General features: G+C 25.8%; 27 protein-coding genes across 59 annotated transcripts; 14 read left to right on the top strand and 13 right to left on the bottom strand.

Annotated features, from left to right (window-relative positions):
• Window positions 1–16694: 16694 nt before the first annotated feature.
• LOC122509805 lies at window positions 16695–17891 on the top strand. Its single transcript, XM_043624057.1, has 4 exons — window positions 16695–16823; window positions 16900–17171; window positions 17340–17517; window positions 17680–17891. Exons 2-4 carry the CDS (start codon window positions 17085–17087, stop codon window positions 17889–17891), a joined length of 477 nt encoding a protein of 158 aa, XP_043479992.1. The 5' UTR covers window positions 16695–16823; window positions 16900–17084.
• A 23910-nt stretch (window positions 17892–41801) lies between these two features.
• On the top strand, window positions 41802–42437 carry LOC122509804 (putative uncharacterized protein DDB_G0272516). Its single transcript, XM_043624056.1, has one exon. It carries the CDS (start codon window positions 41802–41804, stop codon window positions 42435–42437), a length of 636 nt encoding a protein of 211 aa, XP_043479991.1.
• Window positions 42438–53653: 11216 nt separating this feature from the next.
• LOC122509868 lies at window positions 53654–57607 on the bottom strand. Its single transcript, XM_043624164.1, has 4 exons — window positions 57499–57607; window positions 56885–57049; window positions 56306–56470; window positions 53654–54152 (listed from the first exon to the last, which is right to left on the bottom strand). Exons 1-4 carry the CDS (start codon window positions 57544–57546, stop codon window positions 53964–53966), a joined length of 567 nt encoding a protein of 188 aa, XP_043480099.1. The 5' UTR covers window positions 57547–57607; the 3' UTR covers window positions 53654–53963.
• A 65995-nt stretch (window positions 57608–123602) lies between these two features.
• LOC122509866 (cyclic nucleotide-gated cation channel alpha-3) lies at window positions 123603–523821 on the top strand. 3 transcript variants are annotated; one of them, XM_043624160.1, is made up of 14 exons: window positions 123603–123914; window positions 134710–134852; window positions 260147–260436; window positions 269911–270137; window positions 287977–288191; window positions 295490–295745; window positions 296314–296568; window positions 300617–300747; window positions 458724–458864; window positions 486924–487076; window positions 494034–494183; window positions 505749–505916; window positions 519894–520214; window positions 523521–523821. In XM_043624160.1, the coding sequence occupies exons 1-14, from the start codon at window positions 123715–123717 to the stop codon at window positions 523781–523783; spliced, it is 2913 nt and encodes a 970-aa protein (XP_043480095.1). In that variant the 5' UTR covers window positions 123603–123714; the 3' UTR covers window positions 523784–523821. The 3 variants fall into 3 exon arrangements, with proteins under 3 accessions (XP_043480095.1, XP_043480094.1, XP_043480093.1); XM_043624159.1 differs by having other exon boundaries at window positions 269893–270137; window positions 494034–494171; XM_043624158.1 differs by having other exon boundaries at window positions 269893–270137.
• Window positions 523784–524930, top strand: LOC122509803 (the record flags this gene model as incomplete). The annotated part of the gene is made up of 1 exon (XM_043624055.1): window positions 523784–524930. A coding segment is annotated over one exon (846 nt), but the record flags the coding sequence as incomplete, so codon positions are not given.
• A 10150-nt stretch (window positions 524931–535080) lies between these two features.
• LOC122509867 (elongation factor 1-alpha) lies at window positions 535081–539374 on the top strand. Its single transcript, XM_043624161.1, has 5 exons — window positions 535081–535101; window positions 536821–537002; window positions 537197–537805; window positions 538005–538280; window positions 538554–539374. Exons 2-5 carry the CDS (start codon window positions 536859–536861, stop codon window positions 538908–538910), a joined length of 1386 nt encoding a protein of 461 aa, XP_043480096.1. The 5' UTR covers window positions 535081–535101; window positions 536821–536858; the 3' UTR covers window positions 538911–539374.
• A 1737-nt stretch (window positions 539375–541111) lies between these two features.
• Window positions 541112–552847, top strand: LOC122509787 (transport and Golgi organization protein 6 homolog). 5 transcript variants are annotated; one of them, XM_043624034.1, is made up of 10 exons: window positions 541112–541313; window positions 541807–541897; window positions 541987–542104; window positions 542577–542811; window positions 542907–543428; window positions 545894–547087; window positions 547378–547582; window positions 547679–547830; window positions 551463–551789; window positions 552755–552847. In XM_043624034.1, exons 1-9 carry the CDS (start codon window positions 541308–541310, stop codon window positions 551751–551753), a joined length of 2814 nt encoding a protein of 937 aa, XP_043479969.1. In that variant the 5' UTR covers window positions 541112–541307; the 3' UTR covers window positions 551754–551789; window positions 552755–552847. The 5 variants fall into 5 exon arrangements, with proteins under 5 accessions (XP_043479969.1, XP_043479967.1, XP_043479968.1 ...); XM_043624032.1 differs by having other exon boundaries at window positions 541112–541319; XM_043624033.1 differs by having other exon boundaries at window positions 541112–541319; window positions 551463–551793.
• LOC122509789 (rab3 GTPase-activating protein catalytic subunit) lies at window positions 552513–635098 on the bottom strand. The gene is made up of 14 exons (XM_043624037.1): window positions 635025–635098; window positions 634714–634938; window positions 634203–634488; window positions 633913–634049; window positions 631272–631485; window positions 630547–630955; window positions 625070–625284; window positions 559425–559482; window positions 559261–559339; window positions 557418–557743; window positions 554859–554958; window positions 553949–554268; window positions 553653–553856; window positions 552513–552913 (listed from the first exon to the last, which is right to left on the bottom strand). The coding sequence occupies exons 2-14, from the start codon at window positions 634910–634912 to the stop codon at window positions 552695–552697; spliced, it is 2766 nt and encodes a 921-aa protein (XP_043479972.1). The 5' UTR covers window positions 634913–634938; window positions 635025–635098; the 3' UTR covers window positions 552513–552694.
• Window positions 566566–625064, top strand: LOC122509790 (vasorin). Of its 3 annotated transcripts, none has more exons than XM_043624040.1 (7): window positions 566566–567120; window positions 616580–617478; window positions 617561–617876; window positions 618054–618658; window positions 621376–621811; window positions 623243–623419; window positions 623900–625064. In XM_043624040.1, exons 1-7 carry the CDS (start codon window positions 567117–567119, stop codon window positions 624184–624186), a joined length of 2724 nt encoding a protein of 907 aa, XP_043479975.1. In that variant the 5' UTR covers window positions 566566–567116; the 3' UTR covers window positions 624187–625064. The 3 variants fall into 3 exon arrangements, with proteins under 3 accessions (XP_043479975.1, XP_043479976.1, XP_043479973.1); XM_043624041.1 differs by lacking the exon at window positions 566566–567120 and adding an exon at window positions 615095–615119 and having other exon boundaries at window positions 623294–623419; XM_043624038.1 differs by lacking the exon at window positions 566566–567120 and adding an exon at window positions 615095–615119.
• Window positions 635099–638447: 3349 nt separating the features above from the next.
• LOC122509786 (chromodomain-helicase-DNA-binding protein 7) lies at window positions 638448–694808 on the top strand. Of its 6 annotated transcripts, none has more exons than XM_043624028.1 (22): window positions 638448–638725; window positions 638853–639041; window positions 639315–639453; window positions 652520–656139; window positions 660545–660954; window positions 661089–661424; window positions 664098–664392; window positions 664498–665121; window positions 665399–665623; window positions 668099–668415; window positions 668785–669621; window positions 669709–669904; window positions 670258–670858; window positions 671171–671690; window positions 676332–676421; window positions 678549–678746; window positions 681768–682167; window positions 682524–682809; window positions 684661–686626; window positions 688434–688578; window positions 688701–689396; window positions 691266–694808. In XM_043624028.1, exons 4-22 carry the CDS (start codon window positions 652627–652629, stop codon window positions 693294–693296), a joined length of 13686 nt encoding a protein of 4561 aa, XP_043479963.1. In that variant the 5' UTR covers window positions 638448–638725; window positions 638853–639041; window positions 639315–639453; window positions 652520–652626; the 3' UTR covers window positions 693297–694808. The 6 variants fall into 6 exon arrangements, with proteins under 6 accessions (XP_043479963.1, XP_043479965.1, XP_043479961.1 ...); XM_043624030.1 differs by having other exon boundaries at window positions 638448–639041; window positions 652520–655446; window positions 655519–656139; XM_043624026.1 differs by having other exon boundaries at window positions 638448–639041.
• Window positions 694809–694885: 77 nt separating this feature from the next.
• Window positions 694886–697804, bottom strand: LOC122509784 (peroxiredoxin-6). The gene is made up of 5 exons (XM_043624023.1): window positions 697653–697804; window positions 697342–697498; window positions 696868–697082; window positions 696718–696790; window positions 694886–695122 (listed from the first exon to the last, which is right to left on the bottom strand). The coding sequence occupies exons 1-5, from the start codon at window positions 697736–697738 to the stop codon at window positions 694985–694987; spliced, it is 669 nt and encodes a 222-aa protein (XP_043479958.1). The 5' UTR covers window positions 697739–697804; the 3' UTR covers window positions 694886–694984.
• Window positions 697805–699233: 1429 nt separating this feature from the next.
• Window positions 699234–720761, bottom strand: LOC122509779 (monocarboxylate transporter 14). 2 transcript variants are annotated; one of them, XM_043624018.1, is made up of 12 exons: window positions 720702–720761; window positions 707931–708386; window positions 706892–707091; window positions 704039–704158; window positions 703561–703704; window positions 701903–702171; window positions 701206–701274; window positions 700694–700950; window positions 700243–700471; window positions 699828–699993; window positions 699536–699736; window positions 699234–699437 (listed from the first exon to the last, which is right to left on the bottom strand). In XM_043624018.1, exons 3-12 carry the CDS (start codon window positions 707073–707075, stop codon window positions 699271–699273), a joined length of 1806 nt encoding a protein of 601 aa, XP_043479953.1. In that variant the 5' UTR covers window positions 707076–707091; window positions 707931–708386; window positions 720702–720761; the 3' UTR covers window positions 699234–699270. The 2 variants fall into 2 exon arrangements, with proteins under 2 accessions (XP_043479953.1, XP_043479954.1); XM_043624019.1 differs by lacking the exon at window positions 720702–720761 and adding an exon at window positions 720321–720449.
• A 4691-nt stretch (window positions 720762–725452) lies between these two features.
• LOC122509785 (PITH domain-containing protein GA19395) lies at window positions 725453–728122 on the bottom strand. The gene is made up of 5 exons (XM_043624024.1): window positions 727563–728122; window positions 727443–727486; window positions 727274–727351; window positions 727096–727200; window positions 725453–725839 (listed from the first exon to the last, which is right to left on the bottom strand). The coding sequence occupies exons 1-5, from the start codon at window positions 727731–727733 to the stop codon at window positions 725632–725634; spliced, it is 606 nt and encodes a 201-aa protein (XP_043479959.1). The 5' UTR covers window positions 727734–728122; the 3' UTR covers window positions 725453–725631.
• A 1221-nt stretch (window positions 728123–729343) lies between these two features.
• On the bottom strand, window positions 729344–736530 carry LOC122509778 (ATPase family protein 2 homolog). The gene is made up of 5 exons (XM_043624017.1): window positions 736053–736530; window positions 735744–735926; window positions 732880–734291; window positions 730110–730379; window positions 729344–729813 (listed from the first exon to the last, which is right to left on the bottom strand). The coding sequence occupies exons 1-5, from the start codon at window positions 736234–736236 to the stop codon at window positions 729460–729462; spliced, it is 2403 nt and encodes an 800-aa protein (XP_043479952.1). The 5' UTR covers window positions 736237–736530; the 3' UTR covers window positions 729344–729459.
• A 118-nt stretch (window positions 736531–736648) lies between these two features.
• Window positions 736649–740274, top strand: LOC122509783 (exosome complex component RRP4). Its single transcript, XM_043624022.1, has 3 exons — window positions 736649–736919; window positions 737151–737391; window positions 739687–740274. Exons 1-3 carry the CDS (start codon window positions 736780–736782, stop codon window positions 740197–740199), a joined length of 894 nt encoding a protein of 297 aa, XP_043479957.1. The 5' UTR covers window positions 736649–736779; the 3' UTR covers window positions 740200–740274.
• A 139-nt stretch (window positions 740275–740413) lies between these two features.
• LOC122509781 (nicotinamidase) lies at window positions 740414–744022 on the top strand. Its single transcript, XM_043624021.1, has 3 exons — window positions 740414–740700; window positions 742821–743065; window positions 743216–744022. The coding sequence occupies exons 1-3, from the start codon at window positions 740506–740508 to the stop codon at window positions 743775–743777; spliced, it is 1002 nt and encodes a 333-aa protein (XP_043479956.1). The 5' UTR covers window positions 740414–740505; the 3' UTR covers window positions 743778–744022.
• A 478-nt stretch (window positions 744023–744500) lies between these two features.
• Window positions 744501–748456, bottom strand: LOC122509780 (zinc finger protein ZPR1). Its single transcript, XM_043624020.1, has 4 exons — window positions 748289–748456; window positions 747869–748121; window positions 747269–747688; window positions 744501–745087 (listed from the first exon to the last, which is right to left on the bottom strand). The coding sequence occupies exons 1-4, from the start codon at window positions 748409–748411 to the stop codon at window positions 744552–744554; spliced, it is 1332 nt and encodes a 443-aa protein (XP_043479955.1). The 5' UTR covers window positions 748412–748456; the 3' UTR covers window positions 744501–744551.
• A 735-nt stretch (window positions 748457–749191) lies between these two features.
• LOC122509834 lies at window positions 749192–764888 on the bottom strand. Its single transcript, XM_043624102.1, has 6 exons — window positions 764480–764888; window positions 763911–764158; window positions 762091–762270; window positions 760725–761998; window positions 757283–758257; window positions 749192–749394 (listed from the first exon to the last, which is right to left on the bottom strand). Exons 1-6 carry the CDS (start codon window positions 764771–764773, stop codon window positions 749333–749335), a joined length of 3033 nt encoding a protein of 1010 aa, XP_043480037.1. The 5' UTR covers window positions 764774–764888; the 3' UTR covers window positions 749192–749332.
• Window positions 764889–764952: 64 nt separating this feature from the next.
• On the top strand, window positions 764953–773139 carry LOC122509835 (vacuolar protein sorting-associated protein VTA1 homolog). Of its 3 annotated transcripts, XM_043624103.1 has the most exons (9): window positions 764953–765193; window positions 765292–765720; window positions 766025–766060; window positions 770370–770423; window positions 770593–770628; window positions 770785–770817; window positions 770888–770911; window positions 771293–771508; window positions 772483–773139. In XM_043624103.1, the coding sequence occupies exons 1-9, from the start codon at window positions 765085–765087 to the stop codon at window positions 772632–772634; spliced, it is 1089 nt and encodes a 362-aa protein (XP_043480038.1). In that variant the 5' UTR covers window positions 764953–765084; the 3' UTR covers window positions 772635–773139. The 3 variants fall into 3 exon arrangements, with proteins under 3 accessions (XP_043480038.1, XP_043480039.1, XP_043480040.1); XM_043624104.1 differs by lacking the exon at window positions 770785–770817 and having other exon boundaries at window positions 764954–765193; XM_043624105.1 differs by lacking the exons at window positions 766025–766060; window positions 770370–770423; window positions 770593–770628; window positions 770785–770817; window positions 770888–770911 and having other exon boundaries at window positions 764964–765193.
• Window positions 773140–775955: 2816 nt separating this feature from the next.
• LOC122509833 (novel acetylcholine receptor chaperone) lies at window positions 775956–782559 on the bottom strand. Its single transcript, XM_043624101.1, has 5 exons — window positions 782401–782559; window positions 781969–782232; window positions 778879–779017; window positions 778674–778780; window positions 775956–776094 (listed from the first exon to the last, which is right to left on the bottom strand). The coding sequence occupies exons 2-5, from the start codon at window positions 782077–782079 to the stop codon at window positions 775981–775983; spliced, it is 471 nt and encodes a 156-aa protein (XP_043480036.1). The 5' UTR covers window positions 782080–782232; window positions 782401–782559; the 3' UTR covers window positions 775956–775980.
• A 5875-nt stretch (window positions 782560–788434) lies between these two features.
• LOC122509832 (uncharacterized protein DDB_G0283697-like) lies at window positions 788435–794845 on the bottom strand. The gene is made up of 3 exons (XM_043624100.1): window positions 794665–794845; window positions 794414–794580; window positions 788435–792942 (listed from the first exon to the last, which is right to left on the bottom strand). Exons 1-3 carry the CDS (start codon window positions 794728–794730, stop codon window positions 788760–788762), a joined length of 4416 nt encoding a protein of 1471 aa, XP_043480035.1. The 5' UTR covers window positions 794731–794845; the 3' UTR covers window positions 788435–788759.
• A 319-nt stretch (window positions 794846–795164) lies between these two features.
• Window positions 795165–951929, top strand: LOC122509831 (afadin). 8 transcript variants are annotated; one of them, XM_043624099.1, is made up of 27 exons: window positions 835279–835592; window positions 836314–836755; window positions 852462–852573; window positions 855717–855909; window positions 858404–858685; window positions 862072–862352; window positions 864651–864750; window positions 915402–915793; window positions 919182–919303; window positions 921427–921657; window positions 922816–923086; window positions 925361–926017; window positions 926171–926419; window positions 927202–927339; window positions 927493–927558; window positions 927636–927709; window positions 928012–928130; window positions 928448–928643; window positions 928743–930661; window positions 932790–932888; window positions 933401–933539; window positions 933720–933944; window positions 935822–936725; window positions 939788–940604; window positions 944491–944747; window positions 947586–947698; window positions 949677–951929. In XM_043624099.1, the coding sequence occupies exons 2-27, from the start codon at window positions 836739–836741 to the stop codon at window positions 949891–949893; spliced, it is 8190 nt and encodes a 2729-aa protein (XP_043480034.1). In that variant the 5' UTR covers window positions 835279–835592; window positions 836314–836738; the 3' UTR covers window positions 949894–951929. The 8 variants fall into 8 exon arrangements, with proteins under 8 accessions (XP_043480030.1, XP_043480034.1, XP_043480028.1 ...); XM_043624095.1 differs by lacking the exons at window positions 835279–835592; window positions 836314–836755; window positions 928743–930661 and adding exons at window positions 795165–795696; window positions 831747–831818 and having other exon boundaries at window positions 928448–928612; XM_043624093.1 differs by lacking the exon at window positions 928743–930661 and having other exon boundaries at window positions 835293–835592; window positions 921430–921657; window positions 928448–928612.
• Window positions 951930–957379: 5450 nt separating this feature from the next.
• On the bottom strand, window positions 957380–981381 carry LOC122509830 (V-type proton ATPase subunit C). Of its 3 annotated transcripts, XM_043624091.1 has the most exons (9): window positions 981226–981381; window positions 980112–980427; window positions 973181–973822; window positions 961908–962094; window positions 961638–961736; window positions 960135–960343; window positions 959902–960046; window positions 959365–959500; window positions 957380–959262 (listed from the first exon to the last, which is right to left on the bottom strand). In XM_043624091.1, the coding sequence occupies exons 2-9, from the start codon at window positions 980395–980397 to the stop codon at window positions 959167–959169; spliced, it is 1800 nt and encodes a 599-aa protein (XP_043480026.1). In that variant the 5' UTR covers window positions 980398–980427; window positions 981226–981381; the 3' UTR covers window positions 957380–959166. The 3 variants fall into 3 exon arrangements, with proteins under 3 accessions (XP_043480026.1, XP_043480024.1, XP_043480025.1); XM_043624089.1 differs by lacking the exon at window positions 973181–973822 and having other exon boundaries at window positions 981226–981380; XM_043624090.1 differs by lacking the exon at window positions 973181–973822 and having other exon boundaries at window positions 981230–981377.
• Window positions 981382–983074: 1693 nt separating this feature from the next.
• LOC122509847 lies at window positions 983075–985583 on the bottom strand. Of its 4 annotated transcripts, none has more exons than XM_043624122.1 (5): window positions 985512–985583; window positions 984494–984670; window positions 984038–984266; window positions 983408–983967; window positions 983075–983281 (listed from the first exon to the last, which is right to left on the bottom strand). In XM_043624122.1, exons 2-4 carry the CDS (start codon window positions 984634–984636, stop codon window positions 983887–983889), a joined length of 453 nt encoding a protein of 150 aa, XP_043480057.1. In that variant the 5' UTR covers window positions 984637–984670; window positions 985512–985583; the 3' UTR covers window positions 983075–983281; window positions 983408–983886. The 4 variants fall into 4 exon arrangements, with proteins under 4 accessions (XP_043480057.1, XP_043480058.1, XP_043480056.1 ...); XM_043624123.1 differs by lacking the exon at window positions 985512–985583 and adding an exon at window positions 985017–985255; XM_043624121.1 differs by lacking the exon at window positions 985512–985583 and having other exon boundaries at window positions 983408–983573; window positions 983841–983967; window positions 984494–984961.
• Window positions 985539–991909, top strand: LOC122509846 (actin-related protein 5). The gene is made up of 7 exons (XM_043624119.1): window positions 985539–985736; window positions 985935–986249; window positions 987949–988229; window positions 988398–988616; window positions 988727–989025; window positions 990883–991063; window positions 991168–991909. Exons 1-7 carry the CDS (start codon window positions 985634–985636, stop codon window positions 991789–991791), a joined length of 2022 nt encoding a protein of 673 aa, XP_043480054.1. The 5' UTR covers window positions 985539–985633; the 3' UTR covers window positions 991792–991909.
• Window positions 991910–1007686: 15777 nt separating this feature from the next.
• On the bottom strand, window positions 1007687–1017586 carry LOC122509829 (zinc finger protein OZF-like). Of its 2 annotated transcripts, XM_043624088.1 has the most exons (3): window positions 1017391–1017586; window positions 1016127–1016968; window positions 1007687–1011563 (listed from the first exon to the last, which is right to left on the bottom strand). In XM_043624088.1, exons 2-3 carry the CDS (start codon window positions 1016837–1016839, stop codon window positions 1011182–1011184), a joined length of 1095 nt encoding a protein of 364 aa, XP_043480023.1. In that variant the 5' UTR covers window positions 1016840–1016968; window positions 1017391–1017586; the 3' UTR covers window positions 1007687–1011181. The 2 variants fall into 2 exon arrangements, with proteins under 2 accessions (XP_043480023.1, XP_043480022.1); XM_043624087.1 differs by lacking the exon at window positions 1017391–1017586 and having other exon boundaries at window positions 1016127–1016974.
• A 345-nt stretch (window positions 1017587–1017931) lies between these two features.
• Window positions 1017932–1061697, top strand: LOC122509875 (GTPase-activating protein skywalker). 4 transcript variants are annotated; one of them, XM_043624175.1, is made up of 12 exons: window positions 1017932–1018639; window positions 1027477–1027947; window positions 1032450–1032638; window positions 1032832–1032956; window positions 1033533–1033679; window positions 1034181–1034315; window positions 1034781–1034999; window positions 1036863–1036892; window positions 1055545–1055631; window positions 1057072–1057230; window positions 1057409–1057638; window positions 1059101–1061697. In XM_043624175.1, the coding sequence occupies exons 2-12, from the start codon at window positions 1027581–1027583 to the stop codon at window positions 1059240–1059242; spliced, it is 1830 nt and encodes a 609-aa protein (XP_043480110.1). In that variant the 5' UTR covers window positions 1017932–1018639; window positions 1027477–1027580; the 3' UTR covers window positions 1059243–1061697. The 4 variants fall into 4 exon arrangements, with proteins under 4 accessions (XP_043480110.1, XP_043480111.1, XP_043480112.1 ...); XM_043624176.1 differs by lacking the exon at window positions 1036863–1036892; XM_043624177.1 differs by lacking the exon at window positions 1055545–1055631 and having other exon boundaries at window positions 1017933–1018639.
• Window positions 1061698–1063126: the final 1429 nt, after the last annotated feature.

Raw genomic sequence — 1063126 nt, 5'->3', positions numbered from 1 at the left:
ATAAATAATAAAACTCATCACACTATTTCAATAATTTTTATTACAATTTTAATCGAATTCCTCAAAAATAGTGTTGCCGCGATAATGGCAAGAGGTGAGACGAGACGAGACAGTATTTTTTTAATTATCGCTAAAACGATACAAGACGAGAGAGGTGTCACGAGAGTCGAGAATTCTCGACGAGAATTTTTTTAAATGGCAAAGTTTTATTCTGAAAATATAGTTACGATTAATATAATTATATAAAATATGATAGATATATATGTATACTAAAATCTTTTATGGTTTACGTTGCATTTAATAGATTTCTTAAACAAAATATAAGAAATTATAAATATTTTATATAAATTATATTTTTTTATACATAATATTTAGTAAATACACTCTTTTTCAACTAAAAGTTGAAATTTAATTCATTTTTCAGTGTTTTTTTTAATGAGCACTCGAACCAAGAATGAAGACATATAGGAGCATTTCAGCATTTTATATTTGATAATAAACAAAACAAGTAATCAGTTATTTGAGACAAAAATATTTTTTAATGCAAGAAAAAAAAATTGCATTTTTGATTATTTGAAAATAAATTGTAACTATTGTTCAGCTTAAAATTTTTTATTCCAATATGGCTAAAATTTTAAACCAGACTAATACTTGAAAGACTACCAAGTCTCACTTTAATCGTCAAGTCATTTTTCCGTAATGTGTAAACTCGTCAAATTTTTTACAATACTTCTATAAAAAAGCTGAAAAAGACGAGAGAAAACGAGAATGTGTAGCATTCTCGACACTCTAGACGAGACGAGACGAGACGATAATTTGACCTCCAATAACGAGACAAGACGAGACAGTTGAAATTATCGCCTCGTCTCGTATCGCGGCAACACTACTCTATATTTTTCCTGTAATATTCGAGTAAAAATACACCAGCATGCAAAATTTCAGCTCTCCATGTCGAATAGTTTAGAAGTTAAGGGGGGGGGAATGGTCACTTTTTATGCATTTTTGGCCAAAAATCTTGTTATTTCCTTGACAACGCTATGACCATCACGTCCAATCACATTCGCTATATTTTCCCTGTAATCTACGAGTGAAAATACATATCTGGACCAAATTTGAGCTCTTTAGGTCAAATAGTTTAGCCGCTAGGGGGGGGGGACACGATTTGGCTACGGACAACAGAGTCTCACCAATAGGGTTCCGCCGATACACCGTACTATTCGACATGGAGAGCTGAAATTTTGCATGCTGGTGTATTTTTACTCGAATATTACAGGAAAAATATAGAGAACTTGATATGTAATGATGGCCATAGCGTTGTCAAGAATAAACTAAAAAATTTAAAAAAAAAAATTTTTTTTTCCTAACTTTTACATTATTTGACCTAATGAGCTGAAAATTGGTATCCTAGTGTATTATTACAGTCTGACGACAAAAAATTTATTTAAGAAACTTTTTGAAAAAAAATCAAAAAAAAATTTTTTTTTAATTTTTTTTTTCAAAAAAAAAAATTTTTTTTAATTTTTTTTAGTTTAAACACGTGGTATTAAATATTTTAAGGAAGAGAGTGAAATTTTAAGAGAATAAATGAGAGATTGTTTTCTGACTTTAATTTCTTAACTAAAAATAAAAAAAAATTGGACAAGTGCGAGTTGTACTCGCACTGCAATGGCGGGTTCCGTACACAAATATTAAAACAATACTTGCAACATTGATCGGTAATTGGTAGAATTAAAATAAACAATTATAAAAATATATTAAAATCATTTGATAAAAAAAAATAACTAAAAAAAATTAAAGTATTGTATATATCTAATATTGTAAACAATAATAAGCAGAGGAACAAAATTTTCAAAATTTATTATAGTTCCTCTGCTTATTATTGTTTACAATATTAGATATATAATACTTTAATTTTTTTTAGTTATTTTTTTTATCAAATGATTTTAATATATTTTTATAATTGTTTATTTTAATTCTACCAATTACCGATCAATGTTGCAAGTATTGTTTTAATATTTGTGTGCGGAACCCGCCATTGCAGTGCGAGTACAACTCGCACTTGTCCAATTTTTTTTTTTTTTATTGTTTATACTCCTGCCCTATTGGCCTTACGCACTTCGACAAGAGTCCCCGAGAAATACTTTTTTGGATTAAGCATAACCATTCTACTTTAGAAATTTTCTATATATTAACCTAATTTTGCGTCTACAGCCGACTTTATTAGGAGTACTCGCATTACGCCTGGACCACCCGTCAATGGGTTTTCTCGCCAGAGAAGAGGGAAACTGTAGAAAACCTCTCTGTTTACTCTTGTATTTAAATAATTGAATACTTGTAGAATTTTATAATAAAAATTGATTTAAAAATTAATTTCAATTAAAAGTTTAGATAATAAATAATTGAATATTGAAAGCATTATAGGATGGATTTTTAGAAATAATTGAATTTTCAAAAGGTTTGAAATTAAAATCTTTAAAAATCTAAATTTTTCATATTTTTAACTAACAATTCTGTAGAATTAATTCTTTTGAAAAAGTTTAATTGGATTCTTTTTGGAAATTATTTGATAATTTTATTTTCTAATATACCTATGTTTAATTGAAAAAATTCCCAATCAAAATTTTACGTAAAATTTAATTGCAATAAAATGGATTTGAAAATTCTCAAAGAATTTTTTTAAAAAATTATTTAAAATAAATGATTTAGAGAAGAATTTTAATTAAAAGCTTTAGAAAATAATAATTGATTTAAAATAATGAAAATAATTTTGAAGAAGTTTTAGTAACAATATTGTAATAAGTTGTATAATTTCAGAAAGGTTTGAATTAGAAATTTTTGAAAATCTTAATACTTATGGAAAAATAATAACAATTATTTATTTAAAAAAATATTTTTTAAAATCTTAATTCCTATGGAAAAATAATAATTATTATTTATTTAAAAAAGAAGCTATTGCTGTTTACGAATAATTTTTCAATTAAAGAAATTCGTAAATAGAACATTTTTTTGAGTAAAATTTTTCCTCTATTTTCTAAAAACTTTATAATTTTCAATTTTATTTTCAATTAAAATTTGCAATTGACAAATAGAATTTTTAAACATTTTTTTTCTTTATTTTTAAGAAACTTTGAATTTTATTAAAGCAATTTTGTAATTAAGAAATAGAAATGATGCAAATTATTTCCTTATGAAAATTGAGAATTTTCTACAAAAATATTAAGAAACGGAAGTATGTAATGTTTTTTTCCCAAAGAAAAGAATCAGTTTGTGAAGAATATTGTTATTGAGAAATAAAAATTATGCAGAAAATGGGTATATTTCCTATTTCTTAATCATAATTTTTTAACAATTAACAATTTTCTATTTTTTATAAATAGAAAGCAGAAAAATTTGCTTAATTTAGATCAGTAAAACGAAATTTATTATATAAAAAAGCATATAATAAACAAAGTTTGGTAATAATTTTTAAAAAAAGTTTTAATTTTTTAATTAAAAATATTTTATTATAAAACATAAAAAAAAATACCTGCATATATTCGATTTGTCAAACAATATTTTTGAAAGGAAAAAAAACAAAAGCATACACAAAAACTAACTTCAAAGTGTGAACAGACAGAATGAAAGAATGAAATACGAAGATTATTATATGTAGTTAATTATTATTTTTACTAGCAAAGTCCTACGCGCGCGATGCGCGCATGAATGATTTAAAGAATTATCACGGTAGCAATCTGCCTACCTGCTTTCCACAAAAAAATTTAATAATTTCAATTTATATTCTTCCATGTCACGGATTTTTCAGAAATCCTAAAATATAAAATAAATAAAAATCACTGCTTTCCCGCCTTCGATCTTCTTGCAAAATTTTTTAATGACTTCTAACATTAAAATAAATAATTAGCAAACGAAAAAAATTGCTTCCAAGGGGTGGAAATTATAATTTAGTTTAAATACCAAGATTTTTAGAAAATCCTCAAAAAATCAAAATTACTACTTTTCTTGCCTTGGATCCTTTTGCGATTTTTTAATGGCTTCTGTTATTAAAATAAATATAATTACCAAGTGAAAAAACATGCCTCTACTCAACTCAAGTTTCAAATGTAATTTTTATACATGTAATTTTCTCATGAAATCCCTCAAACATTTTTTAAGCTCATATAAATGTAATAAAATTCAAACTCAAAAGATTTATAAATTATAATTTCTGCAAATATTTTAATTTTCATTCTTATGTTTCTAATAATGGTTGGGGTACAGTTTTTCTAAATCGTATTTTCTAAAATTTTTTTTTCTAATAAAGGTGAATTTCTAAAAAACTTTTTTCTAATAAAGGTGATTTTGAAATTTTCTGTCTTCTAATAAAGCTAATTTTCTAAAGATTTATTTTTCTAATAAAGGTAATTTTCAAAATTTTTCTTTTTTCTAACAATATTCTATTTTTGTAATCACGACCAATAAGTACATATGATTAAAAAATAAAATTTACGAAAATTTGTTAATTCTTTAAAAAAATACTTGATATTTCGTTAAAAAATTATAATAAAAAATAGAAATTATGCAAATTACTTAACAAAATTTTTAAATAATCTAGTTAAAAATCGTAATTAACAAATTATAGGGATTTTTTCCCTAAAGATATTAAGAAATTTTCTAAAAAAATTTTTTATAAATATATTAACTTTGGAAATTTAAATGTAAAAATGATGCAAATTATTTTTTTTCAAAGAAGAATAGAATTTTGTTAACAAATTGTGATAAGAAATAGTAATTTTATAAAAATTTTTCTTCATTTTCAAAAAGAAACTTATAATTTTGTACACAGAATTGTAATTGAGAAACAGAAAATGTAATCTTTATTTTTAAACAATTTTCTAATTTTTATCAAAATTATGGAATTTTAGAAATTTTAGGAAAATAAACATTAGAAATTATAACTTTTTATAAAAACTTTTTTCAGAAAACAGATTTAATTAGAAATCGTCTTTTTAGACAAAAAGGTGTAGAAAATACTTTTTTTAAAAATAGTGTTCGCCTTCCCTAATAATTGTTAGTATTCATCCGAAAAATATATTGAATACATGGAAATGTTGATAATTGAAGAAAAGAAATGTTTAATAGAATTTATAAGTATTATTTTTTCTGAAATAAATAAAGTACCCGATTCTGCGTAACCGGAATGGCAAGAGTATCAAAAAATGTAAAAAATGAGGAATTTTTTTTGAAGTTTATTGAATTATCTTTTTATAGGAGACTGAATTTACCAAAAGAAATAAAAATTCTAAAGATTTAATTGAAAAACACTATTTTAATCTAAAAAACATACTAAATATTTAAGTGTCTTTAATCAATTTATTTTTGTCAAACAAAAGTGGCAAATAAAATTCAGTTCACTAATTGAATAATATTGTAAAAAAAAAAATTGTTCGATGTTAGAATTTAAACTTTTTATCAATACCAAGTTTGAGAATTTTATTAAATTTATAAGAATTAACAAAATAATAGAGAATTCTTGAAAAAATTACATGTATTTACCATTTTTAACATCAGTTGAATAGAGGCATGTCTTGATAATTTTTCTTTTATTTGTAAAAAAATTGCTTTGCATCAAGTGGTTATCACACATATGGGAATACTCATAACCAAAATTTCTATCAAAACATTATGTAATTACTATAGAAAAACAAAAGACGACAGTTTCTGTTCACGGAATAGCAAATTATTATTTTATATATGTATTACTATTATATTTGAACACAAGTGAAGAAATTTTTAATTTAAAATGTGTGTGATTTTTTTAGTAATCGAAATGAAGTTTTTAAATTTTTCGTGAAATTTATATACACAAAGACTGAGAATGAAAATGATGGGATAACGCATTGAATCTTCTTTTGATTTCAACTATGGCGAAATAACTATTTTTCTGTTGAACGGACCGGGAAATGAAAGAACTAGAATTCGCTGTGTAGTAGTAGTAGTACTAGTAGGGAGAGAGAGAGAGAGAGAGAGGTGGAAAGGGGGACGAGAAAGATGAAAATGTAAATGCTGCGAAAAGCACAAAATTCTTAACAATAGAAAATACATGTACAGTTGGCAATATTCTACTACTGTATATACACTATTGAGACCTTAGCTAGAAAAGATTCTTCTATTTACATTTTTCAGTGTCTGGTGTATCCACAAAATGAAACGGGAAACGAAATATCAACTGAAAATTTGTTTTTATTCAATTAATATTTTCACTTATCATTTCGCTTTTTATTTTTTTTATTTGTTAACTTTTAATTACTTGGATTGATTTATTTTATATGTTTATTAACCACTGTTATTATTTTATTTATTTATCTATTATTTCTATTTATTTTATTATTTACCCTTATTATTCTATTTTTTTTATTTACTATAGCAGTGAAATTACCATGAATTCTAATATTACAAAACCATCAATTTTTTTCTATTTCTGACAATAATTTCTTTTTAAATAACTTAATTCTTAAACAACTGTCATTAAAATTATTTAATGAATAATTTTACTTAAATATTTCAAAATTAATTCAATTTTAAAAGAGTTGCGTTTAAAATTTTCATAAGTACATCAACTTCAAAAGGTTTTAATTCGAAATTTTATAAAATTTCAATTTTTTATTGAATGTAATTAGAAATGTTGAAATACTTAGATTTTTGAAAAATTTTAATAATTCAAATTCTTCTGAAATTTGTTAATTTTTAAAATATAGGGGAGCGTGGTCCTAAGTTGGCCGTGGGCCTAAGTTGGCCACCCTGCGTTTCTCAGAGATGGTATACTGGACGAATCTATAATTTTGTGGTATGATATATTGATAAACCATGATATAATTTATGGACCTAATTATAATCTAGGATTCTTCTACGCATTGTGGGGACAATAATATTGTTTTCGACCAAATAAATTTAATTTTTCTTATTTTTTCGAGAGCGGCTACAAGAGATAAATAATTAAAAATTTCTAAATGAGTGTGTGCGCTAGTTCCTTTAATTAATGTTGTAATAAGCGGTTTTGTTGATTTTTTAATTAAATTTTTTTTATTAGCGCAATAATTTGAAACTTGTAAAAATCTACAGTGCACTGCAAAAAGAAGTATCTTATTTAAGATGTTTTGGTAGTCATTTCTAAGATGTTATGGTAGTCACTTTTTAGTCATTTAAAATATCTTAATTTAAGATGTTAAAAGTATCTTCGTACACATTTTCTGTGTATTTTTGGGGCAAAAAGTTTTGAGGTTAACTATGGGCTTATATGTAAGACATTTTATGCATCTTAGTTTTTAGTAACTTAAATTTTTTTCGCATCTTACAATTCACAAGTATCTTATTGCTAAACATCTTATTGAGACAGAAACATCTTAATTTAAGATACTTTAAAAAACTTACAGAAGTATCTTACTTTTTTAAGATAGAAGAAATATGTAAGACGTATAAAACATCTTAAAAATCAGTAAGATACTTTAGAAAACATCTTATTTTAAGATGTAAGATACCATTTTTCCATCTTACATCTTATTTTAAGATAGCAAATAAGACACTTATTTTTGCAGTGTGGTCCTAAGTTGGCCACCTATTGTTTTTGTTTGTTTTTATTTATGTTTTATTTCTTTTTTGTGTTTTTTATCACGAGGAAGACCGTAAAAGTGTAACGTAGGAATTAAACAAAGGCAAGAAACAAAAAAAAATGGTTTAAAAAGCATTAGAAAAAACATAGCCATCCACCACTGTAAATAAATGAAATAAAATATTGCTTCATTTTCTAAACAAAAATAGTTAAATAATGCGTTTTTATTCTCCTAAATGTATCAAATTTGTAAAATTTCTTCGTAATTGAAAAGAATATACATTTCTTCCTTATACACAAGCGAAAAAAAGTGGTGGCCACCTTAGGACCGCTATTTCTGAAATGTCCAAAATGCAGCTTTTCACAATTTATTGTATTAAGACTACAAAAGCCATTCTATAACGTTCTAAATACCACAAAATTATAGCAAAACGATCTCTGAACACTAATATAAACTTGCCGAAGTGATTAAATTTCATTTTGTTACTATTTTCGACCAATTTGTTTAGGCGGCCAACTTAGGACCACTCTCCCCTATATTTAATTAATAATTAAAAATAATGGATTTATAGAAGAATTTTAATTAAAAACACTAAAAAAATTGAATTTTAGCAAAGTTACAGAAGATTGCAAAAATTCAATAATTTTTAAAAGTAATCAAATTCTTCGGAGAAATAAAATTATGTTCAAAATTTTTCAATTATCTTTACAAATAATAAAATTCTTTTCCGAAATTAAATTATTTTCAAAAATTTTCCTCAATCCAATGTTTTTCAATATTTAATATTTTAATAAAATTTTCCAAAAGAATTTAATTATTTAAAAAAATATTTGATAAGTTTGTACGCAAATATTTAATTATTTTCATAAATATAAGAATTACACAGGAATTCAATTATTTACAAATATTTCATAAATTTCCTCGCAATACTCTCAAAATTTGAATTAGTAAAAATATTTACTAATTTGAATTAGTGACTGAGTTTTTGCTTCTGAATTAGTAAATTTTACTAATAAATAGTAATTTCTACTAATTTATTAGTGAAATTTACTAATTTAAAAGCAAAAAGTCAGTCACTAATTCAAATTAGTAAATATTTTTACTAATTCAAATTTTGAGATTAATTCCATTATTTTTATAAATAATATAATAGCATTTTTTTTAAAGAGATTCAATTATTTTCATAAATAATAAAACTCATCGCAGAATTTAAATTATTTTTAATACAATTTTAATCAAATTTCTCGAAAAATGTTATTATTTTTAAAAATATTATTAAAATTCGTCAAAATAATTAAATTATTTAAAAATTTGTTGATAAAATTCTTTATGAGAATTCAATTGTAAGAAACATTGAATTATTCAATAAATTATTTATTTTTGTATACTATTAATTGAATTTTTTAAGAGTTTTCTAATAAAAATTGATTTAAAAATTAATTTCAGTTAAATTTGTAGATAATAATTAAATTTTAGAGAAGTTACAAATAATTGCACTTTTTAGAATTAATTGAATTTTGAAAAGGCTTCAAATTTCAGGAATTTTAATAAAATTCATAGATAAAATTCAATTATTTTCATAAATAATAATATTCATCACGAGACCCAATGGGAAACATACCATTGGCGCATGAATGGCCCAACATTGGGAGCCAAAGGTGCCAATAATAACGTTCTAAAGGTAACCAATAGTGGACGACTACTGGGAGATGTTTGGGATGATCACGCCATTGCCAATACTAGGAAACCAATTATCACACATTATTGTCAACCAAGAGACAAACTATGGTACAAGAATATATGGTCAAACATTGGCAGCAATCATTGGGTCATTACTGGCGTCCAGATCTCAATATAAGAATTTGAACACTTGGTTAAATAGTGGCAATAATTATTGGCCCATTACTGGCGACCAGGCATTAAGCTAAATTTTTAAATAGTTGGTTAAATATTGGCAGTGATTATTGGCCCATTATTGGCTACCAGATCTTAATCTAAATTTTTGAAAATTGGTTAAATAGTGTCAATAATTATTGACCTTTAACTGGCGACCAGGCATTAAGCTAAATGTTTTAAACAATTGGTTAAATCTTGGCAGTAATTATTGATCTATTATTAGTAGACAAATTTTAGCCTAGGTAAAATAATAACCTTATTATACTTTAGTAAATATTGAAAATAATTTTATCCTGATATTCAAAAGAAGTACTCAATAATCTTACTAAATTAAAGTTTTACAAAAAGTGTAATAGTATTTTAAAATAGAAATTTATTTTACTTTTAAAAATGTACACAGCATTTAATAAACAATAAATAACAATTATTTAAAGTATAATTTTATTATGTATTTAACACTCGTTGTAGTCTCTTGTAAAAGTCAAGTGCCTAACCCACTGAATTAGCATTCGGTTGAAATATAAATAAATACAATATTAATAAACTAAGCAAGTAAAATTGTAGTGTTGTTAGTGAATGAGAGTTTATATGTCGCAAATTATAATTATACTTAAGTTATGTTTTCAAAATAAAAATTATTGTTATTATTCTACATAATACAATACAAATATTATTCTACATGGTGAAGAAAATTTAGAGCTTGCTTCTTTCCATTTAGTTCCAGAAGAACGCATTTATTCCGTACTTGATTAATGGAAATTAATTCTTGCTTAGTGCTTTCCAATCCCAATTTAAAGATTCCTACAGCCGTCGAATTACAAGGATAATCAAAAGAGTTTCCTAAATTTTTAATACTGCATCCCTGAATTAAAATGTCATCTTCTCTTTTAAAAATTCTCTCCACTTTAAAAAATTTTTCATTATTTAGCATTATAATATTGTCAGGGTGAAATGTTGTTACTTTTATGTCTCTCAAAGTCACACTTTTAATTTCCTCGTTTACCTCATGTAACTGTTCAATGTAAATCTTTTTTTTCCTCTCAACAGGGTTATTTACTGCGAATTTCAAATTATTTGATGATTGTGGACAATTTTCCATTTCTGCAATCCTTTTCACAAGTTGAGGAACAATATCTTTTCGTCCTTTTATAAGAGACTTTAATAATCCCAAGCAATTCTCAAATGGAAAAGCAGAAAATTCTGACAATGACGCTTTCATATATTCAACGTCATCAGCGACGTGAATCAAATTGTGATGATTTATTGTTTGACAATGGTTGCCGTAGAACGTAGGCATCAAAACAAAAAATTGTGTTAAAAGTGTTCTTGCATAACTTACATATTTAAGTGCCAGGTCTGATGAACATCAAATCCGACAAGCTACGAATAGTAGCATGAAGTGTTTATAAGAATCTCTTGTTAAAATATGTTTAAAAATAATTTCACCAGCGTATAATAAAAAAAAGCGATATTGTGTGGCTTTCCAATTGGATAGATCCTCAAGTTTTAGATTTTTTCTTTGAAATTCAGATGTTATTCCAGATGAAACGTCATCAAGCGAAGAAGAAAGCAACTTTCGTTTTTTTGAACCTATTTTTGCAATTCGATTTGACGTACTTACTAACTGCTCCAAAATATATTTTATAACTCCTTCGAAAAGCAAATGCATGGAATCTAAAAACACATCTTTTACAGGGTCAAAATCAGCCAATTTCAGTAAATAACAATCCTTTACGTGATGATCAGCTTGAGTTTTATTTCTGAAGGAATCGTTTGTTCGTAATTTAGAGTTGATTTTTGTAAATACTCTCCTATTATTTACAGTAATTCCATTTACTTCGCATCGTTCACATGTACAAAATCCAGTATGACCTTTGCAGCCCTTAATAAAAGATCTTGCTGGTGTATCGCAAACAAATCCTTGGAACTGTACCACATATAATGTCTCCTCTATTTCTATACCATTTGTTAAAAGACTATTCATTTCTTCCACAAACTGAAAAAAAAATTCTTTTGCAGAACCTGGTTTTGAATTGCCTCCAAACAAAGCTATAATAAAGGGCGATAATTTATAATCTTTATGATTGACAATTCCTAATATAGGCCATAACTGTTCCCTAGAATTATTGAAAATCTCCATTCCGTCCACGTTAATAATTATGCAAATTTTACTTTCAATATAAACTGATGGATTAATAATTTTACGCAATGAGTCAGCAATACCAAAATATGCAAAGCATCCAAGTTTTCCTCTCGCACTTTTCATAACACGTATATCGAAATTTGTCTTTGAATTTGATGGAACAAGAGTAGCTACTGACTTAGGTAACTCGCCGTGACCAGATTCTTTTAAATCTATTAACAAATGTTCTATGCAATTTCGCGTTAAATTTTTCCTGAACTTTATGGCCCAAACATGCAATCTAGTTCTTAAATTTTCCAATGAATTTATGTCTTGATTTACACATATCGATTGTGAAATATTAGAAGAACACTCAGATTCGTCATTTTCTGCAGCATTATCCAGTACATCATCATTATCGTCGAATTGATCGTTAAAATCTTCAAGATATTTCAAAGAGTCATTTATTCGATCATCAATTTTATTATCTTCAGTGCGATCGTCATTATTATCGATGTTATTACTATTATTATTAAAAATTAATTCTTGAATAGCTTGGGGAGTTTCAGAACTTTGAATTTGACAAGAATCATTATTAGTATCTTCTATGCGTCGTTTTCTATTATTAACTTCATAATTTGTTGAAATTTGACTTTTCATAAAAATAAAATCCGACTTGCTATTATTTTCACTATAATTTCCTCCATATGAATTAATTTCACTATAATGCGAAACATTATTAAGCTCACTAACAGTTCGTTTTCTTTTATTGACGATAGATTCATTATTTTCCTCATAACAATTAGTTCTTGAAATACGTTTCATAAAACGATATTTTTTCGTTCGGTCATAATTAGACATTCTTTTTAAGTATCTAAAAGAAAAATAAATTACATTTTATTAACATTAATTATTAATTTAATAATATGAATAACTGTAAAATTAATGGCTATCTAAAATTATTATTATTATTTATATATATATATAGCTCAACTTACGACAATAAAAATTTTCGAATCAAAAAATTTTAATTTGACAAGCGATACAATTTTAGAAAGACACCAATTGTTTTTTTACACATAAATTGATACATGAATTTTGTTACTATGTAAACAATTGAATAAAAATTTTGACAAACGAAAAATCCAACGTTACTATGCAAACAATTGAATACAAATTTTGACAAACAAAAAATCAAACGTCAAATTATTTGAAAGGAAGCATCAAGAATCATTTTATCCAAAAGTAAAATGAATACTGCCAATAAGTTCGCGCTTTTAGAGTTCCCAAAGAGCTCCGTAAATTTAAAGAAATTTAAAATTTTTAAATTAAAAAAATGTGTCGAAATTGTGCCTTTGTCTTGGGTATTTTATACAAAAAAATCACAGGAGTTACGTTGTAAATACCCAGGAGAAGAGGATTACTCAAAGGTTGACATGTGGGTAAAGGAAGGAATTGATCCTTTAGAAACCTGGAAACACTTTCCAGCAAATATGATTAAAGAAGCTCGTAAGTATTATATATTTTTCAATTATTGTTTAAAAATATATATATATACGCATTTATTTTGCAATTTTTTTTCTTACACTTTAAGGTTATTTTCATATAAATCGTTAAATAAAATGGAATGGTTTTCTTTATATAATTAGTTGTATATTCTAATTTTATTTCTTAATATTTCATTTCATTTCAAATTTTGTTACTATTTTTAAAGGAGACTATGATCAAGCAAAGAGGAGATACGACAGAATGTGCTTGGATGATGCGGTTGAGAGCAGCAGTAATACTGAGTTTGAAAATCACGTAGAAGTTCAGGAAAAATTGGAAGTATTATCTCCAGAAAATGCAAAATCAATTTTACATCAAATTCAAGGACTCAAAAAAAATGATGACATCCAAGTTTCAGGCATAAAGAAATTAATAATAAATTTTGTTCCTTTAATTAATAATATAATAATATTTAATTTTATTATTATTTAATATTAAATTATTACATTTCCATTATTTAAATTTTGTTCTAGCTATTCAAGATTTGCAGTCATCCAGTGAAGCTTCTACACCTGAAAAGAGACCAAAGATAAAGGCAATCGAAATCTTAAAACCAGGAGTGCCAAAAATCCCGGAGAGTATGTTATGTTTCTAACTATTTTTTATAACCTTTAAACTTTTGAAATTATTATTTATATATTTATATTTATTATTTATTAATATTATTTTATTTTTTATGAAATAATTACAATAAATTATTAATTATTTTTTATTTTCCTATAATATTTATTAATATAAATAATAATCTCCGCCGCTGGTTGTCCACTGCCGAACATCATCGATGTCTTCGATGTGCTGGGAGAAGTGGATGCATATCCACTGCCAGACATGATTGACATCATGGATATGTTCGGTAGACCTTGTCGTGGTGGCGGGGCTTTCAACTAAAGGACAACCAAACAGCAAGAAAAAATGAATTCAAAAAATTCTGAGAAGGTACCCCATGTGAGCAGGCCGGAAACGGGAAATCTCACCATCGGTCCCAGGACCGATGCTTAAGTGCGCGCGGATTGTGGGGGCGCACAATTTCTTGCAGTGCCACGAGTGATCGTGGAAAGGGTAGATCCACAGAACATCGTGGAAAATAAAAAAACGAGGAAAGGAAGCACGTCGAGCCTTCTGAGTGTGTCAAGCTGCAGTAGCGGAAAAACCGTTCATAGCGCTATCCACTCAGAAGTAGACGACGAGGCGATAGAAGAGACTCGCGAGATATGCTTGCGGCTCAGAAAGGAGGAGGCGACTTGTCTCGAAAAAATGGAGTTGGAGGTCGCAAAGATGATAAAATCTTGCGACATTCAGAAGACCGTCAATAGGACGGTAAAGGATGGACTCAAGGTCATCGACGTCCTGCTAAAGGAGGCAAGGGCAAAGCATGCCGCGGCCGATGAGTCGGACTTCGATTTGGCATGCGTTCTGAGCGGTGCGGAATGCAACCGCGAGGACCGTAAGAAAGAGAGAGAGCGTTTCTATAGGCGTAATCTCAAAAGCGTCTTAAGAGATGCTCAGAAACGGAAGAGAGAGGGTGACAGTCTAGAAGAGACTCGAACCAAAACCGATAAGAGGAAGAAGGAGGAAGCTCCTCCAATGGAAACGGAAGTACCAGATCCAAAGATTCCTCAATTGGAAAGAATTGGGTCAAAAAGATCCACAGTTCTAATCCGAGTCGGTAAAGGATTGACGTATGCTGACGTTCTGGGTAAGCTTCGCAAAGAGGTCAACCCAGAGGACAGCCATACGAGAATAGTAGCAGCAAAAGCTACAAACAAGGGGGACCTTCTGATTAAGTTCAGAGGAGACTCCGATAAGGACGCTTTCACCGCTGAGGTCACCAAGGCGGTTGGAAGCATGGGTAAGGTGCAGTCATTGGATCGAAGAGTTACACTCGAGATCCGTGATTTGGATTGCCTTACCCAAGAAGCTGAAGTGCAACAAGTGTTGTCTGAAGCAATGGGTAAGCCAGTAAACAGGAGAGTGACGGTCTTAGGACCCAACCACCGAGGGATGAAGCTCGCGGTTGTAGTCACCAACCTGGAAGAGGCGAACAGGCTGGAGAAATTGGGACACGTAAAAATTGGTTTTATGTGTTGCCCAATCAAAAGAAGAGTAATGGTCGTCCGGTGTCATCGATGCCTGGGATACGGCCATATTGGAGCCAAATGCCAGAAGGAGGACAGATCAGCTGCGTGCTTTAAGTGCGGTGAGGCTGGTCACAGGTTCTCCAACTGTAAAAACAACTCAAGTTGCTTTTTGTGCAAGGAAAAGATTGGCAATAAGGTGTCAACCACCCATATTGCAGGCAGCGGAGGATGCGGAGTCTTCAGGACGGCCCTTGAGGAGGCGAAGAAGACTCTCGCAAGAACTAAAAGCAAATAAGAAGTATTAAAAGGAGCCAAAAAGCGTGATTTAAACAGCTTTTAATTTGTTTGTTTGTTTTTTATTAATTTATTTTGTGATTTATTTGTCCTTATACATTTTTTTGTTTAATTTGTTTTGTGTTTTTTATTCGTCTTTAAACAGTTTTATTTTTTCAACATTATATACGTGTTTACTTTTTTTTCTTTTCTTTTTTATATCAGTTTACAATTTTATCTTTTGACTTTTTACACTTCTTAAAATATTTGTTTTTTTAATTATTTTTGTGCTGTGAATTCCGCTTGGACTTTGTAATAGTTTTAATCATTTTTTTAACTACGGACGCAGGAGGACCGCAGAGAAAGGGAAAAGGTCGCATTAGCGACAGAGTTGGAGCGCCACCCTCGAAGGCTAAAGTCTTACGACAGTTCCGAGGGAGGGTAAAGGGCTCCAGAAGAAGGGTTACGGGTTTTAGTGGGTCGGGCTGGTAGTAGGTCGCCAGTTTATTAAATTTATTATAACATTTATGTATTTATCTTTTTTTTTAATATTTCCTTTTGTTTCATTGTACCAACCCCACATAACCTTGGAGTGCGGAATCCAAGGAATCTGTAGGCAGATTTCCCAAAAGTCCCTAAGCAAAAAAAAAAAAAAAAAAATATAAATAATAATATTATTTTAATACATATGATTTTTTAAAACTAGATAATCGATTAACAAATGTGGTTAACTATTCATCTTCAAGTGAGGATGAGTTTAAGAATCAGGTTTCTCCAAAAAAAAGCCTTTCTTCTAAAATTAAAAGCAAGTACCTGTTATAAATGTGAAAATATTATTAATTTAAAGTAGTATTTATCTTTTGAAATTATTTTTAAGTCTTTTTATTATTTTATTATTATTTATTACTATTTGTTATAATTTTTATTAGTATTTATCAATTATTTATTACTATTTCTTAGAATTTATTATTATTGTTATTATTATTTTTATTATGTATTACTTATTAATATTTCTTATTATTTATTTTATTTATTATTATTACTTTAACTCTTTAAATTTAACGATTTTAAAATTTCCTGATTGGTATTTATATTATTTAATCAATTTTTATTAATCAGCTAATTCATTTATTATTAACTTATTTTAATAAAAACTTTTTATGTAAATAAAAATTTATATTCCAGGAAAGTCGCTTTTTAGGGATACAAGGATTCACAAGAAAAATAAAATTGAGGAAGAATCGAAATTCGATTGTGAAAGCTCATCAAGCTCTAGTGAATCCGAAGATTCACCTATTTCAAAATCAAACATTCAAAATTGTAAGGAAGTTTTTGATATTGTATATTATAAGATCTCAATTTACTTTTAATTGTTTGCGTTTTAAATTAATTGCAGTTACTGACATAACTGACTTTATCGAAAGTATGGAGAAAAGATTAATGGGATACATAGATGGAAAATTTTTAAATCTGTTACGTCGAATCCAGTATGATATTAGTTAACGAACCCAAGAAATTTTGAAAACGGTGAATCAGGTTGGAGTTGGATCCCAAATTAAATCTTTTTTAGAAAACCCTTCAATGGATGAGCTTCCAATTGAATCATTGGAAGATTTTCTAAAGTTTGACGAAAAATTAAAGAATAGCACAGATTTGCAAGATAGTTTGGTAAATTTAAAAATGTTAATTTATAATTTTTTATTTATTATTACAGTCACTTAATTTTTTAGAGTGAAAAAATTCATATTTACAACAAATTTCGTTCTGTCAAATTTTTCTGGAAAATTAATAACTTTAAACTATACTTAAAATTATTTGTTTTTTTTATATTTTTAGAAAACTCAAATTTTGCGAGAGATAGCTGGTGCAACAAATTTACGCGATGCTGTAAAATCCATCATGCCCAAAATTATAAAAAAAGATGTGCAGCAAAAGTATTCCGGAAAAGGAAAAACGATAAAGGGGAAGGGGAAATTGAATTTTTCCAAAACAAATACGTTTTCCTGTATTAAAGGTAATTTCGAAATTTTTTCCCTGTTAAACTAAAATTTTGTCAATTGTTTTTACAAAATATAGAAAATTAAATTAGTTTTGAATCCTTATTAATTAAAGTTACTCTCCAAATTAAAGTCACTGTAGTTTATTTTTTATAATTGACACTTATTACATTTTACAGCTGCAACACTTTTTAAACTCGAGGAAACGAAGGAGAACGATTTGAGCAGTGCCATAGGAATATGGTTGTCCCAAGCTGGAGACAGGGAAGGAGGAAGAAAAGAGAGAGTGTCAACAAGTAAAGAATTGCCGACAGAGAATACAAATATCGAAGAAAATCAAACTGAAGATGGAGAAATTACAGTTGAGATGAATGTGGATGAAAATGTCTGATTACTTTAATTCATTTAAATTCATTAAAATTATTTTTAAAAAAAATTATGATTATTATTGCTATAATATAATCGCATTATCATTAAAATTATGTTACAATTATGAAAGAAGTTTGCTTGTTAATTAATTAATTAATTATGTTAATTTTCACTTAAAGAGGATTAAATAAATAATGAAAAAATGTTTGACAATTTGGTGTTATTTCTTAAGTTGTAATAATAATTATTATAATAATAAATAATAATAATTCTAAAATTTTTTAATAAATTTCTTTAAATTATTTAAAAATTTAAATAATTTTTAAATTCAGGCAAAATTTTTTTAGTTATTCAGTTTTATTGATTTTTTATTATTTATTATATTAGCATATGTTAGGCTAAAATTTGGCTGCTGTTAATGGGCCAATAATTATTGCCAATATTTAACAAACAATAAAAATATTTAGGTTAAGATTTGGTAAAAAATAATGGGCCAATAATCACTGTCAATATTTAACCAACTGTTTAAACATTTACGTTATTGTCTGGTCGCCAGTAATGGGCCAATAATTAATGCCACTATTTATCCAAGTGTTCAAATTCTTATATTGACATCTGGACGCCAGTAATGGCCCAATGATTACTGCCAACGTTTGACCATAGAATCCATATATCCAGACAAATTCTTGGTTGCCAACATTGGTCCAAATATGGTTGCCCAGTATTGGTGACGACGTGATCATCCCAAGTATCTCCCAGTGATAAACCCATATTAGGAATAAATATTAAGCCAATAAATATCCCAATCTTGGGCCATCATTACGCCAATGGTCACCATTGGCAAATTTCCCATTGGGGATGAACAACAACATTCAGTTGTTTTCAAATGTAATAAAATTCTTTGCAGAAATAAAATTATTTTCATGAATTTAAAAAAAAGAACTCGTCAAGATTTCAATTATCTTTATAAATAGCAAAATCAATTTTTATTCAAAAATTCTACGAGAATTCAAATATTTAAATACAATTTTTGGTTTTATCATTAACAAATTTTTAAATAATTGATTTCTTTCGACGGGTTATAATAGAATTTTTAAGAATAATTGAATTGTTTTAAGGAATTCAATTAAAATTGTACTGAAAATAATTGAAATTCTGCGATGAGTTTTTATTATTTTTATGAAAATAATTGAATTCCTAAAAAAAATTTTATTCTTTTTTATTTTTTTAGACTGAAAGTAATTATTTTCATAAATAATTAAAATTAATCAAAAGAATTCAATTATTTAAAAATTTGTTGATGATAAAATCCTTTATGAGAATTCAATTTTGAGAAATATTCAATTATTCCATAAATTATTTATTTTTGTATTTAAATAATTGCGTGAATTTTTGTAGAAATAATTAAATTTTGAAAAGGATTCAAATTAAAATCTTTGAAAATTTGAATTTTCCATACTTTTAACTCACAATTTAATTCGTAGTAATTCTGTAGATTTAAGTTTTTTGAAAAAGTGTAGTTGAATTTTTTTTGAAATTATTTAAAGTTTTAGTTTTCTAATATATATAATTGAAGAATTTTAAAAATAATCGAAATTTCGTAAAATTGAATTGTAAACAAAATGTATTTGAAAATTCTCAAAGAACTTTTTCCAAAATTATTAATAATAATTGATTTAAAGAAGAATTTTAGTTAAAAATTAATGAAATAATAATTGACTTGAAATGATGAAAATAATTTTGAAGAAGTTACAGTAACAATATTCTTATAATATAAAGTAATGAATGGGTCATAATTAATTATTATAAAACATGAAGAAATCAATCACTCCGAGTCCAAGACTCGAAGTGATCGATATCTTCCTGTTTTATAATAATATTTTTATAATTTATTGAATTTCGAAATGTTTGAATTTGAAATTATTGAAAATCTTCTATGAAAAAATAATAATAATAATTAAATATTTATTTAAAAATGAATAATGGTAAATCAAAGGAAGAAGAGATGTTCAATTTCAACGTACTTCAATAAAAAGGCTTTTAGATTAACGCAGTTTCCATTCTAAACTTTAAAACGAAACTTAAAATTGTAACGAGCCGATCCCCGTCAATACAGCTGTTTTACGAGTTTAAACTCCATTTAAATTTTAAGTAGAAACTGCGAATCAATTCCAAGAGAAACACATTCACTCCCATATTGTTAGAACGGACAATTTTTAATCAAGAATTAAATTACCTTCCAACTTAATTACTCATTTCGCAAAAAAAAAGGAATTACATTTATTTTTATACATAATAAAAGTATAAAATTTATAATTTAAAAATAAATTGCGGTTTACTTGCGCGGTGATATAAATTTAAGGATCGAACAAAAAAAAAAGGAAAGGAAAGCAATATCGGGGCAAATTTCGGGGTCGTGAAAGATTCGTTGAGATGGGTAACTTATATAGAATTGGGGTTTTCTGGTTTTTACGATCTCTCATTTCGTTGATGATACTTTACGCTATTATCGAGAGAGAATCTAATCTAGCTACCCTTTCGTTTAACCTTTTGCGAGAGTATAACTTGTCCCACTCCTCCTTTTTGATAGCAAAAGGATGGCACCTCGTTGACATAAGTGGATGCTCAGCACTTAAACTCTATATAACCTGAACACTGTATAGTGACATTTGCTTCGGTGTATAAATAACTTCCTCTACACAAAATTAAATCTGTTTTCTTCTAGACACATGTCAATTTTCTCATTTATATTTTCAATATTTTATTATTTTTCCTCAATAACTCTCTAAGTCTGAATTAGTTAAAAATAAGAAAATTTTTATAGTAAAATCTTGACTGGATTTTTGCTTTAGAAATTACAGACCTATGAAACTCACGCTACTTTTGATATACTTTTTGACATTAATATTTTTATAAATAAGTTATTACTATTTGGTTATTATTTTTATAAATAAGTTACTAACGACACTTATTTCGTTACAAAAATCTAATAATAGAACTATTATTTTAACCGAGATTTTAAATATCAATTTATTTAGGAAACAAATTAATTCGAATAATTAATAATAATTAATTAATAAATAATAATTAAATAATAATTAATTAATTAATAATAATTAATTCGAATTTTTTTTTACCTAAAAATATTAAACCATAAAAATAGCAAATTAAAGTGGATTTAAAATTGAAATCCGTTATTATAATTGCCAAACTCACTAAAGATTATAAATAATTATAGAATTACGAACAGCAGTTGAAAAAAATCAATTTCTGCGCCACCTAGTGATGACCTTGACGTTCTCAACTGGAGAAATTAAACCACCATTTTATTCCTCGAAAACTTTTTTATAATTATAGAAAATTTTATTCTGACGACAATTTAATTTCTCTTTCCTCTAAACAAAAATTCAATTTTAAATCTAATTAAAATTTTGATAGGATTTAAATAAGTTTGGTAATTTCTACTAATTTATTAATCAAATTTATTAATTCAAAAGCAAAAAGTCAGTCATTAATTCAAATTAGTAAACATTTCTAATATTAACATTTGATTAGCTGTATAAAGTGTAAACAGATTGTTTGGCAAAACATTAATTAGTTAATAAATTCAACCGAAATTTGGTTGTTTTCAATAGATTTTTGTTCTGACTGTATTTGTAACATCAGTAGTAGACGTCCATTTTAGTCAGACAACACGTTTTAAATATATAATGAAGGTTTCAGTAGCAAAAGTCCTCATTGGCCAGACAGAATCTGTTATTTTTTTAGATTTATATTTTATTTATTATACATACTTATTTGCTGAACATTTGTATATTTAAACATTGATTTCATTAATTTAATATTTTATACAATACTTTATTTATTCAATTATTTATTATCCACAAGTAGGGAAAATCAAAGAATTCAAGGAATTTTTCAATAAAATTAGATTAAAATTTTAAAAAATTAAAAATTATTTTAAATAATTAAATTCTAATTAAAATGATGATTAAATATTTATTTAAAAAATTATATAAAATTTGTAGCTGTTCTAGCTAAAGTTTTTTTCCTTGTTTAAGTTTTAAATAATTTTATTCAGAATTCTAAAAAAATCAGATTTTTTTAGAAATTTTATTGCTATAGAAAATTGTTAGAGATTGTTAGAATTGTTAGAAATTTAATTGTTTAAAGATTCTAGAATTTTAAAAAAAATTGAATTAAAGAATTATCAAATTAATTAAAATTAAATTGAAAATAATTAAAAACTCTAAAGAATTTTTTTAGAAATTTAAAAAAATCGAATTTAATTTAATAACTGGTATTCAATTGAATTTCATAATTAAAATTTTTATTAACTAGTCAAGTTTTAAAAAGATTTAAATTTAAATGTTTGTAAAAAATTTAAATTTTTAAAGATTTTATTTAAAATATAGAAAAATTAGGTTTTCAGATTTTTTCAGTTTTTTTTCGAAATACATAATTGAATTAACATTAAGAAGTATTTGAAAATTTGTGAAATAATTGAAATTTTATAAAATTCTATTAAAAATAATTTAATTTTATAAAGAATTATTATTGAAATTCTTGGAAATAATCGAGAGAAATTCGCTACGCAGCAATTAATCTTATTTTAAAAATATGTAGTTAAAGTATTCTGAAAGTTTTAAATCAATTTTTTTGTTTCTAAAAATTATCTTTTTTTATAATTGAATTTCTCGTTCAATTTGTTTTATAGACATAGAAAAAGGATACATTTGACCCAGAGTCTACAAAATTACTTCTTTCAAATAAATTTTATTTGGTTCAAATTTACACAAATTAGAAAAAAATTACAAAAATATCACAAAATAAAATTTTATTTCGTAGGTACTAAATACAATTTCTATTTAAAACAAATAAATAATTTATCAAAGGTGGAACAAGTTAACAATTTATTTAATAAATTGTTAACCTATAATATAGGTTGTGTAAAAATTTGATTTAAATAAATTTGATTTAGTTTATACAAATTTCATTTGGTTCTATTCCATTTTTATTCTATTTTTTTTAGCAAACCTGTAATATAGTAAAATATGGTAATTATGCAGTTAAGCGGCTTCTATTATAATTTTGAGAATTTTAGAGAAATTACAAATGATTGCAGAAATTTAAATATTTTTTAAAGTAATAAAATTCTTCGCAAAAATTCAATTATGTTCAAAAAAGATTTTAAATTCTCGTCAAAATTTCAATTATCTTTAGAAATATTAAAATTCTTCTCAGAAATTCAATTATTTTCAAAAAATCTAAAAAACATTGTCAACATTTCAATTATCTTTATAAATAAATAGCAAAATTCTTCGACAAAATTCAATTATTTTCAAAAATTTTATTAAAATTCATTGCAATATTTCAATTATTCTCAAAAGTATAATAAAATTATTCGCAGAAATTCAATTATGTTCAAAAATTTTTAACAATTCTCGTCAAAATTTCAATTATCTTTAGAAATATTAAAATTCTTCTCCGAAATCCTATTATTTTCAAACTCAATTATCTTTATAAATAAATAGCAAAATTCTTTGACAAAATTCAATCATTTCGGACTTGGAGAATTTATGGTTGTCGAATGACAAAACGAAGATGCAGAGGGACGAGATAAGGAGAGTGAAGGAGCAGTTAGCCGTGCGTCGACGAGAGGGAGAAGCAAACATTTCTTTGGTTTTTCGTCGTGGAGTCCCCACAATTATTAAAATCCCTCCCCGCAAACGTACTTCTACTCTCACACTTCAGATAGGCGGGTAAACAGTTGGCCAATCCAACTGCAGTACCTGGTTTTGGTTTAATTCTTCTGTCATCATTCTCTTCAGTGTTTAAATGTATTCAGCAAACTTTTTGTGTGTGTAATTTTTGAGTTAAACTCCTTTAGAGTATTGTGATTTATTTCTCAAAATGACATTTTGTTAAGCAAAAAATGTGTATAATACCCTCCTCATTTTTTATGTTACTCATTGAATGTTTAAATATTCTTTCACAGTTTCTAGAACGTTCTAAACATCTTATTTCATTCAGAATTTTTGATTTTATTTTTTATGTAATTTTTAATAATTGTTTAAAATTAATTCGGATAGAGATACAAATTTATCATTTATTAATATTATTTTGATATTCTTCTATTAAACTGTAAGATTCACTAAAATAACTAATTTTCTAATGGACTCAGTGGAGAAACAAAAATATCTAATTATATTATCTAATTATATTACTTTATTTTCATTATTACAACGGTATTTACATCTATACCGAACTTAAACTTTTGAAGCGCCAACCTTCATAATGTATCTGCTTTTATATGTTACAAATGTAACTCTTAGAATTAGGGAGTACGTAATGTACGAAAGGGCATGTCCCGTTATGTTATTAAATAATAAATAAATTTTCAAAAATTTTAATAAAATCCATTACAAAATTATTAAATATTATAATTAAATATTGTTCAATATCTACTATTTTCATAAAATTTAACAAAAGAATTTAATTATTTAAAAAAAAATTTAATAAAATTCTACAAAAAATTTTAATTATTTTCAAAAAATAATAAAAATTTCACAACAATTTCATTAATAACAAATTTTTTCTATAAATTTCTTCGCAATCATTCAACTATTTTCATAAATAATAAATTTTTACGGGGATTCAATTATTTTCGTAAATAATAAAATTAATTTTTAGAAATTTAATTATTTTCATACCTAAATGCAAAAATTCATCACAAAATTGCAATTATTTTTAGTACAATTTTAATTAAATTACCCAAAAGAATTCAGTTAATCTTAAAAATTCTATTAAAATTCGTCAAAAGCATTCTTCATTTTTGTACTTAAACAATAATTGAATTCTCGTAGAATTTTTTAATAAAAATTGATTTAAAAATAGATTTCAGTTAAAATCTTAGATTATAATAATTGAATTCTTTCGAAGAATTTCATTAAAATTTTTAAAATAATTGAATTTTATCGAAACTTTTTTTAAAAATTGTCTTTAAAAATAATTGAATTTCTACCAAATAAAGTTTTATCAAAACTTTTTAAAATGTTTGAATTTCTGCTAAAATTCTGATATTTTTGAAAATAATTGAATTCTTGCGAAGAATTTTATGAAGACCTTTGAAAATAATTAAATCTCTGCAAAGATTTTTATTATTTTACGAAAATATTTAAATTCTTGAGAAAAATTTTGTTAAAATTTCTGAAAGTAATTGAAGACCTGCTAAGAATTTTGTTATTTTTAATTTATGCCAAGAATTTTATTAAAATTTTTAAAAATAATTCAATTCCTGTTAATTTTTTACAAGAATTTAATTATTTTTGAAAATTTTAATAAAATTTTTCACAAGAATTTCAATTATTTTCATAAATAATAAAATTTAAAGCAGAATTTCAAATATTTTTAATACAATTTTAATCAAATTTCTCGAAAAATGTCATTATTCTTAAAAATTTGATTAAAATTCGTTGATAGAATTCAATTATTTGAAAATTTGTTGATAACAATTTTTTATGGGAATTTGAATTTTAAGAAACGTTCAATTATTCAATCAATTATTTATTTGCATTTTTTTTGTATTTAAATAATTGAATTCTAGTAGAATTTTCTAATATTAATTGATTTTCATTTCATAAAAATGAATTTCAGTTAAAGTTTTAGATAATAATTGAATATCAAATGCAATAATAGAGCGTGAATTTAAAAAAATAATTGAATTTTGTAATTAATTTTTTTGAAAAAGTTTAATTGAGTTTTTTTAATATTATTTTTAGTTTTTATTTTATAATATTTATTTAATTAAAGAATTTACGAATAATTGAAATTTTGTAAAATTGAATATTGTAAAGAAATGAATTTGAAAATTGTCAAAGAACTTTTTCGAAAGTTATTAAAAATAATCGATATTTATAAAAAAGAATTTTAAATAAAAATTCTTAAAAATAATAATTGACTTGATAATGATTTTAATTATTATAAATTATTTTTATTAATAATTATTATCAATTATTATAAAACATGAAGAAATCGATGACTTCGAGTCGAAGACTCGGAGTTATCGATTTCTTCATGTTTTATAGTTATGAAAAATTGAATTTCTAGTTTTAAGTAAAATATTCTCTTATTTGATTCGGCCTGATTCTATTTTTTTTCAGTTGGTCCGTAAATGGTCCGTAATTTTTAATTTTTGGTCCTTAAAGTCCGTATTTTTAAATACTTTCACTGCTTCGAGCCCTGTAAATCTTAATTTAAGATCAGTCTTAAATTCAGCACTGTCTGCTCTAATGTTAAATCATACAAAATCCACTGCTTAAATTCAGCATTGACTGCCTTAAAATAAGACTTTCTTTTTATTGTGTAGAGGAGAAAACAATTTTTATAAGTTAAAAAGAAAAAAAAATTGTTTCGAAAAAATAATAGTTTCTTTAAAAATACGAAAATAAAAATAATATTAATTTTAATAGATAATTTCAATATAGAGGAAATATGCTCTTTTTATTGCTTTGTCGCGGCGTTATAAATTTGTGCAAACCGCAAGTAATTGACATAAATTGGCTTAGTTGAAGGAAACTTTCCGTGTCTTTATAATTTGAAAATTTTCTTCCCTTTTGAAAGGCGTAAAGGCAGAAATAGAGGTATATAGAGAGAGAGAGAGAGAGAGAGAGAGAAAACCATAGGTACGTAACAAAGTAAGATTAATTTTTGCTAGTATAATAAACTTGGATCATTAAACTTTAGATTGTCAGTAACGCAATCCAGCATTTCCATTACTAGTTTTCCCTCTACATACTTTATGTACTTTGTTTTCTCTCTTGCTCTTGAATTTAAGCTTCTCCTATATTTACTATCCTTTCCCTCAAAACCTTACTTCTCGCTCTTCCCTTTTGCTACACAGCAGACGCTTAGGAACTGTAATTAATTCAACTCGGAATTAACCTCTCCTTGCACGTTTGCGGAAATTCGCCCCACTACTCTTCTCTCTTTCACCCTCTCTCTCACCCATCTCTCTCTCTTTCTGTCTCTCTTCAAAACCGGGTGTTTCCAAGGGGAATACTGCAGATTCTCTGAAACTATGTCTCCTCGGTTTTCCTTCTCTCAGTAGAGTATCTCAGCTAAGGACTAAGTGGGTTAATGATTCCAACAGAATCTTCTATAAAGTTTCTGATCTGATAGAAATATATAACACATTTTTACCCTCTTCGTCTTTTTCTATTTCTGTATGTTCCTAAAGTTTTCAACGAAATTTGTTTTAGTTTCAAATATTGCATATGTTTCTCAAAAGAAAGTTTTTCTAAGGATATCGAATTGAGACGGAAAATTTATCAAAATTGTCGCGATGCAACGGTTTGATGCTGTAATGGTCTCAATTCGAACATTTTATAGAATTTTACTAGAGAAATTCAATAGAATTTCTGCGATTTCTAGTAAATATTAGGTGGAAATTTACACAATTATTTTTTTGTAGATATTAATTAATTATAATTATATTATTAATACCAAAAGGTTATTCATTAAGTTTTTCCTATTTTGAATTTTGCGCCATTATGTTTTTCCTATTTTGAAATATTTTTGAAACTTTGGGTAGAAATTTACACAATAATATTTTTATAAATATTAATTAATTATATATTATTATTAATATCAAAAGGTTATTCATTGTGTTTTTCCTATTTTGAATTTCGCGCCTCTATAGTTCTTCAAAATTCCACCCAGATAGCATGAAAATTCTCTTATAAACAAAATAAATTGAATAGAGTAATACATTATTTAATAAATTAAATTAAAAATATAAGCTGCATAAAAATAGAACGAATACAAGTATACTTTAGACTTCTTGACTATGTCTAAGCTTTAAAACCCATTTTTCAAAATTGCTTTACGATTTTTTAAAAAAAAGTTATGTAGATTTGAAATTTTTTTATTTAGACAAATGTAAGTATAAAAAAGTTAAAAATGGCATTTAATTTCAAATCTACATACAGGGTTGCCACAGGTCAGGGAAATCAGGAAATTCAGGGAAAAGTCAGGGATTTTTATTTAAGTAACTGGAAAAAATTGAATTTTGGAGAAGTTACAAATGATTGCAGAAATTCAATTATTTTCAAAAGTAATAAAATTCTTCGCAAAAATTCAATTATGTTCAAGAATTAAAAAAAATTCTCGTCAAAATTCAATTATCTTTAAAAATAATTAAATTCTTCTCCAAATTTCAATTATTTTTAAAAATTTTAATAAAATTCTTCTCCAAATTTCAATTATTTTCAAAAATTTTAATAAAATTCTTTGCAAAATTTCAATTATTTTCAAAAAATTTTTCTCAATTCAATGATTTTCAATATCTACAGTTTTAATAAAATTTTTCAATAGAAATCAATTATTTCAAAAAAAAATTTTGATAACATTCTAAGTAAACTTTGCAATAATTCAATTATTTTCATAAATAATAACATTTTTTACAAAAATTCAATTATTTTCCTGAATAATAAAATTCATCATAGAATTTCAATTATTTTCAATACAATTTTAATTAAATTTCTCGAAAAATTTAATTATTCTTGAAAATTTTATTAAAATTTCTCGAAAAAATTCAAATTTGTTGATAAAATTCTTTATGATAATTTAGTTTCGAAAAACATACATTCATTCAATAAATTATTTATTTTTGTATTTAAATAATTGAATTCTTGTAGAATTTTCCAATAAAAATTGATTTAAAAATGAATATTATTTAAAATTTTAGATAATAATTGAATATTAAAAGCATTATAGCATGAATTTTTAAAAATAATTGATAATTGAATTCTTTCGAAGAATTTTAATAAAATTTTTGAAAATAATTACATTTTTCGAAGAATTTACATAAAATTGTAGGTATTAAAAATAATTGAAATCCTCAGAAAAATTTTATTATTTATGAAAATAATGGAATTCTTACAACGAATTTTATCAATTTTTTTTAAATATCATGTGAAAAATTTTATTAGGTACTTGTAAAAATAATTGAATTTATGCAACGAATTTTATTACATTTTATTTAAATAATTATATTCTTTTGAAAACTTGTATTAAAAATGTAAATTTTGAAAATTTTTGAATTTCAGCGAAGAATTTCATTATTTGTGAAATGTACCTTATTTAATTCTTTTAAAAAATTTTTGAAGATAATTTTATTTTTCGAGAAATTTAATTAAAATTGTATTAAAAATAATTGAAACCATGTGAAGAATTTTATTATTTATGAAAATAATTGAATTCTTGCAACGAATTTTATTATAATTTTTGTAAATAATTTAATTTTTTTTTGAAAAATTTTATGGAAATTAAAATTTTTATAAAACATGAAGATATCAATCACTCCGAGTCTTCGACTCGGAGTAATTAATATCTTCATGTTTTATAATAATATTCTTATAAGTTGTTGAATTTTAAAAATGTTTTCTGGAACAGAACTTAGCCAAAATTTGCAGGCCTTTGTTATTAGCGAAATTTTTTGTTGTTTCCATTAATACTTTTGCTATTCTAGAGGCTATTCTAGAGAAACTTATTTTTGGTACCTCTTTTAATTTGTATTTCATTATAAAAATTATTTTCTGTATTGGAAAAATTATTTTTTAGTACCATAAAAAAAAATGTTTAATTAATAAGTTTCTTCGCGGAAATTAATTGAAAACAGTTTCAAAAATATATTTTTTTCTTACTGTGAGCAAACTATTAAATTCGGTCCAAAAAATTTTGCCCCTAAATAAATATTTTAACAAAAAAAGAAAAGAAAAAAAATCACCGCATTAAAACTCTGGAAAAAACAACTCTTCTTCAACTCTAAAAATTTTCCAACTTCTTGCACTCTATTCTAAAATGATGAAGTACTCAGTGGTCCATTAACGATTAACGTGCGAAAGATAACATGCACAACGAATGGATTAAACGTGAGGCAAAGCGGAAGAAATAGAAACACAAAATGAGAGCAGTCTGTGGATAGAAGCGAAAGGGAGATTAAAAAGAAGACTACATGGGAATAAATAGAAAAGTACTAACAGTGATACGTATAATAAAGAACAGAAAAAAGGGGAAATTACGAGAAAGAGCAAAAAAAAACAGAAGATAGTTGACGTTACCAGAACGGTTAGTAGTGACACCACACAGTAACTCTCACATTGATTTTCACGGGGGTTGGGGATCTTGAAGGCCGGAGATCTGAAATAGATGCTGTAATGGCCTTCAATTTTTTTCCCTTTTCTTTTATTTTCATTGTCTTTTTGACCCTTATTCCCTTTCTAATATTTAAATATTCGACTCATTAAATATCACATCAATTCTCATCTCAAAACTCACCCTGGGGGAGAAAAAAATACACGAAATTCCCTTTCTGACATTAGAGAGAAGAAAAAAAAAGTTAATTTTGTTTTGTCTAAAATTAAAATATATCTCTTTTTGAAACAAGTAAATAAAAGTTTATAAAAAAAACATTTCGATATGCACACACAAATTGTAGAGTTGCATTGTAGTTTCCTTTGTATATATAGACTTTTAGAGAGAAAAAAAAGAGTATTTTAGAAGTCGAAGAGCAAAAACAGACAAGTTAACAAAGTTTGTCGAGTCACTTACAGTTCCTTCGTTCTCCTGCTCGGTTTGAACGAGTTGTTAGAGAGAACTTTTTTAACTTAATGTGTAGCGTTCAGTTATATTGTCTCAAATTCTTAATCGTACAAGTGTGCATGTTGTTTATAGATGGTTTGAAATATTTTTTTCCTTCTTTTAGGGAGGAACATTTTTTTACGTCCCTCGAGATTCATTTTATTGGGAGTCGACTGTATTATTAATAATAATAATGTTAATTCGGATATTTTTTGGCCCTTAAGATTCAATTTATCGAAATTTTCGTAGTACAAATACCTACAGTTACAACTATTATAATAAATTGAATTTTTGTAGGTATTGAAATAATTGAATTCTGGAAGAGCTTTCGGAAAATCATTAAAAATAATTTATTTAGAGAGAAGTTTAGTTAAAAATTGTAGAAAATAATTGAATTATTGAAGGAGTGTAGCTGTAATTTTTAAAATTGTTAAGTTTTCGAAAGGTTTTAGAATAAAATGATTATAATTCTATTTTTGAAAATCAATTTTTAATTTTGATTGATCTAGAATTATTTTTAACATTTTGGGGAAAAAAATTATGTTAAAAATTTGTAATTAAAATTCTTCAAAGAGTTAATTAGTTTTTTTAAATTATACAAAAAATCTTTTAAGAAAATCAATTATTTTCGAAAAATTACATTACAATATTTTTAAAAAACTAACTTATTTTAGAATTAATTTATCATAATTGTTTATGATTCAATTATTTTCGAACAAAGTAGATTAAAATTTTTAAAAAATAATTTTTTTAGACTTATTAAAATTTCGGAGAAATCCTGTTCATATTTATCATTAAAATTCTTAAAAAATTTGATTATTATTTCTATTATATTTTTCGAAAATTCAAATTTTTTTAAGATTTTACCAAATTTCAATTATTTTTAATAGATTTTAGCAAATTTAATTTGTTTGGAAAATTGTATATAATTGCAGGGCTCGAACTAAGTCCGTAAATCCTGTAAAAGTCCATAACTTTGCTTGAAGTCCGTAAAAGTCCGGTTTTTTTAAAAAAAGGTCCGTAAAGTCCGTAATTTGATTGATAAAGGTCCGTAAATTCTGTAAATTGTACGATATAATTTATATAATTTCAGAGAAATTACAAATATAGAAATTCAATTATTTTCAGAAGTAATAAAATTCTTCCCAAAAATTCAATTATGTTCAAAATTGTTTTAAAATTTCAATTATTTTTAGAAATAATTAAATTGTTCTCCGAAATATAAATTATTTTCAAAAATTTTAATAAAATTCTTGGCAAAATTTCAATTATTTTCAAAAATTTTTTTTAACTCAATCACTTTCAATATCTACTATTTTATAATAAAATTGTTCAAGAGATTTAAAATATTTAAAAAAAATGTAATAAAATTCTACACAAGCCTTTAATTATTTTCCAAAAGTAATCAAAATTTCGCAGGTATTTCATTATTTACAAATTTTTTTTATAAATTTCTTCGCAATCATTTTATTACTTTCATAAATAATAAAATTTTTACAGGGATTAAATTATTTTGGTAAATAATAAAATTCTTATTAGGAATTCAATTATTTTGATAAATAATAAAGCTCATTGCAGAATTTCAAATTTTTTTAATACAATTATTCGAATTGCTCTAATAAATGTAATATTTCTTAAAAATTTTATTAAAATTTGTTAAAAGAATTCAATTATTTAAAAATTTATTGATAAAATTCTTTATAAAAATTCAATTTTAAGAAACATGCAATTATTCAATATATTGTTTTTTTTGTTATTTAAATCATTGAATTCTTGTAGAATTTTCTTAAAAAAATTGATTTAAAAATGGATTTCAGTTAAAATTTTAGATTATAGTTGAATATTAAAATCATTAGAGCGTAATTTTATAGAAATAATTGAATTTTGAAAAGGTTTTAGATTCAAATCTTTGAAGATTTGAATTTTTCATATTTTTAACTAACAATTCTGTGGAATTAATTTTTTTGAGAAAGTTTAATTGCGGATTATTTTTATATTATTTGAAGTTTTTATTTTCTAATATATATCTTTAAGTAAAATGTTCTCTTATTTGACTCAAACTGGTTATATTTTTGTCAGTAATTGGTCCGTAATTTTTCATTTTTGGTCCGTAAAGTCCATATTTTTAAATACTTTCCCTGGTTCGGCCCCTGTAATTGAAACACTGTTATCTTTCAAAAATTATTTTAAAATATTTAAAAAGAATTAATTTTAAGAATTTCTTTATATTACAATTTTTGGACAATATTATATCTTAATAAATTTAAAAAAAGGACAGTTACAGTTACAATATTGTTTTAAAAAATTGAATTTTTGTATTTAAATAATTGAATTCTCGAAGAAGCTTATTCGGAAAATTATTAAAAATAATTGATTTAGAGATGGAGTTAAGTTAAAAATTTTAGAAAATAATTGAATTTCGAAAGGGTTATATTTGTAATTTTTAGAAGTTATTAAATTTCAGGAGGTTTTAAATTTAAATTTTTATAATTTTCATTTCCGTTGAAAAACAAATATGAACCCTGTAAAAAATTTAGGGAGTTAACGGACTCGGGAGTTAAATTTTTCGAGTTAAAAGTCAACTCCAAAAGAGAGTTAATTTCTAACTCCCTTCATTCAACACCCGCGCGAGTTATTTTTTCCATAGGGAGTTAGCATTTGGGTGTTAAATTTTAACTCTCTTTATTTAACTCCCCTGGCATTAACTCTCCAATGGGTGCGACTTTTATAGAATCCCCTGGGGAGTTAAAATTTAACTCCCTTTTTTTACAGTGAAGTATTTAATTATTTATTTAACAAAATTATTTAAGTTTTGAGTAATTGAGTTAAGAAATCAGTGAATGGAAAATCAGGGAAATTCAAAATAAAATTTTTGTAACCACACTGAATTAAATAAACGACTTTTTTTGTATTTTTAATTGTCTAAAGTGACTCTTTTTGCGCCTTAAAGTCGATCCAAGGTCTGCAAGTATACATATTATATTTATCTTTATAAATAAGATCAGACTTTTGTCTGTACATTGCATAGAATTTAAAAATTCATGTTTAGTTTTTCTATTCGAGTAGTAAGAATTCCAAAAATGACAATAAAAAAAATTATGTATGTTTGTATGTATGTATGTATGTATGTATGTATGTATGTATGTATGTATGTATGTATGTATGTCTGTGTGTATGTATGTATGTATGTATGTCTGTATGCAATATTTTGTCCGGGATAAACACAAAGACTACTTGACCGATTAAAACGAAACTTTACAGGCTCTTAGGTATTAGTCTAACTTAAATTTATAGCCATATCCGATTGAAAAATATTAAGCTGAACGAAAGTTACAGCTTTTTTCACAAATTTCAAAAAATAAAAAAAATGCAAATTTTTAAATTTTTTGTCAAATTGATGTGACACTTTCTGTAGCTACTTTTTAATATAAATACAACTAATTTTCTCTATAAAAATGAAATATAAAAAATATATCCGAATTTTTAAGCCAAAATCATATTTTTGATTTTCGACAAAATTTTTAATTAATTTTTTTTGTTGAATATTGTTTAATTTTTTATGAAATTGGTATGGATATCGGTTGCTATTTTTAAATTTTAAATTACATTCATTACATTTATTTTATTAACAAGTTTAGGCCAATGTTAACGATTGGTTCAATAATGGGCCATGCTTGGTACCCAATGGTTTTTTCTTGGCAAAACAATTGGCAACCATCATTGGACCACCAATGGTTTAAACTTGGGATAATCACGCTACTGCCAATGATCGGTAGCCAAGCATCGGGCCAATATTAGTTGCCAAGGAATTGCCAAGGAAACAAAATCGATTTTCAAAAGCTTGATTTTTTATTGGCAGCCAACAAAAAACCAAGGTTTTGAAAATTGATTTTTTAAATTATTAATTAAAATATATTTTTCAAAAATTTATTTAAAAAAAAAAATATTTTTCAAAAATATATATATTTTTTAAATTAATAGAACATATTAATTTAATTTGTCACCTCTGGTAAAACAAAGATGAAAGACTGATAAATTCCCTTACTTTATATCTTACAGTGGAGGGATAACTGTGAATGTCTTTGCGAGAGAGGAGCAGGTACTTATATAGAGCCAGTGTAACAGGTCACAAGCGAGAAGAAATCACTAGCATGCACTCTGGCGGCGCTTGTCGGAACTGTTTTCTGGCGCGCATGCATATCCTGACGTTATCGACACAGCGCTTTGCAACCAACGTTGCGCCACTTCCGACAAGCGCCGCCAGAGTGCATGCTAGTGATTTCTTCTCGCTTGTGACCTGTTTCACTGGCTCTATATAAGTACCTGCTCCTCTCTCGCAAAGACATTCACAGTTATCCCTCCACTGTAAGATATAAAGTGAGGGAATTTATCAGTCTTTCATCTTTGTTTTACCAGAGGTGACAAATTAAATTAATATGTTCTATCAATTTAAAAAAAAATATATATTTTTGAAAAATATTTTTTTTTTTAAATAAATTTTTGAAAAATATATTTTAATTAATAATTTAAAAAAATCAATTTTCAAAACCTTGGTTTTTTGTTGGCTGCCAATAAAAAATCAAGCTTTTGAAAATCGATTTTGTTTCCTTGGCAATTCCTTGGCAACTAATATTGGCCCGATGCTTGGCTACCGATCATTGGCAGTAGCGTGATCATCCCAAGTTTAAACCATTGGTGGTCCAATGATGGTTGCCATTAATGTTCCAATAATGGAACGGAGTTCGCCAAGCATGGCCCATTATTGAACCAATCGTTTACTTCCCATTCGAGTCATGAATTTGATGTCTATTACAAATTTTCTAAAATCAATGAACGTGAGTTTGCAAACAATTTCTATATTGATATTTTCAGGTTTTAAGTTTGAAAATTTCATAGTATGTATTGTCATATTTAACGTAGAAAATAAAATATATATATATGTTCAATATAAAGGGTGCAGTAAAAGTATCAATAAAACTGAAATTTGACTTCAGCGGGCACTGGGACATAGAAAGTCCTTTAGACGCCATTAGAGCAAATTGGGATTTATGAATCAAAATTTTTGTATTTTTGAATTCTAGAAATGTTTTAGAAATGACTTTGAAAATAAATATCAAATTCCTATTTATAAATTAAAATTTTTCTTCTTGAATTTTAGAAATGTTTGGGGTATGTTGTTGCTTTCCAAAATTCTTTCCGGGCATTACGCAAAAACGGGTAAAATGTAAAATCCCATGTGGAAATTTTCAATAGGGATATGGAAAAATTATAAAAGTGGATCCCATGTGGGAATCGAAAACGTGTTATGGTTTCTACTAATACATTTAACAGAGTGTCTATTAACCGCGAAGGAAACCCGACAAATAGCCGGGAATTTAATTCGACCAAGAAAAATCGGGAATTTTCTTATCTAATTAAAAAAAGTTTTATTATATTAATTCGTTTGTAAAAAATTGCTTTTTGATTTAATTTCTATTGATGTAATATTTTTATTTGTCAAAATTTAAGACCTACACTACCGTCGGGAATTATCGGTACGGCTGCACGCGCACGGCCCAAAAACATACCAATCTTTAAATCACGATTTTTTTGTAAATACAAATGTCAGAAAATTAACAAATATACCATTCGAAAGATTATTAAATTCTACGATTAATGGTACATAACTGAAAATTTTAATAATTTATACAAAGATTGCAGCAATTGACAAATTTGACAAAAAAATTTTAAAAATACAATTTTTTTGGAAATTTTTTCAACCCCTGCACATTTTTTAAAAATTGCAGAAAAAATTTGAAACTTATATAGGTGTGATCATTCAAGTCTCATCTTTAATTTAAGACCTAAAAAATTCAAAAGTCTTAATCGGTTAGCGAGATATCATTATAAACGGACGAGTATTTTCAGCCAAAAACCGTTCAAAATCGACTAATTCAATGCATTTGTCAAAAAACATGCTCGGACGTTTATAATGATATCTCACGAACCGAATAAAATTTTTAAACTCTTTTGGTCTTAAATTAAAAATAAGACTTGAATGATCACACTTATGTAAGTTTCAAATTTTTTCTACAATTTTTAAAAAATGTGCAGGGGTTGAAAAAATTCCAAAAAAATTGTATTTTTAAAATTTTTTTGTCAAATTTGTCGATTGCTGCAATCTTTGTATAAATTATTAAAATTTTCAGTTATGTACCATTAATCGTAGAATTTAATAATCTTTCGAATGGTATATTTGTTAATTTTCTGACATTTGTATTTACAAAAAAATCGTGATTTAAAGATTGGTATGTTTTTGGGCCGTGCGTGTGCAGCCGTACCGATAATTCCCGACGGTAGGGTACTTTCAGATTACAATATAGGTCTTATTTTAGATTTTAGCAGTCGTAACGTGGGGCCTACTTGCGATACAATTAGTTCGAATTAGACTCTACATAACTCCAAAAGCTGGTGGAAAATTAGTATTAATTATTAATACATTAATTGAAATACTACAAACGCATAAAGCACTACAAATTGACAAATACTGTTCTGTAAATCTGAATTACTTAAAAATAGTATTTGATAGAAAAAGTCCTTTACTGATTCAAATAGTAATATTTTCCTAATGAAATAGTTAATGGTAACTAATTATTAGTTTTTCCCAATCAAATTAAATTCCCGATTGGTAGACATCTGTTCAGATATATTAGTAGAAACTAAAACCCGTCGAAGACGGGTACGACAGCTAGTATTATAATAATATTAATAAAGATTAATATCGCGACTTGGAATTTTGATCATTTCCGAATAATTAATAATTGTCGATAAAGTTAATTACCGTAATATTAGCATCAAAGGGGAATAAAAGAGTGTTCGTTTATTATAAAGAAACGAGTAATTAGTGTATGGTAAAACGATACAACTAATTATTATCCAAAGAAGAGTGGCTGCTTATAGAAAATGAGAAAATATGACGAAGCACGGTTCTGACAAGTTTTACACGCAAATCCGCTCACTCTCTCTCTTTATCTTTGAAAATCCTTCATTCTCGTCACTATTTCAAACACCATCTCTATATAGGATATCCTGACTTCCGCCTCTCACTCTCATAATAACTCGATATCGCTGTCTTGCGTTATATATCCCAAGGAGAAAGCATCATAAGTTTCCGGGATGTTCAGTAATTGGAACGTTACAAAGATCCGTCTGATGGACAACTTGATCCCCTAGTGAATTTCTAAAAGAACGAATGATATACCTCCACCACCACCGTCTTGTCTCCTCTCCCGCATCCAAGTAACACACAAATGCCATTAATTTCAATTGATAAAAAGGAGAAGATACAAAAATTCAACGACAAATTTATATACGTCCGGATGAAAAGGGTCCTGAGAGTGTTTTTGATCGAATTCCAAATAGTTTGAGAAAACTTAGAAATCTCTAGCTGAAAAATTGGCCAATTTGTAGGGTTTCTAAGTTGGAAGTATTATAAAACTGCACTAAAAGTTAGCTATCCGTAGACTGAGAGAAAAATGCTATCGAATCAATGACATATTTGTTTCTCGCAATAAACGGCATATTCAATATCGTTCGAATACAAATACTTATTGCTCTTTAAAACCCTACTTCAAGCTACACTTTTTTTTATGGTTTAACACACAACATACATAATTTGAGATATAGAAGCTCGCAATCTGATTTAAACTCACAACTTATCCCAATATTAACTTAACACACTACATACAATCATAATACATTTAAATAATGTTGATTTGAATTCTCTTATATACAAAAATGACGAAATTAATACCGATTGTGAAAGAAAAACTTAATTTTTCAAGTAGGTACATTCAGAGGCAAAAAATGTTTAATAACCTAGTTACATTATTTTATAAATATTTTTTAGACTTTATTTTTATCATTGTTAAATAAAGTATTTACTTAAAGTTTATAGAACGATATTTTGATATATAATGCAAATACTATTAAATAGTAAAAATATACTTTCCCATTAAAAAATTAATTTCCACAAGACAATACCTAACATCTTTAATTTAAATTAGTATGGCCACAATTGGTACTGTCAATTTTATAGCATCTGCTTTCGAATGTATTTGAATACATCGTTTATAATAACAAAAACACGTGCTATTGATTCAGAAGCATATTCTATTGTCTAAAATATACATCTTTACAAACTTTAAATACTATTTATTAATTTAACAAAATTTTATTTAAAATAATGGCAACACTTAATTAAAATTAATTAATATTTTTTTAATAAAATTTTATCAACCCTACATCTCAATCATTTTACATACTTTCATAATTCAATACAGAAATTATTGCTTCAAAAAAATTGAATTCTTTTGTTCATCCAAAGTAAATTTTTCATTGGCATTTCATGACTTTACAATGCTTTACAATTACCTATAAACCGTAAACAAAAATCACCTGAAAAATTGCATTCAACTATTTATTTTGGGCGTTCATGTTTTTATTGTTTTTAAAAGGATTTTCAAAGAATTAATTATGGAAAATATTTTTTTTATTATTGTGTGCCATTGGTACTTTGACTCCAAACAGAAATTTTGCATTAAGGTTTCTAGAATTTTTTTTTTAATTCCTATGGATTATATTGATCTGCATCCTTTTTTGGTTCAATAAGTACACTTTAACTTTATAAAAAAACCTTATTTTATTAAAAAAATATTATTTGTTTATTTAAAATTTAACAATAGTCTTAGACCTGCTGAAAGTACCGATGCCAGCTGCGTAATTGATTTCTCCGGTTAGAAAAATCTGAACCACAAAATTCAAGTTGATTTATGTTCAGTAGGACTGTGCTTATCGCACTACTCCAACTAGAATTTTTAATTTTTATGCAAAAATAATAAAATGGCGGCAATTTAAACAAAGATTTTAGAAAATTAAGGTTTTTTTTGGCAGTTTATCGGTTTAAAGAAATAGTAAAAATTAATATTTTTAAATAATTCTAGTTCCGGCGATATCCACACATGTGAAAAAGATTTTCGTAAAAAAATTTTGAGAATTGGTCCAGTAGTTTCCAAGAAAAACATGCATGCAAAATAGTGGTTTTGAGAAAAACGCGTTTAAAGATTGTGTTGTATTACTTACCTACATAGCCCGTGTACGCGCTCAAATAGCACTGAAAAAGATATATTTTGAGTGCTGGGATCTTTCTAAAAATTTTACACCACATTTTTCATATATTTTACTTTCGAAATCTGTAATAAAAAAAATTTTGATTTTTTGAAGTTGACAAAGTGGTATGAACCCTTAAATTAAAATGAATAAATAATATAAATTATTAATAATAATACAAAGGTTTTTGTAAAATGAAGCTTTTGGGGAATTGTGGGTCACGTTTTTGAGAAAGTATTTGTTGCTTGTTTTTGGCAATTTAATTGCACAATGCAGGTACATATTATTAAAATCACTCATAGCTATAGTAATTTAACAAAAACAATTCCTTTCATTGCGATTCATGGATTCGGTGCGTAGACGCCGATGAGTATACACGCGATTATTTGGAAAGGCGTAGATGGAAACTCTCCGCCCACTCATAAAAAGTGATACTTATTAATTACGATACAAAACTCTAAACAATTTAGCAAACGAGCAAAAGTGAAATGTGTGATAGTGATAACTAAACATTAAGTTGCAATTCCATAAACCAGAACTTATCTATTCACAAAAGTTGGTTAGGAACAGCCAAGGACGCTAACACCTCGATATTCAACGGTCTCCCACGTGCAAGCAAGATTTTAACCTGAGAGGATCATCCCTGCCGAATTATTCATACAGAACAATTTCAACTATTTTAAAAAAAGAAGAAAATAAAGAAGTCATAGTTAAGAATACATCAGCTCTCTGTAAGTAATTTCAAAATCATTTTGGAAGAACCACGCTGCAAAGCCGCTCAAATATAAGAGGTAAACAAATATAACCTTTATAGAGGTGAGATTCAGACAATACTCCTTTACCCTCCTTTCTTATTGTCCCAATAAGGAACGAAAAGCTATCCCTAATGTTGACTTTGATACAAAATAATACAAATAATAACTCTATGCCTAACAAATAATTTTGTCTCACAATTTAAAGTGATTTCGAAATTTAAATTTATGCTAGAGAAATACAACTCAGACATAAATTTCAATAGAATAATTTTCTTTTAATTTATATTCATTGCACGCTCCACTCATACAACAAATGCAGACAAGGAAGTTGTATTTAATATATATACATATATATAAATTAATCTAGAAATTTATCCAACAGAACCAGGACACCTCACGGCTAAGAATTACCCAACTCTGAATGGTCATCTACTTGCCTTACCGCGGAACCATATAATTCCTCAAGACCATTTGATGAAAACTGATGAGTCAACACGTACTTCTAGAGGAAATTCCACCTAATTTTCCCTCTACTTCGTATGATTCTGGTGGGGTCGGACTGCAGTGAAAACGTAATTCTCAATATTCAATAAAAGTTATCAAGGTATTTAAATATGCTTCTTAATCAAGAGGTACTGGTAGCCTCTTTTCGCTCTGCTGTGTTTTGCGCTGCTTTGGCATGTAAATCTTTTGATTTTGTATTGCTTTAAATGATTTTGATTTTGTATTGCTTTAAATGGATAAAAGGATTATTGTTTATGATAATTCTATAGAATATTTTGCTAGGAATTCAAAGACTATTTAATTTATATAATCCTACTTAGACACACAGTATATTCTATTTTGAAGTTATGCCTGTTTTTGTCTAGATGTAATGCTTGCCTAAACTTTATCTCTTTCACACAAATTACTCAGGCGGAAACTCTCGATTACTTTACGATAGTCTTAGTCAGTAATTATTTTACAACTTTGAAAAGTAAACTGCTTATCTCTGTTCTCCTTTTACTTGTTAAAATCGCAAGTGTGATATATACGTAAATACCATGGTTGTTTAATTTTCTCACGGGACACTATTTGATGGGGATAATTACAATTTTATAATATATATAATACCCACTACCATTCCTAAAGACAAGAGAGTTAAAATAAGAGTTTGATTTTGTTTTCTACTTCTTCCCTTTTTTATATATAAGATCCACTCGGCCTATTAATTAAACTATTAGTCTACCCTGAGAAAAGCCAATTTCTTTAATTGAATCACTCTCACCTATACGCGCTTTTTCTAATTTCGCAAATTTTTAGAAAACAACAAAACCCAAATATACTATATAACAATAACTCCAACAACAAATAAAATGGAAACAACACAAACTAAAAATCAAGAAATAATGTCGGACACACATATGCTTGGTGAAAATAAATCAACATACTCGCGTGGACCTAGAGGAAGAGGCTACAGCAGACCATCTTCGCAAAATTCACAGAATTCGGAATTATCATCACCCAGCCCTGGTACCTCGATGTTTTGCTCCTCGATCCTAACATCTGCCGAAAGACTACAAATTACATCAAAAACACAGGATGACAAATTAAAACAGATTCAGGACACAGCTAAAGAAAACCAACATCAGGATATCCAAATGACGTCACCGAACTTCAATAACAAAAGGAACTTTTCGGGATCCCATAATAATTCAGGAATCTCTCCACTCATACAGAAAAACACAAGAAAAAGGATAAAGAACACTGGAAACCCACATGATCACAACAATAATGGCTCAACTAAGGCCAACACTTCACACTACACAAACAACAATATAATGATACCTAAAGAAACACATCCCTCGAACGAGACTCAAACCCTCTCGTTAAATAAAGCACACATAGAACAAAATCAGCTACTACTGAGATCCCCCCCCTCTATCTCCAGCTGCTCATTCTACAACTCAACAAGGAATCAGGTCTTCTCCAAATCTGCACCAAGAATGGTTTGCCAACCAGGGTCCACCCCTTATTCAGTATAATGAACATAACGAAGCACCATTCTTGGTGTTAATGGAATCAACCATCCAGGACAGAAACCTAGGCAGATACGATCCAGTAGCAGTAGGCAAACTAATTGGAGGAATAATTCAAGGGAAAAGGAGGATTTTTACCAGCGGGAGAAATCAGATTAAAATTTGGTGTGAGGATAGAAACGACGCAAATATACTCTTTGCCTCTGAAGCTCTAAGGGATAAAGGTTATCGAGCCTATCTCCCAGACTCAATGGTATACAAGAAAGGCTTCATCCGCATACAACCGGAACACACAGTGGTCGAGGTAGTAGAAAATATGGACCCTGATCAAAAAGAATTGATCATATCTGCGAGAAGGAGAATCAACAGAAGGGATAACCAATTTTCAGACATCATTGACCTAACCTTCAACACTTCATATATTCCTAGATACATCTTCACATGGAGTGTGAGAATCTTCGTCACACCTAGCATTCCAATACCAAAAAGATGCACCACTTGTCAGCATTTTGGACATGTATCTTTACAGTGCAGAGCATCTTCTCCGAACTGCGAACACTGTGCTGGAAAACACCACACAAATTCATGCAACAATCCGCTTCCCACCAGTAAATGTTACAACTGCGCTGAGTTACATAAGGCTTCTTCGAGAGACTGTCTGGTCTACAAATTCGAATTTGAAACTATGAAACATAGATACATAGAAAATCTTTCGAAAAGAGATGCACGCATCAAACTCTACAACATGGGCTGGACAAACCCAAGAAGGTGCTCTATAACCAATACATCATCAAGCGAATTTGACAGTGGCTCAGAAAATAATAAGAGCCCTACCAGAAACAATAATAATAATTTCCCTCTAAGAAGAAGAGACCCCCTGGATGATGCTGAAGACGAAGAGTCAAACCACTCCAGCGATGACGTGGAAACAGCCTCAATGAATGATTTGGGTCTTCTCTTCCAAAGAGATCACTCAAAGGGACTTAAAGGGATACAATTCTTACAGATTCGACAGACCCGGAGAAGACGCCGGAGGAGGATCAATGCTCTTGGTCAAAAGAACAATCATCACTGAGAAACTCGTATTGAAAGGTCCATGGTCTGAAGTCATTGAAGCAGTGGGAATTAAAACGGAAACATCGGCTGGATCCTTATATATATTCTCGGTATACATTGCCCCTACAAAGAAGGTCACAGTGCAACACTGGATGGACCTGCTGGAAAACATCCCAATGGATGCTAAGTTAATCATTATGGGTGATCTTAATGCGCATATCCCACACTTCAAACCATACAACACCAATACATCAGGGAAAGCATTGCTGGATTTACTGGAGGACAGAAACCTGATCATCATGAACGATGGCCAACCAACTTTTGGCGAATTTATGGACCATGGAAGCGTTCTGGATCTCATCCTGGTATCCCCACAAATTGGCAGCATTTCCGAGGGGTGGACGTCAGATGATTCATTCGGCAGTGATCACTTACCGGTCTTCTTGTCAATACAAGTGAGAATCTCAGACATCTGCGACTGCTCAAACAGATTGAGGCTACACAAAGTGGATTGGACTCTGTTTGCTCAACTTTTCAAGGAATACGTGGAAGGTGTAAACTACCCACAAAATACATCTCCGATCATAAAATATAAAAAGTTTACCGAGGTATTTATTGAATACTTAAAAAGGGCTGGAGCCTACATCCCAAGCAAAAACGGGAAGAATTCACCCATTAAACCCCTTTGGTGGACGAAGGAATGTGAGGAAGCACTAAATACTAAAAAATCAGCACGAAAACGATACCTCATGGATAGTACAAGGAATAATCTTGATTTGTATATGACGGCAGAGAGGGAGGCTAATATTACCCTAGCCGAGTGCAAAAGAGAGTCATTCAAAAAACTCTGCGAATCGATTACCCCAGGTGTGGGGACGAAAAGGATCTGGGGCCTAGTCAGAGCCTTTCAAGGAAAGTTCAACCCCTCCATAAACGCATCCAACGACCCAAACGCAAAGGACTTTGCCGAACTGAAGGAGGAATTAATTCGAAGCGACATTCAAACTTTCCAAACGGATATAGTGGAGATGAATGAAAGATCCGAACAGGACTCATACAACAAACCATTTACGAAGCAGGAATTCTACACAGCGTTGGACGCTTGTAAAAAGGAATCAGCCCCTGGCTTGGACCAAATCAGCTACGAGGCAATCAACAAATTACCTATAATAGCTAAGGAATTTTTGATCGAGATATTTAATGACTGCTTTAAATCCTCTCTTTTTCCTGAAGAATGGAAAACATCTTTGGTCAAATTTATCCCAAAACCTGGAGGCAAAGGGTACAGACCCATCTCCCTGACTTCAAATATGGGGAAACTCATGGAGAGGATTATACAAAGACGACTAGAACATTTTACGGAAAACAGAAGGCTCATACCACCAACTCAATTCGGATTCAGAAGGAATCGCTCGACAATTGATTGTACCACGGTTTTGGTGACTGATTCTTTGACAGGCTTCCAAAAAGGATTGGGAACAGCGGTTCTCGCCATCGACCTCAAAGGTGCATTCACTGCCCTGTTACCCAAAAAAATAGTGGAGGAATTAAGGGACTGTGAAGTACCAACTAGAATTTTTAACTTCGTAACTCACATGATCACAAGCAGGAAACTTGTTTTTGGAGATGCCTTCAGTTCTCCAAAGCCCTGCTCCACAGGAGTTCCGCAAGGCGGAGTTCTCTCTCCGATCCTGTTTAATTTGGTTCTGCGAAAAATTAATAAATATCTACCTACAGACATTAAATTACTCCAATATGCTGATGATATCTTGCTTTATTACAGATTCAAAGAGATTGACAAAGCAATTACACTACTGGAGAAGGCGACCAGGAAACTTAAAATATACCTTCAAGAATTTGGACTTGAAATAGCTCCAAAGAAGTGCCAACTTTGTATTCTCGACAGAAGGCGTTTGGATCACTCTGAAGTCTCGCTCCAAGTTGAAAATATAACAGTCAAAGCAAGCCCATCCCTGTTATATCTAGGTATCATGCTGGATACAAAATTGTCTTGGAAAAATCATGTTGAACACATAGGTGCTAAAGCGCTGGCGGCAATCAACGTATTGAAAACGCTGGGCAAAGTCTCATCTGGCGCCAATCCGGAAGTCTTTTTACAAGTATACAAGGGACTAATTAGAGCACACCTCGAATGGGGTGCACCTCTCTTTGCAGGTGCAACAGTCAGTCATCTCAAAAAATTGGACAGGATTCAATACCAGGCGCTGAGGTTCGCGCTAGGCTGCATGCGCACCACCCTTATACCAATTCTGCTAGCAGAAGCGAATGAACCACCGTTGGAAGTAAGGAGGAGTCTCATACTTAACAAATACTCATTAAGGATCTCCGGATGGAGAGATAATCCCGTCGCCCCAAGAATCCGAGGATTAAAAGAGCGCACAGAGAAAACTCCCAGTGCCCAACGTTTTATTAAAAAATTTGCTCCATTAAGCTTTATTGAGCCAGTGTTCTCAATGCTTAATTGTACATCCAAACCAAACAGACCGACATACTTCGACCACCCCTGGGCAGAGATCGTAGCTGATTTTAACCCATTGATAGACCTGGAGGCAGGATATAATCTTAAAAACACACAACATGGAGAATCGGAATTCAAGGACCTTCTCGACTGTAAATTCAAGGAAGAAACTCCAATTTTCACAGACGGCTCGTATTCAGAGAGAGAGAGAAGAAAGCAGGTTCCAGCTTCTACATTCCGTCCCTAAATATAAAGCAGGGGACCCGACTTTATAACTGCTCTTCGGCACTCTCTGCAGAGCTGCATGCAATCTTTCAAGCTCTTAAATACACTCTGGAAGCTAAGTTGGATAAAGTCGTGATATGCTCTGATTCAATGATAGCTCTTCTAAGAATTAAAGAGAGAATGAGGGATTTCGCGATGGACCCGATCATACACAAAATCGCAAAAATAATCCTTTCTCTAAGTGTAAGGGTAAAAAGCATAAAATTCCTATGGATCCCAGCGCATTCCGATATAAGCGGAAATACACAAGCGGACAAATTGGCCAAAATTGCGTTAACAATAAACATAGGGACCAAGATTTATCCCCTCCAAGAGGAGATGGTCAAATTACTGCAAAAAGACCACTCAGCTGGAATGCAACTTCGATGGCCCTATTTTGACAATGCAAGAACCAAACAAAAATATTTTGAATACGTTGACGTGAACACTCCTCGACCATGGTTTGCCGGTTATGCTGCCCCCAGAAAGTACATCAACCTCATTACCCGAATGAGAACAGGACACATCTGCACAGGAACACATTTCGGAAGGATGGGGTGGAATCTTTCCACTCAATGCAGATGTGGATTCGAAACCAGCTCAATTAAACACTATTTACAAGACTGTGTTATTTTTAACAACGATAGAGAAAATTTCCGAAGTTTTCTAAGGGAAAAACTGGGAAATTCACACATTTTCCTGGAAAATCTGGATTTCTTGATTTTTTTCCCTAATTTGGAGATCATACAGGAAATGGGCAAATTTTTTTTGGGTAAAGATATAATCATTTAAACTAAATTGTACTCCAAGATGGATTCACTTATCCCAAAAGTAAAATTTGGTCCCTAAAAAGAAAAATTAATAAAAAGTAGTAGACTTAGAACCAAAACTTTGCTTCGAAGGAGAGTTGAGTTAAAAATATAGCTATAGGGGTCCGTACACATAATACGTCACGCAGCTAGGGGGAGGGAGGGGGTCTGAGAATTGTGACTTAGTGTGACATGGGGGAGGGAGGGTGAAATCATGTGTTACGTCACAATCTTTTAAATTCAAAGATTATAAGAAATTATATGTGACAATGTCACTTTTTCTAAATAAAACAAGTTAAAAATGCTTTAAACTATTTAATATCTATTATGTACCTGTTTAACATCTATTGGCATATTATTTATAATATGATGATAAATAATATATTCTCTTAATTTGAATCAGTTAAAAATCATGGTTTTAACTGACAATCAGTAGTGACTGACTTTTTGCTTCTGAATCAGTTAAAAATAACTGAAAAATTATCCACAAAACACCGAAACTTTTTTAAATATGTATATTAAAGATTTGCTTGCATACTTAGAAAAATTTACTTGCAAAGTATAGTTAAGATTGTGTAAAGATTTAAATTTCTCACTCCAATAAATGTTTATCATCAAATTTTCTTAAAAATGTAGCTTGAAGCTTTCCTGAACATTTGAATTACATTTTCGACTATACTTTCGTGAAAATTTTCCTGAAAATTTAAGTTAAATTTTTAAGAAAGTTTCGCGCTAAACATTTATTGAAGTCGAATATTTAAACCTTTATACAATTTTCACTAAACTTTGCATTTAAATATTTCAAAGCTTACGAGTAAATCTTTAATAAATTTTTTGGAAAGTTTCGGTGCTATGTAATTAAACGTGACTAATTGAATCAATAAAAAAAATGTATTGAAGCATCAGTTATTTTTAACAAATTGTCAGAAAAAAAATATTACTATTTGAATTAGTGACTGACTTTTTGCTTCTAAATCAGTTATTTTTAACTGATTCAATAATTTAGAGAGTAGGATATAATATATAATGTCCAATGTATAAAATTTATAGTGAAATTTACGTGTGTGACGTGACGTTGTAGGGGGGGAGGGGGTTCAAGGTTTGTGACGAAGTGTGACATAGAGGGAGGGAGGGGTTAAAAATGGTCAAAAATCGCGTGACGTATTATGTGTACGGCCCCTAGGATTAAATTTTGTTATTTTACTAATTAGCTTAGTCTTAAGAGATAATTATTTGCTTAGGTTAAATCTAGTTTCTGGAAATTAATCATATTTAAGATTCGAAAGGCAAGTATTATATCGAATGAAAACTTATTAAACATAATTTTAAGTTATCTTATTTTGTTCTTTTAATTTAATAATTAGTAACATTAAAGGACCAATACATAAGAATTCACCAAAAGAAACAAGTAATTTAGATTTAAGATTATTCTCACGCCATATAAGCTATTACGAAAACTAACTCTTAAACAGTAAATCAATATAGAAATAATTAAATGCAGAAGGAAAAAAGGCTTGGTTAATTATCCGGGTTCTTGAACATACGACACTGCGGCTGATCCTGACTTGAGATTTGGAAGTGGACGGTCGACCTGTCAATCTTCGTATCATAGATAATTTATTTAAGCACGTTTTTTTCACCTTTGAATTTCTATGCTTTGTTTTCATTTTGGGGTGCTGCTAATTATAGAACACACCACGCCGTAGAGGTGACAATTAAATATAGCTACACATTATTTTGATTTTGATTTTGCTCTCATAAAGGGCTAACACTGGAGTTTGGATAAATTTTCAGTTACTATAATACTAAAAGAAATGTTTATTACAATGCAATTCCCTTATTCAGGAACAGATGGGATAGCCACAGTTTTAAAATTCAAATTTCCCCGCCAACTCCCTTTCCTAAAATTTGTCTGCAGCGGCATTCATTGGATCCAACGGAAAACCCGATCAAGGATTGGGCAGGGGCATCTTGCGAATACACACAAAACGAAGGAAACATAAGTCTACACTACCACTGGAAGTTCGTACTTAACTTACCTAACCAACAAGTGAACGCATAATTAAGAATTGCATTAAAGATTATATATGAAGCTGAAGTCCGCAACGTTTTTAAAAACGAAAAATCAAAAAAGAATTTTTTTCCAAGTTAAATTCATCTCTAATTTTCATGTTTCTTAATTTTTAAAAAATTAATTGTTGCATAAGATACAATTATTAAAAATTAATATGATTTAGAATCAAAAATAAAAAACCGTCCCTTTATTTTTTTCGTTTTCGTTTTTAAAAACGTTGCGGACTTCAGTATCATAGATTATATATTGTGTTTTGAATTGGCCTGTTCTATACGAAGCCAAAATTTTTAGTAAACTACAGCTTCTCTGTAGTAAAGAAGAAGAAGAAGAAGATTGCGATTCATGCGATACACGGAGAGAGAATATATATTAAATTTTGTAAAATTGTGCTAAGAAAAAGTGTGTCCCACAATATCCCAATCTCCCTTATTTAAATAATTAAATTCTCGTAGTTGAATTTTGATAAGAACTGATTTAATTTGTCAGTTTTTCTTAAAAAATAAAAGTTTTGAATAATATTAATAAAAAATTCTAAAGAATAATTGATTTTTGGAAGAATTGCAGTTCAAATTTTTGGAAATAATTAATATTCAAATTGTTGTACTTGAATTGAGGGCCTGGATGCTATAAGGTGTTACGGGCCATTCATTTAACATGGAGCGTAACACCTTATAGCATCCAGTCTTAATTATTTCATTAAATTTGCATCTGTCCCCTCAATTAGCAAAAATGACTATTTATGAGTAGAAATTACTATTTATTGATTAAATTTACTAATTCATTAGCAAAAATTCAGTCACTATTGCAAGCAAATTAGTAAACATTTTTACTAATTTAAATTTGGAGAGTAGTAATATTCTTTTTGGAAATCAGGGAAATTTATAATCAAATTTTTGTAATAACTCTGAAATAAATTAATTCTAAATTTGAATTAGTAAAATTTGACTAATTATCAGTAGAATTCTACTAATTAGACATAATTTTGATTCAATAAAAATTACGTTTAATTCAATTATAATATATGTTTAATTTAAACATATTTTTTTGGTTGGCTACTTATATTTAGATTAAAAGATTTTGTTTCTCAGTGTATAGCCAGAATTTATTTCTTAATAGGTAATTAGCAGAAATTTCGTTATTCAATTAGTAAAATAAAGGTTACTGATTCAATCAGTTGTATAATACTATAAAATTCATAAAAAAGAATAATTCATTATAATTATTAGTTTAATAATTTTAGGGCTAATTTCACCAATATCGATTAAAAGTTAATCAATGATTAAATCCTCAATTAATAAATCAAGAGCCGTTAAATTCGCTTTAATCATTGATTAATTTTTAATTGAGGTTAGTGAAATTAGCCCTTAAAGGTTATGTTGGTTTTTTTTCGACTACCAGTACATTTACTGAATGGCTCAGTAAATGTTAATTTGAATCAGTTAATTCACTCAGAATTAACTGATTCATTAATTAAAACTAAACATGCTAATTATTGATTAGTAAAAATTCTACTAATATAAATTTAGAGAGTATGTTAATATATATTATTGAAAATACTTGTTCAATAACAATATTACATTTATTTCCATATAGGCGTGTGAAATATATTAATTAGCGTTGATTTTATACTGTAATTGAAATATATTAGTGCGATATATAGATATAATAGTTGAATGCGTTGATAATTTGTCACACATGTTAGTTTCTGTATATAAACGATTTGTACATGAATCTATTTATGCTCATGTGCATATAGAGTTAACTAACTAGCTACGGCAACTATATGCATATAGTCAGCTTTGCAGACAAGCGAAGCGTATACCATATTATAGGGGGGCGAGTTTCGCCACGGATAACAACTATTGTTAGTGCTTTACAGAAATCGAGGTTGAGGCTGAGATTACAGAAAAAAATGCAATTTATAAATAAACGAAGGTCAATTTTTAATCAATTGAAATTCACTATTATCTCATTATCGAATTCTCTCAATTAAATTCACTATTAACTATATAATATATTAACAGTTTTTCTAAGGATATCAAATTGAGACAAAAAACGAATCAACGTTTTGATTCGTTTTTTGTCTCAATTTGATATCCTTAGAAAAACTGTGTTAACAATTACTAACCGGTAATAGTTGGAAAAAAATATAGGAAGGGTTTATTTAGTAAAATTTACTTAATAGTAAATTTCGTAGAATAAAAGAGTAGCTTAATAAATAAAATAAAAAATAAAAAAAAAGAAGCGTAATTCAATTAGAATTATAATCATAATGCAGAACTATACATGGAGAGAAATCTGTTAGGATTAATGCTCGAAACTTTTCATATACTTTTTCCATAGATTCTTTGATGCTAAAATCATAACAGAGAGCCTATTTATTGCTCGAGTCCGCCTGAATATTAGGCGGAGTCGACTGATATTCAGGCGGACCTCTTATACTTTTCGCTAGTAAGTGCTTATGCTATATTCATAACCTCTACTCTATGCATTATTCGCAACAGATTTCTCTCCGTGTAATAATAAGGCAGAAATTTAATTAAATTCATAAACGTATAATTGTTTTGATTATAAATTAATAGAGTATTAGTTTAAGATATTGATCAATTTGGCTATTAATTAAATTTAATTAAACTGTATTTCGTAGCAGTTGACAAGTTGATAATGGCGACACGATGACAACATGATAGTTGTTTCGAGATAAGATTCAGCAAGAAGCTTGTCTGTCGTTGTTGAATGTTGTCAGGGATTATTGATGCCCTAGTCACAATAGAAACCACTCTCTCTCTCTCTCTCTCTCTCTCTCTTGCTCACTCTCTCTCCCCCAACTACTTCTATAACAGTCGATAATGGATATAGTAATGGTGGAGGTATTCTCTTATATATTTTCACATTCTTTTTGTCCTCATGTCATTCTTTGTTCGCGTTTATTTCTGCATCAACTTTCCTTTTTTTTCCTTTTCCACAATATAAAACGTTTTGAACTATTATTATTTTACAAAAAAAAAGGAAAAATGCTCAAAAAGTCGTTTTAGAAAAATTCGAGTATAACGCAGCGTGGCAGTTTTTTGAAATTCTGTATTCAATGCTCTCTGGATCAGAATTAGACACTTTTTGCTGTAATGAAATTGGAAAAGAAGTAGATTCGATCGTTGAATGAATTTAGTAAACTTTTAACTAAATATTAATCAGAAGCGACTAACTTTTAATCGAAAACTACTAATTTATTTGCTAAGGTTACTAATTTAGGAAATTTTATTAATTAATAACGAAATAATGGACTTAAAAAATGAAAAAAAAAACAAAAACCATTAATAGTTTTTGGATTTTTTTTATGAAATTATTCTCAAAAATTTTAATAAAATTCTTTAAAACAATTCAAAAAAATTTCACAAAATTCTTTCATGCGTTTCAATTATTTTCACACGGAGAAAAATAGGTATAAAGTTACTTTTACTACTTTCATAGTAAAGTATTTCTGGTAGAGCATTTCTGTTAACTTTTATTACTACTTTCGGAGTAAATTTTGCTACGTTCGAAGTAAATTTTACTATGTTTAAAGAACATATTTGTAAAACATTAGCAAAATTTACTTCGAACGTTGCAAAATGTATTTGGAAAGTAGTAAAAGTTACTTTATATTTTTCTCCGTGCAAAAATAATACGAAATTCCATTATTTTTTAAGTATAATATTCTTTCCAATCATTCAATTATTTTCATAAATAATAAAATTTTCGCAGGAATTCAATTCGATTCAATTCGATTTGAACGTTCAAATGAACGAAATATTTTGTATTAAAAATATTTTCATAAATTACTGATTTGAATAAAAATTTAAAACTCAGATTCTACGTTTAAAAACTTAAAAAATTAATTTTTTTTAATAGTGACTCAAAAGTATTGTAATAAAAATTGAATTTGAAGAAGAAATAAATAAATTTCGTTCATTTGAACGTTCAAAACTTTAGAATCATAAGTCTTCGCAGGAATTCTTTTATTTTCAGAAATAATAATATAATAATAATTTTTATAGGTAAATAACAAAACTCATCGCAGGATTTCAATTATTTTTAATACAATTTTAAATGAATTTGCTTTAGAGAATTCAATTTAAAGAAATATTCAAGTATTCAATAACTAATTTATTTTTCTATTTAATTCTAAGTAATAAGAATTGATTTAAAGTTGAATTTCAGTAAAAATTTTAGATAATAATTGAATATTAGAAGCGTTATAGTGTGAATTTTTAGAAATAATTCAATTTCAAATTTCAAATTTTGATTTAAATTTTATATTTTAAAAAATTTTATTTTTTATCTTTTAAATATTATTTTTAAATATAATCGTATTTGAAGAATTTAAAATTAAAAATTTAGAAAATAAAAAATAATTGAATTTGTCAAAAATTTAGAATTGAAGTTATTGTAGTACCTAAGATGAGAAAAAAGTAAATATTTTTTATGAAAATTAGGAAATAGTAGGGGAAAGAAAATACAGAATGAAAGTTTTGTTAATCGTTTAAAACGAGTTTTTTAGGCGTCAAATTTAATTTTTTGATAGCTACATTTTCAAGTACTTTTTTCAGTCTTAACGCTACTTTTTGCTACTTTTTTAATATAATTATCGAGTCCAAAGCCTGATTTTTAATAAGGTTACAATCTTTTTTTTTCCAAAATCAATGTATCTTTTTTAAATCAACAAAAGACGTCACACGCTTTTTTTCATTTTGAAATATTTTCATTAAGCTTTACATTACTTTTAATTAAAAATTGTAAGCTGTAGTAAAAATAGAGTGATATACTTTGATAATTTCAATTATTCTTTGTCTTGATACACTGATTTTTTGAACTTAACAATTTAAAAATTGTCCCGAGTAAATTATTCTTAGAATTTTATATTCACGCCAGCTATGATAATTTGGTCGCCATATTTGAAAATGATTCGTTATAGTTAACTTTATCAACGCATGAGTGTTACAATGAATGCCATGTGCTTTCGGAACATTAGATTCAATTTTCCCCGGACTTCTTGTTGGACTCTGAAATTAAATATTTTCAATTATCTTTCAATTTGTTTTCAAATTTTCAAATTCTTGATTTTTTTGTTCAATTTTGAACGAGGCTTTCTTTATATTACTTAATAAAGAATTTTTTTAAAATTTGACTATAATTGTATAAAGATTTATTTAAGTACCTAATATTTCTTTTAGAATATTTTTACAATCTTTATAAAGATGAACTTTAAAGGTTTCAATTTGAAATTTTAGAAAATATCAATTTTTAATGAATTAAAAATTTTAAATAGGAATTTTAAGAACAACTGATTACAGAAATTCAATTATTTTCAAAACTGATAAACTTTTTCGCTTAAATTCAATTATGTTCAAAAATTTTTAAAATTCTCGTCAAAATTTCAATTATTTTTTTTTTATATAAATAATAAAACTCTTCTCTGAAATTAAATTATTTTCAAAAAATTTAATAAAATTCTTGGCAAAATTCCAATTATTACCTATCAAAATTTTCCTCATTCCAAATATTTTTAGTATATACTATTTTAATCAAATTTCCCAAAAATTCAATGATTTAAACCAAATTTTAATAAAAATTTCACAGGAATTTAATTACCAATTTTTTATAAATTTCTTCGCACCAATTCAATTATTTCAAAAAGTTTAAATAAAATTTTTTTAAAAAATCTATTATTTAAAAAATTTTTGACAAAATTCTTTACAAGATTTAGTTAATAAAATTGCAATTTTAATAAAATTTTCCTATACAATTCAATTATTTTCAATACAATTCTTTTTAATAAGAATTCAGTTATTTTCATAAATAATTAAATTTTTCTCCAGAATTTAATTATTTCAAAAAATTTTGTTAAAATACTTTATAAATTTGAAAAATTATAATAAAATTGATCATAGAATTCAATTATTTTCGTAAAAAACACTCTTCTTAGGAATACAATTATTGTTAAAAATGTTTGAAAATCTTTGAAACAATTCAATTATTTTCGTAAAAAATAAAATTCTTCGAAGCAATTCAATTATTTAAGAAATTTTAATAAAATTATTCCCAAGAATTCAATTCTTTACAAAAATAAAATTTTTCACAAGAATTCAATTATTAAAAAAAAAAATGTAATAAAATTCTTCGTTAGATTACAATTATTTTCAAATTTTTAATAAAATTTCTCGATGGAATTTAATTATTTTCAAAAAATTTTAAAAAATTCTGAAAAATTCAATTATTTAAAAAAATAAGAATAAAATTCTTCACAAAAAATTACTTGGTTTCATAAATAAGAATTTCATTCTTTAAAAAAATTTTTAATAAAATTCGTTGCGAGAATTCAATGATTTTCATAAATAACAAAATTTATCGCAGAATTCAAATTATTTTTTATACAATTTTTAAATAAACTGATAGAAAATTGCATTTTTTATTCTTAAAATTACTTTTTAAATTCGCCGAAAGAATTCAATTACTTTTTAAAAATTTTGATAAAATTCTTCATAAAAATTCAATTTTAAGAAATATTCAATTATTTAATAAATTATTTATTTTTGTATTTAAATAATTGAATTCTCGAAAAATTTTCTAATAAAAATTGATTAAAAAATGAATTTCACTTAAAATTTTAAATTATAATCGAATATTAAAAGCATTATAGCGTGAATTTTGAAAAGGGTTAAAATTAAAATGTTTGAAAATTTGAATTTATAGTTACAATATTCTTATGATATAAAATAATGATTTTATCCCTCTGTCATCTTAAATTTATTATAAAACATGAAGAAATCGATTCCTCCGAGTCTTCGACTCGGAGGAATCGATTTCTTCATGTTTTATAATAATATTCTCATACGTTATTGAATTTTAGAAGGTTTGGATATTCTTCAGGGTCAGGGAAAAAGTCAAAATTTTGACTGGAAATCAGGGAAAAGTCGCAGGGAGAAACAAAATAGAATTTTTGTGGCAACCCTGTTATTCAAAATATAAATTTTAATCCAGAGAAAAGTTGTAGGAAAAATTTTATAAATTTTTTCAAAGAGAATTGTTTCATTCTTATAGTTATTTTTAAAGAGCGGAGAAACTATTATTATTAGTATTTGTTTTTTTTTATTTTATTTTCTAAGATTATTTTCTAGGATATTTTCAAAGAGATGGTGGATAATAATTTTTTTACCTGTTTTCCCACGGGACATCTCTCTGGAATTTTATCACCTGTGAGCATTAGTTGAAAGAGTGTTTGTGTCAAATGTCCATAACTAGTGCCTGATGGTTTCACACAAGTTCTAGTAGGTGCATCTACACCTGGATACTTTCCAATGTAATCAATGTACAATCGAAGCTTTAAAAGTTGGAAATAAGAAATTAAATTAGAAATTAAATTAAATTAGTAAAAATTTCTATACTAATTCTTGGTAACTTTTTACTAAAATTTTAGTAAAAAATTAAAAACTACTAAATGAAATATAGTAAAATTTAACTAAGAATTAGTGGAAATTTTCACTAATTCGAAATAGTGGACGACTTTTCAGTAATTTAAGTTTAGAGAGCAAAAATGTTGGTATTTTGACATAATCTAAAATTATTAAAAAGTATTATAAAGTATTAAAATTTTACTAATAGTTAGTAATATTTTACTAATTGAAAAGTGGAAAAGTTGCCCATGAAAACTACTAATAATTCACATTTAGAGAGTTCATTTAATTAAATAATAAGAGAATAAATTACTATACAAAAGACTTTTAAAAGTTCTTACTGTAAAATCTCTATTGCTACCATTGACGTTTACTTCCCTTATCCATTCAACGTTAACATCTTCTGATCCCAAAGTGACATTAAACGGTGATTGGAAAAAATTGTTTTCTGTCTTATTTGGATTAATGTATAGGTAAATTCTCGTTGCTTTTAATTCAACTCCTTCCTAAGAGAAAAAGACATTTGAAAAATAAAATATTAATTAATTTTTGTGTTTTACTTTTTAAATCTGCCTAAGTTAGAATGAAAATGAATATTAACAAATAGTCATATTTCACTAATCAAAATCGGGAAAAATGATTATAAAAATGACCGTCTCAGTTAGTGAAGTTTATGATCCACAAGTTTTGAACGTTGGAATGAAAGAAATATTTCTCATTAAAAATATTTTCATAAACTACTGATTGCTATGAAAATTAAAAACCAAAATTTAACATTTAGAAACTTTATAATTTATTTTTTTATAGAGACGCAAAATTTTCGTAATAAAATTTTAATTTGAAGAAAAAAAAGTTTCGTAGTTCATCTGAACCTTCAGAACTTTAGAAACATGTCAACTTTTACTATTTGTCAGTTGAGTTTTACTAATTCAGATTTAGTGAATAATTCACTCACAGTAGTGGTTAGAAAAACTATAAAACTCAGATAAATAATTTTCAACATGTTAATTTTCTTTTCTTTAAAAATATAAAATTTCACTATTCTTCATATGCGGAGTATAAAATCGAACTGTTTGAAAAATTGTATTTGAAAATAGTAACAATACCAGTTTGTATGATATTATACAACAATTTATCTAATTCCGCGCACTTGAAACTGATAAGAGGTAATGAATAAATTTACTGTCATTTAGTTTTAAAAATATTCAATATGTATATTTGATGTTGAATCTTTTTTTTCTAATTGATAGTTTCTTTTTTTGAATATTTAAAAATATCTTTTTAGTTTTTTGAAAATTAGAAAATATTTAAAAATTTTTGCTTCATTGACGTCTTTGCAAAAAGTAATTTCTAGTTCGGCTTAAACAATAAATTGATTATTTATATAAGGAAAAAAAAGTCATTTGATAAAAGGTTTTAGTAACACTAAACGAGCGTATTTTTTTTATTTATGATTGACAGTTTTCGAGGAAAAATTGCATTTTTCAGGTTTCAAAAAAAATTTTTTTTTGAATGACAGGAGGATTTTATTTTCTGTGTGTATTTTACTAAAAAGTCTTTGCAACTTTTAGAATTTTATTTTATTTTATAGTAATAGGAATTTTAATCCCTTATACGAAATGATCATAAATAACAATTTTTCTAAGTTTTTTTTTCCTTTCTATAAATATAATCAGGCTTCAGACTCTCAAGTGATTACTAATACTTTTTGACACTTTTCACCACCTACAACTATTTGGTTACCATTTTTACAAATAAGCTACTAATATTATTCTTAAAAAATCTTAAAAAAATTTTTCGTAAAAGTTCAATTATTTTCCCAAATAATTATATTCTTCGTTGAAATTCAATTGTCTGTAAATCTGTAATATCTACTACTATTTTAATAAAATTTCACAAAAGAATTCAATTAATTAAAAAAATGTTAATTAAATTCTTTCCAAAAACTACAAATATTTTTATAAAAAATAAATTTTTTACAGAAATTCGATTATTTAAAATATAATTTTCTTAAAATTCTTTGAAAAAAATTGATTATTTAAAAAATTTGTTATAAAATTCTCCGAAAGAAATCAATTATTTTTAATAATTTTGATAAAATTTGTTGATAAGAAAAAAATTCAATTATTTAAAGAAATTTTTATAAAATTCTTCGCAAGCATTCAATTATTTTTACAAATAATAAAATTCTTCGCTGGAATTCAATTATTTTTTAAAATTTTGATACAATGCTTTACAAAAATTCAATTTTAAGAAATATTCAATTATTCATATATTTAAATAATTGAATTCTTGTAAAATTTTCCAACAAAAATTGATTTAAAAATTAATTTCAGATAAAATTGTAATTATTTTTCTTAAAAGAATTTAATTATTTTCAAAAGTCTTGATAAAATATTCTCCAAAAAAATTCAATTATAGAAAAACATTTTAATAAAATTCTTTGCAAGTATTCAATTATTTTCACAAATAACAAAATTTTTCACAGGAATTCAATTATTAGGTATTTAAAAAAAATTCTAATACAATTTGATGCAAGAGTTCAATTATTTTAAGAAATTAAATTTTTCAAGGGAATTCAATTATTTAAAAAAAATTTAATAAAAGTCTTCGCAGGAATTCAAATATTCAAAAAAAGTTCTTATTAAATGCGTTGCAAGAATTCAATTATTTTTATAATTACCAAAACTCATGGCAGGAATTTAATTATTTTTAAAACAATTTTCAACGAATTTCTTGAAAAATGTCATCATTCCTAAAAATTTTATTAAAATTCTTCTAAAGAATTCAATTTTAAAAAATAATCAATTATTCAATCAATTATTTATTTTTGTATTTAAATAATATTTTAATATTTATCATTTACAATTAATCGTTTATTATTTTTCAAAAGAATGATTAAAGTTTTAAATAATTTTATTTAGAAATTCCATAAAAATGATTGAATTTTGAAAGAATTATAGTTGTAATTTTTAGAAAGAATTTAATTTCAAAAAGGTTTTACATTGACATTATTTAAAATATATTAATTAATATGGAAAAATAAATATTTAAATATATATTTAACGAAAATTGTTTAAACAAAAATTAGTTTTGAATAATTTAGTTTAGAAATTATGATTAAGTTAGTCTTTTGAAAAATTGCATAGTAATTAAAGTTTTTCGAAGACAGTTAAACTCCAATAAATAATTTGAAAAGATTAAATTTAATTTTCATTTAATTGAAGATTTTGTCAAATTTAATTAAAACAAATTTGACATTGTAAAAAATTTTATTTTTTTACTTTTAAAAATTATTTTGAAATATAGACGGAAAATACTGCATCAAATTTTCGTGAATCGACTAAGACGAGTTTTTTTTTAGTAGTTAAATTACATTTTTTGATAGCTACTTTGTACTAGTTTTTTCAGTCTTAAAGTTAATTTTTGCTACTTTTTTTTAGAATTAATTATCGAATTCGAAGTCTCATTTTGTCACTCATAAACTTTTTTATAATTAAAAAATGTTGTGAGAATAATCTTATTTTTCTTTTCTCTAACAAAAATTATGTTTCACATCTTATGAAAATTTTGATAGGCTTTCAATAAGTTGTGTTTGAATAAATAGAAATTTGCGAAAATTTTTTTATTTTGTCAAGAAAAAATTGTGTTCTTACTTTACTGAATATTTATGTTTTTTATATTCAAACACAAAACATAATAATAAATAGTAATATTTCTACTGATGATTTAGTTAAAAATAAAACTGATTGTCAATTAAAATGTTTCAGGAGATTTTTTAACTGATTCAATTAGTCAAGTTCAACTAATTTTTCAGTTATTTTTATTTTATTTTTAACTGATTCAGAAGCAAAAAGTTAATCACTGGTTGACAGTTAAAACTATGATTTTTAACTGATTCAAATGTAGAGAGTGTAAATAAATAATGTGCGACTATTTGCAGCCATTACGAACATTTTATGACACTTTTGATACTATTTTTCATTTCTAAATTCAGTCCGAGGATAATTAATTTTTATATTTTTTTTTAAAAAGTCTTTTATTACTGTATAAAAAAAAGGGGCTTCATTGGTCGATAGGAGAGTGTTATGATGAGAATTTCATGAAAGCAAAATAAAAAAAAAAGAGAGAGGAGAAAAAAAACTGGAATTCAAGACTACCTCTCGCGGTAAACACAGTAACGAGTATAGCGGTATGATTTATTAGCAGTGTGTACCGTGGCAGAGTAGCCAATCAGAGAGGAGCTTTCTGCAGGTCGTTAATTATCGGACTAGTTGATGGATCGTTTATGTTTCGTCGCATGTCAAAACGAATAATTGTTTCCAATACTTTGAGTCAAAGTTATAAGTGAATTTCCTTCTATTTTCTCGCACAGTAATTTCGCACAAACAATCATTCATATTATTTTTATAATAAAAAAATAGCTTCTTCGTTATTTTTTCATTTTTTCTTTTTTCGAAAAAGAAATATCTTTATAATCGAAGTTATGAATATAAAAAAATGTTTTTCAATCCAATTCAAAGGAGAATTTTCAAGGTTTATAAAATATTGCCAACAGGCAGTGGGTCATGAACCTTTTACATATCTTTTGTGAAAACAATATTTCTCAGGGTGCAACAAGTGACTCTACAAAAAGCATGCAGAGTCGCTTTGCAATGATTAGAAAACTTTTATTACTTTTTTTGAATTTAGAAGATTATTTTCTAAAAAATATAAATAGGGGAGACCGGGGCGTAATGGCTAAGGGGCGTAATGAATAATTGTAATTTGTTTATAAAAACCGTAAATCGTAATAATTTCGCACAATAGACAAGTTATTGTACTTGGTATACTGCAAGTTTGTCGGAAGTTTCATTAATATTTATTCATTATTGTAAGAAATATAGTAGAAAAACTATTTTTGACATACGAAAGTAACTTTTCAAAATTTTCGTTATTTCGTTCTATTTTTTTCAAAAATAGCTTTAAAAAAAACTGAAATGAGGTTTCGATCTTACAATATACAATAAGATTGGAAACTGTAGATAATAATTAGCAATCATTATTCATTACGCCCCGGGAGTTATCCATTACGCCCCGCCTCGGGCCGTATTTTGGAGCTCTGCATTGCTCCAGAAAAACTGTTGTAGAATAAAAAGTAAGAGTCATATCGGGACGTTTGTAGTCTTAAAAGAAAGCTGAGATACCAGAGTAACTTTTCTGGAAGATAAACATTCAATTAGAACAAAAATGTCCGAGTAAAACAACAAAGAGTGAAAAGTTAGCCATTACGCCCCGGTCTCCCCTAAATTTGAATTTTGTACCTACATATATCCAAAAGTAATTTATTACCATATTAGAGTTTATTTTTATGGCGAAAAAAATCATCAATATCTGGATAGAAAGTTAAATTAATAAAAGTTTGCTTCTCTTGAAATAGACAGGACTGTGCGAGAGAATTTACTTTTATGTGTAGAATTTAATCACATTTTGGTATCGATTGCACAAAATTTTGCCTGACATTTGAATGAAAGGTATATCTTCTGCTTTCGAATCCATATTTGATTCACCCTCGTCCTATCTCTTGATTTATAGATTTATAGAAGAATATATGTTTTTTCGTATTCAGTAGGAATGTATATATTAACTTTTCGACTTTTCTCGAATATATTCAAAAATTATTTGACTTTTTTCGAGTTATTTTAATTAAATTCGAATTTTTCGATTTCCTTCTTCGCAAGTGAAAAATTTTTTTTTCCTTCAATTATCGATTATGAACGTTGTAAACACAGGTCAGGAATTCAGGGAAAAGATAGGGAAAGTGTAAAATTCATAACAAAGTTCTGAATTTTAGTGTTTTTTTTGTTTGTCTTAAAACTTTGAAATTACTACAAATTTTAATACAAAACCTTAACTCCGCCGCTGGTTGTCCACTGCCGAACATCATTGATGTCTTAGATGTGCTGAGAGAAGCGGGTCCACTGTCAAACATCATTGATTTCTTTGATGTGCTGGGAGAAGTGGTCCCGCTGCCAGACACGACTGACATCATGGATATGTTCGGTAGACCTAGTCGTGGTGGCGGGGCTTTTCACTAAAGGGCAACCAAACAGCAAGAAAGAATGGATTCACAAAATTCAAAGAAAGTACCCCATGTCAGCAGGCCGGAAACTGGAAATCTCACCATCGGTCCCAAGACTGATGCTCAAGTGCGCGCGGATTGTGGGGGCGCACAATTTCTTGCAGTGCCACGGGTGATCGTGGAAAGATTAGATTCACAGAACATCGTGGAAGGAGAAAGAATAAGAAAGGGAAGCGCGTCGAGCCTTCTGAGTGTGTCAAGCTGCAGTAGCGGAAAGACCGTACATAGCGCTATCCACTCAGAAGTAGACGACGAGGCGATAGAAGAGACTCGCGAGATATGCTCGCGACATTCAGAAAAACGTCAACAGGACGATAAAAGATGGACTCAGAGCCATCGAAGTCCTGTTGAAAGAGGCAAAAGTAAAGCATGTCGCAGCCGATGAGTTGGACTTCGATTTAGCATGCGTTCTCAGCGGTGCGGAGTGTAACCGCAAGGACCGTAAGGAAAAGAGAGAGCGTCCCTATAAGCGTAATCTCAAAAGCGTCCTAAGAGATGCTCAAAAACGGAAGCGAGAGGGTGACAGTCCAGGGGAGACTCGAACCCAAACCGATAAGAGGAAAAAGGAGGAAGCTCCTCCAATGGAAACGGAAGTACCAGATCCAAAGATTCCTCAAATGGAAAGAATGGGGTCAAAAAGATCCGCAGTTCTAATCCGAGTCGGTCTAGGATTAACGTATGCTGACGTTCTAGGTAAACTTCGCAAGGAGGTCAACCCGGACGACTGCCATACGAGAATAGTAGCAGCAAAAGCTACAAAGAAGGGAGACCTTCTGATTAAGATCAGAGGAGGCTCCGACAAGGGCGCTTTCACCGCTGAGGTCACCAAAGCGGTTGGAAGCATGAGTTCCGTGATTTGGATTGCCTTACCCAAGAAGCCGAGGTGCAACAAGTGTTGTCGGAAGCGATAGGAAAGCCAGGATGCAGGAAAGTGACGGTCCTAAGACCCAACCGCCGAGGGATGAAGCTCGCGGTTGTAGTCACCAACCCGGAAGAGGCGAACAGGCTGGAAAAATTGGGACACGTAAAAATTGGTTTTATGTGTTGCCTAATTAAAAAAAGAGTAATGGTCGTCCGGTGTCATCGATGCTTGGAATACGGTCATATTGGAGCGAAATGCCAGAAGGTGGACAGATCGACTGCGTGCTTTAAGTGCGGTGAAGCCGGTCACAGGTTCTCCAACTGTAAGAAGAGCCCAAGTTGCTTTTTATGCAAGGAAAAGTTTGGCAATAAGGTGTCAACCACCCATATTGCAGGCAGCGGAGGATGCGGAGTCTTCAGGACGGCCCTTGAGGAGGCGAAGAAGACTCTCGCAAGAACAAAAAGCAAATAAGAAGTATTAAAAGGTTCAAGTCGAGAACTTCGTAACCTCGGTTATGTCGAGGAAGGATCTCGACGGCCGCCAAAAAGCGTGATTTAAACAGCTTTTAATTTGTTTGTTTGTTTTTTATTAATTTATTTTGTGATTTATTTGTCCTTATACATTTTTTAAATTGTTTTGTGTTTTTTATTCGTCTTTATACAGTTTTATCTTTTCAACATTATATACGTGTTTACTTTTTTTTCTTTTCTTTTTTATATCCGTTTACAATTTTATCTTTGACTTTTTACATTTCTTTAAAAATTTGTTTTTTTATTATTGTTGTGCTATAAATTCCGCTTAGACTTTGAAATAGTAAAAAAAAAAATTTTAACTATTGACGCAGGAGGACCGCAGACAAAGAACAAAGTCGCATCAGCGACAGAGTTGGAGCGCCACCTTTGAAGGCTAAAGTCTTACGACAGTTCCGAGGGAGGGTAAAGGGCTCCAAAAGAAGGGTTACGGGTTTTAGTGGGTCGGGCTGGCAGTAGGTCGCCAGTTTATTAAATTTACTATTTTATATATTTATTTATTCTTTTTTTTATATTTCCTTTTGTTTTATCATACCAACCCCACATAACCTTGGAGTGCGGAATCCAAGGTATCTGTAGGCAGATTTCCCAAAAGTCCCTAAGCAAAAAAAAAATACAAAACCTTAAATATTTTCAATTTTGCTTCCTCATAGAGGAAGGATTGTATTAGCAAAATTTTCGATTGTGATTTTTTGACATATTTATAAATTTTTTTTCATTATACATAATCTTTTAGTACTTTATGTACGAATGGGCACTGCCCGTATAAATGTTCTAAATAAATAAAAAAAAATTTCGACGTATTTTGACCTCTGAAGTCCAAAAAACGGATTTTAAAAATTTGTCCCGATGTGTGTGTACTAACATTACATTTACCTCAATATCTCAGAACGAGAAAGAGCTAAAGGCCTCAATTTTTTTTAAATTGTAGGTCTCCCCAGGGGACATAAAATGAGAGTATTTTTAGCCCGATTCATGAAATTTAACTATTTTTTTTTGCATTTTTCATTTTGTAAAAAAACGTTTTTTGGCCATAACTTAACAAAAATGTTAGGGCACCTATAAATGTTTTTCTTTAGTTTTGTAGAGTTTTTTGAGACGCATCTTTTGAGCCTTCATTAAACATTTTTCGTCTATATTAACCAGAGATATTAAAGTTTTAAAAATCTAAATTTTTCGAAAGTAACACTTTTTTGAAAATTTTGTCGCAATGCGAATAATAAATTGAGAGACCAAAATGTATATTATTATAAATTGACGAATGTGTGAGGGCAATTAAAATCTAATTATCGAGGTGTGAATGAATCATAGACGAGGCCAGAAAATAAGAAAGAAAATATTATCAGTACTCGATATAACTTCGCACACGAAACAACAGACTTTTAATTTGAACTTTATTAATTAATTATTGTGATTTTAAGGAAAACATGTGGAGTGCTTTTCATTGAAATTTAAACATTAACTGTAAATTGAATAAATATTTGTATTACTTTCGAATTATTAAATTGTGAAATATATTAAACTTTAATGTCAAGTGAATCTTATCATTGCTAATCCTTTCGCCAACCTATCAATAAATAACTATCAAAAATAAACTTTTTATAAAACTGTGAAAACAAACTAAACAAACAAAAGTGAATGGATAGTGTTGTTCAAATTTTGTTGAAAAATATAAAAGAAACTTTCAAACTTTCATTACTAACTTGTAGAGCATTAAAAAAGGCTTCGATTGACCTATTTTTGAACCTGATTCGGTGAAAAATTATCAAATTATTGGTATTTGAAAAATCAAAAATTGTGGAAAATATAATTTTGTCAATATTCTTGTTTATTAACTTATGTGTAATTATTAAATTATTATAACCATCTTATAGAATATATAAAAACATATTTTTTGGACCAAGATTTAATGATTTTTAACTTTTTTATAAAAATTAATTCTTATATTTCAATTATTATTATTTCTATGAGGAAGCAAAGTGTTCATGAAATGAACATTAAAATTATAAAAATGTACAACTTGGCAGCGGTTTTGACAATGATTTATTTTAAAGAACTTAATTCTTGAAGAACGATAACAAAATTATTAGGGGAACATAGTCGAGGTCGTCCACCTTTTTGACTTTTGTTTATAATTTTTTTTTTAAAATGAATTTGGACAATTGAAGTATATGGTTGGAAAGTCCTGTTTAATAGGAACATCTTTTTTGTACAAAGTAAATTGATTGGTTTTAAAATGAAAAAGTTATAAAGATTTAAAAAAAAAAAATTTGTAGTCGAGGTTGGCCATTACAGTCAAGGTCGGCCATTTAAAATTCAAGGGCATTAATCGTTAAAAAATAAAATAACATGTTTGGAGTTACGGAAAATTGATTCTTTATTGTTTACAGTTTGTAACTTAATGAAATAACAAAATAATAACAATAAACAATATAAAAAGATAAATATAAATAAAAAAAAATTTTGCACTAAAATATTAATAAAATTAAATAAAAATATTAATAAGATGATCAATTATATTATGAGTTATACAGAATTGCAGTTTTTGCAAATGAAGTAGCTCGTCCTCAACTTTGCGCATTTTAAACACATAGTGGCCGACCTTGACAGTAAGTAACATTACCGAATTGTTGTAACCATAAAGAAATACGTTTCGGGATTCGATTTTTTACTTTGTTTTCCTTTCAACCATGAGTCCCACAAATTTTCTGCATACTTGCCTTGACGATTCAATTTGTTTTTTATCTTTTATTAATGGTTTTTCACATTATGCACAAAACTTTTTTTGAGCTTTTTTTGTACCGACGTCACAGAAAACACAATTTTCGATCCTCCGAAAATGTAATTGAACAAAAAGTTAGGTTACACTAAGACAAGCTTCGACAAGCATGCGCGTAGGTGGCGCTAGTGAACTTGTCCAAAAAATCGCGATGGCCTACCTAGACAGTGGTCCAACCTCGACTATACTCCCCTACTTATCAAATATTTAATGGATAATTTTAAGTACTTAAAAATTTGAGAAATAATTAATTTTCTTAGAAGAATTTTAATATTAATGAAGGCAATTGGATTCTTTTTAAGAATTTCACCAAAATTTTTTAAAATAATTGAATTACTTTAAGTACACTGAGAGACCTTTGGGTCAGCAGCAGACTTTCGATAGGCTGCTACTGACCATTTTGGTGGTACGCTACAGGAATATACTTTTGGGTTGCTGCGGTACAATTTTGGGCGCCTGACAGTCCAAAAGTTGATTAGCTGCAAACCAATGACGGCATCCCCACTACTTCGGTGAGCTTCTCACCAACATTTTGGACTGTCACGCGCCCAAAATTGTATCACAGCGCACTAAAACCATAGTGGAGCTGCTATCTCATACGTTGTTCCGCTGCAGTCCAAAAGGTCTCTCAGTGTAAGGAATTTTATTATTTTTAAAGATAATTGAATCTTTGCGAAGGTATTTATTTAAATTTTTGAAAATAATTGAATTCCTGAGAAGAATTTTATTATTTATAAAAATAATTCAATTCTTGTGAAGAACTTTATTAAATTTTGTTTTTAAGTGATTGAAATATTTGAAATTCTTGTGACGAATTTTATTAAAATTTTCTTTTAAATAAGTCGAATTCTATTGGGAAATTTTATTGAAATAGTAGATATTAAAAATAATTAAATTTTAACAAATTTTTAAAATTAATTTTTCTGCGAAGAATTTTATTAAAAATTTTAAAAAAATAATTGAATTGTTCTAAGAATTTTATTCAAATTTTTGAAAATAATTAAATTCTTTTAAGAAAAAATAAAAATGTATTAAAAATAATTAATAATTTAATTCTAATAAACAAATTATATCAATTTTTTTTAATAATTTAATTCTTTTCAAGAATTTTATTAAACTTTTTAAAAATAATTGCATTTTTCGAGATATTCATTTAAAATTGTATTATAAATAATTGAATTCCAGTAAAGAATTTTATTTTTTTTAAAGATAATTAAATTCTTGACAAGAATGTTATTAAATTTTTTTAAAATAATTGATAGTTAAATTCTTGACAAGAATTTTATTGTATTTTTTTAAATAATTTAATTTCTTTAAAGAATTTTATTATTTCTAAAGATAATTGAATCCATGCGAAGAATTTTATTAAAATGTTTTAAAATAATTGAATTGTTTTAAAGATTTTCATGATTTTTTAAGATTAGCCCTTAGAGGGCTCCTTAGCCCTAGGAAATTATGTTATTAAATAAATAAATAAATAAATAAAGATTGTTATTAAAATTTTTAAATATAATTGAATTCTTGCGAAGAATTTTATTATTTTTAAAAATAATTGAATTATTGCCAAGTTATTTAAATTTTTGAAAATAATTGATTTTCAAAAGGTTTCAATTAAAATTTATGAAAATTTGAATTTAATTATTAAAAATAATTGATGTACTGACAAGAGTTGTAGTTAAGAATTTAAGAAATTAATTGAATTTTGGAGATGTTACAAATACTCGAATTCTTAGAAAGAATTACATTTTGAAAAGGATTAAAAGTAAATTTTTGAAAATCTGAATTTTTAATTAATAATATTCTGTGGAACAAATTTTTTTGAACTAATTTTAAGTTTTTATTTTCTAATATAGATTTAATTGAAGTGTTATTGAATATGTAATCTAAATTTCTTAAAATTGAACTGTAAACAATTGAATTTGAGAATTGTGAAAAAACTTTGTCAAATATTATTAGAAATAATTGATTTAAATTTTGATCTACTAGTTAAAGTCAAAATTCTGTCTGAAAATCAGAGAAAAGTCAGGGAATAAAAATATGAAATTTTTCTATGATTGCATTTTTGTTATTTTTGTAAAACTTTAAACAAATATATAGCTATCAGGAAGTGCAGTTTATTTAGTGTTGTAATTTTTTCTTCTTTTTTTTTGATGATAAGAAATATTTTTGATATAGGTGTTGTCGATTTCTTTCGATTAGTTTGCTCATGGAAAATAGTCTCTTATTGAAAAATACGACCACCCGACGACATTGGCCAAACAAGAATTTAATATGAAACGATGAAATATTCCTTGAGTAGGGTCTAACGATACTTACAATGTCTAACTTTTCTTGCGGTTGGTCACAGCATACCGCACACAAGATTTTTCATGAATATTTCATAAGATCGATGCCGATACAGCCATCAAACTGGAAGCTTCTTTTCTGCCAGATTTTTATGTTCATATGCAATATTGAACTGCAACATAGAATCGATACATATTCATTTATTGAAATATCATATTACAATACGAATAATATACCCAACTCTTCTTGCACACTTCTCTCGGCAAGTGCAAGACATATAGTACCTATCAAATATGTAACTACAAACCCTCCTCTCTCTTCTCTTCTTTTCTCTTCTTCTTTTCCTCCTCACTGTAAAAAATAAATTTTACTTTCCGTCTCCTTTTAACTAAAGCCCTTTATATTAGAAATATTTTTGACTGTATCTTAGCCTTTAGAGTACACTGAGAAAAAAATGCTATCGAATCAATGACATATTTGTATTTGAGTATTTAAGTAAAAAGAGCGGTGGATTTTTTGATATTACTTACTGGTAACCCTATGATTTTGTTATTTCTTTTTTTCTTACATTGTTTTATTTTTTGGTTTATTGTTTTTTCTTTTTGTATATATTTTTCTTAAGAATGTTAATGAGAATGATGTATACCTCTATTATGTTATCTTTGCTATTATATTATTTGTATTTTTATTATGTTGGTTATCTTAGTTTTAGGACTATGTAATTAATATTAATATTATGTACATTGTTCCTTAGTGGGCTAACAGCCCTAGGAACTTGATTTCTTTAAATAAATACCTAAACGTAGAGTGTTTTCAGGACCTTAATTTTATTTAAATAAATAAATAAATATTTGTTTGTCGCAATAAACGGCATATTCAATATCGTTCGAATACAAATACTATTGGTTTAACAACATGTGCTATTGATTATTGCACTACAGATTTAAATCTCGATTTAAATAAATCTTGTATTATATTTTAAGATGTTATTTGTAGTATTTAGCATCCCCACCACTGGTGGAGATTTGGCACATGTACGCCTGTGTTTGTGGTAGTAGGTACAGGCTGATTTAAAAGTATAAGAACTTGAATAGTATTATGAGGTTACAGACTCTTGACTCCGATTGCATGTGATGTGCTACCTTAAAGCAATACTTTTTGCTACTTTTTTTAAAAATTAATTGACGAGTATGAAGCCTGAACATGCCCTTAATATAGTTTTTCTACTTTTCAATTACTTTGATTTTAAGAAGTAAACGGTTTCAGACTTTCTTTTTTTCTGTTCTGCTGTATACTTTTATCGTTACATAAAAAAGATAACAAACGCAAAACTTGCATATAAACATAATTATATTTGTCTCCTGTTTAATTATAATTTTTAACGGCATTTGATAAAAAAAAGAAGGGAAGAAGGAGGGAAAATAATTAGGTTTTATGAAAGCAAAGGCAGGTGCATCCTGTAATTTGCATAGAACCAGTGTGCTATCAGCGTGAATAGGACACCCGTTGTATCTTGACTAGTTTAAATATAAACCTGGGGGAGTTTTGCTGCACAAAACTGGATGCTTCACTTTGTTTATAAACAATTCATTGTGTAATTAACTACTGGCAAAGTTTATCGGTAACTTTTCTCCCATGAAATTTTCTCTCATTGTTTAAACCCGCACTTTCCAATGAATTTCGAAATTTTGTTTTACGATGCAAAATTCATTTTAACTCGCGCATGTATAACTTAGATGCACTGCCTTTAGTTTAGTATGTGTCTAAATTCTCTTATGATTCACGGTGAATTTCGAGGTGAATTTGATAAATATGAATTTTTAATTGTATTCAGTAAGAGCAATTTTTCGACAAAAAGGGCTCATTTCCGAAAAGGTGAGTGGTGACGTACTCAGAAACTGTTTATTATTTATCTCCAAAGTATAAAATAATTTTTTATTGTAAAAAGAAAATGGTCTCGTTGCTTAATTACATCCGGATTTGTTAATTATTATCAAAGAAAGCCTTTTTTTAAATGGACATTTTTGAAAAAAGGTTCATTTCCGAAAATGTTTGGCACTTATAAAACTGATTTTCATTCATCTCTGAAATATGAAATAATTGTTCATTAAAAGAATAAAATGGTCCCGATCAGAATTATTAATTTTATTCAAAAAGAGCCTGATGAGAAAAGGGCTTATCACTATTTCAAATTAATAAACATTTTTACTAATTCAAATTTAAAGAGTTGTATAACAGTAGCAGGGCTCGAACAAGGTCCGTAAATTTGCTTAAAGTATACGTAAAAGTCTGTTTTTTTGAAAAAAGGTCCGTTTAAAGTTCTTAATTTGATAAAAAAAGGACGAAAAGTTCGTAAATTGAACGATATAATTTAGAGAATTTTAGAGAAATTACAAATTATTTTTAAATTTTAAAATATAATCAGTTTCTATACCTTTCGACGGTTCCGTCCTCAACATATTTCTATAAAAACATTGTTTAAACATAATTAACACAACTATGAGGCTTCAAAGCTAAAAAAACTCAAAAAAGTGAGGAACTTTTAAGTAAAAATATCATGTTTTCAAAACATTTTTTGTTCCATTGTTGGTTATTGACAAAATTAGGTTATCAATATAGGGGAGACTGGGGCTAAATGTTAAACTGTAAAAACAGTTATTTCGAGCGGAAATAGTTAGAGCACTGCAATTTTGATTATAGAAGGGTGTCACCTGTTACTCCCTCTACATGAGATTATACGAAGTGTAATATTACGTCAAAAACAAATTTTACAAGTTAAAAGTACAATAAATTAATCCCTTTAAACCGATTCCTGTTTACTTTATTCCTTCTATGTAAAAAAATTCTTGAAAAAAGGTAGAAATTGTGTTGCAAAGGTATCATTCCCCCTTAAAGCCAAAAATTCACACTGGGATTAAATGTTAAATAACACAGCCACAAAAAAAAAAAAGTTCTGATCTGGGGGTCTCACTATGTAGACTTTATGTTTTTTGGGTCGCTGAATCCGAATCCGAGGTCCATTTAACCCCATCAGATCAGGATTTTGACATAACCTCAAAAAAACAATATGGCAGACACATTTTTGAAAAGTTCATTGGATTCGCTTCAAATTTGTTACTCGGGGGTTTTTGGGGTCGCTGATTACGAATTTGAAGTCTGATTTCAAAAATTCAAAATGGCGGATCCAATATGGCGGACACGTTTTTGAAAAATTCATCGGATTCGCTTAAAATTCGTTACTCTGGGGTTTTTGGGGTCGCTGATTACGAATTTGAAGTCAGATTTCAAAAATTCAAAATGGCGGATCCAATATGTATGTGTCAGCCATATTGGATCCGCCATTTTGAATTTTGAAAAACCGACATCAGATTCGTAATCAGCGACCCCAAAAACCCCAGAGTAACGAATTTCAAGCGAATCCGATGAATTTTTCAAAAACGTGTCCGCCATATTGGATCCGCCATTTTGAATTTTTGAAATCAGACTTCAAATTCGTAATCAGCGACCCCAAAAACCCCCGAGTAACGAATTTGAAGCGAATCCAATGAACTTTTCAAAAATGTGTCCGCCATATTGGTTTTTTGAGGTTATGTCAAAATCCTGATCTGATGAGGTTAAATGGACCTCGGATTTGGATTCAGCGACCCAAAAAACATAAAGTCTACATAGTGAGACCCCCAGATCAGAACTTTTTTTTTTGTGTGGCTGTGTAATAGGTGGGGCTAAATGTTAAACGTATTTTTACATGTTGCTAAAAATGTGTTTTTACATGTTGTTAAAAATGTTTTTTACATTTTTCGTTTTTTTGGGTCTATTTGTTTAAAAATTATTTATTTGACATTAGGCAAGTACTCTGTCAAAAAAACAGAACCGCTCACGTGAAATAAACCAAAAAAAATTTTTTTTTTTAAATTTTAATTTATTAACTTTATAACTGTTCTAAAGCTTTTGTTAAATAAACACAGATCTTTTATTAACTAAATTACTTGTTTACGTATACTTTAACTTTTCTACTACTTAACACCTATCAGAAAATAGTTTTGGTAGGCTAAAAATAGAATTTAACATTTAGCCCCAGCCGTTTAACATTTAGCTCCAGCATGGGGCAAATTGTAAAAAAAACAAAATTTTTCAAAAAGGATAAAACCTGTATTTTACGCTAAAATATCAGAAACTTTTTTATTGAAAGTTGTTGAGAACAAGTTGCCCTACAATATTGATCTATTCATATTTGCATATAAGCGGATTTATTGTCTAAAAAAATCATTTATGCAGAAATTTAGCTTTTAGCCCTAGTCTCCCTTAATTAAAATGAATTATTGTAAGTTTGCGTTAAAACTAAATTTTTGTTGATTCCTTTGTTTATGTTGTAATGCCGCTTATTTTACAATGTGGTGAGGGATTCCCTCTAAACGTGTGCAATGGTGTACTTATTTCTAAGGTGTGTGACGGAGGGTTAAAGAAGAATTATAGTTAAAAATTCTTGAAAACAATAACTGAATTGAAACGATGAAAATAATTTTGAAAAAGTACAATATTCTTAGAATATAAAATAATGATTTTATCACTCAGTCATAGTTAATTTTTAAAAAACATGAAGAAATTTAATTTACAGTTATAAGTAAAATGTTCTCTTATTTGACTCGGACTGGTTATATTTTTGTCAGTAATTAGTCCTTAATTTTTCATTTTTGGTCCGTAAAGTCCGTATTTTTAAATACTTTCACTAGTTCGAGCCCTGCATTAGATTTTTTTTGTTTGCAATTTCTACACTGAGAAAGAAAGCTATTGGCCCAATAGCGCCAATGCTATTGAATTTAATTTCTTTGAAGCAATGATTTCTGTATTGAATTAAGAAAATATATATTAAAATATCCTAATAATTCATAATTTAGAACTAGAAGAAGCATAATGTTGTCTAATGAAATATGTAAAATGGTTGAGATGTAGGGTTGATACATTTTTATTAAAAAAATATTAATTAGTTTAAAATAAGTGTCAATGTCGATTATTGGGCAATGTCTACAATCCCCACAATTACTGGGCATTGTCAAGATTGCCCGGTCAATGTCGACATTGCCCAAAATGAGTGGGCGTTGTCGACATTGCCCGAATATTTTTAATAAGGTTCAAAGAAATGTATCAGCACAGAAAAAAACGATAATCTAATTTTAAGAATCTCCAACTTAATAGGAGCCAAGAATTTTCCCCACTTAAATTAAGTGGTCCCACTTATCTTATTGTAAGAATATTTCCTACTTAATTTAAGTGGGGAATATTCTTGGCTCCTATTTAAGTAGGAGCTACTTAAAATTAGATTGTCGTTTTTTCTGTGAGTGCCCGGGCAATGTCGACATTGCCCACTTATGTTTGGGCAATGTTGTTCAATAATGAAAAACTTTTTGTTATGGATTTAATATTATAACGGGGAAATTAATAGTTATTTATAATTACTCAATTTAAACTATTGCATCGTTAACCCGAAATTCAGTCACTATAATCTCAAAACTCTAATTTACAAAGGACACAAAATTCAACAAAATCTTATTAAAGGGGGGAACTGCTGAGAATTAAAATCGCGATGCATCGATCTCCAGATTCCTTAGACAATAGGCAAACCTTAGCTGCTTCTTTGAAAACTCGTAACGACAGCGTCTCCAAATCTCCAACAAATTTCGAGAAACAATAACGCCAAACAAAAACAGGGAATTAACTCAAATAATCACTCACAAATTAAAAATGAAAAGTAGTAATAATTTATTTAATAATAAAGAAAGTTAAGCAATTAAAATTGAAAGTATACAAATATTAAAAATGGCCACAATTCTACTTTAAATTCGTTTTTCATTTTCGTACACACGAAAATACAAATTAGACCAAACTACAAATCAACTCTCTCAAAATCAACCAACACAATTGATATCTAGGCGACGAGTGTTCCTCTGATCCGCGGCTTTTCTGGAAACCAGCAGCGAATTTGGGAAAACTCCTTCCTTATCACACCTCATGATTTTTCCTATGAATCCTTCCTTGTCGAATTTTCAACGATACCTATTAGAAAGAAAAGAAAGGGTCGCTATAAGCCATGTGACATCTCCCTCTTATCAAACAGACGAGAAATCATTCAGGGAAGGGGCACTAGGTGAGATAGACACAAGACGCTGACCAATGGACTATACCAAAATTGGGAAAAATGCGACGGAACGATAGAAAAGACGGAGACAAAGTCACTAACTATAGCACTGGACTCAGAACGAAAATTTGCCTATACCAGTAACGATTTACTTCGTTACAATATTAATATTTTTATCAATTAAATTTTCCATGTTGAGTAAAATATTAGACGCGTCGTTAACTTCTGACACTGAGAAAATGATTTATTTAATCATCATGCTATGAATTAATGTACTTTAAAATTGATAGCATGTACTATTGATTGAAAATAAAGTAGAAATGAGCATTTCTTGATATTATAGCATTTCCTATTAACACTATAACTTCTGTAATAATATAATACAAGATTTATTTAAATCTATAGTGCAATAATCAATAGCACATGTTATTAAACCAACAGTATTTGATGCATTCGAACTATATTCCGTTTGCCGTTTATTGCAACAAACAAATATGTGTATATATTCAGTTCCGAATCTTCACATATATCTTTTTGCAAATCTTACCCCGGGATTTTTGTTTTCTAAAATTTTCTCGCTCGTGGAATTCACGAAGATGACGTTCTTTATTCCACTCGGGGATTACTCCACACGAGGTAATACGAAATTCATCCACTTGTCTCCCGTGGTGCTTGGACAATGCGTCCCTTTGTACTTACGCACGCGGTCAAAAGTTGGTCTCGCTTGGGTAAACCGGAATGAATTTCTCGCACCTTCCTAGGTTTTCCACTCTCTCAATGGGAAGACTTTTCCTCATGAGCTCTCTCTCGTCCTCTATCTGCACCATCAGCTCTCCCTCTTTCTCTCTTTCGTTCTCTTTCTGTACTGATAATACAGAGAGAGAGAGCTAAAGAGTGAAAGAGAGAGAGAGAGAAAGAGGAACAGAGAGAGGGCTGGGAGGGAGGAAAACGGGATGCTGAATGCATGATCAGAGAAGGAGTAGTGCGCGAACGAAACCCTACCTAACCTTCTAGCCACTCTTTCGTCATCCGGCGGTTTCGTACGGGTTGGTCCTGCGCCTTGGGATGCTGCGAAATCTACCCCCGCTTTACCCCATTAAGCACCCACGTCAGCGAACTAGCAGTGAGAGCCAGGCCGCCGCCATAGCCGCTCCCGGGCAACAATCAACCGGTCCTCGTGCGCTACTTTCATCATTTATCAGCTTTTCTAACCTTTTTCAAGTTGTCCCGATTCATTGTTTCGCGAGACATTTACCGGCCGGACTTAAAAAAAAAAAAAAACACACAAAGAATTTTTTTTACCACACAGTTTTTATTTCTCTGCGAACCGAAAGGGTAATTTTTCATCCACACTCTTTAATTCAAGAAACATTATTGTGGATGATTTTAGGTGGTGTGTCTTAACGTGCAGAGTCAGCCCCGTTCGATAAAGTTGGCCACAAGGCACAAATCGGAACACCGATCTGGGATTGCTCTCCATCAATCCTTAAAGTTGCGAATCGTATTAAGATTTAAATTTCTCGTGTTTTCTTTTTTTTTTCTTTTTCCGTTTTTTGCTCGGCTTCGGTGAAACTGCGTCGACTACTTTTTCGGATACAATTAGAAATTCGGGGATTGGATTTACAGTATTTAAAAAACATAAGAATTAGAATTAAAAGCATATGATAATTAGAAAATCGAAAGAAAAGCAAATCAGAAGTAGAAAATCGAAATTAAATCATATGTGAAGTAGAAAATCGAAATAAAAACATTTGAGAATTTGAAGCTTAAATTAAAAGTGTATGAGAATTAGGAAAATTTAATTAATACGAGAAGTAGAGAATTTTTGACTGCTATCGAAGTATATAACTGACAAACCGCGCTTTGTGAATAGTTTTGACGAACACGAAAGAAGGTGGAATATTTACCGGTGCATTCTGGTAGAAATAATATCTTGAAACAAAGTCGAATTTTGAATGTTTTCTAAAATACGTTTCCAATAGTCTTTTCCTGGAATTTTATTTCCGAATTCGGTACGAATTCTTGAAGTGATCTTATAACTTTCGAAGAAAAACACATCTGGCTAATTTCTGATAAATTTATCAAGTGGTGTAGACTTTACAATCGGTATGAATTCTCCGAAGTCGCGATCTTATGTCGCGATCTGAAAAAAGTAGCCAAACTGTGATTTCTTATACAAACGTGCGGTGTAAAATTTGACAACAATTGTTACTTTGCCAATGTTGGATGCTAATGTTAGAGAAAAAACGGATTTTGAAATCCATTGAGTATCATTGAGTATTTCAAAGCCTTTGAGTGTCATTGGGTATATTGATAATGCATTTGAGTATCAAGTACTGCAGTATTCTTTAATCTTTCGAAAAATTTAGAGAAGAGGGAAAGCATAAATTTTTAGAAGAAATCCTTAGAGAAGAGGAGAAGAATTTTTAAAAGAACTCCTTAGAAAATAAGGGAAAAATCCTTAGAGAAGAGGAGAGAAATTCTGAGCAATCCTCAGAGAAGTGTTGAACGATATCAGAGGAACAACTTCCTTATGAAGGAATCTCTACTAGTCATCAGATAAGGATTCAAACCTACCCGGAAATTGAGCGGATCAGTGTATAAAAACAGTAAATAGATAACACAGGAAACGATTATTTTTTGAAGAACACCTAAACCTGACCCCTTCGAAAAGATGAAAGACAAAGGTTAAGAGGTTTCTCAAGAACCCACTTTTATCCCAAGAGAGATTATCTACTGCTTGTCCTTGAAAGCAGCAGCAGCACCTACCACTCTCTAAGGGTCAACGATTCAGGAGGTTCGAGATAGGGAGGAAAATCCAGAGTAGAGAGAGAGATGCTCTTTGAAATGAGGACAATGCACCGCTCCAAGTCAATATATAGTGTGTGAGTGCGTGTGTGTGTGAACGAAATTGAAGAAATTTTCTCTTGAATAAAAATTGCTTGAACAACAGTCAGGAGAATTATTTTCTAGTTTTAAAGAACAGTTGTTGTATTTTTTTATTCTTGGGACGAATTGGTTTTTTAATGATATACGGTACATGGTAATCATGTGAGGATATCTTGTGATGATAATGAAACTATTGATGTTTCTGTTGAGAAGAATGAAAAAAGTGTTTGTTTTATTGGAAGATGAAACTTTATGGTGTCATGTTAGTGATGGATCAGTGAGGTGTGAGAAGTAATTTTTTCGAAATTGTTTTTGAGAAATTTTTGATCGGAAATTTTTTGATCGCCGTCTCGTGTGAAAGTGTTTATGTAGGATGCTGTGGTGCAGTGAACTTGGATCTGTCTTGGTATCCACTTGGTTAGATTAGAAAAGGAGTTTTTTTCACCCCTCTGAATCATCTCTTTTCGACGTGTTTCTGTGAGTAGAGTATGAATAATACAAGTAATTAGCATTTTTCCCATTTTTACTCTTCTTATTATTTCCGATATTTTTACCGATTTTATTATTTTTATTATTTTTTCGGTTATCACTGTCTTTACTATTCTTACCGTTTTTACCATTTTCACTATTTTTACTACTTTTACCATTTTCCCTATTTTTACTACTTTTACCATTTTCACTATTTTGACTGTTTTTAATATTTTTACAGTTCTTACTATTTTTACCAATTTTAGTATTTTTACCGTTTTTACTATTTTTAGTACTCTATGATTGTGAATTTGTAAAAATGATTACTAATTTGAATTAGTGACTGACTTTCTGCTTTTGAATTAGTAATTTTTACTATTAAATAGTAACTTCAAATAATTTATTAGTAAAATTTACTAATTCGAAAACAGAAAGTCTGTTGCTAATTCAAATTAGTAAACATTCTTACTATTTACTTTTTGCTTTAGAATTAGTAACTTTTACTAATAAATAGTAATTTTTAATAATTTATTAATAAAATTCAATAATTTAATAGCAGTGACTGTCTTTTTTCTTTTAAATTAGTAAATTTTACTAATAAATAGTAATTTCTAATAATTTATTAGTCAAATTTACTGATTCAAAGGAAAAAAGTCAGTCACTGCTATTGAATTATTGAATTTTATTAATAAGTTATTAGAAATTACTATTTATCAGTAAAATTTGCTAATTCTTAAGCAAAAAGTCAGTCACTGCTATTGTATTAGTAAAATTTACTAATTTAAAGCAAAAAGTAAGTAGGAAAAATATTTACTACTTTGAATTAGTAACTGACTTTTTGCTTTAGAATTAGTTAATTTTACTAATAAATTAATAGAAATTACTATTAGTTAGTAAAATTTACTAATTCAAAAGCAAAGAAGTCAGATACTAATTTAAATTAGTAAACATTTTTACTAATTCAGATTTTTTTAGTCATTTAACAGAAGCTAAAAATCATAATAATAATAATATTTTAAAAGTATTAATACCATTAACTCTCTAAATTTTAATTAGTAAAAGTGTTTACTAATTTGAATTCATGACTGACTTTTTACTTTTGAATTAGTAAATTTTACTAAAAAATAGTAATTTTTAATAATTTATTAGTAAAATTTACTTTCTATACGGATAGTAAAATTCAATAACTAAATTTTACTTAAAAATAGTAATTTCTAATAATTTATTAATGAAATTTGCTATGCAATTCAAAAGCAAAGTCACACTCTAAATCTGAATCAGTGAAATTTTTACTAATTCAGATTTAGAGTGCAGTCACGAATTTAAATTAGTAAACATTTTAGTAATTCAAATTTATAGAGAGAATATTTTTGGTACACGTTAAATTTTTTTTTTTATTATACACTTGAATTTACTTCGAAAATCGCAAAATTTACTCCGTAAATAGTAAAATCTACAAAGCATAAATTCGCCATTAATTTTAAAAATACTAATTTCACAAAATCTTCCAATAATATTTGATGAGAATTCAGTTCTACAACTATAAATTCAGATCTTATATTCAGAATCGATGGTGAATTGACTAATTCAGAAGCAAAAAGTGAGTCATTAATTCAAATTAGTAAGTATTTTTACTAATTCAAATTTAGAGAGTAAGATTAATGAATCTTAAATAAAGTTTTGACTTTAATTTTTATAATAATATTTTTCAGTAAAAATTTTAAATAATTATTCTAAACAAAGTAAATATTAACAACAATTATAAATATGAAAAAAATCGTATTTTTTCCACTATCTTCTCGGTTTGAAATGGGTTAAAAAATACACTATTTCCTCAATAAATTTTTATTCCACTTCCGATAGTAAATTTTACCAAACTTTTACTAAAATTTACACACTTTCGAAAATTGCAACAAGAAAAAAATTGACAGAAACTCTTGGTGAATGGTAAATTTTGTAAAATGTACTCTACTCTTTTGTTTCCATGTATATAAATATCTCGAATTTTCAGAGATTGTTGTGCTTTCTAGCTGCTCATAAATTATTGAATTAATTGGGAAAAGTAAATTATTATTGAAAAGGGACGTTAAATTAATTGCAATGTCAATGGGTCCATTGGACTAATTAATTAATCAAGCGTCGTTGGTCGGATTTGTTGAGTTGCCAATTAGCGAATGCATTCAAGTACAATTCCCTTGAAATATATTAGAAACGTGTGATATTCGGTTGCGAAAAAAGAAAATTAAAAAATAAAAATAAAAAATTTGGTCATATACTATAATTTTGCGTGGGAATTTGTAAAAAATTCTTAATAAGTGAGCGCTATTTATACATTATAAATTTTTAAACCACAACGAATTATGTATTCGCGAGAGAGTAAGCTTTGTATTTAAATTTAATAGGTCTGTTTTTCATCTCCGTTTATTGTTCTATGACACAAAAAGTGTAGAATAATAGAATGCGATTGATATAATAGGACAATAAGTTTTGAATGGAAAGATCCCTATTACAGTGTGGTGTCGGGTGTTTGCAATTTATAATCACTTTTTTCTCTTCTTCAATTATTATTACAGTGGTCCCTTTCAATTGCTTTCCACAACAATTATTATATTTATACACACCAATGTCGAAATTAAACTATCGCTTCTTTATTTCAAATTAAAACCTTATTTTTTATAAATACTCTATTACACTATTATAACTATTATAATTGTTACTACTATTTTCACTTTTATTACTATTACTATTTTTATTATCAATTTATAAATTTCAATTAGTAAAAATGTTTACTAATTTGAATTCGTGACTGACTTTTTAGTTTTAAATTAGTCACTAATAAATAATTAAATTATTAATAAATAATGTTTACTTCTAATTTTATAGTAAAATTTTAAAATTAGTTAATTTAAATTAAATTAGTAAATTTTACTAATAAAAAGTAATTCCTACAAATTTGTTATTAAAATTTTAGTATTCAGGATTCGTACTCATCTACTAAAACCTGCTATTCACTATACACTGTAAAAAATGTAGGGAGTTAACGGACTCGGGAGTTGGAAGTGAAATTTTTCGAGTTAAAAATCAACTCCAAAAGAGAGTTAATTTCTAACTCCCTTCATTCAACACCCGCGCGAGTTATTTTTTCCTTGGGGAGTTAGCATTTGGGTGTGAAATTTTAACTCTCTTTATTTAACTCCCCAATGGGTGCGACTTTTATAGACCCCCCAGGGGAGTTAAAATTTAACTCCCTTTTTTTACAGTGTACTTTTTTGACAATTTACTACTATTTGGATACTTTGTTTGTGACACTAAAACCTATTTTTTTCTATTTTTGAGAAATTGATCTACTTTAAATTAGCAAATAGTTGGAATAAAAAAAATATTCTTAACAATTTTAATAAAAATTTTTTAAACGATTCAATTATTTTCAAAAATTATTCGAAATACAATTATTTTCAATATCTACTATTTTAATAACAAATTTTCCGAAAGAATTCATTTATTTAAAAAAATTCTTTTATAAAATTCATTGCAAACATTCAATTATTTTTATAAATAATAAAATTTTCACAGGAATTCAATTATTTTTTTAAAATTGTTTGCTAAAATTCAATTATTTAAAAAGATTTCTATCAAATTCTTCGCAAGAATTCAATTATTTTTAAAAAATTTAATAAAGTTTTTCGCATAATAAAATTATTCTCAAAATTATTCTCAAGGAATTCAATTATTTAAACAAAATGTTAATAAAATTTTTTGCTAAAATTGAATTATATTCATAAATTATAGAATTTTCACATGAATTTAATTATTTAAAAGACAATTTTCATAAAATATTTTGAAAAAAATCAATTATTTAAAATTTTTTTGCTAAAATTCATTTTTATATAACTAATAAAACTCATCTCAAGATTTTAATTATTTCAATACCTACAATTTTAAATGAATTTTTCGAAAAATACAATTATTATTAAAAAGTGTATTGAAATTCTTAAAAAGAATTCAATTATTTTAACAAAATTTAATATAATTTGTTTATTAGAATTGAATAATTATTTTTATTACATGTTTCATTAAATTACTTGAAAAAATTTAATTATTTTCAGAACTTTTAAATGAAATTCTTCGAACAATTCAATTATTTTCCAAAATTTTGAATAAAATACTTTGTAGAAATTTAAGTATGTAATTTCAAAAATTAGTCGAAATTCAATTATTTTCAATATTTTCTATTAATTTCAATAGAAGTTCGCAAAAGAATTCAATTATTCAAAAGAAAATTTTAATTAAATTCGTCTCAAGAATTTAATTATTTCCAAAAGTTATAAAATTCTTCGAAAAATGGAATTAGTTTTAAAAATTTTATTAAAATTTATCGAAAAAATTCAATTATTTAAAAAAATTTTTTAAAAGTTCTTTACAAAAATTGAATTATTCAATAAATTATTTATTTTTGTATTTAAATAATTGAATTCTCGTAAAACTTTTATTTTTCATATGAATTCATTTGAAATTGAATTTCAGTTAAAATTTTAAATAATAACTTATAATATTAGAAGCGTTATGGATTAGAAATAGTTAATTTTCAAAAGATTTTTAAATTGAAATCTGAAAATTTTAATTATTGTTTTGAAACTGTAATAATATTCAAATTTTTATTTTGAAATAAAATGATTAAAGTTTTGAAGAATTTCATTTGAAAATTCCAACCAAAAAAATTATTTAATTTTAGAAAACTTACAGTTGTAATTTTTAGAAATAGTTGAATTTCAAAAAGGTTTTACATTGAAATCATTTAATTTTATTAAAATTTTTAAAAATAATTGGATTGTTTCGTAGAATTTTATTTGTTAAAACGATTAAAAAAATTAATTACTTTCAAAATGGTTTTACATTGAAATCATTTAAAATATTTTAATTCCTGTGGTAAAATAAATAGCCTATTTAAATATTTATTTATAAAAAATTGTTCTATTTTTTAATGTAATTTAGGATTTATTTTAGAAATTATGAAAAAATTGTGCCGTTTAATTTAATTTTTCAGTTGCTACTTTTTTACTTCTTTTTTCAGTCCTAAAGCTACTTTTTGATACTTTTTCTTTTTTAAAATAATTTATTGACTATGAAGCCTGTTATTGTTATTATTAATTTATATAAACGGGACATTATTATTATTATTTAATTAGTATTTATAGTCTATTTATTTATGTATCTTTTTATTTATTTATTTTCTTTTTGCAAGTAATTCTAAATTATTACAGTATTCTATTACTACAATTGAATTCTAAAATATCGGTTTCTATTGGTAAAAATAGGGGTTTGAAATGGAATAATTCTGATTGAAGACACGAGAGATCAGTTTAGAGTTGACAGGGGGTACTTTATCAATTTGAAGTTCGAGAAATAAAGATTGATGACCGGACCGTAAATGGTTTAAAGTCGAAATTGAAAAGGAAAATACAGAAATTTGTTCGTCTATCTTTTTTTTTTCATTTATATCGATCTTTTTATTTCATTATTTTACGTATATCTGTTAGTTTCATTTGCAACAAAAAAACATTACTCTGAAATTCTAAATTAAATTTTTTTACTAATTTCTATTTAAAATTCTGAGAAAAAGTTATTCGAAAGTAGTTTTAGAAAAAATTGACTATAAAAATCAAAATTTTGAAACTAAAAAAAGGTATTTTGTTGCAATATTTGGAACAAAAAGTCGAAAACGGCATTTTTTTAAATAGCCGAAAGGGGCTAAAAAAGTGATACAATCCGAGAAGGGCAATTATTAAAAATTTTAAATTTAGTGATTAAAAAAAAGTGAATTAAAAACTGACACAGTTTATGAAATATCGAGAATAATCGAGATTTCCCCAGAAATTTAATATTCTCACTTTTATGTGATTCCACTTGGTCACATAAACTATTCTGAATATCTCATAAAATTTAAATGATGGACCTCAAAATTATTAAAGTCTTCTCGGAATACTGCGACTATATGTGCTAAAATTATTATTATCAATATAATATCTCACTCTATATACTTGTTAACAATAAAAAATTAACGCTTCTGTATTTTAAACAACTACATTAAATTAACCATTAAAATGAAATATTCATAAAAAGAAATTGATTTTCGCGACAATAGCAGTAAAATTGTACACTGAGAAAAAGAAACTATTTGCCCAATAGCGCCAATGAAGCAATAATTCCTGTATTGAATTAAGAAAATATATATTAAAATATTATAATTCATAATTTAGAACTATAGAAGCTCATAATGTTGTCTAATGAAATATGTAAAATAGTCAAGTTGTAGGGTTGATAAAATTTTATTAAAAAACAATTAATTACTTTGAAGTAAGTGTTGGCATTAAAAATTGAATCTTGAAGAAGTTTCAAATGATATCCGAAATTCAATTATTTTCAAAATTAATAAAATTCTTCGCAGAAATTCAATTATGTTCAAAAATTAAAAAAAAATTCTCGTCAGAATTCAATTATCTTTAAAAATAATAAAATTCATTTCCAAATTTGAATTATTTTCAAAAATTTTAATAAAATCCTTTGCAAAATTTCAATTATTTTCAAATATTTTCCTCAATTCAATGATTTTTAATATCTATACTATTTTAATAACATTTTTCAAAAAAAATTCCATTATTTAAAAAAAATGTTGATAAAATTGTAAACAAACATTAAATTATTTTCATAAGTAATAAAAATTTCACAGGAATTCAACTATTTACAGATGGTTTCTAAATTTTTTTCGCAATAATTTAGTTATTTTCATAAATAATAACATTTTTTTACAAGAATTCAATTATTTTCATAAATTATAAAACTCATCATAGAATTTCAATTATTTTTATCGAATTCCTAGAAAAATTTAATTATTCTTGAAAATTTTATTTAAATTCCTCGAAAAAATTCAATTATGTTGATAAAATTCTTTATGAGAATTAAGTTTTAAGAAACATTCAATTATTCAATAAATTATTTATTTTTGTATTTAAATATTAATTTAATTCACGTAGATTTTTCCAATAAAAATTGATTTAATATATTAAATCAATGAATATCAGTTAAAATTTTAGATAATAATTGAACATTAAAAGTATTATAGCATGAATTTAAAAAAATAATTGGTAATTGAATTCTTTCGAAGAATTTTAATAAACTTTTTGAAAATAATTACATTTTTCGAAGAATTAACTTAAAATTGTATTAAAAACAATTGAAATCCTGTAAAAAATTTTATTAATTTATGAAAGTAATTGAATTCTTGCAACGAATTTTATCAAACTTTTTTTTAAATAATTGAAATAATGTAAATAATTTTATTATTTATGAAAATATTTAAATTTCAACGAAGAATTTCATTATATTCGTGAAATGTAATTAAATTCTTGCAAAAAATTTAAGAAAATAATTCCATTTTTCTAGGATTTTATTTCAAATTGTATTAAAAATAATTGAAATCCTCAAAAAAATGTTATAATTTATGAACATAATGGAATTCTTATAACAAATTTTATCAATTTTTTTTTAATTAATTGAATTCATGTGAAAAATTTTATTACTTGTAAAAATAATTGAATTCCAGTAACGAATTTTATTATATTTTATTTAAATAACTAAATTCTTTTGAGAACTTTTATTAAAATAGTAAATTTTAAAAGTTTTTGAATTTCAGCGAAGAATTTCATTATTTGTGAAATGTAATTTAATTCTTGCAAATAATTTTTAAAGATAATTTTATTTTTCGAGCAATTTATTTAAAATTGTATTTAAAATAATTGAAACCCTGCGAAGAATGAGTCTAAGACCTCGTAGTGATTGATTCTTCATGTTTTATAATAATATTCTTATAAGTTGTTGAAATGTTTGAATTTGAATGTTTTGAAGAATTTTAATTCCTATGGAAAAAAAATTAAATACTTATTTAAAAATGAAGTTATTGATGTTTGCGAATAATTTTATAATTATCTAATAATTTTTAAAGTGAATCATAATATTCTTTAGGGTCAGGGGAAAAGTCAAATTTTTGTCTGTAAATCAGGGAAAAGTCAGGGAAAAACAAAATTAATTTTTTGTGGCAACCCTGCAAAAAAAAGTGTAGCTTGAAATAGGTATTAAAGAGCAAAGATATGTTTATTTCTTAAAAGATTTTTTTTTGAAAAGCAACAGTTTTGATAATTGAAACTAATGCTATAAATTCAATGCTCATGTACTTAAAAATTGATAGCATGTACTATTGATTGAAAATAAAATAGAAATGAAATCACTAATACATGCTATTGAATTGAGTTAATTATACCTACGAAATGCATTTCTTGATGTTATTGCATTTTCTATTAACACTATAACTTCTGTAATAATATAATACAAGATTTATTTAAATCTATAGTGCAATAATCAATAGCACATGCTATTAAACCAACAGTGTTTGAACTATATTCCGTTTGCCGTTTATTGCGACAAACAAATATGTCATTCATTCGATAGTATTTTTTTCTCAGTGCAATAAACAAAAAAGAAAAAAAATGGAAAAAGTACAAAAAGAGATGAAGGAATATAATATATAGGAGAAATTGGCACAATAGTCACTTGATCGGAAATTCATTAAAGAAGGACATGGCAATATGTGTGTTTATTCGAAAGTGGATATCGACTATCGACTATATCTAGAAATAACTAGAAGGCCACCATCGATATACCTCTCTATCCATTGGAGAGATATACACTTTTTCTGATCATGAGCTGCTTCTAAAGCAGATCTTTGCTAAACTTTGTATATATGCATCGGGTATTTTCTATTTTTTTTATTTTCTTCATTTCAACCATTTCATTTTGCCCTGTAAACATGTTTCATCTACATCAGTCTATCTATCTATCTATCTATCGATGTAAATACAAACTTGATTATAAAAACAACATGGGGTATGCTTCGATCAATACTTTACATGACTGACATGAGTTAAATTGCAATTAAAATTACCGGGACAAAATTTATTACTATTTTAGTCACTATTTTAGATAGTGTATTAAAAAGGGGTGGCCACAGGTCAGGGAAATTAGGGAACTCAGGGAAAAATTGAGGGCAAGTAAAATTGGTCAGTAAAATCAGGGAAAATTCAGGGAATATTATCAAAAGTACTGAAAAACTTTCAATTCCTACTCTATTAATTTGAATCAGTTAAAAATCATAGTTTTAACTGATAGTCAGTGACTGACTTTTTGCTTTTGCATCAGTTAAAAATAACGGATTTTCAGTAAAAAATAACTGAAAAATTAGTTAAACTTGACTAATTGAATCAGTCAAAAACATTTTTTTGAAACATCAGTTATTTTTAACTACTTGTCAGTAGAAATATTACTATTGTAGTGATTTCTAAAGTTAAAATTATATTTGAAATAGAAAGCAAAGTTTTTTTTGTGTTTATTAAACGGCGCCGGATCGTCGCCAAAATGTTTATGCCGATAACGCATAACCAAAGCAATCTCAGTGGACAAAAGTGGTGTGATTCGATTTCGGAGAATGCACGTGGAACTTTTGAACACTGTATGCAAGAGTGAAATAAGAATATGAAAATTGAAAAAAGAGAACACGACTAGAGACTCATGGCCTGCGATGCAAAGAGACCATGAGTCAGTCGAGTTTTTGGTAACAGAGAGTAAAGATCTTTTTTATGATTGATTAAATTTATCTAATTCCTTTGTTCTTATGTCATATGTATAATTCCTTTTTCCAGTTTTATATTAATAAACTTAAATTCGAACTAAATTAATTATTTTGGAATTTGAATCCTACACTATTTAAATTTTAATAAAATTCTTTAGATAAATTCAATTATTTTTAATTAATAATTCAATTCTTTAGATGAATTCAATTATTTTAAATATAATCTTTATCATCAGAAAAATTTTCAATTATTTTCGAAAATGTTTATAAAATTCTGTATAAAAATTTAATTATTGTCAGTAGGTAGAATAATTATAATTGAATTTCTCTAAAGAATTTAATTATTTTTAAATATCCCATAACATTCTTCAAAACAATTCAATTATTTTCAAAAATGGAAAAATTCTTCTTAGACATCCAATTATTTTTAATAGAATTTTAATAAAATTTCTCTATAGAGATGTCGATGCATAAATAATAAAATTCTTTAGAGGAATTTTCAATTATTTTCAAAAATGTTTATAAAATTTTTTATAAGAATTCAAGTATTGTCAGTACAATTATAATTGAGTTTCCTGAAAAGAATTTATAATTATTTTCAAATTTTCCTTAACATTTTCAAAAAAATTCATTTATTTTCATAAATAGAAAAATTCTTTGCAGAAATCTAATTATTTTTAATAAAATGTTAATAAAATTTCTGTAAGGAATTAAATTATTTTTAATAAATTTTAATAAAATTCTATATAAGAATTGAATTGTTTTCAATACATTTTTAATTAAATTTGACGAGAAAATTTGCAACAATTTAATTATCTTTTTACAAGAATAAAAGTCTTCGTAGGAATTCAATTTTAATAAAATGTCTCGAAAGAATTCAAATTCTTTTTTTAAGTTCTAATATATTCTTCCTGAAAATTTAATTATTTTCATAAGTAATAAAATATTCATAATTTAAATTATTTTGAATATCATTTTAATAAAATTATTTACAGGAATTCAATTATTTTCATACAAATAAAAATTCTTTAGAGTAGTTTTCAATTATTTTTTAAAATTTTTGTAAAATTCTTTATAAGAATCTAATAATTTTCAATACGATTATAATTAAATTCCTCGTAAGAATTAAATTGTTTTTTTAAAAATTTTCATAAAATTCTTAAAAACAATTTAATTGTTTTCAAAAATTTTTATAAAATTCTTAAAAACAATTTAATTGTTTTCAAAAATTTTCATAAAATTCTTAAAAACAATTTAATTTCTTTCAAAAATTGTTATTAAAATTTTTTTTCATAACACGCTTGTTATTGTTATTGTTTTTCATTGCACCTTGTTATAAAAAATATCGTTCGTAACTAGTGCTAGCAGTTGCCAATTTTTGAACGAGCACTTTTTTTTCCAAAAAAAGTGCTCATTCAAAAATTGACAACTGCTCGCACTCGTTACGAAATATACTATTTTGAAATTAGTTGAATTTTTGAATACATATTTAATTGACAAATTCTCGAATTGTTAAAATTTTCTAAAAATTAAGAAATAATTAGATGAATTTTTTTTTATTGAACAAAAAATTGAATTCTCAAGGAAACAATTGAATTGAAATATTGAAAATAATTTTAGAAAAGTTAGAGTAAAAAAAAATTATTGATTATTATTTTTTCGAAGCTATCACTTGGTCACTATTTAAACTATTGATGTTTTGAATAATTTTACAATTATAAAGAAATTCTCATATTCCGGAAAAAATAAAATCAAAATCATATTTTTCAATTAACATTTTTTTCTATCGTCAGATTAGCGTACTTTTATTTCCCTTGTTTTGAGCATTCAAATGTATGTTTTTCTATACGATTTTCAAAAATTACTAAATTGTAAATTGTAATAAAAAACTAAACTTAATGAAAAACATTTGTTCACTTAAAAATAAAATTCTTTAATTTATTAGAAAATAATTTTTTTATAGAAAAAGTGTAAAATTCTCGGTTTTGCCCCACTCTTCCCTATATACTTATTTGGAAAAGTGTAACGAATTGAATTTCAATTTGTGACGGATATAATTTTTTTCACCCTCAATATATTGTCTTTCAGAACACGTGTAGACAATTCACAACTGGTCAATTTCTCTTTATTGTATATAGATATATTCTTCTCGTCTCGATTCGCATCTCTATCGTGGAAAAAGTTTTTCTTGAAGGAGTGTCTCGAAATTCTCATCTTTAAAGTAAATTATCTACATCCTCGTGTGTCCCTTATTTCGATTTTACGAGCCACTCTCCTGGTTTTAGGGTTACATTTTTTATAGTTCACATTTTATCAAAATTTTAGAACGGAAAAAAAAATTATTTCCAGTACGTGACTATTTTTTGTGTATATAAATTTTTTACACACTGTACACTCTACATTTTTTGCCTTTTTTTATTAAAAAAAAATGTTTTTTGCCAACAATATTCAAAAATAGGGAGAAGCCAATAAACGGCGGTAAATTTATTCCGCATATATCGGATCATATATGAAATCTATATATACTTGTGTTCAAGCTGGAAATTTGCGATAAATTTTCACGCTTTATTTTACATTTTGTGTGGCCCTCTTGAAAAAAAACTTATATTCGGGGCTTATCGCTGTTTTGTTTACAAACTCTCTGTGAAAATTGCGAGGAGGAGAAAAAGCAACCACTATACAGCAATTTATTTAGAGTTGGGAATTCATTTTGCAAAATTTATTTATTATTTGCAGCAGATGAATTTTGATTTGGTATTTCTTTTCTGAACTCAGGTCTCCGATAGTTCGATTTTTTTCGACTAATTTTTAAAAAATCACGATGTTTTCGATTTTTTTGCAAATATTGCAATAAAATACTACTTTTTTTGGTATAAAATGCAAATTACTTCGATTTTTCTTGGGCAAAAAATAACTGTTGTTAAATAGTTTTAAATTTATTTTTGATTAATTTTTCTGTGATTAAATTTTCGAAATATGTAATTAAAAAGTTTTAAATAATTGAAATTTTTTAATATTTTATGGCAAATAATTGATTTTATTTATTTATTTATTTAACAAATATACGGGACAAGCCCTTTCGTACATAGTACTCTTACAATCTAAAAGTTGCAACCGCAACTTATATTGTACAATATTATCTGTATGTAATCAACACTAGGTAGTTTTAATTTAAAAGTCGAAAATAAACCTACGCAATGAAGAGGTGAATCTTAAGAAGTTACTATCAAAAAAGTCAACAATATTTGACATCGAATTAGCCTCTCTACTTAATCTTGTTACAAAAGAGTGATATCCGTAGTTTGTTCGATGAAAGGATTCCAAAAACAGTGTATAATTTCTAGTTGCCCTTATAGGGACAGACATATTAAATAATGATAATAAATTTGAACAATTAATTACACCATTTATAATCTTATAAAATAAAGTCAAATCATTAAAAAGAAATCTGGATGCAATTAGTGGAGTATTAAATGATAATCTTAATGTACTGTAGTCATGGGAGTATCTGTCAAATTGAACATGAAGTTGTCTCGCTACAAAGCGAAGAAATCTATTTTGAATTCTTTCAATTCTAATTATGTTAAAATCGTAAAAAGGCACCCATATTACAGAAGCATACTCCAGCAGCGATCTTACCAAAGAGAAGTAAAGAATTCTTAGTGTATTAATATTATGAAACATTGATGCGTTTCATTTTATTTCGTTTCGATTTTATTTAAGTATTTCTTTAAAACTTTTAAAAATTAAATTTTGAAAAATTTTAACTATAAATTTTTAAAATAATTGAATTCTGAAAAATTATATAGAAAAATTAAAATGAAAACTAGCTTTAAAAAAAATATATTAACCCTTTAAGGCCCGACTTTTTTTAAGTGATGCGATTTTCGTCATACTCTATACTCAAGGGTTTTTTAAGGTCGCTGATTACGAATCTAATGTTGCTTTTTTAAAATTCAAAATGGCGGATCCAATATGGCGGACAACTTTTTTAAAATTTCACCGGATTCATTTGAAATTCGTTACTCGGAGGTTTATGTGGTCGCTGATTACGAATCTAATGTTAGTTTTTCAAAATTCAAAATACCAGATCCTATATGCCGGACGACTTTTTTAAAATTTCTTTGGATTCACTTGAAATTCGTTACTCGGGGGTTTGTGTGGTCGCTGATTACAAATTTGATGTTAGTTTTTCAAAATTCAAAATGGCAGATCCAATTTGGCGGATAAAAATATTTGAAAATTGAGTTAGGCTCATGAAAATTACCACTTGCAGGTTTTTGGGGTCGCTGATTACGAATCTGATGTTAGTTTTTCAAAATTCAAAATGGCGAATCCAAAATGGCAGCTTAATTTTAAAAAAAATTAATTGGCTTGAAAATCGAATTTTGAAAACTGACATCGGATTCGTAATCAGCGACCCTACAAACTCCCGAGTAACGATTTTTAAGCTAATTAATTAATTTTTTTTAAAAAAAGTTCGCTATTTTGAATCTGCCATTTTGAAGTTTGAAAAACTAACAATAGATTTGTAATCTGCCACCCCTAAAACCCCTGAGTAACATGTTTTAAACCAATTAATTCATAATTAAACATTTTTTTACCCCTATTTTTGACCAATTTTTTTACAAAACCTTATCAAACAAGAAACAAAAGCCTAACGGAAAAATAGAATTAGAAAGAACGAGTGACGCTATTGGCGACTACAGAAAGAAACTAATTGCTAACGCTAAAATATCGTCAGAAACGAAAAAAAATACCTTGTGCGAAATCTTGTTCAGAAACAAGTGACAAGCTAATATTGACATTCAAAAACTGAAAGAAAAGACACAAAACTTTCCCAGTAGTAACCAAGAAACAGTGCGAACACCATGTTTCATAAACATCTAACATATTTTTTTTTAATAGGCCGCCATATTAAATCCGCCATTTTGAATTTCAAAAAACTAACATTAAATTTGTAGTCAGTGACCTCAAGAACACCAAGTGGTAGTTTCCATAAGCCTAGCTTAATTTTCAAATTTTTCCGGCCGCCATTTTAAATTTTGAAAAACGAATATAAGATTCGTAATCAGCGACCCTAAAAACCCCCAATGGTAATTTTCATGAGTCTATCTCAATTTTCAAATATTTTCGTTCGCCATATTGGATCCGAAATTTTGAATTTGATAAAATAACATTAGATTCGTAATCAGCGACCCCGAAAACCCCCGAGTGATCATTTTCATGAGCCTCGTTCAATTTTCAAATTTTTTCGTCCGCCATTTTGAATTTTGAAAAACTAACATCAGATTCGTAATCAGCGACTCCGAAAACCCCCGAGTAGTCATTTTTATAAGCCTTGTTCAATTTTCAAATTTGTCCGTCCGCCATATTGGATACGCTATTTTGAATTTTGAAAAAATAACATCAGATTCGTAATCAGCAACCCCGAAAACCCCCGAGTAGTTATTTTCATGAGCCTCGTTCAATTTTCAAATTTTTTCGTCCGCCATATTGGATCCGCCATTTTGAATTTTGAAAAACTAACATCAGATTCGTAATCAGCGACCCCATAAACCCCCGAGTAGTCATTTTCATGAGCTTTACTTGAAGTAATTTAACAATTTTTAATTTTTTTAACAACCCTTAGCAAAAACATTTTTTTTCAATATAGTTATAATTATAAGATTGTTGTAAATTTATTGCACTTCAATTTTTTTTTTAAAATAATATAAATTTGTGGATTTTTGGCGTTTAGAACTAAAAAATTGATTAATTTTTGACAAAGTTATGAATGTTCGAACACAAAAGTGGTTTCAACCGAAACCGCTGGGCCTTAAAGGGTTAAGAAATCATTCAAAACAGTAATTTTTAGAATTTTGTTGATTTCATTTTTTTAAATTCAATTATTTTGAATTTACATATTTTTCAATTACATATTTCTAAAAATTAAAAATATCTAAAAAAAAATAATATTATATCTTTTAAAAAATCTTATTTTTTAAAATTATTTTTATTAAAATTTTGACAAAAACAAGTATTTTTAAAATTTTTCAAAAAACTGACTAGCTGCTTACAGTGACCAAAAATTCTGTTAAAAAATTTAAATATTTTTGACAAATAACACTATTATTATTTACAAAAAAGTAAATTAAAATTAAAAAAAATTTAATTATGATTAAACTTTTTGAAAAATCATGTATTTTCATATTTGCAATGAAAATTTCTTTAAAAATTGGATTATTTATAAAATAATGTTCCAAAACTTCTTTTAGAAAATTAAAAATTTTCTTTTAAAAATTTCAATTATTTGAAGATTTTTCAATTACATACAATTCAAAATTATTTGTATTATTGGAGTTACGATTGAGTCGTTGAAGTGAACGGACGTATTTGCGTGTCGCTCCTGTTTGTATACAAAATAAATTGTGTAATCTCTTACTCTCTAAGTTATCTAAGTGTGAAATTTGTGGATTAATTGTTTTAATTGTACAGTGTGTGTTTTGTTGTGAGTTGTTAAAAATAATTTATTACAAATATGAGTGCAAAAGATGCAGTCAAAACCATGGAGAAAGAAGATCTTACAACTCAGTTGCTACTCTCTATTCAAGAACAATTAAAACAGACAAACAGCAAGTTGGACACAATGGACTCTAATCTGCAAGAAATCAAACAAGATAACAAATCACTAAAAACTGAATTAAAAATATATAAAAGGAAATGTGATAGATTGGCCGAGAAAAATGAAATATTAACAGATAAACTGAACGAATGTGAAAGAAAAATCGACTCTATCGTATATAAAGAGAAGAACAAAAATTTTATACTATATAAAGTTCCTGATACACCAAAAGAGAACAATAACTTGCTCAACACAGTCAAGGACATTATACGAAACAAAAACACAGAGTTTCCACTTGAAAATATTATCGATGCAAGAAGATTGGGCAAGCAAGTAGGTTCACGACCAATTTTGGTTTCGTCAATTAATTCGTACTGGAAAACTTTAATATTCCAAAATAGGAAAGCTATAATAAATATGAACTACAATATTGCAAATGATTTAACTAGAGAAGAAATAGTGAAACGGCGAAAAAGCTATGAAATTCTTTTAAAATACAAATAAATATTATTAAAGGATGGAAAGTAAGCGCTAATTAAAGGATCAACAATCATTGTAGATGATAGGATATTCAACGTCGAAGAAGTTGAAAAATTATTAGGAACAACAGAAAATACAGGAGAGGAAAAAGAATCGGTCTACAACTCTGATAGTGAAAATTCAACATCCTCCATAGCATCCACAGCTAGCGGTAAAAAAAGAGGGAGACCAAGAGGTTCAAAAAACTCTTCATCAAAAAAACAGAAAGTATTAAAACAAAAAGCCCGAATAATACTTTGAATTCGTTTCTTATCCCACCAACTTCGGATCCAATAACTCAACATTTGAAACCACAGCTCAGTAAAAAAACATAGCTCGGAGAAAAAAAGGATCATCCAAAAATCTATTTCTGGAATGTTAAGGGATGGAACAACTGGACGGATTTGGCACCTCTTCTTAAAAGTATAGACATAGCCTGCATCACAGAAACCTGGTTGACATCGCCCCCCAATCCTGCCCTCCCCCAACTTTAAACTGATTGACAGCCCTGGGGACGCATGATTATTCCCCAAATCTCATTTTTCCGAAATGTCATTTTACCGAACTGCACTTTTGCGAATAGCCATTTTTGCGAAAAGCCAATTTTGTGAAATGTCACTTTTGCGAATTGTCATTTTTGCGAAAAGCTATTTTTGTGAATTGTCATTTTTGCGAATAGCCATTTTTACGAATTGTCAATTTTCTGAAAAGTCATTTTTGCGAATCGTCATTTTTACGATTTGTCAATTTTTCGAAAACTCATTTTTGCGAATTGTCATTTTTACGAAAAGACATTTTTGTGAAATGTCACTTTTGCGAAAAGCCATTTTTGCGAATGGTCATTTTAAAGAAATGACATTTTTGCGAATTGTCACTTTTGCGAATTGCCATTTTTACGAATAGCCATTTTTACGAATTGTCATTTTTGCGAAAAGCCAATTTTGTGAAATGTCACTTTTGCGAATTGTCATTTTTGCGAAAAGCTATTTTTGTGAATTGTCATTTTTGCAAATAGCCATTTTTACGAATTGTCAATTTTCTGAAAAGTCATTTTTGCGAATCGTCATTTTTACGATTTGTCAATTTTTCGAAAACTCATTTTTGCGAATTGTCATTTTTACGAAAAGACATTTTTGTGAAATGTCACTTTTGCGAAAAGCCATTTTTGCGAATGGTCATTTTAAAGAAATGACATTTTTGCGAATTGCCATTTTTACGAATAGCCATTTTTACGAATTGTCATTTTTGCGAATAGTCATTTTTGCGAAAAGTCATTTTTACGAATTGCCATTTTTGCGAATTGTCATTTTTGCAAATCGACATTTTTACGAATTGTCAATTTTCCGAAAAGTCATTTTTGCGAATCGCCATTTTGACGAATTGTCAATTTTCCGAAAAGTCATTATTACGAATTGTCATTTTTGCGAAAAGCCAATTTTGTGAAATGTCACTTTTGCGAATTGTCATTTTTGCGAAAAGCTATTTTTGTGAATTGTCATTTTTGCAAATAGCCATTTTTACGAATTGTCAATTTTCTGAAAAGTCATTTTTGCGAATCGTCATTTTTACGATTTGTCAATTTTTCGAAAACTCATTTTTGCGAATTGTCATTTTTACGAAAAGACATTTTTGTGAAATGTCACTTTTGCGAAAAGCCATTTTTGCGAATGGTCATTTTAAAGAAATGACATTTTTGCGAATTGCCATTTTTACGAATAGCCATTTTTACGAATTGTCATTTTTGCGAATAGTCATTTTTGCGAAAAGTCATTTTTACGAATTGCCATTTTTGCGAATTGTCATTTTTGCAAATCGACATTTTTACGAATTGTCAATTTTCCGAAAAGTCATTTTTGCGAATCGCCATTTTGACGAATTGTCAATTTTCCGAAAAGTCATTATTACGAATTGTCATTTTTGCGAAAAATACAATAGTGACTTTATAGACCTACAAGTTTTCTATTGTATTTTTCGCAAAAATGACTTTTCGGAAATTTGACAATTCGTAAATATGTCGATTCGCAAAAATGACTTTTCGCAAAATTGACAATTCGTAAAAATGGCGATTCGCAAAAATGACAATTCGCAAAAATAAAAATTCGCAAAAATGACAATTCGTAAAAATGGCGATTCCCAAAAGTGACAATTCGCAAAAATGACATTTCTCAAAACAGACAATTCGCAAAAATGTCAATTCGCAAATATGATTTTTCGCAAAAATGGCAATTCGTAAAAATGGTGATTCGCAAAAGTGACAATTCGCAAAAATGACATTTCTCAAAAATGACAATTCGCAAAAATGACTTTTCGAAAAAATTACAATTCGTAAAAATGGCGATTCGCAAAAATAACTTTTCGGAAAATTGACAATTCGTAAAAATGGCGATTCGCAAAAATGACAATTCGCAAAAATAGCTTTTCGAAAAAATGACAATTCGCAAAAGTGGCATTTCGCAAAATTGGCTTTTCGCAAAAATGACTATTCGCAAAAGTGCAGTTCGGTAAAATGACATTTCGGAAAAATGACATTTGGGGAATAGTCATGCGCCCCCAGCCCTGCAGTGAGAATAAAAAAATCTGTGTTTCCTCTTTTGTATTTAAATAATTGAATTCTTGAAAAACTTACGAAAAATTATTAAAAATAATTGATTCGGTGAAGAAGTTTAGTGAAAAGTTGTAAATAATTAAATTTTTGATGGATTTCAATTTTAATTGTTAGAAATTGTTAATAACTTTCAGAACGTTTGAAGTTGAAAATTTTAAAATTATTTAAATTCCTGTGAAGAAATAAATAAGTATTTAAATATTTAGTTTCCAAAATTATTGAACTTTTGAATAATATTGAATTCAGAAATTAGTAAAAATTCAGGAAAATACAGAATGAAATTTTTGTGACAATACTGAATGAAATAAACGACTTTTTTTAAATCTTCAATCGACTAGAGCGACTTTTTTTGAGTCTTAAAGTCGTCTCAAGGCCTGGAATTGTAAAAATTAGCATTTGGTGATAATTGTTGCTTTTTTTAGTCAGTTCCTTTCTTTGGAAGTCCTATTATTGTGAAGGATATTTTTATTTCTTTACAGGAAGTTGACAACTTTCTGAATAAGTTTTCTCTATATATCTCTCTTTCTCTCGAAAGTTTTGTTGTTCATAGTCTCTCAAAATCCTATAGCTCGTGAGTTTTAATCAGTACAGGCGAGCATCCTGAAATCATGAGAGTTTCAAGAAGAACCGGAAGTGTCGCAAGCCGATTAAAGCAACGGGATCCTAGAAAGCGGAATTTCCCCTTCATATATACACAAAGAGTATCAAGTTTCCTAAAAGCAGCAATTGGCACAAAAAAATATTTAAAAGACGGTTAATATGATAAAAGTTTTCATATTTAAATATTCTGGAAAATTTAAATCCATTTATATTATGTAATTGTCAAACTCTCTAAATTTGATTATAAATAATTATAGAATTAGGAATGTCTTGAGATTCAACATGGAGATGCTATTCTCCACTTGCGAACGCCAAGGTTACCGCTAGATGTCAGTTCAGTTCCTTCTTGGAATTTTTATTGACATCTGGTGGTGACCTTGGCGTTCTCAAGTGGAGAAATTAAACCTCCATTTTATTCTTCAAAAAATTTTTTATAATTAAAAAAATACTTTTCTGCCGCAGGCTTTGTAATGGAACATTTTCCTTCTATGCTTAAGGGATTACAATTAAAAAACTTCTACAAAATTTCATCTGTTAAAAATTTATTTTTCACAATTCAAAAATAAAAAGATGAAGACAAAAGCTTTGTAACTTTTACTCTTTCGGGAGTAAATTTTGCGATTTCCGTAGAAAATTCTAGTGGAAAATTAGTAAAGTTTGCAAATAGTTAAAAATAACGGAAGTAATAAATACAAAAATTTATTTTTAATCAAAAATTCATGTTGAGTTTTGATACGCTTTCGAAATTTATTTTCGAATATTTATATTAAAATTTACTTACTCAGCCGAAAAAAATGACTTAAAATTAAAAATGACATAAACCTAGTTTTAATTATTTAAAACTACAATTAAACTTCCCTCACGTATGAATAAATGACACCGTAAATATTTCTTTTAGTCCAACAAGAAAGAAACGAGAGAAAGAAAAATTGAATTTCCCTTTAAAAAGTAAAATAAAAATGGTCGAATTTTCTTGAAAATTTAAAGATGAACGAATATAATTTTAAGAGGACACGACTATATGGAGGAAAGGAGGAGAGAGGTCGTTCGTGTCGTCGTCCGGGTCGGCACTCTTTCCCCTTTGGGTAAATATTCATATATTTCGAGTGGCTGGGGCAGCCGGAAAAGCAGGTCGACTGGCTGGAGTCTCTGCATAAAGTAAATCCATGCAATTGTGCGAACATTGAATAGGACTTTTAACGCGTCGAAACATACGTATAACTATATAAAGACGTAAAAATCAACCACAACAATAAATATCATATTTTCCCTACAAGTATTCACTTGTAAGTTTAATCAAATCTACAAAAAGTCCATTATTTTCTTTATTTTATTTTTTAAGGAATAATATAATTTGTGATTACAGTTTTTCTAAGGATATATCAAATTGAGACTCAATATTTTTGATTCGTTTTTTCTCTCAATTTAATATCCTTAGAAAAACTGTGATGGAGAAAAAATTATTGAAAGAAGTGCAGGAGAATTATTTCTAAAACAGGATTGCCAGAGTTTAGGAAAATGAGGGGATTCAGGGAAAAGTCAGGAAATGTAAAGTTGGTCAAAAAAATAATCAATTTTTATTAAAACTACTGGAAGAAAATTAAATTTTTATAGAATTCATAACAAAATACTGAATTTTTGTGTCTTTTTTGTTTTTCTTAAAACTTTGAAAATAATCGAGAATTTTAATACAAAACCTTAAACTTTTTCTATATTTGACAAAGATTCATTTTAAATAATTTAATTCTTGAAGAATTACCTAAAAGTATTACTTATAAATTATTTAAAAAATTAATTTTACTCAAAGATTTGAAAAATAATTTATTTTCTGGCAAGAATCTTATAATTTACGTAGATAATTGAATCATTACCAAGAATTTTATTGAAATTTTTTAAATTAATTGAATTCTTGAGAAGAATTTTATTAGCATATTTTTTAAAAATAATTTAATTTTCTGCAAAGAATATTGACATTTATGAAGATAATTAAATTTTTGCGAAAAATTTTGTTACAATTTTTTAAAATAATTGAATTTATGAAAAGAATTTTATTATATTTTTTGAAACTAATTGAATTTCTGTCAAGAATTTTGTTATTTATGAAGATAATTGAACAATGGTTAAAAACTTTAAAAAGGTTTCAGATTAAAATTATTAAAAATAATTGAATCATTTTGAAGAATTTTAATATACCATCTTTGAAAATAATTAAATCTTATCATAAAATTTTATTAAAATTGTATTTAAAAGAATTGAATTCTTCGAAAATTTTTATTTTTTTTGAAAATAATTGAATTTCTGTGAAGAATTTTTTTATTTATGAAGATAATTGAATCCTTGCGATGAATTTTATTAAAATTTCTAAAAGTAATTGAATTCTTGCGAAGAATTTTATTATTTTTGATAGATACACAGGAAAAAAAAGTCTGACTCCGTTTACACCTTAAATTCAGCCCATGTATTTCACATAAGTCTGTCCTTGTTTAATGGGGCTGACTCCGTTTACACCTTAAATTCAGCCTCGAAAACAGGCTAAAAGTAAAACTTTTTTTTTAGTGTGAACCTTTAAAAATAATTTAATCTTTTCGTAAGATTTTATTAAAATTGTATTCAAAATAATTGAATTCCTGCGAAAAATGTTATTTTATTTTTTGAAAGTAGTTGATTTTCTGCGTAAAGAATTTTGTTATTTATGAAGATAATTGAATCTTTGGAAAGAGTTTTATTAAAATTGTTGAAAAAATTTAATTTCAGAAGGTTTTAATTTGAAATTTTAGAAAATTTCAATTGAATTATTAAAAAAAATTAATTTAGAGAAGAATTTTAGTTAAAAACACTGAAAAGGTTTTAAATAATAATAAAGGAAAATAATATTGATTAAATATTTAGTTGTAAGTATTTGAAATGGATATTCTTTAGAATCAGAAAAAAAGTAAAAATTCTGTCTAGAAATCAGGGAAAAGTCAAAGAAAAAGAAAATTAAATTTTTCTGATAAAATAAAAGTTTGCTTTCATCTTTTCCGGAAATTGGCCCTTTTCTCTTTTTTCAACAGAGAATTTTGATAAATTATTATATTTATGGGAAAAGTCGATACATGATTAATAAGTAGGTATCTCTTGTCTGTATTCTTGAAATAATAATGAATGGAAAAGCAATTTTGAAAGTTGGAAATGCACGTAAATTGAGATCTTTTAGTAAAGTAAAATAAATTGTAATTTTCTTAATAGACGAAATCTTGTTAAGTTAATTAAGAGTAGGAAGGAAATTCTAAACAAATAGATAGAAATCGAGCACCTGGGAGAAGCGAAATTGAAATTGTTCGCAAGCAGCAAAACGCCAGGGAATGAATGTACTGGGAGCGAGGTAGATGAGGACAATCAAGATAGGGACCAGTTGCGCGCATGTCTGACCGAAACTTTTCCAATCTACTTAAAGAAGACAGTGGGAAAAGACGTCACTAGTCCTCACACTCAATCCGATTAAGCAGTAAAACACGGCAAATTTTCAAATATAAACTATTCACACACACACAAAAAAAAAAAAAAAAAATAATAATAATAATAATAATAAGGAAAAGCAAATAAAAATTACAATTTTCGAAACAAAAGGTGTCATTCTCTGCTTGTATATTTTACTCATTGTTAGACTTTCAAGTCATTGTTTTACATATTTTCAAAGGAATAACATTTTCTAAAAATTTTTAAAAACAAAAATTGTTTCAGCTTTTTAATATTTTTCACTTCAAAGAAAATTTATTTTTTTCCTTTCAAAGTAGATTTTTATTTCCTATTTATTTTCAGATAAATCCGGAAATTTTCCACTTGAAATGAAATTCTTTTCCTTTTAAATAAAAATTTTCGTTGTAAAACCTTCGTTCCAAAACTTTTGTTCTTGAAAATATTTCTCATCAGCAAAAAGAAAAAATATTTTTCATTGAAAACACATTTATCTGAATCAAATAAGCGATTATTTGATTACCACTAAAAAAAATATTAATTTGAAAAAAATTGTTTATTTACATTGAATTTTCGTTCTAAATGTTTCATTCATGAAAAAACCGCTGCCAAGTTGTATAATTTTTTTTTTATAATTTTGGTGCTCATTTCATGAACACTTTACTTCCTCATGGAGATAAAAATAATAGAAATATATGAATAACTTTTTATAATTATGGTAAAAGTAATTGAACTTTGGGTCAATCAATTTATTTTTAAATACCCTACAAGATAATTACAATAATTTAATAGTTAAACAAAAATTTTTAAACAAAAAAGTTGAGAAAATGTCATTTTCCACAATTTTTGGTTTTTAAAATACCAATAATTTCGAAATTTATTATCGAATTAGGTTCAAAAATAGGTCAATCGAAGCGTTTTTTGAAGCTTTACAAGTCGGTAATGATAATTTTAAGATTACTTCTATATTTTTCAACAAAATTTTCAAAAAAGTCTTATTTTCCAAAATTTTGAATTTTTAAAAGTTTAATATCTCCGGTTAATATGGACGAAAATTGTTTAATTAGGGCTCAAAAGATGCGTCTAAAAAAACTCTACAAAATTATGGAAAAACATTTATAGGTGTCCTAACATTTTTTTAAAGTTATGGGCAAAAAACGTTTTTTTGCAAAATTAAAAATCCAAAAAAAATTTAGTTAAACTTTATTAATCTATCTCAAAGTACTCTCATTTTATGTCCGCAGGTGAGATCTACAATTTAAAAAAAAATTCAACCCAAAAGCTCTTCATGATTTCGAAATATTTATGAAAATGTGATGTTTACACACACACACACACACATACGGAATGACATTTTTTAAAAATGTCATTTTTGAACTCCTGAGGTCAAATAACATAAAGATATGTCAAAAAATCGAACTCGAAAAATTTCGGTATTACAATACTTCCTCTATGAGGAAGTAATATGATCAAAAATTACAAAGAATAGATTTAATTGAAAAAAATTTATTTGAATCAAACTGTTTAGAAGAATAATTTCTTTATTCAGGACTCGAATCAATTTTAAGGCACAAAGAAATTTTATTCAGGTGTTGAAACAGAAATTTAATTTTCTATTTTTATTACTAATAACTTTAACCCAATAACTTTCCAAATTTTAATTATTTTTTAGAATTTTTAAACAAAACTTATTTTCTAAATCAATTATTTTTAATAATTTTTTCTGCAATTTCTTCGTGAAGTCAATTATTTAAATTAACAACAAAAATTCGAATTATTTCGAAAAATTGTAAACTAGAATTCTTCATTTACAGCTATAAGTAAAAAAAATATTCTTACAGTGTTTTTAAAATTTCAAATTGTTTGAAAATTTTTCAATTTTTCAATTATTTTCGGAAATTTATTTATTTTAAGTAAATTACTCAAAACTTTAATAATTTCGTTTTCAATTTTGTGAAAATAATTAGATTGTTTCGAAAAATCTAATTGAAATTGTATTCGTATTACAATAAAATTGAATTCTTGTTGAGAATTTTTTCAAAATTTGTGAAGGTAATTATGCTTGCAAACAATTATTTATGAAAATAATTGAATTCTTTCTAGGAATTTTATTACATTTTTTGAAAATAATTAAAGTCTTTGAAGAATTTTTTAAAAATAATTTTCAAAGAAGAATTTTACTATTTATGACAATAATTGAATATTTTAAAGAAACTTTGTTATATAACTAAATTTTTAAGAAGAATTTTATTATATTTTTTAAAAATAATTGAATTCTTTCAAGAAAATTTGTTAAAATTGTATTGAAAATAATTGAATTTCTAAGAAGAATTTTATTTTTTTTAAATAATTGAATTCTTTAAAGGCTTTTTTTAAATAATTAAATTTCAAAGAAAAATTTTACTATTCATGAAAACAATTGAATTCTTTTTAAGAATTTTATTACATTTTTTGAAAATAATTGAAAGAAATTTTTATAAATAATTAAAGTTCAAAGAAGAATTTTATTATTCATGACAATAATGAAATACTTTAAAGAAACTTTGTTAAATTATTCAATTTTTAAGAAGAGTTTTATTTTATTTTTTAAAAATAATTGAATTCTTTCCAAAAATTTTGTTAAAATTGTATTGAAAATAATTGAATCTCTAAGAACAATTTTATTATTTATAAACATAATTTAATTTCTAAGAACAATTTAATTATTTATGACAATAATTGAACTCTCTCCAAGAATTTTATCACATTCTTTAAAAAAAATTGAATTCTCTCAAAAGAATTTGGTATAATTGTATTGAAAATAATTGAATTTCTATATTTGCTTTTAAATTACTAAATTTTACTAATAAATAGTAATTTCTACTAATTTATTAGTAAAATTTACTAATTCAAAAGCAAAAAGTCAGTCATTAATTCAAATTAGCAAATATTTCGCTTAATTCAAATATAGAGAGTTAAAATAAATCTTTAGCCGTTATAAATATTAACAAAGGGAAATTTTCTTAATTTGAAATAAATTTTCATTTTGATGACAGCCGACTGTCACATGAAAAAAATAAGTCGAATGAAATAAATATTTCTTCGGCGCAGTGCAAATACGAGAACCAGTGTGAAAAATGTCGAGCCTTATAATCGGATTCATAAAGTGTGTTGAAAAAAAAATAATAAAAGTCGGAATTGAAAGAAAAATTTAAAAAAAGAGCACTTCTCATTTCATCGTTTTTATCGTGGACGCATGCTATCGAAAAAAAAGTATCTGACTTTAACTTGCGAGACCAAATCCCGAGAGCGAAAGCTCTATCGTCTTGTAAAAATATAGATATATCGTCCCTCGTACAAATATGATAGAAGCCAAGGCTTTCGTTTACCCGTCGGCTTCTCGACTTTATTCTACCCGGTTCGCTTTTGCTAAACTTTCAAGAGGTCGATTCAAGACAAGCAAAAAAAAGCAGGAAAAAAGGAGAAAAAATTAGTAAAAAAACCATAAGATGAAAAAAAGTGGCTACTTAATAACTTTCTTCAAAACACTTTCATCCGTAGAATTCTATTCAAATAATTTCCAGAAAGATTCTTCTATGTATAGTTATATTATATAATATTATATTTTTATAAACAATTATTTAGTATAAGGGCAAAAAATTTCTAAACTGACCATAAGAATTTTATTTTTATTATAATAAAATGAAGAAAATGACTTTAAAGAGCTAAGAGTGTTTAATTTTGATGAGCAATTACTTTTGCTATCTCGGAGAGAATTTTTAACGACACTTTTTTATAGGCACTAAACTAAGAAAATTAAAATGTCCCCCGTTTTCCTTTGAATCACCAAAAACAGTGTTAAATGAACATTATAATTTACTGAAAACAGCATATTTATTAGGAGAAAAGTAATTCTAATAAAATTAACAAATTTTGTCGCACAAATTGATAAACTGTTTGTTTAAGCAACCAATTTTAATAAAATCCATTCAAACGATTCAATTATTTTCAAAAATATTTTGATATTCAAATTATTATTTTCAAAAATATTTTTAAATTCAATTATTTTCAATATCTACTATTTTAATAAAAAATTTCCCAAAAGAATTCAATAATTTAAAAAAAAATGGTATAAAATTCTGTGGAAATATTCAATTATTTTCATAAATAATAAAATTTTCATAAAGATACAATTATTTAAAAAACATTTAAAGTTCGTTGCAGAAATTCATAATTATTTTCAAAAGTAATAAAATTCAAAGCAGAAATTCAATTATGTTCAAAAATTTTTTTAAATTGACGTAAAAATTTCAATTATTTTTAAAAGTAATAAAATTTTTCTCCGAAATTAAAATATTTTCTGAAATTTTAATACAATTTTTAAAACATATTAATTATTTTCAAAAATTTCCCTCAACTCAATGATTTTCAATATCTAATAATTTAATCATATTTTTCCAAAAAATTTAATTATTAAAAAAAAAATGTTGTTGATAAGATTCTACTCAAACATTTAATAATTTTTATAAATAATAAAAATTACACAGGAACTCAATTATTTACAAATTTTTTATAAATTTCTTCGCAAAAATTCAATTATTTTCAGAAAATTTTAAAATTTATGAATTTATTTTTATAAATTTTTACATAAATTCAATTATTTTAAAAACTTTTGATAAATTTCTTTGTAAACATTCAATTTTAAGAAATGTTCAATTTTTTAATAAATTATTTATTTTTGTATTAAAATAATTAAATTTTTGTAAATAACTAACTTTCTAATAAAGAATTGATTTAAAATTAAATTTCAGTTAAAATTTTAGATAATAATTGAATATTAAATTATAAAGCACTAGGTATAGGGTGAATTTTTTAAAAATAATTAAATTTCAAAAAATTTTTAAACTGAAATCCTTGAACATTTTAATTGATGTAAAAGTGTAAGATATTAAAATTTTTATTTTGAAATAAAATGATTAAAGTTTTAAAGAATTTTATTTAAAAATTTCAAGAAAAAAATGATTGAATTTACGAAGTTAAAGTCCACAACGTTGATCAACGAAAAAAATTTATTTAATGCAATCAAGTATTATTTTTAATTTAATATTTAATTGTAAAATAATTATTATCAAAACATAAACATCAATCATTTTTTTTTCTAAATATTTTTGTGTCAATATTACTGCGTAATTTTTAATTAATTTACTTAGTGAACAATTTTTTTTCGTTGATCAACGTTGTGGACTTTAACTTGGTTTGAATATTGGAAGAATTACAGTTATAAATTTTTAGAAACTAAAATTTTAAAATAGTTTTACTTTGAAATCATTTAGTTTAATTTAATGCCTGTGGAAAAATAAATAGGTATTTAAATATTTATTGATAAAAAAATTATTCTATTTTTATTACTTTTTTCAGTCTTTAAACTACATTTTGCTACTTTTTTAAAATAAATTATCGAGCATTAGCAATTGTAAACATTTTTTTGTGCAAAAAAAATGAATTCGTCCTTATTAGAGGAAGTTTTTTTGGATTACTTTAGGAGCATATTCAGATTTCTTTTTTAGATTCTTTTATTAATGAAGTTTATGAATTCGGACATGTAGATTAATTTGGAATCCAATAAGGCATGTACAACATGCTTTTGCACTACTAACTCGCAGCGACTAGAATGTGTTAAAATATACGCAAGTCTTGACAATTGGGAAAGTAACTTTAGCATTGAATTTGCCGTCTAATTCCCAAGACATTTTAGGATAGGAAAGTGAACTTCACAACACTTGTAGCTCGCGAGGTATCTAACGAGCTGCTAAACATTTTGGACAATATCGCGTGGAATTTGGTTGTGGTCTGTGGAAGCATGCGGAATACAAATATATATAGATATTCACTAAGCGTGGAGTGTGTCATTGTATAGTCTAGAGGCGTCGCGAAAGTACCTCCACTCGCCGGGGACTCGAGAGCAAGTCTCCATGGCAACTCCTCCTGTTTCCTATATACACTGGAACGATAAGTCCCTGAGTTTCAAGAATTCTGCCCACTATTTGCTTCTCACTAAATACCCCACTAAACAGTATATAAACTCAAAGTAGGACAATCCTCGTGTTTCTTCAATTTCATTTTGTCCGAATTGTTTTTCAAAATTTCCCTTGCAACAGATCAGGAAAATTAGGAAATTCAGGAAAAGTAGAATTGGTCAGAAAAATCAGAAAAATTTATTAAAAGTATTGGAAAAAAATTTAATTTTTATAAAATTCATAACAAAATTTATAATTTTTAGGTGTTATTTGTTTGCCTTAAAACTTTCAAATAACCAAGAATTTTTATAGAAAACCTTCAATTTTTTATATTTTTGACAACGATTTATTTTAAATAATTTAATTCAACTATCAAAAAATTAATGATTATAAAATATTTAATGAACAATTTTTTACTTCAAAGTTTAAAAAATAATTGAATTTTAAAAGGTTACAATTTTAAATTTATAAAATTTTAATTTTGAATGAATTTAATTAGAAATGTTTAAAAACTTCGTTTTTGAAAAATCTGAATTCATTTTTTTTCAAATTAGTTGAATTTTCTAATATTTAATTAGAAAAAAAAAAAAAAAAAAAATTCTATTATTTTTAAAGAAAATTGAATTCTTGCCAAGAATGGTACTAAATTTTTTGAAAATAATTGAATTCCTTAGAAGAATTTTATTATATTTTTTGAAAATAATTGAATTTTCTGTAAAGAATATTGATATTTATGAAGATAATGAAATTCTTGCGAAGAATTTTGTTAAAATAATAATTGAAATTCTGAGAAGAACTTTACTATTTTTATACATAATTAACTTCTTACAAAAAATTTTATTACAATTTTTGAACCTAATTGAATTCTAGCCCAGAATTTTATTACGATTTTTGAAAATAATTGAATCATTTCGAAGAATTTTGTTAAAATTTTTTTAAATAATTGCATTTCTAAGAAGAATTTTACTATTTTTAGAAATAATTAACTTCTGGCAATGAATCTTATTATTTTTGAAGATAATTGAATTTCAAAAGGTTTTAATTTATAATTTTAGAAAATTTGAATCTAAATATTCTTGTAAAGAAAGTTATTAAAATTTTTGGAAATAATTGAATTCCTGAGAAGAATTTTATTTTATTTTTTGAAAATAATTGAATTTCTGTAATGAATTTTGTTATTCATGAAAATAACTAAATTATTGCGATGAATTCAAATAAAATTTCTGAAAGTAATTGAATTCTTGCGAAGAATTAAACATTTTTAAAGATAATTGAATTAAGACCAAGAATTATTAAAATTTTTCGAATTAATTGAATTCCATCGAAGAATTTTATTAAAATTGTTTAAAATAATAGAATTTTTGCGTAGAATTTTATTATTTTTAAGATAATTGAATTTTTGGCAGGAATATTATTAAATATTTGAATTTTCTGTAAAGAATTTTGTTATTTATGAAGATAATTGAATCCTTGCGATGAATTTTATTAAATTTTTTGAAAATAATTTAATTCTTTCAAAAAAATAAATTACAATTATCAAAAATTATTGTATCTTATCGAGAAATTTTATTAAAATTCTATTCAAAATAATTGGATTTTGTACGAAAACTTTTACTATTTTTAAAGATAATTGAATTCTTTCGATGAGTTTAATTAAAATTTCTCAATGTAATTGAATTTTTGCGAAGAATTAAAATTTTTTTGAAGATAATCGAATTCAGACCAAGAATATTATTAAAATTTTTGAAATTAATTGAATTCTATCTAAGAATTTTATTAAAATTGTTTAAAATAATTGAATTTTTGCGTAGAATTTTACTATTTTTAAGATAATCGAATTTTTGACAAGAATATTATTAAAATATCAATAAATCGAAAAAGGTTAGAATTTGAAATTTTTTGAAAATCTTAATTCCTATGAAAAAATAATAATGATGATGATTAAATATTTATTTAAAAAAAAGTTATGGATATGTTTTCGAATAATTTTACAATTAAAGAAATTGGTAAATAATTGTAATAGAACATTTTTTTGAGTATATCTAATTATTTTTAGAGTGAATCAGAATATTCTTTAGATTCAGAGAAAAAGTTAGGGAAGGACAAAATGAAATTTTTTGTGGCAACCCTTTTTTTCACTTTCCTTTTCTTTTTATTCTGCTGTTTTTTCCTTTCTTTTTTATTTCTTTTTTTCTTTTTGCTTTTTCTCTTTCTTTATTTGTTTTCGTTTTTTCTCTTCGTTTTTCTTTGTCTTTTTTTTAATAAAATATAAACTACATATATACAGAGAAAAGACCTTTAGAACTCATCAACTCGAATTTCAACTTACCATGCCTGCAAGTGATTTTCAGTTTCACCGTCAATTTCAAACTCTAGAGATCTTCTAGTTAGGCAGTCCTTGATATTAGTTTCTCCGCTAAAACTTTTAAATTGATACTCTTTTGTAAGTGTATTTGCGTCAAAAAAAAAGTTTCTTTTCCATACCTTTTTCGAATTGGATACTAAATCACTGAAGGAGAAAAATAGACTCGTGTTTATACTTGTTTTGAAACTATTTTGCATAAAAGAACTGTTTCACAATGAGATTTATACACGGAGAGACCGAGATTACTAATTTCTGTATAAAATCACACTAGAATTTACTATTTTCACATTGCAACCACCGGAAATAAGGGGACTTTTTGTATTTTTTACTATTTTCTACACTAAGTCACTAATCCCGACAAATGTTCACCAAATTAGCAAAGTTTCTTACTATTTCGTCCAATAGTTCCAAACAACTGTAGTAAACTCAGAAGCATTGTGTACGTAAAATTACTATAGTCGTTGTAAATGCAGAAAGAAAGAGTGAAAGAAAAAAATACGGATTTTTGTCGCCGGTTTCCCGTCAATTCTTGACTAATGGAGGTAAACTGGAAGGATTTTTACATACACAGACACACACACACACTTATATATTTGTTGGATAAATATTTGAAGACACACACATGTTTATTTCACTTATATGTATAGACGCGGTTAATTAATACACTAATACACAACTGCACGCACGACAACGAATTTCACTGAAAGTATATACATCTTTGTTTCCTTATATATTGAATGATGAAAATTTACAGCACTTACGAGAAAGCAGTTTACTTTTAACAACTTATTATAAGACATAGTTCTTGGGACAGGAAAAGATGCAAAATTTATTAATTTATAATGGTCACTTTCTGAGATAACGAACGACCTACGTTTCACTTTATATTTAATTATTGTAGATAATATCCAAATTTATTTTACATACGCGAAACATAGTCACTGTCAATGATCGGATGGCATCGGCTCATTTACGGAGATTGACGAAGTTAGCATCCAATAGAAATGCAGGCGCCATATGACTGCACTCGCTAGCCACACTTGCTCACCAAAAATTACTACAGTGGATCGTAGGTTTTAGTGGAAAATGTTTTCATTTGTCAGATTTTGTCTAATTAAATTAGAGAAAACTATAATCAATTTTTGCTACATTTACAACTCTTACACAAAATATTAAAACTTGCTATTTCAATGTAGCAAATTTATCTATTTCTTTTGTAAATTTATCTAATTCTGTAGTACATTGTGCTAAAAGTCCCCTTATTTCCGGTCATTGCAACCATTTTTAGTAATTTTTACGAATGTGGGTCTCTCCGTGTAGGAGATTCTTAAAATTAGAAGGATTAAAAAAAATATTCCAAAATTTTTTAATAAAATTCATTGAAACGATTTAAAAAATTTTAATAAAATTATTTCAAACGATTCAATTATTTAAAAAAGATTTTTATAAAATTCTTTGCAAATATTCAATTATTTTCGTGAACAAAAAAATTTTATCAGGAATTCAATTATTTAAAAAACAATTTTCATAACATTTTTCGAAAAAAATCAATTGTTTTAAAAAAAATTTTTTATAAATTTGTTGGCAAGAATTCACCTATTTTTATAAATAATAAAATTCTTTGCAGGAATACAATTATTTTTATAAATTTTGATAACATTTTTTGCTAGAATTTAATTATGTTTAAAAATAGTAAAATTCTTCTACGAAATTCAATATTTTTCTAAAATTTTAATACAATTCTTGGCAAAATTTCAATTATTTTCAAAAATTCACCTTAATTTAATGATTTACAGCATCTACTTTCTACTATTTTAATAAAATTTTTCTCAGAAGTTCAATTATTTTCAAAAATTTTAACAAAAGTTTTCGCAAAAATTTAATTACCTTCATAAATATCAAAATACTTTACAGTAAATTCAATTATTGTCAAAAAATATAATAAAATTCTTCGCTGAAATAAAGTTATTTTTAATACAATTTTAATAAAATTTCTCGAGAGAATTCAATTATCTTTAAAAAGAATAAAATTCTTCGCAGGAATTCAATTTTTGTTCAAAATTTTAATAACATTTTTTGTAGAAATTTAATTAAGTAAAAAAATTTGTCGAAATTCAATTATTTTCAATATCTATTATTTTAATACAAAATTCCACAAAAAATTCAATTATTTAAAAAAATTTTTAACAAAATTCTTCGTAGAAAATTAATTAATTTCAAAAAATTCTCGAAATTCAACTATTTCCAATAACTAATATTTAAATAAAATTTGCTAAAAGAATTCAATTATTTAAAAAAAATTGTAATAAAATTCGTCTCAAGAAATCAAATATGTTCATAAGTTATAAAATTCTTCCGAAAAATTTAATTATTTTCAATAGAATTTTAATATAAAGTATAAAAAGTTTAACAAATTTTCTTGATAAAATTCTTTTATTTTTAATAATTGTGATAAACTCTTTGGAAGAATTCAATTATTTTCAGTGTAATTTTGAATTTTCAATTAAATTTCTCGTACGAACTTAAATTTTCTTCGAAACAATTGAATTTTTTTTTACAATTTAAAAAATTTTTTTTATCTTTTATTTTTATAAATTATAAGATTTTCATAGTAATTTAATTATTTAATTTAATTTAAATTATTTATAATAGAATTTTAAATGAATTTTGCGAAAAATGCAATTATTCTTGAGAATATTATTAAAATTCTATGATAGAATATGATTATTTTAAAAAATCTTGATAAAGTTCTTTCTAAGAATTAAATTTTAAGAAACATTCAATTATTCGATAAATTATTTATTTTTGTATTGTAATAAATAATTAAATTTTTATAGAATTTTCTAATAAGAATTGATTTAAAATTTAAGATATAATAATAATAATTGAATATTAGAACCGTTATAGTGTAAATTTTTAGAAATTATTTTTCAAAAGATTTTTTAATTGAAATCTTTGAAAATTTTAATTGTTTTAAAACTTTAATAACATGAAAATTTTTATTTTGAAATAAAATGATTTTAGTTTTGAATAATTCTATTCAAAAATTTCAACAAACAAGTTGTTCATTTCATGACCATTTAGCTTCCTCAACATATAAAATATAAATTCGTGACGTAATTCACTTACAAAATTTTAGCAAACTCCATCTAAACATATTATGTATAAAATTAAATTTATCCTTTTGCTTATTTTTTTATGATAGAATAATCATTTAAAAATATTAATATTAAATAAATTATGAAAAAATACAAAATTTGAATTTTTTGTGAAAAAGAAAAATTTCTATTAATTTTATAAATTTTGATAAAAAATATACTTTGTATACATGAATCCATTCGTTTTCTTGTCAGAAATGTAATTTTGAGAATAATTAATAAAAATATTAACAAATAAAAAAATTATTTACAAAAATACAAAAAAAAATTTTTTTTCCAATTTTTAAAGAAATTGTATAAAAAATTTTTTTTTAGATATTTTTGAAAATCCTTTTGTCAGATTTTAGGTATTAATGACTGCAATAAACCTGCAAAATTTCAGGCCAATCCATCAAAATTTGTTTGAGATAATTTGTACACAATTTTTGTGACACACACACACACATACATCTGGACATTTGCTCAGAATTGAATATACATGTGTTATAGATGAAAATGAGTCCATATAACCTTCTTTTGAAAAATTGAAAATCGTCACAAGCTTCCTCATGAGGAAGCAAAAATGATTCAGTTTTGGAAGAATTAGTTGTAATTTTTAGAAATTTTTTACTTCTTTAAAATTAATTATCAAGTACGAAGTCTGTTGGAAATTACAAAGAAAACAATCTTTACGTGGAATAGCTACAAATTTTACTATATTAGCAAAATTTTTATTTGTTATAATATAATTAATAATTTCGCTGCTCTAGAGAAACTTATCGCTGTTCCAGGCGAACTGTCAGTAAAAATTTTTTGAAAAATTTGTAAAAATCGTAAAAAGTGCTTATTGGAGAAAATTCACTTCAAAGTTTGAGATTTAAAATGCCTTACATCAATATTTTTTTCTAATCAGCATTCTCAGCTGCATAAAGAATACTTTGCCCCTCTGCAAGTAAGATATTCAGAGTAGACAATAAAAAGGACTGGGACGCCGTTCGGGATCGCAACTTGAAAAATACTTTAGATTGGACTCTGAAACTTTGGGTGCAAATTTACTCGGATATATTACCCGAAGACTTAAGTCAAAAAATTGATTTTTTTTTCATCTACCGTTGGACCTCTATTTAAAAAAAACTCTACTTTAATTTTTCTTAAAAACTAAATATTCAAAATAGAGTTCCGTAAATTTTAATTAGACTTCTACACTGAGAAAAAAATATTATCGAGTCAATTACATATTTGTTTGTCGCAGTAAACGGCATATTCAATATTGTTCAAATACAAATATTGTTGGTTTAATAACATGTGCTATTGATTATTGCACTATAGATTCAAATAAATCTTGTATATTACAGGTTTCGTACTCATCTACTAAAACCTACTTTTTACTACTTTTTTTTTTGTTATGATACAATTTGGGTATTTTTTCGAAATTTCAGCCACTAAAAGCTACTATTTCTTTTTTATTTCTAGAATTTCCACTACTTTCAATTCGCTAATTCTAGAAATCAAAAAACTATTCTCAAAAATTATAATCAAATTCTTGAAAACGATTTAATTATTTTCAAAAAATATTCGAAATTCAATTATTTTCAATATCTAGCATTTTCTTAATATTTCGCAAAAGAATTCAATTATTAAAAAAAAATTGATAAAATTCATCCAAGTTAAATTATTTTTTATAAAGAATAAAATTTACACAGCAATTCAATTAATTTAGAATAGCATTTTGAAAAAAATTTCGAAAAAATCAATTATTTAACAAAATGTTTATATAATTTTTCACAATAATTCAATTACTTTCACTAATAATACCATTTTTCATGGAAATTCAATTTAAAAAAAAAAATTTTTTGATAAAATTCTAAGCAAGAATTTAATTAATTTGATAAATAATAAATCTCATTGAAGAATTTTAATTATTTTTAATACTATTTTAAATTAATCAATCGAAAAATTCAATTATTTTCACAACTAAAATTTTCCACAAGAATTCAATTATTTAAAATAAAATTTCCATAATATTTATTATATTTCAAAAAAAATAATTATTTAAAACAATGGTTATAACAATCTTATAAAGAATTCAATTATTTTCAAAAATAACAAAATTTTTCACAGAAATTCCATTTTTTTTAGAACATTTTAATAAAATTTTTGGCAATAATGCAATTATTTTTATAAATTCTTCTTAGGAAATCAATTATTTTTGAAAATTTTAATAAAATTTTTTGCAACTATTTAATTATTTACATAAATAATAAAATTAATTGCAGGATTTCAATTTATTGTTTTTAATAAAATTTTACAGGAATTGTTTAAAAAATGTAGTTATTCTTAAAAATTTAATTTCAATACCTCAAAAAAATCAATTAGGTACCTATTTAAAAAAAAATGTTTTTTTAAATTTCTTTGGAAGAATTAAATGATTTACAAAAATATTAGAATTCTTCACAGAAATTCAATTTTCAAAAATAACAAAATTTTTCACAAAAATTCAATTCTTTTTAAACAGTTTAATAAAATTCTTTACAATGATTCAATTATTTTCATAAATAATAATATTTTTCTCAAGAGCATCTGCTTTCGAACGTATTTGAATACATCGTTTATAATAACAAAAGCACGTGCTATTGATTCAAAAGCATATTCCACCGTCTAAAATATACATCTTTACAAACTGTAAATACTATTTATTAATTTAACAAAATTTTATTTAGAATAATGTCAACACTTACTTCAAACTAATTAATATTTTTTTAATAAAATTTTATCAACCCTACAACTTAACCATTTTACATATTTCATTAGACAACATTATGCTTCTAGTTCTAAATTATGAATTATTATATTTAAATATATGTGACGCTCCACGAGAAAAGGGACCTTATTTACTCTTGTCATAAGGTCCCTTTTCTCATGGTGCGTCACATATATATTTTCTTAATTCATTACAGAAATTATTGCTTAAAAAAAAATGAATTCAATAGCAGTGGCGTTATTGGGACAATAGTTTTTTTTCCTCAGTGTGTTCCGCCGTGTCTTGAAAAATAACTGAAAAGACGATTGAAATATTAAAAAATTTGCATTTCTTTTTAAAACTTTGTTATTCTATATAGGTATGTATATAGTACCTATAATTGGCATTTGATGTGAAATGGTTTTTAAAAAACAGTTTTTCCTTTTTTTGCTGATTTATGAAGAAAATTCAATGCGATATGTTACAAGCAATAGAAGTATAGAAGTGCTGTCAAAGTTCTTTTTTACGAGAATAATAGTTGAAAATAATACGTCAAACTGAGCGGACACGACAGCTCAATGCCCAAGCCGCATTCAACCGTTTCGTTCTATTCTCATGTTCGTCTATCGTGTTTGCGCCTGTACATATATATGTATATATGCTCTTTTCCGTAACGCGCGATGCGATGGTGTCACGTATCCATCATTCGGTGATAAATGTTACACGCATTCCTATGCAAAACAAGATCTGATTCTCTCAGCTTCTCAACCTTATCATATTTTCGATGTAAACTACTGTCATCGCCAGACCTTTATCGTGTGCCAAATAAACGTTTTCGAATGTAATTTCATTCTGGAATTATTCAAAGTGGATTGTAGCGCCTTTTTTACTCGAACTGTTATAGCGGCTGTTGATATTTTTTGACACTCTTTTCACCTCATATACAACTATTTGGATAATATTTTTATAAAATTATACACCTATTTCGTTAAAAAAGCCGGACTAATGGTACTATTTTTAATCCAGATTTTAAATATCGAGTAATAAATATTGAGGGTTGCAACAGTATTCAGATTTTTATTAAAAGTATTGAAAAAAATTAAATTTTTAGAATTCATAAGAAAATTCTGAATTTTTGGGACTATTTTGTTTGCCTCATAAATTATGTATTATATCACATTTTTTCTAAGGATATCAAATTGAGACAAAAAACGAATAAAAAAGTTCCTTCGCAACACTTTTTATTCATTTTTTGTAATAATTCATTTTCTTCTGAAATTAGTTATTTTTTAAAATATGTTTTTAAATAATTGTTAAAAATAATGAATTTATAGAAGAATTTTAGTTAAAAACACTAAGAAAATTGAATTTTAAAAAAGTTACAAATGATTGAAAAAATTCAATTATTTTCAAAAGTAATAAAATTTTTCGCAGAAATTCAAATTTATGATAAAAATTTTTTTTAAATTCTCGTCAAAATTGTCAATTATCTTTAAATAATAAAATTTTTCTTGGAAATTCAATTATTTTTAAAAATTTGAATAAAATTCTACGCAAACATTAAATTATTTTCATAAATAATAACATTCTTTTTAGGAATTCAATTATTTTCAAAAACAATAAAATTCTACTTAGAAATCCAATTATGTTCATAAATATAAAAAATTCTCGTCAAAATTTCAATTATCTTTATAAATAAAAAAAAAATTTTCTCGAAAATTCAATTATTTTAAAAAATTTGAATAAAATTCTACGCAAACATTTAATTTTTCTAAAAACAATAAGAATTTCACAGGAAATTAATTATTTATGATTTTTTTTAATAAATTTCTTCGCAATAATTTTTAATACAATTTTAATCGAATTCCTCGATATATGTGATTGTTCTTAAAAATTTTATTAAAAATCGTCGAGAAAATACAATTATTTAAAAATTTTTTGGATAAAATTCTTTATGAGAATTCAATTTTAAGAAACATTCAATTATTCAATATATTATTTATTTTTGTACTTAAAGAATTGAATTCTCGTAGAATTTGCTAATAAAAATTGATTTAAAATTGAATTTCGCAGTTAAAATTTTAAATAATAATTGAACTAGCGACATATCCTCACTCGCTAACGCTCGCTCGGTTGTATTTATAATTATTTGTTTTTATTTATGTGAGATAAGTAAATATTTACTGAACATAAATATTTTATTTTATAGCATCAAATAAATAGTTATTTGTACCAAATATGAATTATTTAAGTAAAAATATGCAATAATTAAATATAATATTACTTATTATTAAATATAATAATCAATAATTCATTCATTCTGTTTGTCCACACCTGAAGTTTGACTTTTGCGTATGGTTTTTTATTTTTTAAGAAAATATTGTTTCACAAATAGAAAATATGCAGGTATTTTTCATGATTTATAACAAAATAATATTTGAAATTGGAAAATTAAAAAATTTTTTAAAAGTTATGATTAACAAATAAATTTTGTTTTTTATACGCTTATTATAAAAAACTTCGTTTGACTGATCTAAATTATACAAATTTGTATGCTTTTTATTTATAAAAAATATTAGAAAATTGTTAATTGTTAAAAATTATGATTAAGAAATAGGAAATATATCCATTTTATGCATAATTTTTATTTCTCAATGGGACAGAATTTCTCAAACGGATCACCTAAAACTAAAAAAATTTTTTTTGAACCAAAATAGTTTTTTTTACTCTTAATATCGTTAAGAAGAATCCCTGAAAATATTAAGGCAAAAAATAATTTTTTGTAAAAGTTATGAACAATTAAATTTTTTAGTACTGCTTAATTAACAAATTTTTTTCTCGAGTTCCAGTTGACGGATTTTTAAATTAAAATATGGGTTTTTTTCGTCTTAGATTGTACTATTTGAATATATTTTTTGTTTTTAAATTTTTTTATTTTTTATAATTTTTTATATAATTTGTTTATAAAATGTTAATAAACAAATATCTTCTTCACGTCCTAACAAAAAAATTAAAATTTTATTCTATTCCTTAAATGTCTCCGAGTGTAAAACCGTTTCGAAAAAAAATAAGCCTCAATTAGAAAAAAGTTATTAATTAAAAACTGCAGCCGTGTAGGGCTTTATATGACGTTAAACTCGCCCCACGCACATTGGCATTTTTTACAATTTACTGTTTAAAATTGTCTGGAACCTTCAAATTTTATCGGATTTTCATGGGTTTGGTCTTAAATTGAAGGAAATAAAATTTCTAAGAGATTCCTCCAAACCAATTTTTGAATTTTAAATTGTTTATATTTTTTTTTGTTATTCAAAGTTAATAATTTACAATATTTTTAGAAAAAATCATGTTAATTTTTTTATTTTTTCATTGCAGATGATTCGAATCAATTTAAATTAGTCCAGCATGACCACCAGACAAATAATAATGTATAATACAATTTATTTAAATTGTATTATACCTTATTACCTTATTACCTTATTATACCTTATTACCTATAATTATGTTTTCTTCATAACATTTTTAATTTCTCTAAATTTTTTTCTTTTTACTATACAAAATGAACTGAAAAATTCAATTTATGTTGGATTTTATAAAATTCTTCTCATTGTTCTGTAAAATTATTTTACTTCTCTAAATAGAATTTTTTTAAAAGTTCTCTTGAAACTCGGCTCAACAAACTTACTAACCCCATTATTGTTATTATAATCTCTGCGATTTAAATTTTAAATTTCCAAATTATGAATTGGATTAATATTTAAAGTTTAAATACACATATAAATTTCATGTTCGTGATGAAAATACTCGTTTTCAAATGAAATTGTTTCGGATAATAGGAATGCGGTATTCAGTGGAAAAATGAATTTTAATGTAGATGCTAATTATATATTACTGTTTGCAACTTTTTTTTTTTGTTTTATTAGTTTTTGTTAGTCATGCATTCGAGCGAGAAATCGCTTGAAAAAAAATCGAGAAAAATGAGAAAGTAATTAAATTTTATAAGAGTTGCTTTTACAATTTTCATAAATAAATGAAGTTCAGAAGGTTATAATTTGAAATTTTAGAAAATTTTATTTTTGAATAAATTGAAGAGAATAGAATTCTTGTCAAGAATTTTGTCCAAATTTCTAAAAATAATTGAATTTTTTCGATAATTACAATCTTTGAAAATAATTAAATATTATTGGGAAATTTTATTGAAATTATTGTATTGAAAATAATTGCATTCTTGCGAAGAATTTTATTATATTTTTTGAAAATAATTAAATTCCTGCAAAGAATTTTATTATTTTAAAAAATAATTCAATCATGTGAAGAATTTTATTAAAATTTTTGAAAATAATGGAATTCCTGCGAATAATTTTACGACTTTGAAAAATAATTTCATTTTTGCTAATGAATCTTATTAAAATTGTTAAATTAAATTAAATTAAAAATAATTGAATCCCAGCGAAGAATTTTTTAAAGATAACTGAATTTTTGCCAAGAATGTTATTAAAATTTTTGAAAATAATTGAGTTTCTGCGAAGAATTTGATTAATTTTAAAGATAATTGAGTTCTTACCAAGAGTGTTTTTAAAGATTTATGAAAATAATTGAATTCTTTCGAAGAATTTTATTACAATCCTCAAAAATAATTGAATCTTATAGAGAAATTTTATTAAAATTTTTAAAATAAGTGAATTTCTGTGAAGAATTTTATTATTTTTATAGATAATTTCATTCGTACCAAGAATGTTTTTAAAAAATTTTCAAAATTATTGAATTGTGTCGAAGAATTTTATTACAGTCTTAAATAATAATTGAATCTTATAGAGAAATTTTATAAAAATTGTATTGAAAATTGAATTCCAGCGAAGAATTTTATTATTTTTATAGATAATTGAATCATGCAAAGAATTTTATTAAAATTTTTGAAAATAATTGAATTTCTGCGAAGAATTTTCTTATTTTTAAAGACAATTAAATTCTATCGAAGAAAGTTTTTAAAAGTTATTGAAAATAATTGAATTTTATATAAGGTTTTAAATTTAAATTTAATTTAATTAAATTTGAAATTTTAGAAAATTTGAATTTAATTATTAAACCCCCTTTTTTAATGAATTTTTCCAAAAAATGCAAAATTTTTAGATGAAATTTTTTTTTATTGCAATTTTCATTGTTATATCGGTATGTAAAAACCGTATTCCCGATAGCTGTACTTTAAAAATGTGTAGTAGTTTTTTGTTCTTTTTTTTATTTTTTATTAAAAAATGGCGCCCGAACGCTAAATTTTTTTTTATTACACATACAAATGTTTTTTTTAAATTTGCTTAAATTCACTTGAAATTTGTTACTCGGGGGTTTATGGGGTCGTTAATTACGAATCTGATGTTAGTTTTTAAAAATCAAAAATGTCGGATTAAATATGGCGGACGATTTTTTAATAAATTCACCAAATTCGCCTGAAACTTGTTACTCGGGGGTTTTCAGGGTCGCTAATTACGAATATGATGTTAGTTTTTAAAAATCCAAAATCGCGGATCCAAAATGGCGACCAAAAAAAATAAAAATTATTCAGATTGGCTTAAAAATTGGTACTCGGGGGTTTTTGGGGTCGCTGATTACGAATATGATGTTAATTTTTAAAAATCCAAAATTTCGGATCTAATATGCAACAGATATTCAAATGACTGAAGGTGACCAGGACTTAGAATAAGTTTTGGTAGATGTTACATCCCGAGATAAAACTTTTTTTAATTTAACCCTCAATGTGTAAAATAGGGCGCCATTTTTTAATAAAAAATGAAAAAAAGAAAAAATAACTACTGAATATTTTTAAAGTACAGCTATCGGGAATACGGTTTTTATACCTTAGACGATATGTAGATACCGATATAACAATAAAAATTGCAATTAAAAAAAAAATTTCATTCAAAAATCTTGCATTTTTTGGAAAATTTCATTAAAAGAGGGGGTTAATTTCATTTTTTGGAAATTTTGACAACGCCATTCGAAAGAGCGACCCTGAAAATAGTAGGAAATGGTACTTTTAAAATTTTTTTAGCTTTCTTTTAATAGTTGTACGTAGTTAAAATTCAAGTCGGAAAACAGCACATTTGTCCGTTAAAGGGTTAAAGAAATTCATAAATAAATGTAATAGAAAATTTTTTGGAGTATCTAATAATTTTTAGAGTGAATCAGAATATTTTTGAGGTTGAAGGAAAAAGTTGAAATTCTATCTGAAAATCGCGGTAAAACAAATAAAATTTTTTGTGGCAAACCCTGAACGATTTTCTCCCTCATTGATACATGGTTTTACTTTAACCCGAAAGAGTATTATTTTTTCATTCTGATGAATTTTTATCATACAATTCTAATGCGGTGGAAAAATAATCCCTCCTGAGAGGATTTTATTCTTCGGTCACAAACACAAGTCTGTATGTGTCTCGTCTGAATATGAAAAGCCGTATCATATACATGAATATTATTTTTCGAAACCTTGTAAAGAACTGTTATTTAATCCACTGTTGAGTATAATAATCTCAACGGTAGGGGATTATTTAATATCTGATGTAAAAATACATTTTTAGAAATAATTATACATTTTGTATTTTTTCTATAGACACTTGGAGTGAATTTTTTTTTCTTTTTGATTCCAGATAATTCCTGTTGACGGGGGATCAGTCTATAGTCAAAGGAAAATCAATAGAGAGAGGGAGAGACTTGGGTGAAAATTGGTAGCAGGGTCGTTTCGTTGCATGAAAAGCGAACGGTTCGAGAGCAGAGACACTTGTTGCTCCTGCGGAGTTACAAGGAGAGAGGAAGAAGACTGGAATAAAAAGCATGAGTCAAGAAACTCTTCAGTGACGGGGGTTTTCTTCCACCTAAAGTTTACTTCAACACCAACGGTTCCTTAATTCTCGACTCTCAGCGAAGAAAGAAGGGGGAAAAAAGCGCTCAATAAACAAAGAAAAAGAAGAAGAAGAAGAAGAAGCGTGTCTACTCTCTCTCTAAATATAATATCGGAAAAAAAATTCGATTTGAAAAAACAATGTCAACTGGAGTGATTAGTTTTTTTCTGAAGGAAGAAAAAGAAGAGGGGAAATTAATTTTAAATCCTGGCTGGTGAGACAATATCATTGTGGAGGGAGGCATTGAAGAAATAGAGATTGGAGTGGAACAACATTTCACGGTCCGGCTGTCATGAGAGTTGGAAGTTCGAAGGTGACAGGTCGGTGACACCGGCGGCGGCAGTGAGACAAGTGCTGCCGTCAACACACGTCCCCAATTGTGAAGCTATTCTGGGGATCGTCGATTATTTATTATTATTATTATTATTATTATTATTATTGGGCACGTCGTCGAGAAGTGAATTTGTAAAGAGAGGGCGAGAGCAGAAAGGCTGGATCACCTTCGTGGAATGTCTTCCGGCGCCAAGCGGCTGGTACAGTCGCTTCGGGGCCGTAGCGCCGGTAGAAGTAGCGGAGGCGGAAGGACCGACTCTTCAGGGGGCGATGGCAGCGGAAACGGAGGTGGAGCCAGCACCAGTGCGACCAGACTTTTCCATTATGATAGCGGTCATGAACTCGATGAGATATCCGTCGTCGGCGGCATTTCTCGGTGAGTTATTATGGATTTACATATTTTTAGGAATCCAAATATTTTCCTTTTTTTCCCACTTTCGAATTATTTGGGAATCCAAGTGCCTTTTCGAGGTTGCAGATATTTACAGCTAACAAACTTCTCTTTATACTCCCTAAATTTGAATCAGTTAAAAATAACTGATTCAGATATAATATAATTTGGATAATTTTAGAGAAATTACAAATGATTCAAAAATTTTTAAAAATTCTCATCAAAATTTCAATTATCTTTAGAAATAATACAGGACCACAACATTTTTTTTAAAGGAAGTATTGACCGTACAATGATTTTTATATATTTTTTGGGTCGATAAATTCGAATTCGAACTCAGTTTTCCGCCATCACGTCAAGTTTCTTTAAAATGTCGGATCCAATATGGCTGTCGAATCTTTTAATAATTTATTAGATTTACTTTAAACTTGTTACTCGAGGGTTTTTGGGGTCGCTGAATACGAATTTCATCTTAGTTTTAAAAAATTCAAAATGGCGGATCCAATATGACTAACGAATTCTTTAAAAATTTGTCAGATTTTGAATTTTTGAAAACTAAAGTGAAATTCGTATTCAGTGACCCCAAAAACCCCCGAGTAACAAGTTTCAGGCAAATTGGGTGAATTTTAAAAAAATGGACGCCATATTGGACCCGCCATCTTAAATTTGGAATATTTACGAGTTTTTTTTTTTATTGTTTAACATTATATAATATTTTTTAAGTATGTTAAAGTTCTTTTTAATAGATTTTTCTGCTTAATTTTATTTATATCTTGTTTACAGTCAGTTTTTTGCGAATTTTATTAATTTGTGAAGAAACTTGACGTGATGGCGGAAAACTGAGTTCGGATTCAAATTCAGCGACCCAAAAAACATATAAAAAAATTTTGTGGTCCTGTGTAATTAAATTCTTCTCCGAAATTCAATTACATATTTTCAAAAATTTTAATAAAATTCTTGGCAAAATTTCAATTATTTTCAAAAATTTTCCTCAATTCAATGACTTTTAATACTATTAACTACTTATACTATTTATTACTACTATTCTAATAAAATTTTCCAAAAGAATTTAATTATTTTAAAAATGGATTTCAGTTAAAATTTTAGATTATAATTGAATATTAGAAGCATTAAAGTGTAAAAGTATTTATTTTTGACAAAAAAATATATTTCTCCCTATTCACATATTGATATGCAGGGTTACTACAGGACAGGGAAGTAAGGAAATTGAGGAAAAAGTCAGAGATTTTTATTAAAAGTATACTGGAAAAAATTAAATTTTTAGAATTCATAAGAAAATTATATTTATTTTAACTTAAAGAATAAAATACCTACATGGAAAATATACTTTAATAGGAGACAAAATTATATTCATAAATTTAGAATATCGACTTTTCTGTGGCATAAACTATGAAATTATCACGAATTCTAATACAAAACCTTCAATTTTTTAACTATTTCTGACAATAATTTCATTTTAATTAGCTTAATTCTTGAAGGACTATCATTTAATTATTATTTATAAATTATGTAATAAATACTTTTACTTAAATATATCAAAATTAATTTAATTTTAAAATATTTGCGTTTACAATTTTTATAAATAGATGAACTTCAAAAGAATTCAATTATTTAAAAAATTTTTTGATAAAATTCTACGCAAAAATTTTACTTATTTTATAAAAATTAAATTTTAAGAAACGTTCAATTATCCAATAAATGATTTATTTTTGTATTTAAAAAACAATCTTTATGTTTTATAATAATATTTTCATAAGTTATTGAATTTCAAAAGGTTTGAATGTGAAATTTTTAAAAACCATAATTCCTATGGAAAAGTAATAATGATTAAATATTTATTTAAAAACGAAGTTATTGATGCTTTCGAATAATTTTACAATTCAAGAAATTCGTAAATAAAGGTAATAAAATATTTTTTTTGTGTATAGTTAATAATTTTTAGAGGGAATCAGAATATTCTTTAGGGTCTGGTAGAAGTCAAAATTTTGTCTGGAAATCAGGAAAAAACAAAATTATATTTTTGTGTCAACCCAGAAGTAGCAAGAATTCAGTTAAGTCAGACACTTGTGTATTTTCAGTAAAACATATAGCTACTATTAAGGCATACAAAATGGGATATAAGTAGAACAAGATCGAATTAGTCAGACAATGTTTCATTATAAATTTATCCAAAGTTATGAGGTGATTGTTGTCGATTGTATTATCAGTAGTACAAGTCTGTTACAGTCCGACAAGATGACTTAATTTATAATATATTGTCAGTAGTAAAATTCTCTTACCAGTCAGACAAGGCACTTTAAACTTTTGTAATTGCAGACACAGCCGCAATGAAAGAAAGAGAAAAGAAGAAAGAAAGTACCTAGTAAATGTCTATATTAGTCAGACAAGGGTTCAAACTTTATAAACTTTTGAAAATAAATCTTAATAAACGCATTATCAGTAGTAGTAGTCTACTTGAGTCAGCCATCGGTTGAAAATGAAACAAATAATTAACGGTAATTAATTATAATATATATTTCCTTAAATTTTCTGTTGGTTATAAATAAGTTGTAACAAATTTAATATTTTTAATAATTATTGATACAAGTTCAATGGGAAATAGAGGATATTTATATATATTTATAAAGTTTGATATAATTTAGTCTGTACAGAAAATATATCTTTAGTCAATCAACAAAAAATACGATTCACACTTTTCACATTTACACTATACTCGAAAATTTATAATAACTTTGTATATTAATATTTTTTTTAAACATAAGATTCAATCTGAAGGGCTATGTAAAATTTGTACATTCAATTTAAAAGAAAATTTCTGGTCAAGGGCAAGATCAAAGATCTGATATAAAATGTATAGGCTAACTCACCCAGTCAATATAAAAAAATAGATTTTTATCCATCCAAAAGATGGAAGTCGACAAATTTTGTATAGGAAAAGAAAACCTCTGATAAACGTGTGATTAGAGTATGCTCTTCGGAAAAACTTGATAGGCTAAATCCAAGATTCCACCTCGATTATTATAAAGATGATGCAAAACCAATTAATTGGTGACTTCTCTTGACATCGAATCCACTCGAGATACACACAAGGTTTTCATCTTTTTGTTTTAAATACAGATAGTTATAAAAGGTGAGTTTAATTTTCGTCAAGCCTCGTCGACGAAACACACGGTGATTTCGATTTCTTCACCAATCGCTTTAAAATTATGACAAAAAAAAGAAATATAATTATTACACCATTTTTTTATACACTTTTACACAAAATTAATTAAATATTTACCCCTATTGGGTGTTGTGTTTAGCGTATTCGTCAAATACCACTTGGCGTGTTACAATCTTGATCTACAAATATTTTGACGAAGATTTTGCATGTTTCACATGCGAAGGTCCCTTGACCACTAACTTATGACATGCGCGACACTTAAATCAACGTTTACAAGATTCTCCCTTCTTTCTCAATATTCACAACGATTCGCCTGAAAGATCTCTAATTTCTTACAAAGTTAATTATAATATAGTTAAATAAGTAGTACAACTTAATTTTAGTCAGACAATCGTTTAATTTTATCTGATTATCAGACTGTTTTTTTTGTAGTTTTAAAATAAAGTTGTGCTAGTGTTGCTATATAAGATCAAGTTAAGAGAAGAAAAATCATCAACAATATTTTCTGAATTCTTCATTGCAGTGGCTTCTTTTAGACTTACGGCTTCCTCAAGTATATAGTTTCAGTCAGAATTATCGCAGTAATCGAGAAAAGTTTCTTTCCATGTGGGGTCCGAAGTTTATACTTCACATTAGTTTCAAGAAGTGAGATTATTAATCCCAAAGTTCGCAACAATCAAGAAAGAACATTTCTAGGTTATGTCTGTCTCCGAAATGACAGTTTTTAAAGTAAAAAGAGCATTTTCTTTTCAATTTCTTTTTCCTTTGATTTGTAGCTTCGTCGGAATCATGCGAATTCTTGACAGTAAATTAAATTGTTATCTAACTTCTGGTTCCCTATGTTTAGTAAAATAAGAATAGTTTTTAGTTGAGAGTTTCTAGAAATTACATCAGAGTTGCCACATATCAGGGAAATCAGGGAATTCATGGAAAAGTCAGGGAAAGTAGAATTGGTATTGGTGTAGAACTAAAGGTATTGGAAAAAATTAAATGTTTAGAATTTATAAGAAAATTCTGAATTTTTGTGTCTTTCTGTTTACCTCATAAAGTATGAAATTACCACGAATTCTAAAAACACACTGCAAAAATAAGTATCTTATTTGATATCTTAAAATAAGATGTAAGATGGAAAAATGGTATCTTACATCTTAAAATAAGATGTTTTCTAAAGTATCTTACTGATTTTTAAGATGCTTTATACGTCTTAGATATTTCTTCTATCTTAAAAAAGTAAGATACTTCTGTAAGTTTTTTAAAGTATCTTAAATTAAGATGTTTCTGTCTCAATAAGATGTTTAGCTATAAGATACTTGTGAATTGTAAGATGCGAAAAAAATTTAAGTTACTAAAAACTAAGATGCATAAAATGTCTTACATATAAGCCCATAGTTAACCTCAAAACTTTTTTTCTGAAAAATATGCTGAAAATGTGTACGAAGATGCTTTTAGCATCTTAAATTAAGACATTTTAAATGACTAAAAAGTGACTACAATAACATCTTAGAAATGACTACAAAAACATCTTAATTAAGATACTTCTTTTTGCAGTGCAAACATTGAATTTTTTCTATTTCTGACAATAATTTAATTTTATTGAAGAACTGTCATAAAGTTATTATTTGTAAGTTATAAATCATTTAATGAAGTATTTTTTTGAAAAATTTTAATTTCAATTCTGTTGAAATTAGTTTCAAATTTAAAAATTTAAACGCAATTCTTTGAAAAACTTAATCTATCTTGATAAATATTAAAATTCGTTCGCGATATTCAATTATTTTCAAAATTTTTTTAAAAAATTCTCGTCATCATTTCAATTATCTTTATAAATGGATAACAAAATTGTTCGCCAAAATTCAATTATATTCAGGAAGTTTTATAAAATTCATTGTAAAATTCAATTATTTTTAAAATTTTTTATAAAATTTTCAAAATCTTTTCAGGCATTTAATTATTTTCATAAATAATAAAAGCATTCGGAGGAAGTCAATTATTTTTATAAATACCCAGGCGGCACACGATAACTAAAAGGCATCAAAATGTTAACATCTACTCTGTAAAGATTGTCTGTAAATTATCAAAATAATATTCGCGACGAAAAATATACAAAGTAAATTTACACGAGAAACACTGACCTCGAACGTGCGCGAAGAGGAACGAGTCGAGTATAGGCGCCGCGCAACACTCAACTTCTCTCCCACCGCGTCGAGTCTCCGAGCGCCCCACCGCCTCGCGACCGACCAATCACGCGATACTGACTCTCGGACGAGAGTATAAAAGAAGCGCTCGCGGAGCGAGCATTCGCATTTCGCCGCAGGGTTTTACCCAGCTAAGGAGTTTGATTCCGTTAGGCGAAATAGCCCCATCGATTGAAGAGTGGTTTGACCCTCGCAAGAGTATGACTCATGTTCGTCACGTCAACGGTCGAAGAGTGGTATGACCCTCGCTAGAGTATGACTCTTGTTTCGACGCAGTCAACGACAAGGAAGCAACGAGCCTGAAGAAGACGTCCACGGCAAAAGAAGAAGAGAGAAATAATTCTTCTCTCAAAACTGAACAGAACAGTTTTAATAGTCGCGTCCGTGTCTGTAATCGTATTTTTTTAGTCGTTTCCCGTAAAATAACCGTATTTCGTAATCCGTCGCGTTTTCGTATTATTTCGTCGTTTATTTAATCGTTTTATTTAGTATTTTCGTATATCGTTTAAACGTCGTCGCATTTATTATTTTTCGCTCGTATTTTACTTCATTTATATCGTTTATATTTCACTTATGTTAATTAATTAATTCGTTTTTGATATTAATAAACCGTTGTTTTGTTATCGTAAATTTGTAGTGTTTGTAAAACTTTTTCTTATTTACCACGAACCCTGATCCGGCGAGCTAATCCGCACTTAAATTTCCTTACATTCATTACAACTCAAAACGATAACTAGAAGTTATCAAAAAGAGAAGTGTGCCCGCTGGGTAACAATATTCATCACAATTCAATTATTTTCAAAAGTAATAAAATTCAATTATTTCAAAAATTTTAATAAAATTCATTGCAAAATTTTAATTATTTTCAAAAATTTTTCTTAATTTAGTGATTTGTATATCTATTATTATAATAAAATTTTCCAAAAAATTCAATTATTTTAAAACAATCTTGACAAAGTTCTACACGAATATTCAATTATTTTCAAAAATAATAAAAATTTTATAGGAAATCAATTATTAAAGAAGTAAAATTTGCTTAAATTTTCAGGAAGAAAATCAATTGTTTGAAACTATTTTATAAAATTCTTCGCAATAATTCAATTACTTTCATGAATAATACAATTCATCACTGAATTTCAATTATTTTTAATTCAATTTTAATCGAATTTCTCAAAAGAATTCAATTATTCTAAAAAATTCTATTGAAATTCGTCGAAAGAATTCAATTATTTAAAAATTTGTTTGTTTGTTTGGTTGTTGTTTGTTTGTATTTAAGTAATTGAATTCTCATTGCAATTTTTAGAAATAATTAAATTTTGTAAAAGTTTCAAATTAAAATGTTTGAAAATCTTAATTTTTCATACTTTCAATTAAAAATTCTATGGAACTACTTTCTAATGTATTTAATTGAAGAATTTTCGAGTTATCGAATTTTCGTAAAATTGAATTGTAAATAAATGAATTTGAAAATTCTCAAAAGAATTTTATCAAAAGTTATTAAAAATAGGTTATTGATTAAAAAAAGAATTTTATTTAAAAATTGTAGAAAATAATATAAATGAAATGAAATGATGAAAATAATTTTGAAGAAGTTACAGTAACAATATTCTCATATTATTTATACCTAATATGAAATAATGATTTTATCACTTGGTCTTCATGTTTTATAATTTTAATATTTTTATAAGTTATTGAAAAAAAAGTTATTCAAAAAGGTTTGAATTTGAATGTTTTGAAGAATTTTAATTCCTACGGAAAAATAATAATGATTAAATATTTATTTAAAAACAAAGTTATTCATGTTTTTGAATAATTTTACAATTAAAGAAATTCTTAAATAAATACGTATAATAATAGAACATTTTTTTGAGTACCTTTATAATTATTTTTAGAGTGAATCAGATTATTCTTTATGGTCAGAGAAAATGTCAAAATTTTAACTGGAAATGAGGGAAAAATAAAATAAAATTTTTGTGGCAACCCTGTACATGCATTTCTAGTATAGTATGCCAATATTTACGAAAATGGTTCATGAGTATAATAATTATCTGTGTTTCAGGGAAAAATCATGTTTTCGTATCCATATTTATTTTTTACTGCAAAGTTTCCATCCAATTTGTCATGTTTCGGGTATTTTTTTCGCCATTCAATTTTTAGAGTTTATAAAATTGACGTTTTTTGGTGAATACAGTTTTTTCTCTTTTTTTCCTGTTTTTTTGTTTGACATGAAAATAGAGGTAGATAAAAAAATATATTGTGAAGAAGAAAATGAGAATCAGTAACGATTCGTGTTGGCTATACGCATTTTCCCTGGGGTTGACTTATGTTTACGCAACCAACGCTCTCGTGGGCAATAATTTGCGCCTTTATAGCTGAATATTCGCTTTTAGTGATATCCTACTATATGATTGTTATTGCATTGAATCGACTCTGAATACTTTACGAATATTGACAAAAAGCTGAATTCATAAAAGGCGGGAGGGAGATAGTGAGTGAGTGAGTGAGTGAGAGGGAGATTTACCAGAAATAATGACTCTAGAGAGTCATTATTTTTGGATCCTGTTCTGGTTAGCAGATTTCGTTTTAAATACATTCTGTTATCCGAACAAAGACTCTTGAACTAATAGTAATAACTTCACATTACAAAAATTTAATCGCTTTATTCAATATTTTCACACACTAATTATCGAGAATTGAATATCGGTCAGAATTGTCAAAGGCTACTTTATTTATCCGTAACTTTTCATTTCTCGCCCTCTCTACAATTCTGTTAAATATTGTATTTATTTTTCTTCTTTTATTAATTCTTCTTTTATCAAATTGAGACAAAAAACGAATCAAAAACTTTGCTTCGCAACATTTTTTATTCGTTTTTTGTCTCAATTTGATATAATCGAATAAATCGAATAAATAAAATAATTGTTAATTTTGTAGGTTATGTTCGCATTTCTGAAAGGACATAAGAGGTTTATTGTAAACACACCTTATTGTAGACAATTATTTTCTTCATGTATTTGAGGTTATGAAACTGATAACTTATGATTAACTTATTAACTGATATATTTCAAAATTAAATGTTTCTGATTATCCTTTTTGTATTCTAATTGTTAAATATATATGTGACGCGTCGTGAAGAAATAAACCTAAGAAAAGAAGCCCGGGAAAAAATCAGGGACTGGAAAAATGTCAAATTTCTAAAATTACGTGTTATAAATTTTGATTCATTATGTCAAAAAATATTTTTAAAAAACAATTTTTTATTTTCTAATATTTCTTAAAAAGTACTTAAAAATTTCAAAGAATTTTATTGAATTTTATTAAATTCTTTAACTAATCGAGAGAACTTTGACACATCTATATTTAAGGTATTCCATTTTTTTTAAATAATTGTATTTTTATAAGCAAGTAATTGAAATTTCCTAGAATTCTACAGAAAATAATTAAAAATTTTAGAGAATTTTATTAAAATTTTTTAAAGTAGGTAGTCCAGATAAATTCAACACATTTATTTTTTTTAAATGTTTCAGTTCTATGTTTTTCAATAATTGAAAATTTTTTAAATATTTAAAATTTCCTAAAAAATTATTTAATTTTTTAAAGAATATTATTTTTTAAATTCTTTCAAGTAATCAAGATAAATTTGAGATATTCATTATTTTAAATATTTCAGTTCTTTTTCTTAAATAATTGAATTTTTATACATATAGGTAATTGGAATTTTTTAAAATAATTAGAATTTTCGAAAATTCTATTAAAAATGGTTGAATTTTATTGAAATTCTTTAAAGTAAACAAGGAAAATTCGAAATATTTTTTTTTAATTATTTCAGTTCTTTTTTTTAATAATTTTATTTTTATACGCAGTAAATTTAAATTTTTTAAAATAATTGTAATTTTCTAAAATTCTCCTAAAAATAGTTGAATTTTTTAAAGAATTTTATTAATATTTTTCTAAAGAATCGGGGAAAGTTCTGCGCATTCATTTTTAAAAATATTTCTGTTTTTATTTCCTATAGATAATTGAAGATTTATTAAATAATTGAAATTATCTAGAATTTTACAAAAAAATAATTGAATTTTGTAAAAAATTTTAATAGAAATTCTTTAAAGTAATTGAAGATAATTTTACACATTCTTTTTTTTAAATAGTTCAATTCTTTCTTTAATAATTACATTTTATACCCAAGAAATTAAAATTTTTTTAAACAATTGCACTTTTCTAAAATTTTACTAAGAAGAATTTAAGTTTTAGAAGAATTTTATTAATATTCTTTAAAAAAAATCAAGGAAAGTTTAAAGCATTAATAATTGGAAAATATTTCAGTTCTATTTTCTTTAAAATAATTGAATATTTTTTAAATATTTCCAATTTCTTAAAATTCTAGAAACAATATTGAATTTTATAGAGAATTTTATTAAAATTCTTTAAAATAATTGAGGAAAATTTGACACATTCATATTTTAAAATATTCTATTTTTTCTATTTTTTTCTATTTTTATTAAACATTATTGAAGATTTATTAAATAATTGAAATTTTATATAGAAATTAATTGGATTTTTTATAGAATTTTATTGAAATTTTTTAAAGTAGTCGAGAGGAAATTTGACACATTAATTTTTTTTAATGTTTCAGTTCTACACTGAAAAAAATTGAATTGATTCAAATAACCGATTAATTGACTATTTTCAATTAAATATTTATTTAAATCAAATAATATTTATTGGAGTCAATTAAATGATATTTCAACCAATAATTTTGAAGCAAATACCATTTAATTGACTCTAATAAATATTATTTGATTCAATTAAATATTTTAATAATAGTCAATTAATCGGTTATTTGAATCAAATAATTTTTTTCAGTGTATTGTTTGAAAGAATTGAATTTTTATAAACAAATATTCAAATTTTTTGAAATAATTAAATTTTTCTAAAATTCTAATAAAAATAATTGATGAATTCAAATTTTTAAATGTAAATCGAGGGATGAGAATGGTCATATTAATTTTTTTTAATATTTAAGTTTTTTTAAATATTGAATTTTTATAAATAAACGGTCCTTGAATTTGTTCTTAGGGATTAGGGAAATAGTCGAAACTTTGACTGAAAATCAGCAAAAAGTCAGGGTTGTGACTAAATTTTGTTTTTTTAGTCACAACCCTGTTTAAGTATTTAAACAGTTGAGACTTTAAATATTTTTTCAAATAATTGAAACCTTATAAATGTTTAATGTATTCAAATTGTAAAGGAAAAAAAAATGCAGTAATTTTTAAAAATGTAAAAAATAATATCGAGGTAATGAAGTGTCTAGAGACTTGTGTGAAAGAGAAGGAAAAAAAATTGATTACAATTTACTGCTTTGTAGCGCTGAGCATTAATTGGTGTTAATTTGAAAATTTAGGGGAAACGAGGGGCTCACAACGCCAACCACACCGTGTCACTGCAGCGGCCTCAATAAATACGGAAGTGGACAAACCCTCTACAGCATTGCCGGTTCAGTTCCGCCAGCGCCAGCGGCTCCCATTCACCGAGTTGCTCCTGGGGGTAAGTCTTTTTCTCCATATTGTATATCTATATACGTCTATATAACTGGAAGCAAGACACATCGTTTTGGCATCCACAACTCGGCATGAAAACAGTGAAAACGAATATAAATTACCGAGTCCTTTATATAAAGGCGAGGCGAGGCGCCTTCCTTGTTGCGCCTGAGCAAGTACCTTATACATTCGAGAGTTATGTGTTTGCCAGCCACAGTGCGCCGCGCCGCACATTTTCATGGTACACTGACAGGGTTTTGTCCCTCTAATGTTAACTTTCAAAGTTAGGAGAGCACCTTACTCTAGTCACCTCATCTACCGTCTTCAGATTATATAGTCAATATTTACCCTTTCTGTTGGAAACTATATGGTTTACCGTCAGTCTCGACAACTTGTCGAAGGTTCGGATTTTGATTCTTAGACGTATTTTCCTATTTTCAAATTTCAGACTTCGGATTCTATGCTTCATAGTTTATATATCGACTATCAAAAGTCTCATGTTATTTTTGTCTCAAAATAGTGAAATTGGATTTTGTTTTACTTTTTTTGACATGGTTTCATTTATTTTTTATTTATTTATATAATAAAGTAGAAAAAGTTGAATTTAGTTAGCCAATAACTAGTATATGCAGGAAATTTCAGTGTTGAATAAGAAAGAGAATGTAATAAGAATCCAGTTTGGTCAGACACTTGTGTATTTTTATTAAAACATAACTAAGGCAGACAAAAGTTTCCAAAATAGGAAAGTTCTATTTAGGCGGACAAAAATTATATGCTGCAAATTTCAGTGCTTTATTATCTGAGTAGTTCTACAAACGAAGAAAGAAAATGGAGAAAATTTTGGTACACAATTTTTTTTTCCTTTAAGGTTTTAAAAAGTAGGTTAAATTCAAGTTAATAGTATTATCAAAGTTACCTAAAAGTGTTCCAGTCAAAAATTACAAATTGTAAATTTTACAGCTATTTATAAACAATTCAACCACGAAACCCAGGTTATGAAAAGAAAATTAACAATAGCTCACAAAATAATGTATATATTTCGATATCCTCTGTTACTCGGGGGATTTCCAAAATTCAAAATGGCGGATCCAATATGGCTGACGAATTTTTAAAAATTGCGTGCAATTTACACGAAACTTGTTACTCCGGGGTTTTCGAGGTCGCTGATTACGAACCCGATGTCAGATTATCTAAATTCAAAATGTCGGATCAAATATGGCGACCATTTTTTCAAAAGTTGACAGATTTGTGTAAAAATATTTATTTGGGAGTTCTTAAAGTTATGAAATTCGAATTTAATTTAAAATTGTGAATTGTAAACTATATTGTTTTTATTTTTTCAATTACTGATCCATACGCTACATTGCAATAAAACATACGCTACATTGATGATTAGTTATAAATTTTACAAACCATTTTGCATTTTTGAAGTCTGACATCACAGTTTTATTTATTTTTAAAATTTTGGTTGTCATATATTGACGACATCGATTTATAATTTTGACATCAAATTTGGATTTAGTGACCCCAAAAGCGTTCGAGAGTGAACATTTTTGACAAATACGACAATATATACAATCGTATCAATCTTAAAATTATCCGCCATATTAGATCCGCCATTTTAAAATTTAAAATCTCACATCATATTCGTAATGAGCGACCCCGACAACCCCCGAGTTTCAAGCAAATCTGGTAAATTAAAAAATTTTTTAGACGCCATTTTACGTACGCCATTTTGAATTTTCTAAATCTGACTTTAAATTTATGAGCCATGGACTGTCAAGAAGTAAAAAACTAACATCGAATTCGCAATCAGTGACGCTGAGAATCCCCGAAAATTCTTGAAAAAATTTCAATTATTTTCAAAAATTTTCCTCAATTCAATGATTTTTCAATATCTATTATATTATTATTTTCATAAATAATAAAACTCATCGCAAAAAGCCAATTATTTTCAAAAGTAATAAAATTCTTCGCCAAAATCCAATTATGTTAAAAAATTTTAAAAAATTCTTCTCCAAAATTCAATTATTTTAAAAAAATTTTCTCAATTTCGTCTATGCTTTCATGTTTTATAATAATATTCTTATAAGTTATTGAATTTCTAAAGGTTTGAATTTGAAATTTTCAAAAATCTTAATTCCTATGGAAAAATAATAATGATTAAATATTTATTCAAAAAAGAAGTTATTGATTTTTTAGAATAATTTTACAATTAAAGAAATTCGTAAATAAATATAATAGAACATTTTTTTGAAGTAGTAAGAATCCAGTTTAGTCAGATACTTGGCTATTTCCATGAAAACATATGACTTAGTCGTAGGTACAAAAAAGGATTTAGGTAGAACAGTACCTAACGAATTAATGCTTTATTAGAAATTTGTCGAAAGTCATGAGGCGATTTTTGTCGATTGTAGTATTAGTAGTACAAGTCTGTTGTAACCAGACACAGCTGGAATGTCATGGGTACAAAGTTTATAAATTTTTTAAAATAAATCTTAATAAACGCATTATTGCAGTAGTAGTAGTAATAGTAGTAGTAGTAAAAGTCAATTCAGTAGTAGAGATCGGTTTTAGTTTCACATTTTTAAATCGTTTATTTTTTATGGAAAGTTGTTGACAGTCAGGAGACAATTTTTGTCGAATGTATTGTTAGTAGTGTAAACCATCGATAGTCAGACAAGACTCAGAACTCAGTAGTAGAGGTCGGTTTTAGTCAGACGCTACTTTTAATCGATTATTTTTTATATAGATTTGTTGAAAGTTAAGAGATAATTTTTTTCGAATGTAATGTCAGTAGTGCAAGTCAGTTACACTCAGACAAGACAATTTAATTTTTATTTTATTGTCAATGGGTAAAGACATGCGCTTAAAACTTATGTAATTGTAGAAAAAAATATAAAAAATAAATAAATACAAGAATAAATAGAAAAATAAATACATTCCCCCTTTTGAAATTTCAGTTCTATATTTGTCATCCGGTGTTCACAGTAGTGAATATCGAAAAAATTTGGTGAGGTGTTATGATTGTATTCTACATTTAAATTGTGAGACTTGTGTTACTATAAATGAAATTGCGCGAGGACATGTATTTATAGAATGTTTCAATTTTAATTTGAACAAAATTTTCAATGGCTCGATTTAAAAATAAAATAATTCGAACAAGAGAGGCTAAATTAAAAGCGTACTTTATTTGACAATCAGGTGAACATTTAAAGACTTTGGTTTCATCCTGATCGACATGAAACTGGAAACAAAACTAATTAGTTTTGTATATTGAGTTTCATGTTTATTGGAATGAATCAAATAGTGTCTCTGTTCATTGTTTTAGATGATTTCTTTGTTGAAATATTTCTCACTTTTGATTTATTTTGATGGTCATCACATAGTAGGTTTAAAATTTTTTGCTTTTAAATTTTTCTAAAAACAACGAATTTTCAACTTCTACAGTTGTAGACATGACCGCAATTAAAAGAAAGAAAAGAAAATAATGAGAAGAGAAAGTAGTAAAAGTCTATTTTAGTCAGCCATGAGTTTAAAGTTTATAAACTTATTTAAATAAACTTTAATAAACGCATTATCAGTAGTAGAAGTCTACTTTAGTCAGCCATCGGTTGAAAATGAAAACAAAACAAATTAACAGTAGTTAATTATAAAATACATTTCCATAAAATTTTCTGGAGGTTAAATAAGTAGTACAACTTAATTTTAGTCGGACAATAGTTAAATTTATGTTATCAGATTATTTTATTGTAGTTTTAAAAGAAAGTTGTGTTTAGGGATAAGTTTCCGACTTCTTGTAGACTGTGGTCTCAGTAGTAGAGTTTCGTTTTAGTCAGATATTTAAATTTTTTTTTTAAATTTAACAGTTTTAAAATTTAAATATTGAAATTTTTTGTTTAATATGCTATCAAGATTTATTTTTTAAATTTAAAAAATTAAATTAGAATTTTTTAAATAAAAATTAGAAAATTAAAATTTAAGACACAAATTAAATGCGTGTTTTTCTTAAATTCAGAATTTGATTTTTAAATTTAATTATAGTAAATTATTCAGTTTTTTCTGAAAATAAGATTCTTTATTTTTTGTGTGAAATTGTCATTTAGACGAAATAAATTTTTAAAGCAATACTTGTTTAATTGTCATTTCGCGGTTACATCTGGTTTCGGTCAATTAAAAATTCGACTGATGATAATTAGCTTCGGACAATTTGCTTCAGTAACAATTCGCTTAAAATAACAAATGCAGTTACAATGAAAATTCAAATGATTTCGGTCGTATAATAAATTAATAATTAACTTTAGTGGAAATTTGACCAAATTAAATAAAAATCGATTTTAAATTAGAATTCATTTGCATGACACTATATAGTAAAAAAAATAGATTCTAAATTTTATTCATAAATAAAAAATTGTAGGTAAATAGTAAAAAATTGATTCTGCGTTTTATTTATTAAAAAATATTTCGAAATTTAATTTTTTTCTCAATATCTAGTATTTTAAAAAAAAATTTCACAAGAGAATTCAATTATTAAAAAAAATTTTTATTACATTCTTTGCAAACATTCAATTATTTTTATAAATAATAAAATTTTCAGAGATCAGAGGAATTAAATTTTTTAAAAAATTAATTAAGTTTTTCTCAAGAATTTAATTATTTTTATAAAAAATAAAATTCTTCTCAGGAAGAATATTCAATATTCAATTATTTTGAAACATTTTAATAAAATTCGTGGCAAAAATTCAATTATTTTCATAATTTGTTGAAACTCATCGCAGGATTTCAATTATTTTTAATACAATTTTAACCCCTTGGCTGTCAACGAGATTTCCACTGTTTGGGCCAAAAGTGTGTTGAAATAATTTTTAATGGATTTTTATGAAACTTGGTACCTTAAGGTTTCTGCGGTCACTGATTACGAATCTGACATTAGTTTTCCAAAATTCAAAATGGCGGATTCAATATGGCGGACAACGAAATAAAAAATTGATCAGATTGGCTTGAAACTGAATACTTCAGGATTTTCAGGGTCGCTGATTACAAATCTGAAATTAGTTTTTCAAAATTCAAAATATCTGCTTCAATATGGCGGAAAATTTTTTTTTAATTTATTGAATTTGTTTGAAACTGGTTAATCTGATATCAGTATGATGATTTTTGGTGAAATCAAATTTCGATAAATACCCTGAAAAAATAATGACAGATTCGTAATCAGCGATCCTAAAAACCCCCGAGTATTCAGTTTCAAGCCAATCTGATCAATTTTTTATTTCGTTGTCCGCCATATTGGATCCGCCATTTTGAATTTTGGAAAACTTATGTTAGATTCGTAATCAGCGAGCCTTAAAACCCCCGAGTAACAAGTTTCAAGCAAATTCGACGAATTTTGAAAAAATTTCCGCCATCTTGGATCCGCCATTTTGAATTTCGAAAAACTGATGTCAGATTCGTAATCAACGACCCGAAAAACCCCCGAGTACTACGTTTCAAGTCAATCTGATCAATTTTTTATTTTGTTGTCCGCCATATTGGATCCGCCATTTTGAATATTGGAAAACGCATGTCATATTCGTAATCAGCGGCCTCGAAAACCCCCGAGTAACCGGTTTCAGGAACATTTAAGAAGTTTTTAATCACCTTTTTTAAGTTGCGCATGTATGCGTCATGAACCACTTTTGGGCAGTTTAGTTTTGCGCATATATGCGTCAGCGACAGTCAACGGGCAGGGCCGTAACGACGTAGGTGCAGGCGGTGCGGTGCACCGGGGCCCCCAGCTGCCAGGGGCCCCCGATGCCAAATAAAGTCTTTATAGAATCGACATGAAAAATTGATTTTTTAGTTTTACAATTTTGCTAAAAATAAAATAAAGAATCCAAGCAACTTTTGTCAATGTAAAAGCGCAAACACAACTCTACTGCCTGTCTTTCTGCGGGCAGCTAGCACAAGGGACGCGCATAAGAGTAAGCGAGATAAAAAATTCAAATTTTTCTCATCGCTCTCTCATGTGTGCACTTTGTCCCATCCACTTGCAAGCAGGCAACGAGCTGTGTTTTCGCCTTAATACAATTCCAGTCATATTTTGCGTAAGCGCAAACATATATATGCTTTGGTATCCACTCATATTACACTGAGTTAAGTGGATATTAAAAATCTTAATATACTAGATATTAAGAAAAGATGCTAATGCATATCATCTACACTACCGTCCAAAAGTATCAGGATGGCATGTTTTTTCATAGAGTCGAATTTAATCGTCTTGATACTTTTGGACGGTAGTGTTAGATGTTATGGTTTAATATCTCAGATATTCCAATATTTGAGATATTAAATTTGAACATATAAGATGTTTACATATTTGACTGTCACAGATGTTGACCATTAATATCTAGATAATAAAGCTTAATATCCATTTTTCTCTGTGTCATTTTACAACAATTATTGACGATTTTGCCGCTATAAAATCAAGGAAAAAATCGTTTTAGATGTAATAACACAAGATTCAAAGAAGTTTTTCTACACTGGCGATGTTTCTGTGATTCCAGATAATTTGTGATAATTCGATAATTATATTCAACATTAAATAATTGAAGAAAATATATGTAATATTAAAAATGTATCTTATAAAGTATATAAAAAAATCGAAGTAATGATATTTTTTCCGTTAACCTTCACCTTAAGAGGGCTCCCTGGTTTTTTTGCACTGGGGCCCCCAAGACCGTCGGCACAGCCCTGTCAACGGGTTAAATGAATTTCTCAAAAAATGCAATTATTCTTAAAAGAGTTTATTAAAATTCTTCAAAAGAATTCAGTTATTTAAAAAATTTTTTATAAAGTTCTTTAAAAGAATTCAATTTTAAGAAAAATTTAGTTATTCATAAAAATAATTATTTATTTAAATAATTGAATTCTCGTTGAACTTTTGAATAAGAATTGATTTGAAATTGAATTTCAGTTAAAATTTTAGATAATAATTAAAAAGTAGAAGTGTCATTGAGTGCATTTTTATAAAAAATTAAATTTCAATAGATTTAATAAATAGAAATCTTTGATAATTTTAATTGTAGTAAAAGTATAATAATATTTAAATTTTTATTTTAAAATAAAATGATTAAAGTTTTGATTTAATTTTATTTAAAAATTTCAGGATAAAAATGATTAAATTTTGGAAGAATTACAGCTTTAATTTTTTGAAATAATTTCAAAACAGTTTTACATTGAAATCATTTAGAATATTTTTATTTCTATGGAAAAATAAATAGGTATTTAAATATTTATTTTAAAAAAGTTGGTTGAAGTAAAATGTTACATTTTATCTCTATTTGATATCAAAGTTTTCATATTTTCGTTAAAACTTTTCTCTGCTGTAATGATATTGCGAATCTTTAGAGAGACAAAAATAATACAAGTTTTCTTTTTTATTTTTTGGGGAGAGTTTTTAGTTTATATAATGTCGAAAGTGTCGGTATATTGTTGTTGTTGTTGTGTGTATATATAAAATTGTAGAACTAAAAAGATCTGATGTTTAGTTTGCACAATCCCCTAAGGCATGCTTCTCTCGATGCCAGACAACGTTGCTAAATCCCAATGGCTAAACTGAAGTGAGAAGAGTAGAAAGGAGCCTTAAATTGAATCCAGCATCCTAGACGTGTGTGTTGAGCTTTATAGCTTCCAGGTGCACACTGAAAATTACAAAGGTAGCCTTCTACCAAAGAGAAAATTAATCCTTAATAGAAAATGATCATTACAATTATTGCTCAAAGAATTCTCACTCATCTTCTATAGAGCCATAAAATGTTCAAAAGCAAAAAAAAAGGAAATTCTTCTCCTTTTTTCCAAGTAATTGAAAAGTTCTCTTATATATATAGAAAAATCACTTTATCCCGTATTCTTCGACGTTTATTATACTTTGCTTTCTTAAACCCTCGGGAATTACTCACTGTCGTCCTTATATAATTTAGAATCGTTTCTTTCTTTTTTTCTTCTAGAAAAATAATCGTTTAGTACGCTTTAAAATGCGATGGGAGAAAAGTGTTTCCTTAACCTTTATGGGACTGAGGAAAAAAACACCTTCTATGGACGGACGAGGTACCCGGGTACCTATGTTTAATTTGACGATTTCTTATGGATATTATTATTAATTATAGCAACTGAATTACATATTTTATAAACAAATTATGTGTAGTACTATAAAAAATTGTTTTTTGAAATTTTTCATAATTTTTTAATAGAAATTTCAACATCTATTAGCCTGAAATGTACAGAGGTACCCGGGTACCTTGTCCGCCTTTTATGGGTGAAGAAATTTTGTTTATTTTTTCCAAATAAATAAATAAATAAGTTACATTATAAACAATATCAAAACACTTTGTATGGATAGATGTTAGATGCCAAAAAACCTTAGGTTGATACGATTTTCGAAATTATGAATAAAACCAATATGAAAGTGCAGAAGGTACCCGGGTACCTCGTCCGCCTTTTATGGGTGAAGAAACTTTGTTTAATATTTCAGAATAAATAAATAAACAAAGTACATTATAAATAATGTAAAAACACTTTATATGGATAAATTTGAGATGTCAAAAAACCCTGGGTCGCTACGATTTTAAAAAATATGAAAAAAATCAATTTTAAAATGCAAAAGGTACCCGGGTACCTCGTCAGTCCCATAAAGGTTAATTAGTTGTTTTTAAGATAATTTTCGATTGTTTTATGTATGGAGCAAAATTCCTCAACTGCTCAGGTCAAAAAATTAATTTTTTCGAAACTTTGCTAAAATGTTACTATTATCAGTAGAAGTGTAAATATCAATTTTTTTTTAATTTGATAAAATATTTTTTGAGTTATGGAGTTTCAAAATTTTGATTTTTTTGAAAATGTCTTTTTTCGATTTAATATTTGAGGCATTTCATTTCAAAATATAATGCACTGAGAAAAATGATCTATTAAACATAAAACTAATCAAAATTGATTTCAAAATGGATTTCAGTTAAAAATTTAGATTATAATTGAATATTAAAAGCATTACAGCTTGAAATAGAAATAATTTTTGGAAATAATTTAATTTTGAAAAGGTTTCAAATTAAAATATTTTAAAATCTAAATTTTTCATATTTTTAACTAACAATTCTGTGGAATTAATTTTTTTAAGAATTATTCAATTATTTTCATTGAATATTTAATTGAAGAATTTACGAATAATTAAAATTTGTGAAATTGAATATTGTAAAGAAATGGATTTGAAAATTGTCAAAGAACTTTTTCGAAAATTATTAAAAATAATCGATTTAAAGAAGAATTTGAATTAAAATATCTTGAAAATAATAATTGAATTGATAATCAGGGTTGTTGCCACAGGTCAGGGAAATCAGGGAATTCAGGGAAAAGTCAGGGATTTTTATTAAAGTAACTGGAAAAAATTGAATTTTGGAAAAGTTGCAAATGATTGCAGAAATTCAATTATTTTCAAAAGTAATAAAATTCTTCTTAGAAATATAATTATTTTAAAAAAGTTTTAAAAATTCTCGTCAAAATTTGAATTATCTTTAAAAATAACAAAATGCTTCTTCGAATTCCAATTATTTTCAAAAATTTTAATAAAATTCTTGGCAAAATTTCAATTATTTTCAAAAAATTTTCCTCAATCCAATGATTTTCAATATCTACTATTTTAATAAAATTTTTCAAAAAAATGTAATTATTTTTAAAAAAATGTTGATAAAATTCTAAGCAAACATTAAATTATTTTCATAAATAATAAAAATTTCACAGGAATTCAACTATTACAAATTTTTTATAAATTTTTCCGCAATAATTCAGTAATATAATTAATTAATTCATAAATAATAACATTTTTACAAAAATTCAATTATTTTCATGAATAATAAAACTCATCATAGAATTAAAATTATTTTTAATACAATATTGTAAATGAATTCCTCGAAAAATTTAATTATTCTTAAAAATTCTATTAAAATTCCTCGAAAAAATTAAATTTTGTTGATAAAATTCTTTATGATAATTCAATTTTGAGAAACATTCATTTATTTAATAAATTATTTATTTTTGTATTTAAATCATTGAATTCTCGTAGAATTTTTAATAAAAATTGATGTAAAAATTAATATCAGTTAAAATTTTAGATAATAATTGAATGTTAAAAGTATTATAGCGTGAATTTTTAAAAATAATTAATAATTGAATTCTTTCGAAGAATTTTAATAAAATTTTTGAAAATAAATACATTTTTCAAAGAATTTACTTAAAATTTTATTAAAAATAATTGAAATCCTGTGAAGAATTTCATTAATTTATGAAAGTAATTAAATTCTTGCAATGAATTTTTTCAATTTTTTTTTTTAAATAATTGAATTCATGTGAAAAATTTTATTACTTGTAAAAATAATTGATTTCCTGCAACGAATTTTATTACATTTTATTTAAATAATTAAATTCTTTTGAGAATTTTTATTAAAATAGTAAATTTTGAAAATTTTTGAATTTCAGCGAACAATTTCATTATTTGTGAAATGTAATTTAATTCTTGCAAAAAATTTTTGAATATAATTTCATTTTTCGAGAAATTTATTTTAAATTGTATTAAAAATAATTGAAACCCTGTGAAGAATTTTATTGTTTATGAAAATAATTGAATTCTTGTGACAAATTTTATTATAATTTTTGTAAATAATTAATTTTTTTTTTTTTTTGAAAAATTTTATGGAAATTTTATGGAAATCACTCCGAGTCTTCCACTCGGAGTAATTGGTATCTTCATGTTTTATAATAATATTCTTATAAGTTGTTGCATTTTAAAAATGTTTGCATTTGAATGTTTTGAAGAAATTTAATTCCTATGGAAAAATAATAATTAAGTACTTATTTAAAAATTTAGTTATTGGTGTTTGCGAATAATTTTACAATTGAAGGGCTACATAAAATAAGGGGACGATCGCGTGGTTGAAAGGGATAATATCAGTCAGGTAGCAGCGAGCGGCTCAAGGCTTGTCACTCAACTGCTACCCGACTGGTAGTATCCCTTCCAAGCCTCGCGTTCGTCCCCTTATTTTATGTAGCCCTTCAATTTAAGAAATTCTTAAGTAAATGTAATAGAATGTTTTTTTGAGTAGCTAATAATTTTTAAAGTGAATCAGAATATTCTTTAGGGTCAGGGAAGAAGTCAAAATTTTGTCTGGAAATCAGGGAAAAACAAAATTAATTTTTTGTGGTAACCCTGATAATGATTTTATTACTGTGTCATCTTTAATTATTATAAAACAAGAATAAATCGATCGAGATATCTTTATGTTTTATAGTTATGAAAAGTTTAATTTATAGTTTAAGTAAAATGTTCTCTTACTTGACTTGGCTGGTTATATTTTTGTCAGTAATCGGCCCGTAATTTTTCAATTTTGGTCCGTAAAGTCCGTATTTTTAAATACTTTCACAAATCAGGGCTCGAGCCCTGATTAGTTTGCTATATGTTTTGGCTTAGAAAGCCCTTACGAAGCAAATTACAATAGAGAAAATAGCCAGGAAAATTCCAGAGTCTAAAAAGATAATCTACTCAACGTGAAAAATGCCCCGTGTAGAAATGGTGGTCGGGTTCTAGTGGGGACCTCACAAGTTTACCCCATTTGAAAAAGGGCTCCAACTAGAGAAACTGGTGGGGTTCTAGTCGATTTTGTCACGCTCTAGTTGATATGGCCCCGACTAGAAGTTCTAGTTCACTTCTACCGGTTTTAAAAATTATTTTTTTTCAACTTAACCTATTTATAATTGAATTCTCCATTCATATTAACATTATTAATGATTGTTGCACACGAAAAATCTCGTGCCTATGAGGGTTCGAACCTTGGACCTTGGGGACACCAGACGGATACACATACCTCTCGGCCATGATAGGTTGGATGGACTTCCGCTTAAATCACATCCCGTTTGGAAATTCCGCCATTTGTCCCTATTTCTAGTAGGGCTCTCGCTAGATTCTGACTAGAATCTCTAGTCGAGAAAAACTAGTCGGGTTCCAATCAAATTCTAGTTAGATGATTCTTACAAGCATTATTTATTAAAAAATTTTGCATATTATATAATTACTTAATTTTTTAATTATTTTAAACGAAATCTTTTATTTATTAAGTAAATTAAAAAAGAATAAACCATAAATAAATATTAATTATGTGGATATAATTAATTTTTATTAACTAAAAAAATATTTAAATATATTATTTATTATTATTATTATTATTTATTAAAATAATTATAGTAATAAATTAGTAATGTTTAATTTTTCAATAACGTTATAAATATAATTAATTCATAATATTTTGAATTTTAGGGAGTTATTATTCACTCTTATTTAACTCTGCGTTTCTAATGATAATTAATAATAATTAATTATGACATTATTGAAAAATTAAACATTACTAATTGCAATACTTTTTATATTTACTATAATTATTATAATTATATTATTCAATTTATTATTGTAATTATAATATTATAGCATCTTTTTAATTATTATTAAATACTTGCATTAATTGTGAAAAACATTTTAAAGTATAATTGCACATACATATCTTTTTAAAAAAATTATTTTTACGAATAATATTACAATATTTAGGTAATAAAAATTAGTTATACCCACATAATTAATATTTATTTATGTTTTATTATTTTAATTTACATATTAAATAAAAAATTTTTATTTAATAAAATTGTTTTATTGGAATTTTTTGTAAAAATATTCTACAATATTCAAAATTTTGTTTAAAAAATGTTAAAAAATTAAAAAATTAAATAATATGCAAAATTTTTTAATAAATAATGCTAGTAAGTTTTTCTATCTATTAATCTGAATTATTTATATCTATAGAAAGACAATTTATGTATGTCATACTTGTACACTAGTTTGTCTAGTTTGAAATCGATAAGGTCCTAGTGAGTTTTTTCCAGTCTGAATTATCTAACTAGAATTTGATTGGAGCCCGACTAGTTTTTCTAGACTAGAGATTCTAGTCAGAATCCAACTAGGGCCCTACTAGAGATAGGGACAAATGGGGAAATTTCTACACGGGTGCTACAAATAAATAATAGAAAATACACTTGAAAATAGTGAAACATGATGAAAATGCAATTATTTACATGTTTGTTAATGACAAAAAATTCATTAGCGCTTTTCTTCTGGTTTGTAATATAAAACAGTGCGAGAGCTCGTTTCTCAGTCGCCATAGTTGAAACTTTAAACCCGACATGTGTTTAAATTAGAATTGCAGTTTTTTTCAGATGCAATTAATGTACTCAACGTGATGCCTCTCTACTTGTACTTGTAAAAATTTGATATTCACTCTGTTGGAATTTTTTGTTTCTTTTTTATCATAACGATGAGAAACTGTTTTAATTATAAATATAAAAATAATGCTGAAACTGAGTAGAAAAAATTTGCCACGACAATTTTGAAGTGAATAGAAATAGAAAAAGTATAAAGAATATTTGTACCAATCTAGGGGGAAAATTGGGGTTTAATTGAGCCTCCCAATTCAAGAACTCGCCCGACGCTCGGATGAACACTCTAACGCCAGTCAAACGTTAAGAAAAGTCACAAAAATTAAAATTTGAAATTTTGATTTTTTAGAAGCACTACTTTGTAGGAAATTGAATAGCGCATCTTTTTTTCCTTTGAATTTTTTTCGTAGGATGAATATTGTCGGAAATAATGACGAAAAATGGTAAAATTTTGTTTTTCAAATTTCATTGCTTTTTAAAACATAAATCATCGTATCTTCGACAATTATTGTCGAATTGACTTCAAATTTGGTATGCAAGTCTATTTGGGTTCTGGGAAGACGATAAAATGATCAGAATGTAAAAATTTCCTAATTGTTCACTAATTTGTTAATGTAAATAAAGGCTTGTCAATTTTAGGTTAACTTACCTTCGTCGACAAAAAGTCTGCGGTGAACTTTCGAATTGAAAAAACTTCCAGTGAGACATTTGTTTATTAGTATATAAGGAAGTTTTTTGGAAAATATTAGATTGATTTAGTAAAAAATGTGGAAAATATTAAGGTTTAAAGGCAGCGCGGAGAGCGCGACATCGAGTCGCGGCGTGCAAATATCACTAAACACCAACTTTATAGGACGTCAGTTGTTGAATTTGTTCTTATTACCTCGGTTATTACTCAGTACTTTAAAAAAAGCATTAAATTTCTTTGACATTTAGGAAAATAATTAAACTTTGGAAAAGAATTTTGTTATTTATAAAGATAATCGGGATTTTTACAAATTTTTTTTTCAAATTTTGTACATAGTTGAATTTTATAAGAAGAATTTTATTATTTTTTTTTTTTGAAAATAGTTGAATTTCTGCAATTATTTGTAATTTCTCCAAAATTGAATTTTTTTAGTGTTTTCAACAAAAATTTAAATTAGAAAGTTTTCAAATTCTATTATTTTTAAAATTGCTAATTTTATTTATAAAATGTAGTAAAAAGTTAGCCGCGCGAATTATTGCTAGTTCTTTATTATTTATAGAATTTTTATGTTTGTTATAATGTTAAACATAGCGTTATAATTATATCCCAATAATTTATTTAATGCTTTTTTTAAAGTACTGAGTAATAACCGAGGTAATAAGAACAAATTCAACAACTGACGTCCTATAAAGTTGGTGTTTAGTGATATTTGCACGCCGCGACTCGATGTCGCACTCTCCGCGCTTCGTTTAAAACTAAATATTTTCCACATTTTTTACTAAATCAATCTAATATTTTCCAAAAAACTTCCTTATATACTAATAAACAAATGTCTCACTGGAAGTTTTTTCAATTCGAAAGTTCACCGCAGACTTTTTGTCGACGAAGGTAAGTTAACCTAAAATTGACAAGCCTTTATTTACATTAACAAATTAGTGAACAAGTAGGAAATTTTTACATTCTGATCATTTTATCGTCTTCCCAGAACCCAAATAGACTTGCATACCAAATTTGAAGTCAATTCGACAATAATTGTCGAAGATACGATGATTTATGTTTTAAAAAGCAATGAAATTTGAAAAACAAAATTTTACCATTTTTCGTCATTATTTCCGACAATATTCATCCTACGAAAAAAATTCAAAGGAAAAAAAGATGCGCTATTCAATTTCCTACAAGGTAGTGCTTCTAAAAAATCAAAATTTCAAATTTTAATTTTTGGGACTTTTCTTAACGTTTGACTGGCGTTAGAGTGTTCATCCGAGCGTCGGGCGAGTTCTTGAATTGGGAGGCTCAATTGTACTATTCCTAGAGGGAATTTAAAAAAGTATCTATAGTGCTTTTAAAGATTGGAGGAAAGAGGGGTTAACATGCTTTGAAACAAGTCAATGAAAAAAAAACTTATATGTCACCGTTCACTCTCAAGGGTCTACTTCGAATGGTAAGAGATCTCGTTTTTTTGTTGCCATTCTCCGCTTTGGGGAAATATATCAACTTTAAAAATAGTCCCGCATCCACAGCTTCCGACATATAAAAGGTACAAAGCGCTATTTCGATGATAAGATTCGGCTTGTAATCTACGGCATGTGAAAGAAAAATAACGCTTCGGTTGTTCCGCATAAAAATTACATAACAAACACTAATAGACATTGCGATATTTATAGCTCTCTAAATCTATAATTATGATTATTAGTCAAATTATAGTCAAATTAAAAAAAAAGTCAAATTAGTCAAATTAGTAAAAAGAAAATTAGTCAAATTAGTCAAAATTAGTCAAATTAGTCAAATTAGTCAAATAGTCAAAATTAGTCAAATCAGTCAAAACAGTCAAATTAGTCAAAATAGTCAAATTAGTCAAATTAGTCAAAAATAGTCAAAATTAGTCAAATTAGTCAAATTAGTAAAAAAAAAATTAGTCAAATTAGTCAAAATTAGTCAAAACAGTCAAATTAGTCAAATTCTACTATCGAATAGTAAAATTTCACTAACAGTTAGCGCAAGGTTCATTATTAACAAAATTTTTCACTAGAATTCAATTATTTTCAAAAATTTTAATAAAATTCTTCGCAGAAATTCAATTATTTTCAATACAATTTTAATGAAATTTGTTGATAAGATTTACTTATTATTGAAGATTGTATAATAAAATTCTTCGAAAGAATTCAAATATTTTCCAAAATTCTTATAAAATTCTTGACAAGAATTTAATTGTCTTCGTAAATAATAAAATTTTTCTGAGAAAATCAATAATTTTTAAAATTTAATTACTTTAAAAACCTTTAATGACATTCTTGGCAGGAAATAATTATCTTTAAAAGTAGAAAAATTTTTCTAAAAATTCAATTATTATCCAAAAATTTTAAAAAATTTTTCACAAGGATTCAATTATTATCTTCATAAATAATAACATTATTTTGTTCTTCAACTAATATTTTTCTCTGAATCAATTTTTTTAATAATTGAATATTAATAAATTTAACTTATTTCGAAAGAAGCGTAATAAAAATTTTTCAAAAAAAACTAGACTACAGAATTGTTTATTAATTATTTCCAATAATAAATTCATATTTTCTATAATTTCGAATTTACCTTTTGACGTTCAGTTATTTTCAAAAATTTAATAATTATGTATTTAGAAATAAAAATTCTTTGCACAAATCCAATTATTTTCAAAAATGTTAATAAAATTATTCACAGGAATTGAACTGTTTTCAAAAATTTTAATAAAATCCTTCGCCAGATTTTACAATAAAATCAGCAATTTTTAAAATAATAGAATTTAAAAATTTGTAATTCAAATTTTTGTCGAAAACACTAAAAAAAATCCAATTTTAGAAAAATTACAAATAATTGCAGAAATTCAATTATTTTCAAAAGTGATAAAATTCTTCTCATAAAATCCAAAATTTTCATGAAAATCCCAATTATCTTTATAAATAGCAAAATTCTTCCCCAAAGTTCAATTTTTTTCAAATCAATTTCAAACTCCCAAAAAAAAATTCAATTATTAAAAAAAATGTTAATAAATAGTACGCAAACATTTAATTATTTTCATAAATAATAAAAATTTCATAGGAATTCAATTATTTACAAATTTTTTATAAATTCCTTCGCAATAATTCAATGATTTTTATAAATAATAAATTTTTTTTTTAAGAAATTCAATTATTTTCATAAAAAATAATTAAAAATTGTAGAAAATAACAATTGATTTGAAATGATGAAAATAATTTTGAAAAAGTTTCTTATAATATTAAACAATGATTTTATCACTCGAAAATCTTTAATTATTATAAAACATGAAGAAATCGATCACTCCGAGTCTTCGACACGGAGCAATCACTATCTTCATGTTTTATAAAAATATGCTTATAAGTTATTGAATTTAAAAAGATTTGAATTTGAAATTTGAAATTAAATTCTTAATTCCTATGAAAAAATAATATTAATTAAATATTTATTAAAAAAAAAGTTATTGATGTTTTCGAATAATTTTACAATTGAGCGATTCCATGTCAAGTGATCAAGGTGGAAAAAAATTTGTCTTCAATCGTGCCTAAACTTGGGGCTTTTGTAGTACTAGTGGATAGTGATTTTTGGTGAAAATATTTTTTTGCCTAGTCCAATATTTTCCGAGGGGGAGAGGGTGAAAGTTTTGGGTTTTTCGGTACAATGCTTATTTTGATAATTTTTACTCTTAAACAATTAAACATAAAAATTTGTCCGAGTACAGTTTCGAAAGGTTTTTTCATGCTCTTTCGATTGGAAACAAGCATTTTGAAAAAAAAATTTTTTTGACCAAAAAAAATCAAAATTAAAAATATATTTTAATTTTTTGGGGGGAAGAATACGATTTTTTTTTTTTTTAAACGTAAGCTGAGGTTTTTTCCTAAAAGGACATATATATGCAAAAGTGGGACTAGAATGTTTAAACATTGAAAAAAAGAGATTTCTACCAAACGGAGCCTAAAACCGGGGTTTGAGCATTCCGGTCAGTAGAAATCTCTTTTTTTTCAATGTTTAAACATGCTAGTCCCACTTTTGCATATATATGTCCTTTAAGGAAAAAACCTCAGCTTTCGTTTAAAAAAAAAAAAATCGTATCCTTCCCCCCAAAAAATTAAAATTTATTTTTAATTTTGATTTTTTTAGGTCAAAAAAATTTTTTTTTTCAAAATGCAGCGTAAGACCCCTTGATCACTTGACGTGGAATCGCTCAATTAAAGAAATTCGTAAATAAATGTAACAGAACATTTTTTTGAGTAAAATTTTATCCTTTATTTTCTAAAAATTGAAAAAGTTTCATTTTCATTTTCAATTAAAATTTGTAATTGACAAATAGAATAGAATATGTAATGTTTCTTTTTCAAAAGAAAATAATGAGTTTGTGAACAATATTGTTATTGAGAAATATAAATTATGCATAAAATGGGTATATTTCCTATTTCTTAATTATAATTTGTTAACTGTTAACAATTTTCTCATATTTTTTATAAATAAAAAGGAGAAAAATTTGCATGATTTAGATCAGTCAAACGAAATTTGTTATAGAAAAAAGCTTATAATAAACAAAATTTTTTTGTCAATCATAATTTTAAAAAAAATTTCTAATTTGTAATATTATTTTATTATAAATCATGAAAAAATACTTGTATTTTTTCGATTTGTTAAACAATATTTTTTAAAGGAAAAAAAAAACAAACAAAAGTATACACAATAACTAACTTCAAAGTGTGGACAGACAGAATGAAAGAATTCAATATACGAAGATTATTACAGTTAATTCGTCGAAAAATTCCAAGGAAGTACCCCATAGAAATTCCATGGAAATTCTGCAAGTTTTTTATTTTAATATTATTTTAACATGTCTATTATGATTAGAGTCTAATAATAAGCTTTGTTGCAATTTTAGACGTGGGAACCAGTGACGTTTTTCAAGACACAAATTTTTTTTGAATCGAAAGTTAATTCCAAAAAAGTTCTGAGTACATTCGTGTTTCGGAAAAACTCTACTTTAATAAAAAAGCTCCAATTTGATAAAGAAAAAGACCAAATTTGTTAATTGCCTCCATAAATTGTTCAAAAACATTGCCAAGACCAGCAAATTTTTTCTGAATCGGAAATATATTCTAAAGAAGTTCTGAGTACCTCCGTGTTTCGGAAAAAGCTCTGCTTTAATAAAAAAATTCCAATTTGATAAAAAAAATCCCAAATTTGATATTCGACTCCAAAAATTTGTGTTTCGGCTTATTATATTAGACTCTAATCATAATAGAAATGTTAAAATATTATTAAAATGTAATCATGAAGAATTTCCATGGAATCTTGACTAAAATTCCATGGAAAATAAAATTTAAATTTAAAAAAATTTTTTTTTTTAAATTTTTTTTTTTTTTTTAAATTTCTAAATTTCCATGGAATTTCCAGGGGGTAATTCCACTGAATTTTTCGACGTGGGTTCTTTCAAATAAATTATTTTCACTTTAAAAATAAAAATCTATTAAAGGGAAAATAAAAATGAGAAAAAAATTTGATCAACATGAAAATAAGAGTCAAATGAAAAATAAAAATGAAAGTGAAAATACAAATAAAAATAAAAATTTGTCAAAGTAATTGTGAAAATAAATGCATACAGTAGAAATGAAATTACATAATTATAAAGAACCCTGTAGAAAATATTTGACTAGATGATAATAATAAATTAATAGACAAATAAAAATTAGTTTCTAATTTCTAAATAATTTATTATTCTAGTCGATAATTATATTCTTTTTAAATTTATCTTCTATATTTTCATTAGTCCCTGAATTTATTGACATTGTAGTTTGAGAAAAATTGATTGAACTGGAATTCAATTAAAAAGATGTGGATTTAAATTAGCCTACTTTAGATGAAGTTTGCAAAAGGGGGAAATTGCGAATTCAGTGAGTTTGTGGTCAGTAAAAAGTGAAGAGTTATGTAACTTTCACGAGGTTTATTTCACTTTGTAAGAATAGAAGGCATTTTCAGAATTGCACTCTCTACAATGTTAACTATTATATATACTCCGTGAATGAACTGTGCGACGTTTTCATGAGGGCGTTATTTTTTTTTATTTTTTGTCTTTTTTTATACTGTTTTTCCTTCCGTTTTATATCTTTTCGTTCTTGTCTATTTTTTATCTTTATCGTATTTTTTCTTCCTCTTCTTGTTCCCTAAAAGAAAACGCAATTTTCATGAAGTAAGTCTATCGTGAAACATTGTTCAGCAACTCTATCGTTCCGATCCTTAGGGATGAACGAATTTGATCACGTAGACAGTTTTCTCAGGCTGTAGTCAATTTTCACACAATTTTTTTTATCCTTCTTTCTTTGTTGAAAGTTTTGATAACGAATCGCTCATCTCGCTTCATTCAATTTTCCGCGCTCGATGTAATATTTTAATGTCGCTCGAAATTATATTTTTTTAGACTATTTTGTACTATTTTCTTAGAAAATACAACTTTTTCGACATTCCTTTCACTTATTGCAACAAAGTACCACTTCTTTGGTATAAATATAAAATGCAACTTATTTCGATTTCGATAGTGTGAAAAATAAATCTTTTCCAGGGCAGGGGGTTGATTATGCGATTTCATTTTTACTTTTACTTTTAATTTTATACTTTCAGTTTGACAGATTTTTATTTTCACTGTCATTTTCACTTTCACTTTAACAAATTTTTATTATATTCCATTCTACTTTTATTTTCGTTTTGATATTAAAATTTTATTTTCCTCACTTTCACTTTCGCTTCAATAGATTTTTATTTTCGAAGTGAAAATATTAATCAAAAATGAAAACAAAAAACCATGAAAGAAAAAGCGAAAATCAATGTGACTATAAAAATTTATCAAAGTGAAAGCGAAAATAAAAATGAAAATTCTTTGTTAATAATTTCGGGAAAATTCAAAATTAAAATAAATAACGATTTTATCTCTCTATAAATTAAAGGGGTTACATAGGTCAAAACGACCAGAAAACATAGGTTTTTTTAATAATTTTTTTTTCATAAAATAAATAAAGTTTTTTATTTGAACATCTTCATTTCTTAAAGTACACTATTAAATGAGTAACTTGTAAAATTTTTTTATAAAAATATTAAAAATCAGGCCCGTACCAAGAGATTCTTTGAGGCCCCTTCCAAAAAACGGATTTTTGCGGTGGTCACTATATCTTCTGACTGCTTCATCGAAAATCAAAAAACCAAATATTTTCTGTTAGTGGATGAGTATAGCTCGTGACTGAACGAAGAAATTTTTTTTGTTCATTAGAACCGTTTACTAAACGATTTTGAAAATTGTAATTTTTGAAAAAAGTACTGCTTAACATTTAAATTTAAATTTTTTTAAAACCCCTTTTTTTTGCTTTTGAATTAGTACATTTTATTAATAAATTGTAATTTGTACAAATTTATTAGTAAAATTTACCAATTAAAAAGCAAAAAGTCAGTCACTAATTCAATTTAGTAAATATTTTTACTAATTCAAGATTTGAGAGAACGTTTTAAAAGTTTTAAAACGTTTTGAATGCTTTTTATTTTAAGAATAAAAATAAAAATAAAAATCTGTCAAAATAAAAGTCAAAATGAAAGTCAAAATAAAAATAAAATTACAAAAATGACCCTCAGGGTGTTGATTATTACTATTAATTAAATACTTGCATTTTTGAATAACTTTCTGAAAATTATTCAACTTTTTATTATTTTATGTTTAGTTATTGAAATTTTTGATTATTTCTATAAATTTTTACTATAACTTATCCAATTTGCAATTGGTTTCTAGAATTTTCGACTAAAAATATAAAGTAAGAATAATTTATTTAAAGAAGAGTTTTAATTGAAAATTTTTAAAATTAATTGAAAATTGGAAGAGTTTTAGAAAAAATTATGGGAATAATTAAATTTCAAAAGAATTCTAATTAAAAAATTGAAATTTTGTCAATTATAATGAATTTGATACAATTTCTTGATTTTTTTTTATTTATGTAAATAATTATAATTACATTAAGGAAATCCGGGAAATGTCCCTCTCAAAAAGTGGTTTCCCATGTGTCTTTTTATTTCTAAGTGAGAAGAGATATCGAGCTCAAAACCGAATGTTTAAACAATTTTTTTTAATAAGAAAGATTGGGGAATTGTGGGTCACACTTATTTTAGCTCAATATCTTATACAAAAAATTTTTTTTTTAACCTTTCAAAATTTTCTTGTCAGTAGGAGGTCTAAACTAACATATATCATAGTTAGTTTCCAAAAATTATCACTTATATAAGAGAAATTTCAGTTTTACTAAAGAGTGCAATTTTATGATTTTTAAAAATGTTGGGGAATTGTGGGTCACTGCCTAAATTGAGTTCAAAATCAAAAATGTTATAAATGTTTAATTATTAGTATAAAACTAGAAAAGAAAAAGTAAGAAAATGAAATTAAACGGAATCACAATTAGGCTCCATTAATTACAAATTTTTAAGTGAACAGCTTTATCGCATGAATCGCAATGAATCGAATTTTTTTTGTTAAATTACTATAGCTATGAGTGATTTTAATAATATGTATTTGCATTGTGCTATTAAATCGCCAAAAACAAGCAATAAATATTTCCCTAAAAAAAGTGTCCTACAATTCCCCAAATGCTTCATTTTACATCAAAGTCAAAGTACCAATGCCACACCATAACAAATACTTGTAAAAACAATAAAAACATGAAGGCCTAAAATAAATATTTGTTTGCAATTTTTCAGGTGATTTTTGTTTACGGTTGATACACGGAGAGACCGAGATTACTAATTTTTGTATAAAATGACACTAGAATTTACACGGAGAGAGAATATATATTAAATTTTGTAAAAATATTTTCAAATTGGGGAAAAAGTGCGACAAAGCGAAATTTTGATATAAAAAATACTAAACTTAAAAAAAACTTATGTGAAATTTAGTATAATTATATCAAATATCAAGAATATTAATTAAATTCTAATATAACTTTAATAAATTTCACAAAACTTTTTTTAAAGTTTAGTATTTTTTATATCAAAATTTCGCTTTGTCGCACTTTTTCCCCAATTTGAAAATATTTTTACAAAATTTAATATATATTCTCTCTCCGTGTACTATTTTCACATTGCAACCACCGGAAATAAGAGGACTTTTTGTATTTTTTACTATTTTCTACACTAAGTCACTAATCCGACAAATGTTCACCAAATTAGCAAAGTTTCTTACTATTTCGTCCAATAGTTCCAAACAACTGTAGTAAACTCAGAAGTATTGTGTACGTAAAATTACTATAGTCGTTTGCAAATGCAGAAAGAAAGAGTGAAAGAAAAAATACGGATTTTTGTCGCCGGTTTCCCGTCAATTCTTGACTAATGGAGGTAAACTGGAAGGATTTTTACATACACAGACACACACACTCACACACTTACATATTTGTTGGATAAATATTTAAAGACACACACATGTTTATTTCACTTATATGTATACTGCCGTCCAGTTTAAAAAAGGCACTATCTACATATTTTATGAAAAATGAGTTTTTTATACCGTTGAATTCGTATTGAAAAGACGAATCTAATAGTCGTATTCGTAATTGAAAATTTTAATTAGATTAGAAGATAATTAACGGTCAATTAAACTATCTACAGAGATTTTCGAGAAATATTTTTTAAAGTGTGCATCCTTCTGCATCTGCAGAAGGAGACGACCTATCTACAAAATTTTCAGGATTTTCAACCCACTTGACCCCTGAAATCCTGATTCACGAGCACTATGTACATAGGTTAGTCAGTAAACTGGTCTCAAAAGTCACAAAAGTAGAGAACTATGTACATAGTGACGTTTTTCGTACATATATTTTTCTCGAACTTCGGTTAACTTTCCGCGAGAGAGAGCACTATCTACAAGTTTAATTATGCAAATAAAATAAAAATAATACAATAATTTGCAAATAAAGCTTTTATTTTGTATTAACACATATATTTAATGCAAATTAAAAGCAATTTTAATTATTCTTTTTGTAAAGTTAACATTTAATTTAATAAAAATTCCATGCAGAACATAATAATCAAATAAAATAAAGTTATAACTTATAATGGTAAATAAAATTTATGTATTGAGGGGCTGATAGTAAAAATGGTTTAAAATAATAACGGGAGCAAAAGTAGAATAAGTGACTTAGAAGCAAAAACAGATTAAAATGATTGTGTAATTTCTTGATAAATTAATTATAATAATTACAAAATATTAATTCAAATAAAATAAGTTTTTTATTATTGACAATATTTTTTAAGCATTAATATAATTAATTTATCAAGAAATTACATAATCATTTTCACCCGTTTTTGCTCTTAAGTCACTTATTCTACTTTTGCTTCTATTATTATTATTATAAACCATTTTTACTATCAGCCCCTCTATTGTTCGTCATTTTTCGTTCGGTATTTTTAAAATTAAAAAATATAATTATAAATAAAATAGAATATAAAATAATAATAAAAATATAACAGAAATAAAGGATTGTGTTAGAAAATAATGTAGATGGTGACGCTTTAAACAGGAAAGTGGACCGACAAAGCAATTTTAAACGTACTATCTACCACATAGTGCACTTTTCATGTATTCTCCATAATTTTTGGATAAAAAATGTGCACTATCTACAGTTTTATTAATAAATAATTAAAATTAATAATTTTTTTTTGCACCAATGAAAAGAGCGTGTCCGAATTAGTCAAGAACATAAGTTTGTTTACAAAATTTTTAATTTTATTAAGAGATCCAGATGCAGACGCGTTTTCTTCAATATCTCCGATTGAGCTAAAATGTAGATAGTGTCTTTTTTAAAAAGGACGGCAGTATAGACGCGGTTAACTAATACACTAATACACAACGGCACGCACGACAACGAATTTCACTGAAAAGTATACATCTTTGTTTCCTTATATATTGAATGATGAAAATTTACAGCACTTACGAGAAAGCAGTTTACTTTTAACAACTTATTATAAGACATAGTTCTTGGGACAGGAATAAATGCAAAATTTATTAATTTATAATGGTCAATTTCTGAGATAACGAACGACCTACGTTTCACTTTATATTTAATTATTGTAGATAATATCCAAATTTATTTTACATACGCGAAACATAGTCACTGTCAATGATCGGATGGCATCGGCTCATTTACGGAGATTGACGAAGTTAGCAACCAATAGAAATGCAGGCGCCATATGACTGCACTCGCTAGCCACACTTGCTCACCAAAAATTACTACAGTGGATAGTAGGTTTTAGTGGAAAATGTTTTCATTTGTCAGATTTTGTCTAATTAAATTAGAGAAAACTATAATCAATTTTCGCTACATTTACAACTCTTACACAAAATATTAAAACTTGCTATTTCAATGTAGCAAATTTATCTATTTCTTTTGTAAATTTATCTAATTCTGTAGTACATTATGCTAAAAGTCCCCTTATTTCCGGTCATTGCAACCATTTTTAGTAATTTTTACAAATGTGGGTCTCTCCGTGTAGGTAATTGTAAAGCGTTGTAAAGTCATGAAATGCTAATTATTAGAGTTGTGCAAAAAGCTCGAGGCTCGAGGCTCGAGCGAGCTTTTTCGAGCTTTTCATTTTTCGGGCCGAGCCGAGCCGAGCCTAATCAGTTCGAGCTCGAGCCGAGTTCGAGCCGAGCCGAGCTGTGTAAAAAGCTCGAATAGTTTCGAGTACTCGAGTTAATTCGAGTACTCGAATTTTTCGAGCACTCGAGGGAATTCGAGTACTCGAATTTTTTCGAGCTCTGAGTAAATTCGAGTTCTAGAGAAAATTCATAGAATTTTCGCATTTATTATATTTAGCAAATAGAAATATTGATTCAGTAATTCAAAAAAATTCGAAATTTTTTACTTATTAATAGTTTTTTTAGTAAGTCAAAAGCTCGAATCCATTCGAGTACTCGAAAAATTCGAGTACTCGAATTCACTCGAGTGCTCGAATTTAATCGAGTACTCGAATTTACCCGAGTACTCGAATTTTTCGAGTACTCGAAGTCACTCGAGTACTCGAAAATTTCGAGTACTCGATACATCGAGCCGGCTCGGGCTCGGCTCGGCTCGGCCCGAAAAAATTTTGGCTCGGCTCGGCTCGACTTTTCGAGCTTTTTGCACATCTCTACTAATTATATTTAAAAAGGAAAAAGTGAAAAATTTTTCTGAAAATTAAGAAAAAGTCAAGAAAACAGAAAAATAAAATTTTTGTGACAACTCTGAATGAATTCACAACTCTTTTCGACTTTTTTCTCCTTTAAATCGACTAAAAACGCCTTTTTTGCACGCCTCAAAAGTCAATCCTTGGCCCTGATTTAGATATATTCTTTGTAGGCGTTGTCGCAAGTGTATTGGCTTGATGCCCGTATAGATAGATGTGTTATGAGATTGTATGTTGTGATTGGCTCCCTGCCAAAAGGCATTATCATTTTAGGGCTTTCTGCTCTCCGTGTGTATATGTTTATTATAATATATGGAAAAATGCGGTGAACAACACATGTTTTATATAATGTGATACATTGTTATATTATACACATTATTATAAAAAAATGTTAATTTCGTTCATCTCCATTTTTCGCTTCCTCATCACAGGAAGCAAAAAATATCTTTGTTAAGTATCTTTTTTTTTGTTGCGCTAAATGTTGCGCCTAGAAATGCAAAAAATTAATGCTAAAATAAAAAAAAGTTGCTTCTTGTATATGTTTAAATGTGTATTACTTCGTGGAATGTGCAGGTGTTTGGAACGTTTTTACGCATTTTTATTATATATATAGTTATATACACGTGTGTAGTAGGAGAAAATTTATCATCTGTAGATGCAGCATCTGCATTTCATGGTGTGTATATGCTTCTATTCGTATTTGCACAGGCGCAAAACGCTCATAGTTAATATAATCCTATGTATATAGATATTATACATGTATTCGTGTTTACGTACTTATGTATGCATGTATTCAACATACAAGATAGTTGCACCAATCTCCATATGTGTATGCGGACGTAACGCATATGTGATATTTGAAATTGTGCCAATATCCTGAAATATGAACAAAATTTATGCTACCATACCGCCTTTTAGAAAAACTTTCGTTCTACATATCTTTGAAAATTGTGTGTCTTAAGACTAGAGGAAATATTTTCTTTTTCTTATTTTTCGCTCTTTTTTCAAATTCATTTTTCTAAATTTCAGGGCTCGAACTAGGTCCGCAAATCCCGTAAAGGACCGCAAAATTTGCTTCAAGTCTGTAAAAATCAGATTTTTTAAATAAAGGTCCGTAATTTGATTGAAAAGGGACGAAAAGTTCGTAAATTGCACGATATAATTTGAAGAATTTTAGAGAAATTACAAATGATTGCATAAATTCAATTATTTTCAAAAGTCATAAAATTCTTCTCCAAAATTCAAGTATTTTCAAAAATTTTCATAAAATACATCTCAAAACGGAATTCAATTATTTAAAAAAAACTTTTAATTAAATTCTACGCAAATATTTTATTATTTTCAAAAATAATAAAATTCTTTTTAAAAATTCAATTATTTCCATAAATAATAAAACTCATCGCAGAATTTTAATTATTTTTAATACAATTTTAATCGAATCCTTCAAAAAATGTAACTATTCTTGAAAATTTTATTAAAATTCGTCAAAAGAATTCAATTATTTAAAAATTTGTTGATCAAATTCTTCATGAGAATTCAATTTGAAGAAACATTCAATTATTCAATAAATTATTTAATAAAAATAACTAAATTCTTTTAAAATTAGTTACATTTTTTAATATATGTTTAATTAATTATTAAAAGTAATAGATTTGTAGAAGAACTTTAGTTAAAAACAATAAAAAAATTGAATTTTTGAGATGTTACAAATGATTGCAGAAAATCAAATATTTTCAAAAGTAATAAAATTCTTCTCACAAAATTCAATTATGTTCAAAAATTTTTAAAAGTTCTTATCAAAATTCCCATCATCTTTAGAAATATTAAACTTTTTCTTCGAAATTCAACTCTTTTTAAAAATTTTAATATAATTCTTGGCAAAATTTCAATTATATTCTTTAAAATTTTATTAAAATTCGTCGAAAGAATTCAATTATTTAAGAATTTTTTGTTAAAATTCTTTATGGGAATTAAATTTTAAGAAACATTCGATTATTCAATAAATTATTTATTTTTTGTATTTAAATGATCGAATAAATTGTCTTAGAATTTTCTAATAAAAACTGATTTAAAAATGAATTTCAGTTAGAATTTTATATAATAATTTAATATAAAAAGCATTATAACGTAGATTTTCAGAAATACATAATGGAATTCGGAAAAGGTTTCAAATTAAAATCTTTGAAAATCTGAATTTTTCATATTTTTAACTAACAATTCTGTAAAGTTAATTCTTTTGAAAAAGTTTAATTGCATTTTGTTTGGAAACTATTTCAAAATTTTATTTTCTAATATATATTTAGTTGAAGAATTTCCAAATAATTGAAATTTTGTTAAATTTAATTGTAAACAAATGAATTTGAAAATTCTCAAAGAACTTTTTTAAAAATTATTAAAAATAAAGGATTTATTGAAGAATTTTAGTTAAAAACATTTTAATTTTAGAGAAGTTACAAATTTTTGCAGAAATTCAATTATTTTCAAGAGTAATACAATTCTTCTTATGGATTCAATTATTTTTACTAATAATAAAACTCATCTCAGAATTTCAATTATTTTCAATACGCAATTTTAATCAAATTTCTCAAAAGAATTCAATTATTCTTAAAAATTAAATTAAAATTCGTCGAAAGAATTCAATTATTTAAAAATTTGTTGATAAAATTCTTTATGAGAGTTGAATTTTAAGAAATATTCAATAATTCAATTAATTGTTTACTTTTGTATTTAAATAATGACATTCTCGTAAAATTTTATAATAAAAATTGATTTAAAAATGAATTTCAGTAAAAATTTTCGATTATAATTGCATATTAAAAGCAATATAACGTAAATTCTTAGAATTAATTAAATTTTTTAATTAATTTTTTTAAAAAGGTTTAATTGAATTTTTTAAAAATAGTATTTAAAGTTTTTATTTTCTAATATGCATTTAATTGAAGAAATTAGGAATGATTGAAATTTTGTAAAACAGAATATTGTAAACAAATGGATTTGAAAATTGCCAAAAAACTTTTTCGAAAATTATTAAAAATAATTTATCGAAAGTAGAATTTTAGTTAAAAATTCTTGAAAATAATAATAATAATAATTGAATTTTGGAGATGTTACAAATGATTTCAGAAACTCAAATATTTTCAAAAGTAATAATATTCTTCTCACAAAATTCAATTATGTTCAAAAATTTTTAAAACTTCTCATCAAAATTTCAATCAACTTTAGAAATATAAAAATTCTTCTTCGAAATTCAATTCTTTTTAAAAATTTTAGTATAATTCTTGGCAAAATTTCAATTATTTTAAAAATATTTAATAAAATTCTGGATAAAACTTATTAATTATCCTGTAAAATTCCCCTCAATTCAATAATTTTTCAATATCATATAATATTTTAATAAAATTTTCCAAAAGAATTCAATTATTTTTTAATAAAATTTAATGAAATAGGTACTTGATTTTAATAATTATTTTCAGCGTTAATATAACAATAAGAGGAGCATTTTAATTAAGCAAAAACACACGATATCGAAGTAGATACTTGAATATTCTTTGTCAGCCAGAATTATATATATTTATTCAAGTACTGTCACACATCTGACGAGAGTAAAATAATTCCGATTTAAACCAATTCACACGTCAATCACTGAAATAGTTTTAAATTATTTCGTTTAAATGTAAAACGACAGAAAAAGAAGAGAAATAGAAAGAGGAGAGAAAATGTACAGAATTTCAATGCTATCACAAAAAGAATTTTTTTTATACAGGAGAAAAAGAATAAAATATCTTTTAGAAAAGAATTTTCTATCCAACAATTTTTTTTCCACAATTTTTTTCACCAGACTTTTTTTAAAAAAAAAGAATTTTAACTACATAAGCAAATATTTATTTCTAGAAAAAAAGACGTTTTCAAACGACATGACCAGAAACATTGCAAATAGGGAAAATAAAAAATTTAGGATGAAGATATTAATGTAGAGAGAGAGAGAGAGAGAGACTAATAAATTAGTGAGAACGTGGATTAAAATTTTAAGTGAAAGTGAAAATTTAATTAAGGAAGTTTCTCTGGGAAACTTTACTTATTAATTTCAAAACTCTAGAAAGTCGGTTCTTTTTCTAAAAAAAGATAATATATACTTTCGAAGAGGAATTTTATAATTAGCCTTAACAATGCAAATAGTGTTGAAGTGAAGTGAAACACAATATAGCATAAGGTTTGTTTTCTTTTTTCTCACAAAACAATTTTTTTTTTTGTTTTGACAAAAACTCTTTTCCAGTAGTAAAAACTACTAAAATTGAGAAGAAACTCACAAGAAGGAAATAGAAACTAAATGTACGAAGTGGAGAGAGGGAGAGAGAGAGAGAGAGAGAGAGAGAGAGAGAGAGAGAGAGCTTATAACTTCGGCGTATTCTACAAACGAAAACACCTCTAAATCATATCCCTGCTTGCTTTTCGTTATAAAGGAAACTTGGAACTGCTTTCTGCTTTCTCTTATGTTCAATTATGTTAGACATTGCGCACTAATAAAGGGAGAAAACAATACGAAACTAATAACTAACTAACAAACGTCAAAACTAACTAGTAAATACTGAAAAAAATAAATTTTACTTTCAGTCCACTTTTAATTACCAACCAAAAAAAATTAAAATCCTTTTTTTAACTGAAATACACCATTGACAGATATTCGTGCCATTTCTCTAACAGAGGGACAAATTAACCATCTTGAGAAATCCCTTCCTTATCCGGCGCGAAATTTATTTTAGAAGGACTATTTAACTCTCTTCATAAGCAAAGGAAACATACACTTTTTGAACCTCTGAATTTGACTCTCCAGTTTTCTCAGTGTATTAAAAATAATGGATTTATAGAAGAATTTTAGTTAAAACGAATAAACAAACATTAAATTTTGAACAAAATACAACTGATTCAATTATTTTCAAAAGTAATAAAATTCTTCGCAGAAATTCAATTATTTTCAAAAATAATAGAATTCTCTGAAATTTAATAATTTTTAATAATTTTAATAAATTTCTTTGCCAAAATTTCAATTTTTTTCAAAAAAATTTTCTCAACTAATATTGGGTTTCCATATCTAATTTTCTAACAAAATTTTCCAAAGGAATTCAATTATTTAAAACAAATTTTAATAAAATTCGTTGCAAAAAATCAATTATTTTCATAAATATAAAAACTCACTAGCAACAATTCGCGCTCCAAAGCGTAGGGCTAACTTCTTGCTTACTTTTTTTTTAAAAAAAAGTAACAATTTTAAAAATAATAGAATTTAAAAATTTTTATTTCAAATTTTTTTTGAAAACACTAAAAAAAATTCGATTTTGGAGAAATTACAGATAATTGCGGAAATTCAATTATTTTCAAAAGTAATGAAATTTTTCTCATAAAATTCAATTATATTCAAAATTTTAAAAAAATTCTCGTCAAAACCCCAATTATCTTTATAAATAACAAAATTCCTCCCCAAAATTCAATTATTTTAAAAAAATGTCAATAAAAATCTTGTTCTAATTTCAATATTATTTTCAAAATTTTGTTCATTTTAATGATTTTCAATATCTACTATTTTAAGGTATTATATTAGTCGCGTAAAATGGTTTTCGTCAGATTTTTTTTAAATTTTGCATACTCATTCCTGAAGTATTTATCTACAGAATGAAACCAATTTCATTAATTTTGACCGTTTCAAAGCTACAAAAAATGAATTCAAAGTTCATACGTTTTGCATGGAGGGAGCACCCAATGCATGTATTGAATTTGTTTAATAATTATTTATATTATATGATAACTAATCGTCAGATTTTGAAATAAAACTACCAAAGTATTCAATTAGATGAAACAAATGAATAAAAAAAAACATGACATTTTTTGATAGCACCAAACTATAAATATATTGACAGAAAGTTAAAAAAATAACTAAATTATACGAATTTTCATACGAACGAATAGAGTAGGGAGTTAAACTGTCTCTCTCACTCTCACTGCCCCACTCTAGTAAGCGGCCCGGTAAACTTTTAGCCAGAGCCAGCTGCGCGACTAATACCTTAATAAAATTTTCCAAAAAGAATTTAATTATTTTGAAAAAATTTTTAATAAAATTGAAAGTAAAAATTCAATTATTTTCATAAATAATTAAAATTTCACAGGAATTCAATTATTTATAAATTTTTTTTATAAATTTCTTCTCAATAATTCAATTATTTTCATAAAAAATAATTAGAAATTCTAGAAAATAATAATTGAATTGAAATGAAGAAAATAATTTTAAAGAAATTACAGTAATAATATTTTTATAATATAAAAATATTAAAAAAAGTCTTCGACTCGGAGCAATCGAAATCTTCATGTTTTATAAAAATAATACCTTTATAAGTTGTTTAATTTCAAAAAGGATTCTCCTAAAAATTTGAACGTTCAAATGAACGAAATATTTTGTGTGCTGCATTATTTTTTTAAATTTCTACAGTGAAATGAAAAATACTGTAACGGGAGATTTATTTTGTTGAAAATTAATTTTTTAATTATAAAAAGCAATATTTTGTAAATAAAATTTAAATTCAAACAAGTAATAAAAATATCGTCGTTCATATGAACGTTCAAAAATTTAGGAACGACAAAATGAAACATGAAATGAAATGAAATGAAATGAAATGAAACACTACATATTTTCGATTTGTCAAACAATATTTAAAAAAAAACATACACAAAAACTAACTTCAGAGTGTGAGGGACAGAAAAAATGAAAGAATGAATACGAAGATTATATTATAGTTAATTAATAATTGCAAGATTTCAATTGTTTTTAATACAATTTTAACAAAATTCGTTATTGCAAAAAATCAATTACTTTCATAAATATAAAAACTCTTAGCAGGTTTTTAATTATTTTTAATACAATTTTAAACGAATTCCTCGAAAATGCAATTGAGGCTCCCAATTCAAGAACCGGTCGGACGCTCGGAAGACACGCGCTAGTACCAGTCGGGTAGCAGTGAATGGGACAGAGGCGCTCACTGCTCACTGACTGGCAGTTGCGCGTGTTGTCCGAGCGTCCGACCGGTTCTTGAATTGGGAGCCTCAATTATTCTTAAAAAGTTTATTAAAATTCTTCATAAAATATTCAATCATTTAAAAAAACTTTAATGTAATTTGTTTATTAAAATTTAATAATTATTTTTAATACATTTTTAATTAAATTTCTTGATTGAATTTAATTATTTTTTCAAAAATTGTAATGAAATTCTTTGAAACAATATTCTATAATTTCCAAAAATATTTATGAAAATTCTTTGTAGAAATTAAATAATTTAAACAAATTTTTTAATTCAATTATTTTCAATTTTAACTCTTTCAATAGAATTTTCCAAAAGAATTCAATTATTTAAAAGAAAATTTTAATAAAATTTGTAGCAAGAATTCAATTATTTAAAAAAAATTGTATAACATTCTTCACAAGAATTTAATTATTTTAATAAATAATTGAATATTAAAAGCATTATAGCGTGAATTTTTACAAATAATTGAATTTTGAACAAATAAATTTGTTATTTGTTACAAATGAAATTTATTTGAAACAAATAAATAATTTAGTATACTCTGAGTGAAATACATCTTTTTTCGAGATGTATTAACTATAAAAAATAATTAAGAATTTCCCATATATATTTTAAGAGAAAAGAACAAACAAATTTTTCAATTATGACAAAATTTTTCTCTATCTTTACCCCACAAAATTTCAGAAGAATGTCTAAATAAAATATTAATTCAAAAAAAAAGAAGAAAACAAATACAAGTTCAAGATGAATTTGAATTACAACGGTTTGTCGTATGTGTGTGTGTCACATCAAAGAAAATCGTAGTGAAACTTGACGTGATGAAAACTGTTGCATAACGCCTTTGTCCTTGTCACCATTCTTTCATCGCGCGAGTTTCCATTATTCCCTTCCTTTGATCTATTTTCGTGCACTTCCTAAAATCTCGTGTGACATGACCGGGCTTGAAGGCTATTAAAACCCGACGGAAAAAAAGCTGAATTTTGACACACTCAAAACTGAATTTTCACTCATTTGCCAGTGAGACACTCTTTCGAGAATACTTCAATCAATTATATTCTAAAAAGTAGAATAAATTTTATTTGATTCTTGATCATAAATGTTGTAAACTTCCCCGAATTTCATTTGAAATAAAACTTAATTTATCGCTAATCAAACAAGTTTATACTATTTTAGTTATTTAAAGAGATTTTATCAATATGTTTATTAAATAGGAAACTACATGATAGGACAGAGAAATTCATTTAGCGTCCAAAAAAAGGAGAAATACTTTTATTTCTATCGATTCGGTTGAAATTCGGTTCAGCGACCGGCGATTTTAAAATTCACTATTTGGCAAGCAGCCCTAGTCTACTTAAATTTCCAAAAGAAAAGAGTGGGGGAAAAAACTCCTTTCAAACTTGGTCCCTTATCATTTAATCGCACGTTCTGATTTCAACGAACTAAAAAGGTCAGAAGTCGCTTGAAAAGTCGACAAAATTTCTTTGCAAACTTTCTCTTCAACAACTTGCCTTACTTATTTTTCACGAGACAATTTTTTTTCTTTCGACTTCGTTGAGTATTGAGAAAGTTCGTTTTCCATTTATTGGATTTAAAAGTTGAAGAGAGAGAGAGAGAGAGAGAGAGAGAGAAAGAAGACTTCGTAAATCCTGCGTCAATTCACAAAGGAACAAGTATATAGAAATTAATTTTTCTATTACTTAGAAAACTATTATTAAAAGACAAGACTCAGACTGAATTTAAAAATGAAAAATAGTATCACAAAAGTGTTGTAAATTTTTCGGATTAGTTGATAATTTTTAATCATAAAAAGGTTTTCGAGGGATAAAATTGTGGTTTAATTTCTCCACTTGAGAACGCCAAGGTCGCCACTAGGTGGCGAGAAATCTGACTTTGACAACTGAACTGCCATCTATCGGTGACCTTGGCGTTCGCAGGTGAAGAATTTCCTCTCCGTATTGAATCTCAAATTTACAATTTGCGATTATTTTGTTACTTTTTTTTAGATTTGTGACGCTAGAAGCTACTTTTCTCTTTTTTAAATTTGCACTACTTTTAATTCGCTAACAGTTGGAACAAAAAAAATTATTCTCAACAATTTTAATAAACTTGTTAGAAACAATTCAACAAATTTTAATAAATCTTTTTCGAACTATTCAATTATTTACAAAATTTTTTCTAAATTTAATTAATTTATTTATTACAATATTAACGGGTATGAATTAATTTCAATATCTGCTAATTTAATAAAAAAATTCTCAAATAATTCAATTATTTTAAAACAATTTTTATACAAATTCTTAGCAGATATACAATTATTTTCATAAATAATAACATTTTTACAGGAATTTAATTATTTAAAAAACAATTTTCACAAAATTTTTAAAAAAAGTCAATTATTTACAAATATTTTTATAAAATTCTTCCCATAAATTCAAATATTTTTATAAATAAAAAATTCTTCTCAAAAATTCAGTTATTTTTAAAAATAATAAAACTCATCGCAGGATTTCAATTATTTTTAGTACAATTTTAAATGAATTCCTCGAAAATGCAATTATTCTTAAAAAGTTTATTAATGTTCTTCAAAAAAATTCAATTATTTAAAAAACATTTGATATAATTTGTTTATTAAAATTTAATAATTATTTTTAAATTTAAATACATTTTTAACTAAATTTCTTGAAAGAATTTACTTATTTTCAAAAATTGTAATTAAATTTTTTGTAACAATTCAATTATTTTCAATAAATTTTAATGAAATTCTTAGCAGAAATTTAATTAATTTCAAAAATTTTGTCTACATTCAGTTATTTTCAATTACCTATTTACTATTTTAATGAAACTTTCCAAAAGAATTCAATTATTTAAAACACAATTTTCAAAAAATCTTTCGAAAAATATCAATTATTTAAAAAGATTCTTATAAAAGTCTTCGTAACCCGTGTGGAAAAGTGATGTTGGCCCACGCCGGGGGCCCGCATGGATCGCCCACATCCATGAGGGGCCCACGTGGGTGATCCAGGCGAGGCCCCTCATGGAAACGACATGCTGATCGATGAGGGCGCCCTCGTCGGCCCCCTGCGTGGCCCTCGCGTTTGCCCTCATCTTTGCCCTCGACTTACCCTCGACTTTATTTTTCAAAATTAGGTTAATAAATTAATTATTTATTAATAATAAACAAGTTCAATTATTAATAAATAACATTGTTATTTAACGATTTTTAATTTTTTTAATTAAATCGTGACCAAAAAAAAAATTTGACGCACGCGGGTATAGAACCTACTACCTACAGACTATCAGACAAACGCTTTACCACTGTGCTACGGGACCTACTTGAAAATTATTTATTTATTGTAGGTGACTTGCTGACTTGCTTTTGATGATTCAATAAAACATTGTTGACACTAATACATCATAACAAGAAAGGTGTTTTTCATTGTTTAAAATCATTATAATCATTAATTTTTGTTATGTAAAAAAATATTTTTTGTTAGGACTTAGAAATTTTTGCTAGTCAATGATGTGGGCGATCCATGCGGGCCCCTCGCGTGGGCCCTCAAGGATTTGCCCTCATGTGAGTTCAATATTTTCAAAAAATTGTCAAAACATTTCTGTTTCTGTCAAAACTTTTCTTTAAGAAAATAAAAATATTCAGTCGAATGCAGCAATTTTTTCGGTCCATTAAAACGAAAATATTCAATTGAAGAATTTGGTTGAATCGACGAAAAATATGGTTTCTTGAAATAAAATTTTTTTTGTGTATTTTTGAGAAAATGTATGTATAATAATAAACAGTCTGAAGCATATAGAGTGAGAGAGAGAAATACCAATATGACAAGCATTAGGTTCTAGTGTGAAAGCCATTCGTATTGTCGATGAAAATTGGGGAGTAATATATACCCATACATGTGCGATAGTAAGTTAGCTAACTATGCACCTCGTCACGGTTCACAAATTACTTGATATCGTTCCTTGTTAATTTAATTCCAAGTTTCGATCTTTCGAACTCTCGTCAAACTTAATGTGTGAATTTGCATGACAGAAACTCAACTTTATTCAGACAAAGTTTCAAAACTTCCTGTAATATAAAATGCAAACCCAGGAAATGAACAATAATGATTCAATTGAATTTAGAAAACTCATCCTCTATAATTACAAGTATGTAATTAAAATAGAAAAGAAAAAAGTCAGGGGAAAATAAAATCAAATTTTTGTGTCAATAATCCTGAATAAAATAATCAAATTTTTTGCTTCGATAAAAAATGTTTACTTTGGAAAAAAGAGAAATTTGTGTTTTTTAAAGAAAATTGAATTCTTGCGATAAGATTGAGATTTTTTTTTGAATAAATTTTGCTTTTTCAATCAGTTAATTTCCCATTGGAGGAAAGTTTGTTCTGACTCGACAACAATTTAGAGGAAATTGTGTCGTCGCCAAGCAGTTAAAAAGCATGTTTTATATTGTGGAAAAGCTCTTTTCTTAAGGTTTAGTAGTTCGAAAGAAATAAAAACATGTTTTAGAGATACAATACGAGTATAAAGTCGTTGATATATGATTATTTCTTTTAGAAAAATGTAATCTAGATAAAGGTATTACAATCAAGTTATATATATAGAAATTTTTACAGATAATTGACAAATAAAATAGAGAAAAGTCGAAGAAGATATAATTCCCTCGTTAATTTTTTTTCAACAAATAAAAGAATTTAAAGATTGAACCTTTTTATTTTAACTTACTCTCTAAATTTTAAAGTGACTGACTTTTTAATTAGTAAATTTTACTAATTAGCAGAAATGATTACTTATTAGTAAAGTTTACGAATTCGTAAGCAAAAAGTCAGTCACTATTTCAAATTATTGAATATTTTTACTAATTCAAATTTAGAGTAAAGTTCGAATACTTTTTTCATGATTAAATTTGGAATTTTTTTTTCATTTTGATTAATAAATTAAAAAAAAGTAGGAATAAAAAATATAAATTTTCTAAATAATGTAATTTTTGTCCTTGCGGTGTATTTAATGGGGGAAATTTCGAGTTTTGAACTTTGGGTGGAAATTGCTTTCAACAGTAATTACGCAATATAGAAAATATGACTTTCCGCTTCAAGTTGATTTTACTGTTTATGGCTTGCTCTTCGTGTGTGCATGTGTGTCTGCTCTGTTTGTGTATTCCTAAGCAGATCAAGCACTTTGGTAACTAGAAACCATGAACAGTACATATATTGTCACGATTGGTCAGAACAAAGGGTTTAGTAATTATGTTGCATTCTGCTGCTACCATTCTATCCGTAGAACAATTTCATTAAGTCCAAGAAAATTCTAATTCAAATATTCAATTTATTTGGTTTATTAATAAAATACAGTCACAATCGTACAGAATTTTAATATTTTATATGATTATTTATTTTTACAATAATCTAAATTTTAATCAGTAAAATTCGATTTTTCATTATTTATTAATCTGGATTTTATCTAATTATCTAATTTATATATGTCTGATTTACTAAATCCGTAAATTCCGTAAAGGTCCATTAATTTGCTTGAAGTCCGTAAAAGAAAGTTTTCTTTTTAAGAAAAACTTGTTATTTATTGTTACTTATAAATTATTTAATGGATAAATTTACTTAAATATTTCAAAATTAACTGACTTTTAAAAGAGTTGCGTTTATAATTCTCATAAATAGCTGAACTTCAAAAGGTTTTAATTAGAAATTTAAGAAAATGTCAACTTTGACTAAATTTAATAAGAAATTTTAAGGAAATTAGATTTTTGAATTATAAAAAATTGAATTTTGGAGAATAAGTTACAAACGATTGCAGGGCTTGAACTAGGTCCGTAAATTTCCTTCAACTCATCCGTAAAAGTCAGTTTTTTCAAAAGTAATAAAATTCTTCGCAAAAATTCAATTGTATTCAAAAATTTTTAAAAATGCTCGTCAAAATTTCAATTATTTCAATGATTTTCAATATCTACTATTTTAATAAAATTTTCAAAAAGAATTCAATTATTTAAAACAATTAAAATAAAATTCTACTCAAACATTCAATTATTTTCTTAAATAATAAAAATTTTTGCAGGAATTCAATTATTTACAAATTTTTTATAAATTTCTTCGCAATAAATCAATTATTTTCATAAATAATACGATTTTAACAGAAATTCAATTATTTTTGTAAATAATAAAAATCTTTTTAGGAATTCAATTATAAATAATAAAACTCATTGCAGAATTTAAATTATTTTTAATGCAATTTTAATCGAATTTCTCAAAAAAATTCAATTATTCTTAAAAATTATATTAAAATTCGTCAAAAGAATTCAATTATTTATAAATTTGTTGATAAAATTCTTATTGAGACTTGAATTTCAAGAAATATTGAATTATTCAATAAATTATTTATTTTTGTATTTAAATAATGGCATTCTCGTGAAATTTTCTAATAAAAATTGATTTAAAATTGAATTTCATTTAAAATTTTAGATTATAATTGAATATTAAAAGCAATATATAACTTAAATTTTTAGAATAATTGAATTTTGAAATTAATTTCTATGAAAAAGTTTAATTGAATTTTTAAAAATATTATTTGAAGTTTTGATTTTATTTTCTAACTAGCTGTCGTACCCGTCTTCGACGGGTTGTAGTTTCTGATAATGCACTTAACAGTGTATCTACCAACCTAGAAAACCGGAAAATAGCCGGGAATTTGATTTGACAGGGAAAAAATAATAATTAGTTACTATTGTCTATTTCATTAGGAAAATAATACCATTTGAAACAGTGACCGACTTTTTATTATCAAATTAGTTATTTTTAACTAATTCAAATGCAGAAAACAATATTTCTCAATTTGTAGTACTTCAATCAATATAATGTATTAAAATCAATCTAAAATTTCCTCCAGTTTTTTGAGTTATAGTACAGTCTAATTCGAACTAATTGTATAGCAAGTAGATCCAGTTTTTCTCTGTTACATTAAATTCCCTGATATTTTACGTCTTTTCTGGTTGGTAGACACCCTGTTAAATGTATTATTAAAAAACACCCGTCGAATAAACCAGGAAAAATTTGGACAAAGCCGGAAAATGTTTTAAACCAAAATAAACACCGTGTTTAACTTTTGTCTTTACATTGATCAAGATATCTCTAAAAGTTAAATCAGAGAGCCCACAAATACTATTGAATTAAGCTTCATAGCAATTGGTATCAAGATAATTTTTTCAATTTTTTGATATTCAAAACATTTTTATACTTACATCTTCGTTATAAGAAAGTATTTTTGAAAAATTATGCTAAAATGTGACTAAATAACATGTAATATTCAATTATATAAAGTTTAAAAGCTATCCATTGAAAAATGTAAAATTTAGAAATTTTCGATTTTTTAAAAATATTTTTATATTTCCATTTTAGTTACAAAGTATTATTTTTTGCAAAATTATGCTAAAATGTTAATAAATAACATGTAATACTCAACTATAGAAAGTTTAGAAGCAATCCATAAAAAAATATAAAATTTAGAAATTATTTGTGTTAAATAAATTCATTTATTAGAGTCAAGTATTTATTTAATTAATCCAATTAAGATTTATTTGATTTAACTAAATAAAATTATTTAAACGAAATAAATTTTTATTAGATCGAAATAAAAACTTTTAAATAAGATATTATATTACTATTAGGTATTAACGTAACTTACAATCATAGCCTTATCCGATTAAAAAATATTAACTTGAACGAAAGTTATGACATTTTTCCAAAAAATTCGAAAAATCAAAAAAATGCAAATTTTTTATCTTTTGTAAAATAAATGCAAAACTATCATTAGCTAACTTTTTCAGATAAATAAAACCCATTTCTACAATAAAATTTTTAAAAAAGACGTATTTTGAAATTTTTTTTTCGTTTTTTTAGATCAACTTTTTTCTAAGAAAATAGTGATTTTTAATCTTTAAGCAAGCTTTTCAGGAAAAGTTATTAAAGTTTTTTATTTAAAGATCAGTATGTTAAGTAAGAAATTTGCTACATTAAACCAAAATAATTAAGCTAAATGCCATAAAAAAGAAGAAAAAATGTTAAATTTTAAGAAATTCGGTTTTTTGAATTTTTGCTAATTTTCCATAATTTTAGATTTTTTACCGAAGGGTGGAGACTATTGAATAAGTAAAGTATTTTTTAAGAGCACAAAAATAATAAAGCTAAATGCCATAAAAAGAAGGAAAAATGTTGAATTTTAAGAAATTCATTTTTTTGCATTTTTGCTATTTTTCCATAATTTTAGATTTTTTACCAAAGGGTGGAGATAACAAATTAGGTTAAGTATTTTTGAAGAGCCCAAAAATAATGAAGCCAAAAGCCATAAAAGAGAAGAAAAAATGTTGAATTTTAAGAAATTCCGTTTTTTGAATTTTTGCTAATTTTCCATAATTTTAGATTTTTTACCAAAGGGTGGAGACTATTAAATATAAGTAAAGTATTTTTGAAGAGTACAAAAATAATGAAGCTTAATGATATAAAAGAGAAGAAAAAAATGTTAAATTTTAAGAAATTCGGTTTCTCGAATTTTTGATAATTTTTGATTTTTTGCTAAAGGGTGGAGACTATTCAAATAGTATAATTATACTACCGAAATAGCTAATGGTTACTAATTATTAATTTTCCGGTGAAATTAAATTCCCGGGTATTTTTTATTTTCCAGATTGGTAGAAACATTGTTAAATGTATTGGTAGAAACTAAAACCCGTCGAAGACGGGTACGACAGCTAGTGCTATATATTATCAAAATTTTTAAAATTCAAAATTAATCTTTTGAAATAATTATTGTCATCAATTTTACTTCAATTTGATACAGGGTTAATTTTAGTATTTTTTATTACAATTTAGTCATCAGAATGAAATTTGAGTTTTTCATTTTTTGATCATTAATTAATATAATATAATAGCAATTTTGAATTCTGTGCAATATACTGACAAAAGTCTCATATTAATTATATGGATATTGTTAATATTCTGACCTAATAGAATTTTTTTAAGAAAGTAAACTTATGATTTCAACAACAAATTTTTATTGTTGACCTAAGAAATACAACCGTATAAAAATTAATTACAAAAAAATTTCAATTTTTAAACTTTTAATTTTTTAATTTTTCAATATTTAAATCTAACACTTTTTATTTGTTATTCAAAATTTTATTATTCTGACGATTAAATCTTAATAAGAAACACTAAAATTAACCCTGTACCAAGTTTAAGTACAATTCACTAAAGTATATGAAAAAACTAAAAATTTCGAATTTTCGAATTTTTGAAAAAATGGCATAACTTTCGTCCATATTAATATTTTTTTATCTACTATCGCTAGGATTTTAAGTTAGGCTAATGCCTAAAAGACTGCCAAGTTTCACTTCAAACGATCGAACCGTTTTTCCGTGATACGCGGTCGAAAATTTGCGGACATACATACACACATACACACATACACACATACACACATACACACATACACACATATACACATACACACATAATATTCTTAATAGTATTTTCGCATTCCTTAGAGTGTAAAAATAAGGAATATAATAGAAATTTTGAATTCTATGCAATGTACAGACAAAAGTCTGATTTTATTAATAAGGATATGCATTTAATTGAAGAATTTAGGAATAATTGAAATTTCGTAAAATCGAATATTGTAAACAAATGGATTTGAAAATTGCCAAAGAACTTTTACGAAAATTATTAAAAATAATTGATCTAAAGTAGAATTTTAGTTAAAAATTCTTGAAAATAATAATTGAATTGAATTGATGAAAATAATTTGGAAGATGTACAATATTCTTATAGTATAAAATAATGATTTTATTAATTTGCCATCTTTACCCGTGTAGAAATTTCGCTATGGTCCGGATCAGGGACTGATCGGGCCTTCCCTATTAGGGAATGAAACACACGGCCCGATATGGCCCCCCGTGTAGAAATGGGAAGGTGTTTCATGCCATGTTATGGCCTAGATATGGCAATTTCTACACGGGCCTGCAGGCCCGTGTAGAAATCAAATGTGGATTTCCTGATCTACACGGGTAATTATTGTAAAACATGAAGAAAACGATCACTCCGAGTCGAAGACACGGAATAATCAGTTTTTTCTTTAATTTTTATTTTACAAATATTTAGAAAAATGAAGAAGAAATTCGTGGAATTATTAATGATAAAATTTGATATAAAGTGAAGATATAATATAATAGTTGAACAATAGAAAGTTTATTGTTATTAAGTTATGCAGCTGCATTGAAAGGGGTGAACTTAATACGTCATTTCCAAAGTTTAGTGGTCACTAAAGACATGTCTGGTTTCAGCATAAGTTCATAATGTTGTCGGTAGTTTGAAGCAAAACCACAAGTAGCAGATTATACTGAAAAGTTCCACGCTACAGATTCCCTGTCAGAAGGTACATAAAATAACATTCTATATATTAGCCGCTTTAATCCAATATATTCTCTTTCTCTATGGAAGATTAAAATAATAATTAGTCTCTTATCTTTTCCTCATAGGAGCAATTTGCTTATATACACACATATATATAAAACGGAATATAAAGCTAAAGATTAGGGAAATTTACATTATTGCCAGACTCCACTATTTTCTTTTTCGTTCACATTTTTCTTTCTTTTTTATATAATAAAGTTTGAATTTATAAAGAGGAGAGGGGTGAGAAGAAAAAGAGGGAAAAAATTCATTGCCCGGGGAAAAATGATCGTAAATTTTCAAAATGTTCGCATCCTTCTCGCAAATCGTAGTCTTTATCTGGCAGACTCAAAGGTTTTTTTCTTTTTCGTTTTTCTAGGGAAATATATATATATAATGCGGAGAAAAAAATTATATCCTTACACATGACGCACAACAGGATTACAACTTTGTAAACTTCACTTCGCCGCCTTTTTTACGGCTCATACTCGCTAAAATATACTTCTATCCATTCCTGTAGTTTAACTCTGCAAATTTTCTCTTTGTTCAAAAAAAAATTTAAATTAACAAAAACTGAATATCTTTTTGTTGAAAAAGAATTCTGGGAACATTAAAAAATATTAAGGGGAAAAATGTTTTTCTAATTATCTTCTTGATTTATTTCTTCAAAAGAATATTTATTCCCTTCAAATTACTCAATATCAGTAAAATTTTATTCCACTTATCAGGCCTCGAACACACAATTTTGCTAACATCAATAACTTCTTTAAATAAATATTTAATAATTATTATTTTTCCAATAATGTTTGAAAAAGTTCTTTGAGAATTTTCAAATCCATTTATTTGCAATTCAATTTTACGAAATTTCGATTATTCTTCAATTAAATATATATTAGAAAATAAACACTACAAATAATTTTCAAAAAAAATTTAATTTAACTTTTTCAAAAAAAATAAATTTCTATAGAATTGTTAGTTAAAAGTATGAAAAATTCAAATTTTCAAAGATTTTCATTTGTAACCTTTTCAAAATTCAATTGTTTCTAAGAATCCACCTTACGATGCTTTTAATATTTAATTATTATCAAAAATTTTAACTAAAATTAATTTTTAAATCAATTCTTATTAAAAAATTCTACGAGAATTAAATTATTTAAATATAAAAATAAATAATTTACTTAATAATTGGATTACTTCTTAAAATTAAATTTTAATAAAGAATTTTTTCAACAAATTTTTAAATAATTGAATTTTTTCGAGGAATTAATTTAAAATTGTATTAAAAATAATTGAAATCCTGGGATGAGTTTTATTAGTTATGAAAACAATTGAATTTTATCAACAAATTTTTAAATAATTTAATTCTTTTGACGAAATTCTGCGATGAGTTTTATTATTTATGAAAATAATTGATTCCTTGTAGAAAATTTTATTATTTATGAAAAGAATGGAATTATTGCGAAGAAATTTATAACAAAATTCGTAAATAATTGAATTCCCTTGAAATTTTTATTATTTTTATAAAAATAATTAAATGTTTGCGTAGAATTTTATTAAAATTGTTTTAAATAATTGAATTCTTTTGGAAAATTTTATTAATTGATAATAATTGAAATTTTGCTAAGAATTTTATTAAAAATTTTTGAAAATAATTTAATTTTGGAGAAGAATTTTACTACTTTGGAAAATTAGTGAAATTTGTAAGAGAATTTTTTTAAATTTTTGAACATAATTTGAGGAGCCGGGAAGAAGAACTCGCCGAGCGCGCCAACGTATTCTCTAATATCAGTCGGGGAGCAGTGAGCGCCTCTGGGCCTGTCACTGCTACCCGACTGATATTAACGCATGCGTTGGAGCGCTCGGCGAGTTCTTCTTCCCGGCTCCTCATTTATATTCTGCGATGAGTTTTATTATTTATTTTAAATAATTAAATTATTTTGGAAAATTATTTGTAACTTCTCAAAAATTTAATTTTTTTTAGTGGTTTTAAATAAAATTCTTCTATAAATTCATTATTTTTAATAATTAATTAAATGTATATTACAAAATTTAACTAACTTCAGAAGAATTTGAATTATTCAAATGCAAATATAAAATGTTGAAAATTATATTCTTTACCCCTCCACACGGAGAGAGATTTTGTATTAATATTTGTTAAAATTGGCAATAGAATTTAATATATTCTTTTTCAATTTAGGGAAATCGTGTTTTATATTAAAAATTAATATTATGCATATTAGTAGGCAGCCCTTGATATATTTTACAAAAATTAATAAAATTGTAATACAATTTAATAAAAGAATTATAATTTTTAAAAATGACTATATTAAAATCGCAGTCCGTGAAAGTATCGAAAGAATAAGAAAAATTGAAATAGTTCTTTTAAATTTTAGAATAAAATACATATTTCAATCTTTAATATAGTCAATACTAAAAATTATGAGTGAGTCGAAAAGGACAGGAAATAAAAAGACGTAGGAAGGAGGAGGATAGAATTATCGTTTCGAAAGTATTTCGCACACACACCAATGAGCTAACGCAAGCATCATACTATACATCATACTATACAAACACAAACTATATACAATTTCGGAGATCTATGTTAAAACCTATAAACGCATACATATAAACTTAACTTAAATACAAATAAACGCAATAACGCAAGCACGCTGTACATTGGGAGATACAGTTCTCAACTTCCTTATATACTAAACTCGAGAAATTTTCTGAACTTGTGAGAAAGTGATATTTTCTCCATATTTTGTTTAAAAAAGTTCTTAATTTATTTTACATTATAAATACATACTTTTGTATGCTGGGTCAAAATTTTATTCAGAAATGTTTATCATAATACTGTTTTTAAAATTGTTTGTTTCTGGAAAATGATTTCTATTGAAATTATATCCAATTTTTCGTTATATAAAAAAACCCATCATTTAATTTATTGGCATAAGAAAATGCAGCATATCTTAAATCATTTTTTTTAAATACCTTCCAATGTCCTAATTCATTTTCGTACACGGAAAAAAATTAATATCTAAACTTGAAATAATATTAATTTGAAATCCAATGGAATGTAAGTATGTCTAAAATAGACATTATAGTCACAATTAAATTCACATCTCTGATTTAGAGATTTGTTAATTTCACAACTTATCTGATGTGAATTACATTGCGTTTGAAGTTCATCATTGTCAAAGAATATTTAAACCATTTTAATTATTTAAGTATTAATTTTATATTTTAAATGCAGTTTCATTCCCAGTTTTCACTTTCCATATTTTACAAATGTTTTTCGCGTTATCACGTGTGGGACATATTTTTATTTATTAGTATTTTCAGGTTAAACTTTCGTTTGACACTTGAAAACCTAACCTATATTGAAAGTTGTACCAAACCATGTTTTTTTATTAAGAAATAGAAAAAGAATGTTTATATTGTGTGATGTTGAGATAATTTGATTCAAATAAAGAAATGAAATAATAAAAAATTCATATTATCTTCAAAAAATGTCCAATTTTTTATGATTGTCAATGGATTTTTTTATAAGTTCATACTAAAAGAAAAATATACATTCTTTGAATAATTCTCACTCTAAATTGTGATAAATCATAAAATTTGAGATTTCTAATATCATTTTCAGGCATAAAAATACGGATTCTTCACACTGATAATATATGCGGATTAGATATAACTCTAAATTTCAGTTTTACAGATCTGTTCAAATCACACATCCGATTCCAGTGATAGTTTATGCCTAAATCTCATATTAAATCTCTAATTTAGAGATTAATTTTTTTCCGTGTAAATTTTGAATGCTCTCAAATGCTCATTTAAAAGACAATGGACTATGCCTTTTACTACAATTAGGAAATCTTCATTGTCGATTAAAATTATTGAATGAACAAAATAAAATTGTTCACCTAATTCCGACACATTTTGACACATCAAATTAAAATATTTTGGGGTAAACACAACGTGCACATGTTGCCACGAGGTTTGACTCGGATAATTTCGGAACTGCTCGACTGAAATATTCGGCTAATCTCGGACAGCTTCGTAACCGCTCTACGTCAGCCTGACGTCAGACCATAGCCTGCTATGGCCTGCTACTAGGCTGGTCATAATTTTTATTATAGTCGATAATACTATTCGTAACTAAATTAACAACTTATGTAATTCTTCGATAGTATTTAGTATAATCATCTGGTAATACTTTTTACTATTGCATACTTTCTTACTTATAATATTACAACTTCTTATTGACTATTTCAATTTCTATTACTTCAGAATAATACAAAGTAATAATTTGATTATAAACTTTCTTAAAAATGGTAATATTAATTCATAAATGTACATGATTTCCCCAAATTGCAATCGGTTTTACTAAATACTAATATAATAATACGAAATATTAAAACAGAATCTCTCTCCGTGCACTAAAGTGATTGTTTCATTTCGTTTGTGAGCGAATTTTCATGCCATCTGTGCGTCAATTTAATGAACTGCATTGGCGAGAAGTTAAAAAATTTATTTAATTAATAATTTATTTAAATACAAGAAAAAAAAATGAAAATGAAAAAATAAAAAAATAAAATTTTTCTTTCCTCTATCTAAATAAATTTAAATGACTAAAATGAATTAAAGTTTTCTTTGAATAAAAAAAAACCTGTTTCATTCCCCCTCGAAAGAATAGGTTTATTCAACAGTTTGGTTCTCAGTGAAAAAAACCTTTTGTCCCCGAGTATATAAATTACTTCCATCAAATTTTATTAAGTTTATGCAATTTTTGACTTTTTGAGAGAGAGAAAAAAAAATTATTCATTCTTTTTAGAAATTCGTGTCAACTTTATACGTTATATATATTATGTAGGACGATAGCGCGACAAGTGTGTATACATCGATTTTTCCAGAGATGGAAATATTTCCTCTGAAATTGGTATTTATTTCGTGATTGCTTTTTTTTCCCCCTCCGACATTTGCATCAAAAGGCTTGTCAGCCAAGAGTTTTTATTTTATTTTTGATCTTTTATATACTCACAAAATATAGAAGTTTTTATTTTGACGGGAAGGCTAGATCAATTCACCTGATTGAAGTACTTGTCTCTAGTCGGGGGGTTATTTTTATTTATTTTTTTAAATTCTTCCAACTAGATTTTAAAAAATTAAAAAAAGCTTTATGAAAATTAAAAAAATATTTTACGAAAAAGAAAAAAAAATGATTGAACGAATATTGTTTGTATTGGAAAATTGAGAATAAGAAGATGAAAGTCTCTATGTGAATAGGCGAACAGTTTTATTTTCTTGTTCATCGTTTTGTTTGTTTTTCCAGTTTATGGAGGAGAGAAAAAGAAATTAAATTTTTCTTGCTCTTTACGTTACAATTAAAAGTGGTATTAGTGCAGAGTTTGATAATAGAGAGAAAATATTAATGTTTTTTTCACTCTTCGTATATTTGTGGAATATTTCAGTCCTGATGAGTTAAACTACCAAAAATAATAATTTATTCTTTGGAATTGTATACTTTTTTAGTTAGGAATGTTGTAAATGTCTCTCCTGTTTAAATATATGGGCAAATGTACGGAGGAGAGAGAGATTCGATTATGTAATTTTGTTTCTACTTTCACTTTCACAATTTTTATTTTCATTTTATCATTTTATTATTTATTATTTATTATTTATTTTTATTCTATATTATTATTATATTATATTATATTATATTATATTATATTATATTATATTATATTATATTATATTATATTATATTATATTATATTATATTATATTATATTATATTATATTATATTATATTATATTATATTTTATATATATTTATTTATTATTTTAATATGATAAGATTTCTATTCTCACATTATTTTTTTAAATAAAAGTGAAATTTAATGTGAAAATCTATAAAAATAAAAATCTATTAAAGTCAAAGTGGAAATGAAAGACAAATATTGAAAAAAATGCAACTTATTTCGATTTTAATATTGTAAAAAATAACTAAAGACAAATCTTTTAAAAATTATTTTTGAATAATTATTTTCCAATAAATTTTTGAAATTATATAGAATTAAAAATTTTTAAATGAAAATAAGTAATTTTTAAAGTGTTTTATGAAAATTTTATAAAATCAAATTTAAAGAATTATAGTTGCAAATTTTGAAAATAATTGAATTCTTAAAATTTGTTAATAAATTGTATTCAAATAAAAAAAAATCATAAAAATAAATATTATTATTCAGAAACTTTTCATAAAATTATATTAAAATATTTTTATAAAACAGTAATTTTTACAATATTTTCAAAATTCAATTGAGATTTTTTAGAATTTTAAAAAATTTTTAATTAAAATTCTTTCAAAAAAATAATTAGTTTTTTTAAATTGTCCAAAAATTCTTTCAAGAAATTCAATTCTTTTCGAAAAGTTACATTAGAATATTTTTAAAATATTGCTTCTTAGAATTTTTTTATCACAATTTTTTTAAGATTCAGTTATCCTTAAGAAAAAGTATAAATTAAAATTTTTAAAAATCTACTTTTTTATTCTTTTATACAGTTTGTACTTTCACCTAAACTTAAAGAGAATTTTATTTCCATTTTCACACATGCATTAAAATTTTAAATGAAAATCTGTCAAAGTGAAAGTGAAATTAATTTCTACTAAAGTGAAAAAAATCTATGAAAGTAAAAGTGAAACAAAAATCTGTTTAAGTGAACATCAATGTGAAAATTAAAGTGAAAGTATATAAATCTATAAAAGGAGAAAATAAAAGTGAAAATAAAATTTTTGCCAAATTGAAAGTGAATGTAGAAATGGAATTACGTCATCAACCTCCACTTTAAAGTTATTTTTATAAAATATTTATATTTCTGTAGAATATTTTAGTGATTATCGAAAATCAGCTTTCAAAGTTTTAAAACCCGATTACTCGAAACTATGAAATTATAAACACAAAAGAAAAAGTTATGAAAGTAAAATGAAAAGTTTAATTTTATAATACAACGAGAAAGATATTCATTAAGCTGGGAAATATATTTCTCTACAAAGAAAGAATTTTACTTTATAGTTTAATTTCATTTGTTTCAACGCGCCTTTACGACAGTGGAAATAAAATTTCAATTAGGTGAATAAAGTAGAACAATATAAAAACTAGGTCTTTTTTTTAATTTAAAAACAAAAATTCAAATTTCACCTCAAAGTGTACCTAGAATTTTAGTTTCTTTAAAATTGTGATGAAATCAGTTTTTTTATTTACTCTTATCTTACTCCTTACTTCAAAAATTTTATTCTTTGCATCAAGACGAATCGATTGATGTATATTATAAAGTATATATTGTATTGGAATTTATAGAATTAATCACAATTAAAGTTGAAAAATTCACTTTTTTACTAAAAATTTTTCTGTTTAATAAATTTTTATTATTAGGGGAGACTGGGGCGAAAAGTTAAATTTTGCATAAATGATTTTTTTGTCAATATAATCCGCTTAGATGCAAATATTTGTATATTAATATTGTAGGGCAACTTGTCCCCTACAACTTTCAATAAAAAAGTTCTGATATTTTCGCATAAAATACATGTTTTGTCCTTTTTTGAAAATTTTGTTTTTTTTAACTTACTAAAACTATTTTCTGATAGATGATAAGTAGTAGATAAGTTAAAGTATACGTAAACAAGTAATTTAGTAAATAAAAGATCTTTGTTTATTTAACAAAAGCTTTAAAATAGTTGTAAAGTTAAAAAATTGAAATTTAAAAAAAAAAAAATTTTTTGGTTTATTTCACGTAAACGGTTTTGTTTTTTGACAGAGTACTTGCTCAATGTCAAATAAATAATTTTTAAACAAATAAACCCAAAATAACGAAAAATAAAAAAAAATTTTAACAACATGTAAAAATACATTTAACTTTTCGCCCCAGGGTACATTTTTGGCTTTAACAACAAATATAAAAAATCTGACTAAAGATATTTAGCAAATACCTTCAGGTATCTCTTCAGGAGACCCAAATAAGGATCTAAAAAATCGCGATGAGAATAAATTCAAAAAATATACTTAAAAGTTGATATTTTCTTTTACGAAAAAATTTTCAAAAGTAGGGTGAAAAAAAAATTTAAATATGGACACCACAAAAATTAGCAGAATGTCACATAACTCCGGACATTTATTTAGGGTGATAACAGCCTTTTATAATTAAAATTGCAATGCTCTAACTATTTACGTTCGAAAGATAATGAATTTTAACTGCTTTGACAGTTTAACCTTTCGCCCCAGTCTCCCCTACCTACTTTCTTTTATTTTTTATAGTTTTGTATAGTTAATTAAAAATTTTCTAATAGAATTAAAATTATTTATTTCTATTATTTTTTAAATATATAATTATTATTTTCTTTTACTTTTTCATTGTTTTGTAGTTAATTAAAAAAGGTTCTAATAGAATTAAAAAAAACAACGAATAAAAATCCAAAAAATATTCTATGCAATTTTCAGAAAATGTTAAATAACAATTATAAAAAATATTCGGCTATTTTAAAATGAATTCAACGATAATGGTAATTATAGTTTTCATAAATAGAAGGGAATGAAATCAACACGAAATGTTCAGTACAAATTTGTTCATTAAACGAGGCGAGTAACTCTTGGAGAAATTCTCTCCGAGGGATTCGTACAATTTTCTCATAACGATTTCCACTTTTCTCTGAAATTACACGACTATTCTTGTACACATCCGTTGCTTTGCTTTTTTACCCCCTCTCTCCCCTCCTCACCCCTTCTTTCCACACTTTTTTACCCCACCTTTTCAACTCGACTCATTTTCCCCCTTTTTCTTTCTATTTCACGAGTAAAAAGCGAGTGAAATGCAAAAAAATGTAGATAGGAAGTAGACTAAATGTAAAAGCACAAAGTTTACCTTAGCGGTACAGGTATATATATATATATATATACATTAGGTAATAGGATAGGGCACGTGGAGATTCTTGTTAAAAGAGTATAAAAAGAGTAGAAACTATAAACGTCGCCAAAATGTTGATAAGATTTACTTTTTCTCTATATAGGAAGGAAAAGGAAATTTTCTTTTTTTTCTGATGGAAATATATTTTTATATTTTGTATATTCCAGTTCATGTGAATAAGCACGAAAAAAACATTACCGTGTAGCAAAAGAAAAAAAAATAAGTAAAGGAAAGAAAAAAAAAATGCACCCGAGCAACTCTTGGACACGTAAAGGTGATTTTCTTGTTCTCTGGTTCGTAAATATGTTAAGAAAAGAAAGAAAGGAACAAATTTCATGGTTTAAGAGTTTTGTGAAAGCACGAAGAAAACTCATCGCACAAAAATTTTCAAATTATACTACGGGTAAAGAAAGTTTTTCAACTCATTACAAATTCAATTTTTAGATATGTATGTATGTATGTATGTATGAGAGAGAGAGAGGTGAGCTCTTTTCAAGTCATGTCACACAGTAAATGAACATTTATTTTCGAAATGAAATTTTATAATGTTCTTAGGTCTTTAAAGTTTGTCTGTTTTTTTCTGTATTTATAATACGGGCGCAGTAAAAAGAGAATCTTATAATTTTAGAATTTTAGACTTTCTTTCTGCCTTAAAATATAAGACTTTGTGAATTTAGGATTAAAATTAATAACAAAATAAAAAAACGGTGTTATTAATGTTTATGATAGATTTTTATTTGTGATTTTTAGCTCTTATCGTGCGTGCAGAAAGTTAGAATTGTGCTGACAAAGATACACTGAAAACCAATAATTTCAGTTTTTGAAGCAAATACCATTTAATTGATTCCAATAAATATTATTTGTTTCAATTACATAGGTATTTAATTGATAATAGTCAATTAATCGGATATTTGAATCAAATACATTTTTTTTTGTGTAAAAAATCAGTATTTTTTAAGCCTTGTATAAAAGTAAAAATTGAATTTTATTCTAAGATAATAAAGTGAAAGGAGAATCTTAATAAAATCAGATGTTAAATTTTTTTTTTTTTTTTTTATTGTAATCAGATCAGTCTTAAATTCAACATTTTTCGTTTCAACGTGAAATTCAATTTAAAATTTTATAAAATTTTAATTTTGAATGCATTTAATTACAAATTTTAAAGTACTGAGATTTTTGAAAAATTTCAATCATTCAAATTATTCTGATTTTTTATAAATTTCGATACAAAAATTCCATTATTTTTTATAATAAAAGTTTTCACATGATTCAATTATTTTCATAAATATTAAAACTCATCGCAGAATTCCAATTTAATACAAATATATAATCGAATTCTTCGAAAACTGTAATTATTCTTAAAACTTTTATTGAAATTTGTCGAAAGAATTCAATTATTTATAAATTTATTAATAAAATTATTCATGAGAATGCTATTTTAAAAGAAACATTCAATTATACAAGAAATTATATATTTTTATATTTAAATAATTTTATTTTCTTTAAACATTCTAACAAGAATTGATTGCAAAATGCATTTCAGTTAAAATTTTAGATAATATTTGAATATTAAAAGCATTGTAACGTGAATTTTTAGAAATAAAATTGAATAATTTGAAAAGGTTTCAAATTAAAATCTTTGAAAATTGCTTTCAAATATTTATTTTGGGCGTTCATGTTTTTATTGTTTTTAGAAGGATTTTCAAGAATTAATTATGGAAAATATTTTTTTAATTATTGTGTGACATTGGTACTTTGACTCCAATAAGAAATTTTTCATCAAATTAAAATAAAGCAATAATACAAAGCTTGTATTTAAAAGATTCTACGAAGTGGAGAAGATTTTAAAAGACTATTATATTAAAAGTGTTAAAAGTGTATGACAAATTTATTGTGTGAAAATGTACTATGTGGCTTTTTCTTTTGGATGTAAAACATGTAAACATGTAGCATTAAGGAAATAAATATCTATCTATCTATTGTTGCTTGTTTTTAGCGATTTAATTGCTATAATAATTTAATAAAAACAATTATATTCATTGCGATTCATGCCATAGAGCTGTTCACTTAAAATGTGTAATATTAATGGAGCCTATTTTACTTGTCCAAATTGTGATTTCTATTAATGTCATTTTCTTACTTTTTCTTTTCTAACTTTAAACTAATAATTATAACAACTTTTAACATTTCTAATATTTCTAACCATTTGAAAAATATATTTAATTGTTATTTTAATTGATTTTGAACTTAATTGAGGCAGTGGCCCACAATTTCCCAACATTTTTAAAAATCATAAAAGTGCACTCTTTGGTAAAACTTAAATTTCTTTTAGGTATAAGTGATAATTTTAAGAAACTGACAAGAAAAATTTTAAAAATTAAAAAAAAAATTTTTGTGTAAGATATTGAGCTAAGAAAAAATGTGGCCCAGAATTCCCCAACCTCCCCTATATTTAATTGAAAAATTTCGGATTAATCGAATTTTTGAAAAATTGAATTGCAAACAAATGGATTTGAAAATTCTCGGACCTTTTCCGAAAATTATTAAAAATATTTGATTTAAAGAAGAATTTTAGTTAAAAGTTGTAGAAAATAATAATTGAATTGAAATGATAAAAATAATTTTGAAGAAGTTACAGAAACAATATCAGAATATATATTAGATATTATATTATATTTTGACTGAACGTTGATTTTCATTTTCACTTTGACTTTTTCTTTGATATTCAAAGTAAAAATTAAAGTCAGAATATCAAAGACAAAGTACTTAAAGTCACTGTCGAAGTCAAAATCGAATCAAAAGTCAAATTACAAAATTGCACCTCTGATCTTAAATTCATCATAACTAAAATAAACTTGGGAATAAAAAGTTACTTTACTGACAAGCGAGCTGACAAGTTTAGTTACGATACTCGCAATCTTGTATCAATAATGACTCAGTCACGGTAAATTGATTGAGACAACCCAGAGATATTTACTTTGAAATAGTAAAAATTGGTTTGGAATTTGCGAAAATGGCCAAACCTCGGCCAAACACATAGAGAAGTAATAATAATATCGATGGATATGTAGGAAAAGGGTGACATGAATCGAAAACCCTCCTTAAATGAGTGTGCGGGAAAGCGATCATATGGAATAAATCCATCGCATCGGGGAGAGAGTCTAATCGAGCCAATAGCCAGCGAGACTATTCGATTTCCACCTGGCGCTTGCCGTTCATTGGCTAATCTGTTTACCGGGTCTAGTGGATGGGCTAGCATTTGTGGTGTCCGAAAGGGGTGGTGCGTCGCATGCATAATAGACGCCCAGGGCTCATTGGCCCACGTCCAATGTATAAATTATCCTGGCTGGCTCCAAGACCCACTCGCTGGCTCTTGGCGACCTCGTAAAACATAAATGAAATGGCTTATCTGATTACCGAGAGCCATCGCAAAACTATCCTCCTCCTCACCATTTCATTATATTTCTCCAGTGTAAATTGTACTACGAATTTACAGCTTATTGGTAAAATGCATATTCTCTCTCTCTCTCTCTCCTCCATTCTTCCAAGAGGTAAAAGCATTCTTCTTTAAAAGATTGCCACTCTGCTTTCATGCTAATTCCCTCATTGCTAAGTTATTCATCTTCTGTCTAACGTTTACTTGCTGACTTTTATATTTTACTCTAAGCATGTATTTAAATTAAACACTTAATTTTCACACTAGTTTGACTTTAAAATTTAAATTAAGACTATCCATAGGGTAAGTAATCTTGAAGCAATCTTGCAGCAGCTTACGGTACAAGTTCAGGGCCCGAACCAGTGAAAGTAGTTAAAAATACGGACTTTACGGACCAATTACTGACAAACATATAACCAGTCCAAGTCAAATAAGAGAACATTTTACTTAAAACTATAAATTAAATTTAATTTGTAATATCTTCATGTTTTATAAAACATGAAGTTATCGATAAATCGATTTCTTCCTGTTTTATAATAATTAAAGATGACCGAATGATAAAATCATTATCAATTCAATTATTATTTTCTAGAACTTTTAACTAAAATTCTTCTTTAAATTTAAATCAATTATTTTTAATAATTTTCCAAAAAGTTCTTTGACAATTTTCAAATCCATTTGGTTACAATAATCAATTTTACGAAATTTCAATTATTCGTAAATTCTTCAATTAAATATACAGTACCGGCTACAATTGTGAGTCTACCCATTTTCAAGAGAATGAAAAGAAATTTTATCATAAAATTTATGAAAACTAAAATTTTTTTCGGTATATCTTTTGAAAGATGATAAAATATTGAAAAAATAAGACTTTACAGAAGTCATTTGGCCAGTATTTTATTTAGATATTTTTAAAAAATCGTCATTTTCAATGTTTTAGAAAAATTTAAATAACTTCTAAAATAATGAACGCTTTTTAATGATCTTAAGCTTATTTTAAAGGTCATTTTCTGCAGAATAGGAATTACTTATAGGCATTAATGTGTAATTTTTTTCTTAGAATAAGCAGGACGTCAAAGTTAGACAAAAAATCGATTAAAAGAATATCAACAAAGTTATAGACAAAAAACTATTGTAGAAAATTTATAAAACATAATATGGTGTATATTTTTCAAGAAAATTTAATAAAATAATATGTTTGAATTTAAAAAATTATTTTTCTTTTAATAAGATTATTTCAAATTTTTTAAATTTTTTTGTCCAACTTTGACGTCCTGCTTATATAAAGAATAAGCTTATTTTTTCAGTGTAATGATATTTGCCATCAACTGTACAGTTTAAAATCGAAAAATAATTTTATCATTCAGTTTAGTTAATTTTAGTTTTAACTAGTGAAAAGACGTTAAAAAAATGAAAACTCAGTCAATTTTAATTTTCCCTAAAGTGCATTTAGTGAATTCTAGTATTGACTAGTTGATATTAGTATTGAAAAAAATATGCCTAATTTTCGTGATTGCCCCCCTTAACATGTGTGCAACTACTACAAAAGCAAACCTTAATAAGAATGTGTATATTTTTCCTTTATTTTAGTGAATAATAAATAGAAAAAACATTATATAAACCCAGGCGCAAAATTTTTTCGTTTTTTTGTTGAGCTGTGTTATCAGCTTTCAAAACATATACAAAAAAAACTTTTAGTTTTCATAAATTTTATATTAAAAAATTTTTTCCATTCTCTTGAAATTTGGTGGACTTACGATTTTGGCCGGTACTGTATATTAGAAAATACAAACTTCAAATAATCTAAAAAAATTCAATAAAAATTTTTCAAAAAAATCAATTTCAAGATTCAATTTTTTTTTAAATTCACGCTACATTGCTTTTAATATTCAATTATTATCGAATATTTTAACTGAAATTCATTTTTAAATAAATTCTTATTTTAGAAAATTCTACTAAAATTCAATTATTTATTTATTTCTTTATTTCGATACATATATGCGGGCATCAAACGGAATTTCGATAAAAATTGTATTAAAAATAATTAAAATTCTGCGATGAGTTTTATTATTTATGAAAATAATTGAATAATTGCGAAGAAATTTATAAAAAAATTTGTAAATAATTAAATTTCTGTAAAATTTTTTTAATTTATGAGAATAATTAAAGGTTTGCATAGAATTTTACTAATTTTTTTTTTTTTTTTTTTGAATACTTTTGGAAAATTTTATAAAAATAGTAGATAATGAAAATCATTGAATTGAGGAAATCTTTTAAATATAATTGAAAATTTGTCCAGAATTTTAGTAAAATTTTTGAAAATAATTTAATTTCGGAGAATTTAGGGTCAATTGGGGTAAATGTAAACGGAATATCTATGTTTCACGAAAAACATTAGTTTTTTTTGTTAAAAGGTAAAACGGACGGATTTTTTTTGCATGCACTTGTTACTAGAGTTCCCTAGAAAAATTTTATGAGGTTCAAAAAAATATTGATGCACCTGAATCGCCTAAAACTGACTGTTTACATTTACCCCGAGATTTTAAAATTTTCCTAAAATTCGGGGTAAATGTAAACACCACTGTAGTTAAGCGAAGTTTAAGAAACAAGTTATTTCAAGTATACTACTGTTTTAAGGGATGGAAAAACTGAAAAAAATTCTTCGTAGATGTATAGTAAATCAACCAGTTGACTGATAATGTATCATATAAAATAAACAATCAACCATTACAAAATTAGTAATGTAAAAACTTGAATAACTTGAACAAATTTTAATAGATTTTCATTCAACTTGGTAAAAAGAAGTTTTTTTTTTATTTTGCTGAATAAGGATCTAAAATTGAATTTTTAAATTTCAAAATGGTGGATCCAATATGGCGGATGAACCTAAAAATAATATTTTTAAAAATTGATCAAATTCGCTTGAATCTGGCTACTACCCAATGGGAAGTAAACGATTGGTTCAATAATGGGCCATGCTTGGCGAACTCCGTTCCATTATTGGAACATTAATGGCAACCATCATTGGACCACCAATGGTTTAAACTTGGGATGATCACGCTACTGCCAATGATCGGTAGCCAAGCATCGGGCCAATATTAGTTGCCAAGGAATTGCCAAGGAAACAAAATCGATTTTCAAAAGCTTGATTTTTTATTGGCAGCCAACAAAAAACAAAGGTTTTGAAAATTGATTTTTCTTAATTATTAATTAAAATTTATTTTTAAAAAATATATTTTTCAAAAAATTATTTTAAAAAAAAATATATTTTTTAAAAATATATATTTTTTTAAATTAATAGAACATATTAATTTAATTTGTCACCTCTGGTAAAACAAAGATGAAAGACTGATAAATTCCCTCACTTTATATTTTACAGTGGAGGGATAACTGTGAATTTCTTTGCGAGAGAGGAGCAGGTACTTATATAGAGCCAGTGAGAAAGGTCACAAGCGAGAACAAATCACTAGCATGCACTCTGGCGGCGCTTGTCGGAACTGTTTTCTGGCGCGCATGCATATCCTGACATTATCGACACAGCGCTTGGCAACCAACGTTGCGCCACTTCCGACAAGCGCCGCCAGAGTGCATGCTAGTGATTTGTTCTCGCTTGTGACCTTTCTCACTGGCTCTATATAAGTACCTGCTTCTCTCTCGCAAAGACATTCACAGTCATCCCTCCACTGTAAAATATAAAGTGAGGGAATTTATCAGTCTTTCATCTTTGTTTTACCAGAGGTGACAAATTAAATTAATATGTTCTATTAATTTAAAAAAATTTATATTTTTAAAAAATATATTTTTTTAAAATAAATTTTTGAAAAATATATTTTTTAAAAATAAATTTTAATTAATAATTAAAAAAAATCAATTTTCAAAACCTTGGTTTTTTGTTGGCTGCCAATAAAAAATCAAGCTTTTGAAAATCGATTTTGTCTCCTTGGCAATTCCTTGGCAACTAATATTGGCCCGATGCTTGGCTACCGATCATTGGCAGTAGCGTGATCATCCCAAGTTTAAACCATTGGTGGTCCAACGATGGTTGCCAATTGTTTTGCCAAGAAAAAACCATTGGGTACCAAGCATGGCCCATTATTGAACCAATCGTTAACATTGGCAACTTCCCGTTGGGTAGGGGGTTTTTGAGGTCGCTGAATACGAATATGAAGTCAAATTTTAAATTTTCAAAATGGCGGATGAACCTAAAAATATTTTTAAAAATTGATCAAATTTCCAAAAAAAAATTTTTTTTTTTATCAATTTTTTTTTAAAGAGGACCTAATTTCCTTTTCTCTGTAATTTTACATTGCCAAATTAATGAAATTGTGAAATAGAAGCAAATTTATTCAATTATTTTCTTTTAAAATGTAGTTCAAGTTCTGTTTACATTTACCCCGAGTTTTCTAATTCTCGGGGTAAATGTAAACACTTTTATTAACTAAATTGACGAAAATCAAAAATCATAGTCAATTTTTGTTAGGGCATTAATAAGGAAGAATTACATATTTTTGTTTGATTTTTAAATTTATTTTTATGCAAATGCGAGACAAAATACTGAAACAGTAAAATTTTGATTTTCAATCTTTTTTGCATTAAAAGATAACTTACACTATGGCATTGTCAATTGTCAAAATAAAATATTGGCAATACTCAGAACATCTTGTAGGTGAGCTGAGGTAAAAATATTGACGTCGTACTTATTTTTTAATTTGTAAATTTAGCTGAAACATCTACTGTTTACATTTACCCCAAATGACCCTAATTATTTTTAAGGGAAGACCCAACCTTTATTTTGACCCCATTAAAATAAAATTATTAAACGAGGTAATATTCTTTTTCTTGCATCATTATTAACCTGAAAACATATAAGATGGTCAAAAATATTTAATTTTAATTTTTGAAGAGGTTAGAATTTTTTCTTTTGACCTATTGCATATTATTGCAAATCCATGCGAGAAGTTGTTTAGAATGGTAATTTTACCATTCCGCATATTTTATCTAAAATTCTCCAAATTTGATCGTACAATTAATGAACTTTTCATCTTTTCCCAATCAAATTATGGTCTTTACGGACCTTTTTTTTTTTAAAAAACTGACTTACACGGACTTGAAACAAATTTACGGACCTAGTTCGAGCCCTGCAAGTTTTGTAAGCTTAACATGCTAAAATGTGTAAGCTTGCCATAAAAGCTTGCTACAATATTGGGCGTGATGATTTGTTAATTTTTCTTTTTTGTAACAGTAAAAATTAAATCTTATTTTAAGAAAATAGAATAAAGAATTAGAACAATGTATAAATAGTGAATATTGTACAAGACTAGAATTTTCACTCACTCAGATTGAGAGAATATTTGTAGTTAATTTATGGAGAAAATGAAAATTCCATATATCGTGTGTGCGAGGAAGAAAGTTTAGAAACATGTTTCGAGAGTAGAGACCCTAAAGTCGAACATTGTTTGGTTGGTTTGACCACAGTGATGGGCCAAAGGATTGGAGGTGGGGGGAGAGGAGATATTAGATAGACATGAAAACTTCAAAGTGACAACTTTCGAAACTGTCTACATCAATTACAGTTAATTACTCGGCTACATGGTCCATTTGACTGGTACTTCGAGTCTTGCACATTTTGGTGAAGTGGTTAACCCCCTTTGAGAACTTTTCTTCCTATTCATCAAGGGGAGGATTTTCACGCTTCACCTGATACTTAACACTTTCTCTCTACACATAGTCGCTGAGCACTAGTCAAAATCAATTTACTTCTTTTTCATCGGTCACTTTTCATTTAAACTTCTCCAATGACACACTTCTCGTGCCAAGTAAACTCTCAACACGGTTCATTCAACTTCTTTTTCTAGAATTAAATTAAATTACATTTCTCAATCTCCTGTCTCAAGTTTAGATTAATATTTTTTGTTATATAAATATTTTTAATTCAATATTAATTGTTTGTACTATTTTTAATTAATATTTTGGAACAAGACGCAAACGTTTTGTATTTTCCGAGTTCCTTTAAACAAGGTACTATATGTTCTTACTTTTCGTTCCCCCTGTCGCGATAAAGCATCCTTCTATATATGCTCTGAATTCTGTCCCTGTTTGTGTACGTATACATGCACAGAGAGAGAGAGAGACGACTTTACGATCAGAATTTCCGGAGATTACCGGTCTCTGAGAAGCCTTGACGTTACTCGAATCGGACATTTCCTGCGATTAATAATGACGCAGTCGTAACGACGCCCGACAACGTCGACGACGACGTTTATGTCGTTTGACTTCGAGAATGACGAACACACAGAGCGCACGTCCATTTAATGACACGTAAAATTCAAAAAACGCAATTTTTTCCAGGAAAAATTTTACGTCAATTTTTTATTCTTCTGGGACAATAAATTTTTAAATTGGAAGAAAAATTTGTTTCTAATAAAGTATTTTTTATTCCAAGTATTTTGTAAGAGTAATTGGATGGAGTAAGATTGTTGCAAGATTATCTGCCATCTGCTTTAATCTGCATTTCCTGCGATTAATAATGACGCAGTCGTAACGACGCTCACACATGCTCTGTGTGTTAAACTATGAAATTACCACGAATTTTAATAATTTTTCAATTTTCACGAATTCTAATAAAATTCATTGCAAAATTCAATTATTTTCATAAATAACAATATTCATCACAAGAATTCAATTATTTTCAAAATTAATAACATTCCTTGCAAAAATTCAATTATTTTAGAAAAATCTAAAAAAAATTGTCAACATTTCAATTATTATCCTTATAAAAATGAATAGCAAAAAACCGCTGCCAAGTTGTATATTTTTTTTATAATTTTGGTGCTCATTTCATGAACACTTTACTTCCTCATGGAGATAAAAATAATATAAATATATGAATAATTTTTTATAAATATGGTAAAAGTGATTGAATTTTAAGTCAATCAATGTATTTTTAAATACCCTACAAGATAGTTACAATAATTTAATAGTTAAATAAAAATTTTCAAACAAAAAAGTTGAGAAAATGTCATTTTTCACACTTTTTGGTTTTTAAAATACCAATAATTTCAAAATTTATTATCGAATTAGGTTCAAAAATAGGTCAATCGAAGCGTTTTTTAATGCTCTACAAGTTGATAATTAATATATCAGAAAGTACTCTCGCTTTATGTCCGCAGGTGAGATCTACAATTTAAAAAAAAATTCAACCCAAAAGCTCTTCATGATTTCGAGATATTTATGAAAATGTGATGTTTACACACACACACACATACGGAATGACATTTTTTAAAAATGTCATTTTTGAACTTCTGAGGTCAAATAACATAAAGATATGTTATTTGAAAAATCGAACTCAAAAAATTTTGGTATTACAATCATGGTCATAAGAAATATAGGGACAGGCCTCAAAGTCAAAATATGGGCGAGGGGGGTACGTTGGCAGATCAGAAGGGAAAACGCTACGTTGGTCGATTCCCTATTGGTAGACTTAATGCGCAGGCGCCAATTGCCATATGACACGTACATTTTCTTAACCAATTAGCAATTCGCCAACGCCTCCCCTTACGGACTGCAAAGTATCCCCCCGCATCTACACTGAAAAAAATTCTTAGTAGATTTGACTACTTTTTAACTACTTTCCTTAGTTCAATAAGTCCCCAAAGATAATTTTGAACTTACATTAATTATCAGATATGTAGTTGAATGAAGTGATAATACAGTTGCATTAACTACTTTTCTTAGTTAAATAGGAACCAATGACAGTTTTGCAGTAGAATTAACTGCTGATATGTAGTTAAAGTTACTAAGATAACTCAGTAATAAAGACAACTACTGAAAATGGTAAAATAAAATTATTTATAATTTATTATAAATATTATCGAGTTGTATTTTTTTATATTTCCCCCTACCCACTTTTGTTTACCTATACCTTATTTATTTAATGTCTATATACCTAACGGAGAAAAATCTCTAAACGTCGGGAGTTGAACGCTCGACCCTAACATTCGTAAACCGATAACCTAACCACCTAACCACGCTCGCCCGCTTCGATGAGTTGCTTAATACTTATAGGCATTCCAGACACAGTTCAACTGATAACTGTAGTTAATTTTACTACTGAAAGTAGTTGCATTTACAACTTTTCACAGTTGATAATCTTCTATAAAAATCTGTAACATAAATTACATGGAAAATAATTCAACTCCTAGAAGAAGTAAAAACTACTACAAAATTAGTCTATCGAACTACTTTAAGTAGTAGAATCTACTACTTTCTGTAGTCATTTCTATAACATACCTGCAGTTACAAAGTTAACTGTAAAATTACATTAATTTAATTAATAATTTTTAACTACATAAAACAGTTAAAATAAGTATCAAAAGTAGCCAGACTAACTAAAAAAGTAGTTCGTTTTATTACTTTTCACTCTACTAAGGGGATGTAGTTGAAAATGTCTCATGTATTTTTTTCAGTGTATATGCCATGTCCCTATATTTCTTACGTCCATGATTACAATACTTCCTCTATGAGGAAGTAATTCAATTATTTTTAAGGATTTTAATAATCTTCATGGCAAAAATTCAATTATTTTCATAAATAATAGTATTCAATAAAAAAATTCACTTATATTTTTACAAAATTTTAATAAAATTCATATGGCAAAATTTTAATTATTTTCAAAAATTTTTCCTAATTCAATGATTTTCAATATTCTATTTTAATAAAATTTCTCAAAAAACTTAAATTATTAAACAGAAATTTTAATAAAATTCTACACACAATTTCAATAATTTCCCAAGAAAATAATAATTTTACAGGAATTCAATTATTTAAAATAGAATTGAAATAAATTTTTTCGAAAAAATCAAATGTTTTAAAAATTTGGCATTAAATTCTTCGCAGTAATTCAATTATTTTCATAAATTTTAAAATTTCATTCTGGGATTCAATATTATTTTCATAAATAATAAAATCATTCGGAGCAAGTCAGATTATTTTCATAAATATAACAATATTTATTCATAAATATAACAATATTCATCACAAGAATTCAATTATTTTAAAAAATTTTAATAAAATTCATTTAGCAAAATTTCAATTATTTTGAAGACTTTTTCTTATGTCAATAATTTGTATATCAATTAAAATTATTCAAAAGAATTCAATTATTTAAAAACAATTTTGACAAAATTCTACACGAATATTCAATTATTTTCTAAAATAATGACATGGTGTCTAGTAATTTAGAAATATAAAATTCCCGGTTTTTTCCCCGGTAAGTAAATAATTTTCCCGGATAATTGAAAACTAAAATGTTACAGTAAATTTAATCGTAATATTTGTAAAACTTCCCAGATAGCCAAGCATACTAATCATTATTTTTTAGTACAGCGTATTGGTATCGTACTCATATTGCACTAGCACGAAATAATAAAGATGATACTGAAGTCCGCAACGTTTTTAAAAACGAAAACGAAAAAATAAAGGGACGGTTTTTTTATTTTTGATTCTAAATCATGTTAATTTTTAATAATTGTATCTTAAGCAACAATTAATTTCTTAAAAATTAAGAAACATGAAAATTAGAGATGAATTTAACTTGGAAAAAAATTCTTTTTTGATTTTTTCGTTTTTAAAAACGTTGCAGACTTCAGCTTCATATAATAAAGTATGTACATACCAGTACGATACTAGTATAATAACGGTATGTCATACGGATAGAATTATGAAATTGCCAAAGTACTCCGTACGAGTATAACACTAAGTACAATACCAGTACGTCGAACTAATTGGGATTTTAGGTTATGAATTTACAATGCTTCTCCGCCATTATCTGTACGATATACCAGTACAGTACCTGGTACAGTGCGAAGGTACATGGCTGGTACAGTAAATTATACTTTATGTATAAATTCTTATAAAAACATTTCAAATAACAGATGTCTTACTTCACTTGATAATATCAGGTAAATTAAATTTAGATCTGAGAAATAAAATCTTTGCTTTTTTGTAACTGATGATAAAAATTATTAATTTTTTTCTAGTAAAATTAGTCTAATATTTTATATATGAGGCATTTTACGTGAAATGTCCTAAGTTGAAATTTCAACTTCTTGAAAAAAATTGAAACTCGAGGAATTTGTTGTTCTATCAAGTAGAAATGTGACCCAAAAAATATTTTTGATTTTTTCGAAAAATTGGAGGGGGTAGAGGGGGGTCAATTTGACCAATTTTACCAACATCGGCTACTTTGTGAATTTTTTCTGAACATACTTGTAATGGGAAAAATTTTTTAAAATATGTTTCTGAAAGGTTTTTTCGTCCTCTTTCGAATGGTGTATTTTATTTTTTAATATTTTAAAAATGTACCCTAATTTTTGATAATTTATATTTAATTTTCAATTTCCCAAAAATCGGTCCGTTTTTTTTGAAAATAAATTATTGCAAACGAAAGCTGAGGTTTTTTCCTATCGGCATGTAAATTTTCAGAATGCCCTTTTTTTTTGTTTTTGAGTTATTGAATTTCAAAGAATAAATTGCAGCGCGCTGCGTCGCGGTTGCACTGAGCCGCGTGGCAACCCATGGCAACCGGCGTGAGACGAGGCGCCCGGGACGCTGCGCGCCGCAATTTATTCTTTGAAATTCAATAACTCAAAAACAAAAAAAAAGGGCATTCTGAAAATTTACATGCCGATAGGAAAAAACCTCAGCTTTCGTTTGCAATAATTTATTTTCAAAAAAAACGGACCGATTTTTGGGAAATTGAAAATTAAATATAAATTATCAAAAATTAGGGTAAATTTTTAAAATATTAAAAAATAAAATACACCATTGGAAAGAGGACGAAAAAACCTTTCAGAAACATATTTTAAAAAATTTTTCCCATTACAAGTATGTTCAGAAAAAATTCACAAAGTAGCCGATGTTGGTAAAATTGGTCAAATTGACCCCCCTCTACCCCCTCCAATTTTTCGAAAAAATCAAAAATATTTTTTGGGTCACATTTCTACTTGATAGAACAACAAATTCCTCGAGTTTCAATTTTTTTCAAGAAGTTGAAATTTCAACTTAGGACATTTCACGTAAAATGCCTCATATATGTACATACATATATATTATTTATTTATATTCATATAAACTATTAAAAAAACATTAATTTTTTTTAAATCCTATTTTTCAAATTTTCAATTTCTTCTTGTAAAATTTGTGCCTTTTCCATTGCTTCTTTTAAAACTTTTCTCTTTTTATTTTCAAGATCTTTAGTTATTTACAACTTTCTTTTCTTCGCCTGACTTTCCTCTGTGGCTCTTTTATTCGCTGCAATTTTAGACTGCTTCGCATCAAGATAAACCGTATAGGCATTACGAGCTGACGTAATTAATGAATCTGTTATGGGCACAGATTTTACACCCCCACATACTTTAATCCCATCATATGTTAAGCGTAAAGAAATGAGACTTTCCTCCTTTTGATTCTCGACTAAGCAGTCCTCATTTATCGAGAATCCTCGTTCAAGAGCTGCATTCCCGTGAGACAGAATTAGGATCATTTTAATGAATTCTGTTAACTCTTTGTAAGGTTTTCCAGATTCTGAGATTACGTTCATCCAAAAATGATCTAATCGAACATTTTGATTGTTAAAAGTTTTGAGTGCGTCGATTGTTTGGCTTAAGTTGCATAACTCTTTGTATTGTAACTTAATTTTGTCTGCTTTAATACCTGACATCCATTTGTTTTCGATGCTTAAAATTTCCAAACATTTGGAAAGTTGTGTTCTAGCAGCTGTAGGGCTGTCCAAAATGATGTTAGGATCGAGAGAAGAAATGGATTTTGTAAGCCTATAATTAAGGGGACATTTATCCATCAATTTTCGTGCCATTACAAGATAGCTTTGACGAGCAAAAGTCTTAAAATTCGTAATTTTTTCAGCGGAAATTTTATATCCTATAGCCGCAATAGCGCCTTTCGTTTCAAAACCTATGTCAATATCAGCAACGGATCGCATTATCTTTGGGTTTGATAAATCTACCTTTGAAACAGACGTGGCTTCCTCCAGTACCTTTGCTTGAATGAAACGTTCCATTAGCGTAGTAATTAAATAGGTGAGATCTCGATATAAAAATGGTCCCAAAGGAGCATCAGTCTGGTATTTGATGAGAAACGGCTCAACTAAAGATGCAACTGATTTAAAAAATGACAACTTTGCTTCAAGAAGTTGGTCTTTTATAAATTTAGACACAACTTTAAAATTCGAATTGTTTTCGTTTAAAGGATTTTTTTTGCCTTCATCTTCTACTTTCGCTGGTACAATACAGTAACGCTGGTACAATTTTTAAAGCTCTTGAAGCTACTGCTATATTCTCTACCCATCGGATGTCAAAAAATTTCTTTGGAAATAAATCACTTGAAGTAACTCTAATAAAATGACCTCGACGCGACGGAACATTTTTAAACAAACGGTATAAACAAGTTAAAAAGTGATGAAGATTCCAATCGGTTTTCTTCATTCCATCTTTAAACGCTCCATGTACAATGTGCAGGCCGCAACTGCCTCAACTCAACAAAATAGGATAATTAGGAAATTTTTCTTTTATAAACGATTTTAAATCGTCTAGCATGCGATGGTTGACGGCTGGACCATCCATAGAGATCTGAAGATTTTCCTCAAATTTTCTTCTCCAACTGCATCTGTCAATCCATTTTTTAAATCAACTGCTTTTGCACTTTCTAAAAATACTAAAGAAAAATACCTTGTTGAGACCACGTTTGAAATATTGTCCCAAAAACGAACTACTAGGTCCATTTGCTGTTTTTGGGAAATTTTATTCAAACTTTCGTCAAAACTTACAACAAAATATTCGCATTTTTCTAATATATTTTGTAACTCTGTCCTAAAATGACGGCCAATACCGTGAGTAATAGTGTACCCTATTTTGTCCTTCTGCAATCTCATTTTACTGGCTATTTCACTGTCCGGAAACATGTATGGAAATATGCTCACAGATTCAGCAGCTCCACGATTTGAGAAGTGTTTTGATACTGAATTGAGACACCATACAATTTCAGCTCTCGTTACTTCTGCGCTTTGTTAAGAAATTTCTTTAAATTCAACTCATTAGCAGCATCTAACTTGACTGGCGGATTTTCGGAATCTATAAATTAACAATTACATAAAATTTCTAAATTATAAATTACTAACATCATATTTAAATTTACTAATTTTTATTTTACTTACTCTCTCCGCTATCAAGTTGAGCTGAAATAGACGTTGTGTCAAGAACTGCCTTGCGATTTAAAAAAAAATCAACTTTTAATTTTTCGTTACAGAATTTTAATTTCTCACAGTGTTTAACACCTTTTGAATGACTAACTAAAGCAGTTCTTCTCATAGAACTGATATTAATAATTTTTTTGCAGACATTGTAAAACACATTTGTCCTGCATTTTTTTCTTCATGAGCCCAAGGAAATTCGGTTTTGTAACTCGGCCAATAATGCGTAATATTCTCTTTTTTTCCGGACATTTCTAAAATAAATTTGTAAATTATAAAACAAAGTGAATCATTGTAGTTATTTTCTCTCTAAAAATTAAAATCACGTAAATGAACGTTTCATGTCTGCCAAATAACGTCCCAATAATGTTATATGTTTCTAAAACGTTTTAAAAGCAATGGAACGTTTTTGGAAAATTATTTGACAGACATGAAACGTTCTAAAAACGTTTTTGAAATAATGATGGTTTTTTGCCCACTGGGTTGTCACATCGAAAATCAATTCCCATATAAGTTAGATCTAAATTGGACAATAATAAAACATTGTCTAATATACGAAGAGAATCAATATACCGGGTTTTCCCGGTTTTTACCGGATTCCCGGTTCGCTAGACACCCTGTAATGAAAATTTCACAGGAATTCAATTATTAAAAATAGAGTTTGGATAAATCGTTTTTAAAAAAGTCAATTGTTTGCAACTTTTTTTTATAAAATTCTTTCCAATAATTCATTTATTTTCATAAATAATAAAATTCATCGCAAGATTTCAATTATTTTTAATATAATTTTAATCGAATTTCTCGAAAAATGTAAATTAGTTTTAAAATTTTTTATTAAAATTCGTCAAAAGAATTCAATTATTTAAAAATTTGTGGATTAATTTATGTATAAGAATTCAATTTTAAGAAACATTTAATTATTCAATAAATTATTTATGTTTGTATTTAAATAATTGAATTCTCGTAGAATTTTCTTTAAAAAATTTATTTAAAAATTAATCTCAGTTAAAGTTTTAGATAATAATTAAATTTTGTCAAGGTTTCAAATTTTCTTAAAAAAATTTATTTAAAAATTAATCTCAGTTAAAGTTTTAGATAATAATTGAATTTTGTCAAGGTTTCAAATTAAAATCTTAGTTGTTGAATCTTAAAGAGGTTTGAATTTGAATGTTTTGAAGAATTTTAATTCTTACGGAAAAATAATAATGATTAAATATTTATTTAAAAAAAGAAGTTATTGATGTTTTCGAATAATTTTACAATTAAAGAAATTAGTAAATAAATGTAATAAAAACATTATTTTGAGTATCTAATTATTTTTAGAGTGAATTAGAATGTTCTTTAGGGGCAGGGAAAAATTGAAAATTTTATCTGGAAATCAGGGGAAAAAATGAAATTTTTGTGGCAACCCTGTTGAAGCAAATGTATGTCTCAATTACTACAGTAAGTAGTATATTTAATAATTTATAAATAATTACACTTTTCATAAAAGCACAGCAACCGATACACTTCCCCTAGTTTCTAAAAATACCTTTTTACAAATTATTACATTTCCGAGGAATGTAAAATAATTTTTTTTCCAGAATTTTTATTATATCCACTCAATTTTCCCAAGAAGATATAAGCTTTCAAGCTTCCCATTTAATTGAATGATGTAAACTATAATGCTTTTAAAGCCTGTGATTAAAAGCTTGCAAGTCTTCAAACTCGAGCACTTCAATTTTAAGCGGCAAGTGAAATTCATTCATGTAAATATCAAAATTAAATGACTGACAATTATTATCTTTGAATATAATTTATAAAAAGAAGAATAAAATTATACAATCTGAATGATATAAGCATAATATAGTTATTCGATTTCAATTTGGAATTCATTTCAATACCCACTGAATTAAATTCACTTATCAGGATTCTAAAATATGACACAGTGCCAATGGCACAAGAGAGAAACAGAAAGAGAAAGAGAAAGAGAGAGAGAGAGGGAAGAAAGGGAATTATTCCATCCAGTGCGTGTCCCTCTATATATGCCTGCCCCTAATTAATCTAATTACTTCTCTAATAGTGAAAACCGAATTTGTCATCAATACCTTCGATGTCTGCATTTCATTATTCAATTAAAATTCTAATATCAAATTCGCAGCGATTCCATAAATTTGTTTCACTAATTACGATAATGATTCATGTAGATTTTATTGCAATGTTGAAATTTGCGCACACAATTTTCCTTTGGGATAGGATTAAACATAATCGATTGATATTTTTTCAAGGCAAAATAAAGTATCGACAATTCCGATAAAAGTAACAAAAATTTTATCAATATTTTCTGAAAAGTATCAAATTGATAGTATATTGCAGATCAAATTGTGGCAACGTTTTGATACTGTATAATGTATCAAGTTGATACGAATATAAGTATCTTTTTTACACGGAAAAAAATTTCCTGTGAAAATTACAAGATTTCCTGTGCCATCTATGAACGGCGGTTGTAGTATCCACAAACGGCTGCTCTCTAAATTTGAATTTTGTTTGGATTTCTTGGTGTTATTACAGATTGGTTTGTGGTACACCCGAACCAACAATAGTAATAATCAAATTTTAAATACTTACTATTAAGCACGGAATGAACACACCCTTAAATATTTCACTATACCTTGAGCCAAAAATCTCCAGAAATTGTAAAGTTACCTTTAATCGAAATCTCATAACAACGTAAATTGAGGTTAGTGTATTTCAATACAAGCTTTTTCTAAATAATGTGCTCATTTTATATAATTTCTCACATTTCTCACTGTTAATGTTGTAATGAATGTAAGGAAATTTAAGTGCGGATTTGCTCGCCGGATCAGGGTTCGTGGTAAATAAGAAAAAGTTTTACAAACACTACAAATTTACGATAACAAAACAACGGTTTATTAATATCAAAAACGAATTAATTAAATAACATAAGTGAAATATAAACGATATAAATTAAGTAAAATACGAGCGAAAAATAATAAATGCGACGACGTTATACGATACACGAAAAAATACTAAAATAAAACTATTAAAACGGCGAAATAATACGAAAACGCGACGGAATAAGAAATACGGATATTTACGGAAAATGGCGGAAAAATACGTTTACTAACACGGAGGCGACTACTAAATTGGTTCTGTTCGGTATTGAGAGAAGAATCATTTCTCTCTTCTTCTCTTGCCGTGGACGTCTTCTTCGTCTTGCCGCTTCCTCGTTGTTGAATGCGTCGAATAAAGAGTCAAACTCTAAACGAGGGTCAAACCTCTCTTCGACCGGTGACCTGACGAACAAGAGTCATACTCTTGCGAGGGTTAAACCACTCTTCTTTAGCGACGTCTCGATGGGCTTTTTCGCCTTCCGGAGTCAAACTCCTTAGCTGGGTAAAACCCTGCGGCGAAATGCGAATGCTCGCTCCGCGAGCGCTTCTTTTATACTCTCGTCCGAGAGCCAGTATCGCGTGATTGGTCGGTCGCGAGGCGGTGCGGTGGGGCGCTCGGAGACTCGACGCGGTGGGAGCGAAGTTGAGTGTTGCGCGGCGCCTATACTAAACTCGTTCTTCTTCGCGCACGTTCGAATTCAGTATTTCTCGTGTAAATTTACATTGTATATTTTTCGTCGCGAATATTATTTCGATAATTTACAGACAATCTTTACAATATGTAAAATGAAACAATTTTTAATACTTAAGAGTATATAAAACTAAATAAATTGATTAGTTAAATTTCCAGTTAATGTAAAGTGACCATATGGAACATATTTATATTAAGCTTATTTTGTAACATTAAATGACATATTCTTCTGACAATTGAATTTTTCTTAAAATATCACGAAGTCTATCTCTCTCACTCTTATACGTTTCTGTGCTAACCTGTAGATGCAATATATTGTTAACTATTTTCCGGGATATGCAGGACATTTTATGTCAAATGCGGGACGTTTTGCGGGACGCTAGCCTTTGCGGGACAAAGGGATAAAATCCGGGACAGTCCCGCACAATCCGGGACGTATGGTCACTTTAAGTTAATGCGAACCGGCCATGACAGTGTTACATTGATACAAATACACGTATTAAAAAATGATACTGTATAGACTATCATTCTTAGAAAAGATACTTATATTCGTATCAACTTGATACATTATACAGTATCAAAACGTTGCCAAATAAAATGATACTTTCCAGAAAACTGTATATACAGAACCAGGAAACTTCCATGACAAATTTCCACACGGGATTATTGCAAAATATTTTCTAAAAATTAATAATTAAAATTTATTAATAAATAAAAAGAACTCTTTTATACTTGATAAAGATATGGAGAATAATTTTCCTCTTCGAACGGTGTAATCAAAATCAAATACGAGGTGCAAATTTGTACATTAAATACTAATTACATTCCATAGAGTCGGTTGCGTAATTTTAATTCGATTTCCATTTTCACTTTCACTGTTTTTCCATTTACTTTTACTTTGAGTTAAGATAACCTGAGTCAAAATTATCACACAGGAAAGATTACTCTAATTGTTATAATTAAAAAATAATTATAGGTAATGAAATATTCAAATAAACATTATTATAATACCAGAATAACAACTGTTATGATATTATTCTTATTATTATTATTAAATTGGGAGAAGGTGATCATAAATAGATAAACATTAAAAGGTTTTAAATTGACATTTTATAAAATTTCAATTTTGAATGAATTTTATTAGAAATTTTAAAAACTTAGGTTTTTGAAAAATTTTAATAATTCAAGTGCTTCAGAAATTAGTTACATTTTTTAATATGTATTTAATTAATTATTAAAAATAATGTGTTTATAGAAGAATTTTAGTTCAAAACTAAAAAAATTGAAGTTTTGAGAAGCTAAAAATGATTGCAGAAATTCAATTACTTTCAAAAGTAATAAAATTCTTCCTCAAAATTCAATTATTTTCAAAAATTTTTATAAAATTCTTGGCAAAATTTCAATAATTATTTTTGTAAATAAAAAAATTCCTTTTCGAAATTCAATTATTTTCAAACATTTTAATAAAATTCTTAGCAAAATTTCAATTATCTTTATAAATAATAAAATTCTTTTTCAAAAGTTAATTAGTTATTCATAAATAAGAAAAATTTCAGAGGAATTCAATTATTTACAAATTTTTTATAAATTTCTTTACAATAATTCAATTATTTTCATAAATAATAAAATTTTTTACAGAGATTAAATTATTTTCATAAATAATAAAACTCATTGCTGAATTTCAATTATTTTTAATACAATTTTAATCGAATTTTTTTGAAAAATGTCATTATTCTTAAAAATTTTATTAAAATTCGTCAAAAGAATTCAATTATTTAAAAATTTGTTGATAAAATTCTTTATGAGAATTTAATTTTGAGAAACATTCAAATTTTCAATTACCTAATTGTTTTATTTTTGTATTTAAATAATTGAATTCTCGTAGAATTTTCTGATAAAAATTGATTTAAAAATGAATTTTAGTTAAAATTTTACATAATAATTGAATATTAAAAGCATTATAGAGCATGAATATTTAGAAATAATTGAATTTTGGAAAGGTTTCAAATTAAAACATTTGGAAATTGGAACAAAAGAAAATTAGCGATTATTATGAATAAATGAAGAAAAGAAAATATTCTCGTTCATATTTTAGATATTTATTGGTACGAAACGAGTTCTAAATTGGGACAAAAAATATATTTTTCTTTTTTTGTCTTACTTGAAAATGGACTTATTCACAATGTTAAATTGTTCCGATTAGATAGCAGTAATTAATGGGATTCTGTCACAGACACTTCGCGTTTTTTTTGCACACTGCAAATTAAGCAAAAAAAAGAGTATTCTCCGATGCATGAAGATCCTATTTCCAAGATCGTGTGTGAATCGATAAAAAGAACGATTTTTTTTATTTCAACAAATATAAATAGGTAACTAAATGGAAAAATATTTATTTCGTAAAAAAATTAGAAGTAAAAAAAATATCATAAATAAACCAACGACTAGTTAAAACTTAAAATATAAAACTAAATAAAGTATAAACATCATCAGAATGGATAAATTTTGTTAAAATATTTTTAAAGAAATGTATTCAGAATCTAAGAGGACGTGATGAATTTTATGAGCAGTGAATTTTTCTCTAAACTTTAGCCCCGTTGAATACTGTCATGCAAACTTAAGTAAAGTTTGCTATTGATGATTCAGTGAAAAACGACAGTTTCGAGGATAAAAATATAATCTTGTTCTTCATCAATATTTACGATGTAAAAAATATTTTTCAAAAAAAATTTAAATTTAAAAAATACTATATTTGGAATTTAAAATAATAATTAGTTTCTTAAAAATATAGTAAATTTTTCGAATGAATTAGTGAAATTTGACTATTTTTGTAGTTAGGGGCCGTCCATAAACCACGTGGACACATTTGGGGGGGGGGTGAATCAAAAGTCCACGTTTGTCCACGAAGGGGAGGGGGGGTGTTAAAGCAAATGTCAACGTGGACATATAATCAAAGATATTTCCAAAAAAGATATCTTAAGCTTAATCAGAATGATCATAAGTTTCAGTTAATCAATTTCCCTGACAATTTACTGATATTAAAATTAATTTCCCTGACAAAATTCTTTTTACAGGAAAATATGAATGTTTACGGAAAATGAGTAACAATTATGATTTTAATTATTTTTTAAAATGACAATTATAACCCTTCCTGAATTCAATTATTTTCTACAATTTCCACCCAGTAAAAAAAAAGTATTGGAAGAGAGCGAATAGTATTGTCGGTGAGTTTCTGCCAATACGGTTTTCACGCGAAAACATATTGGCAGAAACTCACCGCCAATACTATTCGCTCTCTTCCAATACTTTTTTTTACTGGGCAACTAAACCTTCGTCTTTGAATCAATTAATTTAAATAATTTTCCGAAAGTTCTTCTAAAATTCTGTTATATTTTAAAATTATTTTTGAATTTGATTGATAAATTTTAATTAAAAATTTTTAACATGATTGTTTCCTCTAAAATGTTAAAAATAATTTTAAAATGTTATTTTTTTGTATATATTTGAATTTTTGAAAATATGTAATTGAGAATATTGAATTTTAAAAAATTAGAAGCTAATTTTCATTAATTTTCATTTTTAAATTTACCTTTAAAGATTTTTTATTCTACAAAAATTGTAACGAAAGACTTAAAATAAATTAATTATTTTCAATTAAATTTTACAAAATTTCAACTATTCAAAAAGATTTGTTTATACAGGGTGGCCATTTTTTTGTAAAAAAAATTCACGGTCATTTCCCGGTCATAAATTATTTTTCCCGGTCATAAATAATAACTCTGAAAATAAATTATTCCATGAAAGATATATTGAAAGAATTTCCTGATTTTTAGACAAAACTTTGACTTTTTCCTAAAACCTAAAAATATTTTAGTTTACTCTAAAAATAATTTTGAACTTAAATAGATTTTTTGAAATAAATATTTAATTATTATCCATTATTTTTCCATATAGTAGGTATTCAAATTTAAAAAAAATTCAAATTTTAAATCCTTTAAATTTGAATAATTTTTAAGAATTGCTACTGTAACTTATTAACAATTATTTTCAAAATTTCAATTCAATTATATTCTAGAAATAACTAAAATATTTCTAAAATCCACTTGTTTACAAGACAATTTCATGAAATTTTGAATAATTTAAAAATTTTTCAATTAAATATTAGGTACATATTTAAAAACATAACTAATTTGAAAAAATGTGAATAAAAATATTTTTAAAAACTGACTTATTCAGAATTTTTAATTAAAATCTTTTAAAATTCAACTTTTCTAAAACTTAAATTTGAAATTTTTTAAAATTCAATCTATAGGGGAGACTGGGGCGAAAAGTTAAATTTTGCATAAATGATTTTTTTAGACAATATAATCCGCTTAGATGTAAATATTTATACATCAATATTGTAGGGCAACTTGTCCCCTACAACTTTCAATAAAAAAGTTTCTGATATTTTCGCATACAATACATGTTTTGTTCTTTTTTTGAAAATTTTGTTTTTTTTTAACTTTTCGCCCCATGCTGGGGCGAAAAGTTAAATGGCTGGGGCAAAAAGTTAAATTCTATTTTTAGCCTACTAAAACTATTTTCTGATAGGTGTTAAGTAGTAGATAAGTTAAAGTATACGTAAACAAGTAATTTCGTTAATAAAAGATCTTTGTTTACTTAACAAAAGCTTTAGAATAGTTATAAAGTTACAGTACCGTCCGAAATTGTCAGTCCACCCATTTTCAAAGGAATGACAAAAATTTTTTAACATAAAATTCATAAAAAGTAAAATTTTTTTTGGTTTTTATTTTGAAAGACGATAAAATTTTAAAAAGAATAAGACCTTACAGAAGTCATTTGGCCAAAATTTGTAGAAGATATTCTTAAAAATCGTCATTTTCAATGTTTTACAAAAATTTGAATAACTTCTAAAATAATGAACGCTTTTTAATAATCTTAGGCTTATTTTAAAGACCATTTTCTACAGAATAAGAATTACTTATAGGCATTAACCTGTAATTTTTAACTTGGAGTAAGCATGACGTCAAAGTTGGACAAAAAAATTCAAAAAATTTGAAATAATATTATTAAAAGAAAAATAATTTTTGAAACTCAAACATATATTTTTATTAAATTTTCTTGAAAAATCTACACCATATCATGTTTTATATATGTTCTAGAATAGTTTTTAGTACAAAAAATTGATTTCAAATTTTTCCAATTTTTTTGTCTAATTTTGACGTCATGCTTATTCCAAGTTAAAAATGACAGGTTAATGCCTATAAGTAATTCTTATTCCGTAGAAAAAGACCTTTAAAATAAGCCTAAGATTATTAAAAAGCGTTCATTATTTTAGAAGTTATTTAAATTTTTGTAAAACATTGAAAATGACGATTTTTAGGAATATCTTCTACAAATTTTGGCCAAATGACTTCTGTAAGGTCTTATTCTTTTCAAAATTTTATCGTCTTTCAAAATATAAACCAAAAAAAATTTTAGTTTTCATGAATTTTATGTTAAAAAATTTTTGTCATTCCTTTAAAAATGGGTGGACTGACAATTGCGGACGGTACTGTAATAAATTGAAATTTAAAAAAAAAAAAATTTTTTTTTTGTTTATTTCACGTAAGCGGTCTTGTTTTTTGATAGAGTACTTGCCTAATGTCAAATAAATCATTTTTAAACAAATAAACCCAAAAAAACGAAAAATAAAACAAAAATTTTTAATAACATGTAAAAATACATTTAACTTTTCGCCCCAGGGTGCGTTTTTGGCTTTAACAACAAATATAAAAAATCTGACTAAAGATATTTAGCAAATACCTTTAGGTATCTCTTCAGGGGACCCAAATAATGAAGTAAAAAAATCGCGGTGAGAATAAATGCAAAAAATATACTTAAAAGTTGATATTTTCTTTTACGAAAAAATTTTCAAAAGTAGGGTGAAAAAAAAATTTAAATATGGACACCACAAAAATTAGCAGAATGTTACATAACTCCGGACATTTATTTAGGGTGATAACACCCTTCTATAATTAAAATTGCAATGCTCTAACTATTTCCGTTCGAAAGATAATAAATTTTAAATGTTTTCACAATTTAATTTTTTGCCCCAGTCTCCCCTAATAATTATTAATTTAACATTCTAAAATACAGAAAAGTTTGCTTATCAACACAGTAAAAAAAAAGTCTGACTCCGTTTACACCTTAAATTCAGCCCATGTATTTCACATAAGTCTGTCCTTGTTTAACGGGGCTGACTCCGTTTACATCTTAAATTCAGCCTCAAAAATAGGCTGAAAGTAAAACTTTTTTTTTAGTGTGAATAATTGCAAAAAAAACTAATTGATATTAATGCAAAATACGATTTTTTAAAAATTTATTTTCTAAAAAAAGAAATTTTATTTATTTTTATATACATTATTTATTATTCTAAAATTAATTTTTATAAATTTCGTATCACTTTTGTTCTAATTAGTTCAAATTTTTAATAATTCTTATTTGTTTTGTTATAATATTATTGCAAAAAAATTTTTAAATTGATTTATTTTTCACTATTCTATACGATGTGAAATTTTTTCTCATTGAAATTTTTTTGACAAGTTTAATTAAAATTATATTTTGTTTAATTATTGTTAGAAATAGAAAGAATTTAAAATTAAATTTAATATTTTTTTTTTCTAAATCTGTTACGTTGGACAGCAAAATTCATAATTTTCTTATAAATTCTAGAAATTGAATATTTTTATAGTACTTTTTATAAAATTCTCTGACAAAATATAAATAGATTTTATAGAAGATCGTTCAATCTTTTTTAATGAAATATAGTTAATACCTAAGTCTTGAAATAAATATTTTTTTCTACCACACGCACCGAAAGTACACCATTTCCTACGTGTTTAGCGGGAGAAAAGTGTATGATTCCCTGCGAGCGGGAGGGAATGTACATTCCCTCCCGGCTAGTGACGTCACCGGGAGGGAATGTAACATTCCCTCCCTGTGAGGGAGGAAAAGTAACTTGCTTTCTCGGTAATATTATCAAAGTATGACCATTGGTGAATCAGTTACGTGAGTTACGTCAGCTAAGTGACTTACGTAACTTACGCGAGTTACGCAAATGGTGTAGTTACGTAACTTACGTAAATGGTGAAGTTATGTTAGTCTTTCGAGTTACAAATAATAAATGATTTACGTAAGTTACGTAACTTACGTTACTTACGCTACTTGCGTAAACCTACGCTCTTTGGGTCAGTTCAGTTATTTCAAGCTTTTCACAAACTTTCAGTTACCACAGTTGTAACTATACCGCCCCCAGCTACAACTATACATTCAAAAGTAACAATCAAACTGCCGCGTTTGTACTTTCGGTATACGTGTGTTAGAAAAAATAGTATGTGCAACTCGGGAGGAAAATTGATTTCCACTCGTGTTTTACAGTTCTCGGCTTCGCTCGCAAGCACTCGCCTTCGGCTCGTTTGCTCGCTACGCCTCGAACTGCAAACTACACTCGTCGGAAATCATCTATTTCCCTCCCTTGATGCACAATCTACTATTATTTTTTCTTACAAAATAATGTGTGTTTTTAAAAAAAAATCCAAAATCCCGGTCAAGTTCAAAATTCATTGTCATTTCCCGGTTTTCCCGGTCCAGCGGCCACCCTGATTATAGTTATTTTTCACATTATAAAAATCAAAATAACTTGTACTTTTTTTTACTAAAAATTGTGGTATTTTGTCGCAATTATTTTAAATGAGTCGAAAAAAGTCACAATTTTCTTAATTTCCCCGACAAAATTTTTTCCTGACATTTCCCTTACTTTACTGACATTCTTGCTTTGAAATATGTTCAAAAATAATCTTTTTTATTTTTTAACATACAGGAGTAAAAAAAACTTATTTTTTTAATTTGCAATATCCACGTGGACAATTGTATAGGGGGGAGGAGGTTTGACAAATGTCCACGACTGTCCACAACGGGGGGCGGGGGGGTCAAAAATTGGTGAAAAATTGTCCACGTGGTTTATGGACGGCCCCTTATTTATTTACATAATAATTCAGTGTTGTCACAGGTCAGGGAATTCAGGGAAAAGTCAGGGATTTCTATTAAAAGTACTGAAAAATTAAATGTTTATATAAAATTAACAAGAAAATTCTGAATTTCTGAAAAAACCTTAAATTTCTTCTATTTCTGACAGTAATTTATTGTTATTTATTTCTTATAAATCATTTAATGAAGTATTCTTTTGAAAAATTTTAATTTCAATTTTGTTAAAATTAGTATCAATTTAAAAAATTTTAACACAATTCTTCGAAAGAATTCAATTAGGTATCTTTATAAATATTTAAAATTCTTTTTAGAAATTCAATTATTTTCAAAAAATGTTTAAAAAAATTCTCGTCAACATTTTAATTGTCTTTATAAATGGAAAAATTCATAGCCGAAATTCAATTATATTCTGGAATTTTTATAAAATTTATTGTAAAATTCAATTATTTTCATAAATAACAATATTTATCTCAAGAATTCAATTATTTTCCAAATTAATAAAATTCTTCGCAAAAATTCAATTATTTTCAAAAATGTATCTCAATTCAATGATTTTCAATATTTTTTTTTAAAAAAATTTCCAAAAGAATGAAATAATTTAAAAAAATATTAATAAGATTCTATGCAAACATTCAATTATTTCATAGGAATTCAATTATTTACAAACATTTTATAAATTTCTTTGCAATAATTCAATTATTTTTATAAATCATAAAACTCATTGCAGAATATCAATTATTTTCATAAATAATAAAACTCATTGCAGAATTGAAGTAATTTTTATGAATAATAAAAACCATCGCAGAATTTTAAATATTTTTAATACAATTTTAATCAAATTCCTCGAAAAATATAATTATTCTTAAAAATTTTAATCAAATTCGTCAAAAGAATTCAATTAATAAAAAATTCTTTATGAGAATTCAATTTTAAAAAGTAATCAATTATTCAATAAATTATTTATTTTTGTATTTAAATAATTGAATTCTCGTAGAATTTTCTAATAAAAATTAATTTAAAAATTAATTTCAGTTTAAGTTTTAAGATATTGAAGTTTTAAGATTTTAAGTTTTAGATAATAATTGAATTTTGAAGAAGTTATTAATAATTGCAATTTTTAGAAATAATTGAATTTTGTAAAGGTTTCAAATTAAAATCTTTAAAAAATATGAATTTTTCATACTTTTAAATAAAAATTTCTATGGAGCTAATTTTTTCTAAAAACTTAATCAAAATGTTTTAAAATTATTTCAAGTTTTTATTTTCTAATGTCTATTTAATTGAAGAATTTCTAAATAATCGAAATTTTGTAAAATTGAATTGTAAACAAATGAATTTGAAAAGTCTTAAAAGAACTTTATCAAAAATTATTAAAAATAGTTGATTTAAAGAAGAGTTTTAGTAAAAAATTGTAGAAAATGATAACTCAATTGAAATGTTGAAAATTAATTTGAAGAAGTTACAGTAACAATATTCTTATATTATGATATAATTATAATATAAAAAAATATGAAAACCTTTAATTATTATAAAACATGAAGAAAGTGATCAGTCCGAGTCGAAGACTATCGATATCTTCATGTTTTATTATAAATATTCTTAAAAATAATTGATCATTTTTACAGTGAATCAGAATATTCTTTTAGGGTCAGGGAAAAACAAAATTCAATTTTTGTGGCAACCCTGCGTAATTATTAATTATCTACTAATAAATTAGTAATTTTTTTCTAATTGCTGAAGTAAAAAGTCAGTTATTACAATTTTACTGATAATTAATAGCCATTTGTAACTAATTTTTTTATTTTTTAACATTTTTAGCTAATTAACTAAATAATTTTAATTTTTAACTAAAGAGTGGAATCTAGAGAGTTTGACAATTAATAGAATGTGATTTTAACAATTAAAACAATTTGAATCAAGTCAAACATGAAATCGTTTGGTTCTCTAGATTCGCCTACATATAAAATATGGAGAATAAAAATATTATACCCCAATGGGAAATGCCAGTGTAGTGCCGATGTTCACCACTGGCTTAGTACTCAGACGATTGCTCGGCGTAGTCTAGCCGAGCCTCGACAATTAGTGCTGGCGCAGTACAGAATTTTTGTTTCGCCAAAGCTTGGACAAGCCACGGCGGCAAGTGCTGGCTGAGTATAGAAAAATTGTTCACGACGCTCTTTGCCAACATTGCTTTTTTGACATAAACTTGAAAAAAGTTATAAAAAAAGTTTATGAATGTTTATAGATATAAATTTATTGAAAAAACTTAATATTTTACTTTTCAGTTGTTCATTTTTTATTTTTATTAAATTTAATAATAATAATTTAACATAATTGTCTAACTTTGTAAGTAATAAATTATTTAAACAAATTAAAATTATAAACAAAATTTAAACTTTAATCTCAATAATAATTTTTTGGTTCCTATTAAAATACTATTATACTTCTTACTATGAATAAAAAATTATTAAAAAATTACCACGTAATTTGAGAATTACGTAAAATGTTAAATGCAATAAGTAAAGTAATTTAATTTAATTATTAAAAATTTAGTTTAATTTATTTTATTTCAATTTATTATTTCTAACGTATCCCTATTTTTTTCTCATCTTTGACTCAATAATTGTATGTCTGAATGATACTGAGATATTAATACTTTACTGTACACATGTTTCGTTAGCATAGTGGTTAGAGCGTTAGTCTGTTAGTCCGTAGGTCGTAGGTTCGACTCCCCTCGTCAGCAATTTTGTTTATTTTCATAGGTTTGCGATATTTCTAGATTCCAATCGTTAGGTACTAAAATATGAAAATATAATGCACACTTACTATAATTGTTTATTATTTAATTTTTAAATGTTATAAACAATTTTTTTCTACTTCATTTACTATATCCATTTGTTAGTCTCCACCTTTAATACAATTTCTTTAAGAAGAGAAATATTTTATGAATAATAACTATTTACTAATATTATTTACCATTTTGCTGTTAAATTATTTGTAATTATTAATTTACGACTAATTAATAACAATACGGCATTTATTGCGGCAAGATTCGCAGCCAGTACTGGTCCAGTGCTGCGCCAGCGCTGTCTGGCAGCACTGGCAGGCAGTACTTCTCCAGCGTTAGACAGCGTTATCATCCCAGAGTTATGCCAGTGCTGTCCGTCAGCGTATTTTGAGAAAGATATTATTACCGAATTTCCTTTCTCCTCGAAAAAAATCAAAAATTATATGGATACTCTAAAAGCAGATAAACGATGCCTCTATATACTATTTTCAAACACGAAAGCTCTAAACTTTTATTAGTAGACATTCCTCTCTTGAAAATAAAAATGTTCTATTTCAAAGTTTTATGTATGCCAATTTCGCATCATAGACATCGATTATCTTCATTTGAATTATATATCTCATTCTCATAATAAGAATATTTGAGAATCCTTGAATAAAAATCCGCTCGCACTTGTAATGAATCCTATATAAACCTGATAGTAAATCTTTATGAAACAGTATAAAAACTTTGATTTATGCTTTATAAATGTATTCTCTCTCTCTCTCTCTCTCTCTCTCTCTCTCTCTCTCTCTCTCTCTCTCTCTCTCTCTCTCTCTCTCTCTCTCTCTCTCTCTCCTCTCTCTCTCTCTCTCTCTCTCTCTCTCTCTCTCTCTCTCTCTCCTCTCTCTCCTCTCTCTCTCTCTCTCCTCTCTCTCTCTCTCTCTCTCTCTCTCTCTCTCTCTCTCTCTCTCTCTCTCTCTCTCTCTCTCTCTCTCTCTCTCTCTCAAATTGATTCGAGTTGATTTTTGCCAAAATAAAAAAAAAGAGAGAAAGAGAGAGAGAGGGATGTAGGCAAATGCGATAAATCCCTGGGATATAAATTAATGTGATACGCATGTATAATAATAAATTATTCATGATGATTTATAAAGTCATTTTATATGTGAATTAGTTAATGAAACATTGTCAGAATTTATGAGCTTTGTATAGCTCCTTTTATATTTGAGGTGGAAATTATAATTCGATACTAAAACATATAGTCACGTAATAATAATTTATTTCCATTTAATTCAAAATTAGTTTCTTCAAGAAAATGTTCAACTTTCTGCAATTAGTTCCTCTTTATCGAGTTCAAAATTAGTCTAACTAATTTTAATTTCCAAACTACAGTGGAAATTATTATTATTATTATTCAAATATCCTAATATTTCTAATTGAATATTTAATCATTATTATTTTTCCATAGGAATTAAGATTTTCCAAAATTTCAAATTCATATCTTTTTGAGATTCAACAACTTTTAAGAATATATATTATTATTAGAGTTGTGCAAAAAGCTCGAGGCTCGATCGAGCTTTTTCGAGCTTTTCATTTTTCGAGCCGAGCCGAGCCGAGCCTAATCAGTTCGAGCTCGAGCCGAGCTGTGTAAAAAGCCCGAATAGTTTCGAGTACTCGAGTTAATTCGAGTACTCGAATTTTTCGAGCACTCGAGGGAATTCAAGTACTCGAATTTTTTCAAGCTCTTGAGTAAATTCGAGTTCTAGAGAAAATTCATAGAATTTTCGCATTTATTATATTTAGCAACTAGAAATATTGATTCTGTAATTCAAATAAATTCGAAATTTTTTACTTATTAATAGTTTTTTTAGTAAGTCAAAAGCTCGAATCCATTCGAGTACTCGAATTCACTCGAGTGCTCGAATTTAATCGAGTACTCGAATTTAGCCGAGTACTCGAATTTTTCGAGTACTCGAAGTAACTCGAGTACTCGATACATCGAGCCGGCTCGAAAAAATTTCGGCTCGGCTCGGCTCGACTTTTCGAGCTTTTTGCACATCTCTAATTATTATAAAACATGAAATTCAATTATTTCTGAAAAAATTCATGGTATAAAAATGCTTTTAATGCATATGTTTTGCAATATAACAAAACATGTATTATATGCGATAGCCGATACACGGCATCCCTAATGAGAGAAGCTATTTGTTCTCGCCTTCAAATGTCTTGCTCTTTATTGTCTTTTCTCTTTGAAGTCTATATTTCTTTGTTTTAAACATCAAAAGTCTAGTTGCTATAAACAACTTTGTTCATAGTGACTCTTATCAGTAAGATATTTACTGGGATGCCGTGTATCGGCTATCGCATATAATACATGTTTTGTTATATTGCAAAACATATGCATTATATGCTTCCGGCCGATACACGGCATCCCTAATGAGAGACGTGTTTGATATCTACTGGTGATTATAACTCAACGCTATGTGAGAAGGAATTTTTTATTTAGATGAAAAATTAAATTTATTAATCCTTAGTTAAAAACGTACTTGCGAGGAAAATGGAGTACGAATTACATGAGGTAATAATAGGTTTAGAATTTTAACAATGGTCTGATAAAGAAGTAGAAATACCTGGATAAATCATTTTAAAGAAACCTTAAATTGCAGAAAAAGTTGAGAGTAATGAATTGGTATTGTTCTGCCTTGAATCCACAACTTGTCTACAGTAATGCTTCCTGAACGTTTCAGCACATTTCCAATTGCCTCTATCTAGAATTTCCTGAACTGGAACGTTGTCTATCCAACCTTTGGAGGCAACGGCTGAGCGAATGCTGCCGGGAGTTGCCTAAAGACCAGCTTCTTTTAACACGGTTTTAATCCAGCCGGCTATGATCCAGACTGCCTAAAATTTGCTCGATCTGTCTTCTAACCGAATGTAGGCCATAAGATAATTTCGTCTCCTGAGTTAGTTAGGAAGTTCTTTGAAGTCTTGAGGAGAGTGAGATCATGAATTCGACGCCCTGAAGCAAGTAATAGTAAGGCTGCTGTTCTTCGAGATACTTCGAAGAATGATAGGTTTGCTGATGGTTTGGATAACCAGTCAAGAAGTATTTGTGTGTCCCAAATAACTGGTCTCGATTCTGTTGGTTTTGCTATCGAAATTGCTCTGAGTACTTGACGGAGTAAGAAATCCGAGGATAAGTTAGTTGAAGACATACCAGCGCAAAATGTTATAACGGCTGATTTGTATAGAAGAATAGTATTGTACGCATAACCCTCAGAAATAAACATGTTAGCTAAAAAATGTGCTAAATCCTGGCTACGAGGTGATTCTGGATTAATTCCGTTTTGATCACACCATGTGATCCAACGTTGGATAGGAGCTTTGTACGTGGATAAGGTAGATGAACGCCACCTTTCCTAACCAAATCTTTTTCTTCAGAAGACCAGTCTTGCACTAATTTTCCCCACACCCAATTTTCCACAATTGCAGAGTAAGTTTTTCTTTTTCTGGAGGGGGATTCATTGTCGTTAGGTCTAATAATACCTGGTCTAAGTTCTGAATCGTTTGAGGAAGTTCCTTGCTTCTCTGGATTAAGTCGGACATCCAGAACGTCTGGTCCCATTTTGGAGAGCTACTAACAGGTATTCGCCTCTGCACTTGTTCAGATGATTGAGAACTCGGGGTATCAGTCTGGGAGGAGGAAACACGTAACCCAGTTTGAAATTCCATGGTCGACTGAAGGCATCGATGAATTCTGCTCGACGATCCTTGCAGTCCCTGGAGACATATCTCTTTACTATTGCAGATTCTGCTGATGCAAATAGGTCTATCTCTGGTATTCCCCATTGATTGAAGATCATCTTGGTTGCTTGAGGAAGCAAGTGCCATTCTGGAGGATCTTTTTTCCTGGACAGACGATCCGCAATTCCGTTGTACCTGCCTGGTATGTAAGCTGCAGATAAGGTTATCATCAGACTGTCCGTTAGTTGAAGCATCTTGAAGGATAGATCGAGGAGATCCAAGGATCTTGTCCCTCCTTCCTTTTGAATGTAGGCAACTAGAGTGCGATTGTCCGTCTGTAATAGGATGTGGGCGTTCTTGAGAATGTTGGCTCGATCTTTTATTGCTGCGTAGACAGCGTACATTTCCTTCTTGTTGGAGTGCCAGTTCTTCTGATCGTGTGTCCAATTTCCTGAGATGAGAAAATTGTCCAGTTGGGCTCCCCAACCTGAATCTGATGCATCGGTCGTTAGAAAGTGTGTTACTCTCTTCCTGTGAAGAGGAGTAGTCCAAGTTGCTGCTGCATGCCACCAATCCAACTCCTGGATGCTTGTCCGAGGAATTAATCGTTTTTCTCTGAGTCTCTTTTGTTTGAAGGTTGTTGAAAATCTCTGGAGAAATCGGCACACGGAGAAAACTTTGAACCATAAAAGACAGTGTCTAATTCAGAAGGTTAAAAGAGGGGGAAAATCACGGTAAATCTGAGTGATCTCACCGAGTTTTTCCATTCACAAATCGCAAGTGGCGGTGACAGTCACCGTCAGAGAGCGCTACATCTTGTCGAAAACTAGGTTAAGTTTCCAATCATCGTCTAAAACTCTGATCACACCGTGATTTTAGGTTACAACACAAACAAACAAGGTTCAAACTTCTCTCCGTGCAATGAAGACGTCCTCTGTTAACTACAAAGTTTGCGAAATTCAGGTGCCCTAGGAGACACTGAGCCTCCTTCAGTGTGCAAAATTTTGTGGATCTCAATTTGCTTATCAATAGTGCTATTTTCTGGATTTTTTTCTCGGGTAATTTTATTTGATCTTTTCGGGTATTCCAGACAATCCCTAGAAATTCCAATTCTTGGCAAGGAGTCAAGATACATTTTTTTTTGTTGATTGTCCAACCCAGATATGATAGAAGGCTTATTGCTTCCTGTCCCTGGTGAAAAAGTTTCGTGCGATCCTGGCAAGCGATGAGAAAATCGTCCAGAAAAACTACTATTCTCATTCCCTTTGAACGAAGAATCTCGGCAATCCAGTTTGTTACCTTTGCGAAGACTTGTGGTGCAGATGAGAGGCCGAAGGGCAAGCACGTCATCTGTAGCAGCTCCCTGTCGTAAATGAGACGAAGGAGACATCTCTGCGATTCTGCAATCGGTACGTGACAGTAGGCTAGTGTGATGTCGATACGGATCAACCAATCCCCTGTCTGTAAGAAATCTCGAATCTTGAAATGAGAAATTAGTTGGAATTTTCTTACCGATACGTTCCTGTTGAGATTCCTTAAATCGAAAATCGGTCTGACTCCTCCACTGCTCTTGTTTATTAAGAACATCTTTGAAATGAAGCTGGGACCTACCCTGTTTGGTTGTACTAGAATTTTTTGTTCTTTCAAAAGTTTGATCTCTTGAGACATGCGAGTAGATTTTTGTGTTGCGAAGGTGGATAATCTCCAATTGTTTATCAAACGAACTTTTGAGTTCAAAGGAATTCGAGAGCCAGAAATTATTTTAATAATCGTCTGAGGAGCTCCCAGTTTCTGCCATCTTTCCTTGAATGCAGCTAACTGACCTCCTGAAAATTTCTGAAGAACTTGATAGTCATTTATCTCCTTTCTTACGAAAGGAATCATCGTGGGATTTACCTTTAGACTCCTTGATATTATTATTTTTAAATCTGAAATTATTTTTACGTTGTTGGAAGAGTTCCTTGGGAGCTGGAAAGGATCTTCTAGATGACGGGTATCGAGCAGATGTACTAGGGCGATACAACATCTTTTCTTAAGTTGGTCTTTTGTGTATATAGGATGGAGGATTAAGCCAAGATTGTGAACCACCAAGAGATTGAATCAAAGGGTTTAATTTTTCCTTACTAAAAAGATATTCAGCACTAGGAGGAACTTTACGTAGAGCTGATTGCAAGTTCTTGTTTGGAAGTTCTAAAAGTAAACTCTCCCTTCTCCTCTCTAAACATTTAGCTCTCTTGCCACAAATTACTTGAAGTAGTTGTTCGTAGTTATTGAATATTTGAGAATCCGGACCAAAAGAAGAAGATAACCTATCAAAAAGAGAGTTTACATTCAGGTCATCAGGATTTTTTGACGCCCAATCTATAATGACTTGTAAATTGTTTTTTAATAAATTTTTTTGCTCCAGAATAGCGTTGCAGAGTCCTCCAAATACTCGATCTGTAGGTAGGAGAGGGTCTTTCTTTCTGTCGAGATGGCATAATTCTTCATTTATTTTAAGGTCGGTAAAACCTGGGAAGGCGGAAAAATTTTTCAAGGCATTAGAATACCGAACATCTTTCCACTCTGATGAATCAAAACGCTGAAGTTTAATTAATGTTTCTAAGCGATCGGTTTTTGCTGGGAGTAATCTCTTCTTTTCATCGACATCGGTCTTGAGTTCACCAAAATTTAAAACCCTGGAATTGCTTGGAGGGAGCGAAAGAAAATCCATGGAAGAAAAAGCTGGTTTTTCTAATGAAAGTTTAGAATTTATTGAAGAAGGAAGATTCTGAGAGGTAGAATTTTGGGAAAATAGTCTTGTCAAAAATTGGATTTGGTTTTGCATATTATTAATGCAATCATCATAATGATTTGATCGAAATTTTTTAAAATTAGGAGGAAGAAGTTCGTTATCTTCACTGTCACTATAATCACAAATTCTGTCACGTCTTCCATCTGGTGAAAAAGAATCAGATCTTTTTTCGTCATCCGAAGAATCGTGTGTTTCTAAACGGTTAGACATTTTCTTTCTTGTTTTTTTTTTTAATATCACTTATTAGTTGTTACACATAGAAAACATTTAATAAGAAAAAATATTATAGAATATTATAGAATTTTTTGAAATTCAGAAAAAATATTTTGATCGCAAAATATTTGCTGTCAATACGGCGAGAAAATTCAACGCTATGAACAAAGTTGTTTATAGCAACTAGACTTCTGGTGTTTAAAACAAAGAAATATAGACTTCAAAGAGAAAAGACAATAAAGAGCAAGACATTTGAAGGCGAGAACAAATAGCTTCTCTCATTAGGGATGCCGTGTATCGGCCGGAAGCATATAATATTCAATTATTATGTAAAATTTTAACTGAAATTATTTTTTAAATCAATTATATAATTAGAAAATTCTACGATAATTCAATTATTTAAATGCGTTTGCGTAGAACTTTAGTAAAATTTTTTTTATCCCACATGCACAAAAATGGCGCTTTTAGATAGCTGACGACAGGGAGTAAAGTCACTCATTTGTTCGAGCATATGAAAATGGCGTCCATTTTCTCCCATGTGCAAACATAACCGCTGATCCCATGCGTTATTTTTGCCCAAGGGAGAAAACGGCCGCCATTTTCATATAAGTCGAACAAGTGAATGACTTTTACTCCCTGTCGTCTGCTATCTGAAATCGCCACTTTTGTGCATTAGGAATAAAAAATATCGAGGGCGCCCCGAGACCGGAACGAGTGTCACAAAAATCACCGTAAACAAATGGCTGCCTTTATTCCCTTGTTGCTTAATATACTATTTTAAATAATTGAATTCTTTTGGAAAAGTTTATTAAAATTTTTGAAAATAATTGAATTTCTGAAAAGAATTTTATTACTTTCGAAAATAATTGAATTTCTGCAATCATTTGTAACTTCTCCAAAATTCAATTTTTTTTAGTGTTTTTAACTAAAATTCTTCTATAAATCCTTTATTTTTATTAATTAATTAAATATATATGATAAAATTTAACTAATTTAAGAAAAATTTGAATTATTAAAATTTGTATTTAAGTTCATTAAAAATTGAAATTTTTAAAAATTTCAAATTAAAGCCATTGTAAACGCAAATTTTTTAAAATTCTTTTGATTTGTAATATTTAAATAAAATTATTAATTAAAGAATTTTTAAGTATTAATTTTATGATAGTTTTTGAAGAATTTAGTTATTTAAAAAGAAATTATTGTCAGAAGTAGAAAAAATTAAAGGTTTTTTATTAGAATTTGTAGTAATTTCATAGTTTATGAATCAAACAAAAAAGACACCAAAATTCAGAATTTTCTTACGAATTCTAAAAATTAAATTTTTTCCATTACTTATTTTTATAAAATTCCCTGATTTTTATATCGAAATAACAAATTTCAAAAAAACTGATACAACTGAATTATAAATAATTTTTTTTATTTTTATGGGATAATCAGGCATCCCATCAACATTATTAAAATCTCGCGATTAAAATTACTATACTATATGGATAGAGGAAAATGAAAAAACCTAAAAATAAAGTATAATGGAAAGAGCTAAAATGACATGAGAATAAAGTGGGCAAAATAATTTTCCCCCTTCGTATTTCTATTTATAGCCTCCTTAATTTCATCACACTTTATCCAGACCAGTAAGCATATCGACTCGAGTTCACTGACCTATCGCAAAGTATCAATCCGCTAATCCAATCGTGAAATATCGGCTTTAAAAAGCGTGAGTGCAAACTCGTGTGTCGGTTTTTTCCTCCCCCGAAGCTTGAAACTCGCAATTGAATGAGCGTATACTCCCTAAAAGATTCAAAATTAAATTTGTGCACAAAATTCGCAAGCATTTTCTTTCAAATTTATTATATATATATATATAACAGAATTTCATCAAACAAATTTCTTTAAATTTTCCTTTTTTATCTATGTTTTACGCTCATAGTTTGTGGTTTTTTTATTTTATTAATTTATCATTTCCTTTTTTTAAATTCATAACACTAATTAACTTTGAAAATATATTTTTCACGTGGATTATATTGGTATGAGAAAAAAAAATTTATTTCTAGAAAAAAAGATTAGGTATGAAAAAATTAATACGGAGTGAGATGAATTTTATTTTAAAATAAAAATCATAATTATTCAGATCCACTTGCGAATATGTCTACCTTCAAATGACAATAATATTTTCATCATGACAATCTAGAACTTATTTTGTATTATCCCGAGTCGAAATTTAGACCCTACTTAGCCTCTGAAAATGTAGGGCTTATTCAGGTTTAGCAGTCGTAAAGTAGGGTCTAATTCTAATACAATTAGACCCTACTTTGACTCCCAAAATAGGCTGAAATTTGCCAATCTTCCATTTGGAGAAGCAAAGGAGGGTCTACTTCTAAGAAACCTATACCGTACTTTTAAACCTCGTAGACCCTACTTTCATACTCCTAGACCCTACATTAGAAAAAGAAAAATTTGAAGATTTGCTCAGATTCAATTGAAGCACTAGGGATGAGTAAAAGTGGAATTTTATGTGTTTTATAGCGTCTATATACACGAAGTGTATATATAGACGCTATAAAACACATCAGTATTTATGAATTTGGAGTACTTTTTGCATTTGCAGTGTTTCAAGTAATGCATTAAAAAATAATTCTAAATTTTCTTTTAGAATGTAGGGTCTAGGAGTATGAAAGTAGGGCCTACGAGGTTTAAAAGTACGGTATAGGTTTCTTAGAAGTAGACCCTCCTTTGCTTCTCCAAATGGAAGATTGGCAAATTTCCGCCTATTTTGGGAGTCAAAGTAGGGTCTAATTGTATTAGAATTAGAATCTACTTTACTACTCCTAACACTCAATAGACCCTGAAAATTCAGGGTGAAAGTAGGGCTTAAATTTCGACTCGGGATATTTATTCAATATTAATATATTTATTAATATAAATATATTATAATAATAATAATTTTATTGCTACATTTAGAAATTACATTTCGTTGTAGGATGATTCCGCTTGTCACAAAAATAAATTAACAAATCAAAAGAAACAATAACAAAAAAAAAAAATCTCTTACATTCATATCTAGACACTATTCATTTAATATAAAAGAACGCAACAGTAAACAATTAATTATGTAGAAGCAAATACTTTTAATACTTGATTCATCCGACACGTTACAGAGTTCAGTCATTCTTTCCAAACCTTTGAAATCTGACATTATTTTGGATAGATAGAACTTCCTGTTTCCAGTATAAATTGGACAGTCAAAAAGAAAATGGTTTAATGACTCTATTTCATTTAGATTGCACAAAGTGCATATTGAATTTTGATCTTATTTATATATGTTTCCCTTATATGTGAATCTAAAAGAGTACTTTCCCGTGTAGAAATTTCCCTACTTCGCCTTATTTGAAAAGGGGCGCTGATGAGGAATTAGTAAGGCCAACCACACTAGAAATTTCTAGATAGGTGATAATCGGGCACTCACTAGAATGCCCTATTTTTCAGATAGGGAAATCTAACTGGATCTATTTATGTCCCTATTAAATATTTCAATCAGGCCCTAACTAGAATGCCTCTAGTTGAATTCACACATTCTGATATTCTACTCAGGCACTGACAAGGCGATCTAGTTAGAACCTCTCTATTTTTCCACATCATCACCTGATAATCCAAGCGTGACGAAATTAGACAGGTCCTGACGAATTTTCCTAGTTTGCGCCTCACTTTCGAAAGGGCATCTATTCAGGGCCTTATTAAAGCCTATTTTCAATTTCTACACGGGTTGATGCCAATCTTAATTGAGAAAAAATTTTAGTTAAAAAAAATTTACGTTGTCCAAACAAGTACCAGGAAGCTCCATCCTCCAATGTTCTGGTTATTTTCTGCAGCCTCGACTCGGATCTATCATATTTCACCACATCGGAAAACTTTAAATATGTCTCAAAACGTTTTAATGCCAAATTTTTATTTTCCGACCACGTCTCGGGCGAAAGGGTTGACCATAATTCAGACATGTTTATCTTTTCGAGGAATACATTAAATTGTGCTACCCAGTTGTATTCGGGGGCAAAAACAGAGTCCTTCATCAATTTTATCTGTCGCATAAGACAAACTATTGGTAATCGCGACCTGTCCATTTTTAACAACTTGATGACAAAAAGATAAGCTGCCTTGAAAATTTTCATTTCTAAACTGATTAGACCAAGTTCGAGGCGCAACGCTGCATTGAATGTACATTTGGGGATGTAATGTACATTAAAAAAAAATTTTAATTTTCAAATTTCAAATATTATTTTATTATAAATCATGAAAAAATACCTGCACTCGATTTTTCAAACAATATTTTTTAATGATAAAAAACAAAAGCATAGACAAAAACTAATTTCAAAGTGTGGACAGTCAGAATGAAATACGAAGATTATTATAGTTAATTTTTATTATTATTAGGGTAACATAATCATGGTCGTGACTGAAATAATAAAATAATTTTATCAAATGATTTTTATTGGCCAATCAGGCATGTTGATTGAATGCGCGTATTATTAATCTTTACTTAACTAAACGAAATTCAATTTGTTGATTAACAAAAAAAAGTCAGTAATATTTTACTGTTTTTTTTGGCGAGAAAACACAGGAAGAAAAAATTGTCGGGGGATTTAATTTTACAATCCCTCTCATAAAATAAATCTGTGTTTTCTCATTTTCCGCCTTCTTTTTTTTTTATCTTCCACATCGTATAATTTTCTTAAGGTTGTAAATAAAAAAGGGATTTTGTCGCTGAATCTTATACTAAGATGATAAGACGATTTTCTGTATTTACATGCGCTAGAGGAAATTTTCTCTTCTATCTTTGAAGCTAGTTTTGTAAACTGCTCGAATTCTTTAGGGAACTTTTGGTATTAAAAACCATCTGTTGCGAGATTAGAGATTAAATTATTGTATAGCAAATTAGTAATAGATAAAATTTTTGGTTATAATAATTGTTTCGAAAATAAAAGAGTAGTAAAAATATTTATTGTTTGAAAATAGAAATTACTTTACACAAAAGTTTGGTTAAACATTTTTTCTGCAGATATCAAATTAAGAGAAAAAACGAATCAAAATATTGCTTCGCAACATTTTAATTCATTTTTTCTTTCAATTTGATATCTGCAGAAAAAATGTCTAATAGAAGTAGTAAAAAAATTTGTTGTTTGAAAATAAAAATTATTTTAAAACAAAGGTTTGGTTAGAAGTAGTTGAAAAATTTCCTAAAAGAATTGGAGGAGGGAGAGAAAGCCATCAACAGGATCAATGAAGTCCATTAAGAAAGCTTTTGATGCTTCTCTTTTCTTTAGGAGATTATTTTCTGAGATGAAATAAAGGTGGTGACCGATGGACTTTATTTGCAGTTGGTGTGTGTTTGTGTGTGTGTGTGGGTGGATTTGACCATTGACTCCATTGTTCCTCTGGTAATTCGTATATTTTTCTCTGTAGTTCTCGGGTATACGCCCCACAGTCATTCGTCTAAACCAAACCAAACCAAACCGACCGAGCGCACTGTGCTACCATTCATCCATCTCGCGAATCTATTCCATTTCATTCTCATTCTCACCTCTCTCAACTATACTGACGCCACTCTGTCACTGAATTGTAAAATATTCCTCGGCACTAAATCTCAATTGTTGTCCTTCGGGTAACCGCAAACAATGCCTCGTGCAAAACAATCTTCTTGTCATTTGTTTTTCATATATATTTTTTTTACGCACAGGGTGAAAAAATAATATAGATTTTGTTTCTTTTTTTGGGGGGGGGGGTTTAATGAAAGGAAATAGAGACTTTGTGAGTGTTTACTACCTTTAGTGGGATTTTTATTTTTACTTTTTTCAGTGAGTAGTAATTTTTCAAAATGTGGATTGTTTAAAATTATTGTATTAGTAGTTAAGAACAAGTTCAGTCAGACTGATTTTAATGAATTTTTTTTCTTTTAAAAGTTAAATTTGTTTACTTATTATAGTCGATGTTTATTTTTGTTACTTCAGTAATATAGGTCAGTTTCGAACAGACATTATTTAAAAAAATTTTTATGTCATTAGTAAGACTATACGGGAACGAAAAATAATGTTTTGTTTTTTTCCTACCATTTAGTGAAATGTATCAAAGTCAGTTTTGTTCAGACATTATTCAGAACTTTTTGCGTAAGTTGTCAAAATAACTGTTGGTCAGACGTCAATGGTATTTGTTTATATTAGTATTTAGAAACCAGTAAAAATTATTATAATATGTATATTAAAAATCAGTAGTACAAGTCAATTTCGATCACAAATTCAAAATTTTGTCTCAGTAGTGAAAACCAGTCTCTGTCAGACGTCAGTTGTATTTTATCTACATACATGATACAAACCAGTAAAAATTATTGCACGTACGTTTAAAATCAGTAGTAAGAGTGAATTTAAGTCAGACATAGTTTATAATTTTTGTGTTAGTAGTAAAAAGTAGTTTTGATCTGACATTATTTTTGCATTAGTTGTTAAAGACTGTTAGTGATAGACTGATTTTAAATAATTTTATTTTTCTGCAGTAGATAAATTTTTTTATTTTTCTCCAGTCGCTTTTTCTTTTTCTGTCGTCAGTAGTATAAGTCAGTTACGGTCAGACATTATTTATAACTTTTTGTCTCAGTAGTAAGAAGTAGTTTTGGTCAGACGTCAGTTATATTTGTATAGATAAGTGGTTTAAGCCATTTGAAATTATTACAAATATATTTAAAATCAGTAGAGCAAGTTAGTTACGGTCAGTCATTATTGTAAAATTTTTGTGTCGGTAGTGAAAACAAGTTTTGATCCGACGTCACTTGTATTTATTTTCATTAGTGTTTAGAAGCCAGTGGGAACTATTATAATATGTATATTTAAAAACAGTAGTACAAGTCAATTTTTGTCAAACATTATTTATAATTTCCTGTGTTAGTAGTAAATATATTTTAAGTGTGAAATTGATTTTAGTAGTAAAGTCTAGATTTGGTCAGACAGGGTTTATTTGTATTTATTATCAGTAGTAAAGTTTAGATTTAGTCAGACAAATGTTATATTTCTTGATGTCAGTAGTAAAAGTCAGTGTTTAGTCAGACCTCAATTATCTCAAAAAACATCTTGTTCTTTTTCATCAGATGAATTTTTAGAATTAATTTTATAATTCAGAATTAATAACAAAATAAATAGAAGCTCTATAAAACTATATAGTAAAAATTACTTTATTCTCTACTTTTCAAAAGAAAATTTGTCATTTCCTTCTTATTTTTTTATTAATTTGTTTTCGTTTATTCGAGATCTATACAGAGTGGATATAAAATTCATTAAATGCGGGTATCATATAATAAATAATACATATTATCGAATCTCTTTAGTTTTTCTCGATGTAGCTTGATGAAAGTTACTCTTTTAGTAGCCGTTAGACGTCGAAACAAAGTTGCCGAGGGTAAAGTGACTCTCTAACTTTCTAGACTTCCATTTTATTTGATTTAATCTTTCAAATATGTAGTTCGAGGTCGTGGTACTCTCTCATTCTGAAAACTTTTAACTTTTTTCTTGAAAACTTTGGAACACTTAATTTGCCATTGCAAAAGAAGAGTGAGCAAAAAGAAAAAAATATATCGAGAACGTGCCGTTTTTTTATTATTATTATTTTATAGAAAGTTAATGTTTTCTTCTCTCGGGAAATTTGTTCGAAAAATTAATAAAGAATTATATTTAAAAAAATATAAAACATAAAAATAATTTATTTGATTCAAGTAAACGATTATTATCTATTGTCAAATAAATGTTTATTTGTATTAAGTAAATTTTTACATATATATCAGACAAATATTTCATAAATATTTAATATTAATAAAGAATATAATAATAAAAAACAAAAATGCAATGTAAACTTTTTTCTCTGGTAATTTAAAAAATATATTGTCGAAACATATATGTATTATATGTTTATTTATATTTGGCATCATCAGTAAAGCTCAGATTTGGTCAGTTAGATTTATTTATTTTTAAAATCAGTAGTAAAGTTTAGATTCGGTCAGGCAGAGCGTACAGTCTCTGGTATCAGTAGCAATAGTCAGTGTTTGGTCATACAGACTTTTGGAAAATTTGTTTATTTATATCAAAAAAATATTTATTTAATAAATATTGATAAATAGTAGGTATATAAATGATTGTTTTATACAAATAAACATTTTTTATTAATATTCAAGCAATCGTTTATTTAAATTAAATAAATTGAGATAAAAAATTAAATAATGAAAATAAGTAAATTTAAAATAAGACTTCTAAAGAGTGAGTAAACTAAAATTTCCATTTTCGCAATGTGATGAGAGTAGTTAATCTAAGCGAACAGGAATGAAAAAAAGAAAAAAATAATAAATCGATTGATGTGCACTTATATACATCTGCGGAGCGGTGTGACATCTCGGAACGAGATGAAATGCAGGAGTTGAATGGGAAGAATTCTTTATCGGTAAATAAGGCAAAATGCATTATTCATTGAATCTAGAGTACTGCTTTCGCGCATGAATTCTAACGGAAATATCTTTCTAAAATTAACTCGACAGACACCGGTCCCTTCACTAGCAGCAATCGATAGTTCATCTATAAATCTACATTATGCAATTTAATAAACCCAATAATGACAGAAATTAATGACTTGTAGTCTATAACAAAATGACTCAGGATATTAATAATAAATTCTCGAGAATTTTTCCTCATCTCAATGATAAAACACAAAAAAGATAATACATAATAAAAAAAGGCAATGCATACACATCGAGATAAAAATTTAATTCAAATAACCGATTACTCGTCTATTAGGTAATAAATATTTATATGAATAATTTTTATCTTAGCGGAAATATTTTTTTTTCGATTTTAATAATTCATTCGAATGAAACGAATTATATTTAAATTAACATAAATAAATTTAATCAACATGAATAGAAATTATTTTACTCCAATTAATATTATTAGATACTAAAGTTGTATTAATTAATTAACAAAAAATAAAAGGCTAATTACTTCTGACAATTTAAAAAACTAATGCTGATTTGGAAATAATTATTTTGTTGATAATTGAGCTTCAATATTCAATTTTAAAATTTTTATTTTAGAGGTTAAATAATACGTTTAAAAAAGTTAAGTTTTTTCCATTAAATAATATAATGTTTTATTATTTTTGGTGTTTTTGCACGAAATATTATAATTTCGAGAGTTTGTCCCATAGTAAAAAATCTGTTTATATGCTAAAGAAGATAGTGGATACTTTTTTCTTCTTTTATTTTATTTTTTTTCTCATGCAGGTATGAAATTTTCAATCAAAGTTGAAAACTTGTTTCGACATTTTTAGGAACGTGAAAGTATTTGATAAAAACTTTTGGAGAAGGGAATCTTGTATTTTTTTTATCTTAGAAACGAATGTGAAACTCGTGTTAAAATGATCTGAACTGAGATTCTACCAAGTGAAATGGTAATCAAATGGAGAACGAGGGTAAAAGTGTATAGGATTTATAACCGAAAAATTCTCTTCGACCTCGATATCGCAATACAAAAGAGAGGAGGGTGACTAATAACGAAGAGGGTTAGAGAATAAAAGGAGCCCAGATGAGAAAAGGAAAAGGAAATAACGATCTAAAAACAAGTTTTTTTCTTTTCCAAATCTCCCACCCCAAAAATGTATCATCTTATTATATACATACTTGTATAGAATTCGAAAAATGTTTCTAATTTTTCTATTAAACGGACAAATTTTGTTTCAGTTCTTTTGTTATTTATTTTTTCTTCTCTTTTTTTGACAAATATCTCCAATTAATCAATTTTTAAGTTTTCGTACATAATATAAAAATTCTAATCTGATTAGAAAGCACAATGTTTTTTTGAGTCAATTGACGTCTGCCTTTTACACTGCCTTTTACTACTGATACCAGAAAATATAAAATCTGTTTTACCAAATCTGAAATTTACTACTGATGACAAATTATAATAAACCCTGTCTGACCAAACAGTGATTATTACTAATGATACCAGAAAATGTGAACATAGTCTGACCAAATGTAAACTTTACTATACTAATAAGAAACAAAAATAAGCTCTGTCTGATCAAATCTGAACTTTACTATACTGATGACAAACATAAATAAACCGTGTCTGACCAAACAGTGACTATTGCTACTGATACCAGAGAATGTACGCTCTGCCTGACGGAATCTAAACTTCACTACTGATGATAAATATAAATAAACTGTATCTGAACAAACCTAGATTTTACCATTGATGCCACATATAAATAAACCCTGTATATACCAAAACTGAGCTTTACTACTGATGCTAAATATAACTTTCGTCAAAATATAAAAATAAAAAAATTTCTCTAATACAATTTGTCTTTTAGCGCTAATATCAATCACTAAAACCAATTTCTCATTAAAAAAATCTTTTACTACTAACAAAGAAAATTATAAATAATGTCTCACCGAAATTGACCACAGAAAAAAGTGAGTGTTATTTTAACACTGAATTCGGTGTTAAAAGTGTCTGCATCAAACTTTAGCTCGGAAGTGTTATTTTAACACCGCAAATAAGGTAAATTTTCTATTATAGAAAATTTATCCTCACTAAAATTACCCTACCAAAATTTACCCGCATCAAAAACAACACTCGCTTTTCTCTGTGACTCATACTACTGATTTTTAGCGTACGTACAATAATTCTCATTGGTTTGTATCACTAATATAATAAAAATTCAACTGACGTCTGACCAATACTTGTTTTTACTACTGACACGAAAAATTATGATTTACGTCTGACTACAAAAATTAAACTTCGTTTTTAGTGTTAAGTAAATTTTTTCTATAAATCCATTAATTTTAATAATTTTTGCTTCCTCATGAGGAAGCTTTGCATTGGTGACGATTTTCAATTTTTTAAAAGAAGGTTATATGGACTCATTTTCATGTAGAACATATGTATATTCAATTATGAGCAAATGTCCAGATGTATATGTGAGTGTGTGTATGTATGTGTGTATGTCACAAAAATTGTGAACAAATTATCTCATACAAATTTTGATGGATTGTCCTGAAATTTTGCAGGTTTATTGCAGTCATTAATACCTAAAATCTGACACAAGGATTTTCAAAAATATCTACAAAATTTTTTTTTATACAATTTTTTTAAAATTCAGAAAAAAATTTTTTTTGTATTTTTTGAAATAATTTTTTCATTTGTTAATATTTTTATTAATTATTTTTAAAATTACATTCCTGACAAGAAAACGAATCGATTGATGTATACTAAGTATATATTATATCAAAATTTATAAAATTAATAAATATTTTTCTTTTTTACAAAAAATTCAAATTTTGTATTTTTTTCATAATTAATTTAATATTAATATTAATATTTTGAAATGCTTATTCTATCATAAAATAGAAGCAATTGGCAAATGAAAGTGTAAATTTCACCAAATATTTATACAATAACTTATAAATGATTTATATAATTTTATTTTTAACAAATCTTCTAGACGAACCCTTTCGTACATAGTTTTTCAAAAGTTTGCAAAACCGCAATTTTTATATATTGAGGAAGCTAAATGGTCATAAAATGAACAACTTGTTAAAAAAGTTTTTGAGAATTTTCAAATTTATTTGTTTTAACTGAAATTAATTTTTAAATCAATTTTATGATTTATAAAAATAATTGAATTATATTGCGAAGAAATTTATAAAAAGTTTGTAAATAATTGAATTTTTGTGAATTTTGAGTAGAATTTTATTGAAATTTTTTTGAATAATTAAATTCTTTTGGAAAATTTTTATAAAAATCATAGATATACCCATTATTGAAAATCATTAAATTGAGAAAGATTTTTGAAAATAATTGAAATTTTGCGAAGAATTTTATTAAAATTTTTGAAAATAATTTAATTTCGGAGAAGAATTTTCTCATTTATAAAGATAATTGAAATTTTGACAAAAATTTTAAAAAATTTTTGAACATAATTGAATTTCTGTGAAGAATTTTATTACTTTTGAAAATCATTAAATTTCTGCAATCATTTGTAATTTCTCTAAAATTCTCCAAATTATATCGAACAATTTGTGAACCTTTTTGTCCTTTTTTAATCAAATTACGGACTTTATGAAACTTTTTTAAAAAAACTTACTTTTACGGATTTGATGCAAATTTACGGACCTAGTTCGAGCCCTGTACATTTACCATAAAGGTGGTCCAAAAAAAGTAAAATCGGCATTTTAATGTTCTCACCCCCAAGGATTGTTCTATATGGAGAAAGAAAACTCTATTTTTTTTTGAAAATAAAAAAATATTTAGAGGTCGCTCAAAGCGCTCAAAGTTTCCCATGTAAAATGCATGGGAAAAAACACTTTTTTGTAGAATTGGTATAGAATCCTTAAAAATCAATATTTTTCATTCAGCAAACTCTGTTTCTCTTCAGAAAACTTCAAAGAATAGTGCTAAATTGTTTATTTAATCATTTTTTTAAATTAACTATTTTTATAGTGCCCCAAAAAAACCCCATAAATTTCAAAATTATAAAAAAATCGTTAAAAAATATTTTTTACTATTTTTATCAAAGTTTTTTCCTAGATTATGAATAAATAACACAAATATTAATTTTTAAACATTATTCCATGTAATTGCAATTTGTTTAAACAAATTATTATTGTTTATTTACAACTTTTTATCTAAATGAGGTAAAGAGTTGCGATTTTCTCTTAATTTTGCAACTTTTCAGGCCGAATGTAACCAGTCACTATCAACTAACTAAGCATATTAATTTTACCAACTGTTTAAACAAATTACTATTGTTTAACTTCCACTTTTTATCAAAATGAGCTACAGAGTTGCAACTTTTTCTTAATTGTACATTTTATTTTTTTGTAGAGGTGTGCAAAAAGCTCGAAAAGCCGAGCCGAGCCGGGCCGCAATTTTTTCGAGTCGAGCCGAGCCGAGCCCGAGCCGGGCTCGATGTATCGGGTACCCGAAATTTTCGAGTACCCGAAACATTCGGGTACCCGAATTCACTCGAGTACTCGAATATTTCGGGTACTCGAATGAATTCGGGTAACCGAAATTTTCGAGTACTCGATTTAATTCGAGCTTTTAAATTAAAAAAATTTTTTTTTTGAAAAAAAAAATTTAATTAAAAATTAATGTAGAAAATTTTGGATTTTCTCAAGGGCTCGAATCAAATCGAGTACTCGAAAATTTCGAGTACTCGAATTTTTCGAGTACCCGAAATTATTCGAGCTTTTTATAAAGCTCGGCTCGGCCCGAGCTCGGCTCGAGCTCGAACTGAATAGGCTCGGCTCGGCTCGGCTCGAAAAATGAAAAGCTCGAAAATACCCGCTCGAGCTTCGGGTTTCGAGCTTTTTGCACACCTCTATTTTTTTGTAAGGTAATATTTAATGTAAGACTTAATTATCAAGGAAAAATTGTGAACAATAATTTTATTATTATAAAAATGTTAAGTACAAAAATTTTTATTTACATAATTGAAAGTACTACTGCGATATCTTCAAATTTAAAATAACAATTTGTCTAAGCAACTGGTAAAATTGTAATTCTTAGATTGTTGTTAGTCGCACTAGTTACATTTGGCTTGAAAAGTTGCAAAATTAAGAAAAAATCGCAACTCTTTAGCTCAATTAGATAAAAAATTGTAAATAAACAATAATAATTTGTTTAAACAAATTAGCAATTACATAAAAAAATGTTTAAAAATCAATATTTGTGTTATTTATTCATAATCTAGGAAAAATTTTTGATAAAAATAGTAAAAACTATTTTTAACGATTTTTTTGTAATTTTGAAATTTATGGGGTTTCTTGGGGCACTATAAAAAAGATTTAATTAAAAAAATGATTAAATAAACAATTTAGCACTATTCTTTGAAGTCTTCTGAAGAGAAACAGAGTTTGCTGAATGAAAAATATTGATTTTCAAGGATTCTACATTAATTTTACGAAAAAGTGTTTTTTCCCCATGCATTTTACATGGGAAACTTTGAGCGCTTTGAGCGACCTCTAAATATTTTTTTATTTAAAAAAAATAGGGGTATTTTTATTTTCGATATAGAACAATCCTAGGGGGTGAGAGCATTAAAATTTCGATTTTATTTTTTTCCTAATGTATTTTTGGACCACCCTAGTAACCATACACTAATATAATGTTAAAAAAATTATTTCACGAAATTTATATTCTTTCTAATTAAAAATCACTATAAAATTTAGTAGAATTCATGCAGAAATTCTATGGAATCGTACTAGTGAAATTCTATAGAATATTGACCAGAATTCATATAGAATGATTCTAGTAAAATTCTATAGAACACGGAGGAAAATGAAGTTTGAAAAACTGGGAGTCAATATTGAAAAAACAGAACTCAGTCCAGTAAAAGTACATAAATTCATTTTCATCAAGCATCTTAGGGTATTGCGTATAGTGTATAGAGGGCCTTAGTTCCAAATGTCACTGTAAAGAGCATCGAAACACAGGCGAAGATTATAAGGCGCGCTGCAGTGTGCATAGTAGAGAAACTGGACTCAGTCCCCTACTTCGAAATTTTCACAATAAGGGAACGCAGGCGCGGAACCTGTCAAAATAAATAGCTGACGCGACGCGAAACGAGTGTTTCCTTGTATTCACTTCGTCAATTTTATATAAAAAAAACAGTAACCAATCATTAAAAAAAAGAAAAATGTGTTAAATGCACTCTTTATATATTCATATTCCTTAATTCACAAGTTTTATTCTTCCCACATCTTCATACTTACAATTAACAACTAAATGCATCGGAAAATCTTACAATCATACGGGATTGAACATCTACCTAACCACACAACTAAATATACGCATAATTATAAATCGCACGCTTTTACATTAAGCCTCTCGGCTACGCAATCGATGGGGGAAATTTCCTATTTAAGAAACATCCCTTACCAATGAAATAAATTAGATCATGCGTGGATTTTACTTTGTAATTAATGTAAGTATGGATGTCAACAATATTTATAATATTGAATAAATAATATTGTCAACTAGTTTAAATTTGATACGGTTATTAGAATTTAATAATAAATAAATAAAAAACATTAATTTTTTCTTAATAACCTTGAAACCTTTTTTAAGTTTGACAGTCCTCATGGTAAATTTGATTATTCTTTTTTTTCGTGTACAAAATAGTGAATTGACCTTGAATGAAATGTATAATTAATTATTCTCACAGCAATATTTAATAATTTAATGAACTTAACTGCACTGCATAATAGTTGAGAGTAGTAAGAGTAAGTGAAACGGTAAGATAAGTGAACGACCATTAGTGTGGGAGAGAGAGAATAACTTGTGGTTTTCGAGTAGGTATCTACTTTATGTTCACGGCGTTCATTTTTCGAAAGAACTGGACTGAGTACTAGTTGTTCAATAATCGCTTCTATTATTGACTTGTCTTTTGTACACTGCCGCGTTCTTTTAACAATTACATGAGAAAGTAATTTCTCATTCCAATTTTTTATACTCTTATTCCCTCTTAGACTATATAAACAGTCTTGTTTAAGCTGATAAATGGGATAACTTGTGTTGAGTCCCAAACTGTTCAGCTATGAAACTTCTAATACTATAGTGTGTACCTGTCACATATTATTCTATAAAGGAGTACTACACTGACTGCATAAATCATTTTTCCATTTTTCTCCGTGAACTTTTTCAGCTGGGTTGTTTCTCTCTTTCTTAATACAAATATAAATAAATACGACACTGCAAAAACTGGTATCTCACTCGTGTCTTAAAATGAGTTGCTTTAAGTGTTTAAACCATTGAGATACAAAATATGTTTCATATTGAGACATTTTATTTCATTACGTGTCTCATTTTAAAACTGTGAGACGGATACACTAAGCGGGTGAGACACTTCAAGTATCTTAGCGCATGCGCGAAATAGCTACGCACACAGTAAAAATTTCTTTTTAGAATCATGTAAAAATAAAGGTTTCTAATTATTTAATATTACATGTAACAAAATTTGACACTTTCAGTTTATGTACTTTGTTTTGCTTTTTTATTGGCAACACTCGCATTGTGCGGTCAGTTTCGAAATTACTTTTTATTCGCATTTTAGTCGATAAAAACCCCATAACTCCAGTGTAGGTAATGTCTAAAAAATATATTGTCCACAATCTGTCTATATGAATGAATAAATGTTCTTCTTTCAACAATAGTATTATTATTTATGTATTCAAATAATATATGTGGAACTATTTAAGTTAATATTTAATATTCAAACTTTTATTTTGTTTGTTATGTACCTAATGTCGATAAAAAAGATTCAATATTTAGACTTTTCTGAAAATGATCACATTTCATTGGCGTTTATCAACAATGTGAAAAACTAACCTAAAACTGTCAGTTTTTTTGAAGAATACAAACATGTGAAATTACTATGCATGACAAAACCATCTGAAAAAAGAAGCAGTCAATTCAATCGTTTTTTTCGAATTAAATGTATTTCTAAATCTTTTCTATATTAAACGCACAATCAGTGAAACACATCAAGCATCTCAGCTTAAGACATGTATGTGTCTTGAAATGAAACACATATCTGTCTCAAATATGGGGACAAAACGTCTCAAAATGAGACACTTGTTTTTACAGTGAATTGACGTCTACCAAGACTTGTTTTTACTAGTGACACAAAAAATTAGGAATGTCTGACTGAAACTGACTTGTACTACTGATCTTAAATATTCATGAATAATTGGTACTGCTTTCTAAATACTAATGTAAATAAATACAATTGGCGTCTGACCAATACGGGTTTTTACTACTGACATAAAAATTATGAGTAATGTCTGACAGAAACTAACTTGTACTACTTATTTTAAATGTAACTATTATAATAATTTCGACTAGCTTGTATTACTGATGAATACAATAGTTAATGTTTAGTTAAAAATAAACGCCTTTTTTGTATTTCAAATCAAGATTTTTTTGTTTCTTAAATTCGATTCGAGGCCTGTATATAAAGATGGAAAAGGATTGAAGACTCTTGATAGGTCCGAGAGCACGATAGAGAAACGTGCTTCATCCATTTGCCTCTTTGTGATGAAAAATTCCCTTGGTCTCTGCGGAGACACGTTTCACGTAGAAATATATATATATATATATATATATATATATATATATATATATATATATATATATATATATATATATATATATATATATATATATATATATATATATATATATATATATATATATCGACTTATTCTTATTGGAAAGTCTTGCTCTCGGGGTACAACGCTAAACTCGTAAACGGGATTAAGTAAAGTGTCTCTTCGTACATTTGACTTCAAGCTTCATCTTCCTTTTGTTCATTTTATTCCTTTCGATTCTGCCTCCTCTAGAGTGTGACGCACCTGAGAGTGGGCTATTCAACTTTGATTTTCGAATTGTCACAAACAGTGTGCCACACAAACGCTTTTGCCATTTTCAAAAGAGGCGCTTTTTCCTTATCGGATTAATGAAGATTCACTTCTCTCCCCCCCACCCCCACTCTTGAAACTTTTCAATGCTCGCGCACACAACTTTACTTTAACTCTCGATCTAAGAACTACTTAACGCTTGTGTTGTTTGTGGCGAAGCCTTTCATCTTTTCACCTCCTTTACTTATTCAATAAATAAGAAAATATAAAAAAGCACCGCCGCCGAGGGAAAGTATTTCTTCACTTTTAACTTATTAATAAATTACCAACTATATAAATATTTTCTTTTTAAAATAAGTACTATCACTAATTACCACTAATTATTTTTCAAGTGAATCACATAGAAGAATTTTTTTTTCTATAAAAAATAATTTCATGTATAGTCGAGAATGGAAAAATTTATTTTTCACTCGAAATGAAAACATATTGGAGTTGCGCAATTTCTTATTCGTGAAATTTTATTGCTACGCCTGGTAATTTCAAGTCGAACTTAACGACAGTGAATGTCGTTATACTTTCGAGCGGAAGTTATGGGAATGGTAGCGGAAGTGTATGCGAGTCTGTTGGCGAGAAGGGAAGAGAAAACGAGCGAATAGCCGTTAACAGTAGCGTAACTGAGAGCCAGTCATACATACTGCATACTCTCTACTTTAATTCGTTTAATGACTCACTGGAACTTTAGTGAAAAAAAAAATTGTTCCCCTTTTATGTACCTACATTTTCATGACCTCCTGTTCTCATCTGTCAGTATGTACTTTTTTTATCTTCTACATTTTTTCATGTATAACATTTCAATTTCATATTGCAACAAGAAATATAGTTAATAAGATTAAGACTTTAATTTTCTAAAAAGTGGATTAGATGTAACTCACCGCTCGGAGAAAAATGAATATGTAAATTCATACTATCAAGATTAATAAACATTTTAGATTCTTAACTATAGAAGAACCACTACAATTTACATACGAAACTGAAACAAATAATACAATTAACTTCTTAGATGTTCTTATAATTAAAGAAAATAATAAACTTATAACTGACTGGTATAAAAACCAACTTTTTCCGGACGAACAATTAACTATGAATCAAAACATCCTTTTTCTCAAAAAATTGCCATAGTATCCAATCTTGTCGATAGGGCAATAAAACTTTCGAATAAAAAATTCCATAAGAAAAATATTGAATTTGTCGAAAAAATACTAATTAATAATAATTATCCCATTGAATTTATTAATAAGCACATTAAGAAACGCATGTGTTCCATTGAGTCAAATTCACAATGTAACAAAAGTAATTCGGTTTACAAAATGTTACCGAAAGTTTTCTTGCCTTATGTTCCCAATCTTTATGAAAAAACTTCATCTTTCCTAAATAAGTACAGTATTCTAACTATCCCAACCAATAATAAGAACATGAATCATAACTTGGTAATTAAAGGAAAAGATATAAGTAAAAAATCTGAAATCACAAACTCGGTATATAAAATAGGATGCAAAAACTGTTCTGCATCTTATGTTGGACAAACGAAAAGAATGGTGGGTGTTCGTATTAATGAGCACAAAATTTCAAAAACAAATGTTGTTGCTGAACATATCAATTCACTTGGTCATGATTTTGATTGGGATGGATTTTTAGTACTAGATAAAGAAGGTTCATTTAAAAAACGCTTAATTTCTGAAATGATCCACATTAACTTACAAAAAAATTCAATTAATAAAAAAGATGACACATTAAAACTTAGTAGTTATTATACTCATTTTCTCAATGAAAAGAAGGATTTATAATCAGCTGTCTTTTCAGTTTACCTTGACATTACTCTTTCTTAGTTTTGTTTATCGATGGGGCATTGACCCCGAAAAATTGTACATCGTTCACTCGTACTTGTCTGTATATTTGTTTAATGTCATATTGTAATCGTAGCGACAAAGATGTGCCATCTTAATTTATAATTTTAATTTTTCTAATTTTCTTTTTTTCGGAAAATATTTTATTTTTAATTTTTTATTGTTAATCAAAAGATTGTAAAAAATTGTAAAAAATCTTTTTTTAATATTTTGTTTTATAATAAATTATAGTTCTGAAGAGGACAGCTGTGCTGCCGAAACGTAAAAAGAATTGAATTTCTTTTATTTTTATTTTCCTTGACTCGGAGAGTGATCGTTAATTTTCACTATTTAGTATTTAGTTATATTAGAATTTAGAAACCAATAAAAATTATTACAATTTGTATATCAAAAATGAGTAGTATAAGTCAATTGCGGCCAGACATTCGAAATCTGGTGTCAGTAGTAAACACCGGTCTTAGTCAGGCGTCAATTGTATTTGTTTACATTAAAGTTTAAAAACAAGTCGAAATTATTATATTTGTGTTTAAAAACAGTAGTAAAGATTACTCTTGGACAGATGTCAATTGTATTTTTTCACGTTAATGTTTAGAAACCAGCAGGAAATTTCTAAATCAGTAGTAAAAGTCAGTTTCGAGCAGACATTCGTATCTTGTGTGTCAGTAGTAAAAACCAGTGTTTGTCAAACGTCAATTGCATTTGTTTGTATTCGTCATAGAAACCAGGGAAAATTATTATAATATGCATATTTAAAATTAGTATAGTACAAGTCAGTTACTGGCTGACATTTTTATGCCAGTAGTAAACGACATTTTCAGTCAGACACACGGAAAATCTTTGTTCAAGAAAGATTACAAAATTTCTTCAGGAAATGAAGATATGGAAAAAATTCTATGACTGTTTATAAATGTTTCGTATAATAAATGAAACTTTTCTCTATTTTTACGAAACTGGAAATAAATCCTTTTTAATATTTTAGGAAAAGGTATAAATGAAATTTCAGAAATAATTTCGGAGAATGTTTGAAATAATTCTATATTTCTTTCAAAAGATTTAATAGTTCTTTATAATTCTTTTGAAAGTATTCAAATTTTTTGTCATATAAGATTTCTATTTCTGCGCGTTTCTGAAAATTACAGAACTGGAATAGAATCGCTTGATGCGCAGTAAGCACTACGCAAGTACATCTGTGTGAGTGGTGATTAAGGCCCTAGCCTAAACTGACATAACTGACATGATGCCCTGACTGATTGTTTATTTTCGTTTTCTCCATCACACATGCTTATATTAAATTTTAATTTTAACATTTTAAATTGTGACTTTTAATTTGTAAAGTTTTAAAATCAATGATAAAAGTAAAAAATTTTCTAAACATACAACTCTGTCTCGTAAGTATATTTTTCAATACTTCAAGTAATATTTTTTTGTAAATGACATGTGCTTGGTTAACGGATTATTTGAAAGTGCTAATAATGAATTGATTAAATTCATAGTATAATTCGTAAAAGTCATATAATAATAGTTTTTTGAAAAATTAAATTTGAACATAAATATGTTCAGAATATAATTTTTTTATTGTTTCACTAGTGATCATGGAGCCGTTCCGAAGTGAGGTAAAAAGTGTTAATTAGTTTATACTGTCAAGTTATTAGACCTATAAAATTTATGGATTAAAGTTAATGGTTCTTTTTTTTTAATTATTAAGTGTATATACTATTTAAGAAAATAAAATTGTTTGTAACAAATTGTTCCACTTGAATTCGTAATTTATAATAGTAAATTATTATATTGGTTAGCATTGATTTAAGGAGTGTTTTTGCATATATATTCTTTAAATATTGTAATAAATAAATTTAAATGAATAAAACATTAAAATTTATATAAAAATATTAAAATGTATAAGTAAAATAATTACTAGCTTTTTAATTTCGTCAAAATATATAATCTTTTCAGTCGAAAGAATTAATCTTTACTTAATTATTCCATGTTACATTTACTTGAATTTAAATTAATTAAAAAAAGGTAATTTTAATAAAACCTTATTTCTTCTCATAAGTGGCTAAGAAAACGCAGGTTTAGTATATAAGAGAGATTCAAAGCAACTCGTGGTATGTTATATGCGTGGGTGCGAAAGCGAGAGTTATATGTATTCGTATAGTTGTAAGATAGTGTTAGTTTTAGGTGCGTTATTATAGTGTGTGTAATCTGTGACAGAATAATATACTTTGTGTGTGTCAGTGTGTGTGCGACCCCTCCTAAACCCGTGTGTCTGCGCAGGTCTGTTCCTTCAGCGTAACTCACAGACATTTAATTTTCTTTCACGCGAGCCCGTATTTTTACGAAACTGCTCTTGAATTCTTATTTTGTGACGCCTGACTTTGTGCGAAATCAGAAATAGAACTCTTCTTTCAGATCTTAATATTAAAATTACTGAACAATTTATCAAGACCTTCAAAATTTTCCTTTATTTTATCAGAAAAAATCATTAGTAATAATTCAATAGACACTTTAACTATTTTTCTAAATTTTTTTTCATATCCTTATTTTCTGAAGAAATTTTGTAATCTTTCTTGAACAAAGATTTTCCGTGCAGTATTTTAATTTTTTTGAATTATTGCCGCCAAAAGCTAAATTTTCCCACACTTCTATATTTTGACAAATATTTATATTTAGCTTCAGTAGTAAAGCTGAGTTTTGGTCAGACATAGTTTTTTTCTGGAATGTACTCATGTAAGAGTCAGTGTTTGATCAAACATGCAACATTTTTTTTCCAAATTCTTAAATTAAATTTTAGAAATATTTTGGTGGTGTTCGAAAACACTTGAGTTCGAATTTGCTTGACGAAGAAATAATTGAAATGGAATTAGACATTTGAACGAGGGGATGAGATTTATTTTGAAGGGGATAAGACGACGAATTCAATTTCAAGAAGTCGAAAAGATTTACTGTAAGTCAATTTTATAAACATAACTGGCGCTATCTTCCCGTTGAATATATAATAAATCTCCTTTTTGTTGGCTGCTGTATAAAAGAGAATTACTTTGAAGCTTGCCACCCAAGTTATTCCAATCGTTATATGGGTAAAGAGATTTTCCACCCTCATAAATAACTCCGTCAGGTTTGCTCTTCAAGTTTGCACTTGCCACAGGCACTATACTTCACAGTGGCCCATTGTATGTTATGTACAGGAAGACAGGGCCAACGTAAATATTGTTTTCAACTAAACACGCTGAATCCTATCTAGTTCCTAACAAGGAAAAAGACACGTGTCTCGCCTCTTTCTTATTTTCTCTTCAATCTCCATAAAAATCAAAAAGAAAAAATTTTTAAATTAATTTTTTTTCAGTTTTTCAAACTCTTTGTTGAAGAGATTCACGAAAATTGGCTTTAATCTCAAAAAGAGGAAACAATCGAGGGATGAAATAGGATTTCCTTTTGGCAAAGACCAGAAGTGAATGAGTTTTTTGAGTGCAAAAATGTGAGGAAAAATATTAGAAAAACAAAGAAATTCCGAAGTAGATTATTTCTCCTTTTTTGCGAGTTGAAAAGATTTATCGTTAGCCGATTTTATAGACTTCTGGTTTCATTAAGCAGTACACGGATTTTTCTGTTTTTTTTTTGTATTTTTATTTTTCTCTTTTTGCTTTTGTGTATAAAAAGATTTTTATGCTCAGTTACAGTAACCATGGGGGTTCAACAACCCCAGTTAAATTTAATTAGCAATTAGCTAAACTGCTTCGAAGGATAATTTCGATGAACGCTCGCATCTGCCGGCCTGTTAAAGGTGGAATTAACTATGAAAGGAATTCAATATGTGGTTCAGTTTAAACTTAAAAGCACTGTATTTCAACGAAATGATTAGCAAAAATTCACTATAATTTTAAATCAAATTTATTTGACAAATTTATTTCGATCTTTAAGAATTTTCATATATCGACCGTTCATTCAGCCCAAATTTGTTCTCTTTTTATTAAAAATAGAATAAAATTTATAATGAAATTTATAATAAAAATTAAAATTAAATTAAAATTAAATTAAAAAATAATAATTTATTTAAAATAGAACCCTATTATATGGATCTTAAAAATGGGAAAACTAGCTATGTCCATGGTAGTAGTCCATTCTATGTATAGGAGAGAAGGAAGTTGTAACTAAGGTTTTCTAATTGTAAGCAGTAAAAATAATTTACACTTAGACATCGCTTTTAAAATTTTTTAAACTTAGCTAGCAGGGTTTATAAAAATTAATATAAACAAATACAATTGACGTCTGACTAAAACTCGTTTTTTCTACTGACATAGAACAAATTATTAATTATGTCTGACTGAAAGTGACAAAAATTAATTAATAATGTCTGACCAATACTGACATATACTACTGATTTTAAAAAAAATTAAAAATTCTAAACAGGGTCTGACCAATACTAATTTATATCACTGACACTTACAAAAATAAATACCAACTTGTAAAAAATTTGAATGTTAATGCGAAAAAATGACAAATCATGAAAAAATGTCTGACACTAACTGCCTTTAACTATTATTACTAAAATTAATGTCCGATCAGAACCAAAGCTTCCTTTCCTACTGACAAGAAAAATAATAAACAATGTCTGATCGATACTGACCTGTACTACTGATTTCAGGGTTGCCATAAAAATTTAATTTTTTTTTCTCTGACTTTTTCCTGATTTCCAGACAAAATTTTGACTTTTTCCCTGACCCTAAAGAATATATTTTGATTCACTCCAAAAATTATTAGATACTCAACAAAATTTTCTCTTACATTTATTCACAAATTTCTTCAAAAGTTAAATTATTCCAAAACATTAATAACTTGTTTTTTAAATAAATATTTAATCATTATTATTTTTCAATAGGAATTAAGATTTTCAAATTCAAACCTTTTAAAATTCAATAACATATGAGAATATTATTATAAAACATGAAGAAATTAATAACTCCGAGTCGAAGACTCGAAGTTATTGATTTCTTCATGTTTTATAATTAATTTAAGATGACAGAGTGATAAAATCATTAATTTATACCTAATATAAGAATATTGTAACTATAAATTCAAATTTTCAAAGATTTTAATTTTTGAACCCTTTTCAAAATTCAGTTATTTTTAAAAATCCACGCTATAATGCTTTTAACATTCAATTATAATTAAAAATTTCAAGTGAAATTCATTTTTTAATCATTTTATAAGAAAATGATGTCGAGAATTTAATTATTTAAATAAAAAAATAAATAATTTATTAAATAATTGAATATTTCTTACTAAATGAATTTTATAAAATTTTTTAAAAATAATTGAATTCTTGTAAAAAATTTTATTTATGAAAATAATTGAATTTCAGTGAACAATATTATCATTTATGATAATAATTAATTTTTTGTGAAGAATTTTATTAAAAATTTTTAAAATAATAGAATTTCTCAGAATTTTTTAAAACTTTTTTAAAATAATTGAATTTTGGTGAAATTTTTATTAAAATAATTGAATTCTTTTGGAAAATTTTATTAAAATAGTAGATATTAAAAATAATTGAAATGAAGAAAATTTTTGAAAAAAATTGAATTCTTGGGAAGAATTTTATTAAAAAATCTTAAATAATTGAATTGCTTGGAAGAATTTTATTTTTCACGAAAATAATTGAATTGTTTCGAAGATTTTTATAAACTTTTTTGACAATAATTGTATTCCTAGAAAGTATGTTATATTTTACGAAAATAATTGTATTCTATGATAAATTTATTTATTATAATTTTTTAAAATAATTCAATTCTCGAGAAAAATGTTATTATTCATGAAAATAATAAATTTCTTGCGAAGAATTTTATTTAATTTTTTTTTAAATAATTGAATTCTTTTGGAAAATTTTATTAAAATAGTAGATATTAGAAATATTTGAAATTTTGCTAAGAATTTTTTTTTAATTTTTTGAAAATAATTGAATTTTGGAGAAAATTTTTATTATTTATAAAGATAATTGAAATTTTGACGAGAGTTTTTAAAAATTTTTGAACATAATTGAATTTATGCGAAGAAGAATATTACTTTTGAAAATAATTGAATTTCTGTAATCAGTTGTTCTTAAAATTTCTATTTAAATGCATTAAAAATTAAAATTTTCTAAAATTTCAAATTGAAGCCTTTGAAGTTCATCTATTTATAAAGATGGTAAACGCAACTCTTTTCAAATCTAATTATTTTTAAAATTTTTAAGTAAAGTTATTCATTAAATAACACAGGCACACAAAAAAAAATCAAAACCCAGAGGTCACACCCCCCTATCCCCATGTTTTTGGGGTCGCTGAAACCGAATATGACCATGAAAAATTTTTTTCATCGGCCATTTTCCCGCTACCACCCTCTTACATCTGCTCCCGGGGGTTGGAATTTCAGTTTAAAAAAAAGTGGAGTAGGGTGTCTATTCCTATGTTTTTTGGGTCGCTAAAACCAAAAAAGAATACCAAAAACAAATTCTTCCCTCCCTTAACCCCCTACAACCCCCTTAACATCCGAAAGGTGGGGGGTCGAAATTCGAATTTCACGAAAAGTCGATTACGGTGTCTAAACCTACGTTTTTTGGGTCGCTGAAACCAAAAAAGACTACCAAAATCAAATCCTTTCCACCCTCCAGCCCCTACAACCCCCTGCAATAATTTTTTTCAAATAAAACGGACCGATTTTTGGGAAATTGAAAATTAAATATTAATTATCCAAAATTATTGTAGGGGGTTGTAGGTGGTTGAGGATGGAAAGGATTTGATTTTCGTAGTCTTTTTTGGTTTCAGCGACCCAAAAAACGTAGGTTTAGACACCGTAATCGACTTTTCGTGAAATTCGAATTTCGACCCCCCACCTTTCGGATGTTAAGGGGGTTGTAGGGGGTTAAGGGAGGGAAGAATTTGTTTTTGGTAGTCTTTTTTGGTTTTAGCGACCCAAAAAACATAGGAATAGACACCCTACTCCACTTTTTTTAAAACTGATATTCCAACCCCCGGGAGCAGGTGTAAGGGGGTGGTAGCGGGAAAATGGCCGATGAAAAAAATTTTTCATGGTCATATTCGGTTTCAGCGACCCCAAAAACATAGGGATAGGGGGGTGTGACCTCTGGGTTTTGACTTTTTTTTTGTGTGCCTGTGTAATTTATAAGTAATAATTTTATGATAGCTCTTCAAGAATTAAGTTATTGAAAAAGAAAAAAATAAAGGTTTTGTATTAGAATTCTTGTCAATTTCATAGTTTATGAGGCAAACAAAAAAGACGAAAATTTAGAATGTTCTTATTAATTCTAAAAATTAAATTTTTAATAAAAATCCCTGAATTTTCCCTGAATTCCCTGACTTCCCTGACCTGTGGCAACCCTGGATTTTGAATATAAAAATAATTTCTACTAGTTTACTAATATAAACAAATATAATTCACATTTGAATTGTATATTACACATTCGAAAATTTTGCTTTGAAAAAATTAAAATTTACTTTAAAATTCCTATCAAAATCGTATAAAAATTGATAGAAACGCGCAGAAAAATTCAAATTTTAGGTTTTTCTGTTAAAAGTTCAGTAAAAATTTAATGTCCTTTCTTGAGTGTGTAAATAAAATAATGAAAATTTACGAACAAATGTTAAAAAATTTGACAATAAAATAAAACTCCTAGACTGTAAAACACAAGTGTCGATAACTCGATATGCTGAGAAATTATAAAATTGAAGAAAAGCAGGAGAAAAGCATAAATAAAAACTTACGAAATGAAACCTTCAAGAATTGACGTGAACACAGTCAACAAGATTTTCACTTTTTATATAGTTCAAAAATTCGAAAAGCTAAAATCTATGACCTGGAAAGAAGCAGTTGAACAGAGAGAGAAAGAGTGGGAAAGAGCGTAAAAGTTAGGTCCTCCTTCGAATGACCGAAACTTCGTTGGGGTTTGAGAGTTGAAGTGACTAAAAGTGGACTTAAGAATGTCTTTCAGAATCCTGTTATAAAAGTGTCTTTCTATACCAGAGGATAGAAAGTTATTGACATGAAAGTAATTTTGGATTAAATGATGAAAACTTCTTTCTCCAAGGGGAACACAACATAAATATATATTGAATAGAAATATTGTTTTCGTCAAAGAGAGTGAAATATTTCTATTCTTTTAATAACGAATGATGATACTCAATTTATAATTCACTATGGCTCATGGTGTGACATATTATACACATTTTGTGTCATTCATTCATCAATCATAACTAGTTAAGGCGCATTTGATAATCGAGAAATCGAGAATTGAGAGACAGAGAGAGGATATGGAAACACAGTTTTGGTTGTTATCGAGTTCTGGTGAACGCTATTTTGAATGGATTGTGGATCATCGAACCATAACTCCAAGTTGCCTCAGCGTGCGGTTCATTATCTCACTGTGAAATCTAGTGATTGCGGTATGTGTACCAAGTGCATTATGTCTAGTTATACTCAGTTTCCGCAAACATTTGTTTATGAAGTTAAACTCGTTGCTTCAAAATATAAATTTAAATATGTCCCCGAAAATATTCTTAGAAAAATATCTGCTTAAACATCGGCGAAAAAAAAAAAATCGACTTCAACTATATTATAGTCATCTAGTTTGTCTCCGGGGGGGGGGGGTCGATTATTTAATTTCATTTCCACTTTTATTTTCATTTTTCAGGCTTTGCACTCCTATTAAAAACCTACTATTTACTACTTTTTCTTTTTTAGATTTGTGCTAAAAAAAGCTACTCTCCAAATTTGAATCAGTTAAAAATAACTGATTTATAAGCAAAAAATGGCACTAATTCAAATAGTACACACAAAAAAATATTTTATATATGAACTACAAATTTTATTATATTAGCAAAATTTTTAGTTGTTTCAGTTTAACTTTCACTATTCTAGAGAAAATTTTCGCTGTTCCAGATGAAATATCTTTTCCGTATAATATCTCTACTGACACTTAGTTAAAGATATCCGATTGTCAGTTAAAAATAACTGATGTTTCAGTAGATTTTTTTAACTGATTCAATTAGTTTAACTAATTTTTTTAGTTATTTTTCCTGAAAGTCAGTCATTTTTTCACTGAAAATAAGTTATTTTTAACTATTTCAGAAGCAAAAAGTCAGTTACTGATTTTTAGTTAAAACTATGATTTTTACTGATTCAAATTAAGAGAGTACTATTTTCTTTTTTTTTAAGAATTTACATTACTTTAAATCTGTTAACAATTAAAATAATAAAAACTATTTTTGAAAATTTTAAGAAAATTGTTCAAAACAGTTTAAAAAATTTTAATAATATTCTTGGAAGCTATTCAATTATTTTCAATTATTTAATAAAATTTCTAGCAAGAATTGAATTATTTTCATAAACAATAAAATTTTTTGCTGGAATGCAAATTATTTTAAATACAATTTTAATAAAATTATTCACAAAATTTTTTAATTATTTAGGAAAATTTCTCGTAAGAATTTCTTTTATATGAATACAATTTTTTTCAATATACATAGGTACATTTTTTTAAATTTTGCGAAAGAATTTAATTTTTTTCATATATATAATAATTTTTTTTGCTGGATTCAAATATTTTCAATACAATTTTAAGCAATTTGCATGAAAAATTTTATTATTTTAAAAATTTTATTAACATTTTACGCAAAAATTCCATTATTTTTACAAATAATATAATTCTTTTTGCAAACAGAATCAATTACTTTCAATAGAATTTTAATAAAATTGATTGTATAAGAATTTAATTATTTTAAAAAATTTTATTTAACAATTCTAAAAAGTTATTGAATTTTTGAAAAAGTGCAGTTGTAAGTTTTAGAAATAGTTGAATTTTAAAAGGATTAACTTTGAAGTTATTTATAATTTTAATTGCTGATAATAATTTAGGTTTTACTAGAAAATTAGTAAAAGTTACTTTATTATTTTTCCCTTGAAAGTGAAAATAAAAATCTGTCAATGTAAAGTTTATTGAAAATGAAAAGGAAAATAAAAATAAATATATATTTCAAAGCGAAAATATGAAACATTTCATTAATATATTCATTAATAGTAATAATAATAATAATTCATCGATAATAAAAAAGAAATTATTAATTTCTATAAAAAAATAAGCACCTATGTAAATTTTTTACAAATATTTACTTGAATTCATAAAAAAATTCTATTGAATTTTTCTTGTTAAATTCTATAGTCTATTCACTAAATTTTACTTAATATCACACTGAAGAAATTTTTTTAAATTCTTAAATAAGAAGCCAATCAAAAAAATATGTCTGAATTAAACATATTTTATAATTAAATTCCTATCTAATTTTTATTGAATCAAACTTTTTATGTATTATATCAAAATTATTATGTTTAATTCAAAAATAATTTTTGTTGATTGTATAACAAATATAATTATAATTATTTTGTTTTTTTATTTTTTTAATTTGATTATAATTTTTTATTCAAATATATTATTTTCTCAGTGCATTTTATGGAATCATTCTAGCAAAAGTCTAGAATTTTTGCAACTCTATTTTTCCCCCTTTAGATTCATAATAGTTGCCTTTTGGTTAACAATTGAAATAATAGAAATGAATAGCGAAAAATGTTTCTAAAGAGATTTTTCAAGATTTAGACGGTATTAAAATTGCAAAAAGAAAAAAAAATTGATGAAAAAAAAATGACGATAGAGAAATGAGTAAAAAAGCATAAAATCTTGGTGAGTTATTCCGTTCTTTCATCGATTTCTCTAAAGATAGTGCCCCCACTCGTTGTAAGTATGACAGAGAGCGAGCGAGAGAAAGAATTTTCGAGCTTAATCGGACCAGCATTTTCTGGCGACACTTTATCCTCTGATAGATAAAAACAAGGATGAAAACTGGGTCGTGTGTCTTAACTTGAAAAAAGGAGAAGGAAAAAAAGAGTACACGTCTCTAAGAGAGAGCGAGAGAGAAAAAGAGTACGAGAAAGAAAGAAAAAGAATAAGAAAGAAAAAGAGTGAGAGAGAAAGGAAAGAAAGAAAGGCGTTGAAAAGCATGAGAAATTCTCGCCACTGGCACGTTATCAGTGACGTAATTAGGCTGCTGCACTTGCAAACCTCGACACACTGACAAACAGGATAAAAAAAAGAAGAAGTAGAAGAAAAAAAATACTAAACGAAAACCACACTATCAACGTTAAACTTTGGTACAATTCACGTCTCCCACGTTTTCCGCTTTCCAGTCACGTCCCCTCGACACGTTTGTTATACAATATTCAACTTTGCTTTAATTAATACTGAATATAATTATTTTAATGAATTATAAATTAGGGTAAGTGTAATTAGGCCAAGCGAAATCTTTTTTTGTCCGGGTAATTTGAAAATTTTTCTGAAATAAAAACAAGGTCTCTTAATCGCTCGCTCTCTCTCTCTCTCTCTCTCTGGAGGGAACATTTCTGACAAGTATGATTACATTTTCTTCTGTGTTTACATCGCACACTTGTATTTTTTCTCCTTTTTTAAAAATGACATTTAGGGGAGAGTGGGGGAAAGGCGCTATGCGGGGCAAAGACGTTTTTTAAAATATCTCCTTTATTTTCTGTCTTTTCCAATTGGCATTAAAAATTAAGTTGCAATGCAATCAGACTAATTGATTAAAAAAAGAAAAACCTAAAAATATCAAATATTTTAAGAAATATAACAAAAAAATTGTTTTGCAAAAATAAAATGATAATTTTACTGAACAAACTTTTATTTTTTAATACATAAGTGTAAGTATTTAATTTTTAAAAACGTAACATGTAAATAAATTAAATATTTCTCTACACAACTGGCGTGGTGTTTTAGTTTAATTTTGTATCTAAATATTTGAAATTTAAAGTAAAAAAAAAGTTTGTTATGTGGGGCAAAGGCAATATTGAACATAATTTGGTTAAAAACAATTGAATATTCCAATTTTCTATGTATTAATTCACAATATAAGGTTAAAATCACTAAAAGTTTTTATTTTCTATTTAAATAGTTTAATTCTTTTAATAATATGTTGTTAACCTTATGTTTCGTAAATATTATACTAATAAATATCACTTGTTAATTTTTTTAAGGCTTATAATTGCTTTCTTTTAGAAATATAAGCGAAAACGTCGCTGCCCCAGCGTGTGGGGCAAAGGCATTTTTTGCATTGTGTTTAAATTTCATTAAATAATGTAATTATAATTTTAATATACTAAATATCAACTATTAAAATTTCTTGTTGATTAGTTTTAGAATAATGAAAAACAAAGACCGCATAAATTAATTGCTTAATTTAAAAAATATACATCGATAAATGTAAACCTAGCGCCTTTGCCCCACTCTCCCCTACGTGTGTAATTTTGTGTATTTAAATAAGGGAGGAGCGGTGCGCAAGCGCGAGAAATGGAGTGGGGACAATGAGAGCGAGAGAGAAGCACTCGAACTTCTCTGTCGCTCTCATTATCCTGACGCGCTTGCGCTCTGCTTCTTAGTTGAGTATTTTATTTATCAATTGAGTACTCTATGTAAATGCAATCACTTTATTATTTATACTAGCAAAAATTCGCGCGGCTAACTTCTTACTACCTTTTTTAAATAAAATTAGTAATTTTAAAAATAATAGAATTTAAAAATTTTCTAATTTAAATTGTTGTTGAAAACACTAAAAAAAAAATTCAATTTTGGAGAAATTACAAATAATTGCAGAAATTCAATTATTTTCAAAAAAAAATAAAATTCTTCTTATAAAATTCAACTATGATCAAAATTACAAAATTTGAAAAAATTCTCGTAAAAATCCCAATTACCTTTATAAATAACATAATTCTTCTCTAAAGTTCAATTATTTTCATAAATAATAAATTTTTTTAAAGAAATTCAATTATTATTTTCATAAAAAATAATTTAAAATTCTAGAAAATAATAATTTGAATTAAAATGATGAAAATAATTTTGATGAAGTTACAGTAACAATATTCTTATAAAATAATTATTTTATCTCTCGGTCATTTTTTAATTATTAATGAAACATGAAGAAATCGATCACTCCGAGTCTTCGACTCGGAGCAATCGATATCTTCATGTTTTATAACAATACTTTTATATATATGTTGTTTAATTTAAAAAAGGTTTGAATTTGAAATTTTTAAATGTCTTAATTCCTGTGGAAAATCCTGTTTCAAAAGTAAGATTAAAAATAGGAATTGTGCAAATATTTTTCTTCTTTTTCTAAAACAAAATAATAATTTTGTTAAAAAAATTGTGATTCATAAACAAAAATAATGCAAAATTAATAAATTTTCTATTTCTTAATCACAGTTGTTTAAGAATTCTCTAATTTTGTTTAGAAGTAAAGAACAAAAATCTGCATAATTTCAATTTGACAAAACATAATATTTAACAAAATTTTAATGAAACGAAGTAAAAAAAATCTGATGATTTCTATTTGTCATTACAATTTTGAATTAATTATAAAATAAAAATAATTATAACATAATAATATAATATACAATCTATTTAAAGATAGCAAAAAACAAAAGTATAAACAAAAGACAAAACTTCAGAGTTTGAAGGACATAAAAAGTGAATGAATGAAAGAACATTCAAATTATTATAGTTAATTTATGAATTGATACTTATTTATTATTTACTTCGTTTTTACGCTTTGTTTTTAATTTGATTGATTTTAATTTTAAATTGGTTTTTATTTTTTCATTATTTCATTTTTTCAATGTTTTTATTTTCTTTACTTGATTTTAATTTTTTAATTTTCTGTTTTATTTTGCTTTCATTTTTTTTGTTTCTTTCTATTTTGTTCTTTTGGTATTTTTTTTTTATTCTCCATGCTTGATTTAAATTTTTGGTTTTTTTTTATTTTATTTTTAACAAGAAATAAAATAAAAAGCAAACACATTAGTTATAAAATAAATTTATTTCTGCGATTTATTAGAAGTAGAATTCTATTATGTAATTATTTTTTTTTATAAAATAAAGAAATTAGAAAAATAACAAAGTACAATAAATAAAATAAAAAGAAGTATAATAAAAAAGTAGCAAAGAAAAATTAAAATCAAATTTAAAAAACAAAAAGTAATAAGATGTAATAAACTAATAAAATGTTTCGTATTAGTTTATTATATCTTATTATTTATAATAATATGTTTCTTGTTATAATAAATTAATAGAATTCTACTTCTAATAAATCAGAAATTAATAAATTTTATTACATTCTATGTTTGTATTCATTTTATTTGTTTTTTTAATTTTAGTTTATTTTGTTAATTTGTTTTTCTATTTTGTATTATTTTTTGTTTTCTTTTATTTTTTTCTTTTTAGTTAATGTAATGTTATTTAATATTTTCCTTATTTGTTTTTAATTTGTGTTTGCTATTTTATTGTTTCATTTCGTTTTATGTATTATATTTTGTTATATTTCTAATTTATTTATTTAATATGTAAATAAATAGATAAACTAATTCTATTTTTAATGAATCAGAAATAAATTTATTTCATATCTATTTTGTAAATTTTACTTCACTTTCTTTTGGTATTTACTTTTATTTATTTGATTTTCATGTTATGTTAGTTTTATTTTGTTTATTGTTCTTTTGGTTATTTTATTGTTTTTTGTTATTTCATTTTAATTTTTTAATTAGCTTTTTTAATGTATTTTGCTTTATTTTTTGTTTCTTTTAATTTTGTTATTTTGTTTATGTTTTAATTTTATTTCATTTTGTTTGTTTATTTTTCCTTATTTGATTTTAATTTTTTGTTTGCTTTCCATTTTATTTTTATTTCCTTTTAGTTTATTTTAACTTATTACCTCGCTTATTACTTTTTAATTTTCTTTATTTATTATTTGGTTTTAATTTCTGTTTACGTTTTTACTTTATTTTGTTTCTTTCCATTTTATTTGTTGTATTTTGTTATTTTTCTATTTGTTTAATAGAATATAAACAAATTAATAGAATTCTACATCTAGTAAATTGGAATTAACAAAATTTATTTATTATCTAATTTGTTAAATAAATAAATTTATTCATTACCTAATTTGTTAAGTTAATAAATTTATTCATTACCTAAGTTGTTAAATAATAGTAATTAATGATAAATAAATAATAAGTTAATAGTAAATAATTATAATATAAATAGATCATAAAATATGAAGTGTAAATACTCCTTCATTTTAAGCCATTTATAATAGAGAAATAAGTTTTTTTTTCTATAAATAAATAATCTCAAGTGTGAAAACCATTGCTAATACGATATAAATAAAAAATACAGTAAAATAAAAATCATTTATTATTCATAAGTAGAAGTTGTGTTTTCGATGTATATTGCTGGTTTATAATTCAATTTTTTTTTTTTTTGAAGAAGAAGAAGAAGAAGAAGAAGAATTTAGCGGAGAAAATTGGTATTAAAGAAAATGTTTTTTTCTGTTTTTTCAGCAATCGTCACGTCGACGGGCGGTGGAGGTGGCGGCGGCCATGCGGTCGATCGCCTGAGTGTTGGTTCAGCAGTCACATTGGGCTGCACGGTCGAAAAACTTGGCGAAAGAGTTTCCAGAACAGGAAATGGAAGAGGTACCAACAGAGATAGGGACGACGACACAAAGAGTGTGGAGAACGTGTCCCGAGGCGTTCTACCCTCAAGACAAAGTCTTCTTGATCTCGTCAGCAGTAAGTTCATGGGCCGACATACTCCCACCCACCACTACTATCACCATCAGCAACAGCAGGTTCGTTCATCCTATTTTTATCTCTCTTTCTCCCATTCTTTCTCTATTACTCTCTCCCTCTCTTTCTTTCTTTCCTTCCTCTTTCTTTTTCTCTATTTCTATTTTTCTCTCTATGTCTCTTTCTTTCTCTCTCACTTTCTCTCCTCTCTCTTTTCCCTCTATCTCCTTCTCTCTTTCTTTTTTTCCGCAACCGAAACGAATGCCAGTAAATTAACGTTTCCTTTTCCAACAGAACTTTTTATTCTGGAAAAAAGGGAAACTTTTTACCAAACTTGAAGAACGTTTAGAAATTATGAGACGTTATATTCACACTCATTTAGTATTTGGAATTCCGTCACTAATTTTTATATTTTGATTTTTACTCTATTTTCTACCATTTCCTCCATTTCCTACTCTTTTAGTCCATTTTTTTACTCTTGTTTTACTCTATTTTTTATTCTTGTTTTTTTTCTTTTAACTCCATCTTTTACACTTTATTCTACTTTTTAACTTTTATTTTTTTCTACTCTTTTTTTATATTCATAAAGTTTCAATAATAAGTTCCTAAACGTTCAGATGAAGGACAATATATTTTTGCTATTTCTTTTAATATTGTATATTTCGTTCGAAAAAGTTATTTTTTTGTTAAGAAAATTAATTCTTAGGGGGAAATTTTATAATATTTATAGTATTTTTAATATTTATAGTCAGTTTTTGAGAGGAAATCAATGGTTAGAAAATAAAATCGGTCAGAAATATTCTGCCATTTTTTGGAATTTTATTTTTCTTAAAAATTGATAGATTTTAAAATCCATTCGTAATTTTGTAGAAAATATGTTTTTTTATCTTCAAAAAAATTATCGCATTTAAAAGATTGATTTTTATAATTTTTGAAGTATTTTTTTTTAATGAAACATTGTTTTTAGGTTGAAAATGCTAAAAAATGTTATATTGTTATACCATTTTTTTATATGGACATTCTTATTTTTCTAATTTTAAATCATGATTTTTTAAAATAAAAATATAAAAAATTATGATTTAAAATTAGTTAAAATAATAAACAAGTGAATTTCCATAACAAAAAAACTATAACAATGGTATTTTTTAGTATTTTCAACCTAAAAACCGATTTTATTTTCTGACCATTGATTGTCTCTAAAAAAATTACGATAAAAATAATTTTACGGCAGATTTAAATCATTTTTTTGATATAATTAAAAATGTAGTCGACGTCTCCCCTTAATTAAATTAATAAGTGCTTAATTTGCATTTGTTTATTCATTCTTTAGTACTGTCATTTTTAGAAGTATTTAAAAAAAAAAAATTTGGTTCATTTGAACGTTTAAAATTTTAGAGAAATCTATTGTTTAATTTTTTTTTATTTATTCTTTAGATTATTTTTTTACACTATTTATCTCTATTGTTTTCTACTTTTTACTTAATTATTTAGTTTTACAATAATTTTACTCTATTTTTATATTCCTAAAATATTAAACGTTTTCATAGATGACAATTTTTTTGTTACTTCTTTTAATTTATATTTTGTTGAAAAAAAATTATTTTCTATAGGATATAAGAAAATTCTTAATTGAATTAAAAATATGTAATTTAAATTATTTTTTTATTTCAGTGTAGGTAATAATTTTTGAAAATATTTAAACAAAAAATATTTTGTTCATATAAACATTCAAAACTTTCTAGAAATTATTTTTACTTATTCATTTTTTAAAATTTATTTTTTAATTTACTTTGCTTTATTTTCTTACTATATTTTTTACTCCATTCTTACTCTATTTTTTACTTTATTTTTTACACTATATTTTTAATCTTTTTTATGTCTCTATTTTTTTAATCCTTTATTTAAATTTTTTAATCTTTATTTGGCTTTTTTTACTTTGTCTTTTAATTTATTTTTAATTCTTTTTATTCCAGTTTTTAATCTTTTCTTGATTTTTTTACTTAATTTTTAATCTATATTTTCCATTTTCTTTTGAATATTCGAATGAACGAAATATTTTTATCTGTTTCAATATTTCTAAAAATTTCCATAGTGCGATGAAGAAAAGTTAATTAAATATTTATTGAGTTAAAAATCAATTTTTTAAATATAAAAAAATATTTTGTGATAAAATTCAAATTGAATGGAGTAATAAAAGAATCGGCGTTTATTTCAACGTTTCTAAAATTTTAGGGACATTCTTTTTCTACTCTATTTTTTAATCTTCTTTTTTACATTTTTTCCCTTTTATTTTTTTCGTAAATATAATTTTTTTTTATTTATTTATTTATTTGTAATTTAACATTATTTTACAAATAAATAAATTTTTATTTCAAAATTTTCTATTCTAATCAAAAGGGAAATTTTTTTCTTTCCTTCAAATATCAATATTTCTTTATCTTTTAATATTTTGGTTATTGAATTAAATGGTAATTTTTTTCTATAAGATCTTTGTTTTTTTTTAAATTTGATTTATGGAAAATTGCATTTAGTAGCCACAAAAGATGCCGTGGAATGTGTTTAATTGAGATCGGGGACACATGTTACCAATCAGGATAAATCTAGAGCACTATAATTTAAAGCACAATTGTTCTATCTAATCTCGTATAGTCGTTAACGAACAAAACGCTGATAAGATAACCCGGCGCATTTCAGTCGAGTTGCATTTTATTGTTCAAAATTCATGAATTCCCATGAAAGCATTTTACATAGGCGGCAATTATTAATTTATTCTTTGAAAATTAGTCTTACATAAATGTTTTTCGCGATTAATTAGCTGCTGCTATTTTTTTCTTCATTTTTTTAGTGAGAATTTAATTTTTAATTTGGTATTATTAATACAATCAATAATTTTTACTATTAGTATTTCTTACTATTTGGTATTAATCTTTTAATTATTAATTAGTATTTTAGAAGGGATTTTATTTTTAATTTTCTGCTATTTTGTATCATTAGTACTGTTAATATTTTTTACTTTTCGGCAATAATACTATTAGTATATTTTTCTATTTTATATTATTAATACAATCAGCGTTTTATACTATTCAGTACTAATACTATTAGTATTTTTTTACTATTTGGTATTATTAATACTACTACTATTCCATTCTATTTAGTATTATTAGTACTATTACTATTCTATACTATTTAGTATTATTAGTACTATTACTATTCCACACTATTTGGTATTATTAGTACTAATATTATTTTTTATTATTTATTATTATTAGTACCGTCAATATTTTTTACTATTTAGTACTATTTACCTAAGTATTATTTTATACTATTTGGCATTAATAGTACTATTAGTAGTTTACACTATTTGTACAAATAATACTATTAGTCGTTTTTACACTAGTATACTATTAGTATTTTTTACAATTTGATTAGTTTAACTTTTACAATCTTAGACGTTAAAAAAATAAAATATTAATAATAATGCGATAAGGAAAAAAAGATTAAAGAATAAAAGAAAAGAAAATATTGGTGTAATAACAATAGTATATAAATGAAAAAAATGAATAGAATAATTAAAAATAGTTTTTAGTACAGAAAAGAACTTTTCCGTTTTACTTAAAATTAATGGACGACGTTCTTAAAACTCTTTTGTTAACTTAATCTCTTTAATGTAGACTATTAAACAATCGTATAAGATTAATTTCACAGATTAGCTCAATGCTATTTTGTCCTTTTTTTCGAAATCCCCAGTACGTATTAGTTTAAAGGAACTTATTTAAATTTATCGATTTTTTATTCCACTACTTTATTTACATAAAAAATCATGCGAAATCTATTTTGACTCTAAATGCAATTAACTAAATTTAAGTGTTTTTATTTTAAATAATCTCGATGCGAATTTAAATTTTCTGTTTTAAAATCTATTTTTACTTTAAATGCAATTAAGTTAAGAAGTTTTTTTATTTTAAATTTTTAATACATAATATCGATAGGTTGAAGAAAAGTTAAAAAAATTTTTTTTCAAAGACACCTAGTATTGTATAGTAAGAACAATTTATGTTTAAAGAAATTTGGAGTTATTTTTCTAAATGAAAAAAAGAGGGTCAATGGGGAGGGGTGATAAAATCAAGAAATCCGTATATTACATAAACAAGAGTGAAAGGGAGAATCTATAATAGATAGTAGAACAAAAGTAGAAAGGAAATAAATCCAAAACGGACGTTTTCTTTCTTCGATAATTAAATTAGGTTTGTTTAAAGACAGACATATAATCTACTTAACTTGAATTAAATATTGAATTCTTGTTACAATGCTTAAGAGAGAAGCAATTTCAAATCGAATAGAGCTAATTACTTTTTATTATATTATTATTGTTAATAATAATATTCTCGTTATTATTATTATTGATAAAAGAAATTTCTAAAACCATATAATTTAAATAATAAGTTTAAGATCTTTATTCTTTTATTATTATATTATTTATTTTACATTTTAATTTTATTACAATTTTTTAATTGTAGGTACTTTTTAAATTTTATAATTTTCGATATTTTCTAATATCACTGATCAACTAGAATTATGTGGAAAAAATCGCTTTTGAAAAATATGAACAAATTGCGGTAAAGAAATACTTTATTAGTGACGGAAAGACTAATAGGTGAAATTTTAATAAGTTTCTTAAATTTGAATTAGTTACGAATAATTAATAACTATGAAGAGGAAAATAAATTTTTAAAATAGAACAAAAAAATGTCTTTTGTTAGAAAAGCTTATTTGTTTGATTCTGATAAAAGATATTATGTTAAGATAACGATTGTTATTATTGTTATAATAACAATTATCATAATATAACAATAATTATTAATTATTATTATAAAAATTGGGTAAAAATTATACTAAAACAATTATTTTTACAACTAATTCAAATTTTGACAAAAAATATGAAGTGCAAAATTAGAAAAATGAATGCTTAGTTGTTAAAGTCTTTTTAAGAGTTTATATTTCAAACAAGAATTGCTTGATTATATATAAAGAAAAAAATTGTAGCTTGAGACGCACTTGCTTTTTAGTTTAGAAATGTAAATTCATAATTACAATTTTCGCACGAACGGTGACTAATAAAAGTTATTCTCTACTAAAAGAATAACATAATATAATAAAATTTTGTTGAAGAAGAAAAATTCGCATTTATTACACTGATGAAAAAATTTATTTGATTTCTGAATAAATTTCATTAGAAATTTCAAAGAACTTAGATTTTTTAAAAACTTCAATAATTCAAATTCTTTTGAAATTAGTTAAACTTTTTAATATGTATTTCATTAATTATTAAAAATAATGTATTTCTAAGAGAATTTTAGTTAAAAACACTAAAAAAATTGAATTTTGGAGAAGTTACAAATCATTGCAAAAATTCAATTACACAGGTTTACAAATTAAAAACTTTTTTTTGCCAATCGAACAAAACATTTTTTTTTCGAATAGTAGGTGTTTGTTGAGTAAGAAAATTATAGTTTTAATTTTTTTCCCTCGTGCAGTTTTTCTGTAGCTTCAAATTTTGCATTTTCGAGGTTCGACGCCACTTAAACTTACCTGTAGGAAAATTAGCTTGTCAAAATATAATAAATGAGGTATCATTGGAAAGGTTATTAAATTACCTTTCAATCCATAGGTCACAGAATAAAATTCAACAAAAATTGAGAGAGTTACAGTCGATTAAAGATGAAATTTCATGCCAATTTTGATGATTTTTAGACCTTTGAGTAACTTCTACTATTTTTTTCTACATCAAACAGGAAAGAATGTTTAGGTTTTAATTTTTTTATTGATAGACTATATCATTACACAAATTTTGAGTCCTTGTGGACCTCGATTGGATTAAAAATGACAATTCTACACTAAATTTAGTGAACGAAACTACATTCTTCATTTTTAGTATCCCTTAAACATTTGCAGCAAAAATTGAAGTAATAAAATTTAGTTAAGCTCTAAAGTTACTAAAATCATTAATAAAGGATTTCTGAAATTGTAGATTTCGAATGCAATATTAGTTTTGCAAATTTCAAAATGGCGGATCCAATATGGCGGGCAAGTTTTCAAAAATCGATGAAATTCGTCTCAAATTCGTTACTCGGGGGTTTTCGGGGTCGCTGATTACGAACCCGATGTCAGATTTCAAGAATTAAAAATGGCGGATCCAATAGGTGCGAATTCGATGGATTTTAAAAAACTCGTTCACCATTATGAGTCCATCATTTTTAATTTTCGAAATCTGACATCAGATTCGTAATCAGCGATCCCGAAAACCCCCGAGTAACGAATTTGAGACGAATTTCATCGATTTTTGAAAACTTGTCCGCCATATTGGATCCGCCATTTTGAAATTTGCAAAACTAATATTGCATTTGAAATCTACGACTTCAGAAACTCATGATTAGTGATTTCAGTAACTTTATCGCTTTACCAAATTTTATTACTTGAATTTTTGGTGCAAATGTTTAAGGGATACTAAAAATGAAGAATGTAGTTTCGTTCACTAAATTTAGTGTAGAATTGTCATTTTTAATCCAATCGAGGTCCACAAGGACTCAAAATTTGTGTAATGATATAGTCTATCAATAAAAAAATTAAAACCTAAACTTTCTTTCCTGTTTGATGTAGAAAAAAATAGTAGAAGTTACTCAAAGGTCTAAAAATCATCAAAATTGGCATGAAATTTCATCTTTAATCGACTGTAACTCTCTCAATTTTTGTTGAATTTTATTCTGTGACCTATGGATTGAAAGGTAATTTAATAACCTTTCCAATGATACCTCATTTATTATATTTTGACAAGCTAATTTTCCTACAGGTAAGTTTAAGTGGCGTCGAACCTCGAAAATGCAAAATTTGAAGCTACAGAAAAACTGCACGAGGGAAAAAAATTAAAACTATAATTTTCTTACTCAACAAACACCTACTATTCGAAAAAAAAATGTTTTGTTCAATTGGCAATTTCACTGCAAACCAGTGTTATTTTTAGAAGTAATAAAATTCTTCGCCGAAATTCAATTAAGTTCAAAATTTTTTTAAAATTCTCGTCAAAATTTTAATTATTTTCAAAGGTAATAAAATTCTTCGCCGAAATTCAATTATTATTTTAAAAAATTTTAATAAAATTTCAATTATTTTCAAAAATTTTGATAAAATTCTTGAAAAAAATTTCAATTGCTTCCAAAAATTTCCCTCAATTCAATGATTTTCAATATCTAATCTAATATTTTAATAAAATTTTGCAAAAGAATTCAATTATTTAAAAAGAAATTACCAAAGTTTTACGCAAACATTTAATTCTTTTTATAAATAATAAAAATTCCACAAGAATTCTTTTACTTACAACTTTTTTTTTTATCAATTTCTTCACAATAATTTAACTATTTTTATAAATAATAAAATTTTTACAGGGATTCAATTATTTTTATAAATAATCAAATTATTTTTACGAATTCAATTATTTTTATAAATAATGAAACTCATCGGAGAATTTGAATTATTTTTAATACAATTTTATTCGAATTCCTCGAAAAATGTAATTATTCTTAAAAATTTTATTAAAATTCGTCAAAAGAATTAAATTATTTAAAAATTGAAAAGGTTTCAAATTAAAATCTTTGAAAATTTAAATTTTTCATACTTTTAAGTTTTAACTAACAATTCTGTAAAATTTTAATTTTTTTGAAAAAGTTTCATCGCATTTTTTGTTTGAAATTATTTGAAGTTTTTATTTTCTAATATTTATTTCATTGAAGAATTTCCGAATAATTGAAATTTCGTATATTGTAAACAAATGGATTTGAAAATTGTCAAAGAACTGTTTCAAAAATCATTAAAAATAATTGATTTCAAGAGGAATTTTAGTTTTTTTACTATATATTTAAAAACAATTAAATTCTTGCCATGAACGTTATTGAAATCTTTGAAAATAATTGAATTGTTTCGAAGAATTTAAAAAATTTTTTTTAAAATAATTGAATTTCTGCGAAGAGTTTTATTAAAATTTTTGGATATAATTTAATTCTTGCGAAGAATATTTATATTTTTGAAAAATTACAAAATTTTTCTGAAAATAATTGAATTTCTGAGAAAATTTGTATTATTTTGAAAGTTAATTGAATTTTGGAAAAGAATGTTATTGAATTTCAAAAGGTTTGAATTTGAAATTTTTGAAAATATTAGTTCTTATGGAAAAATAATAATGATTCAATATTTATTTAAAAAATAAAGTTATTGATGTTTTTGAATAATTTATTAATTTTGCAATAATTAAAGAAATTCGTAAATAAATGCAATAGAACATTTTTTGAGTATCTAATCATTTTAAGAGTGAATCAGAATATTGTTTAGGGTTAGGGAAAGAGTCAAAATTTTGTCTGTAAATCAGAGAAAAGTCAAGGAAGAACAAACTAAAATTTTGGTGGCAACCCAGAAATTGTTTTCCAAAAAAAATCTAAATTAATTTCTGAATTCTTCCTTATATTACTCTTATAGATCAGTAGTAAAATTCTATTGTAGTCAGACATAGCTTTAATTTTGTTTTATTTTGAGTCTATAATTAAGAGAGTTAAAAAGGAATCAGTATTAATAGTTAATTGTAGTCAGACATTACTTTAAATTTGTTTAATTTTGAGTCTAAAAAGAATTGAAAGGGATCATTGTATTATTTTCTGCTTAAAAAATCAATTTTGATAAAATGTTTTTGAAATTTTGTGTAAATATTCCTTTATGCAGGCCTTCTACATTGCAAAAATTTGAGAACCCTTAAGGAACATTTACTCAAAATTTGAAGAATATTTTTTTATCAAAATCGTTTTTTTCCAAGTATAAAAGTAAGAGAAATACCTTAAAGAAACAAAAAGTTTTGATTCTAATATAAAATTGTTCTTTTCTTTAAATGACAAAATTTCAGTTTTTCTAAAGATATTAAATTGAGACAAAAAACGAATCAAAAGTGTTGCGAAGCAATGTGCGTAATTTTTAATTTTTGGTCCGCAAAGTTCGTATTTTTTTAATACTTTCACTCTCTCTTAATTTAAATCAGTTAAAAATCATGGTTTTAACTTTAAAGTAACTGACTTTTTGCTTCTGAATCAGTTAAGAATAACTGATTTTCAGTAAAAATAACTGCAAAATTAGTAAAACTTGATTAATTGAATCAGTAAAAAAAAATTGACTGAAACATCAGTTATGTTTAACTAATTCTCAGTAGAAATATTTCTATTTAAATGAGTGACTGACATTTTGCTTCTAAATCAGTTATTTTGAACTGATATAGTAAAATGCGTAGTAATCGTTCGTGCGTGATTGATAGAAAAAAGAGTTTAGTTGATAGAGAAAGTAGCACACAGAAAGTAGCAAAAGTGGAGAATAGTATTAAAGTGGGATGTGAAAAGAACAGTGTGCACTCGAAGTAAGTCGGCGCGCACTGGTTTGACACATGAGAAGCAAGTGCGCCTCGCTAAACCCATAGACTGCCCTTGGTGCAGGTATACTCTGTGTCGCAGCGATACTTCAGCTCGTCTCGAGACTCGCTTCAAGGGGCTTACGTGAATCGAGGAGCGAGTGAACTCGATCTCAGCAGAAGAGCGCGGCGAAAGGATCATCTCAGGGGCAGGTTCAAGCTCTCGAATGCCGTTGCACTTGCCGCCTCCTCACGTGACACATCACATCTTCATACACCGGCATCGGTTAATCATCTCAACAACAGCAGCAGCTGTAATGGCACCGAAACGTACGTCTTCACTTTTACTATTGTTTACTATCATTTTTATTTCAACGCATTTCTTCATAATCCAAACCTTTCATTTATTGAAATGATAGAACATGTATATTAATTAGAATACCCAGCTGAAAAAGTTCTATAGGATTTCACTAGAACACAGTAAAACGTGAAGTGTTAAAATAACACCAGAATGGATTAAAATAATCTGCAACAGTTTAATCCCTCTAGGATTAAATTAACATCAGAAAGGATTAAAATAATCTATTTTGGTGTTATTTTTAACTATAAATGAAATTTTACTGTTTAAATAAAACACCAAAGTCAACGATTTGTAAAAATTCAACAAATTTAGCTTCTCCAGGGAGAATAGTAAGTTAGTAAGTTACTTACTAACTTACTAACTAACTTAGTAATATTGTTACTAAATTCAATTGTGTTCAAAAATTTAAAAAAATTCTCGTCAAAATTTCAATTCTCTTTATAAATAATCAAATTCTTCTCCGATATTCAATTATTTTACAAAATTTTAATCAAATTCTTGTCAAAAATTTTATTATTTTCAAAAGTTTTCTAAAATTCAATGATTTTCAATATATATACTATTTCAATAAAGTTTTCCAAAAGGATTCCATTATTAAAAAAAATTTGAATAAAATTCTACGCAAACATTCAATTATTTTCATAAATAATAAAAATTTTTACAGGAATTCAATTATTTACAAAATTTTTTTATAAATTTCTTCGCAATAATTCAATTATTTTCATAAATAATAACTTTTTTACAGGGATTCAATTACTTTTATAAATAATAAAATTCCTTTAGGAATTCAATTATTTTAATAAATAATAAAACTAATTGCAGAATTTCAATTATTTTTAATACAATTTTAATAGAAATCCTCGAAAAATGTAATTATTCTTAAAAATTTTATTAGAATTCGTCCAAAGAATTTAATGATTTAAAAAATTTGTTAATAACATATTTTATGAGAATTTAATTTCAAGAAACATATATACATAATAATAATTTGCTATTCCGTGAACAGAAAGTGTCGTCTTTTGTTTTTCTATATAATTAATGTTTTGACAGATATGTTTTAAAGTGTTGTTTCTATTTTTGTGGTTAAAAATTCGGGGCGCACGACTTCCCCCAAATTCTACTTTATACAATCATAATTGTTATTTAATAGAATTTTAAAATTTATAAACACCAATTACTCTTAAGGTGAGTGGCTATAATTTAATGACAACATTATTACAATTCTTAATATTTTAATTTTTAAATACAATCGTTAAAAATATAATATTTATTTCTCATAATTTTTATGAATTATGTATTTTTATTTATTATTGAAATAATGATGGTTTTATAGGATATTTTTCAAATAACATAAATTTAAATACGCGAAATAATATTTTACATAATTTTAATTTAATGGAAGATTTAATTTTTTATAATCTCTATTGCATATAATCAACAATAGATTTTCATTAATTCATAGAATATTCTACGAATTACGTATTCAGTGACATAAAATAAAAACTAAGCAATAATGTTAGCATTAAATTTTAGATATCTACCTTTTGAGTAAATAATAATTATAAAGTTTAAAATTATTATATGATATTATCACTCGGTTGTTATAAATATTTAATAATCATTGAATTTAACGATCATTCCGAGTCAGGTGTATAAAATAAAACAACAAATGTTGTTTGACACCTGACTCGGAATGATCGTTAAATTCAATGTTTATTAAATATAAAGTTTAAAATTCAATGAAATAACAATTATATAGAGTTAAATTTGGGGAGAGTCATACGTCCCTCAATATTGACAATTTAAGGAATTAAAAATTTGTAATAATAATTTTTTTGTTCCCGGTTTAAATAATTCTTTTGGCGAGTTTCTTAAAATTTTTTGAAAATAATGTTTTTTTAATAATTTTAATTGAAAATTTGATTATTTAATTTTATTAAAATTTTATTGATAATAATTCAATTTCTGCAAAGAATTTTACTATTTATGAAAGTAATTGAATACTTCCAAAGAATGTTATTTTTATGAAAGTAATTGAATGTTTGCGTAGAATTTTATTAAAATTTTTGAAAAAATGAATTGTACAGAACAATTTAATTATTTATAAAAATAATTTGATAAGAATTTAAACAAAATTTTAAATATAATTGAATTTCTGCGAAGAATTTTATTACATTTGAAAATAATTGAGTTGTTTTTTAAAATTTTATAGAAATTTATGAAAATAGCTGAATTCTAGTAAAGGATTCTTTTTAAAAATAGTATTCAAAAGAATTTAGTAAATCTAAAGAATTTTGCAACTTATAGAAATAATTAAATTCTTGAGAAAATTTTTTTACTGTTTCTAGAAATAATTAAATTCTTTCGACGAATTTTAATAAAATTTTTAAGAATAATTACATTTTTCCAGGAATTTGATTAAAATTGTCTTAAAAATAATTAAAATTCTGCAGTTTTACTATTTATGAAAATAATTGAATATATTGTAAAGAAATTTAAAAAAAAAAAAAAAAAAAAAAAATTTTTTTTTCAAAAATTTTTTCGTATCCATAGTTCTGAAATATATTCTTCATTTTATTAATCATGAACATTTTCCCGTATGTACTTTTTCTGTGGTAAGACAGGCAGGTAAATTGCTACCGTGATAATTCTTTAAATCATTCACGCGCGCATCGCGCGCGTAGGATTTTGCTAGTGAAATTAATAAATTACTTATTTTTTTATTTAAATAATTGAATTCTTGTAGAATTTACTAATTAAAAGGGTTTTAAAAATAAATGTCAGTTTAAATTTTAGATTATAATTAAATATTAAAAGCATTATAACGTGGGTTTTTAGAAATAATTAAATTTTGAAAAAGTTTCAAATTAAAATCATTGAAATTCTTAATTTTTAATGTTTTTGACAAACAATTCTGTAGAATTAATTCTTTTTAAAAGTTTAATAGGGTTCCTATTGAAATTATTTCAAGTTTTTATTTTTCAATATATATTAAATTGCAGAATTTCCGAATAATTGAAATTTTGTAAAATTCAATTGTAAACGAATGAATTTGAAAATTCTCAAAGAACTTTTTTAAAAATTATAAAAAATAATGGATTTATTGAAGAATTTTCGTTAAAAGCACTAGAAAAAAATTTAATTTTAGAGAAGTTACAAATTATTGTTGAAATTCAATTATTTTCAAGAGTAATAAAATTCTTCTTAACGATTCAATTATTTTTACTAATAATAAAACTGATCGCAGCGTTTCAATTATATTTCATACAATTATAATTGAATTCCTTGAAAAAAGGAAATATGTTCATGCAAGTTTTAATAAAATTTGACAAAAGAATTCAATTATTTAACAACTTGTTAATAAAATTCTTTATGAGAATTTGATTCTAAGAAACATTCAATTATTCAATAAATTATTTACTTTTGCATTTAAATAATTAAATTCTTGTAGAATTTTCTAATAAAAATTGATTTTCATTTCATTACAGCTCGGATATGTGACCACTTTTTGTAATGATTACAAAAACTATGTAATTTATTAAGAATTTAGTAGGAGCGATTACTATAGTTACTTTAATGAATCCAAACACTGTATTAATCGTGTTGAAATTTATTTTTTGGAATCATTAATAGTTTAGATTTACAGGTTCAGAAAGGGAACTGTACCCATCCACGCAGAGTCTTGTTATGATTATGAAGGAGTTTACACCGTAAGCCTTAAATATAAGCCTCCGCGAGCATAAACGGATATGCCTCCATGAGGATATACTTGCGTCTGCGCAAAGTGTTTGCCTGCAGCTGTATTGTGAAAGAGTTTGCCTTGACCACGTTGTAATGAATGTTAAGGGTGTGGATTGCTCGTCGGTCAGGGTTCGTTTAAGAATTTTAACATTTTAATTACAGAATCGAATTTCAAAAATATATTTACAAAACAACAAAGCGATAAAATGTGAGATACAAATAATGAGTACAGAAATTGACTAAATTCGTCCGCGCGGAGACGAGAAAAGAACGTAAACGTAATATCGCGAATATTAACGAAGTACATAAAGCGACATAAATTCGTGCGTTAACCGTGATTTCGACGACGTTGACGATTAGTTTAATTTACAATAAAAAACATTAACGTGTGAGACGCGGATTTCCGTAAAAGAGTAACGCGGCGAGTTACAAAACGATAAAACGATAACATAAAGCAAACACGGATTTTAGTATAGTAACGCGACGAGTTACAATACAATAAACGACATTTCGGACAACGACGACTTTCGAAACGGCACCGAACGATTTCGTGGGAGAGCGCGTTCCTACCCGTGAGGTAACACCTCTTTATCTCCTATGCGGTGATACCGCTTGCGGTGATACCGCTTGTGGTGAAACCACTTCGATCTCATCGTGGTAATACCACATCAGAGACCCTATCGCGGTAATACCGCTTCGATAAGTGAAGATCTCGGACCGTGCATTCGGGGTCCTCGGTTCGGTGCGTTGTTGGAGGGAGAAGATCTCGGTGGAGAGACATACTCACTCGCTATTGGTCGTAGGCTGAGCGCACGCGCACAATCGGCACTCAGGAACGTACAACAAATTTCGTGCGTCGAATAAAACGCATATTTTAAAAACAATTAAATAATAATATTTTGATTTCACTTCATTATCGTCACACCCCCTTTTCGTAAGGAGAAAACTTCGCGAGAGTTTTCGTTAGTGTGGAAATCAAAATGCGCGTAAAATAAAAATAAATTTTCGTAAAACACTTAAAGTTCGTAAAAATGTCCTTTCGTTAAACACTTTAGTCTTAATCGTAGCACTACTCACATATTCGACGTAGGGGCGGCGTTGATAACGACTGCTGCGCGAGTTGACATATTCGTGGTTTTCGTCGAACTACAGCTGGAACAGTTGGGACGTTTGGTTCGAGAATCACGTTGATCTGGAATGACCTCATCCTCATCGTCGTGGTTGGCTGTCTTGGTATAGGACACTGCGTTGTCGATTGTTGGGCCGTGCGTGATGACGTAGCGATGCATAGGGAAAAGAGCACTGGGGCACACTGAGCGTCTCTTTCGTGGGGTTTTCGCGAATAAATGCGATCATTGACAGTCGAAGGGAATTTGAAACAGAAACGCGCACTAGTTTTTAACTGGAAACACTTCCTCGTAGCGTCGCGTGGTTCGTCGGTTTCTTCGTAAATGGCAAGATGTCCAATCTAGCGATGCGACGTTTCGTAGATCGTCCTTCAACTCGACAATTGAAAATTTAATCGGTACTGCACTTGTAGACAGGTAACGAATTTATCAGGCACTCGACTGCACTGGCGTTGACTGGATACATAACGGACTGACACTTCGGCTCGATTCGTCGGCGGCTTGGCGAACTTCAAGACTTCGTGACGTGTTGACTCAAGATCAAGTTGTGACTTGATTTCACAAAATCTGTGACGTAATGGCACAACTGTCTTCTTTTCACGATGACGTTGGCGGATCTGCGGCGACGTTTCGATTTCTAGTTTAACGGCGGCACTTTTTACAACGACGGTACGATTTAATAAAAGTGCGACGTGATTCGAACAATTTACGTGACTATTTACAAACGGTTTCGTAGGCGACTTTACAACGATGGCGTATGAATTACAAAAAGTAATTTAATAACGGACGCATTAATGGTGCGAGCGGAATTATTTCGTGAAATTCGGATAATTAAACAAATAAATGTTTTCGGGCGTATTTTCACAGACGTTGGGGATATCGCGCGGGGTTTGCGACAACGATGTGGTTTTTCGGATTCGTATTCGTAAACGTAGGTTTCAGAAGAAAATTAATTCATTACATTGCAAAACGCGAGTCTAAAACTAAGTGACGACGTTTTCGTAACAATTAACTGATCTTTTCGCGGAAACGTAATTCGGGTCGTAATCGGCGTGAGTAAACGAATATCGTGCGATTAGGTATAAAACAAAACGAACAGCTGGAACTTTTTACTGACGGTTAACGTTTTCTAATCGACTCGAACACTTTAGTCAGTTGAATGATCGACGTACAAACAAAACTGACGGTGAGTATACGCATTGCGCGACGTAATGCAATAACGCATCTCCGTACGTGAAGTTTTTACAATACATTAATTCGACGCGGCGATAAATGTATGCAAAAGATCGGCTCGTTGAAATATTTCTGCGACGTTGAAATATTTCCGTATCGACGTGGGTTAAGGGAAAATATCTTTTCGACGTCAAGATATCCCTTCGTATTTCGGATTCGTTTTTGGTAATATTAGATCGCGCACCTTTCTCTCGGTTTGACGATACTAACGGACGTATTCGTAAAGTTCGTGCGTTGAAACATTCTGCGGCGTTGAATATTTCCGTAAAAGCGTGAACAAAGATAAACGACGTGGTTAAAAGGAAGCGTCCTTTTCGTAAAACAAATCGTGATCGTTCGTAATCGTATAAGTGATCGAAATCGAAAGAATAATCGCGTTTAAATCCGGTGCGGACAGAACTAGGACCGACGGGTTTGCTATTATTCGATCGAACACTATAACAAATAACGATTCATAATTCGTAAAATAATCGTGCGAATAGAATGAACGACTGTCTGGGTATGCGAAAATCTTCTCGAAAATTAATCGCGACGGTTCGTCTGTTCTCGGTACAGTAACGTGGAAGGCGTGATGCAGGTTTCGACAGGTTTCGACAGGTTACGAAACATAACTTTCAGTAAGCGCGATAAAGCAATTTAAAACTGAAAATTTCTATCGTCGGGTATTCGTATCGGCGGATTGAATCTAAATAAAGTTACGTAGGATAGCGAAAGTCTATACTGAACGACCTAACGCGGCACTTTATTAATTCTTACGGTTTAATCTAACGTACAATTCGTATAAAAAAATGAAAATGAAACTATATACAAAACGGAAAGACTCATTTTTAATGCGCGAACTAAAAATGCACGACGGAACGTAAAATAAACTTCATACGAATATTTCGGGAGGACGGACGTGTACCGTTCTCGACGAACGTTAACGTGGGCATCGACATATTCGGCGATTGACGGGATTAGCGAAAATTAGAAATTTAAGAAGCTATCAATCGACGGCAAACGTATTCGAAACGAAACGAACGGAACACGTGAAAAGGATAAAAAAATACTCGACTAGCGAGTCGTTATTCATCATCTTTTATCGTCGGATCAAATAAAAAGGAAATCGACTATAACGACGATCAATTCCGAATTATTCGCGTAATCGTACGGTTTAACGAAACTAAACGGCATTATTCCCGAGACGCGGTGATTTTCCGAATAAACACAAAACTGAAAGAATAAACGACTTTAAACCGTTTTCGTAAGCGATCGTTTCCGTTTTAAACTTACCGTTTTAAACTAATCGTTTTTAAACTAACCGTTTCAAACTAACCGTTTTGAACTAACCGTCCCTGTTCGGGCGCCAAATCTGTAATGAATGTTAAGGGTGTGGATTGCTCGTCGGTCAGGGTTCGTTTAAGAATTTTAACATTTTAATTACAGAATCGAATTTCAAAAATATATTTACAAAACAACAAAGCGATAAAATGTGAGATACAAATAATGAGTACAGAAATTGACTAAATTCGTCCGCGCGGAGACGAGAAAAGAACGTAAACGTAATATCGCGAATATTAACGAAGTACATAAAGCGACATAAATTCGTGCGTTAACCGTGATTTCGACGACGTTGACGATTAGTTTAATTTACAATAAAAAACATTAACGTGTGAGACGCGGATTTCCGTAAAAGAGTAACGCGGCGAGTTACAAAACGATAAAACGATAACATAAAGCAAACACGGATTTTAGTATAGTAACGCGACGAGTTACAATACAATAAACGACATTTCGGACAACGACGACTTTCGAAACGGCACCGAACGATTTCGTGGGAGAGCGCGTTCCTACCCGTGAGGTAACACCTCTTTATCTCCTATGCGGTGATACCGCTTGCGGTGATACCGCTTGTGGTGAAACCACTTCGATCTCATCGTGGTAATACCACATCAGAGACCCTATCGCGGTAATACCGCTTCGATAAGTGAAGATCTCGGACCGTGCATTCGGGGTCCTCGGTTCGGTGCGTTGTTGGAGGGAGAAGATCTCGGTGGAGAGACATACTCACTCGCTATTGGTCGTAGGCTGAGCGCACGCGCACAATCGGCACTCAGGAACGTACAACAAATTTCGTGCGTCGAATAAAACGCATATTTTAAAAACAATTAAATAATAATATTTTGATTTCACTTCATTATCGTCACAACGTGTTCGCGCAGGCGCAAATATATGCTCCTGGAGGTATATCCGTTTATGCGCGCAGAGGCTTATATTTAAGGCTTACGGTGTAAACTCCTTCTATAATAGTCTACGTTAAAAGAAAATCTTGGATTCTATCCACATTTGCAGCAATCTAAGGGAATCAGTGATACTGACAGTCGTAGTCATTACAACAGGACTATTGTAAAATAAGGTGACCGACTGCCTTGCCTTCTTATTTTACTATAGTCATTTGTAATCATCAATATTGCTACCTTGCAGTCACGAAATACGCTATGCCGACTCAAAACTAACTGTACTAACTAATCTTACGTAACAAAAGTAAGTTACGTAAATTACTAATTCACGTAAGATGCTTAAAGTACGTAAGTTACCTAACTAGTGCAATTTACATTAATCACGTAACTTACGTGAGTTACGTAAATAACGTAAATGGCGTAAAGGTATGAAACTTACGTAGCTTGCGTAAGTTGTTTAACTTACGTAACACTTTATACAGGCAAGAAATCTTGTACCTTCGGTGCGTGTGTTAGGAAAAAAATTTTTTCACAATAGAAATGTAATAAAAAATAGACCTTACAATATTAAAGACTAAAAATGAACAATAATTGTATTAATTATTAAGAACAAAGTGATTTTTTAGATATAAAGTGTTATTAATCTTTCTCGCAAGCGGTGAATATTTATGGCAGTTAGTATATAAGGAAGTTTAAGTCATGTATAAATATGTGTAAATAGCGATCGTTATTATGTTATGCGTTTAGTATGTAAGTTAGATTTATGTATTTATGGTTAAGTAAAATTGTCTAGTTTAATAATATAATTAATCTTAAAGGAGGGAGTCTTGGAAGAGTGAAATTAATGTGCAATATATGATTAGAAGTCATGAATTAGAAAAAAATTTTATTTTAGTTGAAAATTTTCTTTTTTTACTTTACAACAGTCATTTGTAATGAGAAATATAGTAATAGTAGTCTTTACGAAGAACTATAGTAAAATAAGAAGGCAAGGCAGCCGCGGTCACCTTATTTTACAATAGTCCTGTTGTAAAGGCTACTACAGTCGGTATCACTGATTCCCTTAGATTGCTGCAAATGTGGATAGAATCCAAGATTTCCTTTTAACGTAGACTATTGTAATCAGTCACATAGACTTTGTGCTAACTCATATTTAGTTCGTATTTATTTCAAATAAATTTTTAATGAGTACGTTCGACTTACAGAATGGTTACAACGAAGCTACTTTAGGCATTACGAAAAGTGGTCACATATCCGAGCAGTACTGTTCGACTATTGTAATCATTACGAGAAAATTTTTCTCCGTGTACTAGTTACTAAATTTTAATGATTTTTAATTAGAAAGAATATAAATTTCGTGAAATAGTTTTTTTTAACATTATATTATAATATCCCGTGTAGAAATGGTGGTCGGGTTCTAGTGGGGACCTCACCAGTTTACCCCATTTGAAAAAGGGCTCCAACTAGAGAAACTGGTGGGGTTCTAGTCGATTTTGTCACGCTCTAGTTGATAGGGCCCCGACTAGAAGTTCTAGTTCACTTCTACCGGTTTTAAAAATTATTATTTTTCAACTTAACTTATTTATAATTGAATTCTCCATTCATATTAACATTATTAATGATTGTTGCACACGAAAAATCTCGTGCCTATGAGGGTTCGAACCTTGGACCTTGGGGACACCAGACGGATACACATACCTCTCGGCCATGATAGGTTGGATGGACTTCCGCTTAAAGTACATCCCGTTTGGAAATTCCGCCATTTGTCCCTATCTCTAGTAGGGCTCTCGCTAGATTCTGACTAGAATCTCTAGTCGAGAAAAACTAGTCGGGTTCCAATCTAATTCTAGTTAGATGATTCTTACAAGCATTATTTATTAAAAAAGTTTGCATATTATTTGATTACTTAATTTTTTAATTATTTAAACAAAATCTTTTATTTATTAAGTAAATTAAAAAAGAATAAACCATAAATAAATATTAATTATGTGGATATAATTAATTTTTATTAACTAAATATTGTAATATATTATTTATTATTATATTATTTATTATAATTATTATTTATTAAAACAATTATAGTAAATATAAAAATATAAAAAGTAATGTAATAAATTAGTTATGTTTAATTTTTCAATAACGTTATAGATATAATTAATTCATAATATTTTGAATTTTAGGGAGTTATTATTCATCACTCTTATTTAACTCTGCATTCCTAATGATAGTTAATAATAATTAATTATGACATTATTGAAAAATTAAACATTACTAATTGCAGTGCTTTTTATATTTACTATTTATTGTAATTATAATATTATAGCATCTTTTTAATTATTATTAAATACTTGCATTAATTGTGAAAAACATTTTAAAGTATAATTGCACATACATATCTTTTTAAAAAAAAATTATTTTTACGAATAATATTACAATATTTAGGTAATAAAAATTAGTTATACCCACATAATTAATATTTATTCATGTTTTATTCTTTTAATTTACATATTAAATAAAAGATTTTTATTTAATAAAATTGCTTTATTGGAATTTTTTGTAAAAATATTCTACAATATTTAAAATTTTGTTTAAAAAATGTTAAAAAATTAAATAATTAAATAATATGCAAAATTTTTTAATAAATAATGCTAGTAAGTTTTTCTATCTATTAATCTGAATTATTTATATCTATAGAAAGATAATTTATGTATGTCATACTTGTACACTAGTTTGTCTAGTTTGAAATCGATAAGGTCCTAGTGAGTTTTTTCCAGTCTGAATTATCTAACTAGAATTTGATTGAAGCCCGACTAGTTTTTCTAGACTAGAGATTCTAGTCAGAATCTAGCGAGGTCCCTACTAGAGATAGGGACAAATGGGGAAATTTCTACACGGGATGGTTACTACAGGGATCGAACTAGGTCCGTTTTTTGAAAAAATGTCCGTAAAGTAAATTTAAAAAATTTTAGAGAAAATACAAATGATTACAATATTCAATTATTTTCAAAAGTAAGAAAATTCTTAGCAGAAATTCTTTGCATATAATTAAATAATTTCTTATAAATAATAATATTTTTACAGGGCTTCAATTCTTTTTCTAAATAATAAAATTCTTTTTAAGAACTTAATTATTTTCATAAATATTAGTAAAACTCATCGCAGAATTTCAGTTTTATTTAATAAAATTTTAATCAAATTCCTCGATAAATGTAATTATTATTAAAAATTTTACTAAAATTCGTTAAACGAATTCAATTATTTAGAAATATGATAATAAAATTCTTTATGAGAATTTTAACTTTATGGCATTTAGCTTCATTATTTTGGGGCTCTTCAAAAACACGTTACTTTTTTAATTGTCTCCACCCTTTGGTAAAGAATTTAAAATTATTTAAAATTATCAAAAATTCGAAAAACCAATTTTCTTAAAATACAACATTTTATCTTCTGTTTTATGGGATTTATCTTCATTATTTTTGGGCTCTTTAAAAATACTTTACTTATTTATTAGTCTTCACCCTTTGGTAAAAAATCTAAATTTATCAAAAATTATCAAAATTTATCAAAAATATGAAAAACCGAATTTTTTAAAATTTAACATTTTTTTCTGTTTTATCGCATTTTGCTTCATTATTTTTGAGCTCTTCAAAAACACATTACCTTTTTAATGGTCTCCACCCTTTGGTAAAGAATTTAAAATTATCAAAAATTCGAAAAACTGATTTTCTTAAAATACAACATTTTATCTTCTGTTTTATGGGATTTAGCTTCATTATTTTTGGGCTCTTCAAAAACCCTTTACTTATTTAATAGTCTCCACCCTTTGGTAAAAAATTTATAAAATCAAAAATGATAAAAAATTCGAAAACCGAAATTCTTTAAATTTAACATTTTTTCTTCTCTTTTATTTAGAAACATTCAATTGTTTAATAAATTGTTTATTTTTGTACTTAAATAATTGAATTCTAGTAGAATTTTATAATAAAAATTGATTTAAAAATTAATTTCAGTTAAAATTGTAGATAATAATTGAATACTAAAAGCAATATAACGTGAATTTTTAGAAACCATTGAATTTTGAAATTAATTATTATTTTGAAAAAGTGTATTTGAATTTTTTTTTATATTATTTGAAGTTTTTATTTTCTAAATATTTAATTGAAGAATTTACGAATAGTTGAAATTTTGTAAAATTGAATATTGTAAATAAATGGATTTTGAAAATTGTAGAAGAACTTTTTTCAATATTAATTGATTCAAAGAAAAATTTTAGTGAAAAATTCTTATAAATAATAATTGAATTGAAATGATAAAAATAATTTTGAAGAAGTACAATATTCTTATAATATAAAATAATAATTTTATCAATTTGCTATTTTTAATTATTATAAAACATGAAGAAATCTATCACTCCGAGTCGAAGACTCGGAGTGATCGATTTCTTTGTTTTATAGTTATGAAAAAAATTAATTTATACTTTTAAGTAAAATGTTCTCTTATTTGACTTGGACTGGTTATATTCTTGGCAGTAATTTAAAATTTAAAATTTAAATACATAATAATATAAAGTTAAAAAATATTATTTCACGAATTTAAATTCTGTTTAATTAAAAATCACTAAAATTTAGTAGAATTCATGTAGAAATTGTATAGAATCGTTCTAGTGAAATTCTATAGAATGATTCTAGTGAAATTCTATAGAACTTTTTCAGCTGGGTAGTCATTCAGAAAAAATTTTAGACAGAAATCAGAAGTAAAAGTTTATTTTAGTAAGATATTACTTTAAAATTGTTTAATTTTGTCTCTATAGTTAATAGAGTTGAAAGAGTTAATGTGGATCAGTAAAAAAAGTCAATTTTAGTCAGACATTACTTTAAAGTTATTTAAGTTTGAGTCTATAATAAAAAAAAACAGTTCAAAGGGATCAGTAGTAATAGTCCATTTTCAATCAGACAATGCTTTAAACTTGTCAAATTTAATAACTTTAATTTTTGTCAATTTAGTTTAATTTTTTGTTTTGACAATTTTTAAGATAAAACCAAAATCAGTACTACAGATACACTTTGGTCAGACAATAGTCTGTTTATCTTTTTTTACTCAAAATTATTTAAGATTGTTCTTTATTAGAAATTTTACTAATTTCTAAATCAAAAATTAAGGCGAGAATTTATTAATAATTAGTTATTTTTAATTAATTCAGATATAGAGAAAAGAGGATTATCCTCCCCCATTTTGCTGCAAGAACAAGATAATCATAAGAAATACATGTTATTACGACATTATTAATGTCATAAATAATTGAGAAAGGAAAATGTCGATAAAATATTTGATTTTTTCGAAGCTTACCTTTATTGTTTTTTCTTCAATGAATAATGAAGTAATTTTACTTAACAGGATACTATTTTAAATGTTCTTGACAAAAAAATTATAATCTAAAATTAAATTTAACATTTTTAAAGTGTGTCTAAAGAAATGTAGAAAAATAATAACTTAAAATATTAAAGTTATCATTTTTAATAAATAGTTAATAATTACTTGTCATTAATTACACAGTTTTTTTAAGGATATCAAATTTTTAATTATTTATTTTATTAAATGAGATCAATGTTCCTAGGGCATGGAGCGCACTAAGAAAATAAATACAAGAATTAACAATTAAGACTGTTTGTTTTTTTGTTAGGTCAAAATCAAAATTAACTGAAATTTTTGGTAACTAATTAAATATTAGTAAAATTTGACTATTCTTGTAGTTGTTTATTTACTAAAAATTAGTAATTTTCTACTAGTAACTAGTTAAATAGTTAGTAAAAATTTCTATGAATTCTCAGTTTAATTTTACTATTTTAAATTAGTAGTTTTCTACTAATAATTAGTTACTTTTTTGACCAATTTCTGAGGCAAAAATTTAATCACAATTTTACTAAGAATTAGTTATTTTTGACTAATTCATATTTAGAGAGTAATAAATCAGACGTTTGCTTCTAAAACCGTTTTCAATAGTAAAACTCCATTTCCGTCAGACAAGCAGTATTTAAATTTTTTTCTTTAGGTTTTATACATACATTTCCAAAGCAGATTTTACTATTTCAGAAACAAAATTTTGACAAAATTTTTACCTAAATTTACTTTGTAAATATCACTTGAAAATATTCTTCGGCAATTTTTTAAAAAAATAATAAAATTTTACTGAGAATTTGTAGAAATTTTTTTTTATATTTCAATATATGTGGACGTCCACATGAAAAGGGCCCATTTTGGCACTATTGGAGTTATCTATGTGGGCGTATTCCTGTCAAAATTTGGAAAATTTTGAGTGGTCTTAGAACTTTTTTGGTTGAAAATTCGCTGAGTTGCGGAATTTCAAAGTTTAGAACGCCAAAAACCTCATTTCGAGAAAAACGGAATTAATGATTGCGATACCAACTAATTGTTGTATCTCTGGTTCTTCTTGGAAGTTATTCAGATTAGAATTGTTTCCAGTTCAGGGCACCTTGAAGATAAAAAACCAACAGGTTTAAAATTTTTAAAAACATCCCCCCCCCCCTCTTAATTTTGAAAATACGAAAAACCGACAATATGGACCCTTTTCTAAAAAGGACAGTTTTTCTATTAAAAAACCATTTTTTTACAAGATTAATGATTAGGTACAATTTTATTGTGTCATTTGAAGAAAAAGAATAGACATTAAACTTATTTAAAATTTTTTGACAGTCTCTATTATGAAAAAATTGACGCAAAATCTAATTTTTCATTTCTATGACTACAAAAACAAGGACTCTAACATCAATATCTCTGGTTCTTCTGGGAAGTTATTCATGGGGCAAAATTCCTCAATTGTCCTAACTTAAAATCGAAAGTCTTCAAATCGGGCTAATTTTTGCACAAACTTTAATACTATGGGAGAGAACTTTACCCATAAAATATTAAGATATTTTATTAAAAATTGTAGGGGGGAGAGGGGGTTAAAGTTTTTGGTAACGTGTTGACAGTGGATTCTTTTAGCTAATATAGCTAAAATACAGTAGAGTGGACAAAATTTTGACCTATATGTTTTCGAAAGGTTTTTTCCTCCTCTATCGAATGGTGTAAAATTTTTTTTTTTTAATTAACAATTTAACTTATTTTTTTCAAAATTAAAAATATTTTTCACTTTTTTTTGAAAATCGACATTTTTTTTTTCTCTTTTTTTTGCTTTAAAATAAAGCTTAATATGTGTACTTTCCATAACTGATTCTGAAAAAATGACGTTTTTTTTCGTTTTCGAATTATTAATTAATTAATTAATAAAAATCAGTAAAAAATTACTAAAAAATGAAATATTCTTTAAGCAAGTAAACTTTTCTGAATTATGGGATTATCATCGTAAAGCTTACCTAATTCCGCATCCAACAAGTATAATTACACCTATTTTTACAAATAATTGTTAAATAAATAAATAATTAAAAATTTATTTATTAATTTTTTGAAAAAAGGACATTTTTTTCTTCTTTCTTGCTTTAAAATAAAGCTCAATATGTGTACTTTCAATACTCAATTAGGAAAAAGTGCCGTTTTCTTTTGTGTTTCGAATAATTAATTAATTAATTAATTAATAATAGTAAGAAATTATTAAAAAATTTAATATTTTTCAAGCAAATAAACTTTTCTTAATTATGAGCTTATCATCGTAAAGCTTACAAAATTCCGTATCCAACAAGCATAAACTCAACTGTTTTTTTATAAATAATTGTTAAATAAATAAATAATTGATTATTTATTTATTAATTTTTTGGAAAATGACATTTTTAATTTTTATTTTTATTTTAAACAAAGCTTAATATGTGTACTTTTAATACCCGATTAGGAAAAAATGACATTTTTCTTTTCGTATTATTTATTAATTAATTATTAATAAAAATTATTTTAAAAAAATTAATATTTTTCAAAGAAATAAACTTTTCTTAATTTTGGGCTTGCCAACGTAAAGCTTACCAACTTCCACACCCAACAAGTTTATTTTTAACTATTTTTTATAAACAATTGTTAAATAAATAAATAATCAATTATTTATTTATTTAACAATTATTTATAAAAAAACAGTTGATTTTATGCTTGTTGGATGCGGAATTAGGTAAGCTTTACGATGATAATCCCATAATTCAGAAAAGTTTACTTGCTTAAAGAATATTTCATTTTTTAGTAATTTTTTACTGATTTTTATTAATTAATTAATTAATAATTCGAAAACGAAAAAAAACGTCATTTTTTCAGAATCAGTTATGGAAAGTACACATATTAAGCTTTATTTTAAAGCAAAAAAAAGAGAAAAAAAAATGTCGATTTTCAAAAAAAAGTGAAAAATATTTTTAATTTTGAAAAAAATAAGTTAAATTGTTAATTAAAAAAAAAAAAATTTACACGATTCGATAGAGGAGGAAAAAACCTTTCGAAAACATATAGGTCAAAATTTTGTCCACTCTACTGTATTTTAGCTATATTAGCTAAAAGAATCCACTGTCAACACGTTACCAAAAACTTTAACCCCCTCTCCCCCCTACAATTTTTAATAAAATATCTTAATATTTTATGGGTAAAGTTCTCTCCCATAGTACTAAAGTTTGTGCAAAAATTAGCCCGATTTGAAGACTTTCGATTTTAAGTTAGGACAATTGAGGAATTTTGCCCCTCATATAAGAATTGTTTACAGTCCAGGACACCTTAGAGATGAAAAATCAAGAGGTTTTAAATTTTTTCCACACCTCCATTTTTAAAATCGGATTACTTTTGCAAATGACCGACAAAATGGGCCCTTTTCATTTTTCTAAAGAACCAATGAAATCAAACAGTTAAATTATCGATAAATTAATGAAAACCGCATGATTGGACTTGTCAAAACATGTAGATTGATAATAAAAAATAAAAAAAAAATTAAGATTTTGCTCTAAAATTACTAAATTGCGATTATCTCGAAAACTAGAACCGACAATATGGGCCCTTTTCATGTGGACGTCCAGATATATTTTAATCAATAGACAGTTAGAATTCGTTTATGGTAAATATATTTCCAGTAGTAAAGAACAATTTTAGTCAGACGTTTTAATTGAGGTTTTCTTAGTAGTAAAGAACCATTTTAGTCAGACGTTTTTGCTCAAATTGTAAATAAATAAAATTTAAAAATTATAATAATGATAATAATAGTAAGTTATAGTTTATTTTTTTACTATCTTATTTTTATAAATAATATTAGCTATTCCTACTGTTTTTTTTTACAAAAATAAGCCACTATTGAAACACAGTTTTTCTACAGATATCAAATTTACACAAAAAACGGATCAAAAGTTTTAGAAGGAACGTTTTGATTCGTTTTTTGTCTCAGTGTTGACTCTAAAAACAATATTAGTAATAAAAAAAATTGATATTGATAAAAAATGATGAAAAAAAATAATGATAATAGCAGAATTGCAAAAATAAAAGAGAAATGATTATAATTGAGTTTTGAATATATTTAGAAGGTATACGGCTCATCAACAACAGCAGCAAAGAGGCAGCAGGGGATTTCCCGGGCAGCCTGGGAGTAAGGGATTCCGCACCGGTGCCCCGAATTGGTCCTTTGTCTTTGATCCTGCGGGACGTCTCTGCTACTATTGGTCGATGGTGGTATCACTTGCCTTCCTCTACAATTTCTGGGTCATCATCTATAGGTTCGCCTTCCAAGAGATCAACGGTAAGTCCCTTGCGTATCTTTGTCACGTACAACGATTGAGATCAGAGACAGCGAACAATGAATTTCCCGCGCCACAGTCCCGAAAACACAATCATCCACAAGTTCCACTTCAAAATCGCTGAATTCAGAGTTGATTTTATTATTCCAATTTACTTTTTTTTCTTCTCTACTTTTATTTACTTCTCTGCTTTTATTCTTTTTTTCTTTCTTTTGTCGTACGAAATTAAGGTTCATTTATATTTATATTACTTTCTTTCAGTTAATTATTTTATTTTCATTACATTCGTTCGGTTAATTCCTTTCTTTCCGTATCACATTCATTTGGTTAATTAATTTATTTTTTCTTTATATTTATTATATTTATTATTTTATTTATTTCACTTTATTTACTTTCAATATATATATTTGAATTAAATATATTGATTTTCCTTTTATTACTTTTATTCTGTTAGTTATTTGTTATTTATTTTAGTTTATTTATATTTACTTTAGTTTGTTTATTTTATTCCTAGTACTTAGTTAGTTATTTAATTTTCATTACATTCATTCTGTTTATTGTTTTATTCACATTACTTTAACATGGTTAAATATTTTAATTTTTTTAATGAATTTGATTTATTATTTTATTTCCTTACTTTTTTATTGTTTTTTTAGTTTACCGTCAACTGGGGCTATTTTGTGCATCCGGGGGCTATTTTGTGCACTCGAGTTTTTTAATGAAAAAAATTATTAAAATGAATTATTTTAATCTGCTATTTTGTAAAATGAAAGTTTGATTACATGACAATAGAGAGCACTAAATGTTATTATTTAATTCTTTGTCAATTAAGAGAAAAAAATTCCTAAAAACGGAAAATTTGTTTAAAAAATTTTGAAAGTTCGGAAAAATTATACCAGATCTTCTAGAGTTTTAATGTGTCTCATAAACTGAGTTAGATATTTGTTGTCAATTGTGTTGTGATGATACATACGTAATGCGCTAACTTTTTATTCATTATTTTAAGAGAAAAGTGGAAAAAACTGAAAAACCAGGATTTCATGGGGCTATTCTGTGCACTTAAAAAATCAAATATTTTTCATAAATGTTTTATTTAGTAAGTAAAGAAGATTCAGTTTATCATTTTAATACATTTTTGTCTTACTTTTCTGTCAAAAAACTGTAAATACGTTAATTAAAATCATTAAAACGATTAAAAGCTCTACCGGTGCACAACGTAACCTCAAAAAATGAACATTAATTAATATTTATAAGTTTTTCAAATTAGTTTTAAAACTATTTTCTCGTTTCTCTTAAAATAACTTGAAAAGCATATTAGATATTAAATTGTTATCTATTTAACCTTAAAAATATTTATTTCAAGTTTTTTAAAAATATCATTCAAAACTATTAAAAAAGCTCCTATTGAAATGATGTTTTTAAGTTATTTATAAGTGTTTAAACGATCATTTTATAATTATATTAGTATATTATTATAAAATATATATTAAAAAAGAAAAAAATGTTATTTACTATCTACGTAATATACAATTTAAAGAAAGATTGTTAATTTTTAGTAAATTCAGATTTTAGCAAAATTTTAGTGCTTTATTTTACATTTTTTGTATAATATATCTACAAAAAAAATTTTACTAGGTCATTCTTTTTTTAACTTACTCTCAAATATATACACAAAAGATTTCATGAAGCAGAAACGATTAAAAAAATGTTTACGCAACATTATAGGAAAACAAAGTTCGATGCACAAAATAGCCCCATCCCGGGAGTTATTGTGTGCACGACTTTCAATGACTATAACTAAGACAAAAAAATTTTTTTCTTTGCCAAATTTATAGGAAACCTTCAGAAGGATGTCCACAACATATATCAAAAGTTGATTTTCTTTATTCTCTTAATTCTGAATTTAAATAAATCTTTGAATCAAAAAAAAGCTATTTGGTGCACAAAATAGCCCCGGTTGACGGTATTTTGTTTTTATTTTATTTTCCTAATTCTTATTTAATTTATTTACTTAGTCATTACTTATTTACTAATTGATTACTTATTTATTATTGAATTATTTCGAGAATAATGAAAATAATTGAACTACTTCTTTCGAGGATTATTATTAAAATTATATTGAAAATAATAATTGATTTTTTTCAGGGAAGAATTTTATTCAAATTTAAAAAAATAATTTAATTGTTTCCAAGAAATTTTATGGTAAAAATAAATAAAATATTTCGATGAATATAATCAAAATTTAAAATAATTAAAAAATTTAAATTAAAATAATTATAAGAATTCAAAGTAATTAAATTCTTGCAAACAATGTTGTTGAAACTTTAAAAAATAATTGAAATCTTTCCAGAATATTGAAAATAATTGAATTCTTATCAATAATTTTACTCAAATTTCCAAAAAATAATTAAAATCTTCCAAAATATTTAAAATAATTGAATTTTTAGGATAAATTATACTTAAATTTCTAAAAGTAATTGAATTCTTTCAAAGAATTTTATTAATTTATAATAATAACTACATTTTTGCAAAAAAAGTTATTACTATTTTTGAAAATAATTTGATTTTTTGGAAAAAATTTACTAAATCTTGTATTAAAAATAATTAAATTCTTTTTAAGAATTTATTTAAAACTGTTTTTAAAGTAATTGAATTTCTGCAAAACTTTTCTTATTTATAAAAACAATTGAATTTCAGGAAAGAATTTTGCTCAAAACTTTAAAAATTATTTAATTGTTCCAAAGAAATTCTATTAAATTTGTAGTAAAAATAAATAAATTCTTTCGATAAATATATTTAACATTTTATTGAAAATAATTATATTCTTGAGAAGACTCCTATTGGAACTTTCACAAATAATTGAATTCTTTCAAAAGTATTGAGAATAATTGAATTATTGAGAAGAATTTTATTGAAATTAAAAAAATAACTAAAATTTTTCAAAACATTTGAAAATAATTGAATTTTAAAGAATTATATAATCAAAATTTCAAAAATAATTGAATTCTTTCAAAGAATTTTATTCAAATTTCCAAAAAAAAATTAAAATCCTTTAAAGATATTGAAATTCTTGGGAAAAAATTATAATCAAATTTTCAAAAATAATTGAATTCTCTTGAGAATATTGAAACTAATAATAATTGAATTAGTGTGAAGAATTTTAATATTTATAATAATAATTAAATTTCTGTTAAGAAAAAAATTGAAAACTATTGAATTATTTTTAAAAAAAACTTTATTATTCATCACGATATCTGAATTTTTGCAAAGGATTTTGTTAAATCTTTCGAAAATAGTTTAATTGCTTCGAAGAATTTTATTGAATTTGTAAAAAAGTAATTGAATTCTTTTTAGGAATTTAATTGAAATTGTTATTTATTTATAAAAATAATTTAATTTCAGGGAAGAATTTAATTCAAATTTCTCAATATAATTAAATTCTTTCAAGAATATTGAAAATAATTGAATTCTTGCAAAGATTTATATTTAAATTTTCAAAAATAATGGAATTCTTTCTGAGAATTGAATTAAAATTGTTTTAAAAATAATGAAATTCTTTTAAAGAATTTTATTATTTATGTAAATACATAACTGTAAATTGTTGCTTGTAAATAATTGAATATTATAATTGTTATAATAGGAATTTTGAAAAACAATTAAATTTCTTTAGGGTTGGTTTGAGGATTTAGGAGATAGTGATGAGAAAAGACTGTACCGATTAACAGATTGTAAAAATGATAATATAAAAGTTAGGATAGCAAAAAAGTTATGGAAGGAAAGAGAGAAAATTATAAATAGGTTATAAGATGAATGGTGATAAGAGTATGTGTGTAAAATTATATAGAAATGTATACCAAGTCCACTTCCGGGCCAAAAGGCTGAAGTTATAATAAATAATAATTAAATTTCTTTAGGTTTTTATTTTATTTTGTTATTATTTTGTTTTTTTTTACTTTATTTATTTTCATTTTATTTATTTTTATTTTACTTCATTTACTTTTATTTTATTTATTTTCCTTCTCTTATTTTAATTTTGTTAGTTGTTATTTATTTTGTTTTGCTTTTACTTTACCTTATTAATATTTATTTATTTTTTTTTTATTTTATTTATTTTATTTCAATTTCCTTATTCATTCGGTTACTTATTTTATTTCCATTACTTTCGTTCGGTTAATTATTTTATTTCTATTATAGTTTCATTCACATAATGATTTTATTAGTCAGAGGGAGCTAACTTTGAAAGGGTTTTCTTGTTAAACTTTGGGTGAAAAAAGATTCAAATCGTATAAGGTAATGGGAGAGACATAATATTCTTAGAACGGCTCTTGAAATGAGTTTAGTTTTTAAAGCTTTACCAACGAGAGAAGAGTATTAAAAAAAGGGGAGAAGTCGAGAAAATTTTCATCAGTGGTAAAATAAATTCATTTCTTGTTAAAGAAAAATAAAAAATTAATTTTTATCAACTACTCAAAAAAACTTGAATACTTCCTGCAATTTAAAGTACTTACATAAAATTTTTATATGTACAAAAATAATTATTACACAATGAGAAAAAAAAATTTTTAATCCAAAGAAATAAGTAGACAACCAAAAAAATATATTTTAATTAAACATTTTTTATAATTCAATTAAACGTAATTTTTGTTGAATTAAACTTATTTATTATGTGTTGAATCAAAATTATTATGTTTATTTCAAAAATAATTTTTGAATGACTATAACAAAGATGATAATGTTTGATTAAAATATATATTGTTTTCTCAGTGTAATATTATTATTATGATAATTAAATAGTTTTAAACTTAGTTTATTTTTATAATAATTAACAAATTTTTAAAATTAATTTCTATTAAAAACAATATATTGGAAAATGTTTTTATTATTAAAAACTTTTTTATTATAATTTTTAAAATAATTAAAAATAATTTCCCTCTATCGTGTAATACTAAAATTTTCAATTGTCTTATTTGTCAAAAATAAATATCATTTTATTTTGATTTGAAAATTTAAGAAATGTTTCGTTTCAACAAAATTAATTAGTGAAAATGCAGTGAAAATTATTAATATAGTAGAAGTAGAATTATTATAATTGTGTGTATAATTGTGCTGCATATAATTGTTGAAATGCATTCAGATTAGGAAAAAAAATTTAATTAACAGAAACATTCATATTATTATAATTGTTGCCTCGCTTGAGAAATATAAATTTTAACACAATTTCAAGTGTTGCTGATGAAAATTATTTTTATTGTTTAATTATTTGGTGAAAAATAGCTTACTATAAGTACATCTTTTTGATGACTACCTCGGGCGCTTTTGCCTTTTATAATAAAACATATTAAATTTCGAGCCTCGTGTGAAATATCAATATTAGTTTTGCATCTCACGCACGCATAATATATATTATTTTATACAAATGTAGTTGTGATCGTTAAGGCGAGTGGATTTCAAATTTATATAGAACAAGCAAATAATTTCAGTGAAAATAGTTTGTCATGTTTATGATTCCTCTCTCTCTCTCGCTCTCTCTTTTAGCCTCGAGCTGTTAATTATTTCTCATTTTATTTTCATGGTGTGTTGTAAATTTAAATAAAAAATATGGTTCAGGGGACACAATAATTATGCGTATTTTAAATTTTTGTTTCAATTTTAATTTCCTAACAAACAAAATGTGTTAATATTTAATTTTATTATTCTTTTTTTATCATTTAAATTGTAGTAGAAAAACTAATTTTTATTAACACAAACTACGGTTATTGGTATTTATTTCATAAGAAAAACTAGATTTTGTTTACTTGAATGTCTGGTTGTAAGTGGACTTAGAGAACATTATTTTTTTTAATTTTACATCACTTTTGTTGTAATTAGTTCAAATTTTTACTAAATCAGATTTTCAGAATAAATTTAGTAAGACTATTTTTGCAAGAAAAATTTAGAAATTATTCTATTTTCCATAATCTTATGTTTATAAGTGAATTTTGTTTAAAGATACCATTTTTGTTAGAAAATGATATAATATTTATTTTTTTAATATCATTAAATTCTCTTTCAAACAATTTTATTAAAATTTTCGAAAAGAATTCAATTTCTACTAAAATGTTTTCTAAAATTAGATTTTAAAAAAACTGAATTCTTGCAAAGAATTTTATTAAAATTTTGAAAAATAATTGAATTCTTTCAAAGAATTTTCTTATTTATAAAATTAATTGAATTATTGGGAAGGATTTTATTAAATTTTCAAAAATAATTGAATTCTTTCAAGAATATTGAAAATAATTGAGTTTTTTCGAAAAATTTTATTATTTATAAAAATACCTAATTGAATTCTTGCGAATAATTATATCTAAATTTTCAAAAATTTATCAAATTCCTGCAAAGAATTATATTATTTATGATAATAATTGAATTTTTGAGAAGAAAATATTTATAATAATTAAATTATTTCAAAAAATTTTGTTATTTATAAGGATATCTAAATTCTTGGAAAGGATTATTCTTTAAATTTTCGAAAATAATTCAATTCTATCGATTATTTAAATTTTTTTATGAGAATAATTGACTTCTTTTGAGGATTTTTATTTAAATTCGAATTGAAAATAATTGAATTCTTTCCAAGAATTTTACTAAAATTTTTGAAAATAATTGAATTGTTTTGAAGGATATTATTGAAATTTTTTTGAAAATAATAAATAATAATTAATTAGTTAATAAATGAATTATTTTATTGTGAATCTTAAATTATTTAAATAATTGTAAATAATATTAATAAATAAAAAATTTTGTGATTTACATGCTAATATTGTTTTGATAAAAAAATTTGGATGAAATAAATTTAATTTTGATAAAAAAGATTTTGAATGGAAAACATTATTTTGATAAACAAAAATGTTGAGAGAAAAAATTATTATTCTTGATGATAAAATACTAATTTTCATAAAATTGTTTGTAATTTGTGCGAAAAAAAATATTTTGATAAGAAAAATGTGGGAAAAAAATAATTCTTCTGATAAAAAAAATGTTGAGAGCAAAAATTATTATTTGTGACAATAAAATACTAATTTTCATCCAAATTGTTTTCAATTTGAATAAAAATAATTTCAATGAAAAAAATTATTTTGTAAAAAAAAATTTTTGACCGAGAATTTTTTATTCTCTTAAAAAAAAAGTTGAGAGAAAAAATTATTAATTTTGCGATAATAAAATACTAATTTTCGTAAATTAGTTTTTTTTTAAATTTTAAATTTTTGATGAAATAAAAATTGTAAACTATTTTTGTAATGAATATTGTTTGTATTTACAGGTGAAACTCTGGTTGTGTGGTTTTGTCTGGATTACTTGTCGGATTTTCTCTATTTGATCGATATAGCCTTTCATTTTCGTACGGGTTATCTTGAGGACGGTGTGTTACAAACCGATGCCACAAAATTAAGAACACATTATATGAACAGTACCACATTTTACATAGACTGCCTGTGCCTGTTGCCTCTCGACTCTTTATACTTATCTATAGGATTTAACAGTATACTCCGAAGTTTTAGGCTCGTTAAAATTTATCGGTAAGTTTTCAAAATAATATCTACGAAAAAAAATTAATTTTAAGTAAATAAATAAATTTATTTATAAGTAAATATTTAAACGTAAGCGTTTATATTTTCTTTTAACGTAACGTTAATATTTATTTAAATATACTTAAATAAAAGTATTTATTTGAATATAGGAATAAAAATAATCATTTTTATATATTAAAATAAATATTTATTTACGCATACGAATGAAAAGATTTACCTTGAATATATAAACAAAAATATTTATTTAAATATTCCACTAATCGTTTAGTTAATAATAATTATTATTTTGTACTTTTAACTAGTAACTGTCTTCTTTATTAATTAAAGAATAATTTATTATTTAGAAAAAAGTAGATTTATACATAGAAATTAATAATTAAATTTTTAATTAAAATAATTTATTTTGAGGGAGGCTAATTATATTTGTATATTTAAAAATTTGTTTACTATTTTAAAAATTTATTAATTAATTTATTTCACTTATTAGTGGGATTTTTTTGACATTTTCCTATTTAATTTTAATTAATTAAGTAGCTATTTCGTTTGAAATTTTCAGATTTTGGGCGTTTATGGATAGAACTGAAAGACACACGAACTATCCGAATTTGTTTCGCTCCACCTCCTTGATACATTACTTACTGGTGATCTTTCACTGGAACGGGTGCCTCTATCATATTATTTATAAGAACAATGGTTTCGGGAGCAAAAATTGGGTTTACAAGGAGTCAAAATCGACGGATGTTGTCGACCAGTACCTGCAGAGTTACTATTGGTGCACGTTAGCTCTCACAACCATTGGCGACCTTCCAAGGTGAGTTATTTTCAATTTCCATTCTCTATTTACTTAATTATTACGAATAAATTTCTATTCTCTACTTACTTAATTATAACAATGCACATTCATTTTTATTCTTTTTTTACTTAATTATTACAAATTAATTTCTATTCTCTATTTATTAAATACATACTTGGAAATTATTTACAAAAAACCTACTATTTACTACTTTATTTTCTACGATTTTCTACGAGGTACTATTTGGATATTTTTTTTAAGTTTTGTACCACAAAAAACTTTTTTTTCTTTTCTTTTTGAGAATTTGCAGTACCTTAAAACCGCTAATAGTTGAAATAAAAAAATTAATATTTATTTTCTTTGAAATAATCATCAAATGAATAATCTAATCACCTTGTCTTTTTATAAATATTTTATGAAAATTATTAAATTCTTGCCAAGAATTTTATTAAAATTTTCAAAAATTATTAAATTCTTTCAAGAATATTGAAAATAATTGGATTCTTGGCAAGTATTATATTCAAATTTTCAAAAAAAATTGAATTCTTTCAAAAATAATTGAATTCTAGTGAAGAATTTTATTATTTATGAAAATAATTGAATTCTTGTGAAGATTTTTATTCAAATTTCTAAAAAATAAAGGAAATCTTTCAAAAATATTATAATATATTATATAATATATATTCAAATTGAACTTCATTCAAATAAATAAATATATTCGAATTTTCAAAAATAATTGAATACTATCGAGAATAATTGAATTCAAGCGAAGAATTTTATTATTTATAAAAAGAATAAAAAATTTTATTCAAATTTCCAAAAAATTAATCAAATATTTTGTAGAATTATATTCATATTTTAAAAAATAATTGAATTCTTTCAAAGAGTGTTAATATTAATAACAATAACTGGATTTTTGCGAAGGATTTTAAATAACATTGTAACAAATAATTAAATAGTATCGAGGTATTATATTAAATGTGTGTTAAAAATAATTGAATTCTTGTCAGGAATAAAATTAAAATTATTTTCAAGAATATAGAATTTCATTCAAATTTCCAAAAAATATATAAAATCTTTAAAAAATATTGAAAATAATTTAATTTTTAAAAGAATAATATTCAAATTTTCAAACATAATTGAATTCTTTCGAGAATATTTAATCTTCAAAATATTGAATATATTTCAAAAGTATTGAAAATAATTGAATGCTTGGGAAGAATTATATTCAAATTTGCAAAAATAATTGCATTTTTTTGAGAATATTAAAAATAATTGAATTCTTTCAAAGAATGTTATTATTAATTTATAACAATAACTGAATTTTTGCGCATAATTTTATTAAAATTGTGTATTCAAAATAATTGAATGTCAGCAAAGAATTTTATTATTTATGAAAATTATTTAATTCTTGTAAAGGATTTTATGACAATTTTTTGTAAATAATTGAATATCAAGAATCGTTTTTTCAATTAAATTTCAATAGGTTTTTAAATTGCAATTTTTTAAAAAGTATAATACCCAATATTTAAATATTTATTTTTAAAAATAATTTATTTATTATATTTCTGAAAAATTACTAGAATAATGTGATTTAAAAAAATTGTAAATAATAATTTAATTTTGGAAGAATTGCATTTTTAATTTTTACAAACAATTTAGGAAAATAATTAACAAGTATTTAAATTTTTGTTATTTAACAAAAAATTAGATTTTTGGAAAATTGAAATTAAAATTTCTGGTAGATAGTTGAATTTTCAGAAATAATTTAATAAAATTGAAACTGAGCTATTTTTTACTACTTCCTCTTTTCAGTCTTAAACCTACTTTTTGTTACTTTTTAAAATTAATTAAAGTATGAAACCTGTCAATTATTATTAATTTTTATTCTTTATTTAGTAAATTATTAATTTATATTACATATTAAAATTCAAATAATATTGTTTCATTATCCTTATTATCAAACTACTCGTAATGTCAAAATTCGTGAAGTGGGCAACTAATTTTCAGTTGGTCAATAAGTTTTCATAAAATTTATGTTTTTCTGTTTGAAATAATAAATAAAAAATACAAGTTGAACAGTTTTGCAAAATTCGTTTTTTTGTTGTACATATTGTTAAACAAACTTTTTTGCATGAATTTAGAAAATTTTTTTTTTAAATAAAGTAATAGGTAAAATTTAATGATTTTTGGTATTGTTATATAAAAATAACACGATTTTTGATTAACATTTTTCATTTTAAAATTTAACGTAATTTGATAAAATTATAAACAATTTATTTAAACAAATGAAAATAAATGCAACTTCTCGATCTGTTATTTTATTTTTCAAAATTGAATAGGTATTGTTCCTTATTTAATGCCCAAGTATTACCAAAAAGAAAAAATTGGTATTTTACATTTGTTCAAAAGAAATAAATAATTATGTTAATAATAATAAGCATTAAAAAATCATAAAATCTTAAAAATATTTTTTTTAGCTTCATTAATTAACAAAATTAATTAAAAAAACCTATTAAAATAATGTTTGAGTGTTTCTGATGTATGAAAAAAGTATAACAATTTATTAAATTGTTTAAACAATTAATTGTTGTAATTTTTTTAAATCTGCACTTAGGGCTAAAAATTTCTAGTTTTTTCTCAATAATTGTGCAATTTGTCAAGAGTAAAACATCTGGTAATGATAAAAAATAAAGAATAAATTAATTAAACATTGTTTAAACAATTAATTGTTATTTTTCTCATAAAGTGTACTTGGGATTAGAAATTTCTAGTTTTTTCTGTATTGTGCATTTTCTTGTAACTACCACATTTAAGTATCAAAGAAAAGCAAAAAATTAAATATTTAAACATTGTTTAAACAATTTATTCTATTAATTTTTCAATTTACTGTACTTAAAACTATAAATTCCTAGTTTTTTCTTAATTGTGACATTTTTTATATAACTTAAACACTTAAGTGTAATAGAAAAACTAAAAATTTATTATTTAACCATTGTTTAAACAATTTATTAACATTTATTTTATTATTTTTTTAAATTTAATTTTTTTAGTTGATTGAATTTAGAAAAAACTAGATATTTCTAGCTCTAAGTACACTTTATGAGAAAAATAACAATTAATTGTTTAAACAATGTTTAATTAATTTATTTTTTATTATTACAAGATGTTTTACTCTTGACAAATTGCACAATTATTGAGAAAAAACTAGAAATTTCCAGCCCTAAGTGCAGATTTAAAAAAATAACAACAATTAATTGTTTAAACAATTTAATAAATTGTTATACTTTTTTCATACATCAGAAACACTCAAACATTATTTAAATAGGTTTTTTAATTAATTTTGTTAATTAATGAAGCTAAAAAAAATATTTTTAAGATTTTATGATTTTTTAATGCTTATTATTATTAACATAATTATTTATTTCTTTTGAACAAATGTAAAATACCAATTTTTTCTTTTTGGTAATACTTGGGCATTAAATAAGGAACAATACCTATTCAATTTTGAAAAATAAAATAACAGATCGAGAAGTTGCATTTATTTTCATTTGTTTAAATAAATTGTTTATAATTTTATCAAATTACGTTAAATTTTAAAATGAAAAATGTTAATCAAAAATCGTGTTATTTTTATATAACCATACCAAAAATCATTAAATTTTACCTATTACTTTATTAAAAAAAAAACTTTTCTAAATTCATGCAAAAAAGTTTGTTTAACAATATGTACAACAAAAAAACGAATTTTGCAAAACTGTTCAACTTGTATTTTTTATTTATTATTTCAAACAGAAAAACATAAATTTTATGAAAACTTATTGACCAACTGAAAATTAGTTGCCCACTTCACGAATTTTGACCCAAAACATTTAATTATTTTAAAATTCTACAATGTTTTTCTTTTCTTTACAGGGGAGAGTAGAAAAATAGTTTTGGCTCATCCCCAGAGGAACAATTTAATTATTATTAAAATTTAACACTAATCTGATTATTATTATCCAAAAAGTATCTAATATTTACAGAAAAAGACTTAACGATTTTGAAATAATTTTGCAATTTTCAGACCAAGAAGCAAAGGAGAATATCTGTTTGTGATAGCTCAACTTCTCTTCGGATTGCTTCTCTTCGCGACGGTGCTCGGTCACGTGGCAAATATCGTCACGTCTGTCAGTTCGGCCAGGAAGGAATTTCAGGGTGAGTCGAAAAACATAGTATTTTACATTAGTTTTAAAGACATTTCGTTTACGATATCAGTGAGCATTGCTCTCAATATTTTCCTAAAATTTTTTCCTTTGGTGAAATTAATTATTTCGAGCTACACTTTCGTTAAAAAGAAAAATTATTTACCAATAGTTGAATGACGTATTTTAATCATTCAACGAAATATGAATTCAAAAAGCCTATTTTCAAGTAGAAAATTTTTTCGAAAATTCACTCCAAACTTAAAAATGGTTTTTTATTAAATTATTCCAAATTTTTATTAGATTGTACAAAAAGAAAATCTTCGCTAAAAAATTAAGAAGAAAATTTAAAAAAGAATTTTCTCGTATTTTATTTTCAACTTCAACGGAATTTTTCATGTTCTCGTAATTGTGTATAATTGGCATTTGTTGTTTTAAATTATTTTTTTTCAACGATTTGTTTTTAATTAGCGTTACACGAGTTTGGGTGATTTATAATAGGTGAAAATATTTGAATGTAAAAGGGCAATTTTTTTTTTAAATTCAACTCTCAGAGGCAGGTGGAATTTGTGGTATATGACTGGTTGCGTAATTTGCCGGAACAAATTCATTAAAAGTGTTGTTAATTACGGGCCGACAAAGCACAGCTTGTTTCGCCTCCAGTTCAAAATATGTGCCCGGTGGCGTAAATGCATTTTTAGAATCATCAATTATTTACACTAATTTGAATTTCCTAGTATATGAAAATCACTTCGTAATGAATTGCTCCATTGTTTTTCATTTTTTGGGGGGGGAGGGGTTTCATTGCAAAAGGAAAAAAATTTCTTACACTAAATAATAAACTACAAGATGATGGCTTGTATTTTTTTAAAATTAGAAAAGCTCTTTTCAATTTTTATCTCTAAAATGCAGGGAATTTATCGCAGAGAGTGCAAATATTTCTTTTCGTATTATAATATACTGAAAGATAAACACATAAATTTAAGTTGAACTAAAATTGTGTTTTAAACACCGCGTTGAATAAAATTATGGTTATGAATATTATTTGAAAAAAGGAAAAAACGTGCAGTTTTCGGTCTTTCCACAAGTCAGGAAAATCGGAAAATTCACCGAAAAGTCAAAAAATGAATTTGACCAGAGAAAATGTCAGGAAATATCAAAAGTACTGGAAAAATATCAAAACCTTGTTAAAATTTGAATTTTTTGTTTACTTTATTCCGTTGAACTAAATACATTACCCTATTAACAACAGATTTTCAGATAATAAGAATGAAATGAATAATAAAAATTCAATTAACAATTTTCGAATAACTTTAGATTTGATTTTCAGATAATAAGAATGAAATTAATAATGAAAATTCAATTAACCATTTTTGAATAAACATATAATTAAATATTTAATGATATTTGGTTGCGCTTTAACTCAATTTCGAATGTATACGAATTGAATCATTTGCAAATCTACTCAACATCAACTAAAGTTGTTTCCCAAGCTGTGATGCAGTTAAACCGCAACGGGACGTCGCGTCGCTTGAGAATTTACGTTGAACTTTGTGCGATTTACCAAGTTAGCGCAAATCTAAATCCACATTAAAGTTTGCTTCTAAAAATATTCTCCTCTAACATTTCCCTGCGCAAAATTACTCCCCGGTAAGATCTTGATCCTTTAACACCATCAGAGATTAGTCACAGCTAACTTAACTTTCGAACACATTAAATTATTAATATACACACACTCACCCACCCACACATACTTTGACTTCAAAGAGAACTTCACAGGAAATTATTTAGTTAATTGAAAATTTAATAATGCGTGGAAACAAAAATTTAATATTCAATAAAAAAATTTTAATTGAGAAAGTTTGCAAAAGAAATTTTGCAAAATTCTAACCCAGTTTTGCCTCTTTCCATAAAAGGATAAAATTGAGGTACTTAAGAAGTAATTGTTACAGAATGTGAATAAATAATCGCAATAGATATAAACTTGATCGAATTCTAGGAAATTAGTATTAGTAGTAAAGGTCTGTTAGGATTAAACAGTGGATAATTGAGAATTTTTTTGTAGAAATCAATGAAAGTTAGACGTAATCTTTATTGAATGTGATATCAGTAGTATAAGACTAATATAGTCGGACAATTAAGTCTAAATTTTTTATAAATTGTGCGAAAATGAATGTGGAGAATAAAAAAAAATAATATAGAAAAGTTCTAAATTATACAAAAAAAATTTTTAATGGTAATTTTATTTGAGCAGAATGATATTTTGGATAAATAAATAAAAAGGAGTGATTTCACTTTCTAATCTTGCATACTTGAAGGAAAGCAAGTTGGAAAGGGAATGCAGCATCAGTTTAGTAAATGAATTTATATATAGTGTTCTGGTTGGGCCATTAAACCCGTTATACGCCGGTTAGTGATATTCTCCAAGTAGAGTCTCTCGCTGATAATTCACACTGTGCGGGTATATACTGGAAGTGTCTACTGGTGTATTTAATTCGCTATCTCAACGGGAGCAGGTCTGAGACGGTGAGCTAAGCCAGCTAGATTATCCATCATTACGGTAACGAGTATTACGACGCGCCTCTCCCTAAAGACTGATATACGCGAGTGAGCTGCACAAACGTACCTCTATTCCTAACAGGTGATGTACGAGGCCATTAATAACTAATTATGAGACTCCATTCACATACTGATGTGATGTGGTCTACTCAACTACAAATTCTATTGTCAAAAACAGATAACAGTTTACTTCCTATCAATTAATTTTGCATAAGTTGCAATTCTCTTCAATTCTTATTATTCCTCCTTTTCATTCACTTCTCCATGGAAATTTTACTACACTAGAAACTGTCAATGCAACTAGCAGGCTTCACAGTCTGTCCCCTATTTACCTAAAAGTCCCCTTTTTTTAATTTTGGCCCCTAAACGTACCCTATTTTTTTCGTCACAGGAAATCAATTATTTTCAATAATTTTTAAGTAATTCTGCAAAAGAATTCAATTATCTTGATAACCAACAAAATTCTCCCCATAAAATCAATTATTTTAAGGATTTTTAATGAAAAAAATTCTTCTCAAGAATTAAATTATTGTCAAAAATTTTGATTAGAGTAGAACGGGGTGAAATAGCCACATTTTTACATTTTAATTTATAAAATCTGAATTTAAAATTTATTTCTCAAATTTTCAATTGGCATTGAAAGTTTAGTTATTAAGCTTGAATATTCTTGAAGGAAATATTTTTTATCCCATGAAAGGACTAAGTTATAAGAGTTTTACGAAACCTCTGCAAATGGCTTTTTTGTACCACCTGGTGGGGGGAGAAAGCCACCTCGCGATTTTATCAAAATATGTTATTAATTTTGGTATTTTTATAGTTTTCCTTTATTTACATGACAAATAATCTTATTTTTAAAATATTTTAATAAATTTTAAAGAGCTTTTAGCAATAAGGAAAATTGAATATTATGTTAAGTTTACCTGTTTTTGATTTACACTGCCAAGTTTTTGTACCTTTTTTTAAAGTCTTCCTTAAATTTCACCACAGATGCCATATTTTGTTGCAACCGATTTTTCGTTGTTTATTTTTAACGCACTTTATACTATTTTTTCGTCGTGTTTAATTAATTTTATTAAGTAAACACGCGAAAATTTTGTAAAATTAGAAGGTTAGTTTAAGTAGAAAACAAATGAATTTCACATAATATTCAACGGATTTTTGTCCCTGGCTTTTTCACCCCCAAGACCAGTTTTTCTAAAAGCTAAAATAAATTTTAAATTCAGTTCAATTTCCAAAAATTAACATTGTATACGTTTTGAGTATAGTTTTCTCCTTATGTACAAATATTTACTTTTATTACCCGTTCACTTAAACAGGTTGTAATATGTTCGAAAAGTTCATCGAAATATTATACGCAGAGCAACTCAAAAATTAAAATTACAATAAAAATTATATTAATAAAGGTACAACATCCAAACTAGTATCAAATGTTGCGTATTAACTGATAGTATTTATATTCTAAATAGATGATAAATCGGTTTAATAGTTTTCAAATAAAAGTCAAATGGCTTTTTTGCACCATGGCTATTTCACCCCGTCCCAATAGGAAATTTACAACTGGCGGAGTACTGCGCCAGCACTGGCAGGACTGGCAGCTACGCTGATAGACAGCACTGGCATAACTCTGGGATGATAACGCTGTCTAACACTGGCGAAGTACTGCCTGCCAGTGCTGCCAGACAGCGCTGGCGCAGCACTGGACCAGTGCTGGCTGAGAATATTGCCGCAATAAATGCCGTATTGTTATTAATTAGTCGAAAATTAATAATTATAAATAATTTAACAACAAAGTGGTGAATAATATTAATAAATAGTTATTATTCATAAAATATTTCTCTTCTTAAAGAAATTGTATTAAAGGTGGAGACTAACAATGGATATAGTAAATGAAGTAGAAAAAAATTGTTTATAACATTTAAAAATTAAATAATAAACAATTACAGTAAGTGTGCATTAGATTTTCATATTTTAGTACCTAACGATTGGAATCTAGAAATATCGCAAACCTATGAAAATAAACAAAATTGCTGACGAGGGGAATCGAACCTACGACCTACGGACTAACAGACTAACGCTCTAACCACTATGCTAACGACACATGTGTACAGTAAAGTATTAATATCTCAGTATCATTCAGACATACAATTATTGAGTCAAAGATGAGAAAAAAATAAGGATTCGTTAGAAATAATAAATTGAAATCAAATAAATTAAACTAAATTTTTAATAATTAAATTAAATTCCTTAAAAGAAATTAAATATTTTCAAAAGTTGTTAATACAATTTTTCGTAAAAGAAATTTTTTAAGAAACATACAATATTAATAATTTTTGTATTTAAATAATTGATTTCTTGTAGAATTAAATTATTGTTTTTCGTACTTTTAACTAACAATTCTGTAGAATTAATTTTTTTGAAAAAGTTTAATGGAATAATAATTGAAAATTAAAAATTTAGTTGTTTCACTATAACAAATTTCTACTACTGCAACTAGAATCGGTAACAAATGGCTGACTAATGTCGATCTTTTACTACTGATACTTGAAATTACAAAAATTCGAAATTTTCTTGTCGCTGTAGAAAACAAATAGTACAAATTTATTTTAGTCAGCCAAATATCTAACTACTACTGATTGTTTATTTATACAGAAAATTTGGTAAATACACCTCTCGGATCAAGTTTAAGGCAGAAAAAATAGTTTTAGTCAATAAAAAAGAGAAAATTCTTTAAAAAAAAGTCTTATTTTAAATAACTCCAACAGTAGAAATAAATTCGACTTTCAAAAAACAACAGATTTTGCGAAAAATAATTTTTCCTTTTGTTTTTGCAAAAAAGAAAAGAGGGCGATATTGATTAAAACTTATAATTTTATATTGAAGTAAGTTCGCGGGATGTATGAGTGAGCAATAGATTTTTTGCTCCCGAGCTTTCGTTCCATTTTTACAAAGAACCGTAAACGAGGTTGCTAACGTGGTTTCAAGTCGGTAATTACGGAAGATGCGATTTTTATTTTTCCCTGCCTCACGAAAAAAGGCAACCGAGAGAAAGAAGCGACGCCGTCATTTTCCACGGAACGAGAGAGTGCTTTACTGGTTACTTGCGAATTGAATAGGGAATATTCTCAGAGTGAGTGAGTGAGTGAGTGTGTATGTATGTGTGCAAGGAAGTTGAAAGTGACCAAGCGCAATGTTACAACTGTGCACATAAACTCCTGCAGTGAAATTAAACGAACTGCCAAGCGAATGACGTGAAAATAAAGTGCTCATACACTTTCTGAGTTAATTAAAAAATACATTATTTATCGCAATGGACAAACTCAAAAAACTAACACAAAACATTAATAATTTACCAAAAATTCCACCCCCCACTCTAATCTACTGAAACATCAAGAATAAAAATATTGTCTGACTAAAAAGGATTTTTATTACTACTGTTAACAAATTTTGCGAGAATTTGATCAACGTGTCTGAGTAAAAGAATTTTTTCTAACACACGCACGGAAAGTACATCATTTCTTACCTGTGTAGAGGGTGGAAAGTATGTCTTTTCCGACGAGAGGGAGGGAATGTTACTTTACCTCCCTCTGACGTCATAGCGGGGAGAGAAAAGTACTTTACCTCCCTGTCGTCCAAAATCACATGTAATATATTTTAATAACAATGTAAAGATAAAATGTATCTTTATTTACTGCTAAATATATGTTTTATTGAAAATTGTTAAATTGTTAAAATTGTTAAATTGTTGTTTTTTAATTTGTTTAAATTGTTGAATTGTTGTTTATTGTTATTGTTAAAATTGTTAATTTTTAATTTTTAATAATTAATCATTTTAAAAAATTATACTATTATTATAATAAACTTTCGGTTGAAAACACTATTGTCGTTAAAATTTTTTATGAAGTGGTTGTACTTTCCGTTTACGTGTGTTAGAAAAAATACTAAATACTACAGTGTACAGAATTTTAGTGTTTTCTACTAACAATAATTCAAAAATTAAATTTTCTTGTCTGACCATAACAAATTTTACTACTTAAACTAAAATCAACAAAAAAATAGCAGACAGTTTGAATTTGAACTAGTTTACTTTCAGCTTGAATGGGAAAAGAATTCAATTACAGGCACTTTTGTTAAATTTTAGCAAACTTTGATACTTAAATACAATATTTTTATTCTTGAATTTTTAGTAATTAATTAATTAATTAATTAATTAACTATATTAATTTGAATGTTCTTTCATTCTTTTATTCACTTTTTCTGTCCCTCACACTCTGAAGTTGTCTTTTGTTTATACTTTTGTTTTTTGTTAACTTTATATAGAAAATAGAAATCATCAGAATTTTGTTCACTTCTTTTCATTGAAGGACTACAATTTTGTTAAATATTATGTTTTGTTAAATTGAAATTATTTTTGTTCTTTACTTCTAAAAAAATTAGAAAATTATTAAACAACTGTGATTAAGAAATAGAAAATTTATTTATTTTCCATTATTTTTTTTTTGAATCACAATTTTTTTAAGAAAATTATTATTTTGTTTTAGAAAAAGAAGAAAAAGATTTGCACAATTTATATTTTAATCTCAACTTTGGAACAGGATTTTCCACAGGAATTAAGACATTCAAAAATTCAAAATTCAAACCTTTTTTAAATTAAACAACTTATAAAAGTATTGTTTATAAAACATGAAGATATCAATTGCTCCGAGTCGAAGACTCGGAGTGATCGATTTCTTCATGTTTTCTAATAAATTATAGATGACCGAGAGATAAAATCATTATTTTACATTATAAGAATATTGTTACTGTAACTTTACCAAAATTATTTTCATCATTTTAATTCAATTATTATTTTCTAGAATTTTAAATTATTTTTTATGAAAATAATAATTGAATTCCTTAAAAAATTTTATTATTTATGAAAATAATTGAATTCCTTGTGAAATTTTAATTATTTTATGAATATAATTAAATGTTTGCGCAGAATTTCAATAAAATTTTTTATAATTAAATTCTTTTGAATAATTTTATATATTATAGAAATTATTGAATTGAGGAAAATTTTTAAAAATACCGTCAACTGGGGCTATTTTGTGCACGCGAGTTTTTTAATGAAAAAAATTATTAAAATGAATTATTTTAATCTGCTATTTTGTAAAATGAAAGTTTGATTACATGACAATAGAAAGCACTAAATGTTATTATTTAATTCTTTGTCAATTAAGAGAAAAAAATTCCTAAAAACGGAAAATTTGTTTAAAAAATTTTAAAAGTTCGGAAAAATTGTACCAGATCTTCTACACGGAAAAAAATAGTCGCAGAAATTTTCAGCGACTAATCGAAGACTCTCGGATATGAACGAATCTTTTATAGACTTTTAGAAATGTTCTACGATTTTAGCAGAAATTCTCCAAAAAAAGTCGAGGACTTTCTAGAAACCTAGTAGCGGAAAACAGTCTCGGAATTATTCTAACACTTCATAGAAGGTTTCGTCGACGAGTCGCGGAAAATGGTGCGCACAAAAGTTGCGCGCGTTAAAACCAATAAACACTGTTTTTTTAACTTTTTTTTTAACAATTTATGACAATTGATTGTCAAGATTATTATTATTTTTATTATTCAATGTGTCGATATTAATATATACATTAAAAAATTCTAAATAATTTCCGCGACTGTCAATTAAAAATTAGAACGCTGTAGAGTAAATTCAGGTTTGTAATTTTCCGCGACTGTGGCGGAATCGGTTACATGCGCGTGGAGTCTTCATTTTCTTCGACAGTCGCGGAAAGTTTCTTCAAATGTAGTCTATTTCTTCAAAAACTGTGAATATGATTTTTAAAACACTTTCCACTAAATCCGAGAGTCTTCAACAAAGTCGAGGAAAATTTCCGCGACTTATTTTTTCCGTGTAGAGTTTTAATGTGTCTCATAAACTGAGTTAGATATTTGTTGTCAATTGTGTTGTGATGATACATACGTAATGCGCTAACTTTTTATTCATTATTTTAAGAGAAAAGTGGAAAAAACTGAAAAACCAGGATTCCATGGGGCTATTTTGTGCACTTGAAAAAATCAAATATTTTTCATAAATGTTTTATTTAGTAAGTAAAGAAGATTCTGTTTATCATTTTTATACATTTTTGTCTTACTTTTCTGTCAAAAAACTGTAAATACGTTAACAGCATGTGACTGTTACAGAAATCAATGTTAATTTTTTCGACCACTTTTCTCTTAAAATATTAAATAAATTAAGCTAGTTTTTTGTGAATAACTCTAAAATATAATAAAGAAGAGCAGTGACCCGAGTCGAAATTTAAGCCCTACTTTCACCCTGAATTTTCAGGGTCTATTGAGTGTTAGAAGTAGTAAAGTAGGGTCTAATTCTAATACAATTAGACCCTACTTTGACTCCCAAAACAGGCGGAAATTTGCCAATCTTCCATTTGGAGAAGCAAAGGAGGGTCTACTTCTAAAAAAACCTATACCGTACTTTTAAACCTCGTAGACCCTACTTTCATACTCCTAGACCCTACAATTAGAAAAAGAAAAATTTGAATTATTTTTTAATGCATTACTTGAAACACTGCAAATGCAAAAAGTACTCCAAATTCATAAAACACATAAAATTCCACTTTTACTCATCCCAAGTGCTTCAATTGAATCTGAGCAAATCTTCAAATTTTTCTTTTTCTAATTGTAGGGTCTAGGAGTATGAAAGTAGGGTCTACGAGGTATAAAAGTACGGTATAGGTTTCTTAGAAGTAGACCCTCCTTTGCTTCTCCAAATGGAAGATTGGCAAATTTCAGCCTGTTTTGGGAGTCAAAGGAGGGTCTAGTTTTTAAAAATTGTATTGAAATCAGACCCTACTTTACGACTGCTAAACCTGAATAAGCCCTACATTTTCAGAGGCTAAGTAGGGTCTAAATTTCGACTCGGGGATGTGCAAAAGTTTTAATAATTCTAAAATAAATTATAAAAAAATACTTTGAAATCGGAAAAGACGAGAAATTGATTAAAAGTGATTTTGAGAACTGATAATTTTAAAGTTATTTTTTATTAACACTGAGAAAACTGGAGTATTGGACTAAACATCTGGAGGGACAAATCGTTGATATTTGAGAGTTAGCTATTGGATAACAATCTAAATGTTCAAATTCACCATTGACAGATATTCGTGCCATTTCTCTAACAGAGGGACAAATTAACCATCTTGAGAAATCCCTTCCTTATCCGGCGCGAAATGAATAAATATGGCAACCTAACCCCTAAATTAAATACATAAAATGTCAGAAAAATAATTTCGCGCGCATCAGATCGTACACATTTTCTGCGCAACTTTTAACCCTCAGATATAATGGGAGAGAATATACAAGTAGATTTCCATTATCAATTCAAAATTTATTTTAGAAGGACTATTTAACTCTCTTCATAAGCAAAGGAAACATATACACTTTTTGAACCTCCGAATTTGACTCTCCAGTTTTCTCAGTGTAGATGGTTGTCCTATAGTTGAGTATCCAAGATCATCACCCATGATTATCTAGATAATAAATTGACTATCCATTTTTCTCCGTGTAGTCAGGCAGAAATGATTTTATTTTCGATGTTAAAGAAAGTAGTGTAAGTGAAAGTCCGTTTTAGTCAGACATTAATTTTATTTTTGAATTTTTAGTAATCAGTAATAAAAATTATTTTGTCAGACAATAGCAAAGAAAATAAAAATAAAATATTTCTTGAATTCTCTAAACATTTGATAATATAGTATTAGTAAAAGTCCGTTTTTCTCCAACAAAATTTTTATTCTTCAATTTTTAGTAATAAGTAGTAAAAGTTCGTTTTAGTCAGACAATAGTTAATATAATTAAATAATAACTTGTAGCAGATAGCGTCAGTAGTTAAAATTCGTTTTAGTCAGCCATTAGTTAAGATAATTATATTAAGACTTGTAGAACCTGTCATCAGTAGTAAAAATCCTTTTTAGTCAGGCAATAGTTTAAAACTCGTTTACTTTCAGATTGAGTAGTAACAGAAATTATTTCGTTGAATGAACCCAAATTTTAGGTTTTTCATCAAATAAATTTTATTTAACTAAAATAAATCTTTATTTAATTTGAGTACATGTTTGATTTTTATTTAATAATTTTTTCGTTTTGAAGTTTTAAGAAAATAATTTTTATCCCACATGCACAAAAACGGCGCTTTCTGATAGCAGCCGACAGGGAGGAAAGTCATTCATTTCTTCGACCGTATGAAAATGGCGGCCGTGTTCTCCCAAGGGCAAGAAAATTAGCTGTTCACATGCATTTTTCTTGCCCAAGGGAGAAATCGGCCGCCATTTTCATACAAATCGAACAAGTGAATGACTTTTACTCCCTGTCGTCTGCTATCTGAAATCGCCGCTTTTGTGCATTAGGAATAAAAAATATCGTAAGTAACACGAGAATAAAGGCAGCCAATTTCTTTACGATGATTTTTGTGACACTCGTTCCGGTCTCGGGGCGCCTACGGCGCCCTCGACCTCCACTCGTGTCACAAAAATCACCGTAAAGAAATGGCTGCCTTTCTCCTCTTGTTGCCTAATATACTATTTATTTTTTGAAGTAAGTAATTTTGATTTATATCAATAGAAATTTACTTTTAGATTGAGTAGTAACAAAAATACTAAAATTAGTGAGACAAAAATCGAATCAAAAGTGTTGCGAGTCAACGTTTTGATTCATTTTTCGTCTCAATTTGATATTCTTAGAAAACCATAGGAATGATATTTAAAAAAAATGACTGTTTTGAAAGGAAAAAGTCAGTCAGTTAAAATTTTAAAACCAGATTCAACGAGTTGTTTACAGTAACAGAATTTTAAAACTCAAGTTCCATTCCGACAGTTTTTACCTCAAGTGAAAGTAAATTTCTCCTTTCATCCCCCCTTTAATATGTGTTTGGATAATCACCTGTTTTTTCGGCAATTTAGATGCTTGTCACCTCGTTTTCCAACTATTTCGTGTTATAGCAATTAATTATTCAAAAAGAAGAAAAAAAAATGTGTAGGTTGGATTTCGCTTGACTCAAAATTAAATTTAAGCTTTCGTGCCGTGAAAGCAAAATTCGTAGGAAGCTTTGCTTGAAAAGGTGTTAATTTATTCTAAGTGCACTATTATGCTTAAACGAACTACGTTCATGCATTCAGCAGTCTTTGATTTTAACATGAACCCTTTTAGCAGAAATTAACAGTCATTAGTGCGTTACTAATGATTCCGAGTTTACTCTGCTTTCCTGGTCAGGGAGACATTCATTAAATGTAAATATACTTTTTCTAATTACCCACCATATGCACTTATTTAAAAAAAACAAACAAAAACAAATGCGTTCCATGTTTGTTTGGGGTGGAATTTTTCTCTAAATATTTTTTTGCTCATTTTGTGCTAATTTCTATTCTGCTTCCTCGTTTATATTTAACTATATTAAATGTTTGTGCTAATAAATATTTTAAAAATTTTAAATATTAATAAATATTTCTAATAATAATAATATTTAATGAATAGGAAAATAATTTTTTATTTATTAACTAAAGTAGATAAGAATATAGTATTGTACAAACAAATTTATAATAAATTATAAATATCGTCTAATTATAAATATAGTATTTAGTAATTTTTTAGTGAAAAAGTAAAGAAGGAAAATGTTAATAAAGTGAAAATGTATACGAAAAGAGATGGGAAATTGTCTCTTCTGTCGGGAAATATCGAAAGAAACGTGTGTGATACTTGTACTATACATTTCGTTATGGATGAAAATAAGAATTTATTTTTGGTCAATTTATTCCTCGCACAGGTATTCTGTATATTTATAAACACGCATTGGTTAAAATGTGTGAATAAATCTACAGGAGTTTCATAAATAATCCTTCTAGAAAAATTTTTGAGGGTGACAAATAATCCGCTCCTCTCGCTTTTGGATCCTGGGGGGAAACCTTGTCGCATATAAATCATCCTTCATCGAATCTAGGTCATGGTGTATATGTATAGATATATATTTGTGTGTGTATATGTTCAAAAGCGCTCACTGAGGACGTGCGTGTTCCCAAGTCCCCTCAAACATGCTCCTGGCGAACAAAATTCGCACAGGTATTTCCAGGTAGAACATTTCTCCACAAATCTTATCAAAGTACACACCGTTCGCTATATCGAAATTCTCACAAACAAAATTTTCTCATCATTTCTCCTCTAATATTTTATATATATTTATTTTGTTTTATGTATATAATTAGAGCTAATTAATTTTCTATATATAGTCGCACTAATTAATTTTGTAATCCATTAGTAGTAGGATAAGTCTTTAAATTTTAATGCGATTTTATTCAGTTTTGTGAAGGTTGGTTGGGGAAAATTTTATTTGATTCAAATAACTGGTTTTTTGTTTATTATCAAATAAATATTACTTGAATCTAATTATTTTTCTATTTCAAATAAATTGTATTCACAGTTTTTCTAAGAATATCAAAATTGAGACAAAAAACGGATCAAAACATTACTTAGCAATACTTTTGATTCGTTTTTTGTCTGAATTTGGTAATTTTAGAAAAAGTGTTTTAACCAATCATGTTACTTGCTTCAAAAAATCAAATTATTTTTTTAAAGTCTTAAACGAAAAAATTACTAAACTGAACCTCACATTTTTTTTAATTAAATAAAGATTTATTTTAGTTAAATAAACTTTATTTGATTAAAAACCTAAAATTTGGGTTCATTCGACGAAACAATTTCTGTTACTACTCAATTTGAAAGTAAACGAGTTTAAACTATTATCTAACTAATACGAATTTTGACTCCTGATTACTACTACTGCTTATTAAAAATTCACAAATTGTCTGACTTAAACGAATTTATATTACTGATTAATACAAATTCGAAAATTGACTGACTAAAACGAACTTTTACTACTTATCACATGTTTTAAAAATTTTAATTTAATGTGTGACTGTAACGAATTTTTACTACTGATTAGTAAAAATTCGAAAATTGGTTAAATAAAACAGACTTTTACTAATACTAGTATCAAATTTTGGGGGAATTTAACAAAAGTGTTTGTAATTAATTCTCTCTTATGAAAATATGAAAGTAAACGAGTTATTCTTTTGTCTAAGACGGATTTTTACTACTGATAACAAGTTTTTCAAGTCATATTTTTATTATCTTAACTATTGTCTGACTACAAGTAATTTTTACTACTTATTAGATTACTAAAATTTTAAAAGAAAAAAAACTGTCTGACTTAAACGTTCTTTTATTACTACTATTAACAAATTTTGCTAAAATTAAATCAAAGGGCCTGCAATTAACTTTCTTTTTCTTCTCAATCTGAAAGAAATTAAGTTTATTTTGTCTGACTAAAGCAAATGTTTACTACTGATGCCATTTTTTTTAAGTTTTAATTTAATCATCTTAACTACTGTCCGACTAAAACGAATTTTTACTACTGTTTACTATTACTGATGTCTAAAAATTCAAACAAAAAAAATATCGTGTTTCTAAAACGGTCTTTTGCTACTGCTATTATTTAATTTTGTGAGAATTTAACAAAAGTATCTGTAATTGTCTTCCTTTTACTACACAATCTGAAAGTAAACGAGTTTAAACTATTGTCTGACTTAAATGGATGTTTTCTACCAATGACATGTTTTACAAGTCTTAATTTAATTATTGTCAGTCTAAAACGAATTTTCACTACTGATTACTAAAAATTTAAGAATACAAATATTGTTGGAGAAAAACATACCTTAACTCCTGATATTATTAAATTTTGATAAAATTTAACAAAAGTGTTTAAGGAAATAAAAAAACAAAAAATATATGGGGCAAAATTCCTCAATTGCCCAGGCCAAAAAATGAATTTTCTCGAAACTTTGCTAAAATCTTACTATTAATATTTGATAAAATATTTTTTGAGTTATGGAGTTTCAAAATTTTGTCTGTTTTGAAAATACCTACCTTTTTTCGATTTAAGGAGGTTGTTTACAGGTATGCAGACCTTCAGAAAATTAAACATTAAAGAATTTTTTAATATTATTGTTATTCGTATCTTCTGGAAGAACAAATATCAGTTTTCAAGAAAAAAATTTGAAACTTACAAAAATTGTTTATTTAGTCATTTTGCATATGATCAAAGTTTTCTTCATATTAAAAGGTTAAACTTTTTCAAAACTGATTCGATTTAAGTCTATGATGGGTAAAATTAATCAAATTAAAAGTATGAATAGTGATTTTTAAACGGTTTTTCACGAGCTACAGGTTGGTGATGAAAAAAAATTTGTTTTCTTTTAATTTGACCCTAAAATTCAAGGTCAAATTCTTAATTTCAATATATTTAAAAATCGATTTTTAAAATTTTTTTCTAATCTATCTCAATTGAAAGCTTACATTTTTGTCACGGACGCTGATTCTAGGCGGACTGGTAAATAACTGTAAAGATACTGACCAACGCTCTTCGTGAAAGATTCAAGTTGAATTTGATATTGGCTAGACATAACTTCTGTCTAGTTTTTTTAACGTTACTTTAAAGTACTCCTAGAAATTGTAGTTCTAAGTTTGTCGTGTCGATGACACTGCAATAATGTCTAATAACTAGACAGCTCGACCGATTATTTCCTAGAGATAAATTTGTTCTTATTCTTTCCAATATTTTAAAACTTTTCATTTTAATTTGTTATTAATTAAAAATTTAATTAAATTAAATTTAAATTAAATTAAATTAATTAATTAATTAATAAATTAAATTAATAAATAATTAATAATAATAATAATAATAATAATAATTAATTAATAATAATTAATTAATAAATTAATTAATTAATTTAATTAATTTAAATTTAATTTAATTAAATTTAATTAATTTAATTAATTTAAATTAAATTTAATTAAATTTAATTAATTTAATTAAATTTAATTAATTTAATTAATTTAAATTAAATTTAATTAAATTTAATTAATTTATTAATATTCGAATTTAGAATTTTTTTTAATTGAATTAAAAATCAAAAAGTAATGTAGAAAATTACATGTAATAATTTACTATTTACATTATTTGTTGTATTTATCTGTAATTCAAATTATGCAACACGCATTAAGAGACACCTATAGTTCAATATACAAAATAGTATACACTGACACTCACACACACATATTCAGTTTCAAAAAAAGAAAACCCACGCCATAGAATGTATCGTGACTTTGCTCATTACACTAATACAATTATTGTAATTACTACCAATCTTTCACAATAAACGTTGTCATAACCAATATTATTTTTATATAATAATTCAACTAATTAATTAAAAATATAAAATATTATATAATTTTTTATTCTATTCCATTTATTATGTACATATATATTATAATGCATACAGAAATTTTCCAAAAATATTTTTTATTGAATTTCTTTGGTGCTAAATAGAAATTTTATATTAATTGCATGAAATAAATGTGTTAACTACAGTAAATCTTAATATTAAACAAATTTTTAGTATTTCAAAGAATTAATTTGTCTAGTTTTTCTACAGAACCGTTGACCAGAATTTATAAAGTTGGGCTAGATAATAACTTGATGAAAAAAGCGTGACACTCCATTCCAGTTATTAGCCAGTTGGCTTGTAAAGTAACTAGACAATTTCAAGCGCAACTGGACAGTTCCTTTATAATAACTAGGACAAATTTCTACTAGGGAACTTCCGAAATTTCGGCAAAATTTAAAAATTTGAATATTAAAAATCGATCTTCTCTTACAGTTTTTAATTTTTTTTAACGAAAATTTTTTTCCATGCATATTTTACCATTCTAAACAACTTCTCGCATGCACGGAAAAAAATAGTCGCAGAAATTTTCAGCGACTAATCGAAGACTCTCGGATATGAACGAATCTTTTATAGACTTTTAGAAATGTTCTACGATTTTAGCAGAAATTCTCCAAAAAAAGTCGAGGACTTTCTAGAAACCTAGTAGCGGAAAACAGTCTCGGAATTATTCTAACACTTCATAGAAGCTTTCGTCGACGAGTCGCGGAAAATGGTGCGCACAAAAGTTGCGCGCGTTAAAACCAATAAACACTGTTTTTTAACATTTTTTTTTAACAATTTATGACAATTGATTGTCAAGATTATTATTATTTTTATTATTCAATGTGTCGATATTAATATATACATTAAAAAATTCTAAATAATTTCCGCGACTGTCAATTAAAAATTAGAACGCTGTAGAGTAAATTCAGGTTTGTAATTTTCCGCGACTGTGGCGGAATCGGTTACATGCGCGTGGAGTCTTCATTTTCTTCGACAGTCGCGGAAAGTTTCTTCAAATGTAGTCTATTTCTTCAAAAACTGTGAATATGATTTTTAAAACACTTTCCACTAAATCCGAGAGTCTTCAACAAAGTCGAGGAAAATTTCCGCGACTTATTTTTTCCGTGTGGATTTGCAATAATATGCAATAGGTCAAAAGAAAAAAATTCTAACCTCTTTAAAAATTAAACATTTTTGACCATCTTATATGTTTTCAGGTTAAAAATGATGCAAGAAAAAAAATATTACCTCGTTTAATAATTTTATTTTAAAGGGGTCAAAATAAAGGTGGGGTCTCCCCTTAACGAACTATAAAATTAATCATGAAAATTGGTAGGATAATTAAATAGCAGTGTAAATAATAATTTATAGAAACCATTTAGAAGCATATTAAATATTAACATTTGGAAGCCATTAATGAAATTATTCGGTCCGAATTATTATTGAACCAATTTGGCAACTGGCTGCGAGTCAAGTATCGAGAACAATTAGATTAGGAAGGCTCGTAAGGATCTGGTAATGCTGTAGATTATTCGGTGACATCAACCTTTGCCAGATTAGTGAGGTTAATTGGATGGTGACAGTCCACGTGTGGTTGAGAGATGGATGGAGTGTAGACTGTATCCTTGTTATATGCAGAGTGAGTGAGTGAGAGGGAGAGAGAGGGAGAAGTGAATTTTGTACGCTCGCTATACATATATGTATATAGTTGCGTTGATTTTATGATATTAGCCGGACAAGGTAAACCATAGTGGTAAGCCTTCAACTCCCAAGGAACTTTGACAGTTCATTGACCCCTCCTTTCTCTTCGAAACTATGTATATGAATTTAGTTCCCTTTGCGCGAGCTTACATGAATATTCGCGCCACTGCATATGAATAACAATTGCACGTGAGTTTGCAATTAACTGTATACACCATTGCAAATGGGAGAACATGTACATCTTGAGCGGCTAGACAAACACTAATTTATAATCAAATGTTAATTTTCCACCGTCATGTCACTGCATTTGTCCAAATTTTCAATTTCACCCGTTATCCAATCTCGAAAATTCAATTTGTTCAAAGTTTCTCGCTATATTATTTTCACCCCCTGCTTCAAATTGCCTAATTTCTTTGATTAGTAATATTTATTTTAATTAACTACAAATTAAACTATAATTATGGTCATTTGGGGTAAATGGAAACAGAATTTATATTTTTCACCTAAAATGCAAGTTTTTTTTTCTTTAAAACTAACGAAATTCTTTTGCATGAACTTGTTACTTCACTTAACCAGTGGCGGATCCAGGGGGGGCACGGGTGCTTGCCCCCCCCCAAGAGTAAAATATTCCTATGAGATAGAAAGAGATAACATTATATTGATTTTTTTTAATGGATGGCTCCTCGAAAAATCTTGTCTGCATCTGCCACTGCACTTGACTAGAAACATTTTATGGGGTACAGAAAATATTAATCAGCCTTAAACGCATAAAACTGACTGTTTACATTTACCCCAAATTTCAAACTTTCGGGGTAGATGTAAACAGTTTATTATTTATTTACTAAATTGACTATAAATTTAATAATCAAAGTAAATTTTTGTTATAGTACTTATAAGAAAAAAATATAAATTTTATTTTTAATTTTTGTTTATTTTGTTATGCAAATGCGAGTCAAAATACTAAAACTGTAAACAGGGTTGCCACAAGAATTTAATTTTGTTTTTCTCTGACTTTTTTCCCTGAATTCTAAATAAAATTTTCTAATTTTTCCCTGACTCTAAAGAATATTTTGATTCACTGTCAAAATGATTAGATACTAAAAACATGTTCTATTACAATTATTTACGAATTTATCTTCAATTTTATAATTATTCGAAAACATCAATAACTTCATTTTTAAATAAATATTTAATCATTATTATTTTTTCATAAGAATTAGGATTTTCAAAAATTTTAAATTCAAACTCTTTGAAATTCAATAACTTATAAGAAAATTATTATAAAACATGAAGAAATCGAGTACGCAGAAGAAAGTAATTGCTTTCTTCATGTTTCATAATAATTAAAGATAACCGAGTGATAAAATTATTATTTTATATTATAAGAAAATTGTTACTGTAACTTCTTCAAAATTTTTAAATAATTAAATTCTTTCGACAAATTTTAGTAAAATTTTCAAGAATAATTGAATTTTTCGAGGAATTCGATTAAAATTGTTTTAAAAATAATTAAATTATGCGATAGGTTTTATTATTTATGTAAATAATTGAATTTCTGAAAGAGAATTTTATTATTTATAAAAATAATTGAATTATTGCGAAGAAATTTATAAAAAAATTGTAAAGAATTGAAATTCTGTGAAAATTTTGTTATTTATGAAAATAATTAATTGTTTTCCTAGAGTTTTATTAAAATTTTTATAAAAATAATTAAATTCTTTTGGAAAAATTGTATTAAAATAGTAGATTTTGAAAATCATTGAATTAAGGAAAAATTTTTAAATTAATTGAAAGTTTGCCAAGAATTTTATTAAAATTTTTTGAAAATAATTGAATTTCGTAGAAGAATTTTATTATTTAAAAAAAAAATTGAATTGTTACGAAGGAATTTATTAAAAAATTTTAAAATAACTAAATTCTTTTTAAAACAGTACCTAATTAAAAATGTATTAAAACTAATTATTAAATTCTAATAAATCAATTATATCGAATTTTATTAAATTTTTTTCTAATAATTGAATTTTTTTGTAAAACTTTATAAAAAATAGTACATATTGAAAATCATTGAATTGAGGAGAACTTTTGAAAATAATTAAAATTTTGACAAAAATTTTATTAAAATTGTTGAAATAATTGAGTTTCGGAAAAGAATTTTATTACTTTCAAAAATAATTGAAATTGTGACAAGGATTTTTTTAAACTTTTCAACATAATTAAATTTCTGCGAAGAATTTTATTACTTTTGAAAGTAATTGAATTTCTTCAATCATTTGTAACTTCTCAAAAATTTAATTTTTTAATGTTTTTAACTAAAATTTTTATTCTATAAATCTATTATTTTTACGTTTATCCTAATTGAGCCAACATAATATAAATATTATAACAATTATAGTTATAATAATTTAATAATTAATTGTAAATTAAATGTTTAAATAATTAAACTAATTGCGTTATAAATATGATAAAGAATATATTAACAATTTGATATTAAATAGAAATATATGTATATATATGTAATGGATATTTCACCTAATTTTGCTATCGATTAAAGAGCGAGATATAATTTAATAATGATACTCTCGTCAGTTATAATTACGATATTTCCAACCACAAATTCTCGTATCATTATCTTTCAATAATATTTTCCTCTTTTTTTACCCTCATGTACATAAACATATAGATATATGAATTCTCTAAACAAAATATTATATTTCCATTTTATATATTAAATTTTAATTATAAATAAACGAGAAATATAGTAATAATAATAATAATAATTTGTAGGTAACAGATGTTTGTGACGAAATTTTCTCTTAAAATTATTGAATTTAATTAATGTCCAAATTGTAGTGGATTTTTTTTTAATAAAATATGTGTACATATAATGAATATGAATATAAATATAAATACGAAAAATAATAATAATAATAATAATAATAATAATTATAGAACAGTAATACAAGGAGAAAATGAATAACGTAACTTTTACTACTTTGAAAGTAAAACTGATACTGACTGAAAATTCTGTGCATTTTTGGCAATTTTTAGTTTTTACTATTTGTTAAAGTAAAATTTGCGACGACCAAAGTATATTTCTGTAAAAATTAGTAAAATGTACTTCGAGCGTACCAAAATATACTTTGAAAATAATAAAAGTTGACTGTAATGCGGATTCATTTAATGAATTCGTTCAATTAAATTAGTAGCAGTTTTGTCTAATTTTTAGTAGTAAATTACTAATTACTATGAGTAGTTGACTATATGATTAGTAGAAATATATAATTGAATCAGTGTAGGACTAATTCACTGACTGACTTTTTTCTATCCAAATTAATTATACTACACAAACACACACACACACGTATATTTTGAAGAGTTTTATCAGTAGAGACGTTAATCGTCGTTTAATACACGCATACTCAGAAAATCAAGTTGAAATTCATGCTAGCCTAATTGTATCGGATTTTCGTATATGAGAGTACACGTCCGATTTAAAGTGCTACTTGTGATGGTACAGTAAACCTCTCGACGACCTCTCTTCCGTTCTATGTCCAGACCTACCTCATCGCTTCTCCCCATCCCGGTCCCGAATCGACGGGGTAATCATGACACAATTGCAAAATTGTCCTTACTGAGTCGAATTTCAATTCTGCTCTCAATTCTGTTCAGTCAGACGAAAAGTGAATTCGCAGTAGTTAAGGCTTATCTTTAACTACAATCGCAATAGAAAGGTTCACAAACAATCGCTGCAGATCTTAATTTCATCGAATTCTAGGAAATCAGTAGTAAAGGTCTGTTAGTATCAGACAATGGGTAGTTGAGAATTTTTTTTTAAAGGTCAATTAAAGTAAAACGTAACTTTAACCGAACGTGATATCAGTAGTACGAGTGTATTATAGGCAGAAATTATTATAATTTGGCCTTTTAGGTTTTTGGTGTTAAAGAAAGTAGTGTCAGTCTTTTATCAGTAGTATTGGCATATTTTGGTCAGACAGTAAATTATGACTCGCAAAATCTATAATCAGTAGTAACAGCGTTGCTACAAGTCAGGGAAGTCAGGTATTTTTATTAAAAGTACTGAAAAAAATTAAATTTTTTGAATTTTTAAGAAAGTTACAAATGCGATTGCAGAAATTCAATTATTTTCAAAAGTAATAACAGAGAGAAACTGAGAGTACCCACGTAATGCAAATCGCTCTTTCCTTTGAAAGTCTTACCCCTCGCGGCCAAAAGTCTTAAGCTTAGGTGGTTGGCTATATACCCGAGTCGAAATTTAAGCCCTACTTTCACCCTGAATTTTCAGGGTCTATTGAGTGTTAGGAGTAGTAAAGTAGGGTCTAATTCTAATACAATTAGACCCTACTTTGACTCCCAAAACAGGCGGAAATTTGCCAATCTTCCATTTGGAGAAGCAAAGTAGGGTCTACTTCTAAGAAACCTATACCGTACTTTTAAACCTCGTAGACCCTACTTTCATACTCCTAGACCCTACATTCTAAAAGAAAATTTTGAATTATTTTTTAATGCATTACTTGAAACACTGCAAATGCAAAAAGTACTCCAAATTCATAAATACTGATGTGTTTTATAGCGTCTATATACACTTCGTGTATATAGACGCTATAAAACACATAAAATTCCACTTTTACTCATCCCAAGTGCTTCAATTGAATCTGAGCAAATCTTCAAATTTTTCTTTTTCTAATTGTAGGGTCTAGGAGTATGAAAGTAGGGTCTACGAGGTTTAAAAGTACGGTATAGGTTTCTTAGAAGTAGACCCTCCTTTGCTTCTCCAAATGGAAGATTGGCAAATTTCAGCCTATTTTGGGAGTCAAAGGAGGGTCTAGTTTTTAATAATTGTATTGAAATCAGACCCTACTTTACGACTGCTAAACCTGAATAAGCCCTACATTTTCAGAGGCTAAGTAGGGTCTAAATTTCGACTCGGGATATATTGCCTAAATCGGTGAGGCTGCACACATATGTAAAATGTAATGGCTAAGCCGAATTATAATCGGAAGCACTCGTGATCGCTCGTAAAATGCAAGGAACGCGAACGCGAGGAATAGAACTCAAAAGAGGTTATGACAATGTTTTGACATTTGTATACATCGTTTATGTAAAGTTTTTTGTGGTTTTTATGCTGATAAAATTTTGCATTTACACCAAAATTTGCAATAGTTCAATGTGATAGATAACAATAAATTAATTTCCAGTTTAAATCCGGCACTTTTGCCTATTTAAAATTTCTAGTTTCAAAACTATACAAATTATGATACACCGAAAAAAATCTCGATGGTATTATTAACTATGACTCTATAGTTAATCTTAACCTAGTAAAAGTAATAAGGATTCCTAATCATTATGGTTAGGATCGCTAGGTTGATTCAACAAATTCAAGCCTGACAAAAACAACCCTGCAAATCCTAGTCAAATTGACTAGGATTTTAGTAATTTTGCCTATTTCCATAATGCGCACGCGTCTGCTTCTGTTTTGACAGTGTTTACCTCTATATCTTTCGCGTCATTTATCGTGATTTCGTAAAACGATTTTTTATCATTACTCGCGTCTATTTTTTGTACATAAAATGGAGTTCTTACATACATCAAAATTGCTGGTTTCTCGGAACCTCTGGAAATATAGATAGTCCGTGTTTTAGAAAGTAAACTATTTAATTATATTAGTCAATTCTTTCAGACTTTTTTGGTTAGGTTTCAATATAAATCGTTAAAATTTTTACGCACATGGTGACAACATTTTTACTATTTTAATCGCGCAGTGTGTTTGAAAATTTACCTTTGCAATAATTTGTGTATTTAAATTTATTTTCATTTGAATGGCATAAATAATTAAAAATAAATAGTTTTTGCCAAGTGTATAAAATTGTGTACTCGAAATGTATAAAACATCATCTGATTAAGTATAGTATTTTGACTCGAAAATCTAGTGTCTATTAAAAAATTAAAATACCAAGTCGTGTTTAGTGTAGTGGTTATCGTTCCGGGTTTCAAAGTGCGTATTCGTTAGGTTCAGGTGTTCGCGTCCCCCCTGAGTCAAATATTTATTTCATAAGTTTAAATTAATTCCAAGGAATATAAATACAAAGTCAAATATAAATATGTTCAAATACGATAATTAATTTTTTTCTTTTAATTAGTTTTTCTCTTTTATTTGATAATAAGAATTTGATTAGCAATTTCAAATAATTATGATACACAGTGTAAATCTAATATTATTCTCGTAGTCAATTTGACTATTTTTTCCTGATTACATCGACTAATTTTCCTGGTCACTTTAACTATGCTTGAATCTTATTACTTTGACCAGGATTCTATAGTTGGCTCCTCTCGTAACTAGGAAACCTAGTCAATTTCTGGTATACGGGTCCTAGGCATTTTTTTCGGTGTGCACATTTAAAAGTGTGCAGGAAAGTGTACTTTCCTGCACACTTTTGATTACTTTTCCGCACACTGTGCAGGAAAGTGTACTTTCCTGCACACTTTTCTGTAAACAGTATAATATACACTATAATCAACATAAAACTATATTTATTGATTAGAAAAGTATAAAAATTACTTTTTTCGGTCAACAGGTGTTGCACAAAGTACTGTGTGCAACACGTACGAAAGAAGATTTTCCAACTTCGTGCAAATTACTGCCCTCGCTTCGCTCGGAGCAGCAAACTTTGCACTCGTCGGAAAGCAGCTTCTTTCTGTACTTGTTGCACAATATACTATTTTGTGGCAACCCTGAGTAAAAATCCGTTTTATTCAGACATCAGTTTAAACCTTTAAATTTAAACTCGTTATTCTAATCAGTAGTAAAAATTCATTTTAATCAGACAGTAGGTAAGATAATAAAAAAAGACTTGTAGAAATCTGTCAAAATCCGTTTTGTTTTTAGGCCAAATTTAAAACTCGTTTACTTTCATATTTGGTAGTAAAAGAAAGTTAATTACAGACACTTTTGTTAAATTCTTTAAAAATGTGTTTAATATATGTATAGTTGATTTTTTCTTCAGTTGTTGAATTTTGTTGATATTCTTTTAATCGATTAAAATTTAAAAAAGTAAAAATTCGGTTTAGTCAGACAATAGTAGTAATCTGTAGTAAAATTCGTGTTAGTCAGACAATAGTTAAGATAATTAAGTCAAGACTTATAGAATTTGTAATCAGTAGTAAACATCCGTTTTAATCAGACAACAGTTTAAACTCGTTTACATTCAGATTGAATATTAAATAAAGTAGTCAAAGTTTATACTTTTATTTTTCAATTTTTAGTAATTGGCAATTAAAGTTAAGTATACTTTTCAGCAAATAAATTGTAGTAGTACAAGTCAATTTAATAGTCGAACAAAAGTATAATCTTGACTTGTCGTTTTACTTTTCGAGATTACTTTTCAATTTTTGAAAGAAATTATAAAAAAATATCACTTTCTCGCTATATTTCTGGTGTTTATAGTCCATAATGGCCGTAACGAACGATAGTTAGAATCGACGGTAGTTTGAATTAATGGCAATTACAGTCGCTGATAGTTACAATCGATGATACTTTCAGTTTCTTGATAGTTTCAATTGCTGGTACTTAACCAGTGAGTCCAATAACTTTCTTCACTTTCGCGGTATTACAAAAATTATAGAATATTAATCAAAATAATTATTATTAATTATTAAAATTAAATAATTATTTAATAATTATTTATGTTTAATAGCAGTAGTAGTATTTTTTCTCAATTTGTATATTTGAATATACTAATTCAAATTTAGAGAGTATAGTATTATATAAAAAAATATATTGGCATAATATTAAATAAATCTATATAATATTAAATAATGCATAAAGTTTTTTAGAAATTTAAAAAATTATATAAAACAGCTAATATAAAATTCGATTCTCAAGTCAGTTCTGAATGTCGATAAAATTTTAAATAACCTTTTCAATAGATTCTTTTAAATAATTAAATATTATATTTAAGAAAAGATCGCGGTCCAATTTCCAATTTCAGAAATGTGTTAAATTTCCTTTTTATATTTTATATTCTATATATAAGTAGATTTTTTCTCTAAAATGATATATGATATTTTCTATATATATATACACGGAGAAAAAAATGCTGTTGAATCAATGACATATGGGTTTGATTCATTGAATAGTGTCATAACGGGCTGCCTAACGTATATGCTGTTGTTTTGAAAGCACCGATTCTAATGATTCGATAGTATCACTTTCTTTGAAACAAAAGCATATTTCTCAAATTGACAGCATACTATGTTAATTCGAAGGTGAATCCTTTTGAATCAATAAACAAAATTTTTTAATTTAACAGTATATGCTTTTGAGTCAATGACTATAACTTTTAAATTTAAAAGCATCATTTTTATGATTCAAAAATTTGTACTCTTAATTTTTTTAGTTGTTGCTATCGATTGAATAACACCATACTGTTAATTCAATTCTTTTATGTGGTTAAATATATACCAACGATAAATTGAAAAAAGGGAATTTTTGTTCACATGTTTTTTATATACTATAATTAATTCTCACACCTTTAACACAACACTTTTTATACACATCTTTTTTTCAATTTTTCACACTAACATATACATCTTTATTATTATTTTCATTTTTCCCAACGGCTAAACACACACACACACACACACATACACATTCAAACACACTTATCTTTTTTAGTCAGAAAAATACGGCTATTCCCAAGCGGTCACCCATCCATTTAGTAACCGCGACCAACGACGCTTAACTTCCGTGATAGACGAGAACCGCCGCGCTGCAATGTAATACATCCGCTTCTCAACGTTGGGCACTTACTTTGTGGTTAAATACCGTGCTCGAGATTTTTCGCGTATATAAGGGAATTTATATAGGGAATTTATATTTAACTAGTCATTAATTAATTAAAAGAATTTAAATAATACTTTTTTATATTGGAATCTCAAAAACGACAGGTTTAATAAACATATAAATATATGTGGGTAAGTATTTCAATAAATTTAGTACCTGTCAATGTCTCAAAACATAGTGTTCTTAATTTTATAGCATATGCTATAGGCAGTCCGCAATAGCACCACTCATTGAAACGAAAGCATATGCTTTCGTTTTCAGAGCGCGCTTCTTTAGAGCAAACAATTTTTCATTTGATTTAAATTTACACGCATTTTCTTCAAATTTACCTATTAGATGCTTCAAATGAATAATGTCAAAGAAGCAATAAATTATTCTGTTGCTATGTATAGATGAACTATAGAAACAATTTGCACAATATCATTAATTCTACAGTACCGTACTTTTAATTTAAACAGTTTCATTTTTTCATTTTAAGCAATATACTTTTCGATTAATAAATGTGTCATTGAATCAATGACGGGGAATTCAATAGCATGGAGATATTTGATTCAACAGCACTTTTTTTTCAGTGTAGAAAATTGTTTATCAAAATACGTGAAGTAGTTTCCATTTTTTGTACGGCGGAAATGACTCTCTGTGAAAAATGTATTTTTTTGTCAAAAGTTAATGATATAGTTAATGATAGTGATTATATTGATATATGCGGTGAAAATTGGAATTTTTAATTTACTACTTGATGGTCATTAATGGCTCCACTGCAGAGCAAGTGTCGCAAAACGGTGGATGCACTGCGGCTGCAATATATTATTCAAAGCCTTAGAAGAGCCACTGTGCGCCAGTTGTCCTGTTACAAAATTCACATGCCTATGTTAATATTTTTTCATTATTTACAAAAATCTTGACTGAGATTTTAAATTTTAAATTTATTATTCCGCTCGCATAAATTATCGAAATTTATTTAACAAATAAACGGGTCATGATCGCAGAAATAAAGATTATAAATTTTTATTCTAAACTAATTTAATTCTTGCATAGAATTTTAGTAAAAAATTTTAAAATATTAAATATTATTAAAATAAGAAATAAATTCTTTCGAGAATTTTAATAGAAAATGTATTAAAAATAATTCAATTCTTGTAAAGAATTGAAATAAAATTGTTGAAAAAAATGTAATTATTTTCAAAATTTTTGAAAATAAATCATTGAAAATCTGCAAAGAATTTTATTAAAATTTTTAGAATAATTGAATTCTTTTAAGAAAATTTATTTAAATTGCATTGACAATAATAATTGAATTCCTGCGAGAAATTTTATTCGGTTTTAAAAATTATTTATTTCCTACTGAAAATTTTATTATTTGTGAATTTTTGTGAAGAATATTATTAAGATTTTTGAAAATAATTGGATTTTTTCATGAAATTGTCGAATTTCATTAAAAATAATTGAATTCTTGCAAAAATTGTGTTAAATTAAATTGGAAAATTTATGGTCTGATGAAAAAAAATTTTCGATGCTGAGCATCGATGGCAACTTCAGGCACATTACTAGCCGGGAATTAGCCGGGAATTCTATACCAAACCGGGAATTTTTTCACCAAAATTAAAAAAGTTTTATTATTTTAATTCGTTTTTAAAAAATCACTTTTTATTTCAATTTTTATAGATATTATGTAAATAAATTTTAAAAAATTATGGAGTTAATAGAAATAGGTATTGTGAAATTCGACTGAAAATATATGTAATTAAATTTGTTAAAGAATTTCAATTTGTTAACGAATAGAATTTGCAAACTATTTTAATTTAATAATTAATTAATAATTGAATTTTATAAAGAGTCATATTCTAATATATTCATGTTTCTAAGGGCGAAGATTAATAATTAAAATTTTTATTAGTTAATTTAAAAAATATACATACTTAAAATTGTTTAATAAAATTGAACTTTCGCAAATTTTTTTTTTAAATCTGAAAAATAAGATTGTTGTAATTTTTCAATTCTATTGTTTCAAGATAATTGAATTTTTCTAAACAAATAATTGAAAATTTTTGAAATAATTGAAATTTCTTGTCATTTTTTGAAAAATAACTGAATTCCTTTAAAGAATTTTATTTAAATTTTTCGCAAATAATCAAGGGAAGTTAGTGACCGTAATTATAATTTTATTTTTAAAATTTAAAGTCCCTCTTACAGTTTTGAATCAATTTTTTGCTTCTAAAAATTATATTATTATTCTATTATTATTCAATAATTATAATTATCGAACTTCTCTTAAATTTTTATAATTTCAAATTTCTGAATGTTCAAATAAATTATATTTATTTATTTCTTGATCAAATTAAATTTTCATTACTTATTAAGTAAATAATTAATTATTTTTGCTTATTATTTTCAAAAATTTTAATAAAATTCTTCAGAAGAATTAAATTATTTTCATAAATAATAGCATTCTTTGGAAGGATTCAATTATTTTTATAAATAGTAAAATTCTTTGCAGAAATTAAATTATTATCAATATAATTTTAATAAAATTGAAAAATCAAACTTTCAATTATATAATTACAAAGATACAAGATTATTTTTAAAGAATTAAAAAAATTCTTTGTTTAATTCAATTATTTTCTAAATTTTCAATTTAAATTATTGAAAAAAAACATTATTTTCAAAAAATTTAAAGATTTATTTATGTTTGAAATCAGATTTAAATTTAAATTTGATGAGAAAGAAAACCGTGAAAAAATTAGGATATAGCCGGGAAAAACCGGGAATTTTGTAGAACGAAAATAGTAGACACCCTGAAAATTTTTCCTCTTTTTTTGTGGGGACAGGAATTTGAAATCTTTTTCATTTATTTAATTTAATTTTAATAATAAATTCGACAGCGATTTATTGAATTTATTAGAATAAATTATTATTAAAATTCATTTTCTATATACGCTGACTGTGGATGAAAAGTAATTCTTTATTAAAAATTGATAATTCCATAAAATTTATTATGTGCATATATATTGAATTCATTTCATTAAATTAACAATAATTCTATCAGGCATATTTTGCACACACTGCCTTTTTTTAATTAAATTTTTTATTAAAAAATAATAATTGCGAATGCAAAATAAAAAAGCATCGGCTATATTCATATATTCCACTATATTCAGTTTATTTTCAAACCATGTAAAATTTTTGTTACTTTTGAAGAATTATTTTCCATTAAATATATTTATATTTTCTACACATTTCGAAATATTTGCGAAATTGAAATATTTTTTTACCTTCAGAAAATTCATTAAATTTGATTAAATTTTAAATTTGGATGTTTTCTGCTCGAATATGAAGATACATTTTTTTGGTTAAGGTAAAGGAATTTTTTCAGTTGTAATTTATAAAGGTTTTTTAACTTTTATTTTTAAAGCGAAATTTTTGTTTGTTTTTTTTTAATATAATTGTAAATAACATTTTTTCATAATTGTCAAAATATTTTCTCATCATTGTCAAAAATATTTTTTATCATTCTAAAATATATTTGTTTATCAACGCAAAAATATTTTTCCATTATTTTAAAAGTACTTTTTCATAATTGTACCAATATTTTTTCAAAATTGTGAAAATATTTTTTTATCATTGTCAAAAATATTTTTTCATCATAGTCAAAAATATTTTTTCATAATTCTAAAAATTATTTTTTCATATTTTTTTCCACTTTTTTCGGGAAGAAAATTTGTAATATCGATTTGGTTTACTTGCCCTGAGAATTACTGATGAATCCTCCCTTTGAACGTAACATCTCTCTTGCTCTCTCTTTCTTCTTCTCTCTATGATTCTGTTTGTGGCGTGTGTATGTGAATTTCACAGACCGTCTATAAATCTCACTCTGGTCTTGTTTCACCAAACGAGAGAACTCCATTTCCGATCGTTAGATCTCTAAAGTAAGCAATATTCTATGCTTTACTTCTTTATTAATTAATTACCCAGTTTTCCTAATTAGTGTCTCCTCACTATGTACATTTATTAAGACAATAATTATTTGCGCTGTTGATTCAATATTTTAATTGAAAAATTGTAACATTTTTATATTTCTTGTATTTAAGTTTTTTTGTAATTTTTTTGTGTTTAATAATTCTTTTTGTAATTTTTTGTATTTGCTTTTTTCATAATTCTTTGAATTTTATTTTTTTGTTATGTTTTGTTTTTTAATTTTTGTTTGTAATTTTTTTTTTTCTAATATTTTGTATTTAACTTATTTTGTAATGTTTTATATTTAATTTCTCTTTTGGTAATTTTTTTAATTTAATTTATTTTCGTAATTTCTTGTATACAATATTTTTCTTAATTTTTTGTACTATTACTATTTTAGTATTTTTTAATAATTAAATTTCGTTTGGAATTTTTTTTGTAATTTTTTTAATTTATTATCCCTTTTGTAATTTTTTACATTTAATTTTTTTTCACAATTTCTTACCTATATTATATATTATATTATATATTAATTTTTTCTGTTTAATTTTTTTCTTAACTTTTTGTATTTAAATTTTTTCGTAACTTTTTGTACGTAATTTTCTGTTGGTAACTTTTTGTACTTAATTTTCATTTGATAATTTTTAGTAATTAAATTTCTTTTATCAATATTGTTAATTGTAATTTTTAGTACTTAAATTTCTTTTGGCAATATTTTTAATTGTATTTTTTGTATTTATTTGTTTTTTTAATATTTTTAAGTTTCTGTATTTAATTTTTCTCTGAGCAAATTTTGTATTCAAAAATCCTTTCCCTCCTGAGGAAAATATTTTATTAGTCTTTTCTCAACACGTTCTCCTTTTGCGTGAAATAAATGTAGAAACTTTTCGATTTCTTTTACTCGAAGTATAAGTTTCATTAAAATTCAGAACATAAATATAAAACTTAGCGATGTTACAGTTAAGAAAAAAAATTTTTTTTTCATACAGTTATGAATTTATTGAGATTTAATAATTTTTATGAAAATTGATTTTCAAAAAAAAGAGGAAAATCAAGTAGAGAATTTAAAATACATCTGCCAAAGCAAATTGCAAGTTGCTTCTTGAGAATAATCGATGTCTTAAAAAGAAGCGAAATCGACAGCAAGATTTCGTTAAAATGTCAATGCTCCAAACATGAATTTCCATTTAAATTGAAATTTAAATAAAGCCTCAGCGATTTCTTTTTTTTCTTTTTTTTATGGAGGGGAAAGGGATATAAGAAGCAAGTCGAATCTCCGAGAGAGTTTCGCGTCAGCTTCTTTAGAAATTCCGTGTAATATTACAAGTTTTTCATAGTCAAAGACTTGTGGAAGATTTTCCCCTCTCTCTCTCTCTCTCTCGCTCTCTTTTTCTCTGAAGTAGCAAAATTGTTGTATTGCTCACGGTAACATACGGAATACCAGCAACTATAACAGCTGCTCATAAAAAATATACGCAGTGCGCAGAAATTTTGCGATTTCAAAATTTTTTTTGTCTGGAAAAATAATGTTTATTTGAAAAAAAATTATTATTACAAAAAATTATTATTTTTATTATTTTAATAATTTTTTAAATTATTATTAAAAAAAACATTATTATTATTACAAAAAACATTATTTTTAATACAAAAATAATTTTCATTATAAGAAATTATTATTACAAAAAATAATTTTTATTATAAAAAATTAAAATTACAAAAAATAATTTTTATTTTAAAAAATTATTATTACGAAAAATGATTTTTACTGTAGAAAGTAATTCAAATGTTAACTAATTTAGATTTTTAGAGAATACATTTTCTAATATTATTTTTGAAAAATTATTCTATTGTCCCTAATTTTGCGTTAATTAAATGAATTGTTTTTTAATTTTAAAAAATTGCATTTTTGTTTCAAATTGTTATAATTTTTGTAATTATACAATTTTTAATCTAGAATAATTTAATTTTTTCATAGAATTTAATTAAACTTTTTGAGACTAATTAAATTCTTTCGAAGAACTTTATAAAATTAAAAAAATAATAAAAATCTTTCAAAAAATGTACTTTAAATATTGTATTAAAAAAAAAAAAAGACTTTAGAATAATTTTATTGGTACCTATGTTTTGAAAATATTTGAATTTCTGTGAAGAATTTTATTAAAATGTTGAAAAATAATTGAATTCTTTCGGGAAGTTCTATTTTAATTGTAATAAAAATAATTGAACTTCTGATGAGAATTTTATTAAAATTGCTAAAAATATCTAAAATGATTAATGTTTACAGAACATTTTTTCAATTTTTTGAATTTCAGAATCTCGTTTGTTTTAAGAATTTTAATAATTAAAATATTATTAAATACGTTTTTATCTTTTCTATAATATAATTAAATACCTCAATTTGAAATTCCATGTTAAATAATTCGAAATCTGTCACATTGTACGTTTTAATCAGGTTGCAAATCTTACTTTGATAAATAAACAAAAAGTGCGAACATAACCGTTGAAAATAGGTCGACTTTCAAACATGTTTCTATGAAAATCGGAAGTTAAAAAGAGCTAAAAATATATTTCATCAAACTTTGACTTAATGTTTATTAAAATAATATAATTAAAAGTTGAAATTAAATTTTTCATATTTTCATTTTTTGCCAACTTTTTATGCATTCTGCCCCACTGTGCAATTGTATTAAAAATAATTGAGTTCCTGCAAAAAAACATTGTTATTTATGGAAATTAAATTAATTGAATTTTTTCGAGGAATTCTTATAAAATTGTATAACAAATAATTGAATTCCTGGGAAAAGATTTACTATTCATAAGAAAATAATTGAATGCTCATAAAGATTTTAATAAAGAATTTTTAATAGAATTAAATTGTTTTAAAGCATTTTATTAAAAAACTTTAAAAGTAATTAAATTCTTTTGATAAATAAAATAATTGAATATCTGCGAAGAGTTTTACTATTTATAATAATTTATATGAAAATAATTAAAATCTTATAAAGATTTTTATCAAAATGTTTGAAAATAATTGAAGTGTTTTGAAAATATTTTGAAAATGTTTGAAAGTAATTAAATTCTTTTGATAAATTTCTTTAAAATTATATTGAAAGTAAATAAATTTACTTATAAACAAATTTTTTCAAAAGTTTGAAAATAATTCAATTCTTTCGAACAACTTTATGAAAATTTTGAAAAATAAGTCAATAATTTCGAGAAATTTTATTACAATTGAATCAATTAAATTTTTCTTCTTATTCTTGTCAAGAAATTTTTTATTTATTAAAATAATTGAATTCTTGTGAAGAAGTGTATTAAAATTTTAAAATAATTGAATTGTTTCGTAGAATTTTATAAAAAATTTTCGATTATTTGTTCATAATATTAATTTCAAAAACAGTTTAAAATAAATAAAATATATAAAAAGTAAATAATAGATAAATAATACTAAAATACAATAAATAATAATTGTAATATTATTCATTTATTAATAATTTCTTTTCATTACTATTCAATTATTTTCTAGTTCGATCATTATTATTTTCTAGTTCGATTATTATTATTTTCTTGTTTTTCAAATATCGAAAATATAAATTTTTTTCTTCCAGTATTAAAATATCCTTCTTCTGTTGAATGGCCTTCGCCCCGTAATCGAGCGTATGAGATTTCTCTATTTTTCAACGTTTCCAATATTAGTGAGTGATTCAGTGAAAATCAATACTGTCAGGCGGCATTTATATTTTCGGGGGACGCATTTTTATGCACTTGTTGTGTCTATATATATATTTTTTTCAGTTCAATCGAAAGAAATTGATACTTTATTGGTGAACATTTTTTTTCCTCCCAAACAGAAATTCAATATTATTCCATTTCTATAGTGAAATTATTTTTTTCAATATCACGAGTTTAGCTGTTTTTTCTCTTTGTTCAAACATTATTCAAGTATAATAAATATCATTCTTTTATAACGCACACACCCACAGAGAGAAATAATACGGACAGTGAATTTTTATTTTTCTTGTTGTTGTTTCTTTTTTTTTTCTTTTTTTTCAAAAAAGAAAAAGTTTTTCGAAAACTTTTTACCCAAGAGAGATGTGTCGTTTTTCGCATAAATATTTTATCGAAACTTGCTGTAGGCAAGTTTTAGATAAATTTTGCGCGAGAGAGTGTAGCCATCCATGAAACGTAAAAATGTCAACGATATACGCAATGTTTGCAAGATACTTTTTCTTTCTCTTCATGTTATTTTTTTTTAGAAAGAAAAATATATTTTATAAAATTCTTCGTTTTTTAAAGGGGAGATTAAAAAATTTCTTTTTCGAAAAAAATGCACTCCATTGGATGCACGAAGGATGATAATTGTAAAAAAGATGCATATTTAAGGGCAAAGGCGAAAGGTAAATTTTCTTTTTCAAATCTATTGTATTTTTATTTTGGAATTTTTCTTAAATTATTAGAAATTTTCGTTTTCATTGAAATTTCCAATTTAATACTCTCGTATATCTTTTTTTTATAGCGTTAGTATTAAAGCTTGTATGATATAAAAATGTAGGGGAAATTTTTATGAGTTATCTTTTCTCGCTTTTCTCTCTTCAGTTACCTTTCATTTTCTCTTTATATGGAAAATTTTCCAGGGGGGAAATTTATTTTTTGCGAGTCACAAAAAACTCTTTTCGTAACTAGGCCCTTCAATTTTTTTTCGTATTTGGGTGATTCTCCGCGTAGCGCACGATTTGGTTTATGAAATTTAAAAAAAAAATTTTATCGTTATGATTATTATTAATATATTTTTTTGAAGATAAAGGCTCCAGAAAGAAAAATCCATAGCGGGCCGGAAAAATTGTTTATAATTTTTGTTGTAAACAAGTATAGTAATTAACAAATTTACTGTTTGGACAGGTTCTGTCAAAAAAAATTTTGCGGTAATTTAAACAATATTATAGCGTAAATCTCATTTAAAAATTATTATTTCGGTAATTTATGGAAATTTCTGCGGTAATTTATAGAAATTTATGCTGTAATTTATATAAATTAATTTGATTACTCATTATTTACCTGAACTTAAAATCTTCGTTACACTTATGAGTGCTTCAGTGACACAGTTCAATACAGAAAAGCCTTACTATATGAAAAAGTGATTAGACCATGACGCTGTGATCATACCATGACGCACAAGAAAAACTAATTTTTTAAACAAATTATTATCGATTTCCAAAATTCTTTTTTTCCACGTCTTTTGTTTTAACTTACTTTATACTACTAAACTTGTTTTGAGGTAAAATATAAATAATTATTCATTTTATTGCAAATATGTGATGATTAGACCATGACGATTCTGTGATTCCCTATACAACTTTCATGCTTAAAATACATATAAAACAGAAAAAAATTTTTTTTAATTAATTTCTTTTTTAGTAATTTACTTTGGAGAGTTTATTAATGCTTTTTATTAATGTTAAGTAATTTTTCGATTTGATTCTTTATGTAAATTATTCAATTTTACAAAGTGATTAGACCATGACGCCAAAACGGGGGACAAGAAATATCTACAAAAATATTAGAAAATAAATTTTTTTTTCCACAAGTGTTTTGTTTTTCTCAATTCTATTAACTTAGACAATAAGAAAATGTCAATATATTCATTATATTTATTATTATATTTTACTAAAAAAATAACATTTTATTTATGAAATGGTATAGTGGGGACTGATTAGACCATGACGTTTTGGCACCTTAAAACAGATTTTTAAGTAAAATCATAAACTTTTAAATGAAAACGACTATAGACTTTTATTTGTTTTCATGGAAATAAGTTATCCACGTTGAATTTATTAGAATATATGAAACTGATTTCTTAAAAAACATGAGGGACATTAAATTGTGCGCTACGCGGAGAATCACCCATTTATATTTTTTTATAAAATTTCTATAGAACATTTTAAAAATAAGTAATTAAATTATAATGAAAAAAAATTAGCCAAAAAGGAAGAGTCGAAAAAATTAGAAAACAAAAATACTGTTAACGAATCGAAAAGTGTTGCCTCTAGAGCGTCGGAAAAGTCGAAAATAGTATTTGCCGTAGAACCGTCACTAAATTCCGAATCAGATACAAATCAAGTCAATAATCAGGAGACAAATTCAGAGGAAACTAAAGTTACCGAAAATAAGGAATAAAAAAAAGTTTTCGCAAAGGTATTTAACTTTTGTTTCTCTTTTTCTTCGAAAAACATACATAGACAGTAAAGTTAGGTAAATGAAACAAAATTAACTGATGCCAAAAAATTAAATTAAATATATTGAATTATTAATTAGAAAATGGTTGCTTATAATTTTTTTGTCGTTGTAGTAGAAGTAAGTAGTACATCTCTATTTTAGTCAGACAATCCTTTAATTTTTTTTCTATTAATTAGACTATTACTTTATAGTTTTAAAATAAATTTATTTTATTTCGATATTTTGTTTTTCTTTTATTTTAATTTTGTGTAAATTTTATTTTTGGCAGTAGTAGAGATTAGTCTTAGTCAGACATTTATTTAAGTGAATTATTTTTTATGGCAAATGTGTCAAAAATCAGACGCCAATTTTTGTCAACAGCAGTATCAGTAGTACAAGTATATTACAGTCAGACATTGATGTAGTATCAGTAGTACACGTATGTTACAGTCAGACAAGATTTTTTTTTATTTTATTCTCAGTAGAAAAATTCTGTTGTAGTCAGACAATGCGCTCTGAACTTTAAAAAATATTTGATTCAAGTAAATGTTTATATGATAATAGAAACTCTAAATTTGAATAAGTAAAAATGTTTACTAATTTGAATATTAGTGACTGTCTTTTTTCTGTTGAATTAGTAAAAATACTAATAAATTGTAATCTCTACTAATTTATTAGTGAAAGTAACTAATTCATAAACAGAAATTGTACTAATAAATAGTAATTTCTTCTAATGTTACTAATAAATAGTAATTTTTGCTAATTTTACTAATAAATAGTATTTTCTTTTAATTTGACTAATAAATACACGGAGAGACCCACATTTGTAAAAATTACTAAAAATAGTTGCAATGACCGGAAATAAGGGGACTTTTAGCATAATGTACTACAGAATTAGATAAATTTACAAAAGAAATAGATAAATTTGCTACATTGAAATAGCAAGTTTTAATATTTTGTGTAAGAGTTGTAAATGTAGCAAAAATTGATTATAGTTTTCTTTAATTTAATCAGACAAAATCTGACAAATGAAAACATTTTCCACTAAAACCTACGATCCACTGTAGTAATTTTTGGTGAGCAAGTGTGGCTAGCGAGTGCAGTCATATGGCGCCTGCATTTCTATTGGTTGCTAACTTCGTCAATCTCCGTAAATGAGCCGATGCCATCCGATCATTGACAGTGACTATGTTTCGCGTATGTAAAATAAATTTGGATATTATCTACAATAATTAAATATAAAGTGAAACGTAGGTCGTTCGGTATCTCAGAAATTGACCATTACAAATTAATAAATTTTGCATTTTTTCCTGTCCCAAGAACTATGTCTTATAATAAGTTGTTAAAAGTAAACTGCTTTCTCGTAAGTGCTGTAAATTTTCATCATTCAATATATAAGGAAACGAAGATGTATACTTTCAGTGAAATTCGTTGTCGTGCGTGCAGTTGTGTATTAGTGTATTAGTTTATTAATTAACCGCGTCTATACATATAAGTGAAATAAACATGTGTGTGTCTTCAAATATTTATCCAACAAATATATAAGTGTGTGTGTGTGTGTCTGTGTATGTAAAAATCCTTCCAGTTTGTCTCCATTAGTCAAGAATTGACGGGAATTGACGGGAAACCGGCGACAAAAATCCGTATTTTTTCTTTCACTCTTTCTTTCTGCATTTGCAAACGACTATAGTAATTTTACGTACACAATGCTTCTGAGTTTACTATACAGTTGTTTGGAACTATTGAACGAAATAGTAAGAAACTTTGCTAATTTGGTGAACATTTGTCGGATTAGTGACTTAGTGTAGAAAATAGTAAAAAATACAAAAAGTCCCCTTATTTCCGGTGGTTGCAATGTGAAAATAGTAAATTCTAGTGTGATTTTATACAAAAATTAGTAATCTCGGTCTCTCCGTGTAGTAATTTACTCTCTAAATTTAAATTAGTAAAAATGTTTACTAATTTGAATTAGTAAACTTTACTAATAAATTAGTAGAAATTACTATTTATAAGTAAAGTTTACTAATTCAAAAGCAAAAAGTCAGTCACTAATTCAAATTAGTAAACATTTTTACTAATTCAAATTTAGAGAGTATACTAATTTTACTATTTAATAGTAAATGCTACGAATTTATTAGTAAAGAAAATAATTCACAAGCAAAACTTTTCTCAAATAAATTGTACATTCTACTAATTTATTAGCAGAATTCATAAACAAAAATTTTACTAATAAATATTAATTTCTTCTAATTTTACTAATGAACAGTAATTTCCACTAATTTTAATAATATATAACAGTTTCTACTAATTTTCCTAAAAAATAGTAATTTCTACTAAATTTACTAATAAATTGTTAATATTACTAATTTATTGTTAAAAGATAATATAATGTAAAAGAAAAAAATTTACTAAAATAATTATAACAAATTCTTCTAAATTTACTAATAAATATTAATATCTACTAATAATTTTACTAAAAATTGTAAATTCTACAAATTTATTAGTAAAAGTTACTACTTTACAGACAAAAATTTTACTAATAGTAGTAATTACTAGTAATTTTTTGAAAATTTACTGATAAATAGTATTTTCTACTGATTTTACTAAATAAATAAATAAATTGATTATAATTACACGGAGAAACTTTTAATACCACTAATTCTTAAAACTGGTGAGACATTTTAGTATGTTAGGTTAGATTCAAGGGAAAAACGACATAGGTTATAGAAATTGCTATTGAGACTATCAAAAACACTCATTCAGTATATATATTTTACAGTTCTTCATAAGGAAACTAACGAAAATTAGTATGTTGTTTTAGAAAGAAAATAATAATTTTTACAAAGTTGGGAAAGCCATGAATTAAAAAGAAACACAACAAATTAATTGTCTATAGATACTCATAGAGACGATAGTGATACTTGGATCTGATGGTAGATGGCATTAGTGAATGTCACTGTAACTGTAGGTAAATATATTTAACACGACGTAAGAACCTAACCTATATTATTAACGCACACACGCACACGCAAGTAAAGACACGACGATTGGTCACGGAAACCGAAAGATCGCACGATTCGTTAGAAGTACACAGCTGAATCGTCCTTATATATTAAACGAGTGGAAAAATATGTGCCTTCGAGAGAGAGCATTTTTTAAAATAACTTACTAATCAAATTATGTAAATAAGTAAAAGTCGTGAAAAAAATTATGTTATATTGAGGAACAGTTCTTGAATTTAATTTGGCATGAGGAGACATTCACGTTTATTAATAAAAGGTTTTTTTCTTTCATACACGTGTGAATTTCAACTTCGAAAACATTAGGGTTAGTTCGCGACGTCAGGTGATGGACTCGGTGATGCTCGGGCGAAATCGGTTAAGTCCGCCCGCAGTCCTTCCAAAATTGGTATGTTACGTTAGAATGTCTGTTATATATTCTATCTATATGTGGAAAAAAGGTTAGAATTACCGTATTATTTCACAAACAAAAACTAGCATTTTATTCTTTTCTAAAGAAAAATAAGACTATTTCTAATGCAGATAGTAATTTTTGTACACCGAAGGTTGCTTAATATATAACGAACTTATCATATTTTCGTATTAATGTTGAAATTATTAGCACAACGCACGAAAAATCCTCACATTCTAACGTACTTTTAGAATAAAGATAACCAAATATATTCAATATTAGAACAAAAAGTTTCTCCGTGTAATAAAAAATTAAATTTAATAAATTGTAAATTCTACTAATTAATCAGTAAAAGGTACTTATTAAAAAGTTACTACTTTTACTAATAAATTAATAGAAATAACAATTTTTAGTAAAATTAGTAAAAATTAATTTTTATTAGTAAAATTAGAAGAATTTACTAGTTAATAGAAAAATTTTGCTTTTGAATTACTACTTTTTATTAAGAAATTTGTAGAATTTATAATTTATTATTATAACTAGTAGTAAAATTTTACTAATAAATAGCATTTTCTTCTAATTTTACTAATAAATTATAAATTCTACTATTTTATTAGTAAAAGGTTCTTATTTAAAAGCAAAACTTTACTCGAAACTAGCAATTTCTACTAATTTTTGTAATAAATAGTAATTCTTACTAATTTGACTAATAAATAATAATTTTTTCTACTTTTACTAATAAATAGTGTAATTTTTTCTAATTTTACTAATAAAATAAAGGGCTCGTTTGATGCCCGTGTATGTAACGAAATAAAAAATAGTATAAATTGCTATTTATTAATAGAATTTACTAATCCAAAAGCAAAAGGGTGAGACACTAGTCCAAATTAGTAACTTTTTGTACTAACTCAAATTTAGAGAGCAATTATTTGGTTATTTTAATCAAATAAATTTTTCTTTAGTGCAGAATATTAAAAATAAAATCCCAATGGGAAATGCCAGTGTAGTGCCGATGTTCACCACTGGCTTAGTACTCAGACGATTGTTCGGCGTAGTCTAGCCGAGCCTCGACAATTAGTGCTGGCGCAGTACAGAATTTTTGTTTCGCCAAAGCTTGGACAAGCCACGGCGGCAAGTGCTGGCTGAGTATAGAAAAATTGTTTACAACGCTCTTTGCCAACATTGCTTTTTTGACATAAACTTGAAAAAAATTATAAAAAAAGTTTATGAATGTTTATAAATATAAATTTATTGAAAAAAATTAATATTTTACTTTTCAGTTGTTCATTTTTTATTCTTATTAAATTTAATAATAACAATTTAACACAATTGTCTAATTTTGTAAATAATAAATTATTTAAACAAATTAAAATTATAAACAAAATTTAAACTTTAATCTCAATAATAATTTGGTTCCTATTTAAATACTATTATACTTCTTACTATGAATAAAAAATTATTAAAAAATTACCACGTAATTTAAGAATTACGTAAAATGTTAAATGCAATAAGTAAAGTAATTTAATTTAATTATTAAAAATTTAGTTTAATTTATTTGATTTCAATTTATTATTTCTAACGTATCCCTATTTTTTTCTCATCTTTGACTCAATAATTGTATGTCTGAATGATACTGAGATATTAATACTTTACTGTACACATGTGTCGTTAGCATAGTGGTTAGAGCGTTAGTCTGTTAGTCCGTAGGTCGTAGGTTCGATTCCCCTCGTCAGCAATTTTGTTTATTTTCATAGGTTTGCGATATTTCTAGATTCCAATCGTTAGGTACTAAAATATGAAAATCTAATGCACACTTACTGTAATTGTTTATTATTTAATTTTTAAATGTTGTAAACAATTTTTTTCTACTTCATTTACTATATCCATTGTTAGTCTCCATCTTTAATACAACTTCTTTAAGAAGAGAAATATTTTATGAATAATAACTATTTGTGGACGTCCGCATGAAAAGGGACCACTTTGGCACTATTAGACTTATCTATATGGGCGAATTCCTGACAAAATTTGGAAAATTTTGAGTGGTCTTACAACCTTTTTGGTGAAAAATTCGATGAGTTACAGAATTTTAAAGTTTGGAGTATCAAATACGTCATTTCGAGAAAAACGAAATCAAAGATTGTAATATGAATATCTGTGGTTCTTCTGGGAAGTTATTCATATAATAGTTGTTTTAAGTCTAGTACACCCTTACACGGAGAAAATTTGTTCCTTACATTTTACCGAATTTTTCAATAAACTTGGGATATAGTAGCATAATCGTAATTTTTAATAATTTTTATATTATTTTTTCGGTAACAATATTTAAAATTTAGTGTGATATCTTTATTCCTTAAGAAATAGTACTGTAAAAGTTGAAAAAAAATTGAAACTGAACGTTTAATGTAAATTAAATAAATACCTCCTTGATGGGCACTAACGTTTCAGGAATAGTTCGGTAAAACTTTCTTGACTTGCCTAAAGTGTTAGTTTTCAGGAATAGTTCGGTAAAACTTCCTTGACTTGCCTAAAGTTTTAGTTTTCTGGATTGAAATACTTTATTTCAAGTGTCCCGCAGTCAAATGAAAGACTTTCACACTAATAGTTGATTTTTCCAACTTATTTAGACTTAATTAATAATTATTTTATTATTATTTAAATTAAAATTCAATTAATTAATTATTTTAAACACTTATTAATTGCCAAATATGTAATAAATGCTTTTAAATCAAATAAAAAGAAAATATAAAATGGCAATAACATACTTATTTTTTAACATATAATTTATTCATTTTAATTAAATATGAATAATAGTAAGTAAGTAAGCAAGCAATCAAGAACGCAAGTAAGTAAGCAAGTAAACATAAGTAAGCAAAAAGGAAATAAATAAGTAAGCAATTAAACATATAAGTATGTAAGTAAGTAAAAAAGTAGGTAAGCAAGTAAGCAAAAAGGAAATCACTTGCTTGCTTACTAGCTTACTTTCTTATTTGCATACTTACTTGCTTATTTCTTTCTTGCTTACTTTGCTTACTTGCTTACCTACTTATTTGCTTACTTCCTAATTTCCTTCTTGCTTACTTGCTTGTTTCCTTTCTGATTACTTACTTCCTTATATGCTTACTTGCTTACTTTCTTGTTTCCTTCTTGCTTACTTTGCTTACTTGCTTATTTCCTCCTTGCTTACTTTACTTACTTGCTTATTTCCTTCTTGATTACTTACTTTCTTATTTGCTTACTTTCTTACTTGCTTATTTTCTTCTTGCTTACTTTATTCCTTATTTCCTTTTCGATTTTTAATACCTCACAATTATTATTTAATATTTCAGAAAGATTAATTTTCTTTTAATTAATTTAATAATTTCCAACTTGCACTTTTAATATGTATATTTTTAATTTTAAACACAAAAATTTGAGAATAATAAGGATTTTCATAAATTATTGTTTTATTTCATTAAATACAAATTTAAACATTTTTCTTTATAATAATAAAAACATAATTCAAAAATATTTCATAAATTGACCTTGAATATAGTTAGAAATGATTCATTAATATAAATAATTTTTAATTTTGTACAACGATAGTTTATTAATTTGAATCTTTCTCACAAGCGGTGAAAGAAAATTGAGATTAATATATAAGGACAGTTGAAACTTTCTGAAGCATTAATGTAAAGCGTGCGATGTGTGCATTAGTGTATGCGTTTAGAATGTACTGTAGGCAGGTGTATTAATTAGTATTTGTTCGTAAACAATTGTAGGGGGTTTAGGTAGTGATTAAAGTAGGAAAATTGAGAGTTACGGCAGTATTAATATAGATCTACTGAAGTAACATTATTTTTTATTTTTGTTCTTCAAGTTTTACCGAACTTTCAGTAAATTGCAACTCGTCAGTTTTACCGAAGACTTTATCTTACGTTTTACCGAACTATTCAATAAATATGAATGTAGCGAGCACTTGGCTTACGTTTTACCGAACTGTAAGTGAAGCGCTAATACATGTATCGTGAGCTTTATGATTTTTACATTATTTTTCAATGCAATTTCTTTTACAGTCTAGTTCTTGAAAAATTACTGTTTTGACACTTCATCCCAGTTTTACCGAACTAAATTCAGTAAAATTTCAGGAATAAATTTTCTCCGTGTAAGATTGAAAATCAATAGGTTTCGAATTCCCCCCCCCCCCTCATTTTTTAACAAAGACAAAATAATGGATCTCCGACAAAGTGGTCCCTTTTCTAAAAATACGGTTATTAATTAATAAAGTGGAATATTTAACGAATTTAAAGGTTCGGTGTTATTTTTTAGAGTTATTTCAAGCAAAGAAAAGAAAAGTAACCTAAAAAAAATTTTTTTAACGACTTTATTATAAAAAATCTTAGAAAAAATTAAAAATTTCATTTCTAAAAACACGAAATTAAAAATTGTAATGCGAATTTCTCCGGCTCTTCTGGGAAGTTATTCAGATAAGAGTTGTTTTAAGTCTAGTACACCCTTAAGATTGAAAATCAATAGGTTTCGAATTTTTCCCTCCCTTCGTTTTGAAACAATGAAAACAAGTTGTTCATTTCATGATCATTAAGCTTCCTCAATATAATATATACCAATTGTCTAATTTTTTATTTTAGAATAATTATTTTAAAGTGTTAAGATAAAATGTCAAAAAATACAAAATTTCAATTTTTTGTGAAAATTTAAAATATTTATTAATTCTATAAATTTTGATAAAATATATACTTTATATACATGAATCGATTCGTTTTTATGTCAGGAATGCAATTTTGACAAGAATTAATAAAAATTTTAATATAGAAAAAAGTTACTTCAAAAAATCCAAAAATTATTTTTTCAAAAATTAAAAAATTGTTGAAAAAAAATTTTTTTTTTAGATATTTTTGAAAATCCTTTTGTCTGATTTTTGGTATTCGTGACCGTAATACACCTACAAAATTTTATCAAAATCCGTCAAGACGTGTAAGAGAAAATTTGTCCACAAGAATCGGTGACATACACACACATACATACACACACACATACATACACACATACATCCGGACATTTGTTCCTCTCGACGAATTATATATACTACACTTGGAAATTTGTAAAAATAATTGGTTCTAAAAAATTCGGAAATCGACATCACTATAAGGCTTCCTTTATGAGGAAGCAAAATAACAGATTTCCGACAAAGTGGTCCCTTTTCATTTTTTTTTTTCTAACAACGAAATAAAATACTTAGAGTGTCAATAAATTAATAAAAACTGCATGAATCGACGTGGTAGACCCTGTAGATTAAGAAAAAAAGATAAAAAAAATTTCGATATTTTTCTTCAAAATTAGTAAATTGCGAATATCTCGGAATCTAGAACCGACAAAGTGGTCCCTTTTCATGCGGACGTCCACATTTATTAATATTATTTACCATTTTGTTGTTAAATTATTTATAATTATGAATTTACGACTAATTAATAACAATACGGCATTTATTGCGGCAATATTCTCAGCCAGCACTGGTCCAGTGCTGCGCCAGCGCTGTCTGTCAGCTCTGACAGACAGTACTTTGGCAGCGCCAGACGGCGTTATCATCCCAGTGCCATGCCAGTGCTGGCGCAGTACTACGCCAGTTGTAAATTTCCCATTGGGATGTTAAAAAGGAAAATTGAATTTATTTATTTTTTCAACTAGAATAATTGTAGACTTACATTATTTCAATATAATAATATTTCTATTTATACATTTTCCTGTATATATAATAATAATAATAATAAAAAGTGAAGAATGGTCTTTTGAAAAAATAACAAACAAGGAATTTTATTTAAGATAATTGAGAAAATATTTACAGAGTCTCGGAATTCAATGAAGGGTATTTTCCGCACATCAAGTCGCAGAATTTAATTGAATAAAAAATGCACAGTACCAAAGAAAGCTTGCAATAGTAATTAAAAGGGTATGGAAAAGGACGATGAGATTCAAGTTTCTTAACGACTTCTCTTAAGATTCATCCCCAGAGTTTCTCTCTCTTTGTCTCTATCTCTATCTGTATCTCTTTCTCTATCTTTATCTCAATTTCTATCTCTGTTTCTATCTCTTTCTGTCTTCCTCTGTCTATGTATATTATTCTTCGACGCAATGGAAACGACCAAAGTGAAACCGAATTAACGCTGCGAATTCAATCAGCAAGTTTTGCTCGGCCAAAAGTTTTCTGACGTTTCAACTGGTGAAACATGGTCCGAAATAGAGGTAAACGGAAAAAAATTGAAATTTTTAAACTATATTAGAACAAGAAAGACAAATTTACTTTGACAGAGGCTAAAAAAGAGAAACTTTAGACTTTAGAGAAACAATTTCCTTATTTTTCCCTTATTTAGACGAGGAGGATAATTCGAGTTTGCAATGTACAAGCACAGAGAGCACAATTTCTTCAGACTGCACTGAAAGCAATGAAAGTAAGAATTCTAGTATATGTATATAGTATAAATTACTAAATTAAAAAATAGTTTTATAGATTTTTTACATAAGGAACAAAATTTTGTTTAAATATTTTCTTTTGTCAGCGAAGAAAATATATTTCGTTTCCTTTTTTTTAAATATACAAAAATTATTTCAACTTGGAAATTTTCAACTTGAAACATTCATGGATTTCAAGTTTGTAAATTTAAATATTTTAATTTTAAACACTTGTCAGAGTTTGTAGTCTCTGTCCTCGTTTTCTACAGCTCTCTCATCGTTCTTTAGAATATTTTATAGTCTTTTTTTCTTCTTTTATTGCATCTCCCTTGGTTCTAGTATTTTTTCTGTCTTTATAAAGTTTGGAAAATTCTGGAAAAAAGAATTTTTTGAAATACTCTTTAAATCAGAATTACAGTTTAAAAAACAACCACAAAAGATGATCATAAATTATTAAAAAATTAAATCTTAATGAAAAATGTTAAAAAAGAACCAAAAATAAATTATTCTTGAAATATTTAACTAAAATTCTTTTCTAAATCAAAATATTATTTTTAATATTTTTTGAAAATGTTGTTTAATCTAATTATTTAAACAAAAAAATTAAACTTCACTTGAAAATAATTCTGAAATCCATTAGCTTACATTACGATTTTACTTAACTTCAGTTATTCGAAAATTTCTCCATTTAATATCTATTAAAAAATTCAAACAACTTGAAAAGAATTTGAATACAAAATTTTTAAATATTGCCTTTTTTAATTACAATTATTCAAAATTTTAATTTTTAAAACTTCATATTGAAATTTAATTATTTTTAAAATATTTAAATAAATTTTTCTCTAAATCAAGTATTATTTTTAATAATTTTTGAGAATATTCTTTGAGAATTCAATTTTTTAAACAAAAAAGAAAATTTATCTAAAATAGTTCTGAAATCCATTTTCTTACGTTTCAATTTTATTAAATTTCAATTATTCGAAAATTCTTTAATTAAATATTATTCGAAAATTCAAACAATTTGTAAAGAATTTGAGTACAAAATTTCCAGAAACCTCACTTTTTTAATTTCAATTATTTAAAATTTGAATTTTAAATAATTCGAAATTCAATTATTTAGAAAAGTTTTAAACTCGTCGCTTATAATATTTAATTATTTTTTAAATATTTAACTAAAATTCTTTTTTTAATTAAATATTACTTTTAATAATTTTTGAGAATGTTCTTTGAGAATTCAATTATTTAAACAAAAAAAGAAAGTTCACCAAAAATAATTCTGAACCTCATTTGCTTACATTTTAATTTTACTAAATTTCAATTATTCGTAAATGTTTCAATAATAAACAAGTATTGAAAAATCTTCGAATTATCGAAATATTGTAAAATTTAATTGAAAAGAATTTAATTTTAGACGTATTGGTAGATATTTTAAATGAAATTTCTTTGTTTTAAAGAAGAATTTTAGTTAAAAATTCTAAAAAATAATTGACTTTTGGAAGAATTATTGTTGTAATTTCTAGAAATAATTAAATTTCATAAGATTTGAAATTGTAATGTTTAAAATTTGTTCTTGTGAAAAAATAAAAACCAATAAGTATATTTAAAATTTTTAATAAAATTACTAAAGCATTGAATAATTTCATTTAGAAATTATGAAAAAAATTAGCTTTTTGGGAAATTTTAATTCAAATTTCGTCATGAAAATTGAGTTTTCAAAAACAATTAAGTAATTGAAAAATTTTTAAACAATTTAATGTTTCGTTAAATTTAATTTAAATAAATTTTGTATTTTAAACAAAATTGTTATTATTTTTTTAACAATTGTTTTCTTTGATGGAAAAATATAAAAAATTGTAAAAAGAATTATTTAAAAGTCATTGAATTTCAACTTTCTTTAATTATTTATTATATTTAATTAATAATTGAAAACCACTTGTTAATAAATTATTCTCTTTAATAAGAGTAGAGATGATTCTATCACTCATTCTCTTTAATTATTATTACGTATTTTTTCATTTAGAACATTTTTATTTCACTAATGTTACTTTTTATTTTTTTCATCGAAATTATGACTAATTAATGGATTTAATTTTAATTTGTTAATTAATGGAGTTAAAATAAATGGTTTATTATGAGTTAAAATTATCAAATTTTAGCTTATTCAAATTAAAAAACATACATTTAACTGATTAAATTAATTACTAAAAACAAGTGAATAAATAAATTGTATAAAATAGATAATAAAATATACTAAATTAATTAATAAATAAAATTATAAAGAAATTCACCAAATTAATAAATAAATTTACTAAATTAATTTTTTTTATTAATTAATTAAATATTCAAGAATCAATAATTATAATTATACTAATTTGGACAAATTTCAATTCAATTTAGAGATAAATATTTTATTTTTTATTACATATAATTTTGTAGCAGAAACATTTTTCTTTTAAGGGTATTTGAACCATTATGACGTCACAGCTTTAAAATACATGCTTTGCACTAACTGTGACGTCACAATGGTTCAAATGCCCTTAAGGAAAGAAAATATAAATGCATTTGTAAAATTAAAAAATTATTTATTGATAAATGCAATAGGTCGCATTTATCTTCCCCCTTATTGATATAATTCAACTTACATTCATCTATACTCTCTAAATCTGAATATGTGAAATTTCACTTATTGTACGTTATAAGTCGTCCTCTCGATCAATAAGTGCATATACACTTATAAATAAGTGAATTTTTCACTTATTCTGAGTGAAATTTCACTTATTATAAGTGTATATGCACTTATTGATCGAGAAGACGACTTATAACGTACAAATATGTGAATTTTCACATATTCAGATTTAGAGAGTATATATATAAATTATCATTTGTCCAAAATTTCATTTATCTAAAATTCCATCCGTCTTCGATTATCCGAAATTTCTTTGTTTTCTTTTGTCCAATTTTATCTGTGATTAATAAAAGTGAAATAAAAGTTCGAAGGGTCGAAACTTTTTCTGTAAGCTAGGAATACATTACTAAATTAGAAAAATAAAATTATTGACAAATTAAAATTTTAATTTCATTTTTAAAAATATTTTAAAATTGCAAATATTTTATACAGATGAAACACAATTAATTAATAATAATATAAATTTTGATACAATTAAGAATTCTCGACAAATAAATTAGGAGCAATATTGCAAAAAAAACGAAGTGAAATATGTCTTTCGTTAATTTGAAAAATACATTTTTTTGTCTATATTTTTTTTGTAAGAAAATTGTTTTATTTTTAGTAGAAAATTCTTAAGTTGAAATAATTTTTTGTTTATTTGAAAAAAGCAAAAATTTTTTTTCGCCGAGAGGAAAATATACTTTATAGTTTATATTACACACTGGAAAAAAATTATTTAATTTGATTGAACGATTACTTGTTTATTATCAATTAAATATTTACTTGAATCAAATAATTTTTATTTGAGTCAATTAAATATTTACTTGAATTAAATAATTTTGATTTGAGTCAATTAAATGGTATTTGAACCAATAATAAATTTCAGAATTGGAAGCAAATACCATTTAATTGATTCAAATAAAAATTATTTGATTCAAGTAAATATATTTAATTGACAGTGGTCAAGTAATCGGTTGAATCAAATAAATTTTTTTTTGAGTGTATGAATAAAATGAAAAATACATTTTTTTAATTTACAATTTTTTTTCTAATTTAAAAAAAAATGATTATTTTTTCTTTAATGAAATTTTAATAGTATGGGATAAACATAGTATTAGGGAGAATTTGATACATTTTATAGTTTTTGATCTCATTAAAATATATAAGAAGGCGCGCAGTAGAGTATTATTTTATTTTCGCATTTCCACAAAGACATTGCGTTAAAGAAGTGTATATTCAATGTTTTATTTCGTATTTTCAAGGATTCGGAGATGCAGTTTTTACCCTCACAGCATTCGTTGCAGTGGTTGCCATATTTGTGTGCATCGTGCACGCCTTAAGCGGTCCACCTTGTCGTTTATCCTCTTGAATTCTCAGCTTTAGTCAAAAATAACGAGGAGTCTTGACGGCGTACGTCTTGTTATGCTAAAGCAGCCTTAAAGCTATTTTCTCTTTCGACTTTCGACAACGCAAATAGAAAAAAAGAAAAAACTTTCATAGAAATCAATGTTCAGGAATAAAGCGCACGCGGCAACTGAAAATTACCAATAAGCCAAAAAGAAAAAGTGTAAAACCTATTACAAAAAATTATTGTGACTAAATTCATTTTTATTAATTATTAATTATTATTTACTAATAATTATCAATTATTCAATAATAATTAAAATAAAAAAAATTTACTTTAATGACTGAAAATTAATCATTAATTAATAATTATACAAAGTGAAAATTACCAAAAAAAATAATTAAATGTAGAAAAAAATGTAACGAAAATTTTACTATGAATAATAAATATTTTGAATTTTAAATAAGAAATGTAATTTGCAACATTTAGGTATCTTAAGAAATTCAAATATTACTGTCAACTTTGAAATATTTTCAGATTCGAAATTTTAAAAAATTCAATTATTTGCTAATTTAGTAATTAGTTATAATTATTAATTGTTTTTAAAAACTTGAATAAAACTCTTGGCAGGCACTCAATTATTATCAATACAATCACAAATAAAATTTTTCAAAAGAATTCAATTATTTTTAAATGTTTTAATAAAATTATTTTAAGTAATTCAATTATACTTTCAAAATTTTCCATAGAAGTCTGTATAAAAATTCAATTATTTTTTAAAACAATTTCAAATCAATTTCTTTAGAAAATTTATTAATTTTCGAAAATTATTATTTTATTATTTTTATTATTAAATTTAAATTATTTTTAATAATTTTAATAAAATTCTCTCCAGGAGATCAATTATTTTTATTACAATTATAATTAAGTTTCTCAAAAAATTCAATTATTTTCAAAAATTTTAATTAACTTTTCAACAAAATTTCAATTCTTTTCATAATTTTTACGACTTTTCGAAAGAATTCAATTTTTTTCTTAAAATTTTAATAAATTCTTTGAAAAAATTCAATTATTTTCGAAAATTTTAATTAAATTCTCAGCAAAATTTCAATTATTGTTTTTATCATTTTTACGACTTTTCGAAAGAACTCATTTATTTTCTAAAATTTTAATAAATTCTTTGAAAAAATTAAATTATTTTCGAAAATTTTTAGCAAAATTTTAAATATTTTTAAATACAATTTCAATTCAATTTCTTAAAAAAATTTATTAATTTTCGAAAATTGTTATTTTATTATTACAAAAATTCTGAGAAATAGTTAAATTTAAATTATTTTTAATAATTTTGATAAAATTCTCTCCAGCAGATCAATTATTTTTATTACAATTATAATTAAGTTTCTCAAAGAAATTCAATTATTTTCGAAAATTTTAATTAAATTCTCAGCAAAATTTCAATTGTTTTCATCATTTTTACAACTTTTCGAAAGAACTCATTTATTTTCTAAAATTTTAATAAATTCTTTGAAAAAATTAAATTATTTTCAAAAATGTTTAGCAAAATTTCAATTATTTTCATAATTTGCTTCAAATAATAAAATTATTGATTCAAAATGATTATTTCAATTATTTTTATAATTTGCTTCAAATAATAAAAATATTGATTCAAATACCATTTAATTGATTTAAATAAAAATTATTTTATTCAAGTAAATATTTATGTGATGATAGACAAGTAATCGGTCAATTGAATTAAATACATTTTATTTAGTGTAACTTTAGTTATTTTACTTTTTTGAGTTGTATCAGTCTTAGTATAATTTTATTAATTTCATCAATACCTTCAATTAAATTGAGTTTAATTTTTATTAATTTTCTGAATTTCAAAATTAATAAAACTGATAATAATAATTAATTAATGATACAATATACAGTTATCAGATCTGTATTTCATCGAAATTACCTCTGTGTTTTTTCAAATATAAATGAAAAGTTGCCGGAAGTTTTTTTTTCCGGATTGTTCAACTATGATATATTCATTTCCATTTGGAAGAAAAACAAAGAAGCTTCCTGATCTTTGATCCCTTTTGAGGTGACGAATGTGAACAAGGAAAATGGTTTTTGAAAGTGTGAGTTTAGATTGAGGGGAGACTAAAAACGACAAAAGGGACATGAGGGGAAAGTTGTACTATTATACGTTTTTATTCGCCAATGTCGTATTAACTCAACTCTTGTGAAGCTTGTTTTAAGCCTCGAAAACTTTTAAAGTTTTGAGGAGAACTTTTCGAGATAACTGCGGGATCAAAAACTTTTCGTTTCCCCAGTGATTGACCCACTTCACTGAAAAATATTAATGTAAACTTTCCAAATGTGTTTGTCTTAATACACACTTTCAAAAATTGAGGGAAATTTTCGTTTCTTTAACCCATATTTTGAGTCAAGAAGTCCGTTTTTTCACCATAAATTACATTTGTACTCGCCATTTTTAAAAATAGTGGTAAAAAAAATTTGTATATAGTATTTTTTAGGTGTTTCTTAATCCTCTTTCAGAATCTACAAGTAAATTAAACTTTTGACTCAAGGATATAAAAAGTTATTTAATTTACTATGATACAATAAATTTTACTATATTAACTGATATTTAACAATATTTTAAATAATTTTCTAAATAAATTATCACTTGAAACTGATTTTGATTTAATAAATTTTACTAATAAATAGTCATTTCTACTAATTTACAGGCAAACCTCGCTACGGCGGAAAGCAATTAGACGATTCCGCTGTAGAGAGGTTCGTTAAAATGCTATTAGTGAGTGAACGTTCAGGGATGTATCAACCATTTTAAATCATATGATCTTTAAATATGAAATAGAAGTTATGATAATTTATTAATTACCTTATTTAAAAATATGTATTAAAAATCATTGAATTCTTGCAAAGAATTTTGTCAAAAAATTTGAGAATAATTGAATTCCTTCGCAGAATTTTATTATTTATGAAAATAATCGAATTCTCGCGAAAAATTTAATTAAAATTTATAAAAATCCTAATTAAATTCTTTTGAAGAATATCTTTAAACTTTTTTAAAATAATGGAGTTTCTTTAATAGTTATAATTGAAAATTTTGAAAGTAATTGAATTATACAAAGAATTTTTTCAACTTTTTAAAATAATTGTGTCTGTTAATAGGTAATTTTAAATATTTGATTTTTAAAGTTTATTAAAATTGTATTGAAAATAATTGAATTCCTCAGGAGAATTTTATTATTTATAAAAAATAATTTAATTTTTGCGATGAATTTTAAACATAATTATTTTTTTTTAAATTACTTTGATTTGTTATTCTATTTATTTTATTATTTTTCATGTTTATTTTTTATAATATAGGGTCAGAATTCGTGAAATTTTCACAGAAAATAAAAAGTATTTTTTTTAAATCGAAGTGTTGAAAAAACATTTCTATTTGGCCTTAAGAATGTGTCCACCAAAAAACAGGAAAAAAAATTATTTTTTATAAAAGTTATTGCAAAATTAATTTTTTAGCAACTTTTTAAACAAAATTTTATTTCTCCTAAATGAATGAACCGATTTAAATGAACCAAGCGGGAATATCAAGGGGATAAAATATACTTTCGTTTAGAATTAGAAAATTTTTAAAAAGTTTATTTTTTAATAAGTATTTAATAAATTTTTTATAAACAATTAATTTTTTTTAATGTTCTGCGCCTTTTAAAAATTTGAAAAAAATATTAACATACACTTAATACTATAAGAAATCAAAATCCGTTGAGAAAATTTTGGAGCGACAATTATTTTAAAAGTTATAAACAAATTATATTGAACGGAGATGCGATTTTGATGATTTTCAGAATTAAAACATTATTTTTAACTACGAAATGAACAAAACACTGTCAAATTAACATTTTTATTCAATTATATAACCATAAAAATTGATAAAAATGATCAAAAACTAAGTTCAGCGTTGATGCACAACACCGCGCCAATATAATTTGTTTATAACTTTTAAAATAATTGTCGCTCCAAAGTTTTCTCAACGGATTTTGATTTCTTATAGTTTTAAGTGTATGTTAATATTTTTTTCAAATTTTTAAAAGGCGCAGAACATTAAAAAAAATTAATTGTTTATAAAAAATTTATTAAATAATTATTAAAAAATAAACTTTTTAAAAATTTTCTAATTCTAAACGAAAGTATATTTTATCCCCTTGATATTCCCGCTTGGTTCATTTAAATCGGTTCATTCATTTAGGAGAAATAAAATTTTGTTTAAAAAGTTGCTAAAAAATTAATTTTGCAATAACTTTTATAAAAAATAATTTTTTTTCCTGTTTTTTGGTGGACACATTCTTAAGGCCAAATAGAAATGTTTTTTCAACACTTCGATTTAAAAAAAATACTTTTTATTTTCTGTGAAAATTTCACGAATTCTGACCCTATATAAAATATATTACAAAATAAACAAAAATTATAAATCAAATATAAATTAAATAATTTAAATAAAAAAACATCCATATAAAAAATACAATTCGAAACTTTTCGGCCCTGAATTTCATGGCACTCACACAGTCACAACTCTCACTGATATAATCCCTTCAAATTATTAGAAATAACTACTTATAAGTATAGTTTACAAATTCAAAAGCAAAAAGTCAGTCACTAATTCAAATCGGTAAACATTTTTATTTTTTACTAATTAAAATTTAGATGGAAAGTTATTAAATTAATAAATGTATAACTATAGAAGTGTTTTTAATTTGTAATACAAGAAAGATGTATTGTTCTTAATGGAAATTTATCGTTTTAAAAGATTGATCCAATATATTGAGAGATGAGCAATGTTGACATTGTAAGAATCAACTTAATAAGTATGTTAATGTAATAATTGATTGAAAAGCTTTTTAGGATGATCGTTAATAATAATCGACTCCCCCCCTCTCTCTTCCTCTTATTATATTCACTCGATAAAATTATTGCTAATGTTTTCATTCCATTCCAAAGCAGTGAAATTAATTCAAAACCCAGATCCTTTTGCTGCCAAATCGACACTCCATTTATTAAACTGCTCGCGTGCACTTTACGGTTCAGAAATATTAGAAACCTCCATTTTTGGCACGAGTTCATTTTCAATTGAATATCTTATTTCGAGAACTTTTTTTTTTATATTCCGAAAATGAAAAAAATTTTATGTTTTTAATTATTTTAATTAAACTTTTAATTGTTTCAATTTTTTAAATTATTTTCAAGAATTCAATTATTTTCAAAAAAAATTTTTAATTACATTTTTCAAAAATCTAATTTTCTTTTTAGAATTTCTAAAGTAAATTATTCAAAAATTCACCAATTTTTGTTAAATAAATATTATTAGAAAATTATTATTTATTTTAATTGAAATTTCAAATAATCTCATTTTGAAATTTAATTATTTTTAAAAATTACAACTGCAATTTTTTCAATAGTCAATTATTTTTTATAATTTTTTAATTAAATTTATTCAAAAATTGTATAACTTTTAAACAAAAATAAAATATTTATTATTTAATATTTAATAATATTTAAAAATAATTTTTTAAAGTGATAAAATAAAATTCTTTGAAATATAAAATTTATTTTAATGAAATTTCCTATTTTTTCAATATTTTAAAATTATTTTAGGGCATTCAACTATTTTAAAAAAAATGTAATTATACGATTTTTTTAAATTCAGAATTTCTGAATCAAACTTTTCAAATTTCAATAATTTTTATAAATATTTCAATAATTTCAAAACAAAATATATAAATATTTGAATATTTGAAATTTAGTTATTTCTAAAAATTACAACTGCAAATTCTTCCAATTCTTCAAATATTTTTTAAATTTTAGCAAAAATTCGATTTCAAATCAATTCTTATCAAAAAGTTGTACGAGAATTGTTTATTGAATAATTAAATATTTCTTAAAATTGAATTCTTTTGAAGAATTTTAATAAAATTTTTAAGAATAATTGCATTTTTCGAGGAATCTATTTAAAATTGTATTAAAAATAATTGAAATTCTTAAAAATTACATCAAACTTTCTGAAAATACTAATTGAATTTCTGCGAAGAATTTGATTATTTTAAAAATAATTTAATTATATTAAAAATCAATTGAATTCTCATAAAGAATTCTATGAAAAATTTCAAAAGAATAATTAAATTATTTCGAATATTGAAAAATAATTGAATTCTTTCGTGAAATTTTATTAAAACTATTGAAAATAATTAAATTCCTGTATAGAATTATACTGCAATTTATTAAAGTAATTGAATTCGTGCGAGGACTTATTAAAAATTTTTAAAATAATTGTATTCCCTTGAAAAAGTTTATTTGTTTAAATAATTGAATTTTTTCGAAGAATATTATAAAATTTTCTTTAATAATTGTTTTTTCCAAAAATGTTATGAAAATTATATTTAAAATTTTAAATAATTAAATTCTTGTGAATTGTATTATTTCTGAAAATAATTGAATGTTTGCGAATTATTATATTATTGTTATTATTCACCCGAAAATGGAATAATTTAAGAAACAGAGAATTATTATAAAAATATTAAATATTTATTCGGAAACCGAATATTCGTATAATTCTTTCTTTTCCAGTCCCGACATAATTTTAATTAAACATTTAAAAAAGGAATAAATTTGAAAAACTAATTTTATAAATGCCTGAGAAAAGAGTAATGTCAATTAAAACTTGTTAATTATACTCAAAAATAATGTAATAAGAAAAATGATTAAAAACTATACTTAAAATAATTAATAAATTAATAATAATAAAAATAATTTAAAAAATGACTAAAGAACAGAATAAAAATAATAAAAAATAACTAAGGAAATAATAAAATACAAAAATGATTAAAAAAAATACTTCAAATAATTAATAAATTATAAAATAAATAAAAATAATGAATTTAAATACCTAGAAGCATTAAAGAAAATAGACAATGATTGTGCGACGATAATAATAATAATAATGTGGGCTTTTGCAACAACTTTGTAGGAAGATTCATTGTCCTTGAACATTTGTGTGGTAATCGTTAATTTTCATGTGTGGCATAATGTAAACACGCGTGTAAACTCACGTATTCACACAATTACATTAAAATGGTCACGAGTTGAGGTTTCATGATTCGAATTCTCAATTGGCGGAGTAATTTGCTAAATTAGAACTATATAACGCACTGGTTAATTATAATTAGACGCCGCTTCTCCGAATAATTTCACTATCTTAGATAATATTCATTTCCCCCCACAAAATTTCCTTATCACTAATTTTTCTTCTAATTAATTCAGATTCACACCGAAATACTCAAATTTTATTAAATTATAAAATATCTACTGTGTCTCGCAAACTTTTTCTATACTAAAAATCACAAACCAAAAGTTTTTTTATAAAAAGTGTGTAAAATATAAATAAAATATTTAATATAATTTGATAATAAAAAAAATAAATAATATGTTATAAATATTATAACCTATTATATTATATTTAATATTTTTTATTCTATAAAGTATATTTTTTATAAATAAATAATAATAAATTACATTGATTAGATTTAATGAAAAAAGCCAATTTAATGATTGAATTTCGTTTATATTCATGAAATTTTTTTCTTCCATTCTCTCTCTTTTTTTAATATTAATTAAAAGTTGAATAGATTGTGAACAATTAATTACTGTTTGTCTCTTTTAGTAAGTTCGATTTAATTAGAATTCCCAAGAGAGTTAATTGTAGGGAAATTGTTGTTTTTTTCAAAAGAATTGACGATTCTAAATTGTATACTCGACAAAAGTTCATTTACGATCAATTTCAATTTACCTCCTTTACTGTAAGAGTAAACGGCTTTTCTTGGTTTTGCAAGTGCGATTCGATAGAAACTTTCAATCCCGCGTGAATATTGTTCTCGACGGTCCATTGTTCACTCTGAGCTTAACACATACACACTTTAATCGCGGCATTTCTTGACGATCGTTTTTCTTGACGATTTCCTTTAAATCGACCTTTTACGAACTAATAAATATATTGTAGGATATACATATATTATTAATTAATACAATTATTTCGTTATTAATTATATTTTTTATATAATTATCTAAATAATTAATTATGTCTTTGTACAATAATCTAAATAATTAATTATATCATTATATAATAATGTAAATAAGGAAATAAAAAAAATTTCGAAAATCGAATTATTCGAGATTAAGTCAGTCTCGGATTGTGAAGAATTTGAATTTAAAAAAATCATAATTTTCACAATTTTTATCCAATAATAAAATAAAATATACGTATTTTCTTATTTTCTACATGCAATTCGTAAAAATTTGTTCCAAATAAAAAAAATTTTTTTGATGAAAATTTCACCTGGAATGACCCATGTTTTATTTCATTTTAATTTTTCGGTTTTTTTAATTTTATTTATTTTATTTATTTAAAAAAAATTCTTTCGAGACTAATTTTATTATATTCTTTTTTCTAATATTACCTTCAGCAATAATAGAGAACAAAATTCGAAAAATCCATCAAAAAAAAAAAAATAAAATAATAATGGTAAATTAATTTACTTCTAATTAAATTTTCATATAGAATAAAAATGTTGAAATATAGACAATGCGGAGAAATGTTTTGACAACAATTGCGCAGGGAATTTTACAGCTTACTTTGTGTTTTCAATTTTTTTCCAGTTATTTTAACGCTGTTAAAGTCTTTTCATACGCAAAAGTTCTGGTTGCCTACACAAATACACACACATAAATACACACAAAAAAACAAAAAACCGGTTGAGAATCGATAAAGAGAAATTTCAGTTACGGATTTCTGTCTCTCGAAATCAAATCATTCCACGGCTTGACATTTTTTCAGTTGAGGGAGAAAAAAATACGTACAAAAATGCACAATCCTCTGATGTCCACTTTTTCAATAAAGTGTAATGGGATATTTTGCCCGCGATGTTTTAGTGTCACAAGATATTAAAAATTTTTTTTCTTCAAAAATATTTCTACTTGGAAATTATTATTGAAATCCATTTTAAAAATTTTTATTTTATTTTATTAAAATTGTTATTAACTATAATTTTTATTTTATTAAAATTATTATTTATAATTTTTATTTTTCAAATTTTTATGACGCTAATAAATTGTTAAAGCAAATAAAATTTTGATAATTCAAAATTGAAAAGAAAATCATAAATTAAGAAATGGGCAAAAATTTTTTAAAATAATTTCAAAAATGATTTTTTTCCAATTAGGTACTTGATTAATTAGTTTAATAATTATTAATTGGTAGAAAAAAGAATTAATTATAAGCGAGAATAATTGTAAGCAAAAATAATTAGAAGCGAAAATAAAGACAAAAAGAAATGAAAGTAAAAATTAACTAAAAGCAAAAATGAATAAAGTGAAAAAAACGAAAACTGAAAAATAACTAAAAGCTAAAATAGCTTAAAGTAAAAAATAACAAAAACCAAAAGTAACTTAAAGTGAAAATAGCTCAAAGTAAAAATAACTAAAACCAAAAATAACTAAGAGCGAAAATAACGAAATGTAAAAAATAACTAAACAGGATAAAAACTGAAAGTAAAAAATAACAAAGAGCGAAAATAACTAAATTTAATTTAACTTTATTGAAATAAATCCAACAGTCACAAAGACCAATTACAGAATTATCGGTTATAATTTTAATTTCGAAAATGGCGCAAAACAATTAATAATTATAGCATCGGATTCTCCTTAATAAAGTGGAGAACTGCTTTTAAAAAAGAATCAAGCGATTGATTAAAGATGTCGAAAGTTGTTGAATTATAATTATATATGCTATTGAACTCATTGCACATACTTAATACTGGCGATGTTCTATTTACATTTCTTACTCCCGTATAAAATGGATAAGACACTCGCGAGAAGAACTGAGGAAAAGCAATAGGAATCTCAGATAACAAATATGAGCTATTAATTAAACCGTTAATAATTTTGAATTAAAACAACACTGTATCAATTGTTCTTCGAGATTCAAGAGAGTTTTCATTAAAACGTTGACACAACTGTGGATAGTCTGATCCAGGGGGTATCCATATGCCGTGTTTTTTTGTAGTGTAAAAATTTTAAAAATCGTTTTTGACATTTGTCAATGGCACTCAATAAGTAGGCAGGTAAATTACGAAATACTACTGAACAAAAAGCTAATTTGGACCGAACTAAAGAATAAAACAAAATTTTTAAAGCATATTCATTTTTAAATGACAAAGACTCTATCTACTGGTTTATCACCAATCTTATATTGAAAATCAATTGCTGTGTCTAAATGTAAAAAATAACTAAACACGATAAAAACTAAAAGTAAAAAATAACTAAAACTAAAAATAACAAAAAGCAAAAAATAACTAAAAGGAAAAATAACTAAGAGCGAAAGTGACTAAATTAAAAAAATAACTAAAACCAAAAATTAGTAGGTAAATAAGTAAACGCGAAAATAACTAAATGGAAAAATAACTAAAAGCAAAAATAGCTAAATGCAAAAATAACTAAAACCAAAAACAACTAAAACCAAAAATAGCATAACCTAAAAAATAACTAAACGCAAAAATAACTAAAATCAAAAATAACAAAACGCGAAAATAACTATAACCAAAAATAGCATAACCTAAAAAATAACTAAAAGCAAAAAAATAACTAAAAGCGAAAATAACTAAAATAAAAAATAGCAAAACCTAAAAAATAACTAAAAGCGAAAATAACTAAAACCAAACATAACAAAACCTAAAAAATAACTAAAATCAAAAATAACCAAGTCAGCAAAATAAAAAAAATAATAACCAGAATCTTTGTCATTTCTAACTTAATGATTTCTCGAAATATTTACACTTTAAAATATAAATTACTATTTTTCTGTAAAAATTAATTATTTTAAAAATAATTTAAATTTACAAAAAATTATTTCTTTTTCAATCTGCGAAATTTTATATTTTTTTCTTTCATTCATTCATGAAATTTCATTTCATCCCCACTAAAGAAAAGATAATTTTCAATTATATTCAAATTTTCCTCGTCCCTTTTGTTTTATAAATGAATTCTAATTGCGAAAAAAAATTCTATTATTTTGTTTTTTTTTGTGCCACACTTTGTGTGTTGTTTCTAAATAAAAGAGACGCAAAAAAGCGAAATTTACACTGGAGACTGAATTTAAAATGTCTAATTTGTCGAATTGCGAAACTGGTGTTTTGCTTTTTTTGTGGTGAAAATAAGATTGGAGCATTCTGATTGTGTTGCATATAAGGGAAGATGTGAATTTGTAAAGGTATTAAAATATAAAAAAGCAAGTTTCTTTCTGAAAAAAAGAGAGAGAAAGTCTTTTCGAAATGGTACTCGCCATCTGTTGGATTCTGCAAGATCTCGAAATTACTTTCCCTCACGGTACACACGAGATTGAATTCGCGAATCTTGAAATTGCTTTCCTTGAGTGAAATTTATTTTTTTCTTATGTGTATTTATAGTATATATATATAGGTATATATACATTAGAGTTGCCACAAAAATTTTATTTTGTTTTTCCCTGACTTTTCCCTGATTTCCAATTTTCTGCAAAAAAAAAATCTGAGTATTTCAAATAGTTTTAAAAAATATTTTATACACTAAAACATAATTATTAGAATTTTTCTCAACATTTTTTTTTTATTCTTCATTTCAACGTCTGAGAGATTTTTTGGGAAAAAATTTCGATTAAATGTTAAATTACTTTCCAAATAAACCCATAAACATTTTTAAAAAAAGATTTATATTTAAAAAATAATTTTAATTTTTAGTAAGTATAAAATTTTAGTATAAATCATTTTTTGTACATTCTTTGACAAACTTTTGATGTTTTAAAAAGAAATTGTTTTCTAATCCGAATAATATAATTATTTTAAAACTAAACAATTTATTACGATAATAAAAAAATGAAACTTTTATAATTTTGAATCTGATATAATTTAAGTCTTACCTACATAGAATTTTATTAAATTTTTTTGAAAATAATTGAATTCAATTCGAAGAATTTTAAATATAATTGAATTCTTTTAAGGAATTCTTTTACAATTGTATTAAAAAATAATTAAATTTTTTTAAGTCAATTTTATTATAATTGTATTAAAAATAATTGAATGCCTGGGAAGAATTTTATTATTTATGGAAACAATTGAATTTTTGCTAAGAATTTAATTAAAATTTTCTTAAATAATTGGATTTTTTCGAGCAATTTAATTAAAATTCTATTAAAAATATATAAACCCTCATAAAGAATTTAATCAAAATTTTCTTAAATAATTGAATTCCTGTGAAGATTTTTATTATTTATGACAATAATTGTATTTTGGTAAAGGCCATTATTAAAATTTTAGAAAATAATTGAATTCTTTAGAGAAATGTTATTAAAATTGAATTGAAATTCAAGAATAAACATTTTTTTAATTGAGATAACTTTTTTAATTAACAGTTTTAAATAGAAATTTACACACGCGTGTGGTCTGGATAGTAAAATAAAACTAAAATAAAAATAATTATAGAAAGTGAATTTATCATTCGGCAGTTAAATATTAAGAAGAAAGAAGCTATCAATAATCCGAATCAAATTTATACAAACAAATTAAATATCTTAAATAAATCTCTATAAGCTCTTAGATTTCATATGTATCGACAGCACAGCTGCCCGAATACAGAAACCTGCTTAATCTGAAAAATATTTTCGAAATTAATTAATAATTTCAAAATTGTCAAAGAATCCAGAAAAAAACGGTAGCATGGTGGGATACGAGCCCACGACCTTTCTATTGCCGGTAGACTGCTCTGACCACTGAGCTACATGCACCCCGAGATTCTCCGAATTTCTTGACATATACTATCCCTTCCTACGTTATTTTAATGATAACGCAGGAAGTTTCTTAAAGATGGTAAGCCTAGTATTTCAATTCATAGGCAATTATAATTATAGAAAGTGAATTTATCATTCGGCAGTTAAATATTAAGAAGAAAGAAATTATTAAATTTGATTCGGATTATTGATAGCTTTCTTCTTAATAAAATAAAAATAGTTATAAAAAATTGTTAATGGTAAAACGATGTATAAACCAGTAGGGCAACATAATATATTATGAAAAAAATTTGTTCGAAACAACCAAATTTTGGTTGAATCAACCAAATAAATGCATTGCTATACAGTCAACCAAACGTTTGTTTGATTCAACCAAAAAATTTCTTCCAATACGTTTCTTTGTATTAACCAAATGGTTATTACACTTAACCAAAAAATTTTATTTAATATAACTGAAAAATTTGTTTATTTCAAGAGAAAAGATTTGTTTGATTCAAATAAATAGTTTTAGTAAACGTATTTGGTTCATTTAAATAAATATTTTTGTTTACTTAATTTTGTTATTTATTTTCCTCTAATAATATTTGAATTTCCTAATTTAATATTTTCTAGTACATATTATTGGTTAATTTATAATTTATTATATAATTATTGATATTTTAAAATTATACATATAATAAATCATAAATTAACCAATAATATGTATACTAGAAAATATTAAATTAGGAAACTCAAACATTATTAGAGGAAAATAAATAACAATTGAGTAAAATATTATATATTTCTTCATATAAACAGAATTACTTAATTTTAAAAAAACATTAAAAATACTACATTAAACATATTATATGATTTTTATACATGCACTCAGAGAAAAGTTTATTTGAAACAACCAACTGAAAACTTCACAAAACCTTTTTGTAAATATTCTTCTCACTATGGTACAAATTAAATATGCAGTAAGTCTAAAATAAACACAATGTATTTATTTAACCGACACTTATAATTTTTTTTCTTTGATTTACCGATTTAACTAAAAAATTTGACGCGAACGCGGACTGTAGACAAGTGAGATCGCCATTTTTAAATTCACACATGTACTTTTTGAGACAAGCAAATAATTTTGTTTGACTCAAATAAAATGATTTGGTTGAATCAAACAAATTTGTGTGTTGTGTCGAACAAACTGTATTCAACTAAACAATATTCCCTATTCAAAACACAAATTTGGTTAAATGAAACAAACAACTTCAAATAAAAAATTGCTTTCCAATAACCAAGCAAATTTAACGTATTTATTAAAATGAACCAAATTTTTATTTAAATCAACAAAATTGTTTTATCGTGACAAATAAAATAGGTTAATTAAACAATTTGGTTAAGTGAAATAAACTTTTTCTCTGAGTGTAATATAAAATAATTTAATATTATAGAATAATATAATATAGTATAAAAAATATATAAATAATGACGTAAAGAGAATAATACAAGAAGTTGATTGTACGAAAAGAAGACAATGGATCTTTGAATAAAGAATAGAAAGTCGTGGTTAGAACTGAGAATAAAGAAAAGAAGAGGAAGATTTCGTTGAATCGCAAATATCTTCTCCCGTGAGAAATCAAACTAAGACCAGATTTTCTGTTAAGACATAATTAATCGCAGTGAAAAGTAGGAAACACTGTTTCAAGTTACGCTCTAAGTTTCTTCACTCTCTCTCTCGCTGATGAAATTATTAGTATGAAAATAAAAAGCTTTTAATTAAGTAAACATAGAACTTACGCCATATTTTTTTACTACAAAAAGACAGGCAACTACATTCTCTTAATTATTTAAAATATTCATTTATTAAAACTATTTCAATTATTTTCTTTTCAACACTATTATTTTCTATAACAATGTTTTCAAGAATAATTTTTTTTAACAACAAAATTTAATATTTTCTTCAACAATATCTTTTTAAATACTTTCTTCAACAATAATTTTTTTTCATATTTTCTCCAACATCAATTTTTTAAATATTTCCCTCAACAATAATTTGTTTCCATAATTTCTCAACAAGCTATTAACTATATTTCTTGACAATATTTTCTTCAACAAATTTAAAAATTTTTTTTCAACAATTTTTTAAGTATATTTTTAATCTATTTGCCTTGGATATTTTTTTCAATAATATTTATTTCCCTGACTATTATAAATTATATTTTCATTCTTTTCGTAATCGCATTCAATTTAATTAAATGAATAAAAAAGCAATCAATTATTGTCAATTATGTACTATTTTCCTATTTGTCTTTATTTTAAATTTTTTATTATTTTCTAAAAGGCGTTGCTCGCATATGAAGAGATAAATAAAATGAAAAAATGAATTATAAATATAATTTATGTTTATTATATGTTGGCAAAATGAAAATGTCATTAGTTCACGAATAAATTAAGAGTCGCAAGTGAAATGTCAAATTGATGAGGCGAGGAATAATTGAAAAATTTTATTTATGCATTTATTCGGAAGAAAGATGGAGCAGGAGAGGGGGGGGGGGGTTGGACATATATAGAGAGTTTTGCCAAAGGCAGCAAAAGAAAAGTTATTTAAATTTTAAAAGAAATCGTGGAATTTTTATCGAGGTATTTTATCTCAAGAATCGTTGAAAATTAGCTTTAAAAGATTTTTGCTGAATTACAGAATTTATTATAACCCTCTCTCTTTCTCTCTCTAATGAGATTCATTAAATCACAATCTAACCATTTTTTTTTCATTCTCCTATATTTTTAAATGCATTCATCAACTTCAAATTAATTATCTTCCATCTAGAAATTACTTTATATGTTTCAAACTGCGAAACAATTTAATTAAATGAAAATCTAGTTTTCACTTGACGGTATATGAAATAGGTAGACATTATTCTTAATATGTACATTTTAGATTAAAATTTGTTTTCATTATAATTTCATACAGTTGTATATTCTCTCTGTGCATGTAAATCAGTTCACATTTACCTAATTTCTATTACTCGCACTTGCTTTTTTTTTGCTTGTGAATTCATTTTTGTTGAAAAGGAAAAAATAATGGAGTCCACATTTTCTGTAATAATTTTTATCATTGCAAAACAAGAACAATTTCAATTCAATTTTGAATAATTATTTGTTCCGCGCTCTCATAAAAAGTTACATTTGTTGAAAATAATTAATAAAAAAATTTATTTCTTTAAATTAATTCATAGAAAAATATTTTTGAAATAAAACAGAATTAAAATTGAATTTTCGAATAATTATTTCTTTAAAATAATAAATAAAATAGATATTTGAAAATTAAAATTAAAAAGTCATTGAAACTCAATTTAGTAGAGCAATGAATGAAGAAATATTCTAAAAATGAAAAACATTGATAATTTTTTTTCTCTTCATTTTTCTAAAGGGTAATTGTAACAATTGATTGCTGGTGGATTGTATATATCGTATCGATCTCGTGAATTTAACTCTCAAACTAGTTTAGTATTGTTTGCAGAGAATGCTAGTTTTGAATGGAAATTCCAACAATCTAATCGTCAATATTGTCGTTTTCAAGTTATGATTTCGATCCTTGCCAATGTTGGACGAAATTTTAACATTAAAACTTCTCGTAGTTGGCAACAGTTTGAAGCAATAATAATACTCCTTAGAAGGTTCTGATTTATACGTTGAGGAAAACGTTTTCTATTTGATTTTCAAAAATATTGCGAAGAAAAATTGAATTTTTGGGAAAATTACATAAGTAATAAGGAAAATTGAAAGTTAATGCACTGTCTGACTTTAACGGATTTTTACTACTTATGTAGTCAATATTAAAAAAGTAGTAGGTAAAAAATTAATTTTACAAGAACTACTAGTACTTTCTTAACTACTAGAAAACTAAGATTGTCTGATTAAAATTAATTTTTACTACTGGATTAATAAATATATATTGAAAAAATTTTTTTTATGACTTTAGTTCCCATTTTAGTAAAAAAGAGGGAAATAAAGCAATGTCTGACTAAAACGAAGCTACACTACTGCGACAGTATGTATTGACAGAAGTTGAAGTAAACTTATGTCTGTATAAAGTAGTATTTTACCACTTTATTTTGATTCCCGAGTAAAAGTAGTCAAAATTTATTTCAGTCAGACAAGCACTTTAACATTTTCATTACTTGTCTGATTTAAATAAATTTTGACTACTAGATTACTAAATATTTTTTTTTCTGTTCATAATAGACATCCTATAGTGTCATCGAGAGAAATATATTTTTGAAATATTTTTTTCCCTTTTACTAAAAATAGAGAAAAAATAGCAATGTCTGACTAAAACGAAACTATACCACTTGCAGTATTTATTGACAACAGTTGAAATAAATTTACATTTGCTTTCCACTCTATTTACTTTAACAAACTTAAGAGTGACCTCGGTAGGTCTAAGCAACCCAATAGATTTAAACTCAACCAATTTAAAGTGTTGTCTGACTATGTATTAGATTTACAGTACTGATATCTTAATATCATGAAATTAATTTCATTAAAAATCAGTAAAATTACACTTAAAATCGGGGACTTATTTTAATTGTCAAAATTGCCGTTTTAACTTCTAACTAGCAACAATTTGCGCGCTAAAGCTCGCGGCTAACATTTTAGAATAATATTAGCAATTTTAAAAATAATAGAATTTAAAAATTTGTAATTCAAATTTTTGTTGAAAACAATAAAAAAAATCCAATTTTGGAAAAATTACAAATAATTGCAGAAATTCAATTATTTTCAAGAGTGATAAAATTCTTCTCATAAAATTCAATTATTTTTCAAACCCAGGTAGAAAAATTTAATGGAAGCCTAGATATATGCTAGCGCCACCACTGGAATTTGTATGGCAGTTTATCTCGCCGAAGTCTTCTAGCGCCTTGCATGGCGCGAGCACTTTCTGCTAGAATGCAACATAACCACAAATATCGCTGTTGCATAAAATATCAACGGTGTTTGTTTTTTTGTTAAGGAAATTTTAAAAAATATTTTAAGTAATTAATCTAACAATTTATCACCAAGAATAACAATAAATACTTTTGATGAATTAAACATATTAATTTCTCTAAATTCAAATTAGAAAACATAACCTCGAACTGGATTTATGTTTTCTTTATTTTTAATTGACCTGTCAGAACAGTTTTATTGGTTTTAAATAAGAACACAACTTTTGCAATTAAATTATAAGTGATTTTTTAATAATAATTTAGACTTTTGGAGATAATTTTCATAAACTAATATGTATATATAATTCCACAAGTTTAAGAAGTGTGATTACATTTATTAAAACGAAACGTGTAATTAATTCTTTAAATATGTATAATTTCCATTGTAAACAGATAATTAGTAAATATTTTTTATATATACTTTTATTTAAAGTCATCAAATGAAATGACATATAAGAATAATTGTTTAATTCGCGAAATAAATTTTTGGCAGGTGAGGTTATGTACATTCTGTTATGTTCGCATTCTAGCACTGCGAGCAGAATGCGAGGAAGGTGCTAGAGCACAAAAGTGTTTCAAATGCTGTCAGCGCCACTACAGCGCAATGGCGTGCGAGAGTGGCACCTTACTAGCGCCACCAAATTTTTCTACTAGGGAATTTAAAAAAAATTCTCGTCAAAATCCCAATTAACTTTATAAATAACAAAATTCTTCCTCAAAGTTCAATTATTTTCAAATCAATTTCAAATTCCCAAAAATAGTACGCAAACAAATTATTTTCATAAATAATAAAAATTTCCCAGGAATTCAATTATTCACAAATTTTTTATAAATTCCTTCGCAATAATTCAATTATTTTTATAAATAATAACATTTTTTTAAGAAATTCAATTATTTTCATAAAAAATAATTAAAAATTGTAGAAAACAATAATTGATTTGAAATGATAAAAATAACTTTGAAAAAGTTACTGTAATAAAATTCTTATAATATAAAACAATGATTTTATCACTCGGGCAACTTTAATTATTATAAGTTATTGAATTTAAAAAGATTTGAATTTGAAATTTTTGAAATTCTTAATTCCTATGGAAAATAATATTGATTAAATATTTATTTAAAAAAAAATGTTATTGATGTTTTCGAATAATTTTACAATTAAAGAAATTCGTAAATAAATATGTAACAGAACATTTTTTTAAGTAAAATTTTTTCCTTGATTTTTCTAAAACTTTAAAAAGTTTCAATTTTATTTTCAATTAAAATTTGTAATTGACAAATAAAATAGAATATGTAATGTTTCTTTTCCAAAAGAAAAGAATGAGTTTCTGAATAATATTGTTATTGAGAAATATAAATTATTCATAAAATGGGTATATTTCTTATTTCTTAATTATAATTCTTTAACAACTAACAATTTTCTCATATTTTTTATAAATAAAAAGAAGAAAAGTTTGCATAAAAGTTTTATATTTTCTAATTTCAAATATTGTTTTATTATAAATTATGAAAAAATACCTGCATTTTTTCGATCTGTCAAACAATATTTTTTAAAGAAAAAGAAAAAAACAAAAAAAAGCATATACAAAAACTAACTTCAAAGTGTGGACAGACAGAATGAAAGAATGAAATACGAAGATTATTATAGTTAATTTCGATACTTCTCATCAATAATAGATTTATACAAATTTTATTTAAATAATTTATTTTATTATATCAGCTGCTAATAACCTAGTAACCATGTAACTTGCAACCGATGTCTGTCTAATTAGATTTTTAGTTCTTTTTTCTACTTAAAGTAAAAAATAAGAAATATTTACGCAGTTTAGACATCCGTCTAAACTATAAAATATTAAAATTCAATATTTGCCTTCGATGTTTCGTTCCACTTTTTGTCATAAGATTGCACAATGCTAAACTTAATTTACTAATTATTATTTTACGTTAAACGTAAGTCTGCAATTTATTTACTTTTTCTACTAAAGTAGTTGCCTAAAACGCTTAAATATTGTCAAATATTTTCTATACTACGTTTACATTAATTTACTATTTGTTAAACGAATGTCTAACTAAACTGGTCCTTTACTACTTGATTTTTCTTCAGCTGTAGAAAATAACACAAAATTAAAGAGAATGTCTGACGGAAATAAATTCTTACTACTGAATTAATAAATGTCGTTTAGTTTGTCTGACTATAGTAGACTTCTACTACTTATAATACATTGAAAAAAATATTTTTTGATAACTTTAGTTCCCTTTTGGTAAAAATAGAGAAATTAAAGTAATGTCCGACGAAAACGAAACTATACTACTTACAGAATGTATTGGCAAGAGTTGAACTAAAGTTACGTATGTCTAAAATTGTCTTTAACTACTTTGTTTTTATTCCCGATTAGAAGTAGTCAAAATTTATTAAGTCTGACAATCACCAATCAGATCAAAACTGAAAGGTTAAAATGCCTGTTTGACTAAAATAAATTTGTTCTACTGAAACTATTTATAAGACAATAATGTTTAAATTTATGCATAGAGCGTTATAGAGTTAAAAAATATTAGTAGAATTTTTTTATTAAAGCTTATTCCTTTATTTAATATTTTTACAGTAAAATGTTCATTTACATTTCAAATTAACAGAATATTGGAGAATAATAATACTTTGACGTTGAATTTTGTTTTACATTCTTTTTATGTACATTCGTAACGATAATGAAAGTCGTCTAATTGATTTTTATTTTATTAGTACGTCTGTATTTTTTGCTCATGGCAATCAACAATAACGAAGGACAAAATTCTAAGAGCAGAAATTTTCGCTCATAATTTTTGAACATAAAAACTCATCGCTCAGTTGTGTGTGTATATATATATACTGTATAAAAGAAGGTTTTGCTGCTATTTCTGAATGAGAACAATCTGCTCGAAAGGCTATACAGCTTCTGGGAAACGAGCCATCGTTACAGGAGAGCAAAAGACTGTTATATGTGTCTCTCGTTGTTGGTGTCGCGACGTTCTATTTTCTTTTTATTTCATCTATATATACAGTAGAGACAACACGTTCGACGTTAACGATCAAGACGCACTTTTCATTTAAGAAAACACTCTTTGTACAAGTCAAACAACTTCGTGTAGTTGAGTAATTGAAAAATTCTTTATCATAGCGAGCTGGAAAACTGATTTTAAATTGTAAAAATGAAATTATAAATAAAAAGATATCTTCACTTTATGCAGGGAAATACAATATTCATTATCGTATAATATACGTTTGTCAAATGAAACTGAAACGAATTCTCGCATTTTTATTCTGAAAAGAAGGATTTTTATTTCAATCGATCAAAATGCCAGTGAGCTCTGTTTTATTAATATTATTTATAACAGGCATTGGAACTTTCACGATGAAATATGTACGGGGAATATTACACTCTCTCTCTCTCTCTCTCTAAATTTCTTTTATATTTTCTTTTTATAAGAAATGAAAATATTCTTTTCTAATGATGTGAATTTTCTTGTCATTTCAAACTAAACGATGATTTTTCAATATTCCTTGAATTTCTTTTCATTATAGAGTTGATAAAGGAATTTTTATATTCTTAACGAATGAAAAGTCTAATTTTAGGTATATGTTTTGAAAATTATGTTTATATACAATCGGGTCCCCATACTGTTACATTTCCAGAAATTTCCCACTCCTCCAGACTCAGCTCTGTTATGTGCTCAAAGTATGCCTACTGCGCACCTTTCAGGAACGTAAATATATATGTTAGGCTCAAAGACCGAAAACGCTCATTGAGCGAAAATATAGTCCACAATGCGTTCTGGCTCCTTCAAATTGTCCACAACGCGAAATTCGTGTTGTGGCATGACAAAACGTGCTCAAAACGCGTTGTGGTAATTTGAAAAGGGCCACAACGCGAAATTCGCTTTGTGGCTGCTACAATATTCGGCCACAACGCATTGTGGTAATTAATAAATGCCACAATGCGTTCTGGATTCTTTTATATTTGCCATTATGCGTTTTGGTAATTTAGAAATGATAAGAAATAAATAACTAGTATTTTTTTAGCAAATAACATATAATTTTATTTACAAATAATTTAAACTATAAATACCCGAAATTAACTTTAAACATAAACATTTGTATTTTATTATTTTGTACTTTGATCTATATTTTTTCATTGTTTTATTTTTACTTACTTAATTTATATAAAAATAATAAATATCGTACCGTGCTATTCTTTATCAATTCACTTAATTTCTCAAAAAATATTGCCTCTTTATTATCCATTATGAGTTATTAATATTATTGTTAAAATCCTGCACAGCTTTTTAAATTATATAAATGTCACAGTATAAATTTTACACAAAGACTACAAAGATTTTAAATTAAGTCTACTTTAGCAATCACCGATGTAGAAATTTTACTACTGCAACTATTTATTGAATAAAGAAAATTTCAAAGGTATTATAATCGTAGAGGCTAATGACATACTTATAATAGAAAATTGATTAATTAAGTATCAAATAATAAGACAGGTAATTAGTATACACCTTGTTTGCAAGCAACAAAATGTGTTATGATTTTTCTGAATTACCAAAACATGTACATAATGGCAAATATAAAAAAATCCAGAACGCATTGTGGCATTTCTTAATTACCACAATGCGTTGTGGCCGAATATTGTAGCAGCCACAAAGCGAATTTCGCGTTGTGGCCCTTTTAAAATTACCACAACACGAATTTCGCGTTGTGGACTATATTTTCGCTCAATGAGCGTTTTCGGTCTTTGAGCCTAACATATACACCTCAAGTTTGGCCTAGAAGTATATGTCCCCTTTTCTTTGGGCTTAAGAATACGGCCCTGAAAATTGGTGACGTAACGTGACGTCACCTAACACTTCTGAATTTGGAGGTTATGCAAAAACATAACACTACTGAGGACATAACAGTTTGGAATCTAACAGTATGGGGACCTGACTGTACTTTTATTTAACCCTTTAACGCCGGACTTTTTTTTAGAAAAGTGCAATTTTCGTTTTTTTTGGACCGTCATTTTTATTTTGTAAAACTGACATCGGATTTGTAATCAGCGATCTCAAAGTTGTCATTTTCATTAGCTTAGCTTTTTTAATTTTCGATTTTGTTGTGAGTCTTGCCATAAACATTCTTTTTTTATTATTGTTAGAATTAAAAAATTGTTAATTCTTTATTGTACTATAAATTTTTTTCACAAAGTAGAATAAATTTGTGGGTGTTGGGTGTTTGGAAATCAAAAATATTTTAATTTTTGTCAAAGTTATTAAGGTTTGAAGTCAAAAGTGGTTTTGATCGAAACCGCTGGGCGTTAAAGGGTTAATTCAACATCAAGTGCAATTTTCATATAATATCAAATTAAAATTTTAAACGATTCACTTATTTACTACAATTAACTATTATCTATTATCAAAAACTGTAATAAAATTCTTTACAAGAATTCAATTATTCTCATCATTTTCAGTATACAAATTTAATATGATTTATAGAAACAATTATATTATTTTTTAAATTTTTAATCGAATACTGTTTTTTTGATTGTGGCCTTGGGTCAAAAAAAAAAAAAAAAAAAGAACGGTATTCGACAAAAATTAAGGTCCTAAAAACATGCCAAATTTAATTTTTAATAAAACTTTTTGCAGAAATTCAATTATTTAAAAAATGTTAATAAAATTTACTCAAAAAATTCAATTATTTTCACCAATTTTAGTATTTTTTGCAGGGATTCAATTATTTTTAGATAGGGAGTCAAAAGTTCCAAAAAAAATGTTCCAGTACCAAAAGATCCAAGAAGTTATTTTTCCTAAAAGACATTTTTTCCAAAGTATTATTTGTTCCAATATTTGTTCCAAAATTTGTTTAAAAAAATAAAACAAAAAACTGGTAACCAATACTCTTCTAATTTCACTTTTATAATTCAGTTGTTATAAAAAATTGTTCTTACGTCAAATTCGAAGTAAATAAATAATATTTCTTTCTTTTTTTCTTAAATTAAATTTAAAATTCACAGTGATAAAATAATATTTTGTGGCAAAAAAAACAACAACGTATTGAAGACAGAATATTTAATATAGTCTCAAGCTATGGAGAATACATTCAAAATGATGAAATTCTTGAATACTTAAAAGCAATTGGTCACAATTTACATTTTTAAACATTTTTAATCTTTTTGGCACTTTTATTTAATTTACATTGGAACTTTTCTTTTGGAAGTTATTTTTTGGAAACTATGTATTTTTGGAATAAACTAATCTTGGAACTAATCTCTTGGAACTTCTTTTTTTGGACTTTTGTACCTCAATCTATATAAGTAGTAAAACTCTTCGCAGGAATTCAATTATTTTTCAACTGAATTCTAATAGAATTCTTTGAAATATTTCAATTATTTTTAAGTATTTTAATAAAATTATTCGAAATACGTCAAATATTTTTTTATAATTTTGAAAAATTTTTATAGACTTCTTTATGAGAATTCAATTATTTTCAATACAATTTTAATTCAATTCCTTAAAAAAATTTATTAATCTTAAAATTTTTTTTTATTTTTTAAAAATTATATAAAATCTTGAAATAATTTATTAATTTCTATAATATTAAAAATATTTACAGTAATTCAATTATTCTTAAATAATTTTAATAAAATTCCTCGCAAGAATTCAATTTTGATAAATAACAAAATTTTTCACAGAAATTTAATTATTTAAAAAAAAATTTATAAAATTCGTTGCAAGAATTTAATTAGTTTTACAAATAATACAATTATTCGCAGGGATTTAATTATTTTCAATATAATTTAAACACAATTTTTCGAAAAAATTAAATTATTTTTCACAATTTTTATGACCTTCTTGGAAAAAGTTGAATCATTTTCAAAAATTTTAATAAAATTCATCTCAAGAATTCAATTATTTTCAATTAAATTTAACAAAATTCTTTGAAAGAATTCATTTATTTTTATAAATAATAATATTTTTTATAGAAATTCAATTATTTTCAATTTAATTTACTCTGCCAAGATTTAAATTATTTTACATAATTTTGATGAAATTCTTCGCAGATATTCAATTAATTTGAAAATTTTTAATAAAATTCATCGAAAGAATTCAATCATTTTCATAAATAATGAAATCCTTAAAAAAAATTAAATTATTTTTATAAATAACAAAATTCTCTGCGAAAATTCAATTAATTTGAAAAATTTTAACTACATTTTGTTTACTTTTTGACTGATTTTTTTATTAGTTAATCTTAAAAAAACATTAAATTTGAATTTTATTAATTTTAAAATTCAAAACATTTAAATAGAAAAATTATCATAAAAATAAGAAACAAAAAAGCAAACGAAAAGAACTAACTTTAAACTGCAAACAGATATCCTGAATTAATATGAAATTAATAGATTAATTAGTAATTACGTTTTTAATTAAGTATATAAATGAAAGTCTATTTAATGTTTATTTTTATCAAATTATATGAATTAGTACCAATCAATTAATTAAGAGAATATTAATAAATTAGCTTGTTATTTAAAAAAAAAATAAACATTTATATTTTCATCAGAAGGGTTCGTTTTTTATGGAAGAAAATGTAACGGAAAAGTTGTGATAGCGGAATGACAGGAAATATTATTTCAGTTCGAATTGAATCGATATTTTAAGCATGAAAAACATTTTGAAAAGAGCTTTTTTTCGCGGAAGTATAACTGGAAAAGAGATACCAGCGCAAAGTTGGTTTGAGTTTGCCATTGGAATGAGTGGAGATCGTATCTCACCGACCAATATGAATTAGCTGCAGTAGTGTGCAATCTTGAAACAAAATCATCGGATATTACTGTATAATCGAGTCTCCTATTTGGGGAAGCAAGCTAATAAAGTGTTTCATCATTTAACTGCGAGAGAAAATTCAATACTTGCGCCTAAATTTCCAAATTTCACTCCCACACACACACACACATCACACAGTGGTCTGAAACCCTGATCTGGCTGGACAAAACCTCAAAAAAAAAAGTTTAAAAATTGCATTTTTTATTTGAAGATTAGTTAGTTAGGTACTCAATGAATTCTGTAATAAAAGGACAGATCACTAAACTCCATACTTTTGTTGAAACAAAACGTCAAAGTGGACATTTCAGCACAGTAGGCTAAAAGTTATAAAGCAAAGAAAATTTGACTTCTTTTCAAGAGCCCATTACTTTTGTCTAAAATTTTTTTTGGTATTTGTGTAATATGGAGGTTGTTTCTATAAGTATATATGTTACGAATTTCTTGTATAGGTTCATTAAATTCGATAGAATAATAATTATTAATACTTTTAAGAGTTCAGGTAAGATCGATGCAAATAATAGATTATTTTATCGCAATATTTCAATAAGTTTTTTGCTCCATGGTTCTCCGATTTCTTTCTATGATAAAAATGAAGGTATATAGTTACAGATTCATATAAAAGCAAATTTAGCTGCTAGTATTTGCAACTTTTTTCGGAAAGTTTAATTAAGTGACACAAAATGAAGGAAAACGCTTTAAAAAATGCAAAAGTGTGTACAAACATACCTTTATACATTTAAAGACTCACATTGATTACTGTGTAACAGTTACTGAAGCTAATAATTACAAATTTCAAGACAGTTTTTAAAAAGTCAAGATGGCGGATCCAATATGGCGGACAGAAAGTTAACTTAATTGTTGGATTTTAATGAAATATTGTATTTAAAGGTTTTTTGGGTCGCTGATTACAAATTTGAGGTCAGTTTTTAAAAATTCAAGATGGCGGATTCAATATGGCGGACATAAAGTTAACAAAATTATTAAATTTTAATGAAACATGTTATTTAAAGGTTTTTTGGGTCGCAGATTACAAATTTGAGGTCAGTTTTTAAAAATTCAAGATAGCGGATCCAATATGGCGGACAGAAAGTTAACAAAATTATTGGATTTTAATGAAATATGGTATTTAAAGATTTTTTGGATCGCTGATTACGAATCTGAGGTCAGTTTTTAAAAATTCAAGATGGCGGATTCAATATGGCGGACAGAAAGTTAACAAAATTATTTGATTTTAATGAAACATGGTATTTAAAAGTTTTCTGGATCGCTGATTACGAATCTGAGGTCAATTTTCAAAAATTTTAAATGGCGAATCCAATCTAGCGGACAGAAAGATTAAAATAATTAATGTACACATATAAGATAAATGTTCGAAACAAAATTACCATATTAAATCTAACTTTTTGATTTATTAAAATTTCATTTTAGAATAGTAATTATTGATCATAAACACTTTTAAATTTGAAGTTTCATAAAAATTAATGAAAATTATCCGCTATTTGAATTTTTCAAAACTGACCTCAAATTCGTAATCAGCGACCCAAAAAACATTTTTATACCATGTTTCATTAGAATCTATTAACATTTTAAATTTTTGTCCGCCATATTGGATCCGCCATTTTGAATTTTTTAAAACTGACCTCAAATTCGTAATCAGCGATCCAAAAAACCTTTTTATACCATGTTTCATTAAAATCTATTAACTTTTTAAAATTTTTGTCCGCCATATTGGATCCGCCATTTTGAATTTTTCAAAACTGACCTCAAATTCGTAATCAGCTACCCAAAACACATTTTTATACCATGTTTCATTAGAATCTATTAACATTTTAAATTTTTGTCCGCCATATTGGATCCGCCATTTTGAATTTTTTAAAACTGACCTCAAATTCGTAATCAGCGATCCAAAAAACCTTTTTATACCATGTTTCATTAAAATCTATTAACTTTTTAAATTTTTTTTGTCCGCCATATTGGATCCGCCATTTTGAATTTTTTAAAACTGACCTCAAATTCGTAATCAGCGATCCAAAAAACCTTTTTATACCATGTTTCATTAAAATCTATTAACTTTTTAAAATTTTTGTCCGCCATATTGGATCCGCCATTTTGAATTTTTCAAAACTGACCTCAAATTCGTAATCAGCGATCCAAAAAACCTTTTTATACCATGTTTCATTAAAATCTATTAACTTTTTAAATTTTTTTTGTCCGCCATATTGGATCCGCCATTTTGAATTTTTTAAAACTGACCTCAAATTCGTAATCAGCGATCCAAAAAACCTTTTTATACCATGTTTCATTAAAATCTATTAACTTTTTAAAATTTTTGTCCGCCATATTGGATCCGCCATTTTGAATTTTTCAAAACTGACCTCAAATTCGTAATCAGCGACCCAAAACACATTTTTATACCATGTTTCATTAGAATCTATTAACATTTTAAATTTTTGTCCGCCATATTGGATCCGCCATTTTGAATTTTTTAAAACTGACCTCAAATTCGTAATCAGCGATCCAAAAAACCTTTTTATACCATGTTTCATTAAAATCTATTAACTTTTTAAATTTTTTTTGTCCGCCATATTGGATCCGCCATTTTGAATTTTTTAAAACTGACCTCAAATTCGTAATCAGCGATCCAAAAAACCTTTTTATACCATGTTTCATTAAAATCTATTAACTTTTTAAAATTTTTGTCCGCCATATTGGATCCGCCATTTTGAATTTTTCAAAACTGACCTCAAATTCGTAATCAGCGACCCAAAACACATTTTTATACCATGTTTCATTAGAATCTATTAACATTTTAAATTTTTGTCCGCCATATTGGATCCGCCATTTTGAATTTTTTAAAACTGACCTCAAATTCGTAATCAGCGATCCAAAAAACCTTTTTATACCATGTTTCATTAAAATCTATTAACTTTTTAAATTTTTTTTGTCCGCCATATTGGATCCGCCATTTTGAATTTTTTAAAACTGACCTCAAATTCGTAATCAGCGACCCAAAAAACCCCCGAGTAACAAGTTTCTTAAAAATTCATCGAAGCAATTTGGAGGAAACAGTTTTGTCCAGCTAGATCCGGGTTTCAGACCACTGTGCATCAATATCGAATTTATCGTATTATTAAAGAAATATATTGTTGAGAAGTTCCTTTTCTCGCGAAATCGATATCGAAAACTCAAGAAGGTGCCATTTTATACTCAATGGAGATAAAAGTTGATGATGACAAATATCGATTTAGTAATATTTAATATAAATTTTCTCACCCAAATTGACAATTTTATATCGAACTGAATTTCTTCATTTTCAAGAATAAGAAATTGAATTCAAAAAAAATTATTTCTTTTCACTCTAGAAAAATAAAACTAGTTAGGGAGCGACAATTATAATATTACAACTAAAATCATTATTTTACTTTTAATATTAAAATTTAAAATAATTTATCAAAATTGAAATTAACTAAAAAATCAGAGAAAAATTTATTTATAAATCAGAATTTTTTCCCCCTTTTATAAAAATGGACAAAAAATTGTCTAACGGGGAAAAAAAATAAGTTGTGCGTCACTTTAGTGAATGAGCAAGAAAGTGGAAAAGGGAGAAAAATAAATTGTGAGTAAAGAAGCTTGTAGAATTTGCAGGAGAAATAAATAACGTATTTCTATATTTGAAATTACCACTCAGGTGTTTGATTTGGCGTTAAATTTCAAATTCTCCAATTACCCTTCAAATTCCATTTATAACATATCTTTATTAACTCTCAACATTTTCGAACACGTCATATTTTCATAATTCGCAAATAATTAATTTCAACTAAACATTTCAATAATGACCTCATTACAATCATTATAATTAACAGCTTTTTATCTCTTCTTATCGATTCTGATAATATCGAAATTAATATGTAAATTTTTGCATACAAAAAATAGTTTTTTTTCCTAAAAGAATTTTTAGAAAATTAATAAATAATTCAAAACATTTTAATAGAAATAAAATTTCATTATTATCTGACTTAAATAAATTTTGACTACTTCTGCTCGGAAATGAAAATATAGTATAGTAAAAGACTACTTTAGACAAATGTAAATTTAGTTCAATTCCCTTTTGTTTTAATCAGACAACTATAACAAATTTTCAACTTTTCAAACATTTTATATATTTTTAGTAAAGGAAACTATAATTATAAAAAAATATTTTTCTCGATGTGTCAAGAGTAGCAAAATCAAGTATAGGAACAGGGCTTGAACTAGTGAAAGTATTAAAAAATACGGAATTCAATTATTTTTTCAAGAATTTTTAATTAAAATTCTTCTTTAAATCGATTATGTTTAATAATTTTCGAAAATGTTCTTTGATAATTTTCAGATCTAGTTGTTTTATCCATAAAGAATTTCATCAACAAATTTTTAAATAAAAATTTTTTTATTTTTATATTTTATTTTTCTGTACAACGATTTTATTTTTGACGAAACGCTTTCCAAAATTTGACGTGTCAGTATAATAACTGTGCGAATTTAATATGTAACGTGTTTTTGTGATGTAAATAATTTCTTTTTAAATTTATAACATTTAAACAATTTTTTTTTCGTTCTTATTATTTGTTTTTTATTTATGGTGTAAATTTATTGATTATTATTTATTGAAGCTTAGCCTGATGATAATGACAAACTATAAGTCATCGAAACGTCGCTATTATTTTAAAATGACATAAAACCAATATGTCTATACTTTTACCTTCCATGGATCGAAATATCTACTTACTTCTAATATAAAAAATTTTTAAATAGTTGAATTCTTTCGACGAATTTTAATAAAATTTTTAAGAATAATTACATTTTTCGAGAAATTTGATTAAAATTGTACCTATTAAAAATAATTACTCTTAAAAATAATTAAATTTCTGCAATAATTTAAAACTTTTAAAAATTAAATATTTTTGTGTTTTTGACTAACATTCTGCTATAAATTATTATAACTATAATAATCTTTGTATTCATTCTTTCATTTTTTCTGTCCCTCACACTCTGAAGTTGTCTTTTGTGTTTACTTTTGTTTTTTGTTTACTTTAGATTGTTAATTCAAAATTGTAATTATAAATAGAAATCATCAGAATTTTGTTCACTTCTTTTCATTGACGGACTAAAATTTTGTTAAATATTATGTTTTGTCAAATTGAAATTATGCAGATTTTTGTTCTTTACTTCTAAACAAAATTAGAAAATTGTTAAACAACTGTGATCAAGAAATAAAAAATTTATTTATTTTGCATTATTTTCCATTACACTATAAAAAAAGGGAGTTAAATTTCAACTCCCCAGAGGATTCTATAAAAGTCGCACCCATTGGGGAGTTAATGCTAGGGGAGTTAAATAAAGAGAGTTAAAACTTCACACCCAAATGCTAACTCCTCAAGGAAAAAATAACTCGCGCGGGTGTTGAATGAAGGGAGTTAGAAATTAACTCTCTTTTGGAGTTGATTTTTAACTCGAGAAATTTAACTCCCAACTCCCAAGTCCGTTAACTCCCTAAATTTTTTACAGTGTATGAATCACAATTTTTTTAACAAAATTATTATTTTGTTTTAGAAAAAGAAGAAAAATATTTGCACAATTTCAATTCAATTATTATTTTCTAGAATTTTTAATTATTTTTTATGGAAATAATTGAATTCCTTTAAAAAAAATTATTATTTATGAAAATAATTGAATTCCTGTGAAATTTTTATTATTTATGAAAATAATTAAATGTTTACATACAATTTTATTAAAACTTTTTTTAAATAATTGAATTCGTTTTGGGAAATTCAAAAGTTTTAAAAGTTGCACAGTAAAAATAAGAATCAACTCCAAAAGGGGGTTAATTTAATAATTAACTCCCCTTTGGAGTTGATTTTTAACTCGAAAAATTTCACTCCCAACTTCAGTGACCGTCAACTCCCAAAATTTTTTACAGTGTAGTTAAATTTTATAGGAATTTTTTTTTTTAAATAATTGAATTTCTGCAATTATTTGTAATTTCTCAAAAATTGAATTTTTTTTAGTGTTTTCAACAAAAACTTAAACTAGAAAATTTATAATTTCTGTTTTTGATAATTTTTGATAAAGTTCTTTGAGAATTTTTAAATTCATTTGTTTACAATTCAATTTTACAAAATTTCAATTATTTGTAAATTTTTCAATTAAATATATATTATTAGAAAATAAAAACTTCAAATAATTTCAAAAAAAAATCCTCAATTAAACTTTCTCAAAAAAATTAAATCCACAGAATTGTTAGTTAAAAATATGAAAAATTCAGATTTCCAAATATTTTAATTTGAAACCTTTTTAAAATTCAATAATTTCCAAAAATTATTTCTATTTCACGCTATAATGCTTTTAATATTCAAATTATAATCTGAAATTTTAACTGATGATTTTTATTATTTGTGAAAATTATTGAATTTCTAAAAAGAATTTTTTTATTTACTAAAATAATTGAATCCTTGTAAACATTTGATTATTTATGAAAATAATTGAATTATTGTGAAGAAATTTATAAAAAAAAGTTTGTAAATAATTGAGACCCTGTGAAATTTTTATTATTTATGAAAATAATGAAATGTTTGCGTAGAATTTTATTAAAATTTTTCCGAAACAATTGAATTCTTTTGAAAAATTTTATTAAAATAGTAGATATTGAATATCATTGAATTGAAGAATATTTTTGAAATTAATTGAAATTTTGCCAAGAATTTTATCAAAATTTTTGATAATAGTTGAATTTTGGAGAAGAATTTTATTATTTATAAAGATAATTGAAATTTTGTAGTGAATTTTTTCTAATTTTTTAACATAATTGAATTTCTGCGAAGAATTTGATTAGATACTTTTGAAAATAATTGAATTTCTGCAACAATTTGTAATTTTTCTAAAATTTTATTTTATTTCAATTGATAAATTAATCTAAATACAATGTCAACATTACTTGAGTATTTTTGACGAATACTTTTAATGCAGTACCAGTAGTAAAAGTGATTTATGGTCAGACAATCATTCAATGCAAATTTGAAAAATTCTCTCCAGAGAATTGTAAGCCAAGTAAATATCGTAATTTCTCCTTTTGCGATTGACTCTAAAAAAGACTTGAACTTTTTCGCAAAGAGAGGAAAAGAAAATATATGACTATAATGGAGTAAATATTAAGACGAGTTCTCTATTATTCAGTTTTGCGATAAATTGAAAATTTTTGTCGAACATATTAAGCAGCGTATTGGTTTATTATACATTGAACTGAGATTCAAATTTGAAAAACTCCCTTTTTGAAAATGAAAAAACGTAAAAAAAACTTACATTCGCAGGCAAATTTTGAATTATTGAATTTAAAATGGAATTTTCTTCTTTGAGTATTATTCGTTCTACCGTAAAAGGAATCAGATAAGCGAAAAATTGCAGAAATTAAAGTTCAAAGGGATAAATGCCAAAGTAAAAAGCTTTGAGCTTTATGAAACATCCTTCTTCAAAAATTGCTTTTTAAATCGAATACACAAAAATGATGTTTAAAATTATATCTTAAATTGGAAAAAACTGTTTCCTTCTTTTTTTAAATATTACTTTCCGAAAAATATAGGTATATTTGAATTGTTCCATATAAAAAAAATTCAAAATTCAAAATACACTACAATACATTTAAATACTCTTTTTTAAAAAAACTAAAATTTTTCTAAACTAAAACTAAGTTTTGCCTAAATAATACTCTAATTTCTAGTTTAGAGACAGAAATAAAAGACTAGGAGAATATTTTTCTCCAAATTGAATATTTCACGTTGAGTGAAACAATTTTTTTTTGCAGTATTTTTAATTCTTCTTTTACGGATGAAGATTGTTGTAAATGCTTGTCAAGAAATTCCTGAAATAAAGCATCAGGGCAATTTCACGGCAATTGACCCTCGCTGACGTGAATGTTATTCAATGTTAAAGAGCTCACAAAAAGAAAATAAACCAGGAAAAAAAATTATATTTCAAATTGAAGAATATTTTCGCTTCTACACTAAAAATACTATTCTCTTTTATTTAAAAAAAAATTAACTAGATGTTAAATAATACAAATATTACACTAAAAAAAATGTATTTCATTCAAATAATTGATTACTTGACTATTATCAATTAAATATTTTTACTTGAATAAATGATTTTCAATTATTTTTCAGTTTTAAGATCTAAACGGCTTCACACTTTGCTTTTTTCATTAATAATTACTTGAGTTTTTAATTAAAAAATGTGTTTAATAAAAAAAAGGATAAAAAAGGTATATTAGCTGAATATAACTCAGCGATTTTATCTTTTGTTTCTATAAAGTATTAATATTCTTTTTGAGCACTCGAGTTAATACATAGGTACACTCTTGTAAGTGCAGTTTGTCCATTATAAAATCAAGTTTGTCCATTTTCATGTGAATAATAAAGGAATATTCTTTACTAAAAAATAATTTCAAATAGAATACAAGCACTCAGAATGTAATAAAAAGAGGAGCATGGAGCACTCTATTCCATAAAGCGTATCACAAGAAAAGAAATTGATTCCATCAAAATTTTTCATTTAAAAATTATTTTAATTTTAAATATTCTTCCTTTATAAATTTGAAGTAGTAAACATGTTTACTAATTTAAAATAGTGAACGACTTTATGCTTTTGAATTAACAAACTTTAATAATAAATTATTAGAAATTACTATTTATTAGTCAAATTTACTAATAACTTTACTAATAAATTATTAGAAACTACTATTTATTAGTAAAATTTACTAATTCTAAAGCAAAATGTCAGTCACTAATGCAAACTAATAAACAGCAGGAATAATTCTAACTTCTTACTTACTTTTTAAAATAAAATTAGCAATTTTAAAAATAATAGAATTTAAAAATTTTTAATTCAAATTGCTCAAAATTGAGCAATCGATATCTTTATGTTTTATAAAAATACTTTTATATGTTGTTTCATTTCAAAAAGCTTTGAATTTGAAATTTTTGAAAATCTTAATTCCTATGAAAAAATAATAATAACCCAGGTGCGAATTTAGGTTGGCCGCCAGAGTTTGAAGGTTGGCCCAAGGTTGGCCTAACTTTGGCAAGCGAAGTTTTGGTTGCCAGAGTTTGCCCAACTTTGGCAAATACTAGTGCCCACAGTTGGCTCGAATTTGCAAGCCAACCAGAAAATGCAGAGTTTAACCAACCGTCGGGCCAACTTTGGCGACAAAGGTTGGCACAACTCATCAAAACGTAGTTTAAAAGACTTTCAGTTTCGGTTGGCCGAACTCTGGGCCACGGTTGGCCCGACGGTTGGCAAAACTCAAGAAAAGCAGTATAATTGACTTATAGTTTTTTTTGTCGGCCGAACTCTGGGCCACGGTTGGCCCAACGGTTGGCAAAACTTTGTCAAATGCGGTTTAAATGACTTAAACTTTCTTGGTTGGCCGAACTCTGGGCCACAGTTGGCCCAACGGTTGCAGCTTTAATACACATTTTGCGTAATGCAAAACCGACTTTGTAAAAGTTGGCCCAACTATGGGCCGACCAAAAAATCGCTCCTGGGAATTAAATATTTATTTAAAAATGAATATGTAACGTTTTTTTCCCTAAAAGAAAAGAATGAATTTGTTATTGAGAAATAAAAATTATGCATAAAATATTTCTTATTTCTTAATTATAATTTTTTAACATTTAACAATTTTCTATTTTTTATAAATAGAAAGGAGAAAAATTTGCATAATTTAGATCAGTCAAACGAATTTTTTTATTATAAATCATGAAAAAAAACCACTGCCAAGTTGTATATTTTTTTTATAATTTTGGTGCTCATTTCATGAACACTTTACTTCCTCATAGAGATAAAAAAAATAGAAAAACCGCTGCCAAGTTGTACATTTTTTTTATAATTTTGGTGCTCATTTCATGAACACTTTACTTCCTCATGGAGATAAAAATAATAGAAATATATGAATAACTTTTTATAAATATGGTCAAAGTGATTGAATTTTGAGTCAATCAATGTATTTTTAAATACCTTACAAGATAGTTACAATAATTTAATAGTTAAATAAAAATTTTCAAACAAAAAAGTTGAGAAAATGTCATTTTTCACACTTTTTGGTTTTTAAAATACCAATAATTTCAAAATTTATTATCGAATTAGGTTCAAAAATAGGTCAATCTAAGCGTTTTTTAATGCTCTACAAGTTGATAACGATAATTTTAAAGTTACTTCAACGTTTTTCAACAAAATTTTCAAAAAAGTCTTATTTTCCAAAATTTTTGATTTTTAAAAGTTTAATAACTCCGGTTAATATGGACGAAAAATGTTCAATTAGGGCTCAAAAGATGCGTCTAAAAAAACTCTACAAAATTATGGAAAAACATTTATAGGTGTCCTAACATTTTTTTAAAGTTATGGGCAAAAAACGTTTTTTTACAATATTAAAAATAAAAAAAAATTTAGTTAAACTTTATTAATATATCAGAAAGTACTCTCACTTTATGTCCGCAGGTGAGTTCTACAATTTAAAAAAAAAAATTCAGCCTAAAAGCTCTTCATGATTTAGAGATATTTATGAAAATGTGATGTTTACACACACACACACACATACGGAATGACATTTTTTAAAAATGTCATTTTTGAACTCCTGAGGTCAAATAACATAAAGATATGTCAAAAAATCGAACTCGAAAAATTTTGGTATTACAATACTTCCTCTATATGAGGAAGTAATACCTGCATATTTTCGATTTGTCAAAAATTTTTTCTTAAAGAAAAAAAAACCAAAGAATACATAAAAATTAACTTCAAATTGTGGACAGACAGAATGAAAGAATGAAATACGAAGATTATTATAGTTAATTTTTTACTAATTCAAATTTAGAAAGTACAATGATGGTGATAATAATATTAGAATAATAATAATATAATAATTCTAAAAATTAATATTATTAGTGCAGACAGAGTTCTAAAGTTCTATTACAATATAATAGAACATTATAACTCTGTCTGATCAAAACAGATTTTTACTACTGATTAACGTCAAATGAATACTAAATAAACATTTATTTATTGTTCGTTGATTTTTCCTTGCTTCTTGATTAGAAGCAAAGTTAAACTAGTTTTATTTATTTTCCTATTTCTTTTACGTTAAACGATTGTCTGACTATAATTTAAGGTATCTTAAGGGGAGGGACCGGTGAAATTCCAACCCATCGATAATTACGTTTTTAAAAAGGGCCAATATTTTTCTTGCATTATTTATGATCTAAATTTATTCTATATAGTTAAAATTAATAAGAAATTTCGGCCATTTTGAAAATTTTACTTTTTGAAAAAATTAAAATTTTTCAAAATCGATACGATTGTTTATTCAGAATCGTAAGAAAAGCCTGCAAAAAATTTGGCAACGAAAAATAATAAAAAAATGTGGAAGTAGTTGAATTTTTTAAGAATTAATAGTCAAATTTGAGCCCATCAAAAATGACCATTTTTAGGGGTATTAACATTTTTTTTACAATTTTTCAGTACCTGAAATCATATTACACAATAGAAAATTAATAAAAGTAATTTTTAACAGATTTAAAATTTTTTTTATTTTTCAAAATATTTCATTTTTCGAAAAAATTTAAATTTTTGAAAATCCATACGATTGGTTGTTCTAAATTATGAAATAAGTATATAAAAAAATCGGCAATAAAAATTAATAAAAATTACGATAGTAGTTCAAATTTTTATTTTTTGGAAATTTTGATATTTAGGTATTTAACAAATTTATAACTAATTAAATTTTTTTTTAATTTTTCGAAGCATATTATAATTTACAATACCAAAATTTGTTAGAAAAAATATTAACCACCATAAACAATAAAAATTTAGATGATTTGAAATTTCACCGGTCCCTCTCCTTAATAGTTAAGTAAAATTTCACTCGAAATCAGAGACAGAATGTGAAAATTGTTATTTTTAAGTTATAATTTTGCTTCTCGACAATGTGGGATCTATAAAAAATTTTAAACATTACGATTATTATTATAGATTTTTAAATTAAATTTTGATTTAAATTGAAGATAAATTAACAAAAAAGTTAATTATCAAACAGAAAAATTACGAATTTATAAGTAAAATATTCAACTAATTTCTATCTTGTACATGAGTTTTTACAAAAAATTTTAACAATATAATTCAAAAATAGGAACTGACTGTTTTTAAATTATAGTTAAACTTTCCTTTTTTTGCTAATTTAGATTTAGAGGAGAAAAGAGTGGAAGGAAAATGGATGAAAAAAAATAAGGAAGAAATTAATCTGTTGTCGGTAAATATATTCTCGTAGCTTCTCTTAGTGATTAGAGAGAAAGAGGAAAAGAAGGTTCATTGACCGACAGACTAGAGGAGAGAAAGAGTGAGAGAGAGACAGAATCTTCTTAGCTTCTTTACAGACTTATCAAAGTGGGGATGGTCACATTGACTAAAATAAAGCCTAGTTAAAGCTGTCTGACTGCAGGGCGACATATTCTACTTAAAGTAACGCCGTTTAATGGAAATTGACTCGTTTCCCTTGATCCGACAATGTGCGACGCTTGCATTGATTCATTCCCTCCTTGTACAATTTTATCACATATTTTATTCAAATTTCATTAAACATTTTTTTTTTGCTTTTATTTTTTTCTCTTTTTGCCTTTTTTCTTCTTTCTTTCCTTCTTTTTTTATGTTTTATCTCTTCTTTTTTCATTAATTTGTTTTTTTACTTTTATCTTTCATTTTTTGTTTCTTTTATCTTCTTTCTTCTTTTTCGTTTTCTTCTTCCTGTTTTGTCCTTTTTTACTTTCTTTTTTATGTTCTATCTCTTCTTTTTATCTTTATTCTTTTTTCTTTCTTTTTTGTCTTTTACTTTTTTATTTTTTTCCATATATTTTGTGTGTGTGTGGATCCCGATTTTTGTGAACACGATAACTCGAAGAGGTTTTAACGAATTTGGCTAAAATTTACCAGGTATATTTATCATAAAAATATCTCGAAATGGATTGATAGAGTTTAAAAAATTCTCAAAAAAAAATTTTTTTTGACTTTTTTCTAAAAAAAATTTTTTTCAAAAAATTTTTTTCAAGTTGGTTATGGAAGTGAATATATAATAAAATCTTATTCTTTGCATCAAGACGAATCGATTGGTATATACAAAGTATAAATTGTATAAGAATTTATAGAGTTAATCACAATTAAAGCTGAAAAATTCGCATTTTTATCAAAAAATGAGTTCTTTCCGCAAAATTATTTTGTTGTATAAGAAAATCTTACTCATTTATTTCTAAAATCTTATTCTTTGCACCAAGACGGATCGATTGGTATATATAAAGTATATATTGTATTTAAATTTATAGAATTAAAACCAATTATAGGCAAAAAATTGCACTTTTAAAAAAATTCATTTTTCTAAAATCTTGTTTCTGTACAATAAAATTTTATTATTTATTGAAAAATAAATCAAAAATCTTATTCTTTGCATCAAGACGAATCGACTGATGTATATAAAGTATATATTCTATTGAAGTTTCCCAATGGGAAATGCCAGTGTAGTGCCGATGTTCACCACTGGCTTAGTACTCAGACGATTGTTCGGCGTAGTCTAGCCGAGCCTCGACAACTAGTGCTGGCGCAGTACAGAATTCTTGTTTCGCCAAAGCTTGGACAAGCCACGGCGGCAAGTGCTGGCTGAGTATAGAAAAATTGTTCACAACGCTCTTTGCCAACATTGCTTTTTTGACATAAACTTGAAAAAAATTATAAAAAAAGTTTATGAATGTTTATAAATATAAATTCATTGAAAAAAATTAATATTTTACTTTTCAGTTGTTCATTTTTTATTCTTATTAAATTTAATAATAACAATTTAACATAATTGTCTAATTTTGTAAATAATAAATTATTTAAACAAATTAAAATTATACACAAAATTTAAACTTTAATCTCAATAATAATTTGGTTCCTATTAAAATACTATTATACTTCTTTTACTATGAAAAAAAAATTATTAAAAAATTACCACGTAATTTAAGAATGACGTAAAATGTTAAATGCAATAAGTAAAGTAATTTAATTTAATTATTAAAAATTTAGTTCAATTTATTTTATTTCAATTTATTATTTCTAACGTATCCCTATTTTTTTCTCATCTTTGACTCAATAATTGTATGTCTGAATGATACTGAGATATTAATACTTTACTGTACACATGTGACATTTGCATAGTGGTTGGAGCGTTAGTCTGTTAGTACGTAGGTCGTAGGTTCGATTCCCCTCGTCAGCAATTTTGTTTATTTTCATAGGTTTGCGATATTTCTAGATTCCAATCGTTAGGTACTAAAATATGAAAATCTAATGCACACTTACTGTAATTGTTTATTATTTAATTTTTAAATGTTATAAACAATTTTTTTCTACTTCATTTACTATATCCATTGTTAGTCTCCATCTTTAATACAGTTTCTTTAAGAAGAAAAATATTTTATGAATAATAACTATTTATTAATATTATTTACCATTTTGTTGTTAAATTATTTATAATTATGAATTTACGACTAATTAATAACAATACGGCATTTATTGCGGCAATATTCTCAGCCAGCACTGGTCCAGTGCTGCGCCAGCGCTGTCTGTCAGCACTGACAGACAGTACTTCGGCAGCGCCGGACGGCGTTATCATCCCAGTGCCATGCCAGTGCTGGCTCTCAGCCTTGCCGCCAGTGCTGCCAGTGCTGGCGCAGTACTACGCCAGTTGTAAATTTCCCATTGGGTTATAGAATTAATTGCAATTAAAGTTGAAAAATTTACTTTTTTACTAAAATTCTTTTTGATTATTTAGATTCATATTAGTGTATAAGAGAATTTTATTCTTTCTATTAAGACGAATAAACTTTATTTTATAAATGTTAAATTGTATTAAAAATGATTTAAAAATTAAATATATACTTATCGATAATGCTTCCTCCACGAAGAAGCAAATTTTTTTTGCTGATCATAAAGAGGAAGCAAAATGTTCATGTAATGAACATCTGGATTTACAACTTGTTTCTCTTGCTTTCGTTAATTTTTCTTTTATTTCCCAACGATTTAGATTTTACTTTGCCATTATTAATTTAGTTTTACTATATATTTTTTCTTATTTGACATATTTTACTTTTTTAATTTACATTTTTTCATATTTGACATTTTTTTACATTTTTCCCAAAAATAGTTTGAATTTAAGAAAAGATGCATCTAAAACTGTCTATATGTACTTTTTTGCAAGACTATTATTTTACACGAATAATATGAATATTGAAACCAAAATTGAAAATTACAGAAAATACAAGCAATTTTTTTTTGCATAATCCTGATGCATATAAAGTCACATGAGGAGAGAAAGACAGGGGTGGGGGGTTAAATGCACTATATCTCCTTCCCTCTGCTAAAATAAAAGTACAACTTGTGGCAGTCACTGTGTTTCGCATTGGTATTCAAACCGTTAACCTCAATGCGGTACGAGGCAGTTTCTTCCCTCGCCCCCCCCCCCTTTTGCTATACTGAAATGCATTCACTCACTTCTTTCTTCTCTCTCCAAGTTCTTTTCTTTTTTTTCTTTTCCTTTTTTTATTTTGATTTGTAAACCAGAGAAATGTGTCGCTACTGTCTACTTTTGTCCTCTCTGGTATGTAGCAGTTTTCTCTCTTGATTTTTCGTCTCCAAAAGAATATGTTTAAAGAAAATGATAAAAAAAAGACAAAAATGTTCTATTATTTAAAATTCTATGAAACTTTTAACAAAATTTTTTTGTAGTATGTTATTTTTATTTTTACTTGGCGTACATTTTTTTGATGAATATTTTTTTTGTGCAGAGAGAAAAAAGGAAATAAATAAAAAATAAGTGTATAAATTTATGTTTGTGACTGTCAAGAATTTTTATGTGTGTATACCTAATAAGTATGTGGTGGTGTGGTGGGTATGGAAGATTGAAGTATTTTTCATGAAAACTCGACGGGGAAAATGCTCGCGGCGGGTTAACCTCTCGAGCGTATAAGATCCGACTTAGCATTCATAATTTATTTCTCATTATGAAATACGAGTTGGAAATTTCTGGTGATTTCCTCGAGCGTTGAAGATGACAAAGTCAAAGTGTATTTCAAAATTTGAATCCTTACATTTACTGTTTAGTTTGTGAAAAAAGAGGATTCTTTTTCTTCAATTTACCAGGAAATATATTTGTGAATCGCTGTGAATTAAAATATACGTATATTTAAAAATATATGAAAATAAATTACAGAATATTAATTTATAATTTATAAAAATAATAGTAATAAAATAATAGTAATTTTGAAATTATAATTATTAATAATTAATTAATGTGAATTTGAAAATTATTATGTATCCTATTATATAATTATTCAGGGTTTGCCACCAATATTTTGTTTATCCCTGATTTCCAAACAAAATTTTGACTTTTTCTCTTACCCTAAAAAATATTCAATAACTTATAATAATAATTAAAGATGCCCGAATGATAAAATCAATATTTTATATTCTAAGAATATTGTTATATATATAAATTCAACTATAATTTCAAAAGGATTATTCAATTATTTAAATTCTGATAAGAAATTTATCAAAAGTTTTAAGGGCAATTGAATTCTTTTGAGAAATTTTTTTGAAAATCATTGAATTCTTGCGAAAAATTCAAAATAATTGAAATACTGCAAAGAAATTTATCAAAATTACTAAAAAAAATTTGAATTCTAATATTTTATTAAAATTGTATTAAAAATAAATAAATTCTTGCAAATAATTTAAAATAACTGAAAATCTGATAAAAAATTTAGAAAAATCTTTTATAAATAATTGAAATTCTGACAAGAAATTTATCAAAAATTTTAAGGGGTTACGTACACTTAAGATTTTCAAAAAATCGATTTTTTTTAAATACATTTTCTAAAAGTATACCATTTCAAAAGTATTCTCTGAAAATTTGAGACAAATCGGACTATTATTTATGGAGATATAGAATTTTGAATGGAGTCGTCTCAGCCGTTACTGTGGCCAGGCGGCGGGATTCAAAACTTTGAACTCGTTTTTCTCAAAACCATGTTTTGGGAGACGGTGATCACTGTAACTTGAGAACGGCTTTACCGATCGGTTTGAAATTTTTACCACTTATTTGTTATATAATTGGCCGGACAAAGGATTTTTTTGACAACTACTTTTTTTTATAGCCGGAAATGTGAGTAAAATTTTGGTCAAAAAACAGTTTTTGACCAAGTACCGCATTATATCATTACCTAACGATTTATTCTTCACGATTTGATTTTAGATAATCCAGTCAAGAGATAGCGTGATCACCGCGAAACCATTTTTTTTAAGGAGCTCACGCAAATGTTCTATCATTCGCATATTTCTTTATATTTATGGACTATAATTTCAGAAAATTTTCTTAAAATATATATATTTTATGTGGAAAAAGATTTGTTATTAATTATTTTAAAGTGTGGCCACAAAAAATTTCTAAAAAACAGTTTTTTTTAAGCTCTAACTGTACGTAACCCCTTAAGAACAATTAAATTCAATTATTTCTAAAAATTAATCGTTATAATGCTATTAAATATTCAATTATTATCTAAAACTTTAACTATGAAATTTATTTTTAAATAAATTCTTATTAGAAAATTCTACGAGAATTAAAATTATTTAAATACAAAAATAAATAATTTATTAAATAATTGAATGTTTCTTTAAATTGAATTCTTATAAAGAATTTTATCAACAAATTTTTAAATAATTGAATTCTTTTTGACAAATTTTAATAAAATTTTGAAAGAATAATTATATTTTTCGAAGAACTTGATTAAAAGTGTATTAATTTAAATTAATTAATTTTAATTTTTTTTTATTTAATGAAATTCTGCCATGAGTTTTATTATTTATGAAAATAATTGAATTCTTTTGGAAAATTTTATTAAAAACAATTGCCGAAATTCATGAATTTCGGAGAAAAATTTTATTAACATTTTATAAAGATTTATAAAGATAATTGAATTTTTAAGGGGAATTTTTTCAAATTTTTGAACATAATTGAATTTTTGCGAAATCTTTATAAAGATAATTAAAATTTTGACTAGAAATATTAAATATTAAAATAATAAAATTTTTGAACATAGTTGAATTTCTGAGACAAATTTTATTATACTTTTGAAAATAATTGAATTTTTGAAATTATTTCTAACTTCTCCAAAATTAAATTTTTTAGTGTATTTAACTAAAATTCTTCTATAAGTCCATTATTTTATTCTTTTTTATTTAATTTAACAAATACCTATTAAAAAATTATTACCTATTATTATTATTATATAAAATAATTAAAAAGTACCAAATTTTGTTATTTGTAAACAAAAATTAATTGTAAAAAAATTATAATGTACTAAATTTTGCACAAGTTGTAAATAATGTTTTATTGTTAAAGAAACAATTTAAAAGTTAACAGCAAAAAAAAATTTCTTATTGTATTAAACTTGAAATTTTCCTTTTCCCCGATTTATTCTCTTAGTGGAATGAAAATATTTTTATAACTCAACATTTTTAACACTCGATGGAATATTTTCAATATATATACTTGATATAAGTATATACACCTAGCACAGTTAACTCTTGATGGAATTTTTCAATATCGTAAAACACTTGATAAAACATTTTTATCTGCTTTTTTTTCTTTCTTTCATATTCAGTTGATAGAAAATATTTACAATCTTTTTTTAACGCAAAATATTTTCTCTTTTTTTGTTACAGGTGAGTTTTTGCTATCGCTCTTCTTCTTATTTATATCAACTTTTTAATTAAAGTAATCTGTAAGTATAAATTTATTTTATAACTAGAAGAAAACGATGGAAAGCTTTAGTGAATATTTTATGTGTTTATAGAGGAAAATAGAAAATATCTCTTGGTCGGTAAATTTTATATGTATATATATACATTAATTTACATTTATCGTATTTTAAACACGAAAGAGTTTTTTTGAAGGATCCACTCAACCTAATTGACATATAGATACAACGTTTCCAACTTGTACGTTTACTCTTCTGCTTTAAATTATTCCTAAGGTCAAATGAATCGTTAATTGGCCCTCGTCCTTGCTTAAACATTGTCCCAGGTAATAATTTTCCACAAAAAGTGAAACTTAAAAAAAGATTTAAAAAGTTATTTTGTTTAAAACTCTTTCTTTAGTTTTATTTTTTTAAGGGGAGACTTCGACTACATTTTTAACTATATCAAGAAAATTATTTAAATCTTCCATAAAATTACTTTTATAGTAATTTTTAGAGATCAAATCAATGGTCTAAACATAAAATCGGTCAGAAAATATTCTGACCCTTTTTGGATTTTTATTTTTCTTAAAAATTGATTTTAAAAATCCATCCGTAATTTTGTAAAAAATATTTTTTTGTAATAAAAAAATTGCCGAATAAAAAAAAATGATTTTTGTTACTGTTGAAGCGTCTTTTTGAAAAAACATTGTTTTTAGATTGAAAATGCTAAAATAAACTGTTATTCAATTTTTTTATATGAAAATTCACTTGTTTATTTTTCTAACTAATTTCAAATTATAATTTTATCATAATTTCTTGTATTCTATGCTTTTTAATTTAAAAAATTATGATTTGAAATTAGAAAAATAAACAAGTGAATTCCCATATAAGAAAATTGAATAACAATGTTTTTTAGCACTTTCAACCTAAAAACAACGTTTTTTTCAAAAAATGCTTCAAAAATGAAAAAAATCATTTTTCATTCGGCAATTTTTTTGTGAATACAAAAACATATTTTCTACAAAATTATGGATGGATTTTCAAATCTGTAAATTTTTACGAAAAATAAAAATGCAAAAAGGGTCAGAATATTTTCTGACCATTGATTTTCTCTCTAAAAATTACTATAAAAATAATTTTCTGGAAGATTTAAATCATTTTCTTGATACAGTTAAAAATTTAGTCGAAGTCTCCCCTTAAAGAACTTAGAAAAAGAAACTAAAAAAGAATTAAAAGTATTTAAAGTTGTAATTCCATTAGATAATTATATATCTAAAAGGTAATTTTGTACCCTTTGGACCATTTTATTTAAGGGACTCCTTTTTCCTGCAATTGTATTTCACTAACGACTGATTATTATCTATTTGGATAAAGGGAAAATTTTTTTAAAAAATCGCCTAACGGAGCAAATAGAAGAGAATAAAATAAGAGAAAATGGTTTAACAAATATAAAATGGTATTAAAGTGAAAAGTCGCAGGGGTTAGGTAGAATGTCAGCGTCGAGAGAATTAATTATAAAAACTCGACTTACATAAAAAATACATTTTCTCCATGGCATAATATTCTGTTCTTTACGGTCACGAGAGTTTGTGGTAGACTCTGGAATCATGTGAAAATGCGAGGTTCTCGTTGACACCCTTTTTTTGTCAGGTACCTGCAAAACTCGGCTAAATTTGAGGAACAAAATAAAAAAGGTAGAATTTAGTCTATCGTTAATAATAATTACATTATTTCATTAATAAATAAATTCATGCGGTGAATAAATAAACTAAAAAATTGTAATAATAAAATTATTATAATTATTTTTTATTATTATTACTATTATTATTTCTAGCAAATATTACGCGCGCTCTCTAAATTTGAATTAGTAAAAGTATTTACTAATTTGAATTAGTGATTGACTTTTTGCTTTTGAATTAGTAAATTTTACTAACATAATAGAAATTACTAATAGATTAGTAGAAATTAGTATTTATTAGTAAAATTGACTAATTCAAGAAAAAAAAATCAGTCACTAATTCAAATTATTAAACATTTTGACTAATTAAAATTTAGATAGCGAAGCGCAATATTCGCTTTATTATTATTATGCAAAATATTTACTTTCAAATATCAACTACAATATTTTTTAATAATTTAGGTTTAAAATTTAATAATATTTAATTATCAAGGTTGCCACAGGTCAGGGAAAGTAGAATTGGTCGGAAAAATCAGGGATTTTTATGAAAAATACTGGAAAAAATTTAATTTGTAGAATTCATAATAAAATTCTGAATTCAGGTGTCTTTTTTGTTCGCCTCCGAAACTATATGAAATTACCACGAATTCTAATACAAAACCTATAATTTTTTCTGTTTCTGACAGTTATTTATTTTTAAACACGTTAATTCTTGAAGAACTATCATAAAATTATTAATTAGAAATTATTTAATGAATAATTTTACTTAAATATTTCAAAATTAATTGCGATTACAATTTTCATAAATAGAAGAACTTCAAAATGTTTTAACCCTTTAACGCCCAAATGTGCTGATTTTTAACTTCGGTTTCAAGCTCATAATATTAAAAAAAAAATTATTAAAAATTCTACAAGGACATATCCATACGTTTTTGGGGTCGCTCTTTCTAATGTCTTGGTCAAAATTTCCAAAAAGTGACGTTTAACCCTTATTTTTTAAAAAATACTCAAAAAATACAAGATTTTGGAAAGTAATTTTTTTTCATAGTCAATTTTAGTTGTCATATCGATTTTTCCAAATCATCTAAAGTATAAAAAACGTATTCCCGATAGTGAAGTTTTAATGTTGTCGTCCGCCATATTGGATCCGCCATTTTGAATTTTGAAAATATGACTTTAGATTCGTAATCAGCGACCCCGAAAAACCCCGAGTAACAAATTTCAATCGATTTCATGAACTTTTGAAAATTTTATCCATCCTGTGTTAAATTTTGGAAAATTGTTTATTTTCAGGCGCCATTTCAAATCAAAAAATACCAAACATCTTAAAACGCAAAGAATATTTTCAAACTAAAACTATCGGAAATACGTTTTTTATACCTTAGATGATTTGGGAAAATCGATATGACAACTAAAATTGGATATGAAAAAAATTACTTTCCAAAATCTTGTATTTTTTGAGTATTTTTTAAAAAATAAGGGTTAAACGTCACTTTTTGGAAATTTTAACCATGCCATTCGAAAGAGCGACCCCAAAACGTATGGATATGTCCTTGTAGAATTTTTAATAATTTTTTTCTTTTAATATTATATGAGCTTGAAACCGAAGTTAAAAATCAGCACATTTGGGCGTTAAAGGGTTTTTAAAATTTTCGAAAATTTCAATTTTTAATTAATTTAATTAGACATTTAATTATTTTTCAAATAAAATATCTCCAAAGTAATATGTTAACATTTTTTATAATTTTCTTGTCTGAATTTCAATTATTTAAAATTCTTTGCAAGAATTCAATTATTTTCAATATAATTTTAATAAAATATCAAAATTCAATTATACTTAAAATTGCTGATTAATTTCTTTGCAGATTTTTAATTATTTTGGATTTTTCGCTTGAATTCAATTATTTTCTAGAAAATTTCTTAGAAGAATTGAATTATTCTTAAAATATTTGATAAATTTCTTGGAAGAATGTTCAATGAAATTTTTGGTTAGAATTCAATTGTTCTTAAAATTTTTGATAAATTTCTTGGCAGAATATCAACTTATTTCTTATTGAATTATTCATAAAGTTTTTTATATATTGCCAGAAATTCAATTATTTTCAAAAGTAATAAAACTCTTTGCAAAAAGTTAATTATGTTCAAAAAATTTTAGAAATTCTTGTCAAAATTTCAATTAACTTTATAAACAATAAAATACTCCTCCGAAATTTAATTATTTTCAAAAACTTTAATAACATTCTTTTTTGGAATTCAATTATTTTCATAAATTTATATTAAAATTCATCGCAGAATTTCAATTATTTTTAATACAATTTTAAAATCGAATTCCTCGAAAAATGTAATTATTCTTAAAAATCTTATTAAAATTCGTCAAAAAAATTCAATTATTTAAAAATTTGTTGTTACAATTCTTTATGAGAATTCAATTTTAAGAAACATTAAATTATTCCATAAATTATTTATTTTTGTATTTAAATAATTAATTTCTTGTAGAGTTTTCTAATTACTAATTTGAATTAGTGATTTCTTGCTTTTGAATTAGTAAACTTTACTAATCAATAGTAATTTCTAGGGGAGCGTGGTCCTAAGTTGGCCACCCTGCATTTCTCAGAGATGGTATACTGGACGAATCTATAATTTTGTGGTATGATATATTGATAAACCATGATATAATTTATGGACCTAATTATAATCTAAGATTCTTCTGCGCATTGTGAGGACAATAATATTGTTTACGACTAAAAAAATTTAATTTTTCTTTTTTTTCGAGAGCAGCTACAAGAGATAAATAATTAAAAATTTCTAAATGAGTGTGTGCGCTAGTTCCTTTATTTAATGTTGTAATAAGAGGCTCTGTTGAATTTTTAATTAAATTTTTTTTATTAGCGTAATAATTTGAAACTTGTAAAAATCTACAGTGGTCCTAAGCTGGCCACCTATTGTTTTTGTTTGTTTTTATTTATGTTTTACTTCTTTTTTGTGTTTTTCATCACGAGTAAGACCGTAAAAGTGTAACGTAGGAATTAAACAAAGACAAAAAACAAAAAAAATGGTTTAAAAAACATTAGAAAAAATGAAGTACAAAAACGCCTGTCTCTACAGCCATCCACCACTGCAAATAAATGAAATGAAATAATGCTTCATTTTCTAAACAAAAATAGTTAAATAATGCGTTTTTATTCTCCTAAATGTATCAAATTTGTAAAATTTCTGCGTAATTGAAAAGAATATGCATTTCTTCCTTAAATATTTAGTAAATTCTTCCACAGTTATTTAATAAATTAATTTTTTCGATTTTTGGAAGACGTATATAAAAGGTAAAAGCAAAACACTCTTTTACTTTTTTATAAAATAGACGACGTTTCGGTGGTCAGGTTCGCCACCATCATCAGGTCACTAGTTAAAGTCAATAAATAAACATCAATATTTCTCACGTCAATATTTATTGACGTGATGTTTATTTATTGACTTTAACTAGTGACCTGATGATGGTGGCGAACCTGACCACCGAAACGTCGTCTATTTTATAAAAAAGTAAAAGAGTGTTTTGCTTTTACCTTTTATATACGTCTTCCATTTCTTCCTTATACACAAGCGAAAAAAAGTGGTGGCCAACTTAGGACCGCTATTTCTGAAATGTCCAAAATGCAGCTTTTCACGATTTATTGTATTAAGACTACAAAAGTCATTCTATAACGTTCTAAATACCACAAAATTATAGCAAAACGATCTCTGAACACTAATATATACTTGCCGAAGTGATTAAATTTCATTTTGTTACTATTTTCGACCAATTTGCTTAGGCGGCCAACTTAGGACCACTCTCCCCTACTAATTTATTAGTAAAATTTACTAATTTAAAACCAAAAAGTCAGTTACCAATTCAAATTAGTATCTAAACATTTTTACTAATTCATATTTAGAGATTATGATTCGTGGAACCAATAAATAGGACCACTCTTTGGTATCTATATATATGTAGAAATATTTAAAGTAATTTCAGATAGTAATCAAGAAATTTTATCGTTTGAAATAAATTGTTTTTACTTACTGTCCCACAGGTGTCTGGAAGGAAGAAAAAGTTTGCCTACGATGCCAAAACAATTCATTGTTACCCTCTGGTTCCTTAGCACCCTCTGAAAAGAGAAAACTTAACCCGAAAATCGTAGCTGTTCATTTATGGAAAAATCACCCCTTTATAGGGGTGATTTGGAATTTTTTTCAGAAAAAATTGTTTTTAAGGAGCAAAAATTATTTTTAAATTATTTTGATAATTTTTATTTATGTGTGTGTTTACAGGGTTTAATTTTCTAGATACAATCGATTAAAAAGTTTTTTAAAAACAAAAAATTCAAATTTTTAACTTTTCTTTTATTTGGTTAACGATTTTTGATAACATCTATTTACATATATGTGGGCAATTTCACGTCAGATTTCAGTTTACATTTTCAATTTTGAAAAAATTTGATTTTTGAAAAGTAGACTTTTTTTCAATGGTCTACAACTCGAAAATTATTGGACTTACAAAAATTTCGTTGAGACAAAAAAAGTTTAGTTATCCTTCAACTTTTAAATGTTGTTACAAAACAAATTTTTTTAAAAAAATAAAAAATTATATAACCAAATTAATTTTTTTTAAATTTGGACGTTTTAAAAAAATTTTTAAAAAAACATAGCTGGCAATGATAAAAATAGTTTGCAAAATGTTTCAGAGTGTTCTTCTTGAATTTGATGTGTTAAAATAAATTTTTAATTTTATCGTGCAAGTTTTATGCGCTCTGCACTGTGCACGTTTTTTGAAAAAATTAAAATTTTTCAAAATCCATACGATTGATTATTTATTATCGTAAGAAAAGCATACATAAAATTTGGCAACGAAAAATAATAAAAAATGTAGAATTAGTTAAATTTTTTAAAAACTACTAGTAAAATTTGTGCCATTCAAAAATAACCATTTCTAGGGGTATCAAAATTTTGTTTACATTTTTTCACTACCTGAAATCATATTACACTATAGAAGATTAATAAAAGTAATTTTTAACTGATTTACAATTTTTATTTATTTTTCAAAAAATTTGATTTTTAAAAAAAATAAAAATTTTTTGAAAAATAAATTTTTTTGAAAAATACAAAATTTTTGAAAATCCATATGATTGATTGTTCAGAATTATGAATAAGTATATATAAAAATTAGCAATGAAAGTTATTAAAAATTACAAGAGTAGTTCAAATTTTTATTTTTTGAAAATTTTGCACAGTGCAGCGTGCGTAAAATTTGCACGCCGAGTTTAAAAATTTATTTTAACCCAACTAATAATTGTTTAATTGTTTTTGTAATTGTTTTGGCCAAATTTAAAATGTGAACTGAAATCTGACTTGAAATTGCCCACATATATGTAAATAGATGTTATCAACAATCGTTAACTAAATAAAAGAAAAGTTAAAAATTTGAATTTTTTGTTTTTAAAAAACTTTTTAATCGATTGTATCTAGAAAATTAAACCCTGTAAACACACACATAAATAACAATTATCAAAATAATTTAAAAATAATTTTTGCTCCTTAAAAACAATTTTTTCTGAAAAAAATTCCAAATCACCCCTATAAAGGGGTGTTTTTTCCATAAATGAACAGCTACGATTTTCGGGTTAAGTTTTCTCTTTTCAGAGGGTGCTAAGGAACCAGTGGGTAACAATGAATTGTTTTGGCATCGTAGGCAAACTTTTTTTTCTTTCCAGACACCTGTGGTCCCTATCTCGAGCCCTATCAAAGTTTTCGAAGCAAAAATAAGTTACTTTCATAAATGAAAAAGAAATAAAAAAGAAATGAAAGAAAATAAATAAAATTGTTCCATTATCCCGACACTGTTAATCGGGCGTGGTCATTCTTTATTTTCTTGCCCCCGGAAGCAGTGTTTTAACAGCAGATGTGAATAATAAATTAACAAAACGTCGTTTTGTTTCCCATTTTACTTTGAATAAATATACACATTTATACAATAGATATAGGAGCGTTGTCGGGGAATAGTTGATGGCGAACGAGAAATGTGGCAGAAACATAATCGCGTTGCAACCGTAAGGGACCATTCGATGTGAGATTCCATTACGGAAAATTGAACGTTGTTGAAGGGTGGCCATCCCCAGAGACTCACGCGAATTCTCCCTCGAGGTGAATGCCGAGTTCTGAAAATGTTTTGCTTTCAAGCTTCCCGATATAGCGCTGGCAATTTACTTCCACGATGCAGATAGATTTCTGCACAGATATACCCACCAACCTATATATGTATATTTCTCTATACCAAAACTATTTATATAGAAATACCGACAGTATCATCTATACATGTATGTGCATTTCATATGCGCACATGTGACTCAATTTTTCAAGAGAGAAAACTTTGTCAATTTTATACGAGCATTTGAGGCAGGTTGGTCTTTTTTCTCATTACTTCGCAAAAACAGGTGATATTTTACTTTTCTCTGTCTCTCTTATTTTTTGTTCGGGAATTCTTTTAGGATTGTCGCTAAAAACAATTCGGTGCTTATTCTTCCTTTGATTCAATTTGAATTTCGCGCCGATTTAATTCTGTATTCGTCCGTTAGGGGGAGAGAAAACTCACAAACGAGGTGGAATAGACCCGTTATAAGTATTGCAATAAATAAGCAGGGTTGCCACAAAAATATAATTTTTTTCCTGACTATTGCCTGATTTCCAGACAAAATTTTGACTTTTCCCCCTGACCCTAAAGAATATTCTGATTTCACTCTAAAAATGATTAGATTCTCAAAAAAATGTTCTCTTACATTTATTTACTAATTTCTTTAATTATAAAATTATTCAAAAACATCAATAACTTATTTTTTAAATAAATATTTAATCATTGGTATTTTTCAATAGATAATTTAATTCTTTCGACGAATTTTATTAAATTTTTTAAGAATAATTACATTTTTCGAGGAATTCGATTAAAATTAATTAATTAATTAACTATTAACTATAATAATCGTCTTATTTATTCTGTCCACACCTGAAGTTAGTTTTTGTATATTCATTTGTTTTTTTTCTTTAAAAAAAAAATTTGTTTTGACATAGAAAATATGCAGGTATTTTTTCATGATTCATAATAAAATAATATTAGATATTAGAAAATTAAAAAAAAATGATGATTAACAAATGAAAAATTTACCCATTTTGTTTATTATATGCTTTTTTATAACAAATTTTGTTTGACTAATATAAATTATGCAAATTTTTATCTTGTTAATTTATAAAAAATAAAAAATTTGATAAAAAAATTATGATTAAGAAATAGTAAATAAATACCCATTTTATGCATAATTTTTATTTTTTATTAACAATATTGTTCACAAACTCATTCTTTTATTTTTGGGAAAAAACATTACATATTCCCGTTTGTTAATATTTTTGTAGAAAATTTTCAATTTCCATAAGGGAATAATTTACATTATTTCAATTTTTTAATTACAATTGTTTTAATAAAATGCAAAGTTTTTTTAAAAAATAAACGAAACAAATGTTTATAAATTCTATTTGTCAATTACAAATTGTCATTGAAAATGAAAATTTTTGAATTTTTAGAGAATAAAGAAAAAAATTTTACTCAAAAAAAAATGTTCCGTTACATTTTTACGAATTTCTTTAATTGTAAAATTATTCAAAAACATCAATAAATAAATAATCAATATTGATTGCTCCGAGTCTAAGACTCGGAGTGATCGATTTCTTAATGTTTATAATAATTTATAATAATTAAAAATTTATGAAAATAATTGAATTATTGCGAAGAAATTTATAAAAAATTGTAAATAATTGAATTCCTGTGGAATTTTTATTATTTTTGACAATAATTAAATGTTTGTGTACGATTTTATTAAATTTTTTTTTAAATAATTGAATTTTTCTCGGAAAATTTTATTAAAATTGTAGATATTGAAAATAATTGAAATTAGGACAAGAATTTTATTGTCATTTTTGAAAATAATTGAACTTTGTGGAAAAATTTTGTTATTTACAAAGATAATTGGGATTTTGACGAGAATGTTTTTTTAATTTTAAACATAATTGAATGTTATAAGAAGAATTTTATTACTTTTGAAAATAATTAAATTTCTGCAATAAATTATTTGCAATTTCTCCAAAATTGAATTATTTGAGTGTTTTCAACAAAAACTTAAATTTAAAATTTTTAATTTCTATTATTTTGAAAATTGCTCATTTTATTTAAAAAATGAACGAAAAAGTTAGCCGCGCGCTTTAGCGCGCGAATATTGTTGCTAGTTATAATTAACTATAATAATCTTCGTATTCATTCTTTCATTCTGTCTGTCCACACTTTGAAGTTAGTTGTTGTGTACGCTTTTGTTTTTTTTTTTTCTTTAAAAAATATTGTTTGACAAATCGAAAATATGCAGGTATTTTTTCATGATTTATAATAAAATAATTAAGTATTTGAAATTAGAAAATTTTTAAAAAATTATGATGATAAGAGATCATTATTTTATATTATAGTAATATTGTTACTGTAAATTCTTCAAAATTATTTTCAACAGTATTCAATTATTATTTTCTAGAATTTTTAATTATTTTTTATGAAAATACTTGAATTTCTAAAAAAAAATTTTGTTATTTATGAAAATAATTATTGAATAATGCGAAGGAATTTGTAAAAAATATTTGTAAATAATTGAATTTCTGTGAAATTTTTATTATTTATGAAAATAATTAAATGTTTGTATAGGTACAATTTTATTAAAAATTTTTTTATGCAATTAAATTATTTTTGGAAAATTTCATTAAAATAGTCTACTATTTAAATAAAATTTTCCAAAAAAAATCATTGAAATGAGAAAAATTTTTTCAAAATAATTGAAATTTTGACAAGAATTTTATTAAAATTTTTGAAAATAATTGAATTTCGGAGAAGTATTTAATTCTTTCTAATAATAATAATTAATTGGTATTTTTTCGAGAATTTTTTTTTAAATTTTGAACATATAATTGAATTTTATTTCTTTTGAAAATAATTGAATTTCTGCAATTATTTGTAATTTCTTCAAAATTGAATTTTTTCAGTGTTTTCAACAAAAAATTTTTAATTCTATTATTTTTAATATTGCTAATTTTACTTAAAATAGGAAGGAAGAAGTCAGGAATTGTTGCTAGTTGTATTATAAATAATTAAAATTCTGCGATGAGTTTTATTATTTATGAAAATAATTAAATGTTTGCGTAGAATTTTATTAATTTTTTTTAAATAATTGAAGTTTTGCCCAGAATTTTATTATTTATAAGAATAATTGAAATTTTTACGAGAATTTTTTAAAAATATTTAACATAATTGAATTTCTGTGAAGAATTTTGTTACTTTTGAAAATAATTGAATTTCAGCAATGAGATTTATTATTTATGAAAAAAATTGAATTGCTAAAAAGAATTTTATTATTTATGAAAATAATTAAATGTTTGCGTAGAATTTTATTAAATTTTTTTAAATAATTGATGGCGTCGAAAAATAACTTAAAGGGAAGAAAAGAAATAATAGAGGAGGATAAAACATGGAAGGAAAGGGTAATTTCGAGGAAATTGCACCAAAAGAAGTGGGAAGAGAGGGATAAAGGATGCAAAGTGAAAAGAGGAAGAGAATGTGTATGGGTAAATGGTGTCAAGTGGGTAGTTAGCGAAGCAACAGGAGAAGTGATTAAAGAGGAAAGGAACAGAGAAAGAATGGCAGCGGAGGAACGTGAAAGTGGAAATAAAGGAAAGGTTTTTTGGGACAGGAGTGGAGAAGTGAGTGGAGCAGAGAGTATAAGGAAAGAGCGGGAATAAAAATGGCTTTCTGGAATGTAAGAGGGATGAAAAACAAAGATGACGGATTTTGGAAAACACTGGAGTAGTGGGATGTTTTAATGCTTTGTGAAACGTGGGTTGAATTGAAGGACTGGGAGATAATAAAGAAAAAGTTACCAAAGGGGTATAGATGGAAAATAGAAGGGGTTTTACATTGAATGTAAGTAGAAGAGTGGAAAGAGCGAGTAAAATAATGGGGCAGGTATGGAAATGAAATGAAAAAAGTAGAAAGCATGCATCAGAAATATTTGTGATGGGTGATGGGTGTGAGTGAAAATTGTCTGGGATATATGTTAAGAGAGGAATTGGGTAGAGAGAAAATGTGTGTAAGGCAGAGAAACAGGGCTTGGGGTTTTGAGGAGAAGATGAGACAGGGTGGAGGGTGCAATTGGACGCAAATCTGTTGGAAGCAAGTTAAGGAAAGAGAGGTTAAAAGAATGAATGAATTGGCTAAATGGGAGAAGGAGATGATAGAGGTGATAAGAAAAGGTATGAATAAGAGACGAGGATGGATGGAGGTGAGAAAGGGGTGGGAGGATAATGATAGAGAGGAAAGATGGGAGAGGATAACAAGAGCTAGATACAACGAATGGTATAAAATGATAAAAGGAAGAGAAGTGCCAAAGTATCTAAGGAGTTTTAAAAAAGAAGAGAAATTAAGCAGAGTGGTTAGGTTTCGAATGGGGGAAGGAATGAGGGGATGTAGATACTGGGTGAGTGAAAGTGAGAAATTATGTAGAGTGTGTGGGTTTGAAGTGGAAGACTGGGGACATGTTTTGGATAGGTGTGCAAGAAGAGAGGAAGAAGAAAGAGGAGTGGGTGAAAGGGTAATGTCGATTCTGAATGCGAATGGTCAAGGAGAGAGATGGATGTATGAATTAGAAAGAATGAGAGTGAATGAGGGGATTATTTAAATCAACGATATAGAGGGTGGGATCGTGATTTCAGTTCAAATTTTATTTCTAATGACGAAGCCATATGGAACGGGAAACGGAAGCCCGGCACTGGCGGATAAATTAAAATTACAATAGATTAAGATTTTGTATTAGGTTAAGGTAGAATAAGAAATTTGTAATTTAGTTTAAGTTTTTATGTAATATGGGTCCTCGAACCCAGCATTGAGCAGGGAGAGTAAATAAATATATATACACAGAAAAAACTTGGACTCATTTTTGTTGCAACTCAAAATGAGTCCATGTTAAATGACATAGAACGTGGCGCCATCTGCGAGGTTCATTTTTGTTGCAGCTCATAATGAGTCACTTTTTCGACTCATTTTGAGTTCAGTTTTTCTCTGTGTATAAATTCTATAAATTCATAATTTTTACTACTTATTTTTTTTTATTTTTAATAATAATTTAATAAAAAAACTCACAGAAAAAAAACGTACCACTTCAAGGTTTCTTAAAATAAAACAGTCTTAAGAAATTGTATATGAATTTTTTTTTCATACATTCCAATGGAATTTTCATTTGTCTACAAATTGGGACATTCACCTCAATAAAATTATAGCCGAAATAAGTGGATTCAGTTGTTATGCAACACACAAGGACCCTCTAAAGCCTATCATCATTCTCAATAAGATCGAAAGACGAAGAGGGATTTTTGGCTGGAGAAAATTTGCTTCCTTTCTGAAAAAAAAGAAAGAAAAATAGAGAGAGAGAGAGAGAAACAGAGGAAAAGTCTAGGGGATTCGAGAGTACATTTCCATATCGTTGACTAAATTTGGCATATATCCGAGACTATCTGCTTGCAAATAAAGAACGTCTTCGTTTCTAGTTTCGATTTAAATATTCGGTCGAGCTTCTTATGTATTCAAAGTTGCATTTTCTATATTGTGTACATGTCACGATTATTATCGTCAATAAATGTATTCATTGCAAGGATCATCATATATAAACCTGAATCTAAAGGACATGAAAATCACAAAAGTCAATATAAATACTGTGTGTGTGTTTATTCATCGAATGTTCATTTTCATTTTGCAAATTTCCAAAGTCTCGTGAACTCTCTAAATCCTCAATATTAAATAACCCATACACATAGATATTGTGTGTGGAGTGAAAGACAAGTCGACAAAAGAAAAAGTAATACCCTCTGTGTCGATGCTTGTAATATCAAGTCGTCTATTTTGTCCAACTAAAGACGAGAACAATAGAGGGGAGAATTTTCATGCACCACACTGAACAACGCAAAATTAATATCCCATGGGTATATTCTAATTAATCAAATTTCCACTCTCCGCTCGCGTACAATAAAAATGGTTATTTTCCTTTCAAAAATTTCTCGACACATTTTTTTTCCGTTCTCTACAAATTTTTTTTTTTGCGATTCATGAGAAACGAACAAAATTTTACATTTTGGACTACCTCTACCGCTTGTGAGAGAGTTTTTTGCCCTCTGACGGTGAAAAAGAGAATTACATTCACGCGAAATTCAAAACTAAAAGAAATTCTAACAATGAAAAGAAATCTAAGAATAAAAATTTACTGAAAAATGTCTCAATTTCTCTCATTAAATTGAAAAAAAACTATATTTTTTTTACGTTCATGAAGAATCTTTTTTGAAGAGTCTCTACTGTTTTTCTTTTTCATGCAACATCAAATGAGTGTATTCATTAAAAAAAAAGAAAAGAAAATTGTTGAATCAACGTGAGCGCGCTTGATTTTCCGCAAAAAAATGAAGAAAAAAATAATCTTGTGTTCTTTTTGGTGGAAAGGTTCAAAGGCGACTCTATGTCGGAAAGTGCAGTCTAACGAAAAGTATCTTTGATTTCCGTTTCTGACCGTTTGCCAATGTTAGAGGCAAAAAAGAAATCTGTCGCTGGCGAAGGGAAGATCGAAACACTAGATAGGACCCAGGTCTCTCTCTCTCTTTTTTTTCTTCTTTCACTCACACTCTATCTCTATGTTCCAATTTTCAGAAGCAGTGGCAACCAACTCTTCCAGTGCAAGCTCGCATGGAATAGTAGATATCAATGACCTCTCTCTCCTCGTCTTCCTTCTATTTCGTTTTACCGAGAACCGAAAGCTGCTATTTCATGTTCAAAGGAAATATCTGTACTTTGCTGAGCATCTCACGAGAGATCTCGTGCTTGTAAAAATACTCGAATAATATCCGATTATATAAATAATATTTATTCATAATAATTATTCCAAATAGGCATTCGTTCTTTAGAGGGCAAGAAAATTCTCTCACAAGTGAGAGATACGAAGGTTTGAATTTGAATTTCGGGCCAATTTAATTCTGCTTTTGTCCACCAGAGCTCAAGAAAACTCTCTCACAAGCGGTAGACAGAAGTCCAAATACAAATTATAAATATAAGCTAAATCTTTATTAATAATCGTAGTATTCTGGTAACCTGTTCGCAGTTTGAAGTTAGATGTTGTTTGCTTTTTTGTTTCCTAACTTTTTTGACAATTTTGCTTTTAAAATATTTTCAATTTTAAAATTAAAAGGTATATTAAAAATCATTGAATTCTTGCAAAGAATATTATCAAAAAGTTTGAGAAAAATTGAATTTCTTGGACGAATTTTATTAAAATTTTGGAAAATCGTAATTTAATTTTTCTGAAAAGATTCTTTGAATTTTTTTTTAATAATGGAGTTTCTTTAATAATTTTAATTAAAAATTTTAAAAGTATAGGTATGTAATTGTATTTTATGAAGAATTTCTTTTAAGTTTTTAATAAATAATCGTGTTTGTTAATAATTTAAATTGAATATTTAATTATAGAATTTCATTAAAATTTTCTAAACTAATTTAATTCATTCAATGAATTTTATTAAAATATAGAAAGTAATTACAATTTTTTGAAGAATTTCTTCAAGTTTTTTTTTTTAAATGTAGTTTTTTGAATAATATTTAAATTGAAAATTTATCAAATAATAGAATTCCTGAAAAAAATTTCATTATTTATGAAAAATAATTTAATTCACGCCACGAACTTTACTAAAGGTACTTATAAAAATAATAGAATTGTTTCGAAGAAAATTTAAATTCTTTCGAGTAATTTATTTAAAATTGTTATAAAAATAATTGAATTCTTTCGAGGAATTTTATTATTTATAAAAGAAATAATTCAATTTCAACGAAGATAAGAATTTTATTACGAATCTTAAAAATAATTTTATTACATTTTTTGATAATAATTGAATTACATTCCTGCCCACAAATTTATTAAAATTGTATTCAAAATAATTGAATTTTTGCAAAGAATATTACTATTTATAAAACTAATTGAATTGCTTCGAAGGATTTATTAAAATTTTAGAAAATAATTGAATTCCTTTAAATAATAATCGAGGTATTCTATCCTCATGTGAATTTAGGACTTTTTGCGATGCCAATTTTTTTTTAATTGACATGTCAGAACAACAGGATTTTCATCCATAAATAGAGTTGCAGTTGTAATTTTTAGAAATAATCAATTATTTTATCACTTAAATAATTGAATTCTCGTTGCACTTTTTGATAAGGATTCATAAAAATTTTAGTTAAAATTTTAGAAAATATTTGAAGAATTGCAATTCTAATATTTAGAAACAATTAAATTTTAAAAGATTTTACATTGAAAGTATTTTGAAATTTTAATTCCTAGTGGTCAAATAAATGACAATAAATATTGAAATATTTATTAAACAAAAATTAATTAAATTTGCAATTTTTATTTAGAAATTCTGAAAAAATGATTTTTTTCAAAAATTGTAATTAGAATTTTTTGAAAATAGTTCAATCCCCAAAAAATTTGTTATTTAAATAATTCAGTTATCGTTGAATTCTTATAAGAATTAATTTAAAAAAAATTTCAGTTAAAATTTTGAAAAATAATTGATTATTTATTAGAAGCATTTTAACAGGAATTTTAAGAAATAATTAAATTTTAATAGGTTTTTAAATTGAAATCAGTGTAGAAATAATTAAATTTCAAAATGTTTCACATTGAAACTATTTGAAATTGGAATTACAATTTTTTTGAAAATAAGTGAATTCCAGAAAATAATTTTAAAAATTTTATTAATTTTAAAAATTGTCCTGAAATAGAATATTATTTCTGAAGAATTATATATTTCGAAAAATTATATGTTTAAAAAATAATAAATTTTAATTGAATTCCAAAAAATATAACTAACAATGGGCGCTTGCATTTATGCCAATTTAACAATAATTAACAAATAATAAAAATAGTTTTGAAAAAAAAATTTGAAATTGGAGAAAATAAATTTTCGCTAATACAACAGTAGTTGAAGGAACAAATAAAACAGTTTATTCAACTAAAGTTAATCGAATCGATCAAGAGCAATTTGGCTGAAAAAGAGGATTTTCCATATTAGGCGTGACAGTTTAATTTTCACCTACACGACAAATACATCTGGCACGCAATCGAACAAAATTGATTCAAGTGATTCTATATACACTATCACCACGTGTTTTTCCCTACAGTTAATAATCCCGTTATTCTCGACTAAGAAAATCTTTTTTTAACCCCAAAGTTATTAATTAATTCTAGTTTATTTCTAGTCGAAAACATTTATTTATTTTTTTATACTAGATTCTTTTGTATTCTTTCATTAAATTTGAATTTCGCGCCAATTTAATTTTCTTTTTCACCGTCAGAGATCAAAAAAACTCTCTCACAAGCGGTGGACGTTTGAATATAAAGTATTTGAATTTCGCGCCAATTTTATTTTCTTTTTCACCGTCAGAGGTCAAGAAAACTCTCACAAGTGACAGAGATATAAGTACCTACCAAAGCCCTGTCAATTTTTTAATGTTTCGTGTTTTAATATATTTATAAGTATATAGAAAATTAATAAATAAATATTAATAATACATATTAAATCAATAATAAAAAAATAATAAGTAAACAGGAATAATAAATAAGTGTAATAAATAGTTGGTAAAAATAACAATTATAATAGTAATATTGATACAATATAGTAAAAATGAAGTAAATAATCAATTTCTTCTCTGCAATTAAAGTTAAATGGAAGATTTAAAAAACTTGGGAGAAAAATGGGAAAGAAATACGAGAGGATGAAAATCTCGAGAGGATTGAGTCGTGTTTGGGAAAAAAGGAAATATTAGGAAGAAAAAATAGGTGGGTAAAAATTTTCATCGATCATAAGGGCAGTGAGTGAGAAAAAATGAATGCGGGCAGATTTGTTAGTTGCATCCTAGGTTATTGAGGTCAGAAGGAGAGGGATGAATGAGTTGAGTAGAAAACTCCGAGGGATGTCGCCATTGCCATCCCTTGTTCTCTTGCCTTTTTTTCGCGACTGAGACGTCGACTTCTATATAAGCTAAAAATAACAAATCCGCTGACGTCATCGATCCAGCATGAGAGAACAAAACTTTATAATAGCCGCACTGCTTTGTTGCATATATATATATATATATGTGTGTGTGTGTGGACGTCCACATGAAAAGGGCCCTTTTTGGCACTATTGGAGTTATCTATATGGGCGTATTCCTGGCAAAATTTGGAAAATTTTGAGTGGTCTTAGAACTTTTTTGGTTCAAAATTCGCTGAGTTGCGGAAATTCAAAGTTTAGAACGCCAAAAACCTCACTGTAAAATGAAAGGTACTAATTTATTACCAATTTTGGTACTAAATCGTCATTTGGTTCTATTTTAATACCGAAAATCAGCTCTAATTTAGAACCTTTTATTTACAGTGCTCATTTCAATCGACAGATTAGCTCAGTCGGATAGATGCCTCGCTTGGCGGTCGTTTAAGGACCAAGGGTATAAGTACCCTTGGTTCGCGCCCATTTGGCTTGGTATTTTTCTGGCACGTGAGACAATCTGAGCGGGAGGTTTGACGTCGAGGTATAATGATGTGCACCGTCGATTATCATTGTCCGGTACACACCATTAGAACTCGACTGTCGATAAACCGGTTGTACTCAGGAGAGGTTTTCTACAGTTTCCCTCTTCTCTGGCGAGAAAACACATTGACGGGTGGTCCAGGCAAATGCGAGTACTCCTAATTTTCAAGTCGCTCTGTAGGCGCAAAATTTAGTATTAAGTTTGTTAGGGAAAAATTAGTAAGAGAAATTTACGAAAAATGTAAAAACACTTGTATAGCCAAGTATGTAAGGCTGAAGACAGGTGTATAAGCCAATAAATAAAAATAAAAAACCTCATTTCGAGAAAAACGGAATTAAAGATTGCGATACCAACTAATTAATGTATCTCTGGTTCTTCTTAGAAGTTATTCAGATAAGACTTGTTTCCAGTTCAGGGCACCTTGAAGATAAAAAACCAACAGGTTTTAAATTTTTAAAACCATTCCCCCCTCCCCTCTTAATTTTGAAAATACGAAAAACCGACAATATGGGCCCTTTTCTAAAAAGGACAGTTTTTCTTTTAAAAAACCATTTTTTTATAAGATTAATGATTGGGTACAATTTTATTGTGTCATTTGAAGAAAAAGAATAGATATTAAACTTATTTGAAATTGTTTGACAGTTTCTATTATGAAAAAATTGACGCAATATCCAAACTTTCATTTCGACGATTACGAAAAAAAAGACTCTAACATCAATATCTCTGGTTCTTTTGGAAAGTTATTCAGATAAGAATTGTTTACAGTCCAGGACACCTAAAAGATGGAAAATCAAGAGGTTTTAAATTTTTCCACACCTCCATTTTTAAAATACGGATTACTTTTGCAAATTACCGACAAAATGGGCCCTTTTCATTTTTCTACACGGAGAGACCCACATTTGTAAAAATTACTAAAAATGGTTGCAATGACCGGAAATAAGGGGACTTTTAGCATAATGTACTACAGAATTAGATAAATTTACAAAAGAAATAGATAAATTTGCTACATTGAAATAGCAAGTTTTAATATTTTGTGTAAGAGTTGTAAATGTAGCGAAAATTGATTATAGTTTTCTCTAATATATATAATTTTTTTTATATTTTTCATTCTTATTCTTTGGACCGAAAAGATGCACGTCTCGCTGTCCTCGACGTGTTTTCTGCTATTAATAAACGTATATATACAATGCGTTCTTTTTTGTTGTTGTAAAGAACCTCGAAATTTTTTTTTCTTTTTTTCTTTTTCTCTTGAAGAAACAAAGGAATAGGGGAAAGTGGGGCAAACCTGGGTTCTCCTCTTTTTCCATGATAGGTACTTTTAACTTTTCTTACCTTCACATACACAATATTCTATTACATTTCCCTCAAGAATTTTTATTTCATATTTTTATTTTCGAGGCATCAATGTTTTATATTTCGAATAGCTACGTAATAATTGCATGCCGTTTTATTTGTTGAAAAGGTATAAATAACTTTAATTAATAATTACTAAGAATTCAAAAATTAAAATATTGTCTGACTAAAACGGACTTTTACTACTACTATATTATAAGATTTTTCGAGAATTTAACAAAAGTGTCTGTAATTAACTTTCTGTTACTACTCAATACAAGAATAAACGAGTTTAAGGTATTGCCAGACTAAAACGGATTTCTACTATACTGATTACATATTTTACAATTTTTTATATTATTTTCTCACCTATTGTCTGACTAAAACGAACTTTACTGATTACTAAAAGTTCACAAATACAAAATATTGTATGACAAAATGAATTTTTTACTATTGATTACTAAAAATTCAAAAAGAAAAAATTCTGTCTGATAAAAGTGGACCTTTACTACTGCTATTATCAAATTTTGCTAATATTTAACCAAAGTGTCTGTACTTGACTTTCTTTTACAATTCAATCGGAAAGTAAACGAGTTTAAACTGATGTCTGACTAAAACGGATTTTTACTGCTGATTACAGATTTTACAAGGTTTTATTTATTGTCTGACTAAGATATGCTAATACTACTGATAATATTTTATGATTATTTAAGTAAATATTTTTTTAAGGAAACAAAAATACTTAGTTAAATTTAGTTTGGTTTATAAAAATAAAAAAATTGAATTGAAAAATTTGATTCAATCAGAGAAAAAGTTGGTTAACTATATAAACAGAAAAAAATGTAATTTATTTAAATAACCTATTAGGTACTTGTTTATTATCAAATAAATATTTACTTCAATCAAATAGATATTTACTGGAATCAAATAATTTTTGTTTCAATCAAATAAATATTTACTCGAATCAAATAATTTTTATTTAAATCATAGAAATTGAGAATAACAATGTCTGACTAAAAATACGTTTTTCTACTGAATTAAAAATTACAAAAAATTGACTACATTTTGTCTGACTGTAATTTGGTAATATTCTAATGAGAAAATAACTGTCTGACTAAAATCGATTTTTACCACTTACTAACAATACGATAATTAAAACCACTGTCTGACTGAAAGCTACTTTTACTCCTGCAACTGAAAACTGACTAAAAATATATTGTTGGTCTGACTATAAACGATTTTTACTATCAATAGGAAAGTTTGTTTGCAATTTCCTGCAAATTTTATTTTTTTTTTATTTTATTATTTCTTATTACTTGTAAGTGTTTCTAATAAACAATTCTTTATAGTGAGAAAAGAGTAATATAACGAGACTGTAAAATGAAAATTTTGAATAAAACTTTTATGATTCTTGAGAATCGTATAAGGAGTCGCGTTATCCTTATTGTCGTATTTTATCATTATTCTATTATGATGTCACTTTTATCTCCAACTTATCTCATGACGAGACAATTCTTTTCATTCCAATTTATAGAAACAATTATAATTTTTTAATATCGATCAAAATAAAAAATTTAGTAAAAATCCTTCTTTTCCAAATTAGTAGTGGTATAATTTGTGTAAAAATTACCATTTATATAAATAAATAGTAGAATAATAATAAATATTAATAAGAATATAAAAGTAAAAATAAAAATAATAATAGATAATAATAATAATTAAATAACATATGAATAATAGAATATTAATTCTGTTATTTATTTATATAATACGTATAAATTTAATCTGGACATTAAATGTTGAAAGTAAAATAGCAATGATTTCTAATAATTATAGTGAAAATGATTTGTATTTAAAATGAAATAGAATTTTGGGAGAATTATTGACAGTTAATGTATATATAGTAATAGATATGTAGTAGAATTATTGTAGATTTGATATTCTATCGGTTAATAGTGGGGATTTCTGATTTCCAGTGAAACAAGGATACTTTAGTTTAATACCTGATTACGTATGCGTTTCCAATGTACAACTCTCAGAGGATTATATAGGCTGAATGCGATAAACAGTTTAAAGTGGACCACGCTTAGATAGTAGGTAATCTCTACTATTTATCAAAATCCGATATACTCTAGTCGAATCTCCAGTTAGAAAATTAAATTATGCAAAACATTACAAATTTCCCTTCTCACAGAGGAAATTATTATTAGTTGCTGCCAGTAAAAAACATTTTCGAAATTTGATAACTGAAAAATAATAAGTAACAAGAACAAAATTTCTTTTTAAATACAGTTTAATAATGTTCAAAGTAAAAAGTAAATCTTATTTTAAGAACTATCTGGGAAATTAAATAAGCCTTGAAAGTAATGTCAGTCTTAATTTAAACTTGACTTACGTGTAAATAAGGATAATTTTGCCAAACTTTTCGTAAATAATAAATAATAATAATTAGTTAATTATTAAGTAATTAATAAATTAATTTAAAAAAAATTTTTAATGTTAATTACTTAAAAATTGAAGTTTATAAATGAAAATAAAAAATTTTGTAATTTGCAGAATAATAGTAACAATATTAATAATTTATTATGAAAAGCTTGTTACTCTTATAAATAAATTAATTAAAAATAATATCAGTAAAAAATTTACACATTTAAAAATTATTTTCTTGATTAAAAAAATTAAATTTATTTGTTCTTTTTTATACCTAAACAAAAAAAGCGGGTAAAATTTATTTAAATATTTTTCCATTAAACGAAAATATGTACAAGCAATATAATGCCGCGGGAGAAATTTTTTACTGTAACTAATTCATTTAAAACAAACCAAAAATAAATTTGAGATAAAATTTCTCAATTGTGTTTCTATAAATTATTTTTTTCATTTCATAATTAAAATATGTATGTTTTTACAAAAATTGCGCCTCTATCTAAACAAAGTTGAAAATAATATATTCACAAAAAATTCAGTGCTTTATTGTCTATACATAATTGGAAATAATAAATTTCTTTTCTTTTTCGTTTTTAATTGATTTACAAGGGAAAAAAATAAAGTTATACCAACCGGAGACCCCGGTTAAAACTACATGACCGACACAGGCGTTAACATAACCTCTGATTCCCAAGTCAGCACAATTTGACAGCCGGCAGTTTTGGCCTGGCTGCCTCAAGTTATGTCAATGGCTGGATCGATATCAGTAGTAAATTGACTGACGAAAACTAAAGACTCAACTTGAGAGCTAAGTCAAAACGGCCTGGCTCTCCGGTTATCACTACTTCACTTCATAAAATTAGCATGACGACTCAAAAGAAAGCAGTTACAACTTTTTTTTTCTCTCCGTGGTATATACATTTATATGAGACAATTTCGCGAAATAGACGCGCGCGAGCTTGACCTATAGTGATTATTATTTTATTATTTCTTGAAGCGTTAAAAGCCAACGATTCGGAAATGTCTGATGGCTTCATTGCTATATAATAATAGTAATTTATCATCTATAACGACATCGAATTGAATTATATATTCCGCTTATCTTTTAACAATTCATTAAAACGAACATTAATTTTATATATTAATCGAGAGCGCAACAAACTATAAACCAGAAATTATCTAATCAGATAAAGAAGAACGAATTATTTTTTCTTTTCACAAATTGATTTTTTTTATTAAATTTTTGTTCACTTTTGGTTCTAATTAGATTTATGCATTACAAATTATTAATAAATTAATTAAATTTACATTTACCTACATTTACTGTGTATTTACAATTAAAAATTATAGATTATTAATTATTAGTCTAAATTCCAGATAATTATAATACATTCGCTAACAGTCAATATAATTTTGATCAAGCCTCGAGCATTTCTAGTGAAGACAATTATTATTTGATAATAATTCTTTATTTACTCTCTCTTAACATCAGCAGAGTTTGAGGTTCCAATTACAATCTTGAAAACTAAATACATTCTTTTCAACCATATTTACAAAAACGTCTTAAACTAATTGTATATTTTACAACCTCTCGAAATAACCAGTGCCTCGACTTCCGTTTCCAGTTCCTTATGTTCATACTCCCACCCTTCATTAATTGCATAAAATTATGACAAAAACTTTTAACTTTTACCAAACGCGTGCACTACTCAACGATACCGAAAACGGAAGCCTTATTATTATTTAATATTTATTATTATTTATTATTATTCATTATTTAGTATTATTATTACTAGCAAATATTCAATTTATTATTATGCAAATTACAAAATTTTTTATATTCAAATACAAATTTCAATTTTTGAATAATTTCGTAGTCAGAATTTGAGAAATTCACTTTATTAAGTACATAATTAATTATTATTGTTTATTATTTTAAAAAAATGTTAATAAAATTCTTCGGAAGAATTCAATTATTTTTTAAAAATCGTAAAATTCTTTGCAGGAGTCATGGAAAGAGTCAATTATTTTGTAAATTTTTAACACTGTCTGAAACAATTCAATTATTTTATAGAAATAGTAAATTTCTTCATAAAACTGACATTACTTTTTATAAATAATAAAATTCTTCTCAGGAATTCAATTATTTTCTTTTTCTTTCAATACAATTTTAATAAAATTTAATACTAATCAAATTTTTAATTATACCTAATTATTATCAAACACGATTATTTTAGAAAGTTAAAAAAAATTTTTTGTTTAATTCAATTATTTTCAAAGTTTCCAATTAAATATTTTAAATTATTAAGAAATACTATATTATTTTCAAAAAACTTCAAGAAATTCTTTCAAAGAATTTAATAATTTACAAAAACTCTAATAAAATTGTATTAAAAGAATTAATGTTAATAAAATTATTAACAAAATCGATTATATTCAAAATATTAAAGAAATTTTTTGAAAGAATTCAATTATTTTCAGTATTTTAATAAAATTCCTTGACTGAACTAAATTTTTCGAAAAAATTGTAATAGAATTCTAAGAAGATTTTAATTATTTTCTAAAAATTTTTTAATAAAATTTAATAATCAAATGTTTAACTTCAATTATTGACAAACACGATTATTTATTAAAAACTTAAAAGAAATTCTTCATAAAATACAATTACATACCTATACTTTTAAAATTTTTAATTAAAATTATTAAAGAAACTCCATTATTAAAAAAAAATTCAAAGAATCTTTTCAGAAAAATTAAATTACGATTTTCCAAAATTTTAATAAAATTCTTCGTCAAAATTCAATTGATTTTCATTAGGTAATAATAAAAATCTTCGATTAAAGTATTTTCACATTTTTTGATAAAATCTTTGCAAAAATTCAATAGTTCTCGTAAATAATCAAATTTTTCGTTACACTAAAATTATTTTTTAAATAGTAAAATTCTTTGCGGGACTTTAATTATTTTCAATGCAATTTTAATAAAATTTCTCGAAAGGATTCAATTATTTTTTTAAATTATTAATAAAAGTTTTCAAAAAAAGTCTACTATTTTTATAATAAAGTTTTCTGATAAAATTCTTTGCCAGAATTCAATTATTTTTATAAGTAAAATAGTAAAATTAAAAATAAAAAATTATAAAAATAAAATAAATAAATAAATAAATATATAATAAATAAATTATTATAAATTATTTTTGTAAATAATAAAATTCTCCTGAGGACTTTAATTATTTGCAATACAATTTTAATAAAATTTCACGAAAGGACTCAATTATTTTTTTAAATTATTAATAAAATATTTCGAAAAAATTCAATTATTTTATAATTAAGTTTAATAAATTTATCTAAGGAATTTAATTATTTTCAAATTTTCTGATAAAATTCTTTGCAAGAATTCAATGATTTTCAAAACATTTATTTTAAAATTGAAAATATGTAAGAAAAAATTAATAAAAAAGTTATGAAACAAAATTATATTAATTATTATTATTTAGTATTATTAGTTATTCCTATTCTTAACTATTATTTGTAGGTATTATTAACTATTAACATTTATTAATTATAATTAACGCTTTGATTTAAAACAGTGAAAAATTTACAAATTAAAAACAAATGATGAAAAAATAATCGATCTCGTTATTAAAAATACGAAGGTCGTTTTAATGTTAAATCATTTCATGTCCAGACGATTTGTTCGAACCATAAATATTATATTTTATATATACAACAAACGAATAAAAAAAAGGTGAATGATAACAAAAAAAGGACGTTAAGATGCCCTTCAGTTTGAGAAGTGAAAAAGAACCAAGAGCAAGGATAATAAAAAAAAAGAAAAAAGAAAAAAAAACTTGACCCGATATATATACGTGCGTTTGATCGTCATATTTCACAGCCGATGAATTTTCCTATATAGAATATATAGATCCTCCGTTTATACTCTGAAAATTGAAGTAAAATTCACAGTTTGACAAATAATAAACGCTATTTTATATTTTTGTGTCGCTATAAACATCGATAAAAGGATAATATAAAGAAAAGGCACTTGCCATATACAGGGAAATATTTACTTTGACAGTTATTTTCTTTCATCTATTTCATTTCATTTCTTTTTTCGGATTTCATATTTTTTATTCTGCGCATCAAAAATATTTTTCGTACTGAAATTTTCAAATAAAAAGGAATAATTTGTTCGCTTTTTAACAACTTCAATCATTTTTACTATTGAAGTATTTTTTTAAATTAAATATTTTACTAAATAATAATTGAAAAACTAGCTAAAATTTTCTTCTTTCAATTGTTTTTAATAATTGCAAAATATTTTTTTTTAAATTCAATAATTTTAAATAGAATTTTAGAAAATTTCAATTTCAATAAATTTCAATTATTATTTTAATAAATATTTAATTAATTTAAAAAATTCAACTTAAATTATTTTCAAAAATGAGTATGTCAAATTTGCCTCAATGACTTTATAAAGAATTTCAATTCAGTTTCTGGAAATTTGATTCGATTTTTTCAGAAAAAAAAATATTTGAAATGTTTTCGAACTATTGAAATATCGTAAAATTTATGTTACGTCACCGTAACCTATTTTCAATAATAATATGTAGAATAATAATTAATTTTAATAATTAATAATAATAATCATGTTAATTAATAATATTAATAATAATTAATAATAATAGTAATAATCATAATAAAAGTTAATAACAAAATTGTTATTTACATATTATTATAAATAATAACTATAAATATTAATAATAATCAATAATAAATTGTAATAATAAATATTAACAAATAATAACAAAATGTAATAAATAGTTAAATATAACAATCTTAACAACAAACTTTAAGAAATAATAATAAACAATAATAAATTGTAATAATAAATATTAAATAATAGAATTGTAATAATAAATATCAACAAATAATACAACAAATTATAAATAATGAATTGTAATAACAAATTATAAACAATCAATTGTAACAACAAATTATAAACAATTAATGGAAATAACAACACTATAGAATAACACATGAGTAATAAGCAATGTACACGTGCGATCTAATGGTGAGTCACCACAAGTGTTCCCGCAACAAAGGGCTTCTGAAAATGCATGGAAACTCGTACAATTCGTAAAATACATGAAAACTTGGACGATTCCTAAAATACATGGAAACACGTACAATTTCTAAAATACACAGGAAAATTTGGGTATAAGAAGAGCCAGACCATCAACAGCAGTTCAGTCTAAGAAATCAGTCTAGAAAAGCAGTCAAGAAAATGTAGTCGTCAACATTATAAGTCTCAAATTGAGAAGTGGTGCTCTGCACAAGTCAGTCTTAAAATTTTATCTATAACAAGTGGTTCTTCACGACCCAGTGCTCTAAACCCAGTTTCAGTAGTTGTCCTTTACTCTACGTATATTTCAAAAGTGCATTTTGGAAAGTCGATCTGGAAGTCAAATTTGCCATTTGAAAAGAGTGTTCCTGTTTCTGGAGACACAATACTGCATCCAATTAGTCAACCTTGACGGACTAGTGCCATTATACCTGAACGACTAGCATCACCCTTTGTCCCAAGGTAAACAATCAACCACTCTAAGACTCACATTAGAAAGCCTATGTCCATCTCTTATTTTCATCAATTTTATCTTATTTCATAAAATACACATATATTTGTTCAACTAAAGTAATTTCTTGTTATTTACTACCCCGTCCCTATTTTAATTAATTTTAAAATAAAATCGGGAAACATTAGGGAAAATATAAATAATTAGGATCGTAACATTTAGTTGAAAAAAATTTAATTTTAGATGCGTATTTTAAATAAATTTTTAAATAAATCCTTTTTTTTTAATAATAGAAAATTCTAAGAAAAACTTTCTTAAAATTATTAGAAACTATAATTACTTTAAAGGAGAATTTTAGTTAAAATTTTTTTAAAATAATTGAATTTAGAAAGAATTACTGTTGTAATTTTTAGGAATAATTGAATTTCAAAGAGTTTGAAATTGTAATTTGTGATAATTTTAGTTCGTGTGGAAAAATAATGAACAATAAATATTTAAATTATTCCCGGACGTAAAAAAATAAATATTTATAATAATTTAACAAAATTACTGAAACATTAAATAATTTAATTTAGAAATTCTGAAAAAATTATGTTCCTTGAAAAAATTAAAATTTCTTCAGGATAATTGAATTGCCGAAAACAATTAATTAAAACAATTGAATATTTCGTGAAATTTTATGGAAATAAATTTTATATTTTAAAGAAATTATTACCATTTTTAAAAATAGTCTTGTCTTCGAATGAAAAATATTAAAAATTGGAAAAAATTATCATTAAAGTTCAATTGTCAAAATATAAAAAAAAACTAACGCATAATTGACTGCTTTCAGGTGTGGACAGAATGAATGACTCACAGAACGACGATTATTATAAGTAATATAATAATAATTATTATCACAGTTAATATATTTATATTTATTTTTGTTTTACATAATACAAAAATGTAATTCCTCGAAATACAATTTAGAATTTCAAATAAGTCCAATTTTAGAAATTCAAAGTACTTTTCGTTCGCATTTGTATTTATATATATGATTCATAAATATCTAATATGCAAATTTTTTCGTCTTGAAACTAAAACCACATTGAGAAACTTTTCTGTGAATAATGTTACTCGAGAAACAAGTACTTGAAAGAAAGCAAGTTGCTTTTACTAACGGCTTTACTAATTCTGCAGGGATTTGCACAAATATACAAATTTCCGTTCCTTCTTTTTTTTTGTCAGTGAGAGAAAACTTGTAATTATTTTTATCTCCAGTAGTTAAACTGTTCCCCAAGTTTATTTCTCCTTTTTTCACTTTCAAAATCGTTTTATATTTCGGATTATATTTCATTTTTCTATTTTTGCAATTTATATTTATAAAAAAATATATTTTTCTATTTTTGCAATTTATATTTATAAAAAAATTTATTTTTCTACTTTTGCAATTTATATTTATTAATTTACTAGCCACACTATCTGCGCGCAAGCGCGCGGGCATGTTGTATGGAACTGCTTATTTTAAACAATTTGAAGACATTTTATTAAAAAAATTTTTTAAAGAAATAATTATTAATTCCTAACAAAAATATGTAACTAATTAAAGGTGGAAGAAGATAACAATTATAGAGATTTAAATTTTTATTTTGTATTATTTGAAACTTTAAAATTACAAAAAAAAATTTAACAAATTTGAACTTCTAATTTTTTTTAAATTCAAATAATTTTAATGAATGGTCTCAATTTAAATAGTATTTACAGTACTGGACCTAAATTATGGCTACAACAATTCCAATTAATAACTGTGTCATAAAAATGAATTTAATTTACAATTAATAAAAAAATAGCAACAGCCGATAATCTGCGGGAGGTAAAAAATTATTTTTTGAGCGATTTTTATCTTTTGCATTGCTTATTTTAAACAATATAAAGCCATTTTAATTAAAATACTTTTTAAGAAATAATAATAATTACACACTAAAAAAAGTTTTACTTGAAACAGCGATAAGTTTCTCTAGAATAGCGAAAGTATTAATTGAAACACTGAAAAATTTCACTAATAATAAAGTGAAATCTGTAGTTTATCCTGGTAAATATTTTTTGTCGTGCATATCGAAAAAAATAATTAAATTAACATCATATCAGATTTTCTAAAGTCAAAATAATAAATTTAACGTAGAAATTAATCAAATCAAAACTTTACCAAATTCACTCCAGATATCACTAAATCCGATAAATAAGAAAGTCAGACAAATGGAAGCTCTATTTTAAATTTCTAAAATGTAATGTCAAATTTAACGCATTAAAAACGAATTTCAAGTGAATCTTATAAATTTTGTTAAAATACTATTACTGCTGTTAAACTTTCTTGTTGTACAAAGTAAAAATTGAATCTCGCAAAAGTTGTTTCATATTTTATACTTTTATTTTAAAAATAATTTTAAAATTAAAAATAATTTTGATTACGAAAATTTTTATTTATTCTAAAAATTAGAAAAATAATTATTCATTTAGCTTTTTAAACAAAGAATTCCGTATCTTTCGAAATTAACATACTGCAAAAAATTAAATTAATTGAAAAATGATAAAGTTAAACAACTTTTAATTCTAATTTTTTTGGAAAACAAATTATTTATCTGTCGTAAAAATACTAAGTAGATATAATTTGCATTAATTATTTAATTACAAGATGTAATATAAATAATGAAGCATCACATCAAAGAAAAATATTCTAAATTCATTTTTAGAAACAAAGAAAAAAAATTTCAGGTAAATTTTAGGCGTACGATAGCCCCCAAATTTTAATTCTATACATTGATTGTTTAATTGAGTTTTTAACTTTATAATTATCATTTACTCGGCAGGTATGTGTCCATAATTTAATTTTAACATTATTTAAATATTGAGAATAGGTATTTGATTGAAATATTTTTAACTGAAAAAATTGACAATATTGATTTTCATTGATTTGTTGAATTTGCTATGAATCACGTATTAATTCAAACATTAAAAGTAAGACACGTTAAAAGTTTATAAAATAAACATTATATTAGACAATATTTTTATGTAATAAAAATTATAAGAAATAAAAATTGTATTAAATTACTATTTTGTAAAATATATTTTAATAATTTAAATTTATGTTTTAGTCTTCAATAATATAGTAATTATTTCAAATAATAATTATATCTGTCACAAATTATGAAAAATAAATATAATATTTTTAACAATTACATTATTTAGCATTTTGCAAGTGAAAAAATTATTAAAAAGTTAAAAAACTAAATATTCTGTAATTAAGAAATTAAAAAAAATATAATTCAATTGAATGTAAATTATATCAAATAACTTTTTTCAATAATATTGAATTAAACACATAATAATATACAACATAACCATTAAAACACATCAAAACACATTAAAAAGTTTGACATTTAAAAATATAAAATATGCCAATACTTAACCCACAAAAATTTATTTTCAAAACAAACAAATGAATGCAGATAATTTGCTAACGGAAAGGAAACTTACGATTATTATAATGTATTATAAAAAATCTATTTTTCCATTTTTGTGTCCGTAGCCAAATCGTGTCCCCCCCCCCCCTAGCGGCTAAACTATTTGACCTAAAGAGCTCAAATTTGGTCCAGATATGTATTTTCACTCGTAGATTACAGGAAAAATATAGCGAATGTGATTGGACGTGATGGGCATAGCGTTGTCAAGGAAATAACAAGATTTTTGGTCAAAAATGCATAAAAAGTGACCATCCCCCCCCTTAACTTCTAAACTATTCGACATGGAGAGCTGAAATTTTGCATGCTGGTGTATTTTTACTCGAATATTACAGGAAAAATATAGAGAACTTGATATGTAATGATGGCCATAGCGTTGTCAAGGAAAAACTAAAAAATTAAAAAAAAAAAATTTGTTTTCCCTAACTTTTACATTATTTGACCTAATGAGCTGGAAATTGGTATCCTAGTGTATTATTTCAGTCTGACGACAAAAAGTTTATTTGAGAAACTTTTTGAAAAAAAATCAAAAAAAATTTTTTTTTAATTGTTTTTTCAAAAAAAAAAAAAATTTTAATTTTTTCTAGTTTAAACACATGGCATTAAATATTTTAAGGAAGAGTGAGGATGAATTTTAAGAGAATAAATGAGGGATAGTTTTCTGACTTTAATTTCTTAACTAAAAATAAAAAAAAATTGGACATGTGCGAGTTGTACTCGCACTGCAATGGCGGGTTCCGTACACAAATATTAAAACAATACTTGCAACATTTATCCGTAATTGGTAGAATTAAAATAAACAATTATAAAAATATATTAAAATCATTTGATAAAAAAAAAAACTAAAAAAAATTAAAGTATTGTATATATCTAATATTGTAAACAATAATAAGCAGAGGAACTATAATTTTGAAAATTTTGTTCCTCTGCTTATTATTGTTTACAATATTAGATATATACAATACTTTAATTTTTTTTAGTTATTTTTTTTTATCAAATGATTTTAATATATTTTTTTAATTGTTTATTTTAATTCTACCAATTACGGATAAATGTTGCAAGTATTGTTTTAATATTTGTGTACGGAACCCGCCATTGCAGTGCGAGTACAACTCGCACTTGTCCAATTTTTGCAATTTATATTCATAATTAATTTTTCTATTTTTGTAATTTATATTAATAAATATGTAAAAAAAATGGCAAAAAATCCTTTAGTATACATTCTTCTCTCGAAAAGAAACATAATTGGATTGTTTATTAAAATATCAGAAATTTAAACAAGTGGAAAAATGTTTCGAGAAAAGTACATTTATGATGTGCATATTTCCCTTTTTTGCGACCTTTGACTCTTTGCTTTCTATCAAAAAGAAGATTTTTATCTCTGGTATTATATTATCAAGAAAAATTTTTCTTTATGGAAATGTAAATGTATATTAGTAAATATAAAAAGATTTTTTTCCATGAAGAAATCTTGAGTTATTTCTTAAAAGGGAAACATCGTCCCCATAAACTAACGATTTCATCTCTTTTATTGTTTTATTAAAATTTGAAATTCGAATGAAAGAAATTTAATTAAAATTTTTTAAATATAATTGATTGATCAATTGATTGTAAATTATGTTTTTAATTTAGAGAATATAGAATTTGTGTTAATAAATCTCGTTCGGAGTTTATTTTTAATTTTTTTTTATTTTAATATTAATTAGAATTTGTTCGCAGTTTATTTTTATTTTTTTTTAGTTTTAATATTAATTACAATTAGTATGTAGTAAATTTGTATTTTAATATCAACTACAATCAGATTGTAGAACATTTTTTTTTTATTTTAATATTAATTAGAATTCGTTAGTAGTTTATTTATTATTTTTAAATTTTAATTTAATAATAACTGATTAAAATTTATTTATTTACCAAAATAAACGGTACAGGTTTTTAGAAAGTAAAAAAAATTCCGTTAATAAAAATTTTTTATAACAAAATTTTTTTCACAATAATTACTAGTTGGAAAAAATATTAAAAAATAATAAGGAAAAATATTAATTAATAGGTATTATCAATAAAATTAATATTATCGTTTACTAATAATTATTTATAATTAATTAAAGTTCACAGGAGTACAAAAAAGAAATGTTTTCCTTCAGCAATAAACTTTATTTAAAAAAAAAAATTGCTTACTCTCCAGAAAAGAAATTTAGTTGATGTATCAAAAATAAAAAAAGTAAATGAAGTTGCCGAGAGTGCTCTCTCAGTATTATTTTTCTGTTTCGCCATTAATATCAAAATCCTTTTTCCGGAAGAGTTTTCTAGGATCGTGAGTGTGTGTGTGAGAGAGAGAGAGAGAGAGAGAGAGAGAGAGAGAGAGAGAGAGAGAGAGAGAGAGAGAGAGAGAGAGAGAGAGAGAGAGAGAGAGAGAGAGAGAGAGAGAGAGAGAGAGAGAGAGAGAGAGAGAGAGAGAGAGAGAGAGAGAGAGTGGAGGAACAGATATCCAGGACCATCCATAATACTCGTGTGGCTACAAAGAAACTGTTAAAGAGCTAACAAGGAGGCCTGTGATCGATGAATCTGCAGCAGAAGCACGTAACTCTGCTCATTTCTTTCTTGAGACCTCAATTCTTTTTCCTTCTTGTATTTTTCTTTTTTTTCTTTTTCTCTCTCTTTCTCAAAACTCTTTTCTCAGTCAACGCTTTTTGAAAGAGGAACAACAGATTCAAGGGAAACTTTCAATTTACGATAACGAGTCTCGAAACCTCACAAAGAATGATGATTAGAAAAAAATAGAAAAAAATGTCCAAAAGAATTTTTCCTTTTCTTTATTCTTTTTTCGAGTGGAGGTATTAAAATTCTTCACTCGTATGATAATTTTTCAATTATAAATTCTGTACAATTTCTATTAATAATTAATTATAAGCCAAGAATGAAAAATTTCACAATTTTCAAATCAATTTGTTTATAATATTCAATTTTACGAAATTTCAATTATTTGTAAATTCTCCAATTAAATATATATTAGAAAACAGAAACTTCAAATAATATTAAAAAAATGCAATCAAACTTTTTCAAAAAAATTAACTTCAAAATTTAATTATTTCTAAAAGTTCACGCTATATTGCTTTTAATTTTATAATTATAATTGAAATTCTGCGATGAGTTTTATTATTTGTGAAAATAATTGAATCCCTAACAAGAATTTTATTAATTTTGAACAATATTGAATTTGAAACCTCTTCAAAATTCAATTATTTCTAAAAATCTACGCTCTAATACTTTTAATATTCAATTATAATCTATAAAAATTTAACTAATGAATTATATTTTTTAAATCAATTTTTATTAGAAAATTTTTACTAGAATTCAATTATTTAAATACAAACAAAACAATTTATTGAATAATTGAAAGTTTCTCAATATTGAATTCTCGTAAAGAATTTTATCAACAAATTTTTAAATAATTGAATTCTTTTGACGAAATTTAATAAAATTTTTAAGAATAATTACACTTTTCAAGAAATTTGATTAAAATTACATTAAAAATAATTGAACTTCTGCTATGAGTTTTATTATTTATGAAAATAATTGAATTCCTAAAAAGAATTTTATTATTTACCAAAACAAAATTGAATCTCTGTAAAAATTTTATTATTATGAAAATACTTGAATGATTGCTAAGAAATTTATAAAAAATTTGTAAATAATTGAATTCCTGTGAAATTTTTATTATTTTATGAAAATAATTATTAAAGGTTTGCGTAGAATTTTATTAAATTTTTTTTTATATTATTGAATTCTTTGGAAAATTTTATTAAAACAGTAGATATTGAAAAGTATTGAATTGAGGGAAATTTTTTTAAAATAATTTAAATTTTGCTAAGTATTTTATTAAAATTTTTGAAAATAATTGAATTTCAGTGATGAATTTAATTACTTCTGAAGATTTCTAAAGAAATTTTAAATAATTTTAAAAAATTTGTGAACATAATTGAATTTCGGTGAAGAATTTAATTATTTTTAAAGATTTCTAAACAAATTATGAAAATAATTTTAAAAAATTTTTGAACATAATTGAATTTCTGCGAAGAATTTTATTACTTTTGAAAATAATTGAATGTCTGCAATCATTTTTAATTTCTCTAAAATTCTCCAAACTATATCGTACAATTTGCAGGGCTCGAAGCAATGAAAGTATTTAAAAATACGGACTTTACGGACCAAAAATTAAAAATTACGGATCATTTACGGACCAACTGACAAAAATAGAATCAGGCCGAATCAAATAAGAGAGCACTTTACTTAAAACTAAAAATTCAATTTTTCATGTTTTATAATAATAATAATAATTAATAAAAATAATTTATAATAATTAAAATCATTATCAATTCAATTATTATTTTTAAGAATTTTTATATCCAAAATTCTTCTTTATATCGATTATTTTTAATAATCGAAATTTTTTTTCGAAAAAGTTCTTTGACAATTTTCAAATTCATTTCTTTACAATATTCAATTTTACGAAATTTCAATTATTCGTAAATTCTTTAATTAAATAAATATTAGAAAATAGAAACTAAAAATAATATTAAAAAAACTCAATTAAACTTTTTCAAAAAAATTAATTACAAAATTCAATTATTTTTTAAAATTCACGCTATATTGCTTTTAATATTCAATTATAATCTAAAATTTTAACTGAAATTCATTTTTATGAAATGAAAATCAATTTTTATTAGAATATTCTACTAGAATTCAATTATTTAAATAAAAATAAAATGCAAATAAATAATTTATTGAATAATTGAACGTTTCTTCAAATTCAATTTCCATAATTAATCGTTATCAACAAATTTTCAAATAATTGAATTCTATCAACAATTTTAATAAAATTTTTAAGAATAATTACATTTTTCGAGAAACTTTACTAAAATTGAATTAAAAATAATTGAATTCTTTCGAAGAATTTTATTATTAATGAAAATAATTGAATTCTTGCGAAGAATTTTATTAAAATTTTCAAAAATAATTAAATTCCTGTAAAAATTTTCCTGTAACAGGAATTCAATTATTTTTAAAAATTTTAATAAAATTCTTGGCATAAATTAAAAATAACAAAATTCTTAGCAGATCTTCAATTACTTTCAGAAATTTTAATAACATTTTTCGCAAGAATTTAAATATTTTCGTAAAATAATAAAAATCTTTGGAGAGATTCAATTATTTTCAAAAGTCTTAATAAAATTTTATTTTTTTTATTTATTTTATTTTTATTATAATACTTGTCTTATTACAAAAGTAAATACAAGATGAGCTTCGCATTACAGAGATATAAACTAATTCTGAAAATTGATATTCAGTCTATCATTTAAGATTCGCAAAATCATACGTGTAAAGTTCTTAATCAAAGTGTGATCGATCGACGACAATACTGATAACCAACAATCCCATACATCAGTCTCACCGTTAACAAATGGAAAAAATTCTTTACAAATGTGCAAACATGATAGACAATACATTAAAATATGATACAGGCTCTCTTCATCTAGCCCACAAGGGGGACAATTCCTGTTAACATGAAAAGCATATTTATTTTTCCCCAAAAACACCCTACAAACATGCCTATTCAAGAGACGAACCTGAGCAAAAATTCTCTTTAAAAATAAAGGCAATCGCATGAGCAAGTATTGCTGGGTTCCCGCCTGTAAAGTAATTTGAGGATAGAGAAGGAGACTCTTTGAATTATTCTTACTATTAATATCTTTGTTTTTTAAATAGTTTCCATATTTATTGAGAATTATCCCGCTGTCCAGCGCTATGGAGTCTGAGCTTAAATTTCTCCACATGTCCACCATATCGCAAGCTTCAAAAAAATATCGTATATGCAATACCCATAGTTAAATTTATTCTTTTTGTTTGACAATGCTATCCCTTTCAGCCTCTCAAAGCATCGTCTGGGATACCGAGAAGATTCCATATTTAAGACTTTGTTTAGCCAGATCATCGCTCTTTTGAGGACCGAAAGGGACACATGTGATACTCCAGACTCCAATCTGACTGCATATCCTGGTGTACATGTGGGTAAGAACAAAAGTTGTTTTAAAAAAGACTGTTGAGATTTCTCTAAACTATTTAAATGATTCAAGCCCCAAACTTGAACTCCATAAAATAAGATACTAAGGGATAAACTATTAAGCAGTTGCTCGTAAGTACTCCATGAGTCAGCTCCAACAGTCTGGATAACTCTCAGAGTGGAACCAATTGCCATGTTTGCCGAACTAGAGGCTCTCTTTGCCGCAGATGAAAAAGTACAAAAACTATCAAACGGGATACCCAGGTACACATACTCATCCACCACCTTCAAGCGATCTTCTCCGAATTTAAACGACTTGAATTTTCTAGCGGACGAATTTCCCGACCTAGTAAAAATCACCACTTTAGTCTTTTCGACGTTTACCGTCAAATTATTACTTTTACAGTATGAGTGCAATGCCTCCAATTTTTTATTTAACTCCATAGGAGTATCTAGATAAGCACACGTAATCATCTGCGAAACCAAGCAACAAAATCTCTAACTTACTATCTATTGAAATCCCCCTACACCCATGTTGAATAAAATGTGTATCAATGTCTGATATAAACAATATAAATTCGTATGGACTAAGAGTTTTGCCCTGCAGCACTCCTTGTGTAATTTTAACATCATCGGTTAACTTATCTCCCGATCTAATACAAGTTGTTGCACAATCATAAAAACCTTTTAATAAATTTATCATTTTTGTACTTAGACCAAAAGAATGCAATTTGTTCCACAGAAGGCTATGTGACACGGAGGGAAAAGCCCCCTTAAAATCTATGAACAGAGCATAAACAACCGCACCAGGAGTTCTCAAATGAATTTGTACACTGGTCAAAAGAGTAAACAAATTGTCCGCGCAGCTTCTGCCCCTTCTGAACCCGGATTGTGATTCTGGAATTAGATCCAATTCATTGACCCACGAAACAAGTCGATTGCATAAAACTTGTGTAAAATTTTTTGCTATACAGTTGACCAATGAAATGGGTCTATAGTTTTCCGGGTCCAGAGGATCGCCTTTTTTAAACAGCATAGTAGTAATAGTTTTCCCCCAATCCTTAGGTACCCTTTCTTTCTCGAGTATTTTATTTAAAAAATGTTGAATCAATAGCACCCAATTAGCAGGTAAATTTTTATAAAAATTGTAGTTTATCCCATCCAAACCCGGGGCCTTCCCATTTTTCCACGACGAAATACTTTTAACAATCTCATCGGTGGTAATATAACTATCCAGAATCGGGTGAGACATTCTTAAAAAAGTACAATCATTAAAAGGGTTACATGTCTGCCTTGGGAAACATTTACATAAGTGCTCATACCAAACATTCATTTTTATACCGCTCTGTCTTTTATTTTTAGAGCGATGTGCATTAATAACTTTTCAAAATTGTCCAGAACTTTTACAATTTGCAATTGAATTAATTTTATTATTATTATAATCTTTTTCTTTCTGTTTTAGACATTTTTGATAATTTTTTTTGTTTCTGAAATATAATGACTTGGACTCTACGGAGAAATTATCCTTTCTACAAGTTTTTAATGCACTCGACATTTGTTTTTTAGCCACCTTGCAAGAGTTATCATACCAAGGCTTACATCTTACATGACCAAAAGGTGCAACTCTCCTAAAAATTCCCAATTCCACGGAAACCTCCCTTATTGCAAATAGTATAGACTCATTGAGATCGTCGATATCCAAGTTAACTCCCCCCACCTCTTTTCTCCATTCCATAGCATTGGCAAAAGGAATAATTAACTCATCATTAAAGATGGGGATAACAGGTACATCCGATTCCGTAACTCTATTCAATACAAAAGGAAGAGACAAACTCAATATTACAGGAACATGATCCGAAAGAGTAGCAAGCGGATATACTAAGAGATCACAAAGCAAGGTTAGAGCATCAGAGGTACAAAACACAAGGTCAATCACGCTCATCCCCAGAGGTCCCAAGAAAGTAAAATTTGCGGGAGAGTCACTAAGAGATCGACCATTCAACAATGTAAAATCGTTAGTTTCCATATTTGCAATCAATTGTTTTCCCCTTGAATTTAGAACCAAGTCATGCGAATGTCTCTCCGCAGGCTTTACAGTGGTCCTAAAAAATAGTTTAGGGGAAATAGGGGACTTAAAATTTAAAAATAGGGGACTTTTAGGGGACTAAAATTTCAAAAATAGGGGACTTTTAGGGGAATAAAAATTCAAAAATAGGGGACTTTTAGGGGATTATGAAAATTATACAAATAAAGATAAATATATAATTTATTTATAAGAACACAATCTTAAATATTATTTTATAAAATTTTTAGTACAATATTTAAGACGAGATAATATCAGTTTACATTTAATGAGTCTTTAAATTCTCTTCGTCACAAGAACAGCTTACTTAAAGCTTTGGCTTTTTAATTAATGCTTTATTAATTATTTCTGATTTTCGCTTGTTAATGTTTGAACTTAATTTGTCCATCGTGTCTCTTTTTTCTATTTCTTCTTTTCGAAGTTTTTCTAAGCCAGAATACATCTCTTTGACAACTGTAGTTTTAATTATATCTTTTGATTTAACGGCATCACTAAGAACTTTATTTACCTCTTTCTGCATTGACTCTGAAGCTTCGACAGCCTTTTTGTAAGATTCCTGTGAAATTTTCAGTTGACTTTCTAATCCTTTTACACTTTTGTTCGTTTTTTCAATCCTTTCTAATTGAGCTTTATCTTTTGCTTTGCGTTCGGATTCTTTTCTTTTGCGCTGTATAACTTATTCAGCCAGTCTTCTTTTTTCTTCCAAATACGACGTGTAAGATTTATGCGCATTTTCCGAAAGTTTTATAAGTTTTTCTGTTATAGGCACTCGGTAAGTTTGATTGTCATAAGCTTTCAATCCATTAACTACAGATAGTTTTGCGTTTAGAGTTCGTTCATCCATGTTTGCTCTTTCCTCAGTTAATCTTCTTCTTCTTCTTCTTAAATGACTTGAGGCATAGCCAACTGTCAGAACATAAACCAATTAGAAGAAGAGATTGAATTTTCTTGCAAAATCTGTAGTTGTAGAATATAGCTATGTGTTTTAGTCATGGAGTATGGTAGTTGTAGTGGCTGGTCCGACTCTCAATAGTGCTGCGCACGATGGACGTAAAGTGTGATCCACAATGGTATTAGACGCAGCCGTGAGGCAATTGTGAACTAAAGGAGGAACAAGATGCAAATCCACGAAAGATTGATCATTATTAAGTTTAGTTACAACTATTTCACATTTTATTTATATTAGTTGATTATCTCCACAGAGATAGCCTCCCAGCTCCCGAGTTAGCTCCTCATCAGGATTAAAAATTAAGTTTTCAATCGCGACCATTCTCGGGTCCGTATTCGGGAATTTTTTAAATACGTATGCATAAAATCTGTCTCTAAAAGCATCCAACCTAGGGCAAAAATGAAGAACATGAGACAACGTTCTTCTCTCCGCTCCGCACCTGCAGCCGACATCCGCCCCCCAGCCAATCCTCTCAAAATGATCGGCCGTATACATATGAAAAACGCGGAGTCTTGTGATGGTATTAATCCAATTTCTCGGTAACGAAAGACCACCAAACCAAGGTCTGGTAGACTTTAGCGTCATCCTGGAGAGGTATCTATGCTCCTCGTGATCCACCTCCACAAATGGCCAAAGATGGGATGACCATGAGATACGGTCCGGAGTTAGGATGATGTTCTGGATATCACTCATGGGAGCGCCAAATCCAATGCGATTGCATCGAGTATTGGCCGAACGACAAATGGCATTGGCTCTTTCATTGCCTATAATGCCCATGTGGGCAGGTACCCACATAAAGTTAAGTTGCAAATTCTCAATGGAAGGGTGCTTACTGAATATACGATCGCGAATCTTAAATATAAGTTCAGAATTGTTCCTATACTGTAGGCAATCGCGGAGTCTACTAAGTGCCGAGAGAGAATCGGATATTATTAATGTTTTTGCATAATGTGATTTCTGAGCGTCTAGGACGGCCCTGAATACCGCGTATAGCTCCGCGCTGAGGACCGTTATATGGTGTTGCAGCGGGGTACCACAAGCGAAATTGCTGGACTCGTCCACAAAAGCAGAGGCTGATAAATTCGTGTTTATGTTGGATGTGGCGTCAGTGTAAATGATGTGAAACTCGGGATAATTGGAGGAAATATGTCTACGGAAGTGTTGTTCAGGATTATCGGCTGTCTGCAACAGGATACCAGTGTTAGTGTCAACATTGATAGGGGTAGATAGAGATTGCCAGCTCCAATCAAAATAGGCAGGTTTTTTAGTTTTTAAATACGCAACTGTAATAGGTACAATGCGACGATAGGCATTGAGCAACGTTAAGTTACCCGTCCTGAAGGTAAACGATCCCTGTGATTCCCTCTCGTCTAAAAGACGTATTTTGGGAATCAGAGGATTCTCTCTCCATGACAGGTTGCGTAGGAAAAAGGAATTGGAGAGATAGGATCGTCTTATTGATAGAGGAATTTCATTGGATTCTGTAAGGAGCAAGAAGGTAGGTGTCGATCTCATTGCTCCCAAGACCATACTCAGAGCCGCGAATTGAACTCTGTCAAGAATTTTCAGATTGGTTGTGGCCGCGTCTGCAAACAACGGTGCCCCCATTCAAGAATGGCTCTTATTAAATTACGATAGGCAAGAAGTGCAATATTGGGGGAAGTACCCCAAGTTGCTTTAGAGATAATTCTGAGAAGACTAAGTGCCCTAGTGGCCTTGTCTGCAATTAGGCGAATGTGGCCCTCCCACGTGAGACGTTTATCAAGTAAGACTCCCAGATGTTTCATAGATTTCTCACAAGAAATAGGCATACCCGAAACGTTGATGTGTAGGTAGTCAAAAGAAGCGTTTGATCTGGTAAACACACAGGCTGTGGTCTTTGTGGGAGACACATCCATCCCCAAAGATCTCAGCCATTCAATCAAATCCTGTAATGTGGAATTAACCCTATTCGAGATGTCCTCGTCTTTTTTGAACCTGGTATACAAAAGCAAGTCGTCAGCGTACATGGTAAATCTCATATCAGGGGGTAAAATGTTTAGTATGTCACGTAAGTATAAATTAAAAAGAATTGGTGAGAGGACGCCCCCCTGAGGGACCCCCACCCCACAAATCTGCAAGTCAGAACCGTCCGGATTAAAAGAAATAAATCTTTTAGAAGTTATAAAATTAATGAAATTTATCATGTAGAGATTTATGTTAAGGTCTCTAAAGGTACCGTCCCATGACGGCGTAAAAGCGTCGGCGTAAAGCAGAAATCGTGCGATAGAAAGAGATGAACAGATATCACGTTCTCACTCTCTCACATGGTTTACGCTTTACGCCGACGCTTTCACGCCATCATGGGACGGTACCTTAAGTTGTTTGATAAGGAGATCAGGACGCACATTGTTGAAACACCCTTTTATGTCGATGGATATAGCAAGTGTGCTCTGAGCTCTTGAGAAACCATTATAAATATCAGTGACAAACGAAGCCACGGAGTCCATACTAGAACGTTTCTTGCGAAAGCCGTATTGATGACGGGGGATCAATCCGCGTGATTCAACGTCGTGTTCTAATCTGAATTGTACAAGTTTTTCAAAAATTTTCGAGAACACAGAGGTGAGAGCAATCGGACGATAGCCTTTGCCTCCCGGTTTAGGTAAAAGAATAACACGTGTTTGGAGCCATGAGGGTGGAAAGGAAGAAAGTAACATCATTCGGCTAAATAGGGTAGAAAGAAATTCATGTGTGGCAGGTGTAAGGCCTTTGATGATTTCCCCTGTAATACCGTCAAGCCCTGGTGCGGTTTTTGGTTTACACGACTGAATGGCGGCCTTAAATTCTACGCTGGTAAAGGGGAGGAAGTTGTTGGTGCTGTAGGATTTTGGTGTGTTGATATATGGAATGTTAGTGGGAGGTATATCCTTGCGTAGGAGGTCGTTTTGGAATTTTTTGACACTTGGAGATTGAGAATCGGTAGAGATATTTGTGGAAAGTTGGAATGTACGGAAAGAAAGAGCCTTCAGAGTACGCCACAGGGTAGAGGACCCTTTATCTGGGGACATATTCTCACAAAAATTCCTGAAAGCTAGCGTTTTCTGTTCCCTTAATTTACGTTTTATAGCATCATTCTTTTTTTTAAATATTGCCCTATTTTCAGCCGTCTGGTTGATTTGGATCCACCTGTAATTATCTCTGCTCTCCTTCAGGGCCTTGTCGCAGTCCGCGTTCCACCATAGTGGTTTAGAATAAGGTCTGTAGTTTCGACCCTGGGGAATAAAGGCCCCCCCGGACAACAAGCTTCGCTTGAGACCAGCCAGAAACTCCTCATATATATCAGCAGGAGAATCTGCGGTACCCAAGGACCGAGCCAAGTCAAGGGCAGTCCGCTCCACAGAAGTTCGAAACTCAGACCAATTAAGTTCTTTTAAGCAGTATTTAAGAGACACGGAAGAGACCTTTTTCGGTCTAATATCAGCAGACAAAAGAACAGGCAGATGGTCAGAGGAAAAGGCGTCCGAGATGACAGTGGTAGAGGATGTTTGCAAGATGGATGCCGAGCAAAGGATTAGGTCGAGATTACTGCCAGAAACATTGACATCTTGATATCTCGTAGGGAGCGTAGTATTTGATGCAAATAAATTCTTGAATAGGGAAAAAGTAAGTAATGAGGATCCCCTGATGTTGGTGCTAGTGTCTCCCCAGCAGGTGTTGCGGGCGTTAAAATCGCCGCAAAAGATATGATTGTTGGCGGATGGAAGGAAATCAAAGATGGTGTCCCAAGAGTGAGAAGGAATATCACCTCCTGGGGGGCATATAAACAGGAGATCTGTGTATCACCATATAAGGTAGGAACAGTTATGGAAACAAGGTCAATTTGGAGATTTGTATGTTGGAAGGTGTTGCGTTCTATAATACGGAAAGCTATCTCCCTGTGTATAATGATCATAACACCACCACCTCTGCCGTCGGGTCGGTCTTGTCTGACTGTGATAAAATTGGGAATCTCAAAGTGGAAAGGTGTGGAAAGCCAGGTTTCCGTTATACAAACAATGTCCGGATTATGAATCCACAACAGTGTTTCCAATTCAGATCTTTTAGGAATGATGCTTCTCGCATTCCACAATAAAAGAGAGAAAGATTTGTTTAGGGATCTGAACTGTTGAGAGGACATATTAGGGACAGGTATACAGTCGAAGTAAACATGCAATATGAGATAAATCGATTTAGAATTGATATTGTTATAAATAAGTCACTATGTTAAAATAATCGTACGTCAATAAGTTATATAATGTCAGGTAAAATTCACTTAGAAATTATGTAATTGTCAAATGAGTAAAGACAAAACACAAAATATAATTCAGAGAAAACAAATACTTATTTGGGGGAGACATCTTCCTCCATCTTACTATCGCTAGAGAGATCCATAGGTGAAGTTACAGTATGGGTAGCTTGTCAGTGTTAGGGTGTGTGTCAGAAGGCTGTGAGTGTGTTGAAGAATTATCGAGTGGTGTTGGTGTAGGGGGATCTTCTTCGTATGTAGGAGAAGGTAAATTCACATTAGTGTGATCTATGTTACCCTCCCAAACTATCTCATAGCCGGGTCTGGTGATGCCTTCATTTAATAATAGTTGTTCAGCTTCCTCGTATCCGACGTTACTCTCAAGTCTGCGTCTCATGACTAGGTACTCAAATTGATAAAAGGGATAGACGCGAGCGGAGGCAGCGTGTTTCCCAGAGCAATTGGAGCAGCGAGAGGGGTAATTACGTCTGTCACAGTCCTTCTCTTCATGAGGGCCACCGCAGAATTCACACGTATGATGCGTGGATCTGCACTGGTCCTTGATGTGCCTGAATCGTTGACACTTGTGACAGCGTTTAGGGGGGGGGAACGCATAGAGTAAGCTTAAAGGTCGCCTTTGAAATAAGAATCGAGTCGGGTATGGAGATACCCGAAAAGACAAATCCACAAGTCCTGAAATCTCTTCCGAATTCAATGTTCTCCTACGAATGGAGATGATGTTCTCTAACGTTTCAGGTAGTAATTTAGTACTAATAGCGTGCGGAGAAAGGTCAAGATCGACGTCGTGTGCCAGGGCCTTCCTGCTGACAAGGGATGTTGGGATAAATAATTTATACCCTTTTGAGCGAAGGATGGTAGAATCTAAAAGATCGTTCGCTAAGTTCCAGGTAGTAGAGGTTACACGAAGTTGATTAAGACCGTTAGAGACAATTATGCGGGTTGGGTCACTTACTAATGTTTCCAGGTTATCCTCGAAAGCTATACGATTGTACTTACCAATCTTTTTGTTCTCAATTATTGATTCAATTAATACGGTATATGGAGGGGGTGAGGAGTTTGGAAATCTGGGTTCACCATGAAAATCATTGTTGAACCAGAGCAAATCATAGGTTATTGGAGCTGAAGTTTGTGGATCGAAATTTTCTAAGAGAGATGATTGTGTTGAGGTAGTTGGTGTAGGTGTGAGTATATCATTTTTATTTGAGTGAATTGGTAACTTGGCGCGCCCATCATTGATGTTGGTATTTACCGAGGACGATGTTGATGTTGGAGTTGGTGTTGTGAGAGGAGGATCAAGAAGATTGGCCTCTGTCATAACGGCGATGGTATTTGTGATCTTATTGGAGAGACCTGGTCTTTTATTTGACAAGTCTAAAGTTCTTTTTATGTTCCCGATATTGGTAGATCGGCCGCGAGATGGTTGACGTGAAGCAGAAGCCAGCCCAGGTGCAGATATTATGCGTGGACTGCTAAGTTTAAGTTTAAGGTGAGGAGAAGGAGCCATTATCAAGCTCTATAAGAGAACAATAGAGAGAAAAAAAAACGAACCCGAAAATGGACTCAGATGTCTACTAAATTGAATTAGTCTATATTATATAATATTGACCACTTCAATATGCTACAAATTATCAAACTAGTAAAAAAAAAAAAAAGTAAAATATACGAAGCAGAACAGAAATATATATATATGTAATATAAAGCAGAGTAATAATTATTGTGTAGCTTGAATATGTATCTTAGGAAAACAAAATACAAAAATAAAATCTTCTACCTTGGGAAAGCAGGAGATTAAATTATTAATACGGTTATTATAAAATTATAACTATTGTTTGATTATGATACATATATATGTGTTAAGTTCGTTATTAGTTAATTAATTGAAATAGTAATAATGATACCAATAAATTGAATTAATATGTATTTAAATTAAATCAAATTTCATCAATATTTTATTTAAGAGCTGGAAGGTAAATCAAAAATATATCAAATATATAAATTCTGGTTCAATATTAAATTAAAAGATATTTTAATTTGAATTTAAATTGAGTATTATAAGTAGTTACACTAATGTTATTGTTTTGATTTGCATCCCAAGGAGAAGTGACATGGACTATTGTATGGGTGAATGTAATAGTGATAAAGAGAAAAAGGAACGGCAATACCTTTATTCAGTTGATTGTAGATTTGTAAAATATGTAAATTAACCAGCCTTTATCCAGATTGTAGTTTGAAATTCTATTTGAAATAGTTATAACGACAAGATGCAGTTCTTTCCATCCAAAAGTCCAATGATAAACACGATGTAAGAAGTGTTGCAATAATAACGAAGTGAACCACCACTTTATGTTTTAAAACAAAATGAATTTTATTCCTTATGACGACTTCGGTAAAATTGTTGAAATCACAGATTTTGCTTTAAAGTAGGTTTATTTATAAGATTTTGAACAAAATTACATGTGTGGTTTTCCTCACAAAAGTAAATGCTTGAGATGTGTACTGAATGACAGTTGAAGTCGAACTCCACGTGCCTCTTCCTCAGTTAATAATCTCGCAGATTTGGAAAACCCCCTTTCGACATCGGCGCTTCCATGGGCTAATGACAACGCTGCCTTTAAAACAGTTGAGATCACGGGATATCTTGGCACTGACGATGACACTGAAGACTTGAGTTCAAAAATATGGCTCCAATAAACATCTAATCTCTCGTCATTTAAAGAAAAAGTAACTTCATTGTCGATTTGAAACAATTTCCACTCGCACAAAAGAGTATCGATATTTACATTGTAAAGTGGCATTAATGTTGCCACATTCTTAATATAACGACAACTTTCTGCGCTCTTAATATTTTCAGGCGTAAGGCATTGAAAATACTTTAATTCGTGAAGATCTTTTGTAAACTTGATTAAATGTTTAGCTGAAGCAAGAAAAAAATTTTAACGTCTTTTTGGAAATACAGTTTATCCTTCTTTGACGACAGAGACAGTAACTCACGAACAGTTTCTCCACAGTCAATGTTCTGCAGGTCAAGAAAATTGTTCGAATCTTCTAGCAAAGAATTCAATTTGCCCTCATCCAGTGACTTTTTTACTGACACGGCTGGCTTCAATACATGCGCCAATAAAAGGAGAAGCAGATTTCGGAAAGCACTGTACAAAACATGAATGAGAGGTTCGTCATTCTGGATTAACAACGTAAATTTAGTCGTAAAGATTTTCGCAGAATATACAGCAAACTGTAAATAAGCTTCAAGATCGTCGTTAATTATGTAATTTTTTATATCCTGGTAACGAACATTCGTCATGGTGGAAGATTCATTCTTTGGTATGAATTTCAAAAAATACTCTTTTAGGGCACTTGATTGTTCCAAAATTCTCTGAGCAGCTGACTCCATAGAAAGCCATCTTGTTTCAACGTGTTTCAAAAATTTATGCTGAGGTAAATTCAGTTTCTTCTGGATTTCTTCAAAGTCTTCGCATCTTGCGTCACGGTTGTGAAAAAAATAATATACCTTGATTATGAGATCCGAGATATCAACAGACAAGCAATTTAACCCTTTTAAATAACTATTGTGAGCAATATGAATTTTGCACGATCCTGAATCAAACAGAAGCTTCAATCTCAAACCTTTGAGTTTCTCTTGAAATAATCTCACAACTTTTTTATTGTTATTTGGTCCGTCTCTACCTAACGTGAGAACTTGCTTAAGACGTAAGCTGTTTGTGTCTAATGCTTTAATCAAATGTTCAAACAAGATTTCACCAGTTGCGTGACCTAAGAAGTAGGTAATTAGATGTCTGCTTACAATTTTTTTTTCATTTTCTGACCAATATCTAACCCTAGTCTGCAATTCTTTTTTGCTTTTCGCATTACTCGTTTCATCGAATTCCAAGGTGAAATAAACATTTTGGTTTCGAAGTTCAATTAACATTAAATCTTGAAAATAAGGACCAAGAGCTTCGGTAATCAAATATTTGGCTTTAGCAGGTGATAAACTAAAATCTTGAGGAACACTGCCGGGAAACATTACATTACTCTTATTACATTAAGTAGTTCTTTTTTTCCAGTACAGGAATTGACAGAATTCCCAGAAATCACATTTTCAATACACCAAAACAATTCAGCTCTCCTTGCTGCTTCCATTCGATTAAAAAGAGTTATATTATGTCCCTGATTACTTGAAGCAGATGTTTGAGGTTGTGAAACAATTTGTAGTTGTGTTTTGGCGATTTTACTTAAATTATCAGTGTGCTTCTTTGTTTTTGCATGTTGGTTAATTTTTTCTAATCCTTTAGCCGTTGAAAAAGTCACATTGCAAACAATACAAGAACTTACATATAAATTATCTGGCACTTTTTTAATCCAATCAGATATAAGAGTATCATTGCAATCCTTTAGAGAAAGCCATTTTTCCTGAAATTTGATTTCCTTCGACATATTTAAATTGAATAAATACTAATTAAATTATAAAATACCCGAAATTCTGAAAATAAAATATTCATTCATGTTAATTTAATTTGAAACAAAAGATTTAACATTAGTGGAATAAATGTTTCTTATTACATATCATACTTGTAGACGAAAAAAAGGAAAACGTTGTATTTTACATTATTCGCAGCTAATTTTTATCTCGCATAAGTATTTTCGAATTAATCATAAACGAAGATTTTTTTAAAGTTTCTCACTTTTCGTTAGCATAATACTCCTCGTGATATTTATACTGAAAAACAACAAAACTTGTAAATTAAAATTCTAAAATAAAAACGATCATTAGTCGACTGTTGTCTAAATGTATACATACATGGTGTTATGTGTAAGTGACTGAAATACAATAAATTGATTAATATATTTTATCTTGATTGAAAATATAAAATATCTAACTTTACAACGTTAAAAACTTGCAAAAATTATAAACTTGTCGAAACTGTCAACAACGATCTTAAACCACGCGCCATTTTGAGATTAAATCATAACATAACCTTTCCGAAACTGGTGTGAAGTTGGCACAATTTTAAGGTGAAATCACTTGGACGCATCAGAAATTAAGTGTAATTCATAACAATTACCTATCTCAGTGTTTAGACTGGGTGTGGATTCATCTTTAAAGATGTTTAGTTACGCAAAGCGTGGTAAATAACGCTAAAGTCACAGACAGTAGTTTAAGAGAAATTTTACGTACATGAGTAAAAAAATACAAATTTTATAGTAATATTATGAAAAATAGGGTACTTTTAGGGAAAATTTTCAAAATAGGGGACTTTTAGGGGGTGAAATTAAAAAGGGGACTTTTAGGGGAAATAGGGGACGGACTGTGAAGCCTGTCTCCGTAAAAAAGGGGTAGAGAAATTGAGATAAATCAAGTTGCGCTTGGTTCATATTACCAACTCTACAATTAAAATCTCCTCCCAATATAATCGGCAAGCCAGGGTAATGGTCTCTTATATAAATCAGATTACAATTTAAACCATCCAAAAAAACGTCTAAATTCTCATCGGGAGGTACACTACCGTCCAAAAGTATCAGGACGATTACGTTCGACTCTATGAAAAAACATGCCATCACTTTTTCAATCATATCTCGGAAATAAAAGGAGGTACAAAAAAAACTTAAATTCGGTTAGAAAGCTGATTAAATTCTGCGTAAAATAAGCCGTTTTTGAAGTTATTTTGTTAATTATTTTTTAAGTTGTAGAGTGAGAAAGAAATAGAAAAAATTATCAAATTTTCTAATTTTTGTCTCTTGAATTCAACTTTTTCAAAAATCTAGAAAAATTTAGATACAATTTTTCTAAAAACACAGAAATCTTCGTTAGAATTTCAGCTTTAAAATATAAGCCTTCGAAAATTAAAAAAGGTTAATCAGTCTTTGATATATCATTAAAAATGTGAAGCCGTGTTTCGACAGATTGGTGCATTGAAATTCAACAGTGACGACTCGATTGTGGCTTCGTGCGGCAGCGAATGAGAGAGAAAACAGGAACGAATTCATGCGGGGAAACGATGAACTTTTGAGTTTCTTTATATTACTCGTGAAACATCATTATTTATTATTCTCCAGCAAAAATTCATCCCTGTTTTCTCTCATTCGCTGCCGCGCGAAGCCAGAATCGAGTCGTCACTGTTGAGTTTCAATGCACCAATCGGTCAAAACACGGCTTCTCATTTTTAATGATATATCGAAGACGGATTAACCTTTTTTAATTTTCGAAGGCTTATTTTAAAGCTGAAATTCTAACAAAGATTTCTGTGTTTTTAAAAAAAATTTATCTAAATTTTTTTAGATTTTTGAAAAAGTTGAAGTCAAGAGACGAAAATGAGAAAATTTGATAATTTTTTTTATTTCTTTCTCACTCTACAACTCAACAAATAATTATCGAAATGACTTTAAAGACGGCTTATTTTACGCAAAATTTAATCAGCTTTCTAACCGTATTTAATTCTTTCTTGTATCTCCTTTTATTTCCGAGATATGATTGAAAAAGTGATGGCATGTTTTTTTATAGAGTCGAATGTAATCGTCCTGATATTTTTGGACGGTAGTGTATATACACAAGTCCCAGTATAAAATTTAACGAACAATATTTTAATCTTGATGAAAATTTTATTTTTTAAGATAAAAATTATGTCAATAGAATAGAATTTAGTATTGAAAACAATAAAAAAACCTCCCTTGGCTCTACCGCAAACATTCTCCTTCGTTGCAATGGAACAAATCACTTTAAAATCGCGATTTTGTATATTTACATTTTCACATAAAGCCCACGACTCACAAATACACAACACATCTCTATCATACAATATATCGTTAATGTCTGAAATATTTTTGAATCCTCGACAGTTCCAAAAAATAATCCTAGGTGAGGCTATCTCAAGTGATTGACGTTGGTTCCATCCCGTTCTCTCCTTCAACTGGCAACAAGACTGTCTTTGCTAATCCTCAGAGATAACACTATCTTCTTAAGTAAAACGCTTCCTGGAACTAGTGAGCTTCCCCACTTTCAAAGGATTACTGGCTCCTTTTGGAGTAGCGTTACCAATATAAAAATCCAGAGTATTTTTTACTAAAGTTTTTTTCATAAAATTGTTGGGTTGATCTTTACGAGGGCAACCTCTGCTTCTAGTAATAATTGGGTCAAGGTCCGGAACAGAACGCTTCTTTGTACCTGGTGTTGACTCCTTATCATCTCCGTGTGTTGGTTTGTTATTGTCAAGAGACACTAACACATTGTTGATTTCATCAGAGTCCATAGGCTTGTTATCGAGGAAAATTCGATTGCCTTTCAAATATACATTCTTGCCGGCTGATTTCAAAATACGAATTTTCCCCAACAGGTCTTTGCGTTCCTCTCTCTCTCTCTCTCCTCCTTCGTACGGTCGTTAGTTATTGACAAATCCAAAGACTTAAATTCTTTCACCTTACTGAATGTCAATTTAACCCATTTCGATGATATAAACTTGACAATAACAGGCCTTTTACCTTCAATTTTACCAAGCCTGAATGCGTCGTCGATTGCTAGCTCGGGAATATCAAGGCCCACATTCTTAAATATCTTAAACAAAACATTCACCAAATTTTTATTTATTTCAACAATGTCTTCCAAATTAAACAAAATCAGATTTTTTGCCCTTGTTGCTGTGTTGATGAAACTCAAGTGTTTTTCGATGCGTTGAAGCCTCAATTCCTGGTCAGCTGATCTAACAGAAATAGATTGTTGCAAATTAGAAAATGAATCTATTTGCTCTTTTAAACAATTCTGTGATGATTTTAGATCCTTAATATCGGCGAATAAAAGTTTCCACCTCTCCTCTTCGGAGCCAGGAATTGTCTCTTCAGACATTTTTCACAAAAGTTCCAAAGAATAACTTCACTAAACGTCAATAAACTTACACAAGATAGTATTGCAAGATCAGCGAGAATGCACCAAAAGTTCACACAATTTTAAGGTGGTAACGAAAATCTTTATTCGATAATTAAAATTTTTCGCAAGAATTTAAATATTTTCGTAAAATAATAAAAATCTTTGCAGAGATTCAATTATTTTCAAAAATATCTGAATTTTAGCAGAAATTCAAACATTTTAAAAAGTATTGATAAAACTTTTTTTTGGTAGAAATTCAATTATTTTTAAAATTTTAATGAAATTCTTCGAAAGAATTCAATTATTATAATCTACAATTTTAACTGAAATATATTTTTAAATCAATGTTTATGAGAAAATTCTACCAGAATTCAATTATTTAAATACAAAAATAAATAATTTATTGAATAATTGAATGTTTCTTGGAATTCAATTCCTATTAAAAATTTTATCAACAAATTTTTAAATAATTAAATTCTTTGGACGAATTTTAATAAAATTTTTAAGAATTTTTTCGAGGAATTCGATTAAAATTCTATTAAAAATAATTGAATTCCTAAAAAGAATTTTATTATTTACGAAAATAATTGAATCCCGGTAAAAATTTAATTAATTATGAAAATAGTTGAATGATTGCGAAGAAATTTATAAAAAAAATTTGTTATTAATGAAATTCTTGTGAAATTTTTATTATTTTTTGAAAATAATAAAAAGTTTTTGTAGAATTTTATTAAGTTTTTTTTTAAATAATTAAATACTTTTGGTAAATTTTATGAAAACAGTAGATATTGAACAATATTTAATTTTTGCGAAGAATATTATAACTTTTGAAAATAATTCAAATTTTGCAGAGAATATTATTACTTTTGAAAATAATTGAATTTTATTACTTTAGAAAATAATTGAATTCGTGTGATAAATATTGTTAATTATGAAAATAATTGAAATTTTTGTAATCAATTTTAATAAAATTTTTTCGAAGAATTATGCTATTTATTTATAAAGATAATTGAAATGTTGAGAATGTTTTTTAGATTTTTTGAAAATAATCGAATTTCGGAGAAGAATTTTAATATTTCTAAAGATAATTGCAATTTGTAATTTCTCTAAAATTCTCAAAATTATATCGTACAATTTACCAACTTTTCATCCTTTTTGAATGAAATTACGAACTTTACGGACCTTTTTTCAAAAAAACAGACTTTTTCAGACTTGAAGCAAAGTTACGGACCTAATTCGAGCCCTGAATTTACGAACTTTTCGTCTTTTCTCAATCAAATTACTGATCTTTTTTTTTTAAAAACTGACTTTTATGAACTTTAAGCAAATTTACGGACCTTTACGGGATTTACAAACCCACTTTGAGCCCTGTAAAGATTTAAAGTACTATAATAATAAATATTTTGGTACAATTAACTAATTTTTAAAATTGTAGTTTTAATAAATGATCAATTATTGTATTCTTTCAATAATTCACTTAGAAATGTGCACGCACACTTTAACGCTTTAATGCCAGTTAAATAATAATTAAATAATAAAAGAAGAATTATTTAATTATACGTGAAAAGTTAAATCAAGACGAAATCATTAATATAAATAAAGATTTTCTTGGGGGTAAATAGTGTTGAAGGTCTTGAAGTCGAAAATCGGTTCGTAAATCATGAATTATTCTATTAGTCGTTCTCTCCCCTTCCCTATACACACACATATATATATATAGTGAAAGAGTAACTTTTCATTAACGTGCGGTTTGGGAGTAAAAGAGAGCTAATATTTTATTATCACTCGGTGCTCGTAAATCTGAAATTCGCCGCAACAAAAAAAAAAAAAGAAAAAAAGGAAAAAATGGAATAAAAAAGCATTCGCTTATGGGCCAATGAACCATAAACTGAGCACAGATATCATTTTTCGATTATAGACGACCGTATGTGTAGTAATGTTTACCGAAGGACCGCGATGTATATGACGTGCACTTGGCTCGTTATAAGGAACATAGATGTAATCGGAATGACATGCCATGAGACTGGAAGTTTTATCGAATAGTGAAGGTTTTCAATCGGAAATGGCTTCCAGTGGTCTGGATAAACGACAGCTATACCTATAACCCATCAGAGTTTTGAAGCACAGAAAACGAGCGATGCAATTTAAAACTTTTCCTCTTTTCTCAGCTTATACGCTTTTCGCCCATTCGCATTTTTTGATTTTTTCTTTTTTGGCCTTCTTTTAAATTTCGAAAATATTCCTAAGAGCCATTTATATCGATAAACATTTCCATTTATCAGTTACACTATTGACTAAATAAACTCGTATCTAATTTTTTTATACTTTACACCTACTTTGAGGATTCACAGTGATTTTTCCACACTCAAAAATAAAGTAATTTAATTTTATTTTATTTTATTTATTGTTATAAAAAAGTTTTTAGTTGCGAAAGGAATTTTGTTTACTCTCTAAAACCTGTCACGTTTATTTTGACAAATAAATAAATAAATTTTAATCAGTTATAAATAACTTTAATTATCAGTGAAAGATAATTATTTGTCAGATAAAAATATGTATGGAGAATACTCCACCTGCGAACGCCAAGGTCACCGCTAGATGGCAATTGAGTTGATAAAATTAGATTCGACGCCGCCTAGTGGCGATCATGGCGTTCTCAAGTGGAGAAATTGATTTTATCCCTCGAAAAATTTTCCATAAATAAAAAAAAATTTTATTGTGCAAATTATAGCTATTCTATTAGTTTTTCGAAAAAATATCAAGTTAGCAAAAATTTTATATTGCAAACGAGACATTTTTTACTGATTCAAATATTAAACAATTTCATTGAAATAAAGCAAATAAATAAAGATAACAGTATTATTTTTTTTAAACATTTTCCTTTATAATACCAAATGTTGTGATTTATATTTTCTTCTTTCAACTATTAATAGTGGAAAAAGTAAAAATAAAAAATACCTAAATAAAAAGAAATTACAAACTAATTGCGATCAATATTAAAAAAAATAAACTACAAACTAATTGTACTTGATATTAAAATTAAAATAAACTACATACTAATTATAATTAATATTAAAATAAAAAGAAATGAAAATAATCTTCAAACGAATTGCAATCAATTTTAAAATAAAAATAAACTAGAAAATAATTGTAATTACAGGGTTGCTACGGATCAAGGAAGTCAGGGAATTTAGGGAAAATTCAGGGAAAGTAGAATCGGTCAGGAAAATCAGGGAAAAGTCAACGATTTTTGTTGAAAGTACTAGAAAAAAATTAATTTTTAGAATTCATAAGAAAATTCTGAATTTTTGTGTCTTTTCTGTTTGTATCGTAAGCTAAGATTTTTTTAAAATATATATTTAAATAATTATTAAAAATAATAGATTTATAAAAGAATTTTAGTTATAAACACTAAAAAAATTGAATTTTGGACTAGTTACAAATGATTACAGAAATTCAATTATTTTCAAAAGTAATATAATTCTTTGCAAAAATCCAATATTATGTTCAAAAATTTTTAAAAATTCTCGTCAAAATTTCAATTATTTTTATAAATAATAAAATTCTTCTCCTAAATTCAATTATTTTCAAAAATTATGATAAAATTCTTGACAAATTCTTAATTATCTTTATAGATAATAAAATTATTCTCCAAAATTCAATTATTTTCAAAATTGTAATTAAAATCTTGTTCTCTAAATCAAGAAATCCATATTCATGCAAGAATTCAATTATTTAAAAAAAAATGTTGATAACATTCTACGCAAACATTTAATTATTTTTATAAATAATAAAATTCTTTTTAGTAATTCAATTATTTTCAGTAAAAAAAACTCATAGCAAAAATTGAATTATTTTCAAAAATTTTAATAAAATTGATAGCAAAATTTAAATTATTTTCAAAAAATTTTCTTCATTCAATACTTTACAATATCTACTGTTTTAATAAAATTTTTCAAAGAATTCAATAATTTAAAAAAAAATTTAATAAAATTCTACGGAAACATTTAATTTTATTTTCATAAATAATAAATATTTCCCAGGAATGCAATTATTTACAAATTTTTTTTACAAATTTCTTCGCAATAATTTAATTATATTTATTACAATTTTAATAAAATTTCTCAAAAAATGTAATTATTCTTAAAAATTTGTTGATAAAATTCTTTATGAGAATTCAGTTTTAAGAATCATTCAATTATTCAATAAATTATTTTTTTTGTATTTTAGTAATTCAATTCTCGTAGAATTTTCTAATAAAAAGTTATTTAAAAATGAATTTCAGTTAAAATTTTAGATTATAATTGAATATTAAAAGCATTACAGCTTGAATTTTTAGAAATAATTGAATTTAATTTTGAAAACGTTTCAAATTAAAATATTTGAATTTCTCAATTTGTCATACTTTAACTAACTAATCTGTGGAATTAATTTTTTTTAAAAAAGTTTAATTAAATTTTTTTTGGAAATTGTTTGAAGTTTTTATTTTATGTTTTTAATCGAAGGATTTCTGAATAATCGAAATTTCGTAACATTGAATTGTAAATAAATAGATTTTTTGTTAATTCTCAAAAAACTTTTTCAATAATTATTAAAAATAATTGATTTAAAAAAGAATTTTGGTTAAAAATTGTAGAAAATAATAATTGAATTAAAAGAATAAAAATAATTTTGAAGATGTTACAGTAACAATATTCTTATAATATATAAAATATTGATTTTATCACTCGGTCATCTTTAATTATTATAAAACATGAAGGAATCGATTATTCCGAGTCGAAGACTCGGAGTAATCGATTTCTTCATGTTTTATATTAATATTCTTATAAATTGTTAATTTTCAAAAAGGCTTGAATAGGAAATTTTTGAAAATCTTAATTTCTATGGAAAAATAATAATTACTAAATATTTATTTTAAAAAGAATTTATTGATGTTTTGGAATAATTTTACAATTAGAGAAATATATTAAATATATTAAAAACCCTATATATTAAAATAAAAAAACTAAAAATAAGCTATTACCAACGAATTGCAATCAATACTAAAATAAAAATTGAACTAAAAAAAATTAAAAGCTAAAAAGTAGAAAAGAAAGATTATAAAAAAAAATTTATAATACGAAATAAAGAAAATTTAAAAAAGAGTGAAAATGAAAAAGCATGAGAGTTTGTGTTTTCAAGTAGCTTATATATAATGCTGAAGATAATTAAGTGAGGTATGCATAACTCGTTCTACATAATTAAAAAAAAAAAATCTCAACTTATAAAAAGTTTAGTTTCAAAGCTTCAAGCTAAAAGCGCGCGATAGTTATAAAGAAGCTTTCTTATGCACTTTCGTGCAACTGATGTTGCTGGGCTTGTAAAAAAGCCTTCACCAATTTTCATACATAAACAAATCTCAATATAATTAACGCACGTTTTTTTTCTCTTTTTTTTGACCGTTGAACATAATTTTCTAAGAACAAGATGAGATGTGTTTAAGTAGAAAATATTAGTAATTATATTTAAACTTAAACTAGTAAGGAAATAATTATATTGATATGATTTATTTCAAAACAAATTTTCTTTTCTTTTATTCATTATTAATATTAACTATAATAATTATAAATTGATATTAATTATTATTATAATATAAAGTCAATTTATTTGACTCGGAAAGAATGATTTTTTCTCACATATATAATTTTCGACCGAGTGATAAATTCTACTTCATATATTATTATAATAATTATATTTCTCATTGAACAAATTTTGCATAGTTCCTGTTTCTAATCACAATTATTTTTTAACAAAATTCTTTTTTTTTAAGAAAATAATTTGTACAATTTTTATTTTTTAATTATAATTTTTTTTACAAAATTCCAAGTTCTATTAGAATTAAAAAAAAAAAAATTTATGAATGTTTTACAAATTTCCAAGATTTCTTTTGGAAAAAAAGAATCTCTTGAATTTCTATTTGTTAATCACAATTTTTAACAATATTCTATTTTCTTTAAATAAATGTCAAAAAAAAATTGTCATAATTTCTATTTTATAATTACAATATCTTTTTACAAAATTTTCCGTTTTTCTTTATGATAATATATTAAAAATATTTATCATGATAAGAAAAAAATAATGAGAGCGAGAGAGTTAAATATTCGATCAGTCAGAAAATTTATTGTATTAGATTAAATTATTTACAAAACTGTTAATACAGAGATAGAAATTTATTCAAATATATAATAGTTTATGTAAATATAAAAAAATTGAAGTTTATTTTTCGTAAACATAAGTCATTCCGTAATAAATATTTAATGATTATTATCTACATCTGTAACGAGAATCAATCACTGAACCACAATTACTTTCGCATTCCGAACAGGCGTCTGTAAAAGAATTTCCACTATTATTACATTTATTACTTTTACACAAATTAATAATATTAATTATTATCGTTTAAGTTGCAGTAACTCTTTCATAAGACTTGACTTGCCAGTAAATTAAAAAAAATATTATTTAATAAATTATTAAAATTACTCATAATTATTAATTAAATAGATTATTATTACTTACGAATAAAATTATAATTAATGACAAACTATAGATTACAATTATCAGTTGTTAATTATAGATTAATATGAATTGTAGATTAATATTAATTATTAATGATAGATTATAATTAATTATACATTGCTATTAATTATTAATTATATATTACTATTAATTATTAATGATAGATTATAATTAATTATAAATTACTATTAATTATAAATTGCTATTAAATAATTATTAAGATTACCATTAAATAGTCACAAAGCTTGTTATTTAATATTACATCTATTTAGATGATTATTAAAGTATTAAAATTTTTATTTTATAATTATTATCAAGAATAATTAACTAACAAATTAATTATTAAATTTTTTTTTGTTTTTTATGACAGTAAATTTCAAATATAAAATTGAGAATTATTTGTGGCCTATGGTCCATTTTTTGATAAGGAATTATTAAAATTCAACTCTCAATGAAAGTCAATAATCTCACAAAAATCAATAGAACAACTAAAATATGTATTTATAAATATTAATTATTATTTAGTTTATTATTTACCAATAGCAGCAGCCAATGACGGCAATTTACCACGTTTAGTTCCATGGCAATAATATTCAAGTTCTTTAGTTTCACGATTGTATCCTGTCGTTGTGCAGGCAGCTAAAAATAAATACAAAATTTTTGTGGTTTAATATACAATTGTTCCAGTTAACGTTTAATTTAATTCTGATGCGTCATTAATATAATAAAAATCAATAGCTATCAATAAATTACATTTCATATCACGAGAATAATAAATCTATGTTAAAAATTTATTGTCATAAAAGAATGACGGGAAATTGAGACAATAGTACTTTTAAGAGTATGATTTAATAAATTAAAATTAAATGAGAAATAAAAAATTTACATTCGAGTAATTCTTCTTCTCTTTGAATATATGAGTGTGGAAAATTTTTATATTAAATCAAATTTAATATAAGAATATTTACAATAATTTCTGTAGTAAATTTCATTAACTCTTTGACTTTTTTTGAAAATAAAAATAAATAATAATACAATAATTTTAATAATGATAATAATTATAATAAATAATATTAATAATAATAATAATAAAAATTAATAATCTATTATACCTGCAACTTGATTGCGATTATATCTTTTTTCAGATTCTTTAGAACAATTAATATAGACAATGCTCAAAAGACACACGACCAAAAAAAGATAAATTTTAATATTTTTCATAGTGCGTGAATATTTTTTTTCTTTATTTTTTGGCACTTTCAGCTGTTAGTTTCAGTTACTTCACTCGTATATTTATACGCGTCAAAGTGAATTATTAATTTTCGTTTTATTTGTACAATTATTCACACATAAATGGATATTAACACATCAGTTTGCGCAATATAAATTTATTTGAATTAAAATTTTCAATTTTAATAAATAAGCTCGTGGCTTTTTAAATTGTATTATTTTGATGGACATTTTTTACACTTAGGCACTTGAAATAAATGATAAATTCATTTCGATAAGTAGTTTATTCTTATATTTACTTATATTAGCGAAAGTAAGCAAGTTGACAATTGTTATGATTGTATTTACATATTAAAGAGATAATTATATAATATCTAACACTTGTCAAAATGTTAAGTAAATAAAAGTTTGGAAAAAAATACATTTTTTATTAGTGAAAAAACATTTTACATGCGAATTATTACTCACTTAATATAAATACTTACTTACTTATTATTACTAAATTATTATTTGTTATTATTATTATTATTATTATTTATTTTTTTTTTGCTTAGGGACTTTTGGGAAATCTGCCTACAGATACCTTGGATTCCGCACTCCAAGGTTATGTGGGGTTGGTAAAATGAAACAAAAGGAAATATTAAAAAAAAGATAAATAAATAAATGTTATAATAAATTTAATAAACTGGCGACCTACTACCAGCCCGACCCACTAAAACCCGTAACCCTTCTTCTGGAGCCCTTTACACTCGCCACCAGTCTTCTTTTTTGTTCACGGGGTCCGCCTACATTTGGCATTAACCGTGAAAGATTAGCCGCACATTCGATCGCCTTATTTGACGCCGTAGCCATGTGGTGGTGGAAGTTTAACCTTCCATCCAACTCCACACCAAGGTATTTAATTTGTTTACTCCACTTGACCTCGAATCCGTCTATCACGATTCGTGGGAGCTCATAACCACGTCTGTCTGTGACCAGCAGTGCCTCGGTCTTTTCCAGGGCCATTTCAAGACCTCTGGTATCCAGCCAGCTTTTTGCTAGTCGCAGACATTCGTTCACCAATGTCCAAAGAGCCTCCTCACTTTCGGCAGTGCACACGAACAACGCGTCGTCCGCAAAGCCGATGATCACCGCACCTTCAGGCAGATCCATCCTCAGGAAGTCATCGTAAGATACATTCCATACAAATGGACCCACCCTCGAGCCTTGAGGAGCCCCACGCTGCATCTCTTCCCTGAGAGTGCAGGTGTCTCCCTCATATATAACCCACCTGTCGCTAAGATAATTATCCATTATCCGCAACAAGTAGGGCGGCATGTTTTTTCCTGCTTTGGCTATGTCCACAACTGCCTGGATGGCATCAACTGTGGACTTGCCTTTACGGAAACCAAATTGGTGATCGGATAGACGATACTCTTCGGTCAAGTGGCTTTGCATTCTCTGCAGAACCATATCCTCTAGAAGTTTACCCATCGTATCTAGCAGACATATAGGCCTATACGGTGAAACCTTATCTAGAGGTTTTTCACCTTTCCTTACACTGAAAAACTGTTGGTAGAGCAGTTCCGCTATTGACTGTTGTGCAGCGCTACTTAACTTTAAACTCACAGCTCTATCAAAATTAGGCGAGTTGCTCTCCTAAACTTGACTACCAATGGCGTTGGCGAGCGGCTGCTTGACAAAAAGGTCAGCAGCTCTATCAAAAAGGAGAGTTGCTCGCCCAAAAAGGAGAGTAACTCGCCCAAAAATAAAGTGAGCTGTGCGTTTCTTTTTAACGCAGCAGTTCACCGCATTGGGCGAACAGCTCTCCTAACAGTTTTTCAGTGTAGGAGGACTAACCTCTGTCGCTTCCAGTCGCGGAAGAACTCTCCTCTCTCAAGGCAAAGATTGAAGCATCGAAGCAGAATCTGGGGTGAAGTGTCGATTACCAACTTTAGGATCTCGTTACTTATCCCATCGAATCCAGGTGCCTTGCCTGTTTTCAATCTTTTGCCTGCTTTTTGCAGTTCACTAAGTGTGAAGAGTTCTTCCTCTTCGACTTTGCAAAAACTCCAGTCCCTTCTAAGGTATGGCTCTGCAGGAGGAAACAAAGAACTTATTATCTTTCTGACCCAATCGGGATTGTCCAGGCCGGGGGTCTTTTGCCTCGTCACTAATTTCTTAGTCACGATTTTAAAAGCCAGACCCCATTGGTCCTTATCGACTTCCTCGATTAGGTCCTTCCAGCTACGGCGTCGCGACTTGCGGATCTCTTTTTTGAGGTTATTTTTTGCCTCCTTGAAAGCCTCTTTCAGCAAAGGATCTCCCTTAGATCAGGTGTATGTCCTTCTTGCTTTGAGGCATTCCTTTCTCAAGGAGGCCAGCTTCTCTGACCACCAGTGCAAGGATTTTTTCCTTGGAAAGGCCCCTTTGCGACGTGGCATCGACGCATATTATTATTATTATTATTATTATTTATTTCTGTCTCTGAATATTGTCTCTCCTTTTTCAATATTTGTATCCGAATAATTTATATATTTATTTATTTAAAAAGTATAATTAATTAATGAATTATTAATTAATTAACTTTTAATTATTAATATTATTTTTTTTCTCATAATTGCTTAAATGCAATTGATTATTATGAAAGTTATCAAAGTTGATTATAAGAGTAAAAAGTGAAATTATTTTTCTTGAAAATTGAATTTTAAAAATTTTTTGTTATTTTAATTTATAAAGCTAATTAAAATGTTGTTTGATTCGATTGCAGCGAAACTTGATGGAGTGAAGACGTATATGCGTATGAGGAGGGTACCTAATCATCTTCAGGTCAAAGTAATCAAATGGTTTGATTACCTTTGGCTAACACAAAAATGCTCGGATGAGGAAAAAGCTGTCAGTTGTCTACCGGGTAAGTCATTTTTGAATGATGTATTATTTTTATTTTAAAGACTTTTGTCCTTTTTTGTTTGCTTATTTCTTGACCCCTCTTTTTTTTAACAGTTTCAGCAAGAGATCAAATTTGTCTGTTATCTACAATTATTTTATATTTTATATCTTCCCGGCTTAATATTATTTGACATATTTTCTAAAGAATATTTTTTTATTTTTTACATTTTTGATGTAAGAAAAGATAGTTTCTTTTTTACATTAATAATTTTTTATTATTTTAATATCAACAAGAAATTTTTACGTAATTCCTAATAAATTAATTACAAAATAATTTAATAATAATAAATAATATTAAAATAATAAAAAATTATAGATGTAAAAAAGAAATCATCTTTTCTTACATCAAAAATGTAAAAAATAAAAAAATATTCTATAAAAAATGTGAAATAATATTAAGCCGCGAATATAGTTATGCAGCGCAACGCACGCATAAGGTGATGAATATTTTATTTAAACAATTGTTGCAAATAACTGGAATACATTTTTTTAAAATTAGAATTGTATAAACATTTGTGTGAAAAAAACTAACACTTTATCTTTATTTTTATAAATGATATTCGGGGCCGTCCATAAATTACGTAAGGTCATTTGGGTGGGGGGGTGGGTGGACAATTTTTCTATGTTAATCATGAAGGAGTATAAGGAGACATATCTCCAATGGGAAAATTGACTGATATTGACTGTACTTCTCTGCAGTAAAATCGACAGGCACGCGAAAAGTAATAGCCTCATGTTCACTGATAACAGCGCCGCCAAACGGGAGAAATAAGTGCAATTTTACATTTTAAGTATTTTTATCTTTGACAGCTGATTGATATTTAAGATTAGAGGATCCTCTGAGTATTGTATTGTAAAATAAATCAACAGAATTAAATTGTTTTATATGTTATATAAATAGAAAGGACTCCAAATGAACAACCAAAAATTCTTTGCATTAAATTCATAAATGTCTGTTGGTAATAGTATAAAAACTTTTACCCTTACAAAATAGTATATTAAATAAACTTACCATTCTTGGTGCTTTGAAAAAACACTTCTTTCAGAAGCATTTTTATTTGCTTTATAACTTGACATGCAATTTTTTATAAAACAATACATATTACTTTTATTTTATTGTTATTATCAACTTGGTACATAACCAAAAAACTACGTAAACAAAACTTTTATCATGGACAGCATGGAGGGTATATATTCTCTCCTGTAGGGGCGCTAATATCAGTGAACAAATTTCCGGTATGCGAATTTGCGTGCATGGCGATTTTACGCAGTTAAGTACAGTCAAAAGAGATGCATATACATACTCCTCCTTATACTCCTTCATGATGTTAACTTACATGGGTGGGTACCTGGTTAAACGAATTTCTTACGTAAGATATATTTTCTTACAACCCAATTGAACGATTGGTTCAATAATGGGCCATGCTTGGCGAACTCCGTTCCATTATTGGAACATTAATGGCAACCATCATTGGACCACCAATGGTTTAAACTTGGGATGATCACGCTACTGCCAATGATCGGTAGCCAAGCATCGGGCCAATATTAGTTGCCAAGGAATTGCCAAGGAAACAAAATCGATTTTCAAAAGCTTGATTTTTTATTGGCAGCCAACAAGAAACCAAGATTTTGAAAATTGATTTTTTTTAATTATTAATTAAAATATATTTTTCAAAAATTTATTTAAAAAAAAAAAAATTTTTCAAAAATATATATTTTTTTAAATTAATAGAACATATTAATTAAATTTTTCACCTCTGGTAAAACAAAGGTGAAAGACTGATAATAAATTCCCTCACCGTATCTCACAGTGGAGGGAAAACTGTGAATGTCTTTGCGAGAGAGGAGCAGGTACTTATAGAGCCAGTGTAACAGGTCACAAGCGAGAAGAAATCACTAGCATGCACTCTGGCGGCGCTTGTCGGAAGTGGCGCAACGTTGGTTGCCAAGCGCTGTGTCAATAATGTCAGGATATGCATGCGCGCCAGAAAACAGTTCCGACAAGCGCCGCCAGAGTGCATGTTAGTGATTTCTTCTCGCTTGTGACCTGTTACACTGGCTCTATAAGTACCTGCTCCACTCTTGCAAAGACATTCACAGTTATCCCTCCACTGTGAGATACGGTGAGGGAATAATCTTGGTTTTTTGTTGGCTGCCAATAAAAAATCAAGCTTTTGAAAATCGATTTTGTTTCCTTGGCAATTCCTTGGCAACTAATATTGGCCCGATGCTTGGCTACCGATCATTGGCAGTAGCGTGATCATCCCAAGTTTAAACCATTGGTGGTCCAATGATGGTTGCCAATTGTTTTGCCAAGAAAAAATCATTGGGCACCAAGCATGGCCCATTATTGAACCAATCGTTACCATTGTCAACTTCCCGTTGGGAACTTACACTACTCTATAAATTTCGGAAATTCTCAAGCTATTAAGCTAAATTTCTGCATTAATATTTATTATTTTGACCAAAGGAAAATATGTTTAATAAATTTTATATAAATTAAGTATATTCTAAGAAATACAGAACTATACACTAAACACCAAACATTTGTTTATTAATTCATTTTATTAGTTAAACAATTTTTTGCAATGCTACTAGTAAATTCTCGTAAAAAATACCTAAGCAAAAACTTACGTAAGATAGGGGGGGGGGTTCAAAATCTTACGGAGCCTTACAGACGTGGGTGCATGGGTCAAAATGTAAGAAAAATGCCTTACGTAATTTATGGACGGTCCCTTCATTTGTTAATTAATTTTTATAAATATTTATTTATAAAACGTCAATTTATCAAAAATATTTCATATTGGACTCGTTGGATGCGGATTTTGTTACTACTGCTTTACAGTAGTAACTTCAGAATTGCGTTAACTTTATTTTGTTGTAAAATATTTCAATTTTTATTAATTAATTAATTAATAATTCGAAAACAAAAAAAACGTCATTTTTTTCGTTTTAGTTATTGAAAGTACACATCTTAAGCTTTCTTTTGGTACAAAAAAAGAGAAAAAAAGGGTCCTTGAAAAAAAAATCAGAAAAATTTTTAATTTTAAAAAAAGGGTTAAATTTTAAATTTTTTAAAAAAAAATTTTCACCATTTGAAAGAGCGTGAAAAAGCCTACCAAAAACATATAGGTCAAAATTTTTTTTGCTTTATTATATAGAAGCTACGATTTTTGAGAAAACTCACTGTTCATACTTATCCAAAATCTTCAACCCCCTCCCCCCTCTACAATTTGTTATAAAATTTCATAATAAAAGGGCATGTCCCGTTATGTTATTAAATAAATAAATAAATAAATAATACTTGGTGGTTGAAATACTCATACATAGTACTAAATACTGTGAAAATATTAGCCCGATCCAACAACTTGCAATTTTGACATTGGTACACTTGAGAAATTTTGCCCCATATATATTTAATTTAATACATTTTTTAAAGGTATAGAAGTATATTGTATATGTAAATATTTATTAATTTATAATAATAAATTAATAAAACAGAGAATTCATGATTTTTTAAGATTCTTTTGGCATAAATTTCGTTATTTTGCTTTGAAAAATGCTAAAAATGTCCCGCGAAAATATGAATGATAAAAAAATAGAGAAAATACATGTTAAGATTCGGAAGGTCAAGAAAAAGTTCGGATAACAGAAGTTCGGATAGAATGATTTTTGGTTCGGATAATCGAGGTTTCACTGTAATTAAGTAACAAAAAATTAATTTAAATAGCAAAAAATTAGTTTCATTAAGAAAAAATAATTATAGGAAGAAGCATTACTTGTCTATCTTCAAAGCAATATTTATTTGAATAAAAAAAGTTTGATATAAATCAAATAAATTGTAGGGGAGAGTGGGGCAAACCGGACCGGTGGGTCAACCGGACCCCTCTCAATATTTCCGAAATGGCGAAATTGGAAAAAGTGTTGTTTACAAATTTAAAACAACCATGTTTAGTATACCTTATTTTTTCAATCTGACAGTTTTAGCTTGCCTTTGTGCAACGAAGGGAGCAAAAGTTTTTTTTTCAGTTTTTTTTCTACACTTTTACGAATATTTTCTTGGAAGTTCTGAGGAAATCGTGTAATGTTTCCAAATATTAGGTCTTAGGTTTTGAAGGAACACACCTCGGGAATATTTACCACCAAAAACTTTGATGAATTTGCAAAGCGTTTCTTTTTGACAAACATTTATTCTCAAAATGGGCCTGTGGGGCAAACCGGACCGTTTTCGGTGGGGCAAACCGGCCATAGGATATTTCCATTGAATTAAAGTTTCATAAAAATTATTTTTAAATAAAATGTTTCTTTCATTAAAATATTTACTTACAATGAAAAACAATTGTCTTCCAATGATAATTGGACCCTTTAATATTGTTTCTCTGATAATGACAAACATTTTTATTTTTTTATTAAAAAAAATATTTATTTAATTAAAATTCAATCCCGTATTATTATTTTCATTACTACAACCATTGTTTACATGATTCTTTATGTTTTTTATTATTGTAGATTATGTAAATGCAATATTATAAATAAAAAACCAAACGGTCCGGTTTGCCCATGGGGGGTCCGGTTTACCCCAGGGGTGGGGCAAACGGGACCGTTTGCAAAAATTTTTAAAGTTAACGCAGCAACTAAACAATAAAAGATAAAGTATAGGTGTCTCTGGGAAAAAGTTGCGCAATTAAATGATCTTTCAAACAAGCCATCGAAAAATTAAATCGGTTGATTCGTTTAGTCACAAGAGTCGAAAAACCGTTAGGGGGTCTGGTTTGCCCCACTCTCCCCTATATTTGAACCAATAATTTCAGTACCGTAAACTGGGGCTATTAAGAACAAAATTCTGGTTTCGGGTGGAGTTGATGCTATGGGCGCCATTTATCAATAAATTGTGTTACTTGCTTTTGAAAAATTGTTGCTGCGGTAACTGGCAACACTTTTCAATGCAATAATTGTGATTATTAATTATTTTGTGAACAATAGTAGCTTGTAAGTGATTTAATGTGTTTTAGTGAAGTTTCAAACGTGGAAAACATTTGATTGCTGATGTAAGTTGTTTCATTTTTAACTTCTCAAAGTGATTGTTTTTTATTAATGGGATTTCTTATGGGAAACTTTATTGGGTTCACTAAGTAATAAATACGTTTATTTTGTATTTACAGTAAGATTTACGAGACAAAAACCAAAATTCACAAACGGCGGGTATATAAGGAACACAATTATTTCTTCCGAATTGTTAAAGTGTGTTGTCAAAACGTAAGTTTTTCGTAATTTATTTTGTTTTTTAACACCTAACTTGGTTTTTAGAGTTCATAGATGGTTGGAAATTGTAAAAGAGTGTTGGTACCGACAAGTCGCAAAAAACGACCAGTGATTCCATCATCGACCTCAACTGATGATACCAGCAATGTTTAAAACACACATTCGCTCTTTTAGTTTTGTTTTTACATTTGTTTTATATTCTGTGTTTGCTTTCAAGCAATAAAAAATAACTTCTTTAACTTTAAATACGTTTTGCAATAGTTTTTACCAAAAAAATCTAAGAAAAAATTATAATTTTAAGTTGCAGTAGTAATAGTAGTTTTTAGTCAGACTGCGACTTTAATTCTCATATTGTTAGTAAAAGATTAAAGTTGATTTTAGTCAGACAATTTTTTTACATGGTTTTGACAACAATTACAGTCAAACAAAATCTAGTCAATTTTTTGTAATTTCTAATTCAGAAGAAAAACGTATTTTTGGTCAGACGTTTAATAATTTTGCCAAATTACCCTTCTTGATATTCGAACAAAAATGATCTGAAAATCTATAAAAGATTTGTTGTTTTGTTGCAATAGTAAAAATAGTTTTTAGTCAAACTGGCGATTTTAAATCTCCTTTTGTTAGTAAATTGTAAAAGTCGATTTTAGTCGGTCAGTTATTTTTTCTTCATAATGTTTTTTTATTTATTTATTTAAATAGTAAACGGGACTATGCACTTTCTTACAAAGTACTCTTAATACTAATTTTATTGCACTAAGCAAAATTACTAAATATTATCAAAAATGAAACATAAGTGTCTGAACTTAAAAATAGTGAATTACATATCTCTAAAAACATAAGCTGACGCAAAAGCGTGTGAAATCTCGTAGAGTTATGATCAAAAAAATCAATATCATTATAAACATCAGGCTACTATGTACAACTATATATAACATCAGTCATCATTATAAACCAGGCTACTAAGCCTGGTTATCAAAAACTGATTTCCATAATTCGTTCTATGAAATGAAACAGAGAATAAAGAAAAATACCTAGAAGGTCTTCATGGCACACGTAAATTTATTAGTGATATAAGTGACTGACAATTAAATAATTCGTTAAATAATTTATATAAAAACAGGGCTCGAAGTAGGTCCGTAAATCCTGAAAAAGTCCGTAACTTTGCTTCAAGTCCGTAAAAGTCCGTTTTTTTTAAAAAAGGTCCGTAATGTCCGTAATTTCATTCAAAAAGGATAAAAAGTTCGTGAATTATACAATATAATTTAGAGAATTTTAGAGAAATTACAAATGATTGCAGAAATTTAATTATTTTTAAAAGTAATAAAATTCTTCGCAAAAATTCAATTATGTTCAAAATTTTTTTTAAATTCTCGTCAAAATTTCAATTATCCTTATAAATAATAAAATTCTTCTCCGAAATTCAATTATTTTTAAAAAATCTAAAAAACATTCTCAACATTTCAATTATCTTTATAAATAAATAGCAAAATTCTTCGACAAAATTCCATTATTTTCAAAAATTTTATTAAAATTCATTAAAAATTTTTAATTATTTTCATAATTAACAATATTTATCACACGAATTCAATTATTTTCTAAAGTAATAAAATACAATTATTTTCAAAAGTAATAATATTCTCTGCAAAAATTAAATATTGTTCAATATCTACTATTTTCATCAAATTTACCGGGTTAGATTTTCTCAAGTGGACCTTAAATTTTCAAAAGTTGAAATTTATCAGTGTAAATGTGCAAAAAGAAAATTCTATTAGAGTAACGAATAACCTGTAAATTTTATTAAAAAATATTCAATTGTTTATTTTTTATAAACAATTGAAATTTTATGTATAACATTTTTAAAAAATGCATAACTTTGACAAAAATTGACGAAACTTGATGATTCTTTTTGCAAATTAACTATGAAATTCCAAACTTTATAAAAATAATGTTTACTCCATCGAAGCTCTTAATTTGTTATTAAAAAAAATTATTTATTTTAAACAAATTAAAAATAAAACGTGTTCTGGATAACCATATTCAATTTTATAAATAAGAACTTTAAGAGAATTTATTAAGGATTGCATATCAAAATGAAAAAATTGTTTCAAGCAAATATTTTATTAATTATGATTTTTTTTGTAAGCGCGCGCAAGCTCCGTGATGTGGGCTCCCGCGTCTGACGAATGTCGTGTGCCCCGCTTTGCACGCTTTAACTTGTTTTTTGGGAGGTTTTCTTTCATAATTTTTTTCAAATTTGGTTTGTATGTTTTGATCTAAAATTCAATTGGAATACTTGTTTATAATAAAAATAGTAATACATTATTTTATTTATATTATTTATTTATAATTTCTATTTTAAGTTTATTCACTGAAAAAAAATATTCTTCTTTTGAGAGGAAAATTCCTCTTGAATCAAGAATATTACACTGATTTTTTTTAATTCTATAATTTTATATATTTACTTGTAAACTTTCGTACCTATTAAAAATAAAAAGTAGTAATACAATATATTTTACTACTAAACAGACTAAAATTTTTTATGAGGGTTTTAAGGCAATTTCCTCGGTAAGCATAATGTGGTAAAATTTTGTTCAAAAGAAAGTAAAAAAAAAATTTTACTCAAACTGAAAGAACTTTTAAAAAATTTATATTACAATATTATCTTTTTATAAATAAAATTTTACAAAATCCTCAAACTGAAAGGATTTTTAGAAAATTTATTTTATACTATATAAATTACAATATAATTTTTTTATAAAATAAATTTTATAAAAATCCTTTCAGTTTGAGTAAAGTTTTTTTACCTTCATGTAATTTTAAACAAAATTTTACCACATTATGCTTACCGAGCAGATTGCATTAAAACACTCATAAAAATTTTAATCTGTTTAGTAGTAAAATATATTGTATTACTACTTTTTAATTTTAATAGGTACGGAAGTTTACAAGTAAATTAAAAATATTTTTAAATTATATAATACAAAAAAATTAGTTAAAACTTGTTTTTCTGGAAGCAAGAAATATTCAACTACCGACAGATTGGCTCGGTCGGATAATGCCTGGCTCGGTGGGCGGACCAAAGGGTTCTTGGTTCGCGCCCATTAGCCTGGGATTTTTCCGGCACGTGAGATAATCTGAGCGGGAGGTTTTGACGTCGAAGTATAATGATGTACACCGTCGATTATTGTCCGGTACACACCATTAGAATTCGACTGTCGATAAACCGGTTGTACTCGGAGAGGTTTTCTACAATTTCCCTCTCCACTGGCGAGAAAACCCATTAGACGGGTGGTCCAGACAAATGCGAGTACTCCTACACTGCAAAAACAAGTGTTTCATTTTGAGACGTTTTGTCCCATATTTGAAACACATAAGATGTCTTAGTCCACATATTTGAAACAGATATGTGTCTCATTTTAAGACGTTTCAAAGTGTCTTACACATTTAGCAATGCATTTTGAGACACGAAATGTGTTTCGAGTATCCGTCTCACACTAAGAAGACGTTATACGTGTCTTATACGCATTGAGTTACCTTTAATGTCTTAAAATGAGACACGAGATGAAATTAAATGTCTCAATATAAAACAGATTTTGTATCTCAATGGTTTAAACACTTAAAGCAACTCATTTTAAGACACGAGTGAGATACAAGTTTTTGCAGTGTAATTTTCAAGTCGCTTTGTAGGCGCAAAAATTTAGTATTAAGAAATGTTTGTAAGAAATGTTCTACGGTTATAAAAACACTTGTATAGCCAAGATTGTAGGCTTAAGACGGGTGTATAAACAAATAAAAAATAATATTTAACTGAAAACAATTAAACAATAAACTTAAAATAGATTACATAAATAAATATTAATAAAATAATATATTACTAATTTTATTATAAACAAGTATTCCAATTGAATTTTAGTTCAAAACATACAAACCACACTTATCATAAATACTAATTAATTTATTAAAAACTTTCTATATAACGATATAGGAAGTTATCAGTTTATTTTTCTTCTTTTTTTGTTTATAATAGGAAAAAGTTTAAAAAAATTTTTTTTTTTTTAAAGTTTTTTGAATTAATTTTTATTATTTTCATTTTACTTTATCAAATTTTAATGTTTTAAAAATAAAGTTGTTTTTCATTTTAAATTTGATTGATATAGTGGTTTTCTTTTTTACCATTTACACGGAGAAAAATTTTCTGTTAATGATTACAATAGTCGAACAGTACTGCTCGGATATGTGACCACTTTTCGTAATGCCTAAAGTAGCTTCGTTGTAACAATTCTGTAAGTCGAACGTACTCATTAAAAATTTATTTGAAGTAAATACGAACTAAATGTAAGTGAGCACAAAGTCTATGTGACTGATTACAATAGTCTACGTTAAAAGGAAATCTTGGATACTGTTCACATTTGTAGCGGTCTAAGGAAATCAGTGATACAGACTGTAGTAGCCTTTACGACAGGACTATTGTAAAATAAGGTGACCGCGGCTACCTTGCCTTCTTATTTTACTATAGTTCTTCGTAAAGACTACTATTGCTATATTTCTGATTACAAATGACTGTTGTAAAGTTAAAAAAGAAAATTTTCAACTAAAATAAAATTTTTTTGTAATTCATGACTTCTAATCATGTATTGCACATCAATTTCACTCTTTCAAGACTACCCACTTCAAGATTAATTATATTATTAAACTAGACAATTTCACTAAACCCTAAGTACATAAATCTAACTTAAATACTAAACGCATAACATAATAACGATCGCTACTTACACATATTTATACATGACTTAAACTTCCTTATATACTAACTGCTATGAAAGTTCACCGCTTGCGAGAAAGACTTATACACTTTAAATGTAAAAAAATCACTTCGTTCTCAATAATTAATACAATTATTGTTCATTGTTAGTCTTTAATATTGTAAGGTCTATGTTTTATTACATTTCCATAGTGAAAATTTTTTTTCTAACACACGCACCGAAGTTTTATACAGGCAAGATTTCTTGCCTGTATAAATTGTTATATAATTTACACAACTTACGTAAGTTACATAACTTACGCAAGTTACGTAAATAACAAAAGTAAGTTGCACAAATAAGTAAGTTAACTTACGCAAGTTACGTAAGTTACGTAAAATATGAGTTGCGTAAATAATGTATGATACGTAAAAATATAAGTTACGTAATGGACGAATTATTGTAAATTGCACTAATTAGGTAACTTACGTACTTTACGCAAGTCATGAATTACAAAAAAATGTTATTTTAGTTGAAAATTTTCTTTTTTAACTTTACAACAGTCATTTGTAATCAGAAATATAGCAATAGTAGTCTTTACGAAGAACTATAGTAAAATAAGAAGGCAAGGCAGCCGCGGTCACCTTATTTTACAATAGTCCTGTTGTAAAGGCTACTACAGTCTGTATCATCTAAACATCTAAACTATTAATGATTCCAAAAAATAAATTTCAACACGATTAGTACAGTGTTTGGATTCATTAAAGTAACTATAGTAGTCGCTACTACTAAATTCTTAATAAATTACATAGTTTTCGTAATCATTACAAAAAGTGGTCACATATCCGAGCTGTAATATAGACTATTGTAATCATTACGAAAGAAAGTTTCTCCGTGTACTTATAATGCATTATATTCACGAACAAAATTTAATCTGTAACTTTAAATATGATTTACTTCACTCATTTCATAAAGTATGCACAATATTGAAACGAGGAGGAAAGTAACAACGTGTTATTACTTTCCTCCTCACTCTCTTTTTCAACAAAAAAGTTAAAATTACACAAAAGTATTACACGTAATTTAAAAATACACTGTTACAACTTAAAGACAGATAATTAAGCTACAAAAAAACGAAATGCACATTTTATAAAAGATAAAACTGTGTAATTAAAAAAATATGAGGTTTTGAAAATTTAAACGAAAACTTACTTTTGACGTATTTTTGTAACGTCATATCACTAGCGGACCTAACCTAACCGGAAATTCTCTTGCACACTATGGAGAAGTTGTAGGGGGCTCTACTGATTAAAAAAAAATTTTAATTTTATATATCGGCTAATTTGTTTAAAAGATATATAAGCGTTGTTACTTTTCTCCTCTGTTACTTTCCTCCTCGGTCTCCCTCACTCTATTATTGATCTGATCAATGAAAAATACAGAGTTTTTAACGCTGATAGATTATGAAAAGCAGATGCATTTCTCATTACAAATCCCAGAGATCTCAAAGATTTAGAGATAACTTCGGAGATATGTTCATTATAATTGAGATCTTTACCAATCAATACCCCCAAATCTCGAACCTGAGTCACTCTATTCAATTCACTTGAACCTACAGTATAACTATATACAAAAAATGTGATTTTCCTTGCAAAGGAGATTACTACACTCTTATCTTTTTCTATAATGTTACCAATAACAGTCGGATAAATTATAGCCAATTTTTGTAATTTCTAATATGTGAATAGAAAAATGTATTTTTAGTTTTTTCTTCCTAGTAGCCAGGTAGTAGTAAATGTTACTACAAGTCAGGCGGATCAGTAGTCAAAAATTTATAAATAGTTGTAATTTTTCTATTAGTAGTAAAATTCGATTTTAGTCAGACAGAGTTATTTATATTTAATAGCAGTTGTAAAAGTCAATAGTAATCCAACAGAGTTGTTTTTTTATTTCTAAAACTAAAGTCATGTATGCAATTTTTTAATTAGTGGTAAAAGTCAGTTTCAGTCAGACCGGGAGTAACATGATTCTTTTTATGATTAAATTGGAAAAAAGCAGCATTTATGGCATTTTTCTTTTTGAATATATGAAAACTGTAATAAAAAGTAAATTTAAGTAGTGAAAGTACACATTAGTCAGACAGCGATCAACTCTCTCATTGTCAGTAAGTAGTAAAAATCGTTTTTAGTCAAACAGTAATTTTTAATTTACCAGTAGTATAAATATTTTTGTTTGAGATGCATCGCTGTTAATTTCTCTTTCCTTTTTTCTTTTTATCAGTGAGGAAAATTATTTATAACAGTGAAAAGCGAAAATATTGGACAAAATTATTCGTTCATAAATTTATTATTAAAATGAGTATCAGGGGAGAAACTTGTATTTAAATATATGATTTATTAGAAATTATGAAATCATTAGAGTTAGAAATACATCTTTTGAACTTTATTATACCATCAAGTATTAATATTTAATTGCCTTCTGCTTGAGGAGATTTTTTAATTTGCCATTTTTCAAAGTAAAACTCTAATGTAAAGTTTAAAAGACTAATATAAATTATAAATGCCCGCGCTTTTCATGTACAAACTAATCTGGAATTCTAATTTAAATTCTAAATTCACGTCTTGGTTGTCAATTATAAAGATGATTTTTGCTGAAAATTATTAAATAAAAATTCCAAAAATTTGACGAAGAGGAAGATTTAGCATCTTTTTTTAAACGAATTTCTTTTCAATCGTTTTAAATATTGAAATATAAAAACATCTTAACATTTTTAGACTTTAAAAAAATTTGATTCAAAACTGTCAGAACCACTTTGTATGATTTAAATATTTCTTTTTTACAGTTTTCTCGAAAGTATCAAATTAATACTAAAGTAAATCAAATTGATGACAAAAATGTGGACCAATTTTAGGTTTCATCCACATTTTTGGTATCAAATTATCAATTCGTTGAAATTTGATTCTTTGAAGCTAAAAGTCTTGTAAAAAGTAATTATTATCTGAACTTTATTATTCTTTTAGTGCACAGTTTTCTTGAAAGTATTAAATTGATACTAAAGTGGATCAACACAGTAAAAAGTAAATCTTAATTTAAGAGCTGCCTTAAATTCAACACTGTCTGGTATAATGTTAAAGGCTACGAAAAACGTGCGTAAATTCAACATTGACTGTCTTAAAAATGTTGCATCTTAATTTAAGGCAGCTTTCGTGCCTTAAAATAAGATTTTCTTTTTACTGTGAAATTAATGCCAAAAATTTAAATCAATTTTTTATTTGATCCACATTTTTGATATCAATTCGTTGCAATTTGATACTTTGAAGTTAATAGCGTGCATAAAAAAGAGAATATCTAAATGAAATTCGTAATGAAAAAGTTCTATAACTTTTCTTCTGCTAAAGGGAAAATTTGAATAAATTATTGAAAAGAAAAAAGTTTTCGCAGAATTTAAAATATTGCGCATCACTCTTTCTTGAAGCAAAAGAATATTTAAATATTTTATTCGAAACAGATCGTTTCGGTGATATTCTAACGACTCTACCGAACATTAATCACAAATAGCAGTGGGAGGGATAAGTTTAAGCTTCAAGTGTACTCGGCAAGACCACTTGAACTTACCACGCGGGAAAAACCTTCGAGAATGGAATGAAACCCCACCAAAAAAAAGAAGAGAAAAAGATTCTGAAATAAATCCAAAAGATACGCTGCAGTTACAGCCACCGTAACGGAGATTACCCTAATCATCCAAAAGACCAGCGATTTGCTTCCTTTTCTTCAATTTTTTCTCACAACTTTCATTTTTCTCTCTTTTTTTCACGTGAGACTATATATATAGTCCGTTATATTAAAGACGAAAGAATAATTTAAAATCTTGGCAATAAAAAAGTTGATGCATTTAAAAATGAAACTAAAGTTTAGAAGATGAAAAAAACTGAAAAATTGATATTCACAAAAAGGATTTTTACTAAGTTTTTTATTTTTCCGATATTAAAAAATTATAAAAAATTATGATTGTTTCTCTAAATCGGTATGAAAAGAACCGTCTCATCATGAGAAAAGTTGGAAATAAAACTGACATCATAATAGAAAAATGATAAAATACGACAATAAGGATAACACGACTCCTTATACGATTCTCAAGAATCATAAAATTTTTATTCAAAATTTTCATTTTACAGTCTCGTTATATTACTCGTTTCTCACTATAAAGAATTGTTTATTAGAAACACTTACAAATAGTAAGAAATAATAAAATAATAAAATAATAAAATTTTTCAAGAAATTGCAACCAAACAAATCTTTTTTGTTTTTAATCAGACAGCGATTTTAATTCTTGTAGGGGAGAGTGGGGCAAGACGAGGTACTTAAGGTTTAAAGCGCAAAAAAACGAAAATTATCGAATACATATTTTATTATTTTATTTAATAACCATCTTTGGGAATCAGTCTTTAGTAATAAAGGCGCACAAAGGCCATTTGTTTCTTAAAAAAGCTTATAATTAATAATATTGAAAAAATTGCAAATCTCCCCATCTTGCCCCACCGGCGGGTAAGATGGGGTACCCGTAGGGGTAAGATGGGGTACTAACAAAAAACAACCTATTTCTGTCGACAAATTTCACAAGTAAAGGTTGCATCTTCATCTTCATGCATAACTGCAGTGAGCCCATTGGCCGCAGACAAAAAAAGCAGGCCAGCCTTCATTTGAGTCTAAATAATAACCATTACAATAGAGACAAGGTGTATTTTCCACTTTACCATCGCTAATTGATGATTTAACCTGACAAGCTTTTTTCTTTTTGGTCACTCTTATTTTATTCAGTCTTGATTTTAGTAGTTTTCTTAACTTCTCTTATTTCTCTTTTTTTTTTAATTTGTGAACCCCGTCTTGCCCCACTCTCCTCTACCCCATCTTGCCCGCACCTACGAAATTGAATAAAACGATTAATTACTACAATTTACGATTCAACAAAGAAAAAAACATATGCCTTCCTTCTTCTGTAACTCTTGCCAGTTATAAAAAATTTTATATAGTTCATTAACTGTTATTATTATAAATAATAAACACCTCCTTGCGACCGGATATTTTAATTAAAAATTATAATTTAATTATTAGCATCTAATCCGTTCGTTAGTTCACTTTCCTGCAATTTAACCCCAAACAACTCGACTAACCAAACAACACAACACCACCAAGACAATTCATACTCAAGTTGTGGAACTTTCCCGCCAAGACGACGTTGACGCTTAGACGTTGAAAACAGAGAGAAATGTGAAACGATTACCCACGACGCCAAAAGAAATATTCCCTGTGGAAGAGGTTCAAATACACTAAACAACACCCCAATTAAACACACAATTTAACAACACCTCTCTTTATTAACACCAAAGAATTACACTCTTTCGCGTAAACGAACATTCTTAAAAGCACGCCGGTAAACGAATGAATAAATAATATCATAACTGCTTGTAACGAATTTGTCAGCTGAGACGCCGGTATTCCTGTCCTTGTCCTAAGGTCACGCAAATCTGATAAATCCTTCCTTGTCCCTCAAACGACGGAAAATCACCTGTAAATAAATTCGGCCCTGGTCGCTATCAATCGTGGAAACTCGTCACCACGCCTTATTTTCATCACATACAGTGAGCCGCAACCAAAAACAAATAAACTTTGGAAATTTAAGAAAGAGATACCAACTAACACATTTACTTTTCCGACACAGACAAACCGCTATTATCCCAGTAACAAATGCCTTGTTACATCCTAAAAAAGTGAAAAAATGACAAGAAAATCGTCAAAAATAGTTTTTTTAGTAAAACAGATAAAAGATTTGTTCTCATGGCTTTTAGGTTTTGTAAACAAGAAACTATCGTCTCGGTGCAGTATTATGTAAAATATAATCGCGATTGGTTAATTCGTTTGTTAAATAAGGCCGGTACCCCGTCTTGCCCCACTCTCCCCTATTGTCAGTAAGTAGTAAAACGTAATTTTAATCGGACAGAGTAAGTTTCTTTTTGCAGTAGTGTAAGTTCTTTTTAATCAGACAGTTATTTCAAATCAGAAGGTAAAATAATACCTAATCATAAAATATTATATCTGTAAAAAACAGAAAAAAGTTTAAACTCATTTACTTTCAAATTGAGAAGTTAAAGAAAGTTAATGACAGACACTTTGGTTAAATTTTCGTAGAATTTGATAATATTAGTAGTGAAAGTCCGCTTTAGTCAGACTATATTTTTATTTTTGAATTTTTAATAATCAGTAGTAATCATTTTTATAAATAATTTTTAACAAATACCGTATTCTATTTTTTTTTGTTGAATTAAGTAGTGTTTTCTCAGTGAACTATTATATTAAATAAATAAATTGAAATAAATAAATACAAAATAAGTATAAATAAATAAAAAATCGTAAAAAATATATAAAAAGGAGAAAAATTTAAATAAAATAAAAATTTTTCTTTGGTATATGTATACCAGGTATTAAATTTATCAAAAGAGAAAATAATAACGTTAAAAAAAGCACTTCGACGTATAACATTCTGTAATAAAATTTAAAATGCAAGTTACCCTCTTTTATTGTCATGTTATAAAAATTGTCATTAAATTCATGTGAACGGTCATTATACATATATGTAGATAATTCCCTTGTGAGTCAGAAAAGTCCCTCGTTTCAGAAATGTCTATTTAAAAAAAATCTCTTTTAAAGTTCTTAAAAACGGAATTATTCCCCATTTTTTTGTTTTTATTTCAAAAGAAAAAATTATTATAAATTATTTCATAATTTCAATTTTTAAATATTTATTTTCCTCATTTAATTATAACTCTTCATTTGTAAAATTCACTTTGAAGAGTAGTCTGATTTCATTTTTGTGAAAAAAAATTGATGAGAGCAAAAATATTTCTGCGTAAACGATGTAAAATATGAAAAATAAAATACAATATTTCAGTTGTTAAACATTATACCTAAAAGCAGAATTTTCTAATAAAATAAACGCGTTGAATTTAATATTCCAAGTTAATATCATCAGCATGTCGGGTAAAACTGTCATTTCTACCAATGAAGAAGGCGGAAATGAACATCCTCTGTGACAGTGATATATAAATAATAATCACAAACATTATATATTTGATTTAAAATCAACAAACTGTCAAAATCGAAAATTTCTCGTTTAATAAACTTTCGATTGCATTCCCTTTAATACAATAGATATATATGTCCTTTTACAAAATTGATAAAACAGAATTTATTCACATATTTTGATAAAATTACAGGCAATATTAATAAAATACTTTTAAAAAATCTGACTTTTTGAAAATTATTTAATTTCATTTTTTTCAATTATTTTTTTCATGCAAAAAAATAAATTTCTTTGGGAAATAGACAGACTTCTGACAAGTGAAAAATCACCGAGCGATGAATAGGAAAAAAATAGGGAATCTGATTTGAAAAAAAGGGAGAGTAGAGAAAAAAAAATTGAAGACGTAGTCTATAAGAATATCGGAATAATGTGAATGCCATGATCGGCTCTTTCTCTCTTTCATTCGATATGCGTCGAATCATTTTGAATTCTCGCCTCGACGCACCCGAAAAGGTTTTTTTTCGCGAACAATGCCTCTTCGTCATATTCCTCTGACTTTAGCGGTTTCTATTCTAATTCTTTGGCAATTTATTATAGTTTCGATATTCGAATAAGAAAATAAAATAAATGAGTGAAACTGTAATGAGAGAAAAATTAATAAATGACTGTTTTTGTTATAAATCCATATGAAATAATAACTGTCTGACTAAAATCGACTTTTACTAACTATAATAGAAAAATTATAACTATTTATAGATTTTTGTCTACTGATCCGTTTGACATAAATTAATATTTACTACTAAATAATTACTTGGAAGAAAACTAAAAATTAATTTTTCTATTGCCGAATTAGAAATTACAAAAAATTGGCTGAATTTATCCGACTGTTATTGACAACACTCCGATGAAAAAATAACTGACTGACTAAAATTGACTATTACCATTCACTAACAATAAGAAATTTAAAATCGCCAGTTTGACTAACATAACTATTTTTACTATTGCAACAAAATAACAAATATTTTATAGATTTTCAGATCATTTTTGCCCGAATATGAAAACGGGTAATTTTACAAAATTATTAAACGTCTGACTAAAAATACGTTTTTCTACTGAACTAGAAATTACAAAAAGTTGACTAGATTTTATTTGACTGTAATTGTAATCAAAAACATGTAAAAAAAATTGATTGACAAAAATCAACTTTAATATTTTACTAACAATACGAGAACTAAAGTCACTGTATGACTAAAAACTGGTTCCCGACCATTTTACCGAATAAAAAATTTACTGAATGACCATTTTACCGCAAGCTCGTTTTCCCGAAAACCATTATACCGAATTGACAAGATCCCGAAAAAAATAAATGATTGCAATAAATGGACACTTTTGTAAGTAAAAATTTATAAAATGGATAAAAATACTACAATTTCAGTATAAATGTTAGGCTCAAAAGCCGAAAACGGCCAATGGCCTGAAAAAACAGCCAAACCTAGTTTTGGCAAGTGCAGTTTTGCCAAAACTACCCAGGCGGAAAAGTCGGACGAATGTCGGAATTTACAACCGGCTGGGATCCGCGCCCGTACAGACCGCAAGTACCGACGGTCTGTACCGATTCGGATCTGAAAAAGCAACCGGCGCGGTACAGATTATGCTCCGACTGTCGGAACCGTCTTCCCACTATTGTCAGTACTGGCTCGGTACTGGATTTCTTCCGCCGGCGGATCTTATTCTTCTGCGGCGTCGGAAGAATGACGGATATGTTGAGTCTGTACTGGCTCGGTACTGGGGCGGATCCGACTGCGGATCTCGTCATTTATTGTCACATTATAAATTAAATAATTATTACAAGTAATTGCATTATTTTAGAAAATAATTATTAATAAATGAATCTAATCAATATATTAAGTAATTATTTATTGAGACTTTTTTAAAAATTAAATAATTAGAAAAATTCGTTATTAATTAATATTATATATTATTAATTAATAATATCTCAATAATAATTGAATAATTGTTTCTCAATACAATATTAATGAAGGTAATGATATTAATAATTTTAATTAATATCTCAATAATAATAAATTTATGGTTATTGATATATTAATATTAATATTGATAATTTATTATTTATTCTCAATAATATTAATGTTAATTAATAATATATAAAATTAATTAATAATATCTTAATAATAATAAATTTATTATTATTGAGATATTAATTAAAATTATTAATATTATTACGTTTAATATTATTATATTGAAAAACAATTATTCAATATATGGATTATATAATAATAAAAATATAACAAGTTTCTTTTTTAACGAAATATTGAAATAGTCCTAAATATACATTCAATAAAGTATTAAAAATATAGCGGTATCATTGACGCGTAGTAATTCTACAAGTTTTTTTTCAGCTTGTGACACTTGAGAGTATTTAAGATTTGAGAGTCCCATGCGAGCGTAGCATAGTGGTTAGCGTGCGAGATTTCGGTGCGTAAATATTCGGTTAGGCGTAGGTTCGTACCTCCAAGCGTTAGGATTTTTCAAATGTGTATGTAATAAAAAATTGCGTTTAAGTGTATAAAAAAATAAAAAAAATGTGTAAAGTGAACTGTCAATGAATTGTCATTAGTATTTATCTTTTGCAATTAATTATTATTTTTTTATTGATATTTGTTGAAATTATCATTTGGATCCGATCCGGTTGTTAGTTGGTAGAATGCCAGCGCTCGGCTGGCTATTGAATGAAAAATCCACGGTCGGTAGAGTGCCAGGTCCCAGCCGGTTGAATTATACACGGAACGGCTTCTCCCGGCCGGTCAGCGGGCGGTAGAATGCCAGTTCCGAGCCGGTTGCCAGCGCGCTCCTGGCCTAGTCACTATTCGGTAGAATGCCCGTTCACATTCGGTTGGCAGGCGGTTCCGAGCCAGTACAGTTACACCGGCGTCAGTACGGGCTAGGATCCGCGCCGGTTGGAAATTTCCGCCTGGGTATGAGAATATTATTATAAAACACGAAGAAACCGACCACTCCAAGTCGAAGACTCGGGGTGATCGCTTTCTTCGTGTTTTATGATAAATTTAATATGACAGAGTGATAAAATCATTATTTTATACCTAATATAAGAATATTGTAACTATAAATTCAAATTTTCAAAGATTTTAAATTGAAACCTTTTCAAATTTCAATTATTTCTAAAAATTCACGGTATAATTGCTTCCATTAAAATTTTTAATTTGAAGTGAAATTAATTTTTTAATCAATTTTTATTAGAAAATTTTTCGAGAATTCAATTATTTAAATACAAAAATAAATAATTTATTAAATAATTGAATATTTCTTAAAATTGAATTTTTATGAAGAATTTTATCAAAATTTTTAAAAATAATTGAATTCTTTCGGCGAATTTAAAAAAAAAATGTTTAAGAATAAATGCAATTTTCTATCATTTTATTTAAAATTATATAAAAAGTAATTGAAATTCTGCCATAAGCTTTTGTTATTTATAAAAATAATTGAATTCTTGCAACGAATTTTATTAAAAAATTTCTCAAAGAATTGAATTCCTGTGAAGAATTTTATTTGTGAAAATAATTGAATCCCGGAGAAAAATATTGTTATTTATGAAAATAATCAATTTCTTGTAAAGATTTTATTCAAATTTTTGAAAATAATAATTGAATTTCTCAGAATTTTTAAAAATTTTTCAAAAAAAATAAATTCCATTAAAAAATTGGAAATAATTGAAATCTGATGAAGAATTTTATTAATTTTTTTTTAAATAATTGAATTCCTGTGAAAATGTTTATTTTTGAAAAGAATTGAATTCTTGAGAAGAATGTTATTTCTTACGAAAATAATTGAATTATTTCAAAGATTTTTACAAACAATTTTGCCAATAATTTTATTCCAAGGAAGAATGTTATATTTTACGAATATAATTGTATTCTATGGTTAATTTTATTATAATTTTTGAAATTTAAAATAATTCAATTTTCGGGAATAATTTTGTTATTTATCGACATAATTTAATTCTTTCGAAGAAAAATTATTTATGTAAATAATTGAATTCTTGGGCAGAATTTTATTAGAATCTAAAAGAATAATTGAATTATTTCAAAAATGTTCAATTAAAATTCTATTTTAAATAATTGATTTTCTTTCGAACAATTTTATAAAAATATTTGAAACCAATATTTTATGAAAATAATTGAATAGTTTCTAAGAATTTTATTAAAATTTTCAAAAATAATTGAAATCCTTGAGAAGAATTTTATTATTTATGAAAATAATTGAATTATTGCTAAAAATTTTATTAAAATGTTTGAAAAGAATTGAATTTCGGTGAAAAATTTTGTTATTTTTGAAAATAATTGAATTCTTTATAAGAATTTTATAAACATTGTTTTAAATAGTTGAATTTTTTTAAAATATAGGGTAAGTGCGGGTATAGTCGGACAGTACTAGTAGTCGGACACTTTAATGTTTTTTGGCAAATAAATAATAATGCATTGTGATAATTACTTTAAAAAGTATACAAAACGAATGTGTGAAGTTTATATTTTATTAAAATAGTGTTATTTTCGAAAATAATTAAACAAGAAATATTTTATTTAATGTTTTAAAAATCATGGTGTCCGACTATAGATACAGCCATTTTCGAGTAGCGCGATGAGTGGCACAAAGTTTTGTTGATAATTAATCATAAATATTAAAACTTATAGGGTTTAAATATTATATTAATAACTTCTAATATGCTTTAATTCCATTTTCCAGTAGATAGCAATTAAAAAATTATCTTTTTCACTTTATAAATTCAAAATATCTGACAGATGTCCGACTATAGAAACAAGGGGAAAAAAGTGTCCGACTACTAAAGCATTCGTAATTTTTTATTAAAATGTTTATATTTTATTAAATACTCAACTATTTGTAACAAATTTATATGATTTTTAATCCTGAAGAACTTCTTTAATTAATAATGTGCTTATAAACACAGTAGATATTTGCTATTTCAAGAAAAAAAGCATAATTTAAGATTGTATCCTTAAGTGTCCGACTACTAGTGCATTTACCCTATTAAATATTATGAAAATTTTATTTATAATAATTGAATACTTGTGGAAAACTTTATTTGTGAAAATAATTGAATTTTTCGATTAATTAATTTAAAATAGTATTAAAAATAATTGAAATTCTTTAATGAGTTTAATTATTTCTGAAAATAATTGAATTCTTGCTTAGAATTTTATCAAAAAAAAATTTTTTTAAATTGATATTTCCATGAATAATGTTATTATTAGTGAAAGTATTTGAATTATTGTGAATAATTGTATAAAAATGTTGTTAAATAATTGATTTTTTCGAAATATTTTTGAAAATGCTATTCTAAATTAATTGAATTCCTGTGGAAATTTTATTATTTATGAAAATAATTGAATTTTGGATGAATTTTATTAATTCTTTTGCGCAATTTTTTTTAAAATAATTGAATTTGGAATATTTTTTGAAAACAATACGAGAATTGAAGTCGCTGTCTGACTAGAAACTACTATTACTACTGCAGCTAAAAAGCTAATTTTTTCCATGATAATATTTTATTCCATATAATATTTATTAATTATTAATTATATAAATTACGAAATTGTATAAATTACATAGATTTATTTATTATAATTATAACAAAATACAAAGAAATACAATAATTGAGAACGCCATGTCTGACCAAATTAAACTTTCCCCACTGATTCATTCGAAACTATGTAATAAAATTAACCGGAAAAGTTAAATTTCGAAAACAGTTTGAGTTTCCCGAGTACTTTATACTGTATTTATCAAAATCTATAAAGTGGAAATATGAATAAAATTTTCAAACTCTTGTAAAATATTTTACAACGAAATTAACACCAAGAAAATTTGAGATTAAAATACAAATATTAAATTTTCGCTTATTGATGAATATAAATATATTACGAAAAGAACTGATATCGAATTATTTTCCCTATAAATTCACTTTTGAAAAATAAATATCATCTGGAAAATATTCAGAAAAGATCTAATTTTTATTTTTCAATTTTCTCACGAGAGGTGTATTGAACGTAATTAATTTATAGGTTTTTAAATCTTTTAGTTTCTCTCTTACAAATATGTAACTAGAACGGAGGAATAAAATTTTAGACCCATTTATTGATTTTCCACCTTTTTCAATATTAAAATAGACTTTGGATAAAATAAGGCATTCTCGAATTACATTATTGGAAAGTCTGCTTTTTTTCATCGTATTTTGCAATAAAATTACAAGTCATGTTTAGAGTAGGCATTAAATTACACAGAACAAAAACAAAATTAGAAGTTGAAATTCTATATAAAATTATCCTCTCAAATATTTAAATTAATTTATTATTATTTTTTTTTTTTTTGTAAAACGAAGAAAATTTTTTAGTTTTTTATAATTTACATTATATTTTTTAATTTTTTAACCCCAACTTTTTATTATATTAATTTATTAATTTCAAAAATAACCAAAAATAGTAATAAATATGTTATTAATTTATTTTAGAAATAACCAAAAAATCTAATAAATATTTTATTAACTTTTTTATTTTAAAAAGTAAAATAAGTAAAATAATAATAAAAGTAAAATAAACAAAATATCTCATAAATATTTTTTCTCTGCGACAACAACTTTTTTCATAATATTACAAAATGAAATTATGTATTCCAAAGGACCGTAAGTTTTCTTCGTTTTACAAAAAAATACAAGTATTTTTTCCCCATCTCGTGAAATTAAAACAATATCTCGAGACTTTAAAAAAAATAAAAGAATTCAAAGAGGAATACGAATCACATCTCGTTACCTTGTATTCTTTTCTTTTTATTTTTGCATTCAATTTCTCCTTCAGCAGTCCTATAGTAAAGTGAATTCGATTCCGAGTGATACCAAGTACGTTCGGGATTCGCAAAAATCAACGAAAACAATTTACATGAATTGGAATTTATTTTATCCCCACGTCAATACTAGTCTTTGATTTCAGAAAAAAAAATTTTTTAAATTCAATTTATATTACTCGCGTTTATATTTGATTTTCGTCATATGGTTTATAAAATAAATAATAATAATAATAATAATAATAGAATTGCAAATAAGCGGAAAATAAATAATAATTAATGATATGCTCTTTTATTGAAAAAAAAAAAAATATATATATATATATATATAATAATGCATTTTGTGCTAATCTTTCATTAGTCATATACACATTTCTCGTCCAGTTGTAAATTAATTATTCATTTTCAGCAGACTATAATTTATGACTTTTTCTTTTTGGTCAAAAGACGATTTTCTCATTTTTAATTAAAACATTTTTTTATAATTCCTTTTCCCTCACGAAGAAAAGTATTTATTTTTCATTATACTCTCTGGATTGGACATTTTAAAAAAGCTATTTTTACCTTTGTCAAACGGAATGTTTAATGACCTCATTATGCTTTAATAAATTGATTTTTTGATGGAATTACATAGTTATAGAACTATAATAAAATTTTTGCAAAGATTTAATTAAATTAATCAATTAAATGTGAATGAAAGTTTTCCAAAGAATTCAATTATTTGCAATAATTTTAATAACATTCTTTGGAAAATTTCAATTTTTAAATAATTTCCGATTCAAATTATACTTATATTATACTTATTATTTAATTAGGGTCAGTTGGGGTAAATAGAAACAGATTTGCTAAGTTTCACCAATCACATAAGTTTTTTTTTAATCGGAATGCTTTCGGTTTTTTTGTGTATTGAGTTATTATTTCACTTCCGTGGAACAATTTTATGGGGTAGTAAAAAATATGGGTATCAATAAATCGCAATAATCAACTGTTTTTATTTACCCCTAAATTTTTAAACTTTGCTAAAATTTAAGGGTAAATATTTTGTTGTACCTAGTATTAATAAGAGATAATTATAAATTTTAGTATGAATTTTTAGTTTATTTTTTTCCAACACAGTAAATCGTGAGATATTAAAAAGTGTTGCAGATTAAATTAACACCAAAAAAGATTAAAATAATCAATTTTGGTGTTATTTTTTACAAAGAAAGGAATTTTAGTTCATTAATTTTTTTTATAACTATAAAACATGAAGATATCGATAACGACGAGTCTTTGACTTGGAGTGATTGATTTCTTTATATTTTATAATAATTAAAGATGACCAAGTAATAAAATCATTATTTTATATTATAAGAATATCTTCTCTTCTTCAAAATTATTTTCATTATTTCAATTCAATTATTTTCAAAAATTTTTAACTACAATTTTACTTTATATCTATTATTTTTAATAATTTTCAAAAAAGTTCTTTGGCAATTTTCAAATCCATTTGTTTACAATATTAACAATTTCACAAAATTTCAATTATTCCTAAATTCTTTAATTAAATGCGTTTAAATGTTCTTGAAAGCAATGTTTTGTCGTTTTTTAAAATTAGTGAGCCATCCTTCGCTAGCTGCAAAACCTTCTATTCCAAGGGAGATGGCAAATGACTTTGCTTTTTCTTTAAGCAACGTCCCTCCCACAAGAATATTTTTATCTCTACACTGCGTAAACCACTCGACTAAACATTTCTCTAAATTGGGAAATTCACATTGGCGAAACCTTTTTTTTGATCCTTTTACATTGAGTCCAATTATTTGATCCTTGTTTTTTAAAATATTTGAAAGTGTCGACGGTAAAATACCAAATTGTTTGGCAACATCTTTTTTTGTTGCTCCACTTTCTACCACTTCAATAAGTTTTTTCTTTTCGGAAATGGATAAACATTTATTACTTCTGGGAAACATTTTAAACGATATCAACCGAGGCAAATATCAAACTGAATTAAGAAATTACTGAGCTCTGTGAGCTCTCTTTGTCATCAGGTAATTAGGTATTTTGACAAGTGGAACAATACAATAGCGTTTATTAAGAAGAAAATATTTTCAAAATATGTATACATCAAGAAAAGTTCAAATTATAGAGAGTTTGGTTCGGATAAATTCAATTTATAGAGAGAGAATAGACAAATTTCACCAAAAGCTACTTTTAATTATCGAGAGTATATAAAACCATTGTTTTCTTTCAATTTACCGAAAGTTTTTCAAGGGACCAGCATCTTACTTCAATTTATCGAAAGATTCAATTTATCAAGAGTGTAATTATCGAGAGTCAACTGTATATTGCTTTTAATATTCAATTATAATCTAAAATTTGAACTGAAATTCATTTTTATGAAATGAAAATCAATTTTTATTAGAAAATTCTACAAGAATTTAATTATTTAAATGCAAAAGTAAATAATTTATTGAATAATTGAATGTTTCTTAAAATTCAATTCTCATGAAGAATTTTTAGTAACAAATTTTTAAATAATTGATATCTTTTGTCGAATTTTATTAAAACTTGCATGAACATAATTACTTTTTCAAGGAATTCAATTATAATTGTATGAAAAATAATTGAAACGCTGCGATCAGTTTTATGAAAATTTTCAAATTCATTCGTTTACAATTCAATTTTACAAAATTTTATTTATTCAGAAATTCTGCAATTAAATATATATTGAAAAATAAAAACTCGATATAATTTCAATAAAAATCCTATTAAATTTTTAAAAAGAATTAATTCTACAGAATTTTTTATTAAAAATATAAAAAATTAAGAATTTCAATGATTTTAGTTTGAAACTTTTTCAAAATTTAATTATTTCTAAAAATCCACGTTATAAATGCTTTTAATATTTAATTATAATCTAAAATTCTAACTGAAATTCATTTTTAAAACCATTTTTATTAGTAAATTCTACGAGAATTCAATTATTTAAATACAAAAATAAATAATTTATAAATTTCATGTTTCTTGAAATTAAACTGCCATAAAAAATGTTATCAACAAATTTCTTAAATCATTAAATTCTTTGGACCATTTTTAATAAAAGTTTTAAGAATAATTACATTTTTCGAGGATTTCTATTAAAATTGCATTAAAAATAATTGAAATTCTGCAATTAGTTTTATTATTTATTAAAATAATTGAATTCCTAAAAGAATTTTATTATTTATAAAAGTAATTGAATCCCTGTAAAAAAGTTATTATTTATGAAAATAATTGAATTATTGCGAAGAAATTTATAAAAAAAATTTTAAAAAATTTAATTCCTGTAAAAAATTTTATTATTTATGAAAATAATTGAATGTTTGCGTAGAATTTTATTTAAAGTTTTTTTAATAATGGAATTTTTTTGGAAAATTTTATTGAAATAGTAGATATTGAAAATCATTGAATTTTAGAAAACTTTTGAAACTAATTGAAATTTTGACAAGAATTTGATTAAAATTTTGTAAAATAATTGAATATCAGAGAAGAATTTTATTATTTATAAAGAGAATTGAAATTCGTTGAATTTTTACAAATCGTTGACTTTGGTGTTTTATTTAAAGTAAAATTTCATTCATAGTTAAAAATAACACTAAAATAGATTATTTTTATCCTTTCTGGTGTTAATTTAATCCTAGAGGGATTAAACTGTTGCAAATTATTTTAATCCATTCTGGTGTTATTTTAACACCTCTCGTTTAACTGTGAAATAGGAGTCAAAAAAGTGAAAGGGTGTCTTCTTTGATTTTCAATTTTTTATACAATAGAAAATATTTTTGTATATACTGCTGCTAATTGACAAACGGAAAATGGGAAAATACTTTATTATCAACAAATTTGATAAAATTTTATTAAATTCAATTAATTTTAATATAATTTTCATTAAATTCATGAAAAAAATTTAATTATATTTTTCAAAAGTTTTTAATAAAATTATTCGAAACCCGAAGAAGATTAAAGAAAAAGAAATAAAAAACGGATGTAAAATGAAATATGAAAATTTAATTAAATTTTGTTAATTTTATAGATAAATTGAAGGCGGAGATTGCAATTAATGTTCATCTGGATACGTTGAAGAGGGTGGAGATTTTTCAAAACACGGAGGCTGGCTTCCTGTGCGAATTGGTTTTAAGGCTACGACCCGTACTCTTCTCACCTGGTGACTATATTTGTCGAAAAGGTATTTAACAAACAATTTTCAACTCTTCTTTGCTTTTAAATTTAAATTCATTAATTTAATTCTCCCTTTTAAATTTAATCCGCAAAAATTATTTTTAATCAAAAAAATTAATCCTTTCTTCTAATTTAATTAAATATTTAACAAAATTTTATATTTTTTTTTATTTCAATTTAATTACAATTTATTTATTTAACTAAGTTACAATTTAATTCAAAATTATCTTCAATGAAAGAATAAATTCTTTTTTCTAATTTAACTAATAATTTAACAAAATTTTCAATTTTTTCTATACTTAAATTATTTCATTGAAATTTAATTAAAAATTATCTTCAACCAAAGAATAAATTCTTTTCTTATATTTGGATAATTTTTTTCCGTCTTTTGAAATAAACCAAAATAAATTTTTTATACAAGAAAGAAAGAATTTTTTTCGATTATAATTTTATTTTCCATTTTATTGAATTAAAGATTCGTGATTTGTAATCTTGGCAAATAAAATATTCTATTTTTTTCGTTTCTAGAGTGAAAAAGCTTTTAAAAGGAAAACTCAGGAGCTTTGAATTCATCGCTTTAAAAGCGTAGCAATCAATCTATGTACAGTTTGCATTCGCAGGACATACATTAAACAAATCCAGCAATAGTACTAACTGATTGTATAATTGCTTGATTTTCGGGGAAATAGATAGAGAAAAAAAGTCGAAATAAATTTCACAAAGAAACAATAAAAATAGTAACAATAACAATAATAATAATAATAATTATAATAATAATTATATTAAAATAAGTAACAATAATAATAAGAATAATAACAATTTTATACTATTATATTACTCAATTTTAAGAAAAATATAATTATACTTAAAATATAAAATTTAAACAACTAAGAAAAATGATGAAATTCAACATTTTTTTTCAAAGAGAGACTATCAATTAATTTCATTTAATTAAAGGAAAATTATTGTTTCAGTGGAAAGACTTTTTTTCTTATTTATTTATATTTTCAATGATGAATAACGACAATACATATGGGAAAAAATTGAGAGCAAAAAAAATTAATAAATAAAAAAAAAGAAAACTTTAATAATAACGCGATATCAACCAAACTGTGAGGGGGTTTTTCATTTGAAGTAAAATTGTTTGCATCGGGAAAACGTTGGCGAGAGTTAATTGTGTACTTTTCTCGTTGTTTTCCAATGTGTTGAATAAATTAAATATCAACAGCCGCAAAAGAAATTAAAATCATGAAAAAGAAATTAATTAATTATATTCTCAAATAAAGGAATAATTTATATTTATTCCTTTCTTTTGTCAAGAATTTTTAGAAAGTAAAGAAAATATATTTTAAAAAATAACTAAATTGGGAAAAAATAAGTGTATTCGATATGTAATTTTTTGATTATTTATTAGTATTATTTAATTTATTATTATTAGGGGAGAGTGGTCCTAAGTTGGCCGCCTAAGCAAATTGGTCGAAAATATTAACAAAATGAAATTTAATCACCTCGGCAAGTATATATTAGTGTTCAGAGATCGTTTTGCTATAATTTTGTGGTATTTAGAACGTTATAGAATGGCTTTTGTAGTCTTAATACAATAAATAGTGAAAAGCTGCATTTTGGACATTTCAGAAATAGCGGTTTAATAACATTATTCGTAACAATTCACTCTTTTTGAAAATTAAAAAAAAAATTCTTTTTTCTGCTGTAAACAAATCCGTTTTTTCAAATATCTGTGTTCTTATACGTTTATCTATTTAGAACAGTGAACTTCAACATCAAATATAAAGTACAATTCGCAAAATATATTTACCTATTTGGTCAACAAGAATATGATTGAAAAAAATCCCAAAAAAAAACAGTAACTATATTTTTTTTCTTTTTTTACGCCAAAAAATCGAATTTACTCAATTTCCACATTCTTTCTCAAACCAAAAAAATGTACCCAATTTATTTATATCGCAGATCACGTATACGCCATAAAAGCAATCACGTTTTGACCAAAAACTGTAAAATACTTGAACTAAAATTTTCCTCTCTCTCTCAAAAAAAAAAAAAAATACACCGAGAAAATTCTTTATATTCTTCAATATTTCTTCCTTTCTCTCTGTGTCACAGAGAAAAAAAACAGTAAAACGAAATAATTTCTTTCTCTCGATATCAATCTTGTTTCACATTTTCTTTTTGTCTTTTTTTATATTCTTTCCGGAGCTGAATTTTTAAATTTACTTTTTCATTTCGATACTGAAGATGAATTGGAAAATTTAGAAAAAAAAGCATCGGGCAAAATGAAAAGTTAATAAGTTTTTTTTATTTTATAAACAGTACTGACATCTTTTTTCCTTTCTTCTTCTTTTTTCATCTTTTTTTTTAATTGAATTATAATTATTTTATTAATTGAAATTATTCTCTCTAAATTTAAATTAGTAAAAATGTTTAATAATTTCAATTAGTGACTGACTTTTTGCTTTTGAATTAGTAAATTTTACTAATAAATAGTAATTTCTTCTAATTTATTAGTAAATTTCTTTTTATTGGTAAATTTTACTAAAAATAGTAATTTCTACTAATTAGTAAAGTTTTTTTAATAATAAATTTTACTAGTAAGTAGTAATTTCTACTAATTTATTAGTCAATTTTACTAATTAAAAATGAAAAAAGTTAGTCACTAATTTAAATTTTAGAGAGTTTCTATAAAAATTATTTCTAAAAATAAAATTAATTAATATAAAAATTTATTACATTATAAAAAAACGTTCATAAAAATTGCAATCACGATATATCAATTTTCTTTCCGTCGTTCCCCTCGCACAACAATATTTATCACTAGCATTTTTCGCGATATTCTTTTTTGTTAGGAAAATTTTCGTTTATATATTGAAAATAAAACAATTAATTAATTTACTTTTGTGATGTGCTGTATTGAAAAATACGATGAAGAAATAGAATTTCACATGCAAACACCTTTAAATTAAAATATTCCAAGAGCATTGCATTATTTCAAGTTTAAATCTCCAGTAGTACAACTCAACGAATAGTCGGACACGCTTGTAAAATGGAATCCGTTACTGAACCAATTTAAAACTTTTATTTCTAAATTGAGAATTATTCTTCAACTTTTCACTCTGGTCTTTTTCCTTTTTTTGGGAAATTGCCAGCTGGGTAACAAAGAAACTAGTATTTTTTTCAAAACAAATTCTCCGAAAATCTAAATTTTATAATTAATTTTTCATTAAATTTATTAGTTAAATTTTTAATTAAATTAAATTAAATTTGTAATAACATTTAATTTTATTAAATGCATTATCAAAACCAGAATAATAATATTTATTTATTTTGAAATATATATTTTACATCGAAAAAAATTTATCCAAATGGAAGAAAACAAAATAAAATCCAAATAAAAAAATTTTCATTTTTAAATTACAAAAGAGAATGGAAACTGAAATATTAATTAGATTTTTAATAAAACTTTGTATGAAACAATAGTGATAATGTTTAAATAAAACAAGAAAAGGTATTTTAATTACTTTTTACGATGTATTCACACTGGAAAGTGTAATATTTTCCCATTGTGTTGAACATCAAGGCATCTGAACTTTACTATCAAACATGTTAAACTTTTACTGTCGGAATATTAAAATTTAATGGCCAAAAACATATATATACACATCACACCTAAATATCTAGTTTTAGTAATTAAACATCTAGTTATTAAACATTAATATCCATTTTCTTTTTCATTGTGAGAAAGCAAGTTATAAAAAAAACAACTCAAAATAAAAAAAGTTTTTCCCACTTTTTTTATGACTTTCGTTGCGCGCGACATGATTGAGAGTAATTTCTCTTTTCTTTTTTTTTAAACGAAAAGAAGAAAATTTTTTTATTGGTTTAGATATTTAAGTGTCGGAAAATCAATGGCTAAGTGATAAAAATATGACGATTTACGACCTTATGGGATATTTATTGTTTTTGAAATTTAAAAAAAAATTTAGAAGGAAAACAAAGATTTTTCTTTATCGTAAAAAAAATTATAGGGATTTTTTTATTGAAGTAAATTTTTAATTATATATTTTTTAAAAAGAACCTTCTAATTACTTTTTATTTTAATTAATACTTTTAATTACTATAACGTACAATTTTTCCGTCAGTTATCGAGGATTTTTCGAATTTTAAAAGACGAAGATTTAAATAAATATGTATTTTTTTTATAAATATCGACACAGTGAACAAAAAATAATAGTTAATTTGCATAATATATGGTAGACAATTATCGAGGATCCACTGTAAATTAAATTTTATTTTCGCTTATTATACGGCATTAAATGAAAATAAACAAAAACATTGAATTTTTTTAAATTAAAAATTAAAAATTAGAGAAAACTCACTTATTACCTAATTAGCTACTTAATTACTACTATATTTATTATCTACAAAAGTTTTAATAAAATTCTTTGAATATTAGGAAATAAAAACTTCAAATAATTCAAAAAAAAATTCAATTTAAATTTTTTAAAAAATTAATTCTGCAGAATTGTTAATTAAAAGTATGAAAAATTCAGATTATCAAAGATTTTAATTTGAAACCTTTTCAAAATTCAATTATTTCTAAAAATTTACGCTGTAATGCTTTTAATATTCAATTATAATCTAAAATTTTAACTGAAATTAATTTCTAAATAACTTTTTATTAGAAAATTCTACGAGAATTCAATTATTTAAATAAAAAAATTAATAATTTCTTGAATGATTGAATGTTTCTCAAAATTGAATTCTCATAAAGAATTTTATCAACAAATTTTTAAATAATTGAATTCTTTTGACGAATTTTAATAAATTTTTTAAGAATAATTACATTTTTCGAGGAATTCGATTAAAATTGTATTAAACATTATTTGAAATTCTGCGATGAGAGTTATTATTTACAAAAATAATTGAATTTCTAAAAAAAATTTTATTATTTACGAAAATAATTGAATTATTACAAAGAATTTTATAAAAAAAATTTATAAACAATTGATTCATTTCGAAAAAATGTATGCAAATTCTATTTTAAATAATTGAATTCCTGTGCAAATTTTATTATTTTAGAAAATAATTGAATGTTCGTGTAGAATTTTATCAAAAATTTTTTTTAAATAATAATTGAATTCTTTTGGGAATTTTATTAAAATAGTAGTTATTGAAAATCACTAATTTAAGAAATATTTTTAAAAATAATTGAATTTAGGAAGAAAAATTTTGTTATTTATAAGCATAATTGAATTATTGTGATGAATATTGTTATTTACGAAAATAATTGAATTTTGCAATGAATTTTATTAAAATTCCTGAAAATAATTAAATTTCTGGAAAGAATTCAATTTTAAATAAATTTATGGTAGGCGGTCACTTTTTCTAAAAAATATTTTCTAATTCTTTTTGTCTAAAAAAAGCGATTTCTAGTGAAATCTGTTTTCTAAAAATAGTTTTTCTAACAAGTTTTGATTTCTAAAAAAAGTTTTTCTAAAATGTTATGATTTCTAATATTTATTTTCACAAAATTTGTAAAATCCCATAATTTTGATAAAAGTTAGAAAATTGTTAAAAAATTAAGATTAAGAAATAGAAACTATTTTGGATATTTTCCGATATTTTCTGTTTCTCAAAAATTAGAATTCTGTTTACAAAATTATAAGTTTCTTTTTGAAAAAGGAAAAAAATTTTTATAAAATTATTATTTCTTATCACAATTTGTTAACAAAATTCTGTTCTTCTTTGAAAAAAAATAATAATTTCCATCATTTTTATACCAAAATTTCCAAAATTAATCTTATTTATAAAATATTTTTTTGGAAATTTTAAAAATCTTTAGGAAAAAATCCCTATAATTTCTATTTGTTATTAATTATGTACGATTTTTAACTAGATTATTTTTAAATTTTGTTAAAAAATCTGCATAATTTCTATTTTTTATTATAATTTTTTAACGAAATCTCAAGTAGTTTTTTTAAAGAATTAAAAATTTTTCGTAAATTCTATTTTTTAATCATCGTCATTACAAAAATTGAATAATTGTTAAAAAAAAATTGAAAATTTCCTTTATTAGAAAAAGAAATTTTTAGAAAATAACCTTTATTAGAAGAACGAAAATTAGAAAAGCACCTTCATTAGAAAAAAGTTTTTTAGAAATTCACCTTCATTAGAAAAAAATTTTTTAGAAAATATGTTTTAGAAAAACTGTACCCCAACCAAATTTTTATTAGAAAATTCTACGAGAATTCAATTTTTTAAATATAAATAATTTATTGAATAATAATATTAATATTATTATTTATTAATTATTTTATTAAATTAATAATTAATTTAATTAATTTAATTTTTTTACTTAATTTTTTTTAATTATTTTTTTTATTAATTTTTATGCGAATTCTATTTTAAGAAATATTCAATTGAATATTTCTTAAAATAGAATTCGCATAAAAATTTTTAAATAATTGAATTCTTTTGGCGAATTTTAATAAAATTTTTAAGAATAATTACATTTTTCGAAGAATTCGATTAAAATTGTATTAAAAATAATTGAAATTCTACGATGAATGTTATTATTCATGAAAATAATTGAATCCTTGTAAAAAATTTTATTATTTATAAAATTAATTGAAATTTTGCCAAGAATTTGATTAAAATTTTTGGAAATAATTGAATTTCGGAGAAGTAAATTATAATAAATAATTTATAAGTAATAATTTTATGATAAGTAGTTTTTGAAGAAATAAGTTATTAAAAAAGAAATTATTGGCAGAAATAGAAAGAATTGAAAGTTTTGTATTAAAATTTGTGGTAATTTCATAGTTCATGAGGCAAACAAAAAAGCAGAATTTTCTTATGAATTCTAGACCCTGACTTTTCCCTGAATTCGCTTTTCTTGCAAGCGTTAAAAATAAATAAAATAAATAAAAAAAATGCTGTCTATTTTCAGGTGAGGTGGGAAAGGAAATGTACATAGTGAACAGAGGTCGACTGCAAGTGGTAGCGGACAATGGAAAGACGGTGCTCGCCACTCTAAAGGCGGGTTCCTACTTCGGGGAGATCAGCATTCTCAATATGGGGACCGCAGGTAAAGAGTGCGGTAAATATTCCAAGCGGACCAGGGGCCCGTGAAGATGTCCCCCTCGTTTCTCACGATCACGTTTCACGTTTCACGTTCCTACATTCTGAGTGAGCGAGCCGTCGAGCCGGTATGAGCCGACCTATAACAAGATACCGATCTATCTGACTGTCTGTCTCTCTGTCTATCTCTATCTTGTTTAATACGTTAACCTCCCCCACCCCCACTTGTTTCATTGCAAAAATTTTCACTCTCCACTCAAAAATTCAACGTTCGAGGTTCGAGGTTCACGCAACGAATTTTACTTAATTAAAAGTAGGGAACAAAATTTGAAAAGTAATCAAAGAAATATTCAACCAACAAAGAATAAAGTTACTTTTATAGTTTGGATTTTTATAACTAAAAGTTACATTATATTTATTTCCATTAATTTAAATTATAGTATGGCTTTCACAAAATTACAGAATTAGAAAATAGAGAAATTTTTCATGTCAATCATAAGTGAAAGTGTGTCACATATCCTCTTAAAGTTACTAATTATGTAAATTTCCATCAAGTTAATTGCTGTCTATTATTATCTAAGATTCGAATGAAAATTTCGCTGATTTTATGTTTAAATAAAAAATTAAGCAAAATTAAAATTCAAACTAAAATTAAATTTATATTGTTCAATATTTCATTTTTTATCAAAATCTACATAAAAAAGTGCATTTCGCAAAAGAAAAGAAAAATATTTTACTCTTGAGACAAGATTTTTATGTAAAAATACGTACACTTTTTATTAAATTTGTAAAATATTTTCCTAGCCTAACTTAAGATAGCTTATGCCACTGAATCATTGAAATTTCAATCTGAGGGTAAAATTTTACATACATACAAGAGATTTGAACTGAACAAAAATTACAATTTCTCACAAGATTTAATTAAATTTTGAATCTCAGTTTTTCTTTTAAATTTTCCATTCAATTTTTGTTGAAAAAATGTTGATATCTATGAATTTTTAGAATTTTTATTTAACATTTTTTTAATTAAATAATTTCCATTTTCTCTGTTGTAAATTTTGTTTCTTTTGAATTATAGAAAAAATTACTTTTACAATTTTAATTGAATCGAAAATTTCTAAAAGAACAACTATTTTAATATTAACAAAATTTCGAAATTCCTGATTCAATTTAAAACTAAAATTAAACTTAAATTAATTGAAACTAAAATTCTTAATTAGAATACACTTTCAAATTTTAAATTGAAATAAAATTGGTTCTAAATTAGAATATAATTGAAATTCTTAGATAATTAAAATAAAATTGAAGTAATAAATAAAAATAGAATAAAATTTTTAAATTCTTAATTCTTTATTAAGAAAATTATTCATTATTATAATTATTCTTTATTATCCACTATTAATTCTTACATTTTATAATTTGAGCTTACATTTACTCTTATAATTCAGTTGTCCATAAAAATTTTGTATACTTTAATTTTAGTTAGTTTTACTCCGATTATTTTATCATTTTGTATCAAAAGTTTGAACTCTTACGAAGAATTTTATTATTATGAAAATAATTGAACTTTTCAGAGAGATTTTATTTAAATTGTATTGAAAAAATTTAATTCTTGAGACGAATTTCAATATTATTATGAAAATAATTGAATTTTAGAATTTTTAAAATAATTGAATTGTTTCGAAAGTTGAACTGAAATTTTGAAAAATAATTAAATTCATTTGAGGAAAGCAATTAAAATTGAATAAACAATAATGTAATTCTTATAAAGAATTTTATCAAACTATTTGAAAATAATTGAATTCTTTCGAAGAACTTTACTAAAATTTTCAAAAACAATTGAATTCTTTCGAGGAATATTTTATTAAAATAAAATTCTAATTTGAAATAGAATTGAAATTATAAATTAAAATTAAATTAAAATTATGAACTCAAATAAAATTGAAAATATAATCTAAAATTAAAATTCTAAATTTAAATAGAATTGAAATTCCAAATTAGAATAGAATATTAATTCTAAATGAAAATAAAACCAAAAATAGAATTTCAATTGAATTTTCTCGAAATTTTCTTTTTTTCCTTAGGAAAAATAATTTCAGTCATTCTCATTCAATCGTATTCTTTTAGAAATTACAACTTTTTTCAAATTTCAAAAGCAAAAAAACAAACTTCGTATTTTTTAATTAAAAAAATGTTGTATTAAAAAAAGATCATATGTGATAGAATTATGAATTTGGTTTCCTTTCTTTTTTATGGCTCAATAATTCTTTCGAATATAAAATATTAAAAGCATGTCCCCAATCGTTGCGTGATCGTCGACGCGTTTTGAATTATTGACAAAAAAAAGAAAAAGAAAAAAAAAATTCGTGACGTGCTCGTCCTTATTACTTTAGGAATATATTTTCAATGCAACGGATTATTTTCGCATTACTAAAAAATTTCTCCTCCGTAATCAACATCATCTGTCAATATCACTGACAATAGTCAATAAAATTGATAAATTTTAATTACACTCAACAATGTATAGTAATTGTTTAATAAATAGTAATAATTTGTTTAATTGCATGAATAAATAATTGATCTGATTGATTGCAATTATTTACAACTATTTGCAACCACTCGGGACAATTTATTATCAATTTATCAATTACTAATTATTGGCAAATTGTTGTTATTCAGACAAATATTTATTATTGACTGAAATAGTTATTCTCATTGAGACAAGTATTATTGAAACAATCTTTATTGAAAGTATTTTTAATTTTTAATGAAACTATTTTCAATTTTTTCGAATCTATTTCTATTGAAAGAATTATTATTCACACAATTTTGAAATTAAAACTATTATTAATTATTTTTGAAACAATTATTGTTGAAACTATTTTAATTGCAACTATTTTTTATGTTTTTAAAATTATTTTTATGGCAACTATTTTTCACATTTTTTTAAATCAATTTTTATATTGAAGAAGTTATTATTGAAACAATTATTATTGAAATTATTTTTAACTTTTATTCAGACTATTTTTAATTTTTTTAACAATTTTTATTGAAAGCATTTTTTTAATTTTTATTAAAACAATTTCTATTGAAACTATGTACTTTTAATTTTTTTGAAATAATTTTTATTGAGATTAAAAGATTAAATTAACTTCGCTTCGCCTACAGTTTGTTCCAAAAAAAGTGCTCATTCAAAAATTGACAACTGCTCGCACTCGTTACGAAATATACTATTTAACAATTTTTATTGAAAGTATTTTCAATTTTTTTAAAACAACTTTTATTGAAACTATTTTTAATTTTTTTAACAATTTTTATTGAAAGTATTTTTAATTTTTTTAAAACAATTAGTATTGAAAGAATTATTATTATTCAAACAATTTATATTTGAACTATTTTCTCATTTTTCTAAATCAGTTTTTATTGAAAGAATTATTATTCAAATAATTTTTATTAAAACTGTTTTTAATTTTTTGTTAAACAATTTTTATTGAAACTATGTGTCTAATTTTTTTTTTAAGAATTATTATTCAAGCAATTTTTATTAAAACTATTTTTAATTTTTATTGAAAAAACTTTCATTACAACAATTTTTATTGATAAATTTTTGAATAAATTGTTATTGACGTTAATTATTGAACTTCGAGTTAATATTTGAATACTGTCGAATATAATAAATTTTGAAAAATCGTTGAGAGAAATATGTTTGATTACGAGAGGGAGAAATTTTCTGTTTAATTTTCTTCGACCCCCTTCGCCCCTTGTATACCATTTGGCTATCGTAGAAATTATTATTAGTCCGGATAGAATGAGTCTGCTATTATGAAATTAGAGTGGCTCTTGGACTTTTCCATATTCTTGAAAGGAAACTAAACAGCGCTATCTCGACACGCTGATACTTTGAAGACTTTTTACTGCATGGACGAAAGCACTGGTGAATATAAAATTCAGGGCCGGCTCTAAAAAGAAATTTCAAAACTATAGCCAGAAGCACCTCGAGACATGTGAGAGTATTCCCTTGAGGGGGAACTTTGCCAAGGGAGTCAAAAGTGCGAAAGCTCAGAATTTCTCCTTTTTTTCTTTTCCTTTTTTTTGAAATCGAGCCTTTTGTTCTTGGTGAGTTTCGAGTTGGCTGACAGTCATTTTAGTTGCGCAAGAGAAATGGTTCTTGTAAAATTAAAGGACAAGAAGAAAGTCTTCTTCGAGTTATCAAGAGCCGACCCTGGGGAAATATGCACGTTATATCTCGTCTTTAAGAAAATATTCTTTTGCAAATCTTAGAAAAAAATTTTTTATTCCTTTCTATATTACTATCATATTATATATATATCATTTCTTTACACTTGGTATTTTTGCCATCCTCGTGCTTTCTCGCACGTTTTCTTTTTCGCAACCCTTAAACTAAATAAAAAATTGTCTTCTACTTTTATTTTATTTCAAACAAAAAAAATTGAAGGGAAAGTTCGACTACATTTTCAACTACTTATATTAGTGTCAATTTAGAAGAAGAAATGACCAAAATTATTTTTATGGTAATTTATTGCAAGAAAATAAATGAACATAAAACAAAATTGGTAAAAAAAAATTTTTGATACGATAAATTTTAAAATCAATTTATTTTCCATAGTTTTGAGTTTATAAAAGAATTTTTTTAACTGTAAAAGATTTTATTATATTTATTATTTTTATTATTTTGAATTTGAAATAATGAAAACAATAATAATTAAATTAGTTAATTAAATAATAAGTGGATTTTTTTAAATTTGAATCTGAAATTATCAAAAAATTAAATTCTTTTAGAGAATTTTATTAAAATTATTGCAAATAATTGAATTCTTTCGAAAAATTTTATTACAATTTATCAAATTAATTGAAATCCTGAGACAAATTTTATTATTTATGAAAATAATGGGATTATTATAAAGAATTTTTTTCAACATTTTTGAAAATAATTAAATTCTTTCAAAGAATGTTAATAAAACATTTTTAAATAATTGACTTCTTTTGAGAAATAAAATTAAAATTGTATTCAAAATAATTAAATTCTTATATAGGTACAGAACTATACCAAAATATTCGAAAATAATTCAATTCTGTCGAAGAATTTTATTAAAATTTTTCCAAATAATTAAATTCATTCAAAAGAATTTCGTCAAATTGTTTCAAATTAATTGAATTCCTGCAAAGAATTATATTATTTATAAAAATAATTGAATTATTATAAAGAATTTTATCAAAATTTTTGAAAATAATTTAATATATTCATTTGAAGATTTTTATTATTTATGATAATAATTGAATTATTTCAAAGAATTATATTCAAAATTTTAAAATTGAATACCTGCGAAGAATTTCATCAAAATTTTTATAAAATAATATAATTATTGTCAAACTAAATTAAATTGAAATTGAAAATAATTGAATTTCTTTAAAAATATTATTATTTATAAAAAGTAAATGAATTATTTCAAATAATTTTTTTAAATTTAATTTAAAATAATTGAATTCTTTCGAAGAATTTTATTAACATTTTTAAAAATAATTCACTTTTTCGTAGAATGTCATAAAAAATGTCATTGTGAAAAATAATTGAATTATTCTTTCGATGAGTATTATTGGAAATTTTTGAAAATAATTAAATTTGATTAAAAAATACAATTAAAAATAGATACAATTATAAGTATTAAAAATTATTGAATTCTTGAGAAGAATTTTGTTGAAATTTTTGAAAATATGTATTTTAACTTTTTTGAAGAATTTTATCAAAATTTAAAAAAATAATTGAATTCCTTTGATTAATTTTATTAAAATTTTGGATAATAACTCAATTGTAATAATTATAATTCCTATTAAAAATTAAATATAAAATGTTTTTACTTCTTTTTTGAAAATTTATTCTGAAACAAATGGTTAAAAACAAGTCGATTTTGGAAAGTATTAAACATTTTTTTTTAAATTATTGATTAAAAAATAAGTAGAAAACTAAAAATAATAATTTTTTGAATGGAATTCCCAATTTTCAAAAAATGGTTTTCAAGAAAATGTAATTTTTTTTCAAAGAAAAAAATATTTTTCTTAGTCAACAAATCTTTTAGATCAATTTTATTTCTTGACCAATAAATTCCTTGCGAAAAAATTATTATAATTACAATTTTGTCGATTTTTTCTACAAGTAGATATTAATATGCAATTTTGAAAATACAGTCTAAATGTCCTCGTAAATCTAAAAACTTTCGAAAACTACCAATAATAATAAAATTAAAAAATACCAGGAAAAATAGTATAAATTGATTGTTTAATAATACAGTACTTTAGTCCATTGTGTTTATAAACAATTGTAATCAGTCAATTTAATTAAAACAGTTGAAAATAAAATACTAAAAGGAGATTTGTTTACAAAAATTAGTCAAATATACCGATTTTAATTAAAAGTTCAATGCCGTTAATTCGAATTAACAGTGAAAATAAATCACTTTAAAAAAAAAACAGTGACTTCTTTTCGTTGTTAATTAATTTAAATTTAAATTTTAATTGTATTGAAAATAATTTTCGATATAAAAAATAATTTGCATTGTTTAAATTAATTAAAAACTTTTTTTAGAATTTAAAAATAAGTTTTCTAGTTAAAAATTTGCAAATATTGGAGGTTTTATAATTAATGGTATTATAATTGTCTCTTTAAATAAAGAAAATGTTATTATATAATTCCTTTGCACGAAAATGCATTGTAAAAGTGAATACTTTTACTCAAACTTTAAAGTAGAATTAGAAGACGTATGAATTTTATAATAGTTTTTTCTGTTCCTTTTTTTATGTGTAACGTGTTTTTCTATATAAAATTCCTAATGCTTTACGTCCTGTGATATTATAAAATTTGTTGCACTGCCACTTAAATATTCTCACGATATATATATTCTATACGCTCGTTCAATTATTTTTCGAATATATATATATATAAATATGACGTTGTATCTCAGAAACCCATATTTAAATCTGCTGTGATCTGCTGTGATGTCTTTCCCCTTTTTAATCCCATATTTTTTTATTTCAATTATTATATAATATTATATAGGCTCTCGTATATTATTCCACATTATTTAACTGCTTTTCTTTCACTATAAACCGAATGATATTTTGAAGAGAAGAAAAAAAAGCTTTCGTTCTTTTTTTTTTATTCTATAGTAGCAGTCCATTGTCCTTAGAAAAGCAGCACTTGCATCGTAGATTTAAATTTTAATAACTCGCCCATTATTTTCAAATTCCCTTAAAAAAGAAATTCCAATTTCGTATTAAAGAAAAAAGTTCGTTACTAACGAGGGAGAATTATTTTTTTTTAAATTCTATATAATTCCGTTTTTTCTACTTTTGAATAAATTTTTAAGGGGAGGGGTTCACCGATATTTTTAACGTTATCAAGAAAATAATTTAAATCTTCCATAAAATTGTTTTTCAAAGATTTCAATTTAATTATTTTCTATACAATTTTTAATAAGAATTCTCCCCTGTATTAATTATTAATTATTTTTAATAATAAGTTTTAAAATTAAGTTCTTTAAGAATCAATTATTTTTAATAAATTTTTGGGAAAATTCTTTGAGAATTCGATTTTTTTAACAAAGAATAAAGTTTAGGTACCTAAAATAATTCTAAAATCCATTTGTCCATTCAAACATTTTTCAATTAAATATATATTCAAAAATTCGAACAATTTCGAAACAATTTAAATAAAAATAATTTTAAAAAATAACTTCTCCAGAATTTTTAATTAAAATTATTTTAAATTTAAATTTTCTATCATTTCAAGTTGAAAATATGCAAATTCACTAATACTACTTAAATTTCAAAATTTTCAAATTAAAAGTTTTGAAAATTTTAATTTTGAATAATTGAAATTAAAAATTCTAAAAAACTTAGTTTTTCGAAAAATTTTTATCCATATTTATTAGAAATTAATTTAATATTTGGATATATATGTTTAATTTGAAATTATTTTTTAATAATCAAATCCTCAACAAATACAGTCAGGTCTGCAAACTTTAACATTTGAAACTGTGAAAAAAAATTGTTTTAAAAAACAATTTATTTTACCTAAAAGTTCTAAAAAATAATTGAATTTTAGAAAGAATTACAGTTGTAATTTTTAGAAATAATTAAATTTCCGAAGATTTAAAATTTTTAGCTTTTAAAATTTTACTTCTTGTGGAAAAATAAATAACAATAAATATTTAAAATAATGTATCAAAATTACTGAAGCATTGAATAATTTAATTTAGAAATTTCAAACAAATTGGGTTTCTGAAAAATTGTAATTAAAATTTAATCAAAATTTCTTCAAACTAATTGAATTCCCAAAAACAGTTAATTGAAATATTTTCAAATAATTGAAAATTTCGTTAAATTGTATTGAAGTTAATTCAAATATTTTAAATAAATTATTGCAATTTAAAAAATTAGTCTTGTTTTTGTATAATAAAGATTGGAAAAAAATTATTTAGAAATTATTAATTGGTAATTTTTCGATTCTAATTTTAATTTTTCTATTATAAATCGATTCTATTGTAATTTTTCGGTTCTAATTCCAATTTTTCTATTATATTTCGATTTTAATTCTAATTTTTCGATTCTAATTAAGCATGGATTCCAAAATTTACGAATTTTTAAGAAAAATAATAATTCAAAAAGTGTCAAAATAAAAATATTAATTTTCTCACTGAATCTAAAAAAATTATTATAAAAACAATTTTATGGAATATTTAAATTATTTTTATTTAAATATAGTACCTATCTATAGTGAAAAATATCGGTAAACTCTCCCCTGGAAAATTTAATTCTAGATCATAAATAGTATATTATTCTGGATAATGTTAACTACAGATATTACTCTGGATTACAAATTCCTTTTACACGAATGAGAAGAAAAGATTGTTTTTTTTTTTGAGAAACAAATTCTTAAGTGATAATAAATCAGCGCGTGGAATTAAATTATGATTGTTGTTTGCGATGAATAGTCAACTTGTAAAAAAATCGTAAAACACTTGATTCCCCTGATGGGTCCAAAGTCTTCATAAATCTTTCTCTCTCTCTCTCTCTCCTCTTTCTTCTCCCTTCCGCATTGCAGTATTGCACGATGCAGTAGTTACGCTACTAAAATACATAAATTTCCATCACTACGTTTTTCCTAATTTTTTAATTTTTTCATCTTTTATTTATAAGGACATGATTTTGTCTCTAGGAGAAATGGCAGCATATATAAGAAGAATTTTTCAGTAATTACATTAGAAATAGCAACATTTTTCTCGTCTTCTCTTTTATTTGAAAAATTTTTTTTCCTTCTCTCTTGGGAAATTTATTTTTATACGCCCTTGTAAACAAAAAATATTTTCCAAATAAACAAAATTATACTTTCTGCAAATATTGATTCTAATTCGATGCTAATTGTAGTTTTTCGATTTTAATTCGGTTTTAATTCTAAACTTATTCGATTCTAATTCGGTTCTAATTCTAAATTTATTCGATTCTAATTCGTCTTAATATTATTTTTACGAAACGATCCTAGTTCCGTTCTAATTCTAATTTTATTCGATTCTAATTCAGTTTTCATTTTACTTTTTCGATTCTAATTCGGTTCTAATTCTAATATTATTCGATTTTAATTCGATTCTAATTCGGTTTTAATTTTTCGATTCAAATTGTAATTTTTCTATTCAAATTTTATTCGTTTCTAAGTAGGTTTTAATTTGAATATTTTGATTATAATTCGATAGTAATTGTAATTTTCTGATTCAAATTTTATTCGATTCTAATTAAGTTCTATTCTAAATTTTTCGAATCTAATTCGATTCTAATTGTAATTTTGCTATTCCAATTTTATTCGATACTAATTTTTCTATTACAATTTGATTCTGATTATGATTTTTAAATTCTTATTTTATTCGATTCTAAGTAGGTTCTAATTTTAATTTTTCTATTTTGATTCAGATCTAATTATAATTTTATTTGATTCTAATTCGATTCTAATTCTAATTTTATTCAATTCTAATTGTAATTTTTCGATTCTAATTGTAATTTTTTAAATTCCAATTTTATTCGAATCTAATTAGGTTCTAATTCTAATTTTATTCAATTCTAATTCAATAATAATTTGATTCTAATTTTAATTTTTCAAATTCTAATTTGATTCTAATTGTAATTTATTATCAATTCTAATTTTTGATTCGATTCTAATTAGGTTCTAATTCTGATTTTATTTGATTTTAATTCAGATTTTAATTTTTCGATTGTAATTCGATTGTAATTTTTCGATACAAATTTTTATTTGATTCTAATTCGGTTTAATAAATTTTAATTTTACGCTTCTAATTCTAATTCATATGAATTACATTGGTTATGTGCCCTTCTTTAATTTGCCAGCTCAAATGTAATTTTGCGATTCCAATTTTATTCGAAGTAATTCGATTCTAATTTTTCTGTTATAATTCGATTTTTAATGTAAATTTTTCGATTCAAATTTTATTCGATTCTAATTAGATTCTAATTTTAATTTTTCGATTCTAATTCTAGTTTTTCAATTCTAATATCATTCTATTTTAAATCGGTTCTTTTAATTTTTCGATTTTAATTCGATTCCAATAAATTGTAACTTTTTTATTAAAATTTTATTCGATTCTAATTAGGTTCTAATTTTAATTTTCCGATTCTAATTCTATTCTAATGGTAATTTTTCGATTCCAATTTTATTCGTTTCTATATTGTAATTTTTGGATTCTAATTCAATTCTAATTATATCTAATATTTATCGATTCTAATTTAATTCTAATTTTTCTATATTATTATTCTAATTTTCAAAAATTTTATATATTTTTTTAAGTTACTAATTCGCTATCAGAATATTAAAATTCGTTTTACAAAAAAAAATTTTTTTGTCGATATTTCGAAACGAATTTGATATAGGAAAAAACGAATCGGATCCTTCTTTTATACTCTCTCTTGTGAAATGTGTTATTTACCCTTCATTATTATTCGTTTAGACAATAGAATCTATGGTTTTTTCAATTGTTATCCAAACCATTATCGACCTCGCTTTCTTTTCAAAAACTAACTATACTTCAATGTTGATTGAAGTATAGTTAGTTTAAAAAAATTCCTATTTCGTATTTTATCATAAGCAAATATTTTTTCTCCTATTTTTAGAATATTTATTTCCAAATCAAGTATTTTACGATAATGGACTATTTTTCCGTGTTTTTATAATAAAAAAAAACAATTTTTTCCATGCTCCCTTTCTTTCAACGTACATTGTATTTTTCTCACTTCACTACAATTTTTTGCACTCGCATTCTTCTTTTTATACACTTTTTTAATTCCCCTTTTCACTTTAACCAAAATAAAAAAAACTTAAAAAAATAATACAACGAAAATCCCGTTAAAAAAAGGGGTGCTTATGTATATTAAATTAATTTTGAATTATTAAAAAAAACAATAGATAAATAAATAAATAAATAAAAAATAGCGAAATTAAAAAAAGCGGAAGTAGTTAAGACGCTTGGCACTCCTTAATAACCGATAAATGGCTAAATCAACGCAGGTAACCGACGAACAGCGAGCGTGAGATCAGTTGGCTACTCGGATCTATTCGTTCTCAGCAAAAAGGACATGTGGGACGTTCTCAAGGAATATCCGGCAGCCAGGGTACGATTGGAAGCCATCGCCGTTAAGAGACTGGAAAAATATAAACGAGCACCACTCGAAAAGGGTAAGTTTCCACTTTATATTCACCTTTTTTCCCCTATTCAGTTTTATCATTATTTTCCTTTTTTATTTTGAAAAAATATATTTTTTTTAAATTTATTTTATTTATTTAAATTAATTTCAATTTTTCTTTTTGTTTAAGAAGGAGGAGAAAATCACGGAAATTTTGTTTCGAAACAAAATAATTTTTTTTGGGGATTTTTCAATACCAGACTTTTTAGTGCTTCCCATATTCTCTTTATTTTCCTCTATTTTCACAAATTGGGCTTTTTTCCTTCTTTACTTAGCTCCACTTTCTTTCATCTTATTTTTCCTCTATTTTAATAAATTAGACTTTTTCCCTTTTTTTACTCAGCTCCACGAATTTTTGTTTCAAACTCGAATAGAAGAGCTGGTTTTTTTGGAAAAACAACAAAAATTTCTTATCTTTCTAATTTCTACACAAATTGAAAAAAAATATTTTATTCAAATAACCGATTACTTGTCTATTTTATCAAATAAATATTTACTTAAAACTAAATAAATTTTAATTGAGTCAATTAAATGGTTCAATTCATATTTGCTTCAAATACTGAAATTATTGGTTCAAATACAATTTAATGAACTCAAGGAAGAATTATTTGCACGGTTGACATAAAAATTTAATTTTGTCTCTCACTGAATTTTTCCCGATTTACAGACAGATTTTTGACTTTTTCCCTGACCCTAAAAAATAATCTACTTTACTCCAAAAATGATTAGATACTCAAAAGAAATGTTCTAACACATTTACTTGCAAACTTCATTAATTGTAGAATTATTCGAAAACGTCAATAGTTTTATTCAAAATAAATATTTAATTAATATTAATTTTCCATAAGAATTAATATTTTCAAAAATTTCAAATTCAAAACTTTTGAAATCCGCAATCACTTATAAGAATATTGTTACCGTAACTTTCAAAAGTATTTTTATCATGTCAATTTAATTATTATTTTCTAGAATTTTTAACTAAAATTCTTCTTTAAATCAATTATTTTTAATAATTTCGATTATTCGGAAATTTTTCAATTATTTAAACATATATTAGAAAATAAAAAACTAGAATAATTTCAAATAATAATTCAGTTAAACTTTTTCAAAAAAATTTATTCTACAGAATTGTTAGTTAAAACGATGAAAAATTCAAATTTTCAAAGATTTTAATTTGAAACCTTTTCAAAATTCAATTATATCTAAAAATTCATGCTTTAGGTAATGTTTTTAATATTCAATTATAATCTAAAATTTTAACTGAAATTCATTTCTAAATAACTTTTTATTAGAAAATTCTACGAGAATTCAATTATTTCAATACAAAAATAAATAATTTACAGAATAATTAAATGTTTTTTTAAACTGAATTCTTATAAAGAATTCTATCAACAAATTTTTTTAAATAATTGAAATCTTTTAATGAATTTTATTAAAATTTCTTAAATGAAATTCTGCGATGAGTTTTATTATTTATGAAAATATTTGAATTCCTAGAAAGAATTTTATTATTTACGAAAATAATTGTATCCTTGTAAAAATTTTATTATTTATCAATATTGAATATTGAATTATTGCGAAGAAATTTTTAAAAAATTTGTATAAATAATTGAATTGTTGTAAAATTTTCCTTATTTATAAAAATAATTAAATGTTTGCGTAGAATTTTATTAAATTTCTTTTTTAAATAATTCAATTCTTTTAGAAAATTTTATTAAAATAGTAGATATTAAAAATCATTGAATTGAGGGAAATTTTTTAGCATAATTGAATTTTTTAGTGTTTATAACTAAAATTCTTCTATAAATCCATTATTTTTAATAATTAATTAAATATATATTAAAAATTTAACTATAATTTCAGAAGAATTTGAATTATTAAGTTTTTTCAAAAATCCAAGTTCTTTAAAATTTCTAATAAAATTCATTAAAAATTGAAATTTTCTAAAATTTCAAATTAAAATCTTTTGAAATTTAATTATTTATAAAAATTGTAAACGCAATTCTTATAAAGTTTAAAGGCAAATGAAAAAGACACTAAAATTCATAATTTTGTTATGAATTCTATAAAAATTTAATTTTTTTACAGTACTTTTAATAAAATTCCCTGACTTTTCCCTGAATTCCATGACTTGTGGCAATCCTGATTCAACTATTTTCTAGAATTTTTATCTAAACTTTCTCTCTAAGTAAATTTTATTTTAAATAATTTTCCAAAAGTTCTTCGAGAATTGAATTATTTAAATAGAAAAATCCCCCTAATAAAGAACAAGAGCAAGAAGTGAAAAACCTAATAACCGTTAATGCCAGACCCTCTCTTCCTCTCAATACCAATTTGGAATATTTGCTTAATATTCCAAACTAATATACAATTTGAAGATGATAATTGCCCTGCGATTGTCAGTGACCAAAGCCGTTCTATTATAACACCAAGTAGTTTCCTGATTTTCAAGAGAATGGCCCTCTAAGTACTTGCTTTGTAGCTTTATTCAGAGCTTTACTCTAATCTTTTATGGCTTACTCACTTAACAGATTCTCCAAATAATTGGACCGTTAAAATAATTTACCGATCCAAATTTCAATATTATCAAATTTATACATGAAAATAAAAAAAATAATAATTCCGAATATTTCCATTTTTCTCAATCTAATTTAAAATTTCTCCATTTCTCAATTCTATTCGTAAATTAATAGTGAAAGGAAGTACTGAAAAGTTCTTATAAGAAATGTCAATTTCTTTTCTTGTACAAGAAAAAAAAATATTTTCTAGAAAGAAAATACACACGTGAAAGGTGACAATCGAGAGAGGGAGAGAGAGAGAGAGAGATAAAAGTAAAAAGAATTGGAGAAGAGGTTTCGTCGAGTAGACACCTCGTACTCACTTGTTGCCGAAAGAAGTTAACCGCTGAGAAGTATAAAAATACCGATAGTGACACTTCAATAAAATTAGAATTAGACCAATAATTAGACTCGATAGACGAAACTAATTTCCATTTTAGATTTTTTTCAAATATAATTGTAATTTTTCGATTCTAATTCGGTTATAATTTTAATTTTTTGATTATAATTTTATTCGATTCTAATTCAATTCTAATTCGATTTTAATTTTAATTTTTCGATTCTAATTCCATTCTAATTGTAATTTTTTGATTCAAATTTTATTTGATTACAATTCGATTGTAATTCAGGGTTGCCACAAATATTTAATTTTATTTTTCCCTGACTTTTCCCTGATTTCCAGACAAAATTTTCACTTTTTCCCTGACCCTATAAAGAATATTCTGATTCACTCTAAAAATTATTAGATACTCAAAAAAAAATGTTCTATTACATTTATTTACAAATTTCTTTAATTGTAAAATTATTCAAAAACATAAATAACTTCTTTTTTAAATAAATATTTAATCATTATTATTTTTCTGTAGGAATTAAAATTCTTCAACACATTCGAATTCAAACCTTTTTGAAATTCAACAACTTATAAGAATAATATTACAAAACATGAAGAAGGCGATCACTCCGAGTCTTCGACTCGGAGTGATCGTCTTCTTCATGTTTTGTAATAATTTAAATTTTTATAAAATTTTTTAAAATAAGTTAATTATTTACAAAAATCCTTCGCAAGAATTAAATTATCTTTACAAACAGTACAATTTCACAAAAAAATTCAATTATTTTAAAAAAATGTAATAAATTTCGTTGCAATAATTCAATTATTTTCATAAATAATAATAAATCGATTATTTGTTAATTCATTTTTAAATCAATTTTTATTAGAAAATTCTAGAAAAATTCAATTATTTAAATTAAAAAATAAATAATTTATTGAATAATTGAATGTTTGCTAAAATTGAATTCTCATAAAGAATTTTATCAATAAATTTTTAAATAATTGAATTCATTTGACAAATTTTAATAAAATTTTTAAGAATAATTACATTTATCGAGGAATTTGAATAAAATATTGTATACAAAATAATTAAAATCCTGCGTTGAGTTTTATTATTTAGGGGCCGTACACATAATACGTCACGCGATTTTTGACCATTTTTAACCCCTCCCTCCCCCTATGTCACACTTCGTCACAAATCTTGAACCCCCCCCCCTCCCCCCTACGTCACGTCACACACGTAAATTTCACTGTAAATTTCATACATTGGACAATATATATTGTATCTTACACTCTAAATTATTGAATCAGTTAAAAATACCTGATTTAGAAGCAAAAAGTCAGTCACTAATTCAAATAGTAATATTTTTTTTCTGACAATTACTTGAAAATAACTGATGTTTCAATACAATTGTTTTTGATTGATTCAATTAGTCACGTTTACACACTAAAAAAAAAGTTTTACTTTTAGCCTGTTTTCGAGGCTGAATTTAAGGTGTAAACGGAGTCAGCCCCATTAAACAAGGACAGACTTATGTGAAATACATGGGCTGAATTTAAGGTGTAAACGGAGTCAGACTTTTTTTTTCCTGTGATAACTACCTATATATATAGCACCGAAACTTTCCTAAAAATTTACTAAAGATTTACTCGCAAGCTTCGAAATATTTAAATGCAAAGTTTAGTTAAAATTGTGGAAAGATATAAATATCCCACTTCAGTAAATGTTTAGCGCGAAACTTTCCTGAAAATTTAAGTTAAATTTTCAGGAAAATTTTCGCGACAATATAGTCGAAAATGCAATTCAAATGTTCAGGAAAGTTTCAAGCTATATTTTTAAGAAAATTTGACGATAGACATTTATTGGAGTGAGAAATTTAAATCTTTACACAATTTTAAAATAAACTTTGCAAGTAAATTTTTCGAATTATGCAAGCAAATCGTTAATATACAATATTTAGAAAAATGTCGGTGTTTTGTGGATAATTTTTCAGTTATTTTTAACTGATTCAGAAGCAAAAAGTCAGTCACTGCTGATTGTCAGTTAAAACCATGATTTTTAACTGATTCAAATTAAGAGAATATATTATTTATCATCATAATATAAATAATATGCCAATAGATGTTAAACAGGTACATAATAGATATTAAATAGTTTAAAGCATTTTTAACTTGTTTTATTTAGAAAAAGTGACATTGTCACATATAATTTCTTATAATCTTTGAATTTAAAAGATTGTGACGTAACACATGAGTTCACCCCCCCTCCCCCATGTCACACTTAGTCACAATTCTCAGACCCCCTCCCTCCCCCTAGCCGCGTGACGTATTATGTGTACGGCCCCTTATCAAAATAATTAAAATTTTCATAAAATAATTTTATTACTTTTGAAAATAATTGAATTCTTTAAACGAATTTTATTCAAATTTATAAAAATAACTGTATTTCTGTGAAGAATTTTATTATTTATATAAATAATTGAATTCTTACAACGAATTCTATTCAAGTTTATAAAAATAATTGAATTTCGGTGAACAATTTTATTATTTATAAAAATAATTGAATTCTTGAAAAGAACTATGTTAAATTTTTTTAAATAATTAAATTCTTGCGACGAATTTTATAAAAATCTTTTTAAATAATTGATATTTTTCGAAAAATTTTATGAAATTTTGTATTTTAAATAATTGAATTCCTGTGAAAATTTTATTACTTATGAAAATAATTGAATTATTTCAAAGAAATTTATTAAATAATAAATATTGAATCATTGAATTCCTGTGGAATTTTGACAAGAATTTTATTAAAATTTTTTAAAATAATTGAATTTCGATGTAGAATTTTATCCTTATTAATAAAATCAGATGTCTGTCTGTACATTGCTTAAAACTTTAAAATGTTAACATGATTAGTTATTATGGACATCAGAGATTCCAAAAATATTCTTAAAAAATTTAATGTACATGTATTATGTATGTCTGTCACAAAAACTTTGTACCCCAATCACACAAAAACATGTGAATCAATTTAAGTCCAACTTGGTAGGTTATTAGGTGTTGACCCAAGGAAGGTTTATAAATTTACAGATTAAAAAATATTAATTAGAACGGGAGGTATTCAATTTTTTAAAAAAATTCAAAAAATCGAAAATTTCAAAATTTTTTATTTTTTCATGGATTGCTTTTAAAGTTTCTATACTTGAGTATTACATGTTATTTAGTCACATTTTAGCATAATTTTGCAAAAAATAAAGTCCTATAACTAATATGTAAGTATAAAAATGTTTTCAAAAAATCGAAAATTTCAAAATTTTACATTTTTTCATGGATTGCTTTTAAACTTTCTATATTTGAGTATTACATGTTATTTGGTCACATTTTAGCATAATTTTGCAAAAAATACTATCCTACAACTAAGATGTAAATATAAAAATATTTTCAAAAACTTCAAAAAATGGAAAATTTCTAAATTTCATATTTTTTAATGGATAGCTTTTAAACTTTCTAAAATTGAATATTATATGTTATTTAGTCAGATTTTAGCATAATTTTGCAAAAAATAGTATCCTATAAGTACCTAAATTTAAAAATATTTTCAATATCGAAAAATCGATACTAATTACTAGAAGTGTGCAAAAAGCTCGAAACCCGAAGCTCGAGCGGGTATTTTCGAGCTTTTCATTTTTCGAGCCGAGCCGAGCCGAGCTTTATAAAAAGCTCGAATAATTTCGGGTACTCGAATTTTTCGGGTACCCGAAACTTTCGGGTACTCGAAATTTTCGAGTACTCGATTTGATTCGAGCCCTTGAGAAAATCCAAAATTTTCTACATTAATTTTTAATTAAATTTTTTTTTTCAAAAAAAAAATTTTTTTAATTTAAAAGCTCGAATTAAATCGAGTACTCGAAAATTTCGGTTACCCGAATTCATTCGAGTACCCGAAATATTCGAGTACTCGAGTGAATTCGGGTACCCGAATGTTTCGGGTACTCGAAAATTTCGGGTACCCGATACATCGAGCCCGGCTCGGGCTCGGCTCGACTCGAAAAAATTGCGGCCCGGCTCGGCTCGGCTTTTCGAGCTTTTTGCACACCTCTACTAATTACTATGAAGTTTAATTCAGTAGTATTTTTGGAGTCTCTGATTAATATTTTGACGTCAAAATAGTGTAATTCAAAATTATTTATCAAATTAATCTAATATTTTCAAGAACTTCAGAAATATTGAAAATGCAAATTTTTTATGATTAAAATGATATTACAGGATGTCAAGAATTGTAAGTCACCTGTGATACAATACAAGCATATTATACGCCACTAGGCAAAAACTTATATATGTTAAAACGTTTTTTTATTTTAACTCTAGATTTAACTTTTAGAGATGTTTTGAGCAATGTAAAGACAAAAGTTAACACTCTGTCTATTTTTGTTTAACAAAATTTCCTGCTTTGTCCAAATTTTTCACGATTTATCTTTTTTTGTCAAATTTAAATTTACTTGATTTTATCCATAAATAAATCTACAAATGGCTATAAAAATTTATATATTTTATGATAATAATCTTTCTTAAGTTCATATAAATATAGATTATATTACTATAGCTGTCGTACCCGTCTTTGACAGTTTTCTGTTTCTACTAATACATTTAACAGGGTGTATCTACCAAACTGGAAAAAGCTGGGAATTTTCCTATCAAATTAAGAAAAAGTTTCATTATATTAATTCGCTTTTAAAAAATTGCTTTTTTCTTTGATTTTTATTGATGTATAATATTTATGAAAACAGACCCAGGTCAAAATTTAAGCCCCACTTTCAGTCTAAAATATAGGTCTTATGTTAGGCTTTAGCAGTCGTAACGTAGGGTCTACTTGCGATACAATTAGTTCCAATTAGACTCTACTATAACTCCAAAAACTGTATGGAAAATTTAATTTTTTTAATACATTAATTAAAGTACTACAAATTGATAAATATTGTTCTCTGCATTTGACTATTTCCTGATTTTCCAGATTGGTAGACACACTGTTAAATGTATTAGTAGAAACTAAAACCCGTCGAAGACAGGTACGACAGCTAGTTATTTATAAAGATAATTGAAATTTTCACGAGAATTTTTTTTTAAATTTTTGAACATAATTGAAATTCTGCGAAGAATTTTTGTAACTTTTGAAAATAATTGAATTTCTGTAATCATTTGTAACTTTTTCAAAATTCAATTTTTTTTTTTAGTATTTTTAACTAAAATTCTTCTATCAATCTAGTATTTATGAAAATTGTAAAAATTATTCATTAAATAATTTATAAGTCATAATTTTATGATAGTTTTTGAAAAATTAAGTTATTTAAAAAGAAATTATTGTCAGAAATTGAAAAAATTGAAGGTTTTGTATTAAAATTCGAGGTAATTTCATAGTTTACGAGGCAAAAATGAAAAAAAATTTAGAGTTTTCTCATAAATTTGAAAAATTCAATTTTTTCCAGTACTTTTAGTAAAAATCCCTGACTTTTCCCTGACTTCCCTGACTTTTACCTGAATTCCCTGACCTGTGGCAACACTGTACCTAATTATAATTTTTCGATTTAGATTTTATTTGATTCTAATTCAGTTCTAATTGTAGTTTTTCGATTCTAATTTGGTTCTAATTTTAATTTTTTTGGTTATAATTCAAATTTTTCGATTATAATTCGATTCTAATTGTAGTCTTTCGATTCTAATTGGAGTTTTTCGATTCTAATTCGGTTCTAATTCTAATTTTATTCGATTCTAACTTGGTTCTAATTTTAATTTTTTGATTCTAATTCGATTCAAATTGTAATTTTTCGATTCTAATTAGGGTCTAATTTTAATTTTTTAATTCTAATTCTAACTAATTTTCTAATTCTATTTTAATGTTCTTTGATTTTATGCGAATTTAGACCAATTAGAATTTAAAAGAAAAGTTAATGTATGTAATATTTTTGTTGTTACTTGAATTTTCGGAATTTTTAATATAACTGGAAATATCGGAAATTTTAGACTTTAGGTCGTTGTTAAATATAGATTTTCTGAATATTCTTTTTTTTATTTTTGTGAGAGATTTAGAGAAAGGTGTTTTTTTGAGGGACAAGAAATTTGTGAACTGTTATATAATATCGATCGAACTAACAGTTGCAACTGATAACTCTTTTTTTGCTTTCTCTCTCGTTTTGGAGTGATTGTCCTTTTTTACGATGAAAAAGAGAGATAGATATTCTAGTGAAGCGATATCACTGTTAGCACAGTCGTTGTTTCCGTAAGTGGCACTAGTGGTTCACCGACCCTCGGGCAACTTGAGCTTGCGGTTGTGATTGCAGTCTGAAATGTCTGCATTTCCAAGCACAGCAATAACAATTTTGTCCACATATGTATCTTGAGACAAATCCCGTTTGACACTCTGTACATTCCCGTTTAATTCCAATATACTAATGTATTGCAATAAACTTTTTCAAATTCTTTTTTCTCCCTTTGGTCCCCTTTGGTACCAAATTTTCATTTTTTTCTCTATTTTTTTCGCTTCTCCTTCTTTTGTTATTAAGGATTTTCTCCTAATTTTGTATCCAAAAGGAACGAAAATTTTTCAAAGACAAAAATCCGTATTATTTTCGGAAAATTCAGCGAATTAGGTTTAAAGCTTTGAATTTGAAGACAAAGAAAAGACATTAAATGTAAATAAAAATGTTTTTGTTAATCCCTCTCCATTGTATTGATGAGTACGATACATTTTGTACTGTTAGCAAATAACTGGGCACAATCGATTCAGGTGTACCGTTTGTCTACTCTATACGCGTTATTGCGGCTAAAACGCGAATTCAACCACGCATGTGGAAAATCTGATATCCCCAATGGCTTGAAATCCATTGCATTTCAAGAATTTCTAAATCGTTTAAAATGTTCACGTTCCAGTTCAACGCTCCATTTTTTTAATTCTCCTTTTCTTCCAATTCAATTAGACAACAAAATTTGATTATTCGGCATTTTTTCTGCAATTGTTGCAAATTTTATTTTCCCTCGTTCAGAAAAAATATAAATTATTAAACAAATAATAATTATTTAACATGGTATTCCACAAAAGTTTGATTTTAATTTTCCCTGATTTCCAGAGAGAATTTTGACTTTTTCTCTGACTCTAAACAATATTTTAATTCACTCAAAAAATAATTAGATATAAGAAAAATGTTTGTAAAATATTTATTGTTGGATATCTTTAATTGTAAAATTATTCGAAACATCAATAGTTTTTTTTAAATAATATTTAATAATCATTATTATTTTTTTTCCACGGGAATTAATATTTTAGAAAATTTCGAATTTCACATTTCAAAGCGTTAAAAATTAAACATCTTATCTTATACGAAATTATTTTCAAGATTTCAATTCAATTATTTTCCAGAAATTTTAACTAAAATTCTTCTCTAATTCAATTATTTTCAATAATTTTTGAGAAAGTTTCTTAACAATTCAGTTATTTATTAATTTATTTAAATAAAAAAAGTTTTTCACATGAAATATTTCTGACCTCCATTTGTTTACAATTCAATTTCATGAAACTTCATAAATTCAATATTCTGATATTATTTTATTTATTAAATATATGAAAATAATTAAAAACTTACAACTTTTTTTAACGAACTTAATTAAAATTGTTTTGAAAATAATTAAATTTTTATAAATAGAATTTTTTTATTTTATTAAAAAATAATTGAATCCTTTCAAGAAATTTTTTAAAAATTTTCTTTGAAATAATTGAACCCCTGAGAATTTTTGTGCTTGCTTATAAATTATAATTTATGAAAATAATTAAATTCTATATTAGAGTTTTACTAAAATCCAGGCCTCGGATCGACTTTAAGGAGCAAAAAAAGTCGCTTTAGTCGATTTAAAATAGAAAAAAAGTCGAAGTAGTCGTTTATTTAATTCAGTGTCATTACAAAATTTTAATTTTTAATTCTTCTGATCTTTCACTGATTTCTAAATTTAATTATTTAAAACTTGAATAATTTTGTTAAATAAATATTTAAATATTTCTTGTTTGTTTTTATACGGGAATAAAATTTTAAAAATTTCTATTTAAAACCTTCTATTTAATAATTTCTAAAAATTACAACTTTAATTCTCTTAAAATTCAATTATTTTCTACAATTTTTAATCAAACTTCTTCTCGAAATCAATTATTTCTAATAATTTTTCGAAAGTTCTTAGAGAATTCAATTATTTAAGTACAACTTAGAATTTTTTCAGGATCTTAATTTTTGTCAAATAAATCTGTTTATATTGTGACATTGGGTCCAAAGGACCCAAGGCCACAATATAGACAGATTTATTATTTAAATACAAAAATTCAGTTCTTTATAATGATTCTAACTGTACTGTCCCATGTTTTTTAAGTTATTAATTAATTTTCAAAAAATTATAATAAAAAAATTCTTAAAATTAATTTTTCAAAAATATTTTAAAAATAATTTATGAAAGATAATAGTTTTTCAATTATATAGAATTAGAAAATTTCCAAACAATTGAAATTTGGTAAATTCTATTAAAAAAATAATTGAATTTTTAAAGTTAATTATTAATATAAACGCGATTTCTCCACAATTTTAATAAATCTAAAAAAGTCATATGTTGTTAAAATGTTAAGAATAATTGTAAAAAATTTTAATGTTATTATTTTTTGTATGTACATATTTGAATTTTTGGAAATTTATATTTAAAAATATTGAAAGTAATTGAATTTTATAAAATTAGATTGCAAAAATTCTAAGAATTATTTTTATCAAAAATATTTTAATATAATTTTTTTGTAGCTAATTTTCATTAATTACCACTGTAAATTTTGAAAATTTATTTAGTAATTTATAAAAATAGTTGAATTGTTTCGAAGAAATTATTAAAAATTTTAGGAAATAATTGAATTTTATGTAAATATTTGAAAATATTTGAATTGTTCCAAAAAATTCAATTAAATATGTTTTGAAAATAATTGAATTCCTGCAAAGAATTTTACTATTTATAAAAATAATTGAATTCTTGCGAAGAATTTTACCATTTATAAAAATAATTCAATTGTTTCGAAGGATTTATTAAGATTTTAGAAAATAATTGAATTTATTCGAAATATATTAAAAATTGTTTTAAAAATTAAATTCTTCCGAGGAATTTAATTTCAATTATTTTCAAAATTTGCAATTAAAATTCTTCAAATGTTGATTTTCAAAAATTTTTTAAAAAACACTAAAAAAATCAATTATTTTTAATTAAATTTTACAAAATTTCAATATTTATTGAAACTCTTTTTAATTGTAAATTTCGAAAATAAGTTGCAATTTATACTAAAAATTATTTCAATATTCGGAAGAAAAGTCGAAAAAAGTCGCATTTTTTGAAAATAGTCGAAAAAAGTCGAAAATGGTATAATATCTGGGTCCTGAAAATCTCAAAAAATAATTGAATTTTTTTGATAATATTTAAAATAATTTAATTTCGGCGAAAAATGAAATTAATATTTTTAGAAATAATTTAATTCTTTCGAAAATATTGAGAATAATTTAATTGTTTTGAAGAATTTTATTAAACTTTAATTTTTCAAATTTTGAATCTGAAATTATTTAAAAATTGAATTTGATATTTGAAAGTAAAAATTTTGTAATTTACATAATAATAAGAAATTAAATACTGCGTTTCAATCGCTGGCGCGCGTAATATTTGCTACTTATTTATATTATTTATAAAAATTTAAAGCGAAATTATTTTAAATAAATTCAATTTCAAGTCTGTAAGGTTTAATTATTGTCAGAAGTAGAGAGAATGGAAAATTAAATTAAATCTATTCAATTTTTTTAATGGCTGCTGTACAACAAAATTTAGAATTTTCTTATGAATTCTGGAAGTTGAATATGTTTCCACTACTTTTGATAAAATTCTCTGCTTTATCCTTGACCAATTTTACTTTCCCTGCCTTTTCCCTGAATTCCCTGACCTGTCGCAACCCTGTTTAATTAAATTATTTTCATTCGCATTATGTTATTAATATAGGGGAGACTGGGGCGAAAAGTTAAATTGTGAAAACAGTTAAAATTCATTATCTTTCGAACGGAAATAGTTAGAGCATTGCAATTTTAATTATAGAAGGGTGTTATCACCCTAAATTAATGTCCGGAGTTGTGTGCAATTCTGTTCATTTTTGTGGTGTCTATATTGAAAGTTTTTTTTAACCTACTTTTGAAAATTTTTTCGAAAAAGAAAATATCAACTTTTAAGTATATTTTTTGCATTTATTCTAGCCGCGATTTTTTTACTTCATTATTTGGGTCCCCTGAAGAGATACCTAAAGGTATTTGCTAAATATCTTTAGTCAGATTTTTTATATTTGTTTTTAAAGCCAAAAACGCACCCTGGGGCGAAAAGTTAAATGTATTTTTACATGTTGTTAAAATTTTTTTTTATTTTTCGTTATTTTGGGTTTATTTGTTTAAAAATTATTTATTTGACATTGAGCAAGTACTCTGTCAAAAAGCAAAACCGTTTACGTGAAATAAACCAAAAAATCTTTTTTTTTGAAATTGCAATTTATTAACTTTATAACTATTCTAAAGCTTTTGTTAAGTAAACAAAGATCTTTTATTAACTAAATTACTTGTTTACGTATACTTTATCTTATCTACTACTTAACACCTATTAGAAAATAGTTTTAGTAGGCTATAAAAATAGAATTTATCTTTTTGCCCCAGCCATTAAAAAACAAAATTTTCAAAAAAGGACAAAACATGTATTGTATGCGAAAATATCAGAAACTTTTTTATTGAAAGTTGTAGGGGACAAGTTGCCGTACAATATTGATGTATAAATATTTGCATCTAAGCAAAATTTAACTTTTCGCCCCAGTCTCCCCTACTAATATTATTGTATAATTTCGTCAATATTTGCCAATTACCATTTTATTTATTCAGATTACCAATTCATGGTCCCTAAGGACCGCGGGCGATATAATAAACAAATAATAAAAATTAATTAAAAAATTGAATTTTTGATGTGTGGAAAATAGAAAAATAAATATTTGCACTTACAGCTGCGATGGGAAGATGTCAGAGTACACCGGGACTGGTGGAATCGAAGGGTCGAATACCCTTGGAGGATATGTGGATATCACCGATTGACATCAAGGCAACCCATCAATATCCAGTGAGTCATTCCGTCTTCTCGCCGAGTCCAAGTCCCGTTCAATCAAGAGGTGTCACGAGTGCCAATAATGGTAACGTGATCGGCAATTCGAGAAATATGGATAGTCCAACTAGTGCAGCAAGCAGCCACAGTAGTGAAGATCCGACAGCCAGAGCGACTCATTTAGGAACAGCTCAACTCTCCACCGGAAGACAATCCTCTCACTCTGGTAAAGAAACAGAAAAAAATTATCATCAAAATTATAAACAGGCCTCGGATCGAAAATTCAATTATTTTTGTCAACATTTCATTTTTTATTCATTAATCATTATTTTTATTTATTATTTCCCTGTTATTAAGAAACTCACAAAAAAAAGATTTAAAACATTTGCTTTTTGAAATTTAATGAAAATTCTTCATTTTTTCAAAATACCACTGGAACTATCCTAGTAATAAGTCTATTCTAAACTTTTTTAAAATTCAATTATTTTTCAAATTTTCAATTAGAATTCTTTAAAAAAACGATTATATTTCAAAATAATTTTTAAAAGTAAACAAATAAAATTCATTAAAATATTAAATTTATTTCAATGAAATTTGACAAAATTTTCAATTGCTTCAATTTTTTTAAATTATTTTCGGAAATACAATTATTTTTAAAAAAATTTAATTGCATTTTTTCAAGAAAAAAATTTTTTCGGATTTTCTAAATTAAATTATTCAAAACTTCAATACTTTTTGTTAAAAAAAAATTAAACAGTTATTCTTATTTATTTTTCCACAGGAATTAAGATTTCATATAATTTTAATGAAAAACCTTTTGAAAGGGGTCAAGCAACAATTTAATGATTTTACAGGAAACGAAAATAACACGTTTAAAAATTTTCCTGATCATTAAAGAAAAATCTAAAAAAAAACCATTTGGAGATATTATTTCGCTTTACCAGTATAAATATAATTTATGAAGATAAACATACATATTAGTGAGAAAAATAATTAAAAGTGGACCATTTTGCTGTTACGTGAAATGCGCATATTTTGTTATAAAATTAATTGTTAAAAAAATGTACAGTTTAAAGAAAAACTGAAAAATTTGTTTTTTAATATTGAATTGGCGAATTGAATGCAAAAAAGTTGGCTTTAAAAAAGTTGTTTGTTTTCAAGAAAATTGTTAATTAAATGTTAACTTTTGAAAGTAAACAGTACAGAAATTTTCAAATACAAACTACAAACAGGAATATTTAAAAATTAACAAAAGAATAATATTTAAATTATTGAAAAATAGATAAAGAATAAAACTATTTCTAAATAGACATCAAATTTTTCAGCGAAATTTAATATATTATATTTAATGACATTAAAAAGAAAGCAATATTTTTAACCATATTAACCTATTCATAATAATATTCATTTCTTTTCTTTTTTTTAACTGAATTGCATTGTAAATAAAAATTTAGGCTATTTTTTTATTCTTATTTTTATTAGAAACGAGTTTAAAAAACAATTTACAAGAAAATCCTCTTACAGAACTGTGTAAATCGATTTACCTGATTTTTTTATAAAAAAATCTCAATTTCGAAAAATTGTTGCTTGACCCCTTTTGTCATGCCACCCTTCAATTAATCATTTAGTGAAAATTGATGAATTTTAAAATATTTTTTGTGTATTTTTTTGCAAAAAATATTTTATCCTAGAAAAAGTGTTATTTCGGTGCAAAAAAGTATATATAAAAATAAATATAATATAATAAATATAATAAATAAAAAAAAATGCCCAATCCGATGCCTGAAATAAAAAATGTTTATATTTTTAATTCTAAACAAATAACAATAAATAAAGCACATGAAAAAATAACTAAAACAAAAAAAATGAATTAAATATTAAATTACAAAAATTTAATAGACGAATGTGAATGTAAAATTCTAGAGACTAATGTGAGTTTAATGTCTTAAGGGAAAATCTTTATCTTCGTTGAGCTTTTTTTCAAAACAGAAAAAAAAACCCTTCAGGTACTCAGCTTTATTTTTACATGTTTTCAGTAGTTACCTTGATGTATTTTTCAAACGGATTTTTGATGGTTTTTTATAGCATGGAAGTCGTTTACGAGATATGAATTTTAAACTGTTACTCGACATAAAAGCGGATGCGTCGACGCATATTCGTGAAAATAATATCACTCTTTCCATTATAAAAGTTCGTAATCGCAAAGCGCAACAAAGAATTGGTTTTGTCTTTTAAAAAATTTACAAGAGATCTCTAAAGAATATTTATTTCACAACGGAAATGGATTTGTAAATAAAACAAAATTCTTTTTTTTTCTCTCCCTCTCTTTCTCTCTTCCTCTCTCTCTCTTTCTAAATATGATTGTTTTATTTAAAGAAAACTGCAAATTTTGTTTGCAAAACTCTCTCCATTTTTTCTTTGTGAGACATTAAAAGTTGAATTCAGTTTAAACTCAATTTCTTTCTTTTTAAAAGAATTTTTATTTAAACTTGAAAAATTTGTGAATCTATGTTCATTTCTTTTTTAGGAAAAATTTTTCGAAATCATTCGGATTTATTAATTAAAAATTCTGTTTTCTAATTTTCCAATTCATTAAATTTTCTAACTTCTTTAATTATCTAATTTCATAATTTATTCAATTTTCCAATTAAAAAAAATTCCGAAAATCGTACCAGCGTCGTTGATTACGTGAATATTAATTAATTCATTAATTCATTAGAAATAATTAATTATTATTTATTAATAATTAATTCAATTTAAATTAAATAATAAGTTTATACAATTTTTTAATTAAATGATTTATTCAATACTTAAATTTAATAATTTATTCAATTTTTTAATAATACATTAATAAGTCTTCAGAAAATCAATGATGTTATTGGAATAAATTTTTGCATTTTCTCAATTAGAAAAATGAATAATTCAGAAAATGAGAGAAAAATTAAATAAACATATTAATAAAATTTTCTATAGAAAATTGAGTAAATTAGAAATTATAATAAATTAGAACGTTAAAAAACTGATTAAATGATTAAATTAAAAAATTAAATAAATTTTTAAATTATAGATAAATAAAACTGAATAATTTCAAAAATTTTCTTGGAGAAAAAAGAAAAAAATTGAATAAAAGCTTACAATTCAATTTGTAATACAATTGTATTTCAAATTTAATAATCCATTCTATTTTATAATTGAAAAAATATCATTTGTCCCAAAGTCGTTGATTTTTTAAATAATAAATAATTGAATACTCTTTTCAATTTAATAATTGAATTAATTTAAAAGTAGTAAATGTGGAAAATTTGGAAAATATTCTTTTGGAAAAAAATGAATAAAACATATTTTTTTAGTTATTTAATTTAATAACTTGTTAAATTATTTAATAATTCGTCTGAAAATGAACGATATTGAAACGAATATTTGTATTCTTCTTTATTTTATTTATTTTTTTTTAAATAAAAAATTTGTAGTTATTTTCTATTTGTTAATTAATGAAAAAAAGAACTTTTTTTGAAAATTGGTCTTTTTTCAGGTATGACGTGCAACAGTATGACTCAATTAGTGAGCGAAGGAACGACTCCAGTGTTGGGCACGCACGAGGTTCTTTTGGCGGAAATAAAACGATTGCGAGAGCGATTGGTGGGTTTGGAAACTGAGAATGCAGCGATGAGCGTAAAATTAAATCAACAACAATGGGAAGTTGAGAATCGTCTAAAGGAAATTGAAATGCAAATTGGTGGTGCGAGTTCAACATCCAGTGTCGAGGATGAAAGAAATCGCGAGAGCATTATTTAACGAGAAACACAGCCGCGAGAGCGCGGCAAGACGAAAATCGAGCGAATTCATCGTTATCTGGAGCAAACGAGTTTGGATTACGACGATATACTTGAGGGTAGCGACAGTAAATCAATTGGTAGCCTTAGTCAAAGACTTTTCGAAAGTGACGACGATGATGATGACGATAATGATGAAAAATATCTCGGAGCATGTAACGGCTATTCCTCGCATCCGGGAAGTAAATCGAATCTTCTTCTCTGCAGTGAATGCGATCTAAAATGTAGAACATGCTCCTACAGGCCCCAAACACCGAGTGCCTTTGGTCGATTTGCCGTCGAGGAGAAATTGGATCATCCCTGCAGTTGTGAAAGTCCCAGCGACGATCCAGAGACTCTTAAAGATAATCCAGAGGAGGAGGCGACTTGCTCGTCCTGTCGGCAGTACAGTTTCAATGGAACTTCACGAAGATGTATTCATTGTGACACATCCGATCCGGATGAAGGCGATTTAATCTGCTTCAGATGCCAGAGTGACGCCGGATCGCGCTGTGAAAAATGCGAGAGGGATGGTGGTGGTAAATATCGTGGGATTTATTCGGCGACAGGCTCATCGAGTGAGGACAGTAAACGAATGACGAAAATTCGTCTCAATAGTAAAACAATCGATTTTGAATCCGACGAAACTGGCGAGAGTGATCCAACGAATGGATTAGATGAGGAAATTGTCACCGAAAGACTAGAGACAATTGCCGAAGCTAAAGGTGATACGGCTAGTGAAAATGGCGATGATGAAAATTCCCGAAAATTAAATGGTTCCTCATCGCAGGCCAAATTTCTCAATTATATGATCGTCATCTTTTTGTAAATAATAACCCAGTCGGATCAAAGAGCATTTAACAATTTTACTTCCACAAACATTTTTTGGAAGTTTCTCTTTGCTTCTATGATCCATAGATAGCTTTATTTTTCCCAGAAAAAAAATAAAATTTTGCCGATACAGGTTCCAACCGTGCCTCGTTCAAAGGAGGATCGAGTCTATTCTTCAAAAGAAAAAGAAAAGTCTAAATTCTAGACTTCCGGATTATCCGCACTTGTAAATAAACTGCCAAAAAAAATTAGAATTTTGCACTTCATGTCAAAAAAAAAAAAAAAAAAAAAAAAAAATTCATTAAAATCTAAGATTACAGAGCTGGTAAAGGAGAGTTGGTGTTCGAAGCGCGCCATGTTGCCATAAATGTGAGATCTGAAGTATTTCGTTTAGAATTAACGTTCAAATACTCAAACTCACGTTCGGGACCAACTAAAGCCACCATTCAACATCATTGCTTCCAACTATTCGTATAGAATTCCTAAGAACTGAATTCCATAAATTCAGGAAACTTATCCTGTGGTAATAAATATTATCCTTCTTGCCGCGGGATATTTAGAGAATTCTATTTTTGCATCAGGCTCTGTTTGTAAGTAAGCAATGCTCATCATTTGGCAAACGAGATGTTTGAGAATATACAGGCCTCGGATCGACTTTTAGGCGCAAAAAGTCGATTTAGTCGACTAGAGATAAAGACGAAACAAGTAGTTTATTTCTTTTAGTTTTGTCACAAAAAATTCATTTTGTACTTTTCTAAATTCAATTCATTGATTTCTAAATTCAATTAAATGATACCTAATAATTATTAATTATTAATTAATTAAATTATTAATTAAAACTCAATAATTTTGTTACACAAATATTTAAATACTTGTTATTAAAATTAAAAAATAAATTTTTAGAAATTTTAATTTCAAACCTTTTGAAATTTATAATTACAATTTCTAAAAATTGCTCCTATAAATTTTCCAAAATTCAATTGTTTTCTAGAATTTTTAACTCGAACTCTTTTCTAAATCAATTACTTTTAATAATTTCCAGAAAGTTCTTCGAGAATTAAATTATTTAAAAAAAAGAAACTCTGTTAAAATCATAGAGATATAAGGTTGAAATTCGTCTTAAATTAAATTGTTTCCAATTCAATACACTAACGGAATTTTGATTATTCAAAAGGTTTTTAGTTCTATCATTTATATTCAAAAATTCAACTTACTTTCAAAATTTCAAATAGAATTTTAATAAAAATTTTTCAAAAATCTGAATTCTTCAGAATTTTTAATTAAAGTAACTAAAAATATAAGTTTTTTTAAATTTTAATAAAAGTAACTCAAAATTCAAATTTTAACAAATTTTAATTTGAAACGTTTGAAAATTATTTAAATAAAAAATTTAAGTAAAACGTAATTTATCGAAAATAAATTTAGATAGAATAAATAATTTTTTTTTAAAAATGGGTACAGTAACTTTTCTATACATTCTATTATTTTCTAGAATTTATAACCAAAATTTTTCTCAAAATTAATAATTAATAATATTTAATAATTTCTCGAAAGTTCATTGAGAATTCAATTACTTAAATAAAAAAATTCAATTTTTTACATCAATGTAACTATAGATATTTAAGGATTTTTTTTAATTATTAAGGTGAATTATTGAGAATATTTACTCAAAAATATTTTAAATACTTGATTTTTTAAAAATCGGATTAAAAAAAATTCTTAAAATCAGAATTTTAAAAATAATTTAAAATAATAACAATAATATTCTAAATAATTGAAATTTAGTAAAAAATTTTGTAAATAAATGAATTTTTGGAAAATATTAAAAAATACTAAATTAAATTTTTAGAGAATTTTATTATAAAATTTATGAAATTACTTTATTTCCTCAAAATTTTGATGTCTAAAAAACTGAATTTTATAAAAATTTATTTGCTTTCTTTTAAAGAAATTGAATTTTAAAAAACTAAGTATACGATAAAAAAATCGAAGTCTTAGTTTTATATAAATATTGCAACGTGACTTTTCGAATATAATTTAGTTATTTCTATTTCTGAAAAGATTTTTTTGGATAGTTTAAAAAACTAATCAATTTTTTAAAAAATTATAGGTAATTAAAAATTTTGAAAATAATTGATTTTTCCATAATTTTACAAATTAATATAAAAAATCAGATTTTTTAAAAAATTGTATTCAATTTTTTTGCAAATAATTGAATTTTTAAAAATTACAATAAGAAAAAAATAATATTCTAAGTGTTCTTTTAAAATATTGTTACTTAATTATTCGAAAAATAATTGAATCTCGTAAAAAAAATTTTGGATAATTAAAAAAATAATTATTCTAAAAAATTAGATTTTTAAACAAATTTTAATGTTAATTTCTTTGTAGATATTTGAATTTGCGAAAAATATGTAATTGAAAGTATTTGAAATTATACTTAAATTTAAAAAATTTATGAAAAGTTTCTAATAATTATTTTTATTAAAATAAGTTAATTTAATTTTTATTCAAAAACTTTTTAATTATATACATATTTTGAAAATTTAATTATCTTATAGAAAAATTAAACAGAAATAAATTTTGAAATATTTGACTGCATAGTTATTTTTTACAATATAAAAATAAAATAAATAAATTCTTTTAATTATCTAAATAGAAAAATTAAACAAAAATAAATTTTGAAATATTTGACTACATAGTTATTTTTATATTTTATACCAAAAAAGTAATATTTTGTTGCAATATTTTAATAAGTCCAAAAAAGTAGATATTTTAAAAACTGTAATGCACTTTTTTTGAAAATTCGCCATTTTGAAAATAAGTTGAAAAAAGTCGCCTTTTTTTAAACAGACGGAAAAATTCCAAAAAATCACTATCCGAGGCTTGAAAATACATTTTCTCTTTTACTCTTTTCTTTAAGGTAGTTCTCCGGCTGCTACTCTTGAAAAAATTGATTTTCGATCAATTTTGAGAAACTGTTTCTTCGGGTGCCCTTTAAATGTGGTAAAAATTTCAAAACCCTTTGCGATGCTAAATTTTGAGTTATTCTAGTTCAAAAAGGCACCCGAAGAAACATTTTCTCAAAATTTGAAGAAAATCTATCGAAAATCAATTTTTTCAAGAGTAGCAGCCGAAGAAATACCTTAAGTTCTATATTAAAAAAAGAACTATCGTTTCAAAAAAATCAAACGTCAATTAAGTATGAAAAAGAAAACCGAATGTCATGTTTTTAAAAATGAATCTCATCAGCTCTTTTTTTGCCAAAGATTTGAGCCTTAACGAAATGAAGTTTTCTGGAAAATCTTATGATAACGCTATAAAATGAAATGGAATAGGTGATAACATTCCCTCCCTCGAATCTAAAAAAAAAATTTGTGCTCATTCCTCACGTATTTCTCCTTTAATTCCGAATTTCCGACCTTGTACTTGGCTTTAAGTCGTGTAGCTATAATTTTTTTATTCATACCGAGAAAAAAAATGTTTAGAATTTACGATTCTAGAAACTAGAAGCGCATTGCAATTTGTACATTGATACAAATACTATAGTAGATTATATAGAAAAAAAGAAAAATCGTAATAATAACGATTATTACAAAAATATATCAGAAATTGGGAAACTTTTTGGTTTCCAAAAAAAAAAAAAAAATAAAAAAAAACGTAACCACTTTAAAAATTTGCACACAAAAAAAATTAATTAATTCCAGAATAATTATTAAATTCGAATGAACAAAAATCTCCATCATTTCAGTATAAGAAATCGACTGATTTAGATCATTTTTATCTCGTTTAGAGCTATTTTCTTTTATAACTTTCCCGAGTATTTCCCGGGAGATTTTCGTTATGGATTTTCAAGCGTTCATAAGCATTATACCTCTCAAACATCGAACAAATACTCCTGGGAGTCTACCAAGAAATTGGAAATTTTTTTTCAAACATCTATAAGAAAAAAGTCTCTTTAAAGTTGTTACGTTTTCTCCCCGCCCAAAAAAAAGAAAGAAGAATCGAAAAAAATGCTGTTTTACTGCCATAATGTTGTTTTTAAAAAATTTCCTTAAATATCAATTAGCTAGTGTTTGTATGCCAGTGTCGTTTCAATTTTTTCACGCAATCATTAACGAATTTAATGATTACGAAAAACAAAAAATGAACGGAAAAAAGAATCTAAAAGACTAATAATAATTGAAATAATCTCGTGAAAGTTACAATATTCGTGATTCGTGGAAACCTCTATGTTTATTATCAGAGGATAATTATCACCTGTAAACTCGAAACATTTTGTAACTCGATATTAGTCTCCCGTTGTTATTACTCCCACGACTGTTCAGAAATAATTAGCGACGATCATAAAAAGCGAAACATAGAAAGAGTGAGAAAATGACGAGTGAATGATTGAGAAACAAAAAACAATTTTTAACAAAAAAAAAAACTCGCTAGCATTTATTAAAATCGTCACTCTCCGTAGATTTATTGTAAAAAAAAAGAATCGTAAATTTGCACAGGGACGAGAAAACTTTGATCAGCCTTATGTAGATTTAAATTTAATCAGTGATCAATCATGGTTGTGTATTTTAATCTCTGTGAGAATTAATTCGAACCATATGCAAGTGAGAAAGTTTATTTACTTCTTCTTCTTCTTCATTGATAAATAATTAAATAACAGTTAAGAAAAAGAAACAAAGAGAAAATTTCTCGACATTCTTATAATTTTAAATTCATTCTTAATTTACGGTCATTAAATTATCTCATTAAAAAAACAGGCCTCGTAACGACTTTGAAGCACAAAATTGGTCGCTTCACAAGATTGAAGATCATTTCTAAATGCAATTATAAAAAATTAAATAATTTCGTCAGTAAAAAAATTATTTCTTCACAGGAATATAAATAATTTAAAAAATTTCAACTTCAAGCATTCTGAAAGTTAACTATTTCTAAAAATTAAAACTGCAATCCTTCCAAAATTTAATTATTTACAACAAATTTTAAATAAACTTCTTCTGTTAATCAATTATTTTGTTAATAATTTTCCAAAAGTTTATCGTGAATTCGATTATTTTAAAATTAAAATTTTAGAATTTTAAAGTTCAATTTTTTTAAAATTAAGACGTCTCATTTTGATTTTTCATTATAATTTTCGAAAAATCAATTCTTTCTATAATATTTAAAATAACTGGATTTTTATAGAGAATTTTATAATTTATGAAAATAATTGAATTTTTGCAAAGAATTTTACAATATTTCAAAATAATTAAATTCTTTCGAGCAATTTCATTGAAATTGGATTGAAAATAATTGAATTCTTGGGAAGAATTTATTTAAAATCTGTCAAAAAAATAAAACGAATTTTATTAAAATTTTCAAAAATAATTGAATTCTGGCAAGAATATTGAAAAATAATTTAATTTCTGCAAAAAAATTTATTACAATTTTCAAAATGAATTTAATTGTTTCGAAAATATTGAAAATAATTGAATTACTGTGAAGAATTTTATTATTTATGTAAGTTATTGATTTTATGTGAAAGAATCCTATTATTTATAAAAAGAAATTCAATTGTTTCGAGGAATTTTATTAAAACTTTCAATATAATTGAATTTTCATTACGAATTTTATTAAAAAATTTTTTAATTGTTTCGAGAAATTCAATTAAAATTTGTTTTAAAAATAATTGAATTCCTATAAAGAATTCTATCAACATTATTGAAAATTATTGAACCCTTTCGAAAAATTTTATTAAAATTATAATAAAAGTAATTATTGAAATCCTGAGAACAATTTTATTATTTAGGAAAATAATTGAATTCTAGGAAAGAATTTTATTGTGAAGTTTTTAAAAATAATTAAATTCCTCCGAAGCATTTTATTACTTACGAAAATAATTTATTGAATTTTTGTTAAGAAATTTTCAAAAAAATTGTTATCTTAAAAGGTTTAATAATAATTTGAAAAAAATCGAATCACCCGAGACTGGAAAAAATCATATATTTAATTAAAATTCGAAAAAACTTCGTATATTTTTAAGTGTGTGGTTATATAAAATATACCAACTCTTAAAAATTATTTTTTCTCTCGCTTGTACGTTGTTCGAAAAAAGTGTTTTTAAATTTCTTACAAATTATAAGACGAAAAAAAAATAACAAAACGCAACAGCAGTTGAAAGAAAGACATTCATAAAATTTCAATTTCTTAGTCAAATTTATCGCGATATTTGACCGATTTGTCAGTGTCTTATTGAAAGAAAAAATTCTGTTTTAATTTTTAAACAAACGGATAATTTTTAAATATGACTCAACGAATTTTAATATATAGTTTATATTAATTCCTTACAAATATAAAACTCTATAAGTGGAAAGAAACAAACAAATAATATTTGTTTTATTGCGTATATAATATAGATTATTCGTTTTTAATTATTAATTAATAGTATATATGTCATTAATTTTATTGAAATGTTTATTAGCGTTATGAAAAACAAGAAAAAAATTATGTATAATGTACAGAATATGATTATTAAATCATTGTATTGAATCAATTTGTGAATAATCCTACGACTCGCCTTTGCACATTTTTTATCGAGAGACCAAAGTTTACACCTCTTTCATTTTTTTAAATCAATTTTAGAATTTTGTTGTTGAAAATAAATACAGTTGTTTATATTTTATTGTACAGTTATTTATAATTAGAACAATTTTTTTTTTATTGTTGTTATTAAAAATATTATGTTTAATAATTTTGACAAAAAGTTAATTTATTTTACTCTTGAAGTTAATTTTGTAAATTTAATTTAGCATAATTTACGGATCGGTTTAATTTTTAATATTTAAGAAGAAAATTTTCAAAAACAAGTAAAAAGAGAGAAATTCCGAGTCGTATGATTATTGTGAATACACAAAAAAACTTCGATGTCCTAAAATTTGCTATTGCGCAATTGTTCAATTTTTTGGAAAATTGAATCTAATTAAAAACCAATATAACTTTACAAATATTCTATCAGTGGCCAAAGATAATTTTATCTCCAATCACAATCTCCAAGACGTTGATTTAAAAAAATTTTAATAATCCAATTAAAAGGAATATTATTTATTACAAAAAAAATCCTCTGTTAATAATTTTTTAACACATAAGTATTTCTTTGTCAACTGCATATCATATAAAATTAAGAGAAACAATTTTAACATTTTAAGATCATAAATTTTTTTTCACCCATTTCAATTGCAAATTCTTAAACTTTTTATAAATCTTTGAAAGATTCCTTGCTTAAATAAATAAATAAAAATAAAATAAAAAAATTCTTTTAAACAAAAATTTGAAATAAGTCAAGAAACAAAAGCAAGAAGCAAAAAAAACTTAGAACAAAGGTGGATAGAAACTTTGGTCTCACGACGAGGCTCTTAATGAATGGTCACTCAGGAATCAAGTTATAAATATAATAATAATAAATAATTTGAGATAAATATAAACACTTAGCAAAAACGATCTTTTGTAAATACGATTGATAATATATAGTTATAAATAAAAAAAAAACTTGTAATATAAATTTAAATAAATTGCGATCGACCTCAAAGAATTTTGAGTGCGAAAGGGATGAGAATGAAAGAGACACGAAAAAGTGACAAATGAGAGAAACAAAAAAAAGAAACAAAAATGTATGAAAAATCACATGAAAATGTTATTTCATCATGCATGACCAAATCATCATTCTTATAGCAAACAACGATACAAGTTGGCGCACATATGCGTATATCTGTGCGTGTCACGAAATAAAGATTATTAACATTACTTATAAAATCTTACTATTAAAAACATTTATTACCAAAAATCCTGATTGTCTTTTAAACAACTAATCTATAATCGTTGCCTTCCAAATTTCTATTCGCTATTTGAATTTAGTTCATTTTTCTTTACCTTTCTCTTTCCTATTTTTTTTTATAATTTTTCTTTTTTTGAAATGTTTTGTTTCAAATAATTACTGTATTTACTAAATTTAAATTATATTATATAAATTATTTAATAATTATTTTATTTATAATTAAAAGCAATTTTGTTTAATTAATTTCTGTTATTAGTAACCTTCAAAACATTAAAAAGTATAATTTCATTAATTTTAGAATTCAAAAACATTGGAAGAAAAACTTAGAAATTATTTTATTTTCCATCGTTTTGTGTTAAGAGCATTTGAAACTTTATGACGTCACAATTTGTGTAAAGCATGTGTTTTAAAACTGTGACGTCATAGTGGTTCAAATGCCCTTAATAGGTAAATTTTTTATATATTTTTAAAAGATAATACTTTTGTTAAAAAGTAAGATTTTAATTTTTCTAACTTTTATAATAGAAAATAATTTCATTCTTGCGTAGAAATTTATTAAAAAATTTTTTAAATAATTTAATTGTTTCAAAAAATTGTATTTAAATGATTCAGAATACTGAACTTCATTCGAGGAATTAAATATTCAAATTGTAGCGAAAATAATTGAATTATTATAGAGAATATTAACAAAATTTTTTAATAAAATGAATACCTACAAAAAATTTTATTATTTATGAAAATATGAATTGCATTATAATTAAAATTGAATTATTAAAGAACATTTTGTCAAAATTATTCAAAATAATTGAATTCTTTGGAGAATTTAAAAAATAATAGAATTTTCTGGGGAAATTTAATATTTACATATTTAAATAATTGAATTTCTGCAAACAATTTTCCTAAAATCTTCAAAAATAATTTAATTCATTTTTGAATTTAGAAAATAATAAAATTCAGTTCTATTGAGAATTTTATTAATTATAAAATTAATTGGATTTTTGCGAAGAAATATATTAAAATTATCAAAAATAATTGAATTTCTCCATCGAACTGAATTAAAATTTACAAAAATAATTTAATTCTTTCTTGAAATTTGAAAATAATTAAATTTTTTATTGTGAATTTTATTATTAATAAAAATAATTGAATTTTTGCGAAGAAGTTTATAAAAATTTTCAAAAATAATTGAATTTCTTCAATTTATAGTTTTCAAAAATAATTTAATTTTCTTTAGAATATTGAAAATATGTAATTTAAATCTGAAAAAGAATTTAATTATAATTTCCGAATTGATTTTAATTTTTTTGGAGAAAATTGAAACTTTTGTAAAGAATTTTATTTAAATTTTCAATAATATTTTAATTCTGTGAAGAAATTAAAAAATAATTTAATTTTTATGGAGAATTTATAATTTTCAAAAATAATTTAATTTTGTCAAGAATATTAATAAATAATTTCTACAAGAAATTTTATTTATATTTTCGAAAAATAATTTAATTCCCTCTAGAATATTGAAAATAATTGAATTCTGATGAAGAATTTAATTTAATTTAAAAAAAAAGAAATTTCAACAATAATAGTTATTGTTCAAATAATTTTACGTCCGTTATTAAATATTTTGTCAGATCATTTTTACGAGACAATAATAGTTATTATTTTGTCACCTATATAAATTTCCATTGTTAATTTATATTAATTATAAATTTACCTTATAATTAAAAGTAATTCAATTTTTTATTATTAATTCTAAAAACAGAATAAAAAAGAAAATAACAAAATAGGTTAAAAATACTAATAATTTAAAAATTTTATTTAACACGTGACAACAAAGCAACGTGGACCTTGGACAACAATAAGACTTTTAATATTTAAAAAAAATATATAGACAGTATTAATTTTATACTTAATTCAAATAATTCTAAATCAAAATTAAAACAAATCGTTAAAAATTTGTAAGAATTATGAGAAGTAAGAGCAAGTTGAATAATGGAAATATAAATAAACAAAGTGAACCTAACCTCAAAAATATGAAATCTTTTCCGTTTCATATTTAAAATACCAAAAATGCAATAATCCAAGGAATACACGTATAAATAAAAATGAAATTTCATAAAAATGAGAACAAGTCAAAATTGTATTAAATATATAAACAAAATGAACCTAACCTCAAAAAGAGCAGAAGTCTTTTTTGTTTTCATTTGCGGAGACATGAGAAAATTTCAATAAATTTAATTTTATAGACCGGGGACCAAAGAATTCATTTAGCCGTCCCTAACAAATTTTCCACTACAAATACATTTTTAGAGGCATACTTTCAAATTATTCCATACACATACACAATACCCGGCACGCCTGTGTACTACGTAACTTTAATCTCGAACCCAAAATACAATTTAATTCTTTATGCTCCCCCCACACGATAAATGTCGATATAAATTCTCATAGATACAATTTTTTAAAATCAAATTTCCCCTCTGAATTGTAGAGATTTTTATTAAAAAAATTTCGCATTTTAGAAAATTAAAAAAAAATATTCATAATTACCGGAAAGATGATAGTGATCGATATCGTGAGGTCGCTGGTATCGAGACTTCCGCCGTCAAGTCTTATGCGCATGTCACTGCCATCCGGAAGATCTCTTTCTGTCGTGGCATCTGGAGGTGAGTGGTTGTGCGTGTTATTCACGGAAGCAAAATTTAATCCAAAATTTTATAATTCAAGTAATAAGCATCCATTGTCAGGTAGAAATTTAATATTTTCGGTAAAAATTATATTTTACGCGTGTGTTAAAAGTTTGGTGAGTTTTTCAATAATTTCTAGTTTTAGAAAATATCTTCGGAAAATTATAACGCATGGTCGAATATACCTCGCCGGTTGCACCGCATGCAAAAACTTTGGCAAAGGCAAAAAAAAAAACGTTCTTCAGTATTTTTGCTACTTCCATTGTTAGTGTGTTTGAAAGGAAGTTTTTTTTTGTTTACCAAGAAAATAAAAGAAGCTGGGGAGATTGTTTCTTCTCTCCAAAACCGTTAGGAAAGATATCACCAGATGCATAATGGCGGTCGTTTGTCAGAAATCCGTTTGGCTTTCGTCACATTGCTCGACCTCCGCTGGATTTTTGTGTACTCTGTGTGATGAAAATTTCAAGTGTTTCTTAAAATATGCATTTCGATATTTATATCCATAAGGAAGATTAAATTACTAATCTCCGATTTCTAACTCCCGAAAATTTTCTATTGTAATAACTGAATTCCTGTTGTAAATTGCTTTTTCTTTTTCTGTCTCTAAAGCAAGAGGCGAAAATCCTATTCTGTAATTTCGAATTAAAATTTTGGATTTCCTGTCTAGAAAAGTAAATTTTGAAATATAAAAGCTCTTCCAATTTTTATCGACCATGTCGAGCCAAAATTAGCTTTAGTTTTTTTTCGCACTTTTCAAAATTCTAACCTCACTTATCTGCTTGAAAAATAATGTTCCTGCTGACATTTTCTATTTTTTTTCAATTTTCGAATGTTCCGGGAAAAATCGAAACACGAGCAACAAGTTCATTGTAACATCTGCTTGATGTAAATTTTCGAGTTGGAAGACATGTCTCGAAGTTTCTAGTGGAATATTAATATTTTAGAACTGGAAGAAATATTTTTTTTGCAACTGTTTTTTTCTGTACTTTTTTTTAAAAAAACATTTTCTATTTTTTTGTCGATTTTATCAAAAATTGGGAAATGTGGGAGAAAAAGTTTTGACAAGAAAATAGAAAGAAGGGTAGTAAAATATGTTGATTGAAAAATTGAAAGTAATGTTTTCCTCGTGATTGCAAATATTTTGCAATTCATTTTTCCCGGTGATTCATAATTTATTAGAAACGTGATATTGGGCGATGCTGAGCGTCTTGGTGCATCAAGTGCGGCTCCTACAAAATGGCCGACTCTGCCGTTCTCTCTGATCGAATATCCGCCACGTGGACATGAGACAAAGGAAATTACACGTTCATTCTACGAACTCGCTTTAAATTCAACTGTCATTAATTTTCCCCATCATTCTTTTTTTGTATTGATAAAAATTCTCGAACTACATAACCTATAAATGCAATATGCGATTTTTTCCCCCGACGTCGTGCTCAACCTTGAACTTAAAATTGGATGCTTATTTACTGAATTATCGAACTATTTTTTGTCTTATTTTTTTTAGTTGAATGAACACAATGATGATAAAAAATATTCTTCATTCGCGGTTTCCACCGGAGGATTCACGTCCATTGACGGCTTGAAGCGTCTGAGTGTTCATTTAATAATTAATTAATCAAACTTGAATTTAAATTTTTTAAACCAGTTTCTAATTGTTTTGTTATCTAAATTTTAATAAAAAAATTATTGTTTCAGTATTTTTTGACCAGGCTAAATATAACTAGACTCTAACCATGGGAAAAGAAAAGATCCATATTAACATTGTCGTCATTGGACACGTCGACTCCGGCAAATCCACGACGACTGGACATTTGATCTACAAATGCGGTGGTATTGATAAACGTACCATTGAGAAATTCGAGAAGGAAGCCCAGGAGGTAATTATCAATATTAAAAATTTAAATTCTAGAAAATCAAATTTTCAATGATGAGAAATAAAAATTCTTCATTCGCGGTTTCCACCGGAGAATTTGTCTTCAATGACGGTTTGAAGTGTCTGATTGATTGATATAAAACTTGAAATTAGGTTCGTGAATGAAAGGGGAGATTTTAACTCGTCATTTGTTTCCAGATGGGAAAAGGTTCCTTCAAATACGCTTGGGTTTTGGACAAATTGAAGGCTGAGCGTGAACGTGGTATCACCATTGACATTGCTCTCTGGAAATTCGAGACGGCCAAGTACTATGTAACCATCATTGATGCTCCCGGACACAGAGATTTCATCAAGAACATGATTACGGGAACATCGCAAGCTGACTGCGCGGTATTAATTGTCGCTGCTGGTACTGGAGAATTCGAAGCTGGTATTTCGAAGAATGGACAAACTCGCGAGCATGCATTGCTCGCTTTCACTCTTGGAGTGAAGCAGCTCATTGTTGGTGTTAACAAGATGGACTCCACCGAACCACCATACTCGGAAAATCGTTTCGAGGAAATCAAGAAGGAAGTCTCTTCCTACATTAAGAAGATTGGTTACAATCCAGCCGCCGTTGCCTTCGTTCCAATTTCCGGATGGCACGGCGACAACATGTTGGAACCATCGACCAAAATGCCATGGTTCAAGGGATGGCTCGTCGAACGTAAGGAAGGAAAGGGCGAGGGCAAGTGTCTCATTGAGGCTCTCGACGCCATCCTGCCACCCAGCAGACCCACCGACAAGGCTCTTCGTCTTCCCCTCCAGGTGCGTTCCTTCTTCTACCTTTTTTCTTTTTTTCTCTACCTTTTTTCTTTTTATGATGAGAAAACAAATACTTCATTCGCGGTTTCCACCAGAGGACCCTCGGGTTCATTGATGGCAGAAGACGTCTGACTTTCTTGAAAGAAATTTCTTTCTTTCTTTAGCAAAAAGGAAAAATTGTTAATCGAATAAATTCTTTCAGGATGTCTACAAGATTGGTGGTATTGGAACAGTGCCAGTCGGTCGAGTGGAGACTGGAATTTTAAAACCCGGTATGGTTGTGACCTTCGCCCCCGCTGGTTTGACCACTGAAGTCAAATCCGTCGAAATGCACCACGAAGCTCTCACCGAGGCCGTTCCTGGCGACAATGTCGGCTTCAACGTAAAGAACGTTTCCGTCAAGGAACTCCGTCGAGGCTACGTTGCCGGAGACTCCAAGAACAACCCACCCAAGGGTGCTGCTGACTTCACTGCACAAGTAAATACTTTTCCTCTCAAATTCACTTCTTCAATTCATTCATTTTTATTCTTTCCATCGAAGATTTTCCCGAAGGAAAATATTTTTTGAAGGAATGTACAAAAAATAACAAACTAACTTAAAATGGTTTGCTATTTGTTATTTTTTCGACAAATTGTATTTTTGGTTCAATTTTCAATATCATTAAATATATATAGATAGATATATTATATATATATATTAAAGATTTGATTTGAAGTTTGAAATACTAAAGTCCCTGATTTATTTTCGCAGGTTATCGTATTGAACCACCCTGGACAAATCAGCAACGGTTACACGCCAGTGTTGGATTGCCACACAGCTCACATTGCTTGCAAATTCGCCGAGATTAAGGAGAAGTGCGACAGACGTACCGGCAAAACAACTGAGGAAAATCCAAAGGCAATTAAATCTGGTGACGCTGCGATCGTGAACCTCGTACCAAGTAAACCAATGTGCGTCGAGGCCTTCCAGGAATTCCCTCCATTGGGACGTTTCGCTGTTCGTGACATGCGTCAAACAGTTGCTGTTGGTGTCATTAAGTCGGTGAATTTCAAAGACGCGACTGGCAAAGTAACCAAGGCTGCCGAAAAAGCCCAAAAGAAAAAATAACTACTCATCGCGCCAAGGACATCATGCCGGACAAGAAATACCGGCACATAGTCAATGTAGTTTGTCTTCCGAGTCCAACAATGAACTTAAATTCAATAATGGACTTTTCCTCAACTAACAAAAAACGATCAACGCGAAAAAACTTTCCCAGTGATGAAGAAATAAAAAAGCTCGTACTCCACCGCGGTGAGAGTATACAACTTTTATTTTTCTCCATCAGTCGGCAATTTCGTCTTTCTAAAAGATTATTACGACATTATTTCCATCGAAAGGAATTTCGCAGGAAAGGCGCGGCGGAAAGAATGTGTGTGCTGGGAAGGCAGACTCACAGGCTATTCTTTTTTCATCTCCGATACCCTGTCAAAAAAAAACGCTAAATAACATCAGCGATTTATAAGTTTAGCGCGATTTTTAATTATATTTTCTAATTATTATATGAAAATAAAAATCTTATATCTGCGATACTCGAAGCATCTCTTTTCTTTATTATCGTTATTTCAAATCGTTGTCATCGCTCTTTTATATAACAACAAACAAGAAAGAATTTAGAAAATATTCCTTAAAATCCTTTATATAGGGAAACAAAGTCTGATTTTTTGAACAATTAATTATTAAGGAATGACTGCAAATACTTCTTTTTTTTCTTATAATATAAATGATAGTTTCTTTTTTCTCGTGTTTTTTATAATGAGAATATTAAACCTGGTCTTAAAATATGTTATCCAGTCGACATCGAGCAGAAAGTTATAAATATCAATAGGTAGAGAAAATCTCTGGAATTTATTGGTGCCGGTTTGATTAATAATATTGTAAATAAACTATAAATAAATGGTAACAACGATTGAACGCGAATAAAGAAGCTTGAAAATGAAAATTTTCTGGATCTTTTTTATTTAAAAAAAGCGGTGGGCGACTGGAATAATTATTTCTACAAATTTTAAATTTGATAGATAATTTATTTGTTTGACTTTTTGAATTTTTAAACTAAAACTTGGAAAACAAATTGTTTTGCAAAGAATTTTTTAAAATTTTTTTATCTAAAATGAAATTTATTGAAATATTTTTGTTGATTAAAATTATTGTTTAAAAAAGAATTAGAAAAATTCGGAAATTCTACAAAATAATGGACTTTTTAGTTGTTCAAAAAAACTAAAAGTCCGAATTTTTATTTAGTCGAAAAATTTTAAGAAGGAATAATTAATTACTCAAAAAATTACAAGGACGATTCTCGAATCTTCAACTCCAAAAATTAAAATCGATTTAAAAATGCTCTTAAAACCGGATTTTAAAAAATTATTTACTATTCGGTAAGTATTACTTATAATTTTAAATATGAAAGATTATTAATATTTTTTTTGTATAATTTATACTAAATATGAAGATTTATTAATATTTTTTTGTTAATTATCAATTTTAATTATTATTTACGTAATTAAATTAAACTATGGAAATTAAGCAATTATATATTATAGATACTTGTCTTTGAATAGAAACTTTCTAAATTTATATTACTTGTAAATTAATTTTACAGTATTAAAAATTAAACAATAATAAATATTTTTCTATATTATTCAAATAAACATTCGTTTGCATAAAACAAAAACATATTTTTTAACATTATATTAATTTAAATGAGGATAAAACCGTATTTAATTGAAAATAAAAAAAAATTGATTACTTAACGAAAGGATGAATAAGTGAAAACAAAATTTTAATTATTAATAAACTAACAAAGTAAAATCACTGTAGGTACCTGTCAGTCCTTCCGGTGTTTCTTTGTTATCTATTCTAAAATATTTTGTACGTAATTTTATACCAAAGTTCTCTTCAAGTTCTTCTCTTTTCAGGCTTAACAGTCTGAAATTTTTTATTCTTTCTCTATTTTTCAATATAAAACATTTTGACACATTTTTACGCATACAAATTTACATTTTTATACACAAAGTTGACACTTGATATTTGAATATGATTACTTGCAATATATATTTAAACTTTGTTGCAAGCATAGTACAATAATAACATTAATTAATATTAATTTAAGCAAAAAAAAAGTTAATTCTGAGTTTGTCGCACTAAAAATGCCCGATTTTTGCAGTTTTTGAGTTTTGCGAGGTGATTCGCCTCCGACGAAACTAGCGCTCTCATTGGCTGAATTCAAATTTGAGTGGGAACTATAAAAGCCAATGAGAGTATATTATAAAACCTAAAGGCGCCTTTACACATGATTTGCACTCTTTGGCAACATTTTTTCAATTTTCACTTTTAATTAATTTTATTATTGTTATGTGATTGTGAATCATTTACAAGTGTATAATTAAGTTATTTATCAAATTAGTTTAAATATATATTACGGAAAAATATATTAATTAATTTATATTCACCTGTCAATACTCGTGGATGCGTGTAATGGTTACAAGTACAATGTTTACATCTTTTACATAAATTTTTTACATATTTACAACGTTTACATGCATGTTTTATATTAACAAATATAGAAAGAAGATCAAATTTCAAAGATTGTTAGTCCTGAAATGATATTTTAGAGTAATATTGTTATCTCTCCTTACAAAGTCGCAAATTAAAAACATAACCTATACAATCACTTTTCAAATTTGTTTACTTCTCCTTTTTATCTTTTCGAGATGACTTATTATCGAAAAATATAGAAAGAAGAACAAATTTTAAAGACTTATAGTTCTCACATGTTATTTTAGAGAAATATTGTTACTTTTTGGTATAAAAATCGCAATACTTGAAATTAAAAACATAACCTATAATCACTTTACAAATTTGTTTACTTCTGTTCCTTCTGTTTATCTTTTTGATATATATAGATATACTCTGATAAATTCGGAACTATAAAATTAAGTCTAAATTAATATTTATATTTTTGCAGATACAAAGTAAATTTAGTGCTTGTTTGTTTAAAAAAAAGTTGAAAATGGAGTTGACAAAAGTGTTGGAAGTATTAACGAATCCAAACATAAGTATGATGAATACATTTTTTCTTTGATTACAAACATTATAGAACAGTTAATTTTATTCAAATTTATCAATATGTTCTTAACAATTTCAGAAAAGGAAAATCCCAGTGAAGAATGTATTTTGCAGGCAATAATAAAAGAGGCCGATTCCCTCTTGTCAGACGAGTTTCGAAATGAAATAAAAAATATAAATCCAGAAAATAGTTTAATGTAAGAGTTTCTTATTTACTTACTTATAAAAAAAATTGGAACAACAATGGAGAATATTTCCCATTATTTCTATTTTATAGAAATTATTTTTATTTATTAATCAATCTTTTACGTCCGAGAAATATTAATAATAGATTTTCTCTGACGTTTGAAGGGTAAATTGTTCTTTACTTTTACTTGCTGAAGAATTTTTTTTTAATTTTTATTAATTTTTTGATTCCCTGAAGAGGAAACCATTTAGATTTCGAAACATTGGAGTAAACCAATTTTTTTAAACGTATTAATTTGTCCGAATGTTTTCGTTTATTTTCCTTCATCTATTTTTATTTACTTATTTATAAAGAAATGTTTTCCATTGTTTCGATTTGATGGTTTACCATTTAATGTAAGTTTTTTTTGTTCACTTATTTTCACTAGTACTTATTTACTTATTTTTATTAGTACAACAATGGAAATTATTTTTCTTTTACAGTAAACAGTACCTGTACATAATTTTATTTATTCTGAGGGAATTGGAAAAAATGGATTTAGGAACAGAAGAAAATATGCTCAGCGTCAGTCAATATCAAACAATTAAAAAATCGATTGGTTTCGCAACATCAATCGGCATAATTTCTTGTCTGATACCAGGAATCGGAATGGAAAATTCACAAGTCAGTGAGTCAAGATTAATTGAATTGAGCCAAGAAACTTTATCAATCATGCAGGTAACGAGAAGAAAATATTCGAATATTCAAGGTCCTAACTCTACAGTCCTATCTCAAAATTATCTAATTAAATTTTATTTAAATTTTCCTTTCAGAAATATGAACGATTGTGTGATACGTCGAAAATATTTTCAAATTGTTTTTCCAATTTATGTTTACGTCCAGTATTACTTCCTTATCTTGGTTCATTGTTCGCGGCACTATTACAATTATCTTTTGCTCCATTAATGAAACCGAAAACTGAAGATTCTTTAAAAAATTCAAAAGCTGATGATTTTAAAATGACAAATGAATTGTATTTGAAATTAAAGAGCGAGCAACTGGAATTTCAATCGATATTGAGAAAATTAATCGATGCATGTCCTCAGTGTGAAATTATGAAAGAATTCATGATTTTGCATGGTACGAAGAAATCGCCAAAATGGTTACGAGAGAATGTTAGAAATTTTCTGGCTGAAATAATTATTCAACCTTATGGAGTTATATCATTGATACAAGCGATTTGCGAGGATACTGAGGATTCTGGTAATTGGCAAAAATTAGATATTGTTGCTAAATTAATATCCATTACGCATGGCAATAATCCTGAGGAATATTACAAGTCAATTTGTTCTCAGGTGAGTTTATTAATAGCAGGTTCCGTACTCATCTACAAAAACCTACAATTTACTAAATTTAAAAAAAAATTTGCTACTATTTGAATACTTTTTTTAGATTTGTGACGCTAAAAGCTACTTTCTTCGCTAATAGTTGAAATCAAAAAATAATTTTTTAAATTTTTGATCAAATTCTTCGAAAAAATTCAAAAAATTTTAATAAAATTCTTTCAAACGATTCAATTATTTTCAAAAAATTTTCGAAATTCAATTATTTTCAATATAGGTACTATCTTAATAAAAAATTCTCCAAAAGAATTTAAATATTTAAACCCCATTTTTTATAAACTACTTTGCAAGCATTGAATTATTTTCATAAATAATAAAGTTCTCACAGGAATTCAATTATTTTGAAAAATTTTAATAAAGTCTATAAAATTCAAATATTTTCAATGTTTATAGAATTCTTTAAAAAAAAATTTAATTACATTCCTCCAAAGAATTTAATTTTTAAAAAATTTGATACAATTCTTTAATAGAATTCAATAATTGTCAATACAACCCAAATTAAACTAATGGAGAGAATTTAATTATTTAAAAAAATTTTCATAAAGTTTTTGGAAACAATTCAATAATATTTAAAGATTTTCATATAATTCTCTGCGAGAATTCACATATTTTCCTAAATAATAAAATTCTACGTAGGAATTTAATTATTTTCATTACAATTTTAATCTAATTTCTTAAAACAATTCAATTATTAAAAAAAAAAAAATTTGCACAGGAATTCCATTATTTTAAAAAATTTGAATTAAATTTTTTTCAAAAGAATTCAATTATTTTAAATCCAAATTTTAATTAAATTGTTAGGAGGGGTTTTGTTATTTTTAAATATTTTCATAAAGTTCTTGGAAACAATTCACTTATTTTTAATGATTTTTATAAAATTCTCTGTAAAAATTCAATTACTTTCATAAAAAATAAAAATTTTTAGAAATTCAATTATTTTTAATACAATTTTAATAAAATTTCTGGAAAGAATTTAATTATTTTGAAAAATTTTAGTAAACATCTACCAAAGGATTTAATTATTTTTTTAATAATGTTAGTAGAATTCTTCAAAAGAATTCAATTATTTTTAAAAAACTTTGATGTAATTTGTTTAAATTAAAATTTAATTATTATTTTCAATACATTTTTAATTAAATTTCTTGATAGAATTTAATTTTAATAGAACTTATCGTAGAAATTTAATTAATTTTAAAAATTTGTCAAACTTCAATTATTTTCAATACATTATCTACCATTTTAATCAAATTTCCCTAAAAAATTAAGTTATTTAAAAAAAATTTTAATAAAATTTGTCGCAAGAATTCAATTATTTTCATTATAATTACAATTTGGATAATAGTTCTTAATAAAATTGAATTATTTTTAAAAAGTTTAACAAAATTTATTAATAGAATTTATTTATTTTTAAAAATTGTGATAATAAACTCTTTGAAAGAATTTAATTATTTTCAGTACAATTTTCATTAAATTCCTCTTAAATTTTCTTTGAAACAAATGAATTTGTATTTTTACAAATGTTATTGTTTTAAACATTTTTCTCTATTATTTTCATAAATAATAAAGTTTTCACTATAATTTAATTATATAATTAATTTAATTTATATTATTTTTAATAGTATTTTAAATGAATTCTTTAAAAAATTCAATTATTATTAACAACTTTATTAAAATTCTTCGGATTTTTAAAAATTTTGATAACATTCTTTACAAGAATTTAAATTTAAGAAATATTTAATTACTTAATAAATTATTTATTTTTAAATTGAAATAATTGAATTCTCGTAAAACTTGCTTAAGAAGAATTAATTTAAAATTGAATTTCAGTTAAAATTTTAGAAAATAATTGAATATAAAAAACGTTTTAGTGTAAGTTTTTAGAAATTATGAAATTTCGAAAGATTTTTAAATAGAAATCTTTGAAAATTTTAATTGTTGTTAAACTGTGATAATAATTAAATTTTTGTTTCAAAAAATTATTATTTTCTTAAAAAATGATTAAATTTTCGAATAATTTTATTTAAAAAATTTCAACAAAAGAATTGATTGAATTTTAGAAGAATTACAGTTGTAATTTTTAGAAATAGTTCAATTTCAAAAAGGCTTTACATTCAAATTATTGAAAATATTTTTAATCCTGTAGAAAAATAACTAGTTGTTATTTTATTTTTTTATTTACAAGTAATGTAACAATAGGCCTGTAGCCTTTTTTACATAAGTGTTTCTTCTTTTCTCATTCCTCCCTATTCACACAAACAAAACGCTCTTATCTTTACTAAATAAAAATAAATAGTTATTTAAATATTTATTTTAAAAAAAATTTTTCTATTCTTGAATGTAATTTAATTTTGAAATTACGAAAAAATTGAGTCGTCAAATTTAATTTTTATTTTTAATTAAACAGAATTTTTTTTCAGTTACTAGAGATTTTAATGGCTAAAAATTTAAAATATGGTACAACTATCGCAAATTCTTGCATGGCCGCATTGTACGAAGTGAATCCGGAAATTTGTAGAAGAAAAATATTTCACGTACTGGCGGAACCGTTTTTAGTAAAACCCAACAATCGAGAAGAAATTTTGAAAAGTGAAGAAGAAGTATCAAAGTGTATAGAGATACTTTCGAAGTGTTTTCTCAGCAGCGAAGCAGAATTTAAAACATTACCAATAAAATTACTTTTTGAGATAGCTCTTCCTTTATTTCACTTACATATGAAGGCGTCTAAAAGTGTATCTCATTGTCGCGCAAAAGTCCGGCAATTATTATTAAAAATTCTCGAAAATGAAACAACGAGAGAAACCATATTTTCTCTATTCCTCGAACACGAGATTTCCAACACCCAAATGAATCAAAATTTCGGCAATAAATTATCCTTCGAATTTGGATCAACCGGTGGTTTTCATATAACCGGCAAAGAATTTATACCAAATCACGAAGAAATTGCCAATTGTCTCTTCGATCTTGTACAATCAAATGAAATTCTCGCCAGTTCTTTATTCAATCATCTATTAAAATTCTTGGCAAAATTTCAAAGGACAACAAATACCAATTTACTCGAGACCGATTCCGATCTAATGGAGAGAGTGACAAAACAATTGTCAACTGTACAACTTATTTCGAATCTTGCAAATACGAAAACAATTCAAGAAGCTCAGATTAAACGGCCAAAACCACTTTTATCGTTTATTCAATCAATTTGCAATGAGACGAAAAGTGAGAACAAGGATGATGACAGTTTTGATATGTTATACACTGGTTTGATGTTGGTAAAAATAATATTAACCGACAGGGGAAAACCACAGGACTGGCAACCCTTTGATGAGTTTAGTCAATTTTTAGAAGGGGTGAAAAAATTGAATAAAATATCTGAACACGCTAAAAATTTAATGAACGAAATTATCAATATTATTAAATTGCGTTCTAGTTCGCAAAAGTTTTACGATATGTCAGTCGATCCCAATCGGGAGAGTGAGTTTGATAAGGCCTTAAAAGATCTCACTGATCCCATGCTTCCGGTTCGTGGTCATGGAATCATTGCATTAACGAAATTAATCGAGAATTCTAATTCTGAAGCAATCGCTAAGAAAGATGTTATCTTTTATTTATTTCAGGTAATTTTTAAATTATCGAATTTATATATTAATGATAAAAAAAATAGAATTATTATTACCTGTCGGAATGCAACTCTATTTTAAAAAATTTTTTGTATTAAAAAATGTCCAACATTATTTTCACTTACAATTTACAATTATTATTGTTAGTTATTGTTAGTTTCAGAATATTGTAAACATATTACTGTAATAATATTTAAAAAATCGAGTTGCATTCCAACTGGTTCCACTGTAATTTACCTTTTTTAAGGCAAAAAAGTACAAAAAAAATTTGTTATTTTGTTAATTAGGAAAATCTCAAACATGAAGATTCCTTTATCTATTTAGCAACAATCAATGGAGTTTGTTCACTAGCAATTCATTTTCCGCAAAAAGTTCTTGAAATTCTTGTTCAGGAATTTATTGATATGCCACAGAGAACAAGTACAGGTGAAATTGCACCGGAAACGAGAGCGAAACTTGGAGAAATATTGGTGAAGACCACCAGAGCTTTAGGTAAAAAAATGTATTTATTAAATTTTATTAGGATCATTTAAAAAAACAAATTTTTGAATTTAGATTATTATTAAACGAAAATTTGAAATTTAACAGGTGAAATGGCACCAGCGTACAAAACACTATTAGTCAATGCCTTTTTATGCGGAACACGAGATTCGGATCCTCTTGTTCGTTCCTCCAGTCTCTCCTGCCTTGGGGAATTATGCAAAGTTCTTGGTTTTAAAGTTGGAAATCTGATAACTGAAGTAATTATGCATTTTCAAATTTTTTTCCTTAAAATTAAAAAAAAAAGATTCAAAGAGAAAGTTCTGGCATCTATATATTAATAATCGTTGTATTCCGGATTTGTATTGTATTATATTTTATTTTTCGATCATTTTTCTTTTTTAAAAGTTTTCAATTTTTAAATTATTAATAAAATTTTAATTTAATGATTTAAATTAATAGGTATTTAATGTTTTAAATTAAATTAACAAAAAGTTGAACTAAATTTTATAATTTAATTTAACATTCTAGAACAAAAAAGTAGTTACTTTAAATTTAATGTAAAAAAACAAATTCTTACTAATGCAAAATATGGTTAATGTTATTTATTGTATAAGAAAAACTAGATTTATAGTTTTTTTTATTGTCTTCTTCTTCGTAGAACTGAAAAATTAATTATTAGAAATTTCGTATCAAATTCTGTTCAAATTGATTGAAATTTTTACTAATTCAGATTTAGAGAATAAGTTTTCTTGTACAATTTTTGCAAGAAAAATTTAGGAAATATTTTATTTTCCATTATTTTGAGATGAATATTTTTTTAATTTTAAGGCTGCGTCTACAATAGAAAAAAATAATGTGTAATTTGTAGTGTAATGTGTATTGTTTTTGGCATTGACAATTGTTACACAATTTTCTACACATTATTTTTTCTGTTGTAGACTCAGCCTCAGGGGCAATTACACTATACATTACACAATTTTCTACACATTATTTTTTCTGTTGTAAACGCAGCCTAAAAGAATACTTTTTTGTTTAAAAATGTTATAACTTTTAATCAAAAATTATGTATTTACGAAAATAATTAAATTCTTGCGAAGAATTTTATTAAATTTTTTGAAAATAATAATTGAATTTTAATGCAAAATTTTATTACTTATAAAAATTATTCAATTCTTTCGAGAAATATTATTAAAATTGTATTAAAGTAATTGAATTCCTGGACAGAATTTTATTCTTTAGGCAAATATAAGAATTTTCGCAGAGAATTTTATTAAAATCTTTAAAAATAATTAAATTTTTTCCAAGAAATTCCTTCCAGCAATTAAATTAAAATTTGTATTTAAAGTAATTGAATTCCTATAAGGAATTCTTTCAGTTCTTTTGAAGAAATTTTATTAGAATATTTAAAATATTTTAATTTCTATGCAAAATTTTATTATTTATGAAAATAATTGAATTCTTTGAAGAAATTTTATTAAAGTTATAGGTATTCAAGAGCTCAGAATTTTATTATTTAGGAAAATATACGAATTTTCGCAGAAAATTTTATTAGAAACCTCATAGTACATAATTGAATGGTTTACAACAACATTATGAACATTTTTTAAAATAATAATTTCTTTTCATGAATTTGAATAAAATTCTACTAATAATAATTGAATTCTTTTATAGAATTCTAACAAAATTTTGGAAAATATTTGAATTCTTTGTAAAAATTTTATTAAAATTTTTCAAAATAATTCAATTCCTGCGAGGAATTTTATTATTTACGAAAATAATTGATTTCTTGCGAAGAATTTTATTAAATTTGTTTAAAACAATTGAATTCCAGTTCAAGATTTTATTACTTATAAAAATAATTGGATTCTTTGAAGAAATTTTATTAAAATTGTATTCAAGAGCTCAGAATTTTATTAAAATCTTCGAAAATATTTGAATTGTTTCCAACAACTTTATGAACAACTTTTTAAAAATAATATTTTCTTTGCATGAATTTAATTAAAATTATACTGACAATAATTGAATCCTTTAAAGAATTCTAATAATATGTTTTTTTATAAAATATTTAAATCCTTTGTAAAAATCTTATTAAAATTTTTCAAAATAATTGAATTCTTGCGAGGAATTTTATTATTTATGAAAATATTTGAATTCTTGCAAATAATATTTTACTAAAGTTTTAAAAAATACTTGAATTGTTTCCAAAATCTTTATTAAAATTTTTCATAATAATTAACTTTCTCCAAGGAAGATAATTAAAATTTTTATTGTAAACAATTGAATTCCTATAAAGAATTTAATCAACATTTTGAAAATAATAAATAATAAGAATTAATTAATTAGTTAATAAGTGAATTTTTAAAAATTTAGATTCCGAAATGATTAAAAAATTGAAGTTAAAATTTAAAAAGAAAAAATTATGTTATGTTATTTATTTAGTATTATTATTATTATTTAATATTAATATTATTATTTATTTATTTAACCCTAGAAGGAGTACGTTAATTTACTCACCCTCTAAGGAGTAACTGGGGTGTCCCGACACCCCACGCTTTAAACTTGTTTTATAAGGTTTCTATTTGACGTAAAAAAAATTTATTATAATGAATTATTGATTGGTTTTTTAGTAAGGAATATAATAATATTATTCATATTTTGATAAATTTAAAAAATTTTGAAAAAAACCATAAAAACCAAAAAAAACACCAAAAAATTGCAAAATTGACTTTTTTCACAAAAAACGTTGTAGTTTCTTAAAAATTTGAATAATTTAAAAACTATTTTAGGTTTCTAAAGTTAAATAGATACACTTTTTAGGGGAAAAAATTAGTTTTTGTATTACTTCCAAAAAACATAATTATTTGAACATCTGAAGTGAAAGAAATTAAAGACAATTGACGAATAGTGAAAATCATAAAAATGGACTATAAAATGGACTTAAACAATTAATATTTACTAAAAATGGTGTTATAAATTTAAAATTTTACAAATTTAATATATCTGAATATATTAACATTAAAATTAATAACTTATGAAATGATTCTGTAAATTAATATTTAATGAAAGTTTTAATTAACAATTCCTAATACCTCTAATATATGTTAAAATATTATTAACAATATAGAATTTATAAATTAAATTTGACTGTCATATACTACATTTTTCTGTATTAGAATTTAATTTCTGACTGTAGAGAGAGCACAGAAATTTTTAATAAATCTTAACTCAAATTTCATAAGTTGTTACAAATACAGAATGTCTATATTTTTCATAAAAATATAATTTTTGTATAAAAATGTTACTTTTTTATAAAATACAACTTTTTCATGCATAACCTATCAATTTATACTTTATCAGATGATTTTAACTGATTAAAAACGATTTTTTAAAAAAATTGAATTTACTTATCTTGACAATTTTTCTAACGTTAGGGAGTAACTGGGGTGTCCAGACACCCCAGACGTATTTTAACAGGAGTTTGAGCTCTTCCTAGAGCAAAACTTTTGGCGGCACATACAAGTGTCAAAAGATAGAGGTTCAAACTAAATTATCAACGGGTTTTGAGCGTAAAAAAATTATTGGTTAAGCCATGGGAATACTTTAAATTTTGCTTGGGGTGTCCAGGCACCCCAGTTACTCCTTCTAGGGTTAATATTTATGTTACTTACCTAATGAAACACCGCGTTTTATACTCGTAACATTTGCTGGTAATATAAATAAATTCCGTATAATTTAATTAATTCTTAAATTAATTAAAAATTATTTGGTATAATCACCAAAAACGGTGATTATTTTGATTTAATTCGTTAATTATAATAATACCTTCGATAATTATTATAATACCTTTGATTTCCACATTACTTATAATTTCTCCTTTTTCCAATTCTAGATTCTTTATTGCATTGGTTGTATAATAAAAACTGATAAGGATCATCAGTGTAGAAGGGCAGGTGTTATGGTGGCGACACTTTTGCTGAGAGGACTCGGAAAAGATATGCTGACGAGTTTAGGAAATGATCTTGTGATATTATATCGTGGTCTCATACACTTGAGGGACAATGATGACGATTCTGTTTTACGATTACACGCTCAATTGGCCCTTGAAGAATTTGACGATGTTGTACAAAATGTTCTATTCGCCAAGCCAAAACTCGAAAAAAGTATATTTTTGCTCCGCTGAAAGAATTATATTAAAAAAGGAAAAAAAAAACCGAAAGTAGGTAAAACACTTTTTTATTTTTGTCATTTTTTTCTTTCTTTATTATTCTACACTTACATGTAAATACTGTTATTGTAAATTATATAGACCTAAGTAAAAAATATAAATATGTTTTTTAAAATAAATTTTCTATTTAATTTAATTTTCTAGTTAAGATTAGAAAAAAATCGCTGAATTTAATTAAAATTTACAAACTGTGAGTTTGAAACAATGTTTTAATAAACGTAGAGAAATAAAAATTGTTCTATTCTATTTTTTACGTACTTAATAACTGCTACTGTGTAGATAATTATAAATTATTAAGTAGCGAGATACAAAACGCGCGGATCGTCTTAGTCATTAATTAACAATAAATTAATAAACTATATTCGTTCATAAAATATCTGAGAGAGAAAAACGATTTCTAAAGATATTTTTCTTTTGATAAATACTCTACTATTTACATGATGTAAAAAATTTCCCACGTTTTGTCAATTTGTTTCCTAAAATTTGTATACAATACAAAAAATTATTTTAATAGATAATTTTAATTCTTTTACGTCATAATTTTTTTAAAAATTATTTTTAAATTTCTTTTACTTTACTTTTGCATTTTACTTTTGTTTTATTTATATTTTATCATTATATTCTATTTTAATTTTTCTATTCTAATTTCATTTTCATATTCTATTATTATTTGAATAATTTTACATCGATTCTAATTTTAATATTTTTTTTTAATTTTTAGTGACGTATTGTCTGTTTTTAATTACCATTAAAATTTATCCCGATCCCAAAGTAAAAACAAGAGGTCCAATTAAATTTATCTAAATTATTGGATATAAAATGTAAGAAAAACAATTTTGTTTTGATTGTAATCATACCAATTCCATTGCACTCGATTTGGTTTGAGAAAAAAAAATTTAAAAGAAAATTGTGTCCTCCGAAAATGCACCGGCTAATCGAATATTATTTTGTTCAAGGCAAACGTATAATCGCTGTGGTTGTGGAGTCGACAAGGGTGAAGGTCTAGGCGTGACTGCTCGCAAAATAAATTCCTTGCTCGAGGGTTCAGAGAAAGATCTATGTTTTCCATCTCCCGCCGCATCCACTTCTTCAGCATTTGATGGGGTATGAGTAACCTATACGAAAATTTATTCCAAATAATTTTAAATTTAAATTAATTTTATCCAGTATAAAATGATTCAATAGTTTAGAATTTGAATTTTCTTATCTGGCAAAATGTAAATAATTTTAATCGTATTGATGAATAATAATAACAAAATATTTTACGAAACAAATAAATATTTTTTTAAAAAAATTGTTTCTCTTTGAATTCTTTTTATATTAATAATAATCGCCGTATTCTGGTAGTCTGTTAGCAGTTTTTTCTTGGTTGTTAGCTCTTTTTTATTAGGCTGTTTTTGATTGATTTTTTCTTTACAAATTGTTTTGATAATTTTTTTTAAATAAGGTCTTGAATTTTAAAATTAATAAAATTCTAATTAAATTAATTGAAGATGAAAATAGTTACTCATAAATAATTGTAAAAAGACTCATTTTTATAACTATAATTTTTACCATAATTGAATTCCTCTGGAAAATTTAATTATTTATGAAAATTGAATTTTTGCCCAGAATTTTATTAAAATTTTTGAAATTAATTTTATTTCTCTGAAGAATTTTATAAATAATTAAATACTTTAGAAAATAGTAAATAGTAATAATTAGTTAATAAGTGAATTTTTCTTAAATTTTGAATTTGAAATCATTTCAAAAAAATTCTGTAATCATACGAAAATTTAGTTTTGGAATTTAAAATGTTTATGAATTTAATTCCTAAATGTTGCATAAATTGAAATGAATTCGAAATATATTGACCTTCTGAGACTCGCAGAAAAGTTTTATTATCTCTGAACCAATGTTTCCTCTCGAACCATTTGGTATAGAAACTTCTTTGCCTGTCATTAGTTGCACAACGAATGACGTGACTTCTTGATCGTCGCAATTTTCGGCAAATTTGCCCTGCAACGATTTCACCTGTTCGATTAAACCCTCTTCCACTTCGATTTCTCTGATAATATCCTATAGAGAAAATAAATGATTATTTCCTGATTTTAGAGAAATTAGACGAAGCTAAAACAAAAAGCAAAAGAAAAAAAAAGAAAAACTATTACCTCGTAAAAATGCATTTTTTGATGCACCGGTTTACTTGCGAGTTGCAATTTATTTTGAATATTTTGCACAACATTTTGAATATTCGGCCGCGCTTCCACTTTCTGTTCGCTGAGAGTGATAAGAGCAGCGTGAGTGAGAACCGGTAATAAAAGTTGAGCAATTTGACCGATTCGCTTTGAACTTAAATAAAGTAGAGCTTTCTCCGCCTCTCGTGTATCATCGAACAGTCGCTTTTGCCGATGAGCTGGAACAGGTTGCGCTGAATTCCAAGTTGTCGTCCAAGCATTATCCGGAAGTAACATTCTCTGTGAAAGATGTCCTGCGAAAAAGAAACAAGAAAATTTTTCATTCACTTTCATTTGCTTTTCCTCTGCAATATATAATTTTAAAAAACTAGAATTTAAAATCCAAACACCGTAATTGTTTAACTATTTTCAAATAAGAAAATATAACATTTTAAATTACAGAGATTTTTTTTCTTTTTACTTTTTTTTCTACTTTTTTATCTTCTGAAAAAAATGTTTCTTTTTTTTCTACAGAAAAAAAAATTTTTTATTTTTACATCATTCAAAAAAATTAAGTTTAAATAAATTAAAATATAGAAGAGAATTGATACAATTTTTCTAAATTGTCAATTTTTAGCGGAAAAAAATACTGAAAGGATGTGGGTGTGTCAATCAAAGTCTAATTCATGTTCAGAAGTGAAGTAAGCACAATTACATATTTTGCAAGAAAACTTGCCTCACTGATGTAAAAACCCTTTAATTAACGAGACATTTCTTTCAAAGTCGATTGCTCTATTTGCCAATAGTATGTCATGCATGTTTGCATTCAACAAAACGGGGAGACAATTCTTCTTCAAATTGCAAAAGATTTATAATAAAAATTTAAAAGAAAAAATTGACCAACCTTTCGGTTGACCCCATTCGTCTAAAGTGTCCTCTTCAACCCAATCGCGGGGCGAATACCAACGAATAAAGTCTTGAAGCACAGCCCCTGGATTAGCAGCCTAAAAAAAAGATTTGATTATTTTCTAAAGGACTCGTTCATTAATTACAATTTTTAAATTACGGAAATGTTAATTATTAATTTTATTATTAAATCTATTTTCATCATTTTCACTTATTATTATTATTTTGTCTTATTATTATTTTAATATGTCCGGAGAGTATGAATTTTTAACTTTTATTTCGACAATTTTCAAAAAAGCGACCTTTTTCGATTTATTTTTAAAAAAAATGCGATTTTTTTACTTTTCTTCAAAAGATTGTAACAAAATATTTTTTGTATAAAATGCAACTTCAGGCAAATATTTCATTTATTTATGATTAACTATTCTATGAGATTAAAATTTTGAAATATATAATTAAAAAGTTTTAAAATAATTAATAAGTTTTGTAAAACTTGATTTGAAAATAATTTATTTCTTGCAAGAATTTTATTTAAATTTTTGAAAATCAAATTTTAAAGAATTTTAATTGTAAATTTCCAAAATAATTGAACTCTCGAAAATTTTAATGAAAATTTTTTAAATGAACTCTTGTATTTTTAATTTTTATATTTGGAAAGAAAATTCTTAAAACATTTAATTACCTACTTTTTAATAATTTTCAAAAAATGCAATTATTTTTAAAACTTATTTACGTTTTTTCAATTATTTGAAAATTTTTCAATGACATGTAATTAAAAAATCTATTATCTCTTCAAAAGTATTTTGAAAATATTTTCAAAATCTAATTTCAAGAATTTGTTTACTAATATTGCTTTTTAAATGTTTTGAATCTTATATTAAGAAAGTTCTAATTTAATTTAATTGAGGAGCCGGGAAGAAGAACTCGCCGAGCGCACCAACGTATTCTCTAATATCAGTCGGGGAGCAGTGAGCGCCTCTGGGCCTGTCACTGCTACCCGACTGATATTAACGCATGCGTTGGAGCGCTCGGCGAGTTCTTCTTCCCGGCTCCTCAATTTTTAATTTTTTGATTTTGAAGATTAAATATGTAATAATAAACACATTTTTCTTTAAAAAATGTTATAATTTTTGATGATTTTACAATTTTGAATCTGAAATAATTTAATTCTTGTGTAGAATTTTATTAAAATTTTCAAAAATAATTGCATTGTTTTGACGGGTTTTATTCGAATTTTTTAAAATAATTACATTTCTGCGAAGAATTTTGTAAGTTAAAAATTTATTGAATTCTTAAAAATAATTTTTTTAAATAATTTAATTCATCCGAGTAAATTTACGAAAATTGTATTAAAAAAATTTAATTGATACAAAGAATTTATTTATTCAGAAAATCATTGAATTTTTTCAAAAATATTAGAAATAATTGAATTTCTTCGAAGAATGTAATCAGAATTTCCAGAAATTATACAATTCTTTCGAGAATATTGAAAACAGTTGAATTTCTGCGAAGAAATTTTGTAAGTTAAAAAATTATTGAATTCTTATAAGGAATGTTATTAAAAATGTAATTAAAATAATTAAATTCCTGTAAAGAATTTTATATTTTATGATTTAATTGAATTCCAAGGAAGAATTTTATTATTCTTAAAAATAATTAAATTGCCGTGAAGAATTTTATTATTTATGAAAATAATTGAATTGTCGCGAAGAATTTTATAATTTTTGAAAATATGTAATTAGTTTTTCGTGAAGATTTTTCTGAAAATATTTGAAAATAGTAAAATTATAATTAAATTAGACAAGTAGTTAATAAGTGAATTTTTCAAAAATTTGTTTCTCAAATTATTCAAAAACTGAAGTTGATTTTTGAAAATAAAATATTTTGTTTATTTAATATTAATTAATTAATATTGAAAATAAGTGAAAAAGAATCAAAATGTATTGTTTTCTTTTGGACAAATTTAGAACTTATAGGGTAGTTGCACCAGTAAAAGAACAAATTGATTATTTATCACGATATTTCACAAATTATAACTTTTATGACTACTTATAAAAAGAATATTTTTTAGTTCCTTATTTCTTCAAAATATAGTTTATGATAAAAAAAAATAGATTTAATATGTAAGTTAATTCTGAAAATAATTTTTTAATTTTTTGGTGGGTTATGAACATGATAAATGAACGAAGCATAAACAGAAAAAAGGTTACAAGTTTCAGGTGCAATTAAATAATATTTCTGGGTGCGTAATCAGGAAAATATGAATTCAAAGTAAAAAATATCGAAAGTATACATTTCCTTAAATGTTCTTTTACTGGTGCCACTACCCTAATATGAAATTGAAAAACGGATCCTATTTTCATTTGGTTCCTGAAAAATGTAAAATAGTAGCTTTGTTTCTCGAACTAGATCAATAATGATAATTGTCAGTAATTTATTTGTGAATATTAATAAGAGACCATTCATAAACTCCGTTACCAATTTAGGAGGGCGTAGGGGGTCCAAAAATCTATAAAAATACATTTAACGCAATGAAAAATTGGTAACGACTATATACTTTAAATGATTCCATGTCAGAAAGTAAAGAGGCGCTCATCAGTCTAGCGCGCATTTCTGTGCCTTGTTTATCTGTTCCTAGTTCCATCATAACTTGGGCATCCTCCTCCAATTGATCTTCAGTTTTAAGAACTTGATCCTGAGTCACTGGCAGGTATAAAGGATCTCCAGTTTGCACTAATCGAAAAGTCGAATGTTTTGCCAATCTTCCCACTGGTCTGTTCCACAAGAAATGCTTTTCTTTCTTGCTTTTTTGTTGCGTCTCGTCTTGCTCACCAGGAACTGGTTCTTCATTCGAACACTCGTAGAATTCGTCCTCCTCCGAATCTCAAAATAAAAAGAAAACTTTTTCATTCTCTTGTTTCATAATATTCGTCAAATTTTCCAAATTAGTTCAAAATAAACATATCCGATATTATTCAATTATTAATTGATAAATAATCTATATTAATAATTTATTAAAATTTTAGGAAGTAATTGAATTGTTTTGAAGAATTTCATAGAAATATTTGAAAATAATTGAATACTTTCAATTTTTTTACGAATATATTTAAAAATTTCCTTGAAAGTAATTTAATTTTCATAGAATTTTTTAATTTTTAAATATTTTAAGAAATTGAATTATTTTTAGAGAATTTTAAATTCTTGTTGAAATTAAATTTTATGGAAATTTTTGAAAATAATTAAATTCTTTTGTGTAATTTTATTTAAATTGAAATAAAAATAATTTAATTCCTAAAAAGAATTTTAGTATTTATAAAAATAGTTGAATTCTGTCGAAAAAAATTGTTTTGAAAATAATTGAATTCCAGCAAAGAATTTTACTATTTATAAAAATGATTGAATTCTTGCGAAGAATTTTACTTGTATTTAAAAAAATAATTGAATTGTTTGGAAGGATTTATTAAAATTTTAGAAAATAATTCAATTCTTTCCAGAAATTTATTATTAAAATTTTGTTAAAAATCTTTGAATTCTTCCGAAGAATGTTATTCTTTATATATAAATAATTGAATTCTTGTGAAGAATTATATTAACATTTTTGAAAACATAAACAATAATAATTTATTTTGTACTTAATAAGTTAGTGAATTTTGTAATTTTTGATTATGGAATTATTTAAAAATTTATATTTGAAAATAAAAAATTTTGTAAATTGCATAACAATAATAAATTAAATACCACGATCCGCGCGCGTAACATTTTCTAGTTAATAATTAATAATAAAATAGATTAGAAATAAAAAAATATTTAATTATTTTGGAAAAAATTAAATAGTTTCGAAAAAAGAATTTTGCAAATTTGAGATTAATGAGTAAAAAATGAATAAATAAAAAAAGAGTAAAAATATTTTTTGTGCCTATTCTATTGTCATTAGATTTATATTGAATGTGATTATTGCGTAAAAGTTGTTGAGAAAAATTAACTTAATTACGTTTTGTATTGAGTATTTAGAGAAATTTCTTTTCCCGGTGTATAATCGTGTTGACCGTCCATTAATTAACGATAATTGTCGACAGCGATTAATCAGACTGCAAATAAAATGTAACTCTCCAACTCAATGAAATTTGCATCTTTGCAAACTTCTTTCATCACCAATTAATTTTTCTCTCACGAGTAAAACTTCTCTTTCTTGAAGGAAAAAGAAAACTTTCTTTAATTCCTCTGTTTATCCAACTGGAATCTATTCAAGATTCATAATTTTTCTTTTTCAATTTCAATTCGTATTTTTAATTCAAAAAAAAAAAGAAAACAAAACATAATTATCAATTAATGAATTATTTCCAAGAGTTTTTCTTTTCTGCTTCTTTTTTTTAATCGATAAAATCAATTTTAATTGATACCTGTTTCCATGTCTTTGAATTCTGCCTGTGCGACAGCTTCTTCTCTCGTTTTTCTCAAGTGAATGCAATGATTTATCATCTGTAAATAAATAAATGATTTTTTTCATCAATTTCTTTTTTTGGTTTCTTTCAGATTGAAAATTTTGAAATGTTTTTGAAATTACCTGAAGTTTTTGATGCAGAAGACATGTGTGCACGCAATCGGGAGTACCAGGTGTTAAACTGTAACAAAAAATAAATTTTTTATTTGAAGTTTCAAAAGGAAATTTTTAAAAAGGGGATGGCAGAAAGTAAGAAATAACTTGGCTGGAAAAGAAAAGAGAAAAAAAATGAAGAATGTGGAAATAATGAAATAATTCAGATTACAGAAATAGAAACGAGATGTATGTAAGAAAATCAAATGGAGATGAATACATGAATATTTATATTTGCGGATAGCAATGCAGTATTATCACCTTTCCCACAGTTCAGACTTTAAATCTCAACTTAAACGAGTTGTTTACTATCTCGCAGGTAATTTTTACGCCACTGTTTTTATATTTTTAAAGAACCAAGGAATGAAACATTGACGAGAAAGAAATATTTGAACCAGTTTCGGATATTATAAATTATTTCCTTTTACACACGAGAAAATGAAAACAATTTCAAATTATACACAATTCGATACAAATATTTTTGTATAGAATTTTTAGTTAAAAAAATTCTATTGAATAAATTAAAATATTTCGTTATAAAAAAAGAAGGAATTTGGGAAAGAGAATTTTTTCTCTCGAGGGTTAAATAAGCTCACTTATGAATAAGTAAATATAAAAATGAATATTCTTTTTGTGAATCTTCCCACAAAGTTTCTTTCTCATTCATATTCTTCTTATCTATCCTTGATCCCTTGGCCCTTTCTAAAGTAACTGCATGCTTATGATCTTAGGTGCAATGCCAACCGTTTCTTCGCACACAAACTTGAACTCTATGAATGTTTCAAATTCCCATTTTCTGCGTAAAATAAATTTTCCGCATATATTATGTTAAATATATTATAATATTAATTTGTGAATATTAATTAATTATTGTTAATATGAATTTGAGAATATATATTAATTAACTAACAAATAATACGCGTGCAACGCGGTATTTAATTTATTAGGTATTATTATGCAAATTACAAAATTAATTTTCAAATCTCAACTTCAATTTTTGAATAATTTCAAATTAGATAAATTAAAAAAATTCATTTCTTAACTAATTAACAAATTAATTATTATTATTTACTGTTTTCAACAATTTTAATAAAATTCTTAGAAACAATTCAATTAATTTCAAAAATTTTAACAAAACACTTTTAATTCAATTATTTTTAAAAATCTTGATAAAATTCTCTAAAAAAATTCAATTCCTTTCAATAAAATTTTAATAAAATTCTTCGCAATAATTTTTCAATTATTTACATAAATAAAAATATAATTTGCAGGAATTTTTATATTATTTTTAATACAATTTTCATAAATTTTCTCAAATATTATCAATTATTTTCAATTATTATATTTAAAAAACTTCACAAGAATTGAATTATTTTGATAAATAATAAATTTTTTTTTAAGAAATTCCACTATTTTCAATACATTTTTAATAAATTTCTTTGCACAATTCAATAATTTTTAAACTTAAAAATTATTTTCTTTAATAATTGAATTCTCTACAGAAATTGAATTATTTTCAATATTCTCTAAAGAATTAAATTATTTTTGAAAATTTAAATAAAATTCTTCACTGGAATTCAATTATTTCCACGAATAATTTAATCCTTCGTAGGAATTCAATTATTTACATTATTGTCGAAAGAATTAAATTTGTTTTTGGAAATTTGAAATAAAATTCTTCGAAGAAACTCAATTATTTTCAATATTCTTTAAAGAATTGAATTATTTTTCAAAATTTCAATGAAAATGTTCACCAGAATTCAATTATTTTTATAATAAAATAAATAATTCATGAAGAAATTCAATTCTTTTCAATATACTTTAAAGAATTCAATTATTTTAATAAATAATTAAACTCTCCAGAGGAATTGGATTATTTTCAATATTCTCAAAAAATTCTTTCAATTCAATTATTTTCTAAAATTTTGTTAAATTTCCTTATAAGAATTAAATTATTTTTAATAAAAATTTTAATTTAAATTTCTCGAAAAATTATGAACAAAATTCTTTACAAAAAGTTAAATTATTTCAGGTTCAAAATTATTAAATTTACAAAAATTTAATAATAGTTTTTTAACAAAAAAACTAGCTTTTAAAAATATAAAAAAAACAAAATTATGACGAATAGATCAATATTTCTAAATTTGTATTGTTCAAATAGAATCATAATACTTATTCTTTAAATTTGAATTCGTAAAAGTTTGAATTAATTAGAACAAAAGTTCATTAATAACAAAACAATTTTGTTTTATCAATTTTTGCTATTATTTAAATAATAATAATAAATATTAACATTAATTTTTGAATATTATGTAATTAATATATATTAACTTAGAAAAATTCGTTATCTTGAATAAAAAAAAATGTGAAAAAAAGAAAAAAAATTTTTCTCTCCCAAATACAGAGAAAAGAAGAATTTCAATTAACAAATTAGAAAGTGAGGCAAATTTTTGTACTTTTAAATAATATTAGAACCTTAAAAAAATTATTCACAACGCGGATTATACTACTTTGAGGAGAAATTTAAAAGAATGTTTGGGATAAAGGAAATGGATGTTATGAAAAATTACAAGTTGGAGTTTTACGAAAGCAAGAAGAAAGTTCTTTTAACGTTAATCTAAAGAGCTAAAGACCCCTTTTTTCTGTATATATTCAGGGAAGAAAGAATAAAAGTGAAATGAAAAAATCATGAAAATTAACAATCGAAGAATGTAAATTTATTTTCTTCCTTTTTCTAATAATCAATTCAATATATTTTAGAAAATAAATAAAAAGTAAATTAAAATAAAATTGTTAAAAGAAATTAAATGAAAGAAAATAAAAAATAAAACAATACTAAATACATTTCAAGTAAAAAAAATTGAAATAAAAATTTTTAATTTATAAATATTTACGAATTTTCTTTTCACTTTTTTCTTCGTTTTTTTGCAGCACTTGTTTCATAAAATAAAAGCGAGAATTCTTCACTTATTCCTCGAATTTAAAAATAAAATATTTTAATATCAATTTGTGATTACTGATTAGTAATATAAAAGAGAAATTTGCTAATTTTCATATTATATACAAATAATATTTTCATCATTGACATATTATATTCATGATGCAAGATAATAATACCGGAGAATTTGATACGTTATGTAATGATTAATACGAAAAGAAAAGTTTAACATTGGTCAATAATTAAATTTTAAGAAGAGAGTTTTTATTGTTATACCACCTTGCCGCATCTATAAAAAAGAAACAACTATTTAGTCATAAAAATAGAGTCCTTTTTTTGTGAATTTCTTAAAAAACGCTTAAATAAATTTTAAGAAATTCACGAATTAGGTGGGCTTTTTTTTGTTTTGTTTTTTTTAAAGAGGAAAAAAAGTTTCTTTCTATATATATATATATATATATTGTAAATTGTGTAATACACATTCGAGTCTTTATATGTGTATTTTAGTCAGAAAGGCAATTTAACATTGAAAATATTTGAATAGAAGTCTATAATTAATGAGCGAGACGATCATTGTTAAAAATTTACCTTCATTGTTACATCTACATCATCTTCAAATTATATATCTACAATTTTTAATTCCTCATATACATAAAGGTCAAATTTAATCACTTCTTTGTGAATTTTCGATAGAAAAAAATGTTTCCTCTTTTTCTCAAATTCTTAGGAATTTTTCCTTTTTTTTCTATATACAAAATAAATAATTTACTGCTGCAAAATGATTTTAAATTGAATTTAAATTCTTTAATTATAAAATGAAATAAATTGAAAATATTAAAATTAACTTAGATTTAAATTATTTAACTATGAATTTATTTACCACAAAAATTTGTTTTTTCCCTGATTTCTAGGCAGAATTTTGACTCATTTCTTGACCGTAAAGAATATTCTGAAGAGTAAAATTATTCAACGAAGCATCAATAACTTTTTTTCTCTAAATGAATATTTAATCATGATTATTTTTCCATGAAAAATATTATTTTTTAACGAATTTAGATTTTTGAAAATTTCAAAGTTCAAACATTTTTTTTAAATCAACTTTTTTAAAAAGTTGTTTAAACAAAAATTGACTTTATTTAAAGAGATTTTGCATTATTTATAAATGAAGTTCTCTTTAATTAATGCCTTACATTAATATCTTGAATTCTTTAAGAGAAAAAAATTCCTCAATTCATAACAAAAACTTGAAAAAAATTCTCGCATATGAATTGAAAAATGAAGAAACAAGGAATGACTGAACGGAATTTTCTCTTGATTGATTCTCAAAGAAAATTTCATTCAACTTTTTTTTATGAATGAAAAATTGACTGAATGGGGATTTTTTTTCTTTTTAATGTTCAAAGGAAAGGAAAACAAATATAAAACTTTGGTATTAAATAGTTTAGATTTTTTTAAACTATTTTCATCTCCGATTTTAATTTTTTATATTTTTTCCTTTCCTTTTTTTTGGGGGTTTTTTCTTTCTTTTTGCTTTATATTTTTTATTCTTGTTTTAGAAAAATTTATTTGAAGACTATTTTGTTCGGATTATTAAATCGAATATTTATCACGATCATATATTTTTTTTACTTTTCTTTTCGAGAAAGAGTTACTGGAAATTTTTACTGCTTTTTGACTTTTTCCCCCTCCTTTTTCTTTTTCTTGAGAAGAAATAATTGAAGAAAATGTAATCTAAAAAAATGTTTTAAATAAATAAGGCGCATGACAATTCCATAAATTATCATTGTCTATAGAATTTCAGGTGCCAAAAATTTTAATCTAATAATTCTTTACAGAAATTGAATTATTTTCAAAGCAATTTTAATTATTCCTTAAATGAATTTAATTAGGTATCTTTAAAAATTTTAATTAAATTCTTCCCAGCAATTCAATTATTTTCATAAATAAAAAAATTCTTAGGAATTAAATTATTTTCAATACAATTTTCGTAAATTTTCTCGAATAAAATTAATTATTTTCAAAAAATTCTTTCTATGAATTCAATAATTCATTAACTTATAAAATTCTTCGCAGGAATTCAATTATTTCCATAAGTAAAAAAATTCGTTCAAAGAATTCAATAATTATTTTCAAAAATTTCGATAAACTTCTTTATAATGATTGGATTATTTTTAATACAATATTAAATGAATTCCTCGAAAAATTTTTAGTTAAATTCTTTAGAAAATTAAATTATTTCAGGTTCAAAGTTATTAAAGTTATCATTTTCAATTCCATTGGATTTCTATCGGTAAAAATGTTCTTTTTTCCTCTTTTGAGAATAAGAAGAAGATATTTCGCCGGATAAATTAAATATAATTTATGCCTACTAAAACATAGTTCCGTTTGAGATTTTCTCAAATACTATTCGCCAGCAAATCCATTTCATCGAATATTCCATATTACAGAAATTTTACTTAATCGAAATTTAATTGGACCGAATTTCTATTTAATAGAATTCAAAAATAATTCTATTTATTTGTCAGAATTTTTATATGCTAGAAATTTTATTCTCTAAAATTCCTATTATAATAAATTATATTCTTGAATGAATAAATAAATAAGATCAAAATTTCGGTTAAAGAAAGCTTCTGGCACATATTTTTTTTGAAAATTTTAATAAAATTTCTTTTATTTTCATTATACTAATTAAATTCTCCTCTGGAATTGAAACATTTTCAATATTTTCTGAAGAGTTTAATTATTTTTGAAAATTTCAATAAAATAGTTCATCAGAATTCAATTATTTTCAATATTCTCAAAAAAAATTCAATTATTATAAAAAATTTTAATAAAATTCTTCGCAGGAATTCAATATTCTTGAAAAAATTCAATTAATTTTGGAAATTTTAAATAAAATTCTCCACAGGAATTGAATTATTTTCAATATTCTCTAAATAATTGAATTTTAAAATTTCAATAAAATTCAGCAAAAATACAATGATTTTCATAATAAAATAATTGAATCTTAAAAGAATTAAATAATTTTTCGAAATTTTAAGTAGATACATTCTTCGACAAAATTCAATTATTTTCAATATTATTGAAAGAATTCAATTATTTTCTTTAATAATTAAATTCTCCACATATGAATTGAAGTATTTTCAATAATTTCTAAAGTTTTTAATTATTTTTGAAAATTTCAAAAAATTATTCACCAGAATTCAATTATTTGCAATATTCTCAAAAAAATTCAATTATTATAGAAAATTTGAATAAAAAAAAAATTCTTCGCAGGAATTCAATTATTTTCAATATTTTTGAAAGAATTTAATTAATATTGAAAATTTTAAGTAAAATTCTTCGAACAAAATTCAAATATAATTTTTAATATTCTTCAAAGAATTCAAGTGTTTTGACAAATAATGAAATTCTTCACAGGTATTGAATTATTTTCAATATTCTCTAAATAATTAAATTATTTTTGAAAATTTCAATAAAATTCATTAGAATTCAATTATCTTCATAATAAAATTAATTAATTTCGAAATAATTGAATTATTTTCTTCAAAGAAAGTCAATTATTTTGAATATTCTTGAAAGAATTCAATTGTTTTGAAATAAATATAATTAAATTTTCCACAGGAATTGAATTATTTCCGATATTCTCGAAAGAATTTCAGTTAAAGCGCAGAAAACTTCTGGTAAATAAAATCCAAATTGACAAAAATTCTATATATAAACAATAATAATTATGCGTCCGTTTTTGAATGAAGTCAATTGGAAATCGGTGAAATATTTCTTCTCCTCTTATGCGAAGAAGAAAATAATTCGCCGGATAAATGAAATATAATTTGCGTGTATCAGAGTTCCGTTTGAAAAACCATCCATTTATTATTTTCCTCGCAGTGGCATTTTCTCTCGATCGTCAATTTAAACGGTTTGTTTCCCGTGTAAAACGGGAAATCCGAGGGAGAGTTTATAGGGCCCTATGAAGAATTGTATTTTCAGTGCGTGCCTCTCTATGTGTACACGAATCGGAGTACCGTACACACCATAATACCCTACTCTCCACAGGTAGAAAATTATTATTATCGTTGCCTAACCAGAACCAGAGACGCAACTGACGAGAGAATCTTACAAGGGGTGGGGGAGTGGAAACTTGGCTGTTGGAATGGAGTTGGAGTGGAAGTACCGGCATGAGACAGGATTCCATGGGTTCGAAGCCGACGATGTCCGACAACTGGTTGCAGTCGAGCCTAAGATCGTGTTGCCGATGGCCACCGGGACCAACTGATTAGAAAAAGAGAAAAAGAAACATTATCCCAAGTGCACGCGCGCCGCGTCTTCATTTCATCATCTCAAATATATCGAAAAATAATTCAAATCATTCAAATAGTTGTAAAATAATCAAAAGTTTTTAAATTAGAAAAATCATTCAAATTATTCAAATTAATTATTTATCAAAGTCTCCCTAAGAGCCGGAAGAATTAATTTCGAGAAAAAAAACGTGCGGATCGGGTGACCGAAAGGGACCGACAACAGGTGGATCGGTTTACCTCAAAGGGGGGACCGAGGATTATCACCAAAAAGGCGGGGTGTTGAAAGAAAAAAACAGCAACAACGAAAAGGTGTTTTACACATGGTAGTTAATTTTTTAACACGGAAGGTGTTTCCAAGGACAAATTTCCGAGTGAGGCGCCATGGATGATCAACGGTTGCCTTGAACTACGTCCAAGAAAACAATGAGTGAGTAGGATCATTGCTCCCAAGTTTCCGGACTCTTCGCCTTTGCTTTCGCGTCTTTTACCATTTCGAACGGTGAATCGATTCTTGTCTTCCTTTACGTAGATAGGCGAGAAAATTCTCTTTTTTTCGCAAAAAAAAAGAAAAGAAACAAGAAAACAATCACGATGTGGGGCGAATCGTACATTCGAAATATTCAAGTGTTTTTTTGGTACCATACAAATTATAATTACATAACAAAAATAAATAAAAATAAATACATAAAAAATGAATAGATGAAGAAAAGAAATACATAAAACGAACATAAAAAACAGAAAATAAATACAGGAAAAAACGTTAAAAGTACAAAAAAAATACAAAAATTTAAAGCGCATAAAATTTAATATTCCAGCGATATTCTAATTACCTAGTTTGAATTAATTAAGACTTAAATAATTAAGGCGATTGACATTCTGATAAAAAAACTTATATTGACAGAAATTTACAAAAAAAATATATAAAGAAATTTTTTAAATTAACATTTACTAGCAAATGTTACGCGCGAAATGCGGTATTTAATTTATTGTTAAAACAAAATTAAAAATTTTTTACTTTTAAATATCAACTTCAATTTTTGAAAGATTTCAGATTTAAAACGAAAAGAAATTTACTTATTAAGTAATTAAATATTTATTGTTATTGATTATATTCTAAAACATAAAAAAATTCTTTGAAATAATTCAGTTATTTTTAAAAATTGAAATAAATTTCCTCGCAGAAATTCAATTATTTTCAATATTCTTGAGAGAATTAAATTATTTTTGAAATTTTAAATAAATTTTTCGCTGGAACGTAATTATTTTCAATATTCTAGAAAAAATTAAATTAACCCTAGAAGGAGTAACTGGGGTGTCCAGACATCCCACGTAATATTCAAATTACGCCACTAACTTAAAAAATAATTTTTTCACTTTCAAACCCTATCGATTATTCAAAATTTTTTTTAATTTATCAAAAAATGAATAAAACCATTGCTTTCGTTACTCAAAACCCAATAAAATTCACTAACTTTAATTGACTTTACGTCAAATAGAAACCTTTTAAAACAAGATTCAAGTTACCCCTTATAAGGTGAGTAAATTCATGTACTCCTTTTAGAGTTAATTTTGGAAATTATAAATAAAATTCTTCGCTGAAATTCAATTATTTTCTTCAATAATTAAATTCTCCACAGAAATTGAATTATTTTCAATATTTCTAAAAATTTCAATTATTTTTAAAAATTTGAATAAATTTGTTCACCAAAATTCAATTATTTTCATAAAGAATTAAATTCTTCGCAGCAATTCAATTCAAAATTATTTTGATAAATAATTTAATTCTCTATAGGAATTGCATTATTTTCAATATTCTCTAAAGAATTAAATTATTTTTATTATTCTCGAAAGAATAAAATTATTTTTCGAAATTTTAAATAAAATTCTTCCAAGAAATTTATTTATTTTCAATATTCTCTAAAGAATTGAATTATTTTTGAAATTTCAATGAAAATTATCACCAGAATTCAGTTATTTTCATAATAAAATAATTAAGTAAATCTCAAAAGAATTAATTTATTTCCCGAAATTTGAATTAAATTCCATGAAAAAATTCAATTATTTTCAATATTTTTGAAAGAATTCAATTATTTTCATAAATAATTAAATTCTCTAGAGGAATTGAATTGTTTTCAATATTCTCTGAAGAATGCAATTATTTTTGAATATTTCAATAAAATTCTTGTCAAATATTTAATCACTTTCATAAATAATGATGTTTTTTTTGCAGAAATTTAATTATTTTAAAAACAACTTTTAGAAAATTTCTCTAAAGAATTCGATTATTGTCAAAAATTTTGATTAATTTTGTTTATTAGAATTTAAGTATTTTGAATATACTTTTAATTATATTTCTTGAAAGAATTTAATTATTTTGAATATATTTTCAATTATATTTCTTGAAAGAATTTAATTATTGTTTTCGAAAATTTTAAAATGATATTCTTCGAAATAATTAAATTATTTTCAGTATGTACCTACAATTTTTATTAAATTCGTCGCCAGAATTGAATTATTTTCATAAGTTCTAAAATCCTTCGGAAGAAGTCAATTATTTTCCATAAAATTCCATTAAAAGTTTACCAAAGTATTTAATACTATTATATTTTATAAAATTTAATAAAGTTTTTTGAAAAAATTCTATTATTCTCAAGAATGCTGATAAAATAAATAAATAATAAATAAAATTTTATTTATGAATTAAATTATTTCAGATTCGAAATCGTTGATTATAAACGTTGTGAACTTCACCAACGCCTTAAAAAGAAACAAAAAAAAAAAATTCTCAAAAAGAATAAGCAAATTAAACTAATTTGTAATGATTATCGCTCTTTGAAATACCATTATTAGAATATTGCGCAATTATTAAAGCGCTACTCATGCGCGATTCTGAGACTAATAGTAAAAGCGTGCAGCTCATAGAAAAAAAAATTAACTTGAGAAAAAAAATGGTAAATCGCGATAAAAAGAAAACAATTTAATAATCCTTTTCTCCCCCTTGTGAATATAGAAAAAGTTATAAGGAACTTCTTCTTTTTGCATAATTTTTCCCTTCCCGTAAACAAAATAAATATAGATATACGTAGGAAAATTATCATTCACATAACGTATTACACCTATAATTGCAAATACACATACATACAATGAGACTATTTATCCTTTTATATATATGAGATATAATATTAATTTATGATAATCAACTAACTGTTATTTTAGTCTCTTGGACTGTAAGGTATATAAACTGCAAACAATATAAACACCAGTACAGTTTTAAATTTGGTTAATAAGTGTATACAAAATTCTAATTGAAAAAGTAATCACGCAAAAAAAAGAAAATTACAAAGAAAACCTGTACTTTCTAACAAGGAAAAGGATTATTAAATCATCTGTAGGATCTGATTTAATTATAGCAAAGATTTTTAATGTATTAGAATTTTAATATTTCCGTACTATGATTCCGAAGACTTTTTTTCTATATTGTCTTTAATTTCTTAATTTGTCGATTAATATTTATCAAACTTGGGGGTTGCCACAAAAATTCGATTTTGATTTTCTCTCTTTTCCCTGATTTTCAGAAAGAATTTTGATTTTTTGCTCTGAAATTAAGACGTTCCCTAAAGAATATTCTGATTCACTCACAAAATGTGATTAGATACAGAAAAAAATGTTTAAATAGCAATTAATTATTAAATACTAAATAATAATTATTAAATTAATAACAAAGATAATACCACTTAAATATAAAAAAAAATTCTTGAACTTTTCCTTGATTTTCCTGACCAATTATAATTTTCCTGATTTTTCCCTAAATTCCCAGGGTAAAAAATCAAATTTCTAGAATTGATAAAAAAATTCCATTTTTGGTATTCGGCAACCAATTAAAATATTAAAAAATCATTTAATTTTTTTCTGAATTTTTTTCGTTCTCCTTGAAAAAATTTTTCTCTCTCAATCGCTGATCGTAAACGTAGTGAATTTCACTGACGTTAATTTTGGAAGAGTTGCAATATAACAATTTTTATAAACAATTGAATTTCAGATGCTTTGAAATTTGAATTTTTCGAAAATATTAATTCTTAAGTGAAAAATAATAATTATTTGTTAAAGAAAATTGTTTCGAACAATTTTTATGTTTTGAATAATTTTACAATTATTGAAGATATTCACAAATTAATGTATTAGAAACATTTTTTTTTCTATTTTTAGAGTGAATTATTATTATTTTTCAAGTGAATCAGAATACTGTTTAGGAAAAAAGTCTTTTCTTTTTAGGGGAAAAAATCAAAATAAGGAAAGAAACAGAATCAAATTTATGTCGCAATCCCGAGAAACCAATTAATCTCTCCATCGAAAGCTTTCGAAATTCATTAATTTTTCAAGCAATAAATAATAATCCAAAGAGACATATTTTACGGCATTGGTGTTAAAGTCTCTCGTTTGCATTCACAACAGTTATTCATTTATCAAGAATAGAAAGAACCGCTACGATAGGTAATTATAATTTTTCCTAATTATTCCAAACATCTTTTCTAATTCTTTTCCTCCAATCGACTAATTTTCCAAAATATTCAAACAATCATCTTAATTATATAAATATTGCTCCTTCGATAAATTCGATTGATTGCAATCCGTTGAATCACGTAATTCGCACTTCTTGGATTGAATGATTCGATAGGATCTCAAGCAGGATTCCTCGAGAGAAATATAATACAGTTCTGTTTCGTGAAAATTCAAAGAATTCCTCCACACCCAATTGTCTCAATCAATGAAATACGATACTAAATTCATTTTCCTCAGATTGACATTTCTATTTTGTATATACTATATACAAGAGACGGAAAAAAATTCCACAAAACCGCACAAATCATTGGCGATCGGAATAATTTTTTACTCTAAAAAAACTTGATACACGTGATTTTCATGTTCTGTTTGTGACAATAATATTCTTTTTTCTCCATTCTTTGTGGTGTTTGAAATTCTTTTCTAGATGCTGAACCTTGGGTGTGGTGATAAGTGGAATTCGCTGTTTTCCTTCATAACTATTTTATGATTTTAATTCCGATACTACTATATATATATATCCAAACGCAGATATATTGTGACTGATAACATTTTCACTTTATTATATTTCATTCTCGTTCACGAGTTTCTTTCTCCTTTTTGAAATTCGTGTACAATTGTCTTTTTAGTTGTTCCAGTTTGCAATTCTCAACAAATTCTCAACGAATTCTCTAATGAAAAATTCCAATTCGAAATTGAAAAAAGATAATTGACATTCAGTAGGCAAAAATTATTTTCGCATTAAATTGCCCTTTTCTGCTAATTGACGAGTATTTTTTTTATTGATGATTAGCGAAAACTCGATGCCGCAGAGATATAATTGGATTGGTCCCTGGAGATCATTTAACTTCTAAGCTTCCATAGAGGCACCAATTAACTTTCTTCAAAAAGACATCTATTGAATACGATATCAAGTTTCTTTCAATTTAATCAAGTTGCACGATTTCGAACTCGTTTGGTCATTTTTATAAAGTTCTCAGGTTTCATGACGCGTACGTTTTAGGAGAAAATTCAGCCGATGGGAATTTTATTCCATCCGTTTAAAAAATGCAGTTTTTTTTCCAAAAGATTCGGTTGTTTTTCTTTTTTTTTTTGAATTCACTAAAAGATTTGATTTTTTTTCGAAATTCACCAATGGTTAATGCTCCTGTGTTGTTATAGGTATAACTATAAATAGCTTTCTTCGTTGTTCTTTGTCGGCTGACCTTGAACCAAACTATAGTCAGAGCATAGTTGCATCGTTGGGTGAACATGGTACCTTCTTCCAAGCTAAGATCCTGAACACGTACTCGCTGCACATATGAGAGTATGTCGATTATTATTTTTAAAAAAATTACTCAATTCGCTCCAATTGTTTTTAGAATTTATATTGTATATATAAATATAGAAAGTCCTGTTACCTTATTAGTCTCTCGAGTTCTCTCTCTGCGTGAGGCGTTAATTCCATTTTTCTTAATTCATAATCCTCTCGAGTTAACATTCAACTAATTCGCATTATATAATTTCCAACAATTACACACATATATGGAGTAATAATTCGAATCTATTTTTGCAAATTTCTCCTCTAAAGAATTTTTCTGTAAAATAAATTTACTACGAAAATTAAAATTTCGAAATAGAAATATATTCACTGACCAAATATATTCACTTTATGTATTAACTAGGAAATGTTAGCGGCATTTGTTCGCAAAACGCGGTACTTGATTTATTGTTATTATGCAAATATCAATTTTTTCATTTTCAAATGCCAACTTCAATTTTTTTAAGATTTCAGATTCGAAAAATAAAAAATTCACTTCTCAATTAATTAATTATTATTATTCATAATTTTCTAAACTAATAATAAAATTCTCCCCGAGAATTCAATTCTTTTCATAAATAATAACATTTTTTGCAAAAAATTCAATTATTTTCACAAATAATAAAATTTTTCTAATTAGAATCCAATTATTTTCAAAAATAATAAAATTCCTCAGAAGAATTCAATTGTTTTTCATAAATAATTAAGTAAATAAGAAAATTATTCGCAAGAATTCAAATATTTGAACACTTCTACAACGAACCCAACACAGAGATAAACCTTGAAAACACTGACGAATCGTCGTACTGCGGGAGAGGAGAATTTAGTTATCAGAGAGATACGAGGGGAATCAAAAATAGTAAAATTGAATTAGTCAACTGTAGTTTAATATCTTTTGAAGATCTCTCGAATATTGCTCACACTTTTAATTGTTCACACGTCACAAATTTGGATTTACTTGACGATCTTGTGTTATATATTATCAAAATGTAAGAGGTTTGAACACAAAAATTGACATTTTACAGTCATCTATCGACACTTCTGACTATGATATCATAGTTTTCACCGAAACATGGCTAAAGAATTACACTCAAGATGCTGAACTTTTCGATCCAACTTTATTTAATGTTTACAGAAATGATAGATTTGATAAAATTGGCGGGGGCGTTCTTATCGCTGTTAAATGCACATTTACAACAGGTTACGTGAATTTATCTAATTTTTTTCAACCTTCATTATAACAACCTTCATTTATTTAAACCTTTATTTATTTCAACCTTCATTTTAACATTGTAGCTTGTAAAATACTAATTGCTTGTAACCCATTTATTTTAATTGATATTTACATTACACCTATAACATTCCTTTACTTGAATTTGAAAATTTCTTTGAATCTCTATCTAATGTATGTTCTACCTGGACAATAAATTATATATTATTAGGTGATTTCAATATACCAAACTTAAAACAATATATCACCTCCGGATTTCAAGATTATAAGTCTATTATTTTACACTCATTTTTGGATTCTCACAATCTTCATCAATATAATGATGTAAATAACATATGTGATAGATATTTAGATTTGATTATATCAACATTTACTTGTGAGGTTATAAGCAATGAACTGCTACTTTTACCCCGTTTATATGAATGACGTCGCTTCACACATTCAAAATAATATACTTTTATATGCCGATGATGCTAAAATTTTTAAACCAATTAATGATGTTAATGATTGTTTGAATTTACAAACCGACATAAATTCTTTCTTTGACTGGTGTAAAGATAATATGTTAGAGGTAAATCCATCTAAGTGTTATGTCATGACCTTTTCGAGAAAGAAAAATATTGATCTTTTTAATTATTCTGTTGATAATCATCCATTTGATAGAGTTAATACTATAAAGGATCTGGGTATTTATTTAAATAGTTCTTTAAAATTTAATACTCACATTGACACAATTGTAAGAGAATCGAATCATTGTATAGGTTTTATTATACGCGCTTGTCGTAAGTTCAATCTTTGTTTTATGCAATGGTCAGATCAAAATTGGAATAGGGTTCTGTTATTTGGCGCAAAATAGCGCAATTTTTTGTTGACTTAATCGATATATGTCAAAAACGTTTCTTAAAATTTATTTATTATAAAAAACATCGCCAATTCCTTTTGCTTGGTTCTGACTACAATGAATTGTGTACCTTATTTAATGTACAAACACTTGAGGAACGAAGATTGGTTGCATTCTCTACATTTTTTTTTCAAGATTTTCAGGACAATTTTTGATTGTCCATATTTATTATCTCTTATACCTATCCTTGTTCCTCAACGTTGTCTTAGGTCTAGTAATCCGTTTTACACCATCGGGTGTCGATCATTGAAGGGTACTATACACCCAGAGAAAAATATTATTTAAACCAAATATATTTTATTTGAGTTAAATAAACGTATATTTGTCTCAGAACCAACTAGACTTTTTATTTCTTTTAAATAAAAATTTTATTCGACACAAATAAAACATATATTTGAGATAAATAAAATTTTATTCAAACCAAATAAAATTTATTTCAAACAAATAAAAAGTCTAGTTGGTTCTGAGACAAATATACCATTTCTCTGGACGGCAGTTGGTGAAATGTGTGAGGCTCTGAATACTATGTGCAGCGATAATGAAATTGATTTATTTTGTATGTCTTTAAAAGAATTTTCCAAATCACTTTCTGACTTTATGCATCACTCTCGTGTCACTACGAACACTTAATTGATTAAAATAGATTAAGTATATTATAATTAATTTTATTTTTGTTATATATAATCCTGTAATTGGTCTTCTGACTGTTAGATTTATTTCAATAAACAAATAAATAAATAAAAAATTTCCATAATAAAATAATTAAATCTCCATAGAATTAAATTATTTCTCGAAATTTTTATTAAATTCTTCGCAAGAATTCAATTATTTTCAATATTCTCGAAAGAATGGAATTGTTTCTCGAAATTTGATTAAAATTCTTCGGAAGAATTCAATTATTTTTCAAAATTTGTAATAAAATTTTTTCCGAAATAATTAATTTCTTTTCATAAATTTTGATAAAATTTTCTGCAAGAATTAAATTATTTTAGATTCAAAGTAATTATAAAAATTATAAAATCTTTAAAACAAAATGTCAACTTTTTAAATTAAAAAATATATTAATCCATTACTTATTAACGCAAAATTGTGGAAAATAATATAATTTCTAAATTTTTCTTGTGAAAATATTTCTACAAAACTTATTTTCTAAATAATTAAATAATCAACCAAAATCAAAATAAATCTAAAGTATTAAAAATGTAACTTATTATTATAGTAGAATATAAATAAATAAATATTCGATTTAATTTTTAAGTAAAATCTGGAAGACTTTTGATATTTTTTTCTTCTCATAAAATGAAAAAATTTAAAGGAAGACAAAAAGAGATTTTTTTTCTCACGAATGGAATATAATAATATTCTCTTCTTTGGATCTAAAAATACTATCAGTGAAAAATCGACAATAGGCGTCAGTTTGTGAAAACGACTCATCCTTATTTTGTCTCTATTGTATGATTATTGCGTGATACGCATATGAAATCAAAAAGAGAAAAAAAAGGTTTCGTCAGGTACAAAGAGTATTTATTCTCATCTTCAAAACGAAATTCAAGGACAAATTCCTATTTCTACATGAATAGAATTCAAAACAAGTTTTTTTTAATCTAAAATGCTACCAGAACATTTTTTAAAAAAAGTTTCCTCCAAAAAAAAACTAATTTTTTTCGACAATTTCTGATTTTCGAAAGAAAGAAAGTAAGAAATTGAAAGAAAAAAAAGGAATAAAAAATCAAAACGGACTTGAAAAAAATCGAATTTCTGATTTTCAAAAGAAAGAAAGTAATAAAAATTGGAAAAAGAGGCATAAAAGTCAAAACGGACTTGAAATAAAGAAATATTGCCTGCTCTAACCTAGATCGTCAGGCGATGGGAAAATGAATTTACCTCGAATCGAGGAATTCTCATTTCCGGAAACGCTTCTCAGCATCCGCTCCTTGCAACTTCCTGATCGGTTGTCCACTAGGTCGAAAAATTATCAGAAAAAGAAAATTAATGACCGGTTATTGATCAATTTTAAAGTGTCTTCTCTTGTCCTAGATTATTAATTTCGTCATACCACATTGGAAAACTTTCTCTCACGTACAAAATTCGATCTATATCGAAAAATTATTATTCCATTCTTCAAACACAGTTATTAGGAATTTTTATTGCGATCACTTTCACCTAAGAGATTTAGCATTTATAATTTATAATTTTTTTTCGAGAACAATCTAAGATATTTATCTTTGTTTATGAAGTCATTTATTACTGTTGGTGGAAGGAAGAAAAAGAATATTGTCTGATATTGCGTTTAATGCGAAAAAAAATCAAATATGAAGAAACCATTTTTTCCCCTACAATATGTCTTTTTACTTTCAAAGAATCTGCGTGAATCATTCTTTCTTTTCTAATTCTGATTTGTTGGTCTTTTTTTCATATATATAGTTCAACTTTGCAAAATATGTTGCATGAAAAGAAGTTGTCTTGGAAATTCATAATTAGCGCTCTAGATATTTCGTATTTCCTCGTTATTGTCTTACTTTTCTCGCGAGCTTTCCATTCTGCACCCATAATATTGGGATAAAAATTAAAATTCCCAAGGTATTGTAATCACGAAAAAAAACATTCTATGTAACGTCAATTTTCACGTAATGCAATTAGTCCTCGATTTCTTAAATTCAGAACTCGGATCGACTTAAGGGAGAAAAAAAAGTTATTTTAGTCGATTCATTGCTACAAAAAAAAATCGAAAAAGTCTCTTATTTTATTCGGAGTTCCCACAGAAATTTTATTTTCCATTTTTCCTGACTTTTCCCTGATTTCCTAAAAATTTGTTCACTTTCTTATTTCAAAAATAACTTCAATTTGGACTTTTTGTAAAATTCAATTATTTTCAAATATTATTTGATATTTTAATACATTTTTCTTCTCAAACATGACTGCTTTTAAAAATTATAATACAATTAATTAAAACATTTATTTCAATAATACAAATTTAATTATTACTAAAATATACAATTTTAATTCTACTAAAATTCAATTATTTTCTAGAATTTTTAACTAAATTTATTTAAAAGTTTAATAATTTTATATTAAATAAGTAATTAAATATTATAAATTGAATATTAAGAATTGAAATTATCAAAACGTAATTCAAAAAATTTAAGTTCTTTACAAATGTTAGATAAAGATATTCAAAATTTAAATTTGTAACCTTTTGAAATTTAATTATTTTAGAGAAATTTTAGTTTTCACTCTTCGAGTATTCAATTATTTTCTAGAATTTTAAACAAAAAATATTTCACTGAATCAACTATTTTCAATAATTTTAAGAAAATTATTCACACACAAAAAAAAATATGTTAAATTTGACTACTTTTTTACTATTTCCTGTAGTTCCTATTGGCGCCCGTAACATTATTTAGTAAAATGAACTATGACAGAATAGTTAGTCTAACAGTAAAATGTAGTAATAAATACCATTTTTACAGTAAATTTAACTACTAAAACAGTTATCTTAACTATTTGTTGTTAGTCATACTAACTGCTTCATTTAGTTGCAGTAACTAAATTTTCATAGTTCCTATAGGCGCCCGTAACAAATTGTAGTTGTAACAACTGTAAAAAATAGTTAAATTAACTATTTAAAGTAGTAAAATGAAATTATTTATTTGTTTTTTATTATTATTGAGGTCCATTTTTTTACATTTTCTCTTACCTATTTTTGTTCATAATATATAATTTATATATTAAATTCTTATACACCTAACAGAGAAAAATCCCCAAACGCCGGGGATTGAACGCACGACCCTAACATTCGCAAACCGATAGCCTAACCACCTAACCACGCTCGCACGCTACGATGACTGGCATTGTACTTGAGGACATTCTTCTTAGATTCAGTCATAATAACTACTCCGTTTAGTTGCAGTAACTAATTTTTTAAGCTTAAGGACTTAGTTGAAATGTAGCCAGCATATGATTTTAAATGACTCAACGATATTGCAGTAGTTAAAAGTATTGTTGAAAATAGTTATTTTCAGAATTTCTGTAGTAAAATTATCCACTTTTTACTAGTTATAAAAAAATTAAACTTACTATTTTCATATAGTAAAAATAACATACAAATTGTTACTTTTATGACTTTTGTAGTTATAAAAATAAATGTTTCTTACCACCATAGAGATAAATTATTAAAAGCTAGTAACAAAAATAACAAATTCCAGCGGTTGTTTTTACTCTTTGGAACAGTAAATTTTAATTTATTTTGCAAATAGCAAGAAATTGATATTTCTACTACAGAAATTCCGAAAATAACTATTTTTAACAGTACTTTTAACTACTGCACTATTGTTGAGTTATTCACAATCATAATGTGTAGTAGTAATTTTAACTACATAAAACCTACTATTCAATTTTAGTTCCACTAACTATGGAAGTTTAGTTAAAATGCTGTTAAAATGCTGCTGAATATGGTAGTTTTAACTATATTTTTTTAACTGCACATATGTGGATACTTTTACCACTCACGTTTTTTCTCTGCAGAAAAAAATGATCTTTTCAACTGCATAAATAGTAAAAATAACTATTTTCAACAATTGATTTTACTATATGAAAACAGTAAATTTCTTTCTTTCTCTGCAACTAGTAAGAAATAGTTGTTTTAACTACGTAAATCATAAAAGTAACAACTTTCAGAGGTTGTATTTACTGTATAAAAACAGTAAGTCTCATTTTGTTTGCAACTAATACAAAATAGTTATTTTTGCTACCACAATAGTAAAATTAACTATTTTTAACAATAGTTTTTACTACTACAGTATAGTTGAGCCATTTACAAGCATCTGTTATAGTTATTTCAACTACGTAAAGTAGTTATTTTAACTACATAAAACCAACTACTTCATTTTGGTTCCACTAACTGAGGAAGTGTAGTTAAAATGCTGCTGAATATGGTAGTTTTAACTACTTTTTTTCTAACTACACAAATGTGGTTGTTTTTACCATTCGCATTTTTTTCTGTGCATGAATTCAATTATTTTAATACAAAAATCCAATCTTCTATCTAAAATATTTCTTCTGCGAAGAATAATTATTAAAATTTTGAAAAATAACTGATTTGTTCCGAGAATATTGAAAATAATTAAAATCCTGTGCAGAATTTTATTATTTATGAAAATAATTGAATTCTGGAGAAGAATTTTATTATTTATGAAAATAATTGAATTCTGGAGAAGAATTTTCTTTAAAATTTTTACAAATAATTGAACTTTTTCAAAGTATAATTTACAAAAATAATTGAATTTTTAAGAAGAATTTAATTTAAATTTTCAAATATATTTTTATTTTTTCCACAATTTTGAAAATAATTTAATTCTTTCTAGAATATTTACAATAATTGAATTTCTTTGAAGGATTTTATTTACAATTTAATTGAAATTTCCAAAAAAATTAGATTTTTTCGACAATATTGAAAATAACTGAATTTCAACGAAGAAGTTAATTAAAATTTCTATAAAAATAATATTCTTTAGACAATATTCAAAATAATTTTTCTTTTCTAAAATATTCAAAACAATTCAACTTTGCGAAAAATTTAATTGAAATTTCCAAAAGTAATTTAATTATTTCTAGAATATTGAAAACAATTGAATTTCCGCGAAGAATTTAATTGTCATTTCTAAAAATAATTGAATTCTTTCAAGTAAATTGAAAATAATTGAATTTATGTGAAGAATTTTATTTAAAATTTCTAAAATTAATTTAATTCTTTTTAGAATATTGAAAATAATTGAATTTCAGGGAAGAAATTAATTGAAAATATCCAAAAATAATTTAATTCTTTCAAGAATATTGAAAATAACTAAATCTATGGGGAATTCAGGTAAGAAATTAATTGAAAATTCCAAATATAATTTGTTGAGAATATTTAAATTTTGCTCTTTTTGTAATCGTCCATATTTAATAACGATTGAAGCGCTCTCTGTGATTTCGACGACCAGCGCTAGTATTGTGTTAAAACTACAGTTCATGACTTCGTGTCGATCACTTAATATCTTTTACTTTGTAACAATATATTTTTGATGTTTCTAAATAGTCTTTTTTGTTCTTCTCTTTTATTAAACCTTCTCAACATAATTGAATTCTATCAAGAATATTAAAAAAATTGAATTTCTGCGAAGAATTTAATTGTAATTCCAAAAATAATTGAATTCTTTATAGAATATTAAAAATAATTGAATTTCAGGAAAGAAATTAATTGAAAATTCCAAATATAATTGAATTCTATCAAGAATATTAAAAAAAATTGAATTTCTGCGAAGAATTTAATTGTAATTTCCAAAAATAATTTAATTCTTTCAAGAATATTCAAAGTAATTCAAATCTGCTAGAATTTAATTAAAGTTTCCAAAAATAATTGAATTCCTTCGAAAATATTATAGAAAAAAATTGAAAATCAAAGACTTTGAAAAAGTCAGATTCTTTACAGGAAAAGATTTGATTGCAGCTATTTTTACACAATAAAAATCGAAATAAGTTTATTTTTAAGAGTAGAGATGATTCTATCACTCAGTCGTATTTTCACTATTTATTAAGTTTATTTTTAGATGAAAAAAGTGGTATTTTGTTGCAATATTTGTAAGAAAAGTCAAAGATTAGAACTTTTTGGAAATTAGTCGAAAAAAATCGAAAGTCACATTGCCTGTCAGAAGAAATTTTGTTCAAAATGAGAAAAAAAACGTAAAATTTGATGAAAACTAAAAGAGACTAATCGAGATTATTCGCCAAGGACGTAAACAAGCCTCATTAGTCCTTTTTTCTCCCACGTGGAAAAGATATGTTATTTAATTTATACGTCTTGATTAGCATACGTTACTCACATGCTTTTGGCCTATAAAGACAAAAGCTATTAGAAAATAATTGAATAAGTTATAATGAGGTAACAATTGCAAAATCCAGTTACGATGATAATAACATATATTACTCAATCACATATTTGGCGGCGTGAAGCCATTCAATTATGGATTTAAAAGGAGTGCCCTTTTGTTTTCACTATTAGAAAGAGAGATAGAGAGAGACTAGTTGTTTGTCTCCGATTATCTCGGAATTATAATCAATTTTGTGAAAGTATTTTGTCTTTCGGTTTTTTTTTCGAATCATCAAAAAACATTATACGATAGTCGATACCGTCGATACTTCATCATCGACATCGATGAAGTATATATATCGTTATTTTGGTTGTAGTTGAAACTTGAAAGACAAAAAAACACAAATGCGTGTCTTTTCTCTAGTCAATCGAACTTGATTTACGTCTCATTCGTCATGGGAAAACGATTGCTATTCTCAGGGGGGTCTTGACCTTCATGTTACTGTCACGATGCTGGAGACCACCTGCCGCCACCGCCCCCCTTATGTAACATTGGTCATGCTCTTGATGTATATTCAATCGTCCCGCGGTTCAGTCGACATTTTCATTGAAAATTCACAAACACAAACACAGTGGGTACAAAACTAGAAAAGAAAGAATTCAAAATTATTTCAAGTATTCCATGAGAGAAAATTTCGATTCAATTAAATAATTTCAATCATTATTGTCTGTATATGCCTCGGATCGACTTTAACGAGCAAAAAAAGGCTCTTTAGTCGATTAAAATGAGAAGAAAAGTCGAAAAAATCGTTTATTTAATTTAGTGTTGTCACAAAATTTTTATTTTGTATTTCCCTGATCAGAGTTGCCACAAAAATTTAACTTCGTTCTTCCCTAACATTTCCCTGATTTCCAGACAGAATTTTCACTTTTTCCGTGACCCTAAAGAATATTCTGATTCGCTCTAAAAATTATTAGATACTGAGAAAAATGTTCTAATACATTTATTTAAGAATTTTTGTCAAATAAATAACCCAAGGCCACAATATAAACAGATTTATTTGATTAAAATTTACTGAAATTTATTGAATTGAAGAATTTTATAACAATTTTTGAAAATAATAAATTGAAAACTTTTTGAAGGATTTAAATAATAATTTATGAAAATAATTGAATTTATGCGAAGTATTTTATTAAATTTTGGTTAAATAATTGAAATTTTGCCAAGAATTTTATTAAAATTTTTGACAGTAATTGAATTCTTGAGAAGAATTTCGCTAGCTATTTATAAAGATAATTTAATTCATAATTTAATTTCTGCACAGTATTTTATTACTTTTCAAAAGAATTATACTATTAAAGTTTTTAATTTTACATTCAATTATTGCAAACAGAATTTTGAAAATATTTCCAAAAAACAATATTTCGTTGTTTTGAACGTTCAAAATCTTATTCATTATTGTAATAATAATTATATTCAATATAATACGATTAGAGAAAATATAAGACGATTAGAAACAATAGTGTCGAGAATTAGGAAGTACTATTAAACTGAAGATTGAAGGAAAAAAATGTTTTATGAACCAGAGGTTGTAAATTATTCCAAAGGAGCAATTTCCTATAATTGGCACAAATAATACTAAGAAACAAATACTGATTGCAGCAAATAATGCAGAACACGAAAATACCATTTATTTAATGCAATTTCAACTCACTAGGAACAATAATTCAACAGTGCGGATGCTATAAATATAAATACTATTCAACTTATGCAATCTGTTTAAACGAAATAAAAATATTTTAATCCACCAAACTCTCTGTGTCGAGAGAGAGAGAGAAGAGAAAAAATCCAATTCAAGGCGAAAACTATTTCGCCAGATGAAGTGAAAAATTATTTTAAAGACTTTCGTTTTACTGAATTTTAAGAAATCTTTAAAATACCATTAATGCCGCACTTTATAGACACTCGTTTATGACATAACAAAAACTTATACAAAAATTCATGAATAACATAAATAACTAAAAATTCGGTAGTAACATTAATAAAAATTGGTAAATAAAACAAAATAAAAATTGGTAAATAAAATAAATAAAAAATCGTGAATACAATAAATAAATAAAAATTTTTAATTTAAAAGCTTCTAAAATTTAATTATTTCTAGAATTTTTTTCTATAACACTTTGAATATGCAATTGTACTCTTTAGAGAATATTAAGAAAAAATGGAAATCTTGTCAAGAATTAAATTCAAGTTTGACAATAGCTAAAAAATTATTTTAAATAATTGAATTCTTGTCAAGAATTTAATTATAATTTATAAAAATATTAGAAAATCTGCCAAGATTTTGTATTCAATTTAAAAAAAATTGAATTCTTTTGAAGAATTTAATTATAATCCATAAAAATAATTGAATTCTTTCGAGAATATTGAAAATAATTGAATTCTGGTGAAGAATTAGATAATAAAATAAATAAAACTTCATAACAAGAGATTCAAGAATACAAAAGAGCCTTTTACAACAAACGAGAAGACTTTCCCTTAACGTCACAGAAAATGACAAAATCAGGAAGAAAACAAAAAAAGAGAAATATTGTGTATATAAATCAGATACAAGTTATTAATATACGAAGAATTTCTCTTCTCTGGATTGATATATAAACAGTAGCGAAATAGGTATATCAGATTGAAAATTTCACTAAAAACATTCCTATTAATGCGCAATAAAGAAACAATAAAAGAATAGTCGGGAATGAAGCCGCGGGACGATTTATAAAGTTTTGATATATTCAAACGTAGTACATCTCTTCGCTAACAAGTATTATGTCAAAAGCGAGGTGAAAATTATTTTCACCATGCCAAGATTATCGGTCATTAATCTACAATCGCCACACATTAACAATAGTCTTTATCTCTCTCTCTCTCTCTCTCTCTCTCTCTCTGTTTCTCTCAAGGTGTTTATAACTATACCCTATACAAATATGATGAGAAAAGTGAAATTTTGCTTCTCCTTTATCTTTTTCTTTTTAAACTCAATATATTACACAATCGGAAAAAAAATATTCACACTTGGAGAAAAATTTTTCTGCATTGTCTATTTTTACGACACAAACGATTTCCATTTTATTCTTTCTCAAAATTTATTTTTATTCATTTTCAATCGATTTTTTCCATTTCATTTTAAATCGAATTTGAAAGACTTTAATGCAGGCCTCGGATCGAAAAAAAGTCGCCTTAGTCGCTTATATTCCAAAAATGTGGTGTTTGCAATGTATTTGGAAAAAAAGTGAAAAAGTCCCTTTTTTAAAAATAAGTCGAAAAAACAGCCTTTTCTGGAAATAGTCAAAAAAAAGTCCAAAAACTCCTACAATCCGAGGCCTGTAAAAGAAATTAAAAAATTAAATTTACAAATAAAAAATTTACTCAACAAACAATTTTTCGCATTTTTTCCCCTGCAAATAACAATTGCTGGTAATAAAAGAATATTTTTTTTATTTAAAAATTTACTCCCCGATGTTGAAAACGAAAGGAAGTCAAGAATAGCGGTCGAGCGTAATTTCCCTATTATTTATTTTATTGAACAAGTAATTTTCACGTTTAAATTGCAAATATTCTCTACCACTACTGATCAATAATTCAACCGTGAAAAGTCAATTTCCGAAATAGAAAATAAGAAAAAAATTTATTTTATATAAAAATTATACGTATCGTAAATTCGTAAATAAACGAAAAAGTTTATACAAATTTTCGCAGAAGAAAACAAAGGTGAAATTACTTTTTTTCCGAACGATTTCAAAATTGGTTCATAAATTATTTTCCTATTAAAAAAATTCTTTTCCTCGATTTCATAAGTTTTAGAATTTAATTTTTGCAAAATGAGGAATTTGTGTCAGGTGTGATATGTAGCGAAATTAGCGAGTGTCGTACGGTTCTCAAAAAGACTTGACATAATTACCACGCGAGAGAGAAATATTGTGAAATAATTTTAAGCGACGTATATATATTTATACATATTCTCTCAAAGTTAACTTTCAAACAATTCTTAATCTTCCAACTCTCCCCCCTCTTCTCTACAATTCACAGACAAATCTAATAATGTGTCTTCCTATTATTACAATGTTGATATTGCAAAAGTGATAAAGTACCATGGCGAATAAAATGTATAGTTATTAACACGAATCGTGCAAAAATTCTAAATTACATGCGTGAAATTTCTTTTTATTTTTTTGATTTTTCAAATATTCTCGAGCGTGTTTCATATGGTTAAATTCTTATTATATGACTCAGAACATATTTCCTCCAGGGGAAAATTCAAGAGACACTTAAGTGTCACATTTTATTGAAATTTTCAAAAATAATAAAATTCTTTCGACAAAACTGAAAATAATTGAATTACTGCGAAGAATTTTATTATTTCTGAAAATAATTGAATTCTGGTGAAGAATTTTATTTAAATTTTCAAAAGTAATTGAATTCTTTCGAGAATATTGAAAGTAGTTGAATTTCTCAGAAGAATTGAATTAAAATTTCCAAAAATAATATAATTCTTTTGAAAATATTGGAAATAATTGAATTTCTGTGCAGAATTGAATTAAAATTTCCGAAAAATAATTAAATACCAGAAAAAAATTTTATTATTTACGAAAATAATTGAATTCTTTCGAGAATATTAAAAATAATTGAATTTCTCCAACGAATTCGATTAAAATTTCCAAAAATAATTGAATTCCTTCAAAAATATTGAAAATAATTGAATTTCTTCAAAAAATTTATAAAAATAATTGAATACCAGAAAAAAATTTTATTACTTACGAAAATAATTGAAATCTGGTGAAGAATTTAATTCAAATTTTCAAAAATAATTGAGTTCTTTCAAGAATATTGAAAGTAGTTGAATTTCTCCAAAGAATTCAATTAAAATTTCCAAAAATAATTGAATTCCTTCAAGAATATTGAAAATAATTGAATTTCTTCGAAAAATTTTATTTAAAATTTACAAAAATAATTGAATACCAGAAAAGAATTTTAAAATTCTTTTCTAGTATTCAATTATTTTTTTAAAAAAATTGAAATCTGGTGAAGAATTTAATTCAAATTTTCGAGAAAAAATTGGACTCTTTTGAGAATATGGAAATTAATTAAAAAATAATTGAATTTTCGCGAAGAATTTAATTTAAATTCCCAAAAATATTTTTATTCTTCCGACAATAATGAAAATAATTGAATAGGTAGAATTTTATTATTTATGGAAATAATTGAATTATGGTGAAGAATTTGATTAAAATGTTCAAAAGTGATTGTATTTCAACGACGAATTTTATTATTTAAAAAAAATAAATAAATTACGGTTTAAGAATTTGATTAAAATTTCTAAAAAGTAATTGAATTCCTCTGAGAATATTGAAAATAATTGAATTCTATGGAGTGTTTAATTTTTTATGAAAATAATTTAATTCTTTCAAGAATATTGAATATATTTAAATTTCCAAAATTAATTGACTTCTTTAGAGAATATTGAAAATCATTGGATTCCAGTGAAAAATTTTATTATTTCAAAAAATAATTCAAATCTGGTAACGAATTTGATTGAAATTTTCAAAAATAATTGAATTATTTAGAGAATTTTGAAAATAATTGAATTTCTTCGAAGAATTAAATTAAAATGACCAAAAATATTTGTATTCTTCCGAGAATATTGAAAATAATTGAAGTCCAGCGTAGAATTTTATTATTCACGAAAATAATTAAATTCTGGTGAAGAGTTTTATTAAAATTTCTAAAAGTAATTTTATTCATTCGATAATATCGAAAATGAACCAAAAATGCTTAACCCTTTGAGGACCAGTGTTGCTTTCAGGCAACATGAACATTTTTTTATTAACTCGGGCATAAATTTCTTAATTTTCAAAACTGAATATTGAAACAATAATTTTCACATAGTCTGGAAAATTTCGTATCACAAACACTGGTCTTTAAGTAAAAAACTTCAATAACTTTCCCTGAAAAGTTTGCTTAAAAATGAAAAATCGCAATTTTTTAAGAAAAAATTTGGTCCTCAAAGGGTTAACGAAAAATTTGATTAAAATTTTTCTAAATTTTTGATATTGCAAAAGTGATAAAGTAGAATGGCGAATGAAACATATATTTATTAACACAAATCGTGCAAAAATTCTAAATTACTATGCGCGCAATTTTTTTTCTTTTTTTTGTTTGAATTTTCAAATCTTGAACGTGTGTTTCATATTGTTAAATTCTTACTATCTGACTCAGAAAATATTTTGCTCCCGGGGAAAATTCAAAGAGACAATTAAGTGTCACTAATTTTAGAAGGCAAGCATTTTCATTGCAACAAATTACTGTTCAATTACTTTATCGAGGATAATAATCTAAATGTTGAGGAGAATGTTGACATTGACTCAATTTATCTATGACAAATGTAACGATCACTCCTATTCTTTGATCCAATTTTTTTTGCCCCGTAGAAAAAGAAATTCCTTCGTTCTTTGTTTCGAATAATTCTTTTATTTTAATTTTTGAAGTTAAAATGAAACTTTCGAATTTTTAGATTTTTATTTATCTGTGGAAAAAAGAAGAAGAAGAAAAATGATTAATAATTAAAGGAATTAGAGATTATGTGGTAATGACTTTCCTTTTTCAAGAGCTTTCGGTTTTCAAGGAAAACGAGAGACTATTATACACGGATGAAAGAAGTTATCGATACCGATAATATTATGATTGAACGCCTAAGACTTGGCTATATAATCAAAATGCAATTGGTGCAAAAATTGTTCAAGGCTCGAGTTTTGCATTTATAAATCAAAACACTCACAGATATCATCGTAAAATTCCCCTTTCCCACGATATATGCCCCTATTCTTTTATTTTTAGACTCAATTTTCTTTTTCTTTTTTTGAAACTTATTCAATTTGTATTTATCAATAGGATAATTTACAATTAATATCAATTACTATCAATTAATATTTATTCTCTTATTGTATTTGCTATTAATTAATACTTTTACTTAAATATAAAATAGAATGAAATAAAAAAATTAAATTCACATAAAATATAATTAAATAACAATTACCAAATAATTCAAAAAACAAAATACATAATAAAAAAAATATTCGGATTTATTTAGAAATGTTTAAAAATAATTTGAAAGTTTAAAAAAATAATTTCAAAAAAAATCGTGAGAAATCTAATCAAAATTTTTTTTAATTAATTAGTTTAGGTCATGTAATCGTTCTTTTCGCCTAGTTAGCAAAGGTGTTCGCTCTACTTATTTTAAAGACAACGGAGCATCTTTCTCTTAATTTTTTTTCTTTCTCCATCCGAGAGAACTGTATAAAATATTCAAGTATACATTTATGCACAATAGAAAACTATTTAATTTTCTAAAAATCGTTGAAAGAAAAGCGAACACACTCCATTAAAGAGCGAATGTAAATAAATATTGTACATAAAAATAGAAAACAAAAATTTTTTTGCAAAAAAAAATATAAATTATTAAAAATATAAATTACAAAATATATAAATTACAAATTACAAATTACAAATTTTTAAATCAAATAAAATTTCTAAAATAAAATAATTTTTTTCTCTAGTTTTTCAAATTTAATTTCTCTCATTGTCAGTAAAAAGGAAAATTGGAAAATTATACAAAATTGCAGAAAAACTTCAGCAATTTTTAATTTTAATAATTGCTTGTAAAATCTATTATTTTCTTTTTTATAATCAATAAACATTTCTAATAATGTTTGAAAAATTCATGTTAGAAAATAAAAAATTATAAATAATTCAGAAGAAACAATTAAAATATTTAATCTCTCCAGTTGAAACATTGATAATTATTCAATTATTTTGCTATTAGAAGTAGAAAAAATGGACCATTTTTCTTTGCAACAATAAAGTAATTATTATGAGAGTAGAAAAAAAGGTAGTTACCTCTAAGAGTAAGAAAGTGTTTATTACAAGAAAGACAAAAAGAGATTATAGTTAGAAAAACAAAAATGATTCTTAAAGGAGGGAAAAAGTTTAATCATTATTCTTTTAAATATTTGAGTAAAATTATTCTTATAAAGCATTTCACTAAAATTTTTCTGCAAAAAATAATCAAATAATTTCGAAGAATTTAATTTGAATTGTATTGAAATTAATTGAATTGTTTCAAATAATTTCATTAGAATTTTTATAAATAATTGAATTCTTTAGAGAAATTCTATTAAAATTAAATTGAAAAAAATTGAATTCCTGTCAAAAGTTTTACTAAAATTTTTAAAAATAAATGAATTCTTTCGAGAATATGGAAAATGATTTATATCTTGCGAATAATTTTTTATTTCAGAGAATAATTAAATTCTGGTGAAGAATTTGATTAAAATTTTCAAAAATTATTTAATTCTTTCGAGAATATTGAAAACAATTGAATTCTGGTTTTAAGTTTTACTAAAATTTTCAAAAATAATATAATTCATTCAAAAATATTGGAAACAATTAAATTACTTAAAATCAATTTCATTATTTATGAAAGTAATTGAATTCTGTTCAAGAATTAAACTAAATATTTTTTTAAACATCTGAATTTTTTCCCAAGTTTTTCCTGATTTCCCTGATTAATTTTACTTTTTCTAATTTTCCCTAAATTGTGGCAACCCTGAATAAGTGATAATTGTAAAAATACAATAAGGGATTATTTAAAAAAAACCATAAGTGATTATTACAGGATTAAACAAAGTACCAATTACAATAACAACTTAAATGGTAAATTAAATAATTCGTTTTGTAAATAAAAATCGAAGTCTATTATAAAACGGCGCGAAGAATAGGAAACACGATCGAAAATTGTAAAAATCGACTCTATTTGCTCTCTCGCATAAAGTATATAAATTTCCAATGCGCAGTAGTGCAATGATCGTGCAAAACTTTTCTCAACGTGTAGCACATTAAAGATTATTAAAAGTACACACGTGTAAACGATTATCGGCAGCCTAAAGCTTTTTGGTAAATACATATCTATCAACTTATGAGTCTTTCGTTTCCCTCTCCTATTTCTATCTCTATTTCTCTAATATAAAGAGCTTGGCAATAATAACAAGTTGAGAAACTATAAAATTTATAATACTCTATTTCAACCTGCTATATTTTTCGCTATATTTTGCCTCAAGGCAGGAAGTCTTGAAAGTCAGTAGTTAGCACTCCACATAACGCATATCATGTAATTATTATCCTCCATGTGTACGAAAATTGAATTATTGTCCTCATAACATTTATTTTTTCAAGTACCAAAATTAGAAGGAGGATAAATAAAAAAAGAGAGAATGTACTCTCTTTTTTTTGCTTATGAGACTAAAAAACATAAATTGCTTTTGTTTAGAACGTAATTGAGACTTTAATCTTTGTATAAATTAATTTTATATGCCAACTTTCTAGCGGTATTAGCTAAGTTAGTTATAAAGTGAGAAAATGCGTCTAAATAAATTTTGTAATGAGACGTTAAAATTATTCTCAAAGTCCGGAAATTGATTTCTTATTGGGAAAAGAAAAAAATTCTTTTTATCGAATTGTAAGGCGAGAAAAAGGTGTCAATTACGGTTCTCGCATTTTCCACACTCTACACCCTTAAGTTTATACATGACGAAATTTTGCTAAATTATTAAATATTAAATTTTGATAGAAAAAAAAATTTTAATTACTCATTTTTTAATTATATACAATAAAAATAAAATATTATTTTCTTTTTTTCTATTTTATTAAAATTTAATTAGTTTAAAGCAGAATTTAAAGAAACTCCATTATTTTTAATTATAGTTAAAGAAAAATTCAATTATTTAAAAAAATTTCAATTATTTGTTTGTAAAAGGTCATGGAGTTCAAGTATCTTCAAAAAAAAGTCAAACAAAAATGTTTGAAAAACCAAATTTCTCATATTTTCAATTAACTTTTTTCGAATAATTAATTTTTAAACAAAATCTTTCATTAAATTTTTTTTTAAATTAACTAATTAATAAAAATTGTTATTTTAATTCACTTTGAAATTAAGATATACTGACTCATTGAATTATTTCAATTCTTTCGAGAATATTACAAATAATTGAATTTCTGCGAATAAAAATTCTATTAAACTTTTCAAAAATAATGTAATTCTTTCAAGAATATTGAAAATAATTAACTTTCTGCGAAGAATTTTATTATTTATAAAAATAATTTAATTCTGGAGAAGAATTCTATTAATTTCAAAAGTAATTGAATTCTTTCGAGAATATTGAAAATAATTGAATTCTGATAAAGAATTTTACTAAAATTTCCAAATATAATTTACTTCTTTCGAAAACATTGAAAATAAATAAATTTCTGCGAAGAATTTTGTTATTTATGAAAATATTTGAATTTCGATGAAGAATTTTATTAAAATTTTCAAAAATAATTGAATTCCTTTAAAAATATTAAAAATAATTAAATTCCTTTAAAAATATTAAAAATAATTGAATTCTGGTGAAGAATTCTATAAATTTCAAAAGTAATTGAATTCTTTCGAGAATATTGAAAATAATTGAATTATGATAAAGAATTTTACTAAAATTTCCAAAAATAATTTACATCTTTACAGAACAATGAAAATAAATAAATTTGTATGAAGAATTTTATTATTTATGAAAATAATTGAATTTCGATGAAGAATTTTATTAAAATTTTCAAAAATAATTGAATTCCTTTAAAAATATTGAAAAATTTTGTTATTTATGAAAGTAATTGAATTTTGGTAATGAATTCTATTAAAAATTTCAAAAATAATTGATTTTTGGTGAAAAGTTGGACTCAAATTTTCAAAAATAATTTATTTCTTTCGAAAATATGGAAAATAATTGAATTCCAGCGATGAATTGAAATTTCGAATTTTTGATTAATCAAAATAATAAGCAATTATTTTTTTTGAAAACTAAATTAAAAAAAGATGAATTTCTTATCTACTTTTTTATGCATTAAATATTATTTACTGAGAAAAATATACGCAACTTTGATAAATCTAAAAAATTAGCTATTTTGAAAACAAAATTGAATTTTAAAAGAATTTTATTGAAATGTGTAAAAAATTAAGGGAGGTTCTAATTTTATTTTCAAAATAGTCGGACATAGTTTCAGGTCAATTTTTGACTAAAAAACCTTTTTATGTAATTGAATTAAAATTTTTTTGTAGGTTTCAGGGAAAAGGTCAAAATTCAAACTGAAAATCAGGGAAAAAGAAAATGAAATTTTCCTGGCAACTCTGAATTTAGTGTAAAAATTTGACACGTCTATAAAAAGTGATTAAGAGAACAGAAATTAATGAGTGTTTAATAAACTCGTATAAATATCGTGTGTGATAAAATCGAATTGAAAATAATTAGACAAGATTAGACAAACAATGTGTCAAATGAGTGAAAAGATACCTATATCACCGACAAGGCGACGATGAAGAGGACGATAATTGACGGGAAATCTAGATCAAAAGTTGATATCGTTTTTTCGGGTCATCACATACACATACACATACACATACACATGTACATGATACTTGCAATTTGCACACACTGCGTGTACTTAAAAGACGCGTGCGAAGACCCATACACACTCATAAATTGTTGAATAGCATATATAGTTGCACGTGTTCCGGGCATACCTGTACAGGAATTTGTACCTTTCACTTTCGTTCTCTTTTGACTCTCTCGTACTCTCTCGCACTCTCCATCGAGTTTATAGTGACCTCTTGGTTCGACTCATTGAAGAATCGCGATAACGTAACGTTACCTGTAAGACACACGGTTCGATATTTTTTTTCCTCTTTTTTTTCAAGAATGCATTCAACTTTGTGTTTGTATATATATACATATTATAAACACGTTTAAAATTCTCCTCCCGGAGAACCGTTCGTTTGGTCCGCTTATATTGGCATAATTTTCAAATCAGGCGCGGCCTTTTAGATTGAAACAGGTTCTCTTTTACACAGTCTGACGGAAAAAAACCGTTTTTTTTCCTCTGCTCGATCGTTTAGCTTCTTTTTATATATGGTTTAAAATTCTGTACGAACTCCTTTTTACAGGTTTATTTCACTTTTTGGATATCGACTCTTGTGACACTGTTTTTTTTTCATCTATTTCAAAATTACTTGACCTTTTTTTCATTTTCTTTTCAAAATAGCTGATCTTTTCGATTTATCAAAAGTTGCGTATATTATTCTCAGTAAATAATCAATGAATAATAAAAAATTAGTTCCTTAAAATATTTCAGTTCAATTTTTTAAAGATGAATTTTTTTTATGAATAATTAATTAAAATTTTTTTAAATAATTGAAATTTTATAAAAATCTGTTTGAAAATAATTGTATTTTAAAAGTATTTTAATGAAGTTTTTGAAAATAATCAAGAAAAATTCGCTACAGTAACTAATTTTATCAAAAGTATTGGAAAAATATAACAAACTTTTGCGTTATAACAAAAATTCTGGTTTTTAATGTTTAAAAATATTTTTAAAAATCTTGGAAACCTTGAATTCTCCTTGAAATTTATTTCACTTAATTTCTTATTTCTATGAAAACAATTTAATTATTCATTTTAAATAATTAAATTCTAAAAAAAAAATTCTTAATATTAAGTATTAATTATACTCAACTAGAAAATGATTTTATAGCTAAAAATAGTTTCGATATTCAGAAATAATTTCATTTCAGTTAGTTTCGTACTAAAATTTTTGAAAATTTCAATCAGTTCCGAAAATAATTTAATTTTTTTTTTGTGTGAATATTTAGAATAATTAAATTTCTGTGAAGAAAATTTATTAAAATTTTCAAAAATATTTGAATTCTTTCGAGAATATTGAAAACAATTAAATTCCTTCAAACTATTTCGTTGTTTATAAAAATAATTGCATTCTGGTGAAGAATTTTTAAAATATTTTCTAATTGCATTCTTTTGAGGAATTTAATAAAAATTGTATGAAGAATAATTGTATTCCTATACAGAATTTTATCCATATTTTTATTTTCTTTCGAAAAATTTATTAAAAATTGTATTGAAAATAATTGAATTTTCTCAAAATTTTTTGAAGGTAACTTAATTTTTTCGTAAAAATTTTATTAAGATTTTTTTAAATAATTGAATTTTTTCAAATAATGCAATTTCAATTCTATTAAAAATAAATGAATTTCTGAGAATTATTGAAAATTGAATTGAAAATAATGAACTTATTATGAATCAAAATAATAAATTACAAATTTTTTTTATGAAAACGAAATTGAGAAAACGTGGATTTCTTGTCAACAAAATATCAATTTTTCATAACTTTAAACAAAATTTTGGAAAACTTCAATTGTTTTAATATTTTAAATATTAATTTTTCAAATTTAAAAAATAATCTTTATAGAAATTAACAGAAGTTTTAAAAATATTTCGTTCAAATTTCTCCTGCAATTTTTAATTTTAATAATTTCTTGTAAAATCTATTATTCGATTTTTCATATTCAATAAACTTTTTCAATATTCAAACTTGAAAAATTCATAATATAAAATAAAAATTATAAATAACAATTAAGAAGAAACATTAAAAATATTTAACTCTACTTGAAAGATTTTTAATTATTCAATTATTTTGGTATTAAAAATAGAAAAAAATGTACGAAATACCGAAATAAATAAGGAATAAATCGCAGAAATATTTAAGTTTATTTAAATTAATAAATTTAAAGAATTAAGCTACAATTTAATTATTTTAAATAAACTTAATTATCTTTAGAGATAAGAAATCAAGTGAAGAAAAATTCAACGAGAATTCAAGGTTTTCAAACATTTTTTTCGACACTAAAAACCTAAAATTTAGCAGTACTTCTAGTAATTTGATATTTTTCCCGAACTTCTGATACAATTTCCTAACTTCTTTCCCCGATTTCCCAGGTTTTCTTGAATTATATCAAATCTAAAATTGCAATTTCAATGTCAAGACCCACGAAATTAAAATTCCTTTTCCTTCAAAATGTGAAAATTTTAATTTGCTTTAATAAAAATTTTAATTTTCACCTGATCATCTTCTAGTAGTGATGGAAATAATTCCTGAATTCCAAAATCAAAAATCGATAGAGGAAAAATTTTAGATTCTTCTCGTTCCGAATTTTTTGAGAATTCACAAAAACTCGTCGCACTTTGTAGCTCAATATTATGGAAACAGATTGTATTTTTAAAATTAAAGCAATCAAGCAACTGTATCCATTCATCAATTTGTACTCTCCTTGATTCTAAAGAAAACCTGTTCCGAAATTTTTTTCCAAGCGAGACTGTGACATTCCAATTGTGGCGTCAATATAAGAAATTCTTCCTCAGGAGTCATTGCAGAAATACCTGGAAAATTCTTTCGACGATTATTCCTCCACTTTTCTCTAGATTCTCCAAAAAAAATTCTCCCATATCCTCAATTTGGAAAAAAATTCCAAAAAATTTCTCTAGAACAAAAGTTTTCCATATAAGTAACATATTCAACAAAAAATTTCTTTCAACAATTTACTTAATAAAATAAATTATTAATATTCTTGAATTACAAACTCCAGTCCAACATTCAAAATATTAATAGAAACAATTTTTCTAAATAGCAGGATTGCAAAATTACAAAATAGAAAAGAAATGTAAATTAAAAAAATAAAGAAATAAATAAAAATTGTAAGTAATCAAATTTAAAATCAATCCAACGAGTTATAAATTTAATTAAGAAGATGTTTTTTTCAATATTCAACTCCTGAGAATTTCGTAAATGAAAAAAAATGTACATCGACAGAATTAATCAATATTTATGTAATTGTGTGACACACTATTTGTAAAGGAAAATTATTCATTGAATCAAAAGAAGTATTTTCTTTCTTCATGTAACGCCCATCGTCATAATATTATGTATATGTGAAAAAAAGAAATATTTCTCTACACGCGTAGGTCTTTGTTGCACATGAATGTAAATTTTGCAAGAAGAGAATCGATTGAAAGGCAATAAATGTAATTATTTCTTTTTTGTCATGAATGCGCATGATGAATCGAAATAATGAATAAGAATGCCACTGAGAGTTTTGATTATGATAAAAAAAATAATAAACGTACATTATAACTGTTGTTAAGTCAAACACATTCTATTCCGTTAGAGGACACGTGCACATATGCTTTAAGAATAACTAAATGTCCTATAAATGCCACGTCACTTATGGTGTTCGATGTTGCGTGCACAACATTCATCGTTATTGCTAATGAACAACATTCTTTTTATTTTCGTACACATTAAAGGTCAACTACTTAAAAAAATTTATTCATTTCCTGAAAAACTCATGTATTTTGTATGTATTTTTTAATATTTTCATTTTGATTTGAATTTTAATATTTCAATTGGAATTTGAATTAGAATTACAATATTTTCAAATTTTATTTGAATTTTTATTCATATATTTAGTAATTTGATGTATTGAAGTTTATTATCAATTTCTATTGAAAGAAAAATTATTGAATACTTCAAGAATTCCGTAAATCTATTGAAAAATTTTGAATAACATTGCAATTGTTATTAAATTAAAATACAATATTTATGCTTCATACTCGATAATTAATTTTTAAAAAGTAGCTCTACGATTGAAAAAAGTAGTAAAAAAGTAGCTATCGAAAAATTAAATTTCACGACTCAATTTTTTCATAATTTCTAAATTAAATTACATTCAAAAATAGAATAATGTTTTTTAAATAAACATTTTAAATGCCTATCTATTTTTCCACAGGAATTAAAATATTTTAAATGATTTCAATGTAAAATTTTTTTGAACTTTAATTATTTCTAAAAATTAAAACTAATTCTTCCAAAATTCAAGAATAGTTGCATTTTTTTAAGAATTCTTTTTAAATAATTGTATTCTTTTGGAAAATTTTATTGAAATCATAGATATTGAAAATAATTGAATTTCTGCGATTGATTTTATTAGAATTTTTTTAAATAATTCAATTCTTTCAAGAATATTAAAAATAATTGAATTCATGAAAATAATTAAATTCTAGAGAAGAATTTAATTTTTAAAAATAATTGAAATCTTTTGATAATAATGAAAAGAATTGAATTTTAGTGAATAATATTACTAAACTTTGGAAAAATAATTGAATTCTTTCCACAATATTTAAAATAATTGAATTTCTTCAAAGAATTTTATGTAAAATTTCCAAAAATAATTTAATTCTGTAGCCGATATTGAAAAGAATTAAATTTCTGGAAAAGGATTTTATTATTTATGAAAATAATTTAATTCTTAAAATAATTTAATCGTCGCGTGAAGTATTTTCTTAAAATTTTCATAAATAATTGAATTCTTTCGCGAATATTGAAAACAATTGAATTCTGGTCAAAAGTTTTACTAAATTTCCAAAAATAACTCAATTCTTTTCAGAATTGAATTCTGGTGCAGAATTTTATTGAAATTTTCGAAAGTAAATCTATTCTTTCGAGAATATGGAAAATAATTGATATTTTGCGAAGAATTTTATTATTTCTAAAAATAATTAAATTCTTGTGAAGAATTTTAATAAAATTTTTAAGAATAATTGCATTTTTCGAGGAATTTATTTAAAATTTTATTCAAAATAATTTAATCCGACGATAAGTTTTATTAATTATGCAAATAATAAATTGAATTTTTGCAAAGAATTTTTTTTAAATAATTAAAAATAATTGAATTTTTCGGAAGAACTTTCTGATTTTTTTTATAAATAATTGAATTTTTGCGAAAATTTTATAAAAAAGTCTTTTTAAATAATTGTTTTTTTTTCGAAAAATTGTATTTTAAATAAATTGCTGTGAAAATTTTATTATTTATGAAAATAGTTGAATGTTTGCAAAGAATTTTATAAAAATTGTTTTTAAATAATTGAATTTTTTAGGGAATTTTTTATTAAAATCTTATATTAGGGTCATTTGGGGTAAATGTAAACAAGGGGTAAATGTAAACAGTAGATGTTTCAGCTAAATTTACAAATTAAAAAATAAGTACGACGTCAATATTTTTACCTCAGCTCACCTACAAGATGTTCTGAGTATTGCCAATATTTTATTTTGACAATTGGCAATGCCATAGTGTAAGTTATTTTTTAATGCAAAAAAGATTGAAAATCAAAATTTTATTGTTTCAGTATTTTGTCTCGCATTTGCATAAAAATAAATTTAAAAATAAAAAAAAAAAATATAATTCTTCCTTATTAATGCCCTAACAAAAATTGACTTTGATTTTTGATTTTCGTCAATTTAGTTAATAAATAATTAAGTGTTTACATATTGGATACATATTGGACATATTGGATCCACCATTTTGAAATTTAAAAATTCGATTTTAGATTCTTATTCAGCAAAATAAAAAAAACTTCTTTTTACCAAGTTGAATGAAAATCTATTAAAATTTGTTCAAGTTATTCAAGTTTTTACATTACTAATTTTGTAATGGTTGATTGTTTATTTATATGATACATTATCAGTCAACTGGTTGATTTACTATACATCTACGAAGAATTTTTATCAGTTTTTCCATCCCTTAAAACAGTAGTATACTCGAATTAACTTGTTTCTTAAACCTCGCTTAACTACAGTGGTGTTTACATTTACCCCGAATTTGAGGAAAATTTCAAAATCTCGGGGTAAATGTAAACAGTCAGTTTTAGGCGATTCAGGTGCATCAATATTTTTTTGAACCTCATAAAATTTTTCTAGGGAACTCTAGAAACAAGTTCATGCAAAAAAAAACCGTCCGTTTTACCTTTTAACAAAAAAAACTAATGTTTTTGGTGAAAAATAGATATTCCGTTTACATTTACCCCAATATATATTTTTTTTAGTGTACATATTGCTGAAAACGTTGAACGAAAAATTTTGTGTACGAAGGAAACATTTTAATAATTAAACCCTTATTTTTTAGATTATTGAAAGTAATTGAATTGGGGAAAATTTTTGAAAATAATATTTAATCGTTTGGAAGAATTTTATTAATATTTTTTGAATTGTTTCTAAGAATTTTATATAAATTGTTGAGAATAATTTTTTTCTTCCAACTATTAGCAAATTTAAAGTAGTGCAAATTTCCCAAAAAAGAGAAAAAAGTAGCTTTTTGTGTTTGAAATCCAAAAAAAAGTATCCAAATAGTAGCAAATGTTTTAAAAAGTAGTAAATAGTAACATTTTCTAGAAGATATTTCCAAAACATTTTTCAAAAAACGAATCAAAAAGCAAAGAAAAAATAGCAAAATGAAAGAAATTGAAAGATGAATTTTTTTTTAAAGATAAAAACGTCGATGTGGAGAAAACTAAATATAGTAAGAAGGATAACAACTTCGTGATGATTCGCAACGGTCAAGGACATTCGGAAATGTGAATTCTCAGTCCTTGAGTAAATGACCTTAAACATCAGTTTTCTCTCAATTACAGTTTCTTGATTTATGGAATCCAAAACATGAAGAAGAAGAAGAAGATGAGATTTTTTTTGCATGAGAATTAAATGATCTTAAAAGCGACGCGACGTTTAGTGAAAGAGTCTGTTGGCACTGGAGCATGACAGCAAGGAGTGAGACTGGTAACAGTTTGTCTGTGCCAAAGGAATTGCCCCGTTAGCAAAAATACGTCATATACAGTATACACGATTATAATAAAGCTAAGAAATTATTCTGTAAACGTTGTTCACTTGAAATCAAAGAACAGACAAATCCCCCAGGACCAGTCGTTTAGTCAACAAGTTCAACAGGTTATTCCAAGAGAGAAAAGAGAGAGAGAAAGAGAGAATTCTTAATACCAAAGAGCACTGACTTGAATTTCACGGAGCTCTACTTAATTCCGAAATGTCAATCTCCAGAAAATTTTTATTTACACAAAAAAGAGAAATATTATCGATCATTTCTCTCTTGCGTAACTCGAAACAATTTCTCTAAATACATTTTTTGCGTCTTCCACATTAAAAAATGGTCCATAAAAATTTAGCACCTAAAACCAAAAAATATTTTTCATCAACTTGAAGTAAATTCGTTAAAGATAATTTTATACAGAACCGAAGAAAACATTTCCCAAGAAACTGTAGCAAAAAAAAATTATTCCGTAGAAAATAAATTCCGTCGAAGAATAATAGTCAAATTAATTAAACAATTTCTCTAAATCCACTTCTTTTTTTGTCCTCCACATTAAAAATTGCTATCACCTAAAACACAAAAAATATTATAACAATTCGAGGCAAATTCGTTACATCAAAGAAAATTTATATTTTATAAAACAATTTTATTGCAATTTTGCAATTAGCAAAAAAATTTTTCTAGGAATATTTTTCAAGTTGGATTTTAAAATTTAAGAATATTAGGAAATTCTGTTATTAACTAAAATTAACAAAATTTAAACAATTTTGTTAAACAAAATTTTTTTTGATAAATTTGTTACTTACATGAAAAACTTTTGTTTTAGAGAAATTTTTAGGAATTTGTTTCCAAATTAAAAAAACAGAATTTTTTTTTGAGAATCTAGAGAAAAGTGGAGAAATAATGGTCGAAAGAATTTTCCAGGTATTTCTGCAATGACTCTGAGGGAGGAATTCTTAAATTGACGCCACAATCGGAATGTCACAGTCTCGCTTGGAAAAAAATTTCGGAACAGTTTTTCTTTAGAATGAAGGAGAGTAAAAACTGATGAATGGATACAGTCGCTTGATTGTGTTAATTTCAAAAATACAATCTGATTTTATAATATTGAGCTGCGAAGTACGACGAATTTTTTAATTCATCCAAAGAAATGTCATTCAATTATTTGCAATATTTTTGAAAGAATTCAATTATTTATGAAAATTTGAATAAAATTCTTCGCAGAAATTCAATTGTTTTCTAAATTTGCGAAACAAACAATTAAATTATTTTTATACATAATACCTAAAACTCTCAATTATTTTCCTGAAAAGAATTCAATTATTACTAAATATATTAAATTACTCGCAAGAATTCAATTAGTTTCATAAATAATTATTTTTTTAAAAAATGAATTTAAATAAAATTTTTCGCTATAATTCAATTTTTTAAAGAAATAATAAAATTTTTCGCATGAATTCAATTATGCTCGATATTTTGGAATAAATTAAATAAATTTTTAAAATTTTAATAAAATTCTTCGATGAAATTCAATAACTTTAAATATCCTCAAAAGAATTCAATTTTTTTTTTTTTGAAAATTTTAGTTAAGCTTTTGACCATAATTCAATTATTTTCGTTATGCTCGAAAAAATTTAGTTATTTTTGAAAATTTTTATCAAATTCTTCATCAGAATTCAATTATTTTTAGAAATAATAAAATATTTGCAGGATAGCAATAATTTTCAATATTCTGGATTGAATTAGGTTTTTCTTTTTTTTTTGAATATTTTAGTAAAATTCTTCGAAGAAATCCAATTATTCTAAAAATAAATAAATTATTTTTGAAAATTGTTGTTAAATTTATTCACTAGAATTCAATTATTTTCAATATTCTCTATAGAATTAAATTATTTTCAGAAATAATAAAATTTTTCGCAGCATTCATTCAAAATTATTGATATAATTATGAATATTCTCAAATAAATTAAATTATTTTTGGAAATTTTAATTAAATTCTTCTTAGTTTAATTATTTCAAATATTCTGAAAACTATAAAAGTATTTTTGGAAATTTTTTGTAAAACTTTTGTTGAGGATTGAGAGTTTAGATTTTTTTTATCACCACTATTATTCACTCACAATAATTTTTTGAGTAACTTTAAAGATAAGCCATAAAACTTTATGGAAATCGGAACACAATCATCTTTGAAAATAAAACAAAACCATTTTAATTACAAAAAATTGATCAACTTTTATTTCAAAATCAATTTCACTTACACAAGAATTTCAAAATTAATAATAACCAGAGATGTCTGTTTTAAATCACTACAAATTTGACTTTAGTATTGTTTTTTTTTTTTGTTTAGAAAGAAAATTGAGTGTTTCTCTCTTCTGTTCAAGACGAAGACTGATTCGATAAGGAATTCGTTACAATCCTGCAAATACCTTTCGGGTTACATCGAGAAAATTCGTAAATCTTACTAATACTAGGACATTCATAATAACTCAAATACTTGAATTAACACATATTCCTAAACAAACCGCCCGCCTTGAAATAAATAAACATCGTTATTGACGATTTATTCAAAAAAAAAAATATTTTTTTTATAGATATACTAACAATAAATTCAATTTTCATTTAAATCAATGGGTAATAAAATAAGTTCGGTTATCGGTCGAATGTATTCGGATTTATATGTTTTTACTTTGACAACACGAATTACACCGTCGGTGCCAGGAAAGCATTCAGAAATGCGTGCAAGATTCCACTTTGTGGGAGGTAAATCTGGCTTTCGAAGCAGGACCATTTGTCCAGTTTTTATTTGAACATTAGATATTTGCCACTTAGTTCGGTGTTGTAATGATTGAAGGTAATCAGTCGACCAGCGTTTCCAAAATTTTTCAAACATTTGTTGCATTTGTTGCCAGCGTGTTAACCTATTTTCATTTAAATTAATTAATGATTCAAATGGAACAGCATTAATTGGACCGCCGATAAGAAAATGTCCTGGCGTTAGTGGATCTAAATCATCAACATTGTCGGTATAAGGAGCAATTGGCCTTGAATTTAAAATCGATTCAATTTGGCATAAAAGTGTTTGTAGTTCTTCAAGAGTAGGAGTTTTACCTAAAAGAATACGTTTGAGGTGTGTCTTCACACTTTTTATACCAGCCTCCCAAATACCTCCAAAGTGAGGTGCAGCTGGAGGGATAAAATGCCAAATGACATTATCTTTCGCTAATAATGCATGAAAATCTGGTTCAGCCGTAATTCTGGCAAAATCTTCCTGTAAAAGTCGCGATGCACCCTTGAAATTTGTCCCATGATCAGAATAAATATGTGCAGGAATACCGCGGCGGGAACAAAATCTTTGATAGGCTGCAATAAATTTTTCCGAAGAATAATCTGAAACAAGTTCAAGGTGTATCGCTTTGACGGAAAGACAAATAAATAGCGCAATGTAACAGGATTGCGATTTATGACCTCGACCACTTGCTAATCGTACTTGAAGAGGGCCTGCGTAATCCAACCCGCAATGAGTAAACGGTTTGGGCGGTTTTGTTACGCGTGATTTTGGTAGATTTGACATTAATTGGGTGGCCATTAATGCCCGAAGTCTGGTACATAATATACATTTAAACAGGACTGATTTTATTTGAGGTCTCGGGTTTATTATCCAAACTTGTTGTCTTAACGTACTCAATGTTAATTTCATTCCCCCGTGCAGGCAATTAACATGAGTTGATCGTATCAATGATGTTACAATAGGGTGTTTTTTCAATATCACTGGATGTTTTGTTTCGAACGGTAAATTGGAGTTTTCCAATCTACCACCAACACGAACTACTCCTTGTTTATCGATAAAGGGATTTAAGGAGTGCAACGGACTTTTTGATGAAACATATTTTCTTTCTATCAAGGATTTTATATCTTCAGAAAGAAATTGTTGTTGCAACATTTTATATAAAATGATTTTTGCATCCAACAAATCCTTTGCAGTTAGATTTTTCGTTGATTCTACTTTATTGTCAGATTGATCAAATTGAACTTGTTCGCGAAAGGTCTTGAAAGAGAAACTTTTTTTACTCATTGTTTTGATACAGAGTTTAACAAATTTTAAAACATAAGCTATTATTCTAATTATTTTCTCCCAAGATGAAAATTTTATTAAATGATTATACAAGGGATGTGTGGAAAGATCATTAATATGGTGAGTGTTTGATTTCAGTTCAACAGATGATTCCTCATCAGATGGCAGATTTTGACTCGGCCACTGATCTGGATGAAGCATCAACCAATTAGGTCCATTCCACCATATAGTTGATTCATGGAGTTGTAATGGTGATTGTCCACGCGATGCTAAATCTGCAGGATTACTGTCTGTCGGCACATGTTTCCACTTTTGTGATGGGAGAAGAGTTTGAATTTCGGAAACTCTGTTTGCCACAAAAAGCTTCCACGAAGAAGCATGTTTACTTAACCAGGCCAACACAACCATAGAATCAGTCCAACAATAAATAGAGATATTAGAAAAGGCTCTGACTCCTTTTAATGACGAAAAAAGTCGAGCAAGAAGAACAGCCCCTTGTAATTCTGCTCGTGGTATTGATATTTTCTTTATTGGGCATACTTTGGTTTTGCTAGCAATCAATGAAACTTTAATTTCTCCTTTATTTGAAATTGTTCTTTGATAAATAACCGCGCCGTACGCAAGGTCAGATGCGTCTGAGAATCCGTGTAATTCAATTTGAGAATTTTTTGGATCATAATAATTCCATCGAGGAATTGAAATTTTAGATAATTTTTTTAATGATAAAAAATAATTATACCATTCATTTTGAAGTGAGTTTGGCAATGGCTCATCCCAATTTACTTTACATAACCACGTTTTTTGCATCAAAATTTTCCCTTTAACAATGATAGGCGAGATCCACCCGACGGGATCAAATAATTGGGCCAAAAGAGATAATACTACGCGGTGAGTCAATATTTCCGGAATTTCAAGGTTAACAGCATAATGAAATGTATCTGTATCTGTTTTCCAAGTAATTCCAAGAACCTTGAGCATCTGTTCATCTGAACCAGATCCAGATGTATTCCAAGCAAGTCCGTGATTCTCAGGATTAATATCTGATATGAGAGATGAATCATTGCTCGCCCATTTACGCGCTTCCAACTGACCTTTCTTTAACAGGGATATGACCTCATCACGTGTTAATTTAGCAGTTTTCCTATCATGTGAACCAAATAGAAAATCATCAACAAATGTGTCGTGTAATAAAACGGGAGATGCGAGCGGGTAATTAGATCCTTCGTCGGAAACAAGTTGTTTCATTACTCTTAATGCGAGATATGGAGCAGATCTTGTACCGTAAGTCACTGTGTTTAATTGGTATTCAGATATTGGAAAAGTTGGAGATACTCTCCATAGTATGCACTGGTAATGTCTATCGGAAGGATCTATCAGTATTTGTCGATACATTTTTGTGATATCAGCAGTGTATACAAAACGGTATGACCTCCATTGACAAAGAATATGACAAAGATCAGGTTGGAGCTTTGGACCAGTTAACATATGATCATTAAGAGACTTCCCATTTGACGTTTTTTTTGAAGCATGAAATACTGCTCTCATTTTTGTGGTCTGACTGTAGAATCGAAAAATTGGATGGTGAGGAATAAAAACTATCGGCTTTGGAATTGAATTTAAATTGATTATACGAGTCATATGTTGTAAGGTTTCATATTCCTTCATAAATTTATTATACATTTCTTTATGTTCGGAATTTTTTTCTAATTTGGACTCAATACTTTTTAATGAACGTTCTGCTATATGTCTAGATTGACCAATCTGAGGAGATTCAGAACTAAAAGGAATTCGAACCATATATTGACCTTTCTCCGTACGTGAGTGAGTGGACATGAAATGAGATTCGCAAAATTCGTCTTCCGGCGAAATAGGTTTTTCAGTGGGTATATTTTCAATTTCCCAAAATTTATTTAATGTGGAATTTAATTGATTAAATTCTGTGCAAAGATGAATCGAGATAGGATTTAAATTAGAAAATATGCCAGATGAAACTGGACCAGATAATATCCAACCAAAAATAGTGTTTTGTGCTACTGGTTCGTTTAAACCCCCTTTTTTGATTTCATTTAATATTAATCCGCCATATAGATCAGCTCCAATGAGCATATGAATTTCTTCATCACTTTTAAAATCGTCAGAAAATTCGATATTATTTAAGTGAGGCCACTTCTCAAACGCAATTCTTTTTTCAGGAATGTAGGTGGTGATTCGAGGGATGACTAACGCTTGTGTTGAAAGTTTAGGTTTTTCTGAATTTATTGGACAAAGATTAATTTCAATTGCTGACGAAGATGTACCGGCCGAATTACCACTCAATCCCGACAATGTTGCTGTTACACGAGTTTGTTTTGCATTTAATGCAGTAGCTAATTTTTTGGAGACGAAAGACCATGTTGATCCTTGATCAACCAGAGCTCTTACTACAATTTTTTGATTTGAATTGGAAAAAAACGCATAATTTAATCGTAGCTAAAATAACCCGTTTTTCTCGAAGACTTTCTGTTGTTAAAAAATGAGATTGAACATTACTAGATTCAGCTTGATTTGATATCAACGCTGAACTTTTTTCGTCAACTTGATTTAATTTAACTTTATTTGCATTTTGACGATGAAGTAACGTGTGATGTTTCATTTTGCATTCGAAACACGTGTGTTTACTACTACAATTTTGAAGTTTATGACCTTTTGTTAAACAATTTGTACATAATTGAAGCGATTTAATTTTAGCAAATCTATCTATAGGCGACAAACTTGAAAATGTGGGGCATTTGTAAATTTTATGCTCTTCATTGCAAACTAAACATTGAGAATTTTCATGTGAAATTACATAAGAATTAGCTAGAATTGATTTGTTTTTTGAGGTATTAGTTTTTGTTTGTGAATTGATTTGTTTGTTTGGATTCGACTTAACCACAGTCTCAACTCGACCTAGGGCTTCTAGAGCACGAATTCGATTTAAAAGAAATTTATCAAAATCATCGTAACTTGGACAATTTGTAGTTGCAGCCAAACTAAGTTCCCAGTCACGCTGAGTGTTTGGGTCAAGTCGATCAACCAATCTGTTTATTAAAATATCGCTATAATTTTCAATCGGACGATCTAAATTATTTAATGCAGATAAATTTCGTTTTATTATATTTCGCAAATTAAGTAAGCTAGACGCAGATTCTCTTTTGATGGGTTCGATAGAAAAAATTTCGTTTATATGTGCATTCACTGAAGCTCTAGTATTTGAGTATCGCGTTGTTAACAAATCCCAAGCAGTTTCGAAGTTTGATGCTACTAATGTTATATTGCAAATTAATTCATGTGCGTCCCCCTGCACCGAAGCTTTTAAATAATGCAATTTTTCTAATTTGCTTAAATTTTTTTAAGATACAATGAGGGACTGAAAACTATCTTTAAATGTGGCCCATTCAGTTAACTTACCAGAAAACATCGGGATACTTATTGGTGGTAATTTAACGTTGGACTGCTCCGATGGTTGTCCTTGAAAGATTGATGGTTTGCTTGGTGGATTTGCAGTCGTCATCCAAAGAGATAACAGGTCACTGATGGAGAGATACTTTGCTTCTGTAGTTTCGAAGATTTTATTTTTGAAGTACGAACGATTTTTGATTTCATCGTTTGTTGCTATATGATGAAGCTGGTAATGTCTTGAGACAAAGCTTGTCCAACACATGAATAGATGTTTAGCTCGATTTTCCAAAACAGGCCCCAATCGAGCATCTTGCTGGAGATCTTCGATGTAACTCATACATCTATTTAAAGATTCTAGATCAATGTACTGATCCTTTAGTAATGTTTCTAATGTTATAAATGTTTTTGTATCACCACTTCCACTTGTTGTCATGGTGGTGATATTATTTTGAATAGAACAGCTGATGTGTGTAACGTATGAACGACGTTATTAAACGGGTCAACTTAGAACATGTTGACATTTAAATAGTCTTCGTCTTAATTTCGATGAATGGATGATGACTCACTGTTGGTATGACGTCATGATGGACTATACGTGACTTCTATGATTTTGAAAATGAAGGAACTTGTAATTTTCCATATAGAAAATGTCGACAGGACGCGACGCGATGAATCACTTGTGTAATGAATCTTTCGATTTTTTTTTTAGATGCGTACCGAAATATCCAGGTAGGATCGCCAATTTGTTGAGGATTGAGAGTTTAGATTTTTTTTATCACCACTATTATTCACTCACAATAATTTTTTGAGTAACTTTAAAGATAAGCCATAAAACTTTATGGAAATCGGAACACAATCATCTTTGAAAATAAAACAAAACCATTTTAATTACAAAAAATTGATCAACTTTTATTTCAAAATCAATTTCACTTACACAAGAATTTCAAAATTAATAATAACCAGAGATGTCTGTTTTAAATCACTACAAATTTGACTTTAGTATTGTTTTTTTTTTTTGTTTAGAAAGAAAATTGAGTGTTTCTCTCTTCTGTTCAAGACGAAGACTGATTCGATAAGGAATTCGTTACAATCCTGCAAATACCTTTCGGGTTACATCGAGAAAATTCGTAAATCTTACTAATACTAGGACATTCATAATAACTCAAATACTTGAATTAACACATATTCCTAAACAACTTTTGACTAAAATTCAATTATTTAAAATATTTTCGATAGAATTCAATTGTGCTTTCGAAAATAAAATTCTTTATAAAAATTAATTTGTTTTTTTTAATAAAATTTTTAATAAATTCCTCGAAAGAATTTTCAATTATTTTGGAAAATTCTTTACAGTATATCAATTTTTTTCAATATAATTTTATTAAAATTTTTCGAAAGAATTTAATTATTTTTCAAATTTTTAATAAAATTTTTCCAAAGAAATCAGTTATTTTCAAAAGTTTTCAAAATTTTCAAAAATTTTTAGAGTGAGTCAGAATATTCTGTATAGGATCAAGGAAAAATTCCAAATTCTGTCAGAAAATGAAGAAAAATTGCATATTGTTTTTGCTTTCTTGCAAGGAAGCTTTGTATTTAAATTTTCTGTTTTCATTTTCAAATTTCTTCTATATCGAATGTACAGAATTTTTTTCGAATTTGTTACAATTTTTACCCTAAGTTTTCAAATTAATTTACATTCAATGTCAGTGATGGAAATTGATTTTTGGTGTTTGTTGTGTTTTTTTTTCTTTTCAAGAAAAGAAGAAGTGAAGGAATCAAATTAACAAAATGACGCGATTCATCTCGGTATCGTTCCGTTACGAGTCAATGGCCGAGTTGTCTTCGCACCGTAATCTTGCAGCGATGTGCTACATACATAAACTTGTGGTATAGATACAAGAACAAGCTCGAGGCGAGCCTCCAAGTTGAAAGAATCAAGAGAGTAAAATCATAGAATCAGGAAAAGTACAAGTTCACTTCTTGTGAGCCTTGAGAAGTTCACTTTTTAAACGTGAGTTTGTATTTGAAAAGCGATAATTATTATTTCAAAACAACAAGATTTCTCGATTTCAATTCTTAAACAGACACAATATACATGAGGATGAAGATCTTGTCTACAATGATCTACATATTTCTTTTATTCAATTTCAATCAATGAATTCCGGTTTTGATGAATGATCCAGAAACGATCATTCATCACTGAAAGCTTAATTATTATACTCAGTTCATTCAATTCATTCAATTGTCTAGGACTGTTTTGGACCCTTTTTTAATTTCTTCCCCCAGGGGAATTTTGACTCAATTTATTTTTTCTTCCGGTTTTAGAAAATTTGTTTTTTGAAATTCCTCTCTAAAAAACTAGTTCGACTATTTTTTATTTATTTCTTTTTCAAAAACTACGTTAAACAAATTTAACAGGAAAATTTTCCTTTTGTTTGACAGACAATTTCTATTATTTCCTTCTTTTCTTGAAAATCTGTAAAATATCATAGATTTTCAATGATAATTTCTGATTTGTTAATTGCTGAGAACCTTTTAAATGAGTAATTATTTCAGAGATTTTGAATGTCCATTTATAATGGAGAATTGTGGGAACGTGGGGAAAAATTAACTGAAGTAGAACGTAGAAAGTGTGTGTAAATAGTGTCAACAATGAATTCAATGAAATTAACTTTTTTTTGGTGTAAAATTATATTTGTTTGAATGTTATTGTTTGGAATATTCGCAAATTAATATTTGGGGAAGGAAATTATTTTTACATTGTTATAAATATTCTCGGCAAAATTAAGTAGATTTTAATAACTGAATGAGCTGTGGTATTTAATTTTATATTAATAAGCAAATATCAAACTCTTTTATTATTAAATATCAAATTCATTTTTTTAAGATAAATGAAAAATTTTGAATGACTAGATTCATATTTAAAAAAATTTTAATTATTTCCAAAAATTATAAAACTTTTCAGAAGAATTCAATTAGAGTCAAAAAATTTTATACAACCTATTTTCTAAGAAATTTCAATTGTTTTCAATTCAATTTTAACTAAATTTCTTGAAAGAATTTAAATTTTTTTCAAAAGAATTAAATTATTAAAAAAATTCTAAGAAAATTCTTGGAAAGAATTAAAAATATTTTAATAAAATAATTAAATTCTCTAGATGAATTCCATTATTTTCAATATTCTCGAAAGAATTTAATTATTTTTGAAAATTGAAATAAAATTTTTCGAAGAAATTCAATTATTTTTGTAAATTTAAATTTACTTATTTGCGGAAATTCAATTATTTTAAATATTCGCAAAATAATTAAATTATTTTTGAAAATTTCAGTAAAACTCGTCACCAGAATTATTTTTGGAAACTTTAATCATACTCTTCAACAGAATTCAATTATTTTCATAAATAATTAAATTCTCGACAGGAATTCATTTATTTTCAAAGATCACAAAAGAATTAAATTATTTTTAGACATTTGGTAAAACTTTTGACCAGAATTCAATTATTGTTTTCAATATTCTCGAAAGAATTCAATTATTTCTGAAAATTTTAAGAAAAAACTTTATCAGAATTAAATTATTCTTAATTTTCTCTTAATAATTCAATTTTTTTTTAAATGTTTATATAATTCGTCGTAAGAATTGAATTAATTACTAAAATTTTGTTTTGAATCAATTCTTTATAAGACTTCAAATATTTCTAAAAATTTAGTATAATTCTTCACAAGAATTAAATTATTTAAAAAAATTTTTTTAAATTCGTCGAAAGAATTGAATTAATTACATACAACAATAATAATTTACAATTTACAATAATTGTTTTCGTAAATAATAAAATTTTTCATAGAAATTTAATTATTTTCAATATTCTCAAAAGAATTGGATTATTTTTAAAAATTTTAATAATAAAATTTTAATATTTAACCTTTCGGAGGACTACAACGTTTATTCATATAGATTCTTGTGTAAAATAATTCTTAATTATTATTACTGTATAAAATAATAATTAATTACTATTATATAAAACAATTTTTTAATTAAGACTTTAAACATAATTTGATTGTTTACAAAAAATATCGACACAAGAAAATAATGAATTTTCGAGCAACATGATTTTTTCTATCCACTAATTTTTTTTTCTTTTACGAACCAAAAAAAAAAATCTGTTGATTCTAGAAAACATCTGCCTGTAATTATAAGCTTTTACCTGAAAATATTAATGTATGGGAAAACACATTGTGGACGGTAATATTTTACCGTAGATAATGAAGAATCATTATGAAGCAATTTAAGAAGTTAACAATTAATCTTAAGATTCTGACGAGATAATTATAACAATGTAAAATAATTTTATTTTTCCTAAATCTCCGTAGGATTTTTTTCTAATATCTAAATCTCTGATTCTCTCTTTTTTTTGACTGTGTATTTTATTTGCTTCCTCGTTGCGTATATAATTTTCTAGAATAGAATCGTTTTTCTATTGTAATTTTTTTCTTTCTTCCTAAACTCGAGAATGCAAGGCGTCTCTATATACTTTTCTGCTTCTTTTTTTTATCTATTATAAACCGAGTGTGTATATGTCGGAAGGAAACACTTAAAAACCCGGTAAAGAAATCTGCACTAATTTCCTTTCAGTGTTTTAAAACACTGTGGGAGATTTTGTTTCGTCAGAGTTGGTTTATAAAACTCAGTTAGTCCGAAAGTGGTGCGTGCAATAGAAATGTGCATAATAAGGCACAGATATTTTTATTCACAAGGGAAATTGTGCGCATTCAGGAAAAAACGCGTGTGTGTGTGTACGTCTCGAGTTTAATTCTAACAGCGTAGCGCAGCCAAACGCGTTTGCCTGAAGGTTTAATGACTTTTACGAGGCTTCTGAAGTCTCAGTTCCTGGCACCCATGCTGAATGGTACATTACACAATATAATCTTGTGTATAAACCACCATTATAGGATTCCAATCGATTACAAAATATTTCGCTCCGTCGCGGAGAAGAAGAAGAAAAAATGTCCCTGGAGTGAATAATTTTTTTTCCCTTTCAAAATTTCTTGTCGTCGTTCTTAAACTTTTCTCGATGATGATAATAAACTTATTTCTCAATTTTAATGAGTTTCTGCACAAAAATTCTTCACTCTTTCTTTTCCTCCAGGTGAATTAGAATTCAATTTATTGTTGTTTTGAAAATGTGCGACATTGCTTTATTGAATCAACGTGTGAATATTTTGATGAACACGTTTTCTCTCTTTCGTAACACGAGTTCCAATCGAATGAAAGATTGGTGCCTTATTGCTTATTTCAAATCAAAGTAAAGATCTTCTCTCGATATTGATTTCTACTTTCGAATATTGTTATTTATTTGGTTATCAAAATGACTTCCTTGTTATTCGAGTTATCATTTCTGGAAATCAAAGTATTATTAGTAAAATAAACAAAATGATTTTTTTACATTATAATAATAATAGATTTTTCTTTAAAATTTTTTTTCTCGATTGAAACTATTTATTATATAATTTAATTGACGAAGGGAAATTTATTTTTCAATTTAATTTTTTACCCTCTTCATCAAGTTCGCAAATAAAAAACTATTCAATTAATTCTTCGTTTGGCAAGAAAATAATTAAAGTAATTTTTTTTCGTAAAACTTTTGACTAGAATTTAATTATTTTCAATAGGTATTCTCGAAAGAATTATGTAAATTATTTTTGGAAATTTTATTAAAATTCTTCACCAGAATTCAATTATTGTCAATATTCTCGAATAAATTAAATTACTTTTGAAAATTTTAATAAAATTCTTCAAGAAATTTCAATTTTTTTTGTAAATAATAAAATACTTTTCTGGAATTCAATTAATTTTGGAATTTTAAATAAAATTTGTCGCAGAAATTAAATTATTTTCAATATTTTCAAAAGAGTTCAATTAGTTTTGAAAATTATAATCAAATTCTTCACCAGAATTCAATTATTTACATGAATAATAAAATTTTTTGCAGGAATTTAAATATTTTCATTATTGTCGGAAAAATTAAATTATTTTTGGAAATTTTAAATAAAATTTTTCGAAGAGCTTCAATTATTATTTTCAATATTCTTGAAAGAATTAAATTGTTTTTGAAAATTTTAATTCAATTCTTCACATAAATTCAATTATTTTCAAGATTTTCAAAGGAATTCAATTAGTTTTGAAAATTTTAATCAAATTCTTCACCAGAATTCAATTATTTTCAGAAATAATAAAATTTTTCGCATGAATTCAATTATTGTCCATGTTCTCGAATGAATTAAATTATTTTTGAAAATTTTAATAAAATTCTTCGTAAAAATTCAATTATTTTATTTATTTATTTGCTTATTTTCAAAAAATTCCCGCAGTCCATTAGGACTGCGGATATTATTTTATATATTCTCAAAAGAATTCAATTATTTTTTAAAATTTTAGTAAAACTTTTGACCAGAATTCAATTATTTTTAATATGCCCAAATGAATTAAATTATTTTTGGAAATTTTAATAACATTTTTAGTAGAAATTCAATTATTTTTAATATTCCTGAAAGAATTGATTTATTTTTGACCAAAATTTAATTATTTTCAATATTTTCGAAGACTTTGAATTATTTTTGAAAATTCTAATAAAATTTTTCGCATTAATTCAATTATTTTTAATATTCTTGGAATTATTAAAAAAAAATGTAATACAATTCTTCGCAGAAATGCAATTATTTTTAAAAATTTTTAATAAAATATTTTACAATTCAATTGCTGTCAATACAATTTTAATTAAAATGTTCGAAATGATTAATAAATTTCCAAAAATTTATAATGAATGAATTTGAAATTGTTTGAGATTAGAATTTATAACTGAATAAAATTTGGACAAATTGACTTTTAGATCATCTAAATTTGATCTTAATTAAATAAATAAGATAAATTGGAAATCCAATGATTACAAATTTCGACCTATTAAATTCCTATTTTAATTGAATTTCTATACAAATAAGAATTCAGATTAATTTCAATTAGCAAGAAATCCGCCAATTTTACCATATTTTCTAGATATAAATTCAATTGTAGAAATTTTGCAATAAAAAGATGATAATAAAATAATAACAATAAAAAAAATGGAGAGAATTATTAAGAAATACGCAAAATAGAAATCGTAATGACTAAACAGTTGACAAATGAGTCATTTTTAATGACGTTAAAACTTGATTTACCTTTTGTGATTTAATGAGAGGCGTGTGTATAAAAAAAAGAAGAAGAAGAAGAGAAAGGTGGAATTCTTTCTAGTTGATGTTTGCTTTTTTTTAATCGTGCCATTACCTTGGCAATGGTGATCAAAATGTTCATGTTGTGCGCCAATTATTTTCATCCGTAATAAATAATAGAAAAATGCATATAAAAGTGTATGAAATCTCATATAAAGCTTTGTAAATGTGTGTTTGTGTGCATAAAATGCGACACGGTAACTTGCCTTATGGCCCTCTTAACAAGTGTTCCGAGTCTTATTCTTTTATTAAAATGTACATTCTTTCACTACTTATAAACAACGGTATCGCCAACTCTCTTTAATTAATCAATTAATTGACTACAAGTTTTTCATAAACCATCACATTTATATCCATTAGTTGCGATTAATTAATTTTTTTATCGCCTAATTTTCCCTTATTATTACAAAAGCTGGAAAGAATTATTTTTTTTAGTTAAAGAATCGACTATTATTGAAAATATTTACTTGAAACAATTTTGTTTTATTAAAATCAAACCTCTTTCGCAGCAAATTAATTTAATTATTTACTTGTCAAACGAAGAAGTAATCGAATAGTTTTTTATTTGCGAACTTGATGAAGAGGGAAAATATTCAATTGAAAAATAAATTTCCCTTCGTCAATTAAATTATGTAATAAATATAGTTTCAATCGAAATGAAAAATTGTATTATTAATATAATGTAAAAAAATATCATTTTGTATATTTTACTAATCATACTTTGATTTACAGAAATGATAATTCGAAAAACAAGGAAGTCATTTTGATTAGCAAAAAATAAAAATTGTATTCAAAACAATTTAATTTTCATAACGAAATTTATTTTCGAAACTAATTGAATTCTAGTCAAAAGTATTAAAAAAATTTCCAAAAATAATTTAATAGTTTTCAGAATATTTGAAATAATTAAATTTCTCCGAAGAATTTAATTAACATTTCCAAAAATAATTTAATTCACTTGATAATATTCAAAATTATTAATAATAATTAGAAAAATTTTATTATTTATGAAAATAATTGAATTCTATAGAGAATATTGAAAATAATTGAATTCTAGTGAAAAGTTTTACTAACATTTACAAAAATAATTTAATTCTTTTGCGAATATTGAAAATCATTGAATTCCTGCAAAGAATTTTATAGTTTATAAAAATAATTGAATTCTGGTGAAGAATTCTATTAAAAATTTCAAAAATAATTGAATTATTTCGAGAATATTGAAAATAATTGAATTCTGGTGAAGAATTTTAATAAAATTTCCAAAAATAATTTATATAATTCTTTCGAGAATATTGAAAATAATTGAATTCTGTTAAAGAATTTTACTAAAATTTCCAAAAATAATTTAATTCTATTGTTTTTAAATATAATTGAATTTATGTGAAGAATTTTATTAAAATTTATAAAATAAACTTTCGATAAATTCTCTGTCATTTTCCTGATTTCCTCGACTAATTTTACTTTTCATGACTGTAGCAACCCTGTTTAATTAGGATTTAAAAAAGAAAATTCGAAATTAGAAAATTAGAAATTCAAAAGAGAAAAAACTTGTAAAGAGAGGAAACTGCTGTGTCAGAACCAGACTATAAGCGGTTAACCGCCGAGATTTTCAGTATAATCTTGAGATTAATAAAGATGTTTTTTTCCTTCTCGACAGGTGTGACGACGACGACAATGAAACCACCGCCGCGGTTGCTGCTCCCGCTGCTGCTGCTGGCTGGAATGCTTGGCGTCACGATGGCAACGTCTCCTTGTCCGTGGTCAAGCCACGTGCCAAAACTCGACGGCTCTTGCATTTGCGATTACAATCTCGCCAATGAATTATCAATCCAATGTGATATCGTCGATTACAATCAATTGATAAGAGCAATGCGTCGTTACGCAGGTCAAACGTCAATTGATCTCTTTTACGTGAATAACAGTACAATCGGTACTCTAAACGGTTCCCTCTCATCACTTAGAATAACAAATATCCAACTTTCCGGTTGTCGAATAAAAACAATCGAACCAGATGCCTTCAAGGGTCAGGAAGCCAGTCTAAGAACATTGAATTTAAGGCACAATGAAATTGCCGAAATACCATCAGTTGCTCTCAAAACATTAACAAATCTAACAGTTCTCGATCTTTCCGTTAACAAATTCAAGATCGTCGAGGACGAAGCTTTTCTAGGTTTAAAATTGGTGACATTGAAATTATCCGATAATCCAGTGGTGCTAAATCCAGGTGCTTTCAAGGGTCTCGAGAAGACGTTGAAAAATTTGAATCTCAAAGGAACGAGACAGAAAATTGTACCCGAAGCATTGCGGGGACTTGGTGCTCTTGCATTTTTAGATTTATCCCAAAACAGTATTCAGAGACTTCCCGGTCTGTCGGGCGTCAAGGCCTTCGAGGGTTTAAATTCACTCACTGGTTTGAATCTCGAGAGGAATTTAATTGGCGAAATTGGACCCGATGCATTTTATGGCGTGAAGAACACACTCAGTTCACTCAGTCTATTGAATAATGTTCTTCAAGTCTTTCCCACTAGCGCCATCAACAGCGTTCACGATCTAAAGGTTCGTACTATTCAATATCTCCTAAAAAAAGAATAGAAAAATTAAGAAAGAATAAAATAATAATTAAAGGGAATTTTTCTAGGTCCTGGATATTGGATTTAATTTAATAGCCGAACTGCCGATAGAAGCGTTCAAAAATAATCCATCGATAACGCTACTGGCTATTGATGGAAATCCATTGTCGTCAGTGCCAGAAGAAGCTTTCCTACGTCTCAACAAGACCCTTCGGGGCTTAAGTCTCGGAGGTCCGTTCCTCGTGTGCGATTGTAAATTGCGATGGATCGTCGAGTGGATGAGATCGCGGGACCTTCAAGTAACAAGTCGTGAGAAACCAATCCAGTTTTGCGGCAGTCCTCACAGACTTCAAAACATCAGTTTTTACAATATTGACCCTGAACGTACGTACACCAAACTTTTACAGATTTTAATTGACTTCTACTTTTTTCATCTCTTTTTTCTCCCCGCTTACTATTCAGTTACCCTTGAGAATGTTCACTGAACATCAATCATTTTTTTTTGTCCTCCTACTTCGAAAATAGAATCCCTGAAAGATAAAAATTGTTATTCTTTTTTAGAAATGGTCTGCGAGGGAGCTACCGAAGTCGTTGGAATTGGAACAGTGGAAAGTGTCGACACAAAAGGACCATTTGGACCAGTAAATGGAGTTGTCGATAGCTTATTACCAACACGATCGACAACCAGAGAACCAAGCACTGTCTCTCTGCCAACAAACACCGAAGTGACAATAGCAATTGATAAATCGACAATTCCGTCGACAACTTTTTCAACTTCGACAACAGTGACGACAACAACAACCACCACAAATGTTCCGTCAACAACCACCAATCGACCAATGCCACGAACTGGAAACGTCTACATTACTCGTACAACAATGCAACCGAAATTCAACGCCGAACCTGTACATCCACTCCAACAGCAACCAAAACACCCCCTCGTGTTTGGTTCCCCTCCGTTTAAATCGAAATCCGACCGGGAGGAAATTATCGTCAAGGACGTTCTCAGACAGGATAATTCCGTAATTATCTTCTGGGATACAGAGGCACACAATATTTTAGGTTTCCGTGTAATCTACAGACTATTCGGTGATTCCAGTTTCAAGCAAGCTCCACCGCTCGAAGCCAGCGAGAGGGAATTCAAAATTAAAAATGTTCCAACTCAGGTAATTTTTTCAAAAATATTACTAGAAAAATCTTATTGTTTTTCCTGATTTCCTCTTCATTCTCTTTTCTCGTTTTTTCAACTTTTTCCTAATTTCTTCTTCTCCTTTCTCTTTTCTGGTGTTTTCAACTTTTCCTTGATTTATTCTCCCTCTTCTTTCCTTTTTCTAGCTTTTTCAACTTTTTCATGATTTCTTCCTCTTCTTTCTCCTTTCTGGCATTTACAATTTATCCCTGATTTCCAAACAGAACTTTAACTTTTTCTCTGACCTTAAAAAATATTCTGATTCACTCTAAAAATGACTAGAAACATTAATATTTTTCATAAATAAATATCTTTTTTCCACTGAAATTAAGATTTTCCAAAATTTTCAATAAGGAAGAATCCGACAAACAATTGGAACAAAAGTTAGTCCACTGTCAGAATTTCGTATTTTAAAAAAAAGGTCAAATTAAATTTTAAATTCCGTTTGGTAGAAGCGTAAGAAATTTAATTTTCTACATTTTTAACAATTTAAAGTTATATTTGAATAAAAGTTATAATTTTTTGTTAATAATTAATGATTTAAGTAATATAACCTAAAATTTAACAAATGTTTCTTATTGACAGAAAATTGTAATTTTTATTCAAGTGCAACTTTCAATAGTTTTAAATGTTCAAAATTAAATTCTTCGCCTTTCCACCAAAATGAATTTTGAATTTTTTTTTTTTATTTTTTAAATAAAATTATTCCCTTAATAATTTATAAAGAACAGGCCTCGGATCAAATTTCATTAAGACACAAAAAAACTAGCTTTAGACGATTAAAAGTACAAAAAAAGGCGAAAAAATCGTATATTTTATTCAGATTTGTTTTGTCACAAAAAATTTATTTTATGTCCATGACATTTTGCGGATTTCTAAATTCAATTATTCAAAAGTTTAATACTTTTAATAAATAAATATTTAAATACTTGTTCTTTATTTTTCCCGAGGAATTGAAACTAAAATTCTTTTTTTCAATTTTTTGAAATTAAATTATTTTTCAAAATTTACAACTATAATTGTTTCAAAATTCAATTATTTGGTACATTTTTTAAATAAACTTCTTTTCTAAATCAATTATTTTTAAAAATTTACATTATGTAAAATATTCAATCGAAAATATTAAAAATAATTAATCTTTAAAAAATTGAACTAAAAAAATTCTTAAAATTAGTTTTCTAAAAATATTTTTAAACAATGTTTTAAACATCAAAGAATTTTTAATTAAATATATGATTGAAAAATTTCCAATTAATTGAAATTTAGTAAAATTTTTTGATAATAATCGAATTTATGAAGAAAATTTTTTTAAAATATTATAAAATAATCAAGTTTTTGAAAAATTTTAGTTAAAAATCTTGAAAATAGATGAATTCTCCAAAATTTTAATAATTCTAAAAAAGTAGATTTAAAAAAATTGTAATCAACTTTATTTGAAGATGATTGAATTTCAAATAATTTTGATAAAAAAATTCTGAGAAATACTTTTTTGAAAATATTGTAATGTAATTTTTCGAAAATAATTAAATTTCTTAAGAGAATTTTTGGATAATTTAAAGTAATAATGCATTTTTCAAAGAATTTTAATTTAAAAAAAAATTGAAAATGACTGTTTTTTATCCTAAATTTTAATGATTTTAAAAAATTCCATTTTTAAAAAAATTTCGATATTTTTTATAAATATTTAATTTAAAAATACTCAAAATAATTAGATTTTAAAAAATTACAATAATGAAATTCTAAGATTTATTTTTTTAAACATATTCTAACCTTATTTTTTTTAAACCAATTTTCATTAATTATTATTTTACAATTTTTCATTAAAATATTTGAGAATTAAATTATTTTGAAAATGTGCAATTATAATTTATTTAAAGATATTGAATTAGAATTTTTGACAATTCAATTATTTTGAAAATTTGCAATAAAAATTAATTTGAAGATTGTTCATTACAATTTTTAAACATTTGATTATGTATTTTTAAAATTTACAATTAAAATTCTTTCAAAATTTCATTTTCAGAAATTCTAATAAAATACGTAAATAAAATAAATTATTTTCAATAAAATTTGAAAAAATTTCAATTATTTAAAAACATTTTAACTACCCTATACCTATATTTCAAAACTTAATTATCTTAAAAAATTATGCAAAAATAATTTTTGAAAGATATACATAATATTTAGAAAAAAAATTTGAAAAAGTCGCATTTTTTTTAAAATTGTCTAAAATATGTATCCGAGGCCTGAAACAGTAATAATAGGTAATGTTTTTCAAGAATTAAATTATTTAATATAAATTCAATTTCATATTCTGTAAAGTTCAATTATTGTTATAAATAAAAAAAAATTTAAGGTTTTGCATTCAAATTTATGGCGATCGTGGCAACTGACAAAGTTTATAAGGCGAACAAAAACAATTCAAAAAAAAGGTTTTAATATTTTCACAGTTTGTTGGACACCAAAAAGCAGAACTTTGTTTTCAATTCTAGAAATTTAATACTTTTTACACTATTTTTGATAAATTCCCAGACTTTTTCCTCATTTTCCTGACCAATTTTACTTTCCACGACTTTTCCTTGAATTCTCCCATTCTCCCTGACCTATGGTAACCCTAATAATAAATACAAGGAATCAAAAAAAGAAAAGAAAAAGAAAATCAACTAACTTCTAACTAAAAAATCTATTTTCCAGGAATGTATGGTTGTTTGTGTTATTTCACTGGAGGATACAAACGTGACTCCGGCAAATGTACCCTATAATCAATGCAGAGAAATAAGAACTGACAATTCACCAACATCAAATATGGATAAAATTACAATAGCCGCGAGTGCTGCAATTTGTGCAACAATTGTAGTGGCAGTTATTATTTTCCTAGTGGCGAATCGTCGACGCGCAAGAAAACTTCACACTCTACACGATATGGATCATCAGACAAAAATGGGAGGACCAATAACAAGTTTGCCAGTAAATTGTTGTTCGACTGTTGGTCCAACTCCGAGTCCAGGTGGTCCTCTACCATCAATGGCAACACTAAGTGCCTATAATGCGCAAAAAGAATGGGATCAAGTTTCAGCTTACAGTGGACGAAGTATTCCAAGGCCAAGGATTTTTCCCGTCGATCGTCAAGGTACTTTTCTCAATTATACACCTTTAAAGAAAATAATTGAATATTGATTCTAAATTTTTGGTTTTTAAATTCCGAAATTGTATTTTAAATTAATTCAAAATTCTAGTAGAAAATTTTCCTCTCTCTCTTTTAAAATTCTATAGCATTTTGAATTAGTCTAAAATTATACTATTCTGAATAATTTCCAAAAATTTTATAGTATTCTGGATTATTTCCAAAATTTCATTATTTTGGTTTCTAAATATTTCGATGCTCGTCAATAAAATTTTCTTGATTCTTTGACTCCTAGATGAAAACATTCGCAAGAAAACACGTCGTTAGGTACAATAATTTCTAAACTAAAGTTCCAAACCGAAGAGTATTTTCTAATTACTCTCATGAATAGTGTTTTTATCCAGGTGTCATCGAAATGTCAATTCTATAACAATTTATTAAAAAAAATATTTAGTGAACTCGCAAATTTATTTAAAATTCTTAATAGTTCAAATGATATAAAGTTCCTACAAGTTTCGAAATTAAGGCAAATAAAAAATTTAATTACATGAAAAATAAATATAAATTTTAGGATCACAGTTCCTTTCTCCTTTGAAATTCGCGAACAGGTGAATTACTTTTTTAAAATAGGCGACAAGGTGGCAAAAAACTACGCAAAACAAAATATGCAAAAATAAATTTTTATTTATTGAGATTTTGATTAATTTCATATCTTTCTTCAAAATTTGGAAAAGAGAAAAGTTTAAAATTTATTGACAAGACTGACAATTTTTTATCAATGAAAAATAGGAATAAATAAAATTTAGATTAATTGAAATTTAGATTCTCTGAAATACGGAGCAAGTTATGTCTCTAAAGTTCTGAAAATTTAACTCAACTAAATTTATTTATTTCTTTTTCAAATTCAAATTTTATTTGATTGATTCTCTCGTGGAAATTTTACATCTTCCTAATTTTCGTTGATAAAAAATTGCTAGTCCTGTTAAATAAAGTTAAAATTTCTCAATAGACAAGAATAAAAAAAAATAAATAAAACCAAGAATAAAATTAATCAAAATTTTAATAATAACAAATTTATTCTTTTATTATAAAAATATTACGTCACGTTTAGAAGAAAACAACTTATTAACTTTTAAAATGATTAATTTAGTTTTTGATTTTTATTGAAGTCAATAATTTGACTCAAATTGTTATGAATTGACAATCAAAAAAGAATTTCATAAACAGATGGCGTCGATTAGTTAGAAATTTGAAGCAATTCGTGAATTGAGGTGTAATTTCAATTGCCCAGTACTTTAAACTATTTAAATATACATTTAAATGTATTTAAGTATACATTTTGTCTTGTCTTTCTTGTAAATAAAAAATAGTAAATGCACCTAATTTTCGATTTGCAAAATCCAGAATCAGATGAAAAATTTTCAATTATTTTCGTAGGATCTATAAACAGAGCATCATGTATTGACGAACTTCGACAATCACAATCAGGGCATTACACTGGGAAATCGACACGATCTGTCGCTGATGGACAATCACAGCACAGCTTCTCAAATAATTCGTCTCGCTATTTTGGCAATGCTACTTTGACGTCGAACCTAATCAACACTAGACCAGGTTTGTAACTTCCTTTCATTCCGCCATCGCTAAAAACAAAGATCGCTAAAAAATCTTCTAAAAAATCAAAAAACAAATTTTAACTTCAAGATTCACATCATTATTATGACAAAAATTAAAATATTATTATTACTATTCATAATAATAATAATTTTATTCATAATAATTAATTATAATAAAGTTAACAATCAATAAATGAAAATATTATTCAGGTATAGTTCGCAATGTTTATGATCAACGATTTAAATAAGAAAAACAATATTTCCCATTATACAAAAATTCAAAAAGAAAAATATTTTTTCTTCTAAATCGGGTGATTATAAACGTGAGCTTCAGAAACTTTAAATATTTTTTTTAATTTTAAGATTTTAAATAAAATTTAATAAAAGAATTGAATAGAATTGAGTAGAATCGAATATAATTCAATAGAATTGAACAGAATTCAATAGAATTAAAAGGGAAAACTCTGTAAATTTTCAGAATTACGACAATCACGACAATCGTTGGCAGCTGCATCTGACAGGATGTCAAGGGCCAGTTTTCCAGCTGTCAATCATTTACCACCGCAGGCAACATCGCGAAGACAACGTCCACGTTCGCGAAATCGCACCCTGGAACAAAGTCACGTCCCCCGTCCAGGTAGTCGATACAGTTTAGCGGAATCGACTCACACGCTCAACAATTACGATGAGAATAATTATGATCACGATATGGATATTTACATGGCTCGCAATCCAACCACAAGAGGTGGACTCGTTCCTCTTTAAAAAAAATAAATAAATAAAAGACGTATTCTTGCTCAAGCCAATTCATGAAAATTTTCAAAAAAAAAAAAAACCACACGTGTTGCTGTCTAGAAGTCCTAGATAAAAAGCGTTATAAATTAAAATTTGTCTTCCCTTTTCAATAAAAGAAACTAATGTATATTTCTACCACTACAATCAGAATTTATATTCAAATTAAAATTCGAATTTCAAACTTTGAAATTTTTCTTTCTTTTAAAATTAAAAAAAGGAATCACTTTAAGATATTAATATTCAATTTAAAATTCGAATTTCTAGATTTGAGATTAAAATAATTCTAGAGATATTAAAGTTTAAAATAAAAAGAGAAAATGTCTGCTAATTGTTTAGTGAAGATAGAAAAATGATTAAATACTCGTTAATTACATGTACAGATTTTAACTCTTTCTATATTATTAAATTGATTTTTAAATTGATTAATAAGAAAATTTTAAAAGAAAACTAGAATTTAAGAATTTAGAACGTTTAGTATAAAAATTACTAAGAGTAAAAGTTCATCCAGCAAAAGTGTCTCTGAGCTCTTTTTTTGTACACGTAATACTGAGATTAATTTTTTTTTTTGAGATTATTAATCAGTGCAATGAAATCATAAAGAATTCCAAAGAAATTTTTTTGATGAAAAACTCGCACTGAAAGTATGAGTATTTTTTTAGAAGTAGGATAACAGTACACTCATTTTCAGTGCACGGACTCAGTATTCACTGGTAATATAATGTAAATATCGTTTTGCGGCACTCCAGTGACTTTTTTTTATATTATATATCTAGTATTTTAATTATTAAAAAAAATGGAATATTTTGTACTTAATCGACTCGATGAAATTAAAGAGAAATAAACAAAAACTCACCCTGGTATGAAAGTGCCTTTATCCCAGCACAAGCGAATTTCCTGAATGAACTCGTACCACAAGTGAGAAAATGCCTTGAGTCCTCCGGACGATGACAGACAATAAACAGCGACGACAGCTAATCTCCAAACTAAACTTCCAATCGCACACGATTTTATTCCTTTCCATTTGTTCTCGTCGAAATTGTAGTTGCTGAAATCTTCATACGGATGTGTCTGGAATGTTTTTTTACATTTAAGAATATTTTTTCTACTAGCAAAGTCCTACGCGCGCGTGAATGATTTAAAGAATTATCACGGTAGCAATCTGCCTACCTGCTTTCCACAGAAAAAATTTAATAATTTCAATTTATATTCTTGCATGTTTACAATAGTTATGATTTTTTAAAAAATCTCGGTATTTCAACTATATTATCATTTCCACGCCTCAGAAGCCATTTAAAAAAATTGCAAGAAGATCGAAGGCGGGGAAAGCAGTGATTTTTATTTTTTGTCACGGATTTTTCAGAAATCCTAAAATATAAAATAAATCAAAATCACTGCTTCCCCCGCCTTCGATCTTCTTGCAAAATTTTTTAATGACTTCTAACATTAAAATAAATAATTAGCAAACGAAAAAAATTGCTTCCAAGGGGTGGAAATTATAATTTAGTTTAAATACCGAGATTTTTAGAAAATCCTCAAAAAATCAAAATTACTACTTTTCTTGCCTTGGATCCTTTTGCGATTTTTTAATGGCTTCTGTTATTAAAATAAATATAATTACCAAGTGAAAAAACATGCCTCTACTCAACTCAAGTTTCAAATGTAATTTTTATACATGTAATTTTCTCATGAAATCCCTCAAACATTTTTTAAGCTCATATAAATGTAATAAAATTCAAACTCAAAAGATTTAAATTATAATTTCTTCAAATATTTTAATTTTCATTCTTATTGTTTCTAATAATGATTGACGTATAGTTTTTCTAAATCGTATTTTCTAAAAAAAATTTTTTCTAATAAAGGGGAATTTCTAAAAAACTTTTCTCTAATAAAGGTGATTTTGCAGTTTTCTGTCTTCTAATAAAGGTAATTTTCAAAATTTTTTTTTTCTAACAAAATTTTTTCTAATAAAGGTGAATTTCTAAAAAACTTTTCTCTAATAAAGGTGATTTTGCAGTTTTCTGTCTTCGAATAAAGGTAATTTTCAAAAAATTTATTTTCTTATAAAGGTAATTTTCAAAATTTTCTTTTTTCTAACAATATTCAATTTTTGTAATCACGATCAATAGGTACATATGATTAAAAAATAAAATTTACGAAAATTTGTTAATTCTTTAAAAAAAATACTTGAGATTTCGTTAAAAAATTATAATAAAAAATAGAAATTATGCAAATTTTTTAACAAAATTTTAAAATAATCCAGTTAAAAATATCGTAATTAACAAATAGAAATTATAGAGATTTTTTTCCTAAAGATATTTAAAATTTTTTATAAATATATTAACTTTGGAAATTTTGGTGTAAAAATGATGCAAATTATTTTTTTTTCAAAGAAGAACAGAATTTTGTTAACAAATTCTGATAAGAAATAGTAATTTTTAAATATTTTTTCTTCATTTTCAAAAAGAAACTTATAATTTTGAAAACAGAATTGTGATTAAGAAACAGAAAATATGTAATATAGTTTCTATTTCTTAAACTTAAGTTTTTAACAATTTTCTAATTTTTATCAAAATTATGGAATTTTAGAAATTTTAGGAAAATAAACATTAGAAATTATAACTTTTTAGAAAAACTTTTTTCAGAAAACAGATTTAATTAGAAATCGCCCTTTTTAGACAAAAAGGATTAGAAAATACATATTTTTTTAGAAAAAGTGTTCGCCTACCCTAATAATTGTTAGTATTCATCCGAAAAATATATTGAAAACATTGAAATGTTGATAATTGAAGGAAATAAATTTTTAATAGAATTTATAAGTATTATTTTTTCTTAAATAAATACAAAGTACCCAATTCTGCGTAACCGGAAGGGCAAGAGTATTAAAAAATGTAGAAAATACGGGATTTTTTAAAAGTTTATTGAATTATCATTTTAAAGGAGACTGAATTTGCCAAAAGAAATAAAAATACTAAGTTTGAGAATTTCATTAAATTTATAAGAATTTACAAAATGATAATGATTTCTTGAAAAAATTACATGTATTTACCATTTTAAACATCAATTGAATAGAGGCACGTCTTGATCATTTTTCTTCAATTTGAAAAAAAATTTCTATACGTCAAGTGGTTATCACACATATGGGAATACTCATAACCAAAATTATCTATCAAAACATTAATTATTATAGAAAAACAAAAGACGACACTTTCTGTTCACGGAATAGCAAATTATTATTATGTATATTTTTTATTTTATCAGGGGTGCCAGAAAAATTTAATTTTGTTTCCCCCTGATTTCCAGACAAAATTTTTACTTTTTCCCTGACCCAAAACAATATTCTGATTCACTCTGAAAATGATTAGATACTCAAAAAAATGTTCTATTACATTTATTTACGAGTTTCTTTAATATTGTAAAATTATTCGAAAACATCAAGAACTTCTCTTTTATCACCGAGTGATAAAATTATTATTTTATATTATATAATAAAAATATTGTTACTTTAATTTCTTCAAAATTATTTTCACCAATTCAATTATTATTTTTTAGAATTTGTAACTAAAATTCTTCTTTAAAACATTTATTTTTAATAATTTTTGACAAAGTTGTTTAAGAATTTTTCAAATTCATTTGTTTATAATTCAATTCTACGAAATTTTGATTATTCGGAAATTCTTCAATTAAATATATACCTATTAGAAAATAAAAACTAAAATAATTTCAAAAAAAATTCAATCAAACTTTTTCAAAAAAATTAATTTTACAGAATTGTTAGTTAGAAGTATAGGGGAGAGTGGAGCAAACCGGCCATAATAACGGTATTTTTACTCTTGTGACTAAATGAACCAACCGATTTCATTTTTCATTCGCTTGTTTGAAAGATCATTAAATTGCGCAACTTTTTCCCAGAGACACCTATACTTTATCTTTTATTGGTTAGTTGCTGTGTTAACTTTAAAAAATTTTGCAAACTGGCCGGTTTGCCCCACCCCCTGATGTAAACCGGCCAGTTAGGTTTTTTAACAATAATATTGCTTTTATATAATCTACAATAACAACAAACATAAAGAATCATGTGAACAATTGTTGTAGTAATGTAAATAATAATACAGGATTGAATTTTAATTAAATAAATAATTTTTTTAATAACAAAACAAAAATGTTTGATATTATCACGGAAATAATATTAAAGGGCCTAATTCTCATTGGAAGATAATTATTTTTCATTGAAAGTAAATATTTCAATGAAAAAAACATTCTAATTAACTATAATAATCGTCGTATTCATTCTGTCCAGTCTGTCCACACCTGAAGTGAGTCATGGTTATTCTTTTGTTTTTTATTCGTTTTGATAGAAAATAGAAATAAAATATAAAATAACGATTTTTTAACAAAATTTATGCTTTTGTTTTTTATATGTTTTGATAGATAATATTACATTTCTTTATTTTGTTTTTATTTTTTTTGATTTAATAATATTATTTTTATTTCTCAAATAATTCAAAAATATTTTTATTAATCTAAAAAAATTATTAATATTTTTATACTATACATTATTTCCTTTGATTCTAAAAAATTAGCATTTTGTAACAAACATTTTAGAAAATTAACAAATGTAAATCCTGTAAAATATTTTCTTTTTTTTAATATGAAAAACTTTATTACTTAACAAAATTTTGACTTCTTCCTTGACTCTAAAGAATATTCTGATTCTCTCTAAAAATGATTAGATATTCCAAAAAAATGTTCCATTACATTTATTTACGAATATCTTTAATTCTAAAATTATTTGAGAACATCAATAACTTCTTTTCTAAATAAATTTTAATCATTATTATTTTCCCATAGGAATAAATTATTTTTAATAATTTTTGAAAAAAGTTCTTTGAGAATTTTAAAATCCATTTGTTTACGAAATTTAAATTATTCAGAAATTCTTCAACTAAATACAAATTAAAATTTAATATTTAATTTAAGAACCCTTTATTATAGTTTTAACTAAAATTCTTGTTTAAATCAATTCTTATCAGAATTGAGTTATTTAAATACAAAAATGAATAATTCATAGAATAATTAATTATTTTAAAAAATATATATAAAAAAATAATGTACCTTTTTATTGAGTTTTTGAAATTGGGGTTAAATTTTCTTACTCCACTTACTTAATATTTTATTATTTAAAAATTAACTGTTAAACTTTTGACATAACAATTCGAACTATAAAACAAAAAATTGGAATAAAACAACACTAACTCCAGGTGAGGACAGATTATTATTATTATTATTATTATATAATAATAATTGAAATTCTGCGATGAGTTTTATTATTTATGAAAATAATTGAATTTCTAAAAAGAATTTTATTATTTATGAAAATAATTGAATCCCTGTAATTGAATAATTGAATTCTTGTGAAATGTTTATTACTTATGAAAATAATTAAATGTTTGCGAAGAATTTTATTAACACTTTTTTTAATAACTGAATTCTTTTGGAACTTTTTTTTTATTTTTTCACCTATTTCACCAATTCCGTCAATTTTCACCTATTTTATCTATTTTGTAAATTTTTAAAAATATTTTCAATGAAAACTAGTTTTTAAAAATCTTCAATTATTTTATATTTAAATTTATTAAAATTGTTGATATTAATTAAATTTTTTCGAAGAAACTAATTAAAATTGAATTCAAATTTCAAAATAAATGAATTATTAAAAATGAATTTTACTACAATTGAGGAGCCGGATGCAGCAACTGCCGCTACGCGCTGTCGCAACTCGCAAGGGATAATACAAGTCAGGTAGTAGTGAGAGGCCCAGAGGCGCTCACTGCTCACTGACTGGTATAGTCCTCTTCGACAGCGCGTAGGGGCAGTTGGTACATCTGGACCCTCAATTTTTAAAAATAATTGAATTCTCTAGACATATTTTAATAAAATTGTATTAAAAATAATTGAATTCTTGTGAAGAATTTTATTACAATTATATTGAAAATAAATGAGTTTCTGAGAAGAATTCTATTATTTATGAACATAATTGAATATTTACCAAGAAGAAACTATATTAAAATTCTAGAAAATAATTAAATTTTTTTCAAGAGATATAATTAAAATTGCATTGAAAATAATTTAATTATTATAATTTTATCAAAAAATTATTAAAAGAATGGAATTCTTTCATCGAATTTCATTTCAATTTTTAAAAATTATTGAATCTTGTGGAGAATTTTTATTAAAATTGAGAAGAATTTTATTATTTATAAAGATAATTGAAATTTTAACGAGAATTTTTTTAAAATTGTTGTACAAATTTTAATTTAAAAAAAAACTTACCGAATTTTCATCAGCATCAGGAAATAGAAAATACATTATTGGACCGAGATTATGTTCAGAAATGGAACACTCGGAATTTTTTCTGCGAAATTTTGGTCCTCTCTTTCCCACAACGTTTGATATTGTTGGTATTCTCGATTCGGTGAGAATATTAAAAGCCGAACTCAATGATGATTCTTCGCTTTCGAAAAAGCCCAAATCGCCAATAATATCGGTTAACGTTCGTTGATCGTGACATAATTGAAAGAATTTTGTTAAACTGTCGCCGAGAAGACAACACGGTGAATGTGTGCTTTTTACCAAAAGTGACCATTCTGGCGCTAATAGTGGATCCAAATCACTAAAACCTTCACTATCGACGACAATATTTTCCGCAATTTGATGCCAAGTTGTAAACAAATGCAATTCTCTGCAAAAAAAAGAATTAATTAGTAATAAATTAAAGTAACTAATAAATACCTTTTAATCCTTTTAATGACGTGATGAACCGTAGAGTCGAATTTCTCTATAAAAAAATGGCCGATTCTTTTAAAAAACCGTTAACGAAATGTAGTGTGAAAAATTGATACTAGAGGTCAGACCATGACGGAGGTCGAAAATCACAAGTCAAGCCAAAAGTTTAAAGAAGAAAGAAAAAGAGTTTTCTATTTCTTGAATGCTTAAATGTTTTTTCATTTGAAGAATATCGTCAAATTAATTTTAATTTACTTTATTTGCAAACTAACCTTATTGGATCGTGACTTGCTCCAAAAGGAAGTTTCCCCATTTCAGAAACGCCTATAGTCTCTCCTTGAAGGAATTCGAAATCCGGAAATTCCTGGGGCAATTTAGTATTAATCCAATCTTTAATAATGTATGAAAATCTTATCGAAATGATTGCTGGATCTAATCTCAAACCGCATCCTTCGCTAATTTTTTGCTTAAACAGTGTAAGCAAACCTGTAAAATAATATATATATTAAAAAAATTAATAGGTATTTATTTATTTTCAAAAATTTAAATAAAATTCTTTAAAACAATTAAATTATTTTCAAAAACTGTAATAAAATTCTGAAAATAATTCAATTATTTCCCAAAAATTTTAATAAAACTAAATAATCAAAATTCAATTACAATTATCAACAAACACGAGCATTTTAAAAACTTGATAGACATTGTTTATGACATTCAATTACTTTCAGAATTTTCAATTATTAACATAGATCTATAAAAATTATTTATTTTATAATTACTATTTTAATTACGTTATTCTAAATTCAGGCCTCAGATCGACTTTAACAAGAAAAAAAATCGATTAAGTCGATTAAAAATAGAAAAAAAAGTCATTTATTTAATTTAGTGTTGTTACAAAAATGTTATTTTGTATTTCTCTGATTCTTCATTGATTTCTAAATTCAATTAATAAAAACTTGAATAATTTGGTAAATAAATATTTAAATATTTAACTATAACATTTTTCGCATGGATAGGAATTCCAACACTAGTGGTTTTCTACGTGGCGGGGGTGTGTTAATTGCGTGTGAATCATCGTTAAGAACTTTAGTCATAGATACTGATAACATTTCTATTGAACATGTTTTTGTTAAATTTACTTATAAGTCTATTCTTTATATTATTGGCACTTTTTATATCCCGCCTAATTCGAACTTATCTATTTATCAATCTGTTTGCGACATTCTCGATAAAATATCTCTTTTATATACGACAGCGAAAATTATTATCGTTTCCTCGCCAAACAAACTGGAGTGCCTTACGACTTCTATGATCACGACTATACTGACCTTAGAAAAAGATTTAATATTCCAACTATATCTCAGAGATTTCTTTTTGCAGATCTCCTGTTTTTATTTAAAGTCATTAATGGTTTACTTAATTGTTCAGATCTCTTAAGTTTATTTTGTTTTTTTGCAGCAAAGCATTCTCCCAGAACTGAAGTTCCATTATTTAATCAACAACTTATTAGAACTAATTACTTAGAAAATTCAGTAGTCAATAGGTTGAGTCGTGAGGCAGATCAGTTTTATGACAGAGTAAATTTTTATGGCGTTTCGCTTAATGCGTTTGTTAGAGAACTACGCAAGCAGATTTTCGACAAAAATAATAACAATGCGGTCAACTAGTAACGTAAGATTTTCATTGTTCAGTACATTGTACGAAAGGGCAATATAAGCCCGTTTATATACTAAATAAATAAAGAAATAAATACTTCTTATTTCTTTTTTCACAGGAAATAAAATTTAAAAAATTTCAACTTCTGAAATTTCATAATTTCTAAAAATTAAAACTATAACCCTTCCAAAAATTCAATTTTTTTCTACATTTTTTAACTAAACTTCATCTTAAAATTCGTAAAATAAACTTTTTAAAAATATTTCTAAATAATTTGTGAAAGACAATAGTTTTACAATTGCATACAATTCAAAAATGTCAAAAAAAAATTGAAATTTTAATTATAAATGATTTCTCAAATATTCTAATATAGTAAATTTTAAAAAATTTTAATTTACTTTGTTCGAAAGTAATTGAATCTTAAAAAAATATGATAAAACATTCTAAGAATTAGTTTTTTATAAATATTGTAATATAATTATTCAAAAATAATTGAAGAATTTTTGTATAATTTAAAGAAAAAATAATTATTTGAAGATTTTAAATTAAAAATTTTGAATATGATTATTTTCTCCAAAAATTCAAAAATAATTCTAAAAAATTTAAATATTTATTATTTTGTGTATACATTCGAATTTTGGGAAATATTGAAAATATTGAAAACAATTGAATTTTAAAAAATTAGAACGATACAATTCAGAGAATTGCTTTTTTCAAAATTATTTTAATATTATTTTTAGAACCTAATTTTGATTAATTTTCATTTTGATTGAATTTACACTTGAAGAATATTCGTTAAAATATTTGAGAATTCAATTATTTCCAAAATTTTCAATTAAAATTCTTTAAAAGTTAATTTTTAAAAATTGTAATAAAATACTTGAAGAAATAATTTATTTTCAATTAAATTTTCAAAAATTTCAATTATTCAAAATCTTTTTAATTGTATATTTCAAAAATTTAATTAAAAAAATTATTCAAAAATAAATTTTCAAAGATTTGTCTATAGTTATGCTTTTCACATTATAAAAATCGAAATAAATTGCATTTTATACTAAAAATATGGTATTTTGTAGCAAAATTTGGAAGAAAAGTCGAAAAAGTCGCAATTTTTTAATATAAGTCGATAAAAGTCATGATATCCGAAGCCTGTAAATTAGAAAAACAAAATTTCTACATTCACAAAATATTTAAAATTATTTTTCTGTTTTTTTTAAGATTTTAGCTTAAGTTGAATGTTTTTTTCTGTTTGTTTACCATTTAAATGCTTGCAATGAGGAGGAGTTTTCTTCAAGTGTATCATGTTAAAATTGACCTTTGATCCCCTTCCGAGACCAACTCCAAGGTAAAATTGTTGCCAGAGTTCCAGTACTTGAACAAAAACTGGAACTTCACTACAACGAGATGATAAAAGCAGTGAAAAATGAATTTTTGTCGAAACACCAACGTGTTATATTAAAATATTTGATAGAAAATAGAAAAAAAGCAGAAGATAGAATTAGAATAAAAATATAGGAATGTAATAATAATAAAATCATTAAAATTACCAATTTGAATTGCTGGCTGCAATGGCGAGAGAGCTGACAAGAATTTTAATTCTTGTCTCATCGAGAATAGGAGTTCGTTTAGAGGGAATTAAAACCAAAAATTCTCTTACTCCATAAAAACGAGCTATCTCTAAATGATTAACATTCAATTGGGCAAAATCATTTGAAGCATTAAGAATATCCTTTTGACATTGTGTAAACGAATCTTCAACTTCCTCACCGTAACCTCCAATTGATTCATTTAATTCCGTTTTTAACTTGTAGTGTTTAAACGTGAATTCCACATCTAAAAGTAGTGCAATATTTTCAAGAGTTAAATAAATTAAAAATTTCTTCTTTCTGATTGTTTATTCAATTTTAGTAAAATTAGTTCAAGTAATTTTCCATACAAGGGAAAAAAATCAATTCAGTACTGAATTGAATACAATTTTATCAAGAAAAGACAATACATAAAAATGCGAGTAACAATAACATATGCGTGACAATAACAAATAAATATGTAAAAACTAACCTGCAAAATTTAATTTCTCAGACACTTCCAACCAACGTAAATTAACAAAATCTTTCTCTTTCAAAGGCGAACCAAAAGGTACATTAGAAAGGTGCCATTCGTGAAGAATTTCTTCGATTCTAGCAATAAATATTTCCCATTCTGTAGCAGTTGTAAAATCAAGATGATGAACGTCCTCAGCAATTTCGTCGTTATTCATTTTGACATAAATTGCTCCTCATCAAACTGCCAACGGGAAATTAATATTTAAATATACAATTATAAATGTTTCGAGCTAATTTATTTTGATAATTTCAAAGAATTATATTTACAAAAAGTAATAATTTTGTTATGAAATAAATTGGAAACAACTTTCTTGAACCGCGCGTTATCGAGCATTGTCGACAATTGTCGAAGACAGCAGGATTGGGTAGCTGAGTACGTCAACTTTCTCGAACGGGGTGCTACCCTCTGTACCAAAAACATAAGTTCGAATGCTCATTATGCCGAATTTACAATTTAGAAATGACCAGATACGCGAATCCTCAATAACCTAAATTGTATATTGAATGAAATTCAAAAGTAGGGAATAATCATTTGATATATTCTGCATATGGAGAATATTATTTTAAACTAATTCTTTTTTTCCACAATTTGAAATTATTGCAATTTTTATTTTTGGAATTTCCACTTTACCTACATTTTAATAGATCGAAACGTAAAATATCAGAATTGACATTTAATTGAAATATGATGGAGAATAAATATATATTCACTGAATAAAAAGATTAAATAATTATTAAATGTTTGAATTTAATAAAAACATATTGTTCAAAAGTTACAGTGCGAATTGTACAGAATATATATTAATAAGAAATATAATTTGGCAGAATGTCGATTCGATCGATTTTATATTTGCAAGAAATTCAATTTGACAGAATATCAATTTATAAGAAACACGTTTTCGTAGAACTTTAACTTGTCAGAATTGTAATTTTGTAGAATATTAATATTGGCAAATCTAATTTTGGTAGAAATCTGCTTTATCAGAATGATCACATGTTCGAATCCTCAAAAGTTAGAATTCCATTTTTACCGAAAATGGATTCCACATAAATATTTGGCGCAAATTTTAAAATTCTGATTTCTGATTGGTCGATTTTAAAATTTGCGCCAAATATTTATGTGGAATCCATTTTCGGTAAAAATGGAATTCTAACTTTTGAGGATTCGAACATGTGATCATTCTGATAAAGCAGATTTCTACCAAAATTAGATTTGCCAATATTAATATTCTACAAAATTACAATTCTGACAAGTTAAAGTTCTACGAAAACGTGTTTCTTATAAATTGATATTCTGTCAAATTGAATTTCTTGCAAATATAAAATCGATCGAATCGACATTCTGCCAAATTATATTTCTTATTAATATATATTCTGTACAATTCGCACTGTAACTTTTGAACAATATGTTTTTATTAAATTCAAACATTTAATAATTATTTAATCTTTTTATTCAGTGAATATATATTTATTCTCCATCATATTTCAATTAAATGTCAATTCTGATATTTTACGTTTCGATCTATTAAAATGTAGGTAAAGTGGAAATTCCAAAAATAAAAATTGCAATAATTTCAAATTGTGGAAAAAAAGAATTAGTTTAAAATAATATTCTCCATATGCAGAATATATCAAATGATTATTCCCTACTTTTGAATTTCATTCAATATACAATTTAGGTTATTGAGGATTCGCGTATCTGGTCATTTCTAAATTGTAAATTCGGCATAATGAGCATTCGAACTTATGTTTTTGGTACAGAGAGTAGCACCCCTCTCGAACTTTCTACGTCAAACGTAAGTAAACGTAACAAATCCGGAAAAGTCAAATTTTTGTGTTATTTGTATGTTTTTGTCGTTTTTGTTGATATGTCAAAATGTTCTACCTTGAGATTTTGTTTTGATTCATACTTTGTTTTTGAAACAGCAAAAAGTTTCCTTTAATTTTTTGTTACGTGCGGAGTTACGTTATTTACGCGCAGGCGTAAGATCCGCGATTTGATTTGATGTTCAATCTTGGTTTAAAGGCGCTCGCACAGCTCTACTGCCAGCATGAGAGTAAGAGAGAAAAAACATGAAATTTGAATTTTCTGACTTACTTACTCTCATGTGTTACCATGACAACTATGCATGCATTGGCATGCATGCAGAGCTGTGAGAGCGTCTTAATCCTTTGAAAAGGAAGGCGGAAATATTCAAATAAAACAAGTTAATTTCCGTTAAAACGGAGGGAAAAACCTCACGAATAAGAAGGATCAATTAATAATTAATAATATTAATTAATCATTAATCCAACTAAATTCGCAAGTAAACCCAATACATTTATTAAAGTCAAAAACATTACACGAGTCGAAGTTATTCTTATGACTATTTTTGGGACTACTCTGAAGTACATTACGAAAGAACTCCAAAGTAGAACTGAATTCGTGAGGGAGCATTTAGCCCTTGGTCCATGGCAAAATCTTTGCGCATGCCCTGTTATAGAGTTTGTAAAGTCTATGGAGTGTTCAGAATCACAACACCAACACTGCACTGCACTAATACACGTATAAACATACTCTACGTATTGAAAACATGTATCACAACAAGTGAACATAACCCTTTTTCATTCACACTAATTACACAATTATTAATTATTTACATCATATCTAGTAACAATAAATCTCTTATACTGCACTCATCATATTTAAATATAAATAACAATTATAACGATAACCAATTTGATAATATATCATAATATAATATTATTATTATATTAATACGTTACAAATATATATTTATATTCAATACCATAATATTACAACACTCAATTAGATGAAGTTTACTAATAATATCATTTTCAAATAATACATTCATGTTGCATAATTAGCAACAATATAATATTATTGTCAATTGTTCATAATGTTCATATTATACAATTGATAATTAAAGTTCGTCGCATAATGAAAGTCTATGTGTACGTGACTTTTCGAAGCCATTTCTGTGGTCACAAGTATGGTAAACACATGTTGCATTGTCCTATGGAAAAGGACACTTGAGATATTTTTTATATTCTTTCGAGGGTTTCTCGGTTTTATGACTCTAAAGAAACTAGAGATTACATTTTCTTTCGCTATTCTACTTGATTTATGACAATTCTAAGAAATGTTGATTTTCAAATACATATTCAGAATTTGGAAACTATTAAACCATGAAGTATTATATTTTACAATAGTCAAACTTTCTTGTTTAGTCTCGTCAATATTTGTCTAGAGTCGTGAGAAAATACTAAAAATAATTAAGTTTATTAACGAAATGTTATAATTCGCGCTTCGATAACTCGTAAATCGATATATCGAAAGTTAACGAGCGAGATGGTAGTCGCTCGTAACATTTTGTCCTCACTAGTGCCATCTACAAACTCTTTGAAAATATCTCGAAATTTCATTAATAAAATGAATAAAACTATAAGAAAACTGTAAGAAAACAATTTTATTAACTATTCAACACTTAAATAATTTTAAATTGTTCGGAGCCTTCAATTAGATATAATAGATAATAAAATCCAGAATATCAATATTCAAATTGCGGATGCTGTGAAATATTTCAATCAACCAATCACAGTGCATTTTTCTCGACTTATAAAACGGGAAATATTTACAGGCTACAGGAAATAAAATTGCAAATTAGGAATATGTGAACGGAACATAAAGGTGAACATATCCGCGTTCGCAACAATGGTCGTCATTTCTGTTATCTTAGACGCACAATGGAAATTTCTTTTATTATGGAAATAATAGAAATACGGTAACGATATGAAGAACGACAAGTCGCAGATAAGCGTACGCTAATGATAGTATCTCGTTTTTAACAAGTTTTTACATTAACGACCGGTATTAATTACAATATTTTTTTGGCAGAAGTTTAGTGCAACGTGTGTTGTAGTAGTAGTAGTACATAGCAAGAAAAAAAGAAAGAAAAGGGTAAAAAGTATGTCAAATTTTTCAAGTGTTTAGTTAAGTTTTAAATTATTTTTGAGGAAAAAAAATCTATATATATATATATATATATTTGAATGTATAAGTGATATATAACGCTAACCAAGACTAATCGATAGATTTTAAGTTTCATCGTATTGGTGGTGCCTCAGGTAAACGGTCATGTGTCAATGTAACTTGCGGCAGCACTGCCGCCTCTTTAGTAATTAACCAAACAAAATGGACACCGAAATAACGATTAAGCGAATACTCGTGCAATTGTTTTAAGTGAAATCTTCGAACAAGATGGAATCGCCGATTATTAATACGTAAGTAATTTTGTTTATTGATTTCATTTCAATTGTTGGTGATATGATTTATCGAGTGGGCGGCCTGAACAATAACGTATTTTTATAGTTTTTATATCATATTTTAATAATATAAAATGTAGCACCTATTTTCACCGAACGGGGTCATGTGCTGGCAAGTACAGTATTGCGGGATTATGAATGGCTACTGCGATTTTATTTCTTTAAAATTCTTATCTTTCCATTGTCGTCCACTAACCTTAATTTATTATGTTTTCCACCTTTTTTTTACAGAAATGACTGAAAATTCCATCAAATAACGGTGAACATTGGATGTATTATTTGGGGGAAAAGAAAAGATTTTCTATTATTGATTTCTGAAATATGCATTTTTTGTGGACGGCTACTTCCGGTTTTATTCAGTTAAGCACAGGTTCGGTGAATGGAATTTTTATTTCTCGGCAAATATAATATTTTCTTTACTTTGTTTTCCTTTTACAATGCAATATTTTCTTTTTAAAATTTATTCATTGTAACGAATATTTTTTTAAAATCTCTTAATTTTGCATGAGTCAAAAGAAATTAATTTTGTTATGTCATTGCTAATTTTGCTCAATAGAAATCCAGACAGAATATACCTAGTTGACATTCATTTAATTTCAAATCTGTCGTGCAAATATCAATATTTTCATTTGGAAAAAAGTTTTTGCAAATTTTGTTTCCTGTCGAAAAAGAAATTGTGCGTGGTAAAATATTGAAAGTATTTCGGTTAAGATCATCGTAAAGTGGTGGAAATATAAATTTGATATTATTTTATTTTAATTTTTGGCAGATTGTTAAAGAAAATTGATAAGAGGAAAAAAATGTAGTTTTTTAAACAATTCTCGCGATTATGTCAGCAAAATAAGGTCAGTAGCTAATGTTTACTTTTTCACATATATAAATATATTGAAATTAAAAGTTAAAGACTCAACGTTTTATAATTGCTGACCTGTGTTTAGAAAATGTGAACGTAAAAAAGTTTCTAATTGTATTTTGCATACTAGGCTTTATATACATATATGTATATAAATTGTAATTAACTATTAAGATTCTTTACTTAAAAATTACACTTTTTCCACGATTAAAGAAATGTTAACTCCTCTTTATCTTATTTAACCCAGATAATTAAAAATTATCGTTTCTAGAAAAGGAGGTTTCGTCTATAAATTGTTTATCCACGAAACCTAATTTTCCATTTATTATTAGTTCGATTTAATTATAATTTTGACACAATTTCTTAATTTTTGACACAACTTTCATTATGGACGATATTTTACCATTCGCACTTTCTTTTTCCTTAATTTCTTTAATGACATTATTTATTTTTATCATTTTCTTATTTATTTTGTACCTATTTTAGTATTTTATTTAATATTTCAGCATTGATTTTGTATTTTAGTATTTTATTTAATGTTTCAGTATATATTTTAGTATATTTTATTTAATATTTTAGTATTAATTTTGTATTCTAATAATTTATTTTCTATTTTAGGATTTTATGATCAACGAGTTTTGAACGTTCAAGTAAACGAATTATTTTTTATTAAAAATATATTCGCAAATTGCTAATTGTAATAAAAATTAGAAACTTAAATTTCCTATTAAGAAACTATTTTTTTTTTGACAGCAAGGCAAAAGTATTGCAATAAAAATTTAATTTTTAGAAGAATTAAACAAATTTCGTTCATTTGAACGTTCAGAACTGTATTTTCGTATATTATTTAATTTCTTAATGAAAATATAAAGCGAAAATAATTCGAGAACCATAATAATGATAAAATTTTTTTTTATTTAAAAGCAAGTCTAGCCTGTTAATATGAAAAACGATAAAAATTAATTGTTTCTTTAAATTTTCCTTAAATGTTGAACTATCAGAAAGAAATTAAACATTTAAAATTTTTTAAAAAAATTAAATTTCGACTTCGATTTTTTCTCTTGTTTTAAATAACAATAACTTTTCAAATAACAAACAAGTTGTTCATTTCATGACCATTTAGCTTCCTCAATATATAAAAATTGCGGTTTTGCAAACTTTTGAAAAACTATGTACAAAAGGGTTCGTCCAGAAGATTTGTTAAAATTAAAATTATATAAATTATTTATAAGTTGTTATATAAATATTTGGTGAAATTTACACTTTAATTTGCCAATTGCTTCTTTTTTATGATAGAATAATCATTTCAAAATATTAATATTAAATAAATTATGAAAAAAATACAAAATTTGAATTTTTTGTGAAAAAGAAAAATATTTATTAATTTTATAAATTTTGATAAAATATATACTTTGTATACATCAATCGATTCGTTTTCTTGTCAGGAATGTAATTTTGAGAATAATTAATGAAAATATTAACAAATAAAAAAATTATTTCAAAAAATACAAAAAAATTATTTTTTCTAAATTTTAAAAAAATTGTATAAAAAAAATTTTGTAGATATTTTTGAAAATCCTTGTGTCAGATTTTAGGTATTAATGACTGCAATAAACCTGCAAAATTTCAGGTCAATCCATCAAATGAGATAATTTGTACACAATTTTTGTGACATACACACACACACACACACACATACATACATCTGGACATTTGCTCATGATTGAATATACATATGTTTTAGATGAAAATGAGTCCATATAACCTTCTTTTGAAAAATTGAAAATCGTCACCAATGCAAAGCTTCCTCATGAGGAAGCAAAAAGACAAATATTTAATTATTTCATTAAGTGGTTATTGAATTTTTTTCCTAATTTATATTCAAAAATTTCCAAACGATCAAATGAACAAAATATTTTTCCACTGTAAATATTTTCAAAAAAAAAAAAAAAAATTGCTGATAATTATAGTGAAAAAAGCAAATTAAAGAATTTTGAAAGTAAATTAATTTTTAATTGCGTTCCACAATATTATCAGTTGTAATAATCGTCGAATTTAATGTATAAAAAATTTGATGAGGAAATAAATAAATTTCGTTTCTTTGAACGTTCAGAACTTTAGCGACTGAAAACGATAAAGAGGAAAATTTAATTGAAACAGTCGATTAATAATCGTTTTTTTACATTAACAATACAATATACTTTACAAGCAAAGTCGATAAATTGGTTGTAATTTCAAGTAAATTTTATGTCCCTAAAGTTTCGAACGTTCAATTGAACGACGATATTTTTATTACTTCTTTTAATCCGAATTTTATTTTCAAAATATTGTTTTTTATAATTAAAAAATATTTTTTTAGCTGAATAAATAATTATTTACAATGTTTTTCCATTTCAGTCTATTAATTTTTTAAAATATTAGAGCACAAAAAAAAATATTTCGTTCATTTGAACGTTCGAAACTTTAGGTAAATTAAATTTTAGAATTTACAGGCTTCGGATATTATGGCTTTTTTGACTTTTCTTCCAAATTTTGCGACAAAATACCATATTTTTAGTATAAAATGCAACTTATTTCGATTTTTATAGTGTGAAAAGCATAACTATAGACAAATTTTTGAATAATTTTGCTAATTAAATTTTTGAAGTATACAATTAGGTATAAAGATTTTAAATAATTGAAATTTTGTAAAATTTAATTGAAAATAAATCATTTTTTCCAGTATTTTATTACAATTTTTGAAAATTGACTTTTAAAGAATTTTAATTGAAAATTTTTGAAATAATTGAATTCTCAAAAATTTTAATGAATATTCTTCAAGTGTAAATTCAATAAAAATGAAAATTAAGTTCTAAAAATAATATTAAATAGTTTTGAGAAAAGTAATTCTCTGGATTATTTCGTTCTAATTTTTTAAAATTCACTTGTTTTTAATATTTTCAACATTTCCGAAAATTCAAATACATGCGGGTATACTCAAAATAACATTAAACATTTTTAGAATTATTTTTAACTTTTTGGAGAAAATAATCATATTCAAAATTTTTAATTAAAATTCAAGATCCTAAAGTTCTGAACGTTCAAATGAACGAAATTTATTTATTTCTTTTCCAAATTAAATTTTTATTGCAATTATTTTGCGTTACTACAAAAAAAAATTAATTACTGAGTTTTCAAACGTAAATATTTCAGTTTTTAAATTTGTTTGTGATTAGTAATTTATTAAAATATCTTCAATAAAAAATATTTCGTTCATTTGAACGTTCAAAACTTGGGGATCATAAAATTCTTCAAAATAATTATTTTTTCTTTAAATTATGAAAAAATTTATATTACATAATGAAATTACATTACAATATTTATTAAAAACTAATTCTTAGAATTATTTTATCATAATTTTATAAGATTCAATTACCTTCGAACAAAGTAAATTAAAATTTTTTTAAATTTACTATTTTATAATTTTTGAGAAATTATTTATAATTAAAATTCTTCAAAAGTTTGATTATTTTTTTATATTTTTTAAAAACTTAATTCTTTTTAAAAGATTTTATCAAATTTTAATTATTTTTCTATGGTTTTACTAAATTATTTCTTAAAAGATTTTACCAAATTTCAATTTTTTGAACATTTTTGAATTGCATGTAATTGTAAAACTATTGTCTTTCAAAAATTATTTAGAAATATTTTTAAAAAGTTAATTTTACGAATTTCTTTATTTAAAATTTTTGAAAATATTCTACCTTAATATCTTTAAAAAAAATGGACGGTTTCAATTATTATAAAAAATTGAATTTTTGTGTTTAAATAATTGAATTCTCGGAGAAATTTTGAAAAATTATTAAAAATTGATATAGATAATTAATTTTGAGATATTTTTTTAAAATCTAATTTCCTGTAAAAAAAGAAATAAGAAGTATTTAAATACTTATTTAGCAAAATTATTCAAGTATTTATTAATTTAATTTAGAAACCAGTGAAGAATTAGGGAAATACAAAATAACATTTTTGTGACAACACTAAATTAAATAAACGACTTTTTTTTCTATTTTTAATCGACTAAAGCGACTTTTTTTGCACATTAAAGTCGTTCCGAAGCCTGAATTTAGAAAATTTTACTAAAGTGACAATCTTTTGATTTTTTAGCTTTAAAATTTAATTGAATTTTTTTTTGCGAAATTTTCTAGGTCCATGGAAACAAGTTTTGTCTCACAAATATCGACCGAATGTGAAATAATTAAAATAGAAATGCAACAAATTTTCATGAGAAAATTCGTGTAGAATTCTTACTCAAGAAGATAATTGTGAAGGATAATTTTTAATCATAAACATACGAATAATTGTTCCAAGGGTATATAATAAGTTATTTTATTTATTTGTAGAGAGAGAGAGAGAGAGTGAGAGAGACAGGAAAAGAGAGAAAGAACATAGAGACGAGAGAGAGAGAATATAAAAACTGCATGGTAGAGAATCATCGTTGCTTTGGTATAATAATGACGCGTGTGTACTTTCCTTCGTACGTGCATCTATAGGTGAATGCACACTTCGGATTCGGATTCAGAATCACAGAACGCGATTGGTTAATCAAGTATCCTGCGGTTCAATGCTGCTTTATAAGGTAAAATCTGATTGGTTCTCTTTCCGCTATAATTTGGACCCCGCCTGGCTACTGCCAATTGCTCCGACCGTCTTTCACCGCGGTATCGAATACTTTGTACACACAAATGTGTGTCGCCTCATCCTTACTCGTATGTGAATACACAACAGTTTTTGATGTGTTGTATATATAAGAGAGTGATGCCTCTAAAGATATGTATGCCCAGGGCCGTAATCCACTATTCTTTTCTTCATCTCAAATTAATTGGAAATTTATTCCGAAAAACTCTTCGAGAGTTCATCGTACACACAAAACTGTGAAATTACTGAAGAAAAAGAAAATAATAGGAAAATAATTACACTTTTTCCTTTTTTTTCTGTGTAATTTTTTATTTATTTCAAAGACTCATTCCAGTTAGACGATAATTAACAATATTGAATTCTTAAATAACAAATTGTTCTGGAGATAAGTGGCACAAAATGATTGTAATATTGTGAGAGAAAGAGAGAGAAGGAGACTGGTAACGAGAAGTAATTAAAGAATTTAAAAAGTCGTACAAACGTATAAAAATCTGATTTCAATTCTCTTTTTGATGTTTCTGTTCTAAATTTTTTTTTTACAGTCATTTACCGTTATTTGATAAAAATATCATAAAATATCCTCATAAAGTTTAGAACGTTCTAACGAACGAAATTTTTTTCTATTTAGTTATTTTTCAAAATTATTGTACAAAAGAGAAACATAATTAAAACTAAACATTTACTGCGTTAAGAACTTAAATTTTTAATGAAACAAAAGAATCAGAAAAAGCAATTTAAAAGAAATAAGAAAATATCTTATTTAAATATCCAAAATTTGAGGAACATATTTCAATTTTTATTTATATTTATTTCAAGTTCCTAAATTTTCGAACGACAATGAACGACAATTTTTTTAAGCTCCATTGTAATTTGTATTTTATCAAAAAACTAATTTTCAACTAAAAAATGTTCAGTTTTCATTATCTTCCATTTCAGGAGAGTAATTTTTGAAAATATTAAAAAACAGAAAAAATTTCATTAGAATATTTAAAATTTAAAATTTTAGGAAAATTTGAAAGAGTTACAATTAACTGATTAAATAATTTTAACAAGATTTATTTAGAAAAATTTTATTTAAAATTCTGAAAAATTAGTTTTTCAGTTTTTAGACAAAATATTTCAGTTTTGTTAGTTAATTAATTTTAAAAAGATTTACATGTAAATTTAACAAATTTTCCCAGAATTTTTCACGAAACATTGTCAAAAAATTTTAAAATTCAAATTTTGAAAAATTTTATTTAAAATTATGAGAAATTAGTTTATTTAAAAAATATTTTAGTTTTTTTTAATAAATAATTGAATTTTTATAAATAAAACCTAATTGAAAATTTTCTAACAGTAAAATAATTGAATAATTCATTTTCCAGTTAGAGAATTAAATGTTTTAACGGTTTCTTCTGAATTTTTATATTTATAATTTCTTGTTTTCTGACTGAAATTTTGCAAATTATTAAAAAAGGAAATAATAAATTTTACAAGCAGTTATTAAAATTAAATATTAACAGGGGGTCGTTCACAAACTACGTCACACTCCTAGAGGTGAGCGGGTGTCAAGATGTGTGACGAAATGTGGAAAAAAATTTTTTTGTTTGTAAAAAATGTGACGAAGGGGGGGAGGGGGTTAAAATCAGTCCGAAAAAGCGTGACGTAGTTTATGAATGACCCCTAGGAGTTTTTTTTGTAATTTTAACTTTTACGTTTATTCCTTTTACTGACAATCAGAAATATTAAAACCGAAAGGGCAAAAATAAATTCACTTTAAAAACCTTTTTCCTACTTGGGCGACAATTTTTTTAGCCCAATTTTAATTTGTATTTTACTATTTCTAATATTTTTATTTTTAATTTTTTAATAAAACAAATTTTTGAAAATATTTAAACGTAAAAAAATTCGTTCATTTAAACATTCAAAATTTTAGGGAAATTGAATTTAAAAAATTTTTTTAAAAATTTAAAATACATATTTTTTATGTTAAAAAATATGCTTATGTTTATTTATATTTACGTTTCTATTTATACTTTTTTTAAGATTTTTTTCTAAGATTGTAATTATCAGATATTGTGTTGAAAAAAAAATCCTGAAAATGTTCCAATGTTCAGATCTCAATAAGAGTAATTAATAGTATAGATGACACGTTTAGCTGCTTTCATTTCTTAGAAATCAGTCAACGTTTTATTAAACATTTTATTCTCCTTGGAATTTTATTTCATTGTCATTTACGGATGAGCTATTGCAACATATTTGTAATTGAACCAAATATTCGAATTAATTAGCCAATCGTTAATTTAAAGTATGAATTATTTGAATTTTTTTCACAAATAATTTTGAGTACCTAATGAAAATTTTTATCGAACGAAAAAATTTTGAGCTACGTAAAATTTTCATCGGTCGGAAAACATTTCTATTTTTGAGAATATTTATTCTATTTTTCCCTCTTATATTCTGTATATATATAGAGGAAATTTTCTTAATTAGAGAAAAAAAAGTGTAATTACTAAAACGTGACATTATCGAAACGGCATTTTCTTCAGAAAACTTGGTTTTCTTTCTGTATTTCATTGGAAATTTAGTTTTGAATTTGAAATGGACTTTGGATTATTTATTTTAATTTCCTTATAATAAAACAGATGTTTTCGGAATTTTTAAGAAATAACTGTAGTCTTTTGGTGTTCAAATCTTAAATTCACTGAAGGAAGACGTTTTATTTTTAGAACACTGCCTAGTTATTTACAGCTCATCCAATGTACCTAACTTTTCTTTATCTATTATTCTCCTACGTAAATGACGAGGAATAATTTTTCTTCCAATAATATATATATACATATAAACTTTAAACCTCTGCCCGTTATATAGTCTCAATTTTTCGAAAAATTACATAATCTGATTTTTCTTTCTTTCTCTAAAATATTTTCCATTATTTTTCCCAAATAAATAATAATAATCAAGGAAAATAAAATTTTTCAAAATTACTCCTAATTCTTTGAAATAAGGGAAAAATACAATTTTCGGTCCAATTGTCTTTTGTCATTTCGACCGAGATAAGAAAAACTTGTTTCTTTTTGGGGGAAAATAAAATTTCACAGGGAAGAAAATTAAAAGAAAGGAAAAGAAATAAATTTTGTGATGGACTGGCCATTTCATTGGAAAATTTTCCTAACCCCTGAAAGTGAACAGGTGTGGTTTCTCTCAAACCGCAATGAATTGTTGAGAGTTTGAAAAAAACTTGGAATAATTTAGTTAAGAGCATTAATATTCCTTCATCTTTTCTTCTATGATTCGCAACGGGGGGAAATTTTCACTTTTCGCACGAATGGACAAGTTTTTATTTATCGAGATTTGTAAATTTTTCTTGAGGATCATATAGATATAGGAAATTAGTACCTACACTTCTTTTTTATTATTTACAAACTGAAAAAAAATTTGAATCAAATAAATATTTATTTTTATCAGATAAATTTTTATTTAAGTCGATTAAATGGTATTGACTTGAAGTAATTTTTATTCAAGTCAATTAAATCTTAAATACTTCAAGTACTGCAATTATTGATTAAAATACAATTCACTTGATTTAATTAAAAAATATTTTATTGAATTAAATACTTATGACTTCAAGTAATTTTTATTTAAGTCAAATAAATCGTATTAACTTCAACTAATTTTTAAGAGGGGCCGTTCATATACCACGTGGACAGTTTTTCAAAGATTTTTGACCCCCCCTCCCCCCTTGTGGACACAAAAATACATGGGATCGTGGACATTTTCAAACTTTTTTTAACCCCCCCCCCTCCCCCCAAAAGTGTCCACGTGGTTAATGGACGACCCCAAATCAATTAAATGGTATTTACTTAAAACAATTTTAATAAAAAAATATAACTGGTATTTATTTCAAATAGTTCAAATACTAGAATTATTGGTTCAAATACAATTATTTAAATAAATTAAATGCTATTGTACACTAAAAAAAAACTTTATTTGATTCAAATAACCGATTAATTGACTATTATCAATTAAATATTTGCTTGAATCAAATAATTTTTATTGGAGTCAATTAAATGGTATTTACTTCAATAATGATTCAAATAATAAAAATAATTTTTATTTAAATGAATTTAATGCTATTTGCCTAAAATACCGAAATTATTGGTTCAATTACAATTTATTTGATTTAAAATGATCCTTAAGCTCCGAACGTTCTAAGTGAACAAAATTGAATTTTTATTAAAATAATTTTGCGTCACTGTCAAAAAAATTAATTATAAAGTTTCTAAATGTAAAATTAAGTTTTTTAATTTTACATTTATTTATTGCTAAAAGTAATTTAGGAAAATATTTCGTTCATTTGAACCTTTGAACTTGAGAATCGTTGATTTAAATAAATTTTTGATTCAATTTTATTTACTTTTTTGTTAATAGACGGTTATTAATAATAATCGCTGATTTTAATATGTAAAAACAATTTTTTTCAGTGTAAATCTATAAAGTTATCAGTTGATTAATTACAATAAAATTCAAATATTCATTTGGTTAATTTTTCGTTTTTTTTCAGTTTCGATCATTTTATGTAAATGAAGAGAAATGTATTTGGCTATTTTTTTCCCCTGAAGAAATTAATTTCCTGATATTGTCAGTCATCTCACTTTCACTCAAATGGATTTATTATGTACAAATTGAAAATAAGTTTCCTTTTTATTCATCGCTTATTGAAAATTATTATGGCAATATAGAATACTTTGGAAATTGGATTGAGAAAATGATTTTTTATATATTGATTATCGATCGGAAGGAAAAATGGAAAACATGACAATTTTTGAGGTATACAAAGGAAGAAGAGACGTTGCTGACCGAAGCTATAAAATTATTTTCCACCCTCTTTCTCTCTCTCTTTTTATCAATATCCAGGAACCTACAAAATATCAAAAGTTTTTTTCTCTATGAAGGAATATTTTTTTCGAGAGACAGAGTGAGGGAGAGAAGGAGAGAAAAAAAAGAGACAATGAAGGGATAGGAGCATTGACCAATATTCTTGATATATAATAGTCAGCTAGTCATTCCTCTGGGGTACAGGTTTTTGGAGTATTCAGTGACATGTCACATGAATCATTCGCTCCTCGATGGTGTACTCATAGAAACGCAGGTTGTTTCCTTTTCTTCCCAGGGAAAGAAAATGAAAGAAAAGTGAAGAAAATGAATTTGGAAAAAAGGATAATTTAGGCTTTCATTGTTATTCTTGTCTGAATTTATTTCTCGCAAAAGGAGCGATTTTCCGCGGACACGATCCTGGATGCTCAATTGTGTGGGTGCGCCTGTCGTTCAAGTGTGCGTACGCACTGTACCTACGAGTCAAGACTACATACAGTTTCGTTCGGTTCTGTCTCGGGGTGGAGTCAAGGGGGAACAGTTCATCGGGCAAAAGGTGGGGATCGACCGAGAGAGAGAGACGAATAGATATGGAGTGAGCGAGAGGGCAAGATTGATGGGAAAAGAGACGGAGAGTGAGAAAGATGAATAGAATGTGAGAGAGGGAGAAAGAGGGAGGAATGGAAAGAGTGGTAGAGAGCGACAGAAGCTCATAAAAAGAGGAAACGAGAGGCACCGACTACCTAGAAAGAGAGGGGGAGAGAGAGGGTGATATATAGGATCATGGAGTGTTGAAGAGAGATAGAAACTGGCCGGGTGGCCGGTACCAAGAGAGAGAGAAAGCAATATAGAAAAAGGGATCGCGAAAGAGAGAGGGAGGCAAAGATGTGTAGAATGATTCGGGCCTATGGACACGCTCGCACCTCGACGGTCTGTGCCGCCGCCGCAGCCGCCTTCAGTGAAAATTGTGTGAACGCGCGCCGCCAAGGGTGGCTTTCCGGGAAGCTATCGTCGTTGTGATAGTAAAGTGTGTTGCTCTCGAGGAAGACGTGTCCATGGGCCAGAGAAGGATCCTGGCGCCAATCGCGAAGGACTCTCTTCGCTATGTGGAAAAGTGACGCCGCACAGTGAAGTATCGAGCGTTTACGAGAGTGGCGACGGCCGCCACGAATTCTCGGATGCCCAAGCGGAAATCTCCTTCTCTCTCTCTCTCGAGCGCGCGATAATGGCGTACGCTTCGACGTCTTGTTTTTTTTATTATCAAGTGGCTGAAAGTTCGATCAGCTCAAATGCCACAGAACCCGTGAACCTGTCGCGCATTCATTCGAATCGAGATCCACTGAGACGAATCATCAACGACAAGATGACGGACGACCTCGCCGAAAAGTGAGATTTCTCTCCTCCCGCACCATATCCCCTTATCCAAAAGATTGCACTCGGCATTTTAGCAAGTGAACGTTTTTCTTATGTACATTGTTGTGCACCGACAAAATTCTCCTGTGCATATTGTTGCTCAAGGACCTTGCCATTACGTCAGGTTTGTAAGTTAGTCTTGAATTTCTCTCTCTATCTCTCTCTCTCTCTTAATTCTTGTTTCCATGCCACCAAAAAGGTATCTTGATTTTTGAACACCGGCACTTGAATTTTATATTTCCTGCTCCGATCCTTTCTTTCCGGAGTTTATAGTTGATTCTATAAGAAGCGCTCGGTTTTCTCGACCTTTCCTTTCCTTTACGGAATTTCAAGAGGTCTGTCTAACAAATCGGCGCCTCGCTTCAATTTTCTCCGAAAGGTGTGATCGATTTTTTCCAAGCTACTCTGGTTCAAGGGTGTCCAGCACCGCAAATTATTCTTGCCTTCATTTTAATTTAAAAACAGATGATTCCTCAAGAAACATCAATTCAAGATTTATTTTTACACTATTAATAAGGAAGAAAATAGCTCGTGTCCAAGAAAACAAAATATTTTCCTCCGCTAATTTCTTAGCTTTTCTAAATATTTTCAATACATTTTTAATACATTTTTATAAATTTTTATCATCTTTTCAATAAATTCTTTACAGCACATGTTTTATGTGCTTTCCTCGTTTTCAATTTAATTAACACTCGCGATTTCATTGCTTTTTAGTTATATTTTTCTTTACTCCGTATCGTTGTCTTTTTTATACACATAAAAACTAAAGTGTTTTTCATTTCATCACGTTTCGAATTCAATCAACAATTGATGAAATTTAAAAGACTAGTTGCCTGTCGAAATAATATTCTTGGAGTCTACGTTTTCTTTACGTATTGCATTCATTGGTGATGATGATTGTGCAATTTCATTGAATTTGCTTTAGAAAAATAATTATAGTTCAATTTTTATTTATGTATCTTCCTTTTTTGGAAAAAAAAGAATTTTTTTCTATTCTCAATGAAAAGAAACAGTCACGTGAAAATTTGTTGCTGACATTTCTATTTTATATTATGAATTCTACAGCTGTTTTCAAATATTTCAATTTGATTAGTGTGCTGAAAAGTATAGTGGTAAAACTCAACTGAAACCTGTTATTGACTTTCTTTTTAAAAACGAATTGTATAACATTAATTTTCATAAATAATTTTTTTTATTATCTTTTCCCTAATAATTGATTGAAGAAAAAAGTATTTGGAGTGAAATGAAGAGGAATTAAAAATATTTATTTGCAGAAATTAATTGAACGAAGAGTATATTGAATACGTAACAGCGAAATTTATTCTCAAATAATCTATTTTTACTGCAGCTTTCTAGCCATTTCTTCAGAAGAGAGACTTTCAGGCAAAATGAATACATTCTGAAGGGGAAGGGTTATATCGGTTATGACATATAATCATAAGCGTATAGCTTTTCCCCTTTAGCGTGAATTCGTAACTTCAGTTTCTCACCATCAACAACTGTTCTACTCGAAAATATCGATTTTATATTTATATAAAAGTGTCTAGAATAAGTTTCTTTTTACTTTACTTGTATATTTGTATTGATTCATGTGTTATTGTTATTATTTTGATTAATATTTGGATTGATGTTTCAGGCTAAAGAAAGAAGAGACAAACATGGGTACGTTATTGATTATAGAGAAGATTATTCGATACTCTCTTAAGCCTGAGACGGAGGCGAAGAGTCGTGCAGCATAAAGACATGGACTCGTACGACCTGTTTGGAGAAGATGTCAGTGGCTCAATGCTCGATGCTCTTCCTGATCTTGGGGGGAACGATCATTTTGACCCGGCAGGTGCGAACAATTCTGTCGTAGTGTCTAGAGATGGTCCCAATCCTGGTCCCAATGGAGGTGGGAGTTACATCAGTCAATCGTATAGTTTAACTCAAGAATCTCCTCTTCAAAAATTGACTTCGTTCGGTGGATCTGAATTTGGTAGTAATAACCCCTTGCAAAATCCCTCGCAACGTAGTATGTTTAATCAAAATATCGGCACTTTTGACGGCGGCGCACCGCAACGAGCGATGGTGCCAGGAGCCTTTCAAAATCAAGCGCGTAGCTTAGCCCCCCAGCACAGAAGTCCCCATCCTGGCACTGGGGGGCAGTACCCAACTTATAGTGACAGTATGTACTCAATGGAGCAGCAGCATCCAATGGCCAGGGCCAACATGAGCATGGACCCTGCAATGCAAGGATGGCCAGGTGCAGGAAACGCTTATCCTCAAATGCAGAGGCATTATAACCAAATGGCACCTCAACCTGGTACTTATAGGCAACACATTCCTCAATATCCCCATCAGCAGGATCAAACCGGGATCAATCAGAAAATACAGCAGCAACAGCAGCAGCAACAACAACAGCAGCAGCAACACTTCTCTGCTCAACAAGGAATGATCAGCAATATGGGTGTTCCACATCAATCAATGCAAACCAACGCAGCTACCGGAGTTTACCAACACATGGTTGGTCAACAACAACAACAGCAACAGCAGCAGCAACACTATCAGCAGAACAATCCTGCTGCCATGTATCAAGGTGCAGCTGGCTACACAGGTTTCGGTGCCACCATGCACCAACAACCCCAGCAGCCTCAACCACCCCAGCAGCAGGCGCAAAGAATGCCTCATCATCATCCGTCCCATGCGCCTCATCAAACTCATCCCTCTCATCAACAGTATCCTCAACACGCACCACAACATTCTGTCAATCAGCAACCACCCATGGATCCTCAGTATCCCCATCATTCGCCGCAAATGTTCAATCAACCTCAACACTCCGCGCCCGGACCACAGTTTAATGCCAGTAAACATGGTACGAGTCCTCAATATCGATCGTCATTTCCACAACTCTCGCCACAGATGTCTCCTAGGCCACAAATGTCGCCCAGACCGCCTCCAGTTCAACAACAAATGTCTCCTAGGCCAATTATGTCACCCGCTAAACCCAACACTCTCTCGCCTCATCCACACGTACAAATGCCACATCAGCAGCAAGGACAGCCAGGTCCCTTGTCTGTCTCGCCCTGTCCTCCGACATCAATGCCAATGAATCCATCTGCCTCGTCGCAACAAACCACTCTTCAAGCCCTGGAACAAATGGTCATACCGGTAGCCGTCTCGAATCCCAACGTGCCAAGCCAGGACTATGTACAGTTCCAGTCGCGACCGCCAATGTCGCACTCTTCGAACATTTTACCCCAGCCGCCAGCACAAAACTCGATGCCACCGGTGACTGGACCCAGGATGCCAATGCCCCAATCTTGGCCGCCTCATCCTCCTCAACAACCTCCTCAACAACAACAACAGCAGCAACAAATGTCACCCATCAGGCCGAGTATGTCCGTTCCCGACAACCGACAAATGATGGAGTCCCAGTCGCCCTCGACCTCCGAACAAAACTCCTCGCTGTTTCCAGTAAACGGCAACGACAGTATTCACAACGTAGTCGAAACAACAACCACCGAACCGCCAAAAATCGTGCAAAGTTCCATCGCACCCTCAGTGACCGAGAGCAACGAAACGCCCGATCAAACCGGCGCGACTCCAATGCAAAGTTCCGAAGTAATGGCTCAACAAGGCGGGAGTCCCGCGCCGAGTAATTCCTCCTCCATGGAGCAACCACCGAAGCAAACCCATCTCGAGCCCGTTCAGTCTCTGCCCGTCTCGAGTACCAGCAGCAACCTAGAGAGCAGCCACGACTCGCCACAATTGCAATCCGTTCAACAGCAATCGCAAATGCAGTCCTCGCCAGCTCCCAGCGTCGAATGCAAAACGCCAGACACTCAAAGCAGCGAACAGACTTCCGAACTTCCAGTCTCGCAACCACAAGCCAGCCAATATGGACCTTCTTCGCCTCACGTTTCGCAGACGTCGCCCCAACACTCGCAGCACCTTCCACCACACTTGAGCCAACCGCAAATCGCCCAACAAGTTCCGCTGCAAATTTCGCAGCAAGTTCCGTTGCAAGTTCCGTTGCAAATTTCGCAGCAAATTCCCCAGCAAGTTCCGCAGCAAATCTCTCAGCAGATTCCGCAGCAAATTTCTCAGCAGATTCCGCAGCAAATTTCACAGCAAATTCCCCAGCAAAATCCGCAACAGCAACAAATGGTCCAGTCAATAAATCAACAACCCCAACAATCGCAGCAAATCTCCCAAACGCAGTCGCCACTGAGCCAAACTCAGCAACAACCACCAATCGGACATTCTCCACAGCCGCAGATCAGTCAGTCCCAGACGCCACAGATAAGCCAATCGCAAACTCCCCAAGTGAGCCAATCGCCCCAACTAACTCACCAGCAAAGTCAATCCCCACAGATAAATCAAACCCCCCAAATAAGTCAATCGCAATCGCAATCGCCGCAAATCAGTCAATCACAAATGCAGACGTCTCCACAACAGCCGGTGATGTCCCAAGTCGCGCCAATGACACCGCCTCAGCCACTGGGTCAAACACAACCAGTATTAGGTCACTCACCACAACCACTAATGACCCCTCAAATGGGACAGAATATCCCCCAACAGGTGAATATAATTTCACCGAATTTACCCACGCAAATTTCTTCTTCTTCTCATCAACAACAAATACCTCCACAGATTCAAAATTCAGCGCAGCAAATTCCAAACCAAGCAGCACCGGCTCAACAAACGGGAATGGGAATGTCACCACAGCCGGGCTTTGGGGAGTACACGAATATCCAAAAGCCGAATAGTATGTATCCTAATGATATGATGGTTGGTGCCGGACAACCATACCATACTGGTAATGAGGTTGTTGGTAGTAGTGCAATGCCGAATGTGTATGGAATGCCACCAGGAACAACGCCAACGCCCGTTGCGCCGGCTGCCTTTAGTTCCTGTGCTCCGGTGACTCATCATCAGGAAAGGGCGGCTCTGCAACAGCAATTGCAGGAATTGTATTGCATGCCACCGGCGCCTGAGAATCAGGAGAAAATTGTCAATCTTCAGGAGAAATTGCAAGCACTTCAGCAGCATGAGACGAATGAACAGTGTAATGGAGGACCGCAGTGCATTCTTCAGACTCCGATGTTCACTGCTGCTGCTGTTCCTGCTCCTGCTCCTCTTCCTACTCCTCCTGCTCCTGCTCCTGCTCCTGCTCCTGCTCCTGCTCCTGCTCCTGCTGCTGTTGCTGTTGCGGCTACTGCTACTGCTACAACTACTGCTACTGCTACTGCTACTGTTGTTGACAGTCCTCAGGTTAGTTACACTTTTTTAAAGTATTTTTTATAATTACCATTTTTATATTTACCAATTCACCTAACTTGAATTTTCCATGAAACAGAAGTTAGCAACGTTTCCGTTGAGGCACAAAGAGACATTTTAAAAAAAAAAAACGAAGAAGCAAATAATTTTTTATAAAGAGAACTTAATTTCGACTTATGTTAAAAAATTGTGACTTTTTCTACTTTTCTTTCAAATTTTGCGACAAAATACCATACTTTTTAGTGGTTGGGGTGCAGTTTTTCTAAAATGTATTTTCTAATTTTTTATTTTCTGAAAATTTTTTTTCTAATAAAGGTGAATTTCTAAGAAACTCTTTTCTAAGGAAGAGGATTTTCCAATTTTCTTTTTTCTAATAAAGGTCATTTTCTAAAAATTTCTTTTTCTAATAAAAGTAATTTTCAAAATTTTTTTTTTAACAATACTTGAAATTTCGTTAAAAAGTTATATAATAAAAAATAGAAATTATGCAAATTTTTTTAACTAAATTTTAAAATAATCTAGTTAAAAATCGTAATTAACAAATTGAAATTATAGGGATTTTTTTCCTAAATATATTTAAAATTTTTTCAAAAACTGTTTTATAAATAAATTAATTTTGGAAATTTTGATATAAAAATGATGCAAATAATTATTTTTTTTCAAAAATAAACAGAATTTTGTTAACAAATTGTGATAAGAAATAGTAATTTTATAAAAAATTTTCTACTTTTTCAAAATCTACTATTTTAATAAAATTTTCCGAAAAGAATTCAATTATTTACAATTTTTTAAATAAATTTCTTGGCAATTATTCAATTATTTTTATAAATTTTTAAGTATTATAAAATTTATATTATTATAAATTGTTTAATTTCAAAAAAGTTTGAATTTGAAATTTTTTAAGTAATTTCCTATGAAAAAATAATAATATTTGAATATTTATTTAAAAAAAAGGTACTGATGTTTTTTGAATAATTTTTCAATTAAAGAAATTCGTAAATAAATGTAACAACATTTTTTTGAGTAAAATTTTGTCCTTTATTTTCTAAAAATTCAAAAATTTTCATTTTCAAGTACAAATAGAATGTATAAACATTTTTTTCCTTTATTCTTAAAAAACTTTGAATTTTATTAAGACAATTGTAATTAAGAAATAGAAATTATGTAAATTATTTCCTTATGAGAATTGAAAATTTTCTAAAAAAATTTGAAAAAACGGGAATATGTAATGTTTTTTTCCCAAAATAATAGAATGAGTTTGTGAACAATATTATAATTGAGAAACAGAAAATATGCAAAATAGTTTCTATTTCTTAATCTTAATTTTTTAACAATTTTTTTAACTTTTATCAAAATTATGGAATTTTACAAATTTTAGGAAAATGAATATTAGAAATTATAACTTTTTAGAAAAACTTTTTTTAAAAATCAAAATTTGTTAGAAAAACGTTTTTTAGAAAACAGATTTCATTAGAAATCGCTTTTTTTTAGACAAAAAGGATTAGAAAATATTTTTTAGAAAAAGTGACCACCTACCATTTTTAGTATAAAATACAACTTATTTCGATTTTTATAGTGTGAAAAGCATAACTATGGACAAATCTTTGAAAATTTATTTTTGAATAATTTTTCTAATTACATTTTTGAAGTATACAATTAAAAAGATTTTGAATAATAGAAATTTTGGAAAATTTAATTGAAAATAAATCATTTTTTCAAGTATTTTTAATTAAAATTCTTTAAAGTTTTTTTTAATTATAAAAAAATTCTTCAATTATTTTTGAAAAATTACATTACAATATTTAAAAAAATCTAATTCTTTGAATTGTTTTATCATAATTTTTTAAAATTCAATTGCTTTCGATCAAAGTAAATTAAAATATTCAAAAATGTACTACTTTAGAATTTTTGGAAAAATCATTTATAATTTTAGAGTTGAAGTTTAGTTAAAAATTGTATAAATTTAACCTTTTTTGCTTCATTTCGTCGACGTAAACGTTGATAACTTCGGTTTCATAATTTTTTACTAATTTAATTCTAATGCCGAAATACGAAAAAGAAAAGTGCTATGAAATACGAATTAAAATGACTTTTACTACTTTCAGAGTAAAACCAAAACTAATCGGAAATTTCTGCGCATTTCTACTTTGCAACTTTCAGTATTTGCGGAGTAAATTTTCCACGTTCGAAGTATATTTTTCAGACCTTGGATATTATGATTTTTTGGACCATTTCCGACAATTTTGAAAAAAGACGATATTTTCCATTTTTTTAAAAAAAATATGACTTTTTCGACTTCTCTTACAAATGTTGCGAAGAAATACTATTTTTTGGGTTTAAGGCTGAGTACAGAATAGGTTACAAAATTAAGTGGCGAGTGGCTAGGGTGGTGAGTGTCGTGGAATGTACAATAGTGGGGGCAACTTTTGACTTTAAGTTTAACCTTTTTCACCTCAACTTTAAGTTGAGGTTACGATTTTCTTTTTTTTTCTTTTTTTTGTTTAAGAGGTTACGATTTTCGAAATTTGAAAGCACAAATCTAGGCGACACTGCCCCCACTATCGTACACTCCACGCCACTCGCCACTAAATTTTTTAACCTATTCTGTATTCAGCCTAAAATCCAAATTATTTCGTCTTTTAGAGTGTGAGATATAACTATAGTCAAATGTTTTAATATAATAATTGAAATAACAGTTTAAACAATTTTTTTAGATAATTAAATTTTCAAAATACATATATCATTAAAGACTTTTTAAGATTTTAGAGGAAACAATCACTTTTAGAATTTTTAATTTAATTTTTTTAAAGAATTAATTAGTTTTATAAATTATTCTGAAATTCTTTTACAAAAATCAATTATTTAAATTTTTGAAAAATATAATTAAAAAGTTTTTAAATATTTGTAATTTTGTAAAATTTTACTGAAAGTAATTTGATTAAAAGTTTTTGAAAATCAAATTTTGAAGAATTCTAATAATTAAACTGAATAATATTGAATTGTTAAAAAGATTTTTCGGAAAATATTAAAAAAAAATAATCCAGTTTTTAAATGATTATTAATTAAAAATTTTGAAAATATAATTTTCTTTTATTTAAGAACGAACATTCTCTAAAGTAATTGGATTCTTAAGAATTTTCATAAAAAATCTTGAAATAAAAGTTTGAAAACAAAACATTTTGGATCACCTTAATAATTTTTTTAAAAGAAAATTTAAAGACTTACAATTAGAACTATTATAAAAAATTGAATTTTTCTATTTAAATAATTGAATTTTCGAAGCTCTCGAATAATTACATTAAAATAATTGATTTAGAGAGTAGTTTTTTTTAAACTCTAAAAAATAATTGAATTTTAAAATTATAGTTGTAATTTTTTTTTATTTTTTTTTATTTGGAAACAATTGAACTTCAGAAGTTCTGAAATTTAAAAAATTTTAATTCCAGTGGAAAAATAAATAACAAGTGGTCAAATATGATATTTAACAAATTTATTAAAGTTTTGAATAATTGAATTCAGAAATCAATAAAAGGTGAAGGAGCGTAGCAAAATTTAAATATAAATATTAAAAAAATATTAAATATTGAGAGTAAAAAATTAAATATTAAATAATAATATCAATATAAATAAATTAAATTAAATTTAAATATAAATTATTATTATTATTATTATTATTATTATTATTATTATTATTATTATTATTATTATTTTAATTATGAAATATTGGAAATATTAAAAGTTGCAAAGCAGAAATTTGCAGAAGTTCAAAGCAAAAAAAAATTGTAAAATTTGAAAGACAATCGTAATTGTTTAATCATGATTGTTTTTTAACTTTAAACAAAAAGAAACACAAAAATCTGCGTCACAATTATTGAATTTTTTTATTTGAATTTTTTTCTTTTAACGAAAATCGTACAATTCGGTATTTTATAATTTATAGTTAAATTAGTTTTATTTTGCGGTAAGAGGACTTTTTGGTCCGAAAAGTAACTCAACTTTATCTCCAGTTAAAAGAAAGATCAGAATACTTCTTAGGAATTTTTCAATAAATTATTTAAATTATTATTTATTTCAATAAATTGCTTAACTTTTTTTTTATTTGGACAAATTCAGATTAATTAATTTTTAATAATCAGAAAAATGAATCAGACGATGTTTTGATTTTAACTCGATATGAATTTCAACCTATTAGGAATGTTTACAAATTATTTTTAAAATATGTTTACCAACAGTAGATTAGAATTCACTTACATTTCACCTGTTCATTCTCGAAAGTATTTTAAATCTCTCTCCTTCATTCTTTCCTTTATCTAATCTTCCTTGAAGTTTGTTTGAATAATCTTTTAGTTTCTCATTATCCCGCCTTATCTTGAATCTTGAAACTGAAAATTGTGTATAGGTTTCGAGTACAACTGGCCGGGGTCGTAGTAAAGGAACGCCAAGGGCAAAGAAAAGTCGCAAGAAAGCCGATAAGGAAGCGGCAGCTCCTGTGACACCACAAACTCCGCAAGCTGAACAACCGTTATCTGATAATCTAGTCACTCAAGGAGACAGCAGCAATGTTGTGGACAGCGCGGCCGACTCTGAAGACATAAAGCCGTCCTCAGGTGACATCGAGGAGGAATGGAACAAGACAAGAAAAGCAAGATCGCCCAGAAAGCCAAGAAAGCCGAAAGAACCCAAGGAACCAAAAGAGCCGAAACCGAAAAAGGAACCTAAGCCACCGAAGGAGGCGAAACCGCCGAAAGAGGCGAAGGTCCGCAAGAAGAAGGAGAAGGAAGTCAAGGAGGGCTCTAAGCGAAGTAAAAAGTGAGTTGCTATTTTTCGTTGCATTCACCAAGTGTTTTAAATATTTCTAAGACTAAAGAATAAATATTCTTTACTCATTCGTTATTAATTAATTATTATTCATTCCTTTCCTTTATTTTCTTTTCGATTTTTAGGAAAGCCGCAGTTCAAGCAGAGTCTACAGATGATGTCAATGAAGATGTCTCTGCGAGTGATTCGACAGCAATTCAAGACTCAGATATTAAGTGCAGCAATTCGTCAGTGCAAGACGATAATGAGCAAGTGGATTCATCGACAAAAGAACCATTGGTTTCAGAGTCGAAGGACGAAAATGATGAAAAGGGAGAATCGGGCGATGCTGGCGATGATAAGAAAGAGGAGGACAAAGATGCTGCAACTGAAAGTGCAACACCCGCGAAGAAAAAAGCCTCCAGTCGAAAACGTCCCTCTGGTGGTAAATCGACAGCTGGAAAATCACCACGAAGTTCCAAGTACGTAACATATTAACATATTTTTCTACAAAGTTATTAACATTTTCTAAACTTATTTCAGGGTTTGCCACAGGTCAGAAAAATCAGAGAAAGTAAATTTGGTTAGGGAAATGAAAGTCAGGAACTTTTCCTAATTTTCGATTCAAAATTTTTAAAATTAGGAAAATACTGAAAAAAAAATTTAGAATTCGTAAGAAAATTCTGGATTTTGGTGTCCAGGAAACTTTGAAAATTTGAAATATTCTTCTATTCTTCTTGAATTTCTTTTAGTTCGCCTTATGAACTTTGAAGTCACCACGAATTTTAATAGGAAAGCTTAAATTTTTTTTCTGACAATAATTGAACTCTACAGAATATGAAATCAAATTTATGGTAATCAATTATTTAATTCTTGAAAAACTTGATTTTTTAATAAAAAAATATTACAGATTATTTAACGAATAATACTACTTGAAAACTCGGAAAATAATTAAATTTTATAAAAGTAGTTTTTACAATTTTTATGAATAATTAAATTTTAAGATTACAAATTGAGATTTTAGAAGATTAAAATTTTAAATAATTTTAATTGAAAACTCCGAAAAACAGAAATCACTGACTTCACCATCTCACCTTCTCACCTTTTTTCACTTTTTTAATATTTTGTCACCTATTTCACTTATTTCGTCAATATGTCACCTATTTTACGTATTTTTTGTAAATTTTCCTCTGAATTTAATTTTTCAGCAAAATTGTTAATCTTTGAAAATTCAATTTTTAATTGAGCTCAAATTCAGTTGATCTAAATTTCAATTTATACAAATTTGAAACAATGTAAATTTCAAATTTTGATCTTAATCAATTTCGAATTCAATTATTTTAAACTTCAATTTATATGCTTTTTGTTTTGATTTATTTATATTTTAGGAACAATTTTGCAAAAATCAATAAACTATTTTCAGGGTGTCCAGCTACCTTGAAAACCTTAAAAACCTTAAAAAGTACTTGAAATTCAATTATTTTCAAAAAATTAAAAAAATTGTGGTCAACAATTCAATTATCTTTATCAATAAATAATAATAATCTTCGACAAAGTTCAATTATTTTAAGGAATTTTAATAAAATTCATTGCAAAATTCAATTATTTTCGTAAATAATAGTATTAATCACAAGAATTCAAATATTTTCAAAGATTTTAATAAAAATCATGGCAAAATTTCAATTATTTTCAAAAAATTTTCTTACTTCGATGGTTTTCAATATACTACTATTTTAATAAAATTTCCCGAAAGAATTTAATTATTAAACAAAAGTTTTTAAAAAATTCTATACAAACTTTCAATTATTTAAAAAAATAAAATTTTACATTAATTCAATTATTTAAAATAGAATTTGCATAATTTTTTTTCGCGAAAATCAATTATTTTAAAATTTGCCATTAAATTCTTAGCAGTAATTCAACTATTTTCAAAAGTAATAAAATTCAATTATTTTCAAAAATTTTAATAAAATTCATTGCAAAATTTAAATTATTTTCAAAAAAATTTCTTAATTCAATAATTTGTATATCAATTATTTTAATAGAAATTCTCAAAAGAATTCAATTATTTAAAAACAATTTTGATTGATGTTTCTTAAATCTATGTTCTTTATATTTCTAATATTTTATCAATAAATTGTATTTAAAGTTATGTATTTATTTATTTATTTATTTTGTATGTAGAAATTATAAAATTTTTTATAAGTACTCTCTAAATTTGAATTAGTAAAAATGTTTACTAATTTGAATTAGCGACTGACTGAATATAGATAATTGATTTAAAGAACAATTTTAGTTAAAATTTCTAGAAGATAATTAAATTGAAATCACAAAAATAATTTTTAAGAAATTACATACAAAAGAAATTCTTATAAATTATTGAATATCAAAAGGTTTAGAATTTGAAAGTTTTGAAAATTTTAATTCCTGTGAAAAAATAACATTGCTGAAATATTTATTTGAAAGAAAAATTATTGATGTTTCGAAACTTTTCTTTAAAAAACAATTTTATTAGGAAATTTTTCCAATTCTTTGGAACAAATTTTTATTTTTATTTGGATATTTGGAATATTTTTATATATGTGACGCGACACGAGAGAAGGGACCTATCGTTAAAAAAATCGATTTTGAGATTATGGTGCTATTCGATAGATTATTCTTTGCTCTTTCACGTGAAAAAATCAAAAGTTGAAAAACTTAAATAGTGTTAATAATATAAAGCCCGAAAGTTAAGCATGTACGCGTAAATACACGGGTTTTCTGCGCATGGCGTCGCTTTAAACGCTCTCCCTGTAAAATTCTCTTTTGCGGCGATAGGTCCCTTTTCTCGTGTCGCGTCACATATATGTAAATATTTCCAACAGTATGACAAGAAGAATTACTTTTCCAATAATTTTGAAAGTTCTTCCTTTTTTTCTGTAGAAAATTATATCGAAACTTTTTACAGTTTGCATCTAATGATTTTTAGAATATTATTTAGTGAAAAAGTCTTTTCCTTCAAGGAAAAAGTCAAAATTCTGTCTGGATATCAGGGAAAACAAAATCAAATTTTTGTGGCAACCCTGATATTTATACAAATATGTTTAGATACTATAATATTAAGTTTGCTAAACAAGAAAATCGTAATGAAGTTTTTTTGCTTTTTTTCGCCGCAGAAAACGAAAGAGTCGAATTGCTCCGGATTCGGATGGCGAGGAATTGGCAGCTACGCCTCCACCATCACCGGAAGCCGGGGACGATCTGAATAAACGAAGATCAGCGAGAAATACACATCGAAAGAAGTACGTCGATGACGTGATGCTTCGCTTCTCCGACGATGAAGTTCCCCTTCAAGACGCTCAATCCAACAAGAAATCTGAATCTTCAGGTCAATCGAAACCGACATCAGTCAAGAAAGAGCCTGTTGAAGGCGGAGAAATTGGACCGAACAAGCCAAACTTTGTATATATTGTAAGTATAACATTGTATTTATCAAAAAAGATTTAAAAAATAGAAATTTCTTGATTTCATTCATATTTCCTGCTTACACAACGATTTTTTTCTTATTTTCCAAAGAACACGACTGACGAGGACTCGATGGTAGTTCAGCATTTCCTGGTTGCTCGCATGGGCAAGCGAGAGGTGAAACCAGCGCCAGTAGTTGAAGTGAAAAAGGAAGAGGAGGAAGAAAAGACTGAAAAGACTGAAGAACCTAAATCTGAGGTTGACGATAAAGAAGCGGAGACGGCGACTGTCGAGAAAGACACGAAAGATGAAAAACCAAAAGAAGAAGAAGAAAAGGAAAAGGAAAAAGAAGAAGAGGAGAACGAAGAGAAAGTTGAGACGACCAAGGAAGACAAAAGTGACGATGAAGAGACTAAAGAAACAGAAAAAGAAAAAGAAACGGAGACAGAGACGGAGATGGAGAAAGACAAAGACATTGAAAAAGAAAATGATGATGGTGATGAAAGCAAGGGCAAAGAACTCGTTCCAACGACACCGATATCTTTAGACACAAGTACCGAAGCCAAACCTCAATGGATTGAAGTTGAAGAGTATTTGGTGAAATATCGTAACTTCTCATATCTTCACTGCGAATGGAAAACAGAGGAAGAACTCTATAAAGGTGACAAGAGAATCCAAGCGAAATTGAAGCGATTTAAGCAGAAACTTCAACAGAATACGAATATTTTTGAAAATGTAAGTTTTTGTTCGCCTTTTTCTCAGGTTTAGAAGTTATTTTTATTGATTTCTTTATATTTTAAAATTTTTTTAATATGTTATTATTTATTTTATTATATATCTATATTTTAATTTTTTTTTTTTTTGGTCTAGAATTTTTGTGATCCAGAAAAAATTGCACTCTTCCATAAATTTAACACAATTTTATTAAAAATTCTTTATATTTTACTTTTTGAAAAACTGAAAACTTGATATAGGAGAAAAAAGAAATTTACGATTCGTTTTCATTTTACAGACTGAAGACGATCCATTTAATCCCGACTTTATTGAAGTGGACCGAGTGTTAGACGAAGCAACACATACGGATCCTACGACTGGTGAAACGGTTCGGCATTTCTTGGTCAAATGGCGCTCTCTTCAATACGAGGACTCAACATGGGAACTGGAGGAAGACGTTGATCCAGAAAAAATTGCACTCTTCCATAGGTTTAACAAACTTCCACCTAAAGATCAATGGAAGGTAAGATGGAGTGTAAATTATCAATTAGAAAAAAAAATTAACAATAATTTCAACATTTAACAACAGGGGTAATGATAATGAAACAAAACTAAATTAGAAATTTATTTTCAATTTAGTTTCGTGTCGACTCGAAACTAAAATTACTACCAAATCGAATTCAGTTTTATATTGACTCGTTTTTAAATTTAAACTAAATAATTGAGTTTCTCAGACATTTATTTAAGATTTACACTGAAATAAATTCAGTTTTTCATTTTTAAATTCAATTATTTAGCTTTGAGTCGTCACGAAACTAAATTCATTTTGTTTATTTAGTTTCGGTTCAACATGAAACTAAATTCATTTTGGAATCGAAACAAAATTAAATTCAGTTTGTTAATTTAATTTCCACAGGAAACTAAATTCAGATTATTAATTAAGCTTTGTATCAACTCGGGAACTAAATTCAATTTGTTAATTTAGCTTTGAATCAATTCAGAAATTAAAAAGAAACTATTAACTTTCGTGAAAGTCTTTGTTTAACAATCTATCTATCTTCTTCTTTTCTATTAATAATTTTTTAATACTATTTTTGAAAGAAACATTTAGAAATTATATTATTTTCCATAATTTAGCATAATAAGTGAATTAAAAAGTAAAACTAAAATTGTATTGACTGTAATTCAATTGTTTTAAAGATTCAAATTAAAATTGCATTGGAAATAATTCAACTCTTATAAAGAATTTTAACAATATATTTGACAATATCTTCTTTTTTAGAAGAATTTAATTAAATTTGTTTAAAATAATTTAATTATTTCGAGAAATTCTATTCAAATTATGGCAAAAATAATTTCAATCCTGCGAAGAAGTTTTTTACTTATGAAGAACATTTATTTATTGCGAAGAATATTCTTATTTTTGAAGATAATTAAATTCTTGTGAAAGAATTTTATTAAAATTTTTTAAAAATAATAATTGATTTCTATCGATAAAATTTGAATAAAATTTTATAGAAAATAATTTAATTTACACGAATAATTTCATTATTTATGAAAAAAATTGAATTCTTGTAAAGAATTCTAGTTAATCTTCTTAAAAATAATAGAGTTCTTTCAACAAAATTTTATTAACATTTCTTAAAATAATTGAATTCCTGTGATGAATTTGATTACTTACGAAAATAATTGAATTCCTTCGAAGAATTTTATTATAATTTTGAAAATACATAAATGAATTCATTCAAGAAAAAATTTTATTTTATTAAAATTGAACTGAAAATAATTAAATTTCTGCCAAGAATTTGATTACTTATGAAAATGATCGAATTTTTTCGCAGAAGGTTATTAAAATTGTGTTAAAAATAATTGGATTCTTTTGAGGAATTTTAATTGTATTGCAAATAATTAACTTCCTGACAAGAATATTATTACTTATGAGAAAATAGTTGAATTCTAATGAAGAATTTTATTATTTATTATAATTGAATTCTTTCGAAAGATTTTATTAAAATTGTTTTGAAAACAATTGAATTTTTGTCATGAATTTAACAACTTACAAAAGTAATTGAATTCTTTTGCATAAATTATTAAAATTTTTTGAAAGTAATTGAATTTTGACGTAGAATATTATTACAACTTTTTAAAAATAAAATTGAATTCCTGGGAATAATTTTATTATTTAAAAACTGAAAATAATTGAATTTCTTCGTGAAATTTTATTGAAATTTTAGAAAATAATTGAATTATTTTGAAGAAGTTTATTAAAATTTTTAAAAGTAGATAATAATGAATTTGAAATAATTCCATTTGCATACAGTTTAATTCAAATTATATTAAAAATAATCCAACTCCTGCGAAGAATTTGATTACTTATGAAGAAAATTGAATTCTGAAGAAGAATATTATTATTCATGAAGATAATTGAATTCTATCAGGAAATTTTAATAAAATTGTGTATAGAAAATAATTTAATTTTTACGAAGAATGTTCTCATATTAAGGTCAGTGTGAAGTTTTTCCATAGTAAAGTATATGGGGCACGTGACCACTGAATAACATAGCCTTAATGGATTCACTCGAGGAATGTTATTAAAATTTTTGAAAATAAATGAATTGATTTGAAGAAATTTGTTCAAATTGTTATGAATACAGTTGAATTCCATCAAATAATTTGATTACTTATGAAAATAATGAAATTTTTAAGAAGTATTTTAATAAATCCTTTTAAAAATAATTGAATTCCTGTGAGGAAGTTTATTATTTATAAAGATAATTGAATTCTTTCGCAGAAGTTTATTAAAATTGTATTGAAAATAATTGATTTCCTGTGATGAATTTGTTTACCTTCGAAAAATAATTGAATTCTGAAATTATTCAAAAATAAAAAATTGGTGTTGTTGAAAATAAATTTTGTAACTTGGATAATTATAAATTAAATATCGTGTTTCGCTCGTAATATTTGCTAGTTTCTTAATAAAATATTTAATATTTTCCAGCCGAAGAAAAAGCCGCCAGCTTCAGGTTGGGAGAAATTGGAAAAATCGCCAATTTATAAAAGCAACAACAGTTTGAGGCCCTATCAACTTGAAGGCTTAAATTGGTTACTCTTTTCGTGGTACAATGGACACAATTGTATTCTAGCCGATGAAATGGGTCTCGGTAAAACCATTCAGTCCTTGACTTTTGTCGACGCTGTATATAAATATGGAATTCGCGGTCCATTCCTGATAATTGCTCCCTTATCCACTATTCCAAATTGGCAAAGGGAATTCGAGGGTTGGACGGAAATGAATGTCGTCGTCTATCACGGATCGTACGTGACTGAATTATTTAATATTTGCGACGCGACACGAAGAAAAAGGAACCTAAGGAGAAAAACTTATCGGTTAAAAATTCAAGTTTGTCAAATGCAAACAAATTATTTTAAAATTTTTATTATATTTAAAAAATCAGTCGGTTCAGCTATATTTCGTTTTCATTTGTTATATTTAAAGTATCTGTCGGTTCAATTATTTTTCTTTTTTTTAATTAAAAAATAATTAGTTCATGACAAAACGATAATAGAACTTTTTGTTTCTTAGGTTCCTTTTTTCGTCTCGCGAAGAATTTTTTATTTCATTTTATTTGAAATTTGTAATAATAAAATTTTAACTTAATATAAAATTAAAAATTAATTTTACAGAGCGGCGAGTCGTACAATGCTACAGGAATACGAGGTCTACTATAAGAATGACAAGAAGCAGCAAATAAAAGACTTGATCAAATTTAACGTACTAATAACAACGTTTGAAATTATTATAACCGACTTTAATGAACTGAAAGGTTATAATTGGAGACTGTGTGTGATTGACGAAGCGCATAGATTGAAAAATCGTAATTGTAAACTACTCGAAGGTTTGAGACAATTGAATCTAGAGCACAGGGTACTTCTTTCCGGTACACCATTACAAAATAATGTCAATGAACTGTTCTCGTTGCTCAATTTCTTAGAACCAATACAATTTGCAAGTAGTGAAGCATTCCTTAAAGAATTTGGAAATTTAAGTAGCGAAGTGGAAGTACAAAAATTACAACTTCTATTAAAACCAATGATGTTGCGTCGATTAAAGGAGGACGTTGAAAAATCTCTTGCACCAAAGGAGGAAACTGTCGTTGAAGTTGAATTAACAAATATTCAAAAGAAATACTATCGTGGTATTTTGGAAAAGAATTTTTCATTTCTCGCTAAAGGTACGACGTCAGCGAATATTCCAAATTTAATGAATACAATGATGGAATTAAGAAAGTGTTGTATTCATCCATTTTTGCTTAATGGTGCCGAGGATCAAATTCAATTGGATTATAAACATGAGAAGGAGGATAATGAGGCTTATTATCAAGCTCTAGTAAATAGTTCTGGAAAAATGGTGCTTATCGATAAATTATTACCGAAACTTAAGGCCAGTGGTCATAGGGTTTTGATTTTCAGTCAAATGGTCAAGTGCCTGGATCTTCTGGAGGATTATCTTGTCTATAAAAAGTAGGTTTTTTTTAAAAAGAAAATTTTATTAATATTTTTACTTGTGACGAAAAATTTTCTACAATTAAAATATTATTTTCTCGTTAGATATCCTTATGAGAGGATTGATGGACGAATTCGTGGAAACTTGAGACAAGCTGCGATTGATCGATACAGTAAACCAGATTCTGATCGTTTTGTCTTTTTGCTTTGTACGAAAGCAGGAGGTCTGGGAATTAATCTCACGGCAGCTGATACTGTGATTATTTACGACAGCGACTGGAATCCTCAAAATGATTTACAGGTACGTTAAACAAATCGGAATCATTTAATAATTTCCCACGTAAAATACAACTATTTTGATATAAAATTTATTTATATACAAAAATAACTATAGTTAAACGCTGCAAAACTTATTTTTCAATAATTCTTTTAAGATTAATAATTTTTAAAAATATGTAATTAAAAAGTATTTATAAAATTGAAATTTAAAAAAAAATTTGATAAAATAAAATTTTAAATTAAAGATTATGAAAATCAATGAATTCTTAATCATTGAGAAGAAGTTAAATTATTCTAGAAAATAATTGAATTTCGAAAGATTTGAAATATCTTATTTATATTATATCTTAACTATTTTTCTCTTTTAATTTACAGGCACAGGCGCGTTGTCATCGAATCGGCCAACAAAAAATGGTCAAGGTTTATCGTCTACTCTGTCGAAATACCTATGAACGAGAAATGTTTGACAAGGCTTCGTTGAAACTTGGATTGGACAAGGCTATTCTTCAATCAATGAATACAACGCAAGGTGGCAAGGATCCCAATAATAAGCAATTAACAAAAAAAGAAATTGAGGATCTATTGAAGAAAGGAGCTTATGGAGCCATTATGGACGACGATAATGCAGGCGATAAATTCTGCGAGGAAGATATTGATATTATTTTAGAGAGGAGAACGCAAATTATTACAATTGAAGCGGAGAAGGGTTCAACATTTTCAAAAGCAAGCTTCGCCTGTTCGTCAAATAGGTCCGATATTAATGTTGATGATCCTGATTTTTGGAAGAAATGGGCCAAGAAAGCTGAAATCGACACAACCGAGAAGAAGGAGGAGGATGAACTTGTTATTTCTGAGCCTAGACGTAGAACGCAAATTAAACGTTACGGTCATGATGAGTCCGTTGTCGATATGTCAGAACTGGACAGTTCGGAGGATAACAGCGATGATGAATTAGGCGGCGGCTTAACTGGCAGAGGTACGTTCCACGCACTTTTTTTCATTCATGTTTTCTAATTTAGAAACAATAATAATTATAATTATCCATTTTTATTATAAAATTAACGAATTGATTTTTGAAAACTTGATAATTTTTAATCTGAAGTTATTTAAAAATTGAAAGTAACATTTGAAACATTTGAAAATTTGCATAATAATTAGAAAACTAAAGTCCGCGTTCCACGTGTGTATAATTTGCTAGTTCATCTTATAATTGCATTTTATCTAAAATTTTATATTGTTCTTTTATTGAAAATTTGATGTTAAAAAGGGAAATATAAATTTAAAATAGGAAAGAAACGAAGAGATAAATTCAAAAATAGAAGTCGCAAATTCTACGACGAGTACGTGCCACGTGAAGGCGAAGTGGTCTACGGAAGTTGGGCCCGAAGTGAATGCTTCAAAGTTGAACGGGGCCTTTTGACATTTGGATGGGGACGATGGGACGAAATTTTACAACACAGTCAATTCCGACGCGGCTGGCGTGATATTGACGTTGAGGATTGCGCCCGTGTTATTCTTCTCTATTGTTTGCGTTACTATCGTGGCGATGAAAAAATTCGCAGCTTCATTTGGGATCTGATCACTCCAATTGAAAATGGCGAGAAAATAAAGACAATGCCTGCCAATTCACCGGGGAGAAATAGTAGACAAAAGAAGAAGTCTCGCGTTCGCGAGGGACGCGAAACACGTGGAGCAATTGTCAACGGTGGACCAAGCGATCCAAATCACTGGAGTAATGCCGAGAAATACGACGGTGACATCTTTCTCGAGAGCAACTACAAAAAGCACTTGAGTCGCCATGCTAATAAGTGAGTTATTCTTTTAAAAGAAACAAACAAATTTCTATTTTTTCTAACTTTTCATAATTCAAAATTATTATATTATAATAATCGCAGGCCTCGAACTGAGTACATAAATTAAGGAAAAGTACGTAATTTTGACAAAAGGTCCGTAAAGTACGTAATTTTGACCATTTTGACTAAAAATCAAAATATGTATACAGATTGTGAATAAATATTTGTGACGCGCTCCCAAGAAAGGTACCTAAGAAGCAAACGAATTATAGGTTGGGTTCGAGTTAGATTTATCTTGATTAAAAGTTTATTTTTAATTATTTGAATGTGAAACCAATTTTCATTGAATATTTTGAATATAATGAAGACTTGTAGACCAACAACTTTTAATTAATAATTGATTCTCTTTCTGTATTTTTACTCAAAAAAATTAAAAACCTAACCTAAATTTTTTGCTTCTTAGGTACCTTTCCTCAGAGCGTGACACATTTAGTGATGCCTTCTCTATTTTTATTCACATTCACTTTCCGATCAATCCGCTGACGGTGATCATTTTCAGAAACAGTGATTGGTCGAAAACGAAAGTCATATTTAGTTAATAAAGGGTTCATACCACTATACATGCCTCAAAATTTAGCTTTTTTGTAGAATTTTTTTATGATCCATGTAAATTTTATTGATTTAGGTCTTTTATAGTTTAACAAAGACACTCTTTAACTATATAGAAAACGTCGTTTTATTAAAAAAAATATTGTTTCATTTAATTATTTAAAATTTAACAATAGAATACACAGCATGAAAAAATGTGAATTGAGTTACTGATAATCTAAAAATTTACTGATGCAACTAGTAACTATGTAAGTACATAGCCTTTGTACGCGTTCAAATGTCACCTAAAATAATATATTTAAAGTGCTGAGATCTTTCTAAAATTTTACACAACATTTTTGAGATATTTTACTTTCAAAATCCGTAAAAAAATTTAATTTTTTGAAGTTGACAAAGTGGTATGAACTCTTAAAGAAATTCAAAAACTTCTTAATTTACATAAGAACATAAATAAAATATTATTTTAATTTTAAGATTTTCTAAACTAATAAAAATATGTTGATTGAAATCCATGTAATTATTTAAACTAAATCATTCTATTTTGCGATTTAAAGTCGGCACTTTAAATGAAAAATTACAAATTTTGGTACGTAAATTGGTCACTAATTTTTCCTTTTTTGGTACGTAAAGTACGGTAATTTTCAATGCCAAAGGTAGTTCGAGGCCTGTAATCGACATAATCTGTCCTCACTTGAAATTAGTGTTGTTTAATTATTTATTTTTGCATTTAAATAATTGAATTCTGATGAGAATTGATTTAAAAAAGAATTTTAGTCAAAACATTAGGAAATAATTAAAAGTGTTAAAGTAGGATTCTTTAAAAATAATATTAAAATTTCAAAAAGTTTTTAAATTCCAATCTTTGAAATTCTAACTGCCGTAAAAGTATCAGAATATGTATTTAAATATAAAAAATAATTAATAGCTTCCTCAAAAATTAAAAGTTTTAAATATTATTCAAAAATTCTAACAAAATATTTGAATTTTGGAAGATTTGCAGTTTAAATTTTCATAAAAAATTTTTCCAATGGTTTTACATTGAAAGTATTTTGAAATTTTAAGCAAATAAAGAACAATAGGTAAGTATTTAAATATTTATTATACAAAAATGATTGAAATTTGAAAGATTTAATTTGGAAATTCTGAAAAAAATTAGGTTTCTGAAAAATAGTAATTAAATTCTCGTCGTTGAATTCTGGTAGGAATTGATTTAAAATAAATTAAAGTTAAAATTTGAGAAAATAATTGAATATTTAAAGAGGTTGTTTACAGGTATGCAGACCTTCAGAAAAAATATTGAATTGACATTAAAGAATTTTTTAATATTATTGTTATTCGTATCTTCTGGAAGAACAAATATCAATTTTCAAGAAAAAAATTTGAAACTTACAAAAATTGTTTATTTAGTCATTTTGCATATGATCAAAGTTTTCTTCATATCAAAAGGTTGAACTTTTTCAAAACTGATTCGATTTAAGTCAGTGATGGCTTATTTTCTTCAGAAAATTATTCTCTATAACTTGACCGCTCAGATTTATAAACAAATACACCGTTTTCAAAATATGTTTATTTGTTTAAAATTTTTTTTTTAAATTAAATCACTTTTTTTAAACAAATAAGCATATTTTGAAAACGGTGTATTTGTTTATAAATCTGAGCGGTCAAGTTATAGAGAATATTTTTCTGAAGAAAATAAGCCATCATTGACTTAAATCGAATCAGTTTTGAAAAAGTTTAACCTTTTGATATGAAGAAAACTTTGATCATATGCAAAATGACTAAATAAACAATTTTTGTAAGTTTCAAATTTTTTTCTTGAAAATTGATATTTGTTCTTCCAGAAGATACGAATAACAATAATATTAAAAAATTCTTTAATGTCAATTAAATATTTTTCTGAAGGTCTGCATACATGTAAACAACCTCCTTAAAGCGTTATAACAAAAATTTTCGGAATTAATTAAATTAAAAAAAAAAATTTAAGGGAACCAAAAGTATAAAAATATTAAAATTTTTATTTTAAAAAAAATTATTAATTTCATTATTTTTTTTTTATTCTTAAAGTTTTGAATAATTTAATTTAAAAATTCTAAATAAATAATTGAATTTTGGAAGAAATACTAGTTGCAGTTTTTAGAAATAATTAAATTTCAAAAGGTTTTTTATTGAAATTAGGATGAAATTTTAATTCCTGTAGAAAAATAAATAAGAATAAGTTTTTAAATTTTTATTTGACAAAAAGTATTGAAGTTTTGAATAATTTAATTCAGAAATTCCGAAAAATTGTTTCTTGATGAAATGTAATTAAAATTTTTAAAAATAATTGTATGTCCTAAAATAATTTTAAAAAATTGAAACAATTGAAATTTTTGGCAAATTTCATTTAAATAAATTTTATATTTTAATGAATTTTATTTGTTTACTTATTACCAGGGTCAAAATAAGTGAAACCGGCCACTTGAAAAATTTTTGTCTCCAATTTTCAAGTTATCTGTGCACTGAAAAAAAAATTCGGCAGAATGTGCTTTTTACTCAGGCAATTTTTGCCTAAGAACAAAAGCAATACACGTAAAGCAATTGTTTCTTTTAAAAAAAGGCAATTTTTGCTTTTAAAAGAAACAATAAATTGCTTTACGTGTATTGCTTTTGTTCTTAGGCAAAAATTGCCTGAGTAAAAAGCACATTCTGCCGAATTTTTTTTTCAGTGTGATTTTTGGTAGATATATGAGTACACTTTTTCCCCCTAAAATATTTTTCAAAAAAAAATTTTATTTTTGAAGTAATCAGGTATGTATTGAAGTTTTGGGTCATTTTATTTTCATTTTATTATTACTTTGAAACAAATAAAGATAATTAAGTAATTTTTTTTTAAATTAAACCTTAAAGTCTATACTTTAAAGATGAAATAAAGCGATTGCTAAAAAATGAAAATTTATAATTGTTATTAACAATTCTTTTAAACAATTGCGAATTGAAGAATGTTCTCAATGTTTTTGAAAGATTAAATTACGATATATTGATGCGCAAAACTATAAGGATTTATTTAAAAAAAAGAAAAATCAGTAACCTCCAATATTATAGAAATAGTGTGGATTTTTATGCCAAAATGCAGGCGAAAATCGATTTTTAATCTTAAAAATCCGCTTGAAAGCGTGAAGTTTCTAACAAAACAAAAGAAGATCTTATTTATTCGTTTGCAATTTTATCTTTTTCCAGGAACTTGAGTCAATTTTCGTCTGCATTTTGTCAGAAAAATTTACATAATTTCTATAATATTGGAGGTTACTAATTTTTTTTTTTTAAAATGAATCCTTATAGTTTTGCGCATCAATATATTTTAATTTAAACTTTCAAAAATATTGAGTACATTCTTCAATTTGCAATTGTTTAAAAGAATTGTTAATAACAATTATAAATTTTCATTTTTTACCAATCGCTTTATTTCATCTTTAAAGTATAGACTTTAAGCTTTAATTTAAAAAAAAATTACTTAATTATCTTTATTTGTTTCAAAGTAATAATAAAATGAAAATAAAATGACCCAAAACTTCAATACCTGATTATTGCAAAAATAAATTTTTTTTTTGAAAAATATTTTAGAGGGAAAAAGTGTACTCATATATCTACCAAAAATCATAGATAACTTGAAAATTGGAGACAAAAATTTTTCAAGTGGCCGGTTTCACTTATTTTGACCCACCAGGATAGTTTAATTATTTAATCAAAAATATCTTACATTCAAGTTGCTGTTAGAAATATCTTAGCGATTTGTATACAAGTTGTTCAAGTAATTAAATTTAAAGAAAAACTGTTAGAAAAATTATATTTTTTAAAAAATGAAGAATTTTCATTAAATTTCAAAAAGTAAATCTTTAATGGAATTAAACAATGAACAATGAGAATTAATATTTCACGCGCGCTTGTAGTTTTGCTAATTATGAAAAATATAATTATTCGAAAAAATACGAAATATATGAAAAATATAAATATGAAAAATACGAAATATATGAAATATTGTAAGCATTTAAAAATTTTCTTCCGTTACAGAGTTTTATTACGAGTAAGAATGCTGTATTACATCAAGCACGAAATAATCGGTGATCTAGTGCAACACATTTCTGACGGCGTTCACGTAAGGTCAGTATAGCTTCACAAGAAAAAACCGCTTTTATTTCTGTTTCAATTTAATAATTTGTTTATTTCTCACAAACAAAACAAAAGAAAATGAAAAAAGTTTATTAATATTCACGCACTTACATACGTGCTTTCGCAGCTTCTAGTTGCATGTGCAATGTATTTGTTTATCCTGGGACATGTACATGGAATGCTCATAGAGCTGCCCTTTCTTGTAGCTATATACGTAAATGATATTTCTCACATCCCCTGTGCTACTAATATTACAAATAAAAAAGATCAAATTCCATTCACTCTCACATTATGCAAATATTAATGAGCAAAATACTTGATGAACGGCCTGAACGGGAATAAATCGTGTCACATCATAAAAAACTGGTAAGAGTCGAAAAAAGCAGTGCACTGTGTTTAGAGGGCAGAATTCATCTGACCGAGAAACGTAAAAAAATGACGATATTTGACTCTAATTGCAATTTTTATCTTTTATTTCTATTCAAAAAATTAGTATTCTCGTTTTTGGCTGAAATTATTTTTTCTTTTTGGTGTTTTTTTTCTTCTTTCTCGAGTTCGAAGTAGATAAAGGGTCTCAATCTATTATATTTCGACTAAGATTGTCGCTGACTAATTTTAAAGAACTATGATATTCTGCAAAATTTCTATCAATATCACAAAATGAAAGAAATTTGTCTAATTTACTGTAAAATAGGATTTATATGAATTTAAAGTGTATGAATTGATGAAAATTGTCAATTTTTCTGCTAAAAAATTATACAAATCACGACAAAAGTGTAAAAAAATAGATTTTACCAAGAATGACTACAATAATTTTACTAAATTTTAGCTAAATACTTAGGTATATATATATTTAAAGATACATATATGGAAAATAGGTAAAATATTATTTTAAAGTTTACCTGTCAAATAACCTAGTTTTGCAGTTTTTTTCTCAATTTATAAACTACGAGAAATAGAATACATAATATAATAAAATAAAAACTTACCAAATAGGAAATACTTGCAATGAAATTTTAGATTTTCTTAACTTTTTTTCTTTCCTGTTGATAAATATAAAGAAATAGGAAAAGAAAATCGCCACTTTACTGATTTTTAAACGTTTATCATTTTTTTAGAAAAAACATAATTTTTCTAACTTTTAGAATTTTTTTTAATAATTTTAATCTTTGCAGTAGAATTTTATTTAAAATGTTGGAAATAGTATGAAGAATTTTATTAATTTATGAAATTAAATGTATTATATTAGAATTTTATCGAAATTCTCGAAAATAATTGAATTCTTTCAAGAAAAAATTCAATTTAGTTCAATTATGTATATTAAAATTGTACTGGAAATAATTCTTTCAGGAAAAAATTGAGTTCAATTCAATTTTATTAAAATTTTATCAATTTTACTGAAAATAATTGAATTCCTGCGATGAATTTCATTAAAATTTTTGAAAATAATTAAATTCTTCTCATTTATTAAATTAAAATTGTATAAAAAATATTTTGAATTCTTATAAAAAGTTTTATAAAATTTTTTTTTTTTAATAATGACATTTTTAGGGAAGAATGTTATCAAAATTTTCGAAAATAATTGTATTTTTTTGAAGATTTTTATTATATTAACATGATTAAACTTTTGCGAAATATTTTATTAAACAATTTTTAAAAATAATTGTTTTCTTTTGAGGAATTTTATTAAAATTGGTTTGGAAATAATTGAATTCCTGTAATGAATTTCATTAAAATTTTTGAAAATAATTAAATTCTTTCGAATAGCTTATTAAAATTTGTTGAGAGTAATTGAAGTTTTGCGTTGAATATCTTATACACTTAAACTTTACATATGTATATATTTTACAACAAATGTAAAAATTTGTCATAAAATTCTGTTCATTTCCTGATTTTGTTAACATCTTGAGAATAATTTTTTGTTAAATATTGTAGTTTTTGAAAATCAGTCGGCGACTACTTTAGACGATATTTAATCGATTGACTCGAAAATAAGATCTGAAATTTTCTCTAAAGTAAAAAGAACTTGTCAAAATTGAAGAATTTATTTGAGTTATTATGAACTCTTGATTGGCATATTTAACGATTGGAAAATTGTAAATGAAAACCGCCTCACAGTGCGTTGCGGATGAATACTCCACAATTGGCAGACCGACCAGCGAAATGGTGGGATTCAACGGCAGACAAGTCCTTAATCGTAGGATGCTACAAGCACGGCTATGAGAATTACGACCAGATGAGGGCCGATCCTACGCTTTCTTTCATTTCAAGCTGTCCTCTCCCTTCCCCGACTCAGATACAGACCACTCAAAATAAGTAAGTACAATTTCTTCTCTTGCCACTATTTTTTTTTCTGTTCATGTTTTATTATTTATATGCTCTTGTCCCTTGATCTCAACACTAATTGCATGTTAATATTTATAACCGCTATGTATTTTTGTTGATACATTTTGAGGAGAGAATTTTTTTAGCAGAAGAAAAAAAAATTGTCCACTCGACATCGAATCAGTAAAAATCAAAATGCTTCGCATCAATGTTTACACTATTCACACTTGCTCTAATTTTGCTTTTTTTTAATTGTTAAGGATTTAGGCTTAGACATAATCTGTTGATTATCGAATTCCTTTATTAAAAAAGAAATTGTTCAGTATCAAATCAGGTAAAAATTTTTCCTTTTTGATAAATAAATTATATTAAAATAACAAATTTTTACTATTACAGGGTTGCCACAGGTCAGGGAAATCAGAAAATTCAGGGGAAAGTCGGAAAATGTTATCAAAAGTACTGGAAAAGTATTTAAATTTATAGAATTCGTGTGAAAATTCAAAATTTTGGTATCCAGCAACATTTGATAATAGCAAAAGCATTTAATTCTTCTTGATTTTTTTTATTCGCCTTATAAACTTTAAAATCACCGAGAATTTTAATACGAAACCTTAAATTTTTTCTACTTCTGACATTAATTTATTCTTAAAAATAATTGAATCGAAAAACCGTCATAAATTAATTAATGTTATTTAAAAAATAATTTTACTCAAAAATTCCAAAAATTATTAATTTTAGAAAAGTTGCATTCAACAATTTTTACAAATATAGAATTTCAAAAGATTTCCGATTGAAATTTTGGAACATTTGAATTTTAATTAATTTTAATTAAAAATTCCGAAGAAGTTTGTGTTTAAAAACTATTTATTTACAATTTGTTGAAATTAGTTGAATTTTTCAATAGATATATTTATTTGTTTATTCATTCAGAGTACTGAATTGGGAAATTAAGTTTTTTCTTTAGATAATTCAATTCACAAAGAATTTTATAAAAAAGTTTTAAAAATAATTGATTTAGAAAAGAATTTTAGTTATAAATTCTAGAAAATAATTGAATTGAAATCTTGAAAATAATTTTAGAAAAGTTACAGTAGAAATTCTTATAATGTAAATTATTATTTAAATTTTAAATGATTTGAGAATTGAAATTATTGAAATTTTTAATTAGAAAGAAAATCTTAAATTCTATAGAACAAAAATAATAATAATAATAATAATTAAATATTCATGTGAAAAAAAAAATTTTATTAAATTTTTTAGAACGTTTAGTTGTTTTATATAATTTCTTTTTTATAGGATTTATTTCGTGATAAGTTCAATTAAAAAAATTAAATTGCAAATAGAAATTATTTTCAATAGTTTTTCAATTAAAAATATTAAAAAACTCAGGTATTTTCAGTTCAATTTTATGAAATTTTAATTATTTAAAAACTATTCAGTGTTACGAAAATAAAATTCAAATTTAAAAAAAGCAATTTTTTTAAAAATTGTTGTCTTAAAATACTCGATAACTTTCAAATATTTTAATAAAATTCTTTAAATTTTCAATTATTTTTAGTTTAATTTTATGAATTCCAATTATTCAAAAAATTTAAATTAAATATTATTAAAATTTTGATTATATTAAATAATAAAATTTAAATTTAAAGGAAAACTTATTTTTTCAATTGAGGCCTTGGATCCAATAACTCGCCCGACGCTCGGAGGAACGCGCAACTGCCAGTCAGTGAGCAGTGAGCGCCTCTGGGCCACTCACTGCTACCCGACTGGTATTAGCGCGTGTCTTCGAGCGTCGGGCGAGTTATTGGATCCAAGGCCTCAATTAAAGTCTTAAAAAACTCGCTTACTTTAAAAAATTTAAATAAAATTCTTTAAATTTTATGAACTTTCAATTATTTAGAAACTTTTTAATTCATCATTTTAAAATATTTTATTATGTTAAACAATTTTTTTTTATATTTATAAAGATTTCAATTGTTAGTCTTAGTAAATTTAAATACAAAATTTTAAATCGAACTCTTTAAAAATTCCATTTTATTTTAGATACATTTTCTATTTCTTTAGTGTCCAGCCACCTTTGAAAATATTAGGATTTAATTCTTCTTAAATTTTGTCTTTTCGTTGTTTAAAAAAAAAATTTAATTACCAAGAATTGCATAATAAAAAAACTTTAAATTATTTATATTTATGATAATTAATTAACTTTACAGAATATGGAATTTAATTCTTTAAGAACCATAAATTATTTAACGAATAATTTTACTGAAAAATTTCAAAAATAATTGAATTTCAAAAGAGTTGCTTTTACAATTTTTATAAATAATTATATTTTAAAAGGTTTTAAATTAAAATTTTAGAAAATTTGAATTTTAAATAATTTTAATTTAACGAAAAAGTTATTTTTTGAAAGCATTTTATTTCAATTTTTTAGAAATTGCAAGTTGAATTTTTGAATAGATTCAGTACCTAATTTAAGTGAAAAATAAATTTTTTTTCTTTCAATAATTGAGTTCACAAAGAATTTTCACAGAAATTGTTAAAAATAATTAATTTAGAGAAGAATTTTAGTTGTAATTGTAAAAAATAATTGAATTAATAGGACCTCTAAAAACTCCAAATAATAGTTTTCGACGTTAACTTCAGGGATTTTTTTTATTTAATTATTTTTAGAGTGAATAAGAATATTCTTCAGTATCAGGGAAGAAGTCAAAATTCTATCTGGAAATCAGGGCAAAGTCAGGGAGAAAGAAAATAAAATTTTTGTGGCAATCCTGAATTACAAATTTTTACTAAATTATAAATTTGTACTACTTGCAAATTTGATAGAAATTTGAATTTAACAGCAATTTTCAATTAGTTTATTACTCATAATAATAAATAATATCTTTTCGTAGAAGAGAAAAAATTGCAAGAAAAAAAGTATTTTTATTAAAGAGTTCTTTATCATCGGGAATACGTAAATTGTAGAAATAAGTTTCTAGAGTTAAAGGAACGCATTATTTTTTAAATCAGGGAGGAAAGCAGTTTAGAAACCGAGATCGAAGAAGGTGAGTCGTCTGGTATAATGAAGGAGTGCAAGGATTTGGATAAATTCGGAAGAGTCACTCCTGCTGATTCGCCAGCGATTTCCAGCAAGGCTGATACTCCAGTTCCGGAAGCTGGAAGCAGTCACGACGGTAATGAACAAATTATGGAGGATGAAAAAAATTGGCCCTCAGTCGTCGATCTCAATACACGATTACGTCGAGTTATCACCTCTTATCAACGAAATGTCAAGAAAGAGGACGTGAATAAAACCTTTCCCAAGGGAAAAATCGGCGAGGGAGAGACGAGTAATCATCAGGGTACAATGATTGAACCTCCTTTAAATATGCAAGGATGGGATTTACAGCAACTTGCCATGTATTTATTGGTTAGTATTATTCATTTTTTTCTTACTTTTTAAATAACTGACAATTTATATCTTAAATTAAATCCTGGGACTAAGTAAAGAGACTCGAATTCTAATTCTAAATTAAAATACAAACAATAATTTTTATTGTGTTATTAATTTTTTGGCACCTTTTAAATAACTGACAAATTAAATGTTAAATTAAAAAAAGACAAATTAAATATTAAATTAAGAAAACTGACAAATTAAATATTAAATCCTGGAGTAAAATAAAGAAATTCTAATTCTAATTCTAAATTAAAAGAAAAACCAAAATTTTTATAATAATTATATGGATTTTATGGATTAAATTAATGATTTTGTATTTTTTTCCGTAGAAAATGGAGAGGAGGGAAAAAATGGAAGCTATGGTGAAGGAAAGGGAACGAACACGTATCGAGGAGCAAAAAGCCAAGTGGACTCGTCGCGAGGAAAGTGAATTTTTACGTGTAATTTCTACTTATGGTGTCAATTATGATAGAAAAAAGGCTCAATACGACTGGACGAAATTCAAGAGTATCGCTCGATTTGACAAAAAGACGGACAACGATCTCACGGACTATTACATGTCTTTTAGAGCGATGTGCAAAAAGGTTTGCAGTTCAAAGGCAAATGAGGAAGAAGGTACGTTTAGAATCATTCTAAAAAAAAGAATTCTTAATTTCTATTTAATTTAATTTATAGACTTCGTACTCATCTACTAAAACCAAGTATTTACTACTTTTTTAAAGATTTTTTTAAAACATTTTTCGAAATTCAATTATGTTTTAAACCTTTTTCAAAATTCAATTATTCTCAATATCTACTATTTTAATACAAAAAATTTTAAAAGAATCCAATTATTTTAAAAAAATGTATAAAGTTCTTTGCCAACATTCTCAGGTTTTCAATTATTTTTAATACAATTTTAAATAAATTACTCGAAAAATGCAATTATTTTTAAAAGTTTTTATTAAAATCCTTCAAAAGAAATCAATTATTTTCCAAAATATTGATATAATTTGTTTATTAGAATTAAATTAGAATTAAATTAGAATTAAATTTCTCAAAAGAATTAAATATTTTCAAAAATTCTAAGAAAGTTCGTCGCAAGAATTAAATTATTTTTATAAATAATAAAATTCTTCCCAGGCATTCAATTATTTTTAATAATTTTAATAAATTTCGTTGCAAGAATTCAATTATTTTCATTATAACTAATAAAATTCTTCTCAAGCATTTAATTATTGGAAATAATTTAAATAAATTTCGTTGTAAGAATTCAATTATTTACATAACTAATAAAACTTATCGCAGCATTTTAAGAATTTATAATAAAATTGAATTTAATTTTTTCTTGACAGAATTAATTTATTTTCGAATATTTTATTAAAACTCTTCCGAAGAATTCAATAAGTTTTAGAAATTTTAATAAAATTCGTCCCAAAAATTGAATTATTTTTATAAGTTATAAAGTTCTTCGGCAAAATTAAATTATTTTCAATATTTTTAAAATTTAATTAAAATTTTTTTTAAATTCTTTAGAAGGATTCAGTTATTTTTAGTTTAATTTTAATTCAATTCTTTGAAAGAATTTAAATTGTCATTGAAACAATTGAATTTGTATTTTTACAAATTTTAATTCATAAATAATAAAATTCGTCGCTGGAATTAAGTTAGTTTCAAGTTATTTTTAATAAAATTTCTTAAAAGAATTCAATTTTTTCAAAAATTTTGATAAATTTTTTTTATTAGAATTTAATTATTTTCAATACATTTTTAATAAAATCCCTTGAAACAATTCAATTATTTTCAAAAATTATAGTAAAATTCTTTGAAACAATGCAATTATTTTTAAAAAAATTTAATAAAATTTATCGTAAAAATTGAATTATTTTTATAAGTTATACAATTTTTCGGAGATTTAAATTATTTTCAATACAATTTTAATAAAATTTCTTGATAGAATCCAATTCCTTTTTAAAAATTTTAATAAAATTCATTTAAATAATTCAATTACATTGAAAAACTTTTATAAAATTCTTCACTAAAATTTAATTACTTTTTGTACAATTTGAATTAATTTTCTTTAAAGAATTTAATTGTTCTGAGAAGTTTGTAATAAAGTTCTTCGAAACATCTTTTAATGTTAAATAAAGCTACTTATTCAATTATTTTTTACAATTTTAACAAATTACGTTACAAGAATGAAATTATTATTATATTATTTTTAGGAATATTAATGAAATTCTTCGCAAGAATTGAATTATTTTTATAAGTTATAAAATTCTTCGGAAGAATTAAATGATTAAATTTTTGGAAGAATTACAATTGTAATTTTTAGAAATAGTTATATTTCAAAAAGATTTACATTGAAATCATTGAAAATATTTTAATTTGTTTTTAATAGCTTTTGCTACTTTTTTAAAAATTAATTATCGAGTACGAATCCTGAATTTAGAGAGAAAGAAAGAATTTAACTTGTTATCTTTACAGATTCAACAGAAATGTCAGTGGAGCATTTAAGTCCCATTAAGGCTCGACAAATACTCGATCGAGTTGATCTACTGAGCAAAATTCGCGAAGACATTCTCTCTCATCCGCATCTGGAGGAACGACTCTTGCTCTGTCAACCATCGGCAGATACGCCCGAATGGTGGCAAGCGGGAAAACACGACAAGGAACTTCTTCTTGGTGCAGCAAAACACGGCTTGGGTCGAACTGATATAACAATCTTGAACGATCCCGATTTTTCGTTTCACAAAATTCTCGGCAAAAGTATTTACAACAGCGTTCAAGTGGCAAAAAATATCGAGAAAGCCGAGAAGGCAATCAAATTAGAAAATAGAGACGATATTCTGAAATTCGACAAAGACGAAATTTTGGTTAAATTAGAAAAAGGTGAAGGCACTTTGAAAATTGAAAAAGTTGGAATCAAGAAGGATAAAGACACACAGGCGAGTGAGAAAAAAGTCGAAGTCTTGGGTAATGACAAGGGACAAGTCGAAATGACTCTTGTTAAATCGGAGTCCTTCGCTGAAAGTAAATTGGAAAATATCGCTGCTAATAACGGTCTTACTATCACTACCGTCAAGGCAAAATCACCTGAAAAGGAAATTCCGATCTCGAAAATGGAAACCGATGTCGAGAAAGCAGAACCAAAAGAGGAAGAAGAGAAAGAAAAGGAGGAGAAAACTTCTGACGAAAAGGAACTGACGGCGGAAGCCGAGAAAGAAGATCAGGAACAAAGTGAGAAAAAGTCGAAGAACGAGGAAGAAAATACCGAAAAAGTAGCTTCTGATGAATCTGAAAAAATTATGGAAACTAAGGAAGAGAAGAGCGAAGAGAAAGCGATTTCCGAGAATGAAGATAAAGCCGAAACAAAAGATGTTGAGGAAAAGAAGGAAAATGAGAAAGAAGGGGAAAAGTCCCCTGAAATTGAGATGGAAATCTCAAAAGAAGGGGAGATGGAAAAAGAAAAGGAGAACGAGAAAGAAAATGAGAAAGAATGCGAAAAAGAGAAAGAAAGCGAAAAAGAGAAAGAAAGTGAAAAAGAGAAAGGAAGAGAAAAAGACCAAGGGGAAAACAGTGGAGAAGAAAAGGTGAAGATCGAAAATTCTGAAGAAGCCTCAAAAGAAGTAAAAGTCGAAGAGACTATTTCCAAAGCAGAAGAAACCGTCAAAGAAGAGGAAGTAAAAATACAAGAACAAAAAGAAATCGACAAAGCACCAATCGCAAAAGTCGAAGATAAATGCAGCGTTCAAGCTGCCGAATTGAAAGCAATGTTCCCCGATCTAGAAGTAATTCAACCCCTCTCGAGATTGACGCAAGTCGATACATTTGTCCTTCGCGATAAGGCAATTGACTACAATGAACCGACCGTCGCTCAATTACTCGCTCACAGTTATCAGTCCTCAATAAAATGGCCCAAGGAGCACGCAATCGAGGCGCGTTTACGTCACATTGTACACGCCGTCGAGCAAAAAGAATGGCCCGTCACCGTCAATTTCACTGCCGGCGATGAAATCGAAACTGTCAACGAAAAAGATAATTCTGAAGTGATCACAATAACAACTGATCACGGCATTTCAAGATCACTCGCCGCCGTTAATAATATTGCAGCGGCAGCAGCAGCCGCTAAGAAGCGCAAGCGACACATTGCCATTGATGTTGAAACGGAACGAGCCAAGTTGCATGCACTTTTGAATAGTAGTCATATGACCACACAACCGCCGGTTCCATTGACGAAGCCGCCAATTCTTTCTGGCAATGCAAATTGGGAAGCGAACGAGGAGTCACAATCGGAGGAATCGAGGCGTTCGACTCCCGTTCAACCGCCACCGGCTCATCAGCAGACGAGAACACCGGCTATGCCGTTTGACTTGAAGTACACTCTCCAGGGAAAAACTACTGTCATTCCCGGTACTTCGAGTACATTGACACCTATTGATCTATCAGCTGGGTAAGTTATATTCCAAATAAATTAAATTCCAAATTTAAATTCGTATCGACTCAAAACTAAATTAAAAACAAAAATTTAGTTTCGTGTCGACTCGAAACTAAATTAAAAAAATAAATTTAGTTTCGTGTCGACTCGAAACTAAATTAAAAAAATTAATTTAGTTTCTTCGCAAAAACTCAATTATCTTCATAAATAATGAAATTCTTCGCAGGAATTTATTTATTTTCAAAAATAAAAATTATTTGCTCTCGAAAGAATTCAATTTTTTTTTAAATTTAATAAAGAAAAATTAAATTTAATTGAATTAAAAAAGAATTTAATTATTTTCAAAAATAAAAATATTCTTCGCAAGAATTCAATTACATATCTTCATAAATTGTTAGGGTGTGCGAGTGAGTGTAGACGAATTTATCGAAACAAAGTATTTATTAAATAAACCGAGATTAACAAATTACAATGAATGTAATTCAACATGAACTGAATGAATGAACTGAACAAAAGATTCTGTGAATGTGTGTTGTAAGTGAAAGAAAAAGAAAGGCGATTGAAGCGCCACAGGAAGGAAATTAAATTATTTTTAATATTATTTAATTAGAATATCTCGAAAGAATCAAATTATTTTAAGAAATTTCAATTACATTCTTCTCAAAGAGATTCAATTATTGGCGAATATATTGAATTGAACTCAATTATTTTCAAATAAATTTTAATTAGATTTTTTAAAACTATTGAATTACTTTTAATATCATTTTAATTAAATTCTCCAAAACAATTGGATTGTCTTCAAAAAATATAATTAAAATTGTATTAAAAGTAATTCAATTGTTTTAAAGAATCTAATTGAAATTGATTTGAAAATAATTGAATTGCATTTTTACAAAGAATTTTACCAAATATTTGACAATAACAAAATTGTGATTGAATTGAAAATAATTGAGTGCCTCCGAAGAATTTTATAATTTATGAAAATAGTTCAATTCTTACCATAAAATTATTAGAATTTTAAAAAATAATTGATTTGTTTTAAAAAAATTATTAAAATGTTTGAAAATCATTAATTTTTTTCAAGAAATTTAATTAAAAATGTATTAAAAATAATTAAATTCTAATAAAGAAATTTTATCAAAATTTTTAAAAGAATTAAATTCTTTTAAGAAATTTTATTAAAATTGTCTTGAAATTATGAATTGAATTTGTGCGAAGCATTAGTTTATTTATGAAAATAACAAAATAAAAAATAAGAGAAAAATTAACCTAAAATTGTTAAAATTGCCAATTCAATTGTTTTCAAGAAAAATTTAAATTTATTCGAGGAATCGAAGTAATATTTTACTGAAAAAAATTCAATTCTTCGAAAGGATTGTATGGAAATTTTTGAAAATAAAATAATTTTAATTTAATTTTTTCAAGCAATTTTTAAAAAGTTTTTAAATAGAATTGAATTTTATTAAAAAAAAGTTTGTTAACATTGTATTGAAAATAATTGAATTTCTTTAAAAAATTGTAATATTTCTGAAAATAATTGGATTCTTGCGAAGAATTTTATTATTTACGAAAATAATTGGATTTTTGCGAAGAATTTTATTATTTGCGAAAATAATTGAATTACTTCAAGGAATTTTGTTAATATTTTAGAAAATAAAGTTATAATTAATTAGTAAGTGAATTTTTTTAATTTTGAATCTCAAATCATCAAAAATTGAAGTTGATATTTGAAAATAAAAGAATTTGAAATTTGCGTAAAAATTAGCAGATAATTATAATTAAATTGGAATTTTCCATTTCTTACGTTTTCGATACATTTTAGATATCCTAAACCAGCCACGGAGCCAACTAAAGACATAATGAACGAAGTGCAAGATTTCTCGATGCCAAACAAGGTTAAACAAATCAGTAGCAATAAGGGAAAACTGGACAGTATGTTGGACAAATTGATGAAGAGGAAGAATTGCGTAAGTAGAATATTTAGTTTTCCTGTTTTTCCTTCTATTTCGAGCAGAGTTTACAGTTGTCTAAATTAAAAATTTCTAAATTTCTAATAAATAAAATATTTATAAAATTCTCAATTCATTAGCCGACTGATGAGCCCGTCGTTGGTAAGGAAAAGAAACGACGAAAATTGGATGAAATCGTACTGGGATTAAGTGCGGCGAAGGAACAACAGAGTAGCCATTATCCGGAACATGGAAAGAAAAGCACAATAACGCCGAACGTCACTGTAACACCGACTTCGGCACCAATTGGTCTTCCCACTCCGCCAACGCCTCTATCGCAAAAACCATTTTCAATCACCGTCACATCGATTCCATCATCGCGTGCATCTGGCTCATCGTCCAGTGTACCGCCACCCTCTATACATTCGCACAAAGACAATTTCTCCGCTTTGTTCGCACAGGCGGAACAACAGAATCGTGAACTCGCCAAGAAGCAGCATCAACATCAACAACAACAACAGCAGCAACACGCCTATAATTCCGTGCATGCCTCACCATCGTCATCGTCATCGTCGAGTCATCGAAAGAATTACGAGGCAATGATTGCCGACATTCACAAAGTCGCCGAATATTCCTCGAAAGTTGGTTCCTATTCGCACGAAGCCAAAGTCAATAAATGGCTCGCCGAACAAACAGCAATGTCGGAGCAATTAAACGCCGAGTACCTGAATGCCCCCAGACGAAGGAGACCGCGTGTCGATCCTTCTGCGCTCAATTGGAAGAATTTAACCGGCGAGGAGAATGTCGCCGTCATCAATAGATTGACCGGCAAAAAGGTAATTGTCCTTTTCTTCCTAAAAACTCCTGAAAACATTGGGAGCATCCATAAATAACCTTTTCACGATTTGGGGTGGGGGGGGGGGGGGGGGGGGTTGAAAAATGCAACTGATTGCAACAAGGGGGGAGGTGGGTGATTTTGAAATGTATCGTTGCAAAATTTTTTTTTAATATTATTATAAATTATTATTGTTGTGTAAATCATTATCAGAGTTAATTTTAATAAATAATAAATATATGAAAAATAAGAAAAATTACTTCATTAATCCAAAAAAATAATATAATTCTTATTTTTGGGGGTATAAGTCATTTTTGCAACGTTATATTTAGGGGGGGGGGTGTTGGTAATTTGTAACCAAATGCAACGAAGGGGGGGGGGGGTCAAAAAACCCGCAAATCAGTGTAACGTTATTTATGGATGATCCCATTTTGTTTTTGCTTTAAACTCAAAATTTTCAGCATCATTTTTGAGTTTATTTTTATTTTACGCTTCGCACTCGATAATTAATTTTTAAAAAGTAGCTTTCAGACCAAAGAAACTGGCTATTGAAAACTTAAATTTGGCAACTAAAAAAACTCGATTTAAACGATTCACAAAAATTTGATTCTGATTTTCTTCTAATTTTCATTAAAAATATTTACCTTTTCCCTCATATTGCAAACTTCAATATTCTAAATAATTAATCAAATAATTTAATTTTTTAAAATTATTTACGGGAATTTAACAAACATTTTAATTACAGTTTTTCAAATGACTAATTTTTTCCATAATTTCCAAGTTAAATTACATTCAAGACTTGAATAATTTTTGTTAAATAACTATTTAAATACTTGTTTCTTTTTCCACAGGAATAAAAATATTTTTAATGATTACTGTGTAAAATCTTTTTGAAAATTAACAATTTCTAAAAATTACAACTAATACTTCCAAAATTCAATAATTTAATTGTTCAAATTTTTAAATAAAACTATTCAAAATTTTAGTCATTTTTTAAGAAAATAATAAATTAATTATTTTACAAAGAATTTTCTATTTATGAAGATAATTAAATTTTTTACAAAAAAAGTTTATTCAAATTCAAGCTTTTGAAAATAATGGAAGTACAGTGAAGAATTTTATTATTTATGCAGATAATTGAATTCTTGCCAAGTATTTTATTAACATTTTTGAAAATAAATTAATTTTTGCGAAGAATTATATTAAAATCCTTGAAATTTATTTAATATTTTTAATGAATTGAATTAATATTGTATTGAAAATAATTTAATTCTTATAAAGAATTTTAACAAAACTTTTTAAAGTAATTAAATACCTACATTTGAAGAAATTTTTTAAAATAATTTAATGCAGTCAAGAAATTCTATAAATTGAATTAAAAATAATTTTATTAATTTATTTTATTAAAATACTTGAAATCCTGCGATGAGTTTTATTAGTTATGAAAATAATTTAATTCTTTTAACGAAATTCATTAAAAGATGTTGCGAAGAATTTTATTACAAACTTTTTAAAGTAATTTAATTCTTTCAAGGAGATTAATTAAAATTGAATAAAAAGTAATTGAATTTTATTAAAGCAGTAGTTAATTTTTGAAAAATTCTTTGAAATAATTGAATCGTTTCTAAGAATTTTATTAAAATTTTTTGAGAATAATTTTTTTATTTCAACTTTCGAATTTAAACAGGGAATTTAATGTGGTAACAATTTGAAAAAAGTAGCTTTTAGAGTCAGAAATCTAAAAAAAAGTATCCAAATATATAGTATCAAATCGTAAAAACAAGTAGTAAATAGTTGGTATTAGTAGATGAGTGTGTTTGTAAAGTCATGAATTATTTTTGAATTATCATGAAACTATTTTGAATCGCAGGTGACTGGAAGTAAGGCTCCTCAATTAAAGCGTCTAGGACAATGGTTGATGGAGAATCCAATGTTCGACGTGGATCCAAAATGGGCCGAATTGGTGAAAGAACGTGGAAATCTTCCTCACGATCTGCAGAAGAGACTACCGGGTTCCGAGCGAAATGGCAACAAAGGAAAGAGTCCAGGAAGACCGCCAATGATGCCGAGTCCAACTGGTCAACAATCGGTGAATCCAGCAAATCTCGCGGCCACATCAATGGCGTCGAGTCTTAATTTCCCAGCACTCACGAACATCAACAGTTCGATTCTCTCAGGACTCAACCTCGGGAATTTTGATCCGAAGAACAATCCTCTCCTCATTCCGTTCGGTGGTCTACCAAATCTAGGCGCCCTCGGTGGCCTGGGTAACCTCGGCAGTCTGAGTAACATGAGTCTGACAAATTCCCTCTTTGCCAATCTCGCCGGTCTCGGTCTGCCCTCCCTCGCCGGAATGGAGGCCGCACTCGGAGCAACCGCAACCAGCACAGCCGACACGAACGTCGTCACATCCGCGAGCAGCAACAAGCTATCAACCAGCACCAGTAGTTCTAGCAAATCACGCACCAAAATGGAACCGCCGACCAGCAAATCATCAGCACCATCGACATCGACCGCCTCAAGTCTACCCACAACCGCACCGTTCCCCTTCTTCTTCACGAATCCTAGCCTGCTCTACACTCCCCTAGGTCTCGGTGGTCTGGGTCCCGGCGGTCTCGGCCCCTTCTCCATGCAGCCCGGCAACGTCTCCTCCACCTACGAAAGTCTCGCGCAATGCGGTTTGCTCAACACCCCCACGTCCAGTGCATCCACATCCTCCTCTCGAAAATCCACCTCCGCATCGACCTCGAGTTCAAGGCGCGATCCCGAACCCATGAAGCGCAAGGAACCCGAGAAGAAGCCCCGCTATCCCACCGATGGCACCAGTTTACAGCAGTTCGTCGAGAACGCCCAGCACGAGGAGCGCAAACGAATCGAGGCCCAAGAGAAGCGCGAAGCCATCGAACTCAGCGAAATCGCCGACCTATCGGCCCGAATCGAACGAAAAACCAAGGAACAAGAAATGAAGGAGGCTCTCGAGCAGCTCAGTAGATCCAGCGCCGAACTACTCACCCGCAACTTCATCGACGAACGCCCCGCCAAACGGGGCCGAAGTTCCGATCCTCCAGAACCACAAATTCCCCCCTCACTCCAGGTCACCCTTGAGCCCGTCTCCAAGAAGCCGAAACCGAGCGAGAAAGTGGAAAGGGCCCCCGAGTTGATGAAAATCATCGAAAGGGCTGAAAGGCCCGAAAGGATCGAAAGGATCGAAAGGATCGAGAAAATTGATAAGGGCGAAAGAAGTGAAAAAGCCGAGAGAATCGATAAAGGCGAGAGAGTCGAAAAAGTCGAAAAAGTCGAAAAAGGCGAAAAAGGCGATAGAATCGAAAAAGGCGACAGAATCGAAAAAGACGACAAAAGCGAAAGAATCGAAAAGGGCGAAAGAATCGAGAAAAGCGAAAGAATCGAAAAAAGCGAAAGAATCGAAAGATCCGAAAAAGCTCCGGAAGCGAAAATAATTGAACAAAAGGAGTCGAAAGTCGAGGAGGAGGCGAAAATGGTGGAAGTGGAAGCGCCACCAACACCGGAAGTAATCGCCCCGATTCCAAAGGAAGAAGAAGCATTAGGAAAAGAGGAGGAAATTGAAAAAGAGAAGAAAACCACAGCGCCAGCAAAAGACGAAACCGAACCACAAGTAACAGTCGAAACGAATTTACCAGTTGCGACAACGACGACGACGTCGTCGACGACAAATTTGACAAAAGCCGATGAGGAGGAAACAAAGTGTCAAAAAACAAAAAAACCACGCGGTGGTAAACGATTGAGTGTTGAACCACCGCCGGAGAGAAAGAATCTACGTTCCAGCGCGGGACGACAAGCGCGAGCAGCCGCCGAACGTCAAGCGCGAATGGAAGGTGAACAACACGCTGAACATCAAGAAACTCATGGTTCGGGTGAGTGAGGACACGTTAAAAAGTTAACAAGTGTTATTAGTGATGATAACGCGAGTGCACAACGTAAAACTACAGTTCCGCCCAAAAACACTAAAAAAGTTGTTGTTGTTGTTGAAAAAAAAGTGATCGTCCGACGTTCGACACGATCGACAAAAAAGAAGAAGAACTCTAACATTTAGAGAAATTCTTCGAAAAACTCTGATAATAGTGAAATTATTTAACAAAAAAAAAAGATGAAAAACAGGAACGAAAAAATTTGGCTAAATAGAATATAAATAATAAACGTGATAAGGCAAAAAAAAATACGATTACTATCGTAAATTCTTTTTTGCGTGATGATGAAATAAATTCTTAATTACATAATAACGTTGTAATGAAATATAATTTTTGTTAAATTTACTATCTTTTTCCAACGCATTGGTTTCGACCAAGGACTGTTTTATATAACTGCGCTATTATTATAATATTATTAACATTATTATATATATTATATATATTATCGCATAATAATTGTAATAGTGCGAAGACCGTAAATCAAGTAATTAACTTAAAGAAAAAAAACGAAAGTGTAAATATTTTACGATCCGCCTAGATATCATAAGTAAATCGTGTACTTGGAAAAAGTGTATATAATGCAGTGTACTTTTAATTATAATATTAGGTAAAATAATAAAAAAAAACGGCTTCTTTTGTTGTTTGCAAGTATTTTCGTTAATCTTTTTCTGTTTGAACGAAAAGCTTGAGTTTTTTTTAAAGAAAATAGGTGATGACTTTGTTCGACAAAAATCAAGTGTGTGACGAAAAATTTTTTTCCATGAATAGCTGCTTGAAATTTCAAAAAAATTTTCTTTTACGACATTTTACGAAATACTTTTATATATACTGTTTTTTTTCTTTTTTCTGACAAATTTTTTTCTTTGCCTACTCGATGAAATGATAAAAATTTTAATTTATACACTATTTTTGAATGAATTTATTTTATTTTTTAAAATATTTTTCTCATGCTTCTTTCTTTTTTTAAAGAAATAAATTGACAGACAGATTTTTTGACTTGAGCAGCTGTCAAATTGAGAAATGTTGTTTCTCGTTAAAAATTTGACTTATATTTGAATTTTCTGTAAATTTTCAGAATGTTTAAAAAAAGGAAATAAAAAAAATAAATAAAAATCAACTGTACTATTTGTGTCAATTTTACATGTACGCTTTTGTGTTTAACAAAAAAGAAATTTCATGAATGCGCTTGGCTGTGTTTTTAAATTTCAGCATTTTTGTTTCCAATATATTTAAAAATTATTATTATTATATATAAAAAAAGTTTCGGTTGTGATTTAAGTCTGTTTATTGTCAATAATGAATGAGAAAAAAAAGGAAAAAAAAATTGTAATTAATTTTTAGACAATTCAAACTGAAAATAACGAAATGCAATAGGTGTAATAAAGTGACGAAATGTAACTTTCTGAAATTTGTAGTGTTCTGAAAAAAGTGAATTTCTTAAAAATAAAAATAATTACAAGTTCCAATTTTGCATTTTTATTACATAATTTATTTTTTCGATTTTTATAGAAATACAAAAAGTCAATTGTTTATTTAAGAAAAATAGAAATTTTTCTTTAAAAAAAACTAGTGATTTAAATGAAAAAATATAGTTTTTAAAATAAAAATTTTAAATATGGTTTAAAAAATATCTTTAAGATTCTTAGGCATTTGTTGGTTCATCAATTAAACGTACGTAATTTTTACCAGATGGCAATGACATTGTATTTATTGATGATGTAAATAATTGTTTTGCTTCTTCATCTGGAATATTTGGTTGTATCATCACTGGATCTCCTTTCTAAAACAATTAATAATTTTTAACAATTTTTTCTTAACTGTTTTAATAATATTTCTTTTTAAATGTTTTCAATTTGAAAATTAATGTATTGAAAATCTTGAATTATTATAAGAAGAATTTTACCAAAAAACTTGAAATTTGAAAATAATTTTATTCAAATTTTTTAATTCCTTCGAAAAATTTTATTATAATTGTATTAACCCACGGAGCACATACGGGGTCTGTGTGACCCTGTTTTTTAGTTGAAACTTAAATTTCTTTAAAAAATTGTAAAAGTAATTGTTTTAGGTTCTAATAACAAGTTCCAATTCTCCCCGAGTATAATGCTCCAGGCAGTTGTCGTCTAGATTTCGTCAAAAAATAAAAGTTCTACCTCCATCAACTTGCAAAAAATGCTTTTTTTACAAACTGCAGTATGGAATATATTTTTATTTTATTATTCCACTATTGAGGAGTACAAATGTAAAATATTAGTTAAAAATACTAAAAATTACAAGAACTACAATTTTTTAAAAAATCTAATTTTTGGCGTTTTTCTGAGAAATTGGCAAACTTTCAGTATTTTTTTTTATAATAAAATATTTTTAATTAAACTTTTCAATTGTAGAAACTTATTCTTTAATGTTTAAAGAATATTAAACAATTTTTTTTATGTAAATTTAATAATAAGTTTTTAAATGGTAGAGTTTGGAAAAGTAAACAGGGTCACAATGACCCTGTAGTGTGTTTCCTGGTCGAAAAAAGAGGTGTGTGCTCCGAGGGTTAAAAATAATTAAATTTTCGCGAAAAATTTTATTACTTATGAAAATAATTAAATTCTTTCGAATGATTTCTTTAAATTTTCTGAAAAGACTAGTTTTTTTTAATAATTGAGGGTTCACGGGCAATAAGGGGACGCGGAGGCTTTTCGTTAGCCCCTCGCGCAGCCGCAGAATCGCTGTACGCGGGGACTTTCACTTCCATGCGTATCCCCTTATTGCACGTGAACCCTCAATTATAATTGAAAATTATCACAGTAATTGAATTCTATAATTAATTTTTTTCAAGTTTTATAATATTATCATGTTTGTTAATAATTGCAATTAAACATTTAATTACTGAATTATATAGAAATATAAAAAAAATAATTGAATATTAAATAATTGAATAAAAATTGTACCGAAAATAATTGAATTTCTTCGAAAAATTTGATTCTTTTTAAAAATAATTGAATTTTTATAATACATTTTATCAGAACTTTTGAATTGAATTGAATTGAATTGAATTCTTAAAAAAAAATGTATTCCAATTTTCGAAAATAAACAATAATACTATTATTACTAAATTTTATTAAAATTATGGATAGAAAATTAAATTCTTGTGAATAATTTCTTTGAATTTTTTTTGAAAAGAATAGGTTTTTTAATAATTTTAATTGAAGAATTGGAAAATAATTGAATGATTGAATTCCTGAGAAGAATTTTATTATTTATAAAAACTGCAACAAATTTTATTCAATTAATTTGAATTTAAATTAAAAATTTTACCTAATTAATTTTAATTTGTCAATTAAACATTTTATTTAATTTTAAATTTAGAATAATTTAATAAATTACCTTCCAATCAGCTGGAGTTGCTACCTTGTATTTATCAGTCAGTTGAAGTGACTCCAAGACACGAATAATTTCACTAAAAATAAATTAATTATTTGAAATTAATTATTTACATATCATTCAAAAAATAATTATTAGAAATAAAATTCGTACTCAAAGTTTCGTCCCGTTGATGCTGGGTACAAAATGGACAACCGCATTTTTTTATTCTGATCAATAATAAAAACTGATCGAGCAGATACAGGAATTCCTGCACTGTCAAGTTCTTGAGGATCCAACATGCCGAGTTGTGTGACAATTTTTCGAGATTCGTCCTCAATTATTGGATAAGGAAATTCTGTTTTTATACCTCCGTATGCTTTAATATCCTGTCAAATTTTTTAATTGAACAAACAATTGAATATATTGCTTCCTCATAGAGGAAAAATTGTACTTATTTATTTATATGAAAGTAAAGTAATTTTTTTGAATTAAAATGAATGCAAATCAATTGAATCGTCAATTATTAACCATTATTAACACAACATTATTATTTTTAACATTATTATCTTAATAATTGTCAATTTAATCAACAGCACTTGAAAGTCGAAACAAGTATTTTTGAAAAAGAATTAATAAATTAATAACCTTAATCCATTCTTTATGAGAATTCACTGAATTGCAGGATAGTGCAATAACTTTAACACCAAGTCTTTTAAATTCGGGCATTAATTTTACAACTCTCGCCAGTTCGGTAGTACAAACTGGTGTAAAATCATGTGGATGAGAAAATAAAATACCCCATCTGAGAAAAATATAAAATTCCTTACAGTTAAATAAAAAATAAGAGAGAAGATAAAAGAAAATAGGAAAGAATAAAAGAAAATAAGAAAAGATAAAAGTAAAAGAAACAAAACAAATAAAAACAAAATTGTTAGGTTAGAAAATGATAAACTTACGAGTTACCCAACCATTCGTGAAATTTTATTTTTCCAACACTCGTGTCAGCCTCAAAATCAGGAAATGTATCACCCAATTTAATCATTTTGTCCTTTACTTAAAAAAACTGGTAAAACTAACGTAGAAAATTTTGTCAAATTGTGGAATTTTTATTTATATTATACGAAATACCGATACCGGCAATCATCAATTTCCGTTTCCGTGACAACGTCGCCATTTTTACGGAAGTTGCGGAGCGCCATCTGTCGGTTAATTTCATTTGAATTTGAAGCAAACAAAAAGTAATAATACTAATTTTTAGAATCAAATTTTATTATTTCTGAAATGTTTTTAACATTTTCTATTAAATTAACGTTTCGTTTTGCTTTACCGATTGATAAATCAACGCTAATAAGGATTAGAATTATAAAAAAGAATTTTCATTTTCTGGACAGTTTGAATTTCAAGCGGACATCTTCTCTGCTCACTTCCATGCGCAACTTCAGTTTGAATCGAAATTTCGCAACAATCGGATCGCGCTCCCTGTTAATGTCGATTTATCGTTACTTTTTTCTATCCTAATTTTAATGTATTTTGTGGTGAATTCAACCATCCAACCACTGGATTACTGATTTAGTCAAAATTTAGGTAAACTATTCTCAATTTGTTGCAAAATCCGTGAAATATTAGTTTTCATTTATAACGACGTGTTGTCGGTTGTGAAAAGTGGATGTGCAGTGTTGAATTTGTTTATTTTTTGGTTTTTCTCCCGTATTCTTTGTTATCAGGTCGTTCGTTTAGTGATAGCTCATAATAATTATCTTCAAAAGTGTGATAAATACTTCAATAAACTGTAATTTCTGCAAAAAAAAAATGAATGTCAACAAAATGGCATTGTCTGATTCTCCCGCCAATTGTCCGGCATGTTGGATGCTACGGGGTTCACATATCTAGTTTCAAAACTTTGTGAAAACTTCCGTGTTTTCATTGTTGAATGCATTTTGTCAGTGCTTCTTATTAAAAGTATAATTATAGTCAAATAATTGATAATAAATGCCAATTTAGAGTAAAAATATTAAAATCGGATTCATTTGCAAACTATATTCGTCGACATTCCGTGTGTTTGATCATCGACTTTTTCTCATCAAACTGGCTACTTTGGTGAGTAAATTTATAACTTATTATTTGTTATCATGTATCATTATTTCTCTTTTTTTGTTATTGATAACATGATAACTCATTCAATTATCAGACCAGTTTAACATTACTTTATTAAATAAAGGATAAATTCTGCAATTTATTCTTTACATTCGTTTTTGAGGTTAGGTTATTTTATTTTCCTTTAATAAACTGGTTTGTTATTGATATAATTAATTCAATGAATTATCAGTTTGAATTTATTAAATAAAGAATAAGTTCCGCAATTTAATCTCTAAACTCATTTTGAGGTTAGGTTACATTCTTTTTCCGAATCTTTCTTTTTCTAATAAAACTGGTTGGAAAAATACAAAGTGAAGAAGAAAATCGTACAATAAAATAAGATCACGTATTTAATTAGAATAGATCGGGTAATAAATGGAAAAAATGAAAATAAAGTCGTGTAATATTTAACAAAATACAACGTTTATTAAAATTTAATTAAATTAGATTATAACTATAAATTACTCCTTTATTCTGTTCTCTTCGTAATTGCAACCTCCTTTGCACAGGAGGAATAATAAATAACATAAGGCCACTTAGTGCTATCATTACTCCTGCTAAATAAAATGCTGGATATGTCGTTCCATACACGTCTTTTAACCAACCTGGAAAATTATTTTTTTTTAATTAAAAATTTTATTCAATAATATTTTTTTTGAAATTAAAATTTTAATTCACATAAACGAAAATTGAATCAAATTACCTCCAATAGGTGGTCCTAAAAATGACGCGATACCTTGAAAAAGCAAAAGTAAACCAAATGCATTTGTTAATTTATCGAGACCAAAAAGATCAACTAAAATCACAGATGTAAGTCCCACGTACGCTCCAGCAGTGAAACCAAATACTATAGCATAAATTGCCAGACTTGTAAAACCCTCACAAAATGTACTAAATGCCGTCGCTGAAATAAGTTTTTGGAATTAAAAATAATACCTAGTACCTACTCTTAGACAATTTATTCTTTGAGAAAATAAATTTTTAAAAATATTTACCAACGCCACAAAGTGTCAAACACAAATTGTAGACAATTAGTCGATTAATCCAGGGTTTATCAGAAAAATATCCAAGAATAATACGACCGAATGTATTTGCCACTCCAATAATTTCAATGAAATACTTAGCAGTATGAGTGTCCATATGCTTTTCTTGAGCTAGAATCTGAAAAATAATTTTTTTCCCCGTGAAGAATGAATTATCTATAAATTTAAACTATATTAACTATAATTAAACGATTTAAACTCTAAACTATATATTTGTGACAGCGCAGGAGAAAAGGGGACCTGTCAAAAAAAAAATTTTTTTCCATAACACTTGAACAAACAACTTGTATTAAAAATTCAGTTCCTTTTTCTCATGCGACTTGACATTATTTATTCCAAAGTATATAAACTTTGAAAATTTTCTCACCGATATATAATAGAAAGGTATATAAAAGCCTATGCTAGTGAAAAAATTCGATAATGTAAAGATAATATATATTTGGTCTTTTAATAACGAGAAATCCAACATTTTCAAAAATATATTCATTTTTTTCTTCTTTATCGAAACCACTTCGAATTTTTGTTTCGTTCCATTTGGTAAACTTTTAATTGACTCGTGAAATTTGAGATCTTCAACACTGTTCAATAGTGACTCTCTGTAAATTGTTAGATATTTTTAATTTCATGAATTTTTCCATTTTTTGAATTAATTTCTTTATGAAATTCAATTTTTCCAGGATTTAATTATTTTAAAATTCAGTTTTTGTAGAACTTAATTTTTGTATAAATTAATTTTTTTACAACTCAATTTTTTTAGAATTTAATTTTTTTTATTTAGATAAATTTTTTTTATTAGTAATAAAAAAAATTCTACTAACGGTCGGTGGCGAAGATTATCCACGCTTCCTTGATAAAAAATATCCCGCCGATTCATAAAGCCACTGCCAAATGATTTTGCGGTGTTTTCTCGATTTTTCGTGATTAGAATCGGTTGACTTAGAGCTATTCTTATATTATGTGCTGTATAATTATTGTCTCCGAAATATTTCGAATTCACGTTACTGACACTGTGTGGTCGATGAAATCCATTTAATTGAATAGTTTTTGTTTCCGTTCTGCTTTCCTTTTGCATTTCCTATTAAAGAGAAAAATACGTTTTAATTGTAGAATTTTACATCAAATTTTTGAATTATTTAATTTAATATTAATTTAGTAAAATTTATTTTAGTAAATAAAAGATTAATTAAGTAGAAAATTTTTCATGTAAAAAAATATTTAAGTAAATAAAAAATTAGTTTTGTAAAGAATTAAGTAACAAACTATTCTTCTTTTAAATTAAGTGCTATGTATAATTATTGTCTCCGAAATATTTTGAATTCACGTTACTGACATTGTGTGGTCGATGAAATCCATTTGATGAAATAATATTTGTTTCCGTTTTGATTTCTTTCTGCACTTCCTAAAAAAATATACATACTTTAATTACATAATTTTACATGAAAGTTTTGAATTATTTAATTTAATTTAAATTTATTTAAGAAAATAAAAAATTAATGAAATGAAAAATTCTTTAATTAAAAAATTAATTAAGTAAAAAAAAGTTCTTTTAGTAAAAAAACCAATTAAATAAAATATTATTTTAGTAACAAATTATTTTAATTAATAGAAAATTAATTTAGTAAAATATTCAGAAAAAAATTATTAAAGTAAAAAAATTAATTAAGTAAAAAATTAACTAATGAAAAATTCTTTAATTAAAAATTAATTCAGTAAAAAACTAATTAAATAAAATATTATTTAAGTAAACATATATTTTAATAAATAAAAAATTAATTTAGTAAAAAATTGAGAAAAAAATTATTAAAGTAAAAAAAATTCTTTTAGAAAAAAAATAATTTAAGTAAAAATTTAAATAAATAAATAAATCAAAAATTAATCCAGTAAAAACGAATTAAGTAAAAAACTATTTAAGTAAAAAATTAATTAACGAAAAGAATAATTAAGAAGAAAATTCTTTAATTAAAAAATGAATTAAATGAAGAATGCCTCAATTAAAAAATTATTTAAGTGAAAGAATTTCAATTTACTCTCATGGCTATGGATTCTTTCTTCTTAACTGGCTTTAATGGCCTAAATAGAATTCCAAATATTATGCAATTTAAAACGATGCTGGAGATAATCATCATTGTTCCTCGCCAACCGAACGTGGCAACTAAATATTCTAACAATGGCGTAAAAACTAGAGTTCCTAATCCTGAGCCACATACTGCAATTCCAGTTGCCAGTGAACGATATTTTTCGAAGTAACACGTGACACTCACTATCGCCGGCAAATAAATTAAACCAAAACCAAAACCTAAAAAAAAGAACGAATAATAATTATTCTTGGAAATATTCTTTTCTTTTGAAAAAGCAAAACAAAGCAAAGCGAGATGCAAAACATTATAATTATAATAATATAATAATTAACAATAAAAATAATAGAAATTTTGAAAATAACCAAAATTTTGAAAAAGCCCCTTTTTTCTCAAAATTAAATAAAAATTTTGATTATTCAAAAGATTTGGAAAACTTTGAGGAAGAGTTTGGCTTACCTCAAAATAAATCCTTCGCAGCTCGCTTTTAAGGAATGAATTATATTTTATATTTTTATACATAGTTTAATTTTTTGTAGTTTTTTTTTTTGTTACACTGAAAAAAATTTCAAAAATTGTTCCTTCAGAGGAATATTAATATTTTACTCGCGTACCTTTAGGTGGTATTAAAATTTTTGCCAGATGTGAGGAATAAAATTTTTATGAAGCATAAAATGTCCACAATGCATAAACAAGAGAGTAAAAAAAATACTATTCCATTTGAATTATGGCGAATTTAGATAAAAACAAAATTTATTGTCAATAAATAAATAAATTTTTGCAGAAAATTGCGAAATTAATAATAAATTTAATAAGTAACAATAAATAAATTAAATTTAATAATTAAGATTTAATTCAAATTTAGACAAAATTCATTATCGATAAAAAGTAATTTTTAATAAATAAATTTTGTTTCCCAAAAAAGTAAAATTATTAATTAAGTATGTACCTACCTATAATTAAATTTGTTTATTTATTAAATTTCGGAAAACTGCGAAATTGGGAAATAATTAGTAACAAATATATTTAATAATTAACATTCAATTTAAATTCTGATAGAACTTATTATCAATAAAAAGTAATTTAGTAAATTATGTTTCCCAAAAAAGTGAAATTAATAATTAAGTACCTATAATTTAATATATTTATGTATTATTATATAATGTGGACATTAAACCAGAAAAAACCTTCCAGCAATATTTTTTCTTATCATTTCATTAAAACTTTATAGTTATTAGAGTATTTAATAATTTTAAAGAAATTATACTTAAAAAAATAATTCAAAAAGTAGAATACTACAAAAAAGATAAGTATTCCGATAAACTGTTATATTTGATAAAATATACAATTTCATAATAAAACAATTATTTCTAATTTAAAAATAATTTTGTTAGTTACTTATCAATTTATTTTCCAACAAAGAACTATTATTTCCCTGATATAATATTTGAATATTGTATAGGTATAAAAGTATAAAAATAGAATTTATTTTTTTTTATCAGAAAATTTTTTCAGTGTATATCATTAAAAAAAAGACAGGTGTATTTTATTTGAGAATTGTCAATATAATTATAAAAATAAAAAAAAGGAAAAAAACAAATTTTTCTTACCAGTTCCAACGCCTATTGAAAGACACAATGTTAAAACATTTTCAGCCCACATGCTCACTAGAAAACAGAAGCTTGCCAATATAGAACCTACGATCGTTACTAATCGGCAACCATATTTATCAACAAGAGCGCTTGCAATTGGACCTAAAAAATTCTTAGATTCTTAACACATGCAATTCGCTAAAAGAAAATATGTTAACTTTTTAAAAATTAAATCTAGAAATTCTTTTTAAATAATTTTAACTAAATTTAACTAAATAACTATAATTTAATCGACTTTTTTATTTTAATTAACTTTCCAAAATTTAGTTATCGAATATTTATATTTATAGAAAAAATAAGAAAAATAATAATAACAATATTAATAATAATAATTTTAATAATATTAATAATAATAACAAAAATAATAATAATAATTTGCAAATAATTTTTCATATTAAAATTTTACTGCCAAATAAGTTTTTGAAAAAATACTCACCGGAACTTAATGTAACGCCAACTAAAATAGAAACTATCCAGGCAGTCTTTCCTGCTCCTTCTTCAAAATGTTCCATAAGCTTCTCGAATAATACACCAAATGAATATGTCACACCGTCGGCTGAAAATTAATTGTACAAAAGTTAAAAAAATTAATTAAACATAAAAATATCAAATAAAAGAATTTAATTGTCAATCAGAAAATAATAAAATATTACAGACAAGGAATTTTGTAAAATAAATTAATTATCATAAATAATTAATTAAACAATTAGGAAAATGAATTAATTAAAAAATTTGGAAATGTTAATAAAAAAATGTAAATAAAAAAATTTTATTAACAAGTAGGAAACGAATAAAATATTATAGAAAAGTAATTAGAAAAAATTAGGAAAATTAATTATTAGAATTAATTAATTAAAAAATTAGGAAAATTAATTGAGGGCTCGGATCGAAGAACCGACGCTTCGCAATGTTCTGTGCGTTTACAAGCGTCGGTTCTTCGATCCGAGCCTTCAATTATAAATATTAATACAGAAGAAGATAAATAAAAAAATTTTTGGCAATAAAATATATAGAAAAAGAATAAATTGAAAAAATAAATAATAAGAAAAAGTAATATAATAATTAAAAAGAAAATCTATATTATAAATTTATCTCTTTCTCTTTAGCCAATTGCATTTTACTATTCTTAATATTTATCCTTGACTCTGATCAATAAAAGTGTTTCGTGTCGAATTCTTTTCATTCACTTTAAGTGCACGGTTGAAACTTATTTCCTACAATAACGATCTGAAAAGGTAATTTTTATATAATATATATACTAGCTTGTTTCTCTTTTTTGAGGGCAAAAAAAAAAATAATTCTCCTCCTGAGATGTTTTACACTGATTAAAAAAAAATCTTACGCAGTCTATTTTCTTTGCCTCTTAAAAAAAGGGTAATAAAACTTAATTTTCTAATTTAATTTTACGAAAATTCCAAAGTTCGTGACAAAGCGACATTATATCACTTGAATATGTTCTCCTTTCAATCTAATTTATTCCCAATTAACTATGCAAACGGAATTAATTATTCCATTTTATTGCACCTGTAAAAATCTTTTCTTCTTTTCTCCTACATATATACGGGAATCGATCTATAAAATTAGATTTTGAAGAATTTTCTTGAATTTTCTTTTCTGTGATGTGATTTTATTCTTTCTTTTTGATTTTTTTATTCTTTTCCTCGTTTTCTTCAATTTTTTTATTTTCTGTTTTAAATTTGCCTGTTATTTTAAATTTATTTATTTCGTATTTTTAATTTAGTTAAATTTGATCTCTTATTTTAAACGATAAATTTTTTATATTTTATATATTGTCATTAATTTTAACTAATACATTTTTTGTTTTTTTTATATTAATTTTAAAAGAATAAATTTGTAATATTTTTTTTTAATTTTTAAGAAATTAAAAAAATTTGTTTAATATTAATTTTAAAGAATAATTTTTTTTTCTTTATATGAAATAACGTTTCGCGGAATATTTTTATTTATGAAACCTAAACTGCGGAAAAATTGGATTATGTAAATGGTTGAAAGTGAGACGATTAGAAAATTAATAATCAGCGTTGTTATAATGTTTAGAAAATAATTTTTATAGAGAATAAAAAGTTATTTCAGTTTTAAATGCTGACGTTCGTAAATTGTGCAAACAATATATCTTTAAAGGTAATCAGCAACTTCGCGTGACTTCTTTAGCCACTTTCTGGATAAATTTCTTATAATTTGTATCCGGTTAGCAATTATTAGCCATTTAATTTTTATTTCCTAATAAATTGAAGGGAAATTTTCGAATTTACGACAATTCCTTTTAAAGTTATCTCGTCAGGAAAATATTTTTTCCCTTTATTATTCCGAAATTTTCGACTTTACAAAAATTCATCTCGAATTTATTCAAGAAAATATTTTTCTCTTATTATTTTATTCCCGCTGTTATTTTATTTCTAACTATTATTTTCGAATTTGAAAAAAAATATTTTAACCACCAGTTTAAAATTATGTCTCTCTCTCCACGTGTAAAAAAAATGATCTAGAAATCTCACGTGTCTTCGATATTTTATTATGCATTTTAAGTAGATTGTTTCGCATTGCAGGACTTTTCGCAATCTACTTTGTTCCTAATTATTCCGAGTACCTCTATCTAGTGCGCAACTTGATTATGATGAAAACTTGTTGTAGCAAAAAATTAAAACAGGCAAATTCCGCGCACAAAGTGAGTGATAAAATTACTCTTCTTAAAAAAAAAGAAAAGTAAAAAATGCAAAGGGGGAGAATAAATTACATTAAAACACGCGATACATAAAATAATTATTGTCATTAGATTCGAAAATAGTTTTTCTTTCATTTATATATATGATTCATTTATAGACACAAAAGGATTAGAAACCTGATAAGGAATTATTAACTCCGAACATTTAATTTCCAATTAACTGAAAAAATAAATAAATATTTTGTACTTGATAATTTAGGTTATTTTAAAAAAAAAATTCATTTAACAATTTAATATTTTAACTCATTTATGTTTTATTTATTTACAAATAAATAAAAAAAAATAATAATAATAATTAAAAAATGCTTTTTAATTCGTTTATTTCAGTTTATTTTGATTAATTTTTTTAAATTTATTTTGATTCGTTTAGTTTAATTTATTTATTTGAACTCATTTAATTTTTATTTATTTATGTATATTTATCATTAACGGTCTTACAAGAAAAACGCGTTTTGATTCGTTTATTTTAATTTATTTTGATTAATTTTAGTTTATTTATTTATTTAAATTAATTTATTTAAAAGAATAATGCTGACGTTTACTCACTGACTATGTGTATCATGAAGGATCCTAAAACTACAAACCACCCCCACCCCCCATCTGGAGGTGGGGGTTGAGAATCATCTTCGGAAATCTCCTCCTCAAATTTATCATCTTCCGTATCTTCGTGAATTTTTTCAATTGTTCCATTTTCCCTCGTTCTCTCGTTTTCCGGAATCGAATGAGCCATGGCCGTGAATAAATAACTGCCGGAGAAAAAATAAACACATGAGGCATATTTATACGTGTGTAGTTGAAAAAGAAAAGAACTTGTAATTTTCTCTTTTTTTCATTAGCCAACTGAAAAGAATTTTCATTGTGCTTTGTTTCTATTATTCGAACTCCTTGAAAGTAGATTTTCTATTTTTTCTATACATAAATGCAAACGTAAATTTTGTATTTTTTACGAAAGAATTTATTTCAAAATTTTCGCCACTATTATTATTAATAAAAAGAAATAAAAATTGCTATTGTTAAAATTTTTTGAAAATTAGAATAATAATTTTTAATTTAATGATTACATTATTAGTTTGTAAATTAGAATAAAAAATAATTAGAAATTGTTTTAATAAAAAAAATAACAAATTATTTAAATAAAAATTAATAAGAAATTATTTTAATAAAAAGTTATTATTAGAAATTATTTTTTATATACAAAACAAAAAAAGGTTAGAATGTTTTTGAATACTTTTTAATTAGTTACTAATTAGGTATTTTATTTATTTAGTTACAAAGTAAAATTTACTAATTAGCTAAAAATAATTTATTGAATTTATTCTACAATAGAAGTTCTTCTAGTTAAAATACTATATAACAATCAAGATTTACGATAAAAGAAACAATTAACTGTCGTGAAAGTTTCAAAATTTTGACACATATTTTCATGGTTAGATTCGACACGCGTGTACTATAAATTTACCCCTCTTACAAAATTGGTTTTCTCACACTTTGTTTCTATAGTATATTTTTTGTCTAAAATTTCATCTAAAATTTAGTTTAAAAGAAATTTAAATAATAATAATAATAATAATAAAAATAAACTTACATTAATAAAGAACGAAAAAAAATGAGTAATCTCCCTTGATTCGTCCTTTGATGGAGTGATAATTATTATGAGGATAAATTTGATGAATTGAAAAACGTCATCTTTATGGAAAATGTTCGATGAATTATTGGAAAAGGCATCGATGCCCACTACGTCTGATTCTGATTGAAGCAGTAAAGTGACTGTATGATAGTAACAAGGTCCTTCACCGAATACCCGATCTGGTATAGCACGTGTTCTTTCAATGATTGTGCAAAGAACTTGTATACAGATGGTGGCGCATTTGTCTCACTAATCGCAAACATTGCTATCTTTCTTCATTATCGTTATTCTTTTCTAATGTCTAAATAAGACAATAATCTGCAGCAATTGCAATAAATTTGTTTTCTTTCTCTCTCTCTCTCTCTCTCTCTCTTTTTTCACTGTTTCTCATTGAACAATTTTATATTCCATTACCTGTAAGAAGATTGTAAAAGTTTAGATATATTATTAGAAAGAAATTTTATGCAAAAGAAAAGGTCAAATTTTCCTCTACGAATCTGTCATTGATTCTTTTTTAACTCATCTAGGCACAATAAATAATATAAATAAATTAATAATAATAATAATTAATAAATGCTAATAAATATAATTAGTATAAATCATAAAACGATATTATTGATTTCACTAAATATGTATTTAGATTTTTACTAAATTATGTAAAAACGAAAAAATTTTAAATAATTAAATTGTTTCTATATATTCCCAGCAATTCAATTTCAATAAAATATACGTCTCAAGAATTGAATTATTTTAATTAATCTATAAAATTCTTCGGAAGAATTTAATTATTTTCAATACAATTTAATAATTAAATTTATCCAAAAAATTTAAATTTTCTTGAAAATAATTGAATTTGTATGTTTACACTTTTTATTAAAGTACCTAAGTATTGAAAATAATTAAGATCTTATGAAGAATTTCTTTGAATTTTTTGAAAATTAGGAAGTTTTTTTAAAATACTTTTAATTGAAAATATTTTGAATTAATTAAATTATATAATACTTCTTTCAAAGTTTTTAAATCAACCGATATTGTTAATAATTGTAATTAAAAATTTGATTATTGAATTGTATTACAAAATTTTTGAAAATAATTGAATTTTTCTCAGAATATATAATTAATATTATAGAATTTTTTTAAATAATTGAATACTTTTGAGAAATTTTATAAAAATTGTATTGATAATAATTGAAATTCTGTGAAGATTTTTATTATTTATAAATATAATTAAATTCTCGCGAAGAATTTTTTAAAAATTTTATAAAAAATAATTGGATTTCTGCGAAGAATTTTATTAGAATTATTGAAAATTCGATTTTGATATTTATCTTTCTTTTTTTTTCTTCACTTTTCTCTGAATAACTTAAATATTATACTTGTGACTTATTCTTTTCATAAGGGACTGTAAAGGGACATAAGTTTCACTTACGTTAAAATTTAATAAAAGAAAAATAAATGTAAAATTAACTGGTTTAATTAACTTGTTTGGATAATATTTTTATTCTTTCTTTTTGGTCTTAATTCCCCCAACACGTACGCTTACATTCATCGCTATTATTCATCTTATAATTTGTGAATTAAAGATTCAATCAAATTCAATTGGTCAGAAAAAACAAATTTAACTTTAATGTAAAATTATCGTATTGCGTACGCGAACAAAAATATTTTCTTTTTTCTCATTTATATAAATTTCAATTTAAAAAGGAATGAAAAATTTTTCTTCATAACATAGAGGAAGAAGCATTTCTTCCGAATAATAGGAAAATTAGGGCTCGAATACCAGTGAAAGTATTTAAAAATACGGACTTTACGGACCAAAAATTAAAAATTACGGACCAATTACTGACAAAAAAATATAACCAGTCCGAGTCAAATAAGAGAAACACTTTACTTAAAACCATAAATTAAATTTTTCATAACTATAAAACATGAAGATATCCCAGTGATACAGTCATTATCAATTCAATTACTATTTTTAAGAGCTTTTAACTAAAATTCTTCTTTAAATTGATTATTTTTAATAATTTTCGAAAAAGTTCTTTGACAATTTTCAAATCCAATTGTTTACAATATTCAATTTTACGAAATTTCAATTATTCGTAAATTCTTCAATTAAAGAAATATTAGAAAATAAATATACTTAAAATGATATAAAAAAATTCAATTAAATTTTTCCAAAAAAATTAATTTCTAAATGCAATTATTTCTAAAAATTCACGCTTTATTGCTTTTAATATTCAATTATTATCTAAAATTTTAACTAAAATTCATTTTTAAATCAATTTTTATTAGAAAATTGTACTAGAATTTAATTATTTAAAATAATACAAAAATAAATAATTTATTGAATGTTTCTTAAAATTCAATTCTTATAAAGAATTTTATCAACAAATTTTTAAATAATAATTGAATTCTTTCGATGAATTTTAATAAAATTTTTAAGAATAATTACATTTTTCGAGAATTCGATTAAAATTGTATTAAAAATAATTGAAATTCTGCGATGAGTTTTATTATTTATGAAAATAATTGAATTCCTAAGAAGAATTTTATTATTTTTGAGCAATATTTAATTTTTTCAAAGAACATTATTACTCTTGAAAATAATTGAATTTCTGCAATAATTTGTAACTTTTCCAAAATTAATTTTTTTTTCTTGTTTTTAACTAAATGTAGGTATTATTTTTAATAATGTTTGAAAAAGTTCTTTAATTTTCAAATTCATTTGTTTACAATTCAATTTTACAAAATTTCAATTATTCATAAATTCTTCAATTAAATACATAATAAAAAATAAAAACTTGAAATAATTTTTTATTATTTTATGAAAATAATTAAAGGTTTGCGTAGAATTTTCTTAAATTTTTTTTTAAATAATATTGAATCTTTTGCAAAATTTTATTAAAATAGTAGATATTAAAAATCATTGAATTGAGGAAAATTTTTGAGAATTATTGAAATTTCGACAAGAATTTTATTAAAATTTTTGAAAATAATTGAATTTTTTAGAAGAATTTATTTATTTTATTTTTTATTTCTAAAGATAATTGAAACTTTGACGAGAATTTAAAAAAAATTTTGAACATAAATGAATTTCTGCGAAGAATTTTCTTATTTTTGAAAATAATTGAATTTCTGCAATCATTTGAAATTTCTCTAAAAGTTTCCAAATGATATTGTATAATTTACGAATTTTTCGTCTTTTCTTAATCAAATTACGGACATTTTAAAAAAAAAAAACTTACTTTTACGGACTTGAAGCAAATTTACCGACCTTATCGGGATTTACGGACCTAGTTCGAGCCCTGGAAAATTTTATTGAATATTATAATATTTTATACTTTTATATATATATATATATATATATATATATATATATATATATATATATATATATATATATATATATATATATATATAATATAAAAATTATTATTCAGGAAAAGAGTGTCAATAAGTTTATTCTTTCGAAAATTGAGAGATTTTCCCTCCGTTGAGGAATAGCCTAGATATTTTCAGTATATATGAATAGAATATAGACTTCCAGAATTTCCTGGACAGCCGCAACTGTATAAATATTCTCTTTCAGGAATAAAAAAATAATTTTCTCTTGAGAAAAAGTTAAATTAATGATTAGAGAAAAATTCAGGAAAGATACGTTTTTTTCAGTCGAAGGAAAAATATATACAATAAAGATTATTTTTTATGCATAAAAATCTAAAAATAAAACACGGACAAATATATTTATCGCGAAGTTTCTTTTTTTGTATATTGAAAAAAGCATGGAAATAATCTCGGATAATTTTATTGGCGACTAATTATTTTATTTACATAAAAAGTTAACATTCGATAACCCTGTATCGAAATTAGGAATTAATCGCAAAAAAAATTGCAATAAGAGAAAGAAATGAATATATGTTTGATGCAAGTTATTGCAATTTCTTTTCTTTTTTCTTTTTTTTTGATTAAATCTAAAGTTCAAGGGTCATCGTGACAATGAGAGTTATTATTGGTGGAATATAAATTATTGGCAGTACACGCGAAAGTTTTTTAAGAGACGCCATGAAAGCCGAGTGCATAAAATTACATTGGCAACCTGCGCGCGTGTCTATATAGAACTAATATGTTTGGCGAAGAGCCTTCACTCTTTCTTTCTCTTTGTTTTCAAACGACGTTCCAGACAAATAGCTCTTCATTTGCTCCAACGCAGATCAGAGCGAGAACAAAACTTTCTTTCTTCCTGAATTTGAAAATAATTTCATTTTCTTTATAATTATATTTATAGAAATTTCTAAAAATAAAAACTGAATTTATTTCAGAAAATAATATTACAATAAGAATAACTATAATTGTATATACAACGATATTCTCAAATCAAGAGATTTCCGGTTTTTCCAAGTCTAGAAAGATTGATTGTAATTAGATAAATAGGCATTTTTTTAATGATTAAACACACAATTATTATAGTACGTATTCCTTAAATAAACGATATTATCTCTTGATATAAAAAGTGATAACATTGCCACAGTGGATTTTGTAATGTCCTTTTATAATCTTATCAATCATGTGGATGTTTCCCGCAGGTACTATATAAAAATGAATATTCATTAAAATTCCGAGATTTCTTTTTTTTAATTAATTATTATTGTATTTAATTATTAATTAAATTAAATTTATTTTTTTTTCTGTTTTGTTTCTTTCAATTTTATATTATTTTATTTTATTAATAAAACCTGCAAAAGTTATATGTGCCTGTAATACAGTTTTCGATTCAATTACACAAGCCTGCAAAAAAATTAAAATTATCATGTCTTAGATCGAGAAGTCATTTCCCGCAGTATTTGGTGCGCTGAATCCGAATCTGGCAACGAAAACCTCCCATCACGTCAGGATTTTGAGAAAAATGGGGGTAAAGTCCCAAAAATCATGTTTTTCGCAGTTTTTGAAAATTTCTACCGGCTAAAAATCACACTATCCGTAAATACAACTATTTTAAAGAATTTTTGGATTCGCTTAGAATTTTTTACTCTGGGGTTTTCGGGATCGCTGATTACAAATATATGATGTCAAAATAAAAAATCTGTGGCAATTATTTAAATCGATTTTTAACAAGTAGTCCGACATACTGGATCCGACATTTGAATTTTGAAAATCAGACAACATATTCGTAATCAGCGACCCCGGAAATCCCCGAGTAACAAATTTTAAGCAAATCCAATCATTTTTCAAAATAGTTTTATTTACTGATAGTGTCAGTCAATTTTTATGCTTGACAACTGTTAAAAAATCATTTTTGACGGCTAATTTAGTTTGTTGTTAGGAATATCGCTACACTACCGGTGGAAATTGTGCTGACTCCTGGCAAAATTTGGAAAAGTTGGTGAAAAAAATTATTACTTTCACAGACTATTCCTGGTAATCTAAGCTTTAAATAGAGACCAAGAACAGGAAAAAATATTAACGGGTTTCCGAGATATTACAAAAAAATCGGACCGTGCGTAGCAAAATTTTCAATAATCGATTTCTGTAATTCGCCATTGAGTCAGTTTCGTGGCATTCTTACTGGGATCCACTTTCTAATTTAATTTATTATATAATTATATTTAAAAAGTGGATCCCAGTAAGAATGTACTTGGTAAAATTCATTTTCTACCCTGTTTTTCACTGCCACGCAACTACTGACTCAAGAGCGAATTAGAGAAATCGATGATTGAAAATTTTGCTTCGCACAGTCCGACTTTTTTTGAAATATCTCGGGAACCCGTTAATGTACGTGATGGGAGGTTTTTGTTGCCAGATTTGAAGTCAGCGCACCAAATACTGCGGAAAATGACTTCTCGATCTCAGACAACGGAAATTTTTATTTTTTCGCAGGCTTGTGTTCAATTATTTTCATAATAAAATTGTTTGCAGAAATTCAATTATTTTTAATACAATTCTTTAAAACAATTCAATTATATTTTTATAAACAATAAAATTCTTCCAATGAATTTGATTATTTTTAACACAGTTTTAGTAAATTTCTGATAAAAATTAAATCAATTTTAAAAATTTTAATAAAATTGTTTTAAAAATTTTTTTTTCTAAAAATTTGTATAAAATCTAAAAAATTTAGTATTCAATTTTAATTAAACTTCTCGAAGGAATTTAGTTATATTCATGGTAATAAAATTTTTGCATAAATTCAATTATTTTCATAAAAATAATCAAATTCATTGCAAGAATTCAATTATTTTTAACACAATTATAATACAATGCGTTAAAACAATTCAATTATTTTCAAAAATTGTATGCAGAAATTCTTCGCAGGAATTAAATTATTTTGATAAATAATAAAATTCTTTCACTAAATTGAATTATTTTTAATAGACTTTTAAAAAATTTTTGATAAAATTGAATTATTTTTGAAAATTTTAATGAAATTATTCTTAAAAATTTAATTGATTCTAAAAGTTTAGATAAAGTCGAGATAAAATCTAAAAAATTTGGAAATTATGACAAATAAATTATTTATAAATACGTATTCTACTTTAATTATTTATTAATTATTTTCATAAAAATAATAAAATTCTTTGCAAGAATTTTTTTTAACACAATTTTAATTAAATTCTTCGTAGGAATTAAATTATTTTCATAATAATAAAATTTTTTGCAGGAATTAAATTATTTTGATAAATACACAGTTTTAATAAATTCCTGATAAGAATTAAATTAATTTTGAAAATTTTAATTAAATTGTTCTTAAAAATTAAATTGTTTCTAAAAATTTGGATAATATTTAAAAAATTTGCCAATTATGACAATTCAATTATTCATATACGTATTCAATTTTAATTAAACTTCTCGAAGGAATTTAATTATTTTCATAAAAATAATAAAATTCTTTACAAAAACTCAATTATTTTTAATAAAATTTTAATAAAATTCATCTTTAAAATAATTAAATTATTCTCATAAATTGGCAGAACATTATTTTGCATGAGTTCAATTATTTTAATAAATAATAAAATACTTCGCATGAATTAATTTATTTTTAACAGTTTTAATAAATTCCTGCGGTAAGAATAATTGAATTATTTTTAAAAAATTTAATATGAATTTTTTTATGAATAAAAATCAGAAAAAGAAGAAAAATTCAAAAAATTGATTAATTTTAGTAAAATTGCCGCATGATTAAAAAATTCTGAACAAAATTTTTGAAACATAATTTTTTTTTTTAATTATTGACTTCGATAAAAATGAAAAAACTGAATTAGGGGCCATCCACATATTACGTCACACTTTAACCTTCAGAGGGTCGGGGTATCCACCATTTATTTTTTTTAATAAAAAACTACTAAAAATTGTGCAAATTTACCGGCCTTCTAAAGGTTAAGGGTTACACTTTTCAAAGTTAAATTATTTTTTTCAAACTTGACCCAGTTTTATATTGTAATAAAAGAATAAATTCCTATTTATTGAAATTTTGATTAATATTTTATTTTTGTCATCATAATTCAATATTGAATAATTTTAACTTTCATTAACAGGACTGGTAATTTAACGAAAATTAGGAAGAAATAAAATTTCGATGAGAGAAGCAGTGAAATAAAATTTGAAAAAGAAATAAATAAATTTCGTTAATTTAAATTTCAGAACTTTAGGGACATAAATTGCTCCGTATTTAAAAAAAATCTAAATTTTAATTAATCGAAATTTTCAAACTTTATTTATTTCTAATTTTTATTGATAAAAAATTGCCGCAGTCCTGTCAATTATAATTTTTAACTTTTATATTCTTTTTTCTTTTTTTCTAATTATGAAGAATAACGTAAAATTAATCAAAGTCTCAATAAATAAAAAGAATTATTTTTGCATATAAATTTAGTTTAATGCTAATACCTATAAACTAAATTGTTAAGCAAAAAATATATTTAAAAGTCAATCGAGCAAAAGCACCATTTGTCGATGGTCTTGTGCTAATTTCTCGAGGGTCTGTTCCAATTGTCGAGGGTATGACATTTTTAAACATATAACCCAATATAACCTAACAATTAACCTGTACAAATATTAGAAAATCGAGTAGATATTTATTTTTTCGATAAAAATATTATAGAACATTACCAGAAAACAAATATATTTATTTAACTATAATTGAATAATTTATAATATCGATATAAAACATTTTTATAGTAGATGATACAGGACAGAAAATTATTTAACTGATTTTTAAACTTTTATAAATAAGTTAATTAAATTTAATCAATTTTGTTAATCAGACATTAATTGAAAAAATAAATTAATTTAAGACACATTAAATTTGTAAACGAATAAAATAAACTTTTATTACGAACTGTAAATATAATGGTTAATTATAATTAAACTATAGTACAAAATTTTTTAGTTTTAAATAATGCATTTTTTTATTAATTTTTTTTCGGTCTTCCTCGTTTTTTTGGTTGATTATTTTCTGTTGGTTGTAAATTTTTGGAGCATTTTTTTTCTTTTTCTCTGTACCTATAAATGTTTGGCATTTATGTTTGACGTTTAGTAAATAAACACTTAACCATCGATAAATGGTGCATCAGCGAAAAAATTGACTACACCAATTTTCGAGTCATTACCTCGAAAAATGGAACTGTCAAAAAAAAGGAACCAAATACCGATGATTTGCTTTTAAAAAATATTAAATATTTTTTTTTAACAAAAAAACATGCATACAAAATTAATTTAGTTCGTGTACAAAATAATAATAATAATTTTGTACACAAAAAGTCATTATAAATACGTTTAATTTGCATTTCTAAAAATCTGTTTTAATCAACTTGAAGTATTAAGAAAATGGAGATTCGTGTAAATTTCACAGCAGTGAATTATAATATTAATTAAATAATTATTTTAGTAGAATCGCTACGAAATTTGTATATATAAATATACAGTTGAAAATACAAAGATTATTTAGAAATTTTTTTTGTTCTTAAATATTATATATTATACTATTTATCTAAAAAAGAAAATTATTATCCTCGACAATTGGAGCACCCTCGGCAATTGGTGCAGTTACCCTATTTATCTAAAAAAGAAAATTATTATCCTCGACAATTGGAGCACCCTCGGCAATTGGTGCAGTTACCCTATTAAAAAAATAAATATTAATATTAAACATTATTAGATCCTTCGTCCAAATATACAAAAATCAAATTTTAAAGTGCATTTACTTCCGAGAAAAAAAATGTCAAAGTCACATGTTGCCTAAAACCCTCGACAATTGGTACAGTTACCCTATAACTTTTGACTAATTTAAAATATTACCATATTTAAATCAGTTACTGACTTTTTGCTACCAAATTAGTTATTTTTGATTAAATTGAATTTATGGAGGAGTTCGTTTCAAAATTATTTTCTCTATATATTCTTCCAGAAGGAATAAATTCTAATTGTAAAATATTTAATTTTGTTGATGCGGAGATAAAAGAAATTGTTCCTGATTCTTTTTAGTCTTTCTTTTTTTTTGGTATAAATTCTTATCTCTGTGAAAGTGTCTCTTATTGTTCTTCTCTTTTCACCTTTGCTCTTCTCAAGAAAAAGGGTTAAAAAGCTCTACTAATACATCCCCTATAACTATATACACACTTCTTCTTTCTGTCTTTTTAAAGTGATATCATGTTGCACAAACATCTATTCATACTCTGTTGTTAAAGAGTTTCTTTTTGAAACCTATGTACAATATACATTGCGAGAACAGTATCATTCATAAATTTTTAATTATTTGTCCAAACACTGGCTTTATGAAAAATTTAATTTGAAAAAAGTGACATTTTTTAACGCGTTTCTATTGTGATAATTATAAAAGAAAACGATGCAATGAAAAACAAATTTTTGCAACAATAATACCACATTTCAATTTTTGTTTTGTTTTGACACTAATTAATATTGTTTTGTTTGCTTTTTCGTTTTCTTATTTTTTGAATAATTTTTCGAATTTTAAAATTAATGAAATTCTAATTTAATGTTTTGACGATTAAATAATAAGGAAAATTAATTAAACAAAATTGTTTTGTTTTATTTGCTAATTTTTTAAATAATTGTTCGAATTTTTAAATTAATGAAATACTAATTTAATTTTTGAAAGATTAAATTAATAATAATACACTGTAAAAAATTTAGGGAGTTAACGGACTCGGAAGTTGGGAGTGAAATTTTTCGAGTTAAAAATCAACTCCAAAAGAGAGTTAATTTCTAACTCCCTTCATTCAACACTCGCGCGAGTTATTTTTTCCTTGGGGAGTTAGCATTTGGGTGTGAAGTTTTAACTCTCTTTATTTAACTCCCCAATGGGTGCGACTTTTATAGAATCCCCTGGGGAGTTAAAATTTAACTCCCTTTTTTTACAGTGTAAGGAAAATTAATTTTAACAAAATTTTTTGCTTGTTTGTTTGCTAATTTTTAAAATATTTTTCGAATTTTTAAATTAATGAATTATCAAGAGTATTTTATTATTTATGAAAATGATTGAATTCTTTCAAGAAATTTAATTTAAACTGTTATGAAAACTAATTGAACTCCTGTGATTAATTTTATTAACTTTTTTGAAAATAATTTAATTTCTGCAAAGAATTTTGTTAATTATGAAGATAATTGTATTCTTGCCAAGAAATTTATTAAAATATTTGAAAATAATTGAATTTTTACGAAGAATTTTATATTAAAATTTTTGAAAATAATTGAATTTCGGAGAAGAATTTTATTATTTATAGAGATAATTGAAATTTTAACGAGAATTATAGAAAAATTCTTTTTACATAATTGAATTTCTAAGAAAAATTTTATTTCTTTTGAAAATAATTAAATTCTTAATTCTCAAAATATAACGCATTTTGCGATATTATTAAAACTAAAAAAATTTTATAATTTGCACAATAACAATAGAATTGAATATCGCTTTTTGCGCGTAATATTTGCTAGTATAGAATAAATAAAAAATAAAATGATTGAAATTAAGAAATTATTTTCAAATAAATTATTATTTTTTTTCAATAAATAAAGCGGGGAATTTGATGCTAAATAAATAAATAAATATATTGTCAATTTATTTAATTTATTTTAATTAATTAAATTATTAATTATTAATAATATAAATAACAAATAGATAATTAAATAATTAATTAAAATATTTAAAATTCAATGCAATAATTGAAATGTCATTAACATGAAAACAACAATGTCTGCAGATTCTTATCTAAGAATTTCGATAGAAAATTGATTAACTTTAATTTATCTTATCAAAAAATATTTTTCTCCAATTCGAATATTCCTATAAAGTTGTCGTCGTCAGAGTAAAGATCAAGTTCTTTTGAAATGATAAAAACAATGATATAATTCAATGGAAAATGTGTCAGTAAGACAGTCTAATGATTTATCCATTTAGAAAAAATGTTTTTATTATTCTATAATATCTAAAATCAATTATCATTTTTTCTCTCTAATCAAAGTATATGTAATAAAACAGATTTGAACAAAAGAGGCACGTGTCTTTATACAAATGCAAGTTAGGAAATTGCTTTTCGATTTATCTCAAAACTTTTTACAGACGAAATTGAAATTAAAATTAATTAATTGAAAAATTGGTTACGGAATTAGTATAAATTTTAAAAAAACTAATTCGAAAGGAAGTTAAAGTTTTACTTTCAGTTTTATTAAAAGACTAACTGCAAATAAAGTATATTAAAAAGTAAAATATTTTACAAAAATAAATTTTCCAATAAACGTACCTATTTTTTAAATTTAACATCAAAAAAATGTAAAAGAAATTTCATTAAAAATCATGAAACAAAAATTCTGAGTGTTCAAATGAAAGAACGTTATTTATTTCTTCTTCAAATAAAATTATTGTTATTACAATAAATTGGCGTCAATTTTTTCAAAAAAATAAAAAAAAAGAAGTAAATTTTAATAAATTAAAAATAAAAATTCTAGAGTATTAATTAGAAAAGTAATTAATTATTTAAAATAATTAATTTACTGCAATCAGTAATTCATGAAAATACTTTTAACGAAAAATATTTCGTTTAATTGAACGTTCAGAATTTGTGGATCATTAAGAAACTATTTGAAATGAAAAAGTAATTTTAATAAAAAATTATATTGTCTGGTATGCGTTGAGAATGTGCGGTAATAAAGAAAAGAGTTATGCACGTGGATTAAGAGAAGCATATGTTTTTCTCCACGTGAGACAGACAGACACAAACACATGGAGAGGATTAATAATTAATATATTAAAAATATTAGACATTTGGCATTTATCGAAAAGTATTTTAAAAATGTTTTCAATGTGTAAATAACTCTAACGTATCGCTTTAAAATACTCACTACACTTTGAAAAACCTAGTTAAATGTTGATAATTTTTTTTTCTAATCGAAATGCCGCTCCGTCAAGTTTTTTAGAGCTTCTCGAATATTATTATCAGTTAACTGGTTACTTGCCTTCTCAATATTCACTTTTCCCACTATTATCGCATTTTATATGTACGTAAATACTTTTATATTGTACAATATTTATTGTGCGGTAAAAATCACGTGATTCACTCTTTGCCATAACAGACATACATATATATATATATACAAAACACACTTGTAAAAAGTTTGTTTGAAAATTATTTCAAACACATTTCCATCGTGTTATCTCTCCAATTTCGCTATTTCCTCTCTCTAAAGCACAAAATATTTTTTAAATACAATATTTTTATGTACCTTTGAAAATATTCTTTAATTTCCAAATTGTTATGTTCGTTTTCTTCTTTGTTTTCTTCTTTCTTCTTGTAGGGGATTTTTTTTATACACTATAAATATTTTCTTTTTTGATTTCTTTTTTTTTTTTTTGCGAAAAGAAAATGTTTTTTTGCCTAATTGCAAAAAAGGAAATATTTGTAACTTTTTGAATTTTTTTTTTTTGAAAAAGATTAGAGAAACGGATTTATTTATTTTTGATAGAGAAATACCGACTATTCGCCAAGACCGCTTAGGCGCAAATGCTGAACTTTATCACATGAAGAGTAACTTTATGCGGCTTTATAAACCGTGAATTTTAAGTGAGACTCACGCGATGCAGTTGCATGCGGAATGACGACAGTCTCGACCGCCCCTTTTTCTCTGGTAGCTTTTCCGAAGTATTCGGTCTGCTGAAAATAAAAGCGAGAACGTCGTGTTTATAGCCCAGAGGCGAATGAACAAACTAGAATTTCTCCCGAGGATATCGGACAAAATTTACTATGTAAATGAAAAATTTTCCACCAAATAGTGAGAGAGAGAGGATTGAAAAAAAATTTTCATACTTGATCAATATATCCATACTTAGTAGTTCCGTGTATTATTATAGTGTGGAAACCACATTTGTTTTCGCAAATTTTATTTATAGCTGGCCAATTGAAATAATACCTGTATTTATTCAAAATCCCTGAAAAAGAAAATTCTTAATTCATTTATCTTGAAAATAATGTAATTTTTAATATTTATTTTTCTTCTCTATGGGAAATTATTTTCTTTTCAAGTGTCATTAAACTTAACTGAAGATTGCACATAACAAAAACATGTTTCATTTACAAAATGAATTGCAAAATCATTTTCCAAATTATTTACAAAATGAATTACAAAGTAATTTACTAAATCAATATTACAATATAATTTACTAAATAATTTGTAAAGTAATTTTAAAAATAATTCATAAAATAATTGATCAAATAAATTGCGAAATAATTTACAAAATAGTTTTCAAAATAGTTTACCAAATAAATTACGAAATAATTTACAAAATATTTTATAAAATAATTTACAAAATATTTTACAAAATAATTTAATTTAATTTAATTATTAACTTTATTAAAGTCTGTGGTTTTTCATTCTGTCCGTTCGCAGTATGAAGTTAGTTGTTAGTTATCATTTGCGAATTATTATCATGATTTTTTTGTTTGTTTATATTTTTCGTGATGTTTTGACATTTCCGATGTTATGTTATGCGGTAGTGCGGGTGTTTTTAAAAAACGTTAAATTGTGACAAGAATTATTGTGTTTGAAAAATCGTGGAAAAATATCTGGTATCAGGCGAGAGGTTACCGTTTTCAGTGGAAAAAAAACTGTAGATTGGTAAATTCTAATTATTAATTAAAATTTTCTTCTTAATTAAATCATTTATATTATTTCATTTTATTTTGTTAAATAAAAATCTCAAAATAACTTAAAAACAAATTTTATTCGTATATCTTATTATTATTATTATTATTTTTTTTTATTTATAATTATAATTGATAATATTTATTGTATTTTGATTTATTATTATTATTGAAAATTTTATGCATTTTTAAAATCTAAAAAAACTGAAATATCGAATTGTCAATAAAAGTTGTATTATTTTCAATTTTCAACGATTATTAATTTTAATTAAAAAATTCAATTTTCCTGAATCAATAAAAAATATCGTTCTAAATTTTATTACATTGGTCGTTTTCGTAAATTACTGTTCAATAATATTAATTATTCAAAATAATTAATTTTTTAATATTTAATTTTTCAAAAATTTAATTAATCTTCAATTATTAACTTATACAGTGCAGGATCTAGAGTCTAAATTTTTTGGGAAGAGCGATCCCTTTAGTGTGTGCTTTTTTTGATTGCTATTATGAGTGATAATAGCTCCTGGTTCTTTTATGTTTAAAAAATTGTTCGAAATAATTAATTTTTCAAAAATGAAAAAAAAAAAATTCAATTGTTTCAAATTTTAATTAATTTTAAAAAAATGATTTTACACAAAAAATTTATTCATTTTTAAAAATAATTGCAATTCAAAATCTATTTGAATTTAGTATTTTAATAAATTACTTTTTTATTATGTTAAAAATAAATTGTTTTTTTTAAATATTTTATTAATTTTTTACAATATTTGAATTTTAAATAATTCAAAAGTCAATTATTAATTATTCAAAAATAAATCAAACAATTTTAATTAATTCAAAAATAAATTATTCTGTTTTTAATAAAAATTTAATTATTTTAAAATCATTGAAAAATGTAATTGTTCAAAATAATAATTAATTATTCAAATATCAAAAATACAATTAATTCAAAATTAAATTATTTCATTTTAAATAAAAAATTGAAATTAATTTATTGGCACTTACGTAAAAAATAAACGTATTTCTGTGTGTGTTTGTGTGTAGAATTAACTTATAAGTGCTTTCTTTTGCAAGAATTAAACTTATCGTTATCTTCTGTTCAAATAAAATATAAAATGTTAACGTTTTTTTTAACACAATATTATAGAAAATAGATTTTCTAAAAAGAAAAAAAAATAATGAACTTAAAAAAAATACTTTAGGCACCGCCTTTCATTTCAACTATTTAAATACTATCAAGTCTTTTAAAGACTATATAAAGTCTTCAAATCATGAAAAATACATAATAAAAAATATTGAATTATTCCGAAATAAAATTCAAAAATCAACAAAACAATCAATTTACAATTAGGGCCATTTGGGGTAATTGTAAACAAGGGATAAATGTAAACAATAGATGTTTCAACTAAATTTACAAATTTAAAAATTAGTTTTAAAAACTTGAAAAAAATTGTTCATAAATTTAAATTACTTTAAAAATATCCAATTAAAATTATTAAAGAAACACAATTATTAAACAAAAAATAAAAAATAATTCTTCAGAAAAATTTAATTAGGGTTTCCAAAATTGATTTAATGATTTTTAGCGAAAATTGAATTATTTTCATAAATAATGACATTTTTTGAAGAAATTCAATGATTCTCAAATTTTTTGCAAGAATTTAAATGAAATTCAATATATTAATTTTAATTAAAATTAAAAATATTGAAACATAAAATTATTAAAGAAGATAGGAAACAAAAAAGTAAATTACAACTAAATCAAAGAAGATAGAAGAAGAAGAAGATATTAATATAGAGAGAAGATATAAAGATAGAAGATGTTAATTGAATAATTTTATATTTCTAAAAAAAATGTATTTTTCATTCTTTCCAGCATTTCCATTTTTTAAATTTATTTAAAACATTATAACGTCATAATAATAATTAAAATACCCTTAAAAATAATAATAATCATTTTAAAGAATTGCTATTTTAATAGAAAAAATATATTTATATATATATTAAAACATAAAATTATTAAAATATTAAACAAAAAAAAAATATAAACTGCGAACAGTAAATAAAAATTTTAATTTATTTATATAAAAAAAGAAAATGCAAAAATATATTAATTAATAGAAGATGAAATAATTTCTTTAATGGCATTTGAACCATAATGACGTCACAATTTGTTCACAGCATTTGCTAAAAAATTGTGACATCATAATGGTTCAAATTCGCTGAAAAAATAAAGTTTTAATTATTTAAAATAAAACGTTGAAAAAAAAATGCACGCGCGCTCGCGCGCGTCAGTTTTTGCTAGTTTACTATTAATAATCGTTGTAATCCGGTAATCTGTTCGCAGTTTGAAGTTAGTTACTGTTTGCTTTTTTGTTTCCTAACTTTTGAAATAATTTTTCTTTTTAAATGTTTTCAATTTTAAAATTAATGTACTGAAAATCATTGAATTCTTGCAAAGTATTTCTATCAAAAAATTTAAAAATAATTTAATTCATTTCAAGAATTTTATCAAATTTTTTTTCAATAATTATATTCTTTCGAGAAATTTTATTAAAATTTTTGAATAATAATAAACAAGAATATTTAATATTATGAACCTACTTAATAAGCTAATGAAAAATAATTTATCAAATAAATTACGAAATAATTTACTAAATAATTTACCAAATAAATTACAAAATAATTTACTAAATAATTTACCAAATAATTTACAAAATAATTTAAAAAATAAAGTATTAAATAATTTACAAAATTCCATTCAGGAATTTTGATCAATTGGTTTTTTGATGTGTGGTTATTTTCATAGTTCACTAAATACTTGGGAGTAAATATTCAATGTTAATATTGAAAGAGAGTTTTCTGTGTTAGAGAGTAGGAAGATAAGTTTCTATATCATGAGCTCTATTGTGATAACAAAACGCAGAAATAAGATTTATCTCTGACTTTGTGAAATTATTATTATACACTTTAATGCACACAACGTTTAAAACAATAATTCATAACCTAAGTATAAAATCTAAACGTTTATTTTATTCTAACAAAGTTTAAATTTAACGTTTTTTTCGGGGAAAAATAATTAAATTATTTATTAATTAGCAAAATTTTCCTAAATTAAAAAGCCGTAAATTTTTTAATAATCAATATTTGAATAATTATTTATCTTAATTGATTAGTAATTTAAATTTTATTGAAGATTTAAAAAAATGTTGTTTGTTAATTTTTTTTCTAATTGTTAAAAGAGAAAAAACAGTGGAAAAAAGCAATAGAATAGAGAAAGAAAAGGAAAGAGAAAAAAAAGAAAAGAATAGAAAAAGAAAAGAGAGAGCATTGAAATGTTAATAAATTTGGATTTATTTAGAATAAATCATAAAAGTTATACATTACAAAAATTATGTTTAAAAAATATGAGCAATAACCGGATTTATCGGAAATTGTATACAGATTGATTTTTTAATATTTTAAATACTTATTTTTTGTTTTGTTAAATTGAGAAAAATATCACACTTTTTTCTTCATTGAATTTCCCTTGTGAAATCCTCCTGCTCCTGAGGATGATCACTAGCCTGGGGACGTAATTCATAAGTAGCTATAACGACACCCTGACGGGGAGCTGCAGTCCATTCTCCCTTTAAACCGATATAGTCGATACGAGTTTTATCGGCGCCAGCAGTACCAGTAAAATGTAGAGTAAGATGATTCACTGACGAGAATTTCACCACTCTGTTTTTAAAGACATTTCACCCTTTAAATTATAATCAATTTTTCAATATTTTCTACTTGTTAATTTATTTATTTAATTAAATAAATAGTTATTTATTTTATCTCTTTTTAAAAGGAAAATTTATTTTTTTGAAAATATATTTATTTTTAACACGATTTTCTCTTTATTTTCAATAATATTTTAGAATTAAAATTACTAAAGTGATATTTAAATACATTTCTCTTAAATGAGATTTCAAGGAAAATTTCATTGCAGGAAAATTTTAAAGGGGAAAAAATGTAAATATTCCTGGTAGGTCAATCACATTAGATATTATAAAATGAAATTTCCTCTCGTTTTTTAAAATTATATTTCCTGTATATTTTCTTTTCTTTTAATTTATGCCCCTAAAGTTCTCAAAAATTTAATTAACGAAATTTGTTTCTTTTTCAAATTCAAATTTTATGTGATGGATTCTCTCATCGAAATTTTATTTCTTCCTAATTTTCGTTGATAAAAAATTGCCAGTCTTTTCAAAATCTTACAATCTTCAAGAATGAAGACGAAAATAAAATTAATCATAATTTCAATAAATAAATTCTTTTTTTATTACAATAATATTGCGTCACATTTGAAAAAAATTGTCGTTCGTTTAAAAATTCAGAATTTTTTGGAAGTTGTCAGAGTTACTAAAATTAATTAATCAATTTTTGAACTCTTCTTCTTCTCTTTTTAATTTTTAATGCCTAAAATATAAATTCATGAAAATCGTGTTTAAGAAAACAAAAAAAATTGTTTATCGACTTTTGCAAAATTGTTTCTAAAATATGAATAAACAAAAAAAATATATAAACTGAAGTTTGAAATAATTGAATTCGAAATTGATTAAGATTAAAATTTGAAATTTATATTTTATTTTTTGACGAATTAAATTCAGAGTCAATTAAGATTTTATTCAACGAAAGTTTTAATAAATTAAATTATATTAGAATATAAATTAATTAAAAATGTTCAGAAACTGAAGTTTTGATTAAAAAATATTTAAAAAATTTACAAAATAGGTGAAAATGAATGAAAAAGGTAAAATAGGTCAAATAAGTGATAAAATTTAAACAAAGATGAAAAAGGTGAAAAGTAACAATCGTAAAGTGTTCTGAATAATTTCGAATTGAAAGTTTCTTTCTTCGTAGATAGAAAATTCGGCATTTAAAAATTAATTTGTTAAAGGGTTAGAACTCTGGTCAGTGGGCAAAACATAGAAGACAAAAATACATACTTAATTGGATATTCATGAACTCCAATTTGGTCCCGAACTAATTCAATCGTTTGATCTACTTCAGTCTCAACTTCATCAAAAGTCATTCCAGGACGATTCTTAAACCTGAAATTTATTTTTAACTCATTCTATTCATGAAAATTGTGTTATTATTTATAAAAGTTCCCTCTCAACTTACAATTTAACACTAGATGGATGTGTATCGCCAGGACCTCCGACAATAATTATTCCTTTCAATTTCACATTTCCGGTAAATCTGAAAAGAACAGTTGATTATCTATTTCAGACTTTTTCTGTCTATTAAAATTCGTATTTTTTTAATATTGTTTAAACTTCTCATCACTTACGGAATGTTGAAGAGAATTTCATCATCTACATCACTCTCCACAAACTGAAAGAAAAAATAAAATTAGATTTCTCTCTTTTAAAAAGAGAATTAGAAAAAATAGAGAAGATTGTACACTCACATCTGATCGAGTTAAACGTTCTTCCCATGGTTTGAAAACTTTAACTCCAGTTCCTTCTTCTGATTCATTCAAACATTCGACATTTGATAAATCAATCTTTTGATAAAGATTGTATTGTACACCTAATTCTCCTTCATTGTGTGTATCACCACACTGACACTGATGATTCATTTTTATTTCTTTGATTTAGAAATAAGAAATATTTGATAAAGAATTAAGTTTTTTTCACGCTTGCCTATTGCATTAAATCCATGGACTTAAATAATCAAATTCAAAAAATTTGAACTATTTTTAGAAAATATGAGTTTGCAAATCAGGAAACTTTTCTTTATTATGATGATGAGTCACAAAAACCGTTACAAGTTTTTACTAGCGAAGGGAAATTATTTTTATCCAACGGAAATCTGATATAGTTAAAATAATTGCCGAATTGGTTCCTCTTTCAATTTTATATCACAAAGTGAATATTTTTTCCTCTCTGAAAAAATTAACCTTAAAAATTCCTCTTCTCTAGAAACTATCTGGAATTTCTGAACGTGCCGGAAAATATTCAAAATACTCTGAAGTTAGTTCCTTATCGTTTATTTCTCGAATGGAAGTATCATTTTCCCGCTAAGTTTGAAATTCGTTTTTAATTTTTATTATTTACTTATTTATATATATATATATATATATATATATATATATATATATATATATATATATATATATATAAATAAGTAAGTAATAAATAAAAAGTAAATGAATAGAAAGTAAATAAATAAATAGGAAATAAATAAAAAGTAAATAAATAGGAATTACATAAAAAGAAATTTTAAAAATTAATTAAATTTTAAAAGGTTTTTAAATTATATTCCTTGAAAATTGAAGCGAATTTTGAAAGAATTACAGTGGCAATTTTTAGAAATAATTCAATTTCATGATGTTTTTTATTGAAATTATTTGAAATTTTGAAATTTTAATTTCTGTGGAAAAATAAAGAAGAATAAGTTTTTAAATTTTTGTTTAACAAAAAGTATTGAAGTTTTAAATAATTTCATTCAGAAATTCCGAAAAATTGTTTCTTGAAAAAATGTACACGGAAAAGTTTTTGGGCGAGCCAGACGTCTCTCACTCGCCTCCCACAGAAAAGGTTTTCTGCTTTCTCTCTAAAGAGAGCTCTGATGCCCCACAAGAGAGCTCTGACGCCCCACAGTAGGAAAGCAGCAGTCTCTGTGGGTGAAATGAGCTACCAAAATGGGGCTGTCACTTTACCATAGGTACTGGTCACTCAGCGCCACCACAACAGGTACAGCGACTCGCCCAAGAACTTTTCCGTGTAGGTAATTAAAATTTTTTAAAAATAATTGTATTTCCGAAAGTAATTTTAAAAAATTGAAACAATTGAAAATGTCAAATTTAATTGAATTAAATTTAATATTTTAATGAATTTTATTTGTTTACTTTTAAAAATTATTTTGAAATATAATCGTATTTTTGAAGAATTCTAATTTCTAATTGAAAATTTTTTTAGAAGAAACTTATTACCAGGATAGATCCAGTGGTACTCTAGTACGATTGGAAAGTTCAATTATTTAATCAAAATATCTTACATTCAAATTGCTGTTAGAAATATCTTGGCTATTTCTATACGTGTTGTTTAAATAATTAAATTTAGAGAAAAACTGTTTGAAAAATTATGTCTTTTAAAAAATGAGGAATTTTCATTAAATTTCAAAAAGCAAATCTTTTAAAGTACCTAATAATGGCAACGAAAAGTTAAATTCTTTGTAATCAAAATATTTTACAATTATTTTAAAAATTTATTATTTTCATTTTCTTAAAAAATAAAAATGTATAATAACGAAAATATTTATCACAACAAAATGATGTGTCAGTCATGTGTAAAAATTATTATTTACAATGTAGTTCTCACTGTTTGTAAATCCGCATTGGCTAAATAATTATCGTACATTTTGATTAAGGACACAGATGTTCTTGGTTTCACAACTGATAAAGCTGTTCGAAAATGTTCTTTTGTAATAATTGTCGCTGACAAATCTAATTCCAGTGCATTCATTGCGGCCTCGTGACAAACTGCCTGAATTTCCGCACCCGAATAACCCTCGGTAATGTCAACCAAATCCTGAATAATAATATCGTCAGCAATTGGCATTTTCTTTAATTTTATCGAAAAAATTTCTCTTCGTGTCTCAACATCAGGAAGTGGAACGTAAATTATTCGGTCCAGCCTACCAGGACGTAGGAGAGCCTGCAATAATTTATTTATAGTTAATTATATGTAATTTATTTATAATTGCAGTTCTTGGATTGCTTGCGAATTTTGGGATTTTTTCGACTATTTTCACAAAAAGAGACCTCTTTCGATTTATTTTCAAAAATTCTTCCTCTACGAAGAACCAAAATGCGAGTTTCTCGACTATTTCCAGAAAAGGCGAATTTTTCGACTTTTTTCGAAATGTTTAAAAATTTAGTAATTAGTGAAAGGTCAAGAAAGAAAAGAAAAGAGATGTAATCGTTGAGAGTAAAAAAGCAAATTTTGTATACCTTGTCGAGTCTGTCAGGTCGATTAGTGGCGGCAACTAAAGTAACATTTCCTAATGCGGTAACTCCGTCTAATTCGGTTAAAAGTTGTGTTAAAACGCGCTCCTGAACGTTACTTCCACCGCTTTTTGATGATGACGATGCTCTTTCACCACCAAGGGCATCAATTTCATCAATAAAAATAATTGACGGTGCGACTTGTCTTGCTTTTCGGAAAATGTCCCTCACAGCTTTTTCAGAATCTCCCACCCATTTTGAAAATAATTCAGGACCCTGAAAACATAAAAGTTAATTAGGCAAATAAATAAAAGTTAAGTATTTTAAAAGTTATTGCAAAATTATTTTTTTTGAAACTTTTTAAACAAAATTTTATTTCTCCTAAATGAATGAACCGATTTAAATGAACCAAGCGGGAATATAAAGGGGATAAAATATACTTTCGTTTAGAATTAGAAAATTTTTTAAAAGTTTATTTTTTAATAATTATTTAATAAATTTTTTATAAACAATTAATTTTTTTTAATGTTCTGCGCCTTTTAAAAATTTGAAAAAAATATTAACATACACTTAAAACTATAAGAAATCAAAATCCGTTGAGAAAATTTTGGAGCGACAATTATTTTAAAAGTTATTATGAAAATTATTTTGGCGCGGTGTAGTGCATCAACGCTGAACTTAGTTTTTGATCATTTTTATCAATTTTTATGGTTATATAATTGAATAAAAATGTTAATTTGAAAGTGTTTTGTTCATTTCGTAGTTAAAAATAATGTTTTAATTCTGAAAATCATGAAAATCGCATCTCCGTTCAATATAATTTTCATTATAACTTTTAAAATAATTGTCGCTCCAAAATTTTCTCAACGGATTTTGTTAAATTGTGAAAACAGTTAAAATTCATTATCTTTCGAACGAAAATAGTTAGAGCATTGCAATTTTAATTATAGAAGGGTGTTATCACCCTAAATAAATGTCCGGAGTTATGTGACATTCTGCTAATTTTTGTGGTGTCCATATTTAAATTTTTTTTTCACCCTACTTTTGAAAATTTTTTCGTAAAAGAAAATATCAACTTTTAAGTATATTTTTTGCATTTATTCTCACCGCGATTTTTTTACTTCATTATTTGGGTCCCCTGAAGAGATACCTAAAGGTATTTGCTAAATATCTTTAGTCAGATTTTTATATTTGTTGTTAAAGCCAAAAACGCACCCTGGGGCGAAAAGTTAAATGTATTTTTACATGTTATTAAAATTTTTTTTTATTTTTCGTTTTTTTGGGGTTTATTTGTTTAAAAATGATTTATTTGACATTAGGCAAGTACTCTATCACAAAAACAAGACCGCTCACGTGAAATAAACAAAAAAATTTTTTTTTTTTTTTTGAAATTTCAATTTATTAACTTTATAACTATTCTAAAGCTTTTGTCAAATAAACAAAGATCTTTTATTTACTAAATTACTTGTTTACGTATACTTTAACTTATCTACTACTTAACACCTATTAGAAAATAGTTTTAGTAGGCTAAAAATAGAATTTAACTTTTTGCCCCAGCCATTTAACTTTTCGCCCCAGGGTGGGGCGAAAAGTAAAAAAAACAAAATTTCAAAAAAAGAACAAAACATGTATTGTATGCGAAAATATCAGAAACTTTTTTATTGAAAGTTGTAGGGGACAAGTTGCCCTACAATATTGATGTGTAAATATTTGCGTCTAAGCGGATTATATTGTCTAAAAAAAATCATTTATGCAAAATTTAACTTTTCGCCCAGTCTCCCCTACTTTTTATTTTCTGTGAAAATTTCACGAATTCTGACCCAATTATTAAATTATTCTAATCAAAAATAAAAAAATATTTTTGTTACAAAATAATTTACAAAAATGGTTTTACCGTTAAATAAAATAATTCTTGACAAGAATTCAATTACTTTCATAAATAATCAAATTCTAAGCAGGAATTTAATCATTTTTATACAATTTTTAAAAAATTTTATCGAAAGGATACAATTATTTTTTTTAATTTTTCGAAAGAATAAAAATTAACTTCAAAATTTTTGATAAAATGTTTTAGAAGAATTTACATTATTTCCACAAAAAAATATAATAAAGAAATTTCAAAAAAAAATTGCACTGAAAATAATTGAATACACGCGCAAAAAAAATATTCACATATTCAATTATTATAAAATTCGCGAAATAATTGAATTATTTTCATAAATAATAACATTTTATAAAAATTGTACCATTATTTAAAAAAAATGAAACAAATTTTTAAAAACAATTCACACATTTTTATAAATTGTAATAAAATTCTATTATAAGAATTAAATTATTTTAAACTTAATTTTTATTTTATCTCTTGAAAGAATTTAAATTGAATTATTTTGAAGAATTTTAATATGATTCTTCGCAGGAATTCAATTATTTTGAAAAATTTTAACAAGATTAAAATAATTGAATTCCTGCAAAGAATTTTATTATTTATAAAGGTAATTGAATTCTTAATAATAAAAAATTTGGATAAAATTCTTTACAAGAGTTCAATGATTTTTAATATATCAATTTTAAAATTCTTAGCATTTAAAAAGAAAAAATATTTAAAAATTTGGGAAACCAAAAAGCAAATAACCAACTTCAATAACATACTTCAACTTCCTGTGAAAAATTAACAGAATACAACGATTATTAGTGTAGAAGATAGATTATTGTCAAACGGAAAGTTGAAAATAGAAAAAATTAAAAACAGAGATATAAATTTCTCCAATTTTCTTACATTAATATTGAGAAAATTAAGATTGCTCTCGGTCGCTAAAGCTTTGGCAATCATTGTTTTCGAACATCCAGGTGGACCAAACATCAACACTCCCTTCGGTGGAACAATACCCATTCGTTTAAAGACTTCCGGATGCTTCAAAGGCCATTCGACAGCTTGTTTCAATTTCAATTTCAGTTCATTTTGTCCACCGATTTCAGACCATTTGACATTTGGCACTTCCACCAGGGCTTCCTTCATTGCCGATGGATTCACATTTCTCAAGGCGTACTCAAGATCCTCGAAACTTATCTCAATATCGTTTGTTGGGAAAAATTCCGTTTCCTTCGATAAACGTTCCTTGGCACACGATCTTGCCTCGGAACACAAACCCTCCAAATCAGCGGCTACAAAACCGTGTGTTTCCGACGATATACTTTCCACCTCCTGTTCAGTGAGATTATTCGGTACATTGATTAGAATTTTTGTCAAAATATCCTTTCGCATTATACGATCGGGAACATTGATTTCAAATTCCTTTTGTAATCTGCCCGATCTACGTAGGGCATTATCGACAAAATCCAATTTCGATGTTGTCGCCAAAACGGCAACTCTTGCATTTGTGTAACGCAATTCATCGAATAGATTAATTAACGTAGCGAGTAATTTTCTCTCTTGATCTGTACTCGAACTGGTTTTCTTCGGACAAATAGTGTCCACGTCCTCTAAGAGTATTATACTCGGAGCCTTAAGAATTGCTTCGTCGAAATATTCCTTTAATACCGTTTCCGTATCGTCCTGGGATTTGGGGATTAAATTCAAAACACTGATTGTTATCGAATTGACATTGTACTCGGATATTAGAGTATTTGCTATTGTCGATTTTCCAATTCCCAATGGACCGTAGAGTAAAATGCCTTTAATTGCATTAAATTGACTAATTTCTCCACATAATCCCAAAGCATCGTCCATTAGATTTTTTATTTTTGAAATAAGATTTCCATATCCACCTATATTTTCCAATTTGAACTTTTTTCTCTTTTCTGTTTGTACTTTATTTTCGAGAATAATCCATTTGGTGTTATAAACTGCTTTGTAGAGATTTATATTGTCTTCTGATATATTTAGTTCGGCGAAAGTTTTGCTTAAATCTTTCGTTAATTCTTCCTCCTCATCGCGATGCAAATCAGTGTCGAATTTCACTTTGACAATTTTAAATGTCAATTTTCTACAGTAAAATGGAATGGAAATTCTATTGTCGATGGCAAAAATACTATTGTCCGTGTGACTTTTAATCATCAAATCGAATTCGGATGAAAAGGTCGGTAAAGTTTGTTTTCCTAGGTATTCGATAAAAATTTCCTTAGCGAGACGTGGTGCGGTTTTTAGTTTTTGAACTTTTATGTGCGAACCAAGTCTGTCTAATTCTAAGGCTAAAAAATAAAATAAAAATGAAATTTGCAGTTAGACAATAACTAAAGATGATTTTATAAATATTTAAAAATATTTATTTATAAGTATTAATATTTATAATCGAGCTCCCGGATCAAAAAACTCGATGCGCTCGGAGGGTTTAAATTAAATCTAAAATATTCAGATTCGAAAAAATACTTTTAAGGAAAAAGAGTTGCGCATTTTGATTATCTACAAGGATACGTATTTAAAATTTTTTTTTATTTTATTTACCTTTATTTTTTCATGGGGACCTGACTGACGTGAAAGTTCCTTGTTCGAACGCAAATCGAGTTTTTTGATCCGGGAGCTCAATTATTTAAACTATATTCAAATAAACTAGCAAATTTTTTTTAAATATCAGATTCAAAATTTTAAAAAATTCATAATTATTAACTAATTATGATTATTTATTACATACTTTCTTAAATTGTAATAAATTTCTTCGAAACAATTTTAGTAAATTTCTTGGCAATAATTCAATTATCTCTAAAGAATTCAATTATTTTCAAAATTTTAATAAAATTCTTCGATAAAATTCAATTATTTCCAAAAATGTTAATAAAAATTTGCCGCAAGAATTGAAGTTTTCTATGAGTTATAAAATTCTTCGGAGGAATTCAATTATTCTCAATACAATTTTAATAAATTTGAATTAAATTTTTTTCTTAAAAGAATTCATTGATTTTCAAAACTTTTTAATAAAATTCTTTTTGAAAGAATTCAATTATTTTCCAACATTTTACTAAAATTTTTGTCAAGAATTTAATTATTTTTAAAAATAATACAATTTTTCGATGGATTCCATTATTTCAAAAATTGTAATATATTTCTCAACAAGAATGCAATTATCTTCATAAATTACAAAATTCTTCGCAGAAATTAAATTATTTTCAAAAAATATAATAAAATTCTTCACAGAAATTCAATTATTTTTAAAACAATTTTAATAAAATTTCTCGAAAGAATTCAATTATTTTTAATACAATTTTAATAAAATTGAATTTTTTCTTTAAAAACGAAACAAATTCAATTATTTTCAAAAGTTTCAATAAAATTATAGGTATACTTAGATTGTAAGAGTATTTATGGAACAAAAGGGCTTGTCCCGTTTATTATGAATAAATAAATAAAATAATTTAAGATTTGAAACTATAAAAGTTGAAAAAATTAGAATAAAATTTTTTTAAACAAAAATTTCATCTTTCAAAATTAAAAAAAATCCACTGATGGAAAATAATATAATTTCTATAAATTTTTCTTGCGAAAATATTTTTACGAAACTTATTGTCTGAATAAGTAAATAATAAATCTGAATCTAAATAAATTTTAATTACGCTAAAAATTTTAATTTATTAAAACAAAAGTTCATTTTTAATAAATTTAATTTTAAAACTGAAGAATTATGTTTAAAAAAAACTTGATAATCATACCACTTTTTGTTAGTGATACACTAACGACATTTGAATTGTTAGAATGGAAAGCAGTTTTAACAACAACATTATTTCCAACAACAATTACGTCATCACCTAAAGCAATATTGCAAAATTCCATAGCGGAAGTTGATAGAAATATCATTTTATTAGCTTCAGTTTCGCTAATATTCTCTGGCATATCTGTAACAAAATATAATTATATTTTCGTAGAAGAAAATAGGAAATAACATCATAATAAATATAAATACAAAAGTATAAATATAATAATTTATAATAAACATAATAACATAAAAAATCGTCACTTACCCTTCGCATTGTAAATTTCAACCAAACTATGCAAAACTCCGTTTCGTATAAATCTGTAAATCCAATTTTCCTTAGGTGGAGGACATTCCTCCAAATGATTTTCATTGTCTTCTGTACTAATAAGACAGTCACATTTATCACATTTTACCCATTTAAATGCATTCGATCTTTTTCTTGACGTCATATTTCCAAATTTGTTTAACTAATTTTTGTCGTTAGTTAAATAATTGATAAAATTTTATGAATGAAAAACAGGAAAATTGAGGAAAATAAATGTAAAAACAATTTTAAATGTCAACCACGTGGTTTTTGTTTTCATACTTTTGTTTAGATTTTGTTCCAATTAATTAAGTTAATTGATATTTTAACTTGAAGAGATAGATAAACATAAAGTAATTGATATAGATCAGAGTTTTTAAAACGAAAACTAATTATAAATTACTCTACGTTATGGTTATATTTCCTAAACTTCGTGTTTTTATCTTATCTGTCAAATGTTTAGGTTAGGTTACTTTTTTTCTCGATATATTTATATATATATCGAAAAGACCGAAAACTTATATCGATATAAGACAACTTCAGAGTTTTAACTTTTGCACACGTGCTGTTTGAGGTTAGACTTCTGTAAATAATAACAGATTTATTCCGCTGGTTTATTGTTATAAAAAATAAAAGAGGGAAGGAGATATTTCGTTTATTGAATTTCTCAAAATTGAAATATTTAACAATGGCCGATGATAATATACCACCGATAATTGCTCGATTAGCAGTTGATCGAGTTGATACGAATTTCTTTCAAAATCAAGAAGTTCAAATGAATTATTATACTCCAGGAGAGGAAGTTTCTACTCAGGGTGATTTTTTAAGGTATTTTTAAATAGTTGCGAATATTTTACAAGTTCTGCAGTATTAGAAATTGTAATAATTATTTTTCTTAATTTAGATTTTAATTTATTGTTTCCTCATAGAGAAAGGATTGTATTTAGATTTTGATTTATTTGGATTTTAATTTATTTAGATTTACATTTATTTGGATTTTAATTTATTTAGAAGATGAAAATATAAATTAGAAACTAATTTGTCGATAAACTTTAATAGAGGTCATGGCACTTACATGGACGAGCATAAAACTTTACGCTCATCAGTGGCTGGTGTTTTAGAAAAGGTGAATAAATTAATTTCGATAAAGCCATTTAAGACTCGTTATCAGGGCGAAATTGGTGATGTTGTCGTTGGTCGAATTACAGAAGTACAACAAAAGAGATGGAAAGTCGATACAAATGCGAAATTAGATTCGGCACTTCTTCTTTCCAGTGTTAATTTACCTGGAGGAGAATTGGTAAGATAGATATCAAATTTATTTTATTTTGTCAAAATTATTCGATTCTAACGGATTAAATTATTCTCTGGTTAATCAAATTATTCCAGACTTCGTACTCATCTGGAAATTTTAATAATTTTTTTTAAACAAATCAATTATTTAAAAGAATTTTAGTAAATTCGTCGCAAAAATTCAATTATTTTCATATATAATAACACTTTCAATTATTTTTCTAAATAATAAAATACGTTGCAAGACATTCGATTATTTTTAATAGAATTTTAAATGAATTCCGCGAAAAATGCAATTAAAAAATGTTGATATAATTAGTTTATTAGAATTTATTAAATTTCTTGAAAGAATTTCATCATCATAAGTTCATAAGTTAAAAAATTCATTAGAGAAATTTAATTATTTTTAACAGAATTTTAACAAAATTGAATAGATTTGAACTGTTTTTTTTAAAGAATTAATTATTAATAAATTAATTTTCAAAAGTTTTTAATAAAATTCTTTGAAATAATTCAATTCTTTTCAAAAGTTTTAATAAAATTCTTCACAAAAATTCAATTACTTTCAAAAATAATAAAATACTTCGCAGAAATTCAATTATTTTCAAAAGCAATCAAATTCTTCTCCGAAATTCAATTTTTTTCAAAAATTTTAATAAAATTCTTCACAAGAATTTAATTACTTTCATAAAAAGAAAAAATATGCGAAGAATTTAATTATTATCAAAAATTTTAATAAAATACTTAACAAAAATTCAATTATTTCCATAAATGTGACCTGGACAGTGAAAAGGGACCTTACGTGCGAAAACAAGTTTTCGAGAAAACAGTAGTTAAAGTTTAACTTAGAAAAACCCTTGTAACTTTTTTAAATATTAATATTTTTTAATCAATTTAGGCTTATTTTCTTCACCGTGGATCACAGTATCAAAATAAAAAACATACAAGTAATGAAATTTTTTTAAAATAATTATTTATATAAATTAATAACAAACTCCCCAAACATAGAAAAAATAATCTAAGTTTTCTAACTGGCAACAATAAGTATAAATAAGTGACACATGTTTGTAAGGGTAAATTGAATTTTAACTGTTGACAGTTGTCCAAGAAACTGTCAACTTTTCTAAATAATAAAAAATTATCGTCTTCGTTATTTTAATTTGTATAATAACAAAAAATCAGTTTTTTCGTATTTTTACTCTTGTTTCTTTTGACTTAAAATTTTTTTTTTAAACTTCTAATCAACTTATGACTTTTTGGTTTTCACCATCTTAAAGAGTGTTTCAAACCCTATCCGAATCAACAAAAAAGTAAAAAATGATTTTTTGACACGTAATGACGTAAGGTCCCTTTTCATAGACCAGGTCACAAATAACAAAATTGTACGCAGAAATTAAATTATGTTCAAATATTTAAAAAAATTCTCGTCAAAATTTCAATTATCATTAAAAATAATTAAATTCTTCACCGAAATTAAATTATTTTCAAAGAATCTAATAAAATTCTTCGCAGGAATTCAATTAGGATTTTTAATACAATTTTAATAAAATTTCTCGAAAGAATTGGATTATTTTCAACATTCTTAATAAAATTTGTCGCAAGAATTAAATTTTTTTCATAAGTTACAAAATTTTTCCTAAAAATTTAATTATTTTGAATATTATTTGAATACAATTTCTTGATGGAATTAAATTATTTTTAGAAAGTTTAACAAAATTTGTTAATAGAATGCACTTATTTTTAGAAATTCTCATAATCTCTTTAGAAGAATTTAATTATTTTCAGTACAATTTTAATTAAATTCCTTGTACGATCTAACTTGCCCTTCAAAAAGGGTTTTCATTGAAATCTGTTAAAATATTTGAATTTCTGTGGAAAAGTATTTAAATGTTTATTTAAAAAAAAATTGTTCTAGTTTTAAATGTAATTTAATTTAGAAATTGAGGCCTTGGATCCAATAACTCGCCCGACGCTCGGAGGAACGCGCAACTGCCAGTCAGTGAGCAGTGAGCGCCTCTGGGCCACTCACTGGTACCCGACTGGTATTAGCGCGTGTCTTCGAGCGTCGGGCGAGTTATTGGATCCAAGGCCTCAATTATGAAAAAATTGAGTCATCAAGTTTCTTAAAGTCTTGAAGTCTTGAAGCTACTTTTTGCTACTTTGTTAAAATAAATTATCGAGTACGAAGTCTATTATTCTCTAGTTAATTAAATTACTCTCTAGTCGATTAAACAATTCTCTAGTTAATAAAATTATCACATACAGTAGAAATAATAAGAATGACTTTTTCTTTAAAAAACAGAGACGAAGATCTGTGGAAGACGAGCAAATGATGCGTCGCTATTTACAAGAGGGCGATTTAATTTGCGCCGAAGTACAAAGTATATTCGTCGACGGATCTCTTTCGTTACACACACGTGTTCTTAAATATGGAAAATTATCCCAGGGTATTATGCTAAAAGTCGCTCCTGGCCTGATAAAACGACAAAAAACACACTATCACAATCTCGCAAATGGAGCAATTCTAATTCTCGGCAATAATGGATACATTTGGATTGGAGCAAACACAGCGGAGACCGATCGCTCCGAAGGTGGTTTCACACAAGATTTATCACGTATCTCACAACAAGACAGAGAAGTTTGTTCGCGTCTACGTAATTGCATTCTCATACTATCTGAATGCAATTTCTTCCTGACTGACACAACCGTAACTTATGCTTACGAGGAATCTATGAAATACAAAATAAGCGAACTCCTTCTTCCCGAAGTAATGGTCGATATCACTCTCTTGACACACCAGAGACTTAATCAATAATTATTATTTTTTGTGCTACGATTTTTCATTTTATACAAATTAACCAAGAATATAAATTTAATTTTCAAAAAACTATTGGTAATAGAAATTTAACTTTTCCACACATTTTCAATTTTTGTATATACACATTGCATTTTTAAATTCGACAATACGTCTACTTGAAATATATATTTGTGCTTAATTTAAAATAAGTAAAAGGTGAAAGTTTATGTATGTGCTTTATAGTTGTGTGAGAAATATTGCACGAGGATAATATCAAGTATCGATTACACAAACTTCTTGGATACGTAAAAGTAATGCAGCATCATGGACGCGTGTTTTACTGCATTCGATAAAGACGGTGATGGATTTCTTTCATTAGCTGAATTTGAACTAATTTGCCGTGCACTATTTCGTAATGATCGCGGTAAAGTTTATGAACTCGAGGAACAACAATTGAAAGATATTTTCGCTGTTTTCGATACCAAGGGTGATGGTTTGCTTGACAGGATAGAATTTGAGGTATATATCCGCATCATTAGCGTAAATAGTATTTCGATTTCAATTTTAAGGTAGTTCACCTGCAGTATTCTTCTTTTTTATGGCCTTATTATCTATTGTTTACACCCGAGGAAGATTTGTTTTTTTCAAAACAGACATAAACTTTACACCATTTATTAAACAGAAAGAAATTATATTTCTCTTAATTGTCAAAAGGAAACAATTTCTAGAATAATCTGTATTAATAACTAGCAAACATTATGCGGTATTTCATTTCTTATTATTTTGCAAATTACAACATTTTTTATTTTTAAATATCAAACTCAACTTTTTTGAATAATTTCACAATCGAAATTTAAAAAAATTCATTTATTAACTAATTATTATTATTTATTATTTTCTTAAATTGTAATAAATTTCATCGAAACAATTCAAATAAATTTATAAAATTTTACCACAATTTTTCGAAGGAATTCAATTACGTATTTTCAATTCTTAAATAATAAAATTTTTCGCATGACTTCAATTACTTCAAAATTTTAATACAATAAATTTAAATTAGATTTCTAATTAGATTTCTTGGAAGAATTCAATTATTTTAATAAATAATAAAAGAAATTAAATAATTTTTAATTAAATTTTAATAAAAATTTCCCTAAATAATTCAATTATTTTTAAAACTACAAAAATTATTTTCTGTATTTCAATTATTTTAAGAAATTTTGTTAAAATTCTTCATGTATTCAATTCTTTCAATATAATTTTAATTCAATTTTCGAAAGAATTCAATTATTTATTCTTCGAATTTAATTAGAATTTCCTTAAACAATTAAATTCTTTAGAGAAATTTTATTAAAATTGTATTGAAAATAATTCAATTATATTAAAGATTGTGATAAAATTCTCAGAAAAATTTAATTATTTCCAAACATTTTTTTAAAAATAATTTTAAAAATTTTAAATGTGTAAAAAATATCATTTGTTTTGAAGAAATTAAATTCTTTGGAAAAATTTAGTTAAAATTGTTGTGAAAATAATTAAAATCTTATAAATAATTTTATCCCAATTTCTGAAAATAATTTAATTTATTCGAGGAATTTTATAAAAACTTTAAATAATAGGTACCTAATTAAATTCTTTATAAAAGTTTGTTTAACATTGTATTCAAAAATTAAATTTTTATAATGAATTTTATTAAAATTTTTGAAAATAATTGGTTCCTTTCGAAAAATTTTTATAAATTGAATACTTTCAAAAAACTTTATAGATAATCGAATTCTATCAAGAAATTTTATTGAAATTGATTGAAAAATAATTGAAATTTTTTAAAGAATTTTATGAAAATGTTTGAAAATAATTAAATTTCCGATATAAATTTTATAACTTATAAAAATAATTCAATTTTTGCTAAAAATTTTATTAAAATTTTTGAAAATTATTTAATTTCTACAAAGAATTTTGTTATTCATGCAGAAAATTGAACTCTTGCAAAGAAATTTAATTAAAAAATTTTGAAAATTAAATTTTTACGCATTTAGTAAACAGCTTGATTTTTTTGCTATGTCTCTGGACAAATTTAAAGCCTCACTACGAATAATTAACACTTTCGAAAACTAAATCGTTTATTCGCGCGCAATTATAATTGTTATCATATTATAAATTTTTATTGTTATTATAATTTGTTAAAAATTTTGTTAAGTACAATGTACAAAAGGGCTTCAAGCCCGTAAAAATGAAATAAATAAATAAATAAATAAAATACAAATTGAATTTTTTCAAAGAATTTTATTAAAAACTTTTGAAATTCAATGAATTCTTTTATGAAAAAAATTTAAATTCTATTTTATTAAAATGCTATTGAACTCATGAAAATAATTTATTTTTTACGATAAATTTTATTAAAATTTTTAAAAATTATTCAATTCTGTGGAGAAATTTTATAAAAATCGTATTAAAAATAATTAAATTCCTGCGAAGAATTTTGTATTTAATTTTTTGAAAATAATTTAATTTCTGCTAAGAATTTTGTTATTTATGAAGATAATTGAATTCTTGACAATACTGCGTAAAATTTGCTAGTTAATTTTTAATAATACAGGTGAACTACTTTATAGAAGAATAAAAATAATTTTGAAATTCAGGTCTGTTGGAATCGATGGATTAAAGTATGCACAAGGCCAAAAAGTGCGTTTCTGATTGTGGACGTGCAGAATGATTTTATAAGCGGTTCACTTAATATACAAAACTGCGCTGCTCAACACGATGGTTCAGAAGTTATTGAACCGATAAATCGTTTATTGGAGAACGTGCCTTTTGATGCGGTTTTCTATTCTCTCGATTGGCATCCGGTAGATCATGTTTCTTTCATCGATAATCTCCATCTTAGGTAAAATGAAAATTTAACACTTGTTCTTGATACGACGCATAAAAAATTCTAATTAATTTGATTTAATTTTAATTTGATTAATTTTTCACTTAATCATTTAATTTGATTAATTGTATTTTTCTACTACTCAAGAATAAAATAAATTTTAAGGGATATCGATTTATCGACTGGAATAGCGAAAGAGGAGATACACGTTTACGATACTGTGACATTTATCGGTCCACCTGAATTAAAGCAAAGATTATGGCCGAGGCATTGCGTTCAGGATTCATGGGGTGCTGAACTGCACAAGGATTTGAAAATTGTTGAGAAGGCAATTAAAATTTATAAAGGAACAAATCCTGATGTTGATTCATATTCAGTATTTTGGGATAATAAAAAATTAACCGAAACAACACTCTCGTCACAATTGCAAGCGAAAGGTGCAACTGATATTTATATTTGCGGTCTTGCCTATGATGTTTGTGTTGGAGCAACGGCCGTCGATGCTCTTGCTAGTGGTTATCGAACAATTTTAATCGATGATTGCAGTCGTGGAGTTGATTTGGTGGACATCGAGAAAACAAAATCAACAGTTATTGCAAATAATGGCGTAATTGTTAATTCGAGTCAAGTTCAGGCAATGGTCGAGGGACGTGATCGAAGACCCGAACTCGGTTATAAACTCGCAATGGAAATAAAACAGACGCTAAATAATAAAATAAATAAATAGAGAAATAATTTCAAATCAAAATTATATGAAAGTATACGAAATGTGAATATTCTCACTTTGAAGAAAACTTCAAAATCGAAATTGAAATTAGCCTTTTTAATTAGAAAGGATTATTTTTCAAGCTGTTTTAGGAAAATACCTAGCCTTTTAGAAAATGCGATTGTCATTCGAATTTCTTATTAGAAAATTAGAAATAAAACTAGTTTTAGAACTAGATGTAAAAAAGAATTCTACAAAATATTTTTTCAAAATTTAGAATAACTTGACGATAAATGAAATTGAGATATTTTTTTTATTTATTATATGTAGATAATTGATGATAATTCCTTGTTAAGCTTTTTGTAAATAGATATTGCAGTTATTATTTAAAATCTTTTTAACTTGCGCATAATGTAATTGTAAATAAAACTTTTCTTGGATTGTTAGAAAAAAATGTTGCGAAATAAATATTGAAAATGTTAAAGCAGACTGAATTATTGTATTCTTAACCCTCTTTCCTTTAATGTAAAAAAAAACATCCGAAATAAATATTAAAAATAAAAAGTGTAAATTATTGTATTTTTAACCCTCGTCTCTTTCTACTAAAATCAAATGCTAATTAGTGATTTATTTTTATTTTCCAGGTTCATTTTCATGAAGAGCAAAGACAATCAACAACGGTGAGCAATATTGTATGAAATTTGAAATTTTTATTATTAAAATTTAAATTAAAAGTATTTAAAATTTATTTTTGAAAAATTTAATTTTTAAAAAATGTTTTACAAATATAAAAATTTAATAATTATCTACTTTTAAATCATTAATTCCGAGCTCTTCGTTCTGTTCAAAAGTTCTCTCGTATTTTGTAATTTTCATTCTATCGTCTGGTCCATCGTCCGATAGACTTTGTATAAAACTGTTTCCAGCGGGATCGTCTAAAATTAATGTCACTTCTTTTCTACTGTCGAGAATTTCCTCTAATTGGGAAATAAATTTATCTAATCTATCAACAGTTTCCCTATCACTTGAATCGCCTATAAATGCCGTGGAATTTGAGAGTTGATTTTTAATTGATATTATAATTCCCTCGACTGTGGTAAATCTCCCTCCAAATGTTGTGGGTCCAACTTCTAATTCCAATTCTGGAATTTCCATGTGACAGGTGTCTGATTTCAAAATATCACGACTAAAATCATTTCTACCTGTTATTTTCACTTCTATTTTAGCACCTTGGGGTTCTATTCCCGTTCCACTTTTCACTTCGTTTGTGCGATGTCCACAAACATCGCAGGTTGTTGCCATTATTACCACTTCCTTGAAGTACGGAATATCTTTAGGTGATAAATTAAGGAAATTTCTGGAAATAATTGAAATTTGCGTCTAATTTGAAAGTAATATAATTTGTATAAAAAAAGTATTGAAGTTAATAAATTCAATTAACAGGTTTGCTACAGGTCTGGAAATTTAAGGAAATGTAAAATTGGTATGGGAAAAGTCAGGGATTTTTATTAAAATTTAAAAGTAGTGGAAAAAATTTAATTTTTAGAATTCATAAGAAAATTATGAATTTTTATGTCTTTTTTGTTTGCCTCATAAACTATAAAATTACCACGAATTTGAATAAAAATAATTTTATTTTTTTATTTTATTTTAAATAATGGAAGAATTTTAGTTAAAAACACTAAAAAAATTGAATTTAGGAGAAGTTACAAATGATTGAAGAAATTCCATTACTTTCAAAAATAATAAAATTCTTCGCAGAAATTCAATTATATTCAAAAATTTTTTTAAATTCTCTTAAAAATTTAAATTATTTTCAAAAGTAATCAAATTCTTTTCCGAGATTCAATTATTTTTAAAAATTTTAACAAAAATTCTTCGTAAGAATTCAATTGAGGGCGTGGATCGAATAACTGCCCGTAGTGCATGGTCGAAAGGAACTATACCAGTCAGACATCAGTGAGAGGCCTAGAGGCGCTCACTGTTGTCTGACTGTTATAGTCCCTTTCGGCCATGCGCTACAGGCAGTTATCCGATCCACGCCCTCAATTATTTTCATAAACAGACAAATTTTGCCCAGAATCCAATTATTATCAAAAATTTTAATAAAATTCTTCAATAGAATTCAATTATTTCCATAAATAAAAAATTGTTTGTAGAAATTCAATTATTTAAAAAATTTTTTAAAACATTCTGGTCAAGAATTCTATTATCTTCATAAGTTTTCCAAAATTCAATTATTTTCAAAAATTTTAATAAAATTTGTCGCAAGAATTAAATTTTTTCCATAAGTTATAAGTAAAATTCTTCAGAGGTCTTCAATTATTTTCAAATAAATTTCTATAAAATTTCTTGATAGAATTCAATTATCTATAAAATTTTTTATACAATTTCTTGAAATAATCAAATTATTTTTAAAAATTTTAATAATATTTATCGCAATAACTGAATTTTTTTTTCATAAGTCATAAAATTCATCAGGGGAATTCAATTATTTTCATTAGAATTTTAATGAAATCTCCGAAACAAATTGAATTATTTTAAAAAATTTTAATAAAATTCTTGGCAACATTTAAATTATGTATTTAAAAAAAATTTTCTCAATTCAATGATTTTCAGTATCTACTGTTTTAATAAAATTTTCCAAAAGAAATCAATTATTTACAAATTGCTTATAAATTTCTTTGCAATAATTCAATTATTTTCATAAATAATAAAATTTTTTACAGGAATTCAATTATTTTTTAAAATATTAATAACATTCTTTTTAAGAATTCAATTATTTTCATTAATAATAAAACTCATCTCAGAATTTCAATTATTTTTAATAGAATTTTAATCGATTTTCTTCAAAAATATAATTATTCTTAAAAATTTTATTAAAATTCGTCAAAAATATTCAATTATTAAAAAATTTGTTAATAAAATTTCTAATAGGAATTGAATTCCAAGAAACATTCAATTATTCAATAAATTATTTATTTTTGTATTTATATAATTGAATTCTTGTAGAATTTTCTAATAAAAATTGATTTAAAAATAAATATTAGTTAAAATTTTGGTAATTTGGTAATTTACTTGGAGTAATCGATTTCTTCATGTTTTATAATATTCTTATAATTTGTTGAATTTCAAAAGGGTTTGAATTTAAAATTTTTGATAATCTGATTTTCAATTGAAAAATAATACATTATGATTAAATATTTATTTAAAAATGAAGTTATTGATGTTTTCAAATAATTTTACAATTAAAGAAATTCGTAAATAAATGTAATAGAACATTTTTTTGAGTACCTAATTATTTTTAGAGTGAAATCAGAATATTCTTCAGGATCAGGGTAAAAGTCAAATTTTTTTCTAGAAATCCAGGAAAAGTCAGGGAAGAACAAAATTAAATTTTTTTGGTCACCCTGATTAAGTAAATACTTAATAGAAAGTAATCTAGTTTGCAATTTGAAAATAATCCAGTTTGTTTAAAAAAAAATGAGATACTAATTTTTGTAAAAGGATACTGGTCACTTTCATGTTCGTCTCGCAGGGACTGTTGCACTCGGGACAATTTGTCGGAAATGTTAAAACTTCGCCTTCAATTTCCTCCAAAGGAAACTCTCCCTCTTCAATTGGTTTCAATAATTTATCCTCATTTTCCAAATAAATTCCTAAAATGTGATTTTGTTCTAAAGTTCGTTTAAAGAATGTTATTTCGCAATTGGCGTCTTTAAGAGGCATAAGTGGATTCTCTACAAAACAATCTCCGGAAATATCTTCAAATATTATTTTGTACGGTTCTTGACATTCCTTAAGAATTTCAAGTTTTTCGACAAATTTTTCAATTTGTGTCGCTATGTCCGCATTTTCCGTCTTTCTTTTCGCTTGATCTTGTTCTAAACCAGCGATGCTGCGTTCAATTATTCCTTCGACAGTGGTTACCTCTAAAAATAATTTTTTATCGTTAGCAAATATTTCTGTACAGAAACTGTTTTAAATAAATTAAGACTAAATAAACTAAAGTAAAATTAAACTAAAACTAACTGAACAAAAAATAACTATCGAACAGCTCCAATTTGGAAAGAATTTTGATAATTAAATAAGAAACATAATTAGAATCTTACCTCCTTTTTGCGATTGTGCAGGAATTTCAAAATCTAAATGAGGTATTCGAACAGAAGTGTAATCGGATTTTACCACCTGTCTATTTAAATCGCTATTGGTAACTATAGTCAAAGTAATTTTAATTCCTTTTTCTGTAATTTTTCCCGCATTCTGAATCTCATTATTTTGATAACCACAATGTTCGCAAGCAAATGACGAGATCACTATGTCCTTGTAGTACGGAATTTTTGTAAGCAGTAACTTTGTAACCCCCTGAAAATTAAAAGAAAACGAAAATGAATAGCAATATTTAATTTAGATACAATAAAAATTAGAATTAAATCATTTAAAAATTTGTAAATATCAGTAAAACCGAACGAGCTATATCGAGTGTGGCAGATTTATTTTCATTTTTAATTAACAATACAAAGCAAACTTACATTTTTTCCACAGTTCATACATAAACTTTCAATAACAGTTGATTCGGATTCTGATCCTTCAGCTGAAAGTTCGTTAAATAATGGGTTTTTTTCATTTTTACTCCGCTCTTCGGATTTTGACATTTTGACTAAATTATAGGTTATGTTGACTCATACCCACGTGGTTGACTCAATTTCCTTCAGGGCCGTCAACGCCGTCAATAAAACAAGATTCTTCAAAATAAAAGAATTGAAATTAATTTTTAATTCTAACTAAATATTTAATCAATGAATTAATTAAAAAAAATAATGAATTAAAATGTGTAATTTTTGTAATGGCGTAAAAAATAAGTGAATTATATTAACAAAATTTGAATGAATAGAAACTAAAGATTTTTAATAATGTATTTATTTCAATAATCCTTCTAAATTTGAAGGTATGTTACATTTTTCTTAAACAATTCTAATAGCGAATCGAAAAATATTCTCATTATTTAAAAACAATTGTTAACAAAAAAATTTTTTTTTTATTTAGAACGAAAGTTTATAAAAAAAATAAAGACATAATTCAGTCTAATCTCTGATCAGATTGAAATAAAATAATGAACTTATAGATAATGGTTTGCGTTTAGACTTATTAATTATTAAAACATAAAACAATGGAAACAACAATAACAAGATCTTTATAATAAAGAATATGGAAAAAAACACAACTGATATTGCTTTGAATTAAAAAGCATAAAAACAATAATATTGGGGGAATTGATATAAAATATATATTTTTAATTTTTTATTATTACGTGAGTAATTAAATGAGACTCGCTGTAAGTAATAAGTAAAACGCAAACCAATAAAGCTAGTAACTATTATTAATCCGTTCATTTAATTTCGTTTGACGAATAAAAAAAGTGATTTTCCTTAATATATTTCTTTTTTTCGCACCAGGGGTTTTGAATTATCACTAAATAATCAGCCTCAAGATGTTTCTCATTCAATGAGCAAATATTTCATGAACCTCTTTGCCTTTTTTCTTTTTTTTTCTTTCTTCTTTTTCCATTCGAATTCTTAATCATCTTCGGAGGAGCTGCTGAAATCTTCATTGATATTTAAATTGGCGGCTTCTCCATCTGAAATTGTTAATTTATTATTATTATATAATAACTAGCTGCGATACCCGTCTTCGACGGGTTATTAGTTATTGTTATTCCTAGTTATATATTAATAGCTGCGATACCCGTCTTCGACGTGTTTCTTAGTATTTTTATAGTTTTCCATATTGAGTATTGATTGGTATTTAACCAACTACATTGAAAATAATTTTCTTGATGATTATTAATATTAATTAATGAAGAAGAAAACGAAATTTTAAGGAAAGAAAAATGATAATGTTTACAATTTTTAAAATCGCCCTAAATGTGAAAACCATCATGGCTTAATAACGGTCCAGTACTGGCAAAGTTGTCACCTAGTCTTGGTCGATATTATTGGGACTACTCTTGTGGTGTTAATTACGGTTTGACGTCGGCAGACGTTAATGGCCCAATATTCACTGCCATTACTTTCCCAGTATTGGCAAAATACAAAAACTAATATAAATTATTCCATTTTTTATTAATTAACTACGTCCCAATATTGGCAATTATATTTTGCCATCATTGCAGATACAAAATTTTTACTATTAATGTGCCATTACTGAGCCGATCAACGTCCCAATATTCTGAAACTGAAAATACCAACGTTCATTCGACGAAAATTTTTACTTTAGCTAATTGCTTATTTTAATATTAACACCCTTTTGAAAAAATTACAAAAGGATCACGGATTTCCCGAAATTCCTGGAAATTCAACTAAATTATTGTTTCCTCGCCTCGCAAGCATTTTTTTCTCTTAATAATCAGAATCCATTTAAAAAAATTGCAAGAGGATTCGAGGCGAGGAAAGTTGTGATTTTTATTTTTTTGTCACGGATTTTCCAAAAATCCGAGAATTCAGTTTTATCCAATACTTTCAATTACAACTTTCCATCATAAATAGAAAAGTTTAGCCTAATAGTCTGATAATAATGTGCCACTATTGGTCCGTGCTAAGTCCCGTTACCAGCAATGAGACGTTTTTAATGCCAGTATAGGTCCAGTAGTTTTTGCCAGTTTTCTGCAGACATTCACTGAAAAAATTACATTTTAATTTTAAGAAAATCTTAATATTAAAATCTTAATATTCTTATATTCCCCACTTAGATTATGTGGGAAATATTCTTACAATAAGAAGAAAATTAGTATTGTAAGAATATTTCCTACTTAATTTAAGTGGGGAATATTCTTGGCGCATATTTAAGAAGTTTTTCTTAAAATTAGAATGTAATTTTTTCAGTGCTGACGGGCCCGTTTTGCAGTCTTAGAATTTCGCATTTGGAGCTTATAAAAAACCATTTTATTATCTTTTTTTCCGAGAAGCACCACGTGGAGGTGACCACTATTGGTTGTTTTTGGCAAGTTTTTAAATCCCGTGCAGAAATTGCCCTAACAGGGCCCTGACCCCGCATGAAACCGGGAACCCGACCGGGCCCCGGCCTGGTAGCTAGTCCAATCGGGCTTTTCGTCATGGCGCTGGGCGGGTTCCCTGTTTCACCCCTGTCTGGACCCGGCCAGGCCCCTGTCAAAATTTCTACTCGGGATTATTCTCCAGGCGCTTTGTAAAACTAAAAAAAAATTCTTGTTAATTAAATTCGATAAAAAATATGAAACATTTTTATTTCAGTATTACTAAATTATCTTGGATCATAATTTGTAAAAACAAAAAACATCTTATTTAGAAGTAATAAGTAGGTAAAATCAAAAAAATTAGATATTAATATTTTCAATTTTTATGGGTAAAAATATTTAAACTTTTAAATTTTATATTTAAAATTCCTATTTTTTTCTATTTTTATAATAAAATTGAAATTAAAATTACCAAGAAAACAAATTAATTAATTAATTAGAAAATATCAATACCAACTTAATGCAAGAATTAATTAATATTTAACCCTTTGAGTAGCAGTGATACATTTAATTTATATGAACATTTTTTTGTTAACTTCTGTATAACTTTCTTGATTTTAAAAACTGAATATTGAAACAATTTTTTTGGTCAAATGAGGCAAATTTCTTGCTTTAAATACTGGTCTTTAAATAAAAAAAGTTTAATAACTTTCCATAAAAAGCTTGTTTAAAAATCAAAAATCATCATTTTTGTAGAAAAAATTTGATCAGAAAAATCGAAAAAAATTTTTGAAAATACGTCTTTTTTTGAAATTTTAGTATAGAAATGGGTTGTATTTATCTAAAAAGTTAGTTAAGGATAGTTTTTCATCCATTTTATAAAAAATAAAAATTTTTCATTTTTTTGATTTTTCGAATTTTTTGAAAAAATGTCGTAACTTTCGTTTAAGTTAATATTTTTTAATCGGATAAGGCTATGATTTTAAGTTACGTTAATACCTAATAGACTGCCAAGTTTCACTTCAATCGGTTGAACCGTTTTCAAGTGATGCGCGAACAAAGTTTTGCATACAGACAGACAGACAGACAGAAGGACAGACAGACAGACAGACAGATAGACAGACAGACAGACATTTTTTTTTTTACATTTTTCGAATTCTCATGTCTCAAGAAGAAAAAATATATAAGAATTTTCAAGATTGGAGCAATGTACAGACAGAAGTCTGATTTTATTAATATAGATAATTATTTATTTTTATTTAATAATAAATTTATTACTATAATAATTAATTATGTTCCTAAGCAGAGTTGCCACAAAAATTTACTTTCGTTTTTCTCTGATTTCCAGACAGAATTTTGACTTTTTCCTTAAAAAAATAATTTTTTATAAAGTTCTTCGAAAATTCAATTATTTAAACAAAAAAAGAAAATAATACTGAAATCCACTTGTTTATGAATTAATTTTACCAAATTTTAATTATTTGAAAATTTTTCAAAATATTTATTTTAAAAAAAATTATCTATATTAATAAAATCAGACTTCTGTCTGTACAATGCTCCAAGCTTGAAAATTTTTATATATTTTTTCGTTTTGAGACATGAGAATTCGAAAAATGTAAAAAAAAAATTTCTGTCTGTCTGTCTGTATGCAAAACTTTGTTCGCGCATCACTTCAAAACGGTTTTACCGATTAAAGTGAAACTTGGCAGTCTATTCGGTATTAACGTGACTTAAAATCATAGCCTTATTCGATTAAAAAATATTAATTTGAACGAAAGTTATGACATTTTTTCAAAAAATTCGAAAAATCAAAAAAATGAAAATTTTTTTTTTTTATAAAATGGATGCAAAACAATCCTTAGCTAACTTTTTTAGATAAATACAACCCATATCTATAATAAAATTTTAAAAAAAGACGTACTTTGAAATTTTTTTTCGTTTTTTCTGATCAAATTTTTTTTTACAAAAATGAAGATTCTTGATTTTTAAGCAAGCTTTTCAGGGAAAGTTATTAAAGTTTTTTATTTAAAGACCAGTATGTAAAGTAAGAAATTTGCTGCATTATACAAAAATATTGTTTCAATATTCAGTTTTTAATATCAAGAAAGTTGTGCAGGAGTTAACAAAAAAATGTTCATATGAATTAAATGTATCACTGCTACTCAAAGGGTTAAATATTGATTAATTCTTGCATTAAGTTGGTATTGATATTTTCTAAATTATTAATTAATTTGTTTTCTTGGTAATTCTAATTTCAATTTTATCATAAAAATAGAAAAAAATAGAAATTTTCAATCTAAAATTTAAAAGTTCAATTAATTATTTTTACCTATAAAAATTGAAAATATTGATATCTAATTTTTTTATTTTACCTACTTATTACTTTTAAATAAGATGTTTTTTGTTTTTACAAATTATGATCCAAGATAATTTAGTAATACTGAAATAAAAATGTTTCATATTTTTGAGCGAATTTAATTAACAAGAATTTTTTTTTAGTTTTACAAAGCGCCTGGAGAATAATCCCGAGTAGAAATTTTGACAGGGGCCTGGCCGGGTCCAGACCGGGGTGAAACAGGGAACCCGCCCGGTGCCATGGCGAAAAGCCCGATTTGACGAGCTACCAGGCCGGGGCCCGGTCGGGTTCCCGGTTTAATGCGGGGTCAGGGCCCTGTTAGGGCAATTTCTGCACGGGATTTAAAAACTTGCCAAAAACAACCAATAGTGGTCACCTCCACGTGGTGCTTCTCGGAAAAAAAGATAATAAAATGGTTTTTTATAAGCTCCAAATGCGAAATTCTAAGACTGCAAAACGGGCCCGTCAGCACTGAAAAAATTACATTCTAATTTTAAGAAAAACTTCTTAAATATGCGCCAAGAATATTCCCCACTTAAATTAAGTAGGAAATATTCTTACAATACTAATTTTCTTCTTATTGTAAGAATATTTCCCACATAATCTAAGTGGAGAATATGCTTGGCGCATATTTAAGAAGATTTTCTTAAAATTAGAATGTAATTTTTTCAGTGAATGTCTGCAGAAAACTGGCAAAAACTACTGGGCCTATACTGGCATTCAAAACGTCTCATTGCTGGTAACGGAACTTAGCACGGACCAATAGTGGCACATTATTAGGCTAAACTTTTCTATCTATGATGGCAAGTTGTAATTGAAAGTATTAGATAAAACTGAATTCTGGGATTTTTGGAAAATCCGTGACAAAAAAATAAAAATCACTACTTTCCTTGCCTCGAATCCTCTTTCAATTTTTTTAAATGGCTTCTGATTATTAAGAGAAAAAAATGCTTGCGAGGCGGGGAAACAATAATTTAGTTAAATTTCCAGGAATTTTGGGAAATCCGTGATCCTTTCGTAATTTTTTTAAAAGGCTGTTAATATTAAAATAAGCAATTAGCTAAAGTAAAAATTTTCGTCGAATAAACGTTGGTGTTTTCAGTTTCAGAATATTGGGACGTTGCTCGGCTCAGTAATGGCACATTAATAGCAAAAATTTTGTATCTGCTATGATGGCAAAATATAATTGCCAATATTGGGACGTAGTTAATTAATAAAAAATGTAATAATTTATATTAGTTTTTGTATGTTGCCAATACTGGGTAAGTAATGGCAGTCAATATTGGGCCATTAACGTCTGCCGACGTCCAACCGTAATTAACACCACAAGAGTCGTCCCAATAATATCGGCCAAGACTAGGTGACAACTTTGCCAGTACTGGACCGTTATTAAGCCATGATGGTTTTCACATTTAGGGCGATTTTAAAAATTCTAAACCTTATCTTTTTACTTTCCTTAAAATTTCGTTTTCTTCTTCATTAATTAATATTAATAATCATCAAGAAAATTAGTTTAAATGTAGTTGGTTAAATACCAATCAATACTCAATATGGAAAACTATAAAAATACTAAGAAACACGTCGAAGACGGGTATCGCAGCTATTAATATATAAGTAGGAATAACAATAACTAATAACCCGTCGAAGACGGGTATCGCAGATAGTTGTTAATAAAATAAGTTATTAATTATTAATTTTATTAATAACAAAAACTTGAGTTAAAATTTGTGAGATTATTTGAGATACGCTCCGAAGAAAGGTGAGGAGCAAATCTTAGGAGCAAATCTCTTTAAATTTAAAAATTTAGTTTAGTTCAGAATTTTTCACAATTAAACATGTATTTTAAACATTTTAATAACATTTTATGAAACTGAAGTTACCTACGTTTATCCAATGACAATTTTTTCTTTTGATAATTATTTATTTTAATGTTAGAACCCCTTTAAAAAATTTCAATAGATCGAAGTCGGGGAAATCAGTAATTTTTATTTTTTACACGGATTTTCCAAAAAACCATATATTTCAACAAAATTATTATTTCCTCAGCTCATAAGCAATTTTTTCTTTTACTAATTATTTATTTTAATGTGAGAAGTCATTTAAAAAAATTGTAAGATGATTTATGGCAAGGAAATCAGTGATTTTTAATTATGTTTGTCGTGGATTTTCCAAATATCCCGAAATTTCAACTAAATTATTATTTCCTCGCTTCAGAAGCAATTTTTTTCTATTGCTAATTGTTTATTTCTTAATATGGATGCACTTGCAATTTTTTAAAGGGCTTCTTACATTAAAAAACAATTAGCAAAAGAAAAAATTTTCATTGCATAAAAGTTGGTAACTTCAGTTTCATAAAATTTTTGGGTTTCTAAAATGTATTTATGTAATTTTAAAATTATTTAAAGGAAGATATTGACTAGAAGAAACTAAAATTTAGAAATGCCATATAGATTTCAATTGTAAGCACTAAATTTAAAATCAAAAAGTTGTATAACGTCAACTTGAAAACTTGAAATTTTTACGACTTAAATACAAAAAAATTGAGTTTTTAGTATCAGGCTTTATAAAATTCCCTGACAATTCCAGGTTTTTCAGGTTTTCCATGACTGAAAAAAAAATCCATGACAATTCCAGGTTTCCCAGGTTTTCCAGGTCCGTGGCAACTCTGTCAATTATTTCTAATAATTGTAAACGGAACTCAAAAAAATTCAAATATTTTTCGAATTTTTAACTAAAATTTTTCTTTCAATTACCTAAATATTTTTATTTTTTAAATAATTTTTATGAAAGTTCTTTGAGAATTTAATTATTAAAAATTTTTTGAAATTCAATTATTTATAAAAATTGTAAACGCAGCTCATAAAAAATCCAATTATTTATAAAAATTTTAAACCTAACTCATAGAAAATTCAATTATTTTTGAAATTTTTAACTAAAATTCTTTTTAAAATCAAATCTACTTTAATATTTTTAATCATAAATTGAAAAAGATCTTTCAGAATTAAAATATTCAAACAGAAAAGAAAGTTCGTATAAAATAATACTAAAATCCAAATTCAATTTCCACGGAATTTCAATTGTTCGAAAATATCTTAATTAAATGTTAAAAAAATTGACTTCTCTAATTTCAAATTGTCTAACAGTTTAATTTGAAACTCAATTTTAAAATCTATATTTGGAATTTTTCAGTAAAATTATTCGCTAAATAATTTATAAATAATAATTTTATTCTTATTTTATTCATTTTATTTATGATTTTATTCTAGAATTAAATTATTAAAAATAAATTTAATTTCAAATTCTCTAAAGTTCAATTATTATAGCAGAAATAGAAAAAAATGTAAGGTTTTGTATTAAAATTCGTTGTGATTTCAAAGTTTATAAGAAAAATATCATTTAAATGAACGACGATATTTTTTAACTTATTTTAATTTGTATTTCTTGACCAAAAAATTATTTTGTGTATTAAAAATTAATTCTTAACAAAGTAAATGTTTAATTTGAATTAATTTTCTTTTTTGGATAGTATTTTTTCATATTTAAATCATATTTTTATATTTAAGCCAAAAAATAAAAGTCTCTTTCATTTGAACGTTCAAAACTTTAGGAGAATAATGAGTATTCACTCATTATTTTTCAAAAGTTTGAATGAATTAATTATTTAAAAAAGAATAATGAATAAATGTGTAATTTTTGAGTTTCGGTAAAAATTCATGAGGCTAAAGTCCGCAACGTTTTTTGAAAAAAAAATGAAGAAAGAACATTTTTTTCAAGTTACATTCATCTCTAATTTTCATGTGCATAAATTTTTAAGAAATTATATAAATTTGAAGTCAAAATAAAAAAAATCGTCGCATTATTTTTTCGTTTACGTTTTTTAATACATTGCGAACTTACGTTAATGAAATTTACAACGTTTATAATAAACAAAATAGGAGAAAAAATAATTTTCTATTTAAATTTTTAAAAATTATTCCTTAATCAGCGAGTTAAAAAATAAAACTTTGTAAACGTAAAATATTATTTTCCGAATAAAAATAATTTTCTATTCACTAAAATGTTTTTTCTTCCAATCGTTGATGATAAACGTTGTACATTTCACCTACGTGTCACAGTCTCATAAAAATTTAAAAGTTTTATTGCAACGGAGTCAAAAGTAAGTAAATATTTATTAATTACCATCTACCGGATCTAAGGGACCAAAACGGGGAACTTGACCAATTCCAATTTCCTGCATTCGCAATATTCGAAGTAACCAAGCGGGAAAACCATTTTGCAAAACGTAAATATCATTTTCATTCTCTCTATCGTTGGCGAGTACATGAATGAGTGGTTGAAGATCATCATTATCATTCTCCTCGGCAGCGATCATATTATTACCCTCATCATCACGATTATTATTCGCCAGATCGCCATTTTCCAATTCCAATTCGTGAAATCCAGGTCTCGGTGCTTCTTCAATACTCGGCGATTCAGAATCGGAAATTCTATCGTGCTCAATACTTGGCGATTCGGAATGGGAAATTCTGTCTTGCTCGATACTTGGTAAATCGTATTCCGGAGTCATATCGTGTACCGACGTTGAATTTGGATAACCAGAATCCATTATTTCCGGTGATGAACTATTTGGCGGTGTGTCTAAAATCTCACAAGACACTGGATTCATTTCCGAAACATCCGATAGATCTAAAACTTTCGATGCACGCGAATCATCGAAAACATAATTCTCCGGACATCTTGCAAACATTCTTTCAAATTCAGAATAATCGCGTACAATTTCCATTTCATTTATCACAGTTTCACATTTTCGATTTTTCTCCTTATCGTCGAGATAATTGAAATTTTTCATTTCTTTGGAATCTTTTGAATTTATATTTTTATTCACGTTTTTGGAAGACCCTTGTAAATCACTTGATGAATTATCTAAACATGTTTTGATATGTACATTAGATGAATTTGGTGGATTGTCGGCAGTGTTGCGCGTTTGTAAATTTTTCTTCTTTAAATCTATTGGTGTTGATTTGTACATTTCCTCAGATGTCGTCGATTTTTCTAAAGACGATGTCGATACGTTGCTGGAATTGAAATTTGGAAGCGATATTTGACTACTGCTTTCGGAGAAGTCTCTGCTGATTGATTCCGGTGTTTGTAATCCTAAAAACGAACAGTTTATTAACACTAAAAGTAATTAAAAAACAGTAATCTCAATTTAAAAATTAAATATTTTTGAAACAGGGATCAAAATAGCTTTTTTTCAAATATGTGAAAACGTGAATTATTTTCAAAAAATACTTGACAAGAAGTTGATAAAAAAAATTATAATTAAAAATACAATTAACAATTTAATTAATTAACATTTTTTAAATACACTTCAAAAAATGTCATGGAAACTTTGAATTATTTCTAAAAACTGTAATAAAATTCATCGCAATAATTGAATTATTTTCATAAATAACAAAATTCTTCGCAAAAATTCAATTATTTTTAACATAATTTTAAAAAAGTGTCTCGACAAGATTCAATTATTATTCTCAAAAATTGTAATGCAATTATAATAAAATTCTTTCGAAGAATTCAATTATCTTCATAAACAATAAATTTCTTCGCAGAAATTCAATTATTTTCAAAAATCATAAATTTCTTAGGAGCAAATCAATTATTTTCATACAATTTTAATAAAAATTCTCCACCAGACTCAATTATTATTAAAAATGTTAATAACATTCTGATCAAGAATTCAATTATTTTGATTAAAAAAAATTCTAGGAAAGAATTCAATTATCTATTATAAAAAAATTTAATAAAATTCCTCGCAGGAATTGAATTAATTTCATAAATAACAAAATTCTTCGCGAAAATTCAATTACATATTTGCACACTGTAAAAAAAGAGAGTTAAATTTTAACTCCCCCGGGGGGTCTATAAAAGTCGCACCCAATGGGGAGTTAATGCCAGGGGAGTTAAATAAAGAGAGTTAAAATTTAACACCCAAATGCTAACTCCCCAAGGAAAAAATAACTCGCGCGGGTGTTGAATGAAGGGAGTTAGAAATTAACTCTCTTTTGGAGTTGATTTTTAACTTGAAAAATTTCACTCCCAACTCCCGAGTCCGTTAACTCCCTAAATTTTTTACAGTGCATACAATTTTTTTTGCACATTATAATTAACAATTTAATTATCTTCATTGAAAATAAAATTCTTCACAAAAATTCAATTATTTTCCAAAATTTTGATAAACTTCTTTATAAGAATTTAATTTTCCTCATGAATTATAAAATTGTTCATAGAAATTCAATTATTGTTAATATAATGGTAATTCAATTAATTTTCATAAAAGTTTTAATAAATATCTTCGCGAGAATTCAATTATTATATATATTAGTTGAAAAAATCTTCACAGGATTTAAATTATTTTCAGTAAATTTTTTATAAAATTTCTCAAAAGAATGCAATTATTATCATAAATTTTAATAAAATTCTTCGCAAGAATTCAATTAATTTCATAAATAACAAAATTCTTCGCAGAAATTCAATTATTTTTAAAAATATTAATAACATTTTTGTAAAGAATTCAATTATCTTCATATTTAATGAAACTCTTCAGAGAAATTTAATTACATACTTTCAAAAATTCTAATAAAAATCTTGACAAGAAAACAATTGTCTTCAGAAATAATCAATTTCTTCGCAGACCTTAAATTATTTTTAAAATTTTAATATAATTCTTCCTAGAGAATTAGAGATTCAATTATCACCATAAATTTTAAAATTATTCGCAGTATTCAATTATTTTTATAAATTTAAATAAAATTCTTCGAAAGATTTTAATTATTGTCAAATATTTTATTAACATTTTTGCCAAGAATTCAATTTATCTATAAAAAAACGTTGATGAAGTTCACAACGTTTATAATCCAAGATTTTAATAGAAAAAATATTTATCCTTTCAAAGGATTGGCGAAATAATTATTTGTAACAATATTTCTTCATTTACAATTCAAAAACTAAAAATTTGTAAACAAAAGATATTATTTTCTGCGTAAAAAATATTTTTTCTTTCAATCTTTGAATCTTAAACGTTATGAACTTCATAGACGTTTTAAAAATAATAAAATTCTTTACCGAAATTCAATTTTTAAAAAATTTTTTATAAAATTTTTCGTAAGAATTCAATTATTTAAAAAAATTTTAATATAATTCTTGACAAGAATTCAATTTTCTTCATTAAAAATGAAATTCTTCCGAGAAATTAAATTATTTTCAAAAATTTTAATGAAATTTTTGACAAAAATTCAATTATCTTTGTAAATATCAAAATTTTTGCAGAATTTCATTTATTTTTAATACAATTTTAATAAAGTTTCTCTAAATAATTCAATTATTTTCAAAAATTGTTTTAATATTTTGTATAAGAATTTGATTATTTTAAATGTAATTTTACTTAAATTCCTTGCAAAAGAATTTAATTATTGTCAAAAATTTTAATAAAATTAAAATATAAATTGTTTTAAAGTTTGTAAAATCTAGTTTTATTTGAAAATTAAAAAATGTTACGAATTAGGTAAAAATTAATGAAATAAATAAAATAAGCCAAAATAAGCGCTAGAAAAAGAGAGTATACCTTCCCAAAGATCAGATTCGTTTAGACAATCCTCGGCTTTCTGGGAATTCTTGTCCTTTATGTACTTTCTTCTTAGTTCGTCTTCAATTTCCTGAACGGTTCGAAATTGAATCGATGGATTTTTTGAGAAACTACCGTCAAACTTTGCTTTCTTGGAGGATAAATTCTCATCGGTTAGTGATAAATTGTCCTCTAATTTCGAGCAATTCAGTGATGAAGTAGCGGAAAGTGTGCTCTCAAAGGAGAGATTACTCAAATCTTGGAAACATGTTTTTGAATTATCATTTCGAGATGATTCCAAATAAATACTGCATAAACTTCCCAATTCCTCCAAAGCAACCGAAGGGGAATCTTGAGATTTTATTTGCGACTTACGATATGTTTTTCGCACCTTATCATTAGGAGTGATTCTCTCAGATTTTGTCGATCCACTAACTGATTGACTTTCATAATCTGAATGGTAAAGTTTGTGAGGTATTAGTTCGGTTGAATTGTCAACTACATTTTTAAAACTAAAAGTGAGGGGACTAGAATTTTCGATCGGTTTTCCTTTTTTCTGATTATCAGAAAGAGATTCATTTTTCACTTCACTGGAGGATTCGAGCACTTGGTTTGAACACGTAGGCCTTTCATTAATTTGACTTTGTTCTTCTTCCTCTTTAATGACCATAATAATTGCTGGATCCTGACTCCAATCTTCCCTTGAGATTGCATCTCCGACAAAATTATTTGTCCTATTGGTAGGCGGACCCGGCTCCAAGTCCCATTCGTCTTCAACAACTTCTTGATCGTTCCATGAAAATTCCAAATCGTCCCAATTTTCCCCGGAACTATTGTCGGAGTCAGAGGGTTCAGGTATCAAGACAACGGGTCCATTTTCACGAGCAACGATTTTCCATCCGTTGTGCTCCAAAAGTTCTTTTAGAGATTCCACTGAGACATTGTATTTTTTCAACGGATCCAATAATTTTACCAATGGAACTTCTTCGGAAAATTCCAAACTATACATTCCGTAATTTCTTATATAGTAAACGGTGTCATCTAAAATTTTCTGCTCGTCAGAACGATTATCGACATGAAATGGATATTCTTGAATTGTTATTATTTTAAAAAGGCCTTCAACACCTGAGTAGATTAATTCATTTGGTGTTGTTCGTCGATGAAAGACTGCCATTTGAGAACAGCAGCCGAGATCCTCTGAACCTGCAGGACCCTCACATATTCCACTGAATGACACTTCATAGTCTGGATATCTTGAAACAATATTCTCCGCCCTAAAATTATTTTCAAGCATATTTAAAAAATATTTACAACAAAATTAGAAAATTCGAAAAGTAGGATTAAATTAGAAAATTGTTATATGTACCAATCTTGGAATTGTTCTCTCGTCCACTCGAATTTGTGGTCATAATGTCGAAAACCTGGTTTGTTGAATAAAACATTAAAATCCGCATTCGGAGTGGTCATGACAGCAACTTGTGGTTTAACGTATCCGAAAATATTATCCGGTAAATCTGTCAACGTGTCGGGATATAAATGCTCTATTCTGAAAATAAAATGAGAATATTTTATTACATATATATTAATGGAAAATAGTAATACAGAAAAAAATAATTAATCACAAGTTTTGATCGTTCAAATAAGCGAAAAAATGTTGGTTAGTGATATTTTTAAAAATTACTGATTGCAATAAAAATTAAAAACTTAAATATTACCAGGAATCACGGAATCATTTTCCCTCGAAATAAGTGAGAAAATAAATTATTTTCTAAAAACAGTTTTAAAAAATATTATAATTATTACAAATATCAATACATTTAACTAATCAATTTTTTTATTTCCAAACATTGAAATAAAATTCTTCGAAACAATTAAATTATTTTCACAAATTTAAATAAAATTCTTCCGAATTACAATTTTAATAAATATTCTCTACAAGTTTCAAAGGTATAATAACAAATTTTAATAAAATTTTAATCAAAAATCCAATTATCTTCATAAATAATAAAATTTTTCGAATGAATTCAATTATTATAAAAAAGTTTTAATAAAATTGTTCCCAAGAATCCAATTATTATCATAAATAATAAAATTCTTCTCAGAAATTGAATTATTTTCATAAGGGGTTGAACATCCCAAAAAATTGCGTGACATCATTTGTGAACGCTCCCTAAAGAACAAAATTCTTCGGAGAAATTAAAATATTATTTTTAAACATTTTAATAAAATTCCGCGCAAGTATTCAATTAATTTCAAAAATAACAAAATTCTTTGCAGACATTCAATAATTTTTAAAAATATTTTATTATGCACGAAAATAATTCCTGTGAACTGTCTATTATTTTATGAAAATAATTAAAAATTTTTAAATAATTAGATTCTTTTGGAAAAATTTTATTAAAATAGTAGATATTGAAAAACATTGAAATAAGGAAATTTTTTGAAAATAATTGAAATTTTGCCAAGAATTTTATTAAAATTTTTAAAAATAATAGAATTTCAGAGAAGAATTTTATTATTTATAAGGATAATTGAAATTTTGACGAGAATTTAAAAAAATTTTTGAATATAATTGAATTTCTGCGAAGAATTTTATTACTTTTGAAGATAATTGAATTTCTGCAATCATTTGTAATTTCTCTAAAATTCCCCAAATTATATCGTACAATTTACAAACTTTTCGCCCTTTTTTAATCAAATTACGGACTTTACGAACCTTTTTTAAAAAAACCTGACTTTTACGGACTTTACTGGATTTAGTTTGAGTCCTAAATTATGTATTTTAGAAATAAATTGACTTATTTTACGAAACGAATTTGTCCAATGCCATTATTTCTGCATTTCTTTTGATCTTTCAGAATTTTAAGTGATCAATTTTTTTCTATTTGATTATATGTATGTCTGTAATTCATATTATTTCTCAAAATAGAATTGCAAATTAGAAAGGCAATATTAATTAGTAGTATTAATTTTTTACTAAAAATTTGTAAAACTAATTGTGAGCATGAAAAATATTGTTCAAGAGTATTTCAAGTTATGATGAAAAAAATTTCCTGACTTTCGAAAAAATTCCCTGACATTTCCCGGTTTTCCAGGTCAATGTGGATCATTGAAGAACAAATAAAATTATCAAGTTTGTTTATTTGAACGCTCAGAACTTTAGGATCACTAAAAATAATTACTTACAATTCTATACAGATTACAGCATCCGTTTTTTCGAGAAGTTTATCATTGTGTGTTACACTCCCTTCAATAACACTTATTGTTAAGGGCTTATCACGTGTGTGTAAATAATCAACATGAAGGGGATGTGCTTTCTTCTGACTCCATTCTAAAACTTCTTTATCTACATCCACACACAAAATTTCTTCCACTCCTGGTGTATTTTTCAGATACACCATAAATCCAAGTTCGGAACATCCGAAATCAACGACCTGTTGAAACAAAGAAAATTTATAATCTACGTGAATTTGAAATTGATCCATTGCAAATTAATCACTTTGATAAATTATAATACACGAATGTTAATAATATCAATACTCATCTTGATTGTTTTCTTTTTGCAAAATTTAACGACATACAAATAAATCACGCTTTCTATAACCTCAAAAATTAAATTGCAAAATTTGTGCACTGCACAAATTTCAATGAGATTTTGAAATAATGAAATTGTGATTAAAGTTCCAAATTTTTGCAAATTAAATACGAAATGAAAATATTAAGTTTAATTCAGAAAAATTGGATAAATTCGTTACCTTACGTATTTTTCCTTTATAACGAGCGTCCTCGAGGATCTTTTGTACGGTAACATATCTTTGAATATATGCAGGTGGAAAAAATTTAATACAAGTTTCCATGTCTTTTTCATCATCCGAATTATCCCCCGGTGGTTGGGCTAATATTTCTTGATTTCGATCTCGAAATGAAATATTCATATTTGCATGAGGACATTCTTTGTCAACAATGTCGTGACTTTGTTTACGACTTGTGTATCGATTATAAATTAACTTCCCAAATATGTACAAAACTTGGAATAGTACAATAATCATGACAATAATTGTAAACACAGTTTCACATTTCCGTAAATATAATAATAATTGTCAAAATTTTCCGGCTTCTCTATATCTCGTACTCTCAACTTACCCTTGTTGTTCTTTTACTGTTATTATTATTTTCTTTCTGGCGGTAAATATTTCGCTGGTTCAAAAATTGACCGCTAGATGGCATACAAATTCATTTCTTACTTGACAGCAGACACTTGACTTTTGCTCTGTTTGCTCTGTTTTGCCAGTTCTGCTTTTTATCAAAACAAATGTACTGAAGAATTTGACAATTATTAACATAGTGAATAAATGAAAGAATGTCAGGTCCAGTATTGCCTCCTATTCCCGCTCCACTAAAGGGTATTCAACATTATTTAAAAATTGCCACTGAACATGATCAACGAGATCCTGTTGTTAGTTATTGGTGTAAGTAGAGGTTATGTTTACTTGAAAGTCATAATTATAATACGCATTTTCTTTTTACTTTTTTTTTATATTTTTAATTTTGTGAAAAAAATGCTTAGGTCGTTTGTATGCACTTCAAACTGGATTGAAACTATCGACAAAAACGAGCGATGAAACGAATTTTCTTATGAAATTAATGGATTGGTTGGAGAGGACAAAGAAATCTTTACATGATAACGAAGCGATAACTAATAATGTTGCTGCTCAGGCTCATTTGGAAAATTGGGCTTTAAAATTATTCTTGTACGCTGATAAAAATGATCGTGAATCTAATTTTGGGAAGAGTGTTATTCAAAGTTTCTACACTGCCGGTCTATTGTATGACGTCATTACGACATTTGGAGATTTATCCGAGGAGGCTGTACAAAATAGAAAATATGCAAAGTGGAAGGCTGCTTATATTCATAATTGTTTGAAAAACGGAGAAACACCTGTCGCGGGCCCTTTAAAGGAGAATGACGAGGATGATGACACTGGCTCTCAGTCTGGTAGAAATTTAAATTTTTCTTGATAAATACATTTAACATTTTATGTTTTTTTAATTTGAAAAAAAATCAAGTTTCATTTGATTTTCATTTACACTTCATCTCATTTTGCACTTGTTTTAGTTTTTGCATGACTTTTAATGGTTTATTTATTACCATTAAATACTATAATAAACCATTAAAAGTATTGCTGAATTTATAAATATACTTTTATTTATACGATTTACATTTTTATAAACACGGAAAATACGAGTATAGTAGAAAATATAATGATAATTCTTACTTTTTGTCTCAATTATCTACACAGTTGACAATTTGATCTCTATCGACGATAATGAAACAGGTGATTGTCAAAAATTTTATTTTTTATCAGTTTTAATAAGGGAAATCAGGGCTGCCACAGGTCAGGGAATTCAGGGAAAGTGGAATTGCTTAGAGAAATCAGGGATTTTTATCAAAAGTACTAGAAAAATTAAATTTTTTAGAATTCATAAGAAAATTATGAATTTTGTGTCTTTATGCTTGCCATATAAACTATGAAATTACCACGGATTCTAACCCTAGAAGGAGTACGTGAATTTATTCACCCTCTAAAGGTACTGCCACAGCTCGCTGCTGCCTGCGAAGGCAGCTGAGATACAATGAGAGTAAGGGAGAAAAGACATGAATTTGAATTTTTTTTCTCCCTTACTCTTATTGTATCTCAGCTGCCTGCGCAGGCAGCAGCGAGCTGTGGCAGTACCTTTAGGAGTCACTGGGGTGTCCAGACACCCCAAACTTTAAACTTTAAACTTGTTTTAAAAGGTTTCTATTTGACGTAAAGTCAATTATGGGTATAGTGAATTTTATTGGTTTTTTTAGTAAGGAAAGCAATGATATTATTCATATTTTAATCAATTAAAAGAATTTTGAAAAAAAATTGTAAAATAAAAAAAAAACACCAAAAAATTGCAAAATTGACTTTTTTTTACAAAAAAACGTTGTAGTTTTTTAAAAATTTGACTAATTTAAAAAATGTTTTGGATTTTTAAAGTTCAATAGATACACTTTTAGAGAAAAAAAATAGTTTTTGTATTACCTAAAAAAAACATAATTATTTGAACAACTGAAGTGAATGAAATTAAAGACAATTGCCGAATAGTGAAATTCATAAAAATGAACTATAAAATGGACTTTAACAATTAATATTTATTAAAAATAATGTTATAAATTAAAAATTTTACAAACTTAATATATCTGAATATGTTAACAATAAAATGTATAACTTATGAAGTGATTCTGTAAATTAATATTTAATCAAAGTTTTAATTAACAATTTTACATACATCTAATATATGTTAAAATATATTAGTTAAGTATACAGGTGTCAACCTGTACCGTACCTTGAATAATGCGTAAGGTGTCCAAACACCCCAGTTACTCCTTCCAGGACTAATAAAGAACCATTCCATTTTGTCTATTTCTGACAATAATTTCTTTTAAAATAACTCAATTCATGAAGAACTATCATAAAATTATAACTTATAAATTATTTAATGAATAATTTTACTTAAATATTTTTAAATTAATTAAATTTTAAAAGAGCTGCGTTTATATAATTTTCATAAATAGATAAACTTCAAAAGGTTTTAATTTTTAATTTCAAAAAATTTCAATTTTGAATAAATTTAATTAGAAATTCTAAAAAACTATGATTTTTGAAAACTTTTAATAATTCAAATTCTTCTGAAATTAGTTAGATTTTTTAATTCATATTTAATTAATTGTTAAAAATAATGGATTTATAGAGAATTTTAATCAAATAAACTAAAAAAATTGAATTTTGAAGAAGTTAGAAGTGTTTGCAAAAATTCAATTATTTTCAAAAGTAATAAAATTCTTCGTAAAAATTCAATTACGTTCAAAAATTTTGTTTAATTCTCGTCAAAATTTCAATTATGTTTATAAATAATAATATTTTTCTCTGAAATTCAATTATTTTCATAAATCACAAATTTCTTCGGAGGAAATCAAGATACAATTATTTTTAAAAATTATAATGAAATTGTACAAAAGAATTAAAAATTAAATTGTTTAATTCAATTTTTTTTTAATTTTTTATTTATTTATTTTTTTTATTTATTCAACAAGTATACGGGACAAGCCCTTTCGTACATATAGTACTCTTACAATCTAAAAGTTGCAATCGCAACTTATATTATACAATATTAACTGTGTAATCAACGCTAGGTAGTTTTAACTCAAAAGTCTAAAATAAACCTACGCAATGAAGAGGTGAATCTTAAGAAGTTACTATCAAAAAAGTCAACAATATTTGACATCGAATTAGCCTCTCTACTTAATCTTGTTACAAAAGAGTGATATCCGTAGTTTGTTCGATGAAAGGACTCCAAAAACAGTGTATAATTTCTAGTTGCCCTTATAGGGACAGACATATTAAATAATGATAATAAATTTGAACAATTATTTATACCATTTATAATCTTATAAAAAAAAGTCAAGTCATTAAAAAGAAATCTGGATGCAATTAGTGGAGTATTAAATGATAATCTCAATGTACTGTAGTCATGGGAGTATCTGTCAAATTGAACATTAAATTGTCTCGTTACAAAACGAAGAAATCTATTTTAAATTCTTTCAATTCTAATTATGTTAAAATCATAAAATGGCACCCATATTACAGAAGCATACTCCAGCAGCGATCTTACCAAAGAGAAGTAAAGAATTCTTAGTGTATTAATATTATGAAACATTGATGCATTTCTAATTATGAAACCAATTTTGATAAAATTCTTTAGGGTCAGTTGGGGTAAATAGAAACAGATTTGCTTTGTTTCACAAATTACATAAGTTTTTTCTTTTAAATCCGAATACTTTCGGTTTTTTTGTGTATTGAGTTATTATTTCACTTTCGTGGAACAGTTTTATGGAGTAGTAGAAAATATGGGAATCATTAAGTCGTAATAATCAACTGTTTCTATTTACCCCTAAATTTTTCAACTTTGCTAAAATTTAGGGGTAAATAGAATAGAAAATTGAAGAAAAAATCAATTTCAAGTATGGAAATGTTAAAAGATACAAAGAATTACATAAAAAATGTTTAACCCTTTAACGACCAGCGGTTTCAATCAAAACCACTTTTGACTTCAAACCTTCATAACTTTGGCAAAAATAAAAATATTTTTGATTTCCAAACACCCAACACCCACAAATTTATTCCACTTTGTGAAAAAAATTTATAGTACAATAAAGAATTAACAATTTTTTAATTCTAACAATAATAAAAAAAGAATGTTTATGGCAAGATTTAAAACAAAATTACAAAATCGAAAATTAAATAAGGCTAAGCTAATGAAAATGACTACTTGAGGGTTTTTGAGGTGGCTCATTACAAATCCGATGTCAGTTTTTCAAAATAAAAATGTCGGTCAAAAAAATGAAGAAAATTGCACTTTTCTAAAAAAAAGTCGGGTTTTAAAGCCAAAAGATGAAACACATTACACAAATAAAGGTTTGTTCTCTCTTTTCCTCTTCTATTCTCTCTCATTCTCATATATAATGCTGAAAATAGTGTTGAAGTTTGATAGAAACAATTTTCTCTCTTTCTATTATAAGAAATATTGTTGAAATTATTCTGTTTCTATTTACCCCGAATTTCCAGTTGTTAGGGGTAAATAGAAACAGTCTCCTATTTGTAATTAAAGTTTGCAAAATGAAAAAAACAAAGTTGATTTTTGTTGTAGTATTAATAATGAGATAATTATAAATTTTAATATGAATTTTTAGTTATTTTTTTTCCAAATGCGAGTCAAAAAAGTGAAAGGGTGTCTTCTTTGATTTTTAATTATTTATGCAATAGGAAATATTTTTGTATATACTGCTTCTAATTGACAAACGAAAAATGGGAAAATACTTAGAACCTGTTGGGGGTGATCTAAGGTTCGAGGTTTAAGGCCGTAATTATTTTTAAAATTTTTTATTTAACTAAAATAACTACTGTTTCAATTTACCCCTAGCTTCTATTTACCCCAACTGACCCTATAAGAATTCGATTATTTTTAATACAATTTGAATTAAATCTCTTGAAGAAATTTAATTATTTTCAAGCATTTTAATAGAAAAAAAATTATTAATAAAACTCTATGCAAACATTTAATTATTTTCACAAGTAATAAAAATTCCACAAGATTTCTATTATTTACCATTTTTTTAATAATTTTCTTTGCAATAATTCAATTATTTTCATAAATTATAAATTTTTTTTACAGAGATTTAATTATTTTCATAAATAATAAAACTCATTGCAGAATTTCAATTATTTTTAATACAATTTTAATTAAATTCCTCGAAAAATTTAATTATTTTAAAAATGTTGAGTAAATTCCTTATGAGAATTCAACTTTAAGAAAAATTCAATTATTCAATAAATTATTTATTATTGTATTTAAGTAATGGAATTTTCGTAGAATTTTCTAATAAAAGTAGATTTTAAAAATAAAGTTCAATTAAAATTTTTGATAATAATTGAATATGTAATTGATTTAAAGAAGAAATAAAATTAAATTTTTGTGGCAACCCTGTTAATAACCGTTTAATTGGTAAATAACCGAAAATATATTAATTAATAATAATTATTTGAAATTTTTACATAGAAAATCAAAACATTGAACCTGATCAAAATTCTGAAGAAAATAATGAAAACCAAGGTAACATTCTCAAAAGTTTCCAGTTATTTTTAGTTTCTACTAAAAATAATCTACTTTTAATTAATTTTAATTAATATAATTAATAACAAGTATCAATACTGATAAAATTAAATTAATTATCTTAAAATTCATTTGCTATTACAATAAGAAAATTAATTTTAATTTATAGAGGAAGAAAATACTGGAGATAAAGAACCCGATGAAGGTAAAAGAAACTGATTAAAATGTAATAATTGTTTTAGAACATGGTCTCAAATTTTATTGAACGTTATGAACTAGTTTCCAAAAGTGTAAAGTAGTAAAAATAATTTACAAATTACTGTAAAATTTAATATTAGTTTATTTAAAAATATTTATGCAGCTGAAGAAAATCAAAAAGATGAGTCTGAGGAAGGTAACTAAATGTAATTAAAATATTTATAAACATAATATTTAAAATTCATGAAAAATTAATTTTTTTACAGTTGCTGATGAACCAAATGAGGAAGGTAGTTTATTTTCGATAATAACTTAATGAATTATATTATTTATTATCATGATAATTAATTTATTATCATAATAATTATGATTCATAAACGCTTTTTTCATAAATAGTGCTTTTTTGCATTTGTTACTATTTACTAATTATTATTTAATTATCTTTCTGAATCAATATAATGTTTACCGATTTGGAAACATAATTTTCTGCAAAATGAGATGACAGTTTTAAACGAATAGTTTTTTTACATGATGCTTAAAAATTTAGAGCGCAGTTTTATTATACAGTATAATTTTTATAAAGATTTTTCTACATCTTTCCATGTATAAAATAAATTAATTTTTAAAATTAAAATTTAAAAATTAATTTTAAAACACTATTTTTGTTTCAGATCAAGGAATATCGAGTCCGTCGCCAAGTACAGATGCATTTGGATTTCCTTCAGTTCCAAGTAGTTCTAGTCCGAATATTCCACCACCGAAGCCATTGAATATTCCATCTGAAAATGAAAATTTCATTCCAATTGAACCGAATCCCTACAATCCAGCTCCTACGCCGACGAATCCAAATAATGGACAACAAAATTTTAACAACTTAAAAACTGCGGGTGAGTTTTGCAAAGTTAATATAATTTTTAAACTACAAATATTTTGGACAAATTTTGTAGATAAATTGTTTTCTAAAATTTAAATTTATAGAAATATTCTTTTGAAGATCCCTATATTAATCAGAGTATTCAATTTTGAATTTAATGTATAAAATTAAAATTTTACAAGTGTACAATTTTTTTTAAATTTCTCACTAAATGGTTTTTGTGAAATAAAACAAGAATAAATTATTATATAAATATCTTGGATAAAAAAGAAGTGCAGGCCTCGGATTATATGAATTTTTGAAATTTTTCCGACTGTTTTGGAGGCGAAAAAAAATTTTTAAATAATACAAAAGTTTTAATAAAATGCTTCTCAAAAATGTAATTTTTAAAACATTTTAATGAATTCTTGGGAAAAATTCAATCATTTGCAGTAATTTAATTATTTTACATTTTAATAAAATTCTTCGCAAAATTTCAATTATTTTCATAAATCACAAATTTCTGAGGAGAAATTTAATTATTTTCTTAAAATTTTAATTGAATTAAATTAATTAATTAATTAATTTTAATTTAATTAAATCTCCACAAGATTAAATTACTTAAAAAATTTATTAACATTAACAATTCTTTTGAAGAATTTTATTATATGAAGATTATTGAATTCAAAAAATAATTATATTTGAACTCTTTAAAGAATCTAATTTTTTTAGAATTATTGTTTTTATTTTGAAAAAATTTTGAAAAAATCAAATGAGTGACTTTTTCGTCTTTTTTTATACGTTTTTAATCGACGAAGTTGACATTTTTTTCACTCCTTAAAGTCAATCTGAGGTCTGGAAATGTTTAAAGAATTAGATTTTGGATAATTTTATTATATTTCATTCAAAGTCGTTGCAGATTGTTAAATTTTTGCAATTATTGTGAATGAAAATATAACGAATTGATCAATTTATAAATAAAATAAAATAAACTATTGCAACAAACAGGAGGAGTTGCTCTGAGTGTGGAACAAACGACGAAGGCTCAAAAACTAATAAAATGGGCTGGGAGTGCCTTGAATTATGACGATGTACCTACTACTGTTTTAAATCTACAAAAGGCTCTTCACCTCCTGACCACCGGCCAAGAGATGCCTTAAAAATTAATAATCAACAGAAAAAAAACACACACACACAGTAATGCTTTGTTCACTGCTTTCAAGGCAGCAAATATTCTGTTGCCGATTTGAAGTTCAACAAAATAACAAGATTCAAAAGCTTCTAGCTTAATTAGAAAAGAAAAAGAATTTGAAATAAAAACAAAAAATAATTAAATTTTGAAGTTTAACAAAATAATAATAATAAGATTCAAAAGCTTATTTTAATTAGAAAAGAAAGTAAATTTGAAATAATACCACAAAAAATATTTAAAAACTCCAATTTTAATGAAACGCGTGTATGTGATTCGTCGCAAGAGATTGAATATTTTTTTATTGCACGATGTTTTGTTTTTTTTTAGTTAAGGGAATGATATAAAATGTACATGAGATTGCGCAAAACTCGTTTGTAAATAATGTCGCATACTTATTTTTTAGAAACTTGCCTTAAATGTTTAGTGTGAAATTATTTAAAATCCGCAATAAATATGCTATTTTATTTACGTAACCAGAACGATATTTTTATTCACGAAAATATCATTTATTTAATTAATTTCATTATTAATTATAATAAAAATTTATTATTTTATTATCATCATTATTATTTGTTTCCTTGTTGCTTTAGAACAAGTCTTTTAAATTGAACCTTTCTTAAAAGAAAAGAAAAGAAAATTAATAAGAGAAAAAAATTATCACGTTATGCTTTTTATTGAAAGGACATTGAATACAGTTCATAAATTTTTCTTCTTCTAATTTTTGTTTCTCAGTTACATAAACAAACAAACAACATTCGTACCCTTTAGCTATATATTTGTATATAATTATAATATGTATACAATTATCTACTCAGTCTAAAGCGTGAAGTTTGATTTTCATTCCCAGGCAAAGTAAAGTATTTGAATAAAATGAAACAAAAACAAAGAAAAAACTTTGGAAATTTACTTTCAAATTTTTCCTTTTTTATGTTTATTTTACTTTTTATTTAATCTACTCTATTTTTGTTTAGTTACTTTCATTGTTAAATTATCAGTTGACATTTATTTTTATACTTTAATTTTAGTTTATGAATTTCAATACAAATTTCATTACCAATTGGAATACGAAATTAAACGCTAATTTCATTACCAAATTAAATACTAATTTAACTATAAATTTGAATACCAAATTAAAAACAAATTTAAATACCAACTTAATTATCAAATCAAATATCAATAAATTTAATTATCAATTTAATTGTCGAATTAAATATCAATTTAATTATCAATTTAAATACCGATTTAAATACCAATTTAAATACCAATTAAATTACCAAATAAATAATTATTCAATTAAATAAAGGAATGTTAAAAAAATGTAACAATAAAAAGAATTATTTGACGATTAATAATAAAAATGCCTGTATATTTTAACTGTTTCACAAAATGAAAGGTTTTTTTAAATTTATAATCAAGAGCAAATCTCATTTATTTCATTTAATTACTTTTTTCTCAGCTCTCGCTTCCTAATAAATAATAATAATAATAATAATAATAATAATAATAATAACAATATTATATACACGTGCAATCATTCGTTTCTAGTCCAAATTGAAATTGTGAACATTCCTAATATGCCAGTTACGTAGCACATTAATTTTAATTTATTTATAATTAATTAATAGCTTAAGAAATTAATTTTTACTAATTCGAAACATACACGAAAGATTTAACAATTATGTTCTCTAGCAGTGCACTCGTGTAAAACTACAATTTTTTTTATAGATTATAATATAATGTGTAATGTTAATGATAATAGTAATTAAATAATTAAAACTAATTCGTAATTAATTAGCTATTAGTAATTAATCAATTCACTATTTGCCATTAATAAATTTACTAATTAGTAATTAATTAGCTATAAATTTAATAATTAATTAACTAATTAGTAATTAATTAATTATTTAGTTAATAATCAAATAGCTAATTAATAATTAATCAATTAACTATTTGCAATTAAACAACTTACTAATTAGTGATTAATTAATTAATTAGTAATTAATTAACTATTTAGTTATTAATCAATTAATTAATTACTATTCGAAGTAGTATCGAGAAGAACACAATTGAACATTAATCAATTAACTATTTGCAATTAAACAACTTACTAATTAGTGATTAATTAATTAATTAGTAATTAATTAACTATTTAGTTATTAATCAATTAATTAATTACTATTCGAAGTAGTATCGAGAAGAACACATTGATTCTAAGTGGCAGTTAGTTTGTGCTCAAGCTGGCATTAATTACCGCAATAAAAATAAATTATTTTTACAGCAAATATATAATTAGACTGATTTTAATAATTTTTTGTATATTTTAGGCAACTGTCAATTATTTCTCTGTTTTTTTTTTTTTAAAAGCATATTTCAATTTACAATCGAAGGCGCACGAAAAAGGAAATTTCTGCTAAAAAACCAGCGATGAGCGAATCTACTTGGTCGCAATGAAATTACATATTTCATATCTACTTAATTAGAATTTCTATTTTTTATTTTATTACTAATTTAAATTTGACACCAATATGTCATATATGGAATTTAATTAATTACATTTGTAATTCGAAATATTTTATATTTTGCTTTTTATTTTTTCCATTCTCATCATTGTATATGTTCAAAATTTAAGAGAAAGAAAATTTGAAAATAATTTGAAATAGTTTTAAAAATAATTTCAAAATGTTTTGAAAATGATTTCAAAAATAAAATACTAGATTGAGTTAAAAATGTAATTAATATACAAATTTATTATTAATAAACAGCTATGAATAAGAATTATAAAAAGGATTCTCAGCTGTTGTTCATGGTCAAAATGACAATATTTACTATTCGCTATATCTTAATTTTATCATTTATTCCTAAATGTTTCATAGCTAAAAATTTTGCTCGATGGGCAAAATTGTATTTTTTTTTCATTTCTTAAATATTTTTTTTTAGTTCTTCTAATTCCTTTATAATAATTATAAAAGCCTCGCATTCTCGAGAGTCAGTCATCATAAGAAAAATTCTGCTATTAGGTTCCACTTGGTGGTAGTTCCCATCAATACAGCAGAATGAAGCTCTTTAATGCTCATTTTAAAAAGAGCTTTTTTTGTTAACGATTTTTCAATGGAGAGTTGCAATGTGCTTTTTTTGTATAAGAAAAGATGAAAAGTGTGGAAAGAAAAGAATAATTATTCGTGTGTTACAGTGATGTGATGTGTGTGAGAACGTATAGGAAACCAAGTGGGACTTTCTTTTTTTTGACTCCTGTGACATATGTTTAATGGAATATAAATCAATATGTAAATTCATTTAAGCTTCTTCTTTTTTATTCAGTCTTGTTTTTTAGTTTTATCATCTACTCCATTCGCCGTTACTGGTTGAGATTCCTCTCGTCTTAGTTGCCAATCTATCACCAGTCGTCCACTCAACATGAAAAAGAATACCTGTTGAAAATAGATTTATTTAAATAATATTCACTTATATTTAAATGTTTAATATTTTTAATTTAATTTTAATAACGACGAGAATTGAATTATTTAAATAGAATAATTTTTGAAAATTCATAAAATGTTTTTTCAAAAATACAATTTTATTTATAGGTAATTTTTAAAGATGAAAAAATAAAATTCTTTAAAATATAAAATTAAAAAATAAATATTTAAATACTTATTTTCTTTATTTGCTAAAATTTCGAAATACTTTCAATCAAAAACCATTGGAAAAACTTTTTTTATGAAAACTTAAACTTTAAGGATTGTCACCGGCAATATAAGGAAATAAGAGAAACTTATAAAAATTTGACAGTTTGTTCTTTATATTATTTTAGAAACATATGAAAAGGTCTCAACTCAGTTTTTTTTTAAATTTTACAGGTCGAAAATAGTAACAAAATGGAATTTACTTGATAAATTTTACATCCGTCATTCATTTATTTTGTTGTAATAAATTTTACGAGGCCTTATACGGTTTAAACAATTTTATTTATTTTGACGACGTTTCGATACATTAAGTATCCTCTTCAGGTCAAAAACCTGAAGACCTGAAGAGGATACTTAATGTATCGAAACGTCGTCAAAATAAATAAAATTGTTTAAACCGTATAAGGCCTCGTAAAATTTATTACAACAAAATGGAATTTAATCAAGTCAACAAGTATATAATTGTGTTCAGCGATCGTATTCTCATAATTTTGTGGTATTTAAAACGTTATAGAATGGCTTTTGTAGTCTTAATAAAATAAATAGTGAAAAGTTGCATTTTTGACATTTCAGAAATAGCGGTCCTAAGTTGGCCACCACATTTTTTCGCTTGAACATAAGGAAAAAATGCATATTTTCTATTGTTTTTTGTCTTTGTTTAATTCCTACGTTACACTTTCACGGTCTTTCTCGTGATGAAAAATACTAAAAAGAAACAAAACATAAATAAAAACAAACAAAAATAATAGGTGGCCAACTTAGGACTTCTGTAGATTTTTACAAGTTTCAAATTATTACGCTAATAAAAAAAATTTAATTAAAAAATCAGCAGAGCCTCTTATTACAACATTAAATAAAAGGAACTAAAGCTCACACTGATTTATAAATTTTTAATTATTTATCTCTTGTAGCTGATCTCGAAAAAATAAAAATTAAATTTTTGTTGTAAACAATATTATTGTCCTCACAATGCCTAGAAGAATCTTAGATTATAATTAGGTCCATAAATTATATCATGGTCTATCGATATATCACACCACAAAATTATAAATTCGTCCAGTATACCATCTCTGCCTGAGGAACGCAGAGTGTCCAACTTAGGCCCACGGCCAACTTAGGACCACTCTCCCCTACTTAATTAAAATTTTAAAAATAATTGAATTTTATTGAGACATTTTTTTAAAATTGAAATTTTTGAAAATAATTGAATTCTTGCGAAGAATTTTATTAAGACTTTTGAAAATAATTGAATCTCTGCAAAGATTTTTATTATTTTACGAAAATATTTAAATTCTTGCAAAAAATTTTATTAAAATTTCTGAAAGTAATTGAAGATCTGCTAAGAATTTTGTTATTTTTAATTTATGCCAAGAATTTTATTAAAATTTTTAGAAATAATTGAATTCCTGTTAATTTTTTACAAGAATTTAATTATTTTTGAAAATTTTAATAAAATTCTTCGCAAGAATTCAATTATTTTCATAAATAATAAAATTCAATGCAGAATTTCAATTATTTTATTTATTTTTAATACAATTTTAATCGAATTTTTCGAAAAATGTAATTATTCTTCAAAATTTTATTAAAATTCGTCGAAAGAATTTAATTATTTGAAAATTTTGTTGATAACGATTTTTTATGGGAATTGAATTTTAAGAAACGTTCAATTATTCAATAAATTATTTATTTGCATTTTATTTGTATTTAAATAATTGAATTCTAGTAGAATATTCTAATAAAAATTGATTTTTATTTTATAAAAATGAATTTCAGTTAAAATTTTAGATAATAATTGAATATTAAAAGCAATATAGCGTGAATTTTTAAAAATAATTGAATTTTGTAATTAATTTTTTTTGAAAAAGTTTAATTGAGTTTTTTGAATATTATTTTTAGTTTCTATTTTCTAATATGTATTTAATTAAAAAATGTACGAATAATTGAAATTTTGTAAAATTGAATATTGTAAAGAAATTAATTTGAAAATTGTCAAAGAACTTTTTCGAAAATCATTAAAAATAATCGATATATAGAAGAATTTTGGATAAAAATTCTTAAAAATAATAATTGAATTGATAATGATTTTAATTATTATAAATTATTTTTATTAATAATTATTATTAAAAATGGTCCGTAATTTTTAATTTTTGGTCCGTAAAGTCTGTATTTTTAAATACTTTCACTGCTTCGAGCCCTGTAATCTTTTTAAAAAGAAACAATTGGAAATATTTAAGAAAAAGAAAAATTGGAAAAATTTTTTAAAAAGGAAGAATTGAGAATAATTCTGAAGAAAAGAAAAAATTGAAAATATTTAAAATTCGTACCAGCGCTGGAGCAATCCTTTCAAATTTATCGTTTACCATATAATGCGAATAAACAGCCATTAACATTAAAAACAGGAGAATTCCATTGGAGGCATTTTTCACCTTATCTGAAATTAAATTAACAAATATTACAAATTGAATAGATTTTTGGCAATGAGAATTTTTTTGAAAATAATTTAGAGAAAATAAATTATTATAAACATACGACTGGGCACAAGGGCCATAGCGAGTCCGCAAATAATTTCCAAAGTTCCAACAACTCGTCTGTACCATTTGCTGGGAACTTTAAAATCCAAAGTACTTGCCAGTGGAAAAACCTTGGCATATTTAACGTATTCTTTTCTCTGAAAGTAGAAAAAAATAAAGAAGAGGATAATTAATGAAAAAGGCGAAAAAATTTAAATTAAAAAAATATTGGAAATAACAAGAAAGTCTCTCTCAACATTGGCGATTCCCCAACTATCTCAATTGCTGTTGTGTTCGACTTGTGGCAATGGGGACACCAAAATAGCTGTTTCGCCGGAGAAACTTGATAATTTGTCAGGCATTCATTTTATGTGCATTTTACGAGAAAAAAGAGAAGAGATATTTTTCTCAAATATCTTGTTTCTTGTCAATTGTTTCAATTGTTTCTTGTCATGTTTTCTTACTTTGACAGTTTCTGAATTTATTATTTAGAGCAATTCAGACTAGACTGAGTTTGGAATTTTTTTATTTAAATTCGAAATCAGTTTATTTTCTTTTCTTTATTAAGAAAATAAGGAGACTTGGCGCTTATTTTTAGCAAAAAAGAAAAAATGTAGATTTTCTTTTGTTTGATTAAGGGGTATTTATATCTTTGAGTTTCAAGATCTTCAAAGAATTCTTTGCACATTTTTGTATTTTTTATTCTTTGTTCACCCAGGGAAAAATTTTATTTCAACCAAAAATATTATTTATTTTGACTTAAATAAAAGTACATTTGTCTCAGAGACTTTTATTTATTTGTTTTGAATAGAAATTTTAGTCGGCAAAGTTATAATTTTTATTTGAGCCAAATGAAATTTATTTGAACCAACCAAAAAAATGTATTTGAACCAAATAAAATTGACTAAGAACCAAGTAAAATTTATTTAAATCGAATAGAATTGATTTGAATCAAATAAAATTTAATTTAGACCGAATAAAATTTATTTGGGCCAAACAAAAAGTATTTGAACCAAATAAAATTTATTCGAGACAAATAAAAAGTTCAATTGGCTTTGAGTCAAATATATTTTTTTCCGTGGGCAATGTTTGCTTATATTATTATTTCTATTTGATAAAAGTAAAAAAAAATGGTAATACTAAATTAAAATGAACCCAAAAAAACTTTATTTTTCAAATAGCAGACAAATAGCAGGTGTAACAATAGAGCATCGTAAAATAAAAAATTCACTAATGTCGGTCAAGTTGAACTGGCACAAAAGTTTATCATTTTCTTGGAAAGCATTCATTACAGTTCAAGGTACTTGATTTTAATGTGCGCTTCTTAAATGTGTACATATATATGCACAGAAAATTAAATAGAAATGAAAACCTTTTGTAACTTTATAATATTTGTCATATTATATACAAATATGACAAAATAATATACTTTCAAGTCCATTATAATTCATGCATGAAGTTGTAACTTTCTTTTCAAAGAGAGGCATATAAGAATTATTGATTTAATAATGTTTATAATTTATAATATATAAGACTCTAGGAGCAGGTTTATAACCCAAAGAATTAATCGACAGAAATTGATCTCTATGACACTGAGAAAGAAAAGAAATTAACTGAATAGAAGCCAAGAAATATGGAAAGTGATATTTAATTTTTTTTCATTCAAATTTTAATCGAATGTTATGAAAAATTGGGTCGGCAATTTATTGAAAATTTATTATCTTATTTGAAATCTGTTATTATTTTTTTAAATTATTATTTATTATTTTATTCGAAAGATATTATTTATTTAAATTTTCCAATTTCACTTGAAATTTAAAATCTATGTTTTATTATTTTATTTGAAAAATATTTTTTATTTGAAATTTATTATTTTACTTGAAATTTAAAATCTATTTTTATTATATTTTATTTGAAAATTATTATTTATTATTTCATTCGAAAAATATTTATTTGAAATTTATTACAAAATCTATTTTTATTATTTTATTTGAAAATTCTTATTTATTACTTTATTCAAAAAATATTTATTAGGATTTTATAATTTTACTTGAAATTTAAAATCTATTTTTTATTATTTAGTTTTGAAAATTATTGTTTTATTATTTTATTTAAAATGTAATATTTTATTGCGTTTCTAAAGTTTCTAATATTCAAATCTTTAAATAAATGACGATATTTATTTATTTTAATTTGTATTTTTTTATTTCAAAAAATTATGTTGTGTATTAAAAAATTAGTGCTTAACTAAGTAAAAGTTTAACTTTAATTATTATTCTTTATATAAATTTCAAAAAATATTTAGGCAAACAAATTTCTGTTTTTGAACATTTAAAAACTTTAAGAAAATATTGTATTTAAAAATTATTGTTTATTATTTTATTAGAAATTAATTATTTATTATTTTGTTTGAAAACTATTATTTATTATTGTAATAGAAATTTATTATTTATTATTTTGTTTGTAATTTATTATTTAATATGAAATTTATTAGTTATTTCGTTTAAAATTTATTGAAAATAAATATCTTCTAAATTCAAAATGCAAACTTAACATATTTTCGATTAAAATTTTAATGAATTATCCTTAAACAAAACAGGGACTTTTTACTTTATAAAGATAAAGTCAGAAAATTACATTAAAAAAGGGGACCTTTTTTATTGAAAGTAAACAGCGAGTATAAAAATTCATCTATCATTAAATTTAAGTCAGTATTTCGTAAAAATGAAGATAAGAAAAAAGAAGTTACTAAATTTTCATGTTAAAAAAAATAAAAAAGTCCAATTCAGGAATAAATAAATAGAAAACATAGTTTTACTCCAAATACTAAAGATAAAAAACTCGAAGATTAGGGAATAGAATAAATTAGGAGAACAAAAGGAAAAAAATGCATATAAAAAATGAATTTACTGGCAAATTTTATTCCTTCGTTTGTTCTAAAAATGTTGAAAGACTACTTTGTCTCTTTTCTGTCAGTTCATCCCACGCGCTTTCTTTACGTAATAATAGATTTGAAAATTAAACACGAAGAAAAAGAGGAAACATTAACATTTTGTATAAGCGAATATTATATAAGGAAAATTAATGAAAACTTTTTTTTTCTACTCACCAGGTCCTTGTGAAGATCTTTACTGATATGCGAGGTTAGTTTCATCGTTCCCACAAAGACAAAAAATATGCCCAGAAGGACTGATAATGATTTGAGGACAATTGAACCCATATTCTCTCTCGCTCTCTGTCTCTTCTTTTGTCTCAAAACTGTTTATTGAAATGAATTCGTCACTTGAAAAGTTTGACCAGGAGAAATCAATTTGGATCGAAAGCCTACTAGCACTTCTGTTGCCTCGTCTTCGTCGTCGTCGTCACACTTTTACTAGATGCGTTAAGAATATTATTAGATTAGTAAAAAGCCTATACTATTCGAAGAAAATCAATAAATTCCACTTAATCGTTTTACTTCGATTAGATGTATTTATAAATTTTGAAATGATTTTATTTTATTGTAAATTCACGTTGAATTTCAGTGAATAATTAAACTGACAATTCTAGTCACTTTGGTGTGTTATTGATAACGTCCATGTTTCGACGACGTTGTTATCATCGTCGACGTCGTCGTCGTTGTTTTGTCGTCAGCTGTATCGCGACAGCGCAAAACCGCGGGGACGCTCGGCGTCTCCTGACGTCAGAAATGTATAAAGCGTCGGCGCTTGCTGCTGCTGCTGCTGTTATATACATATATTGTTGTTTGCACCCTCACTAAAATCTAAAATCACCCCTTATAGAAAATTTCTCCCCTTCTTTTGTTGGGGAAATTGTATTAATCGTTAGAGTAGGTCTAATGCGGGCAGAAATATTTTCGATCTACGGAAAAAATATAGGCGAAACCATGGAAATTCACTCTAAAATAAAAATTCACGTTTCTTTTGAAATTCTTACAAATTATTATTCAAAGTTTTAGCAAAAAAAAATTTTTGATGTTCAATCGTTGATTTGAATTTAAATTTTTAAAAGAAAATATTACTCTCCTACAGTAAAAAATATAAATAGAACTGAAAAAATTTTATTACTTTGATACAAAAACCAAGAAAATTTTCTTGATTGTGAAAAATTAATAAATAGGAAAAAAAAACAATTAGCCTCGGATAGTATGACTTTTTTCGATTATTTTCGAAAAGGCGATTTTTCCATGATTCACAAGTTTTTAACGTTAAAAATGAACAAAAAATTTTACCGATATAAATATTTTCAAAAATTTCTAACTGCAATAAAAATCAAAAGGAAAATATAATTAGAAACTTTATATTCTACTTTTTTTGTTACGTGAGGCAAAATTGTTGTAATAAAAATTTAATTTGAAGAAGAAATAAATAATATTCATTCATTTGAACGTTCAAAAATTTAGAGAAATTTTTTCGAACTTATTTAAAAAAATAAACAATTTTTTTGGTATAAAATGCAACTTATTTCAATTTTTCTAGTGTAAAAAATATAACTTGTCAAAACTTACAAAAATTATTTTTGAGTAATTTTTTTTAAATATTTGAATTTTTGAAATATATAATTGAAAAGTTATTAAATAATAGAAATTTTGTAAAATTTGATTGAAAATATAATATTTTCTTTTCAATTTCATTAAATTTTTTTTTAAAATCAAACATTGAGGAAATTTGATTGTAAATTTTGAAAATAATAATTGTAGGGGAGACTGGGGCGAAAAGTTAAATTTTGCATAAATGATTTTTTTTTGGCAATATAATCCGCTTAGATGCAAATATTTGTATATCAATATTGTAGGGCAACTTGTCCCCTACAACTTTCAATAAAAAAGTTCCTGATATTTTCGCAAAAAATACATGTTTTGTCCTTTTTTGAAAATTTTGTTTTTTTAACTTTTCGCCCCACCCTGGGGCGAAAAGTTAAATTCTATTTTTAGCCTACTAAAACTATTTTCTGATAGGTGATAAGTAGTAGATAAGTTAAAGTATACGTAAACAAGTAATTTAGTAAATAAAAGATCTTTGTTTATTTGACAAAAGCTTTAGAATAGTTGTAAAGTTAAAAAATTGAAATTTCAAAAAAAAAAAATTTTTTTTAGTTTATTTCATGTGAACGGTCTTGTTTTTTGACAGAGTACTTGCCCAATGTTAAATAAATAATTTTTAAACAAATAAACCCAAAAAAACGAAAAATAAAAAAAAATTTTTTAATAACATGTAAAAATACATTTAACTTTTCGCCCCAGGGTGCGTTTTTGGCTTTAAAAACAAATATAAAAAATCTGACTAAAGATATTTAGCAAATACCTTTAGGTATCTCTTCAGGGGACCTAAATAATGAAGTAAAAAAATCGCGGTGAGGATAAATGCAAAAAATATACTTAAAAGTTGATATTTTCTTTTTCGAAAAAATTTTCAAAAGTAGGTTGAAAAAAACATTCAATATAGACACCACAAAAATGAACAGAATTGCACACAACTCCGGACATTTATTTAGGGTGATAACACCCTTCTATAATTAAAATTGCAATGCTCTAACTATTCCCGTTCGAAAGATAATGAATTTTAACGGTTTTGTCAGTTTAACTTTTCGCCCCAGTCTCCCCTACTCTTGAAAAAATATTAAAGAAAAATCATCAAATAAAAATTTGAAAATGAAAATTAATGAAAATTACCTAGCTTCATAAAAGTTGTATTAAAAAGTTTTCTTAAAAAATGATTCCTAGAATACTTTTAATTATAATTTTTTAAAATTCAATTATTTTCGACAAATTGCATTACCTAAAATATTTTAAAAAGAAAATGAATGAAAATTAGCTTCAAAAATTCATAATATTGCTAAAATTCTTTTAAAATCAAATTTTTTAAATTATTAAGTATTAAAACTTGGGAAGAAATAATAATTTTCAAATTTTTTTAAAAAATTTGATTATTTATTAAAATTTTCAAATATTTTTAAATTAAAATTTTTTTTAATAAATTTTAAAATCTATTATTTTAAAAACTTTTTACAAAATTTCAATTATTTAGAAATTTTTCAATGATATATCTATAATTAAAAAATTACCCAATTTCCTTTCAAACATTTATTTTAAAATATTTTTTAAAAACTAATTTAAAAACTTTTTTATTCTGTTTTTTTAAAAACAATTTATTTTCAATATTTTTCGTTTATTTTTTTAATAATTCACCTTAATAAAGTATATTCTTTAAACTATGAAGAATTACCGTTAAAATTATTATAAAAATTTCAATTTTTTGTATTTAAATAATTGAATTTTTTAAGAACATTCGGAAATTTATAAAAATAATTAATTTGGAGAAGTTTATCAAAAAATTCTATAAAACAATTGAATTTGGAAGGCATTAGTTTTAATTTTTGGAAATACTTGAATTTTTTATTTAAATAATTGAATTTTCTAGGAAATTTCAGAAAATTATTAAAAAGTAATTGATTTAGAGATGAAGTTTATTTTAAAAATTTTAGAAAATAATGGAATTTTGAAAGAATTATAGTTGTAATTTCTAGAAATAATTAAATCTCAAAATATTTGCTATTAAAATTGAAATTAAAATTTTTTTATTCCTGCCCGTGTGGAAAAGTGGTGTTGGCCCACGCCGGGGGCCCGCATGGATCGCCCACATCCATGAGGGGCCCACGTGGGTGATCCAGGCGAGGCCCCTCATGGAAACGACATGCTGATCGATGAGGGCGCCCGCATGGGCGATCCACGCGGGCGCCCTCGTCGGCCCCCTGCGTGGCCCTCGCGTTTGCCCTCATCTTTGCCCTCGACTTACCCTCACCTTTATTTTTCAAAATTAAGTTAATAAATTAATTATTTATTAATAATAAACAAGCTCAACTATTAATAAATAACATAGTTATTTAACGATTTTTACTTTTTTTAATTAAATCGTGACCAAAAAAAAAAAATCTGACGCACTCAAGAATAAAACCTACGACCTACGGACTATCAGACAAACGCTTTACCACTGTGCTAAGGGACCTACTTGAAATTTATTTCTTTATAGTAGGCAACTAGCTGACTTGCTTTTGATGATTCAATAAAACATTGTTGACACTAATACACCATAACAAAAAACGTGTTTTTCATTGTTTAAAATCATTATAATCATTAATTTTTGTTGTGTAAAAAAATATTTTTTGTTTGGACTTAGAAATTTTTGCAAGTCAATGATGTGGGCGATCCATGCGGGCCCCTCGCGTGGGCCCTCAAGGATTTGCCCTCATGTGAGTTTTATATTTTTTAAAAAGTAACATTAAATATTTGTTAAAAACGTGTTTTTCATTGTTTAAAATCATTATAAACATTAATTTTTTGTTGTAAAAAAAATTTTTTTGTTTGGACTTAGAAATTTTTGCTGGTAAATGATGTGGGCGATGGCGATCCATGAGGGCCCTTCGCGTGGGCCCTCAAGGATTTGCCCCTATGTGAGTTCAATATTTTCAAAAAAAATGTAAATAATTTGATGTTAAATATGTGTTTTTCATTGTTTATAATCATTATAAACATTAATTTTTTGTTGTAAAAAAAATTGTTTTTTTGGACTTAGAAATTTTTGCAAGTCAATGATGTGGGCAATCCATGCGGGTCCCCTGTGTGGCCCTCATGGATTTCCCCACATGGATCAGCCCTCGTCGGCCCCCGCCGGGGGCCCTCACGTCGTGTGGCCTTTATGGGGGCTTTTTCCACACGGGTGTCGAAGAATTTTATTATTTAGGAAAATAACTGAATTTTCGCAAAGAATTTTATTAAAATTTTAAAAAATCCTAATTAAATTTTTTTGAAGAATTTCTTTGAATTTTTTTAAACTAATGGAGTTTCTTTAATAATTTTAATTAAAAATTTTGAAAGCAATTGAATTATTGGAAAGAATTTTTCTATTTAGGTATAAAAATAATTCAAATGTTTCGAAGAATTTATTAAAATTGTGAGATATAATTAAATTGGTATGAAGAATTTTATAGAAATAATTAAAAATAATGAAATTTTTTCGAGAAATTTAATTATAGTTATTTCGAAATTAATTGAATTTCTTTAACGAATTTTATTAAAATTAAATATATTCAAAATAATTGAATTCATCACAAGAATTTTATTATTTTTTGAAAATAATTGAATTCTTTCAATTTTTCTTGACGACTATATTTAAAAATTGCATTGAAAGTAATTTAATTTATATATAGAATTTTTTAAAAATATTTTAAGAATAATTTAATTATATTTAGAGAATTTTAAATTCTTGTTGAAATTTAATTTTATGGAAATTTTTGAAAATAATTAAATTCTTTCGTGTAATTTTATTTAAATTAAATTAAAATTTATTTAATTCCTGCAAAGAATTTTAGTATTTATAAAATTAGTTGAATTGTTTGAAAGAATTTATTAAAATTTTAGGAAATAATTGAAATTTATTGAAATATTTAAAAATATTTGAATTCATCCGAGGAATTCAATTATTAAAATTGTTTTGAAAATAATTGAATTCCTGCAAAGAATTTTACTATAATTATTTTATAAAATTAATTGAATTCTTGCGAAGAATTTTACTATTTTTTAAAAAATTATTGAATTTTTCCGAAGGATTTATTAATATTTTAGAAAAACAATTGAATTTTTCGAAATATATATTAAAATTTTTTTTAAAAATTGAATTCTTCCGAGGAATTTAATTAAAACTGTTTTGAAAATAATTGAATTTTTGTAAAGAAAAGATTAAAATCTTTTAAAAACTGTTTAAAAAAATAATAGAATTTTAGAAGGATTTATTAAAATTTTAGAAAATCATTGAATTCTTTCGTGAAATTTTATTAAAATCTTTGAAAACATGATCAGTAATAATTAATTTTGTACTTAATAAGTGAATTTTTAAATTTTTGATTATGAAATTATTCAAAAAATTTATATTTGAAAATAAAAAATGTTGTAATTTGCATAACAATAATAAATCGAATATCTCGTTCCGCGCGCGTAACATTTGCTAGTGGTTAATAATTTGCAAAAGAAATAACAGAAATGAAGTTCACAACGTTTATGATCAACGTTTAGAAAGAAAATATATTTTTTACTTAAAAAATCCAAAAATTAAATTTTGGAAGAATTTTAATTGAAATTAAATTTTGGAAGTATTACAATTTAATTTTTCAGAAATAATTGAATTTCAAAAGATTTTAATTTGAATTTTTTGAAAATTTGAATTCACGTTGAAAAATAATGATGATTAAATATTATTACAAAGAAAATTTTTCAATTATTAAAAACAATTCAATTATGAAAATAATTGAATTGTATTCACAAATAAATCTGGGAAAACAAAATTAAATTTTTGTTGCAAATCAGCTGATTAATATTTTTAAAAAAATTCTTAAACAAATATTTGAACAAAAACACATTTTTTTCCAAATATTGTCGATTATAAACGTTATGGAATTTTTTTTAATCTAAGAAATAAATTTAAATCAGTTTTACTTGCATCGTGATAAATTACAATAAACTAGAAACTAAAAATATTTGTACATTTAAAATAATAATAAAATTTTTATATCTTAATTTGATGTCGTAGATTAAAAAAATTGAAATTTTCACAATTTTTTTTTATTAACACCAATGTTTTGAACACTATACAAAATTATATATATATATTTATAAGAATGAAACGGACAAACGTGGATAACAAAACGAGAATGTCAATAATAAAAAAACGAACATTTTTTTCTGTCCATCCGATTCTTCCTTAAATCTACTCACATAATAATTGTATTTATATTATTTTTATTTTTTTTTACACATTACCTAAGGTTGAATGGAAGTTTGAAAAATTTTTTACAGTTTAGAATATCATTCTTCTAGATTTGATAATTAGAAATTAACATAAATAATTTTTAAGATAATAAATTATTTTTCTCGCCGCTGGTATTTAGTTTAAGGTTGATGATTAAATTTTCTTTTGAGACAATTGTCGTCGAGGCATTTGTGTCTGTTAAAATCACAGGTCTCTTTCGTTTGATGATCACTATTTTTTTCTTTCGTAGTTTATCGTCTGCTTTCTTAGTTTTTCCTTTTGCATCCGTTGGTTCTGGTTTGACTTTTTGGATTTGTTTTTTCACTTCTTTTAATTTTGGCTCCTTGTTTTTATTCTGTAGGACTTCTATTGATTTTTGTGATTCTTTTATATTTCTTCTTCTATCTTTCACGACACTTGAAATATTTGCTGGAGCAATTGCTTTTGGCTCCACTTCATTCATCTTTATGGAATTTGGCGGGAAGAAGGAGACCTTTTTCGCTTCTGTCGTACACGATTCTTCGGCTGGTTTTTGGACATTTTTCGGGTACGTGGTTTCAATTTCGGTAATTTTATTTTCGTTTGCAATTTTATTTTCTTTTGTAATTTTCTTTTCGTTTGTATTTTTATTTTCTTTAGTAATTTTATTTTCGTTTGTAATTTTATTTTCGTTTGTAATTTTATTCTCTTTTGTAATTTTGTCCTCTTTTGTAATTTTATCTTCTTTTGTAATGTTATTTTCCTCTTTTGAACTTGTATTCTCTTCGTTTGTAGTATTGCTCTCCTTTTCTCCAATTTTATTCTCTTCTGTAATTTTGCTTGGTTTTTCAGTAGTTTTAACTTCTTCTGTAATTTTATTTTCATTTTCTGCGACTATAGGTTCTTCTCTCGCGACTTTGTTTTCCTTTTCTGCAAATTTAATTTCTTCCTTTGAAACATTGTTCCCCTTTTCTGCAATTTTATTTTCTTCTTTTGTAATTTTGCTCTGTTTTTCTGTAATTTTAACTCCTTTTTCCTTCGCTGATTTTTTATCTTCCTTTATAACTTTATTTTCACTTCCTGCAACTTTAATTTCCTCGGTTGTTAATTTGTTTCCCTTTTCTACAATTTTTTTGTCTTCCTTTGTAATTTTAACTTCTTCTTTCGTTATTTTATCTTCTTTTTTAATTTTATTTCCTTTGACTGTAATTTTAACTTCTTCTTTTGTAATTTTATCTTTTGTAATTTTATTTTCTTTGTCTGTAATTTTAACTTCTTCTCCTTTCGCAATTTTTTTATCCTCTTTTGTAATTTTACATTCCTTGTTTGTAATTGTAACTTCTTCTCCTTTCACAATTTTTTTATCCTCTTTTGTAATTTTATTTTCCTTGTTTGTAATTTTAACTTCTTCTTTTGTTACTTTTTTATCTTCTTTCATGATTTTATTTCCATCTTCGTTTTCTTCTCTCGATATTTTATTTCCTTTCTCTGCACTTTTATTTTCTTCTTTTGTAAATTTGCTTCCCTTTCCTGATGTTTTAACTTCTTCGTCTTCTTCTGCTATTTTTTGATCTTCTTTTGTAATTTTACTTCCTTTTTCGGCAACATTATCATCTTTTGTAATTTTATTTCCCTTCTTCGTAATTTTATTTACTTTCTCCGTAATTTTCTCTTCTTTTGTAATTTTATTTCCCTTTTCCGCAACTTTATCATCTTTTGTAATTTTATTACCTTTTTCCATAATTTTGTCCTCTTTTGTAATTTTACTCCCTTTCTCCGCAATTTTATCCCCTTTTGTAATTTTATTTCCCTTTTCCACAATTTTACTTTTTTCTCCACTAATTTTACACTCCTTCGAAAATGATTTTGCATTTTCAGCCACTTTCAGTTGATTTTCCCCAATCGTCGAATTCTTTTTCCCCTGCTCGCTTTCTTCGAATTGTTGACAATTTTTTTCCTCTTTCGCCGCATTCGAAATTTTCATTTTGTCCTCCGATTTTTTTATTAAATCCGAATTCTTGACCTTTTTCTTCTTTTTCGTTGGACTTGACATTTTTTGTTTAGTCAATTCTTGAACATTTTGCGTATCGCCCTTGAATGTAAGTTTCATTTCTTCTATCGATTCGTTTTCAACTTCTTTCAATATTTCTTTTGCACTCTTGCCTTCTTTATTTTCCTCCAAAACTTTCTCTGCCGATTCAATAATGGAATTGAGATTTCCAAATCTTTCGAAAGTACTGTTTAAAATTTCGCCGATTATATCTTGGACCATTTTGGGATTTGAATTCGTAATTTCCTTGGAAGATTTATTCTTGTCGTTAATTGTTGGCATATCAGTAGATTTTATATCATTTTTGTCTTTAGGATTTGTTTCCGACTTGTTTTCGCTACGAATAGTGTGGGTGATTGTACTCTTCCCAATGTCGATAATTTTTTTGTCAATTGATAATTGTGTCTCTTTACTTCCACTAAATTCTGCCTTCTTTTTAGTTTTATTACTTTCGATTTTAGAGATTTCCTTTTCGATTTTATTCCCTTGGAAGTTGATTTTATTTTCCGCGGATAAATCATCTGTTTTAATAATTTTATTATTTGTAACTTCAGTTGCAATTTTCGGAGTAATTTTATCAACAAAATGTGTCTTTGCCGGAGATGAAATTTCGCCGTCCTCTAATTTCTCATGAATAATCGATTCTTCGGGAATTTTTTGGTTCTTCTTTCCTGAGTCGGTTGTCGGAATAATTGGGATATTTACATTTTTGCTAGAATTGATATTTTCCGTCTCCTTTTTGGAGGTCTCTTTGATTTTCTCCTCCTTATCGTGACTTTTTCTCTTCTCTTTTCTCTCTTCACTTCGTGAATCTTGATCTCTCCGGGCTCGGTAACTTTCCAATGTAATCTTTTTATTTGGATCGGTAATTTTCAATTCTCCACCTCTACTTCTACTTCTCTCGGAATAGTGTATTTCCATTTCTTTTCTCTCTCTACCACTGCCGCAACTTTTGCTCCTTAAGGAACAATTATTCCTACTGAATCTCCGCTCTCTTCTGTCGTTGAATTCCTGTGCAATTAATTTAGCATCCGAATCATTAGGACGATCGAGTTTATCCCGCCAATCTTCGATTCTATTCCCCCTTCGATTTCGTTGATCGAAGTTATCACTTTTTTGTTTAGGGTAACTTCTCTCTGGACTTGGACTTTCGGATCTTCTGGAACGATTGCTGTATTTATCGTGACGATCTCGTTCGTATCTTGTATCATCAAATCTTCCGTGTCGATTTGTGTCGTATCGCCTCTTTTCGAATTTATCGTGTCTGTGGTAATCTCTGTCGTACCTTTTGTGCTCGAGTCTTCCTCTGAGATCTCTGTCTCTTTCGTAATATCTTTCTGAATCGTATTTATTTCTAGATTTGTCATATTCGTGCCTTCCTCTCTCCCTGTCGTCTCTGTCCCTTTTTTCCACGTCTCTGCGTCTCTCTTGTAGAAATGTAGAGACTTCTGACATTGTCTGCAGTCGTGAGGCCAATGAACTATGACTAGAATCTTCCATTTTTTTACCTTTGTCATCATTAACTTTCGAAAAATTCGTATTTATATTACTATCATAATTAAAATTTTCAGACTTTTGATTTTGTTTCATTAGCGATTCTTTTTCATTCTCAGGACCCCAGTTTTCTCTCTCGTACTCGTAGATGGTTTCAGTTTTTGTACGTTTAACAGGAATAGTCTCATCCTTATCTTCAAGTGTTCTTTTCATTGTCAGTCTATTAAACAAAATTGATTTACTCTTCACGTCTTCGTTTGAAGAATTCGTTACATTTTGAGAAATTAAAGTTGTCGTTTGATTTTGCAACTGATTTGAAGAGGACACATTTTCCTTATTATCTACATTACAATTATTATCAGGCACTGGTGGTTTTACAATTTTTTCCGACTCTTCCAAAGTTGATTGTGTTGTTTCTTCGATTTTATTCTCCTTCTCAATTTCCTTGTCCTGCAGTTTCTTTTTATCTTCATCCAGCAATTTTTTCCTAAGTCTCTGAGAATATATGGTTTCGAAAATCTTGTGTGGCTCATATTTTTGCAAAACATCGTCCTCATCTTCTTCGTCAATGTACGGTTCGGAATTACAAACGTATTCGGTCACGTCGGCAAGTTCTGTTTTCGGAGCAGTATTTTTTACAGTTTCACTCTCGTCCGGTGGAGGTTTCGGAATATTTGATTCTGATTCACTGATATTTCTCTGCCTAGAAACAGGTGCATCTTGCTTGTATCTTCCTCGTCGAAATACTCTATCGTTCAATCTATAAATTAAAAAAATGTCTTAATTAATTAAATTTAAAAATTAAGAATTGTTTCAAATTGTAGTTTCATGTTTTTCAATTTTTCAAAAAAATCCAATCAAAATCTCTTGAAATCTTCTTTTTCTATATTAATAATTGTTATATTCATTGTTAGTTGTTGTTTACTCTTTTGTTTTCTAACTTATTTAATAATTTTTATTTTTAAATATTTTCAATTTAAAAATTAATGTATTGAGAATTATTGAATTCTTGCAAAGAATTTTATCAAAAAATTTGAGAATTAAATTAAATTCTTTTAAAGAATTTCTTTAATTTATTGAATATAATCGATTTTGTTAATAATTCTATAATTAATAGATAATTTTACTATTTAAATTTTTTAAAAATTATTGATATAAAATTAAACTCTTTTAAACATTTTTATTATAGAGTTTTTATAAATAATTAAATTCTTTTGAAAAATTTCTTTAAGTTTTTTTGAAAATAATGTAGTTTTTTTTAATAATTTTAATTGGAAATTTAGAAAATAATTTAATTAAACAAAAATTTTTTTAACTTTTTAAAATAATCGAGTCTTATTAAAAATAATTGAATTTTTACAAAGAATTTTACTAATAATAAATTTATATCATTGTATACTCTAATAAAGAGTCTATACAAATTCCATAACAAAACTTTTTTGCTTAATAGCAACATGAACATCACAAAGTAAAAACTAAAACTTATTTACACAACTTATTTAATTAACATCCGCTCTTTAATCTATTTTCGTCTTTTTTAATAAACATACATAACTCTTCTAAAATTTGTCCCCTCAGAACATCTACCAATTTTTCTACATAGAATTTTACTGTTCATAAAAATATATGAATTGTTTCGAAGGATTTATTAAAAATGTAAAAAATAATTGAGTTCTTTCGTGAAATTTTATTGAAAATAATTGAGTTTTGGCAAAGATTTTACTATTTAAAAAATAATTTAATTGTTTCGAAGGATTTATTAAAATTTTATAAAATAATTGAATTCTTCCTAAAAATGTTGTTTATGAAAATAATTGAATTCTTGCGAAGAATTATATTAAAATTTTTGAAAAAATAAATAATAATAGGTAATAATTAATTATGTACTTAGTAAGTGAATTTTATAAATTTTTGATTATGAAATTATTCAAAAATTTATATTTTGAAAATAAAAAAATTTGTAATTTGTAGCGTAATTGTAAAAATAAATATCAAAATTTCTGGAACACTTTTGAAATTTCTTGTATGTAAATAAATAATAGAATAATTTGAAAATATAAAATTTAGAAAGAATTTCAATTATAAACATAACCTTTAACTGTCAAAGTTTCAAGAAACAGTGAAAGGTATTTCATTTGTTATAATAAATTCATCCTTTGGATTTTTGTAGACATTGTTTAAATTAGAGAAAGAAATATCTTAAATAAAAAAAGCAATTTTAATATACTTACTGTCGTCGAAGATCGTCTATCATTCGTTCCTTTCTAGCTACTTCGCCCTTAGCTGTCAACAACAGAGACGAGTAATTGTCCTCCAATATTTTATTGCATTTCTCAACGTCCTTTAATTGATTCCTCAAATCATTCAATTCGTTCTCAAATATCACGCATTGTTTACACTATAATTTTTAAAGAAAAATTATTAATTTTCAAAAATAACAACATAACCTCAAAAGTATGTTTTTTTTATTCTGTGAACTTACTTTTTCCAAATCCTTTTCATTACATGTTACATCTGTAAACGCGTAGATATCAATTTCTTCTTCCATAGCACAAAATTATTTAATTATTGCACACAATTTCACATTATTAATAATAATAGTTTATGCAATTTGCACAGCTGACACCTTGTATGTGTGTAAAGTTATGAACATTATGAACGCTCCTGTGTGCTGTGCACGCCTGCGCATTTATTTCCAGGAAGGAAAAAATTAACTTTACCTTTTATTTACTCAAATTCGCGACAGAGAAAAAGGGAAAAACAATAATTGAATAATTTGTTATTAAAGTTCATTGAATAATATTTTTTTAAAAAACTTTAAAGACAAATTAATTTAATCAATTTTTAAAAATTCCCGCTCAAAAGTAGATGATTTTACCGACGCGTGTCGGTAAGGTAAATTCGTCTGAATCTACTTTATCTACAGGTCAAGAACGCATGCGCACAAGTAAATCATGTCAGTAGTTCTCAATTCTAACCGTAATTAACCGGTGGCAAATTATTTTTACTCTAAAAAGGGGAATTTTCACCTAATCTAAGAACAATAGACTGTAAATTCGATTGTTGTGTCTTCCCGATAGTTGATTAGAAGGAATTTGTTATGTCTGTTGTTGTTATCAGTGACGAGTGAAATGTTTAATAGAAGAGAAACACTGAGGTCTGGCCTCCGGATAAACGCCATACGCCAGTCAGTTCTCAGTGGTGACGCGCGCTGTTGACTTGTTAAGTCTTATGTATATGTTCTTTATTCAAAACTATCGTACAAAAATTCCGTCCAAACTTTTGTACCTGCTTCCATTGTTTTATAAGTTAAATACGCTATCGTGATATAACGCAAAAAGTGTTGTATTTGATAAGTGTTTCAATGAGGATAATGTGCATCGTATAGTGTATAGTGTTTGAACTTGGGGAAAAAAAGAGTACAGGACAGCCGGTAGCAGCGGATGGCGCTTTAAACTATGGAGTAGTAATTTTTCAAGGAGAAATCTCTGGAGCCTCTTACTTGAAAAGCAAGGTAAAGAATTCACTCCACTCACTTTAGATTCTTGAAAATTGTTAACACTGTTTCCGACTTGAATCTCGTTCTATTATTTAAACCGTCGGACCTGTTGATGCAGCGTTTACGTTACCAGGGTTACTTCGTACGTCGAACTCCATGTGAATATTTTTGTCGAAAACACTGAAATTCTAAAATTGACTAATACATACTTTTGTTCGATTATTTCCATTTAAATTATCTTTTTTTGTTTCGTACGGTTTTCAAAACGAGGTTATTTTCAATTCAAATATTTACAAATTGAATATTTAAACACGTTTAAATGTGAAATAAAGAAAGATTACTATCAAGTTTGAAAGTAATTGGTAAATATAGAAAATTAGATAAAACGATTTTGAGTTTGTTTTTAACATAACGGTGACTAATTGAATTGAAGAATAAACGGAGAATTCCTTGATAATTCCTCGATAAACTTTAAGAATTTTGACAAATCGACAAGTTTAAATTTTTAACAAAGGAGTCGCGTCCAGTTACCTACATTTACAAACAGTCATTATCGTAATCAGCAACTTGACTCATAACTAAGTTATTGCAAATGATTCTGGAATGCTATTGTAATTAAATAAGAACTAATTTACTGTGTTTTACTTTCAGAAATCTAAATTTTTTTCCACTTGTTTTTTCTACGCCTTCGCTTTATATAAACGTGACAAATCAACTTTGCAATTACGACGTTCATATAGAGTAATTCATAATAAGTAGTTAATAGAATTAATTGGACAGTTTTAGGTACTTGTAAGTGACCTAGATTATCGAGACCCGAATATATTATCTTAAGGTTTCTTCTAAAATAAACATTAAATAGTAAATAGTCCATTGAAAGTGATTCATAATTTTTTTTCTTAAGTACATAAATACTGAAAAATATTAATTAATAATAAAATAAATTAATTAAATGAATGGAATAATAATCAAATTAATTAAATAATAGTAAAATAAATTAAATAAAAATAGTAAAAATATTATAAAAATAAAAAAATAGATACAAAAATTGGAAAGAAAATACATTGTTTTAATTCTAGGAAACTAAAAACTTTCTCTCATACATATTTGAATATTATTTTCTAATATATTTTTCTAATAATTTGGTGAAATTCAAAACGTAAAATACAAAGTTGAATACAGTGGTTGTTTTTACGAGAAACAAAGTCGTAATATCCAAATTTTACGACTCGGGTTTAATTTGCAAATAGTAAAAACGTTTTAATTATACACAGATTACACACAAATATTTAACCTGGAAAAAATAATAGACATACCTGTAGAAAAAAGACAAGTGTTTGTTACGCTTTCTAATTATAAAGAATAATAATAATATATTTATTAATACTTTGAAATTTTTTTTCGAACAAAATGATGTGTCTTTATTTTGGAATTCTTTTTCTAAATATTTCGACAAGGAAAAAAAATTGAATTTTAAATAAAGTTGTCATTCTTTTGTACGCCACTCCTCGCTGTAAAATGTTTTATATAATGAAAGTAACGGATTATTTCTAGGTTTGCGTGATTGTTGGTCTATAGTTGGTATAATTTCTGGTTAAATCTTAAAGGCAGGAAAAGGAAAATTACTTTCTTTTTGTACATTTAAAGAGATGTTGCGTAAGATGGGAATGTCTGAGTTTCGCCGGTGAATTCTTTTTTTTTTTATTCATTTATGAATTATTCATAGAGAATATTTAATTGCATTTCTTCTCGTATGTGAAATAATTGATAACGACATTACTGGGTCAATATTTTCAATACGAGATATAGTTTTGACAAGAGATAAAAAAAAGTGGTTTAATTGTTTTCTGTGAGATAGTGCAATAATCGTAAGGATAAATGATTATCAGAGGGAGAGTAAAAATTTTTTGTTTATTTCTTCGTTTTATTTATTTGCTAATTTTTTTTTATTAATTGTTGTTAATTGTTGTTTTTGGTTAATTATGCTTTTGTTAATTGTTTTTTTTTGACAGAAAATGCAATAATCTTAATTTTAGGATAACATTTAGAAAAACATTATTTTTTTGCTTTATTATTTTTTTTCACTTATTTGTTTTATTTCATAAAATAAAATATTTCGAAAATTATTTTTAAGAATCTTATCGAGCGAAACGATTTTTAAGTAAAAATTTGCTTCTCTTTTACTTTTTGTGTTTTTGGATTAGTGTATTACAATCTATTTTCAAATTAATTTGAGAATGTTTGGAGTTGGTTTATTTTTGAAAAAATAATTTTATCACCATTTAAGAGAGAAGTAATCCAATATAGAGAAATGATGGGTTTACCATTATATTGCTTTGCACTAGACAAATAACAAGCACGACTCGTCATGAACAAATAAACTGATAAGAGAACATGGAATTCAATCTTTCGTTAAATATTCGACCATTAAGTCTCGTCGCATTTAAAGATAAGATTAAACTTTTATTATTATTTATTTATTTTTATTTTTATTATTAATTTTTATCATTTATTGTCAATTTTTATTATTTATTATCAATTTTTGTTATATTTATTATTAATTTTTAAAATTTATTAGAATAAATTTTTATTATTTACTATTAATTCCTGAAGTGAAGATTATTTTTTGTAAAAGTATTCCTAAAATTTCGAACGTTCAACTGAAGGTTCCTGTCGATTGCCTTAAAATATTAGTGTCGACGCTCAGCGTCAAAAAATATTTTTTTAAACTTTTAGGGGCGAGAATGTTGCTATAAGTTCACTCCAAAGTTATGTGGGGATGGTATAATAAAATAAAATAAAATAAAATAAAATGGTAAATTTAAATGCATTTTAGAAACCCAAAAATGTTGTGAAACTGAAGTTATACCAACTTTTATTCAATGAAAGTTTTTTCCTTTGCTGATTGTTTTTTAATGTAAGAAGCCCTTTAAAAAAATTGCAAGAGTATCCATGTTGGGGTATTAAGAAATAAACAATTATCAAAAGATAAAAAATTGCTTCTGAAGCGAAGAAATAATAATTTAGTTGAAATTTCGAGATATTAGGAGGTTAAAGTTTTGAACGTTCAAATGAACGAAATTTATTTATTTCTTCTTCAAATTAAATTTTTATTACTATAATTTTGCGTCACTATTAAGCAAATTAATTATAATGTTTCTAAATGTAAAATTTGAGTTTTTAATTTGAATTGTAATCAATAATCTATGAAAATATTTTTAACAAAAAATATTTCGTTCATTTGAACGTTCAAAACTTTTTGTTCATGAGATATTTGGAAAATCCACGATAAAAAAATTAAAAATCATTGATTTCTTTGGCTTAGATCCTCTTACAATTTTTTTTTAAATGACTTCTCAAATTAATAATAAATAAATAGTAAAAGAAAAAAAATTGTTTATGAGGTGAGGAAATAATAATTTTGTTAAAATGGATTTTTGGAAAATCCGAGTAAGAAATCAAAATTACTGATTTGAGATTTCCCCGACTTGGATCTTTTGAAATTTTTTAAAGGGCTTCCAACATTAAAATAAATAATTGGCAAAAGAAAAAATTGTCATTGAATAAACGTAGGTAACTTCAGTTTCATAAAATGTTATTAAAATACCTTTCTTCGGAGCGCATCACAAATAATCTCGCAAATTTTAACTTAAATTTTTGTTATTAATAAAATTAAAAATTAATATAACTTATTTTTTTAATAATTTACTTGATGGATTTTATATTTTTTGTCTAATAACATACCAAAACAATTTTATTTTTGAGTCTGGAATTTTTTAAAAAATGATCTGGAAAACCTGGAAAAGTCATGGAATTTAAAATCGATGTTTTGTGGTAATCCTGCACAAATTTCACCTATTTTATAAATTCTTCGCATATTTTTTAATCAAAAGCTTATAGTTTCTGAACATTTTTAAGTTAATTTATATTCTAATATATCTTAATTTTAATTTGTTAAAAATTTCATCGAATAAAATCTTATAATTGACTCTGAATTTAATTAGTCAAAATTGTTAAACTTCAGAATTTCAATTCATCATATTTTTAATTGGGCATAAATTCAGTTGATCTAAATTTCAATTTATCCAAATTTCAATATTCCAATTATATAAAGAGAAATATATATACTCTCTAAATTTGAATTTGTAAAAATATTTACTAATTTGAATCTTAGTGGCTGACTTTTTGCTTTTGAATTAGTAAATTTTACTATGTAATAAATAATAATCAAACAATCGTTTCCAAGAATTTAAGTGAAAAAAGTGTTTTGAAAATTTTTCAACTCCCTAGGAGAATGAAAGAAGTAAAATTACTATAGGGATATTTTCATCTCTAAAAACCCAAAAAATAGTTTTGATGCTGAGCGTCGACCCTAACTTCAAAGTTATAAAAATATTGATAATATTTTATATTTGATAAAAATATTGTCATTTAATTGAACGTTCGAACAGGGACATGTATATGTAAAAATAAAATTCGAGATTCCGGTGTAGAAATTAATAGGAAATGCATAATATAGTGATGAAATTCTTCCATTCCGTTGCATATATTATATTTATATTCTAGATGTGAACATTTTGACACACATATTTGTATGATATGTGCTGGCAAGTTTTAACAGGACACAAGTATTGTTCGATCAAACGTAACTATGGTGAAAATACTCTTTAGCCTTGCCACATGGTCAAAACATTGAAAAGCAGCAGTTAACTGTCCTGCGCACCTGCCATAACTGGTGTAGAAAAATAATTGATTCCTCTTTCAACTATAATAACATAAAGTCAAATTTGTGAAAAATGCTGTTATACATGTTCCTAAATTTCTAAACTTTCAAAAAAGTGACATTAATTTATTGCTTTTTTTAAATTTGACCTTTTCTTCACAGTTTTTCTAAGGATATAAAACTGAGAAAAACAAAGTAAAAATTTTATAATATTTAATTTGTAAAATGTAAACGAATCCATTTAGTAGAAAACTGCACAAATTCAGTCATTGGTGGTAAATTCCAGCCCTTCGTGGTTGTAATTGAGAGAAAAAAATATAATTCAGATTTAGAGGAGTTCTAATCTGGTACAGAAAGATTTGTCAAACTTAAAAATGAATTATTAAGTTTCCCCTATATAATAAATGTACATGAAAGTTGATACTACATAGTGTTATTCTATTTTACATGTTATTTTAGTTTTTGTATTCTAACGAACAGGTGTAAAATCTTGAAGGGTACTAAAAAGGGATACTGCATGCGGGCGCAATATTGTAGAATCGAATTCTCCGGGCAAGGGGGTTTAAAATTACGGAAAAGTAGAGAACAAAAGTTTTTTTTTACTAAGAAGGAGATCTTCGATCATGAAAAAATACAGGTGCTTGTGCAACAAGACAAAAGGCTATCATATCCCTTAACAAATGAATTATCATCTTTCTGCTACGACTAAATAAATATTTCTGCAAATTTTTCTGAGTGTTCTGCTGGACTAGCGGATACAGAACATAATAGCTTTTCTAAGGATATCAAATTGAGACAAATAGCGTATCAAAATTGTTGCAAAGCAACGTTTTGATACGATTTTTGTCTCAATTTAATATCCTTAGAAAAACTGTGATAGCGGATACAGTAAATGTTAATATTGACGATACTGAGTGTGATATAGCATAAACTTTATAAATGTTAAGGGGGTCACCCCGTGTGATGGGTTCAAAAAATCGAAAATTTTTTTTTTCATAAATCACATCTACAATATGTGTAGAATATGTGGGTAAAGAGAATTTTTTATTTTTGACATCCTAAGAAAGTTACAGCACTGAGAAGACAAGGAGTTGTTAAGCGAATAATGTATTACTTAAACTTTGACAGGCGTTTTTCTCAAAACTGTGTTTTTCAAACTGGCGTCCATGATATCTCGAAAACGGCTTGACCAATATCGCACAAATTTTTAGGGCGTGTTCAGCACATATGTGGCTATCGCCCGAACTAGGATAATTGAAAAAGGTCAACTTGTTTCTTTTTTATACAACAAAATAGACCAAAAAAATCACGTTTTTTTGAAAAAAAAATTTCAAAGCCGCGTAAAAAATTCAATTTTTAATATTTTCAAATAATCCTAGTTCCGGCGATAGCCACATCCTCACAGATTAAGATGCCTTTTGATTTTTCGATTTTAGTTTAGTCAATTAGTCAGTATCGTGGACGCCGATAGACGGCGTTTTTATGATCATCATCACTTTCCAGTTTTATAACTCGGAATCAGTAAAATATTTTTACTTGCAAAAATTTTAATTTGTTGTTAAAATGGAACTGAATATATCGTAAAAATTTTGAAGTCCTAAGTTTTCATGGTTCTTAAAAAGAAAATCCCAAAAAAAAGTCTGAAAAAACGTCTGCCACACGGGGTGACCCCCTTAAGTATTTATTCCAAAATTTTTAAAGTTTATACTGTATTATTCCTCACTTTATTCAGAAATCCGTATCGTGAATGTCTGTATCCGCTTGTCCAGAACGTTCTGCGAAATTGAATTATTTTTTCCCGCGTCCAATTAGTAGTTTTTGATTCAAAATTTAGTCGAAATGTTTACTAATTCATTTAATCGAATCATCACTATTTCATTAGTGGAAAACTGAAAAGTATATCGTTTAAAATTGTACGTTTTGAGTGGCATGTGCCCGAGGACAAAATTAGTATGCTTCAGGTCAATTTTACAACTTTCCAGCACCTAATTTTGTAGCCCTCCCCCCACTCCCTTTCAACAAAGCATATTTATATATGAAAGAGAAAGAAATGAAGGAGACTTTTACTACGAAACGTACGAAACGTACGAAACGTACGAGAAATACGTGAATCGTTATATCCTCTACTGGTGGACTTCTGTATACTCTGCGGTATAAAATACTATATACACATGTTCACGTAGATTACTATTGGATTGCATACAACTACGCGTCATTTCCCGTGCAGAAATTTTGACCGGGGCCAGATCGGGGCCAGATCGGGACAAACCGGGCCCCGATCTGGCAACCCGACCTGGCCCCGGTCTGGTTGAAACACTAAAACCGACCGGGGCCATGGCACTTTGCCCGATCTGTCCGCCCTGTCGGGACCCGGTCGGGGCCATGGGATTTCCCCCGATCTTTTCGCTACCCAGGTAGAAATCCAATACTGACTGCATTTTATTATATTAAAGCTCGTTATTTGATTATTAAAGCATGGGGAGTATTTACTTCAATATTAATAATTATTATTATTTTTGTAGTAAATAAACTTTTATGAATGTCATTAAAAATGTAAATAATTATTAGAATTGCTTTTATTGAACTAAGTTTTTAAAAAAAATATTTTTCTTATTTTCTTTCATTAATTTAGACAGACTATCTTATTTAAATTAATGCCTAATTTATTATTATTATTGTTAATAATTATTTAAACCTATACTTTATGTAACATTATTAAGAATTATACACAAAACACTTAAAACTAAGACGGAAAAATATCGCACGCACGGGGGATCGAACCCTAGACCTCGAGGACGCAAGTCAAATACACATACCGCAAAGCCACGCAAGCTTGGAAGCGACCTCGCTTAAACTTCCTTTTGAATCATGGGACCGTTATATACAGTATTATCATAATAAATTGACTGTATCATATTTATTTATAGAAAAATTATTAAAAATGTATGTTATATATATATATATAAATTAATATGTTTATCATAATAATATGGTAAAAATTATTAATTTAATTATTTATTCTCTATTATTTATAATTTAACTATTTTTTAAAATAATAAAAAAATTTTTATTATTAATAATTCACAATAATACTAAAAATTATTAATTAATAATAATTTATTTTTTTGCTTTAAACATGGAATTTCAATTTAAGTGTGAAAAATAATTGGTGCGTTTGTCCTATTGTTTTAAATTAAAGGAGAATAAATTCCTAAGACATCCCTCGAGGCCAATTTTTGAGTTTTTAATTGTTTATAATTTTTATTTTCAAATTTCAATCAAAGTTAACAAATTAACACAATTTTTTAAAAACGGACGTTTATTTTCTTATTCCGTTACTGCACATGCTCTAAATCAGTTCAAATTAATCCAATATTACCAGCAGACAATTAAAAACCTATAAAGTAATATATTTCAATTGTCATAAACAACATTAATTAACAAATAGTTAACTTTGATTCCTCTCCAATAAAAAATATTAATATGTCTTTTTTCTTATAATATAACTTATTTAAATATTTAATATTATATATCCGTGGTCTTTTAACATTATCCAAATAAAAAAGTAAACGTGAAAAAAAAATTTTTGGTGGAAAGGAACAAAAATTAACTATTTGTTAATTAATATTATTTGTAACCATTTAAATAAGTTATTTTTTAAACAAAAAGGACACATATTTTTAAAATGAACTTAAATTAAAAAGTAGATGTGAAAAAAATTTTTTTGGTGGACAGGAACGTAAGTTACATAACTATTTATTATTTAATATATTGTTTATAACAATTTAAATAAGTTATTTTTTAATCAAAAAGGACAAATATTCTTTAAATAGACTTAAATTAAAAAGAAAATGTGAAAAAAAATTTTTAGTGGAATAGGAATCAATGTTAACTATTTGTTAATTAATATTGTTTATAACAATTTAAATAAGTTATTTTATAATCAAAAAGGACAAATATTCTTTAAATGAACTTAAATTAAAAAGAAAAGGTGAAAAAAACATTTTTTAGTGGAAAGAAATCAAAGTTAACTATTTGTTAATTAATACTGTTTATAACAATTGATATAAATTACTTTCTGTTTTATTAATTGTGTGGTGGTCATATTGTATTAATTTGAACTGATTCAGATCATATGCAGCAACGGAATAAGAAAATAAGCCTCCTTTTTTGAAAAATTGTATTAATTTGTTAACTTTGATTGAAAATAAAAATTATAAACAATTAAGAACTAAAAAATTGACCTTAAGGGATGTCTTAAGAATTTATTTGCCTTTAATTTAAAATAAAGAATACTGAAACCGGTTAAGAATTGTAGGCTGTAGACAGTTTTGAACAGTAAATTGTAAAAAAAATCCCATTGTGCGCTGTTTGTAGATCCTTGGGCAAACCCGGCCTGGTCCTGGTCGGGGCCACGAAGTCGGGGCCAGATCATGAAAACCCGACCGGGGCCAGGGCGGTAATCGGGAACAAAAGTGGCGATTTCTGCACGGGTTATGACGAGATGTACAGAGTATAGTTTAAAAACTATAGAGAAAAAAAAGAGAAAGTGATCGTGTGTAAGAGAGGGAGAGAAACTGTACGCAATTTTGCTTCAATGTTGTCCATTCTCAAGTAGCCAACCAACTCCTTCGTATGGTCGATTTAACCAAAGTTCCATCATCGGCCTCCACTCGATAACCTAACTTACACTCGATCGAAGGTCGGAACTGTTTTCCTTTAGGATTCCTCCTGATCTGCATACCATTATTATTTTTTCTTCATTTATTCTCATTTTGTATTGGTATTTCAAGTTGCAATAGTTACTTTTATTCTTGTAATTCATCTTATTTTTATTTATATACAAAAGTTTCGGATTGAAACCAGAATTTCTACTCTTAGAATTCCTGTTTTCTTCTATTTATTCTGTTTCTATTTTTCACATATTATATAATGGAATGATAACCATAATACACACTAAAAAAAAAGTTTTACTTTCAGCCTCTTTTTGAGGCTGAATTTAAGGTGTAAACGGAGTCAGACTTTTTTTCCCTGTGTAACCACAATTTTTAGGAATAGCTTCAAACTTCACTATATTAGGCAAATATTTGTTGCTATTTAAGACTTTCGTTATTCTAGAGAAACTAGACAAAAATTAATTATATTAATCGTCAAACTCTCCAGATTCTGATCGTAAATGATTATAAAATTACGAACAAATTGAGATTTAATATGGAGACGCTATTCTCCACCTGCGAACGCCAAGGTCACCGCTAGATGTCAGATAAGTTAACAAAATCAGAATTCACGCAACCTATATTGATGACCATAACATTCTCAAGTGAAGAAATCAAATCCAGGCTTCATTCAAAAAAGAATAATTTTATGTACATATAATTGAATTTTTTCGAAGAATTTTATTCAAATTTTTAAGAATAATTGCGTTTTTAGCGGAATTAATTTTAAATTATATTAAAAATGATTGAAATCCTGCTATGAGTTTCATTATTTATGAAAACAATCGAATTTTTGTCATCCAACTTTAATAAAGTTTTTTATATTATAATTATTGCATTCTTAAGAAGAATTTTTAAAAAATTTTATGAAAATTGTGTTTTAAATAATTGAATTTCTTTGAAAATTGTATATTATTTATGAAAATAATAGAATTCTTTTAAAAAATTTTATTAAAATTACCTATATTTTACTAAATAGTTATATAAAATTAATTTATATTATATTATTTTTTAAAAATAATTGAATTTCTAAAAAGAATTTTATTATTTTTTTAAAATAATTGAATTTTTGCGAAGAATTTTATTAAAATCTATTTAAATAATTGATTTTTTTCGAAAAATATTAGGAGAATTCTGTTTTAAATAATTCAAATTGAATTCCTGTAAAAAATTTTTTTTATTTATGAAAATAATTGAATGTTTGCGAAGAATTTTATAAACATTTTTTTAAAATTATTCAATTCTTTTGGGAAATTTTTTATTAAAATAATAGATATGAGAGCGTTCACAAATGATGTCACTCAATTTTTGGAGATTTTCGACCCCCCCCCCCTGTCACGCAATTTTTGCAATTTCACATGAGAAAAATACATTGTGCCACGTTTAGTAAGACCACCCCTACCCCAATAGCGTGACATCATTTGTGAATGCTCCCTATTAAAAATCATTAAATCACGAAAAATTTGTGAAAATCAGTGAATCGTTTTAAAGAATATTATTTAAATTTAAAAAATTTTTTAAATTAATTTTTTTATTTCAACTGTTAACAAATTTAAAGTAGTGCAAATTCTCAAACATGAAAAAAGTAGCTTTTAGTGTAACAAATAAAAAAAGGTATCCAAATAGTAGCAAATCGTAAAAAAAGTAGTAAATAGCAGGTTTTATAGTAAATGAGTGCGAGGCCTGCGATATAAGTAAATTAATTTTAAAAGGCTTCAAAACTAAATTTTTTGTAAATTTCAAAGAAAAAAATATTTGTTGCCACAAGTTTGACAAAGACCCATTTTTACTAATAATTAAATATTTATTTTGGAAATTATTCACCGAAAAAACTTAGAACAGCGATAAGTTTCTCTAATAGAATAGGAAAAGTCTTTGCTTTTGTCATTTAATTAGTTCAACTTTTTACTAATTCAGATCTAGGGAGTGAGATTTTGAACATAAAACAATGAATTGAGAAGAACGGTTCACAAAATTGTTGGCTGATATATATATATATATATATATTTTTAATGGAATGCAGGCAAAGTGCGAGTTGGTAAACACGAATTCGTCACTGCACGCTAACTGATGCACGCGAGGATTCGAATAAATGGAGTTTGTGTACATCTATACAAAAGCAGCTTTCTTCTTTCCTGTCATTTTCAAGTTTACAAAAGGTACTTGAAACTTAAGGGTTTGTTCAATGAGAAATTCATATATGGTCCCCACAATGAAATCAGGTTCTGTATTCATAAAAATTATTTTCGTCCACAACTGAATATAATAATACTTCTGACACGATTAATTAATTCTAAAAAACGACTGGCCTTTCTAAAAAGACTTCTTTTTAGCAAAAAGAACTATGTCAGCTGAAACATTTTTAGCAGAAGACTAATTTTTTTAGGAAAGGAAATACTAAATATTTCTTGGTTACTAGACCAAAAAAAGAGTATAACTTTTACTTTTTACAAAGTGAAACCTCTACCGCCTGGAACTTCTACGCATTTTGCTTTGCAATTTTTACTATACCCTAAGTAAATTTTGCTATACGTTCGAATTTGCTATACATTTCACTAATTTTTACTTCGGACATAGCAAAATTTACTCCAAAGATAGTAAATGTTAATAAAAAGGGTCTCGGAATTTAGGTTGTCGCTAAAAGCATCAAAAGATATTTCTTTCTGCAAAACCAAAAAAAAATTGAAAAATTTTGTCGAAGCTTTTGAATTCAAACAGTTAAAAGTAAAGTTTCAGAATTTCAGGTGAAGAAAAGCAAATTTAGTGCCATTTTTATATGACTAAAAATCGCAAAATATAATTTTTGTCGCCGAGCATCGATAAAAATGGGCATAAGTTCCTAACAGTTTTATTGGCTCTGCCATATGAAAGTATAGTAAAAGTTACTTTATTCATTTTCTTCGTGTATTTTTAATTATTTCCGTTAGGCGTCAGCGATTTTCTAATATTAACATCAGAAAATCTCGCTGACTGGTGTAATATCATCGAATAATTTACAAAAAGCAGTTAAGTTAAAACAACCGTAAAATCGAGTTTGCGTTTCCTAATAATATAAATTCGATGCTCATCCTCGATAGTAATTAATAAGTATTATATAAAATTTTCCTATATCCACTGAATATTAAACGGATATATTATTATACGATCACTATATGTATATACCCCTACATACGTATACTTATATACAGGATACTTCCTGAGGGGAGCTGAATAATAAGTGCATAAAGGTTTTTTTGGAGGGAGGAGGAGGAACTAAAAGAGAACTTCAAACTTAAAAGCCAAGTTAGCCAAGCGAAAAGCTTAAAAGTCGCCACGCCAGTTTGACAAAGACCCACTTTTACTAAAAGTAAAACAAGTACCTAACGAATTAAGAAAAAAAGGACGGAAGTGCAAATGATATTTTAACGATGCACTAGGAACAGGCTTTGCATTTTTCCTTATTCTCAAATGGAAGAAAAAAAAAACTCTTTCCGTAAACTATGGTCAAAAACTATTTTAAACGGTGTATAATCATTTTTAATTCTCTACGGTTAATTTCACATTTTAACCTTAACAGACACAAATTAATATAAGAGCCTTAACTTAATCTAATTCTAATTTCTAAAATAAATAAATAAACGGCAAACAGGATTTTATCTTTAAATATTAGTGGAAAAAGTTGAGTCGAAAAAATATCAAGTGCCGTTTTGTAAAATTTTCTAAAAAATTCAATTATTTTGGGTAGAATTTTATATAATTTCAATTATATAAAATTCATGTCTAAGACTTGACGTATTTTTTGAACGACCCCTTATTAAAAATGTTCAATTGTTTATTTATATGAATTCTAATAAATATTAGGCGGAATTTACACAATTAGTTTTCATAGATATTAATTATATTATTATTAATATCAAAGGTAAATTCATGTATGTTTTTCCTATTTTGAATTTCGCGCCAATATAGTTCATTAAATTACCGCCTAGACGGCGTGAAAATTCTCTCATAAACGAGATGAATTTTCTCTCTCGATAGATTTCTTTTTAATAGAAAATTTACAAAATTAAAACTCAGCTATTTTTTAGTTCTTCGGTTTATAATTTATTAAAAATTATAGGTTTATAACTTAACACAAAATTGTATAACAAAATAATTCAGATAAATTATAATTCGTCTACATAAATATTTATGCAAATACTAAATCGAAGTGACAAAGATATTCGAGTAAATTATAATTCGTAATCAATCTTTTGTGTTAAACATTTTTATTTATTTATTTTCTATAAACGGGTAATATTAATTCGAAATAAATAATTTCGTATGACAAATAATTCTGTCAAGCAGGCCTCGTTCTCATTTACTAAAACCTACTATTTATACTACTTTTTTTTACCATTTGCAATACTATTTGGATACTTTTTTTATTTGTTACACTAAAAGCTACATTTTCCATGTTTGAGAATTTGCACTACTTTAAATTCAGTTGAAATAAAAAAATTAATTTAAAAAATTTTAATAAAATTCTTTAAAACGATTCAACGATTTTCACAAATTTTTCGTAATTCAATGATTTTTAATATCTATTATTTTAATAAAAAAATTCCCAAAAGAATTGAATAATTTAAAAAAAATGTTTATAAAATTATTCGCAAACTTTTAATTATTTTCATAAATAAACAAATGTTCACAGGAATTCAATTATTTAAAACAGAATTTTCATAATATTTTTCGAAAAAAATCAATTATTTTTATGAATATTATAATCCCAACAAAAACATCTTTGATGCAAAAAGTTCCACCAAGTAAAAGATTTTGTGACTGTCCAAACAATTAGTGAAATAAAAGTTTACCAAGTAAAATTTATAATTAAAATTTTAATAATGATTGATTTTAAATATTTTCTCTCCTACACAACTCGAAGTACATATTGCAGTTGAAAAAAACAACCCGGGCTTAGCTGTTGTTATTCTACATTGCGGCTTATTACATTTCCGAATTAAGTCAATGTTCTTCATAGCATTTTGAATTGTAACAAATAAACTTTAACTTCATAATTAACATTCACAAAAAACGAAATCTAATTACTCGTCATAATAAAAAATTTCTATTTCAGCAATTTAAAAATCTTGGCGTCAATAATGCTTCTAACTTGTAATTATAATGAAAGTATTGACGCCAAGATTTTTAAATTGCTGAAATAGAAATTTTTTATTATGACGAGTAATTAGATTTCGTTTTTTGTGAATGTTAATTATGAAGTTAAAGTTTATTTGTTACAATTCAAAATGCTATGAAGAACATTGACTTAATTCGGAAATGTAATAAGCCGCAATGTAGAATAACAACAGCTAAGCCCGGGTTGTTTTTTTCAACTGCAATATGTACTTCGAGTTGTGTAGGAGAGAAAATATTTAAAATCAATCATTATTAAAATTTTAATTATAAATTTTACTTGGCGGAACTTTTTGCATCAAAGATGTTTTTGTTGGGATTTTAAAACTTTTTGCGTCATCTCAACTTTTTAATAAATGAAATAATTAATTGTAAAAATATTGTAGTCTTTGATCTAATAATTTAAAATAAAATACAATTAAGTTTTAAATAATAATTTATTTAAGATATGATTCTTTACAGAAATTTTTACATAATAAAAAAATGAAAAAAGAATAGAAGAGAAAATTGATGTTGTGATTAAACTAAAAAATTTTTTTTAAACATAAATTAAAAATTAAAAAATAATGTATTAAAGTTTTTTAAATAAATTTCTAGCTTTGAATCCATAATAATATTTCAAAATATTTAACAAATCTGTTGAGTATAGTTTAGTCTCTACGTTTGTATAAATGTCAAAAAAAATCAAATTTTTAAAAAAAAACTAAAGTCTTTTAAGAAATATTTAATGTATTGAAATTTTATGCAATATATATATATATATATGTATAGAGATTTTAACCCAATCAATAATATTCTAGAATATTTCACATAACCGTTTAAAAGTTTAGCCTCTGCGTTTGTCTAAATGTCAAAAAATTCAATTTTTTTGAGAAAAATCAAAATTTTTAAAAAAATACGAAGTGAATTAAAATTTCCTGCAATATCAGGGTGGCCGCTGGACCGGGAAACCGGGAAAACCGGGAAATGACAGTGAATTTTTTTGGACAGGGAAAAACCGGGAAATGACAGTGAATTTTGATCTTGACCGGGATTTTGGAATTTTTTTTTAAAAACACACATTACTTTGTGAGGAAAAATAGAAATATTTATTTTAAGACTTAGGTATTAACTATATTTCATTAAAAAAGATTGAATGATCTTCTATAAAATCTATTTATATTTTGTCAGAGAATTTTATAAAAAGTACTATAAAAATATTCAATATCTAGAATTTATAAGGAAATTATGAATTTTGTTGTCCAACGTAACATACTTAGAAAAAGAAAATATTAAATTTAATTTTAAATTCTTTCTATTTCTAACAATAATTAAACAAAATATAATTTTAATTAAATTTGTCAAAAAAATTTCAAAGAGAAAAAATTTCACATCCTATAAAATAATGAAAAATAAATCAATTTAAAAATTTTTTTGCAATTAATATTATAACAAAACAAATAAGAATTATTAAAAATTTGAACTAATTAGAACAAAAGTGATACGATAAATTCATAAAAATGAATTTTTGAATAATAAATAAAGTAAATAAAAATAAATAAAATTTCTTTTCTTAGAAAATAAATTTTAAAAAACCGTATTTTTCATTAATATCAATTAGTTTTTTTACAATTATTCATAAGCAAATTTTTCGATTTTTTAGAATGTTAAATTAATATTACTAATATTATTGTAGATTGAATTTTAAAAAGTTTCAAATTGAAGTTTTAGAAAAGTTGAATTTTAAAAGATTTTAATTAAAAATTCTGAATAATTTAGTCTTTAAAAATATTTTTATTCACATTTTCTCAAATTAGTTATGTTTTTAAATATGTAATATTTAATTGAAAAATTTTCAAATTATTCAAAATTTCATGAAATTGTCTTGTAAACAAGTGGATTTTAGAAACATTTTAGTTATTTCTAGAATATAATTGAATTAAAATTTTGAAAATAATTTTTAATAAGTTGCAGTAGCAATTCTTAAAAATTATTCAAATTTAAAGGATTTGAAATTTTAATTTTTTTTGAAATTTGAATACCTACTATATGGAAAAATAATGGATAATAATTAAATATTTATTTCAAAAAATCTATTTAAGTTCAAAATTATTTTTAGAGTAAACTAAAATATTTTTAGGGTTTGGGAAAAAGTCAAAGTTTTGTCTAAAAATTAGGAAATTCTTTCAATCTTTCATGGAATAATTTATTTTCAGAGTTATTATTTATGACCGGGAAAAATAATTTATGACCGGGAAATGACCGTGAATTTTTTTTTACAAAAAAAGTGGCCACCCTGAATATATATCGAGATTTTAACCCAATAAATAACATTCTAGAATATTTTACATTTCCGTTTAGAAGTTTCCTCTCTGCGTTTGTCTAAATGTCAAAAAATTCAATTTTTTTGAGAAAAGTTAAAATTTTTCAAATAATTCTAAGTGTATTAAAATTTCCTGAAATGTATATCGAGATTTTAACCTAATTAATAATATTCTAGAATATTTCAGAAATCCATTTAGGAGTTTACGCTCCACGTTTGTCTAAATCTCAAAAAATCGCTATTTTTTCGGTTTTCCTAGCCTAAATTCTATAAAACTATATAAAATATTGAATAAACTTAACAGAATTCTTTCTTTTTTGATTCTTTATCCAACGAAAAAAGAATGAGCCAAATCGGTTAAGATTTACTCGAGTTATTCAATTTTATCGAAAAACAGCCGATATTTCGATGAGAATATTATATTATATTCGCGGTTTTTGCTTTTTACTTGGCGGCGATTCTCTACCGCGAATCTTGATCATCGCAGGATTTCAATTATTTTAAATGAATTGCGCGAAAAATGCAACTATTTTTAAAATTTTTAATAAAATTCGTCGAAAGAATTCAATTATTTAAAAAAATTTTAATAAAATTCTATATAATAAAAAAATGAATTGTTTTAAATATAATTTTAATAAATTGTTTTGAAAGAATTCAATTATTTTTATAAATAATAAACACAATCAAAGAAATTCAATTATTTAATTTACCTAAATATTTATTTTTAAAAATTACTCTATTTTTGAATACAATTAAGAAATTATAAAAAAAATTGAGTCGTCAAGTTTAATTCTTCGATAGCTACTTTTTTTACTACTTTTTTTGTCTTTATGCTACTTTTCCAAAATTAATTATCGAATGCAAAGCCTGTGTCAAGTGATTTTCATGGGTTAATTATATGGACCCCAATTTTAATAGGAAGTTAATAATTTTAATAGAAAGTAAGAAAATAATAATAATAATAATAATAATATTAATAATAAGAATAATTATTATTATTATTATTATTATTATTATTTTGTATTTTGAATAGAATTGAATTTATTTCTTGATGCTATTATTATTATAATAATAGTAATAAGAATAGTAAAATGAAAAAGAAAGTAAAAAAAGTGTAATTTTGAAAGAATGTACATAAAAGTACATACAGATATTTGCACCGCACGCAGTGGAGATATGTTATATTGAGGCTTGAGAATATGCTCTCTATGGCTGTGGAGCAACAACCCCATTTTATGAGAGATTGTCCTTGAGAAGAGGCTTTTGAAGACGTTTCTGAAGGCCGACTGAATAATAAAATGAACCGCCAGTCTAGGACATAAAAGAGAGCAAGAGAAAAAAAGAAAAAAAGAAAAAAAGAGGAGCTCTCTTTTGCGGAAACATAATGCTAGCTGTAGACCCCAACGAAGCTTCTTTACAAAAAGTGTATTCACTATCATAAACGTATGTACACTTTTTTCTTCTTAGATATGAATACCCTTCAAAAATTTCCTTTACAAAAAACTCAAGAAAATTGAGATTTTTTTTATACTTATAGGCAAAGCAATTTCTTTTCGTGCAAAAATTATAACATTTTTTTTAATGACAAAATCTATTTTCCGTACACTTTCTTCATTCTCTGCTTTTTTTAGTATGAAATCCACTTTTTTATTCTAAAACCTTTAAAAAATTGTTTTATTTTTTTCACTTTAGCAAAAAAGACATTTTTCGACGCTAACTTCGGGGACTTCTTTGGAAACTAAAAAGACGTTCAGAGCGCTTCAAAGATGTATATAAAAATATATAAAAAATGGCAGAGTTAAAATTAAGATAGTTTAAATATAGAAATATTAATTATAGTATACAAATTTTTAAGCATAATTGAAAAACTTTAAGTTAATTTCTTTATTCTCTCTTTGGAGAATTGTCATGTATAGTGTCAAAAAATATTTTCGTCGCTATGCAATGCGAACAGTTTCACAAGTGCATCCACCGTAAGCAGGAAGCAGTTAGTTAAGAGCAATAAACAAGTGTTCAAACAGTGATCGCAAGTTCGCATTAACTTAGTAGCGTGACAATTATTATGTGCAAGTACAAAACTACCTTGCGTAATACGGATCTTCCAGAGAGGTTACTGCTCCCATAAATATAAATTATATATCTATACATTTGAAGGATGAAAGGAAGATGTATTCATTTTGTTCTTCTTTCAATATCCTTCTCTTGTCAGAAATAAATAAAAAGAAAAAAAATACGGAAGCTCGATGACTTGTTACACTCTTCAACGGTATAGAAGGCTTAGAAAAGAAAATGGTTGTTATTTGTCAAAAGCCATTTTCTGCTAAAGGAAGTTATTCATAGTTACTAGAAGGATACTTGAACAAATAATAATAATTTACTTTTTTTAGTAGAGGGAACTTATACACTGTAAAAAATTTAGGGAGTTAACGGACTCGGGAGTTGGGAGTTAAATTTTTCGAGTTAAAAATCAACTCCAAAAGAGAGTTAATTTCTAACTCCCTTCATTCAACACCCGCGCGAGTTATTTTTTCCATGGGGAGTTAGCATTTGGGTGTTAAATTTTAACTCTCTTTATTTAACTCCCCTGGCATTAACTCTCCAATGGGTGCGACTTTTATAGAATCCCCTGGGGAGTTAAAATTTAACTCCCTTTTTTTACAGTGTAGAAACTGAGTTGAATTCGAAAAAATATAATTCAATTCAGTGACTAGAAAAAAATTGGTCAAGAATTTAGTAGAAATTTTTTAATTTCTATGCATTTTTATACTTTGCGACTTTTACTATTTTTGACGTCGCGTCGCTAAGCGTATATTTTTTCACGAAACCTAAAAAAATTATTTCGACACACTTGATACTATTTTTTATTTTCAAATTCAGTCCAAGTCTTTTATATTTCTACATGAATTCTAGTATAAATATCAGGTAGAAATTTACAAAACTATTTTTTAAAGATATTAATTAATTATATATTATTAATATCAAAAAGTTATTCATTACGTTTTTTCTATTTTGAATTTCGCGCCAATACAGTTCTTTAAATTGACGCCTAGATGGCATGAAAGTTCTCTCACAAACGAAACGAAGTGAATAGAGTTCAAGAATCATGTTGGTGATATAAAATTGTTTCGTTTCAGTTACAAAATGATAATTATTATTAATTACAATAATAAATAAATTGTAAATAATTCTTATTATGCTTATTATTCTAATAAATATGGCTGCTCATGAAACCATACACACTTTGACAGTTGACGTTGTTTTTTTTCTTTCTTTTCATAATTTAACAGAAACAGTAAGATCAACAATATTTTATTGAATTCAATTAATGATATTTATAGTCTTTATTTATAAATTTACATCTTTATACCAAAATACTAGTGTTGAAATTTGTTTTGGAAAAAGTCGACAAAAGAATTTGGTTTGCCCAACCAAACGGTTTTGTTGCACATATTTCAAATAAAAGATTTTGTTGGTACAACCAAAATTTTGTTGCCGGAACCAAACAGTTTTCTCAGTGAACCAATTTGGTTCAATTTTAAAATTTCGTAGTTTTGATTAAGATACACAAAAAATAAAATTGATTTAAAATATACTCAATTAGCATATTCTTATATTAATTAAGATATAAAAAACGAAAGTATTTTGACTTTTTTTTACAATTTGAATAAATTAAAAAGATCTATTACACGCCCCGGTCTCCCCTATACTATTTGTTGCTTCTTTTTCCGAGCACTCGAACAGCGAATAACAATTAAAATAGTCCACGTTCCCACGTAGAATGACTTTCCGCCCTCGTGTGAACTTGACGTGAATTACGTATAAAAATAAAAATCACTTTGCAGTTGAATTCGTTGCACTACTTACATGTGGGTATAAAATCAATTCTATATTGTATAATTCTATACAATATAGAAATTAAAGTTCCTAATTATTCATATTCATATATTAAATTATAGTTACAAATTCATGAGTCACAATTCTTTTAACATCGAATTATCATATTATAATAAATTAATCTATGTTTATTCTATTAGGGTGTCCGATGCACCTGGGAAAGAAGTTACATTACAATTTGTAGTGATTATTATTATTCTATTGTTTTGTACGCACTTTAAACTTAAATCAGTGAGGTTTTCACTTTTTAAATGTACCCACATAAACTTTTACTTGTACTGTCTAAATCCAAATCGTTTCGAATTAATATTTAAATTTAATTATTTAATAAATATTATATATATTATGGTGCTGGGAAAGCAAAAAAAAGTGAAAAAATTGTTAAGGAGGATGGTGACTCAAATAAAAACCAAGTTGAAGTCCACAACGTTGATCAACGAAAAAAATTGTTTACTTATAAGTAAACAATTAAAAATGTGCAGCAATATTGACACAAAAATATTCAGAAAAAAAGGATTGATGTTTATATTTTGATAATAATTATTTTACAATTAAATATTAAATTAAAAATAATACTTAAAAGTATTAAATAAATTTTTTTCGTTGATAAACGTTGTGGACTTCAACTTCGTAAATAAAAATGTTAAGAATTTTTTGAAATTTGGAAAAACTCGTTGTTAAGAATGTCTAAATTATAGAACAATTTTTTTTATAATTTTTTACTGTCCCGTTTTTGAGAATTTAATTGTTGAAATTGCATGTTTTTATATGGGCTCTTATGGGGAGTGTTATGTGAAGTGCACTATTTTGATAATAACTTGTGTAAAAAAGTTAAACTTTTTTTAAAAATCATACTCTTTTAAAGTTTAATACTTTTGGAATAATTTAAAAAAATAATTGAGTAAACCGACTGTCCTGATTTTTAGAAATAACATTAAACTGACGTAAAATTACAGATTTTCTAACCTCTCTAACATAATACACAGAAACGTGGCAACGTCGCAATGTAATCATATACGAATGAAATCTTATTCAGTGTTACCAACACTGTTTCTAGCATGCATATGGAATGCGCTGTTGTCACGATCTCCATGCTCATAAAATTTTTTTACAAAATTTTTTTTACGTAATTAACCCTTTGCCGTTGATATGTTACGAAATGTCGTCTAGAGTCCTTTTTGGGGGAACAGCCAATGAGAAGAGGCGTTTATGCTTGTGTTGATAAGTTAGTTATGTGTGAGAATGTAAGTGTCTAAACTTGCAGGATTGTACATTCTCAAAATTGGAACCCATTTATATATTACAATAAATTATATTTAATTATACTAATTGATCACTAAAAATACGATTTTTTGTGTAAAGTGTAAATGTATATTTGCAATTTATTACAATTTAAAAATGGCAAATTTGATTGTTAAAGACTTTTATCAAACATAAATATCCTATGTAAACATAACCTCAAAATCAAACTAACATCCGGCCCTGATATTGTCCACGTGATTAGGTAGGTAAACCTACAAGTACCACTTTCACAAAAAAATTTTTTTTTTATACCAGAATTAAGAACTAATTTAGTGCTAATTTAGTACCATATTTAAAAATTTAGAGCTGCTAAACTTTTTAAAAAAACGTATGGTACTGCCAGCTTGACGTATAGCTACAAGTACCATACCCTAAAAAATAACAATTTTTAAAAAACTTTTCCACAGGAATTTAGAACTAATTTAGTGATCTAACATATCATTAAAAAGAATTTTCCAAAAACTACCCTTAATCTCAAAAACTACCTAACGAAAAAAAAATATTTTTTCAAAATTTTTTTCACAGAAATTTAGAACTAATTTAGTGCTCTCACATAGAATTAAAAGGATTATTTTATAAAAACTACCCTTAACCTCAAAAACTACCTAATAAAAATTAAGAAACAAATTTTAAAAAAAAATTTTTCGATAGAATTTTAAAGCTAATAAAGTTTTCAAACTTAGTACTGAAAGATGTTTTCCAAAAACTAATTTTAACCTGAGCTAATTTAGTGCTCAAACAATGCACAAGAAAAATTTTCCACAAAACTACCTTTTACCTCAAAAACTACAAGAAAACAAAGACATAATTATTTCTTAAAAATTTTTTCAGAGCAATTTAGAGATAATTTTGTGCTCAAGAATAGAAATTAAAAGTAATTCACAAAAACTACCTTTTACCTCAAAAACTATCTACAGGAATTTAAAAGGCACATATTTCCAAAATTCTATTCATAGGATTTTAGAACCAATTTAGTGCTCTAACATAGCATTAAAAAGAATTTTCCAAAAACTACCCTTAATCTCAAAACTACCTAACGAAAAAAAAATATTTTTTCAAAATTTTTTTCACAGAAATTTAGAACTAATTTAGTGCTCCCACATAGAATTAAAAGGAGTATTTTACAAAAACTACCCTTAACCTCAAAAACTACCTAGCAAACATAAAAATGTATATTTTTTCAAAACTTTTTTCAATTGAATTTAGAGCTAATTTAGTGCTCTAACAGAGCATTAAAAAGAATTTTCTAAAAAATACTCCTAACCTAAAAAAGTAGACAAAGGAAATAAAAAGGCATTTTTTAAAATTCTTTTTTCACAACAATTTAGAACTAATTAAGTGCTAATTTACTACCATATATAAAAATTTAGAGCTGTTAAACTTCTTAAGGAAACGTATGGTACTACATATGCTTGACGTATAGCTACAAGTACCATACCCTAAAAAAAATGAATTTTTAAAAAACTTTTTCACAGGAATTTAGAACTAATTTAGTGCTTATCTAGTACGATATATAAAAAATTAGAGCTGTTAAATTTTTTAAGAAAACGTATGGTACTACATATGCTTGACGTATAGCTACAAGTACCATACCCTAAAAAAATGAATTTTTAAAAAACTTTTTCACAGGATTTTAAAACTAATTTAGTGCTAATTTAGTACCATATATAAAAATTTAGAGCTGTTAAACTTTTTAAGGAAACGTATGGTACTACATATGCTTGACGTATAGCTACAAGTACCATACCTTAAAAAATAACAATTTTTAAAAAACTTTTCCACAGGAATTTAGAACTAATTTAGTGCTAATTTAGTACCATATATAAAAATTTAGAGCTGTTAAACTTCTTAAGGAAACGTATGGTACTACATATGCTTGACGTATAGCTACAAGTACCATACCCTAAAAAAAATGAATTTTTAAAAAACTTTTTCAAAGGAATTTAGAACTAATTTAGTGCTAATTTAGTACCATATATAAAAAATTAGAACTGTTAAATTTTTTAAGAAAACGTATGGTACACTAAAAAGTAAGAATTTTTAAAAATCTTTTTCACAGGAATAGAGAATTAATTTAGTGCTTTAACATATCATTAAGAAGAATTTTCCAAAAAACTATCCTCAACCTCTAAAACTACCTAACACAAATAAAAAGGCATATTTTTCAAAAACTTTTTCCATAGGAAAAATATTTTTTGCAACACTAACCTGTAAAATTGAATTTTACACACTGAAAACAGTGTGTAAAGTGATTTTCAGTGCGTAAAATGATTACTTTACGCATTCTAGTGTCAGTAAATTTTTGTTTCGAAAATTCTCAATAATCAAATAAACGAAATATTATTTCAATATAAATATTTTTAAAAATTCTGAAGTGTAGTAAAAGTTATAAACGTTAGTTAAATATGTAGAAAAGCAAAAATTATTTTTTAATACAGAACATAATATTACACAATCTAAATATGAATTAGAAATTTCTATACTAAGTAGAAAGAAATGGAAACGTTTACTAATTCGAGACGCATGCTTATTCCCGAAATCTTTTTTGACCAAATAGTTATTTGATATAAAACTAGTTTACTTAAAATTCACATAATATGCACATTATTTGACATAAATTTCATTGCACACAAAAACCATTTAACATAAATATCATTTGTCATAGAATTCATTAAACAGAAATATTATGTTACATAAAACTCAGGTAACTTAATTCGCATTTGACATAAAAATTATGTAATACATAAATTTCTATTGACATAAAAATCATTTAACATAAATTTCTTTTGACATAAAATTCATTTAACGTAAATTTTATTTGTTATAAAATTCATTTGACATCAATTTCATTTGGCATAAATGTCATTTAACGTAATTCTCATTTGACATAAATGTGACGCGACCCCAAGAAAGGTACCTAAGAAGCAAACGAATTATAGGTTGGGTTCGAGTTAGATTTATCTTGATTAAAAGTTCATTTTTAATTATTTGAATTTGCAACCAATATTCATTAAATATTTTAAATATAATAAAGACTTGAAGACCAACAATTTTTAATTATTAATTGATTCTCTTTCTGTATTTTTACTCAAAAAAAAAAAATTTAAAACATAACCTCAAATTTTTTGCTTCTTAGGTACCTTTCTTGGGAACGCGTCACAAATATCATTAGACATAGAATTAGCTTGACGTAAATTTCATTTGACGGGAATATCATTTAACATAATTATTATTTACCGTAAAATTAAATTTATATAAATTTCATTTAGCATAAATTCCATTTAACATAATTCTCATTTAACATAAAATTTACTTAACATAAATTTTATTTGGTATAAGTCCCATTTAAAATAATTTTCATTTGACATAAAGTTCACTTGATATAAATTTCATTTGTAGGATAACTAATTACACATAATTCTTATTTGACATAAAATTCAGTTAACAGATTTTATTGTACATAAAGATTATTTGACTTAGAAATATAGGCGCGAATTTCAAAATTGACGAAGCACAGTGTTGTTGATAATATCTAATTGGTTACTTTTAAAATTCGCGCCGATATTGTTATGTCAAATGTAATTTGTGTAAAATGATTTTTATGTCAAATGAGAATTTTGTTGAATGACTTTTATGACAAATGAGAATTGTGTTAAATTTCTTTTATGTCAAATGAACTTTATGTCAAATGAAAATTATGTTAAATGGGATTTATACCAAATGAAATTTATGTCAAGTAAATTTTATGCCAAATGAGAATTATGTTAAATGAAATTTATGCTAAATGAAATTTATATAAATTTAATTTTACGTTAAATAATAATTATGTTAAATGATATTCACGTCAAATGAAATTTATGTCAAGCTAATTTTATGTCTAATGATATTTATGTCAAATGAGAATTACGTTAAATGACATTTATGCCAAATGAAATTGATGTCAAATGAATTTTATAACAAATAAAATTTACGTTAAATGAATTTTATGTCAAAAGAAATATATGTTAAATGATTTTTATGTCAATAGAAATTTATGTATTACATAATTTTTATGTCAAATGCGAATTAAGTTACCTGAGTTTTATGTAACATAATATTTCTGTTTAATGAATTCTATGACAAATGATATTTATGTTAAATGGTTTTTGTGTGCAATGAAATTTATGTCAAATAATGTGCATATTATGTGAATTTTAAGTAAACTAGTTTTATATCAAATAACTATTTGGTCAAAAAAGATTTCGGGAATAAGCATGCGTCTCGAATTAGTAAACGTTTCCATTTCTTTCTACTTAGTATAGAAATTTCTAATTCATATTTAGATTGTGTAATATTATGTTCTGTATTAAAAAATAATTTTTGCTTTTCTACATATTTAACTAACGTTTATAACTTTTACTACACTTCAGAATTTTTAAAAATATTTATATTGAAATAATATTTCGTTTATTTGATTATTGAGAATTTTCGAAACAAAAATTTACTGACACTAGAATGCGTAAAGTAATCATTTTACGCACTGAAAATCACTTTACACACTGTTTTCAGTGTGTAAAATTCAATTTTACAGGTTAGTGTTGCAAAAAATATTTTTCCTATGGAAAAAGTTTTTGAAAAATATGCCTTTTTATTTGTGTTAGGTAGTTTTAGAGGTTGAGGATAGTTTTTTGGAAAATTCTTCTTAATGATATGTTAAAGCACTAAATTAATTCTCTATTCCTGTGAAAAAGATTTTTAAAAATTCTTACTTTTTAGTGTACCATACGTTTTCTTAAAAAATTTAACAGTTCTAATTTTTTATATATGGTACTAAATTAGCACTAAATTAGTTCTAAATTCCTGTGGAAAAGTTTTTTAAAAATTGTTATTTTTTAAGGTATGGTACTTGTAGCTATACGTCAAGCATATGTAGTACCATACGTTTCCTTAAGAAGTTTAACAGCTCTAAATTTTTATATATGGTACTAAATTATCACTAAATTAGTTCTAAATTCCTGTGGAAAAGTTTTTTAAAAATTGTTATTTTTTAGGGTATGGTACTTGGAGCTATACGTCAAGCATATGTAGTACCATACGTTTCCTTAAGAAGTTTAACAGCTCTAAATTTTTATATATGGTACTAAATTAGCACTAAATTAGTTCTAAATTCCTGTGGAAAAGTTTTTTAAAAATTGTTATTTTTTAAGGTATGGTACTTGTAGCTATACGTCAAGCATATGTAGTACCATACGTTTCCTTAAAAAGTTTAACAGCTCTAAATTTTTATATATGGTACTAAATTAGCACTAAATTAGTTTTAAAATCCTGTGAAAAAGTTTTTTAAAAATTCATTTTTTTAGGGTATGGTACTTGTAGCTATACGTCAAGCATATGTAGTACCATACGTTTTCTTAAAAAATTTAACAGCTCTAATTTTTTATATATCGTACTAGATAAGCACTAAATTAGTTCTAAATTCCTGTGAAAAAGTTTTTTAAAAATTCATTTTTTTTAGGGTATGGCACTTGTAGCTATACGTCAAGCATATGTAGTACCATACGTTTCCTTAAGAAGTTTAACAGCTCTAAATTTTTATATATGGTACTAAATTAGCACTAAATTAGTTCTAAATTCCTGTGAAAAAGTTTTTTAAAAATTCATTTTTTTTAGGGTATGGTACTTGTAGCTATACGTCAAGCATATGTAGTACCATACGTTTCCTTAAGAAGTTTAACAGCTCTAAATTTTTATATATGGTACTAAATTAGCACTAAATTAGTTCTAAAATCCTGTGAAAAAGTTTTTTAAAAATTCATTTTTTTTAGGGTATGGTACTTGTAGCTATACGTCAAGCATATGTAGTACCATACTTTTTCTTAAAAAATTTAACAGCTCTAATTTTTTATATATCGTACTAGATAAGCACAAAATTAGTTCTAAATTCCTGTGGAAAAGTTTTTTAAAAATTGTTATTTTTTAGGGAATGGTACTTGGAGCTATACGTCAAGCATATGTAGTACTATACATTTCCTTAAGAAGTTTAACAGCTCTAAATTTTTATATATGGTAGTAAATTAGCACTTAATTAGTTCTAAATTGTTGTGAAAAAAGAATTTTAAAAAATGCCTTTTTATTTCCTTTGTCTACTTTTTTAGGTTAGGAGTATTTTTTAGAAAATTCTTTTTAATGCTCTGTTAGAGCACTAAATTAGCTCTAAATTCAATTGAAAAAAGTTTTGAAAAAATATACATTTTTATGTTTGCTAGGTAGTTTTTGAGGTTAAGGGTAGTTTTTGTAAAATACTCCTTTTAATTCTATGTGGGAGCACTAAATTAGTTCTAAATTTCTGTGAAAAAAATTTTGAAAAAATATTTTTTTTTCGTTAGGTAGTTTTGAGATTAAGGGTAGTTTTTGGAAAATTCTTTTTAATGCTATGTTAGAGCACTAAATTGGTTCTAAAATCCTATGAATAGAATTTTGGAAATATGTGCCTTTTAAATTCCTGTAGATAGTTTTTGAGGTAAAAGGTAGTTTTTGTGAATTACTTTTAATTTCTATTCTTGAGCACAAAATTATCTCTAAATTGCTCTGAAAAAATTTTTAAGAAATAATTATGTCTTTGTTTTCTTGTAGTTTTTGAGGTAAAAGGTAGTTTTGTGGAAAATTTTTCTTGTGCATTGTTTGAGCACTAAATTAGCTCAGGTTAAAATTAGTTTTTGGAAAACATCTTTCAGTACTAAGTTTGAAAACTTTATTAGCTTTAAAATTCTATCGAAAAATTTTTTTTTTAAATTTGTTTCTTAATTTTTATTAGGTAGTTTTTGAGGTTAAGGGTAGTTTTTATAAAATAATCCTTTTAATTCTATGTGAGAGCACTAAATTAGTTCTAAATTTCTGTGAAAAAAATTTTGAAAAAATATTTTTTTTTCGTTAGGTAGTTTTTGAGATTAAGGGTAGTTTTTGGAAAATTCTTTTTAATGCTATGTTAGAGCACTAAATTAGTTCTAAATTCCTGTGGAAAAGTTTTTTAAAAATTGTTATTTTTTAGGGTATGGTACTTGTAGCTATACGTCAAGCTGGCAGTACCATACGTTTTTTTAAAAAGTTTAGCAGCTCTAAATTTTTAAATATGGTACTAAATTAGCACTAAATTAGTTCTTAATTCTGGTATAAAAAAAAAATTTTTTTGTGAAAGTGGTACTTGTAGGTTTACCTACCTCACGTGATTTAACTGTCAAACTGCTTGTTTCTGAGGTGGGGAAAACATATGTACGGCAAAGAGTTAAATAATTATTTTTTTAAATATTTTTTAAGAATAATGAATTGGAATTATTAAAAATACTATTTTTTTATGTCTAATATATTAAGTATTGAAAATTTCACTTATAAAATATATATTAAAACAGTTGGTATTTGCAGTTTTAATCCCATATAAAAGCATGTGAATTCCCCTCTCGCCGTCTGCCCCGAAAAGACAGTCACCATCCTCCTTAAGCCACTATTTTAAATATGTCATATAGTAAATGCGACCTAAAATTTTAAATATGCGATTTTCTCAAAACTACATTTTTCAAAACTGCGTACAATGTAACTCGCTCAATTTTTGACGGATTCATTTGTAATTTAAAATCGATTGTCAGTTAAAAAATTTTTTAAAATGTTAAAACTGATGCCAATTTGTGAATTTTTCATAAAAATAAATAATCGTGGGTACTTCTCTAGCAAATTAAAGTAATGTAGATTAACGACAAAATTTGTTTTTTTCTCTTGGTGCTGTTCGGAGAATGTTTTGTTGTATGCAGATTCGCTTCTCAAAAAAAACTTATTTTCTGTTTATCATCAGTTAAGGCCCTGCAGGGTGTCTAGCGTCCGGGAAAATTGGGAAAACCGGGAATTTGCCAGGAATTTAGTTCGACAGGGAAAAACCCGGGAAATTGACGGGAATTGAAAAATATATCCGTGAATTTTTGGAAAGTTTTGCTAATTCATTAAAATCTATAAAAAAATATTCCAATTTAAGGTAGTTCTCCGGCTGCTACGCTTGTAAAAATTGATTTTCGATAGATCTTCTTCAAATTTTGAGAAAAATAATGTTTCTTCGGATGCCCTTTAAATTTAATAAAAATTTCAAAACCCTTTGCAACATTTCCTCAAAATTTGAAGAAAATAAATTTTTACAAGAGTAGAAGCCAGAGAACTCTTCTTCAGTCTTATATTTTTCAAAAATTTTAAAAAGATATACACTACCGTCCACGAGTATCAGGACGATTACACGCGACTCTATGAAAAAACATGACATCACTTTTTCAATCATATCTCGTAAATAAAAAAGAAAGAAAAAAGAAGATATAAGAAAAACTTAAATACGGTTAGAAAGCTGATTAAATTTTGCGTAAAATAAGCCGTCTTTGAAGTAATTTCGTTAAATATTTTTTGAGTTGTAGAGTGAGAAAGAAATGAAAAAATTATCAAATTTTCTCATTTTCGTCTCTTGACTTCAACTTTTTCAAAAATCTAGAAAAATTTAGATAACATTTTTCTAAAAACACAGAAATCTCTGTCAGAATTTCAGCTTTAAAATAAGCCTTCGGAAATTAAAAAAGGATAATCCGTCTTCGATATATCATTAAAAATGTGAAGCCAAATTTCGAACGATTAGTGCATTGAAATTCAACTTGATGTCTCGATTCTGGCTTCTCGCGGCTGCGAATAGGAGAGAAAAAAGGGACGGATTTATGCTGGGGATTAATAAATAATGATGTTTCACAAGTAATATAAAGAAACTCGAAAGTTCATCGTTCCCCCGCATGAATTCGTCCCTGCTTTCTCTCTTATTTGCAGCCGCGAGAAGCTAGAATCGGAGTCGTCAAGTTGAATTTCAATGCACCAATCGGTCGAAACATGGCTTCACAGTTTTAATGATATATCGAAGACGGATTAACCTTTTTTAATTTTCGAAGGCTTATTTTAAAGCTGAAATTCTGATGAAGATTTCTGTGTTTTTAGAAAAATGTTATCTAAATTTTTCTAGATTTTTGAAAAAGTTGAAGTTAAGAGACGAAAATGAGAAAATTTAGTAATTTTTTTCATTTCTTTCTCACTCTACAACTCAAAAAATATTTAACGAAATGACTTCAAAGACGGCTTATTTTACGCAAAATTTAATCAGCTTTCTAACCGTATTTAAGTTTTTCTTATATCTCCTTTTATATCCTAGATATGATTGAAAAAGTGATGGCATGTTTTTTCATACAGTAGCGTGTAATCGTCCTGATACTCGTGGACGGTAGTGTATTATAGGTATATAGGCAATTTCACGTTAAACTTCAGTCCACATTTTCAATTAGGATGAAATTATATTGTAAATCTATTTTTTCATTTTTTATACTGCCTTACTGAAGAAGAAAGTCGCACTATCTACACCTTGTAGATAGTGACTTTCTTCGTCAGTACGGCAGTATAGGTAACCAAATTTTTGTATTTTTTTTTATTTTTAAAAGTAGACTTATTTTCAATTATCTATAACTGTAAAACTATTGAATTTAGAAAACTGTGCCAAGAACAGGTTTAGATTTTTACTTATCTAATACACACTTGCAAATAATAAGGATAGTTTGCAAAAAATATTTTGGTCCCCTATAAAATAGAAAAATAAAGGATACGTATACCTTTTTTCTAAACGGAATAAATAAAAAATACTTGTGACGTAGAATTTGATCGTATATTATTATTATTTATATAATTGTTGCTTAAGTTTTTAATATTTTAAAGTCTTAGATTGAAAGTTTAAATATAAATCCCAATGTTTTTAACTTATTGCAGTTGAACCTCATAGTGACTTTTAATGTAAATATCTAAAAGAAGACATAAATGCCATTGGATAGTGCAAAATAATTCCAAAACAATCATTTATCCACAAATATAAACGAAAATAATTGCAATTTCTATTATCCGAACTTTCGATTATCTGACCCAGATCCTGCCCGAATTAGTTCGGATAATTCAGTTTGTATTCAAAAAATCATTAAATTTTAATAGTATAGTCATTAATGTCTTAAAAATAAATCCGGGAATAATTTAGTTTTAGGTCTGGGAAATCCGGTATTTTGTCGGGAATTTGAAAATCATACTTCGCTAGACACCCTGGGCCCTATTTTGTATCAAAAGTTATGAATAAAATTTTTTTTCTGTTCCTCAAAACGTGTATAATATAAAGCCGCATGAAATTTTATTTTGATCCATAGAATGCTTTCAAAGAAAAAAATTCCCAAAAAAACGTTCATTTTTTAGTGCGCCTATGGGTAGTATAACCCCTTAATTAATTTAATAATTTAATTAATATTTAAAAGAGAAAAGATTTAGAATTAAAAATCTTTTATCTTTTTAATTATTGCTAGAATTTTTGTCAAGTCGAATTAGTATTTGTGTGAATATTTATTTAGACGAAGTGTAATTTATCTACAATTTTTAGGTCCCTGAATTTGACGTCGACGCTTAGCGTCGAAATATCTTTTTTTTAACGAAACTATATGTATAGTTACAATTATTAAATATTTAGTTCATTATATTTAGATTAAATTATAATTTCAGACCTCGCACTCATCTACTAAAACCTACCTACTATTTACTACTTTTTTACGATTTGCTACTATTTGGATCAAGGGGGTATTTACTTGTGTATTAGTGTGTACTCTCCTTACGTAATAGTCATGTAATAGTCACGTAATAGAGCATTATTACGTCAGTGTAATACCACATAATATAGAGGTAATATTCTGTAATAATCAATAATACCCTGTAATAGTTCTGTAATACCCTGTAATACTGGATAATACGCGTAATAGCAGAAAAATTTAGTGTATTAGAGTGTACACCATTTTAATCAGTAATTACCCCCTCGTCCGGAGCCTTAATTAATAATATACAATAAAATTCTAAAGAATGTTCACTAGATTTTATATAGAAAATAGAATTCTGCAAAACTTTGATTTATGCAACAAAATCAAGTATTTAAGTCAAACAGTACCTATATATTATTCCGAGTGTTCAAAGAGTGAGTAAATACCAGATATTGAGTGTTTAATGTTAAAATTAAACATTGACTGTTTAAAAATTTTATTTTTCGCATTTAATTGAACGTTTCTAATATCATAAGTTGTTATACTATAATTATATTATTAGTTTTTCAAGTAAAATTGAGTCAAATTGCGAACTAAAGTAGCACATTAAATTGAAGGTATTCCACTAGTGGGAGACTGGCAATTAGACACAATTATTATGCAAGTTAACGAAATAATTAAGCGGGAAATTACGAAAGGAGATAGAGTTTGCAATTTGTTAGTCCCACACCCTGCGAAATGAGAAATAGACTCTATCATAGATTTCTGTAGACGATGATATACCTCGAGGCACGGAAACAATCGTCGCGAAAATGCAATTTCAATCTGTCCCGATGACGATCGACTAGCTTCATTTTAGCAAAGGGATGAAATATAAATTCTTGGAAAGGAAACGAATAATTTCACAAATAGAAATTTGCAATCTAATTATTGAACTGCTATTTATTATTGAATTATTCTTTATATATAATAATAATTTTCTTTGTTATATTTTAAAGAGGTTAATTATTGATTTAATTTTTTTTTTTTTATTTTAAGATGAAATGACAAGTCAGTTAATTTAGTTGGTTATTTATTTATATTTTTGTGTCAGTTGAATTGGAGTATTGATAGAAATATTTTTTCTTTATTGTATAAACAGAAGGAATATGTATAGTAATAGAGAACATGTTTCGAAAGAAGCCGATTCGACTGACGAAGCCCTGCTAAGACTTCCTGCGACCTTATATACATATTTTTTTTCTTTCTTCAATATTGCTTTGAAAAGATACATCGCAGAGACTACAAGATTTAAATTTAAAAACAGAAAAGATGGTCCTGTTTAGTGTTCAGTAATAGGTAAAAATGAATTTTCTCGTTAAGTTTATGAAAATCGTTTAAGTCACTGTAAAAAATGGAAAAAATAGTTCTAAATTAGAACTGATTTCGGTATTAAAATTTAAAATAGAACCAAATTACGATTTAGTACCATAATTAATACTAAATTAGTACCTTTCTGTTTACAATGTAAAGAATACTTATTCGATAATTCTATACATTTTAAATAGATATTTTTTATTTCTTTCATTTGAAAAATTTTGTCATTCGCTTCACAGTAAAAACAAAGTCTTAAATTTAATGGTGGCTAGTTTTAATTTTTGACTTATCTTAAGCTATCAACTTTATTTAATCATAAAAACTAACTGAAAATTAAAGTTAGTTGTACTCTTACTTAAATAAAACTCAGTTTGTAATTTATTTGTAATACACCGGACTTAATTTCAGATCCAATGGTATTAATAAAAAGTTAGATGAAATTAACTTCCAATAAGGTACGCTAACAGCTGACTGTAAGTCTGGCGAGGCTGAAAAAGTTGATTGTGACGTCACAAGGGACGCAATTTGCAAACGTGAAAAGTCTGAATAGCGCGTCGCGTCGCCGGTTTACTTTTGACTCGTGTTTTATTAATAATATATAAGTCCATAAATTATATTTATAATTGGTGAATCTTAGACAGAAAGTTTAGTTTTATTAGTATGTTAATAGTTTAATTCGATTATAAACAAGTTTATAAACATTTTATAATCATAATTTCACCTAATATATATGTGCATTAGCATTTAATTCTTTATCTTAAAGAGAGAAATTTCCACTGATAGTTTTAATAATTGTTGTTTGTTATAAGAAATTAAATGTGACATATGTTTATTTTAATAAAATTCAAGAATATGAACATACACTGTAAAAACAATAAGTCTTTCTTTAAGGCGGTGTCAAAGTCGATTGGATTTTTGCATTGAGCTTCAATGGAAAAATCGCATCGACTTTGACACCGCCTTTAAGCTCGAAATTTGTCTTTTTTCAAGGTGTAAACGGAAGACTCCCCAATTGATACAAGTAAGGTGTTAAATAAACTGAAATTCAACTGTAAGCTTGTAAGAAGGCTGAAATTTAGCCTTCTTACTAGCTTACAGTTGAATTTCAGTTCATTTAACACCTCACTTGTATCAATTGGGGAGTATTCTTTTTAAACTTCTAATCATAACTGACATTCAGCCAATATGGTCTACTTCCGTTTACACCTTGAAAAAAGACAAATTTCGGGCTTAAAGGAAGACTTTGTTTTTACAGTGTTGTTAAAGTTCTTGCTAGATTTATCATCTAATTTCAAATAAAATAATTTCTTCCAGTATCACAATCTTTCAGTATCAAGTTGCTATAACTATCGATTTATAAGTAGATCTGCTGATTTTGTTCACCTTTAAGCTTTTTTTTATGTAATTCTACCGATTTGTTAAAAATCCACTGATGCTTTCTTGTGGGTTAGTGACAACCCTGTTTTTATAGTATAGAGTTGTGGGAGGATGTAGAAACAACGTTTCAGAATTGTTGAACAAAAAAATCTAGTGACCAAAACTTTAGTTTACATTTCCTGATCTCATTTCATCTTACTTTCGAAAGTATTGTAGTCGTACATGAAACAAAATCTCTGTTGTAGACGATTCATCCTGAAATATGGTGCACTGGAAGCACTAGAATTTCATACCGTGTATGCCACTATACAATTGCATTATTACACCCTCTTGCTGATTCACCTACATGCAGTATCAAATTTTTTTTTATAATTACATTAATTACGTTTATATATTTCATCGTTTTATTACATTATAATTACGATTACAATGATTTTGTTACAACAATTAATTAAATTAATTAAGTTTGTAATTAAATATTAAAATATGCATGTAATTATGCGGATAAGTTATGTGCAAATATGCTGATGCACAAATTATAAAAGTATGTTTATTATTTATAAACTGTTTATGACTTTCTTTATTTGCGTGTAGCTTAGAGGTTTGCTTCTTATTTTAAATTCTTTCAATTTTTTTTTGTTTTACAGGAACTAACGACGATGGAAACAGCTTTCTATCAATCATCCTATTCCAATTGATGATCAAATAGTACTTCCTAGGTATGTTATCTATCAAATTTATACATAATATTATTTTGTATATTTGTAAAATATGCTTACTGCAATAAATACAACTGAATTTGAGAATTGGTCAGGGAACTCTGGGAAAAGTCAGGTATTTCTATTAAAAGTAATGGAAAAAATTAAATTTTTAAAATTCATAAGAAAATTCAGAATTTTTGTTTTTTTCCTGTTTGCCTCATAAACTATGAAATCACCGCGAATTCTAATACAAAACTTCCAAAAATTTTAATATTTCTAAAAATAAATTCTTTTTAAATAACTTAATTCTTGTAGAACTATCATAAAATTATTACTCATAAATTATTTAATTAATAACTTTACTTCAATATTTCAAAATTAATTGAATTTTAAAAAAAGATACGTTTACAATTTTAATAAATGAATGAACGTTAAGGGGTTATATACAGTCAAGCGGTCGGAAAAATGCAGTTTTTCGGGATTTTTTTTTAAAAAGGAATATTTACTTATTAAAGTGAAAGTTTTCCTATAATGTTTTACATCTTTTAAAGATTAAAAAAATATATTTCATTTGTAAAAATATTATTTTTTTTGGCCTTTGTAGCTTATCTCCCAAAGATCCACGAAAAAAAAGTGCCCCGCGGTGAACAAGATAACAATTGATAGAATCATCTGAGATCAAAAAGTTAAATAGATTCTGTTAGTGTATGAGAAAATGTAGTCTTTGATCGTTGGAATTAAAAAAATATCACTTTTTGACAAAATGGTAGCCAAAGAAAAAAAAAGTTAATTTTTATGAAGAAAAAAATCGTCTTCAAATGTTGATTAAAATTCTAATTTTAATTTTATTCAAAAAACCAACGATCAAGGACAGCAAAAAGTAGTTGTTGAGCTTGTATGAAAATTAGAGCTAAATCGGTTCAGCGGTTTTTGAGAAATCGTGTTCACCGACTTGAAAAACATAGTTTTGAGAAAAGCGAGTTTAAAGACGCTGCACCTGCTCTACACCCCATGGCACGCCTTTCTAGTTTTGTCTGCAACTTCGAAAGTATTTTTCGAATCTTAATAAAAATTTTTTTCACAACAGGTAAATATATATACCTTAAGAAAATGCAAAAAAATCGATTTTTTGAAAATCGTGACTGTATATAACCCCTTAAAGACGCTGCACCTGCTCTACACCCCATGGCACGCCTTTCTAGTTTTGTCTGCAACTTCGAAAGTATTTTTCGAATCTTAATAAAAATTTTTTTCACAACAGGTAAATATATATACCTTAAGAAAATGCAAAAAAATCGATTTTTTGAAAATCGTGACTGTATATAACCCCTTAAAGACGCTGCACCTACTCTACACCCCGCGGCGCGCCTTTCTAGTTTTGTCTGCAACTTCGAAAATATTTCTAGAATCTTAATAAAATTTTTTTTCACAACAGGCAAATATATATATTTTAAGAAAATGCAAAAAAAAAAATAATTGATTTTTTGAAAATCGTGACTGTATATAACCCCTTAAAAGGTTTTACTTTGAAATTTTAAAATTAAAAGTTACAAATGATTGCAGGATTTCAATTATTTTCAGAAGTAATAAAATTCTTCGCAGAAACTCAATATTATGTTCAAAATTTTTTTTAAAATTGCCGTCAAAATTTCAATTATCTTTATAAATAATAAAATTCTTCTCTAAAATTCAATTATTTTCAAAAATAATAATAAAATTGTTAAGAGACAATATTTCTTCGGAGGAATTCAATTATTTACATAAAATTTTAATCAAAATTCTCCACAAAATCCAATCATTTTTAAAAATTGTAATAAAATTCTATGAAAGAATTCAATTCTTTTTAAAATTGTTCATAAAATTCTTTATAAAAGTTCAATTATTTTCAATACAACATTAATTAAATCTCTTAAAAGAATTTAATTTTTTTCAAGAATTTTAATATAATTCTTCGTAGAAATTCAATTATCTTCATAAATATCCAAATTCTTCGCAGAAATTCATTTATTGTCAATATCATTATAATAAAACTCTTCACAAGAATTCAATTATTGTCATAAATAAAAAATTCTTTTTAGAAATTCTATTACTTTCATAAACAATAAAATTTTTCTTAGGAATTCAATTATTTTCATACAAAAATAAAACTTAACGCAGAATTTCAAGTAGTTTTAATATATAATTTTAATCAAATTCCTCGAAAAATGTAATTATTTTAAACATATTATTAAAAATCGTCAAAAGAATTCAATTTTTTAAAAATTTGTTGATAAGAAATCAATTTTAAGAAACATTCAATAATTATTTAGTAAATTATTTATCTTTGTATTTCAATAATATTGAATTCTCGTCGTAGAATTTTCTAATAAAAATTGATTTAAAAGTGAATTTCAGTTAAAATGTTAGATAATAATTGAATATTAAAAATTAAATTAAAATCTGTATTTTCATAGGTAGGTACTTTTAACTAACAATTCTGTAGAATTAATTAAAAACAATTGATTTAAAGAAGAATTTTAGTTAAAAATTCTAGAAAATAATAATTGAATTGAAATGATAAAAATAATTTTGAAGAAGTTACAGTAACAATATTCTTATAATATACACTGAAAAAAAAATTTATTTGATTTAAATAACCGATTGACTATTATCAATTAAATATTTACTTGAATCAAATAATATTTATTGGAGTCAATAAATGGTATTTGAACCAATAATTTCAGTATTTGAAGCAAATACCATTTATTGACTCCAATAAATATTATTTGATTCAATTAGATATTTAATTGATAATAATCAATTAATTGGTTATTTGAATCAAATAATTTTTTTTCAGTGTAAAATAATGATTTCATTACTTGGTCATCTTTAATTATTATAAACATGAAGAAATTGATTACTCAGAGTCGAAGACTCGTAGTGATCGATACCGTCATGCTTCATAACAATATTCTTATAAGTTATTGAATTTCTAAAAGGTTTGAATTTGAATGTTTTGAAAATTTTGATTCCTTTGGAAAAATAATAATAATGAGTAAATATTTATTTAAAAATGATTGATAATTGTCAAATGATTTTGATGAGATTATGATCTTTTCCTTTATGAGTTTATACATCTTTAATTAAAAGATGGTAGATGTCTTGTTTAGTCTGATGGCTTTATGATTCCTTCTCGAGGCTAAAATTCAGTCAAAACGGTTCTATAATGTAAATGCTTTCAGTCAAAAGTGGACCAAAAGTAAAAATGACTTTTCCCAGTGTTGGTTACGTTTAATCACTATCACTTTATCAACTAGTAAAATTCCCACGTCCGACTTAGTGTAACACTGAGTTTTTTTTACACCGCACTACCGCAGTGTATATCAGAGTTTATCCGGTTCATTATAAGTATTTGCATTTAAAGTGAGGGGAACGAAATATCGTAGGTACGTACCTGACGTAGTACTATGTTGACTGCATAGCAGGGACATTCCAGTGTGTCAGTACCCTGCCGCGCCGGTGAACACGGGGCCTCATGAGTGAATTTGAGCTTTGAAAAAAGAGGGGAATTGGACCTTTGTGGGGAGCCTGTTGGACCTGGGCCTCTGCTATATACATACCTATTGGGCATAACTTCTCGCTTGCACAGGGCGTTTTCATACTCCCCCACTTTTTGGGCCATAAGTCAGTTCGACAGTTTGTCAGTGGCTCTCGTCGCGGTTCGTTATATTCCCTCTATGTGAAGTGTTGTGGACTTGGGTGTGGTGATCACTGTGAATTCTTACATGTGTATACACCATAGTTTATAAACCGGTTGGCTACAGTTTCCTTTTGTTTTTAACATCATTCTTCAAAATTAAAAATTACACATTCCTGTTCATTATCTTAAAGCTAATGTCACACACGATATTTTTCTTTTCAATTAAACTTTTCATTATTAGCCTTTAGATATGTTCACAATTTTCGGAATAAATTTTACTCTTTACCCATGAGAATACTACTACTAAAAATGAAAACAAGTTTTTGGGTTTTGTAACATTATTATTATTATTATTATTATCTAATCTAAATATTATGAAAGGAATTTTAAATGCTTTTTATTTCCCAATAGGGCATGTGTCAATTTGTTTGATGTCAAATACGGATTCAAATCTAAATTTTAATCAAAAATTGACCCACATTTTGAAGTATTTCAATTTTTCAAGGAATATTGTCAGTATTTTTTAATATTTGTAATTGTAAATACTGATTGTAATCAATCAAAGTAGCTAATAAAGTTGTTATTTATTTATTTTGTTAATGATCCACAACTTTCGGTTTTGGACGAACATCCGATTTTTACACTGGAATAAAAATTAGTAGTTGTTCATCAATTGAATAATAATTGCGGTAATAATTATTGCAATGGCTCTAATAACAATTGTAAATTTTTTCTCAATAGTAAATAATAATAATAAAAATAATAATGATAATTGTTGCAAATACTCAGTACTCGGTTGGAATTTTTGTGATTATTTTACAACTTGATTTCTAGAAAAGTGGCACGCATAATATGCGTCTGTGTTGAATGTCGGTTTTCACCTAAGGTGAAGGGAACTAGTGAATAGTGCAGTGAGAATCGATGGATTTAGAGTTTTAGAATTATTGAAGCCTATGAAGAGTTCGTGGAAGTTGAAAGCCTCTTTTACACTGGTGGGCTGTTGCTCTTGGATTTTCGACGCAAATTTATTAAGGGATTGCCTCTCTAGAACCAGACCTTTTTCTTTTTTCTCTCCTTTTTGGAAGGGAACGTTGTTATGGATGAAAGTTTTGTTTGCCGTCTCTCTCCACTCATGAATTGCAGAGAGAGAATCCTAATAAAGTGACCTAAATTTACCACATGAGAAGTTTTCATACAGTTTATGTGGAATTATTTTTTTTTGGGTTTTACGATACAACGTCTTGGAATTTTTTTGAGCCATGACCGTTTCTGAGGAGTAAGTCCCTTTATTTTGTATTTTTTGGGAATTTTTTACTATTTTAAGTTACTATTTTACTAATTCTCATTTTCTTCACAAATTTACTATATTATAGTGGAAACTTGATTATCCGAATTAATTTCGACAGAACCTTGTTCGGATTTTAGAAATTGCAAAAAAGTAAATTTACTACTTTTAAATTTTTTAATTTACTACTTTTTCTACGATTTGCTACTATTTTGGATACTCTTTTTTACTTGTTACACTAAAAGATACTTTTTTCCATGTTTGAGAATTTATACTACTTTAAATTTGTTAACAGTTGAAATAAAACAATTTTTGGATTTTAAATTTTAATAAAGTTACTGGAAAAAATTCAAAGAATTTTAATGAAATTCTTTAAAACGATTCAATGATTTTTAATAAAAAATTTCCCAAAAGAGTTGAATAATTTAAAAAAAATGTTTATAAAATTTTTCTCAAACATTCAATTATTTTCATAAATAAAAAAATTTTCACAGGAATTCAATTATTTAAAACACAATTTTCCTAACATTTTTCGAAAATAATCAATTATTTAAATAGATTTTCATAAAGTTTTTTGAAAAAAATCATTTCTTTAAAAAGATTTTTTTTAATTCTTCTCAAGAATGCAATTATTTTAAAAAATTTATTAAAGTTCGATGACAAAAATTTAATTATTTTCATAAATAATAAAACTCATCGCAGGATTTAAATTATTTTTTATATAATCTTAAATTAATTAAATTGCTTAAATCGCAATTATTCTTAAAAAAAATTAATAAAATTCTTCGAAAAAATTCAATTATTAAAAAAAAATTTGATAAAATTTGTTTTTTAGAGTGTAATCAGGGTGGCCACATGTCAGTAAAGTCAGGGAAATGTCAGGGAAAAAAATATTTTGTCAGTAAAGTCAGGGAAATGTCAGGAAAAAAATTTTTTGTCAGGGCAATTAAAGAAGAAGGGAAATGTCAGGAAAAATTTTTTTGTCAGGGCAATTAAAGAAGAAGGGAAATGTCAGGAAAAAAAATTTTTTGTCAGTAAAGTCAGGGAAATGTCAGGAAACATTTTTTTGTCAGGTCAATTAAACAAATTAAGACGGTCATGCAATACATTTTTTGCTCTAAACAAAAAAATTTTTGTCAGGGAAATTCGTTGTTATGTCAGTAAAATGTCAGGGAAATTGATAAAGTCAATCTTGCGGCCACCCTGGTTATAATTATTTTCAATTCATTTTTAATTGCATTTCTTCGTAAAAATTCAATTATTTTAAAAAATGTTGTTAAATTCTTTATAAGAATTAGAAATTTAAGAAATGTTCAATTTCAATAAATTATTAATTTTTTTATTTGAATAATTTCATTTTCAAAAAGAACTTTCTAATAAGAATTGATTTAGAATTGAATAAAATAAAGCAATTAAAGTTTTGAATAATTTTATTTATAAAATTTCAACAAAAAAATGATTGAATTTTAAAAGAATTACTTTTGCAATTTTTGGAAATAGTTAAATTTTAAAAATACGTTACATTGAAATCATTTAAAATATTTTAATTCCTATATAGACAAAATAAATAGATATTTAAATATTTATTTTAAAAAACTATTATATTTTTTAATGTAATTAAGAAATTTAAAAAAAATTGAGTCGTCAAGTTTAATTTTTCGATAGCTACTTTTTTACTACTTTTTTTTACTACTTTTTTCTGACTTTAAGCTACTTTTTGCTAATTTTTTTAAATTAATAATCGAATACGAAGCCTGTAATTATGATTATTTTGTAGTTATTTTACAGTACTACGTGGTATTTATGTCTGTTTTAGGTATTTCGATTAAAAATCAGAAAGTAGGTAGTCAAGAGAATTTCTTTATTTTTATGATATTTTTGTATCGATTGGTCTGCAAAATAAAATTTTGGGTTTAAGATGTCAAAAAATTTTGATAAGAAAGGTTCTAGATATTGAAGTTAAATATCAGAAGATGGCAATAGAAATTCTTTATTTTTATGAGATTTTTGAACCAATTTATGTAAAAAATGATATTTTGGGATAAGCAAGATTCCACTGTACTAAAATTTTTAAAGAATTAACTTGTTCTTAGAGAACAATATATAATTTGAATTTGAAGCCAAAATAATAAATATAATCTCATTGATTTTCGTTTTTAAAAATGTTGCAGACTTTAGCCACATAATTTCTGTTTTGATTCAGGAAAATCGGTTTAGGGATATTCGTTTATAAAGTACAATACTATTTATATGAAGTAAAATTTCTTGTATGTGAGAAAGACAAAATTAATTATTTTCTGTTCTACTTTCAAGAGGGGGCCACATTTCAATTTATCAGTAGCCATTTAGTACTAAATTCTAAATATATATATATATATATATATATATATATATGTTTCTGCATTAATGTCCTTATCATTTTTGAAGAAGAGTCTCTTGAAATATTTTTTATTTTCGGGTGCTTACAGTTTTTTGTGCGTGCTTGAGAAATAAAATTATAATAGGCGTTTTTACTATACTTTTATTTATTTATTTAACATATTAAATTATCTATTAAAAAATGAATAATTATATATTTATAAATAATTAATAGTAAAATAAAGAATCAAAAAATCTTCTTGAAAACAAAAATGTTATGTCTGCAAAAAATTTGACTATCTTTTACTATCATTTCCGGTAATTCGGAATTTGATTTATTTAATAGTTAAACTTTTCTCCTTGGTTTACTAAAAGCTTTTGCTAGTGGAATTTTTTTCTGTCATGTTGATATAAAACATTACGAGTTTTTTGAAAGATGATGAATTAGCGTTATACGACAAGTTACATAGTGACAGTTACAGAAAAAAAAATTGTTTCATAAATTCAATTCTTTTTTTATTTATTACTTTGAAACTTAATATTTTTTTGACAATTCATTTTCAAATAAATGTTAAATTACAATATCGTTCACTTCAGTTTATAGTAATTTTTGAAAATATCGAAACACAAAAAAATATTTCGTTTATTTAAATATTCAAAATACGAACATTTTAATGTTCCTAAAACAACAATACAATCTGTTGAGTGAGTTTTAGAAATTCGATTTGATTTTATAAATTTATATATTAATAATTTTTAACTCTGAATTGAGAGAGTATATTAATTTTTTTCAGAGTCTAATTTCAAATAAAATAACGCAGTTTGTAATTATGATATATAAGTGAATTGAGCATTATCTTATTAACAGAATAGGAATTCGCACTTGAAATATATAGTGATTGTATATAATTAGAGAAAAAAATATAATAATAATAAAAAACGGTTCGTGAAGTCATCGCAATATCAGGAGATAAAAATACATATATATGAATCTGGGCGTGTAAACTTTTTTCTTAGAAATTCTCCTCTGTTGTGGAATCATGAGTCATCACTTGAGTGTTAAACTCAAGACAACATTCATTCATTCATCCATCCATTTAGTGTCCTCATCTATAGTAGATGTAGTACACTAAATTGATGTATTATAAATCACTTTTGTAATCAATTAAGTTCTATTACAACAATATAAAGAGAAAGTGAATTATGATTAGGTACACTCTCTAAATCTGAATTATAGTTGTTTTTGACTAATTGTATGGAGAGTGTTGAATTGTTTTTCTATTAAATACTAAAGATCTGAACAATTTTCAGTGAAAAACTAACACAGTTTTCTTGAAAGTAGCAAATTGATAGCAAAAACTTGAATCAAATTAGGATTTAGTTTTCTACTACTTAGTTTAATTTCTATTAATTTAGTTAGTAGAAAATTACTAATTGAGATTTAGGGACTCTTTTCGACTTCTTTTTTACTTTTTTCCAAATATTGCAAGACTTTTTCGACTGTTTTTGTATCTTTAATAGACTAAAGCAATTTTTTTGCTCCTTAAGGTCGATCCGAGGCCTGGAAGTATATAGAGTATATATAGAAGTATTAAGTGTTTAAGTAAATGTAAATTGTACCTAATGAACATTCTTTAAAGAAAGAATTTTGTTTAATGGAATAAGTTATGTTCTCTGCGTAAATATTTCTGTAAATTTCTGAAATAAACAACTGTTGAGTGAATTTTAAAAATATTCGAGGTTGTTTTCTTCTCACAGAAAAAAGGTATTGTTATTTTAACACTAATAGTGGTTTAAAAAGTTGTTTTTTAATGAACAAGAAATTTTAGCTTAGCAGATTTACCAGTTGTTGTTTGGCAAATAGTTTTGATTATCAGATATTATTTAAAGCGGTAAATAAAAATAATAATATAGATTAAAAATATTTCAAGTGTTCTTAGCAGTATTTCTGAATTTTAACGTTGAGGCTAAAATTATCTCTATTAATAATAATTTATTCTGCAGTGACATGAAAAAAATGCTTTGATACAATTTTAATTTTCCCAATTTTTAAAATATTTTGTTTAATAAGTACAGGCCTTGTCATTTTCCAAAAAATGGAGCAAAACTGTAAAAAGAGGGTACTTTTGACATTTAAGGAGGATGGTGACACCTACATAACCTCAAAAGTAAAATATTCTCGAAATTGTTTGTACAACAAATAAAAATATAATTAAAATTAATTTTATCATACTTTGAATGATTTAGTTATAAAATGTTAAGAAAACATTTATATTGAGTTAAAATATTTTAACAAATAATAATTTTTTAACATTCAATATTTTTTCTTTCAGCTTTAGAGAAAAACTACAATTTTTATCCAAATTTAACGAACAATAGCTCATTTTACTCGTTGAAACATTATCTATAATCGTAATCTTTTTAATATTGTTGAAAATATTGTGTTTAAAAAATATAAACAATTTAAATATTATTTTTTAAACAATTTTTTAACAACGTATTTTCAACAACATTAAAAAGATTACGATTAAAGATAATGTTTCAACGAATAAAATAAGCTATTGTTCGTTAAATTTGGATAAAAATCGTAGTTTTTCTCTAAAGCTGAAAGAAAAAATATTGAATGTTAAAAAATTATTATTTGTTAAAATATTTTAACTCAATATAAATGTTTTCTTAACATTTTATAACTAAATCATTCAAAGTATGATCAAATTAATTTTAATTATATTTTTATTTGTTGTACAAACAATTTCAAGAATATTTTACTTTTGAGGTTATGTAGGTGTCACCATCCTCCTTAACTTCAGAGCCAAAAAACTTTTTGAAGATCACGCAAAATTTTGAAATAATTTATTAATGGATCGTTTATTTAATGATACAGAATATAATTGAATTCTTTCATAGAATTTCTTTACAATTTTTAAAAATAAAATTGAATCTTGAAGATAATTTTTATTAAAATTATATGAAAACGAGAAAATAATTGAATTCCTCCGAAGAAATTTGTGATTTATGGAAATAATTGAATTTCCCCTAAGAATAATGTAATTACAATTTTTGAAAATAATTTAATTTTGAAGAAGTATTTTATTATTTATAAAGATAACTGAAATTTTGCCAAGAATTTTATTATTTATAAATAAGTTTGACGAGAATTTTTAAAAATTTTTGAATATGATTGAATTTTTGTAAAGAATTGTAACCAAGTTGAAGTCCACAACGTTGATCAACGAAAAAAATTGTTTACTTAGTAAATTAATTAAAAATGTGCAGCAATATTGACACAAAAATATTCAGAAAAAAAGATTGATGTTTATATTTTGATAATAATTATTTTACCTACCCTGTGGCAACCCTACTGACTTTTTGCTTGTAAATAATTTATCTTCAACTGATTCGAATTCAGAGAGTAATATTTAAATAAATCTTCGTAGAAATGTTACCAAAGAAGCAGATTTTTTCGTACAGTTTAGATTGAAATTTAAGCTTCGGAAAAAAAAGAATTGTACGTACGACCAAAATAAAGTTAAAGCATCGCCATACACTTTTAGTAGCCAATAACTTTCTCTTAGTGCTGAAAAAGTTAGTTTTGGGAGACAAATGTCATGAATTTTATACATATAAACACGGTTCTCAGGCGCAGTGTAACAGTTCGAGTTCGATCATTCTGGTTGTTTACGAGCTAAAATAACATGCATTTGCACATAAGTACGTGCTTGGGTTTTGTTAAAACTATTGGATGTAAGCACATAGGAATGCGAGTTACATCCTGCCTTTAACAACACGTATTTACACACGTATTTCGTCCTCTGGAGTGGAATGCTAATGAATTATTATTAATTATACGTATGTACTATCAGTGACTTTGTCCCGATTCGAGTCGTGTTCAATTTTCATCAAACTCGAAAAAAAGAAATTCTAACTCTATCAAGCACACAGTAATCTACGAGGTATTAAGAAGTTCTGCACCTGAAATTCAAAACCAAAAAGATTAAAATAATCCGCATATTTTGGATTTATTTTTTCAAAAGTAATAAAATTCTTCGTAGAAATTTAATTATGTTCAAAACTTTTTTTTCAAATTCTCGTCAAAATTTCAATTATATTTATAAATAATAAAATTCTTCTCCGAAATTCAGTTATTTTCAAAAATTGTAATAAATTTCTTAGCAGGAATATTTTATTTTCAATATAATTTTCATTATATTAGGTACTTGAATGAATTCAATTATTTTAAATTATTTTTATAAAATTCTTCGAAAGAATTTAATTATTTTCAAAAATTTTGTTACAATTATTTTTTATGAGAATTCAATTGTTTTCAAAACAATTTTAATAAAATTCTTTATGAGAATTCAATGTTCAAAAATTAAAAAAAATTCTCGTCAAAATTCAATTATCTTTAAAAATAATAAAATTCTTTGCAAAATTTCAATTAATTCAAAAAGTTTTCCTCAATTCAATGATTTTCAATATCTACTATTTTAATAAAATTTTTCAAAAGAATTCAATTATTTAAAAAAAGTAATGTTGATAAAATTCTAAGCAAACATTAAATTATTTTCATAAATAATAAAAATTTCACAGGAATTCAACTATTTACAAATTTTTTATAAATTTCTTCGCAATAATTCAGTTATTTTCATAAATAATAACTTTTTTTTACAAAAATTCAATTATTTTCATGAATAATAAAACTCATCATAGAATTTTAATTATTTTTAATACAATTTTAATCGAATTCCTCAAAAAATTTAATAATTCTTGAAAATTTTATTAAAATTCATCGAAAAAATTCAATTATGTTGATAAAATTCTTTATGATAATTCAATTTAGAGAAACATTCATTTATTCAGTAAATTATTTATTTTTGTATTTACATAATTGAATTCTCGTAGAATGTTCCAATAAAAATTGATTTAAAAATGAATATTAATGAATATATTAAAAGCATTATATTTTTTTGAAGAATTTTAATAAAATTTTTGAAAATAACTACGTTTTTCGAAGAATTTACTTAAAATTGTATCAAAAATAATTGAAATCCTGTACAGAATTTTATTAATTTATGAAAGTAATTGAATTCTTGCAACAAATTTTATCAAATTTTTTTTTAAATAATTGAAATAATGTAAAGAATCTTATTATTTATTAAAACAATTGAATTCCTGCCACGAATTTTATTACATTTTTTTTAAATAATTGAATTCTTTTGAGAACTTTTATTAAAATAAAATAGTAGATTTTGAAAATATTTGAATTTCAACGAATTTCAACGAAGAATTTCATTATTTGTGAAATGTAATTTAATTCTTGCAAAAAATTGTTGAAGATTATTTTATTTTTCTAGAAATTTATTTAAAATTGTATTAAAAATAATTGAAACCCTGTGAAGAATTTTATTATTTGCAACCTGGTCTAGGAAAAGGGACCTTACGTGTCAAAAAATCATTTTTTACTTTTTTGTTGATTCGGATAGAGTTTAACAGCATGTGATTGTTACAGAATTCAATGTTAATTTTTTCGACCACTTTTCTCTTAAAATATTAAATAAATTAACGGTTATTATGGCAACCATTAACATGGCAACGGTTGTTATGTTGTCTTAAGACTTAAGACTTATAAGACTTAAGACATAAGACATAAGACTTAAGACCTTCTTATACCGAAGTTAAGTCTTAGGACTTAAGACCTTCTTATACCGAAGTTAAGTCTTAAGACTTAAGAAATTTTTTCATTACTTGTATATTTTTTATTTTGATACTGTGATCCACGGTGAAGAAAATAAGCCTAACTTAATTAAAAAATATTAATATTTAAAAAAATTAGAACTCTCTAAATTTGAATCAGTTAAAAATAACTGATTCAGAACAAAAAGTCAGTCACTAATTCAAATAGTAATATTTCTACTGATAAGTAGTTAAAAATAACTGATTGTCAGTTAAAAATAACTGAAGTTTCAGTAAATATTTTTTTGACTGATTCAATTTGTCAAGCTTAACTATTTTTTCTGTTATTTTTTACTGAAAATTAGTTATTTTTTCACTGAAAATCAGTTATTATTAACTGAATCAGAAGCAGAAAGTCAGTCACTGATTGTCAGTTAAAACCACGATTTTTAACAGATTCAAATTAAGAGAGAAGGGTTTTTCTAAGTTAAACTTTAACTTCTGTTTTCTCGAAAACTTGTTTTCACACGTAAGGTCCCTTTTCATAGACCAGGTCACATTTATGAGAAAATAATTGAATTCTTGCAACGAATTTTATTATAATTTTTGTAAATAATTTAATTTTTTTTCAATTTTATGGAAATCTAAATTGTTATAAAACATGAAGATATGAATTAGTCCGAGTCGAAGACTCGGAGTTATTTATATCTTCATGTTTTATAATAATATTCTTATAAGTTGTTGAATTTTAAAAATGTTTGAATTTAAATGTTTTAAAGAATTTTAAATCCTTTGGAAAAATAATAATTAAATACTTATTTAAAAATGAAGTTATTGATGTTTGCGAATAATTTTACAATTAAAGAAATTCGTAAGTAAATGTAATAGAATGTTTTTTTTAAGCGTATCCATTATAATTTTTAGAGTGAATCAGAATATTCTTTAGGAAATAAAATCAGGGAAAAAGTTAAAATCTTGTCTGCAAATCAGGGAAAAGTCAGGGAAAAACAAAATTTGATACCATATACAATAATAATCATTGAATCAATTTGATATCCTTAGAAAAACTTTGTATGCATTTTAGTGAAGTCCGTTGAAATGAAGATATAATAAATAAATTTTCCCGATAATAAATGAAATTGCTTAATTTTCCATAAGCACTTTAATGAAGAACTGTGTATGCATTTTAGAGGAATCCGTTCAAATAAAGATTACTCTTTTCAGATTGCATAAAGTATGTGTAAATAAATCAATAAAATAAAGTTTCCCGATAATAAATGAAATTGCTTAATTTTCCATAAGCACTTTAATCGGAGAAATATTTTATTTCTATGACACAAATTATCTATTATAATAAGTATATTCGTGACACAGTGTTATTGATTTGAAACATGACCCCTGATCTCTTATCGTTTCACATATATAGAAATTAATTTGAGAAGAAATGCAGAATGCACAGTACAAGGAGAATGATAAACTGATACATTTTATTCATTACGAGAGAAATTAATCAGAAATGGATAAATAAATACGAAATACTTTTTTAAGAACTGCTTATTCTTTATTCGAAGTCCCGCTAATTTGAAGATTCTCCTGAATATGCGATATTCTGAAAAATTCACATTTCTGTCGAACAGTAGAATTCTGCAAAACTTATATATTACACTATACTTATTATACTACTCCTTTCTTAACGGAATTTATGTCAAGTAAAAGTTCAGAAAATTAGAAATCAAATGCTTATTCAAATATAATATTTATAGAAGAAGAAGAAAAATTGCGCCAAAAATTGTGCGGCGTCGTCATTTTGACAAAAAAAATAGAATGCAGCGATTTTTTTTTAAAATTATAATGAAAGTTATAATGAAGATTTTTATTCTATATAAAGAAATTTTTTCTCCTTCTGTATTCTTTAATTTCCGTTTTTTCGGACACGCACTGTTTCCCCGATGATTGAGATAGGCATCAATTTAGAATCGTGTCACTTTAACATAATAGGAAATAGAGCGAGTCTTCCTCTATTTGTCCTTGCGGCAACAAAGCACAAAGACTATTCGAAATAAAAGACTAAAGACTTCCTCTTTTAGCAATTACTTCCAAAGATAAATGTCAGCTTAGACATCAAAGTGACAGGATTCCTATGGATCGTTTCTGTGAGAAAGAAGTGCAAACATATGTGTACATAATACACACACAGTCACATTTGTAGAAAAAACAACAATTTTAACCTGATAGTAGATGTTTACTGCCTTGAAGAATGCTTAAAGACTGCTTTAATATCACAGTAACAATACAAATGTAACTTTAGGAATTTGTTACTTGGAAATTTCAAGTAACATTCCACATAAAAAAATTGGTATTAATCATTAAAAAATTGACTCCAAGTTTAAACCGAAAAATTAAAGATTTATTAATTCATATCCACAAGTTTTGATCCTTCAAATGAACAAAATATTTTTTATTAAAAATTGTAAAAGTAAATTGTACAAGTTTTTTATTTTTTATAAAATTATTTTTAAAAATTAAATTCGTTTGATAAATAATATAATTTATAATAGAATTTCAAATATTTTTAATACAATATAAATCGTCGAAATTTTTACGCACGTGGTGACAACATTTTTACTATTTTAATCGCGCAGTGTGTTTGAAAATTTACCTTTGCAATAATTTGTGTATTTAAATTTATTTTTATTTGAATGTCATAAATAATTAAAGATAAATAGTTTTTGACAAGTGTATAAAATTGTGTACTCGAAATGTATAAAACATCATCTGATTAAGTATTGTATTTTGACTCGAAAATCTAGTGTCTATTAAAAAATTAAAATACCAAGTCGTGTTTAGTGTAGTGGTTATCGTTCCGGGTTTCAAAGTGCGTATTCGTTAGGTTCAGGTGTTCGCGTCCCCCCTGCGTCAAATATTTATTTCATAAGTTTAAATTAATTCTAAGGTATATAAATACAAAGTCAAATATAAATATGTTCAAATACGATAATTAATTTTTTTCTTTTTTCTTTTAATTAGTTTTTCTCTTTTATTTGATAATAAGAATTTGATTAGAAATTTCAAATAATTATGATACACAGTGTAAATCTAATATTATTCTCGTAGTCAATTTGACTATTTTTTCCTGATTACATCGACTAATTTTCCTGGTCACTTTAACTATGCTTGAATCTTATTACTTTGACCAAGATTCTATAGTTGGCTCCTCTCGTAACTAGGAAACCTAGTCAATTCCTGGTATACGGGTCCTAGGCATTTTTTTCGGTGTAGAGAAGAAAATAAATATATTTCGTTCAGAAATTTAGGGACATTTAATTTAAAATTAGAAATATATACAATCTGTAGACGAACGTGTCTGTAAACGAAAACTGATTATAGAAATAAGAGAGAAAATTATATCACCCCGTGCAGAAAAATGGTGAGGGCCCCCGGCGGGGCCCTCGTGGATTGCCCTCTTGCTATGTGGAATCCGTAGGGGCAATCCACGCGGAGCCCTCGAAGGCGTGACATGCTTTCCCTCATGGGTGCCCTCGAGGAAAATCCTCATGGATTCCATATGGATTTTCCACGCGGTGCCCTCGTGGATTTCATAAAATGCCCTCAACTTTATTTTCAATTAAATTAATAAATTAATTATTTATTAATAACAAATTAGTCCAATTATTCATAAATAACATTCTTATTTAACAATTTTTACTTTTTTTAATTAAATCGTGACCAAAAAAAAAAAATCTGACGCACGCGGGAATTGAGCCTACGACCTACTGACTACCAGACAACACTCTTACCACTTTTTTTTTTAATTTTTTTTTATTTATTTTTATAACATCCATAAAATTGGTACAACGTAACGCAATAAACTACTCTTACCACTATGCTACGGGACCTACTTGAAAATTATTGCTTTAATGTAGGTGACTTGCTGACTTGCTTTTGATGATTCAATAAATTATTTATTAACACTAATACACCATGACAAATAATTAAATAGTTTAATAATAATAATAACAATATTAATAATATAATAATAGACCATAAATATTCATAAATTAATATTTTTATCATTTCAAGAAAAAAAAAAATGTCAAAACATTTGTGTTAAAAACACGTTTTTCATAGTTTAAAATCATTATAAACATTAATTTGTTGATGTAAAAAAAATTATTTTTTTTTGGACTTAAAAATTTTTTCTAGTTAATGATGTGGGCAATCCATGAGGGCCCCTCGCGTGGGCCCTCAAGGATTTGCCCTTAGGTAAGTTCATTATTTTCAAAAAAAGTAACATTAAATATTTGTGAAAAACGTGTTTTTCATTGTTTAAAATCATTATAAACATTAATTTGTTGATGTAAAAAAAATTTTTTTTTGGACTTAGAAATTTTTTTTAGTTAATAATGTGGTCAATCCATGAGGGCCCCTCTCGTGGGCCCTCAAGGATTTGCCCTTATGTAAGTTTTATATTTTTTAAAAAGTAACATTAAATATTTGTTAAAAACGTGTTTTTCATTGTTTAAAATGATTGTAAACAATAATGTTTTGTTGTAAAAAATATTCGTTGTTTGGACTTAGAAAAATTGTTGAGCAGGGCATTCATAATGGCTAAGAGCAGGGGCCCTGCTGGTGCCCTCGTAAATTTCCATAACTTTGTGATAGGATTTCTGGAAAAATGTCACTTAATGTTTATTTTAGGTGCTTTGAAATGTAATTTAATGCAATCTGAACTAAAGTTTTTTAATAAAATTTTTTTTTTAAACTTAGATAAATTTTTGAGCAGGGCAACCTTAAGGGTAAAGAACGGGGCCCCTGCTGGTGCCCTCGTGGATTTCTCCTCATGGATCTTCCACGAGGGCCCCCAACGGGGGCCTCGGAGCTGTGGGGCTCGAACGTGGCTTTTTCCACACGGGACGTGTTGAGTAAAAAAGTGACTAACAATATAAACAAAGGAATTATCGTAGGATATTCATCGACTATCCTCTTATTATCATACAATACGCTTATGTCACTGTCACACCTGGCAAATTAAAATATGTGGACGTCCACATGAAAAGGGCCCATATTGTTGGTTCCAGTTTTCGAGATAATCGCAATTTAGTAATTTTGGAGCAAAATCTTAATTTTTTTTTATTTTTTATTATCAATCTACATGTTTTGACAAGTCGAATCATGCGGTTTTCATTAATTTATCGATAATTTAACTGTTTGATTTCATTGGTTCTTTAGAAAAATGAAAAGGGCCCATTTTGTCGGTCATTTGCAAAAGTAATCCGCATTTTAAAAATGGAGGTGTGGAAAAATTTAAAACCTCTTGATTTTTCATCTTTAAAGTGTCCTGGACTACAAACAATTATTATCTGAATAACTTCCCAGAAGAACCAGAGATATTGATGTTGGAGTCTTTTTTTCGTAATTGTCGAAATGAAAATTTGGATATTGCGTCAATTTTTTCATAATAGAGACTGTCAAAAAATTTCAAATAAGTTTAATATCTATTCCTTTTCTTCAAATGACACAATAAAATTGTACCTAATCATTTATCTTGTAAAAAAAATGGTTTTTTAATAGAAAAACTGTCCTTTTTAGAAAAGGGCCCATATTGTCGATTTTTCGTATTTTCAAAATTAAGAGGGGGGGATGGTTTTAAAAATTTAAAACCTGTTGGCTTTTTATCTTCAAGGTGCCCTGAACTGGAAACAATTCTTATCTGAATAACTTCCAAGAAGAACCAGAGATACAACAATTAGTTGGTATCGCAATCTTTAATTCCGTTTTTCTCGAAATGAGGTTTTTGGCGTTCTAAACTTTGAAATTCCGCAACTCAGCGAATTTTGAACCAAAAAAGTTCTAAGACCACTAAAAATTTTCCAAATTTTGCCAGGAATACGCCCATATAGATAACTCCAATAGTGCCAAAATGGGCCCTTTTCATGTGGACGTCCACATATATATACATATATATGTCTATACATAAAACACAAAAATATTGTGAATGACACATGTTTAATGAATGCATAATGAAAATACTCGTCTACACACAGGGAAAAAAATCAGAGAGAAATATTTCATTCTAGAAAAAAAAGGATTCGAAAATAAAATCATAATTATAATGATTTTTATTATTTTTTCTATTTTTAACTATTTTTCAAAATGGTACTATTTATTTAAATGGTATTACTTTTGTTAAACAGAAAATATACAATATATAAACGGAAGGAATTTGTGAAAGACAAGAAATTTTTCTAGTTTTTCTAGTTTCTGCTTGTATTCAAATTAGAACACACCCAAGTAGAAATGTCCGGAGTTAGGACGGAGTTAAACACCGACATGGTACTGACTCAGTACTGACCGTCGGTACTGACTTTCGGAACCCGATCAGTACTGGGAGTATACTGACTCCAAAACCGAATCAGTACTATGTCGGAGTTAGAAAAGTTCTAAAATCAGTACTGGCAGAAAACTGGCTTAACACTAAATCAGTACTGCGAAGGAGTTAAAAAAACAATCAAAATTTGTTATAATGTAATTAAACATTAAACATCGTTTGATTTATTAACAATTAAAATATTTGCAAAGATTTGTAAAAACATTATTCATCAACAATAATATCAAACATTTTATTAATTTATTATTAACTAATAGATATATTTTAATAATATAATAATAAATTATTATTAATTAATTATTTTTAGAATTATTACGTATTATTAATAATAAAAAAAATTTTATTTTTTAAAGCTGTATATATATTTTTATTTATTTATTTAACAAAAATTTTTCTTAAATAAATTTTTTTTATTATTATTTTAATAAATAATTGGATTATAAATAATAAATAAATAATTATATTAATAATTTTTACCATATTATTATGATGTATCTATTAATTACTACATAATGACTTGATAAAATGTATATAAGGATATATGTATAATAATTTTTCTTGAAATAAATATAATATGCAGTGGATTTATTATTAAAGCACTGTATATATCGGTCCCACAATTCAAAAGGAAGTTTATGCGAGATAACTCCCGAGCTTGCGTGGCTATGCGGTATGTGTATTCGACTTGCGTCCTCGAGGTCTAGGGTTCGGTCCCCCGTGCGTGCGATATTTTTCCGTCTTAGTTTTAAGTGTTTTGTGTATAATTCTTAACAGTGTTACATAAAGTATAAGTTTAAATAATTAATAACCAGTAATAATAATAATTTAGTCATTAATTTAAATAAATAAGATTTAAATAAATAATGAAAAAATAAGAAAAATATTTTTTTTAAACTTATTTTAATAAAAGGAATTCTAATAATTAATTAATAATAATTAATACTAATAATAATTATTAGTATTCAATAAATTACTCCCCATGCTTTAATAATTAAATAAGGAGCTTATACTGACCGCCGGTAAAAATCAGTACTGGACAGCGTTACCAGCCAGGGTTTTCCCAGTACTGACTTAGTACTGGAGTCAGTACTGCAATACTGGCAGTCAGTACAAGATCAGTACTATGCCAGTATTACATTTCTACTTGGGCATAAACTGAAAGAAATTAAAAAATGTGTATAGAAATTTTAGGAAAGGATAGGAATTTTTATTATCGTAGGATTAAATAAATCACTCGAAAAATATTGGATTTGATGTTAATATTGGTTTTTTTTCCAGGATGGCTGCGGAAGCGGCGATTAGAAGAGCCGAACGCGAAACTCTTCGTGGCGTTATTCAACAATGGAATGCCAATCGCCTGGATCTTTTTGAACTCTCAGAACCTAATGAGGTGAATAATTAAACAATATTTATTTAGTATTTAATATAATATTATTTAATATTTAATTTAATATTCAGGGTGGCTACATGTCAGTAACGTCAGGGAAATGACAGGAAAAAACATTTTTTGTCAGGGAAATTAAGGGGTCGTCCATATACCACGTGGACAGTTTAGGGGGAGGGGGGGTTCGCCAAAAATCCACGATTTTCCACGAGGGGGGAGGGGGGGGGTCAATACAAATGTCCACGTGGACACAAAAGTTTAATTTTATATCTTTTTTTTCTTTATATTCAACTTTATTATTAGATTATTATTAGATTGTGATCAGACAATATTTGTAATCCGAAATTTATTTAACTGTCAAAAAAACGCCAAATTCTTTTTTAATTTATATTACAAAATCATTATCGTAAATGCACAAATATGAATATATGCAAATTTGACAATTAGGAATACAAAGCAACCTCTACAAACTCTTACAAATTCTAAAAAAAATAATTTCTATTATTGTTTATGTGAAGGCTCAAAGCTATTGGATTTTAGAAAATTTTTAGATTTGTTACAGAAGAGATTAAGTATTTCTACTAATATAATAATTGAAGATATATTGCTGCCAAAGTCCTCTCTATAATATTAAAAATGGTATTTACCTATTTAATATTTTAAGATAATTTAATCTTTATTGAATTTTAAAGAAGTTTGTTATAAAAAAATTTAAAGAATTTTTTAATTGTATTTCTTATTAAATATCTTTTTATTATTCACTATTTTAAAATAAAAAACCCGATTGTCCACGTGGACAATCAGGGGGGGAGGGAGGAGTTCGTCAAAAATCCACGATTGTCCACGAGGGGGGGAGGGGGGGTCAAAAAGTGTCTAAAAAGTGTCCACGTGGTATATGGACGACCCCTAAGAAAATTGAGATTTTTTTCGATTTATTTTCAAAAATTGCGACTTTTTCGACTTTTCTTCCAAATATTGCAACAAAATACCATATTTTTTAGTATAAAATGCAAATTATTTCTATTTTTATAGTGCAAAAAATAACTATAAACAAATCTTTCAAAAATTATTTTTGAATCATTTTTCAAAATAATTAAATTTAATAAAAATCGTTTTAAATAATTGAAATTTTGTAAAATGTAATTGAAAATATAATTAACTTTTTTTCAAGTATTTTGTTGCAATTTTTGAAAATCAACTTTTGATGAGTTTTAATTCAAAATTTTGAAAGTAATTGAATTATCAAAAATTTTAATGAAAAATCTTCAAATGTAAATTTAAAAATGAAAATTAATGAAAATTATCTTCTAGTTTTTTAAAATTCAATGTTTTCAGTATTTTCAATTCCATATTTCCAAAAATACAGATATATACAAAAAATAATAACATTTTAGAATTATTTTTAACATTTGGGAGAAAAAAATCATGTTCTAAATTTTTAATTAAAATTCCTCAATAAATTAATTTGTTTCTTTAAATTATACAAAAATTCTTTTAAGAAATTCAATTATTTTCAAAAAATTACATTATAATATTTTTAAAAACTAATTCTTAGAATTTTATTGTTTTATCATAGTTTTTTAAGATTCAATTATTTTTCAACAAAGTAAATAAAAATTGATAAAAATGTACTTTTTTCAATTTTTCTAAATTTCGGAGAAATCATGGTCATATTATAAATAAAATTCTTTAAAAATTCGATTATATTTTTATTTATATTGTTCAAAATTTCAATTATTTTTAAAAGTTTTTATTAATTTGTATTTAAATACAGTACAGGGTTGCCACAAGTCAGGGAAGTCAGGAAATTCAGGGAAAAGTCAGGGAATTTTATTAAAAGTACTGGGAAAAATTGAATTTTTAGAATTTATAAGAAAATTATGAATTTTTGTTTTTTTTGTTTGAATTTAAATAGAAATTTTAAGAACAACTGATTACAGAAATTCAATTATTTTTAAAAGGGATAAACATCTTCGCATAAATTCAATTATGTTGAAAAATGTTTTAAAATCCTCGTCAAAATTTCAATTATCTTTATAAATAATATAATAAAATTTTTCTCCGAAATTCAATTATTTTGAAAAATTTTAATAATATTCTTGGCAAAATTTCAATTATTTTTAATATCTACTAATTTAATAAAATTTTCCAAAAGAATTCTATTATTTAAACAAAATTTTAATACAAATTTAACAGGAACTCAATTACTTGCCAATTTTTTATAAATTTCTTCGCACCAAATCAATTATTTTTAATTTTTCAATACAGAGAATTGAAAAAAATTGTTCTAAGAAATTCAATTATTTCGAAAAATTTAAATAAAATTATTTTAAAAGCTCTATTATATTATAAAAAATTTTGACAAAATTCTTTACAAGATTTAGTTAATAAAATTGCAATTTTAATAAAATTTTCCTATACAATTCAATTATAATACAATTCTTCTTAAGAATTCAATTATTTTCACAGATAATACATTTTTTATGGGAATTCAATTTTTTAAAAAAATTTGAATAAAATTCTTCGCCAGAAATCAATTATTTTCATGAATAATAAAATTTTTCTTGAGAATTCAATTATTTAAAAATATTTTGATAAAATGCTTTATAAATTTGAAAAATTATAATAAAATTGGTCATAGAATACAATTATTGGCAAAAATCTTTGTAAAAATTTTCAAAACAATTTAATTATTGAAGAAATTTTATTTAAATTCTTTTCAAAAATAAACATTTTCACAGGAGTTCAATTACTTAAAAAAAATGTTTTTTTTTTTAATTCTTTGTCAGATTTCAATGATTTTCAATTTTTTTAATGAAATTTCATTAAAATTATTTTCAAAAATTTGTTTCAAATTTTGAAAAATTCAACTATTTAAAAAAATTTGAATAAAATTCTTCACAAGAAATTAATTATTAAAATTCATAAATTTTACTCGTTTTCCGTAAACTTTCATACTTTCCTGTAAAAAGATCAGTAAATTGTCAGGAAAATGTCAGGGAAATTAAAAATCTGAAACTTGTGACCATCCTGAATATTATTTAATATATAATTTGACAATACTCATTTCACAGTTTGTCAAATATTTATTTTTATTTTTATATATTATATTTGATTATAATATTCACACATTTTTTTATTTTCCTTAGGATTTGGAGTTCCATGGGGTGATGAGATTTTATTTTCAAGACAGCGGGCAAAAAGTTGCTACAAAATGTATAAGGGTAGCTTCGGACGCAACCAGTCAAGCAGTTATAGAAACTCTTATCGAAAAATTCCGACCAGATATGCGAATGTTATCCGTCCCTGAATATGCTCTTTATGAAATTCACGAAAATGGAGGTAATTTTATTGAACTGATATAATTTATTACAGATACAACGTACAATATTGTTTTTTTATTTAGTACACCCGGAACAAAGGTTTATTTGACTCAGAGCCAACTAGACTATTTTTTTGTTTTATTGAATTTGAATTGTTTCAAATAAATTTTATTCGGTTCAAACTGAATTGAATTCAGTAGGCTCTAAGACAAATAATTTTCCTATAGTTTTGAACGTTCAAATAAACAAAATTTTTTTCTGCTTAAGTGTTTGAAAATTACTATACAAAAAACAAAAATAATTTAAATTAAAATAAATAATTAAAATACTTAGTTAAGAATTAAATTGTTTTAATATAAAAAATTTTTTTTCTAACGAAGCACAAATTAAAAAGTAAAAAAATATTCTTGTTCATTTGAACGTTCGAAACTGTAGGAAAATGGATGAATATACTTTATTTAACTCAAAAAAATTATATTTGGTTTAAATAAAATTTTTCCCGGGGTGTAAATATAATAATTATTATTATTATAAAGAATTCAAATCGCATAAGTTTCGAGTCGCTTCAAAATAAATTCTTCATTCTCTACTCTGTTGAGAATGAAAAAATGTCTCACCATTTATTTTTTTTTTTCAAGTGAGACATTTCTGAAAATTTTTTATTCATATTTTGACGTGAGATCTCGGCCACCACCTTTCAAAAGTAATGTACAACCTGGTGGAATAAAACCGGTTTTTGAGGGTCAGGGAAAAAATTCTTTAATTGGAAGTGATTCTCAGTTTTTGTACGACTGATTATTATCAGCTAAAAAGAAAAGAGAGAAGTTCTCTTTGCATTTTACTATTAATTCATAATTGAAATTTTTGTCTTTAATGAAATTCTGAAATTAACAAGTATATATATAATATATAAACGAAGGAGAAATAAATTTTTATCTAAACGAGAGATACTAATAACTTTAATGATTATAATGACGGGAAAATATAATTTTATTGCTGCATTAGAAAATTTCCGTTCTATTTATTTTTTATTATACTAATGATATAAAATAATATTTCTTGAAAAATACCGCTTTCTTTTATTTAAAAAATAATTTTCAACTTGTTCTTTGTTGAGAACTTATTTATTTAGATTTTATTTATTTCTTTAATTTACGAAAAAATAATTATTTGGAATTTTACTGAAGAGAATATTATAATAGTGACGAGATTTTTAGTGTTTGTAATATTATTTATTTATTAAAATAAAAATTAAAAAGTAACATTTTTGTAACTAAAAATTTTAAATCTGAAATAATTTACTTCTTGCGTAAAATTTTATTAAAAATTTGTTGAAAATAGGTAATTAAATTCTATCGAGGAATTCAAATTGATTAATTAAAATTTGAAAATAATTGAATTCTTAAAAAAAATTTTATTAAAATTTTTATAAATAATATTGAATTCTTCCGAGGAATTTAATTAAAATTGTATTAAAAATAATTGAATTCTTGTAAAGAATTTTATCAAAATTTTTGAAAATAATTAAATTTTTGCAAAGAATTATGGTACTAAAATTTTTCAAAATAATTTTCTTGTATCGAAGAATTTTATCAAAATTTTTCAAAATTTTTCAATCGTTTCGAAGAATTTTATGATTCTAAAATTCTGAACGTTCATATCATCGAAGTTTATTTATTTCTTCTTCAAATTAAATTTTTATTACGATAATAATGCTTCACTATCAAAAAAATTAATTATTACACTCTTAAATGTAAAATTTAGATTTTTTTATTTTTATTGCAATCAGTAATAATTTGTAAAAATATTTTTAATAAAAAATACTTTTGAACCTTTAAAACTTGTAGATCATTAATTTCGTTAAATTTTTTTTAAATAATTCTTTTTTTATTTATTTCTAAAAATAATTGAATTATTTCAAAGAATTTTATTATTAATAAAAATGATTGAATTTCTGCGTAAAATTTTATTATTTCTAAAAATAATAGAATTCTTCTAAGTAATGAAACTAATTTTTTTTTAATAATTGAATTCTATCGTGGAATTCATTTAATTAAAATGGTAAATAATTTAATTGTATATTGTTTTAAAATTTTGAAAAATACTTGAATTTGATTTAAAATTGAAATTTAAAATTCTTAGGAATAATTGAATTCCTGAGAAAAATTTTTTTATTTACGAAAACAATTGTATTATTGCTTAGAAATTTATTAAAATTTTGAAAAATAATTGACTCGTTTCGAAGAATTTTAATAAAAATGTTTGAAAATAATAAATAACAATTAATGAATTAGTTAATTAGTGAATTTTTTAATTTTAGATTCTGAAATTATTCAAAAATTGTTGATATTTAAAAGTAAACAAGCATAATTTTAGTAATAATAAATAATAATCCTAAATAGTAATAAAATAATAATAAATTGAAAGCCGGAATTTGTGCGCTGTCGGGTGTATCATTTGGTAGTTAATAATAATAATTTAAATATATATCTAATAAACGTATTTAATTTCAGAGGAACGAAAATTGGGTTTGGAGGAGAAGCCTCTATTGGTTCAATTAAATTGGCACGTGGATGATCGCGAAGGGAGATTTTTACTTCGGAGAATCGATGACAAAACAAATGCTCAAGGAGTAGGTTTTGCTGAGGGCACTAGTTTTCGAAGAAAATTGAGTAAACGTGAGAAGAAGCAAATAAAGAAACAAGAGAAGCTCAGTCGAATGAAAAGTGCTTGCGAACAAGATGAAAATACTGCGCCAATTGATCAAAATGGAGTTGCCGAAAAACTTTACACTGGTTTGTTAATTTTTCACCAATACATACATTATAATAATCGTAAGTTTCCTTTCCGTTAGCAAATTTTCTGCATTCATTTGTTTGTTTTGAAATAGTACATTGTACAACTAGTGGCGAAAAATCATTCTTTCACCACGTGTTGTGCACTACGTTTTCTCCAACGCCTTGCGAGGAAAGGTTTCTTCGTGAGTTTCGTATAATTTTAATTTAACGTGTGCTTATGTTTAATATAATAAAAGACGAATTTTTTGAGTGGGGAAGAAGTTAGATACAAAGTAAATCTCGGTCAAAGAACAAGAAAAAAGAATAAATTCATGATTTACTTTCGCCACGCCAAATTTACTTTCGCCACGCTAAAAATTACTTTCGCCACGCCAAATTTTACTTTCGCCACGCTCTTCAGAGCAATTGAGAAAAGTTCTACTTTCGCCACACTTTTTTACCAAGAAAAGTACTCCTTTCAGAGCAAATGTTGAAGAAATTAATTTTTGTGGGTTATTGGCATTTTTTATTTTTTTTTAATGTCAAACTTTTTAACGGTTAGGTACCTATGTAGAATTTACAAGACGCATTCCTGTTCTCAATATTTAATTCTATATACAATTTATTATATTGAATTAAATTTTTAATTAACTAAATAATTTTATCATTTAGTCTAAAGGTTGGTGTCCATAATTTAATATTATTTATTATTTTAATATAATATTGTTAAAAGATATTTGATCAAATTTATTTTAATTCATTTTTATTTTTACTTCTAGATTCCCCAAGTATAAAATTATTATTATATTATTATCAGTTATTAATTTTAAATAATTATTTTTATAATTTGTATTTTTTATTCCTGACTTTTCCTAATTTTCATCAAAAATATTTACTTTTTTCTTATCCTGTTAATAAATTGAATTCCTGCAATTAATTTTAATATTCATGAAAGAATTTAACTAATATTTATAAAAATAATGTCATTCTTGAGAAGAATTTTATAAAAATTTTTAAATAATTGATTTCTTTCGACTAATTTTACGCAAATTCTAATTTAAGTAATTGAATTCCTGAAAAATTTTTATTATTCATGAAAATTTTTTTTAAAATAACTGAATTCTGTTTGGAAATTTTATGAAAATAGTAGATATTGAAAATCATTGAATTGTGAAAAGTTTGTAAAAATTTTATTAAATTTTTTTGAAAATAATTGAATTCCTAAAAAACATTTTATTATTTATGAAAATAATTGAATTCTTGCGAACGATTTTATTAAAATTTTTTTAAATAATGGAATTTCCCTGAAGAAATTTATTACTTTTAAAAATAATTGAATTATTGTGATGACTATTGTTATTTATGAAAATAATTGAATTTTGCAAAGAATTTTATTAAAATACCTCAAAATAAATTAACTTTCGGGAATAATCTCCTTATTTATCGATATAATTGAATTCTTTTGAAGAATTATTTATAATAATAATTGAATAGTTGCTAAGAATTTTATTAAAATTTTCAAAAATAATTTAATTCCTTTGAGAAATTTTATTATTTTCGAAAATAATAGAATTATTGCGGAAAAGTTTATTAAAATGTTTAAAAAGAATTGGATTTCTGTGCAAAATTTTGTTATTTTTAAAAGTAATTGAATTCTTCATAAGAATTTTATGAACATTGTTTTAAATAATAATTAATTTTTTCGATATATAATAAATATTATGAAAATGTTATTAGTTAAAATAATTTTATTCTTGTGGAAAACTTTATTTGTAAAAATAACTAACAGTTATTTTAGTTTCGAAAGATACGGAATTTTTTGTTTAAAAAGCTAAATAAATAATTATTTTTTCAATTTTTAGAATAATTTAAATGTTCGTAATCAAAATTATTTTTGAAATAAAACTTGTATAAAATGTAACAATTTTTGCGAGATTCAATTTGACTATATTTTACTACAAGAAAGTAACAAAATTTATCGGATTCACTTGAAATTTATTTCTAATGCGGTAAACATAACATTAAATTTTAGAAATTCAAAATAGAACTTCCATTGTATGACTTTTTTCTAATTTATCGGATTCAATGATTTCTGAGGTGAATTTGGTAAAGTTTTGAGATAATTAATGTCTATGTTGAATTCGTTATTTTGACTTTACAAAATCTGATGTTAATTTAATTTAATTTTTTAATTTAGTGCTTCAATTAATACTTTCGCTATTCTAGAGAAAATTGTCGCTGTTTCAAGTAAAAAATTTTTCAGTGTGTTATTATTATTTCTTTAAAAAGTATTTAAATTAAAATGGCTTTATATTGTTTAAAATAAGCAATACAAAAGATAAAATTCGCTCAAAAAATAATTTTTCACCTCCTGACGATTATCGCCTGTGGATTTTTTTTTATTATTGTGAATTAAATTCATTTTTATGACCCAGATATTAATTGGAATTGTTTTAGCCATAGTTTAGGTCCAGTAATGTAAATTCTATTTAAATTGAGACCATTGAGGAAAATTATTAGAATTTAAAAAAAATTGGAAGTTCGAATTTGTTAAATTTTTTTTTGTAAACTTTAAAGTTGCCTTCCAATTGTTTAAAATAAACAGTTCAGTAGAACATTCCCGCGCGCTTGCGCGCGGATAGTTTGGCTAGTTATTCTAATAATTCTTAGCATAAAATTTCTCTTTCCGGAGATAAATTTTCTGTAATTACTAACAAAATTTTTATTATTAATTATTATTTTTTATCTTTTTAACACATTTTTTAATTTATGGTTTAAAATTTATTTTGCTTCCTCGTGAATTTACTAATGAAATGTAATTTCTATTTTAAGTCGAATTTTTTAGTAGACTAAAATTGTACTGAAAATAATAATTTTGCTTATTTTAAATTTAATTGAGGGAAAGTTGTAGAATTGGACTAATTTAATTATTTTGAATATAGGACATTTTTCGTATATAGTGTATTTAAATTATCAATTTTATCATTTTGAAATCAAAAAAGACTTTATCGATTAACGGACCACGTTACTAAGGTAGATTCCGGCTTGAATCAATAATTTGGTAATCGGAAGTTCTGTTTAAATAATAGCTTTATATTGTCTAAACAATTCCTCAACTAGTTTACAAATTTGTTCGACTGTCGAAAAATTCAAGTTCACAAATCATTGTTGAAATCTTAGTTTATAGATTCATATCTATTTGCTTATAATTACAAATGAAATTATTATAATTGTAATAATTACAAATAAAATTATTATAATAATTTTAAATTAATAGTGAATAAAATTTTATTTCTTTAGAGGAAATAGAGGAAAGGAAATTTGAGAAATATTATAAATAAATATAAATAAAATATAAAATAAATATAAATATGTGTATAACTAAAGTAAAATAATTTTTACAGAACTTCCTGAGACGAGTTTCACTCGCAGTATTTCAAATCCAGAAGCTGTGATGAGACGTCGCAGACAGCAGAAATTAGAAAGAAAACTACAACAATTCCGTAGTAAGGACGGAGGACCCGATACTGGTGGGACATTGAAGATTTATGGTGAAGCACTTTGCAAGGACGTGCCTTACAAGACGTTGCTTCTAAGTGTTAGAGATTCAGCGGTGCAGGTAGTTAGGGAAATGCTCTCCAAATATAATGTTCAAGACGATCCCCAACAATACTGTCTTGTTCAGGTGAGTTTTTCCCATTTGAATTTTCAAAAGCCGTCCCTCGAAATATTTCACAAAACTTGTATTCCCACAGCTATAAGCACGTAGCGATTTTATAATCTTCACTATGGCGTTAATTTCATTATTTACGCTACATTCAATTATAATTTTTTTCGATACTTTTTTTATACACAAATTAACTTCGTTTTCTGTTCTATTTACAAATATTTTTTTTACCTTTTGATACATTATTCCCACGCTGATTATTCTGATACTTACAATTTTTTTTTTGCCTTTTGATACATTTTTCTCACGCTGGTTACGAATTGGTGGAAACAAAAATTGTAACAATTTACAAAAAAGATTCGATTCTGAGGAAGAATTAGACAAACAATCGGGAACAAAAGTTAATCTAATTTTGTTATTTCGTATTTTAAATGAAGAGACAAATTGTTTAATTTAAAGAAATTTTAATGTTACTTTTATTTCAAATTTTATAAATTTTTTGTTTGGAATACGCTTTAAAATTGAAAACAAATTATTTTATTTAAAATAATGATGTTATCACTCGTTAGTTAGAAAAATAAAATAATGAAGTCCGACTCCGAATAAAATTATATTATTATTATTATAATTATAAAGTTAATTTTCGATATTTTAAATGATTAAAAGTTAAGTAAAAAAAATAATAAATAAAATTTAATCAAAACTACCAACAATTTTCTGTCAATAAAAAAAACCTTTAATTGTTTAAAATATTCGAAATTAAATTTTTTACAATTTCAACAGAAGAAAATTAAAATTTTGGTTTTTTTAATATCAAAATATGAAATTATGCGACTGGATTAACTTTTGCTTTGACTGTCTGTAAGATTCTTCTTTAAAATTAAAAGAAAATAAGTGTTAGTGGAATATTGAATTTTATTTTAAATAATTAATAATTTAAATAGAACTTGTAGTTAAATTTAAGTAACAAAAAGTAACTGAAAAAAAATTACAATTGTCATTATAATAAGTAAAGTTATAATCTTTTTAAATATTTGTTTTGCCTATAAACTTTGAAATTTCCGGGAAGTTTGATACAGAACCCTTTTTTACTATTTCTGACAGTAATTTAATTCTTGAAGAACTATCATAAAATTATTATTTATAAATTATTTAACGAAGAATTTTACATAAAAATTCCAAAAGTAATTGAATTTTAGAAAAGTTGGGTTTACAATTCTTATAGAAAACTGAATTTCATTTCTAAACTGAAATTTTATAAAATTTAAATGATTGATTTTTAATAATTATTATTATTATTATTATTATTATTATTATTATTATTATTATTATTATTATTATTAATTTAAAAAATTATTTTAGGTAAATTTTCCTTTTTCCTTTGAATCATTAAATTCTCAAAGAATTTTCTCGAAAATTTTTGAAAATATTGCATTTAGAAAATAATTTTACTTACAAAATCTAGACAATAATTGAATTGAAATCTTAAAAATAATTTTAGTTAAAAATTCCAAAAAATAATTGAATTGTTCCTACAAATTATTGAATCATTTCAAAAGATATGAATTTTGAATTTTTGAAAATCTTAATTCCTATAGAAAAATAATAATCATTATTATAAATATTTATCTAAAAAGAACAATAGTTTGAAAATTTGTCAATTCATTATTTATTATCAAAAATGATTATTTTTTTAAAATCAGAAACAATAGTTTATCAATTTTTGTTTTATTTTAAAACTTTAAATCACTTAGGTACATTAATTTTCCTGCATTGTTAAAATTTTCGATTATAAATTTTATTACTTTCAAAGTAGAGTTTAATTGAAATATTGTTTTATGAATCTAGTTATCCGATGAGATTAAAATATTATCGGAGCAGAGAGTAGATTCTATTTTGAAAGTTGAGTTGTAGGTTCCTCTTATAAATGCTGTCGGCAAGGAAACTTCCTGATTTGTGTCGATATTTAATCTTTGATTTCCGACTGGGGATATATAAATTTCACTATTATGATTCAAGGAAAAAGGAATTATTACATTTCTTGTTAAAAATAAAAAAAGAAACAAAAAAATTGAAAAAATGAAAAATGTTGTTTATCCTACGAAATAATCACATTTTCACAATAAAAAAAATTAATTTATTATGATCTGCTTTGTTAAAATCACTTTTTTAATTACTTGAAATTATAGATTTATTATTTTAGACAAAAATAGTAAATAATTGTTTTAACAATTTTACAATTGAATTATTCTTGAGAAAATTTTTGAAAAAGAAAGAAATTTTATTTGGAATTTAAATTTTTGTTTTAATTTACAGGCTAACGGAGAAAATACGAATAGCAATTCACATCAGGAATATATTTTGGATGACGATGAATGTCCTTTAGCAATTCTCATGAATCATCCTTCAACACGTGGTGAGTTTTGTTCTTTTTAAATATTCATTTATTCGAGCGATCGAAAATAGAAAATAAGTTGGAAATTGCGAATATTTTAAAAGTTGGTAATTTTTTATTATCAGAGTTGAAAAAAATTTGATTTTATTTTTTCCTATGAAAGAGACCCAATGGGGAAAGAAATTATTAAATATTAAATTAATAAAAATGGTAGTAAAAATAAATATAAGTAGGATTTAGAGCCAACTAGACTTTTTATTTTGTTTAAAACAAATTTTATTTGATTTGTTTTATCTTATTTCTTTCAAATAAATTTTATTTGGTTCAAATAAAATTTAATTCGTTCAAATAAAATTTATTTCGTTCAAATAAAATTTTATTTGGTTCAAATAGAAACTTTATTTGTTTAAAATAAATTTTATTTCGTTCAAATAGAAACTCTATTTGCTTCGAATGTAATTTTTATTTAAAACAAAAACTTCAGTAGCCTCTGAGACAAATATTCGTTTATTTAACTGAACTAAATTATATTTCATTTAAATAAAATTTTTCTCTAGGTAAAGAAAAAAATTATTCGTATTGGTTGATGATAAAAATGATGAAAATAAGAGAAAATAAAATAATAAAAAGAAAGACATTTACGAAAAATGAAAGAAACTTTCCTGAAAAATAAGGAGAAGAAAAAGTTGACAAAAAAGGCCTTGTATTTAAAGTAATATCTTTTTTTTCTTGGCTTTTTTTAGACGACTCTTTATTCTTTCTTTTTCTAACATCTTCTCTTTTCGCTTAAACAAATGACGAGAATTTTTTTTTAACTTTAATAGCTTTTGTCCCCTCACGAGACAGTTGTACGATTAATCGTAGTTTGATGCATTTTCTTTTGATCCCATAAGACTTTGAATTATTGCTCCATGTGAAAACTGTACAGGCTCTGAAATATTGAACGGCTTCCACTCATGCGCATTCAAATATGCAATAATTTCAATGCAGAAATATTTATTCTTTTTTGTTTTTCTTTTTTAAAAATTTTAAATTAACAAAAATCAAAGTTGTTTTTGATATTCTATTTTAATGTAACATTTTTTCTTTATAGAGAAGGGAAATTTTTGTTTGAGAAAAAATTCTTCTGTTTCTGAAATGAATTTTTCTTTAAAAAAAATAAAGTTTTTGCTTGAAGTGAATTTCTAGTAAAAAAATTTAAGGTTTTGAATATTATCTTTAGAGATCGCATTCGATATACTTGTTATCTTAATAGGCTATTGTGCGTGTTGCATAATTGTGTGAAACACCCTTCAAAATTCTTTATTCACTCTCTTGAGGAGTTTTTGATTATCTTTATAGGAACAACAGATTTCAGCTCTACGGACAGGATAAAAATCAGGAGGCAAAATTATTTGTGTCAGATAAAATAGAGAAGAATTGAAAAAGAAGTTGATTTATTGTACTTTGAGCGTTGCTCTACTTTTAAATAATTTTCTCAGATTCAGAAAATAATAATTGAAAAGAAAAATTATGTATAAAGTTAGAAAATTATTTTAGTTTTTGAACTTTATTAACCGATTTGCAAATTTTTATTCTTTATTCAGTATTACCGGACTTACATTTAAAAAATTTTTTTTTAAATTATTTTTATTATTTTTTTCTGTTCCTTTTTTTATTTTTGGTTTTCATTTCTTTTCGGATATTTCAAAAAACAAGAATTTCTATTTGCATTTTTTCTAGAGAGTCGCATTAAGTAAAGAAGTGGGATATTTTTTTTCTAAAATATTATGATGATTTTTTAAGACGTGAGTAAATCTGATAGATGTACTTCATTGTACTGACCTACTCTAAAGAGAGAAGTACCACTTTACAAGAGTAGGGCTTCATAATTACAATCGATCGACTCTCTTAATTTTAAAGTAAACGTGTGGAAAGGTGTAATACCAATAGAAAAAGAAAAGGATAAAAATGTCAAATACGATTATCTCTCAATTGTGTGTGTTTTCAACTTTAACGTATCAAATTCGAGTTACTTCCCATCGAATTCGATTTGTGAGGGACTAACATTTTTTTAAACTAATTAATTAATTTCAAAGATTATTATTTTTAGTTAATCAAATTTGATATACGTAATTTTTATTTATTGATTTTTTTATTAATTTTATTTTTCTCCATAATTAGAGGATTGGAAAGTTTAAAATTTATTGACAGGACTGACAATTTTTTAGCAATAAAAATTAGGAATAAATAAAATTTGAAAATTTCAATTAATTAAAACTAAGATTCTCTGAAATACGGCACAAGTTTTGTCCCTAAAGTTTCTGAAAATGAAAATTGAAATTCATTTATTTCTTTTTCAAATTTTATTTGATTGATTCTCTCATCGAAATTTTTTCGATGATAAAAAATTGCCAGTGTTATTAAATAAAGTTAAAATTTTTCAATCTTCAATTATGAAGACAAAAATAAAATTAATCAAAATTTGAATAAAAACTTATTCTTTTATTAGAATAATTGTGCATTAATTTTAAAATGCTTCAAATTTTGAACAATTTGAATTTTAATATTTAGAAACTAAACCTTTGGTTAAACAATATAAAATAAACTATAAAACTATAAACTATAAAATAAAATAAACTTATTTATTTACTTAAATTTAATTATTATATATTTATTATTTTATTTAGTCAAATTTAATTATTAGTTTATTTAGTTTCTTTATTTATTGATAGTTATTTTTCGTTACTTGCTGAAGCAAAATATAAGCCAATATTTGACTAAAAATTAGCTATTTTTATAACTAATTGAGATTTATAGAGAGATACATTAATATAAATAATTAACATTATTATTAAATGAATATAAATCTCCATTTAGAAAATTGAAGCGAAGCTATATAGATTTTGATGACACGATTTGTCATCTTCATTAAGCTAAAATTGAGTTGTTGTTTAACAATTTTAATTCAATTTCAGCTTGATGAGGATGACAAACCATGTCATCGAAATGCTACATAAGCCACAATTTTCTAAATAAATGAAGTGAAAAATTATTTGTCTCCAAAAAGAGAAAAAAAATACCGAAAGAAGCAAATATACCTGAATATTATCCAAATGTGTTTTTTATTTAAATATTTTTTCCTTGTTTTTTGAAATACTTTTTTTCTGTATTTTACACTGTGTCGTTTAAATTACAATTACGATTACAAATACAATATTATAATCATTTTAATTGTCCTTTTACAATTTCAATGATTTTAATTGTACTTGTAATTACTTCTCCAAACTTTTGAACATTAAAATGAATGACAAATTTTTTTTTAAGTTTTATTTGACAAATTAGATTATTATTTTATTTAGTAAAGTTTTATTATTTTTTTAGTTGACAAAATTTGTTAATTATTTTCTTTAACAAATTTGCCTATTATTTTATTTGACAAATTTGATTATAATTTTATTTTGTCTAAATTGATTATCATTTTATTTAGTCAAATCTTATTGTTGTTATTTTATTCAATCAAATTTTATTGTTATTTCATTTAGTCATATTTTAATATTTTTTTATTTAATCAAGTAGGACTATTAGTTTATTTAGTCAAATTTGATTATTATTTTATTTGGTCATATTTGATTGTTATTTTATTTAGTCAAATTTTATTATTATTTTATTTAGTCGAATTTTTCATTAATCAAGTAGGACTTTTATTTTATTTATTCAAATTCGATTATTACTTCATTTAGTCGAATTTTATTATTTTATTTCGTCTGATTTTGCTATTACTCTAGTTTGTCAAATTTGATTATTATTTTCTTACTATTTAGTAATAAAGAACATTGCTCGTATATAAGAAGATAAATAAATTTAAAAATAAAAAATAATAAGAAATCGATCGTAAAACTTTAGAGACATTAATTAGAATAAGTTATAGAATAAAAATAATAAATTCAAAAAAAAAGAAGAAAATGAATAGGAAATAAAATAAAGGGTTAATTTGGTTAATAATTCATCTAATTATAGACTGAATTATTTTATTTTTTACCATGCTATATAGGTATAGAAAGTTAGAGGCGATAAAAGCAATGATGATGATGATAATAATAAGAACAATAGTAATAATGAAAAATAAAAAGGAGAAAAAAAACACGCTGAACCAGTTTCCATTTTTGAAACTAACTCTTGAAGGATGTGCATATTATTTGCATCTATATATGCTCCTCGTAACCGTAAGGATTGGCTTATAACGTGGTGGGGGCGAAAAGGTCATGCTGCCAAGCCTTGACTGGTTGAAGCTTTAGTTGCCCTCAGCAGTTGCTTGACGCTCGTTGAATTGAGCGAAATGCTTTTACTCGTGCTTACCTTTCATAATTATTGTTTAAATAGAGCGCCGTTTTTGCGTCTCGACGCATGTGGTGATTTACTAAAACACACGTGTCTCCAATACAATTAACAACGACACTTGTTTATTAATTCAACTTGTAATCATACATTTCTCATCATTTTCGCCAAGTCGACAGTGTTGGATCTATTTTTTTAATCCAACTTTTAATGCAACTTTGAATTTTTCCAGAATTACAATCAATAAAGAAGAAACAAACAAAAAGGAATTCCTTGAGACTGAAAAAAAGTATTTTTGTAATAAAGGATTTAGAGAGGATCAATTATTTCTTTATTGAAGAAGAAGGAAAGAAACAAAGAAGCAGAGAAGGAAAAAAAGAAGAAATATTTTTCTAAAGAAGGAACATTTTCTGGAGTCTACTATCTACAACGAACTTCTTTTTAGATTCTCGCATGAAAATTCATCTCCTGAAGTACATTCTCTCGATGGGAAAGTATTTTCTTTTCTAAATAATAATTATAATAGAAAATAGATAGTTGTTGATTGCCAAAAGAGGAAGTGTGTGAATTATTATCAACGACCAAACGGATTTACTTGTACCAATACTAGAATTATTCTATTCAACAACGAATATCGATCTGTTACCATATAATACTTTCTGGAACTTTGAGAAAAAAATATTTAAAATATATTTTTGTTTTTATCAATTAAGAAGATTAGAATATCGAGAAGTGCAAATTTTTCGAATGGGATTTTTGCTTATTGAAGGGCAAACCAAGAGAATATTCTGTATATGCTTTGAATGGGTCAACATTGACCCCTTCACGAATTCAACCTCAAAGAGATGGGAGCAACTTAATTAACTCAAGTGCGCCATAAATCTCCGCCTAAATCGACAACGTGAAACTTGTGTTGTCACGTTTTTGACTATAATGACACTGTCACTGTTAAACAACGAGCATGAAAAGTTTACCTCTTCATTTTCTCCTTAAAAAAATAAATAGGTACAATATTTGCAATTGTTGCGATAAAAACATAATCAAGTATAGAATTTATTAACATTCGAAGGGAAAAATAATAGCAGAATTATATTTTTCAACCAAGTGGCACTTTTTTCGGTAATAATAAATTAATAGAGATATTTAAATCAGTCTCAGAGTATTTTTCGAAGAAGGATTTTTATTGTAGTAGAACTATTGAAACGAACTGCATGAAGGAATTTTATGTCAATGAATAAATAAACGATAATTAAACGGGAAATAAAAAATAACCCAGCTTCTAAATAATAAAAATAAATAAATAAAAGTTACTAAAAAATAATTAAAAAATAAATAAATAAACAATTATATTTGTCAAGTGGATCAAGAGGAAGAATAAATAAATAATTAAAATAATTAAAATAAAAGTAAAATTTGTCAAATGGACCAAGAGGAAGAAAAAATAAAAAGTAAATAAAAAAGAAACAAAAAATAATAAATAAATAGAATTTTTGTCAAATGGACCAAGAGGAAGAATAAATAAACTAAAACATAATTGCAAAAAATAAGAAATAAATAAAATTTGTCAAATGGACCAAGAAGAAGAATAAATAAATGTAAATAAACAAAACCTAATTTGAAAAACATAAGAAATAGATAAAATTTTTCAAATGGACCAAGAGGAAGAACAATAAAAGTAAATAAACAAAATAATTAAAAAGTAAAGAAAAACAATTAAAAAGTAAATGAAAAATAAAAAATAAAGGAAAAATAAATGAAAAAATAAATTAACAATTATATTCATCAAATGGACCAAGAGGAAGAGTCTTCAATTTTTCTATATATTTCAACAAAGAAGGACCAATATTTATCAGCAATTACGCAAGTTTCCGATGGACCAATCTTAAATTTTTACTAAATAGTTTCAAACTTGAGATCTTTATTCCAAAGGAGAATTTTTATATATAATAAAACAGAAAACCAGAAGAGAAAAAGAAAATAATTGTGGGATGAATAAGTCAATGGAAGTGTAAAATTAGACTCACTTTCTCACTGTCTCGAGAAATATGGTAAAGAGTTGAAGATTGAGAATAGAGCTTTTTATGTGAGACTATATTTCCAATCAGGAAAATAAAATCCCACTATCAAAATGATGGATTGGGGAATAAGACGTGAGTAAAATTTATTTTTTTTGTAAACTTATATAACATAAAGCTTTTTTTATATAATTGCTTTTTTTCTTGAATTCTCACATGGAAAACAAATTTTCTTGATTTAAAGAAACGAGTATTTAGGAAATATTTCGGAAATAAATATTTAGGTACTTGAATTGAATAATTTTTATTTGGATCAAAATAAATAGTGTTTGAACCAATAATTTCGGCATTTTAAACAAATATTATTTAATTTACTTCAATAGAAATTATTTGATGTAAATAAAATCAAATAAATAATTATTATTTGATGCAAATAAAAATTTTCTGATATAAATAATAATTAATTGATGAAAATAAAAATTGTTTGCGATACAAATAATAATTATTTGATGGAAATCAAAATTGTTTGATATTGTATTTATTTATTTAACAATTTATACGGACTTACAAAAAAGAAAACTATTATTTATAATATATTTATAATGCAAACATATAAAAAAATATTATTTATAAACAATATTTGAGGCAAAAAAAGTTGATACAAATAAATATTTATTTAATAATAAAATAATCTTTTATCCGAATTAAATAAATTTTTATTTCAGTGCATCATTGGAAGGAAATTATTTATACTGAAGAAAAATATTTTTTAATATACGAATTAATATATTAAAAACCGCTGCCAAGTTGTACGATTTTTTTCGTAAATCTCGTTGTGTTCATTTCATGAACACTTTGCTTCCTCATAGAGATAATAATAATAGAAATAAATAATATAAAATGTTTTATATTTTCGTTAATTGGTATTCAGACAATTTCATTAAAAGTTAATTATTTTTTTTAATTGTTATTTTATAATTGTTTATATTTCTTTTATTATAAGTAATATGGATTAAAAACAAATAATTTGTTAAGTAATAGTTAAAGAAAAACTCTTAAATAAAAAAATTTAAAAAACGTTATTTTCGACAATTTTTTTTTATTTTTAAAATACCAATAATTTTGTAATTTCTGGTCGAATCAAGTTAAAAAATAGGTCAATCGAAGCGTTTTTTAATGCTCTACAAGTTGGAAATGATACTTTAAAAGTTACTTTTACATTTTTCAACAAAATTTTTAAAAAAGTCTTATTTTCCAAAAATTTAGATTTTAAAAAGTTTAATATCTACGGATAATATGGACGAAATATGTTCAGTGACGGCTCAAAAGATGCGCCTGAAAAAACTCTACAAAAGTAAAGAAAAACACCCAGATAGCCAAGCGTACTAATCATTATTTTTTAGTACAGCGTATTGGTATCGTACTCACATTGCACTAGCACGAAATAATAAAGTATGTACATACCAGTACGATACAAGTATAATAACGGTATGTCATACGGATAGAATTATGAAATTGCCAAAGTACTCCGTGCGAGTATAACACTAAGTACAATACCAGTACGTCGAACTAATTGGGATTTTAGGTTATGAATTTACAATGCTTCTCCGCCATTATCTGTACGATATACCAGTACAGTACCTGGTACAGTGCGAAGGTACATGGCTGGTACAGTAATAGTACGCTGGTTATCTGGGCATTTATAGGTGTCCTAACATTTTTTTAAAGTTATGGTCAAAAAACGTTTTTTTGGAAAATTAAAAATGCAAAAAAAAATTAGTTAAACTTTATGAATCGGGCTAAGAATACTCTCATTTAATGTCCCCCGAGGAGACCTACAATTTAAAAAAAAAATTGAAGCCTTTAGCTCTTTCTGGTTCTGAGATATTGAGGCAAATGTAATGTTAGTACACACACACACACACACATCCGGACAATTTTTTTAAATACGTTTTTTGGACTTCTGAGCTCAAATTACATAGAAATTTTTATTTATTTATTTAAAACATTTATACGGGGAGTTCCTGTGCATATATAAAGTACTAAAGTATTAGGCATAATAAGAAAAAATTTATAAATATGTCAAAAAATGACAATCCAAAATTTTGCTAATACAAAGCTTCCTGATTATGAGGAAGCAATATATTAATATGAATAATAATAATAATAATAATAATAATAATAATAATAATAATAATAATAATAATAATAATAATAATAATAATAATAATAATAATAATAATAATAATATTTATTCTTGGAAAATTTGTGTAGATTTCAGAGTTTGAAAGAGGCTAAAATATTATTATCTTAATCATTATCGAACCTTTTTTTATCAAGTAAGCACTATTTAGGTTTGAAAAAATGTTTACTTTCCCTTGAAATACGTAAATCTAATTCAAACAAAAATTATGTTTAGTCCGAGTAAAAATTTTTTGGTTCAAATAAAAATTGTTGGTAAACATTTAGTTTTAATAAATTTTTTAAGTGATGTATTTAAATTATGTTTTAGGTAAAAATATTTATTCATTAATTATAAGTAAATTAAATAAATTTATTATTATTATTATTATTATTATTATTATTGTTGTTGTTGTTGTTGTTATCATCATCATCATCATTATTATTATATAATTATAATAATCAATTAATATATCAATTATTAGGTTTCATTAATTATTTAACAAATTAAAATATAAAAAAATCAATAAATGATTGTTAGGTTTAAACACAACCAGAGAAATATTTTATTTAAACCATATATAACATATTTGTGTTAAATAAATTCTTATTTCCAGTCAAAATAAAAAAAAATAAATAAATAAAAAATAAAAAAAAATAAATAAATAAAATAAAAAAAAAATAAATAAAAAAAAATAAAAAAAAAATGTATTTGGGCCAAAGAGAATAAAATTTATTTTTTTCAAATAAATATTATTTGGTTCGAATAAATTTTATTTGTTTCAAATAAATTTTACTTGGTCCAAATAAAAATTATAATTGTGTCGAATAAAATGTCTATTCAAAAGAAATAAATAATTTATTAGCCTCTAAGACAAATGAACTTTTATTTTTAACTGAAATAATTTATATTTATTTACAAATAAAAAAATATTTTATTTAAGTAAAATAAATAAAATAATATAAAATAAATGATTAAGAATTGTAAATTTAGCGACTAATTTTCATGAACTTTTAACGAGTCAGTTCCATATCTTCTTCTTTTCATTTGAGATTGCTAATTATGTCAGAAACAAGGCTCCTAATTACTTATCATCTTACTAAAACAAGTAGAGTTTCGACTTTACGTAACAGGCACGTTCACAGAATTTATTTATATTTAAAATATAGTCATCGTGAAACGTGCGCTGTTAAATAATATATTTATATATACGAATTTTGATGATAATTATTTTTATTCCACGTTTCTAATCTCTTGTCACAATGTGAAAATTTCTAATGTACTTTAGAGAATGAGAGTCGCAGTTGTATTAATTCGCGTCGTTCGTATGCGCATTGTCGACTCTGAACCACGTTTACATGTTATTAAAATTTTCTTTTTTTTCTCTAACTTTTCTGTAGGACTTGAATTTTAATAATAATTTATTTAATTATTTATTATTATATTGCTTCCTCATGAAAAAGTATTGTAATACCAACATTTTTTCAATTCGATTTTTTGACATATCTTTATGTTATTTGACCTCAGGAATTGAAAAATTACATTTTTAAAAAATGTCATTCTGTATGTGTGTGTGTAAACATTAGATTTTCATAAATATCTCGAGATTATGAAGAGCTTTGGGGATGGATTTTTTTTAAAATTGTAGGTCTCACGTGCGGACATAAAATGAGATTACCTTGAGATAGATTAATAAAGTTTAACTATATTTTTTTTGGATTATTAGTTTTGCAAAGAAATGTTTTTTGCCCATAACTTTGAAAAAATGTTAGGACATCTATAAATGTTTTTCCCTAATTTTATAGTTTTTTTACGCATCTTTTGAGCCCTTTTTGAACATTTTTCGTACATATTAGCCAGAGATATTAAACTTTTAAAAATCTAAAATTTTGAAAAATAAGATTTTTAAAAAATTTTGTTTAAAAATGTAGGAGTAACTTTAAAAGTCGCATAACCAACTTGTAGAGCATTAAAAAACGCATCGATTGACCTATTTTTTTAACCTAATTCGATTAGAAATGACGAAATTATTGGTATTTTAAAAACCAAAATTTGTAAAGAAAGTCTTATTTTTGAAATTTTTTTTTAAAAATGTGGAAGTAACTTTTAAAGTCTTATAAATAACTTGTAGAACTTTAAAATCTAGGATAGCGAAAGTTTTAACTAAAACAACGAAAAATTTCGCTTATAATATAGTAAAATTTGTAGCTGTTCCAGGTAAATTTTTTCTTCATGAAATATACGACATAATAGAAAATAATTAAATACATAATTTATTCAATAGTAAATAAATTCTTAATCATATAAGTTATTAAATAATTAAATAAACAAATAATTGAATAAATAATTAAATAAATAATTAAATTACAATATATTTATTGTATTAAATTTATTATTTATTCTTTCAATATTTAATTTATTGAATACAGTATTCAAACTTGATTTTTACTCTTCATTAAAAATGATGATCTTCCTTCGGGGAATTATTTTTCGTTAATCAACCAGAGAAAAAAATTGAAAAAAATATAATTTATCCCGGAGGAGAATTGGTTGCTGCCTTTGTTTAAACTAGGATCACAGTATCCTTGAAAGCCAGCTTATTCTTAATGAAAATAAGTCCTTCATTCATACACATATAATAAAAAGCTATTAATGTGCGCTTTTGAAATTTTTTTATTACTCACATATGAGAAAAATACTCGTCTTTTCTCATTAACAAGTACTACATTTTTACTATTACTATTGTTATTATATCCTTCTATTATTATTTTTATTATTATAATTTCTATCATCATTTCTATTATTATTATTATTTATTTTTATTACTTATTATATTATCTGATCATAAAAATGTCATTACAGTATTTTCTAATTTTTTTATTATCTTGATTTTTTATTTACATTTTTAATAATTATTTTATTATGATTCAAATTCAAGAAATATTATTTAAAACAATAAATTTCAGTATTTGAAGTAATTATTATTTACTTGATTTCAATCAAAATTATTTGTTGTAAATTAAAATTGTCTGATACAAATAAATATTTAATTGCTATAATAGTCAAGAAATCATTTATTTGAATCAAATAAATCTAGAGTAGCGATAGTATTAACTGAAACAAGTAAAAATTTCGCTAATACAGTGAAATTTGTAGCTGTTCCAAGTCAAGTTTTTTTCCATGTGATCTTTATGTTATTAAACAAAGGGGCAGTTTTGATTGTTATTAAAAATTTATATTTATTACAAAGTTCACCGACCTCTGGATTTTTAAACTTTTTTTTTCTTTAAGTTTATTTTAATTTATCAATGAAAGTCGCCAGTCTGTGTTGTATAAGAAATAATTATAGGCGGCAACTGAGGAATTTGTTATCACAAAGAATGGCAATGCTTGATTCATTCATTTGTATGATGAGAAAATACGGAAGTGACATATTTACGTGATAATAATGTTTTTAAAATAATTGCGAATGTGAAAAAAATTTTCATTTATAGATATAATTTTTTTTATTTACAGTGCACATATCATATTTGCTTTGAAATAAACTAGCGCACTTTTTACATATGTGGAAAAAGTTTTTTAAATATATATGTAAATTATGTCAGAAATTCAATTATTTACACAAATTAAAAAAAATTCTCGTCAAAATTTCAATTAACTTTATAAATAGTAAAATTTTTTTCCGAAATTCAATTATTTTCAAAAATTTTAATAAAATTCTTGTAAATTTCAATTATTTTTACAAATTTTCCTCAACTCAATGATTATTAATATCTTCGATAATACAATTCTTCACGGAAATTTTATTTTCAATATAATTTTAATGATATTCCTCAAATTAATTCAATTATTTTCAAAATTTTTTTAATAATTCTACGCAAACATTTAAATATTTTCATAAATAATAAAAATTTCACAGGAATTCAATTATTTAAAAAAAAAATTTAATAAAATTCTGCGCACGAATTAAATTTAATTATTTTTATAAATTTTAATAAACTTTTTGTCAAGAACTCAATTGTTTTCATAAATATTAAAATTGTGAGCAAGAATTCAATTATTTTCATAAATATTAAAATAATTCTGTTCATGGATTTAATTATTTTCATAAATAATAAAATTCTTTTTAGGAATTCAATTATTTTTATATAAATAATAAAACTCATCCCAGAATTTTAATTATTTTTAATAAAATTCTAATCAAATTTCTCGAAAAATATAATTATTCTTAAAAAATTTATTAAAATTCGTCGAATGAATTCAATTATTTAAAAATTTGTTGATATCATTCTTTATGAGAAATCAATTTTCAGAAACATTCAATTATTCAATAAATTATTTATTTTTGAAATAATTGAATTAGAATTTTCTAATAAAAATTGATTTAAATTTGAATTTTAGATAAGGTTTTAGATAATAATTAAATATTAAAAGGATTACACCATAAATTTCTATAAATAATTGAATTTTGAAAAGGTTGCAAATTGAAATATTTTAAAATCTGAATTTTCCATACTTTTAACTACCAATTCTGTAGAATTAATTTTTTTTAAAAAGTTTAATTCAATTTTTTTGGAAAAAAATGGATTTGAAAATTTCTAAAGTACTTTTTCAAAAATTATAAAAAATATTTGATTTAAAAAAGAATTTTAGTTAAAAGTTTTAGAAAATAATAATTGAATTAAAATGATGAAAATAATTTTGAAAAAGCAGTCAAATTTCACTAATTGAATTAGTTGCTAAAAATTTCAGTTATTTTTACATATTATATCATAATTCATATTAACAATTTCGCTAGTGAAATATTGCTATTTGAATCAGTGACTCACTTTTTATATTAGCTAATTAGTTATTTTTAACTAATTCAAATTTAGAGTAATTATTATTATTATTATTATTACTAATTGTTATTGAATAAGGAACTATAATTATTATAATGTTATTGAATAAACATAATAACTATAATTGTTATTGAATAAACGTAATCATTATAATTAGTTCAAGCAGACTTAGGTCTTGAATTGTGAATGAAAAAAGAGGAAGGGAAAAAAGATCAGTGAAATGAGAAATAACGATGACGCAGGAGCAAAGAGAAATGAAAATCTTAGTGTTCTTATTATATGCCTGTGCGAAATCCGCTTTAGCGACAGGAAATACGCGTATTAAGTGGAACGGAACTGAAAAGAGTTTCATAATGTACTTCATTACAAAAGGCAAAAAGCAAAAAGCAAAATACAAAAAAACAAAAAATATGAAAAACTTACTAAGTTTGCTTTCTTTTTCTATTATTTTTTATTTTTTATCATGTTTCAATATTGTTGCTCACTTAGTTTTGCGAAAATTTGGTCTAAAATGGAAGTTTTTCTTAACAAATGAATCCTATTCTTTTTACAAAACTCAATTATGTAATTTTTGTTAGTTCGCGATTTCCTTGTTGCATAAACTCCTTTTGTAATTTCGTGCGTACAATTTAATTAACATAATTAAGTAGCGATTGAATTGATAGCTCATAAACTATTTTAGCACTATACGAAATTAAATTAAAAGAACTATTTTTTTCGCAAAAAAATTTTTATTTTGCATTTTATTCCGAGTTTTTATAACAATATTTGAATCCGTCTTTCAATGAATTTTCATGAAATTTTCCGCAAACAAGTTTATATTTGCTTAATTAAGTCAATTATTTTTCCTATTGGAAAGCGGAGAATTAATTTCTTTCATTGCTTTACAAATATGAATAACTACAAGAGTAGTAACAATAAAAATAGTTATTATTTTATTAACAACTAGCAAAGTCCTACGCGCGCGATGCGCGCGTGAATGATTTAAAGAATTCAGAAAAAATTTAATAATTTTAATTTATATTCTTGCATGTTTACAATAGTTATGATTTTTTAAAAAATATCAGTATTTCAACTATATTATCATTTCCACGCCTCAGAAGCCATTTAAAAAAATTGCAAGAAGATCGAAGGCGGGGAAAGCAGTGATTTTTATTTTTTGTCACGGATTTTTCAGAAATCCTAAAATATAAAATAAATCAAAATCACTGCTTTCCCCGCCTTCGATCATCTTGAAAAATTTTTTAATGACTTCTTACATTAAAATAAATAATTAGCAAACGAAAAAAATTGCTTCCAAGGGGTGGAAATTATAATTTAGTTTAAATACCGAGATTTTTAGAAAATCCTCGAAAAATCAAAATTACTACTTTTCTTGTAGTTTTTCTAAATCGTATTTTCTAAAAATTTTTTTTCTAATAAAGGTGAATTTCTAAAAAACTTTTTTCTAATAAAGGTGATTTTGAAATTTTCTGTCTTCTAATAAAGCTAATTTTCTAAAAATTTATTTTTCTAATAAAGGTAATTTTCAAAATTTTTCTTTTTTCTAACAATATTCTATTTTTGTAATCACGATCAATAAGTACATATGATTAAAAAATAAAATTTACGAAAATTTGTTAATTCTTTAAAAAAATACTTGATATTTCGTTAAAAAATTATAATAAAAAATAGAAATTATGCAAATTACTTAACAAAATTTTTAAATAATCTAGTTAAAAATCGTAATTAACAAATTATAGGGATTTTTCCCTAAAGATATTTAAAATTTTCTAAAAAAATTTTTTATAAATATATTAACTTTGGAAATTTAAATGTAAAAATGATGCAAATTATTTTTTTTCAAAGAAGAATAGAATTTTGTTAACAAATTGTGATAAGAAATAGTAATTTTATAAAAATTTTTCTTCATTTTCAAAAAGAAACTTATAATTTTGTGAACAGAATTATTGTAATTGAGAAACAGAAAATTTAATCTTTATTTTTAAACAATTTTCTAATTTTTATCAAAATTATGGAATTTTAGAAATTTTAGGAAAATAAACATTAGAAATTATAACTTTTTATAAAAACTTTTTTCAGAAAACAGATTTAATTAGAAATCGCCTTTTTAGACAAAAAGGTGTAGAAAATACTTTTTCTTAAAATAGTGTTCGCCTACCCTAATAATTGTTAGTATTCATCCGAAAAATATATTGAATACATTGAAATGTTGATAATTGAAGGAAAGGAATGTTTAATAGAATTTATAAGTATTATTTTTTCTGAAATAAATAAAGTACCCGATTCTGCGTAACCGGAATGGCAAGAGTATCAAAAAATGTAAAAAAATGCGGAATTTTTTTTGAAGTTTATTGAATTATCATTTTATAGGAGACTGAATTTACCAAAAGAAATAAAAATTCTAAAGATTTAATTGAAAAACACTATTTTAATCTAAAAAACATACTAAATATTTAAGTGTCTTTAATCAATTTATTTTTGTCAAACAAAAGTGGCAAATAAAATTCAGTTCACTAATTGAATAATATTGTAAACAAAATTGTTCGATGTTAGAATTTAAACTTTTTATCAATACCAAGTTTGAGAATTTCATTAAATTTATAGGAATTAACAAAATAATAGAGAATTCTTGAAAAAATTACATGTATTTACCATTTTTAACATCAGTTGAATAGATCCACGTCTTGATCATTTTTCTTCAATTTGTAAAAAAATTTCTTTGCATCAAGTGGTTATCACACATATGGGAATACTCATAACCAAAATTTCTATCAAAACATTATGTAATTACTATAGAAAAACAAAAGACGACAGTTTCTGTTCACGGAATAGCAAATTATTATTATGTATTAACGATAATAAAAATAATAAAATTAAAAACATAATAATATTTATTTATTTATCTTCTTTAAATATTGAATTGTTTAAAAAGGAATTTATTAAAATTGTATATTAAAGATAATTGAATTCCTACGATTATTTTTTAATTATAATTTTCGAAAATAAATCATAATAATTAGTAAATTACACTGAAAAATTTTATTTGATTGAAGTAACCGATTATTTGTCTATTATCAAATAAATATTTACTTCAATCAAGTAATTTTTATTTAAATCAAAGAAATACAGGTCTTGGATATTATGACTTTTTCGAATTTTCTTCCAAATTTTGCGACAAAATATTATATTTTTAGTAAAAAATGCAACTTATTTCGATTTTCATAGTGTGAAAAGCATAACTATAGACAAATCTTTGAAAATTTATTTTTGAATAGTTTTTCTAATTAAATTATTGAAATATAAAATTAAAAAGATTTTGAATAATTGAAATTTTGTAAAATTTAATATGATTCAAATTTTTTAGAATTATTTTTAACATTTTGGAGAAAATAATAATATTCCAAATTTTTAATTAAAATTCTTCAAAAAATTAATTTTTATTTAAATTATACAAAAATTCTTCAAAAACCCGATGGTATAGCTCGGTTGGCGGAATCTCGTGGCTTGCGATCACGGAGGTTAAGCACATTTGAGCGCGGTTAGTGCTTGGATGGGTGACCCTCTGTGAATCTCTACAGTCGCAGTCTCGGTTTTTTCGCTGATCGAGATATATCAAACGGGAGGTTTGACGCCGAGGCTATGTTTGTGCATTTGTGATGGCTATCCAAATGTACATTCATGACTCGACGTCAATAAACCGGTGTTGTACTCGGGAAGTGGGTTTTCTGCAGTTTTCCTCTCTCCTGGCCAAATGTCCAGGCGAATGCGAGTACTCCTAACATAAGTCGGCTGCAGCCGCAAAAGTAGGGACCCCAAAGAGTTTGTGAGTTAGAAAGGTTTAGTATAGTGATGTTGAGGAGATTGTAAAGGTCCGAAAGGGCATACAATGAAATCATACTTTACTTTACAAAAATTCTTCAATTATTTTCGAAAAATTACTTTACAATATTTATTAGAAACTAATAAAATTCTTAGAATTGTTTTATCATAATTTTTTAAGATTCAATTACCTTCGAACAAAGTAAATTAAAATTTTTTAAAATTTACTATTTTAGAATTTTTGAGAAATTATATAATAATTAAAATTCTTCATAAATTTGATTATTTTTTTATATTTTTTTAAAACTCAATTATTTTTAAAGATTTTATCAAATTTCAATAATTAGTTTTCAAAGATTTTACTAAATTTAAATTAGTTTTTAAAAGATTTTATCAAATTTCAATTTTTTCGAAAATGGACGCTTTCAATATTATTATAAAAAATTGAATTTTTGTATTTAAATAATTGAATTCTCGTAGAAATTTCGGAAAATTTTAAAAATTAATATAGACACTTAATTAAATAAACGACTTTTTTGACTTTTTTTCTATTTTTAATCGACTAAAGACCTTTTTTTGCTCGTTAAAGTCAATCCGGGTCCGGAAATATTATTTGAACCAATAATTTCAATATTTGAAGCAAATATTATTTAATTGATTTGAATCAAAATTATTTGACTCAAATAAAAATTGTTTGATACAAATAAATATTTAATTGCGATAACAGTTAAGTAATAAATTATATAAATCAAATAATTATTATAATAAAAATGATTTTTTCAGTGATTTTTTTTTAAATTTTGACTCGGTAATTATTCAAAAATTGAACTTGAAATTTAAAAATAAAAAAATGTTTGTAATTTGCATAAAAAATAATAAGAATTTCCTCACTACTAATATTAAATGAGCTAAATAATTAATAAATAAATAAATATAAGAGAAAGTATAATGAGTCAATAGTGAAGCATTATGAGACAATGTATTATTAGAATAATGGGGGAAGTTAATGGTATACAGTTGGACAAACCCTTAAACAAATGAGCATTTCTTACATAATTTTCCATTTCCGTCGTACAATCATCAAACGTACATAAATTGCAAATGATTAATCAGGCGCAGATAAAGATCGATGCAACAATGTGAAATACCTCTGACCTCAATTTAAAAGTCATGCATGCTCTATTTACTAAAAATAGTCGCTAACTTCACGATCAAGGTATACTAAAAGTTATGATTTGTCATTAGAAACTATAAATTATCAACATTTCATTCATTTTCAGAAAAATTATTTCATTCAAGTAAATATTTATTTGATGGTAGACAATAAGTAATCAATACAAAATGGGGAACGAAAAAATTTTAAATCCTTAAACTTTGAAATTTCTCGAGCGACATTTTGACCAAATATTTGGATTAAGGTAGTACGCTCGCGACAGTCACTCTCAAAAGTAAATTTTAATAAAATGCTATAGTATGGTGCAGTTACTGTAGCATTTTTTTGCTTGGACTGTACTGAATACATAGTCAGCCCTATGTACAGACACTCAACCCAAGTATACTAGTCAGGTTAGAATATTATATTATATCTTTTAACTGAAACGGTTAATATTGTTAAATCTTTTTGTTTTAAATTTTTCAAATATTCATTTATAATATATTAGTTTTTGAAAACAATCTATAGAAAATTTTAGAAGTTATTAGAAGAAATGTGCTATTTATATGCACTCTTTAAAGGTTAACCATGTTAAATAACAAACTTTTAACTTAAATATCTTGTTTTAGAAACGGTCAATTGTTTTAAAATTGTGCAACTTTGTAGATCTTGTTATTAACTATTCATATTTTAAATTTCAGGGAATTCTATAGAAAAGTGCGATCGCGAGCGTACTACCTTAAGCGACTCCAAAAACATAAAGGGGTGTTAATTTTTAGAAAATAATTTGAAAAAACCTTTTACATTAAAATTGTTTTAAATTTTAATGCCTATGGAAAATAAATAAGTATTTATATGTATGTCGTAGCCACATTGTGAAAAAAATAGGGGAATGTAAGGTATCGTGGCGTGTAAAGGTATGGTGGCGGACTTGTCAAATCTGGCATGTAACGTCACATCTGAAGCGCCTTATCACTATGGTCGATGTCTTTTATCGTGATGACATTTTATATGCAGTAGTATTAATGATCAAACGCGTGCTTTGTACTTTAAGTGATTTTTAATAAAAAAGTAGTGAAAAAAAGAAAAAAAAGTTTTATTGGATATGTGTGTTAACAGTGCCAGAGTGAAGATTTTTTGAAAATTGAGTCTGGTAAATGTATGGAACGTATTGTTTAGACCTTGGACAACAGTTTTTTGTATTTTACATTTTTCTCAATTCGCTTGTAAGGTATGATGGCGCAATTTTTGTAATGTACAGTGGCAGATCATTTTTTGCACGAGTTTCAATTGTCTTTGCATTTTTTGTGTACTAATGCCTTATGTGCTCCAACGCAACAATTCTCGAATATGTGACACTTGTGGTCTTCTTTTATTCTAGTTGCGTTAAAACAGCCACCAGCTACTTCACATGTCCAAATTGTAACCATAACTGAAGTGAAACTTTTTTTCTATAATGTAAAATCATCAGTTTTTTCTCTTTTTGTTATTTTTCATCATTTCTAGTAGTTTAAATAAATAATTTTAACATCTACATAATATTTTAGTTAAATACACCAAATGCGCCACCATACCTTACAACTTTCAAAAATAAAAAAATTCAGTTTTTTGCGCTAAGAGCTGTAAAATTTCACTGAATTTAAATTTTAACAGCCGCTTCTGAGAGAGACGCAAAAAAGAAAGTGTCCGCCACCATACCTTACACTCCCCTATTTACTTCACAATGTGTCCAACATTTTTGGACATTTCATGAAGTGCTACAGCCAATTATGCATTTTGTGAAACTAAATAAAATTACACAATACGTCCAAATATAAAATGCATTTCATGAAATGCCCAAGTCGTTGAATGCCGATAATGAAGAAATTGTAAGTAATCTGTAAAGCCATGATTTAAATATAAATAAAAGGAATTTAATTTTTTATAATTAAGAAAATTGAAATAAATTAAAAAATTTTTATATTCAAAAAATTGAAATAAATTTTAAAATTTGAAATTAAGGTACTATGGTTGTAAATATTATTGTCACTGACTTGTGAATAAGTTATTGTTACGTGCATAAATAATTTTTGTTTTCATTTCCAATGAACACATTGTTAGAAATATAACAGTGAAGAAAATTCAAATTAAATTAAAAATAAATTAAAATAAAATTTATCATTAATTCATTTATTGATGTTGCAAATAGTTTTTATATAAAATAATATTTATTATGTATTTTATTATTTTATATTTTGTAAGCCTGTATAAATTGATGGATATACGTTTGGGATAATAAAGGGATGGTTCGGGAGTGAACAAATAAAGAAAGCCGGTTTGAAGTTTATTAAAAAAGAAGATGTTGACTATAATTAAAATATAACAGTCCGAGAGTGTGTAAAAAAAATACGGGACGGCAAGGTCATTTTAAGTGCAATTGAAGGGCTACATAAAATAAGGGGACGAACGCGTGGTTGAAAGGGATAATATCAGTCAGGTAGCAGTGAGCGGCTCAAGGCTTGTCACTGCTACCCGACTGGTAATATCCCTTCCAAGCCTCGCGTTCGTCCCCTTATTTTATGTAGCCCTTCAATTGTATAAAGTGTCCGGTCGTCAATGTACGACAAAAATATGCAACTGTAAAAAAATAATATTTTATGTAATAGCAAATGTCATAATAGTCTGCCATGCAAAAATAAGTAAAATATAAGTTTGTTTATTGAATTTTTGGTTTACAATTGTCATATTCATTATCGGCATTCAACGACTTGGGCATTTCATGAAATGCATTTTATGTTTGGACGTATTGTGTAATTTTATTTAGTTTCACAAAATGCATAATTGGCTGTAGCACTTCATGAAATGTCCAAAAATGTTGGACACATTGTGAAGTAAATATTTTTTTCACAATGTGGCTGCACTTCATGAAACGTCTAGGCATTTCATGAAGTGCGGTTTTTCACAATGTGGCTACGACATATATATATTTAATTATTTATTGAACAAAAATTATCAAAGTAAAAATACTTTAATTCAGAAATTTTTTTAAAAAATTAGTCTTTTGGAAAATTAAAATTAGAATGTTTTGAATGTAAATTCTCGTAAAAATTAAAAATATTTATTTCAATTTTCAATTGATTGTAAATTTTGTCAAATTTAATTAGAGATAAATTTAAAATTTATTTTTTTAATTATTAATAATTATTTTTGATAATTATAATCGAATTTTTGAAGAATTCTATAACTAAAAGTTTGTAAAATAATTGAATTTCATAAAAATTTAAAAATTGAAGTTATTACCGCAGGATAAGAAAAAAAAGTGAATGTTGTTTATGGAAATCAGGGCTAAAACGAGTTTTTTAGTTGTGAAATTTAATTTTTCGATTGCTACTTGTTTACTACTTTTTCAGTCTTGAAGCTACTTTTTTAAAGTTTATTATCGAGTGCAAAGCCTGATAATAATAAGAAAGTAAATAAAAAATCACGATATTAAAAAAATAGGAAAATACTGTAAATGGCATTTTTATGATACCTAATGATAATAATAAAAAAATGCTAAAAATGATAATAATTAAGATTAATATTAATAATTGAATCATATATATTGATGGGAATAGAAAGAAATAGAGATTAAAGAACCGAAAGAGAAAGAGAGCACTTGCACTTTCGAATGATGTGATGTAAAGTAATGAATCCAATTAAAACGATGCTCTAGAACGAGCATTGAACTCGTCTGCTTTTTTAAATAGGTATCTGCTCGATTAAATTATTTTTGACGTCCCTGCTACTACTCTTATTGTACGAGTGCACAAAAGGCCTCTTTTAAGATTTTATAACTCCGATACCATTTCACTTTACATTATATATTTAAAGTGGACCCTCTAGAATCTCTATATGTAAAATTAATGTAATTACCATTATTGCGTATGGTCTATATATATTTTTTTATTACGTAATGCGTCATGTCAAACTGAAAAAAATTATATACGGGTGATCCTTTTGAGAGTGACATTTTCAATGTGTCTCTAGATTCATTTTTATTAAATCTGCTCGCTACTTATATTTCTCATTTTCATAGAGTAGAAATTTTTAAATTTAACTAATGTTTATAGGAAAAAGGAAAAAATTCAAAGAAATAGGTCATAAATTTAACAATTTTGTTCAACAGAATTTATATGATAATCCATCCAAAAAACAGTCAGTCATTATAATTTAAATTAGTAAACATTTTTACTAATTCAAATTTTTTAAACAAAATTTTAATAAAAATTTCATGGTAATTCAATAATTGCTTACCAATTTTTTTTATAAATTTCTTCGCACCAATTCAATTATTTTTAATTTTTTAATGAAATTTTTCCAACGAATTCAAATATAATCAAAGAATTTAAAAAAATAGTTCTAAGAAATTCAATTGTTTCGAAAAATTTAATTAAAATTCTTTTAAAAATTCTATTATTTAAAAAAATTTTGCCAAAATTCTTTACAAGATTTAGTTTCGTAAAAAATAAAATTCTTTCCAAGAATTTAATTATTTTCAAAAATAAACATTTTCACAGGAATTCAATTATTTAAAAAAATTTTTTTTTAATTCTTTGTCAGATATAAATTACTTTTAATTTTTTAATGAAATTTCTCGATGAGATTTAATTATTTTCAAAAAGTTTTTAAAAATTCTGAAAAATCCAATTATTTTTAAAAAATTTGAATAAAATTCTTCAATTATTTTCATAAATAATAATATTTTTCTGCGGAATTTAATTATTTTTCACAAATAAAATTCTTCACAGAAATTCAATTCTTTAAAAAAATTTTAATAAAGTTGGTTGCAAGAATTCGATTATTTTTATAAATGTCAAAACTTATCGCAGAATTTCAGTTATTTTTTATACAATTTTAAATAAAATAATAGAATATTGCATTTATTATTAAAATTTTTTTAAAATTCGCCGAAAGAATTCAATTATTTTTAAAAAGTTTGATAAAATTTTTTATAAAAATTCAATTATTGAATAAATTATTTATTTTTATATTTAAATAATCGAATTCCCGAATAATTGATAAGAAAATGAATTTCACTTAAAATTTTAGATTATAATTGAATATTAAAAGCATTATAGCGTGAATTTTGAGAAATAACTGGATTTTGGAAAGGGTTCAAATTAAAATCTTTAAAAATTTGAATTTATAGTTACAATATTCTTGTGATATAAAATAATGATTTAATCACTTTGTCATCTTCATTTTTTATAATAATATTCTCATAAATTATTGAATTTGAGAATCTTAATTCCTATAGAAAAATAATAATGATTTAATATTTATTTTAAAAAGAAGTTATTGATGTTCTTCAGGGTCAGGGAAAAAGTGGAAATTTTGTCTGGAAATCAGGAAAAAGGCAGAGAAAAACAAAATAAAAATTTTGTGGCAACCCTGAATTAAAATAACCGATTAGGTACTTGTCTATTTTACCAAAACACACCCAGAAAAAGATACATTTGACTCAGAGCAGACTAGACTTTTTAAATGCTTTAAATAAATTTTATTTAGTTCAAATAAAAATATTATTTGTGTAGAATAAAATTTTTATTAAAAATAAATATAAATAACCTATAGTTGGTTCTGAGACAAATGTACTTTTATTTAACTCAAATAAACTATAACAAATTTAACTGAAATTTATTCAGTTTAAATCAAACTTTTCTCTGGGTGTAGATATTTACTTGAATAATTTTTATTTAAATCAGATAAATGGTATATTTGAACCAATAACCAATGATCATTTTACTGACTTATGTATGTTAAAATTATTTATGATACAAATAAATATTTATTTGCTAATAGACAAGTATTCGTTTATTTAATAAAAAACAAATTTTTTTCAGTGTAAACTATGCTGACCGAATTCTAAGCCTTAATGCCAAATTTAAAAATTTTGTCAAAATGAAGAGTTAAAAAGAATATTTTCTAAAAGAATTTGTCTTTTAACGCTAATATCATTGACGGACTGAAAATATCTGTTACTACTACCAAAAACAAAGATCAAATGGATCAAATGTCTGATGAAAACTGACTTGTACTACTGATTTTGAATAGACATTTTAATACTTTTCGACTGGTTGGTATCACAATATTATTTACTACTGATTCAAAAAATTATAAACAATGTCTGACCGACAATTGACTTGTACTACTGACGCTACAAAAATAATAATAATTAGAGACTGAAGAAAAATACCGAAAAATTTAATTATTGAAGCAAAAAATTAATTAAAATCAGTCTGACACACTAACTGTCTTTAACTATACTAATACAAAAAATTTTTCAAGTTCTTTAAAAATAGCTGTATAGTTTTATTATTCCTTCGTACTGGCGACATTGAAATATTGATTTTACGCATCACTTTAGCTAATGGGATATGAGACCAAAAAATACCTATAGTATTCGGTTTATATTATAGTTATGCATAAAAAAATATGTACACATAGTCTTGAACATACAAATGCCACCACTGGTCTCATAGCACTAGTGACCTCAAAAATTTTAACCTCAATAGCTCAATTCATAAATTTACTCAGAGAAAAGTCATTTTAACTAAATATAGTTTTTTCCATTGAAAAAAAATGAAAAAAATACACTTTTTAATTTCGTTAATATATATTTGCCCAATAGCAAACAGTATTGTAAACACGGCAATTATTTCTGTAAAAAAAGGCAATTTTTTATTTCTTTAATAAAAGTTTACTCATATGACATGTACGCCCAGAGACAAATTTTATTTGAATCAAATATAAATTTCTCTCTAAATTTGAATTAGAGGAAAATTTTTACTAATTTGAATTAGTGGGTACCAGAGCTTTTGCTTTTGAATTAGTAAATTTTACTAATGATAATTTCCACTAATTTATTAGTAAAATGTACTAACTTGTTGCTTTCAGATTAATAAATTTTACTCATAAATTGGTAGAAATTACTATTTTTTAGTAAAATTTACTAATTTGTTTTAAATAAAAAAGGTTATTCGACGCACAAATAATATTTTTATCTGAACCAAATAAAATTTATTTGAAACAAATAAAATGTCTAGTTGGCTCTGAATCAAATATATTTTTTTTCCGGTATAGTTGTTTTAGTAACTAAAGTAAAAATTGCCTTTTTTGACAAAAACAATTGTGGTTGTTACAAAACTTTGATTACTAAGCAATAATTACTGAATTAAAAGTTACATTTTTAATATTTTTTGTCAATGTATAGAATCATTTTTTGATTATTTTGAACAAAATTCACAGAAGAATTTAAATGTATAAAACAAAACTTTTAGAACGAATTAAACAGAATTTTTTTAGTTTTTTTAAAATTTATTTTAATACATATTTATAAAATTATTAATAAATAGGTACGAAAAGGCTAGTATGTAAAAGATTTTAAATATTTGTACTAATTTAATGTTTGTCTTCGATTCGTCATTTATTTATCTATAAAATTATTATTTTATTTTTATACCTTGTTACGTATATGTATGTATTGATTAGCATAAACCTTCCTTTTATTTATTTCACTATCCTTCGTCAAATAATCATTCGCGGTCTATAGATTGGAAATTTATCTGATTAATTTTGAGTGGAAAAATATTCAACATTTGTTGAATTAAAAAAATGGTAATATAATAATAAAAAATATATTTTTAAAAATCTTGTTGTCAAGAGAGAAAAGTTTTTTTCGAAAATATTTTGATTCTTTTAAATGCACATAGCAGAAAAAGAACGGCGTATTTTTTTGGTGACCTTAAAGCTTAAACAGGAGAGACGTCTCCTTTATCAGTGGTTAACAAAAAATACTCCATTTAATTTAAAAAAAAGGATTGTTTCATTTTCTACTTGCAATAATAAAAAGATTAAGTATTAAAAAAAAGTTTAGAACAAAAAAAAATAGTGAAACATCACGAAGTTGTGTGCGTATTGATTAATTCTCTATTATTTGAAAGCCAATAACTCATTACTGTCAAGTTATATAAATGGTTCAGAAATAGGTCAATCGATTTATTTTTAAGGCGCGTAAAAAAAATTAGTAGAAATTTGTTAGAATAGTAAAACAAGTGTCTGTGAAAGTAATATATTAGTGGTAATTTCCTAGAACATTTTCTCTAATTTTATATCGATTAATAAGAATTATTTACAATCTATTAGTTATTGTTATTTAGATTATTATTCATTTTATTTTTATTATATCAACCCCCGGGATTCATTCCACTCAATTTCATCTCCATTATATTTGCTTCATTTCGTTTGTGAGCGAATTTTCATGCCCTCTAGGCGGCAATTTAATTGAACTGTTTTGGCGCGAAATTAAAAAAAAATGTAATTAATATAACTCTTTAAATTTTAATTAGTAAAAATTTTTACTAATTTAAAATATTAGTGACTGACTTTTTACTTTTGAGTTAGTAAATTTTACTAATAAACAGTCATTTTCCACTAATTTATTAGTAAATTTTACTTTAGTAAAAATACCTGTTTATTAGTAAAATTTTATTAATTCAAAAGTGAAAACTAATTTTTTATTTATTTCCACTAATTTATTGGTAAATTTTACTTTAGTAGAAATTTCTATTGATATTAGTAAAAGTTACTAATTCAAAAGCGAAAACTAATTTATTATTTATTTCCACTAATTTATTGGTAAATTTTACTTTAGTAGAAATTTAGAAATTTCTATTGATTAGTAAAATTTACTAATTCAAAAGCAAAAAGTCAGTCACTAATTTAAATTAGTAGGGGAGAGTGGGGCAAAATGGGGTACCTCTGTTTTTCCATGATATGTACTTTTAATTTTCTTATCCTTGATATATATCATTCATATTATTGATAAGAAACTGTTATATTAATTGAATCCCTTGATGCAAGAACCAGACATAGGCCATTGAAATTAAATGGGCTGCGTCTGGTTCTTGCATCATGGTTTTAGCACTTTCTCAGAAAATACGATATAAGTTCTTTCAAAATTTTTTTTCTCCGTTATTATCATAATTTCCTCAAAGCTAAGTGTACAAAAAATATAATTAAATAGTTTTAAAAATGATAAATAATAAAACAATTAGATAAAAGAATAAAAAAATAATTTAAAATTATTAAAATAACTTAATATTTACTTTTAACTCCACAATTTACTCTCTAAATTTTTTACAGTAGTGTAATTTTTTTTTCTAAATAAATACTTTTATCATTATTATTAGTATTATTTCCACGGGAATTAAGATTTTCAAAAATCTAAAATTGAAAACCGTGTCAAATTTTTGTTTACTTTTTCTTTATTAAAATAATTAATTAAGAAAATCTGTAAAAAATATACAAATTTTATTTAATACAAAAATGTTTTTTTAGAAGAGTTCAATGGTCATAAAATAAAATCGATGAGAAAATATTTTGACTGAAATTTTATTTTACCTATAAAAATTAGGAGATTTTAAAAAATCCATGCGTAATTTTTATGTAAATATGTTTTTGTCTCCACAAAAGAATATCGAGTAAAAAAAATTGATTTTTACTATTTTTGAAGCACTTTTTTTTAGAAAAACATTGCCTTCAGGTTGAAAATGTTAAAAAAAATATGTTTTTTATTTGAAAAATCATTTGCTTAGTTTTTTAATTTCAGATAATATTTTTTTATATTAAAAAATTTTTTAAAAATTAAAAAAATAAAAATAATTAATAAAAAAAAATATTATCTCAAATTAGAAAACTAAGCAAATGAATTTTCAAATAAAAAAAATATTTTTAAACATTTTCAACCTAAAAACAATGTTTTTCTAAAAAAAATGCTTCAAAAATAGTAAAAATCAATTTTTTTACTCGGTAATTTTTTTGTGGAGACAAAAACATATTTTCATAAAAATTACGCAAGGATTTCAAAATACAAATAAAAATTCAAAAATGGTCAAAATATTTTCAAGATACTTTCTGACAGATTTAGAATTAAAAAATTTTTTTATTAAGATTCGTGGTGATTTAAAATAGATGATAAAGTGAACAATAAAAATTTACGAGAAATTAAATTTTCTCAATATTTTTATGAAGTTTGCTGGATATCAAAAGCTAGAATTCTTTTTTTCAATTGTAAAAATTTAATATTTTTTTTTTACTTTTGATAAATTTTTCGACTTTTCCATGAAGTGAACTTTACTTCCTCGTTACTAATTAATAAAATTATAATTAAATGAATTAATATTTCTATTGATTTAGTTATGATTAAAAGAATTGGTATTTTTATTGATTTTGTTATAATTAAATGAATTAGAAATTCGATACCTATACTCTTAAATTGATCAGAAGCTTCTGTTATTTTTATTTATTTATTTGTAAAGAAAATATTACTTTGTAAATTAAAACTTTCTTGTAACTAAAATTAATGAAATTAAATCAAAAATTAAAATGATTCAACTAAATATATTATAATCAAATTCAGAAAATCGTATTATAATATTTAACTAATTCAAAAGTAAACATTTTTTGGGTTTTTCCAAACATTATGTAAAAATTGTAATTATTTAAAAACTTTGAACTTTACATAGAATTGAAAATTTGGAATAGAAAATATTCAAGTACATTCTACATTGAGAAGAAAATATATTTGAATGAAACATAATTTTTTTGTTATACAGTTAATCAAAAATTATTTTTGAATTAAACATACCTAATAATTTTGATTCAATACATAATAAGTTTGATTCAATAAAAATTACGTTTAATTCAATTATAAAATATGTTTAATTCAAACATATTTTTTTGTTTATAGTTACTTATTTTTGGATTAAAAAAATAAAAAAAATTTTCAGTGTATCTGCATTACTAACTTATTGATAAATGATTATATTTATAAAAAAAAAAATTCACCAACCGAATAGGACTGCCATCTTTCAACAGAATTCGGTATTGTTCGCTTGGAAGTTCATATATGTTTTCCTTTGTTTTCCACCCCGTCGGTCATACAATGTGGAGAAAAATTAAATATTTAAAAATAAGTCGAATTTAAAAAAATTTTTTAAAAAAATTTTTTTTTGAAATAAAATTTATTTATTTTTATTTAGGATAAAAAAAATGAATGTCAGTGAAATAATTGTATTTTTATCTACAACAGCTACTGACATCTGTGTTGAACTTGAATGTATTTTAAATCTGATTCAGGAATCAGCTTAGTTGGATCAATTAGCAATAGTTCTAGAGTTCTCTAACGATTATTTAAATAGTTGAGCTGATTAACAATAAAAAAACGACAATGAAAAATCATAGTGCTAACTTTCCATAGCACTATGATTTTTGAAAAAAAGAGTTCTGAACTAATATTCTGAGAGAGAATAAAGAGTTCTAGAGTTCTCTACCAAAAAAAACAAGAGTTCTGCAAAATTTCAAAAGTTATTAACAAATTAAAAAAAGTTATGAAAATAATATTTTTCGGGTTCTGAATAGAGTTCTGGCATCGTTGCGAAGAGTTCTAGAAGTAATTCTAATGACATTTTTTTCTAAATCCAAAATCAAAAAAGTTACGGGACTTTGAAATTTTCTCAAATTTTCAAAATTTAAAAATTCAGAATTCTGAAAGTTCTGATTAGAGTTCTGGGATCGCCATAAAGAGTTCTATAATTATTTCTAATGACATTTTGTTCTAAATCCAGAATCAAAAAAGTTACAGGTCATTGAAATTTTCTCAAATTTTCTCAAATTTTCAAAATTTAAAAATTAAGAGTTCTGAGAGTTCTGATTAGAGTTCTGGGATCATCATAAAGAGTTCTATAAGTATTTCTAGTGGCATTTTATTCTAAATCCAAAATTAAAAAAAAGAAATTTTTTATTTTGGATTTAAAACAAAATGTCGTCACAAATACTTATAGAACTGTTTATGATGGTTCCAGAATTCTTTTTAGAACTCTCAGAACTCTGAATTTATAAATTTTGAGAAAATTTCAAAGTCCCGTAACATTTTTTATTTTGGATTTAGAAAAAAATGTCATTAGAATTACTTCTAGAACTCTTCGCAACGATGCCAGAACTCTATTCAGAACCCGAAAAATATTATTTTCATAACATTTTTTAATTGGTTAATAACTTTTGAAATTTTGCAGAACTCTTGATTTTTTTGGTAGAGAACTCTAGAACTCTTTATTCTCTCTCAGAATATTAGTTCAGAACTCTTTTTTTCAAAAATCATAGTGCTATGCAAAGTTAGCACTATGATTTTTCATTGTCGTTTTTTTATTGTTAATCAGCTGAACTATTTAAATAATCGTTAGAGAACTCTAGAACTATTGGTATAGTGCCCAGAACTCTTGTAAAATTTTCGATTTTTTAAAAAAGTAGTGCCAACTTTACACGACTAAATTCTGCTAATTCTGATTTAAAGAGGTATATAGGCACTTTTTTATATATACCTACTGCTCTACTGGACTTATGATAAATTATTCCTTTTTAGACGTATAGGTTTTATACATAAGTATGAAAGAAGCTATACACATATATGTAGAACTCAAGTTCAATGTTTGATTGCCAATTGGCTTCCCACTTGAAAATCAATATTTATATTACGAGAAAATCAATAACCATATGAGGCATTCCATTTCAAATCGTTCCACCGACAAAAAACAATCGCAAGGAGAGCGATTTTCTAATAAATATAATTATTTAAAAATTTAATTATTTGTAACATATTATACACTGAATCGAAAGAGAATTTCATGAACTTTCTAATGCTATTTTTATTTTTTTAAATTTTTCTCAATTTCGTAGAGAAATTCCTGTTTGAAAGTTTAAACTCTTAATATCTCAAAACACCCCCCCGTCGATTTTTATCAAAATTATATGAAAATAAAGCTTAACTTTTCTAGTTTCCATTCCCGTATAATATATTATGGACATTTAATGGGATTAATAGAAAAGAAATTGTTTAAAAAATGTGTTTTTGAAAAATTTGACAAATGGCACGAAGTTGTTGTCAAATTTTTCAAAAAAACATATTTTTAAACAATTTCTTTTCTATTAATCCCATTAAATGTCCATAATATATTATACGGGAATGGAAACTAGAAAAGTTAAGCTTTCGATTCAGTGTATAATATGTTACAAATAATTAAATTTTTAAATCATTATATTTATTAGAAAATCGCTCTCCTTGCGATTGTTTTTTGTCGGTGGAACGATTTGAAATGGAATGCCTCATATACATTTATTATTTTAGTTGAATAATTTCTTTTTCGTTTGTTTTCAATTATAATCAAACGTTTGCTTTATTTGTTCTTATAGAACAATTTCAAACTATTCTACAATAAAATTTAAGAATTGAAAATAAAATTTAAGAATTGAAAATTGAACTTAAGAATTTAAATTAAAATTTAAAAACTGAAAATAAAATTTAAGAATTGAAAATAAAATTTAATAATTGAAAATAAAATTTAAGAATTAAAAATACAATTTAAAAACTGAAAATAAAAATTGAAAATAAAATTTAAAAATATTATATTTAATAATATATAATACAAAATAATAAATCGTCCAGCATCCTTCCGGCAGGACGAAAAAGACTCAGGTGAGTCCCTCCGAAATCACTAAAGAAAACTAACATGGATTCAGATAAATAAAAAATGATATATATCATTGGAAAGGTAACGAAACAAGCTTTCAGCGCACATAAATATCGAGCTTGTAAGTTCAAAACTAAGGGCTGGGTAGTTTGAAGAAGTTCAATTTTCCAAAAATTCACATAATTTTTAGTCACAGAATGACGAAGCCCGGTCCTGTCGGCAGGACGCTTTTCGCTTTATTTAAGAGACTGCCTAGCCCAGGTTTATAAATTTAAAGACTCGATATTTACATCATTTGAAAGCTTGTTTCATTACCTTTCAAATATACTGAAAAATATTAAAAATTAATTTTTTTTTAATTAAAAAATTAGGTTTCATTCTTTGAACGTTTCTGAAGAGAAAGAGACTCGTCCGGTCAAAAAATATTGATTTTTGGGGATTTTACATTAAATTTACGAAAAAATGTTTTTTTCACTGTTTAGAAACATAGCAAGTTTGAAGGATTTGAAAAATGGTTTAATATTATTATTTTAAAAAATCAAAAGTATGAATTTTTTCGTCTTTTCGTCTACTTTAATCCCAAGGAGTGCCAGAAAAGAAAAGTTGAATTCCCTTTTTGTAAAGGCCTTTTTTTCGGAACGTCCTTCCGGCAGGACGGGCGCTTGGACGATTTATATCATTAAATGAACGAAATACTTTTTTTATTTTCTACTCATTTTCAAAAATTACTTAGGACAGAAAAATATTGTAATTTAACATTTATTTATAGTTGAAAATTATTTTTTAATTATGAAAAACAATATTTTTGTATGTTCCTAAAGTTTCGAATGTTCAAATGAACGACAATATATTTTTACTTCATTTAATTTGTATATTTCTTTACAAAATAAAATTTGTATTCTATTGAAAACAAATTAATTCTTAACTAAATGAATCACAATATTTTTATTACCTACTTTATTTAATTTAATCATTAGAAAATATTTTTCACAAATTTTTACAAAAATTTATAGAATAAGCTACGATCCGTGTTATTAAATTTAAAAAAATTTAACTCATTTTTTATAATAAAGTTTGAAAAAAAATTATTTTTTAATTAACAAAAACTTTTTTAATCAATAATAAAAATTTTCTAATTATAAGTTTTTCATTCAATAAATTTGAATTTATTGAATGTCCCAATGTGTCAACTGAAGGTTAAAATTAAAAAATTAAAGTACTAATTTTTAATTTGAATTTGAAAATTTGAATTAAAATTAATTCAAAAGTTTTAATTTAAATATGTAAATTAAAAATTTTAATTTTCGAATTTAAAAATTAAAATTAAACATTTCAATTTTAACACCAATTGGTTGATTCAAACAAATTTTGATTAATTCAACCTTATTTTATAGGATCAACAATTAAATGTGTTTACTTGAACCCAAATATTCAATCAAATCGAGATTTAAATATAAAAGTCGAAAAATTTAGCTGAATCAAACAAATTTTACTTAATTTTGAATTAAATTTTGAAAAAATCGATTCAGTCATATTTTCTTCTAGTAATAAAATTCTATTTTTGCAACTTCCCAGTAAACAAAAACTATAAGAAAAAAATAGTTTAAAATATTATTTTTAAATTTTATATTCAAAAATTTTTGATTAATTAAATTTATTATTATTATTATTATTAATTATTATACAAAACTAAAACTATTTTTAAAAAATAGTTATCTTTAAATTTGAATTATTAAAAATGTTTACTAATTTGAATTAGTGACTGACTTTTTTTGCTTATGAATTGGTAAATTTTACTAATTTAGTACAAAATATTACTTGTTAGTAAAATTTACTAATTCAAAAGCAAAAAGTGCTTTTAGTTAGTAAAAATTATTATTTATTAGTAAAATTTATTAGAAATTACTATTTGTTAGTAGAATTTACTAATTCAAAAGCAAAAAGTCAGTCACTAATTCAAATTAGTAAACATTTTTATACTAATTCAAATTTATAGAGTAGATAAATAAATTTTGAATTTTAATATTTGAAAATTATTATTAACAAAATTCAAGAAACGAAAAGAAAAGAAAAAAAAATGCAGAAATAAAAAAGGGTACAAGAATAAAATTTAAAAAAAGGAAGTAAAGAAAAGTCGAAAAAATTTTATTATTATAATTATTAACCAGCGACATATAAATTTAAATTGTTGATTTTAAACTTAAACTATTTTTACAAAATAATTAAAAACATTCTTTATAGTTTTAATATTAAAAAAATTATTTTTAGAAAATAGTTTACTTTTTTAAATATAAAAAATAAATAACTTTCTCCGAGCGATAAGAAAAATATAATAGCGTTAATGAGCACTGTTTTCTTTTTTTCTTCTTTTTTGTGGGTGGTTGATAAAATGTTAATGTACTTTTTTTCATATGTGTATATGTGTTCATAAATGTGAACGCATGTGGGTAAAAAAAATCACGCGAAACATTGTTCGGCGCTTGCGTTAACATCACGTGCGCTGCAGGGGCGGTTTCTTGTGTATGTTTGCCTGACAGGTAGCAAAATTTGCTGCAGTTTTCTTTAGGTGATCGCGTGTGTTGGACGATTGTTTTAGAGAAATTTCTTGGTTTTCATTTTCCATTTATGATGAAGCGAGCATCGAAATATTTCCTTTATTTGTGACAAAAAGAAATAAAAAAAGTTTTTTTGGTGGCAAAAGAAAATTAAAAAAAAATTTTGTTGGTGACGGAAGAAATAAAACAAAAATTTTTTTGGTGACAGAAGAAATTAAAAAAGAAATTTTTTTATGTACAAATTTTGTAAAAATAAATTAACACGATTAGGAGGAAAGAAAACTTAAATAATACTCGAAAGAAAAAAATCGATAAAAAATACTTAAAAGAAAAAAAATTAAATATTTCTACTTTGGAGAACACAAGTTGTAATATATTTGAACGAAAAATAATATTTCAATTAAATTAATATTAGTAAAAATAATTTTTTAATGCAAAAAAACTGAGAATAAAAAAAGAAATAATAAAATAAAGCATTTAAATTTTGTGTAGGTAATAAGTATATTATTAAATATAATATTCTAATATATTTGTATAACTAAATAATTATATTATGATATATTTATATAACTTAATAAATAGATATAGGATTATAAACAAAAATTTAAAAATTAAATAATATAAAATTAATAAATTTGGCAAATATAGTAAATTTTTGCGAAGCAAATATCAATAAAAATAAAAAAAAATAGTTAATAAATAAAAAAAAGTAATAAAGGATCGTTTGGTTACTTTAAATCTGTAAAACGTGGAGTATTTCGTAGTAATTAAAATTTATGTAATTTTTAATGAACTATTTATCTCATTAAATATATTCGAACGTGACATATTTAATTGGGTTTAATTTATACTCTTTTTTTATATTAATATGTACGCTTTCATTCGTTTTATATTCTCTTTACTTCAACAAATATGAAATGCATAAAAATTACTTGTAAATAAAAGGTATTTTTCATTTAAATTATTTAAAATAAAAATTATTTTTTATTGTTTTATCGAATATAAATTTTATATTTTCAAAAAGAAATTGTCTTTCGATCAAAAATAAAAGGCAACGCTCGAAATCGATTATAATATTGCCTAAAATTTTGAAAAAATTTGCAATTTATTTTTACTCCATCACGGAATTTTTCCATTTTTTTATTTCTTTAGAATTTTGAATAAAAATTATTTTTTTTTATTCATTTATTTTAACGAATAAACGGAGAAAAAGTTAAAAATAAACTTTAAAAATTTGTAATAATAATTTATTTGTACCTATTTGTTTACGGTTTTTTTTATTTATTTAAAATTTAAGATACATTTTTTTATTTAATTTAATAATTTTACCTACGAACACAAGTGAAAGTTAAAAATGTATGATAATTAATTATTGAAATATAATTACGTTTTTTTTATTTATTTATTTTAATAAAATTTTTATTAAAAAAAAAAAAAATAAATAGACGGACAAAAATGAAAGTTAAAAATTTATAATAATAATAATTCATTTGAATGTATTTACATTTAATTTATTTATTTTAACAAATATATAGGCAGAAGTAAAAGTTAAACACTTCTATTTTTATAATATTTTATAATAAATAAGTTTTTTATTTATTTAAAATTTTAAATAAAATTTATTCTTTTTTTATTTATTTTCTTACTTTCACAAATATACAGGACAAAATTAAAGTGCAAAATTTATAACAAAACAATTTCTATAAATTTACGTTTTTTTTATTTGTTAAAAATTTTAAATAAAATTAAAATTTTGAAAATTAAAAATTATAATTAAAATTTGAAAATTAACGATAATAATTAAGTTGTATTTCTTTAAAGTACAAAAAGACAATTAAAATGAAATTTCCTTTTAGAAAAACAGACGAAATATAAAAAAATACTTAGATTTTAATTTTCTCATCAATTTTAAAGAAAAGTTTTATTGTATCTGTACATAAAGAACTTTTTCGAAGCTTTCTCTCTCTTAGTCTTTTCGAAAACTTAAAAATTCCATAAACTAAGTTTTTTCCCGGTGAACAAAGTTCCGTGATGGAATAAAGAATGATTTCAGTTAAATTAGAAAATAGTAAATTACTTTTAACGATTCCCTTGACTATATTTGATCGATCGACCCATGAACCTGATGAATTTCTATTAATATCTATAAAATTAATTAGTGGACAGTCTGAAAAACTCAAATAATAAACTTTTTGAAATTTTTTCTTTTTACTCTAATTTCTTAACAATTAAAAAAAATTGTGTATGAATCGAAAGGAAGTGTATATTAGAGAATGTGTTCTATTCGAAAAGTGACTATTTTTAATTTTTTATACTAATTTTTTTTCCTTGAGCAAAACTTCTAAATTTGTTTAATAATTGAATTTAATTAATTAATAATTAATAATTATTTTTGTATTAACTAATTTTTCCTTTTGGTCAATAATTTTCGTGTTAACTAATTTTTCATTTTGGAAAATAATTTTGGTGTTAATTAATATTTTCTTTTGAACAATAAGTTTGCATAAATGTGTACAATAGTGAATTTTAACGGAATAAACGTGTAAAAGGAAAATGCCATTTTCGAAAGTGCGAAAGCGTGACTTTTAAAAACTACTTTGCTATACAATGATTGGATTGTGGTCTTTTAAACCGCGGCGAAATGGTAAAGTGGAGATCATGCTCGGTGAGTTAAATAGGCATATAATCATGACGTATTGCAAGAAATTATCGCATTTTTTCCCCCTCATGATAATGTGTGCTATACATTATCTACATACTCATTTCATTAAGTTTCATCTCAAAAGTGATTCATTTTTTTCAGTGCAGATCGAATTTTTTTTTTGAAAAAGAAGTTTCTTTTTTTGTTAAATCTTTAAATATGGTCGAATTTTTTATAATGAAATATAAAAATATTAATTTTATAAAAAGAAATTATTATGTTCAAAAAAATTCTGGACGTTTAACGAAATTTTTCCCATATAAATATTTTCAGAAATTATTCACTGAAAAAAAATCAAAAACATAAATCAACTTATAAATTATTTTTTCATATAGAGTCCAATATTTATTTATTTATTTATGGGCATTTACTGAATGCAAAGAATTTTATTAAAATTTTTGAAAAAAATTGAATTGTTTCGAAGAAAATTTAAATCCTTTTGAGGAATTTATTTTAAATTATATTGAAAATAATTTAATTCCTTTGAAGATTTGTATAAAATTTATTTTTAAATCATTGAATATAATAATTAAATTTATTCCATGAATTTTATGAAAATTATATTGAAAATAAACTTTCTGCGAAGAATTAGATTATCTTTGGACATATAATTGAATTCTTACAAAGAATTTTAATAACATTTTTTAAAATAATTGAATTCTTTCGGGGAATTTTATTATTTATGAAAATAATTGTATTTTTACTATTTACAATTCTTGAAAATAATTAAATTCTTTTGAAAAATTTTATTAAAATAGTATTGAAAATAACTGAATTTTTGCCACAGAATTTTAATATTTGGTGTAAACAATTGAATTCTTTGTAAAAAGTTTATTAAAATTTTGAAAATAGTTGAATCTCAACAAAGAATTTTATTTTTATTTGAAAGAATTTTATTATAATTATTAAAAATAATTTTAAAAAATTGTATTACAATTGTATTGAAATAAATTAAATTCCTTTGCAGAATTTTAATATTTATGAAAATAATTGAAATTCTTGCGAAGAATTTTATTAAAATTATTGAAAACAATTGAATTATTTCAAAGAATTAAAAAAAAAAGAAACAATAAATAATAATAATTAATTAGTTAATATGTGAATTTTTAAAATTTTTGAATCTAAAATCTTTTAAAAAATTGAAGTTGACATTTGAAGATAAAAAAATTTGAAATTTATAGAATAATAATAAATTAAATACTGCGTTATTAATAAAAATAAAAGTCTTTAAATTATAATTTTTCTTAGAGAAAATCGAAGCTTTTCTTACATAATTACGAATAAATTTGATAGTAATTTGCAAAAAATTGGTTAAAATAAATGTTGACAAATGTGACAAATATGAATAGGTATTGTTAATATTTACTCATTGAAATTAACAAATGAAAATGTTAACTCAACCCTCAATCATTATTTTACATAATTTATTATTATACGTCATTGTCAGAAATAAATTAATTATTTGGCTCCTCATTATGTTAATATGCCCAGTCGTTCTTATCTATTATAATCTTTAAATTAAGGGAAAACATTTTTCAAAATTTTAATTCCAGAGGAAATATAATATTTATATATTTATTTAATAATTTAAGTATTTCGGAAAAAAATTACTTTTTTGAATTATTTCAATTAACTTTTTTTCGAAAGTATTTTTTTAATAAAAAACATTTTTTTTTAATTATTCAAAAACTAACTTTAGAGTAAATTCCTTTCAGTCTATGAGTCTAAATTTAAACCGCACATGGATATAAGTTAGTCAAAGGAACAAGTAATTAATAATTATTATTTATCATATAGATTCGTGTCTAGTGAGAGTATATATTCGTGTCACATTTTTATTATCACTATAATAGAATTTCGATTTTCACAAAGGAATATAATTGCAGTGTCGTGAAGAAAATAATTAATAATTTATGTGAAATTGTATCACATGACCCATATTAAGTTTAAAACCAACGCGTGCAAAACTTATATAGACGTAGAAATGTTGCATGTGCAATCAAAAGACGAAATGAAAAAACCATTTTTCACAAAAATAAGTAAAAGAATTAACGTCGAAAAAAAATAAATAAAAAATATTTCGTTTATGTATAGACTGCAAAAAAATATGCATATAAAAATTATTCAACCAAAAGAATATGCCATAAATTTTTATATATTTTACAAATTCTATGTAGCATATATGTGGGGCTCAAAGAAAAAGTGGTATAAAATAACAGTGCGAGCAAAAGTGAGTTAACTTTTCTGACGGGTAAGAATGGGCCAGATGAATGCTGCGAGGAAAAACAGAATTTCTTTCGAGCGCGAGCAAAAGCGGGCTAAATGGCTATCCCATTTTTGCTCTTAGTCAAAAGTTGATCCGCTTTTGCTCGCACCGTGAAGTCTATAGTAATGTCGAGATACGAGCCGTCGCTACATTTTGACAATTTGACGTTTGATTCCATTTCGTTTATTTTACTTTTATTTAATTGTTTCAATGTGTGAATAATAAAATAAGAATAAATAATAAAAATAATAATAATAATGTGTGAATATTGATAGAATATTCCTTTAAAGTGAACAGAATATTTCTTCCAAAACTTATTTTAAATATTTTGTTGTTGTTGAAAAATTTGTTAGTTACATTAAAAATATGATCATGTTATTTATTTATTTATTTATATGTAGATAAATAATTTCCTAATATTTTTCAAGTTTTTAACATGCTAATTTTTACTGGAAAACTTTTTCATTTTTCTCGAACATTTTTCTCGAAAAATTATTTTCAAAAGGTTGTTAAATAACAAATTTTAATAATTGAAATTAACAAAAAATTTCAAGTCAAAATTACTAAACATTATAACTCTATTTCTTCCAAAGTTCAATTATTAAAATTTTTTTAATAAAAGTTTAGTTTCATAAGTCAATTTCAATTATTGTAATAAAATTTTTTAGAAATTCAATTATGTTTAAAAAATCTCGCATTAAAAATTCCTTAAAATGTAATTACTGACCTAAATTTGTGAAAAAAAGTAAGTATTTCAAATATACAAAAATTTGTATTTTAAATTTCCTACATTTATATTATTTACAAACTTTTTAACAAAAATTATATTTCAAATTAATTATTTTCAAAAAATTATAGTATGAAATTTAAGGCAAATTTTTAGCAATTAAAATTTACAAATATTCGTAGTTTAATTTTTCTAAAATTCAATTTTTATTAAATATACATTAGAATTTAGATTGAAATTTTAAATAATTAAATTTTAATGTGCCTGAAGTTGCCATCGATGCTCAGCATCGAAATTTTTTTTTCATCAGACCATCAATTTTTTTGCATTTTCGTACTCAAGTAGGTACCCAATAAATACCTAATAAGTTTCGTCCTATTATCGATAGGGGAAAGTTGTCAAATCAACCCCTAAATTTAAAAAAATAAAAAAAAATAGGAAAAAATTGTTATTTAAAAACTAATAACGAGACCATAAATTTTATTGCATAAAATGCATTCACTCGATGCCCAATGAATACAAAAAAATTTTGACCCGCAAGTCGATAGGGAAAAGTTGTCATTTTCAACCCTTAATATTTAAAAAATCGAAAAAAAATTACAAAAAAATTTATTAAAATTGCAGTTATCCTTTGACCAGCGATTTTCTTTTTGTTTATTGTTTCTACATACTCCACTAATAATGAAAAATAATTTCAGAAAAATCGCCGCCCGGAAAACTTGACTTTTTTGCCCGTAAAAATTAAAAAATTGAAAAAAAATTAGAAAAAAATTTGTGAAAATTACAATTATCTTTTGACCAGGGATTTTCTTTTTGTTTATTGCTTCTACATACTCCACTAATAAGTAAAAATAATTTCAGAAAAATTGCCGCCCGGAAAACTTGATTTTTCTGCCCGTAAAAATTAAAAAATTGAAAAAAAATTAGAAAAAAATTTGTGAAAATTACAATTATCTGTTGACCAGGGATTTTCTTTTTGTTTATTGCTTCTACATACTCTACTAATAAGTAAAAATAATTTCAGAAAAATTGCCGCCCGGAAAACTTGATTTTTCTGCCCGTAAAAATTAAAAAAAAATTAGAAAAAAATTTGTGAAAATTACAATTATCTTTTGACCAGGGATTTTCTTTTTGTTTATTGCTTCTACATACTCCACTAATAAGTAAAAATAATTTCAGAAAAATCTATTTTTCAATTATTATTGTTTACAACAATTTAAAAAAATTATTATATGTTTTATTAATTGCCTAGTGGTCTGCTTGGATTATCTTGAACTGATTTAAATCATGTGCAGTAACGGAATAAGAAATAAAAGTCCATTTTAAAAAATTGTATTAATTTGTTAACTTTGATTAAACTAAAAAATTATAAACAATTAAAATCTCAAAAATCAGTCTCAAGGGATGTCATAAGAATTTATTCCCCTTTAATTTAAATACAAGATCACTCAAATCGTTTAAAAATTGTAGGCTGAAGACATTTTTGAAAAGTAAATTGTAAAAAAATCCCACTGTGTGTAGGACCAAAATGTCATTTGGTAGTCCCTATTCGATTTTCGTTCTTTGTGCTAAACGTGGAAAGCAACGTAGCGAGTCTTTAAATCTCAAGGTAAGCCGAAAATTGCCGAACGCACCAGAGCTAGGACCCAACAGGCAAACACTCAAGTTCGCGGAGAGAACAGGCGACGTTGAGAGTTTGTGTTGGAGAATTACTTCGGGTGTATTCGGGTAATCTCGTCTTCCCGTAGGATTTAAAGTATCGCTGCATTGCCCGAGCACTGAACGAATGCCAAAAGAAGACACGATAAATAAAAATCTCCCCTTGAATTGCACAATTCGGACAAATGGCAACTGTGATTTTAACAATTTTTTTTCTTATTTTTTTGAGTTTTACTAATATTTACGGGCAAAAAGTAAAACTTTCCAGAAGGCAATTTTTTTAAAATTATGTACACATATTAGAGGAATATGTAGAAGTAATAACAAAGAAGAAAAAATCCCTGGTCAAAAAACAACTGTAATTTTTACATTTTTTTTTTAATTTTTTAATTTTTTCATTTTTACGGGCAAAAAATCAAAGTTTCCGGTCGACGAATTTTTTGAAATTTTGTTGATACATTAGGAAAATATGTAGAAGTAAGAAACAAGAAGAAAATCTCTCGTCAAAAGAAATTTGTAATTTTCACCATTTTTTTACCTATTTTTTCTTAATTTTTTTGTTTTTACGGGCAAAAAAGTCAAAGTTTCCGGGCGACAATTTTTTTGAAATTGTGTAGATACATTAGGGGAATGTGTAGAAGTAAGAAGAGGAAGAAAATCTCTGGTCAAAAGACATCTGTAATTTTTACAATTTTTTTCTTATTTTTTTTTGTTTTTATGGTCAAAAAAATCAAGTATTCCGGTCGGCGATTTTTCTGAAATTATTTTTATTTATCATTGGAGTATGTAGAAGCAATAAACAAAAAAAAAATCCCTGGTCAAAAGATAATTGTAATTTTCACAAATTTTTTTCTAATTTTTTTTTAATTTTTACGGGCAGAAAAATCAAGTTTTCCGGGCGGCAATTTTTCTGAAATTATTTTTACTTATTAGTAGAGTATGTAGAAGCAATAAACAAAAAGAAAATCCCTGGTCAACAGATAATTGTAATTTTCACAAATTTTTTTCTAATTTTTTTTCAATTTTTTAATTTTTACGGGCAGAAAAATCAAGTTTTCCGGGCGGCGATTTTCCTGAAATTATTTTTACTTATTAGTGGAGTATGTAGAAGCAATAAACAAAAAGAAAATCCCTGGTCAAAGGATAATTGTAATTTTCACAAATTTTTTTCTAACTTTTTTTTCAATTTTTTAATTTTTACGGGCAAAAAAGTCAAGTTTTCCGGGCGGCGATTTTTCTGAAATTATTTTTACTTATTAGTGGAGTATGTAGAAACAATAAACAAAAAGAAAATCGCTGGTCAAAGGATAACTGCAATTTTAATAAAGTTTTTTGTAATTTTTTTTCGATTTTTTAAATATTAAGGGTTGAAAATGACAACTTTCCCCTATCGATTTGGGGGTCAAAATTTTTTTGTATTGATTGGGCATCGAGTGAATGAATTTTATGCAATAAAATTTATGGTCTCGTTATTAGTTTTTAAATAACAATTTTTTCCTATTTTTTTTTATTTTTTTAAATTTAGGGGTTGATTTAACAACTTTCCCCTATCGATAATAGGACGAAACTTATTAGGTATTTATTGGGTACCTACTTGAGTAGGAAAATGCAAAAAAATTGATGGTCTGCTGAAAAAAAATTTTCGATTCTTGTCTGATTGTAAAGTAATTGAATTTATATTTAAATACCTAAAACTTGAAATAATTATATTATTCTTAAATTAAAATTTTAAAAAATTGAATTTGTTAATTAATTTTGAAATAATATCATTATAAGTATTAAAGTGGTAATAATACCTATAAAATATATGGGAAGAGTGAAACAGGCAAAAATGAATCTTAAAATGAGTGCGGGCAAAAACGGAATATATCTGTATCCCTTTCTTGCGCGCAGTGAAATCTTATCCCGCTTTTGCTCGCAGCCAAAAGTAATTCGTTTTTCCTCGTAGCGTAACATTTGTTTCGTTCTTCCGCGCTTACGAAAACTTGACTCACTTTTGCTTGCACTGTTATTTTATACCACTTTTACTTTGAGCCCCTCATATAATTCTCTTCTATGAATCAATAATTTACATGCTTTTAGGATGAAAATGTTCTTTCAACCAAGAAAGCATTCTTTGTGAATTTAACCAAAAATTAAAAAACAATTTTACTTTTTTCAAATAATTTTATTATTTAACATAATATACATAATAATTAGTTTTATTTTTTCCTTAAATAATAATTATTTCTATTAAACGGAAAATAAGAAAATAATAATAATTGTACTATTGTTGATAGAATATTTTTTTATTTTTTTTTAGTATTTATTGATTGTATCATTGGTAAAGTTAACAAAACATTTTATTATTTTTGTCAAAAGAAATATTTTTTTCTGTTAATCGCTGATGAACTTGAATTCCACCGATTTTAATATTGTAATAAATATTGCGAATAGAAATAAATTTTTTTCTCTGGGTGTATTATGATTTTTTTTCTATCTCTAACGGAAAATATTTATAGTTCATATACTTTCTCTCATTTTCCATTTTCCTTGACTGACATTTACTTTGAATTCCGATCATTAAAGACCCTTCTTCGTCTCCTTTTTTCTTTTTTTGACAAATTGAAAGGTTAATTAAAAAAATTAATTTCTACATTTAGATTATTTAATAATACTTACTTTCAGATTGCTCAAAACTATGAATATAGATTTAATAATTGATAATAATAAATGTCATTTATTCTGAAAATCTCACTTCAATTTCGCTCAAGTTTTAGTTGTCAAAAGCAGACGTGATATGTATAGAATGTAACACAGCTTTGCAAATATTAATCGAAATCTAAATGTCAATGATCATTTCCGCCAACAATAGTCGAAATTGATATTATTTGTTAAAATTTCAAAATTCAGTTGACAATAAATTTTCCATTTTCCGTTTATACAAATTTATCAGTTTTTTAGTATTTCAAAGACAAATTTTTCTGACAACTCTTAATTAAACGATTAAAAATGACTTTTTCAATTTTTTCAGGGTTGACACAGGTCAGGGAAGTTGGGGAAAGTAGAATTAGTTAGAAAAATCGGGGAAAAGTCAGGGATTTTTATTAAAAGTACTGGAAAAATTAAATTTTTAGAATTCATAAGAAAATACAAAACCTTCAATTTTTTCTATTTCTGACAATAATTTCTTTTTAAATAACTTAATTCCTCAGCAACTATCATAAAATTATTAGACTCAGAAATTATTTAATGAATATTTTTAATTAAATATTTCAAAATTAATTGAATTTTAAAAGAGTTGCGTGTACAATTTTCATAAATAGATGAACTTCAAAAGATTTTAATTTGAAATTTTATAAAATTTCAATTTTAAAAGAATTTAATTAGAAATTTTAAAGAACTTTGATTTTTGAAAAATTGTAATAATTCAAATTATTCTTCTGAAATCAGATAAAATTTAAAAAAATTAATTTAATTAATATTATTAAAAATAATGGATAGAAGAATTTTAGTTAAAAACAGTAAAAAAAAAATTGAAATTTGGAGAAGAGTTACAAATATTTGTTATTTTTTTTAAAATGTTTGAATTTTCAATTATTTCTAATAATTTTAATAAAATTCCTCTCAAGAATTTCAATTCTTTTCATAAATTTTAAAATTCTGCGGAGAAATTCAATTATTTTCAAAGCAAATTTAATAAAATTTCTCGAAAAAGAATTCAATTATTTAAATGAAAATATTAAAATTCTTCGCAGAAATTCAATTATTTTCAATAAAATTCTTCACAAGAATTTCAATTATTTTCAAAACGATTTGAATAAAACTCTGGGCAGAAATTTAATTCAATTATTTTGAAAATATAATTTCAATAAAATTGTGCGGAGGAATTTAATTCAATTATTAAAAAAAATTTAAGAAACTTCTTGGCAAGAATTCATTTGTTTTCATAAATACTAAAATTCTGTAGAGGATTTCAATTATTTTTAATGATTTTAATTAATAATATTCTTCGCAATAATTGAAATTATTTTCATAAAGAATAATAATTTTTTCGAACAATTAAATCATTTTATAAAAAAAAAGAATTCTTCTCTATAAAATATTTTTTCAACATTAAAATAGTTTAATTTTTAATTATTAAATTAAATAGAAAAATGGGGGAATTTTTTAGTAGTAAATTATATTGAAAAAAGAATTTAAAAAAATATTTAAGAAACAAATTTTATTAGAAGAAAATGCAGTACCTAAATAAAAATTAGGTAAATAATTCGTAATATCCGGAAAGAGTAAAGAAGAAAATTTCTTCCAACTTTTCTTATATAAAGAAAAGTCTTTTTTTAGTTTTGTCTTTATTAAATAAGAGATAGAGGAAGCGTGGGTATTTTTGAAGGTACACACACAGAGAGAGAAAAAAAATGAAGATGACGAAAATTGTGATTGCTCCTCGATTATAGTGTACATGAATTTATTGACATTTTCCGCGTGTCAAAGAGAATTTTCAGAAGAAAAGTGACTTTGATCACTGAACCAAAACAAAACTCGACTAATCGCTAAAATTCAATGCTCAACAGCTGTATCAATATTTCTCAAGGTAGACACATATATGTCTTATTATAACTAAAACTAAAATTACAAACTACAACTACGAATTTAGTTTGGAAATTTTTCCAAACTAAATAACTAATTCAAAAAAAGAATTTTTTGAAAAAACGAAAATTTTGTCTTTTAAGTTGTTGAAGAGTTTGCCCTTGGAAACCATTTTTCTAAAGTGCAATAGAATAATACATTTACGAGATGGTAGAAAAAGGTTGTAAAGTAAGAGTTGAAAGGGGACACGAAAGGAAGAAAAAGAAAATTTCTCGCGCTTAAAGCAAGTAGAAAAAAGTTTATTTTGTAGCTTATTTTCTTTTTTCTTCCTTTTTGTTATAAAGTTTATTAGATTTTATATAGAGAGATTTGTAAGGTCATCTTCTTTTTTTTCTAACTCAATTTTAAACTTCTGCGAAGAGAAAGTTGGGTGACTTTTCAGTTTTTAATTTTCAGGAATATAATTAAGTTCTCGTGAGACAATATTAGAGATTAAGTTTGTGAAAAATGTTTTAAGTATTTATATGTTAACTTTATTTATTTTATTTTATTTATACACAAGAAAAAAAATTTTTAATCAGTTTAATTAGTTTTTTTTAATTATTGTTTTTTTAATTTGAAATTGTCACTGATTTAAATTTAGTGTCGGTTATTTTTTAAATTTAAAATCTTCACTAATTGAGATATTTAGAGTGTCTGTGTTTTTTTTTCGAAAAAGTATAGAAAAAATTCACCATAATGCAGCAAAAATTAAAGCACAAAGTCATTTTCTATAGTAAACACGCGAGACTTTATTTTTAGTGCTTTTAATCGTGATCTTCCGCTTTCTTCGTCCATCCTCGACGTTAAAAGCACAAGATCAGTCTTGGAATTGTATAGTGCGTTGCTAGACGGTTTTTGTAAAATATAATCAGATAAGATTTTAAATCACGATGGGATGGTCGAAGAAACTCAATTTTCACGGTACGATTTTTATTCTAAAACTTATTTTTTCCCCTTCTTTTTTTATTATTATATTCCTGAGTGGCTAGATAAACTTTCTGCGTTACTGCGAGTTTTCTTTTTTGAAATTGTTCCCATGAGACAAAAGATATGACAGAATTTATAATTAGTTTTTCTAGTTTAGTTTCTTCTTGTTATTTATAAAAAAAGTTTTTAATTTTATATATTCTTTATTCCTTTTTATAATTTTTTCTATCTTATTAATTTATTTATTTATTAAAAAAAATAAACGAGACAAGTCATTTTATTCATTTACAGGATTGCCACAGGTCAGGAAATTCAGGAAAAAGTCAGGGAAAGTGGAATTTGTCAGGGAAATCAGGGAAAAGTCAGGGAATTGTTATTAAAAGTACTGGAAAAAATTAAATGTTTATAATTTGTTGGAAAATTATGAATTTTGGTGTCTTTTTGTTTACCTCATAAACTATGTAATTACCACGAATTTAAAAAAAAACCTTCAATTTTTTCTACTTCTAACAATAATTGACTTTAAATAACTTAATTCTATTGAAGAACTGCCATAAAGTTATTACGAATAAATCATTCAATGAAGTATTTTTTTGAAAAATTTTAATTTCAATTCTGTTGAAATTATTTACAATTTTTTAATAATTTTAACGCAATTCTTTGAAAGAATTCGATTATCTTAATAAATATCAAAATTCTTTCCTGAAATTCAATTATTTTCAAAAATTAAAAAAAAATTCACGTCAACATTTTAATTATCTTTAAAAATAGCAAAATTCTTCGCCGAAATTCAATTATTTTCAGGAATTTTTATGAAATTCATGGTAAAATTCAATTATTTTCAAAAATAACAATATTCATCACAAGAATTCAATTAAAATTTTTAAAAAAATTGTCTTTAACATTTCAATTATTTTTATAAATGAATAGGGTAAATGCACTAGTAGTCGGACACTTAAGGATACAATCTTAAATTATGTTTTATTTCTTGAAATAGAAAATATCTACTGTGTTTATAGGCACATTATTAATTAAAGGAGTTCTTCAGGATTAAAAATCATATAAATTTGTTACAAATAGTTGAGTATTTAATAAAATATAAACATTTTAATAAAAAATTACGAATGCTTGAGTAGTCGGACACTTTTTCCCCTTGTTTCTATAGTCGGACATCTGTCAGATATTTAGAATTTATAAAGTAAAAAAGATAATTTTTTAATTGCTATCTGCTGGAAAATGGAATTAAACCATACTAGAAGTTATTAATATAATATTTAAACCCTATAAGTTTTAATATTTATGATTAATTATCAACAAAACTTTGTGCCACTCATCGCGCTACTCGAAAATGGCTGTATCTATAGTCGGACACCATGATTTTTAAAACATTAAATAAAATGTTTCTTGTTTAATTATTTTCGAAAATAACACTATTTTAATAAAATATAAACTTCACACATTCGTCTAGTATACTTTTTAAAGTAATTATCACAATGCATTATTATTTATTTGCCAAAAAACACGAAAGTGTCCGACTACTAGTACTGTCCGACTATACCCGCACTTACCCTAGCAAAATTCAATTGTTTTCAGGAATTTTAATAAAATTCATTGCAAAATTCAATTATTTCCATAAATAATAGTACTCATCACAAGAATTCAATTATTTTCAAAATTAATAAAATTCTTCGCTGAAATTCAATTTTTTAAAAATATCTAAAAAAAAATTGTCCACATTTCAATTATTTTTATAAATAAATAGCAAAATTCAATTGTTTTCAGGAATTTTAATAAAATTAATTCAAAATTATGTAGATTATTTTCGTAAATAATAGTACTCATCTCAAGAACTCAATTATTTTCAAAAGTTAAAAATATTCTATTATTTTCAAAAATTTTTCTTAATTTAATGATTTTCAATATTCTATTATTTTAATAAAATTTTCCAAAAGAATTAAATTATGTATTAAACAAAAATTTTGATAATATTCCACATGAACATTCAATTATTTTCCAAAAAAAATAAAAATTTCACAGGAATTTGGCATTAAATTCTTCGCAGTAATTCAATTATAAATTAATTAATTAATTTTTATTAATTCAATTATTATTATTATTATTATTATTATTATTATTATTATTATTATTATTATTATTATTATTATTATTATTATTATTATTATTATTATTTTATTATTATTATTATTATTATTATTATTATTATTATTATTATTATTATTATTATTATTATTATTATTATTATTATTATTATTATTATTATTATTATTATTATTATTATTATTATTATTATTATTATTATTATTATTATTATTATTATTATTATTATTAGTATTATTATTATTATTATTATTATTATTATTATTATTATTAAAAATTATAAATAGTGCATACATAATAAAATTCATTGCAGAATTTCAATTAGATTTTTAATAAAATTTTAATCAAATACCTCGAAAAATGTAATTATTCTTAAAAATGTTATTAAAACTCGTCGAAAGAATTCAATTATTTAAAAATTTGTTGATAACAATTTTTAGAAAAAATTGAATTTTGTAAAGGTAATAATTATAATATTCTTTAGGGTCAGGGAAAAACAAAATTAAATTTTTGTGTCAACCCTGATTTATATATATTGACAAAAATAAACGGAAATAATCGTTTCATTTATTTATTTATTAACCAAAATAATTTTTTTTTTCTAAATTGTTGGCTATAAAGGTTTTTTAAGAATAAAATCAAAAGTTTTTTTTTCTAATGTTTGAATAATAGAATTTTATATTTTCTAATGATTTTCTTGTCAAGAAACTTTAGAGGTACAGAGGAAATTAGAGAAATTGATATTCTATACTTGTATCTAGTTTTCCTCTTTTGATGAATTAGTAAAGAGAATTGATTACTTTGTTACAAAATGTATAGGTAAAGTTGACACTTGTCAACTGGGCAATAATTTTCTATAAAGTTCATTATCTTTTTTCAGTGCAAAAAAATACTTTTTCCACAAATTTTTCTATTATGAAAAATTATAACAACAAAAATCTCGAATAATTTCACAATATTCAAGATATTCTGAAATATTAAAAACATTTTTTTGTGTGTCTAACAGTTTCTTAGAGAAAATAAAAATATTCTTTAGGGGCAGGGGAAAAGTGAAAATCAGGAAAAAATAAAATTTTTTTTTCAACTCTGTTTCTGTGAATTTTTCTTTTTTCTTGATATGAAAGAATGGAATAATTAATGATTTTAGAAATGGAGATAATTTAATTTATAGTAATAATAACTTATTTTCATTCGTAATTTAATATTAATATTAAATTTTTCTTTTTTTCAGGTTCAATTATGTTCCATGTGAGGAGAAGGCCGGCGGATTATGTGCCTCGCAAAAGAAAGAAGAAACCAAGTGGAAAGTGGGGTGAATTTGATCATCGCTATGAAGACGAGAGATTGCCATTTTTCGTTGAATTAAATCCCGATGGCACTGATATTGCCAATGGAGGTGGAATTCGTCATCGATTGAAGCCAAATAATGTCACCGAAGTTGGATCGGAAATTCCAATCGATCCAAAAATTCAGGCGCAAACGATAATTCTTGCTGGACCAACCGTGATGCCTAGACATTGCATTATTGCTTATACCGATAATACTGTAACATTAACTCCCTGCTCGAGGGAAGCTCACACATACGTCAACAATGCGATGATCAATTACACCACAATTCTTCAGGTAAAAAAATTTATAGTCGAGATAAAAAAAATTTTAATTAAAAGTTAAAACTCTCCCTCTCTCTCTCTCTTTATCTCTACCTCTTAAGATTAAAAAAAGTTAGTGTATCTCTACTTCGAGATAAAAATTTTAAATGAAAAAAACATTTATTTTTTAATTTGTAGTAAAAATTGAAAACAAATTTCCACTATCTTGATCTTCTCGTAAAGTTCAAAATTTATCTATTTTCCTAATTTTTTTTTTCAAATCAAGGAAATATTTTTTTCCGCTGGAATATTTTTCAAAATTCCTAGACTAAAATAAAAAATAATGTAATTGAATATTTATTTAGTTAAAATTCTCGACTGGAATTCACTTATTTTCAATATTCTCTCTCTAAAACTGAATCAGTGAAATTTGACTGAGAATCAGTGACTCTATTCTCGCGATTTGAATCAGTGAAATTTCACTGAAGATCAGTTAAAAATGATTGAAATTTCAGTCATTTTTCACTGATTGGCCAATTAAAAAATAACTGAAATTTTCAATATGTGTGACATAAATTTTCAGTAGTTTTTTAATTAACGAATCAGTGGAAAATGACTGAAATTTCAATTATTTTTAACTGATTTTCAGTGAAATTCCACTGATTCAAATCGCGAGAATAGAGTCACTGATTCTCAGTCAAATTTCACTGATTTTCAGTGGAATTTCACTAATTCAGATTTAGAGAGCTCGGAAGAATTAAATTATTTTCAAAATTTCAATACAACTCATCGCAAGAATTCAATTATTTTCATAAATAATAAGATATTTCGGACGAATTCAATTGTTTTCAAGAGAATTTAAATAAAATTTCTATAAGGAATTCAATTATTTTCAAAAACAATTGTGAAAATAATTCAATTATTCCGAGAATATTGAAAATAAGAGAATTCCAGCGGAAAATTTTATTAAAATTTTCAGAAATAATCAAATTCTTTCAAGAATAATGAAAAAATTGAATTTCACTGAAAACTATTTTTTAAAAATAGAATTTCAATATAATTTTCCGAAAGAATTGAACTATTTTCATTAAATAATAAAATTTTTCACAGAAATTCTAATTTTTTTTAAATAAAATTTTAACAAAATTTGCCGAAAAGTATTTACTTTCATAAAAAATAAAATTGTTGTCAGGAATTTAATTATTTTCAAGACAATTTTAATGAACTTTTTAAAAAGAATTAAATTATTTTCATAAATAATAAAATTATTAGCAAACAATCAATTGTTTGGAAAAATAATAAACTTTTTCGTAGAAATTTAATTATTTTCAAAAGATTCAATAAAATTTCTCACAGAAATTCATTATTTGTATTTCTTATATTTTTTGATCTTGAAACAAAAGAGTGAATTATTTTGATAAAAATTTTAATAAAATTTCTCGAAGAATTCAAATTTTTTTAAATAAAATTTTAATAAAATTCTTCGAAGGAATTCAAATTTTTTAAAATTAAATTTTAATAAAATTCTTTGAAGAAATTCAATGATTTTCATAAATAATAATTAACAAAATAAATAAAAAAATGTACATTGATCCAATTACTTTCAACAAAATTTTAATAAAATTTCTCGAAATAATTCAATTATTTTCAATAGATAATAAAATTCATCGAATGAACTCACGTATTTTGATAGAATTTCCCGAAAGAATTAAATTATTTTCGTTTATAATAAAATTGTTCGTGGTAGTTGAATTATTTTCAGTAAAGTTTTAATAAAATTTCCCAAAGGAATTTAATTAATTCTATAATTAATAAACTTTTTCGTAGAAAATTCTCCTCAGGAATTCAATTATTTTAAAAATTTTAATAAAATTTGTCGAAAGAATTGAATTATTTTAAAAATTTTAATAAAATTTATCAAAAGAATTGAATTATTTTAAAAATTTTAATAAAATTTGTCGAAAGAATTGAATTATTTTAAAAATTTTAATAAAATTTGTCAAAAGAATTGAATTATTTTAAAAATTTTAATAAAATTTGTCGAAAGAATTGAATTATTTTAGATTCAAAATTATACAATTTATAACATTTAAATATAAACAAATATAACATTTAAAACAAAATGTTATCTTTCAAAATTAAAGGAAAATTAAGTAAAACTTTTAAGAGCAGAATTATAGAAAATAAAATAATTTCTAAATCATTTATTGCAAAAATTAGTATCTCAATATTTTCTAAATCTTAATATTAGTTAAAATTTCAACTGATTAGAACAAAAGTGATATAAAATTTCCGAAAATTAATTTTTTAATTTTACATAAAACAAGGCATTAAAGTAATTGATTAATTAAATTATTTTATTTAAAAATTCAAAAAAAATAATTTAATTTTGATAGAATTACGCAGTTGTAATTTGTAGAAATAAATAAATTTCATTCCGGAAATCAAAGAAATAGATCATCAAATTTTACCGATAACTCTGAATAAAATAAATTACTTTTTTTGTACATTGAATTGACTAGGACGTTTTTTAGTCGTCAAATTTAACTTTTCGTTAGCTACAGTTTTTACTACTTTTTTTGAATCTTGAAAATACTTTTTTTATTTTTTTGTTCTTTGTTAATTAATTACCGAGTGCGAAGCCTGAAAAAAAATTTATTTAGATTTATATTTAACAGAAAGTTGAAAATTATAAATATAGTAGCACAACCTAGTAAATACAGTTATTGAATTGTTTCTCTACACGTATATTAAGAAAAGTTTTTAAGTGTCAGTGCCACTAAAGACACTTCTCGTTGAGACTTGTTTGGTTCTAGTTCTTTTTTTCTTTCCTTCTTTCTTTCTTTGAAACAACATGAAATTCAATATTACCTATTTGAGGGAAAGTTTTCTCCTGTTATTATTTGCAATTTCTACGTATATATGATAAAACTTAGAACAAACATAGTGTTTAGAAGTTTATAAAAAAAACTTGAAAGTAAATTATATTTAACTAGCAAAAAAAGCGCGTACAATGTTCCATTTGCCACTCATTTTTATAAACTGATCATTGCTTGTACATTTATTAACATTTGTACATATATTTCTTTAATTCTTTAATTAATATTTTATTTAATTCAGTGAAATTTCACTGAAAATCAGTAAAAAACAACTGATTCATCAAAGAAAATTGGGTCACCGAATTGAAATCAGTGAAATTTTCACTGATTCAGATTTAGACTGTATTTCTTCTCAATATTTATCACTTTCAATACACACAGCAATTTATTCGTTTTTCTATCAGTAAAAAGTAAAATATTAATTTTTTTTACTTCATGCGGACAGACAAATTTTTTTGTCATTTTTACTGACAGACAGAATATGTCACTTGTACTTTATTATTATTAATAATTAAAATATTAATTTTTCTTTTCTATTTTTAGAATGGCGCTATTGTAAAATTTGGAAGGTCGCACACTTTCAGGTTTATTGATCCTACACCTGAGGATCGAATGAGGTACAGACATGATTCCAATCGACAGTTGGATGCTTACGCTTACGATAGGTAAGGAATTTTATTTTTTTATAGAAATAAATGTTAACAGTAGTTTTTTTTCTCTTCTTGTTAAATTTATTTTGCTACTTTTCTCATTTTTTGTGAGAATGTAAAATATATTTGTTCTTTGTTCTTATTTTTAATTTGGAGCAGAGTTGGGAATATGTTTTTTTTCTAGACTCACGAAAAAGGAAAAAAAGTAAAAGAAAAACTAAGTTTCTTTCTAAGTTGAAATTTAACATTTGGTTAAATTTTTTTTTGTTTAACACTTCTATTGTTTTATATTTCACTTAATGTACTTATTTCTTTGGCTCAATTTTACTTTATTTTTTAATTATTTTTATTTATTTTATTTTTATTCATGGTTGCCACAAGTCAGAGAAAAATTTGTTGTTTTCAAACATCAACTTCAATTTTTTAATAATTTTAGATTCAAAATATACAGAATTCAACTTTATTAAAATTTTGCAAAGCAATTCAATTATTTTCAATAATCTATATAGAAATCAATTATTTCTAGATATTTCATTCGAATTCTTGGCAAAATTTCAATTATTTTCAATATATTCTCGAAAGAATTATATTATTTTGGGAAATTTTAATAAAATTCTCTACAATAATTCATTTATTTTTGAAAATTTTAATCAAATTCTCTGCTAGAATTCAATTATTTTTGGATATTTTAATTAAATGCTTCGCAGAAATTCAATTACTTTCAATATTCTAAAAAAAATTCAATTATTTTCAATATTCCCTAAAGAATTCAATTATTTTCATAAATAATTAAATTCTCCGCTGGGATTCACTCTTTTTCAGTATTCTCGGAAGAATTGAGGCCTTGGATCCAATAACTCGCCCGACGCTCGGAGGAACGCGCAACTGCCAGTCAGTGAGCAGTGAGCGCCTCTGGGCCACTCACTGCTACCCGACTGGTATTAGCGCGTGCCTTCGAGCGTCGGGCGAGTTATTGGATCCAAGGCCTCAATTAAATTATTTTTCGAAATTTTTATAAAATTCTCCACAATAATTCAATTATTTTTTAAAATTTTAATTTAATTCACCGCTAGAATTAAATTATTTTCAATATTTTCTAAAGAATTCAATTATTTCTGGATATTTTATTTAAATGCTTTGCAGAAATTCAATTACTTTCAATATTCTCTAAAAATTCAGTCTCAGAAATTAAATTATTTTCAATATTCTCGAAAGAATTAAATTATTATTTTTAATAATTTGAATAAAATTTATAGCCAGAATTCTACTATTTTCATAAATTATAATTTATAAGTAAATAAAAAAATTCAGAAGGGTTAATTTATTTTGAAGAAAATTGTAATAAAATTTTTGAAAACAATTCAATTGTTTTAAATAAATTTTAACAAAATTTCTAGAAATAATTTAACTGTTTTAAATAAATTTCAATAAAATTCAATATAAGAAGTGAATTATTTTCAATACAATTTCAATTAAATTCGTTTAAAAATTTTACAAAAATTTAATTATTTTTATAAATGTAAGAAAATTCTTCTCAGGAAGAATTTTAATAACATTTTTCGAAAGAATTAAATTTTTTATTACCAGAAAACTTATTATCTAAATCTGAATTAGTACCAAGTAATAAGTAACTATTACATTTTAGAATGTTAATATTAATACTTTTTTGAAATTGAATTATTGTAAACAAGTAAATTTTAGAAATGTTGTAGGTGTACTTTTTTTTCTTTAAAAAAATATTTGAATTCTTAAGGAACTTTCTCAAAAATTATTGAAAATAATTGAATTAGAGAAGAATTTTAGTTAAAAATTCTAGAAAATAATTAAATTATTGAAATCTTGGAAATAATTTAGGAGAAGTTACAGTATCAATTCTTATAAATATTATTGAATTTTAAATGATTTGAAGTTTGAAACTTTTTAAAATCCGAATAATTTTAGAATTAAAGATATTTAAAAATAAATGTATTACAAACGTTTTTTTGTCATGACAGTTTTTCTGCAAATATCAAATTGAGACAAAAAACGAATGAAAAGTGTTGCGATTTTTTGTGGCAACCCTGATTATTCCTCATAGAGGAGTATTATTTTGTTTTGCTTGATGTTACTTTTTTTTGCACCTCGCTTTTGCCCATTAGAAGATCGCCTGATGCTACCAGCCAGGAGGTGAGCTCTGAAAAATATAGATCGGATTCTGGAACACCAAACGGTGGTCCAGGTTCGAATCCGCCAAGTCCCACAAAATCTGCCGCAAGTCCCAGGAGCCCCACCCACAATCCATTGGAAACGACGCACAATTATGAGACCACTTTTGATCTCGATGGAAATGTAGAAACCGCTAGTCTCACTAGTAGCCGTGACGGAAACAGGTAAGCAAAACTTCCATTCCTCACAATTTCTTCTCTGGGAAAAAATAAGAAATTTCTTACCAATTATTTTGAGAAGAAACAGTAGAAATGCTATTTATTCGTAGTTTAAATCTCAGAAACATGAGGTCAATGATTGAAGGTAAGAAAATACGTTTTAAGTGTAATTTAACATTCACGTTCTTTTTTAATTTTTTCTTTTCTTCTCTTCGTTCTTTCTTTATTTCTTATCTTTTTTTTTTGCTTTTTTTCTTGAATTTGATTTGAAATTTATATTCTCGATGTTTAATATAATAACTGACCTTGGGATAAGGAAATTTCGCGATTAGAGACAAAAGTAACTAGTTTACCCTTCATTGTGTTACTAAAATGAATTTAAAGTCTTTTGTTCAAAGTTGAATATCGCTCGCGTATATATGTATTCACAAGTCTCACTTTACGAATATAATGTTGAAGCGTTAAAACTTTTAATTACATTTTACAGTACAATCAGTTGCTTACAGTTAACAGTGGTTTTCATTAATTAGTATTCCCCTTGTGCATTCAAATATAATTTACAGGGTGAAAGGGAAAAAAGAAAAGTTTTAATCTTTACCCTTTAGCAGCGAGCTGACAAGAAATAAGTCGATTAATGGAAAATGATAAATTTTCTATCTCACTACATGCACTGTGTTACTACTTTATAATGGAGAAAATTACGAAACTGTTAACTTTCAGTTTTTTCATTTTTCTCACACTTCACCATTATTATTATTGTCTATTAAATTATACGCGTCATTTTTGTCTCTCAATAAGTTCGTTTCGTTTACTTAAACCTGGCGATTTAAATTCGCACTTGTCCGATTTTTCATTGTTCATACTTATTTTTTTATAAATTTATTTTTTATAATATTTGAATTTTCCCAGAATTTTTCACGAAACAATTGTCAATTCATTTCGAGCCCCAGCAGAGTTAGTCTCACATTTTTTCATGGCTTTATATATTTATTTTTCAATTATGTTTTATACTTTTTTATATTTTTTTAAACCTATTTTTTTATATATTTATTTTTATACCTACTTATTTTTTTTACTTAATTATTTAATTTAATTTAATCTGATTGATAATAGTGTTTTTTTTTGGAAAAATTGGTATAAACATGGAAATGTTTATATTTCTAGACTGTCTCAACAACCGAGGGGCACGGATCCAATATTGCCGGCTGTTTTGGAATTTTTGGAACAGTCGGAGGACACTTTTCTTCACGCTGTTATCACAGACGTGGAGCCGAATTCTCCGCAATTTAAACTCGCGCCTACTTACACTCTGTATCTGGCTGCGAGATACAGAGCGAGTACTCACTACAGACCTGAACTTCAACCAACTGAACGAGCACACAGACTCACTGCAATGTTGGAAAAAGTTGCAAATATGATTCATCAAGTTATTCAAGTAAGGAATTCTTTTTCTAAATATTCATTCATTCAGTCATTTTCAAATTTCAGAAAAACTTTAAATTTAATTAATTTAATTTAATTTAATTTAATTTAATTTAATTTAAATTATTCAATGTTTCAGTGCTTTTGTTAAATTATTTTAAATACTTATTGTTATGTAAAAAATAGGTACATAAAATATATATAATTATAATTTCAAATCTTCTGAAATTTAATTATTTCTAAAAATTATAATAGTAATTGTAAGTAATTCTTTTAAAATTCCATTATTTTTTTAGAATTTTTAACTAATAAAGTTCTTTAAAGTAAAATATTTTTAGTAATTTTAAGAAAGTTTTTCGAGAATTCGATCATTAAAAAAAAGCAAATTGCAGTTAAAATATGTTGAAAATTAAATAGTTTTCAATTAAATTTTACAATATTTCGATAATTCGAAAAATTGAACTGTACAGAATATGAAATTGAACTTATTTGAAATAATTTAATTCAATTTGAAATTTAAAAAATTTAAATATCAAATAATTTTAATTTAAAATTCTGAAGAAATTAGTTTTTAGAAAAATTTGTATTCAAATTCTTTTGAAATTGTCTGAATTTTTTAAAATACACTCCAACGTCGAAAACTCACTTAAACCTGTGTCCGATAAACCGGCGTTAGAGTGTATATTTAATTAAAAAAGTCTCGAATAATTGATATTTAGTAAAACTGAATAGTCAACAAATGAATTTCAAAATTATTTTATGTAACAATTCTTTTTTTGTTTAAATAATTGAATTCTCGAAAAAGTTTTTCAAAAGTTTTTAAAAATTGATTTTAAAGAGGAATTTTAGTTGAATATTTAAAAAATAATGTAATTCTATAAGAGATGCGTTTACAACTTTTATAAATAATTGAATTTCAAACAGGTTTCAATTTCAAATTTTAGGAAATTTAAACTTTTTTAAATAATTATAATTAAATATTCCGAAGAAGATAGTATTTTTAAAAATTGTTTCTCAAATTTTTTGAAATCGTTTGAATTTTTGAATACATATTTAATTGAAAAATTTTAAAATTATGTTCAGATTTTAAGTTAACATTCTTTTTATTGGTTAAATAATAAAAGTATCAAAGAACTGTCTCAAAAATTTAAAATAATTGATTTAGAGAGGAATTTTAGTTAAATATTTTTTAAGTTATTGAATATTATAAGAAATGCGTTTAAAAATTTTATAAGTAAATGAATTTAATAGGGTTCAATTTTTGAAAGTTAATTTTTTTTTATAATTTTTTTTACAATTAAAATTTTTAAAGTAGTTAAAAAAAAAAATTATTCAAATTCTTGAATTGAATTTTCAAAGAACTTCTTTAAAAATTTGTATTAAAAATAACTGATACAGAGAAGAATTTTTATTGAATAGGTATCTATTCTAGAAAATAATTTAATTAAAATTTTTGAAAAGTTACAGTAATATGAACCAGATTAACCTTTTTGGTTGAAGAAAAATGAAAATCAGGAAAAAGAAAATTAATCTTTTTAGAAACCCTGATTAAAAATGTCGCATTTTTTGAATAAGGTAGAGAAAGTAGTTGCTGTTTTTAATTTAACTAATTTGTTAATATTTAATTGGTAATTTAATTAATTCATAATTTAAATATTTACTTTTATTTTTTAAATAAATGGTTTGAAAAATTTTTTTAGTTTTTAGTATTTTTGACATTATTGTTTTATTTTTGTTGACAATATTCAATAATTGTTTTATTATTCATTATTTTCATTATTGTTTTAATTCGTTTTGGAAATTGTTAAAAATTTCTTTGTTGTGTAATTAAAATATTTTAAAACTTTATCATTTAAAAATTAATTCTTAATTGCAAACAATTTACGTAAGTAAATACAATTAAATACAATTACGTAAGTCACTTTTTTGGAAAATTTAACCACCCACCCCCCTTTGTAAGATTTTTTACATACATTAGCGCCATTTTTTCTACGGTTCGTAAGATTTAGCAGACCCACCCCTCCCACCAAAATGTCTTACGTAATTTATGGACGACCCCTAATATGATTAATTAATAGGTATAATTCATTAATATAATTAATATGTTAAACGGTAATTGAAAATGTTATTATTAAAAATAGTGCTAAGAAAGAAGAAACAACTCGCTTTTCTTGGCTAGTGCTATAAATATAAAATTAAAGTAAATTAAATTTAAAATCGATAATAAAAATAAATGAAAAATAAAAAACCTGGAAATGTTAATTATTTTTCTCTGAATTTTTTCCAGGAGCGGTACATGAACGCTTTATCCCTGGCGCTTTGGCTGGCGAATGGATCAGAACTTTTACACATGCTGAAGAGCGATCGTCACATCACATCGTTTTCAATTCGAGCGCAGGAAATTCTTGGTGAAGCTGTACATTTTGCGTTCGCCTCATTGGTACGGTGTGTGTCATTGGAATTGGCACCGGCAATGGTTCAATTTATGGCCGACGCTGATGAGCCCGCAAAAGAAGCGGGTGTATTGCAAATATTTTTCAGCACCATGGCACTCTTGAGACGTTGTCGAGTGAATGCTGCACTAACAATTCAACTCTTTAGCCATCTCTTCCATACGATAAATGCAACCGCCTTCAATGCACTTGTTTCAAATGGAAATCTTTGCGTTAGATGGTTTGGTCGTAGATTGAAGGCAAGATTAAATGCTCTCGAGACGTGGGCAGAGAGACAGGGCCTTGAATTGGCAAGTCAGTGTCATCTTGCAACAATTATGCAAGCCACACATCTTCTTCAGGCTCCAAAATATAATGCTGAAGAATTAGCCACATTAAGTTCAACTTGCTTTAAACTTAATTCACTACAAGTCAGAGCGCTTCTACAAAAATATCAACCTGCTCCCGATGAGCCGAGATTGCCTGCTGAATTAATCGAAAACGTAGTTAGGGTGAGTGTATATTTTACGCATTTTTATTAATCTTTTTTAAATTAATTTTTATTTTTTATTATTACATTAAGTTATCATATTTTTGAATATGAATTTTCATGTTTATAAGAGAAGAGGAATGTTTGTAAAAGTGAATTTAATTTGATTAAATAGGTGGCGGAGAGTGTAGCGGATACTTTGGCGAGAGCAGATGGAAGAGAAATTCGTTTAGAAGAGGAGCCAACTTTGGCTTTAGCTTTGCTACTACCCGAGGATGGTTACAGTTGTGAGGTGATTAGAGGCGTGCCTCCTGGTTTGGCGGAATTTTTATTACCCCTTCAGCGTGACGGATTATGTCGAATGGCTCCTCAACTGACCAGCAGTGGTTTCTGGACTATTTACATGATTGACCATCACAATAATGTTCGTATTTCTTTAAATTTCTTTGTTTGCTTTCTTCTTTTCTCATTCTTTTTGTTTTTAAATATTTAAAAATTTTAAATTAATAAAATTCAAATTTAATATTTTCAAGATTAAATAATAAGAAAAATTAAACCAAATAAAATTAACATTTTAAAACACAAAAATAGTTACTTATAAATTTTATGGTAGAAAAAGAACATTTCTATTAACCCAAAAGATGGTTTCTGTTATTGATTTTGTCAGAAAAAACTGGATTTTATTTATTTTAATGTCTTGTTCTATGTAGAATTAAAATCATTAACTTTTAGAAATATCAATTTTTTTCTACTTAGTTCAAATTTTCGACTAATTCAAATTTGGAGAATTTTATTAAAATTTTAGAAAATAATCAAATTGTTTTAAAGAATTTTATTATTTATGAAAATAATTTAATTCTATTAGAAAAAATGAATTTCTTTGAAAATAATTGAATTTTTTCGGAAAATTGATTAAAAAAAATTAATTTCTGCGAAAAATGTTATTAAAGTTTTTAAAAATAATTAAATTCTTTCTGGAAATTTTATTAAAATTCTTTTGAAAACAATTGAATTCTTCCAAAATATTTTATTATAATTTTTATTATTAAACATAGGTATTAAATCCTTTCGAGAAATTTAATTAAAATTGTATCTATGAAAAATAATTGAACTGTAATGAAGAAATTTATAAAAAAAATTTAAATTAATTACAGTAATGTTAAACACTAATGTTAATAAATAATTAAATCCTTTTTTTCTTTACAGTTCCGAAGTCCGAGCGCAATGAGTAACAGATCAGGAAATTTCTCTCATATCGGACAGAATCAAGGACAACCGGAAGTTCAGGTTATCAAACTTCATAAATCTACGAACGGAATGGGCCTCAGTATAGTTGCAGCAAAGGTACACTATTCCCCTTTTTCTTGAATAGAAATAATTTCTTGTTTTTTTGCCCGGTAATTGGTATTAATTATTATTGATTAATACTTTGGTTTAATTGAATTTATATAACAAATTTAAAAAAAAATGAATCTATAGAAATGTTTATTCTTTTAGGGTGCTGGACAAGATAGGCTGGGAATTTATATAAAGAGTGTCGTTGCTGGCGGAGCTGCTGATACGGTAGATACTTATAATTTATTTTACATTTTTATTTTAGAATTTTCGACTAATATATAAAATATCTTTTTTATTCTCAGGATGGTAGATTAACTGCAGGTGACCAATTATTAAAAGTTGATGGTCAAAGTTTAGTTGGAATTACACAAGAAAAGTTAGTATATTTTTAAATTGTTAATGATTATTTGTTAACGATAATTTTATTAACAGGAATATTATTTTATTTTTTATTATTTTGTACTGTTGCAGCTGTTTGATTTTTTTATTATTTTTACTTACCACTATTTTTACTCTTTGTTTATTACTTTTAGTTACTTTAATAAAAAAATAGATACATATATTTTTTACAGTTTCGATTTTAATTAACTAATTGTGGTGTTTTAGTTAAATTATTAACAAGGAAAATATGTCGCTAGTTATTAAATATTGATTAAAATAAAATAAAAAATATTTCAGAGCTGCCGAGTATCTTGTGCGAACGGGACCAATTGTAACACTGGAAGTTGCTAAACAGGGTGCCATTTATCACGGATTGGCTACTTTGCTTTCTCAACCTTCTCCTGTTATGACCAGAGGTAAGTAAAGAAAAAATTATATCAAAATCCCCACAAGTTAATCAAAAGAGAAACAAAAGAAAAAAAACTCGCTTATGCTTTAATTTCAATACCATTGTCTTCTCGCCACTGAAAAAGAATTTCAAATTACATTGCATTTTTTTCAAATTAATTAAACTTTTCATTCTGCATTTGTTATGACAGTAAACGCTATTAAAATGCATTTTTTCTCAAAACAAATTTCCGTATTGCTTGCTCATAATATTCTATGTGACTAATAATTAAAAAAAATCTCGCTTCAACTAATGCTTTTAAAAACTAACTATTGTTTCTAACAGAGCTTAATAAGGCACGACCAAAATCGGAACATTTAGAACCTTCCCGACTGGCAGATAAATCTTCACAACCATCAACATCTCATTCGATGGGCAATTTATTGAATGTTCCAAAACAGGGATATCAAGAGCGTTTAGTCGATTGGGATTTAGATCATATGCAACCAGGTGCGACAAATCTTCAAGTAACACAATCGCAGTATCAAAATTTCTATCAAAACCCCTCCTATTCTTCATTCCATTCTTCACAAAATTTATTACAAATCCCAAGATCAATGTCTAATCTCGTTAATTCAAGTGCAAATAGTTCAAATCTCCCGACAATTTATCCAATTAATGAATTACCAACAAACGAAGATTACCATCGTTGTCATTCAAAGAATTATTGGACCAAACGGCAAATTCCTATTATTCAAGAGCCGAATCAAATGTTCCTAACAATTCCGAGCCATGGCGAACCATATCCCCCTTATCCCGTAAGAGTTTCAAGAAATTCATCATATGGTTATTATACTGACGACAAGACTGAATTAATTTTTCCCACGAGAAATTCCTCTGAGGATAGTGTCGATTCCCTGGACGATGAGAGGGAGGAGGAGTCGATTCCCTACATTGATGACGATAAATCCGAGGAGAGTCAAATTGACGATTTTTGTTCCGATTGCTCGAATTTTAAGAAAGAGGGCAAGGAAACGAAAGTAGATGAGAAGGAAAATTCGAGTGAGAGAGAAATTCCTGTTGATGATGACGATGATGTTTTTAAAGACGAAGTTTTAGTAATTTCAACTCCAAAAATGCATACAATAATGCCGGAACTGAATTTAGATCTCAGTGGATTGAACAGTGATATTTCGAGTGAGGATTCGAATCCCGAAAAATGTTGGAAATCCCCCGAAGAAGTTCGTCTTGGTTGTGGTCGAGTGGCCGCACTCGCAAAACATTTCTCCAAACTCGGTGAATCCGGTCTGATTAAATTGAAATCAATGAAACTCAACGGTTCTCGTCAATTTATGTCCGAGCCGGACGTGGCTCTACACGACCAAGTGGAAAAAATATCGAAAAAGGAATTCAAATCCGAAAGCGATTTGTCGAAATTAGATAATAAAAATTTGACAAACACTCCGGAAAGGGAGTGGAGCATGATACTATTGGACATTCAATTCAACGATCAAATCAATCGAGAAAAAGGGGAGAAATCGACAGAAATCGATTCGGAAAATTCATCGAAAATGAATCAAAAAAATGAATCGAAACTCTCACTTGAGGAACAAGAGAATATAATTGAACAATTGAAGGAGTTTTCGAATCTAGACAATGTCGACGCTCCGCTTTTTATTCCGAAAGAAAAATGTAAAAGTTCGAATTCGAATTCCGACAAAGAGACAATGACGGATTCGAATGATTCATCGACAAGTAATATTCCGAAATACTCAATTGTTGGAACGATGCGACTGGAGAATTTTCGACAACATTCCCTGCCGTCAGTTCTCGGTAGTTTAAACATTTCCCCGAAAATGCCGAAAAAAATAAATAAATTAGAGAAATATTGGTCACTGAAAGACTTGATGTTCGACGACACAGACTCGAATACAACAGTCAATGATTCTCCGAAGTATTTTATTTTCCCCACCTGCTCGAGGGTTGTGTCAGCGCCTGAAATCACGAACGAAGATGTCAATTTTTTCCAGTTTCATTCAATTTCCGAAGGCGAGAATTTGAACATTCACAGTACGTTATCGGTGAATGGGGACACTGTAAACACAGATATAATGACAGAGACTTCCGGAAAAGAGAGAAAGGTTAATTTTCAAATAGAGAGTAAGACAAAATTTCCGAATTCGTTTTTAAGGACGAAAAATTTATCGAAAAGTCACGAGGAATTGGGTAGAAGGAAAAAAGATTTGGTTAGTAGTAAAATAATTTGTAAATCATTGGAGAAAATACCGAATATGACGATGAAGGGAAAAAGGAGTTTTTTACAACAGCCGAGAAAGGAGAAGTGTTCTTTTATTGGAACTCATGCGGCGATAAAGTCGGTTTTGGAAAATTATAATCAGAGAAATGAAAATTCATTTCATGGTGATTCGAGAAAAAAGTTTGTTAAAGAAAAGGCAAACAGTGATTTAGATGTTTCTGAACGAATGCCAACGCCGAGATTTGAAAGAGGTGATTGGATCTTTCGAGAATTTCCACCGTTGGATACTAATCCAGAAATGCGTAAGCTGGTGGATTATGTATTGCAAGAGTCTTGTTGTTTAAATACACTCTGCCTGTTTCATTATGTTCAGTTCAAGTTCAAAATCGTCACGTCAAAGAGAAATTTTCAATTTTCCCCACAATTGAAAGTCCATTTTATTTTATTTTTTGGCTTTAAAAGGTTCGTTGGATTGCTTTTTCTGTTTTAGCTTTATACACACATAATATTAATACATTTAATATAATTATAATAATAATATCTAATATAAATATTAACTATTGTATGATATTTATTATTTAATATAAATAATAAATATTATGCAATAGTTATTACTTATTACCACAGAATTACTAGGGTTTAACAAATAAAGTACTATTAAATATTATTTTCAAAATTTTTAATAAAATTCTTCAAAAAATTCAATTAATTTTAAATATTTCATAAAATTCAGCTCAAGAATTCAATTCTTTAAAAATAGTTCATAACATTTCTCGTTCAATTATTTTCAAAAATATTGAAATTCTTTGCAAGAATTCAATTATGTTTAATGTAATTTCTCGAAAGAATTCAATTATTTTCAAATATTTAATGAAATTTTTTCCAAGAATTCAATTATTTTCAATGCAATTTTAAATGAATTCTTCAAACTAATTTAATTGTTTCCAAAATTTTTAATAAAATTGTTTCTAAATAATTCAATTATTTTAATAAAATTCTTCATAGAAAACATATTTAAATTATTTTTAATAGAATTTTAAAAAGAATATTATTGAAATTCTAGAAAATAATCGAGGGAATTTAGCGACAGTAGTTAATTTTTGTTTTTAACATCAGATAAACATCAGTAAAGTTTTCAATCAATTTTATGCTTCTAAAAATTATCTTTTTTTCTAATTCAACTCCCGCATTGAAATCGTTTTTATAGGAGTCAGAGAAACAGTCAAAATTCAGTCTGGAAATCAGGGAAAAAGAAAATTACAAATTTTTGTGGCAATTCTGTTAAATGAAAATATTTATTTTTATCTTTTAATTGTTACTATTATTATGTTTGTATATTTGTGCAAATCAAATCAGGATTGATGAAAGAAACATAACTCAGAAAATCAAATTTTTAAATTAAATTTATTTTTCAATTTGCGAATATTACAAATTGAAAAATAATCGAAAGAATAATGTTTCTAACTCAATTTATCACATTTATGATTAGATTAATTTTATGTCTTCAAATTATTACACTCTAGTTGCATTACATTAGACATTTTTTATACTGTTTAATAGGTACCCATTTAGTTAATTAATACTAATATATTTTTTCTATTTATTTCATTTCTAATTTCTTTAAGACACTGCTTTGCACAATTGCAAATATTTAACAATTTACTCAATTTCTCTTATTATCATTCATTCATTTTTGTGAATGTATAATTTACCAAGTTCATCAATTAGTACATTTTCAGTTCTTGCATGTTAATTAATTATTTATTAATTATTAATTAACATTTAATTTTTCTTATATTTTTAAAGAATGTACAGAATACCGATCCTTCTTTCCCTTTCTTCTTTGTAATTTTCCTCTAAACACCATATTATTCCTTTACATGATAGTATTCATATTGTATTTCAATAAATTACTTTTAATTTTATCGTACGTTAATTTATTAAACAGTAATATTTTATTAATATTTTTTTACTATTTTATTATTATTAATAGCAAATGTTTAATAGTTAACTGATTAGTAATGAACTAATTACTAAATTATTTTACTTGTTTTTATTTTAATATTTCGTCTAAATAATTTAATTTATATTTATTTTGTTATTTTGTTTAAATTATTTTATTTGTATGTAAATAATAATAATGTTATCACTCGGTCATCAGAATAGTAAAATAATAAAGTCAACTATCACTCCGAATTCTTGACTCGAAATAATCGTTGATTTAATTATTTTACTACTTTATTTTTATTTTTTTTTATATTTTGTTTTTTTTATATTTCTCACAAGCTATTTCTTTTTAATATTTTTTTGAATATTAGATTAACACGTGAAATCAGGCATGTTTGCACGATACGTGTTTAACAATAATTTGCTTATGGCATGTTAAAGCATTAACTAAAAGCATTTTTTGTGCATCATGTGCTTCTACAGGACCCAGACGCATGAGTGAACGTGATTTGCCATCACGTCTAGGACATGATCCGACTCCCCAACAAATTCACAGCAGCAAGTCTGTCCCAGCCCTGCATAGTAAGTAGATTAATTTCAAAACCCATCAACAAAAAAATAATCATTCTTCTTTTATATGCAATTTTTATATTCCATTCTTCATTATTCATACGTTCATAATTTCTTATATTATGTTCACTGTCTTTTGTCTTCTTTCTCATTCTCAGCTCTTTGTGTTTTCTAATAAAAATTAAATAGATGCTGTTTTGCATAATTTTTTTTAATTTCGCATTCTTATATTTTATACGTCTGACAATGTTTTTCACAATTAGAAAAAATTTTTTTTGAATAGATATTAAAAATTTTGTTATCTTGGAAAAATAGGAAATTTAATATTATTGATTTATTAATTAGAAATATTTGTATATATTAATTAGAAAAAAAAATTCTTTTTGCTAGATATTAAAAATTTTATTATAAAAAAAATATAAATTTTAATATTTTTTTATAGTAATTTTTAATGTTAGTTGAAAAAGAGAAAATTTGTTGCTTTTGGTCTTTTTGAGAGATGTTAATTGGATTTTTGTTTACAGATGTAGGAACGGAGGGAAAACAGCAACATGAAGTCTTCAGCGCCGGGTATAGTAGAGCATCTTCCAGTAATAGTGTTACTCCACCAGTTCAACCGCCGCCAATGCCAGCAATGAATGGAGCATCTTCCTTACGATCCAGGTAAGGATAATTTTCTCGTTTTTCTAAATCTTTTTGGAATTTTTTTTTTCACTTTTTAAAATATTTTTGGAAGTTTTTTTCACTTTTTAACATTTTTTTTAATTTGTGCACACTCTTCAACATTTTTTTGGGAAATTTTTGTTCATTTTTTAAAAATCGTTTTTTATTTTTATCCGCCAGGTCAAGTCATAATCTCCACGATCCAATGAGAATTGGCACTTTACCTCCGTCAGGATTAGTCAGCAGGCAACAATCATCTCCTAATCTAACTCCAAGCCAGATGCATCCTCAGAATAATTTACAAGGGAACGAGGCTGAGAGATTCTATCAAAATTTAAGTGTTTATCGAAATCAGGATTCGACTGTAAAACAACAACCGAGTCCTCCTCAACCTTTGGATGACAGGTGACTGAGAAAATCTATATTAATAATTGTTGTATTCCTGATGACTGATTCACAGTTAAAAATTAGTTTTATGTAAAATTGAAAAATTAATTTTAAGAAATTTTGATCACATTTTTATTAATTCAGATTTATTATTTACTTATTCAAAGAGTAAACTTTATAGAAATATTTTCACTAGAAAAATTTATAAATAAATATTATTTTCCATAATTTTGCGTTAATAAGTAGATTTTTTCAATTTTAAAAGATGGCATTTTTGTTTAAAAAGTATTATAATTTTTTTAACTTTCATAATTATGAATCTTAAATAATAATTCAATTCTTGCATAGAATTTTTTTTTAATTTTTGAGAATAATATAATTCTTTCAAGGAATTTTATTAAAATTTTAAAAAAATTGAATTCCTTCGAAGAATTTTATAACTTATACAAATAATTCAATTTATTCTTTCGTGAAATTTTATTTAAACTGTTTTAAAGAATTTTCTTTTAAAATTTTTTAAATAATTGTATTTTATAAACAAATTTCATTAAAATTATACTGAAAATAATTGAATTCTTTTTACAAAATTTTATTAAAATTTTATTGGAAATAATTGAAGTCCTGCCAAAATTTTAAACTCTTCTGAGGGAATTTAATTAATAATGTACTGAAAATATTTTAGCCATTTTAAAGAATTATATTCAAATTTTCAGAAATAATTAATTTTTTTTTTAAGAATTTTATAACAAATTTTAATCAGAATTAAATTTCATCCAGAAATTTTATTAGATTTGATTGAAAATGAGTAAATTCGTCCAAAAATCATATTATTTATGAAAATAATTGAATTCTTTCAAGAAATTTTATTCAAATTGTTTGAAAATAGTGAAATTATTATAAAGAATTGTATCTTAATTTTTAAAATAAATGAATTCTTTTAGAGAATTTTATACAAATTTAAAAAATTCAATTCTTTAGAAAAATTTTATTAACATTGCATTAAAAATAATAAAATTTCTGCACAGAATTGTATTATTAATGAAAATAATTGTATTTTTGTAAAGAATTTTATTATAATTCTATTGAAAAAGTCAATTCCTGCGTAGAATTTTCTTACTTATTAAAATAATTAAATTTCTTCGAAGAATTGGAAAAAAATAAATGAATTCTTGCAAAAAACGTTATAAAATATTTTTAAATAATTGATGTCCTGAGTAGAATTTTATTAATATTTTTGAAAATAATTGAATTCTTGTGAAGAATTTTTTTATTTACAAAAATAGTTAGATTCTTGTGAAAAATTTTATTAAAATTCTATTGAAATAGTTGAATTACTGTGAGGAATTTCCTTACTAATTAAAATAATTAAATTTCTGCGAAGAATTGTATTATTTTTAAATGAATTGATTTCTTGCAAAACATTTTATTAAATATTTTACAATAATTGAATTTTTCCGAAAAATCTTATTATTTATGAGAAGAATTAAATTCTTGTGAAGAACTTTATTGTTTACAGGAATAATTCAATAATGCTTGTGAAGTATTTTGTTATTTAAAAAAATAATTGAATTCTTGTGAAGAATTTTTTTATTTACAAAAATAGTTGGATTCTTGTGAAGAATTTTCTTACTAATTAAAATAATTTAATTTCTGCGAAGAATTGTATTATTTTTGAAATTAATTGAATTCTTGAAAAGATTTTATTATTTTAGAAAATTTTAAACCATGAAATCATTTAATAATTGAAGTTAATATTTAAAAATAAAATAATTTACAATTTGCGTAATAAAAATAAATCAATCATCGCGTATTATTTGCTAGTTTTTAATATTCATTTTCGAATTTAAATGCAAAGAGAATTTGATGTGGAAAAATGAAATATAAAATTCTTTTAGAAGTTCGCTGCATACACAAAAGAACTTGAGAGGTTCCCAAAGTTCTCTAAATCGACCAGGATTGGACCTGAATCAATCGAGAGACAGACCAATATCCGCCTACATTCCACAAGGCCAGCAGCAATCCTACGTGACTAATCAAGGACAACATCAAGGACTTCCACCCAGATCTCAATCGTCTCGTGATATAATAAGACAAGAAGCGAAACTTCAAGAAATGCAAGAGGAAGTAAGAAGACGCGAATTACGCGGTGGTCCTCCAATTTCCAACAACTATCGACCCAATTACAACGTGCGACCAATGATCGCACCACAAACGGCAAATTCCATTCGTCAATCACGACCCGTCGGCTCAACTCCAAATTTAGGTCCAACCTCTCCAACTTACGGCGCTCGACAATTGCCACCAGGTTACGGATACAATGACATGCAGTACAATCAAAATCAGTTTGCCAAGCATCCGATGCACAGTCAGTATGGCATGTTGCCAAAGGGGAAGAATGACATGCCTCAGGATCCTGCCATGCGACAATTCGTCGAGCAACGACAATATTCACAGAACGGCGGTTCCTATCCGAATGGACAGACTGAATTGAGAAACGATCAGTATTCTGGCGAGGGAATTATAAATCGAAATCAGAATGGCGAGGGCGCTATTTTGGGAATGGAGAATCCACCTTCGAGGCCCATGCTTCCGGAGGATGGTTTTCGGGAGAGTCCTCCGCCACCTCCGCCGAATACCTCGACACATCCGCTGTACAATAAACAGTCGGACACGAGGTACACGGCCAGTATGCAAGATCCACCGAAAGGCGGTTATTATCCAACTACTGGAACGACTCAACAGCCGAGACAATATCAGTTCAGTGCTTCGAATCCATGGCAAAGGGAGGAACGAGAAAAGGTAGATTCAAAATGTTTCATTATAGACAAATTTAATCACAAACTGCAATTTACTTATTTTAATGTCTTGTTCCATGGAAAATTACAAAAATTCATCTTTAATTTCCTATCACTTATGCTCTAGTTCAAATTTTTACTAATTCAGAGATAGCATTTTAGCAAGAAAAATAAATAAGAGAATTTTTTTTAACTTTGATTTTAAAAGACGTAACATTCTTGTTCAAAAAGTGTTATAATTTTTTTAACTTTCATAATTTTGAATCTGAAACAATTTAATTCATGCGTCGAATTTTGATAGAATTTTTTAAAGTAATTTAATTTGCTTCGAAGAATTTTATGTTTTCAAAAATAATTTAATTCTTTCGAGATAATTAATTATAATTTAATTGAATGTAATTCAATTCTTATAAACAAAAATTTGATTTCTTTCAATGCATTTCTTTAGTTTTTTCATATAATCAATTTTGTTAATAATTGTAATTAACAATTTCATTTGTAATGTTATTTAAATTATTGATAAACATTAAATCTTTTCAAAGGACTTTTTTATTACATTTTTTGAAATTAATTAAATTTTTTCGAGAACTTTTATTAAAATTTGATTAAAAATAATTAAATTCTTCTGAAGAATTTCTTAGAAATTTTTTGAAAATTGTATTGAAAATAATTTAATTTCTTCAAACAATTATATTATTTACGAAAACTAATTGAATCCTAGTGCAAAATTTTATTACTTATGAAAATAATTGAAATTCTTGCGAATTAAATTTTATTAAAGTTTTTCAAAACAATTGAGTTGATCTGAAAAATCTCTCATAATTTTAATTGAAAATTTTGAAACCAATTGAATTTTACGAAGAATTTCTTATAAGTTTTTTTATGAAATTAATAAAAAATTGTAGAGAATAATTAAATTCTTTCGAAAAATATTATTAAAATTTCATTGGAAATAATTGAATTAATTTGAATAATTTTTTTGATTTTTTGAAAATATTAGTTTTTTTAAAAATTATAATAAAAAATTCTGAAAGTAATTGAATTCTTGCAAAGAATTTTATAAAATTTTTTAAAAATAATTGAATTCTTTCAGAAAATCGTATTAAAATTTTTTAACCCTCCGTCACACACATGAGAAAAAATTACGACTTTACACACGTTTAGAGGGAATCCCTCACCACATTGTAAAATAAGCAACATTACAACATAAACAAAGGAATCAACAAAAATTTAGTTTTAACACAAACTTACAAATATGTAGTAAATTATTCTAAATTATAAAATTAATAAAGGGTAAGAATTCCTGAAGTGGGCCCCTATTTTTCATTAGGTCGGTGGATTTTTCTCATTCTTATATGTTTCGATAGCCTATGATGGTATAATAAAAACCTGTAAATAGTTTTCCGAAATTCGAATATTTACCAAAGTTATTCAAGGTCAAAGTAATTTGTAGCGTTTTAGTAAATAGCTAATTACTCGCGATCGGATAAACCGATTTTAATAAAAATTGGAGGAGAGTTTACCTAAAGAATTGTACTTTAGATAAATGATCAAAATTTTAATTAAAAAATATAATTTGTTTAAATAAATTAACTTTTTAATTTTTGGGGTTAAAAAAAAATTAGTTCTCCATATTTTTTTTTGATTTTTTTTTAATAATCAAATAGAGAATACTTTTAAGATTTTATTTCAACAATAAAAAAGTGGGATTCTCTATTACTTTAGAAAATATAATATTTTTAGGTACAAAATTTTTTGAAAAGTTAAAGAAATTTGAAGCAAAACAAATGAACGAATTAAACTCGACAATTTTAACCAACCAAGTTGAATTCGTTCATTTGTTTTGCTTCAAATTTCTTTAACTTTTCAAAAAATTTTGTAACTAAAAATATTATATTTTCTAAAGTGATAGAGAATCCCACTTTTTTATTGTTGAAATAAAATCTTAAAAGTATTCTCTATTTGATTATTAAAAAAAAATCAAAAAAAAATATGGAGAACTAATTTTTTTTTAACCCCAAAAATTAAAAAGTTAATTTATTTAATCAAATTATATTTTTTAATTAAAATTTTGATCATTTATCTAAAGTACAATTCTTTAGGTAAACTCTCCTCCAATTTTTATTAAAATCGGTTTATCCGATCGCGAGTAATTAGCTATTTACTAAAACGCTACAAATTACTTTGACCTTGAATAACTTTGGTAAATATTCGAATTTCGGAAAACTATTTACAGGTTTTTATTATACCATCATAGGCTATCGAAACATATAAGAATGAGAAAAATCCACCGACCTAATGAAAAATAGGGGCCCACTTCAGGAATTCTTACCCTAAAATTAATTTTCGGTCTCAAAAATAAAAATTAATTACACGAATGCACATCTTCGAAGGAATTCCACTTGACATGTAAAAATAATGTAACATTAACAAATAAGCAAAAAAATCATTAAACAATTCATTTTAATTATATTTATAATATAATTTTGTCATTAACCAACAGTGGAACAAAAAATGTTTTGAAAACTTGATTTTTTTATTTAACATAACCTCACTTTTTCGAGTCTTTTCTGGCTTTGAAGCTTCATAATTAAATATTAATTATATGTTTAAACTAAATGTTTTTTTAGAAATGTGTTGAGGAGTAAATTGTCGAAAGGTACCTATAGAAACTGATTTTATTTTGCAATGAGGAAAACAAAAGTTATTTAAAAAATACTGAAACCGTAGAGGGAATCCCTCCCTAGGTGTGTGACGGAGGGTTAAAATAGTTGAATCGATTCAAAAATTTTTTAATAAAATTGTATTGAAAATTATTGTGTTCATGGGAAGAAATTAATTATTTTTAAAATTAATTGAATTCTTGCGAATAATGTTATTAAAATTTTATAAAATTTGACTTATTAACTCATTATAATTATTAATAATAATTAACATTAAGTGAAATTATAATTATAAATTAAATATTTAAAATTTTGAATCTAAAATTATTGAAAAATTGAATTTGTTATTGATAATAAAGTATTTTAATATGATTATTAAAATAAATTTTGTTTTTTATTTTAGGAACAAGCGAGAAGAAGAGAGGCAGCGCGACAATGGCGAGATCAACAAATCGCCGAGTTAACGGCCCTGCCTCATCGAACACCACAGCAGGAGGAGCAAGTGCGAGCTCTGCAACTTGAAAGAGATTTTCAGAAGCGCGCCGAAGAAGTTGCAAATCAACAAGACGACGATGACGAGAGCAACGAAGTTGAAAACGAAAGTGTCCAACGGGTACAAGGTCTCTTGCGAATGGCAGCAACTCAAGATCGAACAAATCAAGCAAATCAACAACAAACTCTATCGCGAACAAATACAAATAATCAATCAATAAGAGGTGTCCTCTCGCCACAATCAGTTGGCAGCCAATTGCAATCGACAAATGTCCCCATGCACACAGCAATTAGCCATCAGGGTTTACAAGTTGCCGTCAATTCCTATGGAGGTTCCAATGAAAATACAAATCTTCATAATCAAAATCAAAATCTCAATACACAACAACCTCTGTCTCCAACTTATGGCTCGGCTTTAAATCAAATCGCAACTAGTCAGAAACCAACGATTATTGGTACAACACAGAATGAAGAACGTGAACGACAACGGAGGATAGACGATTTGAAGAGAAAGCAAAACGAGTTTGATGAAAATCAGAAGAAAAGAGAGGAGGAAATTAGACAACAGCAACAATTGCAAATTCATCAACATCAGATGCAGCAACTTTATCAACAACAACATCAACAACAACAACAGCAGCAGCAGACGAATTTAAGAAGAGATCCTAATTTACATCCAGGAATGTTGAGATTGGATAATCTTGTGATTAACGGTCCTAATTCTCCTTGTGAGTAAATATATTATTAGAGAGATTCAATATTTAGAATGTACACCTACATTTATCAATATTTTTCTGTTCAACTTTTTATATAAATTTTTGTTTAGAAGATGTTTTACATAGTTTCTTGCTTGATTAATTATTTAAAAATGAAAAAGTTTTACCTGAACACAAAAATTTCAATTATTTTCATAAATTATCAAATTTTTTGTAGGGATTCAATTATTTTTAATAAATTTCTAGAAAGAATACAATTACTTAAAACTTTTTTCATAAAATTCTTCACTGGGATTCAATTATTTTCAATATTTTTATAAAATATCTAGAAAGATTTCAATTATTTTCATAAATAATAAAATTCTTGGCTAGAATTCAATTATCTTTGTAGATACATAATAACATTTTTCGCAGGGATTCAATTATTCTTAATAAATATCTTGAAAGAATTCAATTACTTTCCTAAATAATAAAATTCTTCGCTGGAAATCAATTATTTTCATAAATAATAAAATTCTTCGCAGGAATTCAATTAGTTTTAGTAAATTTCCAGAAAGAATTAAATTATTCTCACAAGTAAGAAAATTCTTCGCATGAATTCAATTATTTTCAAAAACTAATAAAATTTTGGTAGGAATTCAATTATTTTCTAAAAATGTTAATAAAATTCCATAATCTAATTTCAGTTACAATTATAAACGAACACGATTATTTTAAAAACCTGAAAGCAATTTTTCATGAAATATAATTACATACTTAGAAAATTTTCAAATTAAAATTATTAACCCGTTGCCTGTTTCCGACCCACGGGTGGGTCGTGAAAAAGTTTGGCCATAACTAGGTGGGTCGTATTCATTTTCACTCAAAATAAATATAATTTGTATATAAATTGATAGATATTTTTCTTTATATCAATATTGTAAGACATTATAAGGGTCATTAATGATATTTTTTACAATAATTGAATATTTAGTTATAATTTAATTATATTATACTATTCGAAAAAGTATCAGGTTCCGCTGGGCATTTTGGGACAATCATGTTGTATTTTCCTCAAACAGTTAAGGGGTTAAAAATACTATTGTCTTCAAAAAAATTCAAATAAATTCATCACACAATTATTCTAAAAAAATTTAGTAAAATTTTTCGTAACAATTCAATTATTTTAAAAAATAATAAAATTTTTCGGCGGAAAATCTTGTGCAGAATTTTTTAATTCCTGCAAAGAATTTTATTAGAATTGTTGGAAATAATTAAATTCTTTCAAACAATTTTATTAAAATTGTTTTGAAAGTAATTCTGTGCAGAATTTTGTTATTAAAGAATTGAAAATAAATGAATTCCTTTGAAAAAATTTATTAAAATTTTAGAATATAATTGAATTTTTGAGAAGAATTTTATTATTTATGATGATAAAAATAATTGAATTCCTGCTAAAAATTTTCTATATTTATGATAATAATTAAATGATTGCGAGGTATTTTATTAAGATTTTTTTTAAATAATTGAATTCTTGCTAAGAATTTTATTAAAATTTTTGTAATTAATAAATGAATATTTGAATTATTGGAAAGAATTTTATCAAAATTTTTTAAACTAATATATAATAATTAATATTAATATTAATACATATATACATAATAATAATTTGCTATTCCGTGAACAGAAAGTGTCGTCTTTTGTTTTTCTATAGTAATTAATGTTTTGATAGAAATTTTGGTTATGAGTATTCCCATATGTGTGATAACCACTTGATGCAAAGAAATTTTTTTACAAATTGAAGAAAAATTATCAAGACGTGGATCTATTCAACTGATGTTAAAAATAGTAAATACATGTAATTTTTTCAAGAATTCTCTATTATTTTGTTAATTCTTATAAATTTAATGAAATTCTCAAACTTGGTATTGATAAAAAATTTAAATTCTAACATCGAACAATTTTGTTTACAATATTATTCAATTAGTGAACTGAATTTTATTTGCCACTTTTGTTTGACAAAAATAAATTGATTAAAGACACTTAAATATTTAGTATGTTTTTTAGATTAAAATAGTGTTTTTCAATTAAATCTTCAGAATTTTTATTTCTTTTGGTAAATTCAGTCTCCTATAAAATGATAATTCAATAAACTTCAAAAAAAATTCCGCATTTTTTACATTTTTTGATACTCTTGCCATTCCGGTTACGCAGAATCGGGTACTTTATTTATTTCAGAAAAAATAATGCTTATAAATTCTATTAAACATTTCTTTCCTTCAATTATCAACATTTCAATGTTTTCAATATATTTTTCGGATGAATACTAACAATTATTAGGGTAGGCGAACACTATTTTTAAAAAAAGTATTTTCTACACCTTTTTGTCTAAAAAGGCGATTTCTAATTAAATCTGTTTTCTGAAAAAAGTTTTTATAAAAAGTTATAATTTCCCATGTTTATTTTCCTAAAATTTCTAAAATTCCATAATTTTGATAAAAATTAGAAAATTGTTTAAAAATAAAGATTAAATTTTCTGTTTCTCAATTACAATTCTGTTTACAAAATTATAAGTTTGTTTTTGAAAATGAAGAAAAATTTTTATAAAATTACTATTTCTTATCACAATTTGTTAACAAAATTCTATTCTTCTTTGAAAAAAAAATCATTTGCATCATTTTTACATTTAAATTTCCAAAGTTAATATATTTATAAAAAATTTTTTTAGAAAATTTTAAATATCTTTAGGGAAAAAATCCCTATAATTTGTTAATTACGATTTTTAACTAGATTATTTAAAAATTTTGTTAAGTAATTTGCATAATTTCTATTTTTTATTATAATTTTTTAACGAAATATTAAGTATTTTCTTAAAGAATTAACAAATTTTCGTAAATTTTATTTTTTAATCATATGTACTTATTGATCGTGATTACAAAAATAGAATATTGTTAGAAAAAAGAAAAATTTTGAAAATTACCTTTATTAGAAAAATAAATCTTTAGAAAATTAGCTTTATTAGAAGACAGAAAACTGCAAAATCACCTTTATTAGAGAAAAGTTTTTTAGAAATTCCCCTTTATTAGAAAAATTTTTTTTTTAGAAAATACGATTTAGAAAAACTATACGCCAACCATTATTAGAAACATAAGAATGAAAATTAAAATATTTGCAGAAATTATAATTTAAATCTTTTGAGTTTGAATTTTATTACATTTATATGAGCTTAAAAAATGTTTGAGGGATTTCATGAGAAAATTACATGTATAAAAATTACATTTGAAACTTGAGTTGAGTAGAGGCATGTTTTTTCACTTGGTAATTATATTTATTTTAATAACAGAAGCCATTAAAAAATCGCAAAAGGATCCAAGGCAAGAAAAGTAGTAATTTTGAATTTTCGAGGATTTTCTAAAAATCTCGGTATTTAAACTAAATTATAATTTCCTTCTTGCAAATTTTTTTAAATGGCTTCTGAGGCGTGGAAATGATAATATAGTTGAAATACCGAGATTTTTTAAAAAATCATAACTATTGTAAACCTAAACATGCAAGAATATAAATTGAAATTATTAAATTTTTTCTGTGGAAAGCAGGTAGGCAGATTGCTACCGTGATAATTCTTTAAATCATTCACGCGCGCGTAGGACTTTGCTAGTTAATTAATAAGTGAATTTTTAAAAATTATGATTCTGAAATTATTCAAAAATTGTGGTTGATATTTAAAAAGAAAAATTCTTGTAATAATGATAATAATAATAATAAATGTTTTGACGCTTTTCTTTGAATGGGTCTCTATGCAAGAAAATTATATAGTTAATTTTGAAAATTTTTTACCGGAAAGCGTTTCATTTATTGTATTTATTAATTTCTTATCTATGAGTTACGAATATACATTTTTCATTTATTTGTTTTCCAGCTTCTCAAAATGGAAGTAGTGAAGCTCCTCCTCCTCCGCCAGAAAGAGGATCGAGTTATGCAATAATGTCACAGCAGAGTGCTTTAAGATCGAATAATTCAACAACTTCTAACACGCCAATTGGTTCACATCAAGCAACAACGAAACGTGTTTCTTTCCACGATCCAAATGCCAACACCGAAACTACTACGCGCAATATGACTGGATCGACGAGCAATACTTCATTAACCATGGATACTATTCGAGAAGATCCAAATGTAAGTGCAATTATTTTTTAATTCATTACTTTTAAAAATTGCCAATTTTCTCAATTTCTAAAGCTCTATAAAAAATAATTAAGGGGACATTCCAGTTCAAAATTTCAAAAAAATCGATTTTTTTTTGTTTTTATTTTCGGATTTCTTATAGTGTCAAGAATACTCTCCTAAAATATTATTGCAAAATTTAAAGTAAAACAAAAGTTATACATCCTTATTCTTTGCCATGTCAAAGATGTTTTTGTATGCGGATAAGCAATCGAATGATTTAAATGTTTTCTCATTTGCAATTTTTAAAAAAGACAAACAAAAATGTATTTGGTGTTGCTGATCACAAATTATATATCAAATTTTCAAAATTCAAAATGGCGGATCCAACATGGCGGAAAAGAAAATTTTTTTATTTTAATTTTTTTTTCGTCCGCCATATTGGATCCGCCATTTTTAATTTTAAAAAAATTATGTCATATTCGTAATCAGCGACCCCAAAACCCCCCCGTAACGATTTTCAAGCAAATCCAATGATTTTAAAAAAAGAATGTCCGCCATATTGGATCCGCCATTTAAAATTTTAAAAATCTGATTCAATATTCGTAATTAGCGACCTCAAAAACCCCCGAGTAACGATTTTCAAGCAAATCCGATGATTTTTTAAAAAAAATTTCGAAACTTATGAACAAAAACTTAAAATGCGTTTTTCTCAAAATGTCTTTTTTTGGTCTGGTAAGAGTGATATCTCGAGTTCTTCTGAAGCGATTTTAAAAAATCAAACGGCTTTTGATTCAGCGTCATCATGCCTATAAGTGAAACCTCAAAAACTGGAAAATTTCCAACTCTCTTTATTTTATAAGAGAAATTCTGAATAAAAACACCTTTTTTTTGCATATTTTGGGGAAAAAGTACTCTAAAAAAAGGGGGGGAAGAAAATTCCACTTTTTTGAGGTTCCACACCGAAAGAAATATCTAACGAAGAGAATGTCACTTCGTTTTTGGTTTTATCTCTTATAGAAAGTTTGGAATCGATCTTACCACCAAAAATGGGCATTTTCGAAAATGGCGTATATCGCCGCCATTTTGAAATAAACATGAAAAAAAAAAATTTTTACAATTTCTTAAATAAATTATTTATTACATGTAAAAGAAATTTTTTAAATAAATGTCATAGTTATTTTAATAATATATACTAAAAAAGCCTTCTTTTTGCCTGTTTTGAACTGGAATGTCCCCTTAAGGTAACGACGCCTATACTCGATCGGAACCAATAGTCGATCAAATAGATATAATTAATAATTAATAGTTTAATGATCCACAAGTTTTTAACGTTCAAATAAACGAAATATTTTTTATTTAAAATATTTTCATAAATTACTGATCGAAATATAAATTAAAAAAATAAAATTTCACATTTAGAAACTATAATTAATTTTTTCATACCGCGGTGCTTAAAAGGGCACTTTTTTGCACCTTGTTATGAAAAATATCGTTTGTAACTAGTGCTAGCAGTTGCCAATTTTCGAACGAGCACTTTTTTTGGAACAAACTGTAGCCTACAGTTTGTTCCAAAAAAAGTGCTTGTTCAAAAATTGGCAACTGCTCGCACTCGTTACGAAATATACTATTTTAACAGCGATGCAAAATTATTGTAATAAAAATTTAATTTAAAAAAGAAATAAATAAATTTTATTCATTTGAACGCTCGGAACTTTAGGTTCATACAGTTTAAATAAATACTCTTTATACCAATTTAATTAAACTATTAATTAATTTGTATAGTTTATCTACCTTATTATTATTTTTCATAGTATTAACAGTGTTTTAGATTATAAAAATGTCCGAAATTTTTTGAATTAAAAAAATTTTTTTTCATTGACAAGTCATTGCAAAATTAAAAATTTAGAGTTTTTTGCACATTTAAACTTGGTTTAAAATAAGAAAGTTTGTCGTAATTTTTTTAAATTTGCGATAAATATCTAATGCCGGATATTTTTTTATTCAAAATTAAAATTTTATATTTTGATTTTATTTATTTATATTTTTTAATTTAAACATTTAGATATTAGTGATAATTATATTAAAAGAAAACTGAATATTTCTTTATAACGCACACATTGGCAGGTATCGAAATAAGGTATATTTTTCAAGTCACAATGCCTGTTGGTTTTAAGACGTTTTCAAAAATTCTAACTGCATGGTTTAATAACAATTTTTTATAACAGTTAATTTTTATTCATATAGTAAAATTTATGTCTTCAAACATCATAATCATAATCATCGTCATAATTATCAGCGGCATTGTCATCAGCATTGTCATCATCATGATTATATTCAATCATGCGATTAATTATTATCGTTGTTTTTAAATTACTGTGTGATTGTTGTTTAATGTTATTTGGAATTGATTCCAAAATAAGACAATTTTTTTCAGAAATTTGACTAGAGACTAGAGACAAAAATTATTGACTAGAGTTTTTTAGGGTGTTTACTAAATGGGAAACTTGTGAAAAGTAGTTAAAATAGTCGAGCAGTTTTTGCCGAATATCAATTTAATTTTTTTTTTATTAATTTCTTTGTATTACCTACTGATAAAAAACAATTTCTTCGGAAAAGAAGAAGCATACTAGCTTCTTTAACGTGGAAGAAAGAAACAGGTTTAACCTAAAATAGCAGACACCCTGGACTTTTATTATTGTAAAAATTGTTGTGTGTTTTTGATATTGAAATTAGTTGTGTAAAAATTAGCTGTTTGTTTTTTATTTAAAAAGAGAAAGGAAAGGAAAGTTAAAAATTAAACAAAAATAATTGTACTGTTAGTAATTTTTGAATTTTTGTTGTTTTCAGAATTTCATAAACGATGCAGAAACTCTTCTTGCTTCTCCTAAAACACCAGAAGGTCCAGGTGGTATTTTTTCAGCAGCCACACCGGGCGTGATTGGCGCTCAAGAAGTTTACAAGTAAGTTAAATTTTCGTATTTCAATCACAGGGTTGCGGTTGCCACAAGTCAGGAAATTCAGCGAAAAGTCAGGAATTTTTATTAAAAGGACTGTAAAAAATTAAATTTTTAGAATTCATAAGAAAATTCGGAATTTTTGTGTCTTTTTTGTTTGACTCATAAACTATGAAATTACCACGAATTCTAATACAAAACTTTCAATTCTTTCTATTTCTCACAATAATTTCTTTTAAATAACTTTATTCCTCAACAACTATAATAAAATTATTACTTAGAAATTATTTAATGAATAATTTTACTCAAATATTTCAAAATTAATTGAAATAGGTTTCAATTTGACATTTTAGAAAATTTCATGTTTTTAATGAATTTAATCATCAATTTTTAAGAACTTAGATTTTTTAAAAATTTTAATAATTCCACTTCTTCTAAAATTAGTTAAATTTTTTAATAGATATTTAATTAATTATTAAAAAATAATAGATTTATAGAGAATTTTAATCAAATAAACTAAAAAAATTGAATTTTGAAGAAGTTAGAAGTGTTTGCAAAAATTCAATTATTTTCAAAAGTAATAAAATTCTTCGCAAGAATTCAATTGTTTTCATAAATATTAAAATTCTGCACAGAAATTCAATTATTTTCAATGAGTCTAATAAAATTCTTTACAAGAATTCCAATTGTTTTCATAAATAATAAATTTTTGCTGCAGAATTCAATTATTTTCAGAAAAATTTTAACAAAATTTCTCGAACAGTTAAATAATTTTTATATGATTATAAATAAAATTCTTCGTAGGGATTCAATTATATTCATAAATATGAAAAATCTGATCAGGAATTTAATTATTTTCAATACAATTTTAATAAAATTTCTCGAAAGATGTTACTTATATTCAGGAATTTTAATAAAACTCATTGCAAAATTCAATTATTTTCATAAATTTTAATAAAATTCATGGTAAAAATTTCAATTACATTAAATTATTTTTTAAAATAATAAAAATTGCACAGGAATTCTATTCTTTAAAATTGAATTTGCATAAATTTTTTCGAAAAGAATCAATTGTTTAAAATTTTTTTATAAAATTCTTTGCTATAATTCAATTATTTTCATAAATTATACATTTTTACAGAGATTTAATTATGTTCATAAACAATAAAATTCCTTTTAGGAATTCAATATTGTTAATACAATTTTAATTGAATTCCTTAAAAAGTGTAATTATTCTAAAAAATTTGAATAAAATTTGTCAAAAGAATTCAATTATTTAAAAATTTGTTTATAAAATTTTTCAAAAGAATTTTAATAAAATTGGACGCAAACATTTAATTAATTTCATAAATAATAAAAATTTCACATGAATTCAATTATTTTCATAAGTATTAAAACTTATCGCAGAATTTAAATTATTTTTAATACAGTTTTAATCAAATTTCCCGAAAAATGTAATTATTCTGAAAAATTTTATTAAAATTGGTTATAAAAATTCGTTGATAAAATTCTTCATGAGATTTGGATTTTTTTTAAATTGGTTGAAGTTTTTATTTTCTAATATATATATTTTAATAAAGATTTATTATATTTTTGCTAATTGAAGAACTTCATAATAATCGAAATTTCTCGTAAAATTAAATAAAAAAACAAATGGATTTGGAAATTCTCAAAAAAAAACTTTTTCAAAAATTATTAAAAATAATTTATCTAAAGAAGAATTTTAGTTAAAAATTGTAGAAAATAATATTTGAATTTGAAATTTTTGAAAATCTTAATTCCTAAGGAAGGAAGGATTAAAGTATTCTTTAGGGTCAGGGAATAAGTAATAATTTTGTCTGGAAATAATAATAATAATAATAAATAAATTTTTGTGGCAATCTTGAATAATTTTTCTTTCTGAGAAGGAAAAAAATGAGAAAAATTACTTAACAAAAAATAAAATTCTCTTGTCTAATCAAATCGTTTTTTATGTTTAATTTAGAGATCCAAGACAAAAGCGCTTGGCTGAAAAGCAAAAACAACAGAATTCACAAATGGGAGCTGTGCCAGAAAAGCTGAGCTTTAAAGAAAAAATGAAAATGTTTGCCATGGAAACGGGAGAAGATGGTACACCAAGAGACAAGGTAAAAATTTCTCGAGCTCAACGTGAAATTGACAACATTGGCAGTCCTCTAAGTCCAAACAATAACAGAAGTTAAAAATTGTTATTAAAAATGCTGTGTCTACTCTGGACAGTAGGCACTTCATTATCAAGACTGCAAAATTAATTCCTATCGCTAAAGACCTTCCAGTCTAAGATACTAAATTATATATTATTATAATTATTAAAAAGAAATTAAAAAAATTCCATCTTTATTAGAAACGTTTACGAAAAAAAGACAATTTCAACTTTTGTCTTTATCTCCAAAGAGAGATAACTGTACATTTTTCTTGTACTTTATTGAATATTAATTACACATTGTAGAAAACAAGGTAGAAAATACCGTATAGTTCAACTATTGAAACTTGTACATAAAGATCAATTATCAGTTAACATCCTGTTTGATGTTTATGTTTAAACTATTTTAAATTTTCAATCTTTTTTCAAAACTAACGAAAAAAATTCCCAATACAATTTACATTTGTATAAATAGTTTTAAAACTACTTCTATTTTAAAACAAAAGAAATATCAACCGTTTGCAGCGAATTCAGAAAAGAAAACAACTTTTTTTCTTAATGTAGATAATAGAATAAATTTAGAATTTTAACACAAACTTCTTCTTCTTCTTCTGTTTTTTTGTTGTTGTAGATTAATGTAATTTTTAGTCCTCGAGAGTGAATATTTTTTCAAAAAAAGAAAATTCTCTATAAAGAGAAAATAATAATCAAATAATGTCATTGAGTTAACACAGGTAGTAATATATTTAATCGTACACATAATATCTCGAGTTTATTACTAAAAAAAAAATTAGGAAATTAAAGAGGAAAAAATTTTGAAAATATACAACGTTACGAAGAAAAACCCGTAGATAATAGAATGACCGAAAAATAAAATAACTGTGGAGGCAAGGCTCTAAAAAACAGTTTTTAATAATGAAGAAAACTTAGCAATATTAGTGGATAAATGTTGAAAATAATTATTAATTTTTACAGATTTAGAAAAATCTGACAACATTCTATTAGAGGCAATAACTCCTTCATTTCAACAAATCGAAAATTTTTTTTTATGTATTTACATTCCGATTGTTACACTGTCTGATTTTTTTTATCTCTTTGGATCTTTTTTATCAGTTTTTTTTTCTATACAAATTTTAAAAAAATACTCGCACTTTTATTTTAATAGTTTCTAAATGGGAATGAATCAGAAATGATTAATTCCTAAATGGAAGTCGTAAAATAGTTCTGAATAGAAAAAAGTAAAAAAGTGTTTCTGGGAAAACGAAAATCGATGAGAAACTGATGAGAATTGGGAGAGTTGTCGGACAGTGTTTTTTTGCATTAAATTTTTTTTGAGAAAAGTTTTTAATTTATAAAAATGCGAGAGCAATGTTCGCTTTTTTTAGACAGTGCGCTGAAAGAAGAAAGACATTTTGTCGACATTGTCTTATTCCGATAAATAATTAATATCTATCGATATTCTCTATATTGAATGTGATATAAAGTAGGCCTTTGTTTAAAAAAGAAAAAAATGGAAGAACAATAAAGATAGAAAAGAAATTTCAATTTGCATGAAACAATTTTATTCTATCAAAAAATTGTCAACAAACTGAATTCTATTATAAAATATATCAGTATATGCGAAAGCAGTATTTCGGGCCTATTTAAGACCTTAGACTATTTTTTGTTTCTTTATTCAGAATCCGGAAATATTTTCCATATTTTCCGTTTTTTCTGAATTTTTATTTTTTAAGGGCTATAATAGTGATATTTTTGATCAGCTTGTTAATTAATTAAAATAAATAAAAAAAAACGACGCAAACTAACTTTTGGTCAAAGCCTGATTAGATAACGAACTGAGCCTTATTCAGCCATATTATAGTCAGATTATTAAATTTTCATATTTCTCGATATAAAAAAAGTAGGTAAATAGTTCAAATGTTGAAGAAAAAAATTATTGTTTTTTGGAAAATATTTAATTGTATCTATATAGAGAGCAAAAAAGAAAAAAAAGAAGAAAAAAATGAAAAAAAAGAAAAGGTGAATTCCCTCCTTGTTGTGTATAGCAAAAAAAAATATTTGCACTATATTTTGTAACTGTTTAAGCAAATTCATTTTGTAAAATCATTCTGAATTGCCGAGCAACTACTATTATATATGTATACATATATACATGATCATATTTTATCGTTATTATCGATTGTACTATTAGAAAACATTATATTTTTTAATTATTGTATTATGTCATTATATTATTAAATTACAATATATTAATAAAAATAAATAATACATATAAGTGTGTTTGGAATTTTTGACAATTTTATATTTAATGGTTTTTTCAGGATTTTTGTATTTAATTATCAAATTTAAATTATTGAATAATAAAAAAAGGATTTTATTTATTATTCAAATTTAAATTTGAATCTCGAATCTGTATAATTTATTAATTTTAGTAAGTTATTAAGTTTCAAGTGTTGTAAGTGTTTGTTATTCTAGTGCTTTAAGTTCCTGCTCAGTTTGAATCATTTTTAATTTAAAATTCGTCTGATATAAACTACAGACTTGGCACTCAATAATTAATTTTTAAAAGAGTAGCAAAAAGTGGCATTAAGATTGAAAAGAAGTAGTGAAAAAGTGATTTTTGAAAAATTAAATTTGACCTAAAAAACTTGTTTTTTGCAATTTACAAAAATCAGAAAAATTTAATTCTCTAATTTCTTAATTTCCTTAAAAATATTTACTTTTTCTTATTTAGGTTTATTTATTTACAATGTCCCAATAATAACTTCAAATTCTAGATTTTTCTAAAAATTCAATTATTTTTCAAATTTTTAGTTAGAATTCTTCAAAAATACGTTTCAGGGTGGCCACTTTTTTCATAAAAAAAATTCACGATCATTTCCCGGTCCATTCCCGGTCATAAATTATTTTCCTCGGTCATAAAGAATAACTCTGAAAATAAATTATTCCATGAAAGATTGAAAGAATTTCCTGATTTTTAGACAAAACTTTGACTTTTTCCCAAACCCTAAAAATATTTTAGTTTACTCTAAAAATAATTGAAACTCCAAAATATGTTTATAATACATTTTTTTTGAATATCTTTAATACTAAAAATAATTTTGAACTTAAATAGATTTTTTGAAATAAATATTTAATTATTATCCATTATTTTTCCATTTAGGTATTCAAATTTCAAAAAACATTTCAAATTTCAAATCCTTTAAATTTGAATAATTTTTAAGAATTTAATTTAATTTTCTAGAAATTTTAACTAAAATATTCTAAAATCCACTTGTTTACAAGACAATTTCATGAAATTTTTAATAATTTGAAAGTTTTTCAATTAAATATTACATATTTAAGAACATAACTAATTTGAAAAAATGTGAATAAAAATATTCCAAAAAATTAACTTATTTAGAATTTTTAATAAAAATCTTTAAAAATTCAACTTATCTAAAACTTCAATTTGAAACTTTTTAAAATTCAATCTTTAATAATATTAGTAATATTAATTTAACATTCTAAAATATAGAAAAATTTGCATATGAATAATTGTAAAAAAAAAACTAATTGATATTAATGCAAAATACGGTTTTTAAAAATTTATTTTCTAAGAAAAGAAATTTTATTTATTTTTATTTTTTATTTACTTTATTTATTATTTGAAAATTAATTTTTATAAATTTCGTATCACTTTTTTTCTAATTAGTTCAAATTTTTAATAATTCAAATTTGTTTTGTTATAATATTATTGCAAAAAAAAATTTTAAATTGATTTATTTTTCAATATTTTATAGGATCTAAAATTCTTTTGACAAATTTAATTAAAATTATATTTTGTTTAATTATTGTTAGAAATAGAAAGAATTTAAAATTAAATTTAATATTTTCTTTTTCCAAGTCTGTTACGTTGAACAACAAAATTTAAAATTTTTCTTATAAATTCTAGAAAATGAATATTTTTATAGTACTTTTGATAAAATTCCCTGACAAAATAAATAGATTTTATAGAAGATCATTCAATCTTTTTTAATGAAATATATAATATTAACTATAGCCAAACTATCCGCGCGCAAGCGCGCGGGAATGTTGTATGGGGCTGCTTATTTTAAACAATTTAAAAAATTTTAAAGAAATAATTATTATAACCTAACAAAGAGATTTAACTAACTAAAATTCAAATAATTTCACTCAATGGTCTTAATTTAAATAGAATTTACATTACTAGACTTAAACTATGGCTAGAACAATTACAATTAGTATCTGGGTCATCTTTTGCATTGCTTATTTTATAAAGCCATTTTAGATTAAATACTTTTTAAAGAAATAATAATTATTACACACTGAAAAAAGTTTTACTTGAAATAGCGATAAGTTTCTCTAGAATAACGAAAGTATTAATTGAAGCACTGAAAAATTTCGCTACTAAAGTGAAATCTGTAGTTTATCCAGCTAAATATTTTTTGCCGTGCATAATGAAAAAAGAATTAAATTAACATCAGATTTTCTACATTCAAAAAAAACGAATTCAAATAGAAATTAATCATTTTACAACTTAACCAAATTCACCCCAGAAATCACTGAATTCGATAATTTAGAAGAAAGTCAGACAAAAGCAGGGTTCCTACAGAATCTGGAAATCATGGAAATCATGGAAAAGGCCTGTAATTTTTAAAAAATTCTAAATTTTTTCAGTTTTCCATTTTTTGTCTTGAATAAAAATTCAAATAATAATAAAGCTAAATCCCATAAAAGAGAGGAAAAAATGTTGAATTTTAAGAAATTCAATTTTTCGGATTTTTGATAATTTTTAATAATTTTTTATTTTTTTCCAAAGAGTCGAGACAATTTAATAAGTAAAGTATTTTCCAAAAGCACAAAAAAAATGAAGCTACATCCCTAAAAAGAGAGAAAAAAATGTTGAATTTTAAGAAATTCGGTTTTTTGAATTTTTGATAATTTTAGATTTTTTACCAAAGAGTCGAGACTATTAAATAAGTAAAGTATTTTCCAAAAGCACAAAAATAATGAAGCTAAATCCCATAAAAGAGAAGAAAAAATGTTGAATTTTAAGAAAATCGGATTTTTGAATTTTTTCGAATTTTTGATAATTTTAGATTTTTTACTAAAGAGTCGAGACAATTTAATAAGTAAAGTATTTTCTAAAAGCACAAAAATAATGAAGCTAAATCCCGTAAAAGAGAAGAAAAAATGTTGAATTTTAAGAAAAACGGATTTTTGAATTTTTTCGAATTTTTGATAATTTTAGATTTTTTACCAAAGAGTCGAGAGTTTTAAATAAGTAAAGTATTTTCCTATAGCACAAAAATAATGAAGCTAAATCCTATAAAAGAGAGGAAAAAATGTTGAATTTTAAGAAATTCGGATTTTTGAATTTTTGATAATTTTTTATAATTTTAGATTTTTTACCAAAGAGTCGAGACTATTAAATATGTAAAGTATTTTCCAAAAGCACAAAAATAATAAAGCTAAATCCCATAAAAGAGAAGAAAAAATGTTGAATTTTAAGAAAATCGGATTTTTGAATTTTTTCGAATTTTTGATAATTTTAGACTTTTTACCAAAGAGTCGAGACAATTTAATATGTAAAGTATTTTCCAAAAGCACAAAAATAATGAAGCTAAATCCCATAAAAAAGAAGAAAAAATGTTGAATTTTAAGAAAAACGGATTTTTGAAATTTTTCGAATTTATGATAATTTTAGACTTTTTACCAAAGAGTCGAGACAATTTAATATGTAAAGTATTTTCCAAAAGCACAAAAATAATGAAGCTAAATCCCATAAAAGAGAAGAAAAAATGTTGAATTTTAAGAAAATCGGATTTTTGAATTTTTTCGAATTTTTGATAATTTTAGATTTTTTACTAAAGAGTCGAGACAATTTAATAAGTAAAGTATTTTCCAAAAGCACAAAAATAATGAAGTAAAATCCCATAAAAGAGAGGAAAGAATGTTAAATTTTAAGAAATTCGGATTTTTGAATTTTTGATAATTTTCGATAATTTTAGATTTTTTACCAAAGAGTCGAGACAATTTAATAAGTAAAGTATTTTCCACATTAAAAAGTTTGACATTAAAAAATATATAAAAAATGCCAATACTTAACCAACAAAATTAAATTTTCAAAACAAACAAATGAATGCAGATAATTTGCTAACGGAAAGGAAACTTACTATTATTATAATGTATGTATATGTATATGTATATTTCTATTTTCTATCAAAACGTATAAAAAACAAAGGAATAACTATAACTAACTTCAAGTGTGGACAGAGATCCGGAAATCTGGAATCACGACGATTATTATATATAATTCTTAAAAAAAATATTTCTATTTTTTCTCACAAAATAATGTGTTTTTAAAAAAATATTTCCAAAATCCCGGTCAGGATAAAAATTCACTGTTATTTTCCGGTTTGACAAAAATTTACAATTAATTGGAAATTTAAATAATGATTTTTAATTTTTAAAATAATTGAATTCTTGCAAAGAACTTTAATAAAATTTTGTTAAAATATTTCATTCCTTTCAAAGAATTTTATTAAAATATTTGAAATAATTGATTTCTTTCGAAAGTAATTGTATTTAGAATTCCTGTGAAAATTTCATTATTTATGAAAATAATTGAATTTTTCTTAAGTCTCTTATTAAAATTTAAAAGATAATATTTCAGTTGCTTCAAAGAATTTAATTAAAATAAGATTAAAAATAATTGAATAATTGAATTTTATTATAATTTTGGAAATATATTTAATTTCATTCAAAGAATTTTATTATAATATTTAAAATACCTAATTGATTTCTTTGGAAAATTTTTCTTGGAATTAATTATGTTTTTAATTATTCAGTTCTTGTTGAAATCTTATTATTTATGATAATAATTGAGTTTTTACGAAGAATTTTATTAAAATTTTTTTTAAATAATTGAATTTCTGCAAAGAATTTTTGGAATATTTTTGAAAATTGTTGAATTCTTGCGAAGAATTTTATCAAAATCTTTTTTAAAGAATGAAATTTCTGCGAAGAATTTTATTATTACAAAGATAATTTAAATTTTTGAAAATAATTATATTATTTTAAAGTACAGCCAAACCTGTCAGAATGCAACGCTATTTAAACTTTTTTTTTTGTTTTTAAAAATTATTTTCGCTTAATTCCAGAATATGGTAAAAATAATACAAAATTAAATTATACAACAACTTTTTAAGGCTTGTTTTTTACAGTAATAAAATTTAGAAAATCGAGTTGCATTCCGACAGGATTCACTGTATCCAAATAGTAGCAAATAGTTAATAGTAGGTTTTAGTAGATAAGTTAGAAACCTGAAATTCATTTAAATAATTTTATAAAAGTGCAAAAATTCAAATGGACCAAAATCTTATTCAACAACAATTCAAGTTTTATAGCAAGTAAGTAATAAAAAAGACAGTATTTCTAAAAAAATAACAGAAAATACGTATGCATTTTACGTAAACGTAGTCATGATTTTTTTACCTACAACAGAAAATAAAATATCAATATTTAACGCAACATAATTTATTTATAATTATACAGTACATGTTTATAGTACATGCATAAGTATTTATGGTAAACAAAAGAGTCACGTTATAACGATATCTACAACTTACAACAGTTCATTTATTTAACGTTTTTTTTTCATTCATTCATTCAATTATTTTTACAAATAAAAACAACATTCACAATTATAATCATAACAAGATAATAATAATATACAAATAACGCACACTGTATTGTCATCAATTATTGAAACAAAATTGTAATGTTAAAAATTAACTAAAAGCGTTGACTTCTATTTCTTGAATTTAAAAAACCCAAACATTGCAGTCGACAAAATCATTAAAAAATTCAATAATTCACTATTTAGAAAAGAAATCAGAATCTGCCAATCAAAAATATTTAGATACAGTGTCTCAGAATTTTTCATCTGTTACGATAGAAAAATAATTACAATATTAATTTGTTATGCATTAGTGCGTATTCGAGTTAAAATTATATTTTTTTTATACAAAAAAAAATGTACGTCATTATCATTTTCAAGTTCGTGCGAATGCAACAACTGCCCTTAACGCTTGTTAGATTTTTTATTTGTTTTTCAAATATTCTAGTTCTTTGTGTAAAAGCAAATATGATTATAAAACTTGGAATGGCATCTAAACTAATAAAAATACTATATTCTTGAAAAGAAAATTATTATACTATGAACGAATTATGAAATATATATATATTTTTTTCCGATCTCTAATTTCATTGGCTATTTACAATGAAATTAATCCTTAAATTATAAATCTTCCAATACTTAGTTTTTATATATGACTTTTTACAGTTTCTGTGTACATGTTTTTTTTCTATTTTAATAATCACTTGAAAATACTGATAAAAATATCTCTTTCGGAATTAAAAACAATTTTTCTTTAAAGCAAATTAAAATTTTTTGCTTTAACTTTAATTAAAATTATTATAATTACAATTAAAATCGTTTTATACTTTTTTTTTATTTTACTTGTAAAAAAATAATTTTGCAAATAAAATTTATTATAATTATATAATTAATTCAATTAAACAGGATTTAATGCGGAAAAAAATAGTATTTTCATGAAAAATTAATAATGCGATTCTTATAAATATGTATGTCAATTAAAATTTGAGATTACTATTTCTATTTCTTACAATATTCGAAGTATTTAGTTTATTATTCATACAATTCAAAATTATATATTTCAAAGAAAAAAATATTTAAAATTTCAAAGAAAAGAATACATCTCTATTATATTTGACGGAAAATTATTTTAATACTTTTAAAATTTCGAACTGGGAAACATATTTTGAAATATGAACTCTTTTTTTCTATATTTTTTGTACAAATAGATACATTGACATTAATTTCTTTTTTAAAGGTATTATGCATCGGTGCCCGACTATACATATTTTGTTAACGACTATATAAAAATATTATTTCCCATCTTAATTGATTTCTTTGTTTTGCATTTGCAAATAGAATAAATTAATTATATACCTGAGAACCGTATAATTTCTTTTCTTTTTTTTCTTTACAATTTTTAACATATCTCTTATAAATTATTTGAGAATATAAATGTACACAGAATCGTGTTTTTTTGGGAGTGTGTGCATTGATTTTATCATTTTTTTTTCTTTTTTTTTTGTAAAGGATAATTATAATAATCGATTTTTTCTCGTTTAGAACTTGAAATAAAAATTAGCTAAATTAATCGATGCCGCCAAATTCCGCTTCTTGCTGTGAATTTAACAGCGATTCAATATTTACTTACTAAACTTTATTGTCGACCATATCTACGTTGATTTTATAATAAACGTAGGGATAATAATCACTCTGGCCAAAACCCAAGCCTGGAATGTCTACACTCTGTAAAATGGAATATTTAAATTTTTTAAATTGTTATTTCAATGCAAATAAAAAAAAAGAAAATTAAATTAAAGGAGGAAAATTAAAAAATTAAATTCTTACATCTTGATTTCCACCGGAAGCAGTTGCAGATGAATCGAGATGAGCATAAAGTTGATTTAAAACGTCACGTAAACGTTTTGTGTTCTTTTTGTGTGGATGAAGAAGAATTGCTTGAAAATTGACTGGCAAACCATACCTAAAAAAAAGTTACAGATTAAATTTTTAACTAACATAAATTAAAAAATTTTAAATTAAATTATTCAGCTCATTGTTAGTTACAAAAACTTATTTATTATTTTCAGAAAAAATATAATTTTTCGAAATAGAATTCCTCAAAAATACGATTATATTTCAAAACAATTTTTAAAAGTAATAAAATTAAATTCTTTCAAATGTAAAATTTATTTCAATGAAATTTGACAAAGCTTGCAATTGCTTCAATTTTTTAAATTATTTTCGGGAATTCAGTTTTCTTAAAAAAAACATATAATTACAATTTTTTAAAAAACTAATTTTTTCGGAATTTCTAAATTAAATTATTCAAAATTTCAATAATTTTTGTTAAACAAATATTCAAAAGCTTAGACTGAAAATTACCTCAAAACAGATTCAACGAAAACACGAAGCGCTTTCACGTGAATCCAGGCACAGAAACATTCACTGAAATTAACTTTTAACCAACGAACGAGAGGGCCAAATTGTTTCTTCTTGTCCGTCACTAGTTTAGTAATTTCGTTTTTTCCTAAAAAGAAAGAGAAAATACATTATTAAATTTAAAAATTACAAAAAATTTAATAATCAATTTTCGATTTTTTTTATTAATTACGTACCAGCGGCAAGTTCTTCTTCATTGTAAATAAAATCACGAACAATGAACTTTTTTTCACGTGCATGCAATTTGAATTCTTCAATTACTTTCTTAAACAGGGTTATTGTGAATAAACCATATTCTGCATCTTGAGTAATGAGTTGTGAACTTCGTGGAACAATCATGTCCGTCAATTTTTCGTACACAATATTCCATTCTTGAAAATTTGCCCTAAAAAGAGAATTTTTATATTAGATAATTAATTTATTTATATTAAATTGGAAACACGCCTCGGATTGACTTTGAGGAGCAAAACAAAGGAGTTTATTAATATTTATTAATATTTAGTTTTGTCACAAAAATTTTATTTTCGGTTTCCATGATATTTCACTGATTTTTAAATTCAACTATTCAAAATTTCAATTATTTTTCTAAATTTAAATATTTAAATATACTTCTTATTTACTTTTCCAAGGAATTAAAAATTTTTAAATTTCAATTTTAATAACAAATCTTCTGAAATTTAACTACATATTTTCAAAAATTATAACTGTAATTCTTTCAAAATTCAATTACTTCCAAAAATTATAACTGTTATTCCTTCAAAAATTACAAATTTTTTTCTTTCAAAATTCAATTACTTTCTAAAATTAAGAATCTTTTTCTTCCAAAATTTAATTTTCTTTTCTACAAATTTCAAATTTTTTAAAAATTCAATTATTATCTAAATTTTTATTTAAAATTCTTCAAAAATACAATTGTATTTAAAAGTAATTTTCAAAAGTAAACAAAAATTTTATTACTTATAAAAAAAATTGAATATTTGCAAAGAATTTTTTGTGTGAAGTCTTTTGTGAAATTTTATCAAAATTGTAGATGTTGAAAATTATTGATTTTCGAAAAGTTTTTGAGAATAATTAAATCGTTTTAAAGAATTTTATTACAATTTTCAGAATTTTTTCTATTTAAACTATTACTGAATTTAAAGTGATGCAAATTTCTTTAAAAAAAAGTTGCTTTTAGTGTCATAAATCTAAAGAAGTATCCAAATAGTAGCAAGTTGTAAAAAAAGTAATAAATAGTAGGTTTTGAACATTCCTCCTTTGAAGGAAATGAACCAAATAATTGGCATTTTGTTGCAATATTTAGAATAAATGTCGAAAAATTCCCATTTTTTTAAATAATTGGAATAAAGACATTTTTTTAAAATAGTCGAGAAAGTCCAAAAAGTCATACTATCCGCACTGAAAAAAAAAACATGGCAGAATGTGCTTTTTACTTATAGGCAATTTTTGCCTAAGTTCAAAAGCATAACAGGCAAAGCAATTGTTTCTTTAAAAAAAAGCAATTTTTGCCTTAATATAAAGCAAAAATGGAATGAAATAAAATGAAACTGCCAATTCTACTAAATATTAATTTCCTGTAAATAAAAATTTTAATTCTACCTTATACGGATGAATTTTATTCATATTTTATCAATATTCTTCTGTTTAGATAATTTATTACATTAACATTTTTTACTCACTTTGGAACGATGACAAGGAGGGTAGATAGATATTCACTTTCAAGAATGAAATGTTCCTTTTTCACCAAATCTGCCAAATTACGCGTCAGCAAACTACCTCTGTAAATAATAATCAGATTTAATAAATACAATTAAATACAATTTTATCCAAAATTAACTAATTTATTCAATATAAAAATTATATCAAAAATCTGCAAAATAAGTAGCTATACTTTTGCAAAAATTAGAAATGAGTAAAAAAAGGTCAAAGTGTAACAAAAAAATACATACGTTTGCTTCTTTTCCAGATTCTGTAAACTACCCTTTAAATTATTGTAAGTGGTTGACTTGGTCTTCAGGTCAGCGTCTATCTGTCCAACTTGTTTACTGATAATATCCGCAATATTTCTCAATGATTGTTTAATTGGATATTTTGCCATGTCCCATTGAAATCGTGTTATGTAAGTTGGAAGATCACCTAATATGACCCAAAAGAAATTAATAATATAATTTTTCATACTTATTACGATTTTAGCAACAAAACTACTTTATTGTGTGTTCTTTCAATTTTTTTTAATTCAAAAAGAAAAAAATTTTTTGAATATAAAAAATTCAACAATATAGTGAAATTTACTATTGGTTTCTTTTTTTGGTAATAATTTCCAGTGTTAACATGCACTTTCAAATTATTTTTTACTTTAATAGAAAACTCATCAAAATCTACTCAAATTTGTAAAACAACATTTAAATAAACTATTATATTAAACTCCAGAAAAGGAGTATTTATTATGTGTCATGGTAACGAAGGTAACGAACACAACACAAACAATTAAAATAATTATCACAATATTACGATAAAAATACGAGATATCTAGATGCTAATGTTTTTATTCAAAATCTATATTTCTTTTTCCTCTACTTAAAAATTTTCTCTATTTATTTACATTTCTCTAATAATAACTAAAATATATTTATTTTTCCATTAATTTATTTTATCAATAATTTTCAAACGAAAAAAAAGAAATAATTTTTCCCGAAGGAAAAAAAACTACCTCCAAACTCTCCTAAATAAAAAAACTAATAAAAACAATGATATAAAAAACGAAATAATTTTTTTCCAAGAAAATTATTATTTTCCTTCTATTAATTTATTTTCTAATTAATTTTCCTAAATAAAAAAATATTTATCAAAAGTTATTATTTTTTATATAAAAATAAGAAAAACATTCCAAGTTTAAAAGTACCTATGAAAAGAAAAAAGAAATGAAAAAATTGATACATACAAAATTTATCTGAACAATTATTTTATACACTAATTCGCATTTTTATCACACTTTTACTATTTCCTTTACTAAACAAATTTTTTTATTAAAAAACATTTTTTTTTAACTAAATCAAATATAATTACTTATTATACTTATCCTCAATTGAAAGGATCATGCGAATTTATTTAATTTGTTTTGAATCGATTGTTAGCTATATATTATTACTTTTATACATGTGAACCTATAATATAAGCCAAGCAACAATAAATTCAAAGCCGACGTGACTACCGAAATCGGAAATTTATTCAAAGATATCCGAATTTTATCTAATAAAATATTTATTATAAATAAATATATTATTTTATATATAAAATTAAAAGTATATTAAATAAAATAACTAAATAAGGTAATTAAAATTAAAAATTACTTATATTTTATATAAACATTATGACTCTGCGATTTTTTTTATACCTAATAAACGTAGAGGATTTTTTTTCAAATTTGCGTGAATTTGTTTTAAGATAGTTGACAATTAATAGTAAACGAAATAAATGATAAAAATAAATAATTAATAAAGAATTATTAATAATAAATTCTTTACTATTTTTTAATTGATAAAATTCAAAACAATAAATAATAAATAATCAAATAAATTAATAAATAATATAGAATAAATATTAAACAATGTAAATAGTTACAAAAATATAAATAACTTGTATGACATTAAAAACAAACAAAAAATAAATCAATAATATATGATGAATGATAAAAATATGTGAATAATAAGAATAAAATAATATCACACAAAAACAGGGTTGCCACAAAATTATTTTATTTTTCCCTGACTTTTCGCTGATTTTTAGATAATTTTTAACTTCTTCCCTGACCCTAAAGAATATTTTCATTCACTCTAAAAAAAATTAAATAACGAAAATGTGATTTTTTCTATTTTAAAAGATAACATTTCTTATAACTTTTCATATTATTTTTTATATTACTTTTTGTAAATTTTGTAACTTTATATAATTTTGAATCTGAAATAATTTAATGTTTGCATAGAATTTTATTTACATAAATTTTTAAAAATCCTAATTTTTTCATTGTTTTGAAGAATTTTATGGAAATTTTGTAAAAATAATTAAATTCTTTTGAGGGATTCAAATTCGTATTGGGAATAATTGAAAATTCTTATAAAGAATTTTATGAACAATTTTAAAAATAATTCAATTGTTTCGAATATTTATATTAAAATTTTAGAAAATAATTCAATTATTTCGAACATTTATATTCATGATTAACATAAGCAAAAAATGAAATCTAATTATTTGTCTTAATAAAACATTTATACTTAAGGCAATTTGAAAATCTTGGCATCAATACTTTCATCAATTATACGTTAGAAAAAGTATTGACGCCAAGATTTTCAAATTGACTTAAATAGAAATTTTTTATTAAGACAAATAATTAGATTTCATTTTTTGCTTATGTTAATCATAAAATTAAATTTCATATTTGTTACAATTCAAAATAGAACGTGAAATATCGACTCAATTCGGACATGTAATTAGTAATATTAATAAAATAATATTAAAATTTAAAACTTTAATTATAAATTTTACTTAGTAAACTTTTATTTCAATAATTGTTTGGACAATTACAAAAATTTTTACTTGGCGGAACTTTTTGCATCAAAGATGTTTTTGTTGTGATTTAATTATTTATAAAAATAATTGAATTCCAACGAAGAATTTTACTATTTAGAAAAATAATTGAATTCTAGTGAAGAAATTGATTAAATTTTCCAAAATAATTTACTTACTTTCTTTGAAAATATTGAAAATAATTCGATAAAATCGAAAATAATGGAATTGTCCTATGAAGAATTTATTACTTACAAATATTACTGAATTTTTTCAAGAATTAGGAAAATAATTAAATTCTAGCTAAGAATTTTATTATTAACGAAAATAATTGAATTCTTGTGAAGAATTTTATTTAAATTAAAAAAAAAATGATTTCCTTTGAGAATATAGGAAATTATTGAATTTCTGCAAACAATTTAATTAAAATTTCCAAAAGAAATTTCCATTCTTTCAAGAATATTGAAAATAGTTCAATTCTTTCGAAGAATATTATACAAATTTTTGAACATAATTTATTTTCTGCTAAAAATTTTATTATATAAAAATGATTGAATTCTTGAAAAAAAAATATTGAAATATTGTATTGAAAATAACTGAATTTTTACTATAAATTCTATTATAAATTTTAGAAATAATTAAAATCTCTTAAATAACAAATTTATTAAAATTTTTGAAACTTATTAAAATCTTTTTAGGAATTTAATTAAAATTCCATTGAAAATAATAATTGATATCTTTCAAAGAATTTTATTATATGTAATATGGAAATAATTTAATTTTTGCATTTACAATGAATTTAATTAAAATTGTATTGAAAATAATTGAATCTCTTTGCGAAGAATTTTATTAAATTTTTTGAAAATAATATTGAATTCTGTAGAGAAATTTAATTAAAATTGTATTGCAAATAATTGAATCTCTTTGCGAAAATTCTTATTAAATTTTGTGAAAATAATTGAATTGTTTTGAAGAATTTTATTAAAGTTCAATCTTTTCAATTTAAAATCTAAAATTATTAAAAAATTGTAATTGATGTTTGAAACTAAAAAATTTTGTAATCTACATAATAATAAATTAAATTCATTCCCTGATTTCCATAACCTGTGGCAACCCTGAAAAAATCATAAAAATCTCAAAATAAATAAGAAAACCAATCAGCAAAATTAATAGACTAAATTAAATTAGTATTTTTTTAGTTAGAGCAAAAGTTTATACTATATTAAAATTGTTAATTACCAACTATCCTAAATCGAAATGCTAAAGAGTGGTTTCATTCAATATTTTATACCATGCAACATTATTGACAATCAATATTAACTGAGATCATGCAAAACAGTCTTAGAAACTATTGTACCGACTGTAATTTATTAATTTGTTGATTGTGTTGTCACTACTACAATTTGTTCATTAATTAACATGTAAAGAGTAACTTTTTTTCAATGTTTTGTATAATATAATATGTATCGTTTGTACAGTATAGTCATTCTGTAAAAATTATAATCAAATTCATAAAGCAATAATTATTACGAATAAAACAAATAATTATTTTTTTTTTAATTATAAATTTTTAATTACAATTATATAATTATTATTTAATAACAATAATAATAAAAATAACAATAACAAATAATAATAATAATAATAATAATAATAATAATAATAATAATAATAGTTATATAATTAAAATGACTATTAAATGCTATTAACGTTGTTAATTATTATCAAGCAATTAATATTAATATTGAAATTGAAAAATTTATAAATTTAATAAAATTAAAACAAATTTATTTAATAATAATGAATAATTATTTAACTCATGTTATTAAATTAATTTTTTTATTTTTCAAGAATATATTTGAAAAAAAATTAAGAATAATAATTAATTAACTCAGAAATAAATTGAATAACTTACAACCACTTCTATTAAATTCAATTTTTATAAGTTCAAACTTCTAAAAAATAATTGTATGATATTATTCATAGAAAGAAGAAAAAAATAAAATTATACAAAAAAAATAGTGTCATGTGTCCTGCAATTTTGTACAGAGCTATGGGATTATCAATATATAAAATACTCGTGATTAAAAAAAAAGAAAAACAAAAAATTAACAATTTTAAGCAGACAAATCAGTTTCTACTGTGCGTGCTGTCCCCAATTTTATCGCGTGAAAAAAATTTATTTTTATAAATAAAAAAAATATATCGTCCAATTTATTATATATGTATAGAACATTTTAAATTTCTATATATTATTTTTATATACAGAATGTAGAAAAATTAGACAACAAATTTTTTTTCGTATTCAATTTTTCAATTATTATTATTTTTATATCAGATTTTGGTATATTTATAAATATGTAAAATTTACTTTTAAAACGTCAATGGATATTTTTCTCTAATATCTATTACCATTTTATATACACATTTTTTTGAAAAGAATATCCTTTGGTGTTTATATTGGGATTATTATGGCAATTATTGACATATTCTTTTTTTTAACACATAATAATAATAATGAATTTTTAATTATGTCATGTCGAATAATTTCCTCCTTTTGGAAAATTTGGAAAAAGAAATTTACAATTATTATAAAAGTTTATATTAATTATTATAATTAAATATAAAAATATAATAATTATAAATAATTATAAACAATTATAATACAATATAAATATATTATATATAATTATTATATGTAATTAATATTATTATTATATAATTATATATTAATATAATTATTATTTATATTATTATTATTTTTGTAAATAAATATATACATAAATGACATGACAAGGTAAAATTGGCATTAGATGAAGACAAATAATTATTATGAATATATATAATTTATTATATATATGTAGGGGAGACTGGGGCGAAAAGTTAAATTTTGCATAAATGATTTTTTTTTGGCAATATAAGCCGCTTAGATGCAAATATTTGTATATCAATATTGTAGGGCAACTTGTCCTCTACAACTTTCAATAAAAAAGTTTCTGATATTTTCGCATACAATACATGTTTTGTCCTTTTTTGAAAATTTTGTTTTTTTTAACTTTTCGCCCCACCCTGGGGCGAAAAGTAAAGTTAAATGGCTGGGGCGAAAAGTTAAATTCTATTTTTAGCCTACTAAAACTATTTTCTGATAGGTGATAAGTAGTAGATAAGTTAAAGTATACGTAAACAAGTAATTTAGTTAATAAAAGATCTTTGTTTATTTGACAAAAGCTTTAGAATAGTTGTAAAGTTAAAAAATTGAAATTTCAAAAAAAAAAAAAAATTTTTTTTGGTTTATTTCACGTTAACCGGTTTATTTTTTGACAGAGTACTTGCCCAATGTCAAATAAATCATTTTTAAACAAATAAACCCAAAAAAACGAAAAATAAAAAAAAATTTTTTAACAACATGTAAAAATACATTTAACTTTTCGCCCCAGGGTGCGTTTTTGGCTTTAACAATAAATATAAAAAATCTGACTAAAGATATTTGGCAAATACCTTTAGGTATCTCTTCAGGGGACCAAAATAAGGATCTAAAAAAATCGCGATGAGAATAAATTCAAAAAATATACTTAAAAGTTGATATTTTCTTTTTCGAAAAAATTTTCAAAAGTAGGTTAAAAAAAAACTTTCAATATAGACACCACAAAAATGAACAGAATTGCACACAACTCCGGACATTTATTTAGGGTGATAAAACCCTTCTATAATTAAAATTGCAATGCTCTAACTATTTTCGTTCGAAAGATAATGAATTTTAACTGTTTTCACAATTTAACTTTTCGCCCCAGTCTCCCCTATATATTATATTAAACGAAGGAAGCGAAGCAAAGGATTGTGTAAAACAATATTCAGGACTGTGCCACACACACATACACATACTATATATATATTATACTATATATATATTACATATTTATATATGTATATAAACAGTCGATTGAGCGTATTTGATTGACAATTTTATTGAGTATGTATATATTTGCAATAAACCTAATTTTTTTTCTCTGAAAAAAATTATTATTTCTTTTTCTGTTAAGAAAAAGACGATCTATCAGAACGAGGATATATTAGAATAAAAGTATTTTCTGTCGAGATTAGAATTATTTTTCATCGAGAAAATATATAATAATAATAATTTTTTTTTTAATTTAAAAAAACAGTTTCTCTTGTTCGGTAATTTATATTGTCGTTTTAATTTGGCATTCAAAACAAAAAAATAATTATTTTTGTTACTACACCAAGTATGCTGAACCGACTGATTGTGTTTTCTTTAAAATTCACTGCACACAATAGAAAAGGATTAAACGTGAAAGAGAGAGAGAAAGAAATTTTCATTACAAAAAGTAAAGAATTTTAACACGAGAATTTAACACGAGAAAAAAAAATAGAGTGCGACTTTTATTATTTCCAAAGTGAAACCTCAACTGACAGGAATTTCGGACATTTCTGCTTCCCAACTTTTACCATTTAAATTTTTAAAAACTTCACCTATAAACTAATTAATTCTTATTATTTATTATTTTCAAAAAATTTAATAAAATTTTGCACAAAAATTAAATTTTTTTCATAAATAATTAAAATCTTCGCAGAGGTCAATTATGTTTAAAAAATTTAATTACTTTCAAAAATTAAATAAAATAAAAATGAAAATTATTACTTTCAAAAATGTAGTTAAAATTTGTTTATACGAATTCTATTATTTTTAATACAATTTTAATTATACTCCTCGAAAGAATTTAATTATTTTCTAAAATTTCCAGGAATTGTTCGAAACAATTCAATTATTTTCAAAAATTGCAATATAATTCATCTTAAGAATCAAATTATTATTATCTATATATATATAAAATCAGACTTTTGTCTGTACATTGCTCAGAACTTTAAATTTCGCACATAATTATTCGTTTTAGGCATCAAGGATTCCAAATATACCAATAAAAAATTTCGTGTATGTATGTATGTATGTATGTATGTGTGTCGGTATGTCACAGAATCTTTGTTCGCGCATCACTTAAAAACTGCTGAACCATTTGAAACCAAATTTGACAGAATGTTAGACCTTGGGCCAAGGAAGGTTTATAAATTTACAGATTTGAAAAATATTAATTAGAACGGGAGATATTCAATTTTTTCGAAAAATTCAAAATTCAAAAATTTTTAAATTTTACATTTTTTTAAAAAATGCTTTCAAACTTTCTATAATTGAGTATAACATGTTATTTAGTCACATTTTAGAATAGTTTTGCCAAAAATAATGTCCTATAACTAAGATGTAAGTATAATTTTTTTTTTTTTAATTCAAAAAATCGAAATTTTTTAAATTTTATAATTTTTAATAAATTGCTTTTAAACTCTCTATAATTGAGTATTACATGTTATTTAGTCAAATTTTAGCATAATTTTTAAAAAAGTACTGTCCTATAACTAAGACGTAAGTATAAAAATGATTTCGAAAAATTCAAAAAATCGCAAATTTCCAAATTTTATATTTCTTAATGGACTGCTTTTAAACTATCTATAATTAAGTATTACATGTTATTTAGTCACATTTTCGCATAATTTTGCACAAAAAATGATATGACTAAGATGTAAGTATAAAAATATTTTCGATATCAAAAAATCGAAAAAATTATAATTGTTATTAATTACTATCAAGTTTAATTCAGTAGTATTTTTAAGGTCTCTGATTAGGATTTTAAAGTCGAAATAATGCAATTCATAATTATTTATCCAATTCATTCAGTATTCTTTAATTGAAAGAATTTCAGAGACTTTAAAAATGGAGATGTTTTATAATAAATATTTTATGATAATTTTCCATAATTTTAGATTTTTTACCAAAGGGTGGAGACTATAAAATAAGTAAAATATTTTTGAAGAGCACAAAAATAATAAAGCTAAATGCCATAAAAAAAAGGAAAAATGTTGAATTTTAAGAAATTCGGTTTTTTGAATTTTTGCTAATTTTCCATAATTTATATTTTTTACCAAAGGTTGGAGACTATTAAATAAGTAAAACATTTTTGAAGATCACAAAAATATTAAAGCTAAATGCAATTAAAAAGAATGAAAAATGTTAAATTTTAAGAAATTCGGTTTTTTCAATTTTTGCTAATTTTCCATAATTTTAGATTTTTTGCCAAAGGGTGGAGACTATTAAATAAGTAAAATATTTTTGAAGAGCACAAAAATATTAAAGCTAAATGCAATAAAAAGAAGGAAAAATGTTGAATTTTAAGAAATTCGGTTTTTTGAATTTTTGCTAATTTTCCATAATTTATATTTTTTACCAAAGGTTGGAGACTATTAAATAAGTAAAATATTTTTGAAGAGCACAAAAATATTAAAGCTAAATGCAATAAAAAAGAAGGAAAAATGTTGAATTTTAAGAAATTCGGTTTTTTAAATTTTTGCTAATGTTCCATAATTTTAGATTTTTTACCAAAGGGTGCGTGGATACTATTAAATATGTAAATTATTTTTGAAGAGCACAAAAATAATGAAGCAAAATGCCATAAAAGAGGAGAAGAAATGTTGAATTTTAAGAAATTCGGTTTTTAGAATTTTTGCTAATTTTCCATAATTATAGATTTTTTACCAAAGAGTAGAGATAACAAATTAAGTAAAGTATTTTTGAAGAGCACAAAAATAATGAAGCTAAATGCCATAAAAGAGAAGAAAAAATGTTGAATTTTAAGAAATTCGGTTTTTTGAATTTTTGCTAATTTTCCATAATTTTAGATTTTTTACTAAACATTGAAGACTTTTAAATAAGTAAATTATTTTTTAAGAACACAAAAATAATGAAGCTTAATGATATAAAAGAGAAGAAAAAAATGTTAAATTTTAAGAAATTGGGTTTTTCAAATTTTTGATAATTTTTTATTTTTTGCTAAAAGGTGAAGACTATTCAAATAGTAAAAATATTATACTACCAAAATAGCTATTGGTAACTAATTATTAATTTTCCGGTCAAATTAAATTTTCGGCTTTTTTCTGATTTTCCAGATTGGTAGAAACATTGTTAAATGTATTGGTAGAAACTAAAACCCGTCGAAGACGGGTACGACAGCTAGTAAATAATACAATTCTTGTCAAAAATTCAATTATTTTCATAAATAATAAAATTCTACGCAGAATTAAATTATTTTGAAAAGATTTAATAAAATTCTTAGCACAAATTCAATAATTTTCAACAATTTATATAAAATTCTTCAAAAGAATTGTATTATTCCCAAAAATGTAGATGAAATTTATTTATAAGAATTCAATTATTCTCATTAATAAAGAAATTTTTGTCAGGAATTCAATTATTTCTAATTGAATTTAAACCAAATTTCTCTGAAGAGTTTAATTATTTTTATAAACTGTAATAAATTTCTTCGAAATAATTCAATTACAATTTTAATAAAATTCTTCGAAAGAATTCAATTATTTTAAAAATTTAAACTAAAATTTATAGTAAAAACAATACAATATTTTTATATATATTTTTTTAAAGAATTCAATTATTTTTATCAATTTTAATAAATTTTTTTGCAGAAGATTAATTATGTTCAAAAGTTTGTGTAAAATTCTTCGAAAGAATTGAATTATTTTCAATCGAAAGTATATAAATATTTTTTGAAAATTTTAATTAAAATATTTGTAAAAATCCAATAATTTTCAATATTCTCAAAGGAAAACAATTATTTTTTAAAACTTTAATAAAATTTTTCAACAGAGTTCAATTATTTTCGTTAATAATAAAATTCTTCGCTGAAATTCAATTGCTTTTATAAATTTTAATTAAATTTTTCAATGGAATTCAATTATTTTCAAAAATTTTAATACATATAATTGTTCAAAACAATTAAATTCTGTATTTTCAAAATTTTTCATACAATATTTTGAAGAAAGTCCATTATTTCTAATAAAAATTTAATAAATTTTCTTTTGTAGAAGCAGAATATAATCAATTTTTGAATTAATATAAAATATCAAGAAAATTATCAATCAAAACATTGAGGATTGATAATTTCCTGGATAATTTAAATTATCTTTTACCGAGTGATAAATTCTACTACTGATTAATTTTTCAATTAAAATTGTTTTAAATTCTGGGACAAGAAAAAAATTTTCTCATTTCCCACTGCGTATAAGTTTACTCTTTTGTCGATTTTTCCGGATCATAAATGACTCTAATAAAGTAAAATTTACTCGGTTAATTGTAAAATTATCATTACAGAAATGTGCAGAAAAAAACCAGTTGAGGTCTCACTCCAATAGTACTAAATTATTTCTTTTTTCCCCGTAGTGAATTTTATTGGTTTATTATTTACAGTGAAAAAAATAGTAATTTAATCTCTCGTTCACGTTTCTATTATTGTAGTTTGTATTAAAAAAAAGAAAGTATAATATTGGGACGATTATGATCAACTGTTGGAAACTGGTAAATAGCTAAAAGCTAAAATGAGATCGTCCACGGTGCAAATAGGAATTACGTAGGCAAACTGCTTTTGACTGTCAGCAGTTGATATATATTGTCAGGAACAAAGGAGGGATTATAAATTTGTATTTTTTTTGTTTGTTCTGTTTGTTTCTGTTTTTCACGTAGACGATAAAAGGGAATTGTTGTTGTTGTTTTTTTTTGAGAAGGTGGTGAAGGGACGGGTACCTGGATTTGGCAAATTGCCACTATGTTCTTGTTCTTGATCTTGATTGTCGTCTTGGTCCTCAGTGTCGAGATTGTCAGCATCCAGTTCATCATCATCATCATGATGATGATGTGGGTCGTCATCAATAAAGGACGTCGATCGTCGTCCGCCAGTGTTGTTCCGATGATGTTGTTGCCATCTCGCATCTTCATCACTGCTACAGTTGGATGAAAAGGAGAGAGAGGAACTTGCCCTAGTGGGACTTAGGGAAGGAGTTGATGGAGTTGAAGAAGCAGCAGCAGAGCACCAATGCGCATGATAGCACGAATACATCGATGACGAATCATTTGATGTTGTTCGAACATCACAGGCGCCTTGGGAACTGGTTGATGTCTTTTTTTCAGAATTGGAATAATGGTTTTGGTGATGATGATTGTGATTGTGATGGTTGTGGCGATGATGATGATGATGCTGACGATGATGATATTGATGCTGACCTAGACAGGCTCCTGGTTCTGGTTCTGATTTATCCGAGTCCCTCCACTGCCTGTGATGATGATGATGGTCCCTGAAGGTCTTGTGTGAAGGTGTAACTGGTGTGTTTGGCGGTGTGTCGATGCCCCCATCGGGGCTCGTGTTCTCTCCGTCCATTGACGTCTGACCTATCCATCACAGCCCAGTCCCAATCTCCTCGCGATCATTCTTACACGACTCGCTCAACTAATATTTTGCATCCTACGCAAATGCTTAACAATGCCGACAAAACCGAAACGAACAACTCAAGAAAACTTTTTATGTCTCAGAGTACCTTATACCATTTTCTTGCTTTCTCTTTCCTTTGCCACAAAATATTTCTTTTACATTTTTCAAAAGACTCAACAATCTCCAATTGCTTGCTACTATCCTTGGGAGTCTAAACAAAAAATTAATGCTTCATTTAATGCTTTAAAGAAAAAACCAAAATAGAGAAGAGTTCAGACCTCGGATCGACTTTAAGGTCAAAAAAAAATCGCTTCAGTCGATTAAAAATACAAAAAAGGCAAAAAAAGTCCTTTATTTAATTCTGTGTTGTCACAACAATTTTATTTTCTATTTCCCTGATTTTCCCTTTTCACTAATTTCTAAATTAGTGTTTTTTTCTAAATTCACGTCAGTGAAGTTCACATAGATTATGATCAATCATTGAAAGAAAAAAAATATTTTCCTTGTCAAAAACAATAAAATTTCTTGTTTAAAAATATTTTTTTTGTAAATTATTGACCAAAAAAGCTAAGACAAACATTTTTTATATGTACAAAAATCTATATGTATTTCAAAAGAAAAATATCTTTTTTCTAAATCGTTGATTATAAAAGTTGTGAACTTCACCGTGATCTAAATTCTAAAATAATTTATTCAAAACTTGAATAATTTTGTTAAATAAATATTTCAATACTTTCTTATTTGTTATTCCAAGGAGTTTAAATTTTTAACTTCAATTTCAGTTCCAAATCCTCTGAAATTCAATTATTTTCGAAAATAATAACTTCTTCGCTGGAATTCAATTATTGTCAATATAAATAATTAAATTCTCCACTAGAATTCAATTATTTTCAATATTATTGAAAGAATTCAATTATTTTTTAAAAATTGAAATAAAATTCTTGACTAAACTTGGAATAAAATTCCAGAATTCAATTAGTTTTATAAACAATAAAATTCTACATATGAATTCAATTATTTTCAATATTCTCGAAAGAATATTTAAATACTTTTGGAAATTTTAATTAAATTCTTTGCAGAAATTCTAGAATTTTTCAGAATTCTTCAGAATTTTGAAATTAAATTATTCAAAAGACTTAAATACTTTTGTCAATTTAATATTTCAATTCTACTCATAATGATTTTTATTTTTCCACAGGAATTAAAATTTCAATAAAATTATTACTCAAAACTTTAATAATTTCTATAGAAAAATAATATATTAATAATTTTTTATAATAAACATTTAAATATTATAATACTTTTACAGGGATGAAAATTTTTCAAAGATTTCAATTTAAGAACCTTTTAAAATCCAATTATTTGTTAAAATTTCCGTTATAACGCTTCCATTATTCAATTATTTTCTAGAATTTCAACTAAATTTTTTAAAAATTTATTCTTAGCAGAATTCAACTTACGAAATTTAAATTATTTAAATACAAAAATTTGAGTAAAATTCAATTTTTTTTCAAATTTTTAGTTTCAATGCTTAAAAAATACAATTATATTTCAAAATAATTTTTAAAAGTGAAAAAATAAAATTCTTTAAAATATATTTTAATAAAATTTGACAAAATTTAAAAATAGAAAATTTCCAATTCTTTCAATTTTTCAAATTATTTTCGGAAATTCAACTTTCTTCGAAAAATTATAAATACAATTTTTCAAAAACTTCGTTTTTTCAGGATTTCTAAATTAAGTTTTTCAAATTTAAATAATTTCTGTTAAATAAATAATTAAATACTTATTGTTATCTATTTGTCCACATAAATTCAAATTTCAAAATATTTTCAATGTAAAACCTTCTGAAATTTAATAATTTCTAAAAATTATAAATGCAATTCTTCTAAAATTCAATTAATTTATCGAAGATAATTGAGTTTTAAAAATAATCAAAAAACAATTCTAAGAATTAGTTTTTTGAAAATATTGTAATGTTATTTTTCAAAAATAATTGAATTTCATTAAAAGAATTTTTGTATAATTTAAAAAAACTAATTAATTTTTTGAAGAATTTTAACTAAAATTTTGAACATAATTATTTTCTCCAAAATGTTACAAATAATTCTAAAAATTTATATCGTAATTATTTTTATTCGTGTTTCTGTTATTAATCATTAAAATTATAAGATAATTATCATTGTTTCATTTACTGTTCGTTGTAAAAAAGTTATAAATTTTTTACAGAAAAAAACTGTCACTGAGGAAGGCTCCCAAATGAGCAGAAACGTTTGACAGTAATTATTTTTGCAAAAATTTTAAATTTTCGTAAATATGTAATTGAAAATATTAAAAATAATTGAATACTAAAAATTTAGAATAAAAAAATTGTAAGAATTACTTTTTTCAGAAATGTTTTAATACAATTTCCGTTAATTTTCATTTTTAAGTTTACACATGGAGATTTTTCATTAAAATTTTGGAAAATTCTATTATTTACAAAATTTGCAATTAAAATTCTTCAAAAGTTAATTTTTAAAAATTGTAATAAAATATTTGAAAAAAATAAATTATTTTCAATTAAATTTTACAAAATCCCACTTATTCAAAATCTTTTTAATTGTATATTTCGAAAATTTAATTAGAAAATTTATTCAAAAATAATTTTTGTAACATTTGTCTACAGTTTTTTTTCACACTATACAAATCAAAATAAGTTGCATTTTATACTGAAAAATTTTTGTATTTTGTTACAATATTTCTAAGAAAAGTAGAAAAAGTTGCAATTTTTTAAAATATGTCGAAAAAAGTCAAAAAAGTTATAATATCCCAGGCCTGAAAATACTAAAACTAAAGAAGTTTCCTCATTACTTCCGGAAGCAAAATCAAAAAAATTAATTAAAAAAAAAATCCTAAGAACTTCATAATGGGCCAAAAACTCTTTTCCCTTCTTATTGCGACAAACAAATTCAAGACTGTCTTATTTTTTGAGAAAGTAAAAATTAATTTAATCCCAATTTTGCAATTTTACAATTCGGTTTAAATTATCCAACAATAATTTTTATTTACAGACTGCCGTTCAGATGTAACAATACAATATTAAGATTGTGAGAATTGGCTCAGAGAAAAATTTTGGAAATGTGTACATTTATTTAAATTCGTCAACCACAAAAACTCCTATTCTCTCTTAAAAGTAGGAAATAATTTCCTTTAATAGAATTATTCAATTTTTCGAATTTTATTTTTAATTTTCAAATTTTTGGCTCAAAAATAAATCAACGAAGACACATAAATATTTCAATGGATTATTCTTTACTTATGCAATAATTATTATTAATGCATGCTCCAAAATGTGCTCGAGTGGAATGACCCATTGATATAATGTGAAAAATAAATTTTTATTAATAATTTTTTTTGTAAATAAAAAGAAAATACCAAAAAGCTATTTAAATCACTTTTTGTGACTTAATTTGTTTTTTTTTATTTAATTAAACATGTAAAAATTTTAGCTACATTTAATTTATTATTACTCATAATTATATGCTACAAAATGTTTGTGCTTATAGTTTTAAAATTATTAAATTATTAAAATTAATTAATTAATTAACAGTATTATTGAATTACCAATTAATTATTAAATTTAACAAATTAACTAATTGATAGTATTTAAAATTATTAATTAATTGTTAAAACTAATAGTATTATTAAATTATTAAAATTAATTAATTAACAGTACTATAGAATTACTAATTAATTAATAAAATTAACAAATTAATTAATAGTATTATTAAATTACTAATTAATTGTTAAAACTGACAAATTATTATTTAATAGTATAATTTAATTACTACTTAATTATTAAAATTAACAAATTAATTAATAGTATAGTATATTAATTAATTAATAATTAATTCCCTCAATAATTTTCTTACCTTCATTTTAACGAAATACTGTTATACTTTTTATTGATAGAAATTACTTTTTTTTATTACTTTAGAAATTTTCAATTTTAGTTTTCAAATTTTTTAAATGTACAATTTATGTTATGAAATACTCTGAAACAAGTAGATGAAAAAATCTTGAAAATAAGCATACGTTAAAAATAAAATCAAAGAAAAAATATAAGTGACAAATAATAATAAATAATAAAGAACGATGGAAAAATGATGGATAATGAAGCGATAATAATAAAATAACAGAAATAATTGAAAATTAAAGAAACAAAAAACAAATTGCTTGAAATAATACATAAAACGCAAACAAAATATTCAGCAAAATAAAAAGAATTGATAATTTCTGATATAATAAAAAATCAAAAAAACCTATGCAGTGACTAATTTGGAGCTTGGTGACCACAGTAACCCAAGCTTCTTTTTTTTCTTTTTTCTTTCTTTAAAAATTGTCATCCATTCGTCACATTTGAAGATACATGTAATTTGTATTTTTGATTAAATAATTCTTTGTGTGGTCTTTCATAATTCTCAGTTGAAATTTTTTTTTTTGTGAAAATAATAATAATAATCAACAATTTAATAAATCCTCGTTCGATAGATTCGTTCGCGTTCTATTTTTTCTTATTATTAAAAATTTGTTATTTATTGCACATATGCCTTTTGAAAATCGATAGTTATATAAAAATTTTTAATACAAAAGTTAGGCAGTGCACGTGTATGAGCAATATTGTTAATAAACAACGAATAGGGTAAAAGGAGAGGGTTAATGTGGTCCAAATTAAAAGAAAGCAAGCAAAGCCACAACACAAATTACCAAAAAACAAACGAAAATAAAAACAGAAAATGTCCACAATGTAAGAAAAAATTATTATAAAAAAAATGAAATCAAGAGATTTTTAGAAAGAAAAATAATTTAATAAGCATTATAATAAAGAGATCGTGAAAATTCTCTTAATTTAAACAAATTTACATCCAATGTCGTATTAGACTCGTTTACCAAACTTGACATTTTTTTACTTATCTGGCTCATTTTGAAAATTATAGATATATTTTAGAATCAGAATAAATAAATTTTTGTTTTTAGTATGAATTATTAATTTAATTTAAAAAAATGGAATAAAAATTATTTTTTCTATGAAAATAGAATAAGAATTATTTTTTCTATAAAAATAGAATAAAAATTTTTTTTTTCTATAAAAAATGGAATATAAAAATTATTCATAATAAAATTATTATTTTTTCTGTAGAAGTAGAATAAAAATTATTTTTCCTACAGAAATAAAATAAAAATTATTTAGAATAAAATTATCTTTTCTATAAAAATAGAATAAAAATTTAGAACAACAATTTTTTCTCTAAAAGAGGGATTAATTTTTTGAAAATAATTTCTATTTATTCCCTCGAAAATAATTCATCAGCAACGAGTCATTAGACAATTTGATGCATTTTTTTTAGAATTTAACTTGACACAAAAATTTTTTCCAGTATTTTTTCATATAATTAATTTGAATAAAATATAAACAAAATTAAATATTGATTTATTCTCTTCTTTGGTTAAACACAGAAACACTTTTTACTTTCATTGGGGGAAAGTAATTTAAGTAATCGATAAAATATAAATAAAGTAAAAAGCATTTTTCCAATTAAATAAAATGAGAAAAGAATAATTTATCACTTCATGTAATTGACTTTTTTCTTTATAAATATTTGTTGGTATAATTTTTGATTTTAATCGAAATTCGAAACTCGAAATGAATAAGAATAACGAAAGAAATTTTATAAAAAATGATTACTGACATGTTGAAGTCATTACCTCCGACAAACCAATATAACAACTTGTATATTAAATTAAATATCTTTATCGGGGAAAAGTTTGATTAAGTGTATATTTGTGTTTTTTTGTGTCGTGTTTAGTATCATTTATATTTTGTAATGTTAATTCTAAAAGTGACATTTCTAAGACATCATACACATAACGTCAATCATCTGAATGCAAGAGTTAGAAAAAATACAAGTCGAAATAAAATTAAATTTTTTTCTTAACATTTTTATTCAATTAAATTTTCTTTCCTTCCTTTTCTTTTCACTTCTGTTTTATAATTATAACAATATTAAAAAAAATAATAAACGAACAATTATTTAATTTCGATTTTATTTTTTCAACTCCCGCCTACTGTATAAATTTTATTTTCTGCTGATGCAACAAAAGTAAAAAGGGAAATAAAGATTTATTATTTATGGAAATATAAAAAATTGGTTTACAAATTTTAAAGCCAAAATGAAGAAAGTTGTAAAAATTTGCAAAATTACTCACTGTTATTAGCCATTAAATTCTCGTGCAATTTGTCCCTTTGATCTTCTAAAACCTCACCCAAGTAGGTTGCCACCTTACGTGTTACCTGCTCGACGAATGCATCGAGCTTACCAAGATCGTCCGATAAACCTACCAGTTGATCCAATGTCCCGACTTTTAAATCAGGAATGTGAAATTTGTAATTATCGGACAAAGAATTTTGTTTTGACGTCAAATTATTCAATGTCTCCCATGTTTGTTGACAGGTCTTGTCACCTGGTGCCGATATCAACCAATACTCCGTCATTTTAGTACCTTGCAATTTTTAATTACACACCTGTAGAAAGAAAATTTAAATTAGAATTATTGTTTTAATTGACATTTACGATTTGAGAAGAAAAATTTACGAATTCAACATTCTCATGAGAGTTGCTAGAAAACGAAACATATTTCGTGTCATGACAGATGAAGAAGAGAAAAACTATGAAAGAGGGAGAAATAAGAAGAAATATTTCAATTGAAATAAAAATATTATTGATTTAAGTTAAATATTAGAGGAGGTGTGGCAGAAGTATAATATATTACATAAGTAGGCGCGTTTATTCCACGTGACATGAGAACTCAAGTCATCTGACTGACAATACAAGAATGTACTGTGTGCAGTACTTTAACGAGAAGTCATCAATTTAAAAAATTTAATTTCTCCAAGAAATCAAACAAAAAATGAGCAGGGAAAATATTTTTTGTTGCGAACATTGCGTTACTAACCAAAGAGTTAATTTATTGACATAAGGACATAAAAGGGAACATCAATAAAGTCTTACAATGGCGTAAAAGAATTGACAAAATCAATAATCGCAGTGCACATACTTAATGCGCACACGAATCATTTACATTTTCGAAAATACAAAAATTTGTCAATAATTCGCTCCTTTAAATTCAACCCAAAGAAAAACTAGTTATTTAGTTTGGAAAAGACTATATTCAAGAAATTGTCGTATCTAAAACAAAATTGATACAAAAATATTGCTACCGCCCATACTAGAGATACTGTCAATATTTAATTAAATCCAAGTACCCTTTTGTAAATTTTACTTCTTATTATTTTACAATTAATACAATTAATAATTATTACCTACTTAACAAATCACTATCTCCAGAAAGCGGATGTTCTTAAAAAAACTTCACAAAATTGATTAACTACACCTTCATTGTCGACTTTTTGATTGCTTTTCGTCTTCTGCTTCTCTCTCTCTCTAGTGCCAAACTCACGTGATGTAAGTGCTGCACCTCTGCGATTTTCTCTATTAACTAAAAAAACTCTCTAGAAAGAACTAGAAAACAGCTGACTTGTTCGTTGACCAATTAGATTGCAGGCAGGGTTGGGTAACTTGCAACTTCTCTAGATTGTGATTCGAGGAAATTTCCAATGGGCATTTTGATTGGTTGGTAAACCAATCTTCCGGTTATAGTGGTGGATTGTAATTTGTAGGATAGTCGCGTCTGATTTTTTAATAATAAAAAATAAGATTTTTCTTGTATTGTGTGAAAATATTCGGGTAAATAGTATTTTTTGGCAAAATCAAAATTGTTGTTTGTAAAAAAATTATTGGTTCTAATAACTTACATTATGCAAACGCTGTGTGAATCATTTCAACTTGTCCACTTTTCGATTTTCTCTGAATTTTTGTGTATTGTTACTTGCTGTTAATGGGACACACATTAAAAAATGTCAGAAACTTTTCAAATTTTGGGAATGAGTTTCTAATAATATTATAAAACAGCTCACAGAGTTTGAAAATTTTTGTCTGAATAGTTTAAAAGTTATAAATTTATTAATATTAACACATAGTCTACTCTTATGGAGAATTCAAATACTCGGTTCTTATTAAACATAAAAATGATATTTCCAGATGTCAACTTTTTTTGTCTCAAATATATATTGAAGTTCAATATGTCAGCTTCAATAAATAATTAAACTTTTATATACTTTCTGACTATAACAAAGAAAATAATATAAAAAGTAGAAAAACACAAGATTTTTGACATTTGCACATAAAAACGTGGCAACGTTGTAGCATCTATGAGGAAGTAATATCAAATAAATTTCTTGTTTTAAAATTTTTTTTAAATTTACTAATTATATCCTATAAGTAACTTTATTTATGTAAAATTAGATAATGACAGTGATTCATTTTGGAAAAATTTTTTAAAGGGGGGTTTACGAATTGTGACGTAATTTAGAGGGAGGGGGTTCCTTCAGATGTTACGTAGTGTGACAAAGGGGGGGAGGGGGTCAAAAATGGGCTAAAAACGTGTGACGTAATTTATGGACGAAGCCTAAACGTCATTAACTTTTTGTCACATTCTATGTCCCATTCCTCCTTAAATTGAGTAATGACCGTATATTGACATAAAACTAAATTGTTAAAATGTAATTTTTTTTCTTGAAAATTGGAAAACATTTTGAACTTTTTTGTATTTGTTTGAATATTGTTTTCTAACCTCACTTTTTCACTCATCTCCATGACTCCATGATGAAGAAAATGAGTTTGTGTCAGCTCTTTACCTAATAAATTTTAATTTATTGGTATTTATCACTTTTTCAAAATCAAGAATAACTTATTTTCCTTTTTAATCAAAAAATTATTATTTAAACATTAATATTTCACTTTATTTAATTGAAAACTTATTTTTAGGTGGAAAATATGAAAATTACACGAGGAATGGAAAACTGTAAATTCAGTGTGAGAAAAAAAACTTTCGAAAATGACTTTAAAATGGAAATTCTGGAAAAAGTCAACAATCGGTGAGTCTTTGTTTATATTTTGAAAAATTTGCAAATATTTGTCTTTTTTATTCTTTTTTCCTAATGGTAAAAAAATGAAATTTTTTTATATTTATGAACTTGTATAAAGAAAGTAAAATTGATTAATTAAAATAAAATACGTAAAATGCTTTCTAAAAGTAAATAAATATATAAATAAATTTAGGAGAGATTCATTTTTATTCAAAAAGTTAATCTCTCAGAGTTTATAGAGTTTCAACATTTTTTCGGATTACAACTCGGCATTGCGGAGCAGTCTTGAGTTTCTTCTGGATAATAATTTTGAATTTCACAGCAATTAGGTGGCGGACAGGAAGAAGAAGGAATAGATCGCGTAGGGCATTCTAATTGTTTTGGTGTTTCCCTAAAATACGAAAAAAAAAATTGCTTCAGGATATCAATTTTTCCGCACTTATAAGCAATTAGCATAAATTTTCTTATAGAATAATAATCGAGTTAATTTCTATAATGAAATAATTAAAATACTCACGGAATACATCTTTTCGGTTTATCAACGATTCCAACTGTCACTCCTTCTCCTACTTTTTTAATTTTGTCAGGCACTTTCTTCTTGTCTTTTTTCTCCGTATCTTTATTGTTCTCATTTTTATTTTTCTCGTCTTTATTTTTGTCCTCTTTTTTTGGTGGCATGGTTTCTATTTCAAATCACACGTGAAATTTAATTAAATTTATTTATTTATTTAACTATAATAAAATTTAATTCAGTTGAATTTGGAAAAAGATGATCGAAAATATTGAACGTTCTTGATATGAAGAAGTGAAATGTTTATTTAATGAAATTTTCTTTTGTTCGTTGCTATTGACATTGGATTAGTGTTTTGTTTTCCGGAGATATTTTTCTAATCATTTCAGTGATTTTTAAAATAATTTTCAATAAATTGTTGTAATGTTTGTTTACTGACTTGTAGGAGTTTATTTTTCCATTTTTAAACATTTTCTGTTAGCGTGTTAGCAAAATCGTTTACAGTGAGGTGCTGAACAACTTGGTTGTGGACAACATTCCGGTCCCCTTTTGTACCACTTGTCTGACTGTAATAAAAAGAGAATTGTAAAATCATGAAAAACGATTAAAAATAATTGATTTTGTTATTTAACTTACTCGTTGGATATAATAATTGCGAGCGGGAATCGGAAAAGCCAATTCAGGTTTAATTTCGTTAATATTCGATCGTTTCATAATTTCACAAACTGAATTGTACGTAATGAGGGGTCGTTTTTCTGGAAAAGTCCAATCTGGTTTGCATTCGTGGGGACTTGGTATCACATTCCACGCCTCGGGATCATTTCTACAATCGTATTTCACTGAAATTGGAGGTCTATGACTGCGTCTGGAAAAATATTCTATTTACATATTTTTGCAATAATAAAAGGAAAATTGTGACGCATTCCGAAGAAAACCTCATTATAGCTTAATTTTTAGGTTATGTTTGCAATTTCCTACACTGCTGAAAATACTGAAAGTAAATGAGGAAAATACCGAAAATACCTTTATTCTTAACGTGTCACAATTTCAAATATATTAATAAATGCAATTATAAATAATGCGTTGACTTACAAACGGTCAATTTCTGTGGAAATATTATTCATTCTTTGAAGTTCATTGCCATGGCTGGCAATTCCATTAGAAAATCCCCAATTTCCAATTGCCTCTGAGACACCCGTCCCATATCCTCGAGAAAATTCATATGTGCATTGCATTTTTTTTCTTTTTTACTATTTTTGTTAAAAAAAACTGTAAATTTTTTAGTTTCTTTTTTAATTTTACTATTATTTTTTTTATTATGAAAATTTGCAAATAGCATGAAATTTTGACATTCTTTTATTTTGTTTTTTACAAATAAAAGAAAATCATAATATAAGGCAATTCAAGTTGGGTGGGGGGAAATCCAAGATGGATGCTTACAAACAATGCATTGAAGTCAATGGGACGAAATCGACGAAATCAGTTTTTCAACCATAACTTTTTAAAAATTCATTTTTGAACCATAGTGTATGGAAAATTATTCTTTATTTATTTTATTTTAAAAAATAGCTTTCGATAAAGAATAATAAGAATAATTTTCCATTACACTATATACCTAGTTTAAAAATGAATTTTCTCCAACGCTTGCTCTGAAAAGAGTACTTTTCTTGTTAGATAAGTATGGCGAAAGTAGAACACTAGTTTTCTTGCAAAAATAAAAAAGATAACTGTAGTTAAACAATGTAGATTTAAACAATAATATTAATTCTTTTAGGATATTTTTTCTTATTAGTAGGTACTCCAGAAGAAAATTTATTAAAATTTTGTAAGCCATTTTTTGTTGGAATTTTGCATTTTTGTCATGTATGAACTTAAAGGCGCTTGCACACTTCCAAAATTTTGGGCGAGCAGTGAATTTTCATGGCCTTGAAACTCACATTACTAAATATGATTGGCTCTACAAAAAGCTGCGTGAAAAAATGAACTTCTGTCAGAGCCAATCATATTTAGTAATGTTCATTTCAAGGCCGTGAAAATTCGCTGCTCGCCTAAAAATTTAGAAGTGTGCAAGCGCCTTTATGCACAAGTATTTTTTCATACGTGAACTTACCGAATTCGTTTAACTGCAACCCAACCCTGTTCGTCACTTGCTGTCACTTGCGACTGACTTCACATTGTTTACCAGTGTTATGTGACAGAAAGTATTAAAAAAACGAAAAATTGTGTTAAAAAATGGATATTCTCGAGTTAAAGGATGTAAAATCGGTGGCGGACGTAATTCACACATATTCTGGAAAAGTGAGAGAAGAATCAACTCCTCTGATTATTGATAACGGTAGGTTTTTGAATTATAACCTCAAAATTAATTAAGTTTTTAACAATAGTAAATAAATAAATAAATAGTACTTGAATTTAGACAGTAGTAAAATAGTAAGTAAATTTAAATTATATTAATTAAACATATAAATATTGGAGATTAATTTTGTTTTTGCATTTCTTCGAGTAGAAATTAATTAGCATAAAAATTAATCAGGTTCTTACAACTGTCGAGTCGGATGGGCTACGGACAAAGCACCGCTTTTGATTTTTAAAAATCTAATAGCAAAGCCAAGAAAAGAGCGAGGAAAAAAGGATGGTGAATTACAAGTTGGCAATGATATTGCAAACATTGAAGCTGTTCGATTTCAATTAAAGACGCAATTTGATCGCAATGTCGTCACTCATTTCGAGGCACAGGAACAAATATTTGATTATACTTTCACTCATTTGGGCATCGAAACTGAGGGTTCTATAAATCATCCGATTATCTTGACGGAAGCATTTCTAAATCCCAATTATTCTAGAAATTGTTAGTATTCGAGAAACAGAATTATCGTATAACTAAAAATATTTCCAGTTAAATGTTTTTTACTTTGATAGATTTCACAACGTTTGATCAACAATTTTAAAATACGAAATTTCTCTTCAAATTTTTATATATCTTTCAGGGTTGCCATAGATCAGGGAAATCAGAGAAAAGTCAGGGATTTTTATTAAAAGTGATGGAAAAAATTCAATTTTGGAGAAGTAACAAATGATTGCAGAAATTATTCAATTGTTTTCAAAAGTAATAAAATTCTTCGCAAAAATTCAATTATGTTCAAAATTTTTTAGAAATTCTCGTCAAATTTTCAATTATCTTTAAAACTAGTAAAATTCAATTATTTTCAAAAATTTTAATAAAATTCTTGGCAAAATTTCAATTATTTACAAAAAATTTTCCTTAAATCAATGATTTTCAATATCTACTATTTTAATAAAATTTTTCAAAAGAATTCAAATTAAAATTATTTTAAAAAAATGTTGATAAAATTCTAAGCAAACATTAAATTATTTTTATAAATAATAAAAAATTTCACAGGAATTCAACTATTTACAAATTTTTTATAAATTTCTTCATAATAATTCAATTATTTTCATAAATAATAAAATTTTTTTACAGAGAATCAATTATTTTCATGGATAATAAAACTCATCACAGAATTTCAATTATTTATTATACAATTTTAATCGAATTCCTCGAAAAATTGAATTATTTTTGAAAATTTTATTAAAATTCGTTGAAAAAATTGAATTATTTAAAAATTTGTTGATAAAATTCTTTATGAGAATTCAATTTTGAAAATCATTTATTTATTCAATTATTTAAATAATTGAATTCTCGTAGAATTTTCTAATAATAATTGATTTAAAAATGAATTTCAGTTAAAATTTTAGATAATAATTGAATATTAAATGCATTATAGCATGAATTTTTAAAAATGATTGAATTTTGAAAAGGTTTTAAATTAAAATTTTCGAAAATTTGAATTTTCATACTTTTAACTAATAATTCTGTAGAATTAATTTTTTTGAAAAAATTTAATTCAAAAAATTAAATTAAATTTTAAAATTATTTCAAGTGTTTACTTTTTAAATATTTAATTGAAGAATTTCCGAATAAGCAAAATTTTGTAAAACTGAATTGTAAACAAATGGATTTGAAAATTGAATTCTTCTGAAGGATTTTATTATAATTTTTGTAAATAATTAAATTTTTTTTTGACAAATTTTATGGAAACTTAAATTATTATAAAACACGAAGACACCAATCAATCACTCCGAGTCGAAGACTCGGAGTTATCGATGTCTTCACGTTTTATAATAATATTCTTATAAGTTGTTGAATTTCATAAAGATTTAAATTTGAATTTTTTTTTGAAAATCTTAATTCCTATGGAAAAATAATAATTATTAAATATTTATTTTTAAGAAGAAGTTATAGATGTTTTCGAATAATATTATAATTAAAGAAATTCGCAAATAAATGTAATGGAACATTTTTTTGAGTAGATATCTAACAATTTTTAGAGTAAATCAGAATATTCTCTAGGATCAGGAAAAAAGTCGAAATTTTGTCTGGAAATCAGGGAAAAACAAAATTAAATTTCTCTGGCAACCCTGTTTTTGAAAACTTTACGGACGTTGTTTTTTAGTGTAAATTTATTAAAATTTGATTCCTTTTTTAGTAATGGCTGAACTTCTTTTTGAATGTTACAATATTCCTTCGCTAACTTATGGTGTCGACTGCCTTTTCTCCTATCATCACAATAATTGTCCCTCGGATGGTCTAATTGTTAGTATCGGTTATCACACTACTCATATTATTCCGATATTAGACGGGAAAGTTGATGCTGTCAATTCACGACGAATCAACGTTGGCGGTTACCATTTAACTTCATACATGCACAGATTGTTGCAATTGAAATATCCAGTTCATGTCAATGCGATTACACCCAGTCGTGCTGAAGTAAGTTTCTTATTTTCCTTTTATTAGCAAAATTAAATTCATCGATTTTAAGAAAAGAATTTATTGTTGTATGTAAATGAATAATTATTCTCTTATCATAAATTAATATTTATTCTAAAAGAAATTAATATTTATTTCTTTATACTAATTAAGAATATTTATTTTAAGGAACTGATCCACGATCACTGTTTGATTGCTCTAGATTATCAAGAGGAAATTGCCAACTGGTCAGATCCTGATTATTATGATATGAATATTTTGAGAGTACAACTTCCATACGTGGCGCCTGCAAGTACTCCAGGTTTGACAGTCGAACAGCAAAAGGAGCGAAAGCGAGAACTTGCTCGCCGACTCATGGAAATTAATGCTAGAAAACGGGAAGAAAGGGCAAGTATTAATGATAAATATATTATTTTATTTTTATCAATACTTTTTTTTAATATTTTATTAATTTAATTCATAGAATTTCATTAGCATTCGTATAATTATTTTTTTAGCTCGCTGAAGACGAGGAGCAACTCAATCAATTGTTGGCAGTTCAGGATCTCCTGGAAGAAGGTGAAACGGATGAATTTGAGGAGGCACTGAAATCTTATTCACTCTCAAATGAAGCAGAATTAATGAAAATGATTAACAATCTACAGGCAAAAGTTGAAAGAACACGTCAAAAAATAGTCGCTGCAAATTCACAGGAGGAAAACATGGTAATTGAGGAGAAACCAAAAATTAAAACCAGCCTACAGCCAAAAGATCAACAGGATTTTGATGAATGGATTACTGGTGTCAGGAAGAAGAGGTAATTTGTTGCAAAAAAATATTTATTTTTTCGCAATTTTATCTAAAGTACTGTTGTTTAATAGCCTTTAAAAATATTGTAAAGATTTAATATAATTTTCCATTTTTTCTATTTTATACAATAATTAAACTACAGATTTTAAATTTAATTTGTTTTAAATAATTTAATTCTTGGAAAACTATCGAAAAATTATTATTTACAAATTACTTTTGCGAATAATTTTATTTAAAATTCAAAAAATAATTAAATTTTATGTAAGTTGCACTTTTAATTTTTGTAAATAATATAAATAACTATCAAATACTACGCGCCAATCGCAGTATTTAATTTTTATTATTAAATTACAAAATTTCTTATTTTCAAATATCAACTTCAATATTTGAAAACTTTTAGATTCAAAATATAAAAAATTCAACTTTATTAATTAAAATTCTTCAAAAACAATCCAATTATTCTCAATATTCTCTAAAGAATTCAAATTTCTCTCAAATTTTCAATCAAATTCTTCGCAAAAATAATATTATTTTCAATATTTTGTAAGGAATTAAATTGTTTCTGGAAGTTTTAATTAAATTTTTATTAGAAATTCATTTATTTTTAATATTCTCGAAAGAATTCAATTATTTTTTAAAATTTTAATTAAATGCTTTGCAGAAATTAAATTATTTTCAATATTCTCTAAAGAATTTAATTATTTCTCGAAATTTTAATCAAATTTTTTGCAGAAATTCAATTATTTTCAATATTCTATAAAGAGTTAAATTGTTTTTGGAAATTTTAGTTAAGTTCTTGTCAGAAATTCAATTATTTTCCATATTCTCAAAAAAATTCAATTGTTTCTGGAAATTTTAATTAAATTCTTGTCAGAAATTTAATTATTTTCAATAGTTTCTAAAGAATTGAATTAGGTACTTCCATAAGTAATTAAATTCTCCGCAGAAATTCACTTACTTTTTTTGCAATAATATTACCAGAAAACTTATTCTCTAAATTTTAATTAGTACTTAGTAATAAGTAACTATTTTTATATTTTAGAATGTTAAATGAACAATTATTAATATAGATTGGATTTCAATAAGTTTCAGATTGAAGTTTTAGAAAAGTTGAATTTCAAAAGTTTTTTTTTTTAATTCTGAAGATGGTAGTTTTTTGAAAAATTTTTTTCAATTTTTTTTAAAATTAATTGTATTTTTAAATATATGTTTAATTGAAAACTTTTCAAATTATTGAAATTTTATGAAATTGAATTAAAAACAAGATGATAGAAATATTTTAGGTAAAATTTTTTTTTCTTTAAATATATAATTAAATTCTTAAGAAACTTTCTTAAAAATTATTACAAATAATTGAATTAGTGAAGAATTTTAGTTAAAACTTCTAGAAAATAATTGAATTGAAATCTTAAAAATAATTTTTGATAAGTTACAGTGACAACTTTTATTATTTTTGATAAAAGCAACTATTAAAAATTATTGAATTGCAAAGGATTTGAAATTTGAATTTTTTAAAAATCTTAATACCTGTGGAAAATAATAATCATTTGTTTGCGCATTTAATTATTTTTAGAGTGAATTAGAATATTCTTTAGGCTCAGAAAAAAAGTCAAAGTTCTTTCTGGAAGTTAAGGAAGAATGAAATGAATTTTTGTGGCAACTCTGTTAAGATTCGATATTTATTTTCTGAAATCAAACACATTTTATTGAATATTTTGTTCATGAAGAGTGTTTAAATATTTAATAATTCGTATCCAGAAGTGATAACTTTTTTTTTTCATTTTTATTCCAAAGCTTAAAACTGTCTAGTAATATTTTGTCGCGGAGAGTCTCACATTTTGTTTAAATTTGTTTAAAATTGTAGACAAGATATATTGGATAAACGCATGGCGAAGCGGCAACGAAGGCAAGATATGGCCAAGAGGAGAACAGCAGCAGCGCAAGAGAGAATGAGAATTATTAGTCAGTTGGCTAGAAAGGAGAAGAGAGACGATGATTTTGGTATGCGCGATGAAGATTGGGACGTTTATAAAGTTATTAATCGAGTAAGTTGTAATTTCATTTCACTGAATTTCTATTTCATCACAAACTTATCTTTAATTCATAAATAATTTTCCTTTTTCTTTTTTCTTTTTTCTAATCGTAATAGGAAGGCGGCGATTCAGATTCTGAACTCGAGCAAGAGAAACTCATAGAGCTCGAGGAAGTCTTACGTCATCATGATCCAGAATATGATGGTGCTGGTTCAAGTACGCCAATGGTTCCCGGCGAAACTCATCAGTTACATGTTGGAATAGAACGACTACGTTCACCGGAATTATTATTTCAACCATCGATGATTGGATTAGTCGAGGCTGGAATTGCAGAAACAATTGAATTTGTCTTGAAACGTTATTCACCTGCAATCCAAATGAGACTTGCAACTAATATTTTTTTAACCGGTGGACCAGCATCATTTCCCGGTTTATTGGATCGCTTAAAACGCGAATTAAAGGAAATTCGACCCTTTGGATCTAATTTTCAAGTGAATATTGCAAATAACACCAGTTTAGATGCTTGGTTCGGTGCACGTGATTTTGGATTAAATGGCAATTTGTCCGATTATTTGGTCACTCGCAAGGAATACGAGGAAAAGGGTGGTGAATATCTTAAAGAACATTCGTCAAGTAATTTGTTTAATCCATCGCCAGATCCGTTGCCAATGTTGCAAGTTGCTGCAATTTCGGAGCAAATTGTTGTCGAGGACGCGATTGTTGATGTGGAAATTGAATAAATTTTTTTTGAAAATATTAAAATTTAAAAATCTACAGTAATATTTTGATTCTAAATAGGTTAGTAATGCGATTTTTAATTTATTCTATTTTTTACATTTGAATCGTGAATTTTGAAAAGGGCTCAACTCTAAAAATCGTAAAAGTCATTTTCACTATCAAATTATATGAAAATAGCTCTTCTTGTTTTCAGAGTTGAGCCCTTTTCGAAATTCACGATTCATTTACTTTTCAATTAATTCAATTAATAGTTTATGTTTACATTTACTTTTTAATTAATAGTTCATTTTTTCATTTACTTTTTAATTCATAGTCAATTATACTACAAATTATTATGAACTCAGGCCTCAGACCGACTTTAAAACAAAAGAAAAACTCAAAAATAAAATTTTAAATACTTTTCCATAGAAGTTAAAATTTTTTAAAATTTCCATTTCAAGCCTTATGAAAATTCATTACTTTTAAAAATTGCAGATGTAATTCTTCTAAAATTTAATTACTTTCTAAAATTAGAATTAGAATTTCTAGAATGAAAATAAAAGGAAATTTGGAAATGAAAATTAAAGAAAATTGCTTTAAAAAAAATGTAAGAAAATATTTTTTTAAAAAGTAATTCTTAGAATTTTTTAAAATTTAATTATTTACAATATTTCCAATTACATATTTACGAAAATTCAGTATATTTGCAAAAACTAATTAAATTACAATTTTTATTAAAAATCAAATTTTTATTAAAAATAAAATTTTTATTAAAAATAAAATTTTTATTAAAAATCAAATTTTTATTAAATTCTAATTTTTATTATTATTATTAAAATTTGAAAAAATCAGTCATTTTCAAAATTTTTAACTATATCTTAAAAAAATCGATTAGTTTTTCAAATTTTTCAAAATGTTTTTGAAGAAATTCAATTAGTTTAGAAAAATTACAGTACAATATTTTGAAAAAAAACTAATTTCTTAAATTTTTTTAAATTCAATTATCTTTAAAAATAGTAAATTAAACTTCTCGAAAAATCGACTTTTTTATATTCATCATTAAAATTTTTGAGATTTAATCGTTTTTAAAACTTTTAATTAAAATTCTTCAAAAAATTGATTAGCTTTTTTTAATATTCTTCAAAAACTGTTCTAAAAAGTTCAATTATTTATAAAAAAAATTTATAAGCATCAATTATTGGAAAATTTTTCAATTTTGTAATATTATTTTTAAAAAATATCAAATTTTATATGAATTATTATCTTTCAACAATTACCATTTAAAAATATTTTCAAAAAACTAATTTTATGTATTTCTTTATTGTAATTTTTTAAAAATAAATTATTTTCAGTATTTTTTTTGCAAAACATTTTCAATAATTCTCCTTAATAACTTTAAAGAGAAATTTTGAATCATTGCAGTTACAATTTTATAAATATTTCAAATTTTTTATTTAAATAATTTGAGTCTCGAAAAATTATTAAAAATTATTGATTTAAAAAAAAATGTAGTTGAAAGTTGTTGTAAATAAAAAATTTTGAAAGGATTAGTGTTTTAATTTTTAAAAATAGTTAACTTTCAGAATGTATGAAGTTGAAAATTTTTAAATTATTTAAATTCTCGTGTAAAAATAAATAAGTATTTAAATTTTTTATTTAACGAAATTATTTAATTTTTGACTAATTGAATTTAGAAATTTTTGAAAGATTACAATTTTAACTTTAAGGCATAGTAACTATCAGAATGTTTGAATTTGAAATTTTAAAAATTATTTAAATTCCCTTGTAAAAAAAAAGTATTTAAATTTTTTATTTAAGAAAATTATTTAATTTTTGACTAACTGAATTTAGAAATTTTTGAAGGATTACAATTTTAACTTTTAAAAATAGTTAACTGTCTGAACGTTTGAATTTGAAATTTTGAAAATTATTTAAATTCCCATGTGAAAATAAATAAGTAGGTAGGGTCAATTGGGGTAAATGTAAACGGAATATCTATTTTTCACGAAAAACATTAGTTTTTTTTTGTTAAAAGGTAAAACGGACGGATTTCTTTTGCATGAACTTGTTACTTTACTTCCCTAGAAAAATTTTACGAGGTACAAAAAAATATTGATGCACCTGAGCCGCCTAAAACTGACTGTTTACATTTACCCCGAGATTTTGAAATTTTCCTAAAATTCGGGGTAAATGTAAACACCACTGTAGTTAAGCGAAGTTTAAGAAACAAGTTATTTCAAGTATACTACTGTTTTAAGGGATGGGAAAACTGATAAAAATTCTTCGTAGATGACTGATACTGATAACCAGTTGACTGATAATGTATCATATAAAATAAACAATCAACCATTACAAAACTAGTAATGTAAAAACTTGAATAACTTGAACAAATTTTAATAGATTTTCATTCAACTTGGTAAAAAGAAGTTTTTTTTTATTTTGCTGAATAAGGATCTAAAATTGAATTTTTAAATTTCAAAATGGTGGATCCAATATGGCGGATGAACCTAAAAATAATATTTTTAAAAATTGATCAAATTTGCTTGAATCTGGCTACTCGGGGGTTTTTGAGGTCGCTGAATACGAATTTGAAGTCAAATTTTAAATTTTCAAAATGGCGGATGAACCTAAAAATATTTTTAAAAATTGATCAAATTTTCAAAAAGAATTTTTTTTTTTTTGATCAAATTTTTTTTTTTAAAGAGGACCTAATTGCCTTTTCTATGTAATTTTACATTGCCAAATTAATGAAATTGTGAAATAGAAGCAAATTTATTCAATTATTTTCTTTTAAAATGTAGTTCAAGTTCTGTTTACATTTACCCCGAGTTTTCGAATTCTTGGGGTAAATGTAAACACTTAATTATTTGTTAAGTAAATTGACGAAAATCAAAAATCAAAGTCAATTTTTGTTAGGGCATTAATAAGGAAGAATTACATATTTTTGTTTGATTTTTAAATTTATTTTTATGCAAATGCGAGACAAAATACTGAAACAGTAAAATTTTGATTTTCAATCTTTTTTGCATTAAAAAATAACTTACACTATGGCATTGCCAATTGTCAAAATAAAATATTTGCAATACTCAGAACATGTTGTAGGTGAGCTGAGGTAAAAATATTGACGTCGTACTTATTTTTTAATTTGTAAATTTAGCTGAAACATCTACTGTTTACATTTACCCCTTCTTTACATTTACCCCAAATGACCCTATTTGAATATTTTTTTAACAAAATTAATTAATTTTTGAATAATTGAATTTAGAAGTCAGTGAAAGTTCAGGGAAATACAAAATAAAATTTGTGTGTCAACACTGAATTAAATAAACGACTTTTCCGACTATTGTATTTGTTTTTTAATCTTCAATCGACTAAAGTGACTTTTTTCCGTCTTCAAGTCGATCCAAGGCCTGCTAAATACCTGATAATAATGAAATAATAATTAACCGGAGAAAGGAAAATTAAAGGAAAATTAAAAACTTAGGGCATTGTCTATGGATATCTACTTTATTACACAAGTGTTCTTGTTTGTTCATGATAATACGAACAAACTACATTGTAGCTTGCCGTTCACAATATACATTTCCATTGCATTTTGATCATCCAAAGACAATATTATTACGGATACTTTTTAATTTAATTGTATTTGTTGTAGCTGTAACTTTTTTTGGAGATAATTAATAAGATCTTAAAAGAGGTTTTTTTAGGTGATCTAAAAAAATGTGAAAGTGATCCCTCACGCTAGCGTTTTCTTTTTTTTTTCTTCCAAAGTTTCGACTACAGCGACCTCAGCTTATCTCATCGACTTAGGTCCACAGCTTAAAACCTAACATCACAATATAATATACTGAAAATATCAATCTCTATCTCTAAACATTATATCATTCTTTGCCCCCTTTAATCTTCGTCATCTTTCCTTTACTGATAGAGCGACAATTTCCAAATAAAATCAGAGGAAAAAAAATAATTCCAGTTACTCTAAAAAGCGTTCTTTTTAACTCTCAATTTGCTTGTTACAAAATTTGTTTCTCACGACACTTTTCTCTAAATATCTTTTCCGAATTTCAAAAAAATTGATTTTCTTTTCGAAATTGTTGACTAAATTCGAATAGATTTCAATCTTTTTTTTTGGTCTCTTACTTTTCTTTGAAATAGAAAAAATTATCGTGAGTAATTTAAAACTAGAAACCGAATAAAAATTGCAAAAAAAAATTTTTTTTTGAAAAAAGGAAGGAGAGAAAAAAAGGGACTTTTTCGTTCGTCGCATTTTTTCTTAAACACAATGAATCTTAATTAAAATAATATTCTTTATATGGTTTATCACAGAATGAGGTCGCTGCAGACTAACAAAAATCGCTATTTTATTTTTTTCTCTCGTTTAATTTTCGATTTGTGTAATTTTTCTTGAGTCGCGATTCCCTTTTATTTTTTTTTTCTCATTTTAGTCTTTCAGTTTAATCTAAAAAAGAATACACGACCACAATTCTTTATATTACCGTAAAATTGAGGTAGAATCCAATTTGAAGAATAAGAATAATAATCTCACACACTCTTTCTTTCTTTCTTCTTTCTCTCTCCGATCGTGTTAAAAGTGAGGATCTACTTCCGCTAACGATAAAAGCGGATAATATTCTAAATTAAAAAAAAAAAAAAACAATCAAACAAAATTATATTTTTTTCGCATATTATAATCATTGTAATAATAATTCATAATCATAATAATAATGATGATGATAGTAATAATAATAGGTAATAATAATAATTCATAATTAATAATAATAATAATAATAATTCATAATTAATCATAATAATAATGATAATAATAATTCATAATTATAATTTATAATTCACAATAATTAGTACAACAATGGTTAATGTTTCTTAAAAACTAATGGGTGTATGTATAATATATATATTTATAATTTTTGTCTGTATAGTTCGTGGGCAGAGGAGATGGGGATCAGTGACAGCTATGTACAGTACATACTTGCCTTTAGTTTTTTTTTACCATGGTTATTTTATGGTCTTTTTAATAAGGATAATTTAAATAATTATCGTTTTACACATAAAATAGCCTATTTATAACATATATATATGTATATATATATATTTATTCATTTATTTATATATTTATATATTTATATTCATATTTATATTATGTATGTATAATAATAACTAGGTATTAATGCAGTATGTACGTAAACAGGTTTTTAGCCAGGATATGTTGGTTGTCTGAAAATTATATTCGTGATAGTCGAGCCTTTTTTTCTTCTTTTTATTTACTTTTTCGTTATTTTCAATTTTTTTTTTTATTATTATTAATCCGTTCTCTGATAATGAGCCTGTGTGTTTTATTTGTTTTTGCACTCGAAGAACGCATCTATAGTCGTTTGTTTTTTTTATTATTCGGTAGTTTAGCACTTAATTAGATACTTTTTATTAATAATAGGGTACAATGGTGTCTTTTCCTTAGTTTTTTCGGCTCTATTTCACTCTTTCAACGATCCTTATTTTTTTTCTTTTAGTAAATTTGAATCTTCATTTATTTATTAATTTATTTTTATTTTTTATTTGTTATTTTTATTTTATTTGCTGTTTATTAATTTCTTTTTATTTTTTATTTATTGCTTTTTATTTTATTTTTTATTTATTGTTTTTATTTGCTGTTTTTTATTTTATTTCTATTTTTTATATATTGTTTTTATTTTTCGGCCTCGGATCGACTTTAAGGAATAAAAAAAGTCGCATTAGTGGATTAAAAATGGAAAGAAATTCGAAAAAGTCGTATTTTAATTCAGTGTTGACACAAAATATTTATTTTTTATTTCCCGGACCTTTCACTGATTTTTAAATTCAATTATTAAAAACTTAAATAATTTTGTTAATATTTAAATATTTCTTATTTGTTTTTCCACAGGTAATAAAATTTAAAAAATTTGAATTTAAAACTTTTTGAAATTTAATAATTTTTAAAAATTACAATTATTATCCCTTTCAAAATTCAATTATTTTCTACAATTTTTTACTAGACTTCATCTCTAAATCAATTATATTTTATATAATTTTCCGAAAGTTCTTCGAGAATTCAATTATTTAAATACAAAAATTCAATTTTTTCAAAATATTTTTAAACAATATTTGAAAGATAATAGTATTTCAATTATATATAATTGAAAATTTCCAAATGATTGGAATTTGGTAAAATCTTTTAAAAAATAATTGAATTTTTGTAAAATATAAAAAGAAATATGTAATCAAATTTTTATAAAGAATTTTAATTATAAATATGAACACGATTTCTCCAAAATTTTAATAAGTCTAAAAAACAAATAGTTTTTTTAAAATATTGTAATGTAATTTTTGGAAAATAATCGAATTTCTTAAAAAAATTTTTGTATAATTTAAAAAAACGAATTAATTTTTTGAATAATTTTTAATATCTATGATTGTTTTCTCCAAATTGTTATTAAAAATAATTCTAAAAAATTGTAATGTTATTATTATTTTTTTTATGTATTTTGAATTTTCGAAAATATGTAATTGAAAATATGTATTAAAAATAATTTAATTTTAAAAAAATCTAAGAATTACTTTTTTCAATGAATATTTTAATATAATTATTCAGAACCTAATTTTCATTCATTTTCATTCTCAAAATTTACACTTGTAGACTTTTTCATTAAAATTTTTGAGAAATCAATTATCTTCAAAAAGCAATTAAAATTCTTCAAAAATTATAATAAAATACTTGAGAAGAATAAATTATTTTCAATTAAATTTTACAAAATTTCAATTAAGTATTCAAAATCTTTTTAACTGTATGTTTCGAAAATTTAATTAGAAAAAATATTCAATAATAATTTTTGAAAGATTTGTCTATAGATATTTTTCACAGTATAAAAATCGAAATAAGTTGCATTTTATACTAAAAATGTAGTAAGAAAAGTCGAAAAAGTCGCAATTTTTGAAAGTAAGTCGAAAAAAGTCAAAAGAAGCCATTATTATCCGAGGCCTGTATTATATTAGCTGTTTTTTTTTATTTTATTTGTTATTTTTTATTTCCTTTGTATTATTTATTTTATTTCTGGTTATTTATTTAATTTTTTGTTTTATTCACAAACATTTGGTACGAATTCAAACTATTTAGTTATATTTATACCTATTTTTCACATTTTATTTCGTTAATTAAGTCTGTTTAAAGCGAGTAAATTAAGAAAAAATTTAGTTTTACTATTTTATTCTTTTTTTATTTTGTTCTTTATTTCGTTATTCTTTTATTCGACGTTCTTTCAAAAGAGTTCTTCAGGAAAAGTTTCCTTTTTGATTTTAACAAATATACATACAAAATTCTCGTCTTCTTGAAAAACTCTCAACTCGAATTTTATTTTTAATCTTTAGTCTTTAAATTTGGAAATTTATTTCTGCATTTAAAAAAATCGACTGCCAAAAAGCGATGAATTTATATTATACAAAGTTTTACCAAAAACTGGTGTTGAATTTTTTTTTCGGCAGTAAATTTTTTTTTCTTAAAAAATTTCGAAATTGAATTGCTTTTTCTCAATTTGAAATTGATTTTTTTTCTCTCAATTTTGAAATTTTATTTTCTTTTTCCCAATTTGAATTGAAACATTGAATTTAGATTTTGTTTAGAAAAAATTTTGTTTGAAAAGAAATATAATTTTAGAATAATAATTATAGTCAGTTTTTCAATTTTCTTTTTCCTGTGAGTGAAAAAAAATAAGGATCATTTTTTTTTGTATAGATTTGCAAAATGTTAATTCAGACTTTTCCGCTTCGACACTCGTTATTTTCTTTCTTTGTTTTTCTTAATTCTTTATAATCTAAATTCTACGTTATGAATATTACAGTTTTTTTTGCGTTCTTATATAATTGGAGTAAAAATTTTTTAAGCACGTATCTGGTCATTGGCGAGCGTCGAACGCGGCTTAATCGAAATCTTCCAGCCCTCCACCCCATTTTTTTCTACAAAATCCTCTAAATTTACGTTTTTTTACGCAGGCCTCTAAGACTTACGGTAGCACAGTAAAACCTCTATAAAAATAAGAACTATTCTACGTAAACGTATTACAAAAATAAATGGCATTGTACTCTGCTAAAGAAGCAAAATGGTACAGGCGCAATGTCGAGCGACGCGAGAATTTTTCTTCTTCTTCTTCTTCATTTAAAATGAGGAAATATGATTTAGGTAGATTTTGTTTTTCATTAAATAATTCTTCTTTTATGCTTTTTCTTTATTACAATTTATGCCGTTCATTATTATTATTTTTTTTACTTTGACATTGTAATTACTCGCTTCTACCCTCGGACTCTCATTGCTAATGTACAATAACATCGCGTGAAAAATCAATTACTATTATGTACGTGCTCCGAATCGTATACGATTAACACTCCCATTTTTTTTCCTTTATTCATTTCTTTCAATCATTCTTCGCGTGCTTATCGAACGATTCGTATGGCATTCTAAAAGTCTGTCAAGTTTACTAATTATTTTTTCTAAACACTGGGCGTTTTACATTTTTTCCACTTAACGAAAGATTCCCTTCAAATTTTCCATCATTTCCCGTTTTTTTATTCTCATCCAAAATTTAAATTTCTCCTTTTCAATTTTGTTCTTTTTCTAAATTATTAATATTGAAATTAATGAAATTAAAAATAAATAAAATATGAAATTATACCTATGAATTAAATAATAGAAATTAATTATTAATTAATAGAAGTTACTTAATAATTAATAAAAATTAATTATTATTTAACAAAAATTAATTAATTATCAATAGAAGTTGCTTATTAATTAATAGAAATTAATTATTAATTAATAGAAGTTCCTTAATAATTAACAGAAATTAATTATCAATGAATAGAAGTTGGCTATTAATTAATAGAAATAAATAATTAATTAGTGACTAATAAACAATTATTTAACGGCTAATAAATAAAATAGTTATATACATAAATCGATAAATGTTAATTAATTATTTAATAAATAAAATAATTCTTTGACTTATTTACTCGATGATTCATATACAATGACAAATAAAATAATTGTAGAAATTAATGAATAACTATTAATTAATTATTAATTAATTACTAATTATTATGCATAATATTAGTTATAGGATTTTTTACACAAGTAATGAAAATATGATAATAAATATTTTTTACAGAAATTGCAATAACACAAATAAAAAGAATATAATAATAAATATTAATAAGACAATTTGGAAAATAATTTTCGACTATTAATTTCGATTTAAAATTTGAAAAGAATTTTTTTTTCGACATATTAAAGTTACATTTCTGATTTTTGTTGAATTAATTTTTTTTTTGAAAATGAATCATAATTTGGAAGAGGATCTTTCTTTTATTTAATTACAATCACTCTTGAGTCTAATCACTATTTTATAAGCACTCTTGTCTCGTTTCTTTTTTTTTTGGTTTTCTTGTATTTATTGAAATAAGTGCGATAATATAGCAATAAATAAAAGTTAATTAATTTTTAAGGCTTTTTTCTTTAAAAAAAATTAAATATTACTTAAATTATACAAATTTGATTCCACCTCTATCAAAGTTTTTTTTTTAACATTTTTTTTTATTTTCCATTTTGAATATCATTCTTGTTTGCCCTTTCCCTTGACACTTTCACATTCTTTGCCAATCATCATTTATTTACCTCTGATAAAGATGAAAATTATCAAAAAATAAAAAAAATGTTATTGCCGTAATTCGCGCTTACTTTAATCCGACTCTCGAGTTTCAGAAATTGAGGATTTCGTGAAATTGTGAAATTTTTTTGTTTAAATAATAAAATAGAATCAAAAATATAATTAGAAAGAAATTTCTAATTCATTTAATTTAATACTTTTTTTGGGGATTAAACATTTTTTTGTTAGATTTGTTTTTATTTAAATTTAAATTTAAATTTGAATTTAAATTATAATTTTATAGGAATTTAAATTTAAATTGCAATTTAATTATATTATTTAAATTATAAAATATCTTTTTCTTTTTTTTTTACTAAAATGCACCCAAATTTGCAGATAACTTTCGAGTTTTATTTCGAGATTTAAAAACAGTTTACCCGTTGAAATTACAATATTGAATTTAGCGTTTGAATCGAAATGATTTTCTAATTTATTATTTAACTTCAATTTCAGTAAGTTACAAATTAGATTTCGCTTGATTTCAATTAAACAATAAATTTTATCTAATTGCACATTAATTATATATTTTATATTTAACTTCATTTAGAACATAAATTACTTACAATTTAATGACTTACAATTTAATTATAATGACATTTTCATTAATTACATTAAAATCAATTACATTCTAATTAATTGCATTCTAATATGTAAATTGCATTTAAATTAATTGCATTTCTAATTACTTGCATTCCAATTAATTGCAGTTCAATTAATTCGATTTCAATTAGTTGCATTCTAATTAATAACATTTCGAATCAATTAATTGCATTCTAATTAATTTCAGTATAATTAATTTCATTATAATTAATTTCGTTACAATTAATGACATTAAAATTACTTTCAATTTAATGTATTACACTTCAATTATTGCTTTTCAATTAAATAGTCTGTTATACATTATACACTTAAACACATAAATCCAATTAAATATTTGAAATTATTTAGAAATTTGTTAATAACATACTATCAAAACTGATTTATAATTATAAGGAAATTATTAATTCAAACGAAAATACAAAAAAAAAATAATTGAAGATCCTCGAATTCGAAAGTCATTCACATTTGATGTCATGCAGATTAAAACTCATTCAAGCGCACCCTATACAAAATAATATTTATGTATATATATATATTTATATATGATTAACGGACTCTTGAAAAATACATATTATTATCTGTTTATTTTTCATTGCAAATAATCCATTAATTAAATTGATAAAACTGTATCAAAAATGAGATACAGACACTATAATAATTTTCATCTCACTAAAAATAACAAACTATCACAACTTTTTTTTTTCTTCAGTAAAAAAATAGTGTCCCCGATTTTCCAAAGATTTTTTAATTTCTTCAAAGAAAATCGAGAGTCGATCTTGAGTATTCAACGTCAGAAATATAAAAAAATACAACTCAATAGTTTATGACGTTAAAAAATTTCCAAAGCTGATGATTCGCACGAATATCTTTCTTTTCGTTCGATTTTTCATTCAAGTGGAAAAATTTTATTCTTATATCAATAATCTTTTACCAAAATATACGAAAATAATTTCGAAAAAGAAATTTTTTATCCAATTTATTTATTTTTATTTCTTAAATAAAGAAAAAATAAAGAAATTTGATTAATTTTCAATTATTATTTATTAATATTAATTTAAATTAAATTCCTTAAATTAATATTAATATTTAATTAGTAATCATTGTATTAATTTGAAAAATTGGAAAACGAAAATCAATTTTCGATTTTTATTTTGTTATTTATTTTTCCTTTTTCGATAAAATTCAGACAATTTTTTTTCATCAATTGTTTTAAAAAAAAATTTTAAATCGAATTTTTGCATTTTGAATGAAAAATTGTAACAAAAAATATTCATAAATAATATTTATTCACAATAATGAAATCAGTGCTGTAATTTTTCGTCGATGACAAATCTGATCACACTCATCACAGATATAACTCATTAACGAATAAGTAGCACACAGCTCGAAAAAAAGCATTTTCTTTTCGCGCCCTGTTTTTTCTTTTTTCCAGTATTATTACTTTAATTTATTTTTTTTGTAATTTTATTTTATTTGCACTCGTATAAGCTACATATTTATTATTTTATATATATTTATTTATATATAAAGAAGGATAAAACATTACTTTGTGCTTCGATGTTTTACCGTTCAGTGTTGATTTTCTTTGATCACTCATTATTTTATAAATCGAATGTGGAAGAGAAAATCCCCGTTTAAAACATGAGTTCAGAACTGGTTTCGAATAAAAATGGCACTACTTACATTAAAAAAAAACTTCTTTTTCATTTTTTTCATCTTTATTTAATTTTCTTTCCACTTAAAATTAACAAAACAAAATTTTTTTCGTTTTGAAAACCAAAAACGTTTGGTATTAATTTTTTATCAATAATTTTTTTATTTTATTAATTATTCATTATTTCTTAATAAATATTAATATTAATATTAATTAATATCAATAAGTATTAATTTAATATTAATTAATTTTATTATTTTATCAATTAGTTTTTATTAATTATTTTTGTAAATTATGTAAATTATTTTTCGTATTAGTTTTCATTAGATTATTTTGTTTATTATTAATTTTTATTAATTTTTCCTTTACACTTAAATTAACAATCTTTAGTTAAGAGACCAAAATGTTGTTTTCTCTTTCTTGTATCACAGAATATTCTACATTATTTTTGTCAGATAAATAAAAATTTCACATAAATATAAATTTTTAAGAGTCGAAAAATTTTTTCTCGTTTCTTTTTTTGTTTTGATTTTACACACACATATTATATAGATATACAAACGACGAAATTTAAAAACTTAATATTATTTTATTAAATAAAATTCGAAAATTAAAATAAATATTAGTTAATTTAAAAAGATAAGTGTTACTATCACTGCACAAATGTTCACAACATTTGTATTAATTTTTTTTTGTTTCTAATTAACTATAATATTTCTAGACTGTTTGAGATCTAACTTAAAAATTAAACTTGTTAAAATTTGGATTTTTTGAAGAGAGAAGAAAAAAAAAAGAATTTGTTCTAGATTTGAAACCAGAACTGTCTCTATCACATTTGTTTTGAATGGGGATAAGACTAGCGATTGGAAACTGAACGAAAGGCAAAATACGACGCGATGGACGATATTTACCGAGTTATTTTTTTTCTTTTGCATCTGAGTGTCATGTTGTATCAAATATGATTTTTTTTTAAATTTCTTGTTGCAGATGTTGATGAGGTATTACTGCTAATCAGTATTTTTTACTTGTCTCTCTAATTTTCTATCGCACTATAAACTTACGTTTTTTTAATCTTTTTTTTGTAATTTATTTTTCGATTAGAAAATAGCTGTTGCGCCTTGGTATTACTTAGTGCCTTAAACTATTTTACATCGGGCGTTTACATAATAATATTATCTCGACCAATGGCTAAGTGTATTTTTTAATCCTACGTAGACCCTTTACTCAATTAGTTTTCCATTATGAATTATTATTTAGATTATTTACAAGCTTGGCTTATTTCAAGGCTGAAAAGTTTTTTTTTCTCTCGTTTCGATCGTCACTTTTCTTGCGCGTCTCTTATTGTAACCGATGACAATTATTTTCTTTTCAAAGTAATTTTTTGTTTTTCATCAAACAGAAAAATTTCTTTACGTCTAAATTCAAAAATCGACGAGATGATAGAAACAAGTGTTTAAAAAAAGTCTCGACAGTCATCAAATGACGATCTCAACACACACAAATCAACCAGGAAAATAAATTATTACAGTAAATTAATAACTACTCAACGAAAAGCTTTTTTTTTAACGGCGAAAAAGAAAGACATATACACAAGTACACTTATTGTGCACGAAAAAACTAATCTCAACCAGCCGAAAGATTTTTTATACAAAACCCAAGGCGGTTCGTTTTTTTTAACTTTATTTATTATTTTTTTGTCCAGTACGCTCTATAAAATTTTTTTTTGGCTTTCTCTCTCTCTCTCTCTTTCTCTCTCTTTTTCTCTCTATGAAAAAATATTATATTTTGATCTACTTGTCGAAAAAAGAAAGTTCCCTTGAGAGCGATTTATTTTAGAAGAAAGAAAACAAAGCGTTGAAAATACTGGAATTCGAAGGAGCAAAAATCGGAAGTTTAAAGATCATTTCAAAAAAAAAAGAATTTTTTTTTTAAATGAAATTCGGAAAAAAAATTGCCTATATATTCGTTTTATAAACGAATAAATTCGGTAATTCTAGTCTATCTATTTATCATACCACTAAATTTCTATTTAAAGAGAAAAAAAATTCACTTTTGCGCGAACTTATGCTCGGTGGCTTTAATCACAGCTCAGTAGTACAATATCTTCTTATAGCTGCACAATGACTAGCCAATATAAAGATCATTATTTTTTTTCTTAACAGTTTATCAATCAGGGTGGTCGGAATACTTTTTTCGAACTTATTTTTAGCTTAAAGCATTTTAATTATAATAATTTTTTTTAATTATAATTTATAATTTCTTTTCATTACAATTTATAATTGTAAGTATAATTTTTAAAAAATAAATTAAATTCTCTTAAATACAATTTAGAATTGTAATTCAATTTTTTTTACCAATTTTAATTAAATACTCAATTTTACAAGGAGTTAGAAAATTAAATATTTCGCGGTTAAAAATTTGTATTTTTAACGGTAATTTTAATTAAATGTTTTAGTTAATAAAATAATAAAAACTTAATACTCATCTTTATGAAATGAGAAAAATAATTCACCGAAAAATTAAATTTGTCGCAGTTAAAAATTTCTATTACTGAATTTTTCATTACAATTACAAAATTAAATTTTTTACTGTCAACAATTTTTGCTAATTTTAATTAAACACTCATTTTTAATTGCAATTATAAAATTAAATTTGCTGCATTCAAAAATTTTCGTTAATTTTAATGAAACACTCATTTTTAATTGCAATTACAAAATTAAATTTTTTTGCAGTTAAACATTTCTATTATCGACGTCAATTTTAAATACTTATTTTTAATTGCATTTCAAAAAATTAAATTTTTCGCAGTTAAAAATTTTGTATTTTTAAAGTTAATTTTTATTAAACACTCGTTTTTATTAAAGAAGAGTAAAATAATTAACTACAAAATTAATTTTGTTGCAGTTAAAAATTTCTATTTTTTAATTGAAATTACAAAATTAAATTTTGAGTCAAAATTTTTTGTTAATTTTAATTAAATACTCATTTTTAACTGCAATTGAAAAATTAAATTTTTTGCTGTCAAAAATTTTTGTTAATTTTAATTTTAATAATCATTTTTAAACGCAATTACAAATTTACATTTTTTACAGTTAAAGAATTTCGTTAATTTTACTGAAATACTCATTTTCAATTTTAATTACAAAATTAAATTTTTTTTAGTAAAAAATTTCTATTATTGACGTCAATTTGAAATAAATACTTATTTTTAACTACGTTTACAAAATTCTTGACTGCAAAAAGTTACAAAATAACATTTTTTGCAATACAAAATTATTATCAATTTTTAATTTTTCAGTTAAATTTCCTTTTTTTGAGAAATTAGTTACGAATAAAATTAATTCATTACAATAATTTATTACGATAATTATTAATAATTTTTCTTATACTTTTAATAATAAAGTTTTTAAACAATTCTTCTTTGGTAATTTTTTTTTTACAATAAAAACTGTAATAAGCAAATTTCTTAACTAACAATTTTTTTCTCATAAAAAGAAAATTGAAAAAAATTCTTCTTTATAAACTTTTTTTTATGGAAGACGATAAAGAATTAAATCTAAAAAAAGTACTCGATCCGCACCCTATTTAGAGCATTCCACGAAAGACTTCTTTTTTTAAAAAAAGCACACATACACAAAATCTCCAATTTTTTTCTTTAAGAAAAAAAATTAGAAGTAAAACAAAAAAATATTATCTAAAATTCCATAACGATAATCAGTCTTCCCTTTGGGGGTGACTTCTCGTGGAATTGAAAGCCCCAGGCATAAGTGCGCAATAAGTGAGGAAAAAAAATAATAAAAAACAAAAAAAATAGCGAAGACGAATCTAAGAGAAAAAAAAGAAACGAATTCAAAAATTATTTCAAGTATCGCTGAATTTTCAAAAGTACGATTTGACTTTTTTTTCTGCCGTTATTCGAGTCACTTGTGAGACAAATAATTCTTTTTTTTCTTGCAGAATAGAAATAAATATTTAATGAGTCAGCCCCGTTTTTTTTGTGACGCGCACTTGTTTTTTTTTAAATTGTAAATCGAGGGCTCAAATTTCGTATTTGGGAACAGTTTTTGCAAAAATGCGCTATTATGTTCCCCCCTTCCCCCCTTGTATTTGTTAGCAATTATTTTTTTGAAATTAGTAGCTTAATAGTGTTTTTTTGCGTAAACAGTTGGACTATTTTTTTTTTTTTGCTACCTTCTAAATAATGTTCTTGGACCGTAGATGAAAGTATGATTTTTGTTTTATCATCAAAACATTATCTAAGTTTTTTCTGGATTCGTAATCTGTATTTACAACGTCGTATAAAGTATACTTCGATATGTCAAACATAAGTACACCTATGGAACTAATGGCTTCAAATCTCTAGATTTTGTTTGTTTTTTTTTAATCTACAGTTGGAAATTTGTTTTGTTTCTTCTTTTTTTCTTTTTTTTATCATTAGAATCGATATTGTCTCTCGCTCCAAGAAAAACTAATCTAGTGTGAATCTCTAAACATTGATGAAAGAATAGAAAATAGTTTCCTTTAAAAAAAAGTTTTTAAAAAAAATTGACTAAAAAATTTAAAGGAAAGAAAAAACATTTTTTTCAGAAAATAAAAATTTGTTGAAGTTCGAAAAAGAAAACCATTTTCTTTTCTTAAGTTTCCAGAAGAAACATTTTCATTTTGAAATCAATTAAATTCGTTTAGTGTCGAAATTTGAAAAATTATTGTCAATTTGAGATCTACTTTTTCACGCGAATATTCAAGTTTCCTCTGAAAATATTAAGCAACGAATAAACGGTTTTTCTTTACAATTTATAATTTTCTTCCAAACAGAAATTTGTTCTTAAAAAGAAATTATTTTCTGTACTTATTTCCTTTGAATAAATAAATTCATTTTCAACCAATTAAATTTATTTTCTAACAATTTGGTAGATTTTTTTCAAAATTTTAACTAAATAATTTTTTTAAATTCCTCTTGAGAAGTAATTGAGAAACGTTAAGAAATTAACAGAAAAAATAGTTCTTTGAATGAAACGATTTTGAAAAATATAAATTTTAAATAAACGCTTTTTTATGAAGAAACAAATGATTAGAGAATCACTGCAGAAATAAAGTTAAGAAAGCTTTTCGAGTCAAAGAGAAACCATGAGGATGATCTCAATACACAATGAGTGTTATTTCCTTAGTCGCGAATCAGAAATCGAATTTTTTTCTCTAATAATTCGAATTAAAATTTCAGTATTGTGCTAAATTGTTTCTAAATTATTCCACTAATTATGTAATTAATAAACAAATCGAATCTATCAATTATATAATTAGCAAAACTCAAAACTACTAATTATGTAATTAGTAAAATTAAATCCACTAGTTAAGTAATTAATTAATAATAATTGAGATAATTAATAATTACTATAACCGATTAATTGAAAATTCCATTCTGATTCGGACTGGAAAAGAAAAAAAAAGAATAAGCGATTAGTACTGTTATCGATATTGGAATATAAACGTGAGATGTTTTTTTTTTTTGAAAAGTGAAAATTTAAGTGATGGCGAATAGTATCAAAGAATTTTTAGTTTAACGATTTTTGTCTCGTTAAAACTAATATTATTAGGGTGTCTACCAAACATCTTTGGTAGAGGCCAAAGATTTTAATATCGCTCGATGACATTTGCTTTCTTTTACTTTCCACTTTCTTCTCTTTTTCGTTTTTAGTTTGTTGCATCGAAACAGCAAAACCAATATTTTTTTTGTTTGTTTAAACTTTGTAGACAATAATTACTATCTATATCACAGATCCAAGTGACTAAACTCCTTTAAAAATATAATATAAATATGTGTGATGTTCGCATAATATATGTATACTCGCAGACGTAGTTAAAAAAGATACAAAAGAAAAGTGCAGACACAATTGAAACGTGTAGAGACATCTGAGAATTTATCTCTTGCTGGCATTGATTCATTTTTTAATGATTCGAAAGTCAATTTTAATTCTTTTATTCTTTAACTTTTCTAGTTTTTTTTATTTTTCCGATCATTATTTTATGGAAATTGAAAGTAATTCGAATTTCGATTCAAATGAAAATTGAAATTTTATTTCGTATAAATTAGTTTCTGTAACTTTTTTTCAAAATTCTTTTTCAAAATTATGCAATTATTCTGTTTCTGCCTCTCTTTCTCCATTTACAAATTTGTTGAATTAATAGATTAAATTACGATTGTTAAACTTTAAACTTTGGAAGGTTCAAATGAACGAAATATTTTAATTATTTTCAAAAATTTCTGACTGTAATCAAAGTCAAACAATAATTTTTTTTTTCATTTGGATCGTTCGAATGAACGAAATATTTTAATTGTTTTCAAAAGTTAGCGCCTGCAATAAAAATCGAAAAAGTAATTTTAAACTCGAATCTTATGCCCAAAAAAATTGGAATATTTAAATGAACGAAATATTTTTTTTAATTGTTTCCAAAAATCACTGACTGCAATCAAAGTCGAACATATAATTTCAAAACGAATCTTTTTTCCATTTGGAACGTTCAAATGAACGAAATATTTCGTTAATTTTAACTCCAGTCCGTAATTTTTGAAAATATTTGTAGTGGGAAAATATTTCATTCAGTTGAACGTTAAAATTTTTAGGAAGCTGAGAGAAAGAAATTTCGTTTATTTTGATCGCTTAAAATTTATAGCAAATGGAATAAAAAAATGTCTTTCACTTGAATGTTAAAAATTTGCAGCAAATAAAACAAATTTCGTTCAAAATTTATAGAAAATTAAACATAAATTTCGTTCATTTAAGCGTTCGAAATTTAAAGAGAATGAAACAAATTTCGTTAATTTGAACGTTCAAAATTTATAGAAAATAAATGATAAATTTAATTTATTTGAGCGTTCAAAGTTTATAGAGAGTGAAACAAATTTCGTTGATTTGATCGAATCTTGAAAGTTTTGACCAAAAAAAAGACTTGAAAAATAAATTGTTTTTGAAGTGAATAATACCGAAAATAGATGAGAAAAGTAAAAGAAGAAAGAATTGGGGGAATTTCGAATCACAAGCTGAATCGTGAATGCTAGCAATGAATTTGTTTTCAGTTATTGCGTTGAATGTATTCGGGATAGGAAATAGTGGGACCGGTATTCGTGTACTGGGCGTAAAGATATAATGCAGGGTGTAGCCCTGGCGGAGGGATGCCGCGGTGCAATTGATGCGAGTCCGCGGGATCGAGAGTTGGAGGCGTTAAATGTGAATAGATTTGGGAATTGGAACTGTTCATGGGACCGGATGATGATCCCGTCGTTTGGTAGACACTCTGTGATGTTAGGTGCTCGTGTGATAGGGATGATGATGATGAATTGAGTGTAAATGGCGTTGAGGCCATTGTGGTGGTGGGACATATTACTTGCTGCGGTGACTGTTGTAACGGCAGAGACTGTGTCGCGCTGCCGTCCAAACACTAGTTGGTGGTCTGCGGATGCAGCAGTGGAAGAGGAAGTTGTAGACTGTTCTGCTTGGCTAAACTCGCAATTTCGGCAGCGATTCCACCGCCTTTACTCGCGCTCAATGACTCCAATGATGATTGGCCCTCGTTGTAGCGTAATTCACAAACGGGACTCTCGAAACCAGTGCCACTTGCTCCGCCGCTACTCTGTGGTGTCGGTGGATTGTGATTGGCATTTGCTTGATTCATCTCGCGATGCACTCGATTCTGATGTCTTATCAGATAGCTGTCTCGGACAAATGTGCGACCGCAAATGTTGCACTCGAATGTGGTGTTTGCCGTGTGGGTGCGAATGTGAATCGCAAATTGACTCTTTGACGTGAAGGTCAGAGAACACCTGCGGGATAAATTAGAGATATCAGAAATTATGTTCATTATCAACTTTTATATGCAAAAAAAAGTATAAAAAAATAAATACTGCACTATTAAATAGATAATAAAAATTTTAATATTTTTCAATAGCTTTATTGTAAAATATCTCGAATGAAATTTAAAATTTATTCGAATATCTAATCAATATTTATTAATTAATCTTTTTAAGTAACATTATTTTATTACAAGTTTTCGAAAAATGTAAAAATAAAAATTTCTTAATTCAAATAAGGTAAAAATTTGTTTAAAAGAATTAAAACACTTTCGAATTTTTCAAATTATTCTTGTAAACAATTTTTTGAAATTAATTGCATTCTTTCGAAACATTTTATTCAAATTTCTAAAAATAATGGAATTCTTTCAAGAAATTTTATTTGAATTTCCTTAAAAATAATTGAATTCTTTATGAAAACTCTATGAAAAATAATTGAATTTCTGCAAAGAATTTCACTGTTACTGACAATAATTGAGGGGCTGGATGCTATAATGTGTTACGCGCCATGTTAAATGAATAGCGCGTAACACATTATAGCATCCAGCCCCTCAATTGAATTGTTTCGAAATTTTTTTTTTAATTTTTGAAAATAAATAAATTTTTTCCAAAAATTTATTTAAAATAATCGAATTCTTGCAACGAATGCTATTATTTAGAAAAATAATTGAATTCTTTGGAAGAGTTTTATGATAATATTTGAAAATAATTTAATTGTTTTGAAGAATTTTATTACAATTTGTCAGAATAAAAAAAATATTTTTAGGAATTTAGTTAAAATTGTATTAAAAATAATTAAATTCCTGGGAACGCAATTTCATGCAATTTCACATATGAAAAATACATTGTGTCACGTTTAGTAGAGACCCCCCCCCCTACCCCCAAAAACGTGACATCATTTGTAAACGCTCCCTTTCGAGGAATTTTATTAAAATTTTTGAAAATATTTGAATTCCTGTCAAGAATTCAATTACTTATGAAAATAATAAAATTCCTACGAAGAATTTTATTATTTATGAAAATAATTGATTTCTTTTGAAAAAATTATTTTCTTTTAGAAAATAATTAAATTCTTACGAAAGAATTTTTTTATTTTAAAAGATAATTGAATTTATTTGAAAAAATTTTTCTATTTCAGAAAATAATTCATTTTTTTGCAAATATTTTATTAAAATTTTCGAAAGCAATTGAAACATTTGGAATTATTTTTTTTAATTGTTGACATAATTGAATTCTAGAGAAGATTTTTACTTTTCATTTAAAAAAATAAATTTCTGAGAAGAATTTTTTTATTCATGAAAATAATTGAATTCTTTTTAAAGGATTTTTATTATTTATAAAAATAATTGAATTCTTTTTGAAGATTTTTGTATTATTTATGAAAAAAATTGAATTTTTCGTAAAGAATTTTTATTATCTATGAAAATAATTAAATTCTTCGTAAAGAATTTTATTTTTTATAAAAATAATTGAAATTATTCAAAAATTGAAGTTGTTTTTTAAAAATAAAAAACTTTGTAAATTGCAAAATAATAATATTAATAATAGAATAATAGTAATAATAATAGTTATTATTATATTAATAATATTCTTTTTTCCGATTAGAAAAAATTTTGTAAGTAAAAATATTACATTTTAAAACAGAAGTTTAGAATAAAAATAATAATTTTCTCAAGTAACTAAACTTATTTATTTATTTTAAGTAAATTTGAAAATACTCATATTGTAATTAATACACATTTTTCCATGTGCATATTACTCAAAGGAATATTTTTTCTTTTGGGAAAGACATAATCGTTTATCTTGATCATTTATGATTAAGAGATAAATTAGTCTTTACTCTCTTTTTCTTTCTCATTGCTGATAAAATTGGTACATAATTAAGTTTCATAATGGATTATTATCTTAAAATCAAAAATAATTTTGATTATTTCCTTACTTCATGCACGAAAAATCTGCCGAATTTAAAAAAATTTGTTTCTTTTTAGAACCAATTTTTTTTCTTGTAAAAGCAAAATTTGTTTTCACCAACAATAATTTTATTGTTTTCGTATATTGTTATTTTTTATATTATTATTGTCCCTTTAACGTTAATTACTTAAATTTAAAAATAAGATGAACAATAGAAGAAACTTAGTTATTTTTTTAATTAATTATAATGAAAATAAAAAAAAATGTTCAATTTTTCTTTTGTTTGCGAATATTAATTTTGACAAGATTTTCAAAATTTATTTAAATTATCTCAATAAAAGTAAAATAAATGGAAAAACTTGAATTTTATTATATTACAAAATGAAATAATTATTCATGCATTAATGCGACCTTCACGCTACGATAAATTTTACGAAACAAAAAAAAATATTTAATTCCTTTAAATTTTAATGAAAATTATTTTTTTTATAAACAATATACTTGTTGGATTGTCATCACTAATATTTCTATTCATAAAAAAAATATAAAATTTTCAGATTGTCTCAAATTGTTTTTTTCAATAAATATATAGAAAATAGAAAAAAGGTATTGTAAAAATAAAAAAAATGTAAAATTCCCAATTTTATTTTCAATTTACATGAAATGAATAATAAAACTGCAATTTTTTTTTTTGAGAAATATTTACTTAAACTGACTATAACACTAAAAGTATTATTATAATTAATTATACGCTTATTATTTTGATGCTTGCAATTAAATTATATAAAAATTCACGAAAATTGATATAGAGATTAAAATAGTAAATTTGTTTACATTTTTTTATGCTCTGTGTTTACATTAACTAATGATAAAATTATTCTTGGTTTCAACCAAATTATTTTTTTTTCGGAAATTTTCTTCGAGCTTTTCTGTAAAAGAAATTTTTTTCTATTATTATCTTTCACATTAGAGAGAATTATTATTATTATTATTATTATTATTATAAATAAATTACATACTTTGCACTCAATAATTAATTTTAAAAAAGTATAAAAAATTTCTAAATTTTTAAAAAATCTAATTATTTTCTAAATTTTAATTTAAATTTCTTAAAAAATATGATTATATATTAAAAAATAATTTTTGAAAGTAAAATAATAAAATTCTTTAAAATAACTTTAAATAATAAAATTTATTTAATTTAATTTTGGCGAAATTTCCAAATACATAATTGGAAATTTAAATAAATATTTTTAATTTTTATAAGACTTTAAATATATTCAAATTTTATCAAAATTTAAAAAAATAATTAGTTTATTTTAAACAATTTTATTGAAATATTTTAGATAATTGAATTTTTTTGAAGAATTTTATGAAAATTTAAAAGAATAATTCAATTATTTCGGATAATTTAATTAAAATTGTATTACAAATAATTGAATTCTTGCGATAAATTCTATTATTTATGAAAATAATTTAATTCTTATAAACAAAAATGTTATCAAAAATTTTAAAAATAAGTAATTTATCTTAAACTATTTTATTGAAATATTTTAGATAATTGAATTTTCGCGAAGAATTTTATTAAATATTTTTTAAAATAATTGCATTCTTTTGAGAATTTTTATTAAAATAGTAGATTTAGACATTTAGTGAATACTTGGATTTCAGCGAAGAATCTTGCGAAAAATTTTCCAAAAATTTTTGAAAATAATTAAATTGTTTTAAAAGAATTTTATAACAAAAATTTTGAATTGTTTCTAAGAAGAATTTTATTAAAATCGTTAGTAAATAGTAGGTTTTAGTAGATGAGTGCAAAGCCTGAAATTATTATTATAAATTATTATTATTCTTATTATTACTATTATTATTATTATCAATATTTTTCTTATTATTATCATTATTTTTATTTTTCTTAGTCTTATTATTATCACTATTCTTCTTATTATCATTATTCTTATTTTTTTTTTTATTTTTATTATATTGTAAACTATATTGTTAATTAACAATTGTTTACTTTTTAAATAGCAGTGAAATTGTTTAAAGTCCAGAACTTAGAAAGATTAACAAATTCTCGTTCAAGTAAAATTATAACAAATTCTTTTTTAAGTAAAATATTAACAAATACCTAATTTTCTATTGAAAAGAAAGAAATTCTAATCAGAAATTAATTATCTTAAAATTCTGAACGTTCAGAGGAAAGAAATAAATTTATTTCTTCTTGAAATTAAATTTTTATTGCAATTAATTTTGCGTAAATGGGAAAAAAATTAAATACAAAGTTTCTAAATGTAAATATTAGTTTCTATTTATAAAATAGTAGAATAGTAAACAAATAAATAGTAAATAGTTAAATATTAAACAGTTTAATAGTCTTATTAATTTTTATTTAAATTAGTAATTTATGAAAATATTTAACTTATTTGAACGTTCAAAACTTGTAAATAAAAATTTTCAAATTTCAAAAATGTTTATTGACACTAATGATTATTTATAGAAAATGATTGAATGTTTGATTTGCTGTGCAAATAATTTTAATGTAAAATTTAAGAAAGGATTAAAAAATTAAAAATTTTTGACAATGAAGGGGAGATGATAATTTTTGGAAAAATGTGAAAAAAATACCTTTCACAAACGAGAGGCTTCTCAGCAACGTGACTCCAACGATGTGCCGTAACGTAACTTTTAACAGCAAATCTTTTCTGACAAATATCACAAGCATAGGGACGTTCACCAGTGTGTACACGCTTGTGAGTATTCAAACTGCTCTTCTGAGTGAAACGTTTAAGACACAATTCACATTGGAACGGTCTCTCGCCAGTGTGGGTTCTCATGTGAACCTCGAGGTACGGCTTCCTGCAGAAGCTGGCTTCGCAAACCGTACAATGGTACGGCTTATTGCCCGAGTGCAGTTTCATGTGAACGTAGTATGAACTGGCGGAAGAGAGAACTTTACCGCAAACTTTACAAGGCTGCGGCTTGGATCTCGTTCCCTCCTTGACAGTTTGCTGACCAGTTGACTGACGACCTGGCGAGTCACTTGCTCCCTGTGGCTGCTCATGATGATCGTGATGATCATGATGGTCGTGATGTTGCTGATGTGGTTGCATATTTTGCAAGTGACCGTCCTGTCGCTGCAAATGTCCCTCGGATTGCTGATGATGACTCTCCTGTTGCAAATGTGATTCCTGCTGCTGAAGATGTCCCTCCTGCTGAGAAAGATCCTCGCGATCGTCAGAGAGATTTACCATAGAATTAGAACCGTCAGACCGACTTGAAGCTACTGAGTAAAATCCCATAGGTTCACTTTTTATCTGTTGGTCGAACATTGATGTCATAATGTCCGAGTGATGATGGGGATGAACCAGCTGCTGCAGTGGCTGAAGATGCTGGCTCGCTGCTTGCTGTTCTGGGAGCAGAGTCAGGTTGCGCTTGACAAACTGCTCATATCCTGCGTACCAATCCACCTGCATAATGAACGAGAGTTTGGATCAGGCGTCTATCCACAAAAGAGTTATTAAGAGTCGTTAACATATTAGTTGGATTTTATTTTTATTTTTGACAAGTGACAGATAAGCGAGCCAAGAAGGTGTGCGGGGTGGAAAGTGAATGAGCGAGCGAGCGAGTCGAACAGCTGATTGCATAACTTTTACGCTCGTTTTTACTCGAGCCGAGAACATTGAACGAATGCGACGACATTTTCACGAAAAAATAAACACCCCCACTAATTAGATACACTTGTGGGATTCATTTTCATTTACAATTAACGGATGGGATATTTTTGGAAAAATTAAATCGACGCTAAATTGAGTTTGCGATGCGCGACTCTTGCTGGGAGACGTCGCACTAATGGAAAAGCCAAGGGGATAAAAACGACTTTTTTACTAACCTTTGCTAATGTAGTGGTCCGGGTTTAATGATAAAAAAGCTACGCCTCATCGAGCGCACTCCTCCTCGCCGTTTCTACTCACGGAATAACGCGAGACATTTGTTTAAATAAATGTTTTTCTTCAACACAAAATATAAGATGGCTGCTGCTATATTGCTCACGAGCCTAGTGTATGTATATGCACCAATACAATGTAATTATGTCCGTGTGAGACAAGCGAAAAAAAGTATGGATGGGCGATAGGCCAATCTAATTGGCTAAAAACATTAAAGTCCGCTCTCCTGTCGCTGCGGGAGTCGTTGTTGCAATCGTGTGAACTCGCGCAAATTGCTCACTGCGAATGTCACTTTAGGAACACTTAACCACCCATCCCTGTCATTTGCCTCGGTAAAAATTGTCCAGAACGGAAAATCCACAATTCCACATTGGAGTAAGAGAGACAGGCTGTTTCTGTCTCTCTTACTCCAATGTGGATTTTCCGTTCTGGACAATTTTTACGCAAGCCGCAACTACCCCATCCTGATCACTTGTGATAAAACCCTAAAGTAGCAACAATTTTTTTCGTCTGCTCCCTTTTTGCATTATGAAATTTGATTTATATATTGCTTTTTAGTGCAACAATTATGTGTTACGTGACAATAAATTCTTTTTTCATATACAACAATCAAATATATATTGTAATTATTCCCAATTCGAGTCCTTTTAACAATTGCAGTTAAAGGCCCCGATAATTTATAAATACACCCTTGAGGGAAGTGTATATCCAGTTTTCATCACAGTGTTGCGTTACTAATGTTTTATTTAACACATGAGCAAAAAAATGGGTTCTGTGACTTATAAATTAATGAAATAAACAAAAAGAAAAGTGATAAAAATACAGTGGTAAAAATATAGTGTAAAAAGTTGAAAAGTGAAGAATAAAAGTTTTAAAAAAGTGTATACATATTTGTCTTATATACTTTAAATGATGATAATAAAGAACGGCAAACGAAAGGGTTGAATAGACTTTCGTCCATTGTAGACTGAGAAAGAGAGAGAGAGAGAAAGAGATCTGAGGCAAACGCGAGAATTGTTGTTTTCTAACTTTGATCGTGACAGCCAATTTCAACGTTAAACTGTATACGTAATATTTCCGTGTGATCCCGAATGTTACATGCGTAGTGATAATATACTTTTGCTTCGGCCATCAATGTTCGAACGGGAATCTCTAAAGATATGCTGTAAATCGTGAATTAGTAGTTCATTTGCGGTGAGTGTCTCTTAATATTAAGCAGTAATTTCCTTTTTCCCTTGTGTCCCCTCCACTTGTGTTGAGAAAATTTAATCTTTGTAAAAATGATCAATAGTCAAAATTTTTCACTTGTTCCTCTAGTGTATTAAAGATCTTGACTCCACCCAGTTACTTTTGATAAATTCAGTAGGTATCGAAAAATCAATTAAGAGGTTTTTTTTAAATTCAATTTTAAAAGAAGAAAAGTAGACAAATTTGATGGTGAATTATAAAAACTATTACGAATTGCACAATTAGATCACAAAAGTGGTTATCTATTTTAGACTTTCAACAATTTTTCAGAAAAAAAATTTTGAGCGATTTACTAAATGGGAAATAATTTCCTTTTAGTCTTTTTAAAATATTTTTTTTATAGTTTTTTACTTTTCTATATAGTTTTATTTTATGACATTTATTGAGCTTTTATCTTATAGCTGTTTGTTTACAGGCACAGATAAAGATTAAATCTATTATGATTGTGCTTTATGAAGACATTAATACTAGAAACAATTATTCTATTTTCATCAATTATTTTATAATTCCTTTTTTTCTTTTTGATGAATTTCTCTTGAATTAAATTCGCTTGAAATTTCACGTTCGTGGAAGAATAATGTAGTAATAATAGTATGGTAATAATAACTAAATAGGAAATAATTATCTATTGTTTAATTGATAGTTGTGTAATTACAAGTAAAATAGTAAGTAATTCAAACATTGTTTAGTGAATTCAATTAATAATTTGTTAATTAAATTTTCTTTAATAAATTGATTTCAAAATTCAAGGTGAATCTGTTAAATTCTAGTTGTAAATTAGTGCTATTTGAGTATTTTTTTAAAAATAAATATAGACATCAAATTATTGAGTGAAAATTTTTAATATTTTTTTAATGAGAAAAAGTTAAAAATAGTAATTATTTATCTTTAATATAAAGTAGTTTTTTTTTTGGGAAAATTAGTCACCTAAATTAAATACACTTTAATTAAATTTTTTTTAAATTATAAATTGGATAATTTAATGTATATAAAATTATCTCTATTAATGGAATATTATTATTATTATTTTTTTTATTTTCAAATATTTTCATAATCAAAATTTAAAAAATTCAATTATCAAGCACATAATTAATTATTAATAATTATTAGTATCTATTACCGAGTGATAAATTCTACAACTATTTAATATTAATTATTATTGCTTATAATTGCAAAATTTGTAATATAATTCTTCGCAAAAATTCAATTATTTTCATATAAATAATAACATTCTTCTGAAAAATTCAATTATCTTCTAAAATTTTAATAAATCCTTCAAAACAATTCAATTATCTTTATAAATAGTAAAATCTTTGCAAATATTAAATTATAATTTCACGAACAAATTCAATTATTTTCTTAATTATTATATTATATTATATTATATTATATTATATTATATTATATTATATTATATTATATTATATTATATTATATTATATTATATTATATTATATTTAATTATAATTAATTATTATTATTATTATTAATTATAATAAATTTAATTTAATTATAATATTTAATTAAAATTTATTTGCAATAAAATTCTTTGCAAGAATTCAATTATTTTCATAAATAATAAATTTATTCGAAGGAATTCAATGATTGTCAACTTTTTTAATAAAATTGTTTGCAAGAATCCAATTATTTTCAATATTCTCGAAAGAATATAAATATTTTTTGGAAGTTTTAATTAAATTCTTTACAGAAATTCAACAATTTTCAATATTCTGAAAAGAAATCAATTATTTTTTAAAATTTCAATAAAAGTCTTCACCAGAATTCAATTATTATTGTAAATAAAAAAAATTCTTTGCTAGAATTCAATTATTTTTATAAATAATTAAATTCTTCATAGGAATTTCATTATGTTCAATATTCTTGAAAGAATTAAATTATTTTTGAAAATTGTAATAAAATTCGTCAACAGAATTCAATTATTTTTATAAATAATAAAATTCTACGAAAAAATTCAATTATTTTCAAATTTTTTGATAAAATTCTTTGCAAGAATTAAATGATTTTCAATACATTAATTTTAAAATTGAAAATATTTAAACAGAAAAATTTTAAAAAAAGTTAAGAACTAACTTCAAACTGCTAATAAATTTTTGGAATACAACGATTACTAATAAAGATTATTATTATTATTATTATTACTCACTTTACAAAATTAATGCTTTGCATTTAGAATTTGAATTAAATATTTAGAATGTAAAAATAATTGAATTTCTTTGTTGTAAATATTATGTATACATTTTTTTTTAGAATTGTGAAATTTCGAGATTAATATAAAATTGTGTAGCATAATGTGAAAAATATTCTGTAATGCACTGTATACATGCAATACAACTATCATGTGATTTGGAATAGTGCCATGTTCAGTATCAACTAAAGACTAAAAGCTCGACTTTAGTAGTAAATAAAATTTCTTTCTCTATACAATCTATTTAATCAAAAAAATCTATTTCTCAAATAGAAGTGTGGAAAAAATTTGTTTCTATTTCTTGATTTTCGGTATATAAAAAGAAAGTTTATTTTTTTTTTGTAATTCTTTTAATGTTTATTTTTGCAAATTGGGTGAGTCCTTAAATTTGGTATATATTTGGAGATTTAATTTTCCATAGTTTACAGTCTCTCACTTCTGCATTAGCTTCTTCAGAGATATATTTACACCATCGAGTGGTTTAACTAGTTCTTCTGGCCGATAATATTTATCTTGTACAACAAGCACATACCTATCATTATATAGTGTATATATCACATGCAATGAGTGCATTTTTTCAGATTCTAATAATAATAATAATAATAATGGTTAATCTTTAGGAAAATTTTTAATACCACTTGACTGTATTTTTTCTCCACTGGAAAATAATTTAATTTTTTTTGCTTCATCAAGAGGGAAAGAAAATAATTTTCTTTTCAGAAACAATAAAAGAATGAGAGTTTCCTTTTTTTGGCGATTTAGGAACAATTTTTGATAAGGAGTGGATAATTTTTGAAAGTGTTAATAAAAAATTATTTTTTTTTAGAAAGAAGGAGGATTTAATTGGCATTAATGAAGCTGTATGGTTATGAATAAACAATAGATCCGTTTCTCGATTTAGTAAGAGATTAAACGATGCTATTAAATGTGTACAATCGCCTCGGCATATTACTATCTTCATTAAACGTTTATTTTTATCATAGCCAATGTTATAAGATCCACTTTTTTTCTCCGAGAAAGCACGCTGAGAGGCCAGTGTCTCTTAGATTGTTTACAACTTGCAACAGACTTGCGATTATTTTAAGCAGATGTCAAACATTTTTTTGTTCAAACTCGTCTTTCTAAAAATCGTTCCTTAGCCCAAAAATTATTCTCCAAAGAATTAAAAATTGGAATTTCATAATTAAAACATTTTCAGGTTGACACAAACCAGGGAAAAGTCAGGTATTTTTCTTCAAAGTATGTACTGGAAAAAATTAAATTTTTAGAAAATATAAGAAAATTCTGAATTTTTGCGTCTTTTTGTTTGCCTCACAAACTATGAAATTACCACGAATTCTAAAAATTCTTTCCATCAACACAATTGTTTTCAAAAATTTTTTTTAAATTTTCTTTAACATTTCAATTATCTTTATAAATGAATAGCAAAATTCTTCGACAGAATTCAATTACTTTTGAAAATTATAATAAAATTCATCTCCAGAATTCAATTATTTTTATAAATAATAAAATTTTACTAAGGAATTTAATGATTATTTTTATAATAAAATTCTTTGCATAATTTTATTTTGGAAAAATAAAATATTTTAAAATTTCGCATTAAATTCTTCGCATTAATTCAATTTTTTTCATTAATTTTAAAATTCCTTTCAGGAATTAATTATTTTCATAAATAGTAAAATTCATCACAAGAATCCAATTATTTTCAAAAGTAATCAAATTCAAATATTTTCAAAAAAATTTTTAATTCAATAATTTTTATATCTATTATTTTAATAAAATTTCTCAACAGAATTCAATTATTTAATAACAATTTTGACAAAAATTAAAATTTTTGAATAAAATTCTTCTCAAGAATTCAATTATTTTCAACATTCTCGAAAGAATATAAATATTTTAATTAAATTGTTTGCAGAAATTAAATAATTTTCAATATTTTGAAAGGAAATCAATTATTTTTTTAAATTTTTAATAAGGGGTCGTTCGTATACCACGTGGACAGTTTTCGGGGGGGGGCAAACATCCACGATTGTCCACTATGGGGGGGGGGATCAATGCAAATGTCCACGTGAACATACAATAAATAATAACATTAAAATTATTGAGAATCATTTTTAACATTTTAGAGCACACAATCATGTTTAAATTTTTAATTTAAATTTTTAAAAAAATTTATTATTTTCTTTTATATTTTTCAATTTTTTAAAAATTCAATCATTTGTAAAAGATTTTACCAAATTTTAATTGTTTTGAAATTTTTTTATATTGTAATAAGAATAAAAAAACTATTATCTTTCAAAAATTATTTTAAAATATTTAAAAAAAATTAATATTTTAAGAATTTTTTTATTATAATTTTTCGAAAATATTATACCTACCTGAATAACTTTTAAAAAAGGACAGTTACAGTTGCAATTATTATAAAAAATTTAATTTTTGTATTTGAATAATTAAATTCTCGAAGAACTTTAGGAAAATTATTTGAAAAATAGATTTAGAGATGAAGTTTAATTAAAAATTGTAGAAAATATTTGAATTTTAGAAGGATTATGTTGTAATTTTTAAAAATTATTAAATTTTTTAGAAAATTCTAAATTGAAATTTTTTAAATGGAAGAACAAATAAGAATTATTTAAATTATTTAACAAAATTATTCACGTTCTAAATAATTGAATTAGGAAATCATTGAAAGATCAGGGAAATACAAAATAAAATTTTTGTAACAACACAGAATTAAATAAACGACATTTTCGACTCTTTATTTTTATTCGACTAAAGATACTTTTTGTGTGCCGTAAAGTCAATTCGAGGCCTGTAGTATAAAAATAAGATATGTATTTGGAAATATCGTAAACATCTTTTTTTATTAAATATCAATTTATTTACCATTATAAAAGAAGAAACCTTCTTTATAGTTGGGTGATTCTCCGCGTAGCGCACGATTTGGTTTATGAAATTAAAAAAATTTTTTTTTATCGTTATGGTTATTATCAATATATTTTTTTGAAGATAAAGGCTTTAAAAAGAAAAATCCATAGCGGGCCGGAAAAATTATTTATAATTTTTGTTGTAAACAAGTGTAGTAATTAACTAATTCACTGTTTGGACACATTCTGTCAAACAAAATTTTGCGGTAATTTAAACAATATTATAGCGTAAATCTCATTTAAAAATTACCATTATTTTGGTAATTTATGGAAATTTATAGAAATTTATGGTAATTTATGATAATATTTGGAAATTTTTGCGATAATTTATAAAAATATGTAAAATTTAAATTATTATTTTGGTAATTTATGGAAATTTATGGAAATTTTCGCGGTAATTTATGAAAATTTATAAGGTAATTTATGGCAATTTGTAAGGTAATTTAAAGAAATTTTGTCGGTAATTTTTAAAAATATGCAAAGTAGAAATCACAATTGAAAATTATTATTTCGGTAATTTATGGAAATTTATTTAAGTAATTTATGGTAAACTTTCCTGAGCTATAGGTTTTTTTTATTCCTTATTATACATTTGCACTAGGTTCTTCGTAATACGAAGGTCGGTGGAAATTCTGAGGTCGGTGGAAACTGAGGCCGGTGGGAACTTTTTCAACCGACTTTGGATATTTTAATTTTTTGAAAAAAGTATCATTAATTTTCAATCGGTTTAAAGTGGATCTCATTCGTATTGACCAAAACAATATAACTAAGCTTTATTTAACCTTTTTTATAAATAATTGTTTAATTTGTGGTAAAATATTTAAGGGTCGGTGGAGGTCGGTGGAGATTATTTTGTGATTCCCTTATCAAATTTCCAACTTAAAATGAGTGAAAAATGAATAAATCAATTAGAACATTGATTCTTTTTCCTGAATTAACTTAAGGAAGTTATTTTTTGTGTTTACAAAAGTAATTTTAAGTTAACATTTGATTTTCATTTAAATAATTTACTGTTTGTTAATAAAATAATGAATAGCATCCAAATTTGCTGTCAAGCATAAACTAAAAAAAACATATATGAAATGAATTTCTTTTTAATTTTTTTTATTCAACTGTACTAAAGTAGACGATACTAAAATGGCAATAATAATTGTATTTATTATTGCATATTACTAAAATTATTAACTTTTTTTTCTAAACTTCCTGTGGGGACAGGTAAAATTTTGACGTTTTTAGCCTTAAAACCGCTTATTTATGAAAAATTATAATCTTAGATACAAAAGTAATTATTGGTTTTTGTTTCTAAACATATAGATAACCTTTTCACGTTGGAATTGTAAAAATATATGAAAATTATTTATTATTTTTCCATTACAACATGAAAAAAACCAAGTTCTGCGCTACGCGGAGAATCACCCAGTTATAAGTTTCCATATTCTACCAAAAATATTAATTTCTCATCAAAAAATGTCTATGTGGAAAGTTAGGGGGAGGGGGGGGGGGTAAAAATTGACAAAAAATTGTCCACGTGGTATATGAACACAGTAAAAAGAAAATCTTATTTTAAGGCACGAAAGCTGCCTTAAATTAAGATGCAACATTTTTAAGACAGTCAATGTTGAATTTATGCATGTTTTTCGTATCCTTTAACATTATAGCAGACAGTGTTGAATTTAAGGCAGCTCTTAAATTAAGATTTACTTTTTACTGTGAATGACCCCTAAAATTCTTTACCAGAATTCAATTATTATCGTAAATAATATAATTATTCTTCGCTGGAATTTAATTATTTTGATAAATAATTACATTCTTCACAGGAATTTAATTATTTTTGAATATTCTAGAAAGAAATAAATTATTTTTTTAATTATTAAATTCTTCACAGAAATTGAATTATTTTCAATTTATCGAAAGAATTCAATTAATTTTGAAAATTATAATAAAATTCATCACTAGAATTCAATTATTTTTATTAATAATACAATTTTACGAAGGAATTTAATGATTCTCAAATTTTTATGATAAAATCATTATTATAAGTTTTTTTTGGAAAAATCAAATATTTTAAAATTTGGAATTAAATTCGTCGCAGTAATTCAATTATTTTCATTAATTTTAAAATTTCTTTCAGGGATTTAATTATTTTTATATACCTAAATAATAAAATCATTTAAAGGAATAGTTAAATATTTTCATAAATAACAATATTCGTCACAAGAATTCAATTATTTTCAAAAGTAATAAAATCCATTTATTTATTTATATTTAAGTCTGGGCCCTCAAATTTTCAAAAATTTTAATAAAATTCATTGAAAAATACCAATTATTTTCAAAAATTGTTCTTAATTCAATAATTTGTATATATGTATTATTTTAATAAAATTTTCCAAAAGAATTCAATTATTTAAAAACAATTTTGATCAAAATTCTACATGAATAGTCAATTATTTTCTAAAATATTGAAAATTTCACAGGAATTCAATAAATTATTAAAAATATAATTTTCATACAATTTTTCAAAAACATTCTATTGTCTAAAACTTTTTATAAAATTCTTCGCAATGATTCAATTAATTTCATAAATAATAAAAATCATTACAGAATTTCAATTATTTTAAAATTTTTAATCGAATTACTCGAAAAATGTTATTGAAAATCGCCGAAAGAATTCAATAAATTATTTAAATATTTGTTGATAACATTATGTATAAGAATCCAATTTTAAGAAATATTCAATTATTCAATATATTACCTATCTATGTTTGTATTTAAATAATTGATTGAATTCTCGTAGAATTTTCTAATAAAAATTTATTTATAAATTAATTTCAATTAAAGTTTTAGATAATAATTGAATTTTGGAGAAGTTACTAATAATTGCAATTTTTTAGAAATAAATGAATTTCGTATAGATTTTAAACTAAAATCTTTGAAAATATGAAATTTTCATACTTTTAATTGTAATTTCCATACCATAGAACTAATTTTTTTTTAAAAGCTTAATCGAAATGTTTTAAAATTTTTGCAAGTTATTATTTTCTAATGTATATTTAATTGAAGAATTTTCGATTAATCGAAATTTCGTAAAATTGAATTGTAAACCAATGAATTTTAAAATTCTCAAAAGAACTTTTTCAAAAATTATTAAAAATAATTGATTTAAAGAAGAATTTTATTTAAAAATTGTAGAAAATAATAATTGAATTGAAATGTTGAAAATAATTTTGAAGAAGTCACAGTAACAAAATTTTTATAATATAAAATTGAATTTCAAAAAGGTTTGAATAAAAGATTTTTGAAAACCTTATTTTCTATTGAAAAATACCAATGATTAAATATTTATTTAAAAAAGAAGTTAGTGATGTTTTCGAATATTTTTACAATTAATGAAATTTGTAAATAAATGCTATAGAACATTTTTTTGAGTATCTTATAATTTTTAGAGTGAATCAGAATATTCTTTAGAGTCAGGGAAAAAGTGAAAATTTTTTCTGTAAATCAGGGAAAAATAAAATAAAATTTTTGTGGCAACCCTGATTCTATACAATCTTGTACAACTTTATAGAATTTTACACAATTTTACACAATTTTTTCACAATTAGAATAAATGAAACTTGATTAATAAAATTGTTTTCTTTTTTTGGTTGTAGATGAAAAACGAATCATCAAAGGAAGTGACATGAGGGACTAAAAGAGAAAGAGATGCGAATGAAAGAAGAAAAAATGGGTAATTTAGTGCCATAGTGGTTTTGCCATGTTGGTCACACAGTCTTCTTCTCCTACTGACAATTTATCGAATATGTTATCTGTACTTGAGGAGGAAACAAACGTGGATATCGATGAGGTATTCCCTCCCCACGTGGATACAACGAATATTATAATCCAGCCAGAATCGCCGACCAGCAAGAAACAAACGCTCAAAACATTTAACGAAGTTAACACTCAACTTCAAGCGGGCAGAAAGCGAGAAGTGAAGCTTATCCTTAGGGAGAATGCTTGGCCACTGAACAACGGAATTAGAGCACAATTATGGCCTGCTCTTTGCAATCAGCATGCACTTGGAAAAAGTATGATGGATGGATTTTACTGGGATATGGTTAGCCAAGTTTTAGGAACGACAGGTCAGTTTCAAAAAATTGACTATAAATACAAAAAATCATGCATATTCTCCCCATTCTCCCTTTTTTGTCCCTTTTTCGTCCCTTTTTGAACTTACAAGTGAAATTTCCTCTAAAAATAGCCAAATTTATTACAGGCATCACAGTTGGTCCCCTTTTCCCCTTTTGTCCCCTTATTTCAATTTTATCACCTTTTTCACCTTTTTTGACGATTTGTCATTTTTTTACCGTTTTTGGTGATTTGTCCCTTTTTCACCTTTTTCTACCTAATAAAAAATAATGAAAAATAATTAATTAACATTCAAATAATTAAAATATTATTAATAGTTTTTTCTAGAAAAACAAAAATTCTAATACAAAGCCTTCGATTTTTTCCATTTCTGCACCTAGAGAAATGATTTATTTGAATTAAATAAAATTTATTTCAAACAAATAAAAAAGGATATTTGTCACAGAACCAACTAAACTTTTATTTAGCTCAAATAATATTTTTTATTTGAATTAATATATTTCGTTTAAATATCCATTTTTATTTAAATGACAAAAATTTTATATTTTCTTTAAATATATTTTATGTTTAGAGCAAATAAAAAACACTTTTCATTTTAATAAATCCTGTAAGCATTCTAAAATATTAAAATTCACTTATAACCTTCAAATAAATTTAACAATCACAATCACTAATGGAACTTTTAATATTCATTAAAATAAATGTTTATTTTTATAAGAATATTTGTTAAATAAAGTCAGGTTTTTTTATTGTTAGTCATTTTACTTTACTTTTTCACTTCATATGTAAAAGTCCACTGTCACATTTTTCTCACAAAATCTCAAATAAGACACTAAAATGTAAATGAAATCACATACAAATCTGTTACTTTGTACTAATTAAAATTTTCACTTAAAAAGAAAAATTCTGTACTTAAATCAATTAAATTTGTTAACTATTCATGATGAATAAACCTCTTATAATTGTACGCGTTAAACTGTTAAAAGCAAAACATCTTATTGTTTTACTATAGCAATGCAATATGCGCAGGCGTCTACTTATAAGTCAAACAAACATTTATTTGAATCAAATATATTTTTCATTTGCTACAAATATACTATTTCATAAATTGCAAATATATTTCTTTATTTTAGATTAATTAGTGCATTTATTTGAAATAAATATTAGTTTATTTATTTTAAATAAAATATTTATTTGCAACAAATAAATTTTTCTTAAATATACACTTTTAGTTAAAATAAATAACTTTTTTCTCTGGGTGTGACAATAATTTCTTTTTAAATAACTTAATTCTTGAACAACTATCATAAAATTAATACTTAGAAATTAGTTAATGAATAATTTTACTTGAATATTACAAAATTAATTAAATTTTAAAAGAGTTGCCGTTGCGTTTACAATTATATTCGTAAATAGATGAATTTCAAAAGATTTTAATTTCAAACTTTATAAAATTTCAATTTTGAATGAATTTCATTAGAAATTCTAAAAAACTTTAATTTTTGCAAAAATTTTAAAAATTTAAGTTATTAAAAATAATGAATTTATCGAGGAATTTAAGTCAAAAACACTAAAAAAAAATTTGAATTTTGAAGAAAAATTTTTATTATTTATAAAGAGAATTGAAATTTTAATGAGAATTTCAATTCTCTTTATAAATAATAAAAATTTTTCTTCAAAATTCAATTATATTCAAAAATTTTAATAAAATTCTTGGCAAAATTTCAATTATTTGCAAAAATTTTCCTAAATTCAATGATTTTCAATATCTATTTTAATAAAATTTTCTAAAAGAATTCAATTATTTCAAAAAACTTTTATTAAAATTCTATACGCAAACGTTTAATTATTTTCATAAATAATAAAATAATTTCACAGGAATTCTATTATTTACAAATTTTTTATAAATTTCTTGTCAATAATTCAATTATTTGCATAAATATAAAAAAAACTCATCGCAAAATTTCAGTTAAAATTTTATATAATTCAATATATGTGGACGTCCACATGAAAAGGGCCCATATTGTCGGTTCTTGTTTTCGAGATAATCGCAATTTAGTAATTTTTGAGCAAATTCTTAATTTTTTTTTTATTTTTTATTATCAATCTACATGTTTTGACAAGTCGAATCATGCGGTTTTCATTAATTTATCGATAATTTAACTGTTTGATTTCATTGGTTCTTTAGAAAAATGAAAAGGGCCCATTTTGACGGTCATTTGCAAAAGTAATCCGTATTTTAAAAATGGAGGTATAGAAAAATTTAAAACCTCTTGATTTTTCATCTTTAAGATGTCCTGGATTGTAAACAATTCTTATCTAAATAACTTCCCAGAAGAACCAGAGATATTGATGTTAGAGTCTTTTTTTCGTAATTATCGAAATGAAAATTTTTAACTGTCAAAAATTTTTAAATAAGTTTAATATCTATTCTTTTTCTTCAAATGACACAATAAAATTGTACCTAATCATTTATCTTGTAAAAAAAATGGTTTTTTAATAGAAAAACTGTCCTTTTTAGAAAAGGGCCCATATTGTCGGTTTTTAAATTAATTAATTAATTAATTAAGGGGAGGGGGTGGTTCTAAAAATTTAAAACCTGTTGGCTTTTTATCTTCAAGGTGCCCTGAACTGGAAACAATTCTTATCTGAATAACTTCCAAGAAGAACCAGAGATACAACAATTAGTTGGTATCGCAATCTTTAATTCCGTTTTTCTCGAAATGAGGTTTTTGGCGTTCTAAACTTTGAAATTCCGTAACTCAGCGAATTTTCAACCAAAAAAGTTCTAAGACCACTCAAAATTCTCCAAATTTTGACAGGATTACGCCCATATAGATAACTCCAGTAGTGCCAAAATGGGCCCTTTTCATGTGGACGTCCACATATTAAGCATTACAACATGCATTCTTAGAAATAATTGAATTTTGGAAATGTTTCAAATTGAAATTGTGGAAAATCTGAATTGTTCATATTTTTAACTAACAATTATGTAGAATTAATTTTATTCAAAAAGTTTAATTGAAATTATTCCAAGTTTTTATTTTCTAATATATATTTAATTGAAGAATTTCCAAATAGTCGAAATTTTGGGATTTTTGAAAACTGTCCGAATTTTTTAAAAAATGATTATAAATAATTAATGTAAAGAAAAATTTTAGTTAAAAATTCTAGAAAATAATAATTGTATTGAAATGATGGAAATAATTTTGAAGAAGTTATACAGTAAAAATATTTCTTGTAGTACAAAATAATGACCTTATACCACTCGGTCATCTTTCATTATTATAAAACAAAAAGAAAGTGATCACTTTCTTCATGTTTTAAAAATCTTAATTCCTATGGAAAAATAATAATGATTAAATATTTTTTTAAAAAAGTAGTTATTACTGTTTTCGAATAATTTCACAATTATAGAACTTCGTAAATAAATGTAATAAAACATTTTTTTTGAGTATCTAATTATTTTTAGAGTGGATCAGAATATTCTTTAAGATCAGGGAAAAAGTGAAAATTTGGCTAGAAATCAGGGAAAAGTCAGGGAAAAACAAAATTAAATTTTTTGTCAACTCTAATTAAAATCGAATTATTTTTAAAAAATTTATAGAAGCTATATATGATAAAAAATTTGAATTATATATGCAATTTTTATAAACAAATAAATTTTTGTCCCCTTTTTTGTGCCCTTTTTGAAGAAAAAAATTCCCCTTTTCACCTTTTTGAATTTTATTAAAATATTTAGAAAATAATTAAATTCTTCTCAGAATTGTATTACAATTTTTTAAAATAATTAAATTCATTCAAGGTATTTTATTAAAATATTGAAAATATAATTTAATTCTTTTAAAGAATAGACTCTATTCAAGGTTTTAACAATAATTGAATTCTTTCAAAAAATTTCTTTAATTTTTTTAATATAATCAATTTTGTCAATAATTGTAATCAATACTTTTACTATTAAATTTTATAAAAATTATTAGTAGAAATATAAATTATTTTGAGGAATTTCTTTGAGTTTTTTGAAAATAATGTATAGTTTTTTAATCAATTAATTAATTTTGAAAATTTATTAAAAATTAGTATAGATAATTGATTTAGAGAAGAATTTAGTTAAAAAATCTAGAAAATAATTGAATTTTGTAAGAATTGCAAATGGAATTTTTAGAAATACTTAAATTTTAAAAAATGTAATTCAATTTCAATTCAAATTAAAAAATGGAAAATAAAAAAATTATAATTTCTGTGAAAAAATATTAGTAATAAAGTTTAAAAAATTTTAATTGTAAATTGTTTACGTGTTGAATAATTTCATTTATAAATCAATGAAACGTCAGAGAAATAGAAAAATAAATTTAAAAATTTTTTTTTGTACCTCTTAATTGACTAAAACGTATTTTTTGCATCTGAAAGACAATCCGAGGCTTGATTTTTGTAAAAAGGAAAGTTTCTCAAATTTTGAATTGAAGATAATAATTTAATTGTTTTTGTTTTTCAGAGCTGCCGGAAATGTCGATTATGTTACCGCCATTTGTCGATAGCACGCATTGTCTTTCCTATAACTTAACTAGGAAGGGCAGGAGTGTGGCAGACAGGATTGTATCTGTTCTCGGATATGCGTGTCCTGATATTACTTACAGTCCGTCTTTGTACCCCATTACTGCACTTCTTTTACACTTTATGCCAGGTAAATTTAAAAACAAAATCAATAAGAATTCCCCTCTGGAATAATATATTTTTATTTAAGAACCATCAAAGTATAAACGAATTTAATAATAATAAAATATATTGTATTGTAAATAAGACGAAATTGTCAATTTCTTTATTTTCAAAACAATTTTTGATGTAAAATATTGTTCTAAATGACTATTCATTCACAGAGGAGCAATGTTATCACTGCATGGCCAGTTTAGTAGCAGCGAAGGAAAAAATGTTTATCACACAAACAAAATTATTGTACGAAGTCACTTGGAAAACGGTTGAGCAGATTACTAAAAAGCACGTGGTAAGGATTCCTTTTTCATTTATAATAATGTCATTATCTTCATATTTTAATTACTATACAGTGAGTTCTCGCGAGTCGTTCAACTCACGAGTCGTTCAAACTCGTCAGTCGTTCAACAGCTGATCAGTGCCCGATTCACGAGTCGTTCAATTTCTGGTATGCGCGCGCTGGTGCTCAGTGCTGCGTAATTTAAACGGACCAAAGCCATTGAATATTGTGTCTTTCGGGGCGATAAATATGTTTCACACATCCCTGAAATCGCCTTGGAGGCGTGGTTTATGCGTTGAACGACTCGTGAGTTTTATGATCTTGAAAATTTTCGAGAATTGAAGGACTCGCGAGAACTCACTGTATTTCGATTAATCATAGAATACTTGTCAATAATTAATTTTGTTTTTTCATAACCTATTTGTAATTCACTTATTTTTGTCACTTTTGCTTTTATTAATTAGAATAGAATAGAATTTATTTCTTGATGCTACAAATTTTGCTTTACGTCTTTTATAACCAATTTATTTTTTTTTAATTTAATTTTATTATTTTATTTATTTGAATATTAATTTTATTTATTTTCAGAAATCGGCAGCGGCACACTTAACGAGAAATTGCTCAGGATCAAGAGCAGAGAGAATCTACATGGATTGGATCTGGTGGATTTTGCAGTTGCTCCCTTTTCAACATCTAGTCAGAGTTATGGACTGTTTTCTCCATGAAGGCATTAAAGTAAGATTTTTGTGTTTATTTTTATTTTTATTCTCATTTCATTTTTTATTTTTACATGTGACGCTTCTCGATAAAAGGTACTCTGGTTCTAGAAAATTTTAGACTACATTTCTGATAGATTTTTTATTTAGATACTAAAGAATCGATTTTAATTTCCTGAAATCAGAAACAAAACTTTTGAATGAATATTTAATATTATATTATATTATATTATATTATATTATATTATATTATATTATATTATATTATATTATATTATTAGTAAGAAAAATAGTAATATTATAAAAATTGTATAAAAATACTAAAATAAAAACAGTCATAATTACGGACAATAGTCCGTAATAAGAAATTAACATTTTTTATTTTCACTCCAAACTTTAAACACGGAAAAATAAGTTACTTTTTTTCACGGAGCGTCACATAGTTTTTCTTCTCGAAATTTGGTTAAATTGGTAGGATTTAAATTAACTAAAAATTAAAATGATTGTTTTATTCTTTCAGGTCTTCTATAGGGTAGCTATGGCGATAATATTATTATTTTATAAGCACTCCAACACACAAAACTCCGAATGGATGACTGAAATAACAAAGAACGGCGTAGATGCGGCTCTTTCAAAATTTTGTAGACAAATGCCGGTAAGATTATTATTTATCTTGTTCGAAAAATTCTCTTCTTCTTCTTAAAAAATCTCTTGAATGAAATATTTTTTCAATATAATTTTCAATAATTTTTCACTTAATTAAGAATCAGTGTTGTCAGGGAATTCTTTGCAAAGAGATTCAATTATTTTTAATACAATTTTGATAAAATTCTATATATAAGAATTGGATTATTTTCTTCAATACAATTTGAATTAAATTCGTCGAAAAAAATTTGCAAGAAATTAATTATTTTCATACTTACAATAAAAATTCTTCGTGGGAATTCAATCATTTTCAAAATTTCTCAAAAGAATTAATTAGAACTAATTAGAAGACAAAAATTGGTTGTAAATAATTGTAAAAATACACTTCTTTCTCTATGAGAAAGCAAAAGAATTTTTTTCCGTACTTAAAATAGAATAAATTGAAAAATTAATTAAGTTAATTTAAAATTTCAAGGTGACTCCAGCGAAATTTCTTCGTACTGCATTTGGAATTCGAGGACTAAGTTCGGCATACATATCAAGAGTATTTCTGCGAACAGAAATGGCTTTGAAAAGTCGAAATGTACTAATTGGCTCGAGATCTCTGGCGAGGTCGCGATCTACTGACAATTTACCCACGAGTCAGTCGCAAGTCAACATACAAATGATGTCTCACACCCTCACCATAAGAGAGGTGAGTACAAATTTAAACATAAAACATTTTTTCTAGAGAGAAATTTTAAAGTCAACTATATATTTTATACAATAATAATATTATTGTATTAAATATTAGTTATATTAGTTATTAAATATTATTTAATACATATTCTGTTTTTATAGAATTTTTTTATGGAATTTTTTATAGAAAATATTTATCGAAAATAACATCAATATTTTATATTTTATATTCATAATCGTATCTTAAGGGTATCCTGGAAAAAATAATGGTTTCGTGATAGACGTCTCATTTAAATAGAAAAGAATGTTTTGTGTCGGGATTTTTTGGTAAATATAGAGAAATACTCTGGGATCAGCGGTGCTCTCGGAATTTAGAAAAATTTTGATAAATAATTATTGAAAAAAATTGTTTAAATATACGGAAAATAGGGGTTATGAACGGTTTGGTATAGACGTCTCATTTTGAGAGGATAAAATATTTCGGGTTCATATTTGGAGGGGTGATAGAGGGAGACTCTGCGAGGAGCGGTCCTCTCCGTTTTTGCAAGGAAATTATTTTATTAACGATTGAAAGTGGAGTAATTTGAGGTTCATACATTTCCTTAGTTCAAGTGTAATTTCGCTTTTCAATATTTATTTCAAATATTACTTGCAAATTTCGAGGATATTCTTTATCATCATGAGTTCCCCTAATTATCATGATAAATCGGAACTAAATATCTCTAATTATTTAGGAGTGAGACGACACGCGGGAAAACACTTTTTGGGGTCAATTTTTCCCGGATGCCCTTAATAAATTGTTTACAGGAAAAATATAAATTAATAATTAAGAAAGAAATTGAACAGTTTTTCCTTCTCTTATTTTTTTGTAGAAAATACAATTTTCAAAACAGTCAAATATTAAATTTTTAGAAATTTTTTTATTAGCGAAAATGTATTAACTTTTAATTCTTTATAATTCGCTCCTGTTTTCTTTTAATTTGGCTTCTCATTAATTTGAAATTCTTAATGTTTACTTTTCTATTTAAAATTTTCTTGTTTTAATCATTTTTATTAATTTAGACAACATTGTACTAAAACGATATTATTACAATGTGGTTAAAAATTATTTCGTGGGTGGTGGGCAATGTGTGACTAATAACTTGGTGTAGGGTCAAAAATTGTATTGTACACATTTTAGAATTGTTCTATAGACGTCATGTGTCCAGTGTGAAATAATTTACGAAAAAAAAAATTATCGAGTAAGCGAACAAAATATATATATTCACAAAAAGAATTTTTACGAAAGAAAAATCAAAAGGAATTTTTATAAAAACAAAAAAAAACTAAACAGAACTTTTATGAAAACAATAAAAAATTAAATTGAAAATAATACGTAAGAAAAAAATGGATTTATCATATATTGTTCGCTTACTCCTCAAGAAAAATATTCTTTAGCATTAAGATAAGACTGTCAGATATCAAGATTTTTTTTTGTTTTGTTTTTAAAAAAAGCATTTGAAAAATGATTAGTTTTGTGCATGATTTTTAGTAGATACTTTCATTGATGTATTAAAAAACTAACACAATATTTCAGAAAGAAAAAGTATTTTTTTTTCTGATAAAAAATAATTAAAGGCATGATATTGACACTTGCAACTCGTATATACTTTAGAACAAGTATTCGAAGATCGAGAGACAATTAAACAAAATTTTTTAATTTTTTTCTATGATTCTGGATTTTCTTTCTTTAAAAAAAATTCCCCCCTTTGTTATATTGACGGCAGTAAAAATAAAGAAAAATAAGTTTTAAAAGGGGTTGAAGTTGGTTTAGCATTGCGCAAAAGAATAAATGCGCATTGTGCCGATAATATTTTCAATGATTAAAATTTGTTTTCAGAAAGAATGTGAAGACACGTACAAAGACAGGGTATTGTATGATTATATTTTTGGAAGATGTGCCGTTCGTTTCATGTGCTACCCTTTCTCCCTGAAACTTTTTTTTACTCAATACACTCACATTATAATCATTATTCATTTTTTGTGACACTGGCGACAGCTTTGTTACCTGTTTATCATGATTGTATTATCATTATGCGATTGCCGCTATTTTCTTTTTCAACTTTTTTTATTTTATTTTATTTATTTTCTTTTTTTTTCTTTGGAGTGATTTAATGAAATGATTTGCAGTGTTTGAAGGCGTATTAATCATGTAAACGCAAAGAAAAAGCGCTATTGGCTTTTAATGTCTGATTGCGATTTCATCTATACTCGTCGTCACTCGGACGATGTATTTTTATAGAAACGAAGAAATTTTAATTATCTCTTGGTGTTTTATAATTTTTCCATTTTAATAGGATTCCCTGTATTACAATTTTTTTACTCTCACTCTTTTATTGTATATGCATTGTACCTATTACAAATTTTTTTTTCATTTGCTTTTTCACATCTCGGATCGATTTTTTGGATTTTTTACGACTATTTTCAAAAAGGCAACTTTTTCTACTATTTTCAGAAAGGCGACATTTTTCGATTTTTAAATAATGAGACTTTTTCGACTTTTCTTCCAAGAATTACGACAAAATTGCCAATTTTTTTGGTAGAAAATAAAACTTATTTAGATTTTCATAGTCCAAAAAATAACCAAATCAAGACTTGAAAATTAGGGTAGAGTGGGGTAAAAAAAGCCACATTTTTACTTTTGATGCTGTAAAATCTGTATTTAAAATTTTTTTCTCAAATTTCCAATTGTTATTGAAAGTTTAGTTATTAAGCTTGAAAATTCTTGACGGAAATATTTTTTATCTCATGAAAGGATTAAGTTATAAGAGTTTTACGAAAGCACTGTAAGTGGCTTTTTTGTACCACCTGGTGGGGTGAAAAAGCCACCCTACGATTTTAGCAAAACATGTTATCAATTTAGGTATTTTTATAGTTTCCCTTTATTTATATGACAAATAGTCTCATTTGAAAAATATTCTAATAATTATGAAAGAGTTTTTAGCAAGCAAAATTGAAAATTATATTAAGTTTACCTGTTTTCCATTTGCACTGCCAATTTTTCGTACCTTTTTTAGAAGTTCTCTTTAAGTTTTACCACAGATAACATATTTCGTTGCAACCGTTTATTCATTGTTTATTTTTTAAATGCACTTTGAACTACTTTTTCGTCGTGTTTAATTTATTTTATTAAATAAACACGAGAAATTTTGTAAAATAAGAAGGTTACCGTCAACTGGGGCTATTTTGTGCATCCGGGGGCTATTTTGTGCACGCGAGTTTTTTAATGAATAAAATTATTAAAATGAATTATTTTAATCTGCTATTTTGTAAAATGAAAGTTAAATTACATGACAATAGAGAGCACTAAATGTTATTATTTAATTCTTTGTCAATTAAGAGAAAAAAATTCCTAAAAACGGAAAATTTGTGTCAAAAATTTTGAAAGTTCGGAAAAATTATACCAGATCTTCTAGAGTTTTAATGTATCTCATAAACTGAGTTAGATATTTGTTGTCAATTGTGTTGTGATGACACATATGTAATGCGCTAACTTTTTATTCATTATTTTAAGAGAAAAGTGGAAAAAACTGAAAAACCAGGATTCCATGGGGCTATTTTGTGCACTTAAAAAAATCAAATATTTTTCATAAATGTTTTATTTAGTAAGTAAAGAAGATTCTCTGTATCATTTTTATACATTTTTGTCTTACTTTTCTGTCAAAAGACTGTAAGTACGTTAATTAAAATCATTAAAACGATTAAAACCTCAACCGGTGCGCAACGTAACCTTAAAAAATGAACTTTATTTATAAGGTTTTCAAATTAGTTTTAAAACTATTTTCTCGTTTCTCTTAAAATAACTTGAAAAGTATATTAGATATTAAATTGTTATCTATTTAACCTTAAAAATATTTATTTCAAGTTTTTTAAAAATATCATTCAAAACCATTAAAAAAGCTCCTATTGAAATGATGTTTTAAAGTTATTTATAAGTGTTTAAACGATCAATTTATAATTATATTAATATATTATTATAAAATATATATATATTAAAAAAGAAAAAAATGTTATTTAATATCTGTGTAATATACAATTTAAAGAAAGATTATTAATTTTTAGTAAATCCAGATTTTAGCAAAATCTTAGTGTTTTATTTTACATTTTTTTGTATAATATCTACAAAAAAAAATTTTACTAGGTCATTCTTTTTTTAATTCACTCTCAAATATATACACAAAAGATTTAATGAAGCAGAAACGATTAAAAAAATGTTTACGGAACATTATAGAAAGACAAAGTTCGATGCACAAAATAGCCCCATCCCGGGAATTATTGTGTGCACAACTTTCAATGACTACAACTAAGACAAAAAATTTTTTTTCTTTGCCAAATTTATAGGAAACCTTCAGAAGGATGTCCACAACATATATCAAAAATTGATTTTCTTTATTCTTTTAATTCTGAATTTTAATAAATCTTTGAGTAAAAAAAAGCTATTTCGTGCACAAAATAGCCCCGGTTGACGGTAGTTTAAATAGAAAACAAGTGAATTTCACAAAATATTCAATGGATTTTTTGCCCTGGCTTTTTTACACCCAAGACCAGTTATTAAAAAAAGCAAAAATAAATTGTTAATTCAGTTCAATTTCCAAAAATTAACATTGTATACGTTTTCGGTATACTTTTCTCCTTATGTACAAACATTTACTTTTATTATTCGTTCACTTAATCAGACTGTAATATGTTTGAAAAGTTCACCAAAATGTTTTCAAAAAAGCAACAAAAAATTAAAATTACAATAAAAACAATATTAATCTAGGTACAACATTCAAACTAGATTCAAAAGTTGCGTATTACCTAATAGTATTTATATTCTAAACATCTGATAAATCGGCTTAATAGTTTTTAAATAAAACTCAAATGGCTTTTTTACACCATGGCTTTTTTACCCCACTCTACCCTACTGTCCCGATTTACCCCTTGTTTCTATTTACCCCAACTGACCCTAAAGCGTTTTTAAATAATTAAAATTTAGTAAAATTTTAATTGAAAAGAATTGATCTTTTTAAATATTAGACAATATTTAAAAAAAACTGATTTTTTGAATTTTTTTTATTATAATTTATTAAAATAAATAAATAAATTAATTAAAGGCGAGAACATAAATAAATGTGTTAGAACATAAATTGTAAAACTCTGTATAGGGTATACAATGAAATAAATCTATTCGATTATTAAAATTCAATTATCGTAAAAAAAGGGAAATTAAAATTTATACTTTTTGGACTTATTATTAAAATTTTTGTACAGATTACGTATTTCTTTGTTTGTAATTAAAATTCTTCAAAAGATTGATTATCATTTTTTAATATTTTTCAAAAATTCTTTTAAAAATTCAATTAATTTGAAAAATTCTACAAGATTTAAATTATATTTGGTAATTTTTCAATTTTGGTTAATTGAAAACATTCAAAAATTATTTTAAAGTCGTTTTAAAAACTAATTTTAAGAATTTTTTTAATAAAATATTTTTTAAATCAATTGATTTTAATTATTATTTGGTTCTTAAGATTTTAATTATTTTACTTTAATAAAACTTTTAAAAAAAGAGTTACAGTTAAAAAAGTAATTCTTAGAAATTTTTTATTAGGTTTTTTTAAAATTCAATTGTTTTCAATATTTTTAATTACATTGCAAATTTTGATAATAATATTCAATTCTACAAAATTCTAATCTTCAAATGAAAATTTCAAAATGAAAATTAGTGAAAATTAGTTACATACAAAAAATTCTATTAAAATATATTTTTATTTAACATTTGATTATTTTTATTATAATTTTTCAAAATTCAAATATTTTCAATAATTTTTAATTATGATAACCGATAAATTTACAGAAGTTAATTTTTCAATTATTCGCGAAAATAGTTCGTATTTTTCTGTCACCGAGTATAAGCGAGGATTCCGAATATTACGAATTCAATTTAAATGTTTAGCATTGGCACTTATACTTGCGTACCGAATATTACGAGTAGTAGTAGTAGTAGTAGTAGTAGTGTTTAACATTGGCACGGCACTTATACTGGCGTTGCGCTGTGTATATTCGTTCATGACCAGGTATATTAGTGGAGCTTAATGTTGAATTGTGTTGAATCTGTGAACAAAAGAACGGTGGCACGAACGCCAACCCACTCCCGCGCGCGCAGCCAGGGGGCACGTGAACCCCTGATCGCAGAATAGGTTAAAAAATTTAGTGGCGAGTGGCGTGGAGTGTACGATAGTGGGGGCAGTGTCGCCTAGATTTGTGCTTTCAAATTTCGAAAATCGTAACCTCTTAAACAAAAAAAAGAAAAAAAAAGAAAATCGTAACCTCAACTTAAAGTTGAGGTGAAAAAGGTTAAACTTAAAGTCAAAAGTTGCCCCCACTATTGTACATTCCACGACACTCACCACCCTAGCCACTCGCCACTTAATTTTGTAACCTATTCTGTACTCAGCCTGAAGAATAAAAGACTGTGTACAGTCTAGCAGACTGAAAGAGTGTTAAGAGCATCAAGAAATTCAGTGCGCCCTCTGTGAATTATTCTGTACAAACCTCAAAAATACTGTGTCGGCACAAAGATTTCATGTGAGTGACACAGTATTTTCCAGTGTAATTGTTCATGCGCAGTCTAGTGCTCCTCTGACACGTTGATTTGCTGTGCATACACAGCATTTTGCTGTGCGAACACAGTCTTTTACTCTTCAATCTTCTTTCCGTGCACGGAAAAGTTTTGGGGCGAGCAACTCTATTTGCTCTAGTAACGCTGCGCAACTTCACTTTGGTGCAGCAATAGTCGCAAAAAGATAGCGCAGCAGGCCAGCATTGGACGAGCTGCTCTACCAGTCGTGTATCTACCACTGACTTTCAGCGCAGCTCGTCCAACACTGGGTGAGCAGCGTTCCCAGTAGAGAGAGAAGCTCACCCATTTACAAGGCGATATGCCTTCTCTCTTTTAGGAAACCTTCTCTACGCGCGGAGAACGCAGCTCGCCCGAAAACTTTTCCGTGTGTAGGCCAGCGCATAGGCGTGCAGAGTATTCAAATCTGGATGTTGGCTCGTTTTAAAAATCTGAAGATATGGTAACTTACTCTAGGAGAAGGATTGATTAGAAATTGGTAGCTGCAAAAAGGTGGAGGGCATTTTAAAGCTCTTGACAGAGCTTTGAGGTCTGGGCGAAATGCGTCAAATCTAGGGCATGCCCAGAGGATATGATCAAGATCTTCCTCCACCCCCGGACTGCAGGAGCAGTTACCGGAAGGGATATAATTCTTTCTGGCCAAGCTAGAAGCTGAATTATAGTGATTCGATCGCGCACGACATAGTGAAACAATCCACGCTCTACGAGCCACAAAATTCGCGAACCACGGTTTTCTTTGGGGTTTGTAATAAAGTTGTGTGTAGTGGACACCTTTATTTTTACCAACGTCGATGTAAAAAGAATTACAGCTATCGTCAAGCTGTTTACCTGCGAGGGTATAAAAATCTGAACATGGCAGTTTTATGTCTAATTCTGTAGGATTCGTACACGCTTCTTTTGCCGCTTTATCAGCTAGCTCGTAGCCTTCGATTCCCGAATGACCAGGAACCCAGGCCAATATTGTCGGTCGATTCAAATCAGAAAGGACCTTAAGGCGGTTTCTAATCGCGAAAATTATGTAAGACTTGATTTGATATGTGCATTTAGTGTTTAAATTTTTAAGAACGCTAAGTGAGTCTGAGAAAATTATTGTGTTAGTAAGATTAGAGTCAATTATGTGGTCAAGAGTAAATAAGATAGCAAATGCTTCAAGAGAAAAAATAGTTGCATGGTGAGAGATTTTAATTTTAGAAAAAATATTTAATGTTGGAGAAACGAAGGAACATCCCGCCAAAAGTTCCCTTCCAGACTTAGATCCGTCGGTGAAAAAGTACGTGCAGTTAGGAAATTTGCGGTTAGTTAGATCTTTAAATAAATTTGAGAAATTAGGAGAGTTTTTGAGTGATTGTCTTAAATCGAAACAGATTTGGGGAGTGAATATATGATCGTCATAGAGGAATTCGAAGTAAGGATCGATGTCATTACTTCTGATGAGTTCGCTGTAATTTTTCGCTTTTTCAAAAACAATTAAGAGAGGATAATTATATTTAACATTTGAGTTATGAATGAGGCGCAAGAGTTCTGAGAGTCTGGCCGGCAAAGGATGGCTTGAGTTTGAGAAAATTTTTAGAAGATATTTTTTTGCAAGGAAGTTAAATTTGGTTCTTAAAGGAGTTATACAACATTCAGCTAACATTACATTAATAAGGGTGCTATTCCTGTAGCCTACGGCTAGTCGGAGAGCTTGGTTACGAATTTTTTCAAGTCTAGAGAAATTTTTATGAGATTTAAAGTTATAGGAAGCAGATCCATAATAGATACCGCTTCCAATTAGAGAGTCAAAAATTTGAAGTAAAAGTTAGGGGTCTGATCCCCACCATGTGCCTCTAAGAACTTTTAAGACATTTAAAATTTTTCGGCTTTTATCGCATAAGTAGTTAAAATGGGAATCAGATGAACCAGATTGGTGAAATTTGATACCGAGGTACGTGGCTGAAGGGGAAGGTTTGATAATAATATTGTTTAATAATAAGGAAAGGGAGGGTTCATCAAGATCTAGTTTTTTATTGCTAAATATAATTAATTTCGTTTTTTCCGGGCAGACTTCCAGACCTCTATCTGCAAGAAACGCAGAGAGAGAATTTAAACTATTTTGAAGAGAGGAGATTACTATATTTAAATCATGGGAACGACAAGTAACCGTTAAGTCGTCTGCAAATTCGAACAAAATGCAATCCGCTGGGATACATGAGTGAAGATCTTTTGTATAAACAGCAAAGTTGATAGGACTCAGTATACTTCCCTGAGGTAGTCCAATAGTACTTATTCTAGGGCCAATTATTTCGCCATTGATTTTAATAAACATGTTTTTACATTTGATAGAGCTATATATAAAATGGACTATGTTCTCAGGGATGCCTACATTGCGAAGATCCTCAATCAGTATATTAGGGACTACACTTGGGAAAGCACCCTTCAGGTCGAGGAAGAGAGCACCGGTAAACTCCTGCCTCGCCAGTCCGGTCCATACTTCTGTTGAGATTAGTGCAAGATTATCGGTACAGGATTTTCCTTTTCTAAAACCAAACTGAAATGGACTAAGAATTTGATTACGCTCAATGAACCAGGTTAATCTATTGTAAATAAGTTTTTCTGTAAGTTTGAAGAGACATGAAGCTAAAGAAATGGGACGAAATTTTCCAGGTGTAGATTTTGGAATGAAAAAAATAAGGAAATTATTCCAAGTAGGAGGGTAAACGCGGTTAAGAATAATTCGATTAAGAATTGATAGAAGAGCGGCAATGGCTTCTTCTGGAAAGTGTTTAATGATGTTGTAGTCTATTTTGTCGAGTCCTGGTGATGACTTTGTTTTGCATGAATTGATAGCTATTGAAAGTTCTTCGGAGGAAAATGGAGCTTATAAAAAAGGGTTAGGATTAAAGTTATTAGGGAAATTCTCATGAAATACTGTAGGAGGGTACATTTCGTTGACCAAGGAGTGGAGTTTATTTACAACTTCTTTGTCAGCTGAACATGAAGCCATTGGTGGTTGGGTAAAGCGATGCTTGAAGCCCTTGATAACAGCCCAAACTTTTTTTTATTGGGGTATGCCGGTCTAAGGAATTACAAAAGTTTTTGAAAGATTCGCGTTTAGCTTCATTAACTGTACGTTTAACAATTGCCTCGGATTTTTTAAAGTCAAGAAAGTTTTGATAGTTAGAGTCTTTCTTATATTTTCTTAAAGCCAGTTTGCGTTTTTCAATTGCTTCCTCGCATTTACCGTTCCACCACGGGGCTGGTACAAATGATTTTTTGGGTGGATTGTTGGCCCGAAAAGAGTGTTGTGTAGAAGGTTTTCGTTGAGGGCAAGCAAAGTTAATCGAGTCGTCAACAAGTTCCGTAAAGTGATTGTAGTCAGTTATTGGATCGTCAGTGTTGGATTGAATTGATAAACTTAATTTTTCTAAAAAAAGTGGCCATTTAATTGATCTAAGGTTGTATTTATGAGAGGAAAAATTTGATGGGGGTATGGAGATACCTAAGGATGTGAAAATGGGAAAGTGATCACTGCCTAACAAGTCATCATGAATTGTCCAGGAAGATATTGTGTAAAGATTTGAGGAGACAAATGTGAGGTCTAAAGGGGAACCAGGACTCGTTGGGCGACCGAGATGAGTCGGAGAACCGTTGTTTAAGAGAATGAGGTCTGAGGTATCTAATTGATCGCATAAGTTATGTCCGTTGGAGCAGGTTTGAAGGCTGCCCCATAGGGTACTGTGACTATTGAAGTCACCGCCCACGAAGACAGTCCTGAAACCAGAGTTTTTAATGGAGTTAAAAAAAAGTTTCCAATGATTAGTTGGTGTTTGTTTTCCCGGAACTCTGTAGACAGAGACTATTAAGAGTTCACCCAGGGAGGAGTCGATCGAAACCGCTAGTGTTTCGAACACATCCTCCTGAGAGAAGATTGTTTGTATTTTTTTGAAAGTTAAATTTTTACGAATGGCGATAGCGAGTCCGCCACCCTTATTTACGGTACGATCTACTCTAATAATATTAAAATTTTTTAAAATGTGAAGATTAGCGCGTTTGTCTGGTTTCAGGAATGTTTCGCAGAGAAGAAGTATATCGAATTTACTTGATAGTTGGAGAATTTCGTGTGTCTTGTTTAAGACGCCACGACAATTCCATTGAAGAATATTTAAGTTAGGGAGATTGGCCATTGTTGTTATTCTTGGTTGTGGAGTTTAGTAGAAGAAGAAGATTGTCTGTGACAGTTGTGAGGAGTGCTTTGTTTTGTTTAACAGTGTCAGGGGTGCAGTTTGAGGAGATGTTGGTAACATGGTTATTTAACCAGGAGATGAATGAGGCAAAGGAGAAAGATGTGTCGGATTCTAGAGGAAGGGAAGGTGAGGTACTGTGTTGTGTAGATGAAGAGTCAAGTGCAGATTTCGCCAAAGCAAAACCATTTGGTAAAAGGTTTTGTGATCTGCCGTTGTTAAAGTTGGTCGCAAAGAATGATGACGCTGTGTTTTTTGAGTGTTTGTTATCTTTTGGTAATGTAAATTGTGCATGCGTTTTATGGGAGGTCGCGTGAGCGAATGAACGTCTGTTCGAGCTGGAATCATCAAGTAAGATTGAAGCAGGTGTTGTTGGGCAATCTCCTAGATCGGGAAAGTTGGAAAAGTTGAAGGTGCTGGAGAGATTTGAGCTTTTCCTTGGTCTAATGATTTCTTTTGCCTCTTCAAAGGACGTTTTGTGGGTCGTCGCATAATACCGAATTTCTTTTTGAAAAATGTATTCCGGGCATTGTTTCGAGGAAGTTCTGTGTGAACCATTACAATTCACGCATTTTGGAGGACCCGAAGCGTGTGTGCACAAGCTTGAGTCGTCGTGAGGAGTCGTGCTACCACATTGTTTGCATCTCGGTTTAGACTTACAATGTTTGGCAATGTGTCCAAAACGGAAGCAATTGAGACACATGCGAGGGTCTGGGATGTACGGACGGACCAAGCTCGAGCCCTTGAAAATTGCGATGCGTTCTGGCAGGGTGGTACCCTGAAACGTCAGAAGGACGGTTGTGGAAGGTTCATACGAAATTACATTTTTTTCATCGACTTTTTTACGGTTAAATCTTAGGGCGTTAATAATCTTGCACTCTTTGCTGCAATTACTAATAATTTCCGCGTTTTCCAATATCTCTTCGGTAGAGATGTCTAGATCGATGTTATTAATAATGCCTTGACATGTCACGAAACTTGATGGAATTATGGCGATTAAGCCTTTCGATTTTAACGTTGAATAAAAACCGGACAGTTGTCTTTATTTGAATTTTCGTACTTTAAGGGTTTCCGCGTGTGACCTTCAGAATTCTGTTCTTTCGAGGGTATTACCTTTTCGTTATTTTTACCTTTTTCGCCATCGCACAAGCGTTTTGCAGCTGGATCCATTTCCAATGAAGACAATAAATTTTGACGCGATCTAGTATGTTTTTGATTATTTTGATATAAAAGCAAATTTTTAGCGGCATTTTCTAAATCTGGATCATTGTGAAAATTGTTCGAGTCGCCAACATCCATGCGCGACATGTCCACTCTGCAAGCCTACGCGCAGCCCTGTGGCTGGCGTTAACCTAAGAAACCACTCAGAAAAGACGCGATGCCTGTGAACCAGGGGGAATAAACACTATTTCGATTCTAAAGAGAGATCTCAGGAATATAGCTGAGATGTATGAAAGCACTTCTAAATATAAAAGCCCGGAAATACACAAGAAACTTTTTAAGAAAAAGAAACGCGTGCGTCCGATACCGTTGCTCAGACGGAAGTCCCCGAATATTACGAGAACATATGAGTTTTATGCGCAAACTCAGCGTGCTCTATAAGGTAGTTCAAGTTGGGTGGGGGAAATCCAATATGGCTGACATCAGCTGATTTACCGGAGGACAAACAATTGATTGAATTCAATGGGACAAATCAGTTTTTTAACCATAACTTTTTAAATATTCATTTTTGAACCATAGTGCAATGGAAAATTATTCTTTATTTATCGAAATCTATTTTTTAAAACAATAAAACCAAAAAATTAAATTTTATTGTTTTAAAAAATAGATTTCGATAAATAAAGAATAATTTTCCATTACACTATGGTTCAAAAATGAATATTTAAAAAGTTATGGTTAAAAAACTGATTTGTCCCATTGAATTCAATGCATTGTTTGTCCTCCAGTAAATCAGCTGATGTCAGCCATATTGGATTTCCCCCACCCAACTTGAACTACCTTATTAGCATTCGTTGAGTTCATACTTTGGCTGAATCCTTAAGAGGAACCGGAAATTACAAATAATAAAACAATAATATTCCGTTAAAACGGAGGGAAAAACCTAACAAGCAGAATGGATCAATCAATAATTAATAATATTAATTATTGATGGAAATCAGTCTTCTTGAGAGTAAACCCAAATAATTTATTTAATAAAAAGTTCAAGGGTACAAAAATGACTAAGGAAACTTAGAAGCAACCTTTCTACACTGAGAAAACTGGAGAGTCAAATTCAGAGGTTCAGAAAGTGTATGTTTCCTTTGCTTATGAAGAGAGTTAAATAGTCCTTCTAAAATAAATTTTGAATTGATAATGGAAATCTACTTGTATATTCTCTCCCATTATATCTGAGCCTGAAGTCCCATGGCAGCGTTTTGCGTTGCGTTTTGTAACTAGGCCATGAGTATGAGAGAGATGGAGATATACGTTCGCTATATTTGCACTCATGGCCTAGTTACAAAACGCAACGCAAAACGCTGCCATAGGACTCCAGCCTTAGGGTTAAAAGTTGCGCAGAAAATGCGTACGATCTGATGCGCGCTAATTATTTTTCTGACATTTTATGTATTTAATTTAGGGGTTAGGTTGCCATATTTATTCATTTCGCGCCGGATAAGGAAGGGATTTCTCAAGATGGTTAATTTGTCCCTCTGTTAGAGAAATGGCACGAATATCTGTCAATGGTGAATTTGAACATTTAGATTGTTATCCAATAGCTAACTCTCAAATATGAACGATTTTTCCCTCCAGATGTTAAGTCCAATACTCCAGTTTTCTCAGTGTAGTCAATAGTCAACTAAAATTTGATTTGTAGTTATAGTCATATAGTCTAGTGGAGTTGGTTTCCGCTGTTAGTCCAGGTTGGAGGAAATGCGCATGTTCAAAGTGACGCGTATCCCCCACTATACACTTTATGCACTTCACTAATAATAATACTGTTTCATACGTCACACCTGTCGATGTTGATACACACACATTCGTCATAGCTTTATTATTCCTACCCTTATCATATTATAGTTATTTTAATTATTCAGTTTATATACAATTAATAAACTAATAGTAATATTTACATTTATAATAAGTATATTTACTCTTGTATTCGACGCTCACATACGTGTTACAAATATAATAAATATTATGTAAATAAATTATACAATGCTGATGATCATGATAGTTATAACAAATTCATTGTTTAACTATAACTCTTAAAGGTATTTTATTTACAAGTGTTAATTCACTACTAGTAATATTATAATAGTTGATTAAATTTTAGATTGATAGAAATGATTAAATATAGAAATTACGATTATTTATAAAAAGTAATTGAGCGATTAACAATTCTAAAAAGTAATGAAAACTGGGTTTTTCCAGTTCGTGACAATTTTGAAGTTAAAAAGATAGAAAGTTTTTAGGTGTACAATTTCGGTAGTATTACCTAAACAAAGGATCTGGTCTATAAAAGTAAGCTGTTCTGATTTTATGACTTCTTAAAGGAGTATACTTTTTGGGTATTTTACAATTGTACCTAAGTGCTAGAAAACAGATTGGTTTGGAAGGAAATCGAAGAGTTTAGATTTTATTAAAAACATGTGTTTCTTAATGCAGATTATCTTTATGATGTTTCAGAAATATTTTGAGTTTCTTAAAGTAGAATGACTCATTCTTTAGAATATTTGAAATGACATCCGCTAAAACATGAAAATATGTTTAGGTACTTTATTATACTATTCTTTAGCCATTCCTGAAACCGAACAGTTGTGCTTAGGCCTTCACACGAATTGCTGGAATGCGGCATCAGCCGGTCGCACTAGGTCGCGTCAGCCAATCAGAGCGTCGCTCGCTCCCACTGCGCGCGCTTCCCCACTTAACGGCGCTACAACAGGAGAGTCCAGAATAGAGTCGAACGCGCTGATAGTAACGCGCTCGTCCATATAGGCCTTTCTCCAATAGGTTCCCAAAACTCTGCGTCGCGTCGGTTGCTATGGCAACATATGCTAAAATCAACGCAACGCAGTCATTCGCAGACAAACGCAGAGTTTTGGGATCCTATTGGAGAAAGGCCTTTAGGAATACATAGGAGGAGCGCGTTAGTATCAGCGCGTTCATACCGACGTCGACTCTATTCTGGACTCTCCTTCCTAAGGCCCTTTTCCAATAGGATCCAAAAACTCTGCGTTTGTCTGCGAATGACTGCGTTGCGTTGATTTTAGCATGTGTTGCTATAGCAACCGACGCAGACGCAGAGTTTTGGGAACCTATTGGAGAAAGGCCTTAAGTCCAACGCACAATAGGTTCGCGAAAGTCGATCGCGAACGAGACGCATGAGATAGACAAGGACACAAATATATCTCTGTCCTTTTTTAACTCATACTTTGCGTTCGCGAACCTATTGTGCTTAGGCCTTTACAGAGCTCTCATCGTCACTACCGCAGTGCTGCCAGATTGGGAGATTTTTCTTCAAATTTGAAGAATAATTTGTAGTTTTGAGAAATTTGAAGAATTTGAAGAAATTTTTTTAAAATTTGAAGATTTTTTTTTAAGAAGTAAGTTTTATTAATTTCTTTTTTAAATAACACTAGAATGGTGAGAGATGAATGTAAATTGTTACCATTTGGTAGTGTTTTGTGACTAAACCGTAAATGCATAAATGTTCGCTATATTTGCAACGAAAGCAGAAAACCATGAGTGCAAAAAAGATAGGTAGATATTGTTGTTCTTTTCACTCTCATGATTTTCTGCTTTCGGTAGACGTATTCTGCTCACATGGTATCTCACCCTGATATACGTAAGAACAGTCTCTTGCAGCAGAATACAATTTACCATCAGAGAATAAATTTTGTTTGGTTGAAACATATTCTATGATCTAATGCAAATCCTTTCAGATCAAATATTAGTTATAATAATTATATAATTTCATAATATTCTTGATTCTAAGTTTTTTAAAATTTGGAGATTTTTTTGAAGATTTTTTTCATAAGGTTTTGAAGATTTTTGAAGAAAAGTTTTAGAAGTTTGAAGAATTTTGATTTTCCTGGTCTGGCAGCACTGCACTACCGTTCGAGCAGCCGACCTGTCTGGTCGCATCGCTCTCGACTATCGCGAACAGCGAATTCCCATTGTAACCACTTACATTCAAGCAGCCGACCTGCCTGGTCGCATCGCTCTCGACCGCCGCGAACAACGTTACACCAAAAGTAACTTATTTTCGACTTCTTCCTGAGCTGGATCAGATCAACCCAAATGTTGGCATAGGAGTTCCACAAGGAGGGGTCCTCTCCCCCCTCCTCTTCAATCTTTATATGAGGGATATACAACGCAACCTTGGACCAGATGTTAAGACGGGCATTTATGTTGATGACGTTTTTATTTACACTGAATGCTCCAATTATAACACAGGCCTACAAATTTCAGACCCAGAAACGGGATAAGTCATTTCCGATGTAATTTGTCACCCTGAATCCAAAACTGGCAGCGAAATTGCTCTATCACGTCAGGATTCTGAGATATTCTAACCTAAAAGAGTAAAAAAAGGCCATTTTTGGCAACATTCGACTCTCAATAAAATCTACAAAAATTTTTTTTTATCATTCGAACAAATTTTAAAGGAAAGTATAATTATTCACCTTTCAAAATATTTTACACCCGATCCGATCCGACTTTTTTTCACTAAGGTACAACAATTTAAAGTTTAGGTTACACGACCTAAAAACTGAAAAAACGAAGAAAAGAATAATTGGAAAGGACTTTAACTTAAGCATCTGATTCTTAATATTTTGGGATCGTTGATTAGAAAACCGATGTCGGATTTTCAAAATTCAAAATGGCGGATCCAATATGGCGACTGTCAAAATAAAAAATTGATCGGATTCGCTTGAAACTTTTTACTTGGGGGTTTTTAAGGTCGCTAATTACGAATCTGATGTCAGATTTTCGAAATTCAAAATGGCGGATGTAATATGGCGACATATTTTTAAAAAATTTAACGGATTTGCTTTAAACTCTTCGCTCGGGTGTTTTTAAGGTCGCTTATTACGAATCTGATGTCACATTTTCGAAATTGAAAATAATTGTGGATCTAATATGGTATTATATGTTAGTGAAATCGAAAAACGTGAAATTCGAAGTCTTTGGCGTACTTGAAAAAAAGATTTCCACACCCATAGATATCTAAATTGAGAAAAGATGTATTTACAGGTCTAGATATAAGCAAAGAAGATGAGATGAAATGGAATATCCCGAGGGATTCCCCGTGCGGGAATCCGGAGCGGAGTTTGTTACATATAATAAATGAATGTAACTTATTTTCATCTGTCAGACCAAACTTTTTCGGCTTTATAAACTCAATTTCACCTATTCAATATGGAGTTGTTACAAATTTGGACCCTTTTATTTTTAACATCAGCGAGGAGACTGTCAATGAATTTGATAGGTTTTTCTACCCTCCTGATTTTGCATTTATTATTTGAATTAAATTTGTATATTGTATCTCATGCTCGCGCCTGCGCCTCTCCTGCTCTTCCCTTAGCAAGTCTAATATGAATCACCCTAAACATGCAGCCACGCTCACAGCATAAACTCTTGCAATCCATTTGTGAACGGCACTTAAATATTAAATTGCCAAAAGTTACCAGATCTGGCCACTTGCAACAGCAAAAAGCCATAAACAATAGAAGAAGAAGAAGAAGACTTCTTCCTGAGCTGCCTACCTGCACGGTCGCACCGTTCCCAACTACCGCTAACATTGTTACGAATAAAATAAATTCACCTTTGTTTTTTCACTTTAATTAATTTCAGTTAATTCTCAACTTTTATTTGTTCCCATCCATTTAATTTTTTTTTAGTTTTATTCAACGCGCTTTTTACGTTATTTTTTTTTTTTATTCACCACCAATTTTTGGAAACTCTTGCGAGGGTCCAAAATTTACTTTCTTTTTATCCTTTCCTTTAAGAATTTTTAGAAACTTTCTGAGGGTCTAAAATTCTTAAACTTCCTTTTCCCAAGTAACACAATCTTCGGAAACTCACGGAGGGTCCGAGGTTGTGTTTATTCCTTTATTCCTTGTCATTTCCTTTCCCAGCGATTTTTGGAAACTTTCTGAGGGTCCATAATCGTTTTCCCCTTTTTTTCAAGACCTTTTTTGGAAACTCGCGCAGGGTCCAAAAATTATAAATTCTTTTCCCAATACTTTTTTTTCATTACTTTAAAATTGGTTTGCGCGTAAATAAATTCCCCAAATAAAGAAAACATCGGAAACTCACGGAGGGCCCGAGATTTCTTTCTCTTTACATTCGCCGTTTTCGCGAGTTTTCGGAAACTTGTTTTCGCAAGGGTCCAAAACTCGCAGATATTGTTAAAGCCCAAAATTGACGGTATCAATTATAAATTTCAGAAAATTCAGATATTTACATAAAATAATCACATTACAATTTTTTAAAAAAATCTAATTTTTTAGAATTATTATTCTTTTAAAAAATTCCCTTATCTTCAAAAAAAGTAAATTATACTTTTTGAAAAATATACTGTTTTAGAATTTATAATTAAAATTTTGTAGGAATGATGTATTTTCATAAAAATTTGGAAAATTCAAATTCTTAAAAAACTTGTTTTTCAAATATTTTCGAAAAAATTCTTTCAGTTAATTTTAATAAAATATATACTTTGTATACATCAATCGATTCGTTTTCTTGTCAGGAATGTAATTTTGAGAATGATTAATAAAAATATTAACAAATAAAAAAATTATTTTAAAAAATACAAAAAAAATTTTTTTCTGAATTTTAAAAAAATTGTATACAAAAAAATTTTGTGGATATTTTCGAAAATCCTTGTGTCAGATTTTAGGTATTAATGACTGCAATAAACCTGCAAAATTTCAGGACAATCCATCAAAATTTGTCTGAGATAATTTGTACACAATTTTTGTGACATACACACACACACACACACATACATCTGTACATTTGCTCAGAATTGAATATACCTACGGAATATACATATGTTTTAGATGAAAATGAGTCCATATAACCTTCTTTTGGAAAATTGAAAATCGTCACGAATGCAAAGCTTCCTCATGAGGAAGCAAAAGTATGAAGATTCACAGTTACAAATATTATTGTTATATTATAATAAAAAATTGAATATTAGCAAAAAAATTTTGAAATTGTTGAAATTTGAAATTGAAATTAAAAAAATAATTGTTTTGCAGTTTTTCGAAATGATTAAATAACAAAAGGTTTCAAAATTAAATTTTTGTTTTAAATTGTTTTAACAATTTAATTAAATATTTAATAATGGTAATTAAATACTTATTTTGGGAAATTATTATAAACTTTTGAATAAATTTAGTTAAAAATTCTAGAAAATATTTATTCGAGTTTTTTTTAAAGAAAAATGTAAAATATGAAAAAATTATTTGAAAATAAGGAAATTTTACAAAAAATTTGAATTGAAGTTATCAGAATAAAGTAAAAACTTTAATAATTTTTTAGGAAATCGTAGAAAAGTCAAGAAAATAAGAAAACAAATTTTTATAATTCGGAATAAAAGAAACGACTTTTTAAACTTTTTTTTTATTTTGAGTCGAGTGAAACGTTTTTTTTTTACTTCTTAAATCGATCCGAGGCCTGCATATTAATTTTAAAATATAATAGAATTCTTAATGTTATTCTTTATACATGTAAATTGTAATTTGAAAAAGTGAGAATATTTAAGATTTTTTTTCTTTTATTATTTTTGAAAAAATTGCACGTTTATGTCCCGTATAGTGTTTAAATTGTACAAAGAATATTTATTATTCTTTTTTTTATTTTTCATAAAACTTAGCTTATGAATTATTTTTGCCAGAGCTTTTCGATTTTATTATAGTACATGTAATATATTATCTCAAATATAAATTACAAATAATGAAACGAAATATTTTTAACTAAATTTTTAATATAAATAATATCAGTCGTTTATTTAATGTTGAAAGCATTCCAATGTTGCTCTAGATTAGTTTCTTCGTTTTCTCATCTCATCTTGAATTTTTGGTTTGTGAATTATTTATATTTCAAGAAAAAAAAATCATCTCCTTTCATTTCGAGAATTGATTTTTTTTCGAAAATAGTTTATGTTTTGAATTTTTACGTCTATTCATCTTCTGTTTATGTATTATTTTCCACTTTAAATGTTTATAGTTTAATTCCTTCTATAAACAGAAATGAAAAAGAAAATTATTTCAAAATGGATGATTTTTGACGAAAATGTTTTGTCATTTTTTTTTTACTCTTCCCAAAAAATATTTCTTTCTGCTTCCACGAATAATTTAAGTTTACAAGTTCGTTTGTTTTTTCCTTTTGGTTTGCAATTTAATTGAATTTAGGATCTAAAATTCTAAATTGTCAATTTGTTGAATGTATTTTTTTTCTCTTTTTAGAAAATAATGTGAATTTTGGTAAAAAGAAAAATATTTAATCAGGAAATTATAAATTTTGAAAAATTCTGAATTTTCCGCCGATTTTTCGGAAATTCGTGTTTGTTACAATAAAAGGTTTAAATTTGCAAAAACTATAACAAAGAAAGGAAGCATACTATTGTTTTTTGTTTGACGACTCCGTGTTGTCTTGTGTTTTGCTGCGTTTCTGGAATGATGACGGTGTAGGGTGCACACAGTCCTGGACCTCGTGCTCTTTCTATGGGTATTTACCCCATACAAAGTATTCGATCTCAAATTCTAGATATGCCTGATGTAAGTACTCACGGTCGATTGTAGAATATTGAAACAAAAAAAAGTATTTTAACTTTGGTATAATTTGTAGGTCGTTCGTCGTAATATTGTGGCATGATTATTTTTGCTCAGCCTATAAATATTCTCTCTTTCTCTCTATTTTTTTCATTTTGTTTGCTCATTATTCGTAAATCTAGTGGGCTACTTTCTTTATTATTGTTATTCCAATTCTTATTTTTCTCTTGAGTAAAATTATTTATTTTTTCACAATAGATCAATGCTGCTGTCGTTTCCTTGCTCGTTTATTTGGCGAAATTAATTTTTCAATCAGTTGTTAATATTTGCTTTGAATTCACCCCTCTCTTTATTACCTTTGTATTTAATTAATAATTTATTAAATTAATTTAATTAATTATTATGAAATTGATTTAATTAATTGTTATGAAATTAAATACGTAAGAATTTATTTAATCGTTACGACTTAAATGAAATAGAACTTGAAAACAATTTCTAATTTTAAGAGGACAATTAATATTACTATTAAGTGTTTATTTATTTCTGAACTTTAGCTCTTGAGAAAGAATTTTTTCGTTGAATGGTGGAGGCTTTATTAATTAATAATAGAAAAAATAGGTAGTAATTTGGTAGTTAGAGTATTTTAATGAATGTAGAATTATTTGACTGGCTTATTTTAATAATTAATAAAAATAATTATATTTCTAAGAGTAATTCATTTTTTGTATTTGTACAGAATGCTCTCTTATCATTTTGCACTTTTCTTGCTTTTCTACGTTGAAGTATAATTGTTACTTAAATAATAATTTCGTAATCATCTTGAAATAATCACTACCTTTTCATCGCAATTTCATTTCTTTCTCTCTTTCTCTTTATTTCATTTTTTTTCACTGCATTTTGATTTGAAATTTTTTTATGCATGACGAATGCCTTTGGATTTATTATGAATGTTTTTATTTAATTTAGTATTTCACGATTAGAAGGAATAAAATTTATAAACTCTCTTCTTGCTCGAGAATGAATTTTTATTAATTTTATTCTATTTTGCACTTTATAATTTTATTTATTATTTCTTTGTGACTTTTAAGTGAAATTTTATTTTCTTTTTCAAAATTTCAAAATTTTCTTTTCACTTTATTTTCTTCTTTGAAATTTTGAAATTTGTAGACAATTATTTTAATGACTGTGCATGACAAATAATTATAAAAAATTGAAAAAAAAACAAAAATTGTCGACATTGTATAAAAAAAATTTTTTTAAGAAGGTAATAAATTAAAATTAATTAGAATTGAACTAAAGTTACATTAAGCATGATTGACGTTTTTTGCAAAATTGTCTAATGTTTGTTTTTTTAAAGCATTTTTAAAAATAATAATCGATGTGAAGATTAAAATCTAGGGGAATAATTGAATAAGAAAAATATTAATTGTGCATTTCTTTTGACAGTTGTTCACACTTTGGTCATGGCTGCCTGTCAGGATTACCATGTATCAACCAATATTGCTCTATACCACTGAAGAACATGGCTGTTCGCTAACAACTTTTTATGTTCGAGTTGAACAACATGAACCAACTCTTCTTATGATTAAAACATGCAACAATGAGGTGACCTGATTAATTAAAATACCAGTTAGAAATCATTCATAAACTACTTCTTTTTTGGAAATTTTCAACCGTTTTTTTTATCCCTTAAGGGATAAAATTTTCATGTTTTAATCTCTAAAAACTTGAAGAACTACGTAGTTTATGTACGATTCATAATATTGAAAATATTCTTCCAAAGGTTTTCGGTGCTTATTGTTCGACGAGATGGTGCGAGAGAAATTTGAAGGATGACAAAGGACAAAGGCAAGCTTATTTTGGCACGGGAGAAACATTCCTGTTTAGTTTATATCCGGAGAGAGCAAAATATCCTTGGATTGGAATGGATTCTTCTCATAATGATTCTCGTGTACATCATTCGGCAGAATTGTTCATGGCTGCCGATGCGAAAATGATTACAATCGGAGGAGGGTAAATAAAATTATACGAATTCATTTATTCAACGAATTCAGGCCTTGGATCGACTTCAAGGGCCAAGAAAGTTGTAAAAAAATCGAAAAAGTCATTTATTTTATTCAGAGTAGTGACAAAATTTAATTTTTAATTCTCTGATGATTTCAGGAAAAATTTTTAAACCTTTTTCTTTATCTTGATAAATGATAATTTCAATTCTTATTTTTCATTAAATTCAATTCATTCAAGTTTATTTCAATAATATAAATTTTATTTTATTTCAAAAAATTACAGCTGGAATTCTTATAAAGTCAATTATTTTCTTGAATTCTTAATTTTATTTAATTTCTAGAACATTTCTTCAAAAGTTTAACAATTTTTTAAAATATGTAAGTATGTATTTAATTATTTAAAAAAAAGAAAATTTCATTTAAAAATTCGTCAAAAATTGATTTCTTTTCAATTCAACATTCTGAAATTACAATCATTTGAAAGTTGTTTAATGAAATATATTTTAAAATTCAATTAGTTTCAAGAAAATTTAGTTCTTTAGAATTTTTTTATCAAAGTTGCTTAAAATTAAAATTTTTTAAATTTTAATTTAAAACCGTTTGAAATTTAGTTATTTCTAAAAATTATTTTCTAGAATTTTCAAAAAGTTATTCTAGAATTTAATTATTGAAATACGAAACTTTAATTTTTTTTTAATAATTGTAAATGTATCTCTACATGTTTTTCAGAAGTTATTAAGGTGAATTTTTGAAAGAATATAAACAGAATGTTAACAAGAATTTAATTATTTTTATATAGATATATATAATAATATTCTTTACAGGAATTCAATTATTTTCGAAATAGTCCCATTTTATCAAAATTGGTCGCAGATAGTCGAAAATGTCGTACAATCCAAGGCCTGATAATTATTATAGATATTTAAGTAATATTTTGTTTTTTATTGAAAAATTAAAACTATGAAAAAATGGTCTTTTATTTTTTTTTTGTTTTTTAATACTATTGTTTTTAAAGAAATATCCGATAAACAATCGGAACAAAAGTTAGTCCAATGTTTTTTTTTAAAGAAAAGATGAAATTAAATTTTAAATTCCTTTTGGTAGAAGCATAAGGAATTTAATTTTCTACATTTTGAACAATTTAAAGATATATTTGAATATAAATTATAATTTTTTATTAATAATAAATGATTTAAGTAATATAGGTAATCTAAAATTTAACAAATGTTTCTTATTGACAGAAAATTGTAACTTTTATTCAAATGCAACTTTCAATTTGTTTTAAATGTTCAAAATTAAATTCTTCGCTTTTCCACCAAAACGAATTTAAAATTTAATTTGTCTTTTTCTTTTAAATTACGAAATTATGACATTGGACTCACTTTTGTTTTACTGTCCATCATATTCTTCCTTAAACATTATTAATGTTGATTTCGATTCCAATTAATAATAATGACAAATGAATTTAGTGACGGTCAAGCTATTTGGATGGACGAGAATATAAGGTTTGGCAAAACCGATCACTGCTCAACGTTCAACAATCCTCCATTATGTGCCAGCGGTGACTTTGAGATTCGAGTATTGGAAGTCTACGGATTCTCCGGTGCTTAATTTACTGGAATTGTTTATAATAAAAAAAAAATAGGTATGTGATTCCAACTGCCATATAGAATTTTATATTTTTTCGTTAGCGACACAAGACTCACATCTCAGATTCATGCGTGTTATTTAGAAAAAAAGGGAAACGAAATGAAAAAGCACACATACATTAATTTTAGTTTCTCCGCCACTCACTATTCAAAAAAAAAAAAAAAAAAAAACCGGTTTATTCAGTAAAAAAAAATTTACCATCTATTCCATTTTTTTTATCTACGTACCTGCCTTCTCATGTCAGTCTTAATTTGTTTCGTTTCTTTCGTTTTACTTTCTTTCTCAATCAATCAAACATAAAAAATACCTATTCATGCCTTATTCAGAATAATATAAATGAATTTTTAACAAAAAAAAAAAAAAAAAGAATTTGCTAATAAAGAGTTTAGATTATTATCTCATCAAAAGAAAAAAGAGAAAAAGAGAAAACTAGATGAAATCGCAGTGACAAAATTTTGACAATAATCAAAGTTTAGTAAAGAAACAATTCACATGAGAATTACTTAAGTTAATCGGACCAGAAATTGTCATTGAAAATGTGTATATATTTATTTAATGATTTATCCAATGTATAAATGTTTTGTTTCGTAACATTTAGCTCTGTTACTCCCTCTAGATTATAAACAATTTAATTCAACGTTAGTTTTGCTTTTAAAAAAGAACAATATTTACTAATAATGAAAAAAATGCCCGATTTTTGTACATATTATACATATAGAGAATAATATGAAAGAAGTATTTGAGTATTGAATATTGAATTTTAATTATAAAATATTTAATACTAGAGTGAATATTAGACATCAATATTGTGATTGGCAGCAAAAAAAAAAAAAAAAAATGCTGCAAATTTGAAAGATTGAGTAAAAAAAAACAGTGATCACAAAAAATGGACTTTATTTGTCTCTATCTGATGTGTCGTGCGTCTTTGTGGTCAATTAAAATATTGTTTTTTTTTATCAAATCCATTTTGTTAATGTGATTCTTTAATTAAGGAAAAACGGCAGTCACTCATTTTTTTTACTAATAATTGATTATCAGAGAAGAGAGAGTTAATTGTGATTTATTAATTTGAAAGTTAGCGACGTTTATAATGTTAAAAGAAACTGTTACTAATGAAATAATTTTTTTCCTTTTTTTTATTAAAATTATAAAAATACTGAAAAGTATGGTTCAGATTTAATTTTTACTTGGAAGAGTGCAGCTTTTTTAATTTTTAATGACCAAAGAGAATTTTTTTTTTCTTATATTATTATGTAAACTAACTTCTTGCTTTTATATATATAAATATATATTTTTTTTGTTTTGTATTTGTCATTTGTATGTGATGGCTGGACCCATTTTTAGAGTATGCGAAAATTGAGGAAAGTTTGATGGTTTTTTTTTATTCTGACTCACATTAAGGCTTATTATTGTTGAGCGCATTATAATATGCACCTTGGTGTCGAGGCACACTCGACAAAATGTACAAAAGAAATATATTTGGTACAATATTGTCATTAGATTCTATGATAATATAGTTTATAGCATGACGACAAGACGCTGCGATTGATTCGATAATTTTTACTCTAAACGAATCCATATATGCATATCAATCAGCAATCATTGATCATTATTTCCGAATGGAACCAAATTATAAAATATCAATTGTATTTGTTTTTGTTTCATTTCGATTTTTGGCTTATATTTTTCATTTGTTTTTCATTTTCATTTTCATTCCATCAAGCAATTTTTAACAAATTTGATTCTTCTAATTCTAAATTTTTTTTTGGTAGTTAAAACTGAAACCTCGATTCAAAAGAAAATTACTCCTTTATTCTAATATTTTTTCGCATAATTTCGTTGATTCGTGTGAATAACAATTTGCCAGTAATAAAGACAATAATTCTCGGTTATTTCTTTTAATTTCGATTTCTATTTTTCACTGTTTGCAAATTTGACAAATTCGTTATCTTCGTTAATTTGTCAAGAACTTGACATTGTATTGAGTCCATTTCTTAATTAGTAGATTTAAATTAATTGAGAATTAATAAAAAAAACAATTGAAAAAAATTAAGAATTGATAACAAATTAAAAATTAAGAATTACATAATGAAAAAAGAAAACGAAAAGATTTTTTTTTATTCGACAGGAATATTTATTAAATTATTCTCGATTCTTTTTCTAAACATTTGGTACTGAAAGTGTAATGAAATGAAGAACTTGAGAGGTTTGGACAAAAACGGAAACAAATTTTTTTTAAAACAAGGAACAAATGTATTTTTTAATTCACAACAAAATATTATTTATATATTTTTTTTTTGTACAGTCATAGCATTTAATGTGATTTCTCTACCTGCGATTAATATAGATCTTCCCTGCTGTGTCCTACTCTCACTTAGGATAATAAATATGTAAATTAATCTGTTGTATTAAAATATTTAACGTTTTTTTTAATATGCACAGAGAGACAAAAATTGAGGGTCCCAATCAAAGAACCGGTTATAATTTTTTTAAGCTCAAAATCATTGCCCTGTAAGTCGAAAATTAAACTGTTTTTAATCCCAATTTTTTGAGAAACATTTTGGTAATCTTTATACAAATACAAAATGTTTTCAAGAAATTGAAATTTTAAATACTTTTTTTATTTAGAGGTCGAGAATTTTGAGTCTTAAAAACTTATAACCGGTTCTTTGATTGGGACCCTCAATTATAGGCAAAATAATTTCATTATATTGAAGTAATTTTCTGTTTTTTTGCAAATAATTTCTAAGTATTTTAATTTTTTAAATCAATCAAATAATTGCAAGTATTTTATTTTGAAATATTTTAAATAAAGAAATAAATAATTATCGATTTTTCCAATTAAATAGAAATTTTTTGTTTAATTTTTTTCAATAAGACACTTATTAAAATACATGTAAAGATAAAATGATCTCAAATTATTTAAGCAAAAAAAATGCTAAACGATTTTTACAAACTTCGTAAAATGTAATAGAAAACAAAATAACCAAAAAACGATGTTAAATAGAGTTTCATCGAAATCTGTGCACAAACTAGAAAAAAAGAATGGGCCTAATAAAACAAATAATAATAATAATAAAAGAAAGAATTGCAGGCACTAAAATATAATAAATAGATTATTTTATTCAGTTATTGCATTAACGACTTATGAGCTTATAAAATCAATTATTGTTCAACACTTCAGTTTTATATTGTGTAAAATTTTGTATATTTTGCTTTAGTAGCTTTTATTTTTGAAAGCCAATTTATTGTTTATACAATTATTAATTTTAAAAAGCTAGATTAGGCTTATTAAATGCTAATTTTCTTTGAATTTTTTTTACTTTATTCTGTGTTATGTATAAAAAAAAGAAAATGAATGTTTTATTTTTTCAAATTATAAGAAATACATTTTTTTGTGTACAATATTTTTTTTGTTTTTAATTTTTATTTTGTGTTCCAATTTATTTTTAAAAATTAAAAGAAAATAAAATTTAGATTTTTAATTAATTAAGAAAAGCAAAGTGGAACTTTTTATTAATTAAATAAAATGAAATTTTCATTTTTAATTAATTAAGAACAGGGTTGATCCACTGGTCAGGGAAATCAGGGAAAAGTCAGGGAATTTTATCAAAAGTACTGGGAAAATATTCGAAAAAAATTCTAGAATTCAATTATTTTCATACCTACATATAAAAAAATTCTTCGCAGGAACTCAATTGAGGGCCTGCATACAATAACAACCGCTGCGCTTGGTTGAAGGGGATAGTACCAGTCAGGTAGCAGTGTACGGCCCAGAGGCTCTCACTGCTGTCTGACTGGTATTATCCCCTACAACCAAGCGCAGCGGTTGTTATTGTATGCAG

Source organism: Leptopilina heterotoma, unplaced genomic scaffold (assembly GCF_015476425.1).
Source record: "Leptopilina heterotoma isolate Lh14 unplaced genomic scaffold, ASM1547642v1 Lhet_63, whole genome shotgun sequence".
NCBI lineage: Eukaryota > Metazoa > Arthropoda > Insecta > Hymenoptera > Figitidae > Leptopilina > Leptopilina heterotoma.
Note: the sequence above shows the minus strand (reverse complement) of the source record. Positions and strands in the feature narration are given on the sequence as shown.

Excerpts from the sequence above, each read along its gene's own strand:
- LOC122509805 (XM_043624057.1), top strand. The coding sequence starts at position 17,085 with ATGGATGAGCTTCCAATTGAATCATTGGAAGATTTTCTAAAGTTTGAC. Across the intron at positions 17,172-17,339 it reads CAGATTTGCAAGATAGTTTG|AAAACTCAAATTTTGCGAGA; the intron begins GTAAATTTAAAA and ends TTATATTTTTAG. Across the intron at positions 17,518-17,679 it reads TACGTTTTCCTGTATTAAAG|CTGCAACACTTTTTAAACTC; the intron begins GTAATTTCGAAA and ends TACATTTTACAG.
- LOC122509804 (XM_043624056.1), top strand. The coding sequence starts at position 41,802 with ATGTCGGACACACATATGCTTGGTGAAAATAAATCAACATACTCGCGT.
- LOC122509868 (XM_043624164.1), bottom strand. The coding sequence starts at position 57,546 with ATGTTGAAAATTATTTATCTGAGTTTTATAGTTTTTCTAACCACTACT. Across the intron at positions 57,050-57,498 it reads TAGTTTTTCTAACCACTACT|GAAGGAGTTGAATTAAAAGC; the intron begins GTGAGTGAATTA and ends TTTTTCTCTTAG. Across the intron at positions 54,153-56,305 it reads GATGTCCCGTGGGAAAACAG|AGTCCAACAAGAAGTCCGGG; the intron begins GTAAAAAAATTA and ends ATTTAATTTCAG.
- LOC122509866 (XM_043624158.1), top strand. The coding sequence starts at position 123,715 with ATGTCTTCCGGCGCCAAGCGGCTGGTACAGTCGCTTCGGGGCCGTAGC. Across the intron at positions 270,138-287,976 it reads AGCTGTAATGGCACCGAAAC|AAGGTATACGGCTCATCAAC; the intron begins GTACGTCTTCAC and ends GAATATATTTAG. Across the intron at positions 300,748-458,723 it reads GGCCAGGAAGGAATTTCAGG|CGAAACTTGATGGAGTGAAG; the intron begins GTGAGTCGAAAA and ends ATTCGATTGCAG.
- LOC122509867 (XM_043624161.1), top strand. The coding sequence starts at position 536,859 with ATGGGAAAAGAAAAGATCCATATTAACATTGTCGTCATTGGACACGTC. Across the intron at positions 537,806-538,004 it reads CTCTTCGTCTTCCCCTCCAG|GATGTCTACAAGATTGGTGG; the intron begins GTGCGTTCCTTC and ends AAATTCTTTCAG. Across the intron at positions 538,281-538,553 it reads CTGCTGACTTCACTGCACAA|GTTATCGTATTGAACCACCC; the intron begins GTAAATACTTTT and ends TTATTTTCGCAG.
- LOC122509787 (XM_043624032.1), top strand. Across the intron at positions 547,583-547,678 it reads GAAGACCACCAGAGCTTTAG|GTGAAATGGCACCAGCGTAC; the intron begins GTAAAAAAATGT and ends GAAATTTAACAG. Across the intron at positions 547,831-551,462 it reads TTGGAAATCTGATAACTGAA|ATTCTTTATTGCATTGGTTG; the intron begins GTAATTATGCAT and ends TTCCAATTCTAG.
- LOC122509790 (XM_043624038.1), top strand. Across the intron at positions 618,659-621,375 it reads TTAAAAATGTTCCAACTCAG|GAATGTATGGTTGTTTGTGT; the intron begins GTAATTTTTTCA and ends TCTATTTTCCAG. Across the intron at positions 623,420-623,899 it reads CCTAATCAACACTAGACCAG|AATTACGACAATCACGACAA; the intron begins GTTTGTAACTTC and ends GTAAATTTTCAG.
- LOC122509789 (XM_043624037.1), bottom strand. The coding sequence starts at position 634,912 with ATGAATAACGACGAAATTGCTGAGGACGTTCATCATCTTGATTTTACA. Across the intron at positions 625,285-630,546 it reads CTGATGCTGATGAAAATTCG|ACACATCCGTATGAAGATTT; the intron begins GTAAGTTTTTTT and ends AAAACATTCCAG. Across the intron at positions 554,959-557,417 it reads CTGACATGGAATCATTTAAA|GCTGCTAATCCAGGGGCTGT; the intron begins GTATATAGTCGT and ends TCTTTTTTTTAG.
- LOC122509786 (XM_043624028.1), top strand. The coding sequence starts at position 652,627 with ATGGACTCGTACGACCTGTTTGGAGAAGATGTCAGTGGCTCAATGCTC. Across the intron at positions 670,859-671,170 it reads CGGCGGCTTAACTGGCAGAG|GAAAGAAACGAAGAGATAAA; the intron begins GTACGTTCCACG and ends AATTTAAAATAG. Across the intron at positions 682,810-684,660 it reads AAAGGCAAATGAGGAAGAAG|ATTCAACAGAAATGTCAGTG; the intron begins GTACGTTTAGAA and ends TTATCTTTACAG.
- LOC122509784 (XM_043624023.1), bottom strand. The coding sequence starts at position 697,738 with ATGATTAAATTGGGTGATACATTTCCTGATTTTGAGGCTGACACGAGT. Across the intron at positions 697,499-697,652 it reads CACGAATGGTTGGGTAACTC|ATGGGGTATTTTATTTTCTC; the intron begins GTAAGTTTATCA and ends TATTTTTCTCAG. Across the intron at positions 696,791-696,867 it reads TCAACGGGACGAAACTTTGA|TGAAATTATTCGTGTCTTGG; the intron begins GTACGAATTTTA and ends ATTTATTTTTAG.
- LOC122509779 (XM_043624018.1), bottom strand. The coding sequence starts at position 707,075 with ATGGCTCATTCGATTCCGGAAAACGAGAGAACGAGGGAAAATGGAACA. Across the intron at positions 701,275-701,902 it reads AAGAATCCATAGCCATGAGA|GAAGTGCAGAAAGAAATCAA; the intron begins GTAAATTGAAAT and ends ATATTTTTTTAG. Across the intron at positions 700,951-701,205 it reads GATTTCATCGACCACACAAT|GAAATGCAAAAGGAAAGCAG; the intron begins GTCAGTAACGTG and ends TCTCTTTAATAG.
- LOC122509785 (XM_043624024.1), bottom strand. The coding sequence starts at position 727,733 with ATGAATCATCAGTGTCAGTGTGGTGATACACACAATGAAGGAGAATTA. Across the intron at positions 727,487-727,562 it reads AACGTTTAACTCGATCAGAT|TTTGTGGAGAGTGATGTAGA; the intron begins GTGAGTGTACAA and ends TTTTTCTTTCAG. Across the intron at positions 727,352-727,442 it reads GAAATTCTCTTCAACATTCC|ATTTACCGGAAATGTGAAAT; the intron begins GTAAGTGATGAG and ends TGTTCTTTTCAG.
- LOC122509778 (XM_043624017.1), bottom strand. The coding sequence starts at position 736,236 with ATGACGTCAAGAAAAAGATCGAATGCATTTAAATGGGTAAAATGTGAT. Across the intron at positions 730,380-732,879 it reads TTAATTTTCTCAATATTAAT|GGTCCTGAATTATTTTCAAA; the intron begins GTAAGAAAATTG and ends TTATGTTTTCAG. Across the intron at positions 729,814-730,109 it reads GACCTGACAGACTCGACAAG|GCTCTCCTACGTCCTGGTAG; the intron begins GTATACAAAATT and ends AAATTATTGCAG.
- LOC122509783 (XM_043624022.1), top strand. The coding sequence starts at position 736,780 with ATGGCCGATGATAATATACCACCGATAATTGCTCGATTAGCAGTTGAT. Across the intron at positions 736,920-737,150 it reads ACTCAGGGTGATTTTTTAAG|AGGTCATGGCACTTACATGG; the intron begins GTATTTTTAAAT and ends AAACTTTAATAG. Across the intron at positions 737,392-739,686 it reads ATTTACCTGGAGGAGAATTG|AGACGAAGATCTGTGGAAGA; the intron begins GTAAGATAGATA and ends TTTAAAAAACAG.
- LOC122509781 (XM_043624021.1), top strand. The coding sequence starts at position 740,506 with ATGGACGCGTGTTTTACTGCATTCGATAAAGACGGTGATGGATTTCTT. Across the intron at positions 740,701-742,820 it reads TTGACAGGATAGAATTTGAG|GTCTGTTGGAATCGATGGAT; the intron begins GTATATATCCGC and ends TTTGAAATTCAG. Across the intron at positions 743,066-743,215 it reads ATCGATAATCTCCATCTTAG|GGATATCGATTTATCGACTG; the intron begins GTAAAATGAAAA and ends ATAAATTTTAAG.
- LOC122509780 (XM_043624020.1), bottom strand. The coding sequence starts at position 748,411 with ATGTCAAAATCCGAAGAGCGGAGTAAAAATGAAAAAAACCCATTATTT. Across the intron at positions 747,689-747,868 it reads TGCACAATCGCAAAAAGGAG|AGGTAACCACTGTCGAAGGA; the intron begins GTAAGATTCTAA and ends AATTATTTTTAG. Across the intron at positions 745,088-747,268 it reads GACGAACATGAAAGTGACCA|ATATTCCGTACTTCAAGGAA; the intron begins GTATCCTTTTAC and ends TATCACCTAAAG.
- LOC122509834 (XM_043624102.1), bottom strand. The coding sequence starts at position 764,773 with ATGATTATTGTACTATTCCAAGTTTTGTACATATTTGGGAAGTTAATT. Across the intron at positions 764,159-764,479 it reads ATAAAGGAAAAATACGTAAG|GTCGTTGATTTCGGATGTTC; the intron begins GTAACGAATTTA and ends TTGTTTCAACAG. Across the intron at positions 749,395-757,282 it reads TCCCTTAGATCCGGTAGATG|ATGGAGAAGCCGCCAATTTA; the intron begins GTAATTAATAAA and ends TAACAATTTCAG.
- LOC122509835 (XM_043624103.1), top strand. The coding sequence starts at position 765,085 with ATGTCAGGTCCAGTATTGCCTCCTATTCCCGCTCCACTAAAGGGTATT. Across the intron at positions 765,194-765,291 it reads TCCTGTTGTTAGTTATTGGT|GTCGTTTGTATGCACTTCAA; the intron begins GTAAGTAGAGGT and ends AAAAATGCTTAG. Across the intron at positions 766,061-770,369 it reads TATCGACGATAATGAAACAG|AAAATCAAAACATTGAACCT; the intron begins GTGATTGTCAAA and ends ATTTTTACATAG.
- LOC122509833 (XM_043624101.1), bottom strand. The coding sequence starts at position 782,079 with ATGGGTTCAATTGTCCTCAAATCATTATCAGTCCTTCTGGGCATATTT. Across the intron at positions 779,018-781,968 it reads AAGATCTTCACAAGGACCTG|AGAAAAGAATACGTTAAATA; the intron begins GTGAGTAGAAAA and ends TTCTACTTTCAG. Across the intron at positions 778,781-778,878 it reads TATGGCCCTTGTGCCCAGTC|ATAAGGTGAAAAATGCCTCC; the intron begins GTATGTTTATAA and ends ATTTAATTTCAG.
- LOC122509832 (XM_043624100.1), bottom strand. The coding sequence starts at position 794,730 with ATGGAAGAAGAAATTGATATCTACGCGTTTACAGATGTAACATGTAAT. Across the intron at positions 794,581-794,664 it reads ATGAAAAGGATTTGGAAAAA|TGTAAACAATGCGTGATATT; the intron begins GTAAGTTCACAG and ends TAAAAATTATAG. Across the intron at positions 792,943-794,413 it reads ATAGACGATCTTCGACGACA|ATTGAACGATAGAGTATTTC; the intron begins GTAAGTATATTA and ends TTTAATTTATAG.
- LOC122509831 (XM_043624099.1), top strand. Across the intron at positions 933,540-933,719 it reads GCATCTTCCTTACGATCCAG|GTCAAGTCATAATCTCCACG; the intron begins GTAAGGATAATT and ends TTTATCCGCCAG. Across the intron at positions 947,699-949,676 it reads GGCGCTCAAGAAGTTTACAA|AGATCCAAGACAAAAGCGCT; the intron begins GTAAGTTAAATT and ends TGTTTAATTTAG.
- LOC122509830 (XM_043624091.1), bottom strand. The coding sequence starts at position 980,397 with ATGACGGAGTATTGGTTGATATCGGCACCAGGTGACAAGACCTGTCAA. Across the intron at positions 961,737-961,907 it reads AATCTGGAAAAGAAGCAAAC|AGGTAGTTTGCTGACGCGTA; the intron begins GTATGTATTTTT and ends TATTATTTACAG. Across the intron at positions 959,501-959,901 it reads TTCGTTGAATCTGTTTTGAG|GTATGGTTTGCCAGTCAATT; the intron begins GTAATTTTCAGT and ends ACTTTTTTTTAG.
- LOC122509847 (XM_043624122.1), bottom strand. The coding sequence starts at position 984,636 with ATGCAATGCACATATGAATTTTCTCGAGGATATGGGACGGGTGTCTCA. Across the intron at positions 984,267-984,493 it reads TCCACAGAAATTGACCGTTT|ACGCAGTCATAGACCTCCAA; the intron begins GTAAGTCAACGC and ends ATATTTTTCCAG. Across the intron at positions 983,968-984,037 it reads GCAATTATTATATCCAACGA|TCAGACAAGTGGTACAAAAG; the intron begins GTAAGTTAAATA and ends TTTTTATTACAG.
- LOC122509846 (XM_043624119.1), top strand. The coding sequence starts at position 985,634 with ATGGATATTCTCGAGTTAAAGGATGTAAAATCGGTGGCGGACGTAATT. Across the intron at positions 988,230-988,397 it reads TTACACCCAGTCGTGCTGAA|GAACTGATCCACGATCACTG; the intron begins GTAAGTTTCTTA and ends ATTTATTTTAAG. Across the intron at positions 989,026-990,882 it reads ACTGGTGTCAGGAAGAAGAG|ACAAGATATATTGGATAAAC; the intron begins GTAATTTGTTGC and ends TTAAAATTGTAG.
- LOC122509829 (XM_043624087.1), bottom strand. The coding sequence starts at position 1,016,974 with ATGCAGGTGGATTGGTACGCAGGATATGAGCAGTTTGTCAAGCGCAAC. Across the intron at positions 1,011,564-1,016,126 it reads AAGCCTCTCGTTTGTGAAAG|GTGTTCTCTGACCTTCACGT; the intron begins GTATTTTTTTCA and ends TTTATCCCGCAG.
- LOC122509875 (XM_043624175.1), top strand. The coding sequence starts at position 1,027,581 with ATGTTGGTCACACAGTCTTCTTCTCCTACTGACAATTTATCGAATATG. Across the intron at positions 1,032,957-1,033,532 it reads AGATTACTAAAAAGCACGTG|AAATCGGCAGCGGCACACTT; the intron begins GTAAGGATTCCT and ends ATTTATTTTCAG. Across the intron at positions 1,057,639-1,059,100 it reads ATGATTACAATCGGAGGAGG|TGACGGTCAAGCTATTTGGA; the intron begins GTAAATAAAATT and ends AAATGAATTTAG.